Source organism: Ambystoma mexicanum, chromosome 5q, assembly GCF_040938575.1.
Source record: "Ambystoma mexicanum isolate Mex_15411 chromosome 5q, UKY_AmexF1_1, whole genome shotgun sequence".
NCBI classification, from domain to species: domain Eukaryota; kingdom Metazoa; phylum Chordata; class Amphibia; order Caudata; family Ambystomatidae; genus Ambystoma; species Ambystoma mexicanum.
Genome location: NC_090933.1, coordinates 130,512,723 through 131,666,155, shown reverse-complemented (window position 1 = coordinate 131,666,155; position 1,153,433 = coordinate 130,512,723). Strand labels below are relative to the sequence as shown.

Sequence of the window (1,153,433 nt, the reverse complement as noted above, 5' to 3'; positions counted from 1 at the left end):
ATTACCCAACAAATTCCTAGTGCCATCTGTCCTATTAAAACCAAAACCGTTGTTCCACTGTGAGCAATCCCTTTTTCCTAGAAGTCTACCTGTATGTGCCTCTATGCTTGTCATTGAAAACCGATTTTCCTATTGTGAGCTCAACCCCTTCCCTACGCTGCAGGTCATTGTAAATCCAGTATTAATGAATTTCGATTTGTATTTTCCCCTTTTGCATTTGCTTTCTCCCAAAACCGATTTTCCCATTTCATCTCTATTGTTGCCCTGGTGCGCTGATTAGTATTTAAACTTTCACAGATCTCCTAAAGTGTAAGCAATACGAATTTCCTTCTATTCTGTCCTCTAGCAGTTGTGAGTAAGAATCAAAATCCCATTCTGCCATTTTTCTCCAAAAAATAGGGTTTCACTTTCTTTGATAGCTTTCCATCTTGTGTTGGTGGGCTTTACCCCAAATCTGATTTTCTCTCTCCATTCCTACTCCTTGCCACTGCCTTCCATTCAAAGGAATCAAGTTTAATTGATGTTTGGGGGTTAGTGTTGCAGGGGGAGTGCTAAACCGTGTCGCTATCACTTTCTACCATCATTAAAACAAAAGCGAGTGTAACGGTCCATTTCAACCTGATTGTATTTTCCCATTTTGTAATTAAAACAAAAGCGAGTGTAGCGGTCCATTTCAACCTGATTGTATTTTCCCGTTTTGTCATTAAAACAAAAGTGAGTGTAACGGTCCATTTCAACCTGATTGTATTTTCCTGTTTGTCATTATAACAAAAGTGAGTGTAACAGCCCATTTCCACTTGGTTGCGCTGGATAGGATATTGCATTTGTGTTGCCACAATTTGGTGGCTGATGCTTGTTGAATATTTTCCTTTTTCATGAAATAATAAATTAATAAATATCTTATTGATACACACCGGCCTGGTTCCTAGTCCATTGTGACATGGGGTGTTGGTGGAGGTTGGGTGCGTGACGGGTTGGAGGCCTACTCAAAATAAAATCTGTGGTTTATTAAAAGTAAAATGCACTTTATTGCGCGCCACATTCATTGTCAGGGAAGGTGTCCCTGGCTGGAGTGTGCCGTGTTATAAACTGTGACAAAGTGGGGGCTCGTGCTGTGATTGAGAAAAGAGTTTTCACCCATGACAGTGCAACACAGCAGACTAACCCATTGGTTTGCGTTGTAAAGGCACCATCCAAAAACATGTACCCTAGGTATCAGGGCTGTGTCTCTTAAACAAAATAGGGTAAGCATAAACTAGGCAGGAGCAGGGTGAAGATTTTGTCCTTGCATAGATAACCCACCAGTAGTAGAACACACTTCATAATGAGCACCGTGGAAATTAACATGGCTAGACAGCACCTCCTATCCAAATTGTTCATCAGAGGGGAATGGGCAGAACAAAAACATGAAGCCTGGCAATCTAGTATGATGCATCAGGTGACCTCTATAAGTATGGATGTGTGTCAGGACAGTAGCCTGTTATGTCAAGCCCTGACTGAGTTCTATATGATGCAGAACATCAAAGATGAGCAAATTAAGATAGTCCAACTCACTGCATACATGTACTTCCACATGATAATCATGGATGAAAGGTACCAGGAGAGTGTAACCTTTGGGCAGAATCAATCAGAGTTATTGGAGCAAGTAAAAAGGGTGAGTTAAGGCAGGTAGAGGAGTAAGTGCGAGAGAGCCAAAATTAGTTAGTTAGAATTAGGAAACATCATTCAGTGGCTCAAGGAGGAGATGGCAGTTCAGCAACAAACTAATTCAGAACAGGAGGCCCAATTGCTGCACGAAAAGAGGTGGTCCAGGAAAGGGTTGACTCTCTCGAAGAGAGTCAAATAAAATTTAACCAAGAATTGACATACAACAGAACCTGCTTAGAGGATATGATTGCATATCAAAAGCAGATTAAGCAATTAGAAGAGGAAAACAACAGGTTGATTATTAAGGAGGTCCATTCCCAACAGGAATTTGACCAGGAGCACCGGAAGTTACGCGCTATGAAGCTGCAGAGAGATAACTTGAATGAACAGAATGGCACACTGTATCAGGAAAAACATGGCCTATGCCAGGAAGTGTGCAAATTAAAGACAGACCTGGAGAAAAGTGAGTCGTGTTTTCAGGAACTGACTAACCTAAAATTAGAGAATGAAACATGAATGGGGCATATAAGACGGATAGAATGTGATCTAGAGCAAACAATACAGACAAAAAATGTGCAGTGTGAGGAGATTGGGTTACTGCAACAGACAATACAGGAAGCACAAAAAGAAAAGGAGGGCCTTGGTGATGAGAACAGGGGACTCCATGGCCAAGTAGTAGCACAAGGTAAGGTCATAGAAGCCAGTCAAGCCCTAATAGCAAAGCACAAGGTTCAGGCCTTTGCCTGCTATCAAGAAATAGGGGCTGAGAAAGAGATATTCGAGAGGTTAGAAAAAGTGTGCTAGGTTTAGTAAGGACTTCAGGAACCCTGAACAGCTAGCGAGAGACAGGGCAATCCCTAATCATGGTGTAAGGCAGTGCCTTAAGTGGCACTACAAATCGAGCCGGGGCCCATCGAGGGGGCATGGCCTAACAACGGGGGTCTTGATGGGCCGTTAGGCCACGCCCCCTTGACGAGCCCCGGCTCAATGGGCTACTGGCACCCCTGCCAGGCAGCCTTTTGTAGAGATTAGCACCCTCTCCCCTACTGGGGAGAGGGTGCTAATCTCTGCATTTATTTTGTATAGGCTTGCCTGGCAGGGGACAGCGCCTCGCCTATTCAGCCTTAATGGTGGTGCTGCCCCTCGCCAGCTGGGGAGGGGCAGCGTCACCATTAAGGCTGAAAGGGTGAGGCCACTGGAAACAGAGGCCTTTTTCCTAAAGACTTAAACTCCCGAGAATCCGCGGGAGCTTCAGTATTTAGAAAGCAAGGCCTCTGCTTCCAGCGGCCTCACGTTTTCTCCATAATGGTGGCGCCGGCCCACGTGCATCCCTTGATTAAAGGGATGCCTCGCAGGTGCAGCGCCACCATTATGGCTGAAAGGCATTTTTTTCTGAAGCCCGAAGCTCTCGCACACGAGCGAGAGCTTCAGGCTGTAGAAAAAAATGCTTTTTCCTGTAGTGGCCGGGGCTGACAGGGGAGATTAGTGGGCCCCGGCAGGGCCCCGCCTCAAAACGAAATTTCGGAGACTGCCGGGGCCCAGCCCCGGCAGGCCCCGGCCCACTTAAAGCCCTGGTGTAAGGCCCTCTGTTCAGGGGCCTCAAAACAAACTACCGCTTTGTATGTGCAAGGCACTGCTAAAGTCATGTCTACCAGTTCACAAGAACCGGGAACCATGAGTCAGCCAGACTCAATTAGGCCTAGCATGATTGAGCCTGCATGCCAGCGTCCATCAGAGATTGAAAGACGTGCATCACTGCTTAGGGTAAAAAATATTTTGACCAATGTATCTGACCAGGAGGACTTGTATGAAGAGAAGATAAGGGAGTTAGACTGGCAGAAACATCAGCTGCAAAGGAACCACCTGGTCCACTTGGCAGATAAAAAGGAGTCTGAGTTTAGGTCTCAAAAGAGTCTCCTGAAAACCTCCACCCAAACAGGGAGGTGGGGGGATTCTCCACTAACCCCGGAAGAAGGGAGGTGTCAGATGAGTACTACCCTGTGCAAAAGAGGGAGTCCAAATGAAGTGATCCAGAGAGCACACAATACAACAGGGGAGAAGAGACAAGGCCCCATCATTCTGGGAAAGACTCTCAGTCTCCAGGAATCAGGGGGCACCTAGAGGATAGGGATGGGACCTCAAATAACAGCAGCTCTGAGGACGAATGGATTCCGGTGTAGCAGAAAAAGAAGGCTGCCAAACAAAAAAGAGCTCTGGTAAAAGACCCCATTAGACAAATAAAAGCCATTAGAAAATTCATGACCCTCTAACATAAAAATGCCAAGTACTCAGTCTGGGATCATGTGGAGCTGTATGACCAGACGATGACATCATTTGACATTAAAAATTTCCAGAATTCTCTGGAGTTTGCCAAATAGACATTCTCCCCAGAATACTCCAGCTTCTTTGCTGGGCTGGAGGATCAGAACCATTCAAGGTGGTCTACCTACAAGGCGGCCATCTTGAAGCACTTCTCTGTGCACCGGAACACCCAAGATGCTCACAAGGCAGCCTACAAGCTGCAATGCAGAGAGGATCAGGCCCGACAGAATTTGTCCAAGAATTAAAGCAGGCATTTGACAAACCACAAGGCGGGTGCGCACAGACGTAGGGAGTTCATCAATACCTATTTCCATGCACTCCCTAAGTAAATTATGACGCAGCTGGTTAGGGACTTCCACGATGAAAGGACCCTGGACTGGGTAATACAACAAGCTACCTGGATCTATGAGGTCCAAAAGCTAGTAGAAAATAAGAATTCCCCCAAACCTCTCAAACCAACCAACACCCCTGCTGCCGCCAAGGTGGCAGAAGTGAAGGTCACCCCCATTTTGGACATAGAAATGGGGGGGCTAAAAATACACCTGACACTAACCAACCAAAGCAGAGGCAAAGAAGACCCTCCGACCAGTCCCAAGCAGGTGGTAGCCAGGCAGGGTAACCCACAAATGTGTCATCTGACTCTGCCACCTACATCAGCCCAAAGTACAAGGGGAACAGACAGACCCATCTTGGGGTACATATGGACTCCCTCAGCTCAGGGGGGGATCCAATCAGGTGAGTACGGCCCCAGGAAACATCCCTCCCAACTTCCCTCCAAACTTCCCTCACGAGGGCAGTAATCTTCCACCCTCTAGTTTAAGTTTCTTCCCCAGGTACCAGGTACCCTCAAAACTCCAACATTCAGAACAACCCTCCTTACTCTCCCTGCTTTCAGGAGTCTAGACCACCAAATCAGGCAGAGGGAAGGCCAAGAATGGAGGGCTACCTGGGAAACCCTCAATACCCAGGTTACTCTAGGAGAAGGGACAGGTAACCTTCCCTAGAGAAACAAAGATTTGACCCAAGACCCCTGTATCACCCTGAGAGGGTGTTACAACTGGAGCACCAGGTCCAGAGCTTTCCCCAAGATCTAAGTCACATGTTGAGGGCTCGGCAGAACCCTCAGATGAACATGGCTGCCCAGAACAGCTCAAACCCAGGGTCTGGCACCCGGAACAATGACTGGGAGAGAACTCCGACAACCAGCAGGTTCCAGAGGAGGAGGTTCAGGAGGAAGGGGGATGCAAAGCCCTAAAGGAAGCTTCCTTCCTCACCTGTGAAAAGCCCCTAGAAACCTCTGAACCTGAACCCAAATCTCCTACCCGGGAAAAGCTGCAACCTAGGGAACAGAGGGTAAGTAGGAGAAACCAAGAGACAAAGAAGACCCATTTTCTGGAGAAAGTCAGCATCCTCCAGTTTGAAGGCAAAGAATCCTTGGAGGATTCTGGGAAGAAAGTCTTCTCTTTCAAGGATGGGGGGGGATTCCTCCCAAAGAAAAAAGAGTCCCAAAAGACCATAACTCAGACTGGGTAGGTATGGGGACTGATGTAGAACCACCTATCCATGAACCCCAGAAATGTCATCCTGAGAACTCAGAAATGAATGAGGGATCCTCCCCCAAACCGGTTTAAGTGACTGTATCCAGGAAAAGGGCGGCAGCACAGAATCAGGGGAAGAAGCAGATTCCCTAATCCCCCAAACCCGTTCAAGTGACTGTCTCCAGGAAAAGGGGGACAGCACAGAATCAAGGAAAAAAGGGGATTCCAAAATCCCACAAATCTTCGAATGCCACATTTTATTTACAGTTTCCCGAAATCTGCCACAGAAAACTGCCCACGATCCCACGGTATCAGAGTCCAAAACAAAGAAATTAACCACCCCGCTGGCCCAAAATGCACATTTCCTTTGCCCGCTGGAGTAGAAAGAAGGTAGGTTTTATGCCCCCATTTTGTGCAAGGGCAGTGTGCAATTTCAGCACTGGTGGATACCAGATCCCAAGCCACCCTGCTGTCCAAAAAGGCATTTGAGAAACTTAATTCAGAAAGGGGGGGGGGAGTCACCAAATTCCCCACACACCTCTTCCGGGACAACTCCAGAACTTCGACGGGAATGATATTCCAGTCGAGGGGACTGTGGGTCTGGAGATCAACAGAAGGTGAAGCACCCGGTCATAGTCGTCACTCCAGAGGGAACACCCTGTCTCTTAGGGAATTAACTCCTTCGAGGTTGTCACCCCTCATAGACTGGGTGAACAAGGTCCTCTGGACCCAGACTAACCAGCCAATAAAATTAAAACACCATATAAGTGTAAATGGCACATGCCATATGGTTGAGCAGCAGTCTGACAAAATAGAGTTCCATTTTTGGAAAAGAAACCAGTCCCTGACATAACTGTAATTGCTGTAGGAGAACAAACTGGTGATGGGAACCATTCTCCATTCTTGAAAATCAACCTTCCTCTCAGGTTTAAGTGGCATTCCACACTGGAAGAAATACCCTGAAATGTTACACTGATCCACAATTTGAAGAGAGCCCCCACATCCCATGATAAAAAGTGATGAAAAGCCAGCTCAAAGCTTGGTTGATATTCAGAAAAAGGGTGAACAGCTGGTTCCCCCATTCAGTGAGTGCCTGAATAATAGAAAAAGCTTAATCAGCTAAGTGTTATTCAGGAAACTCCCAAAAGATCAGATAATTCCCACATTTACATTGATTGATAAGTGGGAAATAGGCCTGGAATCTCCCAATTCCAAACATCTCCTGCCTAGCAGGTGCATGCTCAAAATGTCCATTGGTGATAAAAGCATAGAGCATAATTGTTGGGTTGTGCGAGATGTCCCTTCTGCCTTCTACTTAGGCAGTGACATTCTCAATCGATTCGCAATTTATTTGGACCTCATTAATTACAAAGTCTGGTCCCGTCTGGGGGGTAACCCCATGGGCTTTGACAATCCTGAAAAGGCATTTCGGTCAGCTCAATTGATATCGCATGCAGTTGAAATTCAAACTGGAGAAGAGGTCACCATTCCAGGACTGACCCGACAATTCCTAATCCCTCTAAAAATTGAGAGGACAGAAACTCCAAAACCCGGACGCTTATATACATTTAAATCATCATCTCCAACAGCAGGGGTTGGGTTTGAACCCGACCCCATAAGCGGACTTATAACACAACACCATTCCAATATTGTTGGATAACAGCGACATTAGGAGTATCACTCTGGGCGCAGATACCTTTATTGGAATGGCGGTTGATGCCCAACATTTCTCCATTGACTTAGTGAATGAAATCATGAGACAGATCCCTAATGATTGCTGCAACTGTGACGATGGCATACCGCCAGGAAAGATCTTCACCCGGCGAGGGGGGAATTTCTTGGTGTACTCTTCCTGCCCTTCCGGGGGGGAAGAGGTGACCTGTGACATCAGGAAGGATGAGGTCCACAGTGACTGCCTCTCCTACCTGTAACCTCCTGTTCAGGCCAACACCATAACCAGAGATCTCTCCACGCAGCTGGAGGATACCACAGTGATTACAAAACCTGAGGTCTTGCCAGGCTTCAGGCAGATGGTTGAGGAATGGGTCAACCTCGTGGATGCCTGTGAGACCGAGGAGCAAAAGCTGAGCAGGTGTTTTTAGATTTTCAAGAAATCTTTTCTGTGGACACTATGACTGTGGTCACACTAAGATACATTCTACATACATACCCATGGACCCTGGGATGACTCCCGTATTCGTGAAGCAATTTCAGTTGCCTCTCGTGTCTATGGAGTCACTCATGGAAATCATAAAGAACCTAGACTCTCGTGGGATAATTTGTCCAGACCACAGTACCTTTAACAATCCGGTACTGGGGGGGATACTAAAACCTAATTCCAATGGAGACTATGCGCAGACCTTAGGGAGTTGAACAAACAAGTCCACATGTCCCGATGGCCTCTTCCCTACATTGACCAGGTACTGGCACAGATCCAAGGGTCAAAGGTGTACACTTCCATTGACCTGACCAATGTATACTGGACAGTACCTGTGAGTAGGGAAGACCAGTACAAGCTGGCTTTTACCTTCGGGGGGCAGCAGTACACGTGGACCTGTACTCCCTTTGGATATATAAACTCTGGCAATTAATTTAACATCTTTCTGCATAAGGCCAAGCCCGACTTGGGTCAAAGGGGAAACCTGGCCTATGTGGATGATGTCCTAATTAAAAGCTCAACTGTTGAGGAACATATAGCGGAACTCAGCTATGTCCTGACCCCGTTGAAGGAAGCCAGAGCAAAACTTTCCTTCCAGAAGGCTCAGTGGTGTAGGACCCACGTGAACTTCTTAGGGCATGAAATCACCCTAAGGGTCTCTGTCCCCTGGCGAGGTGGAAGCATTACTAAAATTGAAAGACCCCACAGCTCTGCGTGAACTAAGGCGCCTTCTTGGACTGACCTATTACAGTAGAATGTTCATAGAGGACTACGCAGAGGTCACAAGACCCCCGATCATTTATTAAAGGCCGGGCTCAAGTGGGAGTGGGGTCCAGAGCAAGCTGAGGAAGTGAAACAACAGAAGAGAAGCCTCTCACAAGCACCTTTTCTAGATTACCCTGTCAAAAACAAGGAGTTCTTCTTCGAGATGGGGTTCTCAAATACGTGCTTAACAGCAGTATTATACCAGAAGCATGACGAGGTCAATAAAGTCAGCTCCTATGCGAGCAAGAATTTATCCTCTGTGGAGGAAAAATTAAACGATTGTGAGAAGGCACTCCTGGCAACGGCATGGGCATTGAAAAATTACTGCCCGTTCATCCAGGGGGAACACATCATAGTGGAGACTCCACACCAGCCTCTGCAATATCTTCAAAGTGACAGAATCCAAGCAGGGAATGTGAGTAATTCCAGAATTACTTCCTGGATCCTGTCCATGCACGGCTTTCCTGTGGAGGTCAGATATGGCCAAAACAAGAATAGTTGAGGCGAGGGTCCAAGGTTTGGCTGACTTGCATGATTGTGCTTGAGAAAACTGGTTCAAGGACGAAAATCTCAAAACACCAGGCAACATGGAGGTGTACCTGAATTCCCTGCACAAAGTCTATGAAAAAGACACGTGCCAGGGGATGCCCACAGTTTATGTGGGCTGGAGCTCCTACAATGTTGATAACAACGGGGTAAAGGAACTGGTGGCTGGCGGTGGGAATGCCTGGGTGAATGATGCCCCGGAGCCCTCAGCCAGGGACGAGATCGGTCCCCGAAGTAGTCAGGTGGTGGAGTCGATGGCAGTTCATCAGGTCATCCTCACTGCCGTGCAATACCGACTCCACAAACTGGTCATTATCACTGATTCAGATTATGTCCGGAACGGGTTCAGGGGGCATCTGATTAATTGGAAAACCGGAACAATAAACCACTCAAGCATGGCAAACTACGATGATCTGGTCACCTCTAATGAGATGACCATCTACTGGAAGAAGATCAAGGGTCATTACAAAATAGAGGGACCAGACAAAACCGGAAATGACGTGGCTGACCAGTTAGCCAAAACCGGAGCCATCGATGGGGAGCTCCTGGAGATCGAGTCCCTGTTGAGGGAAATCCAGATCGCTGCTGTCACCAGATCCCAAACACTTGGCCCAAAATGAAATCTCAACTGCTAAGTGGAATAAGGAGATCCCAGAGGCTGATCTGACTACGGCACAAAAAGGGGATCCAATTATTGGGAAAATGTTATCAACACATTGAAGACCCCGTGAATTTTCCTCTAACGGAAACTGATTACATCGGGAAAGAGGATCTCTGGGTGTTGATGCAGTTTCCCAAAATGTTTTCCGAATCCAAGATGATTTGTTGGTGCAGGGATCCATCTCTAGATGTGACCAGTGGTTGGTACCTACCTCATTCCGAAGCCTGATGCTCAGTCATGCCCATGACGTGGCCACAGATGGTCATCTGGGTTTCATACTACTTTGGAAATCTTGTGAGAGGTCACGAACTGGCCACCAATGGGTCAGGACCTCAACCAATATTTGAATGGGTGTCTTGTGTGTGCGCAATTTCAGCCAAGTTCACTCACACACCAAGCTCCTCTCCGGAAAAGGGGGATGACACTGCCATGGTCAGATTTACATGTAGATTTCATCGGGTCCATGATTCACTCCTCTAGAGGAAACAAGTACATACTAACAGTAACATGATGGTTTACCACATGGGTAGAATGACTCCTGCCTCAAATTGCAAGGCAGAAACAGCAGCTGCCCTGATGATGAACCACATCTTCTTGCGTTTTGGCCTTCCCCAAAGGATTGAGTCGGACCGAGGAAGTCACTTCACCAGTGGGGTGATGACAAAGATGTAGGAGATACTTGGGGTAAATAGAAAACTCCATATTGCCTACCACCCAGCCTGTAGTGGGGGAGTTGAGAGGTACAATAAAATGATTGTGAGCATTCTTAAGAAGTCTGTGGCAGACTCTGGGCCTAGTTGGGAAATCCGAATACCGCTTGTCCCGATTGCCATAAGGTCTACACCATCTTCTGCGAACAAAATGTCTCCATTCAAGCTAATAACTGGACAAAAATGGTGCTAATCCAGCATCTGCTCTACAGAACACAAGAGCAGACCCTGATTCATGCGTCCACGACACATGAGTATATTGAGAATCTGAAAAAACACCTTCAGCATGCTTTTGCGTAAGCTCTATGGAATATGGAAAAATCGTCAGAGGGGATGAAAACCCTCTACAATTTAAAGACCACTAAAAAAGAATATCAAGTAGGAGACAGGTTCTACATGTACAATTTTCAGAGGAACCAGACCAAGGAGCAGAAATTCCTCCCCTCCTGGCATGGCTCCTTTGAAATTGTAGACAAAATCTCATCTGTCGCCTATAAGATCTGCATCCCCAAAGGAGAACTGACAGAAGAAAATGGGCCCACAGCTATCAGTTGAAAAGGTGTCATCCCAGACACGCTTTGTGGCTGATTGATGAGCCCAAGGAAAGTTGAGCAGAGGAACCATCTGAAGAATGAAAAGAAAGGAGGATAAATCAGACGGAAATATTGAGATACATATATAGATATATAACAGGGATTAATTTACAAATGAGTAAACATAATAATGTGAAAATTGGGTAGGAAGCTGGATGGTATTGTAACTGTAGGTTATTGTTGTGTGTATTCTTTGTAAATCCTCTGTGAAAAAGGTTTTTAAAAAGTACTGAAACTTGTTTTTTTTATCTTCTATCTGAGAACTAACATCCTTAAATTCCAGCCTGCAGAGGACCCTCGGGACCTGGAAGGGAAGGAAGAAAGGGGGTGCCGTGCCACACTCTCCAACCCAAAGAAGGAAGGGGAGACTGGAGTGCCCACTCCCAAAAAGAAGGGAGGAAAGGGGATACCATGCCATACCCCCCAACCTAGAGACAGAAGGGTATACTAGAGTGCCCACTCTCTGATGGTGGAAAATTACACCGAAGGAGACCCCACTTTGCCCTACTCTTCCCCAACAAAACGTCATGGAAGAGCAGGGGGGATCTGTGGGGTACATTTAAATGCCCTAGACAGAAGCCCCCTCACCTGAACAGAAGCATTTAACACATTAAAACAGCCTTGTTTTGCTTTCATTTAATCTGAATGACACACATTTCTACATTGCACCCAAAAAACGGCCTTGCTTTACTTTCTTTTCACCTGAATGACCAGAAGTTAAACACTGCAACCAAAAACAGCCCCGCTTTACTGTTATTTCACATGAGGACCAAGAATTTCAATACTTCAAAAAAACAGCTTTTGATTTCCCTTTCACAAGAACAGCAGCCCTTTAAACACTGCAAATGAAAAACGGCTTGGCTTTTTCTTTGTTCACATCAAATTAAAGAACCATATGGAAGGGCGCCTACCCCTCATTGTCAATGGACCAACAGCAAATGCAAATTTACTCAAAAAGGAGAAATCAATCAAAGAATCATGTGACCTGTAAGAAAGGATTTTAAACATTAGAAGCAAAAAGCCTGCACACGCGTGAAAAGAAAAATGACTTTAAAAAAGGCACAGTGAAAAGATAGCACTGTTCATGCAGAAAATGGCAAGGAAATATGATGTGAGGGGTTGACCAGAGCCAATGTACATTATGTTCCAAACCACAAAACTGCAGTCAAGAACCTAATATGTGCACACAAGATGATTGTACCATTTTGCTGATCTACACTGACATGGTTCATGTGTTGTCCTTTGCTACCCCAAAAAAGTATGCCATTTTCACATTGCCTCTTTTAAAGGACATTGCAATTTACGGTAGCAGGTAATATTAATCCCATAAATAATGTCACCATACATACAGTTGCCAGGAAATGGCAAAGGCAACATTATTTATGGGGATAATTTATGGGATAAATGGGAGCAGGAGTTGCAGGGGTGTCCCCTGCTCCCTTTAAAAAAATATGGGTTTTGTGGGGGTGTCCCCCACAGGTTCCATGGGGTAATATCGCCGCCAAAAAACGGCGGCATTCTTGTATGGCAAAATATTTGCAGGGATATTATCACATGGAACCAGTTTTACAAAACACCCTTAAAATAGTCATGCCAGTTTCATTCTATCCCCAGAGATAAACCTTATTTGATTACATTGCTCCCCGCAAATCACCGTGCGATTTTCACATTGCCTCCCAGAAATCATCATGTCAGTTTTGAAAGAGGATTGACATTTTTGGCCTCTTTCAAACACATTGTCATGGCAGTTTCTATAGTCACCTGGTAGGTTGCTATGCCATTTTCACATGGCCTCCAGAGAAGTACCCATTGACGTTTCATATGCCCACAGAAATGTACATAAAAGTGCTATGCCAAAGCGACATGACACCTATGTCATTACCATGGCAGTTTTAACTTGACCTCACAGGAGGCTACTAGCAGGCCTAGGCAAAACATAAGTCTTTTGATTGAGCTTTGGCCTGAAGCAACAAAGACTGTCCATAGCATGGTCCCTTTCCTCAGTTTACTTCCAACATACACAAGTACAGTAGAACAGTAGAGTGTTAATACCTCTCCTTTAATAGATGGTTGCTGGCAGAGTGGCAGATAGGTCAACCTGGATGGAGTGCCCCTCCAGTGATAATCCTAGTGGTAGGAATGGCTCCTGTTCATGGAGGTGTCCATCTTTTCTGTGATGGCCAGAGTTATAAAGGTGGGTGGATATTGTACTCTTTACAGGAAGGATTAGAAGCGGCTGGAGTACACTTGTCAATCCCCCAGCGTGTCAACGGTCAAACACAGGATATGCTTTTGAAGGCCATACAAGTCGGGGTGGCTAAGGAGCCGGGACCTGCCTTAAGCAGGGGATGCGAGCTGAGTCCATGCCATGACTGGTGAGAGAGCAGCGCTGGATTGGAGCCACTGTGAGGGGCCCTTCAAAATAATGACTATAAATTAATATATAATGAGGTGTCCTGTGGCATATGAGTAGCCAGCCCATACTATAGAGATTGAGAGCAATGTGTCCTATTAGGGAGGGCCTGGGGGTGGTTGAGTTGGTTCGGATATTGACAGCACACCTTCAGAAGAGGATGCTGACATGTGAGATTTCTGTATGTAGGCCATACATCTGGCTTGCTTATGGCTTGGAGGTCCAGTGGAATGCCTGGTAGGCCTGGGGCACAAGGAAATAAAAGGTTACTGTGTCATAAAGCGAGCAGAGCATTCCCTGAACCCAGCCTCTGAAATAACACTACTTAAATGTTGGTAGAAACCAAGCCCTCATTATGATTTTGACGGTATTCCTGTGGTAAATTGGCTGGAATACCACCAAAAGGAATTATTGTTACCACCCCTTGGTCTGGTGGATTTACTGCTGGATTACAAGTGGTGATAGGTGGTGTTAGTGCCCATTTTTGGGGGATTTGGGAAGAATTACCGCTGTCGCTAATTCTGCCCATTTTACAGTTTTTTTGGCAGAATGCTGGAGGTAATTCCTCCACTTCAAGGCCAAACTGGAAGTTTGGCTGTGCAGGAAAAGTGGCGGTAACTCTATTGCTGCCACTTTTTTAACACTCCGCCATACTTCTAATGAGGCCCTAACAGGGGAGGAACGAGACATCTAGGGGTGGCTGGATGAGCAGGGAAGGGTCATATATGGAAAAAAGAGGGAAAATGGCAAGGGGCCAGCGGGTGACACAGGAAAATGATTTGGCAGGCACAAACACCAGCATAAATGACATTTATAGGAAATCAGGCTGTTGAGCGCAGAAGGGGTGACAGAGCGGGGAAACTGTCAGATTAGAGTAGGAGGCGTAGAGGTGAGGCTACAGGGTGCTGAGGCGATCCAATCATCTGTGAACTTGTTGCACATACAAATATATGTCCACATTTCACATGTGGAGAAGATGGAATAGGAAGTAACCTCGGATTTGCTTTATTTATTGAAAGTAGAGGAGGTGCAACCAGGGCCGGCCTTAAGGGCAGCAGCGCCCTGGGTGAAATAGCGCCCCTCTCGCCCACTGCACGCCACTGGTTAACAGGGGCAGGGCGGAAGGGGGCGGGGCCAGGATGGGCAACTTTTTTTTTTTTTTACCTCCTCGCCTTGGCGAGGAGGTTAAATAGAGCGCGTTAGCACCCCATTGTCATTGAATGAGCCTGCGGCTGTGGGTGCAATCAATGACAATGAGGCGCCTGCCACGCCTTCTGCCACTCGGCCAGCTCGGGGGACCCCTGGAAAGACTCCCCCGAGCTGGTATGGTGGGGGGGGGGCTAATGGCGCCTTTTCTTAGGAAAAGTGCCCGCGGCGGAGAGGAGCATTTAAATACCCCTGCCGCCGAGGGCATATTTTACAGTAAAAGGCCGCCTGCCACGCCTTCTCCCACAACTCCAGCTCTGGGGAGCCCTTGAAATACTCTACCGAGCTAGCGTGTCTGGGGCTAATGGCACCCTGGGCGGGCGTGACACCCCGTGCGGTCGCCTGGCTCGCCCCCCCTAAGGCTGGCTCTGGGTGCAACCTCTGTTGTGTCGTAGGCAGTGAAAAGAGGGGAATGCAGCCGAGGATGTGTAACGAGACGTGAAAGAAGTCATGAACCATATTCTTTTTTTTAGATAATTTTATTTTCACATGTTCAATAAACACAACAAGCAAATAACACAAAGCACGAGTTATCTAAATACAAAACATAACAAGGAAAATCACAAAATAGTATTCTTCCCCGCCATCAACTAATCAAAAATCCAAAACACGCAAATAATGGAAAAGAAAAGAAAAAAAGGGGAGGGTTCCGAGAAAAGTGGAGGGTAGCTAGCTTGCAGTTTAACGGGTCCATGATCACGGAATAGAAGAAAGCAGAAAGTGCAGTGAGAATAATAGCTCCCGGCAGGATAGGTCAGTGGCAACGTGCTCGCCTTGAAAGCAAGAGGACACTAAGCAACACAGGTTCGATCGCGTTATAAATATGCAACTAAGACAACAACAACAAAAATATCTGTAACAGCGCCTCGATGGCTGTGTGAGTGCTTTAAAAATGCAAATAAATAAAAAAAAACATATAAAAAGCAGTGCTTTAGAGCTAAAGAGCTGCGCTATAGGCGGGGTCACCTCTTATCCGCAATATTGCAATGGGGATGTGATGCATATAATTCATTCTCCCTAGATGATATAAAGAGCTGTCAGAGAACTATTTGATGCAGAGGAGGGTGGGTGCCACCAAGACAGAACTGCAGGGGTAGACCACAGAATGGCCGCCTTAAATCCACCCCCAGGTGGACGTAACTGTTTTGATGTTATTCTGGTGGGAGGGCTAGCCTCTGCTCCTATCAGAAATGATCTTCTTGCCCCTATGTGACCCTATGTGACTGCATAGATTGCTTGCCCATCCTCTCAGTGCAGTACCGTGCTCTGCATCCTGGCCTTCAAAGCGGCAGAAGTCATTGCCTAGGCCAGTCTCTGGCAATGGCACTCAGTCCTGGAATCTGCAGAGTCAGTCTCATCAGCATCAAGCTCTCAGAAAAGAGACAGATGCTGTTTTGTCATATTTTTCCTTTTAGGTTGCCTAACATTATGTTCACATTTTTGTTTTGGTGTAACCTTTTGTTTTCTCTCTCTGCATCAGATTAGCATCTCATATCTCTTTAATATCACACACACATGTGCACGCTAACATGTACCGATTAATTCGGGAGATGCGTGTCCAGTCCTGTTTCTTTCTTTGCATTATGGGATATATAGTCATGGATTTATAATGAGAAAACGCCAAGTCGTAAAATGCAAAGAAAAGATAGGACTGGACTAGCACCTCCAGAATGGAATGGGGCATGTTGCCATGTATGTTGTAGACAGGGTGACAAAAGAGTGTCCTTCCTGCTGTAGTTATTACTGTAGGTGGTGTTTCGTAGGGGAGCCGACTTATGAATTTCGAAGGGGGTGCCCAAATATAGGAAGTAATATAACCGGGAGTTATATGACCGCATTTGCATAGTCGCCAACTTGGTGCACGTGGGTGGGGGGGGCGCAGAACAGTGGAAACATTGGCTAGCATGTACTTCAAATACTAAAGTCAAGTAAGAAAGAAGATTTAAGCCTTCCAGTTGCATTCCAGTAGGCCATCACTGCCCCTAATCCGCCCCTCTATAATCATCCAGGTTGTAGTAGCCCTCAAAAGGCAGAGCAACACCACTAGGATGGGAGAACTAAATGCTTCACTAAACGGAAGGTACAGCTGCAAGGTGGAGTATCACTACCAACACCTAAAAAAAAGTTCCCAATTCAAGGGAAAACAAGAAGTAAAGAAGTTTCCTGATTAAAAAGGACAACAGTGCGTTGTCATGATCTAGATCATACCCTTCATACCGCAGCATGACCATTACCGCAAAGGTGGTCTAAATTCCCACCTCAAGTTATGGCAGGTAACATTAGATGCTATCAGTATCTACATTGTAGTGGCTTTTATACTCAAATAGAAACACATTAAAAATGCTCTCACCTTTGTTTGGTATTTATGTATATTTATTAACTTGTAAAGATAATGTAAGATCATTAAGAATAGTATAGTCAAGCAATACACAGTTCACTTATTGCTAATATTAGGGAGTAGATACCCAGCAGCCTACTCTCCTATTTACTTAGAAAATATTTAAACTACCAGGTAAGATGTGTGTGGTGCCATAGCCCAGTAAAACTTCAACAAATCAAACTCACAATAGTGCTGCTGTGGATAGGCCAGCCAGGAGAAGAGGTGAGCTGTTTTCATTGCAGCACATTCCCCATGCAAAATGTATTTATACGGACAACAGTTTGTTGAATAAATTCATCTGCAGTGGCATCAACATCCAGATGTGCAGCTTCATCTTTGTGTCCATGCAGCAAAGCAACATCATTTAATCGAGCTTGGCCCATTGTAGCTCTCCGATATGTTTTGATGCGCCGAAGGCAAGAAAATGCATGCTCCGAAGAACAGGAGGACACAGGGATACTTACTGCAATTTGAAGTGGTCGTGCCAGTTCTAGGAACAAATTGCGCATAGGACGACCCCTTTCACCTTGGAACTAGTCAAAGACATCCTGAAATTACATAACCAGAGTTTTATCCCTCTGTACAAGTTCAGGGAACATATTTCTAAGTAGTTCTAGATTTCATTCATGGAAGTCAGTCTTATAAAAATTCATGACATATTCACTGTTCCCTGTAACACATTTTTCTATGTTAACTATATGGTCACATGCAGTTGTATTGAAAAGTTCTGACAAAGCTACCAATGTACGGTCAATGTGTTCATTATAACCTTGTCTATAGAGGTCTTTGGGAGACTCGAAAACATGGGGAACTGACCCTTCATTCAGGCGCCGTGGGATTTTCCTGGCTCTTCTTTGCACAAAATATTCCTCTAGTTCCACATCTAAATCATCGCCCACTGATGTGGTTTTGAGAAGAAGTCTTCAAATCCCTCACGCAGTTGTGCAATTATGGTTTTAAGGTTTTCAGTCATATACAATGCTTCATGGAACCTTAAATTGACCTTCTGTAGAATAGTGTTCACAGTTTCAACATGGGAAAATACCATGTAAAGAGGATGAAAACCTAGAAAGGTTTGGAGTTTATAGAGCTGCAAGTGCAATCCACAGGCTTTTGCTCCAGCTTCATTGTGGACAATGGCTGTAAGCCCCAGAAATTCAATTACAGAACTGTAGTTAGCGAGCACAGTCTTCAAAGATTTTGCTCAAACTGTCCATAGGGTGGGACAGAATGGAAGCAGTTTGACATTCCCTTCCTTTTGACAACGCTCAAAAGAAGCAAGGCTTGGGGAATTTCGATTGAACCCAATCAAGTCCCTTACAAAAACCAATAGATCCCTGAACTTGTCAATGCCCATAGCTACATCCTGTACTACTAAGTTCAAATTGTGTGCAAAGCAGTGCACATAAATAGCTTTTGGTGCCACCTCCTGCACCAATGTGTGCAAACTATGTGGATGTCCAGCTATATTAGAAGCACCATCATAACACTGCCCCGACAGTTTTCCATTTAATAGCCAAACCTCAGGAGAACATCTTTTAAAGTGGCAAACAGAGTTTGTGATGTAGTGCTAGACGTTTGATAAAAGCCCAAAAACTTCTCCTCTGCCCGAAGATCCTCTTTTGCAATGAGAAACACTACAGAGACCTGCTCTTTTATTGACACATCAGAAGTCTGATCTCAAATAATAGAAGAGAATGTTGCATCATGAATCTCTTTCATCAGGCCACAGAGCAAAGTATGTGACATCATTGCCAGCATTTCATTTAATATGTCATGTGACATCCATTTGTACTCCATTCTTTGATGCAAAGTTTGCTGTTCCGGGACATCTCTGCCAGGAAGCAACAGAATTGCCTTTAGAGTCCTCATCAGTATTGCCCCGAATTGCAAGACCTTGCTAAGCTAAAGCCAACCATGTGGTCAGGATATTCACCAGCGCACTTCTGTTATCCCTCATCTGCTTGATGTGGCCCAGCGACAGAGCTGCTGCAACATTTGTCAGCCGGTAAGATTTTCATCAGCAGGCTGGCATACCTTACAGAACATTATTTGAACAGACTCATCATATGTAAGCCAATTATATGTTTCTAACCATTTCTTATGAAAAGTGCAGCCCTGCTGGGACTTAAACCATTAGATTCACTCATGTTTGGGCAGCATTCCTGTGTCACATTGCTGCTGCCAACATCACTTACTGTAGGCGCAGCTGGTATACTTTCCACGCATTGTGCCTGGCAGTTTGGTGCAACTGTGGAGCTCAAATTTGCTACAACTGCTTTGTCAGGCACATGGAACCTCTGCTTTGGTTTAGCAGGTGTTATAGTAATAAACCTCTCCATGATCGCTTTGGGGTTTCAGATGCATCTTTACCAGAGGACTTGGGTGAAGCGGTCGCTGCTAGGTATAATGCCTCAGAAAACGTCTAACTGGCATACAACTGCAAGAAAGAAAATTGGGTGCTGTAATCCATGCAAAATGTATCACTTGATGCAAGAAATGTTCTATTTCTATTTGAGTTTACTGACTTTACGTTGTATTAGGATTAGTTCATCACCAATCAATGCATCGCCTTCAAGGGGTGATCTTTAGCTTTTTGTCTTTTTCCAAGGGGCCACGAGGTCCAGATGTCTGGTAATTTCACAGTAGATATCCATAGGTTTCTCATGAATTGATGACATATGGTTCTCCCACTTTGGAACAAGGAGCCAGTACAAAGCATCCAGCAAATCGTGCATATCATTGTGTCCATTATTTATACCCCATATACTTTAAATACTGTATAGATGCACCCTGAGGTTTGTTCATAGATTGTCTCAAGCGCACAGAGTAAACATGTACATAGGTGTGTTTGCTGTGCATGTTCCTATATGTGTGCCTGCTTTTGTGTCTGCTTTCCTGCAAACCCATGTGTGGGGCCTGTCTAAGTAATGGTGTATTTATTATTGTGCCTGTGTGTGGGAAATGGAGTTCAGAAAGGTCAGTGCAGCCTGGGATAAATGGTCCTTGACATCTTTTAGCTAGCCTAATTCTGAGAGCTGCAACAGATCCAATGATAGGGCTAGTAACTCCTGTCCACCCAAAAGCATGCATTACCCTTCTATAAAGATGCCGTGGCACCAGTGAGATTTGCTAAGATGTTACCTCTGGGTTACCAGATTCACAAATAGAGTAAGGGATGTAACTTTCTCTTAACCTCTCAGATGTTCCCGATAATGCAATCATGTGTGGTTTCAGACTTGGGGGAGAGTGTTACCTCTTTTAACATTGTAGTTTACCAGTAGTGTACAATGTTAAAAGCAGTTACCTGGGCTCACCCTGCACCCAGGTGATGTTTGGGACTGATGGAAGCACTCGCGTCTAAAGGTTATAGCCATGGTGGTCTCCATTTTTTAAAAACACCCACTTTCCTGGTTTTCAACATTCATTTTAAACACCCCTTATTCAAAAAATGAAGGAGTCAGTAAAACAATTACACCCCACTTATGCTTAATAACGTTTTACCTTCCAATAAACAATCATACACCTGCCTTATTGTATTCATAACAGAGAAGCCACTGTTTCACACAAGCATCTAGAGCAAATATGAAGCATACAATGCATTTTTAACACAGTTTACATATCTACAAATTAGACTTTCACAGACTAGTCATTGGTAAATTAAAAAGGCACGCGGGCAGCGATTAAATTCTGGAAAGGCTGGTGGACTAGGAAATACAGGGCAGGGGGAGGGGAGAGCTTTCTGACCTCACAGGGGTGGTCTTAGCACTTTGGAAATATGCAGGTAACATGGCAATTACAGAATTAAGGAGGGGGGAAAAACATTTATTCGCCTCATGCCGGACATTCAAGCACTGCCAGTTTCCCCAAATCACAGCCAGGCAGACATACACAGTGTCAGTGGCTCTACAGATCGTTAAGGAGCGCAGGTTTCAAACACATTTCTGTATCTTTGGCAGAACCTTTCATATGCATGATGGAACATTTCCAGCTGAAAGAGCTCGCAAAGTGCCACCTTGCAAATCTGTGATAGTTAAAGTAAGGTGCACAGATGTAGAAGTACACTCAACCCAAAAACAAACAAAAAAATGGAGGCACAGGTGCAACGCAAGAGGGGTACACAGAGGCAGAAGTACACCCAACCCAAAACAATGTTTTAAAGATGGATTCACAGATGCAAAGCAAGAGGAGTGCGCAGAGGCAGAAGTACACCAAACCCAAAACGATTTTAAAAATGGAGGCAAAGCACAAGGGATGCACAGATGTATAATTACACCCAACCCAAAAAGATTTTTTTAAAGAGGAAGGCACTGATGCAAACCAAGAGGGGTGCACGGATGTACAAATAGACCCAACCTAAAATGATTTTTAAAAATGGAGGCAAAGCACGAGGGATGCACAGATATATAATTACACCCAACCCAAAAAGATTTTTTTAAAGAGGAAGGCACTGATGCAAACCAAGAGGGGTGCACGGATGTACAAATAGACCCAACCTAAAATGATTTTTAAAAATGGAGGCAAAGCACGAGGGATGCACAGATGTATAATTACACCCAACCCAAAAAGATTTTTTTAAAGAGGAAGGCACTGATGCGAACCAAGAGGGGTGCACGGATGTACAAATACACCCAATCCAAAACGATTTTCAAAAATAGAGGCAAAGCAAGATGGGTGCAAAGATGTACAAGTACACCCAAACCAATTTTTTTTTTTTTTTTTAAAGATGGAGGCACAGATGGTAAGCAAGAGGGGTGCACAGATGTACAAATCCACCCAACCCAACAACGATTTAAAAAATGGAGGCACAGATGCAAAACAAGAACGGTGCACAGATGTAGAAGTACAGCCAACCCAAAACGATTTTTTAAAGATGGAGGCAGAGGCGCAAAGCAAGAGGGGTGCACAGATGTACAAATACACCGAAACCAAAATGATTTTAAAAAATGGAGGTGAAGTTCTGAGGGGTGCACAGATGTACAAATACATCCAGCCCAACCCAAAAACGATTTTAAAAATGAGGCACAGATGGAAAGCAAGAGCGGTGCACAGATATAGAGATACACCCAACACAAAACGATTTTTAGAACTTGAGGCACAGATGCATAGCAAGAGCCTACAAAACGATTTTTAGAACTTGATGCACAGATGCATAGCAAGAGCCTCTTGCTTTGCATCTGTGCCTCCATTTCTAAAAATTCTTGGGAAGAAGCGGGTACAGATGTAGAAGTATACCCAACCCAAAATGATTTTTAGAAATGGAGGCACAGATGTAGAAGTGGGGGAAGTGAAAGGGGGTATGTGGGGGTGTTGGGCAAATAAAAGAACGCAGTGGGTAGGCTGGGGGAGAACAAAACATAGTGGGGGAGAAGGAAAGAGGGCCGAAATGGAAAAGGAAAAAAAAAAACATACCTACTGCTTCTAAACGTGCTGCTCTCTGCTTCCGCTGGCGTTGTGTTCTGTGTGCCTGCTGCTCCTGCCTTAAACACGGGTGAACCGGAAGCAAAACATCAGAAGCTTCCGATGGCCCCTAAGCCCTCCCCTCCAGGACCATCCACCAATATGAGGCCTAGAGGGGAGGCTTAGTTGGAAATTTCCACTGCTTTTCCCCGGGCCAGAGAGAGATACAGCATGTTTGGATCCCAAAATAAAGTACCCTTCATACTGCGTCTCTTCTCTCCGGCCGGGGGAGGCGGGGCTCAGCCCCGAGTTCATACTGCCGGCGGGTGCCCGCGCACCGGAGCACCCGTGTTCTCGACACCCCTGGTGTTTCATATGCCAGCACATCAGGTGCGCAGTGCCATTGAGCCCACCCCCTGACATTTGAGCGGAGGGGTGGGGCTTTATGTCAATCACAGAGGGGAGAGAAGCCTTTCCTAAAACCAGCTGCTTCAAAGTGTTACTGTGTTCGTGCAGAACACAGAAACACTTTAAAACTGCTAGTTTCAGGAAAGGCTTCCACCACTGCACTGCCTTACAAAAATAAAATGCACACAATGGCCCCCGCCCCACGAATGCAAGCAGGCATATAACAACGTTCTGTGTTCTTTCACATCCCAGGGGAGGGGGCTGATGTGTGCACTTGCTTTTTGTTACGCAGAGAAGCAAAGGATGCCGTTTCTGAAACTAGCAGTGCTTAAGGGTGGTGCATGTTAGCTCATTGCGTAAGTGTGCATGTGTGCAAGCAGTGTGTATCTAATGCATATGTGAATGAGTTTGTGTGAATGAGTGTATGATGTATGGGGTTCTGGGCTGGGTGTGCGTGTAAATGAGCGAGTGTATGATCAATCGGATGTTGAAATGAATGAGTGAATGTTTAATTGTGTGTGTGTGTGCTTATGTGTAATGCTGGACCGATGAGTGGTCATTCTGGCAGCTAGAGAGTGGGAGGTGGGGGTGTGTGGTGGTTGGTAGGAGAGGGACGGGTGGGGAAAAGGGGATATATGGGCTACCCGCCAGACAACCCTTGCAGAAGAACAGAGATTGGCCCGCCCAGTTTCTGAACTGCCCACGCCCATCACCAGTTAGCCCCCTCCACCCACCGAAATGTAGGTTTTGTTGCACTCCTGCAGCACATGCAAACGGTACACTTCAGTGCACTGTGCTAGACAAGCGGGAAGAGAAGAGAGGGGTGGGGGAGGGGAACGGTAAAGTCCCAAACACAGCAGTATGGTACAGCGAGACCAGGGACGTTGCAAACACTTCTTTGGGTGGTGCAATACATTTTCTGGGGCGTTCATTATTCATTTTGATCATGATTGTTAAAGGGTGCGCTTGATTAAAGAACGGGAAGCCCAAGGGTTTGGTCCCCTGAGGGAGGAATTGAATCCTGGGGAAAAGCCTTCTGGAAAAGGAAGTATGTTTGGGCTTGTTTCCCATCTTTATTCCACACCTCAGGGTGCTGGGTGAGCCGCCCTTTGCCTTTTTAGCTTTTTCAGGCAGGACGTTGGTCGTTGGTCATGAGTCTATTTGCTGAACCGTCCTGCAGGGTTTTGAATGGGTGTTTTTCTTGCAGGTGGTGTATATATAAGTGAAGCCGTGGTTCCATACAGTTGTATTGCTAATGCCCGGAGCATTGTATTCAATGCGAGATTGGATGGCGTTCAGTAGAGCATGGAAACATAGTCATGCTGATTAAGGCCTAGGCCCATGCGTGCAGCCCTGCTGTGGATATTGTGCAAGTTCGTTGGTGTTTTTGGGCCCTCCTGCGCTCTATTGTAGTAATCCTGGATTAGTAACATTTCATGTTGCACTTGTGGGCTGGCAGAATCCTTGCCAGGAAGTGCAGTTGAGAGTGAGAGCTGCCCCAGACCGCTGCCATTTCAGGGACACGTGTAGAAGAGTTGTGGCTGAAGATAGCGCGGCGGTATTCTGGCGGGACCAGGACTTTGGGCCGGCGTTTTGGAATGTTTGATGCGTGGGTAGGGTTTGCAGAGGAAGCTTTCTGTTTGCATTTTGGCACAGGCCGCTGTCTGTCATAGTTGCATGGCTGGCAGACCTGTTCACTTACACCCTGTGCTTTCACAAAGCAGAGTTATTCATCAAACCTGACTCTGCGGCTAGGGTTTGAGTGCGGCTTCCCTTCACCTGGGGCTTTCCCTCCCGTGCTTTTCAGCGCTTAACCTCCCCTTCTTACAGGGCAACATTAGTGAAACTTGGTTCTTTTACCACACCCACGCTCCCTTTTTGCTCGTGCCACGTAATGCGGCCCTTGGGTGCAGGGTGGAGTCAAATGGACACCCACACGTTTGGTGTTAAATGAAAGATCACGTTCACTCGAGGTAGTGTTAAGATAACATATTCTGCAGCCTCGGTTTTATTGCCATGCAAACTAAAATCTTCAAATCAGCACGCTAATACATTAGGTTCCATACCACCTCACACCCTATAAGAACAATAAGAACACCTCCACAACCCCCTCTGCTGGCCTCACAGTTTCCTATATGTATAATTCCTTCTACTTTGTGGTCTAGCGTTCATATCCTGATAAGCCCGCCACCTTTACCCTCTTCATAGCCTCTCAACCGCCTTTCACCTTGTTGACCTATATTAGCCTCCTGTTTGAGATTCTGGTCCCCTAGACCAGCCGGTCCACTCTGGAAAAGAACCACCCCATCTTGACCCTTCTTGTTTTAATTTTAACTTTAATCTTTCAAGCACTTATTCTGGCGAGGTAGCTCAGCGAGTTAACCACTTGTGCCAGACATATGTAATCTTCCCATATTAAGCAAGTTCAAAGCAAGGCTGGGTTGACTCAGTCATCCATCCTTTTTTTTAAACTATGATTGGTTTTACTAACCTAAATTAACTTGGACAGTCAAAATGTTGAATATGTTTAACCTATACAAAATGATCCCCTTTGAATATTTTGTATGACTGCACAATGGTTTCCTGTTATAAAATATCACTTCATGTGAAAATGTATCATTTTACATTCTTTCAATATATGCCATGAGATTTTACAAATAGCACAGTGTTACACTGATCATTACATATTAGCGTGCCGTTAAAAGAAGGAAGTGAAGAGATGTGCAACTGTACTGTCTGGTACGTAAAGGCAGTGGTTCCTAGGTGCACGAGCGACAGGGTAAGAAATGTAAATAGGACTTCATCAAGTGAGTGTCTACACATGTTTCATCTCATGCAGGTGCTTCAGGAAGTGCAGGTCTTCATCAGGACACAAAAAGTAAATATATGTTTGTACACAATAAGCGCCATCTGTGATAGGCTTTGTTAAGTTTAAATGTTGTGCTGTTCTTTAGTTTGTGTTGTGCAATGGAGGTCATTCTCTTCATTGTTTAATGTGTCCAAAGATTCATTGAATGGTGATGCTTGTCATTCAGAGTACACTTTGTGGTGAGGGGAAAGAAATCCCTTATGAGGAGAGCAAGACTCGGGGAATGGCGTTCACCCGGACACTGCCTGATATTTCAACAGGAGAGTGGAGGGAGCGGGATTCCCTTGGGTCAGAATACCTACACAGATGCAGTGTAGACCCAAACCCTGGGATGCGACCCTAGATAAAGTCAGCTGAAAGAGACTGCATATCCCAACATTCCTGCAGCATGAAAATCTAAGTGTGTGAGACGGAATATCAAGAATCGAGAGACTCATCAGAGAAAACTCCTGTTCACGTTTTCCTGAGTGGAATGAAATCACTTATTCCCTTACTGCACAAACCTGAGAAATCACCAGTAGCATTCAGCAGAAGATCACCAGCACCCGCAGAACAGACACTGTAGAGTTTCCAATATGGCGCGAAGCACTATGTGTGACTTTAAAACCTCACAGACAGTGAAACAGCAAAATCACATGCTCATAGACCCTGCTTTCCCAATTATCCAATCCCAGTCTACATTTAATAATCACTTAAGGGCAAGGATGGGATTAAGGCTCCCTTCCATGGGCTAATCAGCAAAAGGGAAACAGATTTCAACCGGAAAGAGCCAATCCTGAGTCTGCACACAAGGAGCCCTTATCGTCGTGAGTGTAAATGTAATTATTAGAGGTGCCATTAAAAGCGGCCAACGAACATTATACTTACGTGCATCGGCACGTGCAGTGGCAACGGATATAAAGCCCGCAGCATCCTGGCACCTGAAAACTAGAAAAAGGACATTATTAGAGGTGCCATTAAAAGCGGCCAACGAACATTATACTTACGTGCAGCGGCACGTGCAGCGGCAACGGAAAACTACGCCCACAGCATCCCGAGGCCTGAAACAAAGGAAAAGGGACATTATTGAGGTGCCCATCTTTTAAAGCCTAAAGACTACAGTATACTTACAGGCATCCGCTCGTGCAGTAACGGCGGCATCGCTCTTCGGCGTCCCAGCACCAGTGCCACAACTAAGGCCGCAAAAGACTTGAGCCTCAACACTGAACTCATCCAGTGACGTAACTGGAATCCACGCACCCCTGCACCAGACGCAGGATGGAGAGCTCAGCATTTATACGCCTAAGGTGAGAGCTCGCCGAGACAAGTAGAAAGCTAGGCTGTGGGAGAAACTGGCGATTGGTGGGAGAAGGAATCCCATCAAACGGTGATTAACCTTTTTTCTTCCACCTGCAGAAAACTTACCCTGCAAGTCAGACATTCGATAAGAGGAAGCCCAGTCCTGAGAGTCGTCCGAGCTCTACGCTTCTCAATTGAAGAAACGATAGCAGCCCAGCCGGGATCAGCGCCTCCGTGGGAATCAGGTGAGCGTTACAGAACGCAAAGCCCACGAATAACCTCCTACCCAGGCGCTATGGAAACTTCCGACACAGACCAACTGGCCCAGTCATTAGGGCAATTAAGAGCTGAAGTTCATGCTGCCCGCCAGGAAACGAATGCCCTTAGGAGTGTAAGAGGATTCAATTCAGCACTACAGCTAAGTTAACGCCTAGTCTAGAATACTGAATGAAAACCCTTATTGATATATCTTTAGGTCCAGTTCATGCGTTCTGGATGACTACCCCTATATAACACCCCTCTCTTGGAATCCCCCTGACCCCACTGAGCCAAGAAGTAGTTCTGTTTTGCAAGTTTAAAAGGTTTATTTGATAATTTAAACAATAGGTATATATATCCCACTTTATAATAAATTAATAATTGAATATCACCCTTAATCTGATATGATAAAGATTAACAATGGAGAATCTGGCACTAGCACACTTCTTTATAATTACTAAGGAGTTGAGATGAAATGGATGAGATAGCACACTGGTAAATAGGTGCAGAAGTATAATGTGGTAGAGAATGCTTTATAGAGTTCAACTGGATGTAATGTTGAATGAAAATGCAATACAGAAAATACTCAATATGATTTCAACAAACAAGGTAATCACTTTTCTCTGGCAATCCACTCCCCCCCTCTTTATGCAATGCAAGGAAATGGGAGGAAAGCACACAGTTCTCAGAAATGCAATCAATGTAATCAGTTCAATCCAGCAAGCTTAGACAACAGAAAACAGATAGGAGTTTTGAAATCACAGGCCCAAATTGCTTTGATATGTGCTGGCAATGAATTAAAAAAATATGCTAAACGCTTTTAATTCCCTTACAGAGGTTCAGGGTGAGTGGTATCTAGTTAATATTAGTCCAGGCTCACACTAGCAATGATGCAGGGATAGTTAGCAGGTCAAACGAATTTCTGGCAAATGGAAGCAAACAGCAGCAGTTTTTACATGTGAAGAAATTGCAAATCGCGGTAAAATTCGCGGATGCGTGTTCCGCGATTGCGGTAAAACTATAAGGGGTAGGAATGCGGTTCTTGGTGCGATTCAAAGCTACGATTCTAAGCTATCAGAGGAAAGTTACTGCAAGTCTCTAGCCCAAACGGTCGCGGAGATATGAGCGATTTAATAAAGGTCGTTTTTGGGTTTGCAAATTTCAAAAGCTCAAAATGACAAGTGCAGCTTGCAACTAGAAATGACAGGTGACAGCTAGGAGGCAGTTCTACTTAGGTTAAATAGATTGAATTAGATGAATTTAAACTAAGAGATTGGTTCTACACAGTTCTGCTGGGTACTCACACTATATTCTTGAATTAAATGGGCCTCATCACGGATCTGGTCAGGGTTTTAGACTGGGCTCTGGTCACTCTCTCTGCTGGTCTGGGTCTCTCTGGTCTGGTCGCTTATTACAGCACTGCTTTCTCTCTGGTCTGGTCTCTTAGTACAGCACTGCTTTCTCTCTGGTCTGGATAGATTGAAGTCTCTAGTTTGGCTTTCTGTAGGTTGATGAAGGTAAGTATGGATTTTTCCGGCAGAGCGTCCCGCTGCAGATGGATTTGGAAGGTCCCTCTCTGTCCTGTCTGTCTGCTTTTATGTGTTTAGAATGTGGGTGTGTTCTAGCATCACTGACCCTACCTCTCTCTCAGCTTCTAATTGGTCAAACTTTCATTCGTCCCCTGATTGGCGAACTAAGTTGTGTCAGAGTGATGTCAGCCATTTATGATCTCTTGAAGAACCTCCCTTATCATCTGTGCACCCAAATCTATATATGATCAAAATACATACTTCCGAGTTACACAGTTGTTTGAAATTACATACCCATGTCACCTATCACATGAGGTATACTCTGTCCCAAATCTGCTGTTTCTAGGAGCTTGCATTCACAAATGGCAACTTCTAGCACTTTTTAATGTGCTAAACAACATTGGATCTTCATTAAATTTTATACAACTGTTCCTCACATATCTACCCACATACCAATGCATTTTCGTTTGTCTAGCTGAAACAGGGAGTCTGTAATATTAATAAACAATGGGGTTTTGCCCCAGAACATCACACAAATTCGAGTTTGGCCTTGAATTAAAGGTACATTTTTTAAATTAAGGCTCTCAAAGTTATACATTTCTGTCATTTGATTACAAAGAGTTATCAGTGTTTTTGTAAACTATATATTTTACTTTCAATTCAGTCCTCAGAGTGTTGAGGTCCGCCTCCAAGACTTGGGTGGGTCAGTCACAGATCTCTGCTGGCTGGCAGATCTTTGTTGACAGCAAACATTTCAGAATTAACATATTCCTTTCAGAGGAAAGGGTCCTTTGTGTGGTGTCTGGCAAGCTCACATCAGGAGGCCAGGGGGCCACTTTGCATTTAATTAACAGAACCCTGTTATTTCCTGGCTTCTTGTGTTGAGTTCTGAAGTGTCAATAGTTCCCACACAGGAAACCCCTTTGAACCTTTGATGAAATAAGACCCCTTTTCTTTGCATTTAGACAATCTTGCAAAACAGCTCTCCTGTCAGAGTTTAGACCGCTAGCGCCACCATCGGGATTTTGTTGGTACTGCATGCAATTTTGGGATTTTCTTGGATTAATGCATTCTAAACAGGAATGGTTCTTACATGGTAGTAAATCCTTGCTTAACATTGTTTTGATGGGGCTCCTTACAGTAAAATGGTTATGTGGAACCCCACAAAAGGGTTGAATCTTTAAAGTGGTCCAATGAGTCACGATTTTAGCAACTTTTTGACATCAGTAACAGTGGATTTTGTTAACAAAGACCTTTCTTTACACTGGTGGGTGGCAAGTTAGGTAACCATTTTGGTGTGCGCACAACTGCGCAGCTCTCCTGGATTCTGGGATGAAATGATGGGCGGCGACAGCGCATCCCCATCTTTACCCACTCCAATTATTTATTTTTGTTCTGGGGCAAAATGATGGGCAGCGACAGCTTAATCCCCATATTTACTCCGTCTAATGATTCCACATGGGTCAAAACCCTCCACAAACCCCCCCGCCCGACTGCGCTTTGACTTGAGTCGAGGGGGAGTCGGTTGCAAGGGAGGTTTTGAACCCTGGCGCTGGTATGTCCACATTATCTTCTTCCAATTCTGTAGATGGCACAGTTCAGCATCTTCCTCTCCATCCGGTCAGATCGATCAGTTCTCCTCGCCAGTCCTGATGGGAAGATTGGGCGGTACCCCGGGCCCGTTGCGTCTCTGCTCCCGGTCTCCGGATCGTCCTCCTTGGCCCGTCTCCCGGTTTTCTTTCTCCTAGGACGACAAAGGAAGAGCGGCAATACCTACTCATAGACGTCTTTCCACCACTGTTGAGATAGTGGGGCAGCATATGCATTTCATCATGACGAAACATTACATTCTTATTTTGATAAAAAAAACAGTATAACTAAGAGACAGTTTCATGCAAATCACAATATTTTAGAGACTAGATGTGGTATGTTTTATGGTTGGAACTGAATTAGTCTGAGACAGTACCCGCTAGGATTCCAGAGGATTCCTCCAGTTGTTGCAGAGTGTGCCTGGGATGGCAACATTTCAACTGGTTTATGTGGACCCACTTGTCTTCCCCCTCTGCCGAACCGCCTTTGGGGATGTGGATTTTGTAGGCCACAGGTGAGATCTTGTCGATGATCTCAAAGGGTCCTTTCCATGTAGGCAAAAATTTGCGCTGCTTGGCCTGGTTCCTTTGGAAGTTGTATAGATAGACCCGGTCTCCCACCTGATATTCCTTCCTGGAAGTTTTCAGGTCATAGTGGGTCTTCATGCTATCAGCTGATCTTTCTAGATTCCGCTGAGCATAAGCAAAAGCATGTTGGAGGTGTTTCCTTAAATTCTCTACATACTCATGAGTAGTGGAGGCATTTATCAGTGTCTGCTCTTGGGTCCTATAGAGCAAATGCTGAGGAAGCACCATCTTGCGCCCAGTCATCAATTCAAATGGTGACATTTTTGTTGCAGATGAAGGGGTAGATCTGATAGCCATTAGGACCAGAGGTAATCGGATATCCCAACTTGGCCCAGAATCTGCCACAAACTTCTTTAATATGCTCACAATGGTTCGGTTATATCTCTCTACTGCCCCCGAAGAAGCTGGCCGATAAGCAATATGCAACTTCCTTTTGACCCCCAGTATCTCCCACATCTTTGTCATTACTTCACTGGTGAAGTGGCTACCTCTGTCTGACTCAATCCTTTGAGGTAGACCAAAACGGGAAAAGATGTGGTTAATCATCAAGGCAGCTGCAGTTTCTGCCTTGCAGTTTGGGGCTGGGAGACATTCCACCTACTTGGTAAACAAGCATGTGACGGTCAACATGTACTTATTCCCCCTAGCCGAGCGAATCACGGGGCCTACAAAGTCGATTTGTAAATCTGACCATGGCAGTGTCATCCCCCTCTTTTGGAGAGGCGCACGGTGTGTGAGGGATGATGGCTGAAACTGTGCACACACAAGACACCCCTTCAAGTATTGGTCGAGGTCCTGCCCCATGTGTGGCCAGTATGCAACCTCTCTTAAGATTTCCAATGTTGTGTGAAACCCCCTATGACCGGCGGTGGCCGCATCATGGGCGTGACTTAACATCAGGCTTCGGAATGAGGTAGGAACCACCCACTGATCGTGGCCAGCTTTGGATTTCCTTACCAACAAACCGTCTTGGATTCGGAACATTTTTGGACATTTCATCAACACTCTTAGGTCCTCTTTCCCAATGTAATCGGTATCCGTCAGGGGAAAGTTCTCAGGGTCCTCAAGGTGCTGGTAAAATTTACCAATTATTGGATCCCCCTTCTGAGCAGTAATCAAATCAGCATCAGGGGTCTCCTTACTCCATTGTGCAATTGAGAGGTCGTTGTGAGCATTTGTCTGGGACCTAGTGATAGCGGTGACCTGGATTTCCCCCAACAGGGACTCAATCTCAATTAGATCCCCTTGGATGGCCCCGGTTTTGGCCAGCTGATCAGCTAAGTCATTTCCAGTTTTGCCTGGTCCCTCTACTTTGGAATGACCCTTGATCTTCTTCCAATAGATGGTCATCCCATTCGAGGTGACCAGATCATCAATGTTTTGGATCAACTTCCCATGTTTCAAGGGTTTGTTGTTAGCACATAACATGCCTCTGGTTTTCCAATTAACCAGGTGCTCCACGAACCCGTTCCGTACATAATCCGAATCTGTGATTATGACCAGTTCGTGGAGTTGATGCTGGACAGCAGTGAGGATGGCCTGATGCACAGCCATCAATTCTGCCACCTGACTACTTCGGGGACCAATTTTGTATCCAGCGGAGGGTTCTGGGGACTCATTCACCCATGTATTCCCTACGCCGGCCACCAGTTCTTTCTCCCCGTCGTTGTCAACATGGTAAGAGCATCCATCCACATAGACAGTGGGCATTCCCTCACACTTGTCCTCTTCAAAGACTTTGTGGGGGGAATTAAGGTATGCCTCCATGTTGTCCTTTATTTTTAGACTTTCGTCCTCGAGACAGTTTTCTCTGGCACAATCATGCAAGTCAGCCAGACCTTGCGCGAGGGGACTCTTCTTGTTTTGGCCATATCGGACCTCCACAGGAAAGCCTTGCATTGACAGAATCCAGGAAGTAATTCGGGAGTTACTCACATTTCCGGCCCGGATTCTGTCACTTTGGAGATATTGCAGAGGCTGGTGTGGAGTCTCCACTATGATGTATTCCCCCTGGATAAACGGGCGGTAATTCTTCAATGCCCACACCGTTGCCAGGAGTGCCTTCTCACAATCGTTGAATTTTTCCTCCACAGAGGATAAAGTTTTGCTCGCATAGGAGATTACTTTATTGACCTTGTCATGCTTTTGGTATAATACTGCCGTCAAGCACGTATCAGAGAACCCCGTCTCCAGGAAGAACTCCTTGTTTCTGACAGGGTAAGCTAGGCAAGGCGCTTGTGAGAGGCTTCTTTTGAGTTGTTTTACTGCCTCGGCTTGTTCTGGACCCCATTCCCACTTGACCCCCCCCTTCAGGAGATGAATCAGGGGTCTGGTGATCTCTGCGTAGCCCTCAATGAACTTTCTGCTGTAATTAGTCAGTCCAAGGAGGCTCCTTAGTTCCCGCAGAGTTGTGGGGTCTTTCAGTTTCTGAAGTGCTTCCACTTTCTTTTCCTGGGGACAGAGACCCTGAGGAGTAATCTCATGCCCCAAGAAATTAACACGGGTTCTACACCACTGTGCTTTCTGAAAGGAAAGTTTTGCTCCGGCGGCCCTCAACTGCGTCAGAACATAACGGATCTCCGCTATGTGTTCCTCCACAGATGAACTTTTGATGAGGACATCATCTACATAAGCCAGGTTACCCCTCGCGCCCAGGTCGGGCATGGCCTTATGTAGGAAAATATTGAACTCATTGCCGGAGTTGAGGTATCCGAAGGGAGTCCGGGTCCATGTGTACTGCTGGCCCCCAAAGGTAAAAGCCAGTTTGTATTGGTCCTCCCTGCTGACAGGCACGGTCCAGTATCCATTGGTCAGGTCTATTGCAGTGAATACCTGTGACCCCTGAATCTGGGCCAGCCCTTGGTCAAGGTAGGGCAGAGGCCATCGGGAAGTATGGACCCGTTTGTTGAGCTCCCTAAGGTCGGCGCAGAGTCTCCACTGGCCGTTTGGCTTCAATATTCCCAGCACCGGATTATTGAAGGTGCTGTGGACGGGACGGATTATTCCCCGGGACTCAAGGTTCTTAATTATTTCGGTAAGGGACTCCATTGATGCGAGAGGCAAACGATATTGCTTCACAAACACAGGAGTCATGCCAGGGTCCGTGGGGATTGTTGTTGTGTGGATGTCGGTGCGACCACAGTCATATGAGTCTACCGCAAAGAGATCTTGGAAATCCAAGAAAACTTGTCTCAACTTTTGCTTTTGTTCCAGAGTCACACAGGCATCAGCTAGGTTGACTCTCTCTTCCACCATCTGCCTGAAGCCTGGAAAGACTTCTGGTTTGGCTATTTCAGCGGCCTCCTCCAGCTGGGTGGAGAAGTCCCTGGTCAGAGTGCTGATTTGGACTGGAGGCTTCAGGTGGGAAAGGCAGCCCTCATGGACCTGGAAAATCACCTCATCCCTCCTGAAGTCACAAGTCACATCTTCCTTACCATAGGGGCAGGAAGTGTACACCAGGAAGTTCCCCCCCTGCCGGGTAAAAATCCTGTCTGGTGTTATATTGTCCTCACTGTCACTGTCAAAACAGTCCTTAGGGATTGGTCCTAACAGTTCATTACCTAAATCAATGGAAAAATGTCGGTCATCAACCGCCATTCCAATAATGGTGCCTGCGGCTAGAGTAATACTCTTTAAGTCGCTGTTATCCACCTCTATTGGAATGGTGTCATGTTCTATGTTGACTAATGGAGTTGGGTTTACCCCCAACCCTTGCTTTTGGAGAGAAGCATTTAGATGTATGTAAGCATCAGGGTTTTTCAACTCTTGTCCCCTTTTGACTTTCACTTCCAGGGAGAATTGTCGGGTCCTTTCTGGGATGGTGACTTCCTCTTTGATCTGAATTTCAACTGCATAAGGTAGCAATTGAGCTGACCTAAATGCTTTTTCTGGATCATCAAAGCCCATGGGATTATCCGCTAATCGGGACCAAGCTTTGAAGTTTATTAGGTCCAAACTAATGGCAAAGCGATTGAGAATGTCACTGCCTAAGTAAAAGGCGGCAGTGACGTCTCGCACGACCCAACAATTATGGACTATGCTCTTGTTGCCAATGGAGATTTTGAGCATACACCTGCTTGGCAGGAGATGTTTTGAATTGGGTGCTTCCAGGTCCATTTCCCATTTGTCTATCAGTTTGAAGGTGGGAATGGCTGGATCTTTTGGAAGTTGGCGAAACATGGCTTCGCTGATGAAGCTCTTACCGTTGTTCACACACACTCGAGCGAGAACAGAGTCCTTCCCATCATTTAACTGAACAGGGATGAACAACTGCTCTCCAATTTGCTGAATATCAGCCAGGCTTTGAGCTGATTTCACATCTTTCTGGACTATAGGAGTGGGAGTTTCAGATTGTGGATTGGTATAGAATTTCAGAGTGTTTCCTTCCAGCGTGGAGTACCACTTTAGACTGGAAGGAAGGTTGATTTTCAGAAATAGAGAGGACCCTCCACCACCAGTCTCTTGTCCTACTGCTATTACTGTCACGTCTGGAATTTGGCTATTCTGGAAGTGAAATTCTACTTGGTCAGATTTTTGTTCAACCATGTGGCATGTGCCGTTTAAACTAACATGGTTGACACTCTGTTTTAATTTTATTGGTCGGCTAGTCTGGGTCCAGAGGACCTTGTTTACACAATCTATTAGGGGTGACAACCTTCTCAGGAGGTCATTCCCTAGTAAACAAGGGGTGCCCTCTGGGGTCACAACTATGACCGGGTGTTTCAACTTATGTCACCCAATTTTAATGTCCAAATCTGCAGTCCCCTCAACGGGAATTTCCTTCCCGTCAAAGTTCTGGAGTTGTCCAGGAAGTGAGGTGAGAGGAATTTGGTAATTCTCTCCCCTTCCTGCATTCAGTTCATCAAAGGCCCTTCTGGACAGAAGGGTAGCTTGAGATCCAGTGTCCACCAGTGCCGAGATTGTACCCTGCCCCTGTACTTGTACCGGGGCATAATATCTTCCCTCCTTCTCCTCAAGGGGGCACAGATAATGTACATTTTTGGACAACTGGTGGGCTAACTTTCTGGTTTTGGACATCGCGAGAAAAGAATTTTGGGCAGAATTCTGTGGAGAGCCTTGGGAATCTGAAAGAAAAAGTTGGCAACTGGAGATCAGAGCCATTGTGGGTTCCCCTGGTTCCGGTTCTGGGCCGCCCCCCCCCTTTTTGGAGGCAGTCCCCAGGATGGGTTTGAACCAGGGGATTTTCTTGCTGTTGGTTCTGGGATGAGATGGTGGGCGGCGGTAGCTCAGTCTCCACATCTCCCCAGTCTGGATTTGCATCCCTAGGGACCCATTTTTCTTTGGGAGGAGTTCCCCCCTCTCTGAAGGAGAAGATCCTTTTCCCAGGATCCTCTGAGGATCCCTCTCCCTCAAATTGGAAGATCTGTACCTCCTCCTCAAACTGAGTCTGTTTGGGTCTTTTGTTTCTCCTACCCCCCCTCTGCTCCTTAGGAGGCAGACTTTCAGGGGCAAGAGATTTTGTTTCCGGTTCCTGGGTTTCCAGGGGCTGTTTACAAGTGAGGAAGGACGCTTCCTCCAAGGCTTTACACCCCCCTTCCCCTTGTGCCTCCTCCCTGGGACCGGTGAGTTATCGGGGTGCTGCCCCCGTCATTGTTCTGGAGCACCAGGTCCAGAGTTGGGTGCGTTCTGCGCCGGCATGCTGATCTGAGGGTTCTGCTGCGCCCTCAGTATATGACCCATATCCCGCGCCATGTTTTGAACCTGGCGCTCTAACTGGGAAACCCGCTCAGGCTGATACGGGGCCCTGTTTTCTCCCCTGGGCTGATCCCGGGAAGGGTAGCTGTCCCTCCTCTGGTAATACCCCGGGTTGGGAAGATTTGGGTACCCCTCCACCCTTGGCCTCCCCTCTCCCGGATTCAGTGGTCTGGGCTCAGGGAATTGGGGAAAGAAGGATGGATGGTTTTGGGGCTGAAAGTCGGGTGGATATCTGGGGAAAAAGTTCTGCCCAGGGTTTGGTAAATTTCTGCCCTCCGGTGGGAAGTTTGGAGGGAAGTTCCCTGGGTTAGGTGCTTGGCTGGATCCCCCCCCTTGCGCTGGAGGAGTCCACACATAACCCAGGATGGGTCTGTTACCTTTGTAGCGAGGACTTACATAGTCAGGAGAGCGAGGGACCCCATTTGTGGGGCTGCCTCCCTGGCTCCCGGTCTGTGACTGGCCCGAGGACCTTCTGGGCCTAGCATTATTAGGTGCAGGTAGGTTTTTAGGCCCCCCCATCTCCAAATCCAAAACGGGGGTGACCTTTACCTCTGCCACCTTGGCAGCAGCAGGGGCGCTGTTGGCTTTGGGGTTTTTCTGGGCATTGCTTTTATTTTCTATGGGCTTCTGCACCTCATAGACCCGGGTAGCCTGTTCAATGACCCAGTCTAAAGATCTTTTCTCATGAAAATCCCTCACGAGCTGGGTCATGATATATTTGGGCAAGGCATGGAAAAACGTATTTATAAACTCTCTACTATCTGTGCGCACCCTTCTGGTGGTTTGCGCAAAAGCACGCTTTAACTCCTGCACAAATTCTCGTGGGGCCTGATCCTCCCCACATTGCAAATTGTAGGCCGCCTTGCGAGCCTCTTGAGGATTTCTGTGAACAGAAAAATGTTTCAGGATGGCCGCCTTATATGTGGACCATCTTAAATGATTTTGGTCCTCCAGCCCCGCAAAGAAACTGGAGTATTCCGGGGAGAACGTCCACTTTACATATTGAATACAGCTTTGGCTGTCCTTCAAATGGAAAGTCTCCATCATTTGTTCAAACAACTCTAAGTGCTCCCAAACAGAATACTTAGCGTTCTTATGGTAAGGCGTGATGACGCTCCTGATCGCCTTAATCTGCCTTAAGGGGTCCTTAAGCAAGGCCCTTTTTGCCTTATTGGCCTTTTTGGTTCGGGTAACCCTTGTCCATTCTTCCTCGGACTCAGAGGCACTGCTCCCAGAGGTTCCCGTCTGTTCTTCCAGGTTTTCCCGGATTCTGCGAGCCTGGGAATGGCTGGCAGAATGTGGGGACCTGGTCTCCTGTGTCCTGCGCAGTTCAGAGGAGTCTTCAGATTCCTCCTTGCTGCCAGGATTTGATGGGTACCCCCTCCACTGACCTAACTGGGCAGAGGTTTTCAGGATGCCCTTAATGGGCCTACTCTCCTGGGGTTCCCCATTGAACTGTACTGTACTTGGGTGCCCATACCCGGATGCCCACCCCTCCATTCCTGAGTGGTACTGGCCTATGAGCCCCATACTCTTAGCTGGATAGTGATCTGCCATCCCTGCGGCCCTGTGCTCATGTGCGCCAGGGGACATGGGGGTGGTAGAGTCCAGGGACTGGGGAAAATGAAGGCCCCTGGTGTTAGGGCTCCTGCGGTTATGGTCAGGAATCTCTCTTTCCCAGCGGACCTCATCTCTATCCGCCCCTGCTCCCTGTTGCAATGCAAGAGCCTGCATTTGTGTTTTCAGTTCCTCTGTTAAGGCCTTACTCGACTATCAGTTTCTCCTGCATCGCTACCTGTTGCTGGAGCCTATCATTGTGTTGACAGAGGGCCTCATTCTCCCTCTGTGCTTCCTGGTTGGTCCTGGAGAACTGGGCCAGTCTTTGCTGCAGGAGGTTTACCTCCTGGGCAATGTCCCTATTGGCCTGCTCCTTTCTTGCTAGAGCATCTTCCACCCTTCTGGTGTGCTCTACCAAGTTCTGGTTTTCTTTTTGGAGATCACCCAGCCCCTGGTGGGCCAGGTGATTTTCTTCCATTTTTCTTTTTAAATGGCAGACTTCCTGGCCTAAGGCGTCTCTTTCCTGACTAAGAGCCTGCATTTGTGCCGCCAGGTCGTCCCTTTGCCTTTGGAAGGCACCAGCTTTCTGGCGCTCCTGATCAAACTCTGCCTGGGTATCCAGGTCTTTCAGAATCAGTTTATTGCTCTCCTCCTTCACTCTATCTAGGTGGCCTTGCAGGGTGACTACCTGCTCAGCACATGCCCTATTGAAGTCTAGCTGTTGCTCCAGCTTTTTCTGGCTTTGCAGTAGGGAGTCCAAACCTTCTTGGTGTTCCTTCTGCAAGGCCAGAAATCTGGTATCCTGTTCTGACTTTTCCTTTTCAGCACATCCATATCCTCCTTTATTTTAGTGATGTACTGTCTGGTCTCATTTTCTGACTCCTGGCTTCTGTGCAGCCTTTGCTCAGAAGAGTCCAGATCAGATTGGGCCTTCTCTAACGCCATCTGTTGCCTTTTTGCCAGATCATGGCCTTCAGCACATTTATCCTGTATGGCTCCCATGTATAAATATAAATATGCCGCTATCCTAACAATCTTGTCGTGCTCATCTTTGGCCTTAGGAGCCATATATAGTTCACTCAGGGCCACGTGTAATGGACCCTGATCTCTATATATATCTGACCCTGTTTCAGTGACCTGTTGCGTGATGGCCTGCAACCAGATTGTTTGGTCCTGGTGAGTCCATTCACCTCTCACAAATAGTTTGTGTAAGAAGTGCTCTCTGGCTATTTCCATATCTACCAAGGTCGTCATTCTAGAGATTGGTCTCTGTCCTGACTTACAGAAGTTAGTATTTTAGTTTTGCAGAACAGAACTTTTCTTGGAGTGTCCCTCTTGAGGAATGCTTCACAGCGTAATGCAGCGTGGTGATCCGACCGGATGTATGTATCCCGTCAGTTAGCACACTGTATTAAGCTGCACAAATGGTAAATCTAACCCAAACGTCCGGCTCGAGCCCCCACTTTGTAAGAGGATTCAATTCAGCACTACAGCTAAGTTAACGCCTAGTCTAGAATACTGAATGAAAACCCTTATTGATATATCTTTAGGTCCAGTTCATGCGTTCTGGATGACTACCCCTATATAACACCCCTCTCTTGGAATCCCCCTGACCCCACTGAGCCAAGAAGTAGTTCTGTTTTGCAAGTTTAAAAGGTTTATTTGATAATTTAAACAATAGGTATATATATCCCACTTTATAATAAATTAATAATTGAATATCACCCTTAATCTGATATGATAAAGATTAACAATGGAGAATCTGGCACTAGCACACTTCTTTATAATTACTAAGGAGTTGAGATGAAATGGATGAGATAGCACACTGGTAAATAGGTACAGAAGTATAATGTGGTAGAGAATGCTTTATAGAGTTCAACTGGATGTAATGTTGAATGAAAATGCAATACAGAAAATACTCAATATGATTTCAACAAACAAGGTAATCACTTTTCTCTGGCAATCCACTCCCCCCCTCTTTATGCAATGCAAGGAAATGGGAGGAAAGCACACAGTTCTCAGAAATGCAATCAATGTAATCAGTTCAATCCAGCAAGCTTAGACAACAGAAAACAGATAGGAGTTTTGAAATCACAGGCCCAAATTGCTTTGATATGTGCTGGCAATGAATTAAAAAAATATGCTAAACGCTTTTAATTCCCTTACAGAGGTTCAGGGTGAGTGGTATCTAGATAATATTAGTCCAGGCTCACACTAGAAATGATGCAGGGATAGTTAGCAGGTCAAACGAATTTCTGGCAAATGGAAGCAAACAGCAGCAGTTTTTACATGTGAAGAAATTGCAAATCGCGGTAAAATTCGTAGGGGTAGGAATGCGGTTCTTGGTGCGATTCAAAGCTACGATTCTAAGCTATCAGAGGAAAGTTACTGCAAGTCTCTAGCCCAAACGGTCGCGGAGATATGAGCGATTTGATAAAGGTCGTTTTTGGGTTTGCAAATTTCAAAAGCTCAAAATGACAAGTGCAGCTTGCAACTAGAAATGACAGGTGACAGCTAGGAGGCCTCATCACGGATCTGGTCAGGGTTTTAGACTGGGCTCTGGTCACTCTCTCTGCTGGTCTGGGTCTCTCTGGTCTGGTCGCTTATTACAGCACTGCTTTCTCTCTGGTCTGGTCTCTTAGTACAGCACTGCTTTCTCTCTGGTCTGGATAGATTGAAGTCTCTAGTTTGGCTTTCTGTAGGTTGATGAAGGTAAGTATGGATTTTTCCGGCAGAGCGTCCCGCTGCAGATGGATTTTGGAAGGTCCCTCTCTGTCCTGTCTGTCTGCTTTTATGTGTTTAGAATGTGGGTGTGTTCTAGCATCACTGACCCTACCTCTCTCTCAGCTTCTAATTGGTCAAACTTTCATTCGTCCCCTGATTGGCGAACTAAGTTGTGTCAGAGTGATGTCAGCCATTTATGATCTCTTGAAGAACCTCCCTTATCATCTGTGCACCCAAATCTATATATGATCAAAATACATACTTCCGAGTTACACAGTTGTTTGAAATTACATACCCATGTCACCTATCACATGAGGTATACTCTGTCCCAAATCTGCTGTTTCTAGGAGCTTGCATTCACAAATGGCAACTTCTAGCACTTTTTAATGTGCTAAACAACATTGGATCTTCATTAAATTTTATACAACTGTTCCTCACATATCTACCCACATACCAATGCATTTTCGTTTGTCTAGCTGAAACAGGGAGTCTGTAATATTAATAAACAATGGGGGTTTGCCCCAGAACATCACACAAATTCGAGTTTGGCCTTGAATTAAAGGTACATTTTTTAAATTAAGGCTCTCAAAGTTATACATTTCTGTCATTTGATTACAAAGAGTTATCAGTGTTTTTGTAAACTATATATTTTACTTTCAATTCAGTCCTCAGAGTGTTGAGGTCCGCCTCCAAGACTTGGGTGGGTCAGTCACAGATCTCTGCTGGCTGGCAGATCTTTGTTGACAGCAAACATTTCAGAATTAACATATTCCTTTCAGAGGAAAGGGTCCTTTGTGTGGTGTCTGGCAAGCTCACATCAGGAGGCCAGGGGGCCACTTTGCATTTAATTAACAGAACCCTGTTATTTCCTGGCTTCTTGTGTTGAGTTCTGAAGTGTCAATAGTTCCCAGACAGGCAACCCCTTTGAACCTTTGATGAAATAAGACCCCTTTTCTTTGCATTTAGACAATCTTGCAAAACAGCTCTCCTGTCAGAGTTTAGACCGCTAGCGCCACCATCGGGATTTTGTTGGTACTGCATGCAATTTTGGGATTTTCTTGGATTAATGCATTCTAAACAGGAATGGTTCTTACATGGTAGTAAATCCTTGCTTAACATTGTTTTGATGGGGCTCCTTACAGTAAAATGGTTATGTGGAACCCCACAAAAGGGTTGAATCTTTAAAGTGGTCCAATGAGTCACGATTTTAGCAACTTTTTGACATCAGTAACAGTGGATTTTGTTAACAAAGACCTTTCTTTACACTGGTGGGTGGCAAGTTAGGTAACCATTTTGGTGTGCGCACAACTGCGCAGCTCTCCTGGATTCTGGGAGGAAATGATGGGCGGCGACAGCGCATCCCCATCTTTACCCACTCCAATTATTTATTTTTGTTCTGGGGCAAAATGATGGGCAGCGACAGCTTAATCCCCATATTTACCCCGTCTAATGATTCCACATGGGTCAAAACCCTCCACAGGAGGGAATTGATAATATCAAAAGAACGAACCTATGATCTCGCCAGACAGTTATTACAGACACAAGCGGGGCAAACCCCGCTACCTAATTCAGGAGGGAGCTATATCCCAGCGGCTTCAGCCAATCCTGTTAAAATCAACCTACCCGGAAATGTGCCATTGGCACCGCCTGAACGCTTCTCTGGTGACCCTAAAAGGTTTGCGGTGTTTATAAATCAATGCCGATTGCACTTTCTTTGTAGACCTGCAGCCTTTCCAACTGACCAGACTAAGGTAGCCTTTGTGCTTTCGTATCTTAGCGGCAGTGCCGCTGATTGGTCGATCCCTCTGGTTACACAGGATCACCCGATCCTTCGTGATTTCCTGACCTTCCAGGCAAATATGGAAAGACTTTTTGCAAGGCATTCTCAGGGGCAGGCCCTGGACAACGAACTGCTTTCCCTACGACCGGGCAATCAAGATCTTTTGGCCTACATTGCATCATTCAATAGGCTAATCGTGGAAACCAGATGGCCTGAGGACAAAAGAATCACGCTTTTTCACAGGGGTTTGCGTGGCGAACTCAAAGACGTCCTTGCCCAGGTAGTGAATCTTCCTCAGGATTGTTCAGAGTACATTGATTTGGTGGTCCAATTGGATCACAGACTGCAAAACAGAAAGGCGGATCGATCCAGGTTTGAAACACGAGTGTTCCCTAAGCCTCAGAGTCACACCAAAGGAGTTGAAGCCGTCGAACCTATGCAAATTGGGGTTGTAAAGGGTCCCCTAACCAAGAAAGAACGCGACAGGAGACGACAAATGCAACTATGTCTCTATTGTGGAAATTCAGGACATTTTCTTCGAGATTGCCCGGTGAAACCACCTAAGAAGACAGTGGGAGCTTCTGATAAAAGTTCTGAAAAGCCTGAGCCGGGAAACGACCTCGCCCGACAAGTGTAGAGATCCGCTTGCCGAGCGTAAAAACCAGTTCTTTGACCTCGCACTTCATAATGCCAATGGTCCTCGTAAACCCAGAGCAACCGGATCGTTTGCATGCAATTAAGGCATACATTGATAGCGGAGCAGTTGGAAATTATGTGGACCGCGAATTGGCTTCCAGGATGAACTTACCTCTTTGTACAAAGGTGGTTAAAGACGTCATTACCACGGTGGATGGGACGGAAATCGCCTCCGGACCAGTGACCCATACCACTACTGAAGTGACGATACTAGGCCAAGACGGGCATCAGGAGGTAATTGTGTTCGACGTGATCAAGGCTCCTCAATTCCAAGTAATTCTAGGGATTCCTTGGTTGGAGAAACACAATCCTCAGATTGATTGGCGAGCAAAGACGATAAAGTTCCCAGAGTGCACACCAACTTGTTATCCACGACCCAACATTGGCCTACTGTCAGTAACGGCTGACGGTCCACAATTACCTCTAGAGTATCGAGAATTCCAAGATGTTTATCAAAAGGAACAGGCTAACACCTTGCCAACCCACAGATCATACGATTGTCTGATAGATTTGCTACCCGGTGCAACTCCCCCTTGCAGTAGGATTTACGCCCTTACCGAGCCTGAGAACCTTCATCTGCGACAGTATTTAGACCAGTACCTGGCCAATGGCTTTATCCGTCCGTCGAAGTCCACTGCATCCTCGGCTCTGTTCTTCGTACCAAAAAAAGAAGGTGACCTCAGAACATGTATAGATTATCGTGCTCTGAACCAGATAACAGTAAAAAACTGATACCCCTTACCTCTGATCCCGGAACTCCTTGACCAGGTAAAAAACGCCTGTATTTATACTAAGCTTGATCTCCGGGGAGCTTATCACTTGGTACGGGTCAAGGAAGGAGATGAATGGAAGATGGCCTTTCGCACTAAGTATGGGCTATTTGAATACCAAGTGATGCCCTTTGGACTATGCAATGCACCGGCCGCCTTCCAATATTTTATGAATGATGTCCTCAGAGAGCTCATTGATGTCTGTGTTGTCGTCTACATAGATGACATTCTTGTGTACTCAACTTCAGAAGCGGACCATCGAAATCATGTTAGGGCGGTCCTTGAAAAACTTCGCCAACATAAACTTTTTGCCAAGCTCGAAAAATGTGTTTTTCATGTCACTGAGGTCGAATTTTTGGGATTTATTCTGACACCCAAAGGAGTCCACATGGACTCGAGAAAAGTAGACGCTATCCTCAAATGGCTGTCTCCTACTTCCGTGAAAGGCGTTCAAAGCATGCTAGGCTTTGCCAATTTTTATCGTGGATTTATTCCAGAGTTTTCACGAGTGGTACAACCCATCACCGCCCTCTTAAGAAAAAATAAACGCTTTGAATGATCCGCAGAAGCAGAACAAGCCTTCCAAGAGCTAAAGGCTAAATTCACCTCGGCGCCAATACTGAAACACCCACACCCGGACCTCCCTTACATCGTTGAAACCGACGCCTCCAGTTTAGCAATGGGAGCAGTCCTATCACAAAGAGATCCAGAGACTAACCAACTGCATCCTGTGGCATTCTGGTCTCGGAAGTTCTCGGCGCCTGAGATCAACTACACCATCACAGACAAAGAGCTTCTAGCGATTAAATCAGCCTTTAAGGCATGGCGGCATTATCTCCTCGGGGCCAGACACACCGTCACAGTGATCACGATCATCGAAATCTGCAGTATCTGAAAACCGCCAAGGCTCAATCCTCCAGACAGCTTCGCTGGGCTCTATTCTTTGCTGAATTTGACTTTGTGATCACTTATCGCCCCGGCAACAAGAACGGCAAAGCGGATGCTCTTTCCCGAATTGGAATGGGAGATAACGTTGCACAATCCAGAACCTGTACCAATAATTCCTGAACAAAGGATCGTGGGTCTGATTTCTTCACAATCCATTATATTGAAGAAAAAACTAAACAACTTGTAACCTCACCAGACTTACTGAACTGGTTACAAAAAGGAAAAGATTTCACTGTAAGCAATGACTTGCCTTATTTCCAAGGACGATTGTTCCTATCACACGCCGATTTACAAAGACAGGTAATCTCCTGCTATCATGATTCATTAATTGAGGGTCACCCTGGCATTGCCAAAACCACAGAAAAGGTGAAGAGACACTTCTGGTGGCCTTCGTGGAGAAAAGACAAAGGAATTTGTGATGTCCTGCGGTGTGTGCGCTCAAAACAAGGGTCAGAAGCAGTGCCCGGCTGGTCTTCTGCAACCATTAGACATCCCACCGTGTCCCTGGCATACCCTTTCCATGGACTTCATCACAGACTTACCCTCCTGTTCCGGGTACAACACCATTCTTGTTATTGTGGACCTGTTTTCTAAAATGGCCCACTTCATTCCGCTAAAAGGCTTACCTTCAGCATCAGTCCTAGCCAAAGTATTTCTTGAAAACATCGTCCGGCTACACGGCTTCCCGTCAGTACTAATCTCAGATAGGGGGAGCCAGTTTATTTCCCACTTTTGGCATAGATGTTGTCGATTAGCTCAAATCGATGTAAGACTTTCGACCAGCCATCATCCCCAGACCGACGGGCAAACCGAGAGAACAAACCAGACTCTCGAGCAATATTTACGATGCATGCTACAACAGTCGGAGAGTAACTGGAAGGACATCCTTTGGATAGCTGAATATGCTTACAACAATTCAGTTCATTCGGGTACCGGGAAGAGTCCCTTCTACATCTTGTATGGGATTCATCCTCGAACCTCCAACCTTGATCCACCTCAAGATCTTGGAACACCCGCCGTGGATCAATTGCACACCATTATTACCCAAGCTTTTAAGGAAGCGACTGCACATCTACAACAAGCTAAAGAGAGGTACAAAAAAGGAGCAGATCAACACCGAAGCAATGCCCCTCAATACCAGGTAGGGGATCAAGTCTGGCTGTCCACCAAATATTTATCGCTTAAAGGGCCTCGCACCTTCAACCCCAAATACCTGGGACCATATCCAATTACGGCCATAATTAATCCAGTGGCCGTTAAATTAGAATTGCCAACCCATATGAGAATACATCCTGTATTTCACGTATCTCTTTTGAAACCCATGCAACCTGAAACCAGATTGACCAATCCTCCAGAGCCCATTCAAGTGAATGGGGAGCCCGAATTTGAGGTAAAAGACATTTTGGACTCTAAAATCATCAGATCGAAGCTATTCTACCTAATCGACTGGAAAGGCTATGGACCTCAGGAAAGGTCATGGGAACCCTATGACCACGTCCATGCTCCTCGTCTAGTCCAGAAATTTCACCGAACCTTTCCCGATAAACCAAAACCCCCAGGGAGGACAAGTTTGGGAGGGGCCTTAAGGGGGGGGGGTGCTGTCATGGGCGCTACTGCCGAGGGGCCAGGACTGGCCCAGCGCCCTCGGAAGCAGACCCGTCTTCCACTTCTAAGGACCCAGCAGACCCCTACAGGGGCCCTTTGGACCGTGTCCTGGCGCATTTGGCGCCAGGCTCATGAAGGGTTTCAGTCCCCGGCGCCATAGGCGCCGGGCTCATATTGATAAACAGTGTAATAATGCTTGGGTGGACTTACCTGAGGCAGACCATGCTGCATATTTACCCAGAACAATCCAGTCTGGTTGAAGTCCCCAGCCATCAGGGCTGGGAGGAACTATTCCCTCCATTCAGGAACTCTTTTCTTACCTGGGTGGAACCGGTGGAAGAACACACACTGGAAGCAATTCTCTGCTATTTAAACCACGCCCGATGGAAAACACGTGCTTCGCGTTATTCTGAAGCAGCAGCAGGACGCTCACCGAGTCGGCTCCTGCATTCCAGGTCCAGAGTCATCTTCAGCTTCCGCGCAGCAACCTGTGGATGAAGAAAGACACAGAACAATACTTACCAGATCCCGGAATCCAGTCACCGGCAAAACCTGCAAAGAATAAACATAAGGTTAGAAAAGTGCAACTCGCTCGCAGCCGCGCCCGCTTACCTGATCCATCCGTGATTGCAACGGAGCGAACCGCGGCCTTCTCTTCGGCAGCTTCTCTGCACCTGAAAGGTAAAGGACATAATTAAAAAGGGGTTCGGGTGAAGGCAGTCGCATTCATCTTAACTTACCAGTTTTTGCACGCGCAGAAGCGGCCGCATCAACCGCAGCATCCCGGCACCTAAAAACTAGAAAAAGGACATTATTAGAGGTGCCATTAAAAGCGGCCAACGATCATTATACTTACGTGCATCGGCACGTGCAGTGGCAATGGATATAAAGGCTGCAGCATCCGGGCACCTGAAAACTAGAAAAAGGACATTATTAGAGGTGCCATTAAAAGCGGCCAACGAACATTATACTTACGTGCATCGGCACGTGCAGCGGCAACGGAAAACTACGCCCACAGCATCCCGAGGCCTGAAACAAAGGAAAAGGGACATTATTAAGGTGCCCATCTTTTAAAGCCTAAAGACTACAGTATACTTACAGGCATCTGCTCGTGCAGTAACGGCGGCATCGCTCTTCGGCATCCCAGCACCAGTGCCACAACTAAGGCCGCAAAAGACTTGAGCCTCAACACTGAACTCATCCAGTGACGTAACTGGAATCCACGCACCCCTGCACCAGACGCAGGATGGAGAGCTCAGCATTTATACGCCTAAGGTGAGAGCTCGCAGAGACAAGTAGAAAGCTAGGCTGTGGGAGAAACTGGCGATTGGTGGGAGAAGGAATCCCATCAAACGGTGATTAACCCTTTTTCTTCCACCTGCAGAAAACTTACCCTGCAAGTCAGACATTCGATAAGAGGAAGCCCAGTCCTGAGAGTCGTCCGAGCTCTACGCTTCTCAATTGAAGAAACGATAGCAGCCCAGCCGGGATCAGCGCCTCCGTGGGAATCAGGTGAGCGTTACAGCAGGTGGAGCTTGGCTGTCTGTCTAACATTATAACCGAGGTCACCAGCATCTTGCGAGATAAGCCTGATGCTGCTATTTCTCTCCCCACAGAGAATATTTCCAACATAATTATCGAAGCTAAAAGAATTAAGGACTTGGCTCTTCGAGAACTCTGAAAATCTTATCTCTCCTAGGAGGCTTTTACAAAGAAAAAGAGAACGATCCTCAACGCCTATTGTAACAAATGCAGAAATCACAAACATTTTACTCATAACTTGATTAACCAAAAAATGTTCAGTACACTTTGTCACAGAGACAGACGATCAACATGGGCTCTGCTCAGAGCCGGATTTAACTCATTACCTACCGATCAGACATCTATGATATCAGCGGGCTCCTGGAAAGTATTTTTTGAAAAAAGTTCTTACTCCCTGTAGCCTTTATTAAACATGAGTTAAAAAGTGTTGATTCGATAACTCCTTCCTTTCCACTGTGGTCCGAGGGTATGACTGAAAATACGATTCATGCATTGAATTATTCAAAAGCAGCTGGCCCAGATGGCATTCCTGCCTTTGTTTTTAAACGCAACCCAGCAATGTGGGCTCAGATTTAAAAGAAACAATTTGATAACATTCTAACGAGCGCACTTATTCCTCCATCGTGGTTAGCCTCCATTGTTGTACCTATATACAAAAAAGGCACCAGATCTGACCCGGATTATTTCCGACCTATCGCTCTAATCGACACTGCCGCTAAGGTCTTTGCCATACTCTTACTTAGCGAGCTTCAAGCAGTGATAAGAGAGTGTAAGATCTTGTCTCGGTATCAAATTGGCTTTCGGGCGAGGATGGGGACGGCACTCAACGCCTCAATAATGGCTCATTTGCTAGCAAAATCCAAAATGCGCAACTCTGGCCCCTTGTTTATGGCATCAATAGATCTTACATCTGCCTTTGACTGTGTCATACGATCTCTACTCTGGGAAAAAATGGCTTCTATGAAGATACCTCCCTATATCATACAGCTAATCTCCAATCTTCACACCAACACCACGTACCTTGTAAGAGTCAACAACACAGGTGCAACAACAAATGCAATCAAAATTGATGTTGGCGTGAAGCAGGGATGTAATCTTGCTGCCACCCTCTTCAATCTTTACTTATGTGGCATAAATGATATTTGGGAAAAACAGCTCTCTCACCCAGTACGGTTTGGCCACCTGAAAATCCACTGGCTAACCTTCGCGGATGATATAATGATTTTTGACCGTACCCCGAAAGGTTTGCAAGTCAAATTGGCATTATTCGCCTCTTACGGTCTTAATCACAACTTGAAATGTAATGTGGAAAAATCCCACATTGTGGTATTTAGGAATCTGAAGAGGAAATTTGCCTCTTATAAATGGACAATTGAAGATTTTCCAATTAATACAGCCTCTTCGATTCGCTATCTTGGTTACACAATAACTGATTCCAATTCTCTGGCAATGTGGAAAGAGGAATTGAATAAGAAACCGGCTCACCTTGCGACTCAAATGCGGATGGTTTACATCCAATATTGTAAATACTCATTACTTCCACTAATCCAATTTTATATTCTAAAAGTTGAATCAGTAATATTGTATGCTTTGGACATGTGTCTTGAAAACATTGACAGCTTCCTTGATCATCTGCAGGGTCGGTTATGGAAGGGGGCTTTGCGGCTGGCTCAATCTATCCCCAACATGGTAGTAAGGCAGGAAATTGGTCTTACTGCGCGACATAACTGGAGATTATTGTCGAACTTAGCCAAAATGCTATATCCTCCACCTAATTGTCTATATGAGGATTTGGGTCAGATGATAGTTGCTTCTTCCCCCTCTTCCATAACAAGGTATTATGAGCGAATGGTTACATTACTTGAGGAAATTGCACTCAAACCTTTGGATATGGAATTTGGACTAATCCATGTCAAGTTGCGCATCTTTGATTATGATTGGTGCAAAACCCCTAATGGGATATCTGAATTTAAATTATATGCAGAAGCCGCCAAATTCAGCACGCCGCGTCTGCCGCATAAACCTTACCTAATTCAATTTCCATGCAATAAAACCAGAGAAACTTATCTCCGATTTAAATTGAATCAATTACTAACTCTTGAAAGAGTTGGATGCTGGCATCGAACTTTGAAATTTGCTAGTGACTTGGGATGTAGGTTTTGCCATAATGCTACTTTTATTGAATCTACGAAACATCTAGTTATTTTCTGTCCGCATTTTGAGGCAACTGGTCGTCTGATTTTTGACATGGAATGCTTAGGCTTGGATTTACCAAGAAGGGAATGGCTGTGGCTAGCCTGCATGTGGGGTAATAGAACAAGCCTTATCCTGTCCCTTTGCAGATTTTTAGCAATTATCAATAAGGAACTTGAGTCGCTGTATCAAAATTTAGAAGTTGTGAATCAATAACCTGGACAAAGTTGGTTATGGGCATTGTTTGCTTTATAGTATAATGCGAAAAAATCCCTACCCTCAGGTAGAGGAGGGTGCGATGAATCTACAATCCTGTGTCCAGTCTTTTTTTATCTGTTTATATGTAATTATCTAATTGAAAAGATGCTTTTGGTTGGCAAAGCTGTTGAATCAATTCGTTGAATATGCTAAAAGTTCTATCCATAATGTCAGTTAATGTAAAGAAAAGCATTAATTTTAAATTTTAAAGGAAAAAAATTTAAATATAACAATTATGGAACATAAAACAAGTTGTAAATGTTTGTTGCTCGAACTAATAAAACAACGGTTTGAATAAAAAAAAATAAGCAAATGCCCAAGACAAACAGTGTTCCTTTGTGCAGCGATGTTACCAAATGACCTAAAAACTGTATTTTGGTATGTGCGAGACAGTAATAACTTAATATAATATACACTGTACATTACAATAATTGAATTAAGGCCTACATGATTAAGTAAAATTAGAAAATAGCATTGCTTTTTATTTGCATGTCATGTGAAAAATTGTCAGATACTTTTGAAATAAGGCCAGTACTTATTCTACTCATTTCTCATGACAAGGCCAATTCTCTGGTATAAAAATAATTCCACCATTAATTAGTTACTAATCCATTAGTATTAAATACAGATGGTAATTCAGAGCAAATGTTAATTCTTTAAAGTACAACAAAATGTGGCCCTTACATTTTAGAAACTCTGCAGTTTTGTGGTGTCTCGCAGTCTATGAGAGGCATTGAAACATAAGGTCATGGTTCGGTTTCTTAGTGAATCAATGCTTCAAAAGACCATATTTCCATATAGCGCATGACCTTTTGACCTGAGGCAAAGCAATACAATGCCATCTGTTGTGTATCTGCTTCGTAGCCTGGGATTTCAGGGGCTTAAGCCATTAGTTAATAATTGAAGAAATAAGGGTATTGATTTAACTGGCACCAAAATGAAATCACATTATCGGTCATAACTTCTGAATGTCTGATTTAAAAATGGAAAACTTCATTGAATTTAGTAAGTGCTCCCATTATACACATATAAACACACTATATTAATATGTGCAAATTATTAATACATGTTTATATTTTAATACCTTTCTCATATTGCAAATCATTGGAACATGAAGGATGTCTGTGGATGCAGAATTATTTTCTTGCAATTTCAAATATATAGGCCTCAATAATGGCACAACTACATAACAGATATTTTGAGGGAAAATTGATTTAGTCCAATCAAATAACTCCAGATGGGCGGAGAAAAACACCACCCATTGTCACATGGCAAACTACATTGGACCAATCAAAATGAAGGTAAGGATAACTGGGATTGTCCGTATCTGAAGAGAACCTATCATAAGTCTGGTCCAATGAGAAATCATTGCATGAAATGATGCTGCATGTGTGGAGTTTATGAATTATGTAAGGACACATTCACAGAAAATAGAAAGAGTTCTTGGGAAATCTGCATATGAAGGTAGCTAGTCCGACAGGAAAAGTGGTGATTTGGGGTGCAACCTTGGATAAAGCTGATGGAAATCCTCTTCAAGAAGGCATTTTCCACATGGAGCCTGATGCAGATGCCTTACCCGAGACAGAACCATGTCCTGAGAGGGATTTTGAAAGAAATTGACAGACTAGGAGCAGAGCTTACCTGGCATAGCTGCCCATTGATGTTGATGTTCCTACATGTCCTGTGCCTTTAAAAGACAATCCAAAGGTGAGTAAAAACAACCTCTGTGCAATCAGATATATATCCCAAGAATGAGTTAAACGTCTGATAGTAATTGAAAGTGATTTGTTTGTCACATTATTCCTGAGAAAATAATGCCAATGTAAATATCCAATGTCATTTTCCCCAAAAACGTTGTAAAGAAAATAATGGACTCTGCTTTAAGAAAACTCTTAATGACACATAAAATAAAGTGTTTATTACTTTGCTACCTCAAATTTATATTCTCATGTTCGTGCAACTCTTGAAATGAATAAAGATTTTGTGCGCTCCAAAATAAAACGCTTCTATCCAAAGCGCAGGCCTGTAGAATAAATAGCCTAACATACCGCACACTGTATTCCATACACATCCCCAAACGGGAACCCAACACTACCCTACACCTAGAGTAGAATTACCCAGAAAATAAGAAAGTTATAATGAATGTAATGTTTTTCTCTGATGCTAATACGTGTCGATGGTGTTAGTGAAAATCAAGTAAAATGTATATTATAACATTTTCTGGTGCGAACACTTGTCGATGGTGTTTGTGAAAACTAAGGCAAGTGTATATTGCACTTGCCCCTCTATCCTATATGGGTTATAAGCTTTAGCACTGCATGTTTTCTGTTGGCTCAATAAACTCGAGGGGGCCTTTTGCCTGAAAATTCTAGGCCTTTCTAGATCAATCTCCATGGAACACCTATGCCTCGAATTGGGCCTGACCTCATTAGGGGACTGGCACTAAAGAGACGGGGCATTCTGTTTATCAGGCCACAGATTAATCCAAAATGCCCGTTATTAGCAGCCTTTGGTGAAGGCCTTGGAGTTGAACCCCATAGAAATAAGTTCACCTAATCGAAACTGAATCTTGAGCTCTATGGGAAGCTGGATGGGGCTCCCGATTTCTCACAAGGACAACCATTTGAAGCTGTAAAGGGTGCTTTTGTCTAAAGATCAATAATATGGGATTGGATAAATAAATACTCCCGCTTGGAGGGATTAAGCATTCATCCTCCCGTCTGTATGGTCTCTCGCTTATTCCTGAAACCCCAAAATTATCTAGCACAATGCCCTCATCCAGTGATGTGTAAATTACACCTCCTATTGAGAACAAATCAATTACCTTTGCGAACCATGTGGGGCACGAGATGGCGTCTCACTATGGATGGGAGATATTGCCAGATTTGTAAATGCCACAAACGTGTGGAATCAGCGAGGCATGTTTTCACAGAATCTCCAATATTAGGACCACTACATATGACAACTTTTGGAAATTTGGTGTATAAATACAGGTCAATTAAGACAATTGAATTCTGGACTTATTGCCCAAACACTGAATCTGTTACGACACATTTTGCCCTGTTTCATATATGGCAAAGCGTTGAAACCCACTTTGAGTATAACAAAGAAGACACTTGTGTGGAACTAAATGGAATGCATTTGTGATTACGTTGCCTCAACCTTCTCTGCTTTGTTTAATGCCTTCTCTTTTCTTCTTTTATGTATTTGATGTATTTTAGGTATTTTATGAAAAGCATATTAGTTAATTGCATTCAGTATGTTTGTTTGTGCAATGTTTGTAATGAACTGTAACACAATATATAACTACAAAATCAATAAAATATTGTACATTTCTGGTGAGAATATTTGATATTTGTATTAAAATGTGATGAGGACTAGCAATGGTAATTTGAATGTTCCTGTCGATGAAGGTTCTATATGTTGTCTAGAATAGTTATTGAGACGTGCCTTTATACAAATGAATGTTTGTCTGCATTGTGGATGTAATTATTAGCGAAACAGTAGCAGGCAGGTTATTTTTCTTCTATAGAGAATGTGACTGTATTAGTATGAAATATCGTACTTGACCTCCTCAGCATTCAAAGTTAGGGGACAACCGTTAATAATTTGAATTATAATTTTAAATGAAAAAGAGTACTCGACTTAAAAGCCCAGAATTTTGGAATGGGATTGCCGTCATAGAGGGTGTTAGATCAGGGTAAATTTCTCTGCATAATGAATCTTCAGAATTGATGCAAAATTGATGAAGGCACTTAAACGATAGGAAGGAAGGATAGATCAGGGGCAACGTGTTAGTTTTGGAAGCAAGACAATCAGCGCAACACAGGTTTGAATCCTGATCCTGTGCTTAGAAACCATTTGCAGGTATTAAGCGCGTTATAAGAGAACAATTATAATTAGATACAATTAATTATAAAGTGCAGGAGAAGATGGTGATAACATCAGAGGACATATGTAGCACAGAGGAAGTAACATCTGGCGGAGAGAGACATCCTGAGGGGATGGAGGAAGGAATGTCAAGTTCTGGGGCTGGTAGTGAACATGGTAGTGAAGGAAGTACTAGTCTGATAGGAAGTAGTTGGAAAGTCTAGTGGAATCTTAGTACTATACTATGTAGGATAGAGTTTCCAGGCAAGATATCAAAGGGATAAAAAATTATAAGATTAAGGAAAGTGGTTTGAGAACAAGACTCAGAAAGTGGAAGGATAAGACAACCGTTGCTCAGACCATGGTTACAGGAGGAGGTGAAAGTGGCAAAGGAGTTTGTTGGATGAACTAATAGAGAGAGAGAAGGAATTTGTCGACCAGTGGAGACAGGTTCTGGTGGGCCCCATCTGCCCAAAGTTACCTGATGCTGGGAGGAAGAATGAGACAGGATTACGAATATTGTTGTAGATCACGGAGATGGGGGAAGGAGAAATCAAGAAGGAGCCCAGGTGTCACAAACCTAGATTTGTCAGAACGGATGCAAGCCTTCTCAAGAGTCGTGGAAGCTATACATCTCCAACCCACAGTGAACTGTTCACAAGAACCCAGCCTCATGCACACTTCACCAGAGGCAGGAGTGCTACATGACACACCCCTATAGTACAATTTCACAGGAGCTGCATAAGAGTGAGATAAGGGAACAGATTTAATAGGTAGGAACACTGAGAACAGACAATAAGGTACAAAGTAGTTTTGGTTACATGAGGTCTTCATCAGATCCACCTTGTACCTAATTCAGGATAGAGAAATACAGGGGAAAAGTACTAAATATCTAGTAAACAAGCAAACGTGCTTCCCACTGGGCTGAATGCATTTAGAATTTCCTAGGGCCCTTGGCAGATATAGACCATTGCAAGAACGGTGGACAGAGGGAAAGAACCTCTTTTATGTCATCCAGGAATCTCTGGTGGTTCCCGTGACGTGGCGAGGTGCGCGACCTGTGGTTTTAAAAAAGCACCATGCAGCATCCACCCTCAGGCATAAAATCAGGCAAAACCTCATCCAAGTGACCCCACTCTAACTCTCCCTACAGACTCTGTCCACTGACCCATCTATTCAGAAGACCAAACACCATAGTGAGTCTTGGGTTATGAGACCATGTAAACCATGCAACTAGTTTAAATTAAGAAGAATGGTTCAGGTCTCCCTGAAGAGTACAATGCCATCAATGGCTGAGGCAAAAGAAACAGACTGCAACACTTGTTTTAAGAGGCTGAGAAGGCCCAGGAACCTCCAGCCTGTGAAAGGGACATTGGAAGAAGGAAGATCAGAGAGAGCAGGACCATATCACATTGGAGAGAACCATCCTGGCATTTATTATTTACTTTGGGGACGACGGTGAGTGCTATTTTGACAGGCCAACCTTGTATGTATAAAATCCATAATAAAAGATAGGGAACCTGACACTCTTTCCTGGCATCCTTCTTCATCCCAGTTGGAACCCTTTGACAGAGCATAGACTGAGAATGCTTGTTTGCTGGTTCTTCCTTGTTTGTGTTTCTTCTGCTCTAGTCTGGCCAGGTCATGACTTCTGGTGATGTGCTGCCAGAGATGGTGACTCTGCCTGCTAGGTAAGTGGGTACATGCCTTGTGACGGTTTGGTCTTGCATGCAGCTGGTATAGATGGTGATGCATGCTTGAATGAGTAGTGAAGCTTGAGTGTGGGAGTTATATGGATGTATTTATAGACACCTTTGATGAAGCGGGCTGCACCATACAGGACACTTTTCTGCTAGAGTTGTGGTGGGTAGGCCAGTGAGCAACGTATTTCCTCCATTCAGCTGAGATAGGAACAGGCCTTTATGGTGGATCTGACACTGGTATCTTGTAGGAAGGGCTTGATTGTCCATAGGAGGGATAGCTGGCATCATGCTGTTGAGTTTTCTTAGCTATCTGTTTTTTGAGAATAGCTGTTTATGTGGAATCCTAATGACTTGGCAAATGGTCTGGATAACGGGAGTTATTCAGTGTTGATGGTGCTGGGTGGGAATTTAGTCTTGGTGGTGTTCAGTTTGAGGTGGGCAGTGGACACTCAGGTCTAGATTGGGACAATACAGGACTTTAGATACTGGATGTCTTTGATGAATTGTATTTTCTGGTGGAGCTGTGCATCATCTGCCTATCGTAGGATGTGGGTGTTGCGGCTGCTGAGAGGGACTAAAGGGACTAAAGGGTTCCATGTGTTAATATCCCTGCAAAAATATCGCCATACAAAAATATCGCCATATTTTTGCGGTGATGTTAAGCCATGGAACCTGCGGGGGACACCACCGCAACCCCCATATTTTTTAAAAGGGAGTGGGGGTGCCCACCGCTAATCCTGGCCCTATTTACGCCATAAATTATCCCCATCAGTAATATCGCCTATGGCCTTACCCCACAACGATATATATGGCGATATTATTGGTGGGGATAATATTACCTGATACTGATTAAAGGGGCTTCAGGAAGAGGGAGAAGATCATGCGCGAGAGCACTTATCCCTCTGGCACTCTAAAGGTGATGGGTAGAACTGATCAGGTGGAGATATCCATCTGGACCAACTAGTGAGGTTCTTGGCTTGAAAGGAGGTGAATCGGCATAGGATGTTATCGCTGATTCCCATGTGGTTGTGTAATATTTTGAGTACCTGTACTGCCGAAAGAGAAAGTATATTGTGTCTCCTATTGTAATAAATATATTAATATTGGCCTACGCCAAGCTGCTCGAAAGTCGCTTGCGAAAGAAATCCGTGTTGCAAGGTCCTGACCTTAAATCCATGTAAGCCGCCATTTTAGGTCAAACCGTCATTTTAGGCTTCGCTTTGTAAAAGTCACCATGTGAGTTGAAATGGTGGACGATGTCATTCCAGAATACAAAATGGCCGTCTTGACCTCTGTACATAGCTAATGTGTAACTTGCTTGCAGGCCACTTGTTGAGGTTGTGAACTGAGACCTTGTCCTTCGTTGACCTATGTGTAGAAGGATTACTCGTGCAATGAAACTAATCCACAAGCATATGATGAGACAATGTATTCAAATACTGAACGAAGAACATTTGTTTAACTACATTGTATTAATGTTTGAGAAGGCCTGCATGGAAAATCTTAGAATACACAGTTATTGCATAGGCTTGTTGATACACGTATTAAAGGCAAACCAGTTATATGCGGTTGTTTGAGACTTGGCACGAACCCTAGATCGGTGATGTATTAAAAGGAATATTATCCCGAAGTGGGGCTGGACATCGTGCCCACCAAATGTATAAAAAGCGAATACATTCTAATGCACAGGGTCTCTCACTGAACACACTGAACCACGCTGGAGTTCGTTGTGTTGTACTGAGGGCCGATAGCTATCTGATTTTGCAATGTTTTTTGTAACTGGATTCAGTATAAAATAAAGTACTTTGTATGTTCCTTTGTAACCCGTGTTCGGTGTATTTACTTTTGGGGTACTCATCCTCGATATTTTGATTCTGTTTTCACAGTTGGCGCCCGATTAGGGACCCTCAAGATTGATGCCGGATTGTTGAAGGTTGATGCAGGCTATCGGACCGGGATCGGACGGTGTGACATAAGGGGCCCCCTGAACGAGACGCGACACCTCAGCAGCGCTGCACGACCCGATCCTTGGACGATAAGCGTGTGATCCGAGACGGCATCTTGACGAGGGTCCACTTATCGATGCGGGCAGATTTGCCGAAATCACCATAGACGAGGTAAGATTAGTTAGGTAAGATTCTTAGAAATCCGATCGGACCTCCTTAGGTTTGGTCAGGTGAGTCGTGACCCGATTCTTAATTTAACCCTGACAATTTGAATTTTGGCGCATTGTATCTGAAGACACAATTATTGACCAGGTAACACCAAGAATTTGAGATATGCCTGGGGAATTGCTAAAACCTGCTTTAGGGCATTATTCCGCAGTGATAGACAATCTTTGGAATTTAGCCATCCCACAACACAGGAGGGGTCGCCGGCATGTACTATGTACTGTAAGCATGACATTGGAAATATAATATTTAATGACATTTGGCACAGACAAACCAGACATGCCTCCGAACTTCAGTGGCCAATCAATGGTAGTTTTGAAATCCCTCGTATTGAGGATTTAGAGTCAATTCTATTAAAGAAAAAGGCTAGACCTGCAGCATTTGATGTTTTACAGAATTGGAAAAAAGAAGCATTGCAACAACTCAAAAGTACAGAGAAACATGCACACCATCATAAAACGAATGCTGAAAAAGCATCGTTATATGAGCAGGACAAACAGTCTGAGGCGACTAAAAATATGGATAGGGCTTTCTCACTCGGTATTCAGAAAATCTATCCTTCTAAAGATTTTCATATTTCGGATGAGTTTATTGACAAAATATTAAATGAACGAAGGCCTGGTGCCTCTACGCCACCTCCATATGTTCCTCTTCCTGCTGCTTTGCCTCTCCTTCCTGTTATTCCTGCTCCACCTGTTGTTGTTCCCGTTGTTCTTGCTCCGCCTAATGTTCCCCTTCCTCCAGCTCCCCACCTCTTTTTATCGCACCAGTTATAGTACCTCCATCAAATATGCCTGCTCCCTCTCTTCCAAGGGGTCCTGAGCCGCTTGTAATCGATCGAGGTACAGAAACAAAGGTTGTCACTCGCAATACCGTACCGCCGGAGAAGAAACATGAGTTATTTGCATGGGCTAAGCATTGTATGGAGAAGGATGATCAAGCTAGCGTTTTTGCCACACTTTGTAATATGGATAATTTTCCTGAGAAAAATGTTTTATTGAAGGTTTAGGGATTCAGTTATGTATAATGTGTGGAAGATTAAATAATGCGGATCTTCCGCAAGGGTTAAGGGATCTAAATACTCTAGCGCTTTCTAGAGACACTGTGGAGAAGGTAAATGAGCATGTCAAGAGGTTGTTTGGGTATAGAAAGGAGTTAGAGAAGTTACAGGATGAGGATGACGAGGAGGAACATATGTGTGTACAGAAACGGTTCCTTCTGTGTCGTAAACCGATATCTGAGGAAACGCGAATTTGTAAGAAAGACGCGATTAGATGGATTTCAGACATGTCGATAACTCCAGTTGAGGTATATGACACATAAGTCAATCTACACTAGAAATGCAGAGGAAAGTGATACAGGTAATGGTAGAGTACCTGCAGGATGAGTGTGTAAGAAGGAAGATTAGTTGTCCCACAGAGTTATTGAATATTTATAAGAGAGCTTTTTAACTTGACACTTCTTCGACTGCTTTAGCGCTCAACTTGGCTCTGTTGCTTAGTAAGCGTTTGGAGTCACCTACTTCTCAGTTGCCTATGAGAGAGGTTCCTCTGACATTTGTCCCGAAGGTTGAGATTGCGGCCGATGTTGCACAGAATATAGTCACTGTGGACATTCCTGCGCATTATGTATCGCAGTTCGTTCACGTCCCGTTCTCAAGACAGGAATTGAATACTATTAGGCAATCTATTCCTGATATTAGGAAAAATCTGACAGGGTTCTATAAAGAGATAGAGTCCGTTTTGCAGTCCTCAGTGTTCACCCTGGCGACATTGATTTGTTGTTTCCTGTACTCCTGCCCGTAGATTTATGGAAGCAAGTTAGAACTATTGACGAAGTACCCGGGTTGGGAGATACATGGGTGAATATAACTAGACTTGATGGGGAAAGGCCAGCTGCTGAAAGACCACCTCAGGTGGTAATAACTTTGCCTGACAGAATTGTTGCTAAATTAAAAACCATAATCCCTGAAAAGAGAATTATTTGGGACAAGCCTATGGCCTGTGTCCAGGGAAAGTCTGAGGGTGCTACCGAGTTCTTTAATCGGTTCGAACAGGTATTCTCGGATTTCAGGGGACAAGACTTACGCACAGAGTCTGGGAAAAGATTATTTGTGGACAAATTTGTATGTGGATTGCTACCTGACATCCAGTCACAAATTATGTCTTCTGAGAGCGCTTGGCAAGCGAAGTCTCAATCAGAAGTACTGCACATGGCTCAGTACTACGAGAACCGTGTCAATAATGAAAAAGATAGGATTGAAAAACGGAAAAGCATTTAAAAACTAAAGTGCTATTGTAGCAAATTGTTAGGGGCCCCAGACGGAGTAGTTCTCAGGTCAGAGGTCAGTATTTCCTGAAGGGGAATGTGCCCTTGGGTCCTGTGAACATTAACCAGTGCACTTATTGTCGTTGAGAGGGTCATTGGCAAGCACAATGCCCCGTCCTTCAACAAAGGTCAAATAATACATTTGGTAATATGGGTAGGCGATCCAGAGGTTGCCTGGGTGTAGGGGGCCCTGGTAGAGGTCCGTTTACATAGGACCCTCAGCAACCTTTCTCGCAGGACAATCAGGCTCCGAGTGTGGACACCAGGAACATATTTGATCATCCTTCCGCTGCATATTTATCTGAAGAGCTTTCTTTTGATGATATTCTGTTTCGTTAGGATTGGCCGAAGCAGGGTTTGGAACCTACACCTATTCCCGTCAATCAGAAAGGTCCTTACGTTGAAATGGTGGTTGGTGGTGGGAAATAGGAAACATCAGTTTTTGATAGACACTGGAGCACAGAAGTGTTCCTTTGATCATTCATGGGTTCCAAACATTCCACTGTCAGGGCAAACCAATGTTTCTTTAGGGTTTTCTGGTACACCAGTTGTTTGTCCGGTTTCTATGCCGGTACCTATTTCTTTGGGTCCCTTTACGGACCATTGTCCATTTCTGTTGACTTCGGATTGCAGAGATAACTCGCTGGCGTTGAATCTGATAAAAGAATTAAATGCAGTGATTTATTGTTCTTCTGATGGAGTACGCTTGACGATTTCACCACAGAAATGTTCTGCCTCGCAATTCTTGACTAGACCTTTGTCTCCAGAATTCATTAATGTACCAGAGAGCTTGTGGGCTGTCGACGACAATGATGTCGATGTTTTACAGATTGAGCCTGTCAAGATAGTTTTCAAACATGGAATTGAGCTGCCACGCATTCCCCAGTATAAGATTTCAGTTGAGGGTGAGCAAGCTTTGAAATGTATTGTTTCCGATTTTGTGCATCGTGGGGTGATTGAAGAAATTTCAGGAAGTTTGTGTAACAGTCCGATTTTACCCGTGTACAAGAAAGGCAATAATGCAATTCCATTCCGTTTCATAATTGATTTACGTGCCATTAATAAAGTTGTGGCACCACAATTTCCAATTGTGCCTGATGTAACGACAATCCTAACCATGATTCCAGCTACAGCTACTTACTTTAGTGTTGTGGACCTGAAGAATGCTTTCTTTAGTATTCCCATACACAAGGATAGTAGATATTTGTTTGCGTTCACCTTAGGGGGACGCTCGTTCACATTTACTCGTGCACCTCAAGGGTACACAGAGAGTCCTAGCATTTACAGTAGGGCTTTGAAAGAACAGCTTGATACCCTTGAATTGCCCTCTACCTGTACTTTGCTTCAGTACGTTGATGATTTGCTTCTAGCTGCTGACTCTGAGAGTGCCTGTAAGGAGGGCACTGTGTCATTACTTATTCATCTAGCTAAGCATGGTCACAAAGCTTCGCTTAAAAAATTTCAATATTGTTGTCAGGAGGTCGCCTATTTAGGCTAACTCCTGTCAAAGGAGGGAAGAAGATTGACACCTGAAAGAATAAAACACATTTCTGCCATGTCTGTCCCAAATACACAGAAGGAAGTTAGGGCCTTGATAGGTATGGCTTCTTACTGTAGGTTGTGGATCCAGAATTTTTCACTAGTGATCAAACCGATGTTGGCTTTGACGAAGAAGGGCATTTCTTCGCCATTGCCATGGAACGCGGTACACCGGCAGTCGCGTGACTTGCTTAAGACTGCATTATGCTCTGCACCAGTTTTGGGCACACCAAATTATGAAAAGGACTTTGTGTTGTTTGTGCATGAATGTGATGGATGTGCTTTGGCTGTATTAACGCAGGAACATGGAGGGAAGAATAGGCTGTGCGGTTACTTTTCTTCCGCCCTTGATCCTGTAGCATGCGCTTGGCCAAGATGTTTGCGAGCTGTCGCTGCTGCTGCCACGTCTGTAAAACAGAGTGAGTGTATGGTCCTAGGCCATGATCTAACCCTGATGGTGCCTCACTCTGTAGATGTTCTACTGAACCGAACTCAAACGCAACACCTCACTTCTGCACGGTTGACAAGAGTTTGCTCCTCACATTGAAATTAAGAGGTGCTGTGTTCTTAATTCGGCTGAACTCCTACCTTTCCCGCAAGATACTACTTGCGGCGATGAAGTGCCACATGATTGTTTGTATACGACCGAACAAGAGACAAAGGGTAGAATTGATTCGAAGGATACTCCCTTGGATAATCCGCAAGGAGAGCTGTTTTGTGACGGCTCCTGCTTCAAACTTCCAGATGGTACATCCACAGCTGCTTATGCGATCACTACATTGAGCACGGTTGTGGAAACTAAGAGAATCACGCATAATTCTGCACAGGCCGCAGAGATTATAGCATTGACCCGAGCTTGTGAACTTTCCGAAGGGCTTGCAGTAAATATATATACTGATATTCAGTATGCCTTTGGGGTGGTCCACAATTTTGGGAGACTTTGGTCAGAGAGAGGGTTCCTAACTTCCATGGCACCAAAATTCAACAAGGCTCCCTAATAGTACAACTACTCTCAGCGCTTGCGCTCCCTACTCAGCAGTTATGAAATGTGCAGCAAATCGAAAGATTACAGATGATATAGGGAAAGGGAATGCTTTTGCTGATCAGATAGCTAGGCAAACTGCTACTGATCTAATTACGGAGATGTATTTTTCAAGGAATCTGTAGATGCTTATGCAATAGATGAGGGTGTTGGGTCTGTACGGGATATCCAAGCTGATGCCATGTTAGAAGAATCCAAAAGGTGGGCTGAAGGCTTGGGGAAACCTGATGATGACGGGTGTGGGTGGACATAGTAGAAGGGAAATGGCTACTTCCTGACGCGTAAGTCATGATGATGGTCATCATGGCCCATGGTCCTACGCATGTATGTGCCCAGAAAATGACAAAAATGTTAGAGAAAGTTTGGGTAAATGACAAAATTTTGAAAATTGCCCAGCGCTACGTCTGGGAGTGTATGATTTGCTTAGAACACAATGTGGGAAAGGGGACAGTAACTCTGAGGGGTAGTTTTGGGCCACCCTCTGTCCCCTTTGAAGTGATCCATTTTGATTTCATTGAAATGGAACGATGCGATAATAAGAAATATGTACTGGTGGTTATCTGTGCTTTTAGTAAATGGGTTGAGGCTTTCCCTGTTAAAGATGCTGCAGCTATGACTACTGCAAAAACCATGTTAAAAGAATATTTCCCGCGGTCCGGTTTGCCAAAAGTTATCTGGTCGGACAATGGTCCAAATTTTGTCGCCGCTGTAATTCTGCAGATATGTACAGCATTAGGAATTGACAAACGGTTCAATTCGGCCAGACATGCTCAGAGCGCCGGACTAGTAGAAAGACACAACGGTATGATCAAGAACAAACTCGCTAAGACGTGTGCCAGCACCAAACTAAAATGGCCGGATGCCTTACAGATCGTGTTGTTATCCATGCGCACAACCCCTCAAACTAATACTAGGGCTCTCTCCATTTGAGGTGGTAATGGGGAGACCTGCCAATATTTGGAACCTTCCTAAATGTAACTCATTAAGAAATGTCGAAAATGTACTACGTTCAGATTATTGTAGCCAATCGACTAAAAACCTGTATTTGATTTATCGCCAGGTACGAGAAGCTTTACCTGTGCGATACGAGGGCCCGGGCCACAGCATACGGCCTGGAAGTTGGGTGCTCGTCAAATTGTTTGAATGCTCCTCTTGCCTTGCAACTCGCTGGTGTGGGCCAGTCCAAGTCCTGTTGGTCACACAGACAGCGGTGGGGGTCGCTGGGAGAAAGAACTGGATACACACGTCCCGCATCAAGAAACTTCCTCACCATGTGCCACACGTTACAGAAGAAACAGACCCCCTCGCTGACACTGCAACCAATGATCCAAAAGCAGTAAGTGTCACTGAGAGTGTGTCGGAGAATTTCTCTGAGCCCGTGAGGCTTGGGGAAGCTGCCATTTCGTCTCCACACTCTCCACAAATTTCGCATCCGGAAACTGCTATTTTGAATTCAGTACCTTCACTTGCTTCTGACGCGTTGCTTCCAGCAGGAAGTGACAACATCTTGTTTCCGGATCAATCAGTACTGGGAAAAGTACGATATAATCTACGACCATGAAGATAGACTTACGGCATGGTTTTGCTGTGCATTTGATAGACTTACGGCACGGTTTTGCTGTGCATCTGATAGACTTACGACACGGTTCGGCTGTGCATTTGGAGAAGGAAAAGAGACATTGAGGGCTTGCTTTTTGCCCAAATTTGAGAAAGGGGATTCTGTTGGCTAGGGTTGTGGAAGGACTAAGAAGTTGCTCGACCGGGAGGTCGCCAGCAACAAACTTTGGAGTATCCGTTTGAAGACTACCACCGCTACTGTTCGTATGGGACTTGTAAATAAGGGGGTGACCAACCGGGACAATGGACAAAATGCCTGGGACCCGAAAATGTATTGCTGTATTTTTATAATGATATTTGGGATTTTAATAGTCGCTGCCTTAGGATTGTGGTACCTCGAGGAAACTCATTCTTTAGAACTTTTGTTGCCTACTGAAAGTGCACCCATTGTTCCTACTCCCTTTGTACATTTGCATTCTCTATCCCCTAGGGATTCTCAGCACAGACAAAGGGACCACAATAACACTTTACTGCTTATCATGAATGCTACACATGCCATTTTTAATAAATCTAACTGTTGGGTCTGCTCACATTTACCGCAACACGGGGATAAGGGACTAGGTTGGTATATTCATCCTTTACCGTTGACAACTGCTTGCTATGCTTCTCTTAGAGCACTGTTCTTTGGCCGATGGAATGATAGCATCTCAGGGAACTTTGATGGCACCAATTTGAATAGTTTTGAGAAACGTGTTTTGACTCCCTTGGGATGCTCGCTTTTTGCAAATAGGAGTAAACCGACTGTTGCTTCTATTAGGCCTTCTGATAAACTGTTTTGTCCTTTCCAATCCTTGATTTCCTTTAAAATGGCTCCAATAGGCAATAAGGATGCCATGCCTCCATCTTACACTGTTAACCATAGCCCCGATTCAGTTTCTTTTTGCATACAGAGAAATGGAACTCAGTCAATGGGAAATTTTCTAGGTTGTGCCAATGTTGCAAATTTGACTGGGGAAAACAGACCTTTGTATGTAGGCGAACCTGTCTACTTTGTCTGCGGTAATGTAGCATTCCCATGGATGCCCAGGGATTGGCAGGGAACCTGTTATTTAGGGATCCTGTTACCTGGGGTGTTTATAGCTAGTACAAAAGAAGTTTTGAAGGCTCATCCACGACGGGACGAGAATGGTGACACCCCAGCACAAATCTTGGGAGATATAGCTAAATCAGTTGTGCCATTTTGGGGGCAGATAGCGAATTCGGAAGATATCAGAAAACTATCGAGAGTACTGGAGAGAACCATCAACCGGACCACGGACATACTCTATAATATGACGTTGGAACAAAAGGCGATAAGATTAGTAGCACTTCAAAACCGAATGGCATTAGATGTCATTCTAGCTGAGCGTGGTGGAGTGTGCAAATTAGTGTGGTCAGCTTGCTGTGTTTTCGGGCCAGATTCCTCCCCAACTATCTTCAAGGCAATACAGAATCTGCACGTCCTTAGTTCCGAAGTGCATGTTCCCGAGGGAAATTGGGATCTAAGCGCTTGGTTCTGGGACTTGTTGCGAACTTGGGGTTGGAAGGTACTTTCGGTCTTACTAATTATTTTGGGAATCCTGTTGTTTCTTTGTTGCTGTATTCAGTGTCTACCTGGTATGTGTTCGATGCTAGGGGGATATTGCGCACAAGCGATAGGTTCGATAGGACATAAAGTGTATGCCCCGGATAAAACTTCCAAAGAATATGTGTTGAAAGATATTGTAGCAAATTACCTAATGGCAATAGATATTTCCGATAGTGATTAAGGGTGCATGGACGATGATGCATGGAGTTATTTGCAAGGAGATCCAAAGTAGTTTTTAGCACTTGGCATAGGTCAAAAGGATAGTTTGCCGAAAGAGAAAGTATATCGTGTCTCCTATTGTAATAAATATATTAATATTGGCCTACGCCAAGCTGCTCGAAAGTCGCTTGTGAAAGAAATCCGTGTTGCAAGGTCCTGACCTTACATCCATGTAAGCCGCCATTTTAGGTCAAACCGCCATTTTAGGCTTCGCTTTGTAAAAGTCACCCTGTGAGTTAAAATGGTGGACGATGTCATTCCAGAATACAACATGGCCGTCTTGACCTTTCTACATAGCTAATGTGTAACTTGCCTGCAGGCCACTTGTTGAGGTCGTGAACTGAGACCTTGTCCTTCGTTGACCTATGTGTAGAAGGATTACTCGTGCAATGAAACTAATCCACGAGCATATGTTGAGACAATGTATTCAAATACTGAATGAAGAACATTTGTTTAACTACATTGTATTCATGTTTGAGAAGGCCTGCATGGAAAATCTTAGAATACACAGTTATTGCATAGGCTTGTTGATACATGTATTAGAGGCAAACCAGTTATATTCGGTTGTTTGAGACTTGGCACGAACCCTAGATCGGTGATGTATTAAAAGGAATATTAACCCGAAGTGGGGCTGGACATCGTGCCCACCAAATGTATAAAAAGCGAATGCATTCTAATGTACAGGGTTTTTTCCCTGAACACACTGAACCACGCTGGAGTTCGTTGTGTTGTACTGAGGGCCGATAGCTATCTGATTTTGCTATGTTTTTTGTAACTGGATTCAGTATAAAATAAAGTACTTTGTATGTTCCTTTGTAACCCATGTTCGGTGTATTTCCTTTTGGGGTACTCAGTCTCGATATTTTGATTCTGTTTTCACAGTACTACTGCTACTACCACGATCACTGCTACTACAAGTAGTTAAAGTACTAGCTGTGGTAATATGTCTTCTAGTGGTAGTAGTAGTGGTTGCAGTGGTATGTGTAATATTGATACTACTAGTAGTAATGTCATTATGGTAAGCAGTATTGCTATTTTTAGTAATAATTGTAATTAGTTATTTATAACAAACTTAATACCCAGAGGTTTCTAAGCGTGGACCTGGGGTAGAACCCATGTTGCTCCACGTCGTCTTGCTTCCAAGACGAGCACGTTGCCCCTGAGCTATCCTTCCTGAGACAATTGTAGTGGTATTCCTGGTCGTAGTAGTGCCAGATGTAGTATTACTCCTACTACTACCAGTATTACTACTACTGCTAATACTACTAAGTCTAGTAGTATCACCCAGCCATAGTCACTCCCTTTAATTTTGATCCCTAGTTTTCGCTTACACCAACTCGATCCACTCAACTCAAGTCAGCACATCTAAATCTGCAGACATCTAAGCTTAAACAAGCACTTTCCCCATCTTCCCGTCCATCCTATGCCTCACCGATAATTAATGTTCAGTTTGTTTTTAGTTGCCTACTTTGCTCTTCTACTTTGCCCTTTCCCTACTCTGCTGTTCAGACTGTAGTGTGGATACCCCTGGCATGGGCTTCATTCACCGACCTGCATACGCTCCTTGATGCTGGCAGACCTATAGTGGTGTAATGTACCAACCAATGCAAGACATGAAATCATTGCAGGCCTTTTCTAAATGCAAGTGAATTGGAAGCCCATAGCATAGGCTTAAAGCAAACTATGCACATGGCCTGCATAATGCTAGGAATATATAAACATGTACAATAACTATGATGTACTAATTCGTTCAACACATGCAAGGAATTATGCTAATTAAAAGCACAAATACTCGGCAGGCCCAAGTGCCATCTTGTTATAGTTAAAGTCGTTCTGTTGTAAATTTGGAAAAGATTTGAAATTACATTTCAAAACCAGGAGGTCATTTTGGAAGTCTGGCGAAGTGCAAAAACAGGTGTGAACCTGGCGTAAAACATGTATACCAGTTTTTCACCTCCTTTTGCACTGTGCCAGATTTTCAATCATTTGGAAGGTGGAGTCGGGAAGTGGAACGTACTTAACTTTACTGCCTGCCCACTCTGCCTGCCAATCCCGCTGGTTTCCCACTACCATGACATTATCATGTAGCTGTTAGGAAAGATTTCCCTTAGGTGAAATTTTCGATTATAGATGAAAGGATCGAGTCAAAAGGATCGGAAAAAAGAGTCAAATTTCTTTCGTTTTTTTTTATTTTTTGGGGGGGTTACCCCCAAAACCCCCATTTTTGGTATAAAAAACACTTTTTTTCCTAAACGGAAACCAAAAAAAATATATATATTTTAAAAAAGGTATTCAACCTTTTTTTCCCAGTCCTTTCGACTCTCAACTATTGTATTAGATCCTTTTGTTTTCGATCCTTTGACTGGACACCACAATTTTCCCACCATTTGTGAACCCCCCAAACTTGTTGCTTTTGTTTGGCTTACCTAACCTGACTTTTCCAGTGGAGCAGAGCCTTCAGCTCCATTGCTCTGTGCTTTTGCTCATTTGTTATGGGGAAACTGACACGTCCTTCAGGCTGTCAGTACTGGGAAACTATGTTTCCCTTAGTCTTCGACTAGGTTGCCATTTCTTGGTAACTTTTTATCTATGTGCCTTACAGTACTGCGCATAGGGGTCCTTTTGTTTTATGGCCCTAGCCAAAATCTAAAAATGTTTGGGTGTTTGTACAAGTGTGCCCAGGTCGAACTGGTGGCAGCAGTTTACTTTTAAAATATTTTTACATCATTTTTATAGACCATACTACGTTTGGCCCAAGACGGTGGCCAGTGCCGAAAATGGCTGTGCCACAAAGTCTTTTGTTCGGTCCTTTGGCCATTTTGTCCCTTTGCCTTCCCCCAGGTCTAGAGACCCGGATATTCCTTATTTGGGCAGGCAGCCTCCCGCAAAAACAGCATCTTTTGCGGGCTCCTGCATTTCACGTGGGCTAGTGCCCAGGAAGATGGTTGGGACTGTCTGATCCCAATCCACACTACTGGTGCCAGTATGGCTGGTAGTCATGAATGACTGGAACCACTGTGGGCCATGATTGGCCCACACCTGGCATGCATGTAAGAGAGCAGATCTTCCATTGACTATCTGAGATTTGGGTGCAAAAGGAATCTTGGATAAGAGAAGGGTCTCTGCATCCATTCCAGGTCGATCTACTGAGGTACACACCGAACTTCATAAGGAGTCAATTATCCTTAACGAGAGAGCAGATTACAGGAACCGCCAGTGTCATGCTAGGAAGGTTTGACACCCTGACCCCGCTGTTGGCCTGTCGGACCTCTGCTTTTTTATCTGACCAGAAGGCCTGCAAGGGCACTTCACCTCTTTGGAGTAGTGGGAACAACTACTCTCGGCACCTCCTACTTATCCTCGCAAAGAGCCTCTTCTGAAGTGCTCCTGGGCCTTTCAGTGAACTGTCAAGCTCGAACCCAGGGTATCGCACAGGAACAGTGCCGTCCTGAGTTGAGACTCGAGACTTTGGGAATGGCTAGCATGTGGTCCTCGGCCCTCTTCCGCCAAAACTCATTGTCCAAGCTCCTCGGAGTGGCGATTTATGAGAGTGCGCCATGTCACGAGCATTTGCGCCCCCTGTGTCAACTCGCTGTGGTGACCATCGCTGAAAGTGCCTGCATCTCTGCCCTACCATGTCCTGAGACGTGCTGCATCAGAACTACCCTCCTTTCTTTCAACAGCTGAGTAAAGGCTACTGTCCCGCCACAAACGGTCGTCCTGTCCTGCAGCCTCTGAGAGCCGCAGTGTCCTGAAACTGCAGGGTTAACACCAATGAGCAAAGTGGGTTAGACTGCCAAAGTTAGGTCTGGACTGTGTTGAGGGTCGGTGAGTACTTTCATAACTTAACAGTGGCCCCCTGGCACATCCATCTATTTTTACGTACAAGAATCTCTAAAAAAATACTCACCTTGCCTGGGATAGCCTGCGCTCCCCAGCTATTCCGGAACTCCAAAAGTAGCTCTATCTGCAAGGGTAGACCCTCCTCTAGGAATAGGAACTTATTCTTCATCGCATCAAGCCCCTTCTAGGGTGGCCTCCTAAACTTCTGCCCACCAGGTCAGAGTTTAGAAATCCATCTTAACAGTAGCCTACCTGCTGTCAGATATGCAGCTGAAGCTCTGACAGTTACAGGGTGGACACCATGCGGCGAGGACCAGTGGTGTGTAGGAAGTTGTGCCCACAGCTATGGTTCTTCTAGAGAAGACAGGAGGAAGTGGGCAGGCTGGAGCACTGGGTCCTGCGGAAACATCCGGAGAAAGAGAGACAGCTGGCAGTAGGGACCTGATATTGATTGCCTGATATGGAACTTGATTGTGGGCGATTAAAATACTCTTTGCATTGAAAGGGAGGCAAATGTGTATGGCAGAGGAAGAGAGAGAGAGGGAGACTGCTGAGCGGGGGCCTAAGGCGGGCCATTCGTAAGCAACTGGGATAATCTTTGCATTTGGAGTGATCAAAGGGTTTTATGGTTTGAGTGAAGAAGGTTTTCACTATAAAGACTGCCGACAGGGGAAGGAGAGAGCGAGAGAGAGAGGAGAGAGAGAGAGAGAGAGAGAGAGAGAGAGAGAGAGAGAGAGAGAGAGAGAGAGAGAGAGAGAGAGAGAGAGAGAGAGAGAGAGAGGAGAGAGAGGAGAGAGAGGAGAGAGAGGAGAGAGAGAGAGAGAGAGAGAGAGAGAGAGAGAGAGAGAGAGAGAGAGAGAGAGAGAGAGAGAGAGAGAGAGAGAGAGAGAGAGAGAGAGAGAGAGAGAGAGAGAGAGAGAGAGAGAGAGAGAGAGAGAGAGAGAGAGAGAGAGAGAGAGAGAGAGAGAGAGAGAGAGAGAGAGAGAGAGAGAGAGAGAGAGAGAGAGAAATAAATACTGCCTGTCCCGAGGACTGGGTCTGTTCCAAGCAACCCTGAGGCACCTTGCATTTGAAGCAGACGGATGTGTCTATGGTTGTTGCATGAATGACAGCAGCAACTAACCCCAAACCCAAAAACCAATAAGAGTACACGGTTTGTGCAAAGGGAGCCACACTAGAAGCCACAGACCACCCACAGAGATTAATAATAATTAACCATTCAGAAAGGATTTAAAAAAGAACGAAAATTAAATTCATCAATTGCAGATGAAATCTACTAACATACATGTACATCAATTTAAATGAAAACGACATACACACCCAATAAGTCATGGCAAGACCGACCCCAATCCAACAGGGAGCATAGCTGACTGAGGACACAGGAGTAACTGGAGAGAGCAGACATGATAGGATCAAAGTTCCAGCAAAGGGAGCAGGTTCCAAAGCAGCCTGTGCTAGGCTGACTTTCCTGGAGTTTCCAGTGGGGGAATAGGTCTTGCATCTCGAGAGAGCAGGTCCCTGCTGTCCTGACTCAACAAAAAAAAAACAAATGTTAAGGAGCACACCTGAATTCAACAAAAATGAAACAATAATTAGTAATACTTAAAAAGGTAGAGGGTGCGAGGGAAAACACAACCCTGGCACTGGGTTGAACACAATGAAGACAAACAAAAAGTGACCACAAACTGTGGAACACTTGTGTCCCCCGCACACCTATTAGTCCTGTATGACAGTCATTCCTTCTGCATAAGTCAATTAAATTGCAAATGGTCCTCCAGAGGAGCCAGAATTCATCAGAAAACATTATTTACCATTCAGTCGGCAGAATTACGAGCATTGTTCACAGTCAGGAAAACCTATTTTATTCAAACTATAAAAGAAGAATATATTTCATATACAAGATAACATAATATCAACAAGATGTGATAATCAGCTCTATGCATTTCGGGATAACTTCCTTCCTCAGGAGTAATCAATCCTGCTTTTTTCTTTTGTGTACATCCATACAGTAATCTACAATCTAAACACAGAGTAGTCCGTTTTAGTAGGGTATAAGATGTATGCATACAAAAAACAATGTGCAATAGGTTTGTCATGGTGTTACCCAAAATCATTCACATGGTGTAGGTCAGGATTGGACAGTCCACGCTGTTTAGGTATGTTTCATAGAACAGCCATGAAATGTATTCACTGGCGGGAAATATCAGCCCTAGTGATGAAATAATGGTTTGTATTAGCTATAGTCTAAAATGTGCTCCTACGTTCCTAGCCTAAGTTGTAAGTAGGTTATATCTATATGAGGGAATTTGGGGGAGGTTCTTAGAGTTGATATGATGACTGGACCGTTGCTTTGTCGTGCCTGCCCATGTATGTGTATACTTTATTGTGTTAGTGTAAAAGTTAATAAACATGTGAATACCAAAAAAGAATCCTATGAGTGTTAAATAGGGGACATCACCAGCTGCCATTGAGCTATCTGAGGTAAACATTTCACCTCGCTGGGCATAGAGAATGGGGGTCAGAAGAAATCACCTCTGTTTCCAATAGACATAGAAAACCCCCATTCAGAACCAACCAAGTATATCCTCTCTGGGGATAGAAAATACAAACTCCTCACAAATGGGAACTTAACTTAGCCCTGCCTACGGGAGACTCCAGCCCTACTGTGGCTGATTATTTTGTTTCCCTCAAGGGAGGAGATTTTAGGTTCAGTACCAGTGCTCCCTGGGGTTTCAGTCTAGAGTAGATTTTCTTGGGCAAGGAACCATTCAACTCTTCATCCACTTAGATGTCAAGAGAACGGATCTCAGTTCCAAAATGATTAGAGGCTAAATGTTTCAAACCCTACACTTTAAAAAGCAACTTTCCCAAAATACTGGGTCATAAGGCCCTTAGGTTGGAACGTAGGTGCGAATAGGGGCCAGCTTTTATCAACCTAGGGAAAATGAAAAGTGTTTTAACATAGAGCGACAAGTAAAGCACCTCACTGACTTAATTGTACAGATGATGATAATTTAATCAGCCCCTTGCATATACTCTCCAAAGTGAGGCACCTGCATAGAATGTTTCTTGAAAGAAAGAAACATGTGTAACAAGGACAAAGAAGGTAAAGAAATAAAAGGTGAATCGCAGGACGGGATAGGCAACCCATGGAGGAAGCTTAATTTATTTAGAGGGAAATATTGCAAATTGACAACAAAACATGCTTGTATATGGATAAAAAGTAAAGTAAAAATAGGCCACAGGGAAAGTACATGAAGTGTGAAGAAGTGGCGGGCAAAATAAAGACAACAAAACATGATAATATGCATAATAAATGACCTATAGCGAAAGCCATTTATTACAGTGACAAACATAATCAAACAGTGAAATTAATTAATGCAGATACACCACTTTTTTCTTTAAAGAAAATTATATTGCATGCACTTAAATGGAAGACAGTAAAACAGATTCTAAAAACATTCTTAACTTCAAAATGTAGCCCAAATCAGTGTAACATGGTGGTGGCCTGCAGTTCAATTAATGACATTGACAAATACCTTATATACGTATTTTGAATACATTCTTAATAGAAGAACGTAATCAAAATAATAGTGAGGAATCTTCAACCCAAACATTAAATCTCCCATCCTAATATGAGGTGTCCTCCATCTTCAATGGCAATATTCTGAAATCCCAGATTTGGTAAAATCTCCAGGATTAACTTTCGACTGGAATATTCTGATTTTCCAGACATTGGAAGACCTCTGATAAGGGTTTAGTTTAACAAGTGGTGAGTTCAGAGAACAGGACAACTAGTATTGCTGAAGTTCACGAAAGCAAAATAAAGACAAGGATGCCTCTCCATTCATGTTGATGGAGAAGAGGATGCCATCCTGGTCTTAATATGCTTAAACCACATATAGGAAGTGAACGATATTGATCCAAAGCACCTGATCACTAGCATATGTGTGTTGATAAATTGCCATGGGAACCAAAACTATTAGGTCTAATTGTTCAGCCATGAGAGATGTCAATTCTGATATTTGTATAGGAAATGATTAACTACAGTGTTACACTAGGCACACAGAATACAACCAGATACAATATGAATGAAGAATGTGACTTATCTGGACTGTCACTCTGTCCAGGTTGGGATTGTTGTGCCCTGATGTGATGGAAGATCTTGCGGTGCCCTAGGATGATGAAAGGCTGCAGCGTTCCCCATTACGGGGAAAACCAAGGTAGTAGTGCCGTGCGTTCTTGCTGGGCTGGTAATTTCCTAAAAAGAGGAGGACTGAATTCAGTATAGAATACTAAACCAGCTAATCCCCAACCTTCACAAAAGCCTGTGAACAACCAAGTAGATGTATCCCCTACCTTATACTGGTAATAGCTGAACCTTGATGAGCAGGTAGAATCATAGATAACGAATTAGGAAGGGAGGTTAGTTAGGGACTAGAACCTGAATGGCACGAGGAACGCACTAGAGTCGGGAAGGTGCACAAAGTCATTGCAAAGCGTCCATGAGTCCAGTGCACAGACAAACTACCAGGAAAGTATCAGACAATTGAATGTTACGGTAATAGTGACCACGGGTACCGTGCGGTGCAGCAGAGCTGTGCGATTAAATAATGCAGCATAACTAACAGACAGTGTGGATGGCGTACAGCTGATACAAAGAAACCATGTCAATGGTAGCCGTGGTTGCCTTGCGGCTGGTAATGCAGAATTGCCTGGGGCCACTGGAACTGTACTGCGGGCGAAGGTCGTACCAAACACTGGGGCCGTGAGGTTGAATGGAAACAGGTCCAGCTGAAAGTCGCAGGCAGGAGACACACTGATGATTGGAAGCTATGCAGAATTGCCTGGGGCCGCTGGAACTGTACTGCGGACGAAGATCGTACCAAATGCTGGAGCCGTGAGGTTGAATGGAAACAGGTCCAGCTGAAAGTCGCAAGCGGGAGACGCACTGTTTATTGGAAGTTGAGGCAGGAACAACGTTGCTCGGCTAGAGGCGAGGAGCAACTAGAGCTTCACGGATATTACAATAATTATAAGCAATGGGCTCCTGCCAAAGCGAGTTTAAGTATGGAAACAACACGCCCACAGACACGTGATAAGAGTCGCGTGATGTGCAGCTCTTAGGGAAGCACAACCAAACAGTGAGAGCAGCATCCCAGCGAACACTGTCTCCATGGAAACAGCCCAGAAAGCCTGTATCGTGAATAGAATGGCCTGGCTGCTGTTCTATGGGCAAACTGCTGTCTGAAAGAAGACACTGCTGGCAGGCATGACATACAGTGATTCAGAAATGAAATACAGAAGAAGATCCAGGGACTTGAGAGGAATTCTTCCCACAGATTAAGCAACAATATTTATTGTAAAAAGAGGGATGCATGAAAAATATTAAAAGACGATAAAATAAGAAAGGAAATTATAAAATGTCTTAGCCAATAGCCAATAGTTTTACGTCTCTCTAAATAGCATATTAACAACATTGGGTATGTCAATCCCAGAGGAAACCTAGTGGATGATGTGCATCACCAAGCGAAAATGTAAGCCTTTCCAGGAGGGTGGTGAAAATGAAATGTTAAGGCCTTTCTCCTTTTCCACCATAAGTCATCAGGAAATTTCTCTTGACACGTCCCCTCATTGTCGGACAGGTAGCAGTAGAAGAAACCAAGACCATTGGGAACTCTTCTCCAGTCCAGAAAGTTTTAGAGTATTGAGGGCGGAAACCAAGTGCTTTGATGGAAGATATATTCGAATGAAGACAAAATAAGATCCATGACCAACCAAAGACTAAGTGGGATCCCTGTAAAGCTGGAGATCCTTTGTTCCTATCAATTTTCATATTTGGAAAAATAGGCACAAGGTGGACAAGGCTTGTAGGGAGTTTTATATGCAATGTGCAATTCCCTGTAATGAACCATTGCAGACACTTTCAAATGCAGTGAAATGCAAATGCACAGCATATCTTTAAAGTTGCTTCAGTCAGACTATTAACGTGACTTCATAATGACTACATTATGTCCTTAAAATGTATTATAATGTCCTTAAGATATTATGATGTACTAATTGTTTGTTTTAGCAAATACAAGGAATGATGTTTAAAAGAACAAACACTTGCTAGGTGCCATCTTGTTATAGATGAAGTCGTTCTGTTTTGACATTGGAAAAGATTCAAAATTACAATTCGAACACAGAGTGTGCTCTAAGTTATGTTGTTTGGAATAAAGCCTAGATTGTATATTCCCTATTGGAGTTGATCCACCAATCTGGAGCAGGATGCAGTGACCATAATTTAGAGAACAGAGTAGATATGCAATCTGTGTTTTTCTGTTCCAGAATACAATATGCACTAAAAACCTTTGTTGCCACAGACCCCATGTCCTAAGAGTAACATATCATGTACTCACTTCTTAAAGGTACAGGGAAATTCCATTCTGGGCAGTGTTTGAAATGAAACCAAATACCTAAACACCGAAGTAAGAAATGATGAACAAGATTGACCGAAGATCATGGTTTGTGTCCCAAGATTATGAGTCAGTCATCTGTGGCCCAGTTTAGTTTGATGAACATGATATGGGAGGTCCTTAAATTATAAAAACAGGGCTGCATGTCTATGTTTTGTGGTCTGCTTGTATTTATTTGTGCTTTATAATGTGCCAAATTACAACAATGGTATTTGAAAGGATCGGAAGCAGAGGAACAATGGGGTTGCAAGGAAGCGCAATTCCAACAATGGCACAGTTCACAGTAGCGCAGTCCTATTTTAAAGTCACATCATATAAATAAACCCAACATCCAAACAACAACAGTAAAGAGAAAGACACTAAGGGGGTGTGAAGAGCTGTAAGTTAGAGTAAAGCCTGTTTAAATTTAAGGCAGGGCATGGGAGGCGAGACGTGGAGAGGGAGCCTATGTGGGTAGACAGGGTGTGAAGATCCTTCCACATTTTTGTGGTGGACACTGACAATGTTTCCTCCCCCTTTTCTAAGTCTTTTAAATGTAGAGGGTAAGAAAATGTTACTAGTCGATCTAAGATGCCCAGTTGAGATGGGCAGATACAGGAATGTGGGTCCTTTCATATTTGGGCCTCTGTGGGTCATAAGAAGAGAAATGGACCATAATGGCACACCCTATTCGGGAGAGTACAAGTAAGTTTCTAGGGTAAATGTTAAAGAAAGTGAAGAAAAGAGGAGTAAGTAGTTTTAAGGTGCAGAGGAGAGAGAAACAACCTTGACACCTAGGTTGTGTAGAACAATGAGAAAAACGGCTAAGTTCCCAACTTGGGAACTCACGTCCCCTGCACACTTGTTTGTGTCTGGAATTCCAGACCAGTAATTAATTAATGCTTTTAACAGTAAAACACATGTTATATGCAAAAGGAATTCAAGTTTACTAGGTTTGCAAAGACAAATTGTTAAAAAAATAGGCTTTCAATCAGATTAAGGTCACAAGAACCAATCTTCATTTTATTCATAATGTTGAAGCTGTGGAAGGCCCAACACATTTCGAGTGATTCAACACTCTTCCTCAGGGGCAGATCAAGTTTCTAAAAAAGATATGTACAATCATATTTACATGAGTATTTTGACATAATATTCAAATCCAATAGTTTTTTATGCAAATATGTTTATGAAAGCAATATTTTTGCCATCATGGAAAGCTATCTAGTAGAAAAACATTTTTTATCGTGCAACTAGTACTTATTGCTTTTATAATCATGGATCAGAATCCTTTGTGTAGTGAGAATCTTGTCATACCTAATTGGTCTACTTAGACATAGTGCGTGCGCATCAAAACCCATTGTGAGATATTTAATGTTATACCAATTGCTTAAGGCAATACCTAGAGAGAGCTTGATCTAATGAGAAGAAAGCTAAAGGCAGGTATATTAAACTAGTCTACTGTATATCAGCAACTAACCTTGTGATTAGTTATGGTGAAAAGAATGTCAGCCAACGGAGAGAAGTCTCCGGATTATACAGGGAAATGGAGCTTCATGAGAATTCGGGAAAATCAAGATGCAAAGATTGTGAGTTCACTGCCACATCATTTCGAATGCAGACTACATCAATTTCCAGTCCAATAAAACACTAAAATGTTACTTTTTAAGTATCTCCATTATTATGTGACACAGAAAGAAACAAGTCAATCCTTTAGGTGGGTGTGAAAATAGCTTGAGCCAATGATACTAACATTAATTAGATTTGTTGTCATTTTGCAGATCTATCAGAAACGCAGGACACACAATAAAAATGTGTAAACAAAATGCACATTTCAAGTCGGGTTGTTTAAGAAAGATTCTCTAACCACTTTTCCATAACAGTTTTGAAAGAGCTCTGCAATAAGTTAATATTAAGAACTTCCAACAACTATTACATTACCATAAGATTTGCATATTCCTTCCTCACAGAGAATCCCTAAACATGTCCTTTTTGCATGCTGGGTCTTGGACTACAGTATCAGTATAAAGTGTTTATGTGCAAACAGCAGAAGTAACACTCTAGAATAATTCACAGTTTTTGATAAATAAATTGAGAAGGTGGTATCGCAGATAGAAAAAAGAAGAGTGGTGTGCTAATTTGATCTCATGGTTGATGTCTTGATTCAAAAAGGGAGGAATAAAGCTAAAAAGGACCTTCCCTTTTTAATAATGGTCACCGCTCACAACCAATCGGAATAATGTGTGTGTTCAAAAGGAGATTCCCCAGAAACCACAATCCACTCAGGAGAACAAACAACAGAACAATGATATCCCTTTGCATACAGCCAAAGGAATCAGTCCTGCTAAGACCCTCACCCATGTGGGCGGTGGGTTAAAGGCTGATAAAAAGCCACTGCAGAAGTGGAGAGATATACATCAGAAGACAACGCAACACAACAGAATAATCCAATAAGAGCAGACAAGACTAAACTAGATCCAGCAGGGGCCATGCCTGACTGAAGATACAGAATGTTAAGGATTTTAAAGGGGCGTCACACTCCAGACCAGTTCTCTTTATACTGGCAGGGATGCAGCGCACAATTAAAACGCTTTTAAAATTATGAATTTGAATTCAGCTTTGAGAAGGCAGCCAACCGGTCTCACACCCCTCCCACCCCCCTTAACGTACACCCTGTGTCGCAATGGACCATGAACCAGGCCAGTGTGTAAAGATAGAATATTTTTTTATTTTTTATTATGAATTAAAATCCAACACATTCAATATAGTGTGGTGATAATTACACACGAAAATGATAGAATACACTTAGTTTAATCTTCTAGCATAAGATATACAATGCACAATTGATAGAAAGCAAGATTACTTTTAGAGTAGTGCTTTTAAATGGCACCATTGCTAAGCATTCCCCTTGCAACAGTTCCTCAAATCTCTGTTAACCATATTTTGTGCGGGTGGAGAGGAATAGCAAGGAGTCGGGTATACTATGCAAAAATCAGATCGAAAATCCGACCTACCACCCCTGAATGGGAGGCAGAAATCAGATTGAGCTCCCTTGAAAAATGAGCAAAATGGCACTCGGAATTACTAAACAGTTGTTTCTACATGTGCGGTTGAATGAATAAGGCAAGAAGGTGTGTGGCTGTATCAAAGAGCAAGAAAACTTGCAATCTACAAGGCAATGGACTAAACAACGGGCATACATTGTAGACAATTGACTATGGAAGGAAACGCAGTGCAGCAAGAATCACACGTGGCAAAATTGCAATTGCTACGTTTCACGGGTTTAAAATAGTTAAACGGCTTGGAAAATGAGCTAAACAGACAAAATCGGAATGCGGTTTTAATGCTAAGGTACAAAGGAACATAGGAGGTATGATATGCAAGTGAAAGGGTGATTCGGGATGGATGACAGTATGGATTATTACAGGGAAAGGAAAAATCGGCTTTTTAAAAGGGAAACACTTTCACAGGCAACTCGGTTTTGTTAGAAAAAAGATTTATTCTACTGCAACTATATTTTTAATGGCTAGATTGTTAAAGAAAGACACGGTACGCAAGGAGGTTACTTGCAAGGTCAACCTACCCACGCCGCATTCAGCTCTATATGGGAATTAATAAAATGATTCAAAATAATACTAAGGACTTATATAGTGGACTGAAATCATTTGGAAAGAATGACGCTAACACATGGAAATTAACACAGATTTTCCTAAGGACATGACACACAGAGGATTCTCACAATTCCAAGGACTTTGCTAGGGTATTTATAGGATTTCTATGGGATTGGACATAATACCAGGTAGCAAAGCAAGGGATGCAGTTTTTGGTTACTGGGGAAGGGAAATACTTACAACAAGCACTCGAATGGAATAGTTTGGACAGCCAGCCGGCCCTCGGGACACGGGACAAAGATCTGGCCACTTGGGCAACAGCTGGGCTCTCCTCTAGGGACATAGCGGGGAAACTGGAGTCTGGTCTCAGTAGACAGCGGGGCACATCAGCTGGGCAAAGCAGGTAGCTGGACAAAACAGGATAATCCCAAAACGGTTCAGCAGCCTTCTCCCCTTTTTCCAAGAGTTATTAGGATGTTTGTAGGGTTTAATTCTGGATTAGAAATTCAGCCTGGGTAAGAGGTTATGCCTGGATCTGCTCTCAGCTACCCCTGGTCTGGCACTGGAATCTGGAATCTTGCAGGGTGAATGTTGGATGTCTGGATCTCTGGATGTTGAGTTGGATTTTTGAATCTTGGATTTTTGAATGTCCTGACTGTCTGTATGTCTCCATCTTATAGAGAACGGTTGAGAGGATTTTTTACTATGTTGTCAGAACTAAGCTAGGCATACCTCTAAATCGGATAGGTCAGCCTAAAACTGTCGCTGCATCCCTTTAAGCAGATTGGACTGACGGTAGTGACTCAGTTTTAGTGCGGGTGTTTTTTACAATGTGCTTTGTTCTAGCAAAGTTGCTTTAGCCAAAATCAGTTATGACACAAATTGCTCATTTTTATACATGTCACCCTTATAAAAATTAGATAGGCAAATAACATATTTCACAAGGAACATTTCTGTCCACCCACCAAGTTTGTGCAATGCTATTTAGTCATTCTAGCAATCTTTCGCCATTTCCGTGGAAAACATTTCACCTAAAATTCTCCAATTTACTACATATATACATATAATCCCTGGGCATATTTTCACTAAGTTACAAGACTGTACCAGGTTCGCTTTCCCTATAAATGACATTTTACTGACGTTTGTGGCCACAACATGTCAAAAAAACCTACAATGTCTTATTTTAATGGCGCAAAAATGACATTTAAAACGGTCATAATTTCACATTACTGTTTCTTTAGATTACTGAAATAAATGTCATGATGTGCACAGCCTTTGAAATCAAATGGGCTGGCTTTGTTTCCAAATATGTGCAGTCTTTCCAACCCCCCCCCCCCCGGCAAAGGTCTTTCCCAGAACAACTTGCACATGCGGTTGCTATGACTCCCCTTTGATGCTAGGCAGTTTGAAGCTGAGGAGAGGTGTCAGAGGATTTCACACCTCTGTGCCAGGGCAGTCCATTGTCTCATGCTGCAGCAATGCTGCTTCGTCTGACAAAGTCACCACATCCCACACCTCAGGGCCATTCATGTTGTAAAGGAACTTCCTTTCCCATGGGGCTGGTACATTTTAAAAGTGCCTGCCTTGCAAGAACAGGTTTGGCAGCAATTTTCAGGGCATAGCCATGATGTTGAAGTTCTTTTTGTGGGGAAAAATACAGTACACAGAGAACAATTTACTTATAATGTTGCAGCTTTTCCTTCTCTTCCCAACATATGTAGTTTTGTTTAAGGGCATGTCACAGTATTATTTCCATTGAATTGGTACAATCTCCACTCACTGCTTTGCAGAGCAGTACAACACGGGTTAATTTTTACTTTCCCTGGTCATTTACAAATGTAATTTTCCTCGCATCTTTATTCTGAACATTTCTATAGCTCTGATCAATTCCTAACACACAGGAATCTGTTAAAAAACAAGGTTTCTTTGAAACTGACATAAACAAAAGGAGAGAGAGAGTTTTGTGTGAGGAATTTTGCCAGTGTCACTTTGTTGCAAGAGTAAATGCTTGCCATACGGCCTGGAGTAATTTCTCTGCTATATTACAGTTTTTACTTGACACACATGCCATTCAGTGAGGAATGTCCTCCTTTGCTGGTGTACAACCTGAAGATAGATGGGCATGGATGTGTCTTATCAGCAACCAAACTATGTAATGTAGCAAAGATGGCAATAGCATCAGTGCACAGTCATTTTAAACACGGAACATTTTCTCTTTCAGTGCGAAATCTTGAGATTTCAGCATAGCAGCGCTGCACCAGTTTGCTTTTGAATTCTTTTGGGTGTGTATGGAGAAAATAACTGGAGCAATTTTCGGGGTGTTCTATGTTTCATCTTGCTCCATCTGTGCTCAACAGAGCCAGCACAGCCATTACTTTTGATAATTCCTAAACGCAGTTTTGATGCAAGGCAATAAGTGCTCAGCAGAGCCAGCACAGCCATTCTTCATGCAACTGCTGAAAGTGCAGTTTGGTGATGTAGGGGAAGTTCTGCTGGGCTGGTAAATGTACCTCACAAGACGTAACTCTGGAGAGAATATATTTGATAGGATGCAGGGACCAGCAGAGGTAGCAGACTCCAAAGAAGCATATGCCACAAAAATGTCTCCCTCTCAAAGGCAATATCTATCTGAAAGGTCTGTGTATGATGCACAGAGACCTAAATAACAAAGCACCAGCCTTCATCAGGGCTCTAATGTATCTGCACACCTCAGCTGAGCATCTCAGATCCGCTAGAAACATTTTCTTACCGATCCTACCTTTAAAAGACTTAGACAAGACAGAGGAAAGATTGGCGGTGTCCACCACAAAAATGTGGAATGATCTTCACACTCTGTCTACCCGCATAGACTCCCTCTCCACGTATCGCCTCCCATGCCCCTCCCTAAATCTAAGCGGGCTTTACTCTAACGTACAGCTCTTCACAGCCTCTTGGTGTCACTCTTTATTGTTGTTGTTTGGGTGTTGGGTTTATTTGTATGATGTGACCATGAAATAGGACTGTGCGCTACTATGAACTGTGGGATTGTTGGATTTGCTTCCCTGGAGCTATCACTAGGGCTTGAGAACTTGCCATCCCGTGAAGGAAGGACCCTAGTGTCCTGAGTCTAGCCCTAGGTATGTAGACCTGGGGAGCTCATATACACAAATAATAATTGACTGACCAAGAAGGATGATTCTCTCAGAGGAGCCATTATGGGCAAAGGATTATTGCTTGACCACATGGGACTATTCCCTTAAGGGGGAGACTGAAATAAATCATATTCACTGGTGCTTTTGAGGGATAATTGGCTTGATCCTTATTGACAATTGTACATATCTATTAAATACGACTTCTTTACAAGCTCCTCTATGGACCAGATACAGGCTGCCATGGTGCCTGTACAAACTACGATGGACTCCGGGTCAGCTGACACGTCTTGCACGTGGAGGACGTACGGCAAGACATGCCCCCTTAAGGCTATAAAACCATCGTCTTTCAAGGGGCTCGTTGCTGCTAATTAGCGTTACAAGCTACACGCGGTTACGTCCGTTACTTCTTTGTGTCTTCCCACACGATTCCTCATCTGAATTCCTGGTTTTGACCCTTGCCTGATTATTGGATTGGCTTGTCTCCTCCTTTATTCCTGTCGTGCTCGCCTGGTTTTTTGACTCGGAACGTTACTGGATCCGGCTCCTTTCTGTCTCTTGCGGTACTTCATTCCAGGTTGCCGCTTCTGCATACGGAACCAAAGCAGAGAACTTGCTGTCAACTATCAGAAACTTTTCTACACCTACTCTGGATACATGTGTGCTCAGGTACATACTTAATTGGCAAATCCCATCTCTGCTACTATTTCTCTCCACGACTTGTTTGGATATTTGTCTCCTGATGGATTCTGGGACATTGAGTGACTATCCTGTGAACTTGTCTTCAAGTGCATATAAACGCTCTGCTGAACTGCACCAACCCGACACTAGTGCGACCCTCGTGCCGTCCGGGGCTACTTCCCTATACTAACATTCCTGTTTGTTATTTTCTCCTTTCGTTGTCTTCTGTTTCCTGGATTCCTTTCCTCAAAATATCCTTATTCAGGTTAGTTGTTTTCAATTCGATACATACGTTGGGACTGATACTTTAAAAGGCTCTTTAGACCATTCCCGCTCATTTTGTGTTATATTCCTTGTAGATCCACCCCGGGGAAGCTCCACTCCAATACCTATCTAGGTAGTTTCCCATTTAATTCAACTGTTCTGATTACTTGCCTTAACTTCAACAGTCTAATATCTTTGTATTCCTTTGCAGCATTGGTATTGGCGGTGTGTGTTCTCCCCGCTCTTTTATTCAATTGACACCTCTGTCTGTCCCAACTGAAACAGCAGAGAGGTACATTGTAAAAAAAGAGCCCCTCTTTGAGGAAGCCTGAGTCTTGTACTCAGGGGAGCTGGGATGGAAGGCTGAATATAGATTCTTGTACCACCATCATCTGAAAGGTCACTCCTCCGCATCTTCGGCCTATTTCGGAGTGGTGAGTAACACAGGGATATTTCAAAGGAAACCCTGTCGGACCTACAAGAACCCTAGACAGAACATATTCACAAAATTGTCACTTTTCAGCCTGTGACCATAAAAAAGGGAAGGCGAATAATCAGATATTAGGAGAACAACAGGGAGTTATGTTAAAACCAACACAACAGTAATCTGATAAGGTAATCAACGTTCTCAAATACTTCTCTTTCAACATTTAGTCTATGACTTAGACTTCATCGTCTGTTATCACCACTGTGCGCTATATCCTTCGTAGAGCACAGACGCATTAGCAATGTGGGGGTACACAGGAGCCACCAATGCAATGAAGTGATTTACTTGATGTTTGCACTGACACGTGTATCTGAATCCTTAAGCGGGAAGAGACATTGATGCATGCTTGAGTTACACAAAGGATAATGTTTGGAAACGTATTCCAGTGTTCATGGGATGAGTGTTTAAAGTAATATTGTATTGATTTGGTGCAAGCGTGCAAGGTGAAAAAGAATCTCTAGGCTGTAGGAATTCATCTTGATGTTGCCTTATCATTATTGTTTTAAACCACATTGGTATCCCCAAATACAGGCGCTGGCTACATATTTTATTGGAGAGTTCTATCAATGAAGTTGATTTTTTTGGATGAATCCACAGAAAAACCTTAATATTATTAAAACAGCCTGTTTCCTGTCCCAGAAGGTGGATGGGTTGCCGTATACAGGAATCATTAATTAGGTAATTGTGTTGTGAACCCAATAAAATGTAGGTGATTTTAGTGTTCAGGTGAATTGTTAAACTTCCCTAAAACGAGTGTCACCCTAGAATGAAAACCCTTCAGACCACTATGTTGTAAGCTGGCACAGTGTACAAGATTACTTAAAGCCCGCAGTCAAGGGCGCAGGTGTTTGGCGTCCCGACGAGGAAGAGGAAGCTGAAAGCTGATCCCAGCAGCTGCACTTTGGCCACACTCAAACTACATCTGGCGTCCCCGGACCTGTCAGGGTGAAGCCCGCACTCAAGGGCGCAGGTGTTTGGTGTCCCAAGGAGGTAGAGGAAGCTGGAAATTGATCCCAGCAGCAGCACTTTGGCCATGCCCCCTAAACTACATTCGGCGTCCCCGGACCCGCCAGGGTAAAGCCCACAGTCAAGGGAGCAGGTGTTTGGCACCCGCAAGGTGTTCGGCAACTGCAGTGTAAGCAGGTGAGAGAGACAGTGGTGAGTGTCCTAATACGCAGGTTACGTTATACTGCCATATTGATGAATCGTGGCTAGTGGACTTACTTAAGTTTGGCCACCTGGACAAATGGTAAATGATAAACAAACAGAATGTAATGGCTGTGTAAGGCCATCCACGTAAGAGAGCTAAATTTTCGGGCGTGCTGTAAAGAGATGGGCAAATGGAAGGAGACTACACCAGCCTCACCAAGGGAAGGCAATAAGAGCCTATACAAACTTTTTAAGCCAATCAAAGACGTGAACTTGGTGATCACTGAGATCCAGGGTCTGCTGGAAGGCAGAGGCAATTTACCTTCACCCCCGACTACACTGCCCATGCCCACGCCCATTAGAAATGCAGGGCCAACTAAGGGGGGCTTATCCAATTGTGTAGTAAAACCCCCCTTGGAGACCATTGAGGATGCTGAACTGCCTGAGAACCGGCATATGGCAGAACGGGGGATGGGCATTGCCAAATGTGGGACGATTGACAGGCGGGTACCCAATCTGATGGAGGGCTGATGCAAATCATGTAACCATAAGGTTAGGCACATGACAAACTAAAAACAGGGCAAACCCCCAACCCCCCCTCCCACCACAAGTATTATGGCAATTATTTATTTATTGGGCCATTCTGTGTCTGGGTGTGCCATGAAAAATGGAGGACTATACCCTCTCAATGGAGCAATTTAAAAGAAAATGTTATGAAGACGCAGCAACTAAGGGCAGATTTTGTTGTTTAGAGGATCTCCTTGATGCTGTGAAATGGGATATGCAGTCAAAATCTGTCGACTGTCTACCCATGTTGTGTAAACCGGTTTTGGTGTGGTTTCTTTATGCAGTACACAGGTGAGATCCTTCCATACAGGCTTCAGTGAGGTGAGGATTGGGGGGGATTAAGCAAGTATTTTCCCACATCGAAGGGGGTCCGGCAGGGGTGTGCACTAGCCCCCTTGCTATTTTACCTCTGCATAGCTGAAATTATTGGGGAACTTGTGTTAGACTGCCTTGACCCCCTAAGCTTGGCCTGGGCAGGCTACCTGCTTTGTTCCTCGTGGGCAACACGGTTCTCCTGTCGACCACGCCAATGCGCCTTAAGAAAAATGTTGCCATCTTCATGGGGAAGTGCATGTGCCTCAAGTTGGAGATCAATAGTGTGAGAAACCTGAAGGTGTCTCACCCGCTAGTCACCGGGGAAATGTCATCCAGGTGGCCAGGACACGGCCATCACTATTGGATCCAGTTCCTGGGGGTGGACTAGTGCAGGAGGATCATCTGAATGAAGGGTCTTCGGGGAGTGGAAGTGGGACACTGAAGGGTGAGATGCGTTATCCCCTTCCTTATGGCAACCTTTTCCCCATCCTTCCCAGTAGGATACTTAGAAACTCTGCCCCCTGCTCCTTTGCCAACATGAACAATTTTTGACACCGTGAGTGACAACGGACTAATACAAGAGCCGTTTACCTGATATGTCCCAACAAAAAGATCAGGCAGAGTCAGGCAATTGCCAACAACTACACACACCTGACTGCCCTTTCCCTTCCCCACTGGGAAAAAAGGCAGAGCACAAGAGCACACTTTGAGCAAGGCCGAACACACAAGGAAGCAGCTATTCCAGGATGGCAGTTTAAGCAGAGGAGAAAGGCGACGCGACCTGTAAGGGCATCAAGGAGGGAGTTTCCCTTGCCCTTTTCAACCCAGACCCACGAAGCCTCTGACATAAGAAACATAAGACCGGGAATCGCAGCTGGCAACTGGTGTGACGGATGTCAGCAGTACATGGAACCCTCCCTCCCCCGCACTGTTAGCCAGCTGCAAGAGAAATGCCAACAAGTTCAGCACATCTGGTGATTCGGAAGAAACTGATAGTGGGCCGGACTGTGTTAGACTCAAGGTTGCGGTGGCAACACTAAGAAGATTAAGAGACAGCGGTCTTTGTGAAAGAACTTGGTACCAGAGATAGAGTGGTCTGACGCCATGTGGGTGCTCACTCGAAGGTCCCTGTCTGGTACCCCTCTCCTGAACAAGGGAAGTATTGAACAGGAAAATAGTGAAACTACAAGTACCAAGAGGCCATAGAGAAGGCCAGCGTAAGTGGTCAAGGTGGTCATACAAGGGTCAAGCCAAATCTCTTGTACAATTGAAAGCCCTTGACACATTGTAAAAATTGTGAACTGAGGAAAAAGGGAAACTGGCGTTTGCTCCCATCTGAGGGGAACGCCGTAAGATATTGTGAAAGCACACACTTGCCATCAAATAATAGAGTGACCCAGCGAGACATGATCACCCATCAGATGCATATGTTTCAATTGGCAAGTGTTTTGAGAAGTTCGGAGCCCGGCTGAGAGGGATCCTAGCCTGAAGAGTAACCACACGATAAGGTTACCGAAAGGAACTGTTTTTGTTTTGTTGGTTATGGAATATCAGGCCCCTCTGAAGCAAGAGACTTTGCATGAGAAGAGACTTGGGCACAGAAGGCCCTTATATAGAAGAAAGGAACTGTAAGCTTGTACCAGAAGCCAAGGAGTGTGCTGTGCTCAAGAGTCCCCCCTTGTCTCGTGCAAAAATATGGAGAAGGGAGACCCCGGCCATAACATCCTGACTCATCATTTTGTGAACACTTCTTTCTTTTCTTGTGAAACATTACCCCAAACTATTTTGTAGCATAGCAGTAAGGATTGGCAATAGATTTTTTAGTACAAGCCCTTTTTATTTGACTAGACTCCACAGGACTGTATTATTATTTGATAGTTTTAGCTTTCTCTAATCTTAGGTTTAGGGTTAGATTGGGTGTTTATCTCACCCATTTTACAGTTTAATAAACACCCTTGAACTGTGATCACTTGTGTCTGTCTTACTTTGATGCCATGCCTTCCTTACAACAGTGACAAAGACATAGGGCCTCATTACGAGTAGGGCGGTAAGGGATACCGGGAATCGGCAAGGAGATTGGTGCCGGTAATCCCTTACAGCCCTACTATGAGTTCCCTTAGCGGGTCCCTCTAACGCCTGGGCTGACCAGGCGTTATGGACGGGACCCGTTAAGGGAAATCAGAGCCAATAACGGTACCGCAAATTGCGGTACCGTTATTAGCTACTTCCCCATTCCCATTGAGCCCTGATAGGGCTCAATGGGAATGGGGAATTGTTTTTTCAATGGGGACTTACCGGTCCCGCAAAGGTCGGACTACACCGGTAAATCTCCATTGAACGAGAACGGTGCTGGTACCGTTATTGGAGGCAGTCATGGCGCAAATAGCGCCATGACTACCTCCAATCTCGGAATGAGGCCCATAGACTGGCTCGGAGGGTGCCGTTGAACATCGAGTGTAACAAGTTTTTATGTATGACCACCTGGTTATTCGGTTCTCAGAGAGTGTCCAATGGCCGAACCAGCACTGCAAGCCTACTGTGTCATTGGATAAATACTGTGTGAGTTTGCGGTAATTCTTTATCACCCATGGCACAGGGGCAATATCGCATGTCCTCGAACTTCACAGAGCACAGGCATTACCGGGTGCCCTGTATGGAGTGGAGCTTTGGGGTTATTTAAGGATTCCACCTCTCAGTGTCTCAGAGAATTACTTTCTTAGGGCGATCCTGATGCAACCGAGGGGGCCCCCTTAGCTATCCTTCAGATGGAGTGCAATTGGCCCGCTATCGCAGGGGTCCTGGCCATAAAACCAGTGTAGTACTGAGTCAGGATCTGGTCAAAGGAACATTAAGCAATGTACTGTTTGGCTCTAACTTTCTAACCCTCTAACCAATGTCAGTCCAGGGTATGCCCGCTCACTTTACATACCTCTGCGTATTAACACCTTGAAGGTAGCTTCCTTCACTGTTAAATGGAACGAGAGGAACAGCACAGAATGCGCAGCTTGTGGGGTAGTTAACGAATCGATAATGCACTTTGTGCTGTTTCACAGTAGATTTAGTGATTTTAGACGGCGCTATCTGGTACCGATGTTCAAACTCAGGAAGGTGAGGTGGCCTCAAGTAGCCAAGGAAGTTTGCTTATATGCCAAGGACCCGGTTGTGGGGTTTGCTATATCTAAATGTATACACCAACCCTGGCTAGTAAGATCAAAGTAGTTGGAATCCTATGGGTTTAATGTGCAAGGAGATACGACTACCGCTTTGTACCTGGGGTTTGGGCTGACCTATAATACTTTGTGAATAGCTTCCTCTATTTTTTATTTTAAATGGACATATTAATATTGTAGTATGAATTGGATTTTTAATTGTGTGATTTTTTAAAAATTGATTATTTATTATGGATTTGTATTGAATTCTTGAGAAGTAGAATTGTGATTTGCAAAGGGTTATTTTATGAAATATATTGTGTTATGCTTTTATGGCTCTAACTGTCGAATAAAGTTGTGTTTGATCATAAATTACTTCAAATAATACCGTCCAGATATTCATTCGCTCACGTTGGTTTTAAATGCAACATTTTAAGCACTGGAAAGATTTTAATTCATTTGTACACCATTTGCATGTTGTAGTTCTGCAAACTGTACTCAAAATGTATTGTGGCAATTCCATTATACTTCTTTAGCAGTGCCCCACGGAGCACAGTGTTTGAAACCTCCCTAGTGTACGAGCACCTCTGTTTCAGTGAGAGGAACCCCACTGATAATCATGCCAAACTCCTGATGCAAATGCAGGGATCACCAGTGCAATATCTTAGTAGAGTCATAAGGCACATTATGTTAAACTCTTGCTTTAGTGCCAGGGTCACTCACACTAGTGTAGTGGAGCCAGATGGAGCATCATGGCCCGCTCTTTCTGCAGTTCAAGGATCCCACTGTACTAGTGTAGTAGGGTCCTGTGACCAACCTCTTACCACTAACCAGCTCCTTGCTGCACACATCGCCCAGAAACCCCACACTTGACCACTTTAAAACTCCCCCCAGCCCTAAACATACACGCATCAAACTCCACAGCTCGACCACCGTCCCACCGCACTACAGATTATCCTGCACTCACCTCTGGCTCATCCAGGCTTGCAGGGTCAGAACTCGTTAGCAAGCAATCGAGCAGGTTTTAAACACCATGGGTGGTATTATGATAAATTGTGCAACCGCAAACACTTTTGCGCATGTGCAAATGGCAATACCAACAACACAAAAACAGCTGCACTGCATCTCCACTGGCGCTAATGACACATTAGCATGAGCTTGCAATTGTGTGGTTTACCCTAATACCGTGCCTGCAACTCCTGTCTGGCAGCGCAGAGTCCATGGGCCCTAACCCAACTCACTTCCACTCTTAGTAGCAAACAGAGAGCAGATATGTCTGATCTGCAAACAAATGCACGTCCTGTTTCTCGTCTAGCCTCTCCCTCTTCTCTCCTTAACGCCAACTCTTCCTCCCCTCTTAGAGCATCTCGTGCCAGAGGGCATGCTACTTGGCAGACATCACACTATCCAAAACCCAGTTACATTACATTATACTTGATGGAAAAACTGGCATTGCTGGAATGTCATGTTTGAATTGGATGTTCTGCACACTATCATGCACTGCGAGCTCCTTGCTCTTAGAACTTGTTCCTGATCACTGGCTCGTGTCCCTTGCTCAGGGGCTTCTTTTAGCTCTGGCTTATCAACTCTTCCATTCAATCCCTGCTTCTTATTCCTACTGACATGTAACCCTCTCGTGCTACCGGATCCTCCAGTGGCACACCCTCCAGTCTCTCTCCTGTCAACTTAGACCATTCCCAAAATGCAATAATGCAAAGGTAACTTTGAGAAAACTTGCTTCACATTGAAGGAACCCCTACCAACGTCCTCGAAATTATTTTGATCAAAGTGACCATTGCGTCTTCCTTTTTGTCATCATCCCCATCACTGTGGCCCACGCCTCAGACGTCTTTGGACGCACCTTCCCCTCTCCCACCCAATGGCGCATAAACCCCCCAAACCATTTTATATAAATAAATAATAATAAAAAAATCTTCCATAAGATGTTATATGAGTTGCATTTCCAACAAGAGACATTCTGAGTGTCCGGAGGGCTAAGGATGGCACAGAGGCAAATTTGACCTGCAGACTGTGTTGCTCTCAAGCCTCAATCGAATCACTACAACATTTGGCTCTTATATGTCTGGGTATAACAGAAATGAGAGCTAAATGGCTGGCCACCTTTATTGACGACTTCTTTAATGAAGTTTTTCTCCTTTTAAGTACAATGGATTCTGGAAATAGTATCCAATTGGGGCATAGTACTTCTATTGGTTGGTGATTTTTGCCTGAACTGATGGCATTGATTGTCTGGATGACTGCTGTACTTGTCCTTATTGAGTTCCCCAAAATGAGATTGTGTTAGGTGATATGAAATGGAAATGGAATTTTTTGATATTGAATTCTTTTGTTAAAATATTATTTGTTGTTGATTAAGATGTATTTTGTAAAAGGTTATATTTTAACCTAATACTAATAAAATAAAATAAAACATATATGAGGTAACTGTGCACGTACTCTAGCTAAACCTCCTCCAATAAGTGGCAGCAAAGACTTTCTCGCATTATCACTAATATTTTCCATCTGTGGCAGAGTGACAGAGCACGCCACACAGTAGGTCTGCTTCAAGTCACTTGATGAGTGCTGTTGTGATTGGGTAGGGATGAACATATTTAGGTAGCATGGGTTAATCTACAATTGAAGAGGGTATCCCTGGCTTGGAGCAAACTAACTAAAAGGTCACGGGTGGGAGGGTTATTGTCTCATGGGGATACGGATATTATCATACTTTTGATTGTTCAAATGAGAATTGCCTAGCATTTCGGTGCTGAACTGCCCTTATGGGTGGGACAAGACTGGTCTGCAAATGGCTATCTTTCTTCTAGTAAGGCAGGATGATCTTAAAAAGGGTTGCAGATCATTCTGAGTTGTACCCATCTCATAGAACTGAATGTTGTGCTGTGTTTTCCTTCAGTGGAGGGTAGGGGCTACAATATTTTCTGCAATTTTTGAAACGCCTGCGGTTTCACATTAAGTTAATAGGGGTAATCCAGGCCGGGGTTCCTCGCTCTTGGTGCTTGTGGAGATGCAGCACTGCAGCCGCACCTCACTGATCATGTCAAGCGGGGCAGTCACATGTTCCAGGGGTTGCTGCTGCCACTCTTATTCAGAGGAGAAGTCATTTGCGTGGATGATTCTTCTCTGGTAAGGTGATGTGAGCTCTTTTGTATTTGTAATCGTATTTGTTTATTTATATTGCGCACCTTGCCCAGGGGCATCTGGGCGCACATTTTACAAGATAATGGTTACATACACATTGTTTTCCCGTAGTGAGGTGAGTCAAGGAAGCAGTAAAATACAGAGCAGGAAAACATGTTACAGGCAGGAAAGGGTACAATGTTACAAAGTAAACTAGGTCATTACACGTGGTCATGCGAAGGCAAAACCGCCAAAAACACTACAAAGGACGAAGAAGAGGGGGGGTGGACAGGCGAGGGTGTGTTACATCGTAGGGGAAGGTGCATCAAGTTCAAAGAGCCAAAGTTTGGTTTTATTCTTGAAGGCATGGTAGGTTGGTTCTGTTCTGAGCATGGTTGGGAAAGTGTTCCAAAGTTTGGCGGCGAGGACTGGGAAGCTTGCTCGCCCGGCTGTCTGAAGCTTGAAGCACGGGATAGACATCGTATGCATGTAGGCAGACCTAAGAGGCCTGCTGGCAGAGTGTCTCGAGAATCGATGATCCAGGTAGTGAGGAGCTAGATTGTTCAAGGATTTGTAGGCTAGGGCTAATGTTTTGAGCGGGATTCTGTGCGCAACAGGGAGCCAATGTAGATTGCGTCTGGTGTCAGAAATATGGAATTTCCTGGGTAAGTTGAGGGCAGCCCTGATAGCATTATTCTGTGTGAGTTGAAGCTTATCAATATTTCTTTGGCTGGGCCCTAGATATAAGGCATTACAGTAGTCTATTTTAGCCATGATTAAAGTTCTGGCAAGGATGATACAGTTTTCGGTGGTCAGAAATGGTCTGCAGGCTGTGATAAGTTTACAGGTATAGGCTGAAGCAGACGCCACAGCATTAGTTTGTCTAGTAAGTGAAAGTGTTGAATCCAAGTAGATACCAAGAGTTTTAGTTATGTTGGACACTTTAATGAGGTTGCCATCGATAGTGAATGAGTTATAAGCAGTGTCTAGTTTTGTCATTTTGGCATGCGAACCAAGGATCAGCAACTCTGTTTTTCATCATTAAGGCAGAGCCCATGATGTGCCATCCAGGCCTGGATGACTGAGTAAACTTTGTTAAGTGCTATCGTGTCAGCAGTATGGTCACCAGTGAGAGGAATAAGTATCTGGTTGTCATCGGCGTAATTAGTGTAGGTGACACCCAGATAGTCAAGTATGTCGAAAAGAGGTTTAGTAAACACGTTATATAACATGGGGGAAACACAGGACCCTTGTGGGACTCCACAAAGGACAGGAGCTGGATCTGCCGAGGCCAAAGGAGAAAAAACCCTCATGGTTCTATTGGCTAGGAAAGAGCTGATCCAAGATGAGGCCTCATCAGAGAAGTGAGCTGCAGTTTTGAGGTGGTGACAGAGAATTTTATGATCAACCAAATCGAAAGCTGCAGAGAGGTTGAGTAAGAGCAGGAGTGCCAGCTTACCCTTGTCTTTTAGGACCTCAATTTGAGTTTTTAAGTCAATCAGGACAGTTTCTGTACCATGTCTGGGGCGGAAGCCTGATTGACGGAGTCCCAGTAGATGGTTTGATTCAAGGTATTCCTGAATTTGGAGATAGGCAGCACGGTCGAGGATTTTTAATAGAAAAGGTACAGTGGTGATCGGCCTATAGTTAGAAGGGTTACTTGGGACAAGCGTGGGTTTTTTAATTAGTGGAATGACCCAGGCATCCTTAAGGTTGTCAGGGACAATACCAGATTTGAAGGAGGCATTTATAAAAGTAGTGATAAAAGGTGCAAGGTCATGCGCTGCCTCCTTGATGATGGGAGCAGGACATGTATCACCTTGACAATTTGATGGCTTAAGCTTCCTTATGATATTTTCAACTTCCTCAATGGTAAGAGGTGAGACACTAAAAGGTTTACAAGTATGTTCCGGGGTAGGGCGGTCAAATGAAAATGAGTTCAAGGCAGTGTCAAAGAGATTACATCTTTTGTCGTTCATTTTAGATTGAGGGGTGGTGATTTTATCTAGCAATGCTTTTTGAATGTTGGTGCACCATGCAGTGTCAGGGAAGCAGGTGTCCGAGGGGGCTACCGGGGATTATAGCTCCTTTAGGATCTTCAAAAGTTCCTTAGTGTTAGGTTGAGCTTTTAGGATACGATTGTTGTAAACGTCTTTTTTGGCTGAAAGAAGAGCAACTTTGTAAGTAGAGGTGGTAGTAGTTAGGTTGTATTTGTTAATTAGTGATGGTTTGTTTTTCCATAGAGACTCAGCCTTTCTGTTTTCTTTGCGTGGGTCTCCGAGTTGAGGAGTAAACCATGAGTTAAGATGACGACGCAGTTTTTGTTTACGCATCTTTAAAAGTGCAATGATGTTAAGAGGTTTTAGCATGGCCTGATTGTATGAGTCCACTAGGACTGTGGGGTCTAGGCTAGTAGGTGTCGCTGTATTGACTAAAGGAAGGATAATAGGGAGTAGTTTCTGTGCCGTGATATCCTTCTTATTACGGGTTTTGAAGGGTGGGGCAGACTAGGTTTCGAGAATGGATGCGAGGAGTTGATTTCAAAGATTATTTTATGGTGGTCGGACCACAGGCAAGGAGTTACTGAGATCAAGTTGAGAGTACAGTTCAAGTCTGCAACCCAATCAAGGGTACGACCTTTGATGTGAGTGGGTACTTTAATGTGTTGTGTAAGGCCAAAGTCCGTTAAGGTGTTAACGAGGTCAGCTGCTTTAGAGTCGTTCACGTTTTGGTAAATTGAGATCACCACGTAGGAGTATTTGCGAGTTGGACTTGGTGTTGGAGGTCAGGTTGGAAGAAATGTTATCAATAAAAGAAGAGATAGGGCCGGGAGGTCTATAGATGAGGTAAACTGTAGCTGTTAGGTTAGGTGAGATTGTAGGGTTGCTAAGGAGAATACGTGAGTCGGGGGTCAGGTGGAGTCGCATGCCTAGTCTTTGATGTCTAATGTACACAGAAGGAGGCATAATGGGTATGGAGGCATTGCTGTCAGATGTAAAGGTGTTATTGTGCATAGCAAGACAGTGCCGAGAGCCAAGTCTTACGTTTCTAACATGGGTAGTACATGGTTGGTTAGGGGTCGGTTTGTGTGCAAAGTGCTGTAGCCAAAGGGCTGGTGCATTTGGGTAAGGGTTCGTAGTAGTCATATTGGCGAAGGTATTTAAACTAATCATGGAAGGTAGGTGAGTATCAGATAAGGAAGGGTGGTGATGTTGTACAGAAGTAGTGAAGGGAGTGCATAGTGTGTGAAATGTCCCCATCAGAACCAAAAAGGATAAAAGGACAAAGGGTATGTTCTGAGATATGTGCTGGGGGGTGCGGAACGGATCAGGCAAGATACGTGAGGCAAGGGGAATGCGAGGTTTAAGTTAAACAGCATTATAACTGCCTGTCCTGTAATAACTAGTAGTCATGTAGCAAGCTAATGTGAGTTGAATGTAGAAGCCCTAAATCTAGTACTGGATAGGCTGAGAGCTAGTGGTAACACATGCAGGATACAGGCAAATGTTGGACATAACGTCATTCAGTAGGTTTAGCAAAATCAAGCGCAGTGCAATTGCAACGTGCTTCGAATCAATACCGTGTGGTGGCCAGGTGAGGATTGAATGGGGCAGACTACCAATGGGGCAAATATCACAGAGCAAAACAGGTTGGCAGTCAAATAGTTAGCGAGTAATCTCAAGGTGCAAGTTCAATGCAATACAGTGACCAATAGGCTAATAGCATCCGAGTATGTGGCAGGGGTCACGAAACATAGGCAGGATTAATGCAGTGCAGTATAGCAATAGTCTAGTGCCAAAACAAAGGCACAATTGATATAATGCTGAGGAACGTGGCTAGGTCAACGAGGGACAGGCTGAAAGTAATCCCCACACCAAATAAAACGGAATGTGTCAATATAATAGCGGGCGGTCTTAATCAGGTAGTATACAATAGACAAGGGACGTGGAGAGGGTGATTTACCTCACGTGGTGGCAGTGGTAGGAGAGGTCGGTCCTCCGAGCAATGCAATGTGTTCAGTGGTAGGCCTTATGTTCGTGGGGCCTTAGTGGAGGGGGGCCAGGCTGATGCCTTCCGGCGGCTCCAGAAGGCCTATGAGCGGGCCTGGAGCGGTTGCTTAGCAACCCAGGATAAACAAAATAGCGAGACGTGCGGCAGCCATTTTCTTACTCCATGCGGTCAATGGAGGCTGGCCGTGCTCACCTTAGGTATTGGTGTGCAACAAGAGGTGCGGAAATGCACGATGGTCAGGCAGCTGAAGTGGGGGCACAGGATATGCGCTGTGGTCTAGGCCGAGGATCAGCTGCTCAGGCAGTATTCGCAGGCTGGCAGGCTGCAGATGGTGCACTGGCTGTTCCTGCAGCGTCGGTTGATGAGAGGGGCTTCCGGCCCAGTGAAACAGGGAGAATGAGGGTGGTCCAGACAGGTGGGCCTTATGTTTGTGGGGCCTTAGAGCAGGGGGGGACCTTCTGACGCCTTCCGGCGGCTCCAGTAGACCTATGAGCAGGCCTGGAGCGGTTGGTTATTAACCCAGGATAAACAAAATAGAGAGACGTGCGGCGGCCATTTTCTTATTCCATGCGGTCAATGGAGGCTGGCCGTGCTCACCTTAGGCATTGGTGGGCAACAAGAGGTGTGGAAATGCACGACAGTCAGGCCGCTGAAGTGGGGGCACAGGATCTGCGCTGTGGTCTAGGCTGAGGATCAGCTGCTCAGGCAGAATTCACAGGCTGGCAGGCTGCAGATGGTGCACCGGCTGCTCCTGCAGCATCAGTGATGAGGGGCTCCGGCCCAGTGAAACAGGGAGAACGAGGGTGGGTCCAGACAGGTGGGCCTTATGTTCGTGGGGCCATAGACGAGGGGGGCCTGGCTGACACCTTCCGGCGGCTCCAGAAGGCCTATGAGCGGGCCTAAAGCGGTTGCTTAGCGACCCAGGATAAACAAAATAGTGAGACGTGCGGCAGCCATTCTCGTACTCCGTGCGGTCAATGGAGGCTGGCTGTGCTCACCTTAGGCATTGGTGGGCAACAAGAGGTGTGGAAATGCACGATAGTCCGGCAGCTGAAGTGGGGGCACAGGATCTGCGCTGTGGTCTAGACCGAGGATCAGCTGCTCAGGCAGAATTCACAGGCTGGCAGGCTGCAAATGGTGCACCGGCTGCTCCTGCAGAGTCGGTCATGAGAGGGGCTCCGGCCCAGTGAAACAGGGAGAATGAGGGTGGGTCCAGACAGGTGGGCCTTATGTTCGTGGGGCCTTAGAGGAGGGGAGCCCGGCTGACGCCTTCCGGCAGCTCCAGAAGGCCTATGAGCGGGCCTGGAGCGGTTGCTTAGCAACCCTGGATAAACAAAATAGCGAGATGTGTGGTGGCCATTTTCTTACTCCATGCGGTCAATGGAGGCCGGCCGTGCTCACCTTAGGCATTGGTGTGCAATAAGAGGTGCGGAAATGCACGATGGTCAGGCAGCCGAAGTGGGGGCACAGGATCTGCGCTGTGGTCTAGGCCGAGGATCAGCTGCTCAGGCAGAATTTGCAGGCTGGCAGGCTGCAGATGGTACACTGGCTGCTCCTGCAGCATCGGTGATGAAAGGGGCTCCGGCCCAGTGAAACAGGGAGAATGAGGGTAGGTCCAGACAAGTGGGCCTTATGTTCGAGGGGACTTAGAGGAGGGGGGCCCGGCTGACGCCTTCCAGTGGATCCAGAAGGCCTATGAGCAGGCCTGGAATGGTTGCTTAGCAACCCAGGATAAATAAAATAGCTAATCCAAATGTGGGCCACTTGCTCTCATTTTTAATAAAGTCAAAACACTGTCTGACCTGGTGCGCGTACATTTAGAAGGCCACTCTCGGTTTAGTTAAACAGAGGAACCTTCTGGACAAGCCAGACCAATCTATGTATCTTGGCATGCAGTACGTCTCAGGAGGGGTGAGAATGATCGAAAGCCCACAATGAGCACACACAGCAATGAAACACAAATTACTCTTAGACAAGTGTACATAAAAATATGTATACATTTATTGTCGGCCGGACCAAATAGACACAAGTAGCTTTAGCAATGAGAAAACAGTTATCACACAAATCCTTAAACTATACAACATATATACATTACGATTTCTACTGCTATACAGTGGAAAACCACAGCTACAACATGTAAAGAGAGGGGTGAGTTAACACATAAATGGTATTAGGCAATTCTTTGCAGTCGGTCCATAACTTTTGAGTTCAACCCTAAGAAGAGTGGAGCCTTGTGCTCAACAATACAGTTGTACGAAGAAGCGCACGATCGCGCAGGTGAAGCAAAAAGTGGGTCTTCTTGGGAGGGCTGTAGCACATCAAGAAGGGGCTTGAGGCGATGATGAATTTATCCCCACTTTTCGAGTAGGCCCTGCCCTTGGCAGCAAAGCAGTGTTCAAATGGCAAGAATAGCTAGGGAGCGCAGGCTAACCCAGCCAAGTTTGATTACCTTTATGGGATATTCGTGTGTAAAAGGGATTGGTTGTGCCATGGGGCCACCGGTAAGTGATGCAAGTACTCACTGACCCTCGGCACAGTCTGGACCAAACTTTGCCAGTTTAGTCGAGGTCGCTAGTAGGTTTGAGTCCTGCAGTTTCACGGCACTATGGGTCTCAGCGGCTGCGGTGGAGAACGAATGTCCGTGACGGGGCAGTTGCCTTTTCTCAGCTTCCAAAAGGCAGTATGAAGAAAAATCTGGTGCATCAGGCTTCAGAGCACAGGAGAACAGAACAGCAAGGGATCTATAGCAACCATCACCACCGGGTAGTGATGCAGGAATCGTGGATGCGTGCAGCCTTATGTACTCTCCTAATGCGGGACCTAGAGGAGCTACGCTTGGCAGGAGAATGCATGGGACCACAAACAAGCAATGTCCCAAGACTCAGGTCTGCACTCAAGATGATGGCGGTGCTGCAGGTTACCCTGAGGTAGAGCTGGACAGTTCACTGGATGGCCCAGGAACACTTTGGAAGCGGCTCGTTCTGTGGTTAAGTAGGGGGCACTGAGAGTAGTTGTTCCCACTACTCCAAGGCCTTCTTGATCGAAGAAGAAAGTAGGAGTCTTACGGGGCAGCAGAGAGTGAAGGGTGCCAAAACCTTCCAAAGCATCTCCAGCGGTTTCACAAGTATGTTTCTTCATGCAGAAAGCTTGGCTCTTTCTGTAGTTCAGTGGGAACACAGATGACAGACCTGGAATGGAAGCAGAGCCCCTTCTCTTATCCAAGATTAGTTTTGCGCCAAAATCAAGGACTTCCAATCGAAGATCTGCTCTACTGCAGGCATCCCAGATGTGGACCAATGATGGTCCACGGTAGTCTCAGCCATTCAAGCAGTCCAGACATCCTGGCACCAGCAGTGTGGATTGGGAGCCGACAGTCCCAGCCAACTTCCTGGGTACACACACGTGACAGGCAGAAGCCTGCGAAAGAGATTGGTTTTTCGCAGGAGGTTGCATGCCCAAATAAGGAAAACCCAGGGTTAGTCGACCTGGTTGAAGGCAAGGGACAAAATGGCCATGGGTCAGAACAAAAGACTTTGTTGCTCTGCCATTTTCAGACCTGGCCACAGTCTTGATCCAAACATGGTAAACGCGGTTTGAGTCAGTAAAAAGAAGTAAAATATTATGAAAATTAACTGCTGCCACCAGTTCATCACAGGCACACTCGCCCAATAACCAAAAAATTCCTTCGAGGGTGTCTAGTGCTATGAACCAAAAAGGGACCCCAGCGCACGGTACTGGAAGGTACATTGTGCACTGTTAAAAAGTTACCAAGAAATGGCAGCGTAGTCAAAGACTAAGAGAAACACAGTTTCCCAGTACTGACAGTCTGAAGTGAAGAGGGGGTCGGGATCCTGCCACCAACCCACCTCCTACTGAATTCATGACAAGAAAGAAGGCCAGGAAACACTGCAATCATCCATTCTATTTTGGACTAAACCCTAATGGACCAATGATTGACAAATACGTTGAGAGGTATCCCCTCAGCCAGCCATACAGACCAGGTGCAGTACCTGTGTGGATGAAGAGCTACAGGCCATGGTCAGAGAGACCTATATTGACAATCTGGACTAAAACACCAAGAAGCATTGCTGCTGACATTGTTAGAGGCACCACGACATAGCAGCGTTAGACATGAAGCACACGTGCCATCCACACTTCAGGACACAAACACACCTTCGAATACATGAAGAACACAAGCATACAGTTCTATAGATAGAGGACAGATATGTACACATACTGTCATTGCGTTTATTATTTTCGTCATTAGTCAAATGCAGCAACGCAGAACCCGCATGGCGCAAGAGATCCTGAGCAAAGCTTGCAGATGCTTAAATGCAAATAACCCTATGGAACTGCAGGAACACCTATGGGACCTGACAGAGCCAAGTGTGACTAACCTATGGAAATTTAGTATAGCACACTGTAGAAAGTGCATTATACGGTTTAGGAAAATTACAGCAGGCCTCATGGAGCTGAGCAAGAGACAAGCTGAGCTAATTCAGGCTGGACAGCGAGCAAGACGTGTGAGACAGGACCCGCAGCCAAGGTCAAGAGATACAGAGGACATTCCAATCACCAGATGACAAAGGGACCAGCTGCAGAAAATACGGATAAATCCTCCTAAATCAGAGCTGCAGAGCTCAAATTCTTGGTCTCTGAGCATGGGAGGTGGCCGAAGAGACAATGGACAGTAATCAACAGTGGAAATGGAGTGCCTATCCCAGGCAGCAAGACACAGGCGCCAACAAGTATGCAACAGTATGCAAGTGTTGTGCCAGACAAGAGAGCACTCTCATAAGGCAAAGGTGGTGAACACAAGTTACAATACAGGCACATAATCATTCTCATCACCTTGAAATGTTGCACAGTGAGCCGAGAATCTTTTCGGGTCCCAGACATCAGCTCTAGCCAATCACAGTTTATTACCCTGGGGTGGGTAGAAACGGGCAATAACCAATGACAAGTCCACAACACTACAGCAATGTTATAGTTAGTATACTGGGGATGGAACAGGCCAGCCACCTGACATGTGAGGGCCAGTAGAATAACACCTATAATGTCCTATACAGGTTATAGAATATTCAATATCCAATCACTTGGCCTGATAGGTTTTCTGGAGAGGGGCCCAGGTTGTGATAAAGTGCTGACACCATTCGAGGGTAAAACCGGGCCTTCGAGCCGAGGAAGAGCGAGATGTGCATGAATATTCTCTGCTCCTGTGCTGATCCCTGTTGGTTTTGTTTGTAATAAACCGCTGTTTGAACTTACCGTTGAGTGACTCCTCTGTGTATCCTGGGGGAGGGTGTTGGGCCCTCCAGGTCTGCAAACTTCCAGTATCCCTCTGGCATACCTGTGAGTTACCCCCCCCCCCCCAAAAGAAGGGCATGTCAGTTTCCCCAGAACAATTGAGCAAAAGACCAGGGGAGTTCAGCTGAGGGCTGGGCTCCACTGGAAAAGGTCAGATTAGGATAGCCAAACAAAAGCCAAAAGTTTGGGGGGGGTCATAAATGGAGGGAAAATTGCACATAAATGAAATCTTTCCTAACAAACACCAGTCACACCCCTCTAATGATGCTTAACAAGGCAGAAAGATATGTCTGAGGTTACATTTAGTATTCTTGCTCAGATGAGATGAGTTGTTTAGCCTTATGAAGCCTGGTTGAATTACCGTGTTTGGCCAGACTGATATGTGAATGAATTCTGCCCCTCTGGCGGGCAGCACTGAGTGACTCACCTGCAGAGAAACATCCCATAAACAGGTTATTTGGACATGCTTGTTCTCATTAGAGGTGCTTCCATATTTGCACTATGTTTGAAACCCTTCAGGTTTCACTCTCTGTGAATAATGATAATGAAGAAAGACATAGGCCCTCATTATGAGGTTGCCGATAGGCCCCGGGTGCTACCAGCGGCCTACTGGCAACCTCGGCTTATAGTTTCCGTCAACCTATATCTTGGTAATACCAGGATATTAGAGGTAGCGGAGGAATGGTAAGCTCCCATTCCAGTGGAGTCCCATGGAATGGGAACACTGAATCACTCTCACCGTTCCTAACGGTGCTGGTGCTTCAGTGAAAAATCTACCAGTAGAGGCTTGAACTACTGCCAGGTCAGGCCTGCCGGTACTTCACTGTCCCTACCGGCAGACTTGTAGTTTGCCAGTCTGGAAGAGGTGCCAGTAACGTTGTTACCAGCACCTTATTTCCGGGCCGGAAAACTTATAATGTGGGCCATAGACCTCTTGCTGTCTGTGCTGAGAGAGACACAGCACCACAGCCACAAATCACTGATGACACCCAGCTTGTTTGTGGTTTTTGGTAACACTCTTCTTCAGAGGAGATTGCCCAGCTTTGTGATGCTGGATTGCCCTTGTGGTTCGAACCAGACTGATATGCCAATGGGTATTTCATTTCTGGCAAGGTAAATTGAGTTTTAATGGGGTTGTTCGCCCTCCAGAGTGGGAAGAAATTCATAGAACATGCTGCTTGGCTGTATTCCTTCTGTGTAGAGGTATTCCTTTTTTAAAAAAAAATTAAATGCTTGGGGTTTCACCCTAAACCAGTGATGGTAATTCAGACAGAGGTACCTAGAGAAACAGAGCATCACAGTTGCACCACAGTGATGCTGCCCAATCTTGCAGAAGCCTGGCTATGGTTGCTGGGGACATAGAGGTGTGTTGAAGATATACTTCTGTTCTGAGAAGAATCCCTTCCCATTTCTCTGCTGGACTGGTTTCGCGGGTGAGCCCATTCTAGGATGCAAATGGCTGGTTCTTATATGGGAATGCAAATTGAGCTAAAATGTGGTTGTAGAATTTCTTGAATGTGAACCATCCCGTGGATCATGTATCTGGCAATGTCTGCTCTTGGCTAGATATGCAACCACGTGTTTGCAATTTTTTAAACACTGGGGGTTTACCCCTAAGTCAGTTAGGTACTGCAGAGGTGTACCTCTTTCCCTCTACGTTTAGAGACACATGCCTCTGCAGCCACACCTCATTGATGTTGCATGTGTGTGGGGTTCATGATGCTGCTCTTGTTCAAAAGAGAACTGCCTAGCATTTCCCTGCGTGACTGACCTGGTGGGTGGGACCAGACTTACATTCAAATGGAGGTTTTTTCTCTAGAAAGGTAGGGTGATTTAATTAGTTGTGGTAGACCTCTCTGGGGTGGAACCAACCTGTACAACAAGCTATTAGGCTATTTTCTTTCTTAGTAGATTGGATACCACATTTCTGAATATTTTCAGATTCGTGGGGTTTCCTCCTAAATCAGTAAGGTTAATCCAGGTGCGGACCCCCTATTTTCTGCTCATAAGGAGAAATAGCACCACATCTTAACCTCACTAATGATTCCTAGCAGAGCAGAACCTGCGGGGGCCGTCAGTTCCCATGCAAATAATGCTTCTAGTTAAAGACGTGACGCTGTTCAAGTAATACAAATTAACAATCGTCTAGAACAATTTGTAAACAATGCAATCTTTTAATGAGGAGATGAAATTGGAACTGTCCAATGCTTTTCAGACCATTAAAAGTCCTTCATCAGGGACCACATCTACAATATTTCAATGATGTGCACAGACAAAGACACAGAAAAAAGAGAAAACAGTGTGTTAAATTTAGATATCGCTTGCTGAGATACGTTGTGGGTTGTGCTAACAAAACATAAGGACTGGTACATTACCCGTCTCCTTTCTAAGAGCATCAAAATTCAAAAGAGGAGGTCTGAGCTTACAATTATGTAAAAAAGAAAAGCAAATGCAAAAATTCTAAAAGATGTACTTGTGAATGAGATAGCAAGATAAGTTGCAGCTACAGGTTACACCTTACACAATGATGCTGTTGATAGAACCAACGTGCATGCCCACACCAATTACCCCGAAATTTGCCAAGAACCAAGTCAACCAAGACACCAAATTGTGTGCCCTCTACTCTCTGTGCGACCAAACCAAAACCCAAATACCTAAAGGTGTTGAAAGCTACCCGTCCAAGAAAAGTGGCAACACTCTACCTTCAAAAACCATTGGCCGCATATACATTCCTCTAACTGGGAAACTAAAGGGTTACAATGGAAACAGTGATAATGCAAGGTACTGAATAATAGAGTCCATAGACAGCATGAAATTACCTCGTGTCATGTAAAAGAAAAACGTACGTATATCTCCTGGCAGCTGCCAGAAAATTCTCGTGCATGCGGCAGCATCAGCGTCCTAGGTGGAGCTGAGTGGCTTGTTTATAAATCGTGGTGCCACCTGGGAAGGCGTCAACGTCAGGCGTTGTGATGTCATCAATAGGTGCATGATGACATCATGGATAAAAAAACTCACATTGTGTAGTTGTTTGCATTATGTTGGTCAATGATGAGTAATTTACAATCAACAAGGATGGCAAGTCACTGTGCTTATTCTAAAGGCCTGATGGGGCAGACACTTATGAATTCACTAGTGGGTACCACAAGAGAGAGTGTTCATAAACAAGTTTACCAGATAAGTCTTGCAGTGTAAGACTAGTAAAAAAAAGAAAAGGAAAAAAGAAAAAAGACAAATACATACAGGAAAGCTAGTAAGAAAGCGCCTTGAACATGCTCTATAGATGTGTATATTAGATAAACCCATATGAATTGAACCGCTGATAATTGGATCAAATTGGGAGATATCAACTGGGGTTGGTTGAAGCCAGTTCCTGTGCCACACATATTGATAGTTATCTGAAACCCTATTGAAGAAAATACAGACAAGTGGTATATATCATGCACATAAGTAGTATCCTTACATTCACATGCCGTGGTATTATACAGAAAGGTTTGAAGGAAGAAAATTACAATTTCAAAGCAAATCTTATGTTACATGTGATGAGCCATGGATAAACACCCAAGTATTGTGCACACCATGGTATCTGGTCTAGAATGAAAAAAAGATGTGTAGCGCCAAAATAAATAGGTCACAGAATAAGATTAGGGAATGTAAACCACTGTTCAAAGTTTTGTTCATGAAACTTTAAATGAAGCAAGCAAAGTCATGTTCTTCATTCATGCCATAAGGATGTAAAGTGTCCAAAAGATCTATCTGCAATGTTTCTTTCTACTTCAATATATGTTCAATGTCCATGTTGTAGCTTCTTTCCCCGGCAGGCTCCAGAACCTGGAACTTCATTTGCATAAAGATATGCCTTGCTTCTTGGAAATATCTGGCACTGATTACTTTGGGTTGTTCGTGCGGACATTTGAGCGGTGTTCATTCCATCGTGTTTTAACCTTTCTTGTAGTGCAGCCAACGTAATAGATGCCACATGGGCATCGGATGCTGTATATCACATTTTTAGTGTCACAGGTGGTAAAACTGCTTAGAAGCAGTTGCTTGCCTGTTCAAGGGCGGAACACAACATACTCTTCAGTCATTTTATTACAATTGACACAGTTAAGGCATGGAAAGGTACCTGTCACTTGCTTAAATTTAGTAATGATGTGGCCTCCCTCATCTTTACCAACAAGTAAATCCCTGCGTTGGTAAGCAAACACAGGGTATTCCCTGAAAAGTTCCCCCCGTGTATGGTCTTTTCTAAGAATCTCCAAGTGTTTAAGTATATATTTCTTGATTATGTTGCTCTGAATGGAGTACTTAGATACATATACTAAAGGGGTGTTGTTCTTTTGGGGGCTTGTTCCGATAGTGTCTCCCTGTTTTCATCAATTGTTATGGTGATGGCTTGGTTGAGTTCCTCATGTGAGTAGCCTCTATCTGATAATCTGTCCAAAACTTTACCCAGTTGTTCCCTACCTTCCTCTTTGTCACTTACAATGCATTTCATTCTAAAGAGTTGATGAAACGGCAAGTTTCTTCATGTCGCAGAAGGGTGAAAGCTCATTCTGTGGAGAAGGTTATTCCTATCCATTTTCTTCCTCAAAAAGTTAGTGACAAACTCATCTTGGACGGGCATGACATGCACGCCCAGAAAATGTGATCCACTACATATTTGTACATGAAACCGTTGGCATATGAGGGAGCCATCATGGCTCCCATAGATGTGCCAGATGTTTGTAAGTAGAAGGTATCCTTATGTTTGAAATACCGGTTCTCTGTTATAAACAGGAGAAAGAGTATAATAAACTCCTTAGAAGCGGCTATTTCCCCTTGTTGTAATAACAACCATTCAATGGCCTCAATTCCGAGAGAGTGAGGTATGGAGGTATACCTCTTGACGTCTAGGGTGAACAAGATGTCTGGCTCAACAAGGTTGGTGTTATTCAGTTTGTTGAGGAAATGTTTGGTAACTTTAATGCAAGTACAGGTAGATTGGATAATGGGATGGAGGAAAAAATTAAATGTGCTTGCACAGTGGTTGGAGGATTCTGCCCACTACCGATACTATGGGTCTACCTGATGGTTTGGTAAGATCCTTGTGTATTTTAGCTAAGCGATAGAAATTGGGTATTCTAGGATGTTTGCTATATAGGAACCTCCTGGTTGTATTGCTATTCCACTCATTCTCTTCTGCCTCCTTGAGGATGATGTCCAAGTGGTGTTGTATTTCGCGTGTAGGGTCTGAGGATAGTTCTATGTATGTGTTATTATAACTGGGCTGCACATTGCACTCAAGGTCATACTCGTTGGTATTTTGTATCACCAGTGCTCCTCCTTTGTCAGCCAGGCATTTAGTAATCATCTGGTCAGTACAAAGGGATTTAACAAAAGCAAGTTTGCCTCTATTAAAATTCCTATGTTTGGGTTTCTTGTATGATATTTGATTAACATCCTCTATGACCAGTGTATGGAAAATATGAATACTGTTGTTAGGGACTGGAGGGATAAACTTGCTTTTAGATTCTAATTCAATATAGGGAGTATCTTCTTCAGTGCCTTCAATTTCCTCTTTTTCTAAGTCAGCAAAGACAGCCTTAAGGTGAAATGTCTGTGTACATCTAAATAGGTCTACCTTGGTATCCAATTTGGTGGTACTGTATGTGGGAACGTAATTCAAACCTTTCTGGAGAGTGTTGACCTCCTTCGGGCTTAGAACTGAGATAGAACCATCTGTCAACCTACTACTCCTCTCAGGTGGGCAGTAGCCCAGCCTGCACCTTGATCAGCCTGCGCCAACGCCGCTTTCAACAGTGCTGACGCCGCCAACATCAGGGTAAGCAGGCCCGTGAGTGTGTATCTTACCGCCCCCGCTCCCACTTCCAGGAGTCTTCACATGATTTGGCAAACAGCCCTCTCCCACGCCATTTGCCTTTGCCTTTCTCGTTCTCCTCCACGAGGAGTTAACTAATTAAAATGGCAGCGCCCATTTGCTGCTGTGTCTGCATTGCCTAGCAACAGGCACGAGCAGCTGATTGAGCACGCAGCTATTTCCGGCACCCAGAACCACCGGAAGGCGCTAGCCGGCACCTCCACCCAAGGCACCCTTACTTAAGGCACGAGCCTGTCCGTGCCTGTCACGGACTGTCGGGGCTTAGGGGCCAGAAACGCTGTCCCTTTCACACCAGACCTCAGCCTCAGCAACGTTATACCCGGCAATCTCCATAAGGTACGAGGTTCAATAGTGCAGATCCCACCTGCATTTCGTAAGCAGCTCGTTGTGCTAGTACGCTGTAAACCTTTGCTGGCTCATGCTGACTTTTTGACATTCCTCGCCAGAAACACTGTACTACTGTGTTAGTCGCACCTCTTCTGCATTGTCGCACCTTATATGTTCATGCTGCCTTATTAGCGTCCGCCCGCGAGAAATATTGTTTAAATGCGCTATTCGCATCCCTTCTGTATGGCGTTGTGTCCACTTGATGTTGCTGCCATTTCAACATCTCCCTGCTAGAAGCATTGGTGTTAGTGCACCAGTTGTTCCTTACCCGCATTGTGATATGCCTCATGCTCTAACTACCTTCCTAGCATTGGAGTTGCCTACCTAAGTCTCTATATTATGCTCGGCCTCCTATTAGTTCCATGTCTATGCGCTGATCCGCTCCTTCAGAGTTACAACATAGCCTTGATCGTTCCGCCGCTTACCGAACACATGGCCGCGAACGCACCGCACTGCTAAGAACCCTCCATCTCATTATCCCATGCCGGCTCCAAAGACAATACTCTATCCCGCCATGCGTCACTAATGCACTGCATCTTGACTGTGTCCTTGTTATTGTGTATGATTTCGATCGCTGACTGTCATTGTAATCATTCACACCTTGTTAATGTTGTTGTGCTCATCTTAGCCTGTGCATCGTACTTAGAACCAGCCTACCACTGCTAAAGTGCTCCACCTGCCTCACTGCTTAATTGGCTAACCCTCCGCGCCCTGCACAATGCCCTGCATCAGGCCGCTAGTACAAGCCCTCAAACTTCACTGTCTTTGCAACTTCTAAGCACACATATGCTCACACATGTGTACCTGCGCACACAAGACTAGCCACGACACTCCACCCTATACTCAGCACTGATCCCCTGCAGACATAGCGTCAGCTTACTATGCTCCTTTAGTCTAGGTATTGTGTTAACATACCTTGCATCTTGAACCTAGGCATTGTCGCAACCTACCTTGCATTTTGAATCTAGGCATTGTTTCAACCTACCTTGCACCTTGAACTTAGGCATTGTTTCAACTTACCTTGCATACTGAACCCAGGCATTGTTTCAACTTACCTTGCATACTGAACCTAGGCATTGTTTCAACTTACCTTGCATACTGAACCCAGGCATTGTTTCAACTTAACTTGCATACTGAACCTAGGCATTGTTTCAACTTACCTTGCATACTGAACCTAGGCATTGTTTCAATTTACCTGTATTCTGCACCTAGGCATTGTTTCAACCTACCTTGCATACTGAACCTAGGCATTGTGTCAACACTCACCACCTATACAATGTTCCTACCAGGCACCTACTCAATACTGCTGAGAACTATTCTCCACCTCATTAATTTTTCATGCCCGTCCAGTTCCACCATGAGCCTGGCCTCCATTTGCACCACCCCTCCACCACCCTCAGATCCTCTCGCCACAACCATGCTGCCCCCTACCTCCCTACCTTGCAGCTTCTCTGATAGAAACGCTAGACTATGGTCCAGACTACCTAAACTGTACGAGCCACGAGCCAGGGACTTAACCCAACCCAAACTCACCAACTGCTCCTCTTTCGCTAGCACCTGTGCCAACCTTACGCTGAAAAGACCCAAGCCCACCCCACAAATTACTACATCCAGACACAAAACCGACAACATAGCCACCACCACCACCCCCACTAAAACAAGTGACGCACCCATAAAAGGAGCCCTCATTAACGCTCGCTCTATAATAGCCTATGCTACAGATATAGCGGACCTCATTCTAGCAGCAGACCTAGATTTCCTTGCCATAACATTGTCCTGGCTCCACGCAGCCGCTGGACCAGCCCTCTCCTTAGCCATCTCAGACAACTACACCATCCTCCGAGCGGATAGGACAGAATCAAGAGGCGGTGGCCTGGCTATAATTGCCAAAACACATCTCAACATCAGACTTGACTCCTCAACTCACCGCCCATCATGCGAATCCCTTACAGCCAAGCTGCCCACTACTAACTCCCAAACGATATCCATCCACCTACTCCACAGACCTCCCGGAGCTCTAGGATCCTTCGAGGAAGACCTTAGCACAATCCTCACTAACAACCTGAAAAACCCCTCCCAGAGCCTTCTCCTTGGAGATTTCAACCTAGGTTTTAAAGACCCCAAAGATCACCAAGCCACCCTCATCAACAATACCCTATCTGAACTAGGCTTCACCCAAAAAGTATCTGGCCCCACCCACAACAAAGGGAGAACCATTGACTGGGTTGCAGACTTCAACTGCGTGGCTGCCATCACTGACAACTCCCCCCAACCTTGGTCCAACCACCACCTCCTCTCCTTCACCCTCGAAGCCTCTAGCCCCATCATTAACAAAGAGATAGCCTCCGCCATTCCCACAAGAAGTAAGAAAAAGAACACAGTGGATAATCTGATCCCTCTTATCCTCCCCACACTTAACCAACTGCCCGCCACCCTCAACCCCCATGACCTCGTTGAAGACTACAACAAAATCATGCGCAGAGCCTTAGACTCCATTGCACCTTCAAAACTAAGAAAATGCAAACCCAAAAAGCACCTCAGCCATTGGTTCTCTAATCACCTTAAAACTCTCAGAACAGAAAAACGCAAAAAAGAACAATCTCCCACAGACCACAATAAATCAATACGCAATAAAATAAGGTCCAACTACAAAAAAGAAATTATAGCTGCCAAACAAGAGTCCTACAACATGAGAATAGCGCAATCTAACTCCAGTACCAAAGAGCTATTTACGATAATTAAAGAACTGGAAACTCCAGTGCTAATTCCTGACACCTGTGTGAAGGACAAACAATGGTGCACTAATGTCCAAAATGCCCTAAACAATAAAGTCACAAACCTTCAAACTAAAATTAAAAACAAGAAAGAGTCCTTAGCTAAACCGACCAACCCCACCAACATGACCTCGCGCCCCACGCCCCAACTCCCGCTGCCTACCACCTCTCGCTTTAGCGTCTCCAAAGTCTCCACTCTAGAAGTGGAAAAAATCATCCTTAGTCTAAAGCCATCCAACTGTCAGGGCGACCTCTGCCCCCCGCAAATCATTAAAGATGCGGCAAGAGACCTCTCACCATTCATCACAAGACTTATCAACGCTTCCTTCTCCTCAGGCACCGTCCCCAGCAACCTCAAAGAGTCCTGGGTCCTCCCCCTTCTCAAAAAACCCTCTCTTGACCCATCCATTCCCACCAATTACAGACCCATTACCACCGTCCCCTTTCTGCTCAATATTTTAGACAAGACAGCCTACCAACAAATTCAAAAATTCCTCGAATCAAACCATCTACTCGGTATTCGGCAATCAGGCTTTAGACCCCAACACGGGACAGAAACAGCCCTTATCGACCTGAAGGCTCAAATTGACACTCTGAGAGACAATGGGAAAACTGCTCTATTGCTCCTCCTAGACCTATCCGCAGCATTTGACCTGGTCGATCACAAAATCCTATGCAATCACCTCGACTCTGCGGCCCACTTCTCCCAAGAAGCCATTGGCTGGATCGAGTCTTTCCTCAGCAACAGATCCATGCGTGTCTTCTCTACCACAGCGGCTGCAGACCCCATCCCCATTACATGCGGAGTACCCCAGGGTTCATGCGTCTCACCTACACTGTACAACGTGTTCACGAAGCCCCTGTTTGATGATCTAGATGGTGTGGGTATCACCTACACTAATTATGCCGATGATACCCAGATCCTCAGGCATGGATGGCATCACACAGTCTATGCCTGAATGATGACAAGACTGAACTCATCATACTTGGATCCACTGCTAACCTAGCCAAACTGGACCAAAATTACACCAGCTTCATAATAGACGGGAACCTAATTAATGTAGCCAAGGAAGTGAAAACCCTAGGAATATACATTGACTCCTCCCTCTCTTTCCATAAACAGGTTAGCTCCATGGCTTCCTCCACGGCCTACACATGTAAGCTCATAAGAGCAGCCAAACTTTTTTTATCCACCCAGAGCTGCATTACATTAGCCAGAGCCCTTATATTATCAAAACTGGACTACTGTAATGCCCTCTACGTAGGAGCTAGCAAACAGGTTATCAACAAAATACAGACGGTGCAAAACAACACTCTCAGAGCAGCGCTCAGCATCCCTAAGAAAGAACACATTTCCAACACTAGGAGAGCCCATAACTGGCTCAACACTACAGACAAAATCATGCTCAAAGTAGCCTCTCTAACACACAAGTGCCTCAACAACGCCGCCCCCAGCTACTTAGTCGACAGAATAAGTAAACACTCGTCCAACAGACCTACCAGAACCTCCAACGCTAATCTACTCACAGTCCCCAGATTCAAATGCACCAAAATGGGGGCCAACAGCTTCCAAGTGAAAGCATCCCAGCACTGGAACTCCCTACCACCCCTATTAAGGACACCCCAAACCTACTCACACTTTAGACGCAACTACATACACTGGATAAAGAACAATGACCGCTAATCCCATCCTATCCAGACCCGGTATACACCTTGTAAATATGTTTACTTGCAAACCTGCATACCCACCTTGTAAATATGTACACTTGTAACCTGCATACCTCTTTGACTTTATCGTGATTGCTGTAACTGTTTTCTATCCGATTGTAACTACTGTAATTACTGCAATGCTATGTGATGTGTAACTAAGCTGTGAATAACCTTGCTGCTCCGGCGCCCTCCTACCCTCGGCTTTGGTGCGCAATACAAATGAATAAACTTCAAACTATATTAATAACTAAGTTCTCCTCTGCTCAAATCTTGCTTGCATATGTGGATTTCTGGGGTATGAACTAGCTGAGTCACTAGGCAAAGAGGATTTTGATAAAATTCTAGAAGACGTTAACAGTAGCCTCGACTCATATAAAAAAGAACTGGAAATGAAAAAAGTACAGAAGTTTTATCATGACACATAAAACTACCTCAATTATGAGGTTTACACTTCCTCTGAACTTTCTTTACTGCCAACAGAACCAGGTCCGTCTGGGTCCAATTTTTTGGACAGACGCGTAAGACCAAAAGAACGAGGTGGGTGAAGAGGAAATCCACATTTGCAAACAGGTTTTCATCAGAGGAGAACTTAGTTATTAATATCTCAGACAGATTTCTGAGCCAGACCATTACTCTGGGCGCATTCCTATAATGCAGTTATCAAATGCTGACGGCCTGCTGGGGATACCCAAGAGGACCTTATCGTCCATGTGGGCCAACCATTTAATTCTCAGATGGCCCAACCATGGAGAAAAATAGTGTATCTTCTTAAGATCATTCCCCAAGTCAGAAAAGCAGAGGTTAAATAGACAGGAGCTAGCGTGCAACTCTACCTGAGATATTTTGTTGGGTCTGATTCAATAACTTTCCTTACATGAGAGTCAGTGGCCAGGCCTCATAGTGGGGTGTGTGTGCGGGTACGTGTGTGTGTTTGGATGTACAGAAAATGCAATGTGGCTAAATAACAACAAGTTATTGAACAACACAAATAACAGAACTCCACATTGGGTTAGTGTGGGAAAGTCTCCATTCCAACATGCCTGCTGTATTTTCAACAGCCAAACACTGCAGGCTCTGTATTCTACTTATATCTATCACCCCTCTATCTACAGTCTAAATAGTTTTTACACTCTTGAGCCAAAGCTAAAAATGTCCCATTTACTTTTTTTGTAGACCTTTGTGACAAGGGGACAGGATACTGAAAACTGAGAATTGTCTCCCAGAAAACCAGAACATCTGGTCCCTGTATAATCGCTGAGTGGACCAGCGCAGTATACAGAGGACCTTCTAAACTACTGGTTTACAGCAGCAGTTTGCCTTCTGAATTCCATCATACACCACAAGAAGTCTACTGGGTTGAGCACAATGTCTGGATTTTTCAGGTGTTCCATGCTGTTATTGGAGAAATTATTGCTCAATACAATGGGGATTATTGAATTGTTGGAGCCAGTGAATGGTGTTGCTTCAGAGCCGAGAAGTGTCGCATTAAATTACAGGTTCCTGCATTTTCTAAGTTTTCCTTCTACCATGCACCGCTGTCCTCTTGTCTTTGAGCTCTCCCAAGTCGCTGTCAACACGTGCATCCCGCGCATTTAGGTAATACACTAAGGAACCCAGCACAAGAGAGTCTAGCGGGCAGGGCTGGACTGGGAATCAAAAGAGGCCCTGGAAATAATATTCAAATTGGCACCATATTACACATTTTCAGCAAGCCCAGCCCTTTCCCTATGAGAAAATGTGGAAATAAAATAGGTTACCACACAAAAGAGACCCAGGGTGTAGAGGCCTACTGGGAAATATCCAGAGTTCCCTAGAGGCCAGTCCACCCCGGCTAGCGGGCAGAGGGCAGGAATGGGCTTGCACACGAGCCGGGCAGGAAGGCCGATATTACAGAAAGCCAAATGTTTTCAAAACAACCCATATACAATTGATGTGCAATACTAGTAATGGCACAGAAAGGCAATACCATACCCATAGCAAGGTACTGGGAAGCAGTTTGAAACCATTCACATGGTACGAAAGGAATGTTATTTTGTATAAATAGATAGCAACACCAGAGAATACATATACTTCAATAAATGCAACACTATTTAAAGAAGATAAATGAGGAACATCATGTACATTTTGGACAAACAATACAAAGATATAATTAATACAGAAACGTTGAACTTAAACATTGAACCAGGGATTATTGGTCGCATCTCAACACAATGGCATCTCCAGGTGATGGACAAGGTACATTTTAAAAGCACACCACTTTGCACAATACTTTGGTGGCTGTTATATCCGCCCTGCGTCCCGCAACGCGGTGACGCAGGGCATCTCAATAAAAGCCCTGCCCCTGCGGACGGGGAGCAGTTCCGGGCACAGTAACGAACAGAGTGTGGCGTGTCTCATTTCGCTCCCGCTGGAGTTCCGCCACTGCGGCCTACTGACAAGGCCCTGGGCGTTCTGTCTCCCCTCGTGCCGAGGCGCGGAGACAGGACACAACAATGGCGACGAGGGAAACAGAACGCAGCACACGTGCTCAACGCTCTGCCAGCCGTTTCTGACTCACGACGACATGCACATTTTTTGGACACCCGGTGGGGGGGCACACAAAACTCCCACCCACAAAAAAAATATATTTTTTTTTCTCTCTTCCTCTCAACACGGGCCGCCGTCGGCTGGAGGGGACACACTCCCTAAAGACACCCATAGTGAAGTGCAACAACCACACATCGCCTTCCAGGTGTCAGAGGCGACACGGCACAGCGTGGTAGGCCTTCACACTTGCTCCAGATTCGGATGTTCAAGGCTACCGTACGTGGTGAGCGCCTGGATCGACGCAGCTGCACATCCACCACAGTCTGAGACTTTCAACCGAGGAGGGGCACGGTCACCTGAGGAAAGGCAGTAAGGTGAGGCGTGCATACCCCATTAGGACACAGTGAGGCCCGTGCCATGGCGACTGGCTCGTCCACCCCCAGGCCTGGCACGCCTTCTGGAATTGCGGCCAATCTGTCAATGTCATCACCACAACCTCGCTCACATGGGAACTCCTCTGCGATGATTCAGCCGTTTGATCCATTTACGGACCCATCATCAGTTGGCCCCCAGTGGCAACTATGGATCCAAAAATTCGAAATGGCGATGGAATGTAAGGACATAACCACTGACAGGAAGATGAGATCGCACCTGTTGCTAAATGTGGGAGACGAGGTACTACATATCTTTAACTCGTTAACCATTGATGATGGCCAGGACATCTATCAGCAAGCGAAGGATGCCCGGACGGCTCATTTTCTCCCACAGCTCAACCCTGATTATGAAACTTTTATATTCTGAACCACTATTCAGGGTGAAGAGGAGACCTTGGATGCCTACCATACCCGACTGAAGAAGCTGGCAATATCGTGTGAGTTCACGAAAGAAATCCGGAGACAGCTCATCAACAGCATCCATTCGGAGAAACTGAGAAGGATGGTACTGAGTGAGAAGGGCATCTCCGCAACACGCATTCTGGAATTGGGGCGTCAAAGAGAACTGGCACATATCAGGGCCGCCAACATGGGGGCAACTCTTCAAAAACTACAGCCTGCTCTCACGACAGCAATGGTGGCCCATGTCACAAACAGACAGCCCGCAAGGGATGAGGCTGGCGGCAACTACGCACAAGCGAGGTGGCAGCCACGAATCCCGGGACCCGCAGAATGTGGATGGTGTGGTGGACCGCGACATGGACGGTAAAACTGCCCCGCGCAAGGAACAACATGTGGGGCATGTGGCAGAAAGGACCACTATGCTAAGGTGTGCCGGTCATCGGGCGCCCCACTGCTGCCCCTGAATACTCCCCAAGAGAAGAGCAGGACCAAGAAAAAGAAGCAAGCCAATGCAAGGCGAGTCGAAGCAACACATTCTTCGACTGAGGAAGAAGGGGATGACGTCACGGGGACCCAACACGAATCCGGCAGGGAACAGTGGAAAAAAGGGAGAAAAGTCTACCTGGTGTCAGCCCTGGATCAGGGAAATGCGTCGCAAAGAAAAAGGCTCCGGAGACGCAAATGCCAGGTCACTCTTCAAAACCAGCAGGTATGGATGACCATTGTCACAGGAGCGTCCGTAAATGTTATGCCCACAAGCACATTCCAGACGCTGCAACCACAACCAGATCTGAAGAACACAGACACTTTATTATTTGCGTATGGCTGTAGGAAACCACTACCGGTGGTTGGCAGATTCCGCACCACCCTCAGCCATGGCGAAAGAAGGCTACCATCAAAAATCTACGTCGTAAATGCGGGGATCGGATGCCTTCTGAGTGGGGATGCGGCTGAAGACCTAGGGCTAGTCAAGTTCGTCTGTCACGTGAAGGAAGCACAAGAAGTCGAGAAGATCCTGGCACAGTATCCCAACCTACAAAACGGGATAGGGTGTCTGAAAGGAAAGACAATCAAGCTCCACATAGATGAGTCGGTCCAGCCCAAAGCCATAAGACACAGGAGAACCCCGTTCCACATGCGTGAACAAATGGAGAAAGAACTTAAAGCATTGGAGGAAGCAGGCATAATAGAAGAGGTAAGTGGGCTGACGCCATTGGTTTCCCCAATGGTGGTCACAAAAAAAACCAAACAGCCGGGAAAAGTCCGGATTTGCATAGACATGCGTCTACCGAACACTGCAATCAACCGGGAGCGACATATGACACCTACGCTTGACGAAATTGTGGCTGATCTCACCGGGTGTCAAAACTAACAATTTCCCCTTTCTTTATGCCCAACTCCTCCTCACCTGAACCTCCAGGGGAGCCTGTAGAAGACGACCAACCCGGTATTCTTCGATGTTCCCTTAATGCAGTCTTCTTCTTGGTCTTCTTTTGACGTAAATAAGGACGTGGCTCCTCGGAGGCCACCTTGACCGGATGGGAACCAAATCCGGTGATCTCCCAGGAGCCAGTCCCAAAACTCCAGGGAAAAAGCCGTTTAGGCAAAAAACCCTGTGTAACAGATCTTCTCTTCTGTCGGAAAGGGTATTAGATCCACCAATTGTGTCTCCACTATGCTGAACAAGGATCCTTAGTCGTAAGTAGAATGAAGCCTTTTACATAAGTCAAGGGCAAAAACCGAACTGTTGTTTGTAGAAACTACAAGTTCCAGAAGGCACCGCAGGAGATCAGGTAATGTTCGGAGAGTTTTGCGATCCAGAAGGCGCCGCAGGAAATCAGGTAAGGTTCGGAGAGTATTGCGATCCAGAAGGCACCGCAGGAGATCAGGTAATGTTCGGAGAGTACTACGAAGGCACTGTAGAAGGTAGAAGATACGTGGGACTAGCAGCTCTGTGGGAATTACGGTAACGAGAGCTCCGGCACAGAAGTATGATTGCCGTGGAGAGAGAGAACAGTGGAAAGGGAGTGCTGAAAAATACTCGGAAAGGTAGAAGAAGTAGATTAAGAAGATATAGGGAAGATAGGTAAACAGAACAATAAAGATAGATGACTACCAGCGTAGGGACAGAAAACCGAAGAGAAAAAGAAAAGAAACTCCCGTGAACTTACCAGTAGAACCCGCTGCTGGATATACACTAGAGGAATACACCGCGAGTGAAAACAAAAGAGTAGAAAACGTCCAAGGTAAGAAGGAAGGGGTAAGGTCTTTCTGCGAAACAGAATATCAAAGAGCAAGGGCAATGAACAAAGTTGAGAATAACGATGATACAACGCACCGTTGTTACTGTGCGTGATGCGTATATACGTTCCGGACGCCATCTTGGTAGAAGGCTAGACCGCGTTCACTTTAGGTGTGTCTCCACCGATACCATAGCTTCCATGGCCGGTGCATAACAGTATGCCCCCTTCGATGCCGGGTCCCTCCCGGTTTACCGGGATACAATCTGTGGAACTTCTTGATTAGTTCTGAGGCATGTAGATGCGATCTGGGCTCCCAAGTTCTTTCGGAATCTGGGTAACCCTTCCAATGAACTAGGTATTGTAATGTTCCTTGTTTGTAACGTGAATCCATTAATCTGGCTACCTCATATTCTTCAGGTATCGGGGTCATCTTGATCTCTTTCTTCCTGGTTTTTCTGTGAAAAGGATCCTCGATATGTTCCTTTAACAAGGAAGTGTGGAATACCGGGTGTATTCTACTGAAACGAGCAGGTAGCTTGAGTTTGTATGCCACAGGATTGATCTTAGTCTCTATCCTAAAAGGACCGATGTATCTTGGGGTAAATTTGCCTAGCCTTGCCCATCTGGGTAAGTACCTGGTGGATAGCCAGACTAGTGAACCTGGACCCCACTGAGGAACTGGTCTTCTTTTCATGTCCGCGTACTTCTTGGAGTTCCTTCTGCTCTCTTCCAAGGTATGTAGGGCAGAGGCATGTAATTGTTTAATCTCAGCCAGTGTCTTGTCTACAGATGGCGCCTTGGTTTCGTTAAGGCCGATCTTGGGGAAGGAGTGAGGGTGATAGCCGTAAGTACATAAGAACGGACTCATACCGATAGATGTGTGGAAAGTGTTATTGTAGACAAATTCTGCCATGGGGATCAAGGAATCCCAATCGTCCTGTTCTTTATTGCAGAAACAACGGAGATACTCTTCGAGAGTGGCATTGAGCCTCTCCGTCTGTCCATTTGACTGCGGGTGATAACCCGACGACATGGCTCTATGAATTCCTAACTCCTTACAAAGTAAGGACCAGAACCTTGAAGTGAACTGTACGCCCCTATCGGAGATGATCACTCGAGGTAGTCCATGTAGTCTTACTATGTCTCTAAGAAACACCGAAGCAGTATCTGCTGCTGAAGGTACTCCTTTCAGAGAAGTAAAATGTGCTTGTTTAGAAAACGAATCAATTGTTACCATTATTGCTGTCTTTCCCTGAGAGGAAGGCAGATCCACAATGAAATCCATAGAGATGTTCTCCCAGGGGCGAGTGGGAAGCTCAGGTTGTTGTAGTAACCCGATGGGTTTCTGCCTAGACACCTTAGCGCTGGCACAAATTGAACAAGACCGGACATATGACTTGACGTCAGAATTAACTGAAGGCCACCAAAAACTTCGTGTGATTAGCTCATGTGTGGCCTTTTGGCCTCTATGTCCAGCCAGAGGGAGGTCATGACATAAACTGAGTGCTTGTTGTTGAAGCTCCGGAGTGGGTAGAAAAAGAGCTGATTTGTAGAACCATAGTCCTTTTCTCTCTTGTAGATCCTTGGAGATAGGTGTCTGTTTAGTGCAGTGTTTATATCCTTCCTGTATCTTTTGGAGATAGAGATTGATCATGGCTATGAATCGTTGTTTGGGTAACAACTTCTCTACATTGACCAACCCAGTCTTCTCCTGTCCGGGTTCGGGCCAGCTTCTGGAAAGAGCATCCGCTACTCCGTTTAACGTACCTGGTATGTAGGTAATCTGAAAATCAAAAGTCGAGAAGTAATAGGCCCAGCGAGCATGACGTGAGTTATGGCATTCCATCTGCTGAAGGACCTTTAGGTTTCTATGGTCGGTACGTATGAGGAATGGATTGGTTGCTCCTTGTAAGAGATGTCTCCACTCTTTGCAAGCCATTCTCATGGCCAACAACTCTCGTTCGAGCACAGAATAATTTCGCTCACTGATGGTAAGTGTTCGTGAATAATATGCGATAGGGTGTTCCTGTCCTTCCTTGTCTTGCTGTAAAAGTACAGCTCCCAGAGCACCGCCGGAGGCATCAGTCTCAACAATAAAAGGCTTTGACTGGTCAGGTTGTATTAGAACAGGTGCTGTAGTAAACAATTCCTTTAGTGTGGAAAACGCCTTCTGGGCTGCTGGATTCCAGGAAAAAAGTACTCCCTTCTTAAGGAGTGAGGTAAGAGGTAACACCATCTCAGAGAAATGGGGTATAAAGCGGCGATAGAAATTCGCCAGCCCGAGAAAGCGCTGTACCTCCTTGACGGATGATAGATCAGGCCATCTGAGAATGGCCTTAACTTTATCTGGATCCATCCGTATGCCTGTAGACGAGAGTATGAACCCAAGATAAGCTATTTCTGAAACCTCAAATGAACACTTCTCAGGTTTGGCGAACAGAGCGTTCTTTCTTAGCCTGCGAAGAACCTCTTTAACCTGGGTACGGTGTTCATGTAGTGAGCTGGAGAATACCAGGATATCATCTAGATACACTACAACAGATATGTTGAGTAAGTCTGAAAATATCCGGTCCATGAATCTCTGGAACACCGCTGGGGCATTAACAAGACCAAAGGGCATTACGCAATACTCGAACAACCCCAACGGTGTCCGAAAGGCGGTCTTCCATTCATCGCCATGACGTATCCTTAGCAAATGATAGGCTCCTCGTAAGTCAATCTTAGTGAAGAATTGTGAGTCCTTTACAGCCTCTAGGATATCCCTGATAAGAGGCATAGGATATCTGTCCCGAACAGTAATACTGTTCAATCCACGGTAATCTATACAGGGACGGAGTTCCTTGGTACCCTTCTTGGCTACAAAAAACAAAGATGCTCCACCTGATGATTTCGAACTTCTTATCAGTCCATTGCTGAGGTTGGAATCAAGATATTCCTTAAGCACCGTCCGTTCCAGTTGGGACAACGGATACATTCTTCCAAAGGGCAGGGGCACGTCTTCCTTAAGTTCGATGCTGCAGTCCTCAGGGCGATGAGGTGGGAGGAGTTTGGGCAGGACGTCTTCAAATACATCCTCGTATTCCTTATATTGCAACGGAATAGCTGATATTGTCAATTTAGATTGAACTGCCAGGTCGGCGGGTTGTACCTCTAAGTGTGGATCCTTGATACAGTGTTTGCTGCAGAACTCGGAATCAAAACTCAATCGGTTGGTACTCCAGTTAATGTACGGATTGTGAAGTCTTAACCAAGGTATTCCCATTATGAGAGGGAAGTGTGCTGCTCTAATTACATCAAAGATAGCTTCTTCATGGTGGTTACCCATAGACACTCGCATAGGTAGGGTTTCCATGATGATAGGACCAGAGGACAAGGGACAGCCGTCTACTCCTTCTACTGGTATTGCCGTCTTCTTATGTTGTAGAACGATCCTATTGTTCTTAGCCCAGTTAATGTCAATAAAGTTGCCTGCTGCTCCGCAGTCCAACATGGCTAGAACCGGAATACTATTTCCAGTGGTAGTGGTTAGTGATACTTGCAAAACCATTAGATTGTTGTCCTCTACTCGTCTTCCGGCTCCTGTGGGGTTGCAAGGACTTGTGCTACTCTCCCCGTTACCTCCCTTGCAGAGGGACGAGGTTGAGCGTTTCCCGAACGTCGGGAAGGAATCTCGGTACAATCCTTCAAATGATGTTTGGAGGAACCACAGTACATACATAAGTTCTGTTCTCGCCGACGTCTTCTTTCGTCTGACGTCAAAGGTGCACGCGTAGCACCTATCTGCATTGGTTCCTCGGGTGAGGACCTTTCCTTTAGGATTGAAGGAGGGTTATAGTTCGGCTGGATTCCTCGGACTCTCTTCCTCTCATGGCGTCTCTCATGTATTCTGTATTCGATCCGTAGAACCAAGGTTACTAATTCCGCAAAAGTGTCTGGTCTGGCTACTCGAGCTAGTTCATCTTTTATCTCCTCATGGAGACCTCTACGGAATATCGTCTGCTGAGCCGTATCCGGCCATCCGGCCAAGGTAGCCAACCCTTGGAATTGAGACACATAGGATTGTACATCTTGATTCCCTTGTCTAATATCCAGTAGTGCCTCATACGTCGAGTACTGAATTTCTGGTCTCTCAAAACGTATCTGCAAATTGCGAACAAATAGGGCATAGTCGTTCACTGACGGATCGTCAGCCGTTACCAGAGGTGTTGCCCATCTTAAAGCGTTGCCAGTCAGGTTGGAAATCAAGAACCCTACCCGGGCTCTTCCGGACTCGAAGGTTCTTTTTCTAAAAGAAAAATACACTGAGCAGGAATCCAGGAAATCCTTTATACACTTTGGGTTTCCGTCGTACTTGGGCATGGAAAACGGCATTGGTGGTAGTTCACCTCTTCCTTCATCCCTGATAGCGGCTTGGTTACGCAAAGTCTGGTTCTCGGCCTGAAGTGCTTGCATATCAACTCGTAGACCTTGGATGGCGTTACACATCTCCTGTATTTGTTCAGGAGTAGCCATCGAAATCTTCTCTGGGCGTTGTATACTGTCAAAACTAACAATTTCCCCTTTCTTTATGCCCAACTCCTCCTCACCTGAACCTCCAGGGGAGCCTGTAGAAGACGACCAACCCGGTATTCTTCGATGTTCCCTTAATGCAGTCTTCTTCTTGGTCTTCTTTTGACGTAAATAAGGACGTGGCTCCTCGGAGGCCACCTTGACCGGATGGGAACCAAATCCGGTGATCTCCCAGGAGCCAGTCCCAAAACTCCAGGGAAAAAGCCGTTTAGGCAAAAAACCCTGTGTAACAGATCTTCTCTTCTGTCGGAAAGGGTATTAGATCCACCAATTGTGTCTCCACTATGCTGAACAAGGATCCTTAGTCGTAAGTAGAATGAAGCCTTTTACATAAGTCAAGGGCAAAAACCGAACTGTTGTTTGTAGAAACTACAAGTTCCAGAAGGCACCGCAGGAGATCAGGTAATGTTCGGAGAGTTTTGCGATCCAGAAGGCGCCGCAGGAAATCAGGTAAGGTTCGGAGAGTATTGCGATCCAGAAGGCACCGCAGGAGATCAGGTAATGTTCGGAGAGTACTACGAAGGCACTGTAGAAGGTAGAAGATACGTGGGACTAGCAGCTCTGTGGGAATTACGGTAACGAGAGCTCCGGCACAGAAGTATGATTGCCGTGGAGAGAGAGAACAGTGGAAAGGGAGTGCTGAAAAATACTCGGAAAGGTAGAAGAAGTAGATTAAGAAGATATAGGGAAGATAGGTAAACAGAACAATAAAGATAGATGACTACCAGCGTAGGGACAGAAAACCGAAGAGAAAAAGAAAAGAAACTCCCGTGAACTTACCAGTAGAACCCGCTGCTGGATATACACTAGAGGAATACACCGCGAGTGAAAACAAAAGAGTAGAAAACGTCCAAGGTAAGAAGGAAGGGGTAAGGTCTTTCTGCGAAACAGAATATCAAAGAGCAAGGGCAATGAACAAAGTTGAGAATAACGATGATACAACGCACCGTTGTTACTGTGCGTGATGCGTATATACGTTCCGGACGCCATCTTGGTAGAAGGCTAGACCGCGTTCACTTTAGGTGTGTCTCCACCGATACCATAGCTTCCATGGCCGGTGCATAACACCGGGTCACGAGTCTTCTCCAAAGTTGATCTGAAAGCTGGATACCACCAGCTCAAGCTGCATAAGGACTCTTGATACATAACCACTTTCTGGACACACCTGGGATTACGGAGATATAAATGCCTAAACTTTGGGATTTCGTCGGCTGCCGAAGTCTTTCAACAGACTATTCAGGAGGTCATCCGGGACATACCGGGGGTCCTCAATGTGAGTGACGACATCCTGATCCATGCTCAGGACAGAGAAGAACACTTGAGGAGACTGCAGACGCTCCTGGACAGACTAGATGACGCTGGGTTAACTATTCACAAAGAAAAATGTGAATTCTTCAAAACGGAAATATCTTGCTTTGGCTACAAGTTCAGCAGCACTGGCATCTCCCCGGACCCCCAGAAGGTTGCCGACATACAGGCTGCGAGTCCGCCGATGACACCTACCGAAGTGCGCAGCTTCCTGGGGATGGCCACGTGCTGTGGGAGGTTCATCCGTAACTTGGCCACTCTCTCTGAACCCCTGCGAGAACTAACCAAGCTTAACACAAAGTGGGAATGGGGGCAGGCGGGTCAGGAGGCTTTTGAAAACATCAAGGAGTCGCTGTCAATCGACACAAAGATGGCCTACTACGACACCAAACTCCCAACTGAACTATTTGTGGATGCGAGCCCTGTCGGCCTAGGGGCCATCCTCATGCAGGTCACCAAAGGGGAGAAGAGACCCATTGCATACGCGTCAAGAGCCCTCACAATGACAGAGCAGCGATACTCGCACATTGAGAAGGAGGCGATTGCCGTACTGTGGGGGTGTCGTCATTTCCACCTCTATCTCTATGGCAGAAGATTCACGGCAGTTACGGATCACAAACCCCTATTGCCTATCTTCATGGGCACATCCTATCACCCGCTGGCCAGAATAGCCAAATGGCTCCTGCCCTTCCAGCAGTACAATTTTGAATTGGCCTATCAGCCGGGAAGTGGAAACCCGGCGGACTTCCTCTCAAGACACCCTTGAGCGGCGACTCGACAAGAAGTCCAAGTAGCCGAAGAGACCGAGGAACACATCTGCCAGGTTGTGCGGGCCATGAAACCAAAGGCTGTCAGCATCGAGGACATTGAATTGGAGACACACAAGGACCCGTGCTGCGACCTGGTGATGGATGCCATCATCTCAGGCGATTGGAAGTCCTTCATGAAAAACACCCACAACAGGACAGCGGAAGCAAAGGCATTCCTCACGGGGATGTTCACCATACGAAAGGATCTGTCGATCACAGAGCAAGGACTGCTACTCAGGGGAAACCGCATTGTTGTCCCGTCGAGCCTCCAGGACAGAATAGTGGCATTAGCCCATGAAGGCCACCAAGGAATGGCTCGGACGAAGGCTCGAATCTGGCACTGAGTGTGGTTTACACAGATAGACGAGAAGGTTGAAAGGCTAATAAACACCTGTCTACCCTGCCAGATAACTGGAGCTCCACCGAATCCAAAACCGATCCCGTCAGCGGAACGTGGCCTTGGCAGATGGGATGCGATCAGCATCGATTTTTGCACACTAGAAGAAGGCCTCTACCTCCTGGTGGCCATTGACGATCACTCCCGATATCCGGAAGTCGAGGTAGTTGAATCCACGGCAGCGGAAGTGGTAATTCCCGCCATGGAGAAGATGTTCGCAACGCATGGACTTCCCACACGAATCAAGAGTGAAAACGGCGCACCATTCCAAGAGGAGGAATTCAAACAATACCTGCAGGAACTGAATATAAAGTAACATCACATCATGCCAAGGTGGCCCCAGGCGAATGGGGATGTGGAACGGTTCATGAGGACACTCAACAAAGTGCTAAGGCTGTCAAGAGCAAACGCCAGCCCGTGGAAGGTCGACCTCTACCGCTTTCTGCGAAACTACTGAGTCACCCCTCACAGCACGACGGGTGTCCCGCCAGCCGACCTCATGTTTGGCACCGTTATAAAGTCCTCCATTCCACATCACCCCAGCAGGAGCCCGGACCGTTTCGACAAGGAGCGCACCGAAAAGAGGAGAACAGGGGACAATGCACACATGAGTGCCAAGAGGAGGTCGAAACCATCCGACCACCAGGTGGGCGACCAGGTGGTCATGCTGCGAAATCCGACAAGGTCCAAACTGTACTCCTGCTACGATTTGTTCCCATGGACTGTCAGTGAAAAACAAGGGACCATGATAACTGTAAAGGGAGGACGCCGACAGGTGACACGAAATGCATCGTGGTTCAAGGCGGTGCCACACAACCTGTGGACTGATGGCGAGTGTCACCAAGAAGATGAAGATCCCCAGTCGAACGAAGGAGACCCCGCTCACCTTCAGAAGGAGGTTGAAGTGGGTGACAGGACGTGGGAGCAGTGGAGCGAACCGGACATGGGTGAGCCGGACATGGAAGGTGAGGCGCCCAGTGAGACAGTGGGGCCCAGCCCCAGAAGGGGGCGGTATGGCTTAAGAACTGCCACCAAGCCACCCGCTCGGCTCATAGACTATGTGTGGTAATCTGCCCCAGTAGAACTGTAAGAGGGGAGGCACCCAGGGTTTTTGTTAGTTTAAGGGTCTGCATAATGGTATTTGATATGTTTTGTTTAAATGTTAAGTTAAGTTGATATAAAGGAGGAATTTTATATCCGCCCTGCGTCCAGCAACGCGGTGACGCAGGGCGTCTCAATAAAAGTCCCGCCCCCGCGGACGGGGAGCAGTTCCGGGCACAGTAACGAACAGAGTGTGGCGTGTCTCATTTCGCTCCCGCTGGAGCTGTGCCACTGCCGCCTACTGACAAGGCCCTGCGCGTTCTGTCTCCCCTCGTGCCGAGGCGCAGAGACAGGACACAACAGTGGCTATTCCTGCCAAAATCTGTTTCGTTGGATTTTATGGGTTGGAAAGTATTGTGTTAGAGTTTAATGATATTTGGTACATTATTTGATTATTTAGCTCACACTGTGCAGCTTCCGGTACCTAAGGGTTACTGTCAGCGTATGGCACATGTGATGGGATGCAGGAATAGGCCTATCAAAAGTCATGGCTTCAGACAAACATGCTGCATTGGGGCACAAATACCTGCACGCGGATGAGATCTGGAGTTGGGAAGGTCTTTGAAAAAAACACTGCCACCCAGAAAGCAGAAAGAACTACAACAGCAAACCGGATGCTAAACAGGCAGGTATTTTTTTATTGTTTTTTCATTTTTTTGTTTAAAGCGCAGACCTAACTCGAGAGCAGCGGAGCGCTGTATAGAGTGTGGGTAACCGGCATTTGGGCTGGCATCGTTTAATAGTAGTGTTCTCTGTAACACCATCAGGTTAAGCACCTCAGTCCAAAGACACGTAAGGAAACCGTAGAAATGCCAGAACCTGATTGAGGAACGAAAAGGGTTGAAACCTTCCTTGCCTCTCTTCCGAAAAGGAAGATGAGCAGGTCTCTTTCCATGTGTGGAGGGACAGACCCATCCACAAATCTACCAAGGACTGAATAAGGAGACACCGGCCCCAGTGTTTCGGCTCTCTTTAACTCCAGGGACTCAGAATGAACAGAGGAATCCAAGTGCAAGGGGTCTGCCTATTGCTCTTTATAGGCTTCTCAGAGTTGGATGCAGCGCTCATTTCACCGATATCAACCTTTACCTGACTCCTGCTTCCGCATTATAGGGAACCTCCCACCCGTTGACGATCCATTTACCTTACCTCATAGGACGAAAGCGCATTCTTTCTCTTTGCACTCATCCAACTACCGCCTCCCTCTCTCGGGCTGCACACTTTCTTCATTGTTTTCACTTGCCTGTTTCCTCAACTCTTCATCATGCACCGAGCCTCCATTATTCCTTCTTCTTTCTCCTTTCCTTCTCTCATAGGTTTCGGTCTAATTTCTGACTCACTCTCCGGCCTCCCCATATCCCCCCTGCACGAGCACCTCTCAAACAAGACACAACCGTTCCCCCATTTCCAACCTATCCCCCTCGCCTATCACAACACACCTGCTCTTCTCCCCCACCATCTATCACTCTTTCGCTTAGCCTCTGGAATGCACATTCCCTCTGCAAAGTCCTCCTACATCACTGAACACTTTGACTTATCACCCTCAACTTACACTTTTTGCTATCCAAGAAACCTGAATCTGCTCCCATAACTGCTACACTAACAATTCTCCACACTGACTCTGCTACCTTCTGTTGGGATCGGTGGTGGTGTGGGGTTCTTTATCAATAAAGTCTTCAACATCGTCCCATTGCCCTCATCTATCATCTCAACTTCCTCTTTTAAATATGCCACTATTCAACTCCTCCCCTCTTGCACTGTTCTGCCTCTCTATCGGTCCCCGGTCAACTCCTTCCCTGGTCTGAAACTTATCTTTGTGTCACTTACATTCACCATCCTCATTGTTATGCTGGGTGACTTTAACCTTCCCAAGCCCTCTGCATCTACCTGCCTTGAAGTTACTGCCCTCCTATCTGATCACTCCCTGCACAACATGCTTACCCACTCTGGTGGGAAGGTGGGAACTCTTGACCTTGTCTTTCTCTCTAATTCACTTCCTCCTTGGACCTCTCCATTGGACCCCTCTCCCTTGGATTACTCAATTTTTAACTTGGTCCCCCCACCTTCTACTCCTCTCCACTCTTCCATGACTAACTTACTCCTCCTCTCCCCCTCTTCACCTGTACTCTCCTGTGCCTTGCTCGCTCACCGATGTCTGCCGCAGAAGGGTAGAAGAGGCTTTAAGCAGTGGTGGGTCATCCCGAAGCCATGCAGACCTAGACATTCGATACCTTGATGAGGCTGTTCGAGTAGTGGCCAAATGACTACCAGTGGAGGTACTGGTAAACATCTGGTGCGCTTGATGAGTTCCTGGAGTATTCACTTTTTTCATCTCCCTTGCTCCATGCTAATATCGATGTTAGGATGCAAATGCTAATTTGCATGAGTCTGTTATCAGACTCTTTAGGCATTCTAAGCTGTAATTGATGTGTACTTAATATTGTAGAGTAAACAGTACTGTCATAGCACAGCTGAAGCTGAATTGAAGGGCTCTCAGTTCTGCGCGCGTGTTGGAGCGAGCCTGAAGGCCCAGATCTACGGCTTTTGAATACTCCAGGCAGCAGGCTGCATTCTTGCTGATGCTTTGATTTCACCGGTTTGAGGGGCAGCAGGAAGCGGATCGGGCAGTTCCTGCAGCTCCCTTCAGTGGTCGCAGACCCTCTGGAGCCAGGCTAGTGATTTGACCAATCGCTGTGACCTAGTGTGAGATGGCGTGCTATGAAGTGGCCGACAATTGGTCGTTTTCATTTGTTCTGCTGGAAGAGTAGGAGTGTTGAAGGAGGTGGGCATGAGGACTGGAGGACTGGACTGGAGGACACTGAGACTGGGGGCCCTGAGGCATGGAAGCACTGGAGCAACTTCAGCTGTTACTGGAGTGCTGGGTGACAGCCTTTGGCATTTGGCAGATATTGGCAACAGGGAAGGGGAGGCTGCATCTGTATCTCAAGGGAGCGCATAGTTCGCTCATCTTTCCTCTTGTCATCTCACTTCTATCCTCTTGCTTCTTATCTACGCATATCTCCGTTTTTCTCAGTTTCCTTCCTTTGAGCTGTGGCTCTGGTTTTGGTTACTGCCCACTGCACTGGCTACTACAGTGCACCTATGTATACACTCAGTAACTACTTTAGTATTAATGACAAAGATGTTGATAGAGGGTGACTGCAGACTTTTAGGGGCTCATTACGAGTTTGGAGGCAGCCATTCCCTTAATAAGGGCATGGCTGCCTCCAAACTCGGGTCCGGGTCTGTGGTCCCTGAATGGGGAAATACCGGGCCATTCCGACTTTGGAGGGCCCGGTATTTCCCCATTCAGGGAACCCGGACCATCCCCATTCCCATTTGAGCCCTCATAGTGCTCAATGGGAATGGGGAGCATGCTAACAAAGGGTCCGTTAATGACACGCCTGTTGTTAGCTCCCTGGTCTGCTCGCGGGACCCGCAAAGGACGTCTGGTCTGACCAGACGTTCAGAGCGGGTCCCACGAGGGAACCTCGTAATGAGGCGGTACAGGTTTTACGGCACCGGCACCTTTACCGTCGCTGTTAACCCCTTACCGCCTCACTTGTAATGAGGCCCATAATCTCTGAACTAACTTAATTTGCCCATCAACCAGTAGCTAGTTTCTTAACTCGCCTGCAATTTTAGGTAAACAACCTGTAACGTGCAGAGGGTGACTGTGGGCTTCTGTTATGTGAGACCCTTGCACTGTTTCCTTTACTCCTCAGCATTTCAGTCACAGCTAACCATTAACTGGTACTGTGGGATATTTGCCAATTCCCTTTAATGGGGAAGAAGGAAAGCGGTCAACCACCCAGAGGTGTTGCTGAGGAAAAAATCCAGGAAAAGTGGCATAAGAACACAGGAGAAGCCTCAAACCTTATTGGATAGATATTTCAAAGAGGTGACAGGCAAATTAGACCCACATTCTCAAGGCGGAACAAGCCCTTGGTGCTACTAGGCGTGATATGGCACTTCTAATTGCTAATGAAGCAGCATCTTTAACGAGGGCTACCTCACCTGGGGGGGCTTTATCTGTCAAAAAGCCATCCTATATTAACACTACCACTAATACCACTAATCTTGACTCTATTTCTCTGTTGATCCCCAAGGCTCATCTGGTTACATCCGCATTGATATTGACAGTAGAAGTCAAAGAGCTTCCACTACTTGTCTACGCCCCAATCGATTTAACACAAAACAGAGAGTAGCTACTTCGTTACAAATTTAGTTACTCCTGGATCTGAGTCCCTATAGATAACTTGCTGGCCCTGTATGTAAATATCTCATGTCCCCAAAAGTGTGACACACCCATCCCTAGAATAGCAATGCTGTGCCGACTGCAAGGGGATGTAGAGATACTGGCCCTCAACTCTCTCACTACTTTCCTAAAAACAGGCTAATAGGTGCACATAAGTTGATGGTCGGTTTTCTTCTTTATTGTCACCACCACCACAAATGTGTCTTATAAATAGTAAACTGTTGTGCTCATATTGGCCACCTTCAGCGAGTTAAAAATCTATCAGTTAATGTCCTATTACTGTTAAATATAGTTAAAATGATGTATAATTCCTCAAGCCCTATCTTCAAATGTATATAGGATCTCTGAGTTGTGGTCATCAACCTATCAACTCTACAATCTGTCAACCGGTTTCAGCGGAGTGGATAACTCGCTGTCTTCTTCAGGACGGAGAATTTTGCATTCTCAATGGCTCTTTGATTTCTTCACAGGTGTCCACTTGGTGGATGAATGGAGAGTTTTCTCGGGGTTTCCCACGGGCAGTACAGTTTATGTTCTGATCCCTGTAGGATTATAAAAATGGACAAACAAAGTAGGAAGGATTCAGTATGTGGGGTATATATAGAATTCAAAGCTGGTGCAAATATAGTTCAAAAGGGAAGTTACCTGTAATATCACTGGTTTCTCCCTATTCTGGATGATTGCTTATTAGATTCCCCTTTTGTGCTTCTTTGTTTCCTGGTCACATGGCCTACAAAAAGGAGGGGTCCTCATATATCATTTCTTCTCTTTGCAATTTCCTTGGTATATGCAAAACAGTGTCCACTAAACGGACCCAATACAGTAAAATTACCTGTAGGATGCATGTCGCTTCCTCACAGGCTCTTGAAATCTTTTGTACTGGCGTCATATGTTAGCGTCATTGTATCAGGCACTCATCATACTCCAGCAAGAGGGAGCTGTGGATGAGAGACCATGGGCATTCACAATCAGTATTTCTCAAATATACTGTAGCGTAAATAAAACGCTGTTAGAAATACTTTCATACAATATTTTGGTGGCCGTGTCTAAGTGCCACATTAGATTGTGTGTTCATTTAGCAACGGATGCATAGTCCGTATTTTATAGTTTAAATGAAGTCCCAATGGTCTCTTACCCGAGTGTAGCTGGACCATTCCTCCCGTTGTGAAACACCGAACCGTCTACCGTCTATCAGCAGTTACAGCCGCCGGACACTGCTACGTTCGTATTTACTAGCAACACCTAGCGTGATCACGTGATATCTAAGTTCTTGTTCGTCCACCTGATCACGTGTCTTGCACGAAAACTACCAGGGACGTTGGGTAATGTAGTTTCCGGGTGCCCACCATTCCGTTCGGGGCAGTGTTGCTGTCTCGGCATATTCGAATCTTCCCTATCTGTAATATAGGCATAACGACCGTTCTGTCGTGCTGAATGGGACCGCGCTCACATTCTGCTGCATGCGCAATATTTAATTATGCATATGTTTCGTGTTGTTATTTAGAATAATGTCGCCTGTTGCTAGAGGCTATACTCAAATATACGGTGCGGGCTGGAACTCCGCTCACAGTCTGCTGTATATTAAACGCAAGCATATCAGCTATTCTCTCTTGCTAGTAACAGAAGTATGCCGACTGTAGTTAAAGATGCTAGCTGGTACTTCACACACAGGCTGGTTGAGGTGTGCAACCAAAGGCCCATTATATTAACCACATTCTAATGGCCACAAAGTAGCATTGTGAGTCTAGTGCACGACTGATTGTGGATCCAACTGTCATCTCTTGTACTTGCGTCTTCTGCGTTATTGCACAGCTAGTGTTTGCCAGCAGATTTCTTCGTTAAGGCCAATCTTATGACTTTGAAGTTGAAAAATCCACATCTGTTCTCGTCTTAGTAATAATGCTGCTAGATTACCACCTCTTTTTGGTGCAGTGACTTTCTCCAAGACTGTCCATGTTAGTTAATTTTCCGGGTGATCCTTTGATATATAGAGTTCTACTAGTGGTGCAGTAGCTCGTTATGTCCTGATGTTGGATCTGTGTTCACAGATCCGTGTTTTTATAGCCCGTGTTGTCATACCGACATATTTCATCTTACATGGGCACTGAATCAGATACACCACATTTGCAGTGTTACAGTTTGTAAAAGTTCTCTGTTCCCATGGGTATTGCCAACCAATATCGACTGTGGTAGTTCTTTTAGTAAACTGACACACAGAACAATTTCCACAGGGAGCATGTCCCAACGGTTTTTGCGTATTCCAAATAGTGTGCGTTTCGGGTGGTTTTAGTTCTTGGTAAGTATGCACTAGACTGTCTCTGAGATTCTTCCTTCTCTTAATTGCAAATAGTGGTGCTGGTAAGTTGTGATCCTCGAGTTTCAGGAGATGCCATGATTTCTGAATTTCTTTTTTAAGGAGGTTGATGACTGGAGAGTGGCTGAAAACTGCTGTGATGACATCTGGTCCCTGTTCATTTTTACCATGTTGTGCGAGGGTTACCTCTCTGGGGATATTTCTTGCCCTCTTTCGTGCTTGTCTAATAATCTTCTTAGGGTAATTCCTTTCTCTCAAATTGAATGTCAATTTTTCAGCCTGTTTGTCATCCTCCGTTAGGGTGGTAAATTTCTCCTGAAGCGGAGAAACTGCCCAAACGTTAAATTCTCCTTAAGTGATCTCTGATGAAAACTTGTATATTCTAGGAGAGAATTTCTGTCTGTGGATTTCCGAAACACAGTGGTTTCAAAAGTATGACCTGTTCTTTTGATTGTAAGATCCAGGAATGTGGCTTCGGTTTTACTAGCCTCATGCATGAATTTCAAAAATGGATCATGGCCATTCAGCCATGTGCTGAACTCCTTTAGGGTGTTTTCATCACCCTCAAAAAACACCAGAATGTCGTCAATGTAACAACGCCAACTCACAATGTTTCTTAGAAAGGGATTGTTTTCAGGATAAATATGTTTTTCTTCAAAGGATGCAACGTACAAATTAGCCAGGGTCGGAGCAAAGGTTGCCCTCACCGCTGTCCCGGCTATTTGTTCATAATATGAGTCCTCTTTTAGGAAGAAATTTTGGGTAAGTGCGATCTCAGCTAGTTGTAAAATGAGATTGATAGGCATATCCAGGGTTTCTCTTTTGCCTTCTAGAATCCTTTCAACTACTCTAAGGGTCTCCAACGGGGGAATTTTTGAGTATAGCGATTCTATATCCATTGTAAGAATCAGAATGTCAGGATTATCTAGCCATAGATGTTCCAGATAAGTGAGGACTGATGTAGTGTCCTTGATATAAGACCGCATTTTGGGTACCTCTTTTTGTAGAAAAAAAATCAGCAAATTGTGACAAGGGTTCCAAAATGGACCCAATGCCCGACACTATGGGTCTGCCTGGAGGCGAGTTGGTCCCCTTGTGGATTTTTGAGAGTGCGTAAAACTCTGGGCATTTAGGATGTTTAGGACACAGAAAGTCTGCTTCTTTGGTACTGATGTGGCCTTCTGCCAATGCTTATTCGATGATGGGATTAATGAGAAGTCTTAGGGCCTCATTACACGGTAGGCGGTGGACCAAGGTGCTATTAGCACCTTGGTCCATGCCGGTAAAATACCGGCACCGCCTTGGTGGAAAGGGGAATTACCGCCCTATTCCAAGGTTGGTGGGGCGGTAATTCCCCCTTAGACCATTGCCCTTCCCCATTCCCATTTTTGCCCCATAGGGCATAATGGGAATGGGGAAGGTGCTAATTACGGTACCGCAAATTTGCGGTTCCGTAATTAGCACCAAGGTCCCTTAGAGGGTTGGTTTTTAACAGCTGCTAAAAGCAGGTGTTAAAGTACCAACCCGCTAAGGGACCTCGTAGTAAGGCGGTAAGGGTTAACGGTCACCGGTACCATTACCGGTGACCGTTAACCCTTACTGCCTATCGTGTAATGAGGCCCTTAATCTTTCTGTTGTGTCACTACCCAATTTCCGATCGGTGTTCTTCTTTTGCCTTCTAGAATCCTTTCAACTACTCTAAGGGTCTCCAACGGGGGAATTTTTGAGTATAGCGATTCTATATCCATTGTAAGAATCAGAATGTCAGGATTATCTAGCCATAGATGTTCCAGATAAGTGAGGACTGATGTAGTGTCCTTGATATAAGACCGCATTTTGGGTACCTCTTTTTGTAGAAAAAAAAATCAGCAAATTGTGACAAGGGTTCCAAAATGGACCCAATGCCCGACACTATGGGTCTGCCTGGAGGCGAGTTGGTCCCCTTGTGGATTTTTGAGAGTGCGTAAAACTCTGGGCATTTAGGATGTTTAGGACACAGAAAGTCTGCTTCTTTGGTACTGATGTGGCCTTCTGCCAATGCTTATTCGATGATGGGATTAATGAGAAGTCTTAGGGCCTCATTACACGGTAGGCGGTGGACCAAGGTGCTATTAGCACCTTGGTCCATGCCGGTAAAATACCGGCACCGCCTTGGTGGAAAGGGGAATTACCGCCCTATTCCAAGGTTGGTGGGGCGGTAATTCCCCCTTAGACCATTGCCCTTCCCCATTCCCATTTTTGCCCCATAGGGCATAATGGGAATGGGGAAGGTGCTAATTACGGTACCGCAAATTTGCGGTTCCGTAATTAGCACCAAGGTCCCTTAGAGGGTTGGTTTTTAACAGCTGCTAAAAGCAGGTGTTAAAGTACCAACCCGCTAAGGGACCTCGTAGTAAGGCGGTAAGGGTTAACGGTCACCGGTACCATTACCGGTGACCGTTAACCCTTACTGCCTATCGTGTAATGAGGCCCTTAATCTTTCTGTTGTGTCACTACCCAATTTCCGATCGGTGTTCTTGTCCTCAGTCAGTGTGTTAACCATCTTGTCATAGTCTTCTTTATTCATGACAACGATGGCGCCCCCTTTGTCTGCAGATGTTATTATTATTTCATTGTTGGTTTTCAATTCCTTAAGAGCCACTGTTTCTTTCTTGGTCATATTATTGAAAAATTTGTGTTCCTCCTTTTCGAGAGTTTTGAGTTTTTTCAAAATGACCTTCTCGAAGGTCAATGACTCAGCTGAGATGGCATGTGGAGGCAGATAAAATGTCGATTTATTGTGTAACTGTGTGACGTTGCGTTTTCCTTCGTAGATATTGTTCGAAAAATACTGCTTCAACTGGATTTTTCTCATGAGATGGGTTAGCTCAATTCTGGTTTGGAATGGGTCATGATGAGAGGTAGGTACATATGAGAGCCCTTTCTCTAGTACTCGTACCTGGTCTTGTGTTAGTATTGTTTTGGAGAGATTAACGACAAAGGAGTCTGTCTGGGATGCCTCCAATTTCTGTCTTATTCTGGGGGTTGGTTCTGCTCGTACCATCCTCTTCCACGGTTTCTGGTGACCCTGGGAGACTGTTCTTGCCACCATCCCCCTCTGGGTCTGCCACGTCCTCTTGGGACCTGAAAACCCAGAGTTTTTCCACCTCTGTTGGACTCCTGTTCATCGAACCGGAGTGTTCTATTAGATCTTCCCAAGTCTTCATCTGAGCTCCCACTTGAAAAATTCCAATTCCCCAGTCTCGGTCTATTCCTGGGTTGGAATTGCCTTCCTCTTGTGGAGGAGTTGTTGTTGGGGGCACTGGTGTTCTTTTCCACTTCCTCATAATATTCGTTTGTCGTGTATGGATATTATTTCTCATGTGAGAATGCTACAATATATTTTTTTAATTTTATCACTTTTTTAAGATTAAGTTCTTTGAAATCTTTTATTGTTGCATCCAGGACTGCCATGTTCATCAAGTACTCTCCTACTATTATTTTAGTCGCCAAGGCATCTTGTTTTTTAATGATCTCATTCATGAGTCTTTCTGACACGGTTTTAGCAGTATTTATTATCAGGATAATCCAGTCACCTGTACATTTATTAGCTATAAAGCTCCAGTCTTTTCTAAATTGTAGTTCTTCAAGGAAAATTCTGGGCTCTATTCTAATTATGAGGCCATTGGGAGCTATATGTGCCCTCAAATATTCGGTCATTATCGCTCCATGGAGCTCTGTTCTTATCAATTTTTTCCTCAGGATTTCCAGTTCATTCCAATCGTCTCCCTTTGTTGCTATGGCCGCCTGTCGTTCAGCTCCTAGGATGGAGGGATTGGCCAGAATTCCTTCTATCAGTTCTTCTGCGAAGGCTAGATATGTGGCTTCAGCCATTGTCGGTGAATGGTAAAGTTCCCTTTATATCCCCTCAGTGACCGTCAGGTCACTACTGCTTCTTCCCCTGGTCCGTATTTGTTCTCTTTTTAAAGTGTCCTTATTGGTGCACTGACTTGCGGCTTGTGACAGCGCCAGAAGAATATCTATTGACAGTAGAAGTCAAAGGGCTTCCAATACTTGTCTACGCCCCAATCGATTTAACACAAAACAGACATTAGCTACTTCGTTACAAATCTAGTTATTCCTCTATCTGAGTCCCTATAGATAACTTGCTGGCCCTGTATGTAAATATCTCATGTCCCCAAAAGTGTGACACACCCATCCCTAGAATAGCGATGCTGTGCCAACTGCAAGGGGATGTAGAGATACTGGCCCTCAACTCTCTTACTACTTTCCTAAAAACAGGCTAATAGGTGCACATAAATTGATGGTCGGTTTTCTTCTTTATTGTCACTGCCATCACAAATGTGTCTTAAAAATAGTAAACTGTTGTGGTCATATTGGCCACCTTCAGCTAGTTAAAGAACTATCAGTTAATGTCCTATTACTGTTAAATATAGTTAAAATGTTGTATAATTCCTCGAGCCCTATCTTCAAATGTATATAGGATCTCAGAGTTGTCGTCATCAACCTATCAACTCTACAATCGGTCAACCGGTTTCAGCGGAGCGGATAACTCGCCGCCTTCTTCAGGACGGAGAATTTTGCATTCTCAATGGCTCTTTGATTTCTTCACAGGTGTCCACTTGGTGGATGAATGGAGGGTTTTCTCGGGGTTTCCCACGGACAGTACAGTTTATGTTCTGATCCCTGTAGGATTATAAAAATGGACAAACAAAGGAGGAAGGATTCAGTATGTGGGGTATATATAGAATTCAAAGATGGTGCAAATATAGTTCAAAAGGGAAGTTACCTGTAATATCACTGGTTTCTCCCTATTCTTGATGATTGCTTATTAGATTCCCCTTGTGTGCTTCTTTGTTTCCTGGTCACATGGCCTACAAAAAAGAGGGGTCCTCATATATAATTTCTTCTCTTTGCAATTTCCTTGGTGTATGCAAAACAGTGTCCACTAAACGGACCCAATACAGTAAAATTACCTGTAGGATGCATGTCCCTTCCTCACAGGCTCTTGAAATCTTTTGTACTGGCATTATATGTTAGCATCATTGTATCAGGCACTCATCATACTCCAGCAAGAGGGAGTTGTGGATGAGAGACCATGGGCATTCACAATCAGTATTTCTCAAATATACCGTAGCGTAAATAAAACGCTGCTAGAAATACTTTCCTACAATATTTTGGTGGCCGTGTCTAAGTGCCACATTAAATTGTGTGTTCAATTAGCAACGGATGCATAGTCCATATTTTATAGTTTAAATGAAGTCCCAATGGTCTCTTACCTGAGTGTAGCTGGAGCATTCCTCCCGTTGTGAAACACCGAACCGTCTACCGTCTATCAGCGGTTACAGCCGCCGGAGACTGCTACGTTCGTATTTACTAGCAACGCCTCGCATGATCACGTGATATCTAAGTTCTTGTTCGTCCACCCGGTCACGTGTCTTGCACAAAAACTACCAGGGACGTTGGGTAATGTAGTTTCCGGGTGCCCACCATTCCGTTCGGGGCAGTGTTGCTGTCTCGCCATATTCGAATCTTCCCTATCTGTAATATAGGCATAACGACCGTTCTGTCGTGCTGAATGGGACCGCGCTCACATTCTGCTGCTTGCGCAATATTTAATTATGCATATATTTCGTGTTGCTATTTAGAATAATGTCGCCTGTTGCTAGAGGGTATACTCAAATATACAGTGCGGGCTGGAACTCCGCTCACAGTCTGCTGTATATTAAGCGCAAGCATATCAGCTATTCTCTCTTGCTAGTAACGGAAGTATGCCAACTGTAGCTAAAGATGCTAGCTGGTACTTCGCACACAGGCTGGTTGAGGTGTGCAACCAAAGGGCCATTATATTAACCACATTCTAATGGCCGCAAAGTAGCATTGTGCGTTTAGTGCAGCTCCAACATCAGGACAAAACGAGCTACTGCACCACTAGTAGAACACTATATGTCAAAGGGTCACTCGGAAAATGAACTAACATGGACAGTCTTGGAGAAAGTCACTGCACCAAAAAGAGGTGGTAATCTAGCGGCATTATCACTAAGACAAGAACAGATGTGGATTTGTCGACTTCAAAGTCATAAGATTGGCCTTAACGAAGAAATCTGCTGGCAAACACTAGCTGTGCAATAACGCAGAAGACGCAACTACAAGAGATGACAGCTGGATCCACAATCAGTCATGCACTAGACTCACAATGCTACTTTGCGGCCATTAGAATGTGGCTAATATAATGGCCCTTTGGTTGCACACCTCAACCAGCCTGTGTGTGAAGTACCAGCTAGCATCTTTAACTACAGTCGGCATACTTCCGTTACTAGCAAGTGAGACTAGCTGATATGCTTGCGTTTAATATACACAGACTGTGAGCGGAGTTCCAGCCCGCACCGTATATTTGAGTACAGCCTCTAGCAACAGGCAACATTATTCTAAATAGCAACACGAAATATATGCATAATTAAATATTGTGCACGCAGCAGAATGTGAGCGCGGTCCCATTCAGCTGATAGACGGTAGACGGTTCGGTGTTTCACAACGGGAGGAATGCTCCAGCTACACTCGGGTAAGAGACCATTGGGACTTTATTTAAACTATAAAATATGGACTATGCATCCGTTGCTAATTGAACACACAATCTAATGTGGCACTTAGACACGGCCACCAAAATATTGTATGAAAGTATTTCTAGCAGCGTTTTATTTACGCTACGGTATATTTGAGAAATACTGACTGTGAATGCCCATGGTCTCTCATCCACAGCTCCCTCTTGCTGGAGTATGATGAGTGCCTGATACAATGACGCTAACATATGACGCCAGTACAAAAGATTTCAAGAGCCTGTAAGGAAGGGACATGCATCCTACAGGTAATTTTACTGTACTGGGTCCGTTTAGTGGACACCGTTTTGCAAACACCAAGGAAATTTCAAAGAGAAGAAATTATATATGAGGACCCCTCTTTTTTGTAGGCCATGTGACCAGGAAACAAAGAAGCACACAAGGGGAATCCAATAAGCAATCATCAAGAATAGGGAGAAACCAGTGATATTACAGGTAACTTCCCTTTTGAACTATATTTGCACCATCTTTGAATTATATATATACCCCACATACTGAATCCTTCCCCCTTTGTTTGTCCATTTTTATAATCCTACAGGGATCAGAACATGAACTGTACTGCCCGTGGGAAACCCCGAGAAAACTCTCCATTCATCCACCAAGTGGACACCTGTGAAGAAATCAAAGAGCCATTGAGAATGCAAAATTCTCCGCCCTGAAGAAGGCAGCGAGTTATCCGCTCCGCTGAAACCAGTTGACAGATTGTAGAGTTGATAGGTTGATGACCACAACTCCGAGAACCTATATACATTTGAAGACAGGGCTCGAGGAATTATGCATCATTTTAACTATATCTAACAGTAATAGGACATTAACTGATAGATTTTTAACTAGCTGAAGGTGGCCAATATGACCACAACAGTTTACTATTTATAAGACACATTTGTGGTGGCGGTGACAATAAAGAAGAAAACCGACCATCAACTTATGTGCACCTATTAGCCTGTTTTTAGGAAAGTAGTGAGAGAGTTGAGGGCCAGTATCTCTACATCCCCTTGCAGTCGGCACAGCATCGCTATTCTAGGGATGGGTGTGTCACACTTTTGGGGACATGAGATATTTACCTACAGGGCCAGCAAGTTATCTATAGAGACTCAGACCCAGGAATAACTAAATTTGTAACAAAGTAGCTACTGTCTGTTTTGTGTTAAATACATCAGCATTGACCCATGGTGCAAATTTTGCTAGTACAGACATTGGCACTAATATGAAACATATAATTAGTATTTCATTCTCTGATGAAGGAGCTTTGATTCTTCTTTAAAGTACATAATGGAAACTTTCTCCAATGATCTGCGTCTTTCCGTCTTAACCCTTTCTGAGAAAGTTGGATCTATACTGGACTTTAATTAATTTCAAAAAGGTTGTTTTTAATTCATTGATTATGATGTGCTATGGGTGCGAAAGCAAGAACTACTGAACAAGCCTGGGAATTACAAACATGATCAAGAGTCCAATTGCCATATGGAGATTAGTGCTGCCTCTCCCAATCCAGTCTCTATTCCAGGCAACCCGACCTGCATAACACCTGGTCACTCACTTTCACAGTTGTTGCAGAGTAGACCACACTGAAAAACCACAGCACAGGTCAATGCTTGTGGTAATAGTCAAAATAAACAGGACACCTAGGAATGTAAGTCTGGTGGTCATGGAGCATCTTGTTCTTTGCCCAGGCTTGTTTTTCATTTACCACCACCAGCTGTCCCGTTAATTGTGGTTATTGGTCGAGGTAGATACACTTTCCACTGGTCAAGCAGAAACCACATTCTGAACGGTAAAGAAATCAACCCATTGGATTAACACAAGAAATGACGGCCAGAAGATTAACCCTCAAAATGTACTGAGGGCTTGGTGACATGACTAATAACTTATAAGGAGACTGTATAGTAGTTACCTTTGCCAATTCGGACATTGTAAACCCTCAGGCTGTATTGATGGGCAGAAGAGTGGGATGTATTGGTGACACAACTAAGAACTTACAAGGAGACTGTATAAAAGTGGACATTGCTAATCGGGACATCACATTTTTTTTAAATTAATTCTAATTTAGGTAGCTATACACGACACATGCAGTATGCTCATATTTGTAACCATACAGTTTTTCAGTACATAGACCCAGTGGATTTTGATCACCAGACTTCTCTACGTAAAATACCCTGTGGTATGATCTCTGGTCCCAATCGTAATGTCGAGAAAGCAGAGGAGGTGGACAAAAGGAACGATCATTTTATGGCGTTGGTAATTGTATTGGGAAATCAGGCTGACACCTTGCTCATAAACTCAGCACATATCTCCCTTAGCAAAAGGTTTGACACCGTATCCACACTTGAAGAACTGACATAATGTTCCTCCTAATAGCTGTAATCCTCCAATTCCATCATAGAACTTGCTTAGACAGAGGAATATTGCTAAAATGGATGACGTTGTACCAACCTTATCGATAACCTCTTGGAACATGGTAGGAGCTTTGAACAAGTTCAAAAAGATTGGCACTGTGGACTGTCCAAAAAGGTTTGATATTATTTCACTTCGAAACATGGGCTATTTTGGATCTAGTATTGGATGAATATGTCACCTTGCAAGTCACTGTTCAGAAAAGATATAGGAGGCCGATACTTTGGGTTAATGGCAATTTTTGTTAAAACAGAGTTAGAATATGAGCCTCGTGATGTAGAGCCAAATGCACATTTTCTTTAAGCAGTAACTATCGAGGGCAATATGGGCGATTAACCCTTACTAGCAAATTTTTACAACAGTCCCAATTATGAATGTTCAAGTTGTCTATAAATCGCAAAAGCTATCTTCGATAATCTCTTATCATCCCCGAGATTCCAGCAGCACATTTATCATAGGAGGTGATTTCAATTTAAAAATGGGTAATAGGCCCCCTTCTGATCTTTATATTAACAATGAAAATACCTTGAGGATTATTGGGAATCGTTCTATGCCTGTCCCTGCATGTGTGCAAATGCACTTAAATGTGCTAATTAGCTGTATGAATGGGAGCTAAGGCCCATCAATGGAGGTCTAACTAATGATAACCCGGGCAAATATACTTTCGGGGGACTCCACTAAAGATTATTATTGCCTCTCGGCCTGTTACTGGTTGTTGCGCGAAGATTTGTATGTGATAGAGGAGGTTTTGAGTGGTCATCACCCTATTGCCCTGCATATAGATTTTTTTTAATAACATATTTTATTGATTTTGAAAAACAACACTTAAACAATACATTCTAGACATACAGGCATTCAAATACTCTAGATGCACACCTCGTACATTTACGCATTTTATGGGTACTTCTGTATAGTTCAGTCTGTGGCTTTTTGTTATGCATATAGTTCGGGTTGGCCCTCCATATAGATTGGCAACGTTTGCCTAACCCTCCGATTATTTACCCTCAATTAACTTTAGTTGATGAGAACACTAGACCAAAAACGGTAAGATCGTCAACACTTAACCAATCCATGAAACAACACAAGATAGTAAAGGCACATTTTTGCACAGATTAATAGAATTTTAGAACCTGGTTTACAAGCTCACCTTGTGACAACTAATTTTGATAGTCTGTTTTCAAATATGCCTAAGGTATTTCAGGGTAGCTATTCGTCCCTCAAGAATTCAGCAGCCAGGGATGGTTTAATGTTTGTACTAGTACTATTGCTAAATGAAGATTCTTAGCTTTACTAAAGAATTCCAATACGCCAAGATGTGATATAAGGGGGGCAAGAACACAATACACAAAAACCCTAAATACTAGGAAACTTGAGCTAGATAGAATTTACTCGGAGCAACATTTAGCTGCAGCTGGTTAAAGGAGGTCCGAGGCATACTCACGCTGTAAGTAGCTTGGCGACCAATGTCCCTTGTGACAGCTCATTTTGATAGTCTGTTATCAAATATGTCTACGATATTTCAGGGTAGCTATTTGTCCCTTGAGAATTCAGCAACCATGGGCTGGTTTAATGCGTGTACTTGAACTCCGCTAAAAGTAGATTATTGGCTTTATTGAAGAATTTCAATACTCCAAGATGGGACATAAGGGGCAAGAACACAATACATGAAAGCCAAAAAATTATAGGAAACTTGAGCTGGATAGAATTTACTGGGAGGAACGTTTAGCTGCAGCAGCTGAAAAAAACACAGCAAAGCTTTTGGGAGTTGGTTATCGGAGGTCCGAGGAATACTCACGCTATAAGCAGCTTGGCGACCAAGGTCCCTGATCATCTCTGGGTGGAGCATTTTTCATCACTAGATTTTGCCACTACGAAAGCAACCAATCAGGCTGTTAGTAACATGGTGTCGCAAGAGGGGTTTTCAATGGAGTTGGAAACAGGTAACCATCCCTGTTTAGGATTTACCACTAAAGCACTAAAGAAATTGGCGATGCTATTGGTAAACAAAAAAATAAATCGTTGACCCAGCCCAGATGGATTAGCAGTGGATTTATTTGGCTCTTTGTGATATTTTCAAGAAAAAAAAATCCTGTGGCTGAAAATATTGAATGTATTTTTTTTGCGCACATTTCAACACACATGCGGGGGAGACCTCCCCGCACCCCCATACTCCTCTTACAATATTTATTACCCTAACACACCCGCCACATATAAATGCATTTTTCAGCCATGATATTTTGGGGTGATACCGGTTTATTCAATGATCAGATAGCTCTTTAGGCTCCTCTCTGGGTTTTAACGCTATTATAAGAACGGGTAAAATCACGCGTTCTTGAAACTTCCCCTGGTACACATCATATACAAAAAAGGAAGCAGAGATAATTCAGCTGTATACAGACCAATCTCACTGCTCGACTCAGTTTATAAAATATTTGGACGTTCCCTCTTAACAAGATTGGAGCAATGGATTGATGTTCATTCCATTCGATCTAACATACAGCTGGGGTTTCCCCTGAGCTTGGACAAATCCGACCAAGCCGTGAACTTGTATCTGATAGCACACCACTCCTTTTATCTTAAGGGCAAACCAGTTTATTCAGCCTTTATGGAATTGAGCACTGCCTTTGACAAAGTTAATTGAATTAAGCCGCGGGACATGCTCAGGTCATTGAACTGCCCCCAGACCTATTGCAGATACTTATTTTACATCAGGAAACTAAAGCTTGCGTAAAAAGCTGTAATAGGGTCATTTGTACCGAGTTCTTTCCTGTGAACTCTGGTTTATGGCATGGGTGCGTATTGCCCCCCCCCTTGCTGTTCTCCCTATACATTAATGAGCTCCATGAAGCTTTTCTCCAGACCAATGCAGATGTCCCTAAAATTGGGAATGCTTGTTTTCCCGTTTTGGCATACGCCAATGATTCAGTATTAGTGTTTTGGTTTGCTCACACGCAGGGTGGAGAGCACACACCATTTGGTGTCTTGGTTGACTTGATCTTATGGCACATTTTGGGGTAATTGTTGTGGACATGCACTTTGGGTCTCTCAACTGCGTCATTGTGTAACGTATACACTGTAAGTACAACTTGTGATGCTGTCTGATTCACAAGTACATCTTTTAGAATGTTTGCATTTGCTGTTCTTTTTTACAGAATTGGAGACTCAGGCCTGCTCTTTGCATGTTGATACTCTTAGAAAAGGAGGTGGATAACGTACCAGTTTTTATGTTTAGTGAGCACATCCCACAACGTATCTCAGCAAGCCATGTCTAAATTTATCTAAATTTAGCACTGTGTTCTCTTTTTTTCTTTTTTTGTCTGCATCATTGAAATATTGTAGATGTGGTCTCTGATGAAAGACTTTTTATTGTCCAAAATGCATTGGACACTTCCACTTTTGTCTCCTCATTAAAAAAATGTTTTTTTTTTTTTACAAAAGGTTCTAGTAGATTGTTAATTTATATCACTTGGACAGTATCAGGTCCTTAACTGGCAGCATTATTCGCAAGTGAACAGACGGCGCCCAGGGGTGGTGCCCCTCGGTCCTAGTGCTATACATTCTTGCCGCCCTGTCTGCGACAGCGGTTAGCTGTCTGGTCCAAATACAGAATATGTACACTTTATGTACTATAGAATAGATCAATTTAAGGTGGGGCCCCCGTCTACGGTGGATTGGCCCAGCAAAGCAGAAACACGTGTCTTGGGTTGATGTTGGTACTCCTGTTCAGAATAGAATATTCAGCATTTTGATGCTGCAATGCTGCGATCCTTCTAAGTAGGAGCCATCCCACAGAACAGGCTATTTTGGTACATTTATACTCAGTACAGGGGCTGCCACATTTGTCCCCTTTTTGAAACTCTCTAAGTCAGTTGAGACATGGGCCATCTGACCTCTGTGCTTAGAGAGACACATCACCACCATTGCAGCCACAGCTCACTGGTGATGACCACTGTTTCAAAAGCATATGTCTGGGAATGAGGGTGGTACTTCGGTTAAAGGGAGAATTGCCTAGCATTTCTCTGCTGGACTACTTTCGTGGATGGGACCATAATTATATCCAATGGGTGATCTCTTCTCTAGTAAGGTAGAAGGATCTAAATGTGGTTGTCGATCTCTCTGGGTGGGAGCAATTCCATAGAACAGGCTATTTGGCTGTGTTCATGTGAAGTAGAGGGGCTCCCATATTTCTGCATATTTTCCAAAACCTATGGCTTCATCCTAAATCAGTAAGGGTAAACCGGGCGTGGACTCCTTGTTCACTAGTCAGAGAGACATAGGGCCTCGTTACGAGGTTGTTGGTAACCTGCCGTTGCGACCAGCAGGTTACCGTCGATCCTGTAACACAGGATCCGCCGCCTGGCTTCCCAGTGCCACCGAGACATTACAGTCCCGCTGGAGCGGGAAGTTAGGCATCAGATCTTGTAAGTCCCATTCCCATGGAGTTATCTAGGACTCCATGGGAATGGGGTCTCGGAAGCTGACGGTGCCTCCATGGCAACTCTGCCTGCCGGGGTCCGGTTTTCCTGGCAGGGTCAGACCAGCCGGGCGCAGCGACCCCAGTAGGCAGACTTGTAGTATGGTGGTCCACCCTTGTTTCCGGACGGCCACACTTGTAATGAGGCCCATAGTCCCGCAGCTGTACCTCACTGGTGATGCCACGGAAGGCAGAAGCTGTGATTGCTGGTGGTTCTCTTATTCCTTTGAGAATTGCCCAGCATTTAAGTGTGGGACTGCCATTGTGAGTGAGACCAGTATGACATATACAATGATATATCATTTTGCATAAGGTACAGTGAACTGATATGTTTTTCTAGTTTTATATAATGTACTAAAACGTCTTTATTGAGTATGCCTTCAGCTGCTTCATTTGTGAGCAATATAGCATTTCAGGTCACAGCCCGGAATTTCTCTTTGTTTGGTCTTTTGTATGGAAAATGTAATAACTAGTAATAAAAGGTTATTATTATTTGGGTTTATAAATAAAGTATAAGGACCAGTAGTAAAATGTAATTAATGATATTGGAATAATTTGGAGAGAAATTATTAAGTATGCTATCCATTGGACTGGCATGAGTATAAAAAGAATTGTATCCCTTTAGAATAAAAGTGGCCGGGTCAGTGACCCGCTACTTACCCTAAAGTTATGTCTGTAGACCCAGGGTAGTTTGAAGCAACAGGTCCATCACCTTTTACAAAATTACACTGCCGGTAAAAGATAAGAACTTCAGTTTGGTAACAAGGAACCCCCCACTATCTGGGCACCCTCTACAAGGTTAACCCACTACCACTTGAACTTACCAGCAGTCCTGTGGAACTAATTCTCAAGGGTCTCCCACCATGTGGATCAAGCCGTAAAAAGACTGTAGAAAATGGCTGTCATTTCAAAAGGCGTGAGCATTAAGTGATGACATCATTACGCTTGCCGGACCACTAGTGATGTTTGTACGAAGTGTCTACATGGAATATTTAAATGTAAATCCATTTGTGCACAAACTAGTACTAGATAATAATCTTTTACAATGGTAATTTGATGTACAGTTGCTGTAAAAGGATGCTGTGTGTGTTAAAAGCATCTGGGAGATGCCATGACATCATCACGCAAGACGTGAGTGACGTCAACCATGTAAGTTAGCTGCTGGTAAATATAAGCGTATTCATCTACCGCAGGGACGTTAAATACACTGTGAAACGACCCTATCCCTCCAAGGTCTAAGTAGGGGATGTGCTGTGTACAGTCCACATAGGAACTGCCCGGTTTAAGGAGCACAACTAAATACTCCAGATGTATGCTAAATGATTACAGTGAGAGTCACACAATATGTAATACCAGGCCACCAAAGGTGTTCTGGTACCTAACATGTCACAAATCGTGTCTGTGACTATATAGGTTCACCGTCTAGTAGTTCACATTAGATTGAAATCCTGTTCCTCAGCACGTTCCTCATATATTTCATGGATTTAACACAATCGTTTCCCCTAGTTACTCATCTGGACCGAGCTGAACTTTGAACACGATTGTTCTTAGCTGCGCAATACATGGAACTGTATTAATGCTGCCTACTCACCAATCTATGTAATCAATGCTAAGCACTTACTGTAACTTTTTTGAACCAACATGTATGTATGCCTTCAAATGCACTTATGTAACTAAGTAAACCATCATAACAGCACCACGATGCCCGAGGGCAGTTGGCGCGATACAAATGCAAATAAATAACTAAAAAATAAATAATAAGTTCACATTCTATTTAATAAGTCTGCTTACCACAATGATACTATTCATTTACATTAAATTACAGTATCACACATTTTCTGGTTGTAAAAACATACTTCTGTTAACCTATAGGTGTCGAAATTACAGACCAAAATGTATGTGATATCCTGTCTCATAAGAGAGTGCACAGTTTATTACCTTCTATTCATCACTCATGGATAGTGGCCGGAGTGTCTGTCAAATCATTATTCTTCAGGGGTGGCTTAAATATTTGTATGTACTAAAAGGGTCCCAGATAGAATTCCTTGTTAATGATGAGTGGCGCCATGGAGTCCAGAAGGTGGATCCAAAATAACATTTTACAAGTCTCTGAGGTGGCCCATTTCAGGCCTCAATCCACAGCTCACGAATTCTTTGGATTCCCTGATTTTTGCCTTTGGATTGTGGATTATCCAGGCTTCCCAAAGCCTCTTCAGGGAGTTCACCCCCAGGACTCTCCAAGACAGGGTGGTGAGACTTTGGTTCTGTTTCTGAATGTGTCAGGTGCTGATTTTGCCAGTGGCTCTGTGCTTCTCTCACTTTATGTAAGGGCCCAGAAAAGAAGGTTGGTGTCTCCAAGTATCTGCCATTGGTTGAGGGCAATGGATCTCCTAAGCCTGGTTGTCCTGGTCAGGTGGGGACCCGGTTTTCTCCTTGGACACCTCAACCATCATAGCAACTTCTCTCGTCCCTGATGTTCTCTCCCAGGTTTTCCTGGGGGTTGGGGTATTGGAATAGGTTTCCAGCAGTGCAAACAGTGTCTTGTCAATTGACTCCTCCTCCCAGATCGTGACGCTCTCCCCAAAACAACCTCCACTTCCCAAGAAGGTATTTTTACATAACAAACCTCCTCCTCTAACCAATGCCTTCTTTTTAGGTGGTAAACCTCCACCTCCAAAGTAACTGCCTCCTTCCAACCTCCAACTACCTCCTCCAGCCTCCTACCTTCTCAAAGGGCCTCATGGGACCTGACTGGATGATCAAATAATGACTGACTTTTTCATTCCCATCTTGTTTGTTTTCATTTTTATTCTTACCAGATGTATTTAAATGTGTATTGTATTTTAATGTGTATGTATTAGTGTATGAACATTTTTAACAGCAATTGGAGCAAGTACACAATTAATTGATCTTTTATGAGGCTTTTTAATGTTTACATTTTTACATTGGTTGTATAATATCTGTATTGAATCATGTAGATTATTTGTGTGTACGCTAAGGACAATCATGTTGAATAAAGCATTATGAAGAAGAATACAATACACCTCTAGCTCACCATTCTTCTCCAAACACCTATCTCCAGCTCCTTCTCAAGCATTCCTCAATGGAAGAGTAGCCTGTCCTGCTTTCATAGGGCCTCATCACGACTTAAAATCGGCGGTAACGCTCTTAGCACCGATTTTAAGGGTCTGTCGGATCACGACTCCAAATACCGCCGGCGCAAGGACAGGCGGCTGTACAAGCGCCGGCCATAACAGCGCCAGGAACCATTCGCGCTAAAACATCATTAGTCACGATCCGGCGTAAGCACTATTAGCGCCAGAAAAGCAGCGGATAATCCGCCGAAAATACCTCCAGCAAAAAGCTGGAGGTAACAGAACACAGGCCACAGCAATAAGGGCCCCAGGTGGAAGCAATGCAAATCAGAGGCCTACAAAGGACCCACCTATGCACAACACACCCTCCCCAACCCCATTACACCAGCAGGAGCAGGGAGGAGACAGCAATGACGGCCCAGGTGGAAGCAATGCAAATCAGAGGCCTACAAAGGACCCACCGATGCACAACACACCCTCCCCAACCCCATGACACCAGCAGGAGCAGGGAGGAGACAGCAATGAGGGCCCAGGTGGAAGCAATGCAAATCAGAGGCCTACAAAGGACCCACCCATGCACAACACACCCTCCCCAACACCATGCTGCCATTTGGAGCCGGGAGCCTTGATGTCGACTTCTACCAACTGCGTCTGGAGCTACAGAGGCCAGTCAACCAGGCCAGGTCCCTGGGAGTGCAGGGGGCAGTGGGGATGAGGAGAAGGAGGAGGAGAGCAGAACCAGCAATGCGGCCAACCATCCCCAGGGTCAGGCCAACACCCTGGGCCCTAACTGATGGTCAGTTGGTGACAGAATATCGGCTGGACAGGGCAACCATCACCCAGTTGCTGGACACAATCCAGGGTGACATATGCAGCCGCATAGCCACCAGCACGGTAGTACCTCCCCTAGTGAAGCTCGTGTCTGTGCTTCAATTACTTGGGACTGGCAGCTACCAACATACCGTTGCCATGATGCATGGAATGGCCCAGTCCACATTCAGTGCCATGCTGGGACAGGTGCCTGATGCACTGTTGAATCATGTGAACGAACACATTGCATTGCCAGCCACACAGGCACAGGTGCACCAGCTTAAGGGTCAATTCTATGCTATTGCCCAAGTGCCGAATGTAATAGCAGCCCTGGACTGCACACATGTGGCACTTGTACCACCCCAGGCACATGAGGCTGCCTACATAAACCGTAAACAGTACCATTCCCTCAACTTGCAGATGACATGTGGCCCTGACCTCACCTTCAGCCACTGCTGTGCCCGCTACCCAGGATCCACCCACGACTCCATGGTCCTACGCAACAGTACCCTGCCAGCGTACATGGAAAGGCACCGAGGCCAAAACACATGGCCACTGGGTGAGTACAAATGTATCCCACAAAGCATGTCAATCCACAACTGATGGTGCCATCATTCCCAATAGTCAGCAGCATCACAGCAGCATACACATTCAAGCACCTTGCACGATGAACCTTGGACATGTCCTACACAGCAGAACACACCCATGCAGGATGTAAGACATGTGGCGCACAGTGACATATGGAATCCCCACCACAACAAAGCCTCCTGTGTGAGTAGCACCATGGCTCACAACACTGACACAGTCCAGATATCCCACCCTGGCCATCCGACAGTAATGTAATTCCAAACCATGAGCTGGCACATCCACGAATGCTCCACACATAAGTAGGCCGAGTAATGACAATGCACATCCCACAGACACTGTCCCCAAAATGGCCATGGAAATGCATGGAGAACAGTACAGAATAGTGAAGAGCAGCAAATGCAACTGCAGCCAAATGGATTTGCAATGACACATGAGGCAGCCACTTCTGTCAAGCAGAAGTAGATGGAAGGGCCCCCTCATCCTGCGACAAGTGAATGAGTACTGTTACATACAGAAACATGGGCGTACCAAGTGGAGAGTACCCCATTGATTCAATCGTGCCCGTAGGACAGCAAACTCCACAATGTTATAGGCCAAATGCCAAATATGGCAAAATCACACTGATGACAGGGCTCTGTACACCCACTGGACTTACCTTGTCCCAATACTGGCTTCCTCTCCCCTGCAGGTGATTCTGGATGTCCCCAGTACATGTGGCTCATGACCCCTGTGCGTCCCCCACACACGGCTGCGGAGTGGGCATACAACGTAGGCCATGCCCGTACACGGATCTGCGTGGAGAGGGCATTTGGACTGCTGAAGGCACGCTTCCAGTGCCTCAACCGCACGGGAGGGGTAATGATGTATGCACCAGAAAAAGCTGGAAAAATTGTACTGACATGTGCCATGCTGCACAACATCTGTTGTCGCAGAAATGTGCCACTGCCCCCTGATGCACATGTGCAGCCACCTGATGATGGTAGTGAGGGCGATGAAGTGCCAGAAGGTGTTGCACATGCACAAAGGGTTTGGCAGAGGGAAGGGAGGTTGGCCAGACAGGGATTGATTGATGGATTCCATTAGAAATGGGTAATAGGTAAATTGTGAACATGTCACTTCAACATTAAATTGCATTTGTTACAATCACTACTGTCCATGCATTGTGTTTTTGTAACGTGATTTATTTTCCCTCCAACAATCCCCCCTCCCCCCAGTGAACACCCAACAATCCCCCCTCCCCCCAGTGAACACCCAACAATCCCCGCCTCCCCCCACTGTACAACCCCCAACTGTGCAGTTGCCTCATCAGGCCAACAATGTTGCCATGCACCACTAGTATGGGCGCGGGCGCTTCCCTCTACCAGGACCCTCCGGTGTGCGTGCCCTCAGGTGGCGCATGGACCGGCGCCTCGGAGATGGGTCTAGTGAACCCTCTGTGGGTGTTGTGGAAGTAGAGGGTATGGAAGCGCTGGCCATCATGTGCTGGAACATGAGGTTATTGGCCTCGCGTTGCTGTTCTGCCAGTGCTGACACTGCCTCCGTGAATTTGCGGACTCGTTGCCCAAAGCCTGTCAGGGCAACGGTGCATTGTTGCACAACTTGCCGTGTGCGCGCATTGTCCCGCGCAATGTACCTGCACCCATGCCGGATGGATTTGCTCACGGCCTTTATGTGCCGGCTCTGGACCCTTGCTATTCCTTCCACCCGGGCCTGTTTTGCCTCAATGATATCCAGTCGGCCCATGACTGCAGCCCCAGTGACAAAGGCCTCTCCTGGTGCGTCAGGTGGTGGACCGCGAATTGGGTGCTGTGGGGGGGGGGGGCTGCATGGCGATATGCCACCGGACTGGACTGGGCTGCCTGGCTCAGATCGCTGGCCCTCTGGACTCCCATAGGACGGAGTGTCCACATCGGGCTGCGGTGTGCTGCAGCGACGCACAGGCACATGGCGACTCCCTGCCTGGTGTCTGTCTGGGCTTGGGCTTCCATGGGGTGTTGACACCCCTTCTCCATCACTACTGCTTTGCGAGTGTAGTGCGGCGGCATGATGCCCACGTGGAGGTGTTGCTCCCACGCCGGGCTCCAGTTCAGGCCTCTCTCCCTCGGCATCGGGGCTGTGGATGGTGGCTTCTGGTGAGCTGCTGGTCGCCTCCCTGCGGCCATGTGGCTGCCGCTGCTGTCTGGCGGGGCTGCGTTGGGGTGAGGTGGGTGTTCCCCTGTGTTGTCTCCCATGGGTGCGGCGTCTTTGGGGGGTGCTGGTGCTGGTGGAGGCACGGTGTTGTGGGCGCATTTTCGGTGTGGCCTCATCACCATCATCACCAGGCTGTTGGGATCGACGTGTGCCTGTGGGATACATAGGGGGTGGTTTGAGTACAATGCTACATACATTTGTGTGATGCAGGTCATGCCAACAAGTGTGAATGAAGACAGTGACAATGACGCAGTCAACTTGCATTCCGTTCAGTCACCATGTGGTGCTTGTTGTGGATGTGCATGGAGGTACACTGCATGGGAATGCGTGGTTGGGGTGGACTGTGCTCAGGCTTTGTGGTTGTGTTGATGCACAGTACCACTCTATGTAGCTGTCCTATGGGTATGGGAGTCTATCCCCTGCCCCTGTCATTCATGCACTGCACGTACAGGGTCGTCTACCGTTCTAGGGATGTGGCCCTCACTTACGGGTGTATGCAGTGCCTCAGACACATGTCTTCACTCTCATTCAGATGCATGTATTTGGGGATGGGACTCACCTGCCGTTGGATTTATGCCAGTCCCTGCCTCAGCTCCACCAATGCCCTCAATGGTTCCGACGTCGATGAGGCCTGTCAATTTCTCCTCCCATGGTGTGCGGTCGGGTCGGGTCAGGGGGGTGGTGGCCCTCCTCCTGTGCCCCTGCTTGCACTCCTGTGCTGGGACAGGATGCCTCGCACTCGCACGCGCAGGTCATTCAGCCGCTTGCGGCAGTCCTCCCCATCCCGGGGCACGCGCCCCACTGCACTGACCCTTTGTGCGACGGATCTCCATATTTGGCCTCTGCGCTGGGTGCTGGTTTTACGCTGCTGCAGCTCATTATGGTACGTCAGTGCCTCCTCCACAAGTACCTCAAGCTCCTGGTCACTGAACTTGGGTTTTCTGACCCTGTCCAGTGCAGACTTGCCCCAAGTGCGCTCTTGACTCATTTTCAGGGTTCAGATCACGTGGATGGCTTCCAGTGGCTGTGATATCCAACGGATTGTGATTTCCAAGATGGCCGCCGCTTTATTTCCCGTTCCGGCGGTGACGCGTTTCCCACGCGCTAAAAGCGCGCGCTATGAGCGCGAGGTGGCGGTAGCGCACGGTGCGCTGGATTTAAGGGTTCGCGCTAATCGCGCTAACGCCTTGGACTGGGGCGTGTGCACGATGACTCGTGATCTGGCGGACTATCCGCCGGGTGCCTTGGCGTTAGCGCTATTTAGGTCCGGCGGATAATCCGCCACATTTACTGCCCAAGTCGTGATGAGGCCCATAGTCTGGACGGTGTTCTGCAGAGGGGAAATGTGTTGCACCTTGTAATTTGTGCTCACCTAATTTAGGACTGGCCTATGTGCCTGCGGTCATATGTTATGTAAGGGCCCAAGTCTGAGTTATATTAAGGCCTGCCATCATTCCAAAATGGCCCTGGCCTTGTGAGGTCTGATCTTCTCTCCCCCTGGAAGCTGTGATGAGTCTGTCTGCTTTCCTGTGAGCCCCACTGCCTCCAAGCATGTCACACAAGATTCTGGTAGGCCAGCTAGGGAAGCCTTTCTCCATCTAAGAGCTATATTTGCGGTAGATTTGGCACTTTTTGACTCCCGCAATGCTAGTTCCAATATGAGATCATAGAGTGTAACAATGTATGTGAACAAGCCGCAAAGGCCGCACTGAATGTGCTCTCAATCATTGTTTGTGGGATGATTGCATCTGTGCCGGTTTCATGGACTATGCTTCTTTCTTATATGTTTGCGTGATTTCTCTGGCAACGTTGCTGAAGAAATACATGCATCAGAAACACTGCTTTCAAGTTCAGATTTGTGCTGATAAAATATGACCAACATCACTACTTGAAACTTTACATTTGCTCTCTACAGCTGCTGAGGGGAACATTAAATCAATACAACTTCTGCTGGCTTCTGAGCCCTGCCTTGGATCTCTTAAAGAAACTGGAATCCATTCTCATTTTAAGAAAATGGCTTTTCTTATCACGGAGGGACAGTTTCCCCTGGTCCAGGGCAAGACAGATAGCACTGTCTTTAAGGGTCTGATGTTTCAGTCTCCCCCATAGACAGCAATGGGGTCTTGGTATGTTTTCATTTGGTGATTCCCTGGCCCAGACTGCTTACTCAGTGACGGTGGTCTGGCGATCCCCTGTTTTACCCGCTCCGGGCCAACCATCTACACTAGTTTAAGTGCATTCAGCTCACAAGGACTAGATGCATAACACCTCTGTGGTGTTAAAGCAGTGCTTTTTTCCTGTTATCCTAAGAGGAGATTAGGGTTTTCTCAGTTGATTGATGCAACAAAGGGCCTCATTACGAGTTTGTCTGTCATTCGGCTGTAAATCCACCGAATTCCCGTCAAACTCCATTACCATCACTGCCTATTGGTCCTATGGTTTTACAACAGGATTACAAGTGGTAGCAGGGAGTGTAATTCCCCATTTTCCCCAAGACTACATGGTGATTTTTGACAGATTTACCGCTGGTGGAATTAGTGTGCAGTAAATCCTCCAAAATTGGAGGTAAAGTGGTGGATTCATAATTCGGCAGTTTGAGAAAAACAGCAGTAATTTGTTTAGTGCCAAAAATACCCAGAATTACCCCTAATTTTTTCCCAGAATGCTGGAACTGTAATGAGGCCTATAAACACGTAATTCAGAACTGGTTGAGTGCTTTGAAAAGGATGCATATGTTCCTCTTCCTTCCCAATAAAGGAGCCCGAAAAAAGAGAATGGAAAGGAACAGGAAAATCTTAAAGTGAAGAAAGATCCAAAATTGATTACCCACAAGTTGGATCATCTGAAACTGAACAGGCTATCCAAATGGCTCTGTTTGGTCTAGTACATGAGTCTGAAACCTGTGGCTCTCCAGATGTTTTGGACTACAACTCCCATTAACCCTATACAGCATAGTCAATGAAAAGGGATCATGGGAGTCATAATCCCAAACATCTAGAGAGCCACAGGTTGCAGATGTCTGGTCTAGTACAACATGATTCACTCTCGAAAGGGAACACATAAATGGTTTGATTTCAAGTACTTGTTTCTCATCTTTTGATATGGGGGGCTCCACCCATACCCCTACCGGCTCTTGCTTCCAATCTACTCCCATCTTTACTAGCCTCTTTAGTCCTCTTTTTGGTGCCTATTTTGTTTTTTCTTAACCTAAATGCATGTTCGGTTTTAAGGGAGTTTTGCTCAATTTGTTTGTTTCCCATATGCCCATGGGTATTTTTACAGCCCTCGCTTCCATGGGTCTTTTCCTGGCGCATGAACCCATACTGACTTGACAAGTATTGTCCAGTGTTAATGAAGGATTACTTAGTTCTGGAAACAATGCAAAACTTGAGCAGTTTTTGTCTTGCCTGAAAGTCTGGCTTAGCAAACGTTGTTGCCATTGTTTTGTATATAAACTACTTGTATAGGCGGTCCACCTGTTGAACCTCTAGTGCAGGCAGTTTTCAATAATTCATATGGAACCCAGAAGACATAATAACATCTATTCACTCTGTCAGCCATATTCATTGCTGATTCATCTGAAACAATCATTCCACACAGCAGATGGACGCCATATCCTTAAAATAGCAGCTAGCAAAAATATAATGTATTTTAGCATTGTGTAATATATATATATATATATATATATATATATATATATATTTATATTATAAATCACCACATGAATGGACATAAAAATCAATGTCAACATTTTAAAAAGACACATTCTAAGGTGGGTATCAGCCCAAAAGATTGCATTATGTAGTTATAATTGTTTCGCCACCAAACATATGTTGACCGCCCCCTGGTTTCGCTTTTATGGGATTCCACTTTAGATAATACCGTCAAACAAAAGGTCTGTTTTTGTATATAGATATCCCTCCCCTCAATGGATGGACCTGTGAAAATAGAGAACAAATTGTCGTCGGTACCATCATTATTAAACGCTGCTTTTTTTCTCTACTCATTAAAGACCTTACCATTCCTTATCAAGCAACATCACACATTTTTCTCTACATATACTCTACCATATATAGATTTCTTGTAAACGTATCTTTTGTAGCCCTATAATTCGTAGCAGAACTAATATATTGTTTTTACCAACACCCCTCTGAATGATAACATGAAATATTCCCACTGTTAGGCTCAGTCTAACAATGTCTTAGCCGTGTCTGACAACCCACACGATATATATTTTTTGGTAAGATATAACTTTTTTCAATCCAAACTCACCTTCTATTTTTCACTGATTGAAAAAAAACATAATTCGCTTCATATGAACGACTGCAATGTTGTATATGGTTTGATTCAACCAATTCATCGACTACACACCATTCTGAAACTCATAACTCCCCGCTACGATGTCACAGCAGTGAAATTTGAATGTAACATTTAACTGCAGTGATAACACAGACCTGCACACCTACCTTGCGCCACAGTACAAACGCTTGGCAGGCCCCTTTTCACGCTGCTCCCTCTGACTCCTAACAACAGCCCAGTGCCCCCTCTAGGGCGCCTGCACACAGGCCGTGCTTAAACAGGAAGTCAGAATCCCTTCGAAGAAAGGACCCTAACTTCCTTTCCAAAAAGCAGAATAGGCTGATAGACACCCATCTACAATATAAAATTGAACAAGGGTGATTACTGACCAAGAGGAAATATTTTGCCTCAGGGTTCAGTGTCATATCATGCACAACTCAATCATTACTGTTGTCCATCAGATGTGACTCTGAAATCCTTGGTGAAATATTCCTCCGTAGTTGATAGTCACCCATGTACATTTGTAGGGGCCTCATCATGAGCTGGGCAGTATCCTGGCGGTGTTACTGCCGGGGATACCACCTGCGCAAATAGCGTTACCACCACCCAGTCTGGTGCTATTAGTGTCAGATCAAGGGTTGGGCAGTAATTGGTATTCCCCATTGGGTTCATTGGAATTTGGCATTTTTCGGCGCATTTACCCACAGTTTGGAGCTGGGCGTAAATGCTGTCAGACTCGTGATTGGGCGGACCCGTGAATGCGGTGGTAATAGCGTTACCGCCGCATTTAAGGGCTACCACCCAGCTCGTGACGACCCCGTATGCATCTTCACACAGTCACATCTCAAGTTTTCGCGATAAATTGTCATATTAGTTGCTTTTGTTGGAGTCGATTTACCATATATTATTGCACAGCTTCTTCTTTTAGGCAACCCTTTGAAGATCTGTTGGTTGCAATGGTATAGAGTGTAAGCATTGTTTAATGGGGACTTTATGTCTAAATAATAATCGGTCATCATGACCCCCATACACTTCTGTATTCACATCTACTGTCCAAGATTCCAATCTTGTTTATGGGTACACAAATACTCTGAGCTTTTGTAACGCATAAAGGCCGAATATCCCTATTAATAAGTGAAATCACTTTGCAACTTCTAATATATACATGTAGGAAATCACATCTGCGGGCCTTTAAAAATTAGTCTATTGCAGACTCAGGGCTGAGGAAGATTAGCACATGGTCACAAGATTTAGATAAATGGAATTAACGAACCTTGAAAAATGGTGCTCACATGATTGATTTGCCAAGAACTGGGAAGCATATCACAGAAGTCGGTTTTTGACATCATTATTACACTTAATCCTATAATCCTGGACGCAGACAGTTGTCATCTACAGGCAGCAGGCAAGTTGCGGGTGCGAATTTCAGCGGAACCTGTGACCTGCAAGTTACATACACACAGCTCCATGAATCCCTGGGGAGAACGAAGTATTGTTTGATGAGACAGGATACCTTGAGTTCAGGCTATATTTGCACCAGGGCTCAAGTCGAGGGTACAGGCGGGGGGGGCAGGGGGGGAGGAGGGACGGACTCAGTCCCCCTAGCTAAAAGAGAAATATTGGTTGTCCTCTTTGAATTTATGAATTATAGCCGCCCTCAGGGATCAAACCGCAGTCATCAGGTTTGTAGGCTGGACACTTCACCACTGCACTGCATTACCTGCTGAAAAATAAAAAGCAACTAAAGGGGAAATATCCCATTTTGGTACTGCAAGTCCCAGGGAAAACATTTGCACTGGTTCTTGAAGTTTAAAACATGGACACCTTTTAACGTTTTCAAAAAACTATTCGACGAAAATATCCTCTCTTGGTTTTGTGTTGATTTTATGCCATTTGTCCTTTTAAATTTGGGTGTTTTATGCACTTTAATTTTTAGGACTTGACCCCCGATTTGCACTATTAGACCCAGCCTGGCACGCCCTTCCACCAACTCAGTACCTTTTCTGTAAGAAGTGCTGCTCTTGATCGCAGATACATGTTCCAATGCGTGAGTCATATGCTGAATAAGCAACGGACAATGATGGGGAGGTTGCTTATTTAAAAGCCATTTGCTCCAGAATACACATAGCACCATAGTATGAATTGGGACAACACGGGTTTTGCACTTGCATGCTTTGTCAAGGAACGCATATTGAGTTAATCATTGCAAGCAGAAGTGTATTTTTAGCAACAAAACTATAAGAGGTTTTTGTGGTAAACAGATGAGTTGTTAGTGTGCTAACCTGCTGCTCCTGGTGAATCTAAAAATGTTTGTGTGTGGTGGAAACCATTATTGTTTAATGTATTCAGTGCAAGTACAAAGTGAAGAATAGTGGTGAATAGCATTTGCCGGAGATGTGCCAAAACATATGAAATATCTAAATGACCAGCGTACTGAGTTAACTGATTGTTTTTAATATGCATCTTCATTGGCATTAACCAGGACCGACACAACAGTTCCAACAGAACAACCATCGTCCTCTTATTATCCCATTATTCTTATGGTGGATCTTCACAAACAAAGTATTCATTTCACAAAGATTTAGAGGTCTTAAGAATGCAGATTACTGTGGTGAGGCCCTTTGCGTATTTGGCAGCCATCAGTGCTTGGAAACTGAGAAGTGACTGTGTTGTGTGTGTGTGTTTGTATCGTGGGTCATGTGTCCAAAGGAGGCTGTGGAATGAGAGGTGACTTCATAGAGTGGTGATGCTGAGAGGTTCCAGGAGATATAGTTGGTTAGACTGGCGAGGAGAGGGCTGTGAAGTCAACAAGGTGGGGGCATTATATCCTACCTTTCAGAGCACCAATAAAGAAGTTGATCTGATCATACATGTTGTTATGTCTGAGTCCCCCCTTGCCTCGTGCAGTGTTACGTGTTTAGCACACGTGCACACACCATGTGATTGTGTTAATTAAAGGGCTGCATGGCGCCCTGTGCGGCAGTTCGACCACCAACTCACTGACCCCTGCGTCTCTGTAATGCAAGCATTTGGGAGGGGGTCCGGCCATACCTGACCCCATAAAACTGGCGACGACGGCATAGAGAACCTGTGTGTGCTCAGGCCATGTCGGTGCACACGTTGGAGTGTCCGCCATGCAGAACTCTACCATCTTCAAAGCATTGGCTGGGGCAGGCCTGCCGACCGCCGGTCTACCAGTGAGGTCCTGTGGTACACGGGCACCCTGCTGCTAGAGTCCCCAGCGCAGGTCTAATTGCACTGTCCCACAATGACAGGGGCAGTCCTGTCGATCGCTGGCGAGGTCCTGTGGTGCACGCGCTCAAACGCATCACCCTACAATGGTCAGGCTGAGCCATGACTGACCGCCGGCGAGGACCACTTTTCACCACCGCAGCACAGAAGGAGGAAGCTTCTGCTTTTTACTGATGTCGCAGTTGTTTTGTCCATAGGACTTAAGACCACATTGGAAGTATTGCAGGAGAAATGCACTGAGTTGTCTTTGGAAATGAATATGTCCAAGAGTAAGATCCTGCTATTCCGTCCGAAGTTTTGTAAGTACACTAAAATGTTGGTTCAGGTCAAGAACATCGTCCTAGAACAAGTACAGGAATATGACTATTTGGGCATACGTTATAATGACCAAGAGAACTGGCCCCCACAAGTGAAGAAAGCCACACTGCAAATGGAGAAATATGGGGGGAGGGGTATAAAAAGACTTTTCTATAGGCATGGGCAAGGTTCGGTCTCACCAGCCATTAAAATGTTATCTATCCAGGCCAAGGCAGCGTCGATTTATGGGGCTGAATTATGGCGACATGCTGACTGTCATATTTGGGGCTCAGCAGAACGAACAGTCCTAAAGAAATTACTGAGCCTCCCCAAATCAGCTCCAGCAAACCAAATGCATTTAGAAGTGGGAATTAGCCCAATACAACAAGAGGTTTATTTTAGACCGTCTCTTTTTTGGCTTAGGATCTGGTTAGTCCCAGAGCTTAATACCTACCAAAAAGCAATAACCCATGTACTTGACTCAGAGGGTAGTAGATCACTTCTGTGGGCACGACAAGTAAAAGATTCATTGGATTGTTGGTTGATAAACTTATGGCACAGCCCACATTGCATTACAGAGGGACATAGAGCTACAGCTAAGAATAAAGTCAGACAATTTATTGTCTCAGGAGAATAGCTCAGGGGCAGCGTGCTCGCGACACGGAGTAACACAGGTTCGATTACTGGTTCCGCGCTTAGAAACCTCCTTATAAATAACCTATCATATCATATCATTGAAACAGAATTAGTTGCCAATTGTAGTAATTCTACAGGGGGAATGCTATATCTGGAAAGCAAGACAGGTTGGGGTCTCGAAACATATCTTGACATGGTAAGGCCACCTACTGCACGTAAACTGTATGTTACATTTAGAGCCTCCAAATTACCTCTGGCAAATGTCACTAAGAAATGGTCTACAAACGGTAATGGTACGTGTCCCTTTTGCTCACCAATAGAATAAACGCTCACACATTTTCTGTTTTTTTGTAAAGCCTATAGTGCACGTAGGTTAAATTCTAAGAGATTCTAACATTTTTAAAATCTATATTCTGGAGAGCGAGATTTCCCAAGAAACTCACTTTTGATAATGGTCTGGAGTTGGTGTGAAGGGTGATAGATGAATTATTAAGGCTGACTGATATACAGTACATAACCACAGCTCTATATTATCTAAAGGGTAATGCTGTCGTGGACTGTTTTTACAGAATGCTGATGGAGGTGATAAGGCTTTCCATGGTAACTGGTGGAGACTCGGTAAGACCTGTAATGGAAAGAGTATAACAATATAATTTAGCTCTACATGACACCACTGGGGTGCCCCTTAAAAGTTTGAGGAGAAGCAAACCCAAAATCCTGGTGTGTCCAGAGTAGATTGGGCAAGCTTTTCTGGTAGATATAAATGAGGATGTGGTGTGGGAAAGGATAAGGAGGGAAGAACGTTATTCTAAATGTAGGTTTGATAAATTTAATTGTGTGTGGCAAATTCACATGCCTGAAGGAACTTTGGTGAAGGTGAGACATCTCAGGAATTCAAGGGGTGGTCAACGTTTTCAAAAGTGTTGACTATTACAAAGGATTTAGGAAATTCAGTGGGGCTGGAAAATGGGTAAATTTGGGATGAGGATGAGTAGAGGGTGAGAGGGTAGCAAAATTGCTTTTGAAAAGGAATGAATGTTGAGAAGTGGGAATTGGTTGGTGGCTAGTGTGCTAAACCAGAAGGTGTCTCACCCGCTAGTCCACAGGGAACTGTCATCCAGGTGGCCAGAACACGGCCATCACTTTTGGAACCAGTTTCTGGTGGTGGACCAGTGCGGGAGGATCACCTTGATGGGGGTCTTCGGGAGTGTGAGTGTGACAACGGATGGTGAGATGCGGTATCCCCTTCCCGGTAACACCTTTTCCCCAGGATACTTGGCAACTCAAGCCCCGCCCCCTTTCCCATCAACACTTTCTCGTGGACAGCTCACTGAGAGAGAAAACGTGCTAACACCTGAGCCGTATACCTGACATGTCCCAATACAAGGGTCAGGCAGAGTCAGGCCATTTTTGATAATTATACACACCTGACTTCCATCACACTTCCCCAACTGAATAAAAAGTGGAGCATGAAAGCACACTCTGAGCAAGGCAAAACACACAAGGAAGCAGCGGTTCCGAGATGGCAGTTTAATACGAGGCCGAAAGAAGGCAAGACCAGAGAGGGTTGCAAGGAGGGAAGTATCCTTGACCTTTTCGGAGAAAGACCGCTACTTTCATAATTCCTCAAGAATAAGAAACATAAGACCTGGAATTAAAGCGGAAGAAAGGTCCGTTGTGTGTCGGAGGTACCTGGGGATCTCCACCTCGATAGCCGATGCTGGGAGAAGTGATTGCTGCTGTGGTACTGTCCTTGGCTCCTACAACAAAACAGCACCAGTAAAGTCAACAGAGCCGGTGAGTCGGAGAGACTGAAATGAGACCGGTCTGTGGTAGCGCCAAGGTTGAAAGCGGAAAAATTGTATGAAGGAATTTGAAGAAAATAATGTACAAAGTGTATGTGATGAACGATGCGAACATAATTGCACATCCAGGGAGTGACTGAACTTTTTGAAGCCAAGATAAATACCATATACACAGTGGTCCAGCACTGTGTTGGTGCTCATTTCAAAGGTCTCTGTTTGGTATCCAGCTGAGAGGTGGAAAATGTGAAATGTGAATGGTGAAATCGAAGAGTTCCTGCAACGGGTCAAGCTAAAGCCTGTGCACATTCGAAAGTCTTCGACAGCTAATACGAACAGCAATTGGTTTGAGCCCAGCTGAGGGAGACTGATTGTATAAAAGAAAGGATCTGACCCTGGCTGAGGGGGATCCGGGGTCAACCGTGAGTCACCCGAGAAAGAATATTCTCTGAACATTCAAAAGGGGGATCTGAGCCTGGAAGAGGGGGATCCAAAGTAACAAGCATTGTAAAAAGGCATCTGAGCCCGGCTGACGGGGATCCTGGGTGAAGAGTGAATCATTCGAATTCAATACTGAGGAAAATAACTTTGCATTTTGTTTTGAACACATCAGGCCCTCTGAGTCAAGAAACTTTTATAAGTAAAGAGACTTGGGCACAGAAGACCCTGATGTTTGTGATGGAACTGTATCCTTGTGCCGAAGAAGCTAGATTCGGTGCTTTGTTCGAGACACACAGCTCTATCTGCGTCTGCTCGCATTTCTATACCGGTCGCACTACGAGGAAGCAGCGCCTTCTTCCAACACATCGTGCTACGCTCACCACGGCTTTCCTGATCTAAGCAGAACGTTGCTACCAGTTTCTAGTGCTGCCAGAAACCAGTACTCAATTACCTGGGATGACAACCTCGAGCCTTTTCTTGGCTTGGACATGACTTTGGTCATTAAGTGCCACAATCCAAAAGCTAGGATAGAAGGACCAGTAGCAGTTTCTCTACAAACACCGCCCTCTACCCCCAATCTACTTACTAAGCCAGCAAGCAACTACACCTGTTGCTACCAATGTTAAGAGGATTCTGCACCTTGGCTCCAGAAGAAGGCTCTTTAACCACACATGCCGAAACGTCTGTGAACCTTGGCACCACTCGCTGCCTTTTTGGTTCCACCCCGATTGGGAATTTTTGATTCAACTTCCTGACATCGACCCATAACAAGGTCACCCTTTAGCCTGGCTCCAGCAGACCTTTGCAAGGTACAGTCTCCTAGATGAACTATATTGACTATATCCTGACTAGGAGTACACCCCTCAAAAAAAGCAAAAAACGACATAAAGCTCTAGTGTTGATCAAAGATACTACTATACAGTATCTGGTTTTCTTAGAGAGGTGCAGATATGTTCGCACCCTCTCTATCATGACACCAGTGCTGTTGCTTTGTTTGTATTTACAATGTTTGTTAATGTAAGACCAATTTGCATGAGTTAATGCCCTTTGGAAATGTGTCTTCTTGTTTAAATAATTTATACTGTTGGGACAACATTGTAATTATCTGTACCTCTGTAACCAAGGTACAACCTGCACTGTGATTTGTGAAACCCCTCCTTGTTTTTGCTCACAGGGCTCACAGTTGTTTATGTTTACGCTTATGTTTATGCTTATGTTTGTACACCAAAAAACAAAAAAATTACAAATAGTGTCAGCAATAGATAAAACTGACCTATTTTTAAAACTATACTAAGTGTCTAGTAGTACTTCACACAGCAGTGCATTACATGGCAGTAAAATAGTATGCTGCTTGTTTGCCATATATTTGACTAATTCTACATTTTGAACAAGTTGCAAGAGATAACTATTTTTTGACAGGCAGGACCCCTCCCTGTTCATAACCTTTTGTTTGAGTGAACTGCCTTGTCCCGTGCTGAAAATGTGTGGAAGGGAGGCCAACAGCCTGAACATCCTGACATATCATTTTGTGAACACTTCTTTCTTTTCATGAACACCACCACCCCACACTATTTGTATTTAGCAGTAAGGATTGGCAATAAGATTTTTAGTATAGGCCCTTTTATTTTGACGAGACTCCAGTAGGACTGCATTATTTATTATGTGATGGTCGTAGATTGCTCCCATCAGTAGATTTAGAATTAGATAGGTGTTCATCACACCCTTGCTAAAATTCAATAAACACCCTTGAACTGTGGTCACTTGTGTCTTTCTTACTATTGATGCCATGCCTTCCTTACATAGGGTGTCAGAAGTGGGATGTGACTCAATTGAAACAAATTGGGGAACCCTACAATTCCAGAAGCTTAGTCATCGAGTCTCAAACCCCTCTGTTGCCACGAAAGAGTCAATAGGATTTGATATCTGTAGCAGTAGAGAGGCTACTATCCCTTCTGGGAAAAGAGGAATGATTCCCACGGACTTAGTTTTGGTACCCCCTCCTGGGTGTTATTTAAGATTGGCCCTAAAATCTGGCCTGGCCTAGAAGTACGGTATAGACGTTCTAGCAGGCATCATCGATCACGACTTCTGGGGAGATATAAAGGTTCTCTTACAGAACCATGGTGAAATCGCATTTGAAATACATTGTAGGGACCAAATTGCAGAAGGAATTCTTGAAAAAGCTCTATTTCATCAATTTAAAGAGAGTAAACAAGACTAAATAGCGAAATGATCCAGCCCTTGATGAGGCTTTCTTACAAGCAAGTCCTGAAGGAGAGGGAGTAGAGAAGTTATTTTTTCTTCTTAATGCAAGGATTGCTATATCGAAAAGAAACATCTACAGAAGGCCTAAGTAATCCCCCAAAACCCCCAAAACCCACTGGAAGAGCATCCTAGCGAGTGCACATTCCCAACTGACAGGGGGACACTTAGGACAATCCAAGACCCAGGCACACATCAGTGGGATGTTTTACTGGCCAGGGATCCATGCTGATATAAAACCCTTTATTCAAATATGTGAAATATGTCACATCCCAATGCCTGCACCTCTGAATCCTTTACCTGTAATAGAAGTCCCCTTCTCAAGAATTGGAATGGACATCATTGGACCTTTAGAAATGTCATGATTGTCGAATACGCAACCAGATACCCGAGGCATTCCCTATGTGGAACAACACCACCCAGCAGATTATAAAGCACTTCCTACCATATTTTTCCAGAGGTGGCTTTTCTAAGGAAATCCTAACGGATCAAGGATCCAATTTCTACCAGGTTGCAGGAGCACGAGATCTAGTCTATGCTCATATGGAAAAGGCCCAAATCCAACAAAAGTCCACCTATGACAAAAAGGTAAACTTAAGATTGTTTTCCATAGGACAAAAGTATTGGTCCTCTTGCCTACCTCGGAAAACAAACTCGTCTCTAAGTGGCATGGGCCATATGAGATACTTGAACAAACAGGAACCTGTAGCTATAAACTAGCTCAACTTAACAGGAAACAAAAGATCCATCTATATCACATAAATCTTTTTAAAAAGTGGAAGGAAAAGCCATCTGCCACCAATGCCATGAAACTATCCCGTTTGGTGCCAGAAGAAATAGATAACTTTGAATTGATTCCTCAAGAGCTATCTAATCAACAACAGGGACACTTAAAGGATTTAGTTATATCATTTCCCGATGTAGTCTCAGAGAAACCGGCAAGAGTGAAAGGCACTTATCACTACATTAGAACACTCAAGGGAAAGGTGGTCCATCTGAAACCTTATAGATTCCTGGAAGCCCATAAACAGATCATGGTTGAGGAAGTGAATAAAATGTTGAGAGCAAATATCATCAAACCCTCTTCAAGCGCATGGTCCTCCCCTATTGTATTGGTCACCAAATCAGACCATTCCAGGAGGTTTTGCATAAATGTCCGCCAAATCAATGCCATTTCCGATTTCAATCCCTATCCTATGCCACACATCGATGATCTAATTTATAAACTCGGAAACACCACTTTTCTATCAAACCTACACTTAAAAGGGTACCGACAGGTCCCAGTGTATGGACCCGATAAGGAAAATACATCTTTCTTGACGCCCCTGGGACTGTTCAAGATCAAAGTACTCCTTTTTGGCTTACACAGGGCTCCAGCCACTTTCCAACAACTTATGGACAAAATATTAAAGCCCTACTCTGATTTCTGTGGAGCTTAAATTGACAATGTCGTCATTAATGGTAAAACCTGGAAATACCATCTTTTCCATCTTTTTACTATTATGAGAGCCCTCAGAGAAGCTAATGCAGACTAGCCCAAACAGCTGTGAAATACCTTGGTTTCTTTGTAGGAAATGGCAGTGTCCAACCTCAATGCGAGAAAGTGAAGGCCGTCCTAGATACCCCTACACCTATAACTAAAAGTGATCTCAGAGTATTCTTAGGGTTAATTGATTATTACTGTAGGTTTATCACAAACTTCTCGGGCAGAACAGCTAGGCTAACAGACAAATTAAAGAACGCTGAACCCCAGAAAATTCAATGGACTGACGAGGTAGTAGATTTCACAAAGGAGTTTGTATTTTTTTTAATTCTTTTTTAATTTGATATAGCTGTAAAAAACAGCCTTTCAAAAAGACATTTCATAATATAAAAACAAAATAAAACAAATACATATGATTTATCAAAACATTATGTTAAAATGTTGGCATTTTTCCAAAACAAAACGTGATTTATGTCCTTTTTGATTCATTAGGTACCATGTTTCATGATTAAATACAATTTAAACACTTTCCATTCCTCAGGTGATCGACAACAGAAAAGAAGGAGCAATCAATGTTCCTATATCATTTTCTATTAGTATGCAAGTCAAACTTATTTTATACATCCAGATTCTGCCTCTTGGAGTACATGAAATCAGAGGACTTCATTCAACACTATTTCAGCAGATATAAATTGTTGAAATCAATCACATCAGCATGATCCGCTAGGCTTAACGATTGTATAAACATTGTCATTGCTATATTCATTTTTTCTATTTGACTTTTGTATAAGATATTCCAGAGAGTTTCAGAATCTAAAATGAGACGCCCCTGAAACATATGTTTAAAGAATTTTGATATTCTCTCACTTAGGCCAGGGCATGCAACAATCAAATGTTTTAATGTCTCCATTTCCATCGGCACTAGACAAAATCTGCAATGACCATTTACTGTAATTTTCCTCATGAAACAAACTTTATTAGTAAGACAGATATTCATTCTAATTCTCATATATACTAATCTGTTTTTAGGATCCAGAAATCTTACCAAATACTGTTCTACAGTATGGAGTTCTTTGATGCTATATGCTTGGTTTATAAATACTCTCAATTTCATACAGGATGCTCTGGTCGTAATCCAATCATTGAGCCACAGTTTTTTAGCTCTTTCAGGGTCATTAATGAGGAGGTCATCCTGAATACCTGCCTCCTCCATCAGTGTTTTTATCCACTTACGCCATTTAGAGATTTTATAATTATCTGATTCTAGCATATGTTTGCCTATTGTGAACATTTCCATCGGTGACCATCAAATACTTTCGATACAAGGAGAAAACTTTCCACACATAGATGGCATTTAGGGATATCATGCCCAACTCATGTCGTATCAAGCACATAGATATTGTCAGAGGTAAGCCACAGATTGTCTTCCAAAATCGACCTTCCAATTGTAACCATATTTTCTCATGTATAATATCTCTAGCTTCAGCACTATAAGTCAGAATTGGAGTAACTTTCTGCTTAAAAAATATCATTGCCGGTAAAAGTGAACATTTTCCCTATTTAGCTTGTATAATTTTTGTCTGCGCTATACCAGTTCAGTTCTTTTGATCCAACTCTCTGAAATATGGTTTATCATTCACATCATTACTAATTTGCAGGCCCAAATATTTATATTCAGAGACAACCTCAATAACAACATTCTGTATAACCCATGATCCCTTTTTTTTACAAGGTTCTTTTTTAGGCCCAGGGTCATTACTTTACATTTGGCTTGATTTATTTTCAGTAAATTTGCATCCACAAACTGACTCAGAGATGATAAAAGGGCACGCAGTCCCCCTGGAGTCCTAGCCAGCAACACCAAGTCATCGGCATAGAACAACCAGGGGACTGCGTGACCCCCTATACGAGCGGCATCCGATCTAATAGTAATAAAATCATGTCGTACAGCAGAGATGAAGAAATTGAACAATGTACTAGCCAATATGCATCCTTATTTTAAACCTCGAAATGTTTCAATTGATTTAGATAGTGTTCTGTCCAATGCTAACCTAATTTGGACTGTTGTTTTGGAATGGAGTTCATTTATCCAAAAGACCAGATAGTTAGGACAATCCGCACTTTCTTGATTAATAGTTTTCTACAGAGAGAGTCGAAGGCAGCCTGGAAATCAATAAGGGCAAGATAGACCGGCTGTCCCTTTACTTGCTCCTGTCTTTTAATGATTTCCAGGATATGCAGATTAATGGCAGTACCATCCCTGGCAAAAAAGCCTGTTTGATTGGGGTCTCTCGTTCTTGTTGTATTCAGCCACTTATTTAAGTCTCTTAATAAGAGTCTTGCAAATAATTTGCTCGGTATATCCAAGAGTGAAATCGGTCTAAAATTAGATTGATCAGAATTATCACCCTTTTTATAGATCAGAATGGTGATCGACTTCCTCCAGGAAGGGGGGATGCAACAAGTCCTTACTATTTGTTTAAATATAATCACAAATATCTGGGCCCATGCGGCAGGATGTTTTTTAATCAAGTGGTTTGACAACCCATCGGGTCCTGGAGCTCGAGATGTTGATAACTTGGAGATAAAGAACAAAATAGCATCGATATCAAAGTCAAGGTCCCCATCTTGCCTACACTCATTAGTTATGCCAATATTCATAACATTTGTATCAGCGTATAGGGTTTTGTAATAAGCATCCCACACCTCTCCAGGGATAGGGTTCATTTGATGCACCAACTGGACTCTGCACTGAGTATCTTTTAAAAGGGTCCAGATTTTGGCCAAACGTTTAGATTGTAGTCTCTCTAACATGGTCTCAGCATCCTGTTGATACATATGCACATGTCTTGCTTTCAGCCAATTTTTATATTTACACTTTAAGGTTTTAAATTGAGCCACTCGTTCAGCGATGTTTAATTTTAATAGCTGTCTTTTGGTATTTCTGTATTGGCATTTGTGTACAGCCACCTCATTATCATAGGTATGAAGCAATTTCTGACCTGTTCTTTTTGTCAAATTCTTCCTTACTGCAAATATTTGCATTTCTTCAACATATGAAGACACCTTTTCAGAGCTCATGGTCTTAGAATCTTTGTAAGCCTAGATCAGGTTAATATTCAAGGTCTCTAAAGATTGTGGGGTCCAGAAAAATCTATTTTGAGCACTGTTCAGGGTCATATTACAAGCTAAAGAAACATCATATATTTTTTCATACAAACTCGAAGACCATTGAATAGTTTGAATATCATGATCACTTATATTTTGGGGGACCATTTGGAACTCAGGAATAAGGGTAAACAATCCACCGTCCACGAAAGTATAATCAATGAAAGCGGATTGAGAACCTTTATGCCATATGGGTTGCGGCGGTATGTCACCTTTTTTGGCACCATTTAATCTAAATAGAGGTCATTCATCCATAAATGAATTCCATCTTTGAGCTGCCGGGGTAAGATTTTTGCCACTTTGTTCAAGGCAGTTCATATTTAGATCACCTGTGATTATAACATGTTAACAACTAGAGTCGAGTAACGTTAAATTCATCAGTTCCTCTATGGCATCAAAAAAATCATTATTGGTAATTGCCGCATGGTTCCAATAAACATTTATTAGACCAATGGTTTTCAACTTCATTTTTATCTTCACCATCTGAAGAAAACTGTTAGGAGAAAACCATGGTTCCAATTGAATATTAGGATATATTTTAATTGCTACCATGAGACCAGCCATTGGTCTTCCTCTTACAGGTGCAATGGCTGGAATCAGTGAAACAATATGTTTATCCCATACGGGCGGAGTAGATAGCCATATTTCCTGGAATGCCAGTATGTCAAAGTTCCACAACAGGCTATCTTTAGAGGTGGGCAAATGTTTGAAGCCTCTTCTATTCCAGGAAGCTAAAGAATGGGTAATTGCATTATGGCCTAGTTAATTTTTGCTCAACCTGGATTCACATCCATCAATCATTAGTCCATCCTCTCTTGTTAACTCCATTCGCTGATTTATAGGGAGGTTCTTGTGATTGGTACCAGATCTAGACAAATATTGGTTCCCCAAGGTAGGATGATCCAAAAATTATGGTTCAGTAAGATAAAACCCATGTGATACAGATCGGATCTGGCCTGCCACAGTGCATTTTTAACAAAACCTGACTTCATCCACAATTTCACCACAGAGAGATCATGTTGCTTGACAAATTCTATTTGATCTATATCCCCTGAGCATATTCCCTCTAGTGCTGGTACATCAGCGAGTATATTCATGCCCGATTGTCTGTTTAAATCAAAACTGTGTAAGGGGTGCGGACAACACTGCAAGGTCAAATAATTAAGTCCCTGATTTCTCTGCGGTGTTCTCGGGCCCAAACTAGGTGTTCTGGGGCCCAAACTAGATGCAGAGTTCCCTTTGGTTTGCTACTGGAATTGGAATTGTTTGACATCATTTACCATGGATGTTTGGCCATTTCCACATCTATCAGTTTGTAATAGAGACTCTTGTTTGTTCGCTTGGGAGATGAGTCTCTTTAGAGATTGCTCAATTTCACCTCTCCAATCATCCATTGTTATCCGCTTTTCCCACTCAACTCTGCAGTCGCACTGCACTCCTTCACCATTCATTCTCACATTAGGCTGTTCAATCTGGTTTATGTCAGTTGCCCTCGCTTCATTTAGCACTCTCTGACTAGGTTGTTCATTTGTTATGATTTCGGGTTACTTAATAGGATCAGATTGTCCAAAGGTTCATACGCCATTGGAACACTCTGAGTCTGTCGAAGTTGCCCTGCTTTCTGCAAGAGAACATTCCTATATTTATTGGCAATGGCAGTGCGAGCTACAGCCGCGGCAGTTTTTGGCATTGTTAAAGATTGAACAAACTTGCGTGTGCCTGTGATTTTAGAATTTGCCACTGTCTTGACATTTTTTCGCTTTTTTTTACAGTTATAGGTAAAACACTCGAATTTTTGTTTTTCTTCTTAAAGATGTTGTATGTGAGAGTATTGCTATTCTCAGGCACTTCATCCTGAATTTGTTCTCCCGACTTGCCGTATCGTTTTCTATGTTTTTGGATTTAATTTTTTTTTATGGAACACCTCTGGCCCACTTTGCATTCCTCACATTTTTCTTCTACTACAATAGCAGACCTATTCCGCACACACTTCTTTTTAACAATTTCTGAAGGTATTACATTATTTGAGATGCCATTGATAGCTAACATCTTATTACTTGTATTCTGTTGTAGAATTGTCTGCTGATTTTGTGTACAATCAATTAGTAAGACATCTTCGTGTTTTGCTTTGTGATCAACGATATTCGGGGTGTAGTCTACTAGAGTATTATTCACCACAATATACTGTTTCTTACAACATTGACAATGCATCTGCTTGGAGTTTTTCTCTTGGATGAGTTGCACTAGCATTGTGTGTTGTTCATTCATTTTCGTATCTAAAGTATCATATAAACGTGTCAGAGATAATCACTCAGCATTCATTGTTTGAAGAGATGTTTGCAGTCCTATTACGAAATGCCCCGGCACTGCTTGGGGCCTGTCTGAAGAAGCGGAATTATTTCGACGGGGAGTTGCCTGTATAAAGGAGCAAGATAGCACCAACAAATTATTTGCTGTTGGAGAGAACATCATGGGTGATTGAGACAGTTCTCGCATGTGTGCGATTACTTCCTGATCTTGAATGTTAATCCTACAATTTCTCGGCGAGCAGGGGGCACTAGTTTTGTGGGCATTATCTGATCCATCCATAACTATGACAACACTCTCCTGAGTACCAGCTGTTAAAGAAATGTTCACAATACTCTTATTGTGTTCGTTATTACTTATCTTAGCCAAAGGGCTTTGCTTGCAGTCAACACTCCCTCCCATCCCTGCGTGGTCCAAATGCTGTGGAACTATGGCAAGCGCACAAGCGGCTACAAGGGAGTCCGGAGGGGTATCATTAATGATCACTAGGCCCCACCGGTCTCCGCGGTAGCAACATCTAGATTAGTTGAACTGGTAGAGGGAAAAGCGGGCTGCAGTCGCTCTAAACCCACAGACCCTTTTCCCCCAGGGGCACAGTATTTTCTTATATCGGCCATTCTCGAGCACACGCGGGTGTTAGTAGCTGATTTGCTTGATCTTGCTAGGTGAATCGTCTGAGAAGAAGACTTGGGCGTACGAACTGCCTCCCTAGCGCAAGCTGAAATTTCACAGTGGGCAGGCATGCCCAATTTTAAGGTCATCACCATTTCAGCGTCACAATGTGTTTATACAAACCACAAATTAAACACACAATCTTTGCACCGTTTTAACGGACACAGGTAAACCAAAGAAAAAAAGTTAAAAATGAAGGTTTGCGCTGGCTCACCCCCACCGAATCAACAGCCACGCAGATTTTCACACTGTGCAGCACTACCAACAGACCACGGCAAGGCTATTTGAAGCAAAAAGATTGTGTTGTTTGGACCGCCGAAGTACACAATTACATTTTTGCTACTTGGTCACACCGGGACCTTGTATAAATGCATTCAGTATGGATTTGCATAACATAAGGCATTTGTCAGCTTTTGTAATAAGAGTATTAGGATTAAGAAAGATATATATATATATATATATATATATATTTATTTATTTATATATATACAATACCCGCCGCCCACAGTCAGCTGACAGCCGACAGCACTCCGCAAAGGCACTTCTCCAAATGCGCGCGCGCCAAATGCGCGGCCAGTGCTTTTTAAGGGATTCTGGAATAGTGGGAGGGGGTTAGAGTTCATAGCTTTAAAAAAGGAATAAAAGGATTATATGTTACTTTTGTTAACGTCCACAAGGCTTGAATAAAGTCCTTTTCTCCTGCAGATGTTGTCCTCACTTCGTACCGTAGCAATAGAAGATCAGGTACTCAAAAGCAGTCCTTGGCCTCAACAGCACACAGCACTTCGCAAAGGCACTTCTCCAAATGCGCACGACCAGTGCTTTTTAAGGGATTCTGGGATAGTGGGAGGGGCGTAGAGTTCGTAGCTCGTAGAAATAGAAGATCAGGTATTCAAAAGCAGTCCTTGGCCTCAACAGCTGACAGCACTTTGCAAAGGCACTTCTCCAAATAAATTCAAAAACCTCAAACAACACAAGTGAAACCAACTAAGTGGGTCCTAATAATGTAAATCTATGAGGATCAGTGTGTGCAACTCATTCACACTTTGATTCCTAAACCACAATAATTTTGGCTATTATATGTTCTTATTGATACATTTACAGATTCCCGACTTGCACAAGTTTCTGTTTCTTATACACATTAATGTAAGACATTCTTCAGGGTTGTGTGTCTTGTGTTGAATCTTAAAATCTTCTTACCCTGGTAGGAGTACCCTCTTTTGCTCAAGGAGTTCTGATCCTGGAGTCCCTTGAAAACCTCTACTTCTACTGGTTTGTAATGCAGATTCCAAATACTTGTCAGAATTCTCGCTTTCCTTCCTCTAATCCTGATCCTATAATTCCAACTCTTGAGGAGGACCAGGTCACAATACTTCTGTAATATTTCAATTCTCATATACCGGTTAATCTTTATCTATAAGATGGAAATTGGTCCTTGTATAACTCAATAGATGTTAGTCTCAATTTCAATTAGATGGATTTCTACTCCATGTGAAACTCGATTGTAAGAGCTCCTAATCTCTTAATACTCACAGCTCCAATTTGATTATCCTGACTTATTCCATATTTTAAAACAGTCTGCAGGCAGGTTTTTACTCTGATTTACTTCACAAATTACAAACAGATGCCTCCCTTACTGGGCTAGGAGCAGTCTTGTCACTAATTTTCAACGGATTGGAACATCCCATCTTATTTACGAGTCACAAACTTTTCCCACATGAAAAAAAATACTCTGTGCTGGAATTAGAGGCCCTTTCCATCAGGTGGGCCATTATCCACCTTAGATACTACCTCCTTGTAAGAAAGTTCACACTCATCACAGATTATTCTCCACTAGTTTGGATTAGCCAGCGAAAAGACTCTGACCCTCGAGTCATGCAATGTTTCTTAGACCTGCAACCCTACTGTTTCACTGTGGAGCACCGAAAGGGCAAAGACCAAGGAAACTTGTATTTTCTTTCTCGGTTCACTTGTGATACAGATGCGGCCATATCGCATAGGGGAAGAGTATGTGAGAAACCAGAAGGCGTCTCACTCACTAGTCCCCAGGGATCTGTCATCCAGGTGGCCAGGACATGGCCATCGCTTTTGGATCCAGTTCACGGTGGACCAGTGTGGGAGGATCATCTGGATGGGGGGTCTTCAGGGAGTGGGAGTGGGACACTGGATGCTGAGAAGCAGTATCCCCTTCCCAGTAACACCTTTTCCCCATCCTACTAGGTAGGATACTTTGGAACTGAAACCCCCTGCCCTCTTTCCCGACAACAACACTTTTTCACAGACAACTCACTATGAGAGAAAACAGACTAACACCCGAGCCTTATGCCTGACATGTCCCAACACAAGGGCCAGGCAGAGTCAGGCATTTACTGATAATTACGCACACCTGACTTCCATCACACTTTCCCACATGGATAAAAGGCAGAGCACGAAAGCACACTTTGAGCAAGGCAAAACGCACGAGGAAGCAGCAGTTCCGAGATGGCAGTTTAATACGAGGAGAAAGACGGCAAGACCAGAGAGGTTTGCAAGGAGGGAAGTACCCATGACCTTTTCGGATAAAGACCGCTACTTTCACGAGTCCTCAAGAATAAGAAACATAATACCTGGAATTGAAGCGGATGAAAGGTTTGTTGTGAGTCGGAGGTACCCAGGGCTCTCCCGCTTCGATAGCCATGGCGGAGAGGAGCGATTGCCACTGTGGTGCTGTCCTTGGCTCCAACAATAAAGCAATGCCAGTAAAGTCAGCACAGCCGGTGAGCAAAGAGACTGATACGAGACTGGTCTGTGGTAGCGCTACGGTTGCAAGCAGCAACATTGTATGAAGGAGTATGAAAAAAATAACGTAAGAAGCGTACGTGGTAAGCGATGCAGATATAATTGAACATCCATGGAGTGACTGAACTTTTTGAAGCCAAGATAGATAACATATTCAGGCCTCAACACGAGTTGGGCGGTATCCCGGCGGTATAACCGCCGGGATACCACCCAGGCTAATAGCGTTACTGCCAACCGGTACAGCACTATTAGTGCCGGATCAAGGGTTGGACAGTAATGGGTAGTCCCTATTCCCCAATGGGTCCGTTGGGTCCGTGGGGCGATGAGGAATATGTGGGAGGAACATCCAATCGAAAAAACATTACCAGGAGTAAGTAACATCTTCCAATGGATTGTGTCCTCCCACATATTCCTCATCGTATGATAGACTCCCAAAGCAGTAATAATTTGGTGGTGGGAGTATGAATTATATTTTGTTTTTACTGTTGTCATGGACTGAATGAAGGACCGCTTTTCCAAATTGTCCATCCTGACTAGAAGATTAATACAGGCCATAATGTTTCACAAACGTGTGAACAGACGACCAAGTGGCTGCTGAACAAATGTCTTTGACTGGAACACCTCTCTGAAGAGCAGCAGAGGTTGCCCTGCCCCTTGTGGAATGTGCTCTAAAGCGTTCTGGCAGGTCTTTGCCCGCTAACCTGTAACATTCCCCAATATGGTCTGTTTTGTAACAGCTAAACCCAATTTAGGACCTATATAGCGAATGAATGATTGGTCATTTTGACAAAATTTAGCCATTCTTGATATGTAAAAACAGAGAGCCCTTTTTAGGTCCAGCCTATGTAATCTTTCCTCTTTTGCGACAAGTGGAAGTCCTACTTTAGGAAGAAAAGAAGGTTCACCCTGAGAACAACCTTGTCTTAATAGAAAACCATATATGGCAGTTTACAGGAAAGTGCCTGCAACTCACTTACCCTGCGGGCTGACATTATTGCTATTAGCAAAACAGTTTTCAGGGTTAACAATCTTAATGGGCAGTCCAATACCGAAATGCAATGGCAATTCCAACCTGAACGAGAGTACCACCAGCAACCCCATACACGTGTTTCACCCTTGTTGGGGATCATCAGTGAGGTGAAGCTGATGCCTCTCTAAGCACAGTGAGAGGGAGACCACGTCTGGTTGCCCCCAGGAGACCTAGGGTTACCAATCCCAGGTTCCTTGAAATTTGGTTAACAAAGGTAGCGGGCGCCCCTCTCTCGATAGAACAAGGCTTGATAACCTGTTCAGTGGTTATTAACTACTTGAGAGTTCACAGCCACTGCTTTTTCTCACTGTGCCTTTCACAGATGGGAAATATCCATTTGCATATCAGTCTTTGTCCTGCCCAGGGGCAGTCCAGCACCGAAATGCAATGGCAATTCCAACCTGAACGAGAGTACCACCAGCAACCCCAGAGAGGAATTGCCATAGCATTTCGGTGCTGGACTGCCCTTGTGGGCGGGACAAAGACTGATATGCAAATGGATATTTCCCATCTGTGAAGGTACAGTGAGCAAAAAGCAATGGCTGCAAACTCTCAATGTGGTTAATAACCACTGAACAGGTTATCATGCCTTGTTCTTTCGAGAGAGGGGAGCCTGCTACCTTTTTTGTATTTTTGAAAGGAACTTGGGGTTGGTCACCCTAGGTTACCTGGGGGCAACCAGACGTGGACTCCCTGCTCACTGTGCTTAGAGAGGCTCAGCTTCACCTCACTGATGATGCCCAACAAGGCTGAAACACGTGTATGGGGTTGCTGATGGTACTCTTGTTCAGAGAGGAATTGCCATAGCATTTCGGTGCTAGACTGCCCTTGTGGACGGGACAAAGACTGATATGCAAATGGCTATTTCCCATCTGTGAAGGTACAGTGAGCAAAAAGCAATGGCTGCGAACTCTCAATGTGGTTAATAACCACTGAACAGGTTATCATGCCTTGTTCTTTCGAGAGAGGGGAGCCTGCTACCTTTTTTGTATTTTTGAAAGGAACTTGGGTTTGGTCACCCTAGGTTACCTGGGGGCAACCAGACGTGGACTCCCTGCTCACTGTGCTTAGAGAGGCTCAGCTTCACCTCACTGATGATGCCCAACAAGGCTGAAACACGTGTATGGGGTTGCTGATGGTACTCTTGTTCAGAGAGGAATTGCCATAGCATTTCGGTGCTGGACTGCCCTTGTGGGCGGGACAAAGACTGATATGCAAATGGATATTTCCCATCTGTGAAGGTACAGTGAGCAAAAAGCAATGGCTGCGAACTCTCAATGTGGTTAATAACCACTGAACAGGTTATCATGTCTTGTTCTTTCGAGAGAGGGGAGCCTGCTACCTTTTTTGTATCTTCATAAAATCTACTCGACTGTGAGACTGGGCAAAACGACTTTGCGAGCCATAGAGGAGTGTCTGTAAAATGTTAAATGTTAAGTGCATAAATGGACACAAATAAATATATATGATAAAATAAGACCCTGAAAACAGTTTGGGCAGCTGTCTCCTGCAGGTGGTAATATATAATACAATCAAAAAGCAAAGCGACCTCTAGAGGATAACTAGAGTGTTTGGTATTGCAGTAGATATGTAGATGTACAGACTGGATGGAACTATTGATCACTACTTTACATAAGCATTTGGTTTGCTTTGTGTATTCATTATGTAAGAGGAAAGAAAGATTAAGTAGAGTGGATTGCGCAACAGGCAGAGAACTGGCCAAACTAGGTGGAATATTTTAGTTTGTAGTCATCTCACTTTTAGGGTACCTGGCATAAATGAACAGGCTGATAATGTTGAATGTCAATGGTTTGGTCATGGGTTTAGCACCAGTTGCAAGATGTATGCAGCCTGCAGGTTACAGAACTATGTTTGCCATCAAAAGCATTTGATCATGTACATTTTCAAAAGTACACTAGTCAACATGATGCGTCTTACCAAACAAAATGAAATATAGTTGACACTATGAAATTCAGATACACTAACTTAAACTTTACTGTAAAGCGTGGAGATGATGCAGTGTTTTACAGTATAAATACTGTAATAATGCATTATGGAGCAACTTTCATTTTAGGAATGGAATTGCATGACTGTCTTTTTAAAATATATAAAGTTGACATGTAGGCCCTCGTGGGTGAAAGGGTGCGTTGTGTTTGCCGCAAATTGGGAGCCCCAGCGCCTGGAATCTGCTCTTGCTGTCTGCCCCTCAAGCCTCGCCCCCTTCTGGATATTGCTGCAGCTACTCCCCACCAGGGAGGAAGCCCACGGGGGTGAAAGGGCGAGGGTGTTTCCTTCCACCTGGGTGTTCGCGGGCCGCCGGGGGGGAGCGCTGAGTCCCACGCATATTGCCTGCACACTCTGTTACCGAACAGTGGGAGTTTGGAGTCTGGAGTCTGAACCGAGCCGCTGTATGCCACACAGAAGCCTCTGCTGCCTGCAAAGGAGGTAACTCAGGAGATAACCCCCCCCCCCCCCGGTGTCATTTCTGTTCCATTTTGGAAATATTCCCCGGGGGTCATTATGCCAGACCATCTTGCTCAAAACACTGGGGAAACCCCTGCTCCCACACACCTTGTGTTTTACGGCTCCGATCCGGGTCCAGCTCTAGACGCCAAGAGGAAAATCAGGCTCCTAAAAGGAACTCGATATTGGGACCCAAAGTTGCTCCAACTGCTCATGGCACGCAAGGAACCGCTCATGAGTTCATAGCACCCACAGCCTTCGGGGATGCTCACCTGCTGATCAAAGTAATCTCCCATTTCCTGGGCAGCCAAGGGGCAGGGGACCTTTACATTCCTGCACCGAACTTGCCTGCTGCAGTTACCGAGCCCCAGCCAATTACCTCTGTTGCTGTGGCGAATGCTGCTTGCATAACCCCCGCCTGCCCTCCCGCACAAACTGCACAGCCATCACAAAGGTCTATGGAAGGCCTCCCGTCTGCCCCTGATCCCCCCCAGGGCCATGGGGAGTGAGGGAGCACTTGCAGCTGACTCTGTATCTGACCCCCAGCCCTGCACCTCCCCCCTTGACCAATATGCCTGGGTCTGCTGACCAAGGACCATATTTTTAACTGCGTCAGAATGTCTAAACGGGGGGAAGAGGACGCTGTCGAATTAAAACTCTGTGACTGTGTAGTGGGTCGGGACATATTGAAAGCCTACAAGACCCGCCCCCCGCACTCATAGTGTAATTGAACTGTGTTTTTACCCCAGGTGTCTTGAGCTTCCGGGATCAGTGTTGACCAGTGGAAATGCTATCCCCCTGGGGAGTAGAAGGTCTAATTGGTTCTTTCGTAACCAGTCTCAACAACAAACCTGTATGACTAGCTGAGGGTTGCTGTAAGACTCAGGTCCTCTGAGAACATTTTTCCAACACTGTCTCCTTTCTAGACTGTCTCTCACTCATGGAAATAATTTGTACTGTATATTTGTTATTGCTATGTATACTTTTATGGCTACCAGCCGAATAAAGTTATGTTGATTGATATACTGTTTTTTGCCGGAGAGGATATAGAAAGCTTCATTAAAGTATCATCCCGATTAATCTGGTTTGCAATAAAAAAAAAAATAAAAAAAATTCTTGCCTAGCACTCGTACACATGCATTGGCACTTGAGTGGAGGAGATGATTACTGGTTCACTTTCCCTCCATTAGCACTTGAAGTGAACAGAGAAACAAGGGCGAAAGAGAGCACCGAGGGCAAGAGGATGCAGGGCGAGTTGTGCATTCATTGACGAGGGCAACTTAAATAGCTAACTTTGCTACATAAGTGTTAATTTGATTAGTAAACCTACAGGATTGCATAGTAAATTGCTATGTGACACTGCTTATTTTATGCCTTGCCATGTTAAGATCCGGATTTTGAATGGAGCTGGTAGAATTACGTTAGTAAGACCCTTTAGAAATTGAATAATCAGAGGGATTTTAAAATAGGAATCTTCCTCTGAAGAGCGCTTGAAAATAGAAAGCGCTGCCAAGTACTCTTTAGTTGTTCCAATATGGAGCCCCAGATTCACAAAATGTAACAAAAAAGAAAGCACCATAGATGTGTCACATAGAAAAGGATCCACATTCTTATCACTGCACCAACTGCTGAACTTGTTCCAACGGCAGCGGTACAAAGATTTCGTTGCTGGCCTTCTGGCCGAAAACAAGATGTCCATTAAGTCATCCGGGAGGTCCCAATTCCTTGCATCACAACCTCTCAGAAATCATGCGTGAAGGTTGAGAGTCTTGACCTCTGGATGGCGAACCCGACCCTCCTCTCGTGAGAGAGGGTCCTCTCTTTGTGGAAGACGCATTAGAGGGCAGAAGGACATGTCCAGAAGGTCTGGGTACCACGTCCTCCTGGCCCAGTCCGGAGCAATTAAGATCATGGATTTCCCAAACTTTCTCAACCTCCTGATCACATGAGGAATGACGGGGACTGGAGGAAACACGTACAGGTGTGGAAACTCCCACTCCGTTACTAATGCATTTTATGGAGCTCCTCTTGGAGAAAACTCCCTGGGGCAAAACAGCTTGCATTTCCAGTTGACACTGGTCACGAACTGATCCACTTGCGGGGTTCCCCAAATGGTGAAGATCTCTAGAAGGACTTCCTGAGCTAGTTCCCACTCATGGGAGACTGTGCTCTGCCTACTCAGAGCGTCCACCGCCGTGCTCTCCTCTCTGGCTTGGTGAACTACCGATAGAGGTTCCTTCTTGAATTGGCCAGAACCAGAGCTGCATTGCATCTCTGCACAGTGGTAGTGACCCTATGCCTCCCTTTTTGTTGAGATAGTACATGACCACTGTGTTGTCCATCATTATCAGGGCATTCTTTCCCCGTACAGAGGGCAGAACGGCCTTCAGCGTTAGTCTGATTGCGCTCATCTCTAAAAGGGTGATGTGTAGTTTGGACTCTGATGGAGACCAACAACCGCTAATTGTCATCTCGTTGGCGTGGGCTCCCCATCCTGTGAGTGAGACATTCGTCACTATCATTATCTCCGGCCATGGATGCCAAAAAGATTCTCTCTTGAGAATGCTCTCCTTGCAAGCCCACCACAGAAGGCCCTGCGAGACTCTGCTTGGAATTTTCAGGTGGGCTGACAGTCTGCCTGAGAATTGGGATCATTGAGTCCTGAGAGCCCATGGGAAGCATCTCATTCAGAGGCGAGCCTCTGGCACCAGAAAAATGCAGGATGCCATGAGGGTGAGCAACCTCACAAAATCGAATGGCGGAAGATGCTGGGCACTCTGGAAATTGTTGACCATCTGCACAATATGTTGAGCCCTCACCTCGGATGGCAAGGCTTTCCCAGAGGAAGCATCCAGGACTGCTCCAATAAATGGAAGTCTTTGAGATGGTATCATATGGGACTTCTTGTAATTGAGGGAGAAGCTCAGTTTGTGGAGAGAATGGCAGGTTACACTGAGATGTTCCCGGGCTTGTTCGGGTGAATGTGCCGTGATCAGCCAATCATCCAGGTAGGGATAGACGTGAACCACCCCTCATCCCCTCCTGAGACTCGCTGCAATCACTGCCATTAACTTGGTGAACACCATCGGGCACAATTCAGCCCGAATGGCAGAACTCGAAACTGATCATGAGAATCGCCAACCTCAGGTACTTTCTGTTCTTGTGTTGGATAGGCACATGAAAGTAAGCATCCTGAAGGCCTAATTACACCATCCAGTCTTGGAGTTTTAGACCCTGAAGTCCAAGATGGGTCTCAATCCTCCGTACGTTTTGGGAATTAGAAGGTATGGGGAGTACCAACCCTTGTTCTTTTCTGTCACAGGTACTGCTTCTATAGCACCTTTCTCTAGCAGGGTTAACATTTCCTGCACATGGAGCAGATCCGGAACTTTGAAAGAGCTCCTCCCCGTTCGATGATCCTGAGGCCTTTTTTGAAAAGGAAGGTAGTAACCTTGGGCTACAGGTTCCAGTGCCCAAGCATCTGAAGCAATGCCCCACCATTCTTTCAGATGCTGTGTAAGTCTTCCTCCCACCGGTGTCTTGTGAGTCAATGCCTCAGAGAGTTTTTGAGGCGGCTGAAGTGTCGGCTGAGGGTAAAACTGCTGCTGCTTGGGCTGGCTTAGCATATCTCCCTCGTCCACTACTAGGGAATCTTCTCTGACCGTTTTGACTGGCTTGTCCTTTTCCTCTTCCAATTGAGGAGTAGAATCAAAAGAAGATGAACTGGAGTAGGGGTGTTGAGGCTGTCTAATGGCGGCGCTAAGGGATTTAGCTGCCGCTTTCGAGGTCTGTCTTGCTGCCAAACAGCCTCAAGCTGTCAAAGGGCATATTGAGGACTCTAGATTGCACATCTGGTGCAAATCTGGACTTCCTCAACCACAGGAATCTGCGCAACACTGTGCTAGTTACCATGTATCTGCTGATGCGGTCTGCAGTATTCAGACCTGACTGAAGGCATTCACCCATTGCTTCCTTACAATCCTTGATGATAGCCAGGAAGCCATCTCTTTCTTCACCTCCCAGGGACGTGGTCAGCCGCCATAGATATGCTGTCCCACAGGGTAAACATAAATCTTGACAAGGTAAAAGTTGCATTAGTTGACTTTAATGCCATACTACCAGCAGTAAGTATTTTTCTCGCCCAGGCATCCACTCTCTTATCAGGAGGGATAGAAGGGTATGCTGATTGCTTAGTAGATGTAGCAGCTTGAGCCGGCAAACTTTCTGGTGTTGGATGTTTTGTTAAGTACTCTGGGTAACTGCTGGGTGGCTTATATTTCTTAACAAAATATGTATTCACTGCAGCCACATTCTCTGGTGTCTCCCAATTGCTGGGACCCTTTTTGTAGTGTAATGTGAAAAGGCAAAATTGGATCTTTTTGTGGACCCTGATCGACCATATCTGTCAGGTCATCCTGCTCGACAGAAGGAGTTGGCCTGCGCCAACCTAAAAAGTCTATCACCTTGCTCATCAGCTTCCTATATGAGGAGTCAGAATGATCAGTAGGATCTGGTTTACCAAATTCCAGTTCGGGAGAGGTATCTAAACCACTGGCTGATTGCAGGTTATCATACGTGTCTTTTAACCTAGATTCTTCTGAGATGAGTTCCTCTGGCACATTGGGGGTGCCATATTGTAACCCGAATGGTGGTGTGTTATCATCTGAAGGTTCATTGTCTTCATAGATAGAAGTTAAAGACTTTAAAAAGTATTTCTTTGGCAAGAGTTTGAAAACCTTTTCCTGTGTTACTGTTGGCTTCGATAACTTCGAAGTAATCGTCAACAATGGGCCTCATTACGACCCAGGCGGAGGACCATGGTGTTAATAGCACCATGGTCCATGCCGCTAACTTACCGACTCCGCCATGGAGAAAGGGGGAATTATCACCCCATTACAAGGTTGGCGGGGCGGTAATTCTCCCTTCCTCCATGGCCCTTCCCCATTCCCATTCCCATTCCCATTTTTGCCCCATAGGGCTCAATGGGAATGGGGAAGGCGCTAAGTACGATACCGCAAATTGCGGTACCGTACTTAGCACCAACTTCCCTTTGCGGGTCCCTACTTTAACGGCTGGTAAAACCAGCCATTAAGGTCGGGTCCCGCAAAGGGACCTCGTAATCAGGCGCTAAGTGTTTAACGGCACCGCAGCCTTTTACGGTGCCGTTAAACACTTGGCGCCAGGGTCGTAATGAGGCCCAATGACTTCGAAGTCAGAGTCGATTTTGTCAGCGTCGACTTCTACACTGCCTTCGACGGCTCCAGCTCTGGCGGTGTTAACAAAGGCATCAGCATTGTTGACTTTTTATGCTTTTTCAAAAGGAACCCTCGATGGACTGGATTCCTGACTTGTTGAAGCCCTCTACAATTTCACGTCGGAGCAAGATATTTCTCGATGCTGTACCGGCTTATGGCTCAGTTTCGAAGATGTAGTCTTCAACTTCTCTTTGTCATCTTGATGCAGATCAACAGGGCCATGTGCTTTCTGCTTGTGATTTGAGGGTCATTTGAGGGGGGTGGGCCACATTCTCAAAGGTTTTAAGCATTTCTTTATGAAACGCATCCCATTTTGCTGCGAATTTTGACTTAGTTGGACATTTGATTACCTCGGCCAAGAAATCACTAGAGGTTGAAGGTGACCTGTGATGCCATTTCTTTGCCTTCTTCAAAAAAGAAGATGAAGAATGGGGCGATCGAATTCTCGATCGAGATCTTTTAGATCTTTTCCGTTGAGCAGAATCTCTCGATTTATCTGTCTTTCTTTTTTAGCTCTTCAAAGGAGAGTTTGAAGGTAACCTCCCCACTGCCAATTTACCTTTACACTCCCTGAGAGCATTTTCCGTCATCGCCTGACAGGTGTTACAGTGGGAGGTACCTTGACCGGTACCAAGACACCACAGACATATACGGTGGGTGGCAGTGATCGACATCTACGATCCACAGTCTTGGTACTTCTTGAAGCCTGTATTAGGCGTTGATGGAGCCGGCAGGGATGACATTTTCCTTGATCTACAATAGCTGACAAAGTTCACTGAAGAATCGAAGCGCGCTGTAATTCTTCAAAGCGTTAGCTCTGAAAAATGGAACTGAAGCCAACGGGCGCTGTGTACGCTATTTATACTGATGATGACGTCGACAGTCAAACGGAGGCCCTCAAGGGACATCAACTCAACGAGACGGCACACAGCGACCACTGTCAACATTTATTTTGAAAGCAGCTAAAGCTGGAAGGATAATTATCATAAGATGAGGAACATGTGGGAGGACACAATCCATTCAAAGTGTACAATTGATTGGTGGTTTTAAATGTATATCATCTGAGGATGAAGGAGATCCTGATGCGTTGATGGTTAATGTGATAGATGACTGTGACAGTGATGAATGTGATAGCCCAATGGCCATCATCGTTCTTAATAGAGGCATAGTGCAAATTATGGCAGATTCTGGGCCAAGGTAAGACTGATATTGAAAATGGTGTGAGAACGAGTTGAATAGGTGTGTGAGTGACCTGGTGACTCTGCATATTAACCTGGTAGGATATAATATGGACAAAATAGAATTGCTATGATACTTTGTAGGATGCATTGAGTTTGAAAATGTAAAGGTGTGTGTTACTAAGAAAGGCTTGTCACTCCTAGGATGGAAGGAACAAAATAAATTGTACATAAGGTTGAGCTCCAATACTGAGAAACGAGTCCTACATGTCAGTCATGGATGTGGAAGTAGGGATTTGAAGAGTAATACTAGTGTGTTAACTGAATCAGTGGACAAATCAAGTGGTTTGTGCATTAAATAATAGTAAGAGAAGGCAGTACACTAGTTGCTGTCAAATTACATCCTGTCCCCTTGGTCCTAAAATAGAATGTTCAAATCAAATTCAATAGGTTGTGTGGGAAAGACAAAATCAAAAGAGCAATGCAGTTGAATGGTATCCATATTGGTGGTGGCTTGAAGAAGGATTGGAGGGATCAGATCATGTGTCCACCTCAGGCAATTTAACAAATGTGTGGTCATTTAAAGGCACCCAACATGACGGAAAAGTTATTTATAATAGGAAAAGATGTAAAGTGTTCACTAAACTGGATCTAGCCTCAGTTTATCACCAGGTCGAGCTACATCCAGAATCCCAACATCTGAATCCCTCTGGAGTGTGTTCTAATTCTGGAGAGCGCTGTTGGTTTGCTATCGGTGTCTTCAGTTTTTCAGAAAGCCATGTTTAAACACTATTTTGCAACATGAAAAACAAAGTGTTTCCAGTATGATATTTTGGGGTGTGTGAGGAGAAAGTAGAATAAGATGCCGTGACACTCTGTGGTGGCAAGGGGATTGAATTTAAAGAAAGAAAAGAGTGATTTTAGGAAAGAGATGGTAAAATATTTGAGGCATGAAATAACAGGAGAAGTGCGGCCAACGAGGAAGTTAGCAGAAGAAATAAAGAAGGTGGGTCCACACAAAACTAAAGCAGAATTACCTTCTTTCTTGGGCATGATAGAGTTTTACCAACAGTTCATAAGAAACTTCACAGCAAGGGTATGTGAGATGGAGCATCTGTTAAAGAAGGGAGTTGAGTTTGAATGGAATCAGCAGTGTAAGGGAGAATTTGAGAGAATGAGTGGCATCGACTTGTCGATTGCATAGGGGCAATTTGACACCTCAAAGAAGACGATTAACATGGTATAGGCTAGTGATGTGAGATCCGGAGGTTAGAAGCGGTATTGGTCCTGAAGGAAGATACAAGGGAAGAGATCTTAATTGCACAAAATTCAAGAGTTTTGAAAGGGCCGGAAAGAAGATAGTCGATAGTTGAGAAGGAGGCATTGGATTTCCATTGGGCGGATGAGGCATTTTGCACCTTGTTTGGGATGCAGAGTTTGCATTGAGGAAAGACCATAGGCCACTAAAAGTGATTTTTGGATCCAGGGGCTTTGACCAGGTCTTGCACAGAGGGTCGAGCTGGTTAGCAGGGGTAGCAGGGATGCAATGTCATAATTGGGCCACATCGGAATTTCACAAACGAAAGCCTTGCTAAGGGCACCCTACTGAGCGGTGGAAAGGAAGCTACAAAGGTGTACAGAATGCAAACAAATCTGGAAAAAAGTAGTTGATGAGAGGGAGAAATTGATACTCCAGGGTGTGTCCACCATGGTTGCAGAGTGTATATGTGGACCGTGTGAGAAGAAAAGGTGGGAGGTAAAAAAGAAGATTAAAGGTGAATGAAATGACAAGAAGGGTGCTAAGGAGTTCAGGTTGAATGTTGGAGTGTGGGTGAAGACACGGAAGTGAGCATATGAAAGTAGAGCGGATCCTTAGAGGAAGACGTGAGAATTGAAGGTGGTCAGGTGTGGAATTTGAGCAGAGTAGCCAAGGTGAGGCCACCTTTGGTTGTGAAAGAAGGGAAGTGGTTTATGTGTGTGTTTATATCTTTGGTGGTGTTTGCAAGGGATGCTTCACAGAGTTGTGATGTGGGTAGGTTCAGGAAAGTTGGTTGGTAAGACTAGAGAGAGAGGAGCGGGCTGTGAAGTCAGCAAGGTGGGCGCAATATATCCTATGAACGTACAGAGCACGAATAAAGAGGTTGATCTGATCCTCCCTGTCTCAGTGTGCTCCTCATAACAGACTGCCTGCATTTATAAGATCAAGCGGTCAAGTACTGTTTGTGTTTATGCCACCACCTAGGAATGCTGTTATAATCTAAGAGATGACCTTCAAAATGAAGTGTGCGTTATTCAAGAACTGATGACTCTCATCATGTGGAACATTGTGGTATCAAATGACCCCCATCTTTGGATAGGAAGGACTGGGTTTATGAGACTGAGAGAACGGTATAAATTATGGGTTTCAGAATCTCGAAATTTATATAACAGCTATATTAGGAAGAGATATAATTTATATATTGGTCTTGATAGTAAAGATACATATATTTACAACATGTATATCTTCTAAGGCAGACCAGAATATGTGTGCATATATGCCCAAGATCAATATTCCGAATTGATGAATTCATCTAAAACAGTGTGGTAAGGTGAATGCACAAAAAATATGTAAGCTTTACAGTCTGGACACAAACATTGTCCATATTATCAATGAAGACTCGTTTATGAGGTCTTGATGATGTCAGTAATACGAAGCTGTCGAAATCTTGATCCTGTTGCCTTTTATCAAACTGTTATAGCTACCTGCATCACCTTTGTACCAATGTTATGTTTTTCTTGATATTGTGTACGGTTCCTAGTGACATTTTCGAATGTCATATTTTCGAAATGCCATTTTTTCAACACCAAAATGGCGAGAAAAAAAAAAATTCAAATGGTATTTTTTTATTTTTTTTAATGGGGGGGTTCTCCCCCATTCCCCCTTTTTTTATAGACACTTTATTTTTTACTTGCGAAACAAAAAAACATAAAATAAAATTTTCAAAATTCGGAATGTTTTTTTCGCCAATTTTCTTTCGACAAAATGGCATGTCGAAAATATTTTTTCGATAGTTTAACTGGATACCATTGTGTACGGTAGTGGATTAGGAAGTGAAGAAATCTTTGCCGGCCTTGTGTCCAAAGGCAGTCAAGCATATGCGCTGTATCCACAAACCCTCTGGCTGTTTCAAGTATAGAATCAGGTTGACCCCCCCAGCAGAGTGCAGTTTGATATGTTCCAGGCGTATGAAACCACGGTTGATAAGTCCGTCTGGGAGTGCAGATTTCGTTTCCCTATCAACATGTGTTTGCTAGTTTACTGAATTGTTATCATAGATTTCACTGTATCAACATTTGACTTTTCTGAACCATTTATCAAAGCTCATTTGGAAAAATGTTTAACAGCGTATATTGTCCTCACTCTCTGCAATGTGGTATACATGAAACTGACATACTTCTGCCTACTATTGCTAAGCGACATTCCTCAGGACTTTGACTCCTTACTTCATGCTGTTCTGTGTATTATGCATGGCACACAGCAACGCTGTCGAATAATAAACCTCTGAGCCATATTACCCGTTTACAACCTGCATGTCGCACACACCCACAAATATATCAGCAGTGGGAAGACCGGCAACTTTTGGCCTGGTGGCAAGTACAATTTAGTAGCCTATGGTGTAGTGGCCCAAGCCCACAATATAGCTGCCCCTGCTTCCACAGCAAGAACCCTCAATACTAGCTTTCCCCCCATCCGTGCATCCTCTAAATAAAAATATTGTATTAAATATTGACATCCTTGTATGCAACATCATTTTCCATTATTTTTGTGGTTTCTTAGAGACCTGGGCCCCAAGGAACCTCCCCCACATATCAAATGCAGTAAAATGATTTCACCCAGATGATATAATATGGTGAAATATGAAAGCTTGGATTTGAGCCCAGGTTTCCTGGTGTCCCAGTTTACAATTTAACAGCTGGCCTCATCTCTTCCCATCCCATCCTTAGTTTCAAACCAATATTAAGGTGTATGGAAGCTAGAGAATTCATTGGGAGAGCCGAGGCAGGGGTCTGGCTTTGCTCTAAGAGGCAGACACGAGCTGCCTCCTGCCTTTCCACCCCAAAACACAAACCCCATATATGTCACCCTGTCTACCCATCACCCAACACCACTAGAACCACACCTGGCATCCTGCCTCCCCACCTATACCTATTATATAAATGGCTTATGGAGTAACACTATAGATTATAAATGCATGCAAGACTGTCCTTACAATGTACACAGAGCAGAATCACTTGTGGGTGATCCGAATTCTTATAGTTAAGGAAAATGAGCCACAGTGAGGGAACATTATTTGAACAGGATTGCATCGTGTGCGCAGTGCGGAAGGCTGGATTTTCAGCCCTGGTTTCTGCTTCCGCAGTTTGCAATGTTTGCAACAGATGAAATTTCATCTTCTATTCCATATTCAATTTTAGAACCAGCAAAATGCTTTCCACAAAGTTGTTACTTAAGCGCTAAAATAGTATTCTTTTTTTTATTGTGCATTGGTTATAATTATACAAACCTTTAGCACATTAAGAAAATCCCAAAACAATGCAAAATACAAAATATCCACAAACCAAATGCATTACCAAATATAAATTACAACATCAATCAACATGTTTTTAAAATAAGTTGATATGTATAAAGGCTAAAATGTACACTAGGTAGATGCCAAGAGTTCGCTAAATATTTAGGAGACACCATGCAGTTTAAGAGTCATGACTGGCGAAAAGGAAAATGTACCCAATCTATTTTAGACTTCTATGTGTTTCATCAAAGTGAGGAAATTAAATTGAGTGCACATTTCCAAACATGATTAGCCGCTGCCGATATTACAATAAATTCGGCCCCAAAAATGATGCTCCAGAATTGATCGATTTATATGAAATTTATATTAGGTACTTGACTGGAGTAGCTCTTTAGATAATGTGGCCTTAGTCTAGGACATTTTAGGTGGCGAGCTGTTTCAATGGTTGAATTAGAAAGACGGCCGGTCCTCTCCTCACGAGGAAGGTTTATCCATCTGCCAGTGTGCTCACAGGTTAGTAAGATGTTCCAATGTAAATATGTGATAAAACAATGAATTCGTGGAGAACATAATTTGGCCAGATATGTTTTGAGAAAATTGTATGTAAAACCATGTGTACTATATATAGCGTATCATTTCTTTTTTGCTAAGTAGTCAAGATTGGTTGTCATATCTAGATCTCTGGTTTTGCTTTTTAAAATTTCTAAAAAGGTGGGCGAGGATATCATGTCCTCCAACTCCATATCAATGTTTCTAAAAAGTGCAAGAGTACGGTAGAGCGCAATTCAGCTAGAAAAGTGTTGGTGCGTGCCTGAGAATATTGTGTTGCCAGTAGGTACATTAAGGTTTCAGGACCAGGGGGGCAGACCAAGATGTTAAGGAAGAGGCGACAGAGTTGGTAAATCCATACTGAGGGGACAGGTAATTACCCTAATTCACACCTAATGGCTTCAAAGGGCACAGAGCAGGCGAGGCCCAAAATCGATTGTAAGAGCTTGCCTTCCAGTCTCCCCACGCATGTCAATTTGGATTCTGGCAATACTGCCAAACCGTAAAGCAGCCCAGGGAGAAATCTTCTACAACAAATCAAAGTCAATCCTTCATTACTGTGGCCACCCTTTTTATTAATACATTTCTTATGATAGAGCCATTTCTTTAGGATTTTAGGTTGGGTGAAATCTCTATAGAAATCGGCTGAGGGGAATGAGCCAATTGGGGTGCCTAGGTGCCTAGGTACATATATTTGTCCACCCTTTCCAAAGGGACACAGTTTAACGTCCAGCAATACTTAGATACTTTTTAATTGCCACCAATAATTAAACTTTTTGTTTTTGGAAAATTCATTTAGAGATGATTTGTGGTGGCATCGGAGGACAGGGCATCCAGTGAGTGCTGCAGTCCGAGGGTTTTTGATCCAAAAGAATAGTGTCATCGGCGTATCCGAGCCAAAAAACCGGGGCACAGGAATTTGTGAGGACTTGTATTATGGTAAGGATATCATCACTTTCAAAGCCCAATATAAAGGAGGCTGCAGGCACATAAGAACCTGTCTTCATAGACGGAATGGCAGAATTATAATGAAGCTCAGAAATAATCGCCAATTGGATTTATTTCCTGTAAGGCCTGCACATTAATAAAAGTTCTGGCCATAGGCCAGACATTTCTATTATCATTGCTTCGGAGGAGGCTGAAAAGGAATTTCCAATCAGTGTTATGCATTGTATAGTGTGTTTTCGTGTGCAATTAATTTATTTTTCTGACTCAATGAGTAATGGGGATTACGACTGATAGTGGTACGTTTCTTACGGTGAGCCTTCTTAGCCTGTTGAATTGCCATATCGAATAGGTTGTGTTTATGTGTCAAACTCACTACTGTACAATAGTAAGTGTAGCAGCTTTCTCAGTAGTTGCAACAAGTGTGAGAGATCCCAATTGTGCTGCTCCAACCAACAAAAAAAGAAATGTTTAATTTTTGCACACAAGTAATGTTCACAATGAGCGTAGGGCTCTTTGGGTATCATGCATGCAATGGATGGGTTTGCAGAATAACTCTGACACCAAATAATCGAACAAACTCAGGAAGATGGCAAAATTAGCTGTTTTATTAACAAGTGTCTAAAACAGGGAGTTACAACGGACATCAACAGACGTTCACTCGAACTCTCTCCAACTCACTGAAAGCATTTAATAAAAAACAGAGACTTTATACTCAAAATACATCAGAGGTGAAGTCATACTATGTGACAAATAAGAAAAACCTATTAGGGATAGTGATAAGTTCAAGGGGAACATCTAAGTATACTTTCTATAAGGGTTAGGGATTGTGATTGGTTGTCTATTATCAGGTGGGAAACCTATGCCTACCTCTAAAACATGTCATCTTCAACACTATTAGGTACACGGTATATCATTGGCTCTCAAACTATAAGCCCCTTCATTATATGGCTTCTATAATTGGTTGGCACGCTCCTGTCCTTCTGGAACATTCGGCTCACTTAGCAGCATGTAAGCTCAGACCCAAGTGCCAGAAGGTGGACTTGACTGTTCCTCCCCACCCATGCCTTCTGCCTTGAAAATTGTCTTTGAACTTGGCCTTGCAAAGTATCTTTTTCTCTACGACTGGATGGGAGTGCGAGTACGCACTATCGTTATTCTAGAACTCCACGCTCAGCTCTATTTTCATCCTTGGCTCACGTGACAGGAGACCACGATTTGGTCCATTTTCGCAGAATTTAAATGAATAAAAACTTGGCACGCATGGTGTTCTTTCTTTGCACCTTAACAAGGGATGATTCAGCATCTTATGTCCACCTCACCGCCTTCAAGAATAGATAACCAGTCTTGGCTGGTTCAGCTTTGACACCAGGCCAGACAGCCCTACCAGACTATTCTACAATCTCAGCTAAATTGTGCTGCAACACAATTCTCAGCTTTCCTCTCCATGGGTCCTTGCTTACTAAATTCATGACACCGATGTCCAGCTTCTATATAATAGCGGCTTTGCCTGCAGGCTATTCACTGCTTATAGCCAGCGTCTAAGATTACTTAATCTACTTGCGTTACAGCATCTGTACAGTTATTAAACAGCTTGTATTTTCTCCAGCTCCTCTCACACGTGCCATTTTATCTTTGCACATGAAAGTTTACTCGATTCTTAACTTCGTCATTAGCTTCTGTACGGTCCATACATTTTCTTCAGCCTGTATTCTCCAGGTGTCGCGCTCGTCTTCTGTGACATCACAGCTCTGTTTACTCTCTTTTCATATTCCTTCAGGATGTTCCTCCCTCAGATTATCGTCTCTTCCGAAATACATCTGATAAGGTTTTCTCAGTGGATAGGATAGCTTCTTTCGAATATACGTAGTGGAATTGGCACATCTGTTGGGTTGGAGCATGGCACAACCTCAGGCTTGCAACATATAGACAGTAGGGGGCAAGAGTTCCTGCAGAGGCATGTAGCTCCTTCTCTACAAAAACATTAGTAATGTAATTCAAAACATTCTCGTCGCTCCAAATGGTGCGATTCTTATGAGTATTTATAGTAATAGAAAAGTTAATGTGTGGAATACAAAGAGAGGGAAGTTGCAGGTTCCAAGATAATGAGGCATGATCACTAAAGGGAGTGAATATGATAGACAAGGTGCCACTGGATAACCAAAACTACCTGTCTACAAAAACGTAATCCAGGCAAGATAAAGTTTTCCCATTTGTTCATGGGGGACGTGACCTATTTGTATTTTCTGATTTATGATTTAGGCATACTAAGTAAGTCCCCCCACTAATGGAGCGTATGTAGTCCAACACACTTCATGATTAGAGTCTTCTGGAGAAGGTGAGATAAATAAATATAAGGAAGAGATGTTTAAATCGCCTGCCACTATTATACTGCCATTAGGGCATATTTCAGACCACTTGTGAAGAATGGTATCAATCGTGCGCTGGACAGAACAAGTGGCCAGGCCTCCTGGAGGGTTATATATGTTAATAATCAGTGTGGGGGGGCAGGAATGAATGAGAATACAAAATAAATAGCCAGCAAAATGTGTTGGGAAAAGGGATTATTGGCCAACGGTTTTAGCTCAAAGAAAGATTGTGCTCCTATTACCAGGCCTCCTGCTGGATGAACCCAAGTCTCACGAGTGGCCGGGCAATGTAGGATGGTGTAGCCATCAAGCGTAATTGAATTGACTGTCCAGGATTCTTGCAGGACATAAACTCTGCAAGAAGCAATGAAGGATATGCCCTTGGGATAGACTAAAAATGAACGGTGTCCACGTGTATTCCAACTGCTCCATTTGATTGAATGTAATAGAGCATATTGTCAATAATTGTCCCTATGCAGGGAATCTGGGACCCAACAAATGATTTACTGTGAGGTGATCGAGAGCGGCACGCAAACTAGATCTCTCAGTAGGTCATTAAGCCTTGAAAAAGATGGAAAAAGATCAGTCTGCTCAGCAACTCTGACTGTCTGTTTGCAGCATACTGGAAGTTTGAGGCCCAAGTTGTGAAGTGTTCCTACACAGGTACACAGCAATGACAGTATAGCCGTAGAGGCACATTCAACTAGCGCCCAAATTGTAGGGCTGTCTGCTCTAAGTAGTTCGATATGAGATAAGTCGTGGCTAGACATGGAAGACAGCCGAGACATTTTACTCCAGATAGCTAGCATAGCAGAGTTCCCCGATTAAGAAATGGGCTATCTGCTTTTGGTGAGAGCTCTTCCAGCTTCATCCAGTTTCAAAGTGGAAGAAGATGTTCTGGCTCCTAGGGGTCGATGTTGGAGATGGAATGGGTGACCAGCCGCATGGGAATCCATGGGGGTAGAATACTATTAATAGAAGCTACGCCAAAGGAGGCTACTATGGGATTTTGGCCTGGAGGAGCCAGGATTTGTGGCAGGGCATGTGAGAGAGCAAAAGTAGCAGTTTGGGGAAAAAAAAAAAAACTTGCGTAGATGGGTTAGGCTCTGGGTTTTTAACATGTGGGATCAGCCGTGCCTGGCTCCCACCTTTCTTTTAGGCTGGCAAACCCATTTATTCATGGGGCACTGCAAGGTCACTTGCCTAGTGGTTCCATCGCCTATGACTTTAGTGAAAATCATTTGATTTAAGTTTGCAGCTGTATTTTCCAGCACTGGTTGTCTACACTGAGAATGAGGCTGAGTATTCAGAAGGTGGGGAAAAGACACACGCTTATCTTGTTGCAGGGTTGTTTGTGTTTGCTGATGTTTTCTGCGTCCAATAATGTGCCAAGGAACATTGAGCATGGATATCTCGTTACATAGGGCCTCAATGGTGTCTTCTTCAGTTTCGGTGATGATGTTGCCTGGAGAGGAATTCATTAATGAGGGGCTGAGAGGCAAGGAATGAGTTTTCAAATTGGAAAGGGGGTCCTGCGTGGCACCAGAGACCCGTGTCGGTCCATTTAAATCAACTATTTGTTACTCGCTGGGCATCAGTGGGCCGAAGAAGGTACCGTAAGAAGGTACCGTAATCGGCAAGGATGTAGTGTTTGAGGCCTCAGTGTCTTCAAGTTGGGGTAAGGGCAATTTGACATTGCTATCAAGGATAATATGGACCACTTTGGCCAAGATGTATTTCAACTTGCACCGTTCCGATGCTATGTTTGTGCACAATGATAATAAAGCATACAACTTGGAAAACAAGATATTTATTTGGGACGAAAGGGGGGGTAAGGATATTCATCATTAGATCCAAAAGAGGCATTGTGCGTGAGGTTAGAAACGTCATCTTCAGCATCGCTGTCACTATTGGCAGATTCAGATGCGGATACTAAATGTTCAAGATTCGGACTGGCAAATAGGTTCGACCCAATATCCTTATCAAAACTCACTGGGGTAGTACCCAATGAGTTTCTCTTAAAATTGAGGCAAAGATTGAGTAGGGAACCATTGTTATCAATGGAAGGCGAGCAAAAAGGAATGTTTTCTTCAGGTGGATGATTTTCCAATAGGCTCACCCTGAGATCTGGTATTGTAGTTGTTGCTTCAACAAAGCCTGCAATTTTGGGCTGGGGCTTCACATATCGGGTGGCTGGGTTTTGTCTTTACAATCTTTCTTGTTTTTCTTATTTTTTTAAATAAATATAATTCATTGTGCTGGAGCAGTTCATCAGCTTTTCACAGTTACAAAAATACAGAAAGATAACACTGAAAACAAAAGAAAAAAGTTAAACACTTTTTTTGATAAATAAAAATGCTCAAATGTTTAAGCAATCTACCCTTCATAGAGGGCAAGACAGACTAGGAGGAGAATTCAGGGCAGTCCTTTACCACATGTGATGTTAACTATGTATTGGACCACAGGCCTGAAGGACTTGAATGACATGTATGGTTAGCAAAGTCTCATGGCCTGCTATTAACCTGTCTCAAAACATTTCTGATGAGTCTATCTTCCCTTCCCACAAATTGCAAGAGGCACCTCACCCTCTCAGGTACCCCTGCACTCCATCTGAATATGTTTAAGGGACTGAAGGCTGCCTACCTCACAATATGGGCCGTATTGTATTCCTTCACAGCTCCGGCCCCAGCAAGACAACACTTCACCTGTGTGTTAAGACTTGATGGTCGTGATGATTATGGGGCCTCTGTCCACAAGTTTCACTCAGAAAGATACAAATAACGTCCTGAGCGATCCTTGAGGCCACAGGTATTTGAGTGCCGAAGAACGCCAGGAACCAGGAACACCGGAGACCCCCCCCGACAGCTGCAAAGCAAGCAATGGGTCAGTATAATGGCAAACAATTCACTGAATAGCAAGGTAACAAATATCAAGGGGTTTACCAAGGTACAAAGGGGTCTGGAGGAAGAAAGAGCACAGATGAAATAGAGGTGTTCCGTGTGGCTGCAGCGTGGGGCAAGCGGCAGCGGGTAGGCACAGTGCTGGAAGGTTGCTGTGGAATTTGGCACTGCAAATCCTGTATGGAGAGGGCACTTCGAAAGGTAACAGAAGAGGAAATCCGAAAACAGTCCGTTAAGAGTTCCAAGGTCAAAAACCAGCCAAGTACTTTGAAACCAGGGGTAATCCAAAAGGTATCCAAAGCACAGTCCAAAAGGTCCTAAAACAGCGGAGCAAAACAGTATCCGAGGGCTTGACAGGGAAATCCAAGAAGAGCAGTCCATAGTCCAGAGTCGAGATATGAGACAGGAAGACGCCGAACAGTGCCTGATTGGGTCAGCTGTGAAGCACTGAATGAGCGTTCCCTCTCCGGTTTTGAAGGGGCCGAGGAGTGTCACATGACCCCATCACGTGACCGATGATGCAGCACGTTTCCTTGTCACATGACCCAAGTTGTCAAAATGCTGCCGGGTCTTCCAGGGGGCATGATGAAGCAATGAAAAAAGCCGGCATCTCCGTCGACTGTCTCCAAGACGCCAGGGCAGCTGCCAACGTTGCTTGTATAGCAGGATCCGCCGCTGGCGACCAGTGGATGGTGTAACAGACACCCCCCCAAGGGCCCACGACCCCGTGGGCAAGCAGGAAAATCCTGATAAAACTGGGCCACCAAACGAGGGGCATGTACATCCCGGGCAGGAACCCAAGAGCGCTACTCAGGACCATAACCCAACCAATCCATGAGGTACTGGAGCTGACCCCTGAAGAGACGAGAGCCCAAAATACCCCCAACCTCATAAACATCAGGGTCAGCCAGTGACACAGGGGCAGGGCGAGAGTCCAGATGCGTAGGACCAGGGCATGGTTTCAGGAGAGAAGTATGAAAGACCGGGTGGACCCTCCAGGCTGAAGGAAGAGAAAGGCGGTAGGCCACCGGACTCAGGACACCATACACCCGAAAAGGACCAACGAACCTGGTAAGTAACTTGCGACAGTCAGGCAAGTGTAGATGGCGGGATGAGAGCCAAACACGATCCTCCACACAGTAAACAGGAGCAGCAACCCTGCTTCCTATCGGCTGAAGCTTTCATGGCCAACTGGGCCTCCCGCAAATGGGCAAGAGTCTGGGCATGGGCCGTGGCCAAGTCGCGAACACAAGACGAGGCAACAGGAGCACAAGAGGATGCGTAATCAGGGAAGGGCAACGTACGGGGGTGCTGGCCATAGAGGGAGTAGAACGGGGAGAAGCCAGTGGAGGAGTGCAAGGAGTTGTTATGGGCGAATTCAGCAAGGTGTAGCAGGTATACCCATGATTTCTGGTGTTGTAGCGAAAGACAGCGTAAGTATTGTTCCATGGCCTGATTTACCCTCTCTGTCTGGCCGTCGGTTTCCGGATGGTAAGCAGAGGAGAACCGTGCATCAATACCCAGTAATTTAGTGAGCGCACGCCAAAAACGAGACGTGAATTGTGAACCTCTGTCAGAAACCAAGACCGCAGGGAGCCCGAACAAACAAAACATGGACCTGAAAAACAGGCTTGCCAATGTAGGTGCAGAGGGTATACCAGAACAAGGAATAAGGCGGGCCATCTTCGTGTATGCGTCCACTACAACCCACACCGTTTCATAACCTTGTGAACGAGGGAGGTCAGTCACAAAATCCATTGTAAGGGTATGCCAGGGTCTGCGGGAAATCGGCATGGGCTGTAGAAGACCCAAGGGGCGGCCCCTACGGGACTTACACTGGGCACAAACTAAGCATGTGTTGACATAGTTCTCAAAGTCGCGCCGCATCGAAGGCCACCAGCACCAGCGTTTAAGTAGGTCCAGAGTACGCTGTTGCCCAGGGTGGCCATGGATGGCAGCATCATGAGACCATTCCATAGCTAGATTTCGAGTGTCACTTGTGGGTAAGAACAATCTGTTGTGAACAAAAGGCAGGCCATCGTGATAAACCGGATCCCATTCTGCTAACTGTTGTGGATGTTGGGAAACCCATGTGCGTATTGCTGACAACAGGGGAGGCGAAGGAGTGCATAAGCATACTACATGCCCGTGGTCAAGCACTGTTTATGGGAAGACTGGAAGTGACACCCCTCCAGGAGAGCGGGATAGAGCATCTGCTTTACCATGAGATAGACCAGGGCGGTGTTTCACAACGAAGTCATAGGCTGCAAAGAATAAGTGCCAGCGCACCTGCCGACTGTTGACGCATTTGAGGGATGCGAGGTCTTGCAAATTCCTGTGATCAGTGTAAACCGTGACTTGATGTTTGGCCCCCATCAAATGGTGCCTCCATCCCTGAAATGCGTCTTTGATCGCCAGGAGCTCCTTTTCGGTAACAGTATAATGGGACTCAGTAGATGTAAACTTGCGTGAATGGTATGCTACAGGGTGTAAATGACCAGAGGTTGGGCAGGGTTGCGACAATACCGCTCCTAAGGCAAAGGACGATGCGCCTGCCTCGACAACGAATGGCAACTCCGGGTCCGGGTGTTGTAGGACCGGAGCTGAGGTAAACGCAGACTTTAGGGACTCAAAAGCGGCCTGATGTTCTGGGGCCCAGATAAATGGAGTATGTGGGCTGGTCAACGTTGTTAGTGGCGACACTATGGTAGAAAAGCCAGGGATAAAGCGCCGATAAAAATTGGCAAAGCCCAGGAAAGACTAAGGACTTCAAGTTTGCCGGGACCGGCCATTCCAAGACGGCTCGTACCTTAGACTGATTCATAGTCAACCCACCCGGTGAAATGTGGAAACCCAAAAAATCTACTTCTTTGGTATGAAACTGGCCCTTCTCACGCTTGGCAAATAGTGCATTCTTGCGCAGACGGGATAGGACTTCTCGGACGCGAAGGATGTGTTCGTCGAAAGAGGAGGAAAAGATCAGAATGTCGTCCAAGTAGACCACCACATAATTGTCCAGTATGTCCCCAAAAACCTTGTTCATAAATCGCTGGAAGGTGGCAGGGGCGTTGCACAACCCGAAGGGCATCACCAGGTATTTGTTACGCTCACCTGGACCCCACAGGGGTGTCGATCGGACCCGGGCAGCTGCGGTCTCCGTCAACGTGATGCGTAGTGCAGCGATGACTGTCTGGACTGACCCGCCTAGCCTTGTCTGCTGGACCCGAAGAAGTATTTTCCTGCAAGTGGAGACAGGGATTAGCCACCTGTGGGTTTCAGTGATGGCCTCCCAACTGTTCTCGCTCTCCCCCACTAATCACCTCCGATATCCCCTTAGTAACCTCACCTTATGTTTGTAAAAGATGAGCTCTCCATCCTGCGTGTCTTGCAGGGGCGCGTAGATACCAGTTACTTCACTGGTTTGAAGGCGTTGGGAGAGTTCCGGTAAGCACTGACTCCCAGGAGGGATTGGTAAGTATCAAGTTCAAAGAGTTCAATGTGCCCGATGTTCACTCTTGTCCCCTTCCTTCCTTAAGTTGCAACTGAGTTCGTGAGAAGAAGTCTCGTAGCTGCTGCTGGCGTTCAGGTAAGAGTCTGTGTTACCCAACGCTGTCCGGTAACTATTGCATGCGTTAACGTGTTGTTTTTCTCCCTCTTTACAGATGTGGCATATAAAGATATGGAGAATCATACCGCCGGTGGTAAATCAGGTAAGTCTATGGTGGTAAGAGGTATTTGTTGATTCCCTTGGCTCACCTTGTTATTCTTGTGCCCCTAGGTGCCGGAGTACGGCGAAGAAATGATGGAGACAGTGTCGGATCGAAAGATGCTGTGAGAACTGGTGAGTATGGCGCCATGCTGGAGCTGGCGAAGCGACGCATGCAGGACTGATGTACTTTCCAGGTCGGGAGATGAAATGGATCCGGAATCAGGTGAGGAATTTGAAATAAGTTTGTTTTCTAACCTTGTCCTTTTCTTCCTCTTTATTCTAGGAGCTCCGGATTCGAGGCGGGCATGGCAGAAGACTGGATGCTGGCTGCAGAAGCATGTGCTGCTGTTCGGGTGTGGTTTAAATAGCCTCCAAAGTAGTCCCAGGAAAGAAGTTCCCCAGTACCACACCCGAGTAGAAAATAGTCCCTGTAGTAAAATAGTCCCATCCAGGCCTCACGTTGGCTTGGATTTATTTGCAGCATGGTCTGCATGAGGTAAGTAATGTCTATGAGCCTGGTGCCTATGGCGCCAGGACTGAACCCAGACAGCCCCTAGCTGGGGCTGCTGGGGTTTTTGTAAATGTCTGGATGCCTGCTCCCGGGGCTGATGGGCTTGATCCGGATGCCCGGGGTAGGCATCATGACAGTATTCAAACAAACCCTGTTGGGTGCAAAACACTGTCTTCCACTCTCCCCTTTGCGGACACGTATCAGGTTATATGCCCCCCGGAGATCTAATTTGGTGAAGATGGAGGCGTGTGTTAATCTATCCAGGAGTGGAGAGATGAGAGGCATGGGGTACCTATCCTTGATAGTGATGGTGTTCAAATGCCGGCAGTCTACACAGGGGTGAAGATCCCCCTCTTTCTTTGGAACGAAGAATATAGGGCATGCAGCAGGCGAGGAGGAGGAGGGCCGAATGTGGCCCAAACGTAACGCCTCCTGCAAGTATTCTTTCAAGGCTTTGTCCTCTACTGGTGATAGAGCATAGATTCGGCCCCTGGGGATCTGAGCGTTAGGGACCAGATCTATGGGGCAATCGTAGGGTCTGTGTGGAGGTAGACTCTCTGCTGTGCCCTTGTCAAAGACTGACAGAAACTCGTGATAAACAGGGGGTATGTTGGCAAAGACAGCACCAACCATGTGCGAAGTGGAAGAGTGGTGTTCATCACTCACAGACAGGGCCAGACGTGCTATTGCACCCAATGCTTCAGCAGGTGTATCGATTGCCTCCTCTTTCTCGATAAGACAAAAATGTTGGCATACTTCTGATTCAAAACAGACCTGGCCGGTACCCCAATTGATCAGCGGGTTATGTTTTTTTAACCAAGGGATGCCAAGAATGATACCAAACTGAGGGGTGGTTATGAGGTCAAAGGCAAGCGTTTCCCTATGCGTTTCCTGGATGACCACTTCCAGGGGAGCAGTCTGTTGCTGAATAGGTCCAGAAGCAAGGGAGGTCCCATCCACAGCCTGTACAGGCTCGGGATATTCCTTGGTGACTAGTGGAAGGTTCAAGGCATAAGCCATTTGTATGTCGATAAAGCAGCCAGTGGCCCCGGAATCAATGATAATCTGAACGGGGTACACTGTGTCAGAAGTAGGCTTTAGTAAGGCGTGGACTGTGACTGGTCTAATGGGCCCAAATGCGAGAGGAGAGGAAGAGGGGGACTGGAGAGCTCGTCCTGGCCCCCATATTCAGGGACGAGCAGTCGGAAAACCTGGATTCTTTTGTTTTGAGCGGCGTGGACAATTCTTGACGTAATGTCCATTAAGTCCACAATAAAAGCAGGCGTTGTCGGTTCTCCGCCTTTCCCGTTCTGTCATAGTTATAGGGCTACGTATTCCACCCACTTGCATGGGTTCGCTGGATACATCAGGTGGAACTGACAACTGTGTACCCGAGAATCGGGCTTCTGCCTTGTGCTCGGTGTGTCGAGCGTCTAACTGGAGTGTTAGGTCAACCAGATCGGAGTACAGAGTCGGAAGCGACAGCACCACTGCCAAGGCGTCCTTAATGGAGCCACTTGGACCTCTGTAAAATACCACAGCCTTTTTGTTTTCGGGCCAGGATGTTTCTGCCGCTAACTGGTTGAATCGTGTTATGTATTCTATAAGGGTGCTTCTTCCCTGAGAGAGATCAAGAAATTCCAAATCTCTGGATTGAGCTTTGTGTCTCCTGTCAAAAACCTTGGACATTTCGGTTACTAGGAGGTCAAAGTCATAAAGGACTGGATGGTCGTTTTCAAGTAATGGGTTGGCCCATGTAGCGGCGACGCCAGACAAATAGGAACGCAAGAACGCGGCCTTGGTAGGTGCATCAGGGAACGCTGAAGGTCTACAAAGGAAATGTAATTTACATTGGTTCAAAAATGTGCGAAACCTCCTGGGGTCTCCCTGGAATCTCTCAGGGGGTGCTAAAGGAAAAGGAGTGGGAGCTATCACTGGTGTGAAGATGGAAGGGGTGGCAGAAGGGCCAGGGGTTGGAGGTGTGGGGTCCCTGAATTCAGAATCAGGAGGTAAGGGATGGCAAGCACTCTGGAGGGAGTCAAGGCAGTGGTGTATCGCCGTGGTGGCTGTGGCCATATCGGCCCTCAAGGTAGTAATTGCTTGCAGTAGAGCGGCCACGGGGTACCCAGCCGACGCCTCCATAATCTGGACGACCTGTAGGCTTCACAGTCTGTTAAGAATTGATGGTTGTGAAGATTATGGGGCCTCTGTCCACAAGTTCCACTCAGAAAGATACAAATAACTTCCTGAGCGATCCTTGAGGCCACAGGTATTTTAATGACAAAGAACGCCAGGAAACAGGAACACCGGAGACCCCCCGACCGCTGCAAAGCAAGCAATGGGTCAGTATAATGGCAAACAATTCACTGAATAGCAAGGTAACAAATATCAAGGGGCTTACCAAGGTACAAAGGGGTCTGGAGGCAGAAAGAGCACAGATGAAATGGAGGTGTTCCGTGTGGCTGCAGCGTGGGGCAAGCGGCAGCGGGTAGGCGCAGTGCTGGAAGGTTGCTGCGGAATTTGGCACTGCAAATCCTGTATGGGGAGGGCACTTCAAAAGGTAACAGAAGAGGAAATCCGAAAACAGTCCGTTAAGAGTTCCAAGGTCAAAAACCAGCCAAGTACGTTGAAACCAGGGGCAACCCAAAAGGAATCCAAAACACAGTCCAAAAGGTCCTGAAACAGCGGAGCAATACAGTATCCGAGGGCTTGACAGGGACATCCAAGAAGAGCAGTCCGTAGTCCAGAATATAGATGTGGAGACAGGAAGACACCGAACAGTGCCTGATTGGGTCAGCTGTGAAGCACTGAATGAGCGTTCCGTCTCCGGTTTTGAAGGGGCCGAGGAGTGTGACATGACCCCCATCACGTGACCGATGATGCAGCACGTTTCCTTGTCACATGACCCAAGTTGTCAAAATGCTGCCGGGTCTTCCTGGGGGCGTGATGAAGCAATGAAAAAAGCCGGCGTCTCCGTCGACTGTCTCCAAGACGCCAGGGCAGCTGCCAACGTTGCTTGTATAGCATGATCCGCCGCTGCCGTGCTGCTTGAGGGAGTGAGGACTTGAGGTTAGAAGGGGAAGGCAGATCAGGACCTGAGAGGGAGGGTTTAGTGGCTGCACGGGCATTCGTCTGCGTAGGGCGACCAGTGGATGGTCTAACACTGTGTGGACCAAGTTCAGCCGGACTCTTAAGAATGCATGTCTCGCCTTCCAGCTGGGAAAATGTCTCCGGTAGATAGCCACTCTTTCTCGAATGGTGACAATCGATTTGGCTAGGGATAGCCTGCACATGTTTTCTATTGTGTGAATCCAGTCTGTTCGCACCAATGCTTCCTTTACCTTCATTGGATTATCCATTAGGGTCTCAACATCACTTTCATTTTTCCGCTAGTACCCCAGACATGAGATGCTTTAATTTGGACAGAAATGATGATGAATACTGGTCTAAATGGACACTAGTGTCCTCATAAGCGAGTTGACTTGGGGGTCCATAATCAAACGATATAGACAAATAAGTCTCCATTCTGCATGTAACCTGATAGATCTTAGGCCTAACTCGTATTTTAAACTGCCCATTGGTAAACCCTGGGGCAGGCCAAGAACACTCTTCCGTATTCGGCCTGCCAGTCTCGGCCAGTTTGTTTCCCAGGCAAAGCGTTTAACCTCTAACCCATAGAGGATAACTGCAATAACTTTGACGATATAAAATGTAATCAAGGGCACTATGGTGAATTTACAAAATGTCACCAGGAGTCTTCTTATTTGTGATGTTAATTGAGAAACCTTCCCATTGAAGTCCAAATCAATGTGGCTTACTTTGGGAAAGTTATATAGCGTAAATCCCAAGTATACCACCTCCTTTACAACCAGAATACTATGATCTCCCAGGGCCCACTTATAGTTTGCCACGCGTCTACCTGGTCTTTTGAAGACCAGTATTTTCGACTTCTTTGGGTTGATCAACAGATCAATCTCCTTTTCATAAATCCCCTGCATAAATCCCCAGGGTATTCAAGAGATGCTGCAAGCCGACAACTGTTTTGTCAAGAAGTACGATGTCGTCAGCGAAGGCCAGCCACCTGACAGGTCGAGAACCAATTCTGGTGCTAGCCAACGCAGACAAATCCAGTGCCTCCCTTAAGTCTGCTAAGTAGAGGTTAAAGATGAGGCGGGCACAAGGCACCCCTGTCTCACTCCCCTCTCCACCATCACTGGATCTGACAATTTCTATAATTCCTCCTAAAATTACCCACTCTTATTGTGTACTCTTCTGACTCCAGAGCTCTGCCCCCCAATTCCCTCGCTGCTTTACGCAGTTCCCTCTTGTTGCCCATTCCTCCTCATCGAAGGTATGATGGTATACACGGCGCATATGGTGATTTGTCCCACAGGGGCGCTCTATGGTCCACAAACAATCTTGAAAAATCAGTGGACTACCCCTATTCATCAGAAAAGAGTCAGACATCCACATACAGGCCTTTTGAAGCTTAGCATTTAAGTATGCACCATCCCGTCTGTATTTCACCACCCTATTGTTGCCATTGTTAACAGTTACTGGTTGGCATTGGCGCTGCATGTTCCTAAGGAGTTCCCAAGTCACAATGACTTCAAGGCGACCATGGTCACTACTATCCCCATCCTTTTACAGATTACAGATCTCAAATAACAATAACCGGGGGAAAAGAAACGCATGGTCAGTGGTTGAGCCAGAGCTGCCATGTCTCCAAGTCGCAGCGGGAGGGACATTACCTTCTATTGCACCATTCAACATTACCAAATTCCACTCTGAAAGAAACTCTACCCATCTCCTACCTAAAGCCGTAACTCTTTTAGGAGTCAATCTGTCTTCACTGGTCAGGATAGCGATACATTTCATTAAAGTCTCCAGCCAAGAGGATATTTATTCCTGGATAATCTAAATTCACCCTGGCCAAAAGATCTTCCAGAGATTCCAGAAAGATTGTGAGTTCGATACAGGCGGGGTTCTAATATAAATTAATGGCTATCAATGTTTGTAACCAATCTGAAGTTTGTATCCCCAGTTTCGTTGCTAGTATTACTTTGATTTTGGAGGGGATGACCTCCATCTTTGATATTATAGTTGCAGGTGGAGATAAGGCCACCCAAACCCCACCCCGGTACAATGCTGGCTCATTTAAAATGGTAAAACCCTCCATCTGGAAGGAATTAAGTAACCACGTTGCCTGAAAAAAACCAGGTCGTTGTTACCAAAAATAGCCTCTTTCATAGCCCTGGTTTTCAAAAAACTGGATCCTCGCGTATTTCAACTCACTAACCACCACTCCTTGAGACTAAAGAGACTCCCCCACCACCCCCAGTTTCTGTAGTACTTGACTCAGAATTTCAGGGAGCAGAAACGAGGCCTTCATTTGTGGATCACACTGCTCGTCAGTCCTACCCATTTTGCGCTCCCCTCCGCAACCCCCCCCCCCAAGCCGGACTTCAGACCATGTTTCTCGAGGTCCTTGGTGACTGACAGGATAGTTTTTGCCTACACCCTAGATTTTAGACCCAACTCCACCAGTAGAACGGTATGCTCAAATGGAAAGCGAACAAACCCAATATCCTGGGAAGAAAACAGGTACAAGTTCGGAATTTTCTTGAAAAGGGCCAAGATGGCACCATAATTCAGAGATTTATGTTCCATGGCCTTTATTAAACACTTCCGCCATAGTCTTCGGATAGCAAAGGGGGCTATCTCGTTTTTCTGAGTCACTATCTCCTGATTCATGGCCAAATTCGCTTTCTTACACCTATCATTGACTAATGCATCGGACTCCATCATGTTCACGCTGCATTCTTTCAGGTATACCAGTCTCTTCACTTCCCTGGACTCCCATTAGAGGGTCTCTGGTGGAAGGCACTGGAATGCTGCCCAAACCAACCTGCTGGTTCAGGTGTTCCCCTGCAGAAAGATGGGGGCCTATTTTGTCAACTTAGGCTTGAACATTGAAAGCCCAACAGTTGAATTGTCAGTTAGCTGTGGTATCTGTTTTTCCCCTGAAGAAAAATGGGGGCCCGTTTTATTGGGTTTGGCATGGTGCTAGCAGAAGCAGCAGTGGAATTGTCAGAAGACTGTTGATTATCAATACTTTTTGCCACACCTGTGGCCCTCGGGGGACAATCAATGGGTGCGCTGGGGCATAATTACTCCTCACCTCTGTCTGTACACTGATGCTAGCCTTGACCAACTGCGCCCCAGAATCCCCCTGATTCTTAGACTTTTTGCCAGGTGCTTCTCTCTGGAACCCGTGATCTGTCTTTCGACTCCAGCAAGATCTTTCTCTTGAACCTGCAGCCTCACAGAACCGATAGGCTCCGAAGATTTTTCTGACCAATTTGGATCCGCTGTGCAAGGTTCTGACAAGGCATTGATGAAACTGGCGATACCTGTATTCTTTAGTTTTCTTGATTTTTGATTCTTTGTTTTTTTTCCCTCCGCAGCGGTAGACTCCTGCCTCCCATTTTTATTCCTCCTTCTCTTGGCTTTGCACTTCCTACAATGGTTTTGGCGCACACCCTCTGCCCAGTCTCTCTTAGTAGGTTCCTCTACATGGGCATATTTAGAGTAAAAGTACACTTCTTTCTCTGGAGGATCTACACATTCACCCTCAACTACCTGTACCATTCTTATGAACTCCTCCAGTGTCGATTCTGAAAGGGCGGTAATGTTGAAAGTCGAGCCCAACCTGCCATCCAAAAGTGCAATCTCTTCCTCCACTACCTGATCACTACTTTTATCAATGCAGTTTAGCAGCTTGGAAACACGTCCCCGGAGCTCCTCCCTTTCTACCTTTGCCTCACATAAGACCCCCTGAATGAGGCTTGTCTCGGGACCTTGCCTTAAGACCTCATTCTTCAGGGCCTTTAAGGTGATGTATTTAAGGCCCACCATTGAGGATTCACACAAGCCCATTTCCCTAGTGAGTTGCATTAAGATTACTGAGTGGGTCTGCACTACACCCTTCAATAATTCAACTACATTGACTAGCAAATTCAATACAAAGTTCAAGGCCGGAGGGGTAGCCTCATTCAGTCCTGGGTCATTCGGAGTCTCTCCTAAATTCTGCCGTCCTGCATCATCCCTGACCTCCTACACCAATCCAAGTGTAAATGTAGGGGACTGATTCATAATTGGACTTCCCAGTGAGGGTCTATTTGGTATACTTGTTGTTGCTGGGAACGGACTTCTCTCCTGAGGAATTTCTTCCCCTAAAATTGGAACACCATCCAGTTCTACATCCATAAATCGAGAGAAAGCGTCCCCACCAGATAACATTGTGGGATCTAGATCTCCCATGCTCCATCACCTTGTCTTTGGAAAGAAATCCCTAATTTTCTTTTTAATATTAATTGTTGTGAGGGTATTTTCCAGTCCAGATACCAATAATTGACCAGGGTCCGAAATTCCCATAGGCCTCCTTCCACAATCCTCTACTTCTTGATTATGCTCATGGGCATGGATTTGGGCACTCCCTGTCACTCCCTGTCCAATCATTGAAGGATGGGCGGTTCGTGTTGTCTGGGGGGCCCCCTAAATCCTTGACTTCCACCTCCATAACCTAGCGGTCCTACTCTGGCGCTCTCAGGTCATCAACCAAAACTCAACTGCGTAAATAATAGTTTGAGGACATTGTCTACCGCAACCTCGTCCCTTTACGATGATCGCAATCCAACGAGCTAGAGCAAGTGGAGTTGCATTGTGGGGCCCTTAGGGGCCTCGACACAATGGTCTTCTGAATGTTATGCTGCTGAAATTTTACAATCTTTCAAGGCTGTAAGCTTAGAAATGTGTAAGATTGTGGCAGTTGGCTGGTCTGACAACGTTCAGTATTGAATACTGATTTCTGTAATTTCCCCACCCCTCCAGCTTGTCCAAATTCCAACCGCCCCCCCCCCCCAAAGGCAAACAACCAACCCTCTTGCAAGTAGCTTGTGTGGGGTTTAAGGGTTGCTTACAAAGGTGGGGGGAAGGGGTACTCTAGGTTTTTGATGTAAATCTGATCTCAATTTGAGTTTTAGAATTGACAGTTTGTAATGAAATCCTTAGTCACGCACAGCAACATCAACCTTGAAGAGGTTGTGCTAAGGTCCATGGTGAATTACCAGAAAAAAAGGAGCAGTTGCAAACCTGTGTTCTGAATCCGCCTCAACGATGTGCCTGATGCCGTGTGCAACCGTTCAAAACCTCCAGGTCATGGTACACTGGTACACAGGAACACAGTAACAGATTCTGAGCTCACTTTGTGCTCGCCCCACGCAAATGTTGATGTTGATTCTTCCATTCTGCGTCCTGGGAGGTCTCTGAATCTATTAACATATGGCGTGTGTTATGCTGGCAGTGTCAGTGGCTGTGGTGTTCTTTGTTTTATGTGTCTTTTACTTTCCCTCCCTGTGTTTTCTTCTTCCTGTGTCTCACATTCCCACAATGACCCGCAGTCTGTGCGTGTTATGTATAATTTGCGTAGCCCCTCCCCACTTCCATCACTTCGTCCCCCGAAAAATCCCCCCGCCTCCTCACTGCAAAATCCATCTGAGAATGTCAACCCTGTACCTGGGCGTTTTCCCCCCACTGTAACTGTCCTTAAGTCTATGTCTGTGTACTCACCTGTCTTCTCCGCACCCCTCTGGGCCGGTGTTGTCGCTACCTCCTTATTGCTACACGCGTATGTCTTGACCCCATGTTCCTTGTTCGTCTCTCCTAGCGCTGTATCGCTTTGCTGGCTCACTTCCCCACTTACCTCTGCTCTTGCTCTACAAAGTTCATTCATTATTGCGTCACTTACCTGTTCTAATACCCTTTCCTCTTCCTTCTTGTTGTTCTATATTCTGCCCTTCCTTGCCAGTATACTTTCTATAATTCTCCCCTCCTCATACTTTCGTGTACTTTCCGATATAATCTTCTTCCTCCATAGTCCCATCTCCCTATCATTTTCTTCTCGTTCCTCTTCTTTTCTCCTTGCCTCCCGCTGCTCCATGCGTGCCACCCTTTCTGCAATTCCCCTTATGCGGTCCTCTTCTCGTTTCCTTCATTCTTCCTCTTGCTGTTTTAACCCCACCTTGTCCCCCTTACTTCCTTTCTTCTTCTCCTTCCTCTCCCGCTCTTCCTGCTCAAACTGTCTGATCAGTGCGCTCTGTGCTTCCCTCAGTTCTGCTAATTTCACCTCCAGCACCTCCTCTTCCTCCTGCGTCATTCTTCCTTCCTCCTTTGTAGTTACCCGCACCCCCTCTGTGTGTATTCTGTTTTTTCTTTACCTACCTTCTTTACCGCCTCTTCCTCCTCCCCTGTTAATGTCCCTCGAAGCTTCAGTAGCACCTGTGCTGCAATCCATTTGTCTGATCCTATATTTGCTAAGTCTGTTTGTGCCCTTTTTTCTCCCCCGGTGCTTACCTGCATTTGTTTTGCATCTATTACACTCCTCGCACCTAGCTGTTTGCTGGCACGTATGGTGGGGGGCTGTGTGTAGGGTTGGAGTATCCTTCAGCTGCTGTTAGTTGTGATTTTGTGGCTTCCCTCAACTCTCTCATTGGATACAGCCCCTCTGTTTCCTTCTTTACTTTAGTTATGGGTGTCTCTTCCTCACCTTCCTTTTTCACCTCTGCAACTGTGAACGATTCTTCTGATTCTTCCTCACTTTCCTCAGTACTGGATGTTTTACGGGGCATGCTGCATCCGCCCTCTCCGCTCACCTTTTCCTCCTTTACTCCCTGCATTGTGAATATCCCCGGTACCCCTGGTGCACACCCCTGGAACATTTTCCAGATGTTGAAAACTTCGAAGTGGCTCGCTGATTTCTTCCCCTTATATGTATTATGTAGATACGCTAGCAGTGAATGTTGAGTGGACATGTCAAAACTGCCGTTAGGCGGCCATGGTATCCTTATTTTGTTATATGACCCTTGCGTCCATTCGATACTGTACTTTACTATTTTATCTCTGTGCGGTGTTAGTATTGCACAGATATGTTGAAGTGGTATTGTTAAGGTGCTGGTCCTATACCCTGCCCCTATCCCATAATACACAGACATCTTTAAAAACTTTGCTTTCCCACCACCACCGTTACCTGGCCCCGTGATTTGGGGTCTTCCGACTTTCCGCTGCAAGGAAAAGCAATTTTTTATTACAATACTTTTGTGCTGGGCGCCACCGCCCTCTTTACTTTTACAGCAATGTCACCTTCCTTTATGCTTCTCCTTACGGAGCTAGGGCCCCCTTCGACCCGTGGCACACAAAGCCCCCTGCGGCTTTGTGCCCCACGCGGCGTGCTTTTGAGCTGCCCCTCCTTTCTTGTTCCGCCGCTACTCGGCACACATGCAATGTACTTCTAACTCCTCCTCCTTCTCCTTTGCCCTTACAGCCTGCGCAGTATACGCTCTTCTGGTACCCCTCCCACTGGCCGTACCACCTCCTTGTGCGACCCCCGTTGTTGAGTGTGTGCCGGTGGTCTCCGTGTGTGGCCACGTCTCCCCCTTCACTACTCCCTTAGCGCGTGTCCCTGCCCTGATCACTCTTGGAGGAAGAAGATCGCGGTATCCTATGCAAGCCCTATGGGTGACATCAGCAACTACTACAGGGGGTTAACGGTACGTACAATTACAGCAAGAAATGAATGCACGCCATATTTGACAATCTTGTTCCCCGTTATCCCCATAGCTGTCTTCCCACCACACCTGGAGTGGAGTGTTCGTCAATTACTTTGTTATTATAATCGGACTGCGCACGCTGCATCGACTCGTGTGTGATACGCCCCCTCTCTAGGGGAGCTTAACCAGCCAATTATCTTCCGCACTGAGAAACAATCTAGCTACCCCCTGAGGGAATGTGTCATCTATTCACAGAGTTAAAACACTCAATCAATAGGAATCTCCATCTATTCATTGATCTACAATGCCAACTCATAGGAATGCCACACCCCCTTATACAGGTGACATCGATCTCGACCAATAAGGGCGATCCACCAGTCACACATGGGTGCTTGAAGCCCCACCCAGTCTGCTATGTAACACTAGAGGGGACGTCCCTCGTGCCAGTCCCCGCTACACCTTACACACTGATCGCCACTCGATGACCAAAATCTTTTCTTAACACCCTGTACGAGCCACCTGCCACCGTGTTTACAGTTCCTCCCACCTCCCGCACGACATTGTATTGCTGGTTGTGTGTGCCATACTCACGTTGAGTTCTCGCCTGCCGGTGCCGCTTGACTGCGGGCAACCCCCCGGGGTTGGAGAGGCCCCAACTCCTCCTGCGTCCCAAAGGAGTATGAGGCACACACAAGAGCAATGAGTTACTGCTGTTTATTACATAAAACAGGCATGGGTGAGCTCTCAGGTCATGGGCATCCGGGAGACCTCTCGATCATGGTGGGCTTGCAGGCCCTTTTTCTAGCTGTGTGACGCAGCTACATGCGTCACTTGGGAGAACTAACCCCCAAACCTAACACTACCTCGGGTTGGCTCCCCGAGTGGTGGGGTCAGTATAGTTACATATAGGAAAGATTGTTAGTGGTAGAGGAAGGGTCAGGTGGAATGCTTCGGCCATCCCTAATAATTGCTACACGAGAATAGTTACAAAGAGACAATTAGTGATTGGCTAAACTATAATGGCATCAGTGGTGGGCCCTCGTATTCTGATTGGTTCACCCGCGAGCCCCCAGGCCTGGGACCATCGTTGTTCCCAGCTTTCGGTGTACCTGGTGTTGGCAACAAAGTATGACTATGTGTCTGTGATAGACAACAGACAGGTCTGACTATTAGCTGGTGTGCGTGCCTTTCCCATCGTAGTCGGTGTCCAAGTTGTCACTTCATTGTTGCAGTATGTGTCCCAGACGTGAGACCCCAGCACTTCTCTGGTCAATGGGGCTTGGCATCGTATCAGGTCAGCCTGGTCACGTGTTGTGAGACTGTGGCTGGAGCAGAATTATGAGCATTTGATTCGTATTTCGGCTCTGGGAGCGTTTAGCAGTGGCAGGTGTAACCTTGGCGCGGGGAGCGCAGCATGTAGAGTGCAACATTGCGGCCTTGGCTGTGGGCTCTTGTCGGGGCTTGTTCTGCGTGATCAGCACTTGCAGCTTTGTCTGAGCTGCTCCGGCCTGGGGACTCTGGCTTTGCGGCCTACCTTGGCCTGGGTTATGGGTGGCGGTACATAGTCCATGTTATGGGGGTCGAGAGGGGCGTCAGAGACTTATATGCATTAGTCCATATACAGGGTTATATCTTCATGGTTTTAGTGGTGAGGAAGCGTCTGCAAGCATGTACACGAGCTCTTCTGGCGTCTTGCGTTTCTGCGGTGCTGTAGTTGGCCTATGTGAAAAGTGCGATACATGTGTGAGTGTGAGTGGTCCTCTACGTCATAGCACTGAGTATGTTCTTCGTGTGGATTGGTGTGTGTGTGTGTGTGTGTGTGTGACCAATGTGCTTGGTGGCACGTGTGTTCATGTCCGCTGGCTATGTCGTTATGACATCTCTAACGATGGTGGTATTTTGTGGTTGCTGTCTAATCGAGTTGATCCATATGGTCCGTATCAGGTTCACCTGAGGCTCCGGCACGTGGTTTGATGGATGGGCAGTTTCCCTGGCTGTGTGGGGCGTGGCCACATGGATCTTGACATTTGAGGCGGCCGTGAGTGGGCCGAATTCCTCTCGCGGTGGGTGCTTGGGTCGTGACGTCCTAGGCCATGGTCTGGATAAGAATCGGGGGAAGGGATCGTTCCATTTTCCCTCTTCAGTAGCTTCCAGGCTCACGGCTTCCAGGTCAAAGCACTGGAAATGACCAAGAGACTTCAGCAAGCCCCACACAGTAACACAGTCTGAGCTCACTCTGCAAGGATGTAGATGTTTTGTAGCTTCTGGGCTCAAGGGCTTCTCGGACACAGCAATGGAAATGAACAAGAGACTTCAGAAAGCCCCACACAGTAAAACACTCCGAACTCACGCTGCGCTCGCTCCGACAGGATGTAGATGCTTTGTAGCTTCTGGGCTCATGGGCTTCCAGGACACAGCAATGGAAATCAACAAGATACTTCAGCAAACCCAAACAGTGACACACTCCGAGCTCGCTCTGCACTTGTTCCATCCATGAGGAGGTAGATGTTTTGTAACTTCGGGGCTCACAGGCGTTCAGGTCACAAGCAATGGAAATGAACAAGAGACTTCAGCAAGCCCCACACAGTAACACACTCCGAGCTCACTCACGTTTGTCTTATTACTGGGCGCTTCAGTATCAGTGCCACCGTTAGTTGGTGGGCTGTGAGTGCGTTTGCTCATGATCGTCACTACAAAGGCTGTAACTTCGTAAGTTTTTTGTTTTCATGTGTTCAAAAATAGTACTCGTAGTTGAAGGCAAGCAGTCAATAGGACAAGTAGCAAGGGGCGCTTACCAGAAAAAAGAAGTCAAGTCCTCAACATGGACCAACGGCTCAACTCTCTGTAGTCGTAGCAAGATGTAGACAGCCTACGCAAAGTGCGGGATTCGAGAAAGAGGGGGGGCGTAGGCAGGGAAGGTATTAAAACCTGGACTCAGCCGGTCCCAGAAAGCAAACTCGGCTGTCCCGGGAAACCTCACCAGCTTGGCTCCAAACACCAGAAAAACTGCACGCACTCCACTCACTCCGCGGAGACTGAAGTATATGCAGAGGGGCAGGTTCTTCCAATCCACAAAGCAAAAAGAGATAGTGAAAAGACTTCATGGACAAAGAATCTTCTGTTTAGGCAGCGAGTCCCCCAAACACCAGAAACACTCCAAGCACTCCACACACAAAATAGTATTCTGCGTATAAATCTGGTTTTGAAAGCACCAATTCTGATGATAAAGAAACCTGACAAAATATCAGAGAAATCTTGATATAAACATACGCTCAGAAAGCAAGTATGCATCACTTCAAAAGAATGGTGCTGATCCAGCCCCACAATCTGGTGCAGAGGCATAAAGATTAGTCATGGCTAGCTCCCAAAAGCAGCCATTAAATCTGCTGAGTTACCTTTCCAGTTGTGTATCTCTGTCTCATGTATCCTATTTTCCTTGCCCATCACCTTCAGATGTCCTTCCATTGCACTTCATTCTCAATGTTCTTCGCCGTCCTCCCCTCACAATTAACTTTCAGACTCCATTTGCTTCATCCCTTAACTCAAACCCATCCCCTTACTCTGCACTCACTATCTTCCCTTGCTCACATTGCTCAGTCATTAATATCTTGCCACTCACCCTCTATACAATGCCCCATCACACCAAGCCCACTCCTTGCCGCCTTCATTGTCCTGGCTCACCTGTAGACAACTGACCACCTTGGTTTGCCAGACTGCCTCTGACAGACACAACAAGGAGCTGTGGTTCTGCTCTTGCTGACAATTGTGGTGCTTAAGTCTGCACTTGGACTATGCAGAGCTGAAGTTGCCAAGGGGGCATGGCTTTGATATTGCTGAGATGAACTGTATTTGAAAGTCGGCTGCATACTTCAATGCATGGAGTTAGAGGAGAATGTGGGGGTCTGCCTGGGAGCTGGTGATGAAGCGGGCGTAAGGGTGTCCTTTTATAATTTGTGTGGGTTCAAAAGAAAAGCGGTGTGTGTGTGTGTGCTTAAGTTTCAGTCTGTGTGACTCTGGTTATGTGTTGTGCGTATTTCTCACTGCGTAAAATATATGTGTAAGGATGCACCTGTGTGTTCAAGCCACTGTGTATCGGGATGTGTTGTTGATGTGCATGTCTGTATTTTGTTGTTTACATAAGAGTGTTCGGGACAAGACAATGAAAACCTGCCATAGACTCCCTTTGCAGTCTATCAACAAGTAAAACCTGCATTTTACATCTTTCTGTGCATGTTTGCCAACCGTGCCGAAAGTCAGCACTGCAAACAATCCAACAGACATTACCACACACACACACTATATAATGAACTCTCCAGTGGTCAAGACATTCACCACAATGTAGGAGAAGCATTCTTACAAGGTGAAACTGAGGAAAGACTCTAATAAGATATAGGCACTTGCTTCCTCGGCAACAAACAATCGTGATAAGCTTCGGATAGCGACAGACCACTGGTGTATGAACCACTGTGTTATTTAAAAGTGTAGATTTCCCGTGGCAGTATGAACATGCGCCTGCCACTCATGCTCTTCGCCCTCTCACTCACTGTGGAGGCCCACGTGTGGGGCCACCCAGGCACATTTGCAAAGCTGTTGAAATCAACACGAGTACCTTACTCCATTGACACAAAAGCTGAATAGGCCTTGTGGCTCTCGGTTCCTTCCAGGTAGGATGGGTTCGTAAGGATTTACTATGTTTTAATTATTTTATTTTAACATATTGCAGCCCTGGCTCAGGGTGCAACATGCCTACCAGCCGGAGTGCCAATTGTCCACGTGCCCCCCTCCTAGCTTGTCCCTCAGGAGCATCAGTTATCTTGGTGGCAATGGAACCTGTGACCTGCAAGTTACAAACACCTTGCTGCACCAGGTGAATTTACCTACATGAGCTATCTATGAGAATTAAAACCTGTGCCCTCTGTATTACACTTTAATAACCCACAGAGCATTCTTGCCTAGGGTATTAGCCCCTTCCCCTCAGGAAGAGATACACAGACATGTAGTCCTGAGTCATTGTGTGCTCTTGGACATGCTACTTCTCGCTAGCACAAGAAGCTTCCTTACCATCCACGTGTACATAAGGGGGTGCAAGAGAAATGTGGACTAGAGGATGAGATCACTGAGTACAGATTGTGATGAGTCTGATTTGAAACAAATGAAAATGCCCTTTCGGCATCTCTTTTATCACAGGCAGTGTTTGTTCCTAGGGCGAGTTTCTTTGTACAGTTTAAAATTAATCTGTCTAATGCATTTCATTGGGGAAATGGCGCCTGCCACTCTCTGTGATGCAAAAGTCCGTTATAGTTTTTGCTATTATAATCTGAAACTATTGCATTGGCGTACAGCTGGGAGGGTTATGACACGTGAGGTGGGACACACATTGAAGGCATTGTGTGATTATGTATCACCCAGTGACTGCCCATGCTAATCCCTCTGGTCATTGCCATCCTCTACCTGCCCCTCTATACCAAAAACACATCTTTCTGTGATTTGTTTGAGCTAGCTCTATCAAGCAGTAACATTAAATATTGGCCTGCAAGTGTTATTTGTAAGCAGACCTCTGAGAGTTAATTTATTAACTACACAATTTTCCAGCTGTTGTCGTCTTATGGCCACGTAGTAACTGTGATGAAATGCCTACTGCTCTACAGAAGTACAGGAATGGTTAGTGGCAAAATGGCAGACTCAGTCCCACGCTACTGCTAAACCAGCAGTGATCCCATTTGTAAAGGTGAAACAGGCACAGCTCAAAAGGTATAACTTCTTTGCCTCTTTTGGTAATGTGGGCCAAAGGCAGGTTACATGTTCAGGAGGGGATTAAACTAATAAGAGTAGCAAACCAAACAGCCTCAGTACAATGGTTCTAAAATAAAAGAATGGACTATCAAGGTTCTATAAAAATAAAGGAACTTTAATAAAATAAATGATGCACACAAACTAACTAAAAATACTAAAATAAAAAACACCCCTATAAAAGAAACAATGTATTCATGGATATGTTCTTGTAGAAAGGTTAGAGAAGGTGGCTTAAAATGTACTATGGTTGCAGAAAGTGGACCAGGGGGAAAGGGGGACAGGGCTTCTTCGCAGTACCTTTAGCTTTTGTCGTTAGTGCGTGGCAGCATTGAGATGACCTTCTATGTGCTTTTCTGGTGGCTGAGCTCATGTTTAGACTTCCGAGTAGATGCAATCCCACTGGTAGTCATGTCAAGTCAGTTTGAAGTTGCAGGCTCCCATTGGGTCACATCGCATTCAAGATGTTCGAAACAATGGCTTCCAATGGTTTCAGGTGTCAATCAATTTGGCAAGTCAATGGCTCTGCAGGGTCGAATTGGCATGTGAGACTGGAGAGTTTAATGGCTTTCAGCAAGTCGCCTCAGAAATTGAGTTAGTTGGTCCGACGATGTCGGGTCAAAATGAGTCTGTCTAGTTCTATGGGTTGAGTGGCCATCTGGATAACTGGAAGTGCAGCAACCGGTTTCAAGTTGCATAGAGTGCCAAAAGCAGCACGGCAGGTCCTGCGAAGGCTCGAAGTGTATCGAGCGTGGCTCAGCCAGCTCTCAGAGGTCTCGACGCAATGAAACAGGGGCCAAGCTGCTTCTGGATTCCTGGGAAGCCCAATCCAGGGTCTGCAGGACAGGGTGAGTCCTTCATTGCTGCACTTCCACTCTAGGAAGTTACTGATACCTACAGGGAGTCCTTCATCTTCAGGATTCTGCTTCCAATGCCCCAGCCAGTAAAGTGTCCTTGGTCCAGAGCAGTTCACTCTCAGTTCCCTGGGGATGGTTAAGGCACCAAGCTCACCTCTGCCTTGAATGCTGTCTGTCTACACCACTCAGGAAGAGGACTTTGGGATAGGCTGTATCCCAAACAGAGTTCTAGATGAATCTTTCTTCATGTCTTCAGAGTCCAAAGATGAATCAAAGAAGGAGGTTTCCTTTCCTTATAAAGGCAAAATATCACAGGGGATTTGTCCGAAACTAGACTGTTATAAGGGGCCCAATCAAGGCTGTTGTAGCAAGGTCCTTTGCCTTCTGATATCATTCCCATAGGGCTCTGTCCTGCAGGAATTGGGGAGGCCAGGAGGTTGCAGAGGGCTCTGGCACAAACCAGGATAGTCGAACTCCTCTCTCAGACTACCTATCTCATCTGGCTACTCTTACCCCACCCATTCCTGACTTCAAAGGAATGCCAGTGATCATCAGCCTGGTGTGAGTGTGGTTTTGTAATGTCAGTGCTGCGTTTGAAGCACTAGCTTCCCCCCGAGATCTATTGTTTTGGATTCCTATACGGTACTACACTTTCTCAAGACGATCAAGGAAGGAATCTTCCTGGCTATTGTCCACATGGTTGTAGTGGAAACGCCCATTCCAGATGATGATGCACATCAGACCAATCATAGCTGAGCCCTGCTCACAAAGCTGATAGTTGTGTGATAAAGTGCTGTGATTGCATAGGAGTGTGACCTTAGTTGCCACCCTGCTACTACCAGGCATGGCTTATATTTAAAGATTACCGTGCCACCAGGCAGATCAAGGTACACAATTATTATTTGTTTTAATCAAAGGAAGATTAAAAAGCCACCTCTGCCTGTTGTCACTTTTTTTTCCTGAAGCTTTTAGTAATGCACATGTTACCTTTAAACCTGCCCGTGTCACTGCAGGGCGGGTCCTGAGAGTGTCTGCAGACTATCTCAGCAAAGGCACATGTATGCACTATCATTTTGGCATGGAACATTTATGAAAGTGGGTCTAATTAGCAAACTTCTGTTTCAGCAACAGAATTACCTACATCATGTTATGTACTCAAAATAAAAAAGAAGGCAAAGGATTTTGTATCCTTGCCTATGGCAATCAGTCACATGCCTCCCTCATTCCCCTCTGAGCTTAGCTCCACTGAATCTGCTTGAATTCCAGATGTACAGGTGCCTGTTTGGCATATGATTTCCTGCCTATTGTATGAGAACTCCAGAACTGGGGCCCTCCACAAACCATATTTTCAGTGCTGAAGGGCTTTTGGGCATGCAGAGGTCTGCTGACCTGTGTGTGGCATCTGCATAGCCACATACATAAAGAGGGGTCTTCCAGTGGGGAGCTCAACTGAAAGGTTGTTCATTTCAAGGTAATGGATTTAAGGGGGTCTCAGTCACCCCTCCTTATTTACCAGAACCTTGGCAAGACTGGAAGGAGTGTTCTAATTGCCTCATTTTTACACCACGTGGGTCCAGTAAAAATGATCTGACAATCTGTCCAATGTCTCTATCATCCCTAAGTGAACAATCAGATTTTAGGAACCAAATCTGGTTGAAACCTTCTGAGGTCAGGGAGAATAACCAACCTCTAGCTGCACCCTGCCTCTGCATACTTGAAGACACTTATTTGTTAACGGGCCAAGGCTCTCCCTTTGTCCCTGATCCATGTTTGAGAATAGACCTGCATGTGCTCCCCCTTTTTGCTTTAGACCATGGCTCTGCAACTGCTCAGCTCTCTATTTCCACAGGCTCACCAGTGTAGGACAATCCCTCTGTTCCAGGTAAAAATTCAATCTGACTTGGTCCCACAGCGGAGGACAACCTGCTCGGCAGGACCTTCTGGTGTGAAACTAACAGGTCCTCCATCTCAAGTTCTGGTCCTATGCCAGTAGGAATCTGGGATCTCTTAATTGTGTGCTATATCCGTAGACTCCTCACTGGACACTGGCTTCTCTACCGCAGGCACCTTACGGAATTTCAGGCATTGGCTGTGAGCTACCGCAAGACCAGGCTCTCCCACTCTCTTGCTGAAACGTAGGCCTCAAGCACTTTTTCCTCTGCTGCTCTCAGAGCTCTCACCCTAAGGACTGCAGTGATTATGTCTGGATCAGAGAGGCCATTACCTAAAACACACCCTACCAGAATAGTCTCTATGGCAGCAAGACAGTGCAGGGAAGTTTTCCCCCTCTGACTAAGCTCTACCATTACCAAGACCATCAAATCCCCTTACATATATTTATTGATCCAGGACAGACTGACCCTTTTTTGCATCCATTGTCGCTTAACAGCTGTGATACGCAAAGCAGGAGAATTTTCCCCATTTATCAAGACATGCTCCAAAACGTTCTGACTATTGGTGGGAAATGGGGCCTCCCTTGGAGACCTGACACCATCCTCTCTCAGAAGGCCTAGGGAATCTTTGGCTACTCCCTGGCCTAATGGGACTTCATTCGTTATGATGCTCAAACTGACTTTGCCCTCTTCCAAACAACTAGGCCACTACGGCGTGTTTGGGTTTACGCCTATAGGCTGGATCTCCCTTTCTATTTGTCATGTCCTCACAGAAAAAACAACCTTTGAGTGTGAGGGTGTGGGCACCAAATGTACTCTCACTCTTCTCTGTGGTGGCTGACAAGCCGGTATTAGCCTATTTGACCTAAAACAATTGACCTAATGACCAATTGGATTGAATTTTGCATTGGTGATTTGGCCTCCGGGGCAATTTGGTTGCATATATTGCAAAATACCAACCCTGGTGAGCGGGGTCCCCCGCTCCCCATGTTTGATATTTTGCAATTTTGGGGTCCAGAGGTGTCCCCTGCTTCCTTAAAATTGGAGGCAGATAAATTGCAGTCAGTTTGCCACCATCAAAAAAAATGTGGTCATGCACACCCTAACTGAGAAGCCACGTGTCTGGGATTTCCTTCCTGTTTTTGGAGGCCTTTCTTGGAAGAAGGGTCAGAATTCTAATGTTTACTTTTATCAGATGCCACTGCTTCCGATTTGGCTGTATACACCTGTGCCTTCTTCTGGGTGTGAGTACTCGCACACCTATCTGCAGCCTTTCCAATCTCTCTAAAGTCTGTGAGAGTCTTGTCCAATAGATGATGTTGTAACTCTGCCTCACAATTTTTAAGGACAATCTCACATGCAACCAAATTAAACATTCCATCATGTGTCAACTGTGTTACGAGTAACCCACAGGAAGTCACTGAAATAAATCACTAAATGGTTTTTGTGATAGAACAAGAAGGAGAACTGTCCTGAGGAAGACCCTGAAATAATGTTATACGGTTGAAACGTGCTTGTAGACGTTGGATGTAGAGGCTTAGGACTTTGGATGTAGCTGTCTATAAGTTAAGCAACTCAACATACATTGCATTCTATATATATTTTAAATAGTAATTACAATGGTAATAAGTTATGTGATTTTTCTGAGCGCTTAGGTTGACTTTGTTTAGGCACAGCACTGACTCTACATGCACATTTACTCTCTCCCCTTGTTTTGTACTAAGAAGACGTTTATATGAATAAGAGGATTTGATTGGTTGTGTTTCTCACATTGAATCGGAATCAAAATATTAAATATGATGAAATAAAAAGTAATATAAATGTATACTGGAATACACTGTAGTTTTGTTGATTCAGTAACCCACCTGTTCAGATACTTCAGCGACCCTAAAGCTCCTGGGGTATTGTTCTGATGTTTTGCAGAGGTTTCTCAGGACGATAGCCTTCATTTTGGCATTTATGGGCCTTTTCTCAGGAACCAACTGAATTATGACATTGGTTTCAGCCATCGCTAGACAGCACATTAGGGCTGAACTCCACAGTTCCTCTAAACTTCCTGGAGCTGGAATTCTAATGCCAGTTGTTTGAAAAACTGTCGAAGGTGTCCTTCCACCACCTGAAATGGTTTTACTAAATCCTTTGGGTTATGATGCCTAGCCTTTCATTGTGTGTCACCAATGGAAATACTCCCCACCCCACTAGAGGTCTTCTTTGGGAGCTTTCCTCTGTTCCTTCAGTTACACCTTGAACAACATCTCACAATCTGCAGTGTTTCTTTCTATAGTGCTGCTAGATCCCTCTGCTCATTCTCTGCTAAGGCCACCCTCCTCTATTTTAAAAGGTGCTTTCTAGCAGCCAGCTCTGTCCTAGAGGTACTAGCTTGGCATTTGACTGAGGCCTGGGACCTGAACAAATCTCTGGACTTTACTGAAACTAAACTCAGGACTTGCGAGAGACCATAGTACCAACCGTCCGGAACGAATGGCAGGAGCAACTCCCACTCTCACTGTTCCCCTCCATAACCATACCCCCCCAGTGGAACGGGAACCTGGGTTGGGAGCTCGAGACCACTATTGGCCCCCTGAGTCTCCACCACCACCCTGTCCTTCTCAAATTCATGGAAGCTCATAACCATTTTAGGCTCACTCACCTTACTGCCATGGCAGAGTCCCATTGCCTGTCATAGCTCACGAAGGGCATTGGACTACAGACCCCCTCTCTGAGTTCATGTCTAGATCCGTTGTGCAAAATCAAACATATGCCTGTCCGTGTTTCTAACCTTAAACGCACAGTCTTTTATTTTGAATTACTAAGCTTTAGCTCTAGGAGCAATCTGTATCAAATTCAGGAGTACAGGCATGAGTATTGGCTAAAACGCCTACTCACAATATTACTAAAGCAACAGTGATCGCAATCATACCGGTCAAACAGACACAGCCCATAAAATATAACTCCTTCGCCTCTTTTGGTAGCTCAGGCAGAGGGCAGGCTTTATCTTCACAAGGGTTGTGAGCTGATAACAGTAGCAATCCAAACACAAAGAATACAATTGTGCCAAGACTGGCCAATCACGTGTCTATGAAAATATAGGAACTTTAATAAAACAATCGATGCACACAATTAAAACACTAAATACCCACCCCTGGAAAATAAACAGAGAGAATGTAGAACGTTGACGGGAAAGTGCCCTCTTGGTTGACAAGCAGTGGTGTTCAGGCAAGGATTTCTGCAATTGTCAATGTTCAAGAATGTTTTATTTTAAACAATGTAGAGTAGGAGGGCTTAAAAGTCACTATTGCCACAGAAAGAGGACCAGCGGGGGAGAGCTTCTTCACAGTACCTTTAGGTCCTGTCTTTGGTGCTTAACAGCGTCGAGCCAGGCTTCTAGGTGCTTTTGCAGCTTTGAGCCGATACAATACCATTGGTCTCGAGTCGGTTAAAAGTTGCTTGCTGCCCTTGAGTGGAGTGGGCGTTCAAGACAGTTGAGACAATGGCTCCCAACGATTTGGAGGCAGCTGTCAAGTTGGTAGTGAGATGGTGGCTCTGCTGGGTCAAGTCGGCCTGTGAGAAAGGCCAGTTTGATGGCTTCGGGCAGGTTGAGTCAGAACTCGAATCAGTTGTTCCCAAGGTGTTGAGCCTGTGATTGTGTCGAAATAAGTCAGTCCACTTCAATGGGCTGAGCTGGCTTCTGGATGCTTCAAAGTGCAGCAAGCCGTTTAAGGGTGTGTAGAGTGCCAAAAGCATCATTGCAGGTCCTGTGATGGGTCGTAGCACATCAATTGCAGTCAAGCTTGTTCATAGATGTCTCAAGGTGATGAAATGGGGGTCAACTGCTTCTGGGCTTCTTGGTTCCAGAGAGACCCAATCCAGGGTCTCCAGGACAAGGTGAGTCCTTCAGTTCTGCTCTTCCATTCCAGTAGGTTGGCTGGTACTTTAAGTGGGTCCTTCATCTCCAGTGAGCAGGCTCCTGGTTCCAGTGCCACAGACAGCATGGAGACATTGGTCCACAGCAAATCACCCCTGCTGTTTCTTGGGGATGATTAGGGGCAGAGCTCACCACTGCCTTTTATACCTTCCGTCATCACTTCCCTGGCAGAAGACTTTGTGCCTCATCATGGGTTGGGCGGAGCAGTACAAATGCGATGGTATTGCTATTACTGCATCATTACCACTCTGCCCAATCCCGAGTTTGAACGGAATGTTGGGAGTTTCACCTCCAGCTCTGAGCTGGAGGTAAATATGCCAACTTTCCGCCCATTTTCAGGCATTTACCGTGGTGCAATATAAATGCGTCGAAAATGCCCCATATAGTTATATGGACTCTGAATAAAATGGGGATTTACAGCCTTGCTGCAACTCGGGATCCGGCGCTAATAGAGCCAGACCGAGTTGCAGTAACGTTATTTGTGATAAGCAGCATCCCAGCTGATTTACCGCCGGGATACCACCCAACTCATGATGACCCTTTGAGATGGGTGTATCCCCAGCAGCGGTCCAGTGAATCCTTCTTGTCTTCAGAATCCAAAGAAGGATGTGGTTTCCCCTCCATATAAAGCAACATTTCACAAGGGATTGGTCCAAAGGAAGCCTGTTGCAAGGGGCTCGATCCAGGCTGTTTTAACAAGTTCCAATTGCCTTCAGACATTATAACCAGTGTGTTATTCATGCAGGAAATGGGGAGAACAGGAAGTTGCAGAGAGCCCTAGCAGAAACCAAGATGGTGGAACCCCTCAATCCACCTACGTCCCTCCTGTGGCTACTCTAACTTAGCCCGCTTCCCATGTCTGCTGACTTCAAAGGGACTCCAATGGTCAGACCCCTGGTGCGAATATGGCTTTGTTATATCAGTGCTGCCTTTGAAGCACCAGCTTCCCAAGGGATCTTCTGGGGAAGGTTCTAATGCACTGAAAGAAGGTGTTACACTTCCTCTGGGGTAATCAATGAATGCAGTGTTCTGGCTCTTGTCCACATGGCTGTAATGAAGACATCCAGGCCAGACACAGATATTCAACGGCCCTGTCTTAGCTGGGCCCTGATCACAGACCTGACACTAGGATATGAAATTGCTGTGGTGGTATAATTGTGTGACCTTTGTGTTACCATACCATCTTCAGGGATGGATTGTAGTTTAAAGATTAATGTGCCCCCAGGCTAAGGTACACAACTGTTAAGTTTTGAATCAGAGTTGCAGTAGATTAGAAAACCAGCTCTGCCTACTGCCACTTTGTGGTCCAGCAGCTGTCAGTAATGTACATGTGACCTTCAAACCTGCTCTTGGCCACTATATGGCTAGTGATCTGGTTGTTTCTTTAAAAGCAGATATTTTCACACTCGTTTTTGGCATGGAACATTTATGAAAGGGGGTTTGATGAGCAGGCCTCCCTTCCAGCAACAGAACTACCTACATCCTTGTACATGGGCGTAATTTTAGGGGGCTGCAGGGGTGTTTGTCCCCCCCCAACTTTCATGCCACACCATTTTGTCCCCCATTCATTTGGCTGGGGCACATTTTCTTCAGATGTCATGTCTGTTGTGTATTGTTGTTCCTAGTATAATGTAGTTACAGTATTGACAGTACAGAATGTGTAAAGGAATCTGGGAATGTGTGGGAGAGTTATGGAATGAAGGGGTTAGGGGGCACTTGATGGATAGACACATAAAGGCACGGTTAACCTGCACCTGGCTCCTGAGTATTTAATAAGAAATTGATACAAGTATAACAATGGCGACGAGGGGAAACGGAACATAAAGAAGACAGGAATAAGGAATACTGAAACAAAAGAAACAGAAATACGGAGAATTGAACTGGATGAAAGGTGGAAAAGTGAACGATAACGGAAAAAAAAAGAAGGAAAAGAAAGGTGAAAAGAAAAGTTTTATAATGGTAAGAAGCATGCATACTATGAAGTGACTGTGCCTCAATCAAAATATAATCAGTACAAATATTGTAAAGGAAGCGCGTAGTGATTACGGCATTATTTAAAAGTAAACAAACGTACTCGAGGCAGGCTCGAGCGTCGCATCAGACGAAAGCAGGAAAACAAACGTAATTGAGTCAAGTGCGAGCATTTGTCAGGCGCAAGCACTTGTCAGGACAGACAGATACGCATCTGTACGAAAAGGAATATTAAAGGAAGGGACATAAGTACATCATAAAAACGTGCCAGCATTTTAGGTCAAAGATAAGTTACCAAAATAACCACCATAACGAAAACGTTACAAAGTATCATCTGAGAGAAACAGAAAGAAGAAAGCAACAAAATACATTCGGAATGTAATGCAAACACATACTTAAAAGGAAATAATCACAAATGCGGAAAAGAAATACTAAATATCTGTGTAAAATAAGGATCTGAAAGACAATCACAAAGGGAAATTAATCATATGAATGAATAAGCAATAAGCCCATAGAAAGGCATGTTGTGGATCACATGAAAGAAAAAGACTAACAGAGTTTGAACAAGGAAAAAGAAGTAAAAGAGGCAACTAAAATTTAAAAAAAGAACACAAAGAGAACAGTGATGATGGGAAATATTGAAGAGTGATATTACATTTAAATACCATGTCATCTAACAATGTAGAGGGAGACTCAGCTCAAGTGGCAGTAGGAACAACACTAGCCATGAATCCATTAAATTATTTAAGACGTCCAAATCCTTTTAGTTTAGAGCCCCAGGAGGATCAGGGTCAGGGATGGCAGGAATTACTGGATGAATTCGAGAGGTTCCTAAGAGCAGTCAGAAATGAAAATTCTGTAAACAAATTGGACATCTTTATAAATATAGTTGGAAATGAATTGAACACAATCATAAAAACAATACCACCAGAAGAAAAAGCCACATATTAGCTTTTGATAACAGCCATCAACAACAAGTTAATAATTCCAACAAACAAATACTATGAGAGATACGTATTCAATCAATGCACACAAGGTCTAAATGAATCCATTGCTCAATTTGCACTGAGATTACAACGTAAATCAGTGAATTGTGATTTTGCAAACTACAACGATAATGAGGCAATACAGTTGAGAATAATTGAAGGATGTTTGTCGTCCCAGTTCAGAAAACATTTTTTTTTTAAAACCACTTCCTCTAAAAGAAGTTCTGGAGTTAGCAAGAGTATATGAGAGGGTTGATACTCAAGCTGAAATATTGAAAATCCAAGGAAGCTAGACTGCCGTTGCAGCAATAGGACAAAGTGTACCATGGCAAAGAAAATATTCGAGTGGATCAGGGCCGACAACCCGCCAGGATGGATGGAATAATCTAAGAAACCTAATGGAAAGACAATGCTACAGATGTGGATTTGAATTCCCGCACAAAGGTCAATGTCCGGCTATTGGTCAACTATGCATGCGATGTGTACAGGAAAATCATTTCCAGACAATGTGTCAAGAAAGATTAATGACACCTGCACATGGATATAGCACGCAGATGGGTTTGAATCGTAAATATGAAGGACAAAGAAGTTTCAGCACAGGACAATTCCCAGAAAAAGAGGTAGCAAGATCAAGTGGATTGTCAGGAATGACTCAATCAATTCAAAGGCAAGGATTTGTAAGAGCAATGGACAATCTACAAATAGAAATGCCTGAGCAGAGATATCTAGGACAGAATGTGCCTATGAAACCATGTCCAATTCAAGAAGAAGAACAGATAGAAAATCCGTATGAGAACCCACCACTAAATGAAGGTGATGGAAACAAAGACCAATATCAATATCAAGAATACGATAGATATAGTAAAGAATATGTAAGACTGATATATGATAATGGAGATGAGAAGACAGCCATAATGGTCACTGTGAAACTAGGTGGACAAGAAATACCGTTCTTTGTAGACACTTGCGCAACTGTAAATGTGATGAGTGACAAGGCATATGAGGCAATTGCAGCGTTGTATCCTTTAAGACCATCAAAAGCACTCATATTCCAGTGGGGTGCTAAACAACCGTTGCTATCAAAAGGACAATTTCAATGTGATTTAATTCATAATGGAAAATGTGCAGCGGTTGATGTTTGTTTGTTTGTTTGTTTATTTGTAGTGCGCGCCGGACCCAGAGGTATCAGGGCGCAGGTAACAAGAGAACTTACAGCTTAGTTGCATGAATTAGGAGCAAATGTAAAGACAGGTTACCTCTGTGTTACAGGATGAGGTAAGCAGCATAGAACAAGTATAGCGGCATATAAATGTAGACAACATGTTGTATTTTACAGATATTTACATAGTTAACGCAATTAACAAAAATGCAGGGCTAAGTTAGTGCGGTAGGTGAGAGTAGGTTACATATCTTTCTCTAGGAGCCATTTAATTATACTCATTCTGAATTTGATAAATGTTTGGTCAGATCTAAGTGTGTGTGGCAGGGAATTCCACAATTGTGCTGCCCTAACTGGGAAACCGGACCCTCCAATGGTGGACAGTTTGAATCTTGGCAGTTGGGGTTGGCTATTCTTGGCAGTCTGTTGGAGTTTTTTCTGATAAATCGTTCCGTTAGGTAGCGAGGGGCTTTATTGTTTAAGCATTTGTGGATGAGGGAGGCCGATTTGAGATTGCTTTTTTCTTGGGTGAAGAGCCATTTGTGTTTCCTTCTTATTTCAGAGATGTGTGCTCTTCTATGGATGCTTAGGGCAGCCTTGAGAGCATTATTTTGTAGCACTTGTATTCTATTAATGGTTTGTTTGTTTGCCCCTATGTAGAGAGCCTTACAATAATACAATGTCCCTGTGCGTTTTTATAGGATGAGTGCTCTAGAAAGGATTAAGCAGCTGTCATCTGACAGGAATTGTTTTCCTGCTCTTATTAGTTTACAGGTGCAGGCCGTAGATGAAGCAAATGAGTTTACCTGTTTAGTGAGGGATAGGGTTGAGTCGAGGTAAAAGCCTAGGGTTTTTACTTCTCTGGCGACCTTAATAGTATTCCCATCAATAATGAATGCCGAGTAGTTAAGGTTAAGTTTTGAGATGCGAGTAGCGGTGCCCAGAATGATGAGCTCTGTTTTGTCATCGTTCAGACACAGGCCATGGTTAGCCATCCATGCCAGAACGATGCTATAGACTCTATTCACCAAAGCCAAATCTTCCTCATAATCCCCCGTAAGTGGTAAGAGAATCTGGGTATTGTCTGCATAATTAGTATAGGTGATACTAGATTGTCAGGATCCTCAAAGAGGGGCTTGGTGAGGATATTATAGGGTGTTGGTGAGACACATGATTCCTGGGGCACCCCGCAAGTAATGGGTATTGGGTCTGCTGCGGCCGATGGTGAGAAGACCCTCATTGTCCTGTCACTGAGGAAAGACTGTATCCAAACTATAGCTTCCTTTGAGAAGTGGGCCGCTGAGTCCAAGTGACTGCACAGGACGTTATGGTTGACCAAGTCAAAGGCAGCTGAAAGATCTAATAGAAGGAGAAGTGCTAGTTTTCCCTCGTCTCTTAGTGAGTCTATTTGGGCCTTTAAATCAATAAGGGTTGCCTCTGTGCCATGTTGTGGTCAGAAACCAGATTGGCGGGCACCCAAGAGTGAGTTCACCTCAAGGACGTTCTGAATTTGGGTGTATGCTACCTTGTCTAGGATTTTCAGTAGAAATGGCACCGTGATGAGGGGCCTGTAGTTGGTAGGTATTGCGCGAGATGGTGCCAGTTGTTAAAGAGACGTTAATGAGTTCAGTGATGAAGGGGGCTAGATCTCTAGCAGCGTCCTTGATCAGTTGTGCTGGGCATTGGTCGCCTTTGCAATTGGATGGTTTAAGCGCAAGAATCGTTTTCTCTACCTCAATAACTGAGACCTTGGAGAAATTAAATTGGGTATGTTCTATGGGTTTGGGCTTCTGTGTTTTGTTAGGGGGAGCTTGAGCTGATAGTAAGGCTTTCTTTAGCGCTATTATATTTTGGAGCTTGGCCACTTTGTTGGTGAGTGCCAGCTGTATGTCAGTACGCCAGGTTTTATCTTTAATGGAGTCATCCTGTACTGCAATTGGGGTTTCAAATTCTTTTAGAATGGGGAAGAGCTCCTTCATGCTGGAGTTAGCTTGAGTAATCCTAATATTGTACGTTTCTTGTTTGGCCGTGATGATATCCTTTTTGTATTGCGTTGAGATCCTTATTAAATTAGTTTTATTTTCTATAGTAGGATGTAGATTCCAGGCGGTTTCACATTTTCTTTTCTGTAGTCTTAAGTTTTTTAGGTGAGGTGTAAACCAAGAATTGAGATGCTTTTTAGGTTTGCTATTTCTAAGTTTTAGCGGAGCAATGCTGACAAGAGCAGTAGTCGCAGCATTATTGTATTCTTCCACTTGTAGGCCTGGGTCTGTATGGTCTGGTAGGGAGTTAAGAGTAGGGAGGATATGGGGTAAGATATTGTCAGCTAAGATGTTTTTCTTGTTTCTAGTTAAGGTAGGTATCGCGGGAGGGGGAGAAGGTGCAGTAGGTCTTTTTGTATTAAGAGTGAAGGCGATTAGGTGATGGTCGGTCCATATTTGGGGGGAGATGGAGGTGATGCAGAGGTTGCAATTGTGACTGGCAATCCAGTCGAGAATTCTCCCTTTGGTGTGAGTGGAGGTATTCACTTTCTGAGTATAGCCTAATTCTATCAGGATGTTACCAACGGAGGTAGCCTGGTGATCGTTAGTATCATCATACCCTAGGTTAATATCTCCTAGCACTATGGTTTGTGAAGAGTTTTTTTAGCTTTTCTGAGATAATAGTATTAATGTCTTCATTAAAGGTAATGATCGGGCCCGGTGGTCTGTAAAGGAGATGGATGTTTAACATTTGGGAGTTGGCAGTAGGTAGTTTGATGGATACAAGATTTTAGGTTAGGTGTTGCGGTGATTCTCATAGAGAGATTGGTTTTAGCGATAATCGCTAATCCTCCACCTTGTGAATCTAGTCTGTCAGCTCTAAGGGTGGTGTAATTGTCTGGGGCTGCTAACATTAACAATGGGCCTGCTGCCTCATGGAGCCAAGTTTCCGTGATAGCGATGAAGTCAAGGTCCTTTCCCAAAATTATCTCTGCTATGTCTGTGGCGTGGGCAACTAAAGATCTGGCATTAATTAATGCGCATTTGAGGTTAGGTTCTGACTGTGGCATAAGCCGTGAGTGAGTGGCCTATGGGTTGGCGGTGGTCTTGTTTCTTTTAGATCGAGGCTTGGGGCTCGGAAGTGGGGTGATTTCCATTGGGTGATGTATTTTAGGTCGGAGGTGATCTAGGTTAACATTATCAGGGTAATTCATAGAATTCAGCGCACAAGTGGCGCACGCGGCTGGCGCACAGTGTGCGCGTGCGACTTTCTGTGCCAGCCGCGTGCGCTAAAATCCATTTCCGAGCACAGCGTATTCATGGATTTTAGCCTCCAAAACCAGCCGTGGTGCAGAGTGGCGCAGCGACCCTGCAGCAGCGCCAGTTACGCCTCCAACCCCTCCCTGCGCGCCATGCACAGCACATAAATCCTATACATGGCGCACAGGCCCCGAACCACGAAAATGCCAGTAAAATTCCTGCGTACCCCTCCGAATACATGTACACCCCGGGGCGGGGAGTTTCCCACACGATTGGCCCTGTGCGAGTGGGGTACGTGTGTTACTGGGGTATACGTGAACTTTCACACGCGATTGTGCCTGTGCAAGTGGGGTACGTGTGTTACTGGGGTGCGCAGGAAATTTCACACGCAATTGCCCCTGTGCGAGCGGGGTACGTGTTTTACTGGGGTGCGCAGGAGCTTTCACACGCGATTGGCCCTGTGCAAGCGGGGTACATGTGTTACTGGGGTGCGTGGGTACTTTCACACGCGATTGTCCCTGTGCGAGCGGGGTACGTGTGTTACTGCTGGGGTGCGCAGGAACTTTCACACGCGATTGTCCCTGTGCGAGCAGGGTACGTGTGTTACTGGGGTGCGCAGGAAATTTCACACGCAATTGCCCCTGTGCGAGTGGGGTACGTGTGTTACTGGGGTGCGCAGGAGCTTTCACACGCGATTGGCCCTGTGCGTGCGGGGTACGTGTGTTACTGGGATGCGTGGGAACTTTCACAGGCGAATTTGCTGTCACAGCGGGTTACGTGTATCCAGTGTGGTGCGCGGGGAGTCCTACACATGAATTGGCAGTGTGGGTCCTCCCAGGTGTCCCCTCTACCCCCTCCACAGCCCCTCCACAGCCCCTGCAGGCAGCCCACACCACAGGGGACTACCCTGCACCCCTGGATATGTCCCGCAGGCAGCCCGTCCACCATGGCCATGCCCCCAAGCCAGGCCACGTGTCACGTTGCACTAGTGATCACCAACTCATGTCCCCCAGCACCCCCACCCCCCAGCAGTGAGGGGCAACTGCCAGCAGGCCCCCACTCATGTCCCCCATCACCCCCACCCCCCAGCAGTAAGGGGCACCTGCCAGCAGGCCCCCACTCATGTCCCCCAGCACCCCCACCCCCCAGCAGTGAGGGGCCCCTGCCAGCAGGCCCCCACTCATGTCCCCCAGCACCCCCAACCCCATCAGTGAGGGGCACCTGCCAGCAGGCCCCCACTCATGTCCCCCAGCACCCGCACCCCCCCCATCAGTGAATGGCACCTGCCAGCAGGCCCCCACTCATTTCCCCCCCAACATGTCAACATGACCCACAAGCATGGCCCTCATGGCCACCGAAATCCCACGGAACGCCACCCCTGCCCAAACAACCAACCAAGCATAACATACACTCCACATTGAAATGCCCATCACATGAAACAACCCAAATGGCATGTATGTACATCAACACATGTCCGTCACACACACACACACAATGGGTGCCAGTGAATGTGAAAACCCACATCGTGACATGCATGAAACCAATGAGAGAATACCACACATTGAAGTACGGAAACAAATGTATTGAACAAAAAATGTGGTGAAAGAAAATCAAATACCAAACAATGGACATAAGGAAAACAATGCTGAATGTCACACAATGATAAAAAAAGGAAATCATAATCCAAAATATATGAAATCAAAAATGTCTCCAAAGTCTCCTTCCAACAAAGCAAATCCAAACAGAAATGAAAAAGGAAAATCCATTGCTCCATGGAAAAATCAAAAAAGAAAATGCTGACAAATCCACACTCCAACTATTTACAAGGATGAAATCCTAGGTCCATGACCCCAACTGTCCAAATGTAACCTGCTAAAATACACTAACTAATGAAGAACTATATACAAAAATGTGGGGTATTGCCCAAGCACCCCAAAAAAAAATGAAAACCAAAATGAAACCTAACACTAACTAACTATTTACAATGGCAGCGGGCTAGTCCGACGGCTCACTTTTGGATGTCCCGGGCCAGGGCATCATCGAACTCCCGCTCAATGTCCTGGAGGCAGTCCTCTTCCATGGCCCAGAGGGTTTGCAGGGACGATGACACAATTGCCTCAAGGCACTCGGCCCGGCTCTCCATCCTGACCATTGTGAGCCGTGCCTCTTCCGCCCACTGCCGCTCCGCATCTATGGCGTGGCCCAACCGCTTCCACACGGAAGAAACTTCCAATCCTGGGTCCTCCTGCCCTCTGGCCGATGCCTGCCCCTCCGATGTTGAAGGCCCCGAGCCATCATTGCTCCCACCATGTTGCTGCTGCTGTGCCTGTGCCTGTGCCTGTGCCTGCGCCCTGGCTCTTGCTGCCTGCACATCCTCCTCTGGCTGGGGTGCAGTTGTCGTGGTGGCCACCCCTGCTGGGCGTCCGACTCCCGACTGTGGCAGGGATGTGTCCTCCACCAGCCTGGCCGCTGGGTCAGAGGCAGCTCCACAGGGTACCCAGGTGATACATGGGTGGGAAGATGGCATGGAGGACGACTGGCATGTAGGGGGGTCGCAAGAAGGTCCAGCACATGGAGGAATCCAGCACTGGTGACCCATCCCAGTAGGTCAACGCTGTCAAAGAGGCATCCGAGATGACATGCAGTGTCTTCACGAAAACACTGCAGGTCAACTCGCATGCCCCGTTGACGCAATGCTATCCCAGCCAGGACAGGCTCAACACGGTCCCGGATAGCCACGTCCGCAGGGAGAGGAAGGCCAGTTGTTGTGCGCCCATCCCCTCCCTGAAAACGGGTCTGGACGTAGGCATCCCTGCTGGTGCCGGATGATGCTGTCACAGGATCAGGGACAGGATTACACACGGGCACCTCCGCGGCAGCCTGTGCTGCCTCCTGTCCCTGCCCCTGCACTGCACTGCACCACTGGCACCAGTGAAATCCCCACCTCCAGACCCTGTGTGTGTCCCTTCCATGGCCTCCTCCTCCTCCAAACCCCCTACCAACCTGGATGACTCCATGCCATCTTCCTCCGTCAGACCCTGTGGGGTCTCAGCTGCCCCTTCTGCTGCCGAGGAGTCCATCTCCAACCTCTGCCTTTTGGACCTACCCTCGGCAGCTGCGGCCTGGGACGCGGCACCAGACTCCTCACTCCCCAAAAAGATGACAATCTGGGAGGGGAGCCGGGCCTTGCGTCTCTGGCTGGTGGTGCGATCCCTGCCGCTTTGCTCCACAGCACCCTCTCCGCCCTCTTCATCAGTTGACGCTGCAGACAGGGAGAGATAGAACACAGGCATCAGGGTACTGTACAATGGACTGATACACACATGACAGTTGTACATGAGTGGCAGTGTCAAACTTCAGACATGGCATCACACTCCCTGACACACATGTAATTTCTACTCACACACATGAGCTATTCCACAGCAATATTGCATCAGGCAGCACCATCCATACACATACAACAGCATCAGCATCCGAAGGTGAGCCTGACGTCATATGAAACACGGGGAGTACACAACACATGCACACACACCAACACACTTAAATGCATTAGTGCATTTCCACCGACTGTCAGAGTGATGAGACCCCTGGCATTCAGCCTTCTACATGTCAGTGCCACATGCATCCATGTTGCATCACAGTTGCACACTTGTCAAATACACACACATGCACATGTACACAGTGCAGATACATGCAGCTAGAACAAACATCCATGTGTGACACCACAACCATGCCAACGTACATACAGAGTAATTCAAACATGTGTGCTTCCCCCATCTGCATTTGGCCTGCATGCTTACCCACACATACACCATTGATGTGTCTCACACGTGACAGGACTCGCATGTGTCAGCCTCACGCCCCTGTACATACACATCCGTACATGGCCCTACAAAAACACATGTGCAACCTGCACACTACTGGCACACCACGACACGCACAGCATCCAATCAGTATGCATGTACACTTATCGCTCGACTCCAGACGGGTCTGCCTCTCAAGGACCTGGACGTGGAGCGCTGGGCATATGCGTTCCAGGACCCTCATTTGGTGGTCAGACAGGTGGCCCCAGCGCCCCTTGGCATCCGTTGCCTTCCAGAGGTGCTGGGCCTTGTCGAGGGTCCTGGACCTGAAGTCCTCCCAGCGCTTCTTGAAATGTTTGAAGTCGCGACTGCCACTCCCTCCTCGTTGATGGCAGTCACGATGTCCATCCAGATCCTGGTCCGTCCTTCATAGTCGGCGTAAGAACTTCCAAAGAGGGCATCATACTGCCCCAGGACTTGCTCCACCAGGACACCAACTTCCCTGGCATTGAAGCTGGTGGCCCTTTGCCTCGCTGGCTGGGGGTTGCCAGTGGTGCCAGATGGCGGTGTGCCCAACATGGCAACCCCAGAGGCAGGTGTGGGTGGGCAACGAGGTCCTGGGGCTGGGCTGCGGAGCGATGGTATCCCAGTCGGGAGTCTTCAGTTCCAGCAGGGGTGGTCACAACAACTGCACCCCTGCAGATGGATGATGTGCAGGCAGCAAATAGCAGGGCACGTGGGCAGCAGGCAGGCAGGCAGCAGGAGATGGCAGGTGGGAGCGTGCTCAGGGCACTGGGGGGCAGTAATTCGGCCTTCTGGGCAGGAGCGTGGTCTTCCGTGTGTTGTTGCGTGGCCAGCTTGATACGGAGTGATTTGGCACGTGAAAATCTTGCACGTCTGCGTGTAATTCGAGGAAAGGCCCTTTGCGCGTAAGCGCGTCAGCACACGTATGCGGTTTCATTGGACCAAAGGCCCTTAGCGCGTAAGCGCTTCTGTGACGTGACTCGCGTGGGCGTTTCCCTCGTGACGTGGGCATAGTGGTTCAGCGCGCGTGAAAAACTGCACGTCCGCGTGTTTATGCGTGTAAACTGAGGAAAGGGCCTATGTGCGTAAGAGACGTGATGCGCACAGGCGTTTCCATCAACACGGGTGTATGTTCATCGTACACGTCCAAAAACTGCACGTCCGAGTGTCAGCTCGTGCAATTGGAGGAAAGGGCCTTAGCGCGTACACGCGTAAATGACGCTGTCCGTGTGGGCCGCTTTAAAAGGTATGTGTAGGACCCCATTTCCTTGTACGTGCTTTTCGTGGAGAGCGAGTGGGTGAATTCTGTACTTCTTGTCGGTTCACACGCGATTACTTCACAGCGTTTCAAGTTCGTACTCCCTGTTACCTCTGACAGCGTTCATTTTTTTTTGGGCCCGTTTCCTCAAACAGCGTTCACTTCTTTTGTCCTGTCTCCTCAGACAGCGTACAATTCTTCTTTTGGTGGGGATGTTGCCAACGCGCACACACGCGCTTTTTTCACGTTCTTTTTCCAGGCAGACGGTGGGTCGCGCACGCATTTACCAACTGTGCTTGCCCCGTGTGTCGCGTACCCCTTCAGAGGTCATTGTAGGCTGCGTGTAACACACGTACGCTTTTTTTTGTGTTTTTGGGTGCCACAGCGTAGTGCAGGTTCATTTTTCCACGCACGTGGTCTACGAGGGGTTGCGTGCACGTTACTTTTTGTTTTCGGGGGGGCCTGTGCGTTGCGTGACCCGTCATCTTCCCCCAGGGGTAAGAGACAGCCTTGCTAGAGCACTAGGGTATGAATTCCATCTAGTACCCTACCCCTTTCACCCCCAATTGCCCAGGACAATTATTTACTGCAACTCCCATACACACAACAACATCAGTGCCATGGTTGGGAGGCGACCAAGCGGTAAGGGAGGCAAAGGTGGCCGACCTCCAGAAGGTGGGCGTGGTGGGCACGGTAGGGGACGTGGCTGGGATTTGCAGGGTGCCCCTAGACCCCCATGTGTGGAGGACCAATCAGGGACACCCATGCCCCTCCCCCATGGTTGAGGGAAACGTGGCAGACACCATCCCAGCTCAGCCCTTGTTGGATCAGCCCATTGTGGCACCAGACCCGGCACAGGATGACTCCCAGGCTGACTTCCAGGTCAGCAAGTCTAAGCCACGTGTGCGGGTGCAAGTTGGTGTCACAAGGCCACGTGGATCTGGGGCAGCGATGTCATCACCTAGCACTTTGGGGAAATGTGCCACCCCATAAAAATCCTGGACGACAGCCTGCCTTTTTGCAGGTGTTCTGGGCAGGTATATGTGCCTGTGGACTGATGGGCATGCAGTCATGATGGCCAACACCTGTTGCAGGCAGCGTGACTGCGTGGCCTGTGATACCCCCCCCACTATGGCAGTAGTCCGCTGAAATGAACCAGTGGCCAAGAAGTGCAGTACATTGAGCACCTTTTCCAAGGGGGTCAGTGCTTGGGAGCACAGGATGGGTGATGTGAGGTCATCCTCCCACTCACTCACCAGGTCGAATATTATGTGAGGTGGAAACCTGTACCTCATCAGGCATCCCAAAAAGGCTGGTTCTGGGTGTAAAAATTCTGGGCCCGGCTATCCTCCTCCTCCTGCGGTATCCCACGACCACTGCTGCGAGGAACGGTATATTCATCTTGGCGTCTGAGCTTGTTTGTTGTTTGCGTGCACTTTTATTCTGCGCGGGTCCACGTACGCCTGCTTCCTGCTGGCGTACGTGTTTCCGGATTAGCGCGTCTTTTTTGGCGCACGCGTTAGCCCCGTTCGATTCCATGAATACGTGTTGTAGGCGCGCGTGTGGGCATTCCACGCATTTGCCTCCTGTACTTCCCCCGTGACGCCCACATTTTCACGCGTTGTTTCCCATTCCGCGTGTTACGCCCCGTGTTACGCCTACTTTTGTTGTGTGCGCTTCGCTATGTGCGCTTTCGCTGTGTGCGTAGCGCACGCTGTTTGAAGACGTGTGCGCCAGCGTGCGCCACGCAGTATTTTAGTGCACATCCATGGATTTACACGCGCACGGACTTCCATGAATCGCTGTGCGCAGGTTTCGCTGCGATTTTCACACTTGCGCTGTGATTTGCACGCTTTCGCACGCTTGCGCGGGAATTTTCAGTGCACATTAATTCCATGAATTGGCTTCTATATTTGTTAAGGGGTTCGAATATTTTGGGTAGTCGTGCACGGAGTCTATAATTTCTCTGTGCTATGTTGCATGAGGATTTAAGAATGGGTTGCAAAGAATGGGCTCCTATATTCTCTAGGGGAAGTACAGCTGGCATGGTGATATAAGCAGTGGTAATAAATAAGACTGTCAGGTTGATGATTGCGGCCGGATAGACTCGGGTTGACAAATAGAGGTACATAGTGTTTGGGGCAAGTTGAGCAAAGAACGAATTAGGCAGGTCAGACTACAGCGTACTGCTAAATGAAGCAATCAGAAGAAGAACAACATTAGATGCAGCAGTCAACTGGTGGGCAGCCTAAGGCTAAATGCAACCCTGAATATTCAATGTAAATATGGCAGACTAGGTAGACATATGGGTTAAATCAAAAAATCAAATGAAGAGGTACATATGGGCTAAATGGCGCAATCAAATGGCAGGCACACACATATGGGCTACAACGAGCAATCAAATGGACAGGCATATTTGGGCTAAATGCAGCAAACAAATGAAAAGGCACATATGGGCTAAATGAAGGGGCACATATGGGCTAAATGGCGCAATCAAATGGCAGGCACATATGGGCTAGAACGAGCAATCAAGTGGACAGGCACATTTGGGCTAAATGCAGCAAACAAATGAAAAGGCACAAAAGGGCAGAATGCAGCAGTCAGGTGGCATAGTGGCAGAGGCTGGAAACAGTGTCAGGCACAAGGGCAAATAGGCTGGGTGCAGTATTCAAATACAGATAGCAAATATAGATGCAATATTCAGATACAGATGGCAGATACAGAGGCATGGGCTATGTGCTGTATCAGACATCGGTGCTAAAGGTAGGGCCGTGGCTCCTGTATTGTCAGGGGTGCGGAGGGCTAGAGACAGTCACAAGGTGCTCGGTTTGGGGCACATGTTACAGATTACATAGCACATTATGTTGGGTGTTGGGGACATTATACCAGGATATGTGTAGCATGCGAATGGCTGGAGGATAACTTGCAGAGTTCCTGGCCCTGGCGCCTCTAGACAGGTATGAGGCAGGCAATGATCATTGTTGTGGCAGACTGATTAATAGTGCATTTATAGTCAGCCATGCGAGTGGCCGTGTTCATAGGGGTGCTCGAATGTGGGAGTTCATGTGCCAAGGCAGTCCAACATTCTGTGACCAAAAAGATGTAGGTTTTTTCACGTTTCAAAAATAATAATTTCTATCACAATGACATCACAGGAAAATACAGAGCATACATTGTTGGCACCATCGAAGCATTCTAAAATACACAACCCATCAAACAGCACAACATGGAAAGATGTTCAAATGTTAAAAAGAACGTTCACTGTGCCAAGTTAGGAATCGGGGCCTGAATGGTAACTTAACACCAAATTCAATTACCTAACTGCACAGAAGGTAATCACACAGAGCTGGTAGGCAACGTTAGCTACTGCTCTGTAGCAGCAGCCCAGGCAGTACATATTTATGGCAAGTTGACCACTGAATGACATGGCGACTGATACCCCCCTCAGTCTGATAGGCAGTTGCTGTATGAATGGTGTTACACTCTGCCACTTGCCTTCACTGGTGGCTCACCAAAGGGTTGTCCCGACAAGAGTTTAGGACAGAGTCAAGTAGCTGTCAGGTCAGTGGATTGGTCTGAGCCCAATCAAAGTGATAACCTACCAGCCCACTGTACAGACAGACTGATTAATGTGCTGCATGCTTTGTCCTGGAGACTGGCTTAAATTACTTGCCCCTGTAAAAAGCAGTAGGATCCGTCACTGAAATATGTAGGCGGTAGTACTGCTTAAAAAGCAGTAGCCTACTGCCTAAATCTGTAGAGTTGGCAAGTATGGCAGTCTACTACGTTGGCAAAGACGTACCTTTATGTTCAGATGCAGGGGGTAGGCCACGCCACGCTCAACAGCGCATAACAGGCGCAGAACAGGGCCTTTTCGTTCACCGGCCTTCTGGTGAAGAGGCCGGCTTCCACCTGCCGGCAGGGGGTTATGGGTAATATGAGGAACGTTGCTTAGCAACGTGCAATCAGCCTCATTTTCATGCCATAGATGGTCCTTGGAATAGAGTGGCACGTGATTTCTTTGGTCCACTTGAAGAAGGAGCATATTTACTGGTAGCTGTAGATGAATATTCACGTTTTCCATTGGTCAAGCATTTGACTTCTACTGCTTTTCATCATGTCGCAGTGGTTCTGGAAGAGTTGTTTAGTGAATCGGGTGTCCCGAATGTTGTCAAGACTGATAATAGACCACCATTTCAGAGTCACGAATTCAATAGATTTGCTGCACATCTTGGGTTTAAACATCAAAAGGTCATGCCGTTATGGCCACAAGCTAATGGCATGGCTGAAAGATACATGATACTATAAAGAGAACCCGCCAGAAAGCAATAGTGGACAATATGTCGATGCCTCAGGCAATATCGCAGATGTTGCGGAGCTATCGTAATACTCTTCATGAGATGAGTGGATATACACCCTCTAGTTTGATGATTCGATATAAGCCTCAAACTAGGCTTCCACAAATGGAAGATTATACGTCTATTGAGGATTCTGAAATCAGAGAAAGAGACCGGTTAAAAAGGAAAATAATTAAAGAATGGGCTGATTTCAAAAGAAGTTCACGTGAGAACAAATTAAAGGTGGGAGATTATGTTCTAGTGAAATAAAGACAGCGTAGAAAGTTGGACTCTAGATACAGGCCCCGGCCTTTGAGGATCGTGAAGATCAAGGGTCCTATGGTGACTGCTGCAGGAGAACAATGTGAGATAACCCGGAATGCTTCATTTTTTAGAAGACTGTTTCGGGATGATAGTGATGAAGACACAGATGAAGATGTGATCAAGTTGTCGAATGATATGGATTTTCCTTTTTCTGAGGACATGTCTGGGGAGTCTGATTCTTATGTAGAACATCCTTTATTAGTGGAATCTGAGGGTCATGTAAGTCCTGAAGCACATGATATAGTTTTAAGGAGTCGGCCTTGTACGATGAGTCAACGGCCAGCCCGTTTAATTGAACAGATGTGATATGAATCTGCTATGTTGTGAGTACAGATCTACTTGTTATGTTATGGGGATGAACTAAGATGATAAGTATAGGGGGGTTGTTGTGTATTGTTGTTCCTAGTATAATGTATTTACAGTATTGACAGTATAGAATGTGTGGGAGAGTTCTGGAATGAAGGGGTTAGGGGGCACCTGATGGATAGACACATAAAGGCACTGTTAACCTGCACTTGGCTCCTGAGTATTTGATAAGAAATTGATACAAGTATAACAATGTCCCCCCAAACATTTTCAGCAAAGTTACTCCACTGTCCTTGTATTCGCTGAAGATAAAAAAGCTAAGGTTTGTATACCCTCGCAGGTGGCAATCCGTCACAGTACCATAATGGCAGTGCCAGACAACTGCCAATCCTATGCTTCCATAACGGCTGGATTTGCCAGCATAGGTTTTTACTTTTGAATGTTGGGAGGTGTTAGTACAATCAAAGAAACATTGCTTTTCATCCTGTGAAGTGGTCAATGTCTCCGCCCGTTTCACTTTGAATGCTGCTGGTATAATTCTTATTTTGGCATGTAGCCTGTGGCAGCAGGGAGGGCGGAGCTGCTCCCGTGCATGCTCCATTCCACAGCGAAGTTATGCCTGCATAAATCAGAACGGGGTTGCCCAGGTATTCAGAGAAAAATAACAATACATCTGAACGGCTGGAGCTAAAAAAGTAATCTCTTTTCAATCTGTTCCTCGTTTAGTAGAATGGGAGTTTCCTTTCTGCGTCTTGCCAGGTTCTGCTCCTATCCAAATTTCCACAGCGGGGAAAGCCTATGACTGCTTGACATAATGACTTCAGCATGCAGAGGGGGGGGGGGGGGGGGGGGGGGGGGGGGGGGGTGTGGGGGTGTGTGTGTGTGTGTGTGTGTGTGTGTGTGTGTGTGTGTGTGTGTGTGTGTGTGTGTGTGTGTGTGTGTGTGTGTGTGTGTGTGTGTGTGTGTGTGTGTGTGAGAGAGAGAGAGAGAGAGAGAGAGAGAGAGAGAGAGAGAGAGAGAGAGAGAGAGAGAGAGAGAGAGAGAGAGAGAGAGAGAGAGAGAGAGAGAGAGAAAAAAAGAGAGAGACATATAGAGAGGAGGAGAACCCAAACGTTCAAGGGGGAGCGGGTAGGAAGTAGAAAGTAAGAGATAGATATAGGAGGGGAGAGAGAGTGAGAGTGTGAAAGTGGGTGATGGAGTAAGAGAGAAAGGGTTAGTGTCAGGGAGAAAGGGAAAGTGAGAGGCAACGAGAGATAAAGGAAGTAAGGAGGAGAGAGGGAGAGAGAGAGAGCGAGATTGTGATGTAAGTGAGAGACAGAGAGACAGATAATGGGAGAGCAGGGAAGGGTGATAATGAGTGGGAACGTGCAAGACATACGGGGAAAGATTGTAGGGAGGAGAGACAGTGAGAGATTGATAGAGTAAGAGAGTGAAATAGAGTGAGCTCGTAAGTGAAAGAGAGAGGGAGAGAAAGGGAGAGAGAAACAGTGTGTGAGAGAGAAAATCAGACAGAACGATTTGGAGACAGCTTAAGATAGAGAGAGAGGGGCGAGAGTTAAATATAGAGATAAGGAGATAGAAAGACAGAGGGAAGGACAGACAGAGAGAGAGAGAGAGAGATGGGGGACTGCGACAGAGAAAATCAGTCAGAATGGCAGAGCGACAGATTAAGAAAGAGGGAGAGAGAGGGGGATAGAGAGAAGAGTGAGAGAAAGAGAGAGAAGGGGAGCGCACAGGGTCAGGGGTGAGGGAGTGGGAAGGAGAAAGTGAAAGTGAGACCGTGTGAAAGAGGGTGAAGGAGTAGGAAGGAAAGAGGGCGTGCAAGTGAGAAAGGGAATGTGAGAGGCAATTAGATAAAAAGAATTAAAAGAGGAGATAGAGAGATTGTGATGTGGTAAGTGAGAGTGAGACAGAGAGAGAAAGAGTGAGAGAGAGGGGAAGAGTGAGAATGAGTCAGAAAGTCAGACATACAGAGAAAGTGTGTAAGGAAGGGAGACAGTGAGAGGTTGGCAGAGATATGGGGAAAGTGGAGAGACAAAGAGAGATAGAAACGAGTAGAGTGAGTAAGGGGCTAAGAAGTAGGAAATAGAGGTAGGGCGAGACAGAGAAAGACAGAGAGCTAAAGAGCAGGATAGATAGTCAAAAAGCACTAGAGGGTGTGGTACAAAGAAATAGAGTGGCAGAGAAAGAGCAAGAATGAGAAAAAAGAGAAAAGAGGAGAAAGTGATGGAGTCAGAGCAAGAAAGAGAGTCGGAGCGGGACAGGTGGAGAAGGACAGAGATAATGACTGTGAGAGAGAGACAGACAGAAAGAAGGACTGAGATAAGGAGAAATAAAGTGAAACAAAGAGACACAAAAGACAGAAGAAAATAGAGAGGGAGAGAAGGAGGAAGTGAGAGAGCAGAGTAGGAGAGAGTGGGGAGCAAGTGTGAGAGAGCATGGTTGTGATGGAGTAAGAGAAACAGGAAGAGTGTGTAAGTGAAAAAAAAGGAAACAGAGTGAAAGAGAAAGTAAGAAGAGAGAGTGAGAGGGTGATGCAGTAAGAGAGAGAAATAAAGAGAGTGACAGTGAAAGATAGAAAGAGTGTGAAAGTGGGGTAGAGAGCGAGTGATTAAGAGAGAGACATAGAGAAAGTAAGGAGGAAAGGCAGTGAGAATTTGCCAGAACTAGAGCAAAATAGAGATAGGGTGAGAAAGAGAAAGAGTAGGAGAAAGAGTGAGAGGGGAATAGAGTGAGCAAGTGAGTGAAATGAAGAGAAATAGAGAGAAATGAAGGAATAGAGAGAAAGAGGGTTAAGGAATAAGAGGGAGAGGCAGCGAGTGATAGAGAAAGATAGACAAAGGGAGAATACAAAACAGAGGTTAGAGAGAAGGTGAGAGAAACAGAAACGATGAGAAGAAGAAAGAGGAGAAGAGAAAGTGAGCAGGGGAGCAAGAGAAAGGGACAGACTAAGAGAGGGCAAGAGAGTGATTGTGAAGGAGAAAGTGAGAGACAAAGAGAATAGGAAGATATGGATAGAGGGAGCGAGAGACTGTCGGGGTACGAGAGAGGCGTATGAACAAGATAGAGGGGCTGTGACAAATTGACCTCTGCCTTGTAGGAGTACAAGGATGAGTAGAGGCTAAAATGTCCACTCAGCCCTCACACGTCTAGAAAACCAAGCGTAACACAATCACAAAGGAAAAACGAGGCACAGTTAAGAGACAATCCTCCTTTGACTTTTGCAGTAACCTGGGCTGAGGGAAGGTTATGCTCTTAAGAGGGGTGTGAATGTCATCCAGTAGTGACCTAAATAACACAGTAACGCAGTCAAGGGGCGTGGCTTGGAAGCCATGTGAGAGGACGCGCTCTTGGGAGAGCTCCCGGAGATCCTACATTTATCCTGTGCAATAGTGCATTGGCACTAACTCCCGCAGGCCAGAAACGAGAGCACCTGTCCATGAATGTGTGCTGCACAACTATGGAAGAGCTGAAACCTCCACAAGCCCGGCAACGGTAGATAAATGCCATCGAAGTTCCTGGAGTTGCGGACCGGACGGAGTGAAAATGGCGGCCACACCGGACAATGGAGGGGACACAAACGCGTTGAAAGGAACACCCTCGCGGTGATCGGCGGCGACGAGGGCGGTGCAGGCCGTGGAGATACAGATAAGCTTTTGGGAGAGCATCAGCGCGTCTCTGTGGGCACCGATGACCTGGCCTGGGAATCGGTCGGCGACGGTCGGCGGTCGGCACTAGGACCCGCCTGAGCGGACTACGGGCTTTGGCCCTGACCTTTGGGGGACACTCGGATAGTGGCTGATCCTACGACGGGGTCGCGTGTACGGGCCCACGGCTTACAGTGGCTGAGGAATGGCGAATAAGGCCGTCAGACAGAGAGTAAAACAGCCCACATTGGACGAGTTTACCAAGACACCGACGGGCCCAGAGAGTGCTCGGACCAAGGAGAAGCCACCCATGGCCGCGGCTAGCCCCAACCAGGACGTGCTGGCTGCTCTCGCTGAACTGAAAGCGGACTTGAAAAGCGCTTGGGAGGCCAAGCTTGAAATGGTGGTGGCGGACCTGAAAACAGCGCTCGACCTCAAAGTCGGAGAGGTTCGGGAGGAGGTGAACCTACTTCGACAGGATGTGAAGGCCCTATCGGAGCGCACAGAGAGTCTAGAAAAGGAGGGCAGCGCCAACACGGCAGATTGTGCCTCACACAAGGCCGACCTGCATATTTTGGAACAGAAAGTACGCAACTTGGAGAACAGGGCCGAAGAAGCGGAGGGGCGCGCCCGAAGGAACAATATCCGTGTTGTGGGCGTCCCGGAAGGATTGGAGGGTCATAACCCCACGGATTTCATTGAAAATATGTTGCTCCAAGAGATCACCGGGGGTGCGCTGTCGCAGGGTTTTGCGGTGGAGCGAGCACATAGAGCATTGGCTAGGAGGCCTCCACCGGGCGGTCCGCCCAGGCCAATGATAGCCAAAATCCTCAACTACCGTGACCGGGAAAGGATTTTGGAGCATTTTCGTAAAGGAGGAACCATCAAAAGGGGGGAGGCCACTATAACGGCCTACCCAGACTACACCATGATGGTGCAGAGGAGTCGGATGAACTTCGGGGCGGTCAAGAGAAGATTGAGAGAGGCAGGGAAGAAATATATGCTCCTCTACCCGGCCAAATTAAAGGTGATCCACAATAATAGATCCCTGTTTTTTGAGTCACCGGAGGAAGCCATGGGTTGGCTGGACATGCAGGGCAGCCCCCAGGAGTCGGAGGTCCGGGCGGATGAAGGTGGCAATGAGAGATAAGTGCTCTACGACGTGAGAGGGTGTTGCCGGAGACTATGGGACTTGACTATAGTTATTGCTATGGCCTGGGGAGGTCGGGCCTGGAACTGGATGTTAAATGCACTGTTTGCACTGTAATTGTTGTCGTACATGGGAACCTTTCAGGGCTGGTCCATTCACCCCCGTTTAGTATTTCTTAGTTAAGTGGCCGCTAGGGCGACTTTACCCTACTGGGCTCTGTGTGTAACAGCCGGAACTAGATGTGGGGGGGCCTGAGTTTCCGGGATGGAGCTGGGCAACAGTTGGGGAGGGAGTTGGGGGGGAGGGGATGGGCAGGGGGAATGGGGGGTGTGGGGGCAGTTGGGGTGTACATAGTGTTGGGGGGTTTGAACGGGATCGCGAGCCCTGAGGGAAGATTTTGGATGAGACTTCTGGATAGCATGAACGAGCAGGGATGGTCGGGGGGAAGAGTGCAAGATATCAATACATCATGGGGGAGCTAAAATTGTTGACATGGAACGTCAGGGGCCTCAATAGCTATCTTAAACGGAATAAAGTTATGTTGTACTTGAGGCGACAAAAGATAGACGTCGCATTACTGCAAGAGACGCATTTGACCCGAGACAAATTAGAGCTGGTGAAGAAAAAGTGGGGTGGAACGGTGGTAGGATCCGCGTACTCAGCTTATGCTAGAGGCGTGCTGATCTGGGTGGCGCCGCATGTCCCGTTTCAACTGCAGCAGGAACGTGTGGATACTGAGGGGCGTCTGGCTATGGTGAGAGGGGTAGTCGAGAACAGAGAGATGTGTGTAGTGAACACGTATGCCCCGAACCAGGGCACGGCAGAGTACCTCCGGACCATGAGTACCAACTTGAGTTGGTGTGTGGGGAGTGCGGTGTTCTGGGGAGGGGATTTTAACTGTGTGTTGGACCCGGGGATGGACAGATCCGACGATAAGGTGATTAGGCCCGCCCCGTCAGCCCGGGTGCTGCGGACGCTGCTGCGGGACTTTGAACTCGATGACGTGTGGAGGACCAAGCACCCCAATGAGAGACAGTACTCGCATTACTCGGCCCCGCAGCGGTTGCACACTAGGCTAGACTATATTTTTGCCACGTCGGACGTCTTGGGGGAAGTGTCTAGTGCGGAATATAGAGCGAGGGTCCTCTCGGACCACTCGCCTATGGTGGTGGGATGGCAATATGGCCGCCCCAGAGCGCGGATCCCGACGTGGCGCCTGCGCGCAGAGGCGCTTAAAGACCAAGCTTTTAGGGAAGACATGCGGGAGGAAATAGTTAGCTATTTCGATACCAACACTGGCAGCGTTGACTCGGCGGGAACTCTGTGGGAGGCCTTTAAGGTTGTGGTACGAGGGGTGGCGATTGCTAAATCGAAAGGTTTGCAGAATGGGGCCCTGGTCGATTTACAGAAGGCGGAGAGAGAGCTGGAAAAGGTGCTGAAGAGCGAGCATATAGATAACGAACTGGTGCTTAAACTGCAGCAGCAGTGTACGGAACATTGGGGGAGGCTCTGTAATCTAAATTACAAAAAGTATATTGAAAGGCAACATGCGGGAGGAGATAAAACGGGCCGTCTTTTGGCATGGTTATATAAAAGAGAAACCCCGAGGCCCCCGATTAGGACAATAACTAGAGAGAATGGGGAGCAGATAGATACCCAGGAGGGTGTCAATGAGGAATTCGTAAATTACTATAAAGCATTGTATCGGGATCCGGGCGGCGGCGACCGGGAGGAAATGGTGGAGACCCTGCAAGATTTCGGGCTGCCCAGGATAAGCACGGAGGAAAGAGAGGAACTAGATGCCCCAATAACACTAGGGGAGTTGGAGGCGGTCGTCCGGCAGCTACCCACTAGCAAGACTCCAGGAACGGACGGCCTGCCCAGTGAATTTTATAAAACTTTTGGAGCGGAAGTACTCCCCCCGATGCTTGATATGCTTAATGAGGCGTTCGAGAAGGGGAGGTTGCCGGAATCGCTCAGGGAAGCGATTATTATACCGCTCCCTAAGCCTAATAAACCCGGGCATAGTTGTGGGTCATACAGACCAATATCTATGCTGAATCAGGACAGCAAAATACTAACGGCTGTCCTGGCCAACAGACTGCGGAGGGTGATAGGCAAACTGGTACACCCGGACCAAACGGGATATGTCCCGGGGAGAAACATTGCCCAAAACCATAGACGACTCCACCGGGTGATTGAAATGGGATCTGACAGTGATGGGGAAATGGCGATAGTGTCGTTGGACGCTGTTAAAGCCTTCGACTCGGTTAATTGGAAGTGGCTGCTGGCGGCCTTGAGAGAATACGGACTGGGACCAGGATATATTAGATGGGCGGAGCTGCTGTACAGCGCTCCGCTGGCTAGAGTTCGGACGGGCATGATTATATCCGAGAGATGGCAGCTTAGTAGAGGCACCAGACAGGGGTGTCCTTGGTCCCCGATGTTGTATATCTTGGCCCTGGAGCCTCTGGCACTGTACTTACGGCAGCAGTATGATATCGTGGGCATTGAGGTGGGGGGAGAAAACCGTCTGATATCCCTGTATGCGGATGACTTGTTATTGTACCTGAGTCATCCGGAGGAGAATTTACAATATATCCTGGACGTGATGGGGAGATATGCGAGGTTGTCGGGCATAGCGGTCAACCCCCAGAAATCGTACATTTTCCCGTTGGGCTGCTATAGGGGTGTTCCCACGGAGCGGCTGCCGGTGCTCCAGGTGCCCTGGTCAGTCAATACATTCCGTTACCTGGGAATAGACATCTACCACACGGTGGAGGAAGAATACAAGCGCAACACAGAGATGGCTGTTGAGAAGATACGCGCATGTATGAGCTTTTGGCAGAAGTTGCCCCTAGCGATGATGGGGCGTGGGGCGATGATCAAGATGGTAGTTCTGCCTAGGCTGCTACATTACTTTAGCAACATCCCATACATGATCCCTAAAGGTTTTTTCACTAAAATAAATGGGGTTTGCAGAGAGTTTCTGTGGCATGGTACTCGTAACAGAGTAGCGCTCTGGAAGTTACAGAACTTTCATGAAAAGGGGGGAGTCAAACTCCCAAACTTTGAGGCGTATTATATAGCGAGCCAACTACAGTTTGTGTCTAAATGGCTGTCCGACGAAGAGAACCCAGAACTCAGACTATTCGGGCAAGACTGTGCCCCATTTTTCTTAAAGGAGGTCATTTGGTTGCCCGAGGCTGTCACGAGAAGGTTCCCGGCGATGGTGAAGCTGGGGTGGAAGGTGTGGAGACGGGCATGTACAATGATGGGTGACCCACTTCCGTGTTCTCCGCAGATTCCACTGGTTGCCCTTGCGGGGGTGGATGGACAGCTGAGGGAGATTATTAGGAACTACTGGGAATCGGTGGGGTTGGTGACATTGGGCGATGTGTGGCAGGAGGGTGCTATTAAGGGGCTTGTGGAACTTAGTGAGGAGATTGGATTGCACGAAGGCCAATATGTTACATACCACAGATTGGGGAAGAAAATTCGGGAACTGTGGCCTGAGAATATCATGGCAGACGAATCGGAGGTTACGATGGCGGGGATATATGATACAACGGAAGGGGGACATGAAATTTCTAGGCTGTATGAGATGGTGATGTCGAAAGTCGGGAAGGAACTGACATGCCTACGATTGGAATGGGAGAGTGAGGTGGGGATCGAAATGGGAGATGGGATGTGGGAACGGGCTTTGGGGTACCACAGGAAAGTGTCTCGAAATGCCAGACTGCAGCAAATACAACTGTACGTCACGCACAGAGCGTACATGACCCCTCTGAGGATATCCAAATTTCGGAATGCAGGCAGACAGGCGTGCCCCAAATGCGACGAAGAAAATGCGGACATGACGCATATGTTTTGGGCGTGCCCAGTGATTGAGGGGTTCTGGAGGGAGGCGGCGCGCAAGCTGAGAGAGAGAGGGGTCACGTTTGCCATAGACACCGCCTGGGCATGCCTTCTGGGTGGGTTTCCCAGACCTCGGCAGCAGAAACATGTAAGCAAACTGAAAGACCTAGCGTATGTGCTGGCCAAACGACGAATAGCCATGGGCTGGAAAAAATGTAGCAAGCCACGGGTTGAGGTGTGGTGGAATGACCTACAGAAATGGGCGGAGGCTGAGACAGCGGTGTGGCAAGAGGCGAGTTGTATGTCTTGGGAGGAGGAACTGGGCTCTTTGATGGCATGGAAGACATTGATATCCTGCATATTCGGGACAGGGGTTTTGGGAAATCCAGATGATGACGATGCCCGCTCATGTGCAACAGAAGCGGAACAAGACATGGAAAATGGCTCGCGAGGGGGGAGGGATCAGGGGAGTAGTGCGCACTAATGGTTATATGTTTATTGGAATATTGTTTATTGCACTGCTGTTTGGTTTGTATTGTTGTTTGCGTTGAAAAATCAATAAAAAATTTAAAAAAAAAAAAAAAAAAAAAAAAACACAGTAACGCAGTCCAAAATAAAGGGAATGTTCAATCAGGGTTCTACAAAAATATATATACTTTAATCATGCAAACCATCTGCAAGAATCCTAGATAGAAAACACTGTACAAAACCCACCCCTCTGGAAAGAACAGAGACAATGCAACAGATAGAAAAATGTAGCACTCTGAGCATGAACTACGCCCTATAGCCACCCCTAAAGATCCACCGCCCAGGTTAGCCTCAGTAAGAGGTGCTGAACAGTGTTTCACCATAACCAACCCTAGATCCAACCACCCAAAGTTAGCCAGAGCAGCACACAGCATGCAAGTCACCAACTAGAAAGCCTCGCAACAGGACAGAACTTCACCCTACAACAACAACCACAGACCCGCACACCCAGACCACCCTGTTACCCAAAAGGCCACCAAATCCACATAGAGCCACAAAGGAAAACTGGTAAACAACCGACCCAAGAGGGCTCACGCCCCTGGTTCCACAAACACAACCTCATCAAGAGGACTCCTGCTACACGAAATTTAACCCACAACTCAGAAACACCATGCCTCGCCACAAGAAATACAAAGAAACTACAATGGAAAACAGACTACTTGACGAAAAGATAGACCACCCAAGAACAACTCCTCCCAACAATCACAAACAGGGGAGAACCTCAGCAACATTGTAAGGAAAAAGGAGCTGCAAAGGATGCAAAGGCTGCAAAGGCTGCAAAGCGGCTCAGGACAGTGTTCCTGTGCAAAAACGGGACGAAAACTACATTTCCCATGAGTCTTTGGAGTTCAGTTGGGCCAGCACGTTTGCAGGATCGCACGTGCTATTTAAGTCCCTCCCCGTCCCTTGCTGCCTGTTGGTGATTGTTGGCTTGGTAGGCACGGGCCGGAGGAAAGCAGGTGTGCAGGCATTCTTGGAGGTCGTTGTACAGGACCTGTGCCATGCAGTGAGGTGGCGTGCTCCAGGAAGGCTCCGTTCCTCATTGGGGCATGAAGCAGATCACGGCGGTGCGTCCAATACAGGATTAAGCATTGCCTGGGTGGTGCCGGCGAGCCCGCCCAGGCTTCAGTTAAGTGCTACGGGCAGTGTGGGGTGTCAAGGGTTTTGACCCATGTTGAATCAATAGACTGGGTAGATGTGGGGATGAGCTGTCGCCGCCCATTATTCTATCCCAGAACAAACTAAATCAATAGATTGGGTGGATGTGGGGATGAGCTATCGCCGCCCACATTCACGCCAGAATAGGAGAATTGTGCAGTTGGCACAAGACCACTCTAAAGATACAACCTTCTTGTGGGGGGTTCCACATCACCACTCTACTGTAAGGATGCCATCAAAACAATGTTAAGCAAGGGTCCTATACTATCAAGCAAAAGACCACTCTATTGAAATGCAGTAATTCAAGACAACTCAAAAATGGATGCAGTACCGACAAATTCCCCAAGGTGGCGCTAGCGGTCTAAACTCTGACAGGGAAACTGTATTTAGGAGTTACAAGAGGGGCAGGGACTTCAAAGCTTGTTGGTTAATTGAAAATCTAGCCACCTGCTGTTCCCAGAGGCCAAGAGGCTGGGAAACCTTAACACCTCAGAGATTCCCAGCCCAGGAGGCAGGATATCACATGACCCTGTTGATTGATTGAGGAGAGACTTCCAGGCAGCCTGCTGGAGCCCACACAAAAGGCTCTTTCTGTTGAATGGGGTATGTTAATTTTGAGTGTTTCCTGTCAACAGCCCTCTGCCAGCAAGGAGAGACATGTGATCACTGACCCACCCAGACTCCTGGAGGCGGACCCAAACACTTGGGGGAGTTGAATTGCAACAAATATATATTTTATAGAAACAGTGATAATTTATTGTAACCAAATTACAGGAATGTACAACTTTGAGAGTCTTAGTTTGAAAAATGCCCTCACGGTTTGAGTCCAAACTCCAATTTGTACCATGTTCTGGGGCAAAACCCCACTAATTATGATTATTGTAGACAATGTGTTTAAGCTAGAGACATGGAAAGTTACTGGGAGATATGTGGAAGGGAAATGTACCTTTGTATAATTTTTGATGAAAAACCAATGTTGCAAAACCCACTAAAATCGAAAATAAGTTGCCATTTTTGAATGCAAGCTCCTAGAAATGCCAGAGTCGGGACAGGCACTATCTTTAGTAATATATGATGTGTGTATGTGATTTCAAACAACTGTGTACCTGGGAAATATGTATTTGGATCAGGAATAGATTTGTGTGCACATTGACCAGGGGAGTGTCATTTCTGCAGGTCATAAAAATGACATCACTGACACACTATCCCTTCCCAAATCAGGGACCAAAGAATCTATTGACCTATCAAATCAAGAGAGGGGCAGGCTTAGGGATGCTAGCCTCTCCACCCACTTTTTAAAACACATAAAAAGAGACTGCTGGGACAGGTAGGGACATTCAATTCCATTTGCTGCGGAGCATGCTGACCGACGACTTCACATCCAGAGATCCAGACTTCAAATCCATCAATCTCCAGAACCTGTAGCAGAAATTAACTCCAGAATTTGTAGCAGAGAGGCCTGAATCCTCTTCAGCAGGCCTCAAAACAAACCAAACTATTCAACAGCCGGGCGAGCTGTTTGAATTTTTGCCAAGAATTTTTGCAAGAACCTGTAGCAGTATCCAGAAAGCAGTGCTGTATCTGGAACCGCAGACCAGACCCAGACCGCTGTGAGCAGAACCGGTGCCTGATTGACCCGCCTTATCCAGAGAGGCTAGACCAGCAGAGCAGAGCTGACCCAGACGCTGTGAGCAGAACCGTCCAGTCCAGTTGACCAGATCCGTGACGAGGCCCATTCATTTCAAAATTAGGAGTGAGTATCCGCCAGAACTGTGCAGAACCCAATCTCTTAGTTAAAATAATCTAATCCAAACTATTTTAACCTAAGTAGAACTGCCTCCTAGTAATCCTGTCACCTGTCAATTCTGCAGCTGCAAGTGGTCACCTGTCATTTTGAGTGTACTTTAAATCCGAAAAACTACCTTTATTAAATCGTCCGTATCTCTGGAACCGTTTGGGCTAGGAACGAAATTTTAGAATCTAGGATTTCCAACGAACCTAGAACCGACTTCCTACTCCCCATTCTTTTCCCGTAATCGCGAGACACGCACTCGCGAAATTTACCGCGATTTGCGATTTGGCCCGATTTCTTCATCTGTAGAAATCAGCAGCTTGTTGCTTCTCTTTGTTAAAATCCGTTTGCAACCTGGAAATAACTCATAGGGCATTGCTAAAGTGAGCCTGAACTAATACCAACAAGCATCTCTCACTCACCCTGAACCTCTAGAGGGAATTAAAAGCAATTTTAGCACCTTTTCACTTCCTTGCAAACCACATTAAAGTAATTCGCCTGTGTTTAAAACTCATCCCTGTTTTCCCTAAGCTTGCTGGGAGAACTGGAACTGTGTATTGCAATATAAATTGTGATTTGTTGGGATTCTTGAAGACTGTTTGCTCTGCTTCCATTTCTTGTATTGCATAGGGGGGGAGTGAATTGTCAAAAGAAAAAGTGATCATATTACATAAGTTGTGAAGCTATATCCTAATGAAGAAGGGTGTTAGCTAGTGTCAGGAGGTGATAGGAGGTGTTGCACAGGTCTAAAACAATGGTGTGCTTAACAGGTTGTTTCTTTTGCCTATGTTCCCTATCCATTTCAAGTACCCTAAACCTCTTTCCAGTGGCCCTAACATCCCATACCTATGCACAACCTCATCCTAACCCTCTTCCCCCCCATTGGCTGCCCCGTGGCACCTGTATATGCTAAAATCAGGAGCCTGTGCCAACCAAGGTGGGAGGGGTCAACTACATTTGGCTTCCATGGCTAGGAAGGAGTTGTGTGATGCTCCAGGGGTGTGAAAAACAGAAACCCGCCCCATACCCCGACTGACAAAAGAACACACAACGACCCGCAAGGAAAATTATACAAGCTATACTGCAGCCTGCTAAACGTTAGATTCATGGCAAAACGCTCAACAGAAATCCATGACCTCCTATGCGAAGTAGGCATAGATGTGCTCTTTCTTACAAAAATTTGGCCATCTGACAACTACAAATCCACTGCACAGGAAGCCATACCGGACAACTTCAATTAATATATGCCAACAGAGAAAACCAAAGAGGAGGTGGAATCTCAATGATACACAAAGAGCACGTTCGAGCCACACCACTCCCCTCATCCGATGTTGAAGACTGCGAATCCCTCCTCATAAAAATCGAACTCAATGACCAAGTCAACATAGTGTTCCTCCTGATAAACAGACCACCATCCTGCAACCTGAACTTCACGACATTAGCGGACTCCATCTCCATACTTTCAACCTACGACGAAAACTTAGTCACAATGGGAGACTTCAACCTCTGGTTTGAAAAAGAAAACGAAACATCAGCAAATTTACTGTGCACACTCCTGGAAACACTGCACTTCAAGCAAAGTGGGATCCACCCACAACGCCGGACACACCTTGGAGGCATTATTCTGCAGAGAAGGACTATGTGCATCCATGCCACCTACACCAATGGTCTGGAGCAACCACTACCTGATATCATTCTGTATCAAACTTCAAACCCGCTTGCCTCCCGGGAAGGAAATACAACACCCCACCAAGAAAAGAAAGTGGAAGAGCCTAGACATGGAGTCCTTAACACATTTAGCCAACCAAAACAACCCCAGACGTAGCAGAAAACACACTCAGAATCTGGATCACTGAGACCCTAGACCCCTTAGCACCAGCAAAACCTTTCAAAGCCACACCAAAACAACTTGACGCAAAGTGGTTCACAGATGAGCTGAAAGAACTAAAAAAACAACAACTGCAAAATGGAAAAAATATAGAGAGAACAGTACAACTGAGAGGGCAAAATAAAATACCAAAGACAACATAGACTAAACAAATCAACAGTACTCAAAGCAAAGAAAAAACACTACGCTACAAGAATGAATCAAATTGGCAAACAACCCACATAGAGAACTCGTCAGTATCATCAAAGAGATAAAAAAAATCTTCATCCTGCAAGAAAGTCATCATCTGGACACATGACTATGTGACAGCATCCCCAACCACTTAAGATCAAAAATAGAAACAATCCAACAGACCATCAACATGAACCACGCTAACACAACCATAACTGTTGTTCCACAGACAGGTGAAACACAGACTACCGCAAGACTCACTCGCATTGAACCAATTACCGAAGAAATCTTCTCCACACTTATCAAGGACACCAAACTTGCAGGATCTCCAAGTGACCTTTGCCCCAGGACATCTTCAAAGAAATCCTCAACCACAAAACGCAAGCGACACACTTCCAGAACCTAATGAACCTATCGCTTAAAACAGGAATCGTACCAACTGCCTTCAAATCAGAATACATCAAACCACTGGTAAAAAAGGATTCAGAAAGTGCAGAAGATCCATGCAACTACAGACCCATATCCAACTTGCCCTATCCAGCGAAGATCTTGGAGAACCATGTATACAAGATTCTACTTAAATACGTTGAAACAAATGGAATACTCTACCACTAGCAAGCCGGCTTCAGACCAATGAGAGGAACAGAATCAGCACTCCTATCAATATGGGATGACCTGAAAATAAACTCAGCCAACGGCACCCAATCTGCACTCAAACTATTGGACATATGTTTTATTATGTTAAATGTGCTCATACTGTGCACTGTTGTCACCTGTATGGTTTTGTAGGGCTCTGCTGGATCTGTAAGGCAAGGAGGGAGATGGGTAAGTTAGTAGGATTAAGTGGGAAAAAAAGAGCAAGAGAGCTGTGATCTGCTGCTGGCAGCTTCAGTTCGGTGACACCATTCACTGAGCGTAGGTGTGTTTTTCTGTTGTTAGCCACCATGTGGTCTTGGGCGAGACTATGTGTGGTTTGTATCGTTGTTGTGGTGGTGTTGCGACATGTGTGTGGTTTGTTGTGCTGTAAAGGTATGGTTGCACTTAGTTCAGAGTTTGAGAGGTGTATACAGAAGGGTGAGTTTTAATAGGGTTATTAAGTGGCAGCACCTTTCCTACCCCTGCTGTTCTGATTAAGTGCCGCCCATATCCTTTCCCCTTTAGTACATTCTGGTGTGCAGCAATAACCACCCCCATGGGTTCTTCCGGGGGGATGTTTTCCCTGTTCCACGCGGTCCCTCCTTGAGAGAGCGGCACACCTTGCTCTCCCCTGAAAACACCTAGATTTCAGATCCCTGGGAAGTGGGGGAAAAATCTAAATTTAAGACACAGCAGTAAGTAGAAAACACCTGGATTTGAGATACCTGTGAAGTGGGAAAATTTGCCTAGATTTGGGACACAGCAGTAGATAGAAAACACCTGGATCTGATGTACCTGGGAAGTGGGGAAAATGCCTACATTTGAGAGACAGCAGTAAATAGAAAACACTTAGATTTGAGATACCTGTGAAGTGGGAAAAATTTCCTAGCTTTGGGACACAGTAGATAGAAAACACCTGGATTTGAGATACCTGGGAAGTGGGAAAAAACGAAAAAGTAAAGTGACCTAAATTAATGGACACTGCGTTCCCTGCACACATCATATACTGATTGAAAGATCAGTCAACAGTTAGTTGAGCTAACAATCTTAGACAACGTTTCTACTGAACAATATCTCTCATATAACAACTCTTTCCGTCTAGTAATTTGCACAGGTGAGTACGTTTATTATCCACATACATAAAATTTCAGAAAACAGATTATACAGATAATAAAAACTGAGCTCAACACATTTCGGGAGGTTCAATCCCTTCATCAGGCACAAAATAGTTCATAGGGTTCAAATTTTAGGTTCAAACTTCTAGCTTCAACCTTTCTAATAAATCTACAAAGTAAATGAAAACACTCAGGTCAGTATGTTTCATACTCGTGCATACTCGTTATATAAGTGATAGATCTAGTATCTAAAAGGAAATCACCTTCAAGGTTGTCCATAGATAGTGTGCTGTATTAAAAGTGATCTCCTTCAATAGTTGTTCTCTTTTAAAAGGGGTTCCAGAAAAGCTGGTGAAAAAGGCCAGTGACAAGAATTAATTTCTGTCCTATATATCAATGTTAGATGATTTGTACATTCTTAAAATAGCCTTGCCTACCTGACACATACTGTATTGCGGTAGTGCAGCTGTGCGCTATCAGTGCAAAGGTACCAGTATCCTTTCCCAATAGTGGAAATCTGAAAAGGAACAGAAGTGTCGACATTAGATGAGTGTTGCAAACGTTAACACTTGGATATCAAAGTATTAAAATTGTTGCTTAGTCTTAGCTTGTGATCCTAAGATAGTTGCCTACTTTCTTAAGGAAGTGTGATAAATACGTTTACAATCCAGTGTCACAGGAACTATAGGGATACATATATATTTTAAAAAATGAAAGCAAGGGTCTGAGTTTTAAGATTACTCCTTTAGTTGAGGTGGTGTACATGAGAGTTTACTTCTACTATGTAACTTACCAAACTGAGAAGATGTATGCCGCTAAGATGCTGGGTCTTTTTTGTATAAAAAGGCGTCTGAATAACTGATGTCATGGCATCTAAATGGAAGTGACAGTAATTTTATTAACGGGCTCTAGATTGTATTAAGAGTTCTAGATTTGCCCACGTAATTGCGTTTCTGTTTGGATGCCACTTACCGGCATTTGATAGAGAGTTATTACATCCTGTTGTACTCCATGCGGCAGCATTGGTATGTGGGTAAAGATAGCTGAAAATAAATGACGTGCTGGACGTCCACGAGGACGTACGGCTGTCATTTCTATGAATCATTGTTTGCTTCTAGTACAGTTTTCTACGCAGTGCCTGCATGTTTTGTCACAGCTGATATTCTGTAAATGTGCCTAAATACACAATAACACCTTATCTACTGTGTTTCCTTAACCAGTAATTATTTGCAAAACGCACTTGCTTTATACATACAGACGCTGGTTTACATTTCAAAACCTATCCTGTACCATTTCTAGACTAGTGATAAGGCTTCCAGCTCATAATTGCAATGGCATAACTTTTGCTCCAATTGTAATCTGCTCATGCCCAATTAATGCAGATGTTGACGTGTCAACATATAACATGATGTCTTTTAGTCAATCATTATGTTTAAATACGTAGATCTTTGGTACATACGCTTTTAGTATTTACATATTCGCATCATTCTATTTGAAAGACTGACATTGCAATCTGGTACTATGTAGATAATCCATATTTTTTTACCCATCTGTGTGGTATAACGACATGTGTTTGTAATGGTAAGTGGAGGGTACTTGCTCAAGTTGTAATCTGCTTGTGCATTGGTAATATTAGTCATTACATATATACATAATGTCCTTAGATCGATTATTGGGCGTAGATACATAGAACTTTAGTACAATTGCTTTAAGTCTACATATTTGCATTATGATATTAAGCATGCTGATATAATCATCTGGTCATACATAGATGATACATATTTTTCAACACGTGGAAGTTGTATAATGACATGCAGTCAGTAATGAAATTGGAATGAACCAACACTTGGTCATGTTGTTTTGAAGCATGGCTTTAAAGATGACAATAATGGGAGACCAGAAGTGACCCCATCGAATTACAAACAGAAGTGAGTATACTAGTGATTAATTGTTGCTATGTTTAAATCTTAAAGTGGTCCCATCATTGTCTGACTACCTATCTTGATCTTAATTATTTATACAATGAGAACTATTTCCATTTAGGATGTAGGAACAATGTAGAATGTTATGTCCAATCAAAGAAATGGCGTGAGGAAGAACTCTTCATTCATTCCCTTGGTAGCCATTGAATCGAGCTTGTGGATCCAATACATTTCTCTCTTAGCTTAGTGCATGTTGGTATTCCCTCCTCTCTGTGGGGATTTGACAGTCTCTAGAATTATACATTTTAGTTGTGCTATGGAGTGTTTGTTTTCGGCAAAATGTCTCACCACTGGTTATTTCTGGTTATTGGTTCTTACGTTTGATTTATGTTCTGTAATGCACTCCTTGATTTTCTTTGTTTTCTGTCCTACATAAAATGTACTGCAAGGACAGATCAGCCCTGATATAAGGAATGTTGAATCGCTGGCAGAAATTGTTTTAGTTCCAGTTTCTGTCCAGTGCAAGGGTGTATGATGTGATCACCTTTTTGGATATTGTTGCAATGGTCGCAGTGAAGGCATGGAAAAGTTCTGCATTTGGGTGTGGATAAAAAGGTCTTTCAGGTTTAACAAGGGTGTCCCTCGGATTTCTTCCTCTAGTGTAGGCTATCATCGTGGCTTTGAGAACAATTTGGTCAGTTGCTGATCTACCCTTGTGATTTTCTAGTTCTTTTTATTCATCCTGTTGATTTGTCAACATTGTTTCGAGAATTGTATCAAGTGTACAAATGGAGGTTCACAATGTTTGGATTTGGGTATGAGAAGAGTTGTTCTAAGTATGTTGTTCTTACTTTTAGCTTTTTTCAGGATCGTGTCTGGATCCCTCTTGTTCTAAACCGGTTTGTAACATTTAGTGCTTCTTCTACGTATGTGGAGTCGTCTGAGATGATCTTCTGCATCCTCATGTATTGACTTAGTGGTAAATTGTTCTTCAGGTGGGATGGGAATACCTTGTATAATGTAATGTGTTATTGACATCCGTTGGTTTGCAATAAATTGAGTTTATAAGTCTGTTATCATTCAGAGTAATTAGGATGTCCAAGAAATTTACACTTGGGGTACCTAAATCCAATGTAAATTGGATTCTTGCTGTGTTGGTCATTCAAATATGTAAATAATCCTTCCAGTTCTTCTTTGGTACCTTTCAAAATTCCCAAAATGTTGTTGATATAGCATTTCCAACAGGCTAGTTTTGACTTCCATTCTGGGTTTTGAAAGATATTGTGGGTCTCAAAAACGTACATGACTAAATTTGCATAGGCTGGAGCCATTGAGAATCCCTTCGAGGTACCCGCCATTTGTAAGTAGTTGTTTTTTTGGAATCGAAACTAGTTATTAAACAATACAATCTTTGCTAATTCCCACGTAAAGATTATGGCTGATAGAAAATACTCTTCACCTAAAAGGGCCCTTTAGAGTGCATCCAGTCCTTTTCTTTGGGGGATCGATGTGTAGAAGTTCTGCACATCGAGAGTGAATAAAGTCCAATTGGGATCAAATTCTGTGAGTTGTTCTACAGTGGTCAAAAATGGGTGGTATCTCTTAGGTATGTGGTTGTCTACTAAACTATTGGTTGAAGGAGTATATTAACATATTTTGCTAATGGTTCGAAGATGCTATTTGTTGCTGCCACTATAGGTCTCAGTGGAGGTAGTAATAGATTTTTTGAATTTTTGGAAGTCTGTAAAAGATGGGCATAATGGGGAATGTGTTAGTCAAGTATTTTCTAGTGCATTCTGTTATCCATTCCTTGTTTAGGGCATTCAGTAAGACATTCTCAATGATTGGTTTAATAACTTTCGTGGTGTCTTCATCCAGGATCATGTAAGTATCTTTATCACTAAAGAGTGATCGAGTGCCATGCGCTTACAATTATGAACACATGCCATTATACAACACTAATGAAGGGTAATTCAGACGTGGGCTCCTTGCTCACTGTTCCTTAGAGAGGCTCAGCTTCACCTCAAGGGTGCAGTGCATGAGCTAAAATGTGGTTGTAGACCCTCCTGAGTGGAAGAATTTCCATAAAACAGGGTATTTGACCCATGTTCATTCTTAGTACAGGGGCTCCCACACTCCTTTTCATATTTGTAAACCTTGGCTTTTCACCATAAGGAACCAAGGATAATCCAGACTGGACCCCTTGCTCAGTGTGCCTTAGTGAGGCTCAGCTCCACCTCACTGAGGAGGCCCAAAAAGGCTGAAACAGGTGTCTGGGGTTGCTGATGGTACTCATGTTCAGAGGAGAATTGCCTACCATTTTGGTGCTGGACTGTCCTTGTGGTTGGGACAAAAACTGATATGCAAATGGATATCTCTTCTCTGTGAAGGGTTCAGTGAGCTAAAATGTGGTTGTAGACCCTCCTGAGGGGATGAAATTGTATGGAACAGGGTATTTGACCCATGTTCATTTTCAGTAGAGGGACTCCCACAATCCTTTTCATATTTGTAAAACTTGGGGTTTCACTCTAAGTAACCAAGGCTAATCCAAACGTGAACCCATTGCTCACTGTGCCTATGGGAGGCTCAGCTTCACCTCACTGAGGAGGCCTAACAAGGCGGAAACACGTGGCTGGGGCTGCTGATGGTATTCATGTTCAGAGGAGAATTGCCTAGCATATTGGTGCTGGACTGCCCTTGTGGGTGGGTATCAAGACTGGCGCTATGGGCTACGGGATCAGCTAGAAGGTCAGCAATGTCTTTATCTTCACTAGAATTACTGCGTTCCCCGGTCACCTCCTCCTCACCTAAATAGTCCAGTTTCTTTCTGCGGGTAAGTCCAATGTATGGTTTCTTCTTTTTTTGAAGATAGGGTCTACCTCGGAAGGAAGCCATCGTGACTCCAAGACAGAGAAAACCCTCGGTGACTCCGCTCCACGACAGCCAGAGGGGAAAAGGCCGTTGGATGGCAAAAAACCCCTGGGTCCGGAGTGGTCGTAAGGGCAATGGAAGTCGCCGGATCCGTAGCAAGTTGGTTCGGTCCTCCGCCGGAAACTCAGGGACCGTGAGGCCAGCGTGTCTGTGCTGACCGACTGCAGAAGTTTGCTAGATACAGGTGAGTAACACACTGCGTGGAGGGCAAGCGAGAACGGGAGAAATCAGAGATGTCCGAGGGAACCCAAGAGAGCAAGAAAGAGCAGCGGGGGGAGGCAGCACGGGAAGCAAACGGGGAAGGGAAGAGGAACAAGGTGAGAGAGAGAGCAAACGGGAACGGGAGGAGGAGGAAAAACAGACGCCGATAATGGCGAAATGTAGGACAAACTGTCAAAGGGCACTAGCGCAAGCAACGGGGGCGAGAAAGAACTCAGTTGCAACGCGCAGAGCCGCCGGCAGCCGAGTGAGATATACGAATGGCGGCGGCCATCTTGGAAACAACTAGACCGTGGCTAGTGGAAGGAGAAAAATATAACGGAACACTTTAATGGCGTCCCTGTTTCCACCTTCGCCACAAACACCAGTCGCCAGCGGCTGCGACAGTGGGACAAAGACTAGTATGCAAATGGTTATTTGTTCTCTGTGAAGGGTGTAGTGAGTGAGCTAAAATGTGGTTGTAGACCCTCCTGAGTGGAAGAAATTCCATAGAGCAGTGTATTTGACCCATGGTCATTCTCGGTAGAGGGGCTCCCACACTCCTTTTCCAATTTGTGACGCGAAAACTACTTACTAGCTGGCTAACATAGGTGTTCTATCTTATGTAAGGTAATGAGTGGTAGGGCTTTACTGGAATACAGTAATTGCTGTACCCCCCACCCAGACCACACTTACCTCATCAGTCACTGCTGGTTGACGGCGGCTGGCTTCACAGGTGAACACGGCAAACAGGGATTGGAACTGCTTCTTCAGGAGCTTCCATTTGTCTTGGGGCCCTTAGCCGAGGACTGCCCGGACAGAGGCCACCCTGAGAGGTTATACTAAATCAGACACAGGGGCCAACCAGAGCGATGGGGTGGGAAATAAAGAGGGAGGAGGCCGCAATGGCAAGGAAATAAAACGAAAATAACTCCAGAAAGAAACAAAATTCAATTTAAACAAACCCTAAATGCACATGGGTGTGCTGGCAAGCTGCTCCTTACTTCATGGCTGGATGAAATGTGCACACGATGGGGTTTGCTCCGGAGCCTAACCCTGGATGGGGTTACTACGAGGGGTCACAGGCACAATCAGAACACAGGGGCGGGGAAAAAGGAGGCAGGATGGGAAAGGGAGTCAGGGAGTGTCAGATGGGCTGGCAAGAGAGGCCGGCCATGGCAAGGAAAGCGAATGGAAAAACCCCCCAGATAAAAAACAAATTCTATTTAAACAAACCCTAAATGAACCGAGGTGTGCTGGCAAGCTGTTCCTTACCTCGAGGCTGGATGAAAAGTGCCGACGAGGGGGGTGTTCAGGGCCTAACCCTGGATGGAGTTACTGCAAGGGATCACAGGCCCATTAAGAGCACTTGGGGGGGTAAAGGGAGGCGGGAGGCAGTCAGGAAGTGTCGGAGGGGCTGCCAAGATAGGCCGGCTATGGCAAGGAAAGCAAACGAAAAATAAACCATAAGGAAACAAAATTCAATGCAAACAAACCCTTAATGTGCAGGGGTGTGCTGACAAGCTGCTCCTTACCGCTGCAGCATTAGACACAATTAGCACCGCTACACTAATAAAAAGACACTTGGAATGTGGCATACAGGAATCCGCACTAAGGTGGCTTTCCTCATTCCTCACAAATGGAACTGAAACATCTACATGTCACCTGTGAGACAGGCATGGTATCAGGAGAGACACAGACTCAAAACTAACAGGGGATTATTGCCTCAACTAATGCTTCTGAGGGCCGTCGATGTCCTTCATCTGTGTCCAAACCTATGCTTGCCCTCTTAAACCAAACACGATAGGGGATTTTCTTAAAGGAAAAAGGGTGACTCAAAGGAAACTGTTGTGTAAACCACAGCTGGTTTCACATAGTCTTGCCAATAGGTGTAGTTTTGCCAGTTCAAAACAGTTCAAATCAAAAGGGTTGCCCTCGGAACCTTCCATGCAGGGCTGTTGCCGTAAGTCAAGAGAGTTCACAATGTCTCTGGTCCCTTGGAGTTCCCTTCCCCAAGCTTTGATCCTTCCAGTTCCAAACAAAAAGAAACAGTTCCCGTTAGGCCTCTCAGGATTACCTTCCCCAAATCTATGCCTTTCTTCGCAAAGTTAAACAATGGGCCTCATTACGACCCTGGCGGAAATCGGAAAACGATGGCGGAGATGCAATACCGCCATCGAATAGCGCTCGGTGCGACTATGACCCGCCACCGCAAAGTACGAAGTCATTAGCGACACCGTAGTGAACGCCAACGCTAACTGCACCAAGTACGCGCGCGCGCGCCATGCCAAACCGTAAATACCACCATGGCGCAAGGGTACGCCAATTCCGACCCTAGCGGACATGCACCTAACGCCATCAAGCATGGCGGAAAGCACCATTCCGCCATGGTGAGAAGTACGGCATCGCGAATCAACCGTAAACGGCCCCACTGAGTGCCTGTACACCGCTCCCTGCCCACAAAGCACAACTCCTCGTAGGTGCAATGAAGTCACAATGCTACCAGTGAAATGTACAAGTCACCCATGCATGCCAACGAACAAAAGATCCACAAGAGGGGCCAATGGGAGCTGCAGGGCACAGATGGCACGAATACAGAAGCCATTCCAATGGACATGACCACATTCCCCCCCCGAAACGCACGCAAACACAGGCACCTGTGACCAGCAATATCACGAAACTCACAACATTCCACCAGTCCACCTGGCTGACCGTCGTCTGTTACACAAAACCCAATCCCCCGCCCCTGAGCATGACAACATCCAAACAGTCATATTGGCATCCCCCATCCCTGACCTCACTGGGCTCCGTAGGCAAACGCGCCCAGCACAGTACCACGCGACTATACTCCGAAACCGGAACCCAATGCAGATCTCCTCACAAAACATCGCTCCCCAAATAGGAATATGCCACATCACTCGCAAAGAAGAACGCTACACGGGCCATATCAGAATAGAAATTCAATGCACAACTAAAGCACCAAGCCCATACAGCCATCAGTCCATGAACTCCAAAACACATATCACCATTGTGGGCTGCATCCGCAAGGAATGACCAGCTACTACTTGTGTGACGCCCTGTCCCATCATGGTACACAGAGCCACATTCACGTACGAAAAGGCATCTGTGGCCGTTTGAAATCACAAATTAATCCAGCTAGTGCAGCTGTGTGTGAAAATGTCAACTGCCATCACCCACTAATGGGACGCCCCGCCCGTCGTTGCAACCCTGTACAGTGATGCATGAGGGCCCACCGTTACTCGAGTACTACGTTCCACTGACCCATCACAAGTCTGTTCGCGACTGCAAAGATTGTATGTAAAACAATGGGACCATAGCCGAATGTACATATCAACAAATGTCACACGGCCATCGGGTACAAATACATGATTGCAATAGCAAGATGCCGTTCCACGATTAGCAGCGTTGTGTGCGGGACGTGCTCGGCCAAAGGGGAGAGCAGCTTGCACAGGTGGAATGAATCACCACAGGTGGAGGCCATACAGCCTGAAAACACATAAAGTGCACACCCAGTCTCCTCCCACAACCACACCCACTCCGAAATGCTACCGGCAGGACTCGCGATGTTGGCCCTGGGGGACCTGATAGCACTGCAAGTACTCCAACTCCAAGAAGAAGACGAACACCAACTACAACCGGCCGCACGGAGGAAACGCAGGAGGAGGAGGAGGCCAAGGCAGGGCCCGCAAGGGCCGCCAGCACAGCCACTACCACCACGCAGGCAGCCCGCAATCCCACGCCTCCGAGCACATCCGTTCAACCTCACTGATGAGCAGATCCACGCCCTCTACCGTTTGGACCGGAACACCATAGCCGCAATAGTGGACATGACACAGGCTGACCTTGTCAGCATGATAGACAGGCCAACCGCCATCCCACCCCTACTGAAGGTGGTGTCTGTACTCCACTTCCTGGCCACAGGCACCTACCAGCACACAGTCGGACAGTTGCATGGCATATCACAGCCACTGTTCTCACGGACACCATTGCAAGTGCTCGATGCCCTCCTGAAGCACGCAGACGACTACATCTCTCTACCACGCTCGGAGCAGGACATTACCAACACCAAAGTGGGATTCCATGCACTTGCCGGCATACCGGGTTGCATTGGTGCCATCGACTGCACCCATGTGGAATTGGTCGTCCCACATGCCATGGAGGCCCAGTACCGCAACCGAAAACAATATCATTCCCTGAATGCACAGATGGTGTGTGACTCCAACAGGATCATTACACATTGTTGTGCCAGATTCCCTGGATCAACCCATGATTCTATGGTCTGGAGGAACTCTGCTATACCACGCTACATGGAGCGACACGCAGGGAACAGATCCTGGCTACTCGGTGAGTCTCTTTTCATGCATGATGATGTGGGGTATGTGATGCGGCAATGACCTGGCAGGAAGGGGGGGGGGGTGCGTACGTAGCAATGGCATCCCACATCATACGTTTATCGTCCACATACAGGTGATGCTGGGTATCCACTGAAGAGATGGCTCCTCACACCAGTCCGGAACCCACGGGACCAGCATGAGGAGGACTACAACCATGCCCACTCACGTACCCGTGTAGTCATTGAACAGGCATTCGGCCTACTGAAGGGTCGTTTCCGCTGCCTCAGCAGGTCTGGCGGGGCACTCCTGTACCGCCATGAGAAGGTTGCAAAGATGGTCATGGCATGTGTCATGCTACACAACATGTGCGTACGCAGAAATGTGCCCATGCCCCCTGACGCAGAACTGCATGCACCTGAAGATGGTCATGATGAGGGTGGGGATGTGGCAGCACCTCAAGGAGTCTGCGAGGCGCCGGAGGGCCGTGACATTCGTCAGCATGTCATTGATGCATGCTTCTAGCACTCACGCCTGGTGGCTGATACATGGACACGGGACTCGTGGCACTGTGTGTGTCTGGTACATGCACAATATGGACTATACGCCTAGGATGGCCTAGTACATGATGATCATCGTCGACACATCTCATTGGTTGATCGTGCACTTGTTTGTGGCATATGTGATATCATGGTGAACACCCTATCGACCCGCCACCCAAGTGAGCCCAACACACCCCCTCCACCCTCCTACCTCCCCCCCGAACACCAGTGTCCGAAGATGCTCATTGTCAGTGGGCTGTCGCTAGTGCAAGCCCCCTCTGCGGGTATCAGGGGCACCCCTGCCTGTGGAGCGCAGGTTCCTCCCAGATCTACGTTGGGGGCTGCCCTGGACGGAACTTGCAACGGATGATGTCTCTGCCTGCTCACGTCCATGCATGTCCCTAAGGGTTTGTGAGAGCTCAGTGAGCACACGGCGCACTGCGGCAAGTTCGGCACATACGTCTTTGGACGTCGCATGCAGTTCCCCCCTCAGGCTCTCGGTGCTTCTCTCCATTTGTGCCCTTAGTGTCTCTGTACTTCTCTCCATTTCTGCCCTAAGTGTCTCAGTTGCTGTTTCTATGTCTGCCTTAGTGCCCCCACATTCATCGGCATGGTCCTTGAGGAGCGTGGCCAGTTGCTGCTGTTGCCCGATTAACTTGTCGAGGGACTGTTGCCTCTGCTGGGCCATGGCCATTTGCGGGGGGGTCACAGAGGGGCTGTCGACCTCATGTTGCCTTGCCACAGGGCTTGGGGGGGATGGCCAGTCGTCGTCTTGTGGGTGCCCCTGCGTGGTATTCTCATGTTGTACGGGATGGGACAGACAGGGGGATTGGGACAGGTCATGGATGGATCTGACTTCGACATCTCCGTCTTCCGTGTCGGAGCATGCTGCCATCATTGGGGTGTCACCTATGGTGCTGCTGCCGTGTCTTGATGCGTGCAGCTGAGGTGGAGGGTCTTTGGCCGTTGGTCTTGGCCCTCTTTGCAGGTGTGCTGGTAGGGGTGTCCTGATGCTCGTCGTTTGGATCGGACCCTGTGGTGGAGTAAAGGAGGGCGAGGGTTATTAATGGGTCTGTGGGTATTGGAATGGCATTGTATCACATGCATTGGGGTGGTACATGAGGGTGATTTGGGTCGGGGCCTTAGTGGTGCTTTCATTTGTGTGTGGGGTGAGGGTGCAGTTGTTTGGCAGCCTGCAGTTAGGGTGTGCCTGCTGGACGTGTGGTGGGTGTTTTAGGGGTTTTTAATTATTTATGTATTTATTGTGGTTTTAAGGTGCGCTATGAGGGCGATGTGTGTGGACGTTCTCCTGGACATGTGTTCCTGTTGCACTATGTGGACACATGGTACTTCACATGATTGGACATTGTGGTTTTAGCATTATTTTATCTGGCCCACCTACCTGATTCTTCTGATGTCTGCACTCCTTTCTCCATCCCTCCGACTCCCTCAATGCTCTCCATTCCGATGGTGGAGGCACAGATTTCTTCCCGGGGGGTCAACTTGATGGGTGATTCAGGACCTCCCCCGGTGGCTGTGGCAATGTTGCGGTTGGCAGAGAGTATGCTGCGGACGCGTATCCGCAGGTCGTCCCACCGCTTTCGGCATTGTTGTGGTTTGCGGGGTGCGGTCCCCACCGCGCTTACCCGCTGTGCTACCAGAGCCCATATGGCCTTCTTGTTCGCAAGTGCCGTCCTGGTCATTTGCGTGGAGTAGACGACGGCACCATTCTCCTGGAGGGTCTCTGTTAGCACGGTGAGTTCCTCGCGGGAGAAGTGGACCTGCCGCTTGCGGTCGCACGCTTTCTTCGCTGCTTTTCCCATTTTACTTGGTTTCGCTAGGGTGGATGACGGGTTGGGGTGTGTCTCAGGGTTGTGTTTTTAGTGGTAGTGTGGTTTTAGTGGTTTTATAGGTGTACGGCGGGTTGTTTCCCGTTCCGGGCCCATGTTTTTGCTTCCGTTTCCGTATATTTCCGGTCACCGTACTTTCCGGTAGGCGCACTCTGCGGTGTCCGCTGTGATGGGTGGCGGTATTGCACCTAGGGCGACGTACGGCGGCGGTGTGGGCTGTTTTGGGGCCATTTGCGCCATCGCGGACTTTGCACTTCCGCCATGGCGTGGTGCTCGTGCCCGATGGGTCGGAATGGACCGCTCTTTGCTCCTTCGTGCAATGGCGGAAACGCTATTTACGCTGTTGCGGTACGGTCAGTCACTTTCCGCCAGGGTCGTAATGAGGGCCAATGTCTTTAGTGGGCCTCTTAGGGTTACCTTCCCCAAGTCTTGGCCCCTCTTTACAAAGTTGAACAAACAAACAAAAAGGTCCTCTTGTCGAGATGTACCTTTCAATGCACAGTTCTTTCATGGGGGTATTATCAGAGACTTTTGAGAACACCAGGTTCTTTGCTCCTCCCAGGCGTGACCACTCTGACCTCTAACCCCTCTCTTTATTCTTTGGCACCTTTTCCTCTTCTGTGCCTCTTTCACACTATCCCTTTCCACTTTACTGTGCTTCCTATACACCTTCTTTTTCTGTTGTGCATACTTGCACCTTCTTTCCACCTTTCTGTGCCTCTTGCACAGTTCTCCTTATGTTTCACTGTGCTCTCTTGCACCTTCAGTTTCTCACCATGCTCTTTTGCACCTTCATTTGCCCTTTAACGTGCCTCTTGCACTCTCTGTATTTCTTTCGGGTTGCTTGCACCCTCTTTCTCACTTTGGGGTTGTTTGCACCCTCTCTTGACTGTCCGTTTTCCTTTTTTAAGGAAGGCATGGCATCAAACAGTGAAGACAGACACAAGTGATCACAGTTCAAGGGTATTTATTAAACTTCAAATGGGTTGGTCGAATGCCTATCTAAACCTATAACTAAGGATAGGAGAAAGCCACAACCATCAAATAATAATAACTCAGTCCTAGTCAAGTCTCTGTCAAATAAAAGGGCCTATACTAATAAACCTATTGCCAATCCTTACTTATAAATACAAAAGAGTGTGGGACAATGATGTATGCAAAAGGAAAGTGTTCAAGAAATAATATGTCAGGACGGTTGAGCAGTTGGCTTCCCTTCCCCATGTTTTCAGCACGGGGCAAGGCGCGTTCAAGCTTCAGTCACACTCTGGCTTCTTGGCCACGAAGATACAGTTCAAAGCACAGACATCAGGGCCTTCTTACAAAGCCTCTTTCCAATAACAGTCTCTTACTGCAGAGGGTCTGTGGTAACAAACAAGTCTCAAAGTTCCAATCCTATCAGGATTTTCACACACACAAGTTCTCGCTTTCAATTTTCATCATTGGTCTCCCTCTTCAAGCTGACACCCCCTTTTTATCACAATATTCACACTTGGTCTCCCTCGTTCGGGCTCACAACATGGATCTCCCTTATTTGAGCTCGGATCCTCTTGATATGGATCTCCCTCATTCGGGCTTGGCTCCTCTTGATATCAATATCGAAGACTTTTGAATGTGTGATGGGTTTTGTTTAAACCGTCACAGTGTTAGAATATAATAATAATATGTGCATATAATATGTGCATTTGCATAGCCCTAAGCTAATACATTTTTGCGATCAAAACCCTGCTTTCTTGTGATGTTCAAAAAAGGTTGCATTTGTTAATTTCACAAAATGAATCAAAATAGAAATGTAGTATCTGTTTCTTTTTCCTTTATTCAATACAAAAACATGTTATTCTGGGAAAAACTGGACTTGTGCAGAGGGTATGCTTTAGTGTCTTGGCCTTCACTGAGACAACTTAGGTTAAATAAGATTAAAAGCATGTCCTCCTATTTAGCAGAGGAGGAAAACCTGTTTTAATAGAGCCTCTTACTGTTGGTTAATACTGTGTAAAGGCTGACAGCATTGATCGAAGGTTAATTATACATTAAATCTCAGTGTTCAGCCTTTTCGTTCTTATCAGCCCATAAAACGTCTCTTTGAAAGCTTGCTTAAATAGGATTACCATTGTTGGAATGATGGGCAGACGGGGTTAGTTTTAATGACATCAAACACAAGTCACTGACCGTGAACTGGTTTACAAAGTATACGATTGAGCCAGAAGCAAAGTAAAGACTCTTGACATAGCAAGAACATCTGCCGAATACACAGTTTTTCCTACCCACTTGAGATTAGATAAGGATTGGTTGAATGATTATGTATGTAGTATTAACATATTTGCATTATTATCTTTTGCAAATGAGCAACAAACGACCTATGCTGATGCATGCTCAGTTTTGTATAAAAGGTGACACCATGAACCATTCAGGTAATTCACTTCTCCACTCTCCAGGAAATACTGGTCATGGTTTTACCTGAAGTCTGCTCGAGTGTATTGTATGTGTATATTAAAATGTGCCTTGCAATCTTGAAATTCTGTCTCTGATGCTCTATTTTGTTTGAATTATAGTGCTTAGATATCTCAAAATGGCGCCCAACGTGGGGCCTCACGAGGACGAGGGCCCTTTGATTGCTATATATGACGGAGAAAAACCAGCCGATTGACGGTTTGGTTTCGGGGATCCCTGCTATTTTGGAGATTTGATTTCTCGCAGCTGACACCAGCCTAGATCAGTGTTCTTCTCTCCATAGACACCCTCTCCCAGCTGGGGGCCTTCAGACCACACGCAATATTTCGCCCAGGGCAACTGAGACAGACCTTTGTGGGTGAGTATAGTTATTTGGCAGGTAAGACTTATTTGGTTGGGTTAAACTGAAGATATTTTCAAAAACCTTCACTACCAGGAAGAATCAAAGTGTTTATATGATGCCTGGTCCCAGTAAACTGCGGAAATGTTGGCCCAGACTTTGTTGTGTTTGCTCTGCGAACAACTTAGAATTTGGTCAGCCTGCACCCCCAGAAGGTTCCCTGGCGTATGCAATGTATGTAAAATATGGCTTAGGGGCTACAGTATTCAACAGTTCATGGCACAAACAGACTAAAGACACGCCTTGCTTGCGATGGCTCGAAAATTGCACTTTTGATGTATGCATAATTCAGCATCTAGAATCTGTATTATTACAGAATAAGGCTAGACCCTCCGCCTTTAATGTTATCCACGATTGGCGCTAGGAGGTCACGCAGAAAATCAAACGCAAACAGAAATTTGCTCGAAGACATATCTCACAGGCGGATAATGTTTTAGTTCATAATCAGCAGAAACACCAACAAAATAATAGACAGAGATTGTCAGTTACAAATAACAGGAATTTACCCTGTTGTACCTACCCCTACCCAAGATCCTGTGATAGAACAAATTCTTAACAAATTCTTAATAACCCCCGTCAACCTCTTCTTTCGTCTGCACCTCCTCCCTGTATGGTCAACCACAGAGCCCATTAGTATTAGGGCCTCGGCCCCAAAATGTCCTCTCACTATTCCAGATTCCCAAGATCCTTCCCTCTCGCCAAAGGAAGATGACATATCAGATACCATCATAGACCCTCCCAGTGAATATATACATGGCCCATTAACTAAAGAAAAGGCACGGAAATGAGAACCCTTTGTTAGTGTCATGATGCCCGCTCCCGGGGAGCCGGTTCAAGCCCGGCGTCCCCGAAAGCGGACATCCAGTCCCCAAGGAAGGACCCAGCAACCCCATATAGGGGCCCTTTGGACAGTGTCTTGGCGCCTATGGCGCCAGGCTCATAAAAGACATCAGTCCTGCCAGGCTCATTATGGGAATGCTTGGGTGCACTTACCTGATGCAGACCATGCTGCAGGATACCGGCCTCCTTGAGGCCTGAAAGGAACTACTTTACCTGTGGGACTAATTTACTATCCGGGCGTGGTCGGGGAAGGATACATACCTGGAACTTCTTCCAAGGCTATTTAAACCCCACCCGAACAACCACACGTGCTTCGCGTTGTTCTGCAACTAGCAGCTGGACGCTCACCGTGTCTGCTCCTGCATCCTGACTTCTGCCACGCCTGCCAGCATCCTGGATCACCTGCAAAGGAAGAGAAGAAGAGAACAGAAGAAGGAAAAGTCCTTACCTGCTAAATATGCATCCCGGAGACATCTCGCCGACAATCCTGAAAAGGAAGACTTTAATTTAAAAGCTCATCGCGTCGATCGCTGCAGCGCCGCATTCCACTCACCTTTACAGGGCGCCTCCATGTTCAGCAGCGATCATCCGGATTCGCAGTCACGCCCCAGCGCCTAGGGAGAAAAAGACCAGAACAAAAGGTGAGAGAGAGAAGGGAATAATGAAAGCTAAATCTCCATGTTAAGACTTACCTGTTGATTCATTCCCTCTTCATTTCGGGTCCGCGCCGCATCCTGGCATTTCCAGACCCCGGCCCCTAAGGGGAAAAAAAGACATCAGCGTTAATGAGCGAATGAAAAGACATTACCAAAAAACGCTCATTAAAGACTTACCTGATTTCTACAAGGATTTCACCTCTCATCTCGGGTCGGTGCCTGTTCCCGGGCATTCCGTACCCCGGCCCCTATGGGGAAAAAGACACTAGCATTAATGCATGGACACAAGGGGAACCTCTTATCAAAAAACTTACCTGGAAGCCAAGCAAGTTTGGTTCTCACCAATCAGAAAATCCAGTGAAGTAACTGGATACCAACGCGCCCCTGCATCAGAAGCAGGACGGAGAGCTCGTCCTTCCAGACCCTAAGCTGAGACGCTACGAGAAATCACAGAAGGGTTTCAAGGAGGGTGAGAGGGGAAAGTGGGAGGCCGACTTCATTACCCCGCAGACAGTTAATCCCCTATTTTCGCCTACAGAAGGATACTTCTGCGAGCCAGACAAGCCAGATTTGGGGGCTCGGTCCAGTCCGTCTTCCGAACCCTGCGCATCACCTTAGAAGAGGTCACAGCAGCGCGAACCAGGCCAGCGCCTCCGTGGGAGTCAGGTGAGGGTAACAGTTAGGAATACGCGGGCTGTCTTAATGCCTACCCAACAAAAAAAACTAAGGGACTAGGCTATTCGGCTCACATCGAGCAGAGTCAAACAGAATACAGTCGAGGAAGTACTTGAAACCGAAGGTTCTGAGTGACTGCTTCTATTAGAATGTTTGGGTGATGAGATCCTGATCCAGTGGGGAAAAAAATTGCTTTCGGTAGTTCCTATGGAATTGCCAGATTTCAATTTAGCTGCCTTCTCGTCATACGGAGAAGGATAGGATACTTTTACACATGTTAAAGGACTTTGGGAGATATTTAGTGAAATGAATGGACTAGAGAAAGCTCGATTGGAAGCAGAAGCTGAAGACCATACTTCTGAATATGTACAACAGCCTGCTGATACCATAGTATGTAAATAAACTTGCATATCAGATGAGAAATTAAAATTAATTACATGTACCACTCTCAAATGGGCTACCACTCTGACACCTCTCTCAGTTATTTGCAGAACCTTTTGTCAGTTTACCCCCCCAGATGCAGAGGCATACCATGAAAGTAATTTTGGATGCAATTAAGCAGAAAAATGAGGAAGGCAAGATAGAGAATTCTGCGGAGTTGGAACATCTTAAACAAATAATAGATAAAGCATCCACAATGAGTATCTCAGAGCAACTCATACACTTAACTGCACTTTTAAAATTACGTAAACCACCTAGTTGTCAGCTCCCTATGCGGGAGGTGCTGCTTGCTTATATACCACAGCATGTCACGCTTGATGCTCAGGGAAATCCTGTCCTTGATAACCAAGGGAAACCAATTAGGCAACCTGCTAAATATGATACTCAGTTTGTTCACGTGCCCTTTTCCAGGCAAGAATTAAATGCATTAAAACAGACAATCCCTGACATTAGAAATAACCCTACCAGGTTTTATAAAAAATTAGAGGCCATTTTGTATACCTCCATCTTTACTGATCTGGAAACTCTATTTTCAGTAATCTTGCCATCAAATATTTTGAGGCCAATCAGAAATATCACCCTGCAACTTTGGGAAGGACATGGGATACGCTTTACCAACTTGAAGCTAATAGGACAGCCTGCAAAAGGCCCCCTCCCACAGTGCTTAACCTTACCATTATGATAGTTGCACAACTTAAGAGGGTGGTACCCGAGAAAAAGATCAATTGGGACAAGCTTGCCGCATGTGTCCAAAATAAAACTGAAGGGGTAACTGAGTAATTTAATAAGTTTGAGCAAGTATTTATTGGTTTTTCAGGATAAGAAATGGCTATACCGGCAGGGAAACAGTTATTTGTAAATATATTCATTTGGCAATTATTACCAGAAATTAGCAATCTTATAATGCTATCAGAGAGAGCCTGGCAGACTAAAACACTCAGATATTCTGCATATGGCTCAATATTACGAAAATAGAGTGAATGTGGAAAAAGAAAAAGCAGAGAAGAAGAGAGTGGATCTTAAAACAAGAGTGTTAATACAGCAGGTACAACAGGGAACTAGGGGAGGGCCATTTGTTGGCCCAAGAGGCAGAGGTGTTGTTCCATTTGTACCATTTTCACTGCCAGGGCACAATCAGTGTGCATTTTGCAAGCAGGAGGGCCACTGAAGGGCACAGTGCTCAGTCTTGTGGAATATGGGAAGTGGAATGTATCAAAGAAGGGGAAGATGATGTCAGGGAGGACAGGTAGAAGGTAAGGGTGGATGGGTACCACCCGGGCCTACGGCTGGCCCTGCTGCAACTTCTACAGTCCCTATTATCTCCAACATTATTGATAATCCAAACAATACTTTTGCCACTAATCAATACAACACTGAGATTTCTCTTGGGATTTTTCAAAATAGGATAGCCCTCAAATGAAAATGGAACCAAACCCCATCTCCGTGGATCAACCAGGACCCTACATTCACATGAGAGTTGCAAGACAGGAGCATCAATTTTTTAGCAGACACAGGGGCGCAAAAGAGCTCTATAGATCATGCTAAGGTTCCAGATATTCCTTTGCATGGGCATACCAATATTTCAGAAGGGTTCGCTGGATCACCAGTAGCTAGTAAAATATCAGCTGCAGTGCCTGTTCTCTTAGGATCATCAGCTAGCGAGATACCTTTTTTTTTACTACACAGTGTGGAGAAAATGTATTAGGTTTGAATTTGTTGAATAAATTGTATGCTACTATTTATTGCACTCCCGATGGAGTACATATTACAGTATGACCTTCGAAAATTAATCTGTTTTTAGCAAAACCTCTCCCACCAGAGTTTGACAATATCCCTGATGCATTATGGGCAGTATCAGATATTGACGTTGGCCTTATGTATATTGCCCCAGTAAAAAAAGAAATATGGCAGGGAGCAGTTTATCCGCGTATTCCCTAGTACAATGTATCTCCTGACGGTTATTCAGCACTTGAAACAATTGTCTCCGACCTAGTAAGACAAGGGATCATGGAAGAAATAACGGGGAGGGTATGTAATAGCCCTATTTGTTTAGAAGAAAGGGCACACAAACCTACCATATCATTTTGTAACTGATTTAATAGCAATCAATAAAATTGTAGTACCTCAGTTTCCAATAGTTCTAGACATTACCACCATTCTTACCATGATACCACCATTTGCAGAATACTTTTCAGTAATTGATTTGAAAAATACATGTTTTAGCATACATTACATCTAGAAAGCAGATCTTTCACTAGAATAGCACAAGGTTATACAGAAAGTCCAAGTACATACAGTAGGGATCTTAAGAAACAGGTGGATTCCTTGAAACTGCCCGTATCTATTACATTGATTCAATACATTGACGATTTGCTTATTGCAGCTCCCACGGAGGAACTCTTCAAACATGCAACCTTATTGTTATTGTCACATCTAGCCCAACATGGCCATAAAGCGTCTCCCAAAAAATGTCAGTATTGTAGACAGGAGGTAGCGTATCTTGGGTACCCCCAGTCTAAAAAGAGTAGGAAACTAGCACCTGACAGAATACAAGCTATTTCTAAAATGCCACAACCAAAAACAAAAAATAAGTTACAGCACTTATAGGTGCTGCCTCCTATTGTAGAGAATGGATACCCAATTTTTCACTTATTGTTAAACCCTTGATACAACTCACGACTAAACATGTATAGGATCCAGTGCCATCGACTGATGAACATCAAGAGGCATTTGTTTTGTTGAACACAGCGCTTTGTTCTGTTCCCGTTTTATGGGCTTTAGTTTACAATAAGGTAGTTGTTTTGTTTGTGAATGAAGTTAATAGATGTGCTTCGGCTGCATTGACACAGGAACATGGAGGATGCAAAAGACTGCACAGTTATTTTTCCTCCATGTAAGACATTGTTGCATGCGCTTTGCCTAAATGTTTGCACGCAGTAGCAGCAGCAGCTTTGTCAGTAAAACAATGTGAAGGTATGGTTTTAGGTCAACCACAGCTTATAGTTGAGACCAAACGAATACACTTTAATTCAGCATAAGCAGCAGAAATCATAGCTTTGACCCGTGCTTGTGAATGATCAGAAAACCTTTCTGTAAATATTTTTACTGACAAGTCAGTATGCCTTCTGAGTGGCACATAATTTTGGAAAACTATGGGCAGAAAGGGTATTTTTGACTATACATGGAACCAATATCCAGCATGGATACAGTGTGGTTCCTTAATATTGTGGCTGTTGTCATCTCTAACGCTCCATAGCCAAACAACCAGCATTAGATTGTACCTCAGAGATGTATAATGTTGAGAATCTTAGATGTGCCCAGGATTCAGGACTGGTGCAGTAAACCTCTGTAAGTCAAGTCAAGGAGATATAAGCAATGGCCTCTGATGAGGAGATAAGGAGGTGGGAAGATGGTTCTGCATGATTTTTCCATCACAGAAAAGCCTGTGATGGAAAAGTTTGCATAAGAAATGTATGCACCACCAAAGGTTTGTACATTTCCCATGCGAACAAACACTGCAAATCACTACATACCCACACCCCAACCCACACCCACGACACACCCACGGCACCCCCCCACCCTCAACACACCCCCAACCACACCCCCAACATAAACAAACCCTACTTACCTTTTCTTCACGCTGTGTCCTTGCGGCACCAGTTCCCTTTCACTTCCGTGATCGGGAACCAGCACTGCAGGGTCCTTTTCTTTTTTTTATGGGCAGCTTCAGGGGTTTCCCCCGCACCCCTGCTCACTATACTATAAAGTATAGTGAGCGGGATGTTGCGGGGGGACACCCCCGCAGCCCCTGTTTTTTTTTTTCTCGGGTGTGCTGCAGGGGTGTCCCCCGCAACACCCTGCTCACTATACCACACAGTATAGTTATCAGGGTGTTGTGGGGGACACCCCTGTAGACCCTGTTTTTTTTCAGTGTCAGATGTGCAGCAGGGGTGTCCCCTCCAACCCCTGCTCACTATACTGTATAGTATGGTGAGCGGGGTGTTGTGCAGTCGAACCTTTTTTTTCGGTCCGTTCGTACAATTCCAGGAAGATAGCCTTGCTATACAGAATGAAGAGGGATGTTGGGTTACAGGGTCCAGAGAACAATGGATGTAACCTAATGCCTATGTACCTTTGGTTATGCGTATGACCCATGGACCCGCCCACTTACACGCTAAAGCTATTTGCAAACAATTGGAGAATGTTTGGTGTAATTCATTGATTGCTACAACAGCTGAGAATGTGGTTAAACATTGTATGATATGTCTACAGCATAATGTAGCCCGAGGGACTACGGTCTCCGCAGGAAATTTTGACCCTCGTACCTTCGCATTTGAAGTCTTGCATTTTAACTTTATTGATTTAGAAAGATGTAATAATCTGAAATATGTGCTAGTAGTAATTTGTGCCTTCAGCAAATGGGTAGAGGCCTTTGCCTTAAAAGACAATACAGCCATCTCCACTGCAAAGGTTATGTTGAAAGAATATTTCACCAGATTTGGATAACGGATAATGGCCTCCACTTTATACAATACAAAACGTGTGTAATGTACTGCAGATCAAAATAAATTTCACATGGCTAATCACACCAGACTCTGGGGCTAATTGGGCGACACATCTGAATTTTGAAAATCAAAATAGCTAAAGTTTGTTCACATACAGGACTTAAGTGGCCAGTGCTGTACCATTAGCTTTACTCTCTATGAGGACTACAATTGCATACAAATCAGGGTTATCCCCCTCTGACATAGTTATGGGTAGACCAGCTAATGTTTGGGGTGCTCCTAGACCACGAGCATTGAAGGACATTGAGCACCTACTGCTTGTTAATTATTGTAAACAATTGACCGAACAATTACGTTCTATTCACCAGCAGGTGAAGGATAGCTTGCCGGACAAAAATTTGCGAGAGGACCATCGGGTCAAACCTGGCAATCTGCTAATGGCTTAACATTTTCAAAGAAACACCACACTGGAACCACGCTGATTAGGACCATACTAGGTGCTGGTAGCCACCCTGACTGCTGTTCCATTAGAGGGTAAGAACCACTGGATTCCCGCTGCTCATATCAAATTGGTTCCGTTACCCTTACCATCTGATAGAGATCATCCTCCTCTGCCTGAAACAAAGTATTTTTGCACCCCTGTGAGTCTGTCAAATCCTGATATAAAGTCTTCAATACAGACACCCACGTTGTTCGAAGAGCACGCCATTCCAGGAGTGACTAGATACAATCTGAGACCCAGGAAAAAAATAGGGTTGGGCTTATGAAGGTAGGAAAGTGCAAATCTGGTACTGATGTCAGTTCTGTACCCACCAGAAACCTACAAGTGCAGGTCTGATATTGAGGTCAGCCCTGCACCCACAAGAAACCAACATGTCCTGACCCCTGTGCACACCAGGAGGTAACGGGGTATGTAAGGACTGAAGAAACCTGCATTATGGAGTTGCATCGATAGAGTGATCAAATTCGAATGAAAGACAATAAAGTGACTACCTTCACGCTAGCAAAAACTATAGACAAAAGAGGACCGAATCGTAATACTGAAATTATGTACGATCCTGGTGATGAGACTTTCTGTGATCTTTAGGTATCTTGAGCATGATTCTGTGCATCTTTTAAAGACACTTCTTCCCGATGATAATCAAGCCACTACCAAGCTCCCTTTTCCCCTATGTTTTACCCCATACCCATTCACACTTGGATATATTTGAGGGATAGAGTTACCAAAATAATTTGTATGTACGCATCTTAGAGAAAGTTCAAAAAGCTATTAAAAGAATAGACTGTTGGCTTTGTTTACATGTCCCGCAGCGTGGAGATGGAATAGGAATACCTTATTATGCAGTCCCAGTTAACCGATCAATATTATGTGCTGTACTTTTTCTGTCTCATAACAGTTTGATAAATTATTGGGATAGAGTATGTGCCCCGCCTGGAAGGATAGTGGTTAACACTACCATTATAAACCCAGCAATATGTAATATCACCCTTAATAGCAATCCTTCAAGTTTGAGTAGGGTGTCTAAACACCCATGGTGGTCCTACACCTCTTATATGAATGTTACCTGTCCTTTATTCCATGTAACCGATAGGATAGGAGAGCCCCCATTGCCTATAGGAAGAAAATATTATAATATGCAATTCTTCGATGCAATCATTGATTACACCAATTATACTAATGACATTCTTCCTTGTGGGAATTGGTATTGTGTGTGAAGACGGGAAAGGTTGAAGAAGGGTTGGACGGGCATATGTTACCTTTCTAATATATTCCCTGGAGTTTATGTGGCCTCCACAGATAATTTAAACCAGCATGTAAAATTACAGAGAGGAAAAAGAGAAGTGGACAAGACTGATACTGATGCCCAGTGGCAGCATTTTTTGGGAAGGGGGTAATACCATTATTAGGGGTTGCCCTTAACTCCTGAAGCATTTTTAGGCTCAGTAGAGTGGTAGAAGGTATGTTGAATGAGACTGCAAATATATATGTAAATCTAACAACTGAGCAGAACGCTATTAGATTGGTGGCCCTTCAGAATAAGATGGTGTTGGACATTCTCATGGCCGTGAAAGGATGGGTCAGCAAAATAGTGGGCTCCTCTTGCTGTACATAAATGCCTGATAGCTCCGGGGATATTGTCGATGCCATTCGTCGATTACACGTATTGAGAGAAGCAGTACATTATGAGGTCAGACACGAGAACAGCTAGTCCTAATGGTTCTGGGGCTTGTTAAAGGATTGGGGATGGAAGTTGCTGTCTAAATTGTTAGTGATATTAGGCTTAATGTTAGGTCGCTGCTGTTGCCTGCAGTGCATTCCAGCGTTGTTCCCTTGTATCCTAGAGCTGTGTTAGAGTAGTGAAAAAAATGAAGCTCCTTCCCATGGATAACCATGAAGCTAATGTCATGATGATTAAAGAAATGTAAGTTCAGGATTTAATGGACATAGATATTGAAAGTTTAACCGATTTACATTACTTATCCGGAAAATGAATTAGCTTAGGCCAAAATGAGGGTTTGTTAGAATATAATAATAGTATGTGCATTTGCTTAGCCATAAGCTAATACATTTTTGCGATTAAAACCCTGTTTTCTTGCGATGTTCAAAAAGGGTTGCATTTGTTTATTTAACCAAACAAATCAAAATAGAAATGTATTTGTGGCCTTTTCCTATAATCATTACAAAAACATGTTATTGTGGGAAAAACTTAACTTGTGAAGAGGGTTTGTTTTAGTTTCTTGGCCTTCGTTAAGACAACCTAGGTTAAATGAGATTAAAAGCTTGTCCTCCCATTTAGCAGAGGAGGACAACCTGTTTCAATATAGCCTCATTCTCTTGGTTAATACTGTGTAAAGGCTGACAGCACAGAGTGAAAGTTAATTATACATTCAATCGTAGTGCTCAGCCTTTTCGTTCTTATCAGCCTATAAAAGGTCTCTGAAAGATTGCTTAAATAAGATTACCATTGTTGGAATGAGAGGCAGACAGGGTTATGTTTAATGATATCAAACATAAGCCACCAACCGTGAACTGGTGGACAAAGTATATGATTGAGCCATAAGCAAAGTAAAGACTGTTGACATAGCAAGAAAATATGCTGAATATACAGTTTGTACAACCCACTTGAGATTATATAAGGATTGGTTGAATTATTGTGTATGTAGTTTAAACATATTTGTGGTATTATCTTTTGCAAATGAACAACAAATGACCTATGCTGATGATGCAGGCTCAGTTTTGTATAAAAGGTGACACCATGAACCATTGAGGTACTTCATTTCTCCACTCTCCATTGTGACATATCTGAGGTTATCTCACCTAGCACACCTCAAGAGTCCCTTTTTCAGGTGACCAACAAAAGGAGGTCCTTCTCTTATCCACACCCAAAAGGCAGACAAGTGGGAAATGATCACCTGGGTAGAGGAGCCCAGGGTTATTCTCAGGAGAATACCCAAAGGGAGTCGTGGTATCTTGCCAGAGAAGGAGAGGATGGCAAGATATCTGAGGCTTTCATGGGCTGTATTGCATCTCCCTCCCTTCTTGCTGCTAGTACTCTCCTGCCACGATCCAACATCCCCTCCATACGTAATCGATACTCTAAGGTCTGAAACCCGGTTACAGCCAAAAAGCATAACTCCTAGCATCATTGTTTCACCGGTCTCCTTTCGAAATACTTCCCATCCTTCTTCTTCTTCCAGTCGCTCTGATTATCATTTTCTGAATTCCCAACCTGATCGGACAAAACAACATGATTGCCAAAATTCCCTTTGTTCATGTAACGAACCCTGCTATTTCCACTTACCCAGCAAACCCTGGCAACCCCGTCCCTCTGATTGGCATCTTTTGAAACCCCAATCTCCTATGACAGAATACTACAGGTCCCACAATTCCCTATGTTCTGTTTTGCATCCCAGTCATTCTCGTCCATTTCGCAGACCTTCTACATCCTACCTCATAGGACACTCGAAAACTCTAACACCCTCTTTTTCCAATATGAATACTTTTTGTTACTGTGTTTAAATCCTGTCAAACTCCTTTTTCCACAATGGTGAGAAATCGATGGAGAGAATAACATCTCCCTTCGCATCTTTGGTACAGAAAATGGGAATACAATATCTCACCTTGACCTCTCAAGCTATTCTCCCCGACCAAAAAAATGATAGAGGGAAATAGCTATTACCTTCAATGTCCCTACAACTATCCTATGCCAGAGAAGGATAAAATGGTGATCTCTCTAGACTTGCAGATGGGATATTAGACCCCCTCTGCCATCTATGTGGTACCTCTCAAGAAGCAGGGCATAGAGATCTTTCCCCTTATATCTTATGGAAATGAGCTAAAATGTGTGGTACTCAACTTTTCCCCTCTTCCCAAAACCATTTGACGGGGTGAAATACTGGGAACCCTTGTATACGAGAACCTATGGAGCTCCCTACCGGAGAAAACCACTAAAGATCCAGAGGGGGTTAGTGAATCTCTCGTAAAACCTCCCTTCCTACCTCTGTCTCTTTAGACACAAGAAATGTAAAGATCCCTCGCAAGAGGATTTCCTCCCAAACAAATTTCAAGGGAAAAGAAAGTGTACACCAGATAGATCTAACTCTCACAAACTAAAGGCAGAGGGGGATACATAAAATACCCAAAGATAATCACCTATATGAGATCCTGGGGAAAATACAATCTCCTGAAAAATCAGGAAAGGACATTAAAATCCCTTCTATAGAGAATAAAATCCCTTTCTTACCATTCAGAGGGGGAAACAGAGGGCAAACAAATAAGAGAAGAGGTAAGAAATTCATATGGGAGGATGCCAGAGGGACCACGCCAAGAGAACCATAACACCTCAGAAAATCTTTTTAACCCCCTGAATAAGAACAAGAGATGGTCTCCATCTACAGTATCCCTAGAAGAGTCGGAAACCTCTTGTTTCGAACAGTGCCTATTCTGTGGAGAGTGGGGCCACACTATGAAGATCAGCCCTGACAATCTAGAGGAGGAGATAATAGAGGCCTGAGAAAGGGAAAGAAAGATAGACAGAGAGAGCGAGAGAGAGAGAGAGAAGGTGGAAAAAACAAAGTGCAAGATACTAAAAGAGCCCTACATTGACCCGGGCGACCAAAAACTGGAGAACAGTTAGGCCACCGAAATCTTTTTTAGCCCCCTGAATAAAGATAGAAGAGGGTCAACATCCACTCCATCTCTGGAGGAATCAAAAACCTCTTGCACTGGAGACTTCCAGCCCTTTAAGATGAGTAGCAATACCCTGGAGATGGATGGGGATGCAGATTTTGATCAAACATCAATAATTCAGATGACACAAATAGCTTGGCAAAAAGTTTGTCTGTTTTAATGCAAGTAAGTAAAACAGGGAGTACAACGAACATCAGCAATCGCTCGATACTCAACTCTCAATTATTTCATTAAAAAGTTGGGTTATTAAACCTTAAATTGGTCATACCAGATGTGCTGACCTGCGTCCTTACCAACGTCATCCTACGTGGCAAACTTCTAAAACCTATCAGGAAGTGGGATTGGCTCTAAGTGAACTACTAAGTATAGGTGTAATATCTGTATAGAGTAACAGAGAGAAATAATTGGATAGTCAACAACAGGTGGGGTAACTTAACTTAGCCCTCCCTTCAAAATGGCCACTATGAATGTCACTAAATGTACGATGTCCCATTGGCTACACAACTATAGGACCCCCAACTATGTGTTCCTCTACAATTGGTTGGTTACCAACCCCCGTCAATAACTTTCCACGTACGTGAGCGGCATACAGACTGAACAACCAGGTGCGGGTCTTGATACCAGCTTCGCACCAATTAAAAGTACACTCCTTGACCACCTCGATGTTTCAGTGTGAATTAGTGTTTGAAGTTGGCCTTAAGTCTGTACTGTTCTCTGGGATTTTTTAAGGAGTATGGGTACTGTCTGGCTTCTGTGCGTCAGTGTGATCTCCTCATGCGTCCAACTTTGTTTCATCACGTGACTGAACACCACGATTTGAGCCTTTTTCTTGTATTTGATTTCTATTCTCCAATAGTCCTCTGACGTCTTTTGTTTTCACTTGACCTTGAACGGGAGCCTCTGTTCTTTCACGTTAATTATATATAATGTCAGCCAATTTTAGTTCTGATAAGACCTTGGCTCTTTGGCTCAACCAACTTCTTAGCTGAAATATACTCTGTTTAATTCAATTGATTTTGTAACTGCGACACTGAATTGAGGCTTTCCTCGTGGCTCAAGAATGCTATATACATAGTGGAACCTTCATTCTTTATTCAATCCATATGTATCTGTGTGGTATATATGAATATGTTGGCACTTGCCGCAATCTATTTACTATAAGCATTTGGCTAGCTTCATGATTGCTTTGCTGCTTGCGTTTCATTGCATCTGTAAACTTTAGCCCTTTAAGTGCCATGGCCTTTTCTGGTGATTCCGGTATTTCGCCATTCAATGCCTTGTAACCTTTTTGTTGCATGAGATATCTTGGCTAAATTTGGCCCCTTTTTTACCCACATGCAGGTGGTCGTAACGCCACCAAGCAATCCTAGGTGAGAGAAAATAAGCAAAAAGTGTGAAAACCTTGGGGTTTTTCCAAAATAATGCCAATAAAATGATGTACAAAGAAGCCAGTGGTTTTTCTCTTGTAAGAGCTAGGAACAAATGGTTTGCTGTGCTGGATTCCCCAATTACCTGGCTTTCAAGAACAGGTTGAGTGGAAACGGAAAAAAATATTTTGATGTGGTTATCAACCGTTTTGTGAGAGGTAAGCGATTTTGGCCATTTTTTCCAATTGGACATGCGTGGACGGAATGCAAGAAAAGGGTAGGAAAGCCGAATTGGAGGACAGAAAGGCATACATTTCTGAAAAGTAGACAACATTCCAAGTTTAGGACGGGATGATTTGTGAAGGTCAGACAACAACTAGGTGCGGGGAAATTCCATAGTTTGGGGAAAAAGCGGGAAAATGACCGAAAAAAAGGTATGTGGTGGACATGGTTGGCTTCTATGAATTTTGTGAAAAACAATGCTCTGCTACATTTCCCCCAACTCTTGCAGTTAGGACATCAGACATTTTTTGTAGTGTTTCACAAAAGAAGCAATACCACAAGCCAAACACTGAGCCATGGTACACAGGAGTTTTATGCTTACGGCCTGAAAAGACGTACTTAGCATGTGTAAATCAGGAAAACTAATGTGGTGAGGAACGGCAAGCATACATTTTTTGAATGAGCACAGACAGACCTTTTCAAGGGTAGGTGACTTGTGCAGGTTGCAAAAGTGTATGGTCCCTAAAGCAGCGACTAAATGTAGGGCACATTTGGGAAATGAAAGGGTTGTGTGACAAAGGGCACCAGCAAATGGGTCGAAACGTTATGAAAACCACAACACAACAAATGTCATACCTTCCTGCATTCCCACACGTGTCCCGATGAAAACGGTACCTTACATGTGTGGATGCACCTACCTGGGCGCCAAGGGGAAAGCCTAAAACACGGCTAACCCCAAGTCTTTTCCGACAGCTGAATTTAACGATTTTTTCAGAAGGGCACACCATACAGATAGGGGCCTAGGGTGTCTAAGCCACCAAGGAAAACAGGGAACTCCATGCTTTTCCAGAAATAGGACACCCGCGGGAATCCTCAGAGTTCTGATTTGTGCAAATCGGCCCAGAATGTATTACCCAGAATCCCCAGCAAAGTCCAAAATGTGGCAAAAAAAACCAATTTCCGCACATTTCACTCGACTCACCCACCGAAACACGCCGCCAACAACACATGGCCTACCTTCCCGCGTTCCCACACGTGTCCCGATGAAAACGGTACCTCACATGTGTGGATGCAGCTCCCTGGGCACCCAGGGGGAAGCCTAAAACACGGCTAACCCCAAGTCTTTTCCGACAGCTGAATTTCACAATTTTTTCAGAAGGGCACACCGTACAGATATGGGCCTATGGTGTCCAAGCCACTAAGGAAAACAGGGAACCCCATGCATTTCTGAAAAGAGGACACTGTGGGAATCCGCAGAGGTCTGACTTGCCCAAATCGGCCCAGAATTTATTACCCACAAGCCCCGCCAAAGACCGACATAGGAGAAGGGTGCCCAAGGCCAGGGACATTACCGCCGACTTTGCTGGAGCTCTGGCTGGCCTGCGTTACAGCTTCTCCCCACCAGGGAGTCCCGGCAGTGTGCCAATACCTCCCCGAAGGGAAAAACGAATGCAGCCCAGCCGCAACTCCAGGACGGTTGGAGGTGATGTCCCCGGCCTTGGACATCCATGTGCCATGTGGGTGTACTGTCCCCTAAGCACAGCGGCAGCTCCAGGGAGCCCTGGCAGGATCCCCATTCCTCCCCGGAGGTGACATCTGTAACGTAGAACAGCCAGAGGTGCAGCCTGGGCTTGCAGAAGGACAACCCACATGGGAGACATCCACTCCCAGGGAAACACCAATGTTCTGCTGGCATGGAGGGCAATTTGTGGCCTGTCCCTGCAATTGTGTCCCAGCCCGCCAAAATATCTGCCCAGACGGCCCACTCCCACCCACACCACCAACAATCCAACCCCAGTCTCACCCACCCCACTGAAGGTCGGCCCTACCGATAGAATAATAAAAAAACAGTACTCACATAACGTTGCAGCTGCTCACGTAGAAAAAGCTGTAAATGAAACAAAAAACATTTGTTACCTACGGTCACCCCAGCAAAAACAAATCTACACTCATACCTTCCAATCATGCCCCCGCCCTTGCAAGCCATCCCTGGTGGTCTATTCAACCTCACCCCCCCAATGAAAATACATTTGCCCCTTCATAGGGGCAGAGATCTGCCCCCAGGGAGGACTGCATGAGGTGCCACCCACACTCCATTTGGGGTGGGGGGAGAGGCACACCCCAAACCTTCAGACAATCCCCCCAATGGATGGGGCAGTAGGGTTTGAGAACCCTGGGGGCAGATTGGCACACCAATGTGCCCATCTGCGCCAAGGCAAGTTTGCTAAACAAAGAAAAGACTTGAAAATGGCAGACCACTTTAGGGGGGCTGAGGGGCACCCTAAACTGCCAGGGAATTTTGTAATGTGAAGGGTGGTGCACCTCTCCACCCCCCAAATGGAGGGCGGCGCATCTCATGTAGCCCTCCCTAGGGGCAGATAATAGGGGGCTGTCATGCACTCCTCCGTGGGGTGAGGTGTCCCTTCATAGGAGCAGATATCTGCCCCAGGGAGGGCTGCATGACATGGCCCCCACTCCATTGTGGGTGGGGAGAGGAGGCCACCACCCCTTCCCACTACAAAATTCCCCGGCACTTTGGGGTGCCCCACAGCCACCCCTAAAACGCTATCTACCATTTTCACTTTTTTGCTTTGTTTACCCAACTCCCCTTGGCGCAGATGGGCACAATACTGTGCCATTCTGCCCCCAGGGTGCCCAAACCTTACTGCCCCAACCACTGGGGGGCCTGTCCCATGTTTTTTGGTGGCCCTCCCCCCACCCCAAATGGATGGGGGGCACCTCATGCAGGCCGCCCTGGGGCTCCTACGAACGGCTGCATGAGGTGCCCCCCCCATCCATTTGGTGGACCTCCCCCTCACATAGCCCAGGGGTTGGATTACTGTCAAAACAAGGTTGGATCGCTCAAAACAAGGTGCCAAAAAGGATGAGCTATCTTGTCCTTGGCAACACAGAGGTAATGTCAAGGACGAGATAGCTCGCCCTTGGCACTTAAGGGGTTAAACTAACTCAGTATCTTCATCATGCTTATGGCATAAATCTCTTTATCTTGATCTCAAGATGTCACTTATCCTTAGTACTTCTTCATTCTTCATAAATTGTCTGCCTCTCTGGTCTCGTTATCTTCTATATATGGAGTCGATTCAGTTTCGTATGACGTCACCATTCATCCTGGTCATTCAATTTCTTTGTTTCTTCAGGAATCACATACAAATGGCCATCATATTGTCTTGGATGTAGGTATGGTTTTCTTAATAGATACTCACTTCCCACATTCTCTTATGTATAGGTATTCTTATGGGTACTGTACAGAGTCGTTGCTCTTCTTCTTGCCTTCTGATTAGTGTAGTATATGTCACATACTTTGGTTCCTACTTCTCAGGTAATGTAGGCGGGGTAGGTGGAGTAGGGGTACTTGGCTCCTCTGGGCGATTTATCGACCACTCTCACATCGTCTTCTATTCCTAGACATCCTGGTCTAAAGAAATGCCTCCTAGGGATCCGTATTTTTATGACTCGCTTTAGGCATCCAGCTGATTTCACATGCTCATCTTTGTTCCACATCATGAGCGTGCACTGTCCGCTTGGACTGCAGTAGATCCATCTTCCCATATATTTTCTGTGGTCCTTTGGATACAGGAACTTTGTTCCCCGGATACATGGATGCTAGACTTCACAAAGTCTCTGATCTCTTCATCAGTTAAGTCTTTAGGCTTCCATCCTGGTTCAACATCGATCACGATCTTTATCACTATGGCTTTCTTTGCTGTCTTCTTGCATTGCAAGATTATTATCTTGATCACACAGAATCCAAGCATCAATAATAATAGCAAGGTTCCAAGAAATTCGAACATATCTGACATCCATTGTGGAACCCATGAGAAGAGATTTCCAAACCAGCTGTCATCAGCAATATCTTCTACTTCTTCTATCATCTGGCCATGGAGTTTCCTTAGCATGTTTATGGCCTCTGTCAAAGTTCTTTTCTTGTCATTGTGAGAAGGTATAAATGTGCAACATGATTCTCCAATTTGGGCACAAACACCTCCATCCATGGCTGTAATCGTATCCAGGACAAATCTATTCTGGAGAGTCATTTGACTTACAGCTCTCATTTCTTCTCTGATTGCATTGAATCCTTTTATAGTTGCGTTAATTGTCTGCAGCAATTCTCATCTGGTGATTTGTAACCACTTGGTATTTGCTCCAACCTGGATTCTTGGCATAAAGATCATTGTGAATACTGATGAGGTCTGGCTGAACAACCTGTGTTCATACGAGATGGCATCAAAGGCTTCTATTGATTTAGCAGAGAAGTAGTTCACTCTCTTTGTTCGATTTATCAGTCCCACAGATCGCCTTTTTCTTAGATGAACATCTCCTTTTGGAAAACTGTCAAAGTTCAGGTCACAGTAACTCCGAACAAGAGCTCTGTATGGAATGAATCAGGATACTGTATTTTTTTCCAATTGCTGTGCCCACGATCAGAGTCGCTGTACACTGTCACTTTCTGTTCTGCGTGATTCTCGACTGCGAGTATCAACACCAATAATTCTGCAGCTTGCACTGTATAATGTGATGGCAATCGAGAATTCACAAGCACTCGAAATTCTCCATTTGTCAAATGTTTCACTACCGCAGCGCCTGTATATCTTTGCCCATCATTTTAATCGATCCTTGAAGAACCGTCAAGGAAGACAATCCCTCCCCCTGCGAGTGCATTCTCCTTTACTCTAGGGAGCTCATCACAGAACTCTTCATAGTTCGCACAATCGTGTATAGGCTCTCCTTCTGTGATTGGCTCAGCTATAAACATAGCTGGATTCACTATTTTACATTGGACTATTTTAATCGCTGGAGTCGATATGATTAACTCATTGGCAGAAGCCCTTTGAGTAGTCAACGTGCCTTTTGGTTTTTCTAAAATTGCAAATAATGCATGTTCAACAAATAACTTCATGGAACGTCCCATCACTATGTTTGTAGCCTTCTCTATGGCGAACGCAGCAGCTGCTAAACTTTGTTCGCATGGAAAGTGACCTCTCGTTACTGGTTCCAAAATTCCACTGTAATATACAAGGGGTTTGTACCCCAATGTAGTTCTCTGTGTATGTACTGCTGTCATCTGTGTGCGAGAATAAAAATAATTCCTCTGCATAATTGGGAATCCCTAAAATGGGAGCTGTGCAAATGGCTTTTTTCAGTTTGTCAAACCCTTCTTCCATTGCCTCAGTCCACACGATTTTCTCTTGCATTGCCTGTGCTTTCTTTAAGGCCTGCAAAATTGGCCTAGTGTATGAACTGTAGTCAAAGACCCATGCTCTAAAATAATTGCATAATCCTAGAAAACTCTGCATTTGTTTTATCGTGTGTTTTTTGGCTGTTTTTAGAATGGCCTCAGCTCTTGCTCTTTCAGGAGTAACTTTCTTTCCTTCAAGTGAAATCATTTGGCCTATGTACAACACTTCTTGTTGACAATATTGTAACTTTTCCTTGCCAACCTTATATCCTTTGTCAGCAAGTATAATCATCAGTTGAACAGAACCGCGTCTGCACTCTTCCTCTCTGGTGCTGCAAACTAAAATGTCATCTACGTTTTGCAGGACAACGCTTTCTAAAGCAATATTGCTCAAGTCCATCTGGAGGACTCACAGTACCCCTGGGGCAGCCTTGTGATTTTTAATCGTACTTGTCTAAATGTGAATGATGTCAAATCTTGTGAGTCTTTGTGCAATGTGATTGAGTCAATCACCGTGAAATGTTGTGCATCAACAGGTATATTACATAGAATCGTGGACGGGTTAGGAACTAGAGGGAACTCAGCCTCTAAAATCTTGTTTATTGGGCAGAAATCTTGAATTAGTCTCCAAGACCCCCCCTTTGATTTTTTAATAGGATAAACTGACGTATTACATGAGGACTCTGATGTCACTAAGATACCTTGGTCCATCATGGCGGAAATCATCTTGAAAATTCCTTCATCTGCCTCTCGAGACATCAGATATTGTCGTGCTCGAGGTAAAATTGCTCCTGGTTTCAATTTAATCTTGACTTCCCCAACTCCTTTCAGTAAGCCTACGTCATAGGGGCCAGTGGTCCATAATGAAATTGGCACTTTTGCCATATCTTCGTCAAAATATTTAGGATGCTTCTTTGCTAGCATCATTCTCTGCAGGACCTCTCTCTTAATTGCTTTATCCCAATAAGTGATGCATTTTTCAAATATCACAAAATCGTCAGATTTGTCATCTCCGAACAAATCTTCATCAGTGACTACAGTCACTCTGCAGCCTTCCTCAAAGGCAATTACTGTGCACCATCATCTACCTTTGTCATCAGTTGCATCAAGCAAAGCCATTTTTCCTCGGACTATAGCTGCTTCTATGCCTAAGGGGAACATTTGCCCCTCTTCTTCATCCATAGGTATCTGTGGTCTAAATAGAAATTCATCTGGTATTTTCATGGTTCTGCCTATTAGGCCTGGCAGCCATGTTAACAAAATGCGTATCCCACAATGGAACACTTCGGGTTCAAGCGGTATTGCTCTAGGCGCCATTTGTCCTGCGTATGCCCTGATCATTGCGCACAAGTTTAAATAATGCATTCCTGGTGTTGAGCATACTATGCCATCTTCTGTAAATGAAATTGTCATTCATTTTTGTCATTAAATCTCGTCCTGATATGTTGACAGGTGTTTGCCTTGAATAAAGCAGCGGCACCTTCATGTCACACTCTCCTATAGAGACTGGTAATTCGTCTGTAAAAGGAACATGACTAATAGCTCCTGTAAAGCCCTGAGTATTCATTGCATCGCCAGACATTAAAAATGTGCCCTCATGTATACACAAGTGTGTCACACCCATGTCCACTAGGAAAGAGTAAGCTTTGCCACCTATAATTACATCTATCCTTGGCTCCTCACGAGGATTCGGCTTAATAGATAGAACTGAACACATCAGGTCTCCCAGTGAGCTGTCCTATTGAGGGTACATCCTCACTCCATCACTCGTGAATGGATTTCCTCCACCAACAGTGGCACCTCCCATTCTACGCATCATAGGCTGCTCTGTGTTTGTGTTTTGCTGAAGTTGCATAGGAGATTGCTGTGATTGTCCTTACAGTTGGTTACCTGTTACTTGCTGTGGTTGCAAGCCTTGCTGCACTCTTGGCGCTTGCTGTTGCACTGTTTGATCTTGTGCAACTCCATTTCCGCTTTGCTGCGAATGTGCAGGTGGATTTGGCATTCCCCGTCTTGATAACTGAGCATTCTGTACCATCCCTTGGCTTCTACAGATGCGAGCTATGTGCCCTGTCATTCCACATGTCCAACACACAAGCAGTTGCCTTCCCATATGCCCATTTTGCGTTTTGATTACCATATTCTGAAACCCTCCCTGATTATTCTGCCAATACCCTTGATTACCTTGCCAACATCTCCCTCAATATCCCCTTTCTCTTGGAGCATATCCATTATTTGTCTGATCAAACTGTCTTTCATTATTTACTTGCCGCATAGGTACTGCTTCCTGCGGGTTTGATCCACCCACATTAGTTAACACTGGCCCTTCAATGGCATACTTGGATAACTTTTTCTGCACTAACTTTGCTTCTTCACCTTTTCGTGCATTGTCTTTTTTGCAAATCTTATCCTGCAGGAGTCTACAATAATGTGCGATGGCAACTGAATTTCCGACCATGGTTTTGCTTCTATCCCCACTAATTTATTGTGCTGCTTCTGCACCTGCTCTGGCAGCCCTTGGCAAAATATATGATAAAATGCAGTTATAGACTTCCCCCAAGCCTTACGTGTTTCAAGCGCCCATGCATCTTGAAAACGTTTAATATAGAGCAACGGGTCCTCTCCTTCTTTCATTTTTCTTGTCATTATAGCTCCCATATCGAACATGTGCAGATATAGCACTCAAAGTGCTTTCCAAATCGCTGCTCTACAGTTATTAAACGGTGCTCCATCCTGCACAGTGTTAACTGTAGTCACACCAGGGCAACCTGCTGGTGTCCATAAGTTATCAGCTCTTTCACCAAGTATGACGATTAGAAGACCTTTAATATCCCCTATAACTAATGTATTCCCTCCCGTAATTTTTTCTAGCTCATGTATCCATTTCCCAGAGCCGGAAGTTAAATTCGGGAATTTACATTTTAAGTTTTCCCTCTCCATCTGGGGCCATGGTATATACTGTGGCCTGGCTCCTCCTTTTTCTAACAATGGGAACTGCGATGCTCCAAACTCATTCTCATCTCTCATCATTTGTCTTTCTACTGCTGGAGTAATATTCCCACATCGCTGTCTACCTGGCAATGATCTTAGCCTGCTTACATATGGCGGGGACTCTCCCCTCTGACCATGGGGTTGCTCCTTATGTCGGTCTGACTGTGTCAGTGGCTCTGATGCCTTAGACATAGGTAATTTTACACCGACCATCTTACTTCTTTATCCAAAGGTGGATATTCTTCTAGCTCACATATTAAAATTCTAACTTCCCTTGAGTAGGTTTCCCTTTCTTCGTCTGATACTTCTTGTACCCAATGCGTGCAACTCCTCTCATCATCATCTCTATTTAATGTTAACCTGTCTAACGACAGCTCCTTCTGTCTTGTACTACAGGAGGCTGCCTCTGTGTCATACAAATGAGTACTCTCAAGACAATCATTTTTTCCCTTCCTTTGTGCTTCTTTCTGGGCTTGCATTTCGTGATATACTTTATCGATCGTTCCCCCAATGCTTTACAAGTCAAATTTGTCATCTAGATTTACTCTAGACGTGCTTGGAAATGGCTCAGACTCAGGAAAGAATTCCTCTATGTCTTCCCAGTCTACTTGTGGATTGGGATCTCTTACTTCCCTTTCCAAATACTCAAGATCGCATGCTCTCTGTCTCCTTTTGCGTTGCATGTCATCATCGACTTCTCTGCGCTTTCTCGCCTCTTCTCTTACTTTATCTTCCTCTTTCTTTTTCAAATCCCTTCGTTCATTTGCCCTTTGCTTTTTCTCATCCCTTCACCTTTGTATCCTTTTCTCTTATCCTTTCCTGTTCATTGGCTTCTATTCTTTTCTCTTTTAGCCTTTCTTTTTCCTCTGCTGTTCTTTTATTATCACGCTTTCTTTGTTCTTCTGCTCTCTCTTGTTTTTTAGCTTGCTCATCTTGATATAACTGTTCTTGTCTTTGTCTATCTTTTCTTCTCGCTCCTTCATCTCTCAATCATTCCTCTCTTTCTTTTCTTTTCCGTCTTGTTCGTCTTGGTCTCCACTTTGCCTTACATCTTTGATGCCTTTACCATCGAGTTTAAGAAAAATCTGACCTCCCAACCATTCGTTCTGTACGAGCGCTATCTCATCAGTTGTATCCTCATCTCCTTTCCATCTCTTTATTTCTCTCCCTATGTCTAGAGATGTGCTTGCTTGATCACTTATCTCCTTATCACGTCTCTCCTTGTCTCACAGGACTTTGGAGGTGATATATTTCTCTGGGCCCTCGTCACTACTTCACGTAGGTGACTCACATGACGGATTGCTATATCCCGTCGCTGCTTTAAGTTCCATTAATGGGTATAATGCCTTGTCTTTCTTAGTCTCGTATTTTATTCCAGATCGGGCGAGCGGAGCAGAAGGCTCTTCACCCCCCTCTTTGCATATATTGAGTATCCAATCTAAAGGAGGCCCCTCCTCCTTTTCATGTTCACACATTTTCCAAAGCTCTAGACTTGCTAGGCACTTTTCTAACTTTTTTCCTGTGTACGCAACATGCAATATGTCATATATGCTGTAGAACTGTTCTCGATGATGACCCGCCCTGGGGCCATGGCATAAACATTTTGTCTACGGTCCCTTTAACCCATTCCTCACTGTACTGTTTAAGTGCATGCTTTGGTAGCTGTTTGCAAAGATGCACTAATGGTGTAACTTCTTGTCAATAGGGTCAGAAATATCCTCCTCTAACTCCAAAGATACCATCTCCCCTTCCACCCGTTCCTCCTCACCTGAAGATAACAACTTAGGGTCCGAATTCTTTTTCCTTCTCCGGACAGGTAACTCCTTTTTTTGTGAAGATATGGCCTGCCACTGAAGGAAGCCACCGTGTCCACAAAGAATGAGTGGATCGGTGACTCATCTCCCGTAACCGCCTGGGAATGGGGAAAAAGCCTCTTGGCATAACAAATCCCAAAGGTGGATGGACTGTCCTTAGCAGAAATAGATATTCAGGGAATATCAACCCTCGAGGAGGCGAGTGCTTGATCAGGAGGTCCACTGAAGGAGGAGAGAACTCTGGTACGGAAGTACAGTTAACAAGCAGGCACCAGGCGTAATAACCGATGAAGGTAAGAAGGCACGAGACAAAGGAGAAGGTGAGCCCAAAGAGCGCGAGAAGAACAGGTAAGTGGAGTAAACAGGTAAGATCGACAGTAGCGAAAACCAGTCAAAGCCGAAGCGGCAGCAAGGAAGAGCAGAAGTATGAAAGGCTGCGACAGGAACAGTGATCAGACAAGCAGAGCGCAGAAAGGGTAAGCCTGGGAAGGAGAAAGCAAAGCAGAAGGAAGAAGGAAAGAAGCAGAGCACCGCTAAGGGAAAACACATGAGAGCGTAACAACAAAGGAGAAATCCAGGTATGTGGCAACGCGTCTGCCGCCGGAAAGGAGCTGGAAGAAATACTTCCGGTGGAGACCGTGTAGCAAAAACAACTAGACCGTAGACAGAAAAGCGTGAGAGAGTGTGAGGGGGAATTCAATAGAGGACCCATCTCCACCTATTCCATACTCGCCACTTCCCTAAGGGCATGACAGTATGCCCCCTACGGAGACCTACTCCCCCTGGCTTGCCTGGGTCACTTCGGTTGAATCTTCTTACCAAGAGAGGGGCATGAATATTAGATTTGTGCTCCCAAGAGTTCTCAGACCAGGGGTATCCCTTCCAATGAACCAAGTATTCTAGTCTTCCCCGATGAGATCTGGAATCACAGATCTGGGCAACTTCATACTCATCACTTGAAGGGTTGGGAGGTAACCGTAATTTGTGAGTGGTACGGCCCCACAAGTCTGGTTGGAATGTGCATAACGTCGTAGACTGTTGGGTAGTTTGAGACGAATGGTCACAGGATTCACCATAAATCTGATCTAGTAGGGTCCTATATATTGGGAAGACAACTTGGAAGGATGTACCCAACTAGGCAAATATTTCGTGGAGAGCATTACCTTAGACCCTACCCCCCATTCTGGCACTGATCTGCGATGTTTGTCGGCCTGGGTCTTATACCAGTCATATGCCTCCTGAAGGCTTGTTTTGGCTAGACTATGGGCTTCCTGGATCTGAGTGAGCGAGGCTTCCTCTGGATGGTACCTTGGAACTGACACTGGAAGAAGGTAAGATGGAATGAGGGTGAAAGCCATAGGTACAAAAAAACGGACTCATCCCCAGGGCAGTGTGAATGGAATTATTGTAGGCAAACACAGCAGAAGGCAACAATGCACCCAGTTGTCTTGTTGCTGATTGATATAACAACGGAGGTATTGCTCCAGGGTGCCGTTAAGCCGCTCAGTATACCCATTGGTCTGGGAATGAAAACCCGATGATAGAGCCCTTTCAATGCCCAGACCTTCACACAACGCCCTCCAAAACCGAGAAGTGTACTGACTTCCTCGATCAGAGGTTATCTTTTTTGGGAGACCGTGGAGACGAAAAACATACTTAAGGAAAACCTCTACTATTTCAGCGGATGTGGGAATACTGGGTAAGGGAGAAAAGTGAGCTAGCTTGGAGAATGAGTCTACGGTAACCATTATACAGGAACATCCCTGTGAAACAGGCAAATCAACGATAAAGTCCGTAGAGATGTGGCTCCATGGGCCTGGTGGTACTGGACTGGGTTCCAGCAAACCCACTGGTTTCTGTGTCTGATACTTGCTCCGGAGGCACGTAGTTTCAGGATTGGAGATATTGAGCAGTATCTTGCTTCATGCCTGGCCAATAGAAGGATCTTTTAAGGAGATCCATAGTTCCCTTTAGACCGCGATGTCCAGCCGTCTTGGAGTCGTGACACCAAGAGAGAGCAGATTTTCTCAATTTCCGATTGGGTAAGAACAATTTCCCTTGGACAAAGTAGAGTCCTTCTTCCTTCTCATAATAGTAATTACTGGTCAGGTCTTTAAGCCCTAAGAGTCCAATAGATGCTTCCCTAACTTGCTGCAAAAAAGAAGAGAGTAAAGAGATGTTCTTAGTCTGGGGAAACATGAGTTCCTTAACAAAATATTCATTAGAACAGTAGTCACTGCGACGAGTTAAAGCATCAGCCAACTGATTTTGAGATCCAGGTATATAGGTGACGTTGAAGTCAAATTGAGCAAAAAAGTGAGCCCACCTAGCCTGCCGGGTGTTATAACACTCAAATTGTCTCGGCATCTGCAAATTCTTGTAGTCAGTTCGAATATTGAATGGGTGTTCTCCTCCTTGAAGTAAATGCCTCCATTCTAAGCAAGCCAATTTTGTAGCCAACAGTTCTCTTTCTATTACAGAGTAATTATTTTGACTTGAATTGAGCGCCTTGGAGTAGTATGCTATTGGATGTTCTGTGCCTTCATACAGTTGCAGAAGAGCAGCCCCCACAGCCGCTGAGGATGCATCGTTTCTAAAATGAAAGGTTGGGATTGGTCCGGTTGTCGCAAAATGGGCGCAGAACAAAAGGAATGTTTGAGATGTATGAAACTGTCTTCTGCTGCTTGAGACCATAGAAATTGAGTGGAAGACTTCTTGAGTAAGGAGGTGATCGGTAATACCATCTGGGAGAAACCGGGTATGATCTTCTGCTAGAAATTAGCTAGACCAAGGAACTTTTTGACTTCCTTTACCGTGGAGGGGGAAGGCCATTCAAGAATAGCGACTACCTTCTGAGGATCCATAGGGATGCCTTGACCCGAAAGGATAAAGCCCAGGTAGGAGATGGAAGACACTGAGAAGACACATTTTTCAAGTTTAACCAATAAACGATTTTCTTGCAGCCTGTGAAATACTTCTTTGATGTGTTCCTCATGCTCTATAGGGTTGCGTGAAAAGATTAATATATCATCTAGATATATGATGATGGTTTGACCAAGCAGATCAGAGAATAGACGGTCCATGAATCTCTGAAAAATGGACGGGGCATTGACGAGTCCAAAAGGCATTACCTGATATTCAAAGAGTCTGAAAGGGGTGCAGAATGCCGTCTTCCACTCGTCCCCAGCTTTGACTCGGAGCAGATGATACGCATTCCGTAGGTCTAATTTGGTAAATATAGTAGATCCCTGGACCACCTGCATAATCTCAGCAATGAGTGGCATGGGGTAACGGTTTTGTATGGTTACCTTGCTTAGGCCTCAGTAATCTATGCACGGCCTCAAATCCTTAGAGTTTCTTTTGGGAATGAAGAACAGGGACGCTCCTGCAGGGGATTTGGAAGGTCTTATTAATCCGTTGGTAACATTGTCATCCAAGTAGTCTCTGAGAACCTTCTTTTCTCCCAAAGACGGGGAAAACATTCTTCGAAAGGGAACGAAGGCCCCCGGTGTGAGATCAATGCTACAATCTTCTGCTCGATGAGGGGGAAGTTCCAATAGGTTCTTTTCTTCAACCACCCCAGAGAACTCAACCAGGTAACTTGGTAAACAATGTATCACACAGCTTTCAGCACTACACACAGTCTTGATAGTTTCATATTTGGGTTCCGGAAGACAGTGAGATTTGCAATAGGTAGAGTGAAAACTTAACAGTTTTTTTGTCCAGTTGATTGTGGGATTGTGCTTCCGGAGCCAGCCAATGCCGAATATTATGGGAAAGTGAGCCGCACGTATTATGTGAAAGGACAGTCTCTCTGTGTGTTGTTGGATAATGACTGTCAATTCGTCGGTGGTATGTGTAATGAGGCCTTAGCTCAAAGGTTCACTGTCCACGCCTTTCACCTTCTGATCTTCCTTCTTGGCCACTCTCGATAGCCCCATCTTGTCTGCTCACAGAGTATCAATAAAGTTCCCTGCCGCCCCACAATCCAATAATGCTTGAGAGTCAACTTCTTTATCGCCCACCTTCATCTTCACTGACAAAACCATAAACCGGGAGTCCTCTGCCGTCATCGATGATGTCACTGAAAGAGTGGTATAAGGACTTTCAGAAGTTCTCGGTAGTCTGTCCTACTACCTACCAAGGGTGCTCGTTTCCCGATCTTCTTGGTGGAACATCCGGACAGTCTCTCAGTAAATGTGTGGCCGCCCCACAGTACATACAGAGACTTCCATCCCTTTGCCTCTTTCTTTCTTATGGCGTAAGCAGAGCTCTGGTGGTTCCAATTTGCATAGGTTCCTCTTTGGTCTGTCTTGTAGAAGGTGAGGAGGGTAGGGGATTAGAATCAGATTAGTCTAAAAAACCTCGTACTTTCTTCTTTTCCATCCGTCGTTCCGCCATCCGAAAATCTATGCAGAGCACCGCAGTCAATAGATCAGCAAACGTCAGAGGTCGGGCGATGCGAGCAAGTTTGTCTTTCAAATCCTCTCTTAGGCCTCTGCGGAATATGGTGTATTGAGCCTGCTCAGGCCAACCTGCTTCTGCATCCAGTTGTTTAAATGAAGTGATATAGGACAACAAATCCGAGTTCCCTTGGCATACATCCAAAAGGTCTTCCGACGCTATAAAGGTACTCTTGGTTCTCAGAAAGGTCTGCTGCAGAACAGTCTTAAAGGCACTGTAGTCTTGTAAGACTGGGTCTGACTGTGAAACCAAAGGAGTGGCCCATGCCAGGGCATTGCCAATCATGTGAGTAATCATGTATCACACCTTAGCGTGGTCAGAGGCAAAGGAACCAGTTTGAAATGCACAGTGGATGTTACAAGCCTCAAGGAATTCCTTGACCTTCCTGGGCGAGCCATCAAATTTCCCTAATACTAAGGCCATGGGAGGGAGATCCGTAGATTGTTGCTCTCTTGCTGCCACTCTTTGTTGAAGAGCGGAATTTTCATTCTTTAGATTTTATAATTCTAGGTTCAAGTTTTGAACCGCTGCTACCAATTCTTGTATTTGCTGGGGGGTAGCCATCCTATCTTTTGGGCATTGCAAACTGTCAAAAGGGTCAGAAATATCCTTCTCTAACTCTGAAGATACTGTTTCCCCTTCCACCCCTTCCTCCTCACCCAAAGATAACAACTGAGGGTCCGACTTCTTTTTCCTTCTCCGGACAGGTAACTCCTTTTTTTTGTGAAGATATGGCCTGCCACGGAAGGAAGCCACCGTGTCCACAAAGAATGAGTGGATCAGTGACTCCTCTCCCGTAACTCCCTGGAATGGGGAAAAAGCCTCTTGGCATAAAAAACCCCAAAGTTGGATGGACTGTCCTTAGCAGAAATGGATATCTAGGGAATATCTACCCTTGAGGAGGCAAGTGCTTGATCGGGAAGTCCAGTGAAGGAGGAGAGACCTCTGGTACGGAAGAACAGTTAACGAGCCGGCACCAAGCGGAATAACCGATGAGGGTAAGAAGGCACGAGACAAAGGAGAAGGCGAGCACAAAGACCGCGAGGAGAACCGGTGAGTGTAGTAAACAGGTAAGATCGGGAGTAGGGCAAACCAGGCAAAGCCGAAGCGGCAGCAGGGGAGAGCAGAAGTATGAAAGACTGCAACAGGAACAGTGATCTGACAAGCAGAGCGCAGAAAGGGTAAGCCTGGGAAGGAGAAAGCAAAGCAGAAGGAAGAAGGAAAGAAGCGGAGCACCGCTAAGGGAAAACACATGAGAGCGTAACAACAAAGGAGAAATCCAGGTATGTTGCAACCCGTCCACCGCCGGAAAGGAGCTGGAAGAAATACTTCCGGCGGCGGCCACGTAGCAAAAACAACTAGGCCGTAGACAGAAAAGCGTGAGAGAGCATGGGGGGAATTCAATGGAGGACCTGTCTCCAACTATTCCATACTCACCACTTCCCTATGGGCATGACACTTCTTCCATTTCTAACTTTTACTTCTTTTTTTATTACTACTTGGCTTATGCTTTAGTTTAGTTTTCAATTTGTGTTTCAATCAACATACACTTATGAGCGAGCACCAATCGTTGCAAGGTCCAATCCTGTTACAATGCAATTTTTTACTTTCATCTTGCTAAAAAACAACCATCAAAGTTTAATCTTAAAATAATCACTTTTTGCGTCTTAACTTTCACGTTTCTTTATCACTCAAAACAATTCTTTTTCCAGCTCTAGCATCATCACACTTTCCAACCACATAAAACCAAACAGACAGACTTGACCAGCCACATATACATGCACCTCACGATCCTTTCCTTAGGACTCGTCTTCCAACTGGAACTTAAGCCAATTTCCTTAAGAAAGTATTTAAACTTATCTTGTCTCCTATATGTCCCTCATAAAAGGGGGCTCTGAATGAAGGCTTTTGCTAGCATTCTTTAAAATCTAGGAACAGGACGTATCCTTATACAAAGCTACACCTCAAGACTATTTTCCTCAACACTCAAGTCGATATCTTTCCCCATATACATATATTTTACACTCTTACTCTTGCGGATCTCATGGCCAGCATCGCCAAAGAGCTTCCGCTATGCACAAGCCCATTCGATCTGGGCCTTTTAGTGGATTCACTAAGGAAATTGGTTGTGGATCCATGTTCATTAAGCAAGAATATGGCCTCACAAACAAATGAATCCTTTAGTCCAACTGATGAGATCCAGTCAGTTAACTTGGACAAGGCCTGTCAAGACAACTTTCAAAAAGAGCTGCTAGACAAGGCTTCACAATCTGACCTTTGTAGTAGGGAATTCCCGGCACTTGCTAAGCCTCCTTTGACCATTAACAAAAGTATTATAATCACCAAGCCTAACATTGTCATTTCTATCCTGGAACCATCTGCTTCCATTCCAGCATCCGTGCAGAAATTGGGCCAAGAGGTGAACAAACATTCTACACGGATGAATGTTTGCCCCAAATTGGGATCTTCTCAGAACCTATGTGTAGGAAAGTGTCATATGCCCAAAATAGAAGACACAAGCACTGAAGACTTTGTTTTGGACCAGAGAAACTTTATTATTACTAATATCAGCAAGGTTATTGGTCAGGAGCCCAAAGAAGCTCTGAGGTTTAAGGTCCTTGCCTGGTTAAGACAGAGAACTGGGCTCGGTGTGGTCAGCCTATCGGACCTTAGAATTCTCCGTAGGCTGGACCTGAAAGACTGGAGTCCGCAAGGCAATAATGATTGCGTCTTAGTGGGGTCTGGGACTAGAACCCTACCTGCGTTCCTAAGACTGTGCAGATACATTCCGAGGGGATCCTCTAGTTATAATCTGATCCCCCTCACTGTTTAAGGAGACTTCTTTTTTTCCAGTCCATGTGTTCAATTGACTTGTTAGGTCTCCATTACTCCCTGTTCTATTTTGAAGTTGTGTGTTTTTTATATTGATGTTTTACATACTCTGCCTGTTTCTTGTCTTATGTAAGACTTGTTTGTATGTTTTGTTTTTTGTTCTGTCTGCGCCCTAAAGCCTTTGGGTACCTGGAGCACAATATAAATAATAAACATAAACATAAATATAAACATTATATTTTACCCCGCCTCCCTCCATTACTCTCCGTTATTTACTACGCATGCATCCCTTTTGCCCCTCTATTTGGTCTTATTCACTCACCGTTTGCATGTTTTCATCTTTGGACCGTCGGGATCACCGCCTTTGTTACCGCCTCTTTGAGCTGCTTTCCTATCTAGATGTGGGAGGGGTTCCTATATTAAAATAGGGGTCCCGTCACACCCATCTTGCAAGATTTGGGTTCTATTCTAACCACAATCTATGGGGAGCTTCACGTCCTGTCAGCCAAATAGCAAAGGTCATGTGATATTGCCGAGACCCTAAAGTTTACTTATGTCGACGGCCAATGCTATCTTATCTAACCATCCTCTGCTACCAAGTGAACTAGAGACTTCCAGTCCTTTAAAATGTGTAGCAAAACCCTGGAGATGGGTGGGGATACTGATTTTAATCAAACATCAATAATTCAGATGACACAAATAGCTTGGCAAATAGTTTGTCTGTTTTAATGTAAGTAAGTAAAACAGCGAGTACAACGAACATCATCAATTGCTCGATACTCAACTCTCAATTATTTCATAAAAAAGGTGGGTTCTTAAACCCTAAATTGGTCATACCTGACGTGCTGACCTGTGTCAATACCAACGTCATCCTATGTGCCGAACTTCTAAAACCTATCGAGAAGTGGGATTGGCTCTAAGTGAACTACTAAGTATAGGTGTAATCGTATAGAGTAACAGAGAGAAATAATTGGATATTTAACAACAGGTGGGGCAACTAAGCCCTCCCTTCAAAATAGCCACTATGAACATCACTAAATGTACAACGTCCCATTGGCTACACAACTATAGGACCCACAACTACATGGTCCTCTACAATTGGTTGGTTACTAACCCCTGTCAATAACTTTCCACCTACGTGAGCAGCGTGCAGACTGAACAACCAGGTGCGGGTGAGCTTGTCTTGATACCAGCTTCCCACCAATTAAAAGTACGCTCCTTCACCACCTCAATGTTTCAGTGTTAATAAGTGTTTGAAGTTGGCCTTGAGTCTGTACTGTTTTCTGGGATTTTTTAAGGAGTATAGGTACTGTCTGGCTTCTGTGAAAAAGGGGAGCTAGGTGCATACCTTGAGATAGGTAACTGGTAAAGATGAATTAAATCCCAGAAATCCTGGTTTTAAAGTTTTCAGGTGCAAGGGAGGAAATCAGGCCATGGCACACAGACCTCATATACAAACGAAAGAGAAGAAAAGGAACCTATTATGGATCCCTCCTGTCCCGTGCACACTATTAAGGGACCACCAAAAAGGTGGTAAGGAGTTGTAATTAATCAATTGAAAAAATTAAGAGAATCAGACTTTTCAATTGCTCTTGAAAGTATTACTTATACACAGAATTTCTAAAAATACACAGTCTAATTTAATTGTATATAACATTCAAGTAGTGAGATGGACAAAACACACATATTTGTTATAAACAATGTTGTCGACTTTACAAGTTTCAAGGGTTAAACCTCTTCATCAGAAGCCTGGGATGAATTTGCTGATTGTCGAAAATCATTATGGACAAGTGGAAACAACATTAAAAATGTTTCTTTCATTTTCTATCAGATCACCAGTTATGATATTTGTGAGAAATCAAAGGAGTTAATCAATACACATAATAATTGTCTGTGTTCAATTAGACTCGAAAACCAGATACGTGTTTCTTAATTGAGTGAAAAGATACCTAACCAACCAATTATGCAAAGTAAGAAGTCTCGGAAAAACATAATGTGAGGACTCCAAGGAGTGAAGTATTCATGAGAGATAACTGTGCTACTTATATTTTAGTCCATATGCACATGGAAGCTTAACATGTATTCATGCGGTTGAAAACACCTTCTTAGCCCCTGGAACCAACTACAGGAAAACGCCACTGATCGTAAAGAACACTCACCCGTGTATGACTGTGGAGTATGAGTGACTGTTGAGAGAAGCCCAACAGCAGAAACAGCTATTCCAAAGGTGGACTGTGAAGCCCAATGCTTCGAGTGGTAACTGGACCTGAATGATGCCTAAATGGTATAAGGTAAACCGGCTATTAATAGAAAAGCCTGTTTGTTCAGAGGGATATATAAGGTGCTACATATTGCAATAATACATACCCTAATCGTATTGTGTAAACCTCCAGGGTTGAGCTTTCGGATGCCCTTGTCTATGGTGTCAGCGTAGCCATGGGAATGGACAGCACTATCAGTGCTCTAATTCGAGAATACACGTATCGGGTATTATAGAAATGCTATGTTGGACATTAGTGAACAGATGCTGCACAGCATATTGGGAGAAATAAATGGCACAAATACCTTGCGTGCTTAACTGTAGAGACACCCAGTAGGGAGAGGGACAAGTTCAAGGGGCTTGCTCGGCTGCGTAACTCTTACGGGAAGCTATTCAGTTATCAAGGACGCGCTGTACTGCAAATAAAGCAGTCGGCGCGTAAGAGTACACTCGTGCGGTCAGGAATCCATAAACCTGCAACTGAACATATAAATATTCTCAAGGTACACCATACCAAAAACTCTGTACCGAAATGAAAGACCGCACAATCCGGTCGAAGATTCAGATGGAAGACCTCGCATTAACATACCTCATAAAGATGTTCCAGGCTGGAAGTCAGGACGGGAATGGGGCTGCACACGCGTCCGTGGCCACAGTAACCAGGGAAGCTGTTCAGCTGCGTACGTCTTACTCAATGGATACAGATGTACCAACATCGAAGACGGAGTAAGTTGAATGAATTCTAAGATGGCGGCGGCCATCTTAAAGGTGTTCAGGTGTATAGGGCTACAAGTCTCAGAAACTAATGTTAAGGTGCCCAAGTATTTCTCAGTACGCCTGAATGGCCTGAAAGAGAGCCAGATATTAGGTAGAATGTATGGATAATCCATATTAAGTGCCATCTGCATATGTGTACAAACTTTTATGCGATATCTAGTAAAAGAGTATACATTTTCCCAAATTCGGAGGAATAGACTATGCCAATGAATTTAGGTAAACATTAATAAGAACATATACTGGAGGCATAACGTTTTTTATAAATTACAAAGCAGATCATTCCCAGCATTCTAACCATTAACACCCAACTATATGGATACAGAGCCATGGCTTACCATGGTCGATCCTTGTAATCAAACACATTAAATCTCGAGAGTGTATAGCCTACCTATATACATTCTTCAATTAGTAATCAGATGTTCATGTGATCCATTTTACCAACATGTTAGCATTAGGTCTTAAAATTATACAGCCTACCTATATCCATTCTTCCATATACCGCAAGATTTTCATATTTTCCATGCTAACATTATTTTAGAATTTTGTATGTATTGCAGATAGAACCTTATTTAAGGAGAAAACAATTAAACCGATAAAAACATGCCCATCAAAGAATCAAATGAAGGGACAGTGAATGGATTCGAATTGCATGCACATAGCCTTTAACAAAGAAAACATAGGTGCAGTCAATGAAGCAATTTTCATGTGCCGATCGCCTATAGTGTATGGAGCAGTCCTACAACAGGATGTACTAGGTTTTGGTGGTAGAATGAATTTCAGGGCTAGAGTACCCTTAGCCTGTGCAGATATTTAGTATTGATTCTAGATGAAGCAACTCAAGGAGAACTCATCATTGAGCCCCCTGTGTTGCAGGGTGTCCAGTCGATCAATCTAAATTGTTTCTCTTCGGGAGAGGAGAGAAAAGAAATCTCCACCTCGTTGGGGCCTTTTTAGCACTTCAATCACCTGAAATTTGATTTGTGCTATAGTGTGTTGATGTTCAACCAAGTGAGGTGCTACTGGCGATCTCATATTTTGACACCTAATGGCATAGCTCTCAACTCACATGCTTTTGGCGGGTGTCACCCGCCTTGTAAACAGCTGACTCACCCGCCAAGCCTCCTGCACGCCCATTCATTTCAATGGGCGTCTCACCCGCCAAAAACAAAATCGGGTGATTTCACCCGCCTTTTCGACACAAATGGTTGAGAGCTATGCTAATGGTGGACTTGTGTTCCGTCCACCTTTCTTTAACTGTCCTAGTAGTTTGTCCAATGTATAGTTTGCCACATGGGCATTTAATACAGTAAATCACACCTGTTGACAGACAGGTAGCAAAGTCATGTATCTTGATCTTCTTCCCAGTTTAAGGGTGGGAGATGTTATCCCCCTTATGACGTTGTTGCAGTGTTTGCAGTTGAGACAAGGGAAAGTGCCTTTCTTCTTTGTTTTGAGTAGAAGTCATAGCTCTCAACTCACACGCTTTTGGCGGGTGTCACCCGCCTTCTAAACAGCTGACTCACCCGCCAAGCCTCCTGCACGCCCATTCATTTCAATGGGCTTCTCACCCGCCAAAAATAAAATCGGGTGTTTTCACCCGCCTCTGTGACACAAATGGTTGAGAGCTATGAGAAGTTGTTTTTCCTTATTAGGCCTTTCTGCTCTGACTAATCTGTCCTTTAGGTTCCTCCCTTTTTTGAAGGCCATCATTGGTACTTTCGGAAACAATTTGAGAAGGGTTGGGTCATTATGTAGGACGCTCCAATTTTTCTTGATGGTTCTACTAATTTGAAAACTCTGACGTGAAAACTTTGAGATGTAAAGCAGAGGTATAGATTTATTTTTTTCTTTGGGTATCAAGAGCTGTTCTCTGCTAAGAGGGATTGTCCTTTCCATTGCTGTACCCAGTATTTCTACTGGATAGCCTGTTTCCTCAAATCTGTCAATCAATTTAAAGCATTCAGAGTCTAGACCTTCTGGAACAGAAATGATCCTCTTCAGGCAGAGAATTTGGCTGTAGGGCAGACTACTCAGCATAGGTTTAGGATGGAAACTTGTGTAGTGTAATAGATTGTCTGCGTCTGTAGGTTTGTGATATAGAGGTGGTTAGTCTACCTTCTTGAATTTTAAGTTCCACATCAAGGAAGTGTAGGGTCGGTGCACCAATTTTCATTGTAAATTTAAAAAATGTATGAACTTCATTCAAGTAGCTGAAGAATTGATCTAACTCATTCCTAGGGCCTCACCATATGCCAATAATATCATTGATGTAGCGCTTCCACATTAATATCTGTGGTGCCCAATGTTGATGTTCAAGGACATATTTGTGCAATAAGTGGTACATATATGTATTCGCATATACCGGTGCCATTGCTGATCCCATGGATGTTCCAGAAATTTGGCCATAAGATTTCCCTTGGAAACGGAAGTAGCTATTCTTGAGAATAAGGTCTAGAGGTTCTACTGCTGCAAATTCAGGATTGACTTTAATGTCTGTTGAGTTAGAGAGTAGCCAGAGTACAGATTGGATTCCTTCATCGTCTTGAGGTATGGGCGTGTAAAGGCTGCTGACATCCATACTGAAAAGTATGCAGCCTGAGTGCTGATATATCCTATAACCAGTTAAAAAGTCGGTTGTGTCCTTCAGGTATGTGGGGATAGCCTGAACCAGTGGTTGTAGTAGACAATCTACATATATAGCCAGGGTGTCGAATATGCTATTAGTACCTACGACTATTGGTCTCAATGGAGGAGTTATGCTGTTCTTGTGAAGTTTTGGCAAACCATCGAAGACTGGTGTTATCGGATGCTTATTCAGTAGAAATTGGCTTGTCTTCTCACTAATCCACTCATTTTTATATGTATTGTCAATGACCTTGCCGATAAGGAGGGAAATTCACTGTAGAGGGTCACCATCCAGTTTAACATAGGTGGTAGTGTCATTAAGAAGTTCCAGACATTTTCCAGTATAATAAGTGTTGTCCATTAAAACTATTGCATCCCCTTTATCAGCTGGTTTAATTGTTACATCCTCATGCTTGTCAAGCAATTCCACGTGTTCCAATTGACTGTTTATGATGTTAGTGGGAGTGGTTCTTTTGATAGTTGATTCTCTTCAAATGCTTTAGAACACTTTTTTCAAATAGGTCCAGAATCGGATTCTGGATATGTGGATCAAAGTGGCTTTTAGGACATAACTCAAGGTATTCCTCTCTTAAGTTCATCGATGATTCCTCTGATTCAGTGTCGAAGAACATTTTCAGCCTCAGTTTTCTCATCAACCTATAAAGACACATTTTTTCTTCAAGTGGGAATAAAGGAAAGCCCATGGTTCAATATCTTTAGCTGAACACTTGACAATGTTTTACTTGAGAAATTAATAACAAGGTTCTCACTCACTTGTTCCTTCCTTTTTGTGGTTTTCTTACCTCTCCTTGTTTTTCTTTTTGCTTGTCTCGAAGGCCTTAAAATAAAAACACTTGCTGTATCCGATGGTTCTCCTGCACCTGCTTCAGTTGTACTTCGAGGCCGGGTATCTGTCAACTCTTCTTGGCTTGTAGATGTCTGGCTTCCGTGCGTAGGTGTGATCTCCTTATGCGTCCAACTTTCTTCCATCCCGTGACTGGACACCACGATTTGAGCCTTTTTCTTGTATTTGATTTTATTCTCCAATAGTCCTCTGACGTCTTTTGTTTTCGCTTGACCTTCTTGTACAGGAGCTTCTGTTCTTTCACGTTAATTGTATCTAATGTCAGCCAATTTTAGTTCTGATAAGACCTTGGCTCTTTGGCTCATCCAACTCCTTAGCTGAAATATACTTTGTTCAATTCAATTGCTTTTGTAACTGCGACACTGAATTGAGAGGCCTTCCTCGTTGCTCAAGACTGCTATATACGTAGTGGAACCTTCATTCTTTATTCAAACCATATTTATCTATGAGTTATATATGTATATGTTGGCACTTGCCGCAATCTATTTACTATAAGCATTTGGCTAGCTTCATGATTGCTTTGCTGCTTGCGTTTCATTGCATCTGTACACGTTTCAACTAACTAAGTATCTTCATCATGCTTATGGCATAAATCTCTTTATCTTGATCTCAATATGTCACTTATCCTTAGTACTTCTTCATTCTTCATAAATCGTCTGCCTCTCTGGTCTTGTTATCTTCTATATATGGAGTTGATTCAGTTTCGTATGAGGTCACCATTCATCCTGGTCATTCAGTTTCTTTGTTTCTTCAGGAATCACATTCAAATGGCCATCATATTGTCTTGGATGTAGTTATGGTTTCCTTAATGGATACTTCACTTCCCATATTCTCTTAGGTATAATATTCTTATGGTTACTGCACAGAGTCGTTGCTCTTCTTCTTGGCTTCTGAGTGGTGTAGTATATGTCACATACTTTGGTTCATACTTCTCAGGTAATGTAGGCGGGGTAGGTGGAGTAGGGGTACTTGGCTCCTCCTCTTCACTCTCAAGCAGAACAATGCTTATTTCGTGGAGAGTGGGGCATATTGCAAAGGTTTGGCCAGAAAAGATAAAGGAGGAGTTAATGAACACCCCAGAAAGGAGAGGGAAATTAGAGAGAGAAAACTAAGTGAGAGACCTTTTAAAATCATCTCCCTCTATGACCTAAATGACCAGGAAAGGGTTGAAAGTCCCAGAGGCTACATTCCTAGTTATATGCTGAAATGCTTGTACCAACAACTTGGATGTTACATCTTGGGATACCCAGAATGTAACACCACTGTCCATCCACCATAGGGAAAGGGTATATGAAATACCTGAGGGTATCTCACCTCGCAAACCTCAAGAGTCCCTTATTCAGGTGGCCAAGAAAGGGAGGACCTTCTCTTATCCCGACCCGAAAAGCAGACGAGTGGGAAAAGATCACCTGGGTACGGGACCCCGGGGTTATGCTCAGGAGAATGCTCCAAAGGGAGATGTGGTATCTTGCTAGGGAAGGAGAGGAGGGCCAGATATCTGAGGCTTTCATGGGTTGTATTGCATCTGCCTCCCTTTCTCCCATTAGAACTCTCCTGCCTGATCCAACATCTCCTCCATACGTAATCAATCTTCTAAGGTCCCAAATCTGGTTACACCCAAAAAGCATAACTCCCAGAATCATTGTTTCACCGGTCTCCAATCAAATACTCCCCATCCTTCTTCTTCCCGTCCCTCTGATTATCATTTTCCGCATTCCAACCTGATTGGACAAAACACTACTATTCCCACAATCCCCTTTGTTCATGTCACGAACCCTGCTATTTCCGCTTACCCAGCAAACCCTGGCAATCCCTTCCCTCTGATTGTCCTCTATTGAAACCCCAATCTCCAATGACAGAATACTACTGATCCCATGATTCCCTATGTTCTGTTCTGAATACCGGTCATTCTCGTCCATTTTGCAAACCTTCCCCATCCTAGCTTGTAGGACACTCGAAACCTCTAGCACTGTCTTTTTCCAATACAACTACTTTTTGTTGCTGTGATAGTAAACGACTAATAATGTAACTGTTTATCTGACATGTTCCAACCCAAGGGACAAGCAGAGCCAGGTAATTACTGGCAATAACCACACACATCTGACAGCCCTTTCCTTTGCCCACAGCGCTAAAGGTGGAGCAAGAGAGCACACTACGGGCACCGCAGACAGCACGACAAGATGGCTAAGCAGGCGCAGCAGTTCAAGAGGAGAAAGGCGGCGGGAAATGAGAGGGAGTAAAAGAGAGAAATGACCCTCCCCTTTTCATCCCAGACCCGCAGAACCTTTGTGAAGGAGAGCCTAAGACCGTAGACAATAGCACAAGTGTCTTGCAACAGATGTCAATGGTACACGGAGCGTGTCAATGCTGATAAAAGCGGGAGCGAGGGAAACTCCTGCTACCATGGTACCGGCCTTGACTCCAGTAAAGCAGAAAGCGAAGTGGTTCGTCACAGAATGTGAGTCGAGGGGAGAACCAATAAGAGCTGGGCTGTGTTGAATGAGGAACGCAAAGTGTCAAGTTTGAACCTAACTTCAATGAACTGTGAAAGAACTGTAAAAGTGTTAAGGGGAGACCAGCTGCAGCGAGACCTGGTACCACGTGGGTGTCACTCCGAGAGACTCTGGTCGATCCCCGTCCGAGCAAAACTACAGGAACCAGAAGACAATAGGAGAGCTGGCAGAAGAGGTCAAAGTGGTCATACTGGAGCTCTAGTAAAATCCTCGTCCAATCGAAAGAATTTGATCTACAAATGTGAGAAAGTTAGGGAAGTGAATCCTGCATGGTGAATGCAAAAGGGAAGTGAATCTTGCATGGTGAAAGTAAAAAGGGAAAAGTGAATCCCGTGAACATTACAAGTCAAAGTGAAAGGTGTGAAGTTGGCAAGAGTGCACCCCAAAGAGGGGTGCTAACGAGGTGGGGCAAAGTCTAAAGTCCCGAGAAACAGTGTGTTGACAAAGGCAAGGAATGTCCACTATGACCAGTTTGAAAAGACATTGAGACGCTGTGAAAGGGACAAGAGAAGTACACTGTCCCGCTGGTTGTTTGGAATCCAGGCCCGACCATGGGAGAATCCAAGAGGCACCATAGGACAGGAGAAGTACATTGTCCCTCTTGTCATAGAGGGTCTGAACCCAAATGAGGGAGATCCAGGAGTGAAGTCATCACCAAAAAATCCATTAAGAAGAAGAACAGTTTAGAAGGGTCAGCCCCAGAAGAGGGGTACCCGAGGGTGAAATCATCACCCGGCGTGAACTACAAACAAAACCTGGTGTTTGTTTGTTTTGTGAATACCTCAGGCCCTTGAAGGCAAGAGACTTTCAAGAAGAAACAAGACTTGGCCATCGATGGTCCTGATTGCTACAATTGGAACTGTTAACTCGTGCTGGAAAAGCTTGAGTGTGTGCTGTGCTCCAACCTCCCATCTTAACCGTGCTTCAAACGTGGGTGAGGGAGTTCCAAGCTACTGCATCCTGACATATTATTTACAAACACTTCTCTCTTTTCTTAAAAACGATCCCCTATCCTACACCCTTTTTTAAAATTAGTTATGAGGTTTGGCAAAAGGTTTCCTAGTAGAGGCCTTTATTATTTGACATGACACCACAGGGACTGCCTTCATTTTCATTTGATGGTCGATGCTTGTTTCCATCTTAGATTTAGGTCTAGATTAAGCGGTTTCCCACCCTGCATACAGTTAAATAAACATCCTTGAACTGGGATCACTTGCGTCTGTCTTACTGTTGTCACCATGAGTTCCTCACACCATGAAATACTGGTTGTGGTTGAGCCTGAAGTCCGCTCAAGTGTTTTGTATGTGTATATTAAAATTTGCCTTGCCATCTTGAAGCTCTATCTCAGATGCTCTATTTTGTTTGAATTATAGTGCATAGAAGTCTCAGCAGGACCACTTTGATTACCATCACACAATTATTCAGATAAATCTTCTACTTTCATTTCTCTTGGCGGGATTCCTTACAGAGGCTTTCGATTGAGCACATCGACAATGCCAGATCACTCTGTCAATGGTATTGTATCTTTCCTTCTCAAGTTCAAATGTTCATCAGCAGTTTAGCTTTGCTCGTGTCTTTCATCACATGCATTTAACAATGTTCTTTCCAGCTCTCTTTATACAATGTTGCCACCTTGACTTCAACACAGACCGGTCTTGCATTGGTCTCCCCAACTCACTGGCTGTGTTGCTCTTTTTAGCACTTTTTTGTTTTTAGAGCCATGGACGATACCACAGAGGCTGGTGTTGCTCCTCCCCGCCTTGGTCAGATATGCGAGAGGGCCTTCGGTACCTCTGACATACAATTCAGGATTCTTTAGTCCGGTTTCCTGTCCTTACACTTTCTGCCTCGAAGGTTTCTTGAAAGTAACATCGGGCCGAAAAGGTTAAGGGTAATTCCCTTCTTACAAACCCTTCTTGGTTTGCCATCTTTCTCCCTTCATTCAGCTGCTGACTTGAGACTGCTGTATCTTTTTGTGCTTTGCCTTGTTCAGAGTGTGCTTTCGTGCTCCGCCTTTTATCCATGTTGGAAATTCTAAAGGAAGTCAGGTGTGAGTGATCGTCAGTAATTGCCTGATGTCGACTGACCACAGTAGCGGGACACTGCTGTGTGAGCCTGTTTTCCCCCAGAGCGGGTTGTCCATGTAAAAGTGCTGGGATGAGGTAAAGGTGTTGCAGGGGGGGAATACCACGTCTCACCATCAGGTGTCCCACTCTCACTCCCCCAAGACCCCTCACCGAGGTGATCCTCCCGCACTGGTCCACCCCCAGAGTCTGGATCCAAAGGTGATGGCCGTGCCCTGGCTACCTGAGAGACAGATTGGTTGGGACTAGCGGGTGAGACACCTTCTGGTTTCTCACACTTCTCACTGTCTCTTTGCTGTCTCTCTTGGTTTTGGGTTGTTTGCACCCCTCACCTTACTTTCGGGTCTCTTTCGCACCTACTTGTGGCTGTTTCTGCACTGCCAGCATACTTTGCTCTCTTTCATTACTTCCACACTTCTAGTGCACTTTTTCTATCATTCTCCTTTGCTTTCTTTCAACGCTTTCCAGCTTTTGCTTGCTTCGCTTTGCTTTTACCTTTCTCTTGCTTCACTTTGTTTTCTTTCACCGTTTTCCAGCTTTTGATTGCTTCCATCCTTCTTTCGCTCACCGGGCACTTCTTTCAACAACACTCCTGCTCCCGCTCCAGTCACCCCCACGCTACTGAGTTTCTCTCTGTCGCATGAAACTCACCAACAGTAGCGTGGTGCCAGCAAGCAGGCCAAATGGGTTTGTATCAAGGTCAGGGTCTCACCACCTGCCCCTCGGGCCCCCTTGGGACCGGCACACGTCCCAAGGGAATGAGCATTTCCCTGAACATCGCCAACAAGATACCGGCTGCCTTGCTGCGGCTCCCTGGACACTCAACTCCCTAGCCATGCTGCAGCCCCTCGTGAACACTAGGCCAGCATCTCAGCACACTGTTCTCCTCCGGATCCTCCAGGCTTCTCTTCCTGCAGCTCCCTGCTCCTTGGCTCCTCTGGTCCAGTCAGGATCCCCAGCATGCTCTCCGATTCTGGCAGAACCACCCTTTTTATAGAGAGTCAGTTGGAGTCAGGTGTGCACAGTTGGGGAAAAGTGCCTGACCTTGCTTGACTCTATTAGTGGGACAATTCAAAGGTGTAAGATGGTAGGCCTATATTATTTCTAATGGTAATCCTCATTGCTCCTGGTCACCTCTTCCTTGTCTCAGTACATATTGGCAATGGGGAGTGGGAGATGGGGTGTGATTGGAAACATCCCGCTAAGACTGAGGGAGAGTAGGTTGGTGCATAATTGGGAAAAGGGGAATACCATGTCTCACCCTTGGGCCTTCTCCTCCCATTCTCCTGTGACCCTCCACTCAGGTGATCCTCCCTCGCTTGTCCACGCCCAGGGTCGGAATCCAAAAGCGATGGTCCATCCCCGGTCACCTGAATGGAAGATCCTGGGGGAGTAGGCGGGAGAATACTGTCAGGTTTTTTACTCTCCACTGATGATGATCATTCAAACCCACGGACTAACCACCTACAACTATGCAGACGACACACCACTGATTGTGAAGATGATCACAACCTAGAAACCAAAAAACAGCCTTAGCAACTGTCTCACAGACATCTACAACTGGATGGCAATGAACAACCTAAAACTGAACCGGGCCAAAACGGAAATAATGATCTTACCCACAGAAAACAACACATCCAACGCACAACTGAACTGGCTGACCGGCATGGGAACACAACCAGAGATTTCCAACATGGTAAATAACCTAGGAATACTAATGGACAACGGTCTATCGCTGGAACAGCAAGTCAACACAATCACTAAAAAGTGCTTTGATCTCCTAAAACTACTCAGGGGGCTCCTCTCATTCCTCTCCTTTCCACACAGACCCCTCACAATCATATCCCTGATACTAACAAGAATTTACTATGCAAACAGCCTCTACCTAGGAATGCCGAAAAGACTCAACAAGAAACTCCAATGGGTCCAAAACACTGCAGCCAGGATTCTCTTAAGATTAAACAGAAGATACCACATCACTCCAGTTTGAGAAGCCTACATTGGCTACCAGTAAATAAACACATCAAATTCAAAGCCCTCTGCATTGTCCATAAATCCTTACACAGACAAGGAGCTGAATTCCTCTAGGCCTAGATCAGCCGCTACCATCCAAGAAGGGACCTAAGAGCAAACGATGACCTACAAATAGATATAAAACAATATGAAAACTGGAAATGCAGAGGAACAACATTCTCACGCCTAATTGCTAACCTATGGAACATCATTCGCAAAGAAATTAGAACCACATAAGACCACACCACCTTCAGGAAATGACTAAAACCTGGTTATTCAGCAGACAATGACAAGCTTTAAAGGGCAACGGTAGCAAGAAAACTGCATCACGGACCAAAAGAAACACACTAAGGGACGCAGTCACAGATAATGGCAGGAAAACCAAGGAGGACCAGAATACCCCACTGCCCACATTCCCCACCCGCCCAGTCATGCCCCACAACTAAAGAGATTGGCGAAGAGTAGCCCACCCAATGAACAAACAGACCCAGGGGAAGACAGCCAACTTGCAATTCATGCACTCAGGAAAGCACAGACAGGTAACACACTAAATAAAAGCATCAGTTTACCAATTGATCATCCATATAGGTAGTGTCACCCGGTAGATCACCACTTCCTCAAATGTATTATAATACCAGCTGTGCACTGTGATAAACCTGAAGGTGTCTCAACCGTATAGTCCCCGGGGATCTGTCATCCAGGTGGCCAGGACACAGTCATCGCTTTTGGATCCAGTTCCTGGGGGGGACCAGTGCAGGAAGATCACCTGGGTGAGAAAATGGACTAATGCCTGAGCCATATACCTGACATGTCCCAATACAATGGTCAGGCAGAGTCGGGCAATTACTGACCATCACACACACACACACCTGACTTATATTACACTTCCACACACGGATATAAGACGGAGCACAAGAGTACACTCTGAGCAAGGCAAAGCACACGAGGAAGCAGCAGTTCCAAGATGGCAGTTTAACACGAGGAGAAAGACGGCAAAACAGAAGGGGATCGCGAGGAGGGAAGTACCCTTGGCCTTTTCGACAAGGAACCATTACTTTCATGAGCCCTCGAAAATAGAAAGCATAAAACCAGGAAACAAGGGTGCTGAATCTTGCATCGTGTGTTGGAGATACCCGGGGCTCTCCCACGTCGATAGTCAAGGCAGGGAGAATCACTTGCCGCTGTGGTACTGTCCTTGGCTCCTACAACAAAGCAGCACCAGTGAAATCAACACAGCCAGTGAGTTGGGGGAGACTGATACCAAAGCGGTCTGTGTTGAGGACAAGATTGCAAGCAGCAACATTGTATGGTGAACGCTGAAGTGAACAGTGAATGAAATGCATGTGATAACCACCGCAAGTGAAAAGTGAACAACAGATGAATGATTGAACTTTGAAGCCGAGATACGATGCCCTTGTCAGAGTGGTCCGGTACCGCATAGGTGCTCATTTGAAAGTCTCTGTAGGGTGTCCAACTGAGAGTTAAGAAAGGTGAAAGATCCTGCAAAGGTTCGAGCAAACTCCTGTGCACAATCGAAGGTCTTTAATGTTGATACTGCCAAGCAAGTCAAAGTGAATTAAAGTCTGTCCAAGCCTGGCAGAGGGAGACTGATTGAACATTACGTTGAAATGGATCTGAGCCCAGCAGAGGGGAGTCCGGGGTGAGCCAAGGGTCACCCGAGAAATCGAGAATATTGAATTGAAGTAGATCTGAGCCCAGCAGTGGGGGCTCTGGTGTGCACAGCAATAAACCCAAAAAGATAAACATTGTGTCAAAAGATTGAAGTAGATCTGAGCCTGGCAGAGGGGGATCCGCAGTGCTCAGGAATAAACCCCAAAAGTTAAACATTGTGTCGAAAGGGGATCTGAGTAGGGCTTCCAAGACCCACCCCCAACACGTGACGTGCCCTCTGTCCAAACAACCAACATGGAAACAGGACAGATAGGTGTCCCGCGGTAAACACGAACATAGGACATTACACCTACTTACAACAGATTTGTTTCATTGCACAGTCCGATTGTACTTCCTATCTCCCTTTCTCCAAACTCTCTCTTCCGCTCTCTCGCTACTTCACCTAGCTACTTTCCATTGTACGCTCTCTCGCTCCTATATCTGTCACGTCTCTCCTTTCAACTGTAGTCTCTATTTCTTTCTCATGGCTTTAGTTTCCACCACCACTGACACCCTCTATTCCGCCTCTTCTTTCTCTCCCCTCACACTTTCTGTCTCCCTTCGTTTGTCTACCCCGTTTTCTCTCCAGTCCCTATTTCTTCTCTCCATTGTTTTATTGCCTCATAATGTTCCTTCTCTTAACCCCCAATCTTATCAATTTCCGTCTTATGCAAATGTTTGCCCCCTCGCTCTCTCTCTCTGTCTCTCCCTCTCTCTCTCTCTCTCTCTGTCTATCTTTCTCTCCCTTTTACATTCCCTCCCTTTCCTGGCGCCTTGCTCAACATACACCTGTCCCACTCTGTCTCTGCCACTCACATTCTCTTTATATCCCTTTCGCTCTTATCCTTCCTCCTTCCTCTCCTAATACCTCTCTCCATCCCTCACTCAGACACTCCCATTCCCTACATCCTTCCCGTCTCTCTCTCTCTCTTTCTCTCTTTCTCTCTCTTGCTCTCTCTCTCTCTTTCTCTCTCTCTTTCTCTCTCTCTCTCCTACTCTCTGTTTTTATCTCTCTTTTTGCTTTCTCTCTCTCTCACACACTATCAAGCTACCCCCTCACACCATGTCTCTCTCTCTCACACACCCTCTTTTCTCCTGCTCTCTTCACCCCAAGTTAAGTTATATATGTCTGTCTGTTTTATCGCCGTATGCTCCCATTTTTCCGCTTTGATTGTTTTTGTGCCTGCTTCTCTTCTCTCAGCTCGTCCATTCTGTTCTATCTAGCTATATATCCAGCTGCTTTGCTCCCACTCTCTCTCGCTCACTCTCACTCTCTTTTTATTTCTCCCCACCTTTCTTCTCTTTTCACACACCCTTCCTCTCTGTACCTTTCTCTCCCACTCGCTTACACTCTTTGTTTCTCAAATCTGCCTGTTTTTACACACATGTCCTATTTCCCCCTCCCCCATCTTCCCCAGTATGTCTCTACCTCTCCTCTGCCCTGTTCTCTTACTGTCCCATCTCTTTCTGTGCCATCTGCCTTTCTCTTCGTACTTCTATCGCTCTCTTTATCTCTCTCCCTCATACACTTCATGCTCAGTCTGCCCCATTGTTACCTTTTTCTCTTTCAATCCCCCTCCGTTCTCCCCAACTGCTGTTTCTCTCTTGCTTGATCTCTCAACCTCATTTCAGTTCAATGATGTTTGACTCACATACGTCATATCGATACAAGTATTGCCAAAGCTTGCATATTATTCTTTTTACGTGGGATCTGGCATTTCTATTGCTGTTACAGGCTTCCAGGAATGCTCCTGTTTTTCATACTGTCTTTGGCTTTGCTACAGGATTGTTATTATTTTGCTCATCCTTGAATTTTTTAAGACATTTCTGGAGAGTTATATGCAGCATCATTTTACTTGTCTCCTCATGTTTGGGGCAGTCCAATAGAAGTAGGCTTCCTTTTGCACGACCTGTTCTGCTTTCCAAGGCTGCTTTTTATGACCCCTCCCAACCTACAGACTGCGGTCACTGACCCTGTATTTGGTCATTATCTGCTGGTGCTTTGCTTCTGATACTCGAAAAAAAGTCTGCCATATTGTATCTTCAGTTGAGCAGTCTGAGGAATTTCATTTTGTTTTGTGTCTCTCACTAGATGTAGTTAGCTTGTTTTCAGGTTCCTGTCATTTATCTGTCTATCTGTCCCTCTCCCTGTCTGTGTATTGATCTCTGTTTTCACTCTTGATTCTCCTCATTCTATCTCTATTCTTATAGCAGCCACTGCCTCTCACATTCTCTCTTACAACTGGTTTGTGTTCTCTTTCTCTCTCTCTCTCTCTCTCTCTCTGTCTCTCTCTCTCTCTCTCTCTCTCTCTCTCTCTCTCTCATTCCGGCTATCTCTTTCTCGCAGCCTCACTCGCTCTCTGCCTCTGTGAAGAGTTGCCATCTGGCAAGAGTGTAGAAGGTCTGGCTTTTTCAATTTGTATTAATTAATAAGAGGATGCTGGTAATTCCATCTCTGAAAGAGCAATCTGCTGCCCAGATTCCCTTCTCATAGGCGGCTCCATGCCTAAATGCATAGTGTACACTTTTGTCCTGCATATCCTGATCTGCAACACCTGTTCTATCAGTGGCACAGAGTAGGTTCAGAGGACACACGTGCCCATTTGATAGCTGCAATGACAGCCAAGTCTCTGCAATGCATAGACCCATAATTATGAGTCTCCTGTTCTGGTGTCAGAATAATCTCTAAATATAAGCTATACCTTAGTTAGGGTATGGTGGACGGTATTGTCATAATTGTTACAGCCACAGAATTTTATTTTATAACATTTGTCAGTCCTGTGAACATAAATAATTTGCGAAGAGTCTATTTGTATTCTCCACAGACAGGGCTGTCTCTACACTGGTAGCAAGACTGCAACCCTGGAGATTGACTCTCTTTGATTCCTTTGTGAGGCCTGGTAACCCCATCCCCAGAGAGATAGACACTCCAGGAAGCTGGCCTGGGGAAAGGGGTGAAAGGAGCATTCACACAGGAGTATCCTAACACCAGAGTGCTGCATAACCACCATCTTGTTTCTTTCTACCTCTATCACTCCTTCCTGTCCCCTCTACTTCCTGTATGCACAAGGCCCTTTGTGTGTGATGTCAGAAGGCAAAGTCCACTAATTCCAAGAGCTTGGATTGGACACTTACAGCAGGTTGTCTGTAGTCCAATCATCTGTGGACTTTTACCTTTAGAGGAATGGAACATCCCCACTAATTTGATTCACTCTGGAACAAGCACCTGAGAAGGAGTCATTGGACCTCTTTTGGGAGAGTTGCAATTTCCTAAGCCCTCAACCACTGAGGTGAAGAAGGAGCAGTCCAAGGCAGAGGAGGGCTCTGCCCCGTAACCATTGCCAGGGCACATTGGGGGTGACTCAAACCCCTGAAGTGGGTCTCACAGTATCCGGATGACCAGATCAGCTAAAGGTCCCCATTCTGCTGCCTAGAAACCATCCAAGCAGGCATCAAGGCGAGGGATCCCACTGATGCTGCTTTTTGGTACTCCTCCGAGCCTTCCAATTACAGCGCCTGCATCTCGAGCCAATTCAACACTATATTGTGCCCTTGCTGAGCCCGTCATCTGCTAAGACTCGAATGAATCGGTCGACAATGGGACCCAACTCAAACCGCTGGAGAGTCACTTGCCGACTCGAACCAGGGGTTAAGCCTCAACTTGACCAGACTCACCCTAGAACTGCTGCTTGACAAATCAGCACACTGGAGGAAAAGGATGACAGTTTCAACAATTGCCACCCGTCGACTCGAACTGCTGGAGTGTCACTCATCAACTGTTCCAGGCTCGATCTCAAAAACATCATAGTGAGTGCCTCGACCTGCATTGCTGAACGTTGTCTTCGAACGACACATTTGAACCTGCTTGATTCCTGCTTGCTGCTTGGGCCCATATGATCCAACGTACCCAAACTGAGCTTAATCCACTCGCACCTCTGCTCAAAGCTGTGTCCGATGCTGTTGATCCACCAAAGACGTGAAACAAGGGACTATCAACCCATAACTATCCCATGGTCCATTATGGGACCTAATGACTGCTTAGGTCACTTGTGTACCATTTTCATCCAAAGACATATCCTTTGTGTGGGTTATAGTTTGTATATTACCCTGTATTCATGTTATGTTATGTTATGTTGTTTTATACCATGCACTGCTACCACGCGAGGGCAGTCACCAAGCGCTCAAGTGGCTCTGCAAGAGAAGGAGGCAGGGTGTGTTAGTGAGTATAGGATGATAGGATAGGTTCAGAACTAGAAGGAACGGGCGTCTGTGTGCGTTGTCTTGCATGTGGGAGTTGGTTCAAGAGGCCCCGATTGTTGTAACCATATGGGTAGGACTCAGTGCCTTGGTGGTTACTTTCAGACAGAGGCATTGCTAGGGGGGCTAAGAAGGCTGTAGCCCCGGGTCATTTGGTTGCAGCCCTGGATAGAAAGTCAGGAGCCACAACCAAAAGGCAGTCTCAGAGGATAGCCCAGGGGCAACATGCTGGCCTTGGAAGCAAGACGACACAGAGCAACACAGGTTCGATCCCCCAGTTTGCCCTTAGAAACATCTGGGTATTAAGGGAGTTATAAATAACCCATCATATCATAGCCCAGAGTCTCGACAGTCCTGACATGGGACAAGGCGATACACTCGAGCTTAGCACAGTGTCATGATCCCTGCTTCCAAGGGGTCAGGACTTGCCCCACGACCTTGGAAGCAGGCCCATGACTCTGATCCCAGGAACCAGCCAGTCCCTATAGGGACCCTCTGGACCTTGTCCTGGCGCCAGTGGCGCCAGGCTCATGATGGTGACTGGTCCCGGCACAGGAAGCGCCGGGCTCATATTAGATAAGAGTGCTTGGTGGACCTACCTGTAGCAGACCATGCTGCTTACTTATCAGCTAACTGGTCTCCTGATCCTTCTCTGCCTGGAACTACTTTTTCTGTCTGGGTGGAGCAGGAGCCACTCCCTGGAAGCAGAACACAGGAACTCTTCTAGAAATCTGGAACTCTTTTCTTACCTGGGTGGGGCCGTGGAAGGAGACGCCTAAGCACTACAGAAGGCTATTTAAACCACACCCGATTGGTTTCACGTGCTTCGCGTTATTCTGCATCTGCAGCAGGACGCTCACCGTGTCAGCTCCAGGAAACCTCCAGCTCCGGATCCTGTGAACACGAAATAACCTGCTGGAATCCAATCTTCAGTCTTCTTCAGTCTTCTGCAGCTCCTGCAAAACAAAGGCACAGGTTAGGCTAAAGTAAAGGCAGTGAATCTACTTACCTAATCCAACGGCAGCATCCAAGGCGCCTTTTTCTGCCTTTCTCTTCCGGCATCCGACATCTGCAAAGAGAGAGAACATCGGTCAGTAATATTCAACTACAAGTTCTGCTTACCTGTGTTACGCCCGTTCCAACTCAGCTCGCGCTGCATTCCGGCACCTGCAAGGCAAGATACATCGGTTAGTAACGCTTAGTTACAAGACTGCTTACCCGTCGCTTTCAATCTGTTCGCGCTGCACTTCAGCACCTGCAAAGACAAAAGAGACATTACGGAGCATTCTCCAGCGCTAGTGCAGTCTTTTTACTTACGTGCCATTAGAAGGATAATCTTCATCGTCACAGCATCTGAAAAGGGAAAGACATAGACTTTACAGACTTAAGACTTTTGAAAGAGAAGAGAACAATGCAAAAGGAACTTTAATACTTACAAGGCACGCTCGTGCATTAACGGCGTCTTCGCTCTCAGCAAATCCTCTGCTAACAAGAGGCAGAGCTCGCATCCAGTGAAGCAACTGGATCCAGCGCCCCTGCACAAGACGCAGGATGGAGAGCCCGGCATTTACCTATATAAGGTAAGCGCAATATCAACCCAGTTCCACGGGGAAAGAAAGGGCGAGAGGGGCTAGGAACTTTCCGAACCTTCCAAACACTAATACCTTGGTTTACCCTTGCAGACATCTCACTCTTCAGCTTAAACTGTCGGTGGGAAGGGGGCCCAGTCCGGGAGCAAAACGAACCCTGCGTCTAACACTGAAGACAGTATCCTCGCCAGATCAAGACCTGCGCCTCCGGGGGAACCAGGTGAGCGTTACACACAGTCTCTGGCTTCTCTAGCACGAGGGTGCAGTTCAAACATAAGCATCAGGGCCTTCTGTGCCCAAGTCTCTTTGTCTTTCAAAGTCTCTTCCTTCAGGGGGCCTCCAGTGATTCACTATTGACCTCGGATCCCCCTCAGTCGGGCTCAGATCAGGAGTCCTGCTTTGCTGCAGAGTCTCCTACTGTCTGCGTGATGAGTTTTTTTGCCTAGCAGTAGGGGATTTCCACTTTTTGGATAGTGATCCATGACTGGAAAAAGGAAGGAGCATCATAGAGCGTCCACTCTGGAAGATCCAAGAAGGAGGTCGATTCGCCAAACATTTTAAGATGTAGCTGCTTCGCCCAACTACTAGGACGACTCTGAGTCATCCTCATCCAGTGGTGATCGTAAACGAGGGTATGGTAACGCAATTGGAAACAAAACGGCAGCTGAATACAGCCCAACATTATTGCTCCAAGTAGATGGGAACACTTGAGTTCTTGATTGACACTGGGGTCACGGTAAATGTGGTGAATGAAGACACATATTTGGGGTTCATATATAAAGGGACATTGCAACCAGCTGACATAGACATATACTCATACAGGTCCAACACGCTCCTAGAATACAAAGGTATGTTTAAAGCCACATGCTCATGCAAAGACAAATCAGCAAAACAGACTATATATGTTGTTAAAGGAGAGGTGCCATGGGGGGAGTACCCTCAGCTTTATGTCAGCCATGCAAATGGGACTGGTTCACTAAATATATCAAATAATGACAGCATATACCACAGACCCCAAGAACATGATAGTCATGATGTTCCCCTCCATGTTTTCAGGCCTAAGAAAGATCAAGGAAAAACAAATCAAATTGCACATCAATCCTGAGGTCAAGCCCATTGCGCAACATTACAGAGGGATTCCACTAAACATCCAGAGACAAGTGGAAGACGAGATACAAGCGTTACTGAATCAAGACATCATTGAACATGTACCCGGCCCCACACCCTGGGTCTCTCCCATCGTCCCAGTGCCCAAGAAAGAAAATGGGGGCAAGATCCGAATTTGTGTAGATACGAGGGTACCAAATCGGGCCATTGAAAGAGAACAGCATTTATCTCCAAGGATGACAGATGCATTATTCCATGGGTTGAAAGTCTTCTTAAAATTAGATTTAAACAAAGAATACCATCAACTAGAACTACATCCCAAATCTCAATATATTACTACATTTACAACACATCTGGGATTATTTGGAGTCTCATCCGCAGCTGAGATTTTTCAAAATGAGGTGCACCAGGTGATCAGCCACATCCCTCAATGTCTTCATTACAGCGATGACATACTGATATTTGGGGCCACGCAGGAGGCGCATGATGACACGCTGCATTGAGTGTGTATGGCTGTAACGGTTTATTACAAGGCACACTCCAGCCAGGGAACTCCTTCCCCTATAATGAATGTGGCACACAATAAAATGCTTTTTATTTTTAATATTCTGCAGATTCCTTCGAGTAGGCCTCCAACCCGTCTCCCACCCAACCTCCACAAACACCCTGTGTCACAATGGCCTAGGAACCAGGCTGGTGTGTATTAATAAGATATTTTATTAATTTATTATTCAATGTAAATGAGGATAATCAAAACACAACAGCCACCAAAATTGTGGCACCACAAAGGCAATACCCTATCTATAGCGACCAAGTGGAAATGGGCTGTTACACTCGCTTTTGTTATAATGACAAACAGGAAAATACAATCAGGTTGAAATAGACTGTTACACTCGTTTTTGTTTTAATGACAAAACAGGAAAATAACAATTCCACACAAAGTGATAGCACCAACAACCAAGCAATCCCCCCTACAACACTCACCCCCAAACCTCAATTAAAAGTGATTCCTTTGAATGCAAGGAGTAGGAATATAGGGGGGAAATCGGATTTGGGGTGAAGCCCACCACCACAAGATGGGGAGCCAGCAAAGAAAGGGAAAACCAGTTTGTAGCAAAATGGAAGAATGGAGTTTTGCTTATTTCTCACGACTGCTAGGGGACAGAATAGAAGAACATTTGTACTGCTTACATTTAGGAGATAGGCAAAATTTCAGAGAATACTAATCAGCACACCAGGGCGAAATAGAAATGAAGTAGGAAAATCGTTTTTTTTTTCGAAAACGCAAATGCAAACAGAAAATACGGTGGCAAACAGAAATTCATTTATACTGGGGTTTACAATGGCAGGCAGCTCAGGGAAGAGGTTTAGCTTACAATAGGAAAATCGGTTTTCAGTGACAAGGACAGAGGCACATAATAGGTAGACTTCTAGGCACAGGGGATTGCTCACAGTGGGAACAACAGTTTGGGTTTGATAAAACAGATGCAAATAGAAATTTGTTTGGTAATGCACACAATACACGGAAAATTCGGTTTTTAATTACAAGGAGAATACTTTTTTTGGGGCAACAATTTACTGACTATAACAAATAAATAAAAACACCTAGATGGTTCATTTCGAATTGCAACAATCTTGAACCGTGAATTTCAATGGGGGAATTAATTAATTTACTTGAAAAAATACTAAGGCTTTATACAGAAAACTGAGAGGTTTTTCAAAGGAGATATGATAACATACACAGGCAAACAAGAGATTCTTCTATGGGGAGATAACTGAATTACACTGGCAATTTGGGGTTTTCAATTGGATATTGGATGAACTGCTACAAAAATGAAGGGTTTATGCAATTTAGGGCTGGGGGTATTGCTACTAACATAGCAAGCCTTGGTTTAATATTCAGGAAATCCAGCTGCATTTTAGGACCCTCTGAAAGGGCAAGGGTCCTGTCACTGCACTCTTAAAGATGGTAAGGTTCAGCAGCCTTCTCTCTGTCCTCCTTTTCTGTCTCGCTGGTTTTTGTGTGCATCTTGAGTCCTAGTACAGTCCCCCTTATATAGCAGAAATGACATCACTAATTTTACAATCGAGGGGGAGTACCCTGTAATTATCCCTGCTGCTCGGATTCGACAGTTACCATCCCTCTCTCAGCCTTTTGTCAGGATTGGTTCAGGGGAGGAGAGCACCATCTGTCTGTTTGCATTTATTACCATTCTTTGTTCTCATTACAACTAGTTATGTATCATAACTTCATAATTATACTAGCCACTGCCATATGAAACATATGAAGCATATATTCAGTTTTAGCTGGTCATAGGGAATTAGGTAAGCCGATCACCAACTCTGTATGATATAGCATGTACAACAGTTATGAATCTGCAAATGATCAAGCATGTTCCTAATTTCATTTTCCATCTTTTCACCAACTGTCACATTTGCCTCATGTTCAGATCACGTGATATGGTGCCCCTGCAACCTACTATATGTAGGAATTACAACAAGGAAGGCATCCATCCGGATCAGTGAACATAGGTCAGGTATCCGTACGAAATGTAGGACTCTACCACTGGTACAACATTATATGGCAGAAAACCACACAGAAGAGGACAAAAAATGGACAATAATAGATCAACTGTCCCCTGACAATAGCCAATACTCCATAAAATACAGATTAACTAAGTTGGAGCAGAAATTGATTCATCGACTTAATACTCATGAAATTGGTCTTAATGAAGAGATTCAATGGGCACTTTTGATGTAGTAAGAGGGATACTTACAATTGCGCCACATTACATTTGCGTGCGCATTGGTGCTCCCGTTCTGCGCCGAGTTAGCTCTGTTTAAATTGGAGAGGATCATGTTGCAGATATATGACATATAAACATACGAGACAATAGGACTCTAATATGGGTATTGGAGCGGAATTTGCTTAAAGTTGCTCCATCATACGGTATCTGCCATTTTGAGCAGACACAGTGTTTTCAAAAATGTCCAATACAAATGTATAGGTTGGATAGCTACGCTTGGGCACTGTGTAATTCACATTGTTTCCAATTTTTGGTAGACCCGATGCTGAATTCGAACAGCAACAATTTAGAACGGACAAGTTGCTAATTTGATATTTATACGGCATACCATTTAAACAGAATCTGCTGCTGTATTCCGGCCCACCTCTCGGTGAACTTGAGAAACTCTCGGCTGAAGGACTAGGTGTGCTTCTCCCCAGATCTGCTCGGTAAATCAGCGGCAGCCGAGGCATTTTCCATGTGTACAAACACAACGGGTTCTTCCACTTTAAACTGAACGGTTCCCATGGGAACCCGTGACGCGTGAATTCACTCGGACGTGGCTCCACGAGCCCGTCCTTACAACTAGTGACGCAGCCGACATAGGGGGGCGTGTCTATCTTGGAACCGGACGTGGATCCGCGAGCCCATCCTTACAACTAGTGACGCAGCCGACGTACGGGGCGTTTCTATCTTGGACCGCATATTAACGCTGAACCGCAAGAACTGTAACTGCAGACTCAGAGGGAGAACTACATACGTGTGGCACGGTGCTGCTTGGATCAGGAACAAAAGGTAGGACAAACGCAGTAGTACACGGTCCTTGAACTTAGAGGCCATTTTGGGCCTTCAGACGTTTGGGTAGTTGTAGAACCCGGAACGCCATGAGGAAATGCTGAGGTTTTCACAATTGTGTGTGTTGCTGCCTTCCACAGAGTGGTGGGGGCGTTGCTGAGTATGCTTGTTAGCGACATCACCTTTTCAGGAACTTCAGGAGAAGATTCAGTCTCCCCTGTTCAAACAAGGGTATTATTACCCATATTTATCCAAGCCCACAACAGTGGAGGGGCATGGTCTAGACAATTTGCAGTATGATGTTGTTAGACATTAATAACATAAAATGTGATGTTAAGACTTTAAAACTCTAGAAATATGACCGAGAGTGATTTCTATTAAAACTATTGTTTGCTTTTCTTTTTCTCTGTTCTTTCTTTATCTGTTCTTCTTCTTTGGCTGAAGAAGCCCTCACAGAAACACAGTTTGATCTACAGAAGTATGAAACTTGGTTGAAATTGGCAAGAAATCTTATTCTGAACACCTAGATGACACACATTACATATCGAGCTGAATTATGCCAATATGAATGAGCTGTTTTTGTATCTACTAATGTTATGTCCAGATGAGGTGCACCAGATACAAATATTATATGTCTTTTGTGGTGCCCGAAACTCGAGTAGACAACACCATAGAGCCCACTTTGTTGAGTTGGGCGTCTTTGAGTATCCATAAAATATACAGGCAATTGACATATGTTTACAAATAAGATCTTTTGAACATATGCCTGGTACAACTTTGTGAAAAGAAATATTCAGTGTTAAATAGGTTTTTGTAATTATATAACAACATTGGAACCCTAACAGATGGGTACTCTATTTTTAGAACAAGGTGATTAAAATTGCAGTTTTTTGCACAGTATGAATGGCGGATGGTATGAATGTGGATGTGAGTAAGGATGGGTGAGATGTGATCACTGGTTTTGATATGATATGTGTTTTTCTAGATGTGATATGTGTTTTTTCAAAATTGGTTTTTAATATATGAAATGTTAATGTGTTATGTGTGGCTATTTTCTATAAATGTGCTTTTCAATGATTTTTAAGCAATAAATATAATGAATGAATCTCAAACATACCTACTGTGATTTTTCTAGTATACAAGCTCTTTAAGTAGGGCTATCCCTTTGGAAAGGATGACTATCAGCGTTTTTACGCATGGACTGTCTCATAAATGAATGGAGGGGATGCACTTATCCACAGATAATTGCAATTTTGTATGGTCATGTTCAGATCAGCCAGAAAACTAGTCTAACTGCCCATTACAGTTTCCAGAGTGCCAGGTAAATGCAATTTGTATCCTTAAAAACACCTGGAAATCACATGAAAAATGGCATGAAATGGAAATAAGTCTTTAGTCTGATACGAAATGCCTAAGAATGAAATAGTCTTTTATGTGAATGATGAGTGTGTCTGTCAGCAAATGGGCTGATCGCTTCATCCCCCACAGCCATCTGTTCCCCGTGGTCAGCCTGTGACCAGAGGGTTTTTATGAGTCCCTTTGAAATTGACAGTCTGCTCTTTGAAGTGGGTGCAACAAGAACTTGCACCTTTTCATCATGCTTTAGCCAAGGATTGCCTTCTTTGAAATCCCAGCATTCCTGCCATAATGTCTGCAGAACAGGGAATTATGACACCTCCCGCAGCATCACATTTTATTACAGGATTGTTAGAGGATAGGTGTGAAATCCAGCTTGATGTGGGGCTTGTCATGGTGAAGTTCCTGCCTCAGCCAAGACTGGTTTTTCCTGAAGTAGTCTCTTCACAGGTTTCAGGAGTTCTGTGGGTAAAACCCAATATACATTTGCTTTGATCACCCCCACATCATGTTTCCCTGACATTTTTCTGTGAGCAGTGATATCTTTTTCCATTGTGGCTTTTTAAAGCTGTTTTTATTTCCAACCATGTGCAGGCCGGTTTTGTTTTTAACGTTTAAAATCCTGTCTTGCAGGTCACAGGATTCTTTGAATTCTCCTTCTTGGGTGAATTTACCTTGCTGCTGATCCATTGATAATGATGGATAGGCCCCCTTTTTCCAGGGTTTCTTTAATTTGACATGAACAAAAAGAAAAAGCCAGGCCGTTTTTGATTGCAGTGTTTAAATTATTGATTCTCATGTGAACTAAAAGCAAAAACCAGGCCGTTTTGGGTTGCAGTGTATAACTTCTTCCCATTCATGTGCCAGGGAAAGTCAAGCAAGGCCGTTTTTGGATGCATTGTTTAAATCCTGCTGTTCAGGTGAAAGGGACTTCTGTTTGGAGCCTTTAAATGCACCCCACATGGCGCTAGAGGTTGCTAATTTGACATTGAATGCAGCCAAATGTGAATTCAGCAAGTCAACTCTGAAATTCTTTGGCACATATTTTCGAGTGATGGCCTACAACCCGACCCAGACAAAGTGCAGGTTCTCATTACCACACCAATGCCCACATCGACATCTGCAGTATGATCCTTCTTGGGCATGACCAATTATTGCACAAGGTACATTCAAGACTTTTCTTCAGTGAGCACACCACTGCGTATCCTCACTGGAAAAGGACAAGTGTTCCAGTGGTCACAAGAGTGCAAAGAAGCGTTCAGAGAAATAAAGTCACCCATATAATCTGCTTCATGCATGGCCTACTACGATCCTGAATTGGAGACAGAACTGACTGTCCATGCAAGCCCTGTTGGTCTAGGGGCTATCTTGGCTCTATTCAAACCGGGTTCATCCTCACCCTGCAGGATTGTGGCCTATGCCAGTCGAAGTTTATCATCCACAGAACACACATATTTGCAACCCAAGAAGGAAAGCCTTGCAGTAGTCTGGGCATGTGAACATTATAATTTGTTCCTCTATGGAACAGAATTCACCATTATTACGGATCACCCAGCACTCGCGAACATCTTTGGAAAGCCAAACCCAAAATGCCTCTGCGAATTGCATGCTGGGGGCTTCGACTGCAAGAATACACTATTGACATCATTCACCAGCCTGGGAAAGACAGCAACCCTGCGGATTTCTTGTCCAGGTATTCTCTGCCCGCAAAGGAAGAATCACAATTGTCAAAGGCAGAACAATACATCAACTACATTGTAGACAGTGCACTTCCAAAGTCGTTGACCGCGCCTGAAATAGCAAAGAAAATACATCAAGATCAAGTGCTAATGTGGATCAAGGATGAAGTGATATCCGGAAAGTGACGTGAATCACACAGAGGTGATGACTCTCTGTCAGAAGGTGAATGAAAGCTGTTAAAAACACTTAATCTATTCAGGGATGTACTGTCCATCAAGGCTTACTGCTGAAAGCAAACAGAATTGTTAACCCTGTGAGTCTGCAAGATTGAGCAATCAGTCTGGCGCTCACAGGACATCGAGGGATTGTGTCCACTAAACGACAACTCCAAACAAAAGTAGTGGTTTCCCCTAATGGAAATCAAGATACAGAGGGCCCTTGAAACCAGTGGTGTATGCAAAGCAGTGGCCCCATGCACTTTCCCAGTCCCTTTGAAGATGACACACATACCTCTTAAAGTGTGGGACGAAGTAGTGGTTGACATGTTTGGCCCACTAGCAAATGGGAAACACACTCTAGTAGTTGTGGATGAAATGTCTTGGTTCCCTGAAGTACAAGTGGTTCACTAAACTGCTGCACATGCTGTCATCCCAGCACTTGACAAAATATTTGCAGATTATGGCATTCCGTCAACAGTCAAATCGTGCAACTGTGGGGTGCATTTAAGCCCCTAACAGAAATCCTTACCACCAGAAAAACTACATTAAACCATGCTACTAAAAACAGCTGTGCTTTGTTTTCCCTAGGACATGTGTGGCAAGCATTTCAACATGTCACCAAGAATGGCACTGTGTTTGCTTTCTTGTATCTGAATCACAAGAAGTTATGCACTGCATTCAGAATGACTGTGTGTTTGCTTTTTTGCATCTGAATCACAAGATGTTATGCACTTCATTTAGAACTGCTCTGCATTTGTTTTTCTTCATCTGAATTATAAGAAGTTATGCCCTGCATTCCAAACGGCTCTGTGTTTGTTTTTCTTCATCTGAATAATAAGAGGTTATGCCCTGCATTCAGAATGGCTCTGCAGTTGCTTTTCGTGCGTCTGAATAACAAAAAGTATGCACTACATCCAAAACGGCCTTGTCTTACTGTTAATTCACATGAGGGGCAAGGATGTCATCATTGCAACCCGACACAGCTTTTGTTTTCCGTTTTATGTTAACCGCATCCCTCAAATCATTGCAAATAAAAAAAACAGTTTCGTTTTTCCTTTTTATTCCATGTCAAATCAAAGAACCCTGTGCAGTACCCCTATGTGTCAATGCACCAGCAGCAAATGCAAACCCACTCAAAAGGAAAAATTAAAAGAATTCTATGACCTACAGAACTGCATTTTAAACGTTGTATGAAAAACGGCTTGCACACATGTTCTAAGTAAAGAAAAATGACTTAAAAATGATTGTGAGAGGGAACTTCTCACACATAGAAAATGTCAGTAAAATATGCTGTGGGTGGGGTGTTGAATAAAGCCATGTACATTATGTTCTCCCCTACAAGACTTCCATCACCTTGAGGCTTAGAATACCAGTAAAACCAGTTTGTGGGTTCAGGCATAGAACTCAATTGACAGCCTTGCCTCTCACTGGAAGTCGCACCAATAAGTGAACCATTCCACAATGTCATATTATGTGGCTGAGGGCATGATGGTTCTCTGCTCTGCCAGACTAGAAGGCAGTACTAGCAGGGAGTACAAAGAAAGCAAGTGTGGCTAGTGCTTGACCAAGAAGTGCAAGTTCTTCCAGCATCCACTACCAAGGACAAACTTTCAAATTTCAAAGGGCATAATAAAAAGTCTTTTGTTGCAACTGAGCCAGGGGGAGACAGTTGGCTGTGGGGGATGAAGCACCATCTTCCCATATGTGACAGATCCTCCAATTGAGATTAAAGTATTAATTCCTTTTAGGCATTTCTCCCAGCACTCAGAATAGGACACAATTACGTTTTATGATATATTTCCATGTGATTTCCAGGGTGTCAGAATCCAGTTGCCCACGTCGTGTAGCCGAAGAGTTCTTCCTCCCGATGGAACCCTCTGGCCCCAGGAATGGACAGCCAGAGCGATCAATCAGAGGAAAGAACGGATACCTGATGAGACCCAGAGGACGCAGGAGTTGTAATGTAGATGACGCAAAAGTTGTAATGCAGAAGTCAGGGTGGTACGAGTAGCCGAGGACAGGCGTTGGATCTGTAAGTGAGGAGTTAACACAATACAGATAATATAACAACCGCCCTTCTGATCAAACCCGAATACAACAGAAAGAATGCAATACGTTGATCCCAATTCTGATAACAACCCCTAGGCTTACCGTTACTCCGGGGAGAACCAGATGGAACCAGGAAGAGAAGAACTCCGAAGTCCACAATGCAGAACACCAGCAAAGCTCAACCACCTATCCCGCCGGCACGAGGACGCCTAATACACACTAGATAGTGTGCGTCACAAGGAAACCCCAGGTTGGAAGTTCATAAGTTCCAAGTTCAACAATCCAAAGTTCAAGAAAAGTTCCAAAGTTCCTCAAAATACCCAGATGCAGTCCAGATGATTGATGATCCAGAAGACAACCGAAGAGCAACCAAAACCAATGGGCGAAGGCTAGGAAATCCGTGAGCGGTCCGAGGTCGAAGCAACGATGCGGGCAGCAAACAAGAACAAGGCAGTCCAAAATCCGAAGCCAGGTAAACGGTCCGGGTCGAGGCAACGAGGTAATCAGAAATGCTAGAGGGAAGGGGAAGGGAAAGGGACAGAACCGGGATGATAAGGAAAACTGGATACAAGGTACAAGATACGAGGCGCCACCAATTCTCAATCAGAAGCACCGATCTGGAGTGTAGGCGGAGAATATAAAGGTGAGGTCACATGACAGCGTTCCGCGGCTTCCAGCGTCGACCGTGGGAAACGCTGAGAGGACGCCAGCGTTGCCATGCCAACTTCCAAGCCCCTGGTTGTAGTGTTCTTAAAGGGCTATGCATCCGTTTCTTGACACTGCTTACACGCCGGTACATGACAGTTTCCTCCCTCAAAGGGGGTGTCACCCCCCGAGCAGACCAGAAACGAGACAAAAGGGCCGGAGCATGGATGTTTCCCACAGGTTCCCACGTACGGTCTTCGGGACCATAGCCCTTCCAATCGACCAGATAGAGACGTCTGCCCCTTCGGACTTTGGTATCCAAGATCGCACCCACCTCATATTCATCAAAACCACGCACCCTAATCAGTGGTGGATGAGCAGGAAGTCTGGTAGATGGGTGGCATGGTTTCACTAGAGAGACATGGAATACCGGGTGTACCTTCCATTTTGCAGGAAGAGCCAATCGGAGGGCCGCAGGGTTAATAACCTGCAGAATGCTGTAGGGACCCACGAACCGAGGCAACAGGGATCTTCGACCAGGCAGGCGTAGATTTTTTGTGGACAGCCAGACCTTCATCCCCGGTCGGTAGTTAGGAGCCGGTGAGCGATGTGCATCTGCCGATGACTTAGTACGTGACTGGGCCTGTAATAGGTGACTCTTAACTATAGCGTGGGTATCTGATAGGTTCCTAAGACAACCAGAGGCAGCCGGATTTTGTAATGGCCAATCAGCAATACTGGGCAAAGAACGGGGGTGCTGGCCATATAGTGCAAAGAACGGAGATACACCTGTCGCCGTATGCATAGAGTTATTGTAGGCGAACTCGGCCAGAGGTAGAACAGAAACCCACGTATCTTGGCGTTGGTGGGTAAGACATCGTAGATACTGTTCCATGGTGGCGTTAAGCCTCTCTGTTTGCCCATCGGTTTGTGGATGGTATGCACTAGAGTACCTGCCGTCTATACCCAACGTTGAAGTCACGGCTCTCCAAAAACGAGAAGTGAACTGTGGTCCCCGGTCAGTAACAAGAATGGAAGGCAGACCGAATCTTCGGTAGACGTTCTTCAAGAACAGTTCCGCCAAAACCGGAGCAGAAGGAATCCCCTGGCAGGGTACAAACAAGGCTGATTTAGTGAAATAGTCCACGACCACCCATATAGTGTCGTAGCCGTCGACTACCGGAAGCTCTACTACGAAATCCATAGAGACCATAAACCAAGGCTTGTCTGGAATAGGCATGGGTTGAAGCAGGCCCACCGGTTTGCCCGGTTGATGTTTGCACTGTGCACAAATGGCACAAGAAACAATGTATTCCCGAACATCGTGTGACATGGAGGGCCACCAGCACCACCTTCTCAAAAGGTCAATAGTTTTCCCAGTACCTGGATGTGCCGCTACCGCTGAATCGTGACACCATTGTATGGCGGTGTGTCTTGTGTCGGAGTCAGGCACATATATTTTACTCTTCTTATAAGGCAATGAATTGATGACCTCCAACCCCAGGTTAGAAATCTCGGAGGGAGTAGTTCTCACCCATTCTTGTATCCTTGTTTTCAGAGAGGGGCGCAAGGTACACCCACACACCACTTGATTGGGTAATAGAAGAGCTCCTTTAAGCTCGGATGGTTCAGGGACTCCATGGATGCGGGAAAGAGCATCAGCCTTCGAATTCAGAGAACCAGGGCGATAGGTAATGGTGAAGTTGAACATGGCGAAAAATTCATGCCACCTGGCATGACGTGCCGTGGTACACTTCACTGATTGCAGTGCCAAGAGATTCCGATGATCAGTAAACACTTGAACTGGTTCGGAAGACCCCAAAAGATGATGTCTCCATACCATAAAGGCGTCTCTTACAGCCAACAATTCCCGTTCTGTGATCGTATAATTCCTCTCGTAAGAGGTGAGTTTTCTGGAGTGATACGCAACAGGATGTAAACCAGCGGACTCGGGGCAAAGTTGGGACAGGATAGCTCCCAGTGCAACATCTGAAGCATCTGCTTCTACAATGAAAGGCAAAGAGGGATCCGGATGTTGAAGGACGGGAGCCGTGGTAAAAGCAGATTTTAAGGCCTCAAAAGCCTGTTGAGCTTCCTCGTTCCATTCAAACAAACTTTTAGTGCTGGTTAGTTTAGTAAGTGGAGAGGCAATGGCTGAAAAGTCTTGGATAAACCGCCGATAGAAATTTGCAAAACCTAGGAAGGATTGCAGAGCCTTCAAGGTATCAGGACGAGGCCACTCCAATATCGCGGTGATCTTAGACTGGCTCATTTGCACTCCCCGGCTAGTGATATCATAGCCTAGGAACTCTACCTCGGTTTCATGAAACCTGCACTTGTCCAACTTAGCATACAAGTGGTACTCTCTTAGACGTTGCAAAACGTTGGAGACATGGATGACGTGAGTGTCCACCGAAGGAGAGTAGACCAAGATGTCATCTAAGTAAACGACTACGTACTGGTCTAGCATGTCATGAAATACGTCGTTGATGAAGTATTGGAAGGTCGCCGGAGCGTTACATAGGCCAAAGGGCATAACGCAGTATTCGAAGAGGCCATATTTGGTTTTGAAGGCCGTCTTCCACTCGTCGCCTTCGCGAATCCGGACGAGATTGTAGGCTCCCCTCAAATCCAATTTAGTGAACACCTTAGCTGCACCCAATTGGTCCAATAAGACTGAAATCAGAGGAATCGGATACTGATTTCTGATCGTGACGGCATTTAAAGCACGGTAATCGATGCAAGGACGCAGGTCCCCCTCCTTCTTAGGGACAAAGAACATGGGTGAGGCAGCAGGTGAGCGGGAAGGACGAATAAAGCCAGTACTCAAGGATTTGTCAATATATTCCTTCAAAATCACGTCCTCTTTAGGGGTCAGGGAATATATGCGCCCAGACGGAATCTTAGCTCCAGGAATCAGCTCGATAGGGCAGTCATAGGGCCTGTGGGGTGGAAGTATCTCTGCCCCACGTGCGTCGAATACGTCCTGATATTTCCTGTACACCAGAGGAAGGACAGTGTTAAGTACTGCCCCCACAGTACGGGTAGTTTCAGCAAGAGCATGACTTGGATTGGTGATCACTGAACTGATAGTGAGGCATCTCCTTTCACAGTAATCCGACGGAAAACATACCTCCCCAGAATGCCAATCCACAGAAGGATTATGCAATCTTAACCAAGGTAAGCCAAGAATGAATTTAAACTGTGGTGCCGCAATAAGATCAAAGTAGATGCTCTCTTGATGACCGCAGTCAGTGATCATGGTGAGGTCAGTAGTTCGCTTCGTCACTAACCCAGAGACCAAGGAAGAGCCATCTACCGAATTTACCACTTCAGGACATGATTTGTGCATAACTGGCAGACCCAACTCCTGAGCATAAGTGGCATCCACGTAATTCCCTGTGGCGCCTGAGTCCAGGACCATCATCACGGCCCATTTCTCAGAACCGGGAGACGACAGGGAAACAGACAGACAATAAGGACTGTATATTGTAGGGTCTATCGAAGAAACACCCGGCATCTGGACCCCTTCAGTCACCGGGTTTTGGCGTTTCCCTGTTTCTTAGCAGGTTTTTTGGTACATTCTCGGAGCAAGTGGTCTGAACCTCCGCAATAGAAACATAATCCATTCTTTCTCCGGTGTTCCCTAACTTCAGCCGAGAGAGGAGTTCTAAGTGCCCAAATCTGCATGGGTTCCGTGGATCCAGCGGCAGGTAAAGGAACGGAGATAGCAACAGGAGGAACCGTTCTCTTTTCACCCCTCCGTGCTGCTTGTCGGGAATCGATCTGGAGAACCAAATCCAATAGTTCCGAAAAAGCAGTAGGTATCACCGGAACGGTAGCCAGTGTGTCTTTTAGGGAGTCGGATAGCCCTTTATAGAAGAGAGAGGCCTTCTTCTCTTCGGGCCAATTAGTTTCCGCCACCAGCTGATTGAACTTGGCTAGATAGGACAGGAGAGGTGTACTACCTTGTTGGAGACCAAGCAGTTCTAAATCCGTAGCTTGTGTGGCATAACGTGTGTCGAACACACGACTCATAGCCTCAATTAGGGCGTCACAATTGTAAAGAAGATGACTGCCCTCTTCCAACAACGGATTAGCCCAGGCAGCCGCGGTACCCCCTAAATGAGATAACAGAAACGCCGCCTTAGTAGTGGAATCTGGAAAAGAGGCAGGACGACACAGAAAGTGTAGTCTACATTGGTTCAAAAAGGTCCTAAAGGTCTTGGGGTCTCCACTGAAGCGTTCCGGTGGAGCCAAAGGGAACTGGGTAGTCATATAAACTGGTCCAGCATCCTGTTGGGATGGACCAGCACCTGCCCCAGAGACACTGGCCAAAGGTGGGGCAGCTGCCCCAAGGGGTTGGAACCCTGCTTGCAACTCATCAATGCGTCGCTGCGTGGCTGAATGAGCCGCAGTCATATCATTGCGTAAATCGGCCACCAATTGTAAAATAGTGGACAGCGTCTCATTGGCATCCATATTGGACGGCTTCTGATTATGTCAGAATCCAGTTGCCCACGTCGTGTAGCCGAAGAGTTCTTCCTCCCGATGGAACCCTCTGGCCCCAGGAATGGACAGCCAGAGCGATCAATCAGAGGAAAGAACGGATACCTGATGAGACCCAGAGGACACAGGAGTTGTAATGTAGTTGACGCAAAAGTTGTAATGCAGAAGTCAGGGTGGTACGAGTAGCCGAGGACAGGCGTTGGATCTGTAAGTGAGGAGTTAACACAATACAGATAATATAACAACCGCCCTTCTGACCAAACCCGAATACAACAGAAAGAATGCAATACGTTGATCCCAATTCTGATAACAACCCCTAGGCTTACCGTTACTCCGGGGAGAACCAGATGGAACCAGGAAGAGAAGAACTCCGAAGTCCACAATGCAGAACACCAGCAAAGCTCAACCACCTATCCCGCCGGCACGAGGACGCCTAATACACACTAGATAGTGTGCGTCACAAGGAAACCCCAGGTTGGAAGTTCATAAGTTCCAAGTTCAACAATCCAAAGTTCAAGAAAAGTTCCAAAGTTCCTCAAAATACCCAGATGCAGTCCAGATGATTGATGATCCAGAAGACAACCGAAGAGCAACCAAAACCAATGGGCGAAGGCTAGGAAATCCGTGAGCGGTCCGAGGTCGAAGCAACGATGCGGGCAGCAAACAAGAACAAGGCAGTCCAAAATCCGAAGCCAGGTAAACGGTCCGGGTCGAGGCAACGAGGTAATCAGAAATGCTGGAGGGAAGGGGAAGGGAAAGGGACAGAACCGGGATGATAAGGAAAACTGGATACAAGGTACAAGATACGAGGCGCCACCAATTCTCAATCAGAAGCACCGATCTGGAGTGTAGGCGGAGAATATAAAGGTGAGGTCACATGACAGCGTTCCGCGGCTTCCAGCGTCGACCGTGGGAAACGCTGAGAGGACGCCAGCGTTGCCATGCCAACTTCCAAGCCCCTGGTTGTAGTGTTCTTAAAGGGCTATGCATCCGTTTCTTGACACTGCTTACACGCCGGTACATGACACAGGGGGTTTTGAAGAGACTAAATGCATGTTCCTAGGACTTTGTGGACTGGAATGGCCAGTAAAGACCGTTTCTGGCTGATTATCAATGGGACAAATATGAAAGTTGGTGGAAAGATGGAGATGGACATTATGAATATGCTTAATCATCAGAGTTATCACTATCATACATTTTATGAAAATGACCAGAATATGCCAAAGGGCTATGCTACCTCGCACAGAGCTAGCGATCGGCTTGCCCAATTCCCTATGACACCCTGAAACCGCCTATCTATTTCTTATGTTGGTGTCTAGTAGAAATATGTAGTTATGGAACATAACTGGTTTTTGTCAAAAAGTGACCTAAGAAAGAAAGAACTGTCATAAATGCCAAATAGACAGATGGTGCTCCCTCCCATTTGCCCAATCATGCCAGGGGGATGAGAGAGAAATGGGAAACTGCCCTATCCAGGGGTAGGAGTAATTCAAGAGTACTCCCCTAGATTGTAAAATGACTGATGTCATTTGGGCTATATAAGGGGGACTGTACTGGAGAGAGGGAGACACACACAAGAACCTGGGGAGACAGGAGGAGGATGGAGAGGAGGCAGCTGATCCCATCCAAGAGAGTGCTGAGACCAGACCCCTTGCCTAGCTGTCTAGAGAGTCCTGAGATACAGCTGGCTGTCCAGAATCTCAAACCAAGGCTTACTTTGTAAGTAGCAAATAACCCCAGCCCTAAATTGCATAATCTTTTCCTTTTTGCAAAATAACCCCATTGAAAATCCCATTGAAAGTCCCACATTGCCAGTATAAATCATTCACCTTTCCATAGAAGAATATGCATTAGCATGTGTATGTTACCGTATCCCTTTGATAATAAATCTTGCAGTTGTCTGTTTAAGTCCTTAGTGTAATTGTTTTAATAAATCAATTAATTCCCCATTGAAATTCACGTTCAATATTGTTGCCACTCAAAATCAACTATTTTGTCGAGTTTTTTATTAACTAGTCATTAAAGTATAGCCTCAACAGAATTTGTCTCTGTGTAACTGAAAACCGAATTTGCCCATGTATTGTGTGCATTACCCCACAAACACAAAGTTGCATCTGTCCTATTAAAAAAATCCAAACTGTAGTCCCATTGAGAGCAATCCCTTTTTGCCTAGAATCCTATCTGTCATGTGCCTCTGTCCCTGTCCTTAAAAAATGATTTCCGATTTTAAAAGCTAAACCCTTTCCTTAGCACCAGTCATTGCCAATCCGGTGTAAAACTAATTTCCATTTGCTGTGTGTATTTTTATTTTGTATTTGATTTCTCCCCAAAATCGATTTCCTACCTTGTTTCCACATTGCCTTGGTGTGCTGATTAGTAGTCTCTAAGCTTCCTTATCTCCTCAAGTGTAGCAACACGAATTTCCTTTCATTCTGTTCCACCACAGTTGTGAGTAGCCGTGCGAGTAATAAGCAGAATCTGATTCTGCCATTTTGCTCCAAAAATGGGTTTTCATTTTCTTTTCTGACTTCCCATCTTCGGTTGGTGTCGGGCCTTGGTCCAAATCTGACTTTTCTCCCTCTATCCTTACTCCTTGCCACTGCCTTCCATTCAAAGGGAATGAAGTTAGCTGATGTTTGGATGTGAGTGTTGCAGGGGGGGTGCTTAACCTTGGTGCTATTGCTTGCTTTGAAACAATTTTTCCTGTGCTGTCATTAAAGATCTGTGTGAACTGTGTTAGGATTTCTGAACCAATCGTTCTGTAGGAATCATTGCATTTGTGTTGCCACTACGTTTGTGGCTGTTGTAAAATGGTTAGAATTTTCCTTTTTCATTAAATCATGAATGAATAAATATCTTATTGATACACACCAGCCTGGTTCCTGGTCCATTGTGACACAGGGTGTTTGTGAAGGTTGGGTGTTGGGGGGCTGCTCAAATAAAAGAACCTGTGGTTTATTAATGATAAAAAAGCGTTTTTATTGTGCGTCACATTCATTGTCAGGGGAAGGAGTCCCTGGCTAGAGTGTGCTGAGTTATAAAACCGTGACAAATTGGGGGCTTACCGTGATTGAGGTTAGAGATTTCACCTGTGACAGTCCAACACAGCAGACAGATCCATTGAAGGTGGTGTTACTTTTAGTGGCTAGAAAACTGTGTTACACTGTAAAGGCACCATCCAAAAACGTGTACCCTAGGTATCAGGCCTCTGTCTCAAAATAATTCATTATAACCCTAAACTGGGCAAGACCAGTAGAGATTGTGTCCTTTCATAGATAACCAAAGGAAGAACACTCTTCATAATAAGCACCATGGAAATTAACATGGCTTGGCAGCAGCTTCTGTCCAAATTATTTATTAAAGGGGAATGGGCAAAACAAACACATGAACCCTGTCTATCTAGTATGATGCAACAAGTGCCCTCTATAAGCATGGATGTGTGGCAGGACAGTGGCCTGTCATATCAATCCCTAACTGAGTTCTATATGACTCAGAATATCAAAGATTAGCAGATTAAGATGGTCCAACTCTCTGCATACATGTACTTCCACATGATAGTCATGGAAGAAAAGTACCAAGAAAGTGTAACCTCTGTGCAAACTCAGTATGGGCTTTTAAATCAAACACAGAGTGAGTTAAGGCATATAGAGAAGAAAATGCGAGAGAGCCAAAATTTTAAGTTAGCGTTAGGAAACCTCATCAAGCAGCTCAAGAAGGAGTTGGCAGTTCTGCAACAAATTAATTCAGAAAACAAGGCCCAGTTATCTGCATTAAAATAGGAGTGCCAAGAAAGGAGCCAGCTAAAATTGAACCAACAAGTGATATACAATAGGAACTGCTTAGAGGACATGATTGCTTTGCAAAATCAGATTAAGCAATTAAAAGATGTTGAATAATAAATTAATCATTAAAGAAGTTCCGTCCCAAACAGAATTTGACCAGGAGCGCCAGAAGTTGGGCGCTATAAAACAACAGAGAGTTAGAAATAGAGTGTGCTAGGTTAAATAAGGACTTGAGGAACCCTGAACAGTTAGAGAGTGACAGGGCACCCCCTGATCACTGTGTGATGCCCTCTTTACTAAAGGCCTTAAGCCAATTTACCACCCTATATGCACAAGGCACTGTTAACGTCATGTCCACAGGTTCACAAGAACCGGAAACCAGGGCCATCTTAAGCATTTTTGGGGCCCTGGGCATGGACATCTTTGGAGCCCCCTCCACCAAACCAAAGGAATTAAGTGATCAAGAATATCTGGTGGCACCTCCTCTACCCTCACCATGATCATAACCTATAGGTTGATATGCTGCCTCACAGCATTCAAAATAAGCATGTTTAATTACTCCCTTTAAGTCCCCTTACCCTCTCCATACTTGCTCTAATCAGAATGATAAACAAGTAGCATTTGAAGGCCAACATTAGCAATCTACGAAGAAGTTACTTCTCTTCTAGTATAAAAACAGGATACTTTTTATCAATAAATAGCATCCAGAAAGGTATGCAGCCTGTAGTATTAATGTAGGACTGTATGTAAAAGTTACATTTAACTCAGAATAGGCAGATAACTCATATTAGCTGCCTCAGAGAATGCAAAAGTGCTCAAGCATGGATAGGGTAGACCAATTGTAAGGAAGGAGAAAGCTACACGTAGCATAGCATGGAAAGTAAATGCAGATTAGAAGATACCAGGAAGGTGTCTCTATCCAGACAGACTGAGATTAGAAGTGGGACATGGTTTGCAAATAGTGTTGCCATTGCAGATCAAGGGAACAAGTGCCTGTGGTGTGCAATAGATCAATGCTCACTATTATAGTGGAAGCAACCCTGTAGCCAGTGAAACCTTGAGTGAGGATTTTATGAAGATCATACCAAGGAAATCACTCTGAAGGGCTGATAATTTTAAAAGGATTAGGGACTTGCAATTCTGAGATGTTAGTCAATACAAGATTAAATGAGATGCCCAAGATAACACATTGCTTAAAGGGTAACACTGGGATTTGTGCCAACTCTGCAATTTCTGGATTTGAACACTTTCTTTTCCAGCTCTTACCATGTACTAAAACAATCTCATATTATAAAACTGCCTCGCAAAGTACACAAATCACATTTCCAAACCTGACCATTTTTAAAACCAAAATATTACAGAAGGGTTTTACGCAAACTGGAAATGATTCTAGCTTCATTCTCTCCATCATCAAGAGAAGTATATAATTATCAATCTACCAATCAATGTGATTTAACAGATTTAATATAGGTATGTCTTTTGTACTTTTAAGCTTTAAATACTTCCAAAACAATGGCTTGTGAAATTGTCATTCATAAATGTGCAGAAAAACCTTTGACTTTTATACAAAAAGCTAAACGTTTTTGTGTCAAACGAGCTGACCTTCAAATATGCTTGCCCAAGGCCTACAACATCTGATACGCTCTCTCCTGTCTACCCCCCTTCCACTTAAATGGCCTACATAAGAAGAAAGATCAAGTAATGAGCTAAACAATGCCACCACCATGCAAAAAGGAAAACCTCACAGAAGACAGGAAAGTAATGCAAGATATAGTATATGATTTGACCAGGATCACCATATTGTCCAGGATACAAGCGCGAACACTTTGGTTCACACACTCTTGAATTTGGATATTCACCTCTTGGGCTAATAGTTTTGTAAGTGATTTCAATCCAGCATTCCAACTAAGTCAGTGCCTAGTCTGGGATGCCCAATGGAAAACCTTATTTATATATTTTTATGTCAAAAGTTCTTTAAATCTGGATGATGAACCCTTATATAATGCCCCTCTCTTTGGATCTCCCAGACCTCACTGAGCCAAGAAGTAGGTTTGTTTTGCAAATTAAAAGATGTATTTGAAGAATTGAACAATATATAAATCACACTTTTATGAATAGAATAATATCTGAATAGCACACTTATGAATATGAACGGTGATCAGCAATGGTTAATATTACAATATCAACAATCTCTTTAATCATTTAGGAGTAGGAATAGGAAGAATACTGTAGCAGAGAATACTTTATATGGCTTCAAGGAAATGCAATAATAGGAAAGAATGCAGCACAGATGCAATATGAAGAGATGGAAATGAGGGCACACAGGTTTCAGGAATACAATCAATAATGCAGTTCAATCCCAGTTCCCCCAGCAAGCTTAGAGAGAATAGATTTGATTTTAAAACAGGTCAATTGCTTTTGAATGTGATTGCAATTAATGGAAAATAGGCTCAAAATGACTTTAATTCGCTAAATGGGATTCAGCACTAGTGAGAGTTACTTTTGATTGGTTCAGGTCAACACTAGCCATGATTATGAATGATTATCAGACTGAATTCAGCAGTTGCAAACAAGAAACAGCTATTCTGACGTGGTGAAATTTAACCAAAATGCAATTCGCTGCAACTTTTCCGCATGCATGAAATGCGATTACAGCCAAACAAAAGTTACAGAGGTTTTTGCGAAGGTAGATTTTTCAGAAATATAATCAAGATTTCAAAATGAAAGGTTGCGCTTTAAAGATTAGGAATCAATATGGACTTATACTAAGGGCTATGAAACTACAAGATACCCAACGAGACAACCACCAGAAACAGGGCGCCTTCCGCCCTGATTGTTGTGCGTCAAGACACTTGAAAAAATATCAGCGCATATGTGATTATCGCTACAATTATCACAGACTATACAATGAAAAGGATTCAGGATGGACACAAGATTCTATAATGCAGTTCTGGATAGGTTGAAATGGATGGAATAGGATTACTTTAAACTAAGAGATTGGTTATGTACAGTTCTAGACTAGATATTCACTCATATGGCTTTGGAATGGAATGGGCCTGTCAAAGATCTGGTCAAGGGTTTGACTGGGATTCTCTCACCACCGGACAAATCTCAGGCACAGGATTCTGCTCTCAGCACGGCACTATGGTCTGCGCGGCCTCTTGGACTGGATCTGACGTATTCTGGATACAGCTCTGCTCTTTGGATCTGGATCTGGGTTCTAGCACAGGGTTCTTAGCTAGAATAGCAAAACAGCTCAGCCAGGCTGTTGAATGGTTTGGTTAGGCCCCGTGGAGGTTTAGAGGTTAGAATCAGGTTGCAAAAGATTCTGAGACCTGCTGAAAAAAGGTTCAGCTTCTCTGGTTAGGCCTCGCTGCTTCAAAGTTCTAGAGTTTGGTTCTAGAGTCTGGTCTCTGGATCTATGTCTGGAGTCTGGAGTCTGGATCTTCCTGCAGGGTGCTTTGCCAAGAAATCAGTTGAGGAGTGGAAGTGTGTGTCTTGCCTGTCCTCAGCATTCTCTATTTATGTATTTCCAAAGTGGGTGGGGAGGCTGATTCTCTATGCCCCACCCTGTAAGGATCTGATAGGACAGAGGATTCCCTGTCCCCTGACTGGAGAAAGGAGCAGCATGTCATCCTGTGTCATCATGTGTCATGTTTATGGCTTAGGGGAAAAACCCTCCCCTTTCTCTCTGTACAGTATATCTTATTTTTCATAAAACACATGTTTACAATATGCACAACTTGTTAATACTTCATAAATTTCATGACAGATTGCCTAAGGTACATTTCTGTTCAACTCTCATCTTCCTAAGAGCTTTGGTTCAGAAATGCAACTTTTTCGCGCTTTTGGTGGGTTTCTCAATGTTAGTTCTTCACCAATTATTAGACATGCATGCACACCCCATCTGGGCACAGATGACACATACTTCTGTGGACCTTATATTTATGTAGATTCCTGCAATAGAATGATGTTGACCACCCAACAAGGAGTTTGGATCTTTTTGGGTGGTTTGTAAGCCATGATGTTTGCAAATTTGACACCAAATAAAAACAGATTTTTGAAACAGCTCTGTATTCCTTTTGCAATGATTTTGCTCTGTGGGCAGCCAAATGATGGGTTTTGGCAGTGGTCTCCTGTTTTACCAATGACATAGGCACAAGTGGATGGCGGCCTATTTCTCAGATTTTCACTGCGCACTTTCTGGTGATTTCTAGCGAGCAGCATGCTTTCCAGTGGCCATTTCTGAGGTTTCTGCTGCCAGCAATGCACAGTGATGTTGCAGGGTTTAGCCGAGTGGGTTAAGACATCCCACAAGCCCCCCTCTTGTGATGGGCGTTATTCTTCCATCAATGGAAATTCGCAAGACTGGGATGTCAGCCTCATCTCTTCGGATTCCACAAATGGCAAAGTTCTGCATCTTTTCCTCCATCAGGGGTGGATTGATCTGTTCTCCTCGCCAGTCCTGATGGGAGCATTGAGCGATACTCCGGGCCCCTCGGATCCTTGCTCCCGGTCCCCGGGTAATCCTCCTTGGTTAGTCTCCATGGTTTATCTCTCTTTCTTCTCCTAGGATGACAAAGCAAAAACATATTTGTAGACGTTTCCCCACCACTATTAATGTAGTGGGGCAGACATATACATTTGATAAATCAGGAGACATTTGCATTTTTATAATTGTATTTTATAGACTATATGTGGAATATTTTAGAGTTGGAATTTTATGGATCTGGATCGGCCCCCTCTGGGGTTCCAGAAGACTCCTCCAGTTGCTGCAGAGTGTGCCTAGGATGGCAACACTTTAGTTGATTAATATGGACCCACTTGTCTTCCCCTTCCACCAAACTGCCTTTGGGGATGTGGATCTTGTAGGCGACTGGTGAGATCTTGTCTACAATTTCCAAAGGTCCCTTCCAGGTAGGCAGAAATTTCCGCTGTTTGGCCTAGTTCCTTTGGAAATTGTATAAGTAGACCCGGTCTCCTACATTGTATTCTTTTCTGGTGGTCTTTAAGTCATAGTGGGTCTTCATGCTATCAGCTGATCTTTCTAGATTTCTCTGAGCATAGGCAAAAGCATGTTGAAGGTGTTTTCTTAGATTTTCAACATACTCATGAGTTGTGGAGGCATTGATCAATGTCTGCTCTTGGGTTCTATAGAGCAGATGCTGGGGAAGCACCATCCTGCGTCCAGTCATCAGCTCAAACGGTGACATTTTAGTTGCAGATGAAGGGGTAGATCTGATGGCCATTAGGACAAGAGGTAATCGAATATCCCAACTTGGCCCAGAATCTGCCACCATTTTTTTTAATATGCTCACAATGGTTTTGTTGTATCGTTCTACTGCACCACTAGAGGATGGCTGGTAAGCAATGTGTAGCTTCCTTTTAACCCCAAGTATCTCCCACATCGTTGTCATTACTTCACTGGTGAAATGGCTACCTCTATCTGAGTCGATCCTTTGGGGTAGTCCAAAATGGGAAAAGATGTGGTTGATCATCAGGGCAGCTGCTGTTTCTGCCTTGCAGTTTGGGGCCGGGAGACATTCTACCCATTTAGTAAACAAGCATGTCACGGTCAACATGTACCTGTTCCCCCTAGAGGAGCGAATCACGGGCCCAATGAAATCTACTTGCAAATCTGACCATGGCAGTGTCATCCCCCTCTTTTGGAGAGGCGCACAGTGTGTGAGAGTTGTTGGCTGGAATTGTGCACACACAAGACACCCCTTCAAGTATTGGTCGAGGTCCTGCCCCATGTGTGGCCAGTATGCAACCTCTCTTAAGATTTCAAGTGTTGTATGAAACCCCCTATAACCGGCTGTGGCCGCATCATGGCCGTGACATCAGGCTTTGGAATGAGGTAGGAACTACCCATTGATCATGGCCAGCTAGGGATTTCCTCACCAACAAACCGTCTTGGATTCGGAACATTTTTGGACATTTCATCAACACTCTGAGGTCCTCTTTCCCTATGTAATCGGTATCCGTCAGGGGAAAGTTCTCAGGGTCCTCAATGTGTTGATAAAACTTACCAATGATTGGATACCCTTTTTGAGCCGTAATCAAATCAGCATCTGGGGTCTCCTTACTCCATTGTGCAGTGGAGAGATAATTGTGAGCATTTGTCTGGGACCTAGTGATAGCAGTGACCTGGATTTCCCCCAACAGGGACTCAATCTCTATTAGATCCCCTTGGATGGCCCCGGCTTTGGCCAGCTGATCAGCTAAGTCATTTCCAGTTTTGTCTGGTCCCTCTCCTTTGGAACGACCCTTGATCTTTTTCCAGTAGATGGTCATCCCATTCGAGGTGACCAGATCATCAATGTTTTGAATTAATTTCCCATGTTTCAAGGGTTTATTATTAGCACGAGGGATGCCTCTGGTTTTCCAGTTAACCAGGTGATCCACGAACCCGTTCCGTACATAATCCGAATAAGTGATTATGACCAGATGTGGAGTTGATGTTGGACAGCAGTGAGGATGGCTTGATGCACAGCCATCAACTCTGCCACTTGACTACTTTGGGGACCAATCTTGTACCCAGCAGAGGGTTCTGGGGACTCATTCACCCATGCATTCCCTATGCCGGCCACAAGTTCTTTTTCCCCATTGTCAACATGGTAAGAGCATCCATCCACATAGACAGTGGGCATTCCCTCACACGTGTCTTCTTCAAAAACTTTGTGTGGGGAATTGAGGTATGTTGTCCTTGTTGTCCTTGATTTTTAGACTCTCATCCTCGGCACAATCATGCAAGTCAGCCAGACCTTCCGCGAGGGGACGCTTCTTGTTTTGGCCATATCTGACCTCCACAGGAAAGCCTTGCATTGACAGAATCCAGGAAGTAATTCGGGAATTACTCACATTTCCGGCCCAGATTCTATCACTTTGGAGATATTGCAGAGGCTGGCGTGGAGTCTCCACTATGATGTGTTCCCCCTGGATGAACGGGCAGTAATTCTTCAATGCCCACAACGTTGCCAGGAGTGCCTTCTCACAATCGTTGAATTTTTCCTCCACAGAGGATAAAGTTTTACTCGCATAGGAGATTACTTTATTGACCTTGTCATGCTTTTGGTATAATACTGCAGTCAAGCATGTATTTGAGAACCCTGTCTCCAAGAAGAACTCCTTGTTTCTGACAGGGTAAGCTAGGCAAGGCGCTTGTAAGAGGCTTCTTTTGAGTTGTCTTACTGCCTCAGGTTGCTCTGGACCCCATTCCCACTTGACCCCCCCCTTCAAAAGATGAATCAGGGGTCTGGTGATCTCTGCGTAGCCCTCAATGAACTTTCTGCTGTAATTAGGCAGTCCAGGAGGCTCCTTAGTTTCCGCAGAGTTGTGGGGTCCTTCAATTTCTGGAGTGCTTCCACTTTCTTTCCCTGGGGACAGAGACCCTGAGGAGTAATCTCATGCCCCAAGAAATTAACACAGGTTCTACACCACTGTGCTTTCTGAAAGGAAAGTTTTGCTCCGGCGGCCCTCAACTGTGTCAGAACATAACGGGTCTCCGCTATGTGTTTCTCAACAGTTGAGCTCTTGATGAGGACATCATCTACATAAGCCAGGTTACCCCTCTCACCCAGGTCGGGCATGGCCTTATGTAGAAAAATGTTGAACTCATTGCCGGTGTTGAGGTATCTGAAGGGAGTCCGGGTCCATGTGTACTGCTGGCCCCCAAACGTAAAAGCCAGCTTGTATTGGTCCTCACGACTGACAGGTTGTGAGGAATAAGGGCTGGAAGCGCAAGAAGCGCAAGGGAGTGACAAGTTTTGCCTTCTGAAACTCATACGGCACGTATGGAGGCAAGACTACAGTTCCCAGCAAGCCATGGAAGTATGTAGTACTGGACACAGGCAAATGGTCACGTGCGCGTTGCCAGCTGCAGTGATTGCGAGAGGCATAAAGAAGCAACAGCGCGTGAACAGGTGTGGCTTATTATTCGGGGGTGCGGTTGGAATCTGAGCAGGACGGCGGAGCGCTGCAGGAGTTTATGGATGGCGAGGCTCTGCCAGTGTGACCGCAGAAGCCGCAGGCGTTCGCTCCCATAGTTCCAAGCGGGCAGACCAGCGGCTGATTACGGCATGCTACTGTTCCTCCGAGGAGTCCCACGGGACCCTCGGAGCTCAGATAAGTGCTGGCTACCTTGCAGGGTGGAGGCTCATTTATGGATATGTTTCCCTGCATTAAGATGAATACGTTCCCTTGCATTGAACACTGGGGAGGGCAATTTACTGTGTCTGGGTGCTACAGTTGGTTTTCATAAGCAGTTGGGAGGAAACCACAGCATGGTTGTGTTGGCAGTATTGCTAAGGACGAGTGCTGTTAACTCATATTTCTAAGACCACTGAGTCCGGTCTTCATGATAATCAAAGTCTGTTCCCTTGCCTGGTACAGAACTACAGAGAAAGGAATTTATGTGTCTATGTATTGCTGAAAGCTCGCCCCATGGGCCATGTGTTTTTTACTTCATACATGGGGAATACCCCATTGTCCTGTGTTCATTCCGCTTGCTACTACATGTGTGTGTTATGATCCTCTGTGTTTGTTCATGAGTCATGTTCACACGTATTAATGCGTTTTTATGTACGGTCTAGGTCTGTGCAGTATATGAGTCAGGTATCAGGAGACAGGTATCATATATCAGGAGACAGGTATTGGACAGGTAGGGTTTTTCCCTGGTGCTTCCCCTTCACCTATCCAATTTAGGTTTGCCCTAACCCTCTTCCCGGTGTCCCTAACTTCCCCCATCCCATCCACAACCTCTCCCTAACTCCTCTTCCCCCCACTGGCTGCCACATGGTGTCCTGTGTACTATTTCAGGCATCTGTGCCTACCACGGTGGGAGGGTTGAATACATTCGGCTTCTGTGGTTCGGGGGAGAGTGTTGATTTTCTGTCCTCCATTATTGTGAGTGTTTGACACAGGTAAAGTCCAGTATCCATTGGTCAGGTCTATTGCAGTGAATACCTGTGACTCCTGGATCTGGGCCAGCCCTTGCTCAATGTAGGGAAGAGGTCGTCGGGAAGTATGGACCCGTTTGTTGAGCTCCCTAAGGTCGGCGCAGAGTCTCCACTGGCCGTTTGGCTTCAATATCCCCAGCACCGGATTATTGAAGGTGCTGTGGACTGGACGGATTATCCCACGGGTCTCAAGGTTCTTATTTATTTCAGTAAGGGACTCCATTGATGCGAGAGGCAAGCGATATTGCTTCACAAACACTGAAGTCATGCCCGGGTCCGTGGGAATTGTTGTTGTGTGGATGTCGTTGCGACCACAGTCATATAAGTCCTCCGCAAAGAGGTCTTGAAAATCCAAGAAAACATGTTTCAACTTTTGCTTCTGCTCCAGAGTCTCACAGGCATCAGCTAGGTTGACTCTCTCTTCAACCATCTGCCTGAAGCCTGGAAAGACTTCTGGTTTCGCTATCTCAGCGGCCTCCTCGAGCTGGGTGGAGAAGTCCCTGGTCAAAGTGCTGATTTGGACTGGTGGTTTCAGGTGGGAAAGGCAGGCCTCATGGACCTGAAAATCAGCTCATCCCTTCTGAAGTCACAAGTCACATCTTCCTTACCATAAGGGCAGGAAGTGTACACCAGGAAGTTCCCCCCATGCCGGGTAAAGATCCTGTCTGGTGTTGTGTTGCCATCACTGTCACTGTCAACACAGTCCTTGGGGATTGGTCCTAACAGTTCATTGCCTAAATCATTGGAAAAATGTCGGTCATCAACCGCCATTCCAATAATGGTGCCTGCGGCTAGAGTAATACTCTTTAAGTTGCTGTTATCCACCTGTATTGGAATGGTGTCATGTTCTATATTGACTAATGGTGTTGGGTTTACCCCCAACCCTTGCTGTTGGAGAGAAGCATTCAGATGAACATAGGCATCAGGGTTTTTCAATTTCTGTCCTCTTTTAACTTTCACTTCCAGGGAGAATTGTCGGGTCCTTTCTGGGATGGTGACTTCCTCTCCAATCTGAATTTCAACTGCATAAGGCAGCAGTTGAGCTGACCTAAATGCTTTCTCTGGATTATCAAAGCCCATGGGATTATCCGCTAATCGGGACCAAGCTTTGAAGTTTATTAGGTCCAAACTAATGGCAAAGCGATTGAGAATGTCACTGCCTAAATAAAAGGCGGCAGGGACGTCTCGCACGACCCAACAATTGTGGACTATGCTCTTGTTGCCAATGGAGATTTTGAGCATACACCTGCTTGGCAGGAGATGTTTCGAGTTAGGTGCTTCCAGATCCATGTCCCATTTGTCTATGACTCTAAATGTGGGAATGGCTGGATCTTTTGGGAGTTGGCGGAACATGGCTTTGCTGATGAAGCTCTTACCGTTGTTCACACACACTCGGGCGAGAACAGAGTCCTTCCCTTCATTTAACTGAACAGGGATGAACAACTGCTCTCCAATTTGCTGAACATCAGCCAGGCTCTGAGCTGATTTCTCATCTTTCTGGACTATAGGAGTGGGAATGTCGTATTGTGGATTGGTAAAGAATTTCAGAGTGTTTTTTCTTCCAGTGTGGAATACCACCTTAAACTGGAAGGAAGGTTGATTTTCAGAAATAGAGAGGACCCCCCATCACCAGTCTGTTGTCCTACTGCTATTACTGTCACGTCTGGAATTTGGTTGTTCTGGAAGTGAAATTCTACTTGGTCAGATTTTTGTTCAACCATGTGCCGTTTAAACTAACATGGTTGACACTCTGTTTCAATTTTATTGGTCGGCTAGTCTGGGTCCAGAGGACCTTGTTTACACAGTCTATTAGGGGCGACAACCTTCTCAGGAGGTAATTCCCTAGTAAACAAGGGGTGCCCTCTGGAGTCACTGCTATGACCGGGTGTTTCACCTTGTGTCGCCCAATTTTAATGTCCAAATCCGCAGTCCCCTCGACGGGAATTTCCTTCCCGTCAAAGTTCTGAAGTTGTCCAGGAAGAGAGGTGAGAGGAATTTGATAATTCTCCCCCCTTCCTGTATTCAGTTCATCAAAGGCCTTTTTGTACAGAATGGTAGCTTGGGATCCAGTGTCCACCAGTGCCAAAATGGTACCCTGCCCCTGTATTTGTACCGGGGCATAGTATCTTCCCTCCTTCTCTGCAAGGGGGCACAGATAATGCACATTTTTGGACAACTGGTGGGCTAGTTTTTTAGTTTTGGACATTGAGAGAGAAGAGATTTGGGCAGAATTCTGTGGAGAGTCTTGGGAATCTGCAAGAAAAAGGTGGCAACTAGAGATGGGAGAAGTTTTGAGTTCCCCTGGTTCCGGTTCTGGGCCACCCCCCCTTTTTGGAGGCAGTCACCAGATGGGTTTGAACCAGGGGATTTTGATGCTGTTGGTTCTGGGATTGGATGATGGGCGGCGCTAGCTCAGTCCCTACATTTACCCAGTCTGGATTTGAATCCTTTGGGACCCATTTTTCTTTGGGAGGAGTTCCCCCCTCTCTGAAGGGGAAAATCCTTTTCCCAGGATCCTCTGAGGATCCCTCTCCTTCAAATTGGAAGATCTGTACCTCTTCCTCAAAATGGGTCTGTTTGGGTCCTTTGTTTCTCCTACCCCACTCTGCTCCTTAGGTGGCAGACTTTCAGGGGCAGGAGATTCTGTTTCCGGTTCCTGGGTTTCCAGGGGCTGTTTACAATTGGGGAAGGAAGCTTCCTCCCAGGCTTTACACCCCCCTTCCTCTTGTGTCTCCTCCCTGGGAACCGGTGAGTTGTCGGGGTGCTGCCCCGTCATTGTTCTTGAGCACCAGGTCCAGAGTTTGGGGCATTCTGCGCCGGCATGCTCATCTGAGGGTTCTGTTGAGCCCTCAGCATGTGACCCAGATCCTGTGCCATGTTTTGGACCTGGCGCTCAAGCTGTGAAACCCGCTCAGGCTGATACAGGGTTCTGTTTTCTCCCCTAGGCTGATCCCGGGAAGGGTAGCTATCCCTTCTCTGGTAGTACCCCGGGTTGGGAAGATTTGGGTACCCCTCCACCCTTGGCCTCCCCTCTCCTGGATTAGGTTGTCTGGGCTCAGGAAAGTGGGGAAAGAAGGATGGATGATTTTCGGGTTGGAAGTTCTGTGGGTACCCGGGGAAAAAGTTCTGGCCAGGATTTGGGGAATTTCTGCCCTCCTGGCGGAAGTTAGGAGGGAAGTTCCCTGGTTTAGGTGCTTGGTTGGATCCCCCCATTGGGCTGGAGGAGTCCACACATAACCCAGGATGGGTCGGTTTCCCTTGTAGCGGGGACTTACATAGTCAGGGGAGTGAGGGATCCCATTTGTGGGACTACCTCCTTGGCTCCCTGTCTGTGACTGGCCCGAGGGCCTTCTTGGCTTTGAATTATTCCCTGCAGGCAGGTTTTTAGGCCCCCCATCTCCAAATCTAAAATGGGGGCAACCTTTACCTCTTCCACCTTAGCAGCAGCAGGAGTGCTGGTTGTTTTGGGGCTTATGACATTATTTTTGCTTTCTATGGGCTTCTGCACCTCATAGATTCAGGTGGCCTGTTCAATGACCCAGTTTAGTGATCTTTTCTCATGAAAATCTCTCACTAGCTGGGTCATGATGTATTTTGGCAGCGCATGGAAAAACGTATTAACAAATTCTTTGCTGGCCGTGCGCACCCTTCTGGTAGTCTGCGCAAAGGCATGCTTCAATTTCTGCACAAATTCTTGTGGGGCCTGATCCTCCCCACATTGCAAATTGTAGGCTGCCTTGCGAGCCTCTTGAGGATTTCTGTGAACAGAAAAATGCTTTAGGGTGGCCGCCCTATATGTGGACCATCTTGAATGATTTTGGTCCTCCAGCTCGCAAAGAAACTGGAGTATTCTGGGGAGAATGTCCATTTTACGTACTGAATGCAGCTACTGCTGTCTTTCAAATGGAAAGTCTCCATCATTTGCTCAAAGAGCTATAAGTGTTCCCACACAGAATACTTAGCGTTCTTGTGATAAGGCATGATGACACTCCTTATTGCCTTAATCTGTTTTAAGGGTTCCTTAAGCAAGGCCCTTTTTGCCTTATTGGCCTTCTTGGTTCGGGTAACCCTGGTCCATTCATCCTCCGACTCAGAGGCACTGCTCCCAGAGGTGCCGTCTGATCCTCTATCTATATGCCAGCCATTCCCAGATTCTGCGAGCCTGGGAATGGCTGGCAGAATGTTGGGACCTAGTCTCCTGTGTTCTGGGATGCTCAGTGGAGTCTTCTGATTCCTCCTTGCTCCCAGGATTTGATGGGTACCCCCCCACTGACCTAACTGGGCAGAGGTTTTCAGGATGCCCTTAGTGGGCCTACTCTCCTGGGGTTCCCCACTAAACTTCACAGTACTTGGGTGCCCATACCCAGTTGCCCGCCCATCCATGCCTGGGAGGTGCTGATCCATGAGTCCCATACTTCTGACTGGATAGTAATCTGCCATCCCCGTGGCCCTGGGCCCATGTGCGCCAGGGGACATGGGGGTGGCAGAGTCCAGGGACTGGGAGAGATGAAGGCCTTTGGTACTAGGGCTCCTGAGGTTATGCTCAGGTGTTTCCCTTTCCCAGTGAACCTCATCTCTATCAGCCCCTGCTCCCTGTTGCCATGCAAGAGCCTGAGCTTTCTGTTCCTCAATCAAGGCCTTACTACACTCTATCAGTCTCTCTTGCATGGCCACCTGTTGCTGGAGCCTATCATTGTGCTGACAGAGAGCCTCATTTTCTCTCTGTGCCTCCTGGTTTGTCTTGGAGTACTGGGCCAGTCTTTGCTGCAGGAGGGTTACCTCCTGAGTCGCATCCCTGCTGGCCTGTTCCTTTCTTGCCAGAGCATCTTCCACCCTCCTGGTGTGCTCTAACAAGTTTTGATGTTCTTTTTGGAGGTCACCCAGTCCCTGGAGGGCCAGGTGATTTTCTTCCAGTTTCCCTTTTAAGTGGCAGACTTCCTTACCTAAGGTGTCCCTTTCCTGAGCAAGAGCCTGCCTCTGTGCCGCCAGGTCGTCCCTCTGCCTTTGAAGGGCACCAGCTTTCTGGCGCTCTTCCTCAAATTCTGCCTGGGTGTCCAGGTCTTTCAGAAATAATGTATTGCTCTCTGCCTTCTCTCTATCTAGGTGGCTTTGCAGGGTGACTACCTGCTCTGCGTATGCCCTATTGAAATCATTTGTTGCTCCAGCTTTTTCTGGCTCTGCAGTAGGGATTCCAAACCTTCTTGGTACTCCTTCTGCAAGGTCAGAATTCTGGTATCCTGGTCTGCCCTTTCCTCTTGCAGGATATCCATATCCTCTTTGATTTTAACTCGATACTGCCTACTTTCGTTTTCTGACTCCTGGCTCCTCTGCAGCCTCTGCTCAGAAGAGTCCAGATCAGATTGGGCCTTCTCTAATGCCATCAGTTGCCTACTTTCCAGATCTTGGCCTTCAGTACATATCTTGGCAATCTTGTTGTGCTCATCCTTGGCCTTAGGGGCCATATATAGTTCACTCAGGGCCACATGTAAGGGACCCTGATCTCTCCAGATATCTAACCCAGTTGCAGTGATCTGTTGTGTGATTGCCTGCAACCGCACATTCTGGTCCTGCTCAGTCCACTCACCTCTCACAAACAACGTATGTAAAAGGTGCTCTCTAGCTATCTTGATGTCTACCAATGACGCCATTCTGGAAATTGATTTCTTTCCTGATTTACAGAAGTTTATTATTTTATTTTGCAAAACAGACCGTTTCCTTAGAGTGTTCCCTTTTGAGGGGTGCTTTTACAGTGTAACACAGCGTGGTAGCCCAACAGGATTTATGTATCCTATCAGTTAGCACACTGTATTAAGCTGCACAAGTGGTAGGTCTAATCCAGAAGTCCCGCTACGAGCTCCCAATCTGTACGTGATTTCAATCCAGCATTCCAACTAAGTCAATGCCTAGTCTGGGATGCCCAATGGAAACCCTTATTTATATATTTTTATGTCAAAAGTTCTTTAAATCTGGATGATGAACCCTTATAAAACGCCCCTCTCTTTCGATCTGCCCGACCTCACTGAGCCAAGAAGTAGGTTTGTTTTGCAAATTAAAAGATTTATTTGAAGAATTGAACAATACATAAATCACACTTTTATGAATAGAATAATATCTGAATAGCAAACTTATGAATACAAACGGTGATCAGCAATGGGTAATATTACAATATAAACAATCTCTTTAATCACTTAGGAGTAGGAATAGGAAGGATACTGTAGCAGAGAATACTTTATATGGATTCAAGGAAATGCAATAATAGGAAAGAATGCAGCACAGAAATAAAACTTGATATGATTGGATTGGTTCAGGTCAACACTAGTAATGATTATGAATGATTATCAGATTGTAAACGAAATTCAGCAGTTGCAAACAAGAAACAGCTATTCTGACATGTGGTGAAATTTAACCAAAAAGCAATTCGCGGCAACTTCTCTGCTTGCGTGAAACGCGATTACAGCCAATCTATAGCTTCAACATGACAGTTAAATTTTGATTCTAGGACGCGCGGATCAAAAGTTACAGAGGTTTTTGTCAAGGTAGATTTTTCAGAAATAGAATCAAGATTTCAAAATGAAAGATTGCGCTTTAAAGATTAGGAATCAATATGGACTTATACTAAGGGCTATGAAACTACAAGATACCCAACGGGACAACCACCAGAAACAGGGCGCCTTCCGCTCTGATTGTTGTGTGTCAAGACACTTGAAAAAATATCAGCGCATAGAGGATCTTCGCTACAATTATCACAGACTATACAATGAAAAGGATTCACAAGATTCTATAATGCAGTTCTGGATAGGTTGAAATGGATGGAATAGGATTACTTTAAACTAAGAGATTGGTTATGTACCGTTCTAGACTAGATACTCACTCCTATGGCTTTGGAATGGAGTGGGCCCCGTCAAAGATCTGGTCAAGGGTTTGGCTGGGATTCTCTCGCCACCGGACAGGTCTCAGGCACAGGGTTCTGCTCTCAGCACGGCACTGCAGTCTGCGCAGCCTCTTGGACTGGATCTGACGGGTTATGGATACAGCTCTGCTCTCTGGGTCTGGATCTGGGTTCTAGCACATGGTTCTTAGCTAGAATAGCAAAACAGCTCAGCCAGGCTGTTGAATGGTTTGGTTAGGTCCCATGGAAGTTTAGGGGTTAGAATCAGGTTGCACAAGATTCTGAGGCCTGCTGAAAAAGGGTTCAGCTTCTTGGGTTAGGCCTCTCTGCTTCAAAGTTCTAGAGTTTGGTTCTAGAGACTGGTCTCTGGATCTATGCCTGGAGTCTGGATCTTCCTGCAGGGTGCTCCGCCAAGAAATCAGTTGAGGAGTGGAAGTGTGTGTCCTGCCTGTCCTCAGCAGTCTCTATTTATGTATTTCCAAAGTGGGTGGGGAGGCTGATTCTGTATGCCCAACCATCTAAGGATCTGATAGGACAGAGGATTCCCTGTCCCCTGACTGGAGAAAGGAGCAGTGTGTCATCCTGTGTCCATCATGTGTCATGTTTATGGCTTAGGGGAAACACCCTCCCCTTTGTCTCTGTACGGTATATCTTATTTCTCATAAAACACATATTTACAATATGCACAACTTGTTAATACTACATAAATTACATGACATATTGCCTAAAGTACATTTCTGTTCAACTCTCATCTTCCTAAGAGCTTTGGTTCAGAAATGACAACTTTTTGCACTTTTGGTGGGTTTCTCAATGTTAGTTCTGCACCAATTTTTAGACATGCATGCACACACCATCTGGGCACATTTCTGTAAGTTTGTATGTTCCTAGCATAAACACTGTAGCTATAATATTAAAACTTTCGGGGTTTAGTCTCAGAACATCGCATGGATTCCAGCTTAGTCTTCAACTGTGAGCAAATATTTCATTTTAACAATCACAAAGTTTCACATTTTTGTCAGTTCAGTACAATATTTGTCCTTAAACTAGTTAATCCAATGTTAAATCCACATCCTCAGTCTGGTCCACCCACAGAGCTGGGCTGACTCAGAGAGTCACATGTCCTTCTTCCTGCCAGCAGTTTGTTGTCAGTCACACCCGAATTAGCATTCCTATTCAGCCCAAGGACTCCTTTGTCTGCACTCAGAGCAACAGGCCAGGTTCCTTTTCACAACAGCCTGTCAATTTCTTAGCCACTGGCAGGGGGAAGTTTCCTTTGTTCAGGGAGAGGTGTGGAATTTGTTTGAAGCACAGTGTGGGAAACTTTAACTCTTAAACCCAATGTCTAAAAATTGTCTTGTCTTATAATATAACTCACATTTTTAACATATACATTAACCAATTTTGTACTTCTAGCCTTTTCAGAATATAGTTTGGAATTGTATCCACCTCTTAAGCTTCTGATAGCAAGTCTTTCTTTGGCATAGTTTGGGTTCAATGTACAACTTTACACAAAATGGTTTTAAATCACCGGCTTCTGATAGAGGTGAGTAACGGTATTACACCCATTTTTGACAGATTTCTTCCAGCAAGCAATCCTCAAAAGTGGACTTTGTTCAGATAACACATACTTCTGTGGACCTTATATTTATGTAGATTCTTGCAGTAGAATGATGTTGACCACCCAACAAGGAGGTTGGATCTTTTTGGGTGGTTTGTGAGCCATGATTTTTTGCAAATTTGACACCAAATAAAAACGGATTTTTGAAACAGCTATGTATTCCTTTTGCAATGATTTTGTTCTGTGGGCAGCCAACTGATGGGTTTTGGCACTGGTCTCCTGTGTTACCACTGAATAGGCAAAAGTGGATGGCGGCCTATTTCTCAGATTTTCACTGCGCACTTTCTGGGGATTTCTAGCGAGCAGCATGCTTTCCAGTGGCCATTTCTGAGGTTTCTGCTGCCAGCAATGCACAGTGATGTTGCACGGCTTGGACTAGTGGGTTAAAACATCCCACAGTTTATGCTCATCTTTAGAGGGGATTGCCTAGATTTTAGAACGCCCAATCTGAACAAACCAATTTGTAGACCTTCACCATACAAATGACATGTTAGTTTTTATATCAACGCTTATCTGGTGCAGGAACATTGCTGATAATAGCACCTCTTATGCTGCAAAACCAAGTACATATGCAGGTAGGTTTATAAACTTCAGACATAGGGAAGGTTCTGCCAGCCTTGCTGGAATGTGCTCTTCTAATCTTTCATATGAATACATATCTCTGCCATGAGTGCTTAACATACTGAGCTAATTTATGAACCACTGTGGCACTCAATTTATCCATTTGGATTTTAACTTTGGCTATTGCAATGATCAACATCATTCCCACAGGAAGGAAAAGATGCTACAGAAGTTGTGCATCACAAACTATGTATACCATAGTGAACACAGAAAGCATTACATGATTAATTGATTAAGGCAGAATGTACTTGTGAAAACAGACAGGCAATGGGTTTAGCGCCTCAGCAGCATGCCATAAAATCTCCTGGTGTGTGCTATTTAACTCTGGTGAACAATGGAATCTTACTTTAGATCAGGCAGCCTTGTGGGGGCCCCCTCCAAGGTGGGGGCCCTGGGCAAGTGCACCTTTTGCCCTCCCATAAAAACGTCTCTGCCGGAACCATGAGGCATCTGGACTCAACTAGGCCCAGCATGATTGAGCCCGCAGGCCAGCGTCCATCAGAGATTGATGGGTGTGCTTCCCTGTTCAAGTTCAAAAATATTGTGGCAAATGTATCTGACCATGAAGACTCCTATGAAGCAGAAATCAGGGAGTTATATTGGCGGAAACATCAGCTACAAAGGAACCACCTGTTCCAAATTGCGCATCTCGAAAACCTCCACCCAATCAGGGAGGTGGGGGCAGTTCTCCACCAACCCCGGAATAAGGGAGGAGTCAAATGACTACTCCCCTGTGCGAAAGAGGGAGTCCAAGGGAAGTGACCTAGATAGCCCACAATACAACCGGGGAGAAGAGACTAGGCCTCATCATTTTGGGAGAGGCTCCCAGGCTCAAAGAATCAGGGAGCGCCTAAAGGATAGGGATGGAACCTCAAATAGCAGCAGCTCTGAGTCTGAGGGTGAATGGACTCAGGTGCAGTGGAAAAAGAAGGCTGCCAAACAAAAGAGAACTCTTGTGAAAGACCCCATTAGACAGACAAAAGCCATTAGAAACTTCATGGCTTTGTACCATAAAAATGCCAGGTACTCAGTCTGGGAGCATCTGGAGCTGTATGACCAGATGATGATGTCATTTGGCATTAAAAATTATCATAATTCTATGGAGTTTGCCAAATGGACATTAACCCCAGAATACTCCAGCTTCTTTGCTGGGCAGGAGGATCAAAACCATTCAAGGTGGTCTACCTACAAAGCGGCCATCTTGAAACACTTCTACATGCACAGAAACCCCCAGGAGGCTCGCAAGGCAGCCTACAATCTGCAGTGCAGAGAGGATCAGGCCCCAAGAGAATAGTAGGGAGTTCATCACTACCTATTTCCATGCACTCTCTAAGTACATTATGACGCACTTGGTTAGGGACTTGCACAATGAGAGGACCCTGGACTGGGTAATAGAGCAAGCTACCCAGATCTATGAGGTCCAAAAGCCAGCAGAAATGAAGAATTCCCCCAAAAACCCCAAACAAATCAACACTCCCGCTGCTGCCAAGGTGGCAGAGGTGAAGATTACCCCCATTTTGCACCTAGAAATGGGGTGGGGCCTAAAAATACACCTCCCACTAACCAATCAAACCAGAGGCAGAGAAGACCCCCTGACCAGTCTCATGCAGGTAGTGTACCCCACAAATGTGTCACCTGACTCTGCCACCTGCATCAGCCCCAGGTACAAGGGGAACAGACCCATCTTGGGGTACATATGGACTCCCCAGGCCAGGGGGGTCCAATCAGGTGAGTACGGCCCCAGGAAACTCCCCTCCAAGCTTCCCTCAGGAGGGCAGTAATCTTCCACCCTCTAGTTCAAGTTTCTTCCCCATGTACCTTCAAAACCCCAATGTACAGAACAACCCTCCTTTCTCTTCCCACTTTCAGGAGTCTAGACCACCAAATCAGGGAGAGGGGAGGCCAGTGATGGAGGGCTGCCAGGGAAACTCTCAATACCCAAGTTCTTCTGGGAGAAGGGACAGTTACCCTTCCCGAGAGTAGCCATGATTTGACTCTAGACCCCCGTATCAGCCAGAGAGGGTGTCACAACAGGAGTGCTAGGTCCAGAGTTTGACCCAAAACCTGAGTCACGTGTTGAGGGCTCAGCAGAACCCTCAGATGAACATGGCAGCTCAGAACAGCTCGAACCCAGGGTCTGGTGCCCCGGAACAATGACACAGAGAAAACCCCGACAACCAGCAGCTTCCAGCGGAGGAGGACCGGGAGGAAGGGGGATGCAAAGCCCTAGAGGAAGCTTCTTTCCTCACCCGTGAAAAGCCCCTAGAAACCTCTGAACCTGAACCCAAATCTCCTACCCCCGAAAAGCTGCAACCTAGGGAACAGAAGGTAAGTAGGAGGGACAAAGAGGCAAAGAAGACCCATTTTGTGGAGGAGGTCCACGTCCTCCAGTTTGAAGGAGAAGAATCATTATAGGATTCTGGGGACAAAGTCTCCTCTTTCAAGGATGGGGGGATTCCTCCCAAAGAAAAATGGGTCCCAAAAGACCATAACTCAGACTTGGTAGGTATGGGGACTGACATAGAACCATCTATCCCTGAACCCCAAAAATGTCATCCTGAGAGATCAGAGATGAAAGATAGATCCTCTCACAAACCGGTTCAAGTGACTGTCGCGGGAAAAGGGGGACAGCACAAAATCAATGGAAAAAGGGGATTCCAAAATCCCACCAATCTAAGGATGCCAGATTTTATTTACAGATTCCCAGACTCCGAAGATCTCATGGTGTCGGAGTCCAAAATAAAGAAATTCACTGCCCAGCTTGCCTAAAATGCCCATTTCCTTTGCCCCCTAGAGGAGAAAGAAGGTAGGTTTTATGCCCCCGTCCGGGTGAAATGGCAGTGCGCAATTTCAGTGCTGGTGGACACCGGATCCCAAGCGACTCTTCCGTCCAAAAGGGCATTTGAGCAACTTAATTCAGGAAGGGGGGAAAGTCACCAAATTCCACTCACACCTCTTCCTGGACAACTCCAGAACTTTGATGGGAATGACATTCCCGTCGAAGGGACTGCGGATCTGGAGATCAAAATTGGGTGACACAAGGTGAAACACCCGGTTATAGTCATAACTCCAGCGGAGACCCCATGTCTCTTAGGGAATTACCTCCTTCGGAGATTGTCTCCACTAATAGACTGTGTGTACAAGGTCTTCTGGACGCAGGCTAACCAGCCAATAATATTAAAACAGAGCACCAACTATGTCAGTCCAAATGACACATGCCACATGGTTGAGCAGTGTTCTGACAAAATTGAGTTCCATATCAGGAACAATCAAGTCCCGGACATCACTGTAATTGCTGTAGGACAACAAACTGGTGATGGGAACCCTTCTCCATTTCTGATAACCAACCTTCCTTCCAGTTCCAAGTGGCATTACCCACTGGAAGGAAAGACCCTGAAATGTTATATTAATGCACAATTTGAAAACGGAAGTCCAATGATAAAAAGTGATGCAAAACCAGCTCAAAGCTTTGCCGATATTCAGAAAAAGGGTGAACAGCTGTTCCTCCCCATTCAGGTAAAGTAGGGGGGGGCTGTTCTCACCACAGTATGCCTGAATAATGGAAAAAGCTTCATCAGTGAAGCGTTATTCAGGAAACTCCCAAAGGATCAGACCATTCCCACATTTAAATTGATTGATAAGTGGAAATGGGCCTGGAAACTTCCAGTTCCAAACATCTCCTGCCTAGCAGGTGCATGCTAAAATTTCCATTGGTGATAAAAACATAGAGCATAATTGTTGGGTTGTGCGAGATGTCCCCTCTGCATTCTACTTAGGCAGTGACATCGTCAATCGGTTTGCAATTAATTTGGACCACATTAATTATAAAGCCTGGTCCTGAATGGGGGGTAACACCATGGGCTTTGACAATCCTGAAAAGGCATTTCGGTCAGCCCAATTCCTAGCATATGCAGTTTAAATTCAAATTGGAGAGGAAGTCCAACAATTCCTGTCTTCCCTAAAAATTAATAGAGGACAGAAACTCCAAAACCCGTCCGCTTATGTACATTTAAATCACCATCTCCAACAGCAGGGGTTGGGTTTGAACCCGACACCATTAGTTGACTTAGCACGCCACCCCATTCCAATCGGGGTGGATAACAGTGACCCTAGTAGTATCACTCTGGGCGCAGACACCTTTATTGGAATGGCAGTTGATGACCAGCATTTCTCCATTGACTTAGGGAATTAAATCATAGGACTGATCCCCAATGACTGCTATGACTGTGTGTCATGGTCATCGGACCAAGGACACAGACCTTACAGGGTCACACACACAGGGGGCCCGGATGGACACAGTCCTGGAGCCTTTGGTGCCAGGCTCATAAAGAACAATAAACAAGACATTCATTTCGGTAAAAAAATACTTTTAATATGGACATAGCACACCATTTTGGGTGCACCGTGTATTTAACATTGGAACTTTCCTCTTTAAAGCAGCCCCATGTGCACACTTGGGTGGGGCTACTGCTATTGGGTTGCATTGGCACGTGCTGACTCACTAGGAGTGGCAGGGTGTGGCAGGCAAGCCAAACCTAGTGGGCGTGTCCACGATCACAGCTATAAAAGCTGCTCTGATCCGTGAGGCAGATGCTTCGCATTATTCTGCAATACATGCAGCGTACCGTTCACCGCCGCCTGGGATTCAATTTACCTTAGAAGTCCTGTCACCTGCCTCCATACTTACCACCTGGGGGATCCTGCTCTCACATGTGCGCGTATTCGTGTTCATCTCTGCACATCTTCTTGGTACCACGGCTCACCTTCACATCTCCCGGAGCGCAGGAATCATCATTTGGGCATCGCGGCTCACCTTCAAACATCTCCTGGAGCGCAGGCATCTTCATCTGGCACCGCGGCTCCTCTTCCATTCTTCAGGGACGCTGGAATCTTCATCCTGATACCGCAGCACAACGCTCTCCACCCGCAACCGCGGCACCTGCAAATAAAAACTAAAGGCAAGGTTAGACACTTCATAGATATTAAGTTTAAGGTTGCGCTTCCATCAAACTTTGCGCTTTCCCTTAAACTATCACTCACCTGTTGTCGGACACTGCGGTTTCATCCATCCTCGTCCCAGCCACATTCCGCATCTCCACAGCTGATGTTGGGCTGCAATTTCATTTATTTGGAAGAAAGCAGAGGAGAAAACGTTATTCAGAAATTAACAACATTGAGAGCAATAATACCAAGACAGAAAATAGACAGAGGAAAAGACAAGAGACATTAAGAGACACTTACCACCAACCAGGAGGAGCATAGTCACAGATGGACTGGACTATACCTATCAGGGATCAGTGAAGGAACTAGATCCCATCTACAAGCACCCCTGCCAGAAGTAGCAGGACGGAGAGAGTTCATCATCCATATTAACAAGGTGAGCCTTATGTGCCCACTGAAATCACACCTTGCGTCTAAGGGTTTGGGAGGTACAACAGTCACCAATCTGCGCACTCACATTTTCTCATTTCCACACAGGAGCAGTGCCACCAATTGTCACCACCCACAACTTGTCCGCAGGGGAAGAAACCTGAAGGGGGTGATCTAACCACTGGGAGGGCTGCAACCGTGCCCCAACGCCTCTGCAGAGACCAGGTGAGCGTAACACTGTGATAATGACATACCGCCAGAAAGGATCTTTACCTGGCAATGGGGGGAATTTTTTGGTGTACTCTTCCTGCCCTATGGGGGGGGAAGAGGTGACCTGTGAGATCAGGAAGGATGAGGTGATATTCCAGGTCCACAATGACTGCCTCTCCTACTAGATCTCTCCACGCAGCTGGAGGATGCTGCTGAGATTGCAAAACCTGAGACCTTTCCAGGCTTCAGACAGATGGTTGAGGGACGGGTCAACCTCGCTGATGCCTGTGAGACAGAGGAGCAAAAGCAAAAGCTGAGGCAGGTGTTTTTAGATTTTCAAGAAATGTTTGTGGTGGACTCGGATGACTGTGGTCGCACCGAGATACATCCTACATCCATTCCCACGGACCCTGGGATGACTCCTGTATTTGTGAAGCAATATCGCTTGCCTCTCATGTCTATGGTGTCACTCACGGTAATCATAAAGAACCTAGAGTCCTGTGGGATAATTCATCCAGTCCACAATACCTTTAACAATCCAGTACTAGGGATTCTAAAACCTAACGGCCAATGGAGACTATGCCAAACCTTAGAGAGCTGAATAAACGGGTCCACATGTCCCGATGGCCCCTTCCCTACATTGACCAGGGACTGGCCCAGATCCAGGGGTCAAAGGTGTACACCGCCATTGACTTGACCAATGGATACTATACAGTACCCGTAAGTAGGGAAGACCAGTACAAGCTGGCCTTCACCTTTGGGGGGGCAGCAGTACACATGGACCTGAACTCCCTTCGGATATATAAACTCATGCAATGAATTTAACATCTTTCTGCATAAGGCCATGCCCGACTTGGGTGAAAGGAGTAACCTTGCCTATGTGGATGATGTTCTAATTAAAAGCTCAACTGTGGATGACCACATAGTGGAAATCTGCTATTGTAACGCTCACCTGATTCCCGTAGAGGCGCCGGTCTTGACTGGGCGTATACCGTATCTGCAAAGGTGATGTGTAACACACGGCTGGCTCTTTGGGCTGGACCTCAGGCCATTGAGTTTCCACTATCAGTCTGTTGAAAGACGCAATATAAGCCAAAAGGTCTTGATTACCTTGTCGCAACGAAAGAAGCTCATTGTCCAAGGCCTGCCCCTGTGAATGTCTTGCGAACAGTTTTTCCATACTGAGCTGAAAAGCTTGAAAATCATGGAGGACCGGATCATCTTGATTTACTAGAGGGATCGACCAGTCTGCCGCATTGCCACTAAGGTACGAAAGCACGAAAGCTACTTTAGCTTGATCAGTTGGAAAGGCTGCTGGCCGGCATAAGAAATGCAACCGGCACTGATTGATAAATACTGCAAACCTCTTTGGGTCACCGGAAAATCGTTCGGGCGGAGCCAGAGGTACATTCCCAGGTAGGTTGATCTGCACTGGATTCATAGAGGATGTAGAAGGAAGATTTCCCCCAGATGCGGGTAACGGGGTCTGTCCGGCTTGTGACTGTAGCAATTGTCTAGCGAGATCATCTGTTCGCTCTTTGGAAATAATCAGTTCCCTTCTTAGAGCGTTCGTTTCCTGACGGGCTGCATGCACTTCTGCCCTTAGTTCCCCAAGTAATTGGGCTAGCTGGTCGGTATCCGAGGTTTCCATAGCGCCTGGACGGGAGTTTTGTGGTAGGCTTTGCGTTCTGTAACGCTCACCTGATTCCCGTAGAGGCGCCGGTCTTGACTGGGCGTATACCGTATCTGCAAAGGTGATGTGTAACACACGGCTGGCTCTTTGGGCTGGACCTCTGTGCACTGTATGTCTGACTTGAAGGGTAAGATGTCTGCAGATAGAAAATATGGGATTAAGGAACTGGGTTATTGAATGTCTCTCTCTTCTTCCCTTTCTCTTCTCCTGTAGAACCCCAAAGGTTAACGCTCTCACCTTAGGTAAGTGAACGCCGTGCCCTCCATCTGCCTCGGGGCAGGGTGCTGTAACCAGTTTCTTCACTGGATAAGGGGAGCAGGCCTCTTGACTTCAGAGGACTGCTGTCCGTCGTTTACTGCACGAACGGTAAGTTTCGAGTAGTTCTAATGTCTTTAAAGTCTTTAGTAATGATGTTTCTTGTTTTGCAGGGTTCCGGCGATGGCGGATGACGGGCTGAAGTGAGTTGAAGATGGAGCCCGTGTGATGAATAGAAGCGCCTGAAAGCACGTAAGTAAGCGCTTGTTGCCTGCTTCACGATGCGCTCTAACTGTCTTTTTATTTTGCAGGTACAAGTTCGGAGCGGCTGCAGAGTGCCGGAATACCCACTGGGTTAGATGTGGAAAGGAGTAATGGCACGTGAGTATTAAAGTTCCCCAATGTCTTTAAACGCACCTTGTTTTGTCTTTCAGATGCGGGATGCAGCGCCGAAGGCCTCCGGAGCGTGCAAAGAGTTGGTAAGCTTTTGTCTTTCAGATGCCGGAATGCAGTGTGAAGACCTCCGGAGCGCACGAAGAGTAGGTAAGCCTTTGTCTTTCAGATGCCGGAATGCAGCGCGAGGCGTTGGTGACAGCCGATGGACCAGGTAAGTGAAGAGCTGTCACTGAAGACCGTAATGCTAACCTGTTCTTTCTTGTCTTTATAGGTGTTGCTGAAGACTGGATTCAGGATGGTAAGCCTTTTTCCTTAGGCCCAGGATCAGATGCAGAAGACACGATGAGCGTTCTGCTGCAGAGGATGCAGAATAACGCAAAGCAAGATTCATCCATCGGGTGTGGTTTAAATAGCCTCCTGTAGTGCTTAGGTGTCTCCTTCCACAGCCACGCCTAGGTAAGAAAAGAGTTCCTGCTTTCCAGAAGAGTTCCAGTGTTCTGAATCTAGGGAGTGGCTCCTGCCCCACCCAACAGGAAAAGTAGTTCCAAACAGAAGAGGATCAGAGGCTCAACTGGCAGGCAAGTAAGCAGCATGGTCTGCTGCAGGTAAGTCCACCCAAACATTATGAGCCCGGCGCTTCCAGCGCTGGGACTGGGCATATTTATGAGCCTGGTGCCACTGGCGCCAGGACTGGGTCCAAAAGGTCCCAATTGGGACTGGTTGGCACTCGGAACCTGGGTTATGGATCTGCTTCCAAGGGAGTTGGGAAAACCCTGACCTTTTGGAAGCAGAGATCATGACAGTACCCCCCCTCAAGGCCCCTCCCAAACCGGGCTTCTCCGGGGGTTTTGGCTTGTCAGGAAATGTTCGGTGAAATCTTTTGATTAGGCGAGGAGCGTGGACATATTCAGCAGGTTCCCAGGATCTCTCTTGGGGGCCGTAGCCTTTCCAGTCAATTAGGTAAAATAGTTTAGATTTGGAGATCTTGGAGTCCAGAATGCTTTTGACTTCAAACTCGAGTTCTCCATCAACTAGGATAGGTTTTGGAGATTTAGTTAGTCGGGTTTGAGGTTGCACGGGTTTTAATAGAGAGACGTGGAAGACCGGATGTATCTTCATGTGCGGGGGCAAGTCCAACTTTACCGCTACTGGGTTTACTATGGTAGTGATGGAATAGGGACCAAGGTATCTTGGGTTGAATGTGCGTGGCCCTTTTAGAGGTAGATATTTGGTGGATAACCAGACTTGATCCCCTACTTGATATTGAGGGGCTTCCTTCCGATGTTGATCTGCTCCTTTCTTGTATTGTTCTTTAGCCCTTTGAAGGTGAGAAACAGCTTCCTTAAAGGCTTGGGTGATTGTAGAATGCAGGTAGTCTACTGCTGGTGTTTCAAGATCTTGGAGGGGATCCAACTCCGAGGTTCGAGGGTGACTGCCGTACAAAAGAAAAAACTGGGTTTTCCCAGTTCCCGAATGGACAGAGTTATTGTAGGCATATTCGGCTATCCAAAGGATGTCTTTCCAAGTTTTTTCAGTTTGTTGCAGCATGCAGCGTAAATACTGTTCCAGAGTTTGATTGGTCCTCTCGGTTTGTCCGTCGGTCTGAGGGTGGTGACTGGTCGATAGTCTCACATCAATTTGAGCCGACCGACAGCAACTTCGCCAAAAATGAGAAATAAATTGACTACCTCGATCCGAAATTAGAACCGAAGGAAAACCGTGCAGTCGGACGATGTTTTCGAGAAATTCTCGGGCCAGAGTTGCTGCTGTTGGCAAGCCTTTGAGCGGAATGAAATGCGCCATCTTGGAGAATAAGTCCACGATTACTAGAATCGTATTGTATCCGGAGCATGGAGGTAGATCGGTGATGAAGTCCATAGAAAGCGTATGCCAAGGGCGAGGTGGGATGTCAATAGGGCGTAAGAGGCCTGCTGGTCTTTCCTTTTGACTCTTGTTTTGGGCGCATACTCCACAGGACATTATAAATTCTCTGATATCTTTTTTCCAAGACGGCCACCAGAAGTAGCGCTTGATCTTTTCTGAGGTCTTGGCCATACCGGGATGTCCTTCCATTAAAGAATCGTGATAACAAGAGATTACTTTTTTCTGTAAATCTGTTCTGGGTAGGTATAATCGTTCTTGGAAATACAATAAGTTGTCCTTTACTGCAAAGTCCTTTCCCTGCAGATGCCAATTCTGTATGTCTGCTGGAGTTACAAGTTGCCTGGCCTTATCCTTAACTTCCTCTATGGATTCTGTGGCGATTACACCCAGAATTCTTTGTTCGGGAATGATTGGTACAGGTTTAGGGTTGATCAAGTGTTCTTCCACTCCCATCCGAGAAAGGGCATTAGCTGTACCGTTCTTTGTACCAGGTCGATAGGTAATTATGAAGTCAAACTCGGCAAAGAATAATGCCCAACGGAGTTGTCTAGAGGATTGGGCTTTCGCGGTTTTCAAATATTGCAGGTTTCGGTGATCCGTAATCACAGTAACGGTGTGTCAGGCCCCCAGCAGATAATGCCGCCAAGCCTTAAAGGCAGACTTGATAGCCAGAAGTTCCTTGTCAGTAATCGTGTAATTGATTTCAGGAGGCGAGAATTTGCGGGACCAAAATGCCACGGGATGCAACTGATTGGTTACCGGGTCCTTTTGTGATAGAACTGCCCCCATGGCAAGGCTTGAAGCATCAGTTTCCACGATATAGGGGAGTTCGGGGCGAGGGTGTTTTAAGATTGGTGCAGAGATAAATTTAGTCTTCAAATCCTGGAAAGCTTGTTCCGCCTCGGTAGACCATTCAAAACGTTTTTTTTTTCTTTAACAAGGCAGTGATGGGCTGGACTATTCGAGAGAATTCGGGGATAAACCTGCGGTAAAGGTTAGCGAAGCCTAACATGCTTTGCACACCTTTTACGGAGGATGGTGATGGCCATTTGAGAACTGCATCGACCTTCTTTGAATCCATACGCACTCCGCCAGGTGATAATATGAATCCCAAGAATTCAACTTCAGTCACGTTGAAAACACATTTTTCCAACTTAGCGAAAAGTTTGTGTTGACGCAATCTTTCGAGGACCATTTTCACGTGTTTCCGATGTTCAGATTCCGATGAAGAATAAACGAGGATGTCGTCAATGTAAACAACAACACACACATCTATGAGCTCTCTGAGGACATCGTTCATAAAATATTGAAAGGCGGCCGGGGCATTGCAAAGTCCGAAGGGCATGACCTGATATTCAAATAGCCCATACTTGGTGCGGAAGGCCGTCTTCCATTCATCGCCCTCTTTTACTCGTACCAAGTGGTAAGCTCCTCTAAGATCCAGCTTTGTATATATGCATGCTTTTCTGACTTGGTCCAGGAGTTCAGGGATCAAAGGTAACGGATATCTATTCTTAACGGTGATCTGGTTCAGGGAGCGATAATCTATACAAGTTCTAAGGTCTCCTTCCTTTTTTGGAACGAAGAACAAAGCTGAAGAAGCAGGGGACTTGGAAGGACGAATAAACCCATTTGCCAGGTATTGATCCAGGTATTGTCGAAGGTGAAGGTTCTCAGGCTCGGTGAGGGCATAAATTCTACTACAAGGAGGAGTAGATCCAGGTATCAGGTCTATCTGGCAGTCATAAGACCTATGAGGAGGTAGAGAGTTAGCCTGATCCTTCCGGAAAACATCTTGGTATTCTAGGTATTCGGGAGGTAACTGGGGAGTCTCTGAAGAAATTGCTGCCAGTGCAACACCAGGTGGAGGGTGACAAGTAGAGACACATTCTGGAAACTGGACCGTTCTTGCTCGCCCATCGATCAGAGGATTGTGTTTCTCTAACCAAGGTATTCCTAGAATAATCTGAAACTGAGGGGCCTTGATCACATCGAACACGATCTTCTCATGGTGTCCATCTTGACTTACTAGCGTCACCTCTTGAGTGGTATGCGTTACTGGCCCGGAGGCTATTTCCATACCATCCACCGTAGTAATGACGTCCTTTACAGCCTTGGGACAAAGAGTTAGATTCATCCTTAAAACCATTTCATGATCCACATAATTGCTGATGGCACCGCTGTCGACGTAAGCTTCAATTGCATGTAATCGATCCGGATTATCAGGGCTAATGAGGACCATAGGTATCACGAAATGCGAGGTCACGGAACTGGTTTTCACGCTCGGCAAGAGGACCTCTATTCTTGTCGGGCGAGGTCGTTTCCCTGCTCAGAGTTTGTAACTTTGGTAACTGCAGCTCCTACTGCCTTCTTGGCAGGTTTCACCGGACAGTCTCGAAGAAAGTGCCCTGAGTTTCCGCAATAGAGGCATAATTGCAACTGTTTTCTCCTTTCCCGCTCCTTTTGTGTTAGAGGACCTTTCAGACCCCCTATTTGCATGGGTTCCCCGGAGTCTACTCCTTTGGATGGAGTTGGCGGTTTGGAAAATACTCGAGCATCAAACTTGGAACGATCGGCCTTCCTGCTCTGCAGTCTGTGATCTATTTGAACGACTAAGTCTATATAGTCCGAACAATCTTGTGGGGGATTCACTACTTGGGCTAACACATCTTTGAGCTCTCCACGTAGACCTCTATAAAACAGCGTAATCCTTTTGTCCTCAGGCCATTGAGTTTCCACTATCAGTCTGTTGAAAGACGCAATATAAGCCAAAAGGTCTTGATTACCTTGTCGCAACGAAAGAAGCTCATTGTCCAAGGCCTGCCCCTGTGAATGTCTTGCGAACAGTTTTTCCATACTGAGCTGAAAAGCTTGAAAATCATGGAGGACCGGATCATCTTGATTTACTAGAGGGATCGACCAGTCTGCCGCATTGCCACTAAGGTACGAAAGCACGAAAGCTACTTTAGCTTGATCAGTTGGAAAGGCTGCTGGCCGGCATAAGAAATGCAACCGGCACTGATTGATAAATACTGCAAACCTCTTTGGGTCACCGGAAAATCGTTCGGGCGGAGCCAGAGGTACATTCCCAGGTAGGTTGATCTGCACTGGATTCATAGAGGATGTAGAAGGAAGATTTCCCCCAGATGCGGGTAACGGGGTCTGTCCGGCTTGTGACTGTAGCAATTGTCTAGCGAGATCATCTGTTCGCTCTTTGGAAATAATCAGTTCCCTTCTTAGAGCGTTCGTTTCCTGACGGGCTGCATGCACTTCTGCCCTTAGTTCCCCAAGTAATTGGGCTAGCTGGTCGGTATCCGAGGTTTCCATAGCGCCTGGACGGGAGTTTTGTGGTAGGCTTTGCGTTCTGTAACGCTCACCTGATTCCCGTAGAGGCGCCGGTCTTGACTGGGCGTATACCGTATCTGCAAAGGTGATGTGTAACACACGGCTGGCTCTTTGGGCTGGACCTCTGTGCACTGTATGTCTGACTTGAAGGGTAAGATGTCTGCAGATAGAAAATATGGGATTAAGGAACTGGGTTATTGAATGTCTCTCTCTTCTTCCCTTTCTCTTCTCCTGTAGAACCCCAAAGGTTAACGCTCTCACCTTAGGTAAGTGAACGCCGTGCTCTCCATCTGCCTCGGGGCAGGGTGCTGTAACCAGTTTCTTCACTGGATAAGGGGAGCAGGCCTCTTGACTTCAGAGGACTGCTGTCCGTCGTTTACTGCACGAACGGTAAGTTTCGAGTAGTTCTAATGTCTTTAAAGTCTTTAGTAATGATGTTTCTTGTTTTGCAGGGTTCCGGCGATGGCGGATGACGGGCTGAAGTGAGTTGAAGATGGAGCCCGTGTGATGAATAGAAGCGCCTGGAAGCACGTAAGTAAGCGCTTGTTGCCTGCTTCACGATGCGCTCTAACTGTCTTTTTATTTTGCAGGTACAAGTTCGGAGCGGCTGCAGAGTGCCGGAATACCCACTGGGTTAGATGTGGAAAGGAGTAATGGCACGTGAGTATTAAAGTTCCCCAATGTCTTTAAACGCACCTTGTTTTGTCTTTCAGATGCGGGATGCAGCGCCGAAGGCCTCCGGAGCGTGCGAAGAGTTGGTAAGCTTTTGTCTTTCAGATGCCGGAATGCAGTGTGAAGACCTCCGGAGCGCACGAAGAGTAGGTAAGCCTTTGTCTTTCAGATGCCGGAATGCAGCGCGAGGCGTTGGTGACAGCCGATGGACCAGGTAAGTGAAGAGCTGTCACTGAAAACCGTAATGCTAACCTGTTCTTTCTTGTCTTTATAGGTGTTGCTGAAGACTGGATTCAGGATGGTAAGCCTTTTTCCTTAGGCCCAGGATCAGATGCAGAAGACACGATGAGCGTTCTGCTGCAGAGGATGCAGAATAACGCAAAGCAAGATTCATCCATCGGGTGTGGTTTAAATAGCCTCCTGTAGTGCTTAGGTGTCTCCTTCCACAGCCACGCTTAGGTAAGAAAAGAGTTCCTGCTTTCCAGAAGAGTTCCAGTGTTCTGAATCTAGGGAGTGGCTCCTGCCCCACCCAACAGGAAAAGTAGTTCCAAACAGAAGAGGATCAGAGGCTCAACTGGCAGGCAAGTAAGCAGCATGGTCTGCTGCAGGTAAGTCCACCCAAGCATTATGAGCCCGGCGCTTCCAGCGCTGGGACTGGGCATATTTATGAGCCTGGTGCCACTGGCGCCAGGACTGGGTCCAAAAGGTCCCAATTGGGACTGGTTGGCACTCGGAACCTGGGTTATGGATCTGCTTCCAAGGGAGTTGGGAAAACCCTGACCTTTTGGAAGCAGAGATCATGACAGCTATGTTCTGACCCAGATGAAGGTTGCCAGAGCAAAACTGTCCTTTCAGAAGGTACAGTGGTGTAGGACCCATGTGAACTCCTTAGTGCATGAAATCACAGCTGAGTGTCTCTGTCCCCAGATGAAAAAGGTGGAAGCCTTATTAAAATGAAAAGACCCCACCACCCTGCGTGAACTAAGGAGCCTTCTTGGACTGACTAATTACAGTAGAAAGTTCATTGAGGACTATGCAGAGGTCACGAGACCCCTGGTCCATTTATTAAAGGGGGTCAAGTTGGAGTGGGGTCCAGAACAAGCTGAGGCAGTGAAACAACTGAAGAGAAGCCTCTCACAAGCGCCTTGCCTAGTTTACCCCATCAAAAATAAAGAAGTTCTTAAGACAGGGTTCTCGAATACGTGATTAACAGCAGTATTATACCAAAAGCGTGACAAAGGTCAATAAAGTAATCTCCTATGCGAGTAAGACTTTATCCTGGAGGAAAAATTCAACGATTGTGAGATGGCACTCCTGGCAACGTTGTGGGCATTGAGAAACTACTGCCCGTTCATCCAGGGGAGCACAACATCATCAAGACTCCTCACCAGCCTTTGCAAGCCCTCCAAAGTGACAGAATCAGGGCAGGGAATGTGAGTAATTCCAAAAATACTTCCTGGTTTCTGTCCATGCAAAGCTTTCCTGTGGAGGTCAGATATGGCGAAAACAAGAAGAGTCTCCCCACGCAAGGTTTGGCTGACTTTCATGATTGTGCCCGAGAAAACTGTCTTGAGGACGAATGTCTCAAAACACAAGACAACATGGAGGCGTACCTGAATTCCCTGCACTAGGATTATGAAGTAGACACGTGCAATGGGATGCCCACAGTTTATGTGGACGTGTGCTCCTACCATGTTGATAACAACGAGGAAAAGTAACTATTGGCCGGTGTTGGGAATGCCTGGGAGAATGATGCCCCGCAGCCCTCCGCTGGGTACAAGATCGGTCCCCGAAGTAGTCAGATGGCAGACTTGATGGCAGTTCACCAAGCCATCCTCACTGCCGTGCAACACCGACTCCACAAATTGGTCAGAATCACTGATTCAGATTATGTCCGGAACGGGTTCGTGGAGCACCTTATTAATTGGAAAACCAGAGGGATGATGTATGCAAACAATAAACCACACAAGAATGACAAACTAATACAATCCACTGATGATCTTGTCACCTCTAATGGGATGGCCATCTACTGTAAGAAGATCAATGGTCATTCCAGAATAGAGGGGCCAGATAAAACCGGAAATGACCTGGCTGACCAGTTGGCCAAAACCGGAGCCATCCAGGGGGATCTCCTTGAGATCGCGTCCCTGTTGGGGGAAATCCAGGTCGCTGCCATCACAAGGTCTCAAACACTTGCCCAAAATGAACTCTCAACAGCCCAGTGGAGTAAGGAGTCCCCAAATGCTCATTTGATCAGGGTACTAAAAGGGGATCCAATTATTGGTAAATACTATCAACACATTGAAGACCCCATGAATTTTCCTCTGACCGAAACCAATTACGTCTGGAAAGTGGACCTCCGAGTTTTGATGAAGTTTCCCAAAATGTTCCGAATCCAAGATGGTTTTTTGGTAAGGAGATACATCTCTGGATGTGACCAGTGGGTGGTACTTACCTCATTCCAAAGCCTGATAATAAGTCAGGCCCATGACGCGGCCACAGCCGGTCATCAGGGTTGCATACTACTTTGGAAATCTTGCAAGAGGTTGCATACTGGCCACACATGGGGCAGGACCTCGACCAATATTTGAAGGGGTGTCTTGTGTGCACTATTTCATCGAGCTCGCCTGCAGAAAAGGGGGATGACACTGCCTTGGTCTGATTTACAAGTAGATTTTATCAGGCCTGTGATTCGCTCCTCTAGGGGAAACATGTACATGTTAACAGTAACATGCGTGTTTACCAAATGGGTGGAATATCTCCCGGCCCCAAATTGCAACGGAGAAACAGCAACTGCCCTGATGATCAACCTGATCTTCTCGTGTTTTGGCCTTCCCCAAAGGATTGAGTCGGACCGAGGAAGTCACTTCCCCAGTGAGGTGATGACAAAGATGTGGGAGATACTTGGGGTAAAGAGAAAACTCCATATTGCATACTGCCAGCCTCTAGTGTGGGAGTTGAGAGGTACAATAAAACAATTGTGAGCATTATTAAGAGGTTTGTGGCGGACTCTGGGCCTAGTTGGGACATCCAACTACCGCTTGTCCTGATGGCCATCAGATCTACACTATCTTATGCAACCAAAATGTCTCCATTTGAGCAAATGACTGGACGAAAAATTGTGCTACTCCAGCATCTGCTCTACAGAACACAAGAGCAGACACTGATTAACACGTTCACAACACATGAATATATTGAGAATCTGAGAAAACACCTTCAGCATGCTTTTGCGTACACTCGGCGGAATCTGGAGAAATCGGCAGAGGGGATGAAAACCCACTATGATTTAAAGACTACAAAAAAAGAATATCAAGTAGGAGACAGATCTAATTGTACAATTGTCAGAGGAACCAGACCAAGGAGCGGACATTCCTCCCCTTCTGGCACGGCCCCTTTGAAATTGTAGACAAAATCTCACCTGTCACCTATAAGATCTGCATCCCCAAAGGAGAACTGTCAGAAGACAGAAGAAAAATGGGTCCACATCAATCAGTTGAAGAGCTGTCACCCCAGACACGCTTTCGGCTGATTGATGAGCCAAATGAAAATCGAGCAGAGCAACCATCGGAAGAATGAAAAGAAAGAAGGAAAAAGCAGACATAAGCATTTAGATGCATAGGTATATCTATATAACAGGGAGTCATTTACATGGTGTTATTGTAGAATTGAAAAAGAAAATGTGTCATGAAAATTGAAAATTGTCGTTGTTCCATTGTTGTAAATCTTCCAGGAAAAATGTCAGTAAAAAGTACTAAAACTTGTTTTTTCTATCTTCTATTAGAGAATTAACATCCTAACATTCCAGCCTGCAGAGGAACGCCCCAGGGACCTGGAAGGGAAGGAAGGAAAGAGGGTGCCGCACCATACTTTCCAACCCAAAGATGAAAGGGGATCCTGGAGTTCCACTCTCTGATGAAAGAGAATTCTGCCAAAGGAAACCCCACTCTGCCCTACTCGTCCCCAACAAAAAGTCACAGAATAGTAGGTGGGGAATCTGTGGGGTGCATTAAACGCCCTAACAGAAATTCCTGTCACCTGAAAAACTACTGAAGAGGAAGGCTACCACCCCCCATTAAACTGAATGCAGTGGAGACAGACCTCCCCCCCCCTTAAACCGAGCGTAGAAAACTTGGTGGGGTGATTAATGCCTTCAAATGTGCAGAAAACTTGCAGCAAAGGTGATTTAAAAACTGAGTTATGGTTATAAGGTTAGAATGTTTTAAATAATAGAAGGCTAAGTATAGTGTACTAATAAACTAGACACGAAATGGAATAGGTGTCAAGATGTGACTAGAAATAGGGAAATCCACCATTTTATGATATGTTCAGGCATGTTTCAATGTGGGCAGACATCTTGGGGTTCAGGACAAAGTCTGGCACCCTAAGATGGATGCTGTGCATTTAATTAAGTGAATTTCTGTACAACCATGCTTAAATGAAGAAAGAATTATCTCATGCTAGTTCAATGAGAGTTCAGTAGCCAAGAACATGATGTTTGGACTCGTATAGCTAATCTTAACAGTGACGAGCCGTGGGAGCGGTGTAACAGTCAAGGGAGGAATGTGGATGACGCATTCAGCTGGTTCAATTAGCAGAGAGGATACAGCTGATGCCCATATCTGGGCTTCTGGTACAGGAAACCATGATGCAGTTGCTAAGATTGTCTTAGGATAGACGTCAGTAAATGTTCCCATTTAAAGGTTAAGTAGAGCACACACAATCTTATCAGTAACAGATGTGGATATGACATGGGAGCTTTTGTGAACTGGCAGCTCAGTCAGCCAACCCTAGAGGAGGAAGGGGCTTGTCTTGGGGTGCCTGAACCTCTGAGAGCATTTGGCATCATAGATAGGGAACAGAGCCAACCTAGATGTGTATTTAAGGAGGGAAATTCTATGAATTTTAGCAGAGTTCCTGAGATGTCCAAGATGTATGAAGTGTACCAGCCTGCTGGAGAAATAAAGCCTGATGTCTTCTTGAACAAAGCCTGAGTGTCCTGTTTGTTCCAGTGTCTCTTTCTGATTCTAGAGATGCCAAGGCCCAGCAGATGGGGTTTTTTGGGACCCCAATACATTTGGCGAGCCAAGCCAGGACCTGAGCTAATGTCTCCAGGACTGACGGACCAAGGAAAGATGAGGTAAGCCCATACTGTCCTGCCTGGATGGGGGGTAAGAATGGATTAGGAAGACAGATGAGGGGAGGGCAGACTGCAGTTGCCCGAGCCGGTAGAAGAGACGGGACATGCAGACATGACAGTGGGCCTCATTCCGAGTATGGAGGTAATCATGGCGCTATTAGCACCATGACTACCTCCAATACCGGTACCAAGTCTGTCCTCGTTCAATGGGGACTTACCGGTCTATTCCGACCTTTGCAGACTGGTAAGTCCCCATTGAAAAAGCCATTCCTCATTCCCATTTGAGCCCCCATAGGGCTCAATGGGAAGGTGCTAATAACAGTACCGCAAATTACGGTACCGTTATTAGCTCTAAAGTCCCTTAACGGGTCCCGTCCTTAACGCCTGGTAAAACCAGGCGTTAAGGAAGGGACCCACTAAGGGTACTCGGAATAGGGCGCAAAGGGATTACCGGCACTGGTGTCCTTACCGGTGCCCGGTATCCCTTTGCGCCCAAATCGTAATGAGGCCCAGTATGTCAGAAGGCCTTGGCATTAGGCTAGTGAGGGGGACTATTTATTTTTGGCAAATTTCCAAGAAATTTAAAAATGAGTACAAATCTGAGGATCTTGCAGGCTTGATAGCATGTCAGAGGGCCTTATCATCTGTGGATTGCGGGGGCGAATGTTGGGGTACCCCCCTTAGAAATTATTGGGGTACCTCCATGAAAATGTTGGGGTAGCCCCCTAGACATTATTGGGGTACCCCTTTGAAAATGTTGGGGTACCCCCTTTGGGCCATTTTGGGGGGACAATTGTGGGGGGACATTTTTAGAAATCTATTGAGAGATAACTCTTAGAAATGTATTTTTGAGTTAAAGTTTTAACAGCTTTTAGAAACAACTTTGAAGCACTCATAGGGAACTCCTCAAAGAAAAAATATTTTGAAATGATCTATTGACAGTCTTTCAAACACAATATGTACTAATTGTAGGCAACCTCCCTAAGTATTTTGTTTTTAAAGAGTAATGTTTTTAAGTGTAAGATAAGTAGTTTAGAAAAAGTAACAGAGAATGGGAATTAGCTCAAGACGTTGAGCGTTTAGCAGTTATTGAGATATTGACTTCAATGTGGCCAATCAATATATGAAGAAAAATAGTTGTTAGTGGAGCCACGCTATGAGGATACGCCCTGTTCCTAGACTTTAAAGAGTGCTAGCAGAAGCTTTAATTCAGAGCCCCTTTACGTGGGATATATATAAGACGAGAGTGGTTAAAGACATTCTTAAAGGAAGTAGCTTAAGTTCTAATTGGAGCAGATTTTAGAGGGTAAGACGAGTCTTATGAGAAGATCGTGAGGTGTACGTATATGTGGCCGGCCGAGTGTATTTTGTTGTTGTTTTGTTTATGTGTTGTGTTTTATGTCCCAATGTGTCCACTGTAAAGTACTGTTTATTACTCAAGAGAAAGAAAATATGCATTTTAGAATTGATTTATAAAACTGGCATTAAGCCAAGAATTAAAAGTGATCAATTGTAAAAGAATTCTGAAATAAGTAGAGACTATAGGTCAAAGTAAATATATTTTCATTTTGTTTTTATATTGATAAAAACAAAACTTAGTTGAATAAATAGAAAAAAACAAGGAAGAAAATCCTTCTCTTTGAGCCTCTATAAAAAATTAGAATCCAGCAAATAATAGGTTAATTATTACATTTGTTGAAACTAGGCAAAACGATTTATGATATGCACCCCATACGATAAAAAAACGTGTTCAGTTTGATGAAGATAAAGTAGCTAAAATATAAGGCTGGAAGTGGAGTTTTAATAAAAAAATGCATGGGCACTTTGAAAAACTCTGCGGTAGAGAAAGTTCCATCAGACAGAAGGTTAGATCCTTCATATTTATGATGCCAACATCACTAGGGCTTTAAAAAAAATGTCCAACAACATAAAACCAAATTGAGCTTTCTTTTAAATTAGAGATAAGAACCATGAAATAGGGAGCTGCAAGTATGCAAATTAGCTCCTGTGTAAAAGTAAAAGGGAATTTAGTATTGACAAATATGTAGGCACTTTTGAAAAGCCACGCAGTAGAAAATTGAAAGCAGTCAGATGATTACATTCTTTACATTAATGAGGTCAGACCCTTTAGGAATCTGATAGGCTTTGAACAAAATAGAATTTTGATTCAATTTTGAATCGATTTACAGGAGTTCTTGAGCAGAGAAAAGGTTTAAAATTATGTAGTGCGTAGCATAGCAAAAATCCAAGACATCCTATTGCTAAAGGAATGAATCTGTTTTAACGATATACGCAGTGGAAATGAGATAAAGCAGAGGTGCGCGTGGCACTGCAGAGGGATGGAATGTCAGTTTTGTTTCAAGACGAAGCTAGCCTTTTTTTTAAATAGACTGAGATGATGACAACATTGATGTCTTTTAAATGAGACAACTTGTATTGATGGAGCACTGGCTTAGAAAATATGTGTGTTGTGTTTTAAGCATGATAGGCTATGTGATGTTATGTATTAAAAGTGATCAAGGAAAAAGACATGTACTTTTTGGCTTGAGGAAAATGTCTTGTGGACATGAAGTCAGAAAAAAGGTGCCCAGGAGCACACAATTTGAGAGAGGTGTAGCTGAGATTTAAATTGTGTTTTAATGTGTGTAGAATACAGTGAAAAGCAGGCCAATGTGCTAATAGATGATACTTGGCCCAAACACAGTAAAATAAGTTATGGGAAGTGACAGTAATATATGAGAAAAAACATTATTTGAAAAACGTTTTGAGATAGACATGAAACATTTGGAAAAATATTACAATACAAGTTAAAAAGAAATATGCAGGAATATTGAGATTCTTGTAGGGTGCAAGCAGGAATAAAAACAGCAGTTATGTTCTATTATGCCCAGAGGCAAAAGCTGAGGCAAAACACAAAGGAGAAATAGTGAGATTACTGGACAGGAATGCAGTACTACCACGCGATGGAGAGGCCTTGAGAAAAAAGAAGTTTACCAAGTTAAAACTGGCTCATGTTATAAGAGAATAAGGAATGCAGCACTTGCGCATTGAGAGCGAAAATTAATTAATTTAACATAACAGTTTGCGAAAGCCATAGCTGAGAAAAACAAAGTAATGGGAAGAGTTACAAATCGCGCACAAGTGAAAGAACGACTGATAGGTTTTTTGAGTCAAAAGCGTGCACCAATGCATATTGAAAATGTGAAAGGTTTTGTTCTGCCGTAAACATACAGGCCAGGACAGAGCAACCTGACAGTGTGACTTTGAAGGGTATTTTTGAGGATGGTCAGATTTAAATGTATTTTTGTATTTAAAATGAGTTTGGGGCTCTATAGTTTCTCTTGCCAGAGAAATGGCGAATCAGATAACAGTATATACCTTGATCCCAGATGAGTAAGCGTAAATTAAGATGCAAACTCCCGAGTGTTTGACTTCTCACGCTGAGAAGTGGATGCATGTATGAGAAAAAGTGTCAGAAAGAGGCACATTAGCTACAGAAGACAGCAAAGGTCTTCTAGCTCTGGGGACAAAAAACTGATGACAGTTGGTCAAAGGGAAGATATTTAAGCATTACCGCTCATATAATTAAAGTGCGGTAGTCTTGAAAGCATTTATAGTGCTGCATCCAGATATGCCAGATAGGGCAGCTATTAGAAATGCTAGATGCTGTCAGAGCATATGCTGACATAACATAAGGAATTAGTGGACCTGGAAATAAGGACATGATTAGAGATGCAGTTGACCATTGTACATTAAGCACATGCTTCTGCAAGAAAGGAATTGCACGAAAAATAATGCAAAAGAATTGTTGAAATACACCATGGGAGGAGTAATGGGAGTAGTAGAGACAAATCAAATTCACAGTGAGCAGTACCATAAGATGGGGGAGGCTTCTAGGATAGAGGCACCCATAATAGTTGGGGAAATTTTCAGAGTAACCCTGGTGAGTTCTAAAATATGCAGAAAGTCAATTAAAATATGCGGGATGCACAGGTTAGGAGCCTTCCTCTTGTGCATTGCACATGAGGTATGTTAGAACATTTTTACATGCATGTGTGGAAGCCAAAGATTTGTGCAGGATGAACAATCTTCAAGAAAGGGGTCAGCATGCCCCCTAGTGTACAGCTGACAAATCAAGGAAGGGCTTTGATGAATGAGAGAAGGAGTACAGAGTAGACGTCAGTTCAAAAATGCTCAAACTATATTGAGGAAATATTCTTGTAGCCATATGCAAATGGAACTGATATAATGAATGTTCACATGCAGAGACTCATACTAGGGTGGGCCTTGTGAACACTATAGGGGGATCCTTGGACCCAGTATTAAAGGGTCACTCCCCTTGTAATTAGAGATGACAGGCGCTGAATATGCCATTATGAGGGCTGACAGCACGATGATAAGATTTGGTTATTTTATTTATGTTGCATTTTTAAAGCGCTCACACAGCCCATGGGCAACGAGGCGCTGGATGATTTTGTGACATAATGTATTGAACATGCAGGGTTTTTTTCTGGTTAGGAAAAGCTGAGGGTGGAATGGTATCTCTAAGGGCCGCTGCCTATGAGGGGATTGTGTTAAAACTGGCGATCAAATAGTCAGACTTAGAAAAGAGAATTCTGCCATGTGTGCAGCGGAAAGCACTGGCAGAAACTGAGCAAGTTCATGGTTGTTGGCATTTTGAGAACTTTTATGATAAACCCTCGAGGATAAGGGAAGAGATAGTGGCAGTAGGGAAGATTTTCCTTTTTGATGGTTCTTTGAGAAGCAATCAGGGTAATAGACTTAGAGAAGAAGGTGCTGCTGGGGTAAAGTGCACGATTAATAAAGATGTTTGAGGTATTGACAAAATATATGCCCACCGCCTTGCCTTTCGTTATAGGGTGCTGAATTAGTGGCACTGATTGTCGCGCCAGACAAATCTTGTAGACCAGGAAGTAATGATGTACAGTGACCCCGACTATGTGACGTCGACAGTACACGCAGAACTAGCAAGCTGGAAAAGGAGGGGCTACCTCAGAGCGGGCGGCACTCTTGTGCAGCACGCAGCATTATTGAATAGATCCATGGGAGCAAGCACTACGACTCCCAGTAGTCAGTATAATAGGGTGATAGGACAAGTATAATGTTTGAGAATGTTAACAAAAAAGAACCCCACTGCAATGAGTGCGAGGAGCGGTTCGGGGTTCAATAGAGAAACTGTTATATTTTGTGTAAATAAAGTGCACCGCATGCAAAATGAATTTACTACAGAGGACAAGTAAGTGAGATCACATGCAGGCTCAGTAATGTGTAAACAGTGAATGCATAAAGACACATAGGAATTAAAGGTGGTAGCTTAAAAAGAAGGATTGCCTTTGAGAAAACAAAGGAATGCATGCGTTCAAAGTTGGACAGTCTCATAAAATGACCTGATGCATTCAGAATTATTAGTGGCACTAGGTTTTACAGGTGCAGAAGAAGTAATATGGTAAAGAAAGAACACTTTTTGGTCTAGTGGTAGATATTGGGACTGTGTGTCCATGGAGCAAAGACAGAAAAGTGGTAAATGATTATTAAAAGGCTGAGGATGGCTTTTTGAAGATTATAAATGTAGTGTTGTTTAAAGAAAAAATAGCAGTTTTGGAGGAGAGTGTGTCATGACTAGCTTTGGTGTAGTTGTAACAGGCACCTGCCAGTGATTAAGGAAAGGATTGGATGACAAAGCCAAAACATGATGATGTTGTTTAGGTAATCAAAGAAAAGCGTGTTTTGTTTTGTTCTGAGAAACGCACAATTTGAGCATGGGTGCATCCATAGTGGTATGTGAAGGGCAAAAAGGCCCAACAAGATATTTCAATTAAGAAATCAAAAGGTTTTATTGTTGCGACAAAAGTGCAGTATTATGGATAATTGTGTGACCTAGCGGAAAAGTGATGAGAGTATAGGATAATTTCAGTCTCAGACCACAGATATTTATGAACAAAAAGGAGGGGACAGGTGACCTCCATGAAATTAGAAACAGCCATAGAGCAAGGAAACATGGCAGATGATTAAGGAATAAAAAATAAAAATAAAATCATGAAAGACAGTAATGGTTCAGATGGAAAGATTTAGGTTAAATAGAGTCACAGATGACGGTATACCTAGATATGGTTTAATGGTGTATGAAGTGGTGCTTTCGGTAGGAAACATCACACATTAAAAGGAAATCAAACATTGTAGTATACATGACAATAATGTAACAAGCATCCAGCATAAATGAAAAAAGATTGGAAAAAGTGTTGAAAACATTGGGTAGACTTTGGGCCTTTTTGGCATAGGTCGAGAAAAATGAATTAGGAGAAGATAAAAATAAATAATCTATTCTAAACAGTATAAAAGTAAGGGGCTTAGTTTAAAATATTGATAGCATTTGGATGAAAAAAGAAAATAATTGAAACAAATATATAAATAATTTTTAAAAAATAAAGAGAAGAATGAATGAAGAAATTATTGGGTGTATGAATAAATTGATAAGGAATTAAATAGGGAACAGAAAATAAGCAAAAAACAAATATTTTACAAAAAACAGCACCTATGAGAATTCCTAGCTGACATTGAAAAATGGCACAGAGCATTAAAAAACATCAGGAAATATGGAACACCATAAAAGTATGGTTGACCAAAATTGGGTTAACCAGACAAAGAATATTGTGTACACAGCCAATTTAAGAAGAAATACCAAGGTAAGTAAATTACAATTTTTTTTAGTGCCTGTAGCGATGTTTATTTTTATGTTACAGATGAAAGTTGTGGATCTTGCATGAAAAATAAGAGGAATGTCTGCATGGCCTTAAATAGGGAGAAAAGAAAAAGCGGTAAGTACAGGTTCACACTAAAAGGGTTTGGACACACAGTTGATCAATACTAAAAGTAAGAGGATCCAGGTGAGTAACAAGAAAAGAGGTAGAAAGAGACAAAGTGTCTTCAAGTGTGTAGCTATTTTTCCCAAGATAGGTGCAATCAGGGATGAGGAGAGCAGAAAATAGATGAATGCATGGCCACTTCAGATACAATGCAGAAAAGAAGTCAAATTGAAGGTGGGTAACAATTTTTCTATTATTGTGGAGTGTATAATAAATATTTGGAATAGGCAAACACTGTAGTTTTATGATAAAAATGAAGGTACATAGTAAGAATTGGTGCCATAGTCTAGGAAAACAGGGTTGACTAGATTAAGTATAGTGAGGATAAGGAAGAGATATTGTGCAGCGAAACGCTTCTGTTTGTCTTAACAGGATGAAAGCAAAGCACAGAATAAAAGACCATAGTCCGACGAAATCGGGAGAAAGATGGAAAAGCAAAGGCATGAAGATTTTCCTACTAAGGAGGAAGAATTTACAGCATAGCTGAAGCAAGAATTTACTGCTGAGCAGAAAGGAGCACATGCAGCAAAGCAGAAACACAGATTGAGTATTGGCCCTGACATTAAATAAGGAGTAACAAATAGTATTGTTGTGGTGCACAAATAAGTTAGGGAAGGCCCATGAGTTAAATGGGCTGAAAAAAGATAGAACTGGATCTAGAAAACATTTTTTGTTAGCAGCAATCAGGAAGGGGGTTAGGGTAGGAAGAACCACGACCCCCTTGCCAGTCCCTGAATGACTTGTGTCTCTATTTCGATTTTCTACAGACAACAGGGATCCCCGAGAGTCATCCTGGTTTGCTATAGATGTACATAGAATATGGACAAAGAAGAAGACGCCCTTCTTTTAATGTCTTTTTCAAATGTGTTTATTTGTTGTTTGCTATTTTTGTCTCCCTGGTTTGAATGTGTCGTCCTTAGGATAAAATGTGTCCCTTCAAGGACGAATAGTGTTAACGAGAATGCCCAGGTGACATAAGGGCAGAGGGAAATGAGGAGATTATGTGTTTATTGAAAACATATTAGGTTCCAGCAGGCTGACCATACAGTAGAATATGTATACAAATTAATGTAGAAAAGTAGTTGCTTCGATACATTAAAACAAAAATATATATGTAAAGTTTTTCTAGGAGGCAGGGACGTTAAAAAAATAAAATAAAATGTAGTTTGTTTAGAAGGCAGGTGAAGGTTGCCAGAATATGCAACGAAGGGTTTTAAGGGGATGGGTTGACAGGAAATGTGCTAAAAATAGAGACATGTTTATTTTACAAAGGAAACTCATTCAGTTTTTATAGTACAGGTCTACAATGAGGAATGCATATGGCTCAGAAGATTGGCCACTTCAAAGCAGAAAGAGATCACCGAGGAACCCAACTACATGCCCGAGTTCCAGTGATATATGAGTCCACAGTTGTTTTCTATGGAAAAAAATCTCCCCCATCCTTGTGTTCCCTTGCCAAAAGTGCCCCCATGTTGAATGGACAGCTAATGTTTTGTGAAAGAGAAAAGACACTGAAGTCAACAGGACACAGACATTCCACAGATGCCAAACCGAGATGAATCGGGTGGAAGCTTTACCAGCAGCAAGAAAATAAAAAATGAACTTTGTAAAAATTAAGAAAATGCATGGACAGCACAATGGGGGCAAGGAAGATGTTGTGGGGTGGGAGTAGCAGAAAGGATGTGGACGATCATCCACGATATGGCTAAAATGTATGCAGATGATGGGCTGTTGGGTTACCTCAAGTAGTGACTATCTCTCAAAAAAGGCATAGTGGCTATGAAATTATCTGAGGCATATAGTTAGTTTAACGTAAACTGGGGAATGGAGGTAGGGCTCAAATAAAAGTAGCTTAGGGACACAAACATGTTTTCAGACTAGGAGAGCATAATGTGTTAGTACTGACATTGTAGGAATATGTTATGATACCTCTTAGATTAAAAGAAATTACCTATAGAAAAGAATGAATAGGCCAGAAATGTGTAGGTACATTGTGAATTAAGGAGGGTGTACAAGGGTGTGGTTGTAAGTATTGAGTAACACCTAAATACTTTACAAGATGAGGTTGTGAAGAGGAAGGCTACCCCTCCCCCCTTAAACTGAATGCATTGGAGACAGACCGCCTACCCCTTAAACGGAGCGTAGAAAACTTGGTGGGGTGATTAATGCCTTCAAATGTGCCAAAAACTAGAAATCATAGTGCTTGCAGCAAAAAAAAGAGTTATGGTTATAAGGTTAGAATGTTTTAAATAATAGAAGGCTTGTTAAGTAGTTCATGCTAGGTATTATGTACTACAAAACTAGACATGAAACAGATTAGGTGTGAAGATATAGCTAGAAATAGGGAAAGCCACCATTTTATGGTAAGGTCAGGCTTTTTGTAATGTGGGCAGCCATCTTGGGATTCAGGACAAAGTCAAGCAATCTAAGATGGATGCTGTGCATTTAATTGAGTGAATTTCTGTATAACTATACTGAAATGAAGAAAGAATTATCTCATGCTAGTTTAATGAGAGTTCAGTAGCCAAGAACATGATGTTTGGACTCCTATCTCTAATCTTCACAGTGACGAGCCGTGGGAGCGGTGTAACAGTCAAGGGAGGAATGTGGATGATGCATTCAGCTGGTTCAGTTAGCAGAGAGAATACAGCTGATGCCCATATCTGGGCCTCTGGGACAGGAAACCATGATGCAGTTGCTAAGATTGTCTTAGGACAGACGTCAGTAAATGTTCCCATTTAAAGGTTAAGTACAGCACACACAATCTTATCAGTAACAGATGTGGATATGACATGGGAGCTTTTGTGAACTGGCAGCTCAGTCAGCCAACCCTAGAGGAGGAAGGGGCTTGTCTTGGGGTGCCTGAACCTATGAGAGCGTTCTGCATCATAGATAGGGAACAGAGCCAACCTAGATATGTATTTAAGGAGGGAAATTCTATGAATTTTAGCAGAGTTCCTGAGATGTCCAAGATGTATAAAGTGTACCAGCCTGCTGGAGAAATAAAGCCTGATGTCTCCTTGAACCAAGCCTGAGTGTCCTGTTTGTTCCAATGTCTCTTCCTGATCCTAGAGATGCCAAGGCCCAACAGATGGGGGTTTCTGAGACCCCCAATAAACTACATTAAACCGTGCCAACAAAAATGGTGTGCTTGTTTTCCCTGGCACATGTGTGGCAAGCATTTGATCATGTCACCAAGAACAGCTCTGGGTTTGCTTTCTTGCATCTGAATCACAAGCCGAAATGCACTGCATTCAGAACGGCTCTGCATTTGTTTTTCTTCATCTGAACAATAAGATGTTATGCCCTGCATTCAGAACAGCTCTGCGGTTGCTTTTCATGCATCGGAATAACAAAAAGTATGCACTACATCTAAAATGGCCTTGTCTTACTGTTAATTCAAATGAGGGGCAAGGATGTCATCATTGCAACCTGACACAGCATTTGTTTACCCTTTCATATGAATCGCAGCAATCAAAACACTGCAAATGAAAAACTACGGCTTGGTTTTTCCTTTTTATTCCATGTCAAATCAAAGAACCCTGTGCAGTACCCCTATGTGTCACTGCACCAGCAGCAAATGCAAACCCACTCAAAAGGACAAATCAAAAGAATCCCATGACCTACAAAACCGCATTTCAAATGTTAGATGAAAAACTGCTTGCACACGTGTTCTAAGTAAAGAAAAATGACTTTCAAAATCCATTGTGAAAGGGAACTTTGCTCACATAGAAAATGTCAGTAAAATATGCAGTGGGCGGGGTGTTGAATAAAGCCATGTACAATATGTTCTCCCCCACAAGACTTCCATCACCTTGAGGCTTAGAATACCAGTAAAACCAGTTTTTGGACTCAGGCACAGAACTCAATTGACAGCCTTGCCTCTCACTGGAAGTTTCACCAATAAGTGAACCATTCCGCAATGACATGTGATGTGGCTGAGGGCATGATGATTCTCTGCTCTGCCAGACTAGAAGGCAGTACTAGCAGGGAGTACAAAGAAAGCAAGTATGGCTAGTGCTTGACCAAGAAGTGTGAGTTCCTCAAGCACCCACTACCAAGGACAAACTGGCAAACTTCAAAGGGCGTGAGCCATGGGGAGACATTTGGCTGTGGGGGATGAAGCACTGCCTTCCCATATGTGACAGATCCAATTGTCATCAAAGGATTAATTCCTTTTAGGCAGTTCTCCCAGCACTCAGAATAAGAAATAATTTTGTTTTATGATATTTTTCCATGTGATTTCCAGGGCCTTCTGTAGATACTAAGTGCATGTTCCAGAGACTTTGTGGAATGGAATGGCCAGTAAAGGCTCATTTCTGGCTGATTATAAATGGGACCAATCTGCAAGTTGGTGGAAAGATGGAGATGGACATTATGAATATGGTTAATCATGTGCACAGTTATCACTATCATACATTTTATGAAAATGACCAAACTGTGCCAAAGGGCCATGCTACCTCGCACAGAGTTGGTGATCGGCTTGCCCAATTCCCTATGACACCCTGAGACCGCCTATCTATTTCTTATGTCGGTGTCTAGTAGAAATACGAAGTCATAGAACATAACTGTTTTTTGTCAGAAAGTGACATAAGAAACAAAGAACTGTCATACATGCCAAATAGACAGGTGGGGCTCCCTCCCCTGGAACCAATCATGCCAGGCGGTGGAGAGAGGAATGGGAAACTGTCCTATCCGGGGGTAGGAGTAATTCTAGAGTACTCCCCTAGATTGTAAAATGAATGATGTAATTTGGGCTACATAAGGGGGGACTGTACTGGAGAGAGGAAGACACACACAAGAACCCGGGGAGATGGGAGGAGGATGAAGAGGAGGCAGCTGATCCCATCCAAGAGAGTGCAGAGACCAGACACCTTGCCTAGCTGTGCAGATACCAGACCCCTTGCATAGCTGTCCAGAGTGTCCTGAGGTCTGGCTGGCTGTCCAGAATCCCATCAAGAGAGTGCAGAGACCAGACCCCTTGCCTAGCTGTCCAGAGAGTCCTGAGATCCTGTCCAGAATCCCAAACCAAGGCTTACTTTGTAAGTAGCAAATAACCCCAGCCCTAAATTGCATAATCGTTTCCTTTTTGCAACATAAACCCATTGAAAATTCCATTGAAAGTCCCACATTGCCAATATAATTAATTCACCTTTCCATAGAAGAATCTGCATTAGCCTGTGTATGTTAGTGTATCCCCTTGATAAATCTTGCAGTTGTCTGTATAAGTCCTTAGTATCATTTTTGAAATCAACAATTTTGTTGAGTGTTTTTATTAACTATAGTCATTAAAGTATAGCCTCAACAGAATTAGTCTGCTTTTAACTGAAAACCGAATTTGCCCATGTATTGTGTGCATTATCCCATGAACTCTTAAATTGCATCTGTCCTATTAAAAAAAAAACATAGTCCCATTGAGAGCAATCCCTTTTTGCCTAGAATTCTATCTGTCATGTGCCTCTGTCCCTGTCTTTAAAAGCCGTTGTCCGATTTTGAAACCTAAACCCTTTCCTTAGCTACCTGTCATTGCCAATCCCGTGTAAAACGAATTTCCATTTCCTGTGTGTATTTTTCTTTTGCATTTGCTTTCTCCCCAAAATTGATTTCCTACCTTGTTTCCACGTTGCCCAGGTGTGCTGATTAGTAGTCTCTAAGCTTCCCTATCTCCTCAATTTTTGTAATTGGTTTATTATTTGTATCGTGCACCTAACCCTGAGGTAACTGGTTGCTGGAAAACTTAGCATGTTGCAGGCAAAAAAACAAGGTAACTACATATTTACATGAAGGATAGGTACATTAATGGCGGAAGGGTCGACCTAGGTTATAATTTACATATTGGTCAGACCTTCAAGGTAAGTACAGATATATACAGTCATCGTGGTAGGTCGACTAGGTTACAGATTAGTCTGACCATGTGAGACAGGTACGTATACGGACATAGCGACAAGGTCGACTAGGTTACATATTAGTGTGACACTATAAAGCGTGAGCGGGTGAGATGGAGCAGCAGGAAACTTAGGCCAAGCAAGGCTTGTGATGTAAGATCACTGTGAAGCTATATCATTTGGGCTCAGTAGATGGTAGGCTTGTCAGTAAGATAGAGTTTGACGTTAGTTTTGAAGGCATTGAACGATGGTTCTAGTCTGATGGAAGGGGGTAGCGAGCTCCAGGGATTGGCCACTTGCACAGGAAAGCTAGTTCCTCCTGCAGTTTTGGGGATGAATTTGGTGGGGACTGAGAGGTGGCGAGTGTGGGATGATCTTGTAAGGTGGGTGGAGTGAAGTAGGGAGAACTTGTCTGAGAGCTATTTAGGAGTGGTGTGTGAAATACATTTGTGGGTGATTGCCAGGGTACGGAGCACAATTCTGTCGTGCACTGGGAGCCAGTTAAGATTTTGTCTGTGGCTGGAGATGTGGTTGGAACCAGGGATGTTTAGAGCAGATCTTAAGAAGTTATTTTGTAAGACCTGGAGTCTATTGAGATTCATTTCAGAGGTGCCTGAGAAGAGAGTGTTGCAGTAATCTATTTTGGAAAGAGCTAGGGCTCTGGCTAATGTCAAGCAGCTGGTAAGGGATAGGTAGGACTTACAGGCATTGATTAGCTTGTTAGTGTAAGCATTTGAGGAGGCGATGGCGCTCACTTGTTTTTTTAGAGATAAGGTGGAGTCGAGGTAGACACCAAGCGTCTTTATTTCTTTTGCAACTTTGATTATATTACCATTAATGATGAAGGACGAGTACTGAGGGTCAAGTTTGTTCAGACGAGCTTGGGTGCCTATGATCAGGAGCTTGGTTTTTTTGTCATTTAGGCACAGGCTATGCCTGGATTTCCAAATAGATGTTGTTAATTAGTTTAGTGTCGTTGGCGTAGTGTCCTGACAGAGTGATGAGGACCTGAGCGTCATCTCCGTAGTTTGTGTAGATGACACACATGTCGTCAAGGCGGTCGAAAGGGAGCTTCGTAAAGATGTTATATAGCGTTGGGGATGTACAGGATCCCTGGGGAACCCCACAGAGGATGAGGATGGAATCTGCCGAGGCAGAGGGAGAGAAGACTCTTGTGGTATGGTTGGAATGGGTGGATGAGTGAGAGAATTTGATCCAGGAGGAAGCGTTAGTGGAAAAGGCTGCAGCAGAGGTTAAGTGGTCGTGAGGATCTGGTGGTCGACCAGATCAAATGCGGCAGAGAGGTCTAGTAAGAGGAGAATGGCCAGCTTGCCTTTGTCTCTCAGCTCGTCCATCTGTATTTTCAGATCCAGGAGGGCGGTCTCAGTGCCGTGCTTGGGACGAAGGCCTGATTGACGTAGACCAAGTAGGTTGTTGTCCTCCAGGTGTTTCTGGATTTGTAGATTTGTAAGTAGATAACTCGGTCCAGAATTTTTAGGAGGAAGGGGACGGTTGTGATTGGTCTGTAGTTTGTTGGTGTGTTTGGGTCTAGATTTGGCTTTTTTAGGAGAAGCAGGACCCTAGCCTCCTTGAGGTTTTTTGGGACATGATTAGTCTTAAATTAGGCGTTTATCATAGTGACAATGAAAGGAGATACATCCTTGGTACAGTCCTTGATAATGGGGGCTGGATAAGTGTCACCTTGGCATCTTGAAGGTTTAAGGCCTCTGATGATGTTTTCCACTTCGCTGGGTGTGACCATAGCGAATGAGAATGATGGGCACTGACGGTGTTGAAGTTTAGGGGGGCATTGTCTGATGAGCTGTTTGCAAGGCTGTTCTTTTTTGCTTCTATTTTAGTTTGGAGGGAGGCTATTTTGTGTGCTAGGGCTTGTTGAATTTTGCAGCACTAGGCATCATCTTTAGTGCAGTCTGAAGAGGGTGGTGCTGGGGATTCTAGTTCCCTTAGATTATTGAAAAGCTCCTTAGTCTTGGATTTGGCGTTGAGTATTCTGGTGTTATAGATTTCCTTTTTGGTAGAGATAATGGCTGATTTGTAGGTGGTAGCTGCATTAGAAAAAAGAGCCTTGTTATGAATGGATGGATCTTTGCGCCAGTTAGTTTCTGCAGTTCTTTTTAGGTTTCTCAATGATTTAAGTTCTGGAGTAAACCAATTATTGACGTGGGCAGCAGCTTTGGATTTTTTTAGTTTAACAGGGGCAATAATGTCCAAGGCGGAATTCAGTGTTGTATTATACAGGTCAACCAATTCAGTGGGATCTAGATTTTTGTAGTTGGTATCGTCCAGAATGTTGTTGATTAGTGGGGTTAGATTGGGTGGTGTAATATCACGGGTGTTCCTGGAAAGTGAAGGGGGGGCGATAGCAGGGGTGGGAGGTGCGGAACTCTGAATAGTAAAGGATATGTAGTGGTGGTCTGTCCAGGCAATGGGTTCGTTCTGAAGAATGTTTGTGGAGCAGTTCAAGTCGGATAGCCAGTCTAGGGTACGACCCTTTGCATGGATAGGCTCAGAAATTCGATGCTTCAAGTCGAGTTGGGATAAGGATTTTTCAAGGGCGAGTGCATTGGCATCGCTTGGATCTTGGAACCCCAGGTTGAGGTCTCAGAGGAAAATGATGCGGGAGCCTAGTTTTGTGTTGGATGAAAGGAGGCTTGAGATATCTTCCTCAAAGGAAGAGATAGGGCCTGGTGATCGGTAGGCTAGATGAAGTAGGATTGTTTGAGTGGCTGTTAGTGGGATTTTTGCAGAGAGAAGTTCAGCTGAAGGTAGGCTAACGCTGGTGGTATCTCTTAGGCCCAGCGAGTTTCTAGCTATAATGGCGAGGCCTCCTCCTCTGTCAGTTCTGATAATCGTGTATCCTTCTGGGAGGGCTAAGGCGAGGGCGGGGCCTGCCGCCTGGTGGAGCCAGGTTTCAGTGATGGACAAGAAATCAAGGTTGTTTTCAGAGATAAGGTCTGCAATGTTAGTGGCATGGGCAACTAGTGAGCGTGCATTGATCAGAGCTCCTCTGATGGTGGGAGTCTGTGCTACAGTGTTTGGCTTGAGTGGTTTTGGAGTAATGGCGCCTGATGGTGTCCTTGTGTGGGCGGTGGCTGGAGTGCGTACTCCGGATTTAGGGGTGACTTTAGCAGAATGGGGAGGCATCCTTGAAGGATGTGTATGGGTGGTGAAACATGATCGTAGTCTCCTGTTACTAATGTTAACAGGGCAAGGGATCAGAGGTGTGGGGGGAGTTGCATACCGCTGGATCCATTCTGCATCAAGCTGCATCAATAGTGACACATAAATGGCCAACGCATAACAGCACTTTCAAAAAGCGATGAGCGATAAAGTGAACCAGTACTGAAATAACGCACTCTCACACATCAAAACAATCATGTACACAGGAACATCAATTGGCCAGTATAACATACCACAAACACAGGACACGACAGTGAATATGACTGACAGTCAACAGTCACAATACCACAAGTGCCTCAATCTGCCCTAACTAGCACATGGCACCTTTCAATTAGTAGTGTTGGCCTGCCAAATAAAGGTGGCATGGAAGCGCATACATCAGGAAGTCCAACAACAATGGAGAGGGGCAAGCAAATACATGAAGAAGCAACATGAACAAAGGATGTATCTCAATATCAAAACAAAAATGCATGCCAACCATGCACTGGACAAACAATCATGAATCCCACTAGGGGTGTATACACAGGTCGGACTTGAGACTGGCCACAGATGAAACAGAACCCCAATACTTCTGTGTAAGTTACTTTCACACGCTGCACTCCTTGCAAGCCCATCGAAAGAGGAAGCAGGAGTCGCATATGTGTCTGGACCCTAAGGCACAAACAAGGAGTGTACCAACACGAGACAAGCCTGTATGGACCCAGCTGGAACCTACAGTGGATGCCCTTGGATGCCACAAAAAGCAACACACTGTCACATAAATGCACAATAGAGAAAAAAATATAAAAAGAAATAAAAATGCCCATGGTGGACCGGGGGGAGGACCACAGAGGAGGGAGGAGGGGCAGGGTGCACCTCAACGCTCATATATGTTGATGTTGAGAAAATAAAAAACTCCTCCATTGTTTCATGGTCCGCACGGCCATCATGGATTGGGAGAGCTGTTGCTGCTGTTGCCATCCTCTGGTGTAGCAATAGAAGGTGGCTGTGCTAAGGGAGGCATACCACGTGTAGCCCTGGCTTGCTCCTCCATGGCAGCGGCCATGCGGGACTGAGATGTGCAAATCTGTAACATGATGGCATGGAGGTCTGCATGCAACACCTCACGGGATACATGCAGTTCTGCTTGCTACACCTGACGGGTTGCTTGCATTTCCTCAGAGATGGTGCATACCAACTGTTGCATGTGCTCTTCTGCACGTCTACTGCGTGCTGCCTCGAGTGCAGTCAGTCTAAGTCACAGTGACCTAGGCTCATCCGACAGGGCAGCCCTCCGGGCCCGACCCTCTGCAGCCAGGGCTGAGCGCAGAGACCACATTTCTGCCCATCAGCACCTGTTGCTGGCTTCCATGTGGAGCCTGTTTGAGCGGCATTGGGACCACAATGCCTGTAGCCGGAGCTCAATCTGTCTTTCAGGGGGGAAATGGAATTGGCTAACCTATCCATGCCCTGAGCCAACATCTCATATGTAGCCCCCTGCTGTTGTGCAACAGAATACATAGCCTGCTCCTGAACATCATTGCCTGTTGGCACACGGCCACCACATTGGCGGGCCCCACGCCTGCTTGGCCCAAGGAAACCTGGCCCTTGATGTGCTGTTGCTGTCTCTGGCTGCAGGACTGCATCCCTCCCTTGAGCAGCTGTCCCAGGAATAGGAGCCAATACTGTGGAGCGTGGCCTTGCAGCCGTAACCACCACAGACCGATGTTCCAGCATTGACTTGTGAGGGTTCTTCCCCCACTACCGATGTCTGGGATAGGCCAGCACCCACAGTTGAATCACTCACCTGCGACTGTTCCAAGGAATCCATGTTTAATTCGCCACCAGAGCCATAGGCTTCCTCAGAAGCAGGGTCAGAGTAAGTAATGCCGAGGATGGACTGTAGCACCAGTGGATCTTCCTGGGCTACCACGCCACGTTCTCCACTGGTGCCTGGTTGTGGCCCACTCTCCTCCACCTCCACCACCTCCTCCTCTGCATCCAGTGCATCATCACCTTCAAAAGGACATAAAAATACATGAAGACACTTTTAAATAGCATATGCCACACACATAGACATGCAACACATCAACCTGCCATGTCAGTGAGGTCACAAACTCTGGCACATATTGTAAGGCAAGGGTATCATGAAAGCAGACATGTATGTGTGTCATAGGGCACAACACCACATGTAGTGCATGGTGCACATCACCTGCTTCACACACAAGCACCAGACTGGCATAGTTGAGTCACCAGCATCAGTGATGAACACACACAGATGCCCCTAGCATTGCCATGCCTGAACCGTCAAACAGCATGACATGGAAATAACAATTACCAAAAACACAAGTGTCACACAGTACAACAATGTTAGGGTGGTGGAACAGAGTGAAGGCAGGCACAACGAATCCATGAGTCCAGGTCACATTGGCATAACGCAAGTGGATAGGCATGTAGAAGGGGAGACCTGGGTTTGGATGTGTGAGGGGGGCATTGCAGTACATGTGAATGTGCTCAACATAGAATATAACTACATAATTGGGAAATGCAAAATTGTGGGAGGACGGCAGTGGAAGGGCAAGTGAATTAATCCGGCATGAAGCATTGTCAGTGGGTTGTACGGATATTGTGAATACACCCCAAGTGCAGGTGGTGTCTGGGAGCCAGTGCCATCATCACAGTCCTAGGGTGATACCTGGGCCCAAAACAAAAGGCCCATTCACACAGTCCAGTCCTGGGTGAGTTGCAGAGAGAAGAGAGTAGTAGCACAGAAATATATGTATAGTGTGTCGCTGTAGGCCAGCATAGGAATAACCAGTCCCCGGGAGACAGTGAGCTGCTGGGGGAAGGAGTGGAAAGGTAGGATACCTCTGAGGAGGTACAGCTGGCAGGGTGACCTCTCATAGACATCAAGAGATGGGACGAGACAATGCGAGTGTGCATAGGAAGATCATCACAGGCAAGTGAGACTGGACAGAGAGTGACATGGAATGAGTGAGCAGAAGTGGTGATGAGCATTGACCCGGTGTACAGCACATTGTCCGTATGTAGTCTGCATGACAACAAGCACATATCAGTCCACTATGACACAGTCAACACATGGCAGTCATGTAAACCTAGGCATAACTGCAAAACAATCATGACACTTCATCAAAGCAACATACACATGTCCCGGACACACATGCCTCACCACTCACCGGACGATCCCTCATAAACTGGCAGGTCTCCCACGCCTTGGATCTGCCCCACATCAATGAGATCACTGACAATCTCTTCATGTGGAGTGAGTTCCTCCTCCTCTGGTTGTGTCCCACACCAGAGTAGAGGCATAGTTGGAACCCAGCTTATCCTTGGCTCTGCGTTTGAGGTCATTCAAACGCTTGATCACTCCTGAGCTGTGCGCCTCTCATGACCCACAGCGTTTATACGATCTGTGACGTGCTGCCAGTGTGCCATATGCTGAGGATGCGTATGTGTGCTCCCTGCACGCACAAGCATGTCCCGTCCGTGCTCCAACAGTAGTCCACGAGGATATCGAGTTCCTCATTACAGAAGCTCTTCTTCCACGACGTGTGGGGCTCCTGTGCCGTGCCTTGGTTTGTAGCCTTTACCCCTACTGCACGATTTTGCTTCTTGCAAGGTGGTGCAGACCCAGAGTGTCTGGGAAAACTTGGGTGAGTATGGGCTGGAGTAGTGGTGTACTGGGCCATGGTATCAGCCACTGATGGAACGACAGTAGGCTGGCTTGCAGGTATCCGTGCCAGGGTGCTGGTGCCAGTAGCTTTCTCTGTACGTCCCTTGCCCTTACGTCTGGTTGCCCTGACAGGAACATCTGCACCTGAGTCACTCTGGGCCTGTGCTGGGACCGCTACAGTCCGGTCTGGGTGACCCTGAGCCTGAGTGATGGTAGCCGCAACTGCCCCTGCAACTTCCACACCCTGACAGCTCTGGACAGCAGATGACACTGCTGGTGTGTGACCCCGGGTGCTGGTGCCTGTAGCTTTCACTGCATGTCCCTTACCCTTAGGGAGATGGAAGTCTGCCCCTGAGTCAATCAGGTCGTGGGCTGGGACCACTACAGTCTGGGCTGGGTGACCCTGAGCCTGGGTGGTGGTAGCTGCAGCTGCCCCTGCAGCTTACACACCCTGGCAGCTCTGGACAGCAGATGACACGGCTGGTCCGGGACCCCGGCTGCTGGGGACGTGAGCATCAGCTGCATCTCCCTGACCCTGTTGGGTGGGGGGCATAGCTCTCCCTGCATGGGCCTGGACACCTCAGATACCTTGCCCACCTCACCCACCTTGTACACCTCAGCCACCTTGGCCACCTTGGCCACCTTGCCCACCTCTGCCAGGTCGCCCACCTTTGCCTCCCTTCCCACTTTTTGCCCTCCCAGTCATGGCACTGATGGACTAGCGCAATGGGAGGTGCAGCTAACAATTGTCCTGGGCAATTGGAGTGAGGAGGGAGGGTACGTGATGGAAAATGTACCTCTGTGCTCCAGCAAGGCTTTATGTAACCCCTGAGGAAAAAATAATGGGTCACGTAACGCTCAAGCACCCTAAAAACAAAAATTAACGTGTATGCGACCCCTCGGTAGCCCATGTGTGAAGAAAAAACATCACACAGTACGCTGTGACATCCAGCAACACAAAAAAAGCATATACGAGGAACACGTAGGGTACTATGACCTCATAAATGGGGTATGTGACACACAGGGGCAACCACAGTATCAAAAAAGCATGCGCGACTCACCGTCTGCCTCGTAGAAAGAAAAGAAATTACACATGTGTGTGCGCGTAGACAACTCCCCCGCCAAAAGAAGTACACACTCGAACAGTAGTGAACAATTCGCATGGGACCCCAAAATACTCTGAAGTCCACCTGTCCATCGACAACAAAATGCACTGTTACGCTCACCTGGCTCCCACAGGGGCGTCGGTCGGACCCGGACAGCTGCGGTCTCCACTCACGTGATGCGTAGTGCAGCGATGACTGACTGGATCTGCCCTCCTAATCTTGTCTGCTTAACCTGTAGAAATATTCTCCTGCAAGTGGAGAGATGGAATTAGCCACTTGTGGATTCAAGTGATGGCTCCCCCACAGTCCTCCCCAACTAATCACCTCCGAAATGCCCTCACAGCAATCTCACCTTATATTCTTGAAAGATGAGCTCTCCATCCTGCGTGGATTTGCAGGGGCGCGTCGATTCCAGTTACTTCACTGGGTTGAAGGCTCGGGAGAGTTACGGAGAGTATTGACTCTGAGGTTCCTGGTGAGGACCAGTAAGTATTAAGTTCATAGAGTTCAATATGTCCGATGTTCACTCTTTTCCCCCCTTTCCTTTCTTGTCTTGCAGCTGGCTCGTGAAAAGATGCTCTTGTGGCAGCTGGTGGCGCTCAGGTAAGAGTCTGTATTAACCGGCGCTGTCCGGTAAATGTTGCACGTGGGAAAACCTGTTGTTTTGTCTCTCTTTACAGATGCGGCACGTGAAAATATGGAGAGTCACAAAAGGATGTCTCCGGTGGTAAATCAGGTAAGTCTATGGTGGTAAGAATTATATATGTTGGTTCCCTCGGCTCACCTTGTGGTTTTATTTTGTCTCCTAGGTGCCGAAGTTCGGCGAAGAAATGATGGAGGCAGCACCGACCCGAAGGATGCTGTGAAGACTGGTGAGTATGGCGCGGCGCTGCAGCTGGAGGTGCGGTGCATGCAGAAATGATGTTCTTTACAGGTCTGGAGACGAGATGGATCCAGAATCAGGTGTGGAATAGAAATAAGTTTGTTTTCTAACCTTGTCCCTTTCTTTCCTCTTTGTTTTAGGAGCTCCGTATTCGAGTCGGGCGTGGCAGAAGACTGGATGCAGGCTGCAGGCACGGTGAGCGTTACGCTGCTGGATGCAAAATAACGCAAAGCGTGTGTTGCTGGTCGGGCGTGGTTTAAATAGCCTCAAAAGTAGTCCCAGGTAAGAAGTCCCTAGAACCACACCCGAGTAAAAAATAGTCCCTGTAGAAAAATAGTCCCTTTCAGGCTTCATGTTGGATTGGAGTCATTTGCAGCATGGTCTGCCTGAGGTAAGTAATGACTATGAGCCTGGCGCCTTAGGCCCCAGGACTGATTTCTACTATGAGCCTGGAGCCTAAGGTGCCAGGACTGAACCCAGATAGCCCCTAGCCGGGGCTACTGAGGTTTTACTAAATGTCTAGATGCCTGCTCCCGGGGCTGATGGGCTTGGTCCGGGTGCCTGGGGGTAGGCATCATGACAGCACTCCCCCCCAAGGCCCCTCCTAAAGTTGTTCTTCCCCTGGGCCCTGGTTTGTCTGGGAAGTTCCGATGGAATATTTTCACCAACCGAGGTGCATGGACGTGGTCACTAGGTTCCTATGACCTTTCTTGTGGTCCGTAGCCCTTCCAATCGATTAAATAAAAAAGTTTTGATTTAACCATCTTGGAGTCCAGGATATTTTTTACCTTGAATTCAGGTTCTCCATCTATCAAGATGGGGTCGGGTGGTTTGGTTAATCTTGTTCCTGCTTGAACTGGTTTTAAAAGTGAAACATTAAAGACAGGATGAATGCGCATATTAGAGGGTAATTCCAATTTGACGGCTACCAGGTTGATAATGGCCTTAATAGTGTAAGGTCCCAAATATCTAGGGTTAAAAGTCCGAGTTCCCTTCAGAGGTATGTGTTTTGTAGCCAGCCAAACTTGATCCCCAATCTGGTATTGTTGAGTTTCACTTCTATGTTGATCATCATTCTTCTTATATTTCTCTTTTGCTTGTTTCAAATGTTATGTTGCCTCTTTAAAGGCTTGTGTAATAGTAGAATGCAAATGACTAACTGCAGCCATTCTAAATGCTGAGGCGAATCTAGTTCTGAGGTTCGAGGGTGATGTCCATATATGGTATAAAAGGGGCTTTGTCCGGTTCCTGAATGTACAGAGTTATTGTAAGCATACTTGGAAATCCATAAAATATCTTTCCAATTACTTTCGTTCTGGTGTAGCATGCAACGTAGGTACTGTTCAAGGGTCTGGTTGGTCCTCTCCGTCTGACCATCGGTCTGGGGATGGTGACTGGTTGATAACCTCACGTCGATTTGCGCCAGTTGACAACATTTCTTCCAAAAATGTGAAATGAATTGACTACCTCGGTCAGAGACCAATACGGAAGGAAATCCGTGTATTCGAACAATGTTTTCGAGGAACTCCTTGGCCAGAATTGGAGCAGAAGGTAATCCCTTTAGAGGAATAAAGTGGGCCATCTTGGAAAAAAGATCCACAATAACTAGAATGGTGTTAAATCCATTAAATGGAGGTAGATCTGTAATAAAGTCTAATGATAAGGTATACCATGGTGTAGGTGGAATATCCAAAGGTTGTAAGAGGCCAGCTGGTTTTTTCTTCTGACTTTTGTTTTGGGCGCAAATGCCACAAGACATTACAAATGACTTTACGTCTTTTCGCCAGGTGGGCCACCAGAATTGTCTCTTAATTTTAGCTTCAGTTTTTGCGATACCTGGGTGTCTTTCCATCAGGGTGTCATGATAATTGGAGATGACTAGTTCTTGTAGTTCCTTGTGTGGTAGAAATAGTCGCCCTTGATAATAAGGTAGGCCATTGATGACTGAGTAGTCCGAGCCTTTCTTCACCCAGTCCTGCAGGGCTGTTGGATCGAAGAGTTGTTGGATCTTTACTTGAATATCCTCTAGTGTCTGTAGAGTGGTTATGCCAAGAACTCTTTGTTCTGAAATTATAGGCACCGGTTCCGGGTTCGCAATTGCTTCTCCCATCCCTATTCGGGATAAGGCATCTGCCTTGCCATTTTTACAACCTGGTCGATAAGTGATCACGAAATCGAACTCGGCAAAGAACAATGCCCATCGAAGTAGACACGACGATTGGGTCTTGGCTGTTTTTAAATACTGCAAGTTCCCGTGATCGGTGATTACCGTAATGGTATGCCTGGCACCGAGAAGATAATGCCGCCAAGCCTTGAAGGCGGATTTGAGGGCTAATAATTCTTTATCGGTAACCGCATAGTTTAACTCGGGTGCCGAGAACTTTCTGGACCAAAATGCTACTGGGTGAAGGTGACCGGTTTCAGGATCCTTCTGGGACAGGACAGCTCCCATGACTAAACTGGATGCATCAGTTTCAACTATGTATGGAAGTTCGGGGCGTGGATGCTTTAAGACAGGTGCAGACGTGAATTTCGCTTTCAGCTCTTGGAAGGCCTTTTCAGCTTCTTCGGTCCACAAGAAGCGTTTGTTTTTTCGCAAAAGTGCTGTGATAGGGTGTACAACATGTGAGAAATCCAGAATGAATCTGTGGTAGAAATTAGCAAATCCGAGCATGCTTTGCACCCCTTTAACTGAACTGGGTGATGGCCACTTGAGGATTGCATCCACCTTTCGAGAGTCCATTCGGACTCCATTTGGAGTCAGGATAAATCCAAGGAATTCAACTTCCGCAGCAAGACAAAACGCATTTTTCCAATTTTGCATATAACTTGTGCTGGCATAGTTTCTCAAGGACTGCACGAACGTGCTTCACGTGGTCTGATTCTGAAGAGGAGTACACTAGAATATCGTCTATGTATACAACAACAAAGACGTCAATGAGTTCACGAGGGACATCGTTCATAAAATACTGGAAGGCTGCTGGTGCATTGCACAACCCGAAGGGCATCACCTGGTATTCGAATAACCCATACTTAGTGCGAAAAGCAGTCTTCCATTCGTCACCTTTCTTTACACGTACCAGATGATATGCCCCTCAGAGATCTAATTTAGTGTAGATGCAAGCGTCCTTTACATGGTCTAGTAATTCGGGGATCAGAGGCAATTCCAGTTCCATCGACTGTGGTGATAACATCCGAAGTGGTCTTTTTGCAGAGAGATAGATTCATCCTAGAAGCCAACTCGTGGTCCACATAGTTTCCTATGGCCCCGCTATCAATGTATGCCCTCACTGCGTGCATACGTGATGGCTGCCTTGGATCTATAAGGACCATTGGTATGATGAAGTGCGAGGTCTGCGTATCCTTCTTCAAGCTCGGCAAGCGGACCTCTACGCTTGTCTGGCCTGGTCGTTTCCCGAATCAGGCTCTGTTTGATTTTTATCAGCAACTCCGACTACTCTTTTAGATGTTTTTATAGGGCAATCCCTTAGAAAATGTCCTGAGGCCCCACAGTACAGACACAATTGCATCTGCCGTCTTCTTTCTCTTTCCTTTTGAGTTAAGAGTCCCTTGACCCCCCCGATCTGCATCGGTTCTGATACATCTGTTCCTTTGAGGGTAACATTGGGTTTAACCTATACCCGATTCTCGAACTTAGCTCGATCAGCCTTTCTATTCTGAAGTCGGTGGTCTAACTGGACCACTAAGTCTATATATTCTGCACAATCCTGAGGTGGGTTCACAACTTGGGCCAAAACGTCTTTGAGTTCACCATGATGAAATAATGTAATTCGTTTTACCTCTGGCCCTCCGGTTTCCACCACTAACCTATTGAAAGTGGCGATATAGGTTAGTAGATCCTGGTTACCTTGTCGTAATGATAAAAGTTCGTTATCCAGGGCCTGTGTTAGGCGGAAACCTGTGCAGTTTCCTCTGGGACCACTGCAAAAGATTTAGGACTACAGGTGTTTGGCAGTAAACCCACTTGGTAGCAGTCTGTACCACACAGATTCACTTGGTAGCTGTGGCTGAGCAGTCCGACTTCCCTCAAGAAGAGTTAGGCAGTATGTGGAGTATACAAAATAGGGCAATTTACACAGTAGAACAAGCAAACACGGAACAAGGCTTCGGTGTAAAGATGTATAGTTATTTATTTATAAGGACACATCTACGAAAAACACACTGGCACTATTACGGCAAACAACTTCAATCACAATTACTATAAGAAAAAAATCAATCCCCCTAACAATAGTTCGACAAGTCTAGGTTCAACGGCACCACTTATTTGCAGACAGAGGTGAATGCATTAACCTAGATGGCACTCTAGTATTCGTTAGGATGGGAGAGAAAAGGCAGGGTATTAAATCACTCGGTACCAACACTTTTACGTACAAATGCAAGGCAAGTAAGGCAGGGTCTACTGTAGATCGCAAAGTTCAGAGGCCAGGCCCACTCGGAGGGAGGCAAGGCGATATGTCCCAAAAAGTATCTCAGTGGAAATGCGCTTCGAGTCTTTGTCGCAAATTTTTATAGAAAGGTTGGACCAGTTCAGAACAGAAAGTTAAGAAAGCTTGGAGGCGACCCAATGGAGAGGCGAGGATTAAGACACCTCACTCTGTTTGTGGAGAGACAGCTCCGGCGGTGGAAGTTGTTCCTGGTGGTGGATGCACGTCGGGTCTTTGCCAAGAGAAGAGATGATCTCGTCGTCGAAGGAAAGTTGAAGATCGTTGCACCACCAGGGAAGAGACCAGCCGCGGAGTGCTCCGTCACAAGTTACCACCTTTTGGTCGCGGTACAGGGGTAGTGGCTATCCGGTTGCCGGGGTGCTCTGCACAGGCAATTCGACCACTACGTCCTGGGACGAAGAAAAAGCAAAAGGGGACTGGTTGTTCCCACCAGTCAGGGGAAGGGACTCTCCGGCGGGGAGATCTCTTCTGTCGTCGGGAAGTGGTGAGTCGGTTCAGCAGGGCTCCACCGGAGGTGTCGTCGTTGCAGGTCGGCTCAGCTTTACCCTCGTCGGATTCTTAGGTCCTGTGGCGACTTCTGAAGATCCAGTCCCAAAAGCCCTGCTTTTATGCAGAAAACCCCCATTCATTCAGCCTAGCTGTCAATCAAAACACGCTAAGTGGTGAGCGGGGTGGCTCACCACTTGGGCCAATCACACCAGAGTGTGACTTGAGTTCGCAAGGCAACTCAGTCCAGGGTGCCTAAATCCCCTCCCACACCCCCTGTGGTAACCTAGACAGAATGGCACCACTTTGGAGGGCCTCTGAGTAGAAGCCCGCCAAAGTGGAACAAAGGGCTCAAACTTTGGTTTAGGAGTCACAGAGACGAACGCAGACGCCATTTTAAAAACCGAGTTCTGGCAGAAAATACCAACCGATAGATTTATTTTAAGATAAATAAATCGGTGGTATGTTAGAGATTAACGAGAAAAAGTATTAACCTCCAACAATGGGAAGAGTCCCATAGAGTTACATTCGGGGTAGAATATAACAAGTAGTTTCCATTGCCACCAGCCAAAACTCGACGAGGGGGGACGGGACAGTGCCCCCTCGAATAACAGATTCAGGAGTAATCGAATTACCCCTACTAGTACGTCCACAATAGGATGGTTTGTACTAGTTCCGTTAGTAAATTTAGGTCTAGTAAAGCCAATGGTGACTTTACATGCCCGGGGAGACAGTAGTCAGGCCCCGGGTATGGAGTCTATGGTGGGGATCCTCTAGGACGCCCCCGTGTTACGGCACGGAGGGTGCGATGTAACATACATAGCAAAACGGATGAGACCCTATGGAGTAAAAGACCCCATAGCCCATAGAACACATTGACATTCAAAGGAATTACACACATTCATGTCCAAGAGTGGGAGAAAAAGAGTCTCACTCTTGGCAGGATGGAAAAAACAAACTCCAGAAATCCAGCAAAGCTGCTGGGGGACTCACTAGGTTAGGAAATTCAGCCTAAACAGAGAATTCTCCCTAACAGCCTGTCCCTGTGAATGTCTGGCAAATAGTCTTTCCATATTCAATTGAAAACCTTGAAAATCCCGAAGAAGAGGGTCATCCTGGTTAACTAATGGAATTGACCAATCCGCTGCGCTGCCACTAAGATATGATAGTACAAAGGCTACTTTGGGTTGGTCGTTCGGAAAAGCTCCAGGTCTGCATAAAAAGTGCAAGCGGCATTGGTTCATAAACACTGCAAACTTTTTTGGGTCCCCAGCAAAACGTTCGGGTGGAGCTAAAGGAATGCTCCCTGGTAGAACCACTGCACAGGATTGCTCGATGAAACAGGAGTTGGATTCCCCCCAAATCCAGGTAATGGTGTTTGCCCAGCTTGGTTTTGCAGTAATTTTCTAGCAAGATCATCAGTGCGCTCCTTTGACACAATCAGTTCTCTCCTGAGGGCATTAGTCTCTTGCCGTGCGGAGTGCACTTCTGCTCTAAGTTCCCATAACAATAGGGCTAGTTGGTCGGTTTCTGAGGTTTCCATAATGCCCGGGTGGGGATTTGTAGATAGTCTTCGCGTTCTGTTACGCTCAACTGGCTCCCACAGGGGTGTCGGTCGGACCCGGACAGCTGCGGTCTCCACCCACGTGATGCGTAGTGCAGCGATGACTGACTGGATCTGCCCTCCTAATCTTGTCTGCTTAACCCATAGAAATATTCTCCTGCAAGTGGAGAGATGGAATTAGCCACTTGTGGATTCAAGTGATGGCACCCCCACAGTCCTCACCAACTAATCACCTCCGAAATGCCCTCACAGCAATCTCACCTTATATTCTTGAAAGATGTGCTCTCCATCCTGCGTGGATTTGCAGGGGCGCGTCGATTCCAGTTACTTCACTGGTTTGAAGGTTCGGGAGAGTTCCGGAGAGTATTGATTCTGAGGTTCCTGGTGAGGACCAGTAATTATTAAGTTCATAGAGTTCAATATGCCCGATGTTCACTCTTGTTCCCCCCTTCCTTTCTTGTCTTGCAGCTGGCTCGTGAAAAGATGCTGTTGTGGCAGCTGGTGGCGCTCAGGTAAGAGTCTGTATTACCCGGCGCTGTCCGGTAAATGTTGCACGTGGGAAAAAGTGTTGTTTTGTCTCTCTTTATAGATGCGGCACGTGAAAATATGGAGAGTCACAAAAGGATGCCTCCGGTGGTAAATCAAGTAAGTCTATGGTGGTAAGAATTATATTTGTTGGTTCCCTCGGCTCACCTTGTGGTTTTCTTTTGTCTCCTAAGTGCCGAAGTTCGGCGAAGAAATGATGGAGGCAGCGCCGACCCGAAGGATGCTGTGAAGACTGGTGAGTATGGCGCGGCGCTGCAGCTGGAGGTGCGGCGCGTGCAGAAATGATGTTCTTTACAGGTCCGGAGACGAGATGGATCCAGAATCAGGTGTGGAATAGAAATAAGTTTGTTTTCTAACCTTGTCCCTTTCTTTCCTCTTTGTTTTAGGAGCTCCGGATTTGAGGCGGGCGTGGCAGAAGACTGGATGCAGGCTGCAGGCACGGTGAGCGTTACGCTGCTGGATGCAGAATAACGCAAAGCGTGTGTTGCTGGTCGGGCGTGGTTGAAATAGCCTCAAAAGTAGTCCCAGGTAAGAAGTCCCTAGAACCACACCCGAGTAAAAAATAATCCCTGTAGAAAAATAGTCCCTTTCAGGCTTCATGTTGGATTGGAGTCATTTGCAGCATGGTCTGCCTGAGGTAAGTAATGACTATGAGGCTGGCGCCTCAGGCGCCAGGACTGATTTCTACTATGAGCCTGGTGCCTAAGGCGCCATGACTGAACCCAGCTCCCGGGGCTGATGGGCTTGGTCCGGGTGCCTGGGGGTAGGCATCATGACAGGCACGTACATTGTAATGTTGTCCTACGCACACCTTTAACATGATACTGGACGGCAATGCCCAACGTTCAGCGTGTGTCATGTAACTTACGCGCTTAGGGCCTTTCCTCTGGTTCCACGCTAACACGCTGTTTACGCACGTGCAGAGTCACTCTGTTTCCGGCTGGCCACGTGAAGAACACGGAAGACCCACGCTCCTGCCTACCAGCCAATTTATCTTGCTCTAACTGCCCCAAGATGCCTCCTACGAGCCATCTGCTGCTGCCAGCCCACTCTGTGTGCCTGCTGCCCACGTGCCCTGCATTTTTGTGCCTGCTCATCAGCCATTGCCAGTTGTCGTGTCGTCGTGACCACCTCTGCTGATCCTGAAGACTCCCGACTGCCATACCACCGCTCCACAGCCCTGCCCCAGGACCACTTTGCCCACCCACACCTGCCTCTGGGGTTGCCATGTCTGACCCATCACCATCTGAGGCAAGTGGCGACCCCCCCGGCAGAGAGGCAGAGGGCTGTAAGCTTCTCACCCAGGGAAGTTGACATCCTGGTGGAGCAAGTCCTGGGGAATCATGACCTTGAAGAAGATCTGGGTGGACATTGTGTGTGCCATCAACATGGAGGGGGTGGCACCCCGTGACTACTGACATGCCCATAAGCGCTTGAAAGACTAAAGGTCCAGCACCGTCAACAAGGCCCGGCGCCTCGTCAAGTTTGGGGATGACCAAAGGGTGCGCCGGGGCCGGTAGACCACCAACGAGATGCCGGTCCTGGAGCGCATCAACCCAGCGCTGCACGCCCAGGTCTTGGAGTTAGTGCTCCATCTGGAGTCGACTGGTAAGTGTGCATGTGTTCTTGTCCACCATAGTGCATGTGCATGTTGACGTGTGGTTGGAGAGTGCACCTTGGCCTTATGTCTGGCATGCCTCCTGTACAGATACCTGTGTGCATGTCCCAGTCACAGCTGCATGTGAGTCCATTGAAGCGTGTGCAACATCAATGCTGTCTGTGTTGCAATGCGTGATGTTGCACCAGCATGTAACAATGTACACATGTTTGCATCCCTGAGTCTGGACTGGGGCATGCCAGAGGTGTGACAAATGGGTGCTTTGGGCGACATCATGGACATGCATGGTGTACATGTGCATGTGTCTGAGTAGTGAGTGTGTGACTGGACAACACTCTGTGATGTATGTTACTAGGGATTTTGATTGTGTGATTGCCTCATGCTGCCAATTTGACCTTGAGTGCCCTCTGACGTGATAGTTCCATGGCCTGCCTCATAACTGTCAGGTGATGTGTGTGAATGAGATGTGTATTTCCCATGATGCGTGTGAGCTGAATGCACAATATTGATAAGCTGGCAGTACCTTGTCCAAGGATGTGAATGTCTGTTGTGAATGACAGACATGATTGTGCATGTGTGTGAATGGCACTTCCCTGTGTGTTGTGGACGATGATGATGGTTGTGACCTTTGACAGTGCCACTGATGTACATTTGCATTGCGACAAACACATGTGTCCAGTACCCTGATGTATGTGTACTATGTTTCCCTATCCACCGCGATGATGGAAGAAGAGGGCGGAGAAGGCACTGTGGAGCATGGCAGCAGGGATGCCTCCACCAGGCATAGACGCAAGGCCCAGTCATCCTCCCAGGGACTGCCATCTTCCGGGAGCGACGAGACAGGTGCCACTTAAGAGTCAACGGCCGCAGCTGCTGAGGGTAGGTCCAAGAGAGTGAAGGTGGTGAAGGACTCCTCAGCAATGGGAGGGACAGGTCAGCCCGCACATGGACAAGACACAGCAGAAGAAAGTGGGGAGGCATCCAGGTTGACGGGGGAGGGAGAGGAGGAGGAAGCCACATCAGCCCAGCCCATGGGGCCCGGTGGGGGTGATGACGTAGGTGTGACTGCTGCAGTCCAGGGTCAGGGGCCGGAGGCAGTGCAGGTCACTGTGGAGGGGCCTGTGCCTAATCCTGTCCCTGGTACTGCCAATGCAGCAGAATGCACCTGTGGGCATGCCCCAGGCCGCACCCGTCCACAGGTGGCGGTTTTTTCCACCCAGAGGGAAAGATCAATGCCTGTGAATGTCGAAATTCGGTACTGGGTGGAACCTGCGCTAGCCGGTATCATGGGGCGGGTAGACTCCATTCGTGATGATGTGCAGGATTCCAATCAGGCGCTTGCATGTCTTCACGAGGAGGTCTGTCGTCTCGTGAACTGGCAGGCACATTTCCTGGTATCGCAATGGGTGCATGTGCTTGCCACTTTTGTGACCCCCCTCCTCATCTGCCTCCTCTGTGCCGCAATCGTCCCACGTGCTGTCTTCCGGCCCAGATACCACCAGGGTCCCCTGTGCACCTGTCCTAACCCCGGCGGCCAGTCTGCTGGAGACCACATCCCTGCCAGGATCGGGAGTCAACAGAGGATCAGCAGAGGTGGTCACCACAGAGATCCATCCGGCGACAGGACATGTGGCAATGATGGAGGAGCATGCAACAAGCAGCAGGGCACATGCACGACAGCCCCGGGGGTTGTCATCATCCCGGTGGCTGTCCCGGAGGTGCAGGCACCAGGCTTTTCGGCAGCGGCAGGCTTGGGGTAGGAGGCGACAGGACTCAGGGCCTCCAATGGAGGTGAGGCAGGTATCGGCCATCGGGCAGGAGGACCTTTCTACAAGGATGTCTTCTGTTTTGGGGCAACTTGGCCAGCAGATCAGAGCAGAGCGGCAGCGGGCACAGGGCACATGACTCACCATTGCCAGGGCAGAGAATACCCTGCATCGAGCAGAGAGGTGGGCAGAGTTCCTCGAGGAGACTTGCAGGGAGTTTGAGAGGAGCATGTTGGAGTCCCTGCAAGCCCTCGAGGGGAGACCACAGGCCCGCCTTGGGGAAATCGGCATAGAGTTCGATGATGCCCTCGCCGAGACGTTGGGGGGAAATGGTGAGTCACAGGACTAGCCCGCTGCCACTGCACATAGTTCTTTAGGTTTAAGTTTCATTTTGTTCTTTTTTTCTTTTGAGTTTTTGGACTTTCCTCCACGTATTGTATATAGTTCTTCCTTGTTTTTCTTCTTCTCCATATTTGGACATGGTTTTGGACAATGGACCCTGGATTTTTGTAAATAGTTCTCTTTTGACATATATTTTTCATTTCACCATGGAGCAATGGTTTAATTTTTATTTGTGATTTCATTTTGAGTTACTTTATGGACATGGACCACATCTTTGCTTTCATCTTAATTTGTTTGCCTTGAAATTATATTTTCTTTTTGACTATCTTTTATGTATTTGCTCATTTGATGATGATTTGCTTATTTTGTTTCATATGAGTATAACTTGAATACTGTTATTAATATATAAGTGGTGTCTGGTCTCGATGGTTTACGGCAAGTTTCACTCTTGCTTACTCTGTTCTATGTCCATGATGCTGGCCTATGTTGTTCATGTGTGTGCACACATGCATGCATGTGTCATGTTTCACTTCTAATGGCATGTGGCATGTTGTGCTGTGCATGAACAATGGATGGGTGTTTAAGGTACACTTGGAGTGTGCAGCGTGTGGTGGCATTTCATTTCGCATCTGCGGAATTGATGTTTATCAGTCCACAGTGTGTTGTGGGTTGGGGTTTCCCATGGGGCGGGGCCTGCCTGCAGGTTGCCATCACTGGTGGTGGTGGGGGACATGAGGCAGGGCCTGCTTGCAGGTTGCCGTCACTGGTGGTGGTGGGGGACATGAGGCGAAGCCTGCATGCAGGTTGTAGTCACTGGTGGTGGTGGGGGACATGAGGCGGGGCTTGCCTGCAAGTTGCCGTCACTGGTGGTGGTGGGGGACATGAGGCGGGGCCTGCCTGCAGGTTGCCGTCACTGGTGGTGGTGGGGGACATGAGGCGGAGCCTGCATGCAGGTTGCCGAAACTGGTGGTGGTGGGGGACATGAGGTGGGGCCTGCCTGCAGGTTGCTGTCACTGGTGGTGGGGGGACATGAGGCGGGGCCTGCCTGCAGGTTGCCATCATTAGTGGTGGTGGGGGACATGAGGCGGGGTCTGCCTGCAGGTTGCTGTCACTGATTGTGGTGGGGGACATGAGGAGGAGCCTGCCAGCAGGTTGCCGTCACAGGTGGGTGTTGGGACATGTGGTTTGGGCTGCCTGCGGGGTATGATCACGGGTGATGGGGGGATCCCATGTGGTGTGGGCTGCCTGCAGGGTATGGTCACGGGTGATGGGGGTCCCATGTGGTGCGGGCTGCCTGCGGGGTATGGTCCACTGCTGGGGTCTGGCCATCCCGGGAGGAGGCATCTGCTTCCAGGGGAGTTGTGTGTGTATCGCGGGGTACGCATGGGCCTTTCCACGCGATTTGGCTGTTGCGAGCGGGGTATGCGATTTCACTCGGGTGCAGACGGGGTACGCACAGGCCTTTCCAAGCGTTTTGGCTGTTGCAAGCGGGGTATGCGATTCCGCTGGGGTGCAGACGGGGTACGCACAGGACTTTTGCGCGATTTGGCTCTTGCGAGCGTGGTATGTGATTTTGCTGGGGTGCGGATGGGGTACACGTGGGCCTTTCCAAGCGATTGGGCTGGTGCGAGTGGGGTACGCGATTACGATGGGGTGCAGACGGGGTATGCACGGGCCTTTCCAAGCGATTTGGCTGTTGCAAGCGGTGTATGCGATTCCGCTGGGGTGCGGACGGGGTTCGTGCAGGACTTTCACGCGATTTGGCTGTTGCGAGCGTGGTATGTGATTTTGCTGGGGTGCGGACGGGGTGCACATGGGCCTTTCCAAGCGATTGGGCTGGTGCGAGCGGGGTACGCGATTACGCTGGGGTGCAGACGGGGTACACGCTGGCCTTTCCATGCGATTTGGCTGTTGCAAGCGGGGTATGCGTTTCTGCTGGGGTGCAGATGGGGTACACGCTGGCCTTTTCACACGATTTGGCAGTTGCGAGCGGGGTATGCGTTTACGCTGGGGTGCAGAGTATGTGAAGCCTTTCCATGTGATTTGGCTGTTGCGAGTGGGGTATACGTTTTTGCTGGGGTTGCGGATGGGGTGCACGCGGGCCTTTCCACGCGGTTTGGCTGTTGCGAGCAGGGTACGTGATTACGCTGGGGTTCAGACAGGGTATGCGCTGACCTTTCTACGCGATTTGGCTGGTGCGAGTGGGGTACGCGATGATTTTTCACGCAATTATGATGGGAGCTGTGTGCTGTCCCACGGATGGTGCGGGGCCTTGCTTCGTGGTAGCCATTTCAATGACTTTTTCCTGCGCACGGGGGCGTGCTGGGGGCGTTACTGGCGCTGCTTCATGTGCATTGTGCCACTGCTACTGATGCTTCGGAAAATTCATGAATACGGGTGCCGCGCAATTGCTGGTTTGGGCCACGGCTGGCGCACGCGTGGCGCGCGGCGCTTGCACTACTTCTGCCCTCGATTCTATGAATTGGGCCCTTAGGTTTTCAGCATCAGAAAATGACCCCCTGTGGCCACAGGTCAATGGTACTGTTGAATATTTCATGGCCAATCTAAAGGGCACGCTCCAGGTATGCTCCATCAAACGATGGTCATTCATGCAAGCCATTTGCACACTTCTACGAGTCTATCGGAAAACTGCACAGCTCAACGGGAGTTTGCCCATCAGAGCTCATGTTTGACAGAGCGATCAGAACCACGTTGCCGCAGGTTTCTGAGCCAGTACCTGCCGTGGACGCCGAGCTACAGTCCCGAACCAAGGACGACATAAACAAGGCAAAGATGAAGAGATATGTAGATAAAAGGCAAAGAGCGAGAGAACCCAAACTACGAGTGGTGGACCTAGTACATAGCTCTCAACCATTTGTGTTGCAAGGGCGGGTGAAATCACCCGATTTTGTTTTTGGCGGGTGAGACGCCCATTGGGATGAATGAGCGTGCAGGAGGCTTGGCGGGTGAGTCAGCCCTTTACAAGGCGGGTGACACCCGCCAAAAGCGTGTGAGTTGAGAGCTAGGCCTAGTATTGGGTCGCCAATCTCAAGGGCAGAAGGAAACATCTGCGTTTGACCCAAAGCAACTGACAGTGACTGCGATTAAAGGCTCCATTGTGTCAGCTGAAAGCAGTGGACTCTATGTCACCAGAAACTCCTCTTTCTTTAAAAAGTCTTGAGTTAATAATCAAAATGGTGAACAATTCGCTAGTACAGCGAGCTCGCAAGAAAGCGGTTCTGAATAATATGGAGGTGACATTGACACTGATGACAGTTGCAGTGAAGGAGAAGGCAACGTCATGGTAACTCGGAGTCCATCAAAGAGATCGAAGACCCCCAGGATGGATTGAGGAGATGGAGTAGTATGGTCACCTATTACTTTATGTGGGGGGCAAATGTAATGTCCTATGTTTGTGTTTACCGCTGGACACCTGTCTGTCCTGTTTCCATGTTTGTAGTTTGGGCAGATGTCACGTGCTGGGGCTGGGCATGAAAGCACTAAGCAGTTTTGATATTGAGAACGAAAGAGGTGACAGTTCCTCGCTTCGCGTCCCCGTTCGCGAGGCCTCCATAAACATAACAGTGGGAGCATTACGAATGTCAGTAAAATATAAAATAAAAATAATGGGAAGGAAAGGAGGGAGAGAAAGAGCAAGGCAGAGAGGAGGGGGTGAGGAAAGATGGAAAAGGGAAACCGGGTAATAAATGAGATGGAGCAGGAGAAGAAATATGAAGTTTAGGTAAAAAGGTGGGATGAAATGGGCAGGGAGAGAGAAAATGAGAGTGATGAGAAACAGAGAGAGCGGGCTAGGGACGGAGAAGCAGCAGAAGAGGGCATTTGTTTCATTCATGTTTATAAGGCAGACATTTTAAGAACTGTGAAAAGTAGCTGCCGAGTAGACATGAAATCTCGCCGATTTTAGTCAAGTCGCGGACCATTTCTCATCCGCTTGAACTTCTTCCAGAGCAGTTGTGGAGTTTTTTTTTTTTTTGTTCTACTTGCTTTTCGTGCCAATGCACTTTGCCGCTGTCTGCCTTGGTTCCCCGTGCACCTAGCCCTAGTTTAATGAGCCTGGCTGGCTGCTCCGCCAAGGGCGATTTGGCGAGCTTGCCGAATGGCCCGTGTGTTATCCGGGGGCCGTGATTGTGCGCCCGGCCCCTCCCGCCTTTGCCGGCTCCTGGAGGAGGCTCTCTCTGGCTCCCGTGACGTCCCCGGGCAGGGGAGGAGGGCGGGAAGGAGCCGGGGAGGGAGGAAAGGAAGGGGCAGGGGAGGAGGAGGCGGGGAGGTGTTTTCCAGCTTTAAAAAGGGCAGCAGGAGCAGGCAGCCCCGGCTTTGCGTCAGAGGGAGACTTGGAGACTACAGCCATTTAAAAAAAAAGAAAAAAAGTCACAGGGAAAAATAATAAAGCTTCAAAGTAGCGCTGAGGTGGGGAAGAGCAGACCCAGCCCCTGAGGACAAACTGCCCTGGCGCGAGAGCTCAGTCTGCATGTAGAGTGGGCAAGGGACGGCACCGTGCACTCCCACAGCCAGTGCCAGAGGACAGGAGCTCGTCCTGTCAGAGGAAAAAGGACTCACTGAACTTCCAGATTCCCGCACTGCCACGGGGGCAACCTCCCTGCCCCTGCTGCCAGAGGAAAGCAGCCGCCTTGCCCACGCTGCCCCTGAAGGAAGAACACAGACTCATTGTGCCCCCAGCGTACCACTTAAGACGGGACCTGCCTGCGGCGCTGCAGCCAGAGGTGAGAGGACTCACCCTGGCATAGAAGTCACCTTGTCAGCGCCGCCCGTGAAGAGGAGCCACGCTGCCAGCGCGCACAGGACGCCCTGCTAATGCCCGCAGTGCACCGGGGCTGCCTTCCTCGGTTCCTGGGCTGCCTGCGCCGCGCCTGAACTCGCGGGAGAGCTTGTGGAAATCTCGGCGGGCAACTGTGATCTGGCCGAGTTGTGGATGCCACTCGCCGCTCCAGGCCTGCACGCTAGCCACCCGCTGGAGCCCGCGGTAACCCTGGAGCTGCACGCCGCCCTCTACCCCCGCCTGGGAAGCATGAAATCGGCAGAGGAAGGTACGGTGCCCGTGCCCCCCGCCCGCAGCGTCTACCCGCCCACAGCGCGCCGCTTTACCCGCACCTCAGTCGCTGCCCCCCTTGTGCCAGTCCTCCAGATGTCGCCAACCACCCCCCCCCCCCCTTCCAGAAGGAGTGCCTAGCTGGCAGCCTGCTCCCGAGCCCCCTCCTCCCACGGGGTTCCCCCAGACCCCTCCCTAGGACTTGCCAACAGGTGTCTCCTCTCACTGCCTCTGCTCACTGCGGAGCCGGCCAGCACGCCGCATCTGGATGGGGAGCATAGGATCTGCGCTACAACAGCGCGCGTGTGCATGCATGTGCGTGTGTGTGGCTATGCTTTTCCATGCCTGCGTGTGCCATTCTGCAATCATTTGCAGGAATGCGCGTGTGCTCGTGATTTCATTAAAGAAAGTGTGTTTCTTTGGACCAGGGTATATGTATGCGAGCAAAAATGCATTGTTGTGTATATGATACTGTTTGTGCGCGCGAAGGTTGTGTAGTGTGAGAAACACCAAGACGCCATTGAAATGTCACCACGTGTATATCCGTTTGTTTATATATATGGGTATATGAATGTGTTAGTAGAGTGTGTATTTATGTGGCTGTGAGCATTACATGTGTTTGTGTATTTATGTGTTTGTGTATAGGTGCGTGCATGTGCGTTGCTGTGTCTTTGTGTGTTGCCTGTTTTATGTGAACGCGCGTGTGGGTTTGTGCAGGTGAGATTTCGTGTTTGTGTATGCAAAGGTGTGAGTGTAGTGTCTGCGTCTGCACCCGAGTTGTTTGTGTAAGCCGTTCATCCATGCAGTGTATGCTTTTGGACGCCGCCCTCACACATTGGTCCCACTCCCTGGCACATTTCCGAACCTGCTCCTCTTTGAACTTTCCATCGAAATTCCCTGTAACCACATTGGGCCTGACTTACCAAGCGTTTTTCAATGGGAATTCCACTCTAAAACGCTTTTTTAAAAAAAAAAATCAGGCCCACTGCCTTTGCCACCAGGGGCCATATCCGCGACTGCCATTTTTCCGGCAAACCTTATAGGTTTGAGTAGGGGGGGTCAGACTGTATGTGAGGAACTAACAGTATGGCACGGCTTGCGGAAGCCCGGGTCACCGGCAGCGGCTCCCCCCCCCCTCCCCGTGTTATTTATATAAACTTTCACCGACGCACGCACTACACACACATCTGCCAGGCCGCTCAATGTTTATACAGCACTGGAAGCCCAGAACAAAGAACGCTTGACAGTTTCTTAGCGTCCTGCAGCCCGAGGAGCGGATAAGGCTGCACCCCCCGAAACTTCTTAGAAGTAGTGATTCGTTTTTTAGTAATCTGTGAAGTTTGCAGCGGCTCTGCAACTTGGGCAGCCCCTCCAGGTGCGTGGCGCTATCGCTGGCGCAGCCCGCCACCCCCAGCAGAGACTCGCAGGCAGGCCCAGCTTCTGGGAATATGTGGTTGGTGTGAGTTGCTCTCTCTAGCTAGTGGCTGCAATGGCCCGGGCGGCCCTGGTGCACGCAACACTTCTAACTCACCTATAATACATTTCATTAGTTAAAGCAATGGGTTGAAAGAGGACGCCTCCCCACAGTGCAATCTATTATTTAAATATCCCCCTTTCCCGTAAACTGATTGATTTTCGTTTTGGTGGGTAAGAATTTCAGCTTTTTTTAAGGGGAGTGAAATGTTCTATAAGTTTATTTTGGTGAAAGGAAAGGGCACCCGTTTTTTGTGGGCTTTCACATAGTAAACGCATGAATTTTGGGGGGTTGTAGTCATTTTGGGGGTTCAGTTGCACATATTGGATTTAAGACTCGATAACATTGATTTGTAGATGGGCTGTACATGTACTCTCCCACAGACCCTGGCACTTTGTCTTTTTCTTTGCATTCTGGGCTTGTAGTTATGCTTTACTCGGTACAAATCAAATCAGGACCAGATGAGCATCTCCCGAATGACTTTGAGCATGTTGCCATGTATGTTGTCCCATAACAGTTGGGGGCTGTGCAGCTGAGGCGGGGATGCAGTCACTGCACAGCTTGAGTTCACACTTACCCAAGCCCCGGCTGAGTGCAGGGCTGAGATGGCATGGTTAGTGTTGGAATTGTCGCAGCAGTGACTCAAGGCGTTGGGGACTGCGATGGCTAGGTTGACATTTTGCAGACGGTTTCAGGAGATGACACAATGTTGCCTTTCCTATTCTGAGATGTGTCACGGTAGGGCTGCCCGCAGCCAGTAATATATGTAATGTAAGCAAGAAGGTGTCACATGCCCGTGCGGCGGACCACGGCGTGTCCATCAGGAGACCAGTAGTGGACTGGCCTCTAGAGAACTCTGGAGATTCCCTTTAGGCCTCTGCAACCTAGGCCTTTTTTGTGCAGTAACCTATTCCATTTCCACATTTTCTCATAGGAAAATGGTTGGACTTGCTGAAAATGTGTAATATAGGGCCAGTTTGAAAAACATGCGCAGGGCTTCTTTTGGCTCCCAGTCCTCCCCTGCAGGATTGCCCGGTAGGCCTAAATCCATCCTGTTGAAGCAGTGCTTGAAATCGAAAAACAGAAGCGCAGGTACTCACTATCCCAGAGTACCTGCTTACTGTTGCGAGGGGTCGGTACCCTTGCATTGAATGCACTGGCTTCCTGTCTAGAAGTGCCGGTACTGTGTCTCTCAATTTAAAGAAGTGGTGGTACTCAGGACTGGCAAGTACCTGCCCATTTAGAGCACTGGCTATAAATCATTACCAAAGTATCAATGTTTACAACTACAGTAAGAAGGTCACAGCATTGTGAGTCTTGGGCTACTAAAGGAAACAAGGGTCACATGACTCTTGGCTTACCCTTGGAAATGGACTATGCATTCACAAAGGAGATACAGTAGCTTTGACCTTTGTGACTTTCTCCTGGGTCGAAGCTGTGCAGTTAACAAAGACATTGCCATGGTACCTCCTCTACCTTACTACTGCCCTACTCCAAGAAGGAGAAGACTACATCAGGAGTGAGACAGGGTTGGTACACATAACTTTTTAGTGGCTCGGATTGGTCTCTCTTCTGGATAGGTTCTTTTGTGGGTCATGGTTACCTCAAATTTAAGGAAGATTCGAGTTGTGATGCAGAATTAGGGAAATAAGGAGTATGTGCCCATGTGAGTGCAGCGGTGGAGTATAACCCAGACCCCCAAGTCTGTAAACGTATCAGGCCTGATTCATGTCATTTTTAGCGCAGTGCAGACCTGGTGTAAAGTGACGTTGCGCTGCCAACAAACACCCTGATTTACAGAGCGGTGCAAAGGGTATTTTTGCAGTGCAAAGTCACTTTGGGGTGTTCTTATGATTTAATGTTGGGTGATATGTGCCATTTTCACAGGTCACATGTCTAATGCACAGTGCAACATCCTGATAGGGACTTCTTAACGCGGCACTGCTCTTTAGTGTAATAACACTTGTTACTATTGCACACATAATGATACGGGTTTTATCGACCTTGGAAGGAATTCAAACCTTTGGCTAGCACTTTCGTCACTGATGCACTGACCCACTGAGCTATTTTACTAGAACCAGAGCTTTTGCTGCCCGTATTTAGTCTGGGTGACCTACTAGGGGCGGGGTTTTGTTTGTTTACTTAGCAAGAACCTGCAAAGTTCTCTTCAGCAACCCCCGGCATCGTGGTGCTCCCTGGGAGAGGATGCAATGCTGCTCGGGGGAAGGCTGCCTCCCTTGTACATTTTGGGATCCACACGCGTAACCGTCTCTACATTAGGCGTCTGCAAACTGCAGCTCTCCTCATGTCTTGGACTAAACCCCCATTAATCCCTCACCATTGACAATGCTGGCTCCTGGCTGATGGGAGTGGTAGTCCAAAACATCTGGAGACCCAGAGGTTTCAGACACCTCTGTAAGCCCTAGGCTAGAATAGGTGCTATTACCCGGCTAAATTGTACTACTTTGTAAACCTCGGATATATAAAAGGCCAGTCTAGCTACTTCTGGCTTTCTACAGTGCGACTTTGTAATTTAATTTAGTGTTTTTCTATTATTTATTTATTCTTAATATACCCTCTGATCAAATTCTAACGTGGCTCCTTCCATTCCCTTCCAGTACCTTTTCTCATCGTTGGGATGCAGAAATACACAAAGCAGCCACGACATTCTAGGAACGGTGGCGGCGTCAGAAAAGGGTCGTCAGCAATGCTGGTAGCGGCTGCTGTTTCAGAGGGTAGAGCTATGCTCTTCAGTGCCCTGCAAGCTCCGCTCTCCAGATGTTTTGTACTACAACTCCTATGGTCCTTCTCCATTGACTATGTTGATTAAGGCTGATGGGAGTTGTATTCACAAAAAATCTGAAGAACCAATAGTGGCAGAACCCTGGTGTAGAATGATACCTACCTCACCTGTGGGTTATTAATGAGTGCTTATGGATAGTCCACTTAACACACCGAGTTGATCATAGGTTCTAGTAGCCGGTGTTGCTATTAAGGACCTCCTTGTGACTATGTAAAGCCGGGTCAGCCTTAACCGGATTCATGATATGATATGGTATTTGTAACGCGCCTATACACAAGTGTTTCAAGGCGCGACGAGGCAGGGAGGGAGGGAAACAAGGGGAAGACAGACAAACGATCCTACTAGGCCAGGTGTCATTCAGATCGCGCAAGTGCGGAGGTAAGGGGAAAAGGAGGAAGTGCAGGGGGAGGAGGTGGGGGGGAAAGTGCAGTACAAGGTAAGTAGCGTAAAAAATAATAAATAATAAATAATAATAATAAATAAAAAGGGCCAGCTGGTGGCAAGTGCGAGGTAAGTGCAGAGCAAGTGCTGGGAAGGGGGCTGTAGGGATACAGTGACAGTCCCACAGTGCAGGGGGAGCCAGGGAGGCAGTGCAAGTGGAGAGTGGCTGGGCCCTGGACCGAGGTTGCTGAGAGTGGCCCAGATGCAGGTTTAGTGCTGAATTCATAACCTCCGAACTGCATATTACACGCCGCGAATGCATTAACCCACTGAGCTAGCTTTTCAGGCTGGGGGGCAAAGCTATTCAGTGTATTTTAATATTGTGTGTGGAAAACCTGCCAGCAAGAGAACTTAAGCGATGTGAGTTCTGCTCGCCACCTACACTCAAAGACTCGGCCTTTCACCGTCTGAATTGGATAGATTGAGCGCCTTTGAAAGGGGTTATTTTGGAGCCATCCTCAACATTTTGGGGGACATAGAAGACAGTTTAAAATAGTGGTTCGGGAGTGACACAACTCCACCCCCCCCACAAACCACATCACCCCTCTCCCCCCGAGCCCCCCCCCCACACACCCCGTACGCTGCCCAGTGCCCGCGTGCCTGTTATCCGTCATGCTCTCTGGTCTCAGTAACCCTCAGCATGCAAGATGTCTCGCCGCTCTCAACTGTCCCGAAAAAAATGTGGCGGGAAACGTCAGTGTTGTTAAGTTACTTGTGTTTGGAATCAAATAGGACAGTTTCGCGAGGGGACCCCAGGTGCCAGCATAACAGGAACACCTGTTTCATAATTGCACCAGGAACTGGGTGTGTTGCCTACAGGACCCACATAACTAGCTGCAGTAGGCGCATTAACATATTGTGCTGACACTAGGGGGTAAAGGTCTTTTTAGGCCCATTAGATCCATCTCTCAACCCAGTTCGGTGGATGTTAGAAATGCTAATAACTGGGACGGGACTTGGGGGTCATCTTAAAGCTGAGCAGCGCTGGTTGGCTTCTTCATTGGGGTGCAATGATAAGGGCAGGCTTCTCTCCTCTGCCACGATATGTTTACTACGGCTGCGTGAAAAGGACCATTTACAGCCAATCACCCTGCGTACACGCGGCAGAATGCGGCCTTCTACCTTCCCCAGTTTGGGAGCCGGCTCCGGCACTAAGGGCACGGCAAAGGTGCTTTACACGATCACACGCCTAGCAACAGCAGAGCCAGTGCCCGCATGTAGGGGAGTGGACCATGGGACAGTAACGGGGGACAGCACTGACTAGACAGGATTCAAACGCACGGAGAACAACAGTTACAGTATTGTGAAGGAACATTTAAGGGAGGATTTCCATGCAGACTATATGCATCTGTGTGCAGGAAATCGAAGATGAAAGACAGTGCTGGGGGCGCGAGGAATGGGCGCCCTCAAATGGGAGATGGTGGCACATATCTACAGCCTACATTTAAAGGTGGGCACAACTGTTTTCGTAGCAGTTGGTTCTGGGGCCGTGCTAACCCACATTTAAGCACGTTGGCCCCTTTTGCTTCCCAATACTCAAATATATTATTTGTTGCAATTATTTCATTTATTTATTTATTTTTTACATTTGTATAGCGCATAAGCACCCCCTTTTAACACGTGAGCCCTTCACCAAACTTAGAAAGTAAATCAAATTGGTAGTGAGTGAGATTCTGTCAAGCTCCAATGTGGGCTTTTTGTTAAAACTGGCGTTTACACGCCTGGTAGCAGCAACGTTAACACCTAAGTGCTGTTGGGTTCCCTGCAGAACATTTTCTAAATGTACAAAATGGTGCTGGAAAAAGGAAAGAATAAAAAGAGGTGACGTCGCCTGCTCTCCCTGTATTGCAAAAAATATAAACGCCGCCTGTGCATTCTGCTTTGCAGATGGTATTTTGAGTGGATTCCTGTGGAATCCGCCTGCTTTTTGCAGGTGCTAAACACAGGTGGGATCCATAAGAATACATGCGTATAATGTCTGCTTGCTAATCTCAAGCAGGTGGACTAGCAGTAGGCGCTTGAAGGAGGGGGGGGGGGCAAGCCAGGAATGCTAAATCCATTTCATGCCCCCCTAGTCCTCCTGCAAAGGTTTTAAACCCAATGGAGTGTAAAGGTAAGACATACATAGTGGACTCCTTGCTTTTCCACCTTACATTTGCACTCCACCCCTTGTAAAATGACGCCCTATAATGTACATGCCTCTGTTTCATTTCGTTTACTGCCGTTTGGGTGTATAAATAGGTCCTAGTAGCAAAGTGGATTTTTCATGACGGTCGGAATGAGCAGTGTGCACCCCACTCCCCGTCCAGTGTCCTCAAAGCAAACTTCAAACGAAGTCCCTTGCTGCACTATTCCCTTTGACCCTGGGCACTTTGAAGGCCAGCTGCCAAAGCTATACCACCACCGTGCGGCTGCACGCTCTGCTCTCCTGGGGGCACAGCACCCCAGAGGCTAAGCTCTGGCTCGCTCAAGTCTTCCAAGGCCCGCAGCTCCCCGTGTGCTTGCCTGTAAAAGCCAAGCACAAACTGCCCCCCCCCCCACTTCCCGTGCTGCACGCGGCCTGCCTTGCAGCGCGTGCGTGCTCACACCGGCAGTGCTGGACGGGGCACCAAAAGCGGAAGTGTGCTTTGTGCTGGTTCCACGCCTCCTATTTAGAATATGAGGTACTTAGCATGACAAATATTGCCAAAGTAAAGACACGGGATGCACACAATGTTTACATTCTCTCCAGTAGTGATCATATGGGTCTGCGGCTTCATTGCTGTAGGCGCGTTGTCTACTTTAGTCGAATGCAAAGACATGTTTTGCACTTCATGCTGCTAATTCTGGTGGCTGCCCAAGGGTGATGCAGTGTTGTTCATATGCAAAGACTTTCCTGTTCTCACATCATGTGGTGAAATAAATGTCATGAATTTCTGGGTAGGCAGAGCAGTGCAGGAGAAAGTCTCTGCCATACCTACTTCTCCTAGGACAGATTCTGTCCTCTGTAAGATTCTTCTTTGAGCTATACTGGCCAGTGGCGTCGCTAGGGGGGAGGGCAGAGGGGCCTGGGACTCTCATCTGAAATCCTGGGCCCCCTTGGTCCCCGCCTACGTCAGCTGGGCTTCTCACTTTGCACTGTCTGCAGTGCTGTATTCGCCCACACGGCACACACACAGGGCCACAATCAACAATGAAGAGCTGTTAAGTTCTCTCTGCCGTCCAGCCCCGCCTCTCCAATCAGAATGTAGTGCACAAAACTGTGAATGATGGGTCATTAGTGAATTAATGGTTTTGTGCCTACATTCTGATGAGAGGGGAGGTGCAGTGGGGTTTGGTAGTTGTTGTGCACAAAAGCTTCTCTGCAGGAGTGCTTGAGACACCATGCAGCCCCCTTACTTTTGTCTGTGGCCCACCTACTTTTCTCTTTGCCCTCCCCCACCCTAAATTTGATTCCTGACGACTCCACTGATGTTGGACCTTCTCAATTTGCAGTTTCTGGTCACTTACTCTGTATCTGGTGACTTGTCTGTTTGCCTGTGCAGTTTCTCGTCACTTACTCTGTATTTGGTGAGTGTTTGCCTGTATTTCATTGTTTTAGCAGAGTACTCCCTGGCCCAGATTCATGGAATTTTTTGCACGGTTCAAAGTGACTTTGCAATGCCGACACAAACCCTGATTCATGGAACTGTGCAAAGTATATTTTTGCACTGCAAAGTCAGTTTAGTCATTTTTGCCATACAAAATGAATTTTGCCCTGCAAAAATAGACTGCACAAGTACATAAATTGTGGTTTGTCGGCAGTGCAAAGTCACCTTTTCAGCAGATCAAAATCTCTTTGAACCCTGGAAAAATGTCCTTGAATCGGGCCCTCTGAGTTAAAAGTTTTCCCCTCGTAATCTGTGGCATTCTAGCTTGTTGTGCTGCCATAGCTCGCGTTTCTTATACACTATGGGGCCGATCCTTGGAATTTTGTGCACGGTTCAAAATGACTTTGCACTGATGAAAAGTGACTTTACTGTCGACACAAACCCTGATTCAGTGCAAAGTCACTTTTCAGCAGTGCAAAGTGACTTTGAACCGTGCAGAAAATTCCACAAATCGGGCCCTGTGTGTTGTTGGTTCTTTAGGCCCTGTTCAGAGTCACCAGCCCCTTTATCCTCCTGAATGTGACTTCCTGACCTGGGGCTCTACCGGGCACTGTTGCAGCGAGGCTGTAGTTATGCATTCGATTGCTCTAAAACTTGTGTAGGGGCTTGCACTTTTCCGCCTGCCCGTGCATGGGATTTGGGTTACTGCTCTTTATTTGGCACCATCATTTTAAAATGCACTGTTGGTTGTCGAGCATCAGGGATCCCCTTAGTTCCCCTCTGCACCCATGATTTGGGCAGTTTCTATCCCCACAGAGCACCTGTTTGCAGAATGGAGGGTGTAGAATGTCTGTAGGTCCCATTCCGTTTATGCTTTTTTAAGTGTTGGACCCCCAGGCCTGACTCCCATTAAGTAGGATGGGGGAGATGGCGTTCTCAAAAGGTGTTACTGGTGGATTTAATTATCATATCATATGTTGTTTGTTTCTTGATGGCCCGGAACGAGTAGAAGGTCTTTTTCTTGAAGTGCTTTTATCGCCTACTGACAGTAGGGTAGTTGGTATGGTTAAAATAACCACAATAGTTTTTAAAAGTTTCTTGGCTTCAGCAGAAGGGTGGAAGGATCTTAGAATGTTTCTAGGGGCCTTCTTGGAAGGACCAGGGGGACCGAACCACAGTGTACCATTTGCCGTAGGTGTTCTTGCTGCTCAACAGAGTCGAGTCAGCTTCAGGGCACTTTGCAGGCTTCTGTGATAGAGTTCGAGATGGGAGTCATCTGCGGGTATCAGGCGGCAAGCCGGTTCGGAGAGCAAAGCTTGGCGAACGGCTGCAGGCTGGCCCACACAGTGACTCATGGTAAGGAATCGTTGTCTCAGTGCTGTTCGGCAGTTCAGAAACAGTAGTCGTGACATCTCGGGTTTCTTTAAGCGACTGCGGCTTGACAGCGGTCAGCATTACAGACGGTTGCGGATCGAAGAACTCGACTGGCTCGGATGTCCTTTAAGGTGGATGGGCCAAAGCTCGGGAGTGTGTTGCAGGTAGCTACCTTATTCTTGCTTTCGGTTCAGAGCCCTTCTGGCACTCCCTATCCAGGAATCTTGCTGCAGAGCCTAGCAGGGCACAGTGTGTTGGCTGGGTACCAGTTCTGGAGTAGCTGGAGGGTCCTCTGAGTTCCTTTCACCTTCTGTTCCCTTGGATATGTTAAGGAGAGGGATCTAGCATCCCTCTTTGGATGTCTTGTCCTTCCTTCACTGGCGGAAACTCTAAGGCAGACTGTACCTTCAGCTAGGGTCCAAGGATGAGTTGTTCTTGCTGCTTCTTGTGAAGTCTTGAGATGATCTCCAAAAAGATGGGCTCGGCCCTCTTTTCAAGCCAAGTGGGCCACAGTGATTGGTGTAGGCTAGGCCTACCTTAATGAACCAATCCTGGGGTTCCTACCAACAATCTCCTGTATGTGTGAGGTCATAACCAGATTGATTTGAAACAGGAAAGATAAAGGGGTTAAAACAGCAACAAGGTGTGCCCCAGAACTAATATGACACAACCCTTCTATCAACAGAAAGAGCTGTGGGCTCACTCCCCTGTGCTACTAAGTCCCACCCCTCTTTCTGTCTTTTCTGTTCAAAGAGCATCTGGTAAATGGTTCTCCCTGTGTGGTTCCTGTTAAAGTGGCAGGTCTCCCTTGAAGCTACGGCAAGACAGGCTCTGGCTCCTGCAAACCACATTCTCATACCTTATGAATGGTGTTACCCTAGCGGGTTGGCCTACTGCAAACAGACCCAAACATGATAGTACACTTACACCGATATTGAGAGGCGGGAGCTGGCTTCAGGTTGACACAGTTGCATATGAAAGGTTTTTGGGTTTCCTGCCTCCTTTGCTATCCTCTGCAGCCAGGCCCCACGTGGGCCTGTTTGAAGTACCCCCTTTTGGTAGGATAACTGCTGCCACCATCTGTAGGGCCTAACAACAGCAGGGTGGACCCATGGAGCCTATGTCAGTTAATCAGGCTGACCATGGCGGGGAGGGTTGCTCCTCCCATTTCCTGGAGATGATATTGTGCACTCCTCTGCAGTCACATTCCAACTAAACATGACAGGGGCGGACGGTGCCCATAGGCGTTGTACAGCCTGGAGTACACATGTCTATGCTTTTGACATGGTGTGAGCATAGGACAATGTGTGTGGATTAGCCCCACACATTTTCATGTGTTTGGTCTAGCATCATTTCATTGAATTCAACATTTCAAAAAAAGCCCTGGCGAACGCACGCCCATCTTCACAGAAACATTTGTGAATTATTCTTTTAGTAGCATGCTTTGTTTCCATGCTGCATGTTCCATTTGAGTATTTTTCACTCTTATCATGCATGATACCTTTGTTGTTCTTTTTCTAAAGCCCTGCTGCACCAAAGGACAGTGAAAATCTACATTTATGACGTAAGATCTATTGGCTCTGACAATGTTTGTTGTGATCAGGCTCTATGTAACTGGTGCTATTTTCATGGTGCTCAATCTACCCTCTAAGCAAAGAATTAAGAGCTCAGACAGCCATGCTTAGATTCAAATCTGCCACCTGAAGATTGCACAGAGATCTCAGAAGAGCTCACATAGCTTTTTGTTTGGCAGAAGTTGTGGATCCTATAGATTTCTTTTCTTTTGAGTGGCAGAATTGTGCACTTTACTCTATGACATCACTAAATGCAGCACATTAGAAAACAACAATTGTACCCAGGTGTACGGAGTCAACCTTTACAAGTATGCATACCATCCTATTAAAGGATTATCCACTCTGACAAGAAGTATGTGTACTGCCCTCTATGGCTGTCATGCCGAGAAGAGTATTCACTGCTCCAAAGCATGGCAGCCCTGCCGAGTAATGTCTGCAGTGCTCCAAGGTGTGGAAAACATGCCCAGAAAAGTATGCACTGACCACGGTCTGGCAGACCTACCAATAAGTGTCTGCCCACTCCTACATAATGGCAGCCCTGCTGACAAGTCCTCACTGAGCCCAACTGAGAAGTGCCTGCACCAGGGGTGGCTCATCCATAATGCGTGAGGCATTGTTGACACATCAATTGTGGACAAGCCACCAAGCCAGCAAAGTGAAAACACTTAGCGCCCCCTCTGTTGCAATAAGTAGCTGAGGGAGCACTCCTGGGCTAGCTTGAATTGTTAAGGAGAAACCCTTTGACTGTTTGTACCCCAGCCGTGCATGTCCAATGGGCCATGCAAGACCAGTGGCATTTTGCTTCCCTAACCTTGCATGTCCCATTGGGGATGCAGGCTGGGGTACTGCAGCTCTGAATATGCAAGTGGGTGCGTGTGCAAGTCCCCCTCCACACTCACGGCTGCTGGGGCATACTCCGGCGGGTGCCCCGGCTCCCGCGCATGTGCAGGAACCAGCTCCCGAGTTCCTGTTCATGTTACACTGGGCCAGAGAGCCATCACAGGATCCATCTGGAGGAGCGGGTTCTAGAACGGGGCTGCAGGTAAGAAAAACAATGTGCATGTGGCTGCGTATTTGATGAATGAACGAGTGTATGTTGGCGTGCACACGTGAATGAAAGTGTGTATGTTGTGTGGGTGCGTTAGTGCATGCAGATAGATGTGCGTCAAAAATACACCTCCTCCCCCTTGCCCATGAAATGATAGGCCCTCCTACTATGGTGACAGGGACCCTTATTTGAGGGTTCAGGGGAGGGGGTGCCCTCAAATCGCTCACTGTGCTGGTCAGCAGGCCTTTGATTTGGGAATGACTCAAGAGTCCTTTTGCTGAAGAGCAGCCTCGTATTGGGGATGCGGCTGGTACATTTTTTACTGGGCATCAGTGTTAAAGCAAACATGATATCATGCTTGCTTTATCAACGATGCCCAGTAAAAAATGCCATGCCAGAGGCATAAAGCGTAATCAGACTGTTACGAGACTAGACTGGACTGAATTGCTGCAGTTGGTCTGGTTATGTTTTCTGCCTCAGGCATGCCCTTATTTAAGAGACATTCATGATAAAGTAAGCATGATAAATATTATAACTTGACTGGTATTTTTGTGCCGCCAGACTTTTTTTTTAATATGACAAGACATTTTTACCAGGCATCTGTCATGATGCTTGCTCTATCAAATATGGTCTGTTATAAAGCAATCATGATACGTTTTATTGCGTGGCTAGACTGCCATTTTGCCATTTCTTACTGTGCCAGGATGTTTTTTACTGGACATCTATGATGAAACAAGCATGACAAGTTTTACTATGTGGCTTAACTGGCTTTTTGGTGCAGCCGGTCTGGCCATTTCTTACTGTGGCATGTCATTTTTACTGGGCAAATATGGTAAAGCAAACATAAGACATGTTTTCTTATTGTGGCACAGGATTTTTAATGTCAAAGCCAACAGGAGTATGTTCTTATGTGCAGGCACTGGCATATATTGGCTAGAATATAAGGAGGGTGGGCCAAATAGACCAGAAATGACCTCTTACTATTATTTAAATCATAGTAGCATTTGTATTTATTGTACATAAATAGTTACATAAAGAAAATAAATAGCATTTACATCAACAAGTTTTTTTTTTTTGCCACAAACACATCCCTCCATACCTTCTTCATTCATCAAACTTCCTCATGCATTCATCATACCTTCACAAAAACACGAGAAGAAGGTTGATTACAAACGAATGGACAAGGGGACCTCTACCCTTGCAGAGAACTCAACCGAAACATGTCGACACTAGTTTTCTAAACCCCTGAACATAGAAAGAGGGTCACATTGCAAAATGATAAAGTGATAAATTGACATTTATGTTGAAATTGTGATATTAATGGTATATCACTGGTAAATGCTACTATGATTTAAATAATAGTAAGAGGTCATCTCTGGTCTAGTTGGCCCACCCTCCTTATAGTGTTACATTGCCTGGAGGGCCATAGACGTTAATCAGGCACCCTTATTTTTCTTTCATATATTGGCTAGAGCTGGCTTGGACATGTTTTGTTTTAGTATAATTACTGGCAAAATGCACAAAGCAAACATGAGTATGTTCTTGTATGGTAAAAATTGCATATGTAGATGCAGTCAGCATAGCAATATATGGACATAGCCAGCATGAAAATGTTTTTATACTGGCATATATTGTGGAGAAAGACATCATGAAAATGCAGTGGGAAATGCTCCTGTACCCTGTTGCTGACTTGCATCTATTGGATTTGTTCATGTGTTAACCTACAGAACTGATTTCTGACTGCCTGGCTTTTTACCGTATTTTCTCAGTGTGTCGTATAATGCACTATTTTAACCCATTATTTTAAAACATTTCTTGTGGGTGGGGGGAGGGGACTCCTCCTCCCCCCCGAAAACCCCTTGTTCGTTTTGGGCTCCCTTGCTATGCTAGATCGCTCAGACATAGTTGTGGGAAATGTTTACACCACTCTAATAAAAAAATCACTATCCACCACTGGTCTGCACTGCTCCATGGTATGGCAGCACTGGTCAGAATAGTCTGCACGGACATAGTATGGCAGTCCTGGTGAGAAGAGCCTGAACTGCCCCAAGGTATGTCAAGCTTGGCAGCCACCCTATCACAAAGTGTCTGCATTGCACCACGGTATGGAAGACCTGTCCAAAAGAGTCTGCACTTGTCTACGGGATGGTAGCCGTATCCAGATGAGTCTGTGTTGCCCGACATGCAAGCCCTGCTGAGAATATTCTGCAGTGCTGCCTGGATTGCAGCCCTGCTGAGAGTCTGCAATACTGCACAGTTTAGCAACCCTGCTGAGAAGAGTCTGCATTACCCCATTGTATGGCATCCATGCCGACAGTTGTCTGCACTGCTCCACTACATGGCAGAACTGCCCAAAATAGTCTGCAGTGCACAGTGTGGCAGCGCCACCTAGAGTTGTCTACACTCACCAATTTTATGGCAAGCCTCATGATCAGAATCTGCACTGAGTGTGAGGAATTAGACCATCTGCACGGGGAGTGTGCGCTCACCTGTCTTTTTTACATTTTTTTGTAAGAAATTCATTGATGGGAGTTTAACCTTGGAACATGTGATTAACCTTGGAACATGTGTGGTGCTAATCCACACACATTATTCAATGCTCGCTGCACAACAAATACATAGTCAAGTGTACTCTGCAGTGACACAGCCTACAGGCACAGTCCTTCCTGTCACATTTAGCTGGAATGTGACAGCCAGCAGTACATGAATGCATTTCAGGAAGGAGGAGGCAACACCTGCCTCCTGCCAAGGCCAGCCTAATTAAATATTAACGGCTACATGGATTCGCCCCTGCCTATTGTCGTTCTGTGTGGTGGCAGCGCATACTGATGAGAGTTAATTGACGCAGGCCTGCGGAGAGGCCCGGTCACAGAACTAACAAAGGGCAGGAAACCCCAACACCTATATGATAAGCATTGTATCAGCTTGAAGCTAGCTCCCACCCTGCTGTATGGAGGGCAGTGAATGTCATGACTGGGACAACCGTTTACATTAGGCAACCCCTGCAAGGGGGCCCCCTTTGAGGGAAGAAGTATGTGCTTTGATGGAGACAGAAAGTCTGTTCTCACCACAAACTTCAAGGGAGACATGCGCTTTGAGCAGGAGCCACAGAGAGCTCAATTAACCAGAGATACACTTTGATCGACAACAGACAGGAAGAAGGGTGGGACTTAGTAGGGTATCAGGTAATATAATCGTGTCAAAAATGACACGGTAAAAAAATATTGCGGCAAAAATGCTGCCGTTTGACCCGGTAAAAGTGTGCCCCATTATACCATTTAAGGGGAGCGGGGTTGCAGGGATGTCCCCCGCTCCCCTTTAATGGCATAATGGGTCCGGGGTTTGCGGGGGTGTCCCTCCATGTTTTACATGGAATGCAGCGCAAAAACAGCATCATTTTTGCTGCGATATTTTGTTACCACGCCAATTTTTGCTGCAATTATATCATATGGAACCCTTAGTAGTACATGTTGTCACCCATTAGCTTTCCTGTTGTAAAGCACTCTGGTTATGAGCTTATACATAACAGAAGATTGTTGGTGGGGACCCAGGATTGGTTAATTAAGGTAGCCTTAGCCTGACCAATCACTGGGGTCCATTTGGCTTTAAAAGAGGGTTGAGCCTCTCTTTTGGCAGATCATCCGGCAACTTCGAAAGGAGTAAGGAGGACTCATTTGGAACCTGGCTGAAGTCACAGTCTGCCTTGCAGCTTCCGCCAGTGAAGGAATGCCAGGATTTCAAGATCCCTCCCCTAAACATCTCCTTGGGAAAAGAGGGAGATGCTGTCCTCAGAGCAACTCCAGAACCGGCACCCAGCCAGCACACGGCGTGCCCTGCTAGGTTCTGCCAGCAAGCTTCCTGGGTGAGAAGTGCCAGAGAGTCTCTGACCAAAGGACAAGGACATTCTCCTCAGCTTTGGGCCTTCCGCCTTAAAGGACGACACATGCCCAGAGAAGAAGCTAGGAGGAGTGCCACAACAAGCATCAACCAGTGTCCATCTTTTAAGGACATTTTTGAGGCAGTCGAGCCCTCGAAGCGTGACCTGCTGCTCCACTGACAGTTGTCACGCTGCAGTCACTAAAGCCGCCCGAGACGCCTTGACCAGCGTTACATATCTGCCAACCAGCCTAGAGACGATTCTTGGCCCTGAGCCGTGTAGGCCAGCCTGCAGCCGTCTGTCCAGCCTTGCTTGCCGAACTGCCTGCCGCCTGATACCCGCAGCTGTCTTCCGTCTTGAACTCTGTCACAGGATCTGCAAAGCACTCTGGAACCGACTCGACTCTGTCGCCTCATCTCAAGCACCAGGTACATTGTGGTTCTGCCCCCCTGGTCCTTCTCCGAAGACCCCTAGTGGCATTTACGACTCCTTGCTCCCTTGGTGCTGAAACCAAATAACCTTGAACAGTAAAAACTGTTCGCTTCACCGACTACCCTCTTGTCAGTATCCAGAGTGCCTCCCTTTCCTTCTTGGAACTGTCTGTCCTCTGTGTTGCTTTACAGGGTGGGTTGTGTTTGCAGTGTGCTAGCACTGTCTGTTGTAGTAATAATAAAGTATATATGTTCATACAACCTTGACTGGACAGTCCCTTTTATAACATATATATATATATATATATATATAAACGCTACTCCATGCACTCTGATTCTCATACCTTTCCTGTGTTCCTTAGAAGGGTCTGCGACTCTGCATGCTTCCAGTTCGTAACATATGGCAGGAGGCGTTATATAAATACGGTAACATAACACATAGACGTCCCCTTGATAAGTGATGCTACTGTTCCAATAGGCAGCACTGTGCTATCACAATTCTAGCCTGCGCAAAGCACCCAGCGGAAGCCAAAACTCTCGCCCTCCCCTCCCCCATATAACGAAAATGAATGGGCGCCTTGTGTGAAGTCGTGCCCCCGAGCCCGCCCTCAGGAGCAGGCATGCGGCGCGGAGGGTGTCGGCGGCTGCGGGGCCGCTGGGTTGCGCCGCGTGCTGTGTTGTCAGCGCAGGCACTAGTGGGAGGCGCGAGTGAAGCAAACAGGATGAAAACAATAACACGTGAAGAGCCACCAGAGCCGCTCTCCTGTGAAAGAACCGGCGGGAGCGCCTCGTGTGGAAACGATATGAAGTAAAACGCAGCCCTGCGCGCAGAAGCCTAAGACTTTATTTTCCCATTTCTGTACGTACGGACCTCCTACACCTTTCTCAACAGCTTGGTGACCCAACACTTTCAGATTCCCCAAAATTCCTCTTTCGGTGTCTTTTCTTTCGTGTTTTCCGCCGTGTTTGGACACACGTCTCGCGGCAGCTTGGCCGTGTCTCTCATCTCCTGAGGCCCCGCGTTGAACCCTCTCCTGCCCTGAATTGTTTTCGTGTCGGTGTCGAGGGGCGGTGCGCGCAGTGGGCCGCCTGCTGCTGTAACTCCCTCAGCACTGCCTTGTCAGAGGGGCGGCTGGAGCCTGGCAGTGCCCAACAAATAGGGGGCGGCAACACGCCACCCGGCATCTTCACACGGGCATATAACGCTGTGCCAGGCACCCGCGGTTGCTACCTAGCTTTCTTATACAAATTATTCGGTTTTTGATTGCATAATAAATGGGGTGCAAAAGGAACCGTGCCTTTCATATCCTCCCACCCAAATGCTGCTCCAGTAATGTAAAATTCAATATTCAGGCGCTCACTCGGACATTTGTCTGTAATAACATTAAAATGCGGGGGGGGGGGCTGGGAGGCGGATTCACTGCCCATCTTAAAGCCATGTGGTAATATTTCAACTCCACAATGGCATGCGCCGGGCAGGTGGTCACTTTATAAATCCCCCATAACATAACTCATTATTTTGATTCGACATACCATTTTTACAATTAAAATGTGTTTGGTCATTGTCTTTTTTTTACTCTCCTTCAGTAAAAGAAAAAAACAGAATTCGATGGGAGCTGGTGAAAGAGTTGTCCCCATCGTTACCTGTTAACTAATGGACCCGTGCCCGAAAATACGCAGTGTAATATTTCTTTCAATGGCGACACTGACATCCCTCCAGGGAAATACGGACGAAGACTTGGTACAGCTCTTCTGAACTTCCTCCTCGATGCACGTGTGCACAGCTGTGCAGAAATACAATGAAAAAGTATGCAGTGGGAGCCCGAGGCGGGAAGCAGAAGCGTGAAAAAGACCGGAGCCCGGGGCTTCAGCTTTCGCTTCACCCCCGTCGAGAGTGGAGGGAGTTGGGGAGGGTGCGCTCCGGGGGCCTCTTACATCCCTCTGACAGGAGGAGGAGGAGGCCCTGAAGCCCGGGGGGAGGGAGAGCCCGTGTATACACAGCCCCGGAAACATCAACAACAAAAAAAGGGCGAGGGAGGGAGGAGTGCGCGCACATAAAGCGGTAGGTGAGAGCCACCAGCCGGGCACACAGAGGAGCGGCAGCCGGGGCTCAGGGAAACACCCGAGGGGTGGCCTGCGTTCACCTGCCCCGTCCTGTCCGAGGCACGCCAGGGGGCGGTAGAAGCAGCAGGGTCTGGAGGAGGCACGCGGCAGTAGGATAACAGTGTCCCCTTGAGAAGCCAGCAGCCGCAGCGAGGGCAACTGCAGAAGAGGCTTTGGGCTGCAGCAGGGCAGCGGGAGTGCAGAGGCCGCGGGAGTGCAGATGCTGCAAGAGGACAGCCTTGCGGGCTACATACAGGAGGTCGGCGGTGGAGGGAGGCTACAGGAGTGCAGCTGCAGCAAAGGCGACGGGAGGGCAGCAGAAGCCACGCAGGGGGCGCTGTGACAGATCCCATTGGAGGGCAGCAGAGTCTGAGACTAGGGGGGGGGGGGCAGCTGCAGCGCTGCCAGGCATAGCTCCGGGCAACTTTCCTGCATCACAGAAGCACAGCGCCGTCGCCACAAACTTCTGCGTTGCCCGCCTCAGCTTTATTCCACTCCCACACTTTGCCACCCTGCATCTGCCGGTAGTCCCCCCAGTGACAGGCGCTGTCACCCTCGGACCATGAGTGCCCCGGGAGAAGAGCCGGAGTTTGACTTCGATTTCCTCTTCGAGTTTAACCAGAGCGACGACGCAGGCGGCGGCGGCGGAGCCAAAGGTCTGTAGAGTCTGCCCGCGGGCCCCTTTACACTGTGGGGTACTGTCTGGCGGGCACGGCGCAGACGCCCGAGGGTCTGCGGGCGGGGCCTCCGCTACTGTGTGTGCAGTACTTGTGCATGCTTATAGGCTGAAGGGTGCGCGTGGGACTGCCCCTCAATCTAAAGGTTATTTGTGTACAAGATTGCATAATTTCTTTGTGCAGAATTGCTAATATAATAACCCAACAATGTGATAAAGATGCTGAAAATGAAATACAGTTGGCTATCCTTTGACAGGGACAGCAAATAAGGGGCACGTATGCCTCCCACAACATGTACATTGGATTGAGCTCTTGGTTAGGGATACAGGTACCCGTTGGCACGCCTGAATCCCCCAAAGCGTCAACGCTAACTGGGGGCGGAAGTGGAGGGTGTCCTGGCCGTCCCACGGCCCCGTGGTGGGAAGGGAGGAAGTGTGGCGACTTGGCAGCTCGTGGAACATGACGAACGTAGTGGTTTCTTGTGTAAACTCTGAGTTGTGAGAAGGCTGTTCTTCTGTAATTCTGTGGCTTCGCTGCTCACAGATCCCTCCTCCTGTCCACCCCCCAAGGAGGTGGGAGACGCTGCAGTGCTGCAATACTGTACATAGCCTTCAGACTGGCCCTGCCAGTCCCTGGGGAGCAACGCACATTCCACAGCACTGTTCATTGCTATACTTGTTGTCTAGCCAGAATGGTACCCAAATAGAACAGGGACAGGTCCATAACAAAGCCAGCACAGATCTAGAACTAGGCCGACAAGTGATTCAGACCACAGTCAGAACAGACACAGAAAATCCAGAACATGATACATACTTATGTAGCATTAGCACCCGGGGCGGGAGAAGAAACCAATCTGGTTGCTTAGATCGCGAGCTGAATCCCACAACCTCAGCCTATTTTCCGAGCAGCCATCTTCTCCCTACTTTCTCTACCCTTCCCCTCAGGCGTCTTTTTCCTTCCCACCACCCTTGCCACACTTACCTGATTCACGCAGCAGCGCCTGCCGCTCCTGCCGCTCTGTGTCCCTTTTGGCCGCTATGGAAATTAAATAGGGGCTCTGTATTGTGCCCCGCCTTCAAGATCCATGGCGGTTATCTTAGGTAACTCTGTTCATTCAAACAAAATACATTGCTATTAGCAACTCAGTTTACAGATTGAAAACCTGCGTGCTAATAGCAATAGACACCGTTCGGGGAGGGGCGGCTTCACCGGCTGATTAAGGCAACAGTGTTAAGGCCCTCGCTTCGCTTCAGGCCTATGACTTGGGTCCCGGGCCGTTACCAGCCGATGAAGCCCCCCAAACGGGTGGTTATTGCATCATTAACCCCTGTGTTCGTCGGCGTTCTTCCAGCCTAAGTGAAGCAAGGCCCACAGCTAGGACTGTGGGACTTCTATGCTCAAGTCTCCACAATACATTCGGGGGAGTCAAGGTTATTTTGCATTCTGGCATCCTTCCTCTGGGATGCTGCTCCACATAATTTAGGCACAGCAACAAGGAGCAGGTGGCTGCCATAGAATAGATAAAGGGGCTGCATGTGGAAACCATCTTCTATTTCTATTGTGAGAGGAGGTGGAGTTTGAGACAGGAGCAGAAATTCATTTCCATGTTGAATTTCCCACTCCGTCTTTGAAACCTCCCTGCTCTACGCCAACACGAGATTTTCATGCCGGTGTAAATCCTATGAAATTCGACAGCAATTGGCACCATCTTAAAGCAGGTCGATTCTATGGGAATCCATTCGAAAATGCTGCCTGCAAAGTGTATTTGCCGGCGGCAAAGACAGAGTAAAACAGAAGAGTTGAGGCAATCTGTTCACTGTTGCACTCTGCCTTATGAATGTTGAAAATTGCATGCATGCGACCCAAAACCACGGAAGTGCTAATGTTGGTGGTCCTCTGCATGCAATTAGCATTTTTTGTAAAATGACCTTGTACGTGTTTAGGTACCTGTAATTCGTCAATGCTAGTCAGAATTTTTAATAGAGTCTCGTTTTTAGTTGGCACTGTAGTGGAACAGATGGCAGAGCCTCGATGGTTGAGAGGTCTACCCCATACGGAGCGTAGTTCGGCTGATATGCAACCAGCAGGCTATGCAGGCCACCCTTGGGCATCAGCTTGAATGGTAGGCCAGCACCATTTTGTGTATGGATTGAATCACGAGTCCCGCATAAGCTCTTATGGCCAATATATTGTTTGGCAACCAGTGAAGTAATTTTATGGTCCTGATAAGGCTGTTGGTATTCTTAAGCCTTAATAGGAGGTGGACAATGTATTTTGGGGTCCTTTGCAGGGTGTGTTACTTTTGGACCCAGAGTGCAGATTAAATTATGCTTCTATAGACATAGCAACAACCTGGACATGACCACTACAAGTGTCACAGGTTTCCCCCCTTCTCCCCTGTCAATGTTGTTTGTTGGAGTTCTTCGATGGAGTCTTCTTTTGCACAGTTCGGGTCTTGTATAACCCTGTGCGTAGGTTCTCGGGTTCCAGCGTGCGTTCAGTATCCGATCTTCTGAGAACGTTCAGATGTCCGGGAAAAGTCCAGGAAACGGCGAAGAGTGCACTCGGGGAACGGGTGCACAGAGATCCGGGATGCAATAGAGGACAAAAAAGAGGAGGAATCAAGGAGGAGGAATTTAGGGGGACCGGGAACCAGGAATCAAAGGATAAGCGAATGCAAAATATGGCAGCACACGTCTAGCCACGGCAATCAGTAGCGTTGAGATGCAAAGGGCCGTGGGGGCATGTCCGCTTTATAGAACGTAGTGCGTACTGCACGGAAACTGGTAAACAACGTTCCGCGTTCAGGGGCCATGTTGGGAGTACTGCTGAGTGCAAGCCCCTATGGGTCAGGGACCAGGAAGTCCAGAAAGGACGCATCCGATGGTTCATGACAACAAGGATCAGAGTGAACCCCCCCACTGCATTATTATTCAGTAAGAGCAGATCTTAATACTGCGATCACTTGAGTGATGAAGGACAGATCAGAGTTTGAAAATGACATCCAGATTCCAGTCTTGGTGCCGTGGCATAGGAAAGGAAAGTTGTAGATACAGAATGCATCCAGAATAGAGCCTCATCAGATGCAGAAGACTGGAACTAAAATAAAAAGAGCACAGTCAAAAGAGCTCCAAAACCGAGAAAGGACACAACTGTAATTGAACAAAAACACAATAGAACATTGTAGGACAAAGCAGAAACATAACCACAACGGAACCAGCACACAGCCAAAAAGAATAGAATTAGCACAGATACAGAACACAGAGTAGAAACAGAGCAGGACTAGACACGGAACCTACGCACAGCCAGCATATAATGGACACACACCACACCACACCAGAATGCTGTCAGAGTACTAGAAGATATTACAGGCACAGGTAAGCACGGAACCTTCGCACAGCCAGCATCGAACGGACACACACCACACCAGAATGCTGTCAGAGTACTAGAAGATATTACAGGCACAGGTAAGATGCAACTAAAGCAAAACAGTCACAGAATATATCTAGAAAAAGACCCACAGCAGATCCAGAATACCAAAATACAGCCAGAATAGATCGAGGACACCATCATTCTAGAATTAAAGCAGATCCAAAAACATGGGAAATGGAAACGCAATCGGAGTTGCAGAAAAACAGAACACAGGAACAATAGAACCAGACTAGGTCTGAAATAGGCCCAGAAGGGGGCCAGAAAAAAAAGAAAAAAAACTTTACAGCAGAGCTAGAAGAAAACTAGAACACACCAAGAACACAACCAGAAGAGATCCGAAACAGATCCGAATTACAGCTTTTATAGAATCATAGCAAAACTGGACCCTACTTCTAGCACCTCCAGATAAGAACCATACCACAGCAACAGCAGCATTAAAAGACACACAAAACACATCGAGGCTTGAACAGAGCAGTAAAATAGCACATAATCAGGTTATAACCATATAATGGCATGTTGATATATACGTATGCGTGTTGTGGGGTAGGTTGGACTAAGTTGCAGCTATGTTTCATTTCCTTCATTTTCAGGAATTGCCATAAAACTCTTCTATCACCAGTTCAGAATTAGTGCCCCAGAGACATAGCCGCTTTTTGGGATGCACAGCTCCTCCCTCGCCCAACACAAGGCCGCAGGCGTGCTCCAGAGCCCTGCCCGCCGAGCCCCCAGCAGGAGACGCCGCCCTATCCATTGATACGCCCGGCTAGGCCTTGAAGCCCAGCGAGGAGGCGATGAGTCAGTGGTTCAGCGCTGGAATGCTGCCATCTGACATTGGGACACGCCTGGGAAGAAGGGAGCCAGATGACAGCCTGGAAGGAACTTTGGGAACAGCAGTAATAGCAGTATTTAAAGAACAGAGCCTAAATTTAGCTCGCTACTAAGGGACGCACGAGCCAGACGTCTAACCTGTGCATTATTGCGCTAAACGCTGCTTGCTGGCGCAGCTATGCGGACGTATTTTGCAACTTGAAGTGACCTTGATGAAGTGGATGACGTTGAAAAACAAACACGTCAGATATCAAGAAATTGAATCACAGGAGCCAAAACGCCCCCTCACGCCCCACGCTACCTGGCTAACTTGTCATAGGGCCCCTGTTCTTTTTTGGGGACTTTCAGTTGCTGTGGATAGCCTTTAGAAGTCCATGGATTGAAATTAAGATTGGATAAACATAGCTAAAAGTAGCCTCTGCTAAACTAGCCTTAGCCAGTGAGCAGGAGCAGGGACACACCAAAACCTACATTTCGGGGGTGCTTACTGGTGATGGGAGGGGCCACTTCTGAAACTGGGTGGGGCAAACTTGGAGGCTATGGCCCCTCTCTTCTACTCCAAGGGTTGTCTGGCATGGTGCTAAAGTATGAAATGGTGCATTTTAAAGTGCAAGAATGACAAGTGATTGGATTTAAAGATTACATACACATTTAGGGCCCGATTCATGGAAAAGGGCGCATCGATCCCGCAGGTCCTGCATGGCGGGAACAACTGCATATTCATGGAATTGTTCACACAAAGTAACTGTATGCCAAGTCGCGGCTGGAACGCCCACAACACGCCCCCATGCAAGCCACACAACAACCTTTGTGCCTACCTTTGTCCAACCATCCAGCATCCCTGAGAACTGCGTGCGATCACCCTTTAATTTGCGTGCACCCAAGTTACGATCAGCACCACTCAACTTACAATCAGCCCCACTCAACTTGCATGAACCCAAGTTACGAGGTGCTGATCGTAACTTAGAGGGCACGCACGTTGAGTGTTGCTGATCGTAATTTACAGAGGGCATGCATGTTAGAAGTGCTCATAACTTACGCGCAGCGATTGTGCGTAGCTTGCACGTTCGTTGTTTCCTATGGGCATTTGGACTTTATGCCTGCTATCATGTGGCGTATAGGTCCTGGGGTTTGCATGTGAATTTTCGTGACATGCCATTCTGAGTTCAAATCCATGAATACGGCCAGAATCAGCGCCTCGGTACAACATTACACATAAGTGCACACATACAATTACACATTAAGTCACTCATTTAAACATCCCATTCACCATACACTCGCTCATTTACATGCGCACCCACCCCCCTCATATATCATACTCATTCACACATACACATGTACACACACACTACATACACACTCCTTGCACACATGCATACATACATAATGCGCTAACGTGCAACACCCTTCAACACTGCTAATTTTAGAAAAGCCTTCCGCCTAACAAAAAGCATGTGTGCACATCAACCCCTCCCCTCGGATGTGAAAGAACACATAACATTGTTAGATGTTCGCTCACATGGGAGGTGGCTGATGTGTGTATTTGATTTTTGTAAGGCAATGTCGTGATTGAAGCCTTTCCTGAAATTAGCAGCTTTCAAGTTTTCCTGCATTTGTGCAAATAAATTGTTGCGCACAAACACAGTAATGCTTTAAAGCCGCTGGTTTCAGGAAAGACTTCTCTCCCTCCCTCGGTAACTTATAAAGCTAAGTGAGGAAGCCCTTCCCCTCAGCTCACATTTCGTGGGGGGCTCAAGGCCGGTAAGCTCAAACCTGACCAGGAGCTTCAGCCATTTAACAAGGAGCTAGTACATAGAAATCCACAAATCTAACTTTTACATAATATGCAAACATGATTTTGTCCATTATTTATGACCCCTTATGCTATAAATGGCGTATAGATCTGTCCCAATTAAACAATAAGCCTCGAGCCGGGGGAGGGAGGGATTACCTGAAGCGGTAATGCCCCCCAGTGAGGGGCTTATTGCTATTTTAGTAGTCCGGCCTGTTAGACTGGGTTACTAATAGTTTCTTTTTTCCGTTGTCAAACGCTCTAGCATTTAGCAACTGAAAAAAAAACAAGATGGCCACCGTGGAACCGTGAGAAGGGACTACACCTAGTCCCTTTTCCCTTTCAATGTTGGCCATTCAAAAGTGGAGAAAAAAAATAAAAAAGAAGATGGCCGATTTGGAACGGGGAGAATGTGATGCGAATCGAAATACTTTGTCAGGCTGGTAAGGACTGCCAGGCAGGGTGCTGTAGATAAGACTCAAATGGTCTTTTTTATTAATTTCTTTCTTTCCATATATATGTGTTTCTTTCCATTTTGCTTTCCATCGTTCTTGCCATAATTCTACCTTTTCTTCTTTACTTTTTTCCTTAATTCAGTCTTTTCTGTAGCAGGTTCAGGGAGGTTTACCACATGGTTCCAATGAAAATTCCGATGTAATTCCGAATGTTAGAATATGGTGATTACTGTTATGATTTCTTGGGGGTTTTCTCTTTTTTTCCTTTCTTTTTCGTTTTTTCCTCTTTGTTGTTGCTCTTCTGTTGTCGTTTTGGTCATACTGGGGTCGCATGGTGGGGCAGGGAATGGTGGGTGATGCTTTTGTGGTGTATTACTGTGATCTTATAATGTTTCTCTAATGAAAACCTTAATAAAACTCAAGTTTTCAAAAATAAATGTATATTGCGCTTTAAGCAAGGTGGGGGTTCCTATTTAGAAACCTATCCGAAAGTATGACAGGGCTTTTCTGTATATGTTGGGGCAGAATGTTTAAACGTTTTTTGTTTGCAAGGTTTCTGGAAGGTAGGCTTGTGGGGACCTTTGCAACATTTTCTTTTTTTCAAAGTCCTCCTTGCCACATAGGGATGTCTGATACCAAATAGCGGCATGCTCTCCTGCTTGCCAAACCTTCATGCCAAGTAATGCCCCTCTTCTGGTGGAATCGTCTTACTCAGAGACCTAGAAGTGGCCACATCTCGCATATTCTTCATGTTGTGCTTCTACTAAAGAAGTTACTTTGCTCAATGCATTTCTGTTACAATGTGAGTGGAGGTCGTACCTGGAATGCTCGCTTAGCATTCTGTCCTTGCTCACCTGTCTCTCTGTTTACTTGTGGAGCAGGTTCCACATTCTATGTAACAGCAGTTGATTGGTGGTTGTTGGAGAGTCCTGTTGGGCTCATGGTTTGCTGCAATATAGTTACTTCTCCAGCTACCCAGTGTTTTCGTTATTACAATTTCCAGGGTTTGAAATATTAAATTTTGATGAGCCAGAGCTAAACCTAGCTCCTGGGTATCGGCCATCACCCCGTAGGCAAGAGGTATTTCTGGGAAACCAGGAACTAGTACATAGCACAACACAAATCAAAGGTTTGCATTACGTGCAAACTAACTTTTTGCTCATTATTTATGATTCATTATTTATGATATATTGTGCTTTAAACGTCGTCTTGATGCGTCCTGATGCTCACATTTCCAAATACCCAAAAGGAATGTCGCATAGGTTTGTCAGTGTGGCACCAGTTGCTCTAGGGAGCCAAAGGTAGCTCCCGGTAACTGTTGGTGTCAAGGTAACCAGGCTCTTCCAGGCTAGAAGCAGGAGCTAAGTAGCTCACAGCAATTTTGAACCCTGCATTTCATTGGGTTGATGCATGGAATCAATCTTGCAGTGACCCAATAGACTTCTCACTGTTTGTTCCTGGTGTACAAGGTTTGGAGCCAATTTACAGTATTGATAAAGTAAGGATCGTAGTGTCTCAACTTTGGCATATTTAAAGAGGTGAGACCCTTTGTATTGCTGAAGTTGGCTCAAGGGTGAATTACTACCTTAGATTGCATAGCAAAAGACTGAACATAAAACGTTACATATTTTTCAAATAGCATGTGTTGTGCAGCAACCGCATCACTGTACCAATGGAAGACTTGTCGGAATCTGGTACACATTTCAACAGTGTATGCTTTGATGACATTATCTTTAAGATAACGTTGCACTAAGATACTGCATATTGTTACAGTATAGACGCCTATTGCTTTCCAGTACCTGGCAGTCTTTCCAGTATCTGGCATTGTTGACATTTCGTGGGTTGAATTGTGCAGAAGCCTGCTCCAATTGCTAGTGCTGGGTGTGTGATTGGCCGAGTTGTTTCATAATTACGTGGGAGACTGCATGGTCAAGACTGTGTGTGAGATTGCCCTGGACTATTGGTAAAAGGGGCCTGTTCCAATACACTGTAATTCAAATAGTGCATACAAGTAAACTTGCATCCATTGGTGGAATGGCAAGTAATCATAGGATGAAACATTGCAGCAAGATCATTAAGGGCGATACGAATCATCATTGGTTGAACTAGTGCATTATTGAATCAGATAGTGTTTAGAATTGGCACAGCATCTGTCAATGAGTGAAACAACAGCCATTGCCTATTGAGGTACTATAGAAGTAATATCACACTATTGTAGGATGAGGCTGTGTAGCTTTCTTTGATCCATTTCTAAGCAAGCATCAATTATTGGCACAACTCAGCATTTTTTAATTCCCCATGAATGAAATTATTCAGCGTTTTTCATGATATTGGAAAACAAGAATGCAAGGTTGAGACAGTGGGACGTCATTCCAAGTATGGCGGTCTGGAAATTAGGGTGCCGGTACCCATACTACAAAGATGCCGGTAGCAGCCACGGATCCCCCGACATGCCTGACCTGCTGGGTTTACAGGCCCCTACCAGCATGGTTGTCACAGAAGCACTGGCACCGTTGGCAATGGTGCTGATGCTTCTGTGTCCCCATTGGAAATGGGGATTAACCCTTCGCGCCGCCACTTGTGATATCATGTGGCACTGGGTTATCAAGCGGTGGTAAGGGTGTTACGGGGTTGGCGTCAATCCACCGGTAATGAGGCCCACTGTCTCATTCCCACTCACAATGCCATCAGGCAGCACAGACTGTTGGATTCTGCCGTGACAATGTGTGTGCGGCTCAGTTTCCATGTTAGGGCAGACTTGAGACGGGTCGCAGGAGTTGTAGAGAAGGGGAGCGTTTGTACGTGATGGAGGAAGGGGGAGGGATATGATGGGGAGCTAAATATGGAAGTGAATGTAGGGTTGAGACTTTGTGACGAGGCGAAGAAGCGGAGTGGCAGGAGTAGTGTGTGGGCAGGGGTGCAGAGGGACCAAGCAGGTGGGGGTAGCGGATGGGGGGTAGATTAGCCGAGTAGCCTGGTGAGAGATAGTGTGGCTGGTTGGGGGAGAGGTCACATGCTCTGTGGGGCGTGGAGAGGGGGGTTAGTCCAGGTTAGGGAGAGGAAATAAGGGGGGGCGAGGTGCAAGATACTGCCAACCATACTGCCTCCAACCTTCTCCTTCCCAACCTATTAGATCACTGTCCCACAACTTACCCCACCTTCCAAGACCGCAATAATAGACTTGGCGTTAGACTCCCCACCACTTATAGCAAACTGCCTACCAAACCTATGACTAAAACTTCAACCACTAAGGATAGTGCCATGACCACTAACGCAACTGCTCTAAAAGGTGCACTACTCAATGTTAGATCTCTAGTAGCCCACCCCACCGAAATTGCTGACATTATCCTCTCAGGAGACCTCGACTTCCTTGCCACTACAGAAACTTGGTTACATGAAGCAGCAGGACCCTACCTCACTCTGGCCCTCCCCGACAACTACTCCATCCTCAGAGCAGACAGACCTAATGCTCGCGGAGGAGGTGTAGCTATCATTTTCAAATCCTCACTCGACTTCAGACACATCACCTCCCCCCCGCTAAAGTCCTGCGAGCACCTCACCTACAAAGTACAAACTACCCCCAAGAGTACCATTACTGTGCAACTAATATATAGACCCCCAGGCCCCACAGGATCCTTTGAGGAAGACATTACCACTCTCATAGCAGAGAACACCAAACCCCACTCCCAAAATATCATTTTAGGAGACTTCAACTTAGGATTTAATGACCCTAACGACTCTCCAACTGCCTCCCTGGCCAACGCCTTATCCGAGCACGACTTCACTCAAGTCGTTACACTACCCACCCACCAGAAAGGTAGAACCATAGATTGGATTGCAGCCCACAACTGTAATATCACCTGCAAAGCCCCACAACCACTTGCATGGACTGACCACTCCCTCATATCATTTGAAATCAACCTAAATAATCCCAACCCCAAACAGAGCCCCTGTGCACCAGCCTGCCTGTCTAGAAACAAGCGCAATATCTCAGCAGAGACCCTCACACCTCTGATCCTCCCTTCGCTAAACACACTGCCTGCCACTGCCGACCTGAACCTTCTAGTCAACACCTACAATGATGCCCTCACCAGCGCCATTGATACTGTCGCTCCCCTAAAGGAACGCAAAGGTAAACCCAGAGCCCACTTGAACCCTTGGTTCACACCAGAACTCAAATCCATAAGAAAAAAGAAAGCCAAGATGGAAGCCTTATGGAAATCCAACCCCACTGCAGAAAACAAATCTAATCTCAAAACCATCTCTTCCTTCTATAAGAAAGAGATAATCCGCACTAAAAAGGAAACCTACAATACTAGAATAAATAATGCCCAATCGTCGGTTAAAGAACTCTTCACCATCCTGAAGGAACTAGAAAACCCTAACCCTCCTACCGATACCTGCGTGAAGGACAAGCCTTGGTGCACCAGTATCCAAAATGCCCTCGCCAATAAAATTACTGGTCTCCAAAACAAAATTGAAACCAAAAGACAACAACTCGCCAACAGCAATGCCCTCACTCCTAGCGCACCCACCCCGACCCATAACACCTCTGGCTTCACTTTCAAACCGGTTACTATTCCTGAAATCCAAAAAATCATAGCATCCCTCAAACCTTCTAATTGTAAAGGGGACAGCTGCCCCGCCCAGATCATCAAAGATGCTGCACGAGACCTAGCCCCCTTCATCTCCAAACTAATAAACCTTTCATTCTCAACCAATTCTGTACCTAACAACCTGAAACAGTCCTGGGTTCTGCCCCTCTTAAAAAAACAATCTCTCGACCCGGCCATACCCACCAATTACAGACCCATCACTACGGTCCCTTTCCTGCTAAAAATCCTCGACAGAGTCGCCTACCTGCAAATCCAAGATTACCTGGAGACCAATCAACTGTTAGGCCTGCGTCAATCTGGCTTTCGTCCTCAACACGGAACAGAAACAGCCCTCGTTGACCTCAAAAGCCAGATTGATGGCATCAAGGACAACAACAAAGCAGCCATCCTACTCCTCCTAGACCTCTCAGCAGCCTTTGACCTGGTTGACCACAAAATACTCTGTAACCACCTTTCATCTGCTGCCCACTTCTCACACTCTGCTGTCACTTGGATACAATCTTTCCTAGCCAACAGAACCATGAGGGTTTTTTCATCTTTGGCTGCAGCAGACCCCATCCCCATCACATGCGGTGTCCCACAAGGGTCCTGCGTCTCCCCTACCCTCTACAATATCTTTACCAAACCCCTCTTTGACAAATTGGACCATCTGGGTGTCACCTACACTAACTACGCGGATGACACCCAGATACTCCTCACCATCACTGGCAACTACAACACTGACGCCACCAGGATCAACGAAATCTTCACCATCATTCAGGCATGGATGGCCATACACGGCCTCTGCCTGAATGATGAGAAGACCGAGCTCCTCTTGGTCGGCTCCCCCAATAACCTACAGAAACTCAGCCCTGACTACTCCAAATTCATCATAGATGGCAACATCATTCCAGTTGTAAACCATGTGAAAACCCTAGGCTTCTACCTAGACGCCAATACTAACCTCTCCAAACAAGTTAATATGACCGCCTCAGCTACCGCCTACACGGGGAAATTAATTAGGGCTTGTAAACCCTTTCTATCTACAAACAGCTGCCTCATTCTGGCGAGGGCCCTTATACAATCTAAGCTCGATTATTGCAACAGCCTCTACCTTGGTGCCAACCAAGCTATAATCAAGAAACTTCAGATCCTCCAGAATAATGCGCTGAGAGCAGCTCTAAACATTCCCAGGAGAGAGCACATCTCACACATAAGACTAGCTTGTAAATGGTTATCTATCCAACAAAAAATCGACTTGAAAACCCTCTGCCTCACCTATAAAGCCCTAAATCACCTTGCCCCCCAGTACCTCACCAACAAATTCTCCCTCAAGCCTAACACAAGACTCACCAGATCATCCAATACTCTCTGCCTCACCGTGCCCAGATTCTCCGCCAAAAGAGCGGGGGGCTCAAGCTTTAGTGTCCTTGCCCCTCAACTCTGGAACACCTTGCCACTGAGTATTAAATTGACCAAATCCTTCCAACTGTTCAGAAGATCAGTCATTAGCTGGCTTCTAGAGAAGGAAATCCCCAGATAAATTAAGCTCAGTCCCACTTGCGTTTACTGTACATACCTTGAATAGATGATTGTCTTAGACCTGCACCAACTGTATATATTGTACATACCTTGAAATGCTCCTACTGCCTGCCTGTATACTCTATATTTGGCATCTTAACGCCACAATTGTATAACTGATTATTTACTGTAATTATGTAACCTATCCTTAAGCGCCCATTTACCCCTGGGTCTGGAGCGCTATACTAAATAAAACAAACAAACAAACAAACAAGCAAGATGTTCCTGAAGTTGTGGGGGGGTGTAGAGGGCATACAGGGCCGGGGGGTTGGGCAAGCACACCAGGATTTGGTAGGAGTGTTGATAGGGAGTGGGAGTGGCGAGGGGTATGTGTGGGGAAGTAAATGGGGGGGGTGAGTGGCTAGGACTAGACTTGCACCTGGCGTTTTGCATGTCTTCATTCCCTTTAGCCTTGCAAATGGCTCTATCATGTCCCGTTTGGGGAAGAGTGAAGAGGGGGCAATGGAAATCGACGTAGGACAGCTGCAGCTTGTTACTGTCTATATTGCAGATACTGGCTGAGATAAAGCCGCCAGTTTGGAGAGAACGAGGCTGGAAGGATTGAGGACTTTAAGGGGTAGTGGCACATTGCCATTGTATCTCTCACACCGTACCTCCGCACCATCCCACTATATACATACAACTACGTGCATCAGTGAGGCATCTACCAATGTTTACATTAAACTACAGCTTAGAAAGTCTGTAGTCAGACTCCTGGGTGCCCTTTGGTAATGATCAGGGCTCATTTCCATTAGTAATATTTATAAGACGTTTCTATATAAATCCTTTTCCAGTAGATGTTTGTGTTCGCGTTGTCCTGCACATTACATTTGTCACTATTTATTACCCACCACATTGGTACTCAATGTATAGACCTTGAAAGGTTGAAAGACGGAGTCCACTGTGTCTGGATTTGAATCTGAGACATGCAAGACCCGAGCAGCGGGTGCTCGTCTCACTGACCCCTCAACCCATTAAATAAAAAATGAGTTCATATTATTTTCCCTCTCACACTGCCCCAATACAGTGTTCCATTTTATGTAATAAAATCAATTGTTTTTATGTGCAGTGCTTCGCGCCGGATTGCCCCCGAAACCAGCTGCTTGAAAGCGGCTTTTATTATGATCCAATTGCAGGCATTCATTTTATTGCATATAGAGGATGAAGGAATTAATCAATGCTGCAAGAATTTGGGGTTGCTTGTGTTTCATTGTAGAAGGGACCAGGGGTGAACTGGGAACCAAAAGAGGCCCTGGAAATCATGTTCAAAGTGGCCCCATATTATACATTTTCAGCAAGCCCAAGACTTTTCCTATGGGGAAATTTAGAAATACCACACAAAAGAGGCCCCAGGTGCAGAGGCCTATCGGGAAACCAGGAAATCTCCAGAGTTCCCAATAGCCCAGTCCACCCCTGGAAGGGACTTGGTCCAGCAGTTAGATCTGAACTGCAGCCACCAGTGGCAGGACCAAGAGAGATTTGAGAATGGCCGTTCCTCCTCTGCAAAAGCGTGGACGCTCTACAACCCAATGGTGTGGAAAGTGGTTTTAGAATTTGAAACTATGACTGCAGGATGCACACAAATGTCAGAGGCAAGCTCTTGACTTTCTGAGCTATCCGTCCAGCTTACACGTGTTGCCATCATTTCGTTGCCCAGTCTCTTGCAAATCAAAGTTTCCATTGGGTTCTTGACAAGAGAACTTTAGACCCTCCTTAAAGTTAGATGGTAATTAAAAGCATTTCAAATACCACCTGTAATTACTGATCAGCGGATTGCATTTGGGTCTTGAGCTGTTCACCTCACGTATAGCATTTTGAGGGGATAAAGCATGAGTACAATGTATAATACCTGATGAATATGCCTCAATTTTTCATCCAAAATGTGCAGGCAGGAATGTTTAAATACATATGAAGGCGCTTAAATGTGACTAGTAAAGTGTGCGTTTCAGCTGCCCACCTCCTCACTACCTTTGCTCTACAATGCACAGAAGGGTGTTCTTTGACCCTCCTGTGCATAGTTTGCATGAGGATTTAGCAATTTGATTCTCTACTTTACTATAACCATTTGATTCCTCCATACTTTGAGAGAAATTAATTTTTAAAAAGTGAACAATCGTGACAAAGTGGATTTTCGGAAATATTGCAGGTGTTTGTTCCAAAAATCTGCATGTTTTACCACCAGTTGTGTGGTAATCTCCTAATCGCAGGAGGCACTTTTATTGTCACATCTGGTAAAAAAAACAATTACAGCATGCAGTAAACATTGCACTTGGTAACCTGGGATTACCCCCCCCCCCCCGCCCCATACTTGTAATGAAGCAGATTCTTCCTTGAGGTGGGTGTCATCATGTCACACAATTGCGCTTGGCACCTTGCTATTGCAATTCAAGTAGAAAGCCGCAAAGAGGACACAATGAAACAGGGCCTCATTACGAGTATGGAGGTAGCCATGCTGCTTTTGGCGGCATGGCTACCCCCATCCCGGGTACCAGGTACCGGGTCCGGGTTCCTGGAATGGGGAAATACCGGGCCATTCTGACCTTGGAGGGCTCGGTATTTCCCCATTCAAGGAACCCGGACCCGGTACATCTCCATTCCCATTTGAGCCCCCATAGGGCTCAATGGGAATGGGGAGGATGCTAACAACGGGCCCGTTAATGACAGGCACGTTGTTAGCATCCTGGTCTGCTCGCGGGTGCCGCTAAGGACTCCTGGTTTTACCAGACATCCTTAGCGGGTCCCGCGAGCAGACCTCGTAATGAGGCGGTAGAGGGTTAACGAGGCGGCAGCTCTACCGGCACAGTTAAGCCTCTACCGCTTTCCTCGTAATGTGGCCCACAGTCTTTTGGCAAAAGATGTTGACTGGGGCAGGGCTTCAGCATACAGACGCACGTTTAATAGTAATGGATGTTTACACAGCACACACCACAAGCTGAATTGTCTGTACACGCCCCTAATAACAAGATATTAATACAATTCATGTTTATACCTTGGGATGGATAAATGTGTGAGCTGGCCTTGCCAGGAACCCAAAACCGTAATCTCTGTTCCTCGGCTTTGCACTCACCCCATTTTGCTATGTTTTGCAATGTTACTTACTACCTATCCTTAATGGCAGTGGAAGTGCACAAAAAGTAGTAGTGGAACTATGTTCCCTGCTGGCCTGTCCCCGTTCCTCACAAACCCCCACAAACCCCATCGCCACACGCAATTCAAACCCCCAAACAAACACACCTTCTATTTAAGGAAGTGTTCCGTGAAAGTTTCAACTTTTTCCTACACTTTTATTTTAAAACTAAATCATTCCGTAATGCTTTCTTTTTTTAAATAAAAGTATAGGAATAGTAAATGTTTAAAAAAAAAATAGAGGAGGCCCGCTCCCTCCTACTTCGACCACTGCTTAATCGATTTGCTTTTCATCTGGGTAACAGGACGGAAAGGAGGGGGCCCAATCTGCATGGAAAAAAAATCGGGGCCACTGAAAAGATCGGGGGCCTCATTACAGAAACTTTGCATCGGTGCAAATGCAACCTTGTCCGATTTTAGCAGTGTGGGTGCAGAATCCAAATGAAAAAATATTTTTTTTTGCACTTGGGCAATTTTTCCTGTAGTGTTAATGCCGCACACATTTGCACTTGCACCGGTGCAAAGTTCCTGTGATTGTGCCCCTGTAGCAGTAGCTGAGCAGTGCTGGCTCCCTTCCCAAGAGACATTTCAGAAGCTCCTTTTATACAACAGTGCCATTGTCACAGGTATTTTGTAGCCTCTGTTTCTTTAGGCTGCAAATGAAATATTTAAGTGCGTCCTGGGCAAGGAATAAACAGTGTTAGCACGCCTCATGAATTCTGTTTTTAATTTTAACACCAAAGCGTTTTTACGAAAAGCCGCTTTAAATGAAAAGGAGATGAAGTCCAGTGTCTAAAGATTTCCAATGTGACACTAGAGTACTAGGCCCCTTATTATATATCTAATTCCACTGGTGGAAAATTGCAGTGATAGTAGACCTTGAGCACAAACCGCTTTGTGGTCTTCATCCCTGGCCTATACTTTGGACTGCGCGACGGACTCTAGGTTTCACCCTTTGTCAGACCAACTAAGAGCTGACCTTATTTTCTATGGTAATTATCTTTTTTAGTTTGTTTTATACAAAAGGCAGAGAAAATATTTCACCATAAAACAGAAATACTATATATTTTTAAAGTACACATTAAGCATAGCATTAATGTAACCACATTTCATCAATAAAGTGGATTTTCATTTTTTTGTGCAGGGGAATTGCCGCCTGATTGGCATTTATGTTTAGTAGTGGTTTGTCATTTATATAGCGCCTTTATCCCATTAGTATGGCCTCAACACGCTTTGGGGATGCCCTCAGTGAACCGAAGTCCAGGTATGGGAAAGTTGTCGCAGGATTGGAATGCGTGTGGGCATTTGGCCGAGATAAGGAATTAGGTGGGCTGGCCGAGCTCCAGTAAGCTACCCATGATGGTTGGGCATGTGGATGGTGCTGAGGTGCTCTGGAGAATGCTCGAGTGCAAGAGACTTATGTGTCCAGCTAGACCGTATTTTTTGTTGTCGCCGCATTCTGATGGTGTAGGTGTTGTGCGTTGTTGTCTGGTGTATGGAAGCAATTGTAGGCGGGTGGGTAGCCGTGCCTGCGGCAGGTGTCCACCGAAGTGGTGCGTGAATATGTACCTTGAAGCTCGAAACAAGCTTTCTCTTTGATCTTCTGTATAATAGCCGGGTACACCTTAGAAAACCTAAGTGTAATAGACAGTCTATCCCATAAAACCTCAAGAGCAGCGGAGAGGCTATCCTCAACTATCTACCAAATGCAATATGTTAAGATGGATTTCTAAACTCTGACCTGGTAGGCAATAGTTTAGGAGGCCACCCTAGTTTAATGGAACTGGGGAACCTTCTGGATAAACCAGACCAATCTACGGTAGCTTGGCAGGCAGTCAAGACTAAGTATCAGGAGGGGTGAGAGTGATCGGAAGCCCACAATGAGCACACAGTAATACACCACAGATTACTTTAAGACAGATGTATCAAAAATACATTTATTATAGGCTTTTGTAAGCAAAACACAATTAAACCACAGTTCTGAATAAACAACACCACACATCGTACACTATCTAATATATATACAATTATGCTACTAACCTAAGGTTGATGATGGGAGGAGAAAATAACCACAACCTGTAACAGTAAACGGGTTAAATCAACACAGATATCAGTTAAGCAGTCCTTCAACAACAATCCCTGACTTATATAGTCCAGCCCTATGAAGAGAGGAGCATTAACAACTCGCGGTCGTGCGTAAACCAAAAAGCGGGTTCTCTTCAGGGGCTGCAGCTGCTCAGGAAGGGGCTTGAGGCGATGAAGAATAAGTTCCTATTCCTAGAAGAGGGTCTGCCCTTGCGGATAGATCAACGTTCAGAGTTCGGGAATAGCTGGGGCACGCAGGCTGTCCCAGCCAGGGTGAGTATCTTTTGAGGGACACTTGTGCGTAAAAATGAATGCATCTGCCACGGGGCTACCGGTAAGTTAGGAAAGTACTCACCAACCCTCGACACAGTGTGGACCAAACTTTGGCAGTCTAGCCCACTTTGCCTGTTGGTATTAACCATGTAGTTTCAGGACGCTTTGGCTCTCAGCGGCTGTGTTATGGGAGGATCATCTGTAACAGGACATTTGTTTTTTCTCACCCCTTGAAGGAAGAAGGTTTGTTCCGGTGCGGCTCATCTCAGGACACAGTATTTGACAACTGCAGGCAATTTCAGCAGTGGTCACCCCAGCGGGGCGACACATGCCCAGCAAATGCTCACGGCGTGGCACACTCTTGTAAATTCGCAACCCAGAGGAGCAAGGACAACGAGTTTTGGTGGGAGACGGCCCAGTACCACCAGCTAGCAATTCCCCAAGTCTCGAGTCTCAACTCGGGACGGCAGCATTCCTGTGTGATACCCTGGGTTCGAGCTGGTCAGTTCACCGGATGGCCCAGGAACACTTCAGAAGAGGCTCTTTTCAAGGGTAAGTACTACAATGGGGCGAAGCGCCCTTGCAGGCCTTCTTGGTGCGATGAAGAAACAGGGTCCGACAGGACAACAGCAGGGTCAGGGTGCCAAACCTTTCAAGCATGTCACTGGCGGTTCCTTGAGTCTGCTTTGCTCTTAAGGATACCTGGCTCCTTATGAGGTTCGTGGAGAACCTCAGTAGATCGACCTGGATTGGATGCAAAGCCCTTTCTCTTATCCAAGATTCAATTTGCTTCAAAATCTCACATATCCAATGGAATATCTGCCCTCTTGCATGCATGCCAAATGAGGGCCAATCCTGGCCCACAGTGGTTCCAGTCATTCATGGCGCCCAGACATACTGGGACAAGTAGTGTGGATTGGGACCAGGCAGTCCAGCCCTCTTCCTGGGCACTAGCACACGTGACATGCAGGAGCCCACGAAAGTTGTGGTTTTCATGGGAGGCTGCATGCCGAAATAAGGAATACCCGGGTCTCTCGACTTGGGGGTAGGCAAAGGGACGAAATGACCAAAGAACAGAACAAAATATTTTGTGGCATGGCCATTTTTGGCACTGGCCACAGTCTTGGGCCAAATGCGGTAAACGGGGTATGGTCCATAAAAACGAAATACAAATACTTTAAAAGTAAACTTATGCCACCGGTTCATCCTAGGCACACTCGTACAAACATCAAAAATTCATTGGAGGGTGATGGGCCATAAAACAAAAGGACCCCTATGCGTGGTACTGTAAGGTACTTGGCACATAAGTAAAATGTTACCAAGAAATGGCAACAAAGTCGAAGACTAAGGGAAACAGTTTCCCAGTACTGACAGCAGGAAGGACGTGTCGATTTCCCTATAACAAATGAGCAAAAACCCAGAGGAGCGCAGCTGAAGACTGTACTCCACTGGAAAAAGTCAGGTTAGGTACTCCAAACAAAAGCAAAATGTTTGGGGGTTTCACAAATGGAGGGAAAATTGCACCTAGGGAAATCTTTCCTAACACAATACATTGGCCACCTCAATAATCCTCCAGGTGCAATAAGACAAGCTATCCTTGTAAAGCCTTCACATGCAGTGGACAGGCTTCCATTACAATCCTCTAGACGTGCTAGGCAGGCTGCCATAATAAATCTTCTTGGAGCAAAATGGGCCAACCTCCCAAATCCTCAGTGCAGTACCAAGGTCACTCTCATATATCTTTGAGTGCAACAGAAACATTGGTTGTATCGTCAAGAATTTCTTAAGTGAATTAGACAAGCTGTCCCACTACATCTAAGTGTAGTGGTCAAAGTGGACTAAAAAGAAGTAGTGGAACTATGTTCCCTGCTGGCCTGCCCCTGCTTCCCATAAACCCCATCACTGCGCCCCCTCCCACACACAATACAAACCCCCAAACGCATGCACCTGCTGTTTAAAGGAACGTTCAGTGCAGTGCACTGAAAGTGCAAGTTTCAACTTCTTCCTACACTTTTATTTTAAATTGAAACTATTCTGGAACGGTTTATTTTTAAACTATAAGTATACCACTCCCGCTCACTTCGACCACTGTCTAAGTGCAGTATATATGCTGTCCTCAGAAATCTATTAAGGGCAGTAAACAGGCTACATTCATGAGTTTTCTAAACTCAAAGACATGAAATGCGAAGCATGTGAGTGGGAGAGTGTGCCTGTGGCTGGTGTTCACTGAGGTGGTGCGTGACTACTTAACCTTGTGGCTTAGCAGGAGCTTTGCCTTTGAGGTTGCTGTGCGATCAGAGACATCCAGTCAGCTCAGAGATTATACCTTACTTGCTCTGTTGAATACACTAGGGAGGTATTGAATGTGGCATGGACTAGATGTTGTGAGTGCCCATGCCAGGGCCTGGTTTGTAAGGAGGTAAGAGTGGAGAGAGATCTTCAAGCTGCTCCAGGGAATAACCAGGTTTTGAGGGCCTTTCGTAAAGAGAGGTAGTCCTCATTGCATCTGATGTTCAGAGGGAGGACGTTCCAGAGGGTGGGAGCTTGGACAGAGAAGGAGGATCCTCCAATTCTAGTGGAATTGAAAGGAGGGATCACAAGGAGAAGTGCAGAGTCAGATCTGAGGTTTCTGATGGGTGGGTAGCATGTGAGCTTCTGTTGCAGGAATTCTGTGCCTGTCTTGTGGAGGGTGCAGTGTGAGATGCACAGGGCTTTGAAGAATGTCCGATGTCTGATAGGTATCCAGTGAAGAAATCTAAGGGCAGGAGTGATGTGTTCTGGGTGAGAGAGCAAGCAGGGGTCTAGCTGCAGAGTTTTGGATTCTCTGGAGTTTTTATTAGCTGATAGTTAGGAGGGCCCAGGTAGAGCCAGTTTGGGTGGTCTAGGCGGTAGAGGATGATAGCATGTTTTGCTGAAACTCAGTGAGGATAGGAAAGATATGGGAACATTCGCCTGAGGATCCATAGGTGGAAATTACATGTTCTGGGCACGTTGATGTGGAGAAAGAGAGTTAGGTTAGAGTCCAGGTGCATCCCAGGGTCTTTACTGAGAAGGATGCTATGGGTGGGACTCCTAGGGAGGTTGGCCAGGGCATGGGTTGGGGAAGAGAGAGGTGTTACCACAGATTAGGATTTCAGTTTTGCCAGGATTGAGGATTAGGTGGTTGGTCATCATCCAGTGGTCGATTTTAGAGAAGCAAGAGGCCAGGTCAGGCTGGGGGGAAGGCAGCGTCTTCGGAATCTTGAAAATGATCTGAGTATCATCAGTGTAGTTGTATCAGGTGAGGTTATGCACACGGATGATTGCGGGCAAGGGGCTAAGGTAGAGATTGAAGAGGAGGGGGGGTACAATGAAGCTCTCTGAGGAGCTTAATACCGAAGAGGTTTCTAAGTGCGGACCCAGGATTGAAACCTGTGTTGCTTTGTGGCATCTTGCTTCCAAGATGAGCGCGTTGCTACTGAGCTAAACTACCCGTGCCAAGAGTAGTTGGGAAGAGTCATTTTAGGAATGCAGGGTGGGAAGTGGCCGTGAAGGAAGAGAGGAATGGGTGGGAGAGCCGAGGAGTGGATGAGATGGGGAAGGAGGTGAAAGGGGGTTAGGGGGTAATTTGGAGTTGACCGATCTGTGTCTTTCAATGCCGATGTTGTAAAAAATATCTGCCAGGGCATCGCAGACAACTTGGGAGTTCGGGGAGGTAGGGGTGGAACAGCTAGGAGCTTTAAATTATGCACTGTTCCTGTGGAGTTCCCTGCTAGGATTACTCTAGTTGGCTATTCTGTTTCCATAGAAGGAACTTTTGGCTTTCCTGATTTGCATCCTGTACCCACTGGTCAGTTAGCACAATAAAACATTATTACTCTTCCATTAATGTTCAATTTCAGTCCATATATCTAAGTTGTCTAGAAAATGTTTGATTGCAATTATCAGTATTTTCTGACCCTGTAATGGGGATTATCAGAGTCAATACTTTCCATGGACTTGCTCCTCTCTCCTCCCTACTTGTGAGCCTGGGGGCTCAGGCAAGTGCTGTTGTTGAAGACCTTTCTTCTGAATTAATTATCCTCTATAACCAAGCTTGCATCATGTGACAATTGAGCAGCAAGAGCCAGAAGGAGTCAGGGCGACACGGCCAACAGCAGAAGCGTGTATAACTGTGAATACCTTTGTTGATACTTCACACTCCATACCATTAGTTTTGTCCTCACTCTAGCAAGTGTTCAAAACGCTTCCCATTAGACAAAACTGAAAATATTTCATTTACCTATTTTCATAGACTGTTGTATCATTGCGAAAAAGGGGCAGACAGGGTTTCCACCACCTTTTCCTTATGACAATGACTGGAGGGCATCGGTTAAGTGGTGTTTTAAATTTACACAAATGGAGGTACAAAGGTGCTTCATTTCTTGTGTTGTCATCTGCAAACATTGTGCACAATTAGGTTGCTTAATGATTCTGCCTTGTACAAATGTTACATGGTATGACCCCACTGGTCTTCCCCGTTTTCAACATTCAAAGAAATGTAACTAAGATCAGAATCAATAATGTCAGCTAACAAGCCATACATGCCACAGCGAAAACCAGTAGCCATACATGGAAGCTCACCTCTAGTACAGAGACACAGAGCAATGCATTGTAGCTATGCAAATTAGCTGAAAAACATTCAAATGGAGCACATTTGCATACCCATAATGCATTCTGTATTTGCTTTGAACTAGAGGTGTACTACCAGGGTTGACTACTGGATTTCTGTGCCAACGATTCTATTTCAATATTTCAGTTAAAGAGTTTTTGTTCATGCTTTTTTTTAGCCCATTTTAACATTGAAGTTGTTTGCTAAATTAAACTAGTCTAAGCTAATGTAAACTGATAAGAAATGTAGGCACCGATAGGCTGTTAGTGAGTGATACCTTCGAATGGGAAGGAAGGGTTTATGTGTAATTGCCCTTAATCACCTGGAGTGGGTATGGCAGCCAATCAGATTGCTTAAGATGTGGACTGAATCTCTTGATCCAAGACTGTGTTCTGAGCAAGCTCTCCTCTTCTTTCACCAGTCTGTGATCTGCTCCACTCCCCTCCCTGGCCCCACTTACCTTTCTGTGTAGGTGCGCCATGCTGCACCTCCCCACTGGCCTGGGCTGCCATGATCATGGAAGAGGGGCTCTGTGTGAAACCCTCCCTCTGTTTCCATGGCAGCCATGTTAGATGAGTAAACAATGGGTCATGCGCTTGCTGCCCCATTTTTTCGTACATATAGATACAGCACAGTGGGTTAGAAACCAGGGATACTAAAAACATGAATACCCCCACCCCCGCGAGCTTCACTCTCCAGTAATGGCACCGTGGGCCAGGGTTTCACCATCTGTAATTTGGAGCCCGGGCTGGGGGGGCCCGTGGAAGCAGGTCATTTTGCTTAATACTGAAAGAGGCAGAGCCTTTGAACGGGCTGCTTGCTGAGGCTGGGTCATATAAATCCTATTGAATTCATAGCATGCCCTTGAATGAGTACTGCTCAACCTCAGGGGCAGGAAAGTGGGAGAAAGTCTGCCTATGCGAGTGAGTATGAGGGATTTTCCCACTCTTGGCAAAAAGCCTTCTTGGAGAGTTGCGGGAGCTGTAAAAGTATCCAAATGCATGATGTAATACTATCATTTTCATGTATGGCTGCGGTTGTCACCTATCATCAAAAAATAAAATGGAACCAAGTTTTCAGAATGACCAAAACATTCTGGAAACTTCCAGTGAGTTTGTATTATATGTATATTTAGTTTTCTTTCTTAAGTGCAGACCTGATCAACTGGTCATTATTGAAGCAATAGAACCTGAGAAGGGCGGCCATTACCAATAGGCTAATGCCCCCCTCCCCTCTGAGGGTTATATTGCTATTAGTACCCTGGCATGTTGTACCGGGCTACTAATAGCAATTTTACTCGAGTTGAGAGACTGCATTGCAACCATTTCTCAACTCGAGAAAAAAAGGAAAAAATTGCCGCCAGGGATCGGGAATAGGGTCCCTTCTCCCTTTCCATGATGGCTAGATGGAGAAAGCAAAGGAACAGCGAGAGACACAGTGCTCGTCCCTCACAGAGGTAAGTCCTACCCGGCTGGGTAACGACTCTGTGAGGGCCAATCAGATTGATTACAACAATCTGATCGTCCCTTGCCGGGTACTAATGCTCTTTGTATTTTTATCAGGGGATACTAGAGAGATTCGTTTTTGGTGACGCAAAAAGTTTTTTCTGTCAGTGTTGAATGGTGGAGGTGTCTGTCTGTCGGGTGGAGGTGTCTTAAGTCTGAGTAAAGCATGAATTTTGGGAGAGGTACAGTTTTTAGACTAAGCACATTGTTTTTACGGGTTAGCCCTTTATACCATATCAGTTTTGCTTTGGCTATAGTAGTATGTGTTTCACATGCTGTTAGTATGGGATGTGATTTATGTGCCTTTTTCCATGACTGGAGGCCATCTCCCCTTCCTAGCGTCCATGGTGCTCCAGTTAGATGTTGGGCTTAGATCCCTGCCAGCTTGCCTCTGCTAATTGAGGGATTCCCTGCAAGTGTGGAGGTGCATGCAGGGAGCGCAGCTAGACAACAGTACCGCAGTAAGCAACAGTTGTGCTTCACCAGAGTTGGGAGCCGCACCGCAGTAGCTTCCTTGCTCTCCTGAGGATTGCATCCGATGATGTGGAATTGCAGGCTCAGTAATTAGCAGACGTCTTTCCGGATCTCAGCGTGCCTGGCAAGGGGAGGCCCTCACCCCAGAGGCTTGCTCCACTGGGATGCAATGAAGCAAACACTGGCGAAAAAGCTGGCTTGGCAGGCAAGGTCATACGGACGGAAGTTTGTAACCAGTCTGCATGACTGACTGCCCCTCAACCCTCAGGTGGCGGGGAGGGTTGGAAGCCATTCGCCACGTTTCTATTCTCAGCAAGCTACTATTCTTTCTGCATTTACCTTCTGATGTCACAATTACGGAAAAGGACTCCACCTGCTCCATATTTTTTAATTTCTCTACTTCATCTCCCTGGGCGCGTTATAGCTTTTGCTGCTGTAGTTTTTATAGGGTTCCTGAGTAACTCTTATTTTTTTTAAATCTCGGGTATTAACGAATATGGGTGGGGTTTTGGATCACTGGAATTGCAGGACTTTACAAACAAGAGAACCTTTTGCAGAGATCCCTGGCAGTGAGTTAGCTTGGGACGTATGAGAATCTAAGGCCAGGTTGAATGTTTGTGCTGGGTGGTGGAGTCAAGCAAGGGATGGTGTCATGTACTCACGAAGTATGGCCAGCGCTCGGCCTTTTAAAGTTATAATAATGGTCCCCTGACTTTATGGCTTTAGGCCAACTTAACATTTCCAGGAAAGGGCCAAACTTGTCTTTAAGAAATACCACGCGGATATAGTTTAGGATATAGTTTCCTCCCAAATGTTGGGACCCTTGGGGAGTAAGTGGAAGGAATTTGCCGTCTGTGTTTCCTTGGGCATGGCTTCAACCAAGCAGTGAGTGAATTCCAGACCTACTGGCGCAGCAAGCACCTCATCCCAGGCTATCTCTCCTCTTTGCGACAAGTCCCACGATAAATTTGACACAATTGTACACATAGCTCCTCCACCTTTTTTCTTCTCAGGCCTTCCTGTTCATCTTAACCATCACTCTCCCTCATCCCAACTATGTACCCGACTTTGCTTCTCCCTACCATGACTGAATGTTCTATTATATTCCTCCTGGCCTCTATGGCAGGAGGTGCTATAGAAGTGCAAGAGATGTAGCATATTATATCAGCATTCGTTTTACACAATTTGGATCTTTGGATGCTTCTGATCTTTAAGTGGAGAGCCAGCATGGAATTATTGAGAGATGCTGCTTGTAGGCTGATTTGAGTAACAAAGGCAAATGGCGATTTTGTTGTTATGTTTAAGCAGGCACTTTCTGATTTTTGCGTACATGGAACTGTGTCACTGGGTAGCCAGACCCCCATCTCGACATTTACAAACTGAAATCCATGGCACTAATCACATCTTGGTCATAACAGAATAGAACAGCAAAGCCCCCTCTAGCCTAAAGCAATACAAGCGGATTTTGAATTAGGATATGAGTCAATTGCAAAATGAATAGCCTCTCTCATGATGAATAGATGAATACAAATCTGATGTGGGTAAATTCATGATGCAAATATTGAAGGTGTTCAATAAAATACCCATGTCCGGTATGTCTTATTAATCATCAAATAACTGGGTAATGTGGAGTTTATTGTACTATGTTTTCAGTGGACTTCAGGTTTACAAGGAGACTTATAGCTAACCACCGGGTGCAATCTCCTGTCGCCTATTATTCAAAAACTAAAACAATCGCTGCTTGCAGGTCCATAAAATGGCATTCTTAGGAGTAACGGTCTGGGACATATTGTCTCAAGGCTGGTTAAGAGGGGTGGAGCAACAGAATGGAAGAGTCAGTGACATTATCGTGGCATCTACTTTCCACATGTGTGGCCCAACTCACAAAGATTTTGCTCTGGAGGAAATTAGGAGATTCTTGTCTGCATCACACCCTTTAAGCAGTGACCCCTTGTCATGGTCACACAGATTTGCACTGAATTTATATTGCGATTATTTCTAGCACAACTTACATTCACAGCGTTCACCTTTATACACAGTCTATTTTTGACTAAGCCACTCTTGGCGCAGGCTTGGCAGTCACAGATTTAACATTATGGAGCAGGACCTGGGGTACTAAGTATAGAGACACCCAAGCCACCAAACCTCTGGGGTTGTCCAAGTACACGCACAGACACCCATGCAGCCAACTTTACATTGTGTGCTAGCGTACAATTCTTCAAATCTGCGCTGGAAACATAAACCAATTATCACACCACTGTAGGACGTATCTGCCTCCTCCATTTGCATAACTGTGGTCCAACTAATAGGACTGAAATGCACCCAGGCTATCACAAAACATTCTTACCCCACTGCATCCCTCCCTGCTTTTCTGGAGTATCCCGTTCCTGCTCTCCCATCCTCTTATCTCCCTGCTCCGTCATTTTCTTTCCCCCAACAAATTAACTTCTGCATATCCCTGGCGCAGGAGCGTAGGGTACATTACACCACTCCATTGACAATCCTCAGCATCAGAAACTACTACGGTGTTGATTTGGCACAGAATTAAAGCATATTACTATAACATAACAATGAAATATAAGTGCTGTTGAAAATTAGGTATGGTAAATGATAAAACCATAATCAGATTCGCATGGGTGGGGCACAATATTTCTTGGACAAATATTTGGTGCTTTGAAACTACTAAAGTGGTGATTCAGCACAGTAAAAAAGCATAGTAACATAACACAATAACACAAAATAACATAGCAACGTAGGTGCAGGTGACCTTTATTTGGGTCTGCATCACACGAGGCTGGTTGGCTAGGAGTGAGACAAAAACATGTGCATGGTGGGCCACTTGTTTCCTTCAGAAGAAGGTTTGTTTGAGGAGGTTTGGGTTTCCCGAGGGAGGGTGTGCCATTGTGGAGGAGTACTGCTTTCTTGTTAGTTTGTCCTTTCCATGGCGAAGTTGGATAATCATGCGGGTGCAGCCGTTCGGGGCAGAATTTGGAACTTCATCGTGGGGTTTTATCCTGCAGTGAGTCAGCTGGATGTCCAGGCGGAGTTCATTGTGTGCAATTTGTGGTAATTTGAAGCAGGCTCATACTTCTATTGGGTGCCTGCTGAATTTCTGTGAAAAGGTCGCATTCCTTTGAGTATATTTCAGTTTCCATTGTGTAACATCTCATGCCATTCCTTTTTGTTTTTTTTTTCATTCCAGAACACTATAATTATGCATCTGCAAATGTGTGTGCCGGGCTACCACTTGGTGTGGCAATATCCTCATTAACAACTCCATGCCCTGGCCTTCAGTCATCCAATCCAGTCATTTCAATAGACACATCTGCAGGTCACCCATCTGGGTATGGTGGACATATTGATAGCAGCGCTTCTGGATATTACTTGTCCCCTACTGTGAGACCCAATGGGCCACCAGCCTTAGAAAGCCCCAGGATTGAAATAACGTCTTATTTGGGAATGCATCCAAATAACAATCAGTTTTTCCACAGTACTGATGTCGAGGAAGCTATACCAAATTCTAAACGTACGCCGTCCACAGCCACCCTGAACTTGCCTAATGCTGAGACCTACAGAGACCCATCTTGTTTGAGTCCGGCAAGCAGCTTGTCTTCCAGAAGCTGCAATTCAGAAGCTTCCTCGTTCGAATCCAACTACTCGTTTCCTTACACGTCTCCGCAGACATCTCCTTGGCAATCACCATGCGTCTCCCCCAAGACCACCGATCCAGAAGAAGGCTATCAACGTGGCATGGTGGCCTGCACCATCCTGGGATCACCAAGGCATTCCCCATCCACATCTCCCAGAACAAGCATCACCGAAGAGAACTGGTTGACGGCCCATAACTCACGACCATCGTCTCCTTGCAACAAGAGGAAGTACACCCTTAATGGACGGCAAACATCGTACTCCCCACATCACTCACCCACTCCTTCTCCCCAGAACTCTCCTCGGGTGAGTGTTACCGATGAGACCTGGTTAGGCAACACTAACCAGTACACTAGCTCAGCTATCGTTGCAGCCATAAATGCCCTGACGACAGATGGCACAATGGACATGAATGACGGAATTCCTATCAAGACACGAAAGACCACAATAGACCATACCCCATCCATGGCGCTGAAGCTGGAACCGGCAGGTGACGACCATGGAACCATCTCTCCAAATGCTGACTTGTCACCAGAAGAATATGCCGGCTTCCAGCACATCAGGAAAGGAAATCTTTGTGATCAGTACCTCTCTGTGCCACAGCATCCCTACCAGTGGGCCAAGCCAAAGAACATCTCTCCCACATCATACATGAGGTAAGTCTCTCGGCCTACACAACTATTGTGACTCTCCAACCTTTGGCATCATGTCTCCCGCTTCCAAATGTAAGCATCCTGCCGTAAGTGCCTTTACAGAGAGAAATATGTTAAAACGTAATGACAAGTATCTTGCCTTTAAGTATGTGTTTTTGTCCTCTTGAAGTCTTTTGCTTCCTTTGAGTTTTTTTCCTTTTACAAAACCATATAAGCTTGGTTTGTATCTTTGCGGGCTAAGCAGTGTCACTGAAGTGAAGCTATAAAGAGTAGCTCGAGGTCAATGTAACATGTGTACTCCACCACCACTGGAGGGTTCTACGTTATTTTGCCACGGGATTTTTCATCGCGGGACTTTTCATCGCCGTTTTTTATCGAAAAAAGCTCATCGTTTTTTTTTTTGGTTTTTTTTTGGGGGTGGGTTACCCCACAAACCCCCCTTTTTTTTAATTATTCCCTTTCACCCACAAATATTTATTGAATTTTTAACCCCCCCCAAAAAAAAACAATGATTTTTTTTTCGATAAAAAAAAGGCGATGAAAAGTCCCGCGACGAAAAATCCCGTGGCAAAAGAACGGTATACCCACAGGAGGCCACATTCTGTTGGCAGGGCAATGTATGAGCAAGAGTGGCCATGAGCGGGTGACGGGGTTCCCCGGATCAGCATCAGAACATGCTGCTGTCTCACAACGTGACTGAGGCCTAATGCACACCTCAAGGTTTGTATAATCTCCTTAAAGGTGCCTTTGTGCGATTTAGACATTTGACGGGACAGAGAGCTTATTGTCTCGTCTTCTGCATTGGCCGAAGTCGTTCTGAAAGTACATTCCAGGTCTATTTTTTCTTTTAACGGAGGCATGATCCGACATGCCGACTAATCAGCTTAGTTTCCAATTGGTTCCAAATATGGAAAGCTCTTCTGACAACTCTCTAGACCCCACACACCGATCATGTTTTAAAAAAGCATCACCATTTACATATGGCCTATGGGAAGAGGGTGGAAAATTGGATAAAATACGCAATGGTTAGAAAATGGGCTTTCTCTCCCAGAGACAATGGGTGCTGATTCCCTGCTTCGGTATCCTCTCTCTCCGTGTCCTTCCAGGTATAACAGCCTGTCCTTCTAATTAGTTCCATGATGTTGTAGCCTAATGTTGTATGCCTTTGGTATACAAGACACCATTTCTCCACAGCTAGGTCTGCACCGCATAAGCATAGCACATTTACTTACATGCATACATACATTTTACGAGTCTAAAGTGAATTCTGAACTTGAAGGACAGTGGTTAGGGTGCGCTACAGTTTTAGTTTTCATGCATGGCCTTTTGCGCCACAGCCTCTGCATCACTCCAAAATGGTTATGCAACTCTTGGCTCCCCAGATGTTTTGGACTGCAACTCCCATTAGCCCGAGCCAGTGTAGTCAGTGATGAGGCACCATGAGATTTGTGATCCTATCTGGAGTGTCGTAGGTTGTAGACCCTGCCTCTGCAATAATGTAAATCTCCTGAAATGGGCCCGTCCACCCCCAACGGCACACGTGGCTTGATAGCTGACATCCAGGTGGGCGGTTAACAGAAGAATTAGCACTTGCATGCCGTTCACGTCGGCCAATGGATCCGTACTTCGTGTTAATGCACAAAGTGGTCACATTGTCATATTCTCGGGAGGATAGCTCAAGGGCTACGTGCTCGCCTTGGAAGCAAGACGACACGGAGCAACACAGGTTCGATTCCCGGGCCAGCGCTTAGAAACCTCTGGGTATTAAGCACGTTATAAATAACCTATCATATCATATTGCTTATAGTCCCATGCCACGTAAAGGCAACAAATCTCTGGCGCTCTGTTGGTGGCATGCACTGCTTACCGCAGAGCTGCCCTTTCTCTAGCACACCTGTCTCTAGCTTGCAGGACTTTAATACATGCTTCGTCGTATGGTCGACGTGGTTGGATCCCTTGTTTGAATAAGTGTGGTGTTGCTTGGCGCTGCCCTCTGCATTTACACTTGTGAAATACTATGCACTGCCACGAAGAGTCATGCTGCACCCAAAAAAGTAGTCTGCTTACACAGTTTAGCATACAACTGCAAGCGCACCACAACGGGCAACACATTCTGCATGGCACAGTCATGTGACAGATTACATAATAAAGGTAGGGTGACCAGATTTCCAAAGCGGAAAACCGGGACGACCAACAACATAAAAGAGGGACTACCCCATCGTAGCCCACCAATTACCGCCCCTCCCCCAACACACCCCCATAACCACCACACAATCATATTTCCAGCACTTCTCCTTTCTAGAAACTGTATATGATCTCATTTGTGCAGTTTTGGCTGAATTTTGGCATGTTAATTCAAGACATGTGTTTGCTCTAATTGATATAACATGGCTTGCTGTACACTCGTTTCAAGGCCGATCTCTGTGGCACAGCCAATAAGTGTTGTGAGTTGCACCTGATAGGTTGGGGGTTTGAGCCAATCCTCCAACTTCAAAATTCTGAAAGTGTTGTGAAAAGAATATCACAATTTTCATTACTGTAGCCACCCAACCTCTAAAATGAAAAAAAAACTCCTCAGACCCTGGGACGGAGGGTGATTTCCCTGGACTGTCCCAGGAAAACCGGGACGTCTGGTCACCCTAAATAAAGGGCTCCCCTGCTCTGACCCAAATACACCACTGAATGTGCTTCAGATTGGCATCAGAATTACCCACCCGTTTACGAATGTATGCATTTGTGAAGACAGACATCAATTTAGACCTAGATCGTTCCCCAGGTACAGTACGGAAAAAAAGATGTGAAATCTACTTTGTTAATTTCCTACTTAATACGCTTTTGTACAAGGAAAAGTGTTCCAGCTACATGGCAACATTAAAAGGGGGTTAATGCGTAATTTTAAAATAGCCACACACTCCACATTTGTCAAGCTGTTATTACATATGATCTCTCAGATAGCTATGTTGGCCCTTACCTGCCAAGGTTTTAGAAGTTTCTAAATTACAAGTTATGAAAGGTATCTGATTATTAAGCAGTTTAAAGAACAACACATTAAAATAGAAATCAAACAGCAAAGGTATACATAATTAAGTTACTTAGTCATTCCCTCAGTTCCAATCTAAAGAAGGAACTTAAAACGTCAGTTACAACTGAAAACAAAACAAATGCAAGCCATGTGACATAGAAAACAGAACAAAACAAATACAAATGTTGCAGTAATTATGGATAGCGACAGGCATTGTGCGCATAAAGAACTCTAAGGAATAGATTATACAGCGAGAAACAGAATTAATGCAAGCTACTCCTACATGAAAATGATTGAAGATAGACGGGAACATACACATTGGAAATCTACAAGTCAGCCATGACCTTATAGTAAGAACGAATGAATATATGGCCCAATGTAAATAGAAATAATATGAACATAAAATTATTAGAAAAAGGCAATTGGACACACAAAAGAGTACAGGGGAAGGCCTTAATGGGACTAACTCAAAGCAAAGGTTAGATTTGTTATGAGGTTTTGACATTTCTTTTAAGTGTATGATATGTGCGCTTTGACACCTGAACTGCTTTGTAGATTTGGAGCAATTTTGCTTATTTGTTTAATTGGACAGAGATGACTTCATATACCAGTGTGAAAAAATGCTTCTTGCAGTTTGCTCTGTAATGTGTTGGCCATGTCTGCATAACATTGTTTTGACATTCACAAACAGAACCTGTGTGTGTTCTCCCAAGGCTCCTATATGTATGCAAAATATGTAGTGTAACAATATATTTAGACTACCCCTACCCTTTTTACACCTCAGTTAAAGCACCCCACAAGATATCGTTCATTTGATTCTGTCTATCCCTTTCTATGACTCATATAGAGCCACGTAGGTCACTCCCCCTGTGCCACTGATAAGCCAAGAACCAGGCCAGGGTACAGATATAATATATATTTATTAACTAATAGGTTCAATGAATATTTGCACCAAATCACTACACACTCTCTCTGCGGCACAAAATAAAGCTTCAATACAACAACCCACTTTTTGGGATTTCACTTTTGGGTCTCACGTACATGGAAAAATAAACACTTCAAACCTCCTGTCCCACAAACCCCTTTATGTCAAAATTAAACAATACCTTGGAACATTAGAAGGTCATGAGCCTTAGCATTCCTTGATAAGGTTTTGGTTTAAACCAACTGCAACCTTTTTCTAGTTTCAAAAGCAATTTCACACATGCAGCGCTTTGTGTAATTTCGCTGCGCAATTAAACATGCTAGTAGTTTTGAAAGCGACGCAGACTTTTGATAATATTTTGGATTGATAAAACCTGAAGCAATACAAAATCATTCTTCTATCAGGGTACTTTCTCACTCTCAGGAGAGTGTACATTTTTCAATTAGGAATTACACTTTGTTTCTTTTAGCCAAGCACTTCTCTTACCCAGAACCAAACCCAGACCGTCAGTTACATTCAGCACCCCTCTGCGTAAAGATCACACCTAAGGAATGGTTGCAGTTAGGAATTTCATTTTTGGACAAGGACACCCCCTTCCTTTAGGGAATTCTGGGGTTGACAAGGAAAATAGGAGTACCCAATTACATTAACAGACTTTAGTTTTTATTTGTACTGGGAATGAGTTTTGTTAATTTTGAAGGTTAACAAAATGACCCTGTGTTATTTAGCTATAGGGGAATTAATTGAATTACTGTATATCAAAATATACTATGGGTCTACTTTCACCCCCTCCCTCAACCCCCATTGACTAAGAGCAAGGTATTAAATCAAACAAATCCACACACTGTTGGACAAGCTACTTACATTGAAAATCTCGATTTTTGGTGCTCAGGAAAGGCATCAAGACTGCATGCTCAGGGGAACGCAGGGGTATGGTGAAACAGCCTCTCCAGGTTCAATCATCAACCTCAAGCATTCCTCCCTCTCTTGGGCTCTCCTTGGTAATAGGGCCTAGTCAAATTTTACTCTTTCCCAATTGTTGTCTCCCAGGCAAGGTTAATCCTGCATCAATTATTTAGTCATTCCACCCAGGTAGTATTAGGCAGTTTCCCAGGCAATGTTAAATCTCCATCCATGTCAAGACCATAAAGGGGAAGGGCATCAACACCCTCTCCCGAACCACAGAAGCCGAATGGAATCAATCCTCCCGCTGTGTTTGGCACGGGTTCCTGGATTTTAGAAGTACAGGTAAAAAGATGGTGGGGGCATGTGTGGGGTGGACAAGTGGTGCCATCTGTGCCTGCATCCACCAGATTTTAGCCAACAAGCCTTTGCGTTGCGGCAATCTGGGGAGCTGGATTTCGATAGTTCACTCAGATGATGTTCAGGCAGCTGTGTCCTTTTCCCATTGTGTAATGCCTTTTTACACTCTAAGCCACAGCTCCGAAATATAAAAATTAGAAGGTGCCAGTTGATTGGTTCTAACTTTTGATTGGAGATTTATTCTATTCTCCTCCCCTAACCCCAGCCCATCTCTGTGGAATGTCTCTCAGAGTTATGAAGTTGAAATTAAGGGAGGAATGAATCCACCCATTTGCATTGACATTTTTTTACACATGTAGTTTTGCACCGAACATCCTGCATATGAAAACGTTTTAATATAAACCTAACAATATTTATTTTTATTCAGGCAATCATGACAGACTTATTAAAATGACTCCTGTCTTGGCAGGGGTTGCAGATCTGACGAACCGTTTTTTGCACTTTACTCACAATAACAGTGTGTATCACCAAATGTTACACCTGAATACATAATTCCCAATGATACTACCTCCCCAACTTTCGGTCTTGTGACATTTTCTGAGGAGCTGGAAATACATTTTAGATTGTTACAGGATTTCTAAAAGTCTGATTTTATGGAGGTTGTGGCAACAACACAGCCTTGGGATAAGCTTTAAAATTATATGTGTCTGATTTCTGCAAGTATCACAGTTCTAAAGTTAATGGGCTAAACATGATTCCTAATATAAACCCATGGCCACATAATTAGATATATATGGTTCTGACTTTCATTTCACAGTTGAGTTTAATTTCTTCTTATAGGATCTTTTCCAGTCTCTGCTCCGTTGTTGACTTTAGCCTGCAATTATCCTATCAGCCTTTTTTTTTTTTTATTTACATGTTGTCACGATGCCCGCTCCTGGGGAGCCGGCTCAGGCCCTGCGTCCCCGAAAGCGAACATCAAGTCCCCGGGGAAGGTCCCAGCAACCCCTTATAGGGGCCCTTTGGACAGTGTCCTGGCGTCTATGGCGCCAGGCTCATAGAAAACGTCAGTCCTGGCGCCATAGGCGCCAGGCTCATTATGAAAGTGTTTGGGTGCACTTACCTGATGCAGACCATGCTGCAGAACCCCGGCCTCCTTGAGGCCTGAAAGGAACTACTTTACCTGTGGGACTCATTTACCACCCGGGCATGGTCGGGGAAGGATACATACCTGATTGGAGGAAGGACACATTCTAGGAACTTCTTCCAAGGCTATTTAAACCACACCCGATCAGCCACACGTGCTTCGCGTTGTTCTGCATCTAGCAGCTGGACGCTCACCGTGTCTGCTCCTGCATCCTGACTTCTGCCACGCCTGCCAGCATCCTGAATCACCTGCAAAGGAAGGGAACAAGAGAACAGAAGAAGGAAAATGCCTTATCTGCTAAATCTGCATCCCGGAGACATTTCGCCGACGATCCTGAAAAGGAAGACATTTATTTTTAAAAGCACATCACATCGATCGCTGCAGCGCCTCATTCTACTCATCTTACAGGGCGCTTCCATGTTCTGCAGCGACCATCCGGATTCACAGTCGCGCCCCAGCGCCTAGGGAGAAAAAGACAATAACGAAGGTGAGAGAAAGAAGGGAAAAGGGAAGCTAAATCTCCATGTTAAGACTTACCTGCTGGGTCATTCCCTTTTCGTTTCAGGTCCGCGCCGCATCCAGGCATTTTCGGACCCCGGCCCCTAAGGGGAAAAAGACATCAGCGTTAATGAGCGAATGAAAAGACATTACCAAGACGCTCATTAAAGACTTACCTGATTTCCACAAGGATTTCACCTCTCATCTCGGGTCGGTGCCTGTTCCCCGGCGTTCCGTACCCCGGCCCCTATGGGGAAAAAGACACTAGCATTAGAACATTAATGCATGGACACAAGGGGAACCACTTATCAAAAACTTACCTGGAAGCCAAGCAAGTTTGGTTCTCACCAATCCGAAAATCCAGTGAAGTAACTGGATACCAACGCGCCCCTGCATCAGAAGCAGGATGGAGAGCTCGTCCTTCCAGACCCTAAGGTGAGACGCTACGGGGAAGCACAGAAGGGTTTTGAGGAGGGTGAGAGGGGTAAGTGGGAGGCCGATTGCATTACCCCGCAGACAGTTAACCCCCTATTTTCACCTACAGAAGGATACTTCTGCGAGTCAGACAAGCCAGATTTGGGGCCCGGTCCAGTCCGTCTCCCGACCCCTGCGCATCACCTTAGACGAGGTCACACCAGCGCGAACCAGGCCAGCGCCTCCGTGGGAGTCAGGTGAGCGTTACAGAACGCGAAGCCTTCCTACAAATTCCCACCCAGGCGCTATGGAAACTTCTGAGACTGATCAGTTGGCCCAATTACTGGGGGAATTACGGGCCGAAGTACATGCCGCTCGTCAAGAGACTAATGCCCTCAAGAGGGAATTAATAATATCAAAGGAAAGAACTGATGACCTGGCCAGACAGCTTTTGCAAAGTCAAGCTGGACAAACTCCTCTACCTGGTTCCGGAGGGAACCCCGCTCCTGTGGTTCCCAGTAACCCTGTGCATATTAATCTACCTGGAAACATGCCGCTGGCCCCACCCGAACACTTTGCTGGGGACCCAAACGATTCGCCGTATTCATGAATCAGTGTCGTTTGCACTTCCTATGCAGGCCTGGGGCCTTCCCTAATGATCAGACCAAAGTAGCCTTTGTATTGTCATATCTCAGCGGCTGCGCTGCCGATTGGTCAGTTCCACTGGTTACTCAGGATGATCCGATTCTCCATGATTTTCAAGGATTTCAAGCAAGCATGGAAAGGTTATTTGCTCGACACTCTCAGGGGCAGGCTCTGGATGATGAACTTCTATCCCTGCAACAGGGCAATCAGGATCTCCTATCCTACATTGCAACCTTTAATAGACTAATTGTAGAAACTGGGTGGCCAGAGGATAAGAGAATCACGTTATTTTATCGAGGTTTACGTGGAGAACTTAAAGATGTCCTGGCCCAAGTTGTAAATCCGCCCCGAGAATGCACAGAATATATAGACTTAGTGGTCCAATTGGATCACAGACTCCAGAACAGAAAAGCAGATCGGTCCAGGTTTGAGACCCGGGTGTTGGTCAAGACCCACGCTAACCCCAAGGGAGTTGATGTCTCAAAGCCTATGCAAATTGGTGGGGTTAAAGGACCTTTAACTCAAAAGGAACGTGAAAGGAGGCGGCAATTAAAGTTATGTCTTTATTGTGGGAACTCTGGACACTTTCTACGAGATTGCTCGCCAAAACCGCCCCGAAAGGCGGTTGGGGCCGCTGATAAAAACCTTGAAGACTCTGTTTCGGGAAACGACTCAGCCCGACAAGCGTAGGGGTCCGCTTGCCGAGCTTGAAAACTAACCCTCAGACCTCGTTTTTCATAGTGCCAATGGTTCTCATAGATCCAGAACAGCCTAAGCAGTTGCATGCTATAAAGGGATACATCGATAGCGGGGCTATTGGAAATTATGTGGACCGTGAGTTGGTCTCCAGGATTAACCTCCCTCTCCGTCCTAAAACCAGCAAAGACGTCATCACCACAGTAGATGGAACTGAAATTGCCTCTGGACCGGTAACGCATTCCACTACTGAGGTGACTCTTATTGGTCCCGACGGCCATCGGGAGGCAGTTGTGTTTGATGTAATCAAGGCCCCACAGTTTCAGGTTATTCTTGGAATTCCTTGGTTAGAGACACATAATCCTCAAATTGATTGGCGAGCTAAGAGAATAACCTTCCCGGATTGTGCACAAACCTGTTATCCAGAAAACCTGAAGATTAATCTAGCATCTGTAACCTCTGCCTCCATGCAATTGCCTCCGGAATACCAAGACTTTCAGGACGTCTTCCAAAAGGAACAGGCCAACATGTTACCTCCTCATCGATCGTACGATTGCCAAATCGATCTGGTGCCCGGTGCACAACCCCCTTGTAGCAGGATTTATGCCCTTACCGAACCTGAGAACCTGCATCTGAGACAATATTTGGATCAATACCTCGCCAATGGTTTTATTCGCCCGTCAAAGTCCCCGGCATCCTCGGCTTTGTTCTTCGTGCCTAAAAAGGAAGGCGACCTCAGAACTTGTATCGATTACCGCGCATTGAATCAGATAACGGTTAAAAACCGTTATCCTCTGCCTCTGATCCCTGAACTCCTTGACCAGGTAAAGGACGCTTGCATATACACCAAGTTAGACCTCCGGGGGGCATATCATCTGGTGCGAGTAAAAGAAGGCGACGAATGGAAAACGGCCTTCCGTACTAAGTATGGATTATTCGAATACCAGGTAAGGCCCTTCGGGTTGTGCAATGCGCCTGCTGCCTTCCAATTCTTCATGAATGATGTCCTTCGGGAACTCATCGATGTTTGTGTTGTCGTCTATATCGATGACATTCTAGTGTACTCTTCTTCGGAATCTGATCACAGAAAACACGTTAGGGCAGTTCTGGAAAAACTGCGCCAACACAAACTATTTGCTAAACTGGAGAAATGTGTTTTCCATACCACAGAAGTTGAGTTTCTCGGTTTCATCCTGACACCCAAAGGAGTCCGAATGGACTCAAGAAAAGTGGATGCCATCCTCAAATGGCCATCACCTAGCTCTGTAAAAGGGGTTCAAAGCATGCTCGGCTTTGCCAATTTCTATCGCAGGTTTATCCCGGAATTTTCACGCATAGTACAACCCATTACTGCACTCTTGAGGAAAAATAAACGTTTTGAATGGTCTGAAGAAGCCGAGCAGGCCTTCCAGGATTTAAAAGCTAAGTTTACCTCCGCACCTATATTGAAACACCCACGTCCAGATCTCCCGTATGTCGTCGAAACTGACGCATCCAGCCTAGCCATGGGAGCAGTTCTGTCTCAAGAGATCCTGAAACCAACCAACTGCATCCCGTGGCATTTTGGTCCAGAAAATTCTCGGCACCAGAGATTAATTATGCAATCACTGACAAAGAACTGTTAGCCATAAAGTCCACTTTTAAAGCCTGGCGGCATTACCTGCTTGGCGCTCGACATACCATCACAGTGATCACTGATCACCGGAATTTACAGTATTTGAAAACCGCCAAGGCTCAGTCATCACGGCAGCTCCGATGGGCTTTGTTTTTCGCTGAATTTGATTTCGTGATTACCTATCGACCTGGCTGCAAGAACGGCAAAGCAGACGCCTTATCCCGAATTGGAATGGGAGAACCTGATACAAACTCAGAACCAGTACCAATAATTCCCGAACAGAGAATTCTAGGCATGACTTCGTTACAGACGCTTGAAGACATTCAAGTCAGAGTGAAACAACTCCTGGACCCTACAGTCCTACAAGATTGGATACAAAAGGGATCAGATTTTACCATAGATAATGGTTTACCTTATTACCAAGGACGCTTATTCCTGCCACACAAGGATTTACACAAACTAGTTATTTCCGGTTATCATGATACATTAATAGAGGGACACCCCGGTATTGCCAAGACAATGGAAAAGGTGAAACGACAATTCTGGTGGCCCTCTTGGCGAAAAGATGTTAAATCTTTTGTGATGTCCTGTGGTGTTTGCGCCCAAAATAAAGGTCAAAAGAAAAGACCAGCCGGTCTCCTCCAACCTCTAGACGTACCGCCAGCACCCTGGCACACCCTATCAATGGATTTTATTACGGACCTGCCTCCTTGTTCGGGATACAATACCATTCTGGTAATTGTGGATTTGTTTTCCAAAATGGCCCACTTCATTCCTTTGAAAGGTTTACCTTCAGCTTCTGTCCTAGCCAAAGAATTCCTCGAAAATATTGTTCGGCTACATGGATTCCCATCTATACTAATCTCTGACCGGGGAAGCCAATTCATTTCCCACTTCTGGCGCAAATGTTGTCAAATGGCACAAATCGACGTAAGATTATCGACCAGTCACCACCCTCAGACCGATGGTCAGAGTGAGAGAACAAATCAGACCCTTGAGCAGTACTTAAGGTGTATGTTACAGCAATCTGAAAGCAACTGGAAAGACATTCTTTGGATAGCCGAATACGCATATAATAATTCAGTACACTCTGGAACTGGCCATAGTCCTTTTTGTACCTTGTTTGGACATCACCCTCGAACCTCAAACCTCGACTCACCTCAGAACCTCGGAGTGCCCGCAGTAGAACATCTGCATTCTAACATTACCCGAGCCTTCAAAGAGGCAACCACGCATTTACAACAAGCCAAGAGAAAATACAAGGAGAATGCTGACCTACATCGGAGTGAAGCACCTCCGTATCAGATTAGGGATCAAGTGTGGTTAGCTACCAGACATTTACCGCTCAAAGGGCCCCGAACTTTTAACCCAAAATATCTGGGACCTTATTCTATTACGGCAATAATTAACCCAGTAGCGGTTAAACTTGATTTACCAGCTAATAATCGAATTCACCCTGTTTTTCATGTGTCACTTCTGAAATCAGTGGTACCCGGAACCCGACTACTCAAACCTCCAGAACCTATTCAAATAGATGGGAAACCCGAATTCGAAGTGAGGAACATTTTAGATTCAAAAATGTTTAGGTCAAAGCTTTTCTACCTAATTGATTGGAAGGGGTACGGACCTCAGGAGAGGTCGTGGGAACCCAGTGACCATGTGCATGCACCTCGATTAGTCAGGAAATTCCACCGACTCTTCCCAGACAAACCAAAACCCCCAGAGGGAACAACCTTGGGAGGGGCCTTGGGGGGGAGTGCTGTCACGATGCCCGCTCCTGGGGAGCCGGCTCAGGCCCTGCGTCCCCGAAAGCGGACATCAAGTCCCCGGGGAAGGTCCCAGCAACCCCTTATAGGGGCCCTTTGGATAGTGTCCTGGCGCCTATGGCGCCAGGCTCATAGAAAACGTCAGTCCTGGCGCCATAGGCGCCAGGCTCATTATGAAAGTGTTTGGGTGCACTTACCTGATGCAGACCATGCTGCAGAACCCCGGTCTCCTTGAGGCCTGAAAGGAACTACTTTACCTGTGGGACTCATTTACCACCCGGGCGTGGTCGGGGAAGGATACATACCTGATTGGAGGAAGGACACATTCTAGGAACTTCTTCCAAGGCTATTTAAACCACACCCGATCAGCCACACGTGCTTCGCGTTGTTCTGCATCTAGCAGCTGGATGCTCACCGTGTCTGCTCCTGCATCCTGACTTCTGCCACGCCTGCCAGCATCCTGAATCACCTGCAAAGGAAGGGAACAAGAGAACAGAAGAAGGAAAAGGCTTTACCTGCTAAATCTGCATCCCGGAGACATTTCGCCGACAATCCTGAAAAGGATGACATTTATTTTTAAAAGCACATCACATCTATCGCTGCAGCGCCTCATTCTACTCATCTTACAGGGCGCCTCCATGTTCTGCAGCGACCATCCGGATTCACAGTCGCGCCCCAGCGCCTAGGGAGAAAAAGACAATAACGAAGGTGAGAGAAAGAAGGGAAAAGGGAAGCTAAATCTCCATGTTAAGACTTACCTGCTGGGTCATTCCCTTTTCGTTTCAGGTCCGCGCCGCATCCAGGCATTTTCGGACCCCGGCCCCTAAGGGGAAAAAGACATCAGCGTTAATGAGCGAATGAAAAGACATTACCAAGACGCTCATTAAAGACTTACCTGATTTCCACAAGGATTTCACCTCTCATCTCGGGTCAGTGCCTGTTCCCCGGCATTCCGTACCCCGGCCCCTATGGGGAAAAAGACACTAGCATTAGAACATTAATGCATGGACACAAGGGGAACCACTTATCAAAAACTTACCTGGAAGCCAAGCAAGTTTGGTTCTCACCAATCCGAAAATCCAGTGAAGTAACTGGATACCAACGCGCCCCTGCATCAGAAGCAGGATGGAGAGCTCGTCCTTCCAGACAAGCCAGATTTGGGGCCCGGTCCAGTCCGTCTCCCGACCCCTGCGCATCACCTTAGACGAGGTCACACCAGTGCGAACCAGGCCAGCCCCTCCGTGGGAGTCAGGTGAGCGTTACACATGTTTATTAAAATGTATATACATAACTAAGGCAAATAAACATACATTTAACGTCACAATAAAGGAAACAAGTCTAAAACTAAGTTCATCACATTTAGAGTATGCAACAGATTTCAATGAAATAAGTTATGTACATCTTTTCAGGAAACAGTCAAAACAGATTCTCATGAGGAATAATTAAACAACTTTCCCACAGATCCAAAATCCTTCCCCAGATCTATTCAAATAAGTTCAGTCTTTCTTATCTCAGGGATAATGGTCATATGTTGCTTATCTCAGAGGTCAGGCCACAATGAAATCTTCCTGTCCCGTGCATGAGATTTCTGAAAGGAAACTGCGCCTATCTTAGTAAATAGAAACGTAAAGTCATGCCTCTAGCAACAGACACTGATATTTGTGAAGTTTAAATTTCCTTGGGCACTTGAGGACTTTTTAATGTGGAAGCTGAAATGAAATACTGCTTTTTCAATCCATTGTATTTACTTTTCATGTGAACACTTTTAATATTTCAACGTGACATCAATGTCCACTTAACATTATGATCTACATTTGAAGGGTTTAGGCCCGGGATTTTCACTGTTAAACAGTTCCTTTCCTTCCAAACTGTAGAATGTTTGCATTTTCAAGGCATTCTTCTTTTGTCAGCTAGGCTGCCAGTGTTAGAAAGTATGCCTCAGTCACATGTGATGAAAGGTACCTTCATTGCTCTGAACTTCGCATGCAAGGCCTATTTTAAGTTAATGAACGGTAGGCCTTTGTTTTGTTTTTAGTTCTTTCACACAGGGCCCTTTGATTTTAGTCTCTGGAAAAGGCATTTTCTATATCGTGCACTTTTTAGGCCTCTGTGAGCCAGCAGTGTTTCCCAGGTTGAACACTTTTTTAGGCCCAACGTGGCTCAATGCATTTCCTTTTGACTTGGGCCAGGAGTATATTACAGTAGCGTGGGAGTCACTGGTAATACTATAGGGAGGCTCTACATGTTTGAGAAGATAGAAGAGGATCCAGCAACAGAGTTGTTAGGACAAACATCCGTCAAGAAAAACACCTTGAGACTCTGTTTGATGGTGTGTGGGTACAAAAGGAAGAAGACAATTCTCCCAATGTCTTCAAATGTTCAAACCATCACCAATAATGCAATACATTGGTGTAATGATGCAGTCCTATTAATAGAACATAGTAAAAGTTTGCACCACTATAACAGAAAATGTAATAGTACACAAGTACAAAAAAAAGACACATACGTGAAAAATGAGAAAAGAGCATCTGTACATATACAATGCTCTGCATAAAGCTCCAGATGTTCCACATGTTTCAGTCCCAGTATCAGACTTTCTTCAGGGGCAGATAAAAGGTGAGTGGGTATCAGGCAAAGAGCAACCTACGGACGACATGGTGGGTGGGTGTGTATGTATGTATGTGGGTTTATTTCTATAGTGAAATATATGTAAAAAGCAATGGAACACTGTACATAAAATGAAGTGTTTCTTGGAGAGCAGGGTCTTCAGACACGTGGTATGAGAAAGATGGTATGGTACATTGCCAACACATACTGTCATTTTAGAAAGAAATGTAAGAGAGTCAAAAGTGAGTCTTCATCACTAAAGTGAGGAAGTCAAGGAAGGAGTATTGCCAAAAGCATAGCTACCCCAGCTGTCATAAGTAAAAACCCAGACCTGCGGGGGAGAATCCTTATTGTGGTAACTAGTTAGTTGATTTGTCAGGCATCTCATTGTGCATAATAAAAGAAAGCATAATAAAGGACACACCATTGATGCAAAACAAAAATAATAGATACATACAAATGCATAGGATGGGAAATATCCTACCTAAAAACCCACAAATATCGATATCCTAAAAACATGCCCAACCGGGCAAGTTCTTCATCCACTTCTGTGACAAAGTCAGAGGTTACCCACATATTTTAAAATCATGAGCAATATAAGAAACTAATACCTAAAATAAACGATACACACAGAAAATAATTAAACAATCATAAATCTAAGAACTCTAAACCCTGAACATCTTTCCCATTCCTCAAAGCTGCTATCAAAAACAATTCAAGGGCACGGGCTATAATCATTGGGAACTCATTTTTGGTGTAACAAATCAGGGTGGCACTTAGTAAACTCTCGATTTCTACATCTGGGTAATAATGTATAGCAGTGCGCTCTGAATATCTTGGGCACAGAAGGAGCAAGTGTAACACCAATGGGCAAAGCTGATCGGCATCTGAGCAATTCTGCCACTGTGCTAGAGTTGCACCAATCGGTAGCAAATCAAAGGGTGAGCAAGTGATCCAGTCTCTGTCTCCCTGTTTCAGAATCCATAAGAGATATTCCTGCATTGGATCAAAGGCGGTTATAATGAAATAGTCTCTATTTTTCACCTTTTGCTTCTCGCACTCCTCTCTCGTGCCAGTTAGGACTTCTCTAACCCTGAGTGCAATGTATTTTTGTAATTTCTAATTGAAAGGGAATTGCAATAATAACCAGAACATTGTGAACGGGCTAACTCTCTGTTGAGTGATGATCAGGCATAGAGCAACCGATGAGGGTGGTGTATGAAAAAAGGTACATTATATTGCCTGCACATCCCCCAAGTGAGGAGGCGAAGGAAAATATTGCCAAAATCGCAGCTTCCAACAATGCTATAAGTAAAACTAGGACCTGTGAGGAAAATCCTCAATGTTGAAACTAATATAAATGAGTGGAGGCACCAAAACACTATTATCTGCCTATGGAAAAACAGCTCACCTGAGAGTGGTGTGCCTGTCAGGAACAACAGCCATGTCTGGGGCCAGGAGGATAGCTCAGGGGCAACGTGTTTGTCCTGGAAGCAAGACAATGCAGAGCAACACAGTTTTGAATCCTAGATCTCGCACTGGTCACCAGTACTAAGCACATAATAAAAGATTAATTAATACCCTGGAGGGCAATGCAACCTGAGGATGGACCTAAAAAGGCCCATCCTTATATCCACAAGCACATTTTCTTTTTTTTCCAGGAAAGAAAAAAGTAAGTATGTGAGGTTTATTTGCATACACAATGGGTCTGGCTGGAGACGTTTGCATGCACATTACATTCATGGAATCGTCCAGTGGCTATGCATAGGGCTGGATAAAATACTCCCATGCTGCCACAGGCCAGTGGTACAGTGGCATGGGGAGGCACTGCGTGTCTTCTCCTATTTCACTTGGTGGGTGGGGCCTGTCCCCATGTCTGCAGATGGAACAATATTTGCTAGTTTGTCTATTCAGCATGGCAATAGCTATCCACCCAAGGAGCATAGGTGCCACTTCCTGGCCACCCCAAATGGGATGCTCTATCTGCTGTGATTGGGTCGAAACATGTTTTCCCAATCAGAATGCCCATAATGTTCAGGCCACTCTGACTGGCCAGAAGACAGGCCATTCTGGCCAATCCAATTAGTGGCTTTCTCTATGCTGATCTCATACAAATACCAGGCGGAAGGCCATGCGTTCCATTCCGGTGCATCATTCTGCCATGTTTCTTCCTCCCCTTCCTGTGTATACCTGTGCTCACTGACCCACCAATAGTTACACTCACTTGGTGGGAGTGAAGGCTTGCTTATGTGCCTAGTTGCCTGCAATAAAAGAATGGGCCCATTTTTGTAAATGGTGTGACTCTATACTTTAACGTTTGGACTGAGGGATCTATTGAGCATCCATTTTATCAGCGCGATAAGAGTATCCCCGGCGCCTAACCCCTCCACAGTGGCTCTCCATTGCAATCCGTTCTGTGTTTAAGATGGCTTCTCTGAATTTAGTCTTGTTCACCTTTTCATACCACGTAGCCTAGCAGGCACCCTTGCGTTCTTGGGAGGCTCTTGTATGCTGTAAGCAAACAGGATCTATTCCTGGTAACCTCAAGCTTCGAGGAGCAACCAGGAATCAAATATTTTCTTCTCTGGTTGCCTATTGAAAGAATACAGAACTCTCTGCCAATTGAGTGCCATTCCGCTCTTCCCACCCACACCTTTTTTGGCAAGACATTAATGCCTTCATCTCCTACAATTTCCTCCTGAACAATCCTTGGCCTGCCACATGCCCTCTTCCATCTGCCTCAACTCACCCATCGATAACACGTTTTAAAGCTACACTGTGCCTCCTCTGTATGTTACCACATATGGAAATCTGCAAACAAGAGGTTATATTGACAGCGTTGTTGCCTATTTTTATCCCGGGTGCAGAGACGTTTTGATGGGAGGGTAAAAGGGACACTTGCCCAGGGCCCCACATTGGAGGGGGCCCCACACATCTGCCTGATCTACGGAAGTAAGATTCCATTGTTCACCAGACTTAAATAGCACGTGTCAGGATATTCTATGGCATGTTGCTGGGGTTCTAAGCCCATTACCTGTCTGTTTTGACAAGTACATTCTGCCTTGATCAATTCTGCATGTAATGCCTTCTGTGTTCACTGTGGTATACATAGTTTGTGTGTTCCTAACGGCATAACTCTGTCGCATTCTTTCCTTCTTGTTGGAATTAGGTTTACCATGTGCAATAGCTAAAGTTGAAATGCATATTGATAAATTGAATGGCACAATCGTTTAGAAGTTAGTTCAGTGTGTCAAGCACTCATTGCGGAGATATGTGTTCCTATGGAAGATTAGACTAGCACATTCAAGCAAAGCTGCCTGAGCCTTTTCTATGTTTGAAGTTTATAAACCTACCTGCATATGTACTTGCTTTTATAGCACAACAGGTGCTATTTATCAGCAATGTACCTGCACCAGATAGGGGTTGCTATAAAAACTAACAAATCACCTGTATGGTGAAGGTCTAGAAATTGGTTTGTTCAGATGGGGTGTTGTAAAACCTAGGCAATCGCCTCCAACGATTAGCATAAATTGTTAGTCCAAGAGATGAATAAGTATCCAAATTCAGGACTGTGGAACAAAAGCATTCATGCTTGTATCCTGGCTTTGTCAGCAGACGATAGTGATCCTGGTCAAATCATCTAATATCTTTTACATTACTGTGCCGTCTTATGTGAGGTTTACCTTCTTGCATGCAGTGGCATTGTTTAGCCCATTGCTTGATCTTTCTTCTTATGTAGACCATTTGACTGGAAGGGGTGGTAGACTGACGAGAGCAGACCAGATGTTGCAGGCCTCGGGCAAGCATATTTTAAGGTCTGCTCGGTTGACGCAAAAAACTGTTTGCTTTTTTGTAAAAGTCAAAGGTTTTTATGCACGTTTATAAATGACAATGTCCCAAGCCATTGTTTTGGAAGTATTTAAAGATTTAAAATACAAAAGAAAACCCCAGATTTAATGTGTTAAATCACATCGATTGGTATCATGGTACCTATATACTTCCCTTGAGGATGGAGAGAATGAAGGTAAAATCAATCCCATTTTGTGTAACACCCTTGTATAATATTTTGTTTTTATAAATGGTCGTGTTTGGTAAAGTGATTTGTGTACTTTCCAAGTCAGTTTTATAAAATGAGATTGTTTTAGTTCATGATAAGAACTGGAAAAGAAAGTGTTCATGTGCACAAATTGCAGAGTTGGCACAAATCCACTCCTTAACCAATGTGGGTTCCTGGGCATCTCATTTAATCTTGTACTGCCTAACCTCTCACAATTGCCAGTCCCTAAACCTTTCACACTTGACAGCCCTTCGGAGTGATTTCCTTCGCAGGGTGTGATCTTCATAAAAGCCTCACTCATAGGTTCACTGTGTTGCTTCCACTATAATAGTGAGCATTGATATATTGCACACCACAGCACTTTTTCCTGTGATCTCCAATGGCAACACTATTTGAAAACCATAACCCACTTCTAATCTCAATCTGTCTGGATAAAGACACCTTTCTGGTAGCTTCTAATCTGCATCCACTATCCATAATATGGTATGTGTAGCATTCTCCTTCCTTCCAATTGGTCTCCTCTGTCCATATATTAGCACTTTTGCATTCTGTGAGGCAGCTAATGTGTGTTCTCTGTCTATTCTGGGTTACATGTACCTTTTAGTACATGTACTACAGGCTGCATATCTTCCTGGATGCTATTGATAACAAGTATCCTGTATCTATACTAGCACAGAGGTAACCTCTTCCTAGACTGCTAATGTTGGCCTTCAAATGCTACTAGTTCATTATTCTGATTAGAGCAAGAATGAAGAGGATAAGGGGACTTAAAGGGACTAAACATGCTTATTTGGAATGCTGCAAGGCAGCATATCAACCCCTAGGTTGTGATTAGGACGAGGGGATGGGGGTGCAACCAGATATTCTTGATCACTTAATTCCTTTGGTTTGGTGGAGGGGGGCCCCAAAGATGTCCGTGCCCAGGGCCCCAAAAGTGGTTCTGACCCTATTGATGAGTAGGAACACCGCAGCTCCACAAGGCCCCCTTCATGGTAACGCTGGGTTCATAGATTACTCCAGGCAGTGCTTTTCCCTGCCACTTAATGCCACGGTTGCCCACATTAAGCCCTGATTGAGCCCTAAGCCTCCTTTGCTGCTTGTATCCGCATCCTTTATCTCACCACATACCTTTGCTCCCATGAAACTGTCCACCAAATGGAGTGCGTCGTACTCTGCCTCTGTTTCTGTTTTCAAGAATGCCTTCTGATTGACAGTGTTATTGCATCATTCTTTTTACCTGTGATATCTTGCAGGAAATTATCATTATATAACTTCCTTTGCATTTTGTTGGACTGCTACAACTGGATTTTTGCAGCGAGTGCTAATGGCGATATGCACCTCGGCGGCGGGCCGACCCTGTCGGTAACGGCACTGCCACCCTCGTTAAGGCCGCGGTCTGTTACTGACGGGGTCGGGACCCATCACCTCATTAGGGCCCGGTCATGGAATGCAAAATCTCGCATAAACCTATTAAATTAGCATGTTCCTTACTGCTTTTCAAATAAAAATGTTGACCAGCTGTCATGTACAGATTCTGTCATCACAATCACTCAACAACGTTTGGCAAAGCTCTCAGAGAAAGTAAACATGATCTTAACATAGAATGCTTCACTAAGTGCCTATTTCCACTGCAGCCTGTGTTGTGCCCTGCTAGTTTTAATGTTTGTGTCAGAATCAATCAGACACAGCATTATGGTTAGGAAGTAATCTTCAGGAGTTGCCTGCTAATCTCTCAATTGCTGCACAGTAACCCAAAAATAGTGCCACCATTTATTTTGATCACTCCTGCCAAGGCTCATCAACTTGTTTTAAACACAGCCACGGTGGCGGTTCAATGAACATTCTATCTACTAACTTAAAATACCTGTTCTTAGTCCTGAACATCCATTTTATTCGTCAAAATATTTGACATGCCCAAGGTATTTAGTAAATTATAGTTACAAGATAGTTGATCTACCTGTGTGTGAAATGATGCTCAGCAAGTGTAACAGTGCACTCTGCTCTACTTGTAGAAATGTAGCAGTCTCTGTCTAACATCACAATCAATGTTTATCAATGTAGCATGTACTGCCCTGTGTGCAGAGCATTCTGATGGTAACAATGTCACACTCTGTGTTCTTTTAAAAAATGCCTCGAACTCTGAATGTGACTATGTGGCATATCCCGTGAAGGCACGACCACAAAAAATACATCCTGCTAGTGAAAAAGGCCCAAGACATGCTTGCAAAGATAATAAGTATTTATTTCTCCCAAAATGCAAATTCCTCAGCAAAGAACTCTGCTGCCGCCAAACGTTCTGAGCACAAATGACATCACTAATGATGTAATCATATAAGGTAGAATTCTACAATCCTAACTTGGCGAGCTCTATACATATAGGGCCTGCTCCATATGGGATGCCGGGCCATTGGCCCATCGTCATCTGTTCATCTTTGTCCACGTGGGTGCTGCTGGGCTCACCATCCGAGGTGGAGTTGGCCTGACAATGAATTGCTTACTAACACAAACAATGTTATTTTATCACTGTAACAAGCACCTGGCAGATACAGGGATGGGCTCATGGCGGGGGTGGGACGGAGGTTAGTGGAAAGTCGAGGTCACACTAACTCACACGCTTCACTTGCTTCCCAGAAAGATCAGTGACCCCCAAGGTCCTCCATCTTAGTTTTAGGCTATAATGTTGATGCTACCCTGCACCTTGCTGCACAAATCATGTGACCCATTTCTGAAGGCACAATAGCCTTGCCTTATGATCTTAGTGATCGATTGAGGGGTGTAAAACATGTATGATCGGTGGTCTGGGTTTGGACGGTGCCATGGCAACCTTTCTCATGACCTTGCAGGGTGCATTCTTTCCTTGGTGCGAGGGCCTGTAACTTTCTTAGAACAATAGAATATTTTGTGGCCTCTGTGAGACCTGGCAGGGGTGGATGTGATGTTCGCGCTCATGTAAGGGGGCCTAATGCTAACACACAAAGGGATGCCCGCCATACTGGGCCTACTTCTAAGAATGCTGCCGCTTGCCAAGATGGCGTTTTCACCCGTATCTATCATATAGCTTGTAATGCATGCACTAAGGTGATAGCGTACCCTCAGTTATGTGCACCCAGCTCCCCGGATGTGCTCTCTTAGCATTTATTTCTCTTTCAGTATCGCCTAGGGGAGTGGGAAGACCTTCTCTCCTTCCCAACACCCACCTGCAGCCCCATCTTGGGCCCATCTGCAACACCCGCATTGGACCCTCTTCCTTGGCTTGCTGTGAGGCAAAAAACTTTGGTGTATCTTCTACTCCACTCACTTTCTCTCCTCACATCTCGGACGTCGTCAAGAAGTCCCACTACCAGCTGCACCTCCTCAAATGTACTCTTTGCTTGCTCACTTTCCCCCAAAATCTCACTTTCTCTAGACCCCTGGTTATCTCTAGGCAGGACTACTGCAACAGCCTCTTTCTCAATCTGCCTTCCTCCATTCTCCACCCCCTGCACCTAATCCAGGACAGGACTGCAACACTTATCCTTGGCCTCAAGCCCAGGGACCGTATATCTCTAGCCCTGAAATCTCTCCCATGGCTCCCGGTGGCGGCAAGGATCAAATTCAAGTCCCTGTACATTGTCCACAAGGCTTTCTGGGTCTGGGGCCAACACTACAACCAACGCTCTCTTCCAAAATACTTTCCTTTTGGAGCCCTTCGCTCAGCTACTTCCAACTCTGTAAGGGTTAGACGCGGGGGTAGAGGGGTATATTTCTCTCCCCTGCAGGTGCCTCCCTCTGGAATGGCCTTCCTTCCCCTCTCAAATTTTAGCTGAATCACCTGAAGTTCCAGAAGCAGCTCAACACGTTCGTCTTCTCCTCTGCTTTCTTTCTCTCCCTCCGCTGCTGACCTACCTGTCTGCTGTACCGACAGGTTGATTGGCTACCCTCAGAGTCACTGGGTAGCAGGCTCTTTCTTGATCAGTCACCCTTGCACTACCACACACTTAGGGGCTGTAACTGTAACCTTACAGTCCTTTGTTCTGCTTGCACTACCCACAGCCGCGCTGCCCTGGCTGCACTTACTCAGAGCATTGCTGCCCTGTTTTGCCCTCCCACTTGCATCTCCCCCTTTCCTCTTGCACTTCTCGTTTTCGCACTTGCACGATCTGAATGACACAAGGCATAGTAAGATTGTTTGTCTGGTCCTCCCTCTGTCTTCCTTCCCTTGTCTTTTCGTGCCTAGAAACACTTGTATACAGGCGTGTTATAAATTACTTACATCACATCTTATCAATGGTGATTTTAAAAAGGTTCTGGGCTTCCTTCAGTGTTATTAAGAGTGCAACAATCCCTGTCTTTGAAATCTTAAACTCTGTTACAAAATGTGTCGATCGCTGTCTGACCGAAGTGTTTGTAACCATGTATTTCCCATCTTTGGCCTCACAAGCATTTGACAGTGCAGTGTTACCTTTTACCTAGTTCACAAAACCTGGAACCGGAGCAAACCTGTGCCATCGCAGATCTCAAGATGCCTGGAGAATCTCGGAGCAAAAATGTGTGAATGACATTTGCACGTGAGCATCTCACAGGCGCCACAGGCATTTCCAGATTTGCTCCAGTTTAAGGCATTGTGAATCGGCTATAAGGTTGTCGGTGCAAATTGGACTCACAGGCATCGATCGCCTCGTTTGCTGCAGTGCTAGTCTTTGGGCCTTGTTTACAGAGTGTTTTTTTCAATGGGATTATACCATTATAAAACGCTTTTGTGAATCTGCACCTTTGTCAGTTCGGCTCATTGCAGGTATGACAAGATATGATATGATATTTATAACTCACTTAATACCCAGGGGTTTCTAAGCACAGACCTGGGGATCAAACATGCGTTGCTCCGTCTCGTTTTGCTTCCAAGGTGAGCACGTTGCCCCTGAGCTATCCTCCAGAGATAGTGAAGGCATCTTTACCCGTGAGCTAAGCTGCTATTGCTACTGTAGTATCCAACGTTATATGTGGGACTCGCAGTAGTATATCCCTGAGTAATGGCAATGCCTGCCTCAGACATATTGAAAACTGAACATGACTGCAGCATTAGGATTGCGCTTTGGTGTAAGGGATCTGTGCGAGCACTGATTCACCAAGAGGTAGAGAGGGTATGAGTGGTGGTAAACAGAGTATTTTATTAGGAAATAATTGTGCTGATGAGTGAGAATAGTAATGGGAATAGCAGCTACTGTTTTTTTTGGTCTGGTAACTGCTCAACTTGCCTAGTCCCTTTTAATGTATAGTGTAGAAATGGGAATGTGTTGCTAGTGCTTAGAGTTGTCTGCCTCAGTGTGGATTTCATTCCTCAGTACCAGCAGCACGAAAGGAAAATCCCACAGCAGCGAAAAGCGAAAAGGACATCTGCAGCAGCAGTGGAAATACTATTTTGCCTGAATTTCTAAACCTAATAAAAAAGTGGATTAAAAAAGTATAAAAGGTAGACATAACAATGTTTTATCTGACTAACACATATTCATTGCTAAAACATTAACAGGGGAAAATAATTTGGACTTGTAATTCAAAGTAACAAAAATGTTTCACAGTGATGCCAAATGGAGATTTTGAAGTAAGAGGTAGGAAAGAAGGCTGCGTGATTCCTCCTTCATAGAAAGGTTCCAGGACACGGCCATAGAAGGCAGTAATTCAAGAGCGTGGCTCTATTTTATTTTGGCAAATGTTACTAACCGAAAAAAATATTGATGCATGCATTTGAGCACTGTCTCTTTCTGCCCCCATATGTGTTACCTTAAAGTTGTACTCTGTGGAAAAATAAAAATGTACGAATATTAATGAGACCAAACAGCTATCATCATTTTGACACATTAGCTGTAAAAAACTCTGCTGTGGCAATATAAAATGTTTCCTATGCAAACATGGATTATTCCTTCGGTTGCATTCCTGCATTCTCTGTTCCATCTCGCGCCTCTTATTTGTTTTTCGCTCTATTTGTGTACTTGCTCAGCTGGTTACACTCCGATAAGGGGTTGCCATAAGGGGTTGCCGCGGGAGCAGACTAACAGTGTCATCATTTTGATTGCTTGACCGCGTGCAGAATGCATTTTCGTTTTAGGTTCTGGCCAGTAGGTCTTGCTTGCAGCAAATAGTGGCGCAAACACTAGCGGTGTGTGTAGTTAGATGACAAATGCGTATCATCTGCCTTCATTTTGAATGTTTGTGATATTGTGGTTTATTGAAGTGGTGGTGCCTTAGTTGCAATTGGGCCTCTGCTGTCAGCCTGATGGAAGGAGTCACAGATGTCTAAGGCTTGATGGACCATTGCTTGCTCTACCTTTCTGTTTGAAGCCTGTTTTGTGTTAAGCACTTTCATAATTTTTAATCAATTTTAATGGCGAAAACGTTATTGCTGTCTTTTAGTCATGGTGTGCATTTGCGACAGCAGTTGACATAAAGTCTATCGGCTTTCAATGAGTGTGGATAGGCAGTGTGTGTCAGAGCCGCAGTAATGGTGAGTGATGAAGAAAAGGGAGTAGTTATCAGTCCGAACGGAAGTCTTGCTTGGGGCTGGGCTCACCAACCTCACAAAGAGAAAAAAAACAGTTCTTTTTCCTCACAATTCCTCAAATAAAAGAAAATCAGCCCCTATGTGGGTGGGACGCCAGAAACCATGCAACTGATGAAAGCATGTCAAGTGTTTTGGTTCAGTTATATTATAACACCACAGCCTTTGTACATTACAGAAGGAAAGGCGCTGCTTCTTTTAAAACATCGGGTGGTGTATGACAGGGATGTGTTAATGCTCCCTTATTATTTAAATTTTAAGTGGTTTGGACGATTATTTGCTAAAGGAATCGATGTTCCCATTTCGTGGGGGGATAGAGCGATTCCTGCTGTGCCATATGCAGAGGATGCAGTGCTATTTGGTGGTACACTGGTTGCTCTTCAGGGGCTTGTGAATAAATGGGATGAATTCATGACCGCACGCTACATGTTTCTAAATGTAGCTGAAACCAATGGCATGGTTCTTCAACATGGGGAAAAAGAAGCAGCCCGTTTTTTAAAGGGGGCGGGGGGCTACAGGGCCCTATATATGTTGTATACTTGGGTATAACATTTTCAGGGAATAATAGCTGGAATGCCCAGGTTGATAAGGTCAAAGTGCAGTCAGCGCAATTAAATAAAGGTATTTTGCCATTTGCTGCTAACTTGCCGCCCTTCCCACTAAGAGAACGGATGAATCAAACGCCAGTAAAGTAGTACTATATGCTGCAAGTGCTTGGGGAGTATGTAATATTACTATATGCTGCAAGTGCTTGGGGAGTATGTAATATTACTATATGCTGCAAGTGCTTGGGGAGTATGTAATATTACTATATGCTGCAAGTGTTTGGGGAGTATGTAATATTACTATATGCTGCAAGTGCTTGGGGAATATGTAATATTACTATATGCTGCAAGTGTTTGGGGAGTATGTAATATTACTATATGCTGCAAGTGCTTGGGGAGTATGTAATATTACTATATGCTGCAAGTGTTTGGGGAGTATGTAATATTACTATATGCTGCAAGTGTTTGGGGAGTATGTAATATTACTATATGCTGCAAGTGTTTGGGGAGTATGTAATATTACTACATGCTGCAAGTGCTTGGGGAGTATGTAATATTACTATATGCTGCAAGTGTTTGGGGAGTATGTAATATTACTATATGCTGCAAGTGCTTGGGGAGTATGTAATATTACTATATGCTGCAAGTGTTTGGGGAGTATGTAATATTACTATATGCTGCAAGTGTTTGGGGAGTATGTAATATTACTATATGCTGCAAGTGCTTGGGGAGTATGTAATATTACTATATGCTGCAAGTGTTTGGGGAGTATGTAATATTACTATATGCTGCAAGTGCTTGGGGAGTATGTAATATTACTATATGCTGCAAGTGTTTGGGGAGTATGTAATATTACTATATGCTGCAAGTGCTTGGGGAGTATGTAATATTACTATATGCTGCAAGTGTTTGGGGAGTATGTAATATTACTATATGCTGCAAGTGTTTGGGGAGTATGTAATATTACTATATGCTGCAAGTGCTTGGGGAGTATGTAATATTACTATATGCTGCAAGTGTTTGGGGAGTATGTAATATTACTATATGCTGCAAGTGCTTGGGGAGTATGTAATATTACTATATGCTGCAAGTGTTTGGGGAGTATGTAATATTGACGACTTGCACACAAAAAAAGAACTTAGATTCTTGACATCTGTTGTAGGGGTGCAAAAATCGACTACAACATGGAATTACATGTCAAACTGTTGAGTTCTAATAGCACGTATTCTTGTATGGTTATCAACATGGTTAAATGCTAAAGCACTTTTGATGAGACTTATAATTAAGGATTGCAAAGACAAATTTGGTTTGAATGTAATTCTTTGAGCCAAAAACCTTAGATCTTTTGTAATATGAAGCTGCAGCTGCGAACCTGGCGATGACACTCTTACCTTGTATCATTATTGAATGAGCTGGTGCAAAGACATGGTATTGCATTGTATTGTTTATTTATTTATAGAGTGCACCTGGCCGTTAAGCAACTGGGCGCTTGCAAGAAAGAAAAACTTGGGTTACAGGTACAAGAGTGTTATACATTTCTTATATTACAGGATCATATATCAGGCCTTTCTAATGTTACAATGACACACGACTTGCAGTGTCACCTGACTTACAAGTAAGATATGTTACAGTTTCAGATATTTACATTAAATATACATAATAATTAGGTACAGTTGAGGCATTTAACAGTCGTTGGTGTGAAGCCAGAGTTTGGCGTTAGCTTTGAACACATGGAAGGAAGGGGTAGCTCTGAGTGAGTCTGGGATAGAGTTCCAGAGATGAGCTGCTAGTATTGGAAAGCTGGTCCCTCCAGTTCTTTTCAGTTTAAAGTTGGGGATTTTGATACTATTTGAGTGGGCCTTTCTGATGGGGCGTTCGGAGGTGTGCTTTGTGAATTTCTCTGTGAGGTATACAGGCGTTTTATTGTTCAGACAATTGTGTGTGATGTTCAGAGTTTTAAAGTGGTGCAAATACAAAGCACTCATCCCATCAATTTAATTAAGAGTAGGCTTCAAATATATTTTCTTTATCCCAAAAATGAATGAATGCAATTCAATTCTTGATTCAACCAATGGCATCCATCGATGTCACTTTATTATACAAAATTAAATGTATTTCTCCAATATCTGCTTCCTCATATACAATATATTAGGGTGTGTTCTAGCCTACATTGTCTACCAACACGTGTTTCTCCCATTCGGGCTTCCTCAAGGCTGCAACTATATTTTCTATTCTTAAGATTTTTTCTTAAATGTTGTACAAAATGATATCAAGAATAATGCAATTTATATATATAATTAAACAATTGCATGAAATGTACCTAATTACCAGCACAAGCTGTAAAGAGAAATGGAGGAGAAAATAAGAGAACACAAGCAAATTAGAATAAGTTTAATGTTCATCTATCCATACTAGTTCTTAATAACATACTTTTAGGTGATCATTGATATTTATGTGGTATGCACTAAAAATGTAGCCGCCTTCATTGTTTTTCCCCATTCAGTGTATCTGAACACTTTTCAGATTTGTATCTTGTTGAGGACATACCCCCAGGTATGCCAGAGAGACACTGGAAGTCCACTGACTTGGAGGGCCCAACACCCTCCCCCAGGATACACGGAGGACTCAGTCAACAGCAAGTTCAAACTGCGGTTTATTACAAACAAAACCAACAGTGATCAGCACAGGAACAGGAAATAGTCATGCACATCTCGCAGGCTGGTTTTACAACCAGATGGCATCAGCACTTCATCACAACTTGGGCTCCTTTCCAGAAAATCGGCCCAAGTTATTGGGTAGTGGGTATGTTAGAACCTATATAGGACATTATAGATGTTATTCTACTGGCCCTCGCATGTCAGGTGGCTGGCCTGTTCCATCTCCAAGTCACCAAATATAACATTGTTGCAGCGTTGTGGACTTACCATTGGTTCTTGCCCATTGCTACCCACCCCTAGGGTACTAAACGATGATTGGCAAGAGCTGCTGTAATTTTCCTAGCCCTTATAATGTGGTTTCAACTGTGTCCATGCTGAACTACATTTCCATAGGTTAGTCACACTTGGCTCTGTCAGGTCCCATAGGTGAAAAGAAACAACAGGGTAAATTATAGCTCAGAGAGCCAGAGTGGCAACTGCCTTCCCAAACCGTAGGGAGATACTGGTACACAGAGAACGGTTTGCTGGGGGAAAGGTTCATCAACTTGCCGATAAGGGCAAGACCAAACAACTAATGATATTTATATTAACCGTGGTCCTGTTCTCTTGGACACAGGGTAAGGAGGTGGTCTGATGCGGGGTGGGAGTGAGGGCAACCAGCACAAATATATGAGAGTGCGAGAGGGGAATTCAATCTCGTATTCTTAAATCTAGGCAGCTAGCAGTCACAACTGCAAAGATTGAGACATTGGAATAGTCATATAACTTTATTTTAACACTAATAACTAGAGAGTTCCTTGCAAAAGGGTGGTTGCCCAGAGGGTGATTGCCATGATACCAAATTATCACTAAAAAATGCACTGTCCCACTTGTTGTGGGATAGGAAAACCCACGCTTTTTGGGTTTTCTCTCGATTTCATGCAGTAACCCCTGTTGGTCTTGGGGGTATCATAAAATGTTGTGGTGGAGCCACAACAGGTGAGGTCGACCGGTTTCGATGGTTCGTGACTCATTACCGACCATCTTCTTCAGGACAAAATCAATCTTCCTGTGCTACTGAATAGTGTCTGTCCTCTTAGTAGGGCAATGATGACAGGCTGCAAGTGGATCCTGGAAAGGGTGGCTGAGCTATCCAGGAGGTCCGCTGAGAGCAGGAAATAAGCTCTCTCCAGTGGCATACCTGAGGAAAATCGAGGCGGGCACTGAAAAGCTGCAGCCTGCTCAGTCCCAAGGCTGTAGGACCTACATATAAATATCATTAGTTGTTTGGTCTTGCCCTTATCGGCAAGTTGATGAACCTTTCCCCCAGCAAACCGTTCTCTGTGTACAGGTCCCATAGGTGCTCATGCAGTTCCACAGCGTAATATGCGTGTAAGCATCTGGAAGCTCTGCTCAGGATCTCCTGCGCCTTGCGGGTTCTGCGTTGCAGCATTTGGCTAATGGCAAAATAATAAAAGCAATGACAGTATGTATATGTATCTGCCCTCTAACTATAGAACTGTGCACTCATATTCTTCATGTATTTGAGTGCGTGTTTGTGTCCCGAAGTGCGGATGGCACGTGTGCTTCATGTCTAACGCTGCCATGTTGTGGTGTGTCTAACAATGTCAGCAACATGGCTTCTTCGTGTTTTAGTGCAAGCTGTCCATACAGGTGTCTCTGATCATAGTCTGTGGCTCTTCATCCACACATTGATAGATCTGTATGTCCCTTGGTCGGTATGGCTGGCTGAGGGGATACCTCTCGATGTACTTGTCAATCATGGGTCCATTGGGATTTTGTCCAAAATAGAATGGGTGATTGCAGTGTTTTCTGGCCTTCTTTCTTGTCATGAATTCAGTAGGGGGGGGGGGGTGGTAGGCTTCCCTATCCCTCTTCAATCTCTATGTAATATACACTGTCCAATTTCATATGTATTTTAATTATTATAATAACCACCTGTGTAAATTTGAACTGGGCATAGGTTACCTGCATTGTCTACAACATCTAACTTTTGGTTCTACCTTGAGAGTCTTTAAATCTTCAGACTTCGTTCAGTCATCTTGTTAAATTATTATCATATTGGTTTAGGGTCGTTTGTTTACATCTATTGAAATATAACATTAAAAGAGTTAATATGCTGTTACAGTTATCTTGGAAAAATTCTATATGATTTGTTCTGACATATTCATAATTTGTTTATAAAAATGCACAAACTCACCTCTATTGATTTTAGTTGATGAATCAGGACTGTTTGATTGTCTGAATCATTGTTTTCTTATTATGTTTGTTGTTGTGTCATATATATATATTCACTGAAAAAAGGAATATTATAAAAAGTGGTACTAGTCTACTTTTAGTTCAGAAAGGTAATTTTATATAAATGTGCTACAAGTATTAAGTTTAAGAAAACGGTGTATGAATACTAACCAATTTCTGGAGCATGTTATACTTGTTTACACAAGTTGCTGCTGACACAAGTGAGAAGAGTGGACAGGCAGTGTGTAGAGCCCCTGGAATGGTGAGCAGGAAAGAAAAGGGAGCAATTTCTAGTTGGAACCCAAATCTTAATTTGGGGCGTTGCGCCTCAACTTCTCAAATAGCAGAATCCAATCGATTTTAGAATGACCAAAATAAATGTGGGTGGAGTGCCAAAAACTGAAAAACAGGAGATTTTATTGGGTTACGGGCAGCCAATAATATGAGCTGGAAATTCCATAGGGACAAGTTGGTCATACGAAGCACAGAGTAACTTATTGGGCCGGTATAGATAGACATCTTAATGATCATGTTCCAAAATCTGCCACAGATGTATATAAGGCTAAATAGTTGGACCATAAGGTCAGGTTTGGAGGTATGGCGGCATGAACTTAGTGATAAAGTATCTCTTTGAAGTATATCTTGATGGTTTCAAAATCCACATCCAATGAGTGGGTATATTTAGAAATTGGTCCAATACCTATTAAAGCAGAGTTATTGGTAGCCTCCCTTTAAACCCTAGCTGAAATATGTTCTGAATACATTAGCCTCACAGAATTAACCGCACTTAGTTGCTGATAGGCACGAATTTAATTTAGCAGACAAAAGTTATTTCATAAAATTTATTAAATATGCAGTTTGTGCAGATAGATTGTCCATCTTCAAATTGTGAGAAACCTAGGGGTATTCTCCCATGTAGAACCCAGGAATCCTCTATTCAGGGGGCCAAGGGAAGGCCATCACTCTCGGATCCAGACCCTGGGGGTGGACCAGTGCGGGAGGATCACCTGGGTGAGGGATCTTCAGGGAGTGGGGGTGAGGCAACCGATGGTGAGATGCGGTATCCCTCCTTTCCCGTGTCCTACCGCTTCCTATTTTATAGGATTCTCCAATGTTGCAACTCAACCCTCCCCCTTTCTACACAAACACTGGGCCGGGGAAGAGGAGGACTCATAGTAAAGAGGCTAACACTTGGATATCTCATTGGACATGTCCCGTGAATAAGGTCAGGCAAAGTCAGGCACTTGACCTTAATTACATACATCTGATACCCATTAGCTCCCCGTACACGGATAAAAGGCGAAACATTGAGACACACTCTGAGCAAGGTGAGACACGAGAAGGAGCAGATCTTCCGGGGCGAAGGCAAACCCACTGGAGCAGGATGACAGATCGAGGGACAAGAGCACGGGGGAGGAAACCCTAAAGATCCCTGCAGGACGTTGTTGCCTCCGGGAAACCGTCAAGGATACGCAAAGAAAGCCAATTCCCAGACAAGAAGAAGCCTGCATTGTCTTTCAAGGATGCCAGCGACCCTCCCGGTGGAACGGCAGAGTTGGGGAGGCGAGGCCAAGTCTGTGGTGTCAACCTTGACTCGTGAATCAAAGCTGCAGAGAAAAGAAAGGAATGCACACAAACAGTGAGTTAGAAAAGAAAGACCGGTTTGTGTCAGTGAAAGATTGAAGCCGCAACAGTGTATCTTTCAATTGAAGGTTGCATGCGTGCTAATGAGATGCGAAAGAACCAGTAGTGAACTTTAAACTTACCAATTACTGTGAAGCCAGTGATACAGCATAGCGGTGTAGTTCGGCGAAGGGAAATATCCCACTCGAAAGTCTCTGCGAAATGTCTGTTTTGTTGTAAAGCGACAAAGTGAGCGAACTCTGAAATGTGCAATAATCAAAATTAACCCCGATTGGAGTTGAAAGGTGAATGCTTTAGAGAGAGATTTCTTTGAACTTTTCTGACTGTTATGGAACTACCAACACCAGGAGGCACTAGGGCAAATAACATAAGGGAGAGCTGAAGTGAAAGTCGAAGTGGTCCTGCGGTGGTCTGCGAAAAACCCTCACACACTCGAAAGTCTTTGACAATAGTGAATGGTTCAAACCCAACTGAAGGAGAGCTGGAATATGAAATAAGTTAGGGGGAGGGAACCCCTAAAGAATATGAATGAAGCTTGAGGAAGGGAACCCCTGCAAGTGCTGTGATTGCGAGGTCCGAGCCCGGCTGAGGGAGAGCTACATGAGCTTTTGTTGAACTGTGAAATAACTTTTTCTGAACTGAAAACAAGTGACTTTAACGTGGAAGGCCAAGCGGGCCTCGGCCCACGTTTTGAACTGTCTTTTTTAAATAACCTGAGCCAGAGTGTCACCCTGTCTACGGGGGCCCCCTTACTCTGTGCTATCCGAAGTGGGGAGGAGAGCTGATTCAGCCACCTTGATGCATAATTTTATAACACTGACTTACACAGGCAGGCATTTGTTTTATTTTAGCATAGGCCATTTTGATTTGACATAGACTGGCTAGCACTGTGTTTTCTTTATTATTTGATGGTAGAGACTACTCCCATCATAGCTAAATGGCAAAGTAGGAGTTTTCCAACCCCCAAGAATGTGATAAAGGTTTTGAAACTTGTAGCTCTTGTGTCAGAGTCAAACTTGTGATACCATGCCTCCCTTACAAAATGTAACATCATAGTGATTATGTATCTTATAAATAATTGTAGTTGGCTTCCAACATTTCCTTGTGTACAAATAAACCTGCTTAGGTTAGAGGATTAATCACTAAGGCCCACCCAGTTCAGCCAATTGGAGACCAAGGTATTGCGTGCTTTTTGAGCAAAGGAGGATGTACAGCTAGCATTTTCATAATTATTTGTTTGATGATAATGATTTGTCATTTATATAGTGCTTTGGCGAAAGCGCTTCACATAGCACATATATACATACATTTATTATCCCAAACCGAAGTTGGTACTCATTTATAGACCTCAGAAGGATGAAAGGCTAAGTTGGTCTTGTCGGGGTTTGAGCCTCGCGACCTGCTGTTCCCACATAGATTGCATCAGCGAGCACTCAACCCACTGAGCTATCTTACTGGCATTTTGCTCAAGTGATGAGGCATTGTTAGGTACACCTATTCATGCTGTTTTTTTGGCCCATTTCATGCAAAACCTTGGATGAATCTATTATAGACCGCCCCAAAGATAGTAATTTGGGGGAACCTCTGCAAGCAGTGTGAGGTGCCTTGTGCTGTTTTACAGGTCTTCATCCTTCATCTTGCCCTAAGTCCATTAAATGTCATGAGTGAAAATCATGTCTTCATTCATGCATATTATCATTACATATATAAATATGCAGGGGTGGGGCTAGGTCTGGAAAAGATCCGGGGCTGTGCTAATGTTGGGACTGTCAGGACTCGGGGCTAGATAGCCTCTTGGTTGTAGCCCCTGAGCTTCTATCCAGGCATCCAACCAAAACACACGGTGCTATAAATATGCATTCCACCAGTGATCAACATTCTTTTACACAATGTATCGCAGCACCTCAGAAAGCCTAAGGTGTATACGGCGCTCGCTATAGAAACCACTGTCAATAATGTATAAACTAAAGGGCAGAGCAAGCATGGAACGCAAATGGTGCAGAAAACCTGGGTGACCCAATTTCCAAAAATGCGTTTGACAGACACGCATAGTAAAGCAGAGGTAAAGTTGGTGATTGGGGAAAGTGGAGGCAAAGTTAGTGGTTGGGGAGCATATGCTAATTTGCCCTATTTAATGTATATTGTATAGAGATTATACGCAGCATAGAAAGAGAGCAACTCTGGTGGCAGGTAGAGAGGGAGGCGATCCAGCGGCAGAGGAAACATCTCATTGAAACTTTGGTATCAGAAATGGCGCCTCTAGAACCACTCGGAATAGTGGCTCGCGACAGAAGGCGCAGAGGTCAAGCGCTCGGTAAAGTATGGGGTGCATTTCTAGACCTCAAAATGTGACTTAGGTTTAAACTGTTTCCACAGCAAGCGTGTGGCAAAGTCTACAGAAGATCGTGTCTAAGCTCTCACTGCTGCCCAAATAAATGCAAAATAGAAAAAAAAGTGGTAGGATGGATGTGCCATTTTCGAGAAGAAAATAACATGATCACCGTACGGTCTGTACGTGATGAGGGCAGCGAGGCCGCCGCCAACGTCCCTCTATTGCTCTTGTGATGCTTCCCTCCCCCTCTTGCTCTGACAGAGCCTAAACCCGGGGCTGGGAGGCCTGGCTGTGTTAGGACCCTCTGCCCTGCATGTCCCCTTACGCTCGCAGCCCCCAGTCCAATTGAGATTCTTTGGCACAGGCAACCAAGCAGCTGAGGATAAAGAACGGTGCAAAGTGTATTTTTGCAGTGCAAAGCCAGTCAAAATACACTTTGCACCGCTCTGTGAATGAGTGTGTTTGTTGGCAGTGCAAAGTCACTTTGTACCAGTGCACAGTGCTAACAATTTCTGAAAGCCCGAAAACTATGCCATTAACCTCAACTGAAATTCTTTGTATGTAAATCTCACTCGTAGCTCTCCCTCCCGGATACCATGAATTCATGGCCAGATTTTTCTCTTTGGGGGCCTTGTCGGGCCCGAAGGTAAATGAGACATACTGCAGTTGCAGACCCTTGGCCCGGCATGCTGTTCATGAAAGAAAAGGTCACGTATATTCGTGCATAAGCATTTCAAGGCCCATTCCTGTTTCGAGATGAGAGTTTGCATGTTGCATCAACATTCTCCCAGCCTGCCAGTTTTCCTTCCTCTTTCTCTTCAGACACTATCTGCTGCCGATCGCCTCCCTCGCTTTATGCCCATCAGGGAAGGGTGCCCTTTGCTGTATCACAAGCCACCAGGGTGCACAGAATAGGGAAGTCTTTGCGTTCTGGTAGGGCGCGGGCGAACGGCTTTCCAGTAAAGCAGTGGCTGAGAAATGTCTTGGGCAAGATTTCAACACTCTCCCTTAATGTTTATGGTACAAACTCTTCAACATGAAATCAATTATGTTCCACTAGGAATTCAAATGAATTAGAAAAAGTAAAAAAGCTCCTGAGCGTGTCCAAAAAAACACAATTGCGTAGTCACTGAAGGCTCAAAGCACTGAGGGCCTGATTCATGGCAATTTTTGCACGGTTCAAAGTGACTTTGCACTGCTGAAAAGTGACTTGGCAGTGCCGACACAAACCCTGATTCATGGAACTGTGCAAAGTGTATTTTTGCAGTGCAATGTAGGTGCAAATTCATTTCGTACTGCAAAAATGACTATGCACTGACTTTGCCCAGACTTTGCGCTGCAAAAACACACTTTGCACAGTTCCATTAATCAGGGTTTGTGTCGGCAGTGCAACGTCACTTTGAACCGTGCAAAAAATTCCACGAATAGGTCCCTTAATCACAGTTGTCATGAACATTTACCCGTTTTCAGAACGTGGCCTGGTTGACTTGCCCTCGCAGGGCCATGAGCACAAGACCTGCAAGTTGCTTACACCTCCTTGCCAACAGAGGACGTCCATTTGCACACAGAGTTATTCTCAAAGAGATGGTGTTACACTTGCATGAACAGTTCCCACGCGGAAGTAGGTATTTCTAACACCAACGTTGCACCTTCCCCCTAGGACAATTGCTCCGCTGCTGCTGAGTTCGCCCGGTGAGTTATGCAAAAAAGGACAGGCTGCGTTCAGAACAATGTGACAGGGGGGTAGTCCTACCCTATATAGTAAAATATTTGCGAAATTATTTAATTTAAACTTTATTGGAACCCTTGTAGGAACACATTTATATGGGACATAGAGCATAGAATCCCATAAGTAAGTGACTAGTGAAAAACACACATCAATATTCAAGTTATAGGTTACCAGCTTTTTATTATTTAGCTGATACAATAACTGTTTTGACTTTTTTGTGAAAGTGATCAATGCAGTACAAAGTTGTGCAAAGGAACAGCAATATGCTTCTTTCAGAACAGAGAATAAATTCACTTCAACATGTAAAAACCAGGTGATAGAGTGGTTAAAGCAACATGAGAACAAATTAAATGGACGCACATGTCAAAAGGAACAACTCATCCGGTAATCAGAATGTTGTGGGAACAGATTAAATGAACATGGAGTAGTCACTGATTTAGTAAATTGGAGACTTAGGTCAACGGTCTCCTGAGCCCGGCTAGAATATGACCTCGTATTTGGTCTACGAAGTAGGTATTTCTAACACCAACGTTGCACCTTCCCCCTAGGACAATTGCTCAGCGGCTGCTGAGTTCGCCCGGTGAGCTATGCAAAAAAGGGCAGGCTGCGTTCAGAACAATAACTATTGCAAAGTCTTACTTGCTCTGGCGCCGGACCTGTTTTATTCATCTTTTTATATACCACCTGCGAGTTACAAATGAAACAAGGAATGCTCTTATTCAGCAGTACTGGTGTTCAAATAACGTACGTGCACTTATCCTGCAGTGCATATATCAGCTAATGATTCTGCCTTGCAGTTATGCTGAAGTGCCTGGAGCTCCTGCATATCAGCGTTGGTTTCTGCCATGCACTTATGCCGGAGTTCCTGGAGCTCCTGCATATCAGATAATGTTTCTGCCGTGTACTTATGCTGCAGTGCCTGGAGCTCCTGCATATCAGCTATGGGTTCTGCCATGCACTTATGCTGAGTGCCTGGAGCGCCTGCATATCAGCTATGGTTTCGGGAACTCCTGCATATCAGCTGTGAGTTCTACCGTGCACTTATGCGGAGTGCCTCGAGCGCCTGCATATCAGCTATGGTTTCTATAGATCCTGCATATCAGCTATAGTTTCTGCCATGCACTTATGCCAGAGTGTCTGGAATTCCTGCATATCAGCTATGGTTTCTGCCATGCACTTATGCCGCATTGCCTGGAGCTCCTGCATATCAGCTATGGTTTCTGGAGCTCCTGCATATCAGCTATGGTTTCTGCCATGCACTTATGCTGCAGTGCCCAGAGCTCCTGCATATCCGCTATGGTTTCAGTCATGCACTTATGCCAGAGTGCCTGGAGCTCCTGCATATCAGCTATGGTTTCTGCCGTGCACTTATGCAGCAGTGCCTAGATCTCCTGCCTATCCGCTATGGTTTCAGCCATCCAATTATGCCGGAGTGCCTGGAGCTCCTGCATATCCGCTATGGTTTTCGCCGTGCACTTATGCCGGAGTGCCTGGCGCTCCTGCATATCAGCTATGGTTTCTGCAGAAGACCTTTTGGCAGAGGCTGTGATTTGGGTTTGCCACTGCTGGTTTTGACTATTCTGGAGATCATTTGTGTACGTTCTAACACCTTTTCACCAGAGAATATAGGACCGCTTTGTAGCAGAGAGTGCGTTCCAACTGCACCAAGATTCCAAAAGGGGGAAAGGTAGTCCTTTCCCAGGCACGAGCTCGCAGGGTCGAAGACTCCCATTCCCCCCTCTCTGTCTTTAATCCAGCGGCAGCTGCTCCATTCCCAGCTCTCGCCACAGCTGAGGAATTCTAACGCCGCCGCCTGGGTATTCCTGACTGCCTAAGTATAGAGCTTGTTTGCCCCCCTCATTATATTTTAAATTCGCCGTTGAAGTTTGTGAATGAGCAGAGTAAGTCGGAGGGCCTGATTCACAAAGCAGATTTCAATTGAAACGTTGAGAATCAGGTCGATAATGTGTTGGACTACCTCATACACATGGAAATAAAGGGCCTGATATGGAACCCAAACCAAAGAGGACATTTTAAACAAAGACAAAGTTTACGATTTCAAAAGGTACTTCATGACAAAAAATATGTGATAAACCGCAGAACAGTGTGTTAGGTTTCAAGGTATCGAGATCTCATAAGAAAATGTGCAGTTTGAAAGCACGTTTTTCAAAGAGCATGTCTTCTATCTCAATTCATGACAAATAAAAGACAAACGCATTAACATTCGGTCATGCATAGGTTAATATATCTGAAAGGTACCTGCAGATGTGTGTCAATCAGCATGCTTGGGAACTGCAGACATCTGGGTTAGGGTAGCCCTTCTTTTTCTTTGTGAAAGACATTTACACTCCTATTGGAGTTGTGTATTTAGTGGTGTGACTTTGGCTAGACACAGTCTGGTCAGCTCACCAGAATTTGCTGACATAAATTGATTTGCCCAGGATCACTCAATTTGTCCAAGTAGGAAGCTCTCTGCGCCAGAGGGAACCAAGCTGCACCTCACCGATGAGGCCAAGCAAAACGGAAATATGTCTGGGTTTGTTGTGTTTCTGTGCAGAAGGCACGTGGCCTAGCAGTTCCAGCCGGACTGCTTCCATTGGTGGCAAGACCAAGACTGATTTGCATATAGCTCGCCCCCTTCTGCAATGGCGCAGATGTACTAAACAGTGATGGGGTGGGGGTTGTCTAGAGCAATTGCAGTGGTTAAGGTTAATTAATAGCCTTTTAACCATCACATGATTTGGTTATAATATGCCCCAAACATTGCCACACGTTCTGGTGGGGGCAGCAGGGTAGGATGCAGGACCTCCATTGCACGCTTGGTCTTTCACATTGCTTCTGATAATGAACTAGTGTCACTGTTGCATGGTGCTAGCACCTCAACATCGTGGGGGCATGTTGGAGCCAGATATTCAATGTGGCGGTGTCTGTTAAATCTCAGTCTGAAAGATCATCGGAAGATGCATTCCAGCTGAGCTTTTGCATGATGTCGGCCAGAACTCTGTCCGGGGCCCAAGGTTACTCTGCAAATCCTACCCCTAGGATTGGTTACATAATTTGGCTTGATTGTGGGGTTGATGGAGCGCAGAACGGGCACAGGGCAAATCCAATCGCCTCTAGGTTCAATAGAACTGGAGCACAAAGAAGGGTCACTTGGAAGATCAAGAAAAAAATTAGTCTTTTAAAATGCTTTCTGAAAGGCAAAAAGCTGGAGAAGAGCTGGGTTTTCAGAGAAAGGTTTTTCCAAACTCTAGGGATCTGAAAAGGGAATCTTATTTTCCCTTTCAATTGAGGATAAGGTGTTCAGCAGAGCTCAGACCTCCTGTAGGCCGGTAGGGGCTACTTTGGGCATAAGTTAAGTAGGGTCCCAACCAGGGAGACATTTCAAGTCTACGCAGCAAATCTTGAAAACTGAACCAAAGCAGCTCATGTTGGAAAGGCAAGATGGGGGATCTTCCGAGGGGTTCATAGATGATTTGAAGGCTCAAACACCACCAAGCCCAAGGAGGGAAGTGCACTATCGCACGGGACTTGTCCCTAGAAACATGTAATCAGCCCTGCATAATTCCCCGGGTCAGCTCCCTATGCTGGCAGGGAGATTAGCCAGTGGGCAAAGAAAGGGGGTAATCCCACAGAGGCTGGTTCCATAAAGGGCAGAGGTTCTCCACACCCACTTACAGTGCTGCCCTCAGCAACACACCTTTCAATCACAGTCATCCTTCAGGCACTTTAGCCTTCCCACTGACCAAGAGGATAGAGTGACGGCTGCCTCAGAACATAGTGATCGATCTACCTGGCCCCAGTCTTGGAAACACATGCAGTGCTCTGAAAATCTGGGTCTCAGAAGAACAAAAATAGAATCACATAAAATGGTGGCCACAGAAAGCCAATGAGGTGCACCACACTGTGACAACACCCCATTTATGCGAGTGGGAGGCTCTAAAGCTGCCCACAGAAGGGTAACAAATGAATGAAAAATAAAACATGGTTTTACATTTGTATGCAATTGACTCCCTCACTCACTGCTTCTAATATTTGCTCGGTGGTGTGTTGAGGTTACCTTACATTTCATCTAGTGAGCTCACTACGTTTTGCACTTGAGAAAATAGAGTGGTTCCTGCGAAATTTCAGATTCATTCTTGTATAAAGACAGCAGTTGCTGCAGTGTATTTGATTTTGCACTGAGCGTCTTATTGATTCTGCAAACTTCTCCCAATTTGCTCTAGCACAAATCTTAGAAAATTAGCTCTCAGCCTGTATTAGTTTCCTAAACATGCCCCCTCAAGCCTAGGCAATCCGTTTCAGAAGGACAGGTTGCCTTTCTGACAAACCTTCCATCACTGGATATCTCGGGTCTGCCTGCAGCATGGTTCCGTAACCATTGGCTCTGCAGATGTTTTGGACTACAGCCTCCTTCAGCCCTAGACAGCCTAGTCGATTGTGAGGGATGATGGGAGTCAGAATCCAACACATCTGGAGAGCTGCATGGTGCAGACCCTTGACACCACTGCATGACTGGAGATCCAGACCATGACAGCAGCTGATGAAAGGTTTGCCCATCCTTTTTCCCAAGGCTTTGCCTATTTTCGGCATAAACATTGTGTCACCCTGCTTGGTGTGTTATTCTTGAACGGCTCAGAAACACGATAAGAAAAATCAATGTGAAGACAACCAGTCTTTTTTTTTTAATCATCCCCAACACCAGAAAACAAAGATTAAAGATAAGGCTCTCTGTTTTGTGCATCGAGCTATTCACAATGGTGGGGCAGAGTTCCTACAATCTAAACTGACACCTTACAACCCTAGTAGAACTCTTTGTTCGTCCAATCTGTTTTTGCTGCGTATCCCCCGAGACCTTTGCACTCTGGCTGGTGGCCGTTCTTTCTCTGTGCTTGGTCGTACCCTATGGAACGCTCTCCCGGTTGAAAATCGCAACATTCCCCATTTTCTTTCCTTTCGTAAACGTTTGAAAACTTTTCTATTTTAATTCCCTTTAATGTTCCCCGTCTCGCTTGCTCAGTGTCTTGATGCCTCTTCTGGTCTTGTTCGCACTTTATCAAGTTCCAATACATACTTACATATCATATCACACCATCGTATCTTGGGGGAAATCGCCTAGTGTTAAAATAGTGCTTGTCCTAATCAGAAGATAGGCGTTACACCACCGCTACCTAGGCGCATCAGCCCTGCATGGAAGGTCGGTCCCCTAGTGCTTCTGTTTCAGGCCAAAACAAGTCTAGCGTTTGGTGATTAACTCATTAATGATATACTTTTCTTTCCCCGAAGATACCCATGTGTGATAGGATTCTGTAGTGGATGCCATGTATTCTTATGCCTCTTGGCAGGGGTGTTGCTAGTTCTGGAATAGATTAGGGGCTAAGCTAATGTCAGGCCTGGCGGGACTCGGGGCTAGCTAGCATTCTGGTTGTTGCACCTGAGCTTCTATCCGGGGATACAACCAAAAGACCGGGGGCTATAACCTCCTTAGCCCTCCCCTAGCAACGCCTCTGCCTCTCGCTCTAATGTATGAATAATTGTGTCTATAATACCCAATGCAGAACACTTCTCTTTTGTCTCAATGCTGATATTGTCTATCTCAAAAAAATACAAAAATAAGGTCGGAGCTCTCCAGATGTTTTGGATCAAGACTCCCATGATCCCTCCTCATTGACTGTGATGACTAGGGTTGATGGGAGGTGTTTTCAAAAACATCTGAACAGTGTAGGTTGCAGACCCCTGAGCTAGATAGTGCTCCACCACTCAGTACGTATTCTAAACAGCTGGCACTTTTCTATTGTTTGGACACGTTTGAGAATCTGTATCCTGGTCCCTTTGCAATATGTTTCGAGGCTACCAAAATAACTGGTGCCCCGGGACTGCTGGGTTCTCTGTAATCTGAGGATGGCATCGTTTCGTCGATTAAACTCTACTACAGAACTTCCTGCCACCGGGAATTCCTGTCCCGAGCCTGCATACATTTGGCATTTTAGTGGAAAGGGAGCCAAACATCAACAGGTGCACCTGTTGTACAATGGAAACCTTACCTTGCTTTCTTTACACATTTTTAGTTTACTCTTTAAAATGTCTGCCACTCTGCTTGCTGGTCACACAGCTTCATAGGACCAAGGGAGCCGTGAAGAAGGATTGGGGAAATGGCCCGTAGAGTGGAGGCAGGGGCAAGGGTCTGGCAACTTTCACAACTAAACAATTCATTCACTTTGCAGGTGGCCATTTGTCCATTTTAAGCATTATACAATAATGCAAGGTCATTTAAAGGCAATGGGTAGCCAAGCTCATATCTGTGAAGGACATGGTAAGCGGTGGTCCTTTGGAAAAAGCTTGCTAGAATGAGTTGGGGAGCTTAGGGGGGGAGACAGGGTATGTGGGGACGGACCACGGGCAAAAAGGAAATTGATAGCAATTTCAAGCAATTGACGGAAATTGAAGTAACGAAGGACGTTGGTGCAAGCCCTTGTTCCCAGCCTCCTTATTGGCTGGCACTACACCTCTGGGTGTTAATATAGAATAAAGACATCAGTACAATTGCATGATCATTTTTAGGTTTTAGAAGGTGCCTAGAGGACCAATTAAACTCTGTTTCTTACGTTTTAGTTCCTATAAGTTAACTCATTGCCAAATTCAAGTATTGAAAGGAAAACTTTGACCTTTCTTTGGCACTTGGCATTGCTTGGTGACAAAATTCCCAAATTATGTTTTTCTTGGCACACTTTAGCATAAGAGAGGAAGGGAATGGAGGAGAAAAAAGAGTAAAGGCAACAAAAAACAGGAGACAACCAAATATAAATCCCGTACCCCCTAAGTACATTTTAAATATCAATGAACTATGAGTATTTGGCAACTGGGATATTGGATGCATAGGTATTAAAAAAGAGATGATATTTTTAGTTACTCCACATCCTAAGAATTCACCCTCTTTCCCATGCTGCCCCAGTGACATTTGATCTCTCCCCTTCTAATGACTAGGAAGTTATGAATCTAGGGTTTCTTGTCAATCAGATGTCGGAATGGACACCCAAGCGGGGAGGTTGCCGGAGCAGCTTTCTCTAGGCTGCGCCCTCCCCACCGTATTCTCCCTTTTCTCGCGAGTGTGAATTCTGCAATGGCCACAGAGCCCTTGATCAATTCTAAGCTTGATTATGCCAGTGTGCCATATGCAGCAGGGATTGCCGGGGTTCAGCCAGAGCGCCTGCAGGCTATTCAGAATCGCAAGATACGGCTTATTTTTAGTCCTTCTAAAGCTTCACACATTTGGGCCCGATTCATGCAATATTTACCCGGTTAAATTGATTTTGCACTGCTGAAAAGTGACTGCCGGCACAAACCCTGATTCATGGAACCGTGCAAAGTGTATTTTTGCAGTGCAAAGTCCAGGGAAAGTCAGCGCATATTCATGTTTGGAGTTCAAAATACACTTTGCACGGTTCCATGAATCAGGGTTTGTGCCGGCAGTGCAAAGTCTCTTTGAACTGGGAAAATATTCCATGAATCGGGCCCTAATGTGTTTTCACAGATCTCTCGGATGGCTGCAGTGCACCAACACCTTGGGGGTCATTACAAGGTTGGAGGTAGCCATGGCGATTTTAGCGCCATGGCTACCCACTTACCACATGCCGGTCCGTGTTCCCCGAATGGGAAATTACCGGGCCATTCCAACCTTGGAGGAGACGGTATTTCCCCATTCAGGGAACCCATCCCCATTCCCATTCAAGCCCTATTGGGCTCGATGGGAATGGTGACCATGCTAACAATGGGCACGTTAATAACGGGCCCGTTGTTAGCATTCTGGTCCTTTAGCGGCTCCCACCAAGGGCGCCTTGTAAAACCAGCCGGCCTTAGTGGGACCCGCTAAAGGACCTCATAATGCAGCGGTAAGGGGTTAAGGGCACCGTCACCTTTACTGGCGCCCTTAACCCCTTACCGTCAACCTTGTAATGACCCCCATTGAGTTTAATTTAGTCTGTTTGGTATTTAATTAGCATTGCGCGGTTGCTTCCCTCTCTTTAGCCTCTAAAATTCAGCCTTAGTCTCCCACCAAATCATTGCGATTGCGGTCCATCTACATACTGGTAGCGCCACAGACGAAATGTAAAAACAGAGGTTTGTGGCCCTTGATTGTGGTGTCTGTGTGATGCCCTGATCTCATTTTGAAAGTCCTTGAAAACTCACCTATTGTGTGAAACATGGTTTTCAACTCACGATAGTCTAGTGATCTGTTCCAACTGCGCCCAGATGCTATAAACACATCAAATTAATCAACAATTTTATCATAAAACCCTGGCTGACAAACATGGTACTTTTATGACCAAGAATTATTTTATCTTATGCTCACGTGGGTCTAGATATGTTGCTTGTTATCCAGTAACTCTGCCTGCCAGCATTCCTCAGCTCATCAGCTATCCCTTTGAGGGTAACCTTTAACCCCGAAAAAAAGATCTGCTTAGCCGAACCAAGCCTCTCTTAAAGTTATGCCACTGAAGACATTTTAGCATGTATACTTGCCTATTAGCACCATGCCATCTGCAACGTAGTTAAGGTAGGTCTAATACAACCCTTGTTGAGTTTTCTAAGTTCACGGGATGCCCCATGAACCCAATACTGCAGGTATGTGCTTGTATGGTCCAGGTTAAGCATGTTCTGTTGAGGGTTGTCTTTTTTTCATAGCAAACTTGCTCTCTTTCACATCAATTAAGTAGTCCTACATTTTGGGGGAAATCTCACTGCACCTTTTAGCTACCTTATGTGCTATGTATGATACGGCATTTATATGGCATGATATGACTGACACGTAATGGGCTCTGAATAAGAAAACATGAGAACAAGGGGTTAAACCTGTGCAGTGACATAAAACCTCACTCCACCAACACTCCTGGAGGGACGCTAAAAATGGCCCTGTCAATAACGACCGAATTAATAAAAGACTTATCTCATTTTTAATAAGTACGGCTCATGTGTGAAATGCCTTCTACATACAGTATCTGGCGCCCCACAGAAGTCTCTACTGCTGAGCTGATAAAAACTAGCCCTGTAGTATTAAAACAGTACTGTCGTAGGGGAGAGGTGGGGGGTACTGTATTTCCAGTAACTCTGTCGACAAATCCAGACCGAGCAATTACACGACAGAATCGCTCTCCATCCAGCGAAGGGGTAAAAAGCAATGATTGTCACGTTTACCCCTTAGTGTCGCTTTTTCCATGTAGTCCAGATGACGTTCTCCTCCAAGTGCTTTTGTGCCTCTCGCACTCATCAGGGAGGCGGTCTGTTTAGGTGTTCCTGTTTAGTACAAGATTGTGGCCTCAGGGAATTCTGGTAGCTGTAGTCCATGAATGCAGCCAGGAACCAACTCTCCCTCCCATTACACTATGTAAATCCCACAGCAATGCGGTCAGTGAGTAGCTGGCATCATTAAACTGCAGGAGTGAGCGCAGCCTACAATTGATTTCCTATGCGACTTCAGGACGAACATAGACACCCTTACCACTTACGGGTGTTTTACCGGCAGCTCTTCTACTGCAGTTCTGACAGTGGCTTGTTTTTGTTCAGGCAATTTCCTAGAGAGTTTGATATTTGTTACGTCTCCTTTAACAGTGTAGCATGCTTAATAGACCGCAACCAGCAGAGACATCGCAGCCCTTAAATCAAACCACCGCTAATTCGTTGACGACACATTGTACAAGGGCAACAACGTAATCCTAGCTAGGTGCCAAGAGGTGCTTAGAAGAGTGCCCACTCTTCCCCCCACCTTACAAACAGTGAGTGAAGATCCACTGTTGAGTCGGGGAAAGAAAATCACTCCACACCGACAAAAGGCCACCAATACCTAGCGAGTCCCATAGTCCAGGGTCTGAGTGTGGCCAGGGGGCGGCATCAGGGCACTTCAACCCGTGCAGAATGTATTGCAGGGGCAGGGAGAGTGAAGTGGGTAGTCCTACCTTTATGTTTGTGACCAGCAAGAGTTTTTTTTATTTAAACAATCTGGCCATACTAGCAAGGGAGCCACCAAGTATTCTGAAATGGGCCCCTGAACATCTTCAGCTCTCACAAAGGCATGGGGGTGGGGGAAACACTATTGTCATTTCTATCTACATGATACAAAAAGCAGGGTCTGCAAAGGAGGCTCTGGCCAGCCTAATCCTGCAAAGTGTCAGCAACTGCAGACATCAATTATACCATTGCCCATTCTTTAGCAGGCACCACAAATTGCCCTGAGTCTTCTCCACTTCTCCCCTTCACCCCCGAAGTAAGTAGCTTTTTTTTTTTAACACCCACCATAATAGTATTACATTTTTCAACATTCGTAGGATGGAAAGCTGCAGAAATCTTAGCAGGATCGGATTCGTTGACCTTCAGGTTCTGCACAGACCAACACAGTGCACAGCCAAACTACTAAGCAATCTTTTTCGACAACTACACCCCTGTGAGCTTTGACCTTAAGGCACTTGACAGTATTTTTCAGAAATGTTGAAGCACTGGTGTGGGTGTGTGGATGAAGACTGCCCTGCAGACCTACCTACATATGAAAAAGAAGACCCTGCAGATTTACGTCACTCAAGCCCCGCTCACATCCACTCAAGACTCTGCCCACATGTTAAGAAAGGCAAACACTATGGTGTTATGCCAGGTATGGGCGGGATGTGCTTGCTATAATGTATCTCTGCCCACAACTCCATGTGATTGGCCACTAGCAATCTGTTTGTAGCCAATCACATGGAGGTGTGGGCAGAGTTGCTAGAACTGCCGGAACTCCTGGAGACTGCACCCTCTTCTCCGGAAACCTGGAACCCAGAGACCGGGCAGATCTGCTGCTGCATGGCTGGACGAGATGCAACGCCACAGTACATGAAATATGACATATTCCTGTGAAGCCTATGTTAGACATGGATGCACAACCTCAAGCTGGCAGCCATTTTACCACAGAGCATGCCAATGGAGACTTTTGCAGGGTATTTGATGTACAGACAGGGCTCAAGAAGATTGAACACATGGGTGGATGGCACCCGCCATCTTTTTTCAGACGGTAGACACCGTTCTCCCTGTTTTTTCAATTAATTAAAAACGTTTTTAACAATTGCTGCCACCACTCGATGAAGGGAGGTGAAGAGAGTTGTGTCCGGGAGTCAAACCCAGATCATGTGGGCGAGAGACAAGGCACTTTGCTGCGAGACCACAAGAATCTCTAAATAGAAAACCGTGCAAAACTATTGACTCTTTGCTATACATGATACGTTTTCTTACACATTTTAAAACAAATGGTGTGCACTTTTTCTATTTTGAAAACAATTTTTATGAAAACATGCTACCCTGGAAAAGGCCTAGTTGTATTGTGCACTTCCTTGAGTTGGCAAAGACACCCAAAAACGAAATATGCACATTTCGTTCAATTTACGTTTACTGCCTGTGACGTCATGTCCCACTGAGTCAAAATTCGTCCTCAACATAAGAGTACATTTTACAGCCAACATTAGGGTGCATAATGGCAGCGCACGTTTGTTCGGTTTCAAAGCCTGCATGATTATAGTGAAAATACTCTAAACACACTTTACCAGTATAGCGGGACACATGTTTGGAAGGCACCCTTGGAGATATCTGCAAGGGAAATGGAGTGGCAGTGCAACAATTACAAAATGTCACTGCCTGCTGTGAAGAAAGGGCAGGTTATTCCATTTTGGGGTTGAAACCGCAACATTGGTCTCTGAAGAAGTATATACATATCGGCAAATACTTCCCAAATTCCAGTTGCCATTTTGTACGTTAAAATACTTGCCGGGGTCCTCTTGAAGGCACTGGCTAAACGAGACGAGCATTGGTGTGATGCGGAGCACCTGCGTTCTCCCTATGACGGGGAGTGGTGCTGGGAGGCTGTGGGTGCAGTGCTGCACAGCTGTGAGTGGCGTGTCCAGCTATGTGCAGAAAACACACTCTCTTCGTGGCTCGACTGCAGGGATCTGCTATCGTGTGGGAGTTTGGCAGCCAAGACACATTTTTCCGCCCCTAGAAGAAACAAGAAGGAGGCACACGTAGGAGGGGGGGAGTGGCTGATCCAGTACCAGGTTTCTGGATCTGAGTAGTGCTTGTTTTCCAACCCTGGTCTCCATGGAAGTGCCTGCACTTAGATCTGTGCTGTGCTGCCAAAGATGAACCCGTGCTGTGCATGCTCGTGCCGTGCGGACCTGGGCCCTGGGTAGTGCACATGCAGTGCGTGCGCACAGCAGAGGCGTAGCCAGGATTGTCTAACAAGTGGGGCCTGAAGCTAAAGAAGTTTGACCCACTGACATTAACATTTGTAAATGCCCACACAGCGCTGCTGATTGAGAATTTGCAGATTTTGGGTGGGCCTTGCCCGCTAAGTTTCCTAGCCTATCTATGCCTCTGGCGCACAGAGATGAGGCTGCAAAGCTGGTGCTTAGGGGTGAATGCGTCCGATAAAGGTGCCAATAATACCACAATTGTGGCAGCCATGACTGGTTTATAGAAGGTCAATACCGGTGTTACCACATATTGCAACTGCTGTTAATTTCTGTATGGGGGCATTGAGTGCGCAGGTGGTGGGAAGAGACGAAATGCCTAATGGATCATGCCTCACTGGGCCGGGTGTTTTTGAGAATCTTAACTATGCCTTGACATCTTGGCATGAGGTGCCAATTTAAAGCTGGGCTGCTGCAGACAACTCTTACCTCTGCCCACTTAGGCTTGTATTGCTTCCTGGTTAGGCAGCGGGTCGCTCTAACACAGCCCCACATCACTACCGGCAAGGTTCACTGGTAGCGTTGCTATAGCCCTAGTGAGACCATAGTGCGGGCAATGGAGTGAGGCAGAAAAAGGAGTAGCTTACAGTATCTCAGGGCTGGTGGTGGCCTCACTCCCCTCCACCTGCCAATCCTTTACCCGGGTGGTGGTCCCAGAAAGGATAGGAAAGCCTGGCAGCGCTCTCTTCCTTTCTGGTAGATGCTCAACATCCCGACTAATCCCTGCTTGTCCTTGGCGCTCATAATCAGGGGGCAGAACCATGCCGAAGCTACCAGAGCATCTTGCCACCCCCTAATTTGACATGGTCCCCTTGCTCCATTCTGGAGTCAGTATCTGTTTAAAAGCAAATAGGGCTGCAGACAGTTTACACATACCTTATCCCGACCCAGCACTGGAAGTCCAACGACAAGCCTACAGCATTATTACTTCCTGCTTCTAAATGAGGCCCATGGTCCCCCCGCCCCCTGCGTAGTTTTCAGGATCCTGCAATGCATCTGTTCTATGAGTTCCAGGGGGGGTGGCTTGAGTTGCTAGGCCTCCAATCATTTTTTTTTTAAACTTCTGCAACCTTTTTGGAAGGGTGCCTGCCTTGCATTCAGCTGAATTATTATGAGCGATGTTCGGTTAGATTGATTGAAAAAGTTTGAAGTCCCCCCATTTGACGACCACTTCATGAAGGTAAGGATAGAAGGACGTCATGGAAAAGTAGCAAAAGGCAAGAAGAGAAATAAGCAAAACGTGTGAAGTGTAGTGTGAGAGTACATGGGCATTGGGGAACACAGCCTTTACCTCATAAAATGTTCAAAAAAGCAGTTTGTGAAAAAAAAAGGTCGTCAAGAAAGGTCAATTTCGGCAAGTGTGTCATACTGTCCATTCAACTATGTGAACAATATCGGAGAAAATACCATCTTCAAAGCGTTACCGCCTCCATACACAGACACCAACAGCGCCAACGGCCACACTGACTGGCCTCCAACCTCCCAGTCAAGAGGCGTACTCATCTCTTTATCTTCATAACTTTTACGCTGTTTTGTCTTTATTTCCTCTTGGCCTCTGTTTTGGCACAAGAAATAAAGTGCGCAGCGGAGATAATCTCACATAGGAAATAGCTGTGACTGACCCCGCCCTCAGAACTGTTAGACGCGCTTGGAGTCCTTTATCGAGTGAACCGCCTCTCCGTTATCACTGACCTTGCTCAGATGTCCCGATGAACTTCAATTAGAAATCCCTGTGGAAGATTGGGCGGGTAGGCCACCGCCGCCACCACACTGCTGTGCTGCGCGGTGGCGGCATGAGTCACTGCACAAAAATCCTCCCTTCTGGTCACTTACGCCTTTTAATGGACTCATAACTGTGGGAATGTGTGTGCTGAGTTTAAAAACAATGGAAAAAGGTACCCGCCAACGTACATAGTAGTACTTCAAAGAGCCCCTGTGATGTTCTGACGTCACAGAGCAATAGTCCACGGGACAAAAACACCGGAGTCATGGAATCCCAAAGTCCCTTTTTACAGCAATTAGTATTCTTTTGCCTGGGGGGCTTTATACAGTATTAGTCCGGTCAGATAGCACAGCAGTAGAGCGCTCGCTTTGACATCTGTGCACAACCTGCTGACGCAGGTTCGAATCCTGGCAGGACCAAACTCAGCCTTTCCTCCTTCCAGAGGTTGATAAATGAGCACCACATACAGTGGGTAATTATAAGCAGCGCTCAGATACCTGAGGGTCCATAGCGCTATATAAATGCTAAATTATTATTATTATCCCACTACAAAAAGACTTGCCTTCCACCCAGCTGGCCAAGTCTGGATATCTCTCCTTTTAATAGCAATCTCCACTTTCACCTCCCCCTTTTACCTTGAATTTAAATCTCAGACGCATTGAAGTGTAGAAAGTGTACTCCAATTAAGTGTACTCCAATTATAGACGTCATTGCTAGTGTGGGCTAACACAGTAACAGTAGCATTGGCCCCCGCCAATAACATTACTCTTTTCAGTCAGAAAGTGGCTTGGTGAACATTACGGTTCTAATGCTTAAGTGGATTTTCAGTAACATGATAAATATTGATGAAAACAAACGCCAAAAGCAAGAATAATAATCATAAGAACACTGATGTGTTTACTACTACTACTCGTAATAAAACTAGTAATAACAATAAGATTAATATTAAGTAGCTCAACCCCCTGATAGGATCTCATGGCATTTCTTTAAGTCCCACGTTTTTGTACCCAGGATTGTTTACGGTGTGCCCTTGATTTGATGAAACATGAACTGACTAAATGAATAATGAATTATGATTTGCTGAACATTTTCACTAAAATTGTAACTTGGAATTATCCTCAATGTTTCTTCACTTAGATGTACTTAATGTTGCCTAACACTATGTTTATGTATACATGTCGTTTTTCCCCCTGTAATGTATTCCCGAAAGATAGAAGCCCAAAAACTATCTCTACACCTTTACTTAAAAAGAAATAAAATAAGGCCAATTGTAAACGACCTCTGTAGGGATCACACTTGTTATGTACTCCTTTTAAGCAAAGACAAAACAACATTGTTGCGCTATGAGGTTGATCAGGGATTGAAGCACCTCCAAATGAGCAGACTTGCAACCATGCAGGATTGATGCATGTTGAATCAGTCATAGGCAGGGCACCCTTTGTTATAATATAACGGCATTGCCCATAGTCCTTGCCATTAGAGGGCCACCCTTTCGTTTCTACCACATTATTATGCATCTACCGGCACAGACATTATCACACCACATGCTTTTTTCTTGCAGACAAATATGCCCCTTACATCTCAGTGCTTTATATCTACCAGCAACAGGTTGCCAGTTATGCTTCAGATCCTTAGAACCAGGTGAAGACGAAGAGCCCTCTCATGGTGGCACAAGAGCCATGCACTTTTCTACCTCCCCTTGCATGTGAAAACAAGGCCCGCCTTACATTCGGACGTCTTTTACAGGCTCTGTTCTTCTCCACTTCCAATTGACCATAGTACAGAATTGTTCAATCCTGAGAGATCAATGTGGTGTTTTAGCAGTATCTGGTCATTGCATAGAATATAAAACCGTCGAATGCCATACCATAGAACAAAATGCATCTGGAAAAAAAAAGCATTGAATACATTTTTTTCTATGGTAAAGGGTTTAGTTTAATTGTAATGGCTTGTAAAGCTTAAAAGAAGAGGGTTTGGGGGAACTCCCCATTAAAAAAATGTAATAATAAAATGCATTTGATGCTTTTTTTCCGATGCATTTATTTCTATGGTGTGGCATTCAACTGTTTAGCATTTGATGTAATGACTCGGAACCGTTTTAGCAATAAGAAGCCACAATGGGGTGTTTAGGTGCTCTCAGTCATATAATATAATTTGAAACCCTACGGTGTCATTTGCAAAAACATGACTTTTCATTCCAACCTAATGTTTTCCAAGTGAACATTAAACGTCCTTATTCAACGCTTTGATTTTGCATAATCTGATGGAAACTTACTGCTGTTCTAGAGATGCCTATTTTAACATTACATTTACAAGGTGATATTGATCAGTGGAAGCTCACAGAATCCATTCCCCATTCAATGGGTTCTATGTGTTATAACCGCATTTTAAAAACCGAACATAACAAAGAGTGATTTCTTTCGGCTGTTTTTGTGATGGCTTTAAAATGCGGCAATATCAGTTTCTGCACCCGCCCCCCTGACAAGGTTATCCCCACTCCGCCCCCACCCTCTCCCAACGGTTGAATTCTTAATTGGGGGGTTTAACTCTCCCTAAATCCCCCTTTCTCCACCCATCACCCTCATCCCAGCACAACACGCACTCACTACTCACACGCGGACATGCGCACACACACACACACCGCCAGTGTTTCAGGTCTGATGTGCCTTGCCCAATCCACACAGCAGAGAACAGCCTCCTGCTGATTGGCCCTTGCCCTGCCTATTACAGCCTATTGGGAGCCGGCAGGCGTGAGCCGGGCCTCCCTGGAAAGGCACTGTCCCTGGAAAGGCAAGCCCTCTACTGATCGACTCCATGAAGCGACTCACAGCTCTTCCTGAGCAGGAGCAGGAGCTCCGGATCGTTGCAGGAGCAGCTGATCCTCTTTCCCCATCAAAGCGGAGCCCACCTGGAGGTATGCTGCCTACTAGCAACAAATAGGTATCAGCGTCCCAATTTCGGCTATTTTTAGCACTTTATGCGCAGTAGCAGCTGACATTTTCACTATTAATTGTGGTGTGCATGTCCTACTTGGCATACATTTAGCATATAACCTGTGTTGCCCACATTTAAGGCCAACGCTTCATGCAACGCCATTTAAACACACAAGGTGTTTATTTTTCTAAAATGGCCACCCGTGTTTCAGGCCTGATGTGCCTTGCCCAATCCACACAGCAGAGAACAGCCTCCTGCTGATTGGCCCTTGCCCTGCCTACTACAGCCTATCGGGAGCCGGCAGGCGTGAGCCGGCCCTTCCTGGAAAGGCCCTGAAGGTAAGGCCAGCAACTGTCCTGACACTGTCCCGAACTGACCAGAGCACAGAGCCATACCCCCTGTCTGTGCTCCTTAAAACTGTGAGTAGCCATTGACTGCCTGAACCTACGATCTCTGCACTCTCAATATAAGTAACCAAACGCAAACCTATAGCCATTGTCATTACTCTACCTCACTTGCCATGCCTTCTAATTACTGTGCCAACTGCCTCAATAACCTGTGCCTAATCCGACTTTGAATGCCTGTGTGTTGTCTGGGCATGATACGCCCACTCATATTTCATACTAAGTCATAATGTACACATTGGATTTAGGTGCCCACTACTTTATGGCAAATATTGAGTGCCACTTGGCGACAGCTTCTATTTTATAGTCTCAATCCAGATTTTGCTGCACTTGTTTTTTACACCTTTGTTGCTCAATCCTCATTGATAATTCGAATCCAGGTGTTCTGTTGTTTGTGCATTTTGAACTACTGCCTTTCTGGCTCCCACTGCAAAATTCGAATCCTGGTGTTCTATTATTTGTGCATGCTGAACTACTGCCATTCTTATCAGGTGTGGTATCTGCTTAGCCCCCATAGTATAGCACCTGCCTCTTACGCATCATATTCCACCACATATGCTTATGGCCAGAAGCCTTACACTGCATAATCCCTAACTAGCTCCACATACACAATGTATATCCCACTGCTTTACAAGGTTCTACTTAGATTATTTCTATATATTAACAGCCTACAGTATCCTACTTTTCTACGACACTCATTCTCACTTGCGCCAGTATATAACTCCCTTAAACAAACAGACATGATCACTTCACCCTGCTCTCTTCTACAGAGGAACCTCAAATTACGTGCCAGGCTCCCATGGCTCTATGACCCTTCAACTAAAATAGCGCATAGTCATACCGCTATCAACCCTCGCAACACGAGTCACTCTCAGCACCCTCTCCAACTTAACAGCAGACTATTCCGTGAAACTATCCTCACATCGAAAAGTACTCCTAAAACTCAGCCTTCATACCTGACACCAGTACAGTCTGGGACTAAGGGTACACTTATAAATTCACGCTCTATGGTAGCCCATGCAACAGACATAGCCGACCTACTATACAGCGAAGATTTAGACTTCCTAGCTGTTACCGAATCCTGGCTCCACCTAGCAGCTGGTCCAGCAATTATGCTAGCCCTTCCAGACGATTATACCTTACTACGACTTGATCGTACCACCTCTTGAGGTGGAGGTCTCGCCATAATAGCTAAAACTAAATTATCACTGAAACGTTCTCCACTCCACAATACAGGCTCATGTGAATCATTAACCGCTAAGCTAACCCTGTAAAATAAGCAATCTGTCTCTATTCACCTCATATACCGGCCCCCTGGCCCTTTAGGAGCTTTTGAAGAGGACCTCACTAACATCCTATCAATTAATCGCAAGAATACCTCCCATAGTATTCTATTAGGAGACTTCAACTTTGGTCTTAGTGACCCTTTAGATTCTAATGCCACACTTATTAATAACACCCTAGAGGAATTAGGCTTTACCCAGAAGTTCACAGACATGACCCACATCAAAGATAGAACTCTTGATTGGTTAGCTGTGCATAATTGCCCAATCCTGGTATCATCTATAATACCACAGCTTTGGTCTGATCATTACTTGATCACATTCTCCCTAGAGGCTATACTATCGCAACCTGGCAGTATAGCTCCAGCTGTCCCGACCAGAAATAAAAGAAACATTACGCCTGAAAACCTCATCCCTCTGATCCTACACACGCTTAACGCCATTTTGGACCACACAGACCCCTCTACTATGGTAGACTTGTATAATAAAGTAATGCTATCATCCCTTGATGACATAGCACCACTGAAGTAGAGAAAGAGTAAACCTCGCAAACATGTGAATACCTGGTTCTCTCCTCATCTCAAGGTTCTCAGACAGGAAAATGACACTGCAAAAAAATCTGGAGGTCAGATCCTTCAGAAAACAATAAGAAAAACCTGAGTAAATTAGCCTCCCAGTATAAAAAAGAAATCATCCTGGCTAAACAAACGTCCTATAACCTTCGAATTTCTCAAGCCAAATCCAACATCAAAGAGCTTTTTGTAATTCTGGAAGAGGTAGAATCCCTTGTCCAGACGCCTGACTCTTGCCTCAAGGATAAACATTTGTGCACAGCTATACAAAATGCTCTAGCTAATAAAATTACCTCCCTGCAAACTAAGACCAGTATCAAAAAAGACTCCCTTCTCTCCACCTCCAAATCCAGCAACACTAGCTCTTTCCTGACGCCTCCTCTGGCGCCAACCCCCCAGACCCTCCACTTCAACTTCCGTAAAGTATCCACTAAATAGGTCGACAACGTCATTCTTACTCTCAAACCCTCAAATTGCCATGGGGACTTATGCCCTGCACAATTGATAAAAGATGCTGCTCGTGAATTGGCACCGTTCATCACTAAACTAATAAATGCATCCTTCACTTCAGGCACTATACCGAATAACTTGAAACAATCTTGGGTCCTCCCACTCCTTAAGAAACCTAACCTAGATCCCTTCACCCACACTAACTACCGTCCCATCACCACAGTACCGTTTCTACTTAAAACCCTTTATAAAATAGCGTACCAACAAATCCAACACTACCTTGAACATTACCACCTTCTAGGAGTCTGACAGTCAGGCTTCAGGCCACAGCACAGAACTGAGACTGCACTCATAGATCTTAAGGCAGAGATAGATGAGGTGAGAGATGAGGGTAAGACAGCATTACTGCTACTTCTTGATCTCTCAGCAGCTTTCAAACTGGGCGACCATGAGATCCTCTGCAATCACCTACAATCAGCAGCCCACTTTTCCCAAGAGGCAACTGACTGGATCCAATTCTTTGTTAACAATCATACTATGCGAGTCTTTTCCCCACTAGCAGCTGCTGACCCTAGGCCCATCACCTGCGGCATGCCTCTGGGCTCTTGTGTCTCCCCCGCACTGTACAACATCTTCACAAAGCCCCTTTTCGATGATCTAGATGGTCTGGCTATCACCTACACTAATTATGCCGATGATACCCAGATCCTCATCCCGCTGACGGGGGATTATGACAAGGATTTGGCTTTTGTAAACAGAGTGTATCTCAGCATCCAGGCATGGATGGCCTCTCATGGTCTATGCCTGAATGATGACAAAACTTGATAACGAGATTCGCTAGACCATTATCCTGTCGTCCTTCTAGAAAGGTCAACTCTAACCTCCTCCTAGTGCCAAGATTCAAACGCACCATGTCTGGCGGGAACAGTTTTCCAGTTAAAGCAGCACAATTCTGGAACTCCCTACCACCAACCCTCAGGGAAGACCTTCCATACACACAATTCAGGTCTAACGCCATCCTCTGGCTCAAGGAACATGACACTTAACGTTCTCCCGTACTGCGCTATACTTTAAATACTGCAAATTGTACCTCTCATCTATGTTTATGTCTATGTTTAGTCACATTATATAACCTGTAAATTTTGTATATCTCTTTGTAATTATAACCTTTTTGTATTGGCTCTGTTTTTTGATGCTTCCAGCTACGTAACCTGAGCTGTCCTATATTTATTGTGCCCCTTGTAACCTTAGCTTTACAATCCTCTTGTTGCCTTGCGCCCTGCTACCCTTGGGTTAGGTGCGCACTACAAATAAATAAATAAACAAACAAAACAAACTCTCTCTCTATCTCTCTCTCTCTTAACTTACACTTTTGACTCTGGTCTTCCGGGTCCTGGTGGGCCTGTCAGCCCCTGCGTTGCTCGATTTAGGAAGACCCCTCTGTGCAGTTACAGAGCTTTCTTTCTAAATCGATCTCTTTTCATTTTTTTTTAAAAAAAAGGTCTTTTGACCTAGAACGATTCAATGTACTGTTGTCTGCTTGTTTGGATATCTTGATCAGAGATAAGCCATTTTTGGCAGCCCGAAATAGTTTGGGTCCTATGACATTTCGAAACTGTGTTGTCTTGCCGGACCAGTTTGACACCTTCACACTGCAGGGCCTTCTCATCTTTGTCATCCTACGCTACATACCATTGCTGTAGCTAGACTATTCAAAAATTCCTGCAGTGTAAGTATGGTGTGGCCGTTCGGTCTGTTACCAGAACGTGTTGACGTAAAGTTCCTAGAGTAATGTCACAAATATGTTGATGAATGGAATGCTGAGCGCCACTTGACGTTCTGAGGGCGAGTGCTCTGGATGTTTGGTGGTGTTGACTGGTTGCGTGATGGATTGACTGGCGTGGGTCATATACATTTATTTACCTAGGCGTTCTATCAGTGACTAATATCTAGCAATATAGAAATGTATGGTAATTCCTCCAATTCTCCATGACTAACACTTTAATACCACCACTTGTAATCTGGAGGTAATGAGGTAAATCAGGCAGACTGAGTGGTGGTAACGGTAAACGAGTTTGCCATAAGTCCAACACAATTACCGCCAAAGTCGTACTGAGGCCATAATTGAACGCAAACTTCAGGCCAGTGGCAATGCGCCCGACAGGTCCATGCTCACAGGAGCTAATGCTACACTGCTAGGCCTTAAGGCCCAGATCTGTAAGATGTACTGTTCACCAAGTCTGCTGTTGCCTTATTCCAACAGTTTTGGGCCGATCCCGGCCACTGATGAGCTTCGACTTCTTCCTGATTCTGATTGAAATTTTGTGGAATTTGTTGGGATGTATATATTTGTATTAAATGTGATGCTTTGTTTGCAAAATTTCATGGCTTCATGCTGAATAAAGTTATGGTTGATGATGGTTGTTTTGCTGTTGCCAGCACACGGTATACACTGGCTTGCATTTTCAACAATAGATATATCAAAAGACTGATCAGCCCATCTTTAACAAAAAATAGTTGCACTTGGTTTTTTGAGCTCTTTAAATGTTCTCACGAAATCAATGTCTAATTTGACCCTGTCTGAGTGACTCACCATTGCGTGCATTTGGACCCCCAGACCCTTTCTGTACCTGTAATGCTTTTCCCCCCCGCAATCTTGATCCCCTCCAACGATTAATGGAAGCCGTAAGCATAAATCTTTAAACATGTCAGTAAACAAGGATGGAAAAAACACAAGTTTGACCCATGTTACAAAATGTTTCCATTCTCTGAAACAAAGCTTCCTTGCCACCTGAAGAAGCCTAGGCCGGTATCCAGCCGGAGATCGAAGGAAAGAAACCAGTTGGCTGTTGTATGGACCTTTAAATTACTTATGTCATGGCATTATCCTTGCGGATGAAATTTTAAATCCAAGATGGTGAATGATGAACTGCTAATCATGGTCTCTAAAGTAATAGTGCCAGATTCTTGCGGCATTGGATAATACACTCTGTTAATATTTAATGCCCTCTTTCCTCCATTACAGCCCTTCTCTGCCAGCCCTTGATTGGCAGTTGCCTTCTCACTCGGGACCTTATGAACTTCGGATTGAAGTGCAGCCCAAGTCCCATCACCGAGCCCATTATGAGACCGAAGGAAGCCGGGGAGCTGTGAAGGCCTCAACCGGAGGACACCCCATCGTACAGGTATCAATGGCGTGACTGGGAAGTGTGCCCAGCGTCAGACGGTTTAGACAACCTTTAATGGGACCATGTTGCTATTCCGTGTTATGTAATTTTATGTTAATTTACATGAATAATATTTTGCACATGAAGTATTTTCTGATGAGTTATGATTGTGATTATGTTTATTATGTTTTTTCTAATATGTGTAAAGTTTATTTATAAACTATACCACATTAAATAAATTAATGAATTTATATGCATATGTTTTATACTGCGCCAAATAACCACAGTAGTATTATCAGCACCTAGGTCTGCTTTTATATATATCAGCGTTGTTTGACTTTAACATGAAACAGAATTGGTAACGTTAATTGTTTACTTTTTTAATATGACTTGTGCAAAGAGCATGCATCGACATTGATAACGGGTTGGAACACAAAACATTTTCTTGATTTCAAATTCTTGCAGCTGTGAAAAGGTAATGACAAATGCTGAAATATTTACTAGGGAGAAGTGTGAAATGAATGAAGATGTTGATTGGTTCAAAACTATTTAAAAGCTTTATTAAGGCAAAGGCTTTAATATAGTCCCATGGGCAAGAAAATGCGGAAGATTTTAGGGCGAAGTTTAGAATTAATTCATGAGGGTTTAGCTACCCTTTCAACCAGAGTGAAATGATTTATTTATTTTTACGATAAAAGGAGTACACTGAAATTTGGGAATCATGTAATGACGTTTTCCAATAGAGCATTGATAGCGTCGGGGGGTGTGCTGCATTTACATTTTGCACAACCGTACTGGAAATGCACTGTGCACCAGTGTGCAGAGCGGGAGGTCGGCTCTGTGGTCTGAGTTTTCCATAGGTGGAGTGCACCTTTAAAATCTACAGAAGTGTGTGTAGTGGGTTGTCCTATACTGCTGAGGTGCAACAATATTTACTACACAGTATTCTATAATGATGTCCACAGACAGTGGTAACGGAGCAATACCACAGGCGCATAGTCGCCTCACACCAGTTATCCCTCGTAGGCTCCACTGCGGCTTTACCCAGATTCTCCCATCCCTCACTGGTCTCCCAGAGTCATAGACCATTTGAAATTCTGTTACTTAGTTGTCCCTTCCCTTCTGCGGGCACTGACAGTGCTGTAAAACAAATACTATTGTGTTTTGTCTACTGCTCCCTTCTTTCAAAAAGAGGGCCGTTTCCACTTTGTAGACTTGTGGACCTTGCATCCTCCTCTAACACACTCCTAAACAGGCATGACGAACGGCTTGGGTGCTCCTTATCTTTCTTCACTAGTCTCGTTCTATTCTCCCTCTATGACTCTCCGATCACAGAATCTGCTTCTTCTCATCATCACCTGTGTTTCTTCCCATTTTTGGTATTTTGTGCTTAGCCTGTAAACACTGGAATTCTCTCCCTCTGTCTATCCGCTCTTCTTTATCTCTTTGTATTTTTCAATCTAACCTGAAAGCTCTTCTTCTCTCCCTTCTTTCTACTTAGTGACTTTTTTATTCTCTCACCCTCCCTCCTTCTATTTTTCATTGTTTTTTGCATTTTCTTGTCAATTGTACCGTTTTCTGATATTTTGTAATAGCGCTTTTGGCTAAAAAGGCTCTTTATGAATTCAATAATTTAGTAAATTAAATGAATGACCTGAGTCCTACCAGGATGAACAATAATAGGGCAGGAGGGGCCACCCTCTCCTGACATGAGTGCAATTGAGGATTCTGAGTATGTATGAAAATATGTACAGATGATATATCTCAGTGGAGACTTCCCATCTCTTGCCATTCTAAGAACACAACTGGACTTTACTATTCAGTGAGGTAAGAAGCCTGACCATACGTTTGGGAGACTAGGTAACCTAGGCCTGAGTACCTGTGTTTCTTCTCCATGCACATTGCGCTTTATGTTTGAACCTTAGCCTTTTGTTTCTTTAGAAGGAATGGGATGTCTGTCACACTTTCCAATTAATGGTGGGCTACCATACAGGCTGTTGTGGGTCAGTACCATGCGCCATTGTTTACAGTTGAGACGAGACGAGCGAGGCACTGAAAGCACAGCCATGTCATTTATATGTTGTTCCGGCAGTTATGTTAACACATATAGATGTCTGTTGTAAAGTACTGCAGGTCTTAACCCAGTGTAGAAATTAAATATTTGGGAGTATAAGACTGTTTCAATTGACATCTATGCTCCACAGTCGTTTTTGGTGTGCATGTTTTTTTCGAGTGGGAGTATAATTGTCTTTGTAAGTTTTTATTTTATGTATGATGTATTGCCTTCAGCATGAATTTACTCCATGGGATTGTGTTGTATATAGGGTTCTATTTTTGTATGAAAAATGTGCATTAAATATTGTTACATCACAGATTGAATCCAATATTGAAGAGTCTATGGCCCTGATTCATGGAAATATTTTTGTGGAAAATCGGGGATTTGTGTGCCAGTCAGCGCGTAAATCCCTGGTTGGTCATTCATTGAACTGAATGCGTGGGACTTTTCTGGGACTTGCTTGGATTCTGCGCAGGCCTGGCTCGTCTCTGCGAGTGGACGAGCGCTTTGTTCGAGACTCCAACATAGTGTGGGCCGGGCCTACGCAGTCACCCAAATAGGGGCATAAAATGCAGAATGAGGAAGAACACGTGAAAATGTGGACATGTTGAGGGACGGTCCACGACCAAGCAATTGCACACCCATACCAACGCAAATACAACACTATTCATGGATTTTAACACGGAACGTCACGTAAAATCCCACGCAAATCCCCTGGGCCCATATGCCACATGATATCAGGCGCAAAAGTCCAAAGGCGCATAGGAAACAACAAGCGCGCAAAGTGACGATCATACGGGTGACGGTATGTACAATCGCAGGGGTGCACGCAAGTTACGAGCACTCGTAACTTGCATGTCCTCTAAGTTACGATCAGCATCACTGAATTTATGATGAGCATCACTCAACTGGCCTGCCATCTGTAAATTACGATCAGCACCTCATAACTTGGGTTCACGCAAGTTGTGTGGTGCTGATCATAACTTACAGAGGGCATGCAAGGTGAGTGATGCTAATCATAAGTTGAGTGGTGTTGATTGTAGCTTGGGTGCCCGCAAATTAATGGATGATCACACGCAGTTCTCAAGGGCGCTGGACGATTGCGCAAAGGTAAGCTTGTTATGTGGTTTGCGTGGGGGCATGTTGTGGGCATTCCGGCCATGACTTGTGCATAAAGTTACGTTGCGTGAACTATTCCATGAATACGTGGAGCGCGCTGAAAAACATCTGTGCGCAGAGCCGTTCTCGGCGCGCCGGATTGGCGGGATCGATGCGCCCTTTTCCGTGAATCAGGCCCCAGGTATCTATCCTACGTGTTACACTATCGATTGTTTGGGGACACTTTCCTTCTAAGGCATGCAGCAATAAACTCAAGAAATGGGTTGCCGTACACTAAAGGATGCGGGTTGCAGGACACTGTTTGAGCAGAAGCCTTTTGCCTATTCTGGCCATGATTAACAACAGGGCTTCCTAGGGCTGTCTGCGCTCCTCTGTCCTCTTGGCATCAGTATCTTGTTAGTGTTCATGTCAGGGAGGGGCTCTGAGTGGGTTTCACTTTATATATTGCATCCTTGAGAGATGTCAGTCTTGGGTTAATAAAGCAATTTAAAAAAAAAATAGTGCTGTCCTAAAAGGCAATGACAATAATCCCACGTGGATCTCAAAATGTAGTTTTCGGCTAATCTGCTACCCACTATGCATTGCTGTGGGGCTCTGAACTGGAGGTCGGCTCTTGTTAAGTGAAATGGGCTCCTCTACTATTTGCATATTTAGTGCAGTTTTTCAGAATGGTACACCTCGGTCTTTGTGCTGACAGTGGTAGTATTGTACCTCTTCCGCAGAGACTGCACATTGCTGTCATTGTAATGTTACGAGAGGCCAAGTCCAGTTCATATAGCGTTGTTTGTGCCGTGGCCCTGGCATGAGTCCATGAGTCCATGAGTCATGCAGAAAGGACGGAGGGACCCAGACGCATGAAAAAGAAGATGGGCAAGGTCCTAGATGCAAAGCTTTTTTTTTTTTTACATGTTTGGGCGTTTGCTCTTTGCATGTATTATACTCAGGCTGGTAAGAGATGTATTTGGGCCAACACAGCACTCCCACTGACTTCAGAAAAGTGTTCACACATGAATTCTGCTTGGCCGTCAGTGACCATTGTCCTCCCACTTATTGCCATGCGCTCTACTCTTTGGAGACTCTGGGGTAGGGGAACACTAGCACATGGTAGGGAGGTATTTCATCTTTTCTAGACAAATCTTTCTCTATCCAGGACTCTTCTATGGCTATTGGGACGAAAGCAAATCATTTTTCCTAGATGTGCCAAATTAGTAGCAGTTGTTTTCCAAGTTGGTCACATGCCAGTGCACAAGAAAGTGTAGAACATCTACTGAAACATATTCGAAAGAGCAGTGTGGAGAAAACATCGATTGAGGTGGAAAAAACATCGATTGAGGTGGAAAAAACATTGATGGAAATGAGAGTTGAAAAGCTCTGTAGCTACACAAGAAGGGCCAGACGCTATGGAACCACCAATACAGGGTTATCCCCCCCAACCCAGCAATGGCAATCAAAAAATGGTGAGCTCTTGCACATTTATTTTAGGACTTTCCTGGTGGATCTGGCCTTCGGTGGATCCCAGGTTTTAATAAAACGTATAGCCCTCCATCCTTTCCAGGTATGTACACTGAATATCTCTGAAAAGTCAAAAGGAATTCCATCCACGTTTCCTATGATTTCTGCACAGGTTTCTTTTCTTGGTTCATTGCAGGCAAAGATCCCAGGCTTTCCCAAAACATGAGGAAATGACCCTCACATTACTCACATGAGGTAGTGTACCTAGTGAGGGGTACTGCCATTTGTTAAATTGGACCAATGCGGGAGGGGGTTGTGAACGGTATCCTTGCTGCTAGGTATTTAGAAGAGGCCACATGGGGTGCTCCTTGTGGTGTTGTGTCCCCCTCACCTCTTATTAGACATATATTTTATGGAATTAGTGATTTACAAGTAAAAGTAGCTGCTTGGGGAATCTTGGATTTCGTTGCGTTGTGAGGTGGCCCACATCACATTTTATCAGAACTCTCCCGTGGGTACTATTCAAACAGTCTATCACAAGAAGAATGAATTGCCATGTGCAACTCTGGGACCCTTTTTAATTGGTACCCGAGACAAGGTTATGCCTCAGTTCGAGGGTGGCAGCAGGCGCCTTTGTAAAATACTGAGTACAGCTGGGTTACCCTTGCCTTCTCAAATCTTTCTGTGCCTCAGAAAGCTATTCGTTTTCTGGACCAGCAGCAGGGAAACACTGATTGCCAAACCACTGCCCATCCAGTGGTAGTGAGATATTTACATTTCTACCTGCTTCACCTTTAGTAGTCGTAGTTTTGAGTCGCGTTTGCCTTTTTGATATTAGGTAGGCTTATGGCGACATACCTCTTCCTGGAAGGGTTTCAGTAGTTTCCCTGTACAATAGTTTGATTGAATCGTCACTGTAGACTGCGCACGCTGATTTTTTTTTTCGACCAGATTAGGAAAGACTTGTTGCCTAGATGTTTAGAAGACATTGGTGCTTTGAAGCCAGTTCCATGATCAGTCACTCAAAGGCCCTGGGACGAGGCCCAAACATCTGCCCAGACTAGCAGCTGCTCTGGAGCCAGACCTTCCTTTGGTGGGTTGGCCCCGGTCACCCGCGCTGAGGTTGTGCATGTGGGACGACTGCTGCACAGCTGTCTAACACCGCCGTCTCCATGTCGGGGGCTGTTGTCGAGACGAGCTCTTCTCATGGCCGCAGTTACTGAGACTTGAGTAAACCTTTCAATGCCCAGATTTATTTTCTCCCTGGCATCTTCTGCTGACCTAGCTGCTGCTAGATGCAGGGTTAGCAGAGTGAGTGTTCAGCTGCCCTCTTGGCATGCAAAGCAATAAGCGTGCAGCATCTAATTATTAACATAACTCCCCCTATAAGGGCTGCAGGATTATTAATGCATCAACGACCTCCGTGCTGGTCATTAACACCGTTTGGCTCTCAACCAACTTATGTTCCTGAGAGGCAGGCAAGGTCGTGTAAGGAGGTTAAAGGAAAACAGCAAGTGTTATTGATTCACTCCAGGGTACATATCTCCGTTAGGTTGTGACTGTGCGAGCGCCATCACCCCTCCCTCCCTTCCCACTCCCACCGCCTCCCTCTATCTCTTCATAGTGTTCTGAATGAGGTTTGTGGTTGGAGAAAATCCAGGCCCAGCGTATGAGCCAGATCAGAGGACTGGTGTGTAAGGTGGGTTTACGGCTCAGAACATCAAGTATTGCCCAGAAGACGTGTACAATAAATCTATTAGCTCCTAGAGGCTGAGCCAGGTGCTAGTGGAAGCCTGTAAAATCGGGTAAAACAAGTATTAGTAAAAGGAGTGAAAGGCCATTTTAACATTGCTGCTCAGGGATCATTATTACGGGATAACGACCGTACCCCAAGTTATTGCCCAAGGTAAAGACGAAGGCTATAACTTGGGGAAGGGTCATTAACCAAATTAACAATGACCCCTATCATCTTCTATAAGGGTATTAGCACATGGCACTGTGCAAATGAAACAGAAAGCCTTTTTGTGGCAACAAATTGCACACGCAAGTGACTTATGTTAATTCAAAGAAAATAGGGGGTCATTTTAAATTGTCCGGATCAGTAAAACAAGACATAGATGTAAGGTGCAATGCGTTTTGGCCTTGCTTACTCCTTCAGGCCATTTTTGTCCACTTCCAAGGCAAGGAAGTGTACATCACTGCTGTGCTTTCCTCCTCCGTCTGGGAAGACCACAGTGATTTATGCAGGCCCAAGATGTCCATATAGGCATGCAACTAATGGATTCCTATGGAATCGGCCTCGAATTAGCACCGGCTAATTAGCAGTCAGATTCCATAGAACTCCATTTCTAAACGCTGCCTGTAAAGTGTAATTTGCAGGCAGCGTTGACTTTTTTTGCAAAGCGGAGTTTAAAAGTAAAGAGTAAAAGCGGTGTGACCTTGTGCTTCTCTTAAGTTTCCCACTACACCTTGCTTTAAAATTGCATCCCGGGGTCCAACAAGCGTTAATGGCCCCCTCTAAGAAATTAGCATAAGTTATAGACCCCCATTTTTCATTGCTGTTAATTTGGTGAATTGAACTACACATGCTCCTCTCTGCTTTCCCCGGCTGAAGACAATTATTTCTGTGCTGCATGTTCAGTTGCTGATGAAGTAAGAATGTTTGGAAAGCGCTCTGTACGAGAGAATATAGACCGAATTCCTAGCATCCTGACTGAGATGAGTTCTATAATCGAATCAATATGCTAATTAAGCTTAATGGACCCTGTCTAAGGGCCATACCAGTCGCTATGGGCCCTGAAGATGGGAATCGAGGATTCGAGCACAGCAAGGGTGTTTAACAATGTTTATGGGCCCATAATGCCCAGTACGACCTGGGGGTTGGTTCTTTAGAGCCCCTCCTCACTCTTGTTGCAAATCGAATGTGCTCTCATCATTCCAAGGAATATAGGAAATGTAAATAATGTTTGCATTCATTGTTCAGAGGTGCTGATGCTATGTAGCGGTGGTTGGTCTAACCACATTTAAACAGGCCCTGGTGAGACACAGATCAGTAATCATAGCATGAAAGCAAAGACAGAGTTGGAGGAGGAACAGAATCAACTGTGTCTCATCAGCTGGAGATAGAGCTTGACAAGATGGTCTGACGACACCTTAATGTTTGCCACTATCTTTTTAGCTGTTCCCTTATATACATAAAATGTAATCTTGTGTAAGAGCAGAGAAAGAGCTGGAGTTTAAAACGCTATGCTTCTTCCTTGGCATCTATACAGGCCTATTGATCCTCATCTGGTTTATATTCATGCATCTCTTATCCGCAGTGCAATAACTCCATGTCTCCACAAGCAATGGTGGGTTTAAGTCATTGTAACAAGGAACACAGGAAACATAACCTAGGACATGAGTGTATTGCTGTCTGCAAGAAGGGTGGTGAGCAGGGGTAGTTCGGTGTTAATCTGCAGGTACAGTTTCTACAAGTGGGTCAAAAACTCTCAGATGTACTGTATTCTCACTTTTCACTTGCACAGTCGGGGAAGCGTTTTTTATCTCTAGTTAGTGACCTTCTAAGCACTCATTCATGGTGGTGCAATAAGAGTACAAACTGATTTTACTCAATTTTTAACCTGTAGAAGTTTTGTCCGAAATATGCAATAATCCGTTCTTATAAAACATTCACAGTCAAATGTTTTGTTTTCTGTGATTGGTTTCTTGACAGCCTTAAGGACCAAACATAATTGATTGCAGTCCACAACCTGGGCCATCATGTGTCAATTTCAAAATCTCATAGGGGTCGTTCACATCTCACCTTTAAAACTTGTGCTCCTAGGTATTGCAATTGCTTGTAAATGGGTGATTGCAGAGTAATGTGCTGCTGGGCGTACACCCCACTCAAGCATCAAAACTGTGAGGGGCAATGCCAAACCATTTGGATGGGTGGCATGTTTTTAACAAGCAGAGTCTAGAACAATTTGCTCGATTGACTGTTACTTCCAGCTACTTAAATCTTTATCGTAATCTTCTAGACGAGTCTTGCTTTACTGTCCGGCCTAGTGTAAGGTCTTCCTGAATCAAAGTGCACTTAGTAGGTGTTGATGCCCTCTGGTAGGTCATATTGAATGGTGAGACTGGCAGAGCGCCGGGCAGGAAAGGTTGAAAAGCATTATCGGAGAAAGAGCATGTACACGTAAGTCAGGGTGATCGTTTTTGATCTTTGCTCGATACTTGCAGACTTGCCCTTAGGCTTGGGCCTGCCTGTAAACTCCCGCACTCTCTAACAGATGGGCACAACCATTCTCAAAGGAACTCCCTACCTCCGGAGGAAGCTATACCAAGGGGTCTTAAATTCTGTTTTTTTCAAAGTCAGCAGTGCTAAGAGAGATGTTCCCTGAATCTGTGAATTCCATGAATCAAGGGTCCCAGGTCCAAGCCTACCCTGGTCAAGGTGGCTTTTCGTCCATCCGTTGTGGCTAGAACGAGCACCAAAAGCGAGTGCTAACTGAAAATAACGCATAGTAATATAGCTCCTGTGTGGTACATTGCAGCTAACTGTGATACATATATTTCTACATTATTCTAAAAGGTTAAATGAGACCCAAAGTTGAGCAAAGCTCAGAAAAACTGCAATTCTTTTAACTGCACTTCCATTCACTGCTGCAGTTTACAGAACTGCGACACGTATGACCTATGCAATTTGTTGGGTTGCTTTATCGGGTGCATTTTCTAAAAACTGCAAAACCTGTTTATAATGCCATTAAATGGGAGATGTACCTTGTGATCTGGTGACTAGATTCCAAAAGTCACTGTGCACAGTAAGTATCTGGTCATTAGGGGTCTTGCTGTTATAGGCTGGGTGGATTGTGGCTATAGGCTGGGTGGATTGCGGCAGTAGGCTGGGTGGATTACAGCAGTATATTCGGTGGATTGTGGCTGTCGGCTGGGTGGATTGTGGCTGTAGGCTGGGTGGATTGCATCTGTAGGCTGTTTGAAATGTGGCTGTAGGCTGGGTGGATTGCAGCTGTAGGTTGGGTGGATTGCAGCTTTAGTCTGGGTGGATTGCGGCAGTAGGCTGGGGTAACTTCGGAAGTAGGCTGGGTGGAGTGCGGCTGTAGGCTGGGTGGAGTGCGGCTGTAGGCTGGGTGGAGTGCGGCTGTAGGCTGGGTGGATTGCGGCTGTAGGCTGGGTGGATTTCACCTGATACATTTGAAGCCTGATGTACAATCACTTGTCTGTGCATTTGAGTCTAGAGTGCCCTGTATGTAGAGCTCCCACTTGTATCGGTAAAGCAAATGAAGTTAGTGTGGGGTACAGCAGCAGATGTGTTTCAACAGGTTTGCTGAAAAATGAGTCCCTTCTGGAACATCGTAGATGCTCTTTGTGATATACAATGGCTTCACGTCAAGATTCTGAAACCATAAGGAGCTTGCCGCAATGGTTGCAATGTTTTGTGAATTTGGTCATGACAACTTTTTGTGTTTCCCTCACTGTGGGATATCATGCCTTCGGTTTTGAAAGACACCTGTGTCTTGAAACACAGGATTTCCCAAGCATTTGAATATTGCCTGATCTCATCGAATAGAACATCGGTCGTCCACCACCCATGCTTTTTGAAACCAGTACAAGTCTCACTTTTCCACTTTGGCTTTCCCTTGAGAAATGGTTATTTATTTTAAATCTTGTATTTTAACCTTAAGATTACCTTTTCATCCTGTGGTTTCCAAGGTCTTCTCCTGGTCGCTAACCCATCTTAAATAAGTAGAGATATGACGATGGTGGCAATCCCTCGCTGCATGCGTGTCCATGTCTTCTCATCCTAGAAGCCGAGCGGGTCATTATGGGATTACTGTGAAACAGAGACAAAAAGGTGGAGGATGAGCCACCGAGAAAAGGCCAACCCGGCAAATTAAAGGCCAGACCCGTCTCCATGATTTAGTGCAAAGTGATGCTTACTGGAACATTATGCACAAATTACTGCTTATTGTCTCTTCCAGTAACTTCCCCAGAACGCTCCTTCCTCAGAGTCCCAGCAGCGCCACTTGAAGCAATGTAACCAGCCCGAAGACTAGAGGGTAAAGCAATGCTTCCATTACGTACAACCACGTGTCTGGGGGAAAGGGTAGGCCGCCCTGTGGGCCACACTTGAAGAAGGCTGGTGCAGGGTTAGTAATTATTACTATGTACATTTGTATTATGTACTATGGACTCAGGGGGGTATTTAGAGGAATACAGTGTGATAAACCTAGGGGTATTCTCCCATGCAGACCCAGAGAATCCTAAATTCAGGTGGCCAGGGGAGGGCCATCGCTCTTGAATCCCAACCCTGGGGGTGGACGAGCGAGGGACGATCCCCTGGGTAGGGGAGCCTGGGATTGTTCTCATGGGAGTACTCCAGCTAAGACTCGGTATCCCAACGAGGCGGTATATGAGGGAGAAGAAGTCCCAGAAGCCTTTGTGGGATGTGAAGGTCCCACGGCCCCTAACGAGAGAGAGAGAGAGAGACAAACATGTCACCCCGGAACAACAGCCGGCAGGGGGTAGGACAAGATAAGACAAATATATAACTCCAATCCCAACACTTCTTTGTCTTCCCCTAGTTTAGGTCATACAAAGTACTTTGAAGACAAGTACTCTCATGTCAGGGTGTTTGGAGTAGGGAGTAATCTGACACAAAGGGAATCACCTGTATTACATAGAAACAGGGGTAGGGGATTCTCCCCTCTCTTTTGCCAATCAACTTATAATAATATCATCGGTAGACGTAAAACCCCATCTTTTCTTGTTTCCCCCTCCCTAGTTCCAACAAGTACTGGGACGAGGAAGAGGGGATCAGGAGCAATGAGAATTACCCATGGCAACAACATAGGCACACACAGTAAGGCCTTCCAAGTAGCACCAGTAGACTGTCCCACTGATAGTCAGGTGAACAGGCAATCAACCCAAACCATTTACACCTGACTCTACTTGACAATGACTTCAGGTAGAAAAGGTGTGGTTCTGCCAGGAACTACGAGCGAGCTAGGATTACTGGTTGGAATGTGAAGGGAGCAACACGAGAAGCCTGGGAGGACTGGAGGAGAACGGGATGCTGGCCCGGCGTACCAGAGGGATCGCAGCGAGGTGAAGGAGCCGGGTCTCCGTGAAGCAGGAGGAAGGTGAGGTGCTGCTTCTTGGCCATGTCCAGGCTAGTGCTCCTTTCCCCGGGACATTGGTCGGTCGCAGAAGTGTCTGAGGGGCAGGTGGAAAGACCCTGACCTCACACCCCATATCCTGGGGAGCTGCTCGCCAGTGCCAAGCTGTCTGGGTAAGTCTCGCTAGGTGAATGAGGGGAACCTAGGCACGTGAGGATGGCTGGAGCGGGAGCGGAGGCTTGAAAGCAGAAAGTAGAGTGGTAAGCAGAAAAGAATGGAAAGCAATGAAAAAGCAGGCTGTGCAAGGGGTGCAGCACCTCTGACTTAAGGCCCACGGGAGATTGCAGTTTGTGGTGTGGCCAGGTAAGCGGCCCGTGTTTTTAGGGGCATGACGAAAATATAAACCCATTTTAATGTCTGGTTCAACGTGTCCCACGGCATGCACTGGACCGTAACGCCATCACTAGCCACCTTAGGAACACAGTCCCAGTGCTAGTAATGAAGGCTACTGGAGGGTGAATTGAGCTACAGGTGAAGTCACGTAGTGTTTTCAGGTAAATTGGGCGTGCACAATGGCATCAGTGGTTGCGAATGCCTGACGGTATAACCCTGACTTAATTAAATTCTTCTGTGTACCCGCGTGCATGTTTCGGCTGCATACACCTGTGGACACACTGAAAATATGCAAGTCATCTCCACTCGCTCTTCCACCTGATCTGCACAGTACTTACTGGTGGGGAGGGACTGAAGATCACTTGCAGGTCCTCTCATGGCCTGTAGACAGCCAGTGGGGCTCTGCCAGGGCCTTGTGTGCCCAGGACATGAAGCACGTGTAAAAGTGTGTCAAAAAATAAAGATTGATTTTCCACAATAGGCTCCTTCAAACCGTGTCATGCTGTAAGGGGGGATTTGACAGGGCAGAAGCCCCGACGATCAAAGGAGTCTGTGAGGAGGCAGGATTCTCCTGTCTGATACTGCACTGGTCATCTGGCTACCCTCTGAATTCGGGCCCAGGTCCCTGCCCGCCCTTTTGCATACCTGCACTACCTCCTGGCAAGCCTTGCACTTGAGTCTGTTTCTGCAGCCCTACAGTCCCTCTTACCTCACTGATTGGACACCTGCTGTCTGCACTTACCCTTGCACTTGCCACCTGCTGGCCGCACTTCTTGTTATTGTTTGATCACATGTACTGTACTGTCCCCTTCCCTCTCCCCTGCACTTGGCCTGGTAAAATCGTTGTCTCTGTCCTCCCTCTGTCCCTCTCTCTTGCCTCGTCGCGCTTGAAACACTTGTTTATAGGCGCATTATAAATGCCATATCATGTCATATCATTCAAGACATATGCAAAGGCAGCGTTTTTTGGAGGCATTTTGTGAGCAGCAGAAAATGCAGGCAGCAGAAATAAGGTGACAGGATCACTTAGAACCTGCTTAATCTGGACACCTTTCTGTAACAGTTTTCAGCATCTGCTCCGCTGTGATCAAAAGGGGTGACTCTCTCCAGCCTCCGCCTACAATTTGAGAAATATATGTTCCTATTGATAATCCACACACCATACAGCTTGCGCACGGGCAGAAATCTTTTGAGAGGTTGAACCACAAATAAGGGAACAGAAGGATCCTGCCCCTATGGGCATTTTCTATGACCACTCTATTTTCATACATTCCACAAGTTCAGATTATTGTTTTAGTTTAGATGCAGTATGTGGCGTACCTGCTTTCAGTGTCCAGAATACATAGCCACTCACTCAAAAATCGCTAAAGTGACTGCGCACCCGCCACCAAATAGTCCTTTACCAGAAACAGTAAGAAAGGTTTCATTTGAAATAGAAACAAGTTGATATTGAGAGTGAACACAATTAATAAGTGACAGTGTTCCAATTACAGGTTTTTTTAAGTGGCTTGCGATAACTTTTGTTACTTGAAATGCACTTGTTAAAACTGCAGAATCGTCATTAGGCCTATTTACTGTATCTCAACTGTTAAATGTATTATATGTACTTACTCTGCCTGTGCAGACTAGTATCTTCTCAGAATGCCAAGGGCTCTGAGTGACTGTTGTTTTTCCCCCATGTTCCCACCCTCCTTGAGCGCTTTGAAATACTTGCATGTGTATAGGCGCTTTGTAAATAAACATTACCATTACAATTGAAAATATCTTTGAAGACCCCAAATTTCAGGGTCAGATGAGGTGTAGTGTAGACTAGAGTCTAAGGGCCAGTTTTACAAAAGAATGTTACAATGGCGCAATCCCATAGGAAAAGGTTTTGTAAACCAGGCCCTAAACCTCACAATTTGGAAATAGCTTAAATTCTAACCCAATGTTCCCCACTTTACTAGATGGTGCGATCTTGGTCTAATTGCTCGTGATCCCTCTTTCTAAAATTCTCTCAACCCTCCAAATTGTGAGTGATTAGAAATAGTCCTCAACCTCATTATTTAGCCTCACGCTAAGTAACGGGAGTGTGATGTCCTCATTTCAGCTGGAAGTGAAATCGCTTCATTTCATGGAAGGGCCAACTCAACAAAATGGAAATAAAGTATTGGACTAGGAAGTTCACTGAAAGGAAAAGGAACACTTAAGAAATACTTGTGAAAGATAATGTTATCATCCAATAGTTTGTATTTGAATAATATAGGTTCTGTGAGGTAAGTTCTTGAGAAATGAAGGGAAGCTTTTTTCCTTTGTCACTGGAAGGACATGTTTAAGAATGTGTACCTGAAGAAGGCCTCATTAATGTGAAGCAATAATGCCCACGTTATGCTGAGGTAAATACGTTTGGGAAGGGCATTATCCCAAGTGATAATGACCTCTCCCAAGGCATATAAGGCCAGTAGCACTTTGTCATAAAAGAGTTTTTTTCAGTGTCTGCTGTTAAGCTGCCGCTGAAGTCAGAATGTTTGGAATGAGGTCATTTACAGAGATTACCATCATTTTCAAATCCGGGCTGTCTTTCGATAGTTTGCCAGGTCACATTTAAGGTACTCTGCATTTTACAGCATGCCTTCTGTAAGATTTCCCCAGAGTACTTGCAGAATAAATTCATCTGTTATGTTCCCACGCGGGCCCTCCGCTCGGCCACCGTGCTGTGTATCCCTGTCCCCCGGGTCTGGCGCTCCTGTGTGAGAAGTCGCTCCTTCTCCGTCTCAGTGGCTCTGCTATTGAACTCTCTCTGCACCATCCAGGAGCATCTTTCATTCAAGCTCCCTCTTAAAACTCACTTTTTTTCCGCGTGATGGTTTTCTCTCCTTCCCGTCCTGCTCCCATTGTACAGTTCTGCCCCCAGTGCCCTAGCTGGTGTAGCTTCGCACTTTAAATGTTACTAGGCACGACCATACCGATGTCTCAGCCAATCAGAATGCTGAGATGCAGTCAATAACTGCTAGTATTGACTGCATTCCAATCATTGTGACTTCAGAAGCAAAGGAATGAACAGAAAGCATCATGCTCTCCAATTGGAATGATTTACAAAGACCACCAAAAATTAATCTTAGGATAGTTATCTTGTGACTTTCCCTACAACCTATGCCCCTTGGGTTTGTCTTGGCCATAATTTGGCAGCAAGTCATTATCCGAAGATAATGATCTCTTCTCAGTCTATAAGGCTATGCTATCGACTGTATTTCGAGCATTCTGATTGATTTGGAGGCGGATCATAACGACTTCCGTGTGTTAATTAGAAATACAGCATTGGCAAAATGTCTGAGTGCTTTTATAAATGGAAAAATACCTTCTATTGACAGGTAAGGAAACACAGCACCCAAAAGGTTTTTTTTCGGTGCAGCAATGGGAGCTCGAGCTGGAATATCACTCTCTTTTTTTATTACAAGTTATCCAATATATTTTTGTATAATATTCAGTTACAAGGCTTGTTTTTTTCTTTTTGTTCTATCAAGTTCTTGAAGTGCTAAAGCTGCGGCCTGCCTCTGGCGTCCAGATGAGCACGTCAGCCTTCTTATGGGCACGATGTAATATGAAGGCTCACACCTGCAGTGCAGGCAGCGGCTAGGCAGCCGCACCAACAGCCAGACAGCGGTCTACCCCTTCACAGCCCCACATTTAGACATCTGGCACTGGGCACTAAATTCACTAATAGCTTGAAATTGAACGCGGCAGCGTTTGCATTTTTATAATCTGCCAATCCTCGTGCACATGGGCCATTCATTGCTAGAAAGGAGACCTGCGCAGGCGTAAGCCATGTGCAACACCGCCGCTTTTGTTGGCATTAATGATGACTCCAGCTGCATCCAGTGCCTGCTGGTCTCTTATTTGGGATTGGCCTCTCTGACGAGGGTTCTCCAGCTTTCTTTTGAGTAAACTCATGGTAAAGCGGTGGAGGTCAGCGCCCCGCAAAGCCCACGGCATGTGGCACACTGGATGGCCACAGTGCACAGGAGACCCACGGATGATGATGATGCACTTTGCGATGTCAAGGTTTTTTAAATTTATTTATTACATTTGTTACAGGCCCAGACCCTGAGGTCACACGGCGTAGTTACAGACAGTGGGTTATTACCAAAATGTTACAAGTAAACAGTATGGCAATGAGAGATGGGTAATAAGACAGAGGTACAGACGTAGTTGCATGGAGGGTAAAAGGTCAAATAGGTACCTCTAGAGTGGGCAAGTCTTGTTGAGGTCTAGTTGGGGTAGGCTTGAACTATGGGAATTGGTTGAATAGCCAAGTTTTTAGTGATTTTTTTAAAATCGTTGGAAGGTTTGTGCCAACCATGCAAGTAGCAGCAGCATGCAGCATAAATCCTAGTAACCTGATATGACATTACAAGTATCACCATGCAACTAGCAGCAGCATGCAGCATAAATCCTAGTAACCTGATATGACATTACAAGTATTGCCATGCAACTAGCAGCAGCATGCAGCATAAATCCTAGTAACCTGATATGACATTACAAGTATCGCCATGCAACTAGCAGCAGCATGTAGCATAAATCCTAGTGACCTGATATGACATTACAAGTATCACCATGCAACTAGCAGCAGCATGCAGAATAAACCCTAGTGACCTGATATGACATTACAAGTATCACCATGCAACTAGCAGCAGCATGCAGAATAAACCCGTGACCTGATATGACATTACAAGTATCACCATGCAACTAGCAGCAGCATGCAGCATAAACCCTAGTGACCTGATTTGACATTACAAGTATCACCATGCAACTAGCAGCAGCATGCAGCATAAACCCTAGTGACCTGATATGACATTACAAGTATCACCATGCAACTAGCAGCAGCATGCAGAATAAACCCTAGTGACCTGATATGACATTACAAGTATCACCATGCAACTAGCAGCAGCATGCAGAATAAACCCTAGTAACCTGATATGACATTACAAGTATCACCATGCAACTAGCAGCAGCATGCAGCATATACCCTAGTGACCTGATATGACATTACAAGTATCACCATGTAACTAGCAGCAGCATGCAGAATAAACCCTAGTGACCTGATATGACATTACAAGTATCTCCATGCAACTAGCAGCAGCATGCAGAATAAACCCTAGTAACCTGATATGACATTACAGGTATCGCCGTTGATAAGGCTGAGGGTGGTGCACTGGAGTCTGTTTTGAACGCGGGAAAATGTAGCAAATAAACAACGTTCCAAATTGTGGCCAGTTTCTGCATTTTTGAAATGTATTTATTGCATCATGGTCTACAAAAAACAAACCATACGCAATTATCAATAATATTGCCTTCCAAAAAGCTCACTTTTATATAACAATTTCATCACAAGTATCAACGTCAAATTAGATTAGCTCTTTTATAAAATCATTTATAAATTAGGGCTTGTCCCGTGCACGCTAGATGTGGTCACTAGTTTTGCGCCCCGAGAGGTGGCCACATGCGATGGCTGCACTTTTCCCTATTTCCATATCTCTGAAGGTTTCTCCCCGCTGTCCTCCCATCGGTTGCCAAGCCCTTGAGGTAACCTGTGATGTGCATTTCTTAGATGTTGTGTTGGTTTTCTCTTTGGAAAGAGTTTGACCATTTGGATGATCAGGGGCTTTCTTCAGGTATTTTGTAAACATTGGCAATGGATGCTAGAGGCCAGTGTGCACACTTTGGGGCTTTTGACCGCAGACCCCAGATGGGGTTCTGAGGTGCAGGCCCAAAGCATGACCACCGGCAGATAGTGCCATAGAGTAGAGACATTATGCTAAAAGTCGAAATCGCGGAAATTGAAATCACATGGGAGGTGCCCTGAACATGATAAAGTGGAAAACATGAAACTATGTTTTCTTGCTTAAATGAAAGCAATTATTTTTTATAAAAAATGAGCTAAGAATATTATAACGTTTCTGGATATTTGAAAATAACGAAAATGCCTCCCACTCCAACACTCCCCACTTGGGCCGGGAGGATAGCTCAGGGGCAACACGTGTGTCTTGGTTGCAACACAGGTTCGAATCCCAGACACACGCTTACAAACTGGCCTCTGGTATTAAGCGTGTTATAAAAGAAGGATTATAATTATGTTTATAACAGATGTGGGCAGGGAGGAATGAGGAAATTAAGTGATTTTTCCGTGATCACATATGAAACATGGTTTGACCCCAGGACTGCAGCTTGCCCAGTCGGCTTCTGAGCTACTGGGCCTCACTTCTGCCCATGAGTAGTCATTATCCTGGTGCTTGGTCGATGCTAAATATGCAACGTGGATGTTCAGATAATCTCCACCAAGAAACTCAACAAAAATAAAAATGACCTTCTAATATTAGAATGTTGCAATTGTGCAGGAATACCAGACAACTACATGTCACCATGCCACCCGGGACACTGTGCCCCATGCCGGAGCTTTCATTTAACCATACATTGCATTCTAGGAGTCATCATTTTGCATCACTGTAGTTTAAGAAAATGGACTGAAGTAAAACAAAAGTAGGGTATAAAAACGAGGAGTTGAGTAGGGTTACTGGAGTGACTTGGAGTCATCTGCTGTCCTTACATTTGTGTGAATCAGAGAGTGTGACAGGCTGCACGTGTCTATTAAAATTGACCTGGATAGGCCCTTCACACCTTTCCCTTCCCAGCTACACCAATGGGAAGTGTCAGCCCTGTGCCACTTGGATGCGATGCGGGAATAATCGCGTCATGCATGATTTCTTGTCCCACTGCGTTTAGGTAGTCCCACTAAGGCTACCTTGCTCTATCTTCATTCCAAAAATCATCGAATTATTCTGGGGGGACCCGTTTCGCCTAACACGGTGCAAGCGAAGAAAGCATTAGGCACAATACAGATACATAGCGAAGAAGAGGAACCAGAAACAATGCACTGGGCAGCTTATTCCAAGTACAGAGTTTGCCCTCAAAATCCTCATACACTTCAAAAAATGCTCTTTATGGCATTGGAACCCTGCTGCTTCAGAGGAGCCAATCGGGAAGCTCCGAAGCATGCTTTCTCTGCTTGTGAAGCCTGCGTTCTAAGCTTCTTCCTTGACACCTTTGCAGCAGCAGGAAACTATTGAATTGTAGTACAGCTAGGGAGAAATGGCATGTGAGGAGCGACACAAAGCTTGTAAGTGTTGTTTGGGTAGTTGCCCACCCATTGACAGCCCATAACCATGCTTATCCTTGTGGGAAGTCCCATCCATGTACTGGCCCGGCCCTCCCCGCCCAAAACACATACTCTTTGTGAACTCTTTGAGCGTCCTTTATCAGTCCTTAACATCAAACGTTTTGCTCGAAGTGCTTGCTGTGTTTTTTTTTTTAAAGCAGTCTTCTGGAGTTAATGACTTAATTGGAGCTGTACATGTGTAATTAAAATGTCGTAACCAGATCTGCCTTCGCCCACTCGTTTTCTAAGCCCTATGCATGTCCTTCACAGAAGCCGTGTGTAAAACAAGCCAATGGCAAAGCCAACAATTCTGACTTGTGTGTAAGTACTAGGAATTTGCCAGGCACTGTTATTAGATTCCCGGGTACTCACACGGTTCAATGGCTACCTAATTCCACTAAGGCAGTGCCTAGCAAATGCCTTTCCCATACCTATCAAAGCAGTTACAGTTGGCATTGGCAATGCTTGTTTTTTAATGTAACCTCACTGACCCTTTTCCGTTTGTCATGCTCTTTGCCACCACCGCTTGAACACTGCCGTGTAAACAGGAAATGGACTCCATTTGCTGGCCCCTTTGTCGTTTTCATGGCTTGACAGATTTAATCGGGCAGTGGCTCTCATTTGTGAGAAGGTGCTCGTACGTTTTTCCAGGTGTTGTTAATAGTAGATTTCTGCTGCTTTCTCTGGTTGCTAATGGCAATAAGGTCAGCCATGGCGGGCTGTACCAGGCGGAAATGGCTTCACCTGCATAAATGAGCCTCAACTTGTGCAGACCTATTGATTCAGACAGGGTAAGGGTCGTTACTGCCCAGTACAGTCACAGCACGAAGTATTGCCAGAATGCAAACCATTTTGTGTAAACGCATAGCGCATTAGATGCAATCACTGGCAAAGCCAACACTCTTGGCTGTTGTGTTGCATGGGTCAGGAATTTGCTAAGTACTGCCATAACGGTACTACCTGGTCTTAACATGGCAACAGGTGAATCATGGTGTGATTACCTGGGCATATTGTAGTAGTACCTGGCAAATGCGTATGCAATACCAATATACAAGCCTTGTTTTTAATGAGCCTGCAATGCAAGGAACAGATATAATTGGAGTGGCTGAAGTGACACCTAGTTGAGACATTTATATTACACCAGTAGCACATTTACAGAGGCAATTAGGCAATTAACTCTCAGAAGCCGCTTTAGAAATAACACGTGCAGGCCTTTACAGCACACACATTGATGTTACTGCTTGATGAAGTTAGTTCAAAGAGATCCTAGGATGAAGTGTTTTGGGCGGGTAGAAGCAGATAGTGAGTGGGAATGGCCATATAGGTTAGCATGGGCATGGGCAGTCAGTGGGTGGGTAAATAACCAAAAAGCACAAACAGGCTGAATTCCCCTCCACATATGCCATCTCCCTCCTAGTGGAACTCCAATGCAATGTTGCTTACAGGTGGACACCTACCAGCCAAAACGAATACACATGATTGATGTCGTTTTTCGTATTTAATCATAGTGCTTACCACTTTCATCCCCTGATCCCATGTTTTTAACTTGCCAAGTCTCTGAGGAAGAGCTTAAAAATGATCACTGTATATCTTTGCATATGTTATGAATCAATATGCACGATCATCACGCCCCACAATCCAGGCCTCTCATCATGATGTTGTATATTACATTATAGCTTTATTTATTTATTTGAGATTAATAAGGGCCAAATGTAACAATGATCGTTCTTAGTGCCTAAGGCAAAGAGGCGTTGGTGGGAGGTGGGGTGGGGGCTGATCTTCACAGTCTTGTTGCAGTCAGATTAGTAAGTGCAGTGCAACATCAAAAAAAGATAGTACAAAAAGAGCCCAAATACATGTAATAAAATAAAAAGCACAAGTGCTTGCAACGGGAGGCCCTGGAGGGGAAGCGACGTGGGAAGTGAAACCAGTAAGTGGTACAGAGAAATAATCAGGCTATTAGGAGCACAAAGGCACCCCGCGCCACGGTGGTCTGGGGAGGAGTACTTTGGCCCGGCACAGGCAGTGATGCAAAGGAGGGGGCTTACAGGGCCAAGGCCCAACGTGTCCCCGAAGAGCAAAGTCTTGCTGGTGTTTATCTTCTACCCTAAGAACGATGGGGAGGTGCTTCCACGTGGACGCTCCTGCAGGGCCAACTTTTCTCTCGCCTTGCTTCCTTTTTCTGCTGCAGTGGATGGAAGGGGACATGGACGTGGCAGACTTCGGGAATCTGGTGGGACAATTCTTTCTCTTCTTTGGTTTCCGGCAGTTTGGGGATGATGTTAGGGCAGAAGTGATGTGGTTTCTAGCTCTCAGTTCGACACTCAACCGGGCTGCCTTGTTCTGAATAGTCTGGATCAGGCTGGCAGTTGCTTATGTAGTGGACTTTTGTCACTTATGCATTTACTTATTTTTCTCACTAGATTATTGATGGTCTTTCCCTCAGAATGTAGACCCTCTGCTTGACTGTTCCTTCTCATCTTCAGGCAGAGCCGGGCATATTTCTATCAAAGAAAGCGACAATCACTGGGGAAACATTATTTTAAAAAGAAAAGCTGGTAACCATAAATTTCCATTGTTGTAGTTTTTTTTTAATCTTTCAAGATGTATTCAAATTGAAGATCTAAACTTGTATTTTCCTCGACACATATCTAGTGAGAGTACATAAAAAACTTGAAATAATAATAACTACATGGATGGGGTTTGGGAATCTCCAGTTACTGCCTGCCCTTGGTTCTCCCATGTCGCTTTTTGGTAAGCGGGTGCTGCACCAGGGACAACAAGATAATGTTGCTCTTCTACAGTCATATTTTCTTTAAGTGGTTCTGACCAGTTGTCCCTCCCTGCTGTGGGATTAGGAGATGGAACCATGTGTGGGAACTGACCAGAAGGAGACGATGGGGCAGTGTGGGTCTCAGAATCCACTCCCACTTTTCGGCGTTGAACACAGCTGTCTGAATATGGGAGGAGCTCTGCACTAGCGCTCTTTTCCCCTTGTTTATTGGTATCCTCCCTCCCCTGGGTTCCACCCTGCATGGAAGGCCCTGGCGATGCTCTTGGCCTCCCCTGTACTTCATGCATTGAAGCAGGAAGTGGAGGAGCAGGGCTGTTGCTAAAGGGAGGAACATCATTGCTCTGCACCCCCCGCCCACCCAACCCCCATCCCGGCCCCTGCCCAGGCAGTGTCGTGCATTCCTTCCTCCACCCCTGCTCTGATGATTGCTCCTGAGCACACAAAAAATGCACTTGCTTATTATAGACTTCACTTGGCACACGGTGCCCACAACTGTGTCTGTGACCCTTGTACATTGTGACAGTGCCTGGCATATGAGATTTTGTTGGGCATACAATGTGAGGGGCTGTACTTGGCATATCATGCCGGATCTTCCCAAATGAAGCTGTACTTTCTATATAATGACTGTACCTTACATTTGTAGCTCTACTTAGCATATGATGTCGCTACTTGACAAATGAATGGCAACTCCAGGGTCTGCAGGGTTGTACCTTTCATGTGGTGATTATACCAGCCATGTGATACAGTAATTGCCATATTATGCCAGTGTCTGGACATGTGGTACTGTATTATCATATGATATGGTAACTATGCCTTGTAATCAGACTTCAGTGATTAAGCATATGCTGCTGTATTTTAATAGGAAGGTTGCTATGCTGGGCTATGTGGTCTCTGCTGCATCGTTCCCTTTAATATCTTGGCTGCACCCCTGGTACATCAAGTCAACATTCCAGCTACTATATGATTACTAACTGAAATGACATTTCATTTGCTTTATTTACTTTTAGTTAATCTGTTAGTCATACATATTTTGCAGCAGCGATGTAACTTCTTGTGATGTTATCAGGGTGAAAGGTCATGTTGTGCTGTTTCCATGGTCAAAATGTTAAGAGGCGTCACTGCAATCTCCTCAGGTGTGAAGTCAAGTTTGTGGCACCTAGCATTTTGGTGAATTGACCTCACTTGTTGCAAAACAATCTTAATAAAACTATCTGAAAACCTTTTTAATTATAAATCTTGTACATTTTTCATTGTCATTACTGAGTGTGTCCTGTTTTTCCTGCTATGCGACTGACTGGCATCTTACAGTGACATGAGTATTTTGTTATATAGTCCCCTTTTGACATTTTCAAATGTAATTTGAACTGATATACGGTCAATGTTTTTGGCTGCCGAAGTGTCTCTGCTGCAAGTCACGAGAGGATAGCTGAAGGGCAACCTGCTCACCTTGGAAGCAAGCCGACACAGAGCGACACATGTTCGATCCCCGGGTCCGCGCTTAGAAACCTCTGGGTATTAAGTGAGTTATAAATAACCAATCATACCAAGTCATTTGTTTCTTGGTATTTTTCCTTTATAATGGGTATTACCGCTCCCCACCATAAACAAGTCTTTTGTATCATTTCTTGTCACAAACAAAAAATGCCAAAGCAATGGGGTAGATGCTAGACAATCCCATGCTGGATGGATCCCAGGGTCTGGTTGTCTTTTAATGACTTCTTAGGAATATTTGACTCCCTCAGATAATTTCTTTGAACCATATGCACCTGTGTGTGTGATAGTACATTGGACTATTTCACGGCATGAAAGAGTAGAAGAATTGTTCTATTTTCCAAAATAATAATGATAAATATTAAACTGATTGCATAATCATGTTGTTACGTAACAGTGCTTTGGATCAAAGTTCTGGAGACAAAAGCTGACTTACCTGGTTGTCATAGTCAACCCAAAACTGCTTAAATAAGGGGCACCCCCAGCAGAGACACCGTGTGTCAAGGGCACTGCCTAATTATGCCAGTCTTTGCTTACTAATTCTCTACCAATATCTTAAAATCATCGGCAACCTCACTTGTGGATTTTTGTAGAGTAGTGGTAGAGAAGTGGTGTGTAATTTCCTCTCCTGCCCTCCTACCACCACTTCTCTGCCACCACTTTGGCTGACCGGCACCGATTCTCCAGTTTGCCAACCATTGGTGCTCTCTGTTGGACCTCTTCATACCCCAGACTGTTAAGGAATTGAAATTGTTTTACCCGCACCTACCTCTCCCCTCTCCAACCGTTCCCTGGCAACAGGGATCTTCCCGGCTTGCTTTAAGGTGGTCATGATTTCACTACTCTTTAAAATTCCTGCGGCTGACCCCAGAAAACCTGCTAACTACAGACCTGTCTCCCTCATCCCTCACTATTCTAAAATTTGTGGAGCATGTGGTTTTCATCCGTATCACCAAACACATGGCAATGAATGGCATCCGTAACCTGCACCAACACTCTCCATTGAAACCGAACTCACCCATGTCTCCATATTAATTTCTACACCCCATCACTTCCACCTCGCCTCATTCTCTTTGATCTCTCTGCAGCCTTCAACACTGCTGACCACTAATTTCTCCTCTTGGCTCTATCTCATCTCGGTTTCCAAGGTCACTGTTCTGGAACTTCCCCTGCGACCCATTACCAGTTGGGGCACCTCCAGGGTTGGTGTTTGATCTTATTCCCTTCAGTTTGTATATCTTGACATCTCATTCTTTGGGTTCTCGTATAATATGCACCAACGTCATTGAATGGCAATTTGCTGCCAAATATGAGCTGATCTATCTTCCATCTTCTTAAGTCTCACACCTCGTATCCTTTCGACTATGCTCTGACATTCGCCGCCATGTAACAGGACCCACAACCTGGGGGTTCTCTTTGACAGTGATCTGAAACTTCAACAATACAGCGCCTCTGCTGCTGGGGCTCCCCGGTGCATTGTACTCAGTATCCCCAATATCCACCTCTGCCTCACCTTTTACTGCACCTTTGTCTTTAATAGGCTTGAATACAGCTCCAGCCTCCTGCTGGATCTCGCTTTGTACTCTTTTATCCAACTCAACAAGGTACTTAACTTTTCTACCTGAAGCCAAAGCCACTTCAATCTTCTCTCCTCCTCATCCACCACTGCACATCGCGTGCATGCAGGGTGGGTGTCCATGCTCAATTGCTTCCTCCATAAATCCCTTCTTCTAGTGTAGAAATCACCCCATGGGACAGCCCCCTGTACCTGGCTAACCTTTGTTCTCGTTACTCACCCCCTCGCAGTCTTAAAAAATCTCAGACCCTCCTCAGACCTTCTGTCCCCCGCACACTCTGTCCTCCCAGTGCTTCTTCTTTCTTTTGCTCCTTCCCCCTACTTGCTCCCACCACTGGCACTCCCTGCCCCGACATCAAGTCCATCTTAGTTCCATTTGGCTTCAAGGCTGCTCTATAAAAACACATCCTTTCCCAGGAAGGAGCAAGGAGGCCTGTGACTGGTTGCATCATCTCCCATCTCCTGATCAGCCATCCTGCCCTCTCATAATTGTAAATACTGTGATAATCTTGTAACATGTATACACCTCCATATTGTTAATCCTGTAATATGCATGTTTGAAACAGTCTGACGGTGCCATCACCTCGTGCAGTACTAGTGCATCTATAGTGCACCTGGTTATTCTATCTGTTGCTTGGGCCCTTACGTTTTGGGCTGTTACTGAGAAAGTCGACATGGTGCCATGGTTACAAATACCAATAAGCACCCGTGAGCAACAGACATGGATGCTAAGGTAATTGGCTAATTCAAAAAAGAAAGGAAGCGTGCCTTTTGTAGCTTTGTGGCCTCGCCGCTTTTGATGGGCCAGTTTTCTGTGTTGATGAGTAGGGTGTCATCTGCACAGAAAAACCAACTTGGAGCAGTCTATGCAAAAACAAAAGGTCAGTGTCATTTTTCAATATAGAAATCAAAGCCTTAGCCCCCGCGTCTGCTGTGAGTGGGTGCTAACGGGGCTGCTCTTGGGGGCTGAGGAGGGGTGTGGGAGTTCCCCTTTGTGTGTGAGAGCCGCGAAGCTGATAGGCTGCTCAGAATGCTGACGTCTATGAGTGATTGCAGCCCGCGCTCCAACCATCCTGATTGGATGGCGTCCCATCCAGCATGCTCTTATAGGACACCCATGCATGTGGTTTCCCAGTAAGCCATATATGCTCATGTACAGATGGTTTCCCCAAAGCTTGCCTCCCTATCCAAATAAATACAAATACTTATTTATTTATTTATTTATTTATTGCTTTTGTTGTACGCCCAAACCTGGGGGTAACACGGCGTATTTACATGATTACTTGATCTTAAACAGTTAAGAGCAATGACATCAAGACATCATGAAAAATCAACCTACTTGTTAACATCACTCAAGGTGCATGTCAATGCAGTGCAAACAGCCACTCGGAATATAATAGATTACCTCACTGGACAAACCTTTTTTTCCATGCGACCATGTGCCTACCAAGGCGGACAGCTGAGGGGTCAGATATGGGTGGGGACAAGAAAAACATAGGATGCCCACCCTACTTTGATTTGAATAGTACTGAACGTTCCTTTCACGAGCCTTTTACATCTAACTGCCTAGCAGACTCTTGCCTTCTTTTTTTAATATCAGAAGTAGTCCTTCAAACCACTGTTGATATCAAAATAACTTTGGGTTGGGTAAATTTTGGCAAAAAAGTGTACCCCCCAAACACCAGTCGAAGCTATTTCTTCAGAACGCCAACAACTTTCTACTGACCAGACTTCGGTTGTCTCGGGAGGATAGCTCAGGGGCAACGAGCTCGCCTTGAAAGCAAGATGGCGTGGAGCAACACAGGTTTGATTCCCGGGTGTGTGCTTAGAAACCTCTGGGTATTAAGCGCGTTATAAATAACCAATTACAATTTCGGTGTGTTTTCTTTTCAATAAAGAGGTTTCCTACAAATCCCCCTCTAATGAGACAGTGGGCCTCATTACGAATGTGGCGGAAAGGCAACAACTGTGCCGGTAGTGCTACGGGAGCTGTTGTTACCTCTCTGCCACATTACGAGTTCTGCTTGCCGGTGCCGTACTGAACAGGCGTGCAGACCGGCACCTGCGAGCAGAACTCGTGATTGCACCGGCACCGATATTAACGGTGCCGGTGCAACCATGCCCCCGACCCCCATTCTGCCCAATGGGGCAGAATGGGGATCAGGAGGCCGGCCATACCGGCACCCGCGAATGGGCAATTACCAGCCCAATCATCTCGTAATGGGCCGGTAATGTCCCATTTGCGGGTGCCGGGGCCGGTAGCGAGTTTGGCAGTAGCCGTGCCCTTAATAAGGGCACGGCTACTGCCAAACTTATAATGAGGTCCAGTATCTTCTACTCAGTGCCGTATAAAACCATGATCACTCATCTGCTCCCCTGTCTTTACCACCAACCACATCCGGCAACCGCACACCCAAATCTTATAGTGGACAAAATGCACTCATTTTACTAAGGAAGGAGACGGAAAAAATCATCGACCAGATGCCAAATATTAAAAAGTCTGCAATGGTTCCATGTGTCCTTTTTCTGGCTTTGGAGCTTAACAAGATGATGGTTTGCTGGCTGGAAGCACTAATGAATCCAGCAGTTCGTGCAGCCTCCTGGCTCCCCGTGTTCCTCTTGGCCGGGTTCGTACAGTGGAGCGCTAATACGCGGCTAGCTCTGAATCCATCACTGCCTGTGGATTGTCTTGGAGTCCTCTGTGATACCTCTCCACAGGGATGGATTTGACGTGGGGAAAGCCAGCGCTCAGCGCGCGCTTCCAAGTTTACAGCTTAGAAGTTATTTTTCCATAGAGTCATCTGGCTGCCGCAGGAGAAGGACCGAGGGAGGGAGCTTTATTTAATGCCTTACGCGTGCTTACGGTAGCTGATGGGTCAACATTTCAGCGGGGTGCACCAACCTACACCACGGCAATTTTGCAAATGAGTGCATTAGCCCTAAAATGTGATCAAACTTTGTGGGTTGAGATGTAAAAACCTTTTGATAGTACGTACAAAACACATTAGACAAAAATAAAAATCTAAGATAAAGAAAAGCAATAGATGCCACTAAGGAAAACTTAGCAAGATTGTAAGGCCTACGTAAGAACCTCTTTATGTTCACAGGGCACTAGGGAAAACTTTAGAGGCTTCGGACGATAGAGAAATCTCCCTTAAGAACGTAGGAAATTGAAAGAATTGTCAAGATCAAGGAAACAGGTAAAACAACCCTAAGGGGGCAAGGCCACGAGGAGGAGTTGCTTTATGAGCATCGGCCTAACACTTTGCATTGTTCACAGAGTAAATCAAGGCCAAGGAGTAAAATTCCTCTGAGGCAAAAATCTCCACGGAGAGACCAATAAAATCTTGAGGTCTAGCAATGACATACCCCTTTAACCCGAGCAATATTCCAAAACGAAATATGGCGGATCAGCTGTTACAAACATCTGAACAAAAGTCTGGGACTCCCTCCCCAAGGGAATACTCACAATAGAGAATCCCATGACCTTTAGGAAAGCACTAAAAATATGGCTTTGATTTGCCGACCTAACTTGCCAAAGCTTGGCCCATAGTGAAAGAGAAGCAAGCACGCAGCTTCGATGCAAAAAGGTACATCGTGAAGTACTGTATCTTCGCTTTGGATTCCCCGGTCACGGGAGCAAAGCGGATTGGCCTACCAGTGAAAAAGACCTAACATTGTTTACCACCACACAGTGGGATTCAGTTTTATCAACAAACAATATGCACAAAATGAGTTCAACATATACCCTGGGACGAGGAGTGCGCCACACTAACCCTACTTAAGGTCTCCATATTCCTGAAAACACACAACACAGAAACCAACTACGCCACCTCCTACACATAGCAACCAAAACACCACACACCCACACTGACACCAAACAGTAAAACTCCACACTGCCTCCAATAACTTACCCAATCGCTACAAGATCAATGTACCCCTACGCCACGGGCACACAAGGGCTCCCACACAACCTCAAGCACAAGCACGCCCACTGACCCATCCCACACACAGTGACTGTTTTTCACGAACTGCAACTACCAACACAACAGCACAATCACTCATGCGCTCTCCGTCTCTTCCTGCTAACAAACACATCCATTCCTATTTATTTTTTTAGATCTGCCTGAGCGCCTGGAGACCATGCAAATGACAGTGGTGCCCAGAATAAATCCCATTAACATAATATAACTTTGATGTCCTGAGGGACCATAAACCACTGGGAATCCTGGGAAGGGCCTTCAAACATGGTGAATGATGCCCAAAGAAATAGACATTGATACCTTATTCTGGGCTTAGGGTGCTGTTGAAAGCTCCTTCAGAAACATAAAGAAGAAAGTAAAGCTGACTGCAGCTCAGGAAATACTGGGTAACCATCGTCTGGGCCATCAGGGGGAAGTGCTATTGGGGCCTCCTGGAAATCAGGGAACTGGGGAAATCTCCTGCAAGGACACAGACCACAGGCAGCATCTCCCTCATAATATCGCGTCACTGAAGAGGGGGTGGGGGAACGTGTATCTGTACCTTTTTAGAAGCAGGGTAAATGTTCTATTATGCCCTTGACCAATGAGGATAGTTCCCTCACGCCAATAGGTCAAGCTCCCCCAGGGCTATAGAGAACCGGGTAAAGCTGTCTCAAGATCAATGGAGACTGGGCCTGCAACTCTAGACCTTAGGGCACAGGTAATGATAATTTATAATTTAGCATTGATATAGGCTATGAACCCTCAGGCATCTGAGTGCTGATTATTATTACCCACAGTCTGTGGTGCTCATTTATCGACCTCGGGAAGGATGAAAGGAAGGATGAAAGGCTGAGTTTGGCCCTGCAGAGATTCGAACCTGCGTCAGCAGGCTCTGCACAGATGTCAGAGTGAGAGTTCTACTCCTTGTGTTATCGGACCTGCAGGTGCAAGCTATCACAAAAGCCAAGGTGGAAAGTGACATTGGGATGTTCGGGGAACCCGGGGAAACTGGGGGAATTTCCTTCATGGTCTTAGGCAACAGGGAAAGCTTCCTTTGGGCATCAGGGCACTTCGGCAACCTTCTCTTGGATCCTTTTAGCACTAGTGCAGACCAGATGGGGAGCTTAGGGTGCATCTTGCTGCTCCTTTGTCATTTTAACCACTGATAAATCATCTTGGTCGTATTCCCCTCACCAGAACGGGGTGATGGTTCTCTCGATCTGGCCCTGAGTATCTGTGGCCAGAGGCCGCCGGCCTTCCCCGTAGAAAACAAAGCAAAACAGACATTAAAAACAAAAAAATCACAGTGACAATCAAATGAAGGACTGTTCCTTGCAGAACAGTCACGTGGCAAGCACGGCCATTAAAAGCAGCGCTAACTAAACCTAGAGAGAGAACACAGAATCCCTGGGGCGCAATAGCTTCCCTTCCTTCTGCTGGTACTGCCGAGTCCCTGGGTGCGCCGCGGGCAGCTGGCACGGCCGCGCAGATGCTGCTTGGCAGCGCTCTGCCAGTGTAAATTGTTCTGTGTGTGTGCACTGAATTTGTGGTCAGCGAAAGGGTTCCGAGACATCCTGCGCCACGGGCCCGCTCTTAGCAGCCTGCTCCACCGAGTGCAAGAGATGCCACTCGCTTGCCAAGGCCAGGAGGCCGCGCGCCTCTGCCACGTGTATGCTTTCGATCTTTTGTGGCAAGAGACGGCAGGGCGTGTGCCACTGGCCCGCAGCTACCTGCCCAGGGCTTGTTGAAAGGCGGCCCACAACCGCTCACTAAAGCATCACCCTGGAGGTGTAATGGAGGATAATGAATGCCTCCGAGGAGCTTTTTATTCTTGTAAAAAGGCCTTTGTTGCCTCTTCTTTTTTTTGTGTGTGTGCAAAAATGTTTTTTTCTGCTCACATTCAAGTGAATTAGTAGGATACGTGGTACTTTGTTACGCAAATACACCTTAAAAGGTCATTAGGTTCTAAAGGCTAGCGCTGGGGTAGAAGTTAGCCCCAGAGCCCACGCACATGCTGCCCACATTCACAAATCGAAAGTCATGACTTTTCCTGACAAATCATTTAAAGAGTTCTCAGGGTGCATTTATGCTGATATTTGTGGAAAATGTTGCCTTTTAAAAGCACATTGGTTTCGTAACATTGGTAAGAACTGTCAGGGCTACAGTTCAGTCTTTAAAGTGACCCAATTGGCCTAGAAAAGTAGCCCATATTTGCGGCCAGTCAGGTAGGCCGTTCTGGCATTGCCCGGTTGCACTGTGGGCGAGCCGAGTCTGACAGCCACCAGGTAGCGTGAAGAAGAGTTTTGAGCAAACAGGAGGTTCCTCTTTTTTTGGAAGGGGGATGTGATATTTGAGGAATGTATATCGAAAAACAGCTAACCTATGTTGGATAAACATCTGTACTTGACACCGCTCAAACTTACGTTGGATTAACATCTATTTTTGGTTGAAGTCACTGTTACTAACACCACGTTACTTTAACATGCATAGGAATAACATTTGCAATGTACATAGAAACAGTTCTCCCTGTGGGTGGGACCCCACTGTGTGTTGTGTTGTTCTTCAAGCTACATCTGCATATATTAGTGTTTTATATGTTTTATGTGAGCACATTGTTTGATATATATGAATTAAAATATGTCTGTTCTAATATAATCCCTTTGGTTGAATATAATTTGCTGATCTAAAATACTACCTTATGAGTAGTTTTCCCACTACTGGTGTGTGGTAGAGGTGGGTAGCTAGTGGTATACTTTGCTGTTTTTTTTCGATAGCCACCATGTAAAACGAACACCTGCCACCCTATGTACTGCTCAGGCAGTGCTAAACTGGAAGAGTTAGCTGCATTGTTGAAACCGCCCTCGCTTTGGGCGCGGCCATGTTTAGGGATCAAGGTGCTGCATGCAGAGCCGCTTGGCCCTTTCCAGTAGGGAAACAGCTACCCAATGTGTTTAAGATCTTCACTGATCTTGCAACACCTGGGAAAAGGGGATTTCCTTTTGAAAGTTAGTAGGGCATTCCAAATCAAAGGTGCATATATTTTATTCAATATTCCATACATGGAAAACATTAAAAGAAATGTGGAAAGTGCCATTGAAAGAGGAATCAGTCTATTATCACAGGAGCACAGGCAGAGTTCTGCTTAAACTTCAATCAGGCACTGCACATGGGAAGCTCCCTGAATGAATTGAGAGTCTGTGTTAACAAAAGGCCATAATGGAGGCATGTGATGTGTGTGTTTGTTTGTGGGTGAACTAACGGATATGTGAACACTCTTTATATTTCAAATCCGGTAGTAGGCAGTGTCAGAAATGGTATCACATCTAGACAGCCAGAAATCATAGACAACAAACATTGTTTGTTTAACAGTATTGGCTCAGAGAGAAGGCAGCTCTGTGAAAGAAGAAAATAGCTGCTGGAAAGTGTTGATTTAACTGCAGCAAGATCACTGCATTTAACTGGTAACGAAAGGCCCGACGAGTGAGAGAGACAGAAATGTGACACACCATTTGGATGCAACATAAGGGGTGGCTTGAAGGGTGGGCGAATCAGCAGTGGATCATGCCAGGACACACATAGGGCACAGAGTGGGAGGTGGGTGGAACAGACATTAAGAGGAGATGCGCAGAGAACCAAAGCCTCTGACTAACATAGCCGCATATCTGGGCAAGATGGCCCCCATCCGCTAGATCGACTCAGTACACAAAGATTATCAGTACGCCATAGATTGGTACCAGGGAACTGCGGTCACCAGCCCAATTTGATAAGGCTGGCATTGTATATCTCAATAAATGTTGGTTATGTAGGAGTGGAGAGCACCCATTATCACAAAGGCTGCTTCTCTGTGGAGCTATACATTTCTGGAAATCTATCTGGGACTGTGGGGTGTTATCAAAGGCCCCAAACCAACAGAACTGAAGGGCCCGCTGAACAAAATTACCTGCTAGCGTTTATAACAAAACCTTCACAATGAAAAAAGGCCTATTAAGGCAGACTGTGTTGTTTCTGTAAGTAACACAAGGAAGGCCCATGTGAACAAGGCCTACCTGTCATTACAAATGGAAAAGCAGCATTTTAATTCACAAAGGTAGTCAAGGCTGAACTCTGAATTCAAACAACAAAGAGGCTAATAAAAAAAATAACACTGGTCAGAGGCGGGCTAGGAGTGGCAAATGGCCTGGAGGAAGGGAAGCTCATATTTGCACATATGAAGATTCCCTTTGTTTAAATGTGTGGTCACAATTGTTGCATTTTCCCAGAAACCACAAGTCGACCTTATTACATGTATGTTTCATTATTTAGATAATTTCCAGGCAATTTTGTTGAAATAAAATTCATCCACCTGCGATTTAGGGAATTGTATTGACCAGCTAAAGGCTGTTCCTGGCTGCTCTGAACATGTTCCGAATTTGAGAGTTGGCAAACTGGTGGATGTAAAATTAGGAATGTGGGGCATGTTCCTAATGATTATGCTTTTTGTATAAACTGTGGGAAATTGCCAAACGGCTATGCAACATGGTGCAGGCCCAGCTGTTGTTTTATTTAATTGCCCATGATTGACTGAATCGGAAAATATATATATTATGGCAGATACTAATAAATTCTGAAGTTTTTGACACATAACTAGATTTTTGTCAAAAGTTGACTTGGGAACAAAAGGGGATTGCTCCAGACGCCCAAACCAATCCTTAGAGAGAGGCTAGACTTGGGGGTAGAGAGAAGGCTAACTGTCCAATCCTGGTTGCGTGAATTTTTGCAGGGCATCGCCCAGTACTGAAATCTTGATGATGTCATCATTGTTATATAAATTGGATGCACTATGAGGAAAGGGAATGTACCATCTGACAGCCACAAGGAAACACCATAAAGAGATTTTTCTGAAATTGCATCTGGCTGGAGTGGTCTATTGCTAGGAAAGCCTAAAAGCTGACTATGATGAAGAGGTGGGGACCACCCTTGAGTGGTGTGACCAGAACCCTGCCCTGTCCTCCCAGAGGGTCCTGAAATGCAGCTGGCTTTCCTGAACTTTAAACAGAGGTTTCAATGTAGGTAGAATTGATCCCATTTAAAGCAACGGTGGGGGAACCTGCTTGCCTTAAATCCTTCCCCCTTTTAGTGGGCAGGGTGGGGGGGGCACAACTGTGTAGACCCTTAGCCTATTTAACTAATAATATGAATTCAGTTCATTTGTAATTTTTGTTAAAATTGGAAATTAACAAAGCTCATTCTCAGTGTGTGTTGAAAACTATAGACTGTAATTTAATTGGGTAATCCTATCGGCCGAGCTTCCCCACCACAGGCCTTTAAGTGGAGGTGGGGGGTCTGAAATCCCAAATTCTCAAATCAACTTATTTTTTTCTGTCCAGCTTCCCCAACACAAGCATTTAAGTGGAAGGTGTCTGAAATTCAAAACTCACAAATCATCCCTATTTGTACTGTCCAACTTCCCCAACACAGACCTTTCATTGAGGGGGTTCTGAAAACCAACCACTAAATAACCCTGTGTTTATTTTAAACCAAATGTGTGGGTGATGTCATAATAGCCGTATGCATTTGTACCAATCTATAACCCAAACTGCTAGCCTTTTAAGTGAGCAGGAACATCGACATTACACAGCACTATAGATGTAAATTGCTTGTGTTCATTGACCAGTTTGATTATTCCTTGAAGTGAAATCTATATAAAGTAAAGTATTGTGATTTGTGTTTTTCCCTACCAACTTGTGTGATTTATTTGTGTAACCAGAAGTTTAATTGTGAGTCACAAAGAAGGTGGCGTTTGTCGTTTCAGTGTGAACTCTATGACCCATCTTCCAAATAAATACAAATATATTTCCTTTACCCTGGCCTAGTTCTTGGCTCACTTTGGGCACAGGATGGGAGGTCTGTGTGACTCTATGTGAGTTTTCAGTAAGGACAATGCTAAAAAAGTAAGCAAGTATTGCAGGGCTCCTTGATTGGGGGTGGGAAAGAACTCCCCAGATTAAGGGTGGCCTCAATATAACGCGACAGGACACAGTTCCTTATATCATAAATACCCACAGACCACTGATCTTATGTGCTCTCATGATGGAAGATACCTCTCTCTCTCAACCAATCTTGACCCAAATTACTCCACACTTCTGGATATTGGTTGCTGTTGGATTTAGACCCACCACCACTAACAGGAAAAACGGATAGAGATGCAATGAACTACTACCAGGGGAATGGCATATGTCAAGCCAGGCATACGGACCTAATGGTTGCCAATCAAAATCCCCATCTGGCCCCTGTCATCCTCTCCTGGTGGAACGTTGTCACAGATTCCTCATATTGCAAGAGATAGATACCACTAGAATGAGATCTGGATGAGTATCCTTTTCCCGCTACCGATGGCACGCGCCCCATTGCACACTTCCTGTTCTGTGGCACATCATTACATATCGAATGAACTGGCTTGTTTCTATTCTCCAACCATGCACACATGATTTATTTATTTAGCATTTTTATTTATTTGCATTATTTCTGGAAGATCATATTCAATAAAATAATGACTTACAAAGTTTTTGTTTGCTTTAATTGAAATCTAACCTTTTAATGTTTCACTAAGCTCTTAGAACCCTCTCTTGACACTCCTGCATCTCCACTTTGTCTCATCCCATTTCTCTCCACCTCTACTGAATTATTTCCTCTCCATCACTACCCCTGAATGTTTTGCTTATTAAGATCACATTGTTAGGATGATTTGCTGCTAGCATACATTTCCCTATATATATTTATACATATATTTTTGTATGGTTTGGATAGCTGTGCCATACAATGACTATGTGACGTAACCATGTACCAGTTGTTTGATGACTAAGCCCAACATAACTAACTTATGTATACACATGTTCACTTCTTTAAGATATTTATTTTTAAATGTATCTTACATTTGGGAGTAGTGTAGTACCAAGTGCCTTCGATGTGCATCTTGTCAAGGCGCTTTCTGCAGTCTTATAATGTGCAGAGTTGCTACGTGGTGGAAACCATAACATTCCTAAGGGAGGTTCTCCTGGAAAGGGCTTCTGAATATAATCAAGAACACCCCCTCACTGAACCCGAGTGCTGAGCTGGGCACTTGCTGTTTAGATTATTTTACCGGTTAGCATACTTTTCTATAGCCTTGCCACTATCCAGATTGCCTCCAGCGAAAGGAACTGGGGTGTGCCCATCAATTCCAATGGCCTCTGAAATGTCAGCCCAGTCTGTAATGCAATGTTTCTATTGTTTGTACCAGAAACTAAGATTAGCCTGGCTAAAATCCAAACTGCTAAATTGCAATGTTAGACGTTTATGCTCAGTCCTGTGTCTGTCAACTGGAAGAAAATCTGTCCAATTTGCAGCTGCTAATTTGCTCTAGAAAGTTGAGAAAATCTAAACTCCTGATCTAAAAGCTGGAGACTAAGAGGAAGCTTGTTTAGTTTGTTCCCAATATTTATGTATGTATTTATTTATTGTGGTTTAGACTGTGGCACTTGCTATTCAACAGTCCCCATCAGGGCGAAACATAGAGAACAGATATACACAGTACAGGTAGAAAAGCACAAGAGAAGTCAATTGGGAGGCTCAGAACGTGGGCGTTACAGACGCTCATCCCACCACCCTGAGCCTACTTGGGGCTGGCGGCCGCCATCTCCTCTCGCTCCCTCCCCTCTTTCCCTTCCACCGCCCACCCCCACACTTACCTGCTTTTCTCAAGCAAACGCGCTGGAAACACTTCTGTCTCCAGCACGCCCACTCCCGATCTGCTACAGGCCACCATGGAAAAGAAGATGGGACTACACGTAGTGCCTTCTCTCCTTTTCATGGTGGCCATTTCTTTTGTTTCCTTTTTTTTTGTTGAATGGCTGCCATGGGAAGGGAGAAGGACACCATGGGAAGGGAGAAGGACTACCTGTAGTCCTCCCTTCCCATGGCAGCCAGTTAGTTTACTTTTTTTAATTGTTTTCAATGGCCGCCATGGAAAGGGAAAACTAACTTTGTTTTCCCTTCACATGCGGCCATTTTATAAATGCTTTTAGAATCTTGCGGGCCGGTGACTAATAACAATAAGCCCCGAGCAGAGGGGCATTATTGGCCCGGGGCATTGTCTGAAGTGGTCACGATTATTGCTTAAATCATCACGGTTTCAGATTCCATGCTGTTCCTCAAGCATCCTCAATGTGTCTTCGATATTAGAGTCCTTCTACTTGAAAGGTGCTTTTTTTATTTCTCTTTTAAACATGAGGAAATGCTGTTCTTGCCATAGATCGGCCGGGTTTTTATTCCAAAGAGTGGACCTTGTGTCGAGCATAACAGATGGATTTTATTCTGTAGATTGGGTGCAGTTTCATAGCAGAAAATCTGATTGGGACATAGGGTGGTGATTGCTCTGATCCTAATACACAGGTTTAAAAAATATTTCTTAGGCTGATTGGTAACAATTTCATGGCTTTTTTGAGCTTGGGTGATGTGGTTGGTACCCGTCCACCTCATTGCAGCCACTTCACTGCATTTCTGCAGCATTTCTTCCGTGTGTGGGGTATGGGTATATTATTTCATGATGGGGGAAGGGGAGGCATCAATGGGATGTCACTAAGGAAGGCGTGCCACTCATTAAACAAATGCAGCAGAAAAGTAACTGAAACAGCTACTGCGGTTAGATGTCCCAAATCCGATGTGGTCGTATTTTATCAGAACAAATATCAGTCTAGCAGATCTGATTTGAGCTTGCTGCATTTTCTCGATCAGGTAGTGAGGGAGGCCAATGCAAAGGGCCTTGCAGGAATAGTTTGCTTAACCCAAACGCTTGTGTGAGTTCTAATTTGTGGTTCATACCCCAGAAAGGTGTGATCTTTTTGACACTATGAACCTGGAAATGTGCATTTTTGGTAAGTGCATTAATTTGTTGTGTAAAGTTAAGGTTTGCTTCAAATAAAATGGCCACTTTCTGTCCTGTGTGCTCCCTCCACGATCACTTGGGGTCGTCATAGTGAGAGTTTTAGATGCACCCACACGTATAGTAATTTATTGGAGCATTGATAGTCAGAGTCACCCTGATTGGGGCATTCCCAGCAATCCCCTGTATAGACCCCAATACTAGAGTAAACCAGGGAAAGACCCATGTAGACTTCGGTGGAAGGTGCACCTTACATTCATTATTTCCAATATTTGCAAGGTTGGCCAACTTAAAGACGGATATGGTGGCGGTCGGGCCATGAACTTTGACAAATATTCCATTGATGCATTCAGGAAATTCTGTTTGCCCCAAAGACACCTGGAAGATTTCCTTAGCGAGTTGTCCATGCTGCTCTTCTTGCTGCGTTACTGATTTTGTGGAATACAATTCCGAATAGCTCATACTGGACTTGCTAAGGGAACTGTGTCACAGGAAGATGACGTGATTAGTTCAGGAACCATTAAAGGGAACACGAGTGAAACAGATGACTCCTCGCTCGGCAACTATGCCACATGCACTCTTTTTGGAAAAACAGATCATTAAAAATAGTAACACTGAATAATAATATCCCTTTTCATATAACAACTCAAGCCAGACTCCTTCCACTGGTAAGTGATGAAATAATAAGTGTAATTGTTATCCGAATCAATGGTGCCACGTCCCTTCTTGTCAACAATGTGGCTTGGGGACAGACTGGACTGCAGACCTAGGTTGCAAGCTGAGTGATATGCTTATGCATAGGTAGTAGCATGAGAATGGCCAGCGATTGGGGGCCAAGGGGGCATGAGTACGATGTTGCAGAGAGGCAAAGGAATCTCACTTCACAAACAAGGATGATTGGAAGGCTGAGGTTTCTCTAAGTTTTGTTATGTTATTTGTATTTTATGTTGTGCATATCACCACCATAGTGGCCCTAAAGCAAAGAGCCTTTCCTGTGTAGAGGCACATGTTGCACTCACCCAGGGTAACAACCAGACCATGGCCTGCAGGTGACTGGATGTCCAGTGCTCACCTGAAGCTCAACCCCCCAAGACTGAATTCCTACTGCTGACCAACAACACCAAACACCCTGACATCCAGACCTGGCTCTCTGCTATGAACCTTGAGGAATCCATACCCCAGCTGGCCCCCTGTACCAAGTCCCTTGGGTTCAACATGGACAGACACCTCACGTTCAAACAGAACATAGGATGGAAGACACAAACGGCTGGGAAATGAAAACACAAGGGTGAGTGATTATGATTATTGGGATAGTGGTTGCACCATAAGACAATTTAATCAAAAGAAGTGACAAAACCTTCTCTTACTGGCCGGCATAACGTTTGTGGAGATCATCACTAGTGTGGAAGTGTTATAGAGTTAAGTTATGTTGTGGATGTGTGAGGCATTAATGTGTTCTCCAGAGTTCCTACGAGTTGTGGGGGCTACTAACCAGATAATCACATTGGACCGCCTCCTGATGACGGCTGGAGGGGATCCTACCTAAAGCTGAGCCTGTTGACCCGAGCTGTCAGATTCAGGAATTGGGTGTGTGCAGAATGAATGCTGGGGCGCACAAAGGGAGAGTTTGACCAAAATGGCCTTCCCCCACCTTAAGCCGTACCAGATTGGCCTCAGGTGGCGAAGAAAGAGCAAGTGCTGCCCTTGTATGTAGTTAGTGGGTAAAGAAGCTACTGAAATGCAATTAGAGATAACGCTGCAAAATAATGCATGGCAGGCCAGCTGGGTCAAAGGAATCCTTTACTTTTAAGACAACATTCTAGGACGGCAAATAAAGCCATTTTCAGAGACTGTCTGGCACCTTTACCATTGGCTTTGGTGCATTCCTTCACAGCCGAGGTGTAGTTGAAAGGTGGAGGAGAGCACAGACACCTGCCTGTCCCATTATAAAATTCCAACTACAATTCCCAGAATGCAAAGAAAAAACAGGACTGGATAAGCACCTACAAATTGGAATATTTCATGTTGGCAACTATGCATGACTCGGATCGACAAACTTCCTACAATATATTGAAATATTGAGGCCCTGATTTATGGAATTATTTGCATGTAAAATGGGGATTTGCATTCCATTCTGTCCGCAAGTCCCTGTTTGACAAATGGGGATTTGCGGGCAGAATGGCATGCAAATCCCTGTTTTACACGCAAATAATTCCATGAATCAGGGCTCAAGGGTCTGTAAATAGAACATTTCTTTCATCTAGCTCCTCCGATATTGTTGCAGAAAAGTTATATCATTTTAAATTGCTTTGATTTTAAACAACGAATGTGATCAAAAGCATTACAGTAATATGAAGAGTACATTTTGAAATGTTTGTTTATTCTTAACATTGTATCAAACTAAGCGCCATCAGCCACTTGCTTTCAATAGAAAGACTAAGGTTCCACAGGCCTTGCCGCCTCTTTCTTACATGAGGTTTATCAGGTGTCCAGTAGCAGTTGCTATCTTGTTGCTCCCCGATTCCCTGTACCTTTTTCGATTGACCTCTAATGTTTAATGGGAGAGGCATACCGCAGCCAAATGCTGCCCGCCGCACTATCTTACGCTCAACAAAGTTAAAAAGTGTGTGAGAATTGGCATACAGTCATATTTGGTCGACAGTCCAGGCCCAAGACCTGGGTCTCCGAAATGCCCAGCTAGGCAGAAAGCACTTGTGGTGCAATTTAGCCAGTAAATGGCATAGGCTGGCACATAGCTGAGTGATTTAAAGGCTGGTTTCTGAGATGTGTGCATAACCTACAATCGCAGACTTGAATCAGGGCACGGCAAACATATTCCTTCAAATATTCGATGGTTACGAGTTGAGTGCCATTGAACAAGATTGGGTAACTACAGCTGTCATTGACAGCTTGTTAAAGTGTGATGAAGTCTGTTTAGGCACGCTGTATTAAAATGTGACATTACTACTGTTTAAAGATTAATTGCATAATTACCCATTCAAAAAACAAACTGTTTTACTTTTAGGCCCTGGTCTGATCATTTACTAATCGAGTACCTAGTATCACAATAGTATCACACTTCCATATCCCAACCATGCATGCCATACCACCCTCACCGATCTTAGTTCATAACACCCGCAAACTTACAGAAGCAATCCTTGCCCCCACACTACTGTTATGTTATGTTACTTGGCATTTATACAGCGCCTTATGTATCATTGGTATGATCTCAAAGCGCTGGTAGGTTGAACTCCCTCGGGAGTCAGTAGAGAGAGAGAGTGTGGTATGGTGCGTGGGTGCACCGGATATGTGTGCAGCTGATGTGGTTGTTGGATGATAGCTGCTTTCAAGCGATAGGTGTTGTGCTGAGTAAATCAGTTGGATGTGTGCAGTCTGGTGGGGGGACACCCAGACTGGGTTCTGGCTGCGTTAGGCCTGAGGAACTACTAAAGAATCTGATGTACCAGGAACCCCTAGGTAACGACCTGCAGGCTCTAGCCACCCTCTTCAACCAGGCCCTCGCTCTGGCCATGAATCAACAAGCCCCCATGAAATACAAAATCCCTAATCCTAGCAAACATGTCAACACTTAGTTCTCTGGTGACATGGTCACACTCCGCAGGCATAAACTTGCCTTAGAGCACATCTGGAGAAAACACCCTACACCTGGCAATGGTGAAGCGTTTAACACCACAGCCAATACCTACATAAAACACTAATAACTTTCAAAGTCAATTCCTACAACTAGAATCTCTGAAGCCCACTCTAACTCCAAAGAGCTCTTCGCCATTCTTAAAGAAATAGAGATGCCCTTCCCTCCATCTCCCAGATACACAAAGACAATGTTTAGTGCTCAACTATCCAAACCACCCTCTCAAACACAATTGACAAACTCAGAGACAAAATTACAGTAAATAAAATCCAACTCGCTGCGAAACCTCCCTCCACGGCGACACCCTACTTTCACACTGAACAACCCTCGGCCTCCCTTTTCAACTTCTCCTCAGTCACGGTTGAAGAAGCTCTCAAAACCATCCTGCACCTCAAACTCTTGAACTGTAAAGGAGACGCATGCCCAGCCCATATAGTCAAATTGTGTGCAGGAACCCTAGCACCCACTTAATCAATGTCTCTTTTGCCTCCAACACTGTACGCACTTGCCTCAAAGCAGCCTGAGACACCCCACTGATTAGGAAACCCTCCCTTGACCCCTCCTTCCCTACAAACTACCACTGCATCACCACAGTGAATTTCCTTCTAAAAATCCTACATCATATGGCCTACTACCAGATCCAAACCTTCCTCCAACAATATCAGATACTTGGACCAAGACAATCTGGTTTTTGTCCCAAACACAGCACCAAGACAGCCCTCCTTGACATCAAAATCCAATTAGACAGCATCCGAGACTCAGGCAACATTGCCATCTTGCTTCTTCATGATGTATCTGCTGCATTCGACCTTGTCGATTACGATATCCTAGGCCAGCATTTATCTTCCAACTTTAACTTCTCCCAGGAGGCGTCATCTTGGATTAAGTTTTTCTTGAGCAAGTTCACCTCAAGGGTCTTCACAGAAGATGCAATTGCAGATCCCATCCCATCCCGAGTGGGGTCCCACAAGGTATCTCCCCTGCCCTTTACAACACCTCTACCAAGCCCCTCTTTAACCATCTAGGCACCCTCAGCATTCCGTACACCAACTACGGTGCCAACACCATAATCCTCCTCCCCATCACAGGAAACTACTCCCAGGACTTAGGAACCATTAACCAGATCTACAGTATCATCCAGAATTGGATGGCCTCCCAGAATGTTTGTATCAACGATGACAAAACTGAACTACATTGTTGGTTCCCGCCCGTCGCTTAAGAAACATGGATCCTGCCAACTCTGCTTTATCTATCGATGGCACCACCATCCGGTCTATAAGCATGTCAAGACTCTCAGAATCTACATTGACTCAGAACTCAACACGACCAAACACGTGAATGCGTTGGCCTCCTCCACAGCATACACTGCCAAACTCATTGTCTTGAGCAGAAAATTCCTCTCACCAGCCAACTGTCTGACTCTCAATCGAGAAATCATAGGTAGCAAACTGGACTGTTGCAATGCTCTATTCACGGGTACCTCTGCCAAGAACCTATCCAAGCTACATGTTTTTCAACACTAGTCCTTAAGAGCAGCTTTGGGTCTAAAGCTTACAGAACACATCTCTGCCATGAGACGTGGTGTCCACTGGCAACCCATCAAAGCACGGATTGAGTTCAAAATCTTAGTGATGACATACCGCCGGGCCCATAAAGATGCGCCTGAATACCTCAACGCCTGCATCTCAGCAAAGACGTCAGTGCGCCCCCTCCCTCCAGCTTCGCTCACCAAATTCCTAAATTCAAATGCAAATGAGCAGGCGGATCCAGCTTCTGCGTCACAGCGCCAAGGCTCTGAAGCTCAATCCCTGCCCATATTAAAAATTAGCCCTCATAACACACCTTTAAACAAACTTCTAAAAACCTGGCTGTTTTGATAAATACGACTAATCCGCTCCTTCTACCTGATATGTGACTGTATCATGACTATTCATTTTGCCTGATGTGATGACTCTTACCACCACCAAATTCCTGTATGTTTCCTATTCTGTACAAGCGCTGTGATACCTCCGTGTCTGGGCGCTACACAAATGTAATAAATCAATACACTGGGCCTCTTCTCCATTCGGCTTCTTCTGCTGTGGCCAGCGATTTCCTTTCTGAACTGTCAGTGTGCTCAGTAGTGGAAGTGTAAAACAAAACAGTGGCACCATGTCCCTCTGCCCAGCACCCTTTTCTGCCCCCCTTACTCAGCCCACCCTCCCCACCCCTCCAATTCATACCCATACCTGGGTCCTTCTTTTCCTCCACTGCACCCCTGACAGGCTGTGTTTCACAACAGTTCTAGCAAGACTGAAGAAAACACAGGGAAAGCAAATGCTTTTTGATGGCCACCATTTACGTGTCTTTTTCCCCCACAGCATGCAGCCTTATGCAGCCAGCCCTTCAACCACCATTTGCACCTCTTAAAAGACAGTCCCATGACTACAGCCACAGGCCCACCCCCACTACCTGCAAAGACCGCTGCCCCTACAGCCATTCACAGGCAGATCACTGTTCAGGGGGGCATTTTGGCTGCTTGGGAATGGGTTTTATATCCCAGTCTATTGAAATAAACGCCCCCAATCTAGAGCCTACGAGAGAGTGCACTAAGATGTTACACCGGCTTGTTATCAGGGTTGAACCCCTAGTGGTGGACACGTAAGTTTAAAGCAAAACCCGTCCTGGAAAGGTACTCCGAGTCCCATAAAGTAAGGGCACGATGACGGATTTCCCCGAAAAGTAAGGGAACATTGTGCCCTTTAGTTAGCGCCCCCTTTGACCCGTGTGTGTTACACGGGAGCCTTCTCAGCAGCCACCCATGGACTACTGGCCATGAGCATCTCCACAGAGCACTGGTTCCCAGCCTGCATCAACAGAGCGCGCTGCCATAGATAGAAGTGGCCCGCGAGTACGCTGCATACTTGGACATGCCACGCGGCCTGTTGCAGGCTGTAAAGAGGGATAACCCGCCACTCCCTGTCTGTTAAGGCCTGATAACAGCGCGTGCGCTTCTGCTGCGGCCGTGGCTGCACACTGCAAGAATATGCGCCTTAATGCAGGATGCTTTCTGCTTCGCCTCGAGCCCATTTCTTCTGCCTCTCTGTACGCCGGACATTGGCTCGCCTATCGTTTCTGTCAGGGATGCATTTCGTTTTTGGGGCAGGCTGTGCCATTGTGCATTTTAGTTTAGGATGGCAGCCTTTCACTTGGCTGGCAAAGAGCACGTCTTGCACCATGCCACCCCCCATTCATTCCAGCCGGTTTATGAGCAATGTAGCTGCTCTGTTGGGAAAGTGCAATGCTTTCTATGACAGGTTATTGTTTTATGCGAAGGCTTGGCAAGGTAGCTTGGTGGGTTACTGTCGCACTGCAGATGTATGGCTGTAATACCAGCGTGGCAAGCTCTCATCCTAATGTATCAACTTACATTCACGCCTGAATGCTGTCCAGTTACGTTCTGAGCACCTGGTGGCAGGTTCTACTATTGTTTATATACATGGACTTATTATTGTGTGCAGTCCTGCACCAGAAGAAAATGCACAAGTGCGCTCTGTGCAACATCGCTACCAGGCCTCAGCCAATGAACTTCCACCACTCCACATGTGCATTCTGTCTGTTCAGACTTTGCCCTAGTCATTTAGCATGTGCTTTCTAGCTCATGCAGTTTTGTCGAGTGGCTCCGTGTCATGTGTAACCACTCCAGCTTATTGGCCAACAACGCCTTGCATTCTAGGGCTCGAAGTGTTGCTTTACCCCTTGTGTACACATGCCCTCATGACAAGATATACATAGTGGTATTGGCTAAAAAGTCAGGAATTGCTGAATGTGTCACAAATGACATGGGTTGACATTGTAGCTATGCTTTCATACTTGCCTTTCAATTCCTTTGCGCTTGACGGCAGTGCTTTAAGTGGGGTAAGAAATTGAGGGGGGGGGGCCCTCGTTTGGGGGCGTGGCTTTCATTGTGGGCGTGGCCTAAAAGTGTGCAACTCATAGTAAGGTGCGCAAACAAACATATAAATGTATGTGAGCATTTATATGTTTGCGTACTACTATGGTTTGTGTACTTTTCAAGCCACCTTTTATAAACATAGACATTTTAACATAAGGATAGAAGGAAGTTTTTGGAAATCAGTTTTGGCCCTACCTAAAACAACATCAATGTGCACAATACATCATGAACTAGGGTTACCATCCCTATATGCCATGTATAAATGGAGGGTTTGTTCCTTATTTAGGAAGTATATTATACCTAAAAAGAACCATCAGCTATTGCACACAATATCTTCTTATGTGATGTAAACATCTCACAAAGAAGCGAAAAATTGGAGAATCAGAACACAACAATCTTTGAAATTGGATGATTTACTAGACGAGGATCTAATTGCAATCCCAAATGCCGCAAAGGGGACTGGATAAGAACAAGAGCCCACTGGACAAAATTAACCCTGTTTAAAAATCATGATATGAGGCACAGAAAAATGGGCACATCGGAGCTGTATATATCTATATATCCGGATCGACAAATGAGAACCGAATATATGAGATTTAGACTGAACCTATGGTATACAAGAGAGGCCATGTGTAAATGGAAAAAAGTGACAGCTAGTGAAAGTAATGTCGGTTTTGTGAAAATTTAGAAATTGTAGAGACATTAAAACATGTAATATCAGAATGTCCGGCCCTTGCAAATATTAGGTCTATGCACTTACTAGGTTTTTTTCAATATCCGGAATTGATGACATCTGAAATGATATGGAAAATAATCTTTGATTCACAGAAAGTATCAGTAAATATAGCAGTGATAAAATACCTGATATGTCTGAGACTACATGAGAATGAGAAACAGGAAACAGAGTGACAGCAGAAATGCTAATACTATAGTTGCCAAAAGGAAATAAATGTATTCAAGATATAACCTTATGTATTCTTAGAAAGTCTAAGAATGAAGTTTACATTTTTTTTAACTCTTCCTTTTTTTCATATCATGAAACAAAATTTAAACCCTATTGATCGAATTTTAATCTTAGAAGACACAATATGGAATTAGAAATATTCATGTGTTTTAATTATGATGGTGAAATTTTAAGAATAATGTATGTGTTTTGTATATATGCATCATTTGTGTGCAATTCATATATTTCTTAAAAATTGTTTTTCTTTTTTTTTCTTCTTTTGTTGTGTTTTTGAAAGGCATATTCAACCGTATCAAATAAAAAAATAATTAAAAAAACATTATTCTATGTTTCTGAACGATGGCTTGACATGTAAACAATTCAAGGCATCTTTTATAAAGTGTTGATGACGGACAAAACCCAAGGTGGCTTTGTCCGTCGACAAAGCTTTATAAAAGATGCCTTGGATTGGGTACGTTTCAAGCCGTCTTTTAAAAACATAGAAATATTTCTACATTTATAAAAGATGGCTTGAAACGTACACAATTCAAGCATCTTTTATAAAGCTTTGCCAACGGAGATAGACGCCTCGGGTTCTGTGATCTATCTGCTCTGAGCAGAGATCACTGAGCCCGAGGCGCCTTTCACCCTCTGCAAACCCGCGGGCTCCATGATCTAATCTGCATATTAGATCATGGAGCCCGCGAATTCTCGAGGGTCAGTGACCTGGGGAGGGCAAACAAAGGAACAGTAACTTCCTCTGATGACCCTAACGGGTCATCAGAGGAAGTTACACTGACTGACAGAAGTGCCAGCCAGCCTCAGCGTCGCTGTGGCTGGCGGCACTTCTGTGAACTTGCCTGACATAATAGCGGGCGCATCTCCCATCGCGGCTGCGGCGGGATAATGTGGCCCGCCAATGTTGTGTGGGACCAGGGGCCCCGGCAGGGCCCTGGCTCAGCCCCACTTTCTGGAGACTGCTGGGCCCCGGCCCCGGCAGGCCCCGTCCCACTTAAAGCACTGCTTGAAGGGTTGGACCGAACCTGGAATCATGTGCGTAGAACAGGGTTAGCGTGGCCGGAATGCCACTGTCCATTGCACCTTTTTTAATCTAAAAAAAGAACGTATAATGCTCAGAGCCATCTGATAGATGTCCTACGCAAAGCATGCAATTCTAAGCACGTCCAAGCCATAGAAAGACGATTACTCAGGTAAGTAATGTTTGTTTTAGCCTCTTAAATTGCTTCCATAGACATTCATTATTTAACACTGGCAGCAGAGCTCCATCACACTTCTAATGATTGTTCTCCGCCATGTGGAAAATCTACCAAAACAGTCACAACTCGACATCTCTTGAAACAACTTGCAAACCTCATCCACCGGACAAAGCATCCTGACAAGTCAGACACTTGAGGTCTCCCATCTGGAAACAAAGGTGTACAAATCCTTATTCACCTAGAAAACACATCCACACAGATGCTAGTTCTCTTTTTCCCTCTCCTCTCCAAACCAATACCCTCCCCTCTTTCCCAGTGGACTAACTTTGTTGAAAAAGTTGGGGGGGACATGACATATGAAGAAAATGTGCCCCAGCTAAATGAATGGGGACAAAATGGTGTGCCATGAAAGTTGGGGGGGACAAACACCCCTGCCCCTCCCCTAAAATTACGCCCATGCTCTTTCCCTTTCCGAAACATGTGACCCCCTGGAGCCCATGCAAATGGCACTGGTGCGAAGTACAACTCTGTATAACATAACATATATCTTAATGGGATTTCATTTGAAGAGTCGCTTTTTGACAGATGCTGCCTGCCTATTTGTGATCCGGCCCCTACTTCTCTCTGGCGTGAGAGGGCCCTGGTGGCATATACCCACTCCACTCCACAGCAGATAGGCCTAACTCACAGAGCGTTTTCCAATGGGGTTTTGCCATTATAAAAAGCTTCTGTGAATTAGGCCCAGATTCTCGTCGTTGCTGCTGGAAGGGTTCAGCATCACCAGTGAGGTGCTGCTGCCACTCCAGGGGTTCACATTTGGATTCTGCTGCTCATTTAGGGTGAAAACCGAAATATTAAAAAAATTAGCCAACAATGTGAAAAGAAGCCTGCTATGAGCATACAGAAGCTAAAATAGCTGGTCCGCTGGGCTGTAACCACTCGGGAGGTGCTCTGTTACGCTTTAGCTCTTCATGACGTGATCACAGCCGTAGATTCCCTTGGCCTTTATAATGTTTTTCCTTTGGGTTTCGGAGCACTGCTTAGTAAGTGTTGAAGGAAGCAGAGGCTTTTTTGGTTCAGAAGCACTGTATGGGCTTTTTCACGGCATTGTCCGATTGTACGTCAGATACCAGAGCTGTCACACGCCCAGTGGTAAACTGCTGCCTTATCCTTTGCGGCAGGATGAAATTCAAATGATAAGTAGAAGGGAAGGCGTCCAGAGATAGTATTTGGAGTCAATGCATGCTTAGAAAAACTCAGGGCCTAATTCATGGAACGTTAAGCACGTTGCAAAGTTACTTTGCACGGCCACAAACTCGTTGAACCGGGCCTATTGCACAGGGCGGAGCAAAGTGTATGTTTGCGAAGCAAATTCACTTTGCACTACAAAAGTACTCTTTGCTATGCACTAAATGGGCCTAATTCTCACAAAAAGCACTAAGTCCTCTCTACTTCGTGCTTTTTTGTGAATTAGGCTCATTTAGCGCGGTGCAAAGAGTAATTTTGCAACGCAAAGTGATTTTGCTCCACAAAAATACACTTTGAAGCACCGCGCTAAACGTTTCATGAATAAGGCTCTTGGTGTCTAGAAGGTTTTCAGCAATGCTGGCATTTCTTTATGACGTCAGATAGTGCTGACAATGTTCTCCTTGGGGACCATTTGCACTAAGATATCTGATGCTACTACGTAAGTGACTTTTGTAAATCGCACTGCTGCTATTGAGAAGCCATTCTAGTGCTTTGCTAGAGTTTGCTCTGTGCTGCCCCTTTCTCTGGTAGGGCATGCCAAATATTTTGATAGTTTCATATACCTTTTTGGTTTCCTTTTGCTTTCATTCTATTTGTATTTATATTTTTGTCGTAACTGTATTCCTTTTCGTTAGCTTGAGCATTTCTGACCTGATTCATTGCTTTAAACCCTTAGGGCCTGATTCATGGAATTTTTTGCATGGTTCAAAGTGACTTTGCACTGCTGAAAAGTGACTTTGCACTGCTGACACAAACCCTGATTAATGGAACTGTGCAAAGTATATTTTTGCAGCGCCTAGTAGCACTTTTATGGGTGCTGTGATTACGATGGGCACAGGACAAACACAGAGCTGTGCAAAAGCCCAATGGGCAACATGCACCTTTAGCTTTTGAAAGTGCAAGCAAAACACATTATTGAAAGGCAGTGTCGATTTTAAAGGTGATAATGTCAGGTGATATTGTCAGTCAAACAATAACACGTCTCACAGATGTTACACACACAAGCACACTCTCAACCCACTGAGCTATCTAAGTTCCTGTGGTTCTCAAATAGCGAGCATAAGTCTCCTTGTAAGTAAGAGGATAGTTTGAGCCCTTCTGGTGCCATGAGATTATAGAACCGCAAGGTTGAGACTGGGGCAAAGTGACTTTGCACTGTCCATTAACACGTTCAACCGGGCCTAATTCACAGAGTGGTGCAAAGTGTATTTTTGTGGAGCAAAGTCACTTTGCACTACAAAAGTGCTCTTTGCACCACGCTAAATAGGCCTACTTCACAAAAAAAGCAATAAGTCCGCGCTACATAGTGCTTTTTTGTGAATAAGGACCATCTAGCATGGTGCAAAGAGTACTTTTGCAGTGCAAAGTGACTTTGCTCCGCTCTCAACGTTCCATGAATTAGGCCCCAAGTCTTCTAAATTTAGCCGTGATTTGTCCCCACCGCCTCCCCATGTTGGGTGGGTAACTGTGTTTTGTCTGGAAGAGCGTCCAGAGCCAACTTGGAGGATTCTAGACACTCTTGTCTGACCCTTATGCACTGACTTCCCAGAAATAGGCCTGGGCTTGTCAACCAGGGGAAGTTAAAAACAGACTGGATTATAGGCCTCCTTGCAAACCTCTATTGGTAGGTGCTTAGGAATTGAAGGCGTTCCAGAGTCGAGGACTGTGCACACGAATGGGGTGCCCCCTGCTCTTTACAGTTAATATTTTGTTTGCCAAACTGTTCAGGATTTGTGTGACCTGGGTGAGGCAGAGGGGGCCGCATCCCCCCAGTGGGTGGACGCGTGAACACTGATGCTCCCTTCCTAGGACAGCCCTGTGCTGCTGCTCGAAGTTCTGCTTTTAACACTTTAGGCCCAATTCATGGATTTATTTGCACCGTTCAAAGTGACTTTACACTGCTGAAATGTGACTTTGCACTGCCGACACAAACCTTGATTCATGGAACTGTGGCAAATGTATTTTTGCAGTGCAAAGTCAGTGCAGTTATTTTTGCAATACAAAATTAACTTTGCACTGCATAAATACACTTGGCATAGTTCCATGAATCAGGGTTTGTGTCTGCAGTGCAAAGTCACCTTTCAGCAGTGCAAGGTCACTTTGAACCTGCAAATAATTCCATGAATCGGCTGCCTTTGGGTCTCCCACCGGGCACAGGTGGACTCCCCGTGGTAAACGGATGTTTTGCGCCTCTCGTCTCCACAGCGTCTCTAGGTGGAGACTCTTGCAGGGGGTAAGAACTCTGGCCAAGGACAAAACAGGCATCATTAGTCACAGAGATCATGACGTGCAAACTAGATGAAGGCACTGGATTAGACACTAGAAAGCCAAAAATACATTAACATTCTCAAACTCTCCAAATTGCGCGTGCACCTACCGCACTGGTTTCCTTTTAAAGCCATGATTTTGCTGTTTGCCCTTGATGAAAATTGACTTAACTTGTGTCGCTTGGAATAATGAACCCCCCTACCCCACTGTGTTATCGCCAATGAATTCAATAATTTTTAAAGTGCAAATTTACGCCCCTCACTGGTCATTTTGGTACTGAACAGAGTAATGCTGACGAAGAAAGTAATCACATTAATAAGAATGGGTAGTGCTAGCTCCTAAAGATTTCTGGATTTTTAGATGATCGTCAATGTCCGTGGGCCAGTGAGTTCGTCAAGGAATGGGCCAGGAGGACCCTTCTCTTTTAGCACACTTGATTTTGAAGATTTGCCAAAAGTGTTAGGGAGGCTGAGAGAGGGGGAGGAGCGGAGAAGAGTGCAGGGCTTTGTGGGCCAAGCAAATGATCTTAAAAACAATTCTTTCGACCACAGAGTGCCAGTCAAGAAATCTCCAAACAGGTGCGATGTGAGCTCCCAAGTGAAGTTTGAAAAAATTGGAATGGAAAATTAATGTTGGGTTTGATATGATATGATAGTCTATAAAAAAAAACTAAAAAAACAAAAAGAAAAGACTAATTATTAATCGGGCGGCAAACTTGTAAAAACTAGAAATCGTTGAATCAATCAAAAAAATAAAGTCTATTTATATAGCGCCTATACACAATGTGTTTCAAAGCGCTTCAAGGCAAGGGAGGGAACAAGGGAAAATAAAATGACATTCTTACAGGCCATGAACAGTAAGGATGTGAAATTAACTATCATACTCGGCCTGATGACATTTCAGACAGTGCAAGAGCTAAGACCTAGATAAGGAAGGGAGGGGGAGAGTGGGAAGGAAATGGAAACAGACAGGCGACTACCGTACTAGGCCTGACAACATTTCTGGTAGAGCTGGAGTAAACAAAAGGTGAGGTATAGGGGTGCAGAAAGGGAGGGGAGGAACAGAACAAGCGACTATCGTACTAGGCCTGATGACATTTCCGATAGTGCTGGGGGGAGAAACAAGTAAGGGGAGGGGGAGGAGACAGACGAGGTTGCTATCATACTAGGTCCAGGGACAATTCTGATAGAATAAGTGCATAGAAGAAAGTGAGGGGAGGAGGGGAGGAGATAGGAAAATAAAGAAATGAGAGGAGGAGCGAACAGAGACTAAGCAGTCAAAAAGAGAGGAGGAGCAAGAGGGGAGACCGAATACAATTGCAGAAGTCAGAAGTAACACAGAATGTTGCAAGCCAGGATAGAAGATGAAGATGGAAACAGCATGATTCAGGGCCACCATGAGTACAAGAAGCAAAGGAAGTCTAGATAGAGATTTGAGAAAGGGTGACTTACCGTGAATCAATGAAGTCCATAAAAGTCAAATCCAGCATTGGCCACAAAACGGTGATGGTGAAACCAGACTTTATCAGGACAGACTCCTGCAGAGGTTTGCGAGAAGGGGTGGGGGCACAAGGAAACATCACAGGGGGACCAGATAGGGTGGGGATGGCCTGTGGGGACAGACGGAGTAAACACATGTTGGTGCATGCTTACTTTTTGAGTTTGAGCAGTGGAGCTTCATATTCTCTGCGGTCTCCGAGGGCATTATGGAGAAGTCCATAAAAAGGAGTGTTGCAATAGTTAATGTGAATGGCATTAGCTAGCATTAACCAGTGTTACCTGATGGCTAAAGAAAGGTAGGAGTCTTTCAAGTTGTCTTTAGTTGGCCAAAGCACAACTGGTCATCCTTGCGGATGCAGGCAGAGGGATTCAGGAGGTTATCAAGAGCAGCATACCAGAGGGTCTGGCTGTGGGCAGACCCCCAAGAGTTGGACAATCACAAATTCAAGATTCAATTAAAAGTGGTGAATGGCCGAATCAGAATCTCTGTATTTGACGTATTATATTTTAGCCTGTCGGCATTCATCCAAGAACCAATCCTGCCCATTCAGTAAGACAGATGCATATTTCAAATTTCATAAAAATGTTTGTCCTAAGGCTATAAATACAAGTCGAATGGAGCCAATGAAAGGTCGGACCCTTGAGGGACGCCACAATCTCAGTGTCTCTGATGGATAGTTAGGAGCGTATCCAAATCAGGTCATTCTCAGAGAAGTCCTTTTAGGATAAGCTTCTTAGGAGAACCATCAACCGATGCTGTGAAATGCAGGCAACAGGTGGGGGAGTATTAGTACACCGACAAAGCCACCGTCAACGAGTCTCCCAAAATATTTCATTGACCCCACAAGCAATTCAAGGCTTCTACCAGCCTGAGGACTTTTCTTTTGTGAATTTAGTAAACTATTGCTTGCCATAGTCTGAAAGTATTTCTAAAAGTGGCTGGATTGGCTGGGTCAAGTGATGGTTTCTTGAGAAGTGGGAGTACCTCCTGACTTGATGGTTGAAATACTAACTTTTTTCTGAGTCTGTGGCCTTTTTCAGCCATGCACTCAAGGAGCTAATGAGTAGACTGTTGGCTGTGAAACCTTGAGTCCTGAGTTCAAATCTGACTTTTGACACATGACCAATTTGCACGATCTTGGGCTAATCATTTTATCTTCATGTGCATCGTGGTGGGGAGAGGGCAGGGTAGCAGGTAAGTGTAACTGTGTGTGTATGTCAGTGTGTCTGTGAGGGGGGGTTGAGAGGGAATGTTTTGGTTGGGGGTGGGAGGCGGCAGGGGAGCAAAGGGGACCTCAGCGGGTGAGCTTACTAATTTTGATGAAATCCTACAAGGGTTGGGTGAGGAGAGGTTTGGGGGAGGGCAGTGACTGGTGAGCAGGAGAGATCAGGGGTGGTAAACCCCTCCCCCCCGCAATCGTTATGATCCTGAAATTGAAGGGTGCACCAAATCGGCTGGGATTATCAAATGGAACTGTGCATCACAGCACAAATCGGATTAAATTGGGATAAACCAGCAACTTCTTTCTCCTCTTTTTGTCCTTTGCTTCTGCCTGACATTGGTATAGTCCATAGAAATGTACCTAATATCGCTCTATAGTTTTGGGTAAATCACTTTACACCCATGGCTATGCAAAGGTGCCTACATTGAAGACAGCCAAAGTTCTCATGTGTCCTATGGCCACCTTAATTGTATGGTCTTCGAAACATATGGAAATGGTTCATGTCTTTTGTCCGCCGACCTGTTGTTTTGCATGATCCCGTCAGGAGTTGCACATTGAACCGTGATATTACATAATCCAGGGGTTACCATGGGAAATGCGCTCATTAATTGAGCAGGCCCATGAATTGCAGTGTAAACATCTGCATGAATTATCAGGGGGGCACATTAGACCCACAGGCCTGCCATTTCTCATTTGCGAGCGTGAGTGCACTCCTCCCCAAGAAAGTCAGGCTGACCTGGTAGCCTTTTTGTGTGCAAAGAAGATATTGTGAGCATTGTAGCACATGCATGTGTACATGTCCATTATATGATTATTCTTTTATAGTTATATTTATCTGACAGGATTTGCATGTTTTGTTTTACAGATATAATATTCCCTAGTCATTTTGGCGGGTCTCCATGCAAAAGCAATTCTAATTAAAATGTCAACACCAAAAGACATTGATAAATTCCTTTAAATACTTTAAAATGAGGGAAACAACGTGTTTAATGATATTTTATTAGCATCGGAATTTACTATTTTCAACTAAAACAATGTATGTTATGTTATTTGATATTTGTATGGCACCTTACTGCCATTGCTGTGGCTTCGAAGCGCAGTGGGTGAATGCTCCTTCGGCAGACCATAGTCGGAACAGACATGAAATAAAAAGATCATTACATTGCATGCAAATATATTTTGAAGCAACGTCTCAATTTTGAGCAGAGATGACTGGTGTAGTGACATTTTCATAGCTTTAGCATAAATGGAGTCCTGGCGGGGCCTGGATTGCTGTGTCAGTGACTGTGTGGCAGCTGAAAGACATTTTTCATGGGACTGAGCTCTGTTCTGTGGCGCAGCGCCAAAGGGGGAAGGGGGGGGGGTTGTTAAATTCGTCTATCAACCTTAATGGTGCAACTGTCTACAGCTGAGGGCTCTGCTATACTTTAAATGCAGGACACCTGCACACTGAATAACATTCAGTCACAAGCAAATTATATGCACAGTCATCAGATATGTCAAAAGCATTCAATGCATGTCCACTTGTCAGACATATTTCAGAATGAACAAACATATATGGTATTCAAAGGCTAAATAACTGGCATTAGCCACAAATGTATAAGGGATGATGTTATGTTATCTTGCATTTGCCTCCTTCCATAGTTAATGGTGTCAAAGTGCTTTTGCCTGGCAGAGAGGCAAAGAAGGAGTTTGACAAAAAATTCAGTAGTGGTCGGGAGGAGCAAAGTCAAAGTAGATAGTTGGCATGAGGGCGAGGGATAGAGAAGGTGTTCAGGGCGGCATGAGACGGAAAAGGTGGAAGAGCTATGTGTACAATTGGACCAAATCTTTGTGGGACTCTACTGTATTCTCCTTGCTTCCTTAGGGTCCCCAACAACATTTGCCCGGGAGTGTAAAACAGAAATCTAAATGTGCAAATTTTGTAACAGCTCTGTGTACTTCATCTTTTAAAAAACTATGCAATACAATCGTGGTTTAGTGCAATGATTCAAACTAGGGGTTTTCACTCTTCTAAGTGCTGTGAAAGTGAGCAAAGAATGTATCTTTCTCGAAATAAATTACTAGACACAGTATGAGCTGTAGAAATGGGCTTAAGTTAGTCATTGCTGGGAACAATATATAGTTTTAGTGTGTTGACCAGAAGAAAATACGTCAAAAGAAGGGACCAGAGTGTCCCTTATTGGCTGGCGGAACTTTCACTAGTGGGGAGGTGGTATTACATTAAGTCCTGTTGCAGATGCGTGATAGCCTTGAGATGTGCTCAAGTGTTCGTAGGAGTTGTGGGGGCTACTAACTAGATACTTATATTGGACTCCCTGCTGCTGATAGCCAGAGGGGCTTCTGGACCGGCCATCCAACAAAAATTTGAGGTGAATAAAATGCCTAAATAGGAGAAGCTGTCCACTACGTCTATAGATTCTGCATCTTGGATAAACCTAGGTTTTGGCCTGCCCCTCTTCGCATTGCTGAAGGCCATTAATGTTGACTTGCTTTTGTTCAAGATTAGATGGTTACGGGAAAAGGAAGAGGAGACCGCCTGCAGTTGGGCTCTGATGGAATTAGGTGTCCTGGCAAGGAGGACATAGTCATCGGCATGTACTCTGAGACCCGCGACCGGTTCATAGAGTCAGAGTTTGCTCAGAAGCACTTAAACACAAGATAGCAGCACCCGTGAGATGGATGGGGGTGCAGATTCATTACTCAACACCAATTAATAAGGACAACTCATACGGTTTGGCAAAGGGAGTCCGTTTAATGACAAGTACAGAAAACGGGGAGTTATGAATATCAGCAATGATGCAATCTTCCTTCTCGCTTCAACTCCAATGAACTTCTTACAAGTTGTAACATTTGTACTCAAAACTCGTCATCATTGACATGTAACACTCAAAAGTTGACATGCAATTCTATTGGTTAGGAAAAGGTAACTTTACTATAGGTACTATATCTGTATATGGTAACAGAGTGAGGGGATTGGATGAACACTGTCAGGTGGGCATCTAAGCCCTTCCTCTAAAATTACTACTGCAGACGTCACTAAAAGTATGACGTCCTATTGGTTCTACTAACTGTAGGACCCTAGATGATTTGGTCCATTGTGATTGGTTTGGCACCAACCCCATGCATACTTTTCTACTTTGCTTAGCAACATGCAGAATGTTCGGCCAGGTGTGAGGTGCCCCTTGGTTCCTGGCCTTCCTCCAGTCCTTGTTACAATCAATCATAACTTCAGTATCCAGGTGTCAATTATTTCACTGCGTTTGGCATCAAGACTGCATATTCTGTCTGGAAAAGGTTCTGATATCTTCATCTGTCCTAGTGCCATGCATATGTGTGACTCTCGTTTCTTCTCTCTCAGCTGGTCACGTGATTCAGACACCGTGAATTTGCCTCTTTTCCATCAATTTGTGTATTTGGTTTTCGTTTCACCCGCCACCTGCCTTCGCCTTCTTATCCCGACCTTTCAGAGGCAGGATGTTCTGTCCTTAGTTTCAATTAAATGTAGCTACTGTTCATGTCTTCTATTGGTGTGACCTTGGCTCTCCTGGCACGAGTTGCTTCTGCTGAGTTTCGTTTCAGCCGTCTCTTCTCGTTTTGCTAAATGTGAAGCTTTTACTTGTATGGCCTTTAGTAACCTGGGTTGATTCTGCTTCTTGTGCAAAGTAGAAATATACTTATAATAAGGTGCTTCATTTGAGGTAGATTATGTATAATGGCGCATGCCGCACTATTCTTCTACTAAGCATAGCAAGCCGCACTGTTTTCTTAGCTTTCTTGCGGTTCCAAGCATATTTACAGGTTTAAACTGGTCAAATATCTTTTCCACGCTTACAGCTTAAGCTTCTTGCATTTTGACATAGTCCTTTCACTTTAGGTTCACAATATCCTTGTTCATGGCGTTTCATCTCGTTGCATCATTCTCTGGTTGTCATTTCTTCTATCTGTGAGTCAGTCCGGGCCCTCGTGATGTCACCATTCATCTTCCATTAAGGTCTTTTTGGTTTCTTCAGGGACTGTACACAGATTATCTTCATTTCGCTTCATCTGTTGATAGGGTTTCCTCAATGAATACCTTACTGTCCATGGTGTTCTTGGTATAGGTACGTTCTTCTGATAGGTACCGACAGAGCCCTACTCCGGCTCTCTGGTGGTTTATTTGCTCATCATATATCACATATCTCGGTGTGAACGTTACTGGTACTTCAAAATGGACGATTGGAGTGCAGGCTTTATTTGGGACCTCCTCTGCAGGCATATTAGAGCATAGGCATGAGCCTCCCCTCTATATTAGCGATGTCTCTTGTAGCTTCCTCAACCTATTTTCACATGTTGTTTATATATAAACACAAGAGGACTAGGGCAGCAGGTGCAGATGCAGTTTAAGAAGTTGGACAGCAAGTTCCAGAGTGTTCGATCTTAAGAAAGTGTTAATCTCATAGCTGCAGAGTGTGTGTATGCATGCGTGAGTGGTGAGTGTGGGAGTGCATCAGTTGGACAGTTCATATTTTGTGAGGAGAACTGAAGACTGTTGCTGACCAGACGGCTCTGCCAACCCAAACGCAGGATGCCGCTCCACCCGCCCTAGTCTGAGGAAAGTGGTGGCTCTGCCAAGCTGTAAGACTGGGCTTGATGTGCTGCCTGCTGCACACAGCAAAGTGACTGCCAGGCGTGAGAGAGAGCGGTGAGGTGCTGACCAGAAAGAAGCTGACATCTGAAAGAGGGGCTCTGTCAGGGGCTGGAGAACTAGACTACCACTCATGGGAGCTCACCTAACCTGGCTTTAGTACCATTCCCACAGGAAGCAGAGCACTGCCTGGGATCCCAAGGAGGGATTTAGGGAGCTGTATGTCTGGCAAAGAGCAAAGTGAAATAAATTCTGGATATAATGTTCTCTACATGACAGGGTCTAGGAAAACGCTGGATACATGTTTATCATCTGAGAGAATTGAGAGCACGTTTATTCAGGCAGATCTTTAATGTGAAAGAGGATCTATGAGAGCACTGTGAAGCACCAGAATGGTCAGATTGGGAATGCAACATTTCTTTTTACTCCATTCTCTCACGTCATCATAAGGAACAGTCCTGAAATGATTGGCACTGTATGTCAAATCACTGACTTTGTCTTCTCTGAGAAGCCGGCTCTCTGAGTTTATTCAATGAAAGGTATGGATGTGACGAATCAACTTCCGGAGCACCAGTGTTATAGTGATGAATATCGGTTTCTAGACCATCAAGCAGCCCCACGCCTCCAATACACCAGAAGGGATCCGAACAAATTGGAAACACAAGTCAATAATAAACCTCCTTGTCCAATTTTGGTAACATGGACCGAACAGCAGGCTTATCTCCACAAGGTCGTGGATGTTTGGTTGGTTGCAACACAGCGAAAATTCAATAATTACCCAATGATGAAAGGGCTTGTCCAGTCAAGGTTGTATACAGATATCTACATTATTATTATCACAACAGACAGTTGTAGCACACTACAAAATACAACCCACCCTGTAAAGGAATGCAGAGGTCAGACAGTTTCAAGAAGGAAAGGGGATGCACTCTGGATACTGACAGGAGTGTAGTTAGTAAAGTTATTCATCTCAATAGTTCAAGGATACTTGGTTTCAGCACAGAACAAAGGGAGCAATGGGCCATACAATGTCACTGGGGGCCTTCACATATGGACCAGGGGGACAGAACTATAATGTACCTTGTGCTTGTATACGTTCTTGGTGCTCGACAGTGTAGAGTCAGTTTGAGGGCGCTTTGCACCTTCTGCGACAGAGTTCAAGACAGGAGACAGCTGAGGGTATCAGGCGACAGGCAGTTCGGCGAGTGAGGCTGCACGGATGGCTGCAGGCTGGCCTACACAGCGGATTGGGGTCAGGAATATTTGTCTAAGTGCTCGTTGGTGGGTCTGAAGCACTGGTCGAGACGTCCCGGGCAGAGTCAGCAAAATGCTTTAAAAAACCCAGGCGAGCGCACACTCTCCGTGGGGATGGTCAAATTCCTCACAATGGGCAATCAAGTGGCAAGTGATTCATGAGAAAATCTCTCAATCGGGGCTGTGGGCAAAACCCTCCCTCACCAGTTGGGGAAAACAAGATATGAAGCAGGGGGTCAGAACCCTCAGACGCACTGAGGGGTCCTGTGGCTGCATTTACGTTGCAGAAGAGGGGGGCTAGAACTCTTCGTGGGGCTGAAGATTTGCTTTTCCAGTCAGCTATCCCTGGAGGATTGTCTATACAGTTGGACAAGGGAACCCTGCTCTTGAGAATACCATCATTGTAACATCTGTGCCCATTTCAGGGCAATGAATGCCTCGTGCACCAATCTGCAAGTTGTCATGATTTAAAGGATGGGATTTCTCAATTTTCTGGTGGAAGGATTTGTCAGTGCTGAGCACACAGGGTGGGCCATATAACGTGATTCGAATTGCGGGCTCAATTCACTGAAGTCCGGCCTTGCATTGCACCTCCTCATGAAAAAGGCAGCACGGCATCTGGACAGGAAGTCACACATCAGGCAACTGGTCACCTTTTACAACAGCAAAGCAGCAGAACTAGGACCACAAAAGACTATTGGGCTAGAGTCACCCTCTAGATGTTCCAGGTGAACACTACAGATCGCCACTGGAGTTCTTTTTTAGTCCCAGCTATTATTTGCAACACCTATAAGCTAAAACGAATGCATTAGAGTACAGCTAAGGAGAATGGCATATGAGGAGGGACACACAGCTTGTAGGTGTTTGGTTATTTACCCAATCACTGATTGCCCTTGGCCATGCTAATCCCTATGGCCATTCCCATCCAGTTCCTGCCCCCTGCCCCGCGCAAAGTACACCCTCATGGGAACTCTTTGAGCTCGCTTTAATCAAGCCTTGCCATCAAATGTTGTACTCGTAGTGCCTACCAGTGTTTTTTCAAAGCAGTTTTCTGAAAGTTAATGACTTAATTGGAGTTGTAAACCCTCTTCTGGTGTAATAATGTCTCAACAAGTCCTGCTTTCAGCCACTCGATTTATAAGCACTCTGCATGTCCTTCCCTGAAGTCCTGTTAAGTGTGCATTGGCAAATCCAACTGCGTTGCTTGTGTATAAATCTTAGGCATTTGCCAGCACTGCTATTAGATGCCCAGGTACTCGTACTATTTTGCACCTGCTACCATCAATGGCCAGTTAATACCATTACAGCTGTACTTGGCAAGTGCCTTTCCCATTCCTACACAAATGCCCAAACTGTTGGCATTGCCAATGCTTGTTAGTTTGGGCTATTAGGTGTCGCTTGTGACACCTATAAGCCGAAACTATTGTATTAGAGTACAGATGGGGAGAAATGGCATGTGAGAGGGACACACAGCTTGTAAGTGTTTGGCTATTTGCTCACCCATTGACTGTCCATGGAAATGCTAATCCCTAGGGCCATTATCACCTAGTTCCTGCTCCTTTCCACCCAAAACACCTCCTCCTGGGAAGTCTTTGAGCTCGCCTTAATTAAGCCTTACCATCAAACTTTACATCGAAGTGTCTTCTGAGAGTTAATGACTTAATTGGTGTTGTCTTAACCTGGTCTGCCTTCAACCACTTGATTTATAAGCACTATGTATGTCCTTGAGTCAAGTCCTGTTAAAAACAAGAATTGGGAGATACCGGACTGAGATGACCCGTCGAGCAGCTCCAGAACCGGTGCCCAGCCAGGACATAGGTGACTGATAGGTTCTGACAGAAAGCTTCATAGATGGGAAGTGCCGGAGAGTCTCCTGACAAAGGACAAGGCCTTTGCCTGCTAACATCCTCCTGAGCTTTGGGTCGTCTGCCTTGAAAGGACACAAACCTTACGAAGAAGCTAGGAGGAGTGCCACACAAGCATCTTCCAGCGTCCATCTTTTTAAGGACAATTTCGTGACAGTCGAGTCCTCGAACCGCATCCGGCTGCACTGCTGACTGTTGTCACGCTGCAGTCACCAGAGCCATCCGGGACACCTCGACCAGCATTCCACATCAGCCAACCAGCACAGAGACAAGGATTCTTGGCCCCGAGCCACCACTCCGGACAGCCTGCAGACGTCCGTCCATCCACGCTTGCCACACTGCCTGCCACCTGGTACCCGCAGCTGTCTCCCACCACAAACTCTGTCTCAAGGGCTTCAAAGTGCCCTGGAACTGCATTGATGCTGTCGAGCACCAAGAACTTCTTCAGCACCAGGTACATTGTGGTCCTGCCCTCCTGGTCCTTCTTTGAAGGTCCCTAGAGACAGTTACGACCCTTTGGTGTTGAAAACAAATAACTTTGAACAGTAAGACTGATTGCTTTACCAACTATCCTTCTGTCCTTATCCAGAGTGCATCCTTTCCTTTGTGAAACTGTCTGTCCTCTGTGTTCCTTTACAGTGTGTGTTGTAATTGTAGTGTACTAGAACTGTCTGTTTTAGTAATAATAAAGTAGATGTTTGTATACAACCTTGACTGGACAGTCCCTTTTATCAGTGGGTAATTGTATTTTCGCTGTGTTGCAACTAACCAACGATCCACGACCTTGCAGAGATAAGCCTGCCGTTCCATCCACGTTACCAAATTTGGACAAGGAGGTCTTATAATTCACTTGTGTTCCAATCTGTTCAGATCCCTTCTGGTGTACTAGAGGTGTGGGGTTGCTTGATGGTTTAGAAACGGATATTCATCCCTGGACCACTGGTGCCCTGTAAAGTTGATTTGTCACATTTGCTACTATGGAGGCCTTGCTTTCAGAACACAGGCGGCCTGCTCCATGGATACTCCAGTGCCAATGTAGGTATACGAGTGATCTGGGGAGTGACCTCTGGGTAGGGGGTAAGGTTGCAGAAGAAGATAGCATCAAACAGCAGGGCTTCATTGAAAACTTTGGCGCTGGGTCTCTCCCCCTATGGCCCTAGAAAATATATTTTTCTTTTTAATGTATGCAATTGCGTCAGCCAGCGGGTGCGTGTTAAGAACTGGTTTCCATGAAAGACACACGAGGGCCACGCTGATAACGAAGTTTCTTTACTAAGTATATTCGGAATATAACATCATGTTCTTCAGGTACAGAATCTAAGGGAGACCTCCACCAGTCCCATCAAACTCAGCCAACAGTCCCAACTGCCTTGCCCAGAACCTTGAGTCGCCAACACTCTGGAGTTAACTCGGCCCAGGCATTCTACATGCTTGAGTAGTGACTCGCTCTCACGGTACAGGCCAGTCAGAACACGAGAGAGCAAGCCACTGAACATAACAGTGTTTCTTTTACTTTTCACTCCAGCTCTACATTCGGGTACAATAAAGGTACTGGTGTTGGAATCCTGCTTCTTTATGAAAAATGATTTCAGTCTCTAAGGAGGTCCCTAGCCAGAACACATCAGCTGCTGTGGAAGACCAGGTGATGAGGCTTACCCCGTCTCCACTGCATTAAAATAAGGATACATTTGTGTGAGGGGACCCAATTTCCAACCCCACCCATCAGTGAGTGACCACTCAACAGCAGGTGGCCTGCTGCATCACTGGTGCTACAGAGGTGCACGCTTTACCTCTGCTCGTTTTAGGTGTCTGCAAAAATGCCCTGACTAACCTGCCGTGTTGAGCTTGCTCCAGTCTCCATAGAGATGGGCTGTTCCTTGGCCCAAGCTCTTAGCCCTGGGCTCGGGTTCCGCGCGCCCAGCAAGTGGAATCTGGCCGCGCGCGATTAACCGGATCCCTGGGCATCGGGGCCAATAATAAAAGCAGGCCATTTATATGGGTAGTATAAACCGAAGGGCACGCGCTGAAGGTGTGTTGGCGACGCCCAGAAATAGCTTCTCACATTAACAGAGCGATGCCAAATTTTACCTCACGAGCGATTAGTGCCAGGACACGCGAAGCCGCGCGCGAGAACTGTATCTTTCTTGGGCAATAGTCTCCCGTTTGATGCGTCCGCAGCCGGCCGGGCGGTTCTGTCACCGTGTATTGCAGAGTCCAATTTGTATGTGAGGCTGCGGCTCAGGTGTGTAGCATTTGCATAGTGAACTTGTAGACCTGTCCTCGGCGCTCCCCGGCCACATCCAAAGGAGCACTCACCCGAAGGTCCCTAGAGACAGTTACGACCCTTTGGTGTTGAAAACAAATAACTTTGAACAGTAAGACTGATTGCTTTACCAACTATCCTCCTGTCCTTATCCAGAGTGCATCCTTTCCTTTGTGAAACTGTCTGTCCTCTGTGTTCCTTTACAGTGTGTGTTGTAATTGTAGTGTACTAGAACTGTCTGTTTTAGTAATAATAAAGTAGATGTTTGTATACAACCTTGACTGGACAGTCCCTTTTATCAGTGGGTAATTATATTTTCGCTGTGTTGCAACTAACCAACGATCCACGACCTTGCAGAGATAAGCCTGCCGTTCCATCCACGTTACCAAATTTGGAAAAGGAGGTCTTATAATTCACTTGTGTTCCAATCTGTTCAGATCCCTTCTGGTGTACTAGAGGTGTGGGGTTGCTTGATGGTTTAGAAACCGATATTCATCCCTGGACCACTGGTGCCCTGTAAAGTTGATTTGTCACATTTGCTACTATGGAGGCCTTGCTTTCAGAACACAGGCGGCCTGCTCCATGGATACTCCAGTGCCAATGTAGGTATACGAGTGATCTGGGGAGTGACCTCTGGGTAGGGGGTAAGGTTGCAGAAGAAGATAGCATCAAACAGCAGGGCTTCATTGAAAACTTTGGCGCTGGGTCTCTCCCCCTATGGCCCTAGAAAATATATTTTTCTTTTTAATGTATGCAATTGCGTCAGCCAGCGGGTGCGTGTTAAGAACTGGTTTCCATGAAAGACACACGAGGGCCACGCTGATAACGAAGTTTCTTTACTAAGTATATTCAGAATATAACATCATGTTCTTCAGGTACAGAATCTAAGGGAGACCTCCACCAGTCCCATCAAACTCAGCCAACAGTCCCAACTGCCTTGCCCAGAACCTTGAGTCGCCAACACTCTGGAGTTAACTCGGCCCAGGCATTCTACATGCTTGAGTAGTGACTCGCTCTCACGGTACAGGCCAGTCAGAACACGAGAGAGCAAGCCACTGAACATAACAGTGTTTCTTTTACTTTTCACTCCAGCTCTACATTCGGGTACAATAAAGGTACTGGTGTTGGAATCCTGCTTCTTTATGAAAAATGATTTCAGTCTCTAAAGAGGTCCCTAGCCAGAACACATCAGCTGCTGTGGAAGACCAGGTGATGAGGCTTACCCCGTCTGCACTGCATTAAAATAAGGATACATTTGTGTGAGGGGACCCAATTTCCAACCCCACCCATCAGTGAGTGACCACTCAACAGCAGGTGGCCTGCTGCATCACTGGTGCTACAGAGGTGCGCGCTTTACCTCTGCTCGTTTTAGGTGTCTGCAAAAATGCCCTGACTAACCTGCCGTGTTGAGCTTGCTCCAGTCTCCATAGAGATGGGCTGTTCCTTGGCCCAAGCTCTTAGCCCTGGGCTCGGGTTCCGCGCGCCCAGCAAGTGAAATCTGGCAGCGCGCGATTAACCGGATCCCTGGGCATCGGGGCCAATAATAAAAGCAGGCCATTTATATGCGTAGTATAAACCGAAGGGCACGCGCTGAAGGTGTGTTGGCGACGCCCAGAAATAGATTCTCACATTAACAGAGCGATGGCAAATTTTACCTCACGAGCGATTAGTGCCAGGACACGCGAAGCCGCGCGCGAGAACTGTATCTTTCTTGGGCAATAGTCTCCCGTGTGATACGTCCGCAGCCGGCCGGGCGGTTGTGTCACCGTGTATTGCAGAGTCCAATTTGTATGTGAGGCTGCGGCTCAGGTGTGTAGCATTTGCATAGTGAACTTGTAGACCTGTCCTCGGCGCTCCCCGGCCACATCCAAAGGAGCACTCACCCGAACGTCTGATTATTTCTCATACCCAGACAGGGTCTGCAGCCTGCCTCCCCCAAACTGCCTTTGGGTGCTCCTATGTTGCAGTGCAGTGTGCAGCGCTTAATTCTGGCTTTGAGGTGCTTGCTGACGCCCTCCCACCCCCTTTGGGACGTTGTGGAAATATGGCCCAGGGAGTTGAAGTGATATTCCTAGGACCCCACAATATGGTCGAGTAAGGAAGTTGGCATTAGCACCCACACCTCATCACCCCAAAGTCAGAAACCTATCCAAGAGGCTCCACGTACTCCTGTGTAATATGTTCTAAAATGCCCTGGGGGTGTTGCCTCCAAAAAGTCATAGTGGGTTTATGAATTACCTCATTAGAACTCCTATCAAATTTATTTTCTTCGAAAAAAAAACGCCTTCCCCAATATTTCATCTGAGTGATCAACCGTCTTTTAAAAAATGTTCCTTACAGTGCTGGTAGCAATGAATGAGTCTGATTCACCAAGAAGTCACTTTCAGTAACTGAGTTACTCCTGAGCTAAACTGCGAGCAGGCTGTTTGATTCGTAGAGCAACTTTCTGCTGACTTACTAGATGTAAGGCAGGAGTACATCAGAGCTGCTCCTGGTCATGTTTGGGTTATTGCCAGGTTGTCGTTATGCTAGGTGTAAATACGAAGTAAGACGGAGTTACTCATGGAAACTGCCTTGGGCATGTAATGTTCCTCTTCAGGTTAAGGCCAGGGGTAAGTCAGAGTAACTTCTTTGTGAATCGGCCCATGTGACATTAGTGTTAAACCTTGTTTTGGATACTTGCCCTCTCATCCCTATTTGCGCATCTATATTTTTGTTAACTGCTGAGTGCATGTACTTTCCGCCTTTTATTCTCTTTGAGATGGTCATAGAGGGGACCGTGCGATGAGGTCCCACGGTCGCTGGTGTTTTTAGTGCTTGAGTTGACTATACGATGTAATGGCACTGTTCACAGCCATCCCATGTCTGAAACAGCGCTAAAGCTAGGGTCTGATGCCATGGGCGACATCAAACCTCACTTTAATGGACACCCCTTTGCCAGCACAGCCCTTGTTTACTACTTCGAAGCGAAGGCAAAATACAAGGTCGTGGTGTTGGCGGCCATTTCCACAGCTAAAACCCAGTGTCACCTAACCCTGGGCTGCAGCTTCTAAGCACCTGGCGTTTGGAAGGTTGTTGTAGATGAGACCACCAGAGAGAAGCTATAATATCAAATCGACATAATTTTTTCGCCCCACAAGTTTGCTGTGTCATTTTTTAAAATTTATTTCGGGTCGAGTTTTAGTCATTAGATTGTTTTGAGTGATTCTATGTAAACATATTTATTTAAGCTTGATGTGGGGTAGAATTGGACTCAGGGAGCCTAGTTTGTCTGAGTGACTGCTACAAATGCAGTGAGGATTGGGGGGGGCGACACTGTAATATTTGAAGGCACACTATCATTGTGCAAAAGCTCTATACAACCAGGCAAAGTAATAACCTCGCCTTTCAAGTTCACACATGTCTAAACATGGTGAATGCGCAAGGCATGCATAAGCCACCTATTTTCATTGTTGGGGAGGTGGCTTCGAAGTTTATGGTTTCCCAACGGGCCCCATAATAACGCTGCAAGAGCTGGGCCCATCATTTACTCCTGTACATGCATTGGCCGCTTTGCTCCACGCCCAGGTACGGTGTCCCGTCAGGGACAACTGTCCTTTCCCCCTGACGCAGTAGACCCTAGAACTATAGCTGCTCAAGCTAAAGTGGGGGTAATGCAAACCATCCAAAGCGGGGCTGTGCAGACCTGGGAACCTATCCAGAAATGTGTCTGGAAATGTTTGGGGTTCACCAATAAGGCCCTCAAAAAATGCCCCTTAATGGAGATCAAGTGGCTGACGTTCCCCACCGTACACTATAACATGCCCTATTTCCTGACTGGGCTCCAGTACACCGCGACCGAGTAATGGGGCTCTCGCAATGGAAATGAAAAACAAATATTTCTGTTTTTTGGGGTGATGTAGAGGGCTGGGTGGTATATGGGGTCTTGATCCGCAAACATTTCCGGGTTAACGAGCGTTGAAAGTGGTGACATGCAACTAGTTGAAGGCCATTTTTGTGAGGTAGGGCTTCAACTATCGGTATACACCTTAAATGTCACACTTGATGAATTCTTCCAAGCACTGCCATCTATTTAAGGCCCCTTAAAGAAATGGACGTGAATGCTGAGAAAGCAAATTATATCGAAGCGGGGACCTTGTGGTTATCTCCAGGTGTGGCGAAATCACAGGCCTCGTCCTATATACCTGCACGGATATAGTTTGTTTTTGCTTTTAGTTGGGTGTCTGGCAAACAGGGTTGGACTGCGCCATAAAATTGTCTCGGGCACTACTGAAAAAGTGGCCCACAGTTGTGAATGGCAGTGCACCCCTTTTGGGACAGGCTGTGTGAATAGTACCCAAGGCAGAGTTTTTTTTTGTTGATAGCATGTGCTGCAAATTGTGCATTTTAAAGAATATGTATTCACCAACACTGGTCAAAGCAACTAGCGCCATGGTGAAGTAACCTATCAAACTGGCCCACTTAGACAAAAAAAACAGGCCAACACTAGCATTTTGCATTTTTGGTTCGGGCATTGCCCTATTGCCCTATAGGCCAGTCTGCGCCTGCCTGCAGAAATAGAATATAAACATCGGCACAGTGACATCACTGATTTGTCTGCATGGGGCAGTGCCTCAGCTGAACGAGGAGGACCCTGTGGAATAAGCTCCCTTCCCAGTGAGAGTGAAGCCAGAGTCTGCATAGGAAGGAGTTGCAGGCACATCCTGTGCTCCCTGCTACTTTTTATTGATAGGACTTAATAGACACTTTCCTGAGAAACGTTCTCCTCCAGGCACCCACTCATCAGACGTCCATAACATTTCGCTCTTAGGTTCCAGTGTTGCTGCTTCCAGACATGGGATACCTTGAGAACCAAAGCTTCCGGTCCAAAGCGGCCAGGAAGGTGCTAACCAGTCCGTCATATTCTCCTCACTCAACCTGTTCCCTCAGACTGTTCATCCTAAAGCAGGGGTCTGCAACCTTTGGCTCTCCAGATGGTTTGGACTACAACTCCCATGATCCCTCACCATTGACAATGCTGGTTAAGGCTGATGGGAGATGTAGTTCCAAACATCTGGAGAGCCAAACGTTGCCCTGCCCTAAGGCAACTGTGGTGGTTACTGGCAATACCTCAGCTGTGCTATTTTCAAATAAGCAAGATGTTCCCCATCCCACCTTTTTTTGGACCCTGAGATCAGAATCGATAGCATTTTGCTTGCGGCTGTCCATCCAGTAACATAACCGCAATCAATGTGGAGTAGGCGGGGATGAAAATTGCTCAGATATTTGCTCCTGCTTGTAGTCTAGAAGAGCCTTGGCAGCTTGACACCAAGACATACCAGGAGCTTCCTTTGACTCCTGAGGCCAGCTGGTACCGTATAAACATGTCTATGAGTGTTTAACACGTGTGTGCTTGGAATGTGAATGCAGAATTATTAGGGCACAAATAGACAACATTTAAAGTACAGTGGGACTCATGCAACTGGCTTGAGGTACTATAGTTTGAGTCTCATGCAAGATTTAAATTGGCGATACATTGGGCCTCATTACGAGGTGGGCGGTAAGGGATTACCGGCACCGGTAAGGGCACCGGTGCGGGTAATCCCTTACCGCCCTAATATGAGTTCCCTTTGCTGGTCCTTCTTTAACGCCTGGTTTTTTCAGGCGTTAAGGACGGGACCCGCAAAGAGACTCTAGAGCTAATAACAGTACTGCAATTTGCGGTACCGTTATTAGCGCCTTCCCCATTCCCATTGAGCCCTATGGGGGCTCAATGGGAATGGGGAATGGCCCTGGTGAATGGGGAATTACCGGTCCCGCCAACCTTGGAATGGACCGGTAATTGCTCCATTCACCAGGGCGGAGTCGGAACGAGGCCATGGCTACCTCCAACCTCGTAATGAGGCCCATTGTGTGCTCGCTCCTCGTTGCCCAGACGTAGCACCTCATTCCTGCTTGATGCCTGCCACCCACACAATGCTTGTAGCTCTTGCCCGTCAACTTTTGATTTCTATCCTTCAGGATGGAAGTCCATGCAAGGCTGACTATGCGCCACATGAATAGGAGCCCAGACCTCCTGTCTTGCAGCTAGCTTTGAGAAGCTGAGGTCTTTTGTAGGTCACCCTATCCTCCACGCGCCATCTTTATGCGCCATCAAGGTGCCTTCAAGGTGTCCTCCACATCCTCGTGCCGCAAACGCAAGCTGACGAGCGGCGCTCAATCACTCTTCAACCTTTAGATTTACACATCAGCCAAGAAGATGATCAGCTCGGACGCGATACACTTCATACATATACACATGGGGTTCAAACTCCAGTCCATAGCCAATTCCGGAAGAGGGCACGTCTTTTCCCGTAGTAGTTTGTTCTTCAGTTAGTCTTTCCTGCTACCGCATTCCTTCTTTAATGTCTTTCCATAATGGCATTTTAGGATTCCCGCTGGAGAAAGGGACTCAAGCTCATTCTTGTCAGGATAGCTCAGGGGCAGCGCGCTCGTCTTGGAAGCAAGACGACGCAGAGCAAGACAGGTTCGATCCCCGGATGCGCGCTTAGAAGCCTCTGGATGATAAGCGCTTTATAAATAACTAATTACAATTCCACGGCTGTAAGCGTGGCTTTCTAAAAGCCCGTCCTTGCCAAGGCGAGTTGCAGGTGAGACGCTTGGGCTACCCTACACACGTTCTGTAAGGATGACCCAATAGACTCCAGTTTCACCTGAATGCTTCATTGCAACCTGTTCACTTGAAGCCCTACTCTAGACTGAGCTGTCACCGCCACAAGGCCCGCTTCAATTACCCATGCCCACCTGCCGTCCTTAGCTCAGCCGGGACAACAGGCTTATAGCTTGGCCATCAACATTCATTCATTTCGGAGAGCAATGTTTGCAAGGGGCGCAGGCCTTCCCGGGTCAGACCTGTGCGCAAGGGACATCCGCAGTCCCTAGACTTCGCCTTTTAAGGGCAACTTTGAGTGCAGTTCTGATCCTGTCCACCGGGCGGCATAATTACCAGAAGTTGGTTATAGGGGGGAAAGCGTGATGAACTGGGTGCAACAGATTAACTGCTGAGTGGCATCGCCTTTATGTGTCCAGTATAAGATTTAATTCTGGGTTGCCAGCCCTAGCTGTGCCAAATTGCCATTATTGACCTTATTGCGAAAGTCTCTTAAGTGCCTTTCTTCTCCTTACAATAGCTCTGTTTACCCAGCTTCTCCCACCTTCTCAATTAACAAAATTATATTCATTTTATTTTTCCAATTTGAGCTTGGCATGGGGTCTCCCCTGCGCCAGCTAAGCTCTACCGCCATTGTTTGTAGACGCTGCTGGCCCTGCACCCCTTTTTAATAGTTTGTGTCGCCTTGTCTTGCACGCATTCAGCCCAACGCTGATTTATGCAGATTCATAAACTGTATGCAGGCTTAAGGCAGTGTTTATTTACACTGCTGCTTCCAATTTACAATGATCAGAACCTGGTGTGCACCGTGGTAAAGGCTTTTATTTTTTATTTTACCCATGGCAACTCAGCCTGAATATGATGCTTGTACAGACCTTTCTTTATGCAGGTGCAAGTAATTAGTGCAAATGAAAATGTGATTGTAGATGCATGCAAGTTATAAGCAGGTTCCTTCAAAGTAGTGTAACTGAATATGTATGAGCAAGCACAGAGATTAGAAGCTTCGCGCAGTGAAGCGGGCCTTTGTGTACTTTAATAACCGTATACTGGATGGCCTGAAGTGATTCCAAGGGAAGGGGAATTTATGCACACGCACTCCCTCCCTTGCTCACCCACTCACCCAGTTGCCCACACACTAGTTTGCTCACTCACCAATTCACTCACTAAATCTCCCACTCACTCACCTACTCACTCATTCACTCTCATCAATTCACCCACTGTCACTAACTCTCTCAACCACCACCTGTTCACTCACTCAGTCACCCACCCACTCTCAGTCAGTCACCCATCCACCCACTCCCTCTCTCACCAATTCACCCACTCAGTCACTCATCAACTCACCCACCCACTCATTTTTGCGTGAAGACAGTTGTCTTTGGCAGCTCGATGTTTCCTCTTGGGGTTGAGTTTTTTTAAGGTTATGGTTGCAAGGTCTAGTGATGTGGGCACAGTTAACAGAGCAAGTGCAAACATTTTTGCTGAAATAGATGAAGTGGCAACTCCATCATCACTTCCAGAACAGAGGCAACCCTTGTTGATTGCATATGGGAGTCATCTTACGCCCCCTACGGATGGCGCCCGAGGTGGCTGCTTAGTCGTGTCTTTGCCCCAGGGGGCGCCCTGTTAACAGTGTTAGGGAACAGAAGTAAGCAGAACTGGGAGATTGTTCCCCTTAGTGAAGTACATATTGAATTCTACTTCACAGCGCAGCCGGATGCTTCAGAGCACACCGGATCCTAGTGCCGGCGTATTCCGGACACTGGCTTGGCTGCGGTGTTTGATCTAAATCTCATTTAATGTCTTACTTGGGAAGAGGATCACCACAACTCATGCTTGGTACTATAATACCTACGAGCATTTGCCTACGGCTGCTCTACCATGTCCCCGTAGTTTAAAGGAACTGTGAATAGCCAGTTGTGTTATGCCTGTGGGTTGTTCATTCAGTGTGGAAAGGTGTGATACACCCACTGGGAATTGGATTCCACTCTACACAGGTCAAACAGATCTCGGCAGCAAGGCGAATAACCCACTGAACTGTTTTATCCACAAGTCAGGATTGTTATACCAGGTAATCGCCACAAAATGTATGCCTTTATTTATCCTTCTCTTTTACCCCCGCAATAGCACTGACCCATGCATTTGACCCTTTCACAAGACAGGAGATACGTGTGGGGAAAGGGCTGCCTGCAGGGGTCAGCGCAGCAAATTATGAAACAAAAGGAGAGGTGGGGGAAGTGAAATGAAAACTCCCGTCCCCCCCTCTCACCTCTGTTACTCAAGAAGTGGCAGGTCCTTTTTGTAAGAGGTGAGTAACAGAGGCGGGCATATATTGCTAGCATTCACGTCGCTGCCCCGCCTTTCCTTTTCTTTCTTAATCCGAGATGCTGATCCCTGCAGGCAGCCCTTTCACTATGCAGCCGAGTCCACGCCACAGATCGAGAAACTAAAAGAGATGCGGGTGAAGGAAAATGAATGCTAGCAATGTACCCGCCTCTCCCACTGACCTCTTACAAACAGCACCCTCCCACCTCTTATCCCTCGAATACCACCCCCACCCTCGATCCCCCCTGGTGAAGTACATCAGCCCCACCTGTGCTCAAGAACTTAAACCTTTCGATTTCTCACCCGACCCAAAACACTCTATAACGCTGCAGCAGAAACAAGAAACTTAGAAATGAGATATAGATAAGTCCTTTCCATTGGAATGGCTTCATTGGCTACACTGAAAACCCAAGAGCCTACTTCTGTCTATGAGCTGCAGCTTCTGTCTATGAGCTGCAGCTCGCGGTGTCATATGTGGTTCCCTGTGATGTTACCGAAAATAATTTGATCGAATGAAATGCTACAGGAAAAATAAATATCTTTTTTTTAAATTGGGGGTGGGGCCCTCCTCTGAAGACCTGTTTCCCCATGATTGTAACCCCACCCCCACACATTTTAACCCTTTATCCCCACCGCCTGTATATTTATTTTTCGTTATTTGTTCGGTAACATTTCGTTCGTTATTTTCATTTGGGTAACATCAGTGGATTCCGACATGTATGGGTGCAGCGAGCCTGGAATACACGAGCATAGAATGCTTGGTCACAGGTTTCCATTAGCAGTCCCTCTAGAGCAGTGGTCTTCAAACTTTTTTGGCCAGGGCCCCCCTGAGCAAAATTTGGGCAGGTCGGGACCCCCCAGAAATGCCAAATGGACAGTATATATTGCGCGCCGTCACCTGCTCCCATCAAAGTCGCTGGGCTCCCTCATCCCACTCCTACCCAGTCGCTGGTCTCTCCCCACCCCATCACACACCCAGGGCTCTCCCCACTCTGCTCCCATCACTATCCCATGGTTCCTGCCCATTGTGCTCCCACCATAGTCCCTCGGTTCCCCCATCCCGTTCCCAACACAGTCTGAGGGCCAGTGGCGGCTGGTGAATCTTTTTTAAGTGGAGGGGCATTAAGGGGAGGTTCGGGGGGGTTTCCCCTTGTGAATTTTTTTTTAAATAATAGGTTAAAATGTTGCATTGTAGAGCATACTTTTAACAAAAAATGGGTAAATAGCCAAACAGTTTGCAATTGTTGCTGGGAGTCCAGGGGGCAGGCATTGATATTTTATTTCTATCGCGCTCGTACACAAGTGTTTCAGAGCGTGACAAGGCAAGGGAGGGGAACAGAGGAGAATAAAACAGCGATCTTACTAGGCCCAGTGACATTGAGAACGCGCAAGTGTGAGGGGAAAAGTGCATGGAAGGGGGGAGAAGTGGAAAGTGCGAAGCAGAGGAGAAACAGATAAATAACAATAAATAAATAATAAAGGCAACAAACAGTGGTAGTGCAGCCAGCAATTTGCAAGTGCTACGTTTAAGGCAGCAGACAGGGTAGGTCTGATAAGTGCAGGAAGAAAGATGGTTCTCCTCAAGTTTTAGAGTGGCAGGGCGCTGTTCCAGAGGGAGGCCCCAGCCGAAGACGGAGATCTACCCCCAGCTCGTTTCTTTGATAAACGACTGACCCTGAGGGAGTTGGAGGTAGAGGAGTGAAGAGCTCGAGAGGGGAGGTATTTGCGGAGGAATAGCTGAAGGTATTTTGGGCCGAGGCCCCAGAAAGCCTTGTGGACAAGGCAGAGGGTTTTGAATGATAGATGTCCGGTAAAAAGATACCATCCCTGTCCCCTGGGCCCCACTGGTCCTAACACAATGAACAGGATTATGTGTATATGCAAGGCGCTGCACATTCATACAGCAATCACTCTATCATTCACATGAGCATCCATCACCATACACTCACTCATAACGCATCCATACACATGTTTAAATAAAAACAATGAACATAAACGTACCTTCTGCATTGGCCTGTGTGTGGGTGCTGCTCCAGCTGCTCTGTCCGTATGTGCGACGAGGCGCAGGAGCTCCCCCTCGGACATACAGACATGCAGTGCCCCAGCCAGCATTTCCAATGAGCTATGCAATGCTGGCGAAGCAAAACGCCCCAGCACTTGCATGGCTCAGTGAGCATGTGCGGCTGGGGAACTAAACTGAACTGTCAAAGGGAAACAGTGTTTCCCTTTGACAGTTCAGCCAGCCCAGGAGCACTCCATTAGCTGGATAAAGCAGCTGAGGGAGTGCTCACTGTTTCACTGGGCTGGCTCCTTAGCTCCTCCATAATGGGTGAGGGGCCACTATGCAGTTAGTAATGTTGACCATTGTTGCTGAATATATCACAATTTACTTACATTTTAACACAAAGCACCCCTTTGGGTACTATTGAAACAGTGGGCTTCATAACTACTCTGGCGGTAGCTGTGCCGGTAAAACCGGCACGGCTGCCACTGGAGTTGCATCCGGGTCTGGCACCCGCGAATGGGCAATTACTAGGTCATGCCGAGTTAGGCGGACATGATAATTGCCCTTTCGAAGGTGCCGGTAGATCCCCATTCCCATTTGAGCCCCATATGGCTCAAATGGGAAGGGGGAGCTCGGATGCACCGGCACCGTTAATAACGGTGCCGGTGCATCCGACGAGCTGAGGTCAGACCTGGCGGGGGCTGTCAAGCACCCACGAGCACAACTCTTACTATGGCGGAACGGTAGCAACGGTGCCGGTAGCTTACCAGCACCGTTGTTACTGGTCCGCCATAGTAGTAATGAGGCCCAGTCTGTGACTAAAGGAATGAATATCCATTTACAACTGTGGGCCACTTTTTCATTGTTGCCTGAGACAGTTTCATGCTTCAGCCCGCCCATGTGGGCCACCCCTGCCCATTTCTTCCAATCTAAAAAAAAAAAAAAAAAAAAAAAAAATGTTCATGCTGAGCTCTCAGGGCCCCACTGGGATGCACCCGCGGACCCCTAGGGGGTCGCGACCCACAGTTTGAATACCACTGCTCTAGAGCACAGAGGGGTCAAATGAAGATGGTTGTAGGATTCTTGTGCGTTTCCCATAACGATGCTGTCCTCCTTTGCCTCATGCCACCCAACATTGCAGTGTCTACTAACCGCCAATCCTCCAAACCCGCTTTGGAAACAAAGTCCATTTATCACAGTGATTTAGGAGATATCCTTCTTTCTGCATTTGGACCTATGGTCCATGGGAACAAGACTACATGCACCCAGGCTACCACTGGGCATTCCTCCCCTGTTGCACCCCCCTTCCTGTGTTCATAGCTTTCCCATCCCCATGTCTTCCTCTCGCTCATTTTCTTTCCTTTAGCAGGCTAGATACCCCTGTTGGTGGCACAATGCACCTCTCCACACACAATCCTAGCTGCTCTGTAGGTACTATTGTGGTGATTTGGCGCAGTATAAAAGCCTATTAACATAACACCAAAGCAGTGTCTGGGGAAATTCCTGGGAGCATTCAGATGGGTTCAGCAAACTCCCTGGAAAGACCAAGTCGTGCCCTTTTACTGTAGTGAGATTGCATGACAAAGCAAGGGCGCTATGCTTTGCACCTCTCGCACGTTTTTGGGTGATTTACACTTCTGGTGATAAAAATGTAATTCGTATTTAGCATTTGATGTGAGTCACACTGAGCTGATTTGTCTGTTCTCACCAGCTACATGGATACCTAGAAAGTGAGCCGCTGACCGTGCAGCTGTTTATCGGGACGGCCGACGACCGCCTCCTGAGACCCCACGCCTTCTACCAGGTCCACCGGATTACCGGGAAGACGGTGTCCACCACTAGCCATGAGATCATTCTCTCCAACACCAAAGTCCTAGAGATTCCACTTTTGCCCGAGAACAATATGAGAGCAATGTAAGTATGTCCGCGGGCCGCGCGGCTTCTCCTCATGCTCCCCATCCTGGTGTGAACTCCAGTAAATGTGGTTTTGGAAAGGGAAATCTACTCTCTTCTCTATGTAACCCAAACATTTTTTCAGGGTCCTCAGCTCAGCACTGATGCACTTTAACATTACAAATACAACAAATGTCTTCTCATTTCAGAAATTAAAGGCCAGAATGCCCAATTTTCTTTGGCTTTGTGTGCATGCCTGTTTCTTCGATCTTGCAATTATGAATTACTCTTGATCAACAATATCAATGCACTCAAAGAGAAGCTGGTTGATCACTCTTCCGCCAAATAGCCAATGTCTCAAGCTGATTGGGACAAGCCTGCAAATAGGGATGAGCGATGCATACCTTTGCCAGAGGAGGCAGCTACCTCACCTAAGACCCTTTGCTTCCGGCATCTTTCCCATCATTAGACCCTTGTGCTTATTTTATCCGTAATAGTCTCTTCAATGTGTCTATCTCTTGTGCCCACTCTATGCATGATAACTTATCTTTGCACCTAACCTACTGTGTGCTCTGCGCTTATTAAGTGCTCGCTGCAGTGACACCACTAGGCTGGGCAAGGTTCTGGGAAAGTGACCTGTACAAACACGTGGATCAAACCACCCTTTTCCCCCATGGACATTTTGGTGACCCCCAGAGATGTGTGGACCATCTGGGGCTCCCAAAGCAAAATGATTGTGGAGTTTGGGAGCCCGCCGAGGAGCAAACCCACTCCCGATGGACCTGTTCCAGAAATAGCATTTGTTCTGTTTACAGCATGAGTCTTGCTGAGCAATATCATTAAACTTGCCTCACTCCTCTATGGGGGGTCTGGCAAAACCATGCAGGGCATGCTTTTTGCTTTTTCATGCCTCCCCGGCAGACACTAGACATGGTATTTCTGCAATATCTAGAGTGGTGTGAGGACAGGCCTGGATGGACATGTCTGATTAATCACACTCAATTTCTGTGATTATGTCTGATTCATCACTCAATTTCTGTGATTTGGCAAAACTCGAATCACCCCAAAATTCAGCGGATTTTAATTTTTCCTGATTAGGTTTACTTAAGCATGGGGTCTGCATCCTGAGGCTCTCCAGAGGTTTTGCACTACGGCTCCCATGATACCACACCATTGACTATTCTGGATCGTGTGGTGGTAGTTGTGGTGTAAAACATCTGGAAAGCCAATGCTTGCAGACTCCTGGCCTAAGCCTCGATACCATTTAAACTGCTTTATGAAAAGGCATGTGCCATTCTGTGCCGCTTTGCATCGCATTGGCATGTCATCCCTTTCACTAAATGCGGCCGCAGGTCAGAGTCCCAGGGAAAACACTTCCCGACCATGCGCTAGAATTGCCGCTTTTGAGTTGCTGTTTGAGAATAGGGCGCATGGAGTTAGTTACACTCTTGCCCGTAACCCTGAGCACTGAGTGGAAAAGCATGGAACTCATTCTGGCCAAGAGGTTAATTTCTGTAGAACATTTTGGGATAAAATTGAGTCCTCTTTTTACAACTCCACTAGTCAACATCTACAAGTAGGATTTAGAGAAATAACCTCAAAGTGTTGTGGTTTCTCGTGCGCTCCTCCAAGTAGACCAGCATGCCAGTAGTTCTGATTAGTCGTTTTGTCAGTGCCGCTTGCTTGTGCTTATTACTGTGTTGAAAGCCTCCTCTCTTTCTTCTTTTGAGCAGCATTGACTGTGCTGGAATACTGAAACTTCGCAATTCCGACATTGAGTTACGGAAAGGAGAGACCGATATTGGACGGAAGAACACGAGGGTGCGGCTGGTCTTCCGCGTTCACATTCCACAGCCCAACGGGAGGACCCTCTCACTGCAAGTGTCCTCCAACCCCATTGAATGCTGTAAGTATCCTCAATCACATTCTATCTTTCCAAGACCTCTACTATTTCATCTTTGGGGTTAATTCGCAAATGTAAATAAGCTTTCGTACTGCTCCAAATTAGCACCTCTGGGGACCCACAGCACCAGGGCTTATCCGGAAAGTGGCACACTGTGCCCCCACCTGGGGTACATGGACTGTGGTCCGCGAAGTTAAAGAAAAGGTGAGGCAATATTAGCTAGGTTTACTCTTTGTAAAACCCATACATGCGTTCACTGTCACCTGTGAGCCAAAACAGAAAACATCATTAAAGTGGGGCTGAGTTGGTTGATCTAGTGAATAGTAACATTCTAGTCAGTTTATCAGAATATTAAGCAACGAGGAGAAAAATGTATTGTTCTGAAGATAAGTGCGCATCACTTGCATTTTCTTGGTCATTCTCAAAACGCAATTAGATTTACAATTTAGTGATTTTATTTTTAGGATGCACTGCATACAGACTGCACGTGGTAAAAGGCCATTGAGATTGCAAACTTTAACAGGGGGGTTTGGATTACACGAGGGGAAATTACATTGAAGTATCCACATCAGAAGAGAGTATTTTGAATTGTTGTGGGCACAAAGGTGCGATATTGGGATGGTGGGCGTGGCCGGAGTTTGTGGTAGGACAGAAAGAGTCAACCACTGGATAGACAAGGTCTTTCGGCAGAAGTAGCAATGGGAGAAGACCTTTCCAGTTGATTATAGCAGGAGGCGGTGAAACATGGGGCAGGCCATGTGAACCTGTCTTGTTTATGGAGTTCTAATATGATTTGAACCTTGGTGTGCAACTACACCAACTGCTGGGAGCTGTAAGTTTCTGGACAGAGGCTGCAGTTGAGATAACATCTTAACTGAAAGCAACTTCAATCCTACAAGGTAAACAAACAATGCAGCGCTTCGGTTTTAATATGTGAAATGCCCCAAGATTTCAATAAAAATGAACTATAAGCCACCCAGAACTCATTTTTAAAAGCAGTTCCTAAAATGTGCAAATATGCAAATTTTAGTATCAGATTAATTTCAAATGTCACGGTTCAAATCATATTAAGCTTGTGGACTTGCCGCTGTCATCAATTTACAGCAGATTAAATTTGCGAACGAAAGGGGAGACCCAATTGCTGTGTGGGAGAATCTCAGGAAACTAGGAGAAAACCAGCTACAAATGCACATCGGGGCAAGAATGCCTGCGGTCCTGAGGTTTATGATGTCAGTGGAACATCTCAAAGGCATGTACATCCTTATAATATACGGCTCAGAGGAAGTTTACTCGAACTAATAATATGTGCATTTTCAAGTGCGTCATTTGGAAGGATCACTTATCGGTCTGCGCCCCTAAATTACAACGATGGGCAAATGGAAGCAGATGGGATGAAACCATCAAAAATCCTTGGCAAGGCATCTCTCGTTGCAACCTGACCCCGCAATTATATTACTCACGCAACCCTCTTTGGGCTGACCTCGGCACACTGTTTTGGCGTGTTAGTAGTATCTATGCAGTGTTTCTGGAGTGCCATTGAAGATTGTGAATATCTTTCTGGTTGGAGGATCAGACATTCAGGATAAGTTGGAGCCATCAAGGAGGGCCACACAGGGAGGCGTGCATATAGACTCACCACAGCCAAGGTCAGGCCTGTGCCTGTAGCCTAGAATCCCTGAAATGGAGCCCTTACAGTGCCTGCCACTTATCCGTGCTGTGCTTCCATTGCAAGGGGGCGCAATTCTGTCATGGAAAGATCACCAATTCTGTTGAATATATGCTCTCAATTCTGTCATGGAAAGATCACCAATTCTGTTGAATATATGCTCTCAATTCTGTCATGGAAAGATCACCAATTCTGTTGAATATATGCTCTCAATTCTGTCATGGAAAGATCACCAATTTTGTTGAATATATGCTCTCCAGAGCGAATGTGCAAAAAGCCCTTAGCAGGAGGAGAGGTGTGCTGTGTTTCAAGCGCTGCAGGATATGCCTTGCGTCCCCTAGAGATAACCTGAGAGGAGAGGGACAAGTACGCAGGAAGTAGGCGACGACAGTCGCATTGCAACCAAACAATAACTAGAATGGAGTTAAAAGACCGCAGACTATTTTAGTGAAATGCATACTCCTGGTCCAGGGATCTGGAGACCAAACGTGTGCACAGTGTGTCGGTCACTGTTAATAATCCAACAGGGGCACTGTTAGGAAAGATTTCGTAATTGTAGGTAATTTTCCTTCCATGTGGCAACCCCTAAACTTTTTGCTGTTGTTTTTCACCTTGTTCTTGTTTAGTATTGTGATATTGTGATTTTCTCGCTACGGTCATTGTTTTAAAGGCCTTAAAATAAATGTGTTTCTATTTTTGATATAACAACTGTTTGGAGTAGTTTGTAAGCGCTCTTGCTTTGTGTGCTCATTGCGGGCTTTCAGTCACCCTCACCCCTCTTGAGACCTAGTCTTGACCGCCGCGATCGCTACCTTGATTGGTCTGGCTCGTCCAGAGGTTACCCTGTTCCAAGTAATTAGGTTGGCCTTCTGAACTTCTGCGCCACCAGGACAGAGTTCAGAAATCCGTCTTAACAGGCACCAGCTGAAATAGCAGTCAGCCTAAAATCAAGACTGTTTTTTTTATATTACATTTGTCTTCTTTAAAGTGGGGGACATAGTTGGTTCCCTTGCAGTTGATTGCTGCACCCATTATAAAGGAAGCTAGAGATGGGGGCCATGCAACAGTTCACTTCTTGAGCATATTGTCCTCCGCGGGGGCTAGGTAAGAACATCATGGGATGCTTTCGATAGGGAGGTGAAGGATTGCTGTCCCTCTCATCCACTCAACCCTACCCTGTGCCTACTGTCGCTTGCCGCTTCTCCATTGGCCGGTTCATCTGGTCACCCCTCCTCCTGATTGTCCAGCAATAGACAGAGGCCAAAACACACAGCGCTCCAATGGGTATAGAGAGAGGCCATTTCAGATATATCTGGTATTTAAGGGAGAGCAATTTCTGCTTTTAATGTTGTCGATTTGCAGTGTGTCAACCTCCCACTCATCCAATGATCTTACCTTTGAAATCCTCTCTGCTTTGACCACTCTTACGTGTCTGGTTGTTGCTCTGCACACTTGGCTTGTGGGGACCCCTCAGCCTGCCATTAGGGTGTAAACATTCTGTTCTCCCATTTCCTAGCTATCAAATGAAATCTTTATTTATATTTCCTTTGAGGTTTTTGGTTATCCACACAGAGGCCAACCCTGAATCATTTCCACTCCACTCATACTTTTGCTTTCTGTAAAGTTCCCACTTTAAGTTGCACTTAATTTTATAATAAACAATTTCACTTAATCTAATTTGAGGAAAGAGTTTGTTTTCTGCATAGTGCTATTTGGTGGGGCTATCGTGCCTCTGTGTACATTGTGCAGTATCTGCTACCCTATGGAGGTGTTCATCAAGGAAAGGGGAAAACACATGACTTGGACGGACCATTCCCATAGCCAACCAGCACATGCTCCCACCTCCCTATGAGTTGCAATTCAGGGGCTTAGCGTGTGTGGGCTTGACATGTGTATACCAGAGTTATATGATGATGCCAGAATTCTTACACTCTTTGGAATCTGAAAGCTCTGATATCTAGCCAAGCCATAGTTAATCTGATGGAAGTTTAAAACATGTGTCACTTAAAAATGAATTGTAATCCCTCCAGTGACATTGCGTGGAATTCAGAACTCACCAATTTGAGAAAATGATGAATGCTAATGTTTTTCACTTTCACTTCAGTGGCAAAGCTTTGCTCTTTAACTCTTTGTTTAATGTAATATCTCAGCTAAATACAAAATTTCCTTTTCCATTGTCATGATTATCTTTATCCCATTCACATTTTCATTTTTGAGCAGATTTTTTTTAGCTTTATTGTGCAGTTGAACTGTAAGGAAATCCAAGATGTACATCAATTTGTGTAGGGGAGGGTGTTGTACATATTGATCTGTGGGGAAAATCCTCTTGCGACATTGTGCAGTACTTTCCAAACGTGTCATGTTCATATACTAACCGTGAAAGACTTTGCCCCTCAAAAAACGTATTTTCATACTTCATCCTCACAAGGTTTCAAATGGACAATCTTACCAGTGTCATGAGATTGCCTCAATTTTCGGCGCAAACTGTGTGAAATGAGCTCTCCGGTGGAACTCATTTTCATTTGAAATGATTGCTTTGCCTTTGTTGCCCAGCTCAAAGATCTGCTCAGGAACTGCCCTTGGTGGAGAAGCAAAGTATGGAGAGCTTTCCGGCGGTCGGTGGGAAGAAAATGATATTGTCTGGGCACAACTTTCTGCCAGACTCCAAGGTTATCTTTGTGGAGAAAGCCCCAGGTAAGCACGAGACTGCGACATACTTTAAATGTTGCTAAAAGTGAGTGAAATAATTCGGCACTTGGACCAGTAGCACTCCTCCTGCTACCCCGTTTCAAGGTCTATACACTTCTGTTTAGATATTGTGCATCTGCACGTTAAAGATCCTTTGTAAATATATGTATACTTATGGGAGTGTGTGGGTTGCAGGTAGCAAAGATACTTTTTCATATGCCACTGTAAGATATTTCTAGATATTGTCTGAAAAATAGATACAGTCTGACATATTTGCTGTTCATATGTCAACCAGTGAACATCTAAATCAAGCATAATACATCCATTGACGGCAATAAAGGTTTTTATTGGACTACACGATAGGGTTACCCATTATATATTCATTTAACCTGCATGACCGATGTGGGAGTTTTTGATTTACTGTAATGTCATTTGTTCAGTATATTTTGAACGTGTGTTGCTGTTGCCTTATTGTGTGCTTTTTTTCAACGGGGGCCCAATTGTTTCCATTCCATGATTTAAGGGAATGTCATTACAGGCGTGCATAACAGCCGACACAAAGTGGACACACCGATTTCTTCATGAGTAAACGTTTTTGAAATGTTATGTCAAGTTGTGTTAATAAGCTTTTGTACTGCTCCCATCACCACCGTGGTTGTCTTAGAGGACTGTCCTCATAGTGGCGCTGTATTGTGCTCCCGCCCGGGGCATGGCATGAGGGGGAAAGAAGAGGCCAACGATAGGAGAGGAGAAGTTAGACTAGGGTAGAAAAGAAACAGACACAACAATTGCAAAGGTGCAAGAGGGCTGAGGGGGAAACGAAAACTCAAACACTCCCAGGAGTCCTTGTGTCCTTTGTTACCTGTTGCCATCAACAAGTAAACACTGAGTTTAACCTCATGACTGGGCTTAGTCTGAGTTGGAAAGATGTGTTCCAAAGTGGCAATGCAAACTCATGCCTACATGACGCTCAGTGCAACCATGTTTAGCTTTTGCATGTGTCTTAGTAGAATGAGATTAGAGTTGCTTGTTTAACATTACACTATTGACAGGTTCACTGCATAGTGCGTACGGCCGGTGCTCTTCTCTCAATTTCTTTTGGTCATATGTTCAATGTTGTATGGTAAGGGGTAGACTGTTTCGTTTCAAGCTGAAGTCCACCTGGGCATGCCTCCACCGTGACCTTGTTTGAGAATCTGGGTGAGCAAGTGCTTCCATTCGGCTATTAGGGGCCACCAGTCTTATTTACTTACAGTTCTTGCGGCCTAGCTTTTTCTGTGGCTAACTACTCCTGCTTGAAAGAAACGTGTTATGCCATATGCTAAACCATAACACCCCTTGTGTCTCATTTAGGCCAGGGGTCTGCAACCTTTGGCTCTCTGGATGTTTTGGACTACCAATCCCATCAGCCCATGCCAGAATAGTCAATGCTGAGTGATCCTGAGAGTTTTAGTCCAAAACATCTGGACAGCCAAAGGTAGCGACCCCCTGATTTAGGGAGTGAAATATCTCCCCACCAGAGCTCTCCTCCAGTTGTATTATATGCTGAGGTCCTCTTTACAGGCTCCCATGCACACCCCACAGTCTCCAGGGAAACTCACCTCCTTAGAGGCACTGCATCAAGAAACTTGATACGATATGATTGTTTATTTATATCGCGCCCATACAGAAGTGTTTCAGGGCGGGACGAGGCCAGGCAGGGATGCAAGGGAGGAAAACACAATAAATTACAACAATCTTACTAGGCCCAGTGACATTGAGAACAAGTGCAGGGGAGAGTGAGGGGGGGAAAGTGCAAGGGTTTGGGGAGGAGTGGAAAGTGCTGAACAAGAGTTAAAAAACCACAACAGGTAGTGCGGTCGGCAGGTGGCAAGTGCAATTATTAAGTGCAGACAACAAGTGCCAGGTAAGTGCATGTAAGGGGACTGTAGGGTTGCAGATACAGACCCAAGTGCAAGGGTTGTCAGGAGGCTGTGCGGGTAAGCAGACGGGTGGGCAGGGATCTGGGCCCGAATACAGAGGTTAGCCAGGAGCCCAGTGCAGAAACGGACACACTTAACATTGCAAGCTGGCCTCCTGTAACTATTCCCACCCTCTACGGCCCACTACTGTTACTTCAGACCTTTGGGGTGGTGGTGGTGGAGGCAGATTCTAGCGCCAGATGCGGTGAAAGGCTCCTCGTGGCACACTGGCCAGTACCATATCGCAACGTTGTGAGTGGGCAAGGTGCATACAGGCATCAGAAAGAAGCCCCAAGGAGGCGATCTCTCCCAGGATGCCCAATCCAAGCTTTGCCAGTGCTTCGGGAAGGTGTTGAAACTAAGAGGAACCACGCAAACTGTCAGCAACTTATCATTGTAAGAATGCCACCACTAGCAACTAATGGGAATAGGTTTATGTTTCTGTGACGAGGTGTGCTGCCACATAGGGTGACAGAAGGTTCGAGGCAACTGCACTTATCAGAGGGGATATGCTTTGAGAGGTGGTGGGACCGGTTGCCGACGTGGAAGGGCAATAACGTTTACCAATATCATGTTTCCTGTGTTGCCTCGAACGTTAATGTAGCCCACATCCATATGAGCCAGTTTCTCAAAATCAGAGTAATGGGGAGCTGAGCTTGCCACACTTGATCCAATCCTGCAGGGTGCCACGCTGTGGGGTGTTGCGCCTGAGCACATCACCACACTGTGGGATATTTACATACGGTGAGAAACCTAGCTGGGGCCACCCTGTGAGGATTTGGGCACTGGAAAGTTGTGACAGCTGAGCTCGTGCACTGGGCTGCATTGAGGAGGCCGCGTGGGTGGGTGGAGCTGACCGAGCCAAGTCAAAATAAGCGAGGGATTGGCAATAGAACAGACCTACCGGGGCTGCCACATAAGCCCCGGTGGTGTGCCCACTCTCACAGGCTGGAGCACAGTGGCGATGCTGTGATCTCTCACACACGTGAATGGCTGGAAATGGCATGTGTCAGGCGATATGGCGATGCTATACGTGTTTTTCTGTGCCTTTGGGTTTAGGTGTCCGGCTTAGTTGTTGATTCCTGCCTTGGGAGGGCGGGAGGGCTACCTGCGAGCTACCTCAGCGCTGAATTCATAGAATTCCTCACATTTCGTACAGAGATAAGGTGGAATGGTGAAGCCCACGTACATTTCCTTAGTTGCTTCTTCATTTATTGGAAACTCCCACATCTGTAACACCGTAGTAACATCTGGAGTCTCATGAAGTCTCCAAACTCTGCCAAACTCCAATGTGCAGAGGGCGGTCAGCAATAGCAACGCTGAAGGTCATCGATTCTCTTTCATTATACATTCATTGTGCATGGTTTTTGGCTATGGGCCTTTTTTAATAATATACAACACCCTTTCCAAAGAAATTGTTTGGGCAACTAAGAATGTCTGTGCTGTGTTTTGGGAAAGAATTATAAAACGTGTAAGAGCCAAGGCGTAGACACGGTGGGGCCCAAGTGGGCAAGGCCCACCCAAAATCTGTAAATGGCCACCCAGCAGCGCTGTGTGGGCATTTACAGGTGGTAATGTCACTGTGATGGCTTCAGGCCCCACTTGTTAAATGATCCTGGCTACGCCTCCACTAGGAGCAAGAGAAACAGGAGTGCGCACAAAGCGTGTGCCACGCAGACACACACAAACACACACACGCGCGCGCAGGCACGCAAACACGCTTGTAAATGGGGATTATAATATTCACAGATGATCCGGCACAGCATTTGCAGTAGGTTTGATGGGCAAATGCAAAAGCACTAATAAAAAAATATATGACCCATTTTTCATAGCATAGTACTCATCAAGTGACATTTACACAAGAACAGTTGTCAAGAGTAAAACTTGTGAAAATATCCCTTTGGTGAAATAGTTGGCACTCTTGTTTTTTTTAATACAATATTGCCAAAGTTTTGCCTTTACCTGAATCAGTCCTTCTATAGGCTTGTCTTTCTGTTGCAAGCTTTCCACCTTGCCAAGGTTTAGAGTTAATGACCCTCCTCCACCATACCAGCTTCAACTTACTTTAATGACTGCATCCTGCTGAAAGGCTTCAGAGGGTTCTAGTTCCTTGAGGAGTTAGTCCTTCAGAACCTTCCATCGTGCCACAATTTTAGCCAGGTGGAGCTACAGATACAGTGGTGATTTCTCCTTCTAGACCTGCCTCAGTGGGACGGAGGTACTTCATCTTTGGAAGGAGCTGGGGAGACTTCAGGAGTAGGAACCTAGTACGATGCTCTTCTCGGGGTGGACATTCTTTGTCTACCATTGGTGTTTGCGGCCCGCCAATCTTGTTCTGGAAGGACCTAGTAACTGGAAAAGAGATAGATGCACCGATCAGTGAAAATTCCCAACAGCGTCTTGATGGTGACGCATCTTCCGCAGAGACCGGTGGCCGAGCAACTGAGTAGGAAGAGCTCCGAATTGAGCCTGACGTTCGAGGCAGCGCCTCTCCCATCTTTGGTTTTGCATGCCTTTATTCCATAGCCTCCCTCCTGTGTTCTGAGCCACTGTATGAGCCGTGGTTCGGGGCAGCCATCTGAGCTGATGCAGTTCACACAGCAGTATGTTCCTCGATGTATACCCATCGCTTTCCAGTACAACCAAGATAGTCACAGAATGCAGCCAAGTTCTGCAAGTATCCAGTGTTACCCTGCACTCTGGTGATTGTTTTATGGGTCATTTAGACAGGCCATTAACCTCCTTTTCCACCTGCAGAGGCTCTTCCACCATGCAGAGTGCATTGTGTATAAAAGAGGCCTTCCCTTTCCCTGAAGTATGAAAATGGCCAATTCTTCTCCAAGCCCTATTCTCAGCTACTTCCTACACCTCCAAATTAATAGCTTTAAGTCTTCAGTTCCTCACGCCAAACAACTGCATTGCCAGGGCACTGATATTGTCCAAATTGGACTACTGTAATGTACTTCTGCTAGGCACCTCCAACACCAACGTGGCCAAACTACAATTACTGCAAAATAAAGCATTACAAGCAGCCTTGGGACTAAAGAAATCAGACCACATTTCTAAAATCAGGAGGGAGACCCACTGGCTACCCATTAAAGCCAGAATGATCTTTAAACCCCTGTGTGTTACCCACAAATGCCTCACAAAAAAATATCCCATATATATCAACAACTCAATAGCTAAAACAAAAAACAATAGAACACTTAGATCAAACAAAAGCTCTCTTCTGTGTGTCCCGCGCTACAAATGCTCTAAAGCAGGGGGAAGCAGCTTCCCAGTCATGGCTCCAAAACACTGGAACAAACTCCCTGACAATATCAAAAACAAAGCCTCGTTCCAGTGTTTCAAAAAGTCACTAAAAACGACTTTTTAACCAGTTCTAGCAAGTTGCTACCTACCTAACATTATCTGATCACCCCCATACCTATATTGATACCAATGAAAGGATGAATTGTACCTCGAATATGAAAATATGTATAATGTAATGATAACCAATGATTCCAAAGCTTGTAATATTATGTGTAATTGTTTGCAAACGAATGTACTGTGATTGCTACCCAATTATAATTGAGATTTCTGTAACTAAGCCGTGATACCTCAGGGTTTGGGCGCATACCAAATGTAATACAGATTCTGAAGGTTGTCCTGAGGGTCCCTTCAGGATAAGGGCAGCAGAAGTGGCCATCTTTCCAGCAGATATATTGGATTAGGAATGCTGCAGCTTTGTGAAGTTCTGTAAGAACCCTCCATTATAATTGCAAATAGGGCAGGGATAGAGGCTCTACCCAGAATTCGGAATCTTTTTTTTATTAGGAGATTGGATGACTGAGTAGTTTCGCCAAACTACTCTCCATGGGATCCAGACAGGAATGATCGACCTTCAGAGGAAAGGACCTTGCGCAGAGAGAAGAGTAGATTTACTTAAGGTGGCCCAGCTGGCACATGGAGGGAAAGCCCACACTCAAACACATGTCCCTGCCCTAAGACAAAGGAAACAGAAAAGGGATGGAGGAGGTGGAGGGGATGGACACAGAGACTTTTTAGGAACATAAAGAGATACATAATTGATGTGCACGAGCAAACACACAGCTAAATGCACACAGGACTATACAAATACCATTGCACTGCATCTGACAGCACCTCATCATGGCCCTCTAAAGGTCTCTTCCAGAGGAGAAGTGCCTTCACTGTGTCATAACACTGCAAGTACCAATCCACGCCCTTTTGAGGAGCAATGTGGAGGCATCATTTTCTGTCTATCTAGCTGTCTTACATCTATCTATCTATCTATCTATCTATCTATCTATCTATCTATCTATCTATTTGTTTAGCTAGCTGTCTGTGTTCAGCTAGGCGTCTAGCTGTCTCTTTTTTCAGCCAACTCTCTGGCAGTGTAGCTATTTCTCTATTTGCTGAGCAGAATCTCTGGCTGTTTAGCTATTTGTCTCACAGTTGAGCTCATCTGTCTGCCTGTCTATTGGCCTAGCTCTTTGCCTGTGTGTCTCCCTGCTTGCCTTTCATTCAGTCGGGTGTTCTGTGTGTGCCAGCATGCCTGTCTAGTTGTAGATCATATGTTTGCTATTCATCCATACTAAATGCAATAGCTGCTATGCATAAATATAATGGCTGCATCCTTTTTAGTTTGGGCTGTTAGGTGGCACTTGCACCACCTATAAGCCAAAACTATTGCACTACAACACAAATAGGGAGAACTGGCATATGAGGGACACATAGCTTGTAGGTTTTTGGCTATTTGCCCACCCATTGTCTGCTCATGGCCATGCCAATCCCTATGACCATTCCCCCCCAGTTGCTGCTCTTCCCTGCTTAAAATACCTCCTGATGAGAACTTGTTGAGCTTGCTTTAATCAAGTCTTACCTTCAGACTTTGCACCCAAAGTGCCTGCCAGTGTTTTTTCAAAACCGTCTTCTCAGAGTTATTGTGTTAGAGCTGTACACCTGCTGCTGGTGTAATAAAAATGCCTTACCAGGTCTGCCTTCAGCCGCTCGATTTATAAGCGATAAGTGTGTCCTTCACCCAAGTCCTGATAAAGCAAGCATTGGCAAAGCCAACAGTTTTGGCTTGTGTATAAGTATTAGATGCTCAGGTACCCGCATCATCATGCACCCGCTAACATCAAATGCTAGTTAATGCCACTACGCTGTGCCTGGCAAGTGCCTTTCTCATGCCTACACAAAAGCCCAAACCTTTTGGAATTGCCACTAATTGTTGATTTTGCCTTTGACTTCCTCCGCTCGCTTATTCCTTCCTATATGTACTGGCCCTGTTAATGAGTTGTAGATCTAAAGTGCTACAATAGGAGGGGGCCTATGTGCAAGTTAATCTCTCCCCCTGTCATTTTCTTTTGAAACCCATCAACCTATAGACTTGTCTGAAACCCGGCCCACACTTTCCCACCCTACAGTTTCCCGACTGCATATCCTGCTGCACCCTTTTCCGTCAACCCACTACATATTTATTTACATTCATAAATGATAACCAGCATCATTTTCCCTTAAAATGCAATTCGTTAACATTCCACTGAGATTCTGACAGCGTCCCTTAAACCTCTCTCTCTCTCTCTCTCTTTCACAACTTTCTGTCGCTATGTAGCTGTCTGTGCGCCTCCCTCCCTTTGCCAAGTTGCCTATCGCCCTCATTTTGTTAGATTTTGTTATTTTATGACATGTTTTAGAGCAGTTGTAAAGCACATGTTCATGGCACAGACGCAGACAGCGCGGCAGTGCACTGGCTGCTGGGTGAGGAATGGCCAGGGATATTGCTGTAGCTTTATGGTGTATATAGCAGGGCATGACAACATAACTCACTTCAGTGCTTATATGAAAGCCTCCCACTCGTTAGTTGTCTGCTTGCTTTGATGTCACATAACCCATTGAGTTACGGTTGCTTCTAGACTATGCTTTTCCTTCAGAGCTACTTTTAACACACATTGCCTAATGCGGAACCGACCACGCCCTCCCACCTGTCCACCACAGCGGGATGCACTGCAAGGAATACAGTACCACAAAGACATCTGCCTAAACAGGAAAAGGAAGTCAACTGTGAGCCACGTGACCAGAGAAACGCTAGGTGATCAGATGACTCCATGTCACATGGGACGCCACGTGGCTTTCCGTGTACAGTAAAAATACCTTGTGGGAGTTACAGTAGTTAACTCCCATTGGACCATTTGGACCAAAGCACCAGATTGTAGCAGCAGTTTCCCACACTGCGAGGAAACGTAGTGTCCAGGTGACCTGGAGCATCTGGTACCCTAAAAGGCAGGAGTCCTGGAAGGCAGTTTTGGAAAGTCTGTAGGCCACTTTATCATCTCACAAGCCTCAGCCATGGTTTATGATATTTATAAAGTGCTTAATACCCAGAGGTTTCGAAACGCGGACCCGGGGATCCAACCTGTGTTTCTCCGCGTCGTCTTGCTTCCAAGGCGAGCGCGTTGCCCCTGAGCTTTCCTCTCAAAATTATTGCATGGATTTCTTTTGCTATCTCCTAAATATGTTTCCATCTTTTTCCATTTTTCTAGCACTTGCTGTTCACACTTCTAGGGGTTTTCTCCCAAAGCATTCTTTCTTGCCACTTGGGATTTCTGTCCTTTGGCCTTTTGCGCCTGGCATGGTGGCGGGCATGCTTGCTGATCCGCAGTGGCATGAAAAGATATTGAGTCGCAATATACTTTCTCCTCCGCTTCTAGTTTTTCTGAAGGTGCAGTTGAGCAGAATGGTGAACGCATGTTGGAAGTGGTTAATGTGGATTTGCAAGTGTGTATTTGGGCATGGATATCCGTGAAAATTTAGAATAGAAAAAGCGAATGGAGAAATTACTTCATTTTTTGACTGAAAAAAAAATAATACTTTTAGCTTGTTCTACTTTTTTTAAAATTATGCGGCAGGAGACCTCACTCACCCATCTCACCCCCTCAACCGTAGCTTATACCGTTACCCCACCTATTATTTACCATACATATACAAAAATACCTACTATTTTCGGTCAAAAGAATTCAGTCTTTTCGTCGTCGTTTTTTTTTTTTGGTATTCCTTTTTTTCTGACGGGTTCTTAAGGGCACAGTTGAATGTTGATCAGTTGGTTGCTGGGTGTGCCACCCAGCCAGAGCTTACTGCGGGCATTGCAGCTTTGTTACCATTTGAAGCACCTGCTGGCACTAACTTCTCCAGAGGCGGCTAAACCCTTGTTTGAAGGCCTACAATGGATGGACTGGTTTAGCAAACCCGACCACAGAGATACTTTAGAAATGAGCTGTAGACAGGTCACCACGTGTGACGCAGGCCTTGCAATCCACCCGCAACAGGAGGTTTCACTTGCCCACAGTGAACCCCCAACCCACCGCAACCCTCCCTTCGAGGTTGCCACCACCTTGTGGGGCACATACAAACAGGTGTTGTCTTAAAAATGGGGATTTTCTCCACAAATATGAAACTTTCATTATATAATTAGAGGCATGTTGCAGGCTTGTGTTACCTAGCGATGTTGTAGCATCTTAATTATCTATGTCAAGTGTACACTCATTTATGGCTCACATTTTTGTGTGTATGGAATAATCTTTTTTAATAGCACTTTATTTTAACATAGTGGAAAAGTACAGAATCATTTGACAGCATCGATACATAGGGACGCAACGCAGAGTGTATAAAAACAGAGGACAGGCCTAAAACCGAATATCCAAGCATTCTAGATACCTAGAGGAAGGACCCTGTGTACTGTAATTCTGATCCAAGAATGTAGCAGAGATTACTGGTGGAAACAAGTAGGAGACAAAAGGAAAACAAAAATGACAGCAGAAAAATACAAGGGAAGACACACCACAACACTTCAACTATGTAATTAAGTGTACAGATTATTAAAAGCACCTGAAACTATTTCATACATCTTCAGAGTGCGCCAAACCTCTCAAGGGGCCCCTTGGCAGATTTCCAATATTTCAGAACCTCCTTCTTTGCTATGAGCAATGCAGGGTAACACCAAGGTTTGCAACCTCGGAAATCCGCAGATCCTGTGGGACCACTCCAACGAGGATGAGTAGCAGATCCTGGGGTAGGCTGCAGCTGGACATCATGCTCACACAAAGGCGGATGTCAGTCCAACATGTGTTTAACAGAGTTCATGACCAAAAATGTGGACATAAGATCCCCTAACTGTTCGGCGGCAGGGGATATTCTGTTTTATGAGTGATGGGGGAGGACAACCCAGACAGGAGGCCATCCGGACTCGCCTTCGATGATCTCAGTTAGCTATCAGTGATCAAGCTGAAGGGACAATCCATTTCAGTAGCCACAGGGCATGTGTTTATGGTCTTCCACGCCCAGCTTTTATTTCAATGAAAGTGTTTATTGGATTCTCTCTCTCTCCCCCCGCCCCATTTTGACCACTACGCTCGGCCTATCACAGCGCTGACCTTGCAAAACTAACTCAACCGTCTGTGGTAAGGTAACACAGATGAAGAAGCAGACCAAACCAAACCTTGACTACAAATTAAACCAGATCAATTGGAGCATTGAGGCTCAGCCTGGTGTCCAACAACACCACGGACTGATTGGTCCTCATTACGAGGACGTTGGTAACCCAGCGGTGCTACCGGCGGGTTGCTTCGGTCCCCGTAACACTGAATCCAAGTCCTGGTGGATCGAGAAGTGAGGCGCCGGAAAATGTTAGTCCAAGTTTCCGTGGAGCCCCGTAGGACTCCAGAGTAATGGGGATTCAGAAGCACTGGCCCTGTCACCGGCACCGTTGATAACGATGCCGGTGCTTTCGTGACAATTCTGCTTTCCGGGGCCGCTGCGCCCGGCAGGCCAGAGCTGCCACAGACACGATCCTGGCAGGCAGAGTTGTAGTTTGCCGGTCCGTAAAGTGAGCCGGTAAGTTGCAATCGGCACCCTTATTTATATCTGGACCTGCAAACTCCGAATGAGGCCCATTGAGACTGTCATCAAGAAAAAAAAGAGCTGTGGTCACTTTCCCTCTCCCCCACCCCACGTCTCTCTCTCTGACTCTCTCAGGCTCGTGCACTGGCCCTCTATCCTGTCCCCCGCCCTCTGCTCTGACCCAGTAGGAAGGGCTTTTCTTGTTTTGGAAAGGGTTTCCCTGGTACTGGCACGAGCCTGGCATTCCACAGCTGCCTGTGGGAAAGCATTTGACCCTTGAACTGTCTTCTGAGCTGGAGCGCTCGAGCCGGCAACAGCTCATTCATTCCAGGGCAGTGCCTGGCGGGGCGCGAGTGGGGTGCTAACCTCACCCCCTCTTCTCCGCCTGAAGGTGGGGACCCGTGGGCGAGGGCCACACTGGGCCACTGCATGAGTGGCGAGGAGGTGGGGCGAGGGGGAGACGGGACCTCACACTGTATTTAGAGCTGTAAGCTCAGATGAGTCTGGTTGGAGTTCAGACGAGTTCCTAAATATAGTCTTCTAAATCTTTGCAAAGCTGAGCACACAGTGAAACGAGAAGTCCATAGCGGAGGGGTAGCTGATACCAGCTACAGTACATATGTAATCGGCATAGTATCCAATGCTACGAGGCAAGGAAACGTTTCCACAACCCTCTTTAACACCCACGGTTACCTGTGTAGACCTTAGAGACGCGTCATCACGAGCGCGTGAGCCACAAATAGAAACCATGATGTCGGTAGCCAAAGTGTGGGCATTACATGAAGAGCAAGTGGGTGGGGTGTAGGTGTGAAAGGAAGGCTGTAGCTCTGTAAACAAAGTCGCTGATGAAATTCTGTGACCGGCGGTTCCCGCAGCGTCATGGTCAGCTGAGTGGCGCAAGGCACAGTCAGCAGCTACGCCCCCCCCTGTGCCATGCACTGCCTCCATCACCTGGCAATAGCAACAGCACGAACCTGGTGGCAATCTTGTGGCTTCGCCGCGCTGCTACTGTTAGCCACGTCAACGGTACTCGTTTTATCGAAAGGCTGGTCTGGCGGTGCCTGGATTTTAACCTTTGACGAATAGTTACACACACTTGTATGCATTACCCTGCATAAGAAAAGCATAAGTATGAAAACCTGTAGAATCTTGAGAAGGCAAATTATTGGTTGAGAAATTAAGCAGAGCGGGGCCGCCTCTGTGACCGGGATCGTGTCTGTGGGCCCCTTACCGGTGTTGATGATTTCCTGCATGGTGTGGTAGAAGGCCTGGCAATCTAGGTGGCACACAGTTTTGTGTGACCTTTACCCAAAATGATTAGTACTGGCAGCTCCATGCTCGAGCGTGTCGGCCATCGTTACGATGAAACCGTCTTCTTTCTGCAGTTGTACAAAGCAGGTGGAAACCTCTAGGTATTGAAGCCTCTGCGCTCACATCAAAATCAGATGTCGGCAGAGGTGTTACCGGTTCCCCTCTGGGAATGGGGGTGCCTGCGGGGTGTATCCTGATTCGTACCTAGCTCCATCAGACACACCCTCACCAAATGGCACAGATAGAAGAAAACACGCAGAGAGCTTCTCTCCGTGTGCGCTTTTCCCAATCCATGCCAATTTGTAGAACTATAGAAATGAATCCATTAGTATTGTAGTTATTCTTCGATCAGAAACCTAGCCACGAAATCGGGCAAAGCATTTCAGCTGGGTCGTTTTCCACTGATTTCCTTAACTCTAGACCCACTCCTCCCCTTGCTTCAGCCCCTCTGCTGTCGCATTCTCAGCGCCCATTAGAGAAGCCAATGGTAAGAGACTGGACGTTACCTTGAGGTTCCGGTTCCCATACAGTGTCTGGTAAGGGCTCAGCCTGCATGCCTCTCCTTCAGTTCCCACTCGTTTGAAGCACTGGATCACAATTGTTCTGCACTTGGTTGGGTAGCAGCGAGAGACAGGCTAGGAAAGAACTGGATCACAATTGTTCTGCACTTGGTTGGATAGTGGTGAGAGACGGGCTAGGAAAGGACTGGATCACAATTCTGTATTTGGTTGGGTTGCGGCGAGAGACAGGGTAGGAAAGAACTGGATCACAATTGTTCTGCACTTGGTTGGATAGCGGTGAGAGACGGGCTAGGAAAGGACTGGATCACAATTCTGCATTTGGTTGGGTTGCGGCGAAAGACAGGGTAGGAAAGAACTGGCTCACAATTGTTCTGCACTTGGTTGGGTAGCGGCGAGAGACTGGGTAGGAAAGAACTGGATCACAATTGTTCTGCACTTGTTTGGGTAGCAGCGAGAGACAGGCTAGGAAAGAACTGGATCACAATTGTTCTGCACTTGGTTGGATAGTGGTGAGAGAAGGGCTAGGAAAGGACTGGATCACAATTCTGCATTTGCATTTGGTTGGGTTGCGGTGAGAGACAGGGTAGGAAAGAACTGGATCACAATTGCTCTGCACTTGGTTGGGTAGCGGCGAGAGATGGGGTAGGAAAGAACTGGATCACAATTGTTCTGCATTTAGTTGGGTAGCGGCTTGAGACTGGGTTGAAAGGTAGCAAAGTCATTTGAAAAAAACAACCGTAGATCCAGATGACCTGGCCAACTATAGGCCCATTACGAACCTCCCGTTTATTGGCAAGATCTTGGAAAAATGTGTTGCTTCACAACTACTCGCCAGAATCGATGAGCTCCACCTCCTAAATGACTATCAGTAAGGGTTTCGCCCCCAAGTGTAGCAGTGAGACAGCCACCATCCAGGTTGTGGATGATGCCCTCCAGATCATGGATAAGGGCGACTCATGTCTCCTTGTCCTCCCAGTGCTGGAAATTAAAAAAATTACTGGGGAACTGTCACCTCTTTGGTGGGGCAAGGCTGTGTGAAAGAGGGAGCAGGGCCAAACAGTGGGGCCCGCAGCCAGGTTGGGCGACACAGTATCTCTTCACAGAACCCAATTCTAGCAATTTGCATGAAAGTAAAGAGCATTATGGGAAAATCGTAATGTCCACAATTTTAAATGTTAAACATGTCTCATAGTGATTCAGTTAGAAGCCCTTTTAAGGGAATAATGGACTCTTCTGTTTTGACTGGTTACAATATTCAGCCTAATAAAGAGATGTCTGTAAATTGCAGGACGTATATACTAGTCTGGAAAGCTGCAACACTGTTTTTGTCTGCAGTGCTGAGTCCTCTGAAACCTTGTTGAAATACAGGTTACTTGTGTGTGCAATGAGAGCAACCTGCACTTCAATGAGCAGACTGCTTTTAGAAGACTTGCAGAGTCTTCTGAAAAGCATCTGTGACCCGCGAGAGTCATGTGCTGGCCCCTTGGTCCGGGATACTGAGAGGTGCTCCAGCAAAAAATGTTTTGCTGGCCACCCGCTCGGTCTTGTTCCAGCCCATTCCATGTGCTGCGTCCTCTTTGCCCACTTGGCTGCATTCAACACCATCAACCAATGCATCCTTCTCTCCCTCATTGCTGACAGGATGGATTCTCTGGCACTGTCCTGAATTGGTTTACCTCCTACCTCTCAAGCAGGTGCCAGGCGGTCCAGATTAACTTGTTGCATACTTACTGACTCAAGGTCTCGTGTGGGGTTCCCCAAGTCTACATACTCTGACCAATCCTGTTTAACATTTACATGGAGCCTCTGGGCACTCTCCTCAAAGATCCCAAAAAACCCATCCACCAATACGCAGACGATACTCAGTTGAACATGAGAGTAAATAGCGCACAGGACATGATTCTTCTCTGCGATTACTTAGCCATCATCCAGACTTGGATGCCGACCGCCTACCTCAAGCTAAACCCATCCAAGACTGAATGTGTCCTCATCGGACCACCCTCTAAAAACGTGTGCAACAATGGCTCAATAATATGCACCTAGAAGGATTTGTTCCACAATTCGGACTTTGCAAAATCCTTAGGCTTCACCATTGACAGCAATCTGTCCTTCCAGAAACACATAGCTAATAAGGTCCAAATATCCTGGCTTAGAATCTCTCTACCATTTGGAAAATCAAACACTTCATCCCACCACAAGACTTTCAGACAGTAGTGCAAGCCTTGGTGGTCTCACACATCGATGGGGGAAATGCTCTCCTGACAGGGCTTCCAGCTGTTCATTTGACTCCCTGAAAAGCAGTTCAACACACTGCAGCACGTCTTTTTACAGGAGGAGTCCTCCTATGCGAACTATACTGGCTTGCACTCCAAGCCAGGATACTGTTGAAGACTGCATGTATCATCCACAAAGCAGCCACGATTAGCACTCCAGCGTACCTGGCGGCAAGCTACATATATCTGGCGGCATACGCTCCTCGTGCAGCAAATCGAACAACTCTCTTGAATTACAAATCATCCGCAAAGAGAGGACCCGCAAACAATCTTTCTCTTGTCATGCACCCACCCTCTGGAACTTGATCCCAGTGTCGGCTCGGAATGCCCCCACAATTCTCCAATTTATCAAATCTCTCAAAACATGGATCTTTCAACAACACCTGACCAAGGACCAATTCCAATGGACACACAGACCTCACAGTACTGTGCTACTGTTAAAAGATACCAGTACAAATGCTGGCTACCCACACGCCGTACAGCACTCCGCTGCTCTCGAGCTATGCCTGTGCTTTATACAATAAAAAACAAATAAAAAAGGTTGTCTGTGTTTGGGTCATGCTCTGGCTCTCAACAGCCCTATGTCCTCCATCTCAACTCAGTGGCCTACTCTTAACTTGCTATAGAGAGACAAAGTCGCAGTTTACTCGAGGTCTCCACCCGGCCGCTCTTGGAATGTGCCTGCTAATCCTCTCTACAGAGACCGAGTGGGCCTCCCACCGGTACAGGTCCACCCTCACACCAGCAAACTCAGGGTGATAAAGTGTATGAATTGATTCCTAAACTATAGAGCGAAATGCAAAAAATGTTTTAAGTGTGATTAATTTTCCCTGGTCCATTCTCTGGCTAACTGGTCTTTTTGTCAACTCACTTAAACACAATTAACACTAAATAATAATAATAATAATAATAATTTCAGTTAATGGCCTATCCAGTTAGTGTCAGCAGGTCATTATTGTTCGCACAGCCAGCCTATTCATTGCGGTAATTAGTTATAATGACCTCGGAATAATATGTTGGTCCTTTTTTTGTAAATAAGAAAATCTAAAGGTTAATAAACGTCCCGGTGGGTCTCGGTTGATAGGATTACTTTGCGTTAGTCATTACTGTACCCCTGCTCACTCGTTGCGGGCCCCGCTACAGAAATTAATCAGTTGTATTTTCTTTTCGAAACAGGACTGCGCCCTCCTCTATTAATATCGGCTTGGCGCAATTGTTTCTCGGTGGCCTGGGCCTTGCACAATTAATGCTGACAGTGGGAGCGAGCCAGAGCCGTAGGTAAAGGGGCCGGAGGTTTGCCCACGGAGTCCACCTGCTGCCCCCTGATTCTCCCTCTGCCTTTGTCTCTCTCATTGGGACCCTGCCTACATGAAGCTTTTCTTCAGGTACCCCTGCCTGCACTGGAATTTCTGATGGCACGCAAATCTCTCGCTGTTTGTGTTTATTCATTTGATAAAGTTTCATACCTACGGGCAATCTAAGGGCAATTGAAAAACAGGTTAACCTTATCTCTAGCAAATTTGCTCGTTCAAATCAAATCAGATACATTCCAGGAAAAGGCTAGAGTCCAACAGTTCACTACACAAATAACCATCCAAATTGAGAAATAAAAACATAGTTTAGGGGAAATGGTGACAACCCTTTAGCCATATGGACAAAATAAACTACACAATCCATATGAAAACCCACTAAGCCCGGATAAAGCGATTAAACAATGCCATCTGTAGATCAACATTCTCCCAACCCCAATGCCTAGTAGATATTTGGGTCTTACCAATGTGGAACCTGTACCGCTCCACATTATCTTACACCATCAGTCAATTCTTGGTGGCTACCAATGGCCCCAAGGCCATCACGCAGCTTCATTGGCCATCCACTGCTCACCTTTCGATCTCTAATAGTCTCCATGGCACTGGAAAACTTGGAAAGCAACATAAAATCGATCTGGCCTTCTCTAGTACCACTTTGTTCCTTACTCCGTGCTCTCTTGTGTTTTTTGTTGTAAGTTGGTTGTTTTTTATGTTCCAGCGCCCTTAAGCCCTAGGGTACCTGGTGCGCTATACAAATTAAATAACATAACATAACAAAAGTCCACCGGATGAAGGCTGTGGACCCGAAACCTTTTAGGGTTCAAGAACAACATGTGTAGTGTGGGGAGAAGTGTATTAACATTGAATTGGAAATAAATGCCATGAACATTTGATGTTTTTATCATTAAATTATTAATGTGGAAATAAGTGTGTGTGACGCGTGGGCCAGTCTATTGTCCAACTACTAATCAAGGCAGAGTGCCCAGTCAAAGGGAGAAGGTCCATGCATCAACTAAACGTTATATAGTGTGGTTAGGCTCCCGTAATCCCTCACAGATGACTTAATTTTAGCGAGTCCTTGCCCAAAGTAGCTCTTCTGGCTTCTTTTAGTTTATGTCAAAGCTACACTTTTCAAGGTCTTGAAAGCCACGCTGAGCTCCAAGGGTAAAGAAATGGCCAGATTTTCAATTTTGCTTGCAATTGTTGTGAAGCTTGTCACAGTAACCCCACTTCTCGGAGAAGCCTCCCTTCCTCTAGCTCATCCCTTCAACTTCCAGCGACATTTCCAAACCGCCCTTTGTCATCACTTGTACGTGAACCATCTAAGGATTTGTCAAAAGTCTAAATGTATTAGCTCATTTTCGAGCAGGCTATCACCCAGCTCCAGGGGCTGAATCAATAGGGACTTCGTTGCTCGGCCATCGCCAAATGAAACCCGACGGCGAAATTGATGGTGCAAGGCTACTACTTAAGGTTTCACCAGCATTCAACAGTAATGACCACAGGCTGCTACCAGGGTCGGACAGGGACCTAAAATTGTCTCGGGCACCAGTGAAAAAGTGGCCCACAGTTGCAAATGGCAATTCATTCCTTCTGTGATAGACTGTTTGAGTAGCACTCAACGGGGAGGTTTTTCACCAATGTGATGCACATTTTTCAATTGAAATAATATGTATTCAATAACACTGGTCAAAACCACTAGCTGCCTGGTGAAGTAACTTATTAAACTGGCCCACATGGGCCAAATAAATGGCTCGCTTTAACAAAAAAGCTGGTCCACACAGGCATTTTGTGCTTTTAATTCGGCATTGCTCTATTGCCCTACAGGCCTGTCTGAAAATGGCTGCTACTGGGTTGCCTCAAACAAGTTGGTGTTGACAGCTGTGAACTAGATGAAATATCATCCTGACAGAGCGGACTCAGACAATCTCAACCTCCCCACCCCCTTTGTTTTCACGGCCACTGCCTCTCTCCCAATTGACACATTCTCCCACCAGCCACTATAATCTGATCTATCTGACGTTTTCTGCATATATACTTTCAACACTAAGGTATTCCTCCATTTTAGCATGTGTCAGGTCCAACCTCATTGAAGACTTCACCCTGCATGCCAGCAATCGTCTCTTGGATGAACGTATTAAGCTCAGTCCCTCAAAAACCCAGGAAGTGATTTTTGGAGCCCACCAGGAAATTTGGTTCCTGTATCTTTGCAATCAAGACTTCAGACCCTTCCTAGGTTCTTGTGTCAAAACACTTTGCCTTCCCTTTATTGCCCCCGTCTTGTTTGCGCCTGTGTTTCTTTCATGTCACTCGAAGACGTGGCACAGTTTCATAAGGGCTCTCTTCTGTGGTGTTGTCCACACTATTGCAGATGGGACTTCTTATAGGCATGGCTGGGAAGCATCATTTTACAAGTTGTACAGCCTCATAAATGCGTGAATGCAGCAGCTGGCTTGAATCTACACCCAGGGTCGCTGCACTCTGAGAACTACACTAGCTCGCTGTACTTAAAATAATCCAGTTCCAGTCACTGTGTATCCTCCATAAGAGCGCCCAAGAAATTGGCGCCTGTTTTCTCTCTGTTAAGTACACACATTCAAGTACGTTTGCCCGCTAAGAGTCTTTAATGCTTGAACCCTTTGGCTCTCTATTCTACTTGTCATATCGATCCACTGTTACCCTATCGAGACCAAACACCTCTAATACTCTCCCAGTGGGAGTCTACAGAGGCTACGTGCTTCGCCCATTCTTCTTTACATTCCAGACCTCCTCAATAAGAAGGCGTATTCCCTCCTTTGGCTTCTCCGACCACCTTGTCGCTGATGGCACCCTGATCTTCTTCCTCTTTCTCCCCTTTCCTCCTGGACGAAATACCCCCTCTTAACATCTGCAAGCTATCCACCACTGGATGGTACTTCAGTGACTCATTCTCATCTCCCGCAATGCCAATGTCATGCCCCTTCCTGTCTCCAATGCTTCACCTCTCGTTACCTTTCCTAGATCCTTACTTCCTGACCGCCTAACACCAGCCAGCATGGCTCGAAACCATGGGGCCTTTTTGATGGCGAAGTCACGCTCCACCAGTTGATTACCTCTACCAAATAGCTGTGAGGCTCAACCTAATGGCCATAAGGAAGATCTCCACCAAACTCACCTACCGCTCCTCTAAAACTCTTGTCCTGTTTCTTGCCGACATCGCTGCTGTACCTGGCCTCCTGTGGGGCCTCCCTCTCTTCTCCTTTGCCTGGTTTTGCAAATGTTTTAACTTTAATATAATAATTTAATTTCGCATTTATATAGCGCTACGGACCCTCAGGCATCTGAGCGCTGCTTATTCTTACCCACGGTGGGTGGTGCTCAAATATTGACCTCGGAACGATGAAAGGCTGAGTTTGGCCCTGCCAGGTTTCAAACCTGCGTCGGCAGGCTTTGCACGGATGTCAAAGCGAGTGCTCTGCTCACTGTGATATCACTATGAAACTCAAACTCTACAAAACTTCTGCCCATGCCTCCATGCCAGTTGGCTCTCCATGCATCGTTAATCCTTTTCAAATGACTCCTTTAAGTCTACAAATGAATCCATGGGCTCGCCACTTTATCTGGCCACTTCTTTTTCCTGTTATTCATCAGCAACTCTCACATTTCCAGCCAATGTTTTACATAATGTCTCTGTCTTTACCCACCCTGTGCTGTCTCTCAATTCGGTTACATGTCTTTATACCGAAATATTGTATATTGAATGAACATATCTCGAATGTTTTATATGGAACGTTTTTTATACTGAATGCACTTTTTTTGGGGGTGGGGGTTGTCCCCCAAATCCCTGTTTCCCACCCCTAAAAACTGCCCCCAACCGTTTACCGAAAATATTTAACCCTTTACCCCACTCCTAAATACATTCACTATAAAATGTTTCAATATAAAATATTAGATATATGTTCATTCTATATAAAAGATTCAATATAAACACTGTATAGCTCGCAATTGAACAGCTGCACCCTCTTTTAACATACCACTCCCTACCCATCTGTGTTGAGACCCTCACCAAAATTCTAGCATTAAAATCTGCCGTCAAGCAGCACCTCCTTTGCCATGCTGGGTCCCTGCTCCAACCAGTCGCATCACCTCTTCACCCTGTCTGCCACCCAAACCCTCATCTCCACATAATGCCTATAACTCTTCAGGGGAGTTCTGCCATTGAAAATATTATTTAAAGGTGTGTCTGTATTGTCCCCATTATATGTTCCTTTGTGACCCTTGATGGGTACATAAATTGCAAAGGCAAGAAGCACTTTTAGCAAGCTCAGTCGAACCCAGTTACCCGCCCTGCCCAGCAGGTGGGTTCATTGTGCTTTGGTGACGATAAATAGAAACAGCCCCCCTGAAATTATGTGCCTTGTGGTAGGGCTGTGTATCGATTAAAATCTACCCCTGTTTTTTGAAGTGCACTTTGGTAAGTCATGGCCGAGAGGGGTAACTCTTTTGGGACTGCAAGGGAAATTAGCTGATTATGTAAACTCCACATGGAACCTCCTTCTCTGCTCCTGACACTGCACGTGGAAGCTGAAAGACATACACGGTCATCATCTTGGCCCACGTGCCAATGAGCAGGCCTGCGTTTTGGAAACTCCTCACTGAGTCGGGAATTGTTGAGCAGCTGGGTCGCCAACCTCTTCCAGAGCAGAAACCTGTGGGAGTGTGGATGCATGTTTGAGATGGCTCACCCCTTTCTCATCTTGAGTTCGTCTTGTCAGAGCTGGTTGAGAAGTATTCAATAACGGGGGTGGAGTATGCACAGCACCATTAGGAAAGAGGTGGTACCTGCAGGATCTGGACCTTGATCGCTATCCAATGCATGGAATCGCATAAAACCCTTGCTTGCCTGTAGCAATCACCGCACCCTAAAAGGCATAGCTCCCCGCCGACCCCCTGGAACACCCAATCATCATTTGCCATGACAGAACAAAATAGAGTAAAGTAACCAGGACCAAAATACAGAGTGTGAAATGCAAAGTACCAGAAGAGAGTTAAAATGTAGGTCTAGGAAAAATAAAGACTGCACTAGGGAACGTTTTAGAAGCGAGGGGAGAGATGGCGGAGGGAGAGACGTCATCAGCGAGTGGTTGTCTATGTCCCTCTTGCACCGCCTATTAACGCCTATTAATGCTGCACCAAATGTGCACCAAATGTGCATTGCTTAGTGGGGAAACTAGGCAAGAGGCAACGGTTGATTATTCTGCATGGAATACCATTGACTCTGGATTGGCATTTTTGCATGATGTAATATTGTTGGGATGTTCATAATGCACGAGTCACATCCTTGGTGGCCTTACAGCGTCAAGTCCTTGTCAGTGGGTGAGTGGAATCTGACCCCGTCGAGAGTGTACATGCCTGTTACTAGAGGAATTAGGAGGGATATAGCCCATAGACATTTCCATATGTGGGCTTTCCTTTGTTTATGGTAGCTATTAAGGTACTAAGGTACTACATTTGTTTTAATGTATTATGTCATGAATCGATTTCCCATCATTCTTTTGTCAAACAAACACGTTTAAATGGTATGGATGTTCACATGTCAGACGACCCCCATTACAACTTTGACAGGATATGCAAACAAGAACTGTCCACTAGAAATGAAGAATCGGGTTATGGCCGCTTTTTGAATTTCTTATCCACTAACTCACCTCTGTGGTGGCCCCTGTTTCAAGGGGAGCTGTTTCCAGAAGCGGGATTTCTGCGCCGCCCCTCAGAATGTTTACCGTCCGCAGGTTGCTGCTCTCTCTCTCGCAAAGCCGGCCTTCAGCTGCCGCTTTCCACCCCAGAGGCCCTCCTGGCCTCCTGGCTTGTGTGTGGGGAGCCTGTCTGTGCTCACAGTGACTCAGACAGAGCCGAGGGAATCCCTGAAGTGAGAGCATGTCGGTGCTTGAACTCGCGCGAAGCAGGGCTTAACTCTTCCACTGCCCAGTCTTGACGCGGAGCACCACCCAGCGCCCTGGAATCTGCGGGCCACGTGTGACCTTAGACCTCGTGCCTCAGTCTGTCAGAAAAAGCGCAGTCTCCATGCTGATTCCGCGTGCATTGCTGTACAGAGGTCAAGCGTGCACGTTTGGCTTCTCCCAATTTGGACTCCCTTTCCCAAATCCCAATGTCACTTGAATATCAAAGTACCTAATCCACAGAAGCATTTTATAATGGCAAACCCCATTGGAAAACGTTCTGTGAATTAGGCCCTTAGGGTGGCATCAGGATCTTGGCCGTGAAACCATAACAAGAGAGTTTTATCGAAGTCAATTACTCTGTGGTACATAATTTAATTTGACAGAATTCCTTTTTATGCCCCCCCTGCATAACCATCACCATCACCTACCCCCCAAACCCAACCCCTCTTATACCCTATAACTGTAAAAAAACGACAAATATATATTTATTTCGTACCCACAAAGTGATTCTGTATACATTAGTCACCTGGGATAACTTCAAAACAATATTTGTTAGTTCAAGATTTCATTGTATTATACGAAGGCGGAGTAGAGAGTCTGCTTTTTTAAGGTACGCCGGTCGGCTTGCGGCAGCTTCCTTCTCCGATTATATTTTCCAGCATGGAGTCCAGGGGAAACCTAAGCTCCTAGGAATGTGAGCAGTAGCAGGCACTAGCTGCCAAGGGAGCGCTAGAGGTTCCGTCTTCTCGTTTCAGGGCTGCCGTCCTGCATCAGCGGGGTCCAAGAATATATCATTTCCATGAAAGAATTCAAGATTGTGTGGAAAAAGTTTCAGGCGTTTCCGTGTCTGCTTGTCCCATGCTATGCAAAGATTCTGTGGGCTGGGCCAGTTTTGAGACGAAGGCCGCCTCTTTGCACTGGAGTAGACAGTGCAAAGAGGGGGTTTCTCAGGCCTTTTTTTTCACAAACCATGCCAAGAACTACACCAAACTATGTTAATTAGACATTTACAAAGCCAAAGGTTTTGGCTTTTGTGTAGGCATGGAATACACATTTGCAAAACTTTGCCATGATTGTACCAATGGCAACATCTGTAAAATGGTGTGAGCAATTGAGAATATGAATTAAGTGCCAGGTAAATGCCTATCCAACTCCTAATGCCTATCCAACCCCTATATCCAAGCCAAATTGCCAGCTTTGCCAATGCTTGCTTTTAACTGTAATTCAGGGAAACAAACAGATCTGAGGACACACACATTGCTTATAAATCAAGTGGTTGAAGGCACACTTGGTTAAGCCATTTTTACAACATCAATCATGACCTAATTTCCAGCTGCATTTAAGCCATTAACTCTCAGAAGACTAGTAAGAAATAATAATGCTAGGCCTTCTACAGCACAAAGTTTGATGTTACTGCGTGATAGAACCAGCTCAATGAAATCCCAGGAGGGTGTGTTTTGGGCGGGCAGGGACAAGTAGTGAGTGGGAATGGCCATAGGGATTATCATGGCCGTGAGGGGCTGGATAAACAGCAACTGGCTGTAACCTCACAGGGACAAGACTGAGATCCTGGTGTGGGTTCTTCCCCTGACTCTGCTTCTTGGTCGTCTTCTTTTTGGCCCACTGCTTTTGGTGTCTTTCCTGCCCCAGTGACGGTGGTTAAGAATCTGGGGGTTTACCTCTCTGCCTCACTCTCTGTCTGCTCAGGTGTATGCTGTATGCAAATCTGGGCACTTATCACTACATGTACTCTGTGGAGTTCTACCGTACGTACCTGCCCATCTTCGTCCCAGGGTTGTGGCTTCTATTGTTACTAGTCGCATTGACTATTGCAATGCCTTGTATCTGGCTCAGCCTCTTGGTCTAATTCATCGGCCACAACGCCTTCACAATCTGGCAGCTAGGGTAGCCACCTCTACACTTATGGGTCACAAATCAATCCTGTGCTCTGTTGCCTTCACTGGCTACCAGTAGCTAAAAGCATCAAATTTAAGTCTGTGCCTGGTGCACAAAGCATTTTACCATCAGGGTGCAGAATATCTTCAGGATAAGGTTCAGCTCTATTTACCTGGTTGGGCATGGCCGACCCCTTCGTTCCGCAGCTGCACACTTAGTGTGTATCCATAAATTCTGCTGTTTAAGAACTGGGAGTCGCGCCTTCTCAATCCCTGCGGCTAAACTACGGAATAACCCACCCGTTGCTCCCAGGCAGGTTGAGAACCACTTACATTTGCACCTTATTTTAAAAACCCGACTTTTTTAGGTTCTTGCTAGCCGTTCTGCTGATTTTGTCCTCCGCGCCATGATGCCTTGGATGACCGTGCGCTATACAAATTCTGCTATCATAACATAAGATGGTCAGTCAATAGGTCGACAAATAACGCCACAGGCTGTGTGCACCTCTTCACACACATTACCCTCTCCCTCCTGTGTGTACTCCAATGCACTAGTTTCGATTTATAGCCAAAGCTAAACATAGCAATATATACATTTATAGGAGTCAGTGGTTATGAATGAGCTTACGGATAAATTGGACTCTCATGGTAAGAGCACAATTTCATATGCATATTACTGTTATGCTGTTTGAGGATTCTTAATAAAAGTTTGAAAATAAAATATACAGCCAATTAATAATTTTTGAGGACATTTTGTGAAGTACTAGTCAAGAATTAACAGCAGGTTAAGTTATATGCAGGTCCCGCATCCTTTCATTTTCAGTGCCAGGTCACATATGACAATGTTTGCTCTCACCTACAGCAACAATCATCTGATGAGTTGCCCCGGACTCATGCCCGTTCTTTCACCTGGTCTGATTCCCAATTCTTTATTCGTGCCCTAAAAATCAGTACAGCTGTTTTTTTAATTTACCCAAAAGTGGCCAAAATCCCGTTAGCGATATCTTGCCTTGCCTACTCCACTCGTGGAAACACAGGGTCATTTTGGGGGCTTGGAATGGCTAATTCATTTTCACAGACATGGTGTGGGTTCACAAATTTTAGTAAGGGGCAACCAGACTGACTAATTGAAGAAAAGAAATTTCGATCGTTTTAGAAACTGGCAACATTTTCTAAATGCCTGACATTGCGCCGTATGGCTTTTTTCGGGGTGTTACGGACCCTGCACTGCAAACACTTTGAAAAGGGGCTTATTGCATCCCTCTAAGGATCCCCCTACTGTAACAATGGTGAAAAGGGGCTTCGGATGGGATGGAATATGGCCAGAAAACGTGAACCTGAGGAGCGCCGTGCAGTCGATAGCAGCATAAATCAGGCTGCTCACGGATCACTGGACAAAAGGGGGAACTGAGCCCCCCCCCCGAACCCCTTCCGAGGAGATCCGACCATTGATTCCTGAAGAGGTAATGTTTGGGCACACTCTGTCCAAATATGGAACATTTTGGACGCCTGGAGCAGGAGATAGACGTGCTCGGAGACAGCCCGGGTGGTGGCCCTAGCTCCGATCGGCCGTGAGCAGGATTCAAGGCCTTTCCGCGATTGGTCCGGGCGACTAGCTGCAGCCTCATTGGGGGGCCAGCTGAACATGAACTGAGTACAGCAGTGACCAGATGCGGAGCTGGTGTGGAGGCGCCTCTCATTGAAAGCCCTGGGGGAAGACTACGTGGCCCAGCATTCCCACGTGCGCCCTGAGGGGGTAGCACCGAGCAGTTTTGCTCTGGGCCTAGGGAGGAAGACCAATCTCGCTGCAGGCACGCAGGAGGGAAGTGGGGTGTGTGTGGGCCCTGCACTGGCTGGGAATTCAGAGAGGAAACCAACTACAGTGACTAGGGCCTGGAGTGTTGAGGCACTAACTCCCGGATTTGCCATAAATAGAGACACTCACAACGTGGATTGGAGGGGCGGTCAGTCAGAAGGCCCTGTCAGGCTCGGCACAGTATTAAGTGGGTCCTCAACAGAAAAAAGGCAGAGACAACAGATTGTTAGACCTGGTGTCAGGGATCCATGTGGGGGGCAGGAATCTCTCTTCGGGTGGTGCCTCTCTTTGGAACAGCCTCCCTGCCCTTCTCAGACTTGAGCTGGACCTCCTTAAGTTCCCAGAAACTTCTCAAAACTCTGCTTCTCTCTACCTCTTTCCCCTTTTCTCTCTTTCCCTTCCCTGCTAATCACCCTACTGCTGCTGAGACTGGCGGTCTGGACCTTCATGAATCTCACAGGCATCAGACCCTTGCCCAGTCGACACCTGCACCCCTCCTTCTTAGGACTGCAGTTGTGGGCCCCCTACTGGGAGGCTGTTCATCCCACCCTTCCTAGCACTTAGCCAGTGGTTCTCCCCTGGCATCCTCTGCACTTCCCACCCGGGCTCTCACGGGCACTTGCCATACCTTGCTCCCTCCGCTGCCCCCCTTCTCATCCACTTCTCTTCACAGCACTTGCACAAATCCGAATGTCACAAGGCCTAGTAGGACCACGATTGTATATTTTCTGTCTTTTGACATTCTTTTTTCCTTCCCTTGTTCCGTCCCCACTTTGCCTTGTGGCGCCTTGAAACACAATTTTGATGTGCAGGCGACTAACAAATGCTCAATAAATAAAAAATAAATAAATACAATCCCTGAAAAGCTTTGGTTCTGAGATGTGAGGTGTCATCATCGGTGCCTGGAATTGAGAGTCCATCCACTTATTCCCCTAACGGGTCACACTCTCCCCCAAACCTGTGCCGGGGATTTTCTGCCATGCTGCACCAGCTGCAAAGGCCTGAGTTTTGCTTTGGGGGTGTGTAGTCCGTACGTGCTCCTACTTATTGGTAGAGCAGGGCCACAAGGGGCTTTCTCACCCTTATCCATCTCTGGCAAGCAAAGTTCTGCAAAAGAACTACACAGCAAAGGAGAGGATAAACGTACAGGGCCACAGGTCTATATTTTCATATCCTTGCGGTAGCAATACTTATTCATAGGATGTCCCACTGCATCCCCTTCCACCGAGCGAAATTCGACTACAATGATAGCGGTGGATTCAATGTCTACGAAAAAAAAAAAAAGGTCATAGCAGCACTCCTGAAGGAGATGGGGGGCATACGCTGTGATATTGGTCACAGGATGGATAAACTTTATAGAAGGGTGGTCTCAATAGACTATAGAATTCAAGTACCAGTGGGGGCATTTCCTGCTTCTGGACTTTGGACATAGTTGCTTTTGAGCTTTAAGTTTCCATAACAATGCAATCACAAGAAGTGCCTTATGACTGGTGATTTAAGGCACTATTCTCGTATTCCAGAGAAGGTTTCGTCCCACCTGAGTCGCTGGAGCAGCGGAATACCCTTTTCGGCGACCTGGGTGATATTGTGCACCTGATTAATATGCGCATGTCTTGCTGCTAGGCCACTGGAGAGTTCATTGTGCATTGTGCCGGTCCTCCGCCTCTCTTTCTCTCTCTCTCTTCCCCTTCCATGTATTTGCCCTCTCCCTTCATGGTGCTCTCCATTTCCCATATTTACTCTTAACTGCTGCTCTACCTATCCTACCTCTTTCGATTGCTGGAAGGAAAAAGTTCAAGAAAGATCTCTTGGTATTCAACCCAGGCCTGCCCATTGCTGATACCTACGTTAACGCTTCTTCCAGACAGATTGTCACAGACATTCTCTTTGTTGCTCCCTCTCCATACCTATGGACTCCCCACATGGTCTTTATCCTCTCCCCTTTCTCTTCGTCGCCCATCAATGGTGGCGCCAGATGGAAAGAGCTCTTGGCTTGCTTCTCATCCTCTAGCTGCATCATTAATGTCTATCAGAATGGCACTGTCTTGGCCCAGGGCTCTCAGCCCAACCTCCTCCTTCTTTATAAACGTCTTCCGTCTCATCAACTTCCCCCCCTTCTCCTGCCATCCCTCTTGCCCCTTCTCCACCACTACCGGGTGTACCACATCCCTGTACCCCTCCTCGGAAGCCCTTCAAAGGTGGCAGCCAGCTTCACCTAGCTACCGTCAACTCTCGCTCTGCTGTTAAACACTCCTCTGATATCTGTCTCCTTGAAGACTTTGACCATGATGTTCTCGCTCTCACTGAGACATGGTTCGCTGCCAGCTCTGTCACTGCTTTTGACACACTCCTCCCTGAGGGCTACACTGTCCTCTCTAGGCCCAGGCATAACCGGTCTGGAGGCGGAGTGGCCTTGATCGTCCCTTAATGAGTCCTTGCTACTATCATTCCCACTCAGACCTATCTTCCATTGAATGCCTTGTCTGCAGGCTTCTTGTCTCTTCAACCCTCTTGTTGACTCTCGCCACCATCTACGGGACCCCTGGTCCTGGCTCCCTCTTGCTCTCTGAATGGTCTGACCTCACCTCTTCTCTTTTTGCCTCCACCTCCAAGCTTCTCCTCCAAGCTTCACCTTTACTCTCCTGATTCAGCCACTGGACTCTTCCGCAACCTCTGTGACTTTCTTTCCCTCGCCATCAATCCATCGGTCCGACACACTCAGCCGGACATACTTTGGATGCTCTCATCTCAGCAGACATCCCCATCTCAAACCCTCTTACTACACTTCTCTCCTTGTCTAACCATGCTCTACTGTCCTCTCGCCTGGATCTCTTAGGTCCCCCGGCTAAGCCTCTGCCTGCACTGTTACTCTCCTTCTCTGTCATTCGACCGATGAAGCGAGTGTCAGTTGCTACTTTTGCCGCCACTTTCATTCCCCTTCCCACTCCTGCCACGAACTCCCACACTGACTCTGCCCTTGCTAATCTTCACCTCTATCCGCAACACCCTGGACATCCTTGCGCCTGTCATGCGGATCTGCATGAAGCCTGCTTCTAAGAGCAACACCTAGTATGACTCTGACCTAGCCTCTCTGAAACGCATGTGGAGAGTTGTTGAGCGGAAGTGGTGTGCATCAGGCACATCCCCTGACAGACTGGCCTGTGACCTGCTCTAAAGGCAATACAGACTCTCCATCCGCTCGAATAAGAGGGCCTGTATACAAGCAAGCATCTCTGGAGCCACTAACAACACTAGTGAACAGTTTAAAATCTGCAAGGAACTCTCCAATCCTACTGCAGTCTCTGCTGCTCCCCTGGATCCTCTGTACTTCACTGGCCTCCCACTTCCTAACCAAAACTCAGAACACCCTGTTCTCACTCTCCTCTACTCCCCTCCCTCGCCTCTTCTAATCTCTCAGGCCTCCCTTGCCCCCTCCCCTACTCTCCTCTTTCCTGCCCATAGCACCGGATGAGGTCTCTAGACAAGTCCTCTAAATGAAAGTCTCCTCCAAACAGGTGCTCCCCTGTTCCTCCAGAACTATCAAGGACAACATTGGACTTGCGCCAGCCTTGGCCTATTCATGTAATTACTCCTTTGCCACTGGCTCCTTCTTGCTACCCCTTTAGCACTCCCTTGTTCATCCTCTCATAAAAAGCCATTTGCCGACCTCTCCTGCCTGGCCTACTACCGCCCTGTCTTCATAACTCCCTTCCTGGGCAAACTCCTGGAGAAGCTGGTCATCTCCCAATTGATCCAACACACTGAATCTGTTGGTTGTCTCCACCACATCCAGTCTGGCTTCCGAGCAGCCAGTGGCATGGAAACCGCTCTACTGAACACCGGTGAAGACTTGCTCTTAAATCTCAAATCCTACTCTCCACCCGTTGTTATCCTTCTGGATCTTTACTCTGCATTTGACATGTTCAACCATGCCACCTTGAAAAATCGGCTCTGTAACACCCTTGGCATCACAGGCCTGTCACTTGTACCTTTTCTTTTATTGCAGTAAAGCACTTTTGCATAAAGCGCTATTTAAATCAAAATCAAACCTGTATGTGGTTAGCTGTTTCCTTGTGAGCCGATTGTCTTGTGCTGGAAAAGCTACACATACAATAGTGCTGGCCTTTAAGGCAAAGACAATTCTTTCGACCAAAAATGCATTCTTTTCAGATAGTTTGCAGGTCCACAATGTGTTGCTCAGCAGTTCTGAACTAGAGGTGAACTTCCAAGGATGGTTACTCGTTGGCACTGCATCATGTGAGGCTTTTTAACTGAAATTGCCTATTCTACACTCATTTCGGGTAGAACAGTTTCTTTTATGCATTTTATAAACAAATCATATGTCAGTGAAAACGTTTGCTGAAATGACATTCAGGTGCAAGATTAAAATAACACAATCTCATAAATGTGGCAGCTACACCAACTTAGGGCCCACTTTTGGACAGCATTTGAGCACTATTGGATGACTTTACTGATGACATCACGTATCACACCACTTTTGCCCATCAGTGATGGTATCCCTGGAAGCTAGAGCACAGTGATGACATCGCAGAAGACATCGCGACCAAGCTCAATTATGACATCACTGATGATATCGCTTGAAAGTACATGTCGGCGAGAAACATTCACATGCTTATTTCAGGAAATATGAAAAACATTATCCCACTACACATTTAGTGCAGGCTAACGGATGGCATACGCCCTGTCAGGATATCATGCAAACTTAATTGAATCCAGAAAAGTATTTGGCATGCTTCTAAAAATAAAGGATGCCTTCAAAATATAGTTCAAGCTCCATGAAATATACAGCTATATAAACACTAGAAAGAGCACACATCTAAGCAGAGAAGTACTAGAGAAGTGCGTCTTCCGCTGTACTAATAACGTCTATGTTTCCACTAGTTTGACCTTTGCAAGCCACCTTACATGAGCATTACCATTTTGCATGGTAAGGTCTTACCTTTTCCTTGGATGAGCAGACAGCTAGTATATTGTTATATGAAATACGCGTGCATTTAGAAATATGTGCTTGCATCTCTATCCTTCTCTGAAATGCCCCAAAGGCACAGCTAACCCGCACATATCTTCTATTCACTTTATCACTGTGGTTTGAAATACTGTGGGGTGGACTTTTTAACATTTGACCGCACTGCATAATTCCTGATGACAAATGAAATACTTTGACTTCACAACTTTGTAGACACAACTTTCATGCAAAAGGTAGCAGTTTAGGTACAGAGACCTTGACATCGTATCACAGGAATATCTCTGGTTTGCAAATGCTCATCCATTGCAATCTGACTCAGGAATGTCAGGATATGGTGGTTGAAAGTGATGCTAGTTTGAAGTATGACGTTTTAGATGTGAAATTAAGACTAACAGCTTTATAGCGTGTACTAGTGATGATTTATTTAAACATTGCATCTCTGTCGCTTTCAGATATAATCTGCTCCACCAGTGAGGTCATTAATGACTGCATAATTGATGTCATATGTGATGTCATCTGTGATGTTTTTGGTGTGCTTAAGTTTACAGTGATGTCATTGATGGTGACATAGGTGATTTTAAAGGTGATGTCATATTTAATGTATTAAGTGATGTGTTCTGTGATGTCAGTTTGCTAATAAGCTGCGTCACAGGGCTCGGAGTTAATGCTTAGCTCCCAACAACTGCCACATTTCCGAGTTGTGTTAATCCGGCACCTTAACTTACGTTTTTTCCATAAAACGTTAAGGGTTTTGTTGCTTTCAACTGATTCAGCTTCACAATGTCTTGACTACATTTTTTCCTGAATTTCAACGGTTTATTATGCCCTATCTCCCATCACCTCGACTACAACAGCTCCTTTTCCCACTGCTATTATAAATGGGCACAGCTCTTCAAGTTATCACTGCACTCTCGAGCTATGCACCAGGGATTTTTAGGTTAAATAAGTTTACCTTACTGACTTTCTGGGGTTTTCCTGTCATCCTGGTCCACCTGCAAGATAAATAACTACAGAGACGTTGCCATAAACTAGCCACACAGAGAGATCCAATGAGGAACTCTTGCCACCACCAAGCTCTCCGATGGGCGGAGGGGGCAGAGACAAACTGCACAGACGTAGGCCAGTGGCTAGCTCTGCACTAATGCTATAAGTAATTGACAATAACAACCACATCCACCAGCAAATAAAAGAACTAAAGAGAGGTTGCCCTGGCCCGGCCACACAGGGGTGCAAGGCACAGCTCTTGCCACCGGCGAGTAATCCAGTAGACAGATATGGAACAGGCAAACTAGACGTAATCTTTCCCGCCTTTCCAAACCATGGTTAAGTAATCCAAGCAGATTCCTAGGAAGTTTACCAGGCAGCTTCGTTAAGGCCCACACAGTGCTACAGCTCAGGAATGCCCATCTAGTCACTGACTTGCATGAAAGACGATTTTATGAAGTTCACCCGCGCTTGAAGGCATGGCAGTCTGGAAGTGTGTATAGATATCTACAACCATCTCTTTCTTATTCTCTCATTGACATCACAATCGCAAGAAAGACAAACCAATCATAGTTACAGCACAGTTGCCCACCTCCCACCCAGTACTGCTCCCGCTTACTGTCATGTTGGTTTTGTTCATGATGCCTCTGTCCACAGTTAAAGATTTGCTTATACTGGGTACGCCAAACCTTTTCAGCACGGCCCCCAAAAGCACTTGCATACACTGTCTGTAATCAAATATATGCCAGCACTGCCCTGTAAAACATTTGCTCATACTGACTATGCCTAAATATGTCAACCTGGCCCTGTGAATCATTTGATCATAACGGCTCTGCCCAAATACGTGCCAGCATGGCCCTGTAAAAGTCTTGCACATAGTGGATATGCCCAAAGAGATCTCAATAGGGACCTTTTTATCATTTGCTCTTACTAGCTATGCCCAAATATGTCAACATGACACTGTAAAACACTTGCACATAATGGTCATGCCCAAATAGAGGCCAGTGTACAACTACATGTTCTTGATACCTCTGTAGTATTGCCTAAATATATGGCCCTGCATAGCACTTGCTCATACTGACTATGCCCATGTATATGCCAGCATGCCACTGTAAAACCCATGCACATACTCAATACATCCAAATAAACGCCAGCATGCAGCCATAAAACTTATACTCATACTTGCTCTCACAAATGTTTGCATGGCCCTGTAAACAGCACGTGCCAGTGGGTGCCCTCAATATACATCATGTGCCTCACGTTGGACTTCCACCAAGCCCCCTACCCAATTCCCATAATCACTGTGCTCTACTTTGACCATGGTCTGAGCCTCCAGTCCCCGCACCACCAGTTTGCATCTGCACTCCGCTCCAAATCGGCCTTGTCCCAGGTCCAATCCCCCCGTTAAATGCAATCTAATAAGCACACAAACACACACACGCACACACATGCTTCCTCGGGGTAAATATTCACGCTGCTCTCCCTCAGGGTCCATAGACATAGACTCATTGTATGCACAACAATAGTGACTAAACGGCTACCCTTTTTATTGCCGAGAACTTGCGGTTTGGAATGTGCACGGCAGCCTCAGAAGGCTGGATGGCTAGCGCCAAGGTTTGTTGAGACATTACTGCATCTTGCACCAGCGGTCCAAACTTTTATTGGGAACTGAGTTATGGTTGGAATTAGAGCCAGCGAGTGGAAGGGGTGTCTGCTGCTGTATACAGCGAACACATTGATAGCAAATGCAACTTCTTTTTTCAGTGGCACTTAGATGTAAGTTTGTACATGGCAGCTGGCAGCCAGGATTTCTTGGCAAATGACAAATCCCACTTTTCTGTCAATCTGACAGCGTAGCTAGTTCATTTGTGCATGCCTCACTCACACCAACGAACGTTTCTCCCATGGCGTAAGAGTAATCCCTCAAGTTAAATACGTGTTCTGTTCTCTCTATCTCCTCTCTGGCCCTTCTACTACAGTGGCAAGCTGTCAAGCATCGAGGCAGCCTCGGGTCGGAGTGTCCCTCAGCTGCGCTGTCGCCAGGCGTAGGAAAGAGATCATGAAATGGGAGTACGCATGGGGAATGTATTGGAGGCCCTTGTGCAGATGAATGAGCAAATGTTGATGCGTGGGCCCATCTCCTCCAATAAACGTAGGGCCTCATTACAAGTACGGCGATGTGGGTACAAATGGCGGTAGTACAGTGGTAATTCCTTTACCGCTGTATTACCACAATGCCATAATACATGTTTCGTGGTAAGGCGGTAAGGTGGAGGATTTACCTCCAGCAAAAAAATCGAGGTCAATCGTACAATTTAGTGCCAAAAATAGGCAAACCGGTAATTCCGCTGGTGGAAATGATGTCGAAATCCCCATAGAATCGTATAGACACCAAAAATGTGGATTAACACCACCCTACCACCAGTTGTTATCCCCCGGTAGATCCCTGGTACCAAGTGGTTGCAACATTAAGTGAGTTTGGCAATCATTCGGTAGATTTACCGCTGAATTATTATCAAACGCGTCATGAGGCCCTTAAAATGTAGTAATCTGATTAGGGTCTTCCTCACACTAGCAATGATTGGAACTGAAATCTAGGGCAGGGCACCCGTGTATGGATTCAGCGCTGCATCTCGAAGCAGAACAATAAGCAGAGGTGTCCCCCGCGGTGTCCGGACATTTCGTCGAAAGACATTTCGTCGAAAGTCATTTGGTCGACGGAATTTGGTCGAAAACCAAATGGTCGAATTTTTTTATTTATTTATATATATATATTTTAGGTTTTAGTTTAGGGAAAAAAAGGGTTTTTTAGAACAAAAAGGGGGTTGGGCCCCAAAAAAAAAAAAAAAAAAAAATAAAAAAAATAAAAATTCGACCATTTGGTTTTCGACCAAATGGGTTCGACCAAATGTCCTGTCGACCATTTGTTTTCGACGAAATGTCTGGTAACCGTCCCCCGCCCCCTGAAGTTTTCTACCCAGGCGAACCAGCATCTGAATTGATTTGTAATCGAGGTGGATTCATGAGAGGCTATCCGGGCCCGATGTTCAGGAAGGCGTTGTGTGAATAAAAGAACTGAAGTGGTTGTCATGAAAGTGTGCATGCGCAATGTTCCAGGAAAGCACCAAAATGAACCTCGCTCCCACAGTGTGTGCTCAGAGGATTCCGAGTGACATCTAGCTCACATCACCTACAGGAAGAGAGTACCCTGTATAAGAGCATTTACATAACGTAGCAACCCCGTATGTGGCGCATGAAGCCAATGTCCATAGAGAGACGCAGATGTGATTTGATATGACAGGTTATTTATAATGCGTTTAATACCCAGAGGTTTCTAAGCGCGGACCCAGGGATCGAACCTGTGTGGCTTCGTGTCTTCGTGCTTCCAAGGCGAGCACCTTGCCCCTGAACTATCCTCCCGAGATGCACTGTACCTGAAAAATCTTGCCATCCACCGCGGTTCCATCGAGGTCGGACACAAAGACGCCACTACTTGAATTCAGCCAGCTGATCTGGAGTATAGTGCGTAGTGGGTGCAACTTCTAACTGCTTGGAAACAAGGACCAACCTGCAGCAGTTGAAGGGAGAGAAGGGAAGGTGTACGCACGTATGACACAGGGAATAATGGGCGCTGACACCCGAGAAGCAAGTCCCTACAATCGTGCCACAAATCAGAACAGAAAAGTTTTAAACATTTTGGAACTGGAGGTGGTCAGAGATCCCTTGCAAGTGACCCGTAAGAGAGTTCCACAGAGATGGAGCCAAAACAGAAAAAGGTTGCCCTCCAGGCTGTGCTTTATGAAAGCGCAGAACTTCCAAAAGGTTTTGAGAAGCTGATCGCAAAACCTGTGAAGGAACATAACGGGTTAGTTTAGCTCGAAGAAAGGTAGGGCCAGAAAGAAAAATGGCCTGATGTACAATACAAAGAACCTTAAATTGAATATGGCTTCTTACCGGGAGCCAGTGGAGCTCGGCCAACAATGTGGCAGAGTGAGCAAGCGTAGGAGCCTTCAGAGCCAAACGTGTTGCAGAGTTTTGTATGATCTGTAGCCTAATGATTATAAAGTCAGGCTGTCCCAAGTAAATGCCATTCCAGTAGTCCAGGGAGCCCATAATCAAAGCTGTGACTACTGAAGAGCGAAACCGAGCTGGAATAAATTGAAGAATCTTCCATAGAAGTTTATCTGGGCTTCACGAGAGCCAGTGGGAAAAAGCTTTATCCCTAAACTCTTAACACAAATGCTAGGAGCCGGGCAGGGACCTGGAGAAGCCGGCCAAAAATCAGAATACCAAAAGGAGTAAGAGCCGAAGAGCCCACAAGCAGGATCTCTGTTTTCTCCCCATTCAACCTGAGCCAGTTTCTAGACATCCATTCACCAATTTCCGCTACCAACTTCCTAGGTTTAGAGCGAGGATCTGAAATCGGGTAATCGAGGCTAAAAACCAAATGAGTGTAATCGGCACACATATAAAATCAAATGCTGTGGGAGGAAATGGCATCGACCAGAGGACACAGATACAAGTTAAAAAGAAGCAGGGACAAGGAATACCCCCGAAGCAACCCACAGGAAATAGAAGATGGTGCAGAACATAAAAAGGGAACAAAGAAACTGTCTGCTTTGGGGTCTGCAAGGGAAGAGGCAAACTAGGCCAGAGGGGCACACATAAACTGCATGAACTGAAGTACTTTGGATTGCCAGTGTGTGGTCACAGGGAACAGAATGACTGAAACCCAAGGTATTGTGGTAAATAATACTTGCGTCATAAGGCAGAACTTACACTCCACCCCAGCCTTTCTGCCAGTACCCGAAGAACCAACGCTACATTGGGAGAAATGATTAGACTCCATTGTGGTATGCCTAAGAGCTGCAGGAGGGAACAAGTATAGCAATGACCAATGAGAAGCGGCTCCCTTGCACAGCACTGGCACGTAGGGCCTGAGGCTGTTTCAACACTTACCTGAAGATGGTAGTACTGATGGAGACAAAGGGGGTGATGCGAACCATTATAACAAGGGACTAAGGAAAAATAATTGTAAATGGATTGCAACGTTTAAATTTACTGGCTCATAGGATGACTATATAATTGACTGGTTAATGATGAAAACTTTGATTGTTAAGTGTGAAGAAAGAATGTTGATGATGACAGAGTTTGAAACAAATGGGAACGAAGTTTCATTACATTTATTTATTTATTCTGTACGACCATTTTCACAGTTGCACACATGTACATTTTACAGCTAAAGCATACCTTTTCAGTTGATTTGATAGGCTCTCTTAACCACATCACTTCAATGTGGCTCCTGCTTTACTGCAAGCAATAAAATAAAGTGAAATGCATTGTTATGGGCTGCTTTCTATCTCCTGTGTGTGTCCGGAGAGGGTGAAAGGGAAGGTTTGCTCTGTTAAAGTGGGTGCATGTTGTTAAGTAAACTGTGCAAGTGGAGAAGCTCATGTTCATAACAGTGTTTTTAATGTGCTATTTTAAAAGCCTTGACAGAACCTTGATAGCCAAAACACATATTTAGATCTTTAGATCTATATGTCCTTTTTTGTTGGCAACCTTTCCTTTTTTACAGACTCCAATGTGTATGCATTCATTGATAACATAAACACAATTATTTGTGGACAACCTTATGGCTAATATCAGCATCAATTTGATCAAAATGATTCTGCTATATTGCGAAACCCAGGAGAAAGAGAAGGACTGCGATGAAGGGGAAGGACTAGAATGAAGTAGAAGTTGGATGAAGCAGAAGTACTTGGACTAACGAGGAGGGAAATGGAGAGGATTGGAACAAAGGAAAAGGACTGGGACAAGGGAGAAAGACTGTAATGAAGGACAAAGGGAAAGCACTTGGATCAAGGAAAGGGAGAAGGACTTTGATGAAGGAAGAGTACTAGGACCAAAGAGGGGAAGGAGAAAGAATGGGCTAAGGAAGAGGTGGAATGAATGAGAAGAAGGTGATGGTCTTGAATAAAAAGAGAAGGGTTGGGACAAAGGATAATGGGGAATGGACTGGGATGAATGAGAAGGACTGGGAGAAAGAGAATTAATCTGACAAAGAAACTAACGATTACTGGAAGAAGTATTGGGATGAAGCAGAATGGCAGTTCAAAGGGAAGAAGTCGAAGGACTGAACTTAAGGTGAAGGATGGGGATAAAGGAGAAGAGGGACTAAAATGCAAGAAAGGGACTAGGGTAAAGAAGACCTGGGCTTAAAGAGAAGGCCTGGGATAATGGTGAATGACTAAAACAAAGAAGATGCAGAAAAACTGGGAAGAAGGGGAGGCAGGAAAGAAAAGGAGAGAGCAGGACTGGGACAAGGGAGAAGGATTGGTACAACAAAGACAGGGAAGGACTGAAGGACTAGAATACCGGAGAGGGAGGAGGACTGGGGTGAAGGGCAAGGAATTGAATCAAGGAGAAGGACTATGGTGAAGTGTAAGGACTAGAATGAAGGGGACATACTGTGACGTAGGAGAAGGACTGGAATGAAGGAGAAGGACTGTGCTGAAGGAGTACTCGAAGGATTGGGCTCAAGTGGAAGGCCAAGTAGAAGGCTACGAAGAAGAACTATAGCAAAGGGAAGGAGAAGGACTAGGATGAGCGAACGAGAAGGGATGGAACAAAGGAGAAGAAGCAGAGGAGCTGGGGCAGAGGAGAAGGAGAAGCAAAAGGACTCGGATGAAGGAGAAGCAGACAGAATGTGATGACCAAGAAGGAAAAGGTCTGGAATGAAGGAGCAAGAGAAGGAGACAGAGAAGGACTGGGATGAAGGGGAAGCATAAGAACTGGGCTGAAGGACTGGGATGAAGAAGGACTGGGCAGAAGGAGTGGAAAGAAGGATTAGGGTGAAGCAAAAACACTGTCAAAGGAAAATGATTGGAACAAAGGAGAAGAAGAAAGAGCAGGACTTAGATGGAGGAGAAGGACTGGTATGAAGGAGAAGGATAGGGATTTTTGAGAAGGGCTGGGGAAAAGGATAAGGACTGGGTCGAAGGAGAAGGACTGGGGTGAAGGCAAAGGACTTGGGCACAGGAGAATAACTGAGAAAAAAGGAGAGGACCTCCGAGAAGGGGGTGGAGTGATATGAAGGAGAAGGAGGTGGAGGACTGGGACAAACGAGATGAACTGGGACAATGGAGGAGAATCAGGCAAATAGGACAAAAAACAGGAGGACTAGGAAGAAGGAAAAACACTAGCACAAAGATGTAGGAAAAGACTGCGATGAAAGCAAAGGACTGGTATAAAGGAGAAACGGGACTGTTATGAAGGAAAGGAAGAATGACTTGGGATAAGCGGAAGGACTGGCATGAAGGCGAAGGAGTGGGACACTTTAAAACCTGTATTAAAAAAATAACAAACATTTTCAAAGCATAATTAATCATAAATGTTAAATGTTAAAGAAGCCCAGTCCAATTTTACCATGGCCTGTTAGGATTCTATGAAACATAGTAATAGTGGATCTTGTTTTAAATCTTCTCTTCTCATGCCATTCGTTCCGGTATTTATAGGTAACAGTTTAAGCACCACCGAGTAACCAAAACTATAAAGCCACACTGGTGTAGAATGGTAATTGGATAAGTTCAGTTTGAAATGTTTTTGGATGCAGCCTCACCATATACCATAATCATTCAGGATGTATATGAAAACATATTAGCAGAAAATTAAGCAACTTGAGGTATGCTAACATTTGCCTGACAGGCTTTGCAAAAAAGTCCTATAGAAGTACATTTGAAAAAGACACATTGAGGTCAAATGACCCCTGTATTTGATGTAAAGAGTATGTGGTAGGGCGAGGCGCCTGCACTGTAGGGTGGAATGTGCAAGGTGCTTTCAAAAGGAAGTTACTACTGGTGAGGATGTGCTGACCTTTGATCTGGAAACGCAGACAGTTATGGTAATGATAATAGTGAAAGGCACGGTAAAGGTTGGGCATTCAAAATCTTTTAAGTCTCACCAGGGTTGTCTGAAGGGATTTACCCACAAAACCATCCTGTAGGCTAGTACTGTGGCAAGGGGTCACAAGGTCAGAAACATTGCTGTGAGGACAAGGGACTAGATGAGAAAAGAATTTGAGAAATCGCAGTACTCCAGTGATACTAAAAAATCTCATCCGGATATTTCCGGGTATCCAGGTACCACCCGATATGGCCAAAGGAACTTGTCAATATGGCTATTAGCACCCTGGGTTACATCCCTGGGTGCTGATAGGCAGGGGAGTTGCTAGGTCTGGAAAAGACCCGGGCTAAGCTGATGTCGGAACTGTTGGGACTGGGGGCTAGCTAGTCTTTTGGCTGTAGCTCCTGAGATGCTATCCGGGGCTACAACCAAAAGATCAGGGGCTATAGTCCCCTTAGCCCCCCCCCCAGCATTGCCCCTGCTGATAGGCTTTTATTTCGTTGAAACAGGCCACAGCGAGCATGATGTCCATTGTTTAAACAAAATATTAACCTAACATGGCTGCAATGGAAATGGAAACGAGTCTCTGATCAGAGCCCTCCTTCCATTTCCATAGCGGCCTAGCAGACGGGGGGAGCAGCGCTGTGGCACCACCCCTTCAGGTAAGTGCAAGGTGGGGAGACAGAAGCAGGGATGGCGGGGACATAGGGAAGAGGGAGAGGAAATGGTGGTGCGGGCGCGAGCAGTTGCCGGCCCCCTCGGAACGCTCGCTTATACCATAAGCAAGCTGATTGGCTGAGGCGCCAACCCAGGGTGCTACTATGCATTTAAACTTTGGTTTGGAAAGTGATTCATATATTGTCCAGAAAAACGTGATAGTAAACACAAAAACTGTGTGTACTGAAGTAAACACAGGAAGCATTACATGATTAGTGGATCTGAATGGAATGTAGTTGTCCACAACAGCTAGGTAGCTATAGCCCCGGCTGTCTATTATAAAACATCCTGATGTGTAATATCTCATTTAAAAAAAAGTGGGCCAAGACTTATTGGCATCAAGTAGTCGTGTGCAGGAAGGGGGTGCGAGGGGTGTGCCCTTTTTGCCCTCCCATAAAGACGTGCCCGCAGTCGGGCATATCGTTTTTGCTGCATGCCTTTAGTCTTCGTGTCTGCCTCTGCAGAGCTTCAGAGGGTTGTGCTGCAAACGCCGTTTGGGTGATGCCACAGGAATTAGTAAAGAAGAGCAGACCCGGAAGTTAAGGATGGGATGATTCAGTATCAAAGCCAATGGTTTGATGTTTAAATTGAAAACATGCCACTTGAATGTACTTTGGATAACTTACATTGGTCATATGGGTTGTGCATGTGTCGGGGGAGCTAGGGTAGTCTGCAATCTGTATGTCAAATGACTCATGAAGGGCTGCAAGGGATATGTGGCCCTGCCATGCCATGTGTGCCTTAATCCACATGTATTCCCAACAACTCCCCCCAGACATGGCATACGGGTGTTGTATTCCTGTTACCTATTACACTCTTCTATGTTGTGCATCTAGCATCCTTCCAGTGAGTAACTCCTGAGTGTATAGCTGCCACTGAATGGGTGGCATTGTATCCTTTACCCGTCGGTACTAGCCCTTCAAGGTGTATTGCTCTACCGCTTCCCTTGTGCTATTTCAGCCTGCAGCATTAAAGCTCACACAGCACATGTGACTTCAAGGTTGATATGTCACAGGCCGTTTTAATCAGCTGCTTCAAATCTAGGATGCACCGGGGCAAATGATAAACATCTACCTTCTAATGGTCGAAGCTAGGCCAAGTGAAATTGCTCTCCAGAAACATGTGCAAACGCTGCATGAATTCATGGGCTCCCGGCAGGGACGTCGTTTGGAAGCTCCTGGGCTGCGGCCAGCGCCATGTGCCTCTTTGTTTCTGGAGTGGCTGGCATTCCTGTTCAGGCCTTTTAAAAAATAGAGGGATCAACAAGTGTGACACTTTGAGCAGTGGCCCTAAATAAGAAAGAATAGGAATAACAAATAATTTGTCTTTCTGGAATTCTATATAATACTTGCTAGACTCATTAAAAGTTTATTCCACTTCAGGGGGTAAGTCACAGATTCAGTCTGTTCTTAAACACCTCAAATTCACAATGCAGACAAAAGCTTCCGAAAAGCATTTAGAGTAGAATAAGCATCCATTTCGCACTATGTATTTTGCTTTTTGCAAGGTGCAATTATAGCATGTTTTTTCAGCCGTTGTCTCTGTTACGATCATCACAAGACATTCCGTCTCAGTGTCCTCTGTCACTTGACAAAATCCTTGTGCCTAAAAGCTTGTGTACAGTGTAGACATATTTGACCATAGCACATCAAGTGGCCATTGATTTCATTGTGCCACAATTAATGTTTTGTTGTAATGTATCTATCTAATCTATCTATCTTTCTCAACTCCCTGGCATGCTGTTCAGGATGTTTGTTTGCATGTATGAGGTAACGAGTGCCCAGAGTATGGGATGTCGTGGGAGTGCGCTGCTTTCACTATTTTGCGAACCCCGGAAGCCTGAAAAGTAGATCCACGCAGCCTTGACATGCAGCCAACTTTGCAACAGACCTGCAAATGAACTGGCCTGCTGTTAAATCTCAGTTAGCAGTTTAAAGGTGTCCACTAGAGAGTGTAATTTTCTTTCTGACTTTGAGAACATTCAGACATGTAATTGCTCTTTTTACTATAGCCGGTAAGATAGCTCAATGGGTTGAGCGATTGCTGCTGTGACGTGTGTGTGTGATCTGCAGGTTGCAGGTTCAAATTCCGCAAAGCCAACTCAGCCTTTCATCCTTCTGAGGTGAATAAATGAGTACCAACACAGGTTGAGTGATATTGTATGTATATTTGTTCTATATAAAGCGCTTAAGCGTCAATGCTATATAATAACTTATCATTTGGTCTTGGACGTCTGCTTGCCTTGACAGTAATTTGGTAATATGGTCCTAGACACTGATATTAACGATACATATGGTTGTCCATTCTTGTATGAAATCTAAACATATTTTTCATAATGTACTTAGGAACAATGCTATGTTAAATATGATGCCACTTCCTGTTTTGTCAAGAGGTAAAAGATCATGGTTCATCGCCTCCTGTTATGTCAATTTGGGGTGGGCTCACATGATATCATTTCTGGGGATGTCATCAAAGGTCAGGCGTCGTGTGATGTCACTTCCACTACAACCAGCATTTTAGTTAAATGACGTCCCTGGCTCCCAGCATGGACTTTTAGTGTTAAATGGCACCCCTGACAAAAATGAATCTCGTAGATTAAGAGTACGAACCACACGCTTTGGAGAGCAATGTCATTGCCGCTGCCTTATGCCACAGAAGACAAGACATGCCGCGTTCCAACAGCTCGCCTTTGTTGGACACTCTTGTGCTGAGCGGAGACCTGTCCACAGGCTCATGCCTTCCGTGTGGAACAGTAGCGGGTGCAGCTGGTTCCGGCCTTGGAAAAGCGCGGCGACCCGCTATGACGACGGGCAGGACAGCGGCCGCTGAAATCCTGCCGGGAACCTGTTTGGGAAAAGATCTTAACATACGCAGAGATCTTTCCATCCCTCTTTCCATTGCTGGTAGCAGTCGCACTCGGGCCGGCCGCGGCCAAATGGGGTTCAGGTTTCTCTCTGGCTATGAAACCGTAGCCTCCAATAAATAAATAAATGACAGTGCCTCTTTACTGGGGCATGTGCGTGAGTTGCTTGTTGGCTTTTGGTCTCCAGTTATAATTTGCTGACTCTGTTGAGCTGCAGTCACTTCAATGTACTGGGACGCAGAATATGTGACGTGGGAAAAGCAGCATGCCATTGTGTTATTACAGAAGTCCCCTTTGCCTTCTGATACTGCAGCGTCGCTTCTGAAAGGGCTTATTGGCATCGGGGGTTAACTCTGGCTGTACAGAACAATTTGGAAGATCACTGGGACAAATGTCATTTGGTTTGAGATGTGATTACATGATGTTATCCGTCAAGCACACACATACACAGGAAAGCCTTCGCAAATATCACAGGAATTGCTGTTGTCAGCAAGTTATATGTTCCTGGCTGTCACGCACTTTAAAGGAGATTTGCAAGTGCAGAGTCTATTCATGTTTCATATTACATCAGCACCGGTCAGATAGCACGGTGAGTAGAGCGCGCTTTGACATCTGTGCAGAGCCCGCTGATGCACGTTCGAATCCCGGCAGGGCCAAACTCAGCCTTTCATCCTTCCGAGGTCGATATATGAGCACCACCCACCGTGGGAAATGCAAATGCAATATAAATGCACAGACAAACACACCGCCACCACCATCCTGCTGTCTGATGCGCGCCCACCCCAAAAAACCTCTTATGCCTGTGAAATAGAAACAAAGGCCTGTCAGGGACCAGAGCTTGGGTGTCCACAGGAGCGGTAGGAGCAAATTCCTGGATCACTATTGGATTTGAACATTATTAGAGACAGAACACAACCTTAGGGAGGAGGCCAGGCCCTTTTAACTTTTTCCGTTGAAATGGGGCTCGGCCCTGGAGCATCAGGCTTGGAGTGTTGGGGGCAAAATGCTGCCCACGCGTTGGCAGTCTTACCATAAAGAAAAATACTTCTCCAGAACATTAAAAGTGCACTATACAGTGTGTACCTTACAGGCCACCTCTGCTCAGGCAGTCCACTCTCTCTGGCCTTGCCGTATCCAACAGCATAATAGTTATTATCACCTCATTGCCTGGATTTCGACTACACTAGCACCTTGCTGACACAAAGCTTTTCACAAGTGGTCATTTCGGGTTTTGGCTTCTCCTTCTTCTCATGCTGGCTGTCTTTATTTGTTCTGCCCTTCAAAGGCCAACAAACCTGTATTCTGATAATCTGCATCTACTCACCCCTCCCCCACTGCTTTAGATCGGATTTTGCTACTGTGTTAAGCTGCAAGGAGGGGTTGATGGTATGTATATACCTCCATTATAATTTATACACCCCTCAGCTGCCTTAGTTAGGTTTTCCCAGCTGTAGGGAAGGGGGCCACGAAACACCATTTTGAAATGGGCCTCCATTCATGATCAGACTGCCCGGCTCCCAAACCTCAAAAACTAATGTAAATATTGTAGGTTTGCATGCCTCCCCTGTTTATAATGTAGGCTTAAAACTGATGCTATGGTGACCAGGGACCTGCATTTGTGTTGGAGACAGCATATGCCAGGCTCCTCCGCAGAGCCAACTCATTTTCATGGATTAGCCAGGCCCTTGTTAGAATTACAATATTTGCAAGGGTCAGGGAAGACATTCTATAATAAGGAAGTATCGCATAAGATAATTCAATGCAACATGTTGCTTTGTTGTTAATGAATTGTTCAGATACTGTACTTGATCGGTGTACAACCTGTTGTCATAGGTTTAAGTCCTGTTCGGGCCGACTCACCCCTAAATACTTCTGTAATAGAGACATTGGGTAGCATTTAATTGTGTAATAATACCTATTAGCTCCTGGGTTTTGGGTAAGAATAAATAAGATGACTTGGAATATGGGAATTAACCACAGGTAGGCTTGCATTCTGAGCTATTGTGTGGTCTCCATTTTTTCTAATGTTGCTTACTTTTCCCGCTGGTGTTTCTCGCATCAGCTAGGTTCTTTCTCCTGCAGCACGCTCGAGCGTCCTCTTCCCTCAGTGTCAACAATGGAAGTGGAAAAGCGACCACTTCATTTCAGAAGGTGCTCTGTTTCTCATTTCAGTGGTGGCCATCTTTGTTTGTTTTTCTTAAAGTGGAAAAGCAGTGGGAGCTCTGATCATGTAGCCCTCAGTGCTCATTCAACTTCCTTATAAAAAAAATACTCGGACGTCTTACCCATGTTATACCATATTGCTATAGTTTGTCTCCGAACTTTAACTTGTTATCTGGGCCCTTCATTGCTGCTATAATCTGCAAATATGGGCGAGAAAGCAAAATCATTATAGTGCTTAGAAGCAGGAGTATCTTCCACGGTACACAGCATTTTTATTTCTCAGAAGCAGAATAGCATGTTTGTGCCCATCAGTTAATTATGCACCCACTGGAAGCACAGGATGGATTTACACCAAAAGAAAGTTTGTGTCACACCTTTAAGGCAGTACCTTATACAATTTTCCACTACCCCACTAGAAAAAAACGCCAATCCAAAATGCTATGCAGGGGGAGATGAAGTCATTTTTTAAATATTGGGCCTGTATGTATGTATGTTTGTTGTTGTTGTTGTTGCTCAAGCAAGTACTTTGCCCGGAGGCTCACAGAGTACTGTGCAGTAAAGTACATGCAGAAGTCAATTTGAACAGTAACATAGTAAGGTAGTAAGAAAAGGACACCACCTTAAAAAAAAACACCTTAAACTGGCAATGTTTAAGAGATATAGGAAGAGAGGTCCACAAATGCAGGGGCAGCCATTGAAAGATCTCTTTCTGAGTCTGGGACTTAAAAACCTTGAAGATCAAAGGGGTGAAGTGACCACACCTTTGCAAAACCTGAGGAAGTGCAGTTTGGCACCTAGGTTGCTTGGGGTACCTGAATCTCTGTGATTTATATATCAGAATTCTGGAATTCAGAGGTAGCCAGTGGAGGGCGGTCAACAGAGGGGAGCTGCTGTCAAATATAGGAGTCTCAGAAACCCACAGGGCGGCAGAAAGGAATGCTGATAGCAAAGGACATAGCATCTCTTTACGGGTTCCTGCAGGGGGGGCCTTATTACAATCTATGTGATAAAACCAAAGCCTGAACTGTTGCTCGAAATAAATTGTTGGGAAGGTGTTTGAATTTCCGCAAAATGCAAAGATGATATTTTAGGTTGGGCCTTTTTTGATGGACATGAGTCTTGAATCAAAGTTTAGAGTCCAATAGAAGGCCCGGTAATTTAGCGGAACCGACAATCGAGGAGCCAAAGCCCTGGAGGGAGAAGAGCTGGAAGCAAAGACTGAGCCAATTGCACAGCTTTCTCAGGGGGGGAACTTGGTATTTCAGGCTAGCTTTAGCCATCCAAGACTCAATGGATAATGAACAATGCCCAAGCGGAGAATGTCTTCTGCTGGTGATGCAACGAGATACACCCAAGTATTGTCAGCACGTGGGTGAACCCCAGACGTTATAATCTGAAACAAGATCTTCCCATAGCTACATATAAAAGTTAAACAAAACTCGTGGGAGCATAGAACCAGGAGGCACCCCACGCTCTTTGGTCATTGGGGGGGACCTGGACTTGTTTGGATCTGCCCGATAAGAGTGATGAAAAACACTCCAGAAAAGTGCCCCAATGCTCATGCGAGAAGACATGATCAAGAGCACTTGCTCCTCTGTGTCGACTGTCGCTGAAAGATGTAATACCACCAGTAGGCGGACTCCTCCATTGTACATTATCCAAAGGACATCATGAATGACCTGCATAGCAGCAGACTCAATGCTGTGCCTGAATCAAAAGCCAGACGGATGGGATCTCAAGAGGATGTTATTCGCAATGTCGGCAGATGACTATGAAGCCACAAACCCCACAGTCGGCGTTGCTTTGGAATGGGAGCCTAGTTATGGGCTTGACGTTACCTCAAATGGTCCTAATGTGGCCATTATTGTTTCCAAAGAGTTGAGTTAAGGCCATGCTTCAATGAGAGTGGAAACCCTCCACCCACCCTCAGACAGGGAAGCATGCAGGATGGACTGTAATGGTTCAGCAAAGCTGCCAGAAAACTGTGTGGTGAACTTGGATAAAAGATTATAGTCAATTCAGGATATAGGATTTAAGGAGCTGAACAAATTACGAAAAGAAGAAAGGCAGTTAAAAACACGGAAGAGTCCCAGATTGGCATGATCCATGGAATAAAACGAGGAAAATTCAGTGCTTTACGTGGCATGGAAAATGCGCCAGGGCCCATCATGGGTGTGTGGCCTAATGTGGGGGTTGCCTGCTGCACATTAGGCCGTGCCCATTAACGAGGTCCTGCTTAACTGTCTAATGGGCTGCAGGCAACCCCCGCTAGGCAGCCCTTTGCAGCGATCTCCCCCGGGCAGGAGGGTCCTGTTCCCGGCATCTCTATCGGGGGTCGACACCACCCCTTTTATTCCTTAATGTTGGAGGAGGCCAGTGCCACCATTATGGAAGAAAAGACAAGGGCAAGGGCCTTTTGTTAAAGCCTGAAACTCTCGCTTCAGGTTTTAGAAAAAAATGTCTTGGCTTCGAGCAATTGTGACACCGGCCCGTGCCAGACACTGGACCTGTGCCACATTTATGGATGGAAAATAGAATTCTTTTCTACACCCTGAAGTTTCCGCCCATGAGCGAGAGCTTCAGGCTGTAGAAAAAAAGGCCTTGGCCTCCAGTGGCCTCATAGGCTGGGGCTACTGGGGACTTTAGGGAATCCTGGCAGTGCCCCATTTCAGATACATTTTTCAGAGATTGCTGGAACTCCGCCTCGATTAGCTCGACCCACTTAAAGCCCTGGGAACAGCGTTATTTGTCACTTTGGACTTCAGCTCTGTTTCAATCAATCGGTTATGCTAGAAGAAACCATGTATTATACAGCAGCTTTGCCCATCAATGTTCCTACTTCAATTAATAAAGAGCCTTTCAGCATTCATGTGCCAAAAAATACAATATCCTTTGAGATGCTGCTGCCTTTCTGTTGCCCGTTGTGGTGCTGCCTTAGGTTCTTCATCCTTATACCGTAGTCAGCTGTAATTCCATCAATCACTCAACTATTTAAAACACCAATGTCTTCCACCTTGATGCTGACCTTCTTCACCCCGGGTGAGCTATTCATTCAGTTGGCTGATAATCTCTTCTCTATGGCCCTTGCTTTCCTACCTCAGGAGCACTCTTATCGTGGCATGGAGACTTGAAGGGCGCTTTATTCCTCTTGCCTCTGCTTTTTGACCGCTTTATTGCAGCAATTAGTGGGCATCTGAGCTCTCTCTATTCCGGGGTTCTTTTGAGGGCAACCATTTGGCAGAGCTTTTTGAGTGGATCCATGGATGAGGGCATTTGACACTCTGTAGTGAAACATAAACAATTTGCCTTCCCATAACCACTTCAAGAAACTCCTAAAAACCTGCCTATTTAACACATTTTAACTTACGTGTTTTCAGACTGGCTCATAAACACTAGGCAGATGTAACTGTTTTTTTCTGTAACTTTAAATGTATAACTATGTACCTGTATATACTCAAACTTCTGCCAGCCTTTGTCTCTGCAACTGTAATGACATTCTCTTGCCTTAAATTCCAACTTCCTTCCCTGTAATCAGCAAGCACTTCTATAATCCTGTAACCTACGCCGTGATACCTCTGGGTTTGGGCGTATTAACAAATGCAATAAATAAATAAATAAACTGAAGGGGCAAAGTAATAGACTCCATGTAGCTGAACTGGGACCCTATAAATGTTGTACCAACGTTTCTGGATGGATTCAAGGGTGGCCATGGCTGTGGCACTCTCCATCGTTGATGGCTGAAAAACGACATTTCTATCATGCTGAAAATGATATGTCTACCGTTGGAGGCAGTAAGCCAAGACTCTGGCTTGGTGGTTTTTCATCAGCATCGACTGAAGCGCTCTTGAATGGGCAGGTGCACTGTGCGTCATTTATGCTATGGTGACTCAGCATTTATCCCCTTGCACCTGGGGCTAGTCAATGAAAATGACTTGCATCTATAAAGAGTGTGCTCAGGGAATGTAACAGGCAGTGCAAAATGCTGCCCCCGGCATGTTCCTTGCGAGTCAAGAGAAAGTCCCTCGCCTGCTCTTCTAGCAGTTGTCTGTTTCTGAGGCAGATGATCCAGTCAAAAGCCCTTCCAGTTGTTCTCCGGCCCATGCATAGCACCGTTAACATGGAATCCTCCACTGCATCGACATTAACAGTAGGGGGCTCTGCCTGGGGCTAATGCCTGATACATCCCAGAATAATGGTTGCCCCCAGTTGCTGCCTGAGGCAAAGGGGAGGGCAATACACGGGGCAAGGATGTTATCCCAATTGATAATGACACCTACCCTAGGCTTTAAGGCTATTAGGAAAGTGTGGTGAAATAAATAAATTGTATTTTCTTTTTTTATTGTACATGGTTTAAAAGAAAAACCTTTAACATCATCAACCATTATAAAAAAAATCACTCACAAGTCATACATTTTATTAAAAAAAATAAAAAAATAGGAAAGATACAAGAGCCTTAATAATAGCGGTGGTAACAATAATTAAAAAATTCAAAACATCTTTGCTCTAATTGTATTCAATAGCTGCTGTTGAATTCTGAATGTTTAGAATGAGGTCAATAACAGATTATTGACTGCATTCTGAGCATTCTGATTGGTCAATAATGGCTTACGTGTGCTAATATGTATTTTCATGTATGGGTTCCTTGTAGTGTGCTCACTTTGAACTTATTCTTTAGAAGGTGCATTGCTCAGTTGTTACATCATTTGGCCTTTTACATCATCCTCGCTGATTACATCATATCTGCTGTCATGCCCGGAATCTGCAATCATGCCTATCGGATAGTGTCAATAGATCCACGCTCTTATTGCATTAGGATTGCTGGGTACCCATGCACATTTGTTACATAATGTACAAATCCGTCAGCCAAAAAAGTAATTGAGGATCTTTCTTCTTCCTACTCCTATTAACTAAATTCGGGAACTCTATGCCCAAACACCCCTGCACAGAAGAAACTCACCTAGCCTTCAGACGAGAACTGAACCTCAACCAACCACACCCTTATCCATAGCAACATCATCCCATCGGATGGCACTCCCAAAATGAATCAGGATTACCGTAGCCTGCACGCTCCACATGGACTGAGGCTGTTGCACAATGTACACAACTGGGTCAGCCGGCATGAAATGGAAAGGGACTCAAACAGACACCACCCTAAACTACCATCAACCACCCCCAAATCTCCCTGGAAGTCACCTCAACGCAAAATGGCACCCCGCCGCCTCGCCCATCTCGATGCGTTGATGGTAGTTTGCCACAGAGATGGACAGAACTGTGGTCATTTGTAGCATTGTGCCAGAGTTGCATTCTGCACAGATTTTGTTGAGCAGTGGCAGTGTCTTGAGTGATGGAGGGTTCAAAGATGACCAGAAATCTTGTATTGGCCTGAGCAGTGGCCAGAGAATGCTGTAGAGGTGAGTTGGTTGGGCAGGTGTGTTGGTTGGCGCCAGCGGCAAAAGTATGCAATTAGGCCAGCGCTGATGTGCTTAGCTAACTGGGCATATTCGTGTTGATGGTCTATTGGCTGAATGTATGTTCCTCTCGGCTCATTCCATTCAGCTTGCCGGGGGACAGAGCAGAGACTCGGGAACAAGATAGGTGCTCCGTAAGGCAAGGATCCTTCTCTGTAACTGGGGAGTCGAGTACTCAATCCCTACTGATCTTGGATGATTCGGTGTAGTATAAGATCCTGCTCTTTCAGCTTCCAGATGACCACCACTTTGTCTGGGCTCTTGCCCAGTCCACTTGCCAGGGCTGCCGGAGATTAGGGGATGAGGTGCAAGGGCCCCAATGCAAGACGATTCCTCTTCAGTAAGTAAGGTGCATGCAGAGTGCTTGCTCCTTTCCACGACCCAACGCCGGGCAGTTAAGCCGAGCTGGGGACACTTTTGGAGTACTGCTCCCTCTGTAGGCCTTTGCCTTTGGACTCTTGTCCATGTGTGTGTGGTGAGAGGGGGGGGAGGGGGAGCCTAGTTGTACATTTTGGAACTTACCCCTTATAGTTGTGCAATCAGTCTTGAATGTTCCTATAGTTTGGTATGATCTTTTAGCGCTGTATTTTCAAGAAATGTGAGTGTTATGTGACAGCGGTTGACTGTGCTTTCCTGCTTATCATTCGGACGCCGGCATTCTGTGTACTCCTATTTGACATAATTAGTCCATTACCCATTATCTGGCAGAAGTCCGTCATTTTGCATTAACTCTGCCCTCATACATATTTAAGAAAAGCAACAATAATTGAGTTTTTTCTCCCCATGCCTCTTCAAGTTTGGTCATCAGGTCGCTCGAGCTTTCTCGGTAGTAAACTGGCTGAGGTCTTTTTTTGTATGAAGGTCCAGGCAATTGCCTTGCCAGGTTGGACTCTGGGAGCTCGTTCTAGGCTAAGTTTCCTTAAACACTCTCTCTCTCGGCGGTATGGCTAGCGTTGGTCTTAGTCAAAGTACAGGCCCAGGCAACAATAAACAATGCCCAGAATTACGACATGCAGATCTTTGCCTTTCATGACAATCTGTACTGCCTGCGATGCATTTTTGGTAGAATGCCTGCACATTGGGTCACTAACATTGATACAGTGTATCCCATCTCATCAAAACTGGCCCAGACGTACACACAAATGTGGCCCACACAACCCTTCCGGCACTGCTCTATGGCGCCATGAGGCAGTCCAGAGATCTGCTTTACAGAATCAGGTCTTTACAGAGCACATAGGGTCTTAATATCTCAATGCTTAGACAGCATTACTGGTTACCAACACATTCTAGCTCCTCAATTTTGCAAGCATGTCTGGTTTATAGGGCTGTGATTAATGGCTCTTCTTTCAATTTGGCATCAAGTTGTTCTGTACAAGCCATCCTCAAAGTCCCAGAAGTGGTGCTTTTTTTTATTTTCTTTATCTTAAGGTTTCCTTTTTAATTCATCTAAGCCAATGAAAAGCCTTTAAAAGGTGGGAGTGTTTCTTTTTAGAGTTTTGTACCCGCTAGGGCTTTACGTGGAAGTTATCTATTTCTATTTTTGGAAACATTTTAAACGGCTCTCTTTTTAACAGTTCTTATGCGCTTTTGAGTTTTTGATAAAATTGCTGATCTTTTTTGGAAATGTTAATTTTTTTACTCTTTCCCGGTTATTGAAATTAGATTTTGTGTGTAGGGTTTACCGTACCTATGGGTAAACCTTTTGTACAGCACTACAGTGTTCTCTTGGTGTCCTCTCTAAATTAAATATAATTAAACAAAAAGCTTACGCAGTGACTGCCTCACACAGTGGTGTACGAGATCATGCATTTCACTGTGTGCATAAGATGCGTCTGACAATGTTTCATTTGTATAAAGTCGGCAGAGGCCATTTTGAGTGCCCCACTACTGTGAGAATCAAGTTCTGTTTTTGTTAAACATTCTAATTTAAATAGCCTAGCTAGAGCGCATGCCAGGCAAGCTCTGAGTAGGACGGGTGAGTTCAGGGGTTACTGAAAGTTAATCTACCAATTCTTAAGAGCAAAATCTGCAGCAAATTCTTTATCAAAGCCATACTAGCTGGATATGCCCGTTAAAAGCAAATTACTTCATTAACAGTCTCGTGGTGTCTGATTCTCAATTTGGTGATGGATCACTTGATATCTATAACCGAAAGCTAAAGTGGGGGGGACTCATCAACAAACACAATGGGATGTGATGTCACCAGAAATTAATATATCAAGGTCAAATATGCACGTTTCATTAAATGGGCTTTGCAAAACCACCCAAATTGCACAGGACGAATGGCATTTGCCTTTCATAAAGTCACAAAAACTCAAAACCAAGAGAGGATATTTTCTTCTAATAGTGTTTTGGAAAACGTTAAAGGTGTGCATGTTTTAAACTCCAAGAACCAATCCAAATGTTTAACCTGGAACTTTCAGTACCGAAATGGGACATTTCACCTTTAGATGTTTGCAATTTTTCATCAGTTTAAATAGTGCAGTGGTGAAGTGTCCGGCCTGCAAACCCGACGATCTCTGCGGTTTGATGCCTGAGGTCAGCTTTAATTTATAAATTCAAAGAAGACATTGTTTCTCATTTTAGCTGGGGGGACTGAGTCTACCCTCTGAAAAAAGTGGGTGGACTGTGTCCACCCGCGTGTACCCTCGACTTGAACCCTGAATGGCAGCAGCTGGGCAGGGATGCTATCCTCAATGCCGGCATAGACTGGTGCTGCACTTGCACTAGGCCTGTAACTTTTTAATGCAAAGGGGGAGTCAAGAGATAAATGAGGGATGTAGGCTGCAGCATAAATGAAACCCCTCTCATTCGAGCCTACATGCCAACATCATCTGTTCAATTCGGGAGACGCTTGTCCAGTCCTAATTTTATCTTTGCATTTTGGGACTTGTAGTCCTGGTTTCTCCCCATTATAAGCCCAAGACTCCAAGTCCCAAAATACAAAGTTAAAAACTGGAATGGATTAGCTTCCCCCGAATTGAATGGATATCGGTGGCATGTATCTTATAATTTGGCATGTATTGATTGCTCCACGGGTTGTAGTAGTGTGGGTTACCAGTAGTAGGTAGTCGTAGCTGCCAGGTTATCCAGGTCCATGTGGGACTCTATGAGCCAGTCCGTTTTTTCTTTCGCACTGCATGCTGGGACTTGTAGGCACATCCTTACAATGGGGAAAACGAAACGACAATTTCCAGTATGCAATTGGAAGCAAAAACCAAGACAGCCTAGAGGTGTAACACATGAACTGGGAAAGTTGGCAGGGAGGAGTAATGGAGTCTGCATGTGCATGGAGTTCTGCAGGCATACATCTGCGTGCACCCTTCCCGCAAGCACCGGTGTGCCTGAGGCCCTGCAAAGAACATATGTTGTGGCATCACCTCAGGCAAGTGCTGGGTCTTGGGAAAGGTAGGAGAGGCCGTCGAGTGGAATTGTGGTTCATAAATCACACACTGCCCTTCCTTGTTCAGCTCTGATTGTTTTCTTTTCTTGAACATGTCCAGCAGCGAATTCCCCCTTGGCCATTCCCAAGTGCCGTGACCCTACCTTGACTGCATGAGTTCCCTTCTTCCCCATCAAAGCTGTCGTTCTCTGTACACTTCTCCACAGTGGAGCTGCCACAAGTAGAAAACGCTTTATAGTCAATCCATTGAATTCTTACCATCGAAAGACCATTCCATCGAAAATAATGCATCGAAAAATAATTGCATCAAATACATTTTCCCCCAAACCACCCAACCCTCCTTTTTTAACCTTTAAAACCCATTAAAATTAAAACATTACCTTCAAAAAACATGCATTCGATGCTTTTTTTAATGCTATTTCTTAGATGGAAAGGCATTCGATGGTATTGCATTCAATGCAATGACCAGATACCGTAGAAACCCTAATCACACAGCTAGTTGTTGCTCCACGCCGACAGCAAAGCCAAGTCGGGTTTCGAGAGAGCCCAGAAAAATGTACAAATAACCTGCACTGAAATCCATTGTTCCTCATACATACTCTTTGCGTATTGCCTGAATGCCTGACTGGATTTTGCTATTTGGTGGGTTTACGAATTTGGAACCAAAATGGACACACGTATTTTAAACTTCTCTGACGAATCTCCCATACCACGGACTTCGGTTCCAGAGGGCGTTCACCTACAGTGCTTTGAGGCTAAACCAATGGGAGTAGGCATTATACAAATGCCATATTACATACATAGACGACCAGGCCTTGCAAACAAGTTGTTCTATAATGTGCACGATGCAGGTCCACTGACCTCATCATTTAATAACGGAAGCTAGCGAATCGGACCCAAGTGAAGGATGCAGTGGTCCGAAGGAACTGTTTGCAAATGACGCTGCCTACGCAGCACAGTTTTCTTCCGCAGTTAGGGTACGAGAGGCCTATAGCAATCACACTGCCAGTGTCAGCATAGGTGCCTAGTGCATAGGGCCCAGGGGGCAGATGTCCCTGTACTTCTTTAACCCCGGGGGCAGGAGTGATATTTGGCCATGTGGATAGCATGCATTTCTGCATGGATTTGTATGAGGGTGACCGAATAAAATGTGCATTTATTAAAAGCGCTTACACAGCCCGGGGGCATCGAGGCATTGTTAGTTGCGTATTGATAACATGCTTAATATCCAGAGGTTTCTAAGCGCGGACCCGGCGATCGAACCTGTGTTGCTCTGTGTCGTTTTGTTTAGAAGGTGAGCACGCTGCCGCTGGGCTATCCTCCCAGGACTGCGTGCTGTGCACTTTTAAATTGCTCGGCGCACCAGGGTATCTAGCTCCTATCCTGCTGTGCTGAGGCTAGGGAAAGTGTTAGCATGTATCTTGCAAAATTAGCAAATGCTGCTCACTTCAAAGTAGGAGGAGCCTCATTAATGGACCACCTCAGTTGTGGGATGGAGGGTGAAGGAGAGGTCTGGACAGGCCAAAGCGGCTTGGCAGACACATGAAGAAGTAGGGGGGAAGGTCTAGATCCAAAAGCAGAATTCTGAGGAAAGACAGCTCTGCAGGTTAGGGACTGTTGATGGAATGTTATATGTTTAGACCTGTCTGTAAATCCTATGTTTTATTTCCAATTCTTGCTGCAAAATCTGTTCTGAAATTGGTTGTTTTGACCTGGGCATGGGTACGGCTCCCTCGTTTCCCTCAGTGTCAGCATGTCTGCCCCGTAGCGAAAATCAAAAGTTGGCACCCAAGAGGGCCAATATCTCGGTTCAGTTTGCATGACTTATCACTTTCCTGTCAGGTATTATTTTGATCACAACTGATCATTTTTGAAAATCTGGGTGGCATCCACACTTTATTGGTGTCGCTGCATTGCAGACAGAGACAATTCCGTGCTGAGCCTGGGATTTCGTGTGCAAGATTGCTGACTTCGGTTTGTTTTTCTGCCAGGCTTGGACTGGCCTATAGGGCAACTCCCAAAGGGCTGGACCAACAGGTCAGTGTAGGACTGTTTTTGGGCCAGTGTGGGCTATTTTGATGACTTTGTGCTCTTTTCAGCTAGCAGTTTTATCCATGATGTCTAGCCCAACATGCACAAACATGTCCGGAAATGCATAACTGGTGCTGCTCAAACTGCTGGCCTTGAAAAGTGACACATCTGGACTTGACAATGCGGGACGCTTTTCTTTTGGCGCTGAGGCGTATTTGTTGCCCGAGCCCGGTCCTTTTAAAATCTGGTCCTCGCAATTGATCTTCTAATCCCTGGCCAAGCTGGCGTGGGGTTGCCCTTTTTCCACTGAGTCATATATAGGGAGGGAATTAAAAACTCTTCTAGGCTCCGTTGTGTCTTCAAACGCTGGGGTTTGTTGTGGTAAAGATGCATATATTTTCACTCAGTTAATTACCATAAATGAAAGTGTTTGTTTTTATCATAAAGCCTCCTTTAGATCATCTGACACAACAGGCTTGCTTCCCTTTCTGGCATGCACTGCTGACGTCTCTGTCCTGAACACATCAGTATAGCAGTGCAGACGGCAACAAGGGGTAGTCAGTCACCTGTAATGCTATGTCAGGTTAGTTAGTGGGTTTTACAAAATGCAGCTTCTGTTGTTTTCATAGTCTCTTGGTGCTTTTGGAGTTGCAGGTGAATGGGCTGGGTTTGGTTAGTGTGAGCAGAGGTTTGCTGGTGCATGCAGTTACCTGCATATGCATGTTGTGTTTCTGGGCTATGTCTGTCAAGGTCCCAATGTTATGGACTTGTGAGGTGGTCTACAGGCAAAAGCCCCTAATTCAAGCATGGGTCTGCAAAGAGACCTGCATCAATAATGCATATTGGGTCTTTGCTTTATGTTGGTTCTGGTCGTTGTGTTTGGTGTTTAGTGGTGTGGTGAGCTGTGTTATCAGTTATGCTGGCAGACTGCAAGGAGACCTATTTAACTGTAACTTTCTATTTGGGGGGTTTTGTTTTGAAAATCCTCTCGTTTTAGGAAATAAAGCATGCAGGTACACCGCTTATCTGTAGAGCTGGCCTCACCGTTGCTTATGGAATGGTAGGAGTAATGCAAAACCTTCACAATCGATGGCATTCTTTCGCGTTCTTGATCCCATCTGAGAAGCCAGAAAAAGAGAGCCCAAGCAAAACCACAATGGCCACAGGCTGGGGAACTGTGAGGTTAAATAACAGCAGGCTCAAATAACTGATCAGAAAAGGTGGAATAGATTAACCCTTTCCCATATCAATGAATTTGAACTCCTACATTTTATTTTTTTATTTATTCATTAATACAAATCACAGGGAAAGCATGCATTTTTGGCTCACATGTATACAGCATTTAACATTGATAGCAGAGCACAGGCCATGGGTCCTTTTCAATGGGGCGGGAGAATGTGACTCGAAGACCACATGTTGCAGGGGAAGGTGGAAACATAAACCAGAGATGAGGACAGGACAGAATGACATAAGAACGGGATGGTGGGGTAAGTGCTGAAATATGGATGGAGGAGTGACGGAAAAGTGCTGTGTGGTTGTCCATGAAGGGTAGAGAGAGGAAAACAGGTTGATGAAGTAGCATAGAGTGCTAGTTAACAGGCTCTTCAGAAAGAAGGAGAGCTTTGAGGTTGGATTTAAATAGTGGTTCACCTGGAGTAGTACGGAGAGGAAGAGCATTCCAGAGTAGGCGAGCGAGGAGAGAGAGAGAACGGAAACAGGAGGGAGCAGAGGAGGCTCGAGTGGTGGCAAGGAGGTGAGCTGAGGATGATCTTAACAAGTGAAGAGGAGAGTAGGGAGTGAGATGAGCAGATTGTGGGGTGGGGCGAGACCATGGACAGTTTTGAAGATGATACGTTTATACTAGCCTTTTGTTTCTTAGATAGTTAGTCAATCTGGCAACAGGCAGAGGAGGTAGAGGCAAAGCAAGAAAGGTTGACAAATATGTGCACCGTGAAGTTGAGAACTTTCTTGAGAGGTGAAAGAGCATAGTTGGGAAGGCCCTGGAGAGGACTGGCACAGTAGCCAGATCTAGAAAGGACTAAGGAGGAGATTAGCTGCTTAGCAGTATTGAAAGGATGAAGATGACAGATTTTTCTGATATTGGGGAGGTTGAGTTTGGCTGCAGTGGCAGATTTGGAGATGAAGAGCGAGAAGTTGTGTGATGAGTGAAAGATGACACTAAGGTTACGTGCGGAAGCAGAGTTTGGAAGATAGCTAGGAGAGAACCTGGAACATCTTGGTAGTAGAAAACCACTTGTTCACAACTTCCGATGTTTTCTGAAGGTTAACCTTTGTTATGGTGCTTTACAATGTCATTTCATCATACACAGAGTTTAGTTCAGTCACATTAAATGATTTGAGTATTTCAAAGAATATTTCATTCTTTTTCACAATCAGGTGACTACTGGGCCTCGCCCCTCCAGACCTCTCTCAAAATCCTGCGGCACCACAATGGACATATGTAAGCCAGAGAGCGATGTTAGCTGTGAGCTGTTCAACTAGCCCCAGCTTTTGGGCTCACACCACATGGCATTAGAGCACTCTTCAGTTACTTTCTCCTTATAAAGGCAAGACTACAAGTACCAGAATACCAAGTGACATAAGCTAGTCGCCCGAGCTGCCTGTACGTCAGACCTCACATGGGACAATTTAGATGATATCCTCCTATCCTTTAGGGGGCGCTCTATATGTCTTTGTGGGTGTTCCTTAAGAGAATTGGCGCTATACACCCTAAAAACAAGCCTCCTGCAGACACTTCTATTGTTGCTAATAGTCTTCACTACAAAAGTGCCCACAGCCGCTGGAATGTCGGTAACCAGTCTATAAAAAAAGAGAAGCAATACATTAAACAGAAAGGGTGTGCCCAGCTTGTTTTTTTTGTTAAGTGGAATATTTGGAGTGGAAATCTAGTAGGTGGTGGGTGGCAAGGAAGCCGTTGGCCTGACTCACTCGCACGGGAAGGGAATCCCCTCACAATTTGGAAGACGTTCAACTTTTTTTGCGCGTTTCAGCTCCTACTTTGGATTCAATGAAATGCCTGGACGTGGTTTTCAGCCTGGAAGTTGCTCGCCTAAGCGCACAGAGAGCCGCTCAGCAGCGACGGGCGTGTGCGCGCGGAGGTGGCCGCCCCGCTGCTGTCATGGCGGCGTCCATCAGCAGTGCGGGGGCAGGTGCTTGAGAAGAATAGACAGGTCACACAATAGGGGCTTTTTCGGCCCAGGGAGGGCCCCTCTGTCTTTCATGAGTGCTAAATTTAATTCCGGGGATTATTCTAACAATAATTTTAGCATAGCCTGCTCCAGGTGGCTGACATGCTGCACCGAGACGGGATAAAGTAGACAAAGTGAGCTATTTATAGCTGCTTCTATAAATAGCGTCGCATTGTGAGGTTTAGTCTTCATGTGACAAACTCCCAGAGAGCGCCCTGCGGCTACCCGGCTCTGCCTTTACTATCTCGCTTCTGATTCAATGAAAGGAGCCGGAGGGGTAGGAAACACTCTCCCCTCCCTTTCTTTTGCAGGACAGTTTTGGCTGCGGGGGGCGGGGGTGCGCAGGCTCCAGCTTTGTCTGTCACTTCTTTCCTCACCTGGCTTTCCACTTCTAGAGGTTGCCGGGCATGGGGCAATCTTTCCCTGCCCTGCTCTCCTCTCTACTGTCTGGTCATCTGCCAGGAACAAGACAAAGTGCACGAGTCAATTGAGATGATCTTCGCTGGTGTGTTGGAATCAATTGCACATATCCTTTGCTCACCCTCCATTTTGTTTAAATACCCAAAGGATATGCTCCATACAACTGTGCCCCTCACCCAGGGCCGGCCTTAAGGGCAGCAGCGCCCTGGGCGAAATAGCACCCACACTCGCCCACCGCGCGCCCCTGGTTAACAGGGGGCAGGGTTGAAGGGGGCGGGGTCAGAATGGGCAACTTTTTTTTTAACCTCCTCGTTGGTTAAATAGGGCGCGTTAGCACCTCATTGTCATTGAATGAGCCTGCCGCTACGGGTGCATTCAATGGCAATGAGGCGCCTGCCACTACGCCAGCTCCAGGGACCCCTTGAAAGACTCCCCCGAGCTGGCATGCTAGGGGGCTAATGGCTCCTTTTTTTATGAAAAGTGCCCGCAGCGGAGGGGCGCATTTAAATGCACCCGCCTCCGCGAGCACATTTTACAGTAAAAGGCCGCCTGCCATGCCTTCTCCCACAACTCCAGCTCGGTGGAGCCCTTGAAAGACTCCCCCGAGCTGGCGTGTCGGGGGCTAATGGCGCCCCAGGCGGTAGGACGGCCCACCCCCCCAAGGCCGGCTCTGCCCTCACCCCTCAAAGTCCACTATAAAAAGGTCACTTGGAGCCGGCAATGTGGAGGCACGTATCTCGAAGTTGGGCAGAGGTAGACTTTCGGGGAGCCAGAAATTCATGGGTAGAGCTGAGTCAGGGGTCTGTGGTGGGTCTTAAGACCAAACATGAGCCGAACCGGCAAGACTCCATTTCTGATTTCCTGACTCCCCATACTCCACCACACAAGACCGCTCGCTACCTGGCGCCCTTCCTCGCCACTTGACTCCCCCATAGCATCAGACCCTCACCCAGCATTCTCCCACCTCATACACAACCAGATCTTTTCTGGCTGTCCTGTCTTCCCACTCTAGCCAACAACCGAGACCGCACAACTAGCGTTTTGCCGTCCCACACCACTCCCTCCCAACACCAGACCCCTACATGGCACCCTGCTGCCCACTCACTTCTCCTCCATAGAAAGAAGCCTACATTCCTATAGACCTAGACCCAAAACGCATGCAAAGGCACAACAACGTGGAAAGGCTCCTGCTGTAGCAACATTGGCAAGATTGTATTTTATTTTAAAATGTTCCACTGGTCAGCATCAGGAGCAGGGATGGCTTGGCCTGTGTTTTCATCTGGCACTCGCTCCCAACTCGAGTTCGAGGTAGAGTAGGATATTGGGATCGAGCCGGCCTGAGTCCTGCCTGGCTCCCCGACCTCTAGGCAGAAGAGACAATATCACTCATGTTCTATTTGATTGTCACAGGGGGCCAACTGCTGGGGGAGCCTGCTTTCAGGTACTGTGCATCGGGCACCGCTCTGACCTGGGGGCCCTTTGATCTGACCTGCACATGGTCAGATCAACGTTTTTGTCATACAAGATGCTAGAGTACCTAACTTCAGAACATCAACTGTGACTCCCGCATTAAGACAGGCCAGCTGGGGCAGTCCTGCTTTCGCTGTCATAGATACTTTTCTGTGAAATACACTTTTCCAGAGCTATCAGACTGATGGCAAACACAGCTCAATGTATTTTTCTAATAGCTTAGCTAAAGCTCAGGCTAAAGATGTGTTTTATATCAAATACTGTTTTAGCCTAATGTGGGGGTTTGTACTACAAGTTTTATACTTACAGAAGCTGCATTTGCATGGTCTGAGCAATAGTCTGAGGCTTTTTGTCATGCAGCAGGCCTTGAAGTGGGCTGGGGCCACCCAGGGCTCAGCCCATTAGTTTTCAAAAACTGCTATCGAGCCAGGGCCTTGCCTGGGTTCGCTCACCTGACTCCCCCAACCTGATTTCTTTGCACCCGCAAACATTTAAATATATCACCCCACGTTCATACATACCGAATATTTGTTTGCAAAATGTAATATAGGGAATAGTGGTTGATTTTTGTACTTGTCATTATGTTGAAATCATGCCATTAGGATGAGTTAACACCATAGTTAGTAGTTACAAATCATGGATTTCCCTCAAAAGAACTGAGCGATTGGAACTGTTTTTGAGCTTTTCCGATTTGATTTTGTTTGTATTTTTAAATGTCTTTGATTTAGTGCATTATTTGACAGCTGATTGGATTTTGCTCCCGTTCATGTCAGGTATGAAAGCTGAATCACATCCATTAGGCCACTCCTATAGTCACATAGGCCACGTGTGTTTTTAAGGCCCCTTAACTATGATTTTATGCTGCGCAGACATTTTTAGTCCCTGTCCCCAAATGGTGTTTTGTGACACCTAAGTTCCCGCTCAATTTTTTTCTCACTTAGCGCACTGCCATCTGGGTATGCATAAGAGCAAGAGAGAAGCTGCTGGTGCAATGAGGCACTCTGTTTCTCCAGCATTGGATCTTTCATGGATTCACATGCTTAGAATATTCCCCGTCGTCAGACTGGGACTCCTCGGTACACATATATAGCCTTTTTCAAAGGAAAAACTTTCGACACTTTTGTGTCCTATCTACGTCCTTCTAGGACCCGCCTACGCATGCTCCGCAGGCCGTGCTAGTATAAGAGGCCCGCCCCCGCGGCTCCCCTTCAGATTTCAACCGTCTCCAAAGTAGTGGGATCTCCTCGTGTTGTCCTACTGTTTTGTACTAGGTTGCGTCATTGGATTTCGAGTAATAATGTCCTCTGTGTCAGGTAAAGCGCTGTTCCGTCCATGCGCGACATGCGGCTTAAAAAAGGTTTACGAGGGGGACGGACATATGGACTGCATATATTGCCTCCACCCTCACCATTCGGTGGATACCTGCGACATATGCAAGGGGTTTTCTCAAAAAACCCTCAAAGACCGGAACCGACGCCTGGTGGCATGACTGAATGATGGAGCGTGGGCATACCCCCCCTCGGAGGTGGGCTCCACACAGTCGGCGAAAACATCGCGCCGAGCGGCCTTGTCGGAACCGCCAGCGAAGAAATCTAGGCCGTCGGAAAAAGAGTCGTCTGGAAGTCACTCCACTAGAGACTCCTCGGCAAATAAATCATCCTCATCAAAAAAGCATGAGAAGGAAAGGAAATCCTCCTCTGGCGATCATCACAGATCGACCACGAGTCGAGAGTCGAGTAAAAGCGGGCACAGTGTGGAGAAGGTGGGACCGCCAAAACCACCTGCGAAGTCTTCGTCGTCGACGGTGGTCCAGTCTTCGACCGCCTCCCTACCACTTGCACAGGGGGCATCCACTGTCCCGTCGACAATGGCGTCGACGAGGGCCTCGTCGACGGGGATCCTACAGGAGGCCTGGAGGCCTGAAGTCTTTGACCCGACCCCCCCCGGAGCCTTTGCTACAAGAACAAGCTATGTTGCTGTCCTCGGAGGACGAGAACGAGAGAGTTGCTGGCCCAGCAGACCTAGGGCTACTAGTGGCTGACAAGTCGTCGACGAGGGCCTCCGTTACACCGGTATCTGCCCCTCTCCTCAATCCTCAATCGGTTTTGTCGTTGGATATTCTGCCACGCTTCAGTCCTTGTTGCAGTCATTGGACCAGTGACTACCCCAGGCAAGCCTGCCACCGTCACTCGTCGATGAGCCGGGCCCGTCCCGTCAACCGACACACCCACGCACGCCAATCTCAACACTGGCACAGGAGGAAGGTGAGCTGCCAGATTCGGAGTCCGACAGGGGGGCCATGTCGGATATCTCATTATCCCCCTCCAGGGATCCTACCTGGGAGTCAGAGGCGGAGTTGGAAAACCCCAGAAGCCCAGCTCACCCGTCCCCTCCGGACGACATCGCGTCATTCCATTCTATGATGGAGAAGGCATGCAAAGAATTTGGTCTGTCCCAAGAAGAACAGAAAAAGGATTGTTTTTTGTTCGACCACATGGGCAAGAGAAGGAGGTCGGTGTTCTCGATACCAATACTGGACCATGTATGGAAAGAGGGGTTGCAGACAATGAGACACCCATTCTCAGAACCAGCAGTGAAAGGACGCCTAGAAAAAAAGTTTAAGGCTCCAGAGTCTACCCCCAAGTGTGTATCCTCCCAACCAACACCGGACTCGGTGGTGTCGGCGGCAGCAGCGAGGAAGGCAAAGGCACAGCACAAGTGCACGACTCCTCCTGAGAACGAGGCGAGACGCCAAGATGCCTTTGGCAAGAAAGTGCTCTCCGTGGGAGCGACCACAGTAAAGGCCGCAAACTCTCTGGCAATTGTGGCCAGATACGATAGGGAGATGTGGCACAGATTAGCTCCGCTGCTTGATCATCTTCCAGAAGAACAGAGGAAGGCTTTGATGCTACTGGTCCGAGAGGGTGAGGAAGCCTCAAATCATGCAATAAACATCGCGGTGGATCTCGCTGAGTCAGGCTTCAAGCAAGTCAACAATGGGGTGGTATTGCGTCGACAGTCATGGCTTAAGGCTTCAGGCCAGAGGTGCAATACAAGGTCTTAGATATGCCCTTTGAGGGAGACCTTCTTTTCGGCGAGAAGGTGGACGAGGCCCTAAAAGGGATGAAAGAAGATTCGGACACGGCACGTTCATTGGGTGCCCTCCAGAGTGGCAGAAGTTACAAGTCTTTTCGTCCCTTTAGAGGGGCTTCAGGTAATTCAAGATTCCCTTCTGGAGACAGATCCTTTGCCAGATCGGCTTACCCCTCCCAGGGATACCGACGTGCCTCACAATCGGCTAACCGTCGACGAAACTTCCAGTCTTCCAGAAAACGACCGTCATACCCATCGTCGTCGAGAGTCAAGCAAAATAAAGATCAGCAGTGACATACCACGCACCGTTCTGGGGGGAAGAGTCTAAGCATATGTCGACGAATGGGAAAGGATAACGACGGACCAATGGGTGTTAGACACCATAAGAAACGGACACTCTCTGCAATTCAAACACAACCCTCCGCAAATTCCACCTGCGTTCACCGCTCAGTTCCATATGAAGGTACTGCAACAAGAGGTTACACTCATGTTAGCGAAGGGCGTGATAGAATTAGTTCCAACATCACAGAGAGGTCAAGGAGTCTACTCAAGATACTTAGTCGTAAAAAAGCCGAACGGCAAATGGCGTCCCATTCTAGACTTACGCGATCTCAACAAGTCCTTAAAGAGCCTAAAATTCAAGATGCTCACTCTGCAGGAAGTGATCCGCGCAGTTCAAAAGGGAGATTTCCTGGCGTCCCTGGATTTACAGGACGCGTATTTCCATATTCCAATGTGTCGGAAACACAGGAAATTCCGACGTTTTGTAATAGGGCGAACTCACTACCAATTCACGGTTCTTCCTTTCGGGCTCAAGACCTCCCCCAGAACGTTCACAAAATGCCTGGCTCCAGTGGCTGCCTGGCTAAGGAAGCAAAGCCACCATGTATACCCATACCTCGACGACTGGCTGGTAAGGGGATCCTCCCCAGCGTCGACCAACACAAGTCTGCAAGCCACCAGGCAGCTTCTACAACGACTAGGATTCGCCATAAACTTCGAGAAATCCTCTCTGCGGCCATCGAGAATGCTGGTATTCTTGGGGGCACAGTTCGAGACTCAGTTAGGGCTGGTGAAACCTTCCCTCGACAGGACCTCAAGACTCATTCAACAAGCGGCCCGGCTACGGCGGAACACCAGGATCTCAGTGAGAAAGTATGTTTGGTCCTGGGGGCCATGGCATCCTGCATCCATCTGGTGAGAAACTGTCGACTATTCATGAGGCCAGTCCAAGAATTCCTCGCAGACCGATGGACACAGGCTCAGGGATCGTGGTCGGACAGGATAACCGTCGACGACGACAAGCTACGTCGGACCCTCCAGTGGTGGCAGAGTTCCCACAATCTGAGCAACGGTGTGCCCCTACAGGAGCCGGAGTGTCAGAGCACCATAGTTACGGATGCGGCCCTAACCGGATGGGGAGCGCACATGGGTGCTCTCCAAACGCAAGGTCGCTGGTCTCCAACGGAGTCACTCCTACACATAAACGTACTGGAACTCAGAGCGGTACGATGGGCTTTGAAGGCGTTCCTACCACACATCAAGAGTTCGCGAGTGCGAATACTGACCAACAATACAACAGCCATGTTTTATCTGAAGAAACAAGGAGGGACACGATCAAGGACTCTTTCCATAGAAGCCCAGAAAACATGGCATTGGGCATCGAAACACGAAATTTCCCTCGTGGCTCATCACCTTCCAGGAGTGAGGAACGGCCAAGCCGACTCCCTCAGCAGAAGCATGGCCCAGATACAGGAGTGGGAAGTGGACACGGGTCACTTGAGGAAAGTGTTCGAGAAATGGGGTCACCCCCCTCTGGACGCCTTCGCGACCAAAGACAACAAGAAATGCGAGCAATTTGCAAGCAGATGGCCCCAAGAGGGATCGGTGGGGGAGGCGTTCTCCTTCCCATGGACGGACATGTTCCTCTATGCTTTCCCCCCCGTTTCCCCTCATAAGGAAAACAATACAGTGGATACGCAGATACAATTGCCGGGTGATTCTAGTAACACCATACTGGCCGAGGCAACCGTGGTTCTAAGACCTCCTCCATCTATCGCTGGAACATCCCATAGCGTTTCCGGAAGTCCCGTACCTTCTATCCCGGGACAGAGGCACGGTGTGGCATCACGACCTGGACAGTCTCAACCTTACGTCCTGGCTCCTGACTTCTCGGAGTTCGGCGCCTTAGACATTTCAGAGGATTGCCAAAAAATTCCACAGGCGGCTAGAGCCCCTTCTACTAACAAATCTTACTCCTATAAGTGGCGGAGATTCTGTGAATGGTGTAGAGGACAACGGGGCCTACAACCATTGTTGGTGACGCCGGAACAAGTTCTACCTTACCTGCTCCTCTTGGCAGAAAGGGGATTGTCCCCCTCGTCGATAAAGGTACACCTGGCAGCCATCTTGAGGTTCACAAGGAAGAGGCAGTCGTCTCCTCTATTCAGTGACAGACTGGTAAAACACTTCATGCGGGGTTTATTTCGAGCCGTTCCCCCGGTGAAACGTTTTCCCCCGACGTGGAGCCTCAACACAGTGTTGGCAGGCTTGATGAAACCGCCTTTCGAGCCTATGGCCACGTCCGACATAAAATTCATTTTGTGGAAGTTGGCGTTCCTGATAGCTATCACATCAGCCAGACGTATCTCGGAACTACAAGCGCTGGTCGTGGACCCGCCCTACCTAAGATTCTTTAAGGACAAGGTAGTCCTGGCAACTAACCCTATGTTCGTCCCGAAGGTTCCGACGGTATACCATAAACACTCATCCGTGGTTCTGCCTACTTTCTTCGCCACTCCATCATCGGCAGCAGAAAAAACTCTTCATACCCTGGACGTTAAGAGGGCCCTGAAATTCTACCTACATCGTACACAAGACATCAGGGCTACTCGGCAACTGTTCGTCGCATATGGTCCGTCGACGAGAGGAAAAGCAATCTCTAAACAGGGACTGGCTAGATGGGTCTCGTCGACGATTGCTTTTTGTCACTCTAAGGCCGGAAGGCCACTGCAAGGACATCCTAGAGCTCATTCTACAAGGTCGATGTCCTCCTCAACAGCGTTATGGGCTGGGATTCCGCTGACGGACATATGCCAAGCGGCGGCATGGTCAGTGTCCCACACGTTTACCCGCCACTACTGCCTTGCCAGGCAGCATGCAGACGAGGTGCAGATGGGAAGAGCTGTCCTGCGCCATTTGTTTCAGTAAGGTAAGCTCTTCCCTTAAGGGCGATATACTTTATGTGGGCAATGTTATAGGACTTAACATATCATGCACTGTGTAGTAGGGTGAAGATATATATTGTTACATTACATTCTCACCGCCGTCTCAAGCGTTACTGCTATACAATCTATTCTAAGCATGTGAATCCATGAAAGATCCAATGCTGGAGAAGGGAATAGTTTCTTACCTGTAACTCCATTTCTCCACCATTGGTATCTTTCATGGATTCACATGCGCCCGCCAGCCTCCCCGTATGTAATGTATGTGATAAATTTAACCTTTCCTACTTTGGAGGGGCCGAAATCTGAAGGGGAGCCGCGGGGGCGGGCCTCTTATACTAGCACGGCCTGCGGAGCATGCGTAGGCGGGTCCTAGAAGGACGTAGATAGGACACAAAAGTGTTGAAAGTTTTTCCTTTGAAAAAGGCTATATATGTGTACCGAGGGGTCCCAGTCTGACGACGGGGAATATTCTAAGCATGTGAATCCATGAAAGATACCAATGCTGGAGAAATGGAGTTACAGGTAAGAAACTATTCCCTTATTGTTCACACCAGTGTTTAGAACACAAAACGGAATGTGAAGTTGTCACCCCCCAAGCCCTGTGCAATGTAGCCCTAATAAGCCCTGCAGGCTAAGGACAGCCGCGCATATAAGCCGCCACAGGCGAATCCAGCGTTATGCCCCATACCCGGAGAAAAGACGAGCACGCAAGGAGCAACTTGTGCCCCCTGCAATGCAAAAGCTGTACCGATAAGACGGAAGGGAAACAAATAAGCGTGGTTGGATTCAGAGGCGTAGCCAGGATTGTCTAACAAGTGGGGCCTGAAGCTAATGTAGTTGGGCCCACCACAGAGACATTACCATCTATACATGCCCACACAGCGCTGCTGAGTGGGCATCGACACATTTTGGGTGGGCCTTGCCAGATCAGGCCCTACCCTGTCTACGCCTCTGGTTGGATTTACTGCTTACAGCACACCCTGCCATAAGAGCACAGGGAGCGTAGCCAGGAGGTGTTGAGCAAGTGTAGACTGGCCTATTGGGCAACAGGGCACAGCCCGAATTGAAGACCCATTTTCCTAGTATGGGATAGTTTGATGAGGTACTTCAATGCATAGCTAGTACTTGTGGCCAGTGTTACTGCACAAATATTCTTTAAAATGCCTGATTTGCGACACATTTGACCAAAAACTCCCGCTTGGGTACAGCTCAAACAGTCCATCACAAAAGGTAGGAATTGTCATTCACAACCGTGGGTCCCTTTTTCTTTGGTGCCCAAGGCAATTGTGTGCCCCAGTCCGACCCTGGCCGTGAAAGGGCCAGCTTGTCTTTGCATTGCCAGCATAACCCTTACCTTAACACCCTAAATCTCAAGGGGTCGCGCATGTTTCCTCCTCTTTCTCAAGGTTCCTGAGATCTTCTTTTCAGCTGCACCAAATTGTCCATTTTTCATGTTGCACTGCGCCTAGTCGTGATGCCCATCCAGTTTTGAAGCGCTCCACTGCGCGGTGCAGAGATGCAGACCTATTTCTTTACAGAATCTCAAAATTCCGTAAAGTGGGGGTTGGGGGTGCATTTAATACTCAAATCTCCTTATTCCAAAGTCAATACATTTAAGCAGCATACTACATCTCCTGCACACACCACTATCCTCATCTCTGAGTCTCTGACGTATGTGGATTGCCACGTGATGTGTATGGTCGCAGCACTTGCCACGCCTCAAACACATCTGCAGTTGCTAAGTGCCACCATATGCCTTTGACCTACTGACATCATCAGAAGAGAGCATAAGAAAATTACATTCATTTCAATTACGTCAGTGCTGGGAAGAGTTCCTGATAAGTAGTGGTGGTGCCGCAACATGTGCGGATCTCCCATTTCAAATTTAACGTCGCAGGAGATGACATCACATGACCTTTGGCCTTAATAGCATTAAAATGGGGACATTATAGAACCTTTGACACTGCTTTAAGCTTAGATGTGGAGACAAAATATCCAATAGTAAGTATAAAATGAATAAATGAATGCATGAGTTTGCAATCCTAAAAAAGTAAATTCTAGGCAGAAATTTTTGTCAGGAAGCAAATACGTCTCAGTTGCAAACCCCCGGGAGTTACTCTTCAGGGCCCTGCATATTCCTGGTTAATATATGCCTGCTGATTCCTGCGGAGTACAGGACTGGATGTTAGCTTTCTGGGCGCTAGATTAGGGGATGGCCCATCTAAAACTGGAGAGTGTCAGGAGCATCAGGGTTGTGATGGAAACCACAGAAGTGTCAGTTTCGGCCCACGCCTTACCCCGAGCACCTAAACCACTGTTACAGAAATGTTTTGATGTCGGCCGACATTGATTAAATGACATGAGGTAATGTTGTTAAGCCTTCTAGCCTGATTACTTAATACCCTCAAAGAGAAAGCAGCAATCCAGCAAACAGTTGGGCCAAACATTAGTTAAGTTACAAGCGAAATGTCACTAGAACATGTGAAGTTGACCACATGGCGATTATGGGCTGAAATCACGTGAACTTTCCAAAGCTCCAACATTGGAAGGATCTTGGTTCTGTAAAGCAAGCTGGTGAGGACTGAAGAAGACATTGGGCCTCATAACGATTGTGGCGGTAAGGCAACAACGGCGCCGATAGTGCTACCAGCGCCGTTGTTACCATGCCGCCACATTACGAATTCTGCTCGCGGGTGCCGCTCTGCACGCCTGGTCAGACCAGGCGTGCAGAGCAGCACCCGCGAGCAGAACTGGATGGTAGCAACGGTACCGTTATGAACGGTACCGCTGCTACCATCCTCCCAATTCCCATTGAGCCCTTTGGAGCTCAAATTGGAATGGGGATAATTATTAACGGTGCTCAGAAAAGTGCAAGTACCAGGTCCGCCAAGGTCGGCATGACCCAGTTATTGCCCTTTTCTGGGCACCGGTAAAAAATCACTAAATCATAAGGGCACGGATACCGCCTGCCTCGTAATGAGGCCCATTGAGTCTTTATCTTCCACGGCTCTTTCCTGGCGTTGCTAATTTTCAACATGTACAATAACTTTTGGCCCGGCATCACATATGTCCTTAAATTACCCGTTCAACCCTGCACACATGCAGTTTAAATTGTGTGATGGTAGAGGTTTCCCATGAGAGCAAGAGTGGTTTCAGTATTCAGGAAGTCTACAAGGGCGTCCAGGTCAGGAAAGATGGCTTTGAGAGGGATTAGGGTCTGTAGATGAGGTAAAAGAGGAAGGAGTGAGGAGATGAATGGCCACGCGTTCGAATGAGCCAAGGGCGGTGGGAGGATGTGGATTGGCTAGCATAACCGATCGCAAGGCCCATCCTACCACATCACTCAGCTAGTACGGGAGAGTGAGAGAAAGTGGCAAAGTCCGCATGGGTAAAGGGGGCAGCAAGTGTGGCTATGTTATGTGGGGTGGTGCACCTTTATGTGCTGCCATGTCAGATAGTTGGGGGTGGTGGAAGTCAAAATGGCCGAAGAGGAATTAAATCTTGTTACAAAGAGATCAGGCGTTACCTATTCTTAGTGAGAAGGTAGTGGGAGAGAATGGAAAGGGAGAAGTGGGTGAGGACATTGGTAAAGTGGATTATGAAATGTTGCGACCAAGGTGTTTTCTGCGAGTGGTGCTTATAGTACGGATGGGATGCGAGGAGGGTGGGGGGAGTCGAGCAGGATTGCGAGAAACAAGTGTGGGAGATTCATACCTCTGCTGCACGGAAGTGGGGAGCAATTAGGGCAGCAATGGGGTGTGTGATGCACTGATAGTGTATTTTAACAGTTGACACAGCCGGCCGATAACAATTAGTAGCATTAGTGTGGGAATATGTCTGAATAGTGCGGGTAGTGACCACAAAATAGACATATTTAGGCCAGTCGTAATCACTAGACCAGCAGCATCAAAAACATACACATTTGGCTAGTAGTGATCAACATAACATTACAATAGGTGTTAAGTGACAAACAAATGTAGGTAATCAGGGCAGTAGTGCCACCACCTAATTGGACAAGGCGGGCAGTGACCAGAATATACATTTTTTTAGATCACTGGTGACAAACAAGGTGTTGTACTCGGCTGGCAGTTACCACAAAATACATGTTTAGGACAGTAGTGTCCAACACTGTTACAATAGGTCACCATTGCCCAAATAACATAAATAATTAGGCCAGTAGGGGTCAGCAAGTTGATAGGTTCACTGGAGGTTATAGACTGAGGGGCGGATGGTCTAGGTTGAGGAGTAGTGACACATTGGTAGGGGTTGGGTAGTTGAGATGGCATTTTACCTACAGGAGAGCGGGGCTAGCCAGGTGAACAGGCCATCTGGTGTTACCCTCTGCAAACTGCCCTTTAGCTGGCCATCGAGCGCCCCCACTCTCCAGCGTGAGGCTTGGTCAGATGGGTTTCCTAGGCCAATATTTGCCTGTATTGTGGAACCTCAGGGGACACTCGAAGGCGGTAGCAAAACCCACTGGTAGCAGGTAAATGGTATCAAAAGGGGCGTGAGGGCTGATGGACAGCACTCCCCTGCTGGTCGCCATGTGCAGCAAGAAAAAGAAAGGGTCTTCACATTGCCTCGGGTGTCGTTTGGCGCTGCCTCATACTCAGCCCGGCCACATGGTTTCTTGTATCAATATGTTACTCACCGCTCCGTAAATAGGTCATGAAGGTAGATAGTTGATCTTGGACACAATATGTACACAGGAATCGATATTCAGGCTTCCTCAAGAGAGGGGCTCTTCTTTACAACGTACCTCTCTGCTGTTTCTATTGGTACAGGCAGAGATGTCAGTTGAATAAAAGAGCGGGGAGAACACACACTGCAAAGAAATACAAAGATATTAGACAGTGCTGAGAAAACAAGTAAGCAATCAAGCACAGTATGGGGCAGGAAATAACTGGGCAGGGATTGGAGTGGAACTTTCCCCGGGATGGACCTACAAGTAAAGAAGTAAACCCAAATGAGTGAATTAATCTAATAGATTCTTCCTATAGAGAGTTTTAGCCAAAACTACAGACCTGAATTGTGGGACTCTCAAGGGTTAACGATTTCCAATCCAAAAGTTTGGACGAGGGTCGGAACCAGGAGATCAAGTTGGATTTTCGTGACAAGATTTCACGAAGGAAAACGGACGTAACTGCAAATAGTAAGAAACACTAATTAGCAGCAACAAGCTCGCTGGAAGACGGCAGTTTTAAACCCGTAAGAGGGGCATGCTTTGTTGTACGTCCCTCACGTACGAGACGTGTCAGCTGACACGGGTTCCGCCGTAGCTTGTACAGACGCCATGGCAACCTGTATCTGCTCCACAAAGGAGCCTGTGAATAGGACGTATGCCGCAGGGAAGTTTTTCTCTGCCGAAGTGTAACACAATAGGGGTATGTGTTATGGAGAAGCCCCCAGGAATACTGGGAGAGTGTCATGAAAACCGGGAGAGGCAGAAAAAGGCTTCATGTGTTCGTCGCAAACTTCAAAAGTTTGAATTTGTTTTTAACGCATTATTTTACTGTATTTATTTTCTACATAGAGATAGATAGATGGTTGGTTGGGGTAAGGCAACATAGAAAGGGGAGGCTTGGTGGCATGAAGGTGGTTTACGGTGGGCTTTTCTGGTAAAAAAAAAAATTGGTAAACCGTGATATGAATTTAACATTTTTTTCCAAAACACTTAGATCCAGGAAAGTGGGAAGTGAAAGGGCTGACGATGAAAGAACCGCCCTGTCCTTCTAGTTACTAAATCCTGCGCGAAATAAATACTTTGGCTTGGCAATTGCTCAGGGCGGCCTCAGGTCACGCAGCCTTCCTGTTCCAATGGAGCTATTGTTGTGGAGGCGCCTCATAGGAGGCAGGAGGAGTGCAGGTTAAGGTTGTGAGAAGGGGATGAAGGACGGTGTGATGTCCTACTCAGTCAATTTTTTGGCAAGGTTATGACTGAATTCTCCATTTTGGAAGACAATTCCTTGTCTCATTCTAAGCCTGCCGTCAGCAGCCTCTAACTCTCTGGCAAGTTTGTGAAGATGTTGGCCACAGCCAAGCAACGCACTCCCCGACTCCCAAGTCAGTGTATTTCTCTATCTGGAGTCCCATATATTTCCCAATATTACACGTCTTCTGTTAGCAATGGTCCTGCTTCCTAGCCGCCATTACTTTTGATTTTTTGGCAGCCCATATTTCAAAACTGCAAAAAGGCCTGGTGCCGCTAGGTCTCAGTGTTGTTTTAAGACTACTTGTTCATCCGCACGGTCTAATATGGAGTGCTGCACTTCCCCATTGGTGTCGGTATCACTGTAATGGCATTGCTTGCAGAGTGGTGGACGTCATGGATGGCGCCAGCCTTTGGCTTTGTGAGGAATTCTGCACATGGAGAGTGCGCCCCCTGGGCTTTTTGATTTTTTGATAAATAAGAATGAATGATGGGAGATTAGCCTCCAAAATGTGTGCAGCCATTCCGCACCCATTTAATCTGCTCACTGCACGAAATGCATAGGTTCAGGTACTCTGGGAAGATACAGCCTACAGGCGCCGTCTTCCCCGTCATAGTCAGCTGGAATGTGACAGCCACAGGTACATCAAAGCAACTCAAGAAGGGGGAAGGCACACCTTCCTCCAGCCATGGGCAGCCTAATTTAAATATCAAAGGCTCCTTGGATCTGCTTTCCCTTTGTCTAATCCGGCTGGTTGCAGTGCATACTAATAAGAGATAATTAAGGCAAGCATGCTGAGGGGGCTTGGTTGCCAGGCAGACAACAGGAAAGGCAGGGCTAACACCCCTTTGGTATGCAATGTGTCCGCTTGAAGCTAGTTCCCACCTCTCTTTATGAAAGGCAGTAAATGGCCTGTCTGGATCCAGCAGTTACCGCAGGTGTCCCTGCAGAGCAGACCCCTTTCACCAGGATGAAGGATGTGATTTAGGGGAGACGGGATGTCTGCTCCCATCACAAACTTCAAGGAAGACCTGTGCTTTAACACGACTCACAGAGGACTCAGTTAACCAGAGAGACACTTTGATCTACAGCAGACAGGGAGATGGGTGAGACTTTGGTATATGTTGTCACCTCTTGTCTGTCTTGTTGCAGAGCACTCTGGTCCTAACCTCATGCATAACACAAGATTGTTGGTGGGGACCCAGTATTGTTTCATTAAGGTGGTCTTAGCCTGCATCAATCACTGGGGCCCATTTGGTTTTAAGAGAGGGCTGAACCACTCACTTGGAAGATCATCCAACGATTTCGAAAGGAGTAAGAAAGACTCATTTGGACCCAGGCTGAAGGTACAGTCTACCTTACAACTTCCGTCAGTGAAGGACGGCCAGGAGTTCCAAGAGGGAAGCAAGATCCCTCCCCTAAACATCTCCCAGGGAACAGAGGTAGATACTGGACTCAGAGGACACGTCCAGCGGGTCTAGAACTGGTACCCAGCCAGCAAACAGCGTGCCCTGCAAGGTTCTGCCAGCAAGCTTCCTAGGTGGGAAGTGCCAGAGAGTCTCTGTATAAAGGACAAGACCGTTGCCTGCAAATACTCTGCTGAGATTTGGGCCATCCGCCTTGAAAGGATGATACAAGCACTGCAACGAAGCTATGAGTGCCACATAAATATCATCCAGCAACAATCTTTTAAGGATATTTTTGAGACAGTCGAGTCCTCGAAACGCATCCGGATGCACCCCTGACTTTTGTCACGCCGCAGTCACAATAGCCGTCTGAGCCGCCTCGACCAACATTCCAGATCCACCAACCAGCACAGAGACCACAATTCTTGGCCCGAGCCGTCTTGCCAGACAGCCTGCAGATGTCCATCCAGCCTCGCTTGCCAAACTGCCTGCCGCCTGATACCCGCAGTTATCTCCCGCCACTAACTCTGTCTCAAGGGCTGCGAAGCGCCCTGGAACTGCCTCAACGCTGTTGAGCACCAAGAATTTCTTCAGCACCATTTACATTGTGGTTCTGCCCCCTGGTCCATCTCCGAAGGCCCCTAGAGACATTCACGAACCTTTGCCCCATTGGTTCTGAAACCAAATAACCTTGAACAGTAAGACTGATTACTTTACCAGCTACCCTCCTGTCAGTATCCAGAGTGCATCCCTTTCCTTCGTGAAACTGTCTGTCCTCTCTGTTCCTTTATAGTGTGGGTTGTAATTGTAGTGTGCTAGAGCTGTCTGTTGTAGTAATAATAAAGTAGATATTTTTATACAACCTTGACTGGACAGTCCCTTTTATAATTGGGTAATTGTATTTTTGCTGTTTTGCAACTAACCAACGATTAATTAGCTTGCGGAGATAAGCCTGCTGTTCCGTCCACGTTACTAAAATTGGACAAGAAGTTCTTATAATTCACTTGTATACCAATCTGTTTGGATCTCTTCTGGTGTAATAGAGGTGTGGGGGGGATTGATGGTTTAGAAACCGATATTCATCCCTGGACCACTGGTTCCCCGAACGTTGATTCATCACAGGCTTGTAAGGGGTAAAGCCCTCTCACTTTGAGGCAGAAGGCATCCCTCCACTGTGACGTCCTTCTCCCTGGTCTCTGCCCCCTTAGCACCATCCCATTGAAATGACAGACAAAGAGCCACAATTGGGAACCCGTGCATGAATCCTTGCAATTTTCCTGTACCAAATTGAGTATATGAGAGACGATATGCACTCGGGCAACCATTTAAAATGTACCCGCAAGCTGACGGTATGCAGTGTTTTAACAAACTAAATTAAAGAGAATGCTGTAATAACGAAAATGTTATAATATAAAAATATCTAATTTTTGTTTTAAAAGTATATTGGGTGGGGTAAGGAGTTAAAAAAGTGTGGGGGGTGGTTGGGGTGGGTATACAAGCATAGGGAGCAGGTGGTTTGGGGTAAAATCGATATTTTTCGTTATTACATTTTCATTATTACAGCATTGTCTGTATAGCTGACATAGTGGAGAAATGCTACCAGGAAGGATGCCCCCTGCCGAGCTGTAGAAATGCAGCTATGAAACGAATGGATGTACTTTTAAACCAACTCTGACAACAGCAAAAGAATGTCATAAAGAAGATTTAAGAACCTATGCTGAAATTATATGAAAATAAGAAATGACAATGTAACTGGAAGCACTAAGAGAAACATGTACCCAGTGATGCAGTAATCATGAACACAAAGAAGAATTAAGTGACTCACTGGTCAATAACGGTAAGTACGCCATAACGCAAGGTAAAAAAGAACGTAGAAGTTTGCTTATAGAGGTATATATTCAACGTTTAGGACGACCATTAGAAGAAGATGGACGGCGGCTTATGTCAATCAACCCAGCTACCTCAAAATACAAGCCCACGATCATTTTGTCTAAAGATGATGAAGAGGGGTGTTTTTTCCCTTGCAAAATAAAGGAGTACATTGGCCTGGGACCAAGGATGCTATTTCGAGAGATGAAGGCAAAGTACGAAGGGAGTCCAATGAGCAGATCAAGTGAGAAGGACACATTTCTCAAGATTAGGAGGAACAAGAACATTTACAGATGTATTGGACAATTAAAAGTGTATAAAGTTTATACGGGATAGAGTGAACAAGTCTCTAAAGGCCAAGAGGAGCAACTGCACCCAATCTTTCAACATGTGACCAACAGCATGCAAACGAGGGCTATTCATTAGGCTTGAAACTAAGATAATGGTGTGCCTATACTGACAGTGCAGACTGGCAAGGTCAATCTTCAAACAGAGGACACTGGAATGAGGCCTACCAATGAGAGAGGGTAGCCTAATTGGGAAAACAAGGCAAGAGCTGATTTATCTCAAAGCACCTGGGTTTTGTTTCCATGTACATGCTGCTAGCGAGCTGAATGTCCAAGGTTGGATTTTGGTTGCCAACCAATCAGAAAAGCCATGTACGTTTACATACAATGTTGTAAAGTATTACTGCACTGCCAGATTCTCTGTTGTAATCCATACACGTCGTATGTAGAAGTGGCTCAGGGCGTGTCCTACAGACAAGGGGCTGCCAATAAGATACCAACACTCATGCATTCTATATGTAGATATGTTCCCCCTAATCCAATCCCACCCCTCGATAGGTTTTTGTAATATGCCACGTAGGATGACATCAAAGATGACGCATCTAGCATTATATAACCTAAGTATAATCCTGTTGTGATCCTGCATAAATCAATTTAATGAATGACGATTAACCCTGCCTTCCTTCATTGAAATAAAAGCAGTATATTACCATCTTCTTTGAGTCTGTCTGGTTATCTGGTCTTAGACATTTTGGGTCCGAATCATGGAATATTTGCCCGGTTCAAATTAAATTTACACTGCTGAAAAGTGACTTTACACTGCCGACACAAACCCTGATTCATGGAACCATGCAAATTGTATTTATTCCGTGCAAAGTCATTTTGTACTGCAAAAATGACTTTGCGCTGACTTTGCTTGGACTTTGCACGGCAAAAATATACTTTGCACTGTACCATGAATCAGCGTTTGCTTGTGTCGGCAGTGCAAAGTCACTCTTAAGCAGCACAAATTCACTTTGAACCGGGCAACTATTCCATGAATCGGGCCCTATATTGGTAATTCCATCTAGCATAAGGACACGTCAAAGTCCTAGAGCACACTTGAAGTCCTGGTGTTAACTGCGGGCTCATTCTTTGCAAAAGTGCAGGTGACCTGATGGCTCTCCTCTGTTTTATATGAGGGAAGCAAGGCCCAATCCTACAGCAGCTGCTCCCGCTGTAGACCTGGAAGTCCTGCAAAGGTTTCGCGCCAGTAGAGAGCAGGTGACGCACAGACACTCTCTCGCTGATGTGGAGTGCATTTTCTTCTTATTAGGTCTGCCCAACAGCTGTTTCATCCTAATAAAACTGTGTAGGTCAGGCTTCTCTCATGACCTTCCCTGCAGAGAAATGTTTTGTTAAACAGCTTATGGGTTCCTCCTCCTCCATAGTTAGTCTTTCTGAAAAGCAATTTATATCATGCATTGCCATCAAACATATGAATTCTGTTAAGATTGTGATCTCCCTGCGTGGTGAAGTTTAACAATTGTTCTATTTATGGCTTTCCTTCTGACACAAGGGGCAGCAAAGCGTTAATTGCTGATCCTCCACTATGCAGAACTTGGAGCTTCATAGAGGGACCACTCTTATTGGTGCACAGGAAAGCAGCGTATGCTATATATGCCCAGGCGCCTTTACGACTACCACATCAATTTGCAAAAAATACTTGTTTTTTTTGTCACAATCTTTCACTGATTTCACATTGGCAACAAACGCCATTTTGTTTTTATAGAGCCAGACTTTGTTATGGCTTGCTTTCTGAACCTGGTCCGGGCCAAGAGTGTACACCTCCCCCACGGTAGGCCAGGGACAAACTCCACAGAACACTGCCACCCCAATCCCAGCTGGACATAGTCAAGGTGGATTATTTTATTTATAAAAAAAATCAACACAAAATAGCGCCCTGAACATTTCCCGTTTGAAAGAAAACCCTCTTCACGGTTCCCCTGATGTGAGCTCCCTCTGAGGAATCTGCCTTATCAGCCCACCCTCCCATAGAGGTGTCAAAGGTAGACTCCGAGGGTGGAACTGCCAGAGCAGGCCCCTGTTCCCTACCTCAAACCACCCACTGTGTGGAACAGCCAAGAGATGACTCAGTAGGTAGTTCTGGTCCCTAGGCGGTCTTTGTGAGATATGCATACATCCCATTACATAACCCAATACCCAACTCTAAACTCCCACCTAATTAATAACATGCACTATCATCTTATTGCTAATGGCTGTGAATGACTATAAACATGCACAACTAAAAACATTGAAAAACATTAGAAAGACACAGTTACATACGTTACAAAAACGAAGACCTAAACAAGTATTGTACTACATAGGGTTGGCTGCTGCAGTCAGCCACCCCTTTTCAGTACCTGTGATGGTGCTGACTTTGGTGGTAGGGGTCTGACCCTCTGCTGGGAAATGGAGCTGGTTCAGCCTGTTTTTTGTTGCTGGTACCCCTTCCAAGACATGGGGTACCACTTCAACATGTGCGTGCCCTGTACTCCAATTTAGGTTCTTTCAGGTGGCCCTATCTGCCACGTGGGGCCGCCTCACACTGCTGTGCCCCATTGCATCTAAGATATTCTTTACAGTGGCACCATGCCCTGGGGGGCAGCTGACATCATCACCACACATGTGGTGCCCATGATCTTCTTTACAGTGGCAGCATGCGCTGGGGTCCACCTCACTCACTGCTTTACACGTGGCACACCTCGATTTTACTTGGTAGCCCCCTGTGCCCTGGGGGTATGGGGTGCCTGTGCCAGCCCCAGAGCTTGGTTTCCTTCAAGCATCATCCCCATTGTCATGAGGACGCTGCCGTCATTCACTGCTGCTCTCTGGTGCACAACTGTCATGGCACACCCCCTCTCTTCACTGCGCATGTGCGGCACAAGGAGGCGGCCTGCTTATCTTCCCGGGGCTGCAGCCGGTGTGCTTGTCTTCACGGTCTCGCCCTCTGAGGGTGGGGCAGATGTCATTTCCGAGACTGCAGCTGGCATACGCGGCCTGGGAGTATTTACCTTCTGAGCAGCCCCATCTGTCACTGGGGCATGCCGTCACAAGGCACGGTCAGGTCACCTGTTCCGGGCCACCCGCACATGTGGCCTGGGCGGCTCTCCTTTGCACCCTGGTCCGCCCCACACATGCAGTCCGGGCAATTAGTGATGGCCTAGCTCCTTGGCTGGCATACAGCCCTCATGGGCGAGTGAATGCTCAGGCTTTTCCGGGCATGCAACCCGGGTTATGGGGAAGATGCCATGCTGCACCTAGCATGGCATAGTCCAGTTTCATCACTCCAGCAAGCTGAGAATTGCTGCCTCCTTTTTTCTTCTCTCAACGGTCTCCCCCAACTGCTTTTTTTTTGTAGAATGTTCTCTCTCCCCAGCCCACTCTGGGGCAAAGGAATCTGTCATCTGATCTTTTCTCTGTCTCTTCTTTCCAGGCCCATGCTTGGCTAGATGGTACAGTCCAACTAAATAAAACACACAAACACTGCATAAAACAAATAAACAACCTACTACTACACCTTGGTGTCTGTCTTTCTTTCTTTATCATCATCTTGGAAGTAAATCCTACACTTCAAGGTCAATCTCTTTTTTTATACTTTATTTTGCATGGTGTGTTCCCAATGTTATGATTCTAAAAGTAAATGTATCAGGAACAAAGCTGAACTTGTACCATGAACCCAACAACAGCGCCAGCAGTTCTTCGCATGAACATGAACGTCCCCGGTTGCCACTCGCACTCCTGATCCAATCTCATAGTTTGGCCATGCAGTAAACACAGCGGTAAGTCAATTATTCCCCCAAAAAGTGGTGGTAACGGAATTAACACCACATTTGATCACTCTCTTTGCTGATGTTTCTCAATTATCTTTATAAATCTGAGCGATGCATTTATGGAATACACAGGAACCAGTCATAATCCTTCAGCCTCCCTGACATCTTCTTTTCAATTACGATAACATGCTATAGATTTTGTTTGTATTATGCACATACTCTAGCCGAGTTAGGCTGAGGGCTTTGGAAAAAAATTGCTTTAGGCACAGTTCAAGAATTCATTGATCGCACAAGAAGGTCATCAGCACCGCAATGTTGTGTAAATAGCAGTGATGCCTGGTACAAATCCCCCAAAACATGTGCGCCTTGAGGCCTCCGGGCGATCTGGCGTGGTATTAAGGATTAAAATAAATAAATAAGATAATGAGATAGCAATTAGGTGAGCTGTTAAGCATGCCACAATGTATTATGAAGAGCTGACTGTCGGTGGCCATTTTAAGATTGTACATACAATAAATCCATTTATAGTTCAGGGTTCAAGGATTTCCATAGTAATCTGAAGGGATAGTGAGGACCTCAAGCCTTCTAAAAGTACAGGCAAATAGTAATGACTTTTTAATATCACCCTTTGGAAGCTTGTGTTAATGGGAATTAGAAAATAAACACGAAATATGTGGTTAACAGCTATAAAATGTGCTGATATCTACGATTTGATCAGGACCTTCTTTCTTTACATGTGCCGTGTACTTTCCGCTAAGCGGGCACGCGCTTAAGCAAACATGGCAACCTGTTTTACTGGTGTGCTATTCGTGTTGTACTTCCTTAAAAGTAAATATATAGGATTTAATTTAGTGTGAGTGCGCATTGTGTGACTAGCACTGATAAATTGTTGGTAGTGTGTTGTGTTGGCACCGCCTCGCTTTCTGTCAGTGAGACACTACCGTGGATGCCAAAAGCGAGGTACTGCAATCCGTGCTAATGTCACTATGAGGTACTTCTTTTCATGATGTCACAGTGCAGTACTGAGAATGAAGCAGGTGCCGCTATGAAGACATCACAGAGACAAGCAGACGTTGCTGCCGATGTCACAGCGAGGTAATGACGATCACATCACTGAGACACGCTGACGTTTATGCTGATGTCGCAGGGAGGTAGTGGTAATGATATTGACATTAAGGTGATGTATTGGTTTGGGTCTATTTGACCTAAAACATTTGATCTAATCACATTTGATCACATTTATTTGACCTTTTTTTCGGTCTCAAATGCGGGGATAGACACCCTCAAAACCCCAACACCAGTTCCCCTCAACCGAATCTATACCATTACCCACCCCCATGCATATATTTAATTCAATTTGACTGAAAAAAAAGGTCAAAAATATTTGATCAAATGTTTTAGGTCAAATGTCTTAGGTCAAATATGCTAATACGGATTTATTGACGCATGCTGACATTAATGCGGTGGCTTCTTTGAGGTCCTGCTAATGATGCTGATGTGACTTTGAGGAACTGACGTTGTTTGATGTTACTTTCAGTACTGGCATTGATGGAGATAGCTGCAAGCAGCAAACGTGTGTGCCCTCTCTGGCCAAGCGTCCCCTAGGATTTAGGCTCGAAATACGGGCACATTGTTTGATCAATATGATTGAGCGCGTGTCTCTGAAATGCATCAATAGACACAGTTGAAGAATCTCTGCACAGCATGTTGGCCAAAACCAATATCCATTCCCAAAAAATACGTAATTGGATAATAGCCTTTGGACCCAACATGACAAATGACAGAATATTCGGCAGATTTCAGGGCCAGTGGAATGAGCAGATGGGTGTCAACTTAAAATCCTGCCAATAGGCTCGCGAGGTTTCTGGTCGAGTATTTATAAAACGGTAGCATTTTAATAGCCCAAGATATTGAGTTGTTGCTCAGTTTGTCCTCTTTATTTTCAATTCACTTTCTGACATCAAAGGCTCTTTAAACAGGGACGCGAATTGTACTTTTTGACCGTTGCTAAAGAGAGCAGCCCATGACTACGCATGCCTTAATTTCTTAAATATTTTTCGGTCATATTTCTTCAAGCAAGACCTAACATTCCTGCGTATTACGAGTTTGTAGCCTCAAGAAGGGCGATGCGCATAGCTATGGCGACGGTTCCCCTTCCAATGGGACTGCGCAGTCGCAAGGATGCGCCGCGCATCGCCATCTGCCCGCCGCACTGCCCCTCTGCGGACCTCCATCCACATCAAGGGCTTCCCCCCCGAACCCCGCCCGGGCCCGCAGCATCTGTTATGACTGCAATGTGAATGATTTGCCTCTTGGAAAGGTGGAAAGCGCTCTGGTGGGCGGCGGCTGGTCTCCGGCCAGGCAGGGAGTTTCCTTGCGCCCGCCTGCAGGAGCGCTCTGCAGATGTGGCAGCCGTGCCGTGGAAACTTTTGTGGTTCATCAGTCTTCGAGTCCATGGAGGTATCCCACATGGCTGATAGTTGGGATACGCGTATGTGGGCAGGGGGTTGACGTAGCGGGCTAAGGTTTCCCTCCTGGAGCCGGGCCCAGTTGCAGGGGCGTTGAGATTTCCCTCTGGGTCCGCTAGCCGTAACATGAGCAATTGTCTACTTTTTTTTTCTGTGTCATAACCGCTCCTACTCCTTCTGTTTGCCCTGGAATGAGCTGTCGCTGCCTCCAAATGGCCAACCCTCCCTGTTTTTTTCTTCTTCGAGCAACAAAGTCCTGCACTTTCTCATTATGATTGCTTACTGAAAGGGGGGAGAAGGGGGTGAAAAGTATCGCTTAGGTTTCCAGCTGACAGTCGAAAGACTAAACACAGGGCAGACTTTTTTTTTGGACATAATTATTAAGTTTGTAACGCCTAGATTCGTTTCTTATTGCAGCCGAATTCAGTGCGGGGTGGGGAGCCATACCAAGAAATCATATCAAGGGATCACACAGATTGAATGCTGGATGCACAGTGACCCTATTTTCCAGTTCATTTCCAGGAAGACAAGAAATGGTGCCAGAGAAAGCCTTTGAAAGTTCGGAAAAATGATGCTTTTTTCTGCGCACAGTACCATATTGGTGGCACTTTGGGGAGTGAAGACAAACAATTATGACTGTTTCGCACTCACTTAGGATTCGTCAAGGTATTCCTTTTATTTTATGGAGAAAATGAAGAAAAGCAGATGAGCTGCCTGCTCATGAATGCTGCTGAGTCCTGTAGTACAGTACCTGGCAGCGCATTCAGTAGCTATTGCTTTTTTTCTTGTTTAATCAACCGATTTGGCACCACCAGCCACAGTTCTCGCCAAAGGTTTTGCCCCAATGTCTACCATGTTGATCGCGCATAGCCTTTCTAGGCACCGTTTATCATTTCACCACGAGGTGGCTCCTTGGCAGCCAGCAGGCGTGGAGCACCCGCACCTCCTTGCGTTGTAATTGCAAAAGCAAGACTGCTCTGCAAAGAACTATGGCCAGTTGCCAATACTTGTCACTGTGCTGCAGCAAGTTGTCTGAGAGGGTTGCAGTGAGTTTGAATGCAAAGAGGGCAGGCGAAGGACATCTTAAGACCCCCCTCTCAAATCACCACCCAGGGTACTTTGATGAGCATGGATCAACTTTCTGTGCATGTCGAAGATCAAGAAGGATACCAAACTAGGCAGGGAATTTTTGTTTCTTGGAGCAAAACTGGGGACATCTCTATCTTTCATTCTTATCCCGGGGCACGCTACTCAGATTCAGGAAAAGCTTAAAGACCTGGTCATACTCCTCCCTGATTTCCTCCAATTTTTCCATCCATCTTGTCTACAAAGCTGGGGAGGAAGGATAGCCAGGGGCAACATGTTCGTCTTGGAAGCAAGACAATGCAGCGCAACACGGGTTTGAATCCCGATCGCGTGCTTAGCAATCACTCGCTGGTATTAAGCGCGCTATAAAAGAACAATCATTATTATGCATGGCATTTAGCAAGTACTATACAAATTCTCAATGCCAACATTTCTCAAGCTTTTTATACTCGACTACAACTTGCAGTGTCCTGACCTAGCTAAATAAATGTTTTCGACATTGCATAGTTGAAAGCCATTTCTAACTGGTTGGTCAGGTCTCCTCAGTTGATCCCATTACACTCTGATGATAATACTTTCCAATGCTTGATGATATGTTTAATGCTTCATTCTGAAATTGAGTGAAGGTCCTTATTTATTTCAATTAGAAAATTCTTTTGTACAGTGTGAGCATCATACCCAGTGCTGTTGTGTGGCTCCATGCCACGCGCGACACCTTCATGATATGCTGTTAGGATATGTACCGCCCAATGCTGGCCGGCCACTTGCATGGTCTCCTGGTGCTCTGTGTTAGGGAGAATTCTCTGTTTAGGCTGAATTTCCTAACGTAGTGAGTCCCCCAACAGCTTTGCTGGATTTTTGGGGTTTATTTTTTTCTCCTGCCAAGAGTGAGACTCTCTTACCCTCACTCTTGGACATGATTTCAGTGTATCTCTTTGATTCTAGATGTGTTTAATGGGCTATGGGGTCTTTTACTCCATAGGGGTTCATGTGTTTTTGTGATGTTTGTTACACAGCACCCTCAGTGCAGTAACACAGGGGTGTCATAGTGACCCCCCAGTATAGACTCGATACCCTGGGACTGACTACTGTCTCCCAGGGCATGTAAAGTCACCATTGACTTTACTAGTTTCAAATTCTGAACAGAACCAGTACAAACCATCATATTGTGGACGTACTGGCCTGGGCAATTCGATTGCCCCGGGGTCTGTTAGTCGAGGGGGCACGTCTCCGTCCCCCCTGATCGAGTTTTGGCTGGTGGCAGTGGATACTACTTTTTATATTCGACCGCGAATATATCTCTATGGGATTTCCCATTGTTCCAGGCTACCAACTTTAATGATTTAATTCCTATAGCCTCGAACATACCGCCGGTTTATTTATTTAATATTAATTCGCAGGTTGGTATTTTTTACCAGAACTCAGTTCTAAAATGGCGTTTGTGTTCGCTTCTGTGACTCCAACCCAAGTTGAGCCCTTTGTTCCACTTTTTGGCGGGCTTCTCCACAGAAGCCCTCCAAAGTGGTGCCACTCTGTCTGGGGTACTTAGGAGGGGTGGAGGGGGATTTAGGCACCCTAGACTGAGTTGCCTAGGCAACTCAAGTCGCACTCCGTCCTGACTGGCCCAAGTGGTGAGCCGGCCGGCTCACCACTTAGCATGTTTGAGTGACAGCTAGGCTGAGTGAATGGGGGTTTTCTGCATAAAAGCAGGGCTTTGGGGACTGGAACTTTAGAAGTCGCCACAGGACCTAAGAATCCGACGAGGGAGAAGCTGAGCTGACCTGCTACGACAACACCACCGGTGGAGCCCTGCTGAACCGTCTCACCACTTTTCCCAACGACAGAGGAGATCTCCAGCCCGGAGAGTCTTCTTCCTTCGACTGGTGGGGATAACCAGTCTGCTTCCTTTTTTTTCGCTTCCTGAAGCATCTCTTGGCCGCCTTGCCTGTGCCAAGCACCCCGGCAACCGGGATACCACGTTTTACCACTACCGCGAATCAAAGGATAGTACCTTTAACCGGAAAACTCCACAGCTGGTTTCTTCCCTGGCAGTGCAACGACCTTCATCTTTCCTCCACATCGAGATCTTCTCTTCCTCTGGACGACGCCGTTACTTGCACCCGCTGCCAGGAACAACTGCCCCCGCTGGAGGATCCTTTCACACACTGCACATTGCGGGTGAATAAAGGAATTTAAATCACATAAATTCTCCTTTGGAATATTCTGACAATCCTGACTATGGGCTGTGTTTTGCCGTGCTTATGTTTTTGGGGGAGCCTTATGCTTCTATTCGATTGGAATATTGTGTCTGCAAAGGGCACCCGGGTATTCTTCAAAATTTGGCAGATTGTTTGTGTTCTTCAGTCCTACAAATGAAGAGCAACATATTTCAATTTTAAGTACTGCTAGAAAATGCATTTTGTACCTATCTGGTTTCTTTAGCATGTGCCCCTGCACTGTCAAAGTCATTGGGATTTTTGCCAGTTTATTATGAATGGGATTGGCTTTCAGATGGAAGCACGGTAGTAGTGGAGCGAAAGGAAAGACTCACGTGGTATCAGAGTATTATTGTCCACTTCATGACACTTGCCATATCGGCCTCATGTCTGTGAAATTTAAGATAGTTAAACTAATTTTCATTAGGCTTGAGCATGTGACTCGTTGTATAGGGCACCCCATTTCAAAGGATAATTGGAATTCTGTATAAGTGGATAACCATGGTTATCTCAAAGCAATCTCAATTGTTAGAATTATTATTAGCACCCGGGTTGAGGGGCTCAGCCAATGAGGTTCCTTGGTTCGCGGGCTAATACTCCTGATCTCAGCCCACGTTCCATGGATCCTGCTGACTGCTTCCCCCATCCCGCTCTGCCATCTTCTCATCACCCTTTCCTCTTCTTTTTTTATTTTTTACCAATCCCAACCCCCCCTCCCCAGCTCCACTTACCTGATTGTGGCAGCGGCACCGCCCACCGCTGCCACAGCAGCTTCCCCGCATCTCGCTTTTCTGGCCACCATGGAAATGGAAGATGGGCTCCGTTCATAGCCGTGCCTTCCACAAACATGGCGGCCATCTCAGCAAAGTATTTAAATTCAATGAACAGGAAACCACGTGCATCCCATTATTTGTATGAAAATACTTTTTATTAACACCCCGCTTTGGCAAACCAGAGTGCTAATAGCATTAGTAACCCTTTCCATGGGTTATACCGGGGGGTAACATCCAGGTGCCCTCGTTAAACGCCCTCAATTCGCTCAGGCCTATAACTCGGGCTGCTGGGCTATTATCCCCGGTATAGCCTGTGGAACGGGTTACTAACGCTATAGTATAGTGCCAATCTATACCATCTCTGTGACATCTTAGGTGAGTTTGAAGGTAACAAATCCAGTGTTTTTCATGCTTAAGCAGAGTTTGCTAAATGGCACTTCCACTCAACCAACTGTGACTTTCCCAATGACATTCAAAAGAAAGTCACCCAGCTGTATTTGATCCATACACATGTCTTACAATCTATGATGCCTAGATGCTCTGGGAGAGTAATATGCCCAGTGTAAGTATTCAAATTCACTTCCCTGACTCCCGGGGATGGCACTGATTCATCTTGCATGAATGTATGTCCACTCATGTATTGTCCCCGGTAACTGTTCCATTTACTAATCCTCCCCGAAACCTAGTTAGAATGTCACTTGAACTCCTCCCATTCTAAGAAGATCACCTCTTCCCATCAACTCTGATTTCTTATCTATTTTACGTTCTGTTGCAGGGATCAAAATATGGATTTGTAAACCAGGAGCAAAAAGAAGCTCCTGGGTTTCTGGCATACCAGTTGGTGAGGAGTTGCGTCCGGGGAACCAGGAGCTTGTGCAGACTGTGCAGCAAATTAACTGTGCGCAAGATGCAATTCTAACTTTTTGTCTATTTCATATTATCCAATAATATCTAAATGTCCCTTAAGTGTGTTATTTATCGTCCTTTATCTACATCCCCAAACATACAAAGCTAATATTGCATAGCTAGGTTTGTATGACACCACTTGCTCCAGGAGTTAAAAGTAGCTCATGAAAGCTGTTGGTTTCAAGCTAACCAGGCTCCCCTTGGCTATAGCAAAACACAAAGGTGATGGCTGAAGGTTTTGAATTAATCATAACCACGGGCAAAGCTCTTACCAGGGGCTAAATAGCGCCCAGATTCCAGCAATTTCGAACCCTGTGTTGTGATCAAAAGATTATTGTTCCTTCTTGTATAATTAAATAAATAAATCTGACCACAAAAAATCTGACTTTATGGTCCTCTATTTTATCGAAAATGTCCAGCATGACCCCACTGCTGACTATTTACGGGACTTGTTATTTTCCTTTCTTGCTTATTGGCAAGTTGGCCATGGGTTCTTATTCCAGCCAAGGCTGCATGCAAAATGTATGCACGACAGTAAACGTTTTCTCAGCGATGTGTCAACTGATTTTGACTCCCAGGTGCAAGGTCCTGCGGTTGTTTGCAGGAATTCCCATCTGAAACAACTCTCCCCGGCTCCCCACAACCCCTCCTGCCCCACAGAGTTGGAGCTCTGAACTCCAAACAAGTAGCATGTGCAGATTTACACTGGAGTGCATTTATGAAACCGAACGCCGACCTGTCGCAGATGTCCAGATATTGAGGGAAACCGCAGGACTCCCTGCTGTAAACTCAGCAGCGGAGTCGGTGTCGTGGAATAAGAGTGTTTAGATTTCAGCTCCTGAGCCCCCGTTTTCCTCCTGGCCTCGGGGAGAAGTGGTTCTCCACCTCAAGGACGGACCCAGGGCCAGGTTTCACCACTGATTTACAGAAGCATCTGGTGCATGGATTTGGACGAGATCCCCAGCAGCACAGAGAGTTTTGTTTAGATCTGGGACTGCCGGAAAGATGGGGGCACCAGTGGAGTAACTTTGCTGAAAATGGTGGAGAGCCCCCTGCCAAATGAGTGGGACAAGATGGTGTGTCACAAAAGTTGGGGAGGACGATACACCCTTGCCGCCCCCTTAAAATTCAGCCCATGAGGGGCACAGGCAGTGCTGGTCCCTACCCCTCCCAATGAATTTGTATTTTTCCTTTATAACACGCTTAATACCAGCAAGTGGTTTCTAAGCACGAGATCAGGATTTGAACCTGTGTTGCGCTGCGTTGTCTTGATTCCAAGACAAACGGGTTGCCCCTGAGCTATCCTTCGTCCCCAATCTCCTGCGTAAGCTATTGAAAGCAAATCTTTCTATCTAGCTAGGTCTCAACGTCAATCTGTCTGTATGTCACTTTGCCTATCCATGTGTCCGACTATAGGCGTGTCTGTCTATGTGTGCATGTTTCTGCATATCAGGCTGCAGGGGTGTCTGTCAGTCTGTCATTGTGTTTGTGCATCTGTCTACCTGCCTTTTGATCTATGTATGTATATATTTTTCTATGTTAGAATATTGTGCCTGTTGGTGTATTGGACTATAGGTGTGCCTATGCTCTCTATTTGTTCATCTGTCCATGTATCAGGCTATAGTGTTATCTGTCAGTCTATCTATCTATCTATCTATCTATCTATCTATCTATCTATCTATCTATCTATCTATCTATCTATCTATCTATCTATCTATCTATCTATCTATCTATCCGTATATGTGTATGCCTGGGTCACTGGCTGTCGGTGAACCTCTCTGTGTATCTGTAGCTCGGTGTGCCAGTCTATGTATCAATGTACTTGTATTTTGGTCTGTTGGTGTGCCTGTCTATGTGTCTGTCTGCCCGTCTGTGTATGTGTCTACCAGTGGATCTGTCACTCTGTGCATCTATCTATTGGTGTGTCTTTACATTTGTCTCCGAATTTACCTCTACTTGCACCTGTCGATTAGTGTATGTTTCTGTTTGTCTGTGTACCTTTCTATTGCAGTGTCTGGCTGTGCACCCACGTGTGTAACTGTCTATCACTGTCTGTGTAGTTGTTAGTATATCTGTTTGTGTATCTTTCCCATCAGTGACCTACTGTCTCCTGCTGTGTCTGTGCAATGGCCGTATCTACCTCTCTCTGTATCTGCCTTTTGCTGTGACTTTGGACCTGATTCACAGAAGCGCTTTATATTGGCGCAATCCCATAGGAAAAAGTTCTGTGGTGTCTGTTTGCTATTCGCACCATGTAAATATGTAAAAGGAATCACAGGCCTGGGTGTCTTTATGCCTCTTCGTCTATATAACTCAAAAATGATTTCCCTGAAGGTGTGTGGAAGGCCACGGGGCGAGGCCAGAACGCCGAGGCTTCCTGCACAAAGAGACTTCTGTACACAAAATGTGATTATTTCAGACATTTGTAATAAGCCAAGCGGCTCTGAATGTAAAAAGTCTGCACATTCTGGGCCTCACCATCGGCTCACAGAACAAGAAGCGCATTCAGCTGAGCCCTGTGGAGGGGCCGCTCCACAAAGTATGCTAATGTCTGTGTGTGGCGAGCTCCAAAATAACTTATATTTGCATTGCTGCGTCCTGTTGCTCCAATAAATATTCAAAAAAGAGATGAAATCAAGTGAAACTTTCCCCGTAACTGCTGTGGCGCATGCAGGCAAGGGCACGGCTAATTAACTACAATTATGCCTGCTGTGCTTCAGCTTAAACAGGGATCCGTTCATAGACTGCACCGCACCTTTTCGCTCTGTGGGTTCGTTGACTGTTCAGGCAGTGCCTTTGATAGGCTTATTTTCTATGTCCTTGGTCTTTCTCTCACACCACTCCTCCACCTGCCCTCTCTATTTCGCTTCATTCATCTCACGCTCATGCCACCATTGTCAACACCCCACCCACAGCTAAGGAGTGAGTGTGATGAATCGACTTCCGGGGCACCAGTGGTCCAGGGATGAATATCGCTTTCTAAACCATCAATCAGCCCCACACCTCTAGTACACCAGAAGGGATCCGAACAGATTGGGAACACAAGCAAATTATAAACCTCCTTGTCTAATTTTGATAACGTGGACGGAACGGCAGGCTTATCTCCGCAAGGTCGTGGATCGTTGGTTAGTTGCAACACAGCAAAAATACAATTATTACCCATTAATAAAAGGGACTACCTTTTATACAAAGGTTGTATACAAATATCTACTTTATGATTATTCGACACACAGTTCTAGCACACTACAAAATACAACCCATCATGTAAAGGAATGCAGAGGACAGACAGTTTCATAGAAGTTAAAGGGATGCACTATGGATACTGACAAGAGGGTAGTCGTCAACGTAAGTCATCGCAATAGTTCAAGGACACTTGGTTTCAGCAGAAAGTTAGCAATGGGTCATAAAATGTCACTAGTGGCCTTTGGAGAAGGACATGGGGGACAGAACCACAATGTAGCTTGCAGAAGGTCTTGGTGCTCGATAGGGTTGAGTCGGTTTCAGGGCGCTTTGCAGCTCCTGCAACATAGTTCAAGATGGGAAGCAGCTGTGGGTATCAAGCGGCAGTCAGTTTGGTGAGTGAGGCTGGATGGATGGCTGCAGACTGGTCTACACAACGGCTCAGGAATCGTCTCAGTGCTGGTTTGCGGGTCTAAAGCACTGGTCGAGATATCTCAGATGATGTTAGTGACTGGAGTGTGACAACAGCCAGCGGTGCAGTCGGTTGCAGCTTAAGGGGCTTGACTGGTTCGAAAATGTCCTTTAAGGCGGACGCTGGGTTGATGCTGTTATTTCTAGTCAAAATCGACTTCAGAATAAAAAGAAAGACTCACCTTGGCAGACTAGAAGATCAAGGAACGGCCAATGCAGCTTGTAAGAGTTACCCCGACCGCCGCAGCACCTGCTACCCGGTAATGAAATCCTAAGAGAAAGTGTGCGACCGGCAGGGAAACCCTCTGGGGAAGAAAACCCTGACGGGATCCGGAATCCGGTATCTTGATCACAGAATGAAGGTGACATCTCCAATGATGATGCGGGAAGGCTTCTTCTGATGGCAATAGACAACAAGGTAAGGTGATTGCGGGAGAGGAGAGCGGTAAGTAATTAAGAAGATAGAAGAACTCCTAACCTTTTAGGTGGCAAATCCTCGAATACCTGAAGCATTCCCTGAGAGCGGGGGTTCGGAGAGTTCGGAGAGAGCTGAAGGACGGGAGATCTAGAAAGTAATCAAGAGGTAAGTGTTTGCACGATGGGATGGGAATAGTAGGATGGGAAAGAGAACCCAGTTCTAAACTGTAGTAAATAATTACCCGGAAGGAACCCCAAAGACTGGAATAGAGCTGAACGTCTGGACGGGAAGGAGGAAATGGCCCCGGAAATAGAGCGGACCGAATCGGCTGGGAAGAACGTCTGAAATAGAATCAAGACAGTATTAGTACAATAGGATGTAGGAAAGCAAAGGTAGAATACAATGAGAACTCCTAGGAACGAACTCACGGAGCATCTGCCAAAACAGTAGCAACGCGAAGTGCAGTCAAACTGCGTGCCGTATATGGAATCACGTGAGTGTCTCGCCACGTTCCCGGCAAACGTGTAGAGACTGCAACGTTGTGTTCAACGCAGACTGTTCTGCGGTTCGCCATCTTGGAAGTACCGAACCGAGTTTCACCCCATAATCGGTTTCGGGACCATAGTGACCAACGTGATGTCTGTGTAACAGATGCTTGTTGATGCAGTCCTCTTAGCTTCTTCACTGGCCTTGTGTCATCCTTTAAGGCGGATGACCCAAAGGTGAGGAGAGTGTTGCAGGCAACTGCCTTGTTTTGGTTTGGTTCAGAGACTTTCTGGCACTTCCCAACTAGGAAGCGTGCTTGCAGAGCCTAGCAGGGCACGCTGTGTGCTGACTGAGTATTGCTTCTGGAGCTGCTGGAGGGTCCTCTGGATTCAGTATCTCCCTCTGTTCCCTGGGATATTTTTAGGGGAGTAATCTTGCTTCCCTCTTTGGATATCCTTGCCTTCCTTTACCGGCAGAAAGTTGTAAGGTAGAACGTACCTTCTGCCACGATCCAAATGAGTTCCTCTTGTTACTACTTGCAAAGGCCTCAGATGATCTGCCAAAAGAGGGGCACAACCCTATTTTAAAGCCAAATGGGCCCCAGTGATTGGTGTAGGCTAAGCCTACCTTAATGAACCATTCCTGGGTCCCCACTAAAATCTCCTGTATGTCTGAGGTCATAACCAGAGTGCTTTGCAACAGAAAAGGTAAAGGGGTAAAAACATGTAATACTAAGTTCCACCCATCTTCCTGTCTGTTGTGGCTCAAAGGCTCTCTCTGGTTGATTGCACTCTCTGTGGTTCCTGATTAAACCAGCAGGTCTCCCTTGAAGCTGTGGCGAGACCAGACTTTTGATCGCTGCAAAACTGCATACTGGTACCTTCTGAATGGGTTCCCTTTGTGGGGATAACTACTGTAAATACATAGTCCCAGGCATGATAGGTCACTGCCTTTGATATTGAGAGGCGGGAGCCAACTTCAGGTTAACCCAGTGCATATCAAAGTTTGTTGGGTTTTTCCTGTCTTTTGTTAGTCCTGTGACTAGGCCTCCCGTGGGCCTGCTTGAATTAACTCTGATTAGTATGCAACGCTGCCACCAGCAGCTAACAAAGAACAGGGCGGATCCATGGAGCCTTTGTTAGTTAATTAGGCTGGTCACGGCAGGATGAATGTTTGGCTCTCCCCATTCCGAGATGCCTTGATGTTCTCTTTGCTGTTATATTCCAGCTAAATATGACAAGGGGGAAGAGGCCTGTAGGCTGTGTCCACCCAGAGTAGACAGGTCTATGTGTATGTCATGTGGAGAGCATAGGAAAATGTGTGTGGATTAGCCCCACACATTTTCCAGAGGTTGATCTACCATCATTCAAATTCATTTAGAAAAACCCACGTGAGCACACACCCATCGTGCGGTTGGTCGAATTCCTCACAATGAGTGAGGGAGATCGGACCCTATGGGGTTGGGTACCCCGTGACCCCAGATGCCAGCTTAGAAGTATAGGACTTTAGGTTAATTTGGCTTGATTTCTGCATACCTCCCCTGCCCTTTAAAATAAACTAGAAGATTGTTAACAGAGAATAGCGCCCTGGTGGGGGAGCCAGCCAATTAGGTGGCTAGGAACTTGGGCTTGAATGGGCGATGAAAAGTCGCGTTCCATGCCCCCTGAAGGCCGGCTCCACCACCGCCATCTCCCCCCTCCCTCCATCTCCTTATTTATTAATTTCTACTCTCACCCCCTCACTTACGCTTCGCTTGGGCCGTTACCCCCCAGTGATGCCCATGGAATGGGTTCATAACACCACTTTACAACCAACCAGTCGAACAACAGCACTGTGCCAACAGCTCTGCACCTAAAACCTCTTATTTAACCATTCGCCCTCCCTCATCCCACTATCACATCTACCACGCCAGAGCCAAGCTAGGTCCTCCCAGTGCAGATTCCTACAAGTTGATCTTGGGTTCCCCCTTATGGGTAAAACGTGCTCTCTAGCCATTAACCATCTAGAATCATACCTGCCCTCAGGGCGGCTTGCCAGCATCAACATGGCAGGATGTGTTCCTGCCTCTCTCCATATCCCATTAAGACTCACCTTCCCTTTTTTCTTAAAGGGCCAAGTGCAGTCAGGCTGCTCAAATGGCAGAAATGTGCAATACAAGACTACTTTACACTACACACCTCTGCAAGCTAATTTTCAACCCTTTATCTTCCACACCCTTCCATAAATAAATCTCCTTCCCTACAGGTTTACCCCTCTCCATTTACGCTCCTCACTTTTTAATTATTATTATTATTATTATTATTATTAGGGTATTTATTGAGAGCGAACCTAGGTACAGGAAGCATCGTTGCCCTTTACAATTGCAGGGGGAAGAACACAGTAAAGGAAGCAGAGAAATAGGCAGTGGGAAGCTAATGGGAGCAGAGGGCGGGCAATTTGGCAGCAACATATAGTGCTACGTCATAATCGGGAGACGGACAAGGAGGCATGATTTTCACAAGTATGTATCCTTATCTTAGTTTACGCTCCTGCTTCTAATAATAATAATATCACATTTCTATGTAGCGCTTCTTGATATAACAACAGCAGTCTTCTATAATAACAGATGTTCTCATTGTCAATGTTAATGCTACTCAGTTAAATTTCTGAGTCAGCCTTTTGCTGGAATTCATACCTGCACCAGGATCAACACAGCCAAAGAGGGGCAGGGCTCTACTCTCCGAGCTACCGCGCCCCCTGCTGTTAGTGGTTATCCCACTGTGCAGCACCACAGCACATACAGTTTTTGCATTGCTGAAAAGAACGAGGCAACCCCGCTTTGCAGCATTGCTTCCTGCATGCGATGCAAGGAATGAAGCAAAGAGGGTTCAGTGACCAACCAGATCACTTAAGATGTCTCTACTCGAGCGCAAGTAGGGAACCTTGATTTTCTTCATCCAGGAAGAAGTGGAGACCACACCGGCCATTGCAGTTTCATGAGAATTGGCTGCTGGTGACCTTTATTGGAATGTTGGCCTTGCACTGCTTTTGTGGGAGTAGTTCCAGAGCTGCCACGTGACCCTGCAGCACACGCTATGATGATCTGGCATTGTGCAGCAAGCACTTCACCAGATATTAGGCAGATGTGGAAGGACTGCAAACCTCCCTTATTGGCACTGCCAGAATGGTTTACATGTCACTTCTTAGAGTAAACCTAGAGGGCCTGGCACTGACTGACAGGCATACGATTAATAACTTTCTTCAATTATCGTAGTATTTATGTTATGTCATGTTATGTTAACGGTACTTATATAGCGCACCGTCACCAACGGAATTGGTCCCCAGGCACTCTGGAGGATCTGTAATAGAGAAGGTGGGATGGGTTAGTAAGGTGAAGAGGGCAGGGTAGTGAGAGGAGTGTTTATTTATAAGGTATATTAGACCTGTTGGAAGAGTGCTGCTTATAATGTAATGTATTCATGCCGTATTCTATTGAGCAAATGTTCAACCATTCCTCACCTCGTGAAACTCTTTCTGGGTGATAATGCTGATGTTGCTGTGTGTTGCCACTCTGAAGTTGCAATGTCAGACGGATGCCCTAAAGAGCCTATGTGTTTGCGCTACAGAAACTAATGTGGTCCTCATTCATTTCTGGAGTGCGTGGGCGTGGCAAACTGGGCCATCACTCAGTAAAAATGGAAAAGTGTTCCCTTTTTTTTTTTTACCACTTACGCAATAAGATAACCAGAAAATAACCCTTTCCACAAATCAAGTCCCATTTTTAGTAGTAAATTTCACATTGGTGAAATTAGTTGTCTCGTTTCACTAGTACGCAAGTGGAAAAAATAGTGCACAATTAGTTTACACCATTTGCCCCTGTTCAAAACCTATATTTAACTGCTAAAGGTTTCGTGAAAAACCTGTTTGCTTCTTTCCTTGCCACCATGGCAAGAAAAGTGGAGGGTGGGCAATTGAAGTGCTCTATTTTTTTTCTTTGCACCGGTGCACAACTTAATGCAGCATGTCCTTGCTCGTAGACATTGCTTCTTTCCTCACTCCTACTCTGTGCTTGAGGTGCACACCTTCTTCTCTAAGCCAAATCTTTTTTCTTCATCCTCACATTTTCTCTCCTCACTTTCTGCACCATCCTTCTCCACCGCTCGAGGAATTAACCAAAATTCTGCCTACATGATCAAGAAATAAATAAATAAATAATAAAATTCTGCCTACATATATATATTGAGAATGAAGTTGGAATTTTGGGTGATTACCCCCGCCCCATTAACAGCTAATTTCACATACATGGTTTCTTCAAGATAGACCTTTGTTAAGATTGCTGGTTTTGTTGAGACGAGTGGCAGACATTAAGTGTGCAGCTATATTTGTTTGCCCCTTTTTTTGTCTTCCAGATGGCCACCATGTATGGGAAATGGAAGCGAAGACGGACAAGGAGATGTTTAAATCTGTAAGTATTTGCTTATTACTTTCATTTATCAAATGAGCCGAATTTTGTTTTAAAATAATTGGGTAAAAGCTTTTTGTTGCATGCTGACTGTGTTGCCTTCAATCCCTACCTGGGGCCATTTTCACTGTAGGTTAGTTAACAGTGATATAGAAATTTGGTGGTACTTCAATCATTGCAATAGGTTTTATTAACTTCAGAGCCAGAGTGATTACTCCATTGGACCAGCTCCATATTTGTCATCACTTTTGCTAAGTAGTCCATGCTCCTGAATAAAAAGTGGGTACTGTGGAAAAATCCATCTTCTAACGTTTGGTCTAATGTTTTCGACCTCAGAACAAAAACCGACGACCCCCTTCTATTTCCATGAAACATGACTAGACCACGCCAAGGAGGTGTCCCAAACTTTGATAGGGCTCCCCCATGGGTAGTGGCTTGCACCAGGGGCATCATAACAAAATTAAGGTCAAACGGGAAAACAATCTATCATAAATGTTTGGAGGAGTTTATGAAGTCTTACATAGCCAGGGATACCAACGTATTGAGCCAGAATGATGAGTAATGATGCCTTACAGAGCCATGATGAATGAAAGATAAAAACCAAGCATTAGGTCACTGAAAAATAAAATCTTACTGTGTTTCTCATAATGCCATATTCTTGAGATTGTTTTATTTAATAGGCTTTATGAGAAATTAATCCAGTGATTACACCTAAAGCAGACAATATAGGGGAATGGGTGTCAAAACATGTCAATACACAAGTAGCCGCAACAGGATGTAAACATAGATTTGCAGGAAGTTGGAATGACACGTCTGTGCACAATCCTTTTAGGTGTTTTTCTCTTTTACACTTGACTTAAAACATGCACTTCGGATGGTGGCACTGGCACTGCATGCAATTCTGCATGCAATTCAGCAAGTTGGGTTAAACACTTTTCTTGTACTTACTTTCAATGTGAATCTCACACTGTTGCTTTGATTACTGAAACCTGTTTCAATCTGATAACAAATATCAATAGCACAGTGTGCATGGATCCACCCAATTGGTGGGTGGCAATCCATGCTCCGTGCTTTACCATGTTTGCCACCATTTGAAACCTAAGTCTGGTGTTGTCTTGAATGCAGCTAGCATAGGTCACCCTCCACCTGAACCCTCCTCTGGGCTCTTGAATCATGATGGTCATGCCGTAGGCTAGATTCCTATCCAGAAAACGGTGTAGCAGACCGTTTCAATTTCCATAAACCATTCTCAACTGAGATGAGTTCTCTCAGGAATTAACTCTGGGCTCTGCATGCACACAGCAGAGGTTCAGAAGGCCTGGCCCATGAGTTAGGTATACTGCAATCTTGCATCAATATAAGTCAGAGTCTTCTGTAAGAAAGAATCGTAGGTAGGGACTTTAGCTTTTTGAACTTTATAAAAGCTCAGTGTCATCCCATGGGGACTGTATTTTGAAGATGCTTTGGCTCGAAGGTGCTTCTATACAAAGACAAACTTACTGGTATCTGGTCATTGCATCGAATGCAATACCATTGAATGCCTTTCCATCTAAAAAATTGCATCGAAAAAAGGATTGAATGCATGTTTTTTTTAAGGTAAAGGTTTTAGTTTAATTTTAATGGGTCTTAAAGGGTAAAAAAGGGGAGTTCATGGGGGACCCCCCATTAATTTTTTTTTTTTTAATGCATTCGATGCTATTTTTTTCGATGCATTGTTTTCGATGGAATGGTGTGTCAATGGTAAGAATTCGATGTAATGACTATAAACCTAACTTGCTAGGATGGAGACAGGGCAAGGAATCAAACATGCGAGAATCCATATGTTTATTGATTTTAAGTCGTGGCAAGTTTGCGGTTACAGATTTAAGATACTGGTGGAAAATCTGCCACAGAAGGGCTGTTCCCCAAAAACGTCTTGTTTACCCATTGATTACATCTAGAGTATGCCAGCGTCAAAGATAAATCTTGAACGCGATGGCCAAGAATATCCCCATTAGCAAAATTGTCTTCAATTATATTGGGGTAGAGAGCGGGCCAGATTCTTACTGCAAAGCAGGGCCCCACATGAAGCCATTACAGAGATTTTAAGAACTCAGAACAATATTTGAGACTTAACTTCTCAGTAGACTAGTTTTAATAGCAGAATTTTTCACTGGTGTTCCATTTGCAGCCGTGGGCACACACGGTACAGTTTTTAACTTTTCAGCCTTTTTGTAAATATTCATTGATATTCTCAACTGGTAGCACTATTACTGTCTGCCGGAGTAATCTGCGGAAGGAATTACTCATGGTAGAATCAGAGGTTTGGGGAAGTACCTTGCTGAGGCGAGACCTCTCGCAGCATGGCCAATAATACATGTGTACTTCTAGCAACAATGACCACTTAATGTTTGACTGTACATTATTTTGTCTTATAATAATAATAATGACCAAGGTTAACATTGAGAAGACCTGTATTTTAACCATGTCAGTGCCCTGCATACGTCTATACGCCTCCCCAATGACTTTTTGGTTTTGTCAAAAGGCATATATGCACATCATAATTTGGGTCTGGGGCAGTAACTCATGAGCCTCTCATCCACCCCCAAGCTCCAGGGCTCTCCAAGCAGACTCTATATTTGTAGGCCCAGCAGTCATGAGTATAAGGCTTAAAACATTCAATGCAGCTAAGACACAACATTCTGCTTATGATGACTTTAGTTTGCAAATCAATAACTCCGATTCATTTGTCCGCCTTTTGGTTTATGTTCTTAATTAGAAAACGACTGGTTGTGGGTGACCACATATTTGGGTGCAGTGTGGGATATGCTTATTTCTGATTTGGGGATAGCCAATGCAATGTTACCATTTCCTCTATAGTCTTAAGAATCCTATTATTGGCATCAGAGGTTATTTGGCACTCACTCAGCAAAGAACATATGTTAATTTTTGGTTGGGATAACATCCATTGCATCCAAAAATGTAATATAGAGATAGTTTCCAAGTAGCATTCATGATTCACTCTGTGGAGGCCTGAGCGTTGTACCACGTCACCATTTGCACCCTGGACAGCCTGGCAGCCACTACAATGTGTCCGTCTCCCACCATTCTTCATCCAGTTTCATTCAGCTCCGCTCTCTCTTCCATCACCAGATTAAATATAATGTTCAGTCGTCATGTTACTGAGCCTTCTTCTTCTATCAACTGAAACTAGTTTATAACCTGCTTGATTGCAGTGCTTCTAAAATTAGACATATTTCCAGTGGCCTGATAGGATATTAGGTTTATTTACACACAGCTCCTCAGTTGGGCCCATTTCCATCTGTAGAAGATGCACATAGGATCTTGAAAGCTAATGTAGTTTATACTGTAGTGTATGTACACTAATTGTGCCCATCCATCAAAATGTATTTCTGATTTTACTGCTCAAATAAACGTATCTATCATGCTGCATGATGAAACGATGTTTTTGTTTTTGCATGTTGCCAATAGCCATGGCTCAACTATTGTCTATAGGGCTGGACTCGGCAATCCACTAAATAGTGCAATCTAGTCCTGTTTTCAGACTGACTAGACCATAAGCCAATAGTTTCCATTGTAATTCATGTGTTTGTTTCTCCCAAATATTTATTTTGGCTATCCTAAACACCTGACTGGTTTTACTGTTAACCGGCTTGGCACGCCCTACTAGAGTTGTCAGTGGCATGCCATGCTCTTGTTAAGTTAGTGAAAAAGCCACTCTTTGCAAGATCTCCGCCAATTCTTTGTTATGTGTGCTTGTGTTCTAGAACTCCTTGGTCGTGGAGATCCCACCGTTCCGCAATCAAAGGATAAGCAGCCCCGTTCAGGTCAATTTCTACGTCTGCAATGGAAAGCGCAAGAGAAGCCAGTGCCAGCTTTTCACCTACCTTCCTGCCAATGGTAACCTCACTCCTGAGGGCATTCGCTCATTTTCTGACCTTAGCAATAGAACATAAAGTAACGTGTTTGTGTTAAAGCTGCCGCTGAAGCATGGGGACAATACAGGCCTCTGGCTTTCTATGATGCCTAAGATGGCGGGGCCTATGTGCATTAGTCAAATGTACGATTTGGAGATAGAGACCCTATTTTATGATATCTTTTTAAAATATTTTATAAAATATTCTTTATTGTTAATTTTGCAGCAAGACACTCCTTAGATCAATTCCATTTTATATATCTCAAATCATGCGCAACAATACAATATGCAACCCCCTCCCTCATGGCCACATCCATGCTTTCTTCCCCGTCACCCTTATCACCCAACCACCCACTTCCTTCACGATATTTCCTTCCCTCCACAATGCCCTTCTTCCCCGATTCCCCCATCTCTGTCCAACCCTCCCAACCTCTGGCATCCTCACACTCCCAACAGTTCGATGTTATTTACCCGAACCCCCGTTCCCCGCCCTCTCTAATCCCCTCGTTCCCTTTGCAACCATCTCCCCCATATCTTGTCATGTTTGGCATCCGCTGGTTTTATATACCAGCTTTTCAAAGCCCATGCATCTGTGCCTGTTCTCCTCCCACCTTTGTAGAGGGGCACCCTCCCATCCTCCCACATTACTGCAATGCACCTCTTCACCAACCCCAGCGCCACTCCCACCAGACTTCTTTCATGTGCCGTAACGAAGAGATCACGATCTACTCCCAAAATGCATAGTTTTGGATCCGTGACCAGCTCCTCTTCCACAACTGTGTTCAACATTGCGATTACTCGCCTCCAGATGTCACTAATCTTCGGGCACGTCTAGGGGTGTCACAGTAACCTTCTAGCCAAATGACGGTATATCATGGTTATCGCGGTATAGCAGGTGGAGTTAACCAATCTTAAATATTTTCTAAAAGGTCATAAATTGTCAGATTTATCATCACAAACAGAACCAGGCACCCAGGGCCAGAATTGGGCAATTTCAACATACTTTCCACTGAAATGCCACCCCTTGCTTCCACCAAACACAAACACACGTGTGGAGAGGGGGAGGGGGGGTGGAGGGGCCTGCTGCGACTGGCAAAGCAAACTGAATAGCTTTTCATAAGTGGTCATTTAGGCTTTTAGCTCCCCCACTGGCTACTGGTGAAGATGAACATGTTGCCATCTTTATAACCTGCATGCCACAGATCAATGGAGGCTGATGGTAGTATACGCGTGTGCGCATACACACACGCACACGCACGCTCTCTACGTTACAGCCTTTAGTTTACTTGCGGGCCAAAAGGTGTTCAGTAATCACGGACATGTTACATGTGAATTTCGCAGTGTGACTTATTATATGTAAATTTAATGATTGAACCAGGGAAATCCCCCATTGTCATATGTTTAGCAAATATTATCCATTATAAATCTACAAACCCCAAAGCCACCAACTCAAAGTAAACCCTTTTCCTTCTTGCCACTGTATTTATTCTTCCTATTGCTAACATATTGATTTTGTGTCAGGCACATGTGGTTTATGGAATGGCATTAAAAACTGCTCCAACTGAAACTACTTGGCAGATGGCACATCCAACAGTGCAAGACCAAGACTGCGCAGCACTTGCTTACTGCAGCCTTTCCAAATCAGATTGAAAAGCACACTTAACGGTATAAACGGTATACCGGTATAAACAATGTGACGGTTAATATTGTTCAATTGAGTGGTTCACGGTATCTTTAACGGTATACTGTTATACCGTTACATCCCTAGGCACGTCCATACCATGTGCAAATATGCCCCCACTTCTGTCTTACACTTGGGACAAACAGGGCTATCCCTCTTCCCCATCTTTTGCAAACTCTGGGGATTTTAGTACACCCTGTGGTTCTTAGTTTCGAGTCAACCGTCAATTCCTTCGTGGTACCCAACACACGTTCCTATTCCCATCATCCAACTCACCCAGATCCCTTTCCTAAACTGCTCTCAACTTTACCAAGGACTTGAACGTGACACTAGTAAACCACCTATCGGTTGTAGAGATCAACCCCCCTTCCAGTTTGTCCGTCGCCACCCATCTCAACAGTGGTGAGTCCTATAAATGTTCGGGGTCGTCCCTCAGTCTCGTACTCAAAGCATGCCTAAGTTGCGCATACTGATTGAACATGTTTGGAGTCAGGCCATGAGCCACTGATATGTCTGTGAACGAACTACTAGCCCCTCTTCGGACAACATCTTCCACCAGACAAACCCCCTTCTCTCCCTATTTATATCTGTCAGGAATCAGGGGTGGAAGTTATGGAACCGCTGGCGGCACTAGCTGGGAGTTACCTCGCTCTAGTCCTCATCCAATATGGCGGCGGACTCTATAAGTTCTGACTCCGCCCCTTGTGCAGTGCGTTGTATCTGTGTTTACTTCTCGCACGCTAACGCTCCGTTACCCTCTAGCTTTTACCTTCCATTGGGCTTTCTTAGCCACCTTACCTTTCAACGTTATCCTAATCTTGTACATCCTTTGTTCTAGCTGCATTTCCTTCTTTCCTATTCAGCTGCGCTACAACCCTACCATCGAGTCTTTGGGTACACGGTGTGTACTCTGCGGTTTCACCGTTTTCGGTGCCTTGCTGTTTTGCTTACCTGGGTACAAGGCTCCTCCTACTTTCCTGCTCGGCTTCTTGCCGTTCCTTCCCTGCTGCCTGCAGCCTTCTCTGTGCGCGGCACTATTTTGCACTGTTTGCTACTTACATTTGCCTTGATACTTCCAACTTTTGTTCGGCTCCGCTCGGAGGGCGGTACACTCTTCCTTTATCTGATTTAGTTTCTACTCGGCGGTATCTTGCCATCTATTCTGGGTATACATTTCGGGTTTCCTGCTTATACCATTTATTCTCCTTTTCTTTCCTCTTTTTCGTCTGTATCCCGCTACTTACTTACGTTTTTTCCTTGTTGCTATTGAATGGTTCTACCTGCAAGTCTTATTCCGAGCTCTGTCTGGTAAACTGGTCGCTGATATCTGTTACTTTGAGTCAGCCCTCGCTATCCACCTGCAGTGTCTGCCCACAGCGGTTTCCGCTAGGAGAGGTTAATTCTTTCAACGGCCTGGGTGGTCAAGGACTGTCCACCTCATCTCCTACCATCAAGATCTACAGGGTTTTTTCTGCTTTGGCTTTTTCCCTGTAAGTGAGGCTGGCCCCACTAGAGGCACCCGAGACAGGTTCCCACTACTGTCACGGTGGCCTCTGGAGGGGATAGACCTTATCTCCGCGAAAAGAAGGTCCGGATTTATAAGGATAAGTCGTCTAACAAGAAGAAGAAGCTTCCAAAGAAGAAGAATCCTCTCAAGGATCTATCCTCTGAAGAATCAGGTGAGGAGATAGGGGAGGTGGAACCGGAGCTTGACAGAATACAACGCCTAACTTTACCCATGGCGTCCTTGGAGCAGTACCAAGAGCTGGTCGCAGCCATACAGAATCTCACTACGGAAGTCCAGTCTTTGAGAACTGAGAATATCGCCCTTCGCCAGCAGGTCGTACTGCACCGAGATGATCATGGGGATTTACCTACTATGCCACTCTCTTTTGGCAAATATGATGGCCATCCGGGAGGACTTAAGGAATTTTTGGACGCCTGTAAGGTATACTTCACCTTCAGACCTCATGCCTATGGAACTGATCGATCCAGAGTTGGATTCATCATAGCCAATCTTCACGGAAACGCCTTGTCTTGGGCTACACCGTTAGTCTCTAACGAAGATCCTGCATTGAATAACTTCGACCAATTTATAGCTGCCTTTAAGGACAGGTTTGACAGACCCGAAGTTTTGTACTCTTCTTTGGAAGCTATCCTGGACGTCCGTCAGGGAAACACAGACGTCCAAACGTACATTTCCAGATTCCTGAGACTTGCAGCCAAGGCGGATTGGCCGGATTCAGCACAGCAAACGATCTTTCGACGAGGTCTTCAAGACGAAATTAAAGACGAGCTAGCTCGAGTAGCACGTCCTTCTTCTTTTCGAGACTTGATGACCTTAGTCCTCCAGATAGAATTCCGATTACATGAACGTCGTCAGGAAAGAAGACGGTTTCGCGGAAACCAGCAGGGTACTGGTTTACCCACCCAAACTCCGGTTCAGAGAACACCTCCCTTAACAGAGGAACCCATGCAGATTGGGGCTACTCGTGGTCCTCTTACTCCGGAAGAGAGAAGACGCCGTAAGGAGGCAGGTTTATGCATGTATTGCGGATCTTCGAAGCATTTATTACGGAATTGTCCAGAAGTTCCTCCCAGGCGGAAGGAAAACTACAACCCCCGAACTGTGGCAAGGGAAGTTTCGGGGGATTTGCCAAATACCCTTGCTATCATGCTGGAACAATAGAGGACTCCGAAGCGAATAGTCTGATGGTGTTCAAGGTCTCTCTATGGATATCAGATAATAAACAAGTCGAAGTGTTGGCGATGTTGGACTGCGGTGCCGCAGGAAACTTTATGGACCTACACTGGGCTAAGGAGAACCATGTTCCCACAAAACCGAAGTCAAGAGCCATTCCCGTAGAAGGTGTAGATGGGACACCCTTGTCCTCAGGACCCATTGTAAGTGAGACAATTCCCCTGCGAATGGCACTGGACCACCACCAAGAGGTTCTGGTTTTTGACCAAATCTGAGCGGCTCATTTTCCGTTGGTATTAGGCATTCCCTGGTTAAGGAAGCATAATCCTCATATAGATTGGACAGCAAATAGGGTCAGCTTTGACTCCCAGTTCTGAAAGACAAATTGTATGGACCCTTTTGCCATCAAGGAAGTAGCCAAAGAAGAGACTAGGGTCATCGTGCCTTTAATCGTGTCAACGGTCCCAACTCAGTATCAGGAATATTCTGAGGTGTTCCTAGATACCATTCCTAAAAGCCTACCTCCACACAGGGCCGAAGATTGTTGTATTGACCTGTTACCCGACTCTGCGGTGCCCTTTGGTCGAATGTACCCTTTGTCTCTTCCCGAAAGAGGAGCTCTCAGAATCTATCTCGATGCCCATCTCCAAAACGGATTAATCCAAGAATCAAGATCATCTTGTGGAGCCTCTTTATTCTTTATACCAAAGAAGGACACTACTGAGCTACGTCCATGCATAGACTACAGAGGCCTCAACAAGATAACCATCCGAGACAGATACCCTATGCCCCTTAAAAGTGACATTCTGGAGGCTGTGCAGGGTGCAAGGTATTTCACCAAACTCGATTTAAGGGGTGCCTATCACCTCCTGAGAATAAGACACGGAGACGAGTGGAAGACGGCATTCAGGACCCCTTTTGGGTTGTATGAATACAAGGTAATGCCGTTTGGCCTTGTGAACGCTCCAGCAGTTTTTCAAAGATATATGGACAAGGTGTTTGCAGACAAGTTGTTCTTGTCAGTAGTAGTCTATCTAGACGACATCCTGATTTATTCTGAAGAATTAGCCAATCATCGGCAGCAAGTCAAGGAGGTTTTGCACCGACTACAGTTCCATCAACTGTTGGTCAAACCAGAAAAATGCCAATTCGAAGTAACCTCAGTGTCTTATCTAGGATTCATCCTATCACAAGAAGGCATCAAGATGGATCCCAATAAGGTCAAGGCAATCATGGAATGGAGGGAACCAACTAACATTAAAGAGCTACAGAGCTTCCTCGGATTAGCCAACTTTTACAGGAGGTTTATTCCCAACTTTTCTAGAATGGTACTCCCACTAACTTCATTGCTTAAGAAGGGAGTAAAGTTCGCCTTCGACAAGGAACCCCGAGAGGCTTTCCTTTTTCTCAAAAAGAAGTTCTCCACCGCACCCATTTTAGCTCAACCAGATCAGTCAAGACAGTTCATCCTAGAAACCGACGCTTCAGTAGGAGCGGTAGGAGCAATTTTATTACAATGTTCGGACGATGGCTATGAACATCCCATAGCCTATTTTTCCAAGACACTGACCAGTAGTGAGAGGAACTACTCTGTCTTGGAAAGAGAGTTATTGGCCATCAAATTGGCTTGCCAAGAATGGCGTCATCTCCTACAAGGTGCCACTCACTGCTTTATCATCCGCACGGATCATCGCAATCTTAGGGTCATACAGCAGATGGAATGCTCCAACGCAAGACATGCCCGATGGGCCTTCTTCTTTTTGCAATATGATTTTGTAATTACTTACATTCCTGGGACAGAAAACAAGAGAGCAGATGCATTATCACGAAGTCTCGGAGAAGGATCGGAGCACTGTCAAGGACAAGACTTGATGTTACCTGGAATTAAGATTCTGGCTTCCACCACCTCCTTTCTGGAAGAATTAATACCTAATTATCAAACCTGCACTGAGCTTCCTTCAACTGTGGTTCAAGGAGAAGATGGATTGTTCTATCATGAGAAGGCATTATTCATCCCTACCAAGAAGCTTCAAGGCAAGGTTCTTTCCTGGTGCCATGACACCCCTTTGAGTGGCCATCCAGGAATCAGGAAGACTTGTGAACTACTGAAAAGGAACTTTTGGTGGCCAAGGCTTAGAGAAGATGTATACCAATATGTGTCGACTTGTGCGGTTTGTGCCTCCAGTAAATACCAGACGGGCAAACCATTCGGATTGTTGCAACAACCTTCTCTGCCGGAACGCCCTTGGGAACACATATCCATGGACTTTATTGTGGATCTCCCCCAGTCCTATGATATGACTGTAATCATGGTGACAGTGGATTCCTACAGTAAATTGGCACACTTCACTGCATTCAAACAAATCCCAACAGCCCCTGATACGGCAGTTGCCTTCCTTAGAGACATTGTCCGTTTACATGGATTGCCCAGGACTATAGTATCGGATCGAGGATCTCAATTCACCTCCCGACTCTGGGCTACCCTCTGCCGTATTTTGAGCATACAAAGAGCTCTTTCCTCTGGTTACCATCCAGAAAGCAATGGCCAGACGGAAAGACTCAACGCCAGCCTAGAGCAATATTTAAGATGTTTCTGTAGTCATCAACAGAAGGAATGGTTTCAATTCCTCTCGCAAGCAGAGTTTGCTTATAACAACACTTTGCAAAGTTCGATTCAGATGAGTCCTTTTCTTTGTACTTATGGATTCCACCCACACCATCTACCCCCTGTGATTCCACCAACTACCAAGATCCCCGCTTTGGATGGTACATTTAAAGACTTGCATGAGGTACATGATCTAGCCAAGAAGGCCCTCCTGGCGAGCCGTCTTACACAAAAGAGATGGGCAGACAAAGGCAGACGGTCTAACCCAGGATGGAAGACGGGACAATTAGTCTGGTTGTCCACCAGATTTCTCCCAAAATGGGTCCATACTGGGAAGTTTTCCCCACGTTTTATTGGACCCTTCGCCATCATTCAACAGATTAACCCGGTGGCTTACAAAATAAAGCTCCCGATATCTCTCAAAAGGGTACATCCTGTTTTCCATGTCTCCTTACTCAAAGAGCATAAGGAGGAACCCTTTCAAAGACCAGCTCGTCGGAGACTTACTCAGGTGGAGGAGATTCCAGAGGAATACGAGGTGGCTCGGCTAATCGATTCCAGGTATCGCCAAGGCAGGTTACAATACCTGGTACATTGGAAAGGCTATCCAATAGCTGAGAGGTCTTGGGAACCTAAGAGCCATCTCCATGCTCCCAGTCTGGTAAAAAGATTCCATCAATTACACCCGAGCAAACCTGGGGGACCCCCGAGAAAGAGGGGGTATACTGTCAGGAATCAGGGGTGGAAGTTATGGAACCGCTGGCGGCACTAGCTGGGAGTTACCTCGCTCTAGTCCTCATCCAATATGGCGGCGGACTCTATAAGTTCTGACTCCGCCCCCTTGTGCAGTGCGTTGTATCTGTGTTTACTTCTCGCACGCTAACGCTCCGTTACCCTCTAGCTTTTACCTTCCATTGGGCTTTCTTAGCCGCCTTACCTTTCAACGTTATCCTAATCTTGTACATCCTTTGTTCTAGCTGCATTTCCTTCTTTCCTATTCAGCTGCGCTACAACCCTACCATCGAGTCTTTGGGTACACGGTGTGTACTCTGCGGTTTCACCGTTTTCGGTGCCTTGCTGTTTTGCTTACCTGGGTACGAGGCTCCTCCTACTTTCCTGCTCGGCTTCTTGCCGTTCCTTCCCTGCTGCCTGCAGCCTTCTCTGTGCGCGGCACTATTTTGCACTGTTTGCTACTTACATTTGCCTTGATACTTCCAACTTTTGTTCGGCTCCGCTCGGAGGGCGGTACACTCTTCCTTTATCTGATTTAGTTTCTACTCGGCGGTATCTTGCCATCTATTCTGGGTATACATTTCGGGTTTCCTGCTTATACCATTTATTCTCCTTTTCTTTCCTCTTTTTCGTCTGTATCCCGCTACTTACTTACGTTTTTTCCTTGTTGCTATTGAATGGTTCTACCTGCAAGTCTTATTCCGAGCTCTGTCTGGTAAACTGGTCGCTGATATCTGTTACTTTGAGTCAGCCCTCGCTATCCACCTGCAGTGTCTGCCCACAGCGGTTTCCGCTAGGAGAGGTTAATTCTTTCAACGGCCTGGGTGGTCAAGGACTGTCCACCTCATCTCCTACCATCAAGATCTACAGGGTTTTTTCTGCTTTGGCTTTTTCCCTGTAAGTGAGGCTGGCCCCACTAGAGGCACCCGAGACAGGTTCCCACTACTGTCACGGTGGCCTCTGGAGGGGATAGACCTTATCTCTGCGAAAAGAAGGTCCGGATTTATAAGGATAAGTCGTCTAACAAGAAGAAGAAGCTTCCAAAGAAGAAGAATCCTCTCAAGGATCTATCCTCTGAAGAATCAGGTGAGGAGATAGGGGAGGTGGAACCGGAGCTTGACAATATCTCCCCTGCACCTTCATCAGATCCGGTATCAGTCTGTTCCCCCACAGTGGTCGGTCTAGTGCCCACTTATTACCATCTCTTGTCTTTCCCATTAAGGTATGCCATGCCTTAGCTACCAACTTCCCTGGTTGAGTAACATTTTTCATACCCTTCCCCCATATCGAATTTGATCGAATTCCCAGTCTCTTCTGGCCCATCTCTCCTTTTTGATGGCTGGAGTATCCTCTTTCAGGAAGAACCAGTCATTTACTGCAACCAATTGAATGGCCCAAAAGCACCTCTGTAGGTTCGAGATGTTCAGAGCCCCTTACCAAGCTGAGTTCCTCAATGTGTCAAGCGCTATCCTCGGAACCCCAGATCCTCATGGCAAGAGTCATATTCCCTTGTCTACCATGTCGAATTCTTCTGTGGGTATGTCATATGGCGAGGCCTGTAAAATATAGAAACATCTCGAAAAAAATATAATTTTGAATAATTCTACCGTCCCCAAGAGTGACAGCGGAGCTCAGCCCATTTATCTATATCTTGTAGGAAACTTGTCAGTACTGGCTCCCAATTCAGATGAAAGAACTCCTGACTAGATACCTTGATCATGATGCCCAAGTACTCAAACGGTTGCTTAGAGGGCGTGAGCTCCTCCCATGATCCCAAATCCCCTATTTCACCCCTAAAAATAGTATAAATCAATGTGCCCCAATTAATTCGTAATCCACTAAGCTCCTGTACCTCTGGAACAGTTCCCCCACTCGTGGTACTATCCGCTCTGGGTCACTCACATATCGGAGGATGTCATCAGCAAATAACGAGATCCTGTCTTCACACCCGTCAGGCCTTCCCATGCCCCGAAATACCCCATCACTCCTCACTGCCAAAGGTTCGATCAATAGTGTGAATAGGAATGGAGAGAGGGGTCAACCCTGTCTCATCCCTCTGTGCAGTGCAATGAATGCCGAAAGTCGACCGTTCAACCTCGCCCTCGCTACCGAGGAGTTGTACAACAACTTTACCCAGGCAACAAATCCCTGTCCAAACCCCATTCTCGCCAAGACTGCCCACAGGAAAGTCCACTCCACTGTATCAAAGGTTTTGTAAGAATCTATCGACAAAATCACTTCCCTATCATCCTGCACCTGGTCGCCCAATGGAAGCACGTTGAACAACCTCTGCAAGTTGTGGCGCATCGCTCTACCCGGTATGAACCCATTTTGATCCCTATGGATCCGGTGAGGCATCACCTCCAGCAATCTGTTCGCCATTGCCTTAGCTAATATCTTGGCCACTTCATTAAGAAGAGAAATTAGCTTCTTAGATTTTCACTGGTCCCTGACCTTCCCATTCTTGTGTATGACCGTGATCAGACTCTCGCAGATCCTGCGGTAGCCTGACCACCGCCCCACTCTCCCCGAACATGTCAAGCAAATGGCTAGACACCTTTTCCACTAGCACTTTCCATAGCTCCATGGGTAAGCAATTGGGACCAGAAGGCTTCCCCGACTCAAGCTGTGTAATGCTGTGCTCCATGTCCCCTGTCATCCAATCTGCTTTCTGCGCTTCACTCAGCTGTTCAGAAACCCTAGTCAGTGGAAGAGAGGCCAGATAGGCCTCCATCTCTCAGCATCCTGTGGCTGCTGCCCCGTATATATAGTTTTGTATTGGAGGCCGCAAAAGTATCTGCAATCTCTTGCTCCTTCTCCCTCTGCATCCCATTGTCATCCCTGATTGCTTGCATTCATCTATTTTGTTCATTTCGCTTTGCTATCCAGGCCAAAATTCTGCCACTCTTATCTCCCTACTTGTATAACCTGCCTTTAGCCAGCCAGCTCGAATACCTTGCCTCGTCTAGATCCATAGTCCTCTTATCCTGTGACCTGCGTAGTTCCCTGTTTGCCTCTACAGAGTCATCTACCTCACATTTCCCTTCCAACTCCCTAACCTTGGTTTCTGCCCCGCTTAGCCCCCTTGTCCTTTTCCTATTCTTTTTCCTGACCTCTGTCATGGCTTTCCGCTGTATGACGTCTTAAAAGCTTCCCATAGGGCCAATGGGCTCGTCATCAATCCATTGTCGTCCTTGAAATAATTTTCTGTGGCCTCTGTTAAAGTGGCACCCATGTCAGCAGCTAATAAATGATACATGTTCAACCTCCACACTCCTGGTGGTTTAATGCACCCCTGGCCCCATTCCAGAACTACTTGGGAGTGGTCAGAAAGCCCCCTTGGGAGAAAAGTCACCTCTCGCTCTCTCAGCATCCCCTCCCATGAGCCCCCGAGTGAAATGAGAATTCCCTCTCAGCTGGGTTTTTCTCTCTCCTCACATCCCTCAGGCCCAGTACCCTAGCTCATTGTTGCAATTTCATGGGTCGCGTGTGTCGTGTTATGGCCTTCCTCATTATTCATTGTGTCATTAAAATTGCCCCCCACCAGCAGAACATTGGTGCCAGCCTCTAAAATGATATCCCTTACTTTCCTCATTAACTCCTCTTTACCGGGGAAGGATGCATACACACTGAGTATGGTAACCCTCTCCATCTTATGACTAACACTTAAGTATCTGCCCTGCTCCTCTGCCACCACTCGCTCAGTCACCCATTTAATCGTTTTCTTATCAATATAGCTACCCCATAGATCCCCTTGCATACCCCGCATGAAAAGCCTTTGCAAACAAGTTCCTCCCCAAAAGCTGGAGGGCTAACCCTCTTTTAATTGTGTCTCCCAAACCATTGACAATCCTTGTCAGGAATTTCCTTCTTACCTTCCCATCACACTGTCTTAATAATGTGCCTAGGCCCCTTCATCTCTTTGGAGGGCCTTCAAATGTAAGTCATGGAGCATTTGTCGCCACCCGCCTCTCCCTATTACCGGATGCCCCACCTTCACCTTCCCATTTGTTCCCCCTTTCCCCTCCCTCCGCACACGTCCTACCCACAGAAGCATCTGTCACACCCCCAACCCTATCCCCTCAACCCAATAAACAAATGAAACAACCAATAACCACTGTCAACTGGATGGTCCAATGCAAACCAACCTTGAACACACTTGATGGGGCCCTTTATGCACCAAGAGAGGGTGAAGGGATTCTCCCCCTTTCCCTTAGCACCACTAAGTCTGCCCCTTTTGCGTGCCCCTTTATACAACCACTTTCGTTTCTACCTCCATGCTCGGCTAGCACCCTTCCTTTGCTTATTAGGAACCCCGAGATCTCCCTCAATTCTGCATTCCCCTGGCCTCCTCCCCCTCATGAGTTCAGGGTCTGAGCCTTCTATAGCTCCATTGCTCACTTTTCCCCTCTGTGCATTTCTTGCTTCCACACTCCGACCTTCCCCCACCAAGGACATAGTCCCATCTTGATTCACTCGAATCCTCTCTGCCGACCCTGGTCCCGCAGCTGTCCTCTGTTAAGATCGGTCACTGTCCCTCTCTGAGGCTTGTGAGGCACAGCTGTCCCATCTGCGGGCTCTCCCTGAATGTTTATGCTCCTCAATCCAATCCCAAACCTCCTCTGGTCTACTGAAGAAGGACTTATCCTGGTCCAGGACCATCGATTTAGTCGGATAAAGCATCGTATACTTTACCGCCAAGTCCCTCAGCCACCTCTTGACTCCTTCGTAAGACCTCCTTTGCCGATGGACTACCTGTGTGAAGTCAGGAAACAGGAGAATCCTGGAGCTTCCCACCATGTAAGCTTATTTCCATCTAGCATCCTGAAGCACTGCAATAGTTAAAACACTTTGCAATTATCGCCCTAGGCGGTGTTCCAACCGGAGGTCTCCTGCTGGGTATCTTGTGGGCACGCTGAATGGAAAACCATTTTGAAAGCCCCTTGATGGCAACGTCTCCGCTAGAAGCTTCTCTGCATAAAGTATACAGTATATCTTACAGTCCCCCCACAAAATCTGTATATTGCAATGCCGTAAACGACCCGCCACCTCTTCCGCCCATTCTTTTAGGGTCTGTGTCGCCGCTGCCATCGCCTTCATCTTCTTTTCCAGCCTCTCAATTCTATCGTCTGCTGTTCCAACTCTCTGCTCTACTTCGGTGACCCTTTTGTTCGCTTTCTGAAGATCCGCCCTGAGGAGAGACACCTCGAAACCTACTGATTGCACCTTTTTTCTCCAGTGAGGATCTCGACTCCTTCATAGCCTCCATGAGAAACTTGAGGGTTGTCACTTCTCCCCCATAGCCGCCACCTCTGGGTCACTCAGCTACTGCACTGGTAATTTGGCTTGCCTCCCTTGACTTACCACAAAGTGGTCCAACCTCTGCTGCCATTGACCTTTTACCATCCTCGGGCTCCTTCACTTGCACCCTCTGATGCAAGCTATCCTACTTGCACAACATCCTTTGGGGTCTTTTTATCCTTGATGTCTCTTTGGTAGTGCCACCACCACTTTCAGGACCCGTTCCACAGCTTCAGGTGGGCCGCGTCTCTTTAGTTGTGAGCCCAACTCCAGATCGGCCCTCTGTTCTACCAATCTTCACCTGCCCTAATGGGCCTTCCGCCATCCCCCGTGCTTCTCCCATGTATGGCTGTATCTGGGCACCTCCGCTGTCCAGTTCTGCCTTGGCATGCCGTGTGCCTGCTCCTACTCCGCCAACCCCCTATTGTTGGTGTCACTGTGCCTCCTGCACCAGCTCCTTCTTTGGGCTGTTGGTGGTGGCGAGCCCCCCTGTTGTCCCGGGCCGAGCGGGATCCTGGCACACAGCTCTCAATGCCAATCCCTCAACCACCTTCCACTGCCGCTGTTCCTGCCTCTCTGTGACGACTTTATACAAGCAGCTTTTGTAAGGCGTTTGCCATTATTCAGTATAATCATTGGGTTTGTGAGCCAGTCAGAAAACCCTGCCATTTTTACCATAAGCTCATATACTGTAGCCCCAGGACCATTCGGTGTTTAATCGACAGTTAAAGAGATCATTTATCGTGGCATGTCTGAAGGCTGTTTTCACACCAAACAATACAATAATCATAATACACCAAACAATTATAGTTTCACAAACAATGGCGTCCGAAATAAAAGGTGTCCATTTACTGTGTGGATGTTAAACACAGATGTAGAGCTTGGCGCACCTAAGATTCTAGTCAGAAAATGGTTATCTTTTACTTCCTCATAGGCCAAAGCTATACCTAGCTGCGCATCCTCTTCTCATTGACTTGTCAGGGAGAGATAGTGCCATACACAGTTAACACACAAGCTAGTTACAGTATCAGAGAATGATCAGCATTCCACGCTCTTGACTGTGTTGCATGCAGGTTAGTCAATGTAATGCCCAGCTATTCAAAGTCGTAGTTTGAGAAGTGCACTGAAAAACTATCTGTTCTTACTTTTCCGTTGAATACTTTCAACAATGCAATGAGCATGTGACGCTCTGGAATAGTCCCCAGTGAATCTGTTGCAATCTTGGTACACTGAAACAACAAAAACAACGGTTGGCAGAGAAAGTCACAAATCCACACACGCTTGTGTGTCTCAAAAATGGAGGGATAGTACAACAAGGCAGCAGGTATCTGGGAGGTGTGGTTGTACTGCCAGTACAAGACCACTGATAAAGTCAAAGAGCATGTCATAGCACGGAGTGAAATTACCTAATAGATGCGCAAAGTCATTACTTTGCGCATCTATTAGGTAATTTCACTCCATGCTCGAACTTTCCGCAATTGCGAGGTCATTTGAGAATCACTTTCTGGCATTGTCCCACTTTACACTGTGAAGTCCTTGAGCTGAATCTAAGCCTCAGATGAAGAGCTGTCTCAGGCTTGAAACACGTGTCAGGCTTTCTTTTCTATGCTTCAAATACATTCTTTGGAAATGACTCCTCAATCTGTACATCTTCCTGGCGCAGAGAGACTGGGACCCACTCGTGTTTTTCTTACATTGAAACAACTTCTCGAAAAATGTTGCATTGACCTCTTTCTGCCAACAATTATCGGGCATATCAATCTTCTCTTGCAATATTATGTTCTTTCAAGTGAAAGGGTGCATTGTCGTATCATCTCAGCTATCATTGCAGTTTGTGCACTTTAAAAAAAGGGTATGTGCCCGTTTTTAGGATGCCGAAAAATCTTAGGAATCAATACATGACTAATTTGGAGACTATTATCAACATTCTTTTAAAGAAGATTATTAATTTAAAAAATAATTGATTACAATTCGTTCAGATATGGGTTTGTACCTGCCAGTTACGCGCGCAGAGCACCCAGTGGAAGTCATTTCATTGCAAAAGCGACTGCTAAAAACAAGTGCTGTCCATGATGAATGATTTGGAGATTGGAAAACGTACTTCATACTATAGGTTACTTGTGATGAACTAGATTTATGAAAATCTGAGCAACAAGTCTTTGGATCCATGGGTCTAGGAAAGTGGCTCTTTCAAGCCTCCCCCGCCCTTCTCTTCCTGTGAATGAGAAAGCCCTACAAAACCCTTATGATGCAGATGATTGGAAGAATTCTAAAAAACAAACAGATGTGGACTGCCAGGTCTTCCAATAATGTGAGCACTTGAGAAAGGGACCTTGTAAGCGATCACCTCAACCGCCACTGGCAGCTGAGAAAAACATTTAGCAAAGACTCAATCGTGGAATGTATGTGCGATTAAATGAAGGCAGGGCTTAAGTCGAGGGTACGCATGGGTGGATACCGACACCCCACTTTTCTAAGAGAGCAGGCGCCATCCCCAGGGCTTTTTAGAGGCAGCGTGTAAAAGAAGACACTTTGACTGCCTTTTTCAAAATTATGATTTTAACCGTAACTTGGGAATTTGAAGCTCAGTCACCAGGTTCACAGGTCAGGCAATTTACCACTACACCATATACACCTGGTGAAAAGCAAACAACACTAAAGGTGAAATGTCACATTTCAGGACTGCACCCTCCAGTGAAAACATTGGCGTTGATACTTGGGGTTTCAAACGTGCACACCTTTTATCATTTTTATTACAAGAAAATATCCTCTCTCGGTTTTTTGTGCATACTGATTTTATGAAAGGCAAATGCCCTTTTGTCCTGTTCAATGTGTATGGTTATGCAAAGCCAATTGAATGAAATTTCCATATTTCACCTTGATAGACTAATTTCTGGTGACGTCACATTGCATAAGTTAATGAATCCTCCCACTTATTTTTTAGGACTTGACCCCTGAATGAAGGCAATAGTGCAGGATATGGATGCCTTACTCTCTGGGTCTAGGGAGGCGGCTGCGTCTCTGTGACGGCGCCCAATGAGGCAGAAACACTTGGCTGAGTTTGCTGTTGGTTTTATTTGCTCAGAGGAGATTTTTCCCACCATTTCGAGTGGGAGTGCCATTATGGATGGGATTAGACTGCTGAGTAAATGGACATTTTCTTCTGCTGTAGCACAGAGAACGAGAACATGTTTGCGGTCCTCTCAAGTGAGTTACAACCCAGAGACTTAGCTGTTTAGGGTTAGGGTGTTATTTTATGCGGGTGGAGGGATTTGATGCGGGTGGAGAGTTTGACGATTACTTAGCAATCGTCAAACTCTGGATGAGTGAAAGTATCAAATAACAGAGTCCAAGATTTATGAAAAATATTTATAGCATTGTTGGCAAGCTGTGGCCCCCAAGATGTTTTGGCCTGCAGCTCCCATGATCCCTTACCATGACTGTGCCAGCCAGGGTTGATGTGAGTTGTAGGACAAAATACCTGAAGGGCTGCAAGTTGCCCAGCACTGCCCTAGATGGGCCAAAAAAGGAAATAGCTTGTCGGCGGATCGAAGGTTAGCTGAATTACAGTATATGGAGGCCAATATGATTTGCGAAAAGTAGAATAAAAGTTGAACTAAAGTGTTGTTACAGGTAAATATTGGGTAGCAAGACAGATAATGTAAGATTGTGCTCCTCCACAGTATGTGTATAATTACCCTGTGGTGATAGTGGAAGTAAGTAAAACCAATGGATGGGTATCCCCTTCATCGTAGGCCTCAGGGGAGCAACAATAATAAACTGAAATGATTTCAATTAATTGAAATTAGAGCTCAGATTGTGAGGAAGGAATGCGAGGGGGCAGTGCTCAGTACCAATTCATTTTAACATATATTCTTGATTTTTTATTAAAACAACTTTTATAAATTTCATTGTAAACAATCCATTATTCACAAAAGGTTTTTTCAACAGTGTGTAAATTCGCCTCATTGCTATATTGTACAAAAATGTGAAAAGCATACATGTGCAAATCCGCAAGTGTAAAAAATGAAAATTCGTAATTCATCTGAACCACTGGTCTGAGACAGTATCAACCATGGATATTGTTAACATTTTGCCAATGTATGTAAACTATTGTCTGTTTAAAAATTGCAACAAAAATAAATTCAAGTGTTCGTCGCAACTATAACATATTCAAACATTCGTAGACGGATGCAATTTTTAAACAGACAACAGTTTACATACATTGGCATAATGTTACAGATATCCAGCTAGAAATATATGTTTCGGAGTTGTGGTTTTAAAGTCAAAAACATTTACTATTGAGTAAAATAAACAGTCATACCTTGCTAGTAAATTAAATGTACATTTCTTTTGTAATATTTAAAACACAAAGGTTTCTTCATAGGTTAAGCATTTTAATTGCAAACTTGTTTGTAGTGGAAATGTTTGAACATAAACATGCATTAGGTGTAATGTAAAAATAAAAGGTTTCTCTATGTAAGTGAAAAGTTTTGGTATGTTTTGCAGTGTGAAAAAAGAGCCTACGAGAGAGAGTGTTTTTTGTTAAACAGCAATGCAACTTCCAGGTCTGATTTTGTTTCTCTGCTTTTGAAGTCAAACTGTTCAGAATGCAGTCAATACCAGTAGTTATTGACTGCACTCTGGACATTCTGATTGGCTGAGAACAGGTCAATAACGATTTCCATGTGCTAATTATGATTTAATGAAGCAAAATAATGCTAAGGAACAAGTGTGGAGGTGAGGGCCTAAATTCCGCACAAGATGAGAAAGCTCTTTAGGTATCGTAATTGTTGACCTCAAAGCAACTAAAAAGTGCAAGAAGAATATTGTAATGTGCGCAAATAACCATAATCAGCCCAGAAGCAATGTTATTTGGCGCCATTACCAATCACTAGTACAGCTTCGCGGATATTGTGCTGGGTTCTGGAGGCCCCCACATCAGAGGGAAAAAGAAAGACTGGTTGTATTCCAGAATTGGGCTAACAAATTAGAGCTTGACTTAAAGGTTTGAGCCAAGGTTCACAAATATAAATTAGCCGGGTAGAGCTGAATATAATGGAAATGTTACAAACTGAATAGGTTGATAGGTTGAGAAGATAGTTTTAATGAAAGGACGACTACTAATAAAGGCCATGTAATGGCGCTGGAGCGGACAGGCTTGGACCAACAATGAAAAATATATTTTGCCAAAAAGATTGGTAAATGTTTGAAACAATCTCCCAACTGAAGTGGTAGAGACAAAATGTTTTAAAAAATAAGGTAAAAAAGCTTTTACAGATCTAGGAGAGCAGACCTCAGAAATACAATTTCTGTAGACCAGGTAGGGTCCCTGGTTCATCCTCAATTGTCTGTGCCTCCAGACAGATCAGATCCAGGGACTGGTGGTTCGACATGTAGCTGGACAGATTGACTCCCAAAATCAGTACAAATGCATTGTCGCTAGTAATCATCACCAGTAACACCAATCTATCATTCAAGGCTCCAATCCATAAAGAGCAAACAGGGAACGAGTAGAAGACCAGACTTCCCAAACGCCACGCTCAGAATGCGAAACAGCATCCCTCAACACACATTTTATTTTGCTTCATCATGCCTGCATTTGCAGTTGCCAGCACATCCCTTCCAGAAGCAATACATCTTCAATTTGATTGCACTGTGTCCCAAGGCCTACCTCACCCACCAGTATTCTCAATCTTGAATGGTTCGTGCTCCGCTGTCTTGCAAGTTCTCCCTGTAGGGCGTCACCCAGTGATGGCCAGTAGACCATACTGCTGCCCTATGAGAGGAATGCAAACCAGCACTGGCTTCTCAGAATTGAATGGAACGTGTCCTGGCCAAAATCTGATAGCATGACGAGGGGCGGGCTGATGTTCTGCTGATGTTCTGCTCACAGCACCGTGGAAGCTGATGGCAGAGTAGGCAGACAATCTGCCATCAGGGGAAGCCCACACTCTTTTTCTGATTGGGTCGATTCTTGCCAGCCCGAGAACTGGAAAGCACAGCAATCAAACCTTTTGGTGAACCAGGAGGCTAGAATGGGATGTGTGTATGATTGGCTGGGCCGGCTGGCCGAGGTGAATTTTGTGTTAGATCCTTTCTTCTTCCACCTCTGACTTTTCACGTATTCCTATTTTTCTTTTAATCCTTGTTTATTATTAAATATTGAAGTTGGCTTTTTTTTTATTCGTCATTTTTAGCTTAGCAATTTTCAGTAAACATTATTTTATCTCTTTTTTTTCGGTGTCCGTTATTTTGTATAGGTATATTTAAAAAGTATAGTTCAAATATAAGACGGTTAGAACATGTATTTTTATATTTTAAAGGGTCACTCGACAAACCAAAACCCGAGAAGCAGAGCATCATCTTGGAAACATCAAATGTGCAACTGGGAAAAGAATGAGGATTTGTTTTTTTCTGTTGCCTCACTGCAACGATGCATGCATCATAGGCGTCCTGCTGATAGCGTGTGTCACGCGCGGTGCTTCGAACGCGGAAGGGTACGGCAAGATGGTCATGGGACCTCCTGCAAAGGTTTGGGGTGTGACTCATGAGGCTGCTGAATGTTTAAATATATCCGACACAGTAAGGATGAGTAATTCTTCCTGACTGTGCGACGTTGCTTGGTCCAGCACGCTTGTGTGCTGTACGAGTGTGTCCTGCCAGCCCCTCCACGCGCTACCGCAGTGCCACGTTGAAGAGCAGCATAGGAGTTTTAGCAGCGCCCATGCTGTGCAGTACAGCCCAGGCTGTCTGCCATTTTCTGTACACCAGAGGAAACACGTGATTATTACGCAGAAGATTTGGGAACGTGTGAACTGGTGCGTAGCGTACAGGGAGACTGTGTAGTGTATCACTCCTTTGCGGCCTTCATAAAACTAAAAGGACTTTCCTTCTGTCTCCAGTCAGTTTTCAGCACTCGTTACCCTTTTTTCGGGACCAACGATTTTGTCAGGAAGTGATGAGGTATTAACTAGAAATAAGCATGAGCCATGCTTTCTTGTTACCGCGCCACCTTCTGTTGCGCGCGCTGGCCAAACAAGACAACAAAGCTGCCACTGTCCAGATACATTCGTTTCTGAATTAGCATGTGGGAGAGATGATTCCAAGGAAATCGATGTGGCTAGTGAGGACAGATTCCATGTTGCAAACAAAATCTCCTCAGACATTTTTCAGGAAGACAATTTCACACACATTTCAATACCCCCTCATCACACCTGCGTCATCACCCATGAAGAAACGTTTTTAACACACCCCTATACAGTGGTTGAAGTGAGCGGGAAAGGTCGGGAGCGGCGTTACACTACTTTCATTTTATACTTTTAGCAGTTACACTACATTTTGCAAACACTTTCATCATTCCGGAAGTGTTTTTTGTAAAGGTAAAGCACACTTCTCCACTTTACTACCCAAAAGCAGTTTCAGCCAAACTGAAATCGGTTTCAACTCAATTGGCTGTCAACCAGCATGGCTGCAACCCTCGAGAAATGTGTTGCGCGTTGCTCGCCTTCAGTGTCACAGTTCAACTACTTTTTTGGTTCACTTCTAGCACTGCCCATTTATGGTGGCCAACTTTACTAAATGTTTTTGCAGGACACTTTAGGTGCAGTGGCCATCAGTAGTTGATTGTGGTGTGCACGGGTTTGAACGGCATTGTTCGTGCCGCGCTTCCCTCTATCCATTTTCATGATAACATTAGTAGTGAAAGGCGTTTTACCAGAAACACAGCACAAAGATGGTACTGCTAAAGAACATATATAGTAGAAGGATTACAATAACCTGAAAATATGAACATTTGATTTGGAAAACTGGAAAATAACTGCCTGTTTTTATTACAAAATAAATAAAATCAGGAGATTGGGTGATACATAGACCCACTTGAGAATTGTTATAAAGCTAGACAAGTTGTTATTATTTTTGTTGCTGGGAGTATTAGAAATCATAGGACATTATCTGTCATATATGGCGAAAAATAAATGCAGACAAATTAGATTATTAGGACACTTTCTGTTACATGAATAGTTAAAATAACCTGCATCCTTGACAGTGCACCCTCCCGAGAGTTTCCTGCCCAATCCAGAGGAGCCAGCTATTGCATGTGCGGATTAGAAAGAGTACTGGAAAAATAACCAGGGGGCTGTGGAACATGGAGGTCTGCCTCCAGAGAAGAAGAGGAATCTTCTTTTGCATGCTTTACGTCCAGAAGGCCAACTGAAATTTCAGGAAATGCTGCCACTGGCGACAACAGGTGCCAGTGGGGGAGATATGAATGTGCATGAAATGGCTTTGAAAGATTTGGATGACTACTATTCTCCAACAAGCAATGTGGCAATAATTAGCTATCATTTTTATTCAAGAAAACAACAAAAAAGGAGAATGCAGAGTAATACGGATCATCTCTTTGCAATTGAGTTGTTCCGTGCAAATTTGGTGGACCGCAAATAACTCATCAGGGGCCAACACTTATTCATACTAACAACCCCACTTTTCAAGAGCAGTGGAGGCTGTGTGGAGAGCAGTCCTTAGTAGTGACACCTTATTAGAGACATTAGCAATCAAAATAAAAGTGGAACACAGAGTTATGTGCAAAGGCCATCAATGAGAAGAAAGGAGAGTCAAGTGACAATGGCAGTGTAATCAACACTTCTCAATTCAATCTCATAACTAAGAAGTCCAAACAGGAGTTAGGGACAGAGATGGAGGAAACTGCAGAAAGGATTCCTACACCACACCGGGGAGTGTTTATAGTGGTGGGATGAAGAAATTTCTCCCCACTTCTCAGGGCAATGAAAAGGAGAACTACCAAAACGATCATGAGAGGAATGAGTGTTTCCGTTGTGGCAGGTCTGGTTATTATTCCAGTTCTGAATATTGCCCTGCGATAAACCAGAAATGCTTTAATGGCAATGTCGCAGGCCGTTTTGTGGCTGTTTGTGGGAGGAAGAGGAGAGTTGCTATCGTTCAAGAATAAGAGACATCATATGAGGAACGTGTGATGCCGGTGACGAAGTCCACAGAAGATTTTCTTGTCTTGCAATGTCAGAGTTGCATTATGCATATAGATGGCATTCCAATATTGCTTATACTGGACAGTTGCTCGCCATACACTATCCTCACCAGAGAAAAAAGGACTTACTAACAGCAGGTCTAGACATACATCTGAAGCAACTGGCTATTCAGAATCTGTGAAGATTCGAATGATCATGCATCACCTTAATGGGTTTTTTCGTGTACTTGTGGAATTTAAGAACAGAATGGCCACTGTAAAAGTGTATGTAGCAAGGAAAGGCATTGAGGTACCGTGTTGGAGGGATCAAACAGCATTGGGCATTAAACTATGCCCTTTGAGGTGTGAACCAGTACTAAGTATTCAATCTGGAGTGAACGCTGTACAGGAATTGTATCCGGAGGTGTTTATGAAATGTATAGGCTGTCTCGGAGGGTATGTCCACCTAAATATACTTAAAGCTGGGAGTTGACTGGTGTCATACAAAGTGCAAAGCACATTGTTGGTATTGAGAAGTGCTGCGGAGAAGGAACTGGACCGCTTGCTCAAAGAAGGAATAATTGACCATACAGAGTCATCAGAATAGCTGAGTCCTATTGCTGTGGCACTTCGGAAAATTGGCAAGATTTGTGTATGTGTAGACTTAAGGAATGTAAACAAAACTATTCTGGTGGATACATTCTGTTTGCCTATCATCGCTGATGTGTTAGACTGTAAAAGCAGAGCAGACACCTTCACAACACTGGACTTGTCTGCAGAATATCACCAAGTCATGTTAACAGAAGATTGCAGACTTCTTACTTAATGTATCACTCCTTTTAGACTATTTAGTTATGGCAGGATTCCTTTCATATTGCCATCTGCAGCGGCTCCTTTTGAAAGGACCACAAACCACATTTTGAAAGGAACAGCAGGCACCACAGTGTATCAGGACGATATACTGGTGTAGGGGAAGGGGAAAAAAGAACATAACACCAGATTGCATTCAGTGCTCAGCAGGCCAGAGGTTAATGGGGTTAAGAAATGAAGATATTTAGTGCAAGTCCAAAGCTCATGAAGTACAATATTTAGGGCCCTTTAAAAATAGAGAAGGATTCAAGCCAAAAAGAGATGTTTTGATAGCTATCAGGGAAGCTCCCCTACCCTCCAATAAAGATGAGATCAAGTCATTCTTGGGGTTGGCAGAGTATTTTAATAAGTGTGTTAACATTTTGTGTAAATTACTATGCCTTTAAGTATGCTGTTAAAAAAGAGGTAAAATTCACATGGTGCATGGAGTGTGATGAGGCAGTGAAATTAATCAAAGAAAAAATCTCTAATGCCAATGAATGAAGTGGGTCCACAATAGGTGAACCGACAATAGTGACAGTATATCCAAGTGCCAACGCTTTGGACGCAGTGCTTTATCAAAAAGTCTGATGGGAGGAACCAATTGTGAGCCATACATCTCGATCACTTACTAGAACTGAAGCTAAATATGCAGTTATTGAGAGGGAATTACTGGCATGTGTTTGGGCAATGCAGCATTTTCATAGATGTATAAGGGGCAGGACTTTTGTGGTGTACATGGATCCTAAAACCCTCGTCGAGCTTTTGTCTTGTGAAAGGGATGAATAAAGCAACACCACATGTAGCCCGTTTGAGCCTAAAGGCTCAGGAATATGACTTTCAAGCTGAATATGCGCCTTAAGTTCAAAACAAGGTGGCTCATTTTCTCTTGAGATTACTGTTAGGAGATAAAATTGATCCTGATATAGAAGAAGAGGAAGCGGTTGGCTAGTGTGTTGTTTGGTGATAATGGTGTGCTTTCTAAGCAGGAGTGGGAGGAGTAGATATTTAAAGATGATATACTGGACAAATGAAGGGTGGTCAGAACAAAAAATATGGATGACCAGACAATGGCGTACTGATAAGTAAAACATGAGTTATCTTTACAAAGGTACAGTGAGGCTTCAGGGTAATCATCTTATACCAACTATGTCTCTCAGGGAGAGGTCCACCAAAGCTTCTCCTGAGCAGCATAACCGGTACTAAAAGGAGGAGCAGGGTGGCCTGGAATAGATGTATTTCTTAAGAGACCTGTTAGGGAATGTTGGCCATGTTGTAATTTGGACAAAAGCATTAAGGTGCAGAAACAAGAAGTTTCGACCTTTCTTACTTCCTCAGTATCATAGATGCATTGGACCTTTATGACACTATGGGGTCAAGGAAGATGTTTGTATTGGTGATGGTGGAGCATTATTTGAAATGGCTAGAAGTCAAATTAGTGTGTAGTGTTACCTTTGAAGTTGCCAAGGTTTTTTTGGAACAAATCCTAGGACTGAAGGATATCCAAAGAAAATAATGTATGATATTGGTCCCCAATTCAGGAGCAATGAAATAATAATGAAGGACACTAGGAAGGTGTGAACTAGGTGGACATTATACAGCTCATTATCACCCAGAAACAAATTAACTGGTTGAGCAACTTAAGAGAGTAGTGTTAGAAACCATAGAGCATGCCTGGATGAACAGCATGGGGCATTATGAAAACTCTGATGTAAGGACCTTTAGCATTAGATCGTCACCTAACAGAGTCACAGGAGTATCTCCTTTTAGTCTTATGAGGAGGAGACAGACTAACTATGTTCTCAATTATTTTGGGGTCAATTGTAATTGTAATTTTAATTGGTTATTCATAACGCACTTACTACCCAGAGGTTTCTAAGCGCGGACAGGGGGATCGAACCTGGGTTACTTGTCTTGCTTCCGAAGGGAGCGCGTTGCCCCCGAGCTATCCTCCCGAGTAATGACACACGGGCAGGGAAGAAGGCAGGTGTTTCTGTCAATTATCAGAAATTAATGAGGTGCCAAAAGAAAAATGGTGAGTTCCAAGATACAAGGCCATTAGTCAAGGAAAGTAAGGTAGGTGATCATGGTAAGGATTCAAAAAGGGAAACGTAAAGGCATGTCTAAATATCCTGAACCCGGAAAGATGTGGAATTGTTTTCAAAGGCTGTAAGCATGTAGGATGGGTCCATTTGGAATTTTAATAGGGTGTACAGATGTGCAGAGGGTAACTGGAGGCACAAATATGATAAGCAAATACTCAGAAGACATTGTAGAGAGCAATTGTGCTGGGGTGAAGATTTATAGAAAGAAGTTAAGGAGTCAATTGGCTCTATTAATCTGTCCAGATTTCACCACAATACCACCCGCTTCACAGAGACTCGTGAAAGTAGAAGTGGTGAGTTTGGAAATAGGAACAGTGGTTAAGGAGATAATCAACAAGCGTGTCGGTGACCTAAATGGAACAAAATGATGTCTCTTCACTACCAAGACTACAAAATGTACATTTATTCTGTTATTTAGTTCATGCTATGCTGTTTTGCTTGGGATGCTGATGCCAAAGGATTCCAGGATGGAGCTAGGATGGCTTGAGCGTGGAATGTGGGAGGTGGTGGTGGCTGGAAACAGGGAATGAGAGCAAGAGAAGAGGGTTGTAGGGATTTTATTGGCTAAGATAGAGACGTATTGATTCACGCCTGTTGTGCCAGTCTACTTCACAGACCACTGTAGTAGGGTACCCAGATTCAACTGTTGATATGCAAACTGCTACACCCATGCTCTATTGAAAACCTTATCGCCTTTCCCTACGAAAAAAGATCACTCTTAGAAGTGTCTACTTGAATAGATTGACATTCTTTAAATACCTTGGTTGTAGTTAGATGCTGCCGAAAAGAAACTGCTGCAAAAGCCCCCCTAATCAAAACACTGTTGCTAGTTGGTAGCCTATCCACATCAGTCACCACTGATTGCATTTCTCTGCTGTTTACCAGTAAAAGTCAATCTCTTTTAAAGAGCTGCGATCCGGTACAAAAATAAATTTGCACTCTGGGTCCAAGTTTTTATAAATTCCATTCAGTTCATCCCCTGGTAAAGCGTCTTCAAGAGTCGGAAGCGTTTTGATGATGGCCAAGAATTGTGTACTGAATGGGACTAAAATAGGTTGTTTATTGGCAGGGTGCAAAGCTCTGTGTCTAATCTCTACTGTGGGAATCCTCGTCCAACGTTTCCACCACTTTGATGGAAGCTTTCTTCATCTTTTGCTACTTAAAAATATTTTGCCCTCATGAATATAATCGACCTGATCACTGCTACCTGTCCTCCCTGTTATCTAAGTATTGGTCTACTGACACAGACTTTACTCTGGCCCTCCATAATACAACTTTCAAAGGTCCACAAAGCACAGAAATTAGGCAGCCAGGTTGTCATGGAGATATAATAGGACAAGAACATCTCCCATGCACGCTGGCAGCTTCACTGATTCCTATTGGGTGAGCCTTTATGATGGTTAAGGCATTATCCTTCTCAGTGCTCATACAAACAGATATTTACATAGGGCATCATTATAACTATGCCAGTCTGGAAATAACATGCCATAATTGCATCGGCAGAGTACATGTTTGCTGGAGGGGTGGCCCGATTTACCACCAGCCAAGAGCTGGAGGTTACTCCGTTACCCCACCGGCAAAAAACAGCCGTTAATACCGACAATCCCTCCATGGAGTCCTATGCGCTCCATGGAGTGGGGATTTATCTACTGTGGCAGGCACCTGTAATATGCCAGTAATTCCAGCATATCAGGCGTCAGTAACGGTAGGTCCGTTTTCCCCGGCAGGATACCAGCATACTAATAACAGGGCCACAGTCTCTATTTCATGGCTCACCCAGTCTGACGACTGCTTACTTCAACATTAACAAGCACAAGTAGAGGCCATACTCTAATGCTCCAGAGCTCCGCCTCTCTCCAAAATACCACAACCAAGACCCCACAATTTTCCAATCGGAGTCCATCGAGCTGGCTCATTTCTTCCTCTATAAAATAAAAATTCTGTCTTGGTGTGCTGGAGGAAATAGTCTTGGAAGTGGTGAGCCCTGGGAAGGGGCTGGTTCACCAATTAATCTTCAGGTTACTGCTAAGAAAGAGTCTTACTTTCCTCTAGCCCTTCCGTTGGGTGGCAACCAGAGGCAGGTCACCATTCTCCCTTCTGTGAAAGAGAGTGTTACGTATTCCTGGGAGGAGACATGTTTGTTGTAATCACATCAAAGCTCTGCACGCCATATGGAAGAGTCTGGAGTGAGTTAGTGTGAGGCCCAAGATTTAGTTTATTCCACGCACCTTCAGCTGCAGTTGGACCAGTTTTAAGAATCAGGATAAAGTTATACAGTAAACAGTAGCACCCACCGAACATCCGTTCACTCTGGCTCCCGGGATTGACATTCATGGAACACACATTTCTCCAGCATTGGATCTTTCATGGATTCACATGCTTAGAATATTCCCCTTCGTCAGACTGGGACCCCTCGGTACACATATATAGCCTTTTCCAATAGGAAAACTTCCGACACTTTTGTGTCCTATCTACGTCCTTTTAGGACCCGCCTACGCATGCTCTGTAGGCCGTCCCCGTATAAGAGGCCGGCCCCAGCGGTTCCCCTTCAGATTTCAACCGTCTCCAAAGTAGTGGGATCTCCTCGCATTGTCTTACTATTTTGTACAAGGTTGCATTACTGGAATTTGAGTACAGAAAATGTCTTCCGTGTCAGGAAAAGCGCTGTTCCACCCATGCGCGACGTGCGGCTTGAAAAAAGTTTACGAGGGGGACGGACATATGGATTGTATATATTGCCTCCACCCTCATCATTCGGCGGATAACTGCGACATATGCAAAGAGTTTTCTCAAAAAACCCTCAAAGACCGCAGTCGACGACTGGTGGCATGGCTGAATGATGGAGCGGGGGCACACCCCCCTTCGGAGGTAGGCTCCACACAATCGGCAAAAACATCACGCCGCGCTACCTCGTCGGAACCACCGGCGAAGAAATCTCGACCGACGGATAAAGAGTCGTCTGCAAGTCACTCAACTAGAGACTCCTCGTCAAAGAAATCATCTTCATCAAAGGAAAGGAAATCCTCCTCGGGCGATCATCATAGATCGACCACGAGTCGAGAGTCGAGTAAAAGCAAGCCAAGTGTGGAAAACACGGGACCGCCAAAACCCCCTGCTAAGTCACCGTCGTCGACGGCGGCCCAGTCATCGGCCTCCACCCTGCCACAGGTGGCATCCACCGTCCCACCGACAACGACGTCGACGATGGCCTCGTCGACGGGGGTTCTACAGGAGGCCTGGAGGCCTGAAGTTTTTGATCCGATCCCCCCGGATACTTTACTACAAGAACAGGCTGTGTTGCTGTCCTCGGAGGACGAGAATGAGAGAATAGCTGGCCCAGCAGACCTAGGGCTACGAGTGGCTGACAAGTCGTCGACGAGGGGATCCGTTATACCGGTATCTGCCCCTCTTCTCAATCCTCAATCTGTTTTGTCATTGGAAATTCTGTCCACGCTTCAATCGTTGTTAAAGTCGTTGGACCAGAGACTACCTCAGGCAAACCTGCCACAGTCACCCGTCGACGAGTCGGGCCCGTCCCGTCAACCGACGCACCTACGCACGCCAATCTCAGCACTGGCACAAGAGGAAGGTGAGCTGCCAGATTCGGAGTCTGACAGGGGAGCCATGTCGGATATCTCATCATCCCCCTCCAGGGATCCAACCTGGGAGTCAGAGGTGGAGTTGGAAACCCCTAGAAGCCCAGCTCACCCGTCCCCTCCGGACGACATTGCGTCATTCCATTCTATGATGGAGAAGGCATGCAAAGAATTTGGTTTGTCCCAGGAAGAACAGAAAAAGGACTGTTTTTTGTTCGACCACATGGGTAAGAGAAGGTCTGTGTTCTCGATACCAATACTAGACCATGTATGGAAGGAGGGGTTGCAGACAATGTGTCACCCGTTTTCAGAGCCGGCAGTGAAAGGACGCCTGGAAAAAAAGTTTAAGGCTCCAGAGTCTACCCCCCAAGTGTTTATCCTCCCAACCAACGCCAGACTCGGTGGTGTCGGCGGCAGCGGCGAGGAAGGCGAAGGCCCAGCACAAGTGCACAACTCCTCCTGAGAACGAAGCGAGACGCCAAGATGCCTTTGGCAAAAAAGTGCTATCCGTGGGAGCGACCACAGTAAAGGCCGCAAACTCTCTGGCAATTGTTGCCAGATACGATAGGGAGATGTGGCACAGGCTAGCTCCGTTGCTTGATCATCTTGTTCACCGGAAGAGCATAGGAAGGCGATGTTACTCGTCCGAGAAGGTGAGGAAGCCTCAAATCACGCAATAAACATTGCGGTGGACCTCGCTGAGTCAGGCTTCAAGCAAGTCAATAATGGGGTCGTATTACGTCGACAGTCATGGCTTAAGTGTACCTACTTCAGGCCAGAAGTACAATACAAAGTTTTAGATATGCCCTTTGAGGGAGACTTTCTTTTCGGTGAGAAGGTGGACGAAGCCCTAAAGGGAATGAAAGAGGACTCGGACACGGCACGTTCATTGGGTGCCCTCCAGAGTGGCAGAAACTACAAGTCTTTTCGTCCCTTTAGAGGGGCTTCAGGCAATTCAAGATTCTCTGCATCTGGAGACAGATCCTTTGGCAGATCTGCTTACCCCTCCCAGGGATACAGACGTGCCTCCCAAACGGCAAACCGTCGCCGGAACTTCCAGACTTCTAGAAAAAGACCATCATATCCGTCGTCGTCGAGAGACAAGCAAAATAAAGATCAGCAGTGACATATAACACACCGTTCTGGGGGGAAGAGTTTCAGCATATGTCGACGAATGGGAACGAATAACGACGGATCAATGGGTGCTGGATACTATAAGAAACGGACACTCTCTACAATTCAAACACAGCCCTCCGCAAATTCCACCTGCGTTCACCGCTCATTCCCATCTGAAGATACTGCAACAAGCGGTAACACTCATGTTAGCAAAGGGCGTGATAGAATTAGTTCCAACATCACAGAGAGGTCAAGGAGTCTACTGAAGATATTTCGTCGTAAAAAAGCCGAACGGCAAATGGCATCCCATTTTAGACTTACGCGATCTCAACAAATCTTTGAAGAGCCTAAAATTCAAGATGCTCACTCTGCAGGAAGTGATCCGCGCCGTTCAAGAGGGGGATTTTCTAGCGTCCCTGGATTTACAGGACGCATATTTCCATATTCCAATGTGTCGGAAACACAGGAAATTCCTAAGATTTGTAATAGGGCGGACTCACTACCAATTCACGGTTCTTCCTTTTGGGCTCAAGACCTCCCCCAGAACGTTCACGAAATGCCTGGCTCCAGTAGCGGCCTGGCTAAGGAAGCAAGGCCACCATGCATACCCATACCTCGACGACTGGCTGGTAAGGGGATCCTCCCCAGCGTCGACCAACACAAATTTACAAGCCACCATGCAGCTTCTACAACAGCTGGGATTCGCCATAAACTTCGAAAAATCCTCTCTGCAGCCATCGAGATCGCTGGTATTCCTGGGGGCACAGTTCGAGACCCAGTTAGGGCTAGTGAAACCTTCTCTCGACAGAACCTCAAGACTCAATCAACAAGCATGCCAACTACGGCGAAACACCAAGATCTCAGTGAGAAAATACGCTTCGGTCCTAGGGGCCATGGCATCCTGCATCCATCTGGTGGAAAACTGTCTCCTATTCATGAGGCCAGTCCAGGAATTCCTCGCGGACCGATGGACGCAGGCTCAAGGATCGTGGTCAGACAAGATAACCATCGACGACGACAAGCTGCTTCGGACCCTTCAGTGGTGGCAGAGTTTCCACAATCTGAACAACGGCGTACCCCTACAGGAGCCGGAGTTTCAGCGAACCATAGTCACGGATGCGTCCCTAACCGGATGGGGAGCTCACATGGGTGCTCTCCAAACGCAGGGTCGCTGGTCTCCAACGGAGTCACTCCTACACATAAACGTGTTAGAACTCAGAGCAGTACGATGGGCCTTGAAGGCATTCCTACCACACATCAAGGGCTCGCGAGTACGAATAATGACCGACAATACAACGGCCATGTTTTATCTGAGGAAACAAGGAGGGACGCGATCAAGAACTCTTTCCATAGAAGCCCAATGACTTGACTCGGCATACAATCGTGTTCTACTTGCCAAGTTGCTGAGCTTTTGTCATTGAAACCTAGATTCGAATCCTGCGTTATTGGTTATGTTATGTAAATATGCTGTTCTTCGGAGCCAAATCCCTACCAGAGTAGTATCGGAGAGCCTAGGCTTGTCCGTGGCATACGTGCCCGGCCCAGGTGTAATCAAACCGTAGTCTGCTGGAACTTGCTACGGGGAGGATAAAAGGATGGGAATGTGAGATACAGAGTATGGGAGAATGTGATAGCATCAGTGTGTCAGTCCTCCAGAAATGTTGTGGTTCAGGGCAAATCCCTTTGCCTCACTGGTCCTCCAATGAGTGAACTGAATACGTAAGAACCAGCTGCACAGTGTTCTAGCTTAAAATAAATGTTCCCTCCCCCATGCACACTTTGCATAATGCCAGATAGCTCATGAGTTAAGTGCTTGCCTCCGGTATGGGGTATGCCTGCACTTCTGAAGAATGAACCTAACAGAAAGGCTGGCTCAGCCCTTTAGCCTTCTGGGACTGATAAATTGAGCAATAAAATCTGTTATGACCGGATTAGAAGCAGAAGGAGTGCAGCATGAAACGCGACATAAAGAACACAAATTAATATTATTCTGTAATCTGCTCCCTATTGGAGCCCCAAAATGCACACACCATACTATTCTATGTTTAAGAGGCTGCTGCTAGAATACATGTTTAAAGTAAGACTCTCTGCTACTCCTTGGACCTAGCTTTACACCATGTGAAATACTAAAAATGAAAAGATGATGCCGAATTATAGAGAAGTTGAGCCTGCCTTCCTTATGAATCGACCTCAAAATAAAAGTATTGAACTGTGACCACCATGCCAGTGAAGCAGGAAGTAGAATGTTTTAAACATGGATAGTCCGCGGACTTCTGTAATTCCCTGTCAAAATCATGTTCCGCTCTTATACTAAAAGTTGTTGAGCCGTTACGCGCTCCTGCCAACTAAAAGTGAACGTGCTTTGTCTGCCTGTGAGACTGTTGAGCAATACACAGCCCCGATCTTTGTCACCAACCTACACAACTTCCTTCCTGCGCTCTAAAATTATCTTTCTCAAGAGATGAATACATCACGCTGTGCGCCTGGTCACAGTTCGCAGACAGGCCTTGTTTTCGTTCTGCCAGCTGTGGTAGTTGTCAGATGGCTGCCCATGTGAAAGCGTTATTGAACTTCATAGTATAATCAATACTCTTCAGAAACAAAACACTGTAGTGTAGTACAAAAGTGTGTGCTTGAAGCTGCGCAGCAGGATTGAGGAGGAAAGGACCTCAGCACTTCTCCTCCATGGCTGCCATTTTTCTTTCTTTTTACTCCCTGCTTCCCCAGGCTCTTCTCCTTCATCCCACAATCCCCTTCTCCCCCCCAGACTATTCACCCCTACAACATCCGGGCATACTGTAATCTGCATCTCTCAGTCCAATTTACCTTTGCTGACTTCTTTTACGACTGTTTCCTCACTCCCTCGCCTTCACCGCAATGTAAACACAAAAGGGGAAATATTTTCGTTTCTAGTTTCCGTGGTAGCCATCTTTGTTTCTGTTGTTTTTTAAGGGTAATTGGGCACACGCAATTTGTGCAGAGCCCATTTCCCTTAAAAACATTTTTTTAAAACGAAACGCAAACATTTCCCTGTAGGGAGCCCCGTGGTACTGTTAATAAACCTGTGTGTTGGGGCAGACAACGCTGGTAACAGTAATGCCGGGGTCATCACTACATTGTGATAGATGGCAGGCATCTGCCAAAACTCCAAGAAAGCATCACACCTATGCCACATCACATGAAATGATTATGGAACACAAGAGGGCGCCATACTCCAGTGGTCCCTGCTGCAGTTGGACCATTAGTGCTGCAAGTGATGGGCTAAACTTATTGGAATAGTTTTAGCTTCCAGTGCCTTACATCATGGGTAAGGGTCTATGATTAAGGATGGCCGCTGGTTGGGCCTCGTTATGAGTATTGTGGAAATGTTAAAAAATGTGGGATTTTAAATACTACTTGTTTTTAGAATAGAACCTAATTATTGTGATATTTACAGCATAGGGTACATAGTACATAAAGCATGCAGTAACTATGAGTTATTTGCCTAATTCAGTACTTACTATGAATCCCAGGTAGTGCATTTCTCACATTAAAAACCGCAGGAGTTTAAAATACTTTAGCCCCATTTAAGGGTAAGATGGTGATGGTAGAAACATGGATGTCATATACATTCAATATTTTTTTATCTATTGGATATTTTTAAGGCGCCTGTACAACTAATGGTGTTTCAAGGCGCCACAAGACAAAAGAGGGGGAAGAAGGGAGGAAGATAACAATGACGGTCCTACTAGGCCAGGTGACATTCAGATTTTATAAGTGCAGTAATAAGAAATGCAAGGGAGTGGTGGTGCGGGGGAGTGCCGATCTGCGCGAAATGCGAAGTGCTTGGGTGGGAAGGGAAGTGTAGGGTAAAGAGGAGAGAGTGCAAGTTAAAAGGGGGGATGAGGACAGGGGGAACAAGGCCAAGGGGCTAGGCGAGTGCTAAGGGGAGGACAGGATATGCAGGTGCCAGGGATTTCATGGGGTGAGGGTCCACATGCTAAGTGCAAGGAGGCGGGGGTGGACAGGGCAGAGGGCCTGCTGCCCTGTAGAACTCAGAGGGAATCAGGCAGGCTGTGACTGCGGCAGAATGGCGGGGTTAGCAGGGGGGGGCGAGAGGGAAGGAGAAGAGAAAAGAAGGACCTTGAGGAGCTTCCATACCTTAAGGAGATCTGGCTCAAGCCTGAGAAGAGCAGGGATACCATTCCAAAGAGAGGCTGCTACAGAGAAGAGAGATCTACCCCCACGCTCTGCTTAGAGAAGTGTCTGATCTGCAGAGAGTTGGAACTAGAAGATAGAAGGGCTCCAGTAGGGAGGTATTTAGGGAGAGGGAGTAGGATGTAGCGGGATCCCAAGCCCCAGAAAGCCTTGTGTATGAAGCAGAGGGTCTTGAACTTGATCCTAGCAGCAACGGGGAGCCAGTGGAGGGATTTCAGGGCTTGAGAGATGCAGTCCCTGGGCTTGAGGCCAAGGATATCAGATGGAACTGCATGGAAAATGTACCCTACCAGGTCAATAGAATGTGATGCACGGTGTATGTGAGGAATTTGACCATCCGCATTGTTGGTGTGTGCTCACCTGGACTTTTTGAACTTTTATATGAAATTGAAGGATGGTAGATCGACTTCTGGAAAATGTGTGGCACTAATCTGCACACATTTTCCTATGTTTACAGCACGACATACACGTAGACCTGTGTACTTTGGGTGGACACAGCCTACAGGCGCAGTCCTCCCTGTCAGACTTAGTTGGCATGTGACACCCAGGAGTACATCAAAGCATCCAGGAGTACATCAAAGCAACTCAAAAGGGGAGGGCAAAACCTTCTTCCTGCCATGGCCAGCCTAATTAAATATCAAAAGCTCCATGGATCCGCCCTGTCCTTTTGTGTAAGCACTGCAGAAGGGTGGCAGCAACTAATATAATTAGCATACTAATAGGGTATATTCCGAACAGGCCCACATGGGGCCTGGCTTCAGAGGCTAAGAAAAAAGAGACTGGAAACCCCCAACAACCTTTGATATGCACTGTGTCAACCTGAAGCCAGCCTCTCAGTGTCAATGACAATGATCTGTCATGTCTTGTACACATGTTTACATTTGGCAACCCCCACAGGGGGACCCCATTCAGAGGGTAAGGTTATGTGATTTGATGGAGACAGAAAGTCTGGTCTCGCCACATCCTCAAGGGACACTGGCTGCTTTAATCAGGAACCACAAAGTGCTCAATTAACCAGAGAGACCCTTTTATCCACCAGAGACAGGAAGATGGCTGGGGCTTAGCAGTACACTTTTTCACCCCTTTACCTTTCGAGTTGCAGAGCAATCAGGTTATGATCTAACGCATACAGGAGATTGTTGGTGGGCACCCAGGATTGGTTCATTAATATAGACTTAGCATACACCAATCACTGGGGCCCATTTGGCTTTAAAAGAGGGTTGAGCCCCTGTTTTGGCAGATCATCTGAAGACCTTGGAGGGAGTAACAAGAAGAACTCATTTGGACCCTGGCTGGAGGTACAGTCTGCCTTACAGCTTCCACCAGTGAAGGAAGGCCAGGACTTCCAAAGGGGAAAGCAAGATCCCTCCCCTAAATATCTACCAGGGAACAGAGAGAGATACTGAATCCAGACGACCCTCCAGCAGCTCCAGAAGCGGCACCCAGCCAACACACAGTGTGCTCTGCTAGGCACTGTAAGCAAGCTTCATAGGTGGGAAGTGCCAGAAAGTCTCTGAACCAAACCAAGGACAATGATGTTGCCTGCAACACTCTCCTCAGCTTTGGGCCACCTGCCTTAAAGGAGGACACAAGCCTAGTGAAGAAGCTAGGAGGAGTGCATCGACAGTCATCAACCAGCTTCTGCATTAAAAGACACTTTTGAACCAGTCGAGCCCCTTGAGCTGCTACCGACTGCAACTATGACTGTTGTCACGCTGCAGTCGCTAACGTCGTCCAAGACGCCTCAACCAGTGCTTCAGACACGCCAACCAGTACTGAGACAATGATTCCTGGCCCCAAGCCACCGTGTAGGCCAGCATGCAGCCATCAGTCCAGCCTGGCTATGTGAACTGCCTGCAGCCTGATACTCTCAGCTGTCACCCATCTTGAACTCTGTCGAAGAACCGGCAGGTCCTTCTCCAAAAGCCCCAAGTGATATGTTGCCACCCATTGCTCCCATTGTGCTGAAACCAAGTATCCTTGAACTATTGCTGTTAATTACTTTACCGACTACCCTCCTGTCAGTATCCAGAGTGCATCCCTTTTCCTTCTTGGAACTGTCTGTCATCTGCATTCCTTTACAGGGTGGGTTGTATTTTGTAGTGTGCTAGAACTGCCTGTTGTGATAATAAAGTAGATATGTGTATACAACCTTGACTGGACAGTCCCTTTTATCATTGGGTATATATGTCAGGCTATACATACATTTAAAATAAAAGGAGAATTGGGTAATAATTGTATTTTCACTGTGTTGTAACTAACCAATGATCCACGACCTTGCGGAGATAAGCCTGCCATTCCGTCCACGTTACCAAAATTGGACAATGAGGGTTATGATTTGCTTGTGTTTCCAATCTGTTCGGATCCCTTCTGGTGTACTAGAGGTGTGGGGCTGATTGATGGTTTAGAAACCGATATTCACCCCATGTCCACTGGTGCCCCGGAAGTCGATTGGTCACAGAGTAAATAACCCATATTTAGCCCATGCCGTCTACACCAAATACGTCTCATAATTGGCTATTTGAAAAAGAATTGGTAGTTACAGTATCACATGCTTTTACTGCTACCCCTGTACACATAAGAAGGCCCAGATGTTTTGTCATTACCGCCACACTAACAGTGAGGCCAGTTATGTAATGTTGCATAGGTATTCTCAAAGTGCTAAACCCAAACTGCTTGCCTCCTGAGTGCTGTGTGCTGTTCTGTATTGCTTTGGTGCACCATAGCAGGGTTTCTGGTAGATCATGATATGATGTGGCATGTATTTTGAGAAAGCATTGCAATAATAAAAAGAACACACCTCAGAAAACAACTTAGTATAATTAACAAAAGGACTCTAGGTAGCCACTACGTATGGAGTTATGGTGTGCTGTGTGTAAATTACATTTGTGGCCAATTTTTTTCAGCAAGGTTTTTGAAATAGGTCAACTCATGGCAAAGCAAGTGCTCTTTTTGCATGGTTCAAAGTGATTTTGCACAGCTGAAAAGTTACTTTTTGCAGTGCAAAGTCAGTTCAAAATCATTTCTATAGTAGAAAATGACGTTGCACTGACTTTTCTCTGCAAAAATACATTTTGCACAGTTCTATGAATCAGGGTTTGTGTCGGCAGTGCAAAGTCACTTTTCAACAGTGCAAAGTCACTTTGAACCATGCAAAAAATCCCACGAATCGGGCCCTCTGTGTTTTCTGTGTCCTGTGAAAGATAAAATTAGATGCCAGTAGTTCAGTAGCGGAGGCAGTTTTTAGTGCCGGCAGGGGCGTCTAATGAGGCATCAGCGGAAGGCTGGGGGCGCACTGGGCAACATGGAGGAAACAGTGGGGATCTCCCTCCCCCTGTTTTCCACCTGCTCTGCCACTGCAGTAGTTGGATGTAGACATGTTCCTGTTTGTTCACAGGGCCTATCACAATCGTGCCATTTAAACTACATATTTAAGGGGCACTTACATTGGTGATTTGCCTTAAAAAATTAAAAATCCTTGAAAGATATTTGGAAATACAACGTTTTGAAGTATATTTTCTATTTATGCACAAATACCATAACAGCAATGAAATGAAAAAACCTAGTACTCTCTATTGCATTCCCACCACACTCTTTCCGCCATAGAGGATCTTGAATTCCTAAAGCACCCCAATAATTATTATCTTTGGTATTATTGGAGTTGTATATACTGCACCAGCTCACCACCGTAGAAGACTCAAGGTGCGTAAACCTTGTCCGAGTCAAGGTGCACGGAGCCCCACCCAGGGACAGCAGGACCTTAGTCTACTGAGGATGAGATGACCGGAAAATAGCATCACGTGAAAGTAAGAAAAGGAAATGTTTTAAGTAAAATCTGGGGTGGAGCATAGGAAATGGTGCACCCGGGAGATAGAAGACTGGAGATTACTGTGTTACAAAATAAGTATGTGGAGTCGAGGTCTGCGAGGGGCTCGCAATGTGCTTGGGCTATCTTAAGCATAATGTGGGCATGGTTGACCAGGTTCATCTCAATGGATGGTCTGACTTTAGAAAGGTCTAAACAGGAGGCTGCCCAAAGGCCAATGGCAAAAGTCCCACCTGAATATATTTCTTAAGTGCAGAGTAATTGACACATGTATAATGGGTAAGCAAGGCAGGAGGAGATGAGGAAGTATAGGTAATGATTCTGACATTGTGCACATTTAAGGGGATGGATGACTAGCACAAGGTGCAGACAAAGAACCCTATGCGAGGATAAGGCACAACTTGGGGCACAGAGCAAAAACATGCGACTTTAGAAGTAGGTGCACAGCAAAGAACACAAAATAACGTTCCCTGGCCAAAAGCGTACAGCCAAAGCACCCGATAAACAAAAGGCCCACCACATTGACTATACCCAGAGTTGCTTATCGAAAGTTCTATAATAAGCACTAAAATCAGCATGGCATCCCTGTAACATACCCTCCAAGTACCTTTATGCCACCAAGTACACAATATCAATGTTAATTTACAGCACAGCATGCATGTATGGTGCCTCATGATAAGCTTAGGTCCAAATGCAATAACCAACATTCAAGCTTGTCTAAGACACCTCGGCGCTGCAGTACCTCACACAACATGGCACCCAGCAACCAAGCTGGTATGCATATGAGAACCACCACGACCTGGGTCTCCACAGAGGATTGGAATCACTTTAAAAGATGTAGGCATGATTTGCACCCGCATACCTGCTGGGGGTCGCAACCCCCATTATTATGTGTCCTTGTGTATTGAAATTTCCAGTTAGGAAATCCGGTAAATCCTAGTGGATTTTTTGTAAATATTATTTTCTGCCCAAGTCCTGTATTTGAAGCTTAGAGAGAAAGTTATAGCTTAAATACTCAGCATGGCAGGAAAAGGTTACAGGATGACATCAGAGCAAAAGAGCTCAAAGGTTTCAGTGTATAAACTAAGCACAGGAGGAATACATTACAAGGAACACCTTAAGACTTGAAGGAAAAGAAAAGTGCAAGGATTTAGGTCACGTCAGACAAAGGGTCACGTTGGTTTCACACGCCCCATTAATGGGTCCAGCTTTGGTATTTGCAGGACATATATGATAGCCTTTATTTGGCTATTTTGGTGACACCCTAGTTGGGTCTTAGAATTGCCTATTGTAGAACCGGTCCTGAAAACAGGACTAAGGATGTCTTGAAAAGCAGGGATTCCATTGGCCTGGGAGTGTGACTCCGTGCAGAGTTACACCAAGAGGCTGTCTAAACGGAACCCTCTTATTTCAAGCCTAGTCAGAATGTAGTGAAGAGAACACATCCTCTCATTAGCAGCTTACATAAAGGCTTGAAATGAGTGGAACGAGTGCAAAGGGAACTATCAGAATAGAGACCTCAAGGCTGGCTAACGGGAATGCCTTGAAGCAAGCAGTACCGGGCAGACGGGAAACAAAGGTTCAGAGCACAGGGCAGCATTGAAAAAAAGGCACTAGTCTGGAAGTTCATGCTATGAGTGGTGCACCCTCATTTTAGGAAATCTTCTTTTAATGCTGTAAATAATACTGGTGTTTAACTTGCATCTCAGCCTGCCATACTGAAACACATACAAGTTCAGTGACACAGAGAGATAAAGAGGATTTGCCCGGCATCCCTCACTTTGGTCATGCCTTGGCATCTGGGTTTGAGCAGAAGTCTTTAATGTCAACAGTCAATAGCTTAGCTACTGGAGTATATCTTCTCCCTAGCTGATGAAATAATAAAATACTGCCAAGCTCCACTGAACGCCTGGTGGTCACTCAGAAGTAGGTATACTACATGTTCCTAGCCCCCTCAATGAGCACACTATAGTACCTGCACCTCCCTGAGTACCGACTGATCGCATACAGAAGAGGCAGGCCAGGCAAAGTGCTCTGCCAGCAGATTCGATTGCCACCTGAAGCAAGCCTCTTTCAACGTCAGAAGGGACTTTAAGGGGTTGGGAGAGGGGCCGCAGTCATTAAATGGCAGCACCGGTCTGCATAGCTGCTGTGCAATAAAAACAAACTGGCTTACTGTTATAGTGCTCCTTAAGGTTGAAACTCTGTGCAGCGGTGGCTTGCAGTCAGAATGTACACTTAAATTTGCACTCTCTCGATTTGTTCCAGATGTGCTTGCCTCAGAGATCTTTTACTGTTTTTGTGAGTGACAACAGAGCCCTCTCGATGACTGCACGGCTAAAAAAAAAAAAAAAAAACACACACTGGACAAGATTCAGGACCCTTGGGAGGGAAAGGTGGCCGGGTGGTGGGTTGAGCATAGGAGCTGTTGTCTGCGAGCAACCAAGCCAATGGAAATTGTAACCAAGGAGCACCGCTGGCAGAACAACCTACCGTGATAGCTGTGGAGCCGCCTGTGCTGTCGACGGTGGAAGGAAAGACCTCTCATCGCATGCAAGAGGCACAGACTGTACATATACTCGACAAAGTGATGGACACTGCATTTCCATGCACCTCATTTACACCGGAGCTCTGTCAATTGAATTTTCTCTGAACGTTTATGCCTTTTTCTCTCCCTCCGCCTGCGCTTTGAGCATGATTCTGTCATCTGAAAAACATCCCACTTTGCCAAATATTACACAACAGAGAACTGCAGTTCACCTTACTGTCAGCATCCACGGCTGAAGCACTGGCTCCAATGCAATCCATCCGCGCAGGCTCGTGGGTCAGAGTTACGAAAGAAAATAGACGACAGAGGATTGTCGCACTTTGCTAATAACAGGAAGTCTGAACACTAAGTTTAGTCCCCTTAGCCGTTGGTTGCTGTGCTTCTGAGGGACATGTTACCCATCATGAGATACGAGGGGGCCACGATAAGCTCACACTTTCATGTGGCAAAAAGCCTGTTCCGTGGCTTTCCAGGCCAAAACGTTATTACTGGCCACTAAGTTCAGAAATTCTGTCACGTTGAACTCCTAGCCAACCTTCAGTCATGTATTAGTGGGGGCTTATGGGCACACAAACACCACCGGCTACTGGATTGAAGTAGTCTCACATGCTGAGGGTTAGCAAGGAATCTGAACAACTGGGAATGGTAGCCATCTCTTCATCCGTAGAGCAAAGAATGAAGGGGGAGAAGAGTAATACAGGGCACAAAAGTCAAAATGGGCTCCACGGCAGACACCTCCCCAATGAGTCAACCCACTCCCTGTCCCTTGACGGAGCCTGTGACAGTGTGCCGCTGCCCCCTTTCTGTCAGCTCTGGGAGTTTTAGGATCAGCTGGGGATTAAAACCAGAGGAGTTGGTGAAAGATAGGCTCATCGTGTCCATGGGGCAAATGCGGAAGAGGGTTGAGCGTTGAGTGTCAAATGTAAGATTGGGAGAAAGTTGAGGGTATGTGGATCGACAGAAAAGATGAGCACTGGTAAGAGTAGATATTTTAAATTGAACCTTAAAAAACGGCGTATAAGCAGTGTTCAATTTCATAGCCATTGTAATTTTATTCTGGTGTGAGCCACGACTGGCTTTCCTGCAGCTACAATAAGCCAAGCGCTTCCAACCTCAGGGCACGCACTTCTACTACTAGCTTGGAATTGTGGCTCTTTTCGGACAAGTCTCGCAGGGTCGGGTGTCTACAGCCGCCCAGCAGACTGCTCTCCTTTCTCTGGAGACTTTGGGTAAGCTTTTTGGATTTTACAATGGAAACCGGCTGCCTGATTTTTTTCCCCCCAGAAATGAGGAATTACGAGCATAGCTAGAACACTAGGAAAGGTGCTGCTCTCGGGGAAAGTCACGGCCGTAGAGACAGTTACATATTTTGCCCTCAAATGGTGATTTGCAAATCAATGTCCACTAGGGAGTACGAGGTGATATGTTTGTTAACACCATGTTGTGCGGGCATCAGAATTGAAGAACGAACTGCATTGAATACAAGCTACCCCGATCACCCAGGGAAAAGATGCAAATGATCTTTTATTGCAAGCAACACAACACTGCTTGCCTTCTTTCTGGGGGCAGTAACGCTCTGTCTCAAATACCACACTGGTCCTTTCAGCATGCATTGAAAAGTGATGGAGAAAAACCTTAGCAGTAGTGTGCAGACGGTTTGAGAAGTGATATAGAGCAGGAGCATTGTCAAGTCTATGTATCACCCTCGGTTGATCCTTTTATCTTGCATAAAGCATACCATTTTACATGACCACTTCCTTTGTCTGTAATTTATTCTGCACAAAAAAGTATGTTGGTGCCCAGTTGTGTGCATGTCTGTGGATGAGAGACTTTCCCGTGCGTGCACAAAGAACGCAAATCCACACCTTGGGTTTTGGCTTCACCTCAGTTCCACGAGGCAGATAGAGAAATGCAATTTACACGATTTAGAAAAATACCATGTAGTCTTTTGTGGCAGAGAAGAACTGGACCTAAAAACGCGAACTGAGCTGCAAAGAAACACTGATTTTACAATCAGGGTCAGATACTTTTGTAATAATCCATACATTTCCAAATGTTGTGTTCTCTTCTTCCCATAATAACAACTTATGCAGGAAAACATTCTTATTTTCATGGGTGATTCGGAGTGCACCCTTTTCTAACAGGCCGAAACTTAATTCTGACTGAATATGTGGACTTGAACAAAATGTCAGCTGCTTGCTCCTTGCGAAGTCCACCTTGCTATGTAAAGTCTCTGCCCTGTCAGTCTGAAGAATAGGATGTCTGTCTTGCTTGTTACGGACTAAAGGCCACCGGGTTCATATGCAATCCACTGCAAAGACACAGAGAAGCGCAGCTACTGTTCTGCAAGAAAAAAAAGACAGAATTAATAACTGTCGGCAGGCATATAACCGTTTAACACCACACACACACCTGTTTTGTCTAATGAAAATCAGATAGTTGGTCTGAAAGCTTTGCAAAATTGCTCCTAAATTGGGTACCCTCTGCGCTCCCTTTGTTTATGTCCAATTCATGAATTTGCTCACTGATTTCACTCAACAAATGGGCAGAGTATTCTGAAAAGAGATGTTACTGAGACCCGCTATCGCCTTTCATCAGAAATTCTGCAATTACATTTAATGAAGGGTAGTTCAAGAGTAATACAAGGGTTCTCAAAGTTAACATTCATGCTTTTGGATCATAAACGTTCAAATGCTTTTTTCCTGCTCATGTCCATAGTTGGGGTCTCTGGGAGGATCCCAGAGTTGTAACAAACCAACCTTATAAGCAATTTCTATGGGTCCACACCACAGTAGGGACTTGTGAGCTTGAAGATGGTATTGATTTCCTGGCTGATACAGAAGGAGTCACAACCTAACCACTCCACTCCATTGTCAATTGTTGTCCTTTTGTTGCACAAATGCCACTTTGGTATTTGACCAACTCCGACTACTGCACGTGGCTATGTTTGCTGTATGGGGTATCATTTGAAAGGTTGGGACAATGCCTTTGCTGATATTGGGACAATGCCTTTGCTGATATTGGGCCTCTAAGCAGAAGCAGAATGTTGACACTTTTGGTCATGCTTTTAAAAGTTTTTTATGGGCCTACAATAACATTTGCTCTAACTTCAACATTTTAAAACTGTTCTCTAACTTTTGTTTGAAAATGGCTCCATGGTGGTTAGGGTGATTCTGGGTGTTGTCACTTGGAGCCCCGCTTCTCTGAAATCCACTAAGAAACGTTTCAGCCATAGCATGGATCATGCAGGTGATTCAAAGGTTTAGGCCAGAGCCCAAGCAGAGTGTGTGGAAACTGGTGCACGAGTAGCTGTAGGTCATCTAGGGCTTGTATTCAGTCTGCATTGAACAGCAGTGTGTCTTTCATTACTAGTAGCTGATCTTCCATGGCCAGCGGCTGGTCCTACTTGAATAGTAAGTAGCTGGTCCTCCATGACTAATATTCGGTCTTCCATGTCTTGCATTTTGGTTTTCCAAAATTACAAACACCTATAATGCTGTTTCCAGAATTAGTTGTGAATTGTCAATGTTGAAAGCGTTAAGATACACCAAATAATGTATACCTCTTTAATAGTTCTGATAGTTGTCACTGCTTCTACCGGAGCAAAGCCTGATAACTGCAATGCGCTCCATCCTGACTTCCTCAAAGGGGTTGTCTCTGGGATCTTTCCATTAACACAGGTGGAGACACCAGCGGATCTGTAATGGCAACAAGATAATGGGGGTCATTACGAGGTTGGAGGTAGCCATGGCGCTAATAGCGGCATGGCTACCCCCTTACCGCATACCGGGTCTGGGTACCCTGAATGGGGAATTACCGGACCATTCCAACCTTGGAGGACCCGGTATTTCCCCAATCAGGGAACCCATCCCCATTCACATCCGTGCCCCCATAGGGCTCAATTGGAATGGGGACCATGCTAACAACGGGCCCGTTAATAACAGGCCTGTTGTTAGCATGCTGGTCCTTTAGCGGCTCCCACTAAAGGCGCCTGGTAAAACCAGCCGCCCTTAGCAGAACCTGCTAAAGGACCTCGTAATGCGGCGGTAAGGGGTTAATGGCACTGGCACCTTTACCGGAGCCGTTAACCCCTTACCTCCAACCTCGTAATTACCCCCAATGTCTGTTACCTACATTTTTTTCTCCAATGTTCCTATCAACCTTAGAAATAAACTCTTTAAGTGGCTGCGTGATTTGGCTAGAAAAGTGGTGTGGGTGAGAAATGGCAAAGGGCAAGCTGGTCTGTAGCACTGCTACCGTTGGGGGCAGGCAGAATGGGAGTCCCTCATTTGGAAATGTATTACTTTGCTGCTCAATTATACAGCACCTGTTATTTGTACTTAGATGGCCCAAAACCTATGCACACATTAAGTTGGCGCTGCACCAGTTTCGTAGCTTAGCGAGTGCCCTGATCGAACAGCCACATGGATATATAGTAGATGTCGAAATGGTAGATACGGCAGTATGCAGGGGTGTTGCTAGGTCTGGAAAAGATCCGAGGCTATGCTAATTTTTGGACTGTCGGTAGTGGGGGCTAGCTAACTTTTTGATTGTAACCCCTGAGCTTCTATCAGGGGCTCCAACCAAAAGACCGGGGGCCAGAGCCCGCCAAAGGACCCACCCCCCCAGCAACACCTCTGGCAGTATGGCCTTTTTTTAAAGTGCATACAAGGTTGCATTTTGAGAGATGTTTTCCTGCCGGGCATTTCCTGGACAAAATTGAAGGCCCTCGGATCACCTTTGAAACCACATTTGTAAGGGGTTTTGTGGCGCTGGGATTGGTACAACTGAAGGCCATCTTCACTGGTGGATTTATTAATTTATTTTGTATTTGTAGAGCGCACTGCAGCCATCAGGCATCGAGGCGCTATGAGAAGATTTAGGAGGCTTGATTCAGGGTTACATGAATGCGGCCCCATAAAATACTTGAAACAGATCATTCATTGAATACGGGAGGATTCAATATTTGGGAGGAAGGACCACAAAGTATGCCCTCTGGTCTTCTATGAGGCAATCCATTCTAAGATTCGCAGCAATTCCCAAAGATTGTCCAACTGTCAATCATATTCTAAACTTCAGTGCAAACACTAGGCCACTTTCCTCTTAGCAATAACTAATTGCTACACAGACGGCGGCTTCTGCACTAACCAGGGCCAACCAGGGCCTCTACATAAAGGACTAACCGATTCCCAATGCTCATGCACTCTGCACCACATCAAAAGGTTGTCTTTAAAGTGTTCTCAGTTATCACAGTGTACATGTTTAAACCAATACTAGTATACCCCTACCGCATTTGCAGAATTAATGAGGCAACCATTGGTGGCTGTTTAAGATGCAGCTCTGTTGCTCCCAGCTTCTTGCATATTCCGGGTCCCTGCCTGCCGCTACAGTCCTTTTGGAGGGAGGTCTGGGAAATAATTAAGGAGGTTTTAGGGGAGACCCTGCCTATGTTGCCTGCGGTTTTCATTCTTGGGCTATCGGGTCACATAAGCAAGAGGCTTAGGCTTTCATTGACATTGCTTGTCTGATTGCAAAGACCTTGATAACAGGGACATGGATGTGTGGTCCTCCTCGAACTATTAAGCAATGGCTGCTAAAGATGACTTGGTGTAGGACAGAATGTCTGACTGCACTAGACACACGAAACGAAACCAAGAGACTCCTGGCGAACGTGTAGGTCCCATCTGGACTTTATGCAATAAGTCTGATCAAAGATAGGGAAATCATGACATTGTGACGATCAAGATAATTCCCAACCGAGCTCATCTCATTATGTAGGCGATGAGCAGCCTCGGACTGGCCTATAGGGCAATAGGCACAGGGCCGAACCAAACACACAAAATGCTGCAGTGGACCAGTTTTTGGGGACAAAGTGGGACACATTTTGGCCCATTTGAGCCAGTTTGATGAATTCACTCTTCAGCTAGTAGTTTTGACCAGTGTTGCTGAATAAATATTCTTTAAAATGCACAATTTTCACCACACTTTATCCAAAAACTACCCCTTGGAGGAGTTCAAAGAATGTCACAAAAGAAATGGATGGCCATTTGCATCTGTGGGCCACTTTTTCTTTGGTGCCCGAGACAATTTTATGGCCCAGTCCGACCCTGGCGATGAGTCAAACTATGAATGGTGTGACGTGCCTCCTTGCAACACTTTCCTGTGGTGTACGGAACCTGCTGATGGATTCTTTGTAATAATGAAATGGGGCTTCGTCTTGATGTAATGGCAGTTTTTTTTGGGATTGTTTTGACTTTGAATTTTCAGAGTAGAGGAAAAATGTACTCAGTTGGTGGTATTTTATATGCTGAACTGTACTACCATCTGCAATTGGAATTATGTAATTTTGATTTGCTATAGTTTTTGCAAAACTGATGATCATAAATAAAGATGTTTTGTTTGTTATATAGGTGTTGTCCCCAAGCTTCTTTGGAACCCACCACCTGCTCGTGTGCTCAGACACCCCTAGATGCAAACAAAGGACTGTCTGTTACTGAAGTTATCTACATTCTTTGAAAACAAAGTATATAAAATCCTTCTTAATTACAGGGTGCATGTGTACATTTCCATCTTTCCCTCGCAATATCATCGTCCATGCTCAATGCCCCACACAATCCCACATGGTATGTTTACCTAGTGGAGTCTTAACTCCTACGATACCTATCAAGTGTCTGTCTCTCGTTACTTCCATTCATGCCCATTTACCCGCAGGCTCATTTGCTCGAGGCCCATATGTTTGCAATTTGTTAACACATTTCCTCGCAAATACATATGGGGTGGTGGGTTTGGGTATTTATTTATGGTCTGGGGTGTGGGTTGGGTGCGGAGGTCTCCCACCGCATTTTATTTGCTAGGAAATGTGTTAAAAAAAAGAATTGCAAACAAATGGGCCTCAAGCACATTTTCATGAACAAATATCATAGAACCATTAGCAACTTACATGTGTTCACTGTAAAATTGTTCATATATTATACAGGGACTGAGGTATATATGACAGGGTCTGCGGTAGCGACCTGTAGTTATGGTTAAGTTTCTCAGTCCATAGGGAGATATGTTTTTGGGCGACTTATATCTTTCCCGCGTTGGACAAATCCTTTCGAAACATTGCAAAAAAAAAGTATACATCCACCTCTGAAATATTTTGTGAAGTTTTGTGCGATTTCGTCAAAGGGAGGGGGAGTTATAGGGGGTCCCAAATCATTTAAAATCCAGATAGATATGAATGGAAACAAGTTTGCGCGCAGCTACAGCCCAAACCGCTGCAAGGAGCAGCAGCCTGGTCCTGAAAGCATTCCTTTGCAAATTTACTGTTAATCCATCCCACAGATATTTTTTAAAGGGCCAAAATGTAGGTAAAATAAATTAGTGATATCTCCGTCCGGACCTGGACTCACTCCCTTCGTTTGGTGTCGGTGGGTGCTTCTGAGCCAATCAGAGAGCTGCTTAACGTTCACACACATCATACTCAAATGCTAATTAGTCAATTGAAAACGTGTGGTGTGTCAAAATCTTTGAAACAGACGCCATGACCGATTCGTGAACTGCACCCATAGTCCACAAACAGTGCAGTAAAAAAATATAAAAAAACACAACATTGCACTTGTCAAACAAATGAAAAGTTCTCTGGGGAGGTGAAGGGGGATGAGGATGGGATGGGATAGGTCCAGAAAAAGCACCAAATCAATTCGGGGACATTGCTGTGATGTTTGCAATGTTCGAGAGCACCAATGCATATGTATGCATTACAGGTTTGGTGAATAGCAGTTATTAGATGGCTTATAAACGTGGTGCCATTTGTTGTATTTCAGGCATATGTACATAGATGTAGATTCCTCTTCATTCATTTTTATATAAATAGAGGTATATTCATTGTTCATTGTGTATGGCTCAGGTTCATGGATTGGAAAGCACAATTTATCACATTCTAGAACTAATATGGCACTGATGTAAGATTGGAAGGTTATGTTATGAAAAGAAGAGACAGTTATTGAAGAAGAAGCAAGTTGGGGCTGCTTACACCAAAACACCTGTTTATAATTGAACTTGAGTAATAAAAGTGCTACCTTTGCTTTCTAGTGCTTGGCATGTCCATTTAATACCATTCATCGAAACTCCACAAAACCTTGCAAAACAAATATACACCCAACTTTGAATGCTGTTGCAAAGTTTTGTGCTGTTTCGTCAAGAGGGGGCGAAATTAGAGGGGGGGTCCCAACATTTCCGCGTGGCTTATAACTTTGGTGCTGTTTGACATATCTGCATACAAGCTTGCAAAAGAATTAAAGACCCTTTTTTTAACATTTTGTCAAGAGGGGCCAAAATTAGATGGGGGTCCCACATTTATGGGATGACTTATCATTTTTGTGCCATTTGAGAAAGCTGCACAAAAGTCTGTAAAAAAAGATTATAGACCCTACTTTGAATGTTTGTGCAAAGTTTGAAGGCATATTGTTAAGAAGGGACAAAATTGCTGGACAGATTTGCAACATGCTTGTGCAAGGAGCATTGGCAAACACCCAAAAGCATGCTTTGTAAATATGTGCTGTGTTTTATTCTTTTAAAAGAGTCAAAATGTAGGTACAAAAAAGAGTGGTATAAATTTGGTGCCTGAGCCATAGCAGCCGTGCCCTGGACAATCTGGTCATGACCGCCAGGGACTGCAATGGGGTTAAAATGAGCATCTGCACCAGCAGGGACCGGCTATGTTGTAATCTGCCTGTGGCTAAAGCCTGAAGGACCTAGGTGCATGCTTTTTCAATCTGTCCTGCGTTTTATTTTTTCCAAAATGTCAAAACGTATGTACAAAAAATAGTGATATAACTTTGGTGCCTGGGCAGTAGGTCTGCCCTTGGCAAGGACAAATGTCTAATATGATTTGCTTGTTGGGGCATGTTGCCTGACCTAAGCCAATAACTCATGGATAGTGGAGACTTGCCATGGCTTCAAAGCATGAGCACTGTCTATTGGTCACATTATGGGGGTATAGTGGACACTGGACCATGAAGCAGGCCTGGTGCAGTGGATAACGGGGATGGTTTGGTGGGCCTGGGTACATGGTCGAGCCTCTTGCCAATGCCATTCAACTATGATTTGCATTCCAAGCATGTGCTGCTGAAAACGACACACATCAGTATGCACTGCAAAAAATAAGTTTGTTAAAGGAGGGTTATAGTCCTTTCATATATGTTAAGCTACGAATTTCTAATAATTTATATACAGTGCTGTAACATCATGAAACATTTTCACTTATAAACACCATTGAAATTCAGTGGGAAAATATTGTTAAAGGGACGTTATAGTTAAATTGCACTAATAAAAACCCATGAAATTCAGTGAAAAACATTGTTAAAAGGATGTCATTTTTTTGTTGCGCGAATAAAAACCTATGAAATTCATTGCAAAAAACGTTGTTAAAGCGACGTTAGGGTTGCAAGGTAAAATGGAAAAAAACAAAGAAATTTGGCAGTTATGGTAAACTATGCACCATAACTCGTGCCACCACCATGCACTGCTAAGACTAACACCCAGGACATCAACGATTACATCACAAATGGCATCACAGATGACATCACTGATCACATCACGTATGACATACATTCTGATGGAAAGTCCATACAGAAGGTTCTCTTCAGAGTGTTGCTAGCAACATATGAAGGGTGATCGGGAGACCTCTCATGAACTACTCCATGTACCACAAAATGTACTTATTGAAACAGAAACGTTCTACTGACGTTTTTTTGTTAATACAGCAATCTAATAAAACATACACATGGGCAATGGCTGTAGCATGGACCATAGAGTATTTTAATTTGGTGTGTTTGGCGACTAGAATCATAAATCCAAGGCTATTAGAATCTTGTCTAATGTTAAGCTTGGAATTAACAGCTAACCATGCAAGAATGACTACAAATGTTTTAGTACAAAAAATATGTATGGAGAGCATCAATGCATACACATCTTAGAAACATGCAGGGAAACTCTAGTAAGGAGGAAACAAATACTTTACCAGAATATTACACTAAGATTATAGTACATCATCATGTATGAAAAATGTACTGTGTCTGGGGCCTGCTTATTGTTCCATGTATGTGCGCCATGAGCTCTGGCCAAACCCTAAGGAAAGTATCTTAAGAGCATAGTACGGGGGGTGTGGCTTGGCAGTGAGCTGGAGCGGTCGCATCCAGTGATGGCTCCGTAAATTGTAGGCGGAACAGGGCTCATAGTGGCCTTGAAACCCATGCTACAGCGAGCTTTGAGCGTGGAAGCGTGGTCGGAAAACATTAGCCTACTTGACACCCCCCGATGAGTGGCACATTAGTGGAGATGTAGCCGAATGCTTTCCGGGTCCATCTCGGAGCTCTGTACTCAAAATGGCAGACTGCCACAATGACTGAAGAGAAGACAACATGGCAGCCGTTAAGCCAGTCCTACCTGGGTTCCCGCCATTCCAAGGCTTCTTTAACTTCACCCGAGGGTCCCAGCCCAGTTTGGTGTGCATCCTGAGCCCCTCTAGGTCCAGGCGCCAGTGTGCGATACACCGCTGACTTTGTCGCTGCCATGGCAGGAAAACTGCAAAAGGTGGAAAAAGCAATGATGTACTGTCTTTGATGCATAATCAGGATAAGGCCAACACCTGAAAAAGGCGCAGGTGCATGTGATGAGCCGAGGAGAGATCGATGGAGACCCAGTGGTCCTAGCTATCAGAGCTAACCTATGCCAGAGGCCCACAGATCTAAAAAAGCAATCCAAGCGACAGTGGGTGAGCTCACCCAGAAGGTGACAGAGGTGGCAGCTACTGAATCTTGCATTGAGGAGCTTGAAACAGGAGCCTGTGAGTGCTCCTACAGCCTCTCACAGCTGACAGGAAGAGTGGAAGAGCTGGAATCCGCGATGAACTAATGCAACTTAGACTGGAGGATCAAGAGAATCGTTCTAGGAAGAACAACATCAGGCTACAAGGGGTGCCGGTGCAGGTTCTAGACCTGGACCTTGCCATCTATGTTGAGGCTCTGTTTGAAGAATTATTCCAATGGCCGGCTGAGAGGGAGCTCAAATTAGATCAGACTCATAGGGTCTGTTCCTCAATCGAAGTTCGGAACAATTGGACACCCGATGTCCTGACCAGGATCCACTTCTATAAACTTAAAGAGGATGTTTTGAAGGCCGCCCAGGCTAACCAACACTTCGAGTTCAGAGGCTCTAGGATTGTGTTCCTGCAGGATTTGGCTCCATCTACCATGGCCAAGAGACACACACTTACGGACCTGACCCAGTGGCTGCGGAGCAGAGACATTAAATATCGGTTGGGTTTCCCATTTGGTGTGATTTTCACATGGGAAGGGGAGCGATGTTTGATTTCCACGATGCAGGAATCTATGTTCATCATGAATCCACTCTCCCACCCGTCCTCACCTATAGACTCGTCTGGTGACCTTGGGATGGCTCACTAACGTCGGAGGAGATATTCCGCCTGGATAAAGGTGTCGAGATCACAGAATCACACACGAGCTGCCCCAAAACGTAAGTGAGCCTTTGCACTGCTTATTGACATGGCGATATCGCACACTTCTTTCCTGGATCCGCTCCTGTGAATGAGTGCCCATTAACAGTTTTCATCGATGTATGAGGTGGCGCTGATGCTTGAATGGTATATGGTATATTTTCTGGTTAATTGGGTCCCTTTCAGCTGAACCCCGAACCACTGCTTCCCCATAGCCCGGCGGGGTAAGTGGCTGAGTTATTTTGGGGGGTGGGAAGGGGACCGTGGATCCTTGGTTTGGGTATCAGTTTTGGGGGAATATGGAGAAGGTTCGACGTGTTTTAAATGAGAGTGCTGGGGGAACTTCAATGTGTTGCATTTTTAGCTGATGAGGGAAAGATTAGGATTTTTATGCTGTCCAACGGCAGAGGTTGTACTGTATAAAATAGCGACACTTAACGTCCAAGGCTTGAACTCTCCGGTTGAATAGAGATCGATGCTTCGTAGGCTCCAGAGATTCGAGATTTCCATTGCTATGCTGCAAGAGACTTACCTGCTTCCCACTTCCCACTGATGAGTCCCGCGTGAGATATACCTCCTTCCCTAAGCAGTATTATGCTTTTGCCAGGGCTAAACAAAGGGGGTGGTGATTTATATTGCCAGAGGGATGGCTTTCCTGTTGAGGAGGGTACTCAAAGACAGGAAGGGAGTAATGCTGGTGAAGGGAATCTTGGGGTCCACCCCTGTCACCTTGTCTTCCCTTTATCTTCCTAATGACAACCAATAGGACTATTTGGCCTCTCTGCTTCCAATTATAGCAGGTTTCACAGAAGGGGAATTACACTTTTAACCTAGCCGCTGACCCAGCCATGGATTAGAGTCTGGCCCCCGCAGAGGGTGACTACATCTGCGCCCTGGCTATGATTCGATTTTTGAGAGAGCTCGGTGTGGTGGATGTCTGGAGGCTCCTTTATGATGGGGAATTACTTTTTTATTCTTATGTCTTTAAGGGGTTCTCCTGTATCGCGCTCCAGCTGGTTTCTCCCTCCTTGGCTTGTCACGCGTTTAACGCCATGATAGACCCTAGACTATTCTCGGATCACTCGCTGGTCTCTATAAAGTTACTCCCAGATACTTCTCCTGCGCCCAGGCATGAGTGGCACCTATATGACATATTATTTCAAGATTCCGCACTACGTAATGAGATGGCAGAGGCACGGGGGTGTGGGTGTGCTTGGGACAAATCCACATGTGGTCTGGTACGCCATGAAATCAATGGTTAGGGGGGAGTTTATCAGTCACTCAGCGGCCCACTTTGCAGCCTGAGCCCAAAATAGGCGATTATTAGAACCCAAGTGATGGAGTGCAAACTCGTTCATGCTCGTGCTAAGGCTGGTTAGGTCTAATTTGGAAGCCCTTTTGGCTTCGGAAACTGACAACTCATTACTCAGTACGAGGTAATCGCACTATTCCCTCTCCAACAAAGCAAACATATATTTAGCTTACAAGTGAAAGAATAGTGTCCAAGTAATCAAGGATGGCACGGGGTGCTCACGTTTTCATAGAATCAGAAGCTCAAGACTTTCGCTGTTTATTAGTAATCCCTACTCGTGGTTAAATCCTTCTAATCGGGAGGTCAATCTGCTTTTTTGGAAGGCCCCCTGATGCACAGGCTCTCGGAAGACCAGAGGGCTTTGTTGGAGACTTCTACTACGTAAGAAGAGGTGGACGTGCTATTGGTACTCTCCGTATTCGGAAGGCCCCCAGGCCTGATGGCTTCTCCTCTGCCTTCTACAATGCATTTCGGCATACTACGGGGCACTCCTACCCCTGTTTTACTTGTTTCTGGACTCTTAAGTGGTTAAACAAACAATGGGCGAGTCGTCCCTCTCCTTAATGCTGAAACCGGGTAAAGATGCTGCTCTGTGTATCGCACCGACCACTATCCCTTCTGAACACAGATGCAAAGATCTATGCGAAGATTCTAGCCTCGCGTCTGATGGGATTCCTTTTGTCCCTCATCCATCCCGATCAGACGGGATTCATAGAAGGTTGTGGCAAGCACAACAATATCAGATGACCCATCAATGCAATCGAGCTGGGGGGACACGTGAGATCCCTTTGACTTTGTTGACAAAGCCTTTCACAGAGTGGGCTGGAGGTTCATCAGACTGACTTTATTGGGTTACTATTGTGCGTATTCCGATTCTCAGAGGCAAACACCAGTGGTGCCCCTTTTTCTCTTAATCTTTTCACTCATTATGGAACCATTGGCAGCTAGTCTTAGGGTGGACCCACCAGGGATGTCATTTAGGGGTCGCCATAGGGCGCAACTGTGACCCCTGAGGTCTACCTTGCTACCCCTAAAAAAAAAAAAATACATTATTCTTTTTTTTATGCAAGGTCCTGGGCTGTGGCCAGCGCCATGTGGCTCTTTGCTCTTTGCTTCTGGAGTGGCTGGCTCTCTTTTTCAGGCCTCTTAAAAATGTTTTTTTAAAGAACAGGGGTTCCACAAGTCTAACACTTTCAGCAGTGACCTATAATTCTATATATCAATTGCTAGACCCATCAAAATGTTTATTTCAGGCACACTTCAGGGGGTGAGTCACTGATTTAGTCTGTTCTTAAACAACTCAACTCAGCCTTTCATCCTTTTGAGGTCATGATAAATGAGTACCAACAAAGGTTGGGTGATATTGTATGTATATTTGTTCTAGATAAAGCACTTAAGTGTAACTGCTATATAATAGCACATCATTATCATTATCATTTAACGTATGCTTGCATTGTATGGTGTCCCCTTGCAGCCCCTGCCCCCCGTGAGCTTGTATGGTTTCCCCTTGCCCCCCATGAGCAAGTATGGTGTCCTCTTGCAGCCCCTGCCCCCCGTGAGCATGTATGGTTTCCCCTTGCCCACCGTGAGCATGTATGGTGTCCCCTTGCAGCTCCTGCCCCCCGTGAGCATGTATGGTGTCCCCTTGCCCCCGTGAGCATGTATGGTATCCCCTTGGCCCCCCTGCCTCGTGAACATGTATGGTGTCCCCTTGCAGCTCCTCTCCCCCATGAGCATGTATGGTGTCCCCTTGCCTCCCTACCCCCCGTGAGCATGTATGGTGTCCCTTTGCCACCCCTGCCCCCCGTGAGCATGTATGGTATCCCCTTACCCCCCTTCCACGTGAACATGTATGATGTCCCCTTGCAGCCCCTCTCCCCCGTGGGCATGTATGGTGTCCCCTTGCAGCCCCAGCCCCCGTGAGCATGTATGGTGTCCCCTTGCCCCCCTGCCCTCCGTGAGCATGTATGGTGTCCCCTTGACCCCCATAAGCATGTATGTTGTCCCCTTGCACCCCCTACTCCCATGAGCATGTATGGTGTCCCCTTGCCCCCCTTCCCCGTGAGCATGTATGGTGTCCCCTTGCAGCCCCTTCCCCCATGTGAGCATGTATGGTGTCCCCTTTCCCCTCTGCCCCCGTTGAGCATGTATGGTGTCCCCTTGCCCCACCTGTCCCCCGTGAGCATGTATGTTGTCCCCTTGCCTCCCCTGCCCCCCGGGAGCATGTATGGTGTCCCCTAGTCCCCCGTGTGTCTGAATGTGCCCCCCTTGAATCTCCCTGCCCCCCCTGTGTGTGAAAGTGCCCGTCCCCCACCCCCTTTATCCTACCTGGTCTCTTCTTCCCCTTCCAAACTCCCCTTCCCTTTGTGATTGTTTGGGTTGTCCCTCGTCCCCTGATCCCTTCCCCTCCTCCTGTCCAAGTCGAGCAATACCCCAATTGCCGTCAGGCATAGTAATCGTAGCCGCCTGCCTTGTACAGCCCCCTCCACATTTTTCCTCCTCCCTTTTCTCTTTCCTTGCCAAGTTGGGCCCTACCCCAATTGTCGTCAGACATAGTAATCGTAGTTGCCCGTTTTACAGCCACTTTCCCATCCTCCTCCCCTCCCCCTCTCACCTTAACACTTCCTCCTGTCTTGCAGCCGCTTTCCCCCTCATAGCACTTACTCCTATCGGTTATCCCTTGACCTCTGTTAGTAGCCCGTCTGTCCCCCCGTCCCTCCTTGTCCTCTCCTCCCACAACCCCTCCCACCCCCTTGACTACTCTGGATCATCGTCCGCCCTTCCTTGTTAGTGTCTGGTTTGTTTTCTCTCCTCCGCACTCTCTCCCCCCCCCCTTCCCCATCTCCCTTAGCTCATGCACTACAACAATTGTCATCAGGCATAGTAATGTTACTGCATGTTTGTTCTCCTTCTTCCCTTCCCTTTCTCCCCCTAACTGTTCTTACACTTGCACTATCAGAAATGTCGCCAGGCTGATTATGATAGTTCTATTTTTCACATTCTAATTTGCTTCAAGGACCTGTAAGAATGTAACTGTCTTTTCCCATGTTCCCTCCCTCCTTGAGGCGCTTTGAAACACATTGTGAGTAGGCGCTATACAAATAAACAATCAATCAATCAATTCACAGTAATTTGATAATATGGGCTTATACACACTGATATTAACGAATGAAATATATATCACACTATAGTGATATTGTAACAATATTTTTCATAGTGTGCTTAGGAACAATGCTATGTGATGCCACTTCTGTTTTTTTTCAAGGGGTGAAAGGTTGTGTTCCATCGCTTCCTGTGATATCACTTTGGGGTGGGGTCAAATGACATCACTTCATGTGATGTCATCAGAGGTCAAGGGCCATGTGATGTCACTTCCGCTACCCCTGGTATTTTGGTGAAATTACGTCCATGGGACACGCGTGTCAAGGGCCTGTTTGTCGGAGGGGGCAGCAAGCCACGAGTCAATAAGCAAGTGCTTCACGCCAACAGGGATTCGGTCTCCGAATATTGCAAGTCATATAGTATAAGTTGGTGTTTGGTGCACAGTTGTCTGGCACGCAAGTAAATGGTCTAAAAGTTGTGCGTGAGTGTTTCCTGTACAGTTACATGAAATGCACTTTTGAAACTATATAGATAACTTTCTTAACATTGACTATGCTATGTGCTAGTGTGATATTGATATGTACAACATGCTGAGGATATATTTGCAGTGGGGACTGGAAGGGGCATGTACATGCCAGAAAACAATCTCACAACTCCAAAGCCCTTCACAGAGCAGGGATACACAAAGCAGGATCAAACAGCAGGTTTACCTCAGGAAAAGGTGCCCCCATTACAAAACAGTCCCTCCTGCATACCACTACACACGATTTTTACTATAAGAGCGAGGTGACCACTTGGAATATATTTAGTCTCTCTGGGTAGGCGAAGGCAACACATCCACTTTTTATTAATTTTATTTGAGAACATTATTTTATAACCAGGGGGTTGTACCGCGTCAATGACTATTTGGTAATTGCCACTGAACCATGTTTCTGTGAATCCAAGTAGCTCCACATTCAACTCTTTCATGCATTGGCAGACATTGTGTATTGTGCACTAACTCAACTCCAAAACCTCAGCTTGGCCCATACACTTCTCATAACAGAAACCCACACAACTACTTCTCTGCACAGCAATCCGCACGTACTTCACCACACTGCAACACCAGACAAACAGCACATAATCCGGATCAACAGCACATGGGAACTTGCACCGACCCGATAACTGCACTCAATGTCAGCGGACGTGCAAATCGAACTGAAGCTGCCAACAGGACATCACAGTGCCCGCTCTCCTTTTGCAGATACGCCAGAGCGCCTGGGGACCACTCGGGTGGTGACCGTGAGCAATACAAATACCTTTAACATTAACATTTGGTAACTGTGCCTATTTTTAGGAATATCGTTTCTGATTTCTTGGAACAGGGGAGAGAATTGTGGGTTTGTGGGGATTTAGGTTGATGGATTGACAAGGGTCTTTTCTATTATGTACATCTAGCCTGGAATGTTGAGGGTTGTAACCTTAGTAGCCTTTCTGAGTCCATGTACATTCCTCCTTAAATCAGTGTCCTATGGTTTTTTGTCGAGAGGTTGGCATTGGTTGATTTTCTGAGTTGGTTAAGTGTATGGTGCTTTGACTTTGAAGGTTAAGGGTCAGTTGTGGGTTCTTACTGTGCATGAGCAATCTGATAAATTTGGGTAGTCTTTCATCAAGTGAAGCTAATGTCACATTCTTAGTATGGAACATAATGGCTCCATAACTGTAAGTATTTATGGTCAATTTGACTTTTTGTGTTTGCGGGATGGTTGTGCATGAGCGTAGTCCTGTCTCTAGGGGTTTCAGAAAATTCATTGAAAATTGTTTTTAGGATCCTCTGCCAGAGATGTAGGAGATTAGTACAAATTAGATTGTCAGTGCACCATTCTTTTTTTTATTATGGCCCCAATAGCAAAGGGGTGTCTCGGTTACTATGGGGCAGTTCATTTTGATTTGTTTACGTCTAAGTAGGCGACGGACAAGATGATTAGGTGCATTCTTCTAAGGCAGGTATGGGTGTGCATACTTGTTCACCCATCACTGCTAAGGGTGTAATTGGGCATTGTTAGTTCGAGAAAATCCAACTGGCTCTAACTTAACAACACCAGAAGAGCTGACGTGTTAGGAGAGGCCAGACTTTATAAACAACGTCCTAAAATTCCTTACAAGCGCTCCAGACAGTGTTCAACAAATGGCATTGCAGGTAGGTTACACTATTGATGTACCAGGAGCGCTGTTGTTCAGACGGAAGGCTTCAAGAGTATAGCTTTCAAAAAGTATTTTGTTTCTCCCCCTGCTGTGTATCAGTTTGACAGTAGCTGACTATATGGTACAGTCTCCCTGTCTACAATATAAGTCTTGGACAGGGCGCCAAGGCTCTTTACATTCCCCAAAAGAGGTGGTGGCAGATACAAGAAAATGGCAGTCAATTTACAGTGTGGACAAAAGATCTTTCACCGCCCCAATCTTCGACCCAAACCGCTCTTTTTTAGCTGACAAAAAGTATCTTAAAACCACTGTGTATGTTGTGGAAGTGTCCCTTACTAGTGCCGCAGCTTTTAGGCCAAATTATGTTTTACACCCATAAATTGTGATTTCGTTTCCTAGCGCTGTGGGCAACATCACAGGTCTGCACAGAGGGTCATTGTTTATGCTTTATTGTGGAACGCACCGGTGTCAGGCAAGGAGGTAGGGGTTCAATCCACGCTTGATTTATCGTTGCTGTCCACAGTTTCAGTTTTGTTTATTTTATAATAAAACAGTGCTACACTCAATGGCGATGGAGGGGCACCGTGCTGTAAAAAATCACCCCCTCCCAAAAGAGAAATTTCAACAATTAGCATGAAAAATAATGAAAGAAATGACCAGGGAAAAGCCTGCTGGGAAAAAAAGTCTTCAAGTTTTGTGCGCTTCCTGTAATCTATCAAGGAGTTCCATACTGTGAGTAGAAAAAAAACATGAAGCATTTGCCTCAGAGCAAGGGATGCGGAAATGAAGGCACATTGCCATATTTGGTTCTTCCCTTGAAGAGTCAACTTGATAGAGTGATCCATGTTTTTATTTTTTATTTTTTTTATTTTCATTTTTATGATAAACATTTTAGCAAAATCGAAACAATCTTACATCGTTCTTCCGTCTTGAATTAAGTCATAATCCCGCATCTTTCCTTTGTCCGACACTTCAGTGAATCGCAAAATCCTGATTTATTAGGTTTAGACTTGTGCCTGGGTCGGCAAGATCTATTACGCCATTGGAATTTCTCCAAGAGTGGCTCATTATCTTGCAAGGCCCAATAAGCCACAAGGCGAGGCTGAACACGAGACCCCACTGGAAACCAAAGAAGGGCATACAGATTGGGAGCGTAGCGATTGAAAATAGAAAATAGCATTTTGTATTCATTGTCTCAGCATATATAAAGCCCTTGTCCAACTGGTATTTGTTCATAGTGTGAAGAACAAGGGGTGAAAGAATGGGAGCGCGATGGGCGGGGGAACCTAGGCAACAAGAGGAACACTGTCTCAACCATATCAATAAGCAACAGCAGCAAGGTGGCGGTCTTGCGCGTCTCCGATGACGGAAGAGATTGCCAAAGGATCAGAGCCTGTACAGGATTGCAGTGGGGGATTAGGTAGTCAGTACGCATTAACCAATGCAAGGAGAAGGTACCCTACAAAATATACCCACCAAAAATATCGCCGTACATAGGCGATATTTTTTGGGGGGATAATTTGTGGGAGCGGGGTTGCGGGGGTGTCCCCCGCACATTTGAAAATAATGCAGGGGTTGCGGGGGTGTCCCCCGCACGGTCCATGGGTCAATATTGCCGCAAATATACGGCGATATTTTTGTATCGCGATATTTTTGATGGGATATTAACACTTGGAACCAAGTAGAATGGGAACAATGGCGTGAAAATGCAAATATGGGTCAATGTAAATGATGCCTCAAGAGAAAGATCTGAATGGACAGAATGGTTTGAGCAGCATTGTTGCTCCTATCTCCAGTTCTCTTCTGCTGCATTTCCATTTGCTGGTGCCCATTATCCGATGACTGAGGTTTATCAAAGTGACCAAACTTCATCCCATCACATCCATGTTACCTTAATATAGTGGGGGACACAAGCTGCATTTTCTATCAAACAGAAAAGAGGTCTAAAGTAAAGGTGCATTATTGTTATGTAGCTAGAAGTGCAGTCATTGGTCAGAGTAATAAACCTTGGTGAATCGTGACGCATATCTCTGTATTATTGAGTCTGGTAGAGCTAAATTTGCTGTGACATAGCGACCGTGGACAAAATTGAGATGTCTGGGGTGCATTGTACGAAACCTCTAATAACATTTAGGATGTGTCCTATGCAGGAAATTATTGCATGATTAATTAAATGTAGATTGGGCTAGTAGGATAACTAAGGGCCCACTCGTTTGTCTTGGAAGCAAGACAACGCAGAGCAACACATGTTCGAATCCCCATCCCGCACTTAGTGACAGGTCTCCATTATGAAGTGCTTTATAAAAGATACATTAATTGGTAAATTGGCACTTAGAAGCCAGGACAGTTGAACGAAGTTCATTGCAAATTTATGTGTCTTGGGATAGCCTACCAAACTGCTACATGTGTGCTAATTACCTATCATATGGCAGAGGTGAAAGCTTAATCTTGTGTCCCGGTTCGGGCATGCTCTACCTCCCACTTCCAAATGAAATGCCTCCTGTGAATGACAGGACTATCTTTAGGAACCTTTGTCACACCAACCAGTTGCATGAAGAAATGGGCTTGTCAGTTCCATGGCCCTTGTGTGCGGGGATCTTTGAAAACAGTAGTGTTCTTCTTGAGTTGGGTTCGATATATTCAACCAACTATTGGATATCATGGGACATAGGGCTAATGTGGCTTAAGGTGGACACGTGTGTTTGCATTTGGTGACCCCAATCCCTACTAGCTAGCTTGTGTCACCAATTGACAACAGAATCTGCAAGTGGGATCTTTCCATAGGTGTGTCCGCTCAGAATCATAAGCCATTGGCCTGAGATGATGGGCTGGGCTGCAGCTCTGATTGCAGAAGCAGCTTTATCATTCAGGCCAGGGTTCTACCGAGTATTTGTTAATGAATGGCAGATCTTAGTGTGTTGTGTTGTAGAGGATGCCTGCAGTTGTTTTATCTTGGTTTGGCAGTTTGGCGTCTGAAGAAAGTTGGTGCGAGGTGGAAAGAGCCTCCTGAGGGTGCCTTCAAATTATGTTCATGTTGAAATGTGAGACATTCAATATGTGTATGGAGATCTGACGTGGTTGCTCGTCGACATCATTTGGGTCTATGCAGAAATTGGTTGGGGAATCTCAAGTTTAACTGGATTAGTGGGAAGGGTTGTGTAAATGGTAGAGCCAGAAGGGACGTACACCCATATGTTGAAGTTCTGTAGAATGACGATTGTCCCTGCTGTGAGTAGATCCTTGCATGCACTGGAGAATGTTAGTTCCTTGTACCTGGCCAGGGTGTTTCAAACAGGAAATCTCAACATTTGGAAATAGCTGTTTCTAACAGGTTGTAGGAGTTTCCACATAAAGTGGCCCTGGTAAATTAATGCCACCCCCCACCTTTCTGGTCAGCCTGGTTTAGTATACAAAACAAACCTCGGTTGGACACCTTGTATCAGACAAGCTATGTCAAAGCAGTGTTTAACTGCTAATCTGGAATTGATGGCAATTACTTTGCTTGGTGATGATGAGAGGCATAGGCGGTGCAGTGGTATTCGAAAACAAATTCGTTTTGGGGGAATCGGAAGGTTGAAAAGAGCTTAGATTTATTGGAATATGGGGGAGGTTGGCACAGGTGGTTGTAAGGCTTGTGCCCAGTACAGACAAAGGGAAGGCGTGCTAATATATGTTCTGATGGTTACATATGCGAGTGGACTTGGATGGGCTGATTACTCGCCCTTACTATGAACTCGAGTGCTCCAGCTTTGTGGTAGCAAGGTTTAGTCTATCAGATGGTAAGGGGTTGGTGATGAAGACATTGGCAATCGAGTTCTGGGGTTAGCGGGCCATAAAGCTGCTGCATGCCGACTTCGATAATGAGAGCCTTTAGGTAGCATCCTTTCGGCGAAATTCAGCCACAGCCATAACACACAGTTTAATGCAAAACTTTAAAGGCATCGCTAAATACAAAATCTGGTATGGCTGACAAGTGCATTAGGTTGCCATTTTTAGCGGATGCTGCCTTTTCTTTCAGTGACGCTGAATCCTCTTTCAGGCAGGAAGCATCTTGCGTCCCTGTCAACAGCATTTTTCCAGAGTATGATGTGGGGCTGTACCACACTGTTTCATGAAACTTCCTAGGTCCTAAACCAGGATGTCCAAAGATCCTACGGGTTAGCTGGAGGGCTCTCTCCTCTTTCAGAAGTTATGGTAATGCCCACTTGATTCTGGAAATGCATATTTTGATAATATTTTAAAATCCTTGCACATCATTTCTTTTGTTGTAAAGAGGAGGGTTAGAGAGATCACCTGCTGCAGGGAAGTTCTCCTCAGGATAGAGCGTTGGCTTGTTTGGGCCAGTGGGGGATGGGCAATTGACAGACATTCACTGAAGGACTAGTATGCAAATCAATGTACACCATCTCTATCCAACCGCATCCTCATTTCCATCATCTTGCTGCAGGCCCATTTGTCTCGTGAGGAGACCCATTTTATTATGCACAGATCCTTGGTCTTTTTCTGGCAAATAGCAAGAGCATTTGTTTGAGTTTACTGTACACCCATTCTAAATGGTTTCCCCTTTTTTGCTATTGGCTGTTTGTTGACAAAGCCACCGATTGCCATGTTGTGTTATGTACATGGTCCTGAAACACCAAACATTCTGTGCTGTGTGAAACCTTTTGCATACGAAGCAGTGTGCGGCAAATAGCTACAACCAGCACAGAATGCAATGGTGCATTTGCCCAGAAGAAGGGGGAAACAGGAGTGTGGCCTTACCGTATAATGGAAGGGGTGCACCACAGCTGCAAAAGCGTTTTACCACTAATATTTCATAACATCTGGCCAATGATTTGGGCCTTTGAGAACAACCCCCTCCACAATAGTGTGACTGTATCGGCTTTTCATGACACAACCTGGCAATGCTGTGAGTACAAGGGCGCTTTATGGCAATAGCTGTCCTATGGTAGCCATGACTGTAATGCAAGGGGAGTACCAGTGCAAACGTTGGTTGTGTCTGGGATTTATATTTCAAATGGTGAATTTCTGACAACTGCCAACACTATGAAAGTAAATGTATCCTAAACATAAGGATACTCCCGTCTTCTGGCCTCTGATGTACTGTGAATCAGTGGACATTTAAGAAAACAATACTTGATGAGGAACTTCAGAGTGTGACTTCATTCAAACAATAATATTGCTCAGTTGGGGCAATATGTAATTTGGAAAAGAATTAGTCAATCATAACAACAAGTTAGTATTAGGATCCGTTATAATGCAATATTCAATGCGTTTCAGGATAATGCCCTTCTTCAGGAGCATACCTCTTGAAGATCTGTGACATAACAGACATTTTAATCATAAATATGTGTGTGTGTGTATCTTCACACTAAGGTTAGATATAGGGATAACCAGTTAGGTGAAATATTAATTAAATTGACCTTCAAATATAAAGAGAAGAAAAATCTTCTGTTCATCAACTCTAGTGTTTCTCACAATTTAGAATCTAAGTAGTGACATATGAATAGATGAGGGTAAATAAATACCATATTGTATGCTACATGAAGAGTAGAAAATAATGTTGCAGCCACAATAAGGCTTGCCTTAAAAAGAGGAGAACCTATTGTAGTCAAAAAAGACTGCTAGAATGTTTAGAATACCTCGAGGAGCTGTGTTGGCAATCTGAGGGGGAAAATAATGTCCACATGAACACAGTTGCACACTTACTGCTGACAAGTATACTTAAATTAATGACATGCTGGTGGAACTTACCTGAGACTCGTGACCACATCACGGGACAGTATCGTACACCTTGCTAACACACACCTCTGAATTTTAGATAGATTTGTTGATGTTGGTGTTCTGAAAAATGAGCATGTAATACTGAAGTGCTAAGTGAATCACAGCAATGAGAATGTTGATATCCATCCCTGATTGGAAAATGGTAGGAGGTCATGGTCGGCTCCCTACGGTAGGCTTGATAGTAATCCTACTCTGTTACTGTGATTGTGTTGCATGCCATGTTCAAGATGTGCCTGTGACCGTCCCTATACGACCCACTTATATCCAATAGGCAATACACATTCCGCCATTTACTGAACCTGCATTTTTTGCTAATTTAAGACCATTGTTGTGGTGTGATCGCGGACACGAGAAAAGGTATTTGTTTATTTTGTAATCCTGTCCCATGTTTTTGAGAGGGAGCAGATATCTTCAGCCAGAATCAATCATGGCAGCAAGACCGTCCACTATAAGCAGGATACCAGTTTGCATTCAATCAATTGGCAGATCATCAGGTGCTAGCAAAGCAAACGATGATTGCGTGTATACCTCATCAGTGCAATTTATACACATTGCATGGTTTTGTTGCCAGGGGCCACTGGTTATCTGTGCATTTGAAAGTTTAGTACATTCTCTGCAATGCTTCATTCGTTTTCCAGAACTTTCACCTGGTAACGAGTTTCCCCAGTAGTCTGGGGGAGAAACGCTTCTTTCTGAAGGCTTTGCCTTCATTTCACCAAAATCATTACACACATTCACTGAATACATCACATGACATTTGACCATGATGACATCACAAGAAGGGGAACAACACAGTCTTTCATGGGGGGGCTTAGGGATTGCCATTGCAACCATTGAGACCCCCGAATGAAGTCACCACCATTAGTTACTGTGTCATTTTATGCCTGGCCATCAATTATTTGCTGGTTCAATCAGGACAGCTGTGATTCACAAAATCTTCTGCCTCTCCCCTTCCAAGAGTTACAGAGAATCAGACGAGGGATCATCTGATTTGTGCGTTCTTCATGGGCATATAGATTTGTAAAGAGCCATAGGGTTGAAGATTGGATTCCCAGATGCTCCCTAAATGAGTTCTCTTGCAGCAAGCTCTGCTTTTTCCCTGCGCTAAATTGGTTAGTCTTTTGGGGAAGACAGTGAGCACCATTTCTCCTAGAGGATTAGGATAATATTTTCTCCTCTTTGAGACAACCCTCCTAGGATCATCTCTGCTTCCCTCTCCTTGACAACTGTGCTACCATCCTGCATACTGTCAAATAGGGTCAGCAATGCACTCTAGGTTTACAAAGGACTGTATTCTGGGTTCGTGCCTACTCTCGGTCTGGGTGGGGTTTGGAAAAGGCCAACATCCCATTTCTACAGGGCCTTGGTAGGTTTCAGCTCAGCTCTTGCTGTACCAGGTGATCCGCCTTCATCTTGGGAGGGCCTATCTATGAGACATCCTCAAAAAGTCACACACGTAGCTTAAAATCAGGTTCTATGGGACAGGCAAGCCCTAGTAGCATTGTGAATTGTTAAGCCCATCATCAGAAGGTTCCCAGGCAGCAGCAGATGTCCTTCACCCTTGCCTCCATTCACCACATTTGTGGGTCATCCAGACCACAGGTTGGTGTCAGAGGCAAGAAACTATATCCAGACTGGCTGCACCAATGTAGGTAAATATGAGCGCATAAGAACAATCATGTTGGCTTTAACCTGGATGGCAATAAATAATGCCATGCCACAGTAAGAAAACATGTCCAGACTGGCTGCACCAATGTAGACCAGTATGGCCACCTACAAATACTCAGTCTCACCACACAATACCACTTATGTTTGCTCTACCCTGGATTCCCAGTAAGAAATGGCATGCCAAAGTAAGAAAATATATCCAGGCGTGCTGCACCAATGTAGGCCAATCTAGCCATGTAACAAAACATAGCATGTCGGCTTTACCCTGAATGCCCAGTAAAAGGTGCATGCCACAGTAAGAAAATATATCTAGACTGACAGCACCAATGTAGGCAGTTCTAGCCAGGCATTCAAGGTAGGCAATGTGGGCATTCTTATCATGTTTGCTTTACCGTTCATTCTCAGTAGTAAATTCCATGCCACAGTAAAAAAAGACATCCAGACTGGCTGCACTAATGTAGGAGAGTCAAGCCACATGATAGCACTTACCATGTTTGCATTTCCCTTGATCATCAGTAAAGAAAATGCTATGACAGAGTAAGAAAATATGTCCAGACTGGCTGCTCAAATGTTGGCTTTTCTTTGCATGAGGGAGGCACTACAACCCACTGGTACCTAAACGCTTATCCGATGAGATTGTTTGATGAAGGGTTTAGCGGGGACTAAAATAAAACAGTTTTCATGTTCTTTCTAAGAACACCAAATTATCAATACTGTGAATTTCCTCTGAAAGGGAATTCCAGAGTTTAACAGCTATAACCATGCAGGACCTACATGATTTTTGGAAAGTCTTAAGTGGTTAATCATTGTGGCATAACAAGAAGCTGATCTCAAAGGTATTGAGGAAGTGTACCATTTCCAGCACTTACGGATGTAGTATGGAGTCGGTCCATAAAGAGCCCAATGGGCTATAGTTAGGAGTTTACAATGTATCCTGGCTTTAACATGCACATTTTCTCAGCACAGGAGATATATGTGCATGTCTTGGTTTATTAGAGATAAGTGCATCTGTGTTCTGTATAACATGCAGATTCAGAGCAGATTTGGTAATCCCAGCATAAAAAACAGCAGAATAATCCAAGTGAGAACCCACAAAAGCTCGAGCTATGGCAGCGCAATGTTCCTCAGAAAGAAGTGGTTTAATCTGCTTCTCTATTATGTTATGTTATGTTAGCGGTACTTGTATAGCGCACCGTCACCAATGTAATTGGTCCCCAGGCGCTCTGACGGATCTGTAAACAGGAAGGGTGGGTAGGGTTAGTCGGGAAGAGGGGAGAAGGAGAGTGGGAGAAGTGGTGTGCTGTTGGCAGCTTCAGCTCGGTATACACCTAGTGCTGGTCTTTGGTGCTAGTATCGGATCGGGCGAAGGCCTCGAGTGCTGTTGGTGAAGTTTATGTGTTGTTGGTGCCGTGTGGTAAAGTGCGTGCGGATTGCTGGGAGAGGGATGGTTGTGTGGTTTTGTGTGGGTTTAAGTATGCAGAAGATTGAGGGTTGGGTTAGTGGGATCAGTATCCTGATTTAGGTACTTATGGTTCAGTTAGAGTTGTATACCTGTTGGTTGGGATGTTGCTGGTTCCTCGTGGGCCGACTCACTTTGGTGGAGTTGCGCTGATCAAACTGTATCCTATTGAGTGTGGTTTGGATTGGTGGGTGCGTCTGAACCTGATCTTCAGGTGTGGGACCGGGTGGGTGATATCTATTCTCAGGTGATCTAGTGTGACCTTGGTCGGTTGAGGCTTTGAATGGTTCAGGGTCGGGGTTGTGTTGATGTGTTGTCCTAGTGGATCCGTCTTGGTGAGCTTGTGTATTCAGACATTCGCATCCTTCTATCCTGACTGGTTCTTTGGTTTCCGTGGGGTGAACATCCTCGGGACTGTTTAGTTGTAGTTTGTGTGGTGGGGCATTGTTTCCTGCTTTGTATTGGTGGACCGTGTGTAGTGATGAAACATTCTGTTTCTCACCCATTGCATTGGGGCCCATGGTGTAGTGCTTCCTTTCCCTCTCTATGTTTTGTCCTTGGGGCTGTTGGGGAAGGTAATAGTTAAGGTCATGGTCCTCTTGATGATTCGTTCTAGTCTTTGTCTTAGTTTGCTGTGTTTGCTATCTTTGGTCGTATTGCGACTGTCTCCCGTTTGGTCCTTTGGTATGTCATGGTATATTTACCTCGGCTTTTCCCATTGATTGATCAGTGTGTATCGCGGTCGCTCTACGCTCATTGATGTTTTTAGTTATCTCAGTGCCCCTGTGGCCAGTCTTTCTAGTTATGACGTGAGGAGCCATGTTTTGAGTAATTTCCTGAATAATAGGTGGTTTCTTGTGTTACGTATGTACTTTGGAAGGTCATTCCAGGTTTTCGGGGGTAGGTGAGAGAAGGAGGATCCTCCTAGTTTTCTTTTGTTGTAGGGCTTCGGTTCCAGGCGGATGTCCATGCTTGATCTGAGCGTTCTTGTCGGTTGATGTAGGTGCAATCTGTCTCTTAGGAACTCAGCACCTTCGTTGTGCACCGCTCTGTGTGTAATGCACATTGTTTTGAATTTTATTTGTTGTTTTATTGGTAGCCAATGTAGTGTTTTCAGCGCTGGTATGGTGAAGTTCTCTTCGGGGTAGTTTTAGAAGTAGCCTGGCTGCCGCATTTTGAATGCGTTGTAGTTTTTTTAGGAGTCGTTCAGGCATGCCTAGATATAGGCTATTGGCGTAGTCTACTTTGGACATGAGAGGGCGATGATGGTGGTTGTTTTGCTGGTGAACGATAGAAACGGTAAAATTCTCTTTGCCGCTCGCAGGAGGAAGAAGCATTTCTTGAGGAGAGTGTTTACTTGTGGCTCTAGCGTGAGATTACTGTCCATCAGAACCCCCAGGTTTTTTCCAATCTGTGAGGGTGCTGGGATTGTCCCGAGTTCCCTTGGCCAAGGGATGAATTGGTTTTCTCCTCCATTTTTTGTGACGATCATTATTTCAGTTTTGCCTGGGTTGATTTTGAGTGAGTTAGAGTTCATCCAGAAGAATACATCGCAGAGGCAGTTTTCTAGCGTTGAGTTTCTTTCCGGGTTGTCTTGTATTTTGAAGATTATTTGTGTATCATCAGCATAGTTGTAGCAGGTGAGGCCGTGGCTTTTGATGATTCTGATCAGTAGATACAGGTATATGTTGAATAGTAGCGGGGAGAAGGTTGATCCTTGTGATACTCCACAGGTGGAATCTCTCAGGCTGGATTTGAAGGGTTTCATCCATACGGTTTCCATTCTGTTTGTTAGGAAAGATTTGATCCATAGTAGGGCGGTGTCTGTTATTCCAAGTCCTTCTAATCTCGTTATGAGAGTGTCATGGTCGACAGTGTCAAATGCTGGCGATAGGTCTAGGATTATCAATGCAGTGCTGTTGTCCGAGTCTGCGTTGATTTTTAGATCATCAATTGGAAGTGAGATGTGCTGAGTACTTTCTTAACTCGCGGGGTTAAGGATTAATAGGAATCCAAAACCACTCCAAAGGTTTTTATTTTGATTTGTGTTTTTATCGAATGACCAGCAAGCAAAAGGTGTTCATATGTGGCTAGTGCTTTCGAGATATGAAGAGGAGATGCGACAAGAATAATTTATGTATTTTCTTGGTTGAGCCCTAAGCTATTTCCTGCCGTCCATTGTTCAAAGAGACCAAAAATATATTGTATATGAGCTACATTGGTCTCTGGATCCTGGCCAAGACAAAAAACGATCTGGACATCATCTGCGTAATTTAGAAAAATTGCGCCATGTTCTAGAAGTAGATCATGAAGTGGTTTCATTAGCATATCAAAGAGAATGAATGGGAGACATGCCATGCGGAACACCACAGACTACTATTTCAGTTTGAGAGCCACAATTATTAACTTTGACTTGCGATGTTCTATTATTTAGCATCGAACAGATACAGTTAACAGACTCACTGATACATGAGCAACCTCCATAATATGACCTAATATGATGACATGGTCAACAGTATCAAATGCCGTGGATAGGTCTAGGAGCATCAACAATCCTACTTGATCTTGATCTAATATCTGAAGAAGAGCATTTTTCAAATCCACAAGCACCAACTCTCTTCCTCTTGCAGGACAAAATCAGAATTGGCAATCTCCTAGAATGGGGGAATGTTCAAGATGTTATGGTATATGGCCTTTGTATATAGCACCGAGTGCCATTGGTATGGTCTCGGAGCATTGTAGGTGAACGCCCTTGGAGCACCGAAGTGCAATGTATGAGAATTGATAAGAGGATTTTAGAATGCGTGTGTGCATTTTAGCCAGTACAAAGGTAGGTAATGGTGGCTAAGTCCCTGCTACTGACCCATGAAAATGTGGCTGGTGGGTGGTTGCTGTGAAGGTCTGTCTGGGTAGTATGCGAGTCAAAGACACTTTACCCAGCTAGACCACATTTTTCCATGGGATTTAGCTGCATTCTTAGGGCAGGAGGGGATAAAGGGAATACAGTCGTCATTCTTAGGCCTTGAAGATTCCAAATGACCTAACAAAAATAACTGGCACACTAGGCCAGAGGCATTTCTACTAGTGCAAACGCATGATGGAAAGGAATGGGAGAAGGGGGGGGGAGAAGGAACAGAGCATACAAACAATAAACTACCGACCTATGCTTAACGACTTGTCAGATAGTGCAAGTGCCTGACAAAGAGTGGGGAGAGAAGTGGGGGGGAGGACATACAGAACAATAAACTACCATACTAGGCCTGGCGATATTTCAGTTTGATCAGTGGTTGGTCATCACTAGTGTGCCTATGCATGAGAATTTCAGGCACAACCAAGCTAGGGAGGGGAGACAGAGGGAGGACAGGACGAACTTGGTATGCCTAGTACATTCAAGGGTGTGCAAGTGCACAGACAGGAAGTGCGTGGGAGGGGGACAAGTGCACCCAGTCCTGAGTTAATTGCATAGTGGTTGCCTCTCTCATGGAACGTATTCCGAGTGCATTTGTGCCAAGCAGAGTGCTGAGGCCTGGAGGCAAGTGCAGGACTGGCGCGGGAGCCTGGGACCTGTGAGGCTCTGGAGGTGCACAGGGTGACCAGTCAACGAATTGAGCAAGTTGGTGAAGAAAAAGGAGGGAAGCAGGAGTGAAGACAAAGAGGTTAGCAGGGGAGAGGGAGAGAGGAAGAGGAGAGAAAAGGAACGTCTTGAGGAGTTTCCGGAACTTAAGGAGGTCCAGCTCAAGACAGAGAGAGGCAGGGAGGATGTTCCAGAGGGATGCACTTGCAGAGTATAATGATATACCCCCAATTTTCTGTTTGTAAAAACGCCACCCCCGCAGAGAGTTGGAGGAGGCCGAGCGGAGGGCTCTAGAAAGAGAGTATTTAGGAAGAGAGCATTTTAGATAGTACGGGCTCTAGCCCCAGAAAGACTTGTCAACTATGCAGAGGGATTTGAACTTGATCCTTACAGCCACGGGGAGCCAGTGGAGGGATTTGAGCGCCGGAGAGATGCGGTTCCTGGGCTTGAGGCCAAGGATAAGTCTTGTGGTTCTGTTCTGGATAAGTTGAAGAGGTCGGAGAGTAGAAGTAGGAAGATTGAGAAAGAGACTGTTGCAGTATTCCAGTCTGGAGAGAACCAGGCCTCACATTATGTGCAATGTCATTATGAGTAGTGGTTCATTGCAGATGTATGTGTGTTGGTGGTTGTGCCCCGGGATGGACATGGCTATCTTCCATTGAGATGGAGTGCGTTACGTACCCCAGAGTCATGCCTGATATGCAGGACATATCATAGGGATGATCGACCCTGTGCGTGCTGTGCACTCGGTACTGTCTTGTGTTCTTACATGATTCATCAAAACACCCTCCCCCCGCCTGTCTGGGGGGTGATAGTTCACCCATGATGTGTGCTAGGTCTGTCAAGGTGCAGAAGGGAAGAGCCAGGTCTTAAGAGACTTCCAGAGGTCCTCAATTCAGTATATGCTAAAAGGGATAGGGTTTCATATGGTGGGTGCTTGGACAGAGAAGGTGGATCCCCCTATTCTGGTCGATTTGACGAATGGGATGACAAGGAGGAGAGCTGTGCCAGATCTCTGATTTCTGTTGGGCCTGTAGGCGGTGACCTTGTGTTGTAGATATTCTGGGCCAGGGTTGTGCAGACCACGGTGGATGCCTTGAAGGTAGACCGATGTCCAATCAGTAGCCTGTGAAGGACAGAGAGGGCAGGTGTTATGTGTTCTATGGGGCCTAGGACAAGAAGGAGCCTTGCAGCAGTGTTTAGGGCCTGTTAGAGTTTTCTGAGTTGAGATACAGGGGTTACTACGAATAGGGTGTAAGCATAGTCTAGGTGGGAGAGGACAATGGCCTTGATTTCTGTGACTCTATGTGGGAAGGTGTAAGAAACCTTACCATAATCTCACTCCTACTCCCCCTGGATCCTCTGCTCAGGTGGTCAGCGAAAGGCCATCGCTTTTGAATCCCAACCCTGGGGGTGGAGAAGCGAGGGAGGATCACCTGAGTGAAGGGTCCTTGGGGAATAGGAGGATGGTACCCACAGGCGAGACAGGATATCCCCCGTTCCCTTATGAGAACCAACCTACACCTCCCCCGGCCTTTATGGGCTACTGTAAAACAGCTCCCCTCAATGTTCCTCATTCAACCTAACACAACAATGGGACAAGGAAGAGGTGACTAGGAGTAGTGAACACCAGCAAGTCATTTCACCACTCTAGTACTGAGACGTGGAAGATGCCTGCAAAGCACTGTAAAGGTCAGGCATGTCTCTTTTAATTGCAGTCAGGCAATCCTAATTGAGAACTCACACCTGCAACCCGTCAAGTGGTTGCAGGTGTATAAGAAGGGAGGGAGAGACCGACAGAGACCAGATGGGGATCCTGTTCACAAGAAGGCATCCGTGGTGGGTCCTGCAGAAGAGCCAGGATGCAGTCAAGCGATCCCGAAGCAAGTCAGCAGGCGGAGTAGACATGGAACAATGCAACTGAATGAAAGGACCGCCGAGGGCCGGTTAGTGAAGGGGTCGTCACTCGAAGCCGGGGCACTCCTTGAAGTTGCGTGAGAGCGAGACGAATGCTGAATGAACTGAATAACATGCAGATGGAAAGAGACCCAAAGACCCGGGTTGAAAGAAAATTAAGCATGGAAGTAAAAAGCCACTAATATTGAATTATTGTGGAATAGTGTGGAAGTTTGTGCAAGAGCATGACAGAAAGGTGAGAAGAAATAAAACCACCACTAAGTGAACTTTTTGCATGAATACAGTGCGGTAAGGCCAAAGAATGGCAGAGGATATGTAACGCATTGTGTCAAAACCAAGAGGCTGACCAGGAGAAGCCAAGTGAGTGTAAACCTTTGCACAAGAAAAAATACAGAAGATCATGTGTGGGCTGCAGAGCCTAGGATTCCTGGTTGTGCAAACTGTAATGGGTGGACTGTGTGGTCTGACAACTACGCCTAGACCAGAGAACACTCAATTGTAAAAGCCAAAGACATTGTTGAAATAAACTCAGAAGGAGTCATCTAATTGAACAGTTAATCCAATGAATATGGAGTGTCAAGTTGATGTGGTGTTGTGTTGTACATTGGAAGACGGAGGCCAATCAAGTTGGCAAGTTGAATTCTTGGGGAAGGGAACCCAGAGACTTGGTGAATTTTATTGTTGTCTTGAGAACGGGAACCTAAGAACCCTTTTCTTTGGAACGGTGTTGCCTTGAACTTGGATAAGGGAACCCCAAAGATTTGTAGAAATATTGTGAACTTGAGGAAGGTAATCCTGAGACATTTGTGGAACTTTCTTGAACTTGGGGAAGAAAGCTGAAAAGGAAGCTAGTAGCTGGAAGAAGCTCAGAACTTTGTTTTGATCACCATTTTGCTTATTGTTGATATCCCTACACATTATTTAGCTTTAGTTGTGGGGGCAAGGATAAGCTTTGCACACAGGCAGACTTTTAAGTTAAACTTTCTGACTTAGACTTTCCTTTTCCTTTTGTTTTGTTGAGGTAAGGAAATCCCACCTTAGCATAGGGTAAGTTAGGCCTTCCACCATTCTGACATTGAGTTAATGAACCATTTTATTTTGACCTTTGAATCTGTTGTCTGTGTTTTGCTTCATGATGCCTTCACGAAGGTCAGATAGGGGAAGATGCGTCAGAGGATGTGTAGGTGTAGATAGCAGGAATTTGACAGTGAGTTGATGTGATGTGATGCTTTCAGTTCTGTGTCCATGATGCATCATACGTTCTTTACTGTGTTGGAGGTAGTGGGAGGAGGGCAGTCTTCCCGCAGATCAGATTTTTCAGGATTGAGAACGAGGTGTTTAGCTGTCATGCAGTGGCCGATTTCTATGAGACAAGATGCAAGGTTGGGGGAGGTGTTAGAGGGGTCCTTTGGGATCCTGAAGATGATTTGGGTGTCATCCGTGTAGTTGTAGCAAGACAGGCTGTGTGGGCAGATGACAGTGGGGAGAGGGCTCAAGTAGAGGTAAAAGAGCACGGTTGAGAGAGAGGCGCCCGGTGGTACTCCATTGGTGACAGGGTGAGGAGTCGAGGTGAAGGGAGGCAAGTATACTATTTGGGATCTACTGGAGAGGGAGGAGGAGATCCACTTCAATGCTGCATCCATGATGCTGAGGGAGCGGAGCAGAGTCTGTCCCTGAGGGCGCATTGGTCTGTGATTTCGAAGGCCATTGCAAGGTCAGGAAGCATTAGTGCGGCACAGCCTTCCGAGTCTGAGGTTCATTTGAGCTCATCCCAGATGGAGACTAGGCACGATTCATTTTCTCGTAGGGGTCTAAAGGTGGATAAGGCGGGTCGAGGAGGAGGTTAGATTCTGTGAAAAGGAATCTATGTGATCACTGCGCCGCCCATAATGTCGACTATTAAATTGACAATTCTCATTATGGCGCGGCACAGTGATCACATAGATCACTGTGCCCTGCATCCCCATAACCACCTCTCACTGTATTCAAGATGCAAGCACAGGAGATTTGTTTACAGCTGATGCTTCTCTACTGAGCTACCTCGTGTTCATGGGCCTGCCTCTCAGTGTTGCACTGTACACGTATGGCAGTCCCAGGAGCCCAATGCCCAACTTTCCTGCTACAGACAGTACATCTCTCTATTACACCATGCAGCACTGACCACTGGGTGCAGCTGGGTCATTGCTAAGGCCCTCATCTCCAAAGAGAGTTGGTTCTTGCTCCCCCTTTTGAACAGCACTGGCAGTGTTTACGGTCAATCAGTGTTTCCTCAAGCCCTTCTTGATGTTTAAGTTGCCTGCCTCTAGTGTACTGAAGGAAGTATTTCTACCTAGTATGAAGTGAAAAGAATAAAGTCACAGTACTCTGCGGTTGTTACTTTGACTACAGGTGTAACTGTTTCCAGGGAAAGGGCGTCTGATCATATGTCTACCGCAACAAGAAGCAAAGTCTCTTTTGATCAGGAGTGTATTCTCAGGCCAGTGGCCATCACACACACACATACATCCTCTCAACCACCCACTCATCCAGATACTTATCCATCTATCCATCTACTCATCTATCCACCAGTTGCCCATCCATCAACCCAGTCATCCATCCACCCAGCCAATCATCTACCCACGACTCACCCATCCAATTTTCCATCCACTCATTTACGAATTTTCCCATCCATCTACACATTCATCCTCATCTATCCATCCACTTAATCCTCCATGCAACCACTCACATATACATCCACTCACTCATCCACCCACAACTTCACTTCTCCCTCTACCCATTCACCTATCGATCCATGTACACCTCACTCATGTATCCACCCACTAATCCCTCCCTTCATTCATCCATCCGCCCACACACTCATCTATTTACCCACTCATCCATCCACTCACGCATGCATCCATTTACAAACTGATTAATTCACCGCTCACTTATCAAACCTTCCACTCACCACTCTATCTACCCACTCGCCCATCTGTTAAGGACTTGCAGATGGGACCTCACAGCATCCGTCCATATTTTCTAGCAGAGAAACCTGGGCCCAACAAAGACTCCCCGCTGCAAGAACAGAAAACTCAGCCATGGGGCATAATACACTGTCTTAATGATCCAAAACAGACAGGAATCACACAGGACAAATAATTATCCAGCATTCCCAGCTTCTGAGCCTGTGTCACATGTTGTTATGCACGTATAATGTCACAAATATCAGGTCCACCACAAAACCTACAGGTGTTTGGGCTAACTGTGTATACAAAAGCTATACATTAGTATGTTTATTGGCTTCCCATATCAGGTGGCTCCAACTGAGACTACCCCTAAATGTTGCTAACTACACTGTTTCGGGGTCGCAGGAAGACCATTGGCCCATGCAACATTTTTTATCATCTCACAAATGGAGCTTGTGGATTGGCTACAGCGGGACCTCCCAGGCCTGGGACCCTATCTGGTCACAGAACTGAGTGTACCTTTTCAAGGTTATGGGAACACACATGGAGGGCTGTGCGTTCCTTATTGTTACCACTGTCTGCTCACCTAAGCCTGAGAGAGTGCCTGCCGGTTGCAATTTTGGTGGTCAACACTTGTCTCATTCCAGTCCGTTTTGCTCGGAACAGCTTCTCTTCCCACCACGAGTAAATGAGCATTGCCCTGTTCTGCTGGGTCGCGTGTGAGAGGACTGCAAAACTAAGCCCTTCTGTCTGCAATTATAAGGATTTTATTCTGAATATTTGCAGGCAGCTTGCTGCTTCAGGAACCAGGAATGTTCCACCCGCCCCTGTCCTTGGCTGTGAACACCAGCTATATGAACACCAGCTCTGTGCCTTGTGCTGCAGAGACCATGTCTCCCATTCCATGTATACGAGGACTGTCTTTCCAACCGTATTCACTTCAGTCACCTTATAGGTTCCCTATGTATCTTCATGGCATCTTATGGTTAGTTGCAATAAAGCATGTGCAAGCTTGGTACACGTATATTCTGCATCTTGTGATTTGGCTTTGGCGAAAGAAAGGAAAGGTTCTTAGCATTATGAAAATGTATCTGTCCTCTACTTACAGGAGTTATAAGCATGTTTTTCATGTCTACAAGTAGTAAGCTAGTTTATGTCTGTGTTGCTTCATGCATGGATGCATATTTGCTTCATGAATAAAGCGGCTATGCCGTGATGTCCTTAATGACGTCATTGATGCCTGGCTATATTATCAGTCAACCTGGTCCATTGATGAGACCGCTTTCTCCTCGAAACCATCAACTGGATACAGTTTAAATGGCTGTCTGAGAGAATATCTCTTCTCATATCTGTAATACATTGGTGCAGTCGGTGACTGGCCAAAGATCGATTTACACCTTTCATTCTTCATTCTGTGGGTCGACATCCGTATAGGGGTTATTAGGGTCATTCCTGGGACCCTCTCTTCACATCCATCCATGAACCAATCAAAGACACTAAAGAACAATAATTAAAATGGAAATTTCTAGAACCTATTCCGTGGTCTATTATCCTCAATGTATATGCACAAATGACCACGCCAATTTCATTTTGGAAATTTCTTTTTCAAAAGCTAATATGGCTGGGCAATGTCAGTGATGCAAGGCATGACAAGTGCTGTGTAAACCATTTCATGTGCATCACACCTGCTGAAGAATCTTTGTCTAGTTCAGACTCCATGCCCAATTAGTCCTCGCCCTCTCGGCTAAAACTGCACAGTGGGAGTACTGTACAGCACCACCAATTACAATTTCTGGACTGGGGCATTATAAAACTGCCACCCTGCTGAGAAGTGTTGGTATTATACCACCTTTAAAAACACAGCAACTATGTTGAGAAATGTGACACAGCCCCATTGAACTTATAACAGTGTTGTAGAAGAGGGCTGGTGTGGTTCCATTAGTGCAGCAGTCTGCTGATGTGCGGTATGCATACATGGTAAGTTCTGAATAGGATCAAAAGCATCTGGTGCTCCATGGCCATTCTACCTGTGCCCTCTTTCTGCCGCAACATCAGCATGTGGCAGTGTCCTCTCTACACACAAGTGACGCACACAGCACACCTTGATATGTGACACACAAACACATTTCACTAAAGCAGCCAAACCTATTGGCTTTGTCAATGATTGTTTTTGTTTTCTATTGCAGAAATATTACATATTTTGGCACTGGTTTGTATATACATGGACATTTCTTCCTGTGATATCTACTTCTGGGTGATAATTGATTTTGCTGCCAGCAGTGTATCCCCACTGATGGAGGATATCAAAATTACGCATCATTGTAATGTCCCCAAAAAACGACTAGTGTGTCCCATGATGCCCTGGCAAAGGCCCATCCGATGTGAAAGAGATTTTCCCATGTGCATCCTCCCCAGCAGGTTGGGAGTGGGTTACCCCCTGCCGGCTGGGCATCTCATGCCACCTCAAGCACACCTTGGCAGCCTCCTCATTCATCTTTGTATAATTTAGTGCTTTGGGAGCTCTAGCTCACTTCATTCACATTTTTTTGTTTGAAATGTAGTGCTTGCTGCCAGATTTCTTCTTCTCCCGAGTGCTGTAATAAATAGCCGAACCGCCATTCGCAACTCACTCTGCATCACTCCCTCAAACTTGCTCATATATGCATGCTTGACATCTGGCCTTGCCACTTCCGGTGCTGCCTAAAATGGACCACCTTAGTTGCTGGTCTCTTACAAGGATCTCTAACATTGTCATCTGCTTTAAGTCACACCTTGTCAAGTAACCCTATAGTGCCTAAGGGCTCATTTGTGTAGAAAGCAACTTTTTCTCTGCATAGTATCTCAAACTATAGCTTTCCTTTTGGAAATATAAGGGGTTTCCCACTCTATAAAAAGGGCCTAAAATATGCCACGTGCTGCTCTTGCATGCCAAAAAGGGTAGCTTTTATTAGACCCAGTGTCAAACCCACATGTTGTATGTTATGTGAAAGTACTTGGTATCATGGCACAATACACGACTTCCTTCCAGCTCTCTCCCTGGCCACAGAGGGCCTTCAGTTTCTGGTTTAGGAGAGCCAACCTGCACCCCTTTTCTGGGTAGCTATATTCACTTTTACAGTGATCTATGTATTTTATGATGATGTAGTAATATTAAAGGTGTATGTGGTTATGGCCATGCTTGGCCGTTTCTGTTGTTCATTTTAAACCAATAAAACATTATAAAAAAATAAAAAATAAATCACTTTTTGCATAGGGATACTGATGGGTCCGATGGAGCGCGATCTTGAGGGAATATTAGGCGCTTCACTCTCAGAAAGATGTGCGTGTACTAATATGGCAGAGGATGCGCTTTTTCGAAATGCCAAATGCGCAGCTCCCCTTATTCACAAAGGATACCTGTGCTTTTCCTTTGTGGGGAAGGACACTCGTGCAAATGGTGCAGTGGTCATCCCCTTTCAAACATCAGGATTGCAAGGGCGCTCCCGACACTAATTTATGGTAGACTCCCATCATCCTCACAGTGTCGGTCCATAAATGACCTGCCATTTTGAAATTTTCAAAAAGAAAAAAATATATTTTTCTGCTTGAGGGGTAGACATTTTGATTTGCATCTTTCCGCAGCCTGTTGGCAATGAGGCCACACACGGTTTGACTCAAATGAAGGTGGTGCTGTAGTGCACCCCCTTCACATGCCCCAAAAAACATCATGAGTTGACCCCCAGAGGTTTTCTTCTGATGTTTTCTTCTGGTTTTCTTCTGATTGTCCAAACTGCAACTCTCCTAACTGCTTTAAACGGACAATGGGTTTAGTGGAAAGTGAGCAAACTTTAAGAAAGGGCCTCCCGGACCACAGCCTACCACCACACACCTTCCCCCACTTGCATGCATGTATGTGTGGGTGCCTTGCCTCATGTAGACAAGATGCAACGAGAGCGGAAATGCATGGACACCCAGCCCCTGCATGACCCAGTGGGACCAGTAAACCCAAAAGTCCCCCTCTTCCCCCCGCCCGTATGCAGAAGCTTTGTGTCTGTGTGCCAACACATACAGAGCTCGCAGCGCTGAGCGTGTACCTTCGACCACGTGCACTCATCCTGAACAAGTTGGGCGAAAGGCCATAGCAATTGTGGGCTTGCAGTGCGGCACAGTACAGGTTTGCGTGAGGCCAAGACGGCACACGGGCTCCTTTCATCAACACTCCCCCAATGACAGTAGTTGGCCCTGCAGGCAGTACTTGTTTGTGACAGGCAGGTGGAGAAGATTCCAGTAGCTGCCTGTCCATCGGCAGGCAGGTCGATGTAATCCTCAGGCAGGGCTGTGGAAGTGCCACACAAGAACAGAGAACTGAGGGTAGGAGTGGGAGTGGGAGGGCTTAGCAAGGTGCCAGAGGTGGGGGGGGGGGGGGGGTTAAAAATGTCTTTCCAGTGCAAAGCCCCTCATATGAAGTCTCACATGCCAGCGCTGTTTATCAATTAAATGCAGATTGTATGTGCAGTTCTACGCGGCTGGATAAATGCTGCTGAAACGATTAATGGCAAGAGTCATCTTTTTTTTTAAACCCCCCACGGCTAAAACAGTCTTTAACCATCACCCTAGGCAAAGAGAAAAGCTTGCTTGACAGTTCTCCCGCGCTTCTCAAACAGAATGTTTGAATAACAGTTCCCAAGCAGTGGCATGCATTTCTCTAATAGCAGTTAATGTGTTCTCCTAGCATTGTGCGCATTGCTTAGAAAACGTTCAGGGGCTGTTTTTAGGCCATTTCATGTGCTGTGTGCTCTATGCATTCCTGGGTAGGACTGATGCCCCCCGGAAGCAGTCACCGAGTTGACTCTTCTCCATTTCCCTTCAATTGACTTGTCCAAGCAGCCAAGCAGCGGCCTCTCCCCCCTGGGATGAGCGTGCTTATCGCCGCACGGGCCAGCGGTAGCCGCAGGAGCGTGGCCAGCGCGCCCAAGTTGACATTCTTTCTTGGACCGCTCCAAATCCTCGGAGCCCACAGGCCCAGGGCTCCTCCTGCACCCTGGCTATCTGAAAATAGCTTTTTATAGCACATTAGTGCTGGAGAAGATTCCAAAGAAAATAGTACTTTTCAATATTAGAACCAGCTGTAACTTTCTTGTGCTGATGACTCATTCGCTTTTTTTTTTATTGGGTGGGAGAGCGAGGGGAAAGACACAGAGTCTTATTCACGAGCGTGTTTGTTTTGCAAAGGGTATCCTAGCCACAAGCCAACTTGATCATGCCAATCGGCAACTGGTGTTTATTCAATATTTTTTTTTTCTCTCTTTCAACAGTTCCAATTATAAAAACAGAGCCCAGCGATGACTACGAGCCTGCTCAAACCTGTGGACCGGCTAACCACGGACTGAACCCTCCGGCCAAGCCCTACTATGGCCAGCAGATCATGATGCCGCCAGATCCCGGCTCATGCCTTGTGGCCGGCTTTGCTACTTCCTGCCACCAGAGGAATGCCGCCATGTCACAGTCGCCCAACCCGAGCCCCAAGCTGCACGACCTTGCGCCCTCCGCTTACAACAAAAGCATCACGAACCCCGGCCACAGCCAGCTCGGACTCCTACATCCCCTCGGAGGCGTCCCCACCATCCAAGAAGTGCCAAGGTCTCTAGTTGCGCACCCAAGCTCCCCAGATCAGTCGTCTCACGCCATGCTGCAGCCGCAGGTGAGTCAACATCTGAGCAGTAGCTGTTCCCTTGGTTACCAGCAAACACTCTATCCCAACAGTCCCTCTTCTCCAGTTCCATCTATTACCCAAGAGTCAACCTATGGGCCAGCCAGCAGTCCAACCCGCCCACCCGCACTGGGTCAGCAAGAGCACCAACCGCAGGCGGTCCACAGAAACGCGTCTCCATCCAGCCCGCCACTGTCATTGCCTGAGTTGCATGAGGACAGTAATGATAATTTGACCCCCATTCCTGTAACAATCAAGCGGGAACCCGAGGAGTTGGACCAGATGTACCTGGACGACGGTAAGTGCTCCACAGCTGTCGGCGCTTGTGTTTAACCGTCTTGCTGTCTCACTGAGTTGCTGGTAACCATGCGCGCCTCAAGAAAGCTGTGGCTTGCACATTAACACCCCCACCCCCCACCCTGAGACTGAAAATAAGCAGACTGTGTGCTCTCTTTTTTTATTGGTAATGGAGTGAAAATGCCCCCTCCCTGATTGTCCATTGCATTACTTGCAAAAGCGGTTGTTTGAGCAGCAGGGTCGCCACAGAGACGAATGCATGCCCAATAGCCACACTGACGAAACCATAACCACCTGTTCCTAACTTCTTTTGGTGCCAGCAAGTGGTAGAACTGCAGTCTGACATTCTGTGTTGCAAGAGAACATGTTCTCTCTGACATTTCTTTTGTTAGGCCAATGAGGCGCATGCCTTGTTTTATGTTATCCCCAATTTGCGGGCAACCTACTTCTGGTGAAAACAGATGGAAGCCTTCCCTTGGCTATGCCCTCCTTTCCCCCCCCCCAGTCTTATATAAAGCAATGAAAGGAATGTGCTTCTCTCCAGTCTTTTGAAAGCATGTCAATGTAACAGGATGGGCCTGGGACTCCATGTGCAGTGTAAAAAGCATCTAGCTGGAAAAACCTGTAGATATTGTTTCCATAAGTATGCCCCAGTCCATTGCATGCAGGGAATAGGTTGTGTAGCCAAAAATCATGGCATTGCCTCATGGAAGTGGGATAGGGGACATGAGGCTGTGAAGCTCTGCTAAATGTGGCCAAATGGGCCAATTTACCGCATAATACTGCAGTTTTTTACCGCAAACCCTGCTCTACACCATCTTCCCCTTTACCGCCCCTACCCCTATTCTACCATTATCCTGTCCACCTAACCCCCCGCTTTAAAACTTACCACAGTAAAATGCGGTAAATTGTCCCCTGGACCAATGTTGCCAGCCCACGGGCAGATACTGTCTGGGTGTCACAGGAGTCCATTCTTTTCTTCGTGGAGGTAAAAGCAGCGCGCAGACTTGAGATCCTGGCTCGTTTTTAGTAGGGAACAAAAAACCTAACCTGCCAAACTTCATCTCCGATTGTACCAGGTGGCTGGACTTGCTTAAGTGCGTCCCTGAGTCGAGGCATTCGGTGAGCTCGGGTGCATTTCCCGTTACTTAATTAAGGCCCACTGATGGCTGCTTTCATGGAAGTTATTAAGACGTCAGTGCAAGCAAGCTCACAGAAAAGATAAATAAAACCCGCCATGAACTTGTCAGACTTTGGTTTCAAAAGATGTATTAGTTGTGCCTAATGAAAGCGTAATCTGAAATGTGATTATGTGACCCCCCTGAACTGTGATTGCGCATTCACCGCTAAGTGTGCCAGAAGCACTTTGAACTTCAGCCTTAATGCGATACACGAGCTCCCTGAATAGGTTAGTAATTTAATGTAACATATTTCTGACGACATGAAAAAGAAATGCCTTTTGAACGGCTGCAGTCAAGCTAATTGGTGCCGTGGACCCTCGGAAGGGAAGCGGTCGCACGAGACAATGCAGGGCGCTTTAACGTTTAGAGAGACTGCGCTGTTCTGCAGAAGATCGGATGACACTTTGGGGCCCAGTCAGATTAGATTAAGAACATTATGATGTGATGTCTAGAGGGAAGCCCCTTTTTATAGCGTGCCGGAGGAAATATCCAGCCAGCCCAACAGATAACCTTGGCTGTCTGTCTATCCTGGTCCCGTGCGTTGCGTAACACGGCTGGTGGGACTGGCTGGTGGGACCGGGACGGAATTGCGCTTCACTTTTACTTGAAGAACTTTCAATGTTCAGAAGGACAGGATTGATATGGAAGCAGAGTTCTCGAACCATGGTCCCACCTCACTTATGAGGACCTCCTTTCCTCCCTAGAGGTCCTCGCCACACACTCTTCCACAGACAATCCCACCCTCTCTCGCAACATGCTCCTCAGCGCTTTAAAACACCAGCAGGGCGGCATAAGTGCTAGACAAGAAGCCGTCATATTTTGACAAGACTTCAAACCCACGTATGCAGTGAGGCGGGCACTCCCCAGCCCTACCAAAGCCAGCGTGCGGCCAACAGTATCCATGAGCGCCAAACTGCCAACTCCTTGTGGACTTGCCTGGCTCGGATAATGGTTCCACACTCCACAAGCAGTCGGTGGGCAAACCCTAGGTCATTCTTCTAGCCCAATCCTCCCAGAAGAGCCCTACGTGTCTCCTGACACAGGTATTGGTGCTAGTGATCCTTACACCACAGTGCGGTCAGGGCTAGACTGGGAACCAAAAGAGGCCCTGGAAATAATTTTGAAAGTGGCCCCCATATTGCATATTATCAGCAAACCCAACCCATTTCCTATGAGAACATTTGGAGAAAAAAAAGGTTATGACACAAGAGTATCATAAAAGATTATTAAAAACCTAGGTTATCATACAAAGCAGCCTAGCAATGCTCTTATTCTGCGCAAGTATTTCGATACACAATTATACTATAAGACAATGCTCTGCAACTTCTTGGTACAGAGTCTTTTTACTGGTTGGCCGCCAACACATGTTTCGACCTACACATTAAAGTCTTCTTCACTGATTTTGTACCATTAATCATGCATCAAATAAAACATTAATATAAACAATAGGACGACAAGAATGAAAACATATCATACATTACCACAGGATTTTAGACATTTCGATCCATATGTACAGGTACAGAAAAGGTAAATCAATCGTGATTCCAAGCATGGTTTACTGGAACCGGGATAGAGCATACGAAGAAACTTCTAATTACTTTACAGCTTCAACACTATGAAGGAAATATACAAAAGATGAATTGTTCATCAACTCTCCTGATTCCTGTAACCCATGCTGGGAATCACAATTGATTTACCCTTTCTGTACCTATGGGTCGAAATGTCTAAAAGTTTTATTTGATCTATGATTAATGGTCCAAAATCCCTGAAGAAGACCGTAATGTTTAGGTCAAAACACTTGTTGGTGGCAAACCAGTAAATAATCTGTACCAAGAAGCTGCTGAGCATTCTCTTATTGTATAACTTTGTATCGAAATACTAGTGCACAATAAGAGCATTGCTCGGCTACTTTGTATGATAACCAGGGTGTAGCGCATTAGGTCTTTATTTAAGCAATAGGCTCCGAGCGGGGGGGCATTAACACTTCAAGTAATGCCCTGAGGCCCATAGTTATAGGCCATTGAAATGAATGTCAAAAAGTAAACAAACAAAATGGCTGCCATGGAAAGGGAGATGAGACTACACGTAGTCCCTTCTTCCTTTCCTTGGCAGCCATTCAAAAAATAGGGTAACATGTAAACAAAAGAAATGGCTGCCATGGAAAGGAAGAAGGGACTACACATAGTCCCTTCTTCCTTTCCATGACAGCCTGTCGTGGATCAGGAGCGGACACGCTGGGGACAGAAGTGTTCCCAGCCAGTGCCCGCTCCCGATATGGACAGAAAAGAAGGTAAGTGGGGTTGGGAGGGTGGGGATGGAATTCTCTGGTTTGGGGTGAGGGAGGAAGCACCTCGGTCCCCGGTGGAGGAAGATGGCAGCCTCCAGCCGTGTGGAGTCTCAGTGCGGGGATTACCCCATTTCGAGCCTCCTCGTTGGGTGAGTGGCTGCTGCACACCCCCGCCGCGAAGGAACGTTGTGGGGAGAGGGATTCCCGGTCGGGAAACACCACAGCGAGGGTCAATGAGTTTGCTTGTAACAAACTCATTGTCCCTCGCCGGGTATTAATAATCTTTATAATACCATGAAATTATGACTTGGGGATAAAGTCATTCAGATTAAGAAAAATACTGAGGATCACCCATCTCTAGAATTATTGTTGATTCATGTAAGAACGGAATTGCATATTATCATAAGTACCATGCTGGATGAAAAAGTAGCCCTAACTTTTACCACACAAACGGGGCCAAGGGCAGAGGCCTACCAGGAAATCTCCAGAGTTCCCTATAGGCCGGTCCACCTCTGAGTGCAGCCCAAAAAAGCTCTTCACTTTGTACTCTGAAGAACTCCAGGCCTCCTCTCACAGGAATATTTAAGATACTGATGACCTCACGCGAAAAAACCAATCACCGCACAGACACTAGGAATGCCAAAGTGCGGAAAAGAAAACATTCCTGCAAATTTTCTAAATCTCCTGCATTCCCCGACAAAGGCTTTTTTTGGAGCCCAGCAGGGCTCAGAGCACTATCATTCCTACTTAACTATAAATGCGTGCAGAGTCGCTGTTGCTAAGCTGTAGTATCCTGGCTGTAGTCCATGTCAAGGCTGCTTGGGGTGTTGAGTGCTGGGAGTTGCCTGGATCACTGGGTAACGTGCAGGATCCAATCATCAGTACTGGCATGGCCTCTTTATGAAGTTAATACAATGTATAACATCGGGCAGGTGCATTTGGCAAGTTCTTTGCAGTTAAATTGGAAAAACAGTGGCTACAAGGCTATATAAAGTCACACCTTTATAAAAAATGTTATTATAAATTTCTTCTGGATATCTACTGTGACCTGTCTGGGTGCACCTGAAGAGAAAGAGCCGTACACCTTGGTCTTTTGCTCTGTTGCGGTTATATGTTAATCTCAGGATTTAGCAGGTTTTAGTTCTCATTCACTGGTTTAGTATATCCTTTCTAGACTATGGGCCTCATTACAAGCCTGGCGGTCCGCAAATAAGGGTGCCGGTAGCAGCGTACCAGCTCCCTTTCCGGACCGCCAGACTACAAGTATGCCTGGTCTGACCTGCCAGGGGCTCCGGCCCCTGCAAGCATGGTTTTCACGAAAGAACTGGCACAGTTAGGAATGGTGCCCGTGCATCTGTGTCCCCATTCCCATGGGACTCGGTACTTGTAATGTCCCGGTGTCACCGGGATATCAGGCAGCAGAATGGTGTTACGAGTTTGCCGGCAACCCGCCTGTAGCACCGGTGGATTACTGCAGAACTCGTAATGAGGCCGTATGTCTCTGTATCCATCCCGTTAGAGGAAACCCATTGACCAACCTGTCCCTCGTGTCTTTATATATGGCGGCTTCAACTGCTTCAGTTAAATCAGGCGTAATCTGTTGGCACTTGAATTTACAGATTGGTTACAGCCATTTTTCTTGAGATCGTGGGGTGTCCTATGGAAATTTCTATTTCATACCCTGAAAACAGAGCCCATTGACTTGTAGTTAAATGTTTGGTTATTTATTATGTTGACAGGGTCAGGTTTTAAGCCTAGGTTTAAGGTGCACGCATTTAGGGGATCCACCAGCCCTCAAGCAACACGGCTGTGACACCCATGCTCAGCAGGCAGGCATCATGCCAGCCAGAAGACCCACATCTGCTGGAGGTGGCAAAATTCAACCTTTCGGAATGAAGTTCAGATCAAAAGGCAAGACTTTACTCTGCTTTGAATGGTCAACATAATGTGTGGGGCTCATTTTCGGGGCTAACTCCGGCCCAAGTCACAGGCATTTTGTGTAGTAAATGTATTTTCCTGGTTAAAGAACTACTTGTGAGTATGATTGGGCAGGGCGTGCTCTTCCTTGTGAAAAACAGCACGACGGTACTGTGGTCACAATGTTTTCCATTGCGTCACTGTTTATATGGCTGCATACGTCACTCTTGCATACACTTTCTTCTCCGACCTCCAGTAATTATTCATCCGCTTTGAATAATGCATGGACATCTTTTCACCAGAAGGTTCGCTGCTGAACATAGTGCATGCATTTCCTTTAAACAGATGGTTGATTTGAGTTTAGCCCACACAATGGGCCTCATTCTAACCTTGCCAATATCCTGGTGGTAAACCCGCCAGTATACCGACAAAGGCTATTACCGTTTCTGGCACTCGGTCCGGCAGATTCCGAGTGCCGGAGTGACGGTTTTAATCCCCATTCATGGAGTCCCATCGGACTCCACGAGGGGATTTGCTGTCAATATCGGCAGCAGCAATACCATTGCCGGTAATGATGGCTTTTTTGTCGGTGGGGCGCCTGGAGGTAACACAGGTGCCCGACAGGCAATCCTGTAGTCAGCCGGTCCGGTAAAGTGTTGGTATACATCAATACCAGCACTTTTTTACAAGACCGGCCGTCTTGGAATGGGGCACAATGTTTCAGGGCTCTTTTTGATAAGGCGTGTTTCAAAGTGGTTGTCTTGGGGGAACCACTACACTTGTCATTGGGGCACCACCTCAAAATCATACCCACAAAAGTGGTCTTTAAGAAATCCTACCATACTGTTCAAAGTATAATCCAAAGGAGAGTGGGCTGTGGTGTTAGAATTACTGCAGCTACATTTAGAACTTCCAACATTTCGAAGCTGCATTTTCTCACCCCAGATTTGAATGATATTTACATATGGTCTTTCCCCTTTTGTAATGGCTTGGCAGGCGAAGAACCAGCATATAAACTGTAGTCAGGGGCAAAGGGGTAGATTCATAGGCAGGGAAGATTAATATACAGTCACATGCAGTGGAAGATGGAAAATACATTTGGGAAAAATAAGACGCACAATAAATTGGTAAAATGGGAAATGCAGAAAACCTACAATAAACTACAAGTGACACATAGGTGAAACATCAGTAGAGGCTGTCAGGGGTCCACACATGGAGATTGCCATTTCCACACCTCTAAGCTACAAGCAGGAGCTAAATAGCTTGCAGCAACTGACAATTTTAAACCCTACCCTTATTAACCAACAAAAGCCTTACGTTAAATCTTTAACTCATTGCACAGTAGAATCTGCAAAGGGGAACGTTGTTTAGTCAAGCAGGAGGTCTTGTCTGAGAAACACAGTGGATCAAAGAAAAATTGATTCTTTTGGTTCACTAAATATTAGTAGGAAATTGGTTCTGTGTTTGAACTTCTCTTTAAACGGTATAACCTTTTCAACAGATGCAATATTCTCCCCTTTGCCTGTTTTTTTCTTTGCCTTCAAATAATGCATCAACAGGACAATGGGCCTCTTTACGAGGAAGGCGGCCACGTAATGAACGGTGCCGGTAAGGGACCGGCACCGTTCATTCCAGGCCGCCACATTACGAGGTCTGCAGCGGGCCCTGCTCTGCATGCCTGGTCAGACCTGCTAGCAGACCAGGATGCTAACAACGGGTCCGTCATTAACGGGCCCGTTGTTAACATCCTCCCCATTCCCATTGAGCCCTATGGGGGCTCAAATGGGAATAGGGACGTACCGAGTCCTGCGAAAAGGAATTACCGGGCCCTCCAAGGTCGGAATGGCGCGGTAAGTCCCCTTTTGCGGGACCCAGACCCGGGTTTGGATGCAGCCATGCTGCTAAAAGCAGCATGGCTACTTCCAAATTCGTCATGAGGCCCAATGTCCTTTTTGAATAAAATGGCTTCATTTTGACATTGTTTGGGCAGGTGTTACTTCTCATCTTTCTGTATTCTAACAGCGCTCGGCACATACCTGAAAACTCTGTTATATGTGGACACCATCATATTTTCTGAAGTCCAACAGCCCAACATTTGAGTGAAATAGTCCACGCCTTCCTTTTCACCTGAGAGTAAGGAATATTGACATAACGTGTATTCCATGAATGCAATTGAACCATTCAGATTCTAGCATAAGTTAATTAAACACAAAACCATTTAAAGAATACATTAAAACCAATGTTCCCATCCCTCCATCCATCCCATTCCATGTCCTCCCTCTTGGACCTTAGTTTCCAACTGGTTGAAATCCTGCAGAGGGGATGAGCCTTTCCTGCAAGTTGCCACGTTGTTCCCCTTAAGCCTGACACCTATCTGCTAAATAAGCTCTTTCCGCAGTGAACACACCCCCTTCCTCCCACTCCTACTTTCTAATGTGGGGGAGGTGGGGGTGCAGGTATTGTCAGAGCATGACTTACTCACTAGACAGCGGGGGAGGGAGGATAACGAGGGAATGCTCTTGTCTTGCACACCGTGATTGGGCCAACTTCTAAATCATGTATGTCCACCTCTTGATCACCAAAACACGACATACATGAAAACAAGTTTTCAGGGTGCGTGATGTTGATGTAGTCGAAGAGAAGATTTTTTCTTCTAATCGGCTATGATAAGCTTTTAATTGTACACAGGCGATAAATGGGGATTCACAAATGCTGCTGGCCAAAGCTATGTAGGCGAACGCCCTCGGAAGACCGAAGTCCATGGTATGAGAAATGTGTCTTAGGAGTTTAGCATGCGTGTGTGCCTTTTAGGCAATACAAAGGCAGGTAGGGGTGGCCAAGTCCCTGCTAGAAACCTATGTCGAGCTGCCATGTGCATGGGTGCTGTGAAGTAGTCTGGAGAGTTTTCGAGAGCAGGAGACTCAATTATGTGTCCAGCTAGACCGAATGTTTGTCGTGGGGGTTAGCTGCATTCTTATGGCAGAGGAGTTGTGCGATGTGTCTTAAAGTAGTGCATGATAGCAGATGCGTGCAGTTGGGTGGCTGTGTCTTCGGCTATCTTCCATAAGCCTCGTGTGATATGTAGCCATGTGTCCTGGCTGGTTTCTTGGTGTCGTAGATGCAGCACAATTTAGAAGGGGGCAAATTCAAAGCACAGCTAAATTCTGCCCAGTGGCTATATACAAAATGCACCTGAATTTAACTCATTGGCTGCACTCAAAATGCAGATAACTGACTAAATGAACGAGTGTTGCAGCTGGCATGCATTTTGTAAATTCACAACATTTTTTATTGTTTTTTAACAAAATCAATCCCACGTTCTTGCCAGATTTGCCAGTTTTGACAAATTTGGTATGGCCAAGAAAGCTTGCAAGACCTACTTGTGTTATTTCCTATCCTGGACACCCATACTCATCCAGAAACAAAACGCTAAGATGTAATGCAGTGTGGCCTCACATTGCACAACTTCTATCTTTGGAACAATGTGCTCAGAAGTGTAAATAACATAATGGTCCTGATTCCCAAAGCGCTTTTCAATGGGTGCATGCAACTGAAAAACGCTTTGTCCATCAGGCCCATTGTCATGGAAGTTTAGTATTAAGAAAGAAATGGTGTGGTCTGGCCCAGAGATGTACAGTCTCATAGTGTGCGCCTCTGTGGCAAAGCGTGACACATACGGCCATGGTAAATCATAGAGAGGGAAGTATTGCTGTGCCATGGGTTTTAAAGCAAATGGGTTAGTACTATTTAGTAACCTCTTCTTGCCAACCCTCCATTTTGCAATAACTGTGTTGATTCACGTCACATCTATTCCTTTGGCAAAGAGAAAAGAACACCATATAGCAGACAGAGTATATGTAAAATGAATAATTCTGTATTTGGTTGCATAAAAGAAAGGTTAAAATAACTGTTAGCTGGTGGTTTTCACCCCAGATATATAGTACAGACAACCAACAAAAGTAATGTAAATAAATACAAGAAACAAAAAGTTATATTGTCATTACAGGTTATAAAACAAAGGAGAACACACCTATACATTCATGTTCATTAATCAAAAAAAATGTAAATTTGAATCAAGGAGGTGGAAAGGGAAAGAAGGGGAAACGTGCGGAAAAGGAAGTAGGCAAAAGTGTAAGAGAACGTAAGGTAATAATAGCAGATAGGGGACAGAATCATTCCTGTCCTAACATGATACTAAGAGCAAATCATTGGGCTGGACAGTACTTATGCAGCTAAAGTTTTGAAGTATCACTTTTTCAATCCCAATTTGGGTCTAAGCAAAGACTTGCAAACAAAATAATGATAGTGCATCTCGGGAATAACTTTGTTTTCCGAGGTCAGGTTTGCCAACGCAGTGGGGGAGCTTGGATTTGGAGCAAGGATTCTTGTGTGAGGGTATATGGAAAAACCCTACACGGCCCTCACAATTGTTGCGTTTCGGCAGTTGAGGACCATATAGACATAAAGAGTAAAATATTCCACCTTCATCAGGGCAGTAATATCAAAATCCTGCAATATAGAGAAAGGGAGGGAGACAATATAAATAACAATTAATGGCAAGATTGTGGATGTACGATGAGTTTGTCAAAGGTTAGATGTGAAATTTCTGTAGAAAAAGAGGAAAAAAGAGGTCTCCGCATACAAGTTCTGTTTGTTGTGTTAGTTGTCCATTACTTTCTACTGTGGCTGTCTAGTCAACAGTGAAAGGGATAGAAAGGAAGTGCAGATTTGCTATTTTGTATTCCCATGCCTCGGTGTCTCATGACATGCACCATCTCACCAGCCGTGTGCCACACTAGCAGTCTTAGTATGCGGGAGAAACTGTATAGTGTCCACTGTGGGTACCTTTTTGAGCAGAGGGGGAGGAGACGTTCGGGACCGAGCTTCTGGAGAGCGTCCCCATCCAGAAACTTGCCTTTGTGTTAGAGGTAATTGGCGAGCAAAAATTCATGCAGCATTGGCCAGCATACAAACGGGTTTGATGCTTTAGACTCAACCGATGAGTCCAAAGTCGGGAGGAGGGTTCTGGGGTTTTGTTTGATTGTGTTGAGCAACCTAGCAACACAGGAAAAAGATGTATTTAGCGGATATCATGTCTCACAATCTGAAAAGGGGAGGGGAGGCAAAGGAGGGAGGGGGAGCGTAGGCGACACCTTGCATGTAGTATACATACCCGTCAACGCAGGAACTGCCTGTCACAGTAATCGCTGAGGTGGCATCTTTATTCAGAAGGACGAGAAGCAATGGCGTGCATTCAGAGTAGTCGTGCCGTGGGGCCAAAACAGGATGTCAGGGGAGTGTATCTCCTGACAAAACAGGGGGAGGCTGCATTCAATAACGTAGCACAATACGTAAACTGAGATAGGCAGGCAATATCTTTCGTATAGGTTACCTACCCATCTGTGTAGCCGCTGCCGCTCACAGGTGAAGATCGCTCCTAGTGTGAATCCGGGAAAACTGGCTAGAGGAAGAGGTGCCTCCGATCAATATTTCGTTGCTCATTTAGGCGGGAGGAGGAGCCTCTTAGTAATGCGTACTGACGGTTGCTTTTTCTGGAAAAAGCAGTGTCACGCAGATCTGCCAAAGCTCACGCTGCTGAGTCATAGACAGGGCGGGGAGGCAATCTGGTTGCTCAGTCCCTCTTGGTGCATGCCCCGAATTGATGGGCGTGGCCAAGCCGGCTCTAAAAAAGGGGGAGCCGTGTATGGTCGAAATGGACAGCAAATGTCGACTGGCATAGTTGATCTAATTTACTAACGGTATCTGTGATGATGCAAACCTTATGTAGGTATAAATAAAAATCATGTGGGCAACTGATTTTTGAAAATAATAATAATTTTTTTTTTTTTGTTTTTATACGGTCATCAAAGTACCGTGGTGACCAATTTTTGGACAACAGATAGCCAAAAAGAGTCTGGCAGTCCACCTTGTTGAAGATGATGTTGAGGTTCAAGGTGGACAAAATATACGGGAGGCGTGTTGGTGATCATAGGTAGGTCCCGATGCATGATACAGATATGTATTTATGTACGACAAGTGTCTCAAGTCTGGGGATTATGAAGTTCATTGAGGCCATGTTCAAAAGTGTCCAATCTGTGGATCCACCTACTTTCTAAGTTGAGGAGTCTGGTCTGAATATTGGGGCCAGTGTCTTCTTTCCAAAAGCCACCAGAGGAGGTCGTCAGCTGTGTGGCGAGACTCAATGTAGTGTGCTACCATAGGTGATGTCATGTGTTTGCAGCGGATCCTAGATCGGTGTTCAGAGATCCTAGTTCCTGCCTTCCGCATCCTTTGGCCCACATACCGGTATCCACATGGGCATTGGATACAATACACCACCTGGCTGCTTTTACAGTTCGAGTGGTGTTTTTGAGTCCATTATCTGTCGCCGATAGGGAATGATTTGATTTTCTTAGTCTGCACACTGAACACAACCCGCAGGGGTAGTGCCCAGTCGTCTTTCGAAGATTCCAGAGTGCAGTGCTTGGAGTATCACGTATGTACATTGAGTGTACTAGGTGTTCTTTGACATTCCTGGCTCTCTTGAAGGCAAATCTCGGTGGTGGTTCATCTGGCAGTTGTAGCTTGACTATCGGCCAGTACTTGTGGATCATCTTTTTAACTTGGAATAAATTGGGGCCGTGTGTGGTCACGCATGTGACCCTATCAGGTTATTCCTTATCTTGTGATGATCCTGGCTCCAAAAGGGTGTCCCGATTGGTGAACCTCGCTCTTTTTTGAGCAATAGATACCAATTTCTTTGGGTAGCCTCTCCGTTTGAGTCTGTCGGCCAGAAGGTCAGTGTTTGAATAGAAATGTAACACTGAGGTGCAATCCCTGCGGATCCGCAGAAATTGCCCATATGGAAGGTTTTGCTGAACATGGTGGGGATGATCACTCTTGTAATGTAAGAGGGTATTGTGATCAGTGGGCTTTCTGTATTGATTACATGTAAGTTTCCCTTCTGTACAGGATATTTGTAAATCCAGAAAGTGTATAGTATTCCGGTCATATTCCATAGTGAATTGGATTTTGTCATTGCAGGCATTAAGCCAATCCAAAAAAGTTTAAAGAGATGTTTTATCCCCGGACCACAAAAAAATGATAGCGTCGATATATCTACGCCATTATTGTATGTGTTCTTGCCAAGGATTGGCTTGGTTGTGGATATATTTGTCTTCGGAGGTTGCCATGAAGAGAATGGCCAAATTCGGGGCAAATGTAGCCCCCATTGCTGTCCCTTGTGTTTGTAAAAAAAAATTGCTTGTTGAAAGTAAAGACATTCTTGCATAGAGCCAGGGTGGTGAGTTCTATGATGAATTCTGGCGGGACTCGAGATTGTGTGCTGTTGCAAGTGAGATGTTCATAGATACAATCTATTTCTGTTTCTTGTGGAATGGATGTATATAATGATTTGATATCCATAGTTACTAGATACTGAGATACCGGATCAAAGGAGAGTCCCACAACTACTTGGATTCTGTGTGTTGTGGCTCGTATGCATGCTTTGGTCTTGATGCTTATAGGTTTAAGAAAAAATTCTATGAACCTGCAAATCGGTTCTAGTATCGATCTGCAGCCCGACACAATAGGTCGCCCTGGTGGGTTTTGTGCATCTTTGTGAATCTTGGGCAGGGCTTACAGGCATGGAGTGCGTTCTTGGGAAGTCGTTAGAAAGGCTGCTTCTTTTTCTGAGATCCAATCCCGGTCAGCAGCAAATGTGACCATTTCTGAGATTTCCGCTGTAATTTCCTTGGTAGGGTCCTTTTTAAGTGGATGGTAGCTGGTCTGGTCCTTAAGGAGGTCCCTGACCATGGAGGAGTATTGTTCATTGGTCATGAGAACAATTTCCCCTCCTTTGTCCACTGGTTTGATTATGACATATCGGTTACCAGCCAGTTGTTTAAGGGTGATTCTGTCCTTTTTTGTCAGATTCTGGCGGATGGAGCTGCTCTTTTTGCTATTTTCTTAATGTCCCTAAGGACACATTTCTCAAACGTAATCAGATCCTGCAGTGTCTGACTGTCAGTTGGTGTGAAGGATGAGGGTGGGTGGAGGCCCGTATCCGGTTCGCCTTCTAGTTCACTGTTCTCTTTAAAGAAAACACGCAGTCTCAGGTTCTAAAGAAGCGCCTCATTTCCACTTATATTGTGTACCAATCAGTAGTTGTAGTTGGTACAAAGGACAGGCCCTTAGATAAGACGGAACTCTGGCTTGGTGTTAAATTCATTCCCGCCAGGTTAAAAATAGGTAAAAGATTGTCATTGGGCGTTAACACTGGCGTCTCGGTTGCCTGAAGCGTCTGTGCTGTCCTTGGTATGGCACGTTCCAAGGTGAAGGGTACATTGGTGGCCCCCATCCTGCTCCTTGTCCTCCTCTGCCTAAAAAAGGGAACTGTTGGGGTGGGAGTGTTTGGAACTGTGCTTGGCCGAATTGTGGTATGTATGGTTGGAAATTATAGTTGGATCCGCTATCTGAAGAGCTACTGCTGGATCCTGAAAAGGTCACTCTCCGTCTACCACCTCGCCCTCTCATGTTAGGTGCGCCTCCCTGTTGTTTGTGTGAATTGATATAATCGGCAGACATGTAGGGGTAGACAACTTCAGTGTTAAAGTCTTTGATGCCTTTTTGAAGTTTATTGGTTTTCCTCACAATGGTGTTGGACCTAAACACCTCAAATTGTTTATTGAGCTCATTAAATTGTTCCTGGGCATTGGTTATGGCAGGGTTAGTTCTAAATTTCGTTTCTTCTATTTCTAGAGTTTTCACTAAATTTGCACTAATACGTTGAGCAGTAGTTATGGTCAAGACCATCAAGTCTCGGCTGCATTTGGTGGCGATAAAACTGAAGTTGGTCGTATATCCTTGTCCTCTAGGAACAGTCGTGGTTCATTCCTCACGATTAGGCCCTCAGGGATGATGCTGGATCTTAAATATTCCTTCAGGAAATGCCTATGTAATTCAGTTCGAAAGGTTTTCTTTTTGAGTTTCAAAATGTCTTCCGTAGCATTGACGGAATTGCTTGGTTGGTTGGGGTCTGGTGGATCAAAGAAAGAGGGGCCTCGGATTAGTTCAGATGTTTCCTCTTCTGAGTAACTAAGGGTGGTGCTTTCTGCCATATTGTGCCACTAGCTCAGAGAAGAAAGTGCAGCCGACGGCAGCCGGTGCATGGGGATAGAAGTACGTGGCGAGGAAAGGAGATTTTTTGAATTATAGATATTACAAACAGGCAGAAAAGATATGTTAATGTGAAGATTGTCTCTAGGCTAAGGAAAAGCTATTTGATGAATAGATTCCCTAATGTGGAGTTCCCAAAACCGAACGGACACCAAGTGTTGTCAAAAAAAAGAAAATAATGTTCATATCAATCACCCTAAAATAGGGGGAAGGGGATAAGTAATGCCCTATGGGAGGCACCAGCAAAACAGAGCATGTACACTATAAATCATAGAGAGGGATGTATTGCTGTGCCGTGGGTTTTAAAGCAAATGGGTTAGTACTATTTAATAACCTCTTCTTGCCAACCCTCCATTTTGCAATAAATGCGTTGATTCAAGTCACATCTATTCCTTTGGCAAAGAGAAAAGAACACCATATAGCAGACAGAGTATATGTAAAATGAATAATTCTGTATTTGGTTGCACAAAAGAAAGGTTTGTGCAACGGCCATGGAGCAGCAGTTTCACCATTCATTTTACAAGAGCATTCACCAGGAAGCCTTGACCGATGGCAGAGAATGTCATTTGCGTGAAATTATGGAAAATTGCAAGGGTCATTACGAGTTTTCCGGTAAGCTGACGGTAGTACCAGCGGCTTATTGGCAAACTCGGTTTACCGTTTACGCCACCTGATATCCCGGTATGACCGGGATATTAGGGTTGGCGGCGTAATGGTATGTTGCCATTCCCATGGAGTCCCATAGGTCTCCATGGGATGGAACTACAAAATCACTGGCACCAATGTTAACGGTGCCAGTGATTCAGAGAATCCACTGCCGTAGGGGCCTGAACTACCCCTAGCGGCAGACTCGGAGTGTGCCAGTCCGTAAAGGGTGCCGGTACAAATTGTTATCAGCAACTTATTTCCAGACCAGCATACTTGTAATGACCCCATAGGGCCTCATTACGACCCTTGAGGAATGGGTTTACCGGCACCGGTAATGGTGCCGGTAAACCCATTCTGCCCTATTACCAGGTTCCCTTGCGGGACCCGGAACAGACGTCTGGTAAAACGGGCCCGTTATTAACAGGCCCGTTATTAGCTCCAGCCCCATCCCCATTGAGCCCTATGGGGGCTCGAATGGGAATGGGCTATGGTTTTGTGAATGAGGAATTACCGGGTCCTCCAAGGTTGGAATGACCCGGTAATTCCTCATTCACAGACCACGGACCCGGACACGATTTTGGAGGCACCCATGGCGCTAATAGCACCATGGCTACCTCCAAACTCGTAATGAGGCCCATAGTCTGTCAAAACCGGGATCACCAAATAATCATAAGATTTAAAGTTAGGATATATTACTGTGTCTTGCTATAGCACTGTTTGTGCTATTTGCATATCCTCTTGGCAGTTTGGGTCCTGCAAGTAAAAAGGTAGTCTTATGGCTCTTGCGTGGGGCAGAAGGAGCATAGATTAGGTTGCTGTTTAGATCATGCGTGCGTGTCAGGCCACCTTTTATCGTTGCCAGCGTGCAGGTCTTTTGCATGTGGTACGCTTTATGACTTTGCTGGCTGTTGGGGTTTAGCAATCCCAGTCCCATTTCCTGAGTGCAGGTTAGCGTAGTCGTCCGGTGATTAGCAAGGTTGAATGGTTAAATTGAGGAGTTTAGTGAGAACTTGATTTGAGTGATTCTTGTAGCCTGCGCACAGGACAGCAGGTGGAGGATGCAGTTGTAGAGTTGGATGGGTGTTGGGTAGGGTAGGAGTTTGATAGTGATCTGATTAGAGTTGAATGTATTACACAACACCATAGCCTGTGGACACTATGTCAACCACCAGGCGTATGTGTCCATGCCGTACATCAGTTCCTTGCAGAATTGCATGGCACGGAGTGTCACTGTGTAGCGTGAGATCGCTCTCCAACGGAGTCATGGCATGGATCCAAGTATTAGATACTTAGCCTTAGCAGGCATATTATGATGAGGTGTCACTGGCATCCCTGCAGCTCTTGACACATTCTCGCACAAGAGGAAGCAATACAGAATGGCAGACCTAGACAGGAACATCTTACATCGTGTTGCACTCTATTGTAGTGAACCATTTTTCCAGTGAGACCAAGCGTATTAGGTGCCAAGTACCATGTCTCCGGTATTATGCTAAAACTCGCCTGGTATGGGGGCTATATGTGCTATCATGTGCGAGGCAATAAGTAAAGGCTGCATTAGAGTAGGGCAGAACATCTGTTTTTACTTTGCCTTGATTTTGTGACATTAATAATCGTTTCCCGTTTTTCAATAAATTGACTTTTTTTTCTCCAGAATATATCCTTTTGCACTCATAAAAGGTCAGAATACATGTGCTGTGAAACTTAAGCAATCCTGGCTTGACATGAAACCAGCTATATTGACAGCCTTAAACCAGCTTTATTGGTAATACTATCTTTGCTATGTTTTTCCAATGATAGCAGGCCAAAATACAATGCCTTGCTTTCCAATGTTGCCCGTTTTTGGACCCATGTCATTTTGAATGCATAGTGGCAGGGTTCCAAATAAAATGCTGAGGTGTCTATATTTTGCTCCCTGCTTTTTTGAAGTTGGGAGTAAATTGATTTTGCAGGGAGAAAATGGGTTGTTCGTCGACTGGACTATGTTTAGGCAAGTCGGAATACCTTTTATTAAAGGAATTGAGACCTTTTTTAACACATAATTTAATTGTGTCCGTTAACTGCCATATATGGAAAAAAAAGTTTTCTTTTAATCGTATAGGCTCTCCTCAAGTTGAATAGCACAATATTAGAGCTCGAATTGACAGGGTTCACTCCACGGCGGTCCTCAATAGTAATCACGTTTTTTTCGGGAACCATTTTCTATGGGCTACTCTAATGTTTATACAAATGTGTAAGTGGACAGATTAGTGGTGAACAGGTGAGTTTTTTATTCAACGACTTATGGTTCTTTGCTAACATGTGTTTCGTACATTAAGCGCTTTCTCAAGGCTCTATGGCTATTGGTATTCTGAAATGGAAATCCAGTTTCCCAACTCGTCTTCGGGTATGTTGGGTCAACATACCCGGAGACGAGACTGGAAAGGGTATTCCCATGGAAATTAAAATACCAGCCATCAGAAGTCCCAAAACACAAATCCCCAAATCTCATTCATTATTCTGTGGACGCCACTCCAGGATACCAATAGAGGTAAGTGCAGAAAAATGCCACTCTCTAGGGTCATTTATCAAGTGCAGTGATGATGAGGCGAGTGCAGGGCCTGGAGGCGAGTGCGAGAGAACTGGCACGGGTGCCAGGCACGTGTGAGACTCTGAGGCACACCAGGTGGCCAGTCAGTAAGCTGTATGGAAAGGAGGGAGAGAGAAAGAGCAGAGAGATAGGTTAGCAGGGTAGAGGGAGAGAGAATGAAGAGGAGAAGAGGAAAGTCTTGAGGAGTTTCCGGAACTTAAGGAGAGCAGGCTCAAGATGCAGGGTGGCAGGGAGGTTATTCCAGAGGTGGGCCCCTGCTGAGGATAAAGATCTTCCTCCAAATCTCTGCTTGGGGAACCGGCTCACTCGCAGAAGGTTGGAGGTAGATGAGCAGAGGGCTCGTGATGGACAGTATTTAGGTAGGCAGTGTTACAGGTAGGTAGGTGCCAGGCCCCAGAAAGCCCTGTGGACAATGCAGGGGGTCTTGAACTTGATTCTTGTGGTGTTGGGGAGCCAGTGGAGGGATTTCCACACTAGAGAGATGCGGTCCCCGGGCTTGAGGCCAATGATAAGTCTTGCGGTTCTGTTCTGGATGAGTCAGAAGTAGGGAGGTTGAGGAAGAGGCTGTTGTATTAGTCCAGCATAGAGAGAACCAGGGCTCTGGAGACAGTGAGCCACTTGGGGACAGTGAGAAATGGGAGCGTACCGGTGAGGAGTTGAAGCAGATAGATTTTTTAGAAATGTGAGAGGAGAAGGAGAGAGTGGAGTCGAAGATGACACCAAGGTTTTTAGACTCACATGTGGGTGCGGGCGATGGGCCAAGGGAGTGCGGCCAGAGTGGAAGTGGAAACGCGGGAGCAGGGGTCCCAATGTGAATGATCTCAGTCTCACTGGCGTTGCGGCAGAGGTCGCTCATCCACCTATAGTAGGTCTCCTCTGTGTGGCATGCACTGGTGATGCCTATGGTCTCAAATTCAACACACCAGGGCAGGCAGCAGGAAGGGGCAGGCACCTGATTATCTGCTGCTCCGTTTTTTTGGGGGGAAGGTGTTTATTTGTCCAATTTTTCCCTCTCGCCTCACTAACCTAGCCTCCTCCCCTCGCTCCCAGATGCAAGAAGAAACAGAGCACCCGGAGACTATGCAAATGGCAGCGAATCATGGGCAAAATGCCAGTCACATACCATAACATATTTGTAGTTAGTTTTGTGCAACAATAATATCACCAAATGGAATCAGGGCGCTGTAGAGGAAAGGAAACAGTCAAATGCATGCAGCTGCATGTAATCCATCAATCCTTCTTAACAAGCCAGGTTTGTATTTTAATAATGAAATACTAGAACATCTCATTCACCTATCAGATCTGCTGGTAGATAATTCTATTTCATTGCTGCCAACAAATAGAAGGTTCTGCCACTTATGCGTGTCTTTCTAACATTGAAACATTTAACAGGTATTAAGAACTCGATCTAAGTGCTCTGTTTGGTTGACATGGAGTTGGCCGGTGTGTGAGGATAGTTGGTTTAGGGCCACGTGTGGCCTTGTGCAGCAAACACACTGTTTTGAACCGTACCCTCTTCTTAATCGGCACCCAGCGCAGTGCGGCTAGGCCTAGAGCGATGCGCTCATACTTAAAAATCCTATGAAGGAATCTGGCTGCAGCGTTCTGATCATGATGTGATATGATATGATGTGGCATTTATAACGCGCCTGTACACAAGTGTTTCAAGGCGCGACGAGGCAAGGGAGGGGGAAACAAGGGAGGAAAACATAACGATCGTACTAGGCCTTGTGTCATTCAGATTGCGTAAGTGCGGGGAAGACGGAAGGGGAGAAGTGCCAGGTGTGAGCGGAAGGGTGAAGTGCAGCCAGCAGGTTGGTCATAAGTGCAGTAAGAAGGGACTGTAGGGTGGCAGATACAGACCCTTGAGTTCCGGGGAACCCAGAGGCAACACAAGGGCAACTGGACGTGCAGGAGCCGATCAATTCGTTTTTCTGATAGTCTGACTTGGATACTGTTACCAAAGTCCAAACGAGCTGACACAAAGGCATATTAACTGCTGTCACTGTATGGGGGGTTAGGAGGAGATAGATAAAACAATATGTGTCCTAACGTCCTTAACTGAATGAATCGGGGTTCACAACTTATGAAACTTGAGGTTCGAATGAGAACTGGTGATGGCCAAGGGCAAGAGACGAAGGTGAGTGGCCAGAAGGCAGAGTACCATGTGTTTGGAGAGGAGTTAACAGCTAACACCTATGTTTTATGTGAGTTGATTTTTAAAGAGTTGGCGTCCATCCAACTATTTATGTGCATTAAACAGTGCCCCTGTTGAAGGAATGACATAATACTGTCACCTGATAGTTTGATCAGTTTTTGCATGCTCGCGATTGACTAATAAACACAAGAAGAGGCTGGATATAAATGTTAAATAGCAAAGGTGACAGTGATGAACCGTGAGGTACACCACACCTCAGTACTCTAGGACTTGAAGAAAAAGGGCCTGACAGAGTGGATTCAGAGCAGTCTTGAAGAAAGGATATCAACCACTCCAGTCTGAGGATCGCTGCTGTCAAACACCGCGGACAGGTCCAAAAGGACCAGTGTGTTGCCTGCCCCTCCTTGTCGTCCTCTCTCAACCGGTCCAGTATTGCTATTGTCGCTAGTTGCGTGCTACAACCTGTTCTAAACCCCAGTTATGATATCTCAAGAGGTGCATTCTCTTTGAAAAATGTACCTATTTGCTTTGTCGCCACTTGCTTCAAGTGCTTTGGGAGAAAAGACAATAGTGATATTGGACGAAAGATGCTCGCATCATCAGGATTCAAAGAGGGCTGCTACAGAAATGAACATACAACTGCTTCTTTACCCCATTGTGGCACCAGTTGCCAAGACAGAGTGTATATATCTCTGATCTCACAGAGGAAAAGAGGAAGGATATCCATGGCGATATTCAGAGGTAAATTGACACATGGAGAAATAGCCGCTAACGGAGCACAATGATCTGTCCAGTTCCAACACTATTGGTGGCTCAAAAGGCTCCAAAGGATATGTTACGTAACGCGCTAAGGTTGGTAGGACTGATGAATAGGACCTTGTTCCAAATGCATCACCTATTGGTTGCCTCAAAATCAAATGGCCTACCTATGCCTTGCACGTTTTCTTTAGGCTTGCTTGACATTACTCTAAACTGACTTTTGAAGCAAAAAGCACTAACTAAGCAGCAAAAGTAATTCTCACCTGCCTGCAGAAAGTGCTCTCTGCTTGCTTGGCCCATCCATAGGGAACATCATCAGTGCTTCACTACAGGAAGGGAAGATGGCTAGAGTTTTAAAAACAGCTCTTGGCTATGTGTTATTTAAAGAAACGAAATCAACCTGCATACTAATATGAAGAATATTTAAAGCCCAATCATGATTTGTGTCTCCTTGGTAAACATTTGGTATTTTATTTATTTTGTCGAGCATTTGTTAGGCACTTTATACAACTGAATAGTGTTCCAAAGCGCCACAAGGGTAAATGGGAAGGGGATAAGGGAAAAATAACAATGGCAAAAACAGTAATACAGTCACGGTCTATCAAATTTCGTATTTAAAAGAGCATTTCAATTTCTCAAAAGATACAATACCCCAACCCACACTCCCACCTAATCTCATGTTTGTGAGACTTTCGCAACGAGTCCCAAATATTTTATCAACAAACTACGAAATGCTTGGATTGGATGCTTTGTCATCAAAAAGAAAGTATCTTTTGTCATTGTGAAGTAAGCCCAAAACATTCTTACAACTTTGCATCAAGTAAAACCTGTGACAGGATAGAACAAAAGCTGTGGGTGAACCTATTTCTAAATCTCTGAGCTCTAGCCTTCAACCGATAAGTGTTAAAACTGCTGCCAAACCCTCCTGCTTAACATGTGCAAATCACTACATTTTCAGCCCTAAACAAGTATGAATAACGTTTTTGTGGGTATGAGCACATACAATATTCGCAGGAGAAGGGGCTCTGAACTTTGTGGTTTCCGGGAGGAGGCCCATATGCTCCGCCACCGCAAGGCCTCCCAAACTTCTCATTCCATCTGCCACTTAACAAAATAAATGATTTAGCTGCATCGAATGAGGAAGGGACCTTTAATATCCTGTGGTTCGAATGGAGCTTCACTCTTGCGGTTTTGCGATATCATCGGAAACCCTCGGTTGGAAAATGTTCCTTCTCAGCCTCTCTTCCATTACGATATGTACGTCTGCTCGTTGCCAATAGACTGACTGGTCCAACTTCTAACCATCACGCTTCAAATGCCACTCAACATTTGTGCTTTTCTCTTTTAATATTTCATGTTTGTTCTTGTGTTTAAATTGTGGGTGGCGCTTTGCGGATTTGAGTGCTCTCTGCGTTTGTCTTGTGTTCATGGAACACGTGCTGGAGCTCACAGGGGGGAAGGGGACCCACCGGCTTATGACCTGGAATGCAGAATTTGCGTGCAATGCTTTCTATTTCAGCAGCATATAACTGCTACGAACCAATGTAAATATTTGCTGATATTCTGCCTAATATGGGCCCAAATTTAGAACAGCGGAGACAGGAAGTTGAGTCTCACAGCATTTTGTGTAACATCATGTCTTATTATTCGCAGATGTACCGCTGCAGAAGGCTGTTTGCAACCACAAACCTAGAGGCAGAGCCCTTCTGCTTCCCAGGCAAGCTTTGAAAAATGGCAGTCATCCAGTTTCTTTCCGCCGCCACCGTCTTGTCGTTATAACACGTTACAGCTGGTCTGCCAACTGGCTCCCCTGAGGAGGGACTGCCTTATGCTGTATTACTTATTTAAAATGTACTGGTGATAACTCAGTCACGTGATGCTTGCACGCAGGGCGTGCCAATGGTTCAAGGGAGAGCAGCAGGCATTGGACGGGTCTGCAGGACTGAGGAAACGGTGGTACACAACTGTATTGCCATGGCCCATGGCGACCGATTGTTTCCGACTGTCAAATGCAAAGTTGTGGTGATTCGCCCCTCTGAATCACTAACCTATTGACCTCTTAAAAAGCATGACTTTTGGGGTATTCCTAGATGCCTTAACTCTCCCTCAAGACCACTAGCAGATTTTTTGAAGCAAAGTACAAAAAACCCAATTAAAAAAAGAGAAGGTTCTAGATAAGGTTGCACCAAACACCCAAAATAACACCCAACGGAGCCCAAAGCCACTAACAAGTGGTTTATCGAGAAAGCAAAACAAATAGGGCAAAGACCTAGGGGCCTGTAAGTAGACATCAGGACTAGCCGTGGCAAAATGCCCTGTCAAATCCGTACTGAGGCCTACTTTGCTCTGATATACCACAGGCTCCTCCCATTTTCCAGTAGAAGCTGAAAATCACGATTTGTGGCATACAGAAGTCAGGTAATATTTGACCAAGGAGTGGTGCGACTGGAACTGTGGCGCAACCTTTATCATTTCTTGCTCTAAACCCAGTTGAAAGATAAGGTGTTGCGACCCACTGAGTGAGCAGACTTGTGCACTGCTGGAGAGAATCACAGGTTGTGGGTGACAGCGATTAGGCCCTGTGCATGCTCATTTGTGGTTTAGCATGTCTGCAAGTTGAGACCCACTAATATCTGCACAGCGATACTGACTAAAGGTTTAAGATGGCGCTGGGAAAACTGGCCAGATCAATGCTTTGAAGCTTCACAGCTTATATATCTATCATGGTCGACCTTGCAATGAATGGATTTCCACCCGCAATTAGTGCCATAGCGGACCACAGTAGACCATTGCCTTACCAGGGCTTTCTTTGCATCTCTGCTTTGCAAATGGCCTTGTATTCTTACAGAAAATGTTCCATCCAGGGTTGAAGAATCGGCTATTCCTAGCCCTTGTGCTTTGATGTCCTTGTCACCTTTCTGCCACTAGCATCTCCAGCACTGATTCTTATCATCCTAGATCTTCTCTCTTCCTATGACTTGCTTGATTTCCCAGAATGCGTCATGACTGACCCTGGTCTTAGCAGTGGACCTGTGCTCTTTAGTTTATCAAGTTGTACCACTTATTTAAATTAGGCCACCTATTTACAGTAATGTGGTCTGGCTGTTGTTTACAAGATTTTAATTTGAGAAAAAGAGGCTTGCAATGCCTATTCACGTTACAACAGTAAATGTTGCAAGGTTGATAGATACCAAACCCTTCTCATTTGCATTATCCTCTCAGTAAAACTGTGTAACTCCAAAAGGAGCAGTTGGAACATGAAAATAATGTTCCTACTGAGTAGAGCTGCCACGTTTCCACAGTGCCACAGTCTTAAAGTGGCAGAATGTCAAATCCAAAGTTCCTTTAAAGGGTAGGACATGTCATAGCCCTTGTGCACTTATCTAAGAGGGCCAAGCCCCACACAGCATCCTCAGCACACCGTATGATCGAGGAGGCTGGTGGCCGCGGTTGACATGTGGGTTCTCTGTTCCTTTCATCGTATATTGCCACAGGGAGCGGGAGGGAACAGAGACCCACAGGCACTGCCATAAAAAGAAACAGGCAGAAGTGTGGGATGTATTTACCCATGCATCCGAGCCATACCTCAAAACTGTGCAGTACTGACATGGAAAACTCATGATGCCCAGAGCTTCCCAGAAAATGCACAGGGAAATGCATGAAGAATAGGCTGCCACTCATTTTTGCCGATGTTATGGGCACAGAAGGACGCTGCCTAAAACCACCATTGGACTACCCACACAGTAGTCTGAAACCATTGGGAATGGCAATGCTGATTGCCAAATGCAACCTAGAATTGTTGGGAATTCATTTTCTTAAATCCCAAAAATGGGTGCAGTACCAGTACTCACCACTATCCAAAAGCCGGCAGTTTAAAACCACCCTGTGTTTCTCTGAAGGCAAGCTAAAGTGCCTATTTCAAACATTGCAATATGTGCAAAATATTCACTGAACACCAGCAGACATTTGGTAGAATGGAGTTTTGTGTGCCTACAAAATCTGGGAAATGAAGAGCCCAGAAAAATGCTTATAACAAGACTGGCTGCGCTGTGGATTTCAGCAGTTTAAGTTGCATTGGACTGAAAGACACTACAAATCTAAATGTTCAAATTGACTGAGTGACCTACTTTTGAGTGTCACATAGGTTGAAATTGTTTAAATGTCATAGTTTTAAACTTAGAATCAGCCTTCTAGCTGCATATGTAAAAAAATGTCTTGACTTAGACTGGGGAACAAAAAGTGACATTTTATCTGAAACCCGGCTTAAGGAACTGAATTCTGCCTGGCAACTACCCCCATCAGGAGTGAAATTTGAGTCACAACTGTGTTCCCAGGCCAACCTTCCTTTTGCTGCCCAAGCTAAGGATATGCCATCTATCTGATAATTGAATTACTGGTGCTCTGCAGGAGAGTGAACAAAGCCCTCTTCACTCAGGCAAAGGTTTTTATTACCGCAGTCGTAAAATGTAGCTTCCTCTTGGCAGGAGCTGGGAGGGGCACTGCCTGTGAGAGCAAGCTGGCTTGGCAGAACTGGAAAGAACCAGAAATTCAACCTTGTGCTGAGGGTAAACCACACCCCTTTGGAGCCAGAACATAACTTTAAAAAGATGAATAACTCATAGAGCGGACATGTGAAAATTTTATAAATGACACCATAATTCTTGTGATTTTTCTGCCCACATTTTAAGAGGTTTTTCGACCCGGTGGCGTGTTCAGGGGGGTGTCAGCGGAAAAGTGGATATAACTCTAAATGTATGCATGTTAAAAATCTGAAACTTCTTCAGTTAATGTCCATACTCCCTGCACACATGTATGTAAAGTTGGGTCCATGTCAGAAATTGCAAAATCAGTTAAAAAGTGAAATATGTGCCAGTTCTGAATGCAAGCTCCCAGGAAGAGCAGAGTTTGAACAGGGGATACCTCCTGTAATGCATGATGGGTGCATATGATTTTAAAACAATATGTACCTCTGCAAATATGTATTTGTTTCAAATCTAGATTTGTGTGTAAGTTGACAGGAGGAGTGGACTTTCTGCAGGCTGTAAAATGACATCACTCTGACCCAACCTAGCTCCCCCAATCAAATGATAAATGGAAGTTTGACCAATTAGAAGCTGAGAGAGAGGTAGGGTCAGTGATGCTAGAACACACCCACATTCTAAACACATAAAAGCAGACAGACAGGACAGATAGGGACTTTCCAAATCCATCTGCAGCGGGACGCTCTGCCGGAAAAATCCATACTTACCTCCATCAACCTCCAGAAAGCCAAACTAGAGACTTCAATCTATCCAGAACTAAGAGAACCAGAGAGAAAGCAGTGCTGTACCCAGAGAGACCCAGACCAGCAGAGAGAGCTGACCCAGATCACTGTGAAGTGCAGAGGCCAGACCAGACCAGAATCCAGTCTAAAACCCTGACCAGATCCGTGGCGAGGCCCATTTCACTCAAGAATATAGTGTGAGTACCTAGAAAACTGTGCAGAACCAATCTCTTAGTTAAAATAATATAATTCAATCCTATTTTAATCTAAGTAGAACTGTCTCCTAACTGTCACCTGTCACTTGTAAAGCTGTCACCTGTGATTTGCTAGTTGCAAGCTGCACTTGTCATTTTGAGCTTTTGAAATTTGCAAACCCAAAAACGACCTTTATTAAATCGCTCATATCTCCGTGACCGTTTGGGCTAGAGACTTGATAGCTTAGAATCGTAGCTTTGAATCGCACCAAGAACCGCATTCCTACCCCTTATAGTTTTACCGCAATCGCGGAACACGCATCCGCGAATTTTACCGCGATTTGCAATTTCTTCACATGTAAAAACTGCTGCTGCTTGCCTTCCATTTGCCAGAAATTCGTTTTAACCTGCTAACTATCCCTGCATCATTGCTAGTGTGAGCCTGGACTAATATTAACTAGATACCACTCACCCTGAACCTCTGAAAGGGAATTAAAAAGCATTTCCAGCATATTTCTCATCCATTGCTAGCACATATCAAAGCATTTGGGCCAGTGTTTTCAAAACTCCTATCTGTGTTTTAAACTTCTGTTGTCTAAGCTTGGGGGGGATTGAACTGATTACATTGATTGCATTTCTGAGAACTGTGTGCTTCCTTCCATTTCCTTGCATTGCATCAAGGGGGGGAGGGGATTGCCAGAGAAAAGTGATTACCTTGTTTGTTGAAATCATATTGAGTATTTTCTGTATTGCATTTTCATTCAACATTACATCCATTTGAACTCTGTAAAGCATTTTCTACCACATTATACTTCTGTACCTATTTACCAGTGTGCTACCTTATCCATTTCATCTCAACTCCTTAGTAATTATAAGGAAGTGTGCTAGTGCCAGATTCTCCGTTGTTGATCTTTATCATATCAGATTAAGTGTGCTATTCAATTATTAATTTATTATAAAGCGTGATATATATATATCTATTTTAAATTATCAAATAAACCTTTTAAACTTGCAAAACAGAACTACTTCTTGGCTCAGTGGGGTCAGGGGGATTCCAAGAGGGGGGTGTTATACAGGGGTAGTCATCCAGAACGCATGAACTGGACCTAAAGATATATCAATAAGGGTTTTCATTCAGTATTCTAGACTAGGCGTTAACTTAGCTGTAGTGCTGAATTGAATCCTCTTACAGAAGGAACAAGGTCAGAGTAGAACATGAAGGAAATATGGAGTATTTAAAGATGACTCTAGTATCTCTACTTTCCAATATCTCAATACCAATCTTTTGGTCGTGGCTTGTTTCTGGTGTTTCTTTTCTTTTTTTTGCTGTTTCTTATCCTTGTCTTACATGTTTTTCTCTGTAAGCGCCCTAAGGGCTACGGGTTAGTGGCGCTATAGGAAAATGCAGATAGAGAGATAGAATTGGCGTGAATGAAAAACTATATACACAAGATCAGGATACTGGTAGTCAATATGAGGGACAAAATAAAAAAGGAATTGGAATTGATGGAAAAACAAGGAGTAATAGAAAGGGTCTCACTGTTGGTTATGCGCTAACCTTTTGGAAAGTTAAGACTGTGTGGGTCATTACAAGTGCGGCAGTAAGGGGTTAATGGCGCCGGTAAGAATGCCGGTGCCGCTAACCCCTTACCGCCTCATTACGAGGTCCCTTAGCGGGAGCCGCTAAGGGACCAGGGAGCTAATAACGGGTCCGTTATCAGCTCCCTCCCCATTCCCATTGAGCCCTATGGGGGCTTGAATGGGGATGGGTATTTTGAATGGGGACTTACCGGGTCCTCCAAGGTTGGAATGACCCGGTAAGTCCCCATTCAAGGAACCTGGACCCGGATACGAGTTTGCTAATAGCACCATGGCTGCCTCCAAACTCGTAATGACCCCCTGTGTATTGATCTGTGGTTGTTGAGCAAATGCATAGTCCCAGACAGATATTCTTTACCAAACATTACTACAATTGTGGGTACAACAGGAAGGTCTGTTAGTCATAAGGATGTAGTTGTATATATCAAGTAGCAGACAACACGTAGGACAATAGGTTTAGTAGTTTGAGGGACGTATGTTATATGATGTTAATGTTATTGTATTATGGTTTCTTACAACTATCATAGAAATTATAAAGAAAAAGAAAGGTGTGTAGAATTCTCAGTGTATTAGCATTATTTGGAATGTAGCATGGTATACTGAGGGAATTACATGGATGAGGGTTAGAGATGTGAGAAGAACAAATAAAGGAACCTAACCTATGGCTGGGAGAATAGCTCAGGGGCAACGTGCTCGCCTTGCAAGCAAGATGACGTGGGGCAACACAGGTTCGATCCCTGCATCTGCGCTTAGAAACCTCTGGGTATTAAGCGTGTTACAAATAACCAATTACAATATCACTCTTCAGATGAGAAAGACATTATTTCAGTGAGATTGTATTTAGATATCATTGCTGGATTATCCATACATAGAGGAGGAGATCTAGCATGCCAAAGAGATAAACAGAAATGTATATGTAGATATTCCCAAATATAGGAAAGCTAAAATATAAAAATCGTTGGTAACCATTTTGGCTTTTGTGTAAGCATGGAATGGGTATTTGCCAGGTACTGCCACATTGGTTCTACCTGGCAATAAAATGGCAACAACTGAAAATGGTGCAAGCACCTGGGCATGTGATAGCAGTACTTGACAAATGCCTAGTGCCTGTTCACATCCAAAACTGTCAATTTTGCCAATGCTTGTTTTTAACAGGACTTCAGGGGAATGATACACACATACTGCTTATAAATCAAGTGGCTGAGGCAGCTTGGTTATGAGATTTTTATTACAACACTAAACACACTTATGGCTCCAATTACGCCAATAACTCTCTGAAAACTGATTCGAAATAACCCTAGCAGACACTTATAACACAAAGTTAGATGGGACTGCCTGACAAATCTAACTCTAGGAAATCCCAGTGGGGTTTGTTTTGGGAAGGGAGAAACAGGTCGTGGTTAGGAGTGGCCATACAGATTAGCATGGCTATGGGTAGTCTATGGGTGGGTAAAACACCAAACAATGCCCTAAAGCTGGGTGTCCCTTCTTATATCGCATCTCTCCTAACTGTACTCCAATGCAATCGTTTCAGTTTATAGGAGATGCTCTAGCACCACCTAATAGCCGACGTTAAACATCACTATGGTTAATGTGGGTGCGTGCATTGCGCATGTGGCAAAGCTATAGAGTAAGCCCATTGACTGGTCTTCATTAGCTTGATATTTCTGATGATATCAGTGGTGAAGTCATAAATGATGCCATCAATAATGCCTCTGATAATGGCTATTGTGAAACTTTGGACAAGTAAAGCCTCTCTCTCAATTTCCTGCTCTCTCTCTCTCTCTCTCTCTCTCTCCCTCCCTCTTTCCCTCTCCCTGTCTGTCTCTTTCTGTCTCCCTGTCTTCTGTTTCTCTCCCTCTCTCTCTCTCTCTCTCTCTCTCCCTCTCTCTCTCTCTCTCTCTCTCTCTCTCTCTCTCTCTCTCTCTCTCTCTCTCTCTCTCTCTCTCTCTCTCTCTCTCTCTCTCTCTCTCTCTCTCTCTCTCTCTCTCTCTCTCTCTCTCTCTCTCTCTCTCTCTCTCTCTCTCTCTCTCTCTCTCTCTCTCTCTCTCTCTCTCTCTCTCTCTCTCTCTCTCTCTCTCTCTCTCATTGGAACACATCCCATGTGTTATATGCCTGGTTTTGAGATTGCAGGTGGATATTGTGAATCATTGAAAGTAGTTTGCTGCTGTAAACATGTGGTTGGACATTCCTAGCTGCATGCGTGCGCTGGAGGGCAGGCTGTTCTTGGGACAACGCGTATGTAGACAAAACATTGATACTGTTAGGTCCGGCCAATTAAGCACCCACTGCCTCCACCCCACACCACAATGGGGGATCAGGGAGAAAACAAAAAGCTTCCTTCATGGAAAGTTGTACTAATCTGGCATCAACAACGACAGACAACCTTTTGGGTGCGGTCACCCACTTTTGAGCAGTCAAAGACTAGTCTTTTTTCAACCAACCTTGTTTTCCTGTGTTAGTAATATTTGTTATCCAATTCTGTCTGTGATGTAGTTACACTCTATTTGGCAGTATGTGTCCTCAATATCTTCTTCCTCTCTATTGTCCTACAGGTACCTTTGTATAGGCAATTTATTTTGTGTCAGTTATGTAAACTAGTTTGTTCTCTCTCTGATAATGTGTCCTTATGTTATGCATAGACATATGTTTGCTTGACGTTTCCCATATATGCAAGGTACCTATGCTATTTAGTGAACCGAGGATAGCACAGGGACAAAGCGCTGATCCGCGCTTAGAAACCAAACTCAAGTACAGTATTAGGCGTGTTATAAAAAAACAATTAAATAAATAGATTTATTTGTGCACCCTTGATGGTATTTGCATGTTTCGTTTTTTAAAAGTCGGTTTGATGAAACAAATTTAAATTGTGGTTCAATTTGAGGTACTTTTTGGTGATACCCTTAGATTTGTACTCTCGCGACCGTTACTTTTGCTCCAAATCTATTTGGAAATTGGAATTTTTGAATTGGAGATTCTGTTTCTTTGCGCCAGTATTCCCTGTCTTCACATATATGACTTATGGTATTCCCAACGAATAAATGAAAGCATTCAAGTCCGTCTGCATGTAGATTTATTTTTATTTTTGTGATAATTCTAGGCCCTTTTGGATCCAACAGGCACTAGGCATTTGCCAAACACTGCCATCTTGTCAGGTAGAACCAATGCGGCAGTGCCTGGCAAATGCCCATCACATGCCTACACAAAAGCCAAAAGGTGCAAGCAAAACCAAAAAAGTTTTCTAAATTTAAATTGTGATTATATTCAATTTACCTGAAGCCCAAAGCAAACATATTTTGGGCTGCATTAAAACAATCATATCCATTTACATTATGTTCGTACATGTATGTTTGTTAAGGCTCTCATAGGACTCATGTCCTGACTATTTAAATCATTGAACTTATCCTGTGTAGAATGTATGTAATTTTTCTATGTACGTAGTGTTAAACAGAAGATGTTCCCTTGCTTATAAATACTAATCTGGCATTGTGGCAGATTTTCAGGCCCTCTGCGACTGGAAGGATGATTCAAGGATGTCACACTGTGTCATAACTCGCTGAGTCATTAACAGTGAGTGTGCCACGTGTACACACCGCGGAAGAGCACAATGAATAAAGGGAGCAGAATAATTCATTATGGTCAGACCTTTAATGGACTTAAGCAGTCCAGAGAAATGGAAAAACACAGGCACACAAAACCAGTCTGCCTGCGTTTCCGTGTTCTTGTTTAACCTATGCCCCTTCCAAAGAAGTTCTTCAGTGGACATAGAAAGTCACTGAGGCCTCTAATAATCGAAATGCCAATAGCACTTAAAGCACTGCCCGGGCAAGTGCACGGATTTATACACTCTCAGAGAAAGTGCCATGTTCTGTCCCTGCTCCTCCCTATCAAGGGGCACATACTCTGAGTCCTACCAAATGACAGGTGGGCGCTGTACAAAACATAGCGGACATTAATATTGACATTTGCTGTGTGCCAATCTGGCGCCCCCTGGTCTTGTGGATGACCAGCAGAAAGAGAAAAGGGACTTCAACATATGTGAATTTATTCATGAGTATCATACAAGGAAAATTGACATTCTTCTCATTTAGTTACATGCCTGTAATTCATAAATACATCAGCAATATTAATCATTTTTCATGACAAGCAAGCCAATCACACAAGTCAAATAGGTTAAGAGCTCTGTGTGGTTGCAGTGAATAAACCGTGACACCCGTGTATTGAAGAGGCTGGGGAAGATTGCAAAAAGTCTATATTGTTTGCCTTTCACTTGAGACACACATACATTTCGAGAACTGAGAAGTATGAACGAAGATTTTCCAGTTAAATAGCAGTGTATAAATGAGCAACAAATTCTAGTCCACGTTAGTCAACACTGGTAATATCAAAGTTTGAAGTGGGCGGGAGCGGTTGGGAGCGTTGCTCCTATACTTTTGATTTTTAAGTTCCAATGTTCCTATACTTTTATTTTAAAAAGAAACCGTTCTGGAATGGTTTTGTTTTAAAATAAAAGTGTAGGAAGAAGTTACACTGAACATTCCCTTAGATAGCAGGTGTGTTTGCTTGGGGGTTTGGATTGTGTGTGGGAGGGAGCGCACTAATGGGTTCTTGGAGAACGGGTGCAGGCCAGCAGGGAGCATAGTTCCACTACTTCTTTTCGTACACTTCGACCACTGGATAATATTGGTAATTGCGCAATCCTTTTTTTGCCTTATTGATTTCAGACGACGTCTGGGTCATTTGTGTTTGGGTAAAGGGAGTTGAAGCAATATTTGACTGACTTCTGGTGACAAAATCGTCCACAAGAGTAGTTAGTGCCGGCTTTTGCCCAGACAGCGTGCAGGGCAACACAATATTGGCACAGGAAAATACATCTCCAAACACCATAAAAAACATGACAAACCATGTTTGCATTTTCTCATGCTGCGTTTCATACACAATTTAAAAGCAAAACTCAATTTAATGATTAAAAGCAAGAACCTTTATTAAAAGAGGAACACAACTGCAAAGATATTTACAAAATACACTTCTGTAAAAAGTATTGTCTTTTGAAGAATGCGTTTTGAAGGTGCATGGATAGAGCATTTATAAACATACTAGTGGAAAAGCCTTTGCACACGGGCTAATGTGCATAAAGGAAGAACTTTCCACAGTGTAAATATATTATGTGGTGTATTTTAACATAATTTATGTTATTAGAAAGAAAATGTGTAAAGGATCTTGCTCTTTTTAGGTGGAGGAGTAGTAACCTCAAACAAAAACTCACAGAATCTGTGGAAAGTTCAACATTGTACACACAGCGATTGTATCTGGTCCTCATTGTCTTAGATTCCACTTATGGGTTTTGGACTCAAATATATAATGTTGCTGTATAATGATATCAGAGTAATACAATTCACGTGCAGCATGATTTAAAGCAGACTTGTAATTATAAAATAAAGTAAATTGAAGTCAAATAAAGTTTACAATGTACATGAAGAATAATGTTGATATAATAATACACACCAAGAAATATTACAGTGGATAATTACATAGTACATAAGTGCATTGAAAAAAAGTAATGTATTTAGTTAGGGAAATAGTGCTTAATCATATCAATTTCTGTTCTTTTTTATGTAGATATTTTCTTAGTGTATGCAACTTGAAGTATGCTGTTAAAGTGGTATCCCTTGTTGAAATGCACATTTTGTTCGCCTTAAAGATGAATTTGACGTCTTATTGTTGTATGCCTAATGCAACCTCTCCCTCTAGCGGTGATTTTGTGGAAATACACATTTTGTTCACCTGCAAGATGAACTTGACATCTTATTGTTGTATGCGTAAGGCAACAGCTCCCTCTAGCGGTGTTAATAGGCGAAGCGGGCGGGACGTCTGGACAACCATACATCTGGCCTTTTGTTATATAGTATGATATTATATGGTTAAATGATCATTACGTCGCCCCTCAGTATAGCTGGCCATCTGTATGTATGTGCTACACATATACTACTCATTTATGTATGTTTGTTGCGCCCTTATTCCTCTGGGTCCCCATGTACGCATTATAAATATAAAAAAGTAAAAAGTAAAGTAAAGTATGATGTGTTCTTCGTGTTTAATTGACAGCGTGTGGTGCCACAGACTGAGAAAAATTATTTTGTGATGGTGCATAGAAAGGTTACCCATTCATTTTCTGCCATTTGTGTTGGTCACAAAAGAACATACAATAGATAAGGAATCAGATTTGATGGGAAGCAGTGAGCTTCTAACAAAAGGGCGGGTTTGAGGGGCATTCTGACCCTATTGTGGAAGGGCATAAAGTGGACACACATAAATTAAGGACAACCATCATTGGACATTTTTAAGTGCAGGTCCGCAGTATGGCCATCTGTGCCCTGGTTCTGATCATGATGGGTGAAGTGCTAGAGTGGAGGTAGGGGAAGCGAGGGACAGTGACAGGTTAGAGGTGATGCACAAATGTTAGCTAGCAGGCAGATGTGAGGTAGGTTAAGAGGGTAACTCAAGAGGCGAGGAGGTAGGTTTTTAGTTTGGTTTTGAATAAAATCTGTGTGGTCTGTCCTTCAGATGTTCAGGGGAAGAGAATTCTATGCAAGTGGAGCAAGAAGAGGGAAAGAGCGAAAGCGAGAGGAAGTACAGGGAGGTTGAGGATCCACAAAGGTAGTTGAGAAGGCAGAGCAGAAATTACGAGAAGGCTTCTAGAGATGGCTAGAGGAGGATAGATACAGTGGTGCCTTAAATCTGGCCCTATTTTGCATCATCTGCCATCCAGCCGAGTGACGGTACAAGGAAGTAGGTGTGAAGTGAGCGAATATAAAGGAAGTCCTGATGCGAAGTTAATAATCTTGTAGAGAGGACAGAAAGCATAGTTACACCAACCCCTACTAGGATGGGTAAATTGTCAAGGTGGAAAAGACCCAATCTGTTGGTTACTAGTTGCAGTTTTAAGGATTCAGATCCTCCTAGCAAAGGAATGAAGATAAGAGACTTAACAAGGGCGAGACGTGTTCCTTAACATCCCCGATGAACAGAAGGATCACTTGCTGGGAGTACCAAAGAGCTTGCTTGATGCTGGGGACCAGAGACGCAAGAAATAGGCACGCAGTGTGTCTGGAGGGGCCTGAGAAGAGTTCAGTTTATGAGGGACGAGCAGAATAGAGCTGAAGTTCAAGAGGCTCTTGGAAGAAGAACTCCCATCTTCCCAAAACCAGGAAGTGTCCCCTCTGACTACTACTATTGCAGATCAGACCCTGAAAAAACGTTCAGGCCAGCATTGTGCTTCCATCGTAATGCCAGTCAAACTCGCGTGTACTCATTTAGCGGACTGCCAGCAGAGCAATAAAACCGCACTTTCCACCATCATCAACCCAGGCCAGCCAGCCAGAAACTTCGAGGACATTGCAAGTCAACTCAATGGTGCTCTTCTTGGTGGCAGACTACGAAAAAGTCGATAGATTCCCTCTTTACACAATCGAGCCAACAATCAAGCCCATTGAGCTCTGCCTCGGGGACGCCACCATGGTAACTGAGTACCATAAAATCGGCTCGAAGACATCAAACCACAGCTGAAAACTGCGTAAAGCAACACAAGGACCAGCGTTATGATTTCCAGCTACCAAAGGCAAAGCTATGTCAACTTGGGATCTAGGCGTCAATCCCAAGAAACTAGGTACTTTAACCACTAGACCTTATTTTGGGCCCTTAGAGACTGGTTAAATCCATGGTCATTGCCTAGATCCAAAGAACGTTTCTAAAGGCTATTTTGGTGGCTTTAATATTTCTATTTAATAGCCTATTTGTTCAATTGTTTCTGTGCTGCATTTTCCAGCTATCCAATCTGACTATTGTGGTATTCCGTCTGTCTGTACTGTGCTTTCCCTTGCAGGGGTGAGATGTTAGTGTGGCCAGTGTTTGAGTACAATGGCTGTTTTTGTGTCGGAAACATTGCCTAGAAATTCCTTTTCTTAATACTTACTGGGCATAGCCTGCCCTCACCCATTCGCACCTTTGATGGGAGGTTCTTTAGCTATTTTTTTCTGCTTAACCCTTATGACTGGAATAGCTCTGGGCCAAGTTGTGATACCAATCCAGGGACAGCGCATTGGAGCACTGTTCCAGCCACGCATAGGGCCTGATTAATGGAACATTTCCTATGGGATTGCGCCATTATAAAACACTTCCATGAATCAGGCCCTTAATCTTCTTCTGAACAGAAAAGGAATTTGGTCGCAACATGCTTTTACTCCTTTCCCAAATTCCAAGGGAAAAGGGGGGATGTTGTGGATTGTTGGACAGCAGTTCCGTTTTGACTTCATGGCCTTTTTTTTAGTGGTCGAAGGGCACTACGGCAACAGTGATAAACAAAACAATCTCCATGTTACAGGGAAGCAAACGCGCGAGGTTCTTTTGCAAGGCTCTCGGTGTGCTCGCTGTGTTTTTGCAGCAGGAGCGCCTGAGCACTGTGACGTTCATTGTGTGATTAGTGCCTCTGCTCCCCGCAGAGCCGCTGTCTCTGGGGGTCTACCTGAGTGGAAGGCGCAGGCTTCCTGACTGGCAGGGCCGCTGGGGACACCTGCGCATCCAGATCAGTGCAATAGGGAGGAAGCCTGAGCGTTCAGCAGCATCCCCAAAGACCTGTCCGGGCTCAGCTTACAGCAGGCTGGCAGAAGTGTGAGGCCTTGGTACCCAGCTGACAAAGGCAGTAAATATCACCCGAGGAGAGATGCATGTGACTGCAGAGGGGGGGCTCGCCGCAAGAGGTTTCAGGCTAACACCTACACTCTGAGTCAGGAGGTGCTCTGGCCAGGGAGACTCGCTATTGGCTCCCGGAAGTCGAGGTTTGCAGCCATCTTTCGCACAGAAGCAGGAAGGGAGTCACCAAGGCATGGTCCCCGGATGCAGACAGGGTCGCTGCCAGCTTGGATTTGCTTTTGTTCCTAGTGTTAATAAAGCAGCCCATGCAGAAGGCTCTCTGGGCCTCATTATGAGTTTGGTACCTTTGGTAAGACAAGCAAAAGGCTATTGCACGGATGGTGACCAACCTTTCACAGACTACACACTCAGCAGCATTAGAAAAGTGAGGGAAATCATCAAACGACAACCGACTGTTGCCACCACTCCAAGGAAGATATGATATGATATGGCATTTATAGCGCGCCGATACACAAGTGTTGCAAGGCGCGACGAGGCAATGGAGGGGGAACAAAGGGAGGACAGACAGTGATCCTACTAGGCCAGGTGCCCTTCAGATCGCGCAAGTGCTTGCGAGGGGGAAGGGACAGTGCAGTACATGGGAGTAGATAATAACAACAAGTAAAAGTAACGCCCAGCAAGTGGCAAGTGCAGAGGTAAGTGCAGACATCAGGTGTCAAGTGCTGGTAGTGGGACTGTAGGGATACAGATACAGTCCACAAGTGCGGGGGTTGCCAGGCGGGCATTGCAGGTGTGTGTGACTGGCGGGTGAGGGACATGCAACCGCACTCAGAGGGTGACCAGGTAACCAGTGCAGATGACTGCAGACTATGAAAAAGCCTAAGTTGTTTCATTGCGTGGTACCGAGGACATATTCAGAAGCTGACTCACTCACATATATAATTAGGCATTAACCCATTTTGCCAGCCATTCAATAGAGTGTGGGCAAGGTATCATCCAAAAGCCTGCACACTACATGCACAGACTAAACCTGCACTACCAGCTTGGCTGTGTTCCAGTGGAGCCACTGGCTAGTGCACTGGGCCTCATTAAGAGTTTGGCATTGGCATGCTTTTATCACATCCCCAAATTAAGAGTTTCATGGTCAAATCACAAAAAGACCTGGTTTTGTGTAGAGGAAATCGCCTTCACACAAAACCATTACCGCAGGCAATATTATTATGCATGGTCATTTTGTGTGTAGTAAGTCTGCATTTTCCGTGAAGTCCAAGGGCACTCCAAAATGGTAAATAATGCAAGGGTCTGCATGACTATGCTAGAGCACTAAAGGGATGTCAGTTTCCATTTTTAAAATAAAATGCTCTAAGTTAACTAGGATTCCCAGCCTGACGACGGGGACTATTCATCCAGCATGTGAATCTATGAAAGATCCAATGCTGGAGAATTCTCAATCCATTCCATTGCAGGAATTCCAGGCAGGAGGCCCTTGTCGGCCCAGAAGAAGAGACCCTGTGAGGAAAACACCTAAGAGTCAGTGATCAGGAGAATGATGACAACATCAAGGAACCATGGGGGATGAGTACTTTTTGAACACTTTGCTTTGCACCCATTACCTGGCTTGCAATGTTTGTTTTTCTGGAACTTTAGGACACTGAACATTTCCTTTATGAACCCTTTAGGTGCATGACGGGACGTCCATGATTCCCATGGCCCACTATTGGCAAACACTGCCCCTTTCCTCACATTAGAGCCCGACAATTGGAGCAACCTTCCTGACATTTTGGTTTATGAACGCAGTTCAGTCTTATTTGTTGAGTCCTACCATCACCCAGACATGGTTCTTTTGAGAAGAAGGATTCATGAAAACCTTTGACACTGACCTCTTTGCCTGGTCTCCATTTTGGAGCACGGTTGCCGTCATCTTAACCACTGTTCACACCACACATAGATCTTCAGTATGATAATGGCAGATGCTGAGAATCCCAGTGAGGGTATTGGTTGTATTTGCCACTGTGAACACTGTGCAGGTGAAAATATTGCCAAATGCCCACTGGTGGCAAACTCATCAGCGACAAATGTGCTTAGGTGTGGAAAGGTAGAAGCACAGGAAAACTAATAGAGAGAGAGAGAGAGAGAGAGAGAGAGAGAGAGAGAGAGAGAGAGAGAGAGACCCCTGTTGTCCATGCGGAAGGACCATGCCTTACTATTTAAGGCGGTCAGGTGAAAGATAGACAAATGAAGGGTCAGAGGGCAGTAAGCGGTGAAAGTGACCAGTGACGTGGAGAACAGAGGGACAAAAAAAGGCAACATTTAAAGCATTGTGCTCACTTGGATTACTGGTAGAGGGCTGTACATACATGATTTCACTATTTTTCTGGAGCAACCTTTTGCTTGTGATTTTCTGCGAGAACCATCATCCAAAAGAGTGCTGATCAACGGGCCGAGCCAATCACTCCTCGTAATCTATCATCATTTAATGGAACTTTTGATGCAAATGAAATCAAAGTCCAACCAGAAATTCAGCTGCACACACAGAGCCAATCATCCAACATTGCAAAAGACTATTAGCACGCTCGGTAAAATACACAGCCAATCAAGTGGGCTTTGTTCACTGGTACAGTCATGCATTGGAAGCAGCCTAGGAACTTTGTGCCGATCACCTGTCCCTTTGGCCTCTCTGCTTCTCCTTTAGCACCAGCTACGTGAAGATGTGGGTGCTTAAGGCTATTGCTAATAAAAGGTAACAGTTAACTTTCTTCTCTATGATGTGCACCTCCTTACTTTCGTCCATTTTCTGTGTTGTCATCCCTGTAAACAACAATAAAAACGGACTAAAACAACGAGTGGCTTCGTAAAGACAGAGGTACATTTTTTTAAATTTCGTTTTGTTAACCGAACCCTTTAGCGACCACGTCGTGACATTGCATATCCTAATGGTAATACTGACCATGTCAGTAATGCCACAACCGCCCTTATTTAAACACCTCACTTCACTTTGGCCATAATCTACATTGTTAGCTCGCCGCCTTGGTTATTATTGCCTCAATAACACAGCAATGGCACATTGCCTGGGTCTCAACCAATCATGTTCCTAGGAATGCGGGCACTGATTGCAGGTTGCAGCGTTTTTGGTGACTGAGACTCAGCCAGTGCCTACACTGTTTGTTCCTGGGTTCTGTCTAGGTTCCTGGGCTGGACTGCTGCTCCTCTCTCTATTCCCGTCTCCCTCACATTATTCCTCTGGTGTTATCCTGCGCAGTGTCCTTTCATCGCACAGCGTCCCTTCTCTGCACCACAGCTCCTCCAGGCAGCTCGCTCTTACAACATTTAATTGATGGAAATGGGACTTTCCCCACAACCCTAGACAGGCCCCTTGTAGTCTTTACATTGCGGCCATTTTGTGTTCCTCCCATTTGAAGCTCCTTTTCTCATTTTGCACCAGATCTCCCGACTACAGAAGTCAAAATAAGCAAACTCACATGAAGGACTATAGAATACGGAATTGTTGAAATACATATTAGGGATGACTTGTACTTCTACAGCCATAGTCATGTTCTTTGAAGAAATAAAGAAGGGCAGCATGAAAAAAGTTGAAGGCAAACGTTCCCAGATTTTACAGTATCCACCACCTGAAACAGACTGGAATCTGATGGAAACTGATACTTTGGAGGCTGAATGTTTATCAAATTATGTTTAGTGCCAAAAAGAGGCTTGCCTCTCCGTGGACGCAAAGAGAAACATGCTACTAAAAGTCGTCAATAGAAACGTCTGTTTAGACCTCTTTTAGATGAAGCAAACTCTGCCTCACATGCATGCATGAATGGCAGATAAACAGACAGGAAGAGCAGAAGATTGCTGACTAGCACCCAATATCTGTTGTTCATCAGCATAAAAATGAACAGACAAGCCCTAATCATGATTTTGGTGAACAGATGCGTGCGCTGCTGTGTCTCTGGAGCAGTGCAACAATGAATAAAGATCTCAAGTCCGGAGAGGGGGGAGGGGCATTGTCCTATGGTAGTGCTAACTGAATAAGATATACATTTGCATAGACCACGGCACATTTTTCAAGAGAATGATAATTCTTTATTTTTCAGTTTTTACCCTTAAAACAATCTTTGCGGGATACAGTCTTACAGGCAGAGGACAACGCATGTAAATCACGTCTAGAATAAGCCACAGTCACTGATCAGACAGCCAGCAGCTACCAACCTTGCTGGTTGCAGCTGTATGTTGTTTACACTAAAGGTGCTTTCACCAGATCCTCCCTTATTTCTGTCCTATAAAGTAATACACACTATTAACCTCCTATACTTTCCAGGGAATGTTATGGCTGTGGTCACCCTGTGGAGCATAATGTAGGATCTGCTGCATGCACCTTTACATTGGGCCAACCAACCGGATGACTGTCCCCACCAGCTCTCATTATTTGGCTCTAGCAGCGTAGACACAATGCCTGATAGGAGAGGAGTCCTCTCCTGTCAGTCAGCATAGCCAGATTGTGTGGTCTCCGCAAGGTGAACATGCTGACTGGTAGGAGAGGACTCCTCTTCTGTCAGGCAGCATGTCTATGTCCCGGAGAAGAAGGGGGGAGGGTATCTGGCCCAGCCCATGGCTTTGTGGGCGCATATGCAGGATGCATGCTGGTAAGTGTTTTTTTTATGTTATGTGTGTGTATGTATGTATGCATTTTGTTGTGTTTGTTGTTAGGAATACGTGCTTGCAAGGAGTTCTATGAATGATGTGTGAATGAGCAGCTGGACGTGTTTTGTGTGTGTGTGTGTGTGTGTATCAGCCCCCCTAAATTTAGCAGCCTCACCCAGCAGCGGTCCTAAATGTCGGGGCGGTGGCTGCTCGGGTCATGGCATTGTTTTTTTGTGTTACCCTTGATGCACATTAATATGCATCAAGGGTAAAGAAAACATGATAAATGAAGTGTTATCATGTGGCTAGATTGACCTACATTGAATGTAGGTGAGTCTAGCCACATGATAACACTTTACATATCACTTGATTTACCCTAGATGCACAGTACTGTGTATCGAGGGTAAAGCAAAAACATAAGTGTTATTAAGTGCCTATAGACTAGCCTATATTGAATGTTCACCTATGTTCTCTTTTACCCTTGATGCCAAGTAAAAAATGCCAGGCCAAATTAAGAAGTATATGCAGACTGGCACTAATATTGTCAGTCTGCATATACTTAATGTGGCATGGTGTTTTTTACTTGGCATCAAAGGTAAAGCAAATGTGGTGAGTGTTATTACCTGGCTACACTGGGTTATAATGGTGGGTCCATTCTAGCCATATATTCCTTGTGTGTCATGGCATTTTTGTACTTTGCATCAAGGGTAAAAGAGAACATAGGTGTGATTGCGTGGTACACTAGGGTGTCTAGTCAAAGGATCAAATCTAAAGGGTCAACAGGTCAAGGGATCGACACCAAAGGGTCGACAGGTCAAAGGATCGAATTATTTTTAAAAATTATATATATATTTTTAGGTTTTCGTTTAGGGAAAAAAAGTGTTTTTTATCATTTTATATACTGGCATAGGTTGTGGGCAAAGGCATCATGAAAATGTGTTTCAAATTGGTCCTTTTCACTGTTGGTGACTTGCATCTATTTTTTTTTCATGTGCTACTTATTGTACAAAACAGCTTGCAATTTTTGTGTCTTTTTACTCAATTCTTCTCAGAAAGTGCTGCCAAATCTACCATTTGAACCCATTATTTTTAAAATGTTCTCTGGGTTTAGAACCACCCTGAATCCTCATGGTTTAGTTTGGGCTCTCTCGCTGTGCTCAGTCGATCCCACGTACTAGGTCCACTGCATATATTTACGCCCTCTCCAGTTAAAAAATTCACCAGCCACCACTCGTTCCTTGAGCATAGCTGGTATAGGCATGGTCTGCTCGTTTGTTTCTTGTGGACAAGAACTAGCTGATAATACCGTTCAGTGGGCCTGCTACCAATTTTGTTTTATGGGTCTGTATCCTGTGGCGCTCTAGATGTCTTGGACTACAACTCCAATAATCCCTCACAATTGGCTATGCTACCTTGAGTTCAAGGTTGTCATAGTCCAAAAAATCTCATGTGCACAGGTTTGCAGACCCCTTGGCTATTTAAATAGAAAAAGATCTGCCTGCATTCTGTAGGCGGGTTTGTGAATCTGTATGCTGCCCTTGAAGCAGTCTGCCCAGATGTCCAATGTCATCAATGGCTGAGCATCAAATAAGTATGTACGGCAGACTGGAATGGCAAATCCTGCAGATAGAATTACCTGTTATATCAGAGTTGTATTTTAATTCCTGGTAAATTTGAGCAGAGGCTTAGACAGGATAGGACCTGAGCGGCCAAGGCCCACCCAAAATCTGTAAATGCCCACTCAGCAGCGCTGTGTGGGCATTCCCACAAAGTAGAACTATAAATGTGCGAATTTTCAAAACATAACCTCGTATTTCGTTAATAATGAGGTTTTATTAGTGTGGACGTCACTACAGCTAACCTTACCAATTTCCCGACAACCCAGTTTCAAGCACACCGCAGCTTTGCCAGCTGCAGTAGCTTGCACTTTTCTCCAAAGCGTCCCACTCCGCTCTCATGCCAGCAAAGAACCTTGTTACTGGAGGACTGATCCAGCCCTCCCCAGCTGGAAACACCACTTGTACAGTGAACTTGCTGAACGCGGATGGCATACAAACCTAACCCATGGTCTACTCATACAGGAGAGGCCATCACCACCACAAAAACTCAGTCTCTGAGTGCCATAGACCCGTTACTCAGGTGGGACAACTCAGGGGCCACACCCATTTTCTTTTTATTTTATCATCCTGAATTCAACTTCAGTGACAAAATGAAGGATGACTTCTTAAATTCCGCACTACCAAAGACAGAATGAATGTAACTTGCTCAAAGTGCAGTTCCTGGAATATAGAGTATTCCTTTGAAGAGAAAATGGCGGTTTTTAGTTTTCTTTGCCTCGCAGCGTCGTCATGCTTAGCCTTTTTTTCCCACCCGCTCCCCCCATACCCTCTTTCCCAGGAAATAACGACTTTTATCACTCGAGGCTTTAAGTGCAACTGTGAATTGAGCCAGGGTTCTTGGGGGTGTGGCCTAAAAGGGGGCGTGGCCTAACAGGTTGCAGGCGGCCCTCACCAGGCATTCCTTTACAGAGATCATCACCCTGTCTCACAGGGGAGAGAGTACCGATCCCTGCATCTCTTAGCTAAACGGGTGCCTGGCAGAGGCCAGCACCACCACCATTGTGGAAGAAAAGGCCTGGTCTTCTAGTAGCCTCGCCTTTTCTGCCATAATTGCGGCCTTGGCCCCCGGGAAGCATAGGTGCCCCCGCCAAAATTATGGAACAAATGGCTTTTTTTTCTAAAGTCTGAACCTCTCGCATGTGAGCGAGAGCTTCAGAATTTAGAAAGAAAGGTTGAGTCCTCATCCGCTGGGGTTACTGGGGACTTTAGAGAGCCCCGGCATCGCCCCACCTCAAAGACATTTTTCAGAGACTGCCTGCACTCTGCCCCAGCCCACTAAAGTCCTGCTGCAAACAAAAGATGAATATCTTTTCGTTTTTTTAAATATTTTTTTATTGCGCATTAGCCAAAATATGACTTTTTGCACAGTACAAATACGATCAAAAGCAAAAAAATCAAGAAAACATCAATAAAAGAACAAGCAAAAAAAGATGAAACAAAAAGCATAACAAAAGGAACCTCAAATTATTGGCAAAGTATTCAAAGTGGGCCCACAACAAAGTAAGCTCTTTTAAGACAAGCACAACTTCAAATGTTTTATCTTTTCATATTTATCTTGTATAAACGTACATGCCTTTGTATTGCTCCACTCCTTAACTGGCTGCGAGTAGCATTTATCTGGCAGAGAATTCCCTGGTCCTCCTTGAGGCAATAACTGTTCTTAATGCTAAGGCACCCCAACTTTATCCCCAGAATATTTATACAGACTTCATTATAAAGCGCTCTTGACGCCTTTGGGGAATGGGCCGCAATGTACAAAACCATAGAAAGGAATGCATAAAGACATCACGGCACATTCATGAATACATCCTAAAATAAAGTATGCAATTGCATAACATTACCCGTTTTGTTATTCTTTTCATCACCGGGAAGAATAATTGGCCCTGTGAGTTATAAGTGTATTATGAGTCACCTTGGGGGTTCCCTGCTTGTACCGTCCACTTGTCCTTGGTCCTTTAGTTATATGTCACAGAGTTACCAAAAGTGCGTTCTACAGTTAGTAGGGGCACATTTTCTGTACACTATCCTCGGAATAGACTTATCTGCCACCACATGACCTAAGAAGAACATGAACACTTATGTTAAAAATGTCTGTGTATGGCGGGCCCTGCCCCACTGACCGACATCCCGGAGTCCCAGCAAAGCGCAATCACGACACCCAGTCTTTGGCAGATAATACACTTTATCTGGCCCCTGGAGACGTGAGCTAATCTAGGTTTGATATGCTGCACAATGGGTCTCGTGTGGTGGTGCGGCCTTGGTTATCCTGGCGCGCCCCGGAGCCCCCATTCCCATGACCGTATTACAGCGGCCTGTTTGTTCTTAGACAGCCCAGAGGCTGCCTACTTCCGCAACACAACATCTGATGCGGGGTGTTCATGTGTGTGTGCTATCAAGTCCCATTAGGACTGTCCTATGTTTCCCACCCCCTCGCCTCCTCATCCACGGACCTCTCCCTATCAGGCCCATACAGCTGCTGGTGATGTAGATACGGGAGGAAGTAGGCACCGGAAAATGTGCAAGGGGACTCTCAGCGCTCACAGAAATCGAGGCAACCCTCTTGGTTTTACCACGCCACTGTGTCTATTCAAAGCCAGTTGAAGAAAACAAAAACGAGACAACTCAGTCTGGCCAGCGTATGGGAGCCAGGAGCCAGTCCAGGCATTGCCTTGTGCAGGGAACTCCTCTGTTATTTGAAATGCTTCTGTAAATCACAAAGTACTTGGCAGGGAGAAAAGTCCCACTTGAGTTGTTCTTGCTGGGGAGGACCTGACACGTGTGCAGCAGCAGCAGACAAAACGGAGAGGCTTCTGCTTGCTGTCCTTTTTTATACAGCCAGGACAGACAATCCTTTCCCAACTCTGACTCGGAACTTGAGGCACCAGAAATCAATCTTACAACCACAGATAGACCAGAGCTGACTCTGTCTCATTAGAAAGGTGCAAACAGCTGGGTCGAATTGGCTTTTTTCGTCATCAAACCCCATGTCCGGAAGTTCGTTATACATACATAGTGAAAAGAGATGCAAACTGATATGGCAACTGGGTGAACCTTTGATGGGAGCTAGATGGGTCGTGTGCACAACAGCAAAGCTGTTTGTCTTGCATTTTCAGTGGCAGTGCCCTTCCGGGAAGGTGCTTCTGGGGAGACGCACTAAGGCACCCAGGAGTGGCCCCAAATCTCTAGCAGTGGACAGCATGCAGTGTCCTTTTGTGAGAGTGGGAGGATACGGGGAGGAGGGAAAGGCCTAGGGAGCATGCAACAGTGGGTTTGATATGATAGGATAAGTCATTTATAACGCACCTGTACACACCTGAATCTAGGCGCGACAAGTCAAGGAAGGGTAGACAGAGGGAGGACAAAACAGACAAACTGACTAGGCCTTGTGTCTTTCAGATCGTGCAAGTGCGAGGGGGAGGGAAGAGGAGAAGTGCCATGGGGAGGGAGGCAGAAGAAGAGTGCAATGGCAAGATGCAGTAAGTGCTGCCAGGGTGGTGGCTCAAGTAAGTGCAGAGAGGCAGGGGACTGTAGGGTTGCAGATACAGTCCCAGAGACAGTACAAGGGGCTACTGGTTGTGCCAGAGCCTGTTGCCCGTGAGTATCAGTGGGTGTAGGCAACTAGTTAACGCAGCAGACAGGAGCATCAGCAGGGGAGAGAGAGAAAGCAGAAGCGAATAGGAACTTTGTGAGTTGCTTCCGGAACCTTAGGTTGTCCTGCTCAAGTTTGAGAGAGATGGGGAGGCTGTTCCAAAGGGAGGCCCCAGCCAAGAACAGAGGTCTACCCCCACTCTCTCCTTGGAGAAGCGTCTGACCCACAGAGAGTTGGAGGTGGATGAGTGGAGGGCTCGAGAAGGAAGATGCTTCGGAAGAGAGAGTTGGATGTAGTGTGGTCCCCGCCCCAGAAAGCCTTGTGGACGATGCAAAGGGTCTTGAACTTGATCCTAGCAGCCACCGGGAGCCAGTGGAGCGATTTCAGGGCTAGAGAGATACGATCCCTGGGCTTGAGGCCAAGGACAAGTCTAGCAGTCCTGTTCTGGATTTGTTGCAAAGGGCGAAGAGTAGAGGCAGGCAGATTTAGAAAGACGCTGTTGCAGTAGTCCAGTCTAGACAGAACCAGGGCTCTGGAAACAGTGAGCATCTGGGGGAAAGTGAGAAAAGGAAAAATACCTCTGTGGAGGCGCAGCTGGTAGTGTGACTTCTTAGAGATGTGAGATATATGAGGAGAGAAGGAGAGGGTGGAGTCGAAGATGACATCAAGGTTCTTTGCCTCACAGGAAGGTGAGGGTGGAGGGCCCAGGTTGCGCGGCCAGAGAGCAAGAGGGAAAGCAGGAGCAGGGGTCCCAATGAGAAGGATCTCAGTCTTAACAAGTAGATAGTGGGAAATCCAAAGTAGGGAAGTTCATAGTAGGGAATCCAGGAAGGGCAGAGTCCGGGTGGGGGTTTCTAGGAAGAACACAGGATACTACAAGGTCAGGGTAAGATATCTAGATGACAGTTACTTTCATACTTTGGCCATCGGAGAGCAAAACACTGTGGTGCACTAATTACAGTGGCATACCAGGGAGCAAATCCTCAAAGGGATAACATTGCAGTGGGACACACAGGAACCAAATCACAGTGGGACACGTGGAAGCAAATCCCAGTGGACAGATTAATAGTGACCTGGGAGCATTATAGTTCAAGGTAGAAGTACAGAGGGGATCCTGTTAGGGAGGGGTGCAAACAATCAAGCCACAAATAGCAAGGTAACATTGTCCTAGCAAGGCATAATACGGCCATAACAAGGCATAACAAAACATTAGAAGTTGTAGAGGAACATATAAAGGCCTAGCAAGGGACATCATCCTGGTCTCCGCCAACACTCCTACCTCTGCCCCACGCGGGCAGCTGCCATTTCCCTTTCTCAATTTGGCACTTTCAATCTCTCTTTTCCGACGCTGAAATTAACTTCAAAAAAACGAATTTAAATATATGGAGATGAGGGGTGTTGCGGTAGGGGTAAAGAATAGAGAAAGGAGGGGATAGGGGGACACCCCCAAAATAAAATTAATTTGATGGGGGTAAATGAACACAGAACCGGTTTGTGCGCTGTGTGCAACAAGATCTGGAAACTGGCAGAGGTAAGTGTGGAGGCTTTACTCAATACCATAAACTGAGTGCTAAGCATTATGAGAGGCAAGAAACATTGGTTCAGAAAAGGGCTGCCTGAGAGATGAAATCCACTGGCACGCCCCACCATCCTTATTATGCTGGTTGGCAGCCTGAGCATTGTCCCAAACCTCACTCTAAAGTGCTTAGATGCTGCACTCAATGGGACCTGCTGGGACTTTTTCCCCCCTGAGGGGAATGACTGGCATTTGTCAGGTGATCAAGTCAGGGACCGCAACACCTGGTTGATTCTCCCAGAAGCCTGGCCAGTGCCTCCAAAAGACCTCACACTGCTCTCCCACATCACACACTGCCACAGGCCAAACATGGATGCCCCACACTACCCCCTCCCCTGGTGTCGAGGTGGCTCCATACTTCAAGTTCAGAATAACATGGAAACCCTGTTTGGGGTTCTTCATTGGTAGCTTTATGAGTTGAGCTGCCAAGATAAACAGTTTTGTGTGGTTTCCTCAAAGTTCCCCACAAAGCTGGGTGCACCATCCCTAACCTAAACGGGGTACAATAGAATAGAAGCATGCTGATAGTGATTGAGAGGATGTTGCGGCAGAGCAGGATTAGGATGGCGCTTCCACAAATCTGCAGTCTCGTATTTGCAAAATCTCCTTCCCTTTGCTAGGTACGGGTTTTCATTGAAAAGCTCTGCATAGGTGCTAATAATGGATCATAGCAAAAAAAAGCATTAGGACAGAGGGTTCACTGGCAAATGAGAACATTATTTCTTACCCTTGAGACAAGAGAAGAATCTTAATTGTTTTGGTAGGGGCAGGATGGGATTTAGTGATGAGGTTATATGTTCATTACATTTTATACTGTGGCCGTCACCACCATAGTGATTTAACAGCATAGAAGGGTGCTGAGAAAGTGAAGTGCTGATCTGCCCCACCACAGGTACCCAGACCTTAGTCTATGGAGAAAAAGAAAAGGGCATCAGAGCGGAGGAAGGATGAAGGGGGAGCAGAGTTGGGCAAAAATAAATGATCTTTGCATATTTCAGAGGCTATTCGCCAAATGGGATACGTCATCTACCCATCAAGATATCAAGAAATTGTGGCACAAGAGGGCTGGTTAGATATTGATCCGGCACGATGGTTAAACGACGGCTGTGAACAGATTGCACTCATAATACTGATGGCAACCGTAGTGTGCATATTGAAAATCCAAATCGCACAAAGAAATCCGAGGCACAGGGTGATTGGCTGTGGCGTCCCTGTAATCCTAACATTGGTTTTAAGAAATTGGGGGACGGGGCCTGGGACTTTCGCGTGAAGTATGGAAATAACATCACCATTGAGATGTCTGACGTGGAATACCTGGGGTTCTAATATTTTTATGATCCAAGTAGAGGGGGAAGATATATTTTAAAATCACTCCATGATCATTTTACAAAACAGGGCTAAGAGAACCAATAGCAGTAGACGGCTTCTCTAGAATCCAACAACTGGCCACTAATCGTAATGGAGGAAGACCATCAGGAGGACTACTAGTGGCAACAGGCAACGCAATACTGCATAGAGGTGAAGCTCTGTCAGATGAAGCCCCTGGCATTCTAGCACTAATTGTCTTCTTTAGAAGAAATACAAGCCGCAATCCGCTGTCGCCGGTACCTCTGTACTGGAATCCAGCACAGACAGAGCGGTGCTGTTTTATAAGGAAGCTTGAAAATGTTCTAGAAACTTGGCTGATTGTTAATGAGGGCGAAGATGTGTTTATGACTGGGGACTGATTGCATGATGGAAGATGTTAAAAACGGGGTCTGTAGAGTAAGAGCAGGAATTGGATGGAATTCCTTTATTAAGGATTGGAACCTAAGCAAAGCAAATGGCAACATATGAGGCAAGTCCAAAGAACTAAGTAGGTGGAAAAATGGTTCACTCCGCTCAAAAATAGACAGCTTAATTTGATCAGCGGCCCAATTTTAATAAGTGTGCTGAGTTTAATATTATAGAAACACCTCTAAGAGACCACAATAAGTTAATAGCTGATTTCGTATTTGATTCACAAGACAGTCCCTTTCAAAATCTACTGTGATAATCGCGACTCAGCATGGAAACCGAGTGACCAAGCACTTTAAACAAGTTGGTACTTTAAATAGGCGTATGGAGACATTTCAATATAGTAGTACGATTGAGGAGAAATATGCAGTGATTACCCCATCTAATTTGATAGGTTTTTTTGTGGAACGGGGAATCTCGTAATTAATTACAGGGCTGACAACGAGTTACAGCACCTCCATTGCTCTGATCTGAGCGCATAGCCAAACAAGATAGAACTCTGAAGAAATATTAGACATTTAAAGAATCAAAAAATCAGCCAGGTTAAAAATACTTCAAAGCAACTCTATGAATGAGGCCCAATAGCAAACACATTTCCTATACTTATACAGTGATCCCCCATGACACATTAAACCATAGAATTATCAATAAACTGGAATTTAACATTCAAATGCAATATTCATGACGTAGACAGCCTTTATGAAAGCCTCCACTTCCAGATCGCCTGGTCCAAATGGAATTAGCAACCACATCTTAAAAATGAATATTAACTACGCTGTTTAAAAATATATTGGCTAGTAAAACTGCTCCCTGTCGTGGAAGCTGTCTATCATAGTTCCAATATACAAGAAGGGCGATGGATCTGATCCAGCAAACTATAGACCTATCGCCCTCCTTTACACGGAGACCAAGATTTTTGCTGGTTTGGTGTTAAAAGAGCTGGTACAATGGGCATGTACACCAAAACGATTTTAAAAAAGGCCAGCTCAGTTTTCCCAGGGGGATGAACACTATCCTAAACGGTTTTATTTTGGCATACCCAGGGGAAATGGCCTGGCAGATAGACACTCCAACATTCTATGTATCTATGATAGCCTTCACCTGGGCATTTGACACAGTGAATCATCATAAATTGTGGGGAAAATTAGGTGGGTGTGGCATTCCCCCGGCGTTATTGGCAATAATTATACGTCTACTTGAGGGAAATGCAATTCAAGTAAGATTAAATGGAGTGGGCACCTTGGCGGAAGAAATAGCCACTTTTCGTGGATTACGGCAAGAATGCATATTGGCCCCTTGCCTAATTAAATGTATACCGCTCAGACCGGAATGAGGCTGTGGAAAATGTATAGTTGGCGAGGCTCAAAATGTATGACCGCCACATAACACGGTTGGCCTACGGCGATGACTTAATTATAGCAGATCTTACCCCGTTGGAATTGCAGAGGCTAATAAACACAATGGTCAATTGCGCTTTCGCTAATGTTCTCATTATCAATGTAAATCAATCTGACCTCATTTCATTTAATAGGAACAGTCCCATACGGTTTTGACTGGTGGATAAATAGTGTCAAGTTGATCCCACTCAAAAGCATAACATTTTTGGGACTTTACTTTGAGGCAACTGCAGGTAAGATGCCTACTGATAGATTGAAGGCCAAAGAAGGTCAGTTTGCCCATCAGATGTGGAAAGCTGCAAAAAAATTGCAGGTTTACGATTGTGCGTTTGCTGGAATTTTATAAGTTTAAGGCAATCCTGGCACTGCTATATAGTATGGAGGTGGGACCGCAAGTTAGGAAGTTTGATTGGGACATCGAAGAGGGGCTAATCTGGAAAAAAGCCCTTGGACTCCACATGAATATCCCGATCACTGCACTCAGGTTTGAACTGGGCTTGATGATCTTGAGGTGTTGCTACAATTGGAAGGTCCTCTCCCTATATTGCAAATTACTAACTTCCATGCTGCAATCCGCATACATAGATTTCAACTAAAAAATGTCCAACAGAAAATCATCTAAAGTCCTTTTAGGCTTGAAAGCATTTGCAGAAAATGTTCTTAATGAAATACACTCCAACTATATAAGAAAATGCTATTAGAGTGGGATTGGATTTTAACCATTGACCAGATGCGTACGTTGCGTTATTTCAGAGCTTTTCAGCGGTTGATAAGCTGTTAGGCTCAATGCCGAATAACTTAAGAAAGTTCCCTAATGTGTACTAGAGGAATTTGTTCCTCCGCTTTCGGTTGATTATCATTCCCACGCGTGAGACAAAAGTAAAGCGGTCAAATCAGGATGAGATCTCCAAAGACTGTAATCTTTGTAACATATGATATTATATGTTGAGTAATTTATAACGCGCCTGTACACAATTGTTTCTAGAGAAACAATGATCTTAGTATGCCTTGTGTCATTCAGATCGTGCAAGTGCAGGGAGGAGGTAGAGGAGAAGTGTCGGGGGAGGGAGAAGGGAAGTGCAGTCAGGGCATCAATTGCTCTTAGGAAGTGCAGCCAGATTAGCCAGCTCAGCAAGTGCAAAAAATGAGGGGGTTGGGGGGCTGTAGGGTTACAGAAAACAGCCCCAAAGCGCACGGCAGCCCAGAGGTAGTGCAGGGGCTTGCAGGTCGTGGAGGAAGGCTGGTGCCCGTTTAGTTCAAAGGGTAGCCAGGCGACCACCTAGCACGGCAGATAGTGGTCAGCAAGGGAGAGCGAGAGAGAAAGCAGAAGCGAAAAGGAAGTTCTTGAGCTGCTTCCGGAACATGAGGTGGTCCTGCTCTAGTATGAGAGGGGCAGGGAGGCCATGCCAGAGGGAGGTCCCTGCAGAGGAGAGAGGTCTACCTCCAACTATGAGCGGAATCTACCTCCAACACTGAGAGGAAAATTCAATCATTGAAGCATCTTATAATCGAATGCATAGCCTTAGATGAAACAAGAAACCAAATAATTTGTCAATTTATAAGAGATGAGGATAGGTGAAGGGGGGTATCTTTTTGTGAAAGGGCAGCTAGTGGGCATGAGATAGCCTTGACAATCATGGTATTAAAGATTTTAGCATATATTAATCTGGTGACTCGTAAGTGGTAGCCATATATATATTGATAATTTTTAACCTTAACTAATGATTTAAGAGTTTCTTTTAAATATAATTTTATATGGAAACTTTTTGTAAACATATGAATTGAACACGGATTTTATTGTAAGTTGTTGTAAACTGTGCTACTTTTTCATTTGATATTGTTTGTATTTTTCTTGCCTGTTTTTATGTGAAAGGTTGCATTTGACAACCATATCACATAATAAAAAAGAAAAAAAAGAAAACATTTGCATGGGTAAAAGAAGAGATGGAAGGTAGGGATGGAGGTTGTGATAGTTCGCCTGTAGCATCTGCAAAGAGCCATCGCAGCATATCTCTGGTCAGGAGAGGGGAAGACACATAATGTTCCTGCATCTAACATCTAACGACATCTAACCAGTCAGGGCAATTTCTGTACTTTAAAAGAGTACTCACATTCCTCAGCAAGGGTTGCATTATGGGATAATGTCACTGCATACCCTTGAAGCACGAAGGCTTGTCTTTCTTTTAGACATTATCGTAACTTATCAGACCCCAGACACAAAAAATCTAGTATTGTGCAGCCAGCTTTAAAAAGTAATAGAGCCCAGAACGGAATGTGTGCAAGTTCGGTGTTGTGGACCCAATCGGGGAGTAGGAACCTGGAGTGCTGACCGGCCTTTAGAGTGCCAGACTTGCCTCTTCACGTGTTTAAGCTCATGACTGCTTCTCGGAAGATCGTAGAAACTTGAACCATGTCTCATTGCACTAACCTTGATTTGGGACATGTAAATAATATCTGACACGTTGAGATTCGGACAATCGGTTGGACCTCCACCCAATTCAGAGGAGCATGTGTGATTTAACTCTGCATCCTGACATTGACTTGAATATGCTTTGGGTTTTCCGAGTCAACATCGAGTTCCCTTTGAAAATATAGTTTGTCTGATCCGTGTGGAGGAAATGAAATATGTCAACTCGGCCTCCTTATGCAAATTTTAATCTTCCCTGAATAAGTCTTTGAAGGTATCAGCCCTCATCAGTATACTTCACTCATAATGAAAGACTGTTTTCAACTGCTAAATTGCAATCTTATAAATGTGCATGCACTGTTTATGTTACATCTTGCTATTGTACCACACCAATCACTGTTTATGAGTCTCATAACAACCTTATTTCAGTACCTTAGATGTAATTAGTTAAGGCAAATAAACGTGACAATCCTACCACAGGTCTCTGCACAGGGCTCAACATTAAGATTGGATAAGCAGGAGCTAAAGGCAGCTCCTAGGTATCCAGCATTAACCAGTGACCAGGAGCTACCATGTGGGAAAAGAAGAACTAGTACATACCATTATGCAAATCTAGCTTCCACATAAGATGAAAACATAATTGTGTCCATTATTTATGCCCTCATAAGCTTTAAATGTCATATAGATGTGTCCTAATGTTTATAGATTGTCCCAAATGCACAGAGTGAATGTAACATGGGTTTGTATTCTCTGAATCGGTAGGCTCGGGGAGCCACAAATGGCTCCTGGTAGCTGTTGGTGTCAGGCTAACCAGGCTCTTCTAGGCTATAAGCAGGAGCTATATAGCTCCCAGTTCCCCTCAATTTCGAACCTTGCTTCAGACAGTTCCCATTTTATTTTCTCACTTTGCCACTGTCTCTTTCTCTGTCGCTCTCTCTCTCTCTCTCTCTGTCTTGCTCTCAATCACCAGTAAAAAGATACATTGTACAGTGTGTGCAACAAGAATCTGGGAATTGGCAGGCGACGGGAGGGGGTTCCCTGCAGAATCCACTCAATGCCATAAGCAAAGTGATAAATGTTGTGTGAGGCATGAACCTTTGGTTCACAGAAATGGCTGACTGAGAAATGAAAATCCCAGGCTCTTATTACCACTTCCATAGTGGGCTGCTTGGCAGGCTGGGAGCGATTCAAACCTCACTCATTTTTGCTTGGGTAAAGCTGCTCTTCAGAGTCACAAAGGGCAGTCGTCAAGTATGTGTGATGTAATCGAACAATGGAGTGGAATCCCTTATTGTTTGTCCTCAAAGTGTATCAATCCCAGTGTTTCTAATAAGCCTCAAATACCTCCCACCCAGTGCACAGAGACACAGGGCAAACATGGCCCACCCTTCCCCTCCCCACCCCCCACCTCCAGCCCTCTCTTGTTGTTGAGGCAGTTCCATAAATCCCGTTTCAGGATGATGATGAAGACCTACAATGGGTTCTTCACTGGGAGAGTGAACAATAAAAGGTGAAGTTTGGATTCCTCATAGTACCCACCACAGCTGAATGCACCATGCTTTGACCGAAAGTGGGTAAATGGCATTTTTCTTGAAAGGCTTCCTAGAGAGAGGCAGAAGGAACATGCAGACGTTTGTCTATTGGGTGAAGGGGGAAAGAAGACAGAGGTTTAAATGCGCTCCCTCAACTTCCTCCCAAACCAACCCCCCACACAAATGAATAAACTCATAACCCAAATGAAGCATTTGTCTCCATCCACGCAGTAGAGGCTAACCTTTCCATTGCAATTTGCTATGTCTTGTCATTAAAGCGATCAGTTGGGAGGTCACTTTGCACTGGTATGTTGACGATGTATAAATGTCGATTAGCCCTTAGGCCGGCATGTTTTGCATGCTTAGGGAAAAGACACAGGAGTGAGGGAGGAGTCGAAAAGCATGCATACAAACAGGGCATGGGGAACATACTATAGGTTACTTTTGTTATTCTATGTGACCGAGAGTCAAGACTAGCAGTCTGGGAAAGTTGTGACAAACCAACTTCCGGGGCACGAGTGGTCTAGGGATGAATAACGGTTTCTAAACCATCAATCAGCCCCACAGCTCTAGTACACCAGAAGGGATCCGAACAGATTGGAAACACGAGTCAATTATGAACCTCCTTGTCCAATTTTGGTAAACGTGGACAGAACGGAAGGCTTATCTCTGAAAAGTCATAGATCGCTGGTTAATTGCAACACAGTGCAAATACAATTATTACCCAATGATAAAAGTGACTGTCCAGTCAAGGTTGTATAAACATATCTACTTTATTACCACAACAGACAGTTCTAGCACACTAGGAAATACAGCCCACCCTGTAAAGGAATGCAGAGGACAGACAGTTTCAAAGAAGGAAAAGGGATGAGTTCAAGATGAGAGACATCTGCAGGTATCAGGCAGTTCGGCGAGCGAGGCTGGCCAAGCGGCTGCAGGTTGGCCTACAAGGCGGCTCGGGGTCAGGAACCGTTGTCTCAGTGCTGGTCGTAGGTTCTGAAGCACTGGGCGAGGCATCTCAGATGGCTTTAGCGACTGCGTCGTAACAACAGTCAACGGTGCATTTGGTTGCAGCTCGACTATTGCAGAAATGTCATTTAAGACGACTCTGGTAGATGCTTGTCAGTGCACTACTAGCTTCTTCACTGGGCTTGTGTTGTCCTTTAACGCGGATGGCCCAAAGCTGAGGAGAGTGTTGCAGGCAGCTCCCTTGTCCTTGGTTTGGTTCAGAAACTCTATGGCACTTCCCACCTGTGAAGCGTGCTGCAGAGCCTAGCAGGGACGCTGGGTGCTGGCTGGGCAACTGTTCTGGAGATGCTGGAGGGCCTTCTGGATTCAGTATCTCCCTCCTTTCCCTGGGAGATGTTTAGGGAAGGGATCTTGCCTCCCTCTTGGCGGTCCTGGCCTTCCTTCACTGGAAGAAGGTGTAAGGCAGACTGTACCTTCAGACAGGGTCCAATGCTGAGTTCTTTGGGTTACTTCCTGCAAAGTCTTCCGATGATCTGCCCAACAAGGGGCTCAGCCCTCCTTTAAAAACAAAAGGGCCACAGTGATTGGTGTAGGCTAAGCCTACCTTAATTAATCAATCCAGGGTCCCCACCAACAATCTCCTGTATGCATGAGGTCATAACCAGAGTATTTTGCAACAGAAAAGGTAAAGGGGTGAAAACATGTAATACTAAGTCCCGCCCATCTTCCTGTCTGTTGTGGATCAAAGGGTCTCTCTAGTTAATGGAGCTCTCTGTGGTTCCTGATTAAAGCGGCAGGTCTCCCTTGAAGCTGCGGTGAGAACAGACTTTCTGTCCCCATCAATCCACATTCTCGTACCATCTGAATGGGGTCCCCCTGAGGGGATGACTACTGTAAACATGCTGTCCTAGACATGATATTTCACTGTACATTTATACTAAATATGAGAGCTGGCTTCAGGTTGACACAGTGCATATCAAAGGTTGTTGGGGTTTCCTGTCTCCATGTGGGCATGTTTGAAGTATACTCTATTAGTATGCTAATTATGTAAATCGGTGCCACCATTATGCATGGCTCAACAAAAGGACATGGTGGATCCATGGAGCATTTGATAGTTAATTAGACTGGCCATGGCAGGAGGAAGGTTTTGCCCTTCCCCTTCTGAGATGACATGGTGTATTCCTGGCTGTCATATCCCAACTAAATATGCCAGGGGGGATGGTGCCTGTAGGCTGTGTCCACCCTGAGTACATGGGTCTATGTGTATATTGCCCATTGAGAATAGGAAAATGTGAGGGGATTAGCCCACACATTTTCCAGAGGTTGATGTACCATTATTCCGCACTCTCACCCTGCGGATAGTCAAACTCCTCACAAAAGTGTTGGTCCCTGTGATGCTATATGTGCAGCTTAGAGGCCAGCAATTACAGTGCAAACTATATGGGGTCCTGAAATGTGTGTGCGGCTGACAGCCCAGCAGTTAAAGTGTAGGGTAGTGCTGAATTCACAGATGTAGTGTTGAGATCCCAGCAGTAATAGTGTCAGAAATTGTTTGGTGGCCCTTGCTAGTGTTTTTAGAGGAGCTCAGCAATGGCAGTGTGGGGGTCAGTGATTCAGTTTGCAGCATAGCCAATCCTACCAGTGATATGGGGGGGTTGGGGGTTGCGGGGGGGGTGTGTGTGTGTGTGTGTGTGTGTGTGTGTGTGTGTGTGTGTGCGTGTGTGCGTGTGTGCGTGTGTGCGTGTGTGCGTGTGTGTGTGTGTGTGTGTGTGTGTGTGTGTGCGCGCGCCAGTATGCAGCCTGGACGAGGGTGTCTACACCTGAGAGCTGAGTTGTAACAGCGTCACACAATGTGAGGCCTGCCGAGTGTGTGTGTGCATTAAGATCCCAACAGTGATTATGTGGGACAGCATAGTGTTGGGTGCCGTAATGGTGTGAACCGGCTCGGTTTTGGTGTGCACAGCTTTGACCTCAGAGTGGTAATGTGCGTGGTACAGTCTGTGACCCGGATGTGGTATTTGCCACTTAGTTCACGGCAGTGACAGTTGTCATGGGGGGCGATTTGTGCAGCATTTGTGATGCCACTCCACTATGCTGGAAATCAGTTGCATCGCTGCAGTACAGCAGTCTTGTGTTGTAATGTTGGCTTGGTGCACACCAGCATTGCTTTGTGATGCCTTCACTTCAAAATCAAGCTCACCAGCCTACGTTCAATGTTTTGATTTCACTGAGTTTACTCTATGAAAAATATTCTAGCACCAAGTACACAATTTGCACTCTCCACTTGCCATTGGCTAGTGATATTTGACTCTTGGCGAGTAAGTAATGGTGTGCTGTGTGTATGTATGGAATTGAGACGGCGTGTTTTTTTTTATGACTGTTGGTACCTTGCAACTTGATTGTTTGCCCCCTGCTCTAGCATATGTATATATCACCAAGTAAGTTGTGTTGGGTTTAAAAAGTTTTTTTTAAAGTTAACCGAAAGTGTGAACGTAGGAAAGCCCATTTGAGCCCATTCACGCATTCCACAACGCCACCTGGTAGCCATCGCTGGACGTTCACCTCCAGTTCTGAGCCACAACAGCAAGGCATTGTGGGTATGCAAATTAGCTCCAGGAAATTGTCTTGCTCTAAGAGGGTGGTGCTACTCTATACATAGCTTAATCAGACATTTGCAAGGCTGCCATGACAATTACATACCTGGTTTCCTCTGTATCAGGACTATACCGCACTGATGATCCCTAATAAGGGTGAAACTGGGTATGTAGTTGTCCTGGCAGCCTTGCAAAACGTCTGTCTTGGGTTTATTAAGCTTTGTATAAAGTATAAAGCAGCACTGCCCTCTGAGACAAAGACAATTTCCTGGAGAAAAAGGTTTGCATTTGAGCTAATTTGCAAACCTTTGGCTCAAATGGACTTTCCTATTTCCAAATTTCAGGTGAAAGGTTTCTTTCCAAACCTTTTTGAACCCACCATAACTTTCTTGATATATATATATATATATATATATATATATATATATATATATATATATATATATATATATATATATATAAATATATATATATAGGATCTATGTGATTACTATGACCCCCAGAATTCCGAAGGGAGAAAATGCAGACTTAAAAAAAAAAGTTTTAAAACCCCCTTTACACCACATACATATGCTGGGAGACCCTGTAGCCCCCAATTCTATTATATCTCAACCCTCCCACATATATATGTGGTGTAATGGGGGTCAGGAATCCGAATTCTGAGGGCTACATTTTGGGCCATTACCAATATATATATATATATATATATATATATATATATATATATATAGGTGTATATACATATATATATATATATATATATTTCTCTGCACTTTGTAACGTGATTCTGAGTTGGTGTGGAGGAATGAATGGACTGTGGTGATAGGCATACCTCGACGTAGTGCCACAGAGATCAACATATTAATATGCTTTACAAAGTTGCCTAATGTATTTGAATGTTTAAAGCTTGGCATTGCACATGTTACAAGGCAGCCACCTTGAAAATATAGACGCAGAGCAAAAGAGGAGACGAAACAGCGCAGGCTTGCCCTCATAGCGGCTTTTGGTGGAGAATATCTGGCCGGTTGATGCAGCAGATAAGTCGGAAGAAACCCGCCCACGAGCCCTTTACACCATTAGCAGCCTAGTTAACATCTGTAAATGTTTTAGAGCGAGAGAGAAATTACATTTTAAGATGTTTCTTTTTAATTACGGTCTCCAGACGAGGTTTGCTGGAGCGGGGAAACGTATCCCATAGCGACAGATGTCAACAGCGCGCAGGCTCTCCGGGCCGGCCAGGATGGGGAGCGCCGCGCAGTTTGCTGCTCTTGGCGCTGGGCCCGGGCCGCCTTCGTGTGCCCTCCCGCCAACCCCGCCCTTGCAGTAGCTGCTTTGCCAGCCCACTCTAAACTACCGTATATCACTCGGATTTAAGGACCTGGATTTTGAAACAAATTAAACTCTTTCTGACATTCGTAATGAGAATCGGGCGGGGCCTTTTCTAGAAAATAGATCTCTCCGTGACTTTACGGACTCCAGGTCGCGTCCTGCGATTCCCAGACTGAGCCCCAGCTGAAGAGCAGCGCTATTTCATCTTGGCATGTGGCTGCACAAAAAATATATTTTTGGTTATGAAATGATGTGGCAGGCTCTCGACTGACGTCGAGGGAGGAAATGGTGTCTCCAGGTCCTCGCAAATAGTTGTTGCGTGTCTCTTTGACCAGTAAAAAAAAAAGCACAGTCTGTGGCCTTCTGGAAAAAAATCCACACGTTTGAAAAAGCAGCCGACCATGAAATGCATTCCTGCACTAGGCTTGGGTGAAATATTCACACGTGGAACAGAACTGGAAGATTCCTCCCATAATTCCACTTCACCATTCACCTCTCTAGAAATGTTTGCCCTAGACGGGGGCGGTCTTAGGGCAGGGCGGGCCGGGCGACTGCCTGGGGTGCCAAGCCCCCCCAGGGCGCCATTATCCCCCTGCCCCGTGCCAGCTCCGAGGAGTCTTTCAAGGGCTCCCCCAAGCTGGCAGAGTGGGAGAAGGTGCGGCAGGTGCCCTTTTGTTATTAAATGTGCCCGCTGCGGCCCAGGCCCTAGGAGCCATGAACTTGTTGTCCAATTAGGAACTTTTTGTGCCCCCCTTTTGTCCCAAATGTTCATGCGCCCAAATTAAAACTAAAAGAAAAGCGTGCTATTTTTCACACACTACAAGTGGAATGGGCGACGTGGCAGATTTTTCCTCCGAATCCGCCAGTCCTTTCAGCGATATGTAAATCCCCAATGTCGCCTCAACCTACCTTCCTCCTTTGAGAGTGCTTGCAGGGCACTCCAGGGGAACAGTCTATACTGTTCCACTGTCACAAGATCAAATGCGTCATATGCCCGAGTCACCTGTTGTCTTGCTTTTTGGTGTCCAAGACTTGCTTGATATTTTCTGCTTCAGGAAAACGTTTGTGGCTTTTTTGGTATCATTGCTGTATTGCCCTTTTGCCCTTTTCACCTTACTGGTATCTGCTTTGTTGCTACCTAGTATAATGCTTAAGTGGTCAAAGTGTACGTAAAGAAGTAGTGGAACTATGTTCCCTGCTGGCCTGGCCCCTCTCCCCACCAACCCCATCGCCACGCCCCTCCCAGGGGAAAATCAAACCCCCAAACAAGCACACCTGCTGTGTAAGGGAATGTTTAGTGTGGTGCACTGAAGGGCACGTTTCAGCTTCTTCCTACACTTTTGTTTTAAAACTAAACCATTCCGGAAAGGTTTCTTTTTAAAATAAAAGTATAAGTATAGTAAAATATTTCCAAAAAATAAAAGTAGAGGAGCGCCACTTACCTCTGCCGGAGACGTGGCCACACAATTTGTATTGCACTCACCTGCATCACAGACTGGGGAGGTTTTGCACATTTTAAAACATGTTTTTATTAACTGTAAGAAATGCTTTACAAATGATGCAACTCTTAAGATGTGTCCTTTCCAGCCAGACTCAACTGTTCTCGTGGCTTTCCTCCAGCTGACACGTGTTACTTCCCACCCAGCAGACCTTTACATCTCTACATAGCATGCTGCACATGGCGTTGCAGTGTGACGCTGCACAGCCTCGCCCCTCTTCATGCAACCAACACCCCAGAAAAACATGAGATGGCTACATGAGCCAAATCGAGAAATGCTTTTTTAAGTTTGGGATCAAAGCACAGGGGGCCTGATTCACAAAGCATTTTTCCGGACGAAAGTGCGATTAGCAGGTGGGGAAATGCACAATTGTATCTGCTGCAAACTGTATAAGACATAATTTGTGCACAATTCACATATCTGAAAAACAGCATCTGTCATAGGCACAATAAAAAAGGGCTACTTGCCATTGACTGCGTGGGAGGGGCTGTACTTCCGGACACACCCATTTTGCGTATTCAAAATGGGAGTGGCAGCTGGCCAATCCCCATGCGTGCGCAATTTGCTGGTAGTTGCATGCACAATGTTCCCCCACCGCACTTTGCACCCGCAAATGCAATGCTTTGCAAATCGGGCCTGATGATTTCAAGGCAAGGCAAGCGTTCCCAGGTGTGAGAACTGGTTAAAATAAAAAAGAAATAGCCAAGTGAATGCATGTGACAGCATTCCAAAGTGTTAGAATAGATGACTGCGACGTGAGTGTTATGGGAGCCCGGGGTCTATGGTCCCCATCATTGCTGGGCAGAGCGGCAAGAAGTGACACCGACACAGGTGTTAGCTGGTACTGCAACTGCCGAGCGGGAAACCGCTCGGCCCTTTTATTAAGTTTGTCACCCGCACATGTGATCTTGCACACCCGCGCAACATGTGACCTTGCACACGTGAGTGGTGTCGTGCTGAGGTCACAACAGTGAGATGCCCAAATGTGACAGCCATGTTCTAGCGGCAAGTTGAGTGTGTTGCCACCATAGGAGTAATTTCTGCGCCACACGCTGCCGTGTTCACATATTTGTGTACCTGTTTGCCTTGGCTAATGGGGAAAAAAGAGAAACTGGGGTGACTCTTCAGAGTAAAAGCCATGTGTACACTTACAACGTTATATCCTTCTGGAATGAATGAGAAAAAGTGAAGACAGACTCCTGGATTTCGGGTGACTTATTTTCCATGCGCGTGGAGGGCGGAAATCACATGCCAAGTGTGGGGGAGTACTGGGAGGATGTCCCTGCAGCCATCCAAGCAGCAGCGCCTGGACCGCCCCACCCACGCCCCCGCCAAGCAAGAGCCATTGCTCCATTGAAAGGTCTCCATCATGGCAGACTTGTGACCCTCCCGACCCTTACGGATCAAGAGGCTCAGAACCTCAGATTCCAAGTCGGTCGTTATTGACCCCACTTAGGACCCCGGCTTATTAGCGCTTTTGGTCACAAGGCCTGCTGTGGCTTTCATTTCACGCGAGTAGCCTGTCCCACGACTTGGAAATGTACTAAAGTGCCTTGTTAAACTCCACCCACGTGGAATTGCGCAGCTTGCGTCGTTCCTGAAAGCAGTCCTCTAGAGGCGCCCCCAGTTAGAACTGTATTTCATGATGGAAGGCCAGGGAATCCTTTGCTATTTATTACGCATGCTGTTTATGTATAATTATCTGCCTCGCGCCAACCCCGCTAATAATCATAATAGGGAGACGTGTTGGTGGAGGGAGGCTCCGTGTGTTGGGATTTGCACATCTTAAAATAGACATGGATGATAGTGAAGGGTGATAACTACTGGGCATATCGAGGGGTCAACTGGCCTACTGGGAACTCTGGAGATTTCCCAGTAGGCCTCTACACCCTGGGTCTCTTTTCTGTGGTGGCCTATTTTATTTCTTAATTTTCTCATAGGAAAAGGGTTGGGCTGGCTGAAAATGTGCAGTATGGGGCCACTTTGAAAAGGATTTCCAGGGCCTCTTTTGGGTCCCAGTCCACCCCAGGGCATATCCCCCTTTTATCATGAATTGGCTTGGGGCCTACCAGTCTCGCCGTCAGTCTGTGTACCATGTGGTTTCACTTCCCTCTGTCCCGCTGTCTCCCTTGTTCTGCGTGACTCTGCCACTCCGGCATTCCTCATGCACAGCACACGCTCTCTCATATGCTCTAACTCTTCCTCCCCATCTCTCTCTCTCTCTCCCTGTATCACCACCTCTCTTTGCGTCAATCATTCTCTCTCATCTGCCTCTCGGTTCCATGTGATAATATTGCAGCAAAAATATCGCCCTACAAATATTTCGCCATATTTTTGCGGCGATATTACCCCATGGAACCTGCGGGGGACACCCCCGCAACCTCCATATATTTTAAAAGGCAGCGGGGGACACCCCAGAAACCCCTCCATCCATTTACCCCATAAATTATCCCCACCAAAAATATCGCCTATGGCCGTTCCCGACGACCATATGTACGGCGATATTTTTGGTGGGGATAATATTACCTGATACCTGCCTCTCCACTCTTTTTCCCTGTTCTTTCTCCTTCTCTTCTTTTCTGTAGCTCCTCTATCTCACACCCTCTTCACTGTCTCACTCTCTCCTGTGTTGCCCCCCCACCAACTCTCCATCACCTCACTCTCTCCATCTCTTTCCTCTCTGTTTCTCTCTTGTCACTCTAGGACTCACTTTCACCTCTCCCTTCTCTCACTCAGATATCGCAAACACTTTCTCCCGCTTTTTCCCCTCTCAATCACTCTCGCCTTTCACCCTCTCTCACTTTTTTCCCTCTCACCTTCATTCTTCTCACTTTTCCCTCTATTTCTCTCTCTTACCCTCTCACCCTCTACATTTCTCCCCTTCACTCTCCTGCAATCTCTCTTTACGCCTTCCAATTCCCTACTCTCCCTTACTCTTCACTTTACCTCTCTCCCTCTCTACCTCACACACATACACACCTCACCTCTCCCTCTGTTCTCTCCTCTTCTCTTGCTCTCTCTGCCTTTCTCCTTCTTTTTCGTTCTTTTTTCTATGTCCGCGTGTTAGGGTATTCTTAATACTGCCTATAGTTGCCGAATATGTCTTTTTTTTAAACCTTTTTTTGATTTTACGCTAATACATACAATATTTCAAATGCACCACAATATCAAACAAAGACCAGAAACAAAGTACAACGCAGTTCCCTAGACGCTTGTCAGACTGCTGCAAGAACCTGGAGTTGCCTTTGTTACTCACCGCTATTCAATCCACTGTCCAACCATTGAGTCCCTGACATGAGCCACCACTTTTATGGGACTTACTGAAGCCAAATTGACGAATTTTAGATGCTGGCTCGACCCATAACCTGCCAGTTCTACACTGGGTTCGAGCCGATCACCACTACAGGACCACATCACATTGCTGGACTTCCTCGAGCCAATTTAATTCTCCTAATGGTCACAATCACTTAGAAATAACCGACTCGAAACAGCTTCCTGCCAACTGGATCGTTTAAAGTGCCTAGAAGCATGGTTCAATGCTGTTTAGCCCCAAGAACAAGAATTGCACGTATCTGAAGTCGTTCTGTCCCTCTGGCCTTCCTTAAAGGGCCTCGTTGTCTGGTAAAACCCCACTCTCTACCTTTTTAAAAGACATCTTCAGTAAACTTGGCATCGCTGCTGACATGATTGCCTGTGCACTCCTGTCTTCAGACCCAGAGTTGCCCCTTCCATTATAAAGTGACCATATACTGCGTCTTCTTTTACAGGGGTGGGCTTTTGCGTTTCTGATTAGTGTGTTTCTATTTTTAGTTTAAATGATGTATCTTTTTTTGTTATAGCACTTTGGTTAGGCATTCTTTTATTGTGGCCCCACAGTACTATTGCTGTGTGGTCTGTTTCTGCCTCCGCACGCATCCCTCCTTAAGAGTATAATCTGCCCTCTGCTCAAAGAAGCGAAAGAGATGTACGTGGCGGGCTGTATCTGTTTCACATTGATATTTGGGATCACTTCTGACTCGGTGGTAGTGTGTGGTTGAGTTGGGTTTTATTTTTCTACTGACCCCTGAACTCCGGCAGAGCAGGGTACCTATTAGCTTTCCTCAATTCTATTTTTTTGTTGACGAATGTTACTTTTCCCAGTTTTATTTTTGCTGATTTGTCCACCTTTTTGTAACCACAAAAAGCAGGGGCTGGGGATATAGCACACACAACACCCTCTCCCCTTTTATATAGCATACCCCAACTTACCACATATAAGTTTGTTGTAAAAAAACATCGAAAGAAAATCTGCAAATTTCCATTCAGCAAAAGTGAGGAATACCCAGAGCAGTAGTTATTTCATCACAAGGGTCTTGGGAGGATAGCTCAGGGGCAACGTGCTCGCCTTGGAAGCAAGACGACAAGGAGTAACATAGGTTTGATCCCCGGGTCCGCGCTTAGAAACCTCTGGGTATTAACCGTGTTATAAATAAACTATCATATCAAAAGCTCAAAGGGGGCACGCGGACTGGATGAGGAGCAGAAGGTTAGTGACAGGCTACATCGGGGCATACAATGCTGTGACAGCTGGTTTATGTCGATCCGTATCCAGTTCAACACTTTACTAATCCAGAGTGCTTTTGAATGTGTTATTCACCACCTAATGTCCCCAGTCAGTTTTGAGCAATGTTACTGGCCCAAAGTACTATACAAAACGCTATTTGCAACAATATTTTTAAAATAATGGTCTTACCCCACTTACCCACCTATCCAAACAGTATATTACTCAGAGTCATGAATCCTGATTCTCGAACATGGGCCTTCTGTTTGTACCCTATTTTATTCAATATCCCAATCCCATCCTGTGCCCAACAACATCCAGAGCATGTGGGGATTTGCTGCCCACTTCCTAGCGTGGCACTGTGTATAGTTGCTACTCTCTGTTGAAACCACTTGATCTCAGCTGCTAGTCAAATGGGTAAACCACAATCTCCGAAGCCAAAAAACAATCCAAGTGTGGCGTGGACAAAGAGTTTTTTATTTTATTTTATTTTTTTATTTTTATTTTTTTTTACATTTATAAAGCGCTCACACAGCCCGCAGGCATGCTTGAATTAACTTTCCCATTTAAAGCCATTGACCAGCAGTGAAATTCCGAGTTTCCCTGAACCAGTTGGAAAATGGTAGCAAGGGAATTTTTTTTCAATGAGGTTATTTGTACCCACTCCACTGTGTTTAATTACAATGTTGCAGCTCTGGAAGTGTGCTTGGAAAGCCTCCCTGGTCTGAAGGCAGACATCACTTCCGAGCTCTTGAGGCAAGGAAGTTGTCGAGCTGGTTCCTCATCCCTCGGCCCTTGTAGGACAATACATCACCCGCACACAAAGCCCCGCTCCGCTGATTTCCATAACCCTGTGTACTGTAAGAAACGAGAGCCCGGGGTGAGTTCCCTTTCAATTTTTAATCAGTCAATAATGTTTATTCAGTTCATATACAGGGACGTGGTGTTACTGTATGCCGCGAGCGTCTTTTCCACGCTGACGGTGATGCTTTCTTTTGGCAACAACTAGTAGGGGTTAGACTAAAGAACTACTTCTATGGGATCCAGAATTCTCCAAATGTACCCCCGATGAGTCTGTATGAGTAATGCTGTGCTATTGTCGTGTAATGCCTTAAAGCAGTTCTGCTGACATGGTAATAAACTACGTGCCTGGAGGCTGAATGCTTTATAAATAACCAGAACGAAAGAAGTCATTACTGGACGAAATAGAACCTTATGTTTGTGTGTGTGTAATGTGTTACTGTGGTTTGCATGGAAGAAAAAAACATTTTTTTAACATGAAAGTGGCAAGATGAATATCTTGCTATACAATGTGGTTATCAGTCTGGCACACATAATTGAAATAGGTGGGGCTTTTTCACTTTAAAAAGGTAGTTGTTATGTTTTGTCTCTGCAGTGGTGCTGCTCCCTGCAATGTTCAGCGAATAATGAAGAGAAAATTCCTTAGAATGTTCATATTTGTTTAAACACATGTATTCGGAAATGTATATATTTTTCTGACATCTTTTTCTAAAATCATTATACCTTAATACATATCACCAACTCACCACTTTCATCTCAAAAGAGTGTGGGAGCCCCTCTACTGAGAATGGACATGGGTCAAATACCCTGTTCTATGGAATTTCTTCCGCTCAGGAGGCTCAGAGGAGAATTGCCTAGTGAGATAAAAACGTGGGTGCAGACCCTCCTGAGCAGAAGAAATTCCATAGAACAGGGTATTTGACCCATGTTCGTTCTCAGTAGAGTGGCTCCCACACTCCTTTGTCACCACTTTAATCTCTCGACCGCTGTCACCAACTCCTACCACTTCACCATTTATTTTTTATTTTATTTATTTTTTACATTTATAAAGCGCTCACACAGCCCGCAGGCATCGAGGCGCTGTTACAAGAATTGTTTGTTTTTCTTAGTTACTAATTTTTGTCTTAGTTACGTATTTATAACGCGCTTAAACACCCAGAGGTTTCTAAGCGCGGACCCGGGGGTTGAACCTGTGTTGCTTCGTGTCGTCTTGCTTCCAAGACGCGCACGCTGCCGCTGAGCTATCCTCCCGGGACATGACACCTATACCAACCCCCACACTGGCAGCAGACTGTGGCCAAACATTATTTGGTAACCCTACATTTTATCCCCTTCAAAAAATATCGCCGTATACATGGTCGTCTGGAACACCATAGGCAATAATTTTGTGGGTGATAATTTGTGGGAGCAGGGGATGCGGGGTGTCCCCCACACATTTAAAAATAGTGCAGGGGTTGCAGGGGTGTCCCCCGCAGGGTCCATGCCTCGATATCGGCGGAAAAATATGGCAATATTTTTGTACCGCAATATTTTTGCGGGGATATTAACACATGGTACCACATGTTTGTAGGTAACAGGGACAAGCCTGCTGAAAACCAACACCCAGAAAACACTCAAGCACACGGAACAAGGCCATCTTTGCACAGGCAATGGTAACTGCCTGCCTACTCATTACAGCCAATCAAATAGAAGCATTAGCTGTGCTCTTTCTGCTTCCACTAACCAACCCACAATTGCACCCTTTTTTCTTAAAGGACCCAAAGGGCCTTGCAAATAGGAGAAGCCACACTGAAATCAATGAGAATAGCACAATTGCAGTTAGTCCAACCTTAATGCTTTCTAATATTAACGTTTACCATTTTGTGTAAAAATGTGGTACCGAAAATGGCCCATTTTGGGTGTTACTTGAGAGAGTGTTAGCTCCCTGCCAGAGCACTTGAAGATAAGTTTAGTGGTATCCCGGTACCAATGAGATGCTCCATGATGATCCTGAACGAGGGCATCAAGATGAAAGCTCTGTTATAGTGACTACCATTTTGTACAAGCATATGGAATCATCTAAGTTGGGGAGAGTTAGGGTTTGTTGAATGATGCTGTGTTTCCATGTTCTTGGTTCTGTCAGTTTTGTGCTGCATTACATTGTTTTTGTTATTACTATTGGAGTTACCATTTATTATATTTTTTATTTGCTTTTGGTATGTTTGTGTAGAGAGCAGTGATGACATCTGCAATTTATACAAAGTTTGCAGCTATCGTTAGCTCACAAAATGGACACAACCATTCTTCATATCATGGTCAATACTGTCCCCCTGGCTGCTCATCCCTTTTTCATGTTGTCATTCTAGCTACCGTGTTTGAAAGGGAAAAGCTTACTGTAAAATGGCCAATACTGTCCCCCTAGCAGCTCATTGCTTTTTCATGTTGTCATTTAAACTGACATTCTTGAAAGGGAAAGGTTTGCTGTAACATGGCCAATACTGTCCCACTGGCCGCTCATCGCTTTTTCATGTTGTCATTTTAGCTGCCATGTTTGAAAGGGAAAGGTTTACTGTAACATGGCCAATACTGGCCGCTCATCGCTTTTTAATGTTGTCATTCTAGCTGCCATGTTTGAAAGGGAAATGTTTACTGTAACTTGGCCAATACTGTCCCCCTGGCAGCTCATTGCTTTTTCATGTTGTCATTGTAGCTGCCATGTTTGAAAGGGAAAAGTGTACTTCTATCATGAATACTCTAGAAAACAGCACTGAGTTTTAGACACAACAAGACGTGTTCAAACATCACAAAAAGACTATTTAACTCTACAGCACAACATGCCGCTTGCAACCGCAGGACTACCCTGAGTGCCCCATTGTCTTCATGCCCTCTACCCCGACTTTTTGACACTGTAAAGGAGAACGATTTTATTTCCGGGGCAGCCGCTATTCAGACCATCGTCGAATCCCACATCAGCAATTACTGTGCGTTAACAGATGACATTTCCAGGGAGGGTGAGTACCTAATCGAGTCAGTAAGAGACTGACATGTTCACACATCGGCACCAACACGCGAAGGCAGCGACTCTGTGCTGCGAGTATGAAAAGACGTTTCACAGTGTGTTTTTCTGGAACCAAATGAAAATCATTTAAACAAAAGTTGACCACCAACTTGGGATGGGGTCTTGCATTTTGTTTTGGTCTCCTTAAATGCTTTCACCCCATTTCTCTGGGCCATCTCTGTGATAATGAAACAGATATCATACCTGGCAGGGGAACTCAAGCTGATGTAAATGAAGATATTTGTATGTATTGGTGGGTTCCAGTGTCATAGGCGTTCAATGTGCCCTCTGTGCTGCCAAATATGTATTCTGAAGCTTAGAATCAAACATTTTGGGGAAAGGGAAGCTGGGATTGGATCCCTACTCCCATGGTTCTAAAGTAGAGGGTTTAGACCACATCTCTTTATGCTAATGTCACCCTGTGCCCCCCCTGAAAGGACTCACTAGGGTGCTAGGAGACTAGAACATTATTGCTCTCAAGAGAGAAGTATGAATGTAATCCATTCATGGAATTTTGAGGATTTCTGACATCCAGTGTGCCATGTCTTAAACGTCTCTCGTATCTTTATATTTAATGGCATTTAATGATGTGATTGCAGGATACCTGGAAACTTTTATTCTGTTTTCATCAAGAGATATTTGACCAATCCAATAGCACTCATCCATCGACTAACCCATCCAGCCAATAACGCCCAAACATTTCTCAAACTGCACATAATCATACTATTTAACCCATCCGCCCAATCACACCCTTAAATCCATTCACACCCGCCCTTCCACCCACCCAATTAGACCCATTTATTGATCAAATTAACTACAGTGATCTATCCATACTCTTCTTCATTAGTCCGCACCATCAGACCAATCCTCAGATCACGCGCCTCAACATTTCTGCCTATCCCCAAAGACACAGCCACACATCCGCTCACTCACATCCGTATACGCAATGGCACACATCCTTCATCCACACAATCCCACTCATCCATCATTCCGTCTATAAACAAACACTTTCACCCATAAAAAAGCAAGACCGCTAGGCTTTTCTAATGCTTGTAAATGGAATGACTTTTTTATGGGTTTATGCCTGTGGAATGGTTTGGATAGTACGAGGGATAGGCCTTGCTGCACAGAAGTGTAGAGGCCCATTCCTAGTCATTCCCATTTTCCAAATGTGCCTCTCGTGGTGCCTCACGATGACTGTGTGCCTTGCACTAGTCTAATATGTGCTTAGACATGTTGCATATGTTGATAGACAATGGCATATTGTATACGGCATGGTGATACTCAGGGCCGGCTTAGTGCGATAAAGGTAAATAGTGGGAGTTACGCCACGTGCGGTATATGTCTTTTTTATACTGTTTTTTTCCCAATGCTTTTAATCAGTATGACCTTGGAGAGGGGCGGTCGATTTGCCCCAATATAGGAAAACCATAGAGAGGAAACCTCTCAGCACAAGACTGAAAAATTACTTGAAAGAACCATTCCTCCTCACGGAAGTCTATCAGATCAATGCCAGCCAATGCTGGGCATCATTATAATCTCAGCTAGGCCCGTGTAAAGTAGCACCTGGAGCGTTCAAAGTGCCGAATGGGGTTCCCAAATAAATGATCTTAGGCCCAAAGAACCAAACAGACTCCAAAACATGGTAAAATACTACTTTATTATCAGTTCAATAAAGTAGGGAAACCGGTGAACAAACAGATTGCAGCTCACACACTCTCAATTCATTTCAGTTACACAAAAGGCTTTATACCTCACTGTATGTCAGTTATGGTGTCATCCTACATGGCAAACAGTAAAAACCTATCGGGTGCAGGGATTGGTTAAGGGAACATATATACCTATAATTCATACACGGGTTAGTATCATTGACTGCCCCATATCTGGTAGACACGCCTTAAACATCCCCTAACTATGTAAAATCCAGATACTAGCATAATACCAGCAACGGATAGGCTTCTGCAACATTGTACGTTCGATCATCACATAGACCGTCATGATTGGTTGGCACTCTCTTCCAACCTTGGACATTTGGCTCGTTAGAAGCGCGTAAGCAACAAAACCCAGGTTCAAGGGAACAACGCCAGACAACTGCCTTTCTTAGTTAATTAGCCTACCATCTCTCATCAGTTAGGCCCTAAGCCAAGGCGTCTTCTTTGTAGTTGACCTTGCTGGCCGTTCCCTTCCTCGCAACTTTAAAGCGATTGAAAGTGTATTGCTATCTTCATCTGGAGCTTTGTGAATAGGCCTTGTCTTCTGGTCTTACACCACCTGTGAAGAGACCGTGATTTTGTCCATTCTGTCTTTCTATTTAATGTTTTTTGATTGAATTATATTGGGTGCTATTACTCCTCTTGGGCTTTGGAAACTTGATTGCAAACACCAAGCCTGACTTTTACATGTTTGTATATGAGATGACACTTAAGAGTGGGATTCCCAGGACAGTGGAGTGTGTTTTCACTAAGATTCTATAGTCATCCAATGGCACCCATCCATCGAATAAACTACTCACCTAATAAATCCCATATATTTATCTGTATGCACCCGTCTATTGCACACCTCCATCAATACTATTTCCCCAATCCAACATCGCCCACAATCACATCTATCCATCCACACAATCACACTCATCTAACCATCCATCCCAAAATCACACTGATATAGCAATTTGCAGACATATGTCACTCTAAACATCTAAACAGCATGTATTTATCCAACATTAGTCATCAAACAATCACATTCATCGTTTCCCCCATTCATCAGACCACGCACTAATGAGCTGAGTCACACGCATCCACGTTTCCACACTCATCGGCTGATCTCAAATATAATTGGAACATCTGGAAATCAAAGCCTCAACAGCTAGATTCCACACAATGATCTATGGCAGGGTTTCAATGCAGCCCTCCACTAGAAATACACACCTAAGCACATTGCCCTCCATAGAACACATGGGCCGCAATTTATAAAGATATACAAGAGCAGAATGCAAGGGACACATGCAGTCACTGGATGTGGGCACGTGGAACTCAAGGGTCTCAGATGCATTGGGCATCTCAGCATGCAGTGGTAAGCTATCTGGGCTTAGCCTCCTACCCACGTGGGGTCCGTAAGCTCAGGTGTAGTAGCATGCCTTAAATGGCCTATCACGACAAAGGCTATTTTTATCTTTGCAGCTCCGTTTCAGATGTGAGAATCAAAAAAAGAATGGCAATGTTCGTGCAAAATATGAGAATTTCTATTTGGGGAAGAGAAATTATGACAGGGGCCTGAAACGCTCCCACGGCATATTTGCATTTTCTTATCACCCAAATTGACTTTGCATTTGTATACTGCTGCCGCCCCGTAACATGGGGCTAGGCAACATGTATGTATGTATGTATGTTTTTGCAAGCACTTATGTAACTAAGCAAGCTTTTGGTAACAGGGCCGCAATGCCTGAGGGCTGTTGTGCGCTTTATAAATGTAAAGAAATTAATAAAATAAAAAATATGTGCCTAGTTTCCAACAGGGACGATTGGGGGCTGATGAAGGAGCTGCAGATCAAAGTGCTTCCGGCCGGGAATCAAGATGCTTTTGAAATAAGTCATCACCTCCTGATTCAGATTTCTCAGAGCTCAAGGCCCCAGTAGTAACATTGATTGATTGATTGATTGGTTATTTATAACGCGCTTAATACCCAGAGGTTTCTAAGTGCCGACCCGGGGTTCGGACCTGTGGTGCTCCGTGTTATCTTGCTTTCAAGGCAAGCACGTGACCCCTGAGCTATCCTCCCGAGACAACATCAAGTCGCAAGGCCAGCCCTGGCTCTGACAGGCCCCCTTCCCATCACTGTGCCTGGCGCTTCTGCAGCAAAGGCGAGTTCCCCAGAATACCAAAGGAGTCCTGCTTCGAGGGATGCACATTACATGCTGTGTGGAGCCGAATGTGGAGTCCACACTGCGCTGCTGACATCACGGGTACCACAGTGAGCCGGCTCAGCTCCTGGTGTGACGTCTTGAGCTATGAGCACGGACGATGCTCATGCTGCACCACAGGGTAGCACCTCAAACTCCTTGGCCGGAAGAAGAGACGGGCCATGGCCACAGATCCCCCGTCAAATTTCCGTAGAATTGGTGGGGCAGCGTAAGCACAGCACATAAAGAACATGCATGAATGCTGGAGCGTGCACACACTCCAATGGCAGGCCTGGAAGCAGCGAATCCCAAGAGTCCGATTCCGAAGCAACTTGGTGAAGCTGCTGCTGCCTTTTGAGACATAGAAATGAGATGTGGGTGAGTGCAACACTGGGGTATTACAATACTATCAAGACACAAAGGCAGCCGATCTGGCGGAGCCTCTGAATGTATTTTAGCCCAAAATAAAAAAAACATATGCACTTGCTAAATATAACATATGTGATATATTTAGCAATCACACAGATTCGTTCGCATCTCACCAGAAAATGAAATGGCTACCTGCGCCACGCCTGCCTGGGCACGCTGCTCGTCTCATGCGCACTCAGCCGACAGGAGAGTCATTTGGCACTGAGGTCGCCCGGCTGTGCTCTGCACCTGCGTAATGTGCACATCATAATATGATGCCAGGCAGCACAGTCAGCAGCCAAGGCTACAGGGCACGTGGGGTCGTTCCCTGGGCGGTGCCCGGCCATCTCAAATGCACAGGTCGCACGTGCACAACTAAGGGAGAAAAGAAATAAACACCAGCCACAGCCAATGTCAAGCCAACTACCCAGGATGTCCTGGATGTTCGTTCGTCAATAATTATGTATCCTTCCCCCTCAACACCGGGACCCCACCTTGAGCAGGAAAAGAGGCCCTATGCCCCAAGGCTTACTGGGGAAAGTCCTGGTGTCCCGGTGGGCCAGTCCAGCCCTGCGTAGGTACATACGTACACACATCGTAGTCCAAAAAACAGCCACCTGTAGCTCATTAGACACTTGACATCCCTGGTCTGTTTCTCAGTGGACTAATGCATTCACTGCAGGGATCTTACACCTCATTAACACAGGTACAAATGCCTGCAGGTCCACTCATCCATTCATCAAGTGACTGCCATTGAGGTCGATAACAATAAACATCTGTTGCTGCATTCTTAGGGGCTGATTCAAAGAGCGTTTTTCTATGGGATTGCACCATTATAGAATGCTTCTGAGAATCAGGCCCTTAAAGTACTGTTTATCCAGAGGTTGAAGTGGGCAGGATCTAAATGGTACAACAATCCACCAGGAGCACGAACGCCAGGCAAGTGGCACTTTTGTTTTTTGCTCCACCCCTACGGGGATTAAAAACTGGGATGTGCTGAGAATGCTCTAGTGTGACATCTAGCTGACAGGCACTGGTTTGCTTGTTGTTTTTTTTCGAGGCCAGCTTGGGACATATCACCCATTTCCAAGCTGCCACATGGCCCTGCAGAGCAGTGGTCAGCGTCTTTGTTCTGAATGTAAACACAATTAACGTGAAATTGCTGCAGGCACAGCTGTGCGTGCAGGTAATAGGTGTGTTGGCAGTGGCTATATTCCTTGGCTCATAAGAGGTGCGAATGGTTGGTGTTTAGTAAAAGGGGAGGGTGCTTAAAGCTGGGGGAACAATGACTGAAAGTAATGGTGGACGTTTAAAATAAATTTTCTTTCGCTGTGTTGCTTTCTTCTAGAATAGTACAATTGGATGTGGTGGAGTGGGGGAAAGGTAGGACCCGGGCATTTGGTTTGTATTGGGGAGCGAGAGGGTATGGTGAGGAGCGGGGAAGGGGGAGGGTCATGGGTACAGGGAAAAACAGTTCCACTCGTTTTTTTGTGCACTTTGAGTGGTGCTCTTAGATCATGTCAGAGTGGTTTCACAAAAACGGCCGACACAGGCTGAGGCAAGGAAACTTTTTTACAGGGACGGATGCAGGCAGAGACGTGGCTAGGGGGCAGCTGCGGGCGCAATATCCCTGGGTCTTTTGGTTATTGCCCTAGATAAAAGCTCAGGGGCTACAACCAAAAGGCCAGCTAGTCCTGACATTAGTGTAGCCCCTGATCTTTAACAAACCTAGCAACACCCCTGGGTGCAGGGACAACATATTATAGAGCCTCGCTGCATTCACTACCGAGATGTTCCCCTTGTCATTATAGGCCAGGGTTATTGCAATCAAACTCAATGCTACTCCTTTTATCCAGAGGCGTTGCAAGGGGGGGGGGCTGAGGGGGCTATAGCCCCGGGTGTTTTGATTGTAGCCCCGGATAGAAGCTCAGGGGTTACAACCAAAAGGCTAGCTAGCCCCCAGTCCCAACAGTCCCAAAATTGGCAAAGCTCTGCATCTTTTCTAGACCTAGCAACTCCCCTGCTCTGATCGATCCCAGATGGATGAATGGCTAAGCTTGCGGGCTAAACACAGCTATCTGCATCAGCAGCTCCACCCACTAAGCTATCCTGCAGGGTGCAGTAGCATGACTCACAAGTTACTCTTTTGACAAGTAACGCATACTTGACATCCCTTGACATACACAAAGAAACCAGGACTCTGCCTTTTTCATCTACACATGTATGTGTTCTGAAGAGAGCCCTGGTCCTCTCCAGGCATGTCTGTCGACACTAGCTCTTTCCATCAGAAGTGGTCCGATTTGTGAGGCGCCTGATCGCAGAGGGAACATGCTTGTACCACATGAAGCCGGGTGTAGCGCAGATGTGCCCCAGAGGTGTAGACAGGGTAGGGCCTGAGCCAGCAAGGCCCACCCAAAATCTGTAAAAGCCCACTCAGCAGCACTATGTGGCAATTTACAGATGTCAATGTCACTGCGGTGGGCCCAACTACATTACCGTCAGGCCCCACTTGTCAGACAATCCTGGCTCCGCCTCTGACGTGCCCACTGGGCTGATTCAATTTGGGGCTAGTAAAAGCCTTGCGTCCCTGCAATTACATTAAACCTAATGACCCCGCCACGGAGAATGCAGCTTCCATGGCACCTAATATGCTTTGATGAGTCGCTTCTTAGGCGCGATGATGGTCGAGTTTCTATGAAGAGTAATTACGCCAAAATCAATAGTGAAATTCAAGCCTATTTATTTGTATATTTTTCAAATCTGGGGTCATTGCACAATAGATAGGCCTGGGGGATGCATCTTACCTCTCTTCTTCCCTTTGTAAGATTTTAGCAAAATGTAAGTTTGTCCCTCCCACACACTTCATTTATCGATCTATTTGATTTGTACAGACACTGCATGCACAAATGCAATCGCTACAGGGCACGCTGGATATTCAGAAAGAGTGGCATTTCGTCTGGAGGGTGTCTTCCTGGGAGAAACTTCATGAGCCCGTTTAATCCGGGAATTGCCTCATCCCAACATTTCGACAGGCATTAGAAGACAGGAAGTTTAGTTTTGGCTATTAGGTGGCCCTTACGCACCACCTGTAAGCTGAAACGATTGCTTCTGAGTACAGATACGGGGGAGATGGCATGTGAGGAGGGACACATAGTTTGTGGGTGTTTGATTATTTACTCACCCATTCACTGTTCATTGCCATGCTAGTCCTTATGTCCATTAAAATCAATTTCTCAGTCCTTCCTGCCCAAAATAGCTCTATCAAGCAGTAACATCAAACATTGGACTGCCATTGTTATTTCTAAGTAGTCCCCTAGTAGCCATCGCTTGAAGTTCACCTCCAGTTCTGAGCCACAACAGCAAGGCATTGTGGATAGCAAATTAGGCCAAATGCAAACCTTTTTCTCCAGGAAATTGTCTTTGTCTAAGAGGGCAGTGCTACTTTAGACATAGCTTAATCAACTCAAGACAGACATTTCGCAAGGCTGTCAGGACAACTACATACCTGGTTTCACCCTTATTAGCGATCATCAGTGCAGTATAGTCCTGATAGCGTTGTGGTTGGAGTGTTTGGCCATGTTTTAGCAACACCAAGAAAGTTAGGGTGGGTTTAAAAAGGTTTGAAAAAACCCTTTCACCTGAAATGTGAAAATAAGAAAATCCATTGGAACCAAGTCACACACTTCACAGCGTATTGTACATATGCACTTGTCTATAAGCCATTTTTTTCTCTTGTATGATAAAATACACTGAGGGCATATATTTGTGCTATAAACCACTGACTTTGGTGGTAATAAATGGTAGATTTCACAGAAAGTCTGTTTTTTTTTAATAAAAAGGATTAACTCACCCAGCAAATGAAAAGTGTAAATTAGTGTGTAACGCTGCACAACACTAATGTTTTAATTTGGGAAGAGCATGACACACGTGTGCAAGCTCTCTTTTTTTCATTGATCAGAAGTGCCTGTACAAACATAAAACACTAACTATGCAAGTGCTGAGCCCATCACTGGTAAAATATATCAATAAACATTCTAGCCTCTGTCTGTTCACTGTGTATTGTGAAATTGCCTTTTTTCATTTATGTTGCAAGCCTTTGGCTATTGCATTCATCGATAAATCTCTTTCCGTTCCAGTGGAATGATGAGACGGTTATCTGCAAGAGTGGTTGTTATACACAAGAGATCCGTCCAGGACTTAACAAACCACTATAGGGGTTGACCTTCCATCAACCCCATCTATATTAAAAAGGTTGTAGCAAAGCCACAGGTACTTGGGCATCATTTGCAAACTTGATATGCGCATGTGCAGTAAGGAAAGAACCAGAAGACAGGCCTTCACTATCTACAGCCCAAAGCTCTGGAGCAGGGGCGCAACGAAACCTATATTTTGGGGTGGGGGTCTAAATGGTGATAGGAGGGGCCACTTCAGAAAATAGGCGGGGCAAACTTGGACGCTCCACCCCCACTGTTCTAACCCCTCCCCCATGGTCTGGTGTGCTGGCGTGAGGTCCAACTATCAAATAGTATATTTCAAAGTGCAATATGCAGAGAGGCGATGGAAGTCTTTCTTGAAAGTAGCAGCTTTGAAGTTTTACTGCGTTTGTTCAAGTACATTTTTCTGAACAAACACAGTAAAACTTTAACACCGCCAGTTTCGGGGAAAGGCTTCCGTCACCTCTCTGCCTAACAACATGCAAGTGCGCACATCCAGGGGTGCACCCAGGCTAAAATGTAGGCAGGGCTAGCCCTTCAAATGTTGTGAGAGGTGCTAACTTCAGAGACGGTGGAGGAGTGGCAAACATACTTGTGTAGGGGCATCTAACTTCTTTACTCATTGTAATGAGACTATTCTAGTGCCGCTTCAATGTTACATTCAGTTAATTCTCTCCTTTAAGTCTGAAAACACCCACTTCTTGCAGATCCTGCAGGTCCCAGAAAGTGTGAAAATGGCAGATGGTGTGCAATGAAAGACTCAATATCATACCATAACAGGACATTGCAGAGTGTGGGCAGTACTCTGGATGGCCCAAGCAGCTACAATGGCTGGGAGCAACAGGGAGAACATGTAATGTTTGTTCTACCACAGTTAGTCTGCTATACTAGAATCTCTGGTGCACTGACTGGCTGGTGAGACTTTGTCTACCAGTCAAATCAAGTGATACAAGACCGGGGGAGGGCCAGTGCAGCAATAATGCAATTCTATGTGACAGTATTGGAGCTACCAGCAGTGGAGCACCAGGCTACACCAATTTGTCCATATGCGTATTTAAACTGTCTTATTGTAGGGGTGTAAACGTAATCACTTATAAGCACTCCCATTTTTGCAGTTGAAGTCAGGGTGAGGTTACATTATTTGCCCAGAATCACGCACTTACGCTAACAGCAAAGCAGGGATTTTAACCCACTCTGCGATTTGGGCATGGCCACCTTCTTCCACGCTTTACTTGGAACACATTTTTAAGCTTTGGGTGTCAAGACCTAAAATAATACTGTCCTATAAAATTAACTTACAAAATACACAAATTGCATATTAAAGCATCATTAAAACATGTAAATCCTTATAGCAGCATGTTGGGCCAAAATAATACACTGTACTTTTATTTTCCAAATCCTGAATGGAAAACTGTAAGATGCAAAAGGCAAAATATCTATTTACCCACTTTATTTTCAGCGCTTTAAGACACACACTAAAATAAACTCACTTAGGTTTGGTGATTCATCACAAACCTCCAGCGTGTTATGTATGGTTTTAAGAACAATCAACTAAGGACATCAAAGCAAACTCTACTTTTTAGCATATCAAGCTATTAGACATGATGGGTATGAACAAATATTTCAAAGGGTGCTTTATTGTGTTGCTCACTTTAACTGTCACAGATTTACAAGGTGACTGGTGGTCTTTCCTTTGGAAATTCACCATCAAGCATAAGAAAGGCTATGCCGTTGATGACAAAAGAAACGCGTTGTCAGTTCATTACGGCACTGGCTCCAGAGCCATGGACGCAGCCTGTCTGTCTCAGGGGGACTGTGACTCTCTGGAGTGACCTCCCCATCAGTACCATACCTGCCCCCTTTCTTCAACATTTCAGGAAGGAGCTCATGATCCCCCTCTTCAAGAAATGGCTCATCCCTAACACATAGGTACACACAACCTCCACTCTCCACCTAACCTGAGACTGGGTGATCTGCGACCCCATGTTTCCTTCCCTGGTTGCTTGCAGATCCCTTGCAGCCAAATTGCCCACCCTCTCCCACTCCCATCGGTAGATCCTCCCTCCATTGTATCTCTGCTTCTCTCCCCGTTTCCTTCCCCCTATGACTTTTATAGTGCTCCACTGCTTCCCGATGCTAGGTTTGCGCTCGATATATACTTTCATAATAATAATAATAATTTAAAATGAATATTTCTGCAGCATTGGTTCTTTCATAGATTCACATGCTTGACAAACATTGAAGTAGGCAGTAAACACAGAGGAAGGTAGTAAGCGTTTAGGAGGGCAGCAAACACTGAAGTAATACACTCTTACGCGAGTAGTCTCTCCCTATCCCGGGGGTTTTTGCTGGACTAATCATGTGGTCTAGACCTGGTTGCATGGATGCAAAATGTGGATGGACATCATGAATCATTGGCTAATGTGGTGTAACAGATCACACACATACACCTCTTTATAAAAAAAGGCTGCTTTTTAATTGACAATCTCGAGTTCACCAGCTTTTCCACAACCTGCATCTGTCCCCCTACAAACTAACGAAACAGTTAATGAATACATGTTTTCACTTTAATTTCTCTCCATTATCACTACCCATCATCCTTCGCCTACCAGCCCCCCAAACACATATTGCAGCACTATCACTATTTCATGTTTGTTCCGCAGGTTCTAGAAACCTCCCCAGTTGGGTAGAATTCATGGTCCTCTCGAGGCTCATGCGTTCCTGCCCTCATTGCCTCCTGGTGATGGCTCCGATCAGCCTCATGTCCCTCCACGAGCCTGCCTGTACTAAAAGAAGGATGGATTACCCACTAATTCTTTTTGCCTCACTGACTATAGTGCAACTCAACAGTTCCACAACTTCCTGGTTGACCCAAGACACCTAGAGTATCACCTATTTACCTCCCTTACAGTCATTTCTTCCTCCCCACCAAATAGTTGTCAGTCTGTTGGCCATTTACAACATCCACACCAAACTACCAACCCCATGCAGGGCCGGTGGGATGATGTAGCCACCCGCGTCTTTGAGTATGTGGCCATGACCACTTCTCCATAGAACCGCCCCTCCCCTTCCACACAGGCCAGTAGGACATGGGACATCACATTTGGAAATGTACAGACATGATGGTGGCGTGCGAGCTGTTGATCAGTATGCCAGCAAAGCATTAGAAGAGGTTACTCTATCAACAAGTGTTTTCATTGTTTACAAGGGCCCGGCTAGGGTACTCCCAGCCAGCCGGCTACATCCGAATCAGCTGCGTACAATGTTTCAATCCTTGTTACTTTATGTCTGCAGCACAGCTGTGAACTGTTGTGGGCGCTTCCTGGTGACTACCACAGCCACAGGAGTGCCACCCACTTCCGCCACCATGCTCTACAGGGCAACCCTCCCACAACCCGTCTCATTCGGCTCACCCACCCCTCTGCCCCATTGCACGTCTGTTGTTGCCTTTGTGTTATTTTGAGTTATCCAGCTAAAAATGGAAACAGGTGCTGCAGGTAGGAAAATTGTTCCATTTTAATACCTGACAGTCGTCATCTGACAATGCGACTCATCACTGCCGTGCCAACACCGCGCTCACAAAGGGAGGATCATGTTTTATTAAAACCTGCTACTTGTTGTCAGTCACTTGCTCCGCTGTCCTGTCCGCTGCTTCCAAATATAGCAGGCCCCCAGGCACTATCTTATTATGATTAAACAGATAAAAATAAGCTACGGTTTTAAGCACATCCATGACACCCGAGGTAACAGAAAAGCAGATCTTCAATGGAACGAATGAAACTGTACTTTCCATTGCTTCACAATCCTATTTTTTAATGGAGACTCTCCAAGGTACGTGTCTCTAGGCTACAGCTTTACATTTCAGGATATCTCTTCCTCGTTGGTTGTGATATGGTAACTACGGGTAAGCTCCGTTTAAGTCTGTTTGAAACATAGGGCCTCATTACGACTCAGGCGGTAAGGGGTTTACGACGGCGTAAACAGCGCCGACCCTTACCGCCTGATTCCGAGGTCCCTTAGCGCCATGGAGGTTTTAACACCTGCTTTTAGCAGGTGTTAAAATCCATGGCGCTAAGGGACCTTGATGTTAATTACGCCACCGTAATTTACGGTGGCGTAATTAACGCCTTCCCCACTCCCATTATGCCCTATGGGGCAAAAATGGGAATGGGGAAGGGTAAATGGGGATTGGGGACTTACCGCCCCGCCAACCTCGGAATGGGGCGGTAAGTCTGCCAACCACCATGGCGTAAACGTAGTTTACGCCATGGTGGTAAAGGTACGACCCAGGCGGTAACTTACCGCCTGGGTCGTAATGAGGCCCATAGTCTTTTTACCAAGCAATTCTGTCGAAGGGGGCCACCAGATCCACGGAGGTGGGAGTGGGGCTATGCAGTGGCTCAGGGTCGGGGCCTATTCCAGATCACAGCATTCCCGGTTGGACCTCCGGCAATAATGCTCTCTTAAGTTGGATCCCATTTGGAGGGAGGACGGGGGCAATTGAAGAGATTATTGATTGATTATGTAATGTTGATTAGTAATGCACCAGCTCTGCTGGGGTAAGGGTCTGCAACCTATGGCTCTCCATATGCCCTGGAATACATCTTCTATTAGCCCTAGCCAGCATAGTTAAAGGGGAGGGGTCATGGGAGTCATAGTCCAAAACATTTGAAGAGACGCAGGTTGCAGACCCATGTCCTGGAAGGATAGCTCAGCGGCAACATGCTCGTCTTGGAAGCAAGACGACACGAAGCAACACAGGTTCGATCCCTGGGTCCGCACTTAGAAACCTCTGGGTGTTTAAGCGCGTTATAAATACGCAACTAAGACAAAAACAGTTACACAACAAACAAACAAACAATTCCTGTAACAGCACCTCGATGCCCATGGGCTGTGTGAGCGCTTTAAAAATGCAAAAATAAAATAAATAAATGTGCTAGTAGGTACGAGAAAGACTCAAAGCAATGGGGTAGAGTAAAGGGCACAGGTAACAGCAAATGAAGTGCCCTTGAGCTATCCCCCAGCCCATATAGATCCCATTTCCCTTTGGCAAGTGCTAGCTATTCGCTCTAGCTGGGTAGCAACTGGAAAACGTTTGTGTTGCAAGGAGAATTCATCCAAGTGAAGCAATGTGTGATCAAAACTAAGTATTGTCATTTCCACACAAAAAAAAAACGATATATTTGGGCGCATAGCATTGGTCTTGTGACATCACACCCAGGCACCTCGACTCCTGGCGCAGTGCCCAGAATGCTGAAGCCCATAGCAAGATAATATTCTAGCAACGCCTCTTGGGAAAATGTGATTGGAACACGTTTTTCTGGATGCCATCTTGCGCGATCTGAATGACACCTGGCCTAGTAGGATTGTTGTCAGTCTTCCCTGTGTTCCCCCTCTATTGCCTCGTCGCGCCTTGAAACACTTGTGTATAGGCGCGTTATAAATGCCATATCATATCATAAACAACACCATGAACCATGCGTTTTTTTTTTAAACCCGGGAAATCGGGCGGGGAGGGGTTCCAAGAAATAAAGAAAAAAAGGAACAATGAAACAAAATATAAGACCGTGATCAAAATTACAGCGGTCCAAAGAAGCTAAATAAAAATGTATAAAGTAATTATTTGAGAGAAATAAATGCAACATCAATTCATAAAATGCAACCAATATATTTAGAACACATTCCTAAGTAATAGTTAAGAAACATTATTTAAAAAAGAAATGGTCACATGGAATCCTCCAGACAGGTTTACAGTACATAATGTAAACGTCTTATGAACATCCGGCAAATACTTTTTTGGTAGACTGAATAGTCCGGTAACAACGTTTATTCTGTTCGTGAAACTCTAAGGGAATTGACAAAAGGTTGCATATTTATCCATTTTGTTTACGCTATGAGTTTAATTTTACATTGAGTTCATTCAGTAAATTGTGAAGCCAGAGATTCCACTTACAATTTTGTTTTACGTTTTGGCGCATTTACCTCTGTTTCGAATTTTGACCAATACTTATTGTCTAAAAAAAAAATATACCTGAAATAAAACGTCCTTAACGAAATTATACCTACAAAAATCAAATTGAAATGCAAAAAAGAAGAAAAAGATCCAGGAAGAATAGGAAAGGCTTTATTGTGAGGGTTAGAGGGGAAGCCCAGGAGAAAAAGAGCAACCAGGAAAGGAGACTAAGAAATACATATGGTCAGAAAGTAGCTCTTTAGGGCAAGGGAGAAAAAACAAGAGCAATCGTTCCCTGCCCCTCTCCCACTGCAAAGAGCAAGTAAAAACAGCTAAAGTAGGCTAAAGAAAAACACAGTGCAAACAGAAAGGAAGGAAGAAAGAAAGAAAGAAGAACGAAAGGAAGAAAGAAAGAAAGAAAGAAAGAAAGAAAGAAAGAAAGAAAGAAAGAAAGAAAGAAAGAAAGAAAGAAAGAAAAAGAAAGAAAGAAAGAAAGAAAGAAAGAAAGAAAGAAACTTCCATGAGGCATAATGAAATTCGCCCATATTAAGCACAACAAATAGCGAAAAACCGACATTAGGTAAACTCAGAAACAATAGCCGACAACCCTACAGCGCTAATCTAATAATCTGCTATTTTGGAGCAGTTTTAAAAAAAAGTATCCCTCGTTCTGTCCAGTGTCCTGAGAAGTCCCTCCAGTATGGTTTGAAATGTGTCTAGTTTTGATGATCCCAACTCTTGGGAATTGTTTGCAACCTGCTTTTCTTTCAGTGACCAGGCACGCCCAACTTCAGCTCATTGCATTATGGGCAGTTAATGTCATTGGTGAAGGGTACTAATGAAGATGAGAAGGTGTTCTTTCACCAGTTCTGTTACCATGTTTTGTATTTTGCAGGTGAGGGCTTTTATAACTTCGGCTACCAAAGTAAAACTCTTGGAGACCAATTAACATAGATGTTGTTATGAGTGACTCTGAATTACTCCTGGTTTACTAAGGGTAAGTCAGGAATAAGTCTGCGTTCCTCATCGTAGTCTATGTGAACCGAATAGCCTTCTCTACGTTCAAGTTCAGGGGAAATCTTTGGGACTCTTCGCCATGGTGTTGCTTTTCAGGTGTTTCTTTCCTTGAGATCGCCTCTTCTCCAAGGCAAAGTGTAAAAGAATGGCCGCGGAGTGCTGTCCAACTAGCACCATCTTTTTGTCCTCGAGGCAGCTGCCAAGTAGTTTGCCACAATCATCAACATAGACAATGGACTTAAGAAACTACAGCGTCGTGCTGTACCGCAAGCTACATGTTCTTTTTTTTCCTTTAAATTAAACACCCTTAGCACCTGCATGGGAAACTACATGGGTGTTAATGGCGATATATACCTCGCCGGTGGGCCGACCCTGCCTGTAACGGCACAGCCGCCCATGTTAAGGGACCCTCGCTTCGCCCGGTCCCTTAACTTGGGCAGAGGTCCATTACCGGCAGGGTCGGCTCGCCACCTCGATCTATATCGTCTCAATTTAGCAGACATGCACACATATGAAGTCTGAAGTGACTTCTAAAACGTGGCTAAACCATGCCAATCAATAAGGACCTGTTGTATCATTGTCACTTTGTCCCGGTTGTCACACAATCGTGTGATGAGTGTATGGTCCTGAAGCTTAGGCTCAAGCAACAAAAGCATATCTCCCATGACCCCAATGTACAGTCCAAAATTACACTCTTGTACAGGGAGCACGGTGTGAGTGTAGGTCACAAGACAAAAGCCCACTGTGGGCTTCCAATGCAGGTGAAATCTACATTGCATGCTGCCAACCACGCCAGCTGGCACTGATAAGAGGCTGTGAAAATTACAAAGGGTTGTATTCAGGACGTTTGAATATCATCTGGATTATACCTAGACTCGACAATTAAAGTTTGTAAAAGTACAATTGTGTGCTTTTGTATTACAGTTTCTGCAACTTTAAAACTATAAGCTAAACATGCCACACTATTTTTGCATCTGTTTTAATATTACTGTTGCTTGCACCACTGATACTCAAGCCCCTCCCCCCTATCCACTCTTACAGAGAGATAGATACATGTTTCCCGACTTTGGTTTTTGTCCTGTCTCTATAACAGAGGCGGAATAGGCCATTTCGGTTAACAAGCAGCACACGCCACAGCACCCCTCAATAGCCATTCCTGGAAGTTCACCTCTAATTTAGAGCCACAATGCAACGATTAAATTAAATGCTTACATTTTGCTCCACTAACCATACATATCAACCCAACTCTGACTGCCCTCTTGAATGCACCAACTGCATACATGCTTCACCCTCATTGGGTATCATCTATAACAGGGGTACGTACATCAATGTTACTGCTCTGCTGTTTTCCTCCCCCTTTCTTCTTTCTATTCCCTGCAGCTATGCGTCCTACAGATGGGGAGGAACGGCATATGAGGAGGGACACACTGCCCATAGGTGTTGTTTGGTTATGTGCTCACCCATTGACTGCCCATGGCCATGCTAATCCCTACGGTCATTTCCAGCCAGTACCTCCTCGTGGGAACTCTTTGAGTTTGACTTATTCAAGCCTTACCATCAAACGTTGCACTCAAAATGCCTGCCAGTGTTTTTTTTCAAAGCAGTCTTCTGAGAGTTAAAGACTTAATTGGAGTTCTAAACACGCTACTGGTGTAATAAAAGGTATCCGTAGAAAAAACTGAATTAGAAAATAACAAAGTAGAAATGACTGAGTTTTTTTGTTCGAATATTTTCAAAATCTTTGTGCGTTTTTTCATTAAAATGGATGGCATGGGGTAGGGTGTAGCTTGAGGTAGGGGAACGTAGGTGGGGGTGTAGGGGGTCTCTCCCCTCCACATTATTTAACAAAAGAAAGTGCAAAAAAGAAAAGTAATTTTAGTTTTTCGACCAAAAAATCTCAGTCATTTCTATTTCATTCTTTTTTTTCACGAACATCCGCAATAAAAATGTCTTATGAGGTCTGCCTTCAGCCACTCAATTTATAACCCCTCTACGTGTCCTTCACTGAAGTCCTGTTAAAAACAAGCATTGGCAAAGCTAACAGTTTTGGATGGTGTTTATGTATTAGGCATTTGCCAGGCACTGCTGATAAATGCCCAGATACTCGCACCATTTTGCCCCGGCTACCAACAATGACCAGTTAATACCGCTATGGCTGTACCTTGCAAGTGCCATTCGCATGCCTACACAAAAGCCGAAACAATTTTCATTGCTCATGCATGTTATGGCAATGTTTAAAACTTTTTCTCCTCATTTACAAACTTTAATGTTTCAAACTTGTTTCTAATGTTTAGTTCTCAGATTGCTTTTTTCCCTCCCATTCATGAATTTCTACCCAGATGCTGAGCAGATGGTGTGCTCCCTGAATACAGTGCAACATTGTTTATCATCTATGCCATGTGTGAGCTATAATGTGGGTATGCTGCACTCTGTTGTTCTCAGGTCACAAAGCAAGATTTCATCTAAAGAATCGCGGTTTCCACCTAAAAGGAAGCTCTTGAGAGCTCTTTCAACCCTCAAACATTTTCCTTACCAACCTCTGCATGACATTCTCGTAGTCGGGCCGCGTTCCTGGGCTGCAGCTACGTGGTCTCTCGTGCAGCGGCGCGGCCATGCGTGGCAGGCTGCGCGTGCAGACAGCTCGTGCACAGCTTGCCTTGGCACCAGGGGAGTTGCTAAGTCTGGAAAAGACTTGGGGCTACGCTGGTGTCGGAACTGTTGGGACTGGGGGCTAGCTAGTCTTTTGGCTGTATCTCCTGAGATTCTATCCGGGGCTACAACCAAAAGATCAGGGGCTATAGCCCCTTTACCCCTCCCCCCTAGCAACGCCCCTGCATGGCACAGTGTAATCGTCAGTGCATTTGCATTCTGTCTATTTTTGTTGAGGTAAATAAGTGTGACTGGCCCTCACTCTGGATCTGCAGCATAACATTTTGTGAGTTGTTTTACGTAGATACTCGTGTTGCTATTTAGGTCTAACACGCGTAATTCAATGACTAAAACAAAGCCTAGATTAGATCATTTGCCATTGAAAGAACACTTTAAGGCTTAAGCCTTGCCAAGTATGAGTGAACGGTAACAACTAAGGTGCACTTAGTGTTGAAGACATTACAACACCACAATAGTCTTTATTGTGGCAAAACATTTGCACCAAGCAAGCTGGGAACAAAGGAGCAATTCAGAAATAGTACCACTGTTCATTAACATTTAGCAGAAACCATAGTGACAAAAAGTTACACAAAAAAAACATTGGCACCAACGGTGCAATTGTGTAACAACTTAATTGATGTAGCTTCCGTGAAACATGCCCTGGAACGCTACGAAGGTTGAGCTGTTATGTCTTGCTGAATGTTTCCTGCCTCTCACTGCTTGCACTAAAGAAACATGGACATTGTGAGAAATGAACACACACACGTCAGGAAGGACCAAAGGAGGTGCAAATTAATGTTTTTCCCTGTGGCTATATGGCAGTGGCGGGATAAACCTGTGGGTAGCGCACAGCTTCACGGGAGAACATGAAACGATACAATCAACACAATGAAGATAAGTCAGATCATTGTGGAAATAAATACAATCGCATAATAGAAAACAAAAAAGGACGACGTATTCGGGAAAACGTGCTTGAAGGCAACGTTTTTGTACATTTAGCTTCAATTATGTGTATTCAGTGCCCACCAATAAAAAAAATGAATATTGGGCAAAATCTGAATTTTTATATGGAAGTGAACTTTGCACCTGGGCGCGAGAACAGCAGAGAGCGATTTGTTGCCTGTTGCAATTTTGGAACCTCAAAGTTTCAAGATGGGAATGTTGATTAGTCCTGGAGTTCCCTGCTCTTGCTCACAATCTGCAGAGAGTGGCGCCGGAAACTCGGGGCACAAACGGTTGCGCACAAAAGCACGCCGTGCTGCGCCCCGGGCTTCCGTCGCCACTCTCTGCAGATTGTCAGCAGGAGCAGCGAAACCAGGAGCCTCCGGCAAGAACCCGCAGCAGGTAAGTGGGGTAGGGAACAGGTAGAGTGGGGCATATGGGGCCATATAGCAGCCGGTGGGGGGGGCACAAGGAAAGGAAAGGGAAGAGGGCAGCACAAGAAAAGAGCCTTCACCTTGGAAAATGTGGAGTACGAAAGATCCACTCACAAAGCATTTGCATTGACCTGTCTAGAGAGAACAAATGTCTGGGAGTTGCTATTCAAACCAGAAGGGGAAAGGACAGTCCTGACTTTCTAAAGGTAGTGGAACATCAAAGATTGTTCAACCTTGTCAATGCTTCAGTGTTTTAAAGCAAGAGAAAGAGCCAATCATGATCTCAAATGATTTCAGGGATGGACCTATTGCATTTGTGACATTGAGTGCTGGAAGTGAGTGTATGCCAGCACTCAACGTGAGCGAGAAAAGAAGGAAGCCTCTGGGCCAGATCCATTCCTAGCAAATGAGAGGGCATCCACTCCCTGAAGACAGCAAGAGAGTGTTTACAATTCCAGACTGTGTCTACGGCCAGAGAAGTGATTTCATTAATCAAGCTCCTTAAATATGAAACTTCACTAGAGCTTTTTTATAAGCTCAGGTAAAGTTTAAAACCCACTTTGGAATACTTACTGACTTGTTAAAAGTGGAGCTAGGTGATCCATAACCCCATTTATCACACCAGCCAGCACTGTGGGTGAATCCGAAGTCCCCAAATCAGACCATGCTACAGAAACACTGATGGCGGGAGCAGCTGCCAGAACAAAGTGCTTTCAAAGAGTTTTTTTAATCATCACTGGAGCTAAAATGAAAATCAATAAGGAGCCCCAGGGACATCCCACCAGTGTTTCATTTAGAAAAAAAATCAGACTATCTCTTCAAAACATCTTTGTGATTTTGTGGTAAGGTTTTAAATACAGGTAGCAGTGTGTGGTTGGAGTTCCTAGATCACCCTAAAAACATTCCTGGGGTGCGTGTTATATTAAATGAGATTATGTTGTATCATTGCTGTTTTATATCAGACCTTGGAGTTTGTCAGTAAGATTTAACTGAGTCATTATGCATACCAAGCAAGGGGGTCACTTTGGCACACTCACAGAAGCCACACTATACTCCCAATCTGAGCAAGAGGTGAATACCACTTGTAAGGGAAGTGTGACTACATCAAAGCCTTCCAAGAGTGGTCGGTTCCCCATTCACAGAATGCCAGTCTTCTCTACATAGTAGAATGCCAGTCTTTTCTACATAGTGTGAGTGGACAATCAGACATGGTTTGAGTGCTCTCAAATCCAACCAGATGCTGATAGTTATTGGTGGCACCAGAAGCAAAGGCATCTGACAATATCAACGAACAGCGCGGAAGAAGAGGGAAGAGACTTGGTGCCCTATGGGCCAGGGAATCGGTTTCCGAAATCTGTCATCCACAAAGTCTAGCCACTCAGGCGAATCCACCACCTTACCCAGTAATTGCTGGGAAATGGATGTACTCAAAGAAACACCTCAAAATAGGTATCATGGTGGCTGGCAAACTTTTCAAAACACAGTTTAAAGGGAGAGTAATTAAGTACTTTTTTTTCCAGTAGCAGGTACACTGATTGCAAATGTGTATACTCGATGCCCAGAATTTAACACACAATGATTTTTGGGATGATAACTCTGACAATCTGCACTGTCTCTTGACACTGAGACAATGGGTGTTCTTACCCGACTTAAAGATACAAATTGTTTCGATCCTGAAAGGATAAAAGGTTGAGTCTTTTCACAGAGGATTTTGATCAGGAAATTGCAGGTTTTTGGAAGGGCCCCACCCCATAGCAACCAACAGCTGACCTCGAATGTCTAGATATTTGGGTCCTGTTATGTGGCCCACTTTCTCCTCATTATTTGCAAGTGCTCGGAGGCTGCCGTAAAAAAGCGGTGTAAAGTTTTATAAAGGGAATGCTCCCTTTTAAAACTATCTTAAGACAATGAACCCCACCAGGCCCTTCTCTCTATTCGCCCTGCACTACTTGAACTCACTACCCCATATCAAAAACGACACTACCATTCACTCTTTTAAATGCTTATCAACCCACAACTTACCACCACATGTCTATCCCTCGCTGTCTACCTACAACCAAATTCCTCTATGTACCAACATGTACTCATATAGTCCCCATTTGGCTTGTGCCTCGTCTCGTATGGTTGCTGGTCTCACTACTCTTGTGTTCCACTCTACCAAAGGTCAATTTTTCCACCATATTTTCCGCAGACGTATGCCACTTGTTGCAGGATTGCGCCGATTACTGCATGTTCTCTTCGAAGTTTTACCGGGTTTAACACAGTGTACCCTAAGTAAATAAATACCTGGCTAAACTATCAGGAATAATTTGTTTCTCCTTAACATTCCTAGTACACATTCCATATGACTATTAACAGTTCCGTTTTTTAGTCATTTGGGGTTTTTAATATTGTTTAATTTACAGGCTCAGAAAAAATGCAGCAAGGGAGATTTTACAGGTTAACCAACCCAGCCAACCCAAAGCAATAGACGCCTTCAGAAAGCAGCAACCACAGTCAACTCCCCGAGTCCACGGCAATATTCCAACTGCGGTTCCGATGGCCAATCGGGATCTTGCTGCAATTGGGCGTACACATTTTTATGAATGTTTTTATACTCTAAAATACGCATTACCAATTGTCGAAATATAATTTGAGACTATGCGTCACTCAGCTTGTATGCATTTATTAACTGATGAATGGACACTGTTTGCCTCATTGGATAGTGGGTGAGTTACTGGACAGACATGACTTTACAGTTTAAAAAAACAAGTAGTTCTTAAACATTATAACACTGTTAACAATCACGCGCCAAGGGGGTCTCTTTTATGTTCCTTTTAATTCATGTGTAAATGGAATGTTTCAGAAATGCCTGGGCAAGTAACAGACAGTGAGATATTTTAAAATGTAAATTAATTTTAAAAAATGATGGTACTTTCGACCAGCTTGGTCTCCAGCTTAACACCATGGAGATCAGGACAAGGCTATGTATGGCAAATCCAAAATCTTTTCAGAAACTGTATCACCTGCCCATGTGACTCTCACTATCATCAATCCACATAAGCATTCGTTTTCATTCCATAAAATATTGTGCTCTAAATAATACTAAGCATTATAATTATTCTTATAAATTATTTGATCTCAGAAATATAATTTTTGACTATTAGGATTATTTGTACTGTGTATTATATATTGTCATATTAGTTAATGAATATTGTCTTCTGGTTGAATATTAATGTGCAAATCTATGATAAGACCAAAAGTTAATAATAAAAAAAGAAATACAATTTTATTTCAATTCTAACATTGCTGCTTCTCAGCCAGTGTATATATTTACATATACCTATTCCAAACCATTTTTCAGAACACTCGTTTTTCTCCAGTATCAAGACAGGTATGGTATGGGAGAAGATTAGTTTAGTACAATTACTTGATAGTATATCCACAATCCACCAAATCCCCTCTGCCGGTCTGATGCAGTGAATGTGTTCGTTATGTATACGCCATTCAATGTAGACAATAGTAAACTTATTTCGCCCACTGCAGTTTCATATTCGAAATTGCATTCAATTATTTATTTACCCTGCTCTGAACCAACTGTCTTCTCAATACACATGGGCACGGCTTCCAATTCAATAATCATGCATGTGCCACTTGCACTAAACATGTGTGTTACTTTGAGTCTGTACTGGTGTGTGTTTGGGTGATTGTGGATACAGCTATATAGGCAGTATTAGTTTCACATGGGTATGCCTGCACAATGTTAATGTAATTGTGTATGATTTTCAGCCCATGTGTATTTTGGGCTGATGATATACTGTTCCAGTCACATGTACTTTGTTTAAGACCCCCCTTTTCCTTCCACAATACACCGAAATGTGCCTGTGCATGGGCATTTGCACTTCCCACAAATCTTAATCATTAGAGTTAATCATCTCAGCATACATTTTGTTGCTTAAAAACATCTGGTCTATAACTATGGCTTTCCCTGGCTGCATCAAATTCATGATATCACCCAGGCTTGGGCATCTTGCAACTGTACCATGACCCAGAGGACTGTACACCAGTTTGAACCACTACTTATATTGCAAATCATATCTAATTTTTAAAAGGCAGTTCTTCCTTAAAGTGGCACCAAAATGTATTCCGTTTTAAATTATTTTTTTCAATTCAAAGTGATTTGGGCTTTAAAGGACATCTCACTTTGTTTTCAATATAGGTGATGGGAACACAGGACATTGAAATAATGTGTTCCTGTTTTCAAATTGCATTTCCCTTTTATTTGCCCTCCAATACTTCATGTTAGTCAATCTATCTTGACAATTTGGGATTGATTGGGGGGGCTTAATTTACCTTTCAAGATGTAACTTCTGATTTTGGAGACCCAGCCAAGAAAGTATTCCTTCAGCAAACCGTCTGTTTTGGTGGCTTATTCAGAAATCAATATCCAAACAGACGGGTCTTCTTTCTTTGGGCTGGTCTTCCATCTGCATGGGGTCAGTCCTACAAGCTCTGTTCTCTCATCCCCATTACCAATTGTTAATGTTCATCACCCTGTCTTCCATAATTGTCTCCTTCATTCTTCCTTCTTTATTTTATAGTCCCTACCTATCTCCGGTGTAAATCAAAATATATTTCATAACTTCACGTCTGCCATGTGATAGAGGTCTGGTTTCTTAGCCGCATGGCTAGCAAAGGTGAGAGGGTCAAACTGCTCTTGTCGAAGACAAGCTAGTTTCGTTTTTGTCATAACGTTTTACTAAAATATGTCACATTGATAAATTGTGTCTTTTCAGATTCAGCACCTCAGGCGCGTATTCAGAGACTTTGATGAACATTGCGTGATTAACTTTGACAATTTTACCAATTTTTGTCATTTGTGGGCAATTGGAAACATGGTAACATATACGCTTTATGACATATTCCGATATTCATTACTCTTATCTACAAAATGTCAACATTTAGGGATTTCAATCAGAGCTTTTGTTATGATGCGCCAATCAGCTTAGTGATTAAACATTTTAAGGTAAGATTTCCCTCATGTAAATGAATCTAGCATGGAATTTGCAGATGTGTGAATCCAGAGCAGGGGTTTTTGTTTGTGGGCAGAAATTCCATACACTTTCCCTTTTACATTTGTTAAGAGCAGAAATGTTCTTTGTCCATGTAGAGTTCAGCAACCTCTCCTCTCAACCTCTTGGGCAAAGGCAGATTTTATGAGATATGAAATAAAATATGTGAAAGGTTTTCTTCAAAGCTAAACCCTTGATCCATTAAAGACATCTGGCAATGGGTATGTTTATATAATCTTTAGAGCCAGACCATACTGGGCCATCAAGGTGCTTTGTGTGTGGTCTCCATCTATTATTATTGCACATGCCTAAGCTGGGTAGGCCAGGAGAATTGTTTCTGGTTCCCTGTTCAGCATGCATGGCAGATGAGAATTTAAACTTTAAAATGAGGTTTCAGTGTTACCCTACAGTTCAGATCCTTTTGGTAAAAATGAAACATAAGCAACTCTAGTCAGTGACATTGTCCTATAATTCTGCAATTGGGCTTAGACATTTTAATGAACTTGTTTTATACTTTAAAAAACACAATAAATACAGTCATTGAATTCACATTACATTTAAACTGAAAATCCATGTTTTCCTTAGAGGACATATTAGTAATTATGAGGACATCTTCTGGAATCCAGCTGCTGGAGACATTCATTTTGTGGCTTTCAATATTACTCAGAAATCGCACGTTATATTAGACGTATTTTTTGCTGTAAAATGCCTGACAGGATCTATGTTATGTAATGCTCCCAATGCATTCTTGTTTGGTTTGGTGCGTATGTTTGTATGTGGTTTTCTGTAGCACAAACATAGCTCGGGAGCAACAGATGCTGTACAAAAGGTAAAAGAAGGGTTACAAAATGGTGTACATCCGAGTTATAGTATTGGGGTGAAGTCTGGCCTGCAGCGTAACAGAGATGATGGTTCTTCTGAGGTGGGAGCTAGGAATTGTTAATGTTGGTATTGGTGTGCTCCACTGTATGGATATGCTATCCTATGTTTTATTATGCTATGTTATTCTACAGTGTGCTGTTGTTCTACCAAAATGTCTTATGTATTGGAATGCTCAGTTGAGTTATTTTATGTTTGTTTTGCTATGCTATTTTATATAGTTATGATGTTATGTTTGTCATGCTATGATCTGATGTGATATGCTATGTTTTTGCTTTTTATGTTATGCTAAGTTGTTGATTCATGTTATGCTATATATTGTTTTGTGATTATTTTGCTGGGTTTAAGTGCTCTTAGTTTTCGCAGGAAGGTGGAACAATAAAATTATGTTTTTACATAATAGCAAACGGTCCTGAACTACGTTCAACTGATGGGTCACTGGGTCACTCTAATCAGTGAACACTCTGCAGGTACTGATCATGACCCTTCTATCCCACACAGATAGACACATCAGTAGATCAGACATTCACCTTTACATGTAAAAGCAGGCCTCACAGTAAATCAGACTCATGTCCTTATGTAAGCATTCAGGGTTCACCCTCTTGCCCGCTGTAAACACTGGCAGGTGACAGAAGCCTGCAAATGAGTGATGTTCAGGAGCTAATTCTTCTTACTAGCTGAAGAGGCGCCTGTCCTCAGAATAACAGTGGAACTCCATTAGGAAACAGGAAGTATAAGAAGCGCTTCTGGGGAACTCAGATTGGACTCCATTGGAAAGTATTCACGTACATGTCCTCTTATAGGACAGGGCATATGAGGGATTGTGTTGGCTTCAGACCTTCAGCATTTAGGGCTATGAGCCTCAGCACTGACCTTGAGGTACACAGAGGCACATTATGTTTACTGCACCTGTCTGAAACTTGCCTTTTTCTGGCAATACAACATGCTATGGTGCCTCCAAGGTCTCAGAAATGCTCATGCACCTGGGGTACGAGGACTAGGTGCAGCAAAGTTTGCATAAGGAGAATAAAGGCTCCTTAAAGCATTTCTGGGATGCAATGACATTTTCATTTGAAATATTTGGTCTAAAAGGTACACCTGCCAAACCCATAGTCAACCCGAACGACGAGGGGCTGTCGGGTACAGAGCATGAATCTTCCAATCCGGTGTCCAAAGTGAGTGCTGTATAACCCAGCTTCCTTCCCTACTCCTACCTCGCGGGGTAGGACTAAACCGAGGTGCATTGCAATCAACAGCTCTGCATCAAAGGGCAGCGCAGTAACACAGGCTCCAGTAAATGTGCTGTAGAGTCCAGCATCGTATTGCAACTGCTTTTTTTACAGTGAAGATATCGTGATCAGAAGGTCCTGTCTCTTTTTCTGCAGTCTTGTTTTGAAGCCTTGCGACTAAGAACAAGAGAGGGGGCCACAAGATCTCTTTGCCTTGACTTTTGACAACATGGCCAACCTCCCAAGCAAGTAAATGCAGCACTCACGGACATTAAAATGTTTCAGAAGAGCCTGATGAGGGCACTGTCACAGTTGTTATTGCCCACTCCAGCCTCATTGTTGCCAATGGCTAGCCAACATTGCAATCTTATAATTAAGCAATAGACCACAAAGGGCTCATTATTTCAGAATAATTACCCTGCCCCATGTTATCGCCTGTGCAAAGCCCAGGGCTATACGTTGGGGATGGGTCATTACCAAAAGCAATAATGACCCCTCCTGAGGTCTATATGGCTTTCAGCCCAGGGAGATGTGCAATTAAAAAGGAACGTGTTGTTATTGTGGGAAAAAATAAGCACACACAATCAACGTCTAAGGTTGCATTTTTGAACATGGAACTATTAACAATAAACTTTACATATGTTGTGCTTCATTGCTGTTTCACAGCAGTAAGAACTATTATTGGCCTACACTCGAGTTATAGGCCTGAGGCAAAGCTGAAGGTGCATAGCTAGGCTAAAGAACGATAACACCTGTTATAGCCCTTGTTGGGGAGAAGCTGGACTCCCACCAGGGCAGTGGGGGGCCAGCAGCCATACCCTCACCATCTATGGGAGACCCCAACACCTCCCATATGGCCCCCAGAAATGCAACAGAGTCCCAAGCAGGCAGCAGCATGTTCCAAACTGCGTTTATTTCTGGGCAGCAAAAAAGAAAAAAACACGCAGAGCATCGTGCACATCGAGAGTTCAGGCGCCGTCTCCCCCGGGGCTGGCTTGCAAGCCAGCTTTATAATCACACTGCAGGCTGACCTCACAGAATTGGATCAGTTCCCAGAAACCTATCTCCTCCTGCTATTGGCTGCTAAGTGATAGGTTACCTATGTAGCCCTTATAGAGAGCCTGACAATTGGATGTTAGCCTTTTTGCGTCAGTGGGTTGGTTTAGCTGTGCCAGCCCCCATTACCTAATTCTAACTTGTTACATTATGACTTTGTTCCCATAACTTTTTATTTTAGCTGAAGTAAGCAGTTTGCACTTGAGCTCTGAGCGCTGATTGGCTGGGCTGAGCCATTCTTGTTACAATTATGTTTCAAATGTTGTGCGAGTCCTTGAGAAAATGTCTTTCTTTCCCAGAAAGAAAAGAAAAAAAACACACTGGGTTGCCGTGGTTCATTCGCATTTGTGGAGAATTAAAAATGTTTGTCTGCAGAAAGCAATCTTATCTTGAATGTGCGACCTTGGCAGCTCGGGGGTTGCGGGGAACATTGCTGAAGGCTTCTGCAGCCAGTGTTCAGTGAGAGAAATGAACTTGGCTGTAATTTTCCTGAAACATGGCTTTACACTGTGCAATTAGACCATGTTAATTCATATAGGCATTTGCAAGCCTTTAAACAGGGATTTTTGTGTTTGTAGGTTCTGATATTGCAGCATTGATTCTAATGTAGCATGGAAGTTGCACTGTTGGTGAAGTGGGTGTGTTTCAGCATATTTGTCACCCATGGGTGTGCTGGGGCCTGGTTCAAAGGATAAGTGCGCTCCTTGTTCTTCCTGCTGTTCTTCCGTATATGTGCCTGGGGTGAGGGGGCATGGGTTTGATCTCGGTTTTCCCTCTTCACCCTCATTCTCTACATTACTATATCGCAAAATTGCATAGACAAGATGCTTGGAACCTTGAAGTGAGCATTACCAAGGTGGAATGACGGGTAAGCGAGGCACTGAGCATTGATGCAGAATGTTGTGGAAGAAGAAGCAGGCCTTGTAAAATTGGTTATGACCCTCTGTGGACCAACAGTTCACAGTGATCCACCAATATCCCTTAAAGGGATAGTTCACTCTAAAATATTATTGGCTAAAAAGATGGCCCATAATCAAAAATATATATAAAAAAATATTTTTAAACAAAGTCCCTATGTAAAGTTTTGAGCAAATGAGGCTCAAACTCAAACATTTCAAGCACTAGGAGGCATCCATTTTGTGAGCCTCCTGTGCTTCTGTTAAGCTCTGCCCTTGCGGTACTAATGAAGCAAAAGCCAGCCAGCTGTAATAAACAAAAGCTACCAATGGGTGGCTTTTGCTTCATTATTGCCGGAGACCAGAGAATGCAGACAGGAAGGCTGCATATAGGTAAGTGCGTATTTCTTTTTTCTTAAACAAGCACTGGAAATATAAATACAACCTTGTCGGGTCAGGGAGCCCAGGAGACTCAAAGCTGAAGCCACTGCAAACATAAATACAACGTTGTTGTATTTACAAATGCTGCGGTTTTCTTTCTAAGTTTCCCAGGCTCCCATGGGCTAGAGGAGCCTGGGAAACTTAGAAAGAAAACTGCAGCATTTATAACGTTGTATTTATGTTTGCGGTGGCTTCAGCTTTGAGTCTCCTGGGCTCCCCCGGGTCGGGTCGGGGAGCCCAGGAGACTCAAAGCTAAAGCCACCACAAACATGAATACAACCTTGTTGTATTTAAAAATGCTGCAATTTTCTAAGTTTCCCGGGCTCCTTCGAGCCGGAGGAGCTCGGGAAACGTAGAAAGAAAACCACAACATTTATAAATAGAACAAGGTTGCATTTATGTCTGCAGCGGCTTTCACTTTGAGTCCTATGGGCTCCCCGACACGTGGTAGCCCAGGAGACTCAAAGCGGAAGCCACCGCAAACATAAATACAACATTTTTGTATTTATAAATGCTGCAGTTTTCTTTCTAAGTTTCTCGGGCTCCTCCGAGCTGGAGGAGCCAGGGGAACAAGAAAGAAAACCGCAGCATTTTTAAATACAACCACATTGTATTTATGTCTGCAGCGGCTTTCACTTTGAGTCCTATGGGCTCCCCGACGCGTGGTAGCCCAGGAGACTCAAAGCTGAAGGGAGTGAAATAGGAGGCAGGGAGTGAAATAGAAAACATGGCTGACATGGAAATTAATGCAGGGCTCAGAGTGGAGACCTTCTTCTTTCCATGGACTATTTCATTTAATGTAAAACAGGACGAAGAAGTAAAATCACTTCAGTTATAATAAAGGACAAGGAAATTGAAAGTGTGCTTGCTAGCCTTCACTAGCTTTTTCCGGGGCACTAGGGCCGGCCTTAGGGCAGGGTGGGCCGGTGACCGCCCGGAGTCTTTCAAGGGCTTCTCCCGGCTGGTGTAGTGGGAGAAGGTGCGACATGGGCAGGGGCACATTTAATAACAATTTAATAACAATAGGGTGCTTATGCTCTGCATCAACACCCTATTGAGATGATTACCTCCCCACTCCGACGTGGGAGCAGTTTTCATTAGAATATGGTGCTCATGCATTAGCAGTCCTATTTCAGTGATGAACTCACTGCTAAATGTTTTACTCCCCGCTCCGGCACCTGAGCAGGGATTTCATTTTTCTTAAACCACCCGGCGAGCTGCCGCCACCAAGGCCAGCACTGCAGGCAACAATTAGTAAATTGCACTGGTTAGATCTTAAGGTGCACACGTGTTGTTTAACATGCAGCCTCTGTTTGAGGTAAGAAGGATTTTTCCCAAAAATACATGTATGGGTGATGCTGAGGATACTAAACTTTAAACGCTCTTTCACCAGCAACCAGTGTAGTGCCCTACGAGTTGCCGTAGTAACATGTGTTCTACACTTAAGGCGGCTCACAATCCTAACTGTGTTGTTCAGCAGTACTTGAAGCTTGGCAAGGTTCCTCTGTGAGGTGCCTACAAGCAAGCTGCCGTAATAATCTATTTGAGCTCTGATTATTGCCCGGGAAAGCATGTCGCAGTTACCCTCCGAGATATAAGGACGGATCCAGCATATTGGGACGTATTGTGGGGAAGTCAAGAAAGACGGGTGACGTTGAAGGCCACATGAGGAAGAGGGAGCCACAGGAGGGAGCAGCATCGCTCTAGGATAAGTGGGTGCTGGGAAGGAGTGCTGCAGGGGGACGAAGGGAGGGCCGACTAGGAAGCTGGTGCAGGCCAATGACGAGTGCAACCGGAGATGTGATAATGAGCGCAATAATTGAAAGCTGGCTTAGATCAGTAGATAAAGCACACGTTGCTCCCTCCTTTTTGGCTCCTGGCATTTCTGAAGTTGCTAAGATGTTAAAATGAAAATAAAAGATCACTAGAAGCATCACTAACTGCAGCTGCAACACTACAACTGACCAGTGAAGAAGCATGGGCAATTTCCTGTCAGAATATCACACAATGCATTGCTCTGTAATTCTCACGTGTTGTCACATGTAAGGTGTGGAGCAGGTCATCAATGAAAACTATGGCAGGCTGCATGACTTCACATTAAGGGCCTGATTCACAGAAGTTTTTTTATAATGGCTCAGTCCCATAGGAAATCGTTCTGTGAATCAGCCCCTAAGTGTGATGGAACATGTTCTGTACAAAGCATTTGATGTGTTGCTGGCCACGCACACAGGCACCAACGTATACATGGTTTTATATTGGCCTTTCTTTTCCATGTTTTCCTATTTCTTCCCCGGACTTCTGTGGGGAGGTTCTTCGTTTTTTCCAAATGTTTTAAAGCCCTGCAAACGTAGACTTCCGGAGACAAAGCCTACATTCGAAACTTTTTTTTTTCAAAGCATGTTTGTGTTTGTTGGGGTATTCTTCCAGGATTATTATTTAAGAGGTTGTCCTGTGGAAAATGTAAGGTGCACATGTGAAAAAGCCATCTAATTTTAAGGGCCTGCATGAGCACATTGCAAGTCTATTTTATTTATTGTGCATTTTTAAAGCGCTCACACAGCCTGGGTGCATTAAGGCGCTGTTACAAGAATGAGACTTAGTTGTGTATTTATAATGCGCTCAATACCCAGAGGTTTCTAAGCGTGGTCCCGGGGATCAAACCTGTGTTGCTTCGTGTTGTCTTGTTTCCAAAGCGAGCACGTTGCTGCTGAGCTATCCTCGCGTACTTGTTATGAAAACTGCTTTGTACATACAGAAACCCAACTCGGGCATTAAGCGCGTTATAAAAAACTATTAAATAAATAAATAAATGAGAATACACCTTTTTATTGCATGCAATCCGAATTGAAGGTCCTTTCTAACTTGATCTACATGCAAATATGCTGTCAGAAAACATGTCCCTTCCGCTTTCCCTTTTGTTTTGTTGCACTTGTACCTGCTTTCCCCTGCCTCTCACCCTTTTCTTCTGCTAAGGTCTGGATAAGGAGCACAAAACGCCACATTTGGACGGGGCTGGGCCCTGCAAAACTACTATGTTTGCGATTGGAGCAGCATAAATGCTGAGTAAAGCAAAATCAGCTTTGCTCCTTAGGGACCAGCAGCATCTTGGCCCCAAATGTGGATGACCGAATTCTGTGCTCTTGCAATATTTACTGCTGTCTCTCAGTTCTTATTGCAAACACATTTCTTTATGTCTGAAACAAGGCTGCGTGGCCGCCAAATGCAGTCATTCATGGCAGAAGCAGTCTGTGGTGTGAACAGCAAGCAAGCCTTGCAGTAAAGCACGAGTACATACCACAGCCTATGTATCTGCAGGCCCCCAGCCAAGCTGGAAGCTGAAAACTGAGACTGGACATCAATATGAATGTGATTTGATGCACATTTTCCATATCAAGACTTTCCTTCATGCCTAAAACCGAGGAGGTGGGCTGAGGAGCCATTTGAATGTATGTCAAAGTAAACTGCGGTAGCGTCCCGGCCCACATCCTGTGCCGCATTGTCCGATCTGAGTTTCAGCTCAGGAAATGCTCCTTTCTAAACATGTTGGCAGGTACAGGGTCTTGGGCTACCTGCTGTTTCTCTGCATTGTGATTGTTTAACTTTCAGTGGAAAAGATGAGATTGAAAATGGAAAGTATTTATGGATGAGTCAATATGGAGAGGTGTGGGTGGACAGAAAAGCAACACGTGAGCTAAGAAACAAAAAATAAATCAAGGTTAAGACATTGTGGCATGACTCATGGCAAAGTGATGAGTGACTTAGTGGGCTGGAGAATGACAGTTGTTCATAGGTTTTCTAAAAACACTTCCCAAGGATACCAGTCATAATGAGATTGAATATTAAGTTTCAATTACAAATGCACATGTGTATTTTATTGGTGGCAACATGTTCAGCACTGCCATACGTTATTACCATTATTATTATTATTTTTATATATATATTGAACCAGCTCACCACCGTAGTAGTCTCAAAGCGCGTAAACCTTGTCCGAGACGAGGTGCATTAAGTCGCGTCCAGGGAAAGCAGAACCCTAGTCTGCTTGGGATGCATTGACCAGAAAATGTGTGATATAAGAAGCAAGGGATATGTTGAAGTAAAGTTTGCTTCAGAGCATGAGAAGGTGTGTAAGGGGATGAACGAGAGAGGTTTCTGTATTGTAAACGTATATGCAAAGTCTGTCCAATTGGCACGATGCAAAGCAACATTAAGTCCACATCATTGCCCTAATTGGTAACCTCACATGTTTACGATACAGTGTGACCCCGTGTAAGCCCACATATGCAAGGAACATCCTTTACCATGCATCATCTCTAACTGATAGAACTCCACTAACATCAGTAATGTTCCATTTTCATTTTTTACATATAACCTATTACATATTAAGCTTGTGCACTAGTCCAAATTCCTGTGACCCTTCGGCAGTCCTTGCTACACTTTCTTTTGACCAAGTGTTTTATATCATAAATAGTCTGCAGTATGTTTGTGTTCTGCTCCCGTTTGGCTTCATCTCTCCCAAAGGGTTCTCTGTGGCTAATGGGTTTGTCGACTAGTGGTCTTCTCTTTTCGTGCCCAGCCTAACCATTGATGGATTCTTCCACTCAATTTATGGGCAAGGAGGTAGGGGGCTGAGGGGCAGCAGGCCCTCAGGCTTAATACGTGAATAGTAGTTTTACTATGAAAGCAAGCAATTTCTTGCCTTGTCAGTCAAAGACATAGGTGGTATGTTTTACAAATTATACATGGGCTACGTTAGGTAATCCCCCTGGTCAAATCTTCTCCAATTTCCCAATGACTCCCCGTAGACGGTATTACTATTTGCTCCCAGGTAAGAGTTGTCAGTTAATTTTACGTTATATGATATGATATTTTATTTGTATCGGGAAGGGGGAAAGTGCAAGTGGGAGGGGAGTAGTGGAAAGTGCTGAACACGGATAAAAACAACAACTGGTAGTGCAGCCAGCAGGTGGCAAGTGCAAGGTTAAAGCGCGGACAAGGGGTGTCTAATAAGTGCAGGTAAGAAGACTCTAGGGTTGCAGATACAGACCCAAGTGCAAGGGTCGCCAGGAGGCCGTGCAGGTGTGTGGCTGGGTGTGCAGGGACCGGAGCCTGATATTCAGAGGGTAACCAGGTGCCCTGTGCCGAAACAGACAGATCAGCAAGGGAGAGGAAGAACGAAGACAGTAGCAAAGAGGAAGGTCTTGAGGTGCTTCCGGAACCAAAGTTGGTTCTCCTCAAGTTTGAGAAAAGCAGGGAGGCCGTTCCAGAGGGATGCCCCAGCCGAGGAAAGAGATCTACCCCAACTCATTGCTTGGAGAAGCAACTTACCCTGAGGGAGCTGGAGGAGCGAAGAGCTTCAATAGGAAGGTATTTAAGGAGGGAGAGTTGAAGGTATTGTGGACAGAGTCCCCAGAAAGCCTTGTGGACAAATGAAAGGGTCTTGAATTTAATCCTTGCAGCCACTGGGAGCCAATTAAGAGATTTCAGGGCTGGAGAGATATGATCCCAGTGCTTGAGCCTAAGGACAAGTCTTGAAGTCCTGTTCTGGATGAGTTGTAGAGGGCAGGGAGTAGAAGCAGGCAGATTTAAAAAGAGGCTGCTGCAGTAGTCCAGCCTAGAGAGAACCAAAGCTCTAGAGGCAGCGAGCTTCTGGGGAAGAAGAGGAAAGGAAGAATGCCTCCGAGGAGGTGCAGTTGGTAGTTTGACTTCTTAGAGACGTCAGAGATGTGAGGAGAAAAGAAGAGTGTGGACTTGAAGATGACCCCAAGGTTCTTAGCCTCACAGGTGGGAGCAGGAAGAGGGCCAAGGGATGCCGGCCAGAGAGTGACAGGAAAGGAGGGAGCAGTTGTGCTGATGAGGTCAATCTTACTGGCATTAAGACAGAGATCAGTGGTGGCACACCACTCCTGGATAGCAGACAGACAGTCAAAGATGAGAGAAGGAGAAGAGGTGTTAGAGGGAAGCCTGAAAACGAGCTGAGTGTCATCCGCATAGCACTGAAAGTTGGAGCAGAGAGCGGCAATGCAGTGGGCGAGAGGTACCAGGTATTGGTTGAAGAGCCAGGAAGAGAGGTTAGATCCCTGGGGTACACCACAATGTGAAGAGACCTAGCACATCTTTCCTTTTCAAAAAGCCAGAGCCCCCTAACATGAAGACTTGTGTTAGCCCACCCTCAGCTCACATTAGTGAATTTACCTTCCTTGAGAAGCCATGCAGGTATAGGCTCTAGGAGGACTAATTGCATGACTCATTCCCCTCTCTCCCACCATGGGCCTCACATTCACCTTTTTACACAGCCTTTTACACAGCCAATCCTTGTCTTTGACAGTTGGGAGTTCCAGATTTTTTCTGGGGTTTGCAGGGGATACCTGAAAAATTCTATCCAACTACCTGCCCAACACACTTCAAGGGCTTCCCGAGCACACGTTGGCCCACCTCACAACCACGCTTCCACTAGTTCTAGGGCATCGTTCCAATATACTAGACGCTGCCATCACTGGGAAATGCTAGTTACCACAAGATTCTTATTTTACCTGTATATGATCAGCATTTAATCTGATCCACGAGTTAACATTACACCTGCTCCCTTATTTACACAATCACACACCTTCTACCTCAACCCCCTCATAGCCTTCCAATTTGTTTGTCTGTGTTACTTTTCTATTCCTGCTTCTGACTCTCCCTCACTTTCACCCTTTTCCATTTCACTCAAAGGCTACACTCTGTTTACTCACACCAGAGAGGGTGAAAAATAAGTAAAATTTCAGGCAAGTTGCCAAGTCCACAAGACCACTACAGTTCAATAAGGTAACATAATGTCTGATCGGCTGAGGGGCCACTGTGTGGCACACTTCTTCAACAATGGTGAAACAGGATTCTTTACAGGAATGTACAATGTGACTGTTTTTTATAATCTGCCATGTTCAAACAGCATAAAGGTGGGCCTGCAGAGGCATCCACAGGAGGGTCACTGCTTTTGTAGCACTGTCTGCAGTGGTATACGTTGCAACCAATGTGTATTACCATCTGTCCAGGCAAGCAAGTTAACATGTACATTCCTTGACTTTTCCCTGTAGAAATTAATCTTCATGATAATGTATGTGCATTTCTTGAAATGCCTGCTTATAGGTGTTACATGACACTAGGGGTGTACCAAATAGATTTAAGTATTTGGCCGAATAACGAATAGTTGGACAAGCCTTCGGATGGAGCCGAATAGTTACTTTTGAAATAAAGTTATGTAGACAGGAAAAACACTTTGTAAATGAAAAACAAACTTTAAAATATGTTTATCCATTCTTAATTACCATTATTTTCTTTGTTGTCTACGGATGATGTTTGTGTAACCCATGAAAGGAATAAATGAAAAGAAAATAAACTGTTCAATAACAGCACAGTTTGTATTTTTGTCCATTCATAAGTGTCGTTTGTTGGGCAGGGCCCAAATAACTAAGACTATAAGACTAGCCAAAAAGTATAGTATGGATGTGTGCAATCACTGTGAGGGGAGACTGGGATGGGTCTACCTGTACTTTAAAATGTTTTTTTTCGGCCTGCCCATCTTTAGCCTTCTGGCTACAGCAAGGCACTGAAACACAAATGAAGCAATTACATCAATTAGCACCCTACTGACTGCAGAGGTGCTACTGAATACAAACCTTTGGGATGCAAAAGCCATGCTTTATACCTGTGGTAATAAGTAGGGATGAGGCATTTGAAAAATGTCTTTTCATTAATAGTTAATTTTCTTTCTTTTTCAGGTGGGGTATGTTTGTGGTGTATTTGGGGCATGGCTAAAGACAGCAGACAAAAATATATAGGGAATGCTAAGTCCTCCATGGTTCTCGGCTGCCATATAGGGAATGGACAATGCTGATTTTCAGATCTTTAATTGGCATATGCATATTTGTTTTACTTATTTGTTTCACTTGTACATGAATTTGGACCAATGTTTCTGCTTCCACAGAATAGGGGATTTTGGTGAAATAATATAGCCACATTCTTTAGTAATATCTGTCACTTTTGCGCGATTGAAAAGGACTCATTTTGGCAACATGAAAAAGTTGGAGGTCAGGAATTGTAACCTATTTTTTGATTTTATAATCACATCTCTGCCACATGCGCACTTCCCACTGAGCCCCCTTACTTGCTTTTATAACGTTAGCCTGCAGGATGTAAACAGTTCTTTGCTGCAATTTTTTTATATTATTTGGATTAGGAATTGATGGGATTGGAACCTGTAACTCACATTTCTCACACAGGTCATCAGCAAATCAATAAGTGCCTAAATAAAATACAATTTTCCAATTGTGACTTCATAAACTATTGTTCCTGCTCAATGGTTTTCAATTGCAAAAATACAGGGGAGACCAGAGATACTTTCAAAATATGAAGAGTTTGGCTTAATCGCACCCTTCCCCAACAAACCAACAGATGAAAATCACTCCAGCACATGAAGGGTGGGAAATTGTTTTCCCTTTCACACATCTGCTCTGCTCTGCCTATATTCATTCAGAAAAGTGACAGTAGCATGTGTTTAATGATCCTTTTAAATGATAAACATGACATGCCTGAATGATTCCAGGCATGCAGTCAAAGTGGTACTTAATGTATTTTGTAGGGCAAACTATTCAGCTTTGAGTGATCATTAAGTATTCTGTCAGCTGAAATTCGGGCGAATACTTATTTCATACTGAATTTCGGTACACCCCTACATGAAATGGCCATAATTACATTATCCTTAAGTTTCCTTCAATTTCAGGTGTTTATTAACAGAGAACCTTATACCATCACACTTGTGTTTTGTGATAATGTCACTTTTCTTTACAAAAAGAGAAGTATACAATTCAATACAAAATCCCTCTCATCTGCAGTAATAGGGTGCTGAAAGTTGTCTTCACACCATCAGTCCTGAAATAATGGACATAGTGCACCTTACTTACATATAAAATACATTTCATTCAAATAATTTTAATTCATTCCACATTGGAAAAAAAATCTTAAAAAACATTCATAAAACACAGACCCATTCTTTTCACCCACATGGTGGGTATATTGTATACATACTAATCACAAAAACATCAAAACAAACAACATTCAACAATTAGCAGACACTAATGACATGCCAAATGTAACTAAACACTCTAAAAGTGTCTTTTCAAACACATTTCCCAAATAATGTCATACATGAACTGAACAGTACATTGGGCCTCATTACGAGGTCAGCACCGGCGGGTTGCCCTCGACCTCGTAACACTGTTTCCGCCGCCTGATATCCTGGTGCCACCGGGATATTAAAAGTCCCAGAGTTGTCAGGTGGCAGGAACTGTAAGTCTCCATTCTCGTGGAGTGCCATAGGGCTGCACCTTTGCCTGCAGGGGCTGGTGCTCCCGGCAGGTCAGACCTGCCGGGAGCACCAGCCCCTACAGGCATTCTCATAGTCTATCAGTACGGAAAGGGTGCCGGTACGTTGCTACCGGACCCTTATTTACAGCCTGCAAGACTTGTAATGAGGCCGCTTGTCTCAGAATACACAGTATACTGTGCCTATGGTTAACCCAACACAAGCAGCATGCATCGAGATCTGTATGTTTGATGCATGTATGCACACTCATAAATATACTCTATATATTGAGATATACCGCTAAATCCACTCACCCTTTAAACGTAGTGTTCCCGGGAGCTCAATAGTGCCTTGCATTAGCCCCTGCTCATAAATGTGCCTTTCTCCAAACCAGCAGTACAATGTAGTCTAATCAGAGACCCAGACACATCATCGTCTCACTATAGTCTCAAGAAAGTGCACCCACGGCCTTGTAAAGGTAAGTCTTACATACTTCTTGTTCCCTGATGAAGGTCCTGCCATGTTAGGTGTTCTAAACCTAGGTGGCCTTCTCCATGCCTCCCTTTCACTCCTATTGATTTCGGCATGCGTCCACAAACACTTATCCATCCACGTTTTTATGCAGATGGAAACGGTTAGGATGTGTCAAATCCATCAGAGAAAAATAATTCCAATGGTTTTCATCCGCACCATGTTGGATCTGATGGCCTGGGTGCAGGGGCAAGCAGGGCGGGTGATCAACTTGGCTTGTTTCTCCGCGTCCATACAAATTTTGATGGAGGTTGAGTCAGGAATCCATACGCACTTTGCATGTGTTCCTGCATGTGCTTAGAGCAGTAAGACGGAGTCCATATGGATCCGCTGTAATGATTGCAGCTATGATTTTTCATGATGGCGGCTATTACTGATCTCTGGTGTATGTGTGCATGTGTGTATGGGGTAACTCAAAGAGGATTACCCGCCTGTAGTAGTTTCGTACATGAAATTACTTCATGCGGTTGATCATTAGAATCTGGCTGGGAGAGCACAAAAGGTGGAAGCAGTCGTGTTGTTCCGACTGTACGGTCTGCGTCGATCAGAAGGGGTCCATAACGTTTAACAGCACTTGGGTGATACATTCTGTAATGTACGGAATGAACCATTTTAGATTGCTATACATATGACTAAATTAAGTGGTTCTGGCCACTGGTGCTCACCATGCCTGCACATGGCTGCAGTCAGTGTGCATTGCATTGGCACTGTTTCCCTACTGTAATAACCTCCAGAACTGCTATAGTAAGGGGGTGACTCCAGCACGTACATGTTCAGCATCCAGCCAGCTGCAGTACCAGGGGCAGCTAACCCGTTGAGCAGGCAGTGTCAGTTATATGGCTGGCGCATGGCACGCAATGTTTTTGAGCCTCTACAGTCCGGGGACACTCAGCAGGCACATGCAGTTCTTTGTTAAACTGGGCACAGCCCTTCTCCTTTGGTATGCAGCCAGCAAGGGGTGAGTTGATGAATACACAGGAACATGCCAGGCCCCCGAGTATCTGGGGCCTAAACACATGTATGCACTTGATTGCGGGTGATGCCACACAGTCGCCAATGCCATTAGCGGGGCAGTGAGGCACCCAATACAAGGAAGATGATAGCTGTACAGTTAGCAACTAGCAGAAACACTCACAGCTGTAAGGCCAGGGGAAAGGCCACTGCCAAGGTGGAGTACCTGCGCTGAGTGTCGATCCATAGAAGATGTTCCTAGTGTGACAGGCACGTTCATCACTTCGGTGTTGATTTTGCCTGCATTTGTCCATGATTTTACTACAGGAAGAAAGTTTTTTTGCTCTATTTTATGTGGCTAGACAGTCCAAATGTCTTGCTTGCCAGCTACAGGACAATAGTAAAATGATAATGAGTATGATGTGTTTAAAGAACCATTTAATCAGTTGATGTCTCAATTCAAGACACAACTGTGCTGTAGCACCTTGAAGCATTTGTGCTAGATGGAATTACCATGCAAAATACCTCAGACCCAATAACTGGGCAGACTCATAGGAGATGGTAAAATACTGCTTTAATCTCGAGAAGTAAAGCAGGGCGAATATACACTCATTAACTCGACTCATGCAGTATCACACTGCCTTATCATTTGTTTTTAGCTTATATAATGCTGGATGCATCATCTATGACATGATCCTACATGGCAAACAGTAAAAACCTATTGAGAGATGGGATTGGATTAGGAGATCATCTCTACCTATAGAAAATGTGCATGTTGTCTTTCATTGGTGGTTTCTTATATGTGAGACAAACCCTCAGCTATTTCTAAACATGGTGTACGGCACTCGTTATAGCAGAAAATGTAGCAGCAGAACAATACTTTGCAACATTGCATGTAAAAGTGCATGGCAAGCTATTCTAATTGGTTGGCAACCCAAATCCAACCTTGGCCATTCGACTTGCTAGCAGCACGTACATAGAAACAAAACCCAGGTGTTTGGAGATACATCAGTTCTTTCATTGTTTCCCAATCAGACCATCCTCTTTCATCAGTAGGTCTCATGTCATCGTCTTCTATTTGAAGGTTGTCCTTGCAAGTCTGCACAGCCTCGGGCCATCCGAGAGAGTGTAGGTACACTGCTATCTTAGCTTTAGGCCTAATGAATAACCCTTGTTTGCCAGTTCTTCATCACGTGTTGTAAGACCATGAATTTGTCCATATCAACTGTGCTTTTATGCTTATTTGATTCCATTTTTGCTGGGTGCAGTTCTTTTTTGTCCCTTAGAGATATGCTCACTCTCTCCCATATTGACTTTGTGCCTTTTAATCACCCAATACTGCATCATAATATATATGGTTCTATTATTACTTCAGTTACATCGTCATTCTTAAGTATTTTCATATCGTGTCAGCATAGGGTCATATATCTTCTTTCGGACATTCTTTTGCTGTTATAAGGCTTTGTTTAATGTATATTTATGTTGCACATCATTTTATTCATGGCAGCTTTTCGACATCTTGGCAAGGAAAATCCCTCTTGGCAAGTTTCTTCTTTTGTTTCCACATGAGGGTATCTTCTGAATGGCTGTCTGACTGCACATCTTTTTTCATACAGTCGACGCGGTAGGGACATGTTGCATAAACGTATACTTTTAAAAAATATATTTTTTTATTTATTGTGCATTTGGTTGAACAAAGTTATAAACCTTAAGGACATACATAAGACCATGAATTGAGCAGTATACATGATAGAAAGGAAAGTCACAAATATCCGTCATATTAAAACATTTCCACTTATTGCCTTACATCTTAAAAGAAGAAGGGTAAAAATGAAGCAAGAAATCATTGCAAGTATTTTCTTTTCCATTAAAAGCAGTGTCTAGATTCCCTGTTGGCATAACATAATAACAGGTCAACAGGTGCAGGCTATGATTTCCTTCCAGATATGAAATGCAGCTACAGGTCCTATAAGAGATTCCGCACTGTACATGTGGCTCCAGAACTGATCTGTATTCAGGGATCGATATTGGAAATCATGGCAGAATTCCCCTTGGTATACAGGTTCAGCAACTTAGGACAGCTGGTAAATAGGTGCCGTGTGGTTTCAACTTCTTTAGAGCAGAAGCGACAAATCCTTTCCTCATAGGGGAACCGCAGTCCATCGGCCCACAGCCTCTCTAGCAGGGAGTATCTTAAAATGCATATACGTGATAAACCACCGAAATTGATGTAGGCAGTGCTTAACTAAATAGGTTTGGGCGTGTTATATTTAAAGCCAAGCCTAGAAAATAAACGTATACATGGGTTCCCAATTGTAGCTCCTCGTCTGTTACTCAAATAGGGTGAGGGGGTGTTGGCCAGCGAGAATGCATCCACTTGCTCCTCTACACAACTGTTATGTTATTTTATTTTATGTTGATTGGTATTTGCAAATCGCACATCTGCCATGATTACTGCACCCATCACCCCAAGGACTTGCTGGAGCTTGAAGCACCAACCCTAAATATGGTGAGACTGTGGGAGAGCAGCAGCGGTTGGTGGCAGCAGTGGTTGGTGACATTAGTGGTTTAGTAGCATTGGGAGGCGAGGTGCCACCCCGATGTGTCACAGGAGTGCCTGAAAATATTTGAGCCAAGGAACTTCTTTTTTTACAAAAAGCACTGCTCCCCCTCCCCAACCCCTTTTGCTCTGTTTCCCTAACCCTCTCTGCAGGCCTTTGCTTCTTTTTCCCTCCTTCACTTTCTTGTTCTCCAGATATTTACTTTCCTCCCCTTCTATTCTTCCTCCTTACACGCACCTCAGTTTGTCTGTGTTCTGTGTTGGCTGAAAGGCGACATATTGGCGCTAAACTAAATAACCAAAAATAAATAAATAGCACAGTGTGTAATTATTCTTATTATCACTGCTAATGATAATGTTGTTAATGCCCTGTGTATTTTTTCCTGGACTACCCCTCCACCGTCTGACAAAAGCACATGTCTGGCTTTTTAAGCCAGATGAGGACTTTGTTTGAAAACTCGCTTTAAGTTATCATTTGATTACCGTTCATTCTAATTATGTATTTTACTTGTCCCATGGCTGCGTACTGTGTCCCGGCATGAATTATAATTGTGAAGTGGCATGCAGTGCCAACTGTTCAAGGAGGGTTGTGCTCTAAAGTCTTTCAAAAGAAATAAAATCTTAATTAACATTTCCATAATGTCCATTCATGTGCAATTATACACCTAAAGCAAAGCGCAGATTGCTATCATTAAACGCCCTCAAGCTTCTATGATTAAAAAAAAACAAAAGAATTTGGAGAACAATGCTGAAAGTCGCTGAGGAAAAAATTGGGTTTTGCAAAAAGGTTGAGTTTTCAGGAAAAATGGCAGCAGTCTTCATAGGATTCCCAGTAATCTTTCCGGCCCTTTGATTTTGGGTTTGATCGTAACTACTCTGTTTTATTAAATACACTGAGGGCCTGATTCGCAGAAGTGTTGTATAATGGTGCAATCCCATAGGAAAACGTTCTGTGAATTAGGCTCTGAATGCATTCATGTGAATGCAATTTTATCGAGAAGCCAATGATCAAAAATGGTATGGGAACTGTAAACAATGGGTTAAACTCAGGGTCCCTTGACAAATGGCACGCTCTTTGTCCCTCATGTACCCGTGTATCTCTAACCTATAGCACCCCAAAACTGCCTTATAATCCCAGTGAGTATGTTAGTTCAACACACTCCCTTCTGAGTCACTGTTTCCTAGAAAATAGCCCACATGTAATGGACGATCAATTCTCCATATTCCTCACTGTGTCTGTAAACTCCTTTCCTGCTTCCTCTCACTTCACCTTTGCTCATGCAATGGTTCCCAGCAGTCTAGGACCTGGTGACCCTGTGTGCAATGTGCCTCTGAGATGAACTACTACAGTGGCCATACGGCACAGTACACAACCAGAGTAACATAGCACATTGATTCGAGGACATGTCAATACCAGGCTGCTTCACTAGGCCACTTCCAGAAAGGGGTACCCGAGTGGCCCTCCGTTGGAAAAGGGTGGTGGCCGTGAAAAGTCACTTTTCAGCAATGCAAAGTCACTTTGAACTCTGCAAAAAATTCCATGAGTCTGGCCCGTTGTCTAGTGCAGCAAAAATACAAGGCGCGACCCTGACATGCTGTAGAAGGCTCAGTATAAATTGCGCCATACAAGCTGCAGTTATTATTATGTCCGTCCTATAAATCAGGACACATTCATCCCAGAATGCAGCGTAAAATGAATGCCCTGGACATTGGACTTCCTACAAGTAACCCTGGGCCAGCCTAGACAGCCAGTAGACCAAACAGGCTGTCGGCTGAGTGGCTAGGGCTGAAGGTCATGGTAACCAATGAATACAAGATGGAAAGGAACTATTTATTGGTTCCCCGTCATAATTGAGTGGTATCTCATCCGTCTAAAAGTACTGTGTATGTGTTGTTGTTCAGAAGCCAGGGGCATACTACGAGTGCACCCCTTTGGGTCTAGTGCGCTGTTCTGAATGACCGCCACCTGTGGAGAGTCTGCACTTAAGGAGGCCTTCGCGGAGACGCCTTCTGGCCTCTAGTGTGATTGTCCGTCCATCACATAACATTATCAAAGTCCTCCTTGTGGACCGGCATATTTTCGGCCAGCCCTGCCCTAACTTTAAGGTGCGCCCTAGCTTGCTAGTTTTCTAACACGGTTGCTTCTGCACACTGAATACATTACTATGTAGAGTACACTGTGCAGCTTTTATACTGCGTCAGAAGTCTGAAAATAGCAGGGCCATAAAGCGGATCTTTCAACTCCAAATGCACGCCATAGCCAAAATAAATCCGCTTGGCCAGGGACTAATATTCATGGGAGAAAAGTATGTCTCTTGTTAATTCATGGAGATGTTTTCTCCACTCCTTTCGATTAATCTATTATTAATTTATGATAATCATATTTCTGAAAATGCGCACCTAATTATGCCAGGAAGTTGTTTTTTTGGGCCCAGCCAACAAGTCCATGGAGTTATCTGGCCGGGCAGTGTGCGGTGGCGGCTCGTGGGCAAAGGGGAAACCTGGACCTTTGCCCCTTTCTCGTTCCGTGACGTGGGCACGCGCTTCCGCCTCCCCAAATAATGTTAGGAAAACTCTGAGCGGACGCATCCAGTGACAGGCCGGGGGTGACATTTTGAATATCTCGCCGCAGATCGGGTGGCGGTGGCGGCCGTGGGTGGGGGCGCGGCTGGAAACAGAAGGGATGTTGTGCGGTTCACTCTGCCACGGCCCGTGTGCCAGGACCAGTCATTTCCTGTCCCTCTGCCAAAGCACACAAGCTGATAAATGGACATAATTCGAGTGTGGGAAACGAGGCGGCTCGACAATCATCAGGGGGCGAAAAAGAGCGAAAGAAGAGACGCGGGAAAAGAAAATACCGTTATCGCCGGCAGTGTCTCGTACAGGCTAAAGGTCACCCATAGATTGCGTTTGTTTTTCTGCCGGCACCCGTTTGCTTTTCGTTATACCCATTCACGAGGACTGAGACTTGCCCAATTTTTGTATACGTTTAACGTAGCTCGTGAAAACGTATTTGCAACATGGTTGCCTGCGCGTTGCGTTCTGCGGTGGGTTGTATGAGGGCCACTCAAGGACAGTATAACATCAATCTCCCAGGTCGAGCAAGGGGCATCTCTTGAAGGTGGGTTATTTGGGAAGGGGTTAGAATGCCTACATCACCCTCCTCTGATGTGCCAGTGTTCAGGATCCGTGGAAACTATGGTCAACCTTCCTCACTTCTGGGTCACCCTGTTTCCTTTATAGTAACATAAAAGAACACACTTAGCCGTGTGTGACCAGAGCACACATTTTAAAACGCCTGTTATGAACTAATCTTAAAAGTATGTTCCTAAAAAGAAATGTACATCGCCGTGGAGTGATTTGCCAACTAGAGTTCAGGATGTTGACAAATGACCTCGCAGGAACTGATGGAGATTGGGTAACACCCCTCTCCCACCCCTCCCCCCCCCCCCACACACAGACTCATTTTCCTGAACGCTGTGGTCGGCAGGTGCAGCTTGACTCCTGGAGTTGTCTTTTCTCAAGTGCTGGCACAAAGTGACTGATAAGCAGTTGAGGCCTGTATCACAAAGATGTCCGCCTGCTTCCTCACATCAGAGTCAAAAAGCCCAAAACTGAAGCCTCTCTTGAGCTGGCTGGAGCACTTCTGACATTCCAGAGCAAAGAGGCTCCAGACTTGCTCCAATTTCAGGCTTTGTGAATCAGTTATAATCAGCTGGAAATCAGAGATGCTGAAGGCCCCCGGGCTGATTGCTGTTGGTAAGACACCAGCACCCTAAAGGAAGGCGCACTCACACTCCTACAGGCGCACAGCACGCCACTATGAGTGGCGCTGGTACGAGGTGCTGTGTAGCATGTACCCGGTAGTGAAGTCAATGTGGCAGTTGGGGCTCGAGCGATCGCTTCAAAAACGGTAATCTCTGGTTGGGCTGGGCGAAATAGGAGCTGGAGTAGTTCAGTGGAGGTTATGGTGTAGCGGGCATAGGTGGCAGGAGTAAAAATAACATGGTTTGTGTGGGATTCACATTGCCCACAAAAGGAAGAGTATGTGAGCAACACTGGTGGCAGGTACACCGACATGTGTTCTAATGGAAATCAGGTGAGGGCCGTGAACGTCTACCGATAGAGATCGACTCAAGGGCATCTCCTGGTTTGCTCTAGTACAAATCTTTGCGAATCAAGGCCTCAATGGCGATATTAAATTAAGCTATCTTGGTGCTTGGGAAGGAGGTGATCCTAGTGGAGAAAGTGGTCCTTGGAGAAAGTTTAACCCCAAGTAATTTTTGTTCCACATCAAAAATGCCAGATTTCAAGACCCGGATAGATCCATTGCATCTGAATACATCTTAAGATTACCTCAAATTGTCTGATGCTTGCAATTTTCTGTGGAATGAATGGCCGTGGGATCGATCCCATTAAAAGTTCCTTCTCTTGTAACACATTAAAATATGGAAGATGATGAGGAATCCCGTGCAGTCTTCTTTTGCATGGACCTTTGCTGCATTCGTAATCACAGAAAACGAGGCTGAAGGAGCTCAGTAAAGTCTGAAAGGCAATCTGTGAAGAAGGCTGGATGGCCTAGGGGATGAAACAGAAGCCCGGTGTGAGTCACTTGGTCAAAAACAGATGCACTGATAGTGGGGATGGGGCGGAAGGGATGCACAAGCAGGTGGTGTCCATGGGAATTCTTCTCGTTGGTAAAGTAATCTTTATAAAATATAATTAGGCTACCACCCCATATTAATGTGCAGTTATATGTGATTCTGTTACAAATAAAGCATTAACAGTATATTGTAGTAGAACAGATGCAGATGGTCAATGTTTGGCAGGCCGGATTCCTGACCTAGGGGTGTGGAGACTGGCACAGGTGCAGGAGACGATCGGTCCGCTGTTTCATAAATTTACCAGTGGAGGTTGTGGCCGAGCTAGATTTAGTAGCGACCACAGGAACTCCAGCTCAACAAGCCTCTTTTAGAGTAGGTATTGTAAGACATATAGGGCCTCTATAGGGCCTCATTACGAGTCCGGCGGCAGCCGTGCCGGTAAAACTGATTTACCACCACCTGACTTGCTGGAATAACCAGGGCATTACAGCCCTGGCGGTCGGTAAGTCAGGCGGCGAATCCCCATTCCCGATCACTGAAACACTGGCACCCTGAAATAACGGTGCCAGTGTTTCAGTGAAAGTCTGCAGCCGGGTGTCGTACCGCCTGCCAGGGGAGACCTGGCGGACGGGATTGGACGGCACCCAGCTGCAGACTTGTACCATGCCGGTCCGGAAACCACGATGGTGGTAAGCTTACCGCCACCGTTGTTTCCGGACCGGCAAAGTTGTAATAAGACGTTTTGTATAAAGAGGGGAATATATGGTCTATGATGGATATTGTGAAACAGAGAAGTTGCACATTCCTTCTCCAGGTGAAAACAGGTTTTCTTTGGGCTTTCCATGGAATGCTCGCTGCAACAACTACAATGCACAGTCTGCTCGGCCATAAAGGGCCTGCAAGGAATGCTGGGTGAAAGTTCAGATCACGCAGACACAAAAGGGAGCCATCACCCTTAATAGGAAGTGGTGACTGCTCAGGATTATACAATAGCCTACGACAAGTAATCAGAACCTAGACTCGCACCACCACATATTTTATTTATTTATTTGTTTCATTTATTAAGCGCACTAAACCCGGAGGCATCAATGCGCTGGTTACATGTTGCATTGTCAGACTTTCACATAAATATTTAGGTGTGCATAAGGGGAAAACAAGCTGCCGATAATAACGGCCTTAAGTACATTTCCATGGGGCTAAGGGTTTTCAAAATGCTCCCATGTGTGGTGGGTTCGTGGAGAACAGTACGGTCTTGAACTGTTTGCTGAAGGTCCGATACGATTGTTCAGATCTTAGTTGCAAATGTAGAGTGTTCCAACACTTATAGGCAATTACTGGGAAACTAGACCCCCCAATCTTTTTCTCCTGAAGCTCAGAAAGGACAGTTGGTGGGAGTAAGTGGAGCGTGTAGGCCTGGTGGACTGATGTTTAGAGAATTTTTGTGAGAGATAGTTTAGCGCTCTGTCTGGGAGACATTTGTGCATAATGGCTAGGGATTTAAAGATGAGGCACTCTCGAATAGGCAGCTAGTGTGCGCTTCTCCGAGCTACAGGGATGTGTTGGCGCTTTGGGATGTTGAGCGCTGCACTGAGGGCGTTATTCTGTATGGTTTGCAGTATGTTGATATTCCGCACTGAGGTTCTTGCGAATAGGGCATTGCAAGAGTCGAGCCTTGAGCCTATGAGGACTCTAGAAATGGTGACACAGCTTTCTGGAGTCAGGAATGGTCTGCAGGCGTTTATTAATTTCCACATGTGTGAGCAGCAGAGGAAGCAATTGCATTGACCTGCCTTGAGAGGGACACGGTAGCATCCAAATAGATTCTGAGAGTTTTGAAATTGCTGGCAACTGGTATGGTGAGGCCCTCAATGGTGAAAGATTTGTAATCTTGGCTGAGTTTATTTTTAAGCGAGGATTGTGAAACTGCCACAAGGATTTCCGTCTTTTCATCATTGAGGCATAGTTGGTGAGAGGCCATCCAGGCCTGGATGATGTGGTAAACAGAGAGGAGATTGAGCAAGTCGGTTTCGTAGTTTCCCAAAAGGGGGAGCAGGATCTGCGTATCGTCTGCATAGTTTGTGTAGGAGATTCTTTTATCATCCAGCAAACCCGATAACAGCTTATTGATAACAGCATGTTACTGGGGCTGGTGGGGCAGCAGTATTCAATGAGAAAAGTCTCATACTTCTTTCAGGCAAGAAGGAGGAGGTCCAAGTGATGATGTTTGATGATAAGTAAGCAACTGAGGCCAGTTGTCGACACAGGAATTGGTGATCAACCAGGTCAAAGGCAGCCGACAAGTCTAGCAATAGGAGGAGGGCTGTCTTGCCAGCATCTTTGATTTCGTCCAGTTGATTCTTTAGGTCCAAAAGAGCAGTTTCTGTGCCATGACTTGGACGGAAACCAGATAGGCACAACTAATTGTGGTTCTCAAGGAAGCTCCTGATCTGCAGGTAAGCCGCACAGTCCAGGATCTTCAACAAGAAGGGAACAGTGGTAATCAGGCGGTAGTTGGTGGGAATATTGGGGTCTAGTGTGTTTTTTTTGTTTCTGTTTTGGGATGACACAGGCTTCCTTGAGGCTTGGGGGAACTGAGCAGGAGGAGAAGGAAGAGTTGATTAGGGTGGCAATGAAGGGAGTCAGGTGTTCTGCATAATCCTTTATAACTGTTGCTGGGTAGGTGTTTCCCTGACAGCGAAAGGGATTAAGGCCATTGATGATAATGGTGGTCTCTAATTCAGTTATCGGTTTAAAATGGAACAGGGGAGCATTGAGCGAGGTGGTTGGGGTCCCTATCGGGGAGTCAGTCTGTGCCCCAATTCTCAAAGAGGTTTTTTGCAATTGATTTTTTGTTGTAACGTGAATATTTTGTGTAATAGGGCCTATTGGATATTGGCACACCAGGCACTGTCCTGTGCGCAATTAGTGGGTGGGGGAGTAGGTGATACCGCATGATGGTGAAGAGCTCCCTAGAGCTAGATTTTGCTTTCTCGATTCCGGTGATGTCTTTCATTTTTCTAGAAGGATTGCCTTTTTGTAGGTAGTGGGCTTTGTTCTGCTCAGTGGGGTTGAGTTCCCACTTCGTTTCCACATGCTGTTTGTGGAGGCTGATGGTTTTAAGTTCTGGTAAGAACCATGAGCTGTGGTGTAGCTGCGCTTTGGCTTTCCTTACAGTGAGCAGCGCCACAGTATTAATGGCCATAGTCAGTACAGAGTTGTAGTGGTCCACCAAGATGGCAGGTTCGATGGCCAAGTTGTGAGCGTGGGTTAGCTCATCTAGCAGTGACAAGATGAATGCGTTAGTGATATTTCTGGAGCTCCGAATGGCTGTGGGGGGAAGAGGATGGGCTACTGTGGAGAGGATGCCATGGGTAGGTAAGGTGAATGAGATAATATTATGGTTTGTCCAGAGGCAGGGTTGATTGGCAGTGACAGTAATGTTGCAGTTCATATCGCCAACCAGTCGAGGATTTGACCTTTGCAATGCATCGGGTTGGTGATGCATTGTGTGAAGGCCAACTTCTTGAGGGAGTTGGTTAATGAGAGCGCATTTTGGTTATCTTCATCCTTCAATTCAAGGTTGAAGACTCCAAGGAGAAGGGTTTTGGAGGTTGGCTTAGAATCTGAAAGGCGGTTGTAATTATCCTCTTCGAATGTACAGTAAACCAGGTGGATGGTTACCGTAGATGTGTGTGAGGTATTGAGCTTAGTGGTTAGTAGTTCACAGGTGGGGAAGGTGCCGCTGTACATTTCTCAAAGGATTAAGGAATCTCTAGGTATGTGGGTACCGCGCCCCACCCAACCTCTTGCATCTTCTCTGTCTTTGCTATAGATTGTGTAGTTGGGGGTATAGCTACGGAGACGGGTGGGCCAGAGGCAGCATGAAGCCAAGATTCTGATATTGCTAGTATATCCAAATCATTGGTTCGTATCAGGTAATTGATTTCCAGAGCGTGAGCGGAGATAGATCCCCATCGAGCAAAAAGTAAACTTAGGCCTTCACATCCCCCTTAACTAGGACGACGATTTTGCTGCCAAGACAAGTGTGCGCTTTCTTCCCTCATGCCAACAATGGTTTCTCTCCTTTTTGTTCAACGCAATATGAAACGGGCAACGATCAGTGCTTTCAAACATGTATGGTGGTGATTCAGTGCCGTACAAAGCATAGTAACACAAGAGAGCATACCGTCGAGTCTGCATGCCATTTTAAACGTGTTCTGCGTTGTCTTCTATTATCTTAAAAGCAGAAGACATATATATGTTACGGGAAGTGCTGTCTTGCTGCTGTTGAGATGTTGTAATGTGCATGACAATGTTGATAATTACACCCGTTGTTTTATGTGAAGAGGCACGTTAAACAAAGGGTTGCCTTTTCTTTCCTAACTTTCTTCCTTTTCTTTCCTTTCAGTAAACGAAATCATAAGGAATGACCTCTCCTGCGCCAATGTACACTCATAGTTCATCTAGCATGGGACAATCGGAAAAAACACACAACAAAGCACAAGGCCACTGCGAGGATTTGCTGATATTTTTCGTCTGCATTCTCATGGGGACTTCGTGAGTGTGCACACCCCAAGACCTTATCGTGGGGGCGGCCATTTTCTGCCTACCCCCACTAAGGAACTGTACCGGGTGCAGAAAATATATCTCGAACACGTGTAACTGTGGCTCTTTAATGTCGTCAAAGAAAATGGCGTCTAATACAATCGTCATCTCAACAAAAGATGGACGGCCAGGACCGCGCGCTGCCATGTTTTTCCCTGGGCCAAAAAACTAGGCCGGTGTCAAGAGGATGCCCTGGTTTCATGACTGATTCTTTTGGCTCCCATGGAAACCATAGCTGGAAGTGCCTTACTTTGTGGCATCAGGGAATTTTTTAAGCTTTGAATTTCCTTAGTATACATAAAAGCTGATAGTGAGGAGAACATCAATTATGTCATCCTGGCTACAGTGGTCAGAACTCGCAGGGCTGTGCTGCAAAGATTGACTGAAGGAAACTCACTTGCGAATTCCAGGATTCCTGCAGCTTCCACGCTGCTGCCGCTTAGGATGTGGGTGCATTTCAAAAGCTGCGTGGGAACTCCCGGATTCATTTAGGGTTTGGTGACTGTAGGTGTTTAGTGGTTAACAGACATTTCAACTCTTAGTATTTGCATGGCATGGTTATTAATGCAACGTGGCTTCAAGCATACCACAGGCACGTGAACCGACTACCTGAAGTGGCCCCAGAAGGCTGAGGCGTACGCACCAACAAATGGCACAATCATGTAGTAAGTGTGAATGGACGTGCTGCGGGGCAACGCTGGTCACCTGTCTCCTGTCCGTGATAGGCCAATCCTACTTTATAAGGGATCTCGAACGTAGCAATACACGCCCATCGAGCAAAACCTGCACACCCCCCTTGACGAGGAGGACGATTTTGACAAGTGCGCGCGTTCTTCCCTCATGCCGATAATCAAGCACTTTAGACATGGGGGGGGAGCAAGCCGCGCACACGCCGGAAACACGCTAATCAACAAGCGACAACAGAGTCGCGGAGAAACTGTAAATATGCGTCAGCCAAAGGGAATGTAAATATTGTGGATATAAGATTATTCTTCCGCAGGCGCCTTATCCCCCTACTTTCTTCTTGTGAGAAAATGTTACCAAAACCAGGATTGAATATGTATCGTTGTTTAACCTACGTTTTTGCAGTCTCGTTAGCGACAATTCGCCAGTATGCAGTGGGGACGGACAGACACTTGCGTTTTTGTACAGTTTGTGACCTATTATATCACTCGTGAGGATGTATTGCTTTGGGTAACCAAAAAAAGAATAGCATGATTTATTAAAGATGAAAACACATGTGACATGAATGTCGTGCCTTGGTAATTAATGCCCCCTACTGGAAATATGCCTCAACTGCGCCTTTACAAACAAAGTAGAGGGCCTCATTCACAGAAGCCTTTTATAATGGCAATTCCCCATAGGAAAATGCTCTGTGAATAAGGGCCAAAGAGTTTAAAGATTGCGATTTCCGACGAAAAAATGTGGAATGCTTCATAACATTTTGGTTAATGACTCTGTTCCAGGATTGTCTTATCTTTTTTTGTAAAGCAAAGCCATATTTTAACATTTGCACATCACTGTGAAAAGATTATTGATAATATAACATGGCTTCGTGTACATAATAATCTATTATCGGTAACAATACTAGCAACCCCATTAGTCCTCGCCTGTGTACACGTAATTATTTACCCTATATTTATCACTGTAGAAAATGCATGACATGTTTGTGATAGCTTGCGACTTAGCAAAATAAACGTGTGCCCGATTGCGTTTGTCAGTAAAAACTGTAGACAGAAAAAAAGTTACAAAAATAAAAGCAATCTTTTTTTTGTCTTTTGCTGAGCTTCTGAAGTCTTGGAGTGGTTCATTTGGGTGCCTGTATCGTGGGCGCGTGGCACTCTGTGCATCCACTTAGTGTCACCCGAGTGGAGTAGAAGAATGGTAAACAACCAAAGGAGTGTATGACATAATGGCAGAAAATCCAAAATTGCTTACCACATGAAGGGAACTAAGTGTGCCTTACTTGTTCTGTAGAGACGTTCATGGACACTGAGGATGGATGGCCAGCATGGAGCAGGACGGACACAAGACTGATCACCAGGGAACAGTGGTCGAAGTGTAAGAAAAGGAGTAGTGGAACTATGTTTCCTGCTGGCCTATCCCAGCTCACCACAAGCCCCATCGCCACGCCCCTCCCACGCCCAATAGAAACCCTGAAGCAAACGCGCCTGCTGTTTAAGGGAACGCACAGTGCAGAGTACTGAAGTGTACGTTTCAACTTCTTCCTACACTTTTATTTTAAAAATAAACCATTAGGTTTCTTTTTAAAATAAAAGTATAGGAACATTCGAACTTACTTTTAAAAAGTAGAGGAACACCACTCCCAACTGCTCCCACCCATTTCGACCACTGCCTGGGAACCAACACACACATTAATTGGAACCTTACACATAAACCACTGTTTCAGCAACAGACACATTGTACCCAGGCTGAGCTGTACTATTGTTCTTTTGTGAAATTTGAGTAAATCAGATGTCTTAAATCTTTTCTAACATACATTTTTTGCATATTAATTTGTATCTGCTCAACATACTTCTAGCATAACTACCTGACAGACTTTTAATTTGCACATTTATCAACTGCTCATGTTTAGTAAAGTCAGCCGACACATGTTGGCACTCTTGCATAGCGCTTTCCAAGAATATATTAGTTAAATGTAGGGGCTGTTGCACATTAGCTGGCATGCTAACTGGGAGGGCAGACAACTTTGTCCTCGTGTGTCTTTTGTGATCCAATCTGCGATCGCGAAAGACACATAGATATTAGCCAGCATGATAACAGGGCTGACGGGCAATTTTGTCCATAATACGTCAACTTTCTCAGACAAGATACCAATGCCAACTGGTGATTGGCACAGTATAGAAGCTTTATAACATAAACATGTGTCCTTCGCGATCCCCATATGCACTAACCGGCCACCCTAGCTATTGTATGTAAATGGAAACATGTTGTAGACATGCTTCATGCTGTATCCTCCAGCTCTTTCAAGGCTGCAATATTAAAAGTAGGCCTAATTAGATGTTTTACGTGGAGGGGCAGGGAAGTGTTTCTGTATTTATTTAGTATTATGCAGTCATTTTAGTGACTTTTAATACTAGCACCAATCACAGGCCCATTTAATCAATTATATTAACACAATCATTATAGTCATGTATCCTTTTTTAAATTCAACAATCAAAATAATTTCATAATTTTTTTGCCATAGCAAAGTAAGATAGATTATACACCCCTCATGATTGCCACTTACAAACGGTGTCCATAGGTCAGGAGCGTCAATTGATGTAGTAAGCCCCATGAAGGTCAAGGCTTTTGATCTCAGCCAAGTCATAGCATTACATCCAGTCAATAAATGAAGAGTAGATTCCAGTTCTTGGTCTCCACAAAACCTACATAATCTGGTAACATTTTTCTCATTGGACGAACGACCAGTGACTTCCAGAGATTTAACTACATTCAATTTGATTCTCAAATAGTTCCATGCCAAATGTTGCCAACAACATTATTTATGTATCGTGGAATTGACAACCTTTTGAGAATGTATGGACAGTAGTCAAATGCTGTTGATTTAGTAGCCAAATTGACCAACAAGGACTCTGTATTGTAGGCCCTAAGTGCCGTCCTTATATACCGCTCAAATAACAAAAAGGGCCTTGCAGTTGAGATATTCATAGACAGAAAGCACCAGGTATCATGAAGATGGCATGTGTGGCCCAATGTCGATGAATCTATATAGGGTAAAGTAGTAGCAAAAAGCCTGTATATGATTCCCATCAGTGTGTCTGTATCAGCATTAGCCAACTTCCAATATAGTGTAAGAGATGACAACACTTTTCGGCGAGTAATGGGTAGAATATCAAATACTAAATAGGGCATTTCAGAAGAAACACATACTGGCAGTCTAAGAAGCCTCTTTAAAGATAACACCCCAATGTGCAATACCGATTCCATCACTTTGTGAGCCCATGCCTCAGCGCCACAGCTGAGCATGCATGTCATTTTCATAAGGGATGTTTTCAAAAGAGCTTCCACAGAAAATCCACCTCCCTTTATCGCAAATGAGCAAAGAGCACCAGTAGCTTTGACACAACGCATCTTCAATTTAGAGACATGGTCAGCATTCTTCATATCAGTATTAAAGACCACTCCAAGGTACGTATACTGATTGACAACTTCCATGTTAACTCCATTAAGGGACCAACAAACAGATTTCCCTTGTTTACGGGAAGATTTAAACACCATGATCTTAGTCTTGTCGGTGTTCATTTTCAAAGACTCACCTGAGCAATTTCTTCTTTACTCTTCCTAAAGGACCAATCTCTGGTCGGTAGTGGATAATCTATCGATTCAGCCCACTCAGATCCAATAGTTTCACTAATGTGTTTAATCCAAGCCTCTTCAGAAGTTCCATTAATAAGAGCACAGTGGTTATTACTTGAGTTAACAATTTGGCAACATTTCTGAGGATCATTTGACATAGAAGAGTACACCAAGTCCTTCCATTTTTAGTGTTCACGAAATTGGTGATGTGCCCATAGCCAGTTAGCATAAATTGATCTAATGGATTTTGTAGTAGTAGCATATCGTTTTTGGTCACTAAATAGCATGGCTGCTTGCCTTAACGATTGGTGAAGTTCTCTTTTTTTGTTTTTAATAAAAGGATCAAATTTGTGGCGATGATGTCAATTACGCCCACCCACAGTTCTACTATTAGATTTTCTGACAGGGAAAATGGCCTTTGTAATTGTCGCCACCGACGCTTCATACTCGTCCAAAACAAACTCACAGTGTAGCAGGACATCAATACCAAGAGTCACTAATAATCGATTAAACACTTCAGGAACAATCAAAATTGCAGAATCCAATTTGGCAGTGGACCAGATCACCCGAGTTAGGCTATTATTAATGGTCATAGATTCTCTCACCAATTCAACAGGATTACCAGAAGACATATCTAAGGCAAAAACAATGAGCAAATGGTCACTCTCAAAACGTGATACAATAGCAAGATCGATGATCGGAGATAGCATGCTAACAAAAACATAATCAATGATACTTGCAGATCCAGTAGTAACCCGCATGAATTGTGGAGGGCAATCAGAGATACGTGCACCATTAACCATAGAAAAGCCCCTAGAATAGAGAAGAGCGGCCCATTGCACGCCTCCTGCAAAGGACTTATCAAGGCAATCAGTCATGATCAGACCAGACTCAAACAACTATGGGTTAGCATCACAAACACTGTAATCTTTTGGCATTCGTGAATTAAAGTCACCGCACAAAATAATGGTTGCAGTAGTAGGGGCAGTGTCCAACCACTCCTCCAATTCTTTAAGAACCATGGTGTGAGCCAAAACATAGGGTGGACCATAAAGAGTAACAATCAAAAGCTCATTCCGCACCAGAGAACTAGGGCAAGACAGCGAGCCAACAAAAATGTTCAATGAGGCAAGAGGCACTTCAGTCAGTTTAAGCGGTTTATTTGCTCCAAGAAGCAACTCGCCTTTGGGACGACCTTTGATCCCTTTTGATGCAGATTGCTGGATGGTAATCCAGCCATCAATATTAATTGGAGTCAACATGCAGGGCTCCTCAAATGCAATGATCTCAATAAAATCAATATGATCAAATAAGCCGTCTTGGTGGTATAGATGGGATTTACCTCTAGTGTTCCAAGAGAGCATTAAGCATTGATCATTAGTTGGCGTTAGCGTGCTGTCGTTCCAGCAAGCCAAGACCAATGGTCATCATCTTGACCTGTCACATCAGGAGTATTTCTCCTATGACCAGAAAAATGAGAGCAGCACTATTGGGCCACTACTTATCGGCAAATGGTCGATAACATGTGATTCATTGATTTGTACTGACTGAGTAGGCACCGAAGACTCATTATGCTTCCTGTGAAGTTTAGTAATTTGCGCTTTGTTACAAGACATAACAGAACATTCATAACCAGCACGAAAAGAAAAGATTGGGCATACTCGGGCACATAACCCGCAATTCCATTGATAGCAAAGTGCACCAATGATGTCACAAAGTCCACTCTTTCAGTTTGAAACACTAATTTGATGTCAGCAGGGCATATCGTGCAGTGTGGTAGGATTGAGTGGAACGAATCAGTCACCTGTGCACGATTTAAAAAGTCATGCGGGTCACTATGAAATAAGCTGCGAATCTTCAGCACCCTTTCACGATCCGAGGAGCTAAGTTGCTCAGGGACAGGTATGATCTTAGGTCCAATCTGCACAATATTCGCACCATCATTACACCCACCTTGAAAGGTGACTTTACTAGCCACAGTGTTCTTAGCTTCAGGGGTGCCAACCCTAGTCACTACAAACTCGGTAGTATTACAGATAGCGTTTTTATCAGGTAGGTTAAATAGTTTCCTCAAGCTGTAAACTGGAACATGGTCAGGTACCTTTTTCACTTTTGCATACCCTTTGTTTTTATTGTGTTTAGGCATGTCACCAGTACTCTTGCTTACTTTCTGGATGTCCCTTACAGGAGAACCCTGAATCGCAAGGGCAGCTTTTGGTGCCCAATTTTGCCCAGAGGATAAAGATGGGTTCAGATATTCTACTATGTCCAAGGAGCCGTCAGTAGCACAGTTAAGGGCAGCATTGGTCAGTGATGTATTCACAGAGCAGACCCTAGAGATTGAAAGAAGAACTGATTTCCCCGAGAGGGTAAACCCACTCATAAATGGAAGCGACACATTGAGGGGAATGTCCTCACATTTATTTAACTGGCTACTCATCTCTAGTAAATGGCTGGGCTTGCACCCTCCCTTAAACACTGCATAGGCTTCAGTGAGAGGAGCTCCCGGAGTTAAACCAAAACTAGAAGTGCCGGTATTCAACAACCGCTGCTTGGTACCATACCTCTTAGCTTTGCAAATTATTTTCCTTTTTTGGCAGATGGGAGGGTAAGTCGCAAGAGAGCAAATAGGTTGAAGTAGTGACATATCTCCTGATTGACCCTTTGAAGTAACAACAGAAACCGTTGGATGTATTACCTGGGCAGTAGGTGTAATCACAGTTATGTCAGAGGAGCCCAAGGGAACATTTGGCTGCATTACTTGAGCCATGGTAGTGATCATAGATAGTTCAGAAGGGCCCAAGCCAACTCCCGTAATAACAGTACTGGCATTAGTAGTACCAGCCCCTTTAGCTGTGGTAGCCAGGTTCTCAATACTCAAGCCAGTTTCCATAAGAATAGTATGCTGTTTACTTTAGGAATTTTCCAGAGATTTGATTGCATCCATAATTAAAGATTGGGTTTTGTCTAGTTTATTTTTAAATATGACAAAATATCACCAGAACTGCCCGTAATGGTTACCAGCATATGCTCCAATACGTCAAACATTGAGGCAGAATCTCTGCTGACATTGCTCTGGAGACTGATGGCCTCATTATGAGTGTGCCGGTCTGGAAACAACCGTGTCAGTAAGCCTACCGACGGGCAGAACGGCACCCGCCCATGGAGTTTCACAGAAGCACCTTCACCGTTATCAACGTTGCCAGTGCTTCCATGTTCCCCATTCCCATTGAGTCCCATGAAACTTAATGGGAATGGGGAATTACAAAATTACCGGCGCCTGACTTCCCGGCCGCCGGACTCGGTTTAGCTCACTGGCACCGGGAAGTCAGGCACTGGTAATTCAATACAGGTCTGGCAGCAACCTGCTGGTTTTACTGGCACGGTTACAGCCAGACCCGTAATGAGGCCCTGAGTCTTTCATTAGATGAGGAAGGGAAAAAAACTGGAGCTGCAGACAGCAAACGTTCCAAGGGGGCAAGAAAGTTTACCCAGATTTTCCTTCAAGAGAGTCAATGGGTGAATCTCAGTTGCAACCGACACAGCATTAATGTTAGCAGAAGTACAGTCGCTAGCCTCAGTCAGGTCGGTAGTCAGGTCGCGTTTGCAGCTATCATGAGTGACAGTATTTGCCAGCAGAATCGTACTGAACACAACACCATATATCTGATAATTCAGTAACTTCATTAGCAAGTCCGGTGTGCACAGCAATAGATGGTATCTGTAACGACTGGACCATCTTTATGCGTAATACAAGAAATCAAGGTAGGAGTCACACATTCAATGCCCATTCCCAGGGCAGAAGATACCAATGCAATCATGTTTGTACCCAGACAAGGGACCAAGATTAACAGTTCACTCGCCCACTGCGAGCTGGGATCAAATTCAGGCTTGTGCCTACGAGAGACACTACAGGCCCGTGGAGGATCTTGATCCAATAGTTGTGAATGTGGTTATGACATAGAGACTTTAGATGAGGGGCGAATTTGGAAAATTTTCATAGGGCAGGATTTAGGTGACTGAATAGGTGGAATTGTTATGATTCCCTTACCCGCCACAGCTTCAATACGTTCAAACTCCACTTCAGTACATGAAGGTAATAGAACATTAAATTCAGGCAGATATCGGTTAAAGTTGATGTGATAGTAGAAGTAACAGAGCTTTGAAACATACCATTTACAAATGCGCCTTTAGCATTTCCGTCAGCAGTACTTCTAGTCCCCATATTATGGGTACGTGGATCAACAGATAGTAAAAGAGCATGCTGAACAGGTCGGGCCGATGACATGGGCCCCCTAGATGTCGTTGCCGCGTGGGCAATGATTTCAATTATCACAAGTCAGCAATAAAACACAATATAACCCCTCCTTACCGACAAGTGCTATAAGATGAGGGCTCGAGTGACAACTAGCAGCCAACGGCTACAGGACACAAGACACTCTTCTGACTCCGCTCGCTCTGCTTACAGTGGGGTTTTTCTCTGCTGCTGGCAAGCCACACCTCCAAACAGTGAGCAGTGAGGAAATACTGCAATAGGCAGCAACAATGGAGGATGAGCGAGCGAGTCGGAATCCACACAAGACACCCTTCTCACTCCGCTCGCTCCACTTACAGTGGGGTTTTTCTCTGCTGCTGGCAAGCCACACCTCCAAACAGTGAGCAGTGAGGAAATACTGCAATAGGCAGCAAAAACAGAGGATGAGCGAGCGAGTCAGAATCCACACAAGACACTCTTCTCACTCAGCTCGATCGCTTATAGTGGGCTTTTTCTCTGCTACTGAAAAGCCACACCTCCAACCAGTGAGCAGTGAGGAAATACTGTGATCCGGAGGAGAGGAATTCACTGACGGGCTCTTAGGTTAGCGCTCACCCTCTAGAACTTGTAAGACAAGATAGCTGCACCATGTGAGGACAGGGGGTGCAGGATTCACTTACTCCAACACGACTCAATAATGAGGACTCAGTAAGTTGGCAAAGGGAAGACCGTTTAATGGCAAATATATCAAACAGAGGAACCAATGGAAATCGGCAGCATTGCGATCACCTGTCTCGCTCCGACTTCCTCGAACTTCAGTCGAACAGTCATTGTTATAGGCAAAACTTGTCATCACTGACGTCTAATTCTATAAAAAAATCGTCATGCAATATAATTGGTTAGGAAAGGTAACTTAAGTATAGGTGTTATATCTGTATATGATAATAGGGCATGCGGATTGGATGACTCTTATCGGGTGGGCATCTACGCCCATCCCTCTACATCGCGCGTGATGGACATCACTACAACTACGACGTCCTATTGGTTACAGTATCTATAGGACTCCAGATAACTTGGTCCATTGTGATTGGGCAGGTTACACCCCTAGACATAAATTTCCACTTTTAATTAGTGGCATGCAGAATGGACACCCATGTGCCTGGTGTCCCAAGTTTCACCCTGCCTCCCTTCCATCAATTAGTGTTTTAGGGCGATGTGTCAATTAGTTGGCTAAGGATGGCCTCGAAACTGTAGTCTCTTATCGGGAAAAGTTATGGCATCCTCGGGTCCTGGATGACATCAGGTGATGGTACTTCTTCGCGCCTGGCTGGTCACATGTTAGTTCACCATGCATCTGCTTCAGTTTCCAGCTTTTAGTGCATTTAGTTCTATTTCAGCCTTGCCACCTGCATGAGCCCCCCTTATTTTGACCTTCATGAGGCAGGCTGGTATGCTCTGAAGTTTGAGTCTTGTTAGCTGATGCTCTCCTCCCTTTCTCTGGTTGACCTCGATTTCCTAGGCATGAGCCGCTCTTTGTTGAGTTTTGATTCCACGCCTTCTCTTGCCTTTGGCTGGGTTACGAAACTTGGCCTGTCAGGCCCCTGGCAGCCTGGTTACATTTCTGCTTTTACAAAATGGAGTTGCACTTGTACAATGTGCCTTATTGAGGTAGATATATGGTTGGCGCTTGCTGCTCTATCTTCTACTAAGCATTGCAAGCAGTATCGATTTCTTAGCATCTTGCGTTTCAAGCCTATTTACACACGTTTAGCAGGTCGGTTGCTTCCATCTTGTCTCGTAGCATCGTTTCCTCACGTTTTAACATTGTCTCTTCTCTGTGTCCATTACATTTATTTTCGTAGTTACTCGCACCAGCGTGTTATCTTCAATAGCTGCTTTTGTTCATTCACGAGTCTGTTCAGGCCCTTGTGTCATTTCCACTGGCCTTGGGTCTCTTCATGGACTGTCTGTAGGTACTCTTCGTTTCGTATCAGCGGCTGCTACGGCTGTCTGATAGGGTACCGTGCTGCCCAGGGTTGTCTGGTTATGGGTGCTTCAACAGGTATGGATCTTCTGATGCATACTGGGCAGAGTCCCAGTGCAGCTCTGTGTAGGTTCATTTGCTCTTCATACGTCACATACCTTGGCTAGTACACTCCTGGTACCTCGAAATGAGGGGAAGGGGTGCAGGCCATGTCTGGGACCTCCTCTACAACTGCAATAGGCAGCAAAAACAGAGGATGAGCGAGTCGGAATCCACAAAAGACACTTCTCACTCGGCTCGCTCTGCTTACAGTGGGGTTTTTCTCTGCTGCTGGCAAGCCACACCTCCAAACAGTGAGTAGTGAGGAAATACTGCAATAGGCTGCAAAAACAGGATGAGCGAGTCGGAATCCACACAAGACACTCTTCTCACTCTGTTCGATCCGCTTACAGTGGGGGTTTTCTCTGCTGCTGACAAGCCACACCTCTGCATTTGTCCCAGCTAGTGATCCTGTACTGGACCACAAAAGACACATACACATAAAATCGACCACCACCCCAGTTAGCATTCCGGATAACATATACCAGCACTTTAATTTCAATAAAAGCAGAAAATGGATATCAGCTGATATACTAAACATGTGATAAACGATATCATATGCAAGCCCGGGCTAAGACTTAACATACAGGACATCTCCCTGATACCCCCTGGTCAGCCTAAACCCAGAGGAGTTACATAGTAACATAGGGTTTCTAGCATTGCCCGAGGCTTGCAGATTCAGCGACATCCCGAAAAACCTAAAATGCCCCCGTGATTCAGCCTGAATGGTGTGCACTGTTCACGCCAACCATGCGATGTGCCCTGGAGTCCAGCAGGGGGGGCATGAGTTTGTGGCCCTGGCAGCTCTTGGTTTTGTAACCCAGGGCATGTTAGCACTTTTGAGTGTGACCCCAGGCGGAGTTCCTAACTCCGGGCGGCTGAGGACATGTTTTCCACATGAGCAAGCCAAGCTGCAGGAGCGGGCCACAGTGGTGAATGGGTTGCGCCATGGGGATGCTCCATAGTCCATACAACATGCATGTATAATGATCAAAGGGGTGCATTCTACATTGGAAATTTGCATGTACAGCATATATACAGGTGCTGCTTGTGAATTGATTTCTGTCTTAAATCCTTTGATAAAGGACTACAGGGGCATGCGTGCTGCTTAGAGTTTCACTGAGAGTGTTTATTTCCTAATACACATAACAGTGTACATCTAGCATATGTTAGGCGACTCCGGAAAGCAACAACGATTTGACCTCTGTGACTGCATACACAGGTGGATCTCATTTAGCAAGCACCATGCCTTTCTTGGCCTCACGGATGACAGTAATATTATGCAATTTCAATTTATGGATTGGCTTTTCTGACAGCCACCAGGCACCAGAATTTCTATCCATTGTCTGGTCCAACTACCTCACACTTCTCTCTCTAAAAAGCACTGCCTTCACCTCGTGATCTGCTCAGACCTCCCATACAGCTTTGTCAATGCCATTGCCATCCGCGCAATAGAAAACGCCTTCTTCCTCTTCTAAACCCACAAACCCACCATGCTATCCAGTCTGGGCAACAGTCCCCAGAAAGTCTTAACTATGCTCAAGGTGAAGACTTACCGTAGAGAATTTTTACACAAAATCATCCCACCCAGAGCTCAAAACATGAATGCATGTTTAGTGTTTCTACATCACTTTCACCAAAGTTCTTTACAAATTTCAAATACAAGGGGTAAACGAGAGAATCGCACGATGCCGTAAATCGAACACAATAGGAAAGCAAACACAAAGAAAAAATTGTTAAAGACAGGAGAAAGGTTACCCATAGGTTAGTTCTCTGCCATTATAACAATTCAATGCAAAATGGGCACTTTTAGAAAAGAGTAATCCGGTGTCAGTTGCACCTCACCAGTTAGTTGGAGGTGGCACGTAGAGGCACAAACCCATGCAGATGACAGAAAAACGCGGAACTTCTGATAACCATGCACTGACTGGATCACGCGTTTCTCTGTGACGCGGAGTGGTGTAGTCGAATAATAATTCACATGTACATTGAAAAATGGCACTGGCTGAACCGGACTCTGCCAGAGAGTCTGGGATTGCCAAAATATTGCAAATAGCTTGAAACCCAAAACAACCGAGGTATGCGAGGCCAGGGCTTCCAAAAGCGTGAGTCAACAAGGAAATTAGTTAATATCGCAAAAAGGAAGATGAAAGTGTATGCAGGCAACAGTAAAAGTAATTATTAAGTAATTAAACATTGCCTAATCTTATCTAAAGAAGTTTGACACCACCTACATCTCTTCACCAACCATTATACAAAGAAAAATCACCTTCTTGACTACCCAATCCAAGGACGGCATCATGTCCAGAAGTGCTTAATGTTTCAATAAAGCTCAACAGTTGCGATCCGCTTTCCTAAAACAGATTTTAAGTGATGCCAAAGGAGCAGTATCCAAACCTGCTAATGGGAACTGAACCAACATACCGAAGCCATTGAGGGAAATATGCAAGCAGTAGAATGTGGCTGTCATTCCATAGGGATGACCTCTTAACACGCAATGAGACCTACCACGATTATACCTCTCCTCACCACAAGCATTCCCGTTTGCTTCAAGCACTCGACCATTCATTACAATGAACAACCTGGTTCCATTGCTGGCCTTCACAAGCTGTCCAAACGATTCGAAAAGTGTGTTATTTCACAAATCCCAAGAATTTCTCCAAAGAAATTGAACATGGGAACCGTAAAATCTAGTGGTCTTTGCAAGTACAGAATAGAAAATGCCTTCTTATCAGCAAGCACGAAATGCTCACACAAATGGACAACAACCTCCTCACTATGATCAACATCTTAAACTTCTTAACTAATAAATAATTTGTTGGAACCCCCAAATCACCTGAATGTTTACTGAGTTTGGGCTATTTCGGTTCAGATGGCAGGTTTGGGTTGACCTTATGTAATTTTATGTTAATGAAATGTTGCTGGGAACGTTTGGTTGAAGAGGTCAGACCCTTTCCTGCTGGCACATATACATTGTTTTTTTATGAAGTTAATGGAATAGGTCAGAAGTTAAGAACTTTTCCTGCCAGGGATACGCAAAAAAAGTAAAGTATCTAAATGACAAATGTCTTGGGCAGGCCTTTTTCTTTAATATAAAAAACAAAATTAACCCTTTGTTTGAAGTTTGCAAAAAATCTTCTAAAAAATAATTCTCTTGGTTCCAAATTCACCAAAAGTAACACAAATAAAAAATGTGAAGATGATGCCTTTTTATTTGCATTACTTTGAGAAATGCACAGGTCACCTTATTCATGAAAAATGGCTTCCAGATTTCCAATGGCAGTGTCATGAGCATTTGTGGTGCTTTCTGCACCCACAGGCCTTTTTCTGTATGTATAAGTTATGTTTTTTCCTAGGTACATAATTTCAATGATAACTGACTCAAATGTTTCCCTTTAAGGATCATCAAAGTGTAGATCATGAATGCTTGAAACATGACTGACTCTGCCTCAGCCGCACTGGCATTTCTTAAGTCAGTAGCCTGCAGTCATGGACTCTCCCTATTATTAAATAAATAACCTCAATAGTCCTCATGGAAGCAAATTCAACAGGCTGAAACGTCATGCACTCCTAATGCAAAACTACCTCTTTCCCAGCCCTATGGACTTTTCCGAGGTCCATGTCTGTTATGAATTCCCTGTATTGTTGTATTATGAACTTCATTAAGGCAAAATGCTTTGACCTCTGACTGATGAAAAGGAGGCCCAAGCATGCCTGACATTTCACAGACTGCCATTCTGACATGCAATCTTACAGTTCCCTACTCCCACGTCACTAATTTGATTAACTTCAGAACTATGAAAGGCTGAGTTGTTCTTATGCAGATTCAAACCTGGAACCTGCAGGTTACACCTAGATCCATGCACTAGGTGTGTTAGTCTGCTGAGATATCTTACTGTAGAGTTTAATAAGCTGTCACATTTAGATAAAATTCACAGATGCACAGGACTCCATTTCCTCTTGCTAAATCCACCAGGTAGCCCTACCCCCCCTCACTTTCCCCTAACCTTTCTTTTCCTTCCTGGAGCCTTTTAAGTTAATTTGTGTATGTTTCCCCCCACAAACCAGCCTCAACTTGTCTGTACTTCACACTAGCTTCCCTGGAGATGTATGGCCATTAAAGAAGATTTGTGCAGATTTGTACTGGAAGAAAAATGCACGAACACTCAATAATCTACTCAATCTCACTAGGAGATTCATAGGGACCCCGAGTCAAGTCGCAAAAGCTCACCCAGGTGTATTCTTGTCCATCTTTCATGCAGTCACTTATAGCACCCTCTGTCACAAGGGTCAGCTATGTCCTCTTCCTCAAAGGAGGACTCCGTCTCAAATCCCTCCCCTTCCTCCACACCTTTGTCTTTTCTCCTGTGTTTCCTTTTCTCCTTGGCACTGGGTCTCTCCTTTTTTTTATGCAGATAGGGACGGATAGGTGGGGCGGTAGACGATCCTCCGTGACGTCAAAAGAGGGGAAAAAGCCAATGGCACAAAAAACCCCTATGAGATTTCCTCAGACTGAAGTAGAGCAGTCTGGGGTCCTCGGAAACGCAGGACGAATGTCAGATGAGATGGAAGGAGATCCAGAGGCTGGCAAAGGTTCGGTTCACAAGAGAGTAAACAAAAAGGAATAGTTCAAATGGCAGAGGCAGTCCAGCAAGCAAGCAGGGATCCGGTACACAGGTAAGCAAGTAGGCACATTTCGGGAGGCAGAGGCAGTCCAGTAAGCAAGCAGGGATCCGGTACACAGGTGAGCAAGAAGGCACAGTTCGGGAGGCAGAGGCAATCCAGTAAGCAAGCAGGGGTCCGGTTCACAGGAATAAACTGAACGAAAAGGAAGACAGAAGGGGAAGATAAGTGAAACCGCAAGGAGGATGAGGAACCAAGAGCCAAGGAGAGAACAGCAGGCGGACGGGAGTCCGATACGAGAGCAAAAGGGAAGATAGCCGAGCGAAAGGGGGAAAGAAGGAAAAATAGAGCGTGAAAAATGGAGGGGAAGGCAGAACAAGAAAGGGGATTAACTATGAGAGAAAAAGCAGAGAAAGCGGGAACCGCACGGAAGGCAGAAGCTCAGAGCGATAGCAACCAAGGCGAAACCAAGGAAACGTTGCAACGCGTCCGTGAACCGGAAGCAGTGGAATAAGTGCTACCGGTTACTTGCGCGTAGCAAGAAAAAGCTAGACCCGCACAGTTCGTTCGGGGAGACGTGAAGGAATATTCAATGGCGAACCGCGGCGCCAGCGATTCCAAACCTGCCATCTCCCCCAAGGTGTGACACCCTCCTCCTCTACAAATCTGTTACCATCACTTGCTGTGCTTTTCAAGACTTTCTTTTCTATCTAATGCTTTGTATCTGTTACATCCTGTTTCCTATGGACGTCCACGAAGACCTCTGCTCCCTCCACTGATGTTTTCTTTCTAGATGGAAAATATGATCTGCTCTATGAACCCTGACCACCCTTCATCTAGCTCGTCCTTCCTGTCAATTATAACCGCCAGTAGTAATTGTAAGTTCTGATTTACAATGATGACAGTAAGTGTCTGGGTAAACATATCACAAAGTAAGACGTTTGCCCTGCACATTTTCATGTTTCCTTACTGATTTAATTACAGTTTTACCCCCCAGGACTCTGAATCTAAGGCCTCACCCAAGACACAATTCTATGATGTACCAGTGAGAGAGCAGTAACCTTTGAGGGTTAGGGTGTTCCATGCTCTGTCCCGCTATCGAACGGAAATGATGTACAGCCATTGTGTCCAAATTACCTGAAGGAGTCTCTAGGGGCATGTAGCAATCATTAAAAGGAAGATAACTCCATGGACCACACCAGAGGCGCAAAATAAGGCCCAAGGCGCTTCTTTATTGTAATAACGGGTAAGTTGTCATGTTCAGGTATGTACATAGGCAGAGACCCCCTGGCACAGTCATCCATTAGCAGCCCATCTCTCAACTGTCACTCCTGGAACCTTCCCTCAGGCATGCATGCATCATCAACTCAAGGTTCCAAAAGCCTTACATGACATCACCAGCTCCACACACACAGGCCCACACATACTCTAAGCAAGACACTATTCTCAATGGCACTCATACAGCAGACACATACTCCCACACTTTCCCCAAAAGGAACACAGCACATAACGCAACAAACAGACTCCCACATCACGTCCAGCATGAAACCTGGTATAAAAAAAGCAATCTAATTTTTTTCTGCACAAGGGGGATAAATGGACAAATCTCTCACGCAAGTATAACATCTCAGCACTCAGGAGAGATAATAATACCCATCTACATGGGACAATGGGGATGGATAACCAAATCAGGGGAAAGTACATCTGCCACCACCCAACAGTGACAATGATCCACTGAAAAGGTTGAGAGCCACAAGGTGACCAAGGTGATAGAAAAAAGACAAACTAGAATAAAAAAAGTTCAAATATCTTTGTAGAAATGATGGCAGAGACATACCTACAGGGTCATGTACCACAATGCGATACCAACCCTAGCTAACCATGGACCAAACCGGCTGGGAGCCAGGGGTGGAGCCACATGTAAGGGAAACCTCAGCAAGAAGTCGCGCCACACAGAACGCTCGCCTCAAGCTACACACCCCTCAAAGCTCGCCTGGAGCTACACACACTTCTATTCCAAAATAAGCTGGCACACAAAGGCCTCACAACAAATGGTATCAACCAACTCGCAGGTTCAACATGCCATTCTGATGCACCTAAAACTCCCACTCCATGGAACAATTAAACCAAGAACTTTGAGGAGTGAACTGCTTGCATACCAAAGAGATAAAAGCTAAATTATTGCATGCACACATGTCTACCCACTAACGAGAAGAACACAGAGGCCACACTGCTCACTCAGCCAACAAGAACAAATGATGTCTTTCCAAAATGAAATGAGCTAATGAAAAAGAGTTGCTGTGTTTACTCAGCCATGTTGCATGAAGAACATGCAGATTTATACGCTTTATATGTTATAATTCTGCAAGGAGATAATAGACAGGTTGTGCACTATAAGTTGCAATGATGGAGTTAAATTTGTTGATAGGCCTGCACTTTTTAAATTGTCATTACCAGTAAGAATTACACAAAGAGAATATTTCCTTTTTGAATGTAACCTCAAAATAGTCAATTTAGTATGAACTCTGGTGAATCCTAAAATGTGTGTTTAAAAAGAGCTCAATTCTCATAAGACAAAAAATGCAATGGCTGGTTTTCTGTGAAGCAAACATCACCATTGATCAGTGACTAAGCCTTTAAAGAGATAAATAGACACAGTTGTAGATACCCAGAACAGAAGGCATGTATGGGACATACTAGAAAAATAAGATAAGCTAAATACATTCTAAATTCAGGACTTTCATTAGGCATTTAAAATATGTTCAGATGGATGTACTACCTTTAATGACATTGATGGATGCATGGCCAGCCAATAATGGCAACTTCAGAGAAACCGATGCCTACACAAATGCTGAGACTTGTCTTGGTACAGCAGTAAGGCCTCATACATTATGTGTCTGCTTTATGAAAGCACCCTATTACCATGATTCCGTTGTTGCCCAGGATTTCTGTTTCACCAGATGTTGTCTGTTGATGGCAACATCTAAACAAATAATGTAATGTGCAGCATTGAAAACACAAAGTATTTAGAGTGACACATGATTAAATACTGCTCTACATTTTGAACCCTTTGCTCGATTCAAAAGACAAGATGGGACTTGAATTCAGCAAAACGGCCCCAGCCACGTGCACATAAAAAGATGTATTACAATACATCAATTATTAATACTTTCATATATTTTAGTAACTGTCCTATATCTGTCTACAGAAACATGAAATATGCCTCTGAATTCAGAATTTTATTGTGCTTTGGAATTTATAGATCTAATTAATGGCACATTCCCATACAAGAAATAATAAGGGAAACACATATTTAAGTCCAAACTATATCATAATTACTGAGGGGAGGGACAACACACAGCTAAATACATCTCCTTATGACATGTTAAAATACATAGGGCCAATTAAAGCAAAGAGGGTGATTCTAAAGGTTGTAAGTGAAGGGAATCCAGTAAGGGCTCTATCCAATCCAAAACTGCTGCATCAAATCAGGCTGCATAGGTGGAGTTTGTTGGGCATTTAAAGTTAAACACATAAGAAGAGAGGGAGAATTTGTGGGAAAGCAGAAATTGAAGATAGCTGTCGGGACTCACTTGGCAATGACAGTGACTCTTGGAAGCTCTAGATGCTGTGCTCCACCTACCAGGATGAACAAGTCCAACAGACCAAATTAACAATCTGTGTAGCCTGTTCCCCCGGGCAGCAGTGCTACTGGAGACACTCCCTCTGGAACCGATGGCAAGGTTACACAGACGATACAGCAAGACAAAGGAATGAAATGAATATATCAACCTGATTTAACATACAGTAGAATATAATAACAATGCCCAAATTAAGCACCTTACCTTCTGAAAGAAACTCCTGGATGTTATGGGACTCCAGTGAATGATCCTGGTGCCTTCCCTACTCTAAACCTTGTACTGCACCTAATTCCCTTAATACCTGAGAGAAGTACAAAATCCAAGCCTCAGGAGGCGCAGGTCCATAGCAACATGAATTATAACCATTGCTAGACGCTGAGTACTCGCTAATGTGGGCTTTTATAAAAAAATGAGGAAATGCGTAGATCCTTAGAGCAAAGGACTGCATGCAACGTGATGTTCCACGTCACTGTTGGAGCCAGCTGAGAGAACAGAAGATGTCACTGGATGCCGCAGCATCAGGAATCCTCCAGAAGCCATAGCAATCCATAGCAGATCCAAAAAGGACCAGGAACAGCCTGTGCCAGACATGGACATGGGTGCCCATCCTTCTGAGGTCCGTGCTGTGGAGGGCGAAGCATCTGTCAGCTCCGAGGTGGGTTCATCAGTGATTGCTGCGATGTCCTAACAGTATACCCCCAAAGACACCCCCTCGGGACCATGGGGAACACAGGACCAGGTTTACATGGATACTTATCATGGAATTTTCTGACCAAACGAGGAGCCATGACGTTATAATGAGATACCCAAGAACGTTCCTCAATTTCACTTGATATTGCAAAGTCCTTACCCGGTAGCATGAGTCTACAATATACTGCACTTTGTACTTGTCTTGAGCCCCAACTGCAGGAAGGGATGAGGAGGACAAATCCCTGCAGTATATCTGCGACGTAGTTGTTTTTTTTTTTTAGGAGGGACATATGAAAAACAGGGTGTATTCTGCAGTGAGAGGGTAGATCCAACTCCATAGCAGCAGCATATGGATGCTTTGTTCCACTTCCCCAGAGGAACAAGCCCAACAGACCAAACAATCTGTGTAGCCTGTTCCCCCAGGCAGAAGTTCTATTGAACACACCCCCTCTGGAACTGATGGCAAGGTTACACAAGAGCTACAGCAAGACAAAGGAATGTAATGAATATAGCAACCTGATTTGACATACAGTAGAATATAATTACAATGGCCAAATTAAGCACCTTACCCTCTGAAAGAAACTCCTGGCTATCATGGGACTCCAGTGAATGACCCTGGTGCCTTCCCTACTCTTAACCTAAAACTGAAGCAAATTACCTAAGTGCCTGAGAGAAGTAAAAAATCCAGGCCTCAGGATGCACGGATCCATAGCAAGACAAATTATAACCGTTGCAAGACACTGTGTACTTGCTGATGTGGGCTTTATTAAAAAATCTGAAAATACATAGATCCTTAGAGGAAAGGACCGCACGCAACGTGACGTTTCACGTCACTGGTGGAGAGAACAAAGAATTTATCGGATGCCGCGCCATCAGGAATCACCCAGATGCCACAGCAATCCATAGCAGCCCAAAAAGGACCAGGAACATGGGTGACCATCCCCCTGAGGTCTGTGCTGCGGAGGGTGGAGCGTATGTCCGCTCCCAGGTGGGTGCGTCAGTGACTGCCGCAGCAGCAGTGACCGCCGCAATGTCCTGACAAGAGCCTTCTTGACAGGAAAAAAGTGTACTGGCTTTCCAACTAGATGGAACTGATGGAAATATTTCTTAAGAAGGTCTTTTTCAAAAGAAGATGAATGCAGCGGCTTCTCTCAAAGCAGAACCATCTTGTTTGAGAGGAATTTGGGAGCATACTGACAAATTGAATGAAATAGCTTACCTGGCGGACTTGCCTTAACATGTTGATATCCCTACCAGTCTTGGGCATTTAAAAGTCAAACCAACAGTGAGAACTATAACCCTGCATGTACCTCTCCTGGCAGTATACCTGTATTTTTAATCTTACTGACTGCTGGGTCTGTGCCCATCTGCCTCTTGACTAATGCTCCAAGTACCCTATTGCGCCGATTCCCTTCCAGGTGGGGGAGGTCCCTCTGGATCTTAATTTGGTCACCCAGTCCCAAGGCTGAGGACCCTGTAGGGATGCTCATGCTCCCTTGAGATTTACCGGTCCTCTGAATTTCCCCACCCCAGACCAAGTACATATCAAGCTAGCAGCACTACACCTTTCCCCCCGGCAACTGGCCTTGTATTCTGCACCAACCCAGGTCATCTGTTTACGGGAACCAGCAAACTTCATTATTACTTGTCCACCAATTCCAGTATAGCGATCAATAATATTACGTTTGCCTTCAACCATAATTTTTAATTTTCACCGTCGGGGTATGCTATGTATTCCGTAACTTATTTAATTTGTGGGGACAAAGCTTTTCACTGGCTGCCCATTAATTGGGGAGGGAGTTGTTGCATGAGGAATATTCTGCCCACAGCGCGTCATACTCCGACCTTTCCCGCTCAATCCCACCCCAGGAGACGCACTGCCTGGGAAAACTTTGTTTCTGGGGTAGGATATCTCATATCAGCCCTTGGTCTCAAGATAAACAGAAACCATCTGACCCCATTGTCACAGTTAGTAGAAGATATTGAAAATGCCACTGCGTCCGCCTGACTCTATGATCCTGAAAACAAGAAAGCATTCAAACCATGGTGCTTCAAAATCGGATGGCTTTAGACATTGTGCTAGCCTCAGAAGGTGGCATCTGTGCAAGCGTGAAGGGCGAGTGCTTTACTGTCATGCTACGGAAGAAAAAACATGTTATGATATGCCAGGATATTATTTTTGTTCCTTCTTAGATGTATGTAATGAGACTGCAGTGGAGGTCTTACAGGAGGGGATTCTGGGGGGACATCTGGATTTGAAAATTGTATGTACTCCCCTAGCACACTGTTACATTACAATATTGAGTAGGTACTGCAAATTGCCATGTTTAAACAACCGTATCTTTCCTGTGTGAGGTCAGGCTTTAGGCTTTCACTGCACATGTCCTTGCAATGAAGGCTCTTGCCTAGCGTGTAACCATGCTCACCTTCACATCTGTTGCTTTGGACATGTTTCTCTATTGGCATATGTAGGCATGATTTAGGCTCCTGCTTTCTTAGAAAAAGCAGCTTTAATAGATGGAAGTCATCATACTGTAAACGTGCTCACCTGTCTCAGACAGTGTGAAAACTTCTGAGGAGTATATTCAGCTCCCCTAAATGTATCACTTTATGATGCCTTCCTGATAGCACCATCCTACATATAAGAACACAGCTGGTATCAAAGACTTGTAAAGAGGGGATTGCTTGCCCTGTCAGACCTCCCCTACCATTTAAATGTGAGTGATCCTTTGATTATAGGAGAATGGTGCATGGAGGGAGATGGGTTCTCACTTGCATCGAAGCCTGGTACTTAAGTTGGTTTGTTTTTGTCCTGTTGCTTACTTTTTACTAATACATTGTTCACTAATAAACCAGAATAGTCAGTGGTCATGTTTCCACAACAGCACTATCAGGATAGTGGCCCTGCCGGTGAGTACACACATACAGAGATCCCTGTAACATACCTTCAGTCACCAGTTTGTGGATACTGCCCCAGAGGCATGCTTAGAAATGTATTTTGCTATGACCAGGCAAGATGACAAGGACACAAACACAAGCATGATGGCATTTTTGATAAAATATTTAAGACTCTCCAAAGATGGAAGGGGTTATACACTTCTGCAAAATTGACTCTCACAACATACTTCAGCGCTCTCGTCAATGCAGACTACGAGATGTTGCAGCTGTGCCAAGGAAGGCACGAAGCACAGGAATCGTAGGACGTTTTTCATGCATGCCTGCATCAGCTGATCCTATCATGTAAATCGAAGAAATGAAGAGGATGTGTTTGGTGGGCAGGTCATTCAAGGATGTTTCCTCTATTTGGATACACCAAAAAAAGTTTCTGCATGTACCTGGGTATTACCGTTCAGGTATCCTTAAACTGGACAGATCACACTAGTTAGCCAAGACATGTGCTTGCCACAATGAAAACGCGCAGAAGAGGATGTGAGTACAAGATGCTAAAGCTGCTCAGGTAGCCACAGTGTCACAAGGCAAAGATGGAGGTAGGTGCATAATGAGGGCAAAGTCTCAGAAGATACAACTATGGACATGATCTGCATGCGAGTGCTGTGGGGGTAACATGCCCCATGCAGGCAACTGTCCGCTAATCAGCGAAACCTGTGGTCACGGCCAAGGCCAAACCAGGATGGTGGAGTAGCATTTCCAGTTGAAAGACAGAATAAGTCACAGAAAGAAAAGCTTTACATGTCAAATGTGGCTTCTCTAGGCCTTGCTATAAATCCCAAATCTGATATGCCCAGTGATGATGAGCATGGCATTTTGGTGTTCTTCATTTCTACAGTATGTGGCACCATATCTGGAGAAAATTGACAACCCTGATGGTAAGTGATTACACAATCGATGGAGTTGCCAATCCTAGTTGACCTGAGGGCACTGTTGATCGTTGATGAAATGAGAGGTCAAGATGTTTACCTACAGAGATTTTCTGCCTCTGCCTTTGGAAAGAGCGCTCAACATGTAAGTCCATCATAGACAGGATTGTTTGCAGGTGAAATTCTGTGACATGTCAGAAGGCAAAGGCACCCTGCACAGACATGTATGAGTCATTTAAGCTTGTCCGGAATATGTGTTGAAGATGTCGAGGCCTTCCTGAGGACTACAGAGAGGTATTCAGTGTAAAAGGGCACCTAGAGGGTAAACAGGTGTGCCTCCATGTAATTCCCACCATCCAATATGGAGCGTCGCGATACAAGCAGCACTCACTTTAACTTCGTCAAAAAGGAGGAAGCTGAGAGGGCGAAATTGGATGCAGAAAGCATCATTGAGTGGGCGGTAGGACACACACTATTGGTGTTCCTAGTAGTGCTAGCAGCCAAGCCGAAATAGACAACTCCTCCCGTGTAGAACATTTCAGATTTATAAGGCTCAGCTTATGAGTATTGTCCTCCACAGATCCACAATGCGAGTCATAACGTTCTCATATATGCTTGTCCGTGCAAGAACATTTAACAAGGATGGCAAGAGTATTTCTTAACCTAAAAGAACACGGGTTCACACCATATATTTCTTCAAATAAAAAAGTCATTCTTTGGGTACATTTTCCAGGGTTGTAGCCTCAGATCCTGAGCAAATTGCGGAAGTCCAGAATACCTCCACGCCCTGTAATCTCTCAGAGGTTTGCAGTTTGTTTCAGCAAAAGTGAATTATTCAGAAAAGCTGCCTGTGTGAGTGGGGTGCGAAGGAGAGGAAGATGCTCCAGGAAACTAGGCAGGTTCTCACTGAGGGCACTGCATACTCAAGAATTATCCTGAGAACTCTATTCAAACATTGCATATCAAAAATATTTATTTAACTTGATATAAAATTTGAAAATGACAATTAATCATGTGTAAATCACCACTATAAATCACATTTAGTTTGCAGATAAAAAAAACATCTAAAACAATGCAGATGGGCAAACTGGTATCAGGTAATATTATCCCCACCAAAAATATCGCCGTATATATGGTCGTCGGGAACAGCCATAGGCGATATTTTTAGTGGGGATAATATTTGTGGTTCTTGGGAGCGGGGGTTGCGGGGATGTACCCCGCTCCCTTTCAAATGATATGGGGGTTGCAGAGGTGTCCCCCGCAGGTTCCATGCCTTAATATCGGCAGAAAGTTATGGAGATATTTTTGTATGGCGATGTTTTTGCGGGGATATTTACACATGGAACCGCCAAACTCATGTCTGCACTGAACAATTCAATCATTTTGGAAATTTTGAAGATACCATAACATTTTGGAATGGATCTTGATAACAATTATAATTTGCTTGATCACATCTGCAACAAATTTCGGTTTCTGTCCAGTTTCGACGTGTTGGAATTATTAAATCAACGTCTTCATCAGGGAATCCAGATTGTATTCTAATTGTCCAATTGCTGGTTCCATGGACAAGAGGAACTAAGCCTGCAGTATATTGTCTGCAATCATGAATCTAGAACTCACAAATAGAGAGGCAACATATCTTGTTCTGATTTTCGGGTGCCGCTGCAGATATTCTCATGGGTAATGCATGGGGTGGTTGTAAGTGCCAAAAATGGCGCTCATCAGAGAGGTGTATAGTCCAATGAAACTACACTATTCCAAGATCATGTAGTCATTGTGAGTTCATTCAGAGGAACAGGTGTCCTTCAATCTGGCGGTTTCTTTGCTGTCTCACTAAGGGCACTACATTGGAAGTTTTGACCCAGTGTCAGCAACGTTAACTGTGGCAGATGCAGAACCATGAGGCAAGGGGGCAGTGCTCACCCAAGTGGGCAATGATGGCAGCACAGTACATATTCCTTATTATCGCAGGGCTTTTACCACAATTGAAAAACAGTATTAGCAGATTGAGTGAGAGGCATAAGCAGTGCTACCAGGCTGTACACACTTGCCATACACAAGAAATTCAGTTTGCCCAAAGTGACAAGTAGCAGACTCAGCAATCATGAAAACGAACAAGCCAGAGGAAAAAGTACTGCTACCAGGGGGTCTTCCCTATGTTGGTCCTATTTTGTCCAGACTAAATTGGGGACCCTCAGTATTACTTGTTGAATGAATCAAAGAAAACCAAAAGTTTATCCGAAAAGAAACACACAGAAAGGAGCTGATATAAATATATTTGAAAATACAATACATTTTCAGAAACAACATAGTTGAGAACAAAGTTAATTTCCACAAAAAACAATCAAAGGTATGTGTTGACACCCCTGAAGGTGAAATAACTTCAAAATTGAATCTAAATTCAATCTAATGTACCCAAAAAATGGTTGTTGTGACCGAAAATGACTATACACAAGTATACAAAAAGCACAAACAAAAAATCAAACATATACGAAAAATCAGTCTTTATTTGGACATGATTACGAAAACACAGCAATTAGAGTTTTCAAACGATCAATCACAAATTACCCTAGTTTTACTCATAGGTTTTCACCAGGAAGAAATGTTCACTGTTGCATAAATCACAGAGAGTATATGGAGTGCGATTTAGTTTTACATCTACTCATTGGAATAGAAATCCTGTCCAGGATATGCCACCATGTAGTCCAACTAGCAAAGATCCTACCAACCAGTTGGCATAAACATCCTATGTCGTATGCTAGGTAGTAAGCAAAGGTATTTAATGGTTATTTACACCAAAAACACACCAGAAGTACACACTTGCCCATCTACATTTATTTGCGCCCAGTTCGTTTTGATGTTATAAAAGGCTGATTCCAAAAAAGATAGCTTCTTTAGGCCAATTTGGAGAAGCTTTCTATGGGCAGTGTTGTGTTGACTTCACGGGGTTCCACACCCAAGCCTCCCTTGAAGCTGCTGCCCCCAGCCAACCCCCCTTCTCCCACCGTGTTAGGATTTTGTTTCCTCTGTGGGGGTTTTACTCATGGACACCCTTCGAGACACTCTTCGAGTTGCCACAGTAACCCCTCACTTCTCCATCACCAATGTGGCACGCCAAAACTCAGAAGCACAAACACTTACACACACACACACACGCACACTCTCACATATACTTGCTCGCCCGCTGACTTATCTCTTCAGCCTGTCAGCTCCTGCACGCACTTGTGTGTGGGGTTGGGCAGGGCTTCCCCTGTAGAGTTGTTAGAGTTGTAGGGGTTACTGGGCTGCTGATTTTGCCCCCATTTTTCCCACCTGGGACAGACTATGCCAAACACAACAAATCCCATAAAGACGTCTTCCTCCATTTTAGGCTATGAGTCTGTTTATGGCACCTGCCAGACACATACACACACTACCCTTTCAAAATTTAGGTAGGCACACAAGATTATTAAAAAAATACACATATTTTAATGTCTATCAATTCATAAAACACAATTATAAAAATCAAGATACATATAAAAAACACCTTAATGGTTCACAAAAAATTACATCTTTCCACCATTTCATTACAGTGAGTATGCATCAAAACACATTTCGCCATTTTTGTAAACCAAATCATAACATGTGCCCACAATTAACTGTGCAACATTCCCCTTTTCTTTCGGGAAATAAGTGTGCCATAGACAGACTCATAGCCTAAAAGGAAGGAAGCCGTCTTTATGGTATTTGTTGTGTTTGGCATAGTGCAGTCCTCACCCATACGGCCCCTAAAAAGAGGACAATACAGCTCTGTTTAGCTGATGACCACCTGGGACAGAGACAGTCACTAAGTGCGCCCCCGTTTTCTCCGCACTGTTAATACTTTGCGCTGGGATTTAGATTCTGGATGGGTTTGAGTGGCAGACTGGGAGTAAAGTTTCATACAGAAGAGAAGAGGGGGAAAGGGAGAGGTGGGTGAGGGTGCTGGCGCCTCCATTGGGGATAATTTAGTGGGCCAAACTACCCAAATGGTCGATTAGTTAATCAGTCAGTATGATGCTGAGGCCCAAACCGGGATTGCTCTCACCTTGCCTGCGCTCCTTGTCACCACACACTTCCACCACTCACGTCCACAGTCCAACGCCGGATCAGCTAATAATCTTGGACTGGTAAGCCCTTAAGGGTCCACTCAGCAGGGCCTCAATCCCTCATGGCACTGAACACCAGAGCAGCGCCTAACACTGCGCCCTTGCACCACCGCAGGCATCACTACTGCGGGGGCTAGTCCTCAGCAATGTATCCTGGGGGCATGGCCAAAATCCGTGAACCAGCGAGAGGGACTAAAAGCCTAGAACGACGCCAAACACTGTGCCATTGCCCCACCATGGACATTTCTGGTGCAGGGACTAGTCCTCAGCAATGTATCCTGGGAGGCGTGGCCAAAATCCATGAACCAGTGAGAGAGGCTCACAGCCCAGAGCAGCGCCTAACACTGCACCCTTGCCCCACTGTGGGCTGTGTTTGTCTTCAGTACTGAGCTCTACCAGGGTTCTTTGAGCTGTGAACCCCGCACTAGTTTCAACCTTGTCCCTAGTGGCAGCTGGTTTTCATCAGGACTGCACTCAATATCGTTGCCTCAAGGAGAGTTCACCGTCAGCTTGAGGGTTTTTATACGGGAAGGGTGGGCAGAGAGGGGATCCGTGGGGGCCAGTGGTGAAGGATGGCTAAATGGGCGCATAGTTCTACTACTTCTTTTGAAAACCTTGACCACTGCGTCAGTGCCATGCCTTTCTTTCGCATCCTAACAGTATTATCCGGTGTATGGTGTCCCCAAGAGGTATGCAACAGGTACACCATGTCATAATATCTCTACCTCCAAGATGATGATAACCTATATGAAACCGAATAGTAGATTAACTTTGGTCATGTGTGCCTGCTTCATTGTTTCACTCATTTAGTAGAAGTCACAGAGGTGTTGTGGGGCTCTTCTCGACGTTCTACTGTGATAGCCGCCGATTCTTGACATCTGCCACTTGTTGAGCTTGTGGCTTTGCTGCTCTTCCACTCTAAGGTTGATTAGTATTGCACGCACCCTTGGGATCTTCATTTGACACTTGCATGTCTTCAGATGTTGAATCCTCATTGCTCGCTATTCCCTGGGATGGTGGCATGATAGTGCTTCTGGTATCTCCTTCCATTCCCTGTTTTTACGAGCCAGCTAAAGTTTCTCATGCCATGATTAATTCCTTTGCTTGCTATGATCATCATCAATACCTTTTTGGCCATCAGCAACCAAGGTGTGATGAGCATGTGGCTGTTGTCATGCCACGACAGAAAGAATTTGAATTCCAGCCCCTTCAATGGCGGGCCACTGTGAGATCTTATGGATGCCGTATGTTACAGTGCCGGAGTAACAACCTCATCTACTATCTGTGGACGAGATTAATTGCACTTCTGGATACTAATTAAATCATTCCTCCGTAAAAAATCAATGCATTCCCAACTTAAACAAATAGGGAGTAAAATACTCCTGCTTCAAAACCTTATCTAGAGCCCGGTTGCTGGAATGATTATATTGGACAAGAGGATGCCTTGGGTGGATATTGCCTGCTCCTCACGCACACCTCCCAGGCTTTGTGGAGTGTGTCTCGCGGCTGTTGTATGTTGTTTCTGCACAGCAGGAACTTCTTTACATTTGACAGATTTCAGATAATATCTGAATCATCTGATGCATTTAGCTCCCTCCATGGCTCTTCCGAGAGTATATAGTGATATCGACAATGGCGGTGATGCTTGGGTGAGGAAATGAACAAGCTTTTCTACCATTGATTTCTCCACACCTTTGGCATCCAAAGGATACCACAGTGTGGTGAGGTAGATTGTAAACTGTAGCTCTGTTTTCATTAAGCTATAGCAACCACCACCCAGAATGTGCTGGAGCCTTGGTGCAGTTCCATCCATAAAGGCAACCAGGGCTTATGGTCAGTAATAACCTGATCCGGCATTATCTGGTCTTTTGCCTCATGATCCAAGAGATCCACCAATTCCTGGGGTACGGACAAGTGATTCCGGGAGTGGAACTAACTGCTTCAGATAATCACCATGGGGAAGGGACACCCAGCATCTTGGAGCCCTCCAAGTCAGGCTCGGCAATCTCAACTTGAGAAGACCCTGGTTGCAACATATGTACTAAGGGGTAATCACCTTCCATGACCAAAATAAATTTGAAAGCCAAGATCCTGGCTAGAAGGAATGACTGCCCGGCCCGACTCTGTTCTCAGCTATATCTGACACTGTCAATTTTTGCGACCATCATGCCACATCCTTGGGCTCATCAGTGTTCATAGTGCCCACTCAGCATCCACCAGCTGACTCAGCAAGCCCAGAGATGGAGGGTTCCCCAACATCAAAGGAGGTCAACGCTACCCTAGACGCCTTTGTCAGTGGCTCTCTCAATGGCACCTGGGGGGAGGGGCATGTCATTTAAGCCCACTCTTGTGAACACGCATTTGGCCCCAGACCCCATGTCTGGACCTGGCCCTATACTAGTCCCATTTCGCCCACTCTTGGACCTGACTACACGGACCTGCTGGACCTCATAGACACTGTGACTTATGAGGCGATTCAAGATAAACCCTCTGCCAGTACGCCTTGCAGCACTTGGAGCGAGGCCTTGTTGGCCATGTGTTCAGGGACTAGCTCTTCCTTCGTCTAACTCCACTCAAGGCCAATAAACCCCTAAGTCAACAAAGCAATCAAGGCATCCAACCCATCCCTGAAGTACCCGCTGAGGCTCCCCACATGGCTCGGGATGTAAATGCAACCAGGTGCTTGCTGAGCTTGTAGCCATCAGAATATTGCTGCTAGTCTTGATAGAGGAAAACTGGAGGTTTGGAGGGAGTCTCCAGGGGGTGCACCCCGCAGCTACACCTGCTGCTGTGACACCATATAATCCACCCCTGAATTGCCCTCCTGATCTAGCTTCATCTATCCCAGTGCCTCTAGTTCAGAACACAGTCCATTATAATGCTGACCTAGTGAGACCTTCCTTGGCCACTGCACCTTGTGAGCGCAATGGCCCTCCTAACATAACGGAACCCCAGGATGACCAGCCATCGCAACACTATAAGATCAGGGAGTCCACCAAGACCCGTAATGCCTATGTGAAGCATCCCCAACTGGAAGATCGAGTTCCAAGTTCAACGGGAATCTATGCCATGAAGGGAAAGGGAGATGGAGCACGCAGACCCCACCTCAGATAGATCATGACTAAAACCTACGAGCAAGGGGGGGTTAAATAATGCTGTAATATTTCTCCACAGGGTCCCAAAACTGGTGGTGGCAAACACTAAAGAACTGAGGGATGCACTCTTGAACAAATGCCTGCATTGGCTTGGTACTGTTAGAGGGTCTGATTTTGTGTCTAGGGAATCCATGGTGGGCTGCCATAGAATGGTTAACGAGGCCGACTCCCTATATGATACTGTAAATCTGTAATTCCGGGATAACTGAATGGCCAAGGGAGTTTTGGGAGGCCACGGGTGTGCCGGCAGAATGTACAAGTCTGGGATATCAGTTAGCCTGTACCCTCATCCAAATCTGACTGGCCAAATGGGAAACATCCCATTTTATCACACGCTATCTGGAGCAAACCTCGCTCTTCTAGGTCTAAGACCAAGCAGGAACCAATGTGGTTAGGCTCATGGAGTCTGTGGTGCTGTCCGGTCATTTGGTCGACTGAAAATTGGTCGACAGACAAATGGTCGACGCAATTTGGTCGAAAGACAAATGGTCGAATTTTTTTTTTTATTTTTATATATATTTTTCAGGTTTTCGTTTAGGAAAAAAAGGGTTTTTAAGCAAAAAAAAGGGGTTGGGCGGGGGGACCCCCCAAAAAAAAAATGTGAAAATACTAAAAAAAAAAAAATTCGACCATTTGTCTTTCGACCAAATTGCATCGACCAATTGTCCTGTCGACCTTTTTCTTTCGACCAAATGACCAGTAACCGTCTGTGGTGCCTAGACCTGCAATGAATTGGGTTCTGACCAACTCATGGAAAGTGTGTTGATGTAATGCTTATTAGCAATTATGTATATGTTTTTGCTAGGATGTACTTTGATGGCCTGATGGCCGAATAAAGTTGTTTGATGACAAACATTGTATTTGTCTCTTCTAATAGACTGTTGTTGTTTTTAATACAAGATTTTAAATGTCTTCTTTTCTTGTACCTATGTTATGGACAACTATATATATTACCTAGCTGGGTGAGTACCTATCATTGCTATTCTGGACACAATAAGAACCATATTGTTATTAGCTGTTGTTTTATGTTATTGGGCCTCATTACGTAAAAGGCTGCGGCGCCGTTAAACACTTAGCGCCTAATTACGAGGTCCCTTTTCGGGACCCGACCTTAACGGCCTAGTCTAGACCAGCCGTTAAAGTAGGGACCCGCAAAGGGACCTTGATGGAAATTAAGGTACCGCAATTTGCGGTACCGTAATTGCCGCCTTCCCCATTCCCATTGAGCCCTATGGGGCAAAAATGGGAATGGGGAAGGGCCATGGAGGCATGGGGAATTACCGCCCCGCCAACCTCGGAATGGGGTGGTAATTCCCCATTCCGCCGTGGTGGACTCCGGCATGGACCATGGTGCAAATTGTCTTTGTTATCGTGGAACCAACATGGTTTGTATGTATTGATTTACACATGTATGAAGTGTGTTGTGCTGGGAATTGCCAAATTATTTAGGCTTGGGGTAAAAGGAATATGTTTTTGTCTACAATGTGTTGTTATTATTTGTTATCAACCTTAGATACACCTTTGTTTAACTATCATAATCACCAGCCCCAGTATCTGAGGTTGTAAACAGGGGCATTCCTACCTGTTCTCTTATACATTATTTTCACAGCCACTAGGCTGAGTAGGTTCATTTGTATTCTAGGATACTTTAACATTCACATACCAGTTTTATTGTCGTATCGTTGTTGCAACCATGGACGCCTTGTCCTACACGGAAGACCATGTAGCTCTAGCCATTAGTGGCCCTTCATTCTTTGACATTACCAACACAGAAGGCAATGACAGTTTTAAAGTTACTGAGGAAAACACCTCTTTTGAGGTGCACAACAAAGACTGGATATTTAAATGTCATAGCAACTGTAACAGCAGATATGTTATATATGTAATTCGTAGGAAAGACAAGCAGGCAGGTAAAAACCACGATTGTTGAGCACCGCTCCAAGATCACCAACAAGACCGCTACAACCCCCCTGGTGACACATTGCCTGGAACAAGGTCATAACCAGGATGATGTAGGTTGGTGGATTATCGACAACATTGAGACTATTGACACAAATAGGACAGAAATTTTGCTGGCAAAGAGAGAACAGTTCTGTCTCTATACCTTACAGAGCCACATTCATGGCCTTAATGATAGGGAAGAATGGCATCCGCTGGTGTGGATTTAGGCACTGAGCCTGTGGTCCACCCACTCATTCACACCTGAGATCACAGGATCATAGTCCACCTCTCTTGTGATCGCATTGAATTTTCACTCCCACCGGAAGTGATACATCGATACTCTACATGATATCACCACAGTGGATTTCCTAGTATAGGTAGTCAACCAATGTAACATGACTCATAACGAGCCTGGGGTCTGTGTCAGACACGTGTCAATTTTTGGCTATTTGCTACTGCACCCATTCCATGAGTGCCTCCATGGCTACTACACAAAAGGAGCAACTGTTGATATCTGAGGTTATTCATCCTTGCATCCACATTCAATATGACCACGTCACCTCGCCCCCTGCTGACATAGGCGCTTGTGTCCGGCACATGCACTATCTTTTCCAATTAATAGACTTGTATGCCATTTATGCTGCTGTACATTTTATTTCATTTCCCTCATTCAGGATGCAGCATACAAATTGTGCTCCGTCTCCACTGACAGGCGGGAGGCGGATCAGCTGTTAGACAGAGCCGCGTTTCGGTTTCTAATGGCAACATCATAGCTATGCGAGCGCAGGTTGCCAGGATACGCCTAGGCGCCTCCAGTCCCAAGGCACGTAGGACGGCTATCAGGTTGACTAAGTTCGTTACTTACTTCAGATAACTCTTCTTCGTCCTCACCTGTCTCACTGGAACTTGCCTGCAGATTCTTGCCTCTTCCTCTCCACCGGCTGTTCCGTTTTTTGTGGTAGAGATAGGGTCTCTCTCGGAGGGAAGCCACTATGCCTGCCTACTGGAATTGGCGGGCTAGAGGCCCCTTCTCTGAGGAAGCCGCATAGGGGAAAAAGTCTTGGAAGGCATCAAAAAAAACATTTCCGTTGTGATCTGAATGGTTGGGCTTGCGAAGGCAGTAGCTTGGAACGTTGAAAGATCGGTTTCCAAATGATGAAATTCCACTAGAGAAATCCTCACAGAAACTGACCACTCCTTCTGCAGACCGTAGGTAAGCAAACACTGTAATCCAGCCAGGGGGAACAGTAATTAGAGTGGAAACTGCCAAAGTCCAGTAGGATAGCACGGGGGAAGTCGAAGAAGGCCTGGAGAGAGAAGCCCTGGGGTGCGATGGAGCAGCACCCGCGCAGACAAGGGTGCGCATAGGGAGAACCAAGAGGGAAAACAAAGCTGGCACCCGCAAAGCAGGGGAAGGAGCGAATGCCATGAAGGGAGAGAGAGAGAGAGTGAGTGAGGGAGAGCCGCGGCCAAAGCAGTGGGGAAACCAAGGTAACAGAAAGAAGCTGTGTGGGAACGGCAGGCAGGAGTAAAGGCAAGGTGGGAGAAATCAGTAAGAGAAAGGGCTCGGTGGCGAGTGGAGGGCAAAAGCAGAAAAACTAGTGTCAGACCCAAAGACAGGTAGCTCTCAGGTTGCAATGCGGCCATGTTCGAAAGAACTGGACCGTCACTTCACGTTGCCGATAAGCATGGAGTGCCGATCAATGGTGGTGTAATCTCCATTCATTCCACAAGCACCATCTGAGCGGTGCATGACAACGGCATCGGCAGGTTACTTAGTAACCCCCCCAAGCTGTCTCCCTCTCTCTCTCTCTCTCTCTCTCTCAGTACAGACTTGGACGCAGCGAAGCAACAAAGGGGTCTGCTGTGCTCGAGCGCACAGCTCATTACTGCATTACTCCAGGACACCGAAAAGGAGAGCATCCAAGAACACAACCAGATCCGACCAACCAAGGGCCTACTTATGGGCAAGAACAGGAAACTGAGCCCCAGCATATTTGCATCTGCAGGTACACTACACAGAATACCAGCCTTGATGAAGACCCAGAGGGGTCGAAACACGTGTTGGCTGACAAATAATAATAATGATATGAAAACCTAACTAACCACTGTAAAACACATATTAAGATTCATTACTCTTTTCAAGCGCAAGGTAACCGGGCCAAAAGACATCCAGACCCTAACACAAGGTGTGGGCAACACCTCAACCACCGTCAACCTTGCAGCTCAACTAAACCCTCACAACCCAAGAAAATTCCAAGTTCAGCGCAAGTCGAGTCAGAGACTAGTGCCCAACCTACCTCTACTCATTACTGCACATACACCGTCCCACTGACTACATTGCTTTAGGGTAAGCTTCAAGGATTCATTACTTGTCCCACTAGCACAGCCATAACATTATTCTATTTTTCCCTGAATTGGGCCTGTTCTATCTTTCACAGTGCGCTACTCATAGTGCCGACATGCTACTTTCCAGTTATGTTTCCATAGACCAGAAAGCAGGGACCGCATGATGGCTCCCTAAGGCACGCATCCTGCCTAACACCTCTTTGATGAGGGCCCTTCTATTGTGTACACTGTAAGTGAAGCTTTTACCGGCACATTTATTTTAATGTATTTCTGGTTTGAGAGTTTCTCTTCCTGGGTTTTAACACACAATGCTTACCATATTACATGGGGCCTCATTACGACCCAGGCGGATTTCGCGGTGCTAAATGCACCGCGAAGCATGGCGGAAAGCCGCCGATAGCGCCATGGGGGTTGGCGGATTTACCGCCCCATTCCGACCTTGGCGGGGCGGTAAATCCCCAATCCCCATTCTGCCCTTCCCCATTCCCATTTTTGCCCCATAGGGTATAATGGGAGTGGGGAAGGAGTTAATTACGCCACCGTAAAATACGGTGGCGTAATTAACAACGAGGTCCCGTAGCGCCATGGTTTTCTCCGCCTGGTAAAACCAGGCGGAAAAGGCCGCCATGGCGCTACGGGAACTCGTAGTATGGCGGAGAGGTACGCCATGCACTACGCTGGCGTAAAACCCTCTCCGCCAGGGTCCTAATGAGGCCCATGGTGTACCTCCAAGTATTGACAAGGCACGATTCTCCTTGAACAGCCTTGGAACAGTGAGTATCCCTTGAAAACATCAGGTTGATGCCACTCTATTCATCTACTATTCCCCTAAAACACTGATTTTATTTGTGTGTTTATATCCCTAGGATCATTGGGAGTCTCTTTTTTCTACAAGAAAACTATTCTTGGGCCACATTCAACATCCCCTTTCCAGTCATGGTGAAAACCAGCCCCCACTAGAGAGAAGGCTGAAACAAATGCAGGGTTCACAGCTCAATGGACCCTGGTCGAGTTCAGTATTGAAGACAAACATTGTATTTGTCTCTTCTGGTAGACTGTTTTTGTCTTTGAACACAAGACTTGAAAATGTCTACTTTCGGTGTACCTTTGTTGTGGACTTAGAACTGTATATATTACCTAGTTGGTTGAATATCTATCATTGCATTTCTGGACACACTAAGAACCAGATTTGTACTCGTTGTTGTTTCATGTTATTGTACGGTGCTTTCATTGTGATGATACAAGGGGAGCACATGGCATTTACAAATTGCCTTTCTTATTGTGGGTACAACATTGTTTGTATGCATTGATTTACACATGTATGAAGATTGTTGTGTTGGGGAATCGAAAAATGGTGTATGTTTTTGTCTACAATGTGTTGTGTTATTATTTTGTGTCAAACTTTGATACACGTTTGTTTAACTTTCAGAATGTATGAGCCAGGAAGCCCATCACTTGATATATTTGAGGATACGCAGGTTGAGGAAGTGATAATCGAGGAAGAAAGAGGTTGTGGGTGCTTCAGCGACAGGCCAGATGGATGCTCAGTTTTGGGCAAAGTTCTCCACCTTTGCTAAAGAATTGGGCTGGAAAACGGTGATGGCAAAGATGGGGGTCCCCCAGTTGAAGGGTCCAGAAGCATACCGAAGGACATGGTTTCTGCCAATCCTAATTCTAGCACAGAGTCGCAGGTGACATTAGTGGTGGCCGAGGTGAATGATCCCTGGAAAAGACAGGGAAAAATGAGCGGTAGTCTCCAAGCACGAAAGACTAAGAAAGAGATTGAGGATGAATTAGCTGTAGTAACAGTGCATTTTGCCCGATCGAAGGAGGTGAGACTGTTCCAGGCGGCATGCTGGGTGCGGGCTGCTAAGCTTCATATCACAAACTGTTTGGCTTCTGGCGATGACATCTTGCAAATAGGGGGTGGGATATAATCATGTGATGTGACTGGAGTTGCGGGTGAGTTGGAGATGGATTTGAACATGAAAGTGGACATGATTATTGTTTTTTTGCAGGGAGAGGATGTTCTAACAGAGGCAGGGGCAGGGGCAGGGGCACAGGAAAGGAGCACACCAATCAAGGAGCAGGCGGTAGAGGGATCCAGTGAAACTATTGTGGCCTGAAATGTATTGCTAAAGGAGGATATATGGAGTAGGAGCTTTATCAACATGTTTTCCCTCCTCAAAAATGAAACAAAGGGGCACGATACATTACAGGCTAACCCAAGCAAGGAAGTAGTGAAGGCAAGGAAAAGGGTAAGGCCCAAGGAAAACTTGGTGAACTGGTTAGAAGCATTTAAAATAATGGCACAGTTTATTGTGCAGAAACAACCTGATCAGGGCCCATGTAGAGGAAGAGCCAAAAACACCTACTAAAAGCTCTGCCCCATGTTGCCTTTATGTTGGCAACCGGAAATTGCGACACGTGCAGTAGCAGGGAGGATGCCTGTACCGCAAAGAATTCTTGAAACAAGGTATCCATTGAGAAAACCCTACATGCATTCACAAAGATATGATGGTCTTCTGGACAGAGTCACTGGAAGAAGTGTGAACATGGATGAGAAAGAGGACTGGTGATGTCATGAAAAGCAGCGCTGACGCACCCAGAAAAAACAAACGACGAAAGAACATAGACATTCTATAAGATCTGAAGAGGATGTGTCAAAGATGAGTAACATTTTGGGCTCGAAATGAAGATGCTGAAGAACATGCAAAGTAATTTTACACTTGTACAGATGCAGTAACGCAAGTAAACAGAATAATCTTGAGGCTGGCTATGTAGTGAATAGATTGTGGCGATGCACCAATGTATATACATAGGAATGTATAGAACCTGGATATTCCACGATGCACTTTAGCAAAGTTTGAACCCCGTGAATGGAAAGGGTTTCAGTGTGGCGCTGTTGGAAAATAGCTAATGGGGAAGGAGAAACCAAGAAAGGCTGGGGCCCAGCACCAAGAGTCGAGGCCATTGTGAGCCTGGTTGTTTGTCAAGAAGCTACATGAACGTGTAAAAGAAACAAACTTCTGTAAGAGATGGAATAAAAAAATTGAAGGCGTTGAGAGTTCATCATTTAATAGTATTATATGCAGCAAAGAGCTCGAAAACGTGGTCTCCAGTCACATGGTCAGATGAAAATGGACTATTGGGTCGAGCTACACCGAAACCAGAAGATTAAACCATGCCACACTCCCTTTTATTCTCAGGCAGAGAGAGCTTCTGCAAGGCCAAATTCAAAGCCTTAATTGAATGGGAGACTGCAAGAGTGATGATAGATGCCAGGCTAATTGGGTGGGAAGCTATGGCCAAGACCAGCCCACAGGCACCTGGGATACCAGCCTGCGTGGTGCTAGCGTGTGGAATATTCCAGAAGTGTACAAGCGTGCTAACCAATTATGGAGGGCCATGTTACAGCGAGGCCTTTAGATTATGTAACCAATGGATCGTTGTGTATTTTGTGACGATGAAGATGTCTTGCACTAGAGGAGGGCTTAGTTGTCCACCTGATGTTAGAGACCCAATCACAACCCCGTCAGTATGGAACGTATACCTAGATGTTCCCTGTAAGCCTATCACATCCCCAAGTAGGTTTGTGTAGTTTGTCACTGATGATGAACTTTGACTATAAAAGTTGTGTTTTTTATGAAATTCATCAAGATCATGCTTTTCCGACGTCCATTGATGACCGTTGTAACTCCCTGTTTTCGATAATTGCAAATAAAACAGTACTATGTTTTGCCAACTTCATGAGTCAGTTTGATTATTGATGTATGAGTACGTTCTGCATCCCCATCCATCTCTAAGTATTGTTGCCTCGTCTTAAAGGACCCAGGTCTGTGGGTTCACCCTACTCTGTACAACTAAAGGAAATGTGACACTGAGGAGCACAGAAGGTTGGGGGGTCAGTCTGGCTGCTGAGAGACAAGCATTTCAGCAAGAGGTTAGAGATGGCCCCACTCATGAAGTCGGATCACAAAAAGTCAGAGGATGCCTGGACCCCAGGATGGTCACATCTGAGAATTCATCATCTCTGTTTACATTTAGCAAACGTTAAGCAGGGGAGCACAGCATCCCTCCTGCTGGTCAAGTAGGAACAGGGTGGGGTACTAAACAGGCAGGTCAGTACGCTTTAAGGTAACTCAGGCGAGGGGTTGGCCAACAGCACCTCAGTGGCACAGGTGACCTCTGGTACGAGCACACCACCAGGGAGGGCGAGGGTTTCTACACCAGGGCAGCAGGGAGTATTTAGAGGCAGAGGCTTACCAAGCTTGCAGCGGGACGCCCTTCATTCCCATGTACATTTTTCAACAAAGGTTTCTGTCAATGGGACTTGAATTAACACTATTGGTATTTTCGAGCACTCAGCAAAGCTCTGCAAAGGAGGAGGGGAACATTCTTGTCCGGCACCGCAAACAGGGCGCATGAATAGATAGGGGCACTTCAATAAGCGGCCTAAGATGGTCTGGCCAACCACATTGGTAGCCGTTAGGTAAGAAGGAAAAAATTCCCGGACGGTCCTGTGGAAGCCGCAGCATGGCACTGAGCACTTTGGCTTATTGTAAGTCCGCTACATCATCACTGCAGTAGGGAAAAGTAGGCACACTTGTCTTATGTAATGTGTGCCAGGGTAGAGTTATAATGTGCTCTGCAGTCAACACATTTCCGGTCACTTTGGGAAGATGAATGCCAAATATATAGCATCACACTGCTATTGTGGGCCTGCATTTTTCACTTTCTCCTATTCTGCTATTTTCGGATTCATTTTACAACATATTCTTATGTTCTTTTTGGAAGCATATATTCTACAACAAGGAAAACACAACTGATTTTCTTTTTTGCAAACAAAAAAAGATTCCAGGTTTCCTATATTTTTTTAAGGTTTCTATATTATTTTGGTGCACAGTTCTTTTTGTTGCAGGTGATGCGACGCTCTTTTACCCTTAACTCAGTCAAACCATGTTGGCTTGAAGATTCTGAATCAATCACAACCACGAGGGTACTATAATTCTGAAGAAGGCACGTGGAGACTGAAACATGGTCAAAAGAAGGTTGCATTCCCGCCCACAAGGATCTCTTTTTAATATTTTATGCTGAGCCCAGAAAGATAATAGCAACAATGTCATAGCTCTCAACTCACCCGCTTTTGGCGGGTGTCACCCGCCTTCAAAGCAGATGAATCACCCGCCAAGTCTTTCATACGCCCATTCACTTCTATGGGCCTCTCACCCGCCAAAAAGAAAATCGGGTGTTTTCACCCGCCATGCTGACAAAAAAAGGTTGGGAGCTATGCAATGTGTCCCACACGCGTTTATGGTTCAAACCTTTTAAAAGGGCGATAATTAAGGTTCTAATTTAGACGTTTTTCTGGAAATAAACTTCGCCGCGTAGACGTCGTTTGTTTCATGGTATCCAATTATTGCACCTGGTGCCTTTTATGAGCACATGCTACTGTCGAGCCGTCGTGATACAATCATAGATTTTTTTTTTTATGTCAGATGCATACTTGTTTTCTATTTACAGCAACAAACACCACATCTGATATTTCCTTTTGAAGAAGCCGCCCTTGCGTAAAAATACATTTTCATTGCACACTTTCTTTTTTTCAAGTGCCGTAGTTTGGTTTCTAATTGCATTTCATAAACAGAGGTCCTATTGTACAACTAGAGCGACACCTCAGCGAGAGAGAGGGGTGTGCGTTACACGTCTACAAGAAAGGCAATGCTAACGGGGGACGGGTGCATTCTCTGCACTGCACTGGCAGAGAAAGAAGACTTCTAGTCTTTCTTCTTCTGTGCCATCATGGTTGAGCGTATGAGACATTTTGTACAGGTTTTTATTTTTTTAACCTTTAAGGAGTTTTGTGTAAAGTGCTAAAACATTTCCTTTCAGAGGCTCCAGGATGCTCGGAGGTTGAAAACAGAATCGAAAAGCATCGGGAAAAGCCAATCATTTTGGCTTTTCTGCAGGCATGGAATTGACATTTTTCAGACACTCCTGTAATCGTACTAATTGCCCTAAAATGGAAAAAGCAAATGCTGTGGGCATATGATGGCAGCACATGTTTATCTAATGCCTATACAAAAGCCACAACTGTTTGGTTTGCCAATTCTTGTTTTGAAAAGAATTAAGTGCAAGGAACAGAGTCAAGGACACACATATTGTGTATAAATCGAGTGGGCAAACATACGATTGGTTAACAAAGTGTTATTACACCAGTAGTAGGTATAACCGTTGTTTAGCTGCAATGAAGCCATTACTTTCCAGGAGGCTCCACTGAAAGCATAGAGCTAGACTCAAAGAGATTCCATGGGGATTTGTTCTGGGCTGGGTGGAGGAGGAGGGAGGTATTGAGTGGGAAGGGCCAAGGGTCTTGCAGGACCATGGCAGTGGGTAAATAACCAAACAACACCCACCTGTACTGTGTCCCTCCTCACATCTCACCGCTCTCCTATCTTCACCTCCCATGACAATAGTTTCAGCTCAATGGCTGCGCTTTCAGTACCGCCTAATAGCCAAAACTTAAAAGCCAGCAATGACTGTGAATTCTGACCATGTATTTGATGATCACCCTAGATATTCATCTAGCAAACATGCATGGGACATTTCCTCTGCGCTTGGTGGAATGGGGATTACCTGTGTTCTCTACCCATGAAGGAAGGAGCCAAAAGAGTTCCCAGGAATCCTAATTCATGTACAGTAGACACTGCACTCATCTGAAGGCCTCAAGATGGTATTACTTTAATGGGTGCTTGGTGCTCATGCAGACAGATGTCTGCTTCAGAGCATGTGAAGAGCAAAACAATTGAGGTGGAGTAGGCCAATTACGTAGAGGGTGGAGGAGAGAGAGAAGGAATGTTCTAAATTACAGTGCTTGTAGCACAAAATGTGGCCCGGTCCCCCAACGTTGTTACTTATTCTTGAAGCAGCAGTGTTATTGGGACCAAAACTCCAACTTCATGAATTATTGGTATTGGGAAGGGCCTTTGCTATGCGCCATCTTGGATGAGGCAAACGGCCAAAGATTTGTCAAATGGTGAAATGCGGTAGCTTAGATGAACGAATGTTAGCATCCCCACAAACACAATGTTTGACACAGTGAGCTAAAGTGTGGCTACGGACTCTTGAGTGGGTACCTTCCCAAAGTACAGGGAATGTTCGTTCTTGCAAAGGGGCGCCTATGGACTATATTTTGATTGTTTAAGGGACTTAGGTTTAGTCACCCTACGTTTCCAAGGGTCATCCAGACATTGTCCCTTTGCTCACTGTGCTCAGAGAGGCACAGCTCCAACTCATTGATAAGGCCCAACAAGGCTGAAACACGTGCCTGGGGTTGCTATTGGTACTCTTGTTCCGAAGGGAATTGCCATAGAATTTCGGTGCTGGACTGCCCATATGAGCGGGACAAAGACTGATATGCAAATGGATATTTCCCATCTGTTAAAGGCACGGTGAGCTAAAGTGTGGCTGCGGACTCTCGAGTGGGTACCTTCCCAAAGAACAATCAATGGGCCGTGTTTGTTCTCGCATAGGGGCACCTATGGACTATATTTTGATTCAATAGGGAACATGTTTCATGGCTCAACCAGGTTGCATATTGATACAAAACACATAGCATAACATATATGACTGTAGTATCTAAAATATTTTCAAAAAAATATAAATAATAATTTATTGAGAAACCCTATGTATGGTCACAATGGCAGATTTCCCCTGGTAGGAGTCTTTCCTCTTAGTCAAAGTCTTGCACGAGTTGTTTTTGTAACTTGCTTTTTTTGATTTTTCAACATACTTTCTAATTAATGTATGCCTACACCTCAATGTATGTTATGAAGAACAGGAATAGAGTTAAATGCCATATCAAGCACACAGACACATATTTTGACCTAATTTCAATATGCTATGTTATTGTGATTTATACCTCGCACTGCTGCCATTTTCATGGTCTCCAGGCGCTCTGGCGGATCTGAAAAGGAAAGGGGGTTGGGAGGGTCTCATTAGTGGGATTGAGAGGGAAAAGTGCAAGAGAGCTTTAATGTGCTGTTGGTAGCTTCAGTTTGGAAAAACCGGTCACTGTCTGCTGGTTTGTTTTTAGTTGGTAGTCGTTATGTGGTGTTTGGTGCATGAGTGTGCATGGGGTGATCTGTGGGGGATTGGTTTAGTTTCCTGTGGGTGTTGTGGGATGTCAGTGGTTCTTGTTTTTCTCTGGTGTGCAGATGTGTGCATGATTTATTCAGCGTTTAAGGATGAGTATGCAGAGTATTAGAGAGTTTTTAGTAAGGAACATTCTGGGGGTTAAAATATGCAAGTAATGGCAAAACTCACAACAAAGGTGAGTTAAACCGCAATAAAATCTACATTTGGAATACTCTGCGGGGAAAAATGCTAAGGGCAAGAGGGTCAGAACACTGGCAAACTTCAGAGCATAGCCAGCCTTCAACACAGTGGTAAAGTTAGAAGCAGCAGGATTCAAAACAGTGGCGGACCTCAGAGCACAGCAGGGTTTAAAAAAGTGTCAAACTTTAGAGGGCACCCAGCTTCCAAAGCAGTAGCAAAGCTCAAGGGCAACAGGACTTAAATCAGGGGCAAGCAGAGGCAAGATTCAAAGGACGGCAGTACCTTATTCAACCCAGTCGCTATAGACAAAATGCAGCTGAGTGTAAACATGGTGGCTATGCTCAGATGTGCACCTCAATTCAATACAGTGGCTACACTCCAATATGCACCTAAATTCAATACAGTGACTATGCTCAGATGTGCGTCTCAATTCAATACAGTGGCTACACTCATGCCCCTACATTCAATACAGTGGCTACACTCCAATATGCACCTAAATTCAATACAGTGGCTATGCTCAGATGTGCACCTAAATTCAATACATTGGCTCCACTCCAATATATACCTTCATTCAATACAGAGGCTATGCTCAGATGTGCGCCTCAATTCAATAGAGTAGCTACACTCCAATATGCACCTACATTCAAATTCAATACAGTGGCTACACTCAAATATGCACCAAAATGAAATACAGTGGCTACGCTCAGATGGGGGCCTTAATTCAATACAGTGGTAACACGCCAGCATGCACCTGAATTCAATACAGTGGCGACATTCAAATATGCACCTAAATTCAATACAGTGGCTACGCTCAAATATGCATCTAAATTCAATACAGTGGCCACATTCCAGCATACACCCGAATTCAATACAGTAACTACACTCAAATATGCACCTAAATTGAATACAGTGGCTGCACTCAAATATGCACCTAAATTCAATACAGTGGCTATGCTCAGATGTGCACCTAAATTCAATACAGTGGCTTTGCTCAGATGTGTGCCTCAATTCAATAATGTCGGCTATCCTCCAATATGCATCTACATTTAATATAGTGGCTACACTTCAATAAGTACCTAAATTCAATACAGTGGCTATACTCAAGAAGCAGTTAAGTTTAAACACAGAGGCTATACACAAAGTGCAACTAAATTCAATTTGACAGTCACAAATATAGTACTGACTATGCAGCCAAGTGGTTGTCTCTTACCTTGAATGTTGCTGTAGATGGCAATGGAGGCCTGGCCGGGGCCCAGTGAATGGGGAAACAGGTGATGGATTTGTCCTAGGGAGGTTCCCTTTGCCTTTGAGCCTTGTCTGGCTGCCCAGTCCAGGCTGCACTGGGAGGGCTTCTGAAGTGAAGCTGTTCTGGTAACGTGCGCATAGCATGGACCAATCAGAACAAGTATAGGCTGGCAGAGGTGAGTGGGGAGATAAGGGCTGAAAGCAGGCGAGGAGGGGAAGAATGAGGTCCTAGATCACGGAGGAACACACATAAAGCAAGGATTTCACAGCACTTACCAAAGCTGTGCAGTCCTTCGATGCAGCAAGTAAATGGTAGGAAAAGGTCTGGTGAGCACGGAGAAAACTCTCTGATACTCCCAGTTGTTTCTGGTCACTTGCACGTAGCACGGACCAATCAGAACAAGTATGGGTGGGCAGAGGGAAATGGGGAGCGCAGGGCTGGAAGCAGGTGAGGATGGGAAGAATGGAGTCCCAGATCATGCAGAAACACACATAAAGCAAGGATTTCCCAGTGCTTACAAAAGTTGGGCAGTCCTCTAGTGCATCCTAAGACATATTGTGAATCTTTGTTCATAACATTGTGAGGCCCCTTTTTATAAAGTGTGCAATGATAATCTCCCCACACAAACATCCCCCATGTAGGTACATCTATAATATTTGGATGTTACAAAACAGCCGGAATTCATTTTTCTACGGTTCAATATCCTAAAAAGGAACTTTAAAGGCATGTGTTTGGCATCATTTGCTCTCTTCTCTGCACAACATATCTTCCGTCAAATGCAATCGATAAAGAGAGGCCAAATGCCTAAATATTGGTGATATTTATACCTGTTGTAAACTGGGCATTGTTAGTATTGGCTGAGATTCAGACTGTAGATACCCTACAATCATTTTAAATGTGTATTTTTTTGTTTCATATCTTAAATGTTATATTTACTAGACTTTGACAAAGGAATCTAATTCAATTAATACTTAGGTTTTGATTATACCTATATTTGCATACATGAATGGTACAACATTATAAAGTTGTATATTGAATAAAACATAAAGTGCATGGGCACATTGTGTTTATATATCTTGTTACCGCATAGGGATGTTGCATCTTTTTCAACAGTAGCTGCTCTGCTTTTTCAGACAAAAGACTTTTTAATCCACCTGTCTGGGATCATAGCCCCACAACCGCGAAAGCCCCTCAGGGGTCAACACTGCTGCAAATAAAAAAAGGTATTGACTTTGTCCACCGGACCTAGGGCGAGAATAGAGATCGCGTCACACACACCCCAACTTAGGATATAAACATAGAACCCCTGCATATATGCCTCGGGACAGTCTGTACGCTCTTCTCTCATCTCCATTTGATGTTTCATTTCTACATCTAGTATTAGCACCCGGGAGGTGACGTAATGGCAACTCCCAGACAATCAGGAAAGGTGGGCTTTTCATCATGGTATTGCCTATTTTCCGAGCCTCCCGAGAAGCGGGAGACCAGCGTCCATCCTCCTGGGGCAAAAGCCTTCACTCACTGTACATCCCCCTCACCCCCCACCACTTCCCTTTCGGCCCAAATGATCCCCGCACCACCTTATCCCATGCCCACTTACCTGCAGCCACCTCCCACCTCGCCTGCCATTCACCCTTTCACATCCATGGCAATGGGTATCATGGAAAATGGGAATGGACTATGTGTAATTCCCTTCTCGTTGTATCCTTGGTGGCCATTTTTTTGTAGGTTTTTTTGTTGAGAAATGACAACCGTGCCGTTTAGCATCGTAAAACAAAATATTAGCCCCCTGCATCATGCAGGAGCCCACATTAAGGTCCTCACTTTGCTACTGTTCAGGCCAAGAGCCATTAACTAACCGGTAATGCCACCTCACCTCAGGCTTATTTCTTAAGTATCTCCTCTAATTGGAACGCAGATGCCTCTTTTCCTGAAGGGCAGCAGCCAAATTGATAACCTCCCCCGTAATCTGAGCTTCAAAGGCACTCCAGGCAGTCTTCAACATCATTCCTTCCATCTCATTCCTCTACAGGTATGGGTTAATCCACTCCTGCATATTTACAGCTAAATCCAGATCTTGAAGTAGAAGTTCCTTCTGTGTCCACCTTGTTTGGCATTTTGAATTACTGACCAGATTCTAAATTATCAGGATCATTTTGCCTCCAATTCTACATGACAAGTTGATTGGTCAAGAAACGGTTCACTTCCTCAGGGCGCAAAGCGCAAGATGAAGAACTACGGGGTAGTGCTTGTAATTTACAGACATATCAGCGCCATCAGTTAAACATTTACAGGCCTCACCTTCTTACAGGTTGGTTATCCATGAAATAAAATACTAGTTTTGAAACCATTTTTTATTTCCTGATGCCAAAAGGCACTTCTTACACTGTCTAGGGCTGGGTTAATTTAGTAACCTATCTTCAGTAGTAGAATACTTGGGGGGGGTGATTGTCTGTGAGCAGGTTGGACTAACTATTGTGTCACAAATTGTACTTATTCCACCATTTTATTTTGTTGGCTACTGTGCAAGATAACAATCTTGCAGGGATCGAAATTAAGATTCGATTAACAGGAGCCAAAAGCTGCTCCTGGGTGTCCAGCCTTAAAGATTGACCAGCTACCACTGGGGAACGAGGAGCTTGTGCGTAGCGTTCCGGAAAGCTAACCTCCAAATAAAGTGCAAACTTATAATTTTGTCCATTTATGACTCCTTTTTTAGAAAATATCGTATGGATGTGTCCTAATGTTTATTTATAGATTGCCCCAAATGCAGAGAGTTACATTCACATAGGTGTGTTTGTTCGGCATCAATTGGCACAGGGAGCCAAAAGTAGCTTCTGGTAGCTGTTGGTGTCAAGCTTGTGCATACAGTCATTTCTTAATTATTTTCTTATTAGGAACTTATCAGAATTGTATTTTTTACATAAAACCTACTTCAAATTTATAAGATTTTATCAGAATTCAATAAGTGCTTCGGTGTCATATAAGTTTGTATAAAGTCTTATTATTGTTCCCAAAATACCACTATTTTCTCATACGTTTTTATAAGCAACTTATAAGGCATTTCTGTAGATAGCTGTCAGCTCTCGTCAAATTTCGTACTGTGCCTTGTAATTAGCGACACCACTCAAAGTTTACTGTAATTCCTTTCTGTTTCTCCTTCCATGTGTGCATCAACCACACTTTCTCGTTCTCATGGAGCAGGGGAAATAGAGATGTGCTCTTACTGCGTACCATAAGGATGGACGGGATGCAGGTTATGACAGCATCTTCCCTCTCCCTGATCCACAGCAATAAGCAAGGTGGCTTAATCTACACATAGATGACTGGCCAGTAGTGAAGGGCATGATGTACACACAGATGACTGGCCAGTAGTGAAGGGCATGGTGTACACATAGATGACTGGCCAGTAGTGAAGGGCATGATGTACAAATAGATTACTGGCCAGTAGTGAAGGGCATAATGTACACATAGATGACTGGCCAGTAGTGAAGGGCATGATGTACACATAGATGACTGGCCAGTAGTGAAGGGCATGATGTACAAATAGATTACTGGCCAGTAGTGAAGGGCATGGTGTACACATAGATGACTGGCCAGTAGTGAATGGCATGATATACAAATAGATGACTGGCCAGTAGTGAAGGGCATGATGTACACATAGATGACTGGCCAGTAGTGAAGGGCATGATGTACACATAGATGACTGGCCAGTAGTGAAGGGCATGATGTACACATAGATGAATGGCCTGTAGTGAAGGGCATGGTGTACACATAGATTACTGACCAGTAGTGAATGACATGATGTACACATAGATGACTGGCCGGTAGTGAAGGGCATGATGTACACATAGATGACTGGCCAGTAGTGAAGGGCATGATGTACACATAGATGACTGGCCAGTAGTGAAGGGCATGATGTACACATAGATGACTGGCCAGTAGTGAAGGGCATGATGTACACACAGATGACTGGCCAGTAGTGAAGGGCATGGTGTACACATAGATGACTGGCCAGTAGTGAAGGGCATGATGTACAAATAGATTACTGGCCAGTAGTGAAGGGCATAATGTACACATAGATGACTGGCCAGTAGTGAAGGGCATGATGTACACATAGATGACTGGCCAGTAGTGAAGGGCATGATGTACAAATAGATTACTGGCCAGTAGTGAAGGGCATGGTGTACACATAGATGACTGGCCAGTAGTGAAGGGCATGATGTACACATAGATGACTGGCCAGTAGTGAAGGGCATGATGTACAAATAGATTACTGGCCAGTAGTGAAGGGCATGGTGTACACATAGATGACTGGCCAGTAGTGAATGGCATGATATACAAATAGATGACTGGCCAGTAGTGAAGGGCATGATGTACACATAGATGACTGGCCAGTAGTGAAGGGCATGATGTACACATAGATGACTGGCCAGAAGTGAAGGGCATGATGTACACATAGATGACTGGCCAGAAGTGAAGAACATGATGTACACATAGATTACTGACCAGTAGTGAATGACATGATGTACACACAGATGACTGGCTAGTACTGAATTGCAGCAACCTTTGCACAGTGTCAGTGACTGCAGAACCATAACCTTGCATCATCGTTTAATCTTTGCATTTCTTATCAATGTTGAGTCCTAGGCTGCACACCTGACTTGAGTTTGAAGTTCTCAATATCTCAAAGAGAAAATGGCATAGCTAGTCCCACGGACAGTCCCAGCTAAAAGGTTCTACTTGGCAAATAGAGAACCATCAGAGTAAAAGCTCAGATCACGAGAGTGAAAAAGGCAAGAGAAATGCAAACAACCGCATAAATGTTTTGCTACATTGGGAATGGGATATGATTGGAACGTATGATTGCGAAGCACTAATAGCTTGCAATAGACCTATCAACAGGCAGCGGTTCCTCTGAACGTAGCAAGCAGTCAAGGTTTGATGGCTGCATCCAGGTTTTCTGCTCAGAAGGTGAGGATTCATTGAAAGATAGGGAGAAACGATGAAACACCGCTCCCAAGCCCGCTAACAGGCAGACGACAGAGCAGACATAATCTCAGGACAGAATTTGCAGCTTCCTCAGCTTGTTTCAGGTTCAATTCTTTTTCTTGTCAATAGACACCAAAAGGTCATGGGCAGAAAGCTTTGAATCATCAATTGCTGCTAGGAATTCCTCTGGACAGCTTTCCCTGCTTTTGCTTTTCACTAGTCTGTCCCATTTCAGAAGGGAAAAAAGATTCACAAATCAGTCTGTCCATGCCCCCCAAACACAGCAGTCCTTGCTGCAGACAAGCAATCACAGACAAGTTTCTACCATGGAAAGTAAGTCTCTGGCCAACACAAGCATTCTCAGCTTCCTAGTGTAGGCTGGGCTTGACCTCCTCAGAATGCATGCATGTGAGCGGCTCCCTCCTGCTAACTAATCAATCGCATGCCTATTTTTCCTCCAACTGGAGGGCGACCTTTGAATCATATGGCTTATCTGGTCTTTCCATCATGGTGCACCGTGTAATCCTGGATTTCAGGGAGGGAATCCAAAGCCTTGGTGGTGAAAAGGTACACTACTGTGTATTATAGACTATGCACTGCACTAGCATAGTAACCAGGCCGAGGAGAGCAAGGCATGATATGGTGTTATGTAGGGGTCATGCCATCCAAAAAGGGGGAGGAGTAGGTCACCAAGCCCTCACATGTGTTCTAGGTCATGTAATAACTTTATACTGAGATACATCGGACTGGCACTCATTCATTGGAAGAATATATAATCGATGTATTATTCTATATATACGCCTGACATCCTCAATGTCACTGGGCCTAGTAAGATCATTGTTTTCGTTTTCCCTTGTTCACCTCCCTTCGCCCGGTCGCGCTCTGAAACACCTGTGTACGAGCGCAATATAAATAAAATATCATATATTCGGTCTCGGGAGGATACTCAGGGGCAATGTGCTCGCAAGACGACATGGGGCAACGCAGGTTCGATTCCCGTGTCCATGGTTAGAAACGTGTGGGTATTAAGCGCGTTATAAATAACATATCATACCATATCCATGCAAACAAGTGTATGAAATCTTTCACATAAGAAACATAGAGATCCATTATAAAAAAAAAGATTTATTTTAATGGGCCTCAAGGTAAGTACTCAAAAGTGCAAGTCCATACGGGCGAAGACATATACGAGTGCACATGCATAATCGAGGAAAACATAATAAAAGTTGTCATGCCATGGCATTTTTGATTATATATTTCAGAGGTGGTCCATGCATCATAGAACGTGGTCTCAGTCTTCCGTGCTCCCTGTCTTCTGTCAGATCCCAGTATTCAAGTGAGACTGTGGGCCCTGGCTGAGCACCCTGGGAGCTTGCTTAAACCACAATAATAATAATACATTATTTCTGTTCTTATATTGGACTTATTGCCGGATTCCTCCCGCTTCTAAGCGCTGCAATAGTAGGGGGTTACCATTTCCCAATTTAATGGTACTCGATTTAGCAACCTCAGAGGGATGAAGGACTAAGTCAGCCCTGCAGCGGGATTCGAACTTGCGGAGTGCAGGCTGGCCCCGTGTCAGATGCCAGAGATGTACACTATATTTCTGATGTACTGCTGAAGCCTATCCAATAGATTTGGTTGGCTTACAATACATCCTGGGCCATAGCAGAGTACCACCATGCCTGATCCTACCTGATGCCTTGCGCGGCATTGAATGATGCAACAAATGTCGTTATTTTGGTAACTGAAACAGCAAGTCCCTGCGGGAGACACAATGTCTCTACTGGAGGCGTGCCAGGAAATTACAGTGTCCTGGAAATCCTGAAGGACTCCTGTGTTTGTTCCGTTCTCCCGCCAATTTGCAGGTGACAGGTGTGTAAAGGTTTCAAATGGCGAAACCGCTGTGCACTGCAGCACTTGAGAAAGACTACTAGGCACTGCCTTATTTTGGTTTTTAAGAGCATGGACACTTGGAGAGCTGGTCCATTTTTGTTCCTAGAACATGACCTCTATTCATTTCAATTAATCAGTGTCATCAATGATCCTTTTATAGCCAATGGGATCCCTTTATTTTCAGCAAACAATCCCATTGTTTGAAGCTGGGTCTAAGGCTCAGTGGCCTCATGCATCCATTGCATGGATCCGTGTTTGACCTCACAAGCACAGGTTTTAATCAGGGACTTCATTTGGGAGTTACCAGGGGTAGCAGCTGCAACCCTTGGCTCCCCTTCGGCTCTCCCTAGACATGTCCTTGCGACCACTGGGCCACTGGACAGAGCGGCAGTGCCAAGAGCAGATATCTGTGCTGCACCTGAAAAAGGCGGTTGTAAATGAAACTAAATGTGCCACAGCTTTTTTCACCTGGAATCTAGATCGTGTTAGCTGGAGAAATAACAGGGATGCAGGAAAAACCATGAAGCCGCCATCACTAACATGTTGGCAGTCCGTTAGTGAAGAATGCCTGAATGATTGGGTTCAGAGGCAGGGCTGACTGTGCAGCTCATACCCAGTACTGTAGCAACAGGAAGGGTAGGGGGCTAGGCCTAGCTAGGTGGGAATGGCTAAAAGCAGCCTGCAGTACTCGGTGGACTGCACAGCATGAACACAACTTTTATCAGTGTTTCTAGTTGTCTGCCTTGCACATTTTGTGAGCCACTGGGCCTGTGATGAGAGGCTGTGCCCCAGTGGCTTCTGTCACCAATCCTGACTGGGCGCTGTGTGACCTGACGCAGATGTGCCAGTCCTGCATTACAAGCACACTGTAGATAGATGCGAGGTGAGATAATTACTTTACATACAGTTGCCCTCTGCCTTTGAAGTAATCCATCTATAAGGATATATTTGGAAGGATAGCTCGGGGCAAAGCAATTGTTTTGGGAACAAGAGAATGCAGTTCAACATGGGTTCAGTTTCCGTTCCAGTGCTTGGAAGCTGGAGGGAGCTTGCATTAAGCAAGATATAAAGTGCCAAAGAAAATAAAAAATGGCTGCTGCTTTTTACATTTTAATATACAAACAACCTGAAATTACTGTGACCTGCAACGCATCCTTCCCCTCTATCTCCCATCTAACAAAAACAACCGTGGGTTACTTAGCAAATAGGCAACACAAAAAGGTGATGTCTGGAAGGTTTCAAATCATTCAATCATAACCACTGGTAACACTCCAGACCATCGTGTTTCTGGTTGGAATTGTGTTGGTCAGTTGCTGTTTCCAGTCTGTGGCCAATAAAGAGTCATCCCCGAGCAGGAGTGAGAGAAGCTTGAATGTGCGGCACATGTACCACAAGTGCAGTGTCATTATTTATGAATCGCTCAGTAGTCATGTGCGATTGTACGCCATATCAGTCCCTACCCCCACTCCGCCTACATTGTTGTGTTCACACAGTGATTCCCCCGCTCATTCCAGCACTGCGAAGGTCACCGCAATTAACCTGCCCAGAGGAGAAATGATGTGTAATTGTGTGGCACTGCACTGAACAAGTAGTAGCTGGTTTATGGTCATTGCATCGAATTCCTTGCATCTAAATTCATTTGCATCAAATTATTTCCATCTTAAAAATTTGCATCAAATGCATTTATCTTTCTTTTTTTTGGGGGGGGGGATCCCCCCAAACCAGTTTTTACCCTTTAAAATCCTCCTGAACAAAATGAACCCTTTACCCCCCAAAACATGCATTCAACACACATTATTTAGATGGAAAAAAATTGATGGAATGGCATTAGATGGAATGGCATTAGATGCAATGACCAGACACCGTCGTAGCCCATTGGCAAAACAAAAGAGGTGAGGCTGGAAGGTTTGGAATTAATCCCAACCTCTGGCATTGTCTGGGCACTAGCATTCTTTGCCTGCCAAGCCATTACAAAAGGGGAAAGACCATTTGTAAACCAGGCTTGGTCCCACCCCAAAAGGGCAGTCCAGCCCGAACTGCTTGGTCATATACCTTCTGCACGAGACCACATATTTAGAGGTCAGGCCTTCCCTGTATTTCAATAAGGGCATTTGTGAAGCTATTTTCAAAGTATTTCAAATTCAATGCAAATGAGGCAGGCGTCCACCCTTTAGAGATACCACCAAACCTCCCTCTTCAGAAAGGCATTCTCATCATGTCTGCACCAGCGTTTTGTTTAATGTTCATGACTGGTGAGAAATGTGACGTAGGTTTCATTATTGATCCGATCAGAGTATGATGTTATGGTTGCGATAATACCACACTGAAAATATTAAACTTAAACTATTTCTGTTGCATTTTTCTCCATGCAATATGAATGTGCTATTTCTGTGACCTGTGCTTTCTGCGTGTTTCAACTTCGAGCCATCAAAGCAATGGCAAGGCAGACTGGCATTAAAGGTAGGAGAAATGTTGCATTAATTAATCCCCTTTCAGATAATTCCTTAAATCCCACTTTAGTAAGAGGATGAACGCATATGAATGCCAGTAACAGCATGAGACATTGATTATTTTTCCTGCATTACTGGATATCTATGTAATGACTTTCTTTATGCATAAAACATAGTACCAGCTATCCTCAATACAAGCCGCTGTAAACTACATCATCACACTTGCAAACGTAAACGCAAAATGTAATGTGCCATTATTAGTACCTAAAACCGAATGCTTTTTAGGTCATGTTCGTGTTGGTTTCCAAACTTTTCAAGGGGGGAAACCACCCACACCCACTTGATGTGGTTAGGCCTCGTCAGCTGCGCTCATTCACTTACAAATTTGCCATGCTAAATTTGCTCCCCACCACCTTTCAAAGTCACCAGCCGCCACTAGTGGTTGAGCATCCTGAGCTTGATGTTCGTTTATGTTTATGTGTTTATATAGCGCCGCAGCCCGTGGGCATCAGGGCACTTAACAAGAAGACAAGACGGGACGTTCAGGCCCTATGGATCAGAAAGGTAGGAGGTCCTAGGGTACGAGCTTATCTGAAAAGGACTATTTTCAGGTTCTTTCTGAACTTGAGATAATTTAGTTCCTGTTGAAGTGTTAGCTCTGACGGGGAATGCCCGTCCCAGTCCATTTGCTTTTTTTGTAATTCCTGATTGAATTAGACCTTTATTTTCAGATATTAAAGTCTGTCTAGGCATGTATGGGCTGATTTGCTTTTTTAAGTAATCAGGGGCGGTTGCATATATGGCAGTGGTGGACTAAGATCATTGCCTTAAAGGTAATGCGGTCTTGAATCGATAGCCAGTGAAGGGCTTTCCTCTCGTTTGTAATGTGATCCCTTTTGGTTTTGCCGATAACAGATAACAGAAATAAAGGCATGGAGTTGATCAGTAAAGGCATAAACAGAGAACGTGTTTTGGGAATACCAGTAAATTTGGCATCGTAAGCCAAATGAAAGAAGAATAGAATGTCATAAAATAGTGAATAATAACGAGCCAAAGTCACTGTCATGACCCATAGAACTTGCCCCTTCTGGACTTCCTGGTCCTTATCACGACGGGGGTTGTATTCCTTGTTACTCCCAACATGGCCGTGCCAAGTGACTTGCCTCGCACCAGCCTTCACGTCGCACACGGCACATTCTATAAATTGGCCACACCACCACGGCCCCGCGCGTCTCAACGCTATCATTAGGTAGTGACTTGACGTGTGTGTGCTGTTCGGCGAATCCACTATTCCTAGTTTCCTGGTTGCTTCTTCCTTCCTTTCACCCCTTCCCTCTAATTCTGCTCCCGGAATCCTCATCCCTAGCGACCGCTACCTTTTTCCTGGACATCCTGGAACTCCGACCTTCCCGGAACTCTGAACGCGCTCTGCAGTCAGACGAGACTCGAGCGAGCCTATACAAGACCCGATCTGTCGACAAGAGGAATCCTCCCGCGGAACAGAGCAAGAAGTGATCCCAGGTGAGACGGCGGGAGATTTATGACAGTTTCAGATGCCAAACGACCGACACTGATACTGCTATGGAGAAAGCAGTCCAGGACCTTATGCGTGGTATGCAAGAACTCACAACTGAAGTACAGAACTTAAAAGCTGAGAATGCTGCGTTAAAACAGCTTGTTTTGTCTCGCGACCCTGCTAACAAGGACAGCGTGTTACTGGGTGGAGTGGTAGACAAATATGATGGCTCGGCAAAATCCTTACGTGGATTCCTGGATTCCTGCTTGGTGCATTTTACTTTTAAGCCCTATTATTTTTCAACTTCCAGGACGAAGGTGGGCTTCATAATCTCGCATATCACAGGGAACGCGTTTAATTGGGCCACTCCCTTAGTCAACTCAGGAGATGCCCTCCTGGATGATTATGATGGATTCATTCAGGCACTCAAGACTATGTTCGACTGCCCAGAACAGGTTTTTAGTGCTCAGGAACAGTTACTTGATTTCCGACAGGGATCTCAGGATATGCTAACGTACATTACTAGATTCAAACAACTGGCCAAGGAAGCAGATTGGTCCTCAGAAGCAAGTTTCACTCTATTTCGCAGGGGTCTAAACGAGGATATTAAGGACGAATTAGCCAGGGTGGCTGGTCCTAGCTCATTCCAGGCTCTTATGGATCTAGCCATGCAAATAGACTTCCGAATCCAGGAAAGAAAGGCTGAAAGAAGAAAGACCAAGACACCTTTTCAAAATAATTCCCTTGAGACTTCTGTAAAGGCTGATCCTGCCCCAACCCCTGACATAGATCCGGAACCCATGCAAATAGGAGCCTTAAGTGGGCCTATTTCCCCACAAGAAAGGATGAGAAGGATCCACACCGGCCTGTGCATGTATTGTGCCTCGGATAAACACCTTGTTAGAGAATGCCCTCTAGCCCCCGTTCAGCATTCGGGAAACGCCAGCTCCCGATCCTAGATGGAGCGAGGTGTCGGGAGAGAGATGTTTGCTCCACATCAATTCCATCCTTGAACTCTCCTGGACAAAACAATTTGGTGATACTACAGGCCTTCCTGTCGCCCTCCAAGAAAAAGACCTATCCCATTCTGGCCTTGGTGGACTGCGGAGCTATGGGAATTTTCATTGATCAAGACTGGATTGTTAGTCATCGTATTCCGTACGAGACACAAAACACCATGCAGCCGGTGGAAGCAATTGACGGAAGACCCCTCTCTCCAGGACCCATAAACCTGCAGACTAAAGAGATCCAACTTTCCATGAATCATCATCAAGAGCGGATTACACTCAACATCATTAAGTCAGCTCATTACCCCATGGTTTTGGGTATGCCCTGGTTACAAAAGCACAATCCGTACATCAATTGGACAGCAGGATCATTATTCCTGGGCTCACAGTTCTGTATGTCCCACTGTCTATCCCTGGATCCCTCCTCGACACCTCTTAAAAAACCATCAAGAGACCTAAAAACACCACTCATGGTTTCCAATATCATACAAGTTCCAGAGGCCTATCAGGGATATGCTGATGTATTTTCTACTGCCATAGTCCAAGCCTTACCCCCTCACAGGCCCGAAGACTGTGCCAAAGATACAGATCCCTCAGCAGTAATTCCCTTCGGCAGAATGTTCATTCTTTCGGAACCTGAGAAAAAGGCCCTTCGGGAATACCTAGACACCAATCTTGAAAACGGCACCATAAGACCCTCGAAATATCCAGCGGGTGCTTCGTTGTTCTTCGTTCCCAAGAAGGATACCAAGGAACTCAGACCTTGCCTCGACTATCGAGGCTTAAATCAATGCACCCTCAAAGATCGGTACCCACTGCCCCTGATCTCGGATATCCTGGAAGCTGTGAGAGGTGCCGTAATATTCACGAAGTTGGATCTCCGGGGTGCCTACCACTTAATCCGTGTCCGGGAAAGAGACGAATGGAAAACAGCCTTTAGAACACCCTTTGGTCACTATGAATATCTAGTCATGCCCTTTGGACTAGCTAATGCTCCCGCAGTCTTTCAGCATTTTATGGATAGGGTGTTCTCTGACATGTTGTTCCTCTTCGTCATTGTCTATCTGGATGACATATTGATTTTTTCCAAGGATCCTCTAAAGCATGAAGAACATATAAAGGCAGTACTACAATGACTTTGTGAACACAAACTTTTAGCCAAACCCGAAAAATGCTTGTTTCACGTTACTTCTGTTCACTACCTAGGATTCATCCTTAGCCCACAAGGAATTTGTATGGACCCTTCAAAGCTAAAGGCCATACTGGCTTGGCCCTCTCCCACATCTGTGAAACAAGTTCAATCCTTCCTGGAGCTCGCCAACTTTTACCGGAAGTTTATTTCTACCTTTTCCGAGATTGTTCAGCCGATCGTTGCTCTCTTGAAGAAAGACACCCCCTTTATCTGGTCTACACTGCAAGATAAAGCATTCCAACGATTGAAAACAAAGTTCACGCAAGCCCCCATCCTGGCCCAACCCGACATAAATCGCCCATTCCTAGTGGAAACGGATGCCTCTAACTACGCCATAGGAGCGGTCTTGAAACAGGAACTTGGGGATAAACTGGAACACCCCATTGCTTACCTTTCACGAACCCTGGCTCCCAGCGAGACACACTATTCCATCCTGGAGAAGGAACTGTTGGCCATCCGCCAAGCCTTCACTGAATGGCGACACCTACATCTGGGTGCTAAATATCCAGTTCAGGTCCGCACAGAACATCGGAATCTCCAAATTCTACAGTCGTTGGAGTGCAGGAACAGTCGTCAGGCGCGTTGAGCCTACTTCTTTGCCCAGTACCAAATTCCAAATCACTCATGTTCCCGGATCACAAAACATGATTGCTGATGCCTTATCTCGACGTCCTGACTACGTAGCCACTGAAGACAAGGCCTATCCTAAGATGTTTCCCCACACTATCTTTGTAGCTCAAGCAGTCAACCTCCTGGAAGAAATCTGAGTGCAAACCCAGTCCTCTGACCTCTGGAAGGATATTTCAAGGAAGAATCCATGGAATCTAAGAGTTAAGGAAGGATATTTATTCAAGGACAATGAACTGGTCATTCCTACGCAGAAATTACAACAAAGGATAATAATCCTCTGTCATGATACCCTTCACTCCGGCCATCGTGGTATAACTAACACCCTCCGTCTTATACAAAGACAGTTTTGGTGGCCTGGAATGAAGACCGACGTACAACAGTACATCAAGGCTTGTGCTATCTGTGATCAAAACAAACATGATAACAAGAGACCGGCGGGTCTTCTACTGCAACCATCGCTGCCAACAAGACCATGGGAAATTATTGCTACAGACTTCATTGTGGAATTACCACCTTCCCGAGGATACACGACCATCATGGTAACCATAGACCTGTTCACTCATATGGCTCATTTTACACCTTTGTATAAACTACCATCCTCCTCAGAACTTGCTGGAATCTTCCTGGAACACATTTTCCGTCTTCATGGACTTCCTTCCAAGATCACATCGGACCGAGGACCTCAATACGTCTCACAATTCTGGAAACATCTGTGTCGTATTCTAGGGATCCAACGCGCTCTCTCATCAGGTTATCACCCACAAACCAGCGGAGCCACGGAACGTGTAAATCAAACTCTGGAGCAATATCTTTGTTGTTTTGCCACCAAGGTTCAGACTGACTGGTCTCTCCTCATACCCCTGGCCGAGTTTGCCTACAACAATTCCGATCACTCAGCACTCAAGGTCAGCCCTTTATATTGCAGTCAAGGTTTTCACCCGTCCATTTTACCTTCTGTTCTTCCACATCCCACTCCAGTACCTACTCACGACTCATGGATTCAGACTCTCACCAACATACACAAGGAAGCCAAGGAACAATTGAAAGAGGCCCAGACACGCACTAAGTGTTATGCGGACTCCAAAAGAAGACCAGCGCCTTCTTATTCTGTTGGTGATCAAGTCTGGTTGTCCTCGAAACTATTACCGTGACATCTACGGCCAAACAAATTAGCCCCTCGGTACTATGGACCATTTTCCATAAAGGAAATCATCAATCCTGTCTCATTCTGACGCAAGCTACCTAACTCCTGGAAGAAAATACACCCAGTCTTTCACACTTCCCTATTGAAACCCTACATTCAATCCACCCGAAAATCCTGCAGACCCAGTCCTGTTGTTGTGGACGATCAGCTGGAATACGAAGTGTCCAGAATATGCGATTCCAGGTATAAACGGGGTTGACTTCAATACCTGGTTGAATGGAAGGGATATCCTCCTAGCGAGAGAACCTGGGAACCAGTTTCTAACTTAAATACCCCTCGATTGCTTAGAAGATTCCATCTCATACACCCGGGCAAACCTGGTGGAACAGGTCTTAGGAGGAGGCATGCTGTCATGACCCATAGAACTTTCCCCTTCTGGACTTCCTGGTCCTTATCGCGACGGGGGTTGTATTCCTTGTTACTCCCAACATGGCTGTGCCAAGTGACTTGCCTCACACCAGCCTTCACGTCGCACACGGCACGTTCTATAAATTGCCCACGCCCTCGCGGCCCGCGCTTCTCAACGCTATCATTAGGTAGTGACTTGACGTGTGTGTGCTGTTCGGCGAATCCACTATTCCTAGTTTCCCGGTTGCTTCTTCCTTCCTTTCACCCCTTCCCTCTAATTCTGCTCCCCGAATCCTCATCCCTAGCGACCGCTACCTTTTTCCTGGACATCCTGGAACTGCGACCTTCCCGGAACTCTGAACGTGCTCTGCAGCCGGATGAGACTCGAGCGAGCCTATACAAGACCCAATCCGTCCACAAGAGGAATCCTCCCGCGGAACAGAGCAAGAAGCGATCCCAGGTGAGACGGGGGGAGATTTATGACAGTCACGCCTGGTGGGACCCTGAAACATAATGGGGAGGGCGGGAAGAGTTGCCAGCCAAAGAAAAGGAATAGGAGTGGCACGAGAGATAGGAAGAAAAACAGGTATAAGCTGAGCCCAACTAGAGAAATGGCCAGAGAATAGAATGATCCACTGTGTCAGAAGCTGCAGACGAAACCAAAAGACAAGGAATAGAAAAATGCTTAGTGGAATTGAGAACCTGAGTCACATGCAGAAGAGCATTTCCAGTTGAGTGGGCTGGAAGAAACCAGTAGTCTAGTGAATTACAATTTGGATATAGTTGAGAATATTCAATGTGTTTGAGCAGCTTGGAGAGTAGAGGAAGAAGAGCTATGGGATGCTACTCCGAGGTAAAGGATGGGTCAATTTAAGTTTTTTTATTAAGAATTAGTAAAAAAAAGTGGCATGTTGAAAAGGAAGAGGAAAATTTCTGCCAGCGAGAAAAGAGTTGGAAAGTGAAGTCTGTTAAGGAAGAACGCGTGGATACATAAAGTCAATATGGGCAGATGTAAATTAGCAAGAGTTGGCCTAACTGTGAATGAACCTTCAGAGAGAGGGTTAATGAAGAAGAAAGTAGAAGAGATGTCAGGAGACACAAAGGGGAAGGAGAAAAGGAGGACCGTAGCAAATGATCAATTCTGGAAATTAAGTACGTAACAAAGTCAGGTGTCTGTAGCTGGAAATTCAGAGTCGGGTCAGGGGCACAGGGAGCCTGAAGAATGGAGGACATCTAGCGAGGGCGAGGGGAGACATACAAGATGAGGGATAACAGTTAAAATTGTTTTGGCATTAAATAAATCAGGAATGCACAAAGAGTGAAGAGAGGCACGTGTAGTGTTAAGTATTTCAATCAGGCGATACACCCTGGTCTCGGCCTAGTATGCAGCGCGCAACCGAAAGGCTTATTTTATAGATATATATATATATACATATATATATATATAATAATATATATATTATTCCTGCCTATTATAACATATTGAACCTATATATATATATATATATAGGTTCAATATGTTGAGTGATACACCACTCATATCACACCCCTTCTCAAAATACCCCAGGTCACGATGGACCAGGAATCAGGCTAGTTGGTAAAGGTAATCTTTATTTATTTATTTCAAATTCAAATCAAACATATACTTTTAATAGGGAGCAGCAATCACCAATGTGGTGACAATAACAGATAGGAAGGTATGTAATGCAGTTAAGTTCCCTCTTTAGCAACACAAAATATAAAACTTCTCAGAAAAGAACACTTTTGGCTTGGTTGGAAAGATAGCACTTAAGTTAGAATTACCCCCTGCAGTATTCCTCAACCCACAAATAAGCAATTCTGAATAGATATAAGGAAGCAGCAGGTAATCAGGAATAAGGAACAAGAGACAGAATTCGAATCCAACCTTCCCTCCCCACACAAGAGAGAAAACGGATTTGAAATCTTACACTGTTTAAAATGACATTCGGAAATGGCTAAATAAAACAATAACAATTTGCAAAAATCTTTAAATCAGTACAAATTTCTATGGGAGCAACATAGGAAAGATACTAACAATCATGAGCTATAGTTTGAGCAAAAGTAAACACTTTAAATGTAAATGGAAGGTTGAAAATAATTTAGAATAAAAATCACACATGTAAAACTTTGCAAAAGGGTGATTCCTGCCTAAAATTAACCAAACGGTTTTTGGGTTGGGGTGTAGCTATGGGTCTTGGGTTTAATCCAGAGTTGAATGGAAGTCTCTAACTATTAAACTGAGGGAGATATGCAATGTTGAATAAGAGGCATTTTTGGGGAAATCGGGTAGTGAAAACAGAAAAGAAACTCAGTTTGAACAAGAAAATATTTACTATAGTTTTACTCTATACTAGAGCATTCCAGCTAGAATACCAGAGAGAGACACAGTTACCTCTGGAGTTGATTCATGACTTAAATACCAAATCCCCAGTGCCCACTCTGGCGGAACCAGTCGGATCACTCGAAATATGATTGAGAGTTTAAGGATTTACACAAGAGAAAAATGACTAAAAAATGGCGCTTAGCAAGATAAATCAAGATAGGATTGCAATAAGGATTCTTACAATGTTACAAGCTATTAAGGTAAGGAGAAGATGGTTTAGAGATTGGGATAGGACAAGACAAGGCAAGATATTCTGTGGTTTTCTATGATTCCTATTAATACTTACAGTCCACTTTAATTTAGGATTTTGGACCGTCAAGGGTTCTGGTCATCACCCGGATCGGGTCTAACCAAGGTCAGTTAGGCAAATCTGGCGGAACAGGGTCAGCTGGGCCGTTCTGGTTACCGGACTGCACTGGGCTGGCACTTCTGGTTACTGGAGATCAGTGGGATGGCGAGTTTGGAGCGGGCATGCATCTATTAATAGAAAGCCAGGCTGGATCAGGATGCTTCCCTTGAGTTTTTGGGATTTTTAGAATTTGAGGCCTAGCTGAAAAGGGGTTTAGCAATGCATAGGCCTTGGCTTTAAAATTAAAATCAGGAATCAGGATCAAGCAGGATGAAGAAATCAGGAACAAGACGCCACGCAGGAAATCAGGTAGAAAGTCAGGAATCAGTGTCCCCTGTGTGTTGTCAGGTTCCCTTATTTTTCATGTCAAATGATATCACTACAGTATATGGCAGGGGCATGCTTAATACTCACATCCATAATGCTATGATTGGGCTAGAGCATAGTTTCCACCTTGCTCTTCACTGATTGGATCACAGAAAAGGATGTCATGTTTATTGGGTTATTTTTACAATGTCTAAAAACCTCCCCTAGCTCCTAGAACCAAAATCTAATTTTACCCCAAATACATATTTATGCAGTTATAGCCTCTGAGAAAATCAGATACGCAGGTTACATATTTTGTGCGTCATATTTCAATCCAAACCACAAGTCTGTGGGATCTGGTTTTGCCTTTCTGCTACATTTTGGCAATTTTAACCATGAAAGATTTGCCCTAAAATTTCCCAATTTTGTACACAGATGTGCATTTACACCTACAATGTGTTTACAAAATGTTAAGTTCACAACATCAATACTTTTCGCGCAATCGGTCATTCTTTATAACTTCTGTTCCTTATGCTGCAATGAGTTCTACCAAGTTTTCAAAGGAAGAGCATAAAATTAGATTTAGAATTATGCACTTTTCATATTTTTCCCTATTCTTGCTGCAAAGTTAAATGTCTTTAAAGTTCAGTTACAAAATAGGCTTTTCAAACCAAATGTCACTTAATCAGTTTTTCTTTCTTTTACCAACTGCAAGCAAATGTCAATTCTTTTGAAGCAGGATGAGGGGCCTCTCTCTTGACGGAAGTTTTTACTGCCCCTCACACTTGACAGGTGAGAGTCTCAGCCTGCTATTGTTCCAGCCTCGAGCAAAGCCGAATGTCTGATTTGACTGTGAAGTCCCTTTGTCCTGGTGCATTCAAAGGCCTCCAAGCTAGCAATTAAAGCTTTCATGTTCCAACAGTTTATGAGGTGTCACCCTTTCTCAGGGCTAGCACTGGCAGAGCAATTTTTTTATATAGTTTGCCCCGTGGAGTCCCCGCTTTGCCGCTTCACTCTGCTGCAGTCTGCTCTGCTCCTGCTATTTGGACTTATAAAACTTCTGTGGACTACAACTGTGGACTACAACTCCCAGCAGGCTTTGTGCTGGTCCCTGTTGTAGGCGGGTCTATATAAGCTTTCGAGTGGCGCGCACCGCGCGCACGCACCCGGGCGAGTCCCCGTGGAGTCCCCGCTTTGCCGCTTCACTCTGCTGCAGTCTGCTCTGCTCTGCTCTGCTCCTGCTATTTGGACTTATAAAACTTCTGTGGACTACAACTGTGGACTACAACTCCCAGCAGGTGAAACCAACTCCCAAGAAAGCTCTCTTTACCTTTACCTTATATACAAGGTGAACTATAATAATTATAGTTTCTTTATATTTATCTAGGCTTTGTGCTGGTCCCTGTTGGAGGCGGGTCTATATAAGCTTCGAGTCGCACGCACCGCGCGCGCGCACCCGAGCGAGTCCCCGTGGAGTCCCCGCTTTGCCGCTTCACCGCGGCGTCCGGGGCTCCACGTGGCCTCTCTCCTTTTTATTTTTATTTATTTTTTTTTTAAAATCTACTCTCAAGCGGTAGAGCATTTTATTACACAGTTTGTTTTGTCCACTAAACTTGTGGCTTGTAGTGTTATTTTTAAAACATGACCACCAAAAGAAATGAAATGTATCGTCTTCCAACTGGTATGCCCACGGACACACGGCTACGAATTATGTCAGAAACCCAGCCTAGGCTGATCGCGTCGGCGGTAGAAAGACTTCCATCAAGTCCTGTAGGAAATATCTGCTCTGCGCCTGTTCAACACTCTGCGCAAACCAAATGCAAAACAAAGGATAAAATGAAAAGACTACCGATGGATAATGCTGACATTCGGAAATATGGCTTTACGTCGCAGTGTGGAACGAGTACTCCAGCTCTCCTTACTAATCAGACGATAACTGTTGCTCTTGCTAATGATATTATTGATATTGTGCCAACTAACTCTGAAATAGGTAGTGGGGATGAGCTGGTGCTTATATCAGATTACAACTTAAACTTAAAAGAGACTCTGGAAACCTCTAAAATGCCTGCCTCTATGTCAGACAGTATGCTTTTGAAAAATGCTTCGTCTGGTGTTGTGCAGCCTGGAGCTGCTGCAGCCTTAGAAAAACCAAGTGAATTAACAAATGTTCCAGAGAATAACAACTCGGATTGCTCGGCTAGAGCAGAGGGCTCTAAACTATCACAATCTCCAGATATGTTCCATCGTCCTGATTGTGACATATCGACTTTGGAAGTATCATTCATACCACCAACTCCACGAAGATCAAATAATATCCTTATGAGTCTTGAAAGATCTTCTAGTAATCCCAAATCTGAAAATTTGACTTTGGAAGTCATGAATATAGCTCTAATGGCTCTTGCGAAGCTCTTTGAATCAGTGGACAGCACCTTAAAGTGCCTCACTGCTAATGTTAAAACTCTTGAAAACAATCAAACCAAACTGTTATCAGAGATGTCTTTTTTACATGATGACATTAACGTAAAAATAAATAATGTCTCCCATTTACAACAAAAAATAGCTGAGTCTCTGGCCCAGAAGCCGAGTTGTACATTAAAAGAAAGTGTGATTGGGACCTGTATAAGCACTCAAACCATAGAAGACCCAGACTGTCAAATCGTAGAAATCATTATGGACTTTCAAATCTGTCTGGAATCACATAAATCCAGTGTCCCACACATTTCCAAGACAGAGGTTCCCTTTGTGCCAGGTATCATAGTAGAAAAAATGGCACCCCAAGAACCTGTCATATTATCCTCCATTGAACGTTCTTTAGTACAAAAAGAAAATAATAAAAAACTGGAATGTGCTCAAACACATAAATTGGTCTACCCTGTTTTTGACAAAAAACTATCAACGAAGTGAGTGAGAATGTCTCAAAAAAGAAGAGCTCCAAGCAAATGGCTGTAAAAAAAACAAAAAATATGAAAACTACAAAAGTAACAGCCTCTCCATCTATTAAACAATTTGTCAATAATATCACAAAGGCGAACTCTAGATCAACAACAGCAGCAAGCCTCATAACTAAAAAATATGTTGCTTTAGCGAAATCTAAGAAGCTAAAAAACATCACTAGCACTCAGTCAGCGGGAATGATTATGGATCATCCTCCATTGAATGATTTGATTATATTGGCTGAGGGACAACAGACCTCATTCAAAAATAAAGATCATAGTGCACTATTCTCTGTCCCACTCATCAATTCTAGCAATGATCTTAACGCAGTGGCTGAAAGCTTATCCTTTAGAATTCCAAATAAACATGCTTGTGTGCCTTTGAGAACCACTGTTGAAAAAAACAAATGCAGTGAGTGTCCCAATTACAAAAGCGACAGAAGTAGTTGCATCATCAAGAAAAGCACTAAGGGAGGAAATTGATTTATATCTGGAAACACGTAAATTTGATCCTCCAGTTTTCTCGATCATAACTAATGGCCCAGCAAAGTTTTCGACTCTTAATTCACCGGATCTTGTATCATATGCGATGCCTAGTGAATCAATAAAGCCATCAGTAAAACGAGTATCGTTTGCTGACTCATTGTCATATGCCGATGAAACAACGCGGGAGGGTTTTTTTAATAATAACATGTCACAATCAGATTTAAATGAAATTAAAGAGTCCATCGCACGCCTATGGATACTAAATTCCAAAGCGCAAATGCAAAACTATTCGAAAGATGAAAGACTCAAAAAACATCCAAACCCACATCAATTTGATAACCAAGCAGTGGTAGACTCAAAGCCTATTTCTGATAAATCAACGAAGTCTGGTAGAAGACAGCAAACAAAAGTAGAAAACAGACATTCTTTGCTCTTAACAGCACGAGAAGATTTAACTACATCATACAATATGAATCGACAAAGTATTCTCAGACTTTTCTCGGATGTGAAATCCCTGCAGGAGATTGATTCTAATGATATTGATCAGATTGAATTCCCTCGCAGCGAGGATCTGACAACAGTCCTTATATGGTGTCGGTCTTTAATTATTCATAACATTATTTGGGCTGCCCGGGACGAGCTGTTTGATTTAGATTTGCACTCTCACGTAATAACAAAGATGAAGGTCCTATCAAATCTTGCTTGAAATCTACCCATAGATTCCAATCGTACATCCCTAAACACAGAAATGAAACAAATGCACCCATGTATAAGAGTCAAAATGTCATTACTAGAGTATAACTAGATCGAAATAGGGAGCAGGTGGGTTTGTCGGTGCTAAGTTGGAACACTCAAGGTTTCTCTCATTTTATTAATAATTCTGAAAGCATACTGGGCGACTATGATTTGGTTTTTCTACAAGAAACTTGGCTGTCCATTGCACCAACTTGGAATAATTACGATATATTACTTGAACCAGCATTGCGTGCTTTGAGAGGTAGACCTATGTCAGGTCTGATTATTGCATCAAATTCTCCAGCAAATATCCATCTCTTTCCCTTGCCTTTTAGCAATCCGTTCATCCAATGCTCCTATATTTCGGTCAGTTCTCTTAAAATTGCTTGCATTAATGTATATTGGAATCCAATGGGCATTACAACTGCCAAATTTTTGAAAGATATAACAGCTGTCCTGGAAAATGTTATGCTTGTGCGAGAAATTGTACATTTTGTTATTGTGGGTAACTTAAATTTGCATCTTCTCAACAAAGAAATCACAAAAGATCTTGAGCGTATAAGATTATGGAACAAATTCATGAAGACATGGAATTTAATTATGCTGAATGGCACAAGTGCAGCGGATTCCCCTCCATTACCGACATGGCATAGCCAAAAACAGTCAGCAACTATTGATTTTATTTTTGTTTCCAGAAATCTCTTTGCACACACTACCGATTTTGCCATCAAGTCATCGCAATATAGTGACCATTGTCCATTAACATTTAAGATCATGCTGTCTCCAGTACCGAATGTAGAAAGTCAATCTCTTGTGGGCCAATATGAAACTAATAATTCTCTAACTCGATTAAAATGGTCTCACGAGTCCATAACATGCTATCGTGACCATATAAGATCTTATGCAGAAAACTCTCTAATGTCAGTAGAATCATACAGAATGGTCCCTTTTGATCTTATGCAATTATATGCCACAAAACAAAACATCAAACCAAAATCCGCTCAACCATATGATACTGCAATTCGCACTAGGAAAGCTTTGTTTAAAACACAAAAGCGACAAGCTCTTAAATTATCTCCACTTTTAAAGATTCACACATTAAGAGCTATCAAAACTGCATATAGAAATTGGATAAAAGAATACAAAATAACAAAACAACAAAAAGAAGGAGAAGCTATGTTAGACCAAATAAAGAACAAAAATACAGCACAAATTTGGCAATTCCTAAACTCAGTTACTAACGCATCGCAAGTATCATCTCATATAAATGGAGTGTCAGAAAACGATTGGTGCAACCATTTATCATCCATATATGTAGCTCCAACCTTGAGTGAGCCCTCGGACATGATAGTGTCACCTTTTACCTTAAAATTTGACCAAGATGACATTTTTTATTACATTAACAAAACAAGCATGTCGCGGGCTCCGGGTCCTGATGGACTCTCGAACGCGGTCCTAAAGAAACATATCGATATGTGGGCACCAATTTTGTACTCACTTTTTCAATTAATCGTTTACCTTCAAAAAATTCCAAGCTCCTGGACACACTCTATCATTGTCCCTATCTATAAAAAAGGAGATAGGCAAAATCCATTGAGCTATCGACCTATCGCCTTATTAGATGTACCGGGAAAAATCTTCTGTAGGCTAGTATTACGTGATCTAAACAATTGGTCTCTCCAGTATAAGCGAAGAGACCCGTTTCAATCCGGTTTTGTAGCAGGACTCGGAACAGCCATTAATCTGACCATTGGTAACGCAATTAAACAATCTTATGCCATGCGAAAGCAACCCTTATATGTCGCATTTGTGGACTTTCGCATGGCATTTGATTCTGTTGACCGAGTGCGTCTTTTGAGAAAACTGGCGTATTATGGTTGCCCAGGGAGACTGTTAAAAATTGTGAGCTTGCTACACTCTAACACTTCTGTCCAGGTGAAACTTAATCTAGAGGGCCTTTTATCTAAATCTATCCCAACTGAGAGGGGACTCAAGCAAGGATGCATACTCGCCTCTACTCTTTTCAATCTATTTTTGCTTGATTTGGCGGGTGACCTTGCGGTGGCACAATCTGATCCCCCAAAGTTGGGAAATCAAGCTGTTGCTTGGCTTCTTTATGCTGACGATCTAGTCCTCATTTCTCAAACTCGCAGTGGGCTCCAACATTTATTAAATGTCCTCGATCTTTATGTAGCAAAAAATAATCTCACAGTGAATGAACACAAGACGCAAATTATTATTCTTGGGAAACCAAAGTCGTCTCTACGGACTAAATATACATGGTCGATATGTAATAAAAAACTGCAGATCGCAAACGAATACAAATATCTAGGAATATATTTTAACAACTTCGCCTCAGAAAATGCATTTGAGACAACAATACAAACCAAATTAACAGGATTATTTTCCCAGGCCAGAATAATTCATGCAAGATTTGGTAAGTTTACTTGCATTCCGATCATGAAATTTTACCAGCAAAAGGTAATACCTGCTCTCATATATGGTTTGGAATCTCTGCTCCCAAGAAGCTATAAGTTCTGGAATGGTATTGAAGCAAAATTTTGGAAACGTGTACTTGGACTGCCCAAGTGCACACCTAACATGTTACTGAGATTTGAACTTGGCCTGTTGTCCATTCATGCTCAAGTTACATGGAAAATGTGCAGCCTTCTAAGAAAATGTCTTATGGGGATAAGTAAGCGAGATAGCCTTGCCATCTTGGCAAATTACCTTTTGTTCTCCACTCACTCATTTCCACAAAAATGGAGAACACATGTTATGAATGCCCTTGTTGACGCACACATATCAATTGATCTTTTGATCACAAATCCGAATCGAGCTAAGACTAAAATCTATCAGACCGATTGGTTAACCACTCAAGAAAAGTGCCTAAGACTAAAAGATTTTAATAGACCACTTTTTGGTCACAAGGAATTTGGTAGTATGGCTGACTATCTCATTAAATGTCCATCTGTAAATTTAAGATCGAAAATTTTGCGTTTGCGTTTTAATTTATGGGCAGTCAATGAAATCCTGGTAAGACGTGGTGTGGTCACAAAGAAGCAGAGCCACTGTCGGTTTTGTAATGATAAATCTCAAACAGAAACGCTTGCTCATATAATTATCCAATGCAATGCTTTTGCTCCACATCGATTCAAACTGATAAAAGAAATGACATGGCAACATGTTAGTCGATCTTATGATGAAATATGGTGTGAAATTTTCAGTGCAAGAAAAATATCGATCAGCATTGCTGCTATACAATTGCTTGACATAGCATTTCCTTGTGTAAAAAGAATTTCCTAAAAGTTGCACCTTGTGTACCAGAAAATAGGCGAAAAAAAAATAAAAATTATTTGTAATTTTATATAGTTAATTTTATATGTTGAAAGTAAATCTTGATTTTATTAGTCTATCTGTAAAAATGAAAATTTGTAAAGTTGTACTAACAACTAAATCAAATAAAAAAAATTAAAAAAAATATATAGTTTGCCAATTTATCCTGGGTTTAGCTTTTATTTTCTCATTTTAAATCTTGACTGAAACCTATGAAATCCAAACAGTTTATAGGAGTACTTTTACCAGCAAGAAATCTTTTTACATTTCTAAGTAAGCAGGTCTTTACACAACAATGTACTTTTAAATAGGTGATTTTGCTCTTCAGTCAGGAAAAAGCACATTTCACTATTTCTTTAAATTTGGTTTTCATCTCCAGCAAATACACACTTTCTGCAGCTATAGCTCTTTTCTTGAGTGCTGGAGTTGTTTGCAGCATGGATACATTGGTCAGGCATCTATTTGGAGTCTTTCTCTTACAGCTGATTCTTTGGATACACTTGCAAGTTTTAGACACGTTTCCCATGTAAACTGAAAAAAAATCCCCTGGTTGATTCTTATAAGATAATTTTGACAGGATCTGTCATTCAAATGAGGCCTGGTTCCTCTGAGCCACAATGGATGATCCTGGGCATTGTAGGGCCTTTTTAATCACAGTGGTTCATGATAAATTGATGGATTTAGTGCCAAACAGCACTTTGAAGATTGAATAAGTGTCATTTTAAAAAGACATTTTGGGTTTTCAGCAAAGTAATGCTGCCTCTTTCACTTCACTCCATTTTAAATGTTGCAGAGCACACTGGCACATTCCTGCAGTGAGTATTCTGTTGCGCCCCACCTGAAATGGGTGTGGCAGGGTGGAGCAGCCATTTTCTATTTGTTGCAAAAACGCAGTTTAGAGATCTTGGCGCACACAGGAGTCAGCACAGCCCTTTTTCTGTTTCTTGCACCAAAGCAGCAAGGTGATGTAGTATAGCACAGCTGAGTGGGTCAACATATCCCACAGTAGCTAGATCCAAAGGGTGGTATTTCACCCAGCACCGTTCCAGGTTACATTAAGAGTTATGAGCAGACTAGAAGGAAGGAGTCAGAGGACAGAAGAATCATGTTGAACGAGGGACACATAAGCAAGCATGGAAGAAATTGGTGGCCATCTGTAGTTTAAAAAAGTGTGACAATGTGATTAAGGTTGCAATGAAAATAAGTAGACATAATAAGAGAAAGAGGAGAACAATAAACTATAAAAATAGACAAAAAGAAATGATTGGGAAAGTGGAAAGGAAATGCAGATAAAGGAGACTAACCGGGTTATTCAAGGAAATTACATCACAAGAAGAACCACAAATGGGAGAAGTGGGCCTGAAGAGTTGAATCATACGAAATGAAATTATGATGGGAAGAAAACGGAATGACAAATGAGTGCAATAAAGATGGACATTAAATTCACATAGAAGAAAGCAGGGCAAATCGTAAAATGAAGGGAGGATCTATAGAGAATCAATATTTTCACAGAAGAAAAAAGAGAACTTGGGAGTGCTAGGCCATTAAAGAAAGAATACAGTGATGTTTGGAGGCAGAACAATTCAAAGGAGGAGAATATAAGAGAAGAGATGGAAAGGTTATCCAAAACACGTGGCAAAAGCATCGTTGTACTACCTACCACCAGAGATATCTGATAGATGGAAAAAGAGAACTATAGTGGTTTAAGAGTTAGAGCAGCGGCGTGGAAGTAACACAAGAAGAGACCTGAAACTCAGTAAGACAGAGCTATAGGGTAAGTTGAGTTGGAGACAAAGATCAAGAGTAGTAGAAGTTGTATTGTACAGAAAGTGTGCATTCCAGAGATCTATGGAGACAGTGAGAGAGAGAGAGAGAGAGAGAGAGAGAGAGAGAGAGAGAGAGTGACAGAGACAAAGAGAGAGACATACAGAGAGACAGAGAGAGAGAGCGAATGGGGGAGAAGAGAGGGGAACAATAGCAGTGAATCAGGCCATTTAAAAACATGTTAAGAACACGAGATCCATAAATGAAAAACCACACTAGGCAACATCAGAAGGACCAAAGATTGAACAGTGGGTCAGTTTTTTAGTGAGTGCCAGGACACAAAAACCTCTCTCCTCAGCACTGTATGTGTGTGAGTCCAAAGTGGGCGGGATTCTGAATTTGGGACCTGGAGATGGTAGTACTGGCAGCTGGCGACCTAGGACAAAGGGAGGATGGACACAAAATAGCAAATGTGGTAGGTGACATGAAGGTAGACACAGAAGGGTGCAACAGCAGGGATCCAGTAAGACCCAAAACGGCATATTTAAAGTATTGGGCCAATATGACGATAAGCACAGAGTGGTTAAAAAGGGGCACCTCAAGGAACCCCCTCCCCCCCAGAGGGCATGGAGAAGCTGGGAGACTGTAGCACCAGTATGAAGATGCCAAGGTGCTGATAGATACGGTTCTCAGGGATTGGCATTTGTGATGTGGCATGTGATTAACATCGTGAAAGGACACTCCATGACATTACAGGTTGGTGACCTATCCTAAGATGACCCCTGTTGTTTGTTTATGTGGGCTGCCTTAAGAGGGCTGGCAAGGTTTCCCGGCCATCATAGCCCTTGCAGACTTTCTTCCGGTCACATAGAAACTGTAAGGAATAAAAGGAGGCCAGTCAAAAACGAAGTAACATGGCCACTCCTCCTGTAACCTCCCTCCTATGATGGTGCTTTTGGGCGTTAGGGCAACCCTGCTTTTGTGTTCCTGTGATATGGGATCATGGGCCCAAGGACTTCTGTGATCTGGAAGTGTTTCTGTCTAGTGCTTTTCCTCCAAGAGTTCTCACAATAAAATCAACTCATTTTCCTCTGAGTTCCGGTAAGAGTTTGCATTGTGCCTACTCGAAAGAGTCACCTAGTTCTATGCAGCACAAAAGATCTCATATAGCAGGGTAACCAGAAATGGCAATTTAGGTGTCACTTTTTTGTTTGCGATTATTATGCTCGGTCCTATGCTTATTTCTTTAACTAATTCATTTATTTTGTCATTTGTATAGTGCACCGAAGCCGGGACATCTGGGTGCTGATATGCTTGTATGCTTTAAAAAAAACCCAGAAGAAATCCTATCATTACTAGGCCATGTTGGCACTCCACTCTCAACCCATCCAATCATGATTCTTGCAGACTCAGCACAAGTTTGCTATGAACGTTTTTTTTTGTTCTTTCTTCAGCTGTGGACAGATGTTTGATTAACCAACTTTTCTCAAATTCCTATGGCTTACTACTTGTATTGCATGAACATATAATATTGTACTTCCAGACATATGGATGTATAGTACACTGATTACACAGCTACAAATAACATAATGCAATAGTCTCAGAGAAGTTAAATAAAGCTTCTTTCACCCTATTGGTTCACATGTACAAATCAAATGTGTGTGCATGATAATGTAAATCTGCACAAAATGTTTGCAACTGAGTAATTAAACACCAAATGACAATTGAATATTATCCAATATGGAAATATGCTTGTGTGTGTTTGGTGGGGAAAGAGGAGGGCAATCAGTTGCACGCTGACATACATTGTGCCTACCATCAGGACCTGTTATGAAGTCTTTTATAGTGACAATAGTGGCATATATTTGGGCACAGGTAGCATGAAAATGTGTTTTAGAGAGTCGCGCTCGCATTTATTTTGAGCAACATCATAAAAGATTCTTATATTGGCAATACTGGCAAGTATTTGGGCATAGGCAGTATATAAAGGTGATTTACAGGGCCATGCTGGCATATATTGTGGGTACAGGCTAAAAATCATGAACATGTGACCTACAGTGGTCGTGCTGGCATACACTGTGGATTTCATCATGAAATTGTTTTACACTGGCGAAGGTGGCATTTATTGTAGGTGCAGCATCCTGAAAGTATTTTTCAAGGTTAATGCTGGCATATTTTGCCAGTTGCAGCATCATGAAAAGCATAATTTACAGTTGGAATGCTAGAATATATTGTGGGTGTGACATCATAAAAGTGTTTTACGGTGGCAACATTGGCATACGTTGTGGCCAGTATCATGAAAGTGTTTTACAGTGGGAACCCTGGCAGATGTTGTGTGGGTGACATAATGAGCTACATTATAGTGGTAACGCTGGCAGATATTGAGCGTGCAATATCATGACAGTTTTACAGTAGGAATGCTGTTGCACCCTCATTATATTTTGATGCACATCGTCATGAAAATTAGTTGTTCACACAAGGGAAATATGCGCACCGTTGAAAATATTCAACAGCTGCTGAATAATTTAGAATGAAGGTGCCCTCTCAGCAGTCACCCTTCCCTTTGCCCCATAAGTTGCCTCCACTACTGCCTCCCCAAGTCCTAAATACCTATAGTCCTTTTTTTTAAACTTCGACCACTGCAAAATCACACCATACGAAAGGAGTTTAAAATGCAAAAAGCGTTAAACGGGTATGGCATCGCGTGTGCAAACCTATTCTAAAATGTGTTATAGTGGCAGGAACTCCAAGTTGGCTGAAAGTGATTCCAGACTTCAGGGGCTGAATGCCGTAATATGACCCAACTTCTGCGGTTTCTAAAAGTAGCATGGCAGTGTAATTTTGCGAGCAAAAAAAAGTGCAGTCCCGCCCACTGTGCCTCTGTGAATATACACATTGGTAGACATCCCCACTGAAAATCTGCAGACATAACGGTAAAAAGATAAAGCATGGCACGGAGCAAGTAAACAAGAATGTCTGCAAAACTTAAGCTTTGAAGGCCCTGATGCTCAATTAGCGGGCTCCGGTTGCCATCCCGTCTCACTTTCACGAGCCCCCAAAATGCCACAGCGGCTTCTTTTGCTTAGTAGTTTCCCAGAGTGAAATATTAGACCATTCTGAGCCAGTTACCAAGACCCCAAATATGCCGCCCTTCCATTTTTTTCTTTCGTGAGTGGGGAGAACTTAATTGCGATGTTATGAGAAATCAAAACACCAGAAAAGTGGGCCTTCATATCCTGCGACATTTCTGGAGAAAAAAAAATCTCATCTCGAAGGTATCAAGCTACAGAGCGGGGTGACTAACGGCTGGATGACGAATCTATCGGCCTTCCGAAAAAAACGAACGCCACAGTTGCCAAAAACACACGTCGTCAGTGTTTACCACTGACTGCGCGCATTCCTATGAATACTGAGCCTTCCGGGGCACCGTACCCCTTTTCTCAAGCCACACTCTTCAATCTAGGAGGAGAAGATGAACCTTTCCAGTCCTTCCTCAAGTTTGATGGCGTTTAAAGTGATGCCTGCTAATGGACCAGGGGATTTGGCTTTCGTCTATGATATCATGTTTTCTTTTCTCGACTTGGAAGGAGATGGATATCCAGGTTGACAGAAAATGAAAACCTGCCTGCTCCTGCACTCATTGGTCTTCATTACGCGCCCGCGACAGGTTTAATTGCAACCTGAGCATACATAAGTAATAAAAATATAGAATGTTTGAAATGAGCTGTGGCTCCCAGAAGCCGTCATGAAAGATTAATGAAGAGCACTCCTTATAACTTAAATGTCTTTGAGTAACACATCCCAGCAGCCCCTGAGGTTACGCAATAGAAGAACAATATTTGCCGGACCACTTTGTCTCAAGCCATTAGGTACCCGGCTTGACGGCTTTGATTATTCTGTCCTCTGTGAGTCTGACTTTAGACAGGGCCATGAGCAGAGTTCACTAATTTTTGACAACTTACCAGCGCCATAGGCCAAAGAGTCGTTGGGTGCTTCTAACATTAGTCCGTCTCTAGGAATTGCTGATGTTGCTTGCTAACCCTTGGACTTCGTGGCACTTTTGTGAAAGTGTGGTCCTGCACCATAATGTGTTTCGATCTCTGCTGTATGCTAAGAGGTAGATAGATAGATAGATAGATAGATAGATAGATAGATAGATAGATAGATAGACGGATGGACAGCATATACTCAGTGTCATCATGTTATGGGGCTGTTTAGTCATTTTTTTTAACGAGTTTGTTTTAATGAAGGAAAACGAAAACAAAGAAAAATAATAAACATAGCTAAAAGAATGGCAGAATAAAACCATGTCAGAAAAGGATGAACGTGAGGAACGAAATGTCAGGGGAAAGGACGTGGTGAGGTGTTGTTTTTAGGGATGGCCCAAACTCAGGAGGATTCTGGCACTTGCACGATCTCAATGTCACCTGGTCTAGCAGGACCGCTGTCTCTGTCTCCCCTCTGTTCCCCCTCCCTTGCCTCGTCGCGCCTTGAAACACTTGTGTATAGGCGTGTTATAAATGCCATATCATATCATATCATATCAAAGCAGTCTAAATCCACTAGCATTGGTGCTTGGCCTGAACCCCAAGTGCTTCACACAAAATGAATGCCTAGTGCCTGTAGTGGGTTCCTGTTTGTCAATGAAGCATACCTACATTTAGGGATGAGGCCTACAGAAACTAGCCCCCAATACGCCTCAGACCAGAACCGCAGGTAAGGCTCATTAATATGTATCTTTAGCCCCTTCGTGATCTCCTTATGAGCCCTGGGGCTACATTTCAACGCTGATAATGCACAGATGATCTGTAGGCTCATTGAGGGTCAGGATGATAATCAGCTGTGCATTCTGACAATTTCTGTCCCTGTTGTAGGATGGAGGAGGGAAAATTGGTTGGACTTGAATCAAAACAAGACTGAACTTCTCATCATTCCCACTCCATTCGACCCTACCTAAGACCATTCGGCCCATCCCTGACTATCAATTGCAGGACTTTGTATAACCCTCCAATACAAAGTAAGATCATTGGGCATGGTCCTTGACTCTACCTTCTCCATGGATCTGCCTTTCTAGTTTTAACACCGCTGCCAATTACTAATTCGTGTTATTGAAACACCTCGACCTCTTCTGCCTGAATCCCATTATGTCATAGCCGGCTCCATTAATTTAGCAAAACTAGCTTACTGAAATTCTTTCCACTCAGATTTGCCTGGACAAGCCCTTTAACGTCTTCAATCTATCCCGAACACTGCGGTCTGGATAGCCATGGGTGCCCCTCGGTGTGAACACATCTCCCCTGTCCTCCTCGAACTTCACTGATTACCTGTAAATCTAGGATTGATTTACAACTTATATACAGGTAGGTACATTTGTACCTAAAAATTGACCTCTTATGGCTTGCCTCGGATTGCCCCCAACATGACAGTACCCTCGCCATCACACAATATAGACCCTCTAGAGCACTTGGTAAGTCCATTGAGGTCTAAAAGTATGGTGTGGTATAGTACTTCCAGACTAATCAGTCAAGCAAAAGACCATAGAATGCCTTTAACCCTTCTTCACCAGGATGCCCGGCCCAGCCATTGTCTTTCATGAAGCTTGTGAAAGCGGCACCTTAAATAGACCCTATGCACACCAATCACCTGGCCGGGACAGAGCTGTCAAGTGATCACAGAACTTCTTGGGACAATTAGCCGGTGAGACCTTGCAAAGGAGCAGCAATGCTCTGGATGAGCAGGAGTTGTTTCAGTAGAGCTGTCCTTCTTAGCCTACAGACAATTGTCTCTCAGAGCTGCGTAGGGCCACAGGTCCAAATGGCGTGCCCTTACAAAACAGTTCATTATAAATAAGAGGGTAAGAGTTGTGAGTTGATCTCTCAGAAGTTTGGTGTGACATGCAGCGGGACGGCTTTAGATGAATGGTAGACCCAAACCTAACATACCAATGGTTGTCCACTGCGCAGACTCAACATCACCACCATGCTTTTTACACTGCTAACTTTATCCCTCTATGTAAATGGTGCAAATAGGCAGTGGAAAATAACAATCAATTAATACAGTAGTTATAGGAACTGCATACTAATACCAATGCCAAATGAGTAGAGGAGTCATTTTGCAAGAAAAAATGTTGGGGTGGACGCAATAGCTGAAGAAAAGTTGCAAGGCAGGTGAAAAAAGTGGTTAAAATGGGCGTCAGTGAAAACGGGCTAGGTCAGCGGCATTTTGCGCATGAAAATTTGGAATAAAGAATATAAAGTAGTGCGTTTTCAGGTCAAGATCTCTCAGGTGCTATGGTTGTATTAGACCTCCAATAATCTTCAGCTAAGGTAGCACTGGCGCACTGATAGAACGTGTAAGGGGCTGTCACTAGTGGACAGCATGTGGTGCCTGCACTGGTGCATAATGGGAGGCTCTGGTAGTGGAGGGTCAGTATGAGGAGCTGCAGTGCAGTATTAATAGCTGACAGTGGAATTAGCAATTCCTCATACAGGTCATAGAAACAAACAACCTGTGATGAATCAACTTCGGGAGAACCAGTGGCCCAGGGATGAATATCGGTTTCTAAACCATCAATCAGCCCCACACCTCTAGTACACCAGAAGGATTCCGAACAAATTGGAAACACAAGCAAATTATAGACCTCCTTGTCCAATTTTGGCAACGTGGATGAAACGGCAGGCTTATCTCTGTAAGGTTGTGGATCGTTGGTTAGTTGCAACACAATGAAAAAATAATTATTACCCAATGATAAACGGGACTATCCAGTCAAGGTTGTATACAAATATCTACTTTATTATTATTCAAGAGACAGTTCTAGCACACTATAGAATACAACCCACCCTGTAAGGGAATGCAGAGGACAGACAGTTTTAAGAAGGAAAAGGGATGCAATCTGGATACTGACAGGAGGGTAGTCGGAAAAGTAATCAATCACAATAGTCCAATGGTACTTGGTTCCAGCACAAAGGGAGCAATGGGTCGTAAAATGTCACTATGGGCCTTCAGAGAAGAACCAGGGGCACAAAACCACAATGTACCTTGTGCTTGTAGAAGTTCTTGGTGCTCGACAGGGTTGAATCAGTTTCAGGGTGCTTTGCAGCTCCCACAACAGAGTTCAAGGCAGGAGACAGCTGCGGGTATCAGGCGGTGGGTAGTTCAGCGAGTGAGGTTAAATGGATGACTGCAGACTGGCCTACAGAGCGGCTCGAATTCAGGAATCAGTGTCTCATTTCTGTTTGGCAGGTTTGAAGCACTGGTCGAGGGGTCTCGGATGACGTTTGTGATGGCAGAGTGACAACAGTCGGCAGTTGAGTCGGTTGAAGCTCAAGGGGCTCGATTGGCTCGAAAATGTCCTTTTAAGGTGGATGCTGGTTGATGCTTGTCGATGCACTCCTCCTAGCTTCTTCACTGGACTCATGTCATCCTTTTAGGCAGATGGCTCAAAGGTGAGGAGAGTGTTGCTGGCACCGGCCTTGTCCTGGGTTTGGTACATAGACTCTCTGGCACTTCCTACCTAGGAAGCTTGCTTGCAGAGCCTAGCGGGGCATGCTGTGTTCTGTCTGGGTACAGGTTCTGGCGCTGCTGGAAGGTCCCCTGGATTTGGTATCTCCCTCTGTTCCCTGAGAGATGTTTAGGGAAGGGATCTTGCTTCCATCTTTGGAAATCCTGGCCTTCCTTCATTGCCAGAAGCTGTAAGGCAGACTGTACCTTCAGACAGGGTTCAAATGAGTTCTTCCTTTTACTCCTTGTGAAGTCTTCAGATGATCTGCCAAAAGAGGGGCTTGGCCTTCTTCAAAGGCAGATGGGCCCCAATGATTGGTGTAGGCTTAGACTACCTTAATGAACCAATCTTGGGTCCCCACCAACAATCTCCTGCACGTGTGAGGTCATAACCAGAATGCTTTGCAACAGAAAAGGTAAAGGGGTGAACACATGTAATACTAAGTCCCACCCATCTTCCTGTCTGTTGTGGATGAAAGGGCCTTTCTAGTTAATGGAGCTCTCTGTGGTTCCTGATTAAAGCGGCAGGTCGCCCTTGAAGTTGCGGCGAGAACAGATTTTCTGTCTCCATCAATCCACACACTCGTACCTTCTGAAAGAGACCCCCCTGCGGGGTTTGCATATTGTAAACACATAGTCCCAGACATGACAGGTCACTGCCCTTGATACTGAGAGGTGGGAGCTGGCTTCAGGTTGACACAATGCATATCAAAGGGTGTTGGGCTTTTCCTCTCAAGGGCCTGCTTGAATTAACTCTGATTAGTATGCAAAGCTGCCACCAGTAGCTTGAAAGGGCAGGGTGGATCCATGGAGCCTTTGTTAGTTAATTAGGCTGGCCATGGCAGGAGGAAGGTTTTGCCCTCCCCCTTCTGTCATATCTCAACTAAATATGACAGGGCGGTGGCGCCTGTAGCCTGTGTCCACCCAGAATACACAGGTCTATGTGTATGTCATGCAGTGAGCATAGGAAAATATGTGCAGATTAGCCAAGCACATTTTCCCGAAGTTGATCTATCATCATTCACATTCATTTAAAATTTCAAGAAAAACCCAGGCGGGTGCACACCCACCGTGCGGATAGTCAAATTCCTCACACAACCTTTCCATTACAAACAGTTAAAATGTTCGAAGTACAGCGGCCAAAAAAATGATTGTAAGTTCGCCGCTCGCTAAAGATGTAAGAATGCTAACATTATACAGAAATATGTAAATAGAAGCTGTCAGCAACACAAACATTTTGAAGTGCGGTTGATGGGTCACTAATATTATAAATGGTGCAATAGTTGTAGTATATTAAACCGTGATTGAGGATTTTTTGAAAAGCGTAGACTATAAAGTGAATCACTTCTATGGACTAACAATTTTAACAGATATGAAGTGTATGATTTGCCCAAGATTAATTCACTTTAATTATGAGGAGAAGTTGTAATTTGAGACCAGTCTGCAATTTGGGCCGTTGACTGACCACATCTCTTCTTAGCTATGGTGTATATAAAAAAAAGAATCGATCTGATAAATCTTTACCGATCTGTCAGAGCGCCAAGGGACCACACAAGTGGTGACAGTGCACAGTATGAGAACCTTTAACAAAACATAACATATGGATCCTTCTTGAAATTCATTGAGCAAAAGGTGCATTATCGCAGCTTTGTATTCCTCCATTCAGACTGGAAGTATACAAGTAACGGAATGCTAAGTAGTTAAAGACTAATTATTCCCCACTTTGTTCTGCATTTAATTTGAAGGCTTAAAGTAACACCACCTGCAGCTTGTGATTATGCGCGATGTAAAGAAAATGTGAAGTTCCAAAAGACGGAAACAAATCTTTTTTGTCCATGGCATAGTGGAAATAAATGAGTTTAACAATGGGTCAAGGTACAAGGGGTAGCATTATTCACTCCATTTAAGTGTCTTGAGAGAAGATGCAGATTTATGGTAGGAAGATGGAGGATTTTCTCTGTAGCAAAAGCCCCATCAGCTCTTATTACCCAACTGTTAATGGTAATTTGCAGGGCTCGCTGCCATTCGCAGCCGACAAAGAACTGCCCTTTCAAATGTGTAGACAAGTTAAGGAATTTGCATGGCACCTAATTCCAGGTTTAAGGGAGTGCCATTGGCGGCACAGCAGTCTCCTATTGTTGGTTTGGAGATTGGAGATGCTTGGGGGCTCCAAGGCCCCCATGAGGTCCAGGGTGCTGGCAGCCGCAAAGGTGGCTATGAACTAAGGAGGTCAAAGGAGGTCAAACCCTGTGACTGTTTACAGGAGCAGACTGTAAACGAATCATCTCTTTGGTAATGTTTCTGCTTCCGTGTTTTGTTCAGTTGGCAAATGTGCTAAATAATGGGGGTGGAGGACACTCTGAGTGCCACCAAAGTTGCGGGGTAGTAGGGTCGGGGGGTGGGGAGACAGACGCCTTTGCCCCCGCCTTGAATATGCCCATTAAAATTAACCAGGTTATTCATCTGCAGGTCTGGCCCTATCACTGGTGTGCTCACCTGACACCAGAGAGTAACACCTTTTATTATTACCTCAATGGAGCTCGGAAAGCCATTAGTGGCAATATGGGCCTCTCACAAGTAGAAGAGATGCAACACCAATTAGGCTGCCTAAAGTTTAGTCCTGCCTGGATTCACACACTGTGTTTTTTGATATCTTACCCCACCATCAAACTCATACAGGTTTCTGACCAACCCTTTCTACTGACTGATAAACAGCACAGCAACATGGTACCTTGGATGGCAAAAAGAACAGAAGCACCACATAATCTACCCTAGCCGAACCAATGATGGTGCAGCTGGGCAAACAAGTGGTATCACAGCAACATTATGACATGAGAGTCCCCAGGATGAAGCCATTGCACAAATGTTTTAAGTATGGATGCCAACCATCTGCAGACATCAAAGCATGAGACTTTTCTTTGCGCTAGGTCCATCGTCACCATATTAAGTGGCCTGCCAACCTTAGCTCCTGCTCCTGGAAGTGTCCTGATATGTATCGCTTTAAAAAACGAAAAACTATGAATACCATAACCCCCCACTACGCTGTAGGTTGATGGTGGAGTTTGTTGTGCTCCCAAACTTCTACCTTGTAAGGTAAGGAGAACACACAGGGGCCGATTCATGGAACAAATGTGCGCCAAATCTGCGCGTTGCGCACACAGGCGCACACGTCATTGCAACATCCCGAATGCCTTGCGCGACACGCACAGCAAAAGCGCACAACGTCAGTGCACACACCAAAAAGGGGATGGAACACGGGGCGGAACACATGGAATGGGGAACAACGCGTGAAAATAAAGGTGTAACTGGGGAAGTACTGCTGGGAAGTACACGGAACGCCCACACGCATGCGAACTACACGTATTCATGGAATCGAATAGGGGAAACCCGCACACAGCAAAAGACACGCACAGGCCTAAACATGTCCGCCACACGAAGGCAGGCGGTAGCATCCCCGCGCATTATAAAAGTGTGCGCAAACAACAAACACATATATACAGCTACGATGAATGTCCCATTTCTCGCACCACTGATCATGGGACACCGCAGGAGGAGGAGAATAGCCAGGCCCCGCATTTTTTTGTCCAGGACCAGCCTTATTGGGATGCCTGATTACCAGATCTATGGCAGGTATAGGTTTCCACCTCATATCATCCTAGACCTGGTCCAGGAGTGGGAGGATGACCTCACATCACCCACCTTGTGCTTCCAAGCACTGAGCCCCTTGGAAAAGGTGCTCAGTGTACTGCATATCTCGGCCACTGGGTCATTTCAGTGGACCTCTGCCATAGTGGGGGGGTCTCACAGCCCACACAGTCACGCTGCCTACACCAGGTGTTGGCAATCATGACTGGGCGACCCTCAGTCCGCAGGCACATATACATGGCCAGAACACCCGCAGAAAGGCAGGCCATGGTCCAGGACTTTTACCGGGTGCCACACTTCCCCAAAGTTCTCGGTGCCTACGTCCACCTAGGGCCACAGAGAATATCCACCGCAACTGCAAGCACTGGCATTCCATCAACGTGCAGGTTGTATGCGATGCACAGGGGATCATCACCTCTGTCTATGCTAACTATCCTCGGTCCACCCATGACAGTTTCATATACAGAATGTCTGCACTGAGCCGGGACCTGGAAGCTGTGAAGCATGGCGACACATGGCTCATTGGTGAGTACAAATGCCTGTGCACATGCATGCATGTCACACACAGACAAATACACAAACCAAACTAATGACAACCATTATCACCTCCCTAGGGGACAGTGCCTACCCTCTGAGCACCCACATGATGACGCCAATGCGGAACACCACCACCCCACCCCTGGTAAGATACAACGCAGCCCATATTGCAACCTGGCCCATAGTGGAGGGCACATTTGGAGTTCTCAAGTCATGCTTCTGGTCCCTTGACCTCTCTGGCAGGCAGCTACTGCATGCACCCCCAGTAGTGTGCACGATCATTGTGGCAACACGTGTCCTGCATAATGTTGCATGACAGCGGGGCGTACCCATGGACATGGTGGTGCCCCCACATCCTCAACCACACGCACAGGTGCTGTGCATGTGAGGGGAAGGGCATGTGGAGGCCGCCCAACTGAGGCACCCCTCACCTTTTGTGGCCTCCCAACCATGGCACCGATGTACTAGTACCAATGGGAGGTGCACACAACAATTGTCCTAGGCAACTTGGGTGGGTGAGCAAGGAACGTAATGTAAACAGCACCCCTGTGCTCCTGCAAGGCTGCCCGTGGCCCCTTAGGAAAAATGATGGGTCATGCAACTCTCAGGCATCCCAAAATAGCAAGAAAAAGAGATATGCACCCCTGTAGCACACACGCGTGTAAATAAACACACGCAGCACGCTGTGGCAGCCAGGAACACAAAAAATGCATACGTGCTCAATACGCGGGCTAGTATGACCGAACAAAGGGGTACGCGACAAACAGGGACACCCGCAGTGGGAAAAATAGCGTGTGCGACTCACTGTCTGCCTTGTGTGTAGAAGAAGAATGCATAGGCAACACCCCCGCCAAAAGAAGAAGTAGGCACTATAGCCGCTGTGAAGTAATCTCGTGTGAACCCCAATGTCTGGAAAACACATGCACCGCTCTCCACGAAAAGCACGTACAGAGCGATGGAAACCCACGTGGGATCTTTAACCCATGGCAAGGGAAACGCCCGCGTGCACGTTACATCACCTACGCACTTACACTCTGAGGGCCTTTCCTTGGAATTCACGCAAACGTGCTGTTTTTCACGTGCCAAATCACTCCGTATCAAGCTGGCCACGCGACAACACACGGAAGACCACGCTCCTGCCCAGAAAGCCAAATTACTGCCCCCCAGAGACCCGAGCAGCCTCCCATGAGCCATCTGCTGCTGCCTCCCTGCTGCCACCGTGCCCTGCCATTTGGTGCCTGCACATCTGCCATCTGCAGGGGTCCAGTTGCTGTGACCACCCCTGCTGGAACAGAGGAGTCCCGACTGGTGTTCCATCACTCCACAGCCCAGCCCCAGGACACATTTACCCACCCACACCTGGCTTGGGGGTTGCCATGTCCGACGCAACACCATCCGGCACCAGTGGCAACCCCCCAGCAGAGTGGCAGAGGGCTACCAGCTTCAGTGAAAAGGAAGTTGGTATCCTGGTGGAGCAGGTTCTGGGGCATTATGATGCCCTCTTCACACCATCGCGCGCCGACAAGGAAGGACGGAAGAGGATCTGGAAGGACATAGTGGGTGCCATCAACGCGGAGGCGGTGGCACCCCGTGAAATTAAACATGTCCAGAAGCGCTGGGAGGACTACAAGTCCAGGACCCTAAAGAAGGCCCGGCGCCTCTTAGATGCAGCAGGTGCAGTGGGTGCGCCGGGTCCAGCTTACCACCCAGCAGATGAAGGTCCTGGAGCGAATTCGCCCAGTGTTTCACCACCATATCCTCAGGATGCAGGCGGATCTGGAGTCGAGCGGTAAGCGCCCATGCATTCACGTTTAAAAAAGTGCACGTTGCAGTGTGGTGGTAGTTACCTACTCGGCTGCATGTGTGACATGGGTCATGTATGGATGTGTGTGTGCAGGGACATGATGGTGCTGCATTTAAGTGCAGTCAGGCATGACCCACATGGATGGTGTATGTGTTATAAAGCATCATGCGGAGCAGCATGCGGAATGCACACATGTATGCATGCCTGTGTCTGTACTTTGACATGTTTGGGGTGTGAGAGATGTGTGCTGCTGTCATGGACATGCATGGTGTACAAGTCTGTGTGTCTGAGTAGTGTGTGCACCATGGATGCATGACACATGTCCGTGACCATGTGTTGAATCACTGATACAGCCTAGTCATCCTTGTATCCACTGTGTCTGGTAGTATACAGGGCCAGATGCATGACCCTCCGGTGATGTGTGTGCATGTGATCAGCATGTCCCATGATGCATGTGAGTTTCAGCCCACCATTGTATGTTTCTACGGTGCCTTGGACATGGATGCAAATGTTCGTTGCATGTGCCATGCCTGTTTCTGCATGTCTGTTGCCTGCACTGACCCTGACCCATGTGTTGTGGAAGGACATGATGGAAGTGACGTTTGACAGTGCCACTCATCTGCTATTGCTTCCTGTATAGGGGACTATTGTACAGTACCCTGATGCTTGTGTTCAATGTCTCCCTTTACACAGCGGAGAGTGAAGAAGAGGGCGGAGACGGCGTTCTGGAGGAAAGCAGCAGGGATGTCTCCACCGGTGGGTGGTTGGGGTGGGGAACATGAGTTGGGGCCTGCTGGCAGGTGCTCATCAATGGTGGGTGGAGTGGTGGACATGAGTCGGGGCTCCCAAGTGCATGGTGCCATGTGGCCTGCCTGCGGGGCATGTCCAGGGGTGATGGGCTGCCTGCGGGGCATGGACTAGGGGTGATGGGCTGCCTGCAGGGCATGCCCAGGGGTGATGGACTGCCTGTGGGGCATGGAGTGGGGTGATGGGCTGCCTGCAGGCCATGGACTGGGGTGACAGTCTTCCTGTGGGCCATGGACTGGGGTGATGGGCTACCTGCGGGGCATGGACTGGGTGATGGGCTGCCTGCGGGGCATGGACTGGGGTGATGGGCTGCCTGCCGGCCATGGCCAGGGGTGTGGGCTGGTCCCCTGTGGTGTGGGCTGCCTGCGGGGCATGGGGAGGCGGGTGGGGCAATCCCGGGAGGGCACACACTGCCAAACGCATGTGAAACTCCCCGCGCATCCCCGGAATACACGTACACCACTTGCGCCAGGCCAATTGCGTGTGAAACTCCCAGCGCACCCCCGGAATACCCGTACACTGCTCGCGCCAGCAAAATCGTGTGTAAAACTCCCTGCGCACCCCCGGAATACACATACCCTGCCCGCACCAGCGAAATCACGTGTAAAATTCCACGCGCACCCCCGGAATACACGTACCCTGCTCGCGCCAGGCCAATCGCGTGTGAAACTCCCCACGCACCCCCGGAATACACATACCCCACTCGCGCCAGCGAAATCGCATGTAAAATGCCACGCGCACCTCAGAATACACATACACCATTCGTGCCAGGCCAATCGCGTTTGAAAATCCCTGCGCACCCCCGGAATACACATACCCCGCTCGCACCAGCAAAATCACGTGTAAAACTCCCGGCACACCCCCAGAATACACATAACCCGCTCGCGCCAGGCCAATCGCGTGTAAAAGTCCATGTGCACCCCTGGAATATGCCCAGGCAGCCCATCCACCCTCCCCATGCCCCGCAGGCAGCCCATCACCCCTGGGCATGCCCCGCAGGCAGCCCATCACCCCTGTGCATGCCCCGCAGGCAGCCCATCATCCCAGTCCATGCCCGCAGGCAGCCCATCATCCCTGGGCATGCCCCGCAGGCAGCCCATCACCCCAGTCCATGGCCCGCAGGCAGCCCTTCACCCCTGGGCATGCCCCGCAGGCAGCCCATCACCCCAGTCCATGCCCTGTAGGCAGCCCATTACCCCAGTCCATGCCCCGCAGGCAGCCCATCACCCCTGAGCATGCCCCGCAGGCATCCCATCACCCCTGGGCATGCCCCGCAGGCAGCCCATCACCCCAGTCCATGACCCGCAGGCAGCCCATCCACCCTCCCCATGCCCTACAGTCAGCCCACACCACAGGGGGGACTTTTTCCACACAATTTACCTGGCGCGAGTGTGGTACGCGTATTCTGAGGGTGCATGGGGACTTTTACATGCGATTTCGCTGGCGCGAGCGGGATACGTGTATTCTGAGGGGTGCGTCGGGACTTTTACACGTGATTTCGCTGGCGTGAGCGGGGTACGCATATTCCGAGGGGTGCGCGGGGACTTTTACACGCGATTTCGCTGGCGCGAGCGGGTTATGCGTGTTCCGAGGGGTGCATGGGGACTTTTACATGCAATTTCGCTGGCACAAGCGGGGTAAGCGTATTCCGAGGGGTGCGCAGAGACTTTTACACACTATTTCGTTGGCGCGTGAGGGGTCTGTGGCTTTTTTAGTACGTTTTCGTGGTTGGGGGCTCTATACTGGTCCCCTGATCTTTGCGCCATTTAGCGGATTTGTGTGATGTTTTTGGCGCACGGGGCAGGGATGGGGCGTAACTGGCGCTGCCGCAGGCTTGCTGCGCCACTCTGCGCCATGGCTGTTTATGGATGTATAAATCCATGAATACGCTGTGTGCCAAAATGGGTGAGACACTTGTGCGCTCTATTCTATGAATTACCCTGACAGGGTCTAAAAATGCCTGCAAATTCCTTAACCCTGAGGCAAAAGGCTCAAACCACATGAGACTCTGTATGCCTGAATGAGATCTGCCCCAACTGGGGTATGGGTGCTGTTGAGGCCTAGCCACACACGCACACACAGACGACACAGGACACATTGGCGTTGCATCTTAACTCCTTTATTCCCTATGTAGAATTAACTTCTTCCTCTATATTCCCTCCCCTTCCTCCGTCCTTTCTCTCTGTACTTGAGTTCGTCCCTCTTAAAGGGCTCCTGCTCCGTTTCCGCCGTAACAGGTGCGTTATGAGTCCTAATATTAACAGAGACTCTCCATATTGCAGAACATAGAGTTGCGTATTTTTTGCCCATCGCCATGGCGTTCCCTATAATATTTCACCATGTCACAAAGCGAGCTGTCCCAATCAGTTTGCCTGTAGACTTTATGTGTATGAGGCTTATAGGAGCTTTTGTTTATGCTTATACCACCCGTACTACTGTTTTACAGCTATGACCCCTCGGTTAACTGAGTAAATAAGCAACATCAGCGGTGGTCTTATACTTTAGAGAATGCACCCTCCCAACAGGGAGGCCTATTGTCTAGGCATTGCAGTCTCCCTCCAGAAACATCTGCATACCATGTCAACAGGTTATTATCCATAACTAGAACGGAAATAGTTCTTACCAAATAGTCATTGGAAAAAAGATAACACTCTGGCTTCCAGAAAGAACTTTAGTCTACGAGCATTCAACAATGAAAGACACATGGGGCAAATGTAGACGCTCCTCCCAAGATTCCCTGGATCACATATCTGGCATATGGAGTATTGGCTCCTCATCCATTGGCAGCCCTTCTTATTGGTTCAGAATCAGCCCCTGTGTCTTAGGTCGGCCAACACTATGACTTCTGTTATTTCTACTGGTGTCCAGGGAGAATCTAGTTTGACTTCCTGAGGAACACGTTCTGCACAAACAAAAAGAAAGAAGGAAAGAGAGAGAGGAAGAAAGAAAGAAAAAGAAAGAAAGAAAGAAAGAAAGAAAGAAAGAAAGAAAGAAAGAAAGAAAGAAAGAAAGAAAGAAAGAAAGAAAGAAAGAAAGAAAGTCCCAGCAAGACCAGACAGAAGCTTACCACACTTGATTTGAGCTCTTAGGAAATCTAGTACACCACTTCTTGCCCGCAAATGAAAAAACAATTCTCTTTATGCGTTTCTTTGCTCAGCCCTCATTATCTATGCCAAGGGCAAGGCAATTTTTGCAGGAAAGTGTTGGAGAGCAGGTATAGCCTGTCGCATGAATTCATAGTTCAGGAACAAATACAATACTGACTAGGCAAAACAGAATATAAATAGAGCTACCTTTATTGGATAGAAAAGCTGAAAATACCATAGACCTGAATAGGGAAACATGAAAATGAAGGAGTGAGATTTCACTGCGTATGAAAATCGGACTGATGTTGAGTGCACATGAAATGTGAATTTACTAGAACATTCTACCGATACCAAATTCATGGCAAATTTGATTCCACTGCACAAGGTCAACCACACATCAACATCTATGAGATCACATGTAAACAGTTGCATGATACCTCATGGCCATTAGGCGCATACAGACAGAAATAACATTGGTTTTTGTGATCCTGTCATGTATGTGGATTGAGGCACTAGATTGGCCCATCTGCATCTGTAATGATATGACTTTCTACGTCATAGCCTATTCCTCCATTTGCTTCAGAATGAGTGTCAGGGGTTATACCACATATAACCTCTTCTGTGCTAAGATGACTATTGTGTCTTCTCCAGCAATTAGGGTCCATATATCCCGTCATGAAGCATTTTCGGTTTGTGTTTAGGTTGTGCGAGCTGCTGATCAGTGGTGGTCACCGGTCATAAATGTAGGAACGGCGAGACGCACGAGTGTGCCAAGTAGATGGCACAGCCGAGTGCCAAGAATGGTCTATTCCTGAAGTGCCTTTGCAAATCAAAGAGCACTAACATTAACAATGTATTGACTGACTATATCGATTATAATTGAAGACTCTATAAGGACCTTGAGCCACACATTGGCACTATCATAATAAGGGAAATGCTGAAAATTCTGCCCGGTATGCATTTTTGAGCAAGTAGTTTTTAACAGCCTGCAAATGTCATTTCCTAGGGTCAGTTACACCCTGATTTATGTTGTATACCACACCATGCATTTCTCACCCCTAAGCAATAACCACTGCATATCCCAGTAGCCTCCACTTTTGGACTTTCCCCAAATAGATAATGTGCAACTGGCTTATCTTGCACCCCCTGCCTCTCCACACCATTGCCCTCTCCCTCCTTCCTTCCCTTGCAATCTCACCACACCTTCCACTTCCTCAAGCCTCCCTCCCACCACCGAGCCATGCACGCCAAAGCACTTTCGAAACTTGCTATAGAGCACATTTGAAATCCCTTATTATGTAGCACAACACATTAGAGATCACCAATAAATAATAGGTCCCAGATGTACAAGGAGCGGACCATTGCAATAGTACAACACATTCCCCAGCACAACAACCATTGCCAATGCAGTAAAGGACACAGTTTCATGAGATTGTTTGGTTTTGAAGTGTAATTGGACGTGTGGACTTCACAAATGTACCACAAACAACGCCGAAAGCCAACGAGCAGAAGTGTTATCCCCTGCACATGTGTGTTCAATTCACTGACTCCACTCACAGTGGCGTGATACTTTGGGCCAGTCGTATAACTGCAATCTGCTTAAATGTGGACACTGGGTAGGGCATAGTGTCCAGGCATGTTAGTCAAGAGCTGCACGGTGCCCGTGTGTCATGAGAAGTGCACACTACAACCACACCTGACATCTCTACATTGCAAAAAATGTCCAGCTACCGATGCCTCCCCAGCAAACACAAAATGAATGTGTGCCATTTTCAACGTTCCCGTGGATTTCTGGTGTGAAGATATGTTGAAGTGAAATTTGGTTGTGTGACCTTTTTAGGTTGCTATGGAGGAACCTGTAATCTCAACGCAACCAAATTCCACTCACACATATTCATACTGAAGAGAGGCGTAACATGGAGAATGGTACACAAACAAACTCGATAACATTTACAGACACATCATGATGCAATGGGAAAAAGCTAATTTCCTTAACTTAAGTGCCAGGCTATTATGCAAGTCTATGCAAAAAGGACGAGTCCTCGGCACTTAAGGGGTTAAGTTTCTGCACAAGATGCAATTGATCAGGTCTACCATTTCCAATGATTCCAAGTAACTACCGCTTACCATTACATATTTCACATCATATATGCAGACCAGAATGACATTATAACCCTCTATTTGAGTGGTAAAAAGGTATTTAGGTACCTACAAAGCATCATTTGAGTGGTAAAAATGGATTTAGGTACCTACAAAGCAGCACAGCTTAAACACAGCAGTACAACCCAAGACAGGGAATGTTGGATTCTCATCCTACATTTCATTGTACATAATATTGCAACGAGGAACCATGGTTCCTTGTCTAAAACAAAGATGTAATCCGATAGGGTAACAGATATGGACGAGCACACAGGATGAGTAAATCAGAAGCCTTTCAGCTTCCATGCATAAACTGAAGATGGGATTATGCATGAACACACATGGGAAATACTTGCATGGAACAAACAACGTCCATGCGAATATAAATGTGGGTGAAATCAAATTGTTGTGGCGAAGAAGCACAGACATTCACGATCTGCAGAGAGAATGTAAGAAACATTCATAACTAGTAACTAAGAGAGCGGATAAGAGGGGTGTAATAGTGTCCTGATGACATTGAGAAACATATTATGTATATGATCTTATAAATAGGGTAGACAACTATAAAGGTTAGATCCCAGTGAAAGGTATAAGAGAACGTAACAGAGAGACTACAGATATGTCATGTGGAAAGTGAGAAGGAACATCACTATTTTAATAAATCAGATGCTTGTAATCCATGTTTTTTGCACTCCCTCTAATACATATAAATATTGTAAATCCTCTGGGGAGCACAATAGTTTTGGGTGTGGGTGGATTCTAGCACAAGTTTGCAAAAAATAGATGTATTTCTCTAACCCCTTGCCCAAAAAGCTCAGTTCTTTTTTTCAAGATGCCAGGATGTCATTAAGTTGGAAGAATTGGCATTTTACAAACATACTTTAATACCTTTATGTTTGGATGTAGCTGGTCTGTTCAGTAGTAATACAGTTCATACCATAAACTAAGGTGGGCAGAGTGGTAGAAACAGCTTTAAATATGTAGGATCATCCCCATCATTTGCTTAAGAATTTACCATTGACCTACGAAGCAGTATGTTGATACTACTTCCTGTATAGCGTTGAATTGTACTAGCAAAAGAAGCGAACAGCAATGTGTGCTGTGTTTACACCAAGAGCCGCAAACCTTGTTCAGGCTGCATTTGAGCAGTTTCATATTTCTCAAAGCAATCCACTTGAAAAACATAAGCGGATATATAAATGATAAATTGATGGCATTCTTATTATATGGACTAGGAAGAAAAAACAACTAATATGATATGTGACAGCATGAGTACCAATCTTAAATTAAAAACCAATCTAGTAAAAGTGAATTAGACTTTCTTGATATCATTTTCCAGGTAGATGGTAAACTAGCCACAAAGCTGTATGGGAAAGTAGCAAGTTGAAATACTATCCTTCACAATATACGTCAACACCCTTTTTTTTTTAAATCAAATAGATAATATCCTTTATAGGCCTTTCTTAATATTATGACACAACTGTACAAATAAGAAAGATTATTTTGAACAAGCACAGTAAACGTAAATGCAGTATGTCTAGCTGAGAGACTATCCATTGAGATTGCTGAAACGTGAAACCAAGCAAGCTTAGTATTCAAAGAGAGCAGCTCTGCTAGAAAATGAAAGATGCAAAGGTCATTATAAGGATTGCATTGATTATGTGATTGCCTTTTCTGAATATTCTAAGTCAATAAAGAAGCTGATTATGGAAAATCGGGATCTTAATAAAGTGACAATGATAAAAAATAAGATACTCAAGTTTGCCTTGGAAAAGGTATAAGTGGGAGGATGAATGAACATCATCCTAGGCTCTGCATGAGCCAAATGTTCCCTTAGTGAAATACTAAATGGCACAGGAGCAAACGGAAAACAATTGAAAATGGGGCGCATTAGATGTGGTAAAAAGAGGTGAAACCTCCAAATGAAAAGTCACTGATGAAAAAAGAACAGATGTGTATCCAGATAGTTAATACAAAGAGGCAGGAACTCAGCCGTAATACAAATTGGAACACATTAATGCAGTGAAATAGTGAAGAAAACCATGTTTTAATAATCAGAGCAATATATTCTGAGTAGGAGACTGGCTGATTGAGTTTGATTTTGTTACAATTTCAACAATGGGAGTTAAAACATATATATGATCAGGTTTCATAAATGATTGTTAATACTTAGCCCTCTTATTTAACCAGTTATTAATACATACATATTATCAAAAGTGTGCACCATTTATTAGAGAATATATTTCAAAATGAACATCTACCAATAATAATGATATCATAGTTTAGCTCTCTGAGCAGATGACAAACCAGAAAAGTAAAGAAGTAAAGTTAATGGTGGACAGCGGGTGTCATGACTTGTTCGAATTAGCTCAATCTGTAAAAACCTACTGAGTGTTACAACTGCCTGGTTAATTGATGTATGCAATTAGGGTCTTTAAAGGAATGGTTCGGTCAAAATATTTTATTGCCCCTACGGGTCGGCCATGTGTTTTTAAGCCTAAGTCGCTCGATTTTAGAAACATTTCCTATGGACCTTACCCGAGTTTTCGTCCATTAAACGCACGCGAAAACAGGCACCAGGGAGCTGCCATTTTGTGATAATCCTGTCATTTCCCCCATCGCCCTGCCTGACCTGCTTTTGCAGCACTAAATCATATCCCCCGCCCCTGAGCCTGTCATCAGCAGACGCGTACCGCCTATTTCACAACACCAAAGCACGTCTCGTGTCAACAATAGCTGCGCTTCAGCTAATGACGTGTCGCCATGGAAATGGCAGGACGCCTCTTTCCTCAATAAGTATAAACAGACCGTTTCACAACACACAGCAGCAGATTTTCGATTCCATTCCTCTCTCTGTGTTACTTTGAGTATTCTGTGACTCGTTTCTGTGCTCTGGTCAGCTACCTTCGTTGCTTGTAGCCCGTGTGAAGAGATACCAGTACCACCGCTATCAATTATTTTAGTTTGTTTAACACACAATGGATACAATAATGCCCTACATGTACGAGCCCGAGTATACCGAGGAGGAACTACTGGAAAGGGAAACACGCGAAAACGATGGGTCTTCGGACGGCAGTTGGGAGGACGATTCAACAGCTGAAGAGCCTGGACCTAGTCGCATGGACGGTGTTTTCACCTTGTGCACATGCAATCGGTGCGAGCTAATGCCAACCGAGGACGAGAACTGCTGCTGCTGTGAAAACTCTGGATGCGTGGCCTACATTTCGGAAGGTGAGCCACGACCGCAATGCATCACCGAGCTGCCAGACTTCAGGGCAGCCTGCCTCACAACATTTTGTGAACTTCGCGCAACTGTTCGTCCTCGTAATCCGAGTAACGAGTAAGTATACTCTGCTTTTCATGCCACTCCCATTTCATGGTCTTCTACTATATCCAAAATTACATATACATATCATTGTATTGCATGAAAGTCATTCAATAGTGAGCAGTGTCTAGATGGCATTTGTCCGAGCAGAATGCCATTAGTTACAAGAATTGTCATTGACAACAAACGTTTATTAAACTTATCTTGGTCATTTAAAAACAGTTTGTTTCATTCCTTTTCACAGGTGGTACAGGCTGGTGGCCTATCGTTCCTTTACATGGTGGCTTCACAGGAGGCTTGGACACCGCGTTCGAGGAGTGATACCCGCCTGTGCCGTTCGTGCCATAAGAGTGACAGCGGTCAGTACAGGGGATTTTCTCTCGCTGTGCTGCAACCTGAACTGTACAATGTGTAATGTTTTGTATTTTTGTGTCATCAAAATAAGCTACAAAATAAAACACCACATATATTTTAACAACGGTTGTTTCGATTTTTTAAATCAATCAAGTGTGTCTTCATTCAAGGATGGACGTCAGACACCTGTGCTCGGAATGGGTGAAGTTCAGGTCGCTGTGAAGCGGGGTGGTCACTATCTAAGCTAACATAATATATTATCAATAATGCATGCACCAAATAACACTTGTTCAAAGTCTTTCAGTCGGTTATGTCTCTATAAAAGTCACACATATATCTATACTATCAATTAACATTGGCTTATACAGGCCTTCGGTCAAGGGTCTTGACCACTATAATACACTGTTTGAAGTGTCGGTCTGTGCTCACAAGAATCTCCAGTATGTGGCATTTGTTATTGATAGGCAACGATATACTGCAGTAGGGGTCTAATGTGAGTTGGGGATCTGCTAGGTGGGCATCATGGCGTGGTCAGTGGTCTGGCACATGAAGAGAATACCTTGCAGGGACACAGGGTCATAATGGCAGTAAGTTTCCACTGGCGAGGGTGCGTGGGCAAGGACACGTTTGTGGAGATGAACGAGCCATGTGCTTGGTTCAGGCCGGTTTACATGCAGGACCGTGATCTCAGAGAGTGATGTGTTACATTTATTAGCTGTTGCAAATACCTCTGGAGTTTTCCATTCAGAGTGGGAACGAGGCTGTGGGCCATGTGCTCTGCGCGCTGTACTATCGCAGTGAGGCCTGGTCACCAAAAAGTGAGTGGAAAGGGGGTACACAAATGGATGCCCCGTGTCCTGCTCAGTGTTCCCATCTACGCGAATGTCATCCAAAGTTAACATCACATAAGGGCAAGGGACGAACCCACTACTGGAGGCACTTGGTATGAGTTTCTACTGAGAAGTAAAGGATGAGAGGGGCCTGATGGCCTCTCGCTCCCACACACTTGCCTGCACGCCAAAAGGCGGTTCGCACCCGGGGATGAGCGCTGGCATGGGGGGCTGTGATGGGCGCAAACGGCCAAGGTGCCAAACAGCATGTACACTTCAAAAGGTTCTCTATTCTCAAGACAGTGGAGAACCACAGTTTGGGGATTAATAAACCTCTTACTCCGTGGAGTAAAATCTAATATCTACAAAAAGAAGTTTAACATTTTTTCTTTAAAAAAGGAAAGATATGCCACCACTTACACGGGTACCCTGTCTCAAAAATATGTTTTTAGACAAAATTAACCGTAAATACAAATTTTATTAATCATACAAAATTCATTTTGAGATAAAAAATTCATCATAAAAATAATCATGTCACATAAAACAAACAATCAATTTCTAAAACCACACAAGTAATTCAGCTTCAATCGAATCAGATCTCAAAATTGATCTTTTGGTAGACTCGTATGACCCAATCACACTGAGTCCCCTTACTTCAGAGATAAACTTTTAACAATTCAGTCCTTAGTTTCCCAAAAACCCAACTTGTACAAGTTTCTGTCCCTCTATCACAAACATGTGGGACATTCTTCAGGGGTGTGTGTCTTGTGTAGATCTTATTCAAGATGAAACCACATTTCCAAAGTTCTATCTTCTTGTTAAAAGTCTGTAAACCCTGTTAATACAAAAATGGGGCACTGTATCACTCTCACTTTTCACATAGTTATGCTAACTTTATAACCCTTATCCCCATAAGGGTGAAGAGAATGTAATTAATAACATACCTTCCTAACTCGGGGGTTCTCTATCCCAGAGTCTTCTTCTCAACCTCAATTGGTTCAATTTAGACAAATATCCCGTTGATTGAGGACTTCAAAAGGTATCCCACGCCTAGGGGCCATCGCTCACATGGCCTCCTCAGACCCCGTGTCTCCAGGCTGCCTCCCCTGAGGCAGGCCGCCCCCCTGCAATCCACATAAGTGTGTCTCCATTCAGCAGTCTTCCTGTGCCTTATCTGCACGCCCCAGGCCCATCCATCCCACCCCCTCTATCAAAGGCGGTTCGCACCCGGGGATGAGCGCTGGCATGGGGGGCTGTGACAGGTGCAAACGGCCAAGGTGCCAAACAGCATCTACACTTCAAAAGGTATCCCACGCCCAGGGGCCATCGCTCACATGGCCTCCTCAGACCCCGTGTCTCCAGGCAGGCCTCCCCTGAGGCAGGCCGCCCCCCTGCAATCCACATAAGTGTGTCTCCATTCAGCAGTCTTCCTGTGCCTTATCTGCACGCCCCAGGCCCATCCATCCCACCCCCTCTATCAAAGGTGGTTCGCACCCGGGGATGAGCGCTGGCATGGGGGGCTGTGACGGGCGCAAACGGCCAAGGTGCCAAACAGCATGTACACTTCAAAAGGTATCCCACACCCAGGGGCCATCGCTCACATGGCCTCCTCAGACCCCGTGTCTCCAGGCAGGCCTCCCCTGAGGCAGGCCGCCCCCCTGCAATCCACATAAGTGTGTCTCCATTCAGCAGTCTTCCTGTGCCTTATCTGCACGCCCCAGGCCCATCCATCCCACCCCCTCTATCAAAGGCGGTTCGCACCCGGGGATGAGCCCTGGCATGGGGGGCTGTGACGGGTGCAAACGGCCAAGGTGCCAAACAGCATGTACACTTCAAAAGGTATCCCACGCCCAGGGGCCATCGCTCACATGGCCTCCTCAGACCCTGTGTCTCCAGGCAGTCCTCCACTGAGGCAGGCTGCCCCCCTGCAATAAACATAATACCACGACATACACACGTCATTCATTCACAAATACACCCCTGTTTCTAATACTTTATAAACCACTTGATATGTCTCATGAGAACATCTTTGTGCTTTGCAAGTCAACTCCTGAACCTTCTACCTGAGAAGCATTGAGATCTATGCTAATCTGCTCATCGCTGTGCTATCTGTGACCACTTCGAGCAAACTCGTCAGTGTTTGCTACCTGTGGCCATCTAGCTGTTCTCCTGTAACATACTGCTCGGCCTGCTGAATCCAACTGTTTGTTGGTCAAGGTAAGGCCATGTATCCTAGTCATATTTCGGTCATTTTTACATTTCAATCTATTTGCTATTACAGTACCCAATAGACAGTGCTTTAAGTGGGGTAAGAAATTGAGGGGGGGCCCTCGTTTGGGGGCGTGGCTTCCATTGCCTAAAACGTGCACAAATCATTGTAAGGTGCGCAAACAAATATATAAATGTATGTGAGCATTTATATATTTGTATGCGTACTACTATGGTTTGTGTACCTTTCAAGCCTTATAAACATACCAATGTTACGTATTTCTATGTTTATAAAAAGGTGTCTTGAAAAGTGCACAAACCATAGTAATTTACGCACACTTGTGTGCTTACCTTACTATGGTTTGTGCACTTTTCAAGCCACCTTTTATAAGCATAGAGATTTATAACATATTTCTATGTTTATAAAAGACGGCTTGAAACGTAAACAATTCAAGGCATCTTTTATAAAGTGTTGAGGACGGACAAAACCCGAGGTGGCTTTGTCCATCGACAAAGCTTTATAAAAGATGCCTTGAATTGTGCACGTTTCAAGCGGTCTTTTATAAACATAGAAATATTTCTACGTTTATAAAAGATGGCTTGAAACGTATACAATTCAAGGCATCTTATATAAAGCTTTGCCGATGGAGAAAGGCGCCACGGGCTCTGTGATCTCTGCTCAGAGCAGATAGATCACTGAGCCCGAGGTGCCTTTCACCCTCTGCAAACCCGTGGGCTCAGTAATCTAATCTGCATATTAGATCATGGAGCCTGCAGGTTCGCTGAGGGTCAGTGACCTGGCGAGGGCAAACAAAGGAACTGTAACTTCCCTGATGACCCCTCACATGAGGGGTCATCAGGGAAGTTACAGTGACTGACAGAAGTGCCAGCCAGCCTCAGCGACGCTGTGCCTGGCTGGCACTTCTGTCAGCTCGCCTGAAATTAAACTGACGGGCGCATCTCCCGTCGCGGCTGCGGCCGCGGCGGGATAATGCATCCCGCCAATGTTGTGTGAGATGGGGGGACCCGGCAGGGCCCCGGCTCAGTCCCACTTTTTGGAGACTGCCGGGGCCCGGCCCCGGCAGGCCCCGGCCCACTTTAAACACTGCCAATAGAGCTATGGTCATTGGTCTCATTGCTATTGACTTGAGTTTCAATTGTTATGCTATCAATAGATCTATTTATTTTCATCTGTGTAAATTGTCATCGAATTGCATCCTTCGGGGGTCCAGTCTATAATGTAAGCATGGTTCCTTTTCGTGCAAGACAGAACATCCAAGGGACGAGTCACATGTTCAGAGTTTAATTTAAAAAATGTCTGTAATTTATGCAAATACTAAGCCGCACATGATGAACTGGTATAGTTCCGGCGACCAAAACAAACCTTGCATTGAGCATGGTATGGTTCATTTACTTTTTTATGACATTTTTATGACATTTTTATTCATCAAGGTTTTATAATAATCTTGATATTTACTTTTCAGAATTGTCAACAATGCCTGCCTGTTCGATTAGCGGTTGCCCTTCGAAGACCCATGCTAAATCTGAAGGCACTACAATGCATGTGTTCCCGAAAACTGTTGATCAAATAAGAGAATGGGTCAGACATTGCGGATATCCACTGGATGAGCTGGAAAGTAGAGTCCAACAAGTCTTTGAGGACAAGAGGGGTGATCGATACCGCATCTGCAGCCGGCACTTTCCCTCGAACATGTACACCACATCTTGGGTAACAAAGAAGAATAAACGGCGATCGACACGAAAATTGCTCGCAAACGCTATTCCCACTCTATTCGTCCACAATCCGCCACTGGTGGGTCAAGTGTTCGTTTTTAGCTTTAGGCCTTGCGGTAGTGTGTAGGTAGCTGAATGGTTTCATTGATATTTTAGGTGCTGTTTCCAATTTGTAATACTTTCGACATTGATATGAGTGTATAGCTTTTTGAATAATGACATTTATCAATATATTATTTTTAGATTTCTTAACCCACAAACGAAATCTATATATGGGCACAAGGAACTGTGCTATATTGCGCATTACTCAAGTATTCTGTCTCCTTACATGGCAATTTTAAATATTGGCATTTCATTATCAAACAATAATTTACCGTTGCAACTTCTTGATTATCCCTTGAATCTGAAGCAAGAACATTCTACTTCCTTCACGTGCTCGCAGTTATCAACCACTTCTAGCGCACATCGGGTAATCATACTTGGCTATTCCGCTACAGACTTGTTTTATGCATGTCAAGTAATAGTTTGTATGTATCGTGTGATTATTTTACCAATTGTTTGGTTAGTGCTTTCCAATTGATATACACCTTAGTTGTCGTCCCCTGGTGTTTGTTTTCAGTTATAATTAGTGTTATCCATACTAATGCAAGTACTGTCTTTCAGGGAGATGCTGAAGCGTCCACCACATTGACAACAGCCCTAGATGTTCTTCAGCAGCCCGAGGTATGGATACTGACAGCTCAACTGACCGTGATCATCAGGACTGGAACACTTGTCGTTTGATTGTTCTACACCATGTTTCATTTGTGGTTAGCCGTTGATATGTACCTGTGCGGTCGACCCCAAGCGTGTGTTGTGTTTTCAATATTGTAATCCTTACTAATGCAAATACTATGTTTCAGGCAGTTGTTGAATTGTCAACCCTCGCACTTGATGCGGAGCCTGACATTCAAGTAATTCCGGTGGAAGCGGGACCATGCGGATAGGAATCGGCGCAACAGCTTTCGGAAGTGCGCACCACATTGACAACAGCCCTAGATATTCTTCAGCAGCATGAGGTATGGATACTGACAGCTCCACCGAGCGTGATCACATAACGTGATTCCATTTGCTATACTTTCTTCCCTATTAACGCAAGTACTGTGTTTCAGGGAGATGATGGAGCTTCCACTACAATCACAAGATCCCATTTAGATGATGCAGATGTAAAGAAATCGGAGAAATAAGTCGATTAAATCTGATCATTTTTAAATATTCCTTGATTCTTTTAGACAATGCAACATTTGTGGTTATCTCTTTATATGTACCTGTGCCGTCGACCCCAAGTGTGTGTTATGTTTACGATATTGAAAACCATACTAACGCAAGTACTGTGTTTCAGGGAGTTGCTGATGCCTCCTCTTCAATACAATCATTCGTGGCAGTCCATGCAGAGCCAGAGGTATGGATACTGACAGCTCCATCGAACTAGGTCACCAGAGCTTGAATACTTGTCGTTTGATTGTTCCACACAATGTTTAAATCGTGTTTGGCTATTGAGATGTACATGTGTGTTCGTCCTCACGTGCATTTTATGCTAACAATATTTTGATACACAGTAATGAAAATACTATGTTTCAGGGAGTCGATGGAGCCTCATTCCGTGCTGTCTTTGCGGATACAGAAAATATAGTCGTTGAAGCGCAAGAGGAAGGGGAGACATGCGGATACGTATCGGAGCAACAGTGTGCAGATGTTGAAGGTCGAGTCAAAAAAGTTGCAAAGAAAAGAAACAAAAATAAGGTTAGTTACAAACAGTTCATAACTTTAGAATTTTTTTTGTGCTGGGAACTATTTTATGTTTTTTTAAAGTCAATTGTACTATACTTTATCTTGTGTTTAAACTGAACATCACTTTTCCAATCTGTCCTCTAGTTACCCGTGGGTCTACGAACTATACATACACAGACAGTCAAGCGAATGAGAGATGTTGCTTGCCAGACCATTTACACTATGGAGGCTATGGAGGAACTATTAATCCAGACGCGGCGTGTTGAGACTCGGGATGCTCATGTCCAATGTACAGAAAATGAAATTAATGTGTCTGGAGAATCCAGCAAAGTTGTATTGGACCATTGCCACAGTACGACCGCACCACTGCAACAACATGATACTGGATGTATTGAAGATTGCTCTGAAGTAGTCGCAGATCAATTTACACAATCTACACCCGCCAAAGAATTTCCACCAAAAAAGCTGTCGACATTGTTGTGTTCTCCCATCAATGTTGAAGTAGCAGATGTTGAAATGACAGAGAATGAACCAGCAGCAGCATTCACTGACGCATCAGAACTTGATAGCAGCGATATTTCTTTCAAATGTGGTGATATGTCCTCAACGTCACAGGCCGAAACAACTTTGACGCAGGATGACAGTCTAATGAAAGAGGACAAATACATAGTATTCGACAGTTGTTTGATGGATATTATAAGTATGCTGAAATGTGGGCATTCCGTCAGAGGGAAAGTATGTGAGAAGCCATTGATTCATGTGACTCATCAAAAACAAGGCAGTAACGTCACAATCCATGCCGCCTGTAGATTACATTATACGTTCTCATGGTCTGCACAACCGATGCTGGGGAAACTGCCAGCAGGCAATCTACTGTGTGCAGCTGCATCACTTTTTAGTGGCTCCAGTTTTAGAAAGTTAAAGTCTTTCTTTCAGTTTGTGGGACTCCATTTCATTTCAAAAACGCAGTACTACAAATACCAACATGATTATCTGTTTCCGGCCATTAGTGATGCTTGGAAAATTGAACAATTGTCTCTAGCAAGTACATTCGAAGGCAAACGATTCAGGGTAGCCAGCGATGGACAGTGCGACAGCCCTGGATTTTCTGCCAAGTACTGCACCTACCACTTTCAGGACATGGATAGTAAGAAAATTGTGAGTTCGGTGGTCGTGCAGGTAACACAATGTACATCCTCAGTGGCCATGGAGAAACTAGGATTTATAAAATCAGTGGAATATCTGCAATCGAGTGGAATGCACATCGACCTCATAGCCACGGACAGACACGTTTCAATTGCCAAAACAATGAGAGAGCAGTTCCCACATATTAAACATCAATTTGACGTATGGCATCTTGCTAAATCAATCAATAAGAAAATCTCGGCTGCAGGGAAAAAAAAAGGTTTGGAAAGTATTTCAGAGTGGTCCCAGTCTATCAGCAACCATCTTTGGTGGAGCTCCAAAACTTGTGAAGGGTCAGTGGAAATACTACTTGAAAAATGGCGGTCACTGATACACCACTGTACCAACGTGCACCACTGGTCAGAAAACCTACATTTCCACCAATGTGAACCTGGCCCTTTATCCCCAGTGGAGGCACGGAAGAAGAAGTGGTTGAATCCATCTTCACCGACACACAAAGCAATTGAGAAGATTGTTTTCGATAAAACTCTATCAAGAGATTTGAGGGGACTGACAGAATTCTGTCACACTGGAGGTTTGGAGGTGTTCCACAATATGTGCCTAAAGTACAGGCCAAAGCGCTTGCATTTCAGAATACAGGGCATGAGACATAGGACTCTACTTGCCGTCTTGGCCCATAACGAGAATCCCGGCCGTGAACAATCTAGGACTAAGGGTAATGTAAGGATGCCTCGCTACACTAAGGCCTTATCAAAAAGAAGTAAGCAATGGGTGATCAAACCAGTGTATGAGGAAATGGAGTTTGACTTTGTCAAAAGCCTTATTGTTGCTGTATTAGAGAAGCACAGATATGGAATTTTGAACGTTTCTGTGCAGAGCACTGATCCATTGCCACCCAACATTGCCACTGTGCCATGTCCACCCAAAGGAGAGCTGGTTGTGAAGTACAAATCCCGTTTTAAATAATTGTAATACGATTGTATTTTTGTAAATACATTTTATTGTACAGTGTGCATACAAAGTACGCTAACCCTAACACCTACATTCACCATCCTGGGTGCCGAACTGCCTGGGTGTCATTTTTGAATTCTCTCTCTATTCACCTCATATTGCTGACCTTGTCTATATGTGTATGTATATATTTTTGTTGATGTAACTAATTTTCGCAATCTCTTATAAATGCTGGGCACTGTTAACCGAGGGGAGGCTTGCATATTGCAAATAATAAAACAAACAAACAATAAATCTCACTTTCAACTCAACTCCTCGGGTTCTTTATACTTTCCCTGACCTTCCCCAAAAAATTAAAAGTCTCAATAGTTATGGTTCTTTGGGGCTTCAAAGCTCGCAGACAACAAGGACAAAATTGGGGGCCTTAGAATGCGCCATGCGAGCTGTTGCAGCTGGGAGAGAAGCCAGTTTGCATTTGCACATTGAGGTGCAGTACATCGATGGATTCGAAACTTCAAGTTCTCACAGATGGCTTTACTACGGGATGTTGCAAAGAAAGAATGTATGCTCATTTCTAGTGAAGGTCAGCGGCTTTGATTTTCAGCGCCCTGAAGAGGCCTCCAACTCGCACTGGCAGTATAAGGTTCTATTGTTTTTTGACCTTGAGAGACAGGGACCATGCCGAAAGAACTTGATTTGAAGAGGGGGTTGGGGGGTGCAATAACGTAAGAGACGATAAGGCAGAAAATTCTTAAACTAGAACGAGTTTCATGTTAGTTTAGTATACGAAAAATCGTTGTCAAGAGCACAGTGGGATTTACGGACTGCATTACGCAGAGACACAATGGAAATTGCAAATATAATGTAAGTAACTCTTTAGACGCTTTTATACCGGAATGAAGAATTAATGAATGGATGCATGAATAAATGAATGAATGAAGAGCTTTGAAAACGTTTGTGGGATCGTCCTTGTAGCGGGCACATGGGCATGCAGGTCCACATTCCACACGCATGTAGACAAAATGTCGTTTCTCATTGTGTACTAACCTCGATTTATTTTGTTAGTGTTCGCATTGATTTTAGAGCCGAACATACTCCATTTTACTATCCTTGAAAGCAAATAGTTTCAGCTCGGCCGTAATAAATAAAATGAATAATATTAATAAAGATCGGCTGGCGAGACTAATTATAAATTTTATGTTTTCAAAACAGGTACATACCTCCATTTTGCCACTGCCACCAGTTTCAGACACCGGCAGACGGTTTCTTCAGCCGCCAGCTGCAGCTTGATGTAAACAACAGCACCATTCTGATGATCTTATGGGACGATCGCCAAGGGCCCATATGCCCTTACGCGGTACTAGCGGCTAGAAGCAACATATCAACCTTTACGCTGGCCTAGTGCCTACTTGATGGAACAGCCTTGCGGTTCAACGTGCGACAAAAGTGCTTCTTTGAACGAAAACCAACACCCTGTGTACCATAAAGGAACAGCGCGTGACTCACAATAAAATTTTACGGATTCGCGAATAGAGATAAAAGAAAATAAATGACTTTCGGAGTTCATATGGCAATTGCTGAATATTCTATAAACATTTAATGTCAAATAAATGTACTTTACCAAATTTACCGTGTTGCTGTTTGATTTTAAAGTACAGTTTCATATTCCGAATTGTGGCGCGCTGTGTTGTGAGCTGATCTATGTTGGTTTCTGGGTTCTGTGTGAAGTCGCGTAGAAGACGACTGGGCGCGTTTGCCTACGCAGCACAGAAACGTCACGGAGAGAGGCAGGGAATATGAATGTTTTGATAATGTCAGGCTCAGGGGCGGGGGATATGATTTAGTGCCGCAAAAGCAGGTCAGCCAGGGCGATGCGGCGAGTGATAGGATTATCACAAAATGGCAGCTCCCTGTTGCCTGTTTTCGCGTGCGTTTAATGGACGAAAACTCGGGTAAGGTCCATAGGAAATTTTTCTAAAATCGAGCAACTTAGGCTTAAAAACACATGGCCGACCCGTAGGGGCAATAAAAAGTTTTGACCAAACCATTCCTTTAACATGTTTCACAAGGCAGGGTGTGCTGCCGTCGGCCTAGGGGTCACTATATCTCAAAAGACAGATACATTATCAAGCAAGTCGGCACTATTCATGTATTTTTAAAAAGACGTCCTTCCTAGGGCATTATAGTGGGGGTGAAAGTTAAGGGGTTGGGCCAGGGTCGGGCAATATAGAGAAAGGCAGGGGCGTTCAGGGCTTATCATCTTCACAAGGCATGACTAGGTGGTGTTTTGAAGTGTGAATGGCACTGTCTCATGTGAGAAACCTGAAGGTGCTCTCACATCTACTCCCCAGGGATCTTCTATTCAGGTGGCCAGGGAAGGGGCATCACTTTTGGATGCCGACCCTCAGGTGGACAAGCGAGGGAGGATCACCTGAGTGGAGGGTCCATGGGGATTGGAGAGAGGGTACCCAAAGGCGAGACATATTATCCCTCTTTTCTGATACTGACCTTCCCTCCCCTCCCCTCCCTTAGCCTTTATGGGATATTGCCAATCACATCCCATCCCCCCTGTAGTTTTCCTTTAAGTACTGAGAAGAAGAAGAGGCAACTAGGAGTATTGCAGATTTCCTATTATAAACACCACTCTAGTACTGGGACAAAGACGAGTGGTCTGGAGGCATGTAGCAATGAAAATCAGGCATGTCACCCTAACAGGCTTAAGCAGGGTCAGGCAATTGAGTCTACCTTGTTTCACCTGCAGCCAGTTAGTAATAAAAGAGAGCATCAAAGGTGGATTTCAGAAGCACAGAGGAGTGGCAGTACCAGAAGGAAAAGAAAGTGATTGTGAAGGACTGGGAACCCTTGTGAGTGAAGGTGTACAGCAGGGAGCAGAGGCAGAGCCAAGCAGGAAGGCTGGCGTATGATGAGTGCAGCACCCAACGAATTGGCGAGCTGGTGTTCCGGATCAGGGAGAAGCCGCAAAATGGAGCTGCAGCGACACGGCAAGCGTTGGGAGACACTCGGAAGGCCAGAGAGCTCCAAGGGACTGTGTAAATGATAACGGTCCATGGAAGCAGTGAAATACTGCATTTACTGAATATTGAAATGTATGAAAAGTGCTAATCAAGCATGCACAATGTACAAACTGCATGTATTGAAAAATTGAACTTTATAAAAGGTGTAATTCAAGTCTACACAACTTAAAACTGCATTTACTGAAAACCGAACTGAATGAAAGGTGCTATCCCAATAAATGCAACACAACATTGCCTTATCTGAATACAAAAAAACTGTCCCTTGTTCAAACTATGAAATGCTAAATACTACATGAACATTCTGGGACAACTGAATATATCACGTAACCCACTAACAGAAAAGCACCTTAAGAATAATATAAAGACCTACAAGGGAATTGAAGAGTTTTCTTGAAAATTACTGAACAGCAGCTTTGGGAAAGTTATGGTTGCGTGACCTATAATAAGTGGACCGTGTAGTCTGACAACTGCGCCTCGGCCATGGAGTTTCCAAATGTAGACAGTGCCAACATTAAGAGTCAAAATTGCAAATAAAGTATGTGGTTGCTGGTTGCGTGACCTGTAATGGTTGGACTGTGTGGTCTGACAACTGCGCCTAGACCAGAAACCACTAATTATTGGAAAAGCAGCAAAGAGGTGTGTGCCATTGGTGAAGCTAGCTAATGGATGGGCCAAACGGACCCTGCATTCTCTTGTGAACTTGTGAACAGAGGTAACAAGCCAACTGCTCTGTATTAATCAGAGAACTGGAGAGTATTTATCTTGGGAAAGGCTATCCCAAGATCACAATGCTGTATTACATTTGAACTTGGGGATGGGAAACCCAAGACCCTCTTTTTGCGAACTGTGAAGCCTGCGAACCTACAGAAAGTAACTTCAGAACTTTATTGAACCCTTGGGAAACGAAGTTACAGTGGAACTGAAAAAAAAAGAAACAGAGGAACTTAAATTGCCAGTAGCTGAACATTTACTTTTGAACACTTCTATTTTGATTGAGAATTTGGTGTAGTTATGAGGACAAGCATATGTTTTGACACAGACAGCCTTTTTTTGGGACTCGTAGACTTTCCTTAGATTAGAAAATCCCACTATAGCATAGGGTTAGTTAGGCGTTACACCATCCTGATCACCAATAAAACTTTGTTTAAATATATACCTGTTGTCTGAGTCATCTCTCTTAATACCATGCCTGTCTTGGCCATGTGTGTACATTTTGATTGCATGGTCTTTTTTTTAATGAATACTAAAATGGCTTAGATCGTGATTGTTTCTAGGAAGATCCTCATAAATTGACCCATATCTTATTTTACTTACCTCAATTTGTCATTTACAAAAATTTGTCACACAATGAGATTTGGACATTTGGCTGTCATTTTAAACCCTCCGATGAAAAGCAAACATCATGTATTCAAGTTACCTTTGCCCCAGACATGTGAAATGAATGTCGGTTGTGTTTTCAGACTCTGCTTCAAATTCCCTATAAGACTGTATTTTGTCTGATGTGTAGAAGTTGACATTGTTTATAATTCTGCTTCCTCATTAATTATCATCATCACATAACTTTATTTCGGTATAAAAAGCTATAAAAGTAATCACAGTTACAAAATATGTACATTTCAAAATATGGCCCCACAAACCATAATGAGGGGAGGTCTCTAACGGAAGCAAGGTCAGGACATCCTCAGTTCACTCTGAACAATGAAGGGCTCCTCAGACTTGTTTATGGTGCCCATAGGTGAGGAAACGGCCCTACATGCCTTTCCACCAGAGGGACAAGATTGACTTCTCATAAGACAGGATCCCGGGTTGGTAGTCCCCAGGGGTACCGGCTCAGCTTAATAGCAGTGTTCACCAGGGAATTGCTTACAGTGTTGTAATTCAGGATGTCCCTGACCAGTCTGGGGTTTTGAAGCATTAATTCCACAATGTTAAGGTCAGAGGCAACCTCCCTTGTTTTGGAAATCCTGGTGTATTCAATGATTTGGTCCACATTGATGAAGTGAAAACCCCTCACATAGTTCAGCTAGTGTAAGCACTTATTAGTGAGAGCTGGCTTTGGTTCATGCCGTTTAGTAGTCAGTTTGGGAACTCTGTGCAAAAAGATTGACCGCGGTGCATTGGGCCTAGTTGAATTGACTGAGGGGTGTGGCGTGGCTTGCGCCCGGCCACAATAAAACTTCTTGAAAGTTGATTTCAAGCTGGTGGGGGGGCTGCCTGCCCTCATACTGCAAGCTTGCTTGAAGGTCTTGCAAAGAAAGACCATTAGCCCTCTGATCATTAGCGTTGTCCTGGGCCCATGATGCTCCCACCTGGTTGGTTGAGAATTTCCCTGCTATTTCACTTTTACCCACAACCTCAATCAGGGACAATAGCATAGTTTTAATGTGAGAAAGTTCAACCAGGACAGTAATGCAAGAGCCTTCGCCCTCCTCTCCATTTTGCGTCTGAGTGATAGGAGTCATTTTCCCAGCTTCTGTTGCTAAGTTTGATATGTTTTCCAACAGGGCTGGGGCAATTGTGCCAGGTGTGCGTGACGGACGATCTTGCAACAGGCTCTCTGTCTCTCCTCAGAATGGTATTGCTCAGCATGGGGTCAGGGGGTTGGAAGCAGAGTTGGGAGTGGAGACAAGCAATCTAAGGACATTCAGAGACCCCCCTGATGTAGGTGATCAGCCTATATTTGTTCGGGGGCTAAACAGCTAGCAGAGCCCCCCGGCACTCGTGATCCAAGCGAGTCTGAATTGAGGGAAGTGGGTGTCAGATGTTTCTGTGGCCATAGTCGTGTCAGAGGACGCTGCCGTAGCTCCCCCTCTAGGAATGGTGGTGGGTGCGCCCAGATATTGATGTATCTCATTAATGAGCAGATAAGCCCCACCAAAATTACTTGCTGAGTCTATGCTGTTACAAAGTACTGAGTCAACAGATGCTGCGGGGCCAAGATAGCTGACACTATTTTCCATTTGGCCCCCAAAACAGGGGCAGATCCCAAGATGGGGGCGGATGGATGCAGGACCCTTCTCGGGTTCCTTGACATATTTCTGGATAGGAAGGGCTGACATAGCGGTGGTACTGGTGAGTTCAGGCAAGTTTCAACGAAGCTCAGTAGGAGCGTGCTCAATTGCGGAGAAGGGCTTAGTCACCCTCCACTTCAGTGGCGGTATAATTTACCACTGGATTTCAAAAAGTTTCCCTCCCCTGCCTAGCAATTTCGGTGAGTTAAGGGTGCTTTTAGGCAGAATTTGCGGTGTCGGGGTGCTGAAACAGTGAAGAAATATTCAGCCGATATGGGAGTTCAAGCATCGCCGCTTTACCTTTCTTGCTATTCCCACGTTGTGCAAGACTATTTTACGGCAGGGCAGGGCTCACTGCCTTGTCTCCCGCCCACAGGAATAGAGAAGGCCCCGAGCCCCCTCACGGGCTCACAAAACACCCCTGTGGGTCACCAACACTCTGCGCTCTTGACGTCCCGCAGGCTTCCCCCTCACGGGGAAGCCGGGGAAGATTTAAGTGTTCAGCAGGTGGGCGGGGCCAAACAGGATCAGCTGGGCTGGGTTTCTGGAGCAGGTGAACGGGCACCCTGCGGGTCACCAACACCCCGTGCTCTTGACCCCGAGTAGGCTTCATTAATTATGCAAATTGTGGGCTTCTCCGAATAGCACTTCTGATGTGCCATTCCCCAGCAGAATACTTCCCTGATAGTGCATGACTACATCTTGGCTCTATAAAATGGCATCTTAGAGAGTTGTATGCGCTGTCTTTGAGATTCATAACTCTTATATTTTTACCTTGCATCAGGTCTCATCACTTTGCATATGAGGCATTACCTGGCATGATATGCTATTACTGGGGCACACTAGCAGCACTTGGCATATGATGGCGCCCTGCACCTCTGAGTATGTACCTTACACATGTTAAGCTATGTTATTGGGTTTACTATAGAACAATGATTCCTTTTCGTTTTCATTACTTAAGGACCCACAGTAAGAGTGGGTTGAACATGTCCCCCAAATGACAAGAAATTAAATTGAGGATCTTAATTGGTCGACAAGGATGAAGCGCATTAACAATTGCTGGGTTTGTGACAAGTAAAACTCATTTCCAGTGCCAAGTCCTATTGATGACTTGTTTGACTCCAGATTCTATTTTTTTGCTCATCTAGGTGCTGGAGCATCAGGAAACATCATGGACCAGACTTTTGTGTTAAAACATTGAATTGGAGTTTCGCTAAAAGGTCGCACCAGAGTCTGTCTGAGCACTTGGTGGCAAATATTTATCCTTTTGCCATATGGTGAATTATGGTGACTCCTTTATCAATATTAGTGTCAGAATGTAGGCACTTGGAGTAACTCTGTAATCCCGTTCCTTAATGTCCACCTTATTCTTGGAACATCCTACTGCTACAAAAATCCTACCATGAAGTGGGAAGTCAGATATACTCTGGGGCACATATAAGTTGGGCACATCCTTGTGTTCCATTTACTAAAATATCACCTGCATGGCAATTATTAAGGCAAAACATTCTACTCTCTTCCCTCTTGTTATAAAGAATTTGCAGACATGTGTCCGAAAAAGAGACAGGATGCTTTCCACGACATCATTCTTATGTTTGCATTGTAACCTTAGTGCAAGGTGATTTTATTGCTGATTGAAAAGTATATTCTTTAAAAGAAAATGTAGATAAAGAGTTCTAAAAAATCTTTTTAAAAAACTAAACAGGGGCTTGTTAGTCGTTTTACCTTCACAAAGGGGCCATCATTCTTTTTCATGCTGACATCTCATGAAGACTGTGTAACTTGCATTGATTATACAGGGCTGGATACAATTACCACCTGCAGACACTACCTTTTGCTTCTTGTATCAGTACTGCTCAATAAACTTCACTCTACTCTTTTTCTAAATTAATCTTGCAACTGGTCACTACGAGTATGCCGACAACTATGCCAGTGCTTCAGTAACCCCCATACCATGGAGTCCTATGTGGGATAGGAACTTACCACTGTTGCCAGCACCCATAATATCCTTGTAACACCGGGATATCGGGTGCCGATAACGGTAAGGCGAGTCTGCCAGTAACCCACCGGCAAACTCGTAATGAGGCCCATTGGAGTGGTAAATGTCATTTAATAATAGTCTTTGTGGATATTTCTCATCTCCGTTGTTGCTGTTTGGTTTATGCAATTGCAAGTTCTCTTTTCAAAATCCAATCAATAATATTTTTGGCACCTTCTCAATACTTCCATCATCATCTGTCTAGAGCATGGGCGAGTCATTTTCAGAAATTCTGTCACTACATCATCTGCACGTGTACCTAAAGTGACCCAGAACTTAAGAATCACATTCATTACTACACTACTCCAAACTCTTTAGGCTCCTGGAAAACATTATACAAACTACTATTGAGAACTGGTCGCAATCTAAGACTCTGGACCAATGTGAAAACTATCTAAGAGGCTTAGAAATCTCAGTCACAGTCTAGACTCACCGTAAACACTTGGGGTTGCTGAAATCCACGATCTCTTCTTCAGCCAGACATGACAGGTGGGTGTTGTTTTTCTCACGCTTTCAATTGCCTATCATCTATCTTCTTGGAAGCCGACAGAGCAGGGTTGAAGCTTTATCCTGCCTATGTGACAAGGGTGTTGAATATTCTTCAGGAAAGCAATCCTTCTTTAGGAATTTTGAGTATGTTTCAAAATTTCTACGAAAAGGTCTGTCTTGCACAACAACTTGTACTCTTTAACAAGTGGCTCACTGCAGATCCTGCAAATAGCCTAATGTGACAGGGACTGCTTTGGAATCCAACAAGTCTTTCTCAAAAAAATAGTTATGACGGTGCTGTGCTGTTGATGATTCTTTGGCCAGGCACCTAAGCAACAGAGGGATGATTGGCTTGGTTAGTATGACATTTTGTTGGGCTAAATGTATGCAAGATGTCTTGAATTACAGTTAAGCCCTGCTCCACATGTATCCAATCTTAAGATGTTTGCTGTAGCACCTGGGTCTGACAATGCCTATCCCAAAATCACAAAGGACTTCAGTGTTAGTGTCTCTGAATTTGATAGTGTAGCACCCAGTCGATGAAGGAATTACTGTCATTTTAATTGTTGATCTGATTACTAAGTTAAGTCATTTTGTTCCTATAAAGAAGTTGTCTTCAGCACCTGAATAGGCTTCCGCCTTTGCCGAGAAGGTGTTCGGCCTATATGGCTTTCCCAAGATCATTGTTTGGGATAGAGGACTTTAGTTTGTTTCAGAGTTTTGTCTACCCTCTTGAAGACCCTACAGGTACACCACATAAATTACCCACATATAACCTGTAATCGGACAGATGAACACATAGTGATAACAAATGCTTGGAGCAGCACTTTCACTTCTTTGTCACTGATCCCCAGGTTGATTGGGACTAAGTTCTTCTATAATATTCGACCTAGTTTAATTTTGTTTTCACTTATTTTTTCACCTAGGTTTTCATCCAAGAATGTTGCTGACAACCATCCTGTCAGTTCCAGAAACTGCAGTGTCGGAATGTGTGCATACTTTGGTGGCATCAGCTGTCCAACAACTACATAATGGTAACCCCGTCTTCAAGCATGTTGCCGTTGTCAGACATTCTCCAGCACCCAGCTATTGTGTGTGACTTTCACTCCTGTGTTCGATACCGCTCTCATTCTATGTTCACTCCCCGGTTTATCAGTGCTTTTTTGTATATAGTGGTTAATTGAAATTCAGTTCATCCTTATTCTCTTGTCTCTTTTCTATGTCTGGTCACTGCCGGTGCTTGTTGATGGCTTCTTGGAATTTATAGTTTGCAATATTTAGATTTTTGTGGTGGCAATAATAACACCTTATTGACTTGCAGGGTTAAAGTCCAACTACAGGCCAGTGGATTTCTCTTGTTGGGAGCCAGCTTTTTATGTTCACAGTACACATATGGTTTACTGCTTTCATCATTGGTTTATGCTTCAGCCTTCCTTGGTCCGTGTTTAACTGGTGCTGCCATGATAGGGTGTTCTGTCAGGATTACCCCAAATCCCTATTATGATCCGGTGAAAGACGTTGATGGATTGGGAGTTAATCGGGATGGTGGCAACCACTTAGTAAAACTTCTGGGTCTGGAAGGCAAATCCTCAATCCAGTCTATGTGTACTATTTAAGGTTTCCTAACATGGTGGCGTAGCTCGAAAGAAACAGTGTTGGAAATGGTGGAATTTATCCATTCCAAGATGGTGTCAATGTAATTCCAGTCTGGGTTATCCTTACCACATATATATTTACCAGATCTTTTCAAAATGTGCTTTTACATGGCTTCCTTTCATTCCACTCTAGTACACGCATGGTCTGCTTTTACTTTACTTATCCCTGACTCAGTCGTCTCCCCTCCAGCTTTCCTCTGTTATTGTTGGTTTCCTTTGGGTCTGGGTGTTCTCCATGAAGCATTTCCTCCTGCTAAATATTCCTACTCGTAGCTCTGCTGTTCCTTCTACTGGACTCCCACACATTAGGCTGTTTTCCATCTCCATCACCTCTCTGCAGCCAGGCGCATGACTCACCACTGGAGGAAAGAGTCTCTAAGGCAGAGTTCACTAGCATAGGGTTGAACGAAAATATAATAATTTTAGTTATGTTCTCTCTTTTCTCTTAGATCTCTATTCCAGTAAAATGCCCACCCCCTTCTCCCTCTGTGATGCCATTCAGCATTGATTGCTTGATTGCTGGTTTGGTGACTCATCTCCATGGTGATGTAAGAGGGTCTGTGTGACTCCTCCGGAACCGTCACCCTCACACGTTACCTCTCTGAACGCCATGCAACACATTTGAACTCCGGATTGGAGGATTGTTCCAGCTTTCACTAAATACAGCAACATCCAGCAGACAGGCTGCACTGGACCAATCCATACCAGCCAGCACCAGATTCACCAGCCTATGGAAGGTGTCATGTCCATTCTTCAACCCAAAGACATTACTCAGAACTGGTCCTAAGGGAAGGACGAAAACGTCAGATCACCACTACATGCATTTACACTCCATTCCCTGGCAGAAGACCTGTCAAGAGGGAGATTCCGCCACATAAAGCAAGAAGATTGGATTATATTTACTATCTAGACATAGAAATAAGAGAGAACAAAGACATACATCTGTAAAGAAGGGTGATGCAAACCCCTGTGCTGATAAAACACAATAATCTGTAACACATAGTGATCAAGAAAGAAAGTGAAGGAAAGGTAAATACTAAAGGAAACACCATAAACCAAGACAAGAAAACCTACCACACCAACCAAAGGGACAAAATAGGGATTGGACTACTGAGACATGCAAGGAAACTACAAACAACCATATAAGATGGCAACAGTGACACCACAAAACACAGCCCATCTAAAGGGCAACCAAAAGCATATCATTCTATGATGCTGAGAACGTTAGGAATGCAAAAGAAAGAAAAGCATATAGAGGAAAAACAACAATCCAAAAACCCTGAGACACTCTTTGATGGCTACACCCAACACTTGAGCCTAAGAACCAAAACGAAGCGTGTGTCCACAGTGAGGACAGTGACACATGGCACAAGATCATCTGGATAATCTATTCACAAGTCAATACATGTAAGGTGCAATCTGGCAGATAAACAAGGATTTACAAAGAAATTCCAGCAACAAGCAGACAGTTATCTGTTGACCTTAATGATCCCATAAATCCTTCTAATAGTTCTAATAAATATTTTCCACACAAGACTCAGAGTATCCTAATGTGTAGAGGCCTAAATGCTAATAAAGGCAGAGAAATAGAATACAGTCCCAAAGAGAGGAACAAGCACATCATGTAACGGGAACTACATCAAGGGGAACTAACTCAAAGGGGACACCATCACCAAACCTGGTAAGCTGACCACGACTGGACTTCTTAATGATAAGACCTATGCATAAAGAATTAAGGAGATCCATTTTTCTCAAACCCTGTTGAATAAGAGGAAAGGAAAATCAGTTACTGGAGGCAATTCTCCTGCAGCATCAACAACTTTCAAAATCTTGAACACAAACATGTTCTGTCAAGAGAAATCTGAGAGGTGGCAGAAAAAGCAGCACGTTGCCTATTGGTGCTCAATGCCATCAAACACCTAAAACATCTTTTGTACAACTATCTGTCAGCAGAGTATGCTGCAGAGTCTTTTGGTCAGTGTCAGTGCAAGACTCTACAGCTTTTGCTCCAGTTTGCAAGAGGCACCGAAGACCTCTTTGCCCTCTTTCTACTGCTACTATTTTTCAAGTTTAAAATACCCAGGAAGCCGCGGAGCGGCCGCAGAGTCTGATGCAGAGTCTTTTCATCTTTAGGCTCTGCAGGCTCTGTGGTGCCGCTCCGCTCCCAAGGACCAACAAAAGGATTCTTGCTAAAGGAAAATCTTTGTCGGCTGGACTTGTACAATTCACCACCAAACCTCTGTACCAGTGGTGAGTGACAACACCATCACCCTCTCCCCGTCCGTCCACTGTCCCAACCCTCTGCTCCCCCCCGAGCCTACCTTTCACCCTCATGATTCAACTCGTTTCTCTGCGCGCTCAGCTTCACCCACCGTCTTACTGTCTCCCCGCCAGCGCGTCTCCGTCCAACACTCAGAGACACCGCGGTGAGCAACAACGAGACTCCCCTCCCCTCTCCGCCCGCCGTCCTCCCCGGAAGATCCTCGACAACAACATCAACACCCCCTCACTACATCCTTTACCCACACCCTCGCGCTGCTCTAACGCCCCTCAATCCCTACCTGCGAGTCTCCACGGACCCCTCTCCGCGCTACAAGAAAACACCTGCCTCCCACTGCTTACCGCAGCAAACGCGCTCCCTGCTGTCTGCCTTCAGAACCCATTCCTTTCGTGAGTTTCTCACGGACCCCTCCCCCCGTTACAAGAAAACACCGGCTTTCCCTCGGCTTACCGCAGCGAACGCGCTCACTGCTGTCTGCCCCCAGAACCTAATTCTTTCGCCTACACTTGCCGGCACATCAACAAACCTGCACAGCATATCTCCGCCCCCTGGACTGCATTGTGAACATGGCTCAACGAACAAACAGCAAGCCCCTGCTGCAATCCTTAAAGCACGCTTAAAACAACACAGAGACCGCAAGCACTATCGCATCAGTGCTACAACAAGAACATAAACTCCCCATAAGAAGCCCCGACACACCTATCTTAGATTCACCACATCATTACTCCATCAGTGCTGCAACAGAGACTGTCAAGTAGCAACCCGTCAACAACCGCTACTACAGAGAATTTACTCTCAAACCTTGTTCTGTGCTTACCCAAACAGTACCACAACAAAGACTGCCCAGCATCAACTCTCTAGTGTCGCAATCAGAGAGTTGAACTAAGAACTCCAAAGGTAACAGAACAAGAGACTGCAGGGGCCTTTCCCCCTTTTCATCCTATAGAGCACTAACCACCTAGTGCCGCACAAAGAAAAATACTTCCTCCGCAAGAACACTTGAAACAGACACGGCACAGGAGAATACAGGGGCCTTCTCCCCTCTGATCCTGCTTACCACTATCCTCCGGGTACTGCACCAAGAAAACTACTCTTGACACAAGATAATTCAAACCGAATAAAAGACAGGAAACTGGTGGGGCTCTCTCCCCTTTGATCCTGCTTACCATTATCCTCTGGGTGCTGCACCAAGAAAACCACTTTCGCCACAAGAAAATTCGAAGTTCACACAAGACAGGAGACTGCTGGGGCCCCCTCCCCTTTGATCCTGCTTTCCATTATCCGCTGGGTGCTGCACCAAGAAAGCCACCTTATCTACAAGAAAATTTGAAGCACACATAAAACAGTAGACTGCTGGGGCTCTCTCCCCTTTGATCCTGCTTACCACTATCCTCAGGGTGCTGCACCAAGAAAACCACTTCCGCCACAAGAAAATTTCGAAGCTCCCATAAGACAGGAGACTGCAGGGGATCCCTCCCCTTTGATCCTGCCGAGCACCTAGTGCCGCACTAAGAGAAATACTCCCACCGCAAGAACGCCTGAAGCAACCACTACACAGGAGACTGCAGGGGCCCTTTCCCTTTTGATCCTGCCCATCACCATCCTTTAGGTGCTGCACCCAGCGCTCTTGAGAGGCTAACACAACACAGGAGACTGCAGGGGCATGCCCCCCTCTAATTCTGTTCAGCACTGACACCTTAGTGCTGCACCAAGAGAGAAATCCCTCAGCAAGACCACTCGGAGCATCCAGGAGAAACTCAGTGTAACAGCAAGAATCAAACACTCCACAGGAGACTGCAGGGGGCTTGCTCCTCTTTGATCCTGCTCAGCACCAACCCTCCTAGTGCTGCACCAAGAGACATACCCTACTCCAAAGACCAATCGGAGCAACCACACCACAAGAACCGGCGAAAGCCTAAGAGACGGCAGGAGCTCTTCCATCTACTTCAATGCAATAAAAACAGACAACGGGGCCAAACACAAGACTAAGAGGAAAGCTCTATATAGATGCCTCGCAAACAACGATGGAACAAGCATTTCAAAAGAAAAAGACAAACAAACACGTCACTGAAAATCGATCTCTCCAAAACAATTTGGAAATACACATTCTGAGCATGAACCAGACAATCAACCTGCAGAACTGGTACAGACTACTTCACAAAGCTCACACAAAGCTCCACCACAACCGGAACTGGATCAAACCAAACATCCAGATCGAACGACCCAAAGAAATGCATTCCCCCGACCAGAAAAGCCAAGCACTCAAGAACTACAGACCACAACCAGTGGGGACCAAACTGAAATTCGGCAACAACAGAAAGGAATGACCAAACTCATCAATTAACCACTAAAGCTCACACTGAGAAAAAACAGAACTACCAAGAAAAAAATAAAACTGAAACCCAACACGAGACGAAAGAAACAACTAACATCAAAGCGAGATACCTATAGAACCAAACCTCACCAAAATCCAGGCAAATACACCAATGCCAGCCGTAATTGAACCCTCCGGAGCCAAACTAAAAAATACAACAGCAGACTCTCCAATTGCAGAAACAACAGCAAACACCCAGCATCAAATCGTGACCTTCAAAAACGAGGAACCAATGAAACAATCATATCTAACACAAACCCCAGGAGCACTAACAGCTGGGATGACTAAAGCGAAACAAGCAAAATTACAATGGCTACAAACCCATACAGCGCAAAAACTACAGAAAGACCCCTTGATCTTCCCCATTGTAGAGGAGGTCCCAGATACGGCCTGCACCCCTGCCCCCCATTGCGAGTTGCCAGTAAGGTACTCGCCAAGGTATGTGACGTATGAGGAGCAGCTGAACCAACAAAGGGCTGCAATGGGCCTCTGCCCTGTGTACATTAGAGGATCAATACCTGTTGAAATGCCCATAACCAGGCAACCCTGGGCAGCACGGTACCCAATCAGACAACCGTACCTGCCATTGGTACGAAACAACGAGTATTTACAGACTGTCCACGAGGAAACCCCGAAGGCCTTAATGGAAGGCCAATGGAAATAGACTAAGGGCCTGGGCAGCCCCGAGAACAACCAGAAGTGTCTACTGAAAGCTATGCATGCCAGTACCGACAACTGCGAGGATAATTGTAATGGACGAAAGCGAAAGACACTGTGAAAAACGTATGAGAATGGTGCCATGAGACAAGATGGAAGCAACCGCCTTATTGAACGTGTATAAATAAGTTTGAAACGCAAGATGCTAAGTAATCGTGTCTGCTTGCAATGCTTAGTAGAAGTTAGAGCGGCAAGCGCCGACTGTATACATCTACCTCAATACAGCACAATGTACACGTGCGACTCCATTTTGTATAAACAGAAGTACTCCCAGGCAGCCAAGGCCTGACTGGCCAAGTTTCATATCCAGGCCCAAGCAGAGGAAAAGAGCAGGATCGAAACTTAACAAAGGATGGCTCATGCCGGGGAAATCGAGGTCAACCAGAGAAGGGGAGGTGAGCATGAGCTCACGAGGCTCCAACTTCAGAGCACGCCAGCCCGCACGTGAAGGTCAAGATAAGAGAGGCCCATGCAGGTGGCCAAGCACATACAGAATTAAATGCACAAAAGGTAGGAAACTGAAGCAAATTCACGGTGTACCAACACGTGACCAGGCAGGCGCGAAGGTGTACCACCGCCTGATGTCATCCAGAACCAGAGGGTGCCATAACTTTTCCTGATAAGAGACTACAGATTCGGGGCCATACCCAGCCAACTAATTGACACATAGCCCTAAACCACTGATTGATGGAAGGGAGGCAGGGTGAATCTTGGGACACCAGGCACCAGGGTGTCTATTCTGCATGCTGCTAAATAAAAGTGGAGATTTATGTTTAGGGGTGTAACTCGCCCAATCACAAGGGACCATGTAATCTAGGGTCCTGGGCCTCATTACAGGTCAACCGGTCCGGAAATAAGGGTGGCGGTAAACCCGCCGCCACCGTTGTTTCCGGACCGCCTGATCCCGACTCCTGCAGGCGGGAGGTGATGTTCCCGCCAGGTCTGACCTGGCGGGTTTAACACCGCCCGCCTGCAGGCGGACGAGGAAACACCAGCAGCATTACGAGATGCTGCCGATGTTTCCATGATCCCCATTCCCATAGGACTCAATGGGAATGGGGATTTACACCATTCCGCCTCCGTGATTCCCGGAAAACCGGGGTTGAATGGTAATACGAATCCGGCGGTAACCAGGTGGTTTTACCGCCTCGGTTACCGCCGGACTCGTAATGAGGCCCATTGTAACCAATGAGACGTCGTATTTGTAGTGACATCAATCACGTGTGGTGTAGAGGGATGGGCATAGACGCCCACCCGATAAGAGTTATTCAATCCGTATGCCTTATTTTTCATATACAGATATAACACCTATACTTAAGTTACCTTTCCCAACCAATTATATTACATGATGATTTTTTATAGAAGTGTACGTCATTGATGACGAAGTTTGCCCATAAAAGAGGCTGTTGTACTGAAGTTCGAGGAAGTCGGGACGAGACAGGTGTTCGCGATGCAGCTGATTTCCATAAGCTGATGTATGTATCATTAAACTGACTTCCCTTTGCCAACTTAATGAGTCCCTAGTATTGATTTGTGCTGGAGTATGTAAGTCCTGCACCCTGTCCTCACACGGTGCAGCTATCTTGTATTACAAGTTTTCGAGGGTGAGTGCTGATCAATGGGCCCGTCAGTAATTACCCCTCCTCGTCAACACCATGAACCCAGCAACAGGCAAGGCAGCTCGCCTATTCTTAGACATTACCGAAATAGAATCCATCATGAACAGTGCGGAAAGAAGGAAAGAAATCTTTGGCGAACCAACACACCGGTCAACACCAACCTGCACCTCTACGCCTCTGCCTAAAAACAAACCCAATCAGACAACCGTACCTGCCATTGGTACGAAACAACGAGTATTTACAGACTGTCCACGAGGAAACCCCGAAGGCCTTAATGGAAGGCCAATGGAAATAGACTAAGGGCCTGGGCAGCCCCGAGAACAACCAGAAGTGTCTACTGAAAGCTATGCATGCCAGTACCGACAACTGCGAGGATAATTGTAATGAACGAAGGCGAAAGACACTGTGAAAAACGTATGAGAATGGTGCCATGAGACAAGATGGAAGCAACCGCCTTATTGAACGTGTATAAATAAGCTTGAAACGCAAGATGCTAAGTAATCGTGTCTGCTTGCAATGCTTAGTAGAAGTTAGAGCGGCAAGCGCCGACTGTATACATCTACCTCAATACAGCACAATGTACACGTGCGACTCCATTTTGTATAAACAGAAGTACTCCCAGGCAGCCAAGGCCTGACTGGCCAAGTTTCATATCCAGGCCCAAGCAGAGGAAAAGAGCAGGATCGAAACTTAACAAAGGATGGCTCATGCCGGGGAAATCGAGGTCAACCAGAGAAGGGGAGGTGAGCATGAGCTCACGAGGCTCCAACTTCAGAGCACGCCAGCCCGCACGTGAAGGTCAAGATAAGAGAGGCCCATGCAGGTGGCCAAGCACATACAGAATTAAATGCACAAAAGGTAGGAAACTGAAGCAAATTCACGGTGTACCAACACGTGACCAGGCAGGCGCGAAGGTGTACCACCGCCTGATGTCATCCAGAACCAGAGGGTGCCATAACTTTTCCTGATAAGAGACTACAGATTCGGGGCCATACCCAGCCAACTAATTGACACATAGCCCTAAACCACTGATTGATGGAAGGGAGGCAGGGTGAATCTTGGGACACCAGGCACCAGGGTGTCTATTCTGCATGCTGCTAATTAAAAGTGGAGATTTATGTTTAGGGGTGTAACTCGCCCAATCACAAGGGACCATGTAATCTAGGGTCCTGGGCCTCATTACAGGTCAACCGGTCCGGAAATAAGGGTGGCGGTAAACCCGCCGCCACCGTTGTTTCCGGACCGCCTGATCCTGACTCCTGCAGGCGGGAGGTGATGTTCCCGCCAGGTCTGACCTGGCGGGTTTAACACCGCCCGCCTGCAGGCGGACGAGGAAACACCAGCAGCATTACGAGATGCTGCCGATGTTTCCATGATCCCCATTCCCATAGGACTCAATGGGAATGGGGATTTACACCATTCCGCCTCCGTGATTCCCGGAAAACCGGGGTTGAATGGTAATACGAATCCGGCGGTAACCAGGTGGTTTTACCGCCTCGGTTACCGCCGGACTCGTAATGAGGCCCATTGTAACCAATGAGACGTCGTATTTGTAGTGACATCAATCACGTGTGGTGTAGAGGGATGGGCATAGACGCCCACCCGATAAGAGTTATTCAATCCGTATGCCTTATTTTTCATATACAGATATAACACCTATACTTAAGTTACCTTTCCCAACCAATTATATTACATGATGATTTTTTATAGAAGTGTACGTCATTGATGACGAAGTTTGCCCATAAAAGAGGCTGTTGTACTGAAGTTCGAGGAAGTCGGGGCGAGACAGGTGTTCGCGATGCAGCTGATTTCCATAAGCTGATGTATGTATCATTAAACTGACTTCCCTTTGCCAACTTAATGAGTCCCTAGTATTGATTTGTGCTGGAGTATGTAAGTCCTGCACCCTGTCCTCACACGGTGCAGCTATCTTGTATTACAAGTTTTCGAGGGTGAGTGCTGATCAATGGGCCCGTCAGTAATTACCCCTCCTCGTCAACACCATGAACCCAGCAACAGGCAAGGCAGCTCGCCTATCCTTAGACATTACCGAAATAGAATCCATCATGAACAGTGCGGAAAGAAGGAAAGAAATCTTTGGCGAACCAACACACCGGTCAACACCAACCTGCACCTCTACGCCTCTGCCTAAAAACAAACACCAATCCACAGAACTGCGAGAATCGCGATGACCAAAGACCACACAGTGAGCCACGACACCCACCGCACCTTAAAATAAAAAAAGAACAAAAAACAATGCAATTCAAGTACGACGTTGAAGAATCCTTCCACACACCAGCACAGGGAAACAATACAAACTACTCAACGCCGAAACTCGGCGACACCGGAAAGCATAGTCCCCTGAATGACAACAACCAAAACCAGAGATTACCAACAACAATGCTAGAATTGCAAAACATGCTGCTGGCAGTGGTCTCTCAATCAATGATAGATACCCTTCCTCAAACTACACGAAGCAACAAATGACAACATACGAGACCAAGCAACACTACTGGCAATGATACATACCAAACAAGTACACACAGGGGACTTAAAAAATACGATAGAAAAACGCCTAGACTCCGAAGCTGAACAGTCCCGCATCTGGCAACAGAGATTATTCGAAGTAGCACAAGGAGAGAGAGAAGAAAAAACCCAATTAACCAAAGAACTCATGGCATGGCTCAAAAGCCAACAACAAAAAATGACTATACCACAGAACATGTCAAAAGAAAGCCCACCCCTCTGCATGATACCAGAAAAACTGAATCTTGATCAACAAAGACCTACACCACACACAGCATCAGCCTCAATGACCCAGAATACAAACCCACCGAACGCCCGCAAAGAAAAAACAAAGCCAACAGAAGATTTAGAAAACGCGACCGCCAATGATATCTTCGAGATCTTTGGCCCAGCAAAGAAAACCCACAAAGAATTTGCAAAAAAAACAAGAACACAAATGCAAAAACAAACAGGCTCACGAGCATTCCTACGAAACCTGTCAACACCAAAAATCAAGCAAAGAAGTTCACACTGAACCAACCCACATAATCGGAGCAAGTCACAAGAAACACAAGTAAAAAACCAACAGCCGCAACTTGGATAATACACAAGGAACAAACCCTGGAAACAGACGATCTACTTGACCTAACAACGCACGAGGACCCACCAACACAAGAAACAACGAAAGGGAAAATACAAATTAACAATTGAAGTCTAATAATCATTGATGAATACCGACCAAATCTCTTCGTCAGCTACACAATCTCGTGCGAAGAAATCTCAGAAAGATCAATGACCGACACAATAGATGACACAAACAACCAGGCAACATATGATGAAATCTCTTTAACCTCACAAGCCAACGAAACAAGTTGTAGCACCGAAACAAGCTACCTCATAACCCGATCAGTGCAAGAAAGATCCCGTACAAAAACCTAAGAGAACTCACAGATCCATCCCAACCAATATTCTTGAACCCATTCCGGTCAACGGAAAGTTACACGGTGCAGATAGAAAATATCATCAATAGACCATCCCAACTGGTTCTGAATAGGGCGAACATCTTAATACTCTTTCAAGTAATCCCGAACCTGAACCAACTCCCCTCTAGAATCATCAAGCTAGTCATCTTTGAAGATGAAAAATCTAACGATAAAATATCACTATAACTATACAATAAAACAACCATGGACCAAATTCTAACAGCGAGAGATACATTACACAAACTCGGCTTCAGCTGCAGGCCCGGGACGAAACCCAAAAAGGAAGAAACCATCACAAAGGAAAACCCAACGAACGCTTCTACACAAACCCAAAGACAAGAACACCCTAAGAAGCAACAAAAGGAGCAACATAATGGCGCAAGCAATGATCTCACACCCACGTCCGTTAGTCATTCCAAGAAGCCTCTCAACCATAGTTCTGAACCTGAACACATTGACGGCATCTATAACAACAACGATCGCCAGTTCAGAAGACAGTACGCTTCGGAAGACAGTCTAAACTATCAAGATGAAACAAGGATGAGATATAACAACGATCGCCCGATCAGACGACAGTATGCTTCGGAAGACAGTCTAAACTACCCAAATGAAACAAGGTTGAGCAACATCTCATAACCATTAACCGACCCAACCAACACCTGGACCCTGTGCTCGTGGAACACACGGGGAAGCTCCCACCTGTTCAATGACCCATCGCCTGAATTTGATTCGTACCAGATCATTTGTTTCCAAGAAACCTGGCTCTCCGATACTCCATGCTGCGATGGCTTCCTAGCTTTCCTCAACCCAGAAGCAACAAGACCAAAGGGAAGACCATCCTCAGGTCTGTTAACGCTAATCAAGTTCGACCCGGCAAGGTCCATACTTCAAACCACAAATATCAACCCGTGGATACAAAATACTGTCATAAAAATAAAAGGAGGTCCAAACCCTGACTCCTCAATCCTCCAACACGAAAGAAAAATTTCGATCATGAACCTCTATTGGAACCCGGCTGCAATCAACAATGAAGCCTTCCTAGATGGTGTCTTCCTAACAATAGACAACCTCATCACCAAGCATCCGAGAATCAAATTCATACTATGCAGCGATCTAAACTTCCACTTATGGCACAAAGACGGACAACCCATTCCAAACGGAAAACTAACAATCCGAGCTAAAAGATGGATAAAAGAAATCAGCATCCATAATCTCTCACTCATCGACTACCCCACGGACGGGACAAACAAGCCTCTACCCACCTGGTCCCGAGGCAAATCGTGCGCCATAATCGACTACATTTACCTCTCAAAAGAACTGAGAGCCACAGTAGAAACAGCCAGTATAATCACAACATCAAAGAGTGACCACAACCAGCTCGTCATACACGGACAAAATATTCTATGACAACCTCAGCCCAATCGACCTATTCCGCTAGAAGTCTACAAAGCTAGCAGAAAACTACGTATAACTCAACAAGCAACAATTGCACGCACAACCCAATTCGTGCAAACCACTCTCCCTGATGATCAGAAATTAAACTATCAGTGGTTACTCCAACCCTACTACAAGCAAATCAACCAACAAACCATGAAGATCCACCTACACTCTCACAACAAACAAAGAGCTGACTGAAAGGAAAAGAATGTTGAGAAGCACTGTGCGACAACTAAAGAATAGGAAAGACAAAGACTCGCTCACCAAAATAAAAGCAGTTAAACAAAAATACAACAACTGGATTAAAACGAATCGCATGACATTACTACAAGCAGACGCAGAGGCAATCCTAGAAACCTATAAAACGCACAACCTCAGAAACCTATGGAATCTGTTGAACAACAACTCAGCCCATCAACAAAAACTGACAGGAAATGTGACAGAACAACGATGGATCCAACACTACACGAACATATACAAAGCCTGACCCTCAGAAACCGAAAAAAGAACCACAGACACAGAAGACAAAGTGGACAGTAATCTGCGACCATCAAGACATTTTAGACATGATACAAAAACTCAATATATCCCGTGCTCCAGGCCCTGACGGGACCTCAAACGCGATGATTAAGAAAGATCCACACTCATGGGCCAACCTTATGAGTAACATCATGATACTCATAAACAAGCTCAACCGGATACCTTCGTCAAGGAAAACTGCAACCATTGTGCCCATTCATAAACAAGGACCGAGAGATGATCCGACAAACTTCCGCCCAATTGCACTACTTGACCCCTTGGTGAAGCTGTTTGCATCCATCCTGCTTAGAAAACTCAATCAATGGGCATCTGACACAAAATGATTCTCAACAAGACAAACTGGCTTCACCCCAAATGTGGGTACAAACATCAATCTACTTCTACTAAATCTGATAAAACACGAAGCAATTCACAACAAAACAAGAATCTACGCGGCCTTCATAGACCTTCACATGGCCTTCGATGGAATATCTCGACAAAAACTATGGAATAAACTTGAAAAATGGAAATGTCCAAATGACATCTTGGGGTCAATCAGACAACTCTACTCAAACACCTCAATAACAATACGACTCACAAGAGAAGGTCATACAACACTGAAAATATCCGCTGAAAACGGACTAAAACAAGGATGTCCTCTAGCAGCTACACTATACAACCTCTTCACCGCAGACATCGAGATTCATCTCCAACCCAATGCCCTCAACCCCCCAAAGGTCAACTCAATACCAGTAAAAATCATGACATACGCGGACGACATCATCCTACTGGATAAGACACCCTCAGGCCTCCAAAACAGTCTCTCACAACTAAACCAATACATGAACCTCAATGAACTTACAATCAATACAAAGAAGACGAAAATCATGCAATTGAGCAGAACATCCAACAAAACTGAAAAACAACTAAAAATCTATCTAAATGGTAACCAACTAGAAGAAGTAACTACATTCAAATACCTGGGAATTCACATAAATCAATCCAAATCCGAAAAAGAATGGACAGCGAAACTGGAACAAAAGATCCAATCTCTGGCAAGACAAGGATGCATGATCCAGCGAAAGTACGGTAAATAATCATTCAAACCCATAACAACATATTACAAACAAAAAGGGATTCCAACAATAGTCTATGGAACAGAAGCAATGATGAATGCCATGGAATACGACTGGACAAAACTAGAAGCCTCCGTCTGGTGTAAGATCCTGCAACTGCCACCTTCCTTTCCCATGCCCAGAATCAGACACGAAGTAGCAGTACAATCCATCAGCTCAATTGTCCTGTGGAAACATCTCGATCTATACCGTAAACTGCTCACAGACGAGAAAACACCGGCAATCAAAATCCTAAGATCTCACCACGGAACAATGAACAACGCAATTCTTGACAAATGGAAAGAAAATATCGAACGACTTATGACAACAGAAGAAATCTCCAATGAAATGCTTACGCTGCGCCCTCAACGCGCAAAAATAAAATTGATGAGAAATGATTGGATAAAAACCACCGAAGAAAAAACTAAATACAGTCTGAATATACAATGTAAAACAGACGTCAGATTAATCAACGAACTCCCAGCCTACCTGACCATCTTTCCTGACACCAAAATGCAAGCAATACATCTGAAAATCCGGATGAACAATATCAACACGCTTCTACTTAGCAAAAACGAGACAAATCCCTCCAACAGAACATTTTTGCTGTTTCTGCTCAGACACACAGAAATCAGAAACACTCTTCCACCTACTAATGGAATGCAACAATCTTTCGGAACAGAGATCCAGATTTGGTTCTTACTACAAGATCAGAGAACAGACGATGGAGACAGAAGAAAGATGGATGGAGATGCTTAATGGCAGATCTAACAAACTCATTCTCACAATATGCCAATTTCTGCAAGAAATACCAAATCTGGACAAACATTCCACTAACTAAAAGGAAAACTCTGCAAAACCTGAGACAAATGAAAAGTTTAAAATTAAACTATAACATTTTAAAAGAAAATAAAAAAAAATAAGAAATATAGCAATACCAATCAACCTACCAAACAAAAACTTGGGCAACAATCAGAAACACATTGTTCATGCCTATGGGGCACTATTGCATTATATAATGTTGTACTGTATTGTTGAAAACCAATTGGTAATACTTTATAAGGAATTAAAGAATAACCTCCCGATTCAAGAACTGGAATTTCCACCATGAAATCTCTGCTTATTCAGTTAATGCAAGACAATAAATGATCCCCCATTGAATTATCTGGAGCAGCATAAGACTATTTGGATGAAGGTTTCAGTGGAACGTAGCAGAAAGCTCCAAAGAGCTTGAAAATGACACTTGGATGATTTATGTTCAAGTTAGTGTCAGGTAGTCATTTGGCTAAGTACAGCCAATGGGATCTGGAGAGCCAGAAAACATAAATCTAACTTGCTTAACTAAAGAATGCAGAGCTCGGTCATCCAAAATCAAAAGGAGTCAATCAAAGGTCTAACGCTCCACTAAAAAGACTAATAGACATAAACGCCCAGGACCATTCGCTTGGACTTAACCACGCGATTATATTTTAAAGTCAAAGTCAGATTTTTTTGGAATGGCAAACAACGCATGTGGGTATATAATAACTTACTTTACAAAACTTGATGACCTGTAAAGTAGAAAAGCATTGTAGAGGAGCAGCTGAATGCCTCTGCAGGAAGTCCTGCCCCTATTCTGTCTATATGTTGGAAACCAGAAATTGCGACATGTGCAACACCAGTAATGGTGCCGATTACATGAAGAGCCTTTGAGACAAGATATCCACGGAGAAAACCCTATATTATGTATCCCCAAAGAGATGATGGTCTCCTAAGGGAGATAAACGAAGACGTGTGAAGATGTGAAAAGAAGAGGATAGTGACGTCACAAGAAATGAGGGTGACGCACTGAGGATGACCGAAGAAGAAAATACATGAACCTTATAGAATCTGATGGCGAAGTATAGAATCGAGAAGACTTTCATATGTGGAATGAAGATTACATGTATGAAGAAGCACTGCAGAAAATGCAAACCCTTTTATAATTGTACAGATGCTGTAAAGTTAGTAGACTAAGTAATCATAAAGGCTGGCTATACATAGTGAATAGACTGTAGGCGGTGCCGCCAATATATATATATAGAGTCTGGACATTCGATGTCACCATTTTAGTAAACTCAACCCATGGAGAAAGTAGGATTGATAGCTATGTGTGTTTTGCAGCAAGAAAATAAACTGAAGCTCAAAGATGGACCAAGGAAAGGCTGTTTGGCCTGGTGTCAAAGGCTAAGGCAGCCAAAAAGGGCTATCAGTCCTTGAAGAAAAGTGAATGTGAGATGCCAAGGCATCCCTTATTAAGTTGCAAAGAGAGAACACCATGAGTGCCAAGTTTCTTTATCCAAGACAATTAAATGCTATAATATGGGCCGATTCACGGTCTACTGTCACGTGAGTCCAGGATGGGAATAGAATTGGGCATGCAGACCTGAACCTTGAAAAGAACATGCTCACACTCCCTTATATTCCCAGAGAGGAAAAGTTACTACAAGGCCAAGTTCAAAGACAATCTGAATGGCAGAAGACATGAGCAATAAGAGATGCTGGGCTAATTGGGTGGGAAGGTACGGTCAAGTCCACCCATAAGCACCCGGGGTACCAGCTTACATGCTGCTAGTGAATCAAATGTTCCAGAAGGGTACAAGCGTGCCAACCAATTGTAGAGGGCCATGTAACGAAGGGCCTTATAGTTTGAGAGCCAATGATATGCTGTGTACTTAATAACTGTTGAAGATGACGTGCACTAGGGGAGGGCATAAATTGCCCACCTGATTGTAGAGACCCAATCATAATCCAATCCCTTATAGAAAGTATACTTAGATATTCCACTTGAACAAACCATAATCTCACTTAGGTTTTCTTAGTTTGCCACGTGGTATGACGTCACATATGACAAATATTTGTTGGATCAGAATGCTTTTGTATGAAATACTTTGAGACTATGCTGTGCGACGCCCGTTGATGTCCGTTGTAACTCCCTGCTTTAGATAATTGAGAATAAAACAGACATTTTGACAACTTCCTGAGTCAATCTTATTATTTGTTGTAAGAGTTATTCTCCATCCCATCCAGCATACGGTGTGTTGCCTCGATTAAAAGGACCATAAGGATTCAGCATAAATCACTTCAAGAATGCCGGATGGGGAAAAGTGGATCAGAACGTAGATGCAGCAATTTACTGCTCCATTACGATCAAGATTTAGCAGTAGAGGTGAGTGGGAGTATGAAAGATACAACTATCATTCCTTTTCTCTGAAATCCCTTTACATCCTCATGCAAATGAGAATTCCCAGTTGCTTGTCTATACTGAAAATGCATGTGTGCAGTAACTGTAATCTGCTGAAATAGGTAAATCACACACTCTAGGCTGATATGAAGTTCATTCCCCATTCAGACACAGTGCCCTTCGGTAAACACCCTAGGGGTCATCTTCAGTATGGAATACTGCAAAAAGCATTAGTAAAACGCTTGTGTTCAACTTCTATGTATAGTTTTTAGGTTACTCACATGTTTACTTGTCTCGTGTAGTGGGTGGGGGGTGCATCCACTCCAACTTAAAAATCCAGGTGCATTACCACAAGCATCTGATTGTCATGCTGGCGGTAATGGATGGGATTCTTATGGAGTCTGCCTATTTGTACACCTTCCAAAAGCAGGCGAGCTCCCCAGCAACCCATTGAAAATTCTGCCTGCCATGTGTGAATGGCCGGTGACATTTACACAATTTGCTCTTTCATCTGCAAAAGAAAAAGGGATTTTAAGTTGATTTAGACGGTTTTTACTACTCCTTTTCTGATTTAATAATGCAAATGACTAAAATTGCACTGATGGGACCATTTTGCACTTAAGTGCAAATATAACATGTCTCCCTCCGTGCAATTTACGAGGCCTTAGAATCTGACCTCCCTTGTGAGTTAACATGCCTTTCCGATCCCATGCTCGCACTGGGTAAGTGCTGTGCCTGAGAGATAAAGCATCAGAATCTATTATGGCATAGTCTAACACAAAGCAGCCTCAATCTGTAGCTAGAGGAAGATGGTAAATCGTGGTGATCAATGGCACTTGTGTAATGTCCCCCAAACCTCCAAAAATAAAGGCTGGTTATAGGATGAGTACCTGTACCCCAGGGTAGTGGTATTTAGGCCGGTACTCCCTGCAGAGTTGGATTTTTGGACAGTCACTCATTCGCACCATTTGACTTATAGATAATTATCACCAGGCCGAGGGACGGGGGCAGCCTCTCAGCCAATGTGTACTTGTTTCAACTCACCTGAATTTTGCGTGCGACAGGAGCGGACTCCTGTCTTTCCCTTCCGTTCCGTGGATTTGTGAACTTACTGCTCTACAGGCACTGCGAGCTTGCTCTTGCCTGCTCCGTTCCGCTTCCTGGTGGCGGCGGAGTTAGCCCTCATCACGTGGGCGATCACGTGACCCGGCAGCGCACTCAAAGCCGCGCAAGAGCCGCCCGAGCGGCGTACTTGTTTCAACTCACCTGAATTTTGCGTGCGACAGGAGCGGACTCCTGTCTTTCCCTTCCGCTCCGTGGATTTGTGAACTTGCTGCTCTACAGGCACTGTGAGCTTGCTCTTGCCTGCTCCGTTCCGCTTCCTGGTGGCGGCGGAGTTAGCCCTCATCACGTGGGCGATCACGTGACCCGGCAGCGCACTCAAAGCCGCGCCAGAGCCCCCTTGCGGCGATAAGCCCTGTGGCGTCAAGTCCACCGGCTGTTGTGCGGCTGTTTGGCGGATGGCGGCATTTAACCATACTGCCTCAGGTACTGTTTATTGCTGCTGCACCTACTAACATAAATCGTTTAAATCCTGAATTGATGAGTGTTTGAAATTTTATCAGTTCTTATTGCTAATAATATTTGAGCCTGGTGCCTTGTATTTTTATCAAAGGAGAAAACTGTATTAATCTTTAACAATTTGATATAAATCATTTCATGTTTACCATGAAAACAGGTATGCCATCGGAGATCACTAGAGACCCCTTGGTTACCTCTCCACGTTCAATGCCTAATCTACCGGATCTAGCTCTGCTTTCCAAGACGCCCATGAATCAAAATATTCCAAAATCACAGGAAAAGACCAAAAGTCGAACTCGTATTTCTAAGAAAAATATTATTTTAACACCAATTAATAAAACTCCCACTCAACATGACATTCGTAGGTTTTATGAGATAAAGTCATGTGGTATAGCAATGTCTGATCCGATTGATTTGGCATCTCTTGTGAAGGTTTCTTCGGATCCACCGCTACCTAATTGTTGTCTAGGTAGTGTAACTCCAAATCAATATCCTACCCTTAACAATGAGGCTCCCACTCTTCCTTTGAGTTCTACTATTTCGGATCAAACTTTATTAACTGTACCTCATTCTCCCATTAAACCTATTAAACCCGTTCAAACTTTTGCTACTGTTTTAGAAGAGTCGACTCTTCATATTGAAGACACGACAATTGAAAGCCATAATGCAGCACGAGATATTCCGAATAAGAACGTCTCGTTGGCCTCAGTAATTATCGAAGACGTGGGACATGTCAGTCCAAATAAATCCCTTTCACCTCCCTGTCAAAATTCTCCTGAATGCAGGGACTTAGAAAGTTTAGAAAGTTCAAGAGCTTCAATAATGACTGACTATGCACAACCGTGCTCCATGGATTCAATAAGACTGGATGAGGAGGTGTCTTTTTTACATCCTACTCCCCGCCGCTGTCAAACTACTGACAAGAAACAACAATCTTTTGCTCCCTCGGATAATCCTGCCCTATTAGAAATCACTTTGGGGGCCATTAACACTACTATGACCACTCTATTTAAGCTTTTTAACTCTTTAGATCAGAAGATAGCTGTACAAACTGTTAGGCTAGACCATATAAGTGACTGGATGAGAGACACCTCACTTAAATGCTCTAAAAGTCTCTCTTTAGGAAAACTGGAACAAAGAGTAGTCCATCTTGAATCTCATTTGTTATCTCATCAAGGTTTAAATGAACACTCTGGGGTACCCATTACGCAGCGTCTCTCACATTTAGAAAGTTTGACTCGAAACCCTCTGACTACTACCTCAGTATTACCAACATTTCCTAAAATTATCCGTCCGATTGAATGTGTGGAGGAAATTGTGACTTCAAAAAACAATGAGTCCTGGATCAGTGTTGCTTCTCCTGTGAAGAGTGATGTTCAATCTGCAGCCTGCAAACATCAGGGGGGCGTCAACCAAAACTCCCAAAAAATTGGATCCTTACTAGTGAACAAAAAAAAAACAAAATCTGTCTCAACCAAAGCTACACAAAGAAATAAAAAAGCTCTGGCGGTGACGGAAATTGCTGTTCGCAGTGCTGTTGCCCCTCCAGATATTTGCGACGTGATTACGAATAGCGAATTAGTCGCTACGGCCAACAAATCTCCTGTGGTTAAAGCTTTGCCAGCCAATTTTCCATCTTCTCAAGTTGCTTTAAAGGAGGTTCCTATGTCTCCTCTTATTTATGATCCCTTGAATGAGTTGGTACATCTGTTAACATCCAAGCCTGATAATATACAAATAAAACAATCCCTTCCTGTTGTACAAACGACATTATCTACTCAATGCGGTGTCATCAATACAGGTGCTAGTAAGTTACCTCCCTCTGCCGCTCCTACAGTGGGAGTTGAAGATCGTTTAAGCTCATTAAGAGCCGCGGTAGACTCTTATCTACTAAAAACAAATTCTGAGGTGTTGCCCGAAGCTTCACATGCCATTGATCTATCCCTTCACACACATAACCCCCTTTACAATACCCAAAATGAAGCCTAATTTCTTAAAATCAGAACAGATAATTGTATGAATCCCAAACCACCTCACTGTAATAGGAATTGTCCTCAAGATCCTCCAAAACAAAACAATAGGAGAAATTCTGATTTACGTAATGGTGGCACTAAACCTTACATAAATGACGATAGCATTGCATTCTCAAAGAAACTCAATCTGTTCCATACTTTAATTTTGAAGTGTCGCGATGGGTCCTTTCCAAAGTACGACTTATGTTGTGCTAGTGTCTTAAATATATTTGGAGATATAGAGGGTTTGGATGCCATATCTTCCACTGATTTGGATCAAGTTGAGTTCCTTTGTGACAAGAATCTTTCCATCGTTAGACTCTGGATAAAGTCTGGAATCGTTCGTAATACTTTATGGAACGCCAGAATGGATTTATTCAATCTTGGCTTTTTACTAGCCCAAGATCCAGCACGTCAGCAGTCTAAGGAGATTGATGGTAATAAATCTATTGTAGGTACTACTCTTGCACCGTCATGTGCCTGCAATTTTTGTACTAAAGAATCTCCATTAGATCCCAGAGCATCCGGTAATTCTCACTCATAACCATGAGCAGTTATTCCCATTATTGATCTTTCGCTTGCTAGCTGGAATACCAGAGGCTATTCTAATTTGCAGCGGACTTTAAACAACCAGTTGAACGCTTATGACATAGTGGCCTTGCAAGAAACGTGGCTAGTAAATCCCCCTATATGGGATGACCATGAGATTAGTCTGCTGCCAGCACTCCAAGCTGGTAAAGGTAGACCTACAGCTGGGCTGTTAGTTGCAGTGAAAGTGAGTAAGGGTTTAAACATCTCCCCCTGGAAAGCACCAAATAAATGTATGCAATTGGTTAAGATCTCCCTTAACTTACAGATATACGCACTTATTAATATTTACCGGAATCCAGTGGGAATCACTGATGACAGCTTTTATGATGCGCTTTCTCTTCTCTTTGAGTATATTTCTGCACAAAATAATATCTCTGGAATCTTACTTATGGGTGATTTGAACCTTTCTTGCTTTGATTCGCACATAAGGAATAAGAATCGTGAGGGTGCAAGATGGATCTCCTTTATGGAAGATCATGACTTAAAGATGGCAAATGGTGCGATTATAGGTGACATTCCCCCAATGAACACCTGGGAGAGAGGCAACTCAAAATCCACGATTGATTACATCTTTATGTCCAATAGCATCTTTATGAATACCACCAAATTTATCATAGTAAAATAGTCATCCAGTGATCACCATCTTTTAGCACTATTTTGGGCGGTTGAAATTGAAAATCATTCGAAAATTGCATTTTACTATAATCAGACTGTATCTGTCAATAATGGCAAAAACCGCTTCAAATGGTCTGTCAATAAATTACTAGCTCTGAATGGTGCTATTCTAGACAATCAAAGGTTACATAAGACTGGTTCGTATATAGATGTGTTAAGTACTTTCACAAATCTTTACCCCATTCATAGTAAATTAGCTAAAAGACATGTGCATGGGTTTGATCTAGCTCTCTGTGAAAGAAAGAAGGCTTATAGAAGAGAGATCAGAAATCATCGTAAACTTCCCATGATTGATCAAATTAAGGCAGTTAAGGTTGCTACATCAAGATATCGAAATTGGGTTCGCATGAGGCGAGCAACCATGTATCAAATAGATAGTGAACACTTTTTGGTAGCTTGTCGTAGCAAAAATTCTGCCTTGGTTTAGGAGTTGTTGAACAAATGTAACACATCACTCCAAGGTCATGCGCAACTCAATGGAGTATCTGAATCGGTGTGGGTCACACACTTTTCTACTCTATACGACGACTCCAAGATGACTTGCTACAAGTATAACAGCAGCTCTATAAATGGGTTGGCTTTGCACTGTACAAGATTTATTATTCAAGACTTTATTAAATTATCTTCATCGTCTAGAGCAGCAGGCCTGGATGCACTCACTAATTTAATGCTCAAACAAAATATAACAGAATGGGCACTAATCTTGAACAATGCTTTTCACCACATTATACAAACCAAAAACATTCCAGATTTATGGCGCTCTTCTGTGATTATTCCGATCTATAAAAAAGGCGATTGAATGGACCCTAAAAGCTATCGTCCAATAACGCTACTGGACGTTCCAGGAAAAATATTCTCCAGGTTGGTGTTAAGAGATTTTAATGTTTGGTCAAATAAAGCAAATCAATGTGACCCAGCACAAACTGGTTTTGTCGCTGGTTTAGGTACTGGCATCAATTTAATTGCTTTAAATGCTATAAGACAACAAGCATTTAACAAGGGACAAGCCAGATATTTTGCGTTTGTAGATCTCCACTCCGCTTTTGATTCGGTCTCAAGACCAAAACTCATAGATAAGTTACTCAAAGCGGACTGTCCTCCAACTCTTATTGATATCATTTTTGCCCTCCATTCACACACTAAGGTCTATGTGAGATTAAACTCTGAGGGTCTTCTTTCATCCCCAGTTCCAACATTTAGAGGGCTAAAACAGGGGTGCATTTTAGCATCTGCCTTGTTTAATTTTTTTATTAATGATGTAGGCTGGATCTTTAGCAAAATAACAACTGATGCTCCAAAACTGAACGGTGTAAAAATGTGTGCCTTGTGGTATGCGGATGATCTTGTTTTAGTGTCAAAAACTCCCAGTGGTTTACGTAATCTCTTGTCAGCACTATGTTCCTATTTTAAAGAAAATGAACTAGTAGTAAACACTGGGAAAACGCAAATTGTCACGTATGTTCCTAAAGGTTTACGCAAACACTTGTTAGAATGGCAAATTGAGGGAATACCCATAAATATGGTACCAAATTACGTTTACTTGGGCCTTATTTTCGATGGTTGTCCAACGCTAGACTCGCACCTGAACAAAATCAAACAGAAGCTAATCACGGCAATCTGTCAAACACGAGTAATTGTTTCCAAATATGGCAAATTCTCTATCAAAGCTGCCATCACATATTGGAACCAGAATGTTGTAGCAACCATCCTTTATGGTTTAGAAACGTTAATTGTACCCCCAGGTTTTCTCAATTTATTAGAAGCTAAGTTTTGGCGTGCAACTTTACATCTTCCACAGTGTATTCCTGGTGTGTTGATAGGCTATGAATTGGGGTTAATCTCTTTAACTGCCTTATACAAGTGGCGTCTATGTGCCTTATTTCGCAAATGCTTGTTATCCACATGTGATAATTCCACACTATCTTCCATCTCTAGCTATTTGCTTAGCTCCGTAGAAGAATTTCCGAGACATTGGTCTACAAAAATTCTATCAATCATGGTGAACGCTGACATATCACTTGGGCTTCTTGCATTTCATCCGGAGCAAGCAAAGAAGAAGGTGTATATGATGGACCCGGATTGACACTAGAACTCAGTGTTTAACCTACAAAGACTTTGATTCTACAATCTTTGGACCCAAGCGTTATAAAGACACTGCTGCTTATCTACGCTTGGCACCATCTGCTGCTATAAGAACGGCAATTCTTCGTTTGCGGCTTAACATCTGGCCCACCCGTGAGGTTAAAAAAAGAAGAAAGCAAATTCCCTCTGACCTCAACTGGTGGAGGTTTTGCAAAAATATAACGATTGTAGAAACTCTACAACACTTATTATTGGACTGTCCTGCACTTACCACTTTAAGAAGATTGCACTTTGTTAACCACTTTGCGTATTTTGCACAAATTGATCCTAGAAATAGATGGATCGCCTTGGCAGCCACTGAATGTATGAGCATAAGAATTGCAACCATCAATTTTTTAAAAGCTTTGAATATGGAATGAAGTTAAAGAAGTTATGTGTCAAAGACTATGATTTGATCAGTGTGAAAATAACACAAAATGTATTAAATCTAATTTGACTCATCAGAAAATAATTTTTCATTTAATCATATAAGGAGATGTCGCATTGGAGTGATATTTTCACATATCAGAAATTTAATGCAGATAGCTTGTGTAGTAGCCACACAAATGTATGGGAAACACTCATGCTGACAACTTTGCATCCTTTTTCTGATGCAACAGGAAGCATCAACTGAATTCATAATAAATAACAAATCGAGCTGTCGCCAAGGTTGAGCTTATTTTGGCTACAAATAAAATTTTTCAAAATGAATTGAAATAAACACATGTGTGAATTTACTCTTCTGAAAATCAGGGAAATTCTGTTTAAAAGTGAACTGACAAATGACAGTGTGGCTCGCACAGAAACAGTATTGTATATGTGGGGGGTTTGCAGTGACACAGCAACCTAAAATGTATATTATATTTATTCCCATAAACACTTGGTTTCTGTTGAAAGAAAAAAAACTTTGCAATCAGCAGAACAGGTTTTGCCCAGGCACTTACTTCAAAAGTGCCCTGCCTTCCATGGGAAATAAATTACCTCCACAAGTGAACCAGCCCCTATGGGCACATGAAAGAGCCTAAGTGTGGGAGTTTGCAGCCTCATCAGACTGGCTGGCATCCCTACCCAAAAGGAACAAAGGACCCAAGGGGAACTAGCATTTCACCAAGAGGTGTGATTTCCTTTGAAACCCCTCCCCAGCCCAACTGCCTGTTTCAAAGGGCGTCATGGAAATCCTTTGTTCAGACTGACCCAGGGGAAGCCGGTTGTTGTGGCGGTTTGTAGCACCGCCCACATTTGTGACGAATCTACCCCATTGACAATAAGGGACATTTATACTTTTAGACATTTTTCCCAGCAATCTGAATAAGCAGCCATGTGATATTATGACAGTTTTCATGTGATTTTTAAAAAAGCACAATGAGACTAAGCATATGTTCCTAGCACCTGGAGAACCGGAATGGCAGGAAAAATTCATTTCTGGGTGAAGTATAAATGATACCAATATATGCGAAATAATTGTGGGCATATGTGTAGCCATTTGCAGAATTTTAAATATTATGTGTCTCCTAAAAAGGGCAAAATTGTGCCAAAAAGCGATGCTACTTCGCACAGAGTTGGCGATTGGACTGTCCGATTCCCTGTGAAATATGGAATCTGCATATCTGTTTTTTATGATGGTGACTAGGATAGATTTGAAGTTTTGCTTCATAACTTATTTTTGTTAAAATTAACTTTTGGGAGACAAAGGAAGTCATAAATGTACACATATAAAATGATATCAGTTCCCCTGAACCAATCAGCCCGGAGGCAGGAGGAGACATCAGTAGCTTGGCCTATCCCGGCAGAGGCAGCTGATCCCATCCAGGCAGGACCATCCAGATCCAGGCAGAACCACCCCTCCAGATCCAGCCATACCCGAGCATTCAGGGAGAAAGGAGGAAAGGCAGCTGATCCCATTTACGAGAGCCCAGTAACCAGACCTTGCCCAGCGCAACCATCCTGCTGTCCACAGTGACCAGATCTCTTAACCCTGCTGTCCCAGTGACCAGATCCTCGGCCCCGCTGTCCAGAAACCTTGCTGGCTGACCAAATTTACCAAACTCAAGCCTTTCTTGTAGGAATCATATCACCCAGTACCCAAAGACTGCATATCCCACTCTTTTACCCTTGCATCCTATTCAAATCCTATTGAAGTCCCATACTAAATCCCAAATAGCATGTATCATTTATTCACCTTTCCTTAGAAGAATCTGTGTTAGTCCATATCTGTTAGCGTATTCCCTTTCTAATTTTTTCAGTTATCTGTGTAAATCCCTAGTACCATTTTGAAATAAATCAATGAATTACCCTATAAAGAGATTCACGGTGAGCTGGTTGCAATTCAAACTCAGCCATCTCTTGACAAGTGCCTTTCTTTAACAATTATAGTCCTTAAAATATAGTCTCAGTAGAACTAGTCATTGTGCTAACAAAACTGAATTTGCCAGCGTATTTTGCTTTTCTTTAAAATCCGACTTATATTTCCCATAGAAAAACCTACACTATCACCCTATAAAGAATCATCCCTTCCCCTTAGAATCCTATCTGTTCGGTATCTTTGTTTCCCATCCCAAAAACTGATTTCCGATTTTGACTGCCAGGCAAAACATTAAATCGAAGCATCAGACTAACCATGTCTCACCCACATAACTAGAGTCGCCTGCCCTCACGCTACTTCCCCAAATGTATCGCAATGCCAGCTGTGCACCCATCTTGAAGCAAACCACACAACAGGCCTAAACGCAACTTCTCTGACCAATACCTGCAGAGAAATTACGGGCACACTAGGTATAACCATCCCCATGCCCTCAGCAAACAATGAGGGAAGGTAGCGTCCATGTTTGGAGAGGAGGTGGGGTGGCCGACGGACTACAACCAAGAACATTGGAAGGTACCACTCAACGGCAACCAAAGACACACTTCAGAGGCACTGTTAAAAATAACTGATCTAATAACCAACCCGCCTTTCCTGCTCCTCCAACATAAGCAACAACAGTATACACGACTAAAATCTAACCACACTGCACATAGACACACATAGAACTAATCTAATTCTTGCACTCAACCAACTCTCTGAGACTCTGGAATTAACCAAGAGGGTACATACCCATGCACATAGTCCATGAATCCTTCGACACTGGAGAAAGGTTCAACAACACAATTGAATCAAACTCCTAGCAGTAAGCCGTGACTCTGGGACCCGTTATGGATACAACTAACCAGTGTGCTGACCGCAACCCCACTCTAACTGTACACCCCACACACCCAACACAAACACTAGCACACATCCGAGGCTCTGCGTCCTACCCTTATCGTTACAACAAGCGGGCCTCTCAATCAATCAATCCACCAACTCCCATACAATAGACAACGCACACAGACACCAGTTTCTCCTAGTTCTGAACCTATCCTATCATCCTATCCTCACTAACACACCACACCCTTTTCTCTTGCAGAGCCATGTGAGTGCCTGGAGACTGCCCTTGGGTGGTAGCGGTGCGCTGTTTAAATCAACATAACATATTATTCAATTAGTACTTCAGATGCAATTTGTAATATACATATTTGCTGTTACAACCCTTTTATAAGCTGTGGTTCTGTCCCGGGGCCTCCGCCACCACTGGTCTGTCCCCCTGGCTATTTTTGGCCATAAGCTCCTGGGATTGGAGCTTTTTCCTTAGTTCCAGTGTTGTCCGTGTGCATTTTTATGCAAACCCATCACTAAAGTTGTACTGGTTTCTATTTAAATGTCACTTTTTGTTCTTTATGGGGCTCAGTATACATTTTGGTGGTCACATTGATTGGCATGGATTGGGCTTCCTCGTCGCATTTCTGCCATTCAGTATCTGCTTCCCCATTCCCTGTCTGCCTATGCCCAGCTGGCCTTACCCTAACTTGTAAATAACGCAGCTATGGGATCACAAGAAGCCTGTATACTGCTTTCTCCACCGCTAAGTTATGGAGGCACAGCACCTTTATAATCCCCAAAACCTCCATGTGTTACATTGGAGTGCACCAGCCTGGTAGCGTTTGCCCTTGGGGTAAAGCCCCTGTTTATCAGTTATTATTTGTCTGTATACAAGCACATTTTCCTGTGCACGGTTTTCAATTTGCTGTATACCTGCATATACTATTGCATTTCTCTTAATACAATTGTTCTTCGATTTTTTTGACCACCCAGCTTGCCATTACCTGCATAATAATAGACCACTGTCATCACTGCTTCCCAGGCAAGGGGCTCATAAGACATACTCATAGTAAATACATGCTGTCTGCTTGGAACAATGCACATATGCGCATTTAGGTGGGTGTCTTACTGTTGTTTCATTTTGCCATGGATTTGTCTTGTATGTTCCTGTACAGCATTACATAAACCATCTTCTACCACTCTAACTCACTTGCGCACCACCAATGACTGTTTGTTTTTACCTACTTAACTGTCCACCATGTACCGGACTTGTCATGCACTGCCATGGATCAATGCTACGAGCTCAGCTGTAGTGGGCACAGGGGGGGGTGTGTGTGAAGGCATCATGAAGCACAACACAGACAACAAATTCAAGATTCAAAATAAAGAAATTTGTTAACTCAAATGTCAGGATGGTAGAAGGCCTAACTTGCCCTTTGCTAAGGTGGGGTTTCACTACCTGAATGAAACTAAGGAAAGTCTGAGTCAAAGAGTTCAACTTAAAAGTCTGTTTGTGTCCACAACCTATGCCTGCTCTCACAACTAAAACTAAACAATGTGTAGGGATGTCAATAATCAAATAAATGGTGATCAACACAAAGCTCTGAGCTGCTTCCAGCTCTCAGCTTCTTCTTCAGGTCCCCTTCCCCAAGTTCAAGAAAATTCCACAAAAGTCTCAAAATGACCTCTCTTTCACTCAAGATAACTAGTTCCACACAATTCTCGGGGGTTCCCTTCCCCAAGTTGCAAATAGCACAGTACAAAGAAAAAATGGTCGGCAGGCTTCTTCTTGAGACTACAAGTATAACTCTGCACATATCAGGGCTCCCTTCCCCAAGACTTCAGCTTCGCTAAGTATACCTCTTGTCAGTCTTTCAAACAATAAGTTCAGGGCTCACTGGTCTAGGAGCAGTTGTCAGACCACATGGGCCACCCATCACAGGTCACTGTAGACACAACTCTGTATATACCTCAAACATTCATACTCCGCATAAAACATCTTCTGTTTCTGACATTTCTCTACGTGAAGTTTTGGAACAACATCATGTTGGAAAACCCATTGTATCTATGGACTTCAGCTCCCATAAAGCCTCAAGTAATGAGACAAAGAAAAGGAGGGAACAGTTAATGCAAACTAAGCAAAGTCCAAAGACTAACATGCACAATAGTTGTTTCATTAAAAGTAAATTGCCCGGGACATTTAAAAATGGCAACCGCAGTATTCAGCAAAGCAGTAGGGGTGAGAACCATGGAAGGAAAGACGGGAATATTCATGCGGCGCCTCACGAACGTCAGTTACAGACCCCGGAGTGGCATGAAGGAAGGAGAGACACAACAGGCATACCTGAAGAACTGCGGGAGCACCGGGAGGTATAGCAGAGCTCCTGGAAGCATGGTTATAGCAGGAAACCACATTCTCCGATACAGGTCACTGAGAGAAGCCGGCAAGTAACCACGAAGCTGCAGGGAATGCTGAAAAGACATCTGCATTGTGTGAGAAGACAATCCAGGCAGGAAGCTTCACTGCAGAGGCACTCTATAAATTGGAGATGCCGCAAACTACCGGTGAGTTAGCCCAGAGCAATTGGGGACCTTAGAAACATCCTTATGATGTTATGGAGCCAAAATGGGGGATAAAATAAGGGTGAAGGGGCGAAGTTTTGACTACACGGACAGAGTTTGTTGACAGGGAGGAATCTGGTGAAAGTACAGAGTCTGGCAGAGGTGGAGTAAAGATGGGGGGTGGGGCGCATGGACTTATTTGGGCATAGGGCAGCAGAAAGCCTAAATACCCACTGAATGGCTTTGGAGAGCCACTACAATTTGGCCTCTGTAGTAAACACTCCACAGAACCTGCACGCGTACATGTCTTCAGTTGTGTCTCTAATGCTCACTACTCCAATCTCTCCTCTATGATCATCCTTTTGCAGCTTGCTGCTGTTTTTTGACCCTGTCAACTAGAAGGTCGATCCCTTAAAATTTTGTGGAACTCACAAACCTCTGACCTGACCCCCTTCTTGTCAGCATCCCCATGGGCCAGTCCTCGGACCTCTGCTCTTCACCTTCTATACCTCTGGCAAAGGAAGACGTATCTCATCATTTGGCTTTCACTATCACCTTCTTGCTGATGACCCTCAAATATTCTCCTTTCTCTCCTCGACCCAAGCCATCTCTTCAACAATGCAAGTCATCTTTCTCTTGGCTTCCAATACCATGCCTCCATTCTCCTATCTCCTTCCCAACTGACCATCTTGCTCTCTCACTTAAGAAGACTTGCATTTTTTAGGTCCTCTTTGATAGCAACCTCAGACTGCAACAATTCATCATTACCACTGTCTCTCCTGCTCATATCAACCTCCTTAACATTCAGAAGGAAATGTGTTCCTTTCTTACTAACCGCTCTATAAAAACTATAATCTTCAATCTCGTGCTCAGCAAAGGTGACCTATTTTCAAGTCTATTCCTTGGCCTTCCTCTCTAATCCTTCCTCCCTCTAGACAAATTCCTCAACTTTACAACCCACACTCTCTACAACCTACACAGATCCTTCCTTGCTTCTACCTCCTGACCACATGCTGGTTGGCTCACCATTCACATCTGCTCTTTTCAAGTTCATTCTCCTACTTTACAAACCTATCAATGGTCTTGCTCCTCAGTATCTGTCTGATTGTATCTCAGTTTACTCAGCAGCCTGTTCCTTCAATCCTCCTCTGCACTCAAACTGTAGGGTGAAATATAGCCCCTGAATGCCAAGAATAAAGAGGCCAGAGTGATTTGTGAAATCCCAATGAAGTATAAGGCCAGCACATAAATGGTGATGTCAGACATGAGGCCTATTGAACCAAAAACAGGCCTAAATGTTAAAGGAAAAAAAGTGGGCTTAAATGTCAAAAGAGTGAAGATATGCACAATGCATTTCAGCAAGGAAAAGAAAGACATGTGGTTGACAATGCTGTTTTACTAAATCCATGGAGAGCTGCACTTTTACTTAAAGAGACAGACAGCAGCGTGCACAATATCTTTATGCAACATGAGGCTGTGATCCCGAAATCTTAATTGAAACCAAGCTTCTTGCAATTATAAGAAATAAAAGAACTTCCTTTTTCCCTCATTCAAATGACAGTATGCTAAGAGAAGTGTTCACTAGACTTTCAGAGTTTGAACATGGTTTTCTCATATAACTGCCCTATACATATGGACAATCCAGAAGTGATACTCATGTATTTTACAACTGCGAGATTAAAGAATTATATTACATATGGATATAAGGCCCAGGTGTCTTACAAAAGTTCATGTGAAATGCGTTGTGTGTGAGTTTAAAAGCCATTGCTTGCAGAATCTTACATGCAGCCGGTCATTTCTCCTAAAGATGAAACTTAATCTCCAAGACCTTTCCTCTGCTGTCTTGGAGAGGGCGGCCTGGTTGTCAACCATCAATCAGGGCTATTGCTTCAAAATATAGAAAGAAATACACTGCTTAGATTTAAACTACGGTGGAAACAGATAATGCCATGCCTGTTCTTTCAGCAGAAGTGACCTTGAGGTCACACTTCCCATAAAATGTCTGTTAGTGTTACAGCCAGGGCCATAACAAGGCCAAGAAGGGAGGGGCGAACATAAACATGCACCAGCCTCTGGTTGATCACGTGCAACTTAAGAGATCAAAGGAAAAGGCTGGAGTTTAGTTAATAGAAAAATACATATTATTGCATAAAAAGGGCAGCGTATATGCCACAGCAGTCATTCCAGACTTTTATTAAAGGTGACAGTAACCCCCTTTGAACCATGCCAAAATATTGTGGTGTGATAAAGATAATTAACGTTATTAATAAAAAGTTGATTTGAGCCTTCCCTGAGATTTGAAAGTTGGTGTGAGGATGAAGGAAGTAATTAACATGGGAACTATGAAGTGGCATATTTTTCACTGATACGGCTCCTGAGTAAATGAAGAAAAACCGTATCCCTGCACAGGAAGGCCATGCAGACTTAAGACTAGCATCATCTGATTTGCCTTAAAATGTATTTCTTAAAAATATATCCATAAATGTAAAGATTGGAAAAATGAGGGTGCTTGCCATGTTGATAGATTTTTAGAGTTGAAACAGGCTGAGTCCACATGTCAGTTTGGGATGACAAAGCGTTCTCCTCCCACAGCTTTCTTAACTCACACCCCTCATCTCCTTGTCCTATTAGCACACAGGTGGGAGGTGGGTAGAGAAAACCAACCAATCCCTTTCACGGGAATCATGACAAGTTTGTGATGTCATGTACCCTATAAGTAAACCAGTTTGCATTAGAACTGGGCTTTTTTCACTTGTTCCAGGAGGTAACCTGCTGCTGAACTCTTGCGAGAAACATCCAAGCAAAGAGGCCCCAAATCTTGCATTGGAGACAGGGACCAGGAGACATAGAAGCTGACTGGGACTCCTTGGAGGATTCAGAGGATACTATCCTTGACTGACACCCTTGCTGTCCCAGAGGTGTCCTGCTGTTCCCTGATGTCCATTACAAGGCCTCTTCTGTAAGTAAAACTATCACCTAAGCCATAGATTGTGTAGGCCCTGCATTTTCAAGTATTAGTTATTTCCCCATAGCAAAATATCCTGTTTGCCTGTGTAGATCCTTAGCATATTTAATTAAAGTAAATCAATTAATTCCCCTACAGAAATCATGAGATGTGTTTTGTTGGCATTTGAAACTAACTAGCTCTTCCCAGTGTGTTTTTAGCCAGTATAGACATAAAGATTTGCCAAAAGAATTAATCCCAAAATCATGTTTCCATATGAGTGTGCAGGGTGAAAAACGAAATTGCCCCTTTGTTCCCATTGTGCTCTGACCCAAACCACAAAAGCCATGTCTGTTCCTTTAGGTGTGGCAAAACAAATGTTCCCATTGCTTTTCTTTCCCTCATATTGCATCTGTGGTCAGAAGTGAAAAAAAATGATTTTTCCCCTTTGAATCCCTTTTCCAAAGAGTACATTTAATCAGATTCCCAAAACGATTTCCTCAATCTGTTCCCACTCTCTGCCATTGGCTTTCAATTCAGAGGGTTCAGGTCTATTAGATGTTTGGAGTGTGGGGGTTGCTGGGAGAAAAGTATTATAACCAAATCAGCAATCACTGTGTGTCTTGAATTGTTCTTTTTCTGTATTGGTGGGTGATTTGAAAAGAAAGCTATGGTAAATTCTGACTGTATATCTCAGTATTATATCTGTGTTGGTGCCTTTACGGAAGTCATTTTTGGTCTTGTGTTGCCACAGGACTGGTGGCTGATGTTAGTCTATTTGTCAACTTTGGTTTAAATAAATTAATAAATCTATATTCTTACTATACACCGGCCTGGTTCCTAGTCCATTTGGCACCAGCTATTTGTTAGGGTTGGGTGCGAGATGGGTTGGAGGCCTTACCGAATAAAACCTAAATCAAAATCATAGTGATTTGTTGTGCGCCACATTCATTGGGGGGAAAGGAACTCCCTCAGTTGAGTGTGACCGCCAAATAAACCGAGACAAACCTCACCACTACACACACTTCCTGTGCCTCCATTTGCTTCCACTCTTTTTCCCTATTTGCCCCGCTCCACTGGAACCCACTAGCCATAACAAACAATACCAGCCCAACTTTGGATCCGTCTTAAACTTCACTTACTTGCCAATAAGAGAGCTTTACCTTCCCCCCATCTTCCCTACCTAACCCAGCGCTGCCTCCAGTGACGCTTATTGTAATTTTGTTTATACAGTAATCGTCTTTAGTTTGAAGCTCTTACCCCTTTAGGTTAATGTTACCTTTGAATGTCACCTGTTCTCTTACATATATTTTGTTTCTGTTTGTTTTGTCCCTGGTATATGACCCACTTTTTTACACCCTCATAAAATGGTTCATCACTTGTTCTCATATTTGTGCTATTCTACAGTCACGGTTTGTGGGAATGCCTCTGGCATTTGTAAATGTCATTTCTGATCGAAATTGACATCTCTGTTCTTTAAATAAATACAAATAAAAAATACAAATAAAATGTGTTCTGTTTTATCTAATTGGTGCTGAGGGTGCCACAGTTTCAGTATTCCTCATTCAGTAGAGACTAGAAAGACTGAGATGGAGGGTGGGGTAGTGCCTAATTATGTATGGTAATCTTCATTACATCATGACCTGCCCTTTCTCATCTGCATTCTTAAAATAGGCTCATACCCCTTCTAAAGGAAGGCTTAGGCAACTACATGACTTGGGATTATCAGGGGTAGCCTGTGGTTAGTATGTGCCTTATAGTTTGTGGGGGAGGAGACTCACCACAGGCAGGTGGGACAGAAAAAGTGTAATTAATTACATAGACGAGGTGGAAACATTATTTAGTTTGCACTGGCACAAGGAAGCGTTATGTCATGCTAAACTGAAATAGGTTATATGTGATATTTTTGATTTTTATAGTACACCTAACTAAAAGACAGATTTTTTTCGTCCGAAAAAAATTTTTTTAGCGCCCTAAAAAAAGCAAAAAAACATTTCTAGGCCCCCACCATCAATCTCAACACCCCCCCAATCCCTTTCTTGTGAGATTAACCCCAAATTAGGGGGGTTTCACCCCCAAACCGCCCTCAATCAGTGTCACCACCTCCTCCACACACAAGACTCCCTCTATCCCCAATCATACACAAACACTCAACACACACAAACACACACACACAGAAACGTACCTCCTCTCCCTCTATGCCACTTCCACGTCCTGGAGTGCCCGCCAGCCCCTGCACAAACTCGTGTGTGGCAGGGGCATGACAATTTGTTTTACAAAGACCGCTCTGTGCAGTCACAGAGTAGTCTTTCTAAATCGATCTTTTTTGTAGTCTTTTTTTAAACGACCACTTCACTTAGGGCTTAGAAATAACCATTTAGTGAGGGAAAAGGAAAGTGTTTCGCTTTTTTCTAAACTGCAAGTGATTGCTAGCAGACTTGAGTGTAAGTTGAAGAGAGTTCCAAAGCACAGTGGCGCAAACAGAGAAGAACTGCCCCCTCAGCATTTCTGTCAAATGTAGGGACTTACAGTAGTATTGACAAAGCTGATCTCAGGGAGCAAGCGGTTGGATATATATTGATTTTTTTTAGCAGGAACTGAGATCCAATGCCATGGACTGCCCTGTGCACCATACAGAGAGACTTGAACCTTATCTGTTTCTCAACTGGCTGCCAATATAGCTATCTGGAGCCTGGAGAGACACAGAAAGATCATCATAGTTTGAAGAAAACACAGGCTCAACATTCCGGAGTAGATGAAGTTCGCCTAACTGGTATTTGGGAAGACCCAAACAGGCACTATTCTCATAGTTCAGAATAGACCAAACTAGCGCAACATTGACTAGGAAAGCAGAAAGAATTAGACACAGAGTGAAGAACCTAATCCTAACTACTCCACTAACTTGAGAAGACATAGAAAGATTGGAATTGATCAGTTTCTTGACCAGAGTGAGCGGACGGGAGCTTCGCCTAAATCTGTAGCCCAGTAGGACCTGCCGATGAAGATCCATGAAGATCTCTGTTTTTGCTTTGTTCATCTTAAGCCTATTATTCTGTATCCAAGCCTCAACTGCTACAAGGCATTCGGCAAACTGACTCATTCCATTCAGCACAACAGTGCTTATATTGAAAATCAGTTCGATGTCATCTGCATAATTATATGGTGATCCATAAGTTCTTATGTATTTAAATAAATAAATATATTTCAAGAGAAAGAGAAAGTATGTGTTGAAGCAAATTTGAGCTAGGGCCGAGCCTTGGGTTACCCCGCATTTTAGAGAAAAGAGGGAGGAAGAGCTACTGTCTGATCTCTATGGCTTAAGATGGATGCAAAAATGAAACCCGATGTAAATAATATTCCCAGACTAGATTGGTGCATTTCTAATGTCAATGGCAACTGCTGTGCCTGTAGAAACTGACAATAATGTAATAATGTAAAATGGTATCTCCCAATTTATAAAAATTCAAATGGCTGTAGCGTATGTGCAGCTTTCAGTTTCAAGCTGCCTGTTTTCTTAACACGAGTCATAACTGGACACAGAAAAGCAATGTATCTTTCCGTGGAGACTACGCAACAGACTTTTCCTTCAAACAAAGTGTGTATGTACTGTCACTAAAATATCTTCCCTTGGAAATGTGGAAATGTGAATCAGTCCTTTCTATTCCTCAGAGACTTTGCAATTCACACTTTCTGTCCTACCTTCAACACTGTCGCCTTTTTTCCCCAAACACTTGTACTTTCACACACTGTAATTTGGGCTTGCTGGCTACGAACAAACCCGTGTGATGTGGCGAGGACTGCATTTTTTCTCGCTCTTGGTCCCTGTGGTTTACACAGGCACCGTAGGTTTACCACGTAAATATTACAGCATTTTGACAGTCTGTTTTGTCCAAATTGAAAGTCTGGTCAGTGGCACGAACTTGTGGGCAGAACAGAACCCGTACGCGAAGAAAACAGCATGAATGCGGGTGCCAAGTTCATGAGGAGAACTGTTCACGCCTTGGTGCATGGCGTGGTCATATTTCGACAGATATGAGTGCCAATTCTGAGCTAACCGGTACCCTTATTCCCATCGCGCCCTTTGTACAGGCCACCACCACATGCCCCGCTTGACGTCAGTCGTTCGCCATTTTCCCAGGTGGCTCTCCTCGGCTTTCCTTCTGTTGCTTTACGTAAACTCCGAAGCCGCTCGGCTCTGCGTGAAAGTGTTCTCTGTTTCTCAAGCCGGGCTGCGGCTTTTCTGGTTTTTATAGTCTGAAAATTACTTCACGATGAAACGGGGCACACACACGTCAAGAGTTAGCTCAGCAACCTCGGGGGGGTTGTACGCAGTAAAGGAAGCCAAGTCTTGCCGAAGCAGCCAGGGTGCAATGTATCACTCTGACCTGGCCCTCGTCGGATCTCCGTGACACAGTGCTAAGCGCGCTGCTGTCTGCTTGCTCACCAATTTGATAGGCAGGTTTGGCAGGAATCGGAGGAAGTACATAAATGGTCATGCCGTAGGAGTTTGTCTAGACAGGCGATTTTGAATAATGGACTGTGCAGTTTTTGTACAGAAACCGTTCCCTTAAATAGAATTATTTTTATTTTTAAACAGCATATGCAGGGCGAATGTTTTTCGGCTGAAAGCTACAGTGTCATGTTTATTTGTTTTCCTCTGTGGGCAAATATGAGAATTCCTTCCAAGTGTGGACATTGCGTGTGGTCCGTCCATTTCTGAAAATGGAAGGGGCGTCCAGTGAAATCATGTCTAAGGACAGAGGAGATGACCTCAGCAAGGAGCATTTTTTTTGTTGCTCTGACTGTTGGGTGTGCAAACAATTCATTGAAAAAAGCGAATACGATTGTGGATTGGCTGTCGACCTCTGGCCAGTACCATGCATAAAACCAGACTAGGAAACCTGCATACTTCAAATGGAAACTTATTTTAAAGTCTAACATAACTACAGTACAATTCAGAAAAAATGAAGGTTCCTATTGGTGGCGTGAGTAGAAGGCTCCATGTCACTGGAACACCACTTTTCCAGTACTGTGTTTAACCCCATATAAAATGTAGAGTCACATAAGATACAATGCCATAAAGTTGAATTAGCGCCACAAAGCACACAACACAAATTGTCAGCGTCAAAAATGTTAATGGGTTTAACACAACATTGGGCAAAATAATTTAAGTAACACAACTATAGCTGGGATCTCAGCCAAGTAAGTCTCTGTGGAATTCTACCCAGCAGTCACGGTCTGAGGGTTGAAAGTGCTGCTCCCTTCTTTCTTGGTTTTTCTTTATTCTGCCCACTTCTCTGTCTATTTCTTACGTAGCTTAAGCAAAAACTATGAGGTGATGGCTGGAAGGTTTAGAATGAATGGCGACCCTCCAGACTAGCATTCTTCTCCTGCTGGCCCATTATTGAAGGGGAAAGACCATATGCAAATCAGGCTTGGTCCCACCCCAAAAGGGGCAGTCCAGCCCGAACTGCTAGGTCACATCTGTTCTGCACAAGACCACAAGCATCCCCAGACATGTTTCGGCATTGTTGGGCATCATCAGTGAGAAGTAGCATGGGTCTCTAGGCCCAGCAGGCACAGGACCCACGTCTGGGCATACCCATCCCACTCGGGATTGCATTGCAGAGACGAAGGGGGCGGGTCTTTTCTTCACTCGGGCTGTCCGACGGAGCAGTCCGGGACTTGCCTCCCTCTCTCTCTCTATTCTTCCCTCTGGCCCGACTCACTCTGCAGGGCACACCATGGATGTTCTGATCTTCTCAGACCTCCCCCTCTCCAATCCTCTCACCACTCCTCTATCCAGGAGTGATCACTTTCTCCTTTCCTCCCATCTCTCTCTCTCTCTATTCCTCAGGCCAAGCCAACTCCAGCACTGCCACCTACCTTCTTGGTCATTCGACCCATGAAGCGTGTGTTAGTGGAGGCTTTCATCGCTACTTTCTCTCCTCCTTTTGCACCTTTGGCTGACTCACACCCTGACACATCCCTTTCCAACCTTCATCTTTCTATCTCTGACACTCTTGATGTACTTGCCCCTGTCATGAGGATCTGCTTCAACCCAAATCCAAGTGCAACTCCTGGTACGACTCCGACCTCGTCACCCTTAAATGCAAGTGCTGGTTGGCGGAGAGGAAGTGGAGGGCAATAGGTGCACCCTCTGACAAACTGGTCTTCCGCCTGCTCCAAAGGCAGTACAGATTGTCTGTCCTCTCCAAGAAGAGAGCTCACATCCAAGCCTGTGTCTCTGCAGCATCTAACAACTCTGCCGAGCCTCTATATGGCCTTGGCTTCTCATTTCATAACTAAAACTCAGGACATCTTGCCACTGGAACCTTCCCCTCCCTGCTGAAGCACTCCCTTACGCACCCCCTCTTAAAGAAGCCCTCTGCCGTCCCTTCCTCTCCGGGTAATTATCACCCGATCTCTACCACTCCTTTCCTGGGCAAACTCTTGGAAAAGCTGGCCATCTCCCAGCTTAACTTTCATACTGAATCTGTTGATTGTCTCCATGACCATCAGCCTGGCTTCAGAGCATCCAGAAGTATGGAAACTGCTCTCCTAAACATCCTTGAAGACCTGCTCTCGAACCTTGAGTCTAACCTTCCTTCTGTCCTCATTCTCCTCAATCTTTCTTCTGGTTTTGACACAGTCAATCAACCATGCCATCCTGCTCAAGTGCCTCTGTGGTAACCTGATAAACTGATCAGGCCCTGGCCTGGCTGACCTCCTTTCTTACTGACCAACCCTCTCAGGTCCAACTGGGCCCTTCCTCTCTACTATCTCTCTCTACATGTGGTTTTCCTCAGGCATCTAGATTCTCTCCCTGGCTGTTCAACCAATACCTGAGCACCTCTTGCCCACTCCATCGCTGCTCTCTGTTCCAAGTGCAGTGTTATGCAGATGACACCCAGCTCTCTTTCAGACTTCCCTAAGCCACCTCTACTCCTTCTCTCGTTCCTGATTGTCTGTCTGCAATTCAGGAGTGGTGTGCCACCAATGATCTCTGCCTTAATGCCAGTAAGACGGAGATCCTCCTCATCAGAACACCAGCTCCCTCCTTTCTCCCTCTGGCTGCCCACTATGGGTCCTGCTCCTACCTGTGATGCTAAGAACCATGGGGTCATCTTTGACTCCACCTTCTCCTTATCTCCTCACATCTCTGTCATCTCTAAGAAGTCAACTATCAGCTGCACTTCTTCAGAGGTGTTCTTCCTTTCCTCACTTTCCCCATAGAAGCTCACTGTCTCTCCAGAGCTCTGGTCCTCTCAAGGCTGTAATACTACAACAGCCTCTTTCTAGATCTCCCTGCCTCTACTCTCCAACCTCTACAACTTATATAGAACAGGACTGCCAGACTTGCCCAGGGATTGCATCTCTCCAGCTCTGAAATCTCTTTCTTGGCTTCCAGTGGCAGCAAGGATCAAGTTCAAGACCCTCAGCATTGTCCACAAGGCTTTCTGGGGTATGGGACTGCACTACCTCCAACTCTCTCTTTCTATGTATCTCTCATCTCGAGCTCTCCGCTCATCCACCTCCAACTCTCTGTAGGGTCAGTCGCTTTTCCAAGCAGTGAGTTGGGAGCAGACCTCTTTCTTCAACTGGGGCCTCCCTCTGGAACAGCTTCCCTGCTTCTCTCAAACTTGAGCACAACCATCTCCGGTTCTGGAAGCAACTCAAGACCTTCCTCTTTGCTTCTGCTTTCTCTCTTCCTCCCCCCTGCTGATGGCGTGTCTGTTCAACACACTGGTCACCTGGCCGCCCCCTGAACTTGGGCCCAGGTCCCTGCCTGTCCAGTTGCACCTTGCACTGCCTCTTGGCACCCTCAGCACTCATGGTCTGTATATGTAACCCTTCTGTCCCTTCTCTCTGTACTTATGAGCCACTTGTTGGCTGCACTTTCTGATTACCTGCACTGAGTCACCCGATGGCTGCACTTTTGATTACCCGCGCTTCTCAACCCCACCTTCTCACCTCTCCCCTTTCCTGCACTTGCGCGATCTGAGTGATGCAAGGCCTATTAACATTGTTCTTTTGTCCTCCCTCTGTTTCCCCCTCCTTGTCTTGTCACGCCTCGAAACACTTGTTAACAGGCACATTATAAATGCCATATCATATCATACCTAGGCCACTCTGGCAGCCCTAGGCTTTCATCATCACCCCGCCTGGCGAGGGCAGGGCAGGTTTCTCCCTTCTTTGGCTCCCAGGTCACCTGACAGATGCAGCCCAGAGGACTTTACAGTAGGATCCACCTTGTCGGCCGCAATGTGAGCTGACCTTGGGTAAGGCCAGGCTGTCCAGTTTGGGCCACCACCAACAAGTGGCACACACAGCCGGTTCAAGTCCCACCACAGCCCCTTGGCTCTCCATGCTGCTTCTGACATGCAGCCTGGGTCCATGTTTAGCATGCCGGGTCGTCCACATCATGCGGCCAGCCGCCACAATGTCTGTGGGCCCAAGGCGGCCACTCGAGCTAGCCGCACCCCCAAGGAGTAGTTTTTTTCCATCTCTTCGTCTGTGTCCTTTCTTTTCACCCTCTCTCTTTTGCTTCTTATCTCTTTCCAACTGTCTTTTCTCAAAACCACCATTTGGATTCTTTTCTCCCTTCCCAGCCCATTTTTGGGCAGGGGAGTTCTGTTTCTTTGTTCTTCTTTGCTTCAACATTCCCTCCAGACCCATGTTGGGCTGGATGCACTATTCCAAAACTAACACAATACATAAAATAAAGTATATTTTATTCATCCCGGTATATGTATCTTTATCTCTAGGGGACCTTAGGGGGCAAGCATGTAGCCCTTACTAGCCAGGTCCTTTTTTGAGCAATGGGCTACACTGGGCTAGGAGGCAAGGTGAACACAATACCTTGGCTACCTCCACCATGCCACCACAAGGAGAAGGGGATTGCCACATTTAATCTTCAGGGACTACTGCTCCTTTAAGTGAAAGGAACATGCATCCCATAGAAATGATGCATCTCCATCTTCAGCAACCAAGGGGCCAGAAATAGTGAATCGCTCTGCTCTGAAAACACACACTCAATATGATACAGACCGTAATGCAAACTTGAATATGAAGCGGGCTGCAGGCGATTGAGAGCAATCTTGTCCTTGACACATTAGTCTGCAGAAGCCAGACGTGTGGACAAGTTGTTTCACATGCTGCACTGGGCAAACCACCCACCAGAAAAGGAATAATCCCAGAGGGTTGTCCCCTCGTACTAAGACGGGTAATCATCAGACCTGCAACGCTGCAGTTCACATCTGTGCAAAGTATCCACCCACTGCTGCTCAGCCAACCCAGACCTCCCACATTACTAGCACATAGCTGAAATACCTGCACCAATTAGATCACCAATTTCTGGAGCTCGGCCATATAAAAAAGGAGAAGTCAAAACAGGGCAGTGTGGTAGTTTGTAGATCGAGAAGGAAGGAGTTTGTTTGGAGAAGGGTAGATGAGCTAGAAAGAGTAGTGAGAGTTGGAATAGGTGATAAAAGGGTAGATGAATAAGATCAGGATGGAGGAGAGTTGTCAGGAGGAGGTGGCGAAGAATATTAGACAGAGAGAAGAGGAGGTTAAAGGTTGTCAGAAGGAAGTGGAGATTAAGTTCAGAAACAGAGAGGAAGAGGAGAGGGATGTCAGGGGGAGGAGAACATGAACAGGAGAGAGGAGAATGGTGAAAGTTATCAGCAGAGGGAGGAGAATGCTGACAAGAAGGGCAAGCCCTGACAAGGGTAGGCTAAGTAGGAAAGAGAGAGAGAGAGAGAGAGAGAGAGAGAGACAGAGACAGAGGCGAGGAGGAGTTAGAGCATGGTGGAGTGTTGTGGAGGTGCAGGTGAAGCCCAGAGTTGCAGATCAGGAGAAGACTAGGAAAGGTTCCATTGGGTAAGTGAACATGGTAAGTTGTCAAGGAGGGATGTGACAATGGGCCAGAGAGCCAAGATTGCGAGACAGGGATGTAGAAAGGGTTAATTTTGTATAACTCGTGGTAACGTTTTATCATTGTACAAAGCAGCTTACACTTCTGTACAATGGGGTACATTTTTGTTTTTTTCCCTAGACTAACACTCAGAGGATTTTTGGTTACTCTAGGTGCGCTAAAAGTATAAGCTGGTGGCAGCAGTGACTTTTCCCCACTTTTGGGGACTTTTTGTTTTAGCCTTACCGCATTTACCATGTTTGGCTACTAACTGTGGCTACTGGTCAATCATGGGCGTGTCACAAGATTTTTCAGTTGTCCTTTTGTCATCTTGTTCTTTAGCCTTCTTCCTCATCTATGAGGCCAGGAACATTCTTATAAGGACTTCCAGTGCCCGGGAAAGCAGAAGCTTTTGGTGGTCTACTGGAAGCTGTGTGTGCTTGCTGGAAGGATGTGGGCTGGGACTGTCTGGTCCCAATCCACAAACTGGTTTCAGTGTGTTTGATTGGTATGCATGAATGTTCCCGCCAGTGGTCCTGATTGGACCACTGCTGTGGTGTGTGTGTGGGCTAGTCATGTAATTGGCTAGTGAGGGCAGCAGCTCTTACTTGGCTTTTAGGATACGAAGAGGACCCCTAGTCCCATTCTTCTGAGGAGCTGGAGAAACCTGAAGGAGCCAAGAATCCTATTGAGCTGTGAGACCTGCGAAGAAACCGGAGACCCGTCGAAAGAAGGTTTGGCCACCAACTTCTGCTGCTCTCCTGGAGGAGCCCTGTCTTGCTTGTGATCTTTAGCAGTCCTGAAAAGGAGCTGCGACCCTTCGAGTGAAGGGAACATCCATTCCTGACATTTGCTCGGTACCCTGCAACGAAAAGCCTTCGGAAGTTAGCCAGGATCGTCCTGTGGCTGACCAGCTCTGAATTCGGGCTATCGTGCTGCTGGCATCACTGTTCTGAGTTTCGTCCTGGAACATTGGGGATCCTCAGATGGCTCTACGAGACTCATCTCTGTGAAATGTTGAGCTCATAGCACCAAGGGGACCCGAGATAGGATCGAAAGTCTGACCGCGGCAGTTGAGTCCCTTTGCGTCGCTGTGCTGCAGTGACAACCGTCCGAAATCGCTTACCTGACCCGAGTCCCATCCTGAGATGGTCCTGCATCGTGTTCCACTACATTCTTCAATCAAGAGTCCCTGCAACAGTGAAAGACACCAACCAGAGATCAGCTAGAACCTGCAACCCCTGCAAATTGAGGACTGTGACTTTTGGTTGGAAAAGCAAACTCGGACACTCTTTGTTTGTCCTGCCAAGTCTGGTGAAAAATCGGAGTATGGGGGTAAGTTACAGAGCTTCTTACCTACCCCTATACTCCCATTATAAGTCATGGGCTCATAATAAACCTTTATCCTAATACTTTTGGCTTTGCCATTGCTCGCTTGCACAAGACTTCTGAAAGTTGGGGCTCCTACTGTTAGCTAGTTTAACTCGTGCTATAACCCTAAGAACCCATCACTAGACCCCAAAGACTCTACCTGCAATTTTTCCTGCCTCAAAGATTCTGTGGATCTTTTACCTGAACTATTGGACAAAAGGCCCTTAGGGCTGGACAGTTTTAGTTGCAGATCATGCTCTGTGGACATTGAGTGTATAATACTAATCTTACCTTTCCATTGCAGGAGTTTGTGATATGTATTATGCCCTATAATAAGTTAATATATTTATATATATCTATTTTATTCAGTGTTGTGTGACAACCCTACTTGCTAGTAGTCATTTTTCTATAGTGTGTTTTGGCCAATAAATAATAACTGTATTTTCATACATCCTGTCTAAGTGTAATTTGTAATTCCCATTGTGTGACCTCATTGTGGACCCTTTACAAGCTCACCACCTCTGAAGAACTTAGCCTAGACTGCCTGTCACTGCTACCCGAACAGGGTTGGCTACAGCTCCCCAGAGTTGTCCCTGTCACAATATTGGTTGGCATTCTATACATCTCTCCACCAGGCTAGATTATAGAAAATCAGTCCTAACGCCCATCTACAGTTTTTTGACTTCCTATTGTCCTCCTTCATCTTCCATTATGTCCTAATTTTCCCTGCTTTCTGAGACTGAGATTGCCACTAATATTGCTCAAGCCCACCCACTGCTGCTTTTTCTGATCCTGTAACTTCAGCATTAATACCAAAAATGTATCATTTGTTACTCCCTTATCTGACATCTCTATGCAATATTTTCTTATTTCTGCAACATTCCCTGGTGAATTCAAACATACACCTATTCTTCCCATGTTTAATAAACCCACTCTTGATCCTACTGCCTCTTCTAATTTCTGTTCTATTTCTTTACTTCCATTTATATCTAAGATTCTTGAATGTATTTTTCACACCCAAGTCTTTGCCCATCTTAACTATTCCTACCTCCTACCCACTTTTCAATCTGGCTTTCTCCCATATCACATGACAGAAACAGCTCTACTCTATGTTACCTACTCTTCACTATCTGCTCACTATTCAAAACATTCCTTCCTCCTCATCTTACTTGACTTGTCTGCAACTGTTGATACTGTCGACCACTCTGTTCTTCTCTCCACTTTCTCCCATCTTGGTTTACGTAACTTTGTTTATGATTGGTTTTGTTCTTACCTTTCTAACTGCACCGATTCGGTCTCTTGGCCAACTCTACTTCTTCCACCTTTACTCTTCAATTCGAAGTCCCCCAAGGTTTGGTGCATGGCTTGGCCCCCTCCTTATTTCCCCATACACTATCCCATTTCCTTCTATAATTAACTAATTTGATGTTTCTCATAATTTGTATACCAATGATACACAAATGTGTTTCTCTTTTTCCTCTTTAACTGACTCTGATCTCACTTCTCTTTCCAGTTGTCTGCTTGCCACCCAATCATGGATGTCAGCTAACTACCTTCATCTTAATCAGATAAAAACAGAGGTTTTCTTCTTTACTTTCTCTCCTGTTTTCTTCCAATTCCACCTGTTTCATTACCCTTTCCTCCCTCCTTGCTATTTCTTTCTGAATCAGCTGAAAATGTGGGTGTTATTTTTGACCCTTTTCTCTTTCTATGGCCAAATCTCTTCTATTGCTCATTCTTGCTGCTACCAGCAAGAATGGCTGAAGTAATCTGAGTATCGTGCTTCGTCCTGAAATCTTGTACGTCATGGAGTGGGGGCGATGAATGAAGGGGATTCATCCTCCATTTGTGCATCTTGTTGTGGTGATTCTGAAAGGTGTGATTTGCTGTTCTCATTGAGGTCACTCTGAGCATTTTCTTGTGCAGTTGATATCAATTTATCTGATTCGTCAGTTATACTTCTGGTGCAATCTTCATGCAGCTGTATTAAGTCTCCCGTATTTGAGCAGATGTATTGAACATCGAGTTCTATATTATCTGAGCTTGACGAAGCATCCATGAAATCAAGCGCTTCCTGGTCAATTTCACCCATTAAAGTTAAATGCTCGTAGGGTTTCCGTAACTTTATTTGTGCTTCTACTGAGCAGGGGACCGGCTCTTGCATATGGGGAAGTGGAAGAATTGACTCAATAGCGTTCTCCTTGCTATGCTGCAATTCTTCGTTTATCGGTCCATTTACAAACTGTTTTGTCGAGGCAGCACTCTGCTCTGTGTCTTTCATAGGCAAATCACCTGATGTTACAGCCAATTCTAATGTAATATCCGTGAGCTCCTCATGAGATTGCGGGATAGGTGTTCGGGGAGACTTTGTGTGTTGATTTTCTTCCATTTTAGAAGTTGCTTCTTGTCCTACCGTGTTTTCATGAGTTAAATCGACAATGGGGACAATAGGGGGCATACTTGGTTTTGATAGAGTCTCCCGTACTTCCATTGTGGTGATTGGGTCGGTGGGTTCCACAATTAGCTGGGTCGACAATGTGTTTAGTGATGTCATTTTAGTAGATAACGCTTGAATGCTATCTTTTGCCAAGCCGATAGATGGTTTATTATTCAAGTGATTGATATCACATTCCTTAAGCAGATGTACATTAGTATCAGGCGGCACAGTCCATACGGTTTGTTTCGATATTTTGGTTAATGGGTCACCTGCTTGCCGTTCTGTCATGGATAATTCCGCTGGGTTGATATTTTGAACTGACTCGATATATGTCCGTTCACTTGTTTGGGGTTCCGCTGCATAAAAAGAGCGAATGTCAGCTGATGAAGAAGCAGTGCGACGAAGCGACGTACTCACCAACCCCGCACGTGGGAAGGCTGATTTCGCCAAGAGGCGTTTCATTGTTGCAGCTTGTGTTTTTGACTGGGGGAGAGCGATGGCCGTTATTTCTGGCATGCCTGTTTTTAATGTATACTTCTTTGGCGTCATATGTAAAACCAAGTGTTAGATGTATGCAGAATAAAACAATAATAAAACAATTTCACAGACACTAACAGATATAATGATTTAACACCAAATAAACAAGTCAAAGAATATAAATAACTTTACACAACGTAAATTACTAAAATAAAATATTAACTGTAATATTATCTTCACCTGTGAATTAGATGCTTACTGTCGGAGTTTAGTGCTCACACCTTCGAGTGGGATGGAACAGTAGGCCTTATGAAACTCTAATAATCCCCCGCTACCCCAGCAGCCCTCAGACAGCCGCTGACAGCCCTTAACGAACGGCGCTTTCCAAAAAAGCGCACGCGCAAAAGCACGGGTTTCCCAAAGATATAGGGCTTGTGGGTAGATGGGGGCGGGACTAACGTCTTTTTTTTTTTTCCAAAAACTAAGAAAAAAAGAAAAAAGTATCAGTTTTGCAAACGTTCAAAAGTTCAAGAGTTCAGGAATGTAAAGTCTTTTTTCCTAGCTTCTGGGTGTGGATGGTAAAGGCATACCGTAATCCGAGCTCTGTAAAATAATATCCAGGTCCAACAGGTCCAACCAAGATTCGGGACAGCTGCTGACACCCCTCAACGAACGGCGCTTTCCGAAAAAGCGCGCGCGCGCAAAAGCGCGGGTTTCCCAAAGATATAGGGCTTGTGGGTAGATGGGGGCGTGACTAACGTCTTTTTTTTTCTCCAAAAACTAAGAAAAAACGAAAAAAGTATCAGTTTTGCAAACGTTCAAAAGTTCAAGAGTTCAGGAATGTAAAGTCTTTTTTCCTAGCTTCTGGGTGTGGATGGTAAAGGCATACCGTAATCCGAGCTCCGTAAAATAATATCCAGGTCCAACAGGTCCAACCAAGATTCGGGACAGCCGCTGACAGCCCTTAACGAACAGCGCTTTCCGAAAAAGCGCGCGCGCAAAAGCGCGGGTTTCCCAAAGATATAGGGCTTGTGGGTAGATGGGGGCGGGACTAACGTCTTTTTTTTTTCCAAAAACGTAATCCGAGCTCCGTAAAATAATATCCAGGTCCAACAGGTCCAACCAAGATTCGGGACAGCCGTGACAGCCCTTAACGAACAGCGCTTTCCGAAAAAGAATGGCTATTTTAAGACTTGATTACTGCTCCTCCCTTCTATTGGGTTTTCTGGCCTATCAACTAGCTCCCTTGAGTTCTGGTTATAACTCTTTTGTTCACTTTTTTCTTGGTATATCTCCTTGTAACTCTATGTCTACTGCTCTCGCTTCGCTTCACTGGCTATCCGTTGAAACTCATCTTATCTTTAATTTCCTTTGTATTGTCTTTACATCTCTACATGATCTAGCCTTGCCCATTGCTCTGCTCGTGCTTTGAGATCTCAATATCCGTTCCTTCTCTCTGTTCCTCGACCTCCTTGTGCCTCATCACTCTTTCGCTCCTTTTTGCTTCTTGCACCAAAACACTGGAATACTCTACCTCTGTCATTTAGATCCCTTTCTTCTAATTCACTTTTCCTGTCCCGTTTGAAGGACCACTTAGTATCCCTCTCTACTGCTTAAACGTGCTGCTAATCTTCATCGTGTATGCATGTTTTTGTGCCGTTTTATATCTTGTAAACTGCTTTGATACAAATGTACTATTCCAGAATGTTAAATTTTTTAAAGAAGAAATCCCTAAGGGACATCATATCAAATGGAAGGGACATTTGGTGTAGAAGTTACTCCCATCCGCCTGCCCCCTTTATTAATATGCCCAATGATCGCCAAGGGTGATGTAACTTTTGGAGCACTGTCCAATTACATACATCATCCAATTAGATTGGAGAAATTGTACACATCTCAAAAGAAAGGGGTTTTTGTTCTATAAAAGTTCAAACACACACTCACTGGGACAGACTCTCTCACTCACAGATTGATAAAAAGAAGAAGGAGAGAAAGGAGAATTGATAACAATGAGAAAGAGAAGGAATAGATTGCTCTTTTTTTGACCGATTTTGGATTATAACCAGAACCCTGTAAGTGAGGCCTAACAGGAGTTGAAGTCCCAGGCCTTCGTCAGTGTAAGAGACAGCAGGCAGGGTGTGGAGTAAAGCTGATGCCAGCTTGCTGACTGATGCCCACCTGTTCCTAGAGGGGGGAAAATTGAACCAGCCCTTAAGAGGGTGCCCACCTGTTTGTGAGACAGCCAAAAAAATGCATATGTGAGTATGATCTAAACGGGGAATAATCCTGAGGGGAGTGATTCTATGAAGGGAATTAGATTAAACACTGCTCCCTGTTATTTGTAAATATGCAGAGGTGGGCATATATGAATTGATTGTGCATCCTCAGAAGTTTGGGAACATTTCCCAAGTGCATATTCCTCTGGAAAAATGTGTATTTTATAGACTAGATCCTATGGCGTGTATAAACTGAGATCCCCTTACTCTTTCCCTGTGTAATGACTTCTAGCACAGAAGAATCATTAGGGGAGTTAAATGGACACCTCACTGTGTGCATACCTAGACACATAATATAATTGATGTAAATCCTCGGTATACCATGAAGCCGAATACTGTTATTAATGCTGAGTTGTTCAAGATAAAAGGGAGAGCGTTACTACCCATTTCCCACTTTTGAAGTTGCCCATTAAAAGTGAGAAAGGTAGGCTTTTACATGGTAATCAAATAGAAACATCACTGAAGGGAATCTAGCCTACATAAACGTTGAACATGCATTTTCTTTTCTACAAGCCATCTACATACATGAAGGTAGAGTAGGTGGCTGAAATTGAGTTTGTAGAATGCTGTTGAAATTCTGACATCTATTGAGTAAGGGGGTGGTATCTATTTGCAATAAAGGGGAAATGGAGGAAATTGGCTAGATAGGGATGTTTACAATTTCAACAAATGAAAGTCTTATTCTGGACCCTCGTGCATTTGTAATCAATGGTGCATGCGCCCCCAGGGTAAACAAAACATATACGTGGTTATGTGTGTGTTCTAAAAGTCCCTATCTCTATAACTGTAGCTTTGAAAATAGAGGCGACTAGCATGTTATTTTGCATCACTGGCATTAGAATTTCATAGATGTATAACTTATTTCTCTTTAAATTGATTCAATTATGTCTTTTTTGTTAATAAAAAGACCTTCAGTGAAACCTTGGATATTTCTCGTCCCAAAAGGGAAGGGGGGTCCCAGATTCATAAAAAGAACATTATTAATTAAAGGAAAATTGGGTGTGCCTGTTTTAGGGTGGGTGGAAAGTTCCCCAGAATTAGATGTTGCCTGATTAAAACATCCTCCAGCAGTAAGTTGTTGAATCAAAGCACAGGACTGGAGACGTGGCATCATGGTGATATGTAAACATACAATTACCCATAAAATTGGTAAGACTGAAGACAGATGGCACGGTAGAGAGATCTGATCCCTGACACCCAGTAATAAAAGCATACAGAACTGGACTAGAAAGGTGACGTCTGTCATATTTAAAGGAAACAAAAGCAAGTAGAATCTTATTGACAGGGTATGTTAATCATAAAAGTAAGAAGAGTTGGAATGGGGAAATTGTAATTTGGTTTTGTCACAGGAAAATTGGATGTTTTCCTTTTCAGGGTGAACATGTTGATGCTGCTTGGTTAAGAGAATGCAGTGTAAGTAGGCTGGTAGTAGTTAGCTCTGAAAATGGCTGCAATCAGAAAATATGCCAAGAGCAAGAACATCGCCTGCCAACTCCTAACCCGTGCCTGCAGCCCCAAGTCAAATGGGAACCAAGGTCACTAGAGCCATAGGGCTACTCAAGGGCACTCACTATGCATGCTGTCACCGTTTGTGTTTCCTCAGGAGCAGCCCTCCTCTGAAATCGGTGCACCTGGACCCTAAGTCCCTGCGTTGGGCTCTGAATTCTACAGAATAAGGATCAGGTTAAACCAGCCGCAAAAACCCTTCACTGGCTTCCAATGGATCCACCCGCTGTCTCAAACAAGTGTATGTCATGGGCCTAGTAGATTTCCATACCTACATGGGTATATGGGAGTTCCATATTAGGGCTGGCCGTGATTCACCTCCTCTCACGTCCACCCATCATTCTGTGCCATTAACCCTGTCCCATCTGGGTCATCAGAAACCAGATCAGGGTGCAGTTTGGTTTTTGCATATTGTCTGTGCTCCAGTTACATGATTCTCGCGCTTTGCTTTATTGAATGTTATTTGACCTAGCAGCTGCTTGAGGTGGTCAAGTAGCACCATGTCTGCTTGGATTTGACGAATGTTGCAGCTTTCGGACTAGTTTGAAAAGCTCACGTGGTTTCTTCCATGCTTAATTTGACTTGATACATTTCTATTGCTCAACGTTCCATTGCCAGGGATATGGATGCGAATACCATTCCTTGTTAGGGGTGGCATTGGTGCTAATGTTCTCAATGTCTGTTTATTATGCCCTTGTGCTGCCCCATTGGTTCAGTGCCACTAATTGTATTTCTCTGGTATATCTTTCATTTGCTCAGTTTTGCGTTTTTACATATGCATGAGATGTACTCATTGTTTGTGCCCAGAGATATCGTTGTTTACCCCAGCCTATTTCATGGTATTTTCCCCGCATATTGCTTTACTCTGGGACTGCTTAATGTAGCCTGGTGCCTCTCACTCTAGTTGATATTTGTGTTTTGTTTGTGGCCCGTGGACCTGGCATTGCCCACAGCATGTTACCTGTTCTGTGGCATAAACTGACTTTGACACCGTCGCAGCCTGCCGGCTTGGAGATCCTGGTTGCACAGTCTTGGCTTTAGTGACATGATACTTATAAGCTGGAATCTGTCTTCCTTTTCTGTTGGACCTTTTCAGTGGTTGCTCCTGCCAGTGGTCAAGTTTTTTGTGGGGCTAGATTTTGTAGGATTTCTTCACCATTGCTTCCCTCTTTTCTCCCCACTTCCTACTGGGGCCACCAACGCCCCCGCCGCCTCCTAGTTTAATCGGCCTCAAATTCTTTTCTGTGCTTTCATGTAAGATTTTATCAACAAGAGAGGCATGTCCAGTCATTCCACACACCCCTACATGCTAGCGTGGAATGGAGCTTCCCTCAGGGCAAACATGCTGGTCCATTGCACATTTCTATTTGTATTTATTTGAATTTGTTCACGCTTTCGCCAAAGTGCGTCACAAGAAAGCATGTGCGTGTGGAAGAGCTGTGGTGGCAGCAAACGAGCATACTTAAAATGGCGCCAGATAAAGACAAATGGAAGAGGGCCATTGAGAAGGGGCAAGGTGAAGGGGGCTAGGTGGTCCAAGGAGGGGTTGTTTTTTATCTTTCCTCAGGGCTCATATGTAGATAGGAGTAGGTGGAACAGCATGGTCACCCAGAAAAAAGGTGCTGCCATTGGCCAGCGCGTGGGGACCCATGGGGTAAGGACGGGGTGTAAAAGGGTGGCTGAGGACAGAAAGAAAGGGGAAGATTAGGAAAGCATAATATAATTACGGAAAGGGTACAGATTATTCTAGCCCCGCATCACACACCTTGGTGCCTCTGTGGCTCATTTTCCAGGGGACCCTAACCAGGCACAACCTTTTTTGTTGGGCTTTTCCTACCCTTAGGAATCTCAGGACTCAAAACTGGCACCACCAAGGAGACATGAATTATCCCTGGTCGTGTGGCCCTGTATACCATCTCCATCGCTTTCATAAGTGCTATTTCGAAGAGTAGCTCAGTCTGGGCCATCAAAAATTGACACATAGGTCTGGGAATCATGGCGACCTTTTTTAATGGTAGCCTCTTATCATTTGGAAGATTTCTTTGCATACTGGGCGGGCCAGCGATATCATAATTCTGCATGATGATGTGTGTGGAGTACCTCAGGGTCTTCGTTTCCCCACTACTTTTTAATACTTACATGCACTTGCTGGCACTGATCCTTGGACACCATCAGAGCTTCATGAAATGTATGATACACAACCCATCCTCTGCTTGAATAATACCACGGGTCAAAACATTCAGCAACAGGCTGTTTAGAGCTAATTTATCACTGGATGAAAGAGAACTGCCTATGTCTTAATGGAAACTATAACAACATCCTCCTTTCTAGTTTTGGCTAGAAGGTGGCCCTTTAGCGCCACCTATAAGCCAAAATGAATGCATTGGAGTACACCTAGGGAGAAATGTAATTTGGGGAGGTGCGCAATGCTTGTAGGTGTTGTTTGGGTATTTACCTACCCACTGAATGCCCATGGCCATGCTGGTTCCTATGGCCATTCCCACCCACTTCCTTCCCCTCTCCACCCAAAATATACCCCGTGGGATCTCTTATGAGCTTACATTTTTTTGCCTTAAAATCAAACTTTGCTGTCGAAGTGGCTGCCAGTGTTTTGTTAAAGCAGGATTCGGAGAGGTAATGGTTTAATTGGTGCTGTAACCACCCTACTGGCGTGATAAAAATGTCTTAACCAGGTCTGCCTTCGGCCACTTGATTTGTAAGCAGTGTACGTGTCCTTCACTGATGTCCTGTTAAAAACAAGCATTGGCAAAACCAACCGTTTTGTCTTATATATAGTTATTAGACAGGCATTTGTCAGGCACTGCTATCATATACCCCGTACATGCACAGCTTTCAAGCTGCTCCCATCAATTGCCAATTAGTACCATTACAGCAATATCTGTCCAATACCTTTCCTATGTCTCCACACAAGCCAAAACTGTTGGCATTACCAATACCTGTTTGGGAAAGAATTCAGACTGCATATCAACCTGAAAATGCATACTAGCCTTGGGATGCCATCTGTCACAGCTCAACAATGGGCTCTGATGTTTTTCATTATTTTTGCATTTGGTCAGTCTTTTGTAGTGACACATTAAGCACACTTTTTTCTTTTTTGTTTTATTTTCGATTATGCGTGTGTTTTCTACTACCTGGCTTTCTGTTGTCAACTTTCAATGCCTGTTTAGTAATTAAATTAGAGGTTATTTGTTTTCATTTGTGTGATTGTGTTTTAATCTTTGCTTAACAATAGTTACATGTTCCTTTTAACATTAGAAATGTAATGTGTTAATAGGGTGCAGGGAAAATATGCATTAAGTTTGATATTGAAGTGTTAGAACCCACACCTGAGAGCTGTATTGAGTGTCAGACATTTGTCACTGAGGTTAGTGGTCCCAAGCCAATGGCGAGGGCCTCTAATGGAGGTTAAGGTCACCTAGAACACGACAGAGCCTTGTGGTCATGACAATAATACTGTTAGGAGTTGTGCAGAAGAAAATGGGAAGCCACACCTTGGACTTGCTGTGGCAGAGCTCGTCCTTGTTTACTTGCTCAGTGCCTATTCTGTACACATTATCAATTTAAGCTTGGAATGTAGCCTTTACTGGGGGTTAGAGCCTCCACTCAAATTTGCTGATTGGCCAGAGAGCTGGAAACAGTGAGAAGATCAAGAGTGAAGCATAGAATGAAAGCTGCTATGAGTGATCAGATCCTGCATTGCACTTTCTGATTGTGAAAAGAGTAGAAAACACTATGTAATGGAAATTATGCGTTGTGTTAATATTGTTCCAAATGTGTTATGCTCCTACACTTTGGTAGTTATGTGTCAGGAATGTGCATATTTCATGTTGTATTTGGTACCCCAGATTATCTGAATTCTATTGCCATGTAAAACACAACCTTGAGTTTATTTTAGAATCAGATGATACGATATGATAATTCATTTATAACGCGCCTGTACACAAGTGTATCTAGGCGCGACAAGACAAGGGGGCGAAGACAGAGGGAAGACAAAACAAACAATCTGACTAGGCCTTGCGTCATTCAGATCGTGCAAGTGTGATAACGCAAAGTGCAGGCGGGGAGGAAAAAAGGGAAAGTGTCAGGGAGAGGGAAAAGGGGAAGTGCAGTCAGGGCAGCAATGCTCCGAGTAAATGCAGGTAGGGCAGCACGCCTCTGGGTAAGTTCAAGGAAGCAGGGCACTGGAGGGTTACAGTTACGGACCCTAAGTGCACGGTAGGCCCACAGGCAATGCCGGGACGACTGGCTGGGGAAGGGCCTGGTACCAAGTGAGACTCTGAGGGTAGCCAGGCCCCCTTCAGTGCGGCAGACAGGTAGGTCAGCAGGGGAGAGAGAAAAAGAGAAAGCAGAGGCGAAAAAGGAGGGTCTTGAGCTGCTTCCAGAAATGCAGGTTGTCCAGCTCAAGTTTGAGAGGGACAGGGAGGCCATTCCAGAGGGAGGCACCTGCAAAGGAGAGAGATCTACCCCCCACTCTCTGCCTGCAGAAGCATCTGACCCTCAGAGAGTTAGAGGTGGCTGAGCGAAGGGCTCGAGAAGGAAGGTGTTTTGAGAGAGAGAATTGGATGTAGTGCGGGCCCCGGCCCCAGAAAGCCTTGTGGACTATACCTGTACATTTCATATTTTACGTGTGCTCAGATATGTATTATAAGTATGTTATCATGTAACATAAATCCAGATGATCGAGTTTATTTTATAATTGTACATACTATATGTCTATGTTCTGTATTTTATATGTGTATTGATAGTCCATATTTGTACATATATGTGTTTAAGTGATATTATATGTTGCTATGTATGTTGTACAATACAGCACATGGTTTTTAACAATTGCAATAAAAGTATGGCTTATAAGTGTTGTTGTCCATACACAATTAAATGGTACTGCATGCATAATCCTTTTGAAGATGGAGGCTAAATCAAACCTGGCAGGATTGCAAATTAAAGTTATGAAAGTTGTGTGGTGGGCAGAGCGGCACCCGCGAGCACAGCATGTCTGATGCACTGGCACCGTTCATAACGGTGCGGGTGCATCCAGCTTCCCCATTCCCATTGGGCCCTATGGGGCTCAAATGGGAATGGGGAAGATTTTGTCCCGGCGCCCAGTAATGGGCAAATACCGGGTCCGGCAAAGCCGTAATGACCCGGTAATTGGCCATTTCTGGGCACCGGAAAAAATAAAATATCTGCGGCAGCCATGCCTGTATTACCGCCAGCCTCGTGATGAGGCCCATTGATTCTGTGGAATCATTAGTGTATACTGTTTCCCAATCAGAGAGCCACACGCGTCATCTCAGATATGAAACTATATGTATAAATATATATATATATATATATATATATATATATATATATATATATATATATATATATACTCTCTGATTATGGCTAAATAAAAATGCTGAGCAGTTTGATTTTTTTTTCCCCAGAGGGGATGGCAAAACATCAAGGAAGGGAGCATGAGTGGCAAACTGGGCAGTAGATAGCCACGACCGTGAGACAGGAAGGTGGCAATACACATGAAACTGGCATGCCAGCCTCCTCTTTGGCTATTACTCTGGGCTTCTGAGAAAATCCCACAGAGTCTTAACATCAAGAGTAATCCCAATGTGTGATTGCCAGTCTCGGGGCGTGGGTGAGGGGACTGTCACACCACCAAACTAAGAAACGGGAGAAGACATCAAGAAAGCCGGAAGACCAAGAACAAAGTGTTGGGATACTTCAACCCCGAGGAAGCGACCTGGGAAGAATCCAGAAAATCTTCTGGAGATTTGTGAGAGACGTTTACGCTGAAGGGCACGCCATCATGCTTTATTTGACTGCCCCGCTCTCTTGATAAAACCTTTTTTGACTACATTACTCATGTTGCGGACTACGGCCATAAAGACCATTTGAGAGTTACCATAATCAGAGAACCGTGAAGCAACTGCTTAATATAATGAATGCTTGAGGAAATAAACCAACTTAAGATGGTATGATGGCCATATTGAATGCATATGGAACTTGGAACAGGCAAAATCCATCACCCACTAGCCCCGAATAGGATAACCATGAAATATACACCTGTTTATGAATCATAGAGCCTTTAAAAGAAAACATACGGGTCGTAAAACGTGTCAGCTTGAGAAACTTTAAGAAAGCAATACATCATCAAGCGATAGGAAGAACATACGCCTTGAGTATTTATTCTATTGGGGTACTAATAAACTGTAACTAGAATGAATGAAGACAAGAAGGGCTTGTGCAGATGTGCACAAAACATAGCCAAATACCCCTTAAGAGGGAGCCTAAGAAATGTGATTGTCAGTCCCACAGAACCTTTCATACAGAGGTCAGCAGTATTGTTATTCTGTGGACTGTGGAATTATTTTGTCAATATTGTATGGCATTGTTAAAAACATAGGGCCTCATTACACGGATGGCGGTAAGGGTTTACCGGTACCGGTAAATCCTTACCGCCTTACTACGAGGTCCCTTTGCGGGTTGGGGAATTTAACACCTGCTTTTTGCAGGCGTTAAAAACCAACCCGCAAAGGGACCAGGGAGCTAATTACGGTACCGCAATTTGCGGTACCGTAATTAGCGCCTTCCCCATTCCCATAGAGCCCTATGGGGCAAAAATGGGAATGGGGAAGGGCAATGGTGGAAGGGGGAATTACCGCCCCGCCAACCTTGAATAGGGCGGTAATTCCCCTTTCCACCAAGGTGGTGCCGGTATTTTACCGGCATGAACCATGGCGCTAATAGCGTCATGGTTCACCGCCATCCGTGTAATGAGGCCCATAGACTTTTATCTTGTGATACTAACATAGTTGTAGCATATTTTCCTTTGAAATATTTATCTATGTATTGTCTTCTATCCGTAAAGCCATATTTGTTTAAATATGAATTGTTATATTTGTATAAAAACAGAAAATATTTTATAATTCATATCTTTTGATAATACATATTTTTATAATATATGCCATATTATTTGCTATGAGTAAATGTGCTTGGAGCAATCATATGAACTCACTTTGTGAATTTGTCAGAGGGGCTCTTTAGGGATATTTCATGGAATCTTTATAACCATTACTCTCACCTCCAGTGGCTATGTTAGGGAAAACCCCATTTTTTTGTATTTGGGAGAGGATTTTGGAAATCGGTAAATAGAAACAATGGCGCCGAAGATGCTCACTGCGTATATTCCAGGTGGTCGAGTGAACGTGGAGCATGGCACAAATCTGCTGGCTCCGCTCCGCCTTCCTGCCATTTGTGGATGCGGGCATGCATGGGAATTCAGAAACCAAGATGGCAGACTATCCTGAAATTGCAGCAGACATCGATTTTACAATCGCTGACCTGCCAGTCTTTAGGCAAAACCGATAATGTTTCCCAGGTGCTATGCATGAGGTTAAACACACAAAGCGGGGTGGGACAGGCCCCTATATTGCCTGGGGGAGAGACAGCAGGAGTGGGGGCATTTGGAGTTGTGGAATAGCGAGCAGAGAAGAGCAGAGATGCCGAAGGAGTTGAGGGTGCAGGAGGTGGTAGCGTGAAAAACAGTGAAAACATAAGAAAACCCATGAAAATGACTTTTCACTTTGACAGATACTTGTTGTTTGTGTAAGATATGTGTGTTTGTGTGTGATATGGATGTTTCAATGTGCTTGCTGGGTGTGTTGAAGGTCATACTGCGTTAGGGTGACCAGACATCCCGGTTTTGCCGGGACTGTCCCGGCTTTTGTAGCTCTGTCCCCCTTTGTCAAGATTATGGTTCCATTGGAAAGTGCAGTGGCCCCGGATTTTGGTAGTAGGTCTTCATAGCTGGGAGGCAGGAATGCACAATCTCGCACAGATGAAATGCTGCATTTTATAACTTGAGACAGTGTTAGTTTGTGATCAATGAGTGTTAAAATAAGTATGTGTTTATTTGAACAGTAACACTTAAACCACCTTCTCCTCCAACCTCTACTGAAATGTAATACCTTGAAAGCCACTTTCAAGAGTTAGTCCTACTTGTATGTTAGTTGCTGTATCCTGTTTTTTTACTTTTTAAATCTGGTTACCTTATACTGCTTGGCATCTTTAGCAACATCCATGCCTCAATCGTTCAATTGGTATGCTTTCTCCTGTTAGGAATGGGCACTCTAGGCAAGGAAATGCTTGCACTTGCTTCTGATTCATGTGCATGCATTGTCCGTTCCTCTGTGTGTTATTTAGGTGTGATTTTTACTGTACATTTGATGAATTACATGGAAGTCCTTCTGGCAACTACCCAGGCACCCCTGAAATGTGTCCGAGCTTACTCTCCACACTAAATCTGTTGGTTGTCTCCATGATCATCAGTCTGGCTTCAGAGCAACCAGAGGCACGGAAACTTCTCTCCTGAACACCCGTGAAGATCTGCTTACTAATCTCGATTCTAGCATTCCATCTGTCCTCATCCTGCTGGATTTTTCCTCTGCTTTCGACATGGTCAATCATGCCATTCTGATCAATTGTCTTAGTGAGAACCTGGGCATCACAGATCAGGCCCTGGCTTGGTTGACCGCCTTCCTCCTGGACCGACCCTCCCAGGTCCTACTTTGGTTCTTTCTCTCCACCACCTCTCTCTCCACGTGTGGTGTTCCCCAGGGCTCTAAACTCTCACCCTAGCTCTTCAATCTCTACTTGGCCCCATTGGCCCACCTTATCTCTACCTTCTCCTCTAACTTTCAGTGCTATGCGGATGACACTCAGCTCTCCTTTGGGCTACCCTCAGCCTCCTCTCCTGTCTCGCTCATTCCTGTCAATCTACGATTCAGGAGTGGTGCACCTCCAAGAATCTCTACCTTAATGCTAGTAAGACTTAGAGCCTTCTCATTGGGACCCCGGCACCCGCTTTCTCTCTCTCACTCTGGCCACCTTCCTTGGGCCCTCTTCCTTCATCTTCCTGTGAGGCTAAAAACCTTGGCATCATCTTCGACACCACTCTCTCCTTCTCTCCTCACATCACGGACGTTGCCAAGAAGGCCCACCACCAGCTGCATCTCCTCAGAGGTATTCTTCCTTTCCTCATTTCCCCCAGAAGCTCACTGTCTCCAGAGCCCTGGCTCTCTCAAGGCTGGACTACTGCAACAGCCCCTTTCTCAATCTGCCTTCCTCTACACTCCGCCCTCTGTAACTATTCCAGAAGAAGACTTTGAGACGTGTCCTTGGCCTCAAGCCCAGGGACTGTATCTCTCCAGCCCTGAAATCTCTACACTAGCTCCCGGTGGCTGCACGGATCAAGTTCAAGACTATCTGCATCGTCACAAGGCTTTCTGAGGGTGGGGACTGCACTACATCCAACTATTTCTTCCTAAACACCTTTCTTCTCGAGCCCTTTGCTCAGCCACCTCCAAATCTCTGAGGATCAGACTCTTCTGCAGGCGGAAAGTGGGGGGTATATCTCTCTCCCCTGCAAGTGCCTCCCTCTGGAATGGCCTCCCTGCCCCTCTCAATCTTGAGCCAGATCACCTGAAGTTCCAGGAGCAGCACAAGACCTTCCTCTTCGCTTCTGCTTTCTCTCTCTCTCTCTCTCTCTCCCCTGCTGACCAATATGTATGCTATGCTGACTGGCTGCCTGGCTACCCACAGAGTCTCACGGGTACCAGCCGCCCCCGCCCCTTGACCAGTAGTCCCTGCACTGCCACCAGGCCTACCACACACTTAGGGGGTGTATCTGGAACCCCACAGTCCCCTGCCCCTTTCGCTTACCCAGAGCCGTGCTGCCCTGGCTGCACTTACTCAGAGCATTGCTGCCCTGATTGCACAACCCCCTCCCGGTGCAGGAAGGAAAGAACCAGAAAACAGGCCTTCTCTGTCTATGCCCCAAGACTCTGGAACTTCCCTCAGTTACCATCAAACTGACCTCCACGCTTCTACAGTCCAGGAAGGAGCTCAAGACCCTCCTCTTCAATGAATGGGTCCCTCCTAACACCTAGGTCCACACACCCTCCACACACGACCCTACCCGAGACTGAGTGATGTGATCCCCACTGTTTCCTGCCCTGGTTGCTTGTAGACCCTTTGCTGACACATTGCTCACCTCACCTTCCTCCTCCTCTGTTTTAAGCTCCCCACTCCCTTGTTTCTCTGCTCCCTCGCAATGTTCTTGCCCATAAGACTGTAAAGCACTCCATTGCTTCTCGAAGATAGAGCCGCGCTCAATAAATATCCTAATAATAATATTCATGTGCTTGTTTTGGACTTCGCGTGTGTGTGTGTGTGGTAATGTGTGTAAAACTATGTGCATAGTGCTTTGATTAATTTTGTAATTTTTATGATGTTTGTGCAAATTGTGCCAGATGTTCATATCAGTGGTAAAGTGTGGATTTCTGGAAACTACTGAGTCCACTTTTTAAAGGAGTACGTGAAGAAGGGTGTCCTGACTTCGAATTTGTATTTGGAAGGTAAATGGTGTGTGTGGCATAGACACAGTGTGTGGCATAGGACAGTTCTAAATGGTCCAAAATGTTGAGGTCTAGAACATGGGCAGTAGACCTCATGCCAGTGTTGTACGTAGAAGCCAGCGACCGATTGGCTCAGGTCTATTTAACTTAACAAATGAGGTCTGTCCTTAAAGATATTAATTTACTCTATTTACATGCCATGTAGTGTTTTTGACTATAGCACCTGGGATGCAAGTGTGATGAATACTTCTTGTGACAGTAGGCTCGACAATGTGTGAACACGTGTTTGTGTAATGCTTGTTAGGGATTATGGCATATACGTTATTGAACTTCACAACATACATGTCAGTGATGCAAGGGCCCTTCTTGCCATGGTGTTCGTTTGACAGACTTTGGAAACAAAAACCTCTGGCAGAATGTGTTAGCTCTTCTGATTGTGTTTGGCTGTTCACGATGCAACGGTTTTGTGGAACTGTTTATGAAGCAAATGTTACTGTGTGTATCTGTTGGTGTGAGTGTGGAGGATATGCAGCATATTCTTTCCAAGTGTACTAGTTGTGTGTAAGAATATTCCTAGTGTATTGTATGTTGGAATTGCACTTACCCCAGAATGTTCTTAAGTGCAGCGTGTGTGTGTGTGTGTGGTGGGGGGGAGGAGGGACGGGGGGGCGAAGTGCCTGTGTGCTGGTGTGTGCAATATGAAGGCTAACCAGGCCACATGAAACTGCATGAGCACGTGAGGTTTTACTGAGGCCTACGAGTCTGTGGCTGGTTATGTGGAGCTTTCTTTGACATATGTATCCATTCCGGTTCTCATGTATAACTGGGTTTCTTGTGCATTTTCACTCTGTAGATTTGATTGTGAAGGACTATCTGTCCACGTGGGGCAGTAGTAAACGAAGGCACCTGTGAAAATGATAAACTGAGGTTTCCTGACAAAACCAGCTTATTTACAAAAAAATGGAAAACTGAAATTGTAGCACACAGTAAGCATATTTTTCTGAAAGTGACAGCGCTCATTTTTGGCGATCGGCTCATTGGGTGGATTTCGAAAATGGCTCAAACTGGTCATTCTTGCTGCTATTATGCCATTGTTTACTTGGTATTGGAAGCAGGGGTCAAGTCCTAAAAATTAAAGTGTGTGGGGGGGACGGAGGGGGTTCATCAACAAACGCAATGGGATGTGATGTCACCAGAAATTAGCGTATCAAGGTAAAATATGCACATTTCATTAAATGGGCTTTGGAAAATCACACAGGACGAATGGCATTTGCCTTTCATAAAGTCAACACACACACAAAACCAAGAGAGGATATTTTCTTCTAATAGTGTTTTGGAAAACGTTAAAGGTGTGCATGCTTTAAAATCCAAGAACCAATCCAAATGTTTTCCCTGGGACTTGCAGTACCGAAAAGGGACATTTCACCTTTAGTTGTTTGCAATTTTTCATCAGCTTAAATAGTGCAGTGGTGAAGTGTCCGGCCTGCAAACGACTGCGGTTCGATCCCTGTGGTTAGCTTTAATTCAGAAATTCAAAGAGGACGTTCAATGTTTCTCATTTTAGCTGGGGGGACTGAGTCCACCCTCTGAAAAAAGTGGGTGGACTCCGTCCACCCTCGTGTACCCTCAATTTGATCGCTGATTAGAAGGCACAATCCTGCTGCTATTGTGTGTGTTTTTGGACTAGTGAGGGGGCATTTCATTATTTATCTGTGTACAGGGTTGTACTGGGGCATAACATTTTCTCAGCCACCAATGAAAAAGTGGCGGACAGTTGCAAATGTCAATTCATTCCTTTTGTGACACTGTTTGACTAGTACCCAAGGGGGAGTTTTTTTATACAATGTGATGCAAAGTGCATTTTAAAGAATATTTATTCATCAACACTGTTGAAAACTACTAGCCGCGTGTGAAGAAGCTTATCAAACTGGCCCACATTGGCCAAAAAAGTGGCCCACTTTGACCATAAAAACTGGCCCAAACAAACATTTTGCATTTTTTGGTTCGGGCATTGCCCTATCGCCCAATAGGCCAGTCCTATAGCTTTCTCTGAACTTAATATCACAATATAAAGATCTGTTGTTTGGGACCTGTGTTTGTAACCTGAATGAAATGTCCACTGCGTGGACCTGTAAGATCACTGTAAAATGAGTGTCAGTTCTGCTGTCTGGGCCTGTTAAGATCTGTCAACCCAGAGGGATAGCTCTACTATCTAACACCTGAGCCTGTAACCTAAAGTATACCTCTGCTGCTGCGTGAGCCTGTACGAGTTTAACAGACTGAGTGGTAGCTCTGCAGTCTGAACCTGTACTAGTTTAACAGACTGAGTGGTAGCTCTGTTTAACAGACTGAGTGGTAGCTCTGCAGTCTGAACCTGCACAAGTTTAACAGACTGGGTGGTAGCTCTGTTTAACAGATTGAATGGCAGCTTTGCAGTCTGAACCTGTACGAGTTTAACAGACTGAGTGGTAGCTCTGCAGTCTGAACCTGTACGAGTTTAACAGACTGAGTGGTAGCTCTGCAGTCTGAACCTGTACGAGTTTAACAGACTGTGTGGTAGCTCTGTTTCACAGACTGAGTCGTAGCACTGCAGTCTGAACCTGTACGAGTTTAACAGACTGGGTGGGAGCTCTGTTTACAGACTGAGTGGTAGCTCTGCAGTCTGAACCTGTACGAGTTTAACAGACTGAGTGGTAGCTCTGCAGTCTGAACCTGTATGACTTTAACAGACTGAGTGGTAGCTCTGCAGTCTGAACCTGTACGAGTTTAACAGATTGGGTGGTAGCTCTGTTTAACAGACTGAGTGATAGCTCTGCAATCTGAACCTGTACGAGTTTAACAGACTGGGTGGTAGCTCTGTTTAACAGACTGAGTGGTAGCTCTGCAGTCTGAACCTGTACAAGTTTAACAGACTGGGTGGTAGCTCTGTTTAACAGACTGAGTGGTAGCTCTGCAGTCTGAACCTGTACGAGTTTAACAGACTGGGTGGTAGCTCTGTTTAACAGACTTTGTGGTAGCTCTGCAGTCTGAACCTGTACGAGTTTAACAGACTGAGTGGTAGCTCTGCAGTCTGAACCTGTACGAGTTTAACAGACTGAGTGGTAGCTCTGCAGTCTGAACCTGTACGATCTGTTAAACTTGCGGGGCAACTGAGCTCAAAGGCCTGCAATTGTCAGATCTGCGTCATATCGTGTCCCACACTGCCACATCCAAGTCTTTTTTCATTTACACTCTGTAACTGATGACACACTAGAATGCTAGTGAATGGGACATTGAAAGCAAGTAGGAGGCAGACGTGCAGGGACCTGCTTCAAACATTTCTTTTAAAGTTTGGTCATGTCAAATTGCAGGCCTAGGCCATTTTAACTGCCTGCAAGAATGGAGTTGTTTTTAAATATTTTCCAGGGAAAATGGACTCTAAAATCCACGTGTTTGTTTACCCCATGTAATCCTAAAATTTTTTTTAGGCTAGATGCCCTCAATTCCCACAAGCGGAGTCAGGACTACTCAGTGCAAAGAGCAGCGGGCATTTGCATCTCAGTAGTAGGAACCTTCACCTGCGTCGCGAAGCCCAGTCCTCAAAAGCGGAGTCCACTGCACGTTTTCAGGACATCCACACAAAATACATTTGAATACAGTTGGGAGTAATGTAGGTCATCCAGAAAACCTAGATTGGTTCAAACGCTCGGGAACCTGACATGTAAACACGCCTGTTGAATAGTGATCTCCTCAAGTAAAAACAAAAATACATGCGGCTCCAGAGCTGAAATTATGTTGCAGTCATCTGCACCGTGTTTGCCCTAAAACCAGAGCAGGCTTTTCCAATTACCCAGCACAGTAGGTACCATAAATCAACGCATAGAATGGGCATTACACTTTTCAGGTGTGTGTGCGTGTGTGTAAAAAGCCTGATTACACGCTTCATGAGTTCACAGAGCGCATTACACCAGGCTCTTTGCGGTTGCATCAATCACCTTTTCTGCGTTCCTCAATGGGCGCGTAGAGTTGCAGTCTCGCGTTGCTGCTATTTCAGTGCGTGGGCGGCGCCTGTTCATTCTACAGCACAGAAAAGGAACTCCCGCCCCTTTAGTGCTTGACACGCCTTTTCTTTCTGGGTCATTTCCTTTGCAGGTTTCCTGTGCGCCTCTGTGGCACCCTCAGAATGCTCGGGTTTATTAAAAACATCACGGTTCTCCTCACAAGACCTGCACATGGCGCAGTGATATTTAGTACATTGTTAATTGCACCATTCTGGCTCACAGAAGGTTTTAATGCACCGAATTTTTGGCAGTCCTGATTTTGCCCTGCGTGCAGCTTTTATTTTGCTGATATTTAAACACGTGTCACTGTAAAGCAGTAAAACAGGTTTTTCATTGTCCGTACAGTTTCATTATTTTTAATCTTTATATAGTACCTGTACCAAAGACTTAGCCCAGACCCCTTGCTATTGTCCTCCTTTCCTTTTTTTACATATTCAATTCTCCTCCCTTCTATGCATCAATGTTTCTTTCCCCCTTTCTTTTCATCTGCCTTACCCTCCATCCCCCTCCCTCGCCTTTCTTTCTTTCTCCTCGTCTTCCCTTCTTCCTTCAAGACACCCCTTAAGTGCCAAGGGCGAGGTATCTCGTCCTTGGGATTACCTCCCTGTTGACAAGGGACGAGATACCTCGTCCTTGGCACTTAAAGGGTTAATGAAAGAGAAAACGTTAGAAGGCATTGAGTGGCGACATACCGAAATCACCAAAAAAGGCCTTTGCAACGGGGGCTGGGAGGGGACCCAGGGCAGTTAAAGGCAAGGGAAAAGTAGATTGAAAGGAAGGAAAGAGAGGCCACGGGCACTGGGGCAGGAGCTAAGTTTGCAGAGTAAACTGCTCTACCACCTGTGACAAGTGATGATGATTGTTATTATTGTTGGAGTATTTATTGAGCGCGGACCTAGCTTCGGGAAGCAACGGAGCGCCTTAGAAATCAGTGAAGGAAATGACACGGTGACTGAAGCAGAGTTAAAAGGGAGCAGGGAGCTAACAACAGAGGAGGGGGAGGGTGGGCAATTTGGCAGCAAGGGATCTACAAGCAACTAGGGGAGGAACAGGGGGCAAATGGGGGGTGGGGACTGTAGGGTGTGCGGACCTAGGTGTTGAGGGTAAGCCATTCCTTGAAGAGGATGGTCTTGAGCTCCATCAGCCAATGGTGTTGACAGGAGGAGGCTCCAGAGTCTTGAGTAGACAGGACAGAGAAGACCTGTCTTTTGGTTCTTTCATTCTGGCCCCGGCGGAGATCAAGTCTGCACATGTCCTTACTTCTGGTGGATCGCAGGCCTCTGGAGATGCCGACTTTCTCAATGAGGTAGCTTGGGGACTGCAGGAGGACCACCTTGAGGATGGTGCAGCAGGATTTGAAGATGATACGCAGCGGGAGCCAGTGTAGTTTGATGAGGGTCGGGGTGATGTGGTTGAATCTGCCAGTGTCCTTGGATGAGTCTCTCTGTAGCGTGCAGGGCACATCAAAGAGATGCCAGGGTAGTCACAGATGATAATGTGGTTGGAGACTTCTGTATGTGATTTGAAATGACCTCTGAAAAAAAGATCTGTGCAAAAAAAGAGCAGTGGGACACCTGCTTTAACTTTCCACCTACACAAAAAATATCATCACCAAAACAATCTTCTGTCGTCCGGCCCCATCAGAACCAATTGAATGCTGGCCAGCTCATTCTTGTGAGCCTGTAGAATTGGGGTGAAAGTGCCCGACCGCTATGGCAATAGTGGGGTCAGACTGTGTTCCTGGGTTTCCATTGATACACTGCATTCTGGGGTAGATCCCATGAGGTGGATCAGGAGTGATCACCAACATGCACACATCTTCATGCAGAGATCTGCACTGGTATCCACTATGGCAAACATGGCGGCCAACATTGCACCGAGGTTTCAGCTTTATCCTGGCACAGTAAAGGTGCGCCTATTAGGCAGTAACGAAGCCACTTCCCGGGGAGCAATGCTTGATCTCCTGTGACTGGATTCAGGATCCCCTTATGTTGTGGGAACACATCGAAGAATTTGCAGTGTCCTTTGAGGGATTCCCAGGCTATGCGCGGAATTCCTCTGAATGGGGAGGAGACACAGAGACAGCTGAGTGATGCCTTTGTTCCGCCTTGGTCCCATTAGTATTGAGGATATGAGAATTCACTTGCAGCGCTCCAGACCAGCAAAATGGTTTATTCCATATGCACAATGCCCTGCTGATAACCAATGCCATGGAGGCTGAACAAGACCTGTGGCAGAGGTTAGACTTCTGTGTAGCGGTGACCATCCTTCAATCACCCAAAGCTGGCCTATACACTAAGCAGACTCTAAGGGGGTGGGGGGAGGCGGAGTCATTACAAGTTAGGTGGATTTCTTGGTTGCGAAATACCACCGTCGGCAGTTAATGTCACCTGTGATGACACTGGAGGCGGGCGCCAAATGGCAGGCAAGGCCACCTCCATTACCACTATGATTTTGGTGAAATGATTCCACTAAAGCCTTGCTGCAATAGGTTTACCAATTCACTCACGCACAAGAAGGAAGCATAGCTATGAGATGCCAATTTAGGGATATGTATGAATGTTTGATGCATTGTACAATATATCTTTTAATCTCTGTCTATGAAGTCTTACACAATGACCTCCAATTAGGAGTCCCTCGAGAGGTGTGTTGTCCTCAAACTCCAGCCATCCAGGCTCGTTACTTGGACTCTGATTATCTCTGACCATAAACTATGCTGGCTACAGCTGATGGCAGGGGGATGGGAAGGGTCCATCGCTCGATTTTCTGCCGTGGGCGAATTCCTCAAATCTTTTCCATTGCAACCTGCCACCGATGTATGTGGGGGGTCGGTTAGGGTAATAACAAATGTACGTGGACTTGGGGAGCGGAGGAGGGCTTTGGGGGGTCTCCCCCCGCATACATTTGTGGTAAAATGTCCTATGACAAAAAAGAAATTGATGAATTCACCCCCAATGAAAACGTCTCGATGGAATCAAATGGAAGTATGGCAGTCGCAGTCCAAAACACCTGGGAAGCCAAAGGCTGCAGACCACTTCCCTGAATGATATGGCAGGTATTTATGTTTAATAAACTGTTCTTGCAGGAAAGACCAAGTAACCACTATCCTGGGGTTGGGTTCACTGGAATTGTAAAGGGTCACATTGCAGATGTAGCAGGAGATAACGTGGGTGGGACAAAGCTAAAGGAAATGGGAGGTATGTAGTGCAGGCACACCACAGAGAGAAGAAGGTAGCACCGCTTGTTGTACCGATGCCTCCTACTTCAGGAGTTTGCTGGTTCTGTACTCCTAGCAATAGTGGGGTCACAGACCTTTCCTACTAGCGTAGGTCCCTCAGGTCTTTAGTTAAATTGGGCTTAACAGTGAAGCGTCAGTGTACTCATTAGTATGAGTCTAACCCCTCCTATGTAGGTTTGAACCTTTGCCATGGCTCAACTTTACATGGGTGAGGCTGGAAGTGCTAGGGTATAGCATTGTCATCCCTTCGTTTTAAGTGTAACGAAGTGCTGATTGTGTTGCACTATCGGGTACTTGAACTTATCAGTAGGCCTCATTTTGAGTTAGCTGGATTGTTTGCATGCAGCGATCACCATTACTGTATGCAGCAATCCTTTAAATCAACCTCCACAAACAAAATCCTCTGGGTTGATAGTAACGGACAAGGTTTGCCAGAAGGGGAAATCTTGTCCGTTACTGCCAATCCATGCTGTATTTCTGGAAGAATTGCCAGGTTCTGTCGCCTTCAGCAAGCAGATCCTGGGTACCAGTGGTCTCAGTTGCAGTACGCTGTGTACAGACAGTTGCTCATCCCAAACAGGCCCTAGGGAGGGTTAGGGAGAAGAGCGTTCCTCTTCCTTGGAGCTCCTAGTCTTGCTTTCTCTGGAAGAGGATTTTAGAGTAGGCTGTACTCCCAATCAGGTTCCAGATGAATCCTTCTTGAGGAATGGACTAAAGAGGAATCAAGTAAAGGGAGCCCCTCCCTCTTCTATAGTCAGCAGTGCACAGTGAATTGTTCCATTCTATTCTTCTGTAAGGGGCCCCATGTAGGCTTGTGTAACACGTGTCTTTTGCCTTGTGATGTCATACCCTGAATGCTTTATCTGCAGGAAGTGAGGAGGGGGACAGGAAGTTTAGGTGACCTAGCAAAATCTGAGATGGTGGGACCATCTGTGGATTGAAACTCTCTCCTGGCCATGATAATGATAGGACTGAATTTGAAGCATCGCTTCCGAGCTGTCCCCCACCCCTGGGTGCGTTCCTGTCCCCCGGGGGATGTACCAAGCTTCCTCAAGGGGATCAAAGAGAGGGTTTCCAACAAACACCATCCAATGCTTGTGGCTGTACTATTGTGTAATCCAAGGAATCGACATATCGGATCTACGTTAAAATAACGGATAGAATACACAGAGGCTGAAAACAGTGCATTTTTGAACATCAAATTTCCAAAGATTTTATTCCTTTTTTTGCACATTTCTTCGTATCTTAATGCTGGGGAGAGCCACAGCCCTTCCCTCCATTAAGAAACAAATGTACAAAAATCTGGCAAAAATGTGATTACAAAAATGTGTTGTTTTAATCCTCAGTAGTTTGCTATTTGTTTTTTGCAGTGACACCGCCATATCAAAAATGGACATGGCTTATCCTAGAAAAACATCTCCACCTTTTGAAACATTGGGTGCCGGCAGCCAGGAATACACATCTGACCTTTGAACCTGCCCCTTTTCCACTTCATGGTAGTTGCTGGCAGATGTCAGGAGACTGTTCTAGCAATGCATGTGATTGCACTATGCTTACCTGCATGCAGCAATATGAAAAGGGGGTTCTGAATAGCAGATCACACTTTCAAAATAAGAAATATCCATATCATTTTAACTCTAAAAATCAAAACGGTCAGGCTTCTATTTCCTTTTCAGATGGTATTCTGTTACAAGAGATATTTCGAACCCTCTTTGCATTACATGGCAAAGGCACGTGGGCATTTGATATGCCCACTTTCCCCATCCCCTTTAATGAACCGGAATTCTGTATGAAAGGAAAGCAGTTGCAAATCCCTTCAGTACAGGAAACACGTTTTAAAAACTTCAGTGTGGTTCCAAAATGTTTCCCTCCACCACCTGGTTGAAGTAAACATTGGAGTAAGAAAATGAAGTATTTGACTTCATAATGCAGTGATAATTAATGCTTTTTCTGCTTCCCTTGAATAGCACTTATGGTAATTGCACTGGGCAGTAACTGGGTAGAATTTCCAAATACTGCATGTTTTTAACGTTACCTCCAAAGTCCTAAGGAGGGCCAGTCTGTGCATTGATGAGAGGGACTCTCTATTATGCCTCCAGCGGCATTGTGTTCACTGCTGGCTGGGTAAAGTGATTTCAAAAGTCCTTGGTCTCATTCTAATGTGCCATGTATCTCCTGGGCCTAGATATGCCAGCATTCAAGATCACAGAGAGAGAGGAATGAGGGGTTAGGGAGGTTTTGTATGAGCAGCCCCTGGCACCCTAATGAAGACTGGGATTGGTGGAAACGTCCAGAATGTTACGAGTCAGCTTGCCCCTTATTGGAGGCTGCTACTGCCACATAACCAGCCAGGAAACCATTAACAAGAGTACAATGGCGGGGGCTTGTTATTGAGAGGGCACAGACCCTATGCTATTGTACACTGAACAGGAGACCTGGAGGATGCCTATCGAAAAAGGAACAGTCAAGTTAAGTGAAAACGGCGGGGGTGGGGAGGTTGCAGATCTCCCAACTGTTCATGTAAAGAGGAATCTCCATGCAATGGCCAGACCTCACGATGACCATTTTGAAGGCAGTATTGTTAAAGGTTCCAATCAAGCAATCCCACTAAGTCAGTGCCTGGTCTGGGATGCCCAAGGGAAGCCCTTATTTATATTTTTTTATGTCCAGTTCTTGTACTCTGGATGACAACCCTTATATAACACCCCTCTCTTAGAATCTCCCTGACCCCACTGAGCCAAGAAGTAAGTTTGTTTTGCAAATTTAAAAGGTTTATTTGAGAATCAAACAAGATATATATATATATATATATATATCGCAATTTTATAATAAATTAATAGTTGATATCACACTTGTGAATATGAGCAGTAATCAGCAATAGGTAATCCTACAATAGCACAGTTCTGGTGACTTATGACTAGGAACAGGGGAATAAGGTATCAGATAATGCTTTATGGTTTCAAGGAGATGCAAAGATGAATAAAAGGCAGTACAGACATAAACTTGATATGATTTCAGCAAAAGATAATGTGATCACTTTTTCTTTGACAATTCACTCCCCCCTCCTATGCAATGTGAGGAGATGGAAGTAACACACACAGTCTTCAGGAATACAATCACAATACAATACGAATTCAGTTCCCCCCTAGCAAGCTTAGAGAAACAGGGATGATTTTAAACACAGGCAAATTACTTTAAAGGTGGTAGGCAAAGAAGGGTAGGTACATTTTCCATTTTGTGGACCCCCAAATTGCACATTTCTGTGAGCTTAATACAAGATTTTATAAGCAATTTAATCAAACATACATTTGCTGCAATATGAATTCACACTCCAGTCTGGCCCGCCCCTAGGAAGCGGGAGAGTCAGGGATCACATGTCTCTCCTACCAGGCAGAGCTCTGTTTACAGTCAACACTCAAATCAGCATATCCTATTCAATGAAAAGAGTCTAATGTGTCGGCTGAGGTCAGCAGGCCAGGGGGCCACTCTGCATTTGGTTAGCATGTCCATGTGATCTCCTGGGCTGTTGCTGGTAAGGGCTGGTGTGAATGCTTCTCATGGACAGAGGCCCTTTGAACTGTTAATTGAATCAGCCTGCCTCCTGGGAATAAACCTTTGAAGTCCCAGTTAGCTCAGGATCTTCTTGCATTCCTGAGATACAGTTCTACTGTCAGAGTTTAGACCACCAGCCCCGGCTTGTGTCCAAAGCTGGTACTGCACCCATTTCTTTTAGGAGTTGTCTTGAATTTGACAGGAGGATTTTGCTTGACAGCTCTAATCCTTGCTGCCATTGTTTTGATGGGCATCCTTACAGTAGAGTGGTGATGTGGAACCCTCCACAATAAGGTTGAATCTTTAGAGTGGTCTTGTGCCCATGATTTTAGCAACTTTTTGACATCAATTAAAAACGGATTTTGAACAAATTGAAATGGACATTTTGAGCTTGCACTTCAGAGAAACAGCGGTGATTTCAAGGCATTTTTGATCTAACAGGCACTGTTATTTTTCCTTTGGCACCACCTTTCACCCCTGGCGCTTCCGGTCCATCATGCTTGCACTGGTGGGTGGCAGGTTAGGCGACCATTTTGGTGTGCGCAAAACTGCGCGGTTCTCTTGGTTCTGGAATAGAATGATGGGTGGCGACAGCTCATCCCCACATCTACCCAGTCTATTGATTTAGTTTTGTTCTGGGATAGAATGATGGGCAGCAACAGCTCATCCCCACATCTACCCAGTCTATTGATTCAGTTTTTGTTGTCGCCTAATAATTCAACATGGGTCAAAACCCTTGACAAGCCCCCCCCCCGCCCGACTGCGCTTTGATTTCGAGTCGAGGGGGCGTCTGGTGCAAAGGATGTTTTGATCCACGCGCTGGTATGTCCGCATCATCTTCTTCCAATTCCATAGATGGCACCGTTCAGCATCTTTTCCTCCATCCAGTTGGATCGATCGGTTCTCCTCGCCTGTCCTGATGGGAATAGTGGGCGGTACCCCGGGCCCCTCAGATCTTTGCTCCCGGTCTCCAGGTCGTCTTCCGTGGTCAGTCTCCGGGTTTCTTCTCTCGTAGGATGATAAAGCAAAGCGGCAATACACATTCCTAGACATTTTTCCACCACTATTAATGGTCTGGCGAACATATACATTTTATACATCCGGATACATTTTTCTGTCTTATTTTAAAAAAACAAGGTATAACAGGAAACATTTTCATACCAGAATCATGATATTTTAGAGACTATATGCGGGATATTTTAGGGTTGGAACTGAATTACTCTGGACCGGCCCCCTCTGGGATGCCAGAGGATTCCTCCAGTTGCTGCAAAGTGTGCCTGGGATGGCAACAATTAGCTGATTTATATGTACCCACTTGTCTTCCCCTTCCGCCAGACTACCTTTGGGGATGCGGATCTTATAAGCTACTGGGGAGATCTTGTCTATAATTTTTAACGGTACCTTCCATGTTGGCAAACATTTTCGCTGTTTGGCCTGGTTCCTTTGGAAATTGTATAGATAGGCCCGGTCTCCTATATTATATTCCTTCCTGGTTGTCTTCAGGTCGTAATGGGTCTTCATGCTATCAGCTGATCTTTCTAGATTCCGCTGACCATAGGCAAACACATGTTGAAGGTGTTTCCTTAAATTCTCCACATACTCATGAGTTGTGGAGGCATTTATCAATGTCTGCTCTTGGGTCCTGTAGAGCAAATGCTGGGGAAGCACCATCTTGCGTCCAGTCATCAGCTCAAATGGTGACATTTTAGTTGCAGATGAAGGGGTAGATCTGATGGCCATTAGGACCAGAGGTAATCGGATATCCCAACTTGGCCCAGAATCTGCCACAAACTTTTTAATATGCTCACAATGGTTTGGTTATAGTGTTCTACTGCCCCAGAAGAAGCTGGTCGGTAAGCAATATGTAGCTTCCTTTTGACCCTCAGTATCTCCCACATCTTTGTCATCACTTCACTAGTGAAGTGGCTACCTCTGTCTGACTTAATCCTTTGAGGTAGACCAAAACGGGAAAAGATGTGGTTAATCATCAGGGCAGCTGCTGTTTCTGCCTTGCAGTTTGGGGCCGGGAGACATTCCACCTACTTGGTAAACAAGCATGTGACCGTCAACATGTACTTGTTTCCTCTAGACGAGCGAATCACAGGGCCTACGAAGTCGATTTGCGAATCTGACCATGGCAGTGTCATCCCCTTCTTTTGGAGAGGCGCACGGTGTGTGAGGGATGATGGCTGAAATTGTGCACACACCAGACACTCCTTCAAGTATTGGTCGAGGTCCTGCCCCATATGTGGCCAGTATGCAACCTCTCTTAAGATTTCCAGTGTTGTGTGAAACCCCCTATGACCGGGTGTGGCCGCATCATGGGCGTGACTTAACATCAGGCTTCGGAATGAGGTAGGAACCACCCACTGATCATGGCCAGCTTTGGATTTCCTTGCCAACAAACCGTCTTGGATTTGGAACATTTTTGGACACTTCATGAACACTCTTAGGTCCTCTTTCCCAATGTAATCGGTATCCGTCAGGGGAAAGTTCTCAGGGTCCTCAAGGTGTTGGTAAAACTTACCAATGATTGGATTCCCCTTCTGAGCTTTAATTAAATCAGCATCAGGGGTCTCCTTACTCCATTGTTCAGTTGAAAGATCATTGTGAGCATTTGTCTGGGACCTAGTGATAGCAGTGGCCTGGATTTCCCCCAACAGGGACTCTGTTTCTATTAGAACCCCTTGGATGGCCCCGGTTTTGGCCAGCTGATCAGCTAAGTCATTTCCAGTTTTTGTCTGGTCCCTCTACTTTGGAATGACCCTTGATCTTTTTCCAGTAGATAGTCATCCCATTCGAGGTGACCAGATCATCAATGTTTTGGATTAACTTTCCATGTTTCAAGTGTTTGTTATTCGCACATAACATGCCTCTGGTTTTCGAATTAACCAGGTGCTCCAGTTCTGTACATAATCCGAATCTGTGATTATGACCAGTTCGTGGAGTTGACAGCAGTGAGGATGGCCTGATGCACAGCCATCAACTCTGCCACCTGACTACTTCGGGGACCAATTTTGTACCCAGTGGAGAGTTCTGGAAACTCCTTCACCCATGCATTCTCTACGCCGGCCACCAGTTCTTTCTCCCCGTTGTTGTCAACATGGTAAGAGCATCCATCCACATAGACAGTGGGCATTCCCTCACACTTGTCTTCTTCAAAGACTTTGTGGGGGGAATTAAGGTATGCCTCCATGTTGTCCTTGCTTTTTAGACTTTCGTCCTCGAGACAGTTTTCTCTGGCACAATCATGCAAGTCAGCCAGACCTTGCACGAGGGGACTCTTCTTGTTTTGGCCATATCTGACCTCCACAGGAAAGCCTTGCATTGACAGAATCCAGGTAGTAATTCGGAATTACTCACATTTCTGGCCCGGATTCTGTCACTTTGGAGGTATTGCAGATGCTGGTGTGGAGTCTCCACTATGATGTGTTCCCCCTGGATGAATGGGCAGTAATTCTTCAATGCCTACACCGTTGCCAGGAGTGCCTTCTCACAATCGTTGAATTTTTCCTCCACAGTGGATAAAGTTTTGCTCGCATAGGAGATTACTTTATTGACCTTGTCATGCTTTTGGTATAATACTGCCGTCAAGCATGTATTAGAGAACCCTGTCTCCAGGAAGAACTCCTTGTTTCTGACAGGGTAAGCTAGGCAAGGCGCTTGTGAGAGGCTTCTTTTGAGTTGTCTTACTGCCTCGGATTGTTCTGGACCCCATTCCCACTTGACCCCCCCTTCAAGAGATGAATCAGGGGTCTGGTGATCTCTGCGTAGCCCTCAATGAACTTTCTGCTGTAATTAGTCAGTCCAAGGAGGCTCCTTAGTTCCCGCAGAGTTGTGGGGTCTTTCAGTTTCTGAAGTGCTTCCACTTTCTTTTCCTGGGGGCAGAGACCCTGAGGAGTAATCTCATGCCCCAAGAAATTAACACGGGTTCTACACCACTGTACTTTCTGAAAGGAAAGTTTTGCTCCGGCGGCTCTCAACTGTGTCAGAACGTAACAGATCTCCGCTATGTGTTCTTCCACAGATGAACTTTTGATGAGGACATCATCTACATAAGCCAGGTTACCTCTCGCACCCAGGTCGGGCATGGCCTTATGTAGGAAAATGTTGAACTCATTGCCGGAGTTGAGGTATCCGAAGGGAGTTCGGGTCCATGTGTACTGCTGGCCCCCAAAGGTAAAAGCCAGTTTGTATTGGTCCTCCCTACTGACAGGCACGGTCCAGTATCCATTGGTCAGGTCTATTGCAGTGAATACCTGTGACTCCTGAATCTGGGCCAGCCCTTGGTTAATGTAGGGCAGAGGCTATCGGGAAGTATGGACCCGTTTGTTGAGCTCCCTAAGGTCGGCGCAGAATCTCCACTGGCCGTTTGGCTTCAATATTCCCAGCACCGGATTATTGAAGGTGCTGTGTACTGGACGGATTATTCCCCGGGACTCAAGGTTCTTAATTATTTCAGTAAAGGACTCCATTGATGCGAGAGGCAAGCAATATTGCTTCACAAACACTGGAGTCATGCCAGGGTCTGTGGGAATTGTCGTCGTGTGGATGTCGGTGCGACCACAGTCATATGAGTCTACCGCAAAGAGATCTTGGAAATCCAAGAAAACATGTTTCAACTTTTGCTTCTGTTCCAGAGTCGCACAGGCATCAGCTAGGTTGACTCTCTTCCACCATCTGCCTGAAGCCTGGAAAGACTTCTGGTTTCGCTATTTCCGCGGCCTCCTCCAGCTGGGTGGAGAAGTCCCTGGTCAGAGTGCTGATTTGGTCTGGGGGCTTCAGATGGGAAAGGCTGCCCTCATGGACCTGGAAAATCACCTCATCCCTTCTGAAGTCACAAGTCACATCCTCCTTATCGTAAGGGCAGGAAGTGTACACCAGGAAGTTCCCCCCATGCCGTGTGAAGATCCTGTCTGGTGTTGTATTGTCATCACTGTCACTGTCAAAACAGTCCTTGGGGATTGGTCCTAACAGTTCATTTCCTAAATCAATGGAGAAATGTCGGTCATCAACCGCCATTCCAATAATGGTGCCCGCGGCTAGAGTAATACTCTTTAAGTTGCTGTTATCCACCTCTATTGGAATGGTGTCATGTTCTATGTTGACTAATGGTGTGGGGTTTACCCCTAACCCTTGCTGTTGAAGGAAAGCATTTAGATGAATATAAGCATCAGGATTTTTCAATTTTTGTCCTCTTTTAACTATCACTTCCAGGGGGAATTGTTGGGTCCTTTCTGGGATGGTGACTTCCTCTTTAATCTGAATTTCAACTGCATAAGGTAGCAATTGAGCTGACCTAAATGCTTTTCCTGGATCATCAAAGCCCATGGGATTATCCGCTAATCGGGACCAAGCTTTGAAGTTTATTAGGTCCAAACTAATGGCAAAGCGATTGAGAATGTCACTGCCTAAGTAAAAGGCGGCAGTGACGTCTCGCACGACCCAACAATTATGGACTATGCTCTTGTTGCCAATGGAGATTTTGAGCATACACCTGCTTGGCAGGAGATGTTTCGAATTGGGTGTTTCCAGATCCTTATTCCCATTTGTCTATCAGTTTGAATGTGGGAATGGCTGGATCTTTTGGGAGTTGGCGGAACATGACTTCGCTGATGAAGCTCTTACTGTTGTTCACACACACTCGAGTGAGAACAGAGTCCTTCCCATCATTTAACTGAACAGGGATGAACAACTGCTCTCCAATTTGCTGAATATCAGCCAGGCTCTGAGCTGATTTCACATCTTTCTGGACTATAGGAGTGGGAGTGTCTGATTGTGGATTGGTAAAGAATTTCAGAGTGTTTCCTTCCAGTGTGGAATACCACCTTAAACTGGAAGGAAGGTTGATTTTCAGAAATAGAGAGGACCCCCCATCACCAGTCTGTTGTCCTACTGCTATTACTGTCACGTCTGGAATTTGGTTGTTCTGGAAGTGAAATTCTACTTGGTCAGATTTTTGTTCAACCATGTGGCACGTGCTGTTTAAACTAACATGGTTGACACTCTGCTTTAATTTTATTGGTCGGCTAGTCTGGGTCCAGAGGACCTAGTTTAGGCAATCTATTAGGGGTGACAACCTTCTCAGGAGGTCATTACCTAGTAAACAAGGGGTGCCCTCTGGAGTCACTACTATCACCGGGTGTTTCACCTTGTGTCGCCCAATTTTGATGTCCAAATCTGCAGTCCCCTCGACGGGAATTTCCTTCACGTCAAAGTTCTGGAGCTGTCCAGGAAGAGAGGTGAGAGGAATGCAGTAATTCTCTCCCCTTCCTGCATTTAGTTAATCAAAGGCCCTTTTGGACAGAAGAGTAGCTTGGGATCCAGTGTCCACCAGTGCCAAAATTGTACCCTGCCCCTGTACTTGTACCGGGGCATAATATCTTCCCTCCTTCTCCTCAAGGGGGCACAGATAATGCACATTTTTGGACAACTGGTGGGCTAATTTTCTGGCTTTGGACATTGAGAGAGAAGAATTTTGGGCAGAGTTCTGTGGAGAGCCTTGGGAATCTGAAAGAAAAAGTTGGCAACTAGAAATGGTTTCGGGTTCCCCTGCTTCCGGTTCTGGGCCGCCCCCCCCTTTTGGAGGCAGTCATCAGGATAGGTTTGAACTAGGGGTTTTTGGTATTGTTGGTTCTGGGATAGAATGATGGGCGGCGACAGCTCAATCCCCAAATCTACCCAGTCCTGGTTGGAATCCTTTGGGACCCATTTTTCCTTGGGAGGAGTTCCCCCATCTCTGAAGGAGAAGATCCTTTTCCCAGGATCCTCTGAGGATCCCTCTCCCTCAAATTGGAAGACCTGTACCTCCTCCACAAAATGGGTCTGTTTGGGTACTTTGTTTCTCCTACCTCCTCTCTGCTCCTTGGGCGGCAGACTTCCAGGGGTAGGAGATTTTGTTTCTGGTTCCTGGGTTTCCAGGGGCTGTTTACAAGTGGGAAAGGAAGCTTCCTCCAAGGCTTTACACCCCCCTTTCCCTTGTGCCTTCTCCCTGGGAACCGGTTGGTTATCGGGGTGCTGCTCCCGTCATTGTTCTGGAGCACTAGGTCCAGAGTTTGGGGCATTCTGTGCCAGCATGCCCATCTGAGGGTTCTGTTGGGCCCTCAGCATGCGGCCCAAATCCTGTGCCATGTTCTGAACCTGGCGCTCTAACTGGGAAACCCGCTCAGGCTGATACGGGGTCCTGTTTTCTCCCCTGGGCTGATCCCGGGAAGGGTAGCTATCCCTTCTCTGGTAATACCCTGGGTTGGGAAGATTTGGGTACCCCTCCACCCTTGGCCTCCCCTCTCCCGGATTAGGTTGTCTGGGCTCAGGGAATTGGGGAAAGAAGGATGGATGGTTTTGGGTTTGGAAATTGGGTGGATACCTGGGAGAAAAAGTTCTGCCCAGTGTTTGGGGAATTGGAGGAGTCCACACATAACCCAGGATTGGTCTGTTTCCCTTGTAGTGGGGACTTACATGGTCAGGGGAGCGAGGGACCCCATTCGTGGGATTACCTCCTTGACTCCCTGTCTGTGACTGGCCCGAGGGCCTTCTGGGCTGTGAATTGTTCGGTGCAGGCAGGTTTTGAGGCCCCCCCATCTCTCAATCTAAAACGGGGGCAACCTTTACCTCTACCACCTTGGCAGCATCAGGGGTGCTGTTGGTTTTGGAGTTTTTGGGCTTATTCTTATTTTCCACCGGTTTCTGCACCTCATAGATGCGGGTGGCATGCGCAATGACCCAGTCTAAAGATCTTTTCTCGTGACAATCTCTCACGAGCTGGGTCATTATGTATTTGGGGAGAGCATGGAAAAATGTGTTGATGAATTCTCTGCTGTCCGTGCTCACCCTTCTGGTGGTCTGCGCAAAGGCACGCTTCAATTCTTGCACAAATTCTTGTGGGGCCTGATCCTCCCCACAATGCAAATTGTAGGCTGCCTTGCGAGCCTCTTGGGGATTCCGGTGAACAGAAAAATGTTTCAAGATGGCTGCCCTATATGTGGACCATCTTGAATGGTTTTGGTCCTCCAGCCCCGCAAAGAAACTGGAGTATTCTGGGGAGAATGTCCATTTGACATACTGAATGCAGCTACTGCTGTCCTTCAAATGGAAAGTCTCCATCATTTGCTCATAGAGCTCCAAGTGTTCCCAAACAGAATACTTGGCGTTCTTGTGATAAGGCGTGATGACACTCCTTATTGCCTTGATCTGCTTTTAGGGGTCCTTAAGCAAGGCCCTTTTTTGCCTTATTGGCCTTTGTGGTTCGGGTAACCCTGGTCCACTCATCCTCTGACTCAGAAGCACTGCTCCCAGTGGTGCCCGTCTGATCTTCCAGGCTCTCCCGTATTCTGCCAGCCTGAGAATGGCTGGCAGAATGTGGGGACCTGGTCTCCTGATCCAGATCCCTCCTTGCTGCCAGGATTTGATGGGTACCCCCCCACTGACCTAACTGGGCAGAGGTTTTCAGGATGCCCTTAGTGGGCCTACTCTCCTGGGGTTCCCCACTAAATTGCACTGTGCTTAGGTGCCCATGCCCGGATGCCCGCCCATCCATTCCTGGGAGGTACTGGCCTATGAACCCCATACTTTTGGCCGGATAGTAATCTGCCCTCCCTGTGGCCCTGTGCTCATGTGCGCCAGGGGACATGTAGGTGGCAAAGTCCAAGGACTGGGAGAGATGAAGGCCTCTGGTACTAGGGCTCCTGAGGTTATGCTCAGGTGTTTCCCTTTCCCAGCGAACTTCATCTCTATCAGCCCCTGCTCCCTGTTGCAATGCAAGAGCCTGCGCTTTCAGTTCCCCAGTTAAGGCCTTACTAGACTCTATCAGTCTCTCCTGCATGGCTACCTGTTGCTGGAGCCTATCATTGTGCTGACAGAGAGCCTCATTCTCTCTCTGTGCCTCCTGATTGGTCCTGGAATAATGGGCCAGTATTTGCTGGAGGAGGGTTACCTCCTGAGTCCCATCCCTACTGGCCTGCTCATTTCTTGCCAGAGCATCTTCCACCCTCCTGGTGTGCGCTAACAAGTTTTAATGCTCTTTCTGGAGGTCACCCAGCCCCTGGAGGGCCAGGTGATTTTCTTCCATTTTCCTTGTTAAGTGGCAGACTTCCTGCCCTAAGGTATCCCTTTCCTGAGTAAGAGCCTGCATCTGTGCTGCCAGGTCGTCCCTCTGCCGTTGAAGGGCACCAGCTTTCTGGCGCTCTTCATCAAACTCTGCCTGGGTATCCAGGTCTTTCAAAATCATTTTATTGCTTTCCTCTTTCTCTCTGTCTAGTTGGATTTGCAGGGTGGCTACCTGCTCTGTGCATGCCCTGTTGAAATTGATCTGTTGCTCCAGCTTTTTCTGGCACTGCAGTAAGGAGTCCAAACTGTCTTGGTGCTCCTTCTGCACAGCCAGAATTCTGGTATCCTGGTCAGCCTTTTCCTGTTGCAGGATATCCATATCCTCCTTCATTGTAATGATGTATTGTCTACTCTCGTTTTCTGACTCCTGGCTTCTGTACAGCCTCTGCTCAGAAGAGACCAGGTCAGATTGGGCCTTTTCTAACGCCATCTGTTGCCTATTTGCCAGATCTTGGCCTTCAGCACATTTGTCCTGCATGGCTCCCATATATAGATACAAATATGCCGCTATCCTGGCAATCTTATTGTGTTCATCTTTGGCCTTAGGAGTCATATATAGTTCACTCAGGGCCACATGTAAGGGACCCTGATCTCTCCACATATCTGACCCAGTTGTAGTGACCTGTTGTGTGATCGCCTGCAACCATACATTTTGGTCCTGTTCAGACCATTCACCTCTCACAAACAGTTTATGTAAGAGGTGCTCCCTAGCTATCTTCCTGACTTACAGACGTTTGTATTTTATTTTGCAAAACAGACCGTTTCCTTAGAGCGTTCCTTTGAGGAGTGCTTTACAGCGTAACACAGTGTGGTGATCTAACTGGATATGTATCCTGTCAGCTGGCACACTGTATTAATCTGCACAAGTGATAGATCTAATCCAGAATCCCGGATGAGCCCCCACTCTGTTAAAGACTCCAATCAAGCAATCCCACTAGTCAGTGCCTGGTCTGGGATGCCCAAGGAAGCCCTTATTTATATATTTTTATGTCCATGGGTATGCTACATGTGACTCTCACAACGTAATATATGCCATAAAATGCCCATGTGGTTTGTACTATGTGGGTCAGACACTCAGAATAGCCAAGACTAGATGGAATGAGCATAGATCATGCATAAGGAACCACAATGCTAACTCAGCGGTATCAAGACATTGGGACGAGAGAAAACACAATCTAGCCCAAATCCGTTTTGTAATTCTGGAAGTGGTCTTCAGAACAGATACCCATGAGAATTTTCAAAGTAAGATGGACCAAAGAGAAACCTTTTGGATTGACCATCTTAGCTCCCTTACTCCAAAGGGGCTGAATGAAGAAATAAACTACATGTGCTTTTTGCAGTAAAATTGGAGAAACTGAACCAACAGATGTTACCAGATTTTGATTTTTTGCATGTAAATGTGGACCCTCTGCTCCTTATCTCTATGACTCCCTACTATAAGACTTGAGTGTATTTACAAATACTTTGTTGCAATTCCTTTACTCTTAGATTTAATCTTGCTGCCTTCCTTTTAGTGGTGGAGGCCATTGAACACAGCATGTTTCTTCATATATATTTTTTCCTATAGATCTTGAATTCAAAGTTGACCTTGTTGGTCTCACGTTTAGCTTATAGCTTTAGTGTCTTTTCGCCATTTTGCTTATCCAGATCCGACTTGTTTGCATACAAACATGTTTCACAGTGACATACCCTTCATACCACTTTGGACCCTGTGTACTAAATCTGCATTACAACTAATAGTTAATGTGAACCCTTTTTTTTTTTTAACACTCCTTAGACCTAACGTGATTTTTGTCAGGCAACCGTACATCTTCTAGTATTTTGCACTATACCTAACGCGATCTCTGTCAAATAGGCAGCACTGGCGCTACTGTGCATTACTAGATCACATCGGTAAAGGAATACCAACATTAGCTCACATACTGTACTACATCCATATGCGCTTCTCTTTGCAACGTGCCACTTTTCTAAACGTGCTTTTGTCCTTAAAGTTCGCGTATGCACTGCAATCACGTTCAGACACATTCCGAGTGTCCATCACCATGGAGACATCCCCGCCCCATGGCTTGCGCCAGGGGGTGGGGCGCGAGGCGTACGTGCTCTGCACAGACCACGACGCCTCACCCCGTCTCCATGGTTACATTTAAAACAAAGTCATTTCCACCGCGAGCGCGTTGGAAGCTGCACACACGGCTGACACGTCTTACAAGCTGTCGGGTAAGCACGGTTACATCCAGCTATACTGAAGCTCTACCCTCTGCATATTTTGCGAGGATTACTCACAGTGATACTTAACTTCTATTTTTTGTAGATCCTCCAGTTGTGCTCACGCACAACGATATGATCCATGCGCTCTTTGACTTGATTAAGGTATGACTTGCCCTGATGGCGGATACACTGATAGAAGATGCATAACCATTGAAGGTAACTAATTAAAATGTTTTTTGTTACTTGTTTCTTTTTATTTTCTACCAAAACGGATGTGGTTCACAAATGGGTATGTGCTTTTATAAACATATTTGATAAAATTTGCTATGCATGTTTTACAATGCATCTTGTGAACATTGTTAGAACAACAGTTATGAGATATCATTTATTGCAATAATACCGCCCTGATGAAGGTTTTATCCGAAATGCATTGGCACCAGAGTATTATGGGCAATTTCAGATGAATACTCAATGTGTAATTCACACAGATGAACTTTACCAGAAAACATTTCAGAAATGTGCATTAAACATTTTCTCTTATGAAAACTCATGACTTTCAGAACTTCTTTGGAATAACATTTGGATACTTTTTACAGTAGACTATATATGAGCAACCTAATTGGGGCTAACTGTGAAGCGCCTTTCCTAGCAAAGTGGAGTCACTTTGTTTTTTGGAGATTATATGTTTGAATAGGTCCTAGTGCTACAGGACCATTTATGGACTGGCAGCTCCAGGCGAAAATGTTTTGTAACACACCTTTCGATCTCTAGGATATTTGATGCAATAATCCTAACTTTCAATTTGCAAGTGGTGCCCTCCTCTCTCTTTTTATTTTTATAATAGTAGAACGCATCTTGACATTTTTACCGCAGACTCTTGTTGTGCCATCTTGGTTTCATGATGAACTTCCCACCCACTGAGGTCAGGGATTTCCATGGCATGCACATTCCCTCCCAGGTGTCCTGCACAGGACTCCAGTTTAGTGCTTTGTGTGCCCAAATTTATTGGAACTGAGGACTGAGCCAGTTTAATTCCTATCCACATTCCAGCTTAGGCAGATTGTGGAGTAGCAGGCTGTCCATGATTGGACAGACTCTACCTGTCTGAATGTTGCAGGTCCATAGCTCAGGAGGGCTGGGGTCTCCCCTAGCCTGACGTTGGGAGAAAAGGAGCCTGATGCTGAAGGATTGCCAGAGAACTGAAAGAGGACTGCTGCTACAACAAGAATAGGCTAATGCCAAACCACCACACTGCAAACCCCCTGCCTTCATCTCGACTGGGGAAAACCTGAACTCAGCGCTTTTCTCCACAGGTGGAACCAACTAGTCTCAAGCCCTGCTCTGCATCAATATCATATCTGAAGTTGGACAAGCTGCTGGTCTACAATTGGCCAGCAACCATTTAGGACTAGCCTGCACTGCTTTATGGAAACCTTCAATCCTTAGGGATTGGACTGGTATGGACATCCTCTCCTTGTTGCTGCAACCTCGTCAACCTACTGCTGTCACCCCTCACCAGAAGGAAGTCTGGCGGACATATAATCCACCCTTAGTGGCTGCTGACCCTTTCTCTGGTCCCTACGGTTTCTACCTCACGCCGCGGGTCCACCTGTGCAGTGGAAGATGGATATTTCTCCTCAGTGAATGGTGCAGTGAGCTAAAAAGGTGGTTGTAGACACTCCTGAGTGGAAGAAAATAAATAGAACAGGTTATTTGAACCATGTTCATCATCAGCAAAGCGGCTCCCACACTGTTTGTTTAATTTGTAAAATGTGGGGTTTCACCCCAAGTGACCAAGGGTAATCCAGACGTGAACCCCTTTCTCACTGTGCCTTAGAGAGGCTCAACCTCACCTCACTGAGGAGGCCCAACAAGGCCAAAACATGTGTCTGGTTAAAATAGCAGACTGCAACCCCTCCCCCTATTATCTAGTCCATATTCCCACACCCCAATACCCATTATATCCCCTTACTCCCCCCACAGCAATATTTTTCATTTTGTTTTTTCCAGAACGCTGAGAGAAAAAAAAGCCTGGCGATGTAATAATGTCCTACCCTGGGGAGCTAGCAATGGGGAAGTGAGAGGGCGGGCAACCTGGCAGCCAGGCATCTGCAAGAAACCTGGAGAAGGAACACGGTGGAGCAGATCGCCCCATATCAGGTTAGGTGGGGAGTGGAGGGTGCGTGGATTTAGGTTTCAGGGAGGAGCCATTCCTTGAAGAGGATAATCGTGAAATCCTTCCCAGTGTGGTCACATCTGCCCACACTCCCCCTGAACTGCAATCCCTAGACTTGCTCCTGATAAACAGTGAAGGGTCAGGGTTCAAACCTTGGGCTTCCCTAATTCGCAGGGAAATCACCGGGAATACTAATCTGCACCGTAGAAGGAAAAAATACTGCTGCGTGATTCAAGCATAAACATTTCCAAGGCTAAGTGTTGGGTGCAGGTGTGTTAGCTCCGTGGAAATAAAATTGCCACATATTAATATTATAATAGAGGTGGGTGCAGGGATTAAGGTCAGTGGGAGCAGAGGGAGAGGCAGAGGGAAGGCGAGAAGGGTGTGGTACATGCGCAGGTGTAGCTTGCGATGTCTGTGCCTCGCCTTCATGAGTGAAACATTCACTGCTACTACCCATGCACTCATTCACCCGGTGCAGCACTAAACCTCATTTTTCTGTTGTGCGTGGTTGAGGTTGCAATAATCCAACCTAAGAAGCAATCAATATTATCTTTTGTTTGCCTTCTACTCCCATACTACCCTTAAAGGTTTGTAGTTGTGTATCAGTGTGTCAGTGGGGTGGTGCGGTCGACTGGAGTGGCGACATGATTACACGTCACTGAGACGCCTTTTTTCCAGCCCCCTTTTAATTCTTGAAATATCCCAACAGTCTGGATAAATGGTTTGGGGGGCACAGGCCCAACTCACTGCAGCACCTTTACACAATGTATACTAATATGCAGAACGAAAGCTCTGGGGTTATACCGAAAGGGCGCAGATGTTGATGTCCCTGCTTTCAGCACACGTCATTCAGTGCCCTTGACCAGCCATTGTACTTTTAGCTTCAGGCTACAAAGCCAGCTTTTTAAGTACCAGAATGCAATAATATGATGAGAACTGCTTTAGCATCTCACACCTGACATGCGCTAATTTGAGCTGTCTTTAATCATCCCATGTGCTAGTCACCTTTTGTTTGTTGTTGTCTGATGAAGACACGCAGCTTGTTGTTATGCATTATGTGCATACTAGCAAGAGGCAGCGTACCTTTAATGAGGATACATCACATATGATATCACCCCCAACTCAGCTTCAAATACTCTCCTCACAAAAACAGTCCGTTTAACAGAAGAGGTATTTGGCTTTAAAGTCATGAGCATGAACTGCACTGCTGGTAATGCAATGATTTCCAGCACAGTCAGACATCCACATCTAGCGTTGAATTCATTGAAGGTAGAGTGCCGTGTCTTAAATGAGAAAGCTACCAAGGTCGCTCAGCAAGTTGAGTGTTTTTGAGAAGTTATATGTTTAAAGCTGGCTGTAAATTGCATGGCTTTGTGCAAAACCTTAAATAAATAGATTATGTAAAATCTACCATTCAGCCAGGTGATGGGTTGGGTTGGCTGTTTGCTCATATTCGGAGCGGGTGGTGGGTGAATTTCTTCCCCCGTAGTGAAAATCAAAAGTTGGTACTCCTGAAAACAGTGCTCAGTTTGATTGAGCAATTTGACAAGCAAATATCTTTAGAAGTATTATAATCTTTGATAAAGCTCAAAGCAAGGAGCACAAAAATCACAGAGTATGTGTGAGGGTAGTTTAAACTACAATTTAAAGAATTCTGGTGGATTGAAGGTTAAGAAAGATTTTTCAATTTGGGCATGTCTTTTTTTGTTATTCCTATGACATTGTAAGCTGCACATTTTTACAAAAAAACAATAGTTTGTCCAGCATGTTGGAGACCTGCTTTTAACCGAGATGCCCCCCCATCGCCCATCACAATGATATTCATGGCCCATCTATTGCCTTGATGTTGGCATAAGCCCAGAAGAGCAGAGAGGCTGAACGAAAAAAAGGAATGTGCATGTGCGAATGGTGCCTACTGGTCGAAGGAGGACCTTTAAGACTCCTGGAAGTGTTCTCTGCGAGAGAGAAGGGGCGGGTGGGGGGTCGCGAGGTGAGGGTACCAATTAGGATGGGCAAAACAGCAGTTAGGGTTAGGGTGGAGGGCAATCTAGTCACACCTATGCACCCCTATTAGTTTACCACATTCCCCCAACCCTGTCTCCGTGCACCTGCAGGGGCATGGAAAGTCTCATGCTAAGGTTTATTCCCATACATAAATCCCTTAAAAAAATGTAAAAAAGTAAAACCTTCTTAATAGCAGGTGCGTATCTGAATTCATCTTGGTTAGCAATATTAATTGTAAGTGCATAGCAGAACAGCGTTGGGGTCGCAGTTATAGTCCACTATCTTGATGCAGCTTTCTGCCGAGGATATGACATCACTTTCCACAAACAACTATCAGTTCAGGGTGGTCAGGTTGCTTTGATCTCGAGAGCTGCTATCAACTATCTACGTTCATTCAGTCTTCCATATGTTCCTTGCAGAGGCGTTGCTAGGTAGGGGTCGAGTGGCGGCTATAGTCAAAGGTCTTTTGGTTGTAGCCCCTGATAGAAGCTCAGCAGCTACAGCCAAAAGGCAAGCTAGCCGTGAGTCCCGACAGTCCCGACATTAGCATAGCCCTGGATCTTTTCCAGACCTAGCAATATCCTTTGCGAGTCCTTAACAGTGCAATGAGCGCCATCATCAAACAAACCTTATTTCACAGTCATTTTCAGAGCTCTTGGCTCTGGAGCTTCTTTCTAAAAGCTGCTTACCTGCTTTGATGTCTCATAACTTCTTCAAACGGCTCCATAGGCTTGTAGTTGGGACAGCTATGCAACGGTAGAAGCTGAGACCACCGAGAAAGTGTATACTCTATGTTTACCCTTTGACCAGGAAGTTCTTGTAGGGATAGAGGCATCTGACTCTTGGCACAGTCAGAATCATTTTGCCATCGCTTTTTCAAATCTCAAGCCACAGAGGTCCTTCCACCATATCTTTAAACTTGTGTGCCTGAGTTTGGAAGGGCCTAGCGGCCAAGAAGCTAGCCCTCCTTTTAGCTGTCTTCTCCATTTTCCAGAGTGCCCCAGGAATCTCTCTACAACAGTGAATTAGCTTATGGTAATTAAATGCCATGCATCAGGTGGCTCCCAGCGTTCTCATTTCACTAAAAGGCCAGGGATTGCGGAGGGGACATCCCTTGCATGATGGCATCACCGGAAATGACACCACATGATATGATATGATATGGCATTTATAACGCGCCTATACACAAGTGTTTCAAGGCGCGACGAGGCGGGGGGGATAAGGGGAGACAGACAACGATCCTACTAGGCCAGGTGTCATTCAGATCGCGCAAGTGCAAGGGTAGAGGGGAGGGGAAAAGTGCAAGGGGGAAAGGGAGAGGGGAAGTGCAGTATATGGTTAGTAGAATAGCAAAAAATAAATAATAAGGGCCAGCTGTTGGTAAGTGCAAGGTAAGTGCAGACAAGTGCTAGGAAGGTGGGCTGTAGGGATGCAGAAACAGTCCCACAGTGTAGGGGTTGCCAGGGAGGCAGTGCGGGGGAGAGTGGCTGGGCCAAGGACCGAGTTCGGTGGGTGGCCCAGTAGCAGATTCAGTGCAGTTTCAGTAAATGTAGCAGGGTAGAGGGGGAGAGAAAGCGGAGGCAAAGAGGAAGGTTTTGCAGTGCTTCCGGAACCGGAGATGGTTCTCCTCAAGTTTCAGGGAGGCAGGAAGGTTGTTCCAGAGGGAGGCCCCTGCAGCGGAGAGAGATCTACCCCCAGCTCGTTGCTTGGAGAAGCGGCTGACCCTGATGGAGTTGGAGGCGGATGAGCGGAGAGCTCGAGAAGGAAGATACTTTGGAAGAGAGAGTTGAAGGTATTTTGGCCCAAGGCCCCAGAAGGCCTTGTGGACAATGCAGAGGGTTTAGAACTTAATCCTCGCAGCCACTGGGAGCCAGTGTAGTGATTTCAGTCCTGGAGAGATACGGTCCCTGGGCTTAAGGCCAAGGACAAGCCTCACAGTCCTGTTCTGGATGAGTTGTAAAGGGCAGAGAGTAGAGGCAGGCAGATTTAGATAGAGGCTGTTACAGTAGTCCAGCTTCGAGAGAACCAGGGCTCTAGAGGCAGTGAGATTCTGGGGGAAGGAGAGGAAAGGAAGGATACCTTTTGTCCCACTTACATCATAGACAAAGTCTGCCCATGACCTTTAATCTTGATGTAAGTAGACACATGATCATTACATTCACTGTCCATACATTAGGTAGGGTACTGTGTTGTAGTGTCAATGCTTATGGGTTAGTGTGTGTTAATGTAGTGCATGTTGTTTTTACTTGAACCTGCATTGCTATCATTGCATCCATGTGCATGAGCTGTATCTATTGCAGTTGGCGTTCCATGGAACCTTTTGTATTTCCTGGGTTGGACATTGTCGTCAGTTCTGGAGAAGATGGCAGTGGGGTGCAAGCAATGAACTTTTCTCTGCTGCAGCCACCACATACTGCCTTGGTCCTGTCACATATAGTCATCATGATAAACGGTTTTAGTGACTGCTGTTTCTCTATGCATTGAACTGCATGCCTCTGAGATTCCCACTTACCTGTCACTAGCAGTGCCTCTTTAGCTAGGGTTAGTATATTGTACGGAATTGAACTGTGAGCACAGGCTGATGCCTGAACATACAGCTGCCTTCTTTTCACATAGTCTCATACCTATGTCACAATGCCTGAAGATATGCACTGTGGGAGACCATCTCCACTTCCTTCATTCCACTTTGGTCCAAACTGCTGAGGTTGCCAACTCAGGCCAGCCACAGAAACATTTGCATCCAACTGAGGACACGGACTGTTGCTTTCTGCTTGCCCTTAGTTTATGTGTAAATTAATATTGCACAGAAGCTATTAGATGAAGGCCCATTAAACTTGCAATACAGCAGTTGCATGAAGTTGCAAGATGGAAAGGTGAATGGAAGTACACTAAGGCCCTGTTCTAGCATACAAAAGTAAAATGAGACCTACTTTGATTATTCTTAAGAACTGGATCGCATTACTCTATGAGTAAATTGCGCTATAGGTTTTCCACAAACATCCATCCTATTGACATTGTCATCTATGAAAGGATGCATTTCAATTGGTTAAAATAACTTTTATGGATGAAGTCCTTATATCACCCACAGTGTTATTTTTATTTCTAGTGCTATTTCTTCTAATATTATGTGCTCAGGTATCAATAATAATGGATTTGATCTATTGTATGTATTTATTGAATATGGATTTTACAGTGGTTATGGTGGATTGTATGTTTTCATGATATTAATCATTAATTTATGTAGTGACGAGTCCAGGCATAAATTGACAGAGGTCTGGTAAAATGTGTGATGTGAAATGGGCCACACTGTAGTGCTTTCCTTTGTCTGCTTCGTCTTTTTGATTAAGCAGAACGTGTTTGTTGTGTTTGGCTATCTTTTTGATGCAGTTGTTCATAAGTAGACTAACATACAGTTGAATGATAGGTACTAGATTTGTTCCATTGCTTTAATGGCCCTGTACTGCGGCAGGCTTAATGGATAATGTCCCATCAGTCCAAGCCAAGGTAGGCCCCAGTAAGGTGAAAGCTTTAGCGAGGGCCCTGGGCCATCACTGGCAAAGCCTGCCCCATTACATGGTCGTTAGTTGTATAACACCTCAATATCCTTACTTTTGGGGATGCTAATAGTATATTTTTTTTAAAGAAAAAAGCAGCCTGCCTCTTTTTACATGTATGTTATTTCCTTTAAAAATCTTACAAACAAAGATGGTGAGCAGAGGAAATAGTAAAGGGAGTAAGTCCCTTTACTATTTCCATTGCTTGGCTCACAGCAAGTATGACAAGGAGGAAGGAGCCACAGAGAAGAACATTGACAGGTAAGTGGGGGTTGATGATGGCGACCTGATGGTGTGGGGTTTAATCAAAGGCCCACACAAACATAACTGAAAGGCCCACTGGAAAAAGGTTTGCAAAGGTAGCGGGCGCCCCTCTCTCGACAGAACAAGGCCTGATAACCTGTTCAGTGGTTATTAACAACTTGAGAGTTCGCAGCCACTGCTTTTACTCACTGTGCCTTTCACAGATGGGAAATATCCATTTGCATATCAGTCTTTGTCCTGTCCAGGGGCAGTCCAGCACCGAAATGCAATGGCAATTCCAACCTGAACGAGAGTACCACCAGCAACCCCATACACGTGTTTCACCCTTGTTGGGGATCATCAGTGAGGTGAAGCTGATGCCTCTCTAGGCACAGTGAGAGGGAGACCACTGGAAAAAGGACCTGCCAGCCTACAAAAACTTCCACACTAAAATTGGGCCTATTAATGCAGACTGTGTGTGTTTCTGCAAGTAACAAAGGGAAAGGCTATGTGAATAGCCAAGCATTGAAAATCAAAAGGCCTATCTTTTTCACTACAAAAGGAAAGGTTAAACTGAAAATCAGCCTTAATTCACTTTTGCAGGAGAAAATCAAAGGCCTCTTTTACATGAAAAGTTGGGTTTTCAAACACTGAAACTAAAATGGCTTTTTTATGTACGTTTTGCAGTTCCAAATCAAAGCATGAGAAAATGTTCCCCTGCTAAAATGAAGATATCAGGGAAAAGAGTTGGTGTGTGTTTACAAGATGCAATGTATTAAAATGTAAAATATGCTTCCCATGCAAAATACCGGCACAAAATTGAAAGAAAAAGGCTGATGTTTGATAATGCAACATGTAAGTTTCATTTCAGTCCAGGACAATGTGTGGGTCTCTGGGCAGAATTTGCAATTTACTTCCCCCACTGCAGGCCTGTTGGCCTCCTGGAAAGGGGATCCCTTTGAGGGCCATGCATACCAGTTATTTGCAACTGCAATAAAGTGACTATCAGCCCTGGGTGGGGAAAAATACAAAAAAATAGAAGGTTTTGAGATCAAAATTATGGTCAACTTCAGATAACAGGGCAAAGTGCCAGAAGTCAGCATGGCCTTAAGGCATCCCAGGCAGTGGTGAATGTTCTACTGTATGTTATGTTATGTTATTTTGCACTTATATAGCACCTCATATACCATTGGTATGGTCTGAAGGCGCTGGTGATGAGGATCTCCTCATCCCATCAACTTTCAAACAACAAAGAGGCAAATGGCTTTTACCCCAGTCTTAAAATAACATTCAGTCCAGGAGGCTCTGGTCACATGCTTGCCAAGAAATGAAACTGCCCTGGAGGAATGAGAACTATGATTTGCATACATGTGAAGATTTCCCATTAGCTTATTTGGACTATCATAACTAGTGATTTTCACAACAACAATAAGTCACACTGCATCCATTCATCTGTCATTTGGAAGCTTGTAATGAGCTAGTTATGCTGATGTAAATTTGACCCATATGTGATTTTTGGAAATCATGTTATCACCTGAATTCTGTTTATGGCTGCCGTGGAAATGTCCTAAATTTAAGAATTGGAAAGCTGATGGAGTGTGAATTATATATCTGGAAAGTAAATTGCATGTTTACAACTATTATACTTTTTGTATAAATGGTGGAAAATTGCCATGCACCAGTGCCACATGGTGCGAACACAGCCGTCATTTTATCAAATTCCCCATGATTAGCTGAAGTGGAATATATATATATATATATATATATATATATATATATATATATATATATATATATATATATATATATCACAGCATTTATTAGTGTATTAGTGAATTAGAAACTTTTGCCCTGAAGGTACTTTTTGGCAAAAAGTTGACATGAAAAAAATGGGAGTTGCAATATTTCTGTTCTAGGCTCCTGAACCAATCCTTAGAGAGAGGCTGGACTTGGCGGTGTAGAGAAATGTAAATGTCCAATCCTGGTTGTGAGATCATATGTTAGCACCACCTAATGTTCACTTGCCATGGGAGGGTCTTAGAGGGTAAAAAGGTCTTGCACTATGGAGAAGGGGAGAGCTGCTAACATTTACCAAAATTACCTAGAGGACAGCCGCAAAAAAAATCACCAGAGGGGATCTGCTGAAATTTCATCTGGGTGGAAATATTGTTGGGGAGACTAGAAATCAGAGGCTGTGAGACATCCCTGGAACCATAGTGGGAAGATTTCTGTGGAATTCAATTTCACTGAAGTGCTGGTCAGAATCCTGTTTTCCCTAATAACAAAGCCCTGCTCAGTGTCCATGAGTGCAGAGCCCAAAGATTTTCAAAAGTAAGTACATTGTCCAACAAAATGTCAGTGTGGGGATCTATGTAATTAACCCATTCCCATTCCCTTTCATTAGTGGGTTCCCAAACCTTGCCTTTCAAACCAAAAGATACTTGTCGCTAAAACGAAAATTCCCAACTGAAACCCATTCCCAAAACTTTTTTGGCAATCATAACTGCACGTCCTTCTGTCCGCCGGCATATCTCTTTGCCCAGAACACCGGCAGAAAGGCAGAAAGGCAATCAGTGGTCCAGGTGGTACACTTTCCGAAAGTGATATCTGCTATCGATTGTACCCATGTTGCTCTACGTCCACCTAGAGCAACAGAGCACATCTACCACAACCGTAAATATTGGCACTCCATCAATGTTCAGGTTGTGTGTGAGGCCAAGGTCATCATTACTGATGTGTATGCCAACTATCCTGGTAGCACACATGATAGTTACATATTCAGGATGTCCACGCTACAACGGGCCCTGGAAGCTGGGAAGCATGGCAACACATGGCTCATTGGGACTGTACACAATGGGAACATGCCGTAAGTCTGGGAAAAATGAAATAGTCCCATGTGATGTATGGCTGTAAGAGTATCACCTAGGCAAGGTCCATGAAGCGGAGAGAGTAAGTCAATGGAGTTGTAGATAGGATCAAGGTACAGTGACCCACAAGAGGGAGAGGGGCATGGACCCATGGAGTGTGGGCCGAGTGTAGGAGGGTAGCAGGATGCAGGCCTCACAACAATTTTCCTCAGGAGTCATTGCCATTGGGGCAGCAGGATTGTGCACAGTCTGGACATATGCACACTCACTCTGGGCACAAAATAGGGCATGTTGGGTGTCATCTTGGATGTTCTATGTGGCATGGCAGCGCATACGTACATGTGTGAAAAGAGATTCAATACCCTGCATGGCATAACGTGTAACTAGGATTTCAGAGACATTTCATAGACATGCACATGTCTAGCCGAGCAGTGTCATTCACATCAACGATGCCGCAAACAGCTGTGCATGTTGTGGTATCATGTTGCAGATGTTGAGGGTATGCTAGTGGAGGATGAGTACTGTCACATGGACATGTTCAACTGATGTACAACACATGGTTTGTATCCACTCTTGTGTACACTGGACAGGAGTCAGTACACCAGATGACATAGTTCACCCAGGGCAGTCATTCCAATGTGATGCATTACTTCACGTACTCAGGGTACACAATGTTAGGCACTCACCAGACATGGCCTTGTAACTTTCCAGTCCTCCCACTCCTTGAACCTGCTCCAGTAGAATTAATTGGCCTTCTGGTGACCCCGCTTCAGTTGTCAGAGCAGAGGCCAGGTTGGTACCCAGCTGGGACTTTGGTGTGACGGGTGAAATCAATCCAGAGCTTCACTACCTGTGCAGCAGTGCACCTCTCAAACCCTAAGGCGTTGATCTCATTCATGCTGTCAATGCACCTTACGCTGGCCAGTTGTATGTGTGCTCCCTGGATGCTGGCACATGTCACAGCGGTGAATGGTCCTGAAGTCCATGAGGGTTATGTGTTCTTCATCATGGAAGTTCTTCTTCCTCAACGTGCCAGTTTCCAGTGCCATGTCATGGGATTGAGCCTGTTTCTGCTGTGCAGGCTTTGACTTCTTGCCACGAGGTGTTGGTACCACCCCTGGACCGCAAGTGGCCTGTGGCATGGCATTACCCCCTGCTGCTGGGGCAGCTGCTTCCACAGCATGTCCCTTACTCTTTCGGGCTGGGGAAGCTGCTTCCACAGCACATTGTGGAACCATTGGGGCTGGGCAGCTGCTTCCACAGCACATCCCGGACCCCTTGGGGCTGGGACAGCTGCTTCCTCAGCACGTCCCAGAACCCTTCGGGCTGGGACAGCTGCTTCCAAAGCATGTCTAAGAACTCTTCGGACTGGGACAGCTGCTTCCACAGCACGTCCCTGACCCCGGCCCGTCTACCCACTTTCCCTCTTGGGTCCTTTCCACTCATGTTCCAGGTGTAACAGAAAAGGGGAAGGCACACCAGGTAATTGTCCTGGGCAATATGAGTGAAGGGCAGTCTACGTGATGGAAAATGAAGTTCTGTGATCCAGCAAGGCTCAAATGTACCCCAGGTGTGGATATTTCGGTATGCGTAACACACAGGCACCCCCAGAAAACAATGAGTACGCGATACCAGGATAGCTGGCACCCAGCAACACTAAAAATGCATCTGCGAACCCGGGAAAGCTAGTACAAATGTAACAATAGTGGTATGCGATACACAGGGTCCTGGTGGCGACGGTCCTGGAGCATTATGATTCCCTCTTCAACCCTGTGATGCAACGCGGCAAGAAAGGACATCAGCAGATCTGGGATGTGATCACGGATGCCATCAACGCAGAGAAGGGTGGTAGTCTGCTCCTTGAAGACCATGCACAACTGCTCAGAGGATCTTAAATCCAGGACCCACAGGAAGGCTATGCGATTCATCCAGGCCGGTGCTACTGCGGAGGGGCACCATGCGCGCAGGTGCCGGATGTCGGGGAACAACATGAAGGTCCTGGAGAGGTTTTACCCGGTGCTGCACACCCACGTCTGTGAATTATGCCAACGTCTGAAGTCGACTGGTGAGTAGCCGTGTGCTGCACTGCTCTACGGTGCATGTGTGTTGTGCATGTACCAGCATATTAGCAGTGACCACCTTAGGCTTGCAGCAAGTATGCTTCTGAGACGGATGTCTGCATGCTGCCCCAGACATTGCTCTCCATGTGTGCATTGAGACATCTTTGTAATTTCAATGTGCTCTTTTTTGCAATGTATGTTGTAGTGCTGCCTTGCAGACGTGCACATGCAATGTTGCTTGTGTCTGCGATGTTACAGGATGGCCAGTTGAGGTAGTGTTGCCCACGTCATGTGCATGCACGATGCTCAAGTGTATATGCCCAAAATGGTAATGTGTGACTGTGCATCACTCATGCCTGGATGCAACACGTGCATTTGGATGTCTGGCTTAGTCACGTTGAGGCATTGCTGTTCATAGGACTCTGATGTGATTGGTCAAGGTGCTGCTTGGGCCCTCTGAGTAGATATGTGTGCATGACATGTGTATGTGCGTGTTGCTATGGCATGCTCACATGGGCATGTGCAATTGATGAATGTGTGTATACTATACACAATATATTGGTTGTGACAGTGGCAAGTAGTTTGATGTGATTGTGTGGAGTGATGGCCAGGCAGGTGTCTTCATGTATGTGGATTGCATGTTCATGTGTGTGGGTGTGGAGATTTATGATTGTTCCCTTGACCTTGACCTTGTTCCCTTGTTTCTGTGAATGTTGGTGATTCTATGCTGGCTTTGGTACAGTGCATTGATGTTGCTGTTCTGTGTCTCCTTTTCTACAGTTGCATCTGATGAACAGGGCGGAAGCAGTGTTGTGGAGCATGGATGCAGGGATGCCTCCACCAGGCAGAGGTGTTGGCCACAGCCACTCACCCATGACAGCTCATCTTCAGGGAGCGATGTGGCTATGGTAGTGCCGGTGACATTGGGCATGTCTGCTGGGAGTAAGTCCCAGAAGGTGAAGGTGCGAGTGGACTCCTTAGCAGTGGTGAGGCCAGGTGAAGCCACACAGGGGCATTCCAAGGCCGAATATGCCTTGGAGTCGTCCAGGTTGACAGAGGTGGGGGTTGGAGGAAGTGGCTGTTGCTGCCCAGCACATGGGGGTCTGGTGGGGGTGTTGAGTTGGGCGTGCATACTTCAGTCCTGTCCCAGGGGCATGAGGCTGTGCAGGCCACCATGGAGGTGCCTGTGCAAAGTCCTATCCCTGGGCCATCAAATGCAGTGTGCGCCTGCCGGGATACCTCCACCCAGACCCATCCCCCATTGTCGGCTGGTATGTCCACCCAGACCGACACCCCCTTGCCATCAGATGTGTACATCTGGGATGTTGATGAGGCGGACAGGTGTCATTCGCGATGATGTGAAGGCTACTCGTAGTCTTCTTGCTCATTATTACAGTCAGCTATACCGCCTCGTGGCCTGGCTTGCAGCAGACACAACAAAAAGGTGATGGCTGGAAGGTTTTGAATCAATCATAGCCACGGGCTTAGCTCTGGGCAACCCTCCAGACAATCATTTTTCAGCCTTCTAAACCATTACAGAAGGGGAAAAACCATACACTAGGTCACATCCCTTCTGCACGAGACCACAAGCATCCCCAGACATGTTTCATCCTGCCTGTTCCGTGGTGTACCGCATAGAATGTTCACTGCTGCGACCACCTCATCATCTTCCTCCTCTGTGCACCAGTCGTCCTCCAGGGTGCTTTCTGGCCCAGATACCAGCAGGGCCACATATGCACCAGTCCCACCCAGAACGCCCTGTCTGGTGGAGCTCACATCCATGCCCACGTTGGGAGTCCAAGGCACACCAGCTAAGGTTGCCACCATGCCTATCCAGGCACCGACAGGGGCACAGGCAATGGAGGGACAGCAGGCACCTATGAGCAGTGCAGATGCCGTACACCCCGGGGGATCGTCATCAGCTTGCAGGGCATACCAACGTAGCAAGCACCAGGCACTGGGCCAGCAGGTGGCAATGAGGAGGAGGTGATTTTTGGCAGGGCAGCCCACCCAAAGGATGCTGGTGGGAAGAGTGAGGCAGGGGGCACACATGGATGTGAAGCACAGATTGTCTTCCAGAGTTATTAAGGGCAGATTGTGGCAGAGAGGTAGCGGGCACAGGAAGTAGGAGTACTGATGGCCAGGGCTGGGATTGCACTGCGTCGTGCAAGGAGGTGGGCTGCCATCCTGTAGGCCACTTGCAGGGAAGCGCAAGTGATAGACACACGAATGCCTCACAACCTGCAAGCCCTCCAGGCAACAACAGAGGCCCCACCTGAGGGTGTCGTGGCGTCGGACCAAGCCCTGGGGGAAAGACTGATTGAGATTGTAGAGGAGGACTAGCCCGCTACCTTTACAAATAGTTATTTAGATGTAGGTTTCCTTTTTTATTTATAATTTTTCCCAGGACTTGGCAGACTTTCCTTCCCAATTTTTCATTTATATAGTTAGTTAGGCGTAGGGTTTTTATTTCTTTTCTTATTTTCCCCTGGACTGGTTTGGCCTTCGTTCCCTGTGTACAGGAGGGGCAGTGACCTCTGACCGGCCCATAGAATCAGAACTCGCCTTCGAGCACTTTAAGACGAGATAGCTGCACCTTGAGGTGGATGGGGTGCGGGATTCTCTTACTCCAACACCAATTAATAAGGACAACTCAATGGTTTGGCAAAGGGGAGTCTGTTTAATGACAAGTACAAAGAACGGGGAACCATTGATCATTCAAACAGTAATAGTTATACTCAAAATTCGTCATACTTGACGTGTAACACTCAAAAGTTTGTCATGCAATTCTATTGGTTGGAAAAGGTAACTTAAGTATAGGTGCTATATCTGTATATGGTAACGGAGTGTGAGGATTGGATAACTCTTATCGGGTGGGCATCTACGCCCTTCCCTCTAACATTACTTATGTAAACGTCACTAAAGGTACGACGTCTCATTGGTTCTACTAGCTACAGGACCCTAGATTATTTGGCCCTCTGTGATTGGGCTGGCTACAACCCTAAGCATAAATCTCTACTTTAATTAACAGCATGCAGAATGGTCACCCAGATGCAGTATGCCGCAAGATTCACCCTGCCTCCCTTCCATCAATCAGTACTTTAGGGCTATGTGTCAATTAGTTGGCTGAGGTTGGCCTCGAAACTGTAGCTTCTTGTCAGGAAAAGTTATGGTATCTCCTGCTTTGGGTGACATCAGACGTTGGTACCTCTTCGCGCTTGGCTGGTCACGTGTTGGCACACCGTGAATTTGCTTCACTTTCCTTCTATTTGTGCATTTAATTCTCATTTTCGGCCGCCACCTGCCTGGGCATCCTTATCTCGACCTTCACGGGGCAGGCTGCTCTGCTCTTAAGTTTCGCTTCTCCAAAGTTACTGTCCGCCTCCCTCTCTTGGTTTGACCTCGAATTCTCAGGGGCGAGCTGCTTCTTGCTGAGTTTCGATTCAGCCCACTCTTCTTGCTTTGCACTGGCATACGAATCCTGGCCTGTTGGACCTTAGTAACCTGGGTTAGTTCTGCTTTTGTATAAAGTGGATTTGCACTTATATAATGTGCTTCATTGAGGTAGATATATAGTAGGCGCTTGCCGCTCTATTCTTCTACTAAGCATAGTAAGCCGCACTGTTTTCTTAGCTTCTTGCATTACAAGCATATGTACAGGCGTTAGCTGGTTGAATATTTTCATCCTGCGTTACAGTTTAAATTTCTATCTTTTTCAACATCGTCTCTTCTTCTAAGTTCATTACATCCTTATTCATAACATTTCGTCTTTGTGTGTCATCTTTTGGTTGTTGTTCGTTCATCTGTGAGCCTGTCTGGGTCCTTGCGACGTCACCATTCATCTTCAATTAAGGCCTTTTGAGTTTCTTCTGGGACAGTGTTTAAGCACTCTTCATTGCATGTCATTTGCTGGTATGGTTGTCTCAATGGATACCTTACTGTCCATGGTTGTCTGGTTATTGGCACTTCAATAGGTATTGCTCTTCTGATTGGCACTGGACAGAGCCCTAGTGCAGCTCTCTGCTGGTTTATTTGCTCATCGTATGTCACATATCCCAGTGTGAACGTTCCTGGTGCTTCAAAATGGGCGACTGGAGTGCAGGCCATATTTGGGACCTCCTCTACACATGTTTTCATTGTAAATATTTATATGCAATACATATTTGATTTTGTTACATTCCACGCTTCATGCAGTTCATTAGTGCACCGGCAACTTTGTTAATTCACTTTTCTGCAAGTGCATCTCTCCATTGCAAGTCATGTATGTTGTGGCATGCATGCATGTGTGTTGTGTGTGCTGTGATGGTTGCGGCTGAAAGGATGCACATGTGCCTGACATGTGGGTATGGGTCCATCAGACGGCTGGGTCTGCACTGTATGTTTTTATTTGCTTTTAGCTGTGCAGCATCACTTTGTGTTTGCCATCAGTGTGGTTGGTGTGGAAGGGGGTTGGCTCACTGTGGAGGTATTCCATGGTCCCGTTAATGGCACTTTTGTTTGTCATTGCTGTGTTACACCCATGTCATGCAGACATGCCCACCAGCATGTGCAATAACGCACTGCCTTCTCATGTGTCGCTCCACCTCGGACACTGGAATGCAGTAGTGGGCCATGTTTGCTCTTTCTGAGTGGCAGCACAATATTCCGGTCTCTGTGACTCACGAACTCTCTGACTGCCCTCCCATCACCCATGCATGGCCCTTTCATGTTATTGCTCCCCGACAGGTTATTTGCCACCCCTTCCACCCAGGTCACTGAATCTCAGGCAGTGACGCACCTGCCCATTGTTTGTGTATATTTCATATTTATTAGTAGGTTTACTTCTGCCGTGGGCACACATTCAGTTAGTGTGCTTTGATGCCTTGGCAATGTGCCATGGCCAACATGCACAGGCCACTTCCCATTGCAGTCACTTATTCACTTGTCACATTTGTATGGGTTGTGCTGGTTAAGGTCTTGAGGGGTGTGTCAGCAGATGCTCCAGTCCTGGATGGATCTCTTGTGCTTCCTGTTGATACAGATTGGTGTTCCACTCCATGGTCCTGGCAGACCACGGAGGTTCAGGTGAGCTGCAGAAATGCCTAGCACTGGTATTGTGAGAGACTCAGGGGGCTGCCTGGGGGGGGGGGGTATCACAGGTGAGGGGAGCTGTAAGGTGGTGGTGTCCAGTATGGAGGGGGTTGCCGCGGGGGTTCCACAGGTGAGGGGGGCTAGGGTATAGTGGCAGTCTGGAGGGGGCTGTCTGGAGTGGTGTCCAGACTTGAGAGGTCTGCCTCGGGGGGGGACCACTCTGGAGGGGGCTGCCTGTGGGGGTGTCAAAGGTGAGGGGGTTGGGGGTGGTGTCCAGACTTGAGGGTACTGGGGGGTGTCCAAACTAGAGGGGGCTGTTTGGGGGGTATCACAGGTGAGGTGGGCTGTGGGGTGGTGTCCTGTCTGGAGGGGGCTGCCTGGGGGATGTCCAGACTGGAGGGGGCTGCCTGGGTGGTGTCACAGGCGAGGCGGGCTGGGGGGATGTCCAGACTGGAAGGGACTGGGGTGTTCCAGACTGGAGGGAGCTGCCTGGGGGGTGTCAAAAGTGAGGGGAGCTGGGAGGTGGTGTCCAATCTGGAGGGTGCAGCCTGGGCTTGTGAGGGAGGGCCCACGTTTTTGCTGGGGCACAGCCTGGGCTTGCGAGGTGAGGTGCGCAATTTCGCTGGGGTGCAGTCTGCTTTTGCAAGGGAGGGCACATATTTTTGCTGGGGTGCAGCCTGGGCTTGCGAGGTGAGGCGCACAATTTTGCTTGGAAGCAGTCTGGCTTTGCGAGGGAGGGCACATGTTTTCACAGGGGTGCAGACTGGGCTTGAAAGGGATGGCTCATATTTTGGCTGGGGTGCAGCCTGGACTTGCGAGGTGAGGTGCGTGATTTTGCTGGGTAGCAGTCTGGCTTTGTGAGGGAGGGCACATGTTTTCACAGGTGTGCACGTCTGGCTTTGCAAGGGAGGGTGCACCTTCTCACAGGGGCACTGGATAGTGGTTCAGGGGTGGACGCGGAGGTTTGCGTCTGGTTTGGCCTTTTGGTGTGCGTGGGGGCGTGTTGTGGGCATTCCTCACGCAGCTTGTTTTAACTTGTTCGACGGCTAGTAATGTGCCTCAGAAATTAATGAATATGTGCAGAGCACAATTCTTTTTCTGTGCCACGGCTCACGCAGAGTCATTCTCGGGGCATGGCACTTGCGTCATTTCTGCGCCCCATTCCATGAATCGGACACACTGCATTTAAAAGTACAACCTACAGAAAGTGTGTATTGTAATTAAAGCTGTGTTTTCTGCCACAAAGAAGGTGGCGTGCATGATTAAACAACATTCTTATTCATTGAGCTTATAATTGAAATACATATATATTCTTTCTATACCCCAGTCTGGTTCTTGGCTCTCTGTGGGTAAGGGGATAGGAGGGCTATGTGGCTGTATATAGTCTTCAATAAGGCTGTGCTAAAAAACGTAAGCAAGTATTGTAGGGCTCCTTGATTGTGGGTGGCAAGAAGCTCCCCAGGGTAAGGGTGGCCTCTCATTATAATGTTACAATGGGAGGATGAAGGTGGCATGTGGACTAAGGGGTCGGGTGAGAGATAAGGGGGAATCGTGGGGTACGGGATAGCAGCCTAATGAAAATAAAATGGCAGACCTTAGGTAGAGGTCAAAGTAGCCAGGTTGGAATGTGTCCTTACTGGGAGATATTGCCTACGTAGCAAGTCTGCTAATTGGTAGCTCCCTCTCCCGTGGGTGTTAATAATGAATACATTCATGGATCAGGAAAACTGAGCTGGGGTGGACTGGCCTACAGGGAACTCTGGAGATTTCCTGATAGGCCTCTACACCCTGGGCCTCTTTGGTGTGGTAACCTTTTTTATTTTCCAATGTTCTCATAGGAAAAGAGCTGGGATTGCTGAAAATGTGTAATATGGGGCCACTTTGAAACTTATCTCCAGGCCTGTTTTTGTTCCCAGCCCACCCATTAGCCTGAGTTCCAATCCAGGCGTCATCATTTGACCAAAATGTACGACTCCAGGCACATTCCTTCATGCCCATGTGTCTTAGGTCACTTACCTCCTCCCAGTATTAAACACTATGGGGGTCATTACGAGTGAGGCAGTAAGGGGTTAACGGCGCCGGGAAAGGTGCCGGAGCCGTCAACCCCTTAGCGCCTCATTACAAGTCTGCTCGCGGGAACCTGCTAAGGACGCCTGGTATTACCAGGTGCACTTAGTGGGTCCCACGAGCAGACCAGGGTGCTAACAACAGGCCCGTTATTAACGTGCCCGTTGTTAGCACCCTCCCCATTCCCATTGAGCCCTATGGGGGCTCGAATGGGAATGGGGATGGGTTCCTTGAATGAGGAATTACTGGGTCTTCCAAGGTCCTCATTCAAGGAATCCGGACCCGGTACACGGTAAGGGGGGAGCCATGCCGCTAATAGCGGCATGGTTACCGCCTACCTTTTAATGACCCCCTATATCAGCATTGTACACTTGCATTTCTCGAGCTGAATTTGTCCTAAAAATAAATTTCTGTCACATTTCAGCTTTGACCACCGAGGTTTCCAGTTTAAATTCATCTGAGTTTTGGTTTCATGGTTAGAATAGCAGCCTGCAAATTCTTGTGTTTGTTGCCAGTGTTTTCATATTCTTGCATTTCAGCTCATCTTCATTGTTTCAATGAGTGAAAAGAAAATAATTTACAATGATTGTTGACAAAAATAAATATGACTAAAAACACTTAGGCCTCATAAAAGGTTTGGTGGTATCCCGCTGGTTAATCCAGCGGGATACCACCAACTGGAATTACTGTTACCGGCACTGGTCTGCCGGAAATACCTGCAGATTCCATGTGCCAGTATGGGTAGTTACTCCTCATTCCATGGAGTCCCATAAGGACTCCATGGGGGAAGTTGCCGGTATTACTGCCACCGGATATACTGATGGCAGTATTACCATCAATTTTTGCAGGTGGGGTTGCAGAATTACCTCCTGCTCTTGGCTGGTGGTAATTCAGGCCACTCCACCGGCAAAGAGGAAACATTCGGGTAAACGGAATAACCAGTACATTATTTCCGCACCAGGAAACTCGTAATGAGGCCCAAAAAGTGTTCTCTTTACTTTAACGGTGCATCAGATGTATACAGTTTAGAATAACGCAGAAAAAAGCCAATTGTAATATACAAGAAATTTCATATAACTTTCACTTAAAAGGAATTCAATAAAACATGCGACTCATGGAACCGAATGCACTGGATTTTCCAGGACTTGCGTGGATTTCACGCAGGCCTGGCAACTCTCTGCAAGTGGACAAGTGCCTTGCGTGAGACTCCAAGCAGAGTGTGGCCGGGCCTACACAGCGACCCAAATAGAGGGTGGAACATGCAAAATGAGGAAGAACACGTGAAAATGTGGGCATGCTGAGGGATGGTCCACGGCCAAGCAATTGCACGCCCATACCAATGCAAATACAACCATATTTGTGGGTTTGGCTTGGAATGTCGCACTGTGAAAAATCATATGCAAACCCCAGGACCCATATGCCACAGCGTATACCCATACCCAGGGGTAAAGTGCAAAGGCCCTTAGGAAACAACGAGCGTGCAAAACACTGATCATACGGGTGACAGTATGTACAATCGCTGGGGTGCACGCAAGTTCCGAGCACTTGTAACGTGCATGCCCTCTGTAAATTATGATCAGCACCTCAGAACTTGGGTTCAAGCAAGGTGAGTGGTGCTGAATGGAAGTTACAGAGGGCATGCAAGTTGAGTGATGCTGATCGTAAGTTAAGTGATGCTGATCGTAACTTGAGTGATGCTGATCGTAAATTGAGTGGTGCTGATCGTAGTTTACAGAGGGCATGCAAATTGAGTGATGCTGATCGTAAGTTGAGTGATGCTGATCCTAAATTGAGTGGTGCACGTAAAGTAATGGGTGATAGCACAAAGTTCTCAGTGGTGCTGGATGGTCGGGCAAAGGTAGGCGCAAAGGTTGTTGTGTGGTTTGCATGGGGGCGTGTTGTGGGCGTTCAGGGCGACTCGCGTATACGGTTATTTTTCATAAACAATTCCATGAATACACAGAGTGCACAGGAAAAACTTCTGCGATCAGGCTCGCGCTGAGTCGTTCTTGGCACGCAGTTTCAGCGGCGGGATCGATGCGCCCTTTCCCATTAATGAGGCCCAAAGTGTACATTTTAAAAAGTGAGACAGAAATTGAAATGTCTAGTTTTTAATTTAAAAATGAGGCTGGAATTGTGTTGGGCACGAGGGGTTCCCTCACGTTGTCATAATAACAGTTTATTGTTCACAGCACATCTTTAGAGTGGTCGAGGTATAACAGGTTCCACCCCTTTTAACATGTCTGTTTAAGATTGATATTTTGTCTATCTTAAAAAATAATCCTCTGCACAGAAAGGTTTTTTTAATTTGAGGTATCGGGTCTAAGTTCCTTCTTTTTTGCTTTCTTTTGTTCTTCCTTCATTATTACTGATTACAGTACTTTAAATGTAAAAATACTTTTTTAGCTCCTCATTTGTAGCTCTTAGGGCCTAATTCATGGAACTTTTAAGTGCATACTCTTTGCAACGCGATAAACGGGCAGTGCAAAGAGTACTTTTGCAGTGCAAAGTGACTTTGCTCCGCCAACATCCACTTTGCACAAGTCACTATGCACCACTGCAAAGTGACTTTGAACCGCGCTAGAAGTTCCATGAAGCAGGCGCTTCGTTTTTAAGACTGGGTATTGTGGGTGGGATATTTTAACACAGAACCGCTGAGCGGCTCGGTGCGCCATAGGTCGCCCTGAGGTTCCATCCATTGTTGAAGCCTTTGGCTCCGCAGAAGTCAGAAGCCTCAAATTGCCTTGCAAGAGAAAGTGATTGATGAGCGCAATTGTAATGCTCCGGGCCCACAAGCCAGTGGACGGGTTCCAGAACCGTAAAGTGCAGGGAAAGGAAGTGCCTGATTCCCAAAACAAATTCGGCTTCGATTTCCTTTTGACAGCCAGGCTGGCCGGACAGGACAGATATTGGCAATAGATGGAGGCGTTGCGGTTGCAACTTCGGCCGCCTGAATTCCTGATCAACTTTAAGGTTAGGAAGTTCACTGTTAACTCGCGCACTATGGGCCCGGTAGAGTGCACTTATGAAGAAGTGTTGACCTCAGTAATATGCATTCCTCTGTGTCCATTTTCCCCCTGTGGTTTTACTCAAGACAGAATGGATTTTTGGCTGACACAGTGGCTCCAGCCAGCATACCATAGTTTTCTTCTATTAGAGAACTGTCCATCACGGGGAGATGCTGTTCGATGACTTAAGACTTATAACTAAATAAGTAAAAATGCTTTGGTTTCCAACAAGCAGACAAAATGGAGGACTGTGGTGGATTCTTCTTCACCTGGGGCTCATAGAAAAACCTAGCAGGGTAGATTGATCATATTTTGGTCTGCAGGTCAACCAGCCCATCGCACCCTGAGGTTGGCAGGTCGGATGCCAGCCCCATCTTGGCCATACCAGTCAGCTTCAACCGTGAAAGAACATTTTATTCCATATCTGTACCACAGAGGGGACACCATGTTAATACCCAGATCAGAGAACATGACTATGTCACAGCTTAAGTTTTTACACTGAACTACTGTAATGTGTTTATAATATCCGAGTTGCAGGCAGAGGGTGCAACAAGAGTAACATTTCGGTGGAGGGGTAACCCTACACATTTTGGGGAGGGGCTAATTTCAGAGACTGTGGGGGCATCTAACTTCTTTACGCATTTGAATGAGACTATTCTGGCACGACTTCAATGTTACAAGCAGTTAACTCTCCTTTACGTTTGAAACCACACACTTAAGGCATGTTATCGCCGGTTTGCACTCAGTGAGTGCTGTTCGCCGCTCCGGCTATTGTCAAGTCTTTATACACGACAGTATTGTGGCTTCTTTGTGTCACCCCTGCCTGTAGTCCCACACCATGCATAACATTCATCTCACCATTGGGGAACTCCTCTCCGGCACCCCCTCTAATGGGTGTAATTATAGGGGGGGACAGGGGTTTTTGTCCCCCCCCCAACTTTCATGGCATACCATTTTGTCCCCATTCATTTGGCTGGGGCACTTTTTCTTCAGATGTCATGTCCCCCCCAACAATTTCAGCAAAGTTACTCCACTGCCCCCTCTGTATAATCCTGCCCTTATCGGAAAAAAACATGCCAATATTCTAGTTAAATTTAGCACGCCTGAGACAATTTTTACTGCAATGGCTAACCATACTTATATTGGCTGCGACGCAAAGCAAACAATAAACTCTGTCTGCCCCTTGGGCCCTCGAGCACACTAGTAGCCCAGACCTGACATTCAGCCCTTGTAGTAACTTTGCCTCTTGCAGTTGCCAACACTGTGCTGACACCAGCTGCTCCCATTGGTTCAGGCAATCGCCTTCTGATAGGCAATATCCTAGACACCCACCACGGGTTTGAATCCGACCCAGGCATACACACACAGGAAGCCATTGGGTTCCCCACCATTACCCCTGAAATCAGTTCGAGTCTTTCCTCAGTCCTTACCCTCGTATGGCTTAATGCTCCAAGCAGCCCAGCCCACCAGGGTGCATCTCTGAGCTTCTCCTTACCCAATACACGTTCTCTTTTACGGCTTGGGGTGGAAATTCAAGATCTCCTTACAGAGACCGCTCTGGACCTCCTTGCCATAACAAAGTCCTGGCTGAACGAAACTACTCCCTCCAATGCCACCCTGGCTATCCCGTCCAAATTCCAAATCAATCGAGCTGATCACCCCGTCCAAAGAGGCAGGGCGTGGGGGGGGGGGCTAGCCATCCTGATTAACAAACAGCTGAACCTTCATGTGATTCCTCCTGAGTCTCCTGAAGGCTGCTCTTGGCTAAAATGAAACTGAAAGAAAACACAACTTTGGATAACATTGTGATCTACAGAGCCTCCAGAGATATGCCCTCATTTGAGGAACAATTCCTTAGTCTGCTTAGTGACAACACTAAAGCTAACACCCATGTGATTATTCTGGGAGACCGTAATCTCTGGGTTGATGACTCGCAGGATAAGCAAGCTGTGTCCCTTCTTACCTCCCTGGGCACCATTGCATTCCCGCAAGGTGTCAGTGACACCAACCAGATAGGGGGGGACACAATTGACTGGGTGTTGACACATCATGTATATCCATCATAAATACCACTGTCTCTCAATGTCCTTGGTCTGATCGCTCTATTGTAAACACCTCGGTTCTTCTTCCAGCGCCTCCATTAAGACTGGATGCTGTGCCTAGACACTTCAAAAAGACCAGAAATCTCAAACACATTACACCACAGAAATTGTCCGCTGCACGTATAGCCAGGTTATCTATCCACCCCTCGAATCCTTTAGTAATTCCAACAATCTTACCTCACATTTTACTGTCACCATGAACTGTGCCATGGAGGCCCTTGCCCCAGAAAAATTCAGGTTGGTGAAACCTGAATCCAATAGAAACTCCTGGTTCAATGAAACCATCTTGCTACTCAGCCACTCGAAAAACAAGTGTCTGTGGAATACTGCATGCAGTAATTGTTCCACCCCCATAATCAGGTGGGCGGTAAAAAAGGCAGTATCTTTAAAGACTGCCTCTCGCTATGGTTACCACCAGTGCTTAAAGTGGGCCGGGGCCTGCCGGGGCCGGGCTCCACCAGTCTCCAAAAAGTGGGACTGAGCCGGGGCCCTGCCGGGGTCCCCCATCCCACAAAACATTGGCGGGATGCATTATCCTGCCGCGGCCGCAGCCGCGACGGGAGATGCGCCCGCCAGTTTAACTTCAGGCGAGCTGACAGAAGTGCCAGCCAGGCACAGCATTGCTGAGGCTGGCTGGCACTTCTGTCAGTCACTGTAACTTCCCTGATGACCCCTCGTTTGAGGGGTCATCATTTGAGGGGTCATCAGGGAAGTTACAGTTCCTTTGTTTGCCCTCCCCAGGTCACTGACCCTCGAGAATTTGCGGGCTCCATGATCTAATATGCAGATTAGATCACGGAGCCCGCAGGTTCGCAGAGGGTGAAAGGCGCCTCGGGCTCAGTGATCTCTGCTCAGAGCAGATAGATCACAGAGCCCGAGGCGTCTATCTCCGTTGGCAAAGCTTTATAAAAGATGCCTTGAATTGTTTACGTTTCAAGCCGTCTTTTATAAACATAGAAATATGTTATAAATGTCTATGCTTATAAAAGGTGGCTTGAAAAGTGCACAAACCATAGTAAGGTAAGCACACAAGTGTGCGTAAATTACTATGGTTTTTGCACTTTTCAAGCCACCTTTTTATAAACCTAGAAATACGTAACATTGGTATGTTTATAAGGCTTGAAAGGTACACAAACCATAGTAGTGCGCATACAAATATATAAATGCTCACATACATTTATATATTTGTTTGCGCACCTTACAATGATTTGTGCATGTTTTAGGCCACGCCCACAATGGAAGCCACGCCCCAAACGAGCCCCCCCCCCTCAATTTCTTACCCCACTTAAAGCACTGGTTACCACCATACTCATAATGAAAGCCTAAGAATGCTGCAAGTGGGTATTTGCAAATGGCGTCTGTTTTTACCATCACTGCTAACCTAACAATGAGGGCTTAGTGTCTCACTCCTCAGGTCTGCCATTGTTCATTTGTGTTTTCTGACTGGACCATATTCCCCCAGCATCTTGGGGCACAATCTCCTAGACTGGGAAGTTGTGTGTTCTTGATACTGCCACCGTCCTTCTGGAAACTATTTACTGTATGCCTCTACCTGCCGCCCAGTCTTAAACATTCGGACATTCCGGAAGGCTCTATAGACTCCTCTGCCTGTCGTCTATATCTCAAAGGGCCAGTGCATACTGACCGCCAATGGTGGGTGGGTGGGGGGGTGGGGAGGTGGGGGGGTGGTGCGCGCGTGCGCGTGCGCGCGCTTGAACAATTCCTAACATATACTTCCAACAATAGATCCCAGAATATAGTGGGTATCTAGACCGTATTTGCAATTCTAATCTATGGAGCACAGCGACCGTTTGAGTCAACATAGTCTCCCTTGGTGATATGTTCTCAGTTGGGGTCTTGGCAGCTCAAGAGCAGAGAAGGCACTGCCAATTGGTGTATCTCCATTTTGTTTTAACAGCATCTTCCGCCTGCAGAAATGTTCTGCCACTGCTAGGCCCTGCTGGCTATTAGCTCCACAGCATATAGTGTCAGTCCGTGCTGTAGAGACCCAATGGTAATTGTACTCTATGAGGTCTGCTTTCTTCTCCCCATCGTCTGCACATTATAAACACTTTAAGCAAATCAAATCCCTCCTCTGAGAGAAGAATAGGCGAGAGCGTAGGTGCCACCGTCTCACATAAAGCAGCTGTGTGGCGATACTTTCGCAAGCAGATGCAAACCGTGTCATGTGGCTTATGTACAGCTTGGCAAATAGCGGGCGCCCAGGGTTGCCAGAAAAATGCTCAGTTCACTCATGGCATGACCTATCGTTTCAGAAAGTGGGGTTTGCCCCGTCAACTGTCATCGACACATTTGCATGTGCTTGCTCAGCACATAGTGTACTGGCATCTTGGACACCCAGGCTGCGGTTGGCCCATTTCAGTTGGGGGCGAGGAGGGGCATATTTTTATAAACGGTAATAAGCACTCTGTTTTAGCAGAATTGAAGGACTACTTTGATTTTGTATAAACTGTATCAAAAGCAATATCATGCATTTGCCGTCTTAGAGACAGCTAATTAATTATGTTAATAACATGGTTCTAGGTTCACAATAAATAAGTAGAAGTAGTTTATATTTTCAGTTGGTTTGACCCAAATCATGGGACAGTCTCAATTATGAATTCCTGGAATTCATCCCTTATCATTAGCAGGTGGGAACAAGTATGTGAAATAGATGTGTGTTGGTAAATATGGATAACATATTGGATTGTGTACCCCCACCGTACAACAAAATGATATTGTAAGTCACTGGGGTCTTCTGTGTCCAACTGGAGGGACGAGGCTAAAGGCTAAGTTCCTTCACAGGGTCCTAGAAGGCCAAATTGACTTGCAATATTCTTTATATGCACTGTAGAGACCGCCGTATTCCTTATAATGCTTGTTGGGCTGTCCTCTCGTGCCCAATGCTTGGCTTCTGGTTTACTCCTGTGCAAGAGCTCTTCCAGGTGGTGAAACGTATAATCAATGCAGAATGTGATCAGATGGGTAAATAATATTAAAAAAACATTTAAAAATGGTGGTGTTGTTTAAAAAAAGTTTAACATGCAGACAGATTCTTGCTCTCCCATGTTAAACTCCAGCAGTGCTACCATTACTGCCAATAGACAATAAATCAGACGATAAGCTGCGAGCCGGTGGGCCATTCCCACATAAGGTAATGCCGCCAGGCCCATACGCTCGGGCCTTAACCAGGGCCCCGGGGGCATTACCTTATGCGGTAATTGCCCGCCTTCGAGGGGCTTATTGGATAAGAGATAGAGTAGCAGTTAGAGAAGATGGGAGAGGAGGGGCTTATTGCAATTAGTATTCCGGGCTTTGAAGTCCTGGGATATTAATGGTGATGTTTTTTTCTGAATTTCTATGTGCCGTTTCTGAAGGCGGCAGTCGCAGTAAGCGCTAGCTCTAAAAAGACTAGAACGCGTGTACTGTTTCATTATTATGGATCAGCAGGGCGCCATTTTGGGCCCCAGTTGTTCCATAGTGATGAACCTGCTGTAGTGGTTGGTCCTTCTTCAGTTGCTGAGGTGCTCTCTCCGGAAAGAACAAAGCTACTCCACCTCCAGGTCGGTTGGTTCTAGGCTCGGTGAGGATCTTGTAGCCATCAGGGAGGAGAGTGTCAAAATTCGTGACAGAGCTGGCTGTGAACCATGTCTCGGTGAGAGCAAGGATGTACAGGTCATGTTCATCGAGGAAGAGATAGATGTCAGAGAAGTGTTTGACAGCAGAGCGAGAGTTGAGAGTAGCGAAGTGGAGCAGTTTGCCACATTTGAAAGTCTTCTGGGCTTGGGTACAGGCTTGAGATACATCCAGCGGAAGTGGTAGAGGTGCCCAAGAGTGGGCAGAAGTGGTAGCAGGAGGTAGGATAGTAGCCAGAGCGGAGGAAGGAGGGGTGGTAGAGGCGGCAGTGGAAGGCAGTGGTGGGGGGAGCCAGAGAGGTGCTAGTAGAAGTAGCAGGAGAGGGAACGAAGATGTGGGAGATGCCTACTGAAAATAAGGAGATTGGGCTGAGGGCCCTGGACCAGGACGGTGCCATTCAGATAGACATTAATGATTGTCTTGGAGTAGTGGAAGGAGGCCAGGAGGACCTCCCATCAAGTGCCACCATTAATGGGAGAGGAAGATGGGTCCATAGGTCTGGTGAGGGGACGACAAAGAGGATGTCGGTGAGAGTCTGTCTGGAGGAAGCAACTGATGTAAGTATCAGCGATAGGGAGGCCTGCGGTGGAGACCAGGAAGTCTCTCTTGAACTTCTTCCTTCCAGACCTAGTGAGAGGGATAGGATATGAGATAGAGTAGCAGTTAGAGAAGATGGGAGAGAGGGAAAGTATCATATAGGGTGCAAGGAGGAAAGTGAAGAGGAGGGAGTGAAGGAGAGAAAGAGAGACACAGACCAGCGCCGCACAATGCCGGAAGCACAGAGGGGGTGGAATGGGGGTCACACAGTAGGGACCACACAGGAGCAGCAGACAGGACACACACAACAGTACAAGGGTACCCCCAGCAGCGGTGGGGGCCTAGAGAGAGGGAGAGAGACTAATGGGACAGAGTTCACAGTGCAACAGTAAACACAATGCAAAAAACACCCAGATTTGAATTTCCTAAAACGAGGGAAAAGGGCCTAGTTATAACACAGCAACAATGCAAACAACACCCAGATTTGAATTTCCTAAAAGGAGGGGAAATGTCTAGTTATAACACAGCAACAATGCAAACAACACCCAGATTTTCATGTCCTAAAAGGAGGGGAAAATGCCTAGTTATAACACAGCAACAATGCAAAAAACACCCAGATTTGAATTTCTCCCGTAACTGCTCCTACCTGTTTCACAGCAGCAGGTTGATGGTTGCAGGCTCCATACTCCCCCGGCTGACACCGGCAGGCACAATCGGAGCTGCTTCTGAGGGGCTGTCCTTATCCTCGGGGTCCTTCGCCGCAGGGGGCTGCAACGGGCAGCCGGGCTGCCCTGGGCTGCAGTACTAAGAGGGCCTAGTCCCCAATCAGGACTGGGGGCGGGCACAAAAAAGGGAGCAGAGGAAGGCAGGGGGAGAGGGGCAGAAAGCAGAGGAGCGTGGCTGTGTGGTGGCAGAGGATTACTGGTTTTCCTTTCAAAATCAATGCAGGCACAATTAGTTACAAAACTCCCAAGTGCAGCACGAGTTAAAACGAGCAGAGCTCAAGTGCAATTACTTTGTCAATCCAATGAAGGCAATATTAGTTTCATAAAGCATTCCCAACACAAAGTCAGACAGAGCAGAGCGCACAAGACAGCTTTACCTTGTGCTCTAGGCCAGCATAGTGGAGACACTGACCCGAGTACCACAGAAGGCAGCACCAGGAAGCATGGGCCAATGCCCAATCAGGACCGGGGGGCAGGCGCTGGGAGGGAGCAAGGGGAGGCAAGGGGAGTGGGGAAGGCAGAGGAGCGAGGACGCGCGGCGGCAGAATATTATTGCTATTTCTTTCAAAATCAATGCAGGCACAATTAGTTACAAAAATAACAAGTACAGCACAGAGTTTACACGAGCAAATGCAACCATATTCCATTAACTGCATCAACTGACCCACCTGGAGCAGGCCGTGTGAAACGCCTTCTTAGAACAGAGTGCCAATGACTATCATGAAATCTGCAACTACTGATGAAAGGTCAGAGAGCTGCCAGGATCCCCTGAAAATGGACCGACAGCTAGAGGTAGAACCCCCGGCCAAGCAGCCAGAGGTAGAACGGCTCGCATTTGCAGTGGATGGAACTGCTTCTTTGCTCCTGTAAATAAATCTCCCAAGTCTAAAAATGGGGGAATTGGGCCAAATGAATCCTAAACAAGAGGGGAAACAAGATTGAGTTCAGACAATCAGAGCTACTGAAGGAAGACATCTCTTCTGACAAACTGTGTATAAGGTCCTGGGGATTATGACAAAGCAAGAAAAGGCCTCTAGCGCACCCTTGTTTCAATCCAACCGACAGATATCCATCACAAATACTGCAGTATCAGTTCCCCGCTGAAAAATAAACCAGGAAGTGTGTGTTCAATCTGGCCACTGACAGGCCTGACGATCACGTAACTAATTCTGTTTGGGTACAGTGAAACACTTGCAACTGAAGAAGTCAGTTGCTGGCATCCTGGAAGCTAGTTGTGAACGAATCCCCATCACATTAGTATTGGTTGGGATTCCCAGTGCTTTAACTGAAATCTGATGGCTGAAACAGTACTTCTAGAATTGCCTTACTAGCTTGGAGAGGATCAGAGATTTGTCATCTCCAAAAGGATGTATGTATGGAACTCCTAACATGTTGACCATTTTATTAATGACAGAGAAGTTTATGCTGTCAATGTAGCTTGCTGGTAATTCTAGTGCACTGATTTTGAGATTCCTGTTTATTTGGGACCACTGGCCTGCGGTTGTGACTCTCTGGCATGAAGCGCTCCAACAGAAGTCAATCACATCGTATTCTATGGCCATGTCAGGATTTGTTTCCGAATAAAGCACAACCTTACCATGCATCAATTACTCCAAGCAGGTGTTATATTAAAAATATATACACATTTATTACAAGGCCTTTGTAACAATGACCGTAGCGAGAAATCACAATAGAACTCAAGTAAACCAACACATACCAAACCAATACAATATATATATACAAATACAAACGAGTCTAACAAGTTAGACGCACGAAATGTGTAGACCACCTAGATGGGGAGGAAAACAGGCAGTGCGAATAATAATTAGACTCAGTCCGCCTTCAGAGGCACCTAACTAAAAGGAAGTCCAAGCCCTACGAAGAGTGGAGCCTTGTGCTCAAAAGTACCTGCACACGCTGGTGCCAACGGGCAAAAGGGGAGTCTCTTCGAGGGAATCAGGCAGTTTAGTTTGATGAACAAATGAAGATGAACAGAGCTCCGCGACTCAAGCGCAGCCTCCACTGGGGGCAGAAGCAGAGCGCGAGTACGGAAAGGCCTGCTGTTAGACACAGAGGGGAAAAGCGATGGACTACTGCAGGAGGGCGACCAGTTCCTAGCGATGCTACTCACCGGTCCCCGATGCAGGCAGACCCAGGCTTCTCTGCATCAGTTTCAGTGGTGGCAGGTTCAGATACGAGCAGGGGACGTCTCGGCGTCGTATAGATTCCGCAGGAGCAGAAGCTGAGTTGAGGATGTCCCAAACGACGTGAACCTGTACAGTTTGTTACCACAGCAGGGCAACGGAGCGGCCGTGTCTATTTCAGCCAAATGTACACTACTCACTTCAGACCTGGGAATGCCAAGTGTACGAATCGGGTGAGAGTGACAAGGACTCGTAATACAACACAACCTGACGGCGGTTACAGAGCAAGACTCCTGGGTAGGCTGGTCAGTCTGCTGGATGGCCCAGAGACACTTCCGAAGGCTTACGTGCAGGAGATGGTGGAGATGCCGGGAATAGTTGTTCCCACTATTCCAAGGGGACGAAGTACCAGTACAGGCCTTCTCGTTCGATCAGAGGTAGAAAGGGTTTCACAAAGCGACAGCAGTGCAGAGGAGCAGTCCTTCAGCGGGTCACCAGTGATTCCTCGGTTCAGCCTCGTGGTTGCAGGATACTTGGCTCCTGTATTCCTTTGTTCGTGAGAACTCAGGAGATCGACCTGGTAGTGGTGTTTCCAGCCCCCTCTTATCCACGGTTCCCTTTGCGCCAAAACGGAGGGGACCCAATGGAAGATCCGCTCATAAAACACTCACACCATATGTGGACCTATCACGGACCACGGGGGTCCCAGGCATTCACACCACCCTAGACTCTCTGGCGCCCAGGATGTGTATTGGGACCAGACATCCCAGCCCCCATCCTGGAGGCACACACAAGGCCTGTAGAAGCCCGCAAAAGCATCTGTGTTTCGTGGGAAAGTACATGCCCAAATAAGGAAGGCCCCGGGTCGGCTCGACCTGGGGAGGTGAAGGGGGCAAGACGGTCAGTGGACAGGACAAAGAGCCTCGTGGTCTAGCCATTTTGGAAGCCAGGCCACCATTTTGGGCTAAGCGCGAGAAACGCGCTTAAACGCCAAAAGGAGCTCAAAAACACAAGAAACGATCGCTGCCACCAATCCCGTCCGTGATTCACTTGCACCGTTCATTTACAATCCAAAGAGAGTATCTAGGGCCTGTAAAAGACTAGAGACCCAAGAGAGCAGTAACTTAGCTTACAGTGCCCTCTTGTGCCATGTTGCGCGAAAGCTTCAACATGAGAAAGAAACTACGGAAAACAACGTTTCCTGGTACTGACTGTCTTAATGGCATGTCAGTTTCCCCGTAAGAATGGAGCGAAAGCCCAGAGGAGTGCGGCAGAAGGCTGCACTTCTCTGGCAAAGTCTAGATCATGGTGAAAACAACAGCAAAATGTTTAGGGGTTGCCACATGGATGGAAAATTACCCACAATTAAGAAATCTTTCCTAACACTCGCCCCTCCCAGACTATTGACAGGGGGAACTAATCCACCCCTGAAAGAGTCTCGTGTTCAGGTCGGTTAAACATTCTGGACAACCCATCAGCATTGCTATGTTGGACACCTGCTCTATGCTCAATAGTGAAGTCGAAGCCTTGTAGACCTATGGACCACCTAAGCAACTTTGGATTCTCTCCCTTCATGTTCATTAGCCACTTTAAGTGCTTATGGTCAGTTTGCACAGTGAAGTGGGTCCCATAGAGGTAGGGCCTCAGCTTCCGTAGGGCCCACACAACAGAGAAACATTCTTTCTCCACTGTGGACCATCTGAGCTCTCTGTCCTTAAACTGGCGACTAATGAAACCAATAGGGTGTTCCTTACCCTTCTCGTCTACTTGCGATAGTACAGCTCCTATCCCAGTGTCAGAGGCGTCCGTCTGCACAATAAAAGGTCTTTGATAATCAGGGGCCCTGAGGACAGGGGCCTGGCGCAAGGAGTCTTTTAAGCCATTGAAGGACTTCTCACACTCGTCGGTCCAAGTTACCTTCTTGGGTTTCTTCAGAGTAGTGAGGGCAGTCAGAGGGGCAGCTATGGTGCCATAGTCTGCCATGAAATTGCGGTAATACCCCGTGAGTCCTAAGAAGGCTCTCACTTGGGTCTGGGTAGTGGGGGTAGGCCAGTCTTGTACTGCTTGTACTTTACTGGGAAGAGGCTGTATCCTCCCTCCGCCTACTTCATTTCCAAGGTAAACCACTGAGCCTTATCCAATCTGGCATTTACTAGCCTTTATGGTCAAGTGTGCTTTCTGAAGAGCCTGGAGCACAATCCCGAGGTGTTTCACATGGTCTTCCCAGGTGGCACTGAAAACTGCTATATCATCCAGATATGCAAGACAGAATTCGTCCAACCCATTCAACACATGATTCACAAGCCTCTGGAAAGTGGCAGGTGCATTCTTCAACCCGAACGGCATTACCCTGAATTGGTAAAGGCCATCTGGAGTAGAAAACGCTGTCTTCTCCTTGGCATGTTCTGCTAAAGCTATTTGCCAATAGCCAGCAGTGAGGTCAAACGTGCTGAGGTACTTGGAGACACCTAAAGTATCCACCAGCTCATCTGTTCGAGGCAAGGGGTGTGCATCTGTCTTGGTGACAGCATTCAGAGCCCTGTAATCCACGCAGAACCTCAAGTCAGAAGTGCCTGCCTTTGGAACCAAAACCACAGGACTGGACCAAGGACTACTAGAGGGTTCAATCATCCCATGGTCTAACATCTTGTTGACCTCGGTCTTAATGGAAGACCGTACTTTGTCTGACATCCTGTATCCCCTACTTTTGGTAGGTACACTGTCTCCTGTGTCTATGTTATGTTTGCACCAAGGTGTCAAACGAGGCGACTGTGAAAACAGGCGGGAAAACTGCCTAAGCAACTTTTCCACCTCAGCCTGCTGATCAGAAGTCAGGTGAGGGGCCACTTGGACACCCTCAAAGGAGCTATCTGAAGGACTGCTTTGGAACAGGTCGGGGAGAGGTTCAGACTCCTCTTCCTCAACATCTGAAGCCAGTAGCAGCGCTGCGATTTCGACTCTTGGGACGAAAGCCTTCAGCCTATTTGCGTGGAACACTTTTGGAGCCTGTCCAGGCCTTCCAAGGTCCACTAAATAGTTAACCTCACCCAGGGGCTCCACCACTGTGTAAGGGCCTGACCATTTGTCCTGTAAAGGCCTTATGGGATTCATGATCAGGACTTGCTGACCAGGTGTAAAGTTGATGAAGGAAGCTTTCTGGTCGTACCAATGTTTCACCAGCACTTGTCCTGCCTTCAATTTATCACTAGCCAAGCCCATCAGAAGTACCATCCGTTTTCTGAGCCCCAACACATAATCTACTACGTTGGTAGTAACAGGGGGAGTGGGCATCTCCCATCTCTCTTTGACTATGGCTAAGGGTCCCCGTACAGGATGACCGAACAGAAGTTCGAAGGGGCTGAAGCCAACACCCTCCTGTGATACCTCTCGGTAGGCAAACAGTAAGCATGGTAAAAGAAGATCCCATTTTCTTCTCTGAGGTTCTTCCAGAGCCCCAATCATGCTTTTTAACGTTCTGTTGAAACGTTCCACCAGACCATTGGTCTGGGGGTGGTGTGCAGAAGAGAACTTGTAGGTGACCCCACATTCTTTCCACATAGCCTGCATATACTTTGACATGAAGTTGCTGCCTCTGTCAGACACAACCTCTTTAGGGAAGCCAACCCTAGTAAAGATGCCAAGTAACGCTTTTGCAACTGACTTGGCAGTTACAGTTTTTAATGGGATGGCCTCAGGATATCTGGTTGCATAGTCGACTAGCACCAAGATAAACCTATTGCCTGAGGATGTCTGCGGGTCAAGGGGACCAATGATGTCCATCCCTACCCTTTCGAATGGTATTCCCACAACTGGGAGTGGTACCAATGGAGCTTGGATTGTTGAGCCACTCTTACCAGATAACTGGCAGGAGGCACAACTCCTGCAGTGACTTTCTACTTGCACCCCCATCTTGGGTCAGTAGAAGTGCATGGATAACCTTTGCTTGGTCCTCTTAATACCAAGGTGACCAGCAAGGAGTACTTCATGCGCCAACTGCAGGAGGAAGGGTCTTACAGTAAGGGGAACCACCAAACTCCTATGGTCTCCTTCTGTAGACTCTGTGGGCTCACTATACAGGAGTCCACCTTCCCAATAAATCTGATGCGTCCCAGGAGGTTCACCCTCAAGCTGGGAGCAGGCCTGTCTCCTTAGGCCTTCCAGAGATGGGCACTCACATTGGCCTTTACTGAATTCTTCCCTGTCAGGATCACCTTCTACTAACAAGTCTTTTAGTTCCGGATGGTCGTTGGGGTCAAATACTTCAGGCATCGCCACCTCCTCGTCGGGCCCGGGCGATTGACCAACTTCCTCCACCGCAGTGGAAGGCAAGTTCGGGGGAATGCTCTCTTTCCCTCATCTTGACTTGCTTACTCCTTTCGCCTTCGGTTTCCCCTTCGGCTGGGGCGGCGTATTGGTCTTGGCCAATGCTGCCCGTGTTTGAGCCCGTGTGCCGGGTCTGTCGGCAGTGTCTCCTACGAGCCCTAAAGCTCTGAGATTGTTGCCTAACAAGACCTTTCCTGGAAAGTTTCTCTGAATGCTCACTGGAATCCTGACTGCTGTACCATTTAAAGTAAGATTTACAGGTATTACTGGAAACATGCGAGGTGGGCCGTCAGCCAACTTAGTGGGCATCAGAGTAGCTCTGGCAACTTCCTCTGAGTCTACCAAGGTAGAATCCACTACAGTTCGACTGCACCCACTATCCCTAAGAGCTGGAGTATCCTCTCCATTGATCAGCACACTGTCTTTAAAGTAGTGCTTGGTATTATCTGGAATCCTAGCATAAGCCTCTGCGACTTTAGGCTCCCAGGAACCCAGGGAAACTAAAACTACCTCAGCTTCTATCCCGCTGGGGAAGGAGTCTGAGGAGAAGGATGCTCCTGTAATCTCTTCTTCCTCGTAGGAGGAGAAGGCCAGATTAGCGGAGTGGATCACCAAAGGTTTAACCTTAGACTGGGGATCCCCCTTCACGTGGTCAGTTGCTCCACAAGCAAAACAAGATCCATTGGGTCTGTTTACATAGGGAGGCTTACTGTAACCAGAGTTCTGTTTCGGAGGCTGACCTCCACTACCCTGTGAGTTCTCTTGTGTCTTACCCTTATTTTTCTTTTTGTGGCCCTTTTGAGAAGAAGATTTATCAGGTTCTCCACCCTCCTTATCTTTGGACTTTTTCCCTTCCTCCTGCTTACCAGGATGAGTTTTGTCCTTATGGGACACTCGATGTGACACCCATAAATCTGCGGCAATGGCAAGCTTCTTAGGATTTATCTCCTTCGAATCGGCCAAATGCTGCTTAAGCTCCGGGGAAGAAGATGCAAAAATATGTTCCAGCATGACAGGTCTTATCATGCCTTCAAAGGTAGAAACCTTATAACCTTCGACCCAGCCAGTCAAGTTTTTTAAGGATTCGGTTACATAAGATACCCAAGTACCACCTTCTTTTTTCTTATACTCTCTGAATCATTTTAAATATTGGGCAGGAGTCTTTCCAAACTTTAAAATGAGAGTTTGCTTTAACATTGCGAAATCCGCTCGCTCAGCCTTCGACATTTCCATAATGGCACTACAGCCAGAATGGGGCAGTCTGCTGAGTAACCAGGCAATCTTATCAGCATTGTCAACTTGTTGAACTTCACATTCATACTCAAACGTATTCAGCCAGTCCATAATGTCATTCTTTTCCTCATACACACTGAGCAGATCTTTTGGAAACCGTGGATGAGAGGAGGCCCCAGACCCATGTCCAGGACCCTTGGATCCATTTGCAACCTGAAGCTTGGCCAGTTCCAACTGGTGATCCCTGTCTTTCTGTTTTTCGGCCTGTTCGATTCTTAGTTTGGTTATGTTGAACTCAAGCTCCTTCTGCCTAAACAGCAGCTCTTGCTTCTTGAATTCAAGCATGGCCTCCCCATCGACACTGGCAGAGGAAACATTAGACATCTCATCCTCCCTTTCCTCGTGGTCGCGGTGGGCCAGTGCAGCGGCAGAACCGTCGGTTCTACCAGTGAGAGCAGCCCCACCTCCTTCCGCACTGTCCTCAGAAGTTATAGCATCAAGCTGCACTTCTTGCCACGCCACGATTTTTTGGATCGTATCCATTTTTGTGCCTTGAGAGGAGACACCTCTCTCCGCACACATCTTTTTCAATGTTTCGAATTTAGAAGCATTTAAAGTTAACAAGGTATTTGTTTCCATACTGTTTAGATAGGACTATGGCCTTTTAAAAGCTATACTATGACAATTCACTGCGTGTCCTGGTAGGAATAACTTGAAATGCCTTCGCTTGTGCGCAACACTGAATACCTTCAGTCGTATCCCACCGCTGTACACCAATTTGTTAAGACGGATTTCTGAACTCTGTCCTGGAGGGGCAGAGGTTCAGAAGGCCAGCCTAGTTTCTTGGAACAGGGTAACCTCTGGACAAGCCAGACCAATCAGGGTAGCGATCGCAGCGGTCAAGACTAGGTCTCAAGAGGGGTGAGGGTGACTGAAAGCCCGCAATGAGCACACAAAGCAAGGACACTTACAAATTACTCCAAGCAGATGTTATATTAAAAATATATACACATTTATTACAAGGCCTTTGTAACATTGATCGTAGCGAGAAATCACAATAAAACTCAAGTAAACCAACACATTCCAAACCCATACAATATATATACAAATACAAACGAGTCTAACGAGTTACACGCACGAAATGTGTAGACCACCTAGATGGGGAGGAAAACAGGCAGTGGGAATAATAATTAGACTCAGTCCGCCTTCAGAGGCACCTAACTAAAAGGAAGTCCAAGCCCTACAAAGAGTGGAGCCTTGTGCTCAAAAGTACCTGCACACGCTGGTGCCAACGTGCAAAAGGGGAGTCTCTTCAAGGGAATCAGGCAGTTTAGTTCGATGAACAAATGAAGATGAACAGAGCTCCGCGACTCAAGCGCAGCCTCCACTGGGGGCAGAAGCAGAGCGTGAGTACGGAAAGGCGTGCTGTTAGACAGAGCAGGGAAAAGTGATGGGCTACTGCAGGAGGGCGACCTGTTCCTAGCGATGCTACTCACCGGTCCCCGATGCAGGCAGACCCAGGCTTCTCCGCGTCAGTTTCAGTGCTGGCAGGTTCAGATACGAGCAGGGGACGTCTCGGCGTCGTGTAGATTCCGCAGCAGCAGAAGTTGAGTTGAGGATGTCCCAAACGCTGTGAACCCGCACAGTTTGTTACCACAGCAGGGGAACGGAGAGGCCGTGTGTATTTCAGCCAAATGTTCACTACTCACTTCAGACCTGGGAATGCCAAGTGTACGAATCGGGTGAGAGTGACAAGGACTCGTAATACAACACAACCTGACGGCGGTTACAGAGCAAGACTCCTGGGTAGGCTGGACAGTCTGCTGGATGGCCCAGAGACAGTTCCGAAAGCTTACATGCAGGAGATGGTGGAGATGCCGAGAATAGTTGTTCCCATTATTCCAAGTGGTCGAAGTACCAGTACAGGCCTTCTCGTTCGATCAGAGGTAGAAAGGGTTTCACAAAGTGACAGCAGTGCAGAGGAGCAGTCCTTCAGCGGGTCACCAGCGATTCCTCGGTTCAGCCTCGTGGTTGCAGGATACTTGGCTCCTTTATTCCTTTGTTCGTGAGAACTCAGGAGATCGACCTGGTAGTGGTGTTTCCAGCCCCCTCTTATCCACGGTTCCCTTCGTGCCAAAACGGAGGGGACCCAATGGAAGATCCGCTCATAAAACACTCACACCATATGTGGACCTATCACGGACCACGGGGGTCCCAGGCATTCACACCACCCTAGACTCTCTGGCGCCCAGGATGTGTATTGGGACCAGACATCCCAGCCCCCATCCTGGAGGCACACACAAGGCCTGTAGAAGCCCACGAAAGCATCTGTGTTTCGCGGGAAAGTACATGCCCAAATAAGGAAGGCCCCGGGTCGACTCGACCTGGGGGAGGTGAAGGGGGCAAGACGTCAGGGACAGGACAAAGACCCTCGTGGTCTGGCCATTTTGGAAGTCAGGCCAACATTTTGGGCTAAGCGCGAGATATGCGCTTAAACGGCAAAAGGAGCTCAAAAACACAAGAAACAATCGCTGCCACCAATCCCGTCCGTGATTCACTTGCACCGTTCATTTACAATCCAAAGAGAGTATCTAGGGCCTGTAGAAGACTAGAGACCCAAGAGAGCAGTAACTTAGCTTACAGTGCCCTCTTGTGCCATGTTGCGCGAAAGCTGCAACATGATAAAGAAACTACGGAAAACAACGTTTCCCGGTACTGACTGTCTTAAGGGCATGTCAGTTTCCCCGTAAGAATGGAGTGAAAGCCCAGAGGAGTGCGGCAGAAGGATGCACTTCTCTGGCAAAGTCTAGATCATGGTGAAAACAACAGCAAAACGTTTAGGGGTTGCCACATGGAAGGACAATTACCCACAATTAAAAAATCTTTCCTAACAATCACCACTCACTGTGAACTCTAAAAATGTGATGCTTCTTCATGAAGCAGCCAGGAGGCCCCCAAGCAAATCACTTCAACTTCCGGCTGCCCAGCCTGCCCTGCTCCAGCACAGTCTGTGCCCCTGGTAGGAATCTGGGCTCTAGAGCTGCCTACCTCTCTGATCAACTCTCATTGGCCTTGCATGGAGTCCAGGTGTCATTTGTCAGCAAACAAAATGGTGGAGTCTAAACTGAGTTTTCCCCAGTGTTGGGAGATTTGACGATCAAATTGCAAATTGAAGAATTGTAGGCAATAGAAGGAATGAGGGAAACTGAAGGCTTCTTTTCTGGGTATATTTGGATCTGGAGTGCAGTTGTGAGCCTTGTTTCATCTTCAGCCGCCTTGCGAGGAACCTCAACGTCTTTGGAAGCGCCCTGGTGGCTTTAACCTTGGACTGTGCCCTCAACAGCCCAGGGTGCGCTGCCAGTGGATCTTGTGGTTGAAACGATCCTAGATAGAAGTATTGTCGTATGCGCCCACCCTGCACTCCATACTGTGTGTACTTCTCTTTAATCAATTAGTTCTTCTTTACAGACCACCCTCTACTACTCGCATCCAATCCCTGCCAACAGTTTCCTCGGGGTCCTTGTGTACACTATCTACACATTCCAGAATGTTCCATCAGCCCTTGCTGGACTAGCGCATGCACGTCCAGTAAAGCTTTGGAAGTAAATAAACCCATCTGAGAGACAACATTTGAACTTAAATAACATAATAAAGCTGGCATATATAAGAATGACCCCACTACTTGTGGAAAGTCAATGGGTTCTGATATGTTTAGTGGCAGGTGAACTATGAGAGAGTACCAAGTAGCAGGAAGTGTTTACAATCTTGCAAAGTTGTGTTAGGATGGAAGGCCAACATTCCACTTTGATACCAGGCCAAGGTGTCTAAACACCATCTCCACAGCCTTTGAGTGTATTCTAAGTAAACA

At 45.3% G+C, this 1,153,433-nt stretch overlaps 1 protein-coding gene and 1 long non-coding RNA gene across 6 annotated transcripts; one reads left to right on the top strand and one right to left on the bottom strand.

Moving 5' to 3' along the window:
* Positions 1-15,053: 15,053 nt before the first annotated feature.
* On the bottom strand, positions 15,054-308,126 carry LOC138498556 (uncharacterized). Its single transcript, XR_011278743.1, has 5 exons — positions 308,035-308,126; positions 259,785-259,864; positions 259,611-259,695; positions 71,866-72,071; positions 15,054-17,487 (listed from the first exon to the last, which is right to left on the bottom strand). It is a non-coding gene; the product is annotated as an uncharacterized lncRNA (long non-coding RNA).
* Positions 308,127-418,533: 110,407 nt separating this feature from the next.
* Positions 418,534-916,432, top strand: NFATC1 (nuclear factor of activated T cells 1). Of its 5 annotated transcripts, none has more exons than XM_069620650.1 (10): positions 418,535-419,302; positions 466,654-467,755; positions 526,739-526,898; positions 603,622-603,824; positions 605,537-605,709; positions 609,926-610,066; positions 707,621-707,676; positions 711,441-711,573; positions 792,572-793,264; positions 914,451-916,432. In XM_069620650.1, the coding sequence occupies exons 1-10, from the start codon at positions 419,188-419,190 to the stop codon at positions 914,498-914,500; spliced, it is 2,826 nt and encodes a 941-aa protein (XP_069476751.1). In that variant the 5' UTR covers positions 418,535-419,187; the 3' UTR covers positions 914,501-916,432. The 5 variants fall into 5 exon arrangements, with proteins under 5 accessions (XP_069476753.1, XP_069476751.1, XP_069476754.1 ...); XM_069620653.1 differs by having other exon boundaries at positions 418,537-419,302; positions 792,572-792,957; XM_069620651.1 differs by lacking the exon at positions 418,535-419,302 and adding an exon at positions 437,941-438,654.
* The last annotated feature ends 237,001 nt before the right edge of the window (positions 916,433-1,153,433 follow it).

Excerpts from the sequence above, each read along its gene's own strand:
- NFATC1 (XM_069620650.1), top strand. The coding sequence starts at position 419,188 with ATGCCACTCGCCGCTCCAGGCCTGCACGCTAGCCACCCGCTGGAGCCC. Across the intron at positions 610,067-707,620 it reads CTTTGTGGAGAAAGCCCCAG|ATGGCCACCATGTATGGGAA; the intron begins GTAAGCACGAGA and ends TTTGTCTTCCAG. Across the intron at positions 711,574-792,571 it reads CACCTACCTTCCTGCCAATG|TTCCAATTATAAAAACAGAG; the intron begins GTAACCTCACTC and ends CTCTTTCAACAG.